At 40.0% G+C, this 1024655-nt stretch overlaps 6 protein-coding genes, 4 long non-coding RNA genes and 2 pseudogenes across 20 annotated transcripts; 7 read left to right on the top strand and 5 right to left on the bottom strand.

Moving 5' to 3' along the window:
- Positions 1 to 157458: 157458 nt before the first annotated feature.
- On the bottom strand, positions 157459 to 183609 carry TBX4 (T-box transcription factor 4). 2 transcript variants are annotated; one of them, XM_036081773.2, is made up of 8 exons: positions 183412 to 183609; positions 182525 to 182619; positions 174340 to 174459; positions 172912 to 173059; positions 163269 to 163421; positions 162186 to 162274; positions 161822 to 162057; positions 157459 to 159295 (listed from the first exon to the last, which is right to left on the bottom strand). In XM_036081773.2, exons 1-8 carry the CDS (start codon positions 183607 to 183609, stop codon positions 158676 to 158678), a joined length of 1659 nt encoding a protein of 552 aa, XP_035937666.1. In that variant the 3' UTR covers positions 157459 to 158675. The 2 variants fall into 2 exon arrangements, with proteins under 2 accessions (XP_035937666.1, XP_035937667.1); XM_036081774.2 differs by having other exon boundaries at positions 157459 to 159292.
- Positions 183610 to 197173: 13564 nt separating this feature from the next.
- LOC118529068 (high mobility group protein B1 pseudogene) lies at positions 197174 to 197799 on the top strand (annotated as a pseudogene).
- Positions 197800 to 228113: 30314 nt separating this feature from the next.
- On the bottom strand, positions 228114 to 237577 carry TBX2 (T-box transcription factor 2). Its single transcript, XM_036081769.2, has 7 exons — positions 236864 to 237577; positions 235451 to 235718; positions 234328 to 234474; positions 233026 to 233102; positions 232762 to 232925; positions 231664 to 232301; positions 228114 to 229529 (listed from the first exon to the last, which is right to left on the bottom strand). The coding sequence occupies exons 1-7, from the start codon at positions 237256 to 237258 to the stop codon at positions 229077 to 229079; spliced, it is 2142 nt and encodes a 713-aa protein (XP_035937662.1). The 5' UTR covers positions 237259 to 237577; the 3' UTR covers positions 228114 to 229076.
- A 286-nt stretch (positions 237578 to 237863) lies between these two features.
- LOC118529066 (uncharacterized) lies at positions 237864 to 244090 on the top strand. Its single transcript, XR_013445408.1, has 2 exons — positions 237864 to 238171; positions 243956 to 244090. It is a non-coding gene; the product is annotated as an uncharacterized LOC118529066 (long non-coding RNA).
- A 665-nt stretch (positions 244091 to 244755) lies between these two features.
- Positions 244756 to 837830, bottom strand: BCAS3 (BCAS3 microtubule associated cell migration factor). 7 transcript variants are annotated; one of them, XM_078064169.1, is made up of 27 exons: positions 837811 to 837830; positions 835931 to 836018; positions 833323 to 833377; positions 827089 to 827164; positions 809785 to 809891; positions 786691 to 786772; positions 753679 to 753751; positions 708244 to 708351; positions 705073 to 705149; positions 688256 to 688332; positions 681868 to 681951; positions 666556 to 666726; positions 650221 to 650314; positions 627780 to 627913; positions 599108 to 599372; positions 571136 to 571286; positions 558692 to 558736; positions 550011 to 550135; positions 547283 to 547448; positions 545205 to 545305; positions 513647 to 513747; positions 510957 to 511153; positions 505854 to 505951; positions 268190 to 268357; positions 257708 to 257773; positions 248897 to 248987; positions 244756 to 245561 (listed from the first exon to the last, which is right to left on the bottom strand). In XM_078064169.1, exons 2-27 carry the CDS (start codon positions 835999 to 836001, stop codon positions 245525 to 245527), a joined length of 2820 nt encoding a protein of 939 aa, XP_077920295.1. In that variant the 5' UTR covers positions 836002 to 836018; positions 837811 to 837830; the 3' UTR covers positions 244756 to 245524. The 7 variants fall into 7 exon arrangements, with proteins under 7 accessions (XP_077920295.1, XP_077920290.1, XP_077920302.1 ...); XM_078064164.1 differs by lacking the exon at positions 837811 to 837830 and adding an exon at positions 837457 to 837566; XM_078064176.1 differs by lacking the exons at positions 257708 to 257773; positions 837811 to 837830 and adding an exon at positions 837457 to 837566.
- On the top strand, positions 255286 to 294777 carry LOC118529067 (uncharacterized). Of its 3 annotated transcripts, none has more exons than XR_013444599.1 (3): positions 255286 to 255457; positions 273094 to 273164; positions 294454 to 294777. XR_013444599.1 is itself a non-coding variant. In XM_078064193.1 (3 exons), the coding sequence occupies exons 1-3, from the start codon at positions 271781 to 271783 to the stop codon at positions 277254 to 277256; spliced, it is 309 nt and encodes a 102-aa protein (XP_077920319.1). In that variant the 5' UTR covers positions 271620 to 271780; the 3' UTR covers positions 277257 to 278389. The 3 variants fall into 3 exon arrangements, 1 of the variants encoding a protein (XP_077920319.1); XR_013444598.1 differs by lacking the exon at positions 294454 to 294777 and adding an exon at positions 277076 to 278389; XM_078064193.1 differs by lacking the exons at positions 255286 to 255457; positions 294454 to 294777 and adding exons at positions 271620 to 271837; positions 277076 to 278389.
- LOC118553813 (NADH dehydrogenase [ubiquinone] 1 alpha subcomplex subunit 1 pseudogene) lies at positions 750005 to 750216 on the top strand (annotated as a pseudogene).
- Positions 837671 to 838631, top strand: LOC118553814 (uncharacterized). The gene is made up of 2 exons (XR_004926218.2): positions 837671 to 837709; positions 837798 to 838631. It is a non-coding gene; the product is annotated as an uncharacterized LOC118553814 (long non-coding RNA).
- An 8159-nt stretch (positions 838632 to 846790) lies between these two features.
- On the bottom strand, positions 846791 to 899684 carry PPM1D (protein phosphatase, Mg2+/Mn2+ dependent 1D). Of its 2 annotated transcripts, none has more exons than XM_078064158.1 (6): positions 899023 to 899684; positions 881104 to 881329; positions 872682 to 872806; positions 857047 to 857237; positions 851210 to 851452; positions 846791 to 848269 (listed from the first exon to the last, which is right to left on the bottom strand). In XM_078064158.1, exons 1-6 carry the CDS (start codon positions 899492 to 899494, stop codon positions 847712 to 847714), a joined length of 1815 nt encoding a protein of 604 aa, XP_077920284.1. In that variant the 5' UTR covers positions 899495 to 899684; the 3' UTR covers positions 846791 to 847711. The 2 variants fall into 2 exon arrangements, with proteins under 2 accessions (XP_077920284.1, XP_035976878.2); XM_036120985.2 differs by having other exon boundaries at positions 881104 to 881332; positions 899023 to 899683.
- Positions 847689 to 851216, top strand: LOC144380430 (uncharacterized). The gene is made up of 3 exons (XR_013444579.1): positions 847689 to 847793; positions 848517 to 848619; positions 851004 to 851216. It is a non-coding gene; the product is annotated as an uncharacterized LOC144380430 (long non-coding RNA).
- Positions 899685 to 956081: 56397 nt separating the features above from the next.
- Positions 956082 to 966010, bottom strand: LOC144380423 (uncharacterized). The gene is made up of 3 exons (XR_013444569.1): positions 965840 to 966010; positions 962735 to 962845; positions 956082 to 956139 (listed from the first exon to the last, which is right to left on the bottom strand). It is a non-coding gene; the product is annotated as an uncharacterized LOC144380423 (long non-coding RNA).
- Positions 966011 to 966096: 86 nt separating this feature from the next.
- APPBP2 (amyloid beta precursor protein binding protein 2) lies at positions 966097 to 1024137 on the top strand. The gene is made up of 13 exons (XM_036120984.2): positions 966097 to 966538; positions 992213 to 992301; positions 994534 to 994685; positions 996865 to 996988; positions 1005196 to 1005364; positions 1009290 to 1009379; positions 1010749 to 1010816; positions 1010897 to 1011002; positions 1011917 to 1012041; positions 1014957 to 1015042; positions 1016568 to 1016758; positions 1018430 to 1018595; positions 1019604 to 1024137. Exons 1-13 carry the CDS (start codon positions 966401 to 966403, stop codon positions 1019855 to 1019857), a joined length of 1758 nt encoding a protein of 585 aa, XP_035976877.1. The 5' UTR covers positions 966097 to 966400; the 3' UTR covers positions 1019858 to 1024137.
- The last annotated feature ends 518 nt before the right edge of the window (positions 1024138 to 1024655 follow it).

The raw sequence follows: 1024655 nt of genomic DNA, 5'->3' as shown, positions 1-1024655 counted from the left end.
AATTTTGTATAGTAGTATGGATTGGTGCCACTACAGTATTATGGCTTCCAGTCTTAATTGGATTCCCAATACTGCTTTTCAGCTTATATATTTTCCCTGACTAGTTTTCCATTTCTCCCCTCACCCAGCAGCAACTGGACTAAACTTACAAGTTACTTCTTAGCCCAGTTCCCTTCCCAGTTGATATGCTTCCTCTGGATAATCTTCCTCTCAAACTGTATGCTGACGATTCCTGACCCATCATCTAGCTGCCTGCTCAACATCTTGGGTGCCCCTTAGTATCTCAAGCTCAATTTGTACAAAATAATTCTTTCCTGAAACCTGCTCTTCCCTGTTTTAGCTGGTGGCACCATCATTCATGTAGTTCTCCAAATCTTAACTATCAAGTCATCCAAGTTTTAGAGTTGAGCAATATTGCTCAACTTTCCATCTTTACTGTGATTGCATTAAGACCTTCATAATTTCTTTTCTAACCTAGTGTAACTAGTCATTTTGCCACCAGTCTTATTCCTAAGGTCCACTTTCCATTTTGTTGCCATTTAACCGATCAAAAATGCCAATCTGCCATTTCACTCACTTATTTAAAACCCTTCTATGTACAAGACCAAGTAAAAACTCCACATGAAAACATACCAGGTCTTTTGTGATCTGGTCTTTGCCAATGTTTCCAGCCTCATCTCCTGCCACCCTTTGCTGACATTGTACTTAAGAATAGTTTTAAAAACAGAGGCGCCTGGGTGGCTCAGTCGGTAAGCGTCTGCCTTCGGCTCAGGTCATGATCCCAGGGTCCTAGGATCAAGCCCCACATCGGGCTCCCTGCTCAGCGGGAAGCCTGCTTCTCCCTCTCCCACTCCCGCTGCTTGTGTTCCCTCTCTCACTGTCTCTCTCTGTCAAATAAATAAATAAAATCTTAAAAAAAAAAAACTTAAAAAAAAGTTTTAAAAACAGATCTGTTTCAGATCCATTGCCTTTGCTAATGCTCTTTCACTTGTGCAGAGTTCTCTCCCTCTTCTTTACCAGGCAAACTCATCCTGAGAAATTTAACTAAGGCATTATTCCTCTGAAAACACTGTGTCCTCCTAGCTGCATTAAATATACTTCATCTAACTTTCTTGGCCCCCCATTGCCTAACTTCAACATCGTATTTTCAACACTGTGTTAAGTTGTTTATTTTCACTTCTGTCTCTGTACCAGACTATATAGGCTTATACAATGTAAGACCTTGTTTGTCTTTGTAATTCTTGCATCTGGTACATGCTTTAAAACCACCCAATTTATGGCACTGTTCAGTTCCATAAGCTGAACTGAATCATGCTATTTTAAGACAGGCTACTTTTATTTAGGTGCTGCTTTGATTTGTTTATTATATTGTTTATTACTGTTTTAATATTTTAGAGCAGGCCAGAACTTTAGAAATCATATACTTCCCTTACATTAAACATGAGGTAACTGAGGTCCAGAGAGATTTAGTACCTAGACCTAGATCGTTGATAGCAACACACCACACTTTTTGTTTTTGATGTAGTTTAGAACAAATTAACTTGATTTAGCCTCTTTCTCAAGGCATTCTTAGAGAAAGGTATGATGTTAGATAACCAAAAACGAACAAATTAAGATACTAATTAAGAAGCCACTCAATCACATTCTTTGTGACTGCATATAACTATAGAGTTTATTATGAGAAGAAATATATGTTGGTGATAATATATTTTAAAGATAATATACTTGTTTTATTGTTACCACTATGTGTAATAATTCTCCATTGAGTTGTCTTCTGATTGACTAAACATATACACCACACCTTAATAAATTATAATAGCCAGCAGTATATTTTTAGGAAATTAATATACTTGTTAGTGTGATATGTCTTTCCTAAATCTTTTTCACCTTATTTTATTCTTAGGAATTTTTTAAAAAGCTTTCTCCAAGCTGATAAAAATCCAGAGAATCTTCCTGAATGTTAAATTACACATACAGCGCCTGGGTGGCTCAATTGTTTGAATGTCCGACTCTTGGTTTCAACTCAGGTCATGATCTCAGGGTCGTGGGATCAAGCCTGTGTCAGTCTCTGCAATCAGTGAGGAGTCTGCTTGGAGGGTCCCTCCCTCTGCCCTCCCCCACCGACTCTCTCTCTGTCTCTCTCTCTCTAAAATAAAATAAATCTTTAAAAAAATTGCACAAAATCCGTTTGCCATTGCTTTACTGAGAATGAAGATCAGAAGAAAATTTATGTCACTGGTGACAGTGCTTGCCCTTAATCATTTAAAAGCCACATCAGTGGTTTATCAGACTTCAGTGAAGAATGTAGGTGAACTTACTTAATTGGTACATTGCTTCCTTATCACTTTCTAAAGCCTTCAAATATAAATAAGACACCTTTTTCATTTTCACATAAATTCTGAAATGAAAAGCAATTTTTAAACTGCTTCTTAAATATGGTCCACTGTCTTAAGAATTGCAAAGGAAGAAAAAATAAAACAATCTCAAACTCTGCTCAAAACATAGGAAGTAAGAAATGTCACATTGGGGCAGATGGGCATTTTTGCTCTGTTTATGTCTGCTAATGAATTTAAAAAAAATATTCACAAGGTACACATAATCCAGATCTCAGGCTTTGGCAGGTTTGACCTGGGGAAATGATGGTTGCTTCCATGAGTTACTAGAAGCAACCTACAGGATGTAGTAACTCATGGAAGCAACCTACAGGATAAAAGGGAATGGGTTCCACCATCCATTCCTAAAAAACAATGGGATGGGTGCTCACATACAAACAAGTGACTCATAAGCCTTTTTCCTTTGCGTTAGTATGTCTTAGGTTGCCTGCTAGCCTTTTTCAATTTCCCAGCCACTTTCAATGCTGCTCCCATAGAAGGGACTAGGTCACACATTATGATTTACTTCGGGCCCTGCACTCACCCAGAAATAATCTTAAACTCCACTTTCCCTAGAAACAGTATGGCCAAGGAGAAGCAGATTAGTTGTATTCCAAAACACTTACGTAAATAACCAAGCATCTATCATTTACCCACTTTCAGCATCAGTGGATTCATCTAAACTCTCTTTTCTACCCATTTAAAATCTGAGAGTAATAAGTTCTATGATAATATCCATTCATTCAATACTTAAGTATAAAAGATACAACTATAACTTGGGATTTTCCCTGCTTCTACCCCCTCAAGGGTGGACCGTTTATGACAAGTCTGAATGTTTACTTTGGTTACAAATGTCTGCAGAAACATATGGTCAGATCATATGGTTCTAATAATGTTCCCTTTAGTACTTTGCAGCTTTGACCAATTTCAATATTTTTTCTGGAATTGGAAATTCTTTCTTGTGGGAATGTACTCATTTATCAAAAAATGAATATGTGGTTGTTAAAAACTTCTTGGCTTAGAGCAATATGAAAGACTGTAAGAAGTTTTTTTGAGAACTACAACTTTGTAGAGATTCATAGCCTTATTACACAAATTCTTCCAATTTCAACTGTGTACCCTTGAGCTTGAAGTAAAATGCTATGTTGTTAAATTTTTTTTTTTTTTTTTTTGAGCTACATCATCCAATGTCTTCTCATTCCGAGTTTCCACTCCTCTTTACAGTGATTTCCAGGCACAAATGTAATTCAATCCCAAAAGAGATTGGAGGAATGGAGTAAGGGAGGTTCTCTCTTGGTCTATTTTCTTCTTTGCCGTAACTAAAAACCTTTGTTGTGTAGTACCATTAATTCCTACAGAAGGTAGTGAGAGTTCATTCAACACCAGGAGGAGCTCTTCCTTCCTCCATGAAAACTTGGAAGTTTACTTACTTTATACAACAGGCAGTCTAACATAGAGAAGATTGTCCTTGCTTATTTGAGATTTACTTGGTGAATTGGTTGGTGGATTGTTCAGCTAAAGAATATGGAGAAACTTTTTGTCCTGAAACCAGATGTGTAGCAGTGACCTATTACTATTATTATGAATATATTGTAAAAGGAACACTACTCACACAGATGTATTACAATGTGGAGGAAGCTTGAGCAAAATTACTTTGCTATTTCTAATTGCTGAAGAAATATTTGCATTTTAAAATTTTTCTTTTAAAATAGCCTTCTCTTAGACTATGAATCTTCATGTACTTTCGTTATAGCCTCTATTATGGGAAAAATTGCATTCTCAAATATTTATATGATAATCAAATTTCTGTTTTAAAACTCACTGGTTTGAAAATTTTGACAGGTACTATTCCAAATTTAATTAATGTAGGCAGATTTTCTTATTGTAGAATATGGAGATTTGTTAATATTCTCAATTATACATAATTAGAAAACAAAGAAATATACTTTTCTCTTGAAAACAGTTTTGATTCTTAGGAAGGCACTAAGCCTAATGGACTGGAGCATGAGTTTGGAGTTAGGATATTTATTTATTTATTTATTTATTTATTTATTTATTTAAGAGAGAGAGAGAGAAGGGGGGGCGCAGAGACAGAATCTCAAGCAGGATCCATGCCCAGCATGGAGCCCAACACAGGGCTTGACCTCACAACCCTGAGATCATGACCTGAGTGAAATCAAGAGTCGGCCCAACCAGCTAAGCCACCCAGGCACCCCAGGTTAGGACATTTTAAATCCCCGCCTACTGCTTTCTAACTTTTACTTATATTCCCTGAAACTCAATTTTCTCATCCATAAAATGAGGACAATAATACTTACCTCATAGAGATGCTATGAGAATAAACTTAGCGAATTTACCTAACAAGCAATAGCAAATGTAAGCTAGTACTCTTTTTTTTTAAACTTATTTTTGTGACTCTTCTATGTTAAACTAAAGATTGTGAAAGTTAAGATTTTATTTTTTCCTTTAAATACGTTAAACTAATGGTTTTCAAAATCTTTATCCAGTCTTAACATCCACTCTACCTTCTATTAGATCTTTATAAGTGAAACTGAGATGTTGAATCTGGCGGTTCAGGGTTTTTGAAAGGCCTTTTTTTATTTTTTGTAGGCATGGAGACAGGTTTATCTTTAAATGCCATCTGGAATATGAAAGAATGTTCTTTAACCAGCTACTTACAGTGTAGGAATTATATAACCAGTCTGTATTCCCATGTCCTTTAATTGGTGCTGAAAAAAGTGACCCTGGAAACATTGCTGAATCAAAGGTAAGTTTTTATACATTTGTTCTTGAAATTTAATATGGAGCTGCTTATGTATAACAATATTTCATATATTTGCATCAAAACATAAGTATGCTATGTTGCAGATAAATATAATTAATAGGGCCCATTCTCTCTTTTAATAAAAAAATACAAAATATGATATACTATTAAAGATGAACTATTTCTAGATATAGTACTTCAGTAAATTTGGCATTAAACCACAAGTATCAAAGCCAAACTAAAAAGCCATTTAGTATGGCAGCATAGAAAAATTAGACACCTTATACTTCCACGTTGCAGTGAAGTTACACTTTAAAAACTTGCATTGTTAAAGTAATTCTGTCTTATCTCTTTGTGTGTTTTTTAATCTGCTCACTTAAGCCTAATCAGGATTAAATATACTTGGAGACAAAGACATGACCCAAAGATTAGCCTTGTAAAGTAAGGATCGGATTTCCAACTTAATGTAAACTGCTAGTGTACATCCCTAAACCAAGCAGAATCAAAGTTTTAATAGTAATGTAAACAATTTGGTTATAAATACAGTTCTATCAAAGGATAGAAGTACTTTCAGCACATATGTTCTATGAATAAAACTAGATATGTTCTTGAAGAACTATGAATTACATTACTTTAAAAAACATCAAATCCCAGGTAACTAAATGTAGTAAGATTTTTAAAAATGTTTTCTTAGTGTAATACAGTGTGGTGGGTAAGAATGTGAACTCTGCAATGAGACCAGTTGGATATCAAATTCTACATCTCTGCCTCTTTATTAGCTCCATGACCTAGAGCAAGTTACTTAACTTTTCTTTTACTTTTGTGCAAAACTAGGGAAATAGTAATACCTAAGCAATAGGGTTGTTATAAGGATTAAATGAGTTAATTCCTATAAAACCACTTAGAGTAGTGCCTAGCATGATGCAAGAACTCATGCAACAACAAACATAATGATAATTTTGCTATGTTATTATTATTTATATCAGTTTAAAAAGTCTTTAGTCATTAGAAAGTACAAAATCACTCATTATCCAAACATTAAATAACATAGTTAGAGGTTAGACCATTTATCCATTTTAGTGTTTAAATTGTGTGATGATGGTGAGGCATATGAACAATTTAAACTATAATATTCCTGTTTTAGCATTATGAAATAGTATCATAGTCCCTTGGCAATAAGAAATGCTCTACTGCTGTGGATTTTATAAGGTGAGTTTCAATACACATTCAGAGGAAATGCCATTTATAAGCATACAGTTAATTGAATGCTCACAGGAAGCGCGTAGTTAAGTACTATTCCTTTGTGGGCTGGTGAATTATGCTTTACAATTAATACTTCTCTGTGGGAAAAAAATAGAGCTTGTCTTTCTTCCAAGGAAGGTGAAATTGGCAGTATGGGAACGTTGAAAAGTTCTGGCAGGGTTATATATTTTATTTTTGAAAATTTACTCTTCCCAATTGGAAATGTAATAAAGATTTTGCAACAAGATTTTGTTCCATTGTCTTGCTTGATAAGAAATTTAGACAGGATGATAAGCATAACCTTATTTTGGTTAGGGCCACTGGGAATTAACTTTCAAATATGACTTTTCTCCTTTTTGGTTATGCCCATATCATAGCCATCCACATCACACTCTTGTGTTAGTGAATTAGAAAATTATATCACTTATTATCGTATATGTTAACTAAACATCACTATTACCTGTGTTACCGAGAGATACTTTGCTTTTTATTCTCTTGTTCAGTCTTAACCTAATAGTAGCACACTAGATATTTTTTTACTTGTTTTAATATAGTGAATCTTTTAAAATAAATATTGGAGATATTTGGGGATCTAAAATCTGAAATGATTGTACATGCAAATGTACTGTGTGCAAATGAAGGATTAGTTCTACTATTTCTGGTTTTACTGAAGGTGGTTGTTATAACTATTGTTGACAGTCTTATTGATGGAAATGAGATTAGCTCTAGAGATGTTAATATTTTTAACCCAGATACATCATATGTAACTTAATAGCTTGTGGAAGATTTATTTTTTATATTTTTATTACCACCCAGAGTAAACAAACTACATTTTCTCTGATTTATAGTTCTTAACATCTCCCTTTTCCCTTTTATCTTCAAAAAACCACTGAATAATGTTAGTTTTTAAAATTTTCTGTAGATTTGTTTTTTCTTATTGTTTTATTTCTCTCATTTATGCCTATTTGTAACCCTTCTCTCTTCTCTCGTTTTTTTGCTATTTATACTAGATTAGAGTTTTCATACTAGTGTTCCCTAAATGACTGATTCAGTAAAAATCACATTACTCCATAAAAATATTTTGTTTTAGATGACATAACACTCTTACTTCAGTAGAAAAAGTAGTAGGAGGGGCGCCTGGGTGGCTCAGTCGCTAAGTGTCTGCCTTCAGCTCAGGTCATGATCCCAGGGTCCTGGGATCGAGCCCTCATCAGGCTCCCTGCTCCGTGGGAAGCCTGCTTCTCCCTTTCCCACTCCCCCTGCTTGTGTTCCCTCTCTCACTGTGTCTCTCTCTGTCAAGTAAATAAATAAAATCTTTTTAAAAAGTTGAAAGAAAAAGCCTATCAACCAAAAATTCTACATGCAACTAAACTTTCTGTCAGAAATGGAGTATTTGAAAATCAAAGTATTTTGAGTGTAAAAATTCCAAGGGATTTACAAAAAAAAGTTCTAAAAATAATAAGTCAGTTCAGCAAGGACCTAAGATACAATATAAACCTATAAAACTCAAAATTTTTTCTATATACTACCAATAAACATGTGGACATCAAAGTTAAAAATACAGTTCTATTTATAATGGCTCAAAAAATTAAATACTTAAGTGTAACTCTAACAAAATATGCATTAGATTTGTATGCTGAAAACTATGCAGCACTGATGAAAGAAATCAAAGATCTAAAATAAACAGGGTGCGCCTGGGTGGCTTAGTCGGTTAAGTGTCCAACTCTTGGTTTTGGCTCAGTGATCTCAATGATCTCAATGTCTTAGGATTGAGCCCCACATCAGGCTCCGTGCTCGGCACAGAGTCTGCTGGAGATTCTCTCCCTCTCCCAGTGCCCCTCCCCCTGTTCATGCTCTCTCTTTCTAAAATAAATAAAATCTTTTTTTTTAAATTTTTTTTTTAAGATTTTATTTATTTATTTGACAGAGAGAGAGACAGAGAGAGAGGGAACACAAGCAGGGAGAGTGGAGAGGGAGAAGCAGGCTTTCTGCAGAGCAGGGAGCCTGATGCGGGGCTCGATCCCAGGATCCCGGGATCACAACCTGAGCCGAAGGCAGACGCTTAACAACTGAGCCACCCAGGCGCCCCTAAAATAAATAAAATCTTAAAAACATAAAATAAATAGAGAGGGGCGCATGGGTGGCTCAGTCGGTTGAGCGACCAACTCTTGATTTTGGCTCAGGTCATGATCTCAGGGTTGTGGGATTGAGGTATGTCAGGCTCTGCACTCAGTGGGAAGTCTGCTTAAGATTCTCTCCCTCTCCCCTTCTCCCCACTCACTCTCTCTTAAATAAATAAATAAATCTTTAAAAAAAATAAACAGAAATATGTTATGTGTTCATTCATTCTAAGACTTAAGATGTCAGTTTTCCTCCCCAAATTGATATACAGGTTTATTGTAATAACTGTCAAAATCCCAGCAAAGATTTTTTTTTTTTTTAAAGATTTTATTTATTTGACAGAGAGAGACACAGCGAGAGAGGGAGCACAAGCAGGGGGAGTGGGAGAGGGAGAAGCAGGCTTCCCGCCGAGCAGGGAGCCCGATGTGGGGCTCGATCCCAGGACCCTGGGATCATGACCTGAGCCGAAGGCAGACGCTTAACGACTGAGCCACCCAGGCGCCCCCCAGCAAAGATTTTGTAGATATAGATAACATTATTCTAAAATTTATATGGAAAGGCCAAGGTACTAAGATAGCTAAAACAATTTTGAAAAGAAGAATAAAGTGGAAGGAATCAGTCTACTTGATTACAACACTTTTTATATACTTATTGTAATCAAGACTGTGTGGTTTTTTAGGAGGGATAGAGACATAGATTAATGGAACAGAATAGTGAACCCATAAATAGATCCTCACAAATAACCCCAGCTAAATTTTGACAAAGATGCAAAAGAAATTCAGTGGAGGACAGACTGATTTTTCAATAAGCAGTGCTAGACCAATTGGACATCCACAGGCAAAAATAAAATGAACCTCAACATAAAACCTCACATCTTACACAAAATTTAACTCAGAATTGATCAAGAATTTAAATGTAAAATGTAAAACTATTGAACTTTTAGAAAAAAATAATAGGAGAAAATCTTTGGAATAAGGTCTGGAAAAAGAGTTTTTAGACTTGGCCCCAAAAGCATGGCTCATAAAAAGGAAACATTGATAAATTAAACTTACTCAGAATTAAAAACTTTTGCTTCAAAAAAGATCTTCATAGGATGAAAATTCAAACTACAGAGTGGGAGAAAATATCTGAAATCACATTTCTGACAAAGGACTTCTATCTCAAAAATATAAAGAACTCTCAAAACCAAATAGTAAAAAGCAAGCAATCCAATTAGGGTATGGGCAGAAGACATGAAGAGACATTTTGCCAAGGAAGATATGCAAATGACAAAGAAGTACATGGGGTACGTGCACCCCGATGTTTATAGCAGCAATGTTCACAATAGCCAAACTATGGAAAGAGCCAAGATGTCCATCGACAGATGAATGGATAAAGAAGATGTGGAATATTATGCAACCATCAAAAGGAATGAAATCTTGCCATTTGCAATGACGTGGATGGAACTGGAGGGTATTATGCTGAGTGAAATAAGTCAATCAGAGAAAGACATGTATCATATGACCTCACTGATATGAGGAATTCTTAATCTCAGGAAACAAACTGAGGGTTGCTGGAGTGGTGGGGGGTGGGAGGGATGGGGTGGCTGGGTGATAGACATTGGGGAGGGTATGTGCTATGGTGAGTGCTGTGAATTGTGTAAGGCTGTTGAATCACAGACCTGTACCTCTGAAACAAATAATATATTATATGTTAAAATCAGTTCTAACAGTTTTTAGGTGGAGTCTTTAGGGTTTTTTAAATAGAAGATCATACCATCCATAAACAGAGACAATTTCATTATTCCTTTATGATTTGGATGTCTTTTATTTCTTTTTCTTGCCTAACTGTTCTGGCTAGGATTTCCAGTCCTATGCTGAATAATGGAGGTAATGATAGGTGAGTCTTGTTCCTGATCCTAGAGGAAAAGCTTTCAGCTTTTCACCATTGAGAATAATATTAGCTATGAGTTTGTCATATGCAGCCTTTATTATGTTGAGCTACATTCCTTCTATATCTAATTTATTAAGAGTTTTTATTGTAAACATGTTGAATTTTATCAAACACTTTTTCTGCATCTATTGAGATGATCATATAAATTTTTTCCTTCCTTCCATTAATGTGGTATATCACATTGATTGATTTGTGTATGTTGAACCATTCTTGCATCCCAGAGATAACTCCCACTTGATCATGTTGTATGATGTTTTTAATGTGCTGGTGAATTCAGTTTGCTAGTATCCTTTGGGGATTTCTATGTTCTTCAGATATATTGGTCTATAATTTTTTTTTTTTTTTTTTGTAGTGTCCTTGTCTGGCTTTGTTATCAGGGTAATGCTGGCCTCATAAAATGAGTTTGGAAGTATTCTCTCCTCTTCAACTTTTTGGAAGAGTTTGAGAAGAATTGGTATTAATTCTTTAAATTTTATGTAGATTCCACTCATCAAGTTATCTAGACCAAGGCTTTTCTTTGTTTGGAGGTTTTTGATTATTACTTTAGTCTCCTTACTTATTATTGGCCTGTTCATATTTTCTCTTTATGATTCAGTCTTGGTAGATTGTATGTTTCTAGGATTTATCCATTTCTTCTAGGTTACCCAATTTTTTGGCATATAATTGTTTATAGTAGTCTTTTATGATCCTTCATATTTCTGTAGTATCAGTAGTGTTGTCCCCACTTTCATTTCTGATTTTACTTGAATCCTTTCTCCTTTTTCCTTAAGCTAGCTAAAGATTTGTCAATTTCATTTACCTTTTCAAAAAATCAACTATTAGTTTCACTGGTCTTTTGTTCTTCTAGTCCCTATCTCATTTTTTTCTGCTCTGATCCCTGTTATTTCCTTCCTTCTGCTAATTTTGAGCTTAGTTTGTTCTTCTTTTTCTAGTTCCTTGAGGTGTGAAATTAAGTTCTTTGGTTGAGATCGTTTTTCTTTTTTAATGTAGGTGTTTATTACTACAAATTTCCCTCTAATAAATGCTTTTACTGTGTTCCCAGTGTTTTGTTGTATTGTGTTTCTATTTTTGTTAGTCTCAATATAGTTTTTTTTATTTCCCTTTTGATCTCTTCTTTGACTCATTGATTGTTCAGCAGTGTGGTCGATTTTCACATATTTGAATTTTCCAGTTTTTTTCCTGTTATTTATTTCTGGTTTCCTGTTGTTTGTGTCAGAAAAGATACTATGATTTCAATCTTCCCAAATTTATTAAGATTTGTTTTGTGACCTTACATATAATTTATCCTGGAGAATATCCTGTGCACTTGAGAAGAATGTATATATTGTTGCTGTTAGATGGATTATTCTGTTAGGTCCATTTGAAGTATAGTTTCAGTCCAATGTTTCCTTATCAATTTTCTATCTGGATGACCTATACTTTATTGAAAGTAGGATACTAAAGTCTCCTACTATTATTGTATGTCTATTTCTGCACATCTGTTAATATTTATATATTTAGGTACTCTGATGTTGGGTGCATATATATTTACAACTGTTGTATCCTCTTGATGAATTCACCTTTTTATCTTTGTCTCTTGTGACAGTTTTTGGCTTAAGGTTTATTCTGTCTCATTTAAATATGGCTATATCTGATCTCTTTTTGTATCCATTTGCATGGAATATCTTTTTCCATTCCTTAACTTTCAGCCTACATGTGTCTTTAAAGCTGAAGTGAATCTCATGTAGGTAGCATGTAGCTGCGTCTTGTTTTTTATCCTTTCAGTCATTCTGTGTCTTTTGTTTGGAGAATTTAATCCATTTACCTTTAAAGTAATTTTTGATAGGTAAGGCTTACTGTTGCCGTTTCATTAATTGTTTCCTGGCAGCTTTTATAGTTCCTTTTTTCTTCAATTGCTGTTTTTCTTTATGATTTGATGATTATCTTTAGTGGTATTCTTTGATTCCTTTCTTTTATGTTTTGTGTGTTTACTATAGACTTTTGCCTTGTGGTTTCTATGAGGCGTACCTAAAACATATTTTAGTCATCACAGTGTATTTTAAGGTTATAACAACTCAAAATCAATTGCAAAGAAAACTCTATACTTTTTCTACTCCCTAATATTTTGTTTTTAATGCCACGGTTTGTTTATTTTTATATTGTATATCCATTAACAAATTATTTTGGCTATAGTTATTTTTAATACTTTTGTCTTTTAACTTTTATACCAGAGTTGAAAGTGATTAACTCACCACCATTCTGGTATTAGAGTATTCTAAATTTGACTATATTAAGGCATACCTTATCATATTGCACTTTGCTGATATTGCATTTTTTATAACTTGAAGGTTTGTGGGAACCCTGTGTTAGGCAAGTCTATGAGCACTTTCCTTTCCAACAGCATTTTCTCACTTTGTATCTTTGTGTCACATTTTGGTAATTCTCATATTTCAAAACTTTTCATTATTATTATGTTTGTTATTTTGATCTGTGATCAGTGATTATAATTCACTGAAAGCTCAGATGATGGTTAACATTTTTTTCAATAAAGTTTTTTAGAATTAAGGTATGTACATTGCTTTTTTATATAATGCTATTACACACTTAATATACTACAGTATAGTATAAACATAACTTTTATATGAACTGGGAAACCAGAAAACTCATTTGGCTTATTTTATTGCAATATTCACTTTATGGTGGTGGTCTGGAACTGAACCCTTGATATCTCCAAGGTATATCTGTACCTCCCTTTATTTTTTTTCTAAAGATTTTATTTATTTATTTGAGAGAGAGGGAAAGTGCATGCAAGAGAGAGCATGAAAGGTGAGGAGGGGCAGAGGGTGAGGCAGAAGCAGACTCCCCACTGAGCCGGGGGCCTGACACAGGGCTTGATCCCAGGACCCATGAGATCATGACCTGAGCCAAAGGCAGACTCAACCAACTAAGCCACCCAGATGCCCCTTACCTTCCTTCACCAGTGAGTTCTATACTTTAATATGTGTTCATATTAGTAATTAACATCCTTTTGTTTCAACTTGGAGAATTCCATGTAGCATTTCTTGAGAGGTAGGTCTAATGGTGATGAACTTCCTCAGCTTTTGTTGGGAAAGTTTTAGCTCCTTCATTTCTAAGAGAGAGATTTGCCCAGCAAGTTATTCTTGGTTGGCAACTTTTTTATCTTTTAGCACTTTGAATATCCCACTCTCTCCTGGTCTGCAAGATTTCTGCTGAGAATTCTGCTTATAGTCTTATGGGGGTTCCCTGGTATATGATGAGTCACTTTTGTTTTGCTGCTTTAATAATTCTTTGTCTTTGATTTTTGGCAGTTTGATTATTATGTGCCTTGGTGATTTCCTCTTTGGTTTAAACCTGTTTGGGAATCTTTGACTCTAATGTACCTGGATGTCATATACCTCTCAAAATTTGGGAAGTTTTCAGCCATTATTTCTTTAAATAAGCATTCTGCCCCCCTTCTCTTCCTTCTGAGACTCTCATAACACATATATTAGTGTTTTTTTGATGGTGTCCTATAAATCTCATTGACTTTCTTCATTCATTTTCATTGGTTTTTCTCTCTCACTGGAATCTTTCAAATGATTCATCTTTGAATTCATAGATTCTTTCTTCTGCTGTTGACACTCTCTATTGCATCTTTAATTTCATTTTTTATATTTTTCAGCTCCAGAATTTCTCTCTCATTGGTTTTTATTATTTCTTTCTTTTTATTGAACTTCTCATTTTGTTCATGTATTATTTTCCTGCTTATGTTGTGTTGTCTGTGTTATCTTGTTGTTTGCTGATCTTCCTTAAACCAATTATTTTTATTTCTTTATCATGTAATTAATAGATCTCCCTTTCTTGGGGTAGGCTACTGAAAAATTGTGTCACGTTCCAGTGACACAGGGTTACCACTTTGGTGGTATCATGTTTCTTTGTTTTGTGTGTGTGTGTGTATGTGTGTTCCATGAAGTCTTGTGTTGCTGTATTCACATTTGAAGAAGTAATGACCTCCTTTAGTCTTTACTAACTGGCTTTGGGAAAGAAATACCTTCACTACTCAGCCTGGTTAGGGATTCTAAGGCTCTCTTCAACATTTTCTATGGCTGTGCCCATTTGACACCTCTTGGGGTGAATGGGAATTCTTAAGATTATATACCTTTTCTTGATTTCTGCAGAGCCAGCCAAATGCTGAGATTCTCCCATTTGTTTTTCCTAGGGTGGTACCCTGAAATATTAAGTTTGTGTGCCTTCTCCCAAACTCATAAAGTCAAGTTGGATGTCTGTGTGTGCTTGCAAGTTGTCGGCAGAGGCTTGCATGTATCCACAGGAAGATGCATGATGATACAGCCATGATGGGGGAGATGCATAGAGTGTTAAGGGAGTCCATGGGCCACTTGTGGGGGTGCTTTAGGTGAGGCATCCCAAGTGGCTTTCTTTTTTTTTTTTTAAACTATGTGATTAGGTATCTCTTTCTCCATCTCTTTTTTTTAATTTATTTATTCATGAGAGACAGAGAGAGGCAGAGGGAGAAGCAGGTTCCCAAGGAGCAGGGAGCCCGATGCAGGACTCAATCCCAGGACCCTGAGATCATGACCTGAGCCGAAGGCAGACGCTTAATGACTGAGCCACCCAGGTGCCCCCCAAGTGGCTTTCTGATGGAGGGCACAAACATTTTGATAGGATCCACTGCCCTTTGTTGAATTCCAAGTACTGGTTACTGTGAGTCCTGCCTCTCTTCCCTGCCCTCAGCCTCTTCCAGTCATTCAGCTGTGCCTATCACCTCAGTATTCTGAGTAAGGTAAGGAAGAAACGACCTCTGAGCAGCATTCTGTATGACTAGGGAAGCAAGGCAGTCACTCACCATGCTCTCACTTTCCCCCATGGAACAAATTGCAGGCTGAGGGGGTCTTTCTTAGCCCTGAGCTATACCACCTTGAAGGAGGTGTGCTATGGTTAAAGTGAAGCTGTTCTTCTTACCATTTTCAATGCATCTATTATCAGATTTTTTTTTCTGCAGTGGTGTGCTTGAACTTCTTCATTGGACTTCTAGCCTCCCACAAAGTTACTCTCATCCATGAGTGCTTGTCAAAATTCATGCTTCTGTGGGGAGATGATGGTATCTTACAGAAGTCATTCCTCCAAAATCCACCTTTTAATGAAATGTTTGGGTAGTATCTGAACTCAAGTTTTTTTACAGCACTGTGGAACAGAGCTGGTTTATAGAATAGTGTTGTCTAAATGGGTTTCTTTACTGAAGTGCCAAAAGAACTCATTATGAGATGACAAGTGGTACAATATTAAATTCAATGACATACCATCTATTTATAAAAGATAACAAACATTAGTTGATATAGACTAAATAAGACACTACTCCAACAAAGATAATTAATTGACCAGTTGGCTTTCAACGCTAGAATTTTTATGTAAGTTATTCCTTGACTCTAAAATACTCCTTTCCATCCATTTTGACTATCTTGCTTTTCCAATTTAGGATTCATCTGCTCTGTAGAGCCTTCCCTTACCCTTGTAGCCACCTTTATCCCTCACTTTTCTGACAATGCTTCCTATTTTACACATTTAACCACTTAATTGTTTGTAACCTTTGATTTTCTGTTTAATTTGTGTAGGTTTTCTATTCCCCTTAAGATATATTCTTCAGAGATAGTAACTCTAGCATATATGGATAGATGGTTAGACAGATAGATACTTGATAAATTTCGTTTGAAATGAATTATATGTATATCCCTACAACATTTCTTTTCCCCTTTCATCTAAATTAACCATACCTCTGTTCATTCCTATTGTTCCTAGTGGACTATTTTTTTCTCACTTTTAAGATAATTTTTAAGTATAAATATCCTATTAAGTATAGATGGAAATGTGTATGTATTGTGTAGACAATGTATTCATATAATTTGAATTGGTCTTAATACTCAATATTGTAATTTTGTCAAAAGGTAAAGACTCCTCATATAACACTTAGCAGATAATCAGTTATCATTAACAGAGACTGATTTTTTACTGTTATTTTTTTTAAAGATTTTTATTTATTTATTTGAGAGAGAGAGAGAGCGAGCATACAGGAGCATGGGGGAGGAGCAAAGGAAGAGGGACAAGCAAACTCCATGCCGAGCATGGAGCCCAACGTGGGGCTCGATCCCACAACCCTGAGATCATGACCTGAGCTGAAATCAAGAGTCAGATGCTTAACTGACTGAGCCACCCAGGTGCCCACAGAGACTGATTTTTTAAATTTAATTTTCAGTGGGCTGGGCCCTTTATTCCCCTTATTTCAAAATGGAATTAATAAATTCTGCTCTAACTTACCTCATAGAGATATATGTATTTATATATGTATTTATTTCATATATATGTATGATCTATGTGTGTATTTCATAATGAAGTAATATCAGTGTGCTTTGAAGCCTGAGCTGTACATTTTCAGGCAAATATAGTATATGTGTTCAAGTTATAGATAATTCAGAAGTAGCTTATTTACCTATAGGAGAGAATTTCTTTTTTTTTAATCTTTTTTTAATTGATGTATAATTAATATATAGTGTTATATTAGTTTCAGGTGTACAATATAATGATTAAACAATTCTCTACATTACTCAATGCTCATCATAATAATCTCCTTTTTCTTTTCTTTTTTTTTTTTTTTAGATTTTATTTATTTATTTGACAGAGAGAGACACAGCGAGAGAGGGAACACAAGCAGGGGGAGTGGGAGAGAGAGAAGCAGGCTTCCCGCGGAGCAGGGAGCCTGATGCGGGGCTCGATCCCAGGACCCTGGGATCATGACCTGAGCCGAAGGCAGACGCTTAACGACTGAGCCACCCAGGCGCCCCAATAATCTCCTTTTTCTATTTCATCCATCTCTCCACCCAACTCCCATCTGGCAACAACAAGTTTGTTCTCTGTATTCAAGAGTCTGCTTTTTTGTTTGTCTCTTTTTTTCTTTGTTCATTTGTTTTGTTTCTTAAATTCCACATAGGAGTGAAATCATATGGCATTTGTCTCTTTCTGTCTGACTTATTTCACTTAGCATTATAAGTTCCATTCATGTTTTTGCAAATAGCAAGATCTCATTCTTTTTATGGCTCAATATTATTCCATTTTATGTATACCGCATCTTCTTTATCCATTTATCTATGGATGGGCACTTGTTTGCTTTTATATCTTGGCTATTGTAAATAATGCTACAAGGCAACCTACTAAGTGGAGGAAGATATTCGAAAATGATTCAATAAGGGGTTAATACCCAAAATATATAAAGAATTCATAGAACTCAACACCAAGAGACCAAAACAAAACAAAACAGATAATTTGACTTAAAAATGGCCAGAGGAGGGATGCCTGGGTGGCTCATTTGGTTAAGCATCTACTTTTGGCTCAGGTCATTATCCCAGGGTTCTGGGATCGAGTCCCGCATTGCGCTCCTTGCTGAGGGGGAAACCTGCTTCTCCCTCTACCTGCCGCTATCCCTGCTTGTGTGCGCTCACTCACTCTCTCCCTCTCTCACAAATAAATAAAATCTTTAAAAAAAATAGGCAGAGGATCTAAACAGAAATTTTTCTAAAGAAGACATACAAATGGCCTACAAACACATGAAAAGATGATCAGCAAATCAGAATCACAATATCACCTTACACCTGTCAGAATGGCAAAATAAAAAAGACAAGAAATAACAAGTGTTGGCAAGGTGTGGAGAAAAAGGAATCCTTGTGCACTGTTCATAGGAATACAAATTGGTGCAGCCACTGTGGAAAACAGTATGGAGTTTCCTTAAAAAATTTAAAATACAGTTGCCATATGATTCAGTAATTCCACTACTGGGTATCTACCCAGAGAAAACAAAAACACAACTCAAAACACTAACACTAACCCCTATGTTCATTGTAGCATTATTTATAATAGCCAAGATATGGGAGAAGTAGAGAATTTCTTTGCAAAGCACTGTTTTCTCAAATTTACTAAAGGCACTCTGATGGGAGTCAAATTAATATCTTTTCAGGCACTAAAATTCATGAGAAGCAAATAAGAAAAAGGAAAGAGCTTAATTATAAGTAGCATCTAACAATCTAAGCAACCATCATGCATTTGAATATGAATTACACTAGGCATAAACAAATTAATCAGAAATTTAGCAGAATGTAGAAATAAGGCAGTTAAGCTAAAAGATGTGCCTTTTGCTTGATATTAAATTTAACTAAGTGTGATTGCCAATATTTGGCATTTCTTACCTACAAAAACATCAATTTCATATAGTTCAGCCTGATAGTGTTAAGGTATTGAATTATATGGCAAGATTCATATCAAAACCTGTTTTCTTGATAATCCAGTGAAGCAGAGGGGCAGGTTAAATGACTTGCCCAATAAGACAGTCAAGACTATATACTCAAGTTTTATTTGCTTTTTTCCTAGCTTAAATACTACATATCAACCCATTACATTATTTTCATTATTGGTGTATTGTTTTATTCTTTATATTAAATCATCTCAGAATTCAGTAGGCCTTAACTCTTGCTCTATATTTGTACCACTTAGTTAATACTTTTGGGGAAGAAGCATTAGAAAGAATACTGGCTGAGGAATTAAAAAAAAATCTGAGTACTAGTCTTAGATTTTCCACTGTTATTCCCTTAAAACCTTGATAAGAACAGCATGTGAAAGATTAATTCCTCTACCTAAGATTTCTGTGAATCTGGAGGGGTATTGGTATGTTTTCTTCTTTATCATAAGTCTAAGCTTATGCTTCTGTTGAATTTATTCATTTATGGATTATTTGCTCTTCCTCCACATGCTGTCCTTATCTCATATCATACTGGCTTAGATATAGAATTGGACCCTGTTCATAAATATTATTTTTTAAAAAAGGAGGAGGAAAAAGAGGAAGAAAAAAGAGAAGGAAGGAGAATAAAAAGAACAACAAAAAAAAGAACCACCTTATTTAAGGGATTTATGTAATAACAGGTTTAATGAAGATTTGGAGAGGGGGAGATTTAAATTGAAAGAATGTATACATCAAATTGTATACTCTTGGAGTGCCCAGGTGGCTCAGTGGGTTAAGTGTCTGACTCTTGATCTCAGCTCAGGCCTTGATCTCAGCGTGGTGAGTTCAAGCCCCACATTGGATTCCATGCTGGGTGTGGAACCTACTTTAAAAAAAAAAATTGCATACTCTTTAAAGATACTTCAGGGACCCTAAAGTTTGCTGGCAATCCTTCTCCTTATCTCTTCTATTTATTCTTCTGTGCTATCCTTATCCCCCAATTCCTGCTCATTTCTAATGTAGAACAATTTAGCTATCTCTTGTTTTCTTGTCTTCAGCTACTTATGTTTTCAGAATCTCGTATTTTATTTCCCAGTGTCATACCAAAGTTTCCTTCTAATAAAAAAGAGTTGACTCCTCAATAGAAAAGAAATTTTTCTGTTTACAATAAAGATGATTTTTGTCACCCTGCTACAACAGGATGATTTTGGTTAAAAATTATACTTATACTCTCTAAAACCTAATTTTTTCATCAGAAAGTTGGAGATGTTCTACTTGATTTGCCTGTATCTCAAAGTAATAAGCATCAAATGGGTTATACGTATATGAAAGTGTCATATAAACTTATACACATTTAAGAACTTTCATGTAAGAGAGAGCGTGGTAAAAATAACACTAGATATCAGTTGGAAAGGATATGTGCTTATGTTGTGCATTACTTAATTTATTCCTCATAATAATATTGAATAGTCATTACTGCCAATTTTACATATGAAGAAACCGATACACAGAAATGCCAAGTAATTTGCAATGTCAGACAGTTTTAAGGTAGGAGAATCAGGATTTAAATCCAAGTTTAATTGCCTGCAAAACCTATGGATCTGTTTATTTGTTTGTTTTTCATTATATCTCACTTCCAGATCTGAGTTACTAGTGTGTGTACATTTAATTTATTAGAATTTCAGTGTTTTTTACTTGTAAGTCAGAAATAATACCTGTGCTGCCTACCTCACAAGGATTTTCAAGAATCAAATGAAGCATTTTGAAAATTTGAAGAACCATCAAAATTTAGTTGGTATTACTTTATTAAGAAGTGGATGCAAACAAAATGAAAGTAGATAAACATACTTAAGTAAAGAATATTTGAATTCAAATGAAGATAATTGATATCACTTTGTTGGGGGCAAAAAATTTATGAGCTAAGTACTTTAGTCTTTGATTCAATAGAATGACTTTGCAGAATGGCAGTCAGATTTCCCTGACCATGGGATTATGCTTCTACATGTACATTCTGCATGTTTCTTTTATTAGAAGCAAAAGAAATCATAATTAAAAATTATCATATAAGATTTAGTCAAGAATGTCAGTTCTAGCCAATGTTCTAGAGTTAGCACAGATTCAACTCAGTGTCCTAAATGATCTATATTAATGATCCTGAGTCTTTTATAAATATAAGAAATGTTTAGTGTAGTCTACTTACTAAATCAGGGAAGTATGATATACTACAAATACATAAAAATGTTTAAAGCACAAATTTTAGAAGGTCTTAAATACCAGCATTTATCTACTCAAGAATCATATTTTTTTGAGAGCTTACAACAATGAAGTAAGATTTTGCTACACTTGGTTTCTTTTTTAAATCGTTTAAATTTTTGGCCTTTTAAGAAACTTAGAACTTTTCCAAATTTTGAGATGTATCTCTCTCATTATATAGGTACTGACAACTGAAACTAAAGGATTAAAATCACTGATATAACAAATATTTGCAAGTGTTAATGTTTAAAAATACACATTGTATAGTCCAAACAAAAATAGTATAATTTCAACCAAAATTCAAAATTCTAGCAAGACCTTTACATTTTACCTTTACAAAAATATTTATGATTCTTTATAATTTGTTTGAGATGTCTAAATAGATGAGTATTAAACAAATTTTGTAAACACGATGTACATGTGATTTGTCTTTGCTCATTATACTATGATAAAAAGCTTCATAAGAGTGTGCATATATTTTTTATTAGCTAATGTATACATGGTTGTATTTTGGGTTACAATTTAACTTTGGCCATTATAAATTAATTTACAAATAAATCTCCTGTGAAGTTGATGAATTTTGCCATTTAACATTACCTTTTAAGTTTTGGTATAATACAATCATTAAGTTAGAAATCTCCTTTAGTTTTAGAAATTCGTCACGTGGTACTTAAAAGATCACATGCAGCGTGCAAGAGTGCTTTAAACAAGGGCTCCTCGGTGACTCGGTTGAGTGTCAGACTCTTGATTTCGGCCCAGGTCATGATCTCATGGTTGTGGGATCTCCATGCTCAGCACAGAGTCTGCTTGTCCCTCTCTGCCTCCTCTCCCTGCTTGCGCACTCTTTCCCTCTCTCTAAAATAAATAAATAAATAAAAATCTTTAAAAAAACACTGCTTTAAACAAATGTTTTTTGCATACTGTGATTTTGCAAGTTATTGTGTCTCTGCCTTCCTTCAAGACTATGTGGTCCTAAGCAAGGAATCAGGATTTATTTGTTTGTTTGTTTGTTTGTTTGTTTGTTTTTAAAGCCTGCAAGAGTAGCTGCAAAAATTAGGAATTAAAGATTAGATTGTTGCATATTCTAATAAAGATTGAAGTGGGACTGTGTTTTATGCAGATTATTCTGCCACTGGCACTTCTCAGGAGTATCAAAATATAAATCGCTTCTTTGTTATTGGCATATTATTTGGCTTTGCAGAACATGAATGAAAAACATCAACAGAAAAAAATCAAAGAATTGTTTTCAACATTGTACAATTTATATAAATTATATAATTAAGTTATTTGATTTCTCTGTAGTCAGTTATTTATTATTTATTTATTTATTTTATTATTTTTTTTAAAGAGGGAGAGAGAGGGGGTTTGGTGAGGGGCAGAGGGCGAGGGATAGAGAGAATCTTAAGCACACGGGGCTCAATCTCAGGACTGTGATATCATGATCTGAGCCAAAATCAAGAGTTTGATGCTTAACTGATGAGCCACCCAGGGTTAGTTTTTTAAATATCAAGGGCATTAAATAAGGTTTTAGAATTTTTTAAGTTATAAATAGATTTATCCCAAGGATGTTGGTTACATAGTTTATTACATAAATGAATAGCTTTTAGCAATAGTTTTAATGATTTACTAGATGAAACTTAATTTGCTAACATATACTAGTATATTTAAAAACTTACAGCATAGGAAAGGAAACCATCATTGAAATAAAAAGGCAACCTCCCAAATGGAAGACAATACTTCCAATCATATATCTGATAATGGGTTAATATCCAAAATGTGTAAAGAACTCATACAACTCAATAGTGAAAAAGCAAAAAATCAATTAAAAAATGGGCAGGATGAGGCGCCTGGGTGGCTCAGTCGTTAAGCGTCTGCCTTTGGCTCAGATCATAATCCCAGGGTCCTGGGATCGAGCCCCACATCGGGGTCCCAGCTCAGTGGGAAGCCTGCTTCTCCCTCTCCCACTCCCCTGCTTGTGTTCCCTCTCTCGCTATCTTTTTCTCTGTCAAATAAATAAATAAATAAATAAAAATCTTAAAAAAAAATGGGCAGGAGATCTGAATAAACATTTTTCCAAAGATGACATGGGCCAATAGGTACACAAAAAGGTACTCAACATCACTAATAATCAGAGAAATGCAAATCAAAACCACAATGAGATATCTCCTCACACCTGTCAGAAAGCCAGAAATAACAAGTGTTGGTAAGGATGTAGAGAAAGGGGAATCTTTGTGAACTGTTGGCAGGAATGTAAGTTGGTGTACCACTATGGAAAAGAGTATGAAGTTTACTTAAAAAATTAAAAATAGAACTACCGTATGATCTAGCAATACTTCTGGATATTTATTTAAACAAAATGAAAACATTAACTTGAAAAGATTTATGAACCCCCATGTTCATTGCAGCACTATTTACAATAACCAAGACATGGAAGCAACCTAAGTGTCTAGTGATGGATGAATTGATAAAGAAAATACAAAGAAAATGTTTATATGTATGTGTACATACATACATACCCACATATATTTCAGCGATTAAAAAAAAGGAAATCTTCCTATTTCTGCTGGACCTTGAGAGCATTATGCCAAGTGAAATAAGTCAGAAGAAGACAAGTACTATATGATCTCATTTATATATGGAATCTGAAAAACTAAAAACTAAAAAAAAAACATGAACTTACGGACACAAGGAATAGATTGTCAGTTGCCAGAGGTGGGGAATGGGGTGGGTGTGTGTAAAATGGGTGAAGGTGGTCAAAGGTACAAACCTCCATTTATAAAATAAGTACAAAAGTGCCCTTTTAAAATAAGGGATGTAATGTACAGCATGGTGACTATAGTTAACAATACTGTATTGTATATTTTTAAGTGGCTAAGACATGAGATATTAAAAGTTCTCATCATGAGAAAAAAATTGTAACTGTGTGGTGATGGATGTTAACTAGACTTATTGTGGTGATCCTTTCACAATATATACAAATGTTGAATCATTATGTTGTACCCCTGGAATACCTAATATAATGTTATATGTCAATTATGTCTCAATAAAAAAGAAAAGCTTTAAATCAATAATCAAAGCTCCCATCTCAAGAAAAGCTAGAAAATGGGGAGCAAAATAAACCCAAAGCAAACATAAGGAAATAATAAACATAAGAGCAGAAATCCATGAAATTAAAAACAGAATAACAATAGAAAAAAGTCAGTGAAGCAAAAGGATCTTTGAAAAGATCAATAAAATTGACAAACATCTAAAAAGACTGACAAAGAGAAAAAGAGAGAAGACGCAATTTATCAATGCCAATAAGGAAACAGGGATATCACTACAGAGCCTACAGAGGAAAATAAGAATACTACAAACAACTCTACACATAAATTTGATAAATGGACCATTTTTTTGAAAAACGAAAGTTATTGCAACTCATCCAATAAGGAATAAAAATTCAAATAGCACTGTAACTATTAAGGAAAATGAGTTTATAATTTTAAAATTCCAGAAAAAGAAATGTACAGGTACAGATGATTTTGCTGGAGAATTTTACCAAAAATTTAAAGAAGAATTAACATCAAGTTAACACAGTCCCTTCAAGAAAATAGAAGAGGAGGGAACACTTCCATTTCATTTTATTACCCCAATACCCAAACCAGACAAAGTCAGTACAAAAAAAAAAAAAAAAAGAAGAAAGAAAAAGAAAAAGAAAACTACATACCAGTATATTTCATGCACATAAATGCAAAAATCCTTAACAAAATATTAGCAAGTCAAACCTAACACTTTATAAAAGAACTATACACCATGCCCAGGTATGCAAAGTTGGGTCAGCATCTGAAAATCAGTGTAATCCACCACATTAACTGTCTAAAGAAGAAAAAAATCATACGATCATATTAATTGTTGCATAGAAAGCATTTGACAAAATACAATACCCATTCATGATTAAACGTTCTCAGTAAACTTCCTCAACTTCACAAAGAACATCTACAAAAACCCTACAGTTAATATCATATGTAATACTGAGAAACTGGATGCTTTCCCTGCTGAGATCAGGAGAAAGATAAGGATGTCCTCTCTTGCCACCCCCATTCAAGTTCATACTGGACATCCTGGCTATACCAACAATATAAAAAAAAAAGGAAATGTATGCAGATTGGAAAGGAAGAAATAAAACTACCTTTACTTAACTACATGGTTGTCTATGTAGAAAATCCCAAGAATTGAAAAAAATCCCCTGGAACTAATTGAGGATAGCAAAGTTGAAGGATTCAAAGTTAATATACAATGGTCAATTACTTTCCTATACCAGCAATGTACAATTAAAATTTGAAATTTAAAAAATACTATTTTCAGTAATACCAAAAAAATGAATTACTTAGGTATAAATCTAACAAAATATGTACAGAATCTATATGCAGAAAACTATAAAACTCTGATGAAAGAAATTTAAAAATATCTAAATTAATGAAAAGATATCTCATGTTCATGGTCAGAAAGACTCAATATTGTTAAGGTGTCAATTCTTCTCAAACCTAATCTATAGAGTCAGTGCAACTCCAATCAATATCCCAACAAGCTACTTTGTAGATATCAACAAATTGATTCTAAAGTTTATATGGAAAATACAATATTTAAAATCACTTTATAAATGAAATACCTACATATTAGTCTAACAAAACATCTATAGGTCTTTTATGTTGAAAAGTACAAAATAATGATGAAAGAAAACAAAGAAGATCTAAATAAATGGTGAGACATATCATTGGAAGACTCACCATAGTAAAGATGTCAATTTTTCCCAAACTGATATATAGATTTAATGTGATTTTTATCAAAATCCCAGCAAAAAATTTTTGTAGATACAGACAGGTTTTTTCTAAAATTTATATGAAAATGTAATGGAACTGGAATAACTATAACAATCTTGACAAAGGAGAATAAGGTAGGGGAGGAGTCACTCTACCATATCTTAAACCTTGCTGTATAATTACAATATCAAGACAGGGGAGATAGGCATATAGATCAATGCAACAAAATAGAGAATCCAGAAATGGACCCACATAAATATGCTCAACTGATTTCTCACAAAGATGCAAAAGCAATTCAATGGAGGAAAGATAGCCTCTTCAACAAATGGTGCTGGAGCAATTAGCATCCATAGGCAAAAAAAACAGACCTTGACCTAAACCTCACACATTATACAAAAATTAACTCAAAACGGATCATGAGCTTAAATGTAAAGTATATAATGTAAAGATATAAGTGTAAAATGTAAAGATATAAAATTTTTAGGAAACAACATAGAAAAGGATTTTGGATACAAAGCTAAATAAATAGTTCTTGATACTAGAAGCACAATCCATAGAGAAAAAGTTGATAAATTGTTTCTCTAAACTTGATTTCAATCAAAACTTAAAACTTTTGTCCTTTGAAAGCTCATATGAGGAGGTTGAAAAGATAAGCTACAGACTGAGAGATAATATTTGGAAATCAAATATTACAAAGGATTGATATAAAAAATATATAAAGTAGCCTCAAAACTCAACAGTAAAGGGGTGCCTGGGTAGCTCAGCCGATTAAAGTGATGGACTCTTGATTTCAGCTCAGGTCATGATCTCAGGGTAGTGAGATTGAGCCCTGTGTTGGGCTCTGTGCTGGGCATGGAGCCTGCTTAAGATTCCCTCTCTCCCTCTCCTTTTGCCCCTCCCCCCTCTCTAAAACAAACAAAAACCTCAACAGTTAAAAAAAATAATAATAATCAGAAAATAAGAAAAATACATTGAAGAGACATATCACCAAAGAGGATATACAGATAAAAAATAAGCACATGAAAAAATGTTTATCACTAGCCATTAGGGAAATGAAATTAAGACCATGATGATAGGGCGCCTGGGTGGCTCAGTCGTTAAGCGTCTGCCTTCGGCTCAGGTCATGATCCCAGGGTCCTGGGATCGAGTCCCACATCAGGCTCCCTGCTCAGCGGGAAGCCTGCTTCTCCCTCTCCCACTCCCCCTGCTTGTGTTCCTGCTCTCGCTGTCTCTCTCTCTTCAAATAAATAAATAAAATCTTTAAAAAAAAAAAAAAAAAAGACCATGATGATATATCACATGTCTAACAAAATGACTAAAATAAAAAATAGTGACAATACCATATACTGGAAAGAATGCAGAGAAATGGATCCTACCATACATTGCTGGGGAGAATATAAAATGTTACAGCCACTCTGGCAAATATTTTGGCAATGTCTTAATAAACTAAATATACAAATGCACTCCTGGGCCCTCATCTCAGAGAAATAATAATATAGGCCCACACAAAAACCTATACATGATAGGTTCATGACAAATTTATTTGTAATTACCAAAACCTAGAAACCAAAATGTTCTGCAATAGGTGAATGGTTAAACCATGGTACTCCTCAGCAATAAAAAGAAGGCACTATTGATACATACACAATTTGAATACATAGTTCAGTGGCATATGCTGAGTGAAAAAAAAATCAAATTTCAAAGCTCACATACCATGTGATTCCATTTATATAACATTCTTTTTTTTCTTTTTCAAAATTTATTTTATTTTATTTTATTATGTTATGTTAGTCACCATACAGTACATCATTAGTTTTTGATGTAGTGTTCCGTGATTCATTGTTTGCATATAACACCCAGTGTTCCACGCAATATGTGCCCTCCTTAATACCCATCACCAGGCTAACCCATCCCCCCACCCCCTTCCCCTCTAAAACTCTCAGTTTGTTTCCTGGAGTCCATAGTCTCTCATGGTTCATCTCCCCCTCTGATCCCCCCCCTTCATTTTTCCCTTCCTTCTCCTAATGTCCTCCATGCTATTCCTTATGTTCCACAAATAAGTGAAACCATATGATAATTGACTTTCTCTGCTTGACTTATTTCACTTAGCATAATCTTCTCCAGTTCCATCCATGTTGATGCAAAAGTTGGGTATTCATCCTTTCTGATGGCTGAATAATATTCCATTGTATATATGGACCACATCTTCTTTATCCATTTGTCTGTTGAAGGGCATCTTGGCTTCTTCCACAGTTTGGCTATTGTGGATATTGCCGCTACGATCATTGGGGTGCATATGGCCCTTCTTTTCACTACATCTGTGTCTTTGTGGTAAATACCCACTAGTGCAATTGCTGAGTCATAGCGTAGCTCTATTTTTAATTTTTTGAGGAACCTCCACACTGTTTTCCAAAGTGGCTGTACCGACTTGCATTCCCACCAACAGTGTAAGAGGGTTCCCCTTTCTCCACAACCTCTCCAACATTTGTTGTTTCTTGCCTTGTCAGTTTTTGCCATTCTAAGTGGTGTAAGGTGGTATCTCAATGTGGTTTTGATTTGAATTTCCCTGATGGCTAATGATGATGAACATTTTTTCATGTGTCTGTTAGCCATTTGTATATCTTCTTTTGAGAAGTGTCTGTTCACGTCTTCTGCCCATTCTTTGACTTGATTATTTGTTTTTTGGGTGTTGAGTTTGAGAAGTTCATTATAGATCTTGGATATGAGCCCTTTGTCTGTAGTGTCATTTGCAAATATCTTCTCCCATTCCGTGGGTTGCCTCTTTGTTTTGTTGACTGTTTCCTTTGCTGTGCAAAGCTTTTTATCTTGATTAAGTCCCAAAAGTTCATTTTTGCTTTTGTTTCCCTTGCCTTTGCGGACGTGTCTTGAAAGAAGTTGCTGTGGCCGATGTCGAAGAGGTTACTGCCTATGTTCTCCTCTAGGATTTTGATGGATTCCTGTCTCACATTGAGGTCTTTCAGACATTCTGAGTTTATCTTTGTATATTGGGGTAAGAGAATGGTCGAGTTTCATTCTTCTATATATATCTGTCCAATTTTCCCAGCACCATTTATTGAAGAGACTGTCTTTTTTCCATTGCATATTTTTTCCTGCTTTGTCGAAGATTATTTGAAATGACAAAATTGTAAAAATGGAAAACAATTAGGGATCTCCAGAAGTTAGAGATGGTGACAGAGAGGGAATTGGATGTGTCTTTAAAAAGGTATCATGAGGGAGATCTTTGCAGTGGTGGAATAGTTCTTTTAATTGTGGTGGTAGTTTTATGATTCTGTACATGCAATAAAATGACATAGAACTATACACACATTTTATACTAGTATCAATTTTCTGGTTCTGATATTGTACTATAAATATGTAAGATGTATGTCAGACTACTGCAATAAAGCAAATAGCACAATACAGTGAGTCAAATAAATTTTTTGACTTCTCAGTGCATATAAGTTTACACTATACCGTAGTCTATTAAGTGTGCAGTAGCATTACGTCTAAAAAAGCAATGTATATACCTTAATTTAAAAATACTTTATTGGGGGGCACCTGGGTGGCTCAGTCATTAAGCATCTGCCTTTGGCTCAGGTCATCATCCCAGGGTCCTGGGATCAAGCCCCACATTGGGCTCCCTGCTCAGCGGGAGGCCTGCTTCTCCCTCTTCCACTTCCCATGCTTGTGTTCCTGCTCTTGCTCTCTCTCTCTGTCAAATAAATAAATAAAATCTTAAAAAAAAAATAAAAATACTTTATTGCTAAAAAATGTTAACCATCATCTGGGCTTCCAGCAAGTCATAATCATTGATCACAGGTCACCATAACAAATATAATAGTAATGAAAAAGTTGGAAATATTGCAAGAATTATCAAAACGTGGCACAGAGACATGAACTGAGCAAATGCTATTGGAAAAATGGTGCTGATAGACTTACTCGATGCAGGGTTCCCACAAACCTTCAATTTGTAAAAAAACACATTATCTCTGAAGAGCAGTAAAGCAAAGCACAATAAAATGAGGTAAGCATGTAATGCAATCCCTCCTATTAATAGACTAAAAAGAAAAATCACATGATCATATCAATAGATGCAGAAAAAGCATTTCACAAAAGCCAATACCTGTTTATAATAAAAACTCTCTAGACTAGGAAGAAAAGGAAATTTCTTCAACCTGATTAAGAATATTTTTAAAAACCAGGGTGCCTGGGTGGCTCAGTCGGTAAGCATCTGCCTTTGGCTCAGGTCATGATCCCAGGATCCTGGGATTGAGCCCCACATCAGGCTCCCTGCTAGGCGGAAGCCTGCTTCTCCCTCTCCCACTCCCCATGCTTGTGTTCCCTCTCTCGCTGTGTCTCTCTCTGTCAAATAAATAAATAAAATCTTTTTTTTAAAAAAGAATATTTTAAAAACCTTCAGCTAATATCCTACTTTATGGTGAGAAACTCAGAGGTTTCCCACTAAGATCAGGTACAAAGCAAGGATGTCCCCTCTCATCACTCCTTTTCAACACTGTACAAGAAATTCAAGCTAATGCAATAAGACAAGAAAAGGAAATAAAAGGTAGACAGAATGGGAAGGAATAAATAAATCTGTCTTTGTTCAGTGATGACATGATCATGTATGTAGAAAATCCAAAAAACCGACATCAACCAACCCCCCTCCCCAGGAACTAGTAAGTGATTATAGCAAGATTGCAGGATGTGAGATTAATACACAAAAGTCAGTTGCTTTCCTATATACCAGCAATGAACAATTGGAATTTGAAATTAAAAACACAAAACCACTTACATTAGTCGAAAGAACTAATGAAATACTTAGATGTAAAGCTAACAAAATAGGTACAAGATCTAGACGAGGAAAACTACAAAACTCTGATGAATGAAATCAGAGAAGAAGTAAATAAGTGGAGAGCTATTCCATGTTTATGGTCAGGAAGACTCAATATTATCAAGATGTCAGTTCTCCCCAACTTGATCTATAGATTCAATGCCGTCCCAATCAAAATCCCAGCAAGTTATTTTGTGGATGTCAACAAACTGGTTTGAAAGTTCATATGAAGAGGCAAAAGACCCAGAATAGCCAACACAACATTGAAAGAGAAGAACAATATTGGAGGACTGACACTACCCAAAGTGAAGACTTACTATAAAGCTGTAGTAATCAAGACAGTGTGGTATTGACAAAATTATAGCTAAATAGATTGATGGAACAGAATAAAGAGCCCAGAAAGAGACCCCCATAAATATAGTCAACTGATATTTGGCAAAGGAGCAAAAACAATATGATGGAGCAAAGATAGCCTCTTCAACAAAGAGTGCTGGAACATCTGGACATCCACATGCAAAAAAATGAATCTAGACTTAACACCTTTCATAAAAATTAACTTAGAAAGACTGCAGACCTAATGTAAAACACAAAAGTATAAAACTCGTGGACGATAACATGAGAAAACCTAGGTGACCTTGGCTAAGGTGATAACTTTTTAGATATAACACCAAAGGCATGATCCATGAAGGAAATAATTGATAAGCTAGACTTCATGAAAATTAAAAACTGCTCTGTGTGGGGCACCTGGGTGGCTTGGTTGGTTAAGTGTCCCACTCTTGATTTCAGTTCAGGTCATGATCTCAGGGTCATGAGATCAAACCCCGTGTCAGGCTCCCTGCTCAGAGGGGAGTCTACTTGAGATTTTTTCTCTCCCTCTCCCTCTACTCCTCCCCCCCCCGCTCTCTCTCTCTCACTCTCCCTCTCAGATAATAAATAAATCTTTTTAAAAAACTGCTCTGTGAAAGACAATGTCAAGAGAATGAGAAAACAGACCACAGCCTGGGAGAAAATATTTGCAAAATGTATATTCGATAAAGAACTGTTACCCAAAATATACAAAGAACTCTTAAAACTTAACAAGAAGAAAGTAAAAAACCCAATTAAAAAACAGGCCACAGACCTTAACAGACACATCACCACAGAATTCCACACAGGTGGAAAATAAGCATATGAAAAGATGTTCCACCTCCTATGTCATCAGGAAATGTATATTAAAACAACAATGAGATACCATCACAGACCTATTAGAATGAACAAAATCTGTAACACTGACAACAGCAAACAAATGCTGACAAAGATGTGGAGGAACAGGAACTGATTCATTTCTTGTGGAATGCAAAATGGTACTGCCACTCTGGAAGACAGTTCGGCAGTTTTTTACAAAACTAAACATACTCTTTTAGTAACATAGTCATACTTAGTAACATACTCATACAATCCAGGAATTTCAGTGCTTGGTGTTTACTCAAAAGAGTTGAACACTTTTATTCACATGAAAACTTACACATAGGGGCGCCTGGGTGGCTCAGTTGTTAAGCGTCTGCCTTTGGCCAGGTCATGATTCCAGGTCCTGGGATCAAGCCCCGCATCGGGCTCCCTGCTCGGCAGGAAGCCTGCTTCTCCCTCTCCCACTCCCCCTGCTTGTATTCCCTCTCTCGCTGTGTCTCTCTCTGTCAAATAAATAAATACAATCTTTAAAAAACAAAAAAGAAAACTTACACATAGATGTTTATAGCAGCTTTATTCATAATTGCCAAAACTTGGTAGAAACATAGATGTCCTTCAGTATGTGAATTGATAAACAAACAAACAAACTTTGGTACATCCAGTGATGGAATATTATTCAGCACTAAAAAGAAATGAGCTATGAAGCCATGAAAAGATATTGAGAAGTCTTAAATACATATTACTAAGTGAAAGAAGCCAATCTGAAAAGGCTACATACTGTATGATTCCAAATATATGACATTCTATTAAAACTATGGAGACAGTAAAAAGATCAGTAGTTGCCAGAGGCTGGGGATGGGAGGGAGAGGATGAATGGGCAGAACACAGAATTTTTAGGGTAATGAATATATTCTATATGATACTATAGTGATGTAGACATGTCATTATGCATTTTTGCAACACCAAGAGTGAACCATAATGTCAACTATGGACTTTGGGTGACATTATAAGTTCATCAAATATAACAAATGTACCACTCTCTTGGGGGATGTTGATAATGAGGGAGGCTATATATGTGTGGGGTCAGGGGATATATAGGAAATCTCTGTACCTTCCTTGAAATTTTGCCATGAATCTAAAACTGCTCTTAAAAATACTCTTTAATAACAACTACAGCCAGCAATATACTTAATTTTGGTGAAAGATTAAATACTTTTCCCTAAAATCAGGAACAAAAGGGTATCTGCTCTCGCCACTTCCATTCAACATTGTGCTAAAGGCTCTAGTCAGTGCAATGGGGGGGGGGGGGGTTACAATATAGATGTATACAATACAATATATTACAATATAGATTGTAAAGAAAAAGTAAAACTTTTTATTCACAGACAACATGCAACCTATGCAGAAAATCATAAAAAATCTACAAAAAGCTACCAGAACTAAGAAGTGTTTTTAAGAAGGTCTCATGATTCAAAATCAAAGTACAAAAATAAATTACATTTTTATGTAGCAGTGTTTCTTTGTCTGCTGGTCATGAAATCTTTTAATATTTAGTTGTCTGTAAATGTTCTTCTTTCACATTCATTTTTTGTTTGTTTCACATTCATTTTTGAAGGATATTTTCACTGGGTATAGAATTCTAGGTTGGAGTTATTTTCTTTAACCGCTTTGGAAATAATCTATTGTCTTCTGACGTTCATTATTTTCATTGAAATGTCAGATGTCCTTTTTTTCTCTACTTCTAAGATTTTCTTTTTGTCTTTGGTTTTCAACACTTTTATTATGATGCTCCTGGTATACTTTTCCTTTTATGTATTGCTCCTGGGATATTAGTACTTTTTGAATATGTGGTTTGATATCTTTTGTGAGTTTTAGAAAATTCTCAGGCAAATTCTCTTCAAATATTTCTTCTGTCCCACTCTCCTCCACTCCTCTTGGGCTCCAGGAAAGTCTCAGAACTTTTGTACCCAACTTATTACATGCTCACTGAAAGAAACTGACTTAAAGTGCCCTTATCTCTCTATGTTAATATTTTTAGACTATCATGTTATAATTTTGCTGCATATCAACAAAAATAATTTTTTACTTAAGATGAGTACTAAAGCTTCTGAATACCTTTCAAAAGAATAAGTATAATTTTTCTTTCTTTGATTTATGCCTTCTTGTGAATTAAATGGATGTTTTGGCTTTAAAAAAGAAACATCAGTCTCAAATACTGTTTTGATACTTACACTGTATTTTATAAGCATTAACTTCTATTCACCGACACTTATGGAAAAAGTCTATATCCTTCATTTATTACTACCAGCCAGGGATATATGATTGTGGATGCATATTTCTGTTTCAGCTTTTGTTTGAGCAGCTTCCAAAACATCATCCTATAGGTTTTTAGAATCCGTGCCAAGTTCAGCTCAGATTAAGTTTCTTTGTTAGAATTGCATTTTAAAGCATCTGGATCAGAAATCATATACTTCTGCTGCATAGCAAAAGAACATTTGGAAATCATCAGGGGCATCATAATAGAGGATGATAGTATTGTATGTTTTTTCTCAGAGTAGGTAAAGACTACAACAAAAGATAATTTTATTAAGAATTTAGAAAATGCTGTTTTGATATTGTTAAAACATCTTGAGCAGCTGATGGCTGGCTTCAAAAATAATATGATCCTACACATTATTATTCCTAAAGCCATCATAGAATATTTCCAGGTAAAAGTAGAGATTTCTGCTTTTTACCTGTTTTCAATGGTATACACACAGGCACACACACACGTTAAGAAGGCATGCACTGTTAAAAATTTTTAGTTCAATATCATAATTTTATTTTTGTTTCTTCCCTGAATTTGAAACAGAGATCTAAATTATTCTTCATATCATTTTAACAAACAGCATCCATTTTGTTAGGTTTGGTTTAGATTTCATTAGATGACAATAATCAGTTTGCCCTCCTAAAGAGAAAGATCCATCATTTTTGCTTTAAAAAAAAAAAAGAAAGAAACACTAAACTCCAAGAGAAGTCTTCAGTTTCTAATATAGTACATTGTGTCATTTTCATAAATGGGAGTTTCAAAAATAGTCTCAGAACTTTTGCACATATGAAGTAAACTTAAATCTATGGTTTTTAGGCTCTCTAATGTTTCCAAAATGATTGATGGATTTTGGAGAGATCATTTGATTATCCCATACGTAGCCATGAGAGGGTACATTTAGGTTGCGGTTTGGAAATCCGAATGATTTAGTGGATAAGCTCCAGACTGTGGAACCAGAAGAAAAGAGTTCTTTTTCTGGTTGGGGTATGACCTTTGTCATGCTTCCCTCTGCTAATTTCAAATTTAGAAATAACTTTCTCTTCTATATTCACTTCCAAAGATAGTTTGAAATCATCAAGGTACAACCTAATTGTACTTTCTCATAGCTATATATGGGATTATCAAATGATCTCTCCAAATCTCATTAATCATGAAATTATGATTAGTATGACCATTTTGGTACCAATTAAAATATTGTAGTTCTTACTCTTGTGAATCATATAGCCTTCATATTGATAGCACTATTTTTCAAAATCTAGCCTAATATGTTTTTTTTTTTTTTCCTTCCTCTCATTAACCAAGGAAGATAGTAGAGGAAAGGTGGACACATTCTTTAGAGAGTAAGGAAATACACTTTTACTTCTTTATAGTCTACCTTATCTGTACCTTAAAGACATAGCTAAAATGTGATGTCTGAAATATATGTAGCAATGAAGTTTTTATTGATTGATATAAATATGGATGGCTTTGTTCAGCTGAATACTGCTGGTAGGAGTTACTGGCGTATGTAATACATTATCTTATTACACTCATTTTATGGAAGCTGATCCTGATGGGACAGTGGAAGGAGAGCTTTCTCCAGCTTTCTGGAAAAGCAATTAATCCTACTGCTTATGTAGCAACCATGTCTTGGATTGCATTGGTGTACTGGCACCCTTTCTCCTTTTATTAAAACAAAAATGCAGCTGCTGACCAGAAGTGCAGCTCTACAAGTGGGGCTTTCATCGTATTGGTAAGAGATTCATATCCAGGGTTGACATCATTTCAGTTATGGCTTTTTCATTATTAAATTTTGGAATTTCAAGTTTGTTTATTAAAGATTTAAAGCTATAGGTTAAATCACCAAATTGAAATCCACTTATTTTTCTATACTATAAGTGGAAAAGGTGTGCTGGAAAATGTATTTTTCAGATTTTACCACCAGATGAATTATTTTAATTGTGAAATGCATGGTATCATAAGGAAATTGATAATTTTTCCCTGAATCTTTAGCATTTCTATTTTATATGTAACTGTCCATATTCCTCAGTTTCTAGTAAGTAAATTTAACAAATGTTTTAGAGCTATTTACTATTAACTGTTGGTAAAAATGGTGGCCAGGACTTTTACTTAGCCCTTGTGGCAATTTTATTATGTACTTCATCTGTTTCTCATCAGTTTTGAAAATTGATAATTCTTTAAAACATGTTGCATTCACTAATGCTAACAAAGATTTTCAACTCTTAGTATAGTCTTGCAAATAAGGGCTCTCTTAATTTATAATCCAGTCTTTTTCAAGGCAGTTCATCTTTTACTGCTAAGCCAAAACTTAGCAGAATACTTTTATCTAGGGTTTAATGTAAATTTTATTTTAAATAGCAGAAGTAACATTGTATAGTTAACAGACACTTTTACAAAGACATTTATGAAACAGAAAGTTCCAACTGCAGTATATTTTATATTTTTAAATATCTAATGCTTTGGGTTTTTGATATGTTAGGTCTTGCTTTCCCATTAAATCAGTCTATTGGGTTTCAATTTTGACCTCTATGAAATCCATTTTAATAAAGACCATTCAATATATGTATGATGGCTTCTATTCTCATGCCCTGTGCATTCTGCATATATATTAATAGGTAATAGTTGTTTTTTAAAAATTGTTCTTATTGGGTGCCTGGGTGGCTCAGTTGGTTAAGTGTCTGCCTTTGGCTCGGGTCATGATCCCAGGGTGCTGGGATCCAATCCCACATTGGGCTCCCTGCTCAGCAGGGAGCCTGCTTCTCCTGCCTGCCACTCCACTTGCTTGTGCTCTCCCTGTCTCTCTCTCTCTGTCAAATAAATAAAATCTTAAAAAAATAATAAAATTGTTGTTATTTATTTGTTCTGTTATTTAAGATGAAAATAACACTTAGAACAAGCAACTGGAATAATGGCTGACACATCACTCTGACATATTTTCTTTAAAGACTCTTTAAATTGGTTACATATTGCAGGGGACAGGGCAGGAAAATCGAAAAGTTTACAGTTCTTAAGATAAAAGTGTTTGTTGCTGTGGTCCAACACCAATTCTCTGACACCAATTGGGTTTTCTACCATTCAATTCAATTCTGATACCAATTACCCAAGTTAGAGTCAGACTCCACAGGTTTAAGACAAAGTCCTTCACAAGACTGCCCCAACATTAGATGCCAATTGCATGTCTGGCCTACGACAAATTCAGTCAGGGCTTCCCACCACCTCTTCAGGTTTGATAATTCTAGAATGACTCACAGAATTCAGAAAAGTGCTATATTTATAATTGCCACTTTATTATAAAGGATACAAATGCATAGTCAGATGAAGATATATACAGAACAAGGTCTGGAAGCGTCCAGAGTACAGAGTTCTGTCTCTGTGGAATCACAGTGTGCCACTAGAATATCAATATGTTCACCAACCAGGAAGCTCCCCTGGACCTGTGTGTCCAGAGGGTTTCATTACGTAGGCATGATAAATCAAATCACAGGACACTGTGATTGATCTCTCTAGCCTACCTCCTTTCCCTGAAGGTTGGGGCTGGCCCAAAGTTCCAACATTCTAATCATGTGGTTCATTTTCTGCTTAGTAGCCCTCATTCTGAAGCTATCTGGAGCCCTGTCTTGAGTCACCTCATTAGCATAATAAAGACACTCCTATCACTCAGGAAATCTTTTTGAAGCTCTGTGCCATGAATAAGGTCAGATATAGATTTAATTATATCACGATTGTCTATTATAATGGTTATAATTACAAATACTAGTTATGGGACAAAACATAAAGAGATATTTAGAAAGATAATTCTGATGTAGAGGTCATCAGTAAATTAATGGCAGGCATATTGGATATGTCTCTTGTGGGAGTTTCAGGTTTTTTAATTTCTACATCTACATTTAAGCTAGGTTTAAAGACTGGACCATTTTCTTACACCATACACAAAAATAAACTTAAAATGGATTAAAGACCTAAATATGAGGTATGAAACCCTAAAACCAGAAAACATAGGCAATAATTTATTTGACATTGGCTATAGCAACATTTTTCTAAATGTGTCTCCTCAGGCAAGAGAAACAAAAATAAACGTATGCACAGCAAAGGAAAACATCAACGAAACAAAAAGATGACCTACTGAATGGGAGAAGATATTCACAAATGATATATCTGATAAGGGGTTAATATCCAAAATATATGAAGAACTTAGACAACTCAACAGTGAAAAAAACAAATAAATAACCCGCTTAAAATGGGCAGAGAATCTGAACAGACATTTCTCCAAAGAAGACATACAGATGGCCAACAGACACATAAAAAGATGTTCAGCATCACTCATCATCAGGGAAAAGCAAATCAAAACCATAATGAGATACCACCTTACACCTGTCAGAATGACTAGAATAAAAAAAAAAACAAGAAATAAGTGTTGGTAAGGATGTGGAGAAAAAGGAACCCTCGTACATTGTTGATAGGAATATAAATTGGTACAGCCCCTGTGGAAAACAGTATGGAGTTTCCTCAAAAAATTAAAAATAGGGCACCTAGGTGGCTCAGTTGGTTAAGCGACTGCCTTCGGCTCAGGTCATGATCCTGGAGTCCCTGGATCGAGTCCCGCATCGGGCTCCCTGCTCGGCAGGGAGTCTGCTTCTCCCTCTAACCCTCCCCCCTCTCATATGCTCTCTCTCTCTCATTCTCTCTCTCATAAATAAATAAAATCTTAAAAAAAAAAATTAAAAATAGAAATACCATGTGATCCAGTAATTCAACTTCTGGGTATTTATCCAAAGAATACAAAATCATTAATTCAAAAAGATACATGCACCTCTATGTTTATTTCAGCATTATTTACAATGCCCAACATATGGAAGCAATCCAAGTGTCCATCCATAGGCGAATGGATAAAGATGTGATATATATACAATGGAATATTACTCATACATAAAAAAAGAATGAGATCTTGCCATTTGTGACAATATGGATGAACCTAGAGGGTATTATGCTAAGTGAAATAAGTCAGACAGAGAAAGACAAATGCCACATGATTTCACTTGTATGTGGAATCTAAAAAAAATGGAAACGAATGAATAAACAAAAAGCAGAAACAGACCCATAAATACAGAGAATAAACTAATGATTGCCAGCAGGGTTGGGGGTGGTAGATGGGCTAAATAGATGAAGGGGAGTGGGAGATACAGGCTTCCAGTTGTGGAATGAATAAGTCATAGGAATAAAAGACATAGCATAGGGGATATGGTATATCAATGGAATTGTAACAGCATTGTCTGGTGACATATGGTAGCTCAACTTGTGGTGAGCATAGCATAACATATAGATTTGTCCAATCATTATGTTATATACCTAAAACTAATGTAACATTGTGTGTCAACTATACTTTGATTAAAAAAAGAAAAGAAATGAAAACATGATTTAAAAAATATGTCTAAAGATCCATAATAACTGGTTACTTATTTGATACAGAATCATGAAAATAATGTTCTAATTCCAGTTTTACATTTTAAAAAGGCTTAAACTTCATGAAGTAAATGCCAAACACCAGGGTACTTGAAATGTGCACTTTCTACCCATTGAAAACTGATTTTATTTATTATTAGCCAAGTTGTATTTATGATATCCATGTCATGGCAATTTGCTAACACAAAGATCAAGTTATTTTTTCAGCCACACATAGTGCCAGAAACTGAAATCTGAATGCTGACTTTCCATAGCCTGTGCTCCACATGCTTATCCATAATATAATTCAATTACTAAAACACAATTTTCTGTGAAGTATTTCATAATATGATAATGATTGCAGTGTATATATCACATTACCACATCTTATTTTTCCTCTTGTTAATATCACTTCCAATTGACACAATAGATTTCCTTATGAAAAATGAATGACAGTGTTCAAATCTTATAGAAATTGAGCAAGCATGCTCTTTTTATTTTTAGAAGGGTAGGAATTGAATTTAGGTTTTCTACTAAGTTCTAGGTCTCTGTATTGATTACTATACTAAATGCACCCCTTTCTTGTAAAATGATCATAAGTCACAGAAAAGATAGGAGAATTTATAATCTAGGCATAGTAGAGTATTGAAGTTAAGATTGCTAACACCACCATGAGAAAAAAATCAAGAATGATTTTTTAAATATATTCTTTTATCAGTAACGACCATCACTTTCTTCCAATGAAACTGGCAAATGCAGCAAAACACACAATTTTCAAGAAATTAATAAAATTAAATATTTTGAGTAGTAAATGTGACATTTGAGTGAAATTATTGCTGTATTGTGGGATGATGTAGACCAACCATTAGAAGAGAGAACCATTGATTTTAGTAGGAAAAATCAATTTAAGTTAACAAAAAAAATCATCTTTATTTAGTTTTCTAGATTTCTTTTAAAGCAATAAGATAGGAACAAAGTATACTCATTATTTATATATAAAACCCTAATCAATAATTATGTAAAATAATAATGTATTTTATAGTATATAATTTTTGTAAGAATGTTATGTAGTTGATATTGTGTTTGTGTGTATATGTGTGTACCGGGATGTATATGTATAAATTCTGGCAGTGGGAGGGAAAAGAAAAATGAAAGTATTCAGGAGTAATAAATAGAATGAAGGAAAAATGAAACTCAGAATAAGTCTTAAGTAGAAAAGGCAGCCAGACTTACCTAATAGTATTGGACTTTGGGGGTAAAAAATACATATAGATTTTTTAAACAGATAAACATTGCTAGAATTTTACAATCAAGTATTTATTGAGTACATATTATATGCTTAAACTGTGCTAATGAAGGGAATGAAAGGGAAGTTTAAGACATGGTCCCTTTAAGACAGGGGGGACCATGTAAAATCCAATGGGAGTGACTAAATTCACATACAAAAGACAACTAGAGAAATAAATTATAGGTATTGGTGTGGAATGAGTTGGCTTCTCAAAGGAGGTAGAATTTGCAAGTTTTAAACAAAAAGCATTATATTCCTTTCTGAAGTTTTATACAATTATTCCTGAAATCAGGTCTTCTTTGTTTTCATTAAGAAATTGTAGCTTCTTTGCTAAAAAGTATGATTACCACAATTCCTTTTACATAAAAGCAGGTTTATTTTAATGTTATAACATAACCCTTTTATGTTTTTCTAGAATGTAGCCGCTAAAGATATAAAGCCATGTTTTTGCAACTCTTCCTGTTCCTGCTCCAAGAGCCAGTCATATAAAGTTAAGCTGATATTTTGATTCAAACCCTGATATTAGGCTGGAAGTTTTCCTTCCTCTTTTGCCCCTCCCCTTTGTACATTAGATAAAGAAAAAATATTAACAGAAAGTACCACAGAAACACAAATTATCAATGAAGATAAAATTATGAGAAACAACTTTTTCATGTTACTCCAATATTATTAAAATTATTTCAGAAAACATTATTAATTGATATGAAGACTTTAAACTAAAATTTATATCCACTTGGTGAATGTTATTTTTAGAATTGTATAGATCAAGATTGTTTTACAATAAGAGAAGTCATTTGTGGTCAGTGGGGTATAAAATGTGGCTTTAGATGCCAAAGTGTAATGAAATTAAATTTATGTCACTATTTTTGCCTTCTTTTCTATGGGCTAATCATGAATCTACTATGTCACTTGAGTTTGCTTAACAGCTCGTGTTGATGAAAAGATACTGGTCTTAATATATAGTAAGATTGGTTATAATAAACCTAGTACAATATGCTGAAAATTTTTATGAGTCAGTTCATAAGGCACATGTGAACCTGTCAAAAAAAAATCAATACCTTAGTGAAGGATAAAGTTGAGGGGAAGTGGCTAAGATCAGAATTTTTAGATTATTCTACCATTTGTTTTAAAATTTTTGAAAGTAGTTATTTTAGAATTATATGTGGATTACATTTGCATATTTTCAGCTAGCTATTTTGCCTCATTAGATTAGTAAACAAATCGGTGATACTTTACTGGGAAACTTTTCCCAATCTGGATGTTAAGAAAACTGGGTATGATGATATTAATTTGCTGTTAACCAATGTTATACAACATTGTTAAATGACAGTCCATCTGTCAAATTAACATCATGACATCCTACTTGTTATTTTAATATGTTATAACGATGAAATGTGTTTTTTAGATATGTTTTACATTTGTACTAAGTAATGGAAAGTACAATATATTATGTGCCTGTGCCCTGAGGAGAGATTTTAACAAAAATAATTGAAGGTAATAAATCTTAGCCCTTTTCCCTCTGTGTTGCCCCTACCCCAGTATACCTTTTATATTATTGTATCTCCAATACATAGCTAGCTTTCTAGATAGTGACAAAGGTTGAGCACTATTGTGTGTATTATAGAATAAAACTCACAATACCTGTCAAAAATTTACTTTGCCCTGAAATGTTGCTTTAATAAACACTCTCTATGATCACTTTTATGATGATTTGATCCGCTAGTGAATGATGTTGCTATTGAACATGAGACAAGTTTTTCAAATAATTAGGAACATCTACAAGCTAATAAATCTCTCCTACAGTTTTAATTTGATTGTATACTTGGTAGATGTTTTCGCTTAAGAGAATGTATGGGTGGGGGGTGCATGATTTATAATGTGTTTGTATTTTTTGTTTAAATTGTCATGGGCAACAATGATAAAATGTGGTGTAGAGAAGTGATGCAATGCATATTTGATATATAATATTATCTTTAATCATGCCTTGATCTTGCCAATATTCCCTAATGTGATTTTTAAAAAAAATTTGAGATGGTTAATTTTGAGGCACATTATTCTAACAACTGGTGTTCCTCATAGTGCTTTGTTTTCATGTGTAAATATATAGCACAAATGATTATACACTATCTTTTCAAAAATGATTACAGGGTTTTGTAGCTTTTGTATAACATTATCCAGAGTGTTTTCAGTGTATATTTAAATGTGACAATATATTGTGAAAAGTGAATTTTTAAACTATTTAAATGGAATACTTTCAACAAGAAATAATGATGTGAATGAAAACTAATCCAATATATATGAATGTAGCCCCTGCTTGCAATATTGGTTTATCCATTAATTTTCTTAGCCCAGGTGTTTGTTTAGTGGGAAGTCATCTTGCAAAGTGATGATAGATGTATTTTACTCAGAGCTAGTTACACAAGTCCAACATCTCATACCTTTCATGCTCAAAACTGATTAGGAAACTTTGCTTATAAACGTTTAAAAATCACAATTTGAAAAATTGCTCGTGATCTTTCAATAGAAGAAACACTTTCTGAAAGTTTTCAATGAACAAAACAGGACATTTTAAAACCTAAGTAGGAATGAATTTTACTCATAATGTTATTATAAAATTCTTATTGAATAACATTAGAACAGATTTTTTTCTAAAATGGAAAACTTTTACTCATTTCTCACACTTAAAAAATAATATATTTTTGTTGTAAAAATCAAGCAATACAAAAATCTCAAAACTGGAAATTCTACCCAATCTTACCTCTCAGAGAAAACCGCTGTTAATGCTCTGCTGTATATCTTTTCAGGATTTTTTAAAAAATAGTTTTAAAATTTATTTATACTTATGCATATAGTACTTTGCAAACTGCCTTTTTTCGCTTACTATATTATGGATTGCTTTCCATGTCAATGTATATAGATCTTGATAATTTTTAATGACAACACAGTATTCTGGTCATAGTTAACTCCCTATAGGTAAATAACAGTTTATTTATTTATTTATTTATTTATTTATTTATTTATTTATTTAAAGATTTTATTTATTTATTTGACAGACAGAGACACAGCAAGAGAGGGAACACAAGCGGGGGAGAGGGAGAAGCAGGCTTCCCGCCGAACAGGAAGCCCGATGCGGGGCTCGATCCCAGGACCCTGAGATCATGACCTGAGCCGAAGGCAGACGCTTAAAGACTGAGCCACCCAGGCGCCCCAATAACAGTTTATTTAATGAATCTCTCTAGTGATGGTCATTTAGGTTGTTTCCAGTTCAGAGCTTTTATAAACAACATTACAGTTGTTTAATGATTTCCTTGGAATAAATTCTAAAAATTCAAATTATTGGATTAAGTGTTCAGATGTTTTAAAGTTTTATATGTCTTGTCTAGTTGCTCTTTGAGTTATGCTGATCAATATACAAATTACAGTGCGACCAACAGTATATGACAGTATCCACACCCTCACCTACTCTGTGTATAATTCAGGTTTCTAATATTTGTTAATTGGATATGACAGAGTAGCACATCTTATTTACTGACAATTCTAGATTTTTCATCTGTGAAGTACTAGAAAATACATGTTTTTTCCCCATTTTTCTATCTTTTCTTATTGATTGGTAAGAGAGTTTTAGTGAAGATGTTAATCCTTTGTGATGGGGTGCCTGGGTGGCTCAGGTCATGATCTCAGGGTCCTGGGATAAGCCCCACATGGGGCTCTCTGCTCAGCAGGGAACCTGCTTCTCCCTCTCTCCCTGCCCCTCCCCACCGCTCGTGCTCTCTCTCTCTCTCAAATAAATAAGTAAAATCTTTTAAAAAAGATATTAATCCTTTGTGTATTATATGTTAAAATGTGTTTTTAAATTTTATATTATGTGTCAATGTGTGGTCAATTATGCGGTCAATTTTATTAGTTTTTTTATTGGTAGTTTCTAGCTTTAGTGCATGTTAAAGAAGGTCTTTCTTATCCAGATTATAATTTCTTTTATTTTCTTCTAGTGCTTCAATAATTTTGTTCCATTTATTTCTTTTTTATTCATTTTTAATTAATACATGTTAACATACAATAAATCATACATATTTAAAGTATATAATTTGACAAGTTTTATATATTTATAACCCATGAAACTACCCCCCAACACAAGATGATGTGCATACCCAGCACCTCAAAAAGGTGTTTCATGCCTCTTTGTAGTTCCTTCTTCCCATCTCTTTTTCCCCTACCCCCTCAACAACCACTGATTAGCTTTCTGTCACTGTAGATGCATTTTCTAGAGTTTTTTATGATTGGAATAGTAAAGTATGCATTCTTTCTTGTCTGGCTTCTTTAACTTAGCATAATTATTTTGAGATTCATCTGTTGTTGCATGTAACAATAGTTAATTCCTGGGAGAGGAAAAAAACCCCTGTAGTTAATTCCCTTTTATTGCTGAGTAGTATTTCATTATATAACTATGCCAAAATTTGTTTTTTTTTCACATGTTACTGGACTTTTGGGTTATTTCAAGTTTGGGGCTATTACAAATAAACCTACTATGAACATTCATGTACAAGTCTTTGTATGGACATTTGCTTTCATTTCTCTTGGGTAAATACCTAGGAGTGGAATGACTGGAGAATATAATCAGTGCATGTTTAACTTTTTGAGAAACTGCCGAACTGTTTTCCAAAGTGATTATACCATTTTACTTTCATACCAACAGTTCCTCCACATATTTGCCAGCACTTGGTGTGGTCAGTCTTTTTAATTTTAGCCATTCTAGTAGGTGTGTAGTGGTATTTTATTAAAACATTAATTTGCATTTCCCTAATGTTCAGTCTATTCATGTGTTTTCATGCCATCCATATATATTATTTAGTGAAGTATTTGTTCAAACCTTGTGTCCATTTAAAAAAATTGTGTTGTTTGTTTTCTTATTGAGTGTTGAGAGTTCTCTATGTATTCTGGATTTAAGTCTTTATCGGATATAAGCTTTGCAAATATTTTCTTTCAGTCTGTGGTTTGTCTTTTTATCTTCTTAACAGTGATTTTCAAAAAACAGAAGCTTTAAATTTTTATAAAGTCAAATTTGTCCATTTTTCTTTTTTAGATCATGCTTTTGGTATCATATCTAAAAAATTTTTGCCTAACCCCGGTTACAGAGATTTTTCTCCTGCATTTTCTAGATGTTTGAGGTCTATGATACATTTTAGGGTAATGCTTGTATATGGTGAAAGATATGGGTCCAAGTATATTTGTTTGTATCCAATTACTCCAGCATCATGTGTAAAATGAATATCTTCTCTCCACTGGATTGCCTTTGCATCTTTGTAAAAAATAAGTCATCCATATATGTGTGAATCTATTTCTGGACTCTCTATTCTGTTCCATCTATTTATTTGTCCATTTTTACAATACCACACTGACTTACAGTCAGGTTGTGTTAATCCTCTAACTTTGTTCTTTATCAAAGTTGACTTGACCATTCTAGGTCCTTTGCATTTCCATATGAATCTTAGAATCACCTTGTCAATTTAAACCAAAAAAAGTTCACATGAATTTTGACTAAGATTGCAATTGGGGGGCACCTGGCTGGCTCAGTTGGTGGAGTATGTGACTCTTGATCTCAATGTTGTGAGTTCAAGCCCCATGTTGGGTGGAGAGATTACTTAAAAATAAAATCTAAAAAAAAAAAAGATTGCAATTGGAAGAATTAACATCTTAAAAATATTGAGTCATCCACATATGAATAAGGTATACCTCTCCATTACTTGGGTCTTGTTTAATTTCTCTCAACAGTGTTTTATAGTCTCCATGTATAGGAGACTCATCTTTGGTCACACTTATTCCTAAATATTTTATATTTTTATGCTACTTTTGCTTTGTATTTCAATTTCTGAGTGTTTGTTGTTAGTATATAAAAATATAATTGATTTTCGTATACTTATTTTGTGTTCTACAACCTGGCTAAACTCATTTATTAGTTCTATTAGAGATTTGTATATTGCATAAGCTATTCTAAATGAATGAACATGTCATCTATGATAAAGACTTCCTTTTCAACTGGAAGCTTTTAAATTCTTCTTGTTTATTGCACTGAATAAAACCTCCAGTATAAGGGGCACCAGGGTGGCTCAGTCAGTTAAGTGTCTGACTCTTGATTTTGGCTCAGGTCATGATCTCAGGGTAGTGAGAATGAGCCCTGTGTTGGGCTCCATGCTCAGTGGGGAGTCTGCTTGAGATTCTCTCTCTCTCTCTTCCTCTGCTCCTCTCCCCTGCACTCTCTCCCTCTCCAAAATAAATAAATAAATCTTAAAAAAAAAAACAAAAACAGAAACAACTTCCAGTACAATATTGAATAGGCATGGTGAGAGGAGACAAACTTGTCTTGTTATTGATCCTAGGAAAAAAGCATTCAGTCATTCACCATTAAGTATGATGTTAGATGTGGATTTTTTGGTAAATGCCTTTGAAGAAGTTGAAGAAATTTTCTTGTATTCCCATTTGCTGAGAGTTTTTATCAGGAATGTTTGCTGGGATTTTGTAAAATGCATTTTCTGTATCTTTGAGATGAATCATATAGTTCTTCTTTTATATATATATATATAATATAATGATTCACACTGATTCATTTTTTAATGTTAACCTACTTTGCATTCCTGGGATAAACCCTCTTTACTGTCATGTATTATCTTTTTCATATATTGATGGATTTGATTTGCTAAAATTTTATTTCTTCTTGAGTGAGCTTTAGTAGGTTGATTCAAGGGATATTTTTTTCCCACTTAATTTAAGCTTTCAAATTTATGGACATAAAATTGTGATATTCCCTATCATCCTTTCAATATATGTAGGGTCTATAGCAATGTACTCTCTTTTATTCCTGATGTTAGCAATTTGTGTCTTCTCTCTGTTTTTCCCTGATTAGTGTGGTTAGAGGTTTATCAATTATATTGATATTCATAAAATACCAGCTTTTGGTATTATTTATTTTCTCTATTGCTCTCTTTTATTTTATTGATTTCTATTCTATTATTTATTATTTCCTGTTTATTGCTTACTTTGGGTTTAATCTGCTCTTTTTTTTTTTTTTTTTTTCTAGTTTCTTAAGGTGTAAGTTGAGGTCAATTATTTGAGATCTTCTTTTCTAATATAGGTTATTGGTACTAAAAATATCTCTCTAGTCAAAATACAATTTTTCTTCTGATTTCTTCTTTGGCAAATGCATTATTTAGAAGTATATTGTTTAGTTTCCAAATATCTGGGGATTTAAATATTTCTGTTATTGATTTCTAATTAAATTGCATTGTGGTCCATAAAACATACTTTACCTGACTTAAATAATTTTAAATTTATTAAGATTTGGCCCAGAATATGGTTTACCTCGGTAAATGTTCCATGAGCACTTGATAAGGGTGTTCATCTTGCTTTTGTGGGTCGGAGTGTCCAAGCTCATTGATGATGTATTCAAGTTGTGTACCTGTACTGGTTTTCTCTCTAGTTGTTCTGATTGAGAGAGGTGTTTTGAAATCTCCCTTTTTAAAATTTATTTATTTATTTATTTATTTATTTATTTATTTATCTGTCTTAGGCTGGCTCCTTGCTGGGCCCAATGCAGGGCCTGAACTCATGACCCTGAGATCAAAACCTGAGCTGAGATCAAGAGTCAGACACTTAACTGACTGAGCCACCCAGGTGCCCCTAAAATCTTTCTCTCTTTCTTTCTTTAAAGATTTATTAGTCTATTTTAGAGAGATGAAAAGTGAGAGTGCACGTGTGTGAGTGGGGAAAGGGGCAGAATCTTCAAGCAGACTCCCTGTTGAGTGCAGAGCCCAAGGTGGGGCTCAATCCCACCACCCATGAAATCACAACCTGAGCCAAAACCAAGAGTCAGATACCCAATGGACTGAGCCACCCAGGTGCCCCTGAAATCTCCTTTTTAATCATGGATTTGTTTATTTCTTCTTTCAGTTTTATCAGTTTTTGTTTCATATATTTTGGAGCTCTGTTATTAGATATTACATTTAAGATTGTTATATCTTCTTCATGAATTGAAATTATTGGGCCTTAAAGAATAAGAAGTCAGATAAGCAGGAGAAATCATGAGCTCATTGCAAATAAGTTTATTCACATACATTTGTTTTGCCTCTTACCTCATTCCAAAAAGGATTTGAGGCAGATACATTTATTTAGCATTTACTATGTCTAAGATACTAAAGTAGTGTTTTTCAAAAACTAAATTCTTATCACAATTTTACAGAAAGAAATACATTGTACACAGGGACCCAGTACACACATTTGTTTATACATATTATATATATTATATGTGTGCATATTTCACACAATATGCATAAATTTCATAATATGCATACATATATGCATATAATATTTCAGTATTTCACACAAAAATTAACTCTTACTACATGTGATGCAATCTGACATTTTCTCTTCTATGTCATTTTAAAAAATACTTGTTATAAAAAACTAAACTGATGAATGACCAAAGTAATGGATTACAACTTACAGATTGAAAAAGACTATACAAGGATGATAGAAATATGAAGAACACAAAGTTCATGTCTTGAAGAAGCTCTCATTGTAATGGCAGAAGCAGACACATACACAGATAAAGTTCAATGCAACATGATGAGCTGTGATAGAACACAAGACACCGTGGGATATTAGAGTTGGTGAAGTGAACAAAAGGGTCAGTTTTCCAGGCCAAGGGACTAGCAAGAGGAAAGAATGAGAACTTAAAGTTAGAAGTGGAGAGTAGTTGGGATATGGAGCCAGAAATAGATAAGAACCAAGTCATTTAGAGCTTTGCATTAGGAATTTCATCTTTATCCTGCAGGTGATAGGAAGCTATCAAGGGATTGTTAAGTAGAGACTTGACATGATGAGATTGGGGTTTTAGAGAGATCACTCTAGCTGCAGTGTGGAAGATAGTTTTAGAGAGGGGCAAGACTAGGGACAAGAGGACTAGTTAGGAAGTTATTGTAAAGACCCAGGTAGGAAGTGATAATGGCCTGAACTGAATCAGTGGCAGTGATAATAGAGGCATATTTTAGAGATTAATTGAAGGATTTAATGATTTAGTAACTGATTTAGTGTAGAAATAATGCTGAGGGTAGAAAAAGAGAATGTGATGTAATATCTCCCATCCATTCCTTTAAGCATTGGATCTGAAGATAATTCTAAAAGATATTCTGTATATTAGGCATTCTACTAGATGGCTGGAGATCCAGTGGTGAGCAAAACAGATGTAGTTTCTACTCTCATGAAGCTTACAGGCATTGGGGGAGCAGACATTATGCAAATGAATACATAAATAGATTCATAAAAATTGTGATAACTACTATGAAAGAAAAGAATACAATATGCAGAAGACTGAAACTGGAGCACTTTCTCACACCATACACAAAAATAAACTCAAAATGGATGAAAGACCTAAATGTGAGACAGGAAACCATCAACATCTTATAGGAGATCTTTGACCTTGGCTGTAGCAACTTCTTGCTAGACACATCTCCAGAGGCAAGGGAAACAAAAGCAAAAATGAACTATGGGGACTTCATCAAGATAAAAAAGCTTCTGCACAGTAAAGGAAACAACCAACAAAAATAAAAGGCAACCTACAGAATGGGAGAAGATGTTTGCAAATGACATATCAGATAAAGGGCTAGTATCCAAAATCTGTAAAGAACTTACCAAACTCAACACCCAAAAAACAAATGATCCAATCAAGAAATGGGCAGAAGACATGAACAGACATTTCTCCAAAGAAGAAATACAAATGGCCAACAGACACATGAAAAAATCCTCCACATCACTTGGCATCAGGGAAATACAAATCAAAACCACAATGAGATACCACCTCATACCTGTCAGAATGGCTAAAATTAACAACACGGGAAACAACAGGTGTTGACAAGGATGTGGAGAAAGGGGGACTCTCCTACACCATTGGTGGGAATGCACAAGGTGTAACCACTCTGGAAAACAGTATAGAGGTTCCTCAAAAAGTTAAAAATAGAACTACCCTATGACCCAGCAATTGCACTACTAGGTATTTATCCAAGGCTACAAAAATAGTGATTCGAAGGGGCACATGCACCCTGATGTTTACAGCAGCATTATAATCAACAGCCAAACAATGGAAATTGCCCAAATGTCTGTTGATGGATGAATGGATAAAGAAGTTGTGGTACACACACACACACACACACACACACACACACACAGGAATATTACTCAGCCATCAAAAAGAATGAAATCTTGCCATTTGCAACAACGTGGATGGAACTAGAGTGTACTATGTTAAGCGAGACAAGTCAGTCAGAGAAAGACAGATACCATATGATTTCATTCATATGTGGAATTTAAGAAACAAAACAGATGAACATAGGGGAAGGGGAAAAAAAAGTGAGGGAAGCAAACCGTAAGAGACTCTTAATTATAGAGAACAAACTGAGGGTTGATGGAGGGAGGTGGGTGGGGAATGGGTGAAATGGGTGATGGGTACTAATAAGGGCACTTGTGATGAGCACTGGGTGTTATATGTAAATGATGAATCATTAAATTCTACACCTGAAACCAATTTTACCATATACGTTAACCAAATAGAATTTAAATAAAAACTTGAAATAAAAAAAGAGAAAGGAACAAAATGCTCTGAGAGAGGAGAGCATGAACTAGTTTAGATTAGGAAATAAGGAAAGGCCAGCAAGGCACAGTTGACAGGGAGTATTCTAGGTGGAGGAAGCACCATATTTGAAGTCTCTGAGTTAATAAGGAGCTTATTGTGTTCAAGAAGCTAAAAGGAAGCCAGAATGGCTGGAATGCAATGAGCAACTGGGGAGCATGCTGTAAGACAAGATTGGAGAAGATATCAGGAACCAGATTATAAAAGATCTTATAGGCCCTGTTGAGGATTTTAAATTTTCTTCTTTGCTTCTAAGAGCAATGGGAAGCAATTGAAGAATATTAGACTGAGGAATCTCATGCTCAGATTTTAGTTTGAAAAGATCACTGTGGTTGCAATATGAAGAATGGATTCGATTTGAGGATGACAAAAGCAGAACCATGAAAGCTCTTATTGTAATGGTCTGGGTAAGAAAAGATGGTAGCCTAGATTAGGGGTGATATAGAGTAGCTGTATAAAAGTGAATCAATTCAAGATCTATTTTTACAAGTAGAATTAACAGGACTGAATAAAATGTGTGAGAAAAGGGATGTTGAAGATATAAGAACCAACTTTGGTTGACTTACATGAAAAGGGAAATTAAAAAAAATAAGGATAATGAACAACTCACCAAATTGATTAAAAGGTGAGAGAATTATGATGAGAAATGATTGGTGCAAGTTCAGCAGAAACTAATTGACAGTCTCATCGGACTACCATCATAGGAATGAAAGAAGTGCCAACTGATTTTTTCATCTTTTCATCACATGCCCACAACAGAGAGGGAGGTGTCAAGGATGACTCCCTCTCTCAGACAATAGAACTCTCAGAGTTTGAAAACCTCTGGTTAACCATCCTCAAGGGTTAAAAGGGTCTAAAGGATAGAAACACAGAAGGTCTCTTTACCCAAGGACCTGAGCTCTTTGCAGACTCTTAGCTTTAAAAAAAAAATTAAATTGGGGCGCCTGGGTGGCTCAGTCGTTAAGCGTCTGCCTTCGGCTCAGGTCATGATCACAGGGTCCTGGGATCGAGCCCCACATCAGGCTCCCTGCTCAGCGGGAAGCCTGCTTCTCCCTCTCCCACTCCCCCTGCTTGTGTTCCCTCTCTGGCTGTCTTTCTCTCTGTCAAATAAATAAAAATCTTTAAAAAAAAAAAAAAAAAATTAAATTGTCAGGGAGTACCTTTCTACAAATGGAAAAAAAAGCAAATTTAAAAATGAACTGCAGTCCCCAGGGCATATTAATGGGCTAGAGGCCAAGTACTTCCAACCATCTACACTTACGGTCCTCTTTAACCCTCTTAAAGACAGAAAAATTTTCTTTAGTTCTCCTATTATCAAAACAATTGAGGGGCACTGGGTGGCTCAGTTGGATAAGCGTCCAACTTTTGATCTCAGCTCAGGTCTTGCTCTCAGGGTTGTGAGTTCAAGCTCCATGTTGGGCTTGAAACTGGGCATGCAGCCTACTTAAAAAACAAAACAAAACAAAACAAAACTATTGACTTCAGTTTCCCAGTGACTTTTAAGTCTAGACAGTGTTTTCTTCGTCTCTTCTATGTCACACCAAATTCAACATTAAACTTCTTTCCTTCCTATACAGTGTCCTCCCCACTCCCTTCCTATCCTTCCTTCACTGATTCAAGTAAGTGATGCTGTGGAATTTGCAGTTTGAATCATTTAGTATTTCTTAGGGGCACTCCATTGACAGGGGTAACTTTTAGACTTGGGACCTGCTATCTGCAACCAAATAATGTCTAGAGATTTATGCATCTGATATTCCACTTAGTGAGCATGAGGGGGAAACAGTACTAGTACTCTAGTCAAAAGCCCAGCTATTAGGAGTTCTAGAGAACAAATTCCATATGGAAATTCCTAGAGTCTTTAGAAAATTAGAATTGATCTTTGTGGTGATTATATCTCTGATCCTCTTTGAAGAACTAGCACTACACATGAAGATGATCCTGATTAAATGGAAACCACTCTAGTGAACAGGAATCCTTTAACAAACATCTTGTGGTCAGACTCATGTAAAAAGATGTATCCTTTGTATTTAAGAGACTATAGTTCTTTTTAATCCCCTATCACACAGTCACCAGTTAATGAAACACTTGGAAGCCATTTCAGATGCTTTCTTAAGATTGCAGCTTCTCTTTCCTACCTATAAATGGGTCTGAACCATGCTTCAGCTGCCCTGTTCAGTTACCTAAATCTATCCTTGTCCCTAATCTTGTCTCAATGTCTGTTACTTTAATGAGTTCCAGTCTAAATTAATCCCATTGTGAATCCCATTGTTTGTACATTTTGTTGTTGTTTTGTAATTACCTTTTTCTGGTCCCTGCCATTTGACCATGCCACTTGCTTAATCTTACTGCAACTCCAATTTGTCTGCATAAAGAAATTAATTTGGTGTCTATTAGTATTTGTAGGCAGGTCTAAGAGAGAATCCTATACTGGTAACTGATAACTTCCAAGTGGTTTTGAAGGTCATCATTACAATTAAATCAATGAACAGTTTTTTAAGAATGTAATGATTGAAAAGTAATATGCTAGGCAATGGGGAAAAGAATAATACAAAGAAATTTCTTGGTTCTTGCCCTCAAATAGCTTACAGTCTGGTGAAGGAGAGGGAAATATAAACAATTAAGTTCAACATAAGCTTAAATCGGAAAATAAGCCTAAGAAACATACGGTTGTACAGCAGTGGCCAGATGAGGAGAGGGAAGATTTCACAAAGGAGTTGGAATAAAAATATATTAATAAGAGCAAACAGTTAGTAGTTTAGTTATAGTATCATGAACTAGGTACTATTCTAAGAGCTTTATGTATACAGTTGACCCTTGAGCAACATGGGTTTGAACTGTGTGAGTCCACCGATACATGCATTTTTTTTCTATAAACATATTACAGTACTGTAAATATATTTTTCTTTCTTGTGACTTTCTTAATAACATCTTCTTTTCTCTAGCTTACTTTATTATAAAGATACAGTATATAATACATGTAGCATATAAAATATGTGTTAATTGACTATGTTATTGGTAAGTCTCCCAGTCAACAGTAAGCTATTAGTAGTTAAGTTTTTGGGGAGTCAAAAGTTATATGCAGATTTTCAACTGTGCAGAGGGGCAGCACCCCTAACCACCATGTTCAAGAATGAACTGTATTAATTCCTTTTTAAAGATATAAGTAGGATTTTAATATAACTATAGACAGAAGAGCGTAAGTCAAAGCACAAAAGCCTAACTCATAATTTCTTTCTTATCTGTAAAAAAAGAAAGTTGGGACTAATATCTGTACTACCTTTTGGGTTACCTTCGTAAGCTACAAGCCCAGAGAGTAGCCTTAAATCCTTGGGTCGTGGCAACAAAAGCCGGAGTTCAGTATTTCATCACAGAAGGCAAGAGCATAATCTCCATTTATACGTGTACAGAAGACAAAACATTTATTTATTTATGTATTTATTTTTTAAAGATTTTATTTATTTATTTGAGAGAGAGAATGAGAGAGAGAGCACGAGAGGGGAGAGCGGGAGAGGGAGAAGCAGACTCCCTGCTGAGCAGGGAGCCCGATGCGGGACTCGATCCAGGGACTCCAGGATCATGACCTGAGCCGAAGGCAGTCGCTTAACCAACTGAGCCACCCAGGCGCCCAGAAGACAAAACATTTAGACAATTTGTCTAATGCTACATAAGGAATTAGTATTGAACAATGGATTACATCTAACTCAGCTAATATATTTGATCAGATGCAGTTAGAATAACCTTTCAGGTAGCTAAATAAGCAGGAAGTAGAATATATAGCTCTTTTAATTTTAGTTAATTCCAAACTACTGTATCCTGCCTATAACCAAGCATGCTGTCATTTTAAGACCAGGGCCTTCCTTTTATAGTGCTGTGGATCCCTGAGGTATATAAATTAAAGCTGGTCACTGTGGAGATCTCTTTGGGATCACTTATATGAAATAAATAATAGGATTAAATTAAAAAAAAATTAAACCCAAAAAGCCTTCCCAGAAGTTATGTGTAAACCTTCATTAAGTACATTTTCCATTTTGAATTCTGGTGGATGGGAGCCAATCGGTAGGTGAAGCCAGCACCACATACTGCAATATACGCAATACTTAAATGCTTAGTACTTGAACTTTCATATTTTTGGTTGACTAGAAAGCAGTAACTCTCAAGCCAAGTGAGAGAGAAAACTTTTGCAGGTAAAAACACCAATTTTAATAAGATACTACAATCACATGATGCTTTGACACCTATCCCCAATTATTTTTTTCAAAGATCCCATTTATTTATTTGAGAGAGAGAGAGAGCGCGTGCGCGCACAAGTTGGGGGGGAGGGGCAGCGGGAGAGGGAGAAGCAGACTCCCCACTGAGCAGGGAGTCCAACACAGGGCTTGATCCCAGGACCCGGAGATCATGACCTGAGCCAAAGGCAGATGCTTAACCGACTGAGCCACCCAGGCTCCCCCTATACCCAATTTTTGAGTGCATGAGAAGAAAATGTATTTATCTTTGAGGGCTTGGGAGAAGTATATATATATTTTCCCCCTTTATGTTTGTTTTTAAATCTTCAGATTTAAGCAGTTTGGTAAGGAGAGACAATATTAATGCATACTTACGATAGCTAAAGAGCCAATTCAGAAAACCCATAATATAAATTGGAATGGACAGAAGTCCGATGTGTCATCTTTCCATGTTGCTTTGCTGTTGCTCACTCTGGGAAAGTGATGCATTCATAATGTCCTTGGAAGGGTGATGAATTGAGAAAAATTGTCTTCTGGTGAGATTCTGATTTCAGTGTAATCATTCTTGTGATAAGGAGAAGCTTCATATCTGCAGTCACTTTACCTCCCAAGCAAGTTACCAGGACAGAAATTTTGTCAGAAGTTTGACAGAAGACAACAAGCAAGGGAAAGAGAAAAAAAATGTCTCTATTTCTTTGGATGCCACTGAATACCAAACCAGGAATTTGAAAATCGAGGAAATTCTCAGTGTTGATGAAAGGTATGGATATGAAGATTTAAGGAACTAAAGGAACTGCTTTCCCATGGAGAGTCTTAGAGACTTTTGGAAGCATTCTTTCCCTGGCATTCATGTTGAATACAATTCTATTTTTTTCCTGTTCTTGAAATTCTTGGCAGAGCATCTCATTTGGCAATTGGGACTAATTACAGTCTCTTGTTCACTGCAATTAGAAAACTTTGTTTCATTTTGAAACACAAAATTTATGTTTATCCAGAATTACTATATTCCACTATGAACCAATTTGGTGTCATTAGGTTTAAATCAAAATATATCTATGAGTCATATAATTTTAGTTCAAATAGAAATTCCATGACTAAAATTTACTTCTCAAAAGATGCCAGTTAGTTTTCAGCAACTAGAATTCAAGAAATAGAAAATTCACTAGATCTGGATGGCTACAGCTTACTAGAAAATGCTTGGGGATTTAGATTCAATCTCTTCTATTTTCCTTATTCTTTTAAACTCCTACCCCCACTGCTTCCTGATCATCCCCTGGAACTCAAGTAGAAACTCTTGTAATTAATCTCTATTTAACCAACATAATACAAATTAATGGACACTCTCCATTACCTCTATAAATAAAACATACTGATAGCGTTTAGGTAATATGCCACTGCCCAGTATACACATAGCTTTTTGTTCTCACTAGAGTGGGAGACTTCCCAAGAATCAGTTGTGTTTATTCAATTTATTTATGCTACATATACTTGTTATTATAATTACATAATTTAACTGATTATTTTATAAACCATTACATAATTGTTATTTGAAATATAAATAAAGAAAATGGTTGTTTCTACTAAAATGAAATTGAGTGCTTTGGAAAAATTAAAAAATAGAAAATGGCTTTAAATTTCTTTATTGGGGGCATCTGGGTGGTTCAGTCAGTTAAGCATCCGACTCTTGATTTCCGCTCGGGTCATGATCTCAGGATCATGGGATCAAGCCCTGCATTGGGCTCTGTACTGGGAGAGGAGCCTGCCGAAGATTCTCTCTCTCCCTGGGGCACCTGGGTGACTCAGTTGGTTAAGTATCTGCCTTCAGTTCAGGTCACAATTCCAGGGTCCTGGGATCGAGTCCCGCATCAGGCTCCCGGCTCAGCGGGGAGCCGGCTTCTCCCTCTGTCTGCTGCTCGTGCTCTTTCTTGCTCGCTCACTACTTCTCTCTCTCTCAAATAAATAAATAAAATCTTTAAAAAAAAAAAAAAAAAGATTCTCCGGCACCTGGGTGGCTCAGTTGGTTAAGTGTCTGCCTTTGGCTCAGGTCATGATCCCAGGGTGCTGGGATCGAGTCCCGCATCAGGCTCCCTGCTTGGCGGGAAGCCTGCTTTTCCCTCTCCCACTCCCCCTGCTTGTGTTCCTTCTCTCGCTGTGTCTCTCTCTGTCAAATAAAAATAAATAAAATCTTTAGAAAAAATCTTTTTTTTTAGTATTTTTTTATGTTATGTTAATCACCATACATTACATCATTAGTTTTTGATGTAGTGTTTCATGATTCATTGTTTGCGTATAACACCCAGTGCTCCATGCAGAACATGCCCTCTTTAATACCCATCACCAGGCTAACCCATCCCCCACCCCCTCCCCTCTAGAACCCTCAGTTTGTTTTTCAGAGTCCATAGTCTCTCCCCCTCCGATATCCCCCCTTCATTTTTCCCCTCCTGCTATCTTCTTCTTCTTCTTCTTTTTTTTTTTAGCATATAATGTATTATTTGTTTCAGAGGCACAGGACTGTGATTCAATGGCCTTACACAATTCACAGCGCTCACCATAGCAGATACCCCCCCCAATGTCTACCACCCAGCCACCCCATCCCTCCCACCCCCCACCACTCCAGCAACCCTCAGTTTGTTTCCTGAGATTAAGAATTCCTCATATCAATGAGGTCATATGATACATGTCTTTCTCAGATTGACTTATTTCGCTCAGCATAATACCCTCCAGTTCCATCCATGTCATTGCAAATGGCAAGATTTCATTCCTTTTGATGGCTGCATAATATTCCATTGTATATATATACCACATCTTCTTTATCCATTCATCTGTCGATGGACATCTTGGCTCTTTCCACAGTTTGACTATTGTGGACATTGCTGCTGCTATAAACATCGGGATGCATGTACCCCTTTAGATCCCTACATTTGTATCTTTGGGGTAAATACCCAGTAGTGCAATTGCTGGGTCATAGGGTAGCTCAATTTTCAACTTTTTGAGGAACCTCCATACTGTTTTCCAGAGTGGCTGCACCAGCTTGCATTCCCACCAACAGTGTAGGAGGGTTCCCCTTTCTCCACATCCCCGCCAACATCTGTCATTTCCTGACTTGTTAATTTTAGCCATTCTGACTGGTGTGAGGTGGTATCTCATTGAGGTTTTGATTTGGATTTCCCTGATGCCGAGCGATATTGAGCACTTCTTCATGTGTCTGTTGGCCATTTGGATGTCTTCTTTGGAAAAATGTCTGTACATGTTTTCTGCCCATTTCTTGATTGGATCATTTGTTCTTCGGGTGTTGAGTGTGATAAGTTCTTGATAGATTTTGGATACTAGCCCTTTATCTGATATGTCATTTGCAAATATCTTCTCCCATTCTGTCGGTTGTCTTTTGATTTTGTTGACTGTTTCTTTTGCTGTGCAAAAAGTTTTTATCTTGATGAAGTCCGAATAGTTCATTTTTGCCCTCGCTTCCCTTGCCTTTGGCGATGTTTCTAGGAAGAAGTTGCTGCAGCTGAGGTCGAAGAGGTTGCTGCCTGTGTTCTCCTTTAGGATTTTGATGGACTCCTGTCTCACATTTAGGTCTTTCAACCATTTGGAGTCTATTTTTGTGTGTGGTGTAAGGAAATGGTCCAGTTTCTTTCTTCTGCATATGGCTGTCCAATTTTCCCAACACCACTTGTTGAAGAGACTGTCTTTTTTCCATTGGACATTCTTTCCTGCTTTGTCGAAGATTAGTTGACCATAGAGTTGAAGGTCCATTTCTGGGCTCTCTATTCTGTTCCATTGATCTATGTGTCTGTTTTTGTGCCAGTACCATACTGTCTTGATGAGGACAGCTTTGTAATAGAGCTTGAAGTCCAGAATGTGATGCTGCCAGCTTTGCTTTTCTTTTTCAACATTCCTCTGGCTATTCGGGGTCTTTTCTGGTTCCATACAAATTTTAGGATTATTTGTTCCATTTCTTTGAAAAAAGTTGATGGTATTTTGATAGGGCCAGCAAATTAGATAATCTGGAAGAAATGGATGCATTCCTAGAGATATATCAACTACCAAAACTGAACCAGGAAGAAATAGAAAACGTGAACAGACCTATAACCACTAAGGAAATTGAAGTAGTCATCAAAAATCTACCAACAAACAAAAGCCCAGGGCCAGATGGCTTCCCAGGGGAATTCTACCAAACATTTAAAGAAGAATTAATACCTATTCTTCTGAAATTGTTCCAAAAAATAGAAATGGAATACTCTGGTTTCTCTTCAGATCGTATAAATCTTTCGCCTTTTACCAAAAAATAGAAATGGAAGGAAAACTTCCAAACTCATTTTGTGAGGCCACCATTACCTTGATCCTCAAACCAGACAAAGACCCCATCAAAAAGGAGAATTACAGACCAATATCCTTGATGAACATGGATGCAAAAATTCTCACCAAAATAGTAGCCAATAGGATCCAACAGTACATTAAAAGGATTATTCACCACGGCCAAGTGGGATTTATCCCTGGGCTACAAGGTTGGTTCAACATCCGCAAATCAATCAACGTGATACGATACATTAACAAAAGAAAGAACAAGAATCATATGATCCTCTCAATAGATGCAGAAAAAGCATTTGACAAAGTACAGCATCCTTTCTTGATCAAAACTCTTCAGAGTATAGGGATAGAGGGTACATACCTCAATATCATAAAAGCCATCTATGAAAAACCCACAGCGAATATCATTCTCAATGGGGAAAAACTGAGAGCTTTCCCCCTAAGGTCAGGAACGTGGCAGGAATGTCCACTATCACCACTGCTATTCAACATAGTATTAGAAGTCCTAGCCACAGCAATCAGACAACAAAAAGAAATCAAAGGCATCCAAATCGGCAAAGAAGAAGTCAAACTCTCACTCTTTGCAGATGATATGATACTTGATGTGGAAAACCCAAAAGACTCCACCCCAAAACTGCTAGAATTCATACAGGAATTCAGTCAAGTGGCAGGATATAAAATCAATGGACAGAAATCAGTGGCATTCCTATACACCAACAACAAGACAGAAGAAAGAGAAATTAAGGAGTCGATCCCATTTACAATTGCACCCAAAACCATAAGATACCTAGGAATAAATCTAACCAAAAAGGCAAAGGATCTGTACTCAGAAAACTATAAAATACTCATGAAAGAAATTGAGGAAGACACAAAGAAATGGAAAAATGTTCCATGCTCATGGATTGGAAGAACAAGTATTGTGAAGATGTCAATGCTACCTAGAGCAATCTACACATTCAATGCAATCCCTATAAAAAATCTTTTAAGAAAATCTTAAAAAAAAAAAAAGATTCTCTCTCCCTCTTCCCCTCCCAAGCCACTTGCATGTTCTCTCTCTCTCTCTCTCTCCCAAAAAACAAAAAAATCCATTGGACTAGAGTAAAAAAGAAAAAATTGGGGAAAATCATAAGTATCTAGCATTCTGTACTCCGATTGCTTCACAAGCACTTTTTTCCTTTTTTTTTTTTTATTGTGGTAGAATATATATATAACATAACATATACCATCTTTTTTTTTTCATTCTTTCAAGATTTTATTTCATTTCAAGTTAGTTAACATATAGTGTAGAATTAGTTTCAGGGGTAGAATTTAGTGATTCATCACTTGCATGTAATACCCAGTGCTCATTACATCAAGTGCCCTCCTTCATTCCCATCACCCATTTACCCCATGCCCCAGCCCACCTCTGCTGCAGCAACCCTCAGTTTTTTCCCTATAGTTCAGAGTCTCTTATGGTTTGCTTCCCTCTCAGTTTTTTATCTTATTTTTATTTTTCCTTCCTTTCCCCATATTCATCTGTTTTGTTTCTTAAATTCCACATATTAGTGAAATCATATGGTATCTGTCTTTTTCTAACTGACTTGTCTCACTTAACATAGTACACTCTAGTTCCATCCACATTGTTGCAAATGGCAAGATTTCATTCTTTTTGATGGCTGAGTAATATTCCATTATATATATATTATATAATGTGATATATATATATCTGATATATAAATATGACATCTTTTTTATCCATTCATCAGTTGATGGACACCTGGGCTTTTTCCATAGTTTAGCTATTTGCAGACAGTGCTGCTATGGGCATTGGGGTGCATGTGTCCCTTCAAATCACTATTTTTGTAGCCTTTGGGTAAATACCTAGTAGTGCAATTGCTGGGTCATAGGGTAGTTCTATTTTTAACTTTTTGAGGAACCTCTATACTGCTTTCCAGAGTGGTTACACCTTGTGCATTCCCACCAATGGTGTAGGAGAGTCCCCCTTTCTCCGCATCCTTGTCAACACCTGTTGTTTCCCGTGTTGTTAATTTTAGCCATTCTGACAGGTGTGAGGTGGTATCTCATTGTGGTTTTGATTTGTATTTCCCTGATGCCAAGTGATGTGGAGGATTTTTTCATGTGTCTGTTGGCCATTTGTATGTCTTCTTTGGAGAAATGTCTGTTCATGTCTTCTGCCCATTTCTTGATTGGATCATTTGTTCTTTGGGTGTTGAGTTTGGTAAGTTCTTTACAGATTTTGGATACTAGCCCTTTATCTGATATGTCATTTGCAAACATCTTCTCCCATTCTGTAGGTTGCCTTTTATTTTTGTTGGTTGTTTCCTTTACTGTGCAGAAGCTTTTTTATCTTGATGAAGTCCCCATAGTTCATTTTTGCTTTTGTTTCCCTTGCCTCTGGAGATGTGTCTAGCAAGAAGTTGCTTCAGCCAGGGTCATAGAGGTTGCTGCCTGTGCTCTCTGCTAGGATTTTGATGGTTTCCGGTCTCACATTTAGGTCTTTCATCCATTTTGAGTTTATTTTTGTGTATGGTGTGAGAAAGTGGTCCAGTTTCAGTCTTCTGCATAACATTTACCATCTTAAACATTTTTAAGCATATAGTTCAGTGGTATTAAATACACTGTTGTGCTTTCATCATCTACCATCTACCTTGAGAAATCTTTTCATATTATAAAACTGAAATTCTATACCCATTAAATATTAACTCCCTATTTTCTCTGCCTCAGCCCCTGGCAACCACCATTCTACTTTCTGCCTTTATGATTTTGACTAAGCATTAATCTAAGTGGAATCATACAGTATTCGGGTTTGGGTTTTTTTTAATTTTTAATTTTTCTTGTGAGTGGCTTATTTTACTTAGTATAATGTCCTCAAAATTCATCCATGTTGTAATGTATATTCCTTTTGAAGTGTGAATAATATTCCATTGTATGTATATACAACTTTTACTTATCTATTCACCTGCCAATAGACATTTGGGTTGCTTCTGCATTTTAGCTATTGGGAATAATGCTGCTATAAATTTGGATATACATATATCTCTTTGAGACACTGCTTTCAATTCTTTCAGATATATACCCAGAAGTGGAATTGTTAGATCATATGATAATTCTATTTTTACTTTTTTGAAGAACTGTTTTCCATCGTAGCTGTACCATTTTACATTCCCAACAGTGCACAAGGGTTCCAATTTTTCAACATCCTCATTAACACCTGTAATTTTCTGTTTTTTTTTTAATTAGCCATCCTAATGGATGTTAGGTGGTATCTCAATTTAGTTTTGATTTGCATTTCCCTAATGACTACAGATGTTGAGCATCTTTTCATGTGCTACATGGCCATTTGTATCTTCTTTGGAGAAATGTCTATTCAAGCCCTTTGCCAAGTTTTGAATTGGATTTTTTTGTTGTTGTTGTTATTGAGTGTTAGTTCTTATATATTCTTGATATTATCAGATATGTAATTTGTAAATGTCTTCTCCCATACTGTGGGTTGCCTTTATACTCTGTTGATAATGTCTCCTTTTTTTACAGTTTTATTTAAAAAATTTTTAAAGTTTTTTTTAATCCAGTTAATTAACATAGTGTTATATTAGTTTCAGGTGTGCAATATAGTATTCAACAATGCCATACATCACCCAAAGCTTATCATGACAAGTGCACTCCTTAATCCTCATTACCTATTTAACCCATCCCCCCACCCACCTCCCTACTGGTGACCATCAGTTTGTTCTCTGTAATTAAGAGTTTATTTCTTGGTTTGTCTCTCTCTCTCTCTCCTCTCTCTCTCTCTTTTTTCCCTCTTTGCTCATTTGTTTTGTTTCTTAAATTTCACATATGAGTGAAATCATATGGTATTTGTCTTTCTCTGACTGATTTTGCTTTACATTATACTCTCTAGCTCCGTACATGCCATTGCAAATGGCAAGATTTCATTCTTTTTTATAGCTGAATGATATTCCTGTGTGTGTGTGTGTGTGTGTGTGTACCCTATCTTCTTTATCCATTCATCAATCAATGGACACTTGGACTGCTTCCATAATTTGGCTATTGTAAATAATGCTACTATAAACATAAGGGTGCATGTATCCCTTTGAATTAGTGTTTTTGTATTCTTAGGGTAAATACCCAGTAGTTCAAATCCTGGATCTTAAGGTAGTTCTATTTTTAACTTTTTGAGGAACCTCCATATTGCTTCCACAGTAGCTATACCAGTTTGCATTTCCACCAAGCGTGCAAAAGTGTTCCTTTTTCTCCACATCCTCACCAATGCCTATTGTGTCTTGTATTGTTGATTTTAGCCATTCTGACTAAAGTCTGTGAGATGATATCTCATTGTAGTTTTGACGTATTTCCCTGCTGATGAGTGATGTTGAGCATCTTTTCATGTGTCTTTTGGCCATCTGTATATCTTCTTTGGAGAAATGTCTGTTTATGTCTTCTGCCCATTTTTAAATTGGATTATTTGTTTTTTGGGTGTTTAGTTGTATAAGTTCTTTATATATTTTGGATACTAACCCTTTATCAGATATGTCATTTACAAATATCTTCTCCCATTCTGTAGGTTGCCTTTTAGTTTTCTTGATTGTTTTCTTTGCTGTGCAGAAGTTTTTATTTTGATGTAGTCTCAATAGTTTATTTTTGCTTTTGTTTCCCTTGCCTCAGGAGACGTATCTAGAAAAAAGTTGCTATGGCCAATGTCAAAGAAGTTACTGCTTGTGTGCTCTTCTAGGATTTTTATGGTTTTAGGTCTCACATTAAGGTCTTTAATCCATTTTGATTTTATTTTTGTATGTAAGAAAGTGGGTCTAGTTTCATTCTTTTGCAGGTGGCTGTCCAGTTTTCCCAACACCATTTGTTAAAGAGACTGTCTTTTCCCCTTTGGATATTCTTTCCTGCTTTGTTGAAGACTAATTGGCCATATAATTGTGGGTTTATTTCGGGTTTTCTATTTTGTTCCATTGATCTAGGTGTCTGTTTTTCTGCCAGTACCATACTGTTTTGATTACTACAGCTTTGTAATATAACTTGATGTCTGGAATTGTGATGCCTCCAGCTTTGTTCTTCTTTTTCCCTACTGCTTGGGCTATTCCAGGTCTTTTGTGGTTCCATACAAATTTTAGGACTGTTTGTTCTAGTTCTGTGAAAAATGCTGTTGGTACTTTGATAGGGAGTGCATTAAATGTGTAGATCACTTTGGGTAGTATAGACATTTTAAGAGTATTTGTTCTTCCAGTCCATGAGCATGGAGTGTCTTCCCATTTCTTTGTGTCATCTTAAATTTCCTTCATCAGTGTTCTATAGTTTTCAGAGTAAAGGTCTTTCACCTCTTTGGTTAGGTTCATTCCTAGGTATCTTATCATTTTTTGGTGCAATTGTAAATGGGATTGTTTTCTTAATTTCTCTTTCTGCTACTTCATTATTGATATATAGAAATGCAACAGATTTCTGTACATTGATTTTGTATCCTGCAACTTCACTGAATTCTTTTATCAATTCTATTGGCTTTTTGGTGGAGTCTTTTGGGTTTTCTGTATATAGTATCATGTCATCTGCAAATAGTGAAACTTTTATTTCTTTCTTACCAATTTGGATAATTTTATTTCTTTTTGTGTCTGATTGCTGTGGCTAGGACTTCTAGTACTATGTTGAATAAAAGTGGTGAGAGTGGACATCTTAGTCTTGTTCCTGACTTTAGGGGAAAAGCTCTCAGGTTTTCCCCACTGAGGATGATATTAGATGTGGGTTTTCATATATGGTCTTTATTATGTTGTGGTATATTCCCTCTAGACCTTCTTTGCAGAGGGTTTTTATCATGAATGGATGTTGTATTTGTCAAATGTTTTTTCTGTGTCTATTGAAATGATCATATGGTTCTTATCCTTTCCCTTATTTTTGTGATATATCATGTTGATTGATTTGTGAATATTGAACTACCCTTGCAACTTAGGAATAAATCCCACTTTATCTTGGTGAATGAGTTTTTAATGTTTGTTGTATTTGGTTTGTTAGTATTTTGTTGAGGATTTTCGCAGCTATGTTCATCAGAGATATTGGCCTGTAGTTCTCTCTTTTTGTGGTTTCTTTATCTGGTTTTGGTGTCAGGATTATGCTGGCCTCATGGAATGAATTTGGACGTTTTTCTTCCTTTTTTATTTTTTGGAATAGTTTGAGAAGAACAGGTTAATACCTGTTCTTTATAAATACTCTTCTTTAAATGTTTGGTAGAATTTGCCTGTGAAGCTATCTGGTCCTGAATTTTGTTCGTTGGGAGTTTTTTGATTACTGATTCAATTTCTTTGCTGGTTATCAGTCTGTTCAATTTTTCTATTTCTTCCTGTTTCAGTTTTGGTAGTTTATATGTTTCTAGGAATTTATTTCTTTTAAGTTTTCCAATTTGTTGCCATATAGTTTTTCATAATATTCTCCTATAATTGTATTTCTGTGGTGTTGGTTGTTATTTCTCCTCTCTCACTTGTGATTTTATTTATTTGAGTCCTTCCTTTTTTTTTCTTGATAAACCTGGCTAGAGGTTTATCTACTTTATTGATTTTTTTTTTCAAGGAATAAGCTCCTGGTTTCATTAATCTGTTCTGTTTTTGTTTTGTTTTGTTTTAGTTTCTATGTCATTTATTTCTGCTCTAATCTTTATTATTCCTTTCTTCTGCTGGTTTTGTTTGTTGGTTTTTTTTCTAGCTCCTTTAGGTTATAGGTATAAGGTATAAGGTTAGGTTGTTTATTTGAGATTTTTCTTGCTTCTTGAGGTAGGCCTGTATTACTCTAAACTCCCCTCTTAGAGCTGATTTTGCTGCATCACAAAAGTTTTGGACTGTTGTGTTTTCACTTTCATTTGTTTCCATAAAACAATTTTTTAAATTTCTTCTTTTATTTCCTGGTTTACCCATTCATTGTTTAGTAGCATGTTGTTTAACCTCCATGTATTTGTGGTCTTTCCAGATTTTTTTCTTATGGTTGTCTTCTAGTTTCATAGTGTTGTGGTCAGAAAAGATGCATGGTATGACTTTGATCTTCTTGAATTTACTGAGGCTTGTTTTGTGGCATAATATGTGATCTATTCTGGAAATTTTTCCATGTGCACTTGAAAAGAATGTGTATTCTGATGTTTTAGGATGGAATGTTCTGAATATTGATAGTGTCTTTTGATGTACAAAATTTAAAAATTTTCATCTTGTCCAATTTGTCTATTTTTTCTTTTGTTGCCTGTACCTTTGGTGTTCTACCCAAGAAATCAATGCCAAAATCCAATGTAATAAAGATTTTACCCTATGTTTTCTTCTAAAGAATTTTATAGTGTTAACTCTTATGGTTCGGTTTTTGATTCATGGGGTTAATTTTTATATATAATATCACATCAGGGTCTAACTTCATTCTTTTGCTAGTGGATATCCAGTTTTCCTAGCACCATTTGTTGAAAAGATCCTCCCTTTCCCCATTGAATTATTGTGGTGCTCTTGTCAAAAATCATTTGACTCAGGGCACCTGGGTGGCTCAGTTGGTTAAGTGTCTGCCTTCAGCTCAGGTCATGATCTCAGGGTCCTGTGATTGAGCCCTGCATTGAGCTCCCTGCTCAGTGGAGAGCCTGCTTCTCTCTCTCCCTCTGCTTGCCACTCCCCCTGCTTGTGCTCTCTCTCTGTCAAATAAATAAATAAATCTTAAAAAAAACTCATTTGACTACATGTGTGAGGGTTTATTTCTGGACTTTCTATTCTATTCCATTGGTCTATATGTCTGTCTCATGTTGTTTTGATTATTGTAGCTTTGTAGAAAGTTTTGAAATCAGTAAATGTGAATCCTTAATTTGGTTCTTTTTGAAGATTGTTTTGACTATTTAGGGTCTCTTGAGATTTGATATGAATTTTAGGATTTTTTTTCTACTTCTGCAAAAAGCATTGTTGGGATTTTAGTAGGGATTGCATTGAATCTGTAGATTGTTTTGGATAGTATTAACATGTTAACAGTATTGTCTTCTAGTCCATGAACAGGGGATGTGTTTCCATTTATTTATGTCTTTTAAAATTTCTTTTAAAAAGTGATAATTAGTAGTTTTCATTGTACAAGTCTTTTACCTCCTTGGTTAATTCCTAAGGGTTTTAATTTTTTAAAGATTTTATTTATTTATTTGACAGAGAGAGAGATAGAGAGAGAGGAACACAAGCAGGGGGAGTGGGAGACAGAGAGGCAGACTCCCCACCGAGCAGGGAGCATGATGTGGGACTCGATCCCAGGACCCTGGGATCATGACCTGAGCTGAAGGCAGATGCTTAATGACTGAGCCACCCATGTGCTCCGGGTTTTAATTTTTTATACATAAGTGGAATTGTTTTCTTAATTTCCTTTTCAGTTGTTCATTGTTAACATACAGAAATGCAACAGATTTTGTGTGTTGACTTTATTTTCTGCTGAATTCAGTTGTTCTAACAACTTTTTTTTGGTGAAATTTTTAGGGTTTTCTACTTATAAGATCATATCATTTGTGAACAGAGATCTTTTCACTTTTTCCTATCCAATTGGAATGTCTTTTATTTCTTTTTCTTGTCTAATTGCTCTTGCTAGGACTGCCAGTACTATGTTGAATAGAAGTGGTAAAGTGGGCATCCTTGCCTTATTTTTGATCTTAGAGAAAAAGATTTCAGTCTTTCACCATTAAGTATGATGTTCACTGTGGATTTTTGATATATGGCTTTTATTATATATTGAGGTAGTTTCCTTCCGCTCCTAGTTTGTTGAGTTTTTTTTTTTAATCATGAAAGTGTGTTGATTTTTGTCAAATGCTTCTTTCTGCATCAATTGAGATGATCTTGTATATTTTTTTCTGTTAGCATGATGTATTACATTGATCAGTTTTCACATATTGAAACATTCTAGCACTTTGGGAATAAATCCCACTGAATAAAAGATTCAGTGTATAATCCTTTGCATATGCTTTTGAATCCAGTTTGCTAGTATTTTGTTGAGGATTTTTGCAAAAATATTCATAAAGGATTTTGGTCTATAGTTCTCTCTTGTTTTGTAGTGTCTTTGTCTGGCTTTGGTATGAGGGGAAAGCTGGCCTCAAAGCATAAGTTAGGGAATGTTTCTTCTTCTTTTTCTTCAATTGTTTTGGAAAGTTTGAGAAGTATTGGTGTTAGTTCTTTTTTTAAAGATTTTACTTATTTATTTGAGAGAGAGAGAAAGAGAGCACACAAGCAGGGTGGGGGCAGAAGGAGAGGGAGAGAAGCAGACTCCCCTGCTACGCAGGGAGACTGACACGGGGCTCGGTCCCAGGATCCTGAGATCATGACCTGAGCTGAAGGCAGATGCTTAACTGACTGAGCCACCCAGGCGTCCCAAGTTTTAGTTCTTATTTAAATATTTTGTAGAATTCACCAGTGAAGACATCAGGTCCATTGCTTTTCTCTGTTGGGAGATCTTTGATTATTGATTCAATCTTCTAAATAGGTATAGGTCTATTCAGATTTTCTATTTTTCATGACTTAGTCTTAGTAGGTTTTGTGTTTATGGGAATTTGTCCATTTTATATAGATTATCCAATTAGTTGGTATGCATAGTTCTCCCTTATAATCCTTTTTATTTCTGTAGAATAAGTAGTAATGTCCTCACTTTCATTTCTGATTTTAGGAATTTGAATCTTCTCTCTGTTTTTCTTAGTCCATTTAGCTAATTGTTTATCAAATTTGTTGATCTTTTCTAAGAACCAACCTTTTATTTCATTGATTTTCTCTTTTTTTTTCATTCTTATTTTACCTCTGCTGTCATCTTTACTATGTCCTTCCTTCTGCTAGTTTCATTTGTTTGGGTTTCACTTGTTCTTCCTTTTTCTAGTTCCATAAGTTGTAGAGTTTGGTTGTTGATTTGAGATTTTTTTTTCTTTTAGCACTGTGAATCTATCAGCCCACGGCCTTCTGGCCTCCAAAGTTTCTGATGAGAAATCTGCTGATAATCCCATGAAGATCTCTTGTATGTTATGAGCCACTATACTCTTTCTGCTTTCAAGATTCTCTCTTAGTCTTTGTCTTTCAAAGGTTTAATTAGAATGTGTCTTTTTGTGGGTCTCTTACTTTGAATTCCTTGAGTTTCCTGGATGTTTTTTTTATATCTTTCATCAAATTTGGGAAGTTTTTATCCATTATCTAAATACTTTACCACTTTCTTTCCCTCTTCTCTTTCTGGGACTCTCATGATGCATATGTTGGTCCACTTGATTGTATTCCACAGGTCATTTAGATTCTGTTCATTTTTCTTCAATCTTTAGTTTCTGTTCCTCAGATTCAATTAATTCCCATTGTCCTAGCTTCAAGTTTACTGCTTCTTTCTTCTGCTGACTCAAATCTGCCTTTAAATCCCTGTAGTGAATTTTTCATTTCAGTTATTGTAATTTTCAGCTCCAGAATTTCTTTTTAGTTTCTTTCTAAGTTTTCTGTCTCTCTGTTGGTATTTCCATTTCACAGAGTGCTTTCTTTTTCCACATCTTCCTTTAGTTCTTTGAGCATTTTTAAGACATTTGTTTTAAAATCTTTGTCTGGTAGATCTACCATCAGGTCTTTTTTTTTTCAGAGACAGTTTCTGTTAACTTATTTTTTGAGCCATAAGTTGAATGGATCATTCTTTCATATTTCTTTGTATCCTTGTGTTTGTTGTTGTTGTTGTTGAAAACTGGATATTTGACCCTAATAATGTGGTAACTCTGGAGATCAGATTCTTCTCTTTTCCTAGGATTTTCTGAATTTTGTTTTTGATTATTGTTGTTGTTATTTTATTGTTATAAGAGTCTCTGTGCCAAGGATCAGCCTGAGGTATAAACTTAAGATCTTTTCAGATCTTTTCTTAGCCTGCACCTTTCCCTAGGCATACATGGTGACTTTCTCATTACCCTTCTATAGGCAGTTGCTTTTGAATGTCCTAGTCTTTAATGTCTGGCTTCCAAAAGGGGAAAAATAAAAATGAAGGGGGAATAATAAGGTGCCAGCCTTTCAAATCCCCTGGAAATTATTTCAGCTGAAGGGGTAGAGCTTGTAAGAATTGGGGAGGTGCAACAACAATGGCCAGCTGCCTCTTTGTACCTCTGAGTTTAGAACCTAGGAATTAACAATCAGAGCACAGATCCCTGATATTTTGTGGACAGGATCCTTTTTGCTACCTTGTCTCCTGCAAGCTGCATTGCAAGCTGCCCCTGGAATGCATGAAGAAGTAGGGTAGGTACCTACTACTGTACTAAAAGCTGAAATTGATCAAAATTAAACAAAATTTACCATCCAAGCCTTCCCCTGGAGTTTGCAAGCCTCAGTAGACTCCAGAGTTCCAAAACAGTTACATCAGATTCTTCCAGTGCAATTGCTGTCTAAATAGAAATGCAGATTCCTTGTGCTTCCTACTCTACCATCTTCTCAGAAATTCTCTCCATGAGCACCTTTAAGTTCTGATTTACTTTAAATAAACCAAAACAGAGAACCATAGACAATGCAGTTATAGATATGGTCTATGCTAGAAAACTTATGCTGATTCCAATAAACATATTCTAATAACAGAACATACTCGAAGAAATCCAATAAGCAGATTATACTCAAAGAAAGTGTTAGGCCCTATATCAAAAGATTGGAAAATAAATGCTTGCAAATAAATATATGTTTTAGGTTAAAATAAAGGTTGAAGAATGTAAATTTTGCTTATGATTCCCCAGTTTAATCTTTTTCAATGAACTACCCATCGGCCAAATCCCAGGTCCTTCTCACAACTTATTAAATAAGTGGGTTTCCACTGTACTGTGGATCATCTATAACTTATATCCCCTAAATCCAGCTTTACTTCAATTCCAAACTTCCTTGACTTCTTGGCAACATGTGACACTGCTGACATCTGTTTTTTAAATGCTCTCTTTTTTTGGTCTCCATGTCACCACACTCTCCTGATCTTTTCCTTTCCTCTCTGTTGTGTTCCTCAATTTCTTTTGTGGGCATCTCCTCTTCACAGTTCTTAAATATTGGTATATCTCAGGGGTCTTTCCCAGCCTTGTGCTCTTTTCACTCAATATACTCACCTTAAATGATCTGATTCATTTCTGTGCTGATGACTCTCAAATCTATAATTCCAAGCTCAGTCTTTGTTCTGAGACACACATTTGTGTGTCCAAATGCCTACTTAACATTCTTACTTGGATACCCTTCTGGCACCTCAAACATAGCATATCCAAAAGTGAACTAATCAGCTCTCTTCTACTGATTAGAGAAACTTCTCCAGTGTCCCCTGCTCAATGAGTGGCACCATCACATACATAATTTCCAAACCAACAACGTGATAATCATTCTTAACTCTTCCCTTTCCTTATCTGTGACATCCAATAAACCTTCAGTTCCTGTTGCTTTTTACCTCCTAGCATTTCTCAAATCCATGTACTTCTCTCCATCTCTACTATTATCATTCTCTCCTAATTTTTGTGATAGCCAACCAAATGGTCTCCTTACCTCCAGTGTCTCTTCTAACCAATCCATTCTGCCACCAGATTTGCATATTCATTCTTCAGTATATGTACAACTCTGAACTCTGCTATATGGTTTATTAGGCCTTGCATGTTCTGGCCTCTGCCAGTCTTCTCTTGCTATTCTCCCAAACACTCTTAACCATACTGAATTTCAGTTCCTGTAATATCATGCATCCTTGCCCCAGGCATTTACCTGCTAGTGTCTCTACCTGGAACACTCCTACTGTTCTTTCAAAACTCAGCTTTAAAGTCATTTTCTCAGGAGAGTTAATCCTGGTCCCTAGATTAACTTAGATCTCCCTAAAATATGTTCCCATTACACCACTCTTTATGCAATTGCTTGTTTAATCTTTGTCTTCCTGACTAGATGAAGAATAGTTGCTGTGTCTGTCCTATTCACTGCTGGATCCACAGCCCAATGCCTATCACATAGTAGGTACTCAATAAATACTTGTTGGGTGAGTGAATGAATAAACACATTGGCAATAGTTAGAACTCAATAGCTATTGAATGGAATGGTCTTAAAAAGAAAATAAAAACACTACATCCTTCTATTCAGAGGAGAGTTATTCTCAACAAGCTCATTGCCATGGGAGATGTTATTCAGGCATCTGGAATTCTGGAATTCTTTTTGGGATTGCCTTCAGAACATGCAATATATTCCCCCCTAATACTCTAAATAGTGGCAGATATTCATCCTCTGAGGTTGGATTTTTTTTGGAAGCAGCAAAATCACTTAGAGCCAAGATGGGTAATCAAGCAGGGTAATACTATCAGAGGTGAAAAAATTATGCATGACTATAAATTAATGAGTCTGACTTTTTCATATGGCTCATAAACTGGGTCATAAGGCAATTCTAGGAGAGAAGTTTCAAAAATGTTTTGAGCAATGGCAGGATTGTTAAAATGTTTGTATAGCTTCCCAACAGAACTTCTTTGCAGGGAGCACTGCTCATTTAGATGTATACAGTCAGGAATGTTTTGTTTTGCTTTGTTTAATGATTCTTGTTTCCTTTATACTCAATTTCTACCTACATGTAAGTTTTACTCAGCTTCAAGGAGAGAATGATATAGAGCCCAGAAATGTGAAGTAAATGTTACTTATCATTATCATTATTGTGAACATTTAATAACATGCAAGGCACTTACAAATTAATCATCACCATAATTTGATCACATATCACGACAGAGTAAAGTTATTTTAGCCCACCTACTTTAAATACCTCCCCCAGCAAAAATGTTATGAAATATAGAATAATCCTCTGCCAACTAAGAGAGCTCTCAAGGGTACCAACCACAGTGAGACTGAGTCGGCTCAGTTTATTGAAATTAATGAGTTACTCCAACTGCTACAGATGGTGCCTTCAGACTCTGGTCAGACTACTCAAAAATATGTATCATTGGTCGTAAGGGAATTCATGGGCAAGAACAGATCTACAGAAATAAATATATCTTCCCTATTGACAGCAACGATAATAGATCTTATTTAGATCCCCCATTATGTGCCAAGAATCATGCCAAGCACTTAATATGCAAGTATTATTTTTTCATTTCAGAACCCAGACCTAAGAGAGGTTAATTAACTTGCCCATTATTAAACATGTAGCAACTGAAAGATCTAGACTGAGAACTATGGTCTGCTTAATTCCAAAGCCCAAGTTCTTTCCGCTTTACTCAAAGTACATAATGAACTAAAACCAGGCCTTCACCATATGCAAAGATTGTACATTTGAAATACCACCTCTATTGATCTGATTCTGTGTGTGTATGTGTGTGTGTGTGTACGCGCGTGTGTGTGTGTGTGGCTCATCTTCTCACCAGTGTCTTAGTCTTCTGGCAGCTTCACTTTCTACAAAATGAACATTAAGAATTTTCTGTTGATCTTTTTCTCAACTTTTTACTATAATATTGAATGTATTCTGGCTGTGTTCTCAACTGTCCTTATGCCTCACTCCTAACTTCATTGCCCAAAAAGTTGTTACTGAAGCTCAGATCCTGCCTGTCAAGACCTGCCCCATGGAAATTAACTTTGCATGACCCTTGCCTCCTATAAAATGGTAATGGACAAATCCTTCTCTATGGGGAGTTTTTCTTGCCACTTGATATTGAATCTTGTATGGGAAAGGTAATGGGGGATGGTTGATGGAACATTTCCAGTTACTAAATCTGATATCCATACCTTGTCCAAGCACAGCATCCAATTTGGATGTGGACCTTGCTATTAGATACTGTTAGTTGTCTGGGGAATGCATTGACTGTCATAACATTTTTGTCATATCTCCATGTTGATTGTGCCATTATGTTGATGGAACCAAATTCAGTTGCTACTTTTAACTTGATGCTCTTGATGAGGGTCTTAGAGGAAAGCGTGATTTGTCTTGGGTAGGTAGGTTGACAGATTATCTTTGTCTTCTAGCTTAATGTTAGCAAAAGGACTATGATGCAAGAGCCTTTAGTACCCAATAATGGGGAAACAGCCAACTAAAGGAAACCAGAAAGGAATTAGTAAAGCTTTGTGTCATAAAAATCAGCATTACTTTCATATATATATCAAACTATAAATCAATATCTTTCTACCTATTTACAACCTAGCACACTTTAACCCCACCTCCTTGTGTTTCTTCTCTTGTCTATATTCCTGATTGATTTCATGGTGTTTATTTTAAGGTCAGTAGAGTCTGTTTCCAGCTCCTCATAATATTTTAACTCTTCATCTGTCCTTCATCCTTCACCGTGATTTAATTATTTATTATAAGCATCTCTTAAGTCACATCTGTTCAGAGAACTCTTTTCTGGACCTTAAAATGATATCAAACTCTCTAAGTCATGCTCTGTATTCTGCAAAAAGCCTTTTAGATTGTAATGGGAAGATTAAACACATGAAGGAAAATCTTTTACCTAAGAGAAATATTTTAAAGAATATAAACAACAATCAGAAAATATGCAATGGGGAGGATTAAAAGGGGTCTTAAAATAGATATCCTAGAGGTCTCTCCATCCATGTATTTATCCTACATCTTGCTCAGAGCAGCCTACAGTATTATTAATCTGCTAATACTAATTTTCCAAGGGTTCTGTAAAGTAATTTAGCAGCAGGAATTATTCTCACAAAATATACTAGGAAACTAAATCACAGTAGGACTTGTACAAGGCCTGACAATTATAGAAGTAATGTTTAGATGTCCTGACTCCTCGTTAATTATTTACTAAAAATAAGTTGATTGCTAGGGAGGTTTGGCCACATGTTCCTTTGTTATCTGTTAGCATTCATTATTGGTATATGTTAGAATACTAATACATATGTTCGTATATGTTATCTGTTAGTATACATAATTCTTCCTTCTGCAAAGCTTTTCAGTGTAGAAAATAAACTCCAAGATATGATAATTAGTGATAAAAGAGTCAAGGGTTACCAAAGAGGAAACCAAAGAAGAGAAACAGGCACAAAATGCTGAAGAAAACTAGCAATAATTTTCATAATTGTTTTACTCTAAATCATTGCTTTTCAAACTTTTAAAACCATGATTCACATGGTTTTAAAATAAATGCATTTTTATCATAAGACTCAAAAGTAGTTATCCTCACTATGTGTAATGCATCTTTGATGCAATTTCTATTTCATTTCTTAAAAATCTGGTTAGGATCTAATAAGTGGGTCAAAGTCCATAGTTTGAAAATCACTGCTTTAAATTGTCCACAGCTATGAAGAAGGAGAAGGAGGAGGAAGAGTTAGTGATGACATAGGCTAGTCCAAGTCAAGTTTAGTAAGAGATATTTAACATGATCCTTTTTTTCCGTCACTGACAAATATGTACATTTTAAAGACTTCAAAAGAAGGAAGTTATATGTGCCCAACATTGCATACTTTTAGGATGCCAAAGAGTTTTTACTTAGATTGCTTGTTCTTATTTCAAAGTAATAGTCCAAAAGCAAAGATGTGTATGTGTTTTTTTAATCAACTAGTGTGAATTTTAAATAACAGCTTTCTGCTTTCATAAATCATTTGTATCAAATTCATCTGTTGTTCTTCTTATGGTATATCACAAGTGGATTGCAGCTGGCTGCTTTACAAACTGGAATTTAGATTCTATTAATAGCTCTAGTGAAAGATTCTTCTCCAGTATCTGGGCTTCTTCATTGCTACACACACTGAACATGGCTTTTGCACAATTACTTAAAGCTCCTTCAATTAGAAATTGCAAGATAGCTGTCATCAAACTCATGTAATGTGGATCAGCCAAACATCTGGCAGAATTCGTATGTACAACAGATTAAATACCTACAATGTTTTCTCATCTTGAAGCAAATACATTGCTTTTATAGCTAATGGAAAAAATCAGAAGTGTTTCCATTATCCTGGTTTTAAAAATACACATACAACAAAGCAAATGTCACAGTAAAATGCATGTTTTTTTAAAAATTACTATTAGGAAGTACATAAAATAGCTTTATTTGCACCAAAGTGAAACTTTACCATTACTTTTAAGACATGAAATATAAAAATCACAAGAAATTGATAGCGTTTGAATAAGTAAAATAGTTGCTAAGCATAATGAATTTTGCTGTCTGGAAAGCCCATTTAAAATCCACTCTACTTCGGGGCGCCTGGGTGGCTCAGTCGTTAAGCGTCTGCCTTCGGCTCAGGTCATGATCCCAGGGTCCTGGGATCGAGCCCCGCATCAGGCTCTCTGCTCAGCAGGAAGCCTGCTCCTCCCTCTCCCACTCCCCCTGCTTGTGTTCCCTCTCTCGCTGTGTCTCTCTCTGTCAAATAAATAAATAAAATCTTTAAAAAAATTAAAAAATTAAAAAAATAAAATCCGCTCTACTTCTAAGCAGTATTGTGTTATATAGTAGAAAATGCACTAGAGAGTATAAAAGGCCTGGGATTTGTTCTTAGTGCAGTCATTAACTGATAGTGTAACTTTGGGTGATCCACTTAACCTTTCTAAGACTCATTTTCCTAATTTTAAAAATGAAGATATTAAATCACATGGTTTCTAAATTCCATAATACCTTGAGGATAGGAAAGCTTGAGATAGTTATTTATTTATTTATTTTTTACTTTTATTGTTATGTTAATCACCATACATTACATCATTAGTTTTTGATGTAGTGTTCCATGATTCATTGTGCATAACACCCAGTGCTCCATGCAGAACGTGCCCTCTTTAATACCCATCACCAGGCTAACCCATCCTCCCACCCCCCTCCCCTCTAGAACCCTCAGTTTGTTTTTCAGAGTCCATCGTCTCTCATGGTTCGTCTCCCCCTCCGATTTCCCCCCCTTCACTCTTCCCCTCCTACTATCTTCTTCTTCTTTTTTTTTTTTCTTAACATATATTGCATTATTTGTTTCAGAGGTACAGATCTGTGATTCAACAGTCTTGCCCAATTCACAGCGCTCACCATAGCACATACCCTCCCCAATGTCTATCACCCAGCCACCCCGAGATAGTTATTTATTACATAAATGTTAACAAACAGGAATTATCTACTCATTCCTTTCCACATTAATTCGTGGGTATCTCTCATCATGTAGGTGGGAAGTAAATATCTTTGCTTAAATGCAAGAGAGTTTAATAAACCTTTAAAAATAATCTCTGACCCCACTTAGAAACTAACAGAATAGAGGTTGCTGGAAGTCTATTCTGGTTATCCAGGCAAAGCTTGCAATCACTATACTAAAAGAAAAATCATATAGGAAAACTCATTAGCAAAAACTGAAGAGAGTAATCAGATAAAACAGTGTGCACATCCACCCATATCATTTTTTTCCCACCCATATCATTGAGAAAGGCAATGTGTTTTTATACAGTTGAATTAAACAAAAATTATACTAACTTATGACTACTAGAGCTACCAGAGAAAGAAAGTGGTGACCATCTGGAGTTAAGAAGTTTCTTCTTCATGTAATCACAGTGGTGACATCATTCACAAGTGGCAGAACATAATAAAGCATTTATCTTTCATTCCACAAGGTGGTGTGTTTCACATATAAACTATTTGGGGTAGTGTTTATTCTGAATCTAATGATGTGCTTTTTGAACGGTTTTCTTATTTTTGCCTTGTTAGTACATCACTTAGAATCCTGCCTCTGGGTCTAACAAATTGCCTGATGCCAATGTAGATACATGTACTTATTCCCAAATTGATAACATATGCCAAGCTTTTCTGTACTGCCCTTAATAAACACACTTCCAGGGGCATTCTTGACCCTGATCCCAAAGAGAGCTCCAAATGTGTTCTCTCTGAGCAAGAACTTCAGCTACCCTGTGCTTTTTACCCTGTAGTTACGGCTTTAAAAATTAAATATACTTTAGAAACATAATATGATCCTTTATCTATAAATATTTGTATATAGTATATGGCTCAATGAGGTTTGTGAAATAACATTAGAAGGTATTTAAAAACAAAAGCTGAGGAGCTGTTGGCAATAAAGTTTGCCAACTTTAACCTCACAACCTATTTAGAGCCTTCCAAATACCTGAGATTCTGCCATTTCCTCCCTTCCATAATGATGTCTTCAACCAAACCCCCTCTCAAATGAGTCCGAGATTAGTTTCAAGAAGTCCAGGTTAAAAGTGTTTGACTGCTGATTCTTTATGTTTGCCTCCTAACAGCTTTGTTTCAGATACATCTGTAAAATGAACATGAGTGGTAAGGTACAAGCTTATGCATAAACCGCAGTATATTTAGAGTACGTTGGCCATTTGTCCATTCATTCATTCGTTCATTCATTCTCTCACTCGTTTTTCAAATATTTATTAAGTGCCTTCTTTGTTCCAGGCATGTGTTAAGCATTGAGGATACAAAACAAAATGAACTCTCTTAAGAGTAATAATATAGTAATGATAGCATTAAACCTAATATTCAGCAAGGTAAATGAGACTTAATAACTTTTTATGTTAAATATCTTTATTTCTAATAATTTTCTCTATTTTTTCTATTATTGATTTGAAATTGTTGTTTCATTTATCTTCTGCTTTTCTGGCTTTGATACACTTTAAACTAAGAGTTATTTATGGTTTAAACACCACATTTTATCAGAAAACTATAATCAGCAAATTCATTTAAATATGTTAGGAGAGTTTAGGGGCACCTGGGTGGTTCAGTAGGTTAAGCATCTGCCTTCGGCTCAGGTCATTATCCCAGGGTCCTGGGATCGAGCCCCAAGTCAGGCTCCCTGCTCAGCCAGGAATCTGCTTCTCCCTCTCCTCCTCATCCCCACTCATGCTCTCTCTCTCTCTCTCTGTCTGAAATAAATAAATAAAATCTTTATAAAATAAACATTTTAAGAGAGTTTAGTGGCTCCTAATTGTTATTCCACTCTAATTTTTGCTCTAAAATAATTTTAGATTCTCAGTGTATGCTTAGGTCTTAGAGTCCCAGAAAAATGGAGGGAAATGGTCTCCACCAGCAGGTCTATGGGGCTTGGAACTTGAATGTTATTTATTTAGAGAAGATTATAATAGGTATGAGCTCAAAGACTAGGAGACAGTACACACGACAAAAGTAAATATGATTATTAATAGGACACATAATAGAAGGTTTAACTGTGTATACATCAGAACTGAGTAGTTGCTTTCCACCCTGGGAGGGACTGGTTGTCTTCTTGAAGGGTGTTCTGATTCAAATGTATAGCAAAGTCAGTGATCAAATGCTTTCCTAACTAGAGATTAGCACAGGTGTTTACTTTTAATAGTCTTTCTACTCAGGGCATAAAAAATGTCATGTGACGATGAAAAAACATTCTATATACTGAAAGAAAATGTTGCTGCTAAATGGTAAGGTAATTCTTATTCAAACTAAAAATGTCTTTTTTCTTTCACTCATATTGAGTCATCAGAACATTTAGTAGTACGCTTAAGCCAATAAAAGAAAGAAAGAATAAAATATTCAGAAGTAAAACATGTCCATACTTACACAGTTTCAAGTTAGAAATGGTTGGTTAATTATCTTATTAAGCTACTATCCACTACAATATTTAATGCTTTATATTTCTGAAGCGCTGCACAAATATTAAATTGATTCCATAACACTCTTTAAAGTTTGCTAGTGTTGTTACTGCAATTTCTAAGGCAAAGGCAGAAGAGACCGTTTTAGAGTGTGCTTTGAGCTGGAGGAACGACAGCATATTCAAACACCTATAAGTAACTTAGTCTTGTTTTGGAAGCAAAGTATGCACTTCTGGAACAACTAGGAAATATTGAGCATTGGACATGATTATGTTTCAAAATAGACAGTAAGTGCTATATATCTGAATAGAGAGGTGAAAAACGAGACTTAGGATGAATCTTAGAGCAAGAGCTTATTTTACTTCTCAGGAACAGGAAGTATTCATATACCATGATTTTGTCTTCACACCCTGACTACTTCAGTAGCTACTTTGAGACCAGAGAAGGTAATTGCCCTTTCTCAACTAATTCTGAACACATATGGAGCATACTATCATTGCACTCAAAGGCAGGTACTTCAGCATCTAAAATGGGTGCCACCCTGCTTGTCAAATTTTCCCTAAACAAGAAACAATAAAAACTAGCCATTCCCCAGGAGCAGATCTTCAAAATTAGAAAAGTGACTGGAAGTTTGAAGGGGAAAAAAAAGGAGTTGGGGCTGTCTTCTACGTGAGCTCTCCCCACCACCTTCTACTGCCTTTTAAAAAAAAATTAACTCATCGTGAGATTTCCAAATGCATTCTTTTAACATATGGTAAGAGTGTAAACATACTGGATTTATTTCAGGGGAAGAAGTAACCTTATTGATTCAAACAGTACCTCAGAATTTATTCAGTAATGTCAAAAGTCACAACTTCTTTTTATCACTTTGGATTCACAAAATTGCATCAGAGGAAGATATATGCTTGAGTGTGATTGCTCCCAGACATGCATTTTTCCTCCATCAAGGATCTGAAATAATACCAAAAAGCCAGCTTGTATTCGTGTGGGTTTTAGTGGCACTCATCCAGAATGATTTCCCACTGAATGTTATGTCAAACTTGTGAAACAATAAGGTTATATCCTGACACAAGTAATTTTCTCTCTGGCATCTGAAATTCAGATCTTTCTGTTGACAAAACTGTTCTCGAAATTTAACGAGGTTATCTTGTATTACTTTTGCAAGGTGAGGGTAAGAGTGCTGAGCAGGCCAGTATAGGAGTAAACATGTGAAAAAACTAGAAGAATGTAAGAAATTGCTTAATAATAGAAGAGTTCTAATACCAGAGGTAATGGTATTCTTTTTTTTTTTTTTTTTAAAGATTTTATTTATTTGACAGAGACACAGCGAGAGAGGGAACACAAGCAGGGGGAGCGGGAGAGGGAGAGAAGCAGGCTTCCTGCCAAGCAGTGAGCCGAACGCGGGGCTCGATCCCAGGACTCCGGGATCATGACCTGAGCCGAAGGCAGACGCTTAACGACTGAGCCACCCAGGCGCCCCCAGAGGTAATGGTATTCTTACACTTATAAATGAACAGTGCAAAAGTCAAAACACGGTTAAATTGAATGTAGAGAAATTATACACTGGGATGAAGTCAGTACTGCTAGGATTAAGTCTTCATTCCTTTTCATTAGGAAGAGTCCCTCCCATGCACACATGTCACCATACTAATAGGCAGCAGGAGACACTGTTGTACTGTTTTCTTCCCACCATGAGAGGCCTGAGGATGAAATCAGAGATCATCTGCTTGTGAATATGGGGGGAAAGAACCCATTTTCACTGCAAGGCTTTAATGTGATGTTGATGGTAAGTGACATGATCACTGAAAACAGATGCCATATGGAGTCTCATTGATTGACGTGCAAATCTTTGACAGCAGAAACCCAGGTGGTCAGCTTGCCTCCATGGTTGTCCTGTTGAGATCTAGTCAGGAAAGGATCCTCTTCATTTAAAATGTTGGGACATGAATCACTCTGACAGAGAAATAAAAGTTTCTTCTATCTGGCCTTATGATTCTCAAGGGAATTTTTCACCTCAGGAATTTCAAAGTCCCCTTTTAACAAATCCTCTTCTTTAAATGAAGAATATTTTCACTAAAGTAGTTCACTAGACCCTGTTTTCTTGTTTAAAGCAGTGTTTTTATGATCCTTTTAGAGGGTGGTTGTCACCCTTAAGGTGTTTCTACCCTTCCACATCGATGTGTGACAACTTGGGTTAACTGGGGATTTTGTGAAATGAGGAATCACAGCCCCTCATGCTTTTGTGTGAGTTTGTATGCTGCCGTAGTACAAAGAAAACACATCACTTTACCATGTGCAATAAAAGATGGACTGCCTTGAATTAGGAAACCTCTCCGGAAGCAGCCAGAAGAGCCTCTCCGCCTGAACTCCTTTTGGGAGGCTTGTGCACTTTGGTTTTAATTGGTGCAGTCTGATCAAGCAAATTAAAACAAGGAAGTATTTATCAGCTCTAGAGTGAATGGTATTTCTTAGAATCTCAAAGAACTGTATATGTATTTTTTTAGATAGTAATCATATGTGATGCTGTAAAGAAAAGCACTTGGCAACAACATGAGAAATGATGGCGTTAGATAATGTGTGTAGTGGAAAGGCATCTGAACCCAAAGCCTGCAAATACTTTATTCCAATGGTAGATCCTAATTCTATTTTCTGAATTGCTTTTTCATTGGTTGGCTCATTTTTATGTTTGTTTTAATAACATCTATTAAAGATTTTTCTACTATAAAAGCAGTACATATTTTTAATTAAAACACTGGATAATATAAGAAAAAACACTCATATTTTTATTACTTTAAGACAACCAATATATTTTTCTATGTACAGGTATTTATTTTTAAAAATTTTAAAAGATTTTATTTATTTGCGAGAGAGAGCACAAGTGGGGGAGAGGAGCAGAGAGAGAGGAAGCAGACTCCCCACTGAGCAGGGAGTCCTACACATGGGGCCTGATCCCAGGACCCGGAGATCATGACCTGAGCCAAAGGCAGATACTTGACCGACTGAGCCACCCAGGCGTCCCCTACGGGTTTTTTTTTTTTTTTTAAGATTTTATTTATTTGACAGAAAGAGACACAGCAAGAGAGGGAACACAAGCAGAGGGAGTGGAAGAAGGAGGAGCAGACTTCCCGCCGAGCAGGGAGCTCGATGCAGGGCTCAATCCCAGGACCCTGGGATCATGACCTGAGCCCAAGGCAGATGCTTAACGACTGAGCCACCCAGGCACCCCCGGGTTTTAATTTTTTTTTAAATATACCACATGTAAAATTTTGTATTCTGCTTTTTAAACTTAACATTCTACCACATAATTTTTGTGTGTAAAATTTCTCTAAATTTTCTTTTATTAGCTACGATGATAATCATCAAATGAATATACTATGGTGTTCTAAACCATTCCTTCATTGATATTTACCATTTCTTATCATGATAAGCAAGGTTGCAATGAACATTTCGAAGTTGTATCTCTGGATCTTAGTTTATATTTATAATATTGGTTCCCAGATATAGAATTATTAGGTTAAACTATAAAAACTTTTTAAAGGCTTTTGATTGAAATTGTGACACCATTTTCCACAATGGTTGTTTCAATTTACACTCTCTCAAACAAAATGTGATATTATTCATTTCATGGCTAATTTAGATGGCTGATTATTGAAACTTTCTTGGGGTTCTATGAGGCCCAATGGAGTTTGGAAAGATGTGATTGCTGTTGACTCTTTCCTTAAGCACCCTTAATCTCTGCATGTTCAATTTTCTTCATTAATGAGATGAATTATAAAATATTTCACAAAACTATTGTGTGAAAAAAATCAGTAAAATAAATGGAAAATAACTCATAATTTTAAAATATTTATTAAGTATCTGCTGTGCATGGGATTATTCTACATACAAATATGTTTTTTCAATTGAGAACACCTAATATATTTTAATTTTCCCTAGACAAAAGTAGTCTAGGGAAGGAAAGGATGAAAACCTTTGGTTAAAGAATCAAGAGACCCATCTCTATTTTACTCTTTTACTGACTTGCTGTGTGACCTTGTATAAATTACTTAACTCTTTGGATCTCTATTTCTTCATCAAGGAGTACAGTGGATTTAATCAGATTATCTCTAAACTGCTTATGGATCTAAGATTCTTTGATGCTATCAAAAGTCATTTTTCCAGAAAAGAATGACCCTTCTAACTACTCCTCCTTTCAAAATCCAAATGGAGTGTGCCTGCAATATTTATTTCTAAAAACTCTCAGGGAGTTCAAATGTATATGACTGTACTGGAGTAACTTTCATGTTTCTATTCAGATTTACTTTAAAGAAATATCATGATGAGAGCATAACCTTTGCTTGATCCTTTTGTGAGTTAAACAAAAACAGATGAAAGTTATAACAAAGAATCCTTTAAAAATATAAGTACGCTGCAGAATGTGCCAAATTATGCTCTAAGCTTTGTAGTGTAATGGTCACTGTTTTCAGTGGGATTTTCATATAAGTCTTTGAGATTACAATTTGGTGCTCATTACTACAACACAGAAGATATCTTACTCTAAACAGACAGCATCATCTTATCTGGGCTACAGTGAGCACTTATTTTGTTTATTTCATTTTGTATACTCTTAAATATAGTGCTAACAAGGGAAAAAATCGCATTTTATTTACTAGCAGGATTTTGTTATGGAAAATTTACATTTTTAAAATAACAACCTTATGATATAATTCACATTTTTAAAGTGTATAATTCAGTGGTGTTTAGTATGTTCACAGAGTTGTACAACCATCACACAAGTGTGTTTTAAAAACAAAATGAAAGTGTGTAGACAATACACTAATTGCTTGCTTCTGTTTATTAGATTTGTTAATTTATATATATATATATTCACTCAAGACCCTGTTTAGTTGTAAGAATTTAAACTGTTCAGAGTTAATAAATAATTGGCTGTGTTATGAGCACATTTTCAGTTTAATTTGAAATCTACCATCTACCCAATCCTACTTGGAAATCTTGTGTTTACAGAATATAGAAAAATTGAAAGTGCACGTGTATGATGGTTTTGCAATACAACTAAAATGAATAAGAGGCTGAGAACAGTTCATGTGTTTCTGAATTTACTTTAAATATTTAAAGTCATTTAAAAATTTTGCCTCCCTCTGTTGACTTAGAATTCTTATGAAGATTAAATATCATGCCTCAAGAAAAAACATCTAAGAAAACATCTGAAGGTGATAGAGGGATAATAGTTGTCTTTTCTCCTTAAGGCATGAAAAAAAATGCTTGTATTTTGCGAAATCATAGGTATGATTTTAAGTGATAAATAATAATATTTTATCCCTAGCATTTCATAAGATTGATTTTGAAAGAGTTAACTAGATTTTTCTACTTAAGCCTTTGCAATAAGTTTGCTAGTAATCGTTTCTTAACTGTTTTATAAACAAGCTGAATAACTTACTATTACCAAGTGAGTTTTTAGTAACTTGACCCCTGAAACTATAAAAACATAGTACTACCATTGTAAATTTAGACAAAACCTTTTTTCTTTAACATTCCAATCTAAATCTTCAGTATAGCATCTCATTTTTCTTCCCTGTCCATGCATGGGTTGTCATAAATTATTTTCTTACTGTTCAATTTGAGAAATTGGTGCTCATTTTCAAATAGAAACTTTATTTTTTATCCAAGTATAATTAACATACAATGTTATATTAATTTCAGGTGTACAGTATAATGATAAGATGGAAATTTTGAAGTAAACTTCTCACTAAAGAGGTAAAAAAGGAGAGGCCTAACATTCTTGCTAGGACCTCAGTACAGACCTTTATAAGAACCTCTTCTCTAAGTGTTCATACCTTGAAATGACCTTGAATAAGTTATTTAACACTTACATGCCTTTTATTCTCATCTGCCAAATGGCAGTAAAGAGTGGTCTAATTGTGTTGCATATGATAACCAAAAGTAGTTGTATAACATCAAATAGTTGTATATATGTTGTGTCCCTCAGAAAGACATCAACAAACTAATATTTTTAATATAACCTATAAATTTTCTGTGATATCCTTATCCATATTTGGGAAACCAGTTGAACTCTTAATCTAAAATACACAGATGGGGCACCTGGGTGGCTCAGTCAGTGGAGCATCTGACTCTTGATTTAGGCTCAGGTCATGATCTCAGGGTCATGAGATCGAGCCCTGCAGAGGGCTCTGTGCTCAGTGGGAAGTCTGCTTGAAATTCTCCCTCTCCCTCTGCCCCTCACCCTGCGCTCGTGTGCGTATGCACATGCTCTCTCTCTTTCATAAATAAATAAATTTTAAAAATTAAAATACACAGAAACCCTATCAGGGTAGTAACTCATATCATAATAACTCATTATGATATTTTAGAGAGATTATGAGCATTGATTTTTGTTATTTTGTCTTTAAGTGAGCATTGAGATATATGAGAAACAAACCTAGCTTGAGGAAAATAGGGTTGACTCATAATGAGACTTAAAAATTCAGAAAAAAAAAATGTGGGACAGTTAGCAGAGATCAAATAATTAGCTGAGAGAAAAACTTGGAAACAAGTTTGAGACTGGAAATAGTGGTCATGATTTTCATTTTTGTAAAATTGGTTATTTCTGGGAATATTCTGTGTTTTATAAATGTGATTTACATATTAGTTGGATGCTACTTACTGAGGCAGCATTGTTTTTTAGAGAAAAAAGACTTATGCCGTCTGCTGTCATCTTAACTTCCTTCTGCTTGCTGTCAAAACAGGAAGGAAAGGGGAAAACCCATGCAAAGTAGTCAGGGAGCAATACTGGGAAATTCTGGTATCTGCACTGCCCCAGACTGAATCACCTGCCTCTATCTGACCGTTTTATAACTTCACTCCGAAGTGAATTCCCATCATTATTAGAGACAAACATAATTCTTTTTACAGGATTTCATAGTGATAGAAATGTATGCCTTTGAAATTCAGGAAAACTAATATGAAATGAAAGTATCATTTGTTTGAGATTTCTCCCAGAATGAAACTAAAATGGGTTCGTTTGGCAATCAGAGGAAACCTCAGCCAAAAATTCTTTTGGCACTAATGAGTACCTCCTTCCTCAATGAAACAACTTAAAAGGTTATTTAAAGTATATGCTGACTGGACAGACCTAGAATTGTTATTTTTCACTCTTTTATTGAAGCATTTGGAAAATTCTGGCTGTAGATGGCAGCATCACACTAATGCATCTGTTCTAAAGCCTCTCGGAGAATTTGTAAGATGCTAAAAGCTCTCTGGTGCTTAGAGGACTACAGTTCATTCACTAAAAACCAGCCTCTATTTTTTTTTTTTTTTTTTGAGGGTGAAAACTTGCCTTGACTCTGCACGCATCCACCTCTAAATTTACTACAATCAGACTTATCCCCAAAGTCTTTGAGCATATTCCTTTAGTTGTGGAGTTTGGAAAACAAAATGAATGTGTATTTTATTAGAGCTTCTGAAAATACCAATTGTAGGGCCTCCGAAAACACAGATTTGTCAGCATTTCACATTAATGGGTCTTTTATTTGTTTGTTTTTCTTCCTGATTTATAGACAGCACCCCATTATAGAGGCAATATATCTTAATTTAAATAACTTTCAAGTTATTTATGACTGGTAATGACTTTGAGGCTGGGGTGTTTTACTTTGTTTTGTTTTTGTTAACAGGTTCATTCTGGTGCTAGTGATAACAGTAGAGCCTAAAATAAAAGCAGTTTTACAGAGTTCTCTGGATGATTGGAATAATCTAGTTAATTGCATGAAAGACCCAAATCTTTCTTGAAAAGTCTTTTTTCATTTCCAGCTATATTCTAACTTAAATGTTTAACAAAAGAAAATTATAAATAATAAATGATGACAATTCATTATGTCACAGATATTATGTAAGGTTCTTTTATTTCTTATTTCACTTAACTCTTGTTGCAAACCCACATTATTCTTATTTTGCACATGAAGAAGCAAGGGCAAAGAGATTCAGTGACTTGCCCAAGATTTCACAGCTAATAGTGCTGGAGCCAGGCTATAATGCAGGCGTTTTTTTATTCTAAGATCAGTTCATTCAAAGTGATGATAGCTGCTTCTCCGAGGAGAAAGATAGCCTGGTAAGTAGGACATGAGAGATTTAAGACAGGAAAATGGATATAATTTGTAGGCACTTGGAGTGGGTGGTGGGTAATTTTTAAAATTTGGGTTTTTTCTTCATTCAGTAAATATTCATTAAATGTCTGGTATGTACCAAGCCCTGGAAAGGAACCAAGGAAACACTGACATAGTCTATAATACACAGTTCTTGCCCTTTCAGAGTGTATGGGGGGGAAACCAACACACAACAGATAATTAAAACACAGTGATTCTATCCTTGCATTTAGTACATTGTAATACATGGTAATATGGGAACTTAGAGAAAGCAAACCTTACCTGGGGTAGAGGGGGGAAGAGAGCCTTCCTGAAGTAATTGATATTTCAGTTGAGTCTTACAGGCTAGAGTAGCCAATTGGAAGAGCTAGAGGAAGAACATTCCAAACAGAGGGGCAGCATAAACCAAAGACAGCATGGTGTGCACATTAAATAACATAGTTCTAATACTGAAGTGAAAAATTTGCATTTTTTAGATGGGGGAGAAGGAGAAAATCTTAATCTTAGGCTTGATCTCACAACCCTGAGATCATGACCTGAGCTGAAATCAAGAGTCGGATGCTTAACCAACTGAACCATCCAGGCGCCCCTGAAGTGAAAAATTTAGAAAACAGTTTTGTTGCGTTCAAAGGGAAGAGTCAGGGTCACTATTTTCTCATCAACCCTTAACTATAACCTAAAAATATTATAATAATACTAAATCTTAAGGACACTTAGATGACAACCTCAGCCATCAAAAATATAGTTAAGAACCTGGAAGGGGAAGGAAAATAGGAAAACTGACATTTACTGGGGCACCTGGGTGGCCCAGTCAGTTAAGCATCTGCCTTCAGCTCAGGTCATGATCCCAGGGTCCTGAGATCAAGCCCCGCGTCAGGCTCCTTGCTTAGCAGGGAGCCTGCTTCTCCCTCTCCCTCTGCCGGCTTGTGTTCTCTCTCGCTCTGTTGAATAAATAAATAAAATCTTAAAAAAAACCCTGACATTCATTGAATAGCACTCATGTCATCTCAATACTGCACATTAATTCTGTGATATTAATAGAAATGTGTCTGTTTTATGACAAGGCTTAAAAATATTGAGGAAGTTTCCCATAGCAAGCTGGGGAATGGTAGAGCCAGAGTTGGGGCTCTGATGACTCTAAAACCTGCGCTCTTTTTTATGCTTTTGTAGGAGAGGGAAAAATATATTTTTCATCTACCCTTCCAAGATCTTGACTAGAGCTCTATAACAAAAAACAGATTAACAAGAGAAAAGCATACAAATTTACCTTAATATAAATTTTATGTGACACAGGAGCCTTCATAAGGAAATGAAGACCCAAAGAAATTATTAAACCTGAGTGATTTTATGTTAGGTGTAAGGAAGAGTGGAAAATCATGGGAAAATGTGAGAGGACAAAGAGTGTAAGCTCAGAGTAGTAAACTGAGAGGAACTTAGTAAGGCTTGCTTGTTGACCCCTTGGTGTCCCTCTGTCTTCGGAGATAAGGATGCTCCTTTTCTCCAGGTACAGAGAGGACACCTCTCACATGAGGGTCTGATGACCTGATTCAGGGGAAGGTCAGAAAGTTCTTCCTGCACATGCTGTTTCTCGAACTCCTTCAGCTTAAATTATGCAATATGCCAAGGTTATTTGGGGGTTATATGAATATTTGGGGGTAGCATGTCTTGAACCCAGTCTTTCTTTCCTCATAGTAGCCAAAAGTTAAGCATCACAAAGTCTATACACTATGACTTCCTTATGCACTTTACTCATAGGAAAGTTCCTCAAACTCTGACTCAGGTGGTTTACTTTTATAAATCACAAATCCATTCCCATTGCCCACTCCTCATCAACTCATACACAGATTGAAAATTAACTTCCTGAGGTGCCTGGGTGGCTCAGTGGGTTAAGCATTCAACTTGTGATTTTGGCTCAGGTCATGATCTCATGGGTCTTGAGATTGAGCTCTTGACTCCTGCTCTGTGCTCAGTGGGGAGTCTGCTTGAGATTCTCTCCCTCTGCCCCTCCCCCAACTCATGCATGTGCACTCGCTCTTGCTCTCTCTAAAATAAATAAATAAATCTTTAAAATTTGAACTTCCTAACTCTCTCTGCCTCAGTCTTACCACCAGCACCACACTCCATACCACTGAAGTTGTTCTTCTAAAATAGAACTAGTCATATCACTTACGCAAACAAAAACTTTTGCTGCTTTCCAATTGCCTTCATAAAGTTCAAACTACTTAGCATAGTATTCAAAGCTATTTACTTAGCTCTGTGTTTTTCCACCTATATATCTGTTTCTTTCCTTCTTCCTGCCCTTCTCCCTCTCCCTCTCTCTTTTTTTCCCTTCTCTTCTCTCTCCCTCTCCTTCTGTCTTTCCCCACCTCTCTCTCATCCCCCTCTCTGTCTCTTGCTCTCTCCCTCATCCCCTCCTTTTTCCATGACTAGTCACACTGGAATATTTATTGTTCCCTGAACATAGTATGTTCTCTTCCCCTAAAATGTACTTCCTATCCTTTTCTATCTGATAAGATCTGACAAAATCCAATTCATCTTTCAAGGTATAGTTTAAATGTGACCAACCCTGTGAAATCTTTCCCTATCTCCCAGGGTTAAATTAATACTTCCTACTTTATACTCCTGCAGCACTATTCTTACCTTTATTTGTGCCCTTAGCATTTTATTTTACAATTAGCTATATACATATAGGCTTGTTAAATTGTGAGCATGCTCATACTTATCTTAGAATATGAGAGTCGTAACTCTTCCTCAAAAAAACTAAAATAGTGGATACTCAGAATGTTTATTGGTTGCATAAAGCTCAGTTATCTGAATTCACAGAGGCATTAAAAATAATGAATTAGGAAGAGAAAGATGAGATTATAAGTTTTGATAAGCATCCTGATTGTAGCAAAAAAATGATGGCTCTGCGCAAGGGTAAGATAGAAAACCACATAAAACACAAATAACTAAAAATGCCAATCTGAGCTGACTTGCTGTGGAGTTGAACATCCAGCTTATTTCAGCTTACCCTGAGGTGACACTGTTATTACACAGTACATTTTAATTGCGACTAAGAATAGTGATCCTGTATCATTTTGAAAGCATTTACAATTTGTTCTGTGTGATGTGTTTAAGAAAGCATGATGGCATAGGATAGCATATAGATCAGTGAAACAGAATTGAGAGTTCAGAAATAAACCCATGTGTCCATGGTCAATTGGTTTTTGACAAGAGTGCTAAGATTATTCAATGAGGGAAAAATAATCTCTTCAACAAATAGTGCTGGGACAACTGGTTAGCCACATGTAAAAGAATGAAGTTGGGTTCTGGTTTCATATACAGAAATCAACTCATAATGGATCAAAGACCTACATAGAAGCACTACAACTATAAAACTTTTAGAAGAAAACTTAAGTGTCAATCTTTATGACCTTGGGTTTGGCAAAGGATTCTTAGATATGACACCAAAAATGCAGGCAACAAAAGAAAGAATAGATAAATTGGATTTCTTCAAGGTTTAAAACTTTGTACATTAACGGACACTATCAAGAAAATGAAAAGACGACCTGGCGAATGGGAAAAAATATCTGCAAATCATTTATCTGATAAGGGTCTAGTATCAAGAATATATAAAGAACTCCTACAATTCAACAAAAGGACAAACAACCCAATTTAAAAATGGGCAAAGGGGGTGCCTGGGTCGCTCAGTCGTTAAGTGTCGGCCTTCGGCTCAGGTCATGATCCCAGGGTCCTGGGATCGAGCCCCACATCAGGCTCCCTGCTCAGCGGGAAGCCTGCTTCTCCCTCTCCCACTCCCCCTGCTTGTGTTCCCTGTCTCACTGTGTCTCTCTCTGTGTCAAATAAATAAATAAAATCTTAAAAAAAAAATGGACAAAGGTCTGGAATAGACAATGGCCAAAAAGCTGATGAAAGATGCTCAAAATCATTTGCCATTAGGGAAATGCAAAGCTAGACCACAATGAGATAGCACTTCACTCACACTAAGATGGCTATATTGAAGAAAAAAAAAAAAGGAAAATAATAAGTGTTGGCGAGGATATGGAGAAATTGCTAGCCTGAATATAAAATGGTGCAGCTCCTATGGAAAGCAGTTTTGTGGTTCCTCAGAAAGTTATAGAATTACCATATAACCCAGCAATTCCACTCCTAGGTATATACCCAAGAATTAAAAACATGTATTCGTACAAAATGTTGTATACAAATGTTTATAGCAGCCTTATACACAATAACTAAAAGGTAAAAATAACCCCAAATTCCATCAACTGATCAGTGGATTCAACAACTGTTAGCATTTTGCTATATTAGCTTTAGTTTTGCTTCTCAAGAAATAAATGATTACAGGTCTATTTTGTACCCTCCTTGATCCCATTTCCCTCTCTTCAGCCCCCCAGAGGTAACCACTATCCTGAACTTGATGTGTGTGAATCTGTCCCACTTATTTTTGAAGTATTTTTACATGTTGAATCCATAAACAACATGTAGTATTGTTTCATGTGTTTTTTAGATTTTATATAAAAGGTTTCATATCTATCCCACTGCATTTTGCTTTTTTTATTCAACATTTTAAATATTGTAAAATTTATTATGTAATTTAAGACATTAAAAGAACTTTCACAGATTCTCCCTCCCTTTAGTGTCCTACTATCTCCAGTGCAGCCTGTTTAATTATTTCATCAGTCAAAAATTCTAATGAATCAAAGACAGCTGACATAAAAGACAATTCTGTAGTCCAAAAAGATAGTCTTACTATGTTCTATGTATTTTTCTGTCACTACTGAGATTTCAGACTTTAAGCTATAAGACATAAAGCATTCAAAGAAAACCATAATTAGAAGATACAGTAAGTACCCAAGAATGTTGGATACTTATGTTTCAATTTTGGAGAACACTGGCCATATGCATAATCCAAGAATTTGATAAAAATTAACACTATTGAGAAACACAAGTGCATTGAAAATACTCAAACAATTTGGAAATAAAAGTATGTAATAACCATATAAAGTCAATAGTATGGGCTAGATCAAACTGCATTTAATATTTACACATGGCACTGTATGTTTGTATCTTTAGATCAGAACTCGCAACAGTTGCAGTCTCAGACCAAGACTTAGCCTTCAACATATTTGCTTTGAGAAACTCATTTTATCAGGGGGTGAACTTTGGTGTTTGATGGTTTTATATGTTCTTCAGGTATCCCTACACCTTACCCCAGTCTCATAACTTACCTATGTGACAAATGCAACCTTTCCTTTGACCCAGAGAAGGCATGTTCTGGCATGGGGTGTGATTGTAAGTCCCTGATCCTCTCTTCCCCTCTCTCACTCTACCCCCTTTTTTGTGTTCACATTGTCAACTACAAGAACTCAAAGATGGACCAGAGGTTTAGCTCCAATTACTATCCTCTGGCACCCGAGCCATTAGGTTGGCAATTCATTTATACATCTTTCCGGCTAACTCATGATCTCACTCAATAGCAGTATTTTTCTGGGTGGTATTTTTTGTTGTTGATTTTTATGCTTAAATATGGGTTCTTATTTTTCTCTGTGAATCATTGTGTCAACATAGGTGTAGTTTGGTTGGGTAAATACAGAGGAGATAAATGAACTAAATCTGAACCTGTAGAAACATTCTATTTTCAGTGCTTATAGTAATGACTTGCACACTTGTAATATTTCTTTCTGGCCTCTTTTCATGGTAGGTATTGAGTCTGGAAGTAAAAAAAAAAAAAAAATGGAGATAAACAGGGAATGCTTCTCACTAAGAGTTCAAGACATCTAAAATGAAAGTTGGCCTTTGAGAAACAAAAATGTACATGAAACACTTAAAAGAAAACAGGTACCTAATAGTTCTCAGATAGAATTAGTCACTATAATTTTGTAATACCTTCCAAAATGTGCTTCTTTGAACTTTCAGTTGAAATGAGACCTGTATTAATTAGCATGCAGCTTCTTGTCTTGGAGATCAACACATTTAAAAACCAGGTGGGTAAGTCAATTTCAGTGTTAATAAAGGGTGTCTGAAACCTCTTAGCTTTAAAATATCCAACCCTCTAGCTCTATAGAAAGGTAAGTGTTTGTTAAGGAACTTTTCATCTTGGTTTTACTTCATTTTCATTGTTAGTTTTTATAGAGATAACCGTTCCTAGTAATAATTGTTTCCAGTGAAAAGAAGTTCAAGGCACATTGAAAATCTTTTTGAATGAGCTCAAACAATTTGCAATTTATATAGAGTGCAGTACTCTCTTATTCATAGGTAATATTGTTTAATCATTGTTAACATGCTAGGTATAAGATCAATGATTTCTGCCTGATAATACCTTACACTTTAAAATATATTTAGTGTTTACTTACCTTCTGGTTATAATGTGGTAGAGTCATAATACATAAAAGAGAATATTCACCAGGCCCATCTTTTGGGTTACACCCATTAACACAAAAGTTGTAATGTTTTCCAAAATGCCTTCATTTAGTTACCAGTTATGCTGAACTTTTCACAAGTTGCTTCTATGGTGAGTCACGTAAATTAAAATCCACCAATGTGTACAATAGAACAAAAGAGAGGGGCAAAAGAAGTTTCAGCCTCTAGACAAAAGTAGAATTTTCAAAAGGTACAAAGAAATAACCTTTTGTCAACTTCCCATCCTATTGAAGAGCTGTAAGAAAAATACTAAAGAGTCTAGTACCATGTAAACATTAATAGAAACTAATATTTCAGCAGGTGTGCATGTTGCTTTTTAAATGGAACTCAGTAATCCTTTGATCATGTCTCTGAAAAGGTTTTCTTTCCCAGATATGTTGCAGCAACTTTTCTTAAAGGTATAGTTTCCCTTTCTGGAAATTTGTTCATATCATTATTATTTTTTGTTTAAAAACATTCCATAAAGTAGTAATTTGGAAGGTAATTATTGGCCATTCTGAGAATACTTGTATTGCTTTTAGAATTTCTATTTAGATAAATTTACTAAATTCTGTTATTAACCATGTTATTAACTGATATTAAGTCTTATTATAATCAGAATTTACTTTTCCTTACAGTCTACTTCAAGTAGTGACATTAACATATTTATATGGTATGTGTAGGATTAAAGATATACACAACACCAAAATGATAGACAGGTAAACCGTCAACAATTAGAAAAGTCATTTTAAAAAACTATAAAATTGGTGATACAGTAATGTGTTTTGAAGGTATCGCCATTGCAAGAATGTTTTTAACAGTTTCACTTTTTTCCAAGTTCTGTCAATACCCTATAGATAACAGCCTAAGGACAAACTTCTCCACCTCTGCTACTAATACTCTAATTCAAATCTGCATCATATCCTGCCTCCTAGCTAGGCTTCCTGCCTCTCTCTAATCTTATCTTCTCCTAAATCTGTCATCTCTATTGCCCCCAGAACAATCTACCTACAACTTCCTGCTTAAAAGTTCAGTATTTCTTTAATATGCATGTAAGCCCTCTGGCCCCTCATTGCCCAATCTCATCTTCTGCATCTCTCCATTAGAACTTTATGCTCTAGTAATACTGGATTTTTTTTAATTGTTACATATACACATATGTTCTTTCATATTTTTGGTGCCTCTTTTCTCATTATGTTCCCTCTACCTGGAATGTACTTCCCATGAATCTTTGCTTGGTTAATTCTTACTCATCTTTTAAGAACCCAATTCAGGCATCATTTTCTCCTGAGGTCCTAGGTTGAACTAAAAAGTCCTTTTCTTTGTGATCCCGTAACGATGCCTGCAAATCTCTCTTCAGTATATTACGTTGCAATCATTCATGTCTATATGGAAGACCTGCCTTACTTCTTTTTTATGTCATTAGTGCCTAACGCTAAACTTAATGCATACATTTGCATGTTTTCTGAAGTAAACATATAATAGTTTGTAACAGTAGGTGGAGTTTTTTCTTGTTTATAGCTTTACTACTTTTTAGTTAATTACCTTTGAGCAAATCAGTTGTCCCTTTAAACAGTTTTTTCATCTTCAAAATGAAGATAACAAGTGCTAATATTTATTAAACACTTGCTGTTATTTTTCTAAGTACTTTGCATGTACTTTTCTAAGTACTTTACAAAAGTGCTATGAGGTAGATATTATTATCATCTTTATTTTACAGATAAGAAAACTGCAGCATTAGAAAATAAATTTAACCATTTTGCATAGTTAGTAAATGGGGAAGCTAGCCTTCTATCCTAAGCAGTCTGATTCCAGAATCCATTCTTTTAACAATTACACTGTGCTGTATGATAGGAGCAAGGTTATTAGGAGGACCGAGTGAGATGCCAGCGAGAACACTCCGTAAAGCGTGTAGTATTATGCATATAATAGTTACTACCATTTTTGGAGCCCTAGTATGTGTTGCACAGAGTGCAAAGGAATTTGTGTAGTTTATTAATTAACATTATAATTAATTGTATTGATATCGTATTAATTATAATTAATAATACTAATTGATTGAATCCTAGGTACTATTGTAATCTCCCCTAAAGATGAGACAATTAAGGCAAAGAAAGATTGTATGGCACTAGGTGGCAGAGCCTGAATTCAAGCACAGCAGTCTGAATTTGTAGCCAGCATGCTTAACCACCATGCTGTCCTGCCTCTCACGTATTATTATAACTACAGTCACTGAGTGTTCCCTACACATGAGTTTTGTCACATAAATCTTCCCTTCTACATTGTATGTATCTGAAACTATATGCTTTAATCAAAGTGAATTTATTCCATTTGGAACCAAAAGGAGGTGTTACAAAGCAAGGCATGCGTCATGCAAGTGAGGGCTTTCGGGATTGGCACCTATAAATAACCTGCTTACTTCTTTAATATAGGCATGTGTTTAAAGATAGAATCACACATACCCTAAATGTACTTACACATAGGTTGTAATTGGTAAAGGAAATCAGTGAAAAATTCAATTGGGATTTAGAAATCAAAGTATCCGGTTCATTATTATCTAATTCATTACTTCTTAAATAAGAAATACCAACATTATATCCTCTTCTGAAGAACTACAGCTTATAAAATAGTCAGAGACATTTTTTAAAAATCCTAAATTGGAATCCACTGCTTAGTGGAAATAGATATGCGCTCCAAACACCCTGACTTTTGTGGGGTTAGGTGAGAAAATAGAGTGATTTCATTTTAGTGCTGGTTTTTAACATTTAATTTCCTTTTATAAAAGTAGTTTGACCTTTGTGGAACATGGGAAATATAAAAAGCCCAGGGTTTCTTTCCCATCCCTCTAGAACCATCTTCTCCAAAGCATCCCTAGACCAGACCTCCTGCTTTAGCATTACTCAGTTGTATTCAGATGGAGACAATTCAGATGGAGAGACTTATATCTTCTAACAGCAAAAATGTAAAGTGAATCTCCTGCATGAGAGACCCGCAAGATAATGTTGTCTCTAGGAGCTAAATACTTGGTATAATATGACATGTTTACCTAACAGCTTGCTATGTGCCTAATATGTGAAGTTCCTTTTCATGGCTGTTTGTTTCTGTTGGACTGTATGTGTTAAAAATAATATAAGGTCAAATTCCATAGAAAAGCATGGTTCTGATTGAATTTCCAGTCTCAAACTCTGGACCTAAGCCAGTAGAATCTGGGAATGTGGCAAGGATAGTATGTCTTACACTGCAACACTCAAAAGTGACTACTTAGGTTGATTAACTAGTACTAAGGATAGGTTTGGAAAGATATTTCAACCAGACTAATTAGCAAGCAGTTAGATGTGACAGAAAAGTAAGTAAAATATATGCCACCTCTCTGGTAGGGAGCTCAAAGAATGCACTGGGAAAAGATGGAAATAAGTAAGATATATGCTGGAGCCATATAGAGAGAAAAGTTAGCTCCATTGCATGACTCATGCTGTTTAAAAATAGAACTGATAGCTCTTAAACATGATTTGAGTTAGACTAAGAGCTTGACCCCTAAATATATGTATTTAGCTATATAATTTTTGATGCAATTTATTATAGGCAACGTTGCCTTTAAGCCCATTTTAGGATTCAAATTAAGATACGAAATCTTTAAAAAAAAAAAAAAAAAGCAATATGATGTCCCCAAAACTGTATTAGCCTAAATTTAAACTCTGAAAGGATCAGTTTCTTATCTTTTTCATTTCCTTTGCAAAATACCCAGTAAAACACATGTATTTTTGTTGACACTTTTTGGAATTAAGAGTGGAATGAAATGGAATGAATGATCTGCCCAAGAAAACTACCTTTAAAAAATGGATTGTGATATGATGGCTTCTCTTAAATGGCTCAATTAAGACTTTAACCATTACTTGGTCACCCCCATACTCAATTTTTGTCTCTTGGATTTTGGTTCTCACTTATATTTCTACTCTGAAACACTTCCTTTCAGTCATCTGCCTGGAATGCCTTTCTCGCCTTTTTAGCTTAATGAAATCCTATTCATCTTTCAAGGAATATTATCTCCTGCAGAAATTCTTCTCCATTTCTTACCCTTCATTCTTCCCAAACAAAATTATCCCCCGTGCTCTATAGTTCTGGTACTACTTCTATTGCCATCCTTGAAACATTGTATTACAGTTAGTATGTGTCATTCTCCCAAACTTATTTGTAAGCTGCTTGAGGACAGGAACTGTTTTATCCTAAAACACCTACTCTTCATGAGCAAGTAATTAACATGAAGTCTTACACATTGTCAACACTTAATGTTTTTGAAACCAAAGGATATTCAGAGCAGGAATTCTACTTTAAAGTTTGGGTGGGGGAGGGGAGTAGAGGGGGCACTGGGAAGCATCCTTCCAAACATTCTTTCTTATTGAACTAGGCTTCCTCTTTGCCCACATTCTCCACAATGTAGATATGCATTTCCCTCTTAAATCTGCAAATCTGTTTGTCAGTTGTTCTCAGTATGAGATTGAACATGTTACTTAGGATCTATTTATTTATGCAGAAAGTATGTGTTGACCACCCACTATGGCATTGCTGAAATTTTCATCCACATTAACTCCTCATTTTTCTCAGATGCTGATAAATAATAATGTCCACTACCACCATTGTTTGTATAGCATTTTATAGCTTACAAAACACTTTCACAGTCACCATTTCATTAAGTTTTCCAAAATGCATGAACTGGATAGTATAATCTCAACTTTTAAGGCTTTTCTTAGATTTGCAGCTAACTTCATGAAAGAATGCTTTTGTTTAACCCCGTCTAATTATAACGTTTAAGATCTCTAAGGGAACTTAATGATCAAATCCTGCCATTTCCTCTTACAGATGAATAAAATGATTATTGAACAGGTGAAGTGACTTCTCTGTCACATATTCTTAATAAGTGGGCAGAACCTAAACTGCAATAGAATCTGTCTTCTGAATCCTAGTTCAATGTTCTAGCCACGACCTACACTGCCTCTAGGTGAAAAAAATTTGAGTACATCACCCTCATTTTTTTTTTTTTAAGATTTCATTTATTCATTTGACAGAGAGAGACACAGTGAGAGAGGGAACACAAGCAGGGGGAGTGGGAGAGGGAGAAGCAGGCTTCCCGCTGAGCAGGGAGCCCGATGTGAGGCTTGATCCCAGGACCCCGGGATCATGACCTGAGCCGAAGGCAGAAGCCCAATGAATGAGCCACCCAGGCGCCCCAATCACCCTCATTTTTGAGAAATGCTATTTGTTCACTTTTGAGGAGTGTCATTTCTGGCACAGTTTTGTAAATCTCGCTCTCGTCATAGTCTTCTTCCTGGATTTGTACTCTCTCTTCCTCCAACTACTATTTGAAATGGAATTTAGGCATTCCTACAAAATTTTTCTTTTTCTTAAGATTTTATTTATTTATTTGAGAGAGAGAGAAGACAAGCATGGGGAAAAGGAGGGGGAGAAGCAGACTCCCCGCTTTAGGAGAGGGAGAAGCAGGTTCCCCGCTTAGCAGGAAGCCTGACGCGGGGCTCGATCCCAAGACCCCGGAATCATGACCTGAGCTGAAGGCAGATGCTTAACCATCTGAACCACCCAGGCATTCCTCATTTTTTTCTTAAGAAAGTGATCTTCATGGGGGCGCCTGAGTGGCTCAGTTGGTTAAGCGGCTGCTTTAGGCTCAGGTCGTTATCCCGGGGTCCTGGGATTGAGTCTGGCATGGGGCTCCTTGCTCAGTGGGGAGCCTGCTTCTCCTTCTCTCTCTGCCTGCCGCTCCCCCTGCTTGTGCTCTCTTTCTCTCTATCTCTATCTCTCTCTGTCAAATAAATAAATAAAATCTTAAAAAAAAAAAAAAAAGAAAGAAAGAAAATGATCTTCATGGTGTGCCTCGGTGACTCAGTCGGTTAAGCATCTGCCTTCAGCTCCGGTCATGATTCCGGGGTCCTGGGATGGAGCCCCACGTCAGGCTTCCTGCTAAGCAGGGACTCTGCTTCTCCCTCTCCCCCGCTCCTGCTCTCTCTCTCTCAAATAAATAAAATCTTAAAAAAAAAAAAAAAAAGAATCTTCATGTGACAATTTCTTAGCACTTTATACCATTTAACCTTTGAATATAAGCTCCATTATCCTTTTCATGGCCCATTATAGGGGAATACTGATAGTGTCACAGTTGAAACTAGCTGAGCTTAAACATAGTATGTGAACCCTTTATAATTTATTAACAAGATTTGAGCATAGAGGCTGATTTTTGTAAGATTTGGTTCTGTGAGACAGAGTCTTTTGCATTGATTTAAGATACCTAAATTCAGACTGAAACTTTCCAGACTTGAGAGTGTTCACATTTTTGTAGCTTAATTGTAAATCATCTTTCATTTAGAAGATTTAAAGACAGGCTAAAGATCTAAATCTTTTCAGTCACCTTCCTAACTAGGAAAAAGCCTCTAGATGAGCCTTATTATGGTTTTTTTCTTTTTCCTAATGGATTAGAACAAACAGTTTGATAATGTTCAAATAGAACAAATACCATCACACGAAAAACAACTTTTTCCTCCAAGAGTTAAACGTAAAATTAGGTGTCATTATAGGGCATTTGGAAGACGTTTGAAAGCGGTCTAGCCCAAGCAGGCCAAACCGCTCAACTGTAATGGGCAGCAAATCAAAACCAGAGTGGTAGGCTTGTTGTTCCCCTATTTGTTTTGCTTCATTCTGCTTGATTATTTTGGCAAAGCTAAGCTGAAACGGCAATGCTCTGAAGTTCTGTAAATTTAAGCTTTTAATTAGGTAAAAGACTCTTTTGCAGCTCTTGTTGAGTGCTCATTTTGTGCTTGGAATGCTTTATTCCGTACTTTGGTATGTTTTGAAAAGAGTTGTGGTACTCTGCTGACTCCCTTCAGTAGCCATGAAAACCCTCCATGGATCCTTTCCGAGTTTTATCTACTGAGATGTTGTTCTGTAGGTGCCTGGTGCATTTGAACATCTCTGGGATTTTCTGTCCATTTGTGCTGTTAAAAGAAAGTTGAGTTCTGCTTAAAGATTTCCTACTTAAAATTATTTTTAAATTTAAAAATGTGTAATTAGCAGTGCGTGTAAATGATAGATTTTTCTCAGAAGAGACTATTTTCTACTTTACTTTTTCACAGTATTCTCTCAAATGTTTAACTGATTTGCACGTGTTTTTACGTCTGCCGTTTTAACTTAAAAAATGAAACATAGGAGAAAAAGTGTTGTCAAATGATGGTACAACACCACGGCTATGTGGTTTTCTTTTAAGAAAAAAATTTTTATGGTCTTTAAATTGATATTTTTCATTTGGATAAAAAAAGTCTTTAAATAATAACTCTCATATGCTGGGGTATTAGAGTCTGTTTTATAAAGAACTCATTTAAACAATCTAAGGATCATAAGGGAAATCTTGATCAAAATCAAATAGGTTAAGTATGTGTGTAGAAACATCAGTCACTTTTAGTGTTTTTTGGTACAGGAAAAATCTCTAAATTGGCTTCCTTCTGAAATAGGAAATATATTGCTTATGAATTAGTAGCCACAGTTAGAGAATGGTCTATTTATTTTCAATTACAATCCAGTCTGCTTTTTACCTAAAATATAATATGTATCTACATTATAGAAAAAGCAGCCACCCTTATGAAAACGAATCCTAAAGTATGTGTGTCAATTTTCAAATGTCAACAATGTCTACAGAAAATAATTGTTACCCACAGACAATCTTGTCACACTTGTGAAACAGGTGTCTGAACTGATTTGGGAGCTTTGGTTTTATTTTTGTCAGTGTTTAATTTCCTGCCATGCAGACGCACTTTGTGTTAAGGGATTTATGTGATTAAGTGGCAAAATGACCAACAAGGTTGTCTGGTGCTCATCTTCCCTCTTTAGTCGACTAATCACCTTTGGATTCTGGGCTCTGTCAATGAGTGTGTCCCTTACTCAAGTAAGCCGCATTTATCAATCTAAACATTTGATCTGCATATGACCACATTAGCTGGAGGTAAAGTCCAAGATAAAAGTTACAGTTTGGATTTAGGAAGACATTTTATCATCCTGGGTTTGGAGAGGGTTTTCTTGGTTAGCGTTAAGTATCTTTCCTCCTGGTTATGTTGACAGCACGGTCCTGTGCACGCACTTCAGCTTAAGTGGGAATCACAACAGTGTTGCCAAGATTTAAAGCATCAGGGGAGGTAAACTAGTCAAGACCATATTTTCTCATAGCAGTGAGGTGACTTAGAATTCAGAACCATTTTCTTAGAAGCAAAATGTTCACAGGGAAGGCTTGAGGCTTAGACAAAATCATTCTGACACCAGTACTGTAGTTTGCGTATCTCTCACTTGCCCTTGACTTGACACACAACTTGAGGGATTTGAGGTGATTAATAGCTTGCTCTTTCTCTCTCTCTCCAAGGTGATGATTACCTCCCTGCAGGTACTATCATCCTAGTGTATTAGTGGTAATAATGACTGGGATTTATGTAACACCGTCTTAAGGAAGATTGCAAAGTATTTGATGCTTATTATCTCCTCCCATTGTGTTACCAGCCAGAATTGTTATTTAGAGCATTCTGGTGGGGAAACTGAAGCCCTGTATTTAGAGGATTTGTCCCTGGGGCCCCCTGATGGGCAGTGGCATAAACAAGGTTTAGATCCTTGATTTCCTGATTGTTAACCCACTATTCCTTCACCCAGATTACTACTCCCTCTTCATTTTTCAAAGTGTATGGGAGCCATTAGATTTCCCATTCCACCCCAAGCATAGAAAACAACAAAAATCTCCTGGCAATGTGAAAATACATTTATGCACTAGCTTGAATTTGCATTACAGCATGTGGTTTGACCTATCTTTTAACAAAAAAGTTTGTGACAGGATGACCTCACGCTGAGTCATCAAAGGTGAGGCAAGGCAGCTCTTGCATTTTCTTTGCGCAGACTGCCCAGATGTACATGTTGCATGTTGTGAGTGTGACTGGGTGGTGGTGGAGGTGGTGTGAGCCTCCTTTATATTACGGCCTTCAGTTTCTCTTGTTTTGAACTTCCACAGGATTCTTTCCCTCATCAGCCCCTATACCAAACCACATATTCACATGTGACTGTAGGAGTTAACTAAACTCTTTTGTAATTCTATTGAACTCCTTGTACAAAAGGGATTATGCCTTTGGTATTTTATGTGTACAACCAACCCCCTAAAACCCAATTCCTCTGGTCGGTATCAACCCAAATTTGCCTGCCTTTTTTGTGGTAAAAGCACAATCTGACGAAGAGAAAAATTTGGTTTGACTCACATTTGGCTTGAAAATATGTTGTTGATAAAGGACCCCACCTGGTCATATTTTAAAACGCAGATAACTCTTACTTTGAAGTAATTATTTAAAATGTCCTTTTAAAAAGGAAGGGGAAGGAAGAGAAGAGAAACAGATATATTGAGCCTTAATTTTGTGTCAGTCTCTGTCATATATGTTTTCATAAATGCTATCTTACTCAAGCCTCATAAAACCTGCAAGATAATTATTTTCTCCCATTTTAATAGAAGAGAAAATTGAAAGAGAGGTTAAGTGACTTGAACAAGTTACTTAGTAATAAACTAATAAATGACAGAGCCCAAATTTAAGCTCTAGTGTGTCTGATAGTTATTTTTTTTTTTAAAGATTTTATTTATTTATTTGAGAGAGAGAGAATGAGAGACAGAGAGCATGAGAGGGAGGAGGGTCAGAGGGAGAAGCAGACTCCCTGCCGAGCAGGGAGCCCGATGTGGGACTCGATCCCGGGACTCCAGGATCATGACCTGAGCCGAAGGCAGTCGCTTAACCAACTGAGCCACCCAGGCGCCCCTGTCTATCTGGAGAGGCCCCTGGGTTAGTTTAAATGTTATCAATGAATATCATGGAAATAATGGAACTAAGTCTCTCTGAAGGAAAAGCTTACTATATAGAGAGCCATATCCATGCAGATATTAAATATAAACAGAAAAGAAATCTTTTCTAACCTTATAGCTTGTGGTATTTGAGAAAAGCTTCTCACAAAAACCCCAGCTTAAAAAATAATTGCACTGTTTTAAAATCTTCTGAGATAATTGTGAGGAAATCTGAGGGAAAATGTGTGTTGTAGGCTCAATGGCTTGGCAGAATCAAACATCTTTTGGATTCAGGCTTTGTAGGGAAGTAAACTACAGGAGAATCTTTAGTGCTTTAAGTCAACATTTCAGCATCTGGGTAAATTAAAAGAAAAATTACTGAAAAGAACAATATTTCGATTGACCATTTTGCATTTCTAAGCACTAATTGTTTTAGATGGAGCTCTTCTCTTTTTTTTTTTTTTAAAGATTTTATTTATTTGACAGAGAGAGAGACACAGCGAGAGAGGGAACACAAGCAGGGGGAGTGGGAGAGGGAGAAGCAGGCTTCCCGCTGAGCGGGGAGCCCGATGCGGGGCTCGATCCCAGGACCCTGGGATCATGACCTGAGCCGAAGGCAGACGCTTAACGACTGAGCCACCCAGGCGCCCCAGATGGAGCTCTTCTCTTTAGAGGCAGAGTGTCAGAAACGCTCTCCCCTTTCTAAAATAGATAATAAATTAGTATTAGATAATAGATTACTTTCAACTCTTAGCATCAATGGATTTAAATTGTGTAAACATTAAATTTGTTTGTAATCGTCCCTCAGAAAAGCCTCAGAAAAACTGCAGTAATCAAACCCAATAGAGATTCATAGGCCAGAAGACAGCACTAGGATAGGGGGCACCTGGAGATGAAGTAGCTCCAGGAGGTAAGGGGAGACCTGGATTCAACTTTATAAGCATTTCTGCATAAACTTTAGCGACTATCTGTGTGCTTCGGAAAATAATCTCTGAACTTTGGGTGGGCGGTAGATTTGCACATGCCTGGTTGACGTTTTTCTGAACGTTTAATCCTAACATTGAAGCCATTCATATTCTCAACAGTAGAGGTCCTCAGTACCATAGTTCTTCAACTAAGATGCTGAAAATTTTTCCCACTCTTGAATTATTTGGCTTTATGATTGCTTGTGGAACTTAAATCATTTTATGTGTACAACTGTCTATTTTTGTGTCATTAATAAATGAAAACATTTTAGTCCTAATTGTCTTAGCTTGTCTTAAATTTTCACAATCTTTTGTAACAGCTAAGATAATGTGTCAAACATGTTATCCAGGTGGGTGGAGGGATGGGTGAAATAGGTGATGGGGATTAAAGAGTGCACTTATTGGGGCACTTGGGTGGCTCAGTTACTTAAGCATCTGCCTTTGCCTCAGGTCATGATCTCAGGGTCCTTGGATCCAGCCTCACATCAGGCTCCCTGTTCAGCAGGGATTCTGCTTCTCCCTCTCCCCCCGCTCCTGCTCTCTCTCCCGCGCTCTCTCTCTAATAAAATAAATAAAATCTTTAAAAAAAAATAAAGAGTACACTTAACATGATGAGCACTGATTAATGTATAGAATTGTTGAATAACTATATTGTATACCTGAAACTAATAGAACCCAGTTTGTTAACTATACTGGAGGTAAAATAAAAAACTTAAAAAAAAAAAAGAGTCATTCAGCAGTGGGATATTTGAAAAAATGTGTAAACCATTTTCTTGAAATTTTGAAATAAAAAGACTGAGAAGCTGTTTAGAGAGGATTTTAAAGGTTTTTGAGATGAAGGACAACAATGATTTGTCCGGAAGACTAGGGGGTCAGTTCTGGTTTTCTGAAAACTGCCAATTTACTTATTGTCTATTGTGTTTAGAACTATGAATCTACAAGCTTTGGGAGGGGTTATTTTTTGGCTCTGTCTCAGGGATTTGTATTTTTATTTATTTTTATTAGGATCTTCTGCTATAAACACAATTCACTAAGAACATTCCTATTTACCCCCTCTTTTTAACCGAAATCTGACACTGTGCTTAACCCCTTCCCATGCATTACTCTTCATAGCTAAGTAATTACTAAACCTTCTCAATTCCACCTTCTACATATTGCTTGTGCCATTTCCCAACTCTTTAGCCCCCACAGCTCTCGGTCAGGCCCTAACTTAGCTATTGCAACCATCTTCTAATTAATCTAGTTCCAGTCTCCCCTTTCTAAACTATTCCCTGCATATTTACGAAACCAGCTTTCTGAAATGCCATTTTCCTCCTGAATACTTTCAGCGGTTTGCCATCACTCCACAATAAAGCCCAAATTTTCTTAGCGTCACCTGCAAGTTCTTTTATAATTTTGTCCCTAACTATCTCCTTTCACCACAGCCCCAAACCTATATTCCAGTCATCCCCGGAACTATTTAGAGCTCTTCAAATGCATCACACTGTTTCAAACGTTCTGCCTTTACATGCTGTCATTTGCTCAAGTATTACCATTCTTTTTTCTTTTACTCTTTATTTGCATGACAAATACCTAACTCTAACTCTTCCTTTAAGATCCAGGCCAAGTATATTCCAGTTGGTAAAACCTTTCCTGAATCTCAGGCAGGGTTAGCTATTACCTTCTTGTGCCGATACTCTACTGTATATATTCTTCCACTAACACGCTCCCCATAGTGTGTTAGTTACTTCTCCTGCTAGACCAGTGGTTCGGGGCGGGGGGCGGGCAGGAGGCTGCCTTGTAGCAATGTTTGGAGACATTTTTTACGGTCACATAGGGGAGGGGGAATGCTACTGGCATCTAGTGAAGAAAAGCCAGAGATGCTGCTAAACATTATATAATGCCCAGGACAGCCTCCCACAGCCAAGAAGTCAATAATACCAAGGTTGAGAAACTCTGCCAGACTGTAAACTTGTGTCTTTATTTTCAACTTTGGATCCTTACAATGTAGAACAATCCCAGGCAAAAATTAAGCACTAAGTAAATACCGGTTCAATGAGTGCAAAATTTCATAGGAATCCATCCAAACATAGAAAAACAAGATTCTTTAAGAAAATAGCCAAAGCCCAAATTCAATCCCATTCAAAGGTATAATTTGAAATCTACTTTAAAATTCTCTTAGTAATGCATAGTGAGGTTGGATTTAAAATCATGATCTGCTTATGTGCCTACTTCCCCTCCCAAAAAGTCACAAAATGTAAGAAAACATACATTAAAAAGAAGACACAGTTCAGCAGATTAGATATTTTGAAGAATATCTGACAGAACACAGAGGATAAAAGGAAGGAAATAATCAAAGACATAAGAGGAGAAAGTTTCCTAGTTTCCTAAAGGAAAACAGAAGCCTTCAGATTGAAAGGGGCTATATCAAAATACCAAGGATAGAGAGATGAAAAACAATCTACAAAGGAATAGATATCAGTTCAGTATTATGTGTTTCATTAATAAGGCTGAATGCCAAAAGACAATGAAACAATATCTCAATATAAGAAGGGAAAATTATTTTAAAGCTAAAATCGGGGGGGCTGGGGGAGCAAAATGATGCCATTTTCAGGCACATCTGACTCTTGATCTCAGCTCAGGTCTTAATCTCAGGGTTGTGTGTTCATGTGAGTTAAACAAAGAAAAAGCTGAAAAAAGAAAGAGCAAATAAAACTAAAGGAGAATGAAGGAAATAGTAACAGAAGATACTAATAGCAGAAGGAGGAATATAAGAGATAAATCAATGAAATTGAAAGAAAATCAGTGACAGTTGGGACACCTGGGTGGCTCAGTCGTTAAGCGTCTGCCTTCTGCTCAGGTCATGATCTCAGGGTCCTGGGATCAAGCCCTGCATCGTGCTCCCTGCTCCGTGGGAAACCTGCTTCTCCCTCTCCCACCCGCCCCCCTGCTTGTGTTCCCTCTCTCGCTGTGCCCCTCTCTGTCAAATAAATAAATAAAATCTTAAAAAAGAGAGAATAAATAGTTAAAGGATTCCTCCCACCCACATTTCTGTGCATGGAAAAAATTAAATATCCTTAATATTATTGTATCAATCACAGACTATTTAGAAATGGAAACCAATAAACACACAACATTATCAAAATCTAAAGGATTCTGACAAAGTGATATTGGAAGGAAATTTTAGAGCTTTTACTGCATTCCTTAGAAAATAATAAACAGGGGTGCCTGGGTGGCTCAGTTGGTTAAGCGACTGCCTTCGGCTCAGGTCATGATCCTGGAGTCGAGTCCCACATCGGGCTCCCTGCTCAGCGGGGAGCCTGCTTCTCCCTCTGACCCTCCCCCCTCTTGTGCTCTCTCTCTCTCATTTTCTCTCTCTCTCTCTCAAATAAATAAATAAAATCTTTAAAAAAAAAAGAGAATAATAAACATTGGGGCACCTGGATGGCTTATTTAAGTGTCCAGACTCTTGATTTTGGCTCAGGTCATGGTCTCAGGGTTTTGAGATCAAGCCCTGCGTTTGGCTCTGAACTGAGCGCAGAGCCTACTTAAGATTCTCTCTCTCTAGGGCGCCTGGGTGGCTCAGTTGGTTAAGTGACTGCCTTCGGCTCTGGTCATGATCCCAGGGTCCTGGGATTGGGCCCCGCATCAGGCTCCCTGCTCAGCGGGGAGCCTGTTTCTCCCTCTTCTGCTCCCCCTGTTTGTGCATTCTCTCTCTCACTCTGTCAAATAAATAAGTAAAATCTTAAAAAAAAAAAAGATTCTTTCTCTCCTTCTTCCTCTGCCCCCCCACCATTTGCGTGTGCTCTCTCTCTCTCAAAAAAAAAAAAAAAGAAGAAGAAGAAGAAAGATTAAAGACGAATTCATTAAACATTCAACTATGAGAACTAGGGAAAAAAACAATAAAATAAAACGCTAAATGGAGGAAATAATTAATCAAGATGAAAGCAGGAATTAATGGGAAGATAAAACAAGTAGATCCAATTAATAAAACCAAAAATTAGAGGTTTTTTTAAAGACTAATAAACAAAGCTTCAACAAATCTGATCCCCAAAAAAAGAAAGCACAAATGAAGATATTGGAAAAGATTTAAAGTTGTACTTACATACCAAAAATTTGAAAGTCTAAATTCAATGGGGGGCGCCTGGGTGGCTCAGTCGGTAGGCATCTGCCTTCGGGTCAAGTTATGATCTCAGGGTCCTGGGATGGAACCCCACCTCGGGCTTCCCTGCTCAGTGGGGAGCCTGCTTCTCCCTCTCCCTTTGACCCTCCCCCACCACTTGTGCTTTTTCTCTATCTCAAATAAATAAATAAAATCTTTTTAAACAAATCTAAATTCAATGGAAAACTTTCTAGAAAAGTGTAACTTAGTAAAATCTATTCCAGAAGATAAACAGTTTAATATACTAAAAATAAGAGAAATTTTAAAAGTAGGAAGAAGTCGGGGTGCCTGGGTGGCCCAGTTGGTTAAGTGTCTGACTTTGGCTCAGGTCATGATCTCAGGGCCCTGGGATGGAGCTCCACATCAGGCATCCGCTCATAGCCAGGAGTAGACTGGTCCCTCTGCACTACCACCCCATGCTCTCTCCCTCTCAAAAAAATAAATAAAACCTTAAAAAAAAAAAAGTGGGAAGAGGTCTTCCTCTGAGAAAGCATCAAGCCTAGTTGTTTTTTCTTTAACAGATGGGTTCTATCGAGCCTTAAGGAATAACTGTTTCTTTTATTAGCTAAAATACTCCAGAACATAAAGAATGAGCTAAAGCTTTCTAACTCAACCTCCAAGCTTGAAACCAAATCTAGACAAGGGCAGCATGCATTTAGATATATATAGGCCAATGTCATTCATAAAAGATTTAAAAATTTAAATAACATATTCACAAATCAAGTCCAGTGATGTATTAAAAGATAAATGCATTATGTCTAAATAAGATTTATCTCAGGAATGCAAAGATGATTTAATAGTCTATAAATTATCAGATTAACAGAGGAAAAATCAGTAATCTCAACAGTCTCCACCTTAAAAAAGAACATTTAACATAACTCAGCTCCATTCTTCATTAAACACAAAAAAGCAACAATTTTTAGTAAATTAGGAATAGAAGTAAATTTCCTTAACTTGACAAAGTTTATGTGTCCAAACTCTACAGCAAATATATAAACATTTCCTTCAAAATCTGGAACAAGATAGGATGCCCACTGTAACTACTTTTCAATGTTATACTGAAAGCCAATGCAATATGAAAAGGAAAAGAAATGAGAATTATAAATACAGGAAACGAAGACAACAGTGTCATTGTTTGCAGACCACATGATAGTCTGCTTAGAAAAATCAACGGTTCTAAAAACTACTAAGAAAATTTAGCAAAATAGCTAACTAAAAATCAATATAGAAAAATGCATGGATTTTTTTATATCCCAGCAATTACGAGAAATAGATAAATTCTTAGGAATAAATCTAACAGGAAATCTGAAGGACCTATATAAACTACTAAACTTCAATGAAAGTCATAAAAGGAGAATCAGTGGAGATAAATACTGTGTTCTTGGATTGGCAGACCCAACATTATAAAGATGTCAGTTCTCCTCAAATTGCCCATAAGTTTAATGCAATCTTAATCAAAATCCTAGTAAGTTTTTTTCATGGAACTTGACAAGCCGATTCTCAATTATGTATTGAAGAGAAACTGAATGAGACTGTAAGAGAACTATTTGATACATTGATACAATGAAGGGGGAATTGCCCTACCAGATAGGAAAATACACTATAAACTTAGGATAATTAACACATTGTGACACTGGTACAAGAATAAGCAATTAGGTTAATGGAACAAATGTAGTGCTCAGAAACAGATACATTCACATGAATAAACTTAGTTTATGAAAATAATGGTATTTTAAATGGGTGAGAAAATACTGCTGGGGTAATTGTCAATTTAGAAAAAAAGAACAAAATCATATCACAGTCTCACATCAAATACACAACTCAATTCTAAATAGATTAGAAAGCTAAATATAAAACATAAATAATTAAAATTTGGTCTATAGAAGTCCTTCCTAAGCATTATGAAAAATCCAGAATCTATAAAATAGATTGACAGTAAATAAATACTTTTGTATGACTGAAAACACATAAAGTTTTTTTTAAATGACATGAGTGTAAGCTTTTATAAAAACTTTTGTACTGTAGGGGCACCTGGGTGGCTCAGCTGGTTAGGCGTCTGCCTTCAGCTCAGGTCATGATCTCAGGGTCCTGGGATTGAACCCTGTGTTGGGTTCTGACAGTGGGATCTGCACTCAGCAGGAGTCTGCTTGAGACTCTCTCTCACCCTCTCCCTCTGCCCCTCCCCACCCCCGCTCGTGCACACACACACTCTCTCAAATGGTTAAAATCTTTTTTTGAATAGATAAAATCTTTAAAAAAAATAAATGTATTAAAAAACCCTTTTGAACTGTATACTTACCATATGTAAATTATACCTCGATTTTTAAATTAAAAAAAAATTTTTTTAAAGATTTTATTTATTTATTTGACACAGAGAGAGCGAGATAGTGAGAGAGAGAAAGCACAAGCAGGGGGAGCGGCAGGCAGAGGGAAAGGGAGAAGCAGACTCCCCGCTGAGCAGGGAGCCCGATGCGGGACTCGATCCCAGGACCCTGGGATCATGACCTGAGCCGAAGGCAGCCGCTTAACTGACTGAGCCACCCAGGCGCCCCTAAAAGTTTTTTTTTAATTTATTTTTTTAAAGATTTTATTTATTTCTTTGACAGAGAGAGAGAGCGCGCAAGCAGGGGGAGCAGCATAGTGAGAGGAAGAAGCAGGGTCCTCGCTAAGCAGGGAGCCCGATGCAGGATTTGATCCCAGGACCCCGAGATCATGACCTGAGCTGAAGGCAGACATTTAACTCACTGAGCCACCCAGGTGCCCCTACTCAGTTTTTTTTTTTAAAGGAAAGGAAAAACTGTCAGGGAGAAAATAATCACAACATCTGTAATAAATAAAGGTAACATTCAAAATATAAAGAGTACTACAAAGCAATTAAAGAAATTATAAACCAAGAGTAAAAAGGGCAATTGACAGAAGAAATAAAAATGACCAAGTAACATCTGACAAGATGTTCAAATGCACTAGTAATCAGGAAAAGGCCAACACAAGCAACAATGAGATGCCACTTTTGCTCATCTGACTGACCAAAACAAAAAGGTAATATCCACAGTTGATGAGTGCAAGCAATAGCCACTCATGTGAATCACTGAGAACTCCAGAGCTTGAGAGGTGACTTTAAGTTCTCATCAACTATTCTCATCAATGTATCACTTGTTTCTTGCTTTGTATCCTAGATAAATATTTGCACTATATATATATATATATATATATATGCTGAAATATGTATGAGCGTGTTTATTGAAGCATTGTTTATAATAGCAAAAAAGAGAGAAATAGCATAAATATCAACGTAGCTAAGTAGACTATGATTCTATAGATTCATGGAATAAGACCCTATTTATAAACGAAATAAAAAATATGCACATATGTAAGATATAAATATAGAAAAATGGTCAAGAAGGATATATGAAACTAGCAATAGTAGTTAACCTAGAAAGTCAGTAGAATTGGGGGTAGGGATGGAAAGGAAGAATAATTTTCAGTATTTATGCTACTGCTTACATATTTTTTTAAAATTTCATGAGAATACATTTCTTGTATAAACAATTTAAAATTTACATAAATGTTTGAAATGACATCCTTATAATAAAAGCAATACATGTTTATTATAGAAAACTTAAAAAATTCAGAGAAGGAAAATAGGAAAATAAAATTAGCCTGTAACCCAGGAATAACCGCTATTAACATTTTGATGCATAACCTGTAAATTTTTTTTATTCACATACATGCATATTTCCTCAGACTAGATTCCTAAATTGCTGGAGGTGTTGATGCTGGATCAGATATAATACACATTTTCTAGGCCTTTGAAATGTATTTCCACAAGCCTTTCAGAAACTACTATTTAATGCCCCCCAGCAGTGCATGAGAGTACCAGGCTCCCAGGGCCCTAACCAACACTGGATATTGTAATTTTTTTTAAATATAAATTTGATAAGTAAAGTCTGGCATTTTGTGTTTACTCCTTGATTATGCATAAAGTTTAGTATTAAGGATATTAACCCTTTGATAGTATGTTGCAAATATACATAAACTTTTTAGCCCCCAAGCCATAAACAGAGATTACATTTGATTGCCTTTAGAGCTCTCAGTAATATTTGTTGTTTAAACATACTATTAAGCATGTATTATGTAGTGTGTGTGTGTGTGTGTGTGAGAAATACATCACTCTACATAGAAAAATAACATTACCATCTTGGCTTGTGATCGACTCACATATTCCCTCATAAAAAATTAATTTATTTCAATCAATTAATAATGTTTTTAAAAATCAAAATGCTTTCTGGAAAACTACATCCTTTGGGAAAGCTTTCTTCATGAGAGATTAAAATCTGCCTTAGACTTTTACATGGATTAAATTTTAAATTAGCATAGAAGAATAACAATATGAATCAATTTGATCAAAGAAAAAGTGTCACTAATTATTTAAACAAGACACTTACAACAGGGATTTAAAGGCAAAGAAGCGGATTTCCCTTGCATGTGGATCAAATCAGAAGTATCCCATAATTGACTCTTTACAAGACCCTGCTTCGGTATAATGGACTAGATATTAAAGCTCTAAGTATTTAAAGCTAGTTTCCGTCTTTCTCTAAATGGAGGCCCGTCACTAAGAGCTATTTTACAAGTCTGACACATTAGCTGCATCGTGGGGAAATACACTGGCTCTGCTTCTGGGGTCCGGAATTTCAAGTGCTTTCAATAGTTAAATGGTGTGAAATGGGTAACATTGAACCTGTGAGAAGCAATGAGTGCCTAAAAAATAAAATCCAGATGGGAAAGTTGATGAAAAGGGATATAGATACTGTAATGGTTCTTTCAATGAATTAATTCCAAAAAGAGCCCATACATTTTGTGTGTGTGTGTGTGTGTGTTTTAGCTAACCTATTTGTGCACATTTTTTGGAGGGGGGGGAACCCTGTAATTTTTCCCCTTCTATTATTTAACATTGTTTGGAGACAAAGGAGCTTTTGTAAACTATTGCTGTCAGATCAAACACAGGAGTAGAATAAGAGGAGTCGTATAAGGAGTATTTTATAACTTTCTTAGAGCAGTAAAGTCAAAAGGGTCAAGTCAAGACCACAGCTCTTCCTCACAGTGTAATTTTCGTCAACTGACTAACTTCTTCAGACTTTGGTATTCCCATCGCAGGATGGAAGTTTCGGTACCTGCCACTACAGGACACTATCCCAGGAAACATAATGTGCTTTAAAGTATCAAAGTTGGGGCGCCTGGGTGGCTCAGTTGGTTAAGCAACTGCCTTCGGCTCAGGTCATGATCCTGGAGTCCCGGGATCGAGTCCCGCATCGGGCTCCCTGCTCAGCGGGGCGTCTGCTTTTCCCTCTGACCCTCTTCCCTCTCGTGCTCTCTGTGTCTCATTCTCTCTTTCTCAAATAAATAAATAAAATCTTAAAAAAAAATGAAGTATCAAAGTTGTTTTGGTCTTACGGCATCTTTAACGGTTCACGTTCAAAATAACTCTGAAGAAGCATGACAGGGTCATGAAAAGGGGTTTAATGTTTGACTAGATGTGGATTCAAATTCCAAATTGCCACTTAGTAAATGCACAGTCTGGATCTGATTACTTAATCTCTCAGAGCCTCCGTGGCCTCATTTATAAAACAAGGATAGTAGTCATATCATTAGGGACGTTAAGGGAATTATACAATTCAGTGTCTGAAAAGCTCAAAGCAGAGTGGCTAACTTGGAAGCCCTCAAATGCATAGCTATTATTATTCATAGTAAAAGCTTGTGTTCGCATTAATTTTCTTGTAATTTTTCTTCCCAATAATCAAAATAAAGACTAATTGGTACCAAAAAGAAGTCCTATTTTGATACTCAAATACTGGCCATTCTTTCTCTAGTACAGAATACAGAGTATCAGAAAAATATATATTGGCTTCTACCATCCAATATAATGAATGGAATCGAGCCAAAGCAATACCCTCAGAGTGGGTTTTTTAAAGTTCTAGCTTCATATCTTACCAACACAACTGCAAGAAACCAACAGCTCCGAGGTACTCAAGGTTCCATTAGAGTGAGAGTCACACTGGCCGGTGAAGGGGGACTGTGCAGCTCCCCCAGCTCCATTCAGCAGAAACTAACTACTCAGAAGTGAAAGGTGCTGGAGGAGTCAGGATAGGGGTCTGGCTCTGACTCTAGCTAAAGCCCTCCATATTTTCATTACCAACTCCATTTTTATGGTTGAGACCTTGGCTATAGTAAACTCCAGATTGAATAGATGCCTCAAAATATACCTCTGAGCCCAGCATTTAGCCTTAAATAACAGTCGAGTTGCCTGCAGATGCATTTTTTGAAATGGGGCATAGAAAAGGTTTAAAAAACGTCAGGCATCAAGCAGCCTCGCAAATCATTTTTACGTGTCTTCCTGGACCTTTGTTTTTAGCAAATCCTTTAACGGGGGATTGACTCATTTGTGCATTCCTTCAAAGGAAGGATTTTGCAGGTAGCTCTTCATGAGGCCTGCCACTTCTGGGATTTGGGAGAAAGAGAGTTTTAAAAGAGTAGAGATGTTTACTCTTGAGAAGTCATTGTTTGGTACCTGCAGCCATTAGCTCACTAACTAAACCACTGGCAATCTCTGGAGTAAAGCATGTGTCTGTGGAGGCCTGTAGTCCTCCGACTACAGCACTGCGGTCCCACAACTGAGCCGGAGACAGAGTGGTGATGTTTCAGAATCTCATGAGCATTATTAATAAATGGACATGGGTGCCGTGTTAACCTAAGAGCTTCTTTTGTAAATGTAAATTTTATTGTAGGAGGTCTGTTTCGAAAGCAAAACCAGTTAAACACAGTGAAATTATTTTTTGTCCCTTCATGTTGAGTTTTTGAAATAAAAACATATATGTAATTTAGATGGCGTGTGCCTCTAACTAAGTTAAAACATAAGCAAATCTACTTAGCCAAAAAGCCAAATTTATTCTCATTTTATTAGGCAGGTGGTGTACATATTAGATGATTTCCCTCTCGGGTTTTACATTTATTTCATGTGTTTTTCTCCAAAGAACAGGAGTTATTCTGTCAAAAGTGGGGAGGTGAAACCTCGGTTAAGGGGATACTGCAAATTCTACCCTTTCAGCAGAAGTAATTTATAGTTTCATAATATTCCAGAGTTTCTCTTTGTCTTTTCCATGACAATTTATGACCGAGCTATTTTCGTGTTTCCCTTACTCCTTGCTACAAGCCTGAACAAATAAACTGTGTGCATATCGGGTCTGTTTCCCCATGCTCGTTTCCAGGTATCATTATTTTTTTCTTTCCCTGACCTCAGGTGACATAAACTGGATTCTGCAATGCATTATTTTAATCCAGAAGGCGCGTAATGTGAAACTTAACTAGTGGGAATGAGCTTTTGTGTTATTTTGTCTAAAACTGTTCTTTAAAGCAATCCAGTTGTTAAAATCCAATATTCTAAATATAGAAAAAATGTTTTGGCTGCCTAGAGAATATATATATTATATATATATAATATATATATTTGATGTTTGGTATACATATATATATATATAACTGTATATATTGGAATACCGTATATATATATACATATATATACACACACATATATATATATATCTATCTCATCTTGTGTATACCTAAAGAATGACTTTTTCAGGCATTTGCCCTTGAGTTTCTACAAAGTTTATTATGACATATACAAAACTATGTAAAAAAAATAATACAGCAAACACCTCTCTACTCACTGCCTAACTTAAGAAATGAAATATTAGCAATAAAATTGAAGCCCTTTTTTTGTCCCCCTCCCCAGTTGCATCCTCCTTCCAATTCCCTAGATGAGGAAATCTGGTGTTTATCATTTGCGGGCATTTCTGTATATTTTTACTGCATATGTATGTATTCCTAAACAATATACAGTAGTAATACCCATTTTAAAAATTTTATATAAATATTATACTGTGTATTCTTATAAAACTTGCTTTTTTCCCTCGACATTTTGCATGTGAAATACACTCACATAGCTCTGACTCGTTAATTTTCACTGATGTGTGGTATTACATTGCATGGTTATACTACAACCTATTTATACATTTCCTGTAGATAGACATTTAGCTTGTCTAGTATTGTGTGCTATTATCAACATTGCTACTATGAACATTCTTGTGCATACCTTTTTGTGCATACGTGCAAGAATTGTTCTAGAGCAAATCCTAAAAATAAATAGATATTTACTTTTTCTATTTATTGCCAATTTACTCAACAAAGTGGTAAATCAAATTATACTCCCACCAGCAGGCTCTGCTTCACTATCTTACCAACACTGAGCATTATAAAGCTTTTTAATTTTTGTTAATCTGATGGATGTGAAATATCTCATTTCTTTGATTACTTAGTGAGGTTTAATATCTATTTCTTTATTGGCCATTCATGTCTCATCTTCTGTGCAATATAAGCTTATGTCTTTTGTCCTTTTGGGGGGGCAAGGGTATTACTTGTTTTTTTCATACAGATTTGTAGAAATTCTTTTTTTAAAGATTTTATTTATTTATTTCAGAGAGAGAGAGAGCTAGAGAGCGAACAAGAGTGGGGAGAGGGGAGAGGGAGAGGGAGAAGCAGACTCATCACTGAACAAGAGCCTGACATGGGGCTCGATCCCAGTACCCTGGGATCATGACCGGAGCCAAAGGCAGATGCTTAACTGACTGAGCCACGAAGGCACCCCACAAATTCTTTATATATCCTGAGCATTTATCCTTTGTTGGTTCTATGTATTACTAGTATCTTTTCCTAGTGTGTTTCTTTTCTTTTCACCCTTTTTTATGGTGTCATTTGGTAAACTGAAGTTTTAATATTTAAAATAGTCAAACTTACCAATCTTTATAGTTTGTGTTTTTTGCGTCTTAATTACTATAGTTTTATAATAAATCTTGATTTTTGGTGGGACAACTTTCTCCTCCCTATTTTTCTTCATAATTATGTCCTTGGATTTTGAAAGTGTGCCTATTCCTGGCTTTTTTAACAGTGTGACTTTACTTTGAATATCTATTTCTAGCCATCTGATGATTTCCACAAATGGGCTGAATATATCTTTCCTGATTCTGTTCCTCGCCTAACTCCACCTCCATCCCAATCTTTCTTCTGCCTTCTCTGATTTTCAGAAAAGTGTAAAAAATTATGGTTATCGCTATGTAGATTGCCAAATAAATTATCAGTTGCTCTATAAAGAACCAAGATTCATGGCCCCTGGGTGGTTCAGTCAGTTAAGCATCCAACTCTTGATTTCAGCTCTGGTCATGATCTCAGGGTCATGAGATCAAGCCTCATATCAGGCTCCATGCTCAGTAAGTAGTCTGCTGGAGATTCTCTCTCTCCTTCTCCCTCTCCCACCCCCGTTGGTCTGTCTCTCTCTCTCTCTCTCTCGAATAAATAAATAAATCTCGAATAAATAGATAAGTAAAGAACCAAGATTCATAAACTTTTAATGCTATTTAAAAATTTTGATTCTAAAAGGAATCAAAGAAATTACTGATTAAAACCCCATCATAAATGGCATGAAGATGAGAAAAATTGAGACTAAATAAAATTTCTCTAAGCAATAGGAAACTAACTCATGATCAAGTTCAAAGGATATATGCTCTGGATTTAGGTAGTTCTTCCTCTTATAGATACACTATTCAACCTCTCTAAACTTTGGTGTCCTTATCTATAAAATAATCTCACAAGATTTTTGTAAGCATGAAATGTTAAGTATCCTGCATGATGCCTGAAAGATGGTAGGTACTTGATGTTATTCTCTCCGTACCCTCATCCTAAATCTTCCCCATGATGGTAAGCATAATGCTATGGGAGGAGGTAATGCCTCAGCTAAAACCTGAAGAATATGTAGTAGTTAAGAGTAGTGAAGGACCTTTAGGGTTGCCAGATTCAGCAAATAAAAATAAAGGATGCCCTGTTAAATTTGAATTTCAGATAAGCAACAAATAGTTAGTAAAGTATGTCCCAAATATTGCATGGGATTTAAATTTAATTGGGCGTCCTGTATTTTATCTGGTAGTCCTACTTCCTTTTCCAGGTCTCAATTTTCTCATAAGTAAAATGAAGATTCAGGTTAAATTCCTATATGTCTACTCTTGTAATGATGCTGGGCTGTGATGGTAAAATGAGAAAAATCAGCAAAATATAGTATGTTTGGGGGCATGTATTGATATAAAGTTGCAAACTGTTCTGTGTTGAGAAGGCCTACCATTTATTGTGAGGTTATTCTTCTACCACATGAATTCATAGCTTGGATGTCTACTATCCTCAGCCCTACTTCTGATTCCATTATTCCAAATTCTGTTACTTTCTTCTTTAGAACCCAAAGTTTCTTCTCCCTCTAATACCAGCAGTTATCAAAGTTTTTGGTCTCAGGGTGCTATAATATCTCTCCTCTTTTCATAAAATGACAGGTGTTGTTTTTCTAGTGTCCTTTTTTGGGAAAAATTTATGATTAATTCTTAAAATTGTTTCAAAATTTTGCTTGTAAAAAAGTTTACTTGTATATAAAATCCAAAATATCAGAAATCACTGCACTAGATGTTGTCTAAGTTTCTTCCCAGCTTTAACATTCTATGGACTTCGCCATAGACACCGGAGACACACAGACTCTTCCACCTGACACCCTATGTGACTCTAACACAATTTCTTTTCTCAGCCACATTTTCCTTAATATGTAATGTAGAAAGAAAAGCTCTCACTCTCCTCTCCTGCACTGTTAGTTACTGGGGAGTGAATGAAGTCATGTCTGGAAAGTGCTCCGAGCTCTTAAGAGAAGTACCTAGAAGGGGAGGGAGGTGCCATTACTCTGTATTGGGAGCAATAGTTGAGTTTTTAGGATGAACTGAAAAGCTGAAAATATGTTTAAAGTATTGTTTTTGATTTGCACATCTTCAGTTTGATCCTTAACAACATGTTTGCTATGATTCCAGGAATTTTGTGATCTTAGTTCAGTAATGACATTTTACATCCTTCCCAGGACTTTAAGTACTCTTTAAGGAATGCATGGTTAATGTAGTAGAGAGAAAAATTTTAAATCACACCATATCTCAGAGCCAAAAAGTCCAGCTTTTTATTGGCTTTCAATACTGACCTTAAACAAACATGACTTGTTTTTCTAGAAACACCTGTCAACTTAAAACAAGCAAAAAGGACAAAGCCAGAATTCTTAAGGTTCACTGAATAGCTAAGTCAGACATCATTTCTATTCTTCCAAAGGTTGTGATTATTTGTTTTTCCATACAATTTCTTAGACTAGCCTTTCACCAAGAATAAAAGCTAAGTCTGATGCATCATGGGCAGAGAATTCTTGATCCAAAGCCCCAGAGATTACCTGACTTGATTATTCCACATACTTTGTATTCTCAACCAAAATAGACTTCCTTTTTAAAGAGAATCCAATTTCCAATGGGTTTAACCTAGAAAAACAGCAAAAAGCTAATAAAAGCTCGAAAGCTGGTCCAAGGAAAGCATTGTGGCTGCTACGCATTTGGAGGCCTGGTCCAGTGGAGAGGTTTGGAGTAGCTGCCAATTCCTCTAGTGAATTTGCTGTTCTCTGAGATGTGGGATGGGGCACCTGGTAGACTCCTGGCAAATTCTTGTCCAGGAATAAATTTTACTTGACTGCTTTCCCGTATTGCCAAAACTTGGAATAATTGAGATACTGGAGCTGTTAATAGAATCTTTGGGAAGAAAGAAAGATATGAAGATAAATTCTTCTCTAGGTTCTTCCTATTCATTCCTTATCACTTAAATTAGGATCGTGGCAAGTTCATATTTTGTGGTGCATCAGAGAACCAAACTTCATTAGCAAAGCATATTTTAAATGCCTGGAATAATGTCTACCACTCCCCTATCCATTTTCTACCATAATATCCCACACTAGGAGTTTTTACTTATTTTACCAAAGAGGTATAACCTATAATCACTATTCAAAGTTGAGTTGATTTTTCTGTTACCAGTAGCTGGATAATCTCAGCAAGCATCAGCTGGGTAATGACTTTTCCTTTTTTCCCCATACTTATAAGATCTCTGAGTGCAGTGCTCTAAGTTCTATTGTCAGGCTAAGACCCTTGTATCTACATATATTATATGTATTGTATTGTAGTGTAGGGTCTGACTAGGAATTTCTTCTTTCTTGCCTCCTGGGTTTCAAAATCAACCTGTTTTCCTCATTCTCAGCTAGATTGACTAAAGACAAGGAGCTCATACAAATTTGGCTGTCAAAGCTATTAAAATGAGGATTGTTTTTTTTTTTTCCTGGACTAAGGACCAAGTATGTCCCAATACTTCTCTGAGTTCCAGGTTTTTTGGCTGCTTCTCCATATCTTAGAAAAACTGATTGCAGCCTCTCTAGATGAGAAGTTCTACCTCATCAGTAAGTTTAAAGCAAACAATTATTAAGCATCATGACCTCCAAGCAGACATCAAATACGAAATAGTAAATATCACTACATATAGAAATCTATTGAGGCATGGATTGAGGCTACCATGAGATGTCTTATTTCTAGTGCATTAGACATGTGGGATCCTAACAGCAGTTAGTGGCTTGGGAGGGCCAAGGCCAAACAGAAAAGTTTCTGTGTTAAATGAACAGAGCCTGTTGGGTTATGATGGGCCTGAATGACTGAGAAGGACAAATGATTCCAAACCAGCTCCTAAGCTTCATAGAACTTGCCTCTCTGATGCCAAGATGAACCTACTAGATCTCTCCCCTGGACCATAGAAAAAATTGACAACTATCATTATTTAAAAACATAACAAAATTCATTTATTGAAGGCCTACCGTGTACCAGTAATTATGCACATGTCATTCTTATGACAATCTGCAAATTAAGATTTATTGGCCCCATTTTAGAAATAATGCAACTTGCTTCAGACAGGTTAAAGGATTTATTCAAGCTACTAAAAGAACTGGAGTTTAAAATCAATCCTATGGTCTTAGAAGTCCTCTAGTCTAATTGGTCTTCTCTTTGCAAATAGGGACACTAAATCCCAGAGAAAAAAAAATGGAATTCCAATTCCATATTGTTGGTAAGTAGAAAAACCTGGAGTTAAAACCCAGTTGGATGGTGCTTTTTCTATCATATTTGGATTCTCCATGATCTGATGACTCTTCAGCTATAGCTTAAGAGGACCAGGATAGACCATATGGTAGACCATAAGACAAAAACTTCAATAGATTTAAAAAGAAGAAATATTACAAAGTATGCTCTCCTACCATGATGAAATGAAATTAGAAATCAATCACACAAAGAAATTTGGGCAACTCACAAATATGGGGAAATTGACACACTCCTTAATAACCAATGGATCAAAGAAGAACTCAAAAAGGAAATTAAAAAATACTTTGAGATGAATGAAAAGGAAGACACTACATACCAAAACTTATGGGATGCAGGTAAAGCAATAGATAGAGGGAAGTTTATAGCTTTAAATGCCTATGTTGTTGTTTTTTTTTTTTTTTAAAGAAAGATCTCAAGTAAATAACCTAACCTTCCACCTTACAGGAAAAAGGAGAGCAAACTAAACCCAAAGCAAGCAGAAGGAAGGAGATAATAAAGATTAGAGCTAAATTAATGAAACAAAGAATAGGAAAACAATAGAGAAAATCAGTAAATCAAAAAACCGGTTCTTTGAAAAGTTCAACAAAACTAAGAAAACTTTAGTTAGAATGACCAAAGAAAAAAAGAGAATACTCATATTACTAGAATCTGAAATGAAAAAGAATTATAATAAGAATTATAATACGAATAATAAACCTTACAGAAATAAAAAGAATTATAAAGGAATCTATAAACTATGAATTACATGCCCCTAAATTAGATAATCTAGATGAAATGGACAAATCCCCAGAAACACACAAATTATCAAAACTGACTCAAGAAGAAATAGACAAACTGAATAGATCTATAACAAGTAAAGAGACTGAATTAGTAATAATAAAAAAAAAACCCAAAAACCAACCAAACAAACAAACAAAAAAAACTACCCACAAAGAAAAGCCCAGAACCAAATGTCTTCTCAGGTGAATTCTACCAGACATATAAATTAGAATTAAACCAATTCTTCACCAACTCTTCCAAAAAAATAGAAGAGGCGGAAACACTTTCCAGATCATTGTATAAGGCCAATATTAGGCTGATACTACAACCAGATGAAGATAAGACAAGAAAACTATAGACCAATACCTGTTATGAAAATGAACACAAAAATTCTCAATAAAATACTAGCAAACTGAATCCAGCAGCTTATAAAAAGAATTATATACTATGACCAATGGGATTTATTCCAGGAATACAAGATTGGTTTAACATTTAAAAATCAATTAATGTGATATACCATATTAACAGAGTAAAAAACAAAACTTCATGACCGTCTCAATTGACAGAGACAAGCATTTGACAAAATTCAACACACATTCATGATAAAAAAAACACTCAGCAGGCTAAGAATATAAAGCAGGTACTTCAATCTAATGAAAAGCATCTATAAAAATCCAAAGCTAACATCCATACTTAATGGTGAATGACAGAAACCTTCCCTCCTAGATCAAGAACAAGGCAGGAATAAGTCTACTCTTGCCACTTCTATTCAACATTGTATTGGTAGTTCTAGCCAGAACAATTAGACAAGAAAAATAAATAAAAGACATCCAGATTAGAAAGGAAGAAGTAAATCTATTTGCTAATGGCATGATCTATGTAGAAAATTCTGAGGAACTCACTAAAAAGTATTAGAACTAATAATTTCAACAAGGAAGACACATGATCAATTACAAAAATCAATTGTATCTATAATTGTATGTATAATTTACATATTATATAAAAATCAATTGTGTTTCTATATATTTGCAATGAATAATTCAAAAATAAAAAAAAATTTTTAAAGATTTTATTTATTTATTTGACAGAGAGAGACACAGCGAGAGAGAGAACACAAGCAGGGGGAATGGGAGAGGGACAAGCAGGCTTCCCGCCGAGCAGGGAGCCCGATGTGGGGTTTGATCCCAGGACCCTGGGATCATGACCTGAGCTGAAGGCAGACACTTAATGACTGAGCCACGCAGGCGCCCTCAAAAATAAAATTTTTTAAAATTACATTTACAGGGGCGCCTGGGTGGCTCAGTTGGTTAAGCGACTGCCTTCAGCTCGGGTCATGATCCTGGAGTCCCAGGATCGAGTCCCGCATCGGGCTCCCTGCTCAGCGGGGAGTCTGCTTCTCCCTCTGATCCTCTTCCCTCTCATGCTCTCTGTCTCTCATTCTTTCTCTCTCAAATAAATAAATAAAATCTTTAAAAATAAAATAAAATAAAATAAAATTACATTTACAATAGCACCAAAAAGAATAAAATACTGAGGAATTAATTTACAAAAGAAGTACAAAACTTATACTCTGGAAACTATAAAAATCGCTGAAAGAAACTGAAGGAGACCTTAAATAAATGAAAGAAATATCTCATGTTTATGGGCCAGAAGAAATATAATTAAGATGGCAATATTCCCCAAGCTGATCTACAGGTTCAATTCGACCTATATCAGAATCTCAGCTGGCTACTTGGTAGAAATAGACAAACTAATTCTAAAACTTACATGAAAATTTGATGTGAAAATTTCAGTCTTGAAGAAGTAGAACAAAGTTGAAGGACAAACACTTCCCAGTTCCAAAACTTACTACAAAGCAACAATAATCAAGATAGTGTGATACCGGCATAAGGATACCCATGGAATAGAACTGAAAGTCCAAAAATAAATTCATGTGTCTATGTACAAGAGTGTCAAGACCATTCAATATAAAGAATTAGACAATTCAACGATTGGTTCTGGGACAACTGGATGATAGCCACATGCAAAAGAATGACGTTGGACCCTTACCTCATATCATATACAAAAATTAACTGAAAATGGCTCAAAGACCCAAATATGATAGCTAAAAGTATAAAACTCTTAAGAGAAAGCATAGGGGTAAATCTTCATGACCTTGAATTTGGCAATGGAGTCTTAGATATGGCACCAAAAGCACAAGCTACCAAAGAAAAAATAGATAAATTGGATTTTATCAAAATTTAAAAAAAGTCTTTGTGCTTCAAAGGACATTCAAGAAAATGAAAAGCTAACCCACAGAATGGGAGAATATACTTGCAATCATATATCCAATAAGGGAATTGTATTTAGATTATACAACGGACTCTTACAACTCAATAATAAAAAGATAAATAACCCAATTCTAAAAATGGACCAAGGATCTGAATAGACATTTCTACAAAGAAGATACACAAATGTCCAATAAGCACATGAAAAGATGCTCAACATCTTTAGTTATCAATGAAATGCAAATCAAAACCACAATGAGATGCCAGGTCCTATCAGCTAGGATGGCTATAATCAGAAAGTCAGAAAATAATAGGTGTTGGTTTGGTGAGACATAGAGAAATCAGAGCCCTCACACACTGCTGGTGGGATGTAATGTGGCGCATCAGTTTTGGCAAACTGTCTGGAAGTCCCACAAACCATATGTTACCAGATGACCCAGCAATTCTACTCCTAGATATATACCTAAGAGAAATGAAAACACATGTTTTCAAAGAAGCCAGTCACAAAAGACCATATATTGTATGATTGCTTTTAGGAAATGTCCAGAAGAGTCAAATCTATAGAGATAAAAGACGATTAGTAGTTGCTTAGGGTTAGAGCATGTGAAAAATATGGGGGCAAGAGCTAATGGATACAGGGTTTATTTTTGAGGTGATGAAAATGTTTTAAATTGATTATGGTAATGGTTGACAACGCTGTGAATATACTAAAAATCATTGAGTTATACACTTTAAATAGGTGAATTATATGGTACATGAATTGTATCTTAATAAAGATGTATCAGTGGCAGAGAATATTAGAGTATTTACTCAAAAATTTTCCAAAAGTTTAAAAAAGTATAAAGAAAAAATGAAAAAAGAAGAAGCTTAAATCTAAAAAAAAAAAAAAGTTAAATGAGATACAAATCTGAAAGCTCACAAAATCAAGGCTGGCTAGAATCAAATCACCTACCAGGCTTTCATCTCCTGTATTGGAATCTTTATATATATCACAAGGGTTTCCACTGTCAGTTTCAAGTCCTGTGTATCTTCACACTTCTTTTAAAATTTTTGACCAAGAGGTAAAAGATTTAGTTAGCGATAACAATGAGAAAAGAGGGAGAATGCCTTCTCAATTTGTTGGGGGGGGGCATGAAGAGGGTGATTAAAATCCACAAAGATTTGAGAGCCTGCTCTACGTTTTGTACTAGATTTTGTAGGGAAAACAAAGATGAATATTTTCACATGGAGGTTATAGTCTCTAGGAGAAATTTGATTAAGTGACCAAGCTATTTGGGCTAGAGAGACAAGAGGGAGGAGTTTTGAAGTTTTCTGGCAAGTTTGCATGTTTCACAAATTGAAAAAATTGAAAAATACTAATCTGGACTGGATATGGTTCACTACACTGTGATAGATGACCCATTTTCATTTCTCTGGTCAGTTCGGTCTAAACTTTTAGAGTTTAGACCCTCTAACAATGCAAAAATCTGTCGGCATTATGTGGTTTCTCCTTTCCTCCCCTCCTGTTTTAAATTCATCATCTCATCTCATGTTGATCTCTCCACATCTAAGTGGAGGGCTCAGAGCAGAGTTCTTCCTGACCTTAATGATATCCAGCCCTATCTCCTAGGACAATCATAGTTTACTCTTTGGAGCCCCAAATTGGGCACTTGTTACACACAAGGTTTCTGTTGCTTTTTCTTTTTTTTAATAGAGCCAGTAATGTTTTGGATGACTCTGCGGTTAACTCTGGTCTGACCCTGCACCTTAGTGGTTTTATTAGCTGTGTGTTTGGCTCTGGGATCCTCTCTCTAACTATTGTCGTTATTGAGACTCTTTGTGTCTCCAGTGAATCTCTCCTAAATCCCCTGCCGTTATCTGGCTTGGGTATGTGTGTCTAAGAAGTGAGTGCATTCTTGTCTGAAGTATGTCCTGACTGTCTCTGATAGCAGCCATTTCTGACCTAACTTTACTGGGTACTCGGATTGATATGATTAAGATTAATGAGGCTTACTCTCAGTCATGAACCTACTCAAGGATAAACTTGTAAATCCAATGAATTCTGAAGATGACTAGTAACTACTTACCTTTCAACCTTTAGGGGATTTGAAGGATGATTTATAACTACTCCTTTTCCATCCAACAATATCATTAGAAAGATTTCGTGAGAGATACTACTTCGCAGCCCACAGATTATCACCCACAAAAAAATGTGCTTTTATTAACAATAATTCATAAATTATATTTATGTGTTTGTACAAACTCTACCAATGAATGGTCAATAAAGTCATCGCCAAAAAGGCAGGACAACACACACTGCAACTGAAAAGGGTACAATTCTCATGATTACTATGACAAAATCCTTCCGGAATTGGATTTTCTTCAAAATGTCAATGGAGATGACTATATAAGATCATCTACAAGAAATACAGACATGAAAATTACAATATTGCATGAACGGTAGGGTAAAGTGGGGAAAAGTGTAAGGCTCCAGATTATGTAGTAGCTCCTCTGTTATTGTATACCTGCTCATTCTGGAGAGCTAAGTCTTCCAGAGACCCGGGTGCTTGTGCACTTTTCCACTAGTTTAACCAATACAATTTCCCTGAATTTTTCCACAGTTATAAATTCATCTTCTTTGGGGGCGTCTGGGTGGCTCAGCTGGTTAAGCGTCCAACTCTTGATTTCATTTCAGGTCATGATCTTAGGGTCGTGAGATTGAGCCCTGAGTTGTTGGGCCCCGTGCTCAGCTTGGAGTCTGTTTGTTCCTCTCCCTCTTTGCTCCTCCTCCCACTTCTGCTCACACTCTCTCTCTTTCTAAAATAGATAAATAAATCTTAATATATATATATATATATAAATCTTATTTTAATGACTCAGAGCCATGCCTATGAATGCGAAAGCAACATGACAGTGGAAAAAGCACAGGCTCTGAAATCAGCAGACCTGCATTTGAATACTGGTTCCTGCTCTTCATAGCTTCATGAGCTGGGGCAAATTTCTTAGTAGTTTTTGAGCTCCAATTTCTCATCCATAAAATGGGAATGGTAGACTCAAACTGAACAGTGTTGGGGTACCTGAGTGGTTCAGTTGGTTAAGCATCCGACTCTTGATCTAAGCTCAGGTCTTTTTCTCAGGGTGATAAGTTCAAGCCCCGCATTGGGCTCCAGGCTGGGCCTAGGGCCTGCTTAAAAAAAGAAACCCAAAAAACCGAAGAGTGATGATTTGATAATTAAGTGATACCATGCAGTAGTTTTTCAGTATTTTTCACCCCAAAATTCTTTTTACAAATGAAATCTTATGCAGAGCTGTGTCATGAACAAGTAAAAGTGGAAATGCTCTGAGTTTTTAAAATCGTGTCAGAGCCCGACGCTTAGTAGGAACTGTTTAAATGACAGCTGTTTAGTATGAGCCTCACTTAACATGAAGCTTTTTTTCATGTTTATGCTTTTATTCTGTATCTACTTTTTTTTTTTTTTTTTAAAGATTTTATTTATTTATTTGACAGAGAGAGACCCAGCGAGAGAGGGAACACAAGCAGGGGGAGTGGGAGAGGGAGAAGCAGACTTCCCGCTGAGCAGGGAGCCCGATGTGGGGCTCGATCCCAGGACCTGGGATCATGACCTGAGCCGAAGGCAGACGCTTAACGACTGAGCCACCCAGGCGCCCCTGTATCTACTTTTAAATGTGGTTTTCTGTCTTGCCATCAAGCTGTCATTTGTCTCTCTCTTTTTTTTTTTAAGATTTTATTTATTTATTTGACAGAGAGAGCAAGAGAGAGCACAAGCAGGGCGAACAGCAGAGGGAGAGGGAGAAGCAGACTCCCCACAGAGCAGGGAGCCCAATGCGGGGCTCGATCCCAGGACCCCGGGATCATGACCTGAGCCAAAGGCAGACACTTAACGACTGAGCCACCCAGGCACCCCCTCATTTGTCCCTTCTCACTGTCATCATTGTACTTGCTCACAAAAGCCCTTCTCCCATCTTTTAATTTGCTACTTCTTTCTAATCAGCTCTGGGCTTAGAAACCAGAGAACCATAATTTAGAATTTTGTATAAAATGACAGCAATTGAGTTCTGCATGAGGGCTGTAGACTGCTTCTGTGAGTATGATACGTTATCACGTACTTTGTCACACAAGCCCTGGTTATTCAGAGACCTTTTCAGAGAAAGTGTAGTGCAGTGGAAAGAATATGAGTTTGGAAGTTAGACAGACCTATGTCTGAATCTTAACTCCTCTATTTGTTAGTTGTGTGACCATGGGCAAGTTACTTGATCTCTCTGAACCTCAGATTTATTATCTTTAAAATACAAAAAATAAAACCTATATCATAGAATTATAATGATTAAATGTAGAAAGCGTATAATGGAGCCCTAGATATCTAGGAGATGGTATATAAAATTTCATTCTCTTTCTTTGCTTTGCCCTTCATTTTCCTTTCTTCCTGGTTTTTCACTGTGTTTTTGAGTAGATTAAATTGCTGACTGGCTCAGGTGCAGTATATGGTCTAATGGCCCAAATTTTGAAGTATGTTAGGAAAGGGGTGGTGGTGAGACCGTAGAAGACTGAGATCATGAGAAGCTGCAACATGGAGGATGGCTATAATTTCCCACCCTCATAAAAGAAAAGGGGAAGGGCACCTGGGTGGCTCAGTCTTTAAGCATCTGCCTCTGGCTCAGGTCATGGTCCCAGGGTCCTGGGATTGAGCCCCACATTGGGCTCCCTGCTCAGCGAGGAGTCTGCTTCTCCCTCTCCCTCTGCCTGCAGCTCCCCCTACTTGTGCTCTCTCTTTCTCTGACAAATAAATAAATAAATAAAATCTTTAAAAAAAAAAAAAAGGGAAGAAAAATGCCAAGATGATAAGTCAATTTTGTGAAGGCCATAGCATAAAAAATAAATAATGCAAACATTAGCACACTATATGCAGTTGCAAGTGTGGTGCATCCTTTTTCAGGCACTAGTCTGAGCTATCTTGCCTGCTAATTTGTCACATAAAATCTTGACTCTAGCTGTGAACTGGAATCCAGTTCGTTCAAGTGTCATCAATAGTTAAAGGGTTTTGTCTGTTTGAACTCAAGACTTCATAAAGACTTTTCAAAGTTTCTTTTGAGAATGACCAAAAACATATTATAGAATGAACCATGTTTTATCCAATAGTTAATTCAAACATAAGTCTATAGATACAACTATAGTAATAAAGAATGCAGTTCTGACCTGAAGCACCGGGGGGATGGCCCTCTCCTGGTCCCGTTAACACCGCCTTCTTTCATTGTCTGCCCTGTCTACAGGGCACTGTTTGCCCACCTTCGGTGTCCCATGCTGTCTTATAGTCATCCCCGTTCTACCTTGTCCAAATGCTTTTAGCCAATCGCAGAGAATTTTCAGCTTTTCTGTCTGCAATTGCTCAAAGTTTAGTCTTTAATTATAGTTCTTTTGAACTATATTTCCACAGCGCTAGCAAAACTGTTCCACATCTGCTCCTGAACAGAACCATTTAAAGCTATAACATATGAAGGTTCATTTTCTTTTACTGTGCACCCTGCAAAATGCAAGCCACGACCATCCACTCTCTGTCTTGTACAGCTTTGGTACCTCTTGCCCTCACTTACTTGTTTGTGTCCTCTCCCCTTCTCTTTCTCTGTTCCTTTTTTAAAGAAAGAGAACAGTTTCCAGGTTGGTACAATCGGAAAAGTCTTCTCCACCATGCAGAAGAAATGATAGTTCTTATAGCACACCATTTCCTTCCTGGTTGTAGTGAACTGGAGCTGTGTTGTTTAATTATTTCAGGCTCATATCTATATGGGCATCAAAGATCTAAGCACGTTTTACCAAATTATGAAAAATTTCCTAGCAGTTTCCTTTGATTTTATGTTGTTTTACTCTACTGTTTTCTAATTAAATTCTGATCGTGGAGTGAAAGATTTTATAAGACAGTTTCTGAGGAAAAGAAAATGACTAAAACTAAAATTGGAGAAATTGTGAAAGAAAAAGGAATTAAGTTAGTTCCATTTAATTCCATTTAAAAACATGTTGGGGGGCACCTGGGTGGCTCAGGAGGTTAGGAGTCTGTCTTTGGCTCAGGTCCTGGGATAGAGCCCCACGTTGGGCTCCCTGCTCAGTGGGGGGCCTGTTTCTCCCTCTCCCTCTGCCTGCTACTCCCCCTGCTTGTGTTCTCTCTCTCTGTCGAATAAATAAATAAAATCTTTAAAAATATATGCTGGAATTAAATAGAATAAACATATTCCATTTAAAAACATTTGTACCAATTGATTGTACCAATTCCAAGGTACTTTCTGGGATTCTCAGTGATAAAGAAATGAGATACTCTTTCTTTAGATAATGAGAGTTTTTAAAGGTGTAATGTCAACCTTTTAGAGTAAGAACCCATAAGGTGGGGGCGCCTGCGTGGCTCAGTCAGTAAGTGATCGATTCTTGGTTTTGGCTCAGGCCATGATCTCAGGGTCATGATCTTAGGGTGGTGAGATCGAGCCCCATGTCAGGCTCTACACTCAACAAGGAGTCTGCTTGTCCCTCTGCTTCTCACCCCAGGTCACGCTCACGCTCTCTCTCACTCAATAATTAATTAATTAATTAATTAATTAAAAAAAAAAGAACCCATTAGGTGATGATGACTCCACCATCACCATCAGCCATTCCTCCTAGTTCCATGAAATCCATGGAATAGTGAAAAGAGCACCAAACTTAGTATCAGGACATGGTTCAAGCCCTGGCTTTTCACTTACGAGCTCTATAGGCTTGGCCAAGTACTTAACCTCTCTGAGCCTCAGTCTGTAAAATGGAGATAATCTACCTTACAAGGATGCTCTGATTAAATTATGAGACCATAAATGTAAAGCAAATCAAATTTTATTCTGAAGTCTTCAGTTTCTATCTTCTCTCCCTTGGGTTCACTCATGTGCAATCCTCCCAGAGGCAGTCCTCTTCGTTCCTGACCCTGCCTCTTGATTCAGTCGTATCCTAGTGTCAAGCACTTGGAGTATATTACCTCACTGAATCTTCAAAACAATCCTGTGAGGTCGGTACCATGTGGATTTGAATCCAGGCACTCTGACAAAGTCTGCATACTTGGAATCATGCTGATTTGAGGTAACTTTCCGGCAGCCGTCAATACCTATCACTCTTGCTGCAATGAAGGAAGAAGTTTCTGGTAGAGGTTTTCTTTCAGGATGATGCAAACTCAGCACTAGCCAAAAGCCACTGGTAAATCCAGGGGGGGTCCTGGGCACCTCAGGAATGGTGGCCTTCTGCATCATGGGAAGGAATCCCAGGAAGGTGCTGGCCTGCCCTAGGACGGTAGTACCTCTCAGGGCCACTTGGGAGATTTTAGGCTAGGAGGCCTTGTAGACAGCTCGGAGGCAGCAGCACAGAGCTCTGAAATCAGGCAGCCTTCCACAGGCTGGGCTCTGCAGTCCGTCCAAGCATCACACTGAACATCTCCAGATGGGCCCGTATCTAAGCGGCCTTTCCTAGCTGGGCTAGGGGAAGGCTTGGGGAGATCTGAAAGGAGAAAAAGAGGCTCCAAAGTAAGGACAGCTGGACAGGAAGTCTCCTAGCACAGCAGAGGCTAGTAGCAACAAGGGGACAGCGCTACCCTCCCCCCCCCCGCCCAGCACTCCCCGGCCCGCGGAGTGCAAAGACTGTGTCGGCATTTCCATTTTAAACCCTTCGTTTCATAGGCTTACAGCTCAAGTCATAAAAATTCACGCTGGGCTGAAGTTTGGCATCCACTCTCTTAGCTGTTCTTCAGCTGTGTGCCCAAAAATAGAGATGTTTCTCATTTCAGACATTTTGGGGACTTCTACAAACATCCCCCCAAAACTTCATTTGGTAAAAATAGGCTTCTAAGCCGTTGTTCTACGATGCATCAAAAGCTTGCCTCTATAAACCTACAGGAAACATGTTTTGAAAAAGTAATATCATTCCACCAGAAATATGGATTCCCTACACCCTGAGCTGGGGCGCTGGAAGTGTCGGAATCTACTGCTCGGGTTGTGAGCGCAGAGTACCGTGTCACGTGACCGTCACCGCCGCTCACCACCTCGGGCGGGAGCTGTCCTTGCCCTACAAGCCATGTGACTTTCCACCTGGGGGCAGCTTTGTAGACGTTTGGAGTCAGCAACTGATTCAGATTTTTACCGGTTATTGGACCTTGACCAACATGTATTTCAACCTCAATTACACTTTCCTTACAAGGTTGGAACGAACGGAAAAGATAATATATGTCAATACAGCCTGACATATAATAGACTGACCTTTATTAGTAGCAACTAATTGGTATTTTGGAGATGAGAAGGTATCTATAGTAGTCATTGGTGAAAAGTCCTTTAACCTCTTCATTGTAAGATTTCCACCCATTCTCCTCTTCCCCTAATACCCCTCACTGGCCACTGGAGCTATATAGACATTCAAAATAGTAGGCAAATTGAAACATAAATTCCCAGGAGAAGACTCCCAAGGTTTTAGAAATCAGACAAGTGACGAGGAGCTAATAATTCTACCAGAATGGCAGGGGTGCCTAAGAGCTGTGAGAACTCGAATCAGATGACTTCGCTCAGGTTAAGTAATACTCAGGCAACTTGGCGCATTGTAACAGCCTGATCAGAGGGAGGTTTGAAGAGTCTGGTCTCCTGAAGTGTTGGAACTTCGGCAGCTAACAAAGAAGAGCAGTAACAGTAACTTCGGCATACACCCCGGCTGAAGGAAAGGTAGAGCAGGAGCCGGGCAGCCACCATATGGGACCTCCCTGTCCCAGGGGCAGGTGGTTGCCCGGGATTACCAAACAGTTGGCAAGACTTGGGGAGTCAAGGCTTATCTCAGGGGTAGAAAGGGAATGTTTGGCTGTGGCACCTGGTTTGGGAGCGAAGAGAGGAATCCATGGCTCTGAGCCCCAATCCCAAGCTGCCCATATGATATCTAGCTCTGGAAACAAAGTTTCTATCAACAGAGGGATTTTTCAGAAACATCTTCTTCATTAACAGAGGCACCACTGAAATGTCCATGGAGCGTCTTAGGGGTCGGTCAAACCTGAAATTTAACTTTTACTTTTTAAATGTCAAAAGCAAACTGCAGATCTACCAACAGTTAACAATTTTACCTACTGCTGTCTAATCCTTTTATCCACTGCAAATTCCATTCCAAAGGGAGTCATTAAGGCAAAGTAAAAGTGATGAATACTAACTGATTAGAGAGAGGAAATTAGTGAGGTCCCATTAAAACTAATGCATTTCTAAGCCCTTAAAGCTATTTCTTTCTTCATATTGTTAAGTTATGCACTCAAAGGAATGCATATAAAATGTATATCAGGCAGAAGAATAGTAAGATAAACACTTTTGTACCCAAAACACAGGCTAAGAAAAAGGACACCATCCATACCACCAAAGACTTCTATGTGCTTCTCCCCCATTTCAAATTCTGCTCCCTCTTCCCTGGAGGTTACCCTATCCTAAATGTCATGTTTATTACTCCTTGACTTTCCTTTAGTGTATGGCTCACTCATGGGAGTAAGTATTCCTAAACTATCCTGCTCAGTTTTTTTGTTTTTAGCTTCATAAGATGGTATCATACTGTATGTATTCTTCTGCAACTCACTTCTTTCATTCAACATGCTTACAGTATTCACTCATGTCGATATACATGGCAAAGTTCATTTTCACTGCTGTATAATATTCCATTGTTTGACTATACTGAAATTTATTTAACCATTGTCCTCTTGAGAGATATTTGGGTTGATTCCAATGCTTTGCTATTGCAAAAATTCTGCTTTGAACATTATTTTACCTGCCGCCTGGGTAACATGGCAAGAATTTCTCTAGGGATTTCTTTCTTTCTTTTTTTTTTTTTTTTTAAGATTTTATTTATTTATTTGACAGAGAGAGAGAGAGAGAATACAAGCAGGCAGAGCACAGGCAGAGGCAGAGGGAGAAGCAGACTCCCCCGCTGAGCAAGGATCCCAATGCGGGGCTCGATCCCAGGACCCTGGGATCAATGACCTGACGCTTAACGACTGGGCCACCCAGGCACCCCTCTAGGGATTTATTTCTGCCGAGTCATAGTTTATACATCCTCAGCATCCCAAATCATGCCAAACTGTTTTCCAAATGGTTGTACACCATCGCCGGCAGTGTGTATTTCTTCCAGTTGCTCCATATCCTTTCCGATTCTTGGTTTTATTTGACATTTCAAGTTTTGGCAATCTGATGAATGTGAAATGTTATCCTTCTGTGATTTTAATTTGCATTTTCTTGACTTCCAATGAGGGTAAGCATCTTTTCGTATATTTATCAGTCAATCTTATTTATTCTTTTATGAAGTGTTTGTCCAAATCTTTCAGTCAGTTTTATGTGGAATTGTTTGTCTTTTTCTTACTAATTTGTAGAAATTCTTTACGTACACTATATCTTTGCCACTTGATATGTTGCACATTTATTACTGACTTGTCTTTCACTTACTTATGCTGACTTTTGATAAGCAGAATTTTTAATACAGTTATTACTATCTTTGTTCTTCTTTTTTACATAATTGTTTCTCACAGGAAGAAAAATAAGCTGGAATTTGGTTCATCCTTAGTGAGTGGCTCTCCTAGTCCCACTTGGATAGTATTGGTTGGGATGAATCTGGAGTTGATTCAGTTTATTTTACACATATTTTTTTTCCAAAGCAAGAGTCTGTCTCTAGAGGCCCTCAAAAAGTATGGGCTTTTGCTGATAACTTTCACCTGTTTCTGGGGGAATTCTGCTTAGCATCAAACAACCATCAGAGTCTCATAGAGATTTTTTTGTTCCCGAGAGTCCGTAAGAAATTGTAAAAAAGAGTCTTTACCCTTACTTAGGGTTCATGGTAGTGTGGTAATAGAGAGGGTAATATGGAGCTAACAGACCTGGTATCTAAACCAAGTTCCATTCTTTACTCTCTGTGTAAGCTCTCAGACCCTCAGACTTCTTGTTTGTTAAATGAAGATAATTGCACTTGCTTTATTCCCTTGTGAGAATCAATAAGATGATACAGTTCAAGTGCCTACATGACACACAGCTCTCAACAGATGTTTGTCCCCTTTGCCTTAGGAAGGAGTGTCCTTTTACAGTCAGCCTGTTCAGTCTATCTGTGACCTTTGGCAAAAAACCTTTCTTCCACCACTCTCCCCAAACTTGCATCTGCACATTGGGCATGGAGGAAGACTATAGTGGACAAATAACTGTCGGCCAGAGCTTCTGATTTTTTTCCCTCTTCTTTAAATACTCAGGAATATTAGCACCATGTGCTTAACCACTCCAACTCAACTCACTCACCATGTTCCATATATTTGTCAAATGAAAAGCCACTATTATTTTTGCAAGCACAAAATCTAGGGAGGAAGAACACTTATGACAAAGTACAATTGGACATACTGATTTTCATTTTGTCAATCACAATGTTTCACTCACAAATGCCACATAGACTTTCATTTGTATTCTCTCCCCCCACTCCTCTCTCTCTCTTCCCCCCTGCTCTTCTCTCTCTGTCTCACACACACACACACACACACACACACGTACGCACACGCATGCACGTACCCACGCCTTCCTGCTTCCTGCACTGATATTTCTTAGTTACCATATTCAACGACGAGTGGCCAGTTATGCCGGGGCATGAATCAGGAGCCGTTGCAGTGAGGCAGAGGTTTTGGTTAAAAACCTCCAATTCCACCTTCACTGCTCCTCATACCAGAATTTCAGAAGCTTCTAAGGCCTTGATCAGTCTTCCTCCATTGACCTCATCCTGGCTGGCACCAGGGTTTGTGATCTTAGTAAAGGAAGGAGATGCCTTAGCATCTATGCTGTTCATTCTTTCTTTAGTCAAATTTATTTTGTAGTCATGCACCCATTCAGGATCTCAGACACTCTGTAAGCCATCCCTTCCTTTATTTTACAATCTTTCCTGCTTGATCCGTTGCACTGGTTCATTTATCACTTTCCCATTCTGAATTACTTTAACAAATTCTTCACTTATCATTCATTTAATCAACAAATGTTGCGTTAAGTTTCACTTTTAAAAATGTGCTCCTAAATTTACTATTGCAGAAATCGCTGTTACAGTTTTTAGTAATTCATAGCACATTTATCTGTGTGTTGTTGGTATGCATGTTGCTTTTATTATATATGCATTCAGATACTTCTATCTCATTCTACTTTCATTAATATCAAAGCGCTCCCTTGATGTGGTGATTTTCCAATGTTTCTGTTCTCCTATTCTGTACTCCAGTAGTTCTTTGTATATACACTAGTCTTATGGCATGTATTTTATAGTGCTTTTTTTAAAAAAGATTTTATTTATTTATTTGACAGAGACAGCGAGAGAGGGAACACAAGCAGGGGGAGTGGGAGAGGGAGAAGCAGGCTTCCCGCTGAGCAGGGACCCCGATGTGGGGCTCAATCCCAGGACCCTGGGATCATGACCTGAGCCGAAGGCAGACGCTTAATGACTGAGCCACCAAGGCACCCCTATAGTGCTTTGTATCATGATTTTACTCGTGTTGATCTCCTTTCTAGACTGTAAGCGTAACCTAAGTGCCTGCCTGGCCCTTTCAAAGGTCACTGTCTTCTGATATCCTTGCCAAAGGGGGTTTTGTTTCAAGAAAATAGTCTTGAATCGTCCTCCCTCCACACACTGCTGCTACCGGCCACATTGGCCTCGAGGAGGGGTGATGTAGCGAAAGCTTCGTTTCTTTTCATGGTCCACACCTCTAGTTTCCTTCAACACCATTTATGCAAGGCTGTTATGGATTTATGGGAGTCATAGAAGGGCAACAACATAGCACAACGAACAACTTGAAAATGAACATCACTGTCCTAGAGTCCCCAGGTCAGCGCCATTCCAGAGAATCTCTCAGAAAGAAAGGAACTTTCTTTCCTTTGGTTCTAGCTTACCGGCTATCTTCTTAGGCCCTCTTGTCTCCCTAGCCCCTCTTCACATCTCTGGACATCTCCATCTGGTGGTCCCACCCCATCTCTTTCACATGACTCTTTATAGAAACTCAAATCTTACTCCTTTCTTCCCAGAAATATTCAGCTCTCTCTTTGTTTAGCACATTGAGGCTGCGCCTTTCTCAGCTAAAAAGTTCCATCAAAGTATTTTCCTTGACAATAGTGTTATGGACACTGAAAATCAATTTTGCAACTTTCCTATAAGTAGAAGGGGCTGCGATGTGTGTGTGTTTTTTAATAGCATTTTTTCCTAGTGCTACAAATGTGAGGATCTTATTTCACATCATTCATAACGTCTTACATATGAGATGGTCTGATTTTGCTATTCCAACCCTTTTGACCTCATTTAATAAAAACACCTGCATTTCAAAGGTATATAAGAAAGAGAGGGGAGGAAAAGGAAAGAGACAAAACTAAGTTTTCTTCCTTAGATGACCAGGTGATTGGTAAATCATCAACTTCTGCTTAGGACACACAGGAGGAGGAGCTTTTTTTGTGGGGAAAGGATTTCAATTTTGAATATGTCAAGCTTGCGGTATCCATCGGGTAACAATACCCAGAAGGCAATAGAAATACAGATGTTAGTACTCAGGACAGAAGTAATTTGTCTCTTGATTTGGAAATCATTAGCGTCTAAAGTACCGGTTAAACTGTAGAAGAAATCACTCAGAATACTAAGGAAAAGAGAAAAACAACGAGAGAGCACATGATAGATATAGAAGTCAGTGGATAAATGATGCTCCTAGAAAGAATAGTACAAATGGGGACAGATGCAATAATCAGATGTATAATATAAGAAAATATAAGGATAAAATACCAGAAGGATTTCAGTAGAAGTCAGGGTCAAGACAAGAAGGCCACTATCACCACACTTATTCATCATTGTTGTTAACCAATTTTATCCAATAAAAAGATAGAAAGGAAGGAAGGGAGGGAAGAAGCCAGGGAGGAAGAAGGGTTTTATTATTTGTAATATTATCAATATTTGCAAATAATAAGATTGTGTAACTAGAAAATCCAAGAAAATCAAAGCTACCAGAAACAAGAGAGTAATAGTACCCATTTACAAAATAAAAACTGTTTTACTACTACATCTCAGAAATAACCCCTTAGAAAATATAATGGAAAAAAATTGAAATAAATATCGTGCACAATAAAAACAAAATGAGGAAAGAGCTATGTTTGGAAAGGCAGAGGAAAGAAGTTAAAGGGACTTCCATCTTATGGCTCATGTTATAGGTGGTAATTATATCCCACATTTTGCTGTTTGCTGCACGTGTGTTAGTCCTGAGTCTCCAGTCAAATAACAAGCTCCTAGACTATAGGATCATGTCTTCCCTTCTGTTTCTTATCTGGAATCTACCAGAAAGGCTAAAACTATCCGATTCATGCTGGGGTTTTTTGTGCATTTTTTTCAATTTGACTTAAACTTTAATTAGAGACTTGACAGGAGAAAAAACCCACTTTGTGAACTAACAAAAAAAATCACTATATCAAAATTATTCTTCTAACTATCTCCCCCCACTGATAACTAATAACGCCTGTTAAATTTCCTTGCCTCAACTAAGCACATTTTATAAAAAGACCTTTTAAAAATGAATCCCTAGAATAACCATAAGAACCAGCATTCTCAAACGACTAGGGTTAAGGGAAAGAGAAAGCAAATTCTTTCAAACCAGAATTTCCACTCTCCTGTCATTTCTCTCTCCTCATCTTCTTGCTGGCTGGGGGATTACCTGGTGCAACAAGGAAAATAATTAGTACATCTAATTCATAAGGAAGTGAGGCACAACAAGGAAGATAACACATCTAAGTCAGACAGAGAAAGACAAATACTATATGATCACACTTACATGTGGAATCTAAAACAAAGAAACAAACAAACAAAACTCATAGAAAAAGAGATCAGACTTGTTACCAAAGTTAGAAGGTGGGGGGAGTAGGAATTGGAGGAAAGTGGTCAAAAGGTACAAACTTCCAGTTATAAGATAAAGAAATACTAGGGATGTGGTGTACATGATGAATAGTTAACTTGGCTGTGGAAAGTTAAGAGAGTAAATCCTAAGAATTCTCGTCACAAGGAGAAATTCTTTTTTCCTTTATTGTTTTTTTAAAACATTGTATCTCTATGAGAAGATGGATGTTAGCTAAACCTATTGTGGCAATCATTTCACAAGATATGTAAATCAAACCGTCATATTTCATGCCCTAAACTTACACAGTGCTCTATGTCAATTATTTCTCAATAAATCTGGAAAAAAAAATCCCAGTAAATCCAGAGTGATATACGAGTAATCATTTGTTAACTTAAGACTTTTAAAAAAAAATTTTACTTATTTATTTGAGAGAGAGAGAGAGGGAGTGTAAGTGGGGGAGGTGGGGAGAGGCAGAGGGAAAGGATCTCAAGCAGACTCCCCACTGAGTGCAGAACCAGACAGGGAGCTCCATCTCATGGCCTGTGAGATCATGACCCCAGTCGACATCAAGAGTCAGACACCCAACTGACTGAGCCACCCAGGCACCCGAAGACTTTTCTAAATCACTGGTGTCCTTTGCCTCATGGTTGACTAAGTCTAGATCCCTGCTTTAATTAGAACAGAGTCACTTGAGAAGTAAAAATGCCTAAGGAAATTCAAACAAGTGGGGGTGTAATAGTGTTGTATTATGGTTATAATTTGCATTTTCCTGATGATTACTAAAGTCAAACACCTTTTCATAAAAGACTTCTGGGTTTTGGCAATATTGTGTCCTAGAGAACCTGAAAAGTGTTCCTGCTCAAAAACCTTTTGAAAGATGGATAAGATATAATAACTTTCTGCTAAGAGGGTTGATCTTAAAAGTTCACATCACAAGGAAAAAAATTGTGACTCTGTGTGGTGATGGATGGTAATTAAACTTCTTGAGGTCATCATTTCACAAGACAGTTGACCCTTGAACAACATGGCTGTGAACTGCATGGTCCACTTTTACACAGATGTTTTTATAGTACAATAATGTATTTTCTCTTCCTTACAATTTTCTCAATAACATTTTCTTTTCTTTAGCTTACTTCATCTTTTTTTAATCTTAAGTTCAGTGTAGATAACATACAGTGTTATATTAGTTTCAGGTGTACAATACAGTGATTCAACAATTCCATACATTACTCAGTGCTCATCATAAGTGTCCTCTTACTCTCCTCTGACTATTCTACCCATCCTCCGACCCACCTCCCCTCTAGCAACCATCAGTTTGTTCTTTATAGTTATAGCTTACTTTATTTGTAAGAATACGGTATATAATACATATAACATACAGACCATGTATCAATCAACTGTTTACTTCATCAGTAAGGCTTCCATCAACAGTAGGCTATTAATAGTTAAGTTTGGAGAGAGCCAAAATTACAGGTGGATTTTCAACCACGTGGGGGTCGGCATTCCTAACCCCCACGTTGTTCCAGGGTCAACTGTACATACATATATCAAATAATTATGTTGTACACCTAAAGCTAATATAATGTTATATGACCATTATATCTCAATTTAAAAAAACAAAAACAAAAACAAAGCAGGGGCACCTGGGTGGCTCAGTCGGTTGAGCATCTGACTCTTGATCTCAGCCCAGGGCTTGATCTCAGGGTTATGGACTCAAGCCCTATGTTGGGCTCTACAATGGGTATGCAACCTACTTAAAAACAAACAAACAAACAAAGCAACTTTCATTTAAATATATAACTGAGTTTTAGGAAAGTAAGAAAAATCCTCAAAGAGGAAAAACATAGGAAGGACTAAAGACAGAGTTGTAAATTAAAGCTGATGCTAGGACTACCTGGGGATGAAGAATCTATCTTATTAAACCCAGGGGACTGAATTTTGTTTTTCTCTTTTCAATTGGTTATGGAGTGTCTTTTTTATTTTTTTTTTTATTTTTTTTTTATTTTTTATTTTTTAAAGATTTTATTTATTTGACAGAGAGAGAGATAGCGAGAGCAGGAACACAAGCAGGGGGAGTGGGAGAGGGAGAAGCAGGCTTCCCGCCGAGCAGGGAGCCCGATGTGGGACTCGATCCCGGGACCCCGGGATCATGACCTGAGCCGAAGGCAGACGCTTAACGACTGAGCCACCCAGGCGCCCTGGAGTGTCTTTTTTAAATTAACTTTTTTTTTAGTAATCTTTTTTAAAGTATGACATGCACAAATCATAATTGTATACTTCGATTAATTTTAGCAGCATGAACACATGTATGTAAGTAGCGTTTACACCAAGAAACAGACTTCTCTTGCCAGCACTCCAACAGCCTCCCTTATGTCCCATTTAGTCACTACTCACCGCCTCATGGGAAATCCTACCTTCTAACAGCATCAAACTGGTTTTGCCTATTTGGAGTTTGTATAATGAAAACACACAGTATGTACTCATCTGAGTCTGGCTTTTTTGCTTCACATTATGTTTGTAAGATTTATCTATGCTTTTGCATTAAGTTGTAATTCACTCACTCTCATTGCTGTATACGAGTCCAGTGTATGAATATACTGCAATTTGTTATCCTTTCTACTGCAGATGGACGTTTGGGTTGCTTTCACTTTTGAGTTATAATGAATAGTGCTACTGTTAACATGTTATACCTACCTTTTTGTTAGCATCTGAACATACTTCTTTTCTGTATATACCTAAGAAAGGAATTGCTTGGCCATAGGGTACGTTCCTACATTCCTCCTAACCATAATTGTAGGATGCTGACAATACTGCCAAATAATTTTCCGAAGTAGTTGTACCAATTTACATTTCCACCAGCTGTATATGAAAGTTCCACCAAAACTAGGTATTGTCTTTTTCATTTTGGCCATTCTGATGGGCGTATACTAGTATTGTATTATGCTCATAATTTACATTTTCCCGATCACTATTGAAGTTGAGCACTTTTTCATATGTTTCTTGGAAATTTGAATATCCTCTTTTGCAAAGAACCTGTACAAGTCTTTTGCCCATTTATTTTTTTAAGGTTGTTTGCCTTTTTCTTTTCTTTTTTTTAAAGATTTTATTTATTTTTTGACAGAGAGAGACGCAGCGAGAGAGGGAACACAAGCAGGGGGAGTGCAAGAGGGAGAACAGGCTTCCCACGGAACAGGGAGCCCAATGCGGCGCTCGATCCCAGGACGATGGGATCATGACCTGAGCGGAAGGCAGATGCTTAACGACTGAGCCACCCAGGCGCCCCTTGTCTGCCTTTTTCTTATTAACTTACAGGAGTTCTTTAAGTGTTCTGGACTTGAGTCCACATATATCCAAAAAATATCTTCATTTTTTTTCCCTATTCTGTACTTGGCTTTTCATTGTCTTTTGATGAACATAAGTTTTTAATTCAATATAGACCAGTCTATCAGTTTATTCCATTATAGTTAGTGCTTTTTATGTCTTCTTTAAGAAATCTTTGCTTAGCACAAGGTCATGGAGACATTCTCCTATGTTTTCTTTTAAATATTTTATTGTATTTCATATTTAGATCACAATCCATCTGGAATTTATTTTTTCTGTATGATGAGTCAGGGGTCAAACTTCATTTTGTTTCAAATGGATATTCAATTGACACAGGACCATCCTTTTCTACTGCACTGTCATGTTTCTCATAATTTGGGTACCATAGGTTTGCCTGGGTGGCTCAGTCGGTTAAGCATCTGACTCTTGGTTTCAGCTCAGGTCATGATCTCACGGGTGGTGAGATTAAGCCCCCTACATTGGGCTCTGCGCTCAGTAGAGAGTCTGCTTGAGGTTGTCTTCCTCAGCCCCTCCCCCCCACCACTCACACACTTGCCCTTTCTCTCTCTCAAATAAATAAATTTGAAAAAAAATAATTCAGGGTCTATTTCTGGACTCTGTTCTGTTCCATTGGTCTATCATCTATCTTTGCACCAGTACCATACTGGTAAGACTAGTAAGATAAAGACTGGTGTAGGATGAGTTCTTACAAAATTGCAAAACAATAGAAGAAATCCTATTGGGAAACATCAGTAGACCCAGTAAATGTCATATCAGACGCTTCCCCCCAAAACCTCAGATAACAAAATTACCATCTAGAGATTATTCTAAAACATGTTTAAGGTACGTAAAAAGCAGAGATCACAAACAGAAAAAGCAATTTTTTTTGAAAAAGCAATTTTTTTAAAAGACTAAACTGATTTTAAAAAGAATCAGATAGAATTTCAAGGAATGTAACATGTCCTCCTTAAAATTGAGAGTATTCATTGATTCCGTGCAAGTGGCAAGTCTTAGTTAAATAAATGATCGGTTTTAACTGTGGAAGCATAAACATGACCCCTGATTATTGTCCTTTCCAACTGCAGACATCAAGCAACCTTCCATCTTTTGTTGTGACATGCTAATGCCCGCAGACATGAAATAAGCAGGAAATATGCTGAATGGGCTGGGCATCCCTATGGATTCATCTCCAGGGTATTTGGTCTGTTTTAAATGTTAAATGTGGCATTTAAAAATTTTTTTTTATTTATTATTTATTAGAGAGAGAGAGCACACAAGCGGGTGGCAGGGGAGGGGCAGAGGAGAGGGAGAAGCAGGCCCCTCGATGAGCAGGGAGCCAGATGCGGGGCTCGATCCCAGGACCGTGGGATCATGACCTGAGCCAAAGGCAGTCGCTTAACCGCCTGAGCCACCCAGGCGCTCCTAAATGTGGCATTTTTGTGAAATACCACCAAGAGGGTAATGCTACAAAATGACCCAGCAAATAAGCCCCATCTGGCTGCTTCAGGCTTAGGCTGTGTTACAGGCAGCTGACATAATTCTCCATACTTACTTTCCCCAACTTGGATAGTGGAACCAGGATTTGGAGTAAGATTTAAATTCTGGTTGCATTGGTTATTGCTATATCTTGCCCAGAGTGGGCATCCAGTCCCTGAGGCCTCCCTTCTCCTCCCACTCCAGAAGGCTTAACAAAGCCAGAGTCCACACAGATTGTGCTTTTGTCCATCTGAGTCCTAATGACCCTTAGGAAGTAGGAATGGTAGCAATTTACAATCTCTGTGTCAGTCACTGCACTAGATGATTTATATACGTTACTTCACTTCGATCCTCACCATCACCCTGAGATAGATACAGACACAGATATAGATGATTTCCCCCATTTTATTTGCCCAAGATCACATGCTAAATTGTGCCAGAAATGAGATTTGAACCTACGTCTGTTCCCGGTTCTTTCCATAACACTAAGTTGCCTGACTTGTGGCTTATTTCGAGGCTTTTTACATCCAGCTTCCTTCTGAACAACATATTTTCATAAAATTTTAAACACTGGCCAGTAAGCAAAAGGACTCGGCTGATTTTCTTCTAGGCGGCTTTGTGGTCTTCTTGACAGTCGTGGTTCTGTTGCAGGTCTGGCTGCTCCCCTAGCCTGTGCTTGCTGCTCGCTCTTATGTCAACCCCTCACCCAGGACAGGCTGGATTGATCTTTCTTGATGCGGCCTTCAAAGCCAGGGTGAGGCTTTGAGAGGGTGGCCAGTAAAAGATGGGATTCTGGGGAGCCATCCCAGCTAGAGCTGTGTTTTCACGCACAGGCACATTCGTGGAGCAACTTTGGTGTAGTCGTAACGACAGCTAATGAGTACAAGTGAAGTTCAGTTCTTTGTGTAAACAGGGAGAGAGCGTGTGTCTGAATGTAATTCCGACTGCATCGAGGTCATTTCAGAGCTGGTGGAGCTCTATTTGTCTTAGGAAATCTCGAAAACTTTTATAGGGAATTCGGAAAATATTTTCAGCCAGCAGGAAAGATAAAATCCCTGCTCACAAAGTACAGGCACGGGCCCAGAGACCGAACAGACAGACTGCTGTAAAAGGCCCGTTTAATAAGGCATTAAAATGCCATCGACCTGGACACATTAAAAAGAGAGAGAGAGAGAGAGAGCAATGAAAACAAATACCATTCAAATAATTAGGATCTTATGCCTGAGGCCAGCCTGGATGCCAAGCAGGGCCTTCCCTGCAGGAATCGGCGCGGGGCCGATCCCCGGAAGGAGCGATCGGCTAAGACAAAGGCGGCTCTGCGCCCCGGTTTTTCCCCCCAGCCCCTCGCGACCGCCCGCCCCTTGACGCTGAAGGCAGGGCATTGGAAGTAGTCCCCCTCGCCGACCTCTCGGGCGGCTTTACGGCCCAGTGGCTCCCGTGGGGGGCCGGGGCTCTTGGCGGGGAGGGGGGAGATTGCCCAGCCGCCCCCGGGAAGGGCCCGCAGCGCGCTCCCCACCCCGCGGCGAAGCTAGCCGCGCCCGGCTTGTGCCTTCCCGCTCCGCGCAGGACAAGGCGGCATTTGAAGGCCTACTTTATTGGGTAAATATGCTCCAAATTGGGGTGAGGGTTGGAGAGTGGACATTTGTTTGCGAAGGTAGCTGTGAGGGGAAAAAAGCTGTCTTTTCACGAGCTCCTGCAAACACGGAAGCTGCCTGCGAGCTATTTCCTGCCGCCCCAGCTTCTGAGTAGTGGAAGGCCAGGTGCACGGCGGGCCGCAGCTTCAGCCCCGTCCGCCCCCAGCTAGTTCCCCGAGGGCTCAGCCCCAGAAATGTACAAAATAAAGGACTTGTCCTCTTCTTCTTTCTGCAGTGACCCCGTGTGTGTTTGTGGCACCAGCAGGGTGCAAGGCTGCCTGTTGCCAAGCCATGCCTAGCAGGTCTTACTAGAGGAGCGGCATCCCATTGCGTTTTCAATCGCCTTCTGTCTCTGGTACGAATTGAGAGGGCCTGGTATTTTTCGCCTTTTCGTGCACTTTTAAAAACTTCTCATCTGGATTTGTGTCACTGATCAGTAACTTCTGTTAAAGACTCCAGAAGAGAAACTTGTGACTCTCTGAATATGTTTCTAATGTTCTGTTTCTTCCTCTTCCTGTACCCTTTCCTTTTCTTCCAATAGGTTGTAATCACCAGCAAAATCTGACAGTGAGAGATGGGAGAAAGGGAGAGAAAGAGAGAGAAAGGGAAAAGAATGAAAGAAATATAGTTAAAGTCTAAGTATTTTCTGGGGTTAATTTGAATTGGACCAGTTGGTTTTGTTTTGCCATACAAAAGAAAAATTCAGGCCTTAGGGCCTAAAACTTTCATTAAATTCAGCTTTGGTGAGTTCTAATAATACAGAGGTTTATTAAAAGCGTGAAAAATGTCATTGCCGAGGCCTTCCCTAGGCAGCGGCCTCACCTCTTGGGTATGACTCATGCTTCCTCCATGGCCGCCTGAGCTGTAAAGTTGTAGGCAGGATATTTAAGGTCCAGTGAACCAGCTCCTTGAATCTTTCTTGCCATTTTGCTGGGATCATGTCTCAATTAGCAATCTTGCCATCCAGAGCGGTAGCCGGACAGCAAAAGCCAGAGAAGGGCTGGGTGCTTAGAGCTGTTGCAAATGATTAGTCAAAAAGGGTAGCGTACAATTTAGCACTTAGTCCCCGGCAGTAGTCTGCCGGAGGAAATGAAGAGATCAACAACATGAGAGGAGCACTGTGGCCGATTGTTCCGACCACAGCCACAGGCTTTTCTGTGTGTGCCGGAAATTGACCTCGTCAAAAGCTGAGGATGCAGGCCGGGCAAGCACACTGATAAGGCAGGTGATGATGCTAAATCATCCACCTCTCAGAGCCGAGGAGATTGCTCCATACCTTGCCAATGGTTCCCCCTCCTTAGTCTATAAAAAGCAGTGATTTTTTTTTTTCATGAAAATGCAGACATGAGCATGGACTGGTACTAATTGGACCAATAGGAAGCATAATAATAAATGAAAATCCCTTTCATTTCTTTTTTTTTTTTTAAGATTTTATTTATTTATTTGAGAGAGAGAGGGAACACAAGCAGGGGGATTTGGAGAGGGAGAAGCAGGCTTCCCGCGGAGCAGGGAGCCCGATGCGGGGCTCCATCCCAGGACCCTGGGACCATGACCTGAGCCAAAGGCAGATGCTTAGCAACTGAGCCACCCCGGTGCCCCCCTTTCATTTCTTACTAAGTATTTTCATGCAGGGCACCTCGTCTGGCCCATGAAGCAAGCCCAGGAGGCTGGCACCAGAGATAGTACCCATCCTTCTCTGTAAAGAGGGAATCGAAGCCAAGGAAGACTGGGGGACCTCCAACAAAATAGTGGCAGAGTTGGGACTTTGTTTCAGGAATAGAGTAATTCCCAGCGTCCCTGAGTATGGCAATGAACTTGGAATGAAGGAGCAGAAAGCTCAACCTGTCTCTTCCTGGAGACACAGCTGAAGATGGCTGGCTTCTCTGCTGGAGGGATACCCTTTCCTAAATGTCCTTGAATGTTGTCCTGAATCCTAGACGAGCCCCACGCCCCTGGAAGTGTGAGGTGCTCAGAGGGCTGCAAAGACCAGGCCGGATTCTTCCCAGCATGGCCCTCCCATTCCCTTTGGCACTCTATACCTAACTGCTCATAGGCTTTGGCATCTGTTAAAGGAGGCTTAACTGTGAGACAGGAGAAGCAATAAAGTCCCGAAAAGCAATAAAAGGAATTTCCCAGAAAAAAAAAAAGTCTACATCTTTTCAGCATCTAAAATGAAACCTGTGCAGACTGGCATCCCGTGTTGGGGGAGGGGGACATTAATTGAGCTCAGTTTTATCTGTATTATCTCATTTAATCTTTTCTATAACCTTGGCAGAAAAGGAGCACTTCATTACCGCTAATATATAGGGATAGAGAGGCTCACAGAGCATAGGCATACAGCTAATAAGTGGTAGGCCTCCAGGCCATTCTCTCTCCACCGCCTCGTTGCGCCTCTCCATCTCTGGGAGGGCACGTAGAGCCCAGACCACCACAGTGACTTCTCTAGCACCCCTTAGCCTCCATACCTTTTTATTTCTATTTATTTTTTTAAAGATTTTATTTATTTAAGAGAGAGTGAGTGAGAGAGAGAGCACAAGTGGGGGAAAGGGAGCAGAGGGAGAGAGAGAAGCAGACTCCCCACTGATCAGGGAGCCTGACACAGGGCTCCATCCCAGGACCCCGAGCAACCCAGGCTTCCCTCTATACTTTTTTTTTAAATCTCACCTCCCTTCAGCAAAAAGCTTACAAACACATACCCCAATATATTATTTATTATTTATAAATTTATTTATAAATTAGACGTATTTACCACTGTACTAACCTAGACATTAGATATTTGAAAAGGATGAGATAAATATAAATAGAGGGGCGCCTGGGTGGCTCGGTCGTTAAGCGTCTGCCTTCGGCTCAGGTCATGATCCCAGGGTCCTGGGATCGAGCCCCGCATCGGGTTCCCTGCTCCGCGGGAGGCCTGCTTCTCCCTCTCCCATTCCCCCTGCTTGTATTCCCTCTCTCACTGTGTCTCTCTCTGTCAAATAAATAAATAAAATCTTTAAAAAAAAATTATAAATAGAGAAAGAAGTTTCTGTATTTCCCGCCATTACCCTTCTTTGGAGAGAGTCCTGCTATAGATTCAGACAGAGTCCTGAATATAACTAAGAAATTCATGATTGCAGACATTATTCATGGAATCATAGACTTTCAGTGCTGCAAGGTTATGAGGAGCTGTGCAGAAGAAGGAAAAGGAGGCTCAGAAAAAGGACGAGTCCTATAGCCGGCGAGGGACAGAACTGGGACTAGAACCTGCATCTTTTCACACCCAGTCCCAAGCTCTTTTCACTGCTCTACACTGATAATAAGGAGCCAAAAGCTCATTTTCTTGGGCTAGAAACCTCAGGTCTCCAGTGTGACAGGCCATAGCTTAATGCCTGAACCTTCGGTGCCGAGTTTGGAGTAAATTCGGGTCCATCAACTGCCCTGAGACAGCCCTTGGCTTTGAGTCTGGGCCACAGAACATGTGGGCCAGGCCGTCAGCACGTGGGGTCTAAGGGAAGGAAGACTGTGCTGTGCTCTATTTGGTGTTATTAAAAGCAGCTCACATACTTTCCATCATTCCTAATGGAACCACGTCATTTTACAGACCCAGCCCTTGCTTCAGGCACCCTAGTTAGGAATTCTTGGTGTAAAGAACAGTGACTCCAGAACGAGTCTCTTCCAGGTCATCCCGAGGAAGAACTCTGCAACTAGGAGTTACAAAGGCAAGGAAAAGACACCCCGGCTCTGCCACCCAAGCCAAGTGGGACTTGGGGCCATCCCCAAACACTTTAAACAGTTGTTCTAGAGTGACCTGGATTATTTACTAACTCTGCTAGTTTGGACCATGCTGTCCCAGCCTCATGGAGAGGATGAGACCTAATGCAGTGACAACCTATCCCCCGGTAAGTTAGAGGGCAACAAGTTCATGGCCAACCTGTGGTGAGTGGTTGTATTTGGTAGAGGCAATGATAAATCTAAGTGCCACAAATTCTTTACTAAATTATATTTGTTGGAGTCTCCCGCTTCCTTAGACCTAAATCTAAGGAAGGTTCAGATTAGAGCATCCTAAGGAACTTACCTACTCAGGTGGGATGGTAAGTGGCTCATCTGTGGCTGTCCCAGCTCATACAGGCACCTGCTAGGAGACGAGGTCAAGCTGAGTAGGGATGAAGGAATAAGGAGCACCATCATTTCCTAAGCATGCACCCTGTCCTAGGTACTTTATGTAGGGAGCCATGTTTGGGGGCTTCTTGTCTTTGGCTTTGGGTTTTCTCTTCTTAAGGGAGAGACAAGAACAGTCTTATCTTGGCTTAGGCTGAGTGGTCTCCTGTAGAAGGGCTTGGGAGAGGGGACAATTTGGAATCCCTGAAAGGGAAAGAGATATAAGGACCTGGAGGGCAGATGCTGGAAACAGCCCCGATCTAGTACTCCTGGGGCTCATTTGCCCCCTAGCAAGCAATTGGATAAGACAACAGAGAGTTGTCGGTGTGAGCAACACACTCTCAATGCAAGCCTACTGGGCAGGAGGGTGTTCAGATAGCTTGTGACCCGGGGAGCTAGCCTATGACCCTACAAAATGAGCCGCAGGGGTGCCCTGCTCTCTCACCACACCAGCTGGCGGCCAGAGCAGGGCAATCAGGCCACACCAAGCGGAAAGCAGAGTCACGGGTGAAGGCAGCCCCCCTATGCTTGAGCAGCCCCTTGTCTTCTGCCTGGGCAGTTCCCTGGCTCCCATCTCTGAAGAGCCATCACCCCACGAGTCATGCTTTAGTGCCCTGGAGTGCTGCTCCCTACAGCCCGAAGCTCTGCCGCCTCACCCAGCCGACGCTAGCAAGTGCACAGCCCAGGCCCGGGGATTTGGGGACTTGCCACTATGGCGGACACTGCCAGGCCCGACGAAAGACAGAAAAAGGATACAGATGTAAGCGAGATTTAGAAAACACAATCTGCCTAAATTAGCATGTGTTTGGGGGCGTACAGGTAGGGGACTGGAGACTTTGGCTGGTGGTGCCATTTACCAAAACAAAGAAGGCAATGGGATGTTTGCAGAGCTCAGGTTTGAACTGGGGGGGAGGGGAGGGGCGCGGAGGCGGGGCTTGGAGATCCTGACATCTCTTAAATGGAAACATCCAGGAGACAGTCTTGGGAGAGGGAAATGAGATAAGATTTGAGATTTGTCAGCATATGTCGGTGAAAGACCTAGGGAGAGTCCCTAGTGAGAAGACGTGGCTAAAGCCCCAGGTCTTGAACAACAGCCGCATTAGAGGCCTGGACAGAAGAAAGGGTTTCTCAGAAGGAGAGCCCAAGAATTAGGAGGGAAACAAGTAGGGTGAAGGGGCCCAGAGTCTCTGTCCTCGTGACTGGGAGCAGCAACCACTTCCCGGAGTTCCTGTCATAGCACTCAGGCACGGTTTCATTGACTCTTTTATTCCAGGCACTTCTATACTCATGACTTATTTTTCTTTGTTCCTTAATGAAATCTTTTAGTTACAGAAGTAATACATGCTCATGGTAACAAGGCAGATAAAACAGAGATGTATGGGGGAACTATCAGAAAAAATTACTCCTAAACCTCTTAGCCCCTACCACACACACACACTCACACACACACACACACACACACACGCATGTCACAGGCTCACGCATCACACGCACACACATATACCATGCACACATATATGCACACACACACAGAGGTTTGTTTTTTGCTTTACATTTCACACAAATGGGAAACCATACCTATTATGTAGAAAATTTTTTTCACACAATATATCATGGAACTATATATTTATATATTTCATTCTCTTGTTGATTGCTATTTAATGATCTGTAGTTTGGCCACACCAATGTTTTTTTCATTCCCAAATATTCTTGAGATCATACTCTATGTTATGATCCTCTTTTTTCACTTAGTATTAAATCAATTCCCTGTGTTATTAAATAGACTTTGTAAATATAATTTCAATGACTACATCACAGTCCAGAATATGAGTATATCATAATTTATTTAAACATAATTTACTTTCTGCCAATTTGGGCTATTAAAAATAATACCATAATGAACATTAAGCTATGTCCACATTTCTGGTTATTTTCTTTAGGATATGAACACTTTTAGAGTCTTTGTCCAAGTTACCAAATTGCTTTTTCTAGAAAGACTATAACAATCTGTTTTCCCACTGGCAATGATTGAGAGGTGCTCCCCACATTTTTTCTTAAGTGTTTATTCATTTGTTAGATAAAAGTGGTGTTTTATCACTTTAATTTGCATTTCAGAAGATTCGTGAGGTTAGCTTTGTTCAAGTTCATTATCCCTTTGTAATTCTTAAGAAGGAGCTGATCATGGGCACCCAGGGCCCTCCATTTCTAAATCAGCCCTTCCTCTTTCACCACCTGCCCTAACTTCAGATGCTTCTTTCCCACCCTGGGCTCCAGCACGGCCCTCTCCTTCTGGGGTCTGCATCGCTTGCCATCGGCTCACAAGCCTCTCACTCCCTCCTCGGTCCCAGAGCTGGTCTCTGTCATGGCTTCTGTGCTTGGGGGTGCCCTTGCTCTGCCTCCCTGAGCCCCACTGCCCTGGAGAACCGAACATAAGCCTAGAATTTTCAAGCAGGCTGCCAGGGTCCAGCATCAGACTGGGGTCAGTGCTGACCTTGGGCAGACACAGCCAGGGCCCTTCCTGCCCTGACCTGGGCCCCCGGGGAAATGGAGGGCTGCCATGGGGGCCTCACCCGCTGCGACTTTATACAACTCTATCTCTTCTTTTCCTTTCCCATTTTCCTCCTCTCCCCATTATTCCAACTCAGGCTTTAATTTTCACAAATGATACAATTTGGTGGTTTGGGGTTTCTGCAGGAGAATTTCTGTGATCCTCCGAGCGCTGGGACCTGTTTGCCCTTGTTAGAGAAGAGGGACTCTGGACACTCTGCAGACCCCCGTCAGGCTGTGGTAATAAGCAGGGGCTGTTTGAGCTGCAAAGTGTAAACCTGGTCCTTCTTAGTGAGACTTCGCAGAAATCCCACTGGAGATTTTTCTGCCCCTGCCCTGTCTACTTTCCTTCATAATGATAAATGGCTGAAAAGAAAACTATCTAATTTCCAAACTGCTCGCTTTTTTCCTCCTCTTTCTTCAAGGAGAGAAAGAAGAACACAGTCACATAAAACAGAGTTCTTCATCGCCTGCTTCTCAGGAGACAGTTCTTTCCCTTTTCATCCCGGGCCTGTTTCTGATCTCTGATGGGCTCGCATTGAAAGCTCCGGGCCCGGCCTCTCTAATCAGCTGCGACAGACGACAGACACTGCAGTTGCTTGGGTTGCCCATCGAAATTGAATTGATTACCCGGCCCCTTTGCCATTTTGTTCGGCACACAATTGCTTAATAGCTGTCACCTTGGCTTTCAGTCCCAGCCGGCTGCAGGCTGACTGGTTCCCATTACTCGGGATGGCCAGTGCAAGTTCATCACCTTTACAGGATGTCCCTGATTGATTCCGTATGCCTTCGAGACCTGTAATATATTTGCATAGGAGGGAGCATGGCGTTGTTGGGGGACGGAATAGAAGTCTCTCGGCTGCAGGAACCGCCAGGTTTAGCTGCAGGGCTCGCCATATTTGAATCATTACCAGGGCTTCTTGTCAGGAGTCTGGCCTCTGCTGACATAGCTGCTAATGAATTTGTAAATTTTTTTTAAAAATACAAAACAACCCAGCCTGTCCTAACCTTTGCTGTCGCCACCTGCTGCCTGGGTGGGGATGGCCAACAGAACCATGCTTTTCCTGCCTGAGCTTGTGCTGCCCTTTTGAAATGACAGTCTCTCCCTCCCTGCTCCCTTCCCCTGCCTGCCAAGCGGGAGAACTGGGGCTCGGAGGGGGACATCTTTCAAGTGAAATCCTTTGCACTGGGAACTACTTCAATTAGACAGCAGGGGGAATGTTAACATGCCCTCCGGCCTTTTAAGTGGGTTTTAATTTTATGTTGTAAGATAAGACACTGCAAGGCTGGGGCTGCTACTTCTCCAGCAGGCTCCATTAGTGGGGTGAGCCGAGGCCTCTTGACCCCCTGAGGCCCAGCCAAGACTGGAAGTTGGTTTGGTTTTTTAACAATTTGTCAGTCTGACCCAGCTTCTCTTTCATTCTCCCTTTTGTTGTTCCAGGCTCTTCTGTTATTGGAGGGCAGTTGGGTAGCCGAGCCGCAGCTGAGAGCCTAGCCCCCTTTCCCCGAGCGGTCGGACCTGGGCCGGAGAGCAGAGCCCTGGTTGGGATGGGGGGTGGGGAGGGGTTGCTGCCTGTCTATGGCCTCACAGCTGAATAGTCATCTTTTTTTTTTCCCCTTCCCAGGCAGGGCACTGTAGAAGCAGACACTTTTCATGTGGCAGGTTTCTGGCCCGATGATGTATGACCTGTTGGCGCTACTGAATGGTGCCCTTTGTTCCAGGGTATCCCATGTGCCCCCTTTTTATTGACTTGTTGATTCAGAGGGGCAGGAAAGTTCCACAAATCCCACTGCAGGCCCTGCTCTCTAGCCGTGCCCAGGTGGGGAAGCCCAAGAACTTCATGCTTCCCAGAAAGCTGGTAGGAAGATAGGGGCCGCCTAGAGGCAGGATATCCCTTAAGAGACAGTTTCTTTACCTTGGACTCAGGCAACTGTGTGTCTGGAGAGAGCCTGGGAACCCACATCTAGCTCCCGGCCCTCTGTCTGGGGTTCTAGAAGGTGTGGGGTATCCCAGAATGCAGTCTTCACCCAGAAAGAAAAGAGCAAAGCAGGTGTGAGTTAGGAAGAGCCCACCCCCTTCCCTGTCCCCTAAGCCAGGTTCAGTTAAGTTTTTCTCTGTGACCAACGAGCCCAAGATGGGAACCAACAGCCAAGGAGAGAAGGAGCTTGGCCTCCTTCTACAGGAAGGAGTCTCCCCCAGAGAGCAGCCTTAAAGCCACAGGGAAGGACTTGGGGGAAACAGATGACAAGGCTGACTTTTTACCCAGCAGGAAACTTCATCTTCATGAAGATGAGGGTTTAAAGAATGCCCTTATCCTTGCCTTCTCTTCTCCTGGCTTCCCAGAGCAGCCTGCTCTGGAGACGGTGGGTGACAATGAGCAGCTTTGGAAAAGGAGCGGCAAAGGGGAGGAGGTAAGAGGCAAGGGGTTGTAAGGAGGGGGGCCCAACACACCTTCCCACACCAGCTTCTCTTCTAATCTAATAGGGTGAACCTGGACTGAATTTCATCTCCCCTTTTTCTACTCCATCTTGCGGCCATGCTTTAGGGATCTGGCTGAGGAGTGGGAAGCAGAGGTCTCTTCCAGGCCTTGATTCCTTTCTCTGGGGTGCAGGTGCCTGAGGAGCTCATACATCTGACCTCTCCAGGAAGCCCCAGGCTCTCACTCCAACCTGCTCTTCAGTTCTTTGTCTGAAGAAGCCACACAAATCCCACCAAGAATTCCCTACTTGTAAGACCACCTCCCCCAAATCACCAGGCTGTGTGTTGACTACGAAAAGGGGACGGATTCTGGTGTACTGTCTGCCTTGCCCTTCTGGGGTCTTTGTGGGCCCTGGAATCCAGACCTGTCATCTGGGGAGTGGCATGAGATCAGAGGTACAATTGTTCCATTGGCTCTAAATTCCTTGACTCGAGGCTCAGAGGCTCCATGGTATAAATGCTCAGAGGCACAGAAAAAAATACCAGCAAAAGGGACACTTGAGACCATTGCTGAGCCAAGAAATGACAATTCAGTAGTAAAGAGCATCCACACACTTCACAGTTGTAAAATGGCTTTATGTTCCGGTATGTAAAATAAAATGTCCATGCTATATAACAAAACACTTGAAGTTCCATATCCCCTGTTGGCTATTGTGTCTTCTAATAAAGTTTAATCTGTGGTGTGTGTGTGTCTGTTTATGTATATATATATATATATATATATACACACACACATATATATATTATTTATTTATATGTTTTATCTAAACCATTCTTAGTTTATAACATCAAATGTAATAAAAATTTAAATAGATGTCTTTCCAAATACCCCCTCCAGCGTTCATTTTATTAAGTTTATTCGTTTGTAAAAAGCAAAGCTGAATTTGACACGTGGCCTGCATTTGTGAGAGAGAGAGAGAGATATATATATATATTTATTTATTTATATAATATATAAATAGCTATTCAGCATGCAAAGAGTTTAGTGATTTCCCAAATTTGATTACAGAGTTCACACCAGCCACATGGATGGTCTGGTGATATTCAATGCCAAAGAGCTGGGCTGGGGACTACACGATCCACCTCACTGGAGAATTATCCTCGCTCCTCTGAGCTCACTGGCCAAATGTACTGGAAGAAATGAATGTTTTCTCGATTCTTGTTTTTATTTCTGTTGGGCTTTCTTGCTCCAGAGGCGAGGATTTTCTGGGAGCAGAACAGGCTCTGCCTGGCAAGCAGCTCCAGTGTGGTCTCCTGGGGACGTTGCCAGGTGAAGTGTGTTTCATAATTGCCAGTCATAGGATGCAGATGGTGCCTGAGAGGCCGAGAGTCTTGTACACCAGAGAGAGGGAGAAACTGCACGTTGGGGGCTGAGGGGAAGGGCTTTGTACCATATAAGAAAACCTGAATGATGACAGAGATGCTATTGGTTGCATTTTCCCTCCTCTTGAAGGAAAAAAAAAAATTTTAATACCCATCAGGTGGCACTTAGCACATGACCTTCTCTGAAAGTCATCCCTCAGACCTCAGGACTCCAGGGATCAATTTCCAGGCCACTGACCAAGCCGTGAGCTCTACTCTCAGAGCACACTTTGTGGCTTAGCATGTCTCAGGTCGTCTCAGGGAATCTCCAGGAGAGTGGGCCCCCTGCTCCCCAGGCAAGATTTCCAGCTTCCCTTGCTAACAGAAGGCCAGGAACTCAAAGATGTGCACAGAGCCCTCCCACCCCAGCAATTCGAGTCTTCCCCCAACCTTCCCGATGAGAGAGACCTCACCACCTGGCCCCTGAGTGAATCAAAGATTATATTATCAAAACCTCTAAGTATCTCACATGAACTCTCCACTGCCGTCCCATCCCTGCACCTGTCAAGAGATGTGAGCTAACAGTGGACCCAGGTCCTGCAGCCCAAGTCACTTCTTAGATAATTGCGGTTCTTTCCCTTGTCGTGGCCTCAGCGGTACGTCGGAAGGCGGATGCTCTCCAAACGTGCGCATGCACACACGCACACACGCACACATGCGCGCGCACACGCACACACGCACACACACACGCACATATACACGCAGACACCCCACCCTTTGAAATACCTTCCTGTGTTTCTCGGTAGCGCAGGCCACCCACAGAGGTTAACACTGGATTGACATGGTCCTGGGGCTGTCTCCGGACATGGGAGTCATCCGTCAGTCCAGTTCTCCACAGTTCCCATTCCTGAATGATACTGTAAGGACGCCTCCCGGGACAGGGAGAAGCTCTGAGAGTAGAGAAACTCATTGGCAGCATTCAGGTGTGGCGAGGGGGGCTTCCTCTCGCACACGGGGGGCAGGCCGCGCTCCCTCGGGAAGGAGGCGGCGGGCCCCCGCTCCCGGACCTGAGCCTGTGAGAGCTGATTGTAGACGCTGAAGTGCGTGTTTCCCGGCGGCTGGGAGCTCTGAGCCGAGAGAGTGGGCAGCCGAGGCATCATAGTGGTGGCGGGGAAGTGGGCGGGGAAGGACTGGTAAGGCACAGTCTCCATGGTCTGAACACTGTAGCTTGTGTACGGGGACACTGACGTCCACATGTTACAGCTCAGCGGGGGTGGGGGCAAGTCGTCCACCCCAGACACCCCGGCAATCTCGGGCCCCGAACCTGAGTACATACAGGCTTCTCTTGGGGTCACCTCACTGCAGTAGGAAGGGCTCAGCATCTGCTGGTCGTAGGGAGGGGGAGAACGGAAATAATGATCCTCTCCCACTGCAGGGGGAGCTTCCAGATAGGATCGCTTGCAAGGTAGGTCCAGATGGCGGGCACTGTCTGCTGGAAGACAAAGAAACCTTCAGGAAGAGCCATATTCCACCAGCCCAGGGCCTGGAACCCTCCTTTTGGATGCCAAGATGGCCTACCATTGTCATGCAGGCCTTGCCCTCGCCCCATGTGGCCGTGGCACTTCCAGAATCATTTTAATCAGCTACAGCTTTTATAAGGTGGCAGCAGCCAAGAAGTGGTCAGATTATGGACCCTGCTCAGAGGCCGCAGGGGACACCACATCAGTGGACACCCAGTGATGTAGTTAGCCAGGCGGCATATAGCTTTCATCCTTTGCCACCGTGACTCTTAGGGATGGGAAGAGGCCTTAATGTGCACTGGCATTCTTAGGCGAGGCCCACCCTGGCCAAGGAAAGTAGAGGCAATTGCCAGGCCGAAACAGGCCCAGAGGCCACATCTGTCTGAATTAGCCAGAAAATTAAAGCCACAATGTTTCTGCCTTAATCCTCAGCTCCCAGGAAGGCCTTAGCAAGGCAAAGCTACTCGCAGGCACGTTCCTGTTGCTTTTAGAAGAGGAAGGAAACCCTACATGTGTTCAAAGGAGTCCCAGCAGATTGTTGTTATACAGAGTCCAACCGAACAGTGTTTACAAAATTAAGAAATGGAGCTGATACTAAGTAAAAGGTGACTTGGACTTTTAAGGCTAAGCTGATAACGCTCTTTGGGGAAAGATGACGTCAGCTGCCCCAAACCACATATGTATGTGTCTTTCGACATCCTCAACCATGACTGTCTGGAGTGGCACATCCTCCCCTGGGACCCAGGGATGACCCAGGCCTGAGGATTGGCAACAGCCCACTCAACAAATTGAAGGACACTCGTCCAATGGCTTCACTTGGCCTCCCTCCTTCTGTTTTCTCCAGGGATTCATTCTGGGAGCTGTGTGTGTGCACAGGGCAGGGTGGCCTTGGGGGTAAGTGGACTGAGTTTGAGGGCCTGCACTCACCTCTTCCCTCTGCCCCTCTGGAAGCCTCTTCCCTGAAGAGGAGGAACTTGTTTCTCCCTCTTACTCAGCTCTCTCGTCATCTTTCATTCATCCCTCCTCTCTATCTTCCCTCCAAGTTCCTCCTTTCCCTCAAGAGCATGAAGCTCTTGGACTTGGAACGTGGCCCAGTCACTCTAGGTCAGGAGTGAGCAAACTTTTTCTGGAAAAGGCCGGATAGTAAATATTTTAGGCTCTGTGGGCTGTAACGGAACCTGTTGCAGCCATTTGACCCTGCTGGTGTCACATGAAAGTGGCCACGGACAGCAGGTAAACAAATGGGTATGTCTGTGTTCCAATACAATTTATTTATGGATATTAAAATTCGTGTAATTTCACATATCATGCAATAACCATCCTTTGATTTTTTTTTCAACTCTTAAAAAAATGTCAAACCATTTTTTATGGCTCACAGGCCAGACAAAACCAGACAACAGTCCAGATTTGGATCAAGGGCCACAGTTTGCCAACCCCTGTTCTAGGCCATTCGTTCTTTTTTTTTTTTTAATATTTTATTCATTTATTTGACAGAGAGAGAGAGAGCAAGCCAAGCAGGGGAAGTGGCAGGCAGAGGGAGAAGCAGGCTTCCCGCTGAGCACGGAGCCCGATGCGGGGCTCGATCCCAGGACCCTGGGATCATGACCTGAGCCGAAGGCAGCCGCTTAACGACTGAGCCACCCAGGCGCCCCTAGGCCATTCATTCTAATAGGACTGGAGCAGAGGGTACCCAGAGCCCTACCAGCAGCTCCCTAGGAGCTAGGTGGAGAGAACATTCTGGATTCTAAGAAGTCTCCCAACTCATTCCCAAGAGAATTTCAGGGGCCCTGAGAGTTCTTCTGGTATAAATGATAATCATCTGTATTACAGATGGAGAATTTGACACCAGACCTGGTAGCAGAGCATAGATGCTCAGGGCTCCTCTCCCAAGACAACGAAAACAGTTCTTTTGCCTGGCTTCCTGGCCCCCAGTCTACATCCACATAGCTGATTTCCATTCACAAGAATGGAATCTCTTTGCAGATCCTGGTATGATGAGGTGGGGAGCCTGTTCTCATGACTCTGGGTCACCCCTGTTTTAGGATTGAGGGTGCTTTGATAAATGACAGCCCTAATCCCCATACCTCTGGACCCTGAGGCTTCAGCCTCCTCCCAGGCTGAGACAGAGTCCACCTGACTCTGTGTGATGGGCCCACCCCGCGGAGGCTCTGAGCAGTGGCTATAAAGAACACCGGGCACTAGGCAGGGGTACCGACCGGTGTCCTGGGGACACCAAGGCCACAAGCTGTCCACGAGGATTCTGAAGGCTGCATTAAAATCAAGAATCAACATCCCTGCACTAAGCCGGGCCATGGCCTCTAACCCTCCAGGCTTGTTCTCCCAGACCACACGATAACCGGGTGTGTGTGTGTGTACATGCTCACATACGCACACACGCGTGTGCCCACACAGGCGTGCATGTTCGCACATATGATGGAGCGTGTTTGTAGGAAGAGCTCGTCTGACCCTCTAGGGCTTCCGGACTAGGAGAGAGCTACCTCGTCTTTTCAGGCAGTGATAGAAGAGGCTTGAGTCCCTCTGCGCCGGGAAGGTGTTGAGGGGAAGGTCCTGTGGCTCAGCCGCAGCAAACTGCACGTGAGCCCCATTCTCATACTGGTAGTGCTGGAGCGTCTGGTGGGCACCATGCAGGGGGCTGACGTCAGGCTTGGCGGAGAGCTGGGTGGAGACGAGCCTCTGCCTCACGATGCTTTTGGAGATCACAGGATATTCTTTGCTGGAGAGGCGGGGAGGACAGGGACAGGGAGACAGGAAGAGGGTAAAGATACTTGGAGGGCTACCAGGTCTGTGGGCCTGAACCCGGTCTGCGCCCCCCCCACCCCCCACCGGGCCGGGCAGTCCCACCTCTGCAACCGGGCCACACGCAAGTCACTGTCGTCACTGCCCCGGAATCCCTTGGCAAAAGGGTTGTTCTCAATCTTCAGCTGTGTGATCTGTCAGGAGAGGACACACACAGTCGCTGGGGTAGAGGACTGGGCTGGCTGCTGGCCCTCCTCCCCTGTCCCAGACGGTTCAGAGCTCCCGGCAGGGTCCGGGGAAGGGGCACACCCCAGCCCTCAGCCGGCCGGCAGCCTCGCTGCATCCTCCCGGCGCTCACCATTCACGGCTGGCTCCTTGCTGGCTTCCGTCCATTCTACTCACTGCAGACCTTCTGATTCCGTCTCCTGTGCTCCTACCCCACTGGGCTACCTGCGTGCCTCTAACAGCTTCCCATCTGTGTCACCCCGTCCAGGGCATCTGCCACATCAGCTTCTGAGGGACCGTACTAAATGCAAATCTGTCACTCTGAACGCCTGAATGCCTGAAATCTGCCACAGCCTATGGCCCCTCCTCAATCCCCCCAGCCCACCTGGCCAGTCCCTCGCACGATGTGACAAGCCCCCTGAGAAGGGTCGCCTGGGCAGAAGCAGAGAGACAGGGGAGAGTGGCCTGTGCAGGGATCCGGAGGTGGTTTGGGGTGGTCAGGCAGGGGAGGGGGTGTGACGGGGAGGGAGTCGGACCCGTCTGACCACCGGCTGACCAGAGGTTCAGTCTCCGGGCTCCCACACATGACTGTGCCCTGAGCCTCCTTTCCCCAATTCTTTCCCTTTTCCTGGCAGGCCCAGAGTCTGACCTTTGAATCCCACCAGGGCGAAGAAGGTTATAGAACAAAATGGCCCAACACTCAAGCCACAAGACAAGCTCGACGCTCTTGGTTCTTAGAGTTGCCAGCTTCGTCCAATCCCCATAATGACTTCGCACTGGAGATTTAGGAGTCTGGTCTCTCTTCCTGCTCAGCATTTGCTTTCTCGCTGCTCTGAGGGACACCCCAGGTGTCCCCAGCGCCTCTGCCTCAGTGCAGGGGGGCTTCCCTTCCTGCCTCCCTACTGGCACAGAAATGCCACGCAGGGTCAGTGGCGGGGGGGGGGGCCTGGGGGGTGGCTGTACCTTGTGATTCTGGTAGGAGGTCACAGAGATGAAGGAAGTCTCTGGGAACACATGGGTGCAGAAGGCTGTGTTTTTGGAGCCGAAAGCATTGTTCTCATCCGCCTTCACGATGTGTAGCCGTGGCTGGTACTTGTGCATGGAGTTGAGGATGATCTGGAAGAGAAGGGTCTCTTTCTGAGCTCCAGGTCCTCACCCTCTTGTCTCTGGTCTCAGTCAGCTGGCCTTGGGCTGGCTTTTATTCTCCTAAAAGCCCAGGTTCCAGGGCCTGACTCCTGGCACAGGCCAGAAAGGTTCTATACATAACTTATCTCCCTCAGGTTTCCTACTCCAGCTGCCCCTTCACCCTGCTCCTCCCGCTCCTCACGTCTGCCCTGCGACCTGCCTTTCCTAGAGATGCCTGCCAGGGTATGCAGCATGGGGGAGGAGCTGAGGAAAGTGTCCCACTCCGACTTTTTTCATCTGTTTCAACACTTGCAGAGGCCTGCTGCAGGGGTTCCCAGATGCATCCTGCCCTCAGACCTGCTCAAGGCTGCTCACAGCCCGGAGGGAAGCTCCATCATGGGCTAGAGTTCCAGGTGCCAAGGTAGGAGATGGCAAAGTTCCAGAAATAATGCCAGAGAAGGCCAGAAGCCCCCCCGCATCTACGGGCCCTCGAGGATGCCTGGGGCAGGGGAGGCGGGTCGCCCCACCAGACCAGGAGAGCCCAGGAGGCTTGGCCCCGGAGCCCTGGGAGTAACACACAGTAGTTCCCGCTCCGAACCTGCCTCATTCGGCCGTGCCCCACGGTAGCGGCTGCATCATGTGCCATTAAAATGTATTTTTTATCGTTGACATTTGCCAGACGCCGTCCCCATTGGAGGCAGGACCAGGAATTTGGGGCATTTTATCAGCACCGCTGCTTTTGTTAACCCTTTGGCTCCTGTCCTGGCTGGGCAAGGCTGTGGTCCTCTGGCCCCATTATTCTCTGAGCTCCTTTCTCTCCTTCCTTTCCTTCTAGGGGTGCCCCTTCCTGGGCTAGCCCTTCTGGCTCCCACCCTTCCCGGTTCCCAGGGATAGGCATGGGGCAAGACTAAACCCCTGAGTGACCAGCGTGCCACAAGAAGGGCCAGAACCAGGCTCTTCCACGGCATGCCCAGGCAGAAGCGTTAGTCTGGGAAGGTGCCGCATTCAGCACACCCTGGGGACAGAGACAGCCCAGAGGGCAGGCGCAGCTGAGGATTAGGTGGGTCAGCAGCTGGGCTGTGGCCTCCGGCCTTCCCTGGGCTCTTTGGCTTGGCTGGGTTGCGCCACCCAGCAGAGCTAGCTTTTCTGCCTTCTGCACTGGCTGCGCCCCCTTCCACCTCCAGTGACAAACCTCTGGACCCTCTCGGGGCAGGTACAGAGCACCCCAAACCCCCAGCCAGGTCCTGCAGCTGGGGACCTACTGTCCAACTGGAGCCTGCCAGATAGACAAACTCAGAGTGGATACAAGTCCTGCCTTGGGAGGCCTCCATGGACATCTGTTTCCAGGAGCCTGGGGAATGGGTCTTGGGAAATGCCTCCCAGTCCCTTTAGGTTACTCTGTCACCCCGCCCTGTCCCCCAGCTGCAGGAGTCCACAAAGGACCCAAGTCCCCAGAAGACCCAGAAACTAAATCCCTAGGAGGTGGTCTAGATGCCTCCAGAGTCCCACCTCTAGGCCTTTTCACATGTGGTTCCCTCTGCTTGATCTTCCTTTCCCCTTCTCTCTCACCTTCTAGGGTTTTCATCGCAAGGCCCAACTCTTCCGGGAAGCCTTCCCAGATTACTGGGTCCTGTTGTGAACCCCTGATTCTGAAACTTCCTCCCCACGCATTGTCTACTTGGCTGTCGTGTTGCTTCCTAGTGGTTTCCTGTTTCTGCTTGTCCCTTCAATTAAACTGTAAACGCCTCAAGAGAAAAAGAAAGAGCCATATCTTTTACTCCTTTTGTACCTCTGGGCTCTTTTACCCCCAGACAGGAACTAGTAAGTGCAAGGCAGGATTACAGGAGTGGGAAGACCTGGGCCATGACCGCAAACTCTCCATCCCTTCCTTTCCTATCTTCCTTTGCTCTCTAGAGACAAGGTAGCCTCTAAGGCATTTTTCAGGTCAAACCTCAAGGTTAAACCTGTGCACAGACAAGTTCTCCGTGAGCGCAGGCTTGCTGCGGCTCCCCGGCGGCGGGACTAGCCCTGGCCACTCAGGCTCTTATACGGCGGGGAGAACACAGACGATGGACTGACAGACCTCAGCAGATGCAGGCACCTGCACAGAGAGGCTGGGCTGTCCCTTAAGGACACCGTCAGCCAGGTGAGAGCAGCCGCCCTGCTCTTCTGCCACCTGGGGAGGCTTAGGCTGTATCAGTCCGGCCAGAGCCCTGGGTATCATCAACTCCCTGCTCCTCACTGTCACTCACCTCCAGGTCCAGTCAGTGACCAAATCCTGTGACTCCATCCACAAGATAAAAGCCTCTCCGTTCCCACTGCCCAGCCCCAATTCTGCCCACCCCCCAATCTCTCTCTGGGTTTGGAACAACCTCCTCCCTGTCTCCATCTCCATTTTCACCTGCTACACATCAGATCAGGTCACTCCCTTGCTTAGAACCTTCTAGTTCATCCAGGAAGACTGTCCACTTGCTTTGTATTTCCTCCTCTTGCCTCCCAAGTTCTCCTCCCCCATCCCTGCCAGCATTTAGAGCTCAATAAATGTCTTATATTCATAATGCCACCTTTGATGGTTCCCTCTTGCCCCTTGAGATAAAGGCCAAACTCCTTAGCCTATCAGACAAGGTCCTCCATTGACTGAGGTGGAGAGATTGCCAAACACACCTTCTAGGGGAGGGGCCCAGACTGGCTGGCAGGGAAAACTGGGAAGAGAGAAAGTGCCAGACCTGCAGGGGCAGGAAGGAGCCACTAGGGGAGTGCAATCTCAGACACAGAGAAGTCAGGAAGGGTCCAGAAGCTTCTATGGATCTCTGCTCAGCAGCAGCAAGTCTTAGGCAAGCTCTTTCCCTCCAGTCATTGGGGTGCCTATCTGTAAAGGGAGGCCTTCGACTAAGAAGTGGTCCCAAACACCCCTCCTAACTCGGGCAGTCTGGAACCTGGACAGGTGTCTGGAAGAAAATCCCGCTCATTGAACCAACTCAAATTTAAACTGGCGCCTCACCCCCAACAGCCCAGGAGAATGTGAGACCAACTCCGTGACTCACACCTGGCTTTACTTGGAAGTTCCTCAGGCGCCACATTAATCTCTTTTGCCAGAGTCTCACATTTATATGTGTGGCAGAGGACGTTGGGCCAAATAGACCAGCCACATCAACAAACCCTGCTACATGACTGGTCCCACCATTGTTCTACAGAAATGGGATTCATTATATTCTGGCGACGGTTCAGAAGCCTGTTCTATTTTAACAAACTGTGATAGCGCCAAACATCCATCTCCTCGAGAGATCACCCTAGCGTGCTTGGTCAATGAGGTTGAGATTTATCTGCATTAGAATCACAGAACATTAGCGCACGGAGAGGCAGACCTTAGAAATCATTCTAGTCCAACCTCCTAATTTACAGATGAGGAACAGGAGGCTTGTAGTGGGAACGTGACTTGCCCAAGAACACATAGCTGGTTGGAGACAGAATCCTGAGAAGATCCCAGATGGCCTTTGAGAGAGCACACACTGCTCTCAACAGCATGCTCAGAAATTAATGGTCAAGTGTCAACCCAACACTGTAAGTGACGAGGACTCACCAGGCCCTACTGTCCACCACAGAACACAGTGTATCTGGATGCTAGCCATACAAGTGTGGCTAATGTCCATTGTGTCATAGATTCAAACCAGATTTTCCCCTGCATCATAATTTTACTTTCTAAGACTACCTTCTCCATCATCCTTCTTACCCTCTCCAGTCCTGCAAAGGGGTAAGGACGGGGACAGGATTCGTCTACAGCTTACACAGAAAGAGGAGAAACTGAGACCCAGAAAGGTAAGTGATTGGCTGAAAGACTATCCAAAATAGGACTGAGTCCGGCGGCCCATTAGCCAACTCACGAGGCCTTGGCCAGATGTGTCTTAGGCCTCGCTCCCAGGGCAGCAGCCCAGGGGCCCAGAAAGCCTTCTGCTTTCTCTCAGAGACACTGCGGTGTTTACGGAGCATAGCCGACGTGCCAGGCCCTGTGCTGAGGAGCTAAGTACTCTTTACAATGTCCCTATAAAGTAGGCATTATTATTGAGCACATTAGGCGCAGATGAGGGGGACTGTGGCTTGGGAAGGTGAAGGCATTTGCCGAACCTCAGACACCCAGTGGGAGGCGGAGCTAGCCTGAGCTCATACTTATACCTGGCTGGGGAGCACCAGGCCTGATGGGGAGTTGAATGGGGCAGCTGTATCTCCCAATGCACCCAGCAAAGGCTCGGCATTTTGTGCAGGGTGCAGCAATGTGGGAGAAAAGGAGGAAAAGAGGGAGATCAATAGCCCTGGGTCCTCATTGACACGTAGACAGCGTAAGCTTTGGAGGGAGGTCAGCCCCTGGTGGAGGACATGCCTTCTCTGGCTAAATCCCACCCCCGGCAGCAGGTTCCCTCATTCCCTTACTGCTTACCAGCACCCACTGTGCCAGACCCAGTGCCAGGCACAAGGAAACAGGGGTGATTTAAAACCTCGTGGTTTCCTATCTAGTGGGGGAAGTCACAACAGTAATCCAAAAATCAGGCAAAAGTAAGTAGTGAGAAGATGTACTGGACCAAAGACTACATTTATCTTTTTATTTATTCATTTATTTATTTTTAAAGCTTATCAATTTTTATCTTTTTCATTTTTTTTTAAAGATTTTTTATTTATTTATTTGAGAGAGAGAATGAGATAGAGAGAGAGAGCATGAGAGGGGGGAGGGCCAGAGGGAGAAGCAGACTCCCCGCTGAGCAGGGAGCCCGACGCGGGACTCGATCCCGGGACTCCAGGATCATGACCTGAGCCGAAGGCAGTCGCTTAACCAACTGAGCCACGCAAGCGCCCTCTTTTTCATTTTTTTAAGACTTTTTTTTTTTGTCAGAGAGAGCGAGCACAAGCAGGGGGAGGGGTAGAGAGAGGAGCAGGCTCCCCGCTGAGCAGGGAGCCCGATGCGGGGCTCGATCCCAGGACCCTGGGATCAAGACCTGAGCCGAAGGCAGACGCTTAACGACTGAGCCACCCAGGCGCCCCAAGAGATTTTCCTTCTAAGTAAGGAGTGGGTAAGGGCTTTCAGTTACTCAAAATCCAGAATCCATAAGGAAAAGAGCAATATATTCAGTCAAAAACTTCTGTGTGGGGATACCACTACATGCAAAGTCACAGGGCAAACGGCAAACCGGGAAAACATACGAGCAGTTCCTATCACATATATGGGCCAGATCGTCCTCATTTATACAAAGCTCCTAGAATGGATAAGTGCTCGAAAATCTGCGAGAAAAATGAGCAAAGGGTAAGGACAGCAGTTCACAGAAGAGGAAAAAAGATGTTTAACTTCACTCAGAATAAAGGAAATACAAACTGAAACTACGACCAGTATCTGCAGTTCACCCGTCAGACTGGGAAAAGCCCAGAATGTCTCTCCCCCCCGCTGGGGAGGCTACAGCGGTGGCGGGAGTGCCCATCAGTACAACTCCGATGGAGGGCGAAACCGCAAATTACAGATCCAAACACCCTTTGAGCAAGCAACTCCCACACAGAGATACTTGACACGGGTGTAAAATGATACAGGTACGGGTTTAACTGAAAGAGCAAAAATAGGCATCTTCATTTCTGCGATAAGGACTGGCTACATGATTGATGCAACAATCGCGCAATGAAGTTCTATGCGGCTATAAGGAAGGGAATCAAAGGAAGCTCTAGGTGAAGGGCATGATCTCCATGTTATACTATTGACAAAGCAAGGCACAAAAAGCGTTTATAGTATGCTACCTTTAGGCACAAAAAGCATTTATAGTATGCTACCTTTTGCGTATAAAAGAAAGGATTTGAGATTCTGTATTCTGCTTGTATATGCAAAAAGAAATGCCAAAAACAAATTAGTAACAGTGGTTAGCTGTGGCCGGGATCGGAAGAAACTGGGTGGACGGGGAACCAGAGGAGAAAAATGGTTCATTACAGACATTTTTTATTCATTGATTTATTTTTAAATCGTGGGACTGTATATTTCCTATTCAAAAACAAATTTGATTTATAAGTATAAAATTCTAGGGGCGCCTGGGAGGCGCAGTTGGTTAAGCGTCCGACTCTTGGTTTCGGCTTGGGTTGTGATCTTGAGGTCATGGGTGGAGCCCCAAGTCGGGCTCTGTGCTCATCATGGAGTCTGCTGAGGATTCTCTCTCCCCCCCTCCACCCCTCTCCCCTAAAATAAATAAATCCAATCTTTAAATAAATAAAATCCTAACTGTGGTAAGTACAAGGACAGAAAGGTGCATGGCAATCTGGGAGCATGTAATGGGGACCCTGAACTGCCTCCCTGAGGAAGGGGCGTTTGAGCTTGCATCCCAAGGCTCATGAGTAACTAACTAGGTAGTCAGAGGAAGAGGTGGCACACCGAGGGGACAACGCAAGTGCCACTTGGTGACCAAAGAGCTGCAGCCTACAGCCGCAGCCTGGAGCCAACCCAGCCTCTGGAACAGTTAGACTTACTATGTCAGAAATCATAAGCTGGTCTTCCAGCTCAGCAATCTGGGAGTCCTGGGACATAAGAGGTGTCTCTTCTCACACACAGACACACACACAAACACACAGGCCCCACCCCACTGCAGCCATCAGCTCCCTGCCTCCAGATCAGGAGAAAAGTAAGACCCAGCCATCTCCATGTCCTGCTGAGGGAGGCAGGCCCTACCTTGGTGAGGCCCTCCTCAATTTCCCGAAGCGGCTTCTCTTACCATTTCATGGTTACCTGGCCCAGGACCCTGGGGGGGGGTGGGAGGGGGTGCAAGTAGGAGGCAAGGGCCGCCTGCCCATCTCTAGACAGCGGAACAGAAGTGGAGCTGAATTGGGGCCCTAGGGCAGCAGGTCAGTCCTGCCCAGCCCCCGTGATCCTTTCTGCCCCTCCTCTGGCCTTGGGCTTACTCCCAGAAACCGGTGGTCATACCCTGAACCTACCCCAAGAAGGAACAGATGGCCCTCCCGGACCATGGCAAACACCCACCAGGAGTTTTCTAGGCAGAACCCGGTCCTGGAACATGTGGGCCATGTGGTCCAAGGGGTCCCTGTTCCCTGTATGTAGGACCGACTGCCTAGCCCAGGCCCTCACTGGGACCCTGGACCCTTCTCCTGAGGGAGGGCTGCAAATGAAAGGCAACAGCTAAAATCCCTGAGACACTAGGAGACCCAAGGGAAAAGTCCAAAGCTCATTTGGCTGAGAAAGTTCCTCGAGGTCCGGGAGATTTTAGGGAAAACTGAAACACTGGAGGTGAGCAATGCAGAAGGAAGGGCTTGTTTGGGGGCAGACTCATAGCCCGACATGGCTCTTTCCCAGGCTCCTGCACCGAGAAGCCGGGCAGGGTGATGAAGGGCTCAGCACTCCCACCGGTGCAGGCCACTGAGCAGAAAGCCCTGGTCCACATGGCTTATCTAGGAATCCATCCTCCACAGCCCTTGCCTGCATAGTCAGAAGCTGCTCCCTCTCCAGGGATGCTCCAAATAGTTGCAGATCCGACGGCTCAAGCCCTGGGCACAGAAAGACGGGTGGAGAAGCTGAAAGAATGCTGGCCTGGGGACAGGTGTGGGTCCAAGACGGCTCCTTTACTCCCAGCCCCTGGGACAGTCACCTCTTCTCCAGGTCCTGCCGCGGCACATAGGGTGCTGTAACCAATAAGCTGCTCGTGCTGGGCAGATGCGGGGGGCGGGGGGGCAGGGGTGGGGAGGAAGATGCTCTGCATCCCAACCCTCTGCAGAGAGAGCTGAGTTAGTATGGGGAGTATCCCTATGGCCAAGGAGAGGTGAGCTCCAGGCAGGCGTGGTGAATATAGCCAGGGCTACCCTTGACATCACGAGCCCCTCAGGCAGCCCCACCGGCTCAGACTCAAGACTATATGCGGGATTACAGCAAACCCCTTATGGACCCCAGGCGAGCCACCGGAGAGGCAAGCCAGGCTGGCTCACGCAAAGATCCAGCTCTTGCCAAGCTCTGCCCTGTCCACAGTGGCAGGCAGACACGTGCCTGCCAGCTAGTCCCAAACTCCCACCACAGAGGCCCTCGTTAACCTCTCCAGGTTGGTGCCGAGACCTGGGCAAGCAGAGGAGGCCAGGTAGGAGCCAACGGGGAGCAAAGTCTTGGCCAAGATAGTGCCCAGTAAGACCCAGGAGGCCCTTCTGTCTCTTGGTTAAAAGGCCCCGTGCTCTGGGAGGTGGGGGCTTGGCCCACTCTTCCCATTAGATCGCTGGCTTGCCTCCACCCCCAGGAGAAGTTGGGGCTGCCCCTTTCTGCCACACACCCCCAGCACCTGCCTGCCTCGCGTGAGAAAACCTGGGCTCCTTGCAAAACGGAAAAATCAGGAGTTCATTACACTCCTTAAGCTTTCTCCTAGATGCTTGTTTATAGATTACCAACTCAGAAGAGAACGGAACAGACTCAGAAAATTAGAACTAAGGGCTGCTTGTCTTATATACCAATCAATCAGAAATGACCCATTGCTGGCATTTTCCATGAGGAACTATGATTCACAGGATTCTGATGTGCATGCAACTCCTCAGGAATAGAACTTAGGTATGAAAGAGGCACATCCCTGCACTCCTCCTCACCCCTGCGTCCCCTACCACCAGCCACACCCTGAGGATTACATGTGCAGCCTGGGCAACCGCATCTAGCAGCCTCTACGGCCCCCGTGCTCCACCCCACCCCACCCTGTACTTCCAGAGTAACGACGGGTAGCGGAGAGGGGCCAGGCCTGTGCCCCGGCGGATAATACCACGTCCCCAGACTTCAGTTTGCCACACACTTGAGCTAAAAATTTCCACATAAAACGCTTTTTGTGGGCCTGCCAGAGCCAGATGGGGAAAGAATGAGCCTCGGCAGCCTGGATGGGGCGTCAGCGGCAGCATCCCTGGGGCTCCAGAGTCTCTCTTGTAAGAGCCAGGCCCCAGGCAAGGCCAGGAAGGAGCGGCCACCAGGGCCAGGGCGAGGCCTTCCCTTCCAGAGGGCAGGGGCTGCCAGGCCCAGCAGAAGGCACACACCAAAGAGAGGCTTCAGAACTCATCAGTGACTCTTTCCCAAGAAAGTGAACGTGTGTTTGGCTCCAGCAAAGCCAAATTTGGGGAAACCGAAGTGGAGAGATTTGACCCATCATCATCGTCCTTGTCGATAGCTGCCATGTATTTAAAGCTTCCCACGTGCACAGTGCTTCCTGCATATTCTCTCAGTTAATTCTTATAACCACGAAATGTTTTTAGATAGGGAAACCAAGGCTCAAAAAGGCCAAGAAACTTGCCCAAAGTTACCCAGGCAGCAAGTATGAGGGGAAGGATGGACTGCTGTGGGACTCAGACCCCGGCTCCTTCCCCAGTCTGGCCCCGGCATGTGCCAAAGCCCGGAGCTGGATCCCCAGAGTGGATTCTCCACATCTCCACCCCTACCCAGCCCACCCCGAGCTGAGCACCAGGGCTGGCTCTCAAGGCCAGGCAGTCTCTTTCTTACATGGCCAAAGGGGTCCAGGTGGTTGTTTGTGAGCTTCAGCTTCTGGAAGGAGACCAGCTGCCGCATCCAGTGGGCCCCAGTGGCAGGAGAATCGGGGTGGACATAGAGCCTTCCTGGCATGGCCGGCTCAGCCTTCCCTGCCACCATCCTGCCAACAGAGCAGACAGAACCACAGCGGTTGATTACTCTGGGGTCTGGAAAAGCCCAGATTCCCTGTCCCCTCTGAGAGCAAATCCCCATAAACCTGAGAGGGAAAAAAAAAATCAATGCTCATCCTATACTCTCAATGTAGGGCACTGTGAGTGGGAGTGAGAGTCAGAGGAGAGCGTGCTGAGGAAGGGGAGCGATTCTGAATCTCTTTTATTTGCAGTAGAAAGAGAAAGGGAAGTTACAGACAGATGTGATTATTTACTTCAAAGAATGGGGCTAATCACAAGTATATTGTGCGGAGATTTAGGCACTTCTGTGTGCGTGTTATAGTTTCAATTTTAAAATGTTATAAATTACATTATTTGGAGGGAGCTTCTCAGAGGACCTAGACAACTCTCAAATTACTTGTCCCCAATATAGTGCTTGCCCCCAAAGAAATTACTTGGTAACTGTCCCCTCAGCCCGAGCCTGCTCTGAATGATAATCCAACCCGAAGAGAGAAGAAATAGAAACATGGCCCTTGACAGGAGCTGGCCTCCTCAGCCCAGTCTCTGCTGACCCTACTACCAACCCATCGTGGAGCCCACATCCCAGCTGGCTGCTAATTCATTCAATCCCTCTCTCTCCTTGAGCGCTGTCCTGGGCTCTGGGGACAGACAGGGTACAGAGGAGGTGGCCTTAGAAAAAGCAGCCCAGTGTTTATTTGTCCGGCCCCCGTTTTGCCCTACAACCCACTTGTTTCCCCCAACCCCTTGCCGAGGCATCCTGTCATCCAACCACCAGGCGGCTGCCCTTCACTGTGGATCAACAGCTTAAAGGAAGGGCTCACAGCCAGACAAGGAGCAAGTGGAAAAGCCGCAGAAGATGCCACAGCCCAGGCCCCTGGGTGCTAACCATCCGATATCAAAGTCCCCCAAGAAAACAGCTCCCATCCTCCTCCCCAGCGCGGCCCGACCAGAGCCTATATTCATCCAGTGTTGTTGTCCATCTCTCACCCCACAGCATAGTCACCAATCCTGTCTGTCCACAGCTGTAGGGAGAGAACAGACTCTTGAAAGCCACCAAACACTCAAACACTGCAACTCATTTCCAGCCCCAGCCCCATCTGCAGCAGGTGGGCAGACCTTTGCCAGCCCTGCGGCCCCTGCAGGCTCAGTTCCCAGCGCCGCACGTCTGGGCAATCACCGGAACCAGCTGGTGAGTCCCTGGACCAAACGTGAGGTGGTGGGGTGGGTGTGGTGAGAGAAGACAGGGGATGTGAGGGCCCCAGGTTCTTACCATTTGTTGTCACAGAATTTGTAGCGGTGGTCATCTGCAGGGACGATGTCAATCAGCAGGATATATTTGGTCTTGGGGTTCATGCCTGTGACTTTTACCTTGTAGCTGGGGAACATCCTCCTGGGGGGAGCCAAGGTGTGAGGCAAAGGCAGAGACAGAGCACCGGGAGAGACGGCACACAGGGGTGAGGGGACAGAAGGCCTTAAGGGACACTGGCCCCTGATCAGAACGTGTGTGAGCTGGGTAAGGCCCTTCCCTCTCTGGCCTCAGCCTCCCCCTACACAAGGGAAGGGCCGCACCAGTTGCTCTGAGCCCCGGGAGCTGTGTCTAGGAAGAGGGCTTACCTGGCTTCCCCAGTGCAATTCCCTCTTCCCCACGATCCCCTAATATTTAGGCCTACTGGCTGTGAGCAGCTAAAGCATAGAAACCCTCGGGGTCATGAGAGAGGATTTCAACAGCAACCTGGCTGCTTAATTTCCCTCCTGCCCTTTGCCAGTCCATATGCAACTAAAGTTCTGGGCTGCCATTAACAGGGGCCAGAGCAAAAGACCTCGAAGTCCCTGTCAGCTGCTTCTGTAACCAATGGAGTGTCTCCTCTGGGCCTTGCCTCTGTGGAAGCCCTCGGGCCTCAAACCAACTCACAGGAAAACAGGAGAGCGCTGCTAGGTCTCTGGATTCCTTTGGGGTGTTTAGCAGAAGTGTTTAACTGTGTGAAGACCGTGCCTGGGCCTGTGCACACTCACCGGGGACCAGGGGAAGCCAGCTCAGGAGCCTCATGGAGAAAAGATTCTAGGACCACTGTGCCTTGGCCACACCACTGACAGGCTGTGAGGCGTTGGGCAACTTGCTTGGATCTCTCTGTGCCTTGGTTTCCTTATCTCTAAAACAGGGATATTACCACCTATCTCATAGGTTGGTGTGTGGATTCACTGGATTCACTGAGTCCATTTGTGACTCTTGCCGCTGGCCCTCACTGCACTCCTCCCTCCACAAACCAGTGGATGACCGACCTCTGTGAAAATGGACTCACCAAAAAACAGGAAGTTTTCCAGTTTCCACAGCCCATGCTAAGACTGTCCAGGACCCTGAGGCTCAGTGAATATTCTAGAGAAGGGCTTCCCCAGACCCCTCAGCACACACACATGAACAACAGCATGTACACACACCCGCAGGGGCACAGCTCTGCCCCTGGTCACCAGGTCCCTGACACTGGACCTCCCCAGAGGGGCAGACAGACCTTCCTCACAATCCTCTCAGACACCCCCACCCTCTCCTAGCTGATCTCCCACAAAGGCGTTTCCCCCAAGAGAGAGGCAGGATCCAAACCTAACTGAAGACACTAGGGCATCAGGAACCAAATCCCCTGAGTTGGGACAGTGCCCAAACTGTCCCCTCAAGGAAAGCCATCAAGTGGTCCTCTGCCTCCTCACTAAGCTGAGAGAACCTCAAGGGAAGCTGTCCTAGACACCTCAAACAGGTGATTGCAGCCCCCCATTTTGTCAACAGGGGTTCCAGCTTACCTGGACAGGACAGGGCTTCCAGAAGGGATCAAGGCCTCCTCAAGCCGGCAGACCCTACAGCAAGCCCCGGCGAGGACCCAGAGGTGGGAGGTTCAGTTCTACCCCTGGCCCAGCCCCAGTCTGCTCGCCCTCTCTCTTGCGGGAGGAAGGGCCCGTGAGAGCACTGCAGTGGGCCAGGGACGTGGGAGCTGTGTGGCCCTGTGTACGCACGGGCGCATGTACTTGAGTACACAGTGGAGTGCGCATGTGTGCACGTGTGCCTGCCTGGAGGGAGGAGGGAAGTTCTAGCTGCAAGTCTAGGGACTTATAAACCGTGTGGAAGAATTTGTCTCAGATGTCAATTGAAAGCATTTTCAAATGTCCACCCCACCCCCTCTCCAGGAATGGGGGAAGTGAGAGGGCTCAGGAACCTCGTACTGCCTGCTCACCAGCCCCTGCCCGGCCTGGGGGCACAGCTGGAGCCCGCACCACCCTCCTTCCAGGCCCAGCCTCTTCCCTGATAGGGCTAAAGCTGAAGCGGGGAGGGCAGCAGCTGCCTCACCTCCCCTCCTCCCCGGGGGAAGGCCAAGAATCCTGTCCCCTCCAGACCACCATTTTGTAACCGCTACAGAAACTGCCACAAGATGGGGCAGCCCTGGCTGTGCTTGGGCTGACCTGGCACCAGTGCCCTGCGCTTCGCCTGTTTGTCCTGTAATCACTCCAGGTGGCAATGGCAGAGGGCAGATATGGCCACCCCCCAGGACAGTATCTACAAAGGGGGCCAGGAGAAAATGTGTCCCTGCCACTGGAGTAGTCTCCCTAACCTGGGCTGAGAGGAGGATCCAGGACCCTGCCCCTCCCCTTCTCCTACTCCCTACTAGCTTTGTCTCAGCAGCTCAGGAGGCCAGGCTGACATGGGCTAAATGCTTTCTAGAAGGCCTATAAGCAGCCTGTGCTCAGCTCCCCAAGGCACGGTCCTGTGATTTGGCTTCTCCTAGAAGCTGACCACAGCTGACCACAGTTTTCCTGACGGAAAACACCCTCAGGGAGGTTTTGCCAGGAATTGGCGCAGGGAAGGAAGGTATCCCCCAGCCTCTGCCTCCGCTGCCTACCAATTCCCCTCTTCCCAGGGCTGCAGCCCTTAGGGGCAGGGACGGGGGGGGGGGGGGGGGGGGGGGGGGCGGGAGATGGGATAGCTGGTCTGAGCCGGGAGTTCAAGAGTCCAGTACTCCAGGCCGAACTACTCAGGCTCAGGGAGCCCCACTGCTTTCGCGGGAATAGGTATCTCCCTATCTGTCAGGGGTCCAGTTTGGTGACTGCTTCTGAGAACACGAGCCTTGGGGACCCTATCACTTCCCCACCTGCGGGGCTCCAGTAGAATGCAGGGCACACACGGGTGGGGGAAAGGCTGCGTGTGCAGGAGAAGCACACGGTCCACGCAGCCTTTAAGCCTCCCCTCCCGGCTGAAGGCATCTGCCCTTGGTTCCAGAGGGGGCTAAAGCTGGAGCCCAGAGGCCCAGCAAGGGAGCGTTCCCGGGTGGGCATGACTCCTGCCACCGACGGCAGGCTGGGTCTGGGAGCTGTGACCTCCTCGGGGCTCCCCTACACTGTGAGGCCCTCTCTCCTGAAACCGATGGAAGGAGGGGGCGCGATGTAAATTGTTTCTGTGACTCAGGACGTAAATGTACCTGGAAACCACCACTGTGGGGGAAATGAACAGCTCAGCGGGTCGGGGAGGGAGGGCCAGGAAGAGAGGTTAGGGCTCTGAGCCGCCCGGCTCCCACTCTGCCCGCCACGGGCGCCGGCCGGGAATCCCGGGCTCGCCTGTCCCGGACACCCCGCGGCCCCCCCACCCCCAGTCCCGTGCCGTCGAGCCCTCTCCCCCACTGTCTCCCTGCGCCCCGCGGGCCGCCCGTCTGCGTCCCTGGCGCCCCCTCGGGGCTCGGGGCCCGGCAGGCAGAGGGGCGCTCCGGGCGCCCGCGGAAACGGCTCCGTCGGGGAATAAACAAGCCGCCCGCCCCGCCGCCCGGGAGGAGATGAAAGCCGGGGGTTTCTCCTCTGATCATGAAACAGGCTCTGAAAGGGTGCGGGCTGGAGCCTTATCTACTTCATACTCGGAAATGGTTTTAGAATGAACTGCTAAGATAAGCTTCCTTGGACGTTTCTCGGCGTGGGAGGCTTGCGGGGCGCGGGGCAAGGGATTCGGGGCATTGTGATCTTGGCAACAGCCCCTCAAATGCTCGCTCGCTGCTGAGGGGGGACGTGCAAGTTCAGCTGGGCTCAGACAGCCGCGGGGGGCTGCCGGCTCCCCGGCCTAAGCCCTCGCCAAATTCCTGACCTTGACCTACGCGAGCCCCTCACCAATCCAGAAGGGGGGTGCAGGGATTAAGCCGGACCTAGGAGACCAGCCAGATTCTCTCCACCTAGCCAGGCCACCAAACCCCAAACCCGAAGGCACCCGACTTTCTCTGGGGGCCCGGAAACCCCAGGAGCAGCTAGATGTGCCTTCCCTTAAAGGTAGGCACAAAACCAAATCCAAGGGGTGAGAAGTCCGGAGAGGGGCTTCGAGGGGGGCGGCGGGGGGTGGTGGGGTGGGAAGGCACACAAGAGGATTCTCTTCTGTTTCTTTATCTGGGTGGTGCCATGATTGGGGGTACTATTTGTGAAAGCCTATAGAGCTGTACAATTAAGATTTGTTCATTTTTCTGCAGGAATGTTCCACTTCAATAAAATGGACATTGAAAATTACACCCGTGTGTATATCATATGTGTGTGTGTCCACACACACACACACACACACATATATACACCAGCAGCGGAGCCCAGAGTCTGAAAGGAACTGGTTGCAGGCAAAGGATGGGGGTCCACAGAAAACCCCACCCTTCTTCCTATCCCTAGTGTCTGGGAATCTTGAGAGACATTTCTGAGTATGTTGGGAGGAGGTTAAGGCCCATCAGCCAAGGCTCAGTTTACTGGGGGAGCAGGGAGCTGTGTTGCTGATGCGGCCTAGACTGAGACCAAACCTTCTAGAGCCTAATTATTTCTGAGAGCAATGGCAAAGCTTCATAATTTATTCCCACTTTACACACACACACACACACACACACACAGTTTTCTAATTCACTCAAAGCATTTTTAAGAAATATTTTCCCTGAGGTGGGGGCAGGAGTGAGGGTGTATGGAATGAATGCTGTTTTGGAAGATCAGTTGCTTCTCAGAGTCTTTTTTAAAGACACTTCCTTCTGATAGACTTTTGCTTTCAGAAAATACTTTAGAAAGAGATCAAAGGACTCTCTCTCCAACCCACTTTCCCAGTGTCTTCAACCCTTACTTGTCTTATCATCCACGCCACTGGGTTCTGACGCTCTGTATACAGAGTGAGGGCAATTGGCTTTGAAGCCCCGGATTAAGCTGGGCCAAATCCTTGCCTCAGAATAACAAACAATACAGGTTCAACAGGAGTTCTCATCGGTAGTTCATTTTTCAAACGCAAATTCACTGTCACTAACACAAGCAACATTGAACTCAACAGGCTATGAAGGCTGATAGCGGAGATTTATCTGGTGGCAAAACCATGACCGAGGAGGAGAGCAGTCAAACGGTTAGGAAATTTTCATTTTGGGGAGGTTTATATTTAAATTTTTGTGGAGCTCGCTTTTATCTATGTTTGGGAGAAAATGCAGTTTCTCATATGTTTCAAGCTTGGCAGGGATGTGAAGGAGGTAGAGACAGGAGGGGTCTGCTCGATGCAGTGAATGGCTTAAAACTTGTGAGTGCAGGAGACTGAGAGGGATAGAAACTGGCTGGGAGGATTCTGGCCCATTTTACACCTGACATCAGGGGTTACTGAGCATTCAGAAATTGATGTCTCCCGATGTGATTGGCATTTTATTCCCCAGATCAAATGGTTTGAGAATCCAAAGCCACTATCCAATGAAGGGGATTATTCTCTCCTCGGCCTTAAGACCTTCAGGGCTTCAGGCAAGAGGCTTGTGACCAAAGACTCAAACTAGCTTGAGAACATCCTGGGTTCCCCTTTTCCAGGGCCTGCCTCTCCCTCAACCAGACAGCAATGACCATGCCCCTAACCAGCCAGGGTCTCTAGAGTAGAGCAACAACCCCACATCGAATGGCCTTGTAAATAAGCCATAAGGGGAATTTCTCAAAGTTGGGGTTTTGTTCTGGGGGTGGAGTATCATCAGCTTGGCTTGTGTAGACCCGGGAACTGCCTAATCTTGCTTCTATCTATAAGAGCCAAGTGCCTTCCCTTCTCTGGGGTCAGGTTTACGTTCCCCTGGTTCTCCTCCAGCTCAAGCAGTCTAGAAATCTGTGATTCAAGGTTCAGGAGAAGGGTCCAGGCCATCTGCTAAGAAATGCAGGTGTTCCAAGAAGGGTGCTGGTAGAGACACAAAGAAGAGAACTGGGAGTCCACAGGATGTTGAAGAGCAACCGAGCCCAAGCAAAGCAAGCTGCCTCCTGAGGCTGCCCAGGCGAGGGAGGCAGTAAGGGGGAGGGGGCCACGGAGATCAGAGCCCTGAATTTGGTCTCTGAGGTCAGTGAGCAGCTATGCAGGAGGAAAGAGGGTCTGTGAGAACAGTGGGGAGGGGCGATGAGGCTAGTGACTTTCTTTAGGACTAGACCTGTTGCACGAATAACTTTCCGCCAGAGAAATGAAAGGGTGTGATGAAACCATAATTGGCCAACTTCATCACAGCCATTTAAAAATTATTATCATCATTCCCTGAGGCCCATCTCTAAGCCTTCACTAGGAATCGGGCACAAACATCTGCCTGATGTTGGTCACCTATGGAAGTGTATGTGTGTGTGTGTCTGTGTTGGGGGGAGGGAAGGAGGAGGACCCATGCAGATGCAGGAAACCCCACTGAGGAGAATCACAAATGCCTTTTGTTTTAAATGCCAGAGGCCAGGCTTGCCCCAAGAACATGCTGACCATTTATTTTCAAAAGACAAGGTTATTTCTGCTGCCTAAAAAGGGAAATTCTGGATCTTTCTCTCTCTTCTTTCCTTCCCTCCACCCCGGCAGTCACAAGAAATAAATTCCCCCTCTTCACACCTATAATCCACTTAACAATTTACCATCCGTAGTTCACAGGACCCCTGGTTTGAGTCTCAGAGTGCCTGAGAAAGGAAGGCTGGCAGGTAAGTCTACGGTCACCAGCTCTGTGTTAGCCAACACCACAGGAAGCTTAGAGACGTGCCCAAGTGCACTCAGCTAGGAAGAGGCAAGGCTTGTGACACCTGGCTCCCCACCGTCCTCAAGGACTATTCTAAGTGGCACCCTCTACCAGGTTCCCTTCATGCATCCTCCTTCCCCATCTCCCAAATGCAGCAAATTCAGGCCCTGATATCCCCCTGCTTCTTTTCCTGATAGAGGCTCCAGGTGGCCTTGCCACCTACCAGGCCGGGGTGGCCAAGTGGCCAGACTTTACCCCCAACAAAACAGAGGAAACCTTGCAAGTCCTGCCAGGGAAAGGACACGAGGGACCACAGGACTACTCCACTACACACTGCAAACTACCAGGTTTTTTTTCTTTTGAACAGCCCACCGGTCTCTGAGCAGTTCGGCAGAGTTCTTTAAAAAGTAGAAGAAAAATGCTAAGCGGATGCCAGACATTTCTCTAATTACGATTAATTTTAGCTAGCATTTATGGCACGCTTACATGTGCCAGGAGCTGTGCTAAGTGCTTTGCATACAACTGTATGTATGGTTTTGCAGAGGGGGACGAGGAGAGGGCAGAGACCCTGCAGCACCTAGCCTGAGGGTTGCACAGAGGCAAGCAGCTGGCCCTTAAGGCTTCACCACCTTATTCCTTGGAAAACCCAATCATGGGCCCACGGCCAGACAACAGCACATTTTCACACCTACCCTGTTCCCCTCAGGGACCAAAATCAAATGTGAGTAAGTGGGGAAGGGGTAGTTTCTACACCTGAACTTTCCAGCTTCACTGTCTGCAGCAATCCCCCTTCACTGATAACCGCTGGCCTAGCCCCTCCTGCCCCGCCCGCCCAAGACTCCTGGCCCCATTGAATCTCTCTCCTCTCTCTCCTCTCTCTTCTCTCTCTCTCTCTCTCTCTCATCTTGCCCCGGCTGCATCTTCCTCCTCTCACGCTTTCCTCCAGGCTCTCTCCCACAGACACCAGCGCATTTTAAAGATGCTTCCACTTTATAAATCATTATTCTGGCAGCCACCCGAGAGCTGCTCCCTAAACAACACACCGGGCCCTTTCCCTTGGCTGAGGGGGGGCTGTCAACAGAGGAGCAGCACCCCTGGGATGAGAGATCTGGGGTGCACTCCGCCCCGGAAAATTATGGAAATAGGAAAACACAGGTCCCCTCCCTCCATCTGTTGAGGGCCATCTCCGGGTCCCCAATCAATGCAATCCTGAGAAACCAGGCAGGTCCCCAAAAGGAGGAGGACAAAGCAGGATAGTGCTGGAACCGGGACCTCCGACGTCTTGATCCTTATTTGCATTTTATTTGCATAGTGCTGCCCCTCCCTTCCTTCCGTCCCGCTGGGCTTCCTAGAGGAGGATTCCCCTGGTGAAGTTCTGCGCCCAGTAGCAAACCGTGGTAGGATGCGGGGCTAAAGCGAGAGCGTCCAAGGGGATCCCCATCGCTCCCACCAGTCATCTTTCATCCCCCAAGTAAACGTCCCAGCGCTGACCTGCCCGCCTTGGTGATGATCATCTCGGTGCCTGCCTCGTGGAACTTCTTCCAGAGCTCCTTCTCATGCAGGCCCACCTTGATGTTCTCGATGGTCTAGGGATGAGAGGGAAGGGGACTTTTGTCGGCCTGGGCCACGGCTCCACGCGGAGCCCTCAGGACGGAGAACACAGACTCAAGGAACTATGCAGAGTGCTGCCAGCCCCGGGACCGTTTCGTTTCATAAAATTATACTGTACCACTGGTAAATTTTTCAAAATGTAATCAGTAGCTGAGACCCACTCCTTCGGAGTTGCACCTATTGTGGTACGCAGAGGACACATCCTGACCGCGACAGGGTAGATGACACACTACACAAACATAAACACTCCACGTGGCGGGACGTAGCCACAGGCTTTCGGACAGACACAGGAGGGACACGCGCACCCGCAGACGCTACGCAGACCCATGCCGGCCGAGGGCGTGCACAGACGGATTCCTTTTATTGCGATCATCAGGTTATCACTGTGACCCTCTGAGCGACATCCGCGCGGCCGCTCCCCGCTCGCACCCGGCTGGGATCCGTTCTTCCCTCCCGGTGCCAGAGCTTTCGCCCCCGACCCCCGCCCTCTCGGCGTCGTCGGAGCTGGACACTTGGCCCGGGCTCGCCCCGCTGCCACAAGGGTGCCCTCCCCCGCCTGTCCCAGAGTAGCCCCGAGGGCGCGAAGCCGAAGAGGGACGCAAGGCAGAGAGCGCGAGCCCTGCCCCGCGGAGGAGAACACGCAGTCCGGGACGCAGCCAGGTCCCCCGGGAAGCGAGTCCTGTCCTCTTCGGGGCAGACTGGCAGACGCAGGCGGCCCTGCAGACAGACCGACGCCCGACCTCTGCCCGACGGCCAGCGGGCCCTACCTGCTCCGCGGCGGCGGCGGCGGCGGCGGCGTCGGCGCCGGGGCCCGGGGGGCTGCCGAGCGCGGCTCCGCTGAGGCCCGGCGCAGCCAGCGCGGGCTCGGGGGCGTTGGCGGCGTTGGAAGCGCTGGCCTCGCCGAGCGCCGAGCCCGGGGCCCGGAAGGCCTCCTCGCTCTCCGACAGGCCCTTATCCTGCAGCATCTCCTGCGGGCACAGCACACACCGAGTCACATGCCCGGGTCCACACTCGCCAGAGGCCCCGCAGCCCCCTCCAGCCCGGCCGGGGGACTTCGGGCCCGGGAGGGAAAGGCGCACGTGGACACCGCCCCCTTCTGAGCTGCGGGAGGGAGAAAATGCGGAGGGTAGGACCGTGGCCTCCTCCCTCTGGGTTCTGAACCTGGGAGGGTTTGTGTGCGGTTCAAGGTCTGCCTGCTCCTGGGTGTGGGGCTGTGTGATGAGCAGGCCTGGGGGAAGGACCGCCCTCTCGGCATTGCCCCAGCTGCACCCCCAGTCCCTCCCTCCTGCTCGGCTCCAGTGGAGCCTGAGGCCTGGGTCTCTTTTCGCTGTTTCCTAATAACTGGGGTCCAGGCTCACTCTTGGGTCAGGGCAGCCAGGACACTTCCTGGGTAGGCACCAGAGGACAGCCGGGCCAGGAGGGCAGGGCCCAGGCTCCTGGGGCTCCACACCTGCAGAAAGAGCCTAGGGCTGGGCAGTCCCTCAGGCCCTTGCTCACCCATCTGCCCTAACCCACTCCTTTAGACAGCAGTCAGGTAAAGCCTTCCTGAACCAAAGGCTTTCACTCCTGCACATTCCCACTCCCGCAGACAGCTTCTGGGTCCCTCACACAGGCACACACAGCCTCACACCCAGACACAAGCATCCACACAGAGCTTTCTAGTCACTCAAGCAGCCACACTCTCCTAGGGCAGCTCTGATTCAGGCCTTGAACTCAGCCAGGGGCCTCACAGCCTTGCCCACACATTCACATTTGCTGGCTCACTCAGTCACACTTTAGCTCCAAAGGACTCTGCTTTGGGGCAAAGGACTGAGACCCTTCCCAGCTAAGGACCAGGCCTGTTGGGTGGGTCCAGGTCACAGGCACAACCTAGTCCTGCTCCCAGGCACAGCCATCCTTCCCCAAGTGTCTAGAACTATTCACCAGCCTGCCCCAAGTGCCTGCTCCCTTCTAGAAGTTGGTCCTGGGATATCAGGCTGAGAGCCCAGGCAGCAGGACCTGCCTTTCCTGCCTCCATCATGGATGCACCCCTGCATTATCTCTGCTTCTCCTTTCCACCTCCTTGCTCTTCTCCCTTCTTTGGCACCTGGTGGGTCTTTCTATGTGCCTGGCTGCCACTCTTCCTGTCTTCTTTCTGTTCTCTCCTGGGTCTCCCTGAGCATCCCAAGGCCCAGGCCTCTGACCATCCTGCCCACTGGCCTCCCCATCCCAGGTCCTAGACATTGGCTCCCAGGGCCTCACAAAGTAAACAAGCCAAGTGCAACCGAGGGAGATAAAAAGGGGCCTGGGCAAGTTGGGGCTGGGAAAAGCCCATAAAGATAAAGCTGACAGCCCTCCCAGGCCTCCAGCCACAGGCAGCAGGAAACAAGTCTTGCCCGGCATGGCTAGCGCCAGTACCCGCCTTGAGCCACATGCGGGTTCCGAGCCAGGCCTAGGAAACCCGGAGCCCCCCCCCCGGCCAAGGGGACACTGCTCGACGAGGGGAGTTGCACGCTCTGGCCCAACACGCTGGTTCCAACTGTATCTGGGGCCAGCGGGATGGGCCGCCGCGATCGGCTGGTCCCAGGTGCGGCGGACCGCGGGGCCGGGAGGACGCGCCGCCTGGCGCAATGCTGTCTTGGCCACTGGGTCCTCTACGGGGCACTTGTCACACCAGGAGCCATGCAGGGCCGCAGTCTGACTCACGCCCGGCGCTCTCAGTCCTGTGCACGGAGCACGGCCGCGGCCGGCATCCACTGACGCCAGTCCCACGGCTCCGATCCGAGACGAGGGCAGCGTGGTGCTCTCCTTCGCTTCTTCCTTTTCTCTCGGCCCCGGAGACACATCCCGACATCGCGACAGCTGGCCCTCGCCCTGGCTGGAGCTCCCCGCTAATTTCCTTTTCTTCCCTCCCGGCTGGCCCAGAGTGGCCGCCCCCATGGTTCCCCTCGGACCCGGAGCCCCGGCGCGAACGGCACAGCCGGGTTCCGCACCAGCGGGAGCCCGCGGCCCGCGCGGCCCGCAGCCTCCGCGCTCGCCCCTCTCGCGGACACCTCCGTGGACGCGGCCCGCAGGCTGCACGCCCTTTCGCTCGGTCCGTCGCTTTCAGCCAACTCGTTTTCTAAGAAGAGCATTTTACATTTCACTCTAGATTACTGGTGATATTTTTCTCGCACTGGGGGAAATTAACATTTTGTATTATTTTAAATATTGTAATTATCTCTATTATCAGAGCAGTATTCTGTTCAGTTCAATGACATTAAGGATATCCTAGCACATAAATTATTAGTACTTTTAATTTTTAATACTGTAAAATTAAAGTACTGGTTTGATTTGTTAATTCATCATTATTAAATATGTTGTTACTTTCCTGCCACTGCTCCATCATTCTAGGGCCTCCTGGTACCTTAGTGATACTGTTACTAATAGGTGATTATTAGATATCGTATTCCAATAGGTCATTATAATCTATTGTTATTTTAATTTTTATTCTGTACCCCTAAAATGCTTCCATTGCTAGCTCCTCGGTCTCTGTATTTTGTCACAGTTTCAATAACTTGTTATTTACCATTACTTGTAGTATTATTGTTCTCAATATTGATGTTAATTTTCTTCACATCCTTATAATACTTCTTGTTATTTTGTCATTTGTTTTGTTAGAATTGTCCACAATATTCCAGGTATTCTTCATCACATCGTTACAATATCTTGTTACTTTGTCATTATTTGTAATTACGATCTTAATTCGCTGGCTATTTTTCATCACATCATTACTCCTTGTTACTTTGTCATAATTTGTGATATTGCTGTAGTTCCTAATACTCTGATTATTTTTCATCACATTGGCACGATACTTCTTATAACTCCACCATTATTTATAATGTTGTTGGGACTATTAATACCTTGGTAATAAATTGTCATATTATTCCAGCAATTCTTGTTGCTGTCTTTATTTGTATTAGTATTGCTCTAAAGATTTTGGTTATTATTTAATAATTCATTATAGTATCAATATTAAATTGTATGATAGTATTCCATCACTACTACTAATATTAGTATTTCCCTTAATAGTATATTCAATTGTTCACTTTTTTCCTACAGTTTTGTCATTTGTTACTATTTCCTATACTATTATTATTGATTTTAATACAAGGGTTCTTATCACATTGTTCCTATATTTGGAGTTACTTTGTCTATAATCCTTTCAAATCTGTGATTACAATTTTCACTTGGTTCTGAAAGTGACCACTATTTTACTCTGGTTTTAAAGTGTGAACACTGTTAGTTTTGCCGCTTAGCCCTATTTCTTTGGTAATTGTTCACATTCTGTCTTGATCATCTATAATTATTTATATATAATGCTCCTTGCTTTAATTTTGACGAGCCTGTTGCATCAAAGGCTCTGAAGTCCAGGTTTCTGATCACACACTCCCACATCGATATCGCTGCAAGTACCCGGGCCCTCTTCTTGGCCTTTCTTATTCTGCAAACACCAGTTTCAAGACCACCTCTCCGCTTGTCACGGCTTAACCTTGTTCCTTTGGCGCTGGCGCTATCGATTCTTTGCCTTTGGGTCCCGAGACCCAATTCATCCTGTTATTCAGAGGAGATGAGGGCTCGCGCCCCAAAACACTGGGAGTTGGGCCGAGGCGGCAGCCTGATCTGGAGCACATCTCGTCACCCTCCTCTAGCCTTGAGGGTCCCTGAGGTTCTTACCCCGGTTCCGTTACTCGCCTCTTTTCCAGTTCATCCTCCTCTGCCCTGCAGCCTAACCCTGGGCTCAGGGTGGCCCCTGTCCCGCACGCCCGGCTCACCCCCCAACCCCGCGGGAACCCACACTCACCCTAAATGCGCTGCCGCATGCGGAGGCGCCTGCGGCCCGAGGTCCACTGCAGGCTCGGGTCCGAGGGGCACGGGACGGCTGGGGCACCGACTCGGGGCCGCTGGGTCAGTGTCCCGCTGCCCCCCGCGCCCTCGGGGCCGGACACATCCCGGCTCTGGAGCGGGCCCTTGATCTCCGACGCTGCACTTTGGGGCCTCAGCTCCCTCCTCCTCCCTCCCTCCCTCCCTCCGGGGCCGCCACCCCCCTGCGCTGACGTCGCCGCTGTCAATCAGTCTGCGCCAGCCGCCCCCCGGGGAGGGGGGCTCTAGGGTCCCCTGGCTCCGCGGCCCCAGGACCCCGAGCCCCGAGCGGGCCTCGCGCTCCCCCACCGCGCGGCTTGGTGCCCTTCCTGCGGCCCTTGGGCCCCGCCGGCCGGGCCCGGGCTGGGAGCCCCGCATGGTTTAGATTAGAGGGGCGGGAAGAGAGAGAGCGGCCGGGCGGGCGGTGCGGCTCGCACCTAGACTCGACAACCAGGACGGCACGCCCGGACCGGCGGCGCGGCCCGCACACTGGGGCGCGGCGCGGCCGGGCCTGGTCGGGCCGGGGCCCACTGGCAGACAGCCGCCCTCCGCCGAGCCCCAGGCCGCGGGCGCCCGCACAAACCTCCGTCCGAGACGCGCTCCCAGCCGTGCACGCAGCGGCTCGGTAAGCCCACGTCCCGGAGGGCGGGCGCACGGCGCCTCACAGCCCCGCACTCGTCCACCGACCATGCCCCTCACACATTCTCACACCTACGCGCTCCGGCCCGCGCGCTCCTGCTCCCGGGCTCCCCGCGCGGGCGCGACGGCCAGGGCGCGGCCCCTCTGCTCACCGGCCCCCTGCTCGTCCGGGCCTGGCGGGCAGCGGGCGCTGGACCGGGCCTGGCGCGCCTCGGAGTCGGCCGCGGAGGTCACGGGTGAGGGCAGGCCCTTCGCTCAGGCGGGGAGGGGGCCGAGCGGCCGGGCCTGGAGCGGCGGCAGCGGGGAAGTCCTGGGCCGGCTTCTGAATCCGAGCCGAGGCCCGGGCTTCAAGGTGCCAGGGCTTGGCAGAGTCTCTGGGGGAAACTGCGGCGAGGGCCAAGACTCCGCCAGCAGCCTCAAGATCCCAGAAAGCTGAGGAGGAAGTCCGATGCCTGCTCCAGTCCGGGGAGCTTAGACCACTGCGCTGGGAGCTCTCCGGCCTCTGTGCCTCAGAAAGCGAGCCCCCCCCTCACTGTCTAGACCTCCCTGCCCGGCCTCTGACTGTCCACTCCCTCTGTCTCCACTTACCTCTCTTTCTCTATGTCTGTCTGTGCCACGCCACAGGACCCTTCAGCTCGACGGGCAGACAGACCCATGTGGACCTTAGCCCATGTCCAAGGCTCACAGCCTGTCACATGCCCAGAATACTGAGGCGAGGCTAGGTCTGCCCACCAGAGTCCCCTGTCAATAATCCCAGATTAGCCTCTTGGTCCTCAGCATGGGCTGCATCCCTCCCTCCACTGGTGTCCCCAACAGTTCCAATCAGCCTCTGTTCCTTTCCCAACTTTTACCTCAAAATCAGATTGAAGGGAACAGGACAGGGAAATTCCTTCCCTGGATGGATCTGTCCCTTTTCTAATGCTAGCAATGGAGAGCCAGCATATGGGCCTCGCCCACTACCCTGCACTCAAAGGTGGAAGCAAAACACCAACTCAGAAAAGCCAGCTGCTGTCAGGAGCCTGGACCCCAAGTCCACAGGGCCCACCGCTCAGGAATCCCTATCACCCTTAGCAGTACCAGATTCCGCTACCCTGTCTTCCCTTCACAGTTTGTCTCATGGAGTCCCAAACCAGGAAGGGGAAGTAAGGTCTAAGGGATGGAGAAGCTTAATCCTCCTCCAATCCTGCCTTCTCTGGGAGCAGAGAAAGGAAAGGCCCTGGTGTTTCAGAGATGCCTGGGGAGTCATGTTTCCTGTGTTAGGGAGAACTGGATGACAGTCTCAGCTTCTGCTCCCAAGCCCCCTCCCATGCCCTCTCCAACAGCCTGTAGGGAAATCCCTTGCAAATAAATAGTGTACAGACGAACCAACCAACTACTGTGTGGAATGGTGAACAAGGAGGGCAGTGAATCACCAGGTGCCAGGGGAAGACTACATTTAGGCCAGACTCGGGAAAGAATTGGTTGACAATCATTGGAGGAAGTTCATAATGAGAGCATCTAGAGTTGCTCTTTAAACAAACTAGAGTGGAGACTTTCTGTAAGTGCAAGGCTTTCTGGAGACTCACAGGAGATACTCCAAATCAGTATCACCTAGTTCATGATGACATGGAGAAATGAGATACAGAAGGGACAGGCAAGGGTTTGGCAAGGAAAAGGAAGGGGCAAACCAGCCAGCAAGTAGAGAGAAGGGGAGGTTATGAATACACATTCTCTATTAGTAGAATGGACTTCTTTGCTTCATTGATTCTAACACACACAATTTCTTTCTACGTTTTGACATCTCTGAAATAGGGATACATTTTTTTAAAGATTTTATTTATTTATTTGCTTATTTGACAGGGAGACAGAGAGCACAAGCAGGCAGAGGGAGAAGGAGATGCAGGCTCTCTGCTGAGCAGAGAGCCCGACGACCTAGGGCTCAATCCCAGGACCCTGAGACCATGACCTGAGCCAAAAGCAGAAGCTTAACCGACTGAGCCACCCAGGCGCTCTGGGGATGCATCCTAGAATCAATGGTAGTTTAATTCATTGCAGTGTTGGAGTTTAATTAGTATTTTTTCTTCTTAGTGGTACATAAAACAATTGATAAATGGCCTATGGAGAAAAGAAAAAGACCAGTGGTTTGTTTGTTTGTTTTTCCAAAACAGATTTGAAGAGTTCAAAGTACAAAAACTCTCCTAAACTAGCTAAGTGAATAGTTGACCATCTATCACACAAACTTGGGTTGGCTTAGGGGAAAGCCCTCAGATTTGGTGTCAGGCTTACTTTGGTTTTGAAACATGGCTTTGAATCCTGGCTCATTATTTAGCAGCTGTGTGACCTTGGACAAGTCCCTTAACACTTAAATAAAATGGAGATAATCACACCAACCTACTAGCTTATTGTGAGGTTTAACTAAGTTAATGCATGTAAATCCCTGGAATGTGGTAGGTAGTTAATATGTTAGTTCCCAAGTATTTCTTTTTTTTTTTTTTTAAGATTTTATTTATTTATTTTGACAGAGAGAGAGAGACACAGCGAGAGAGGGAACACAAGCAGGAGGAGTGGGAGAGGGAGAAGCAGTCTTCCTGCGGAGCAGGGAGCCCAATGCGGGGCTCGATCCCAGGACCCTGGGATCATGACCTGAGCCGAAGGCAGACGCTTAACGACTGAGCCACCCAGGCGCCCCAGTTCCCAAGTATTTCTAAAATTTATTTTATCCCACCTCTTTTCCAAAAGGGCTTGAGATGGTTTATAACCAAAATAAGCTAATAAAAACACAAGTAAAAAGATGAAATAGGATTAAGGAAAAAGGAGTAAGAATACATGCTATCACTAAGTGTTGACAAAGTTGCTGTGATTGAGAGCAAAATCTGGCTTATCAGCAGCAGGGCAAAGTGGTCGTTTTCCATTTCAGAAATGTGGAAACAGTATTTCTTTGGTGAAGGGTGGGGAATAAACTAGCTTTTATTTATTTATTTTTAAAGATTTTATTTATTTATTTGAGAGAGAGAGAGAAGGGAAAGCACAAAGGGAGAGTGAGAGGGAGAAGCAGACTCCCGGCTGAGCAGAGAGCCCTATGCGGGTCTCCATTTGAGGACCCTGAGATCATGACCTGAGCCAAAGGTAGACGCTTAAGTGATTGAGCCACCCAGGCACCCCCTGGCTCTAATTTTTAAAGTAGTTTCTCGTGTCAATTTTTATTCATATGTCTGTACGGTGTCTTACCATTTACAAAGTGGTTTCACAGCTACTCTCTTATCAGATGCTGTATTAATTCCATTTTATCTCCATTTGATGGATTCATTCATCCAAAGTAATATTTATCAAGTGCTTACTATGTGCCAGACATACAAAAAGGAAAGGCCAACTAATTGGTTAATTTATTAGTTCTATTAGTTAGTCAGCTGATTGGCTAACCAGTTACTAAGCACAAATTCACTAATGAATGACCTGCAAACTTACTAATTAATCACCTAAATAATCAACCCCAAGGGGAGCAGGGATTACAGGATAAACTGGAGAATCCCAGTCAGTGCAGTAAAGTGGCTTGCTGTGAGGCCGGGGGAGGTTTGGTTGAAGATGACTGGAGCTGGCTCCATACTGTGGTGAAAACCAAATTACAATTTTTTTAAAAACCTAGGTTTTTGGAGTATTTAATAAATACCAACGTCAAGATCCACCCCAGACCAACTGAGTCAGAATCTTTGAGGATAGGATCAAAGTTGAAAATCACTGCTGTATGTCGATCATGGAAATCCCGTTGCTTGCTTTCCTAGTTTCCCTTGTAGCTGGGAAAGGTCACGTGATCCCATGTTGGCCAATGAGGCCTAAGCAGAAGACTGGCGGGAGGAAGGTCGGGAGGGAATTTTTTTGCTCTCTTGATAAAGGGGAAGGCATAATCTTCTTTTCTTCTAACGATGAGATCTGTGGAATTCTCACCCTCTAGAGGCCCTGATGCAAGGACGAAGGCCAATATACTAAGGATATCAGAACAAAAAGAAAGAAGCTGATGGCATCAATGAGCAGGAAAACCAGTGCCAGACTGCTTCTTATAATGTGTGAAAGATAAGCCTATTTCTTGACATCACTGTTAGTCTTGGTCTCTGTTACTTACAGCCAAATACACTCCAGAGACATGCGTAAAGGTCCCAGCTCCTTGTTGAGTGAGTCCTTAGGCACTCCATCATAAAAGATACATATCTGAATGTTTGTGTGTATCCTTGTGTATTTGCACATACCTTCTTGTGCAAATCCAGGACACAAAATCCCTCTCTCCACACCCCCCTTTCCAGCCATGCTATTTAGTGTGTGCTATGACCCAAGGCCTGGGGTCCTTATTAAGTCCCCCAAAGGGAAAGGATGGGTGAGACAGCACGGAATTCACTTGTCCTCTGTGGCTTTATCCCACTGTGTCCCCAGTAGCCCCAAATCTTGGTTCTAGATTTTCCAGCCCACATCCCATTAGGATTCTCAAGCTCAGAATAACTGGGGTGGGAGCGGGAGCTTGAGCTCGTTCTGGAAATTGGAAGATTGAGCAACGGGAATGGGTAGTAGGTGGCAGCTGCTGCAGGTGCTTCCCCTCATACCCCAGGTGCAGTCCTGCTCACCTGACCTCTCACCCTGGCCTCCCAGGCCTTCTCCCACAAAGAGAATTAAGAAACTTGCAGTAAGAAGAAATTGAGGACTGGGCTGGCCTGATCCCTGACCTGGGTGAAGTAGGCTGGTCTGAGCCCCCTCAAGCCTGAGGACAGAGGCAGCGATTTACCATTTACCAGGTGAATCCTTCCTATAACTCTCAGTTGGGGCGCTACAGAGGTAAGGAATGAATGATAAGATCTGGGTTTTGCATAGTCAGGGCTAGCAATCTAGGCCTTCTGTTCCAGAGTCCTTAGCCATAGGTGGATTGTCTGCCAAGCAGACTTCTTCCCCCATAACACTACCCGCTCCGGCATTGCCACTTCTTTCCATTTCCTCCAATACGACTGCTCTGAAATACACGCTTATTTTACTACCTGTCTGAGGAAGCTATCTCTGCTAGGGTTGGCTTGGGTAAAAACTATGCCTAAGTCAGAGAATTTATTTCATTATCCAATCCCCATTTTCTTTCTTCCTCTTTCTCCCCTCTATTCTTCCTAAGCACAGACTATCCAAACCTGGGTCCTTGCGGTTTTTTGAATTTGGGTCCTCTGAGGGTTGTTTTTGAATGAGGGGCTGAAACAAATTAGGACTTAGAATGAGAGAGTATGTGAGCGATCAGCAAGTCTTTGGAATTTGAAGTTAAAAAACCTGAATTCAGGTCCTTAGCAGGCTGTTTACAGAGGGACCTAGAACATGATCCACTTAAAGCCTGTTTCCTCATCTGTAAAATGAATTTAAGAATAATAATAGCCGCCTCAAAGGATAGTAGAAAGGATGAAGCGATATCACATAGATAGAAGTGCTTGAAGGGCTCACAACAATAGCTTACGTTTATTGAGCACCTGCAATGTGCCTGGCAGGATTCTAAGAGCTTTAAGTGCTTTCCCTCATTTCAACCTTACCAAATTATCAAGTGAGTACTATCATAGTGCTCATTTCACAGATAAAGAAATTGGGTAATATGCCCAAGGTCATACAACCAGGAAACGAAGTCAGGATTTGAACCCAATTAGTCTGCATCTCCAGTGCCCATGCTTTTAAATATACTGCTCTATGGTCATTTAACCTAACTAAGCTCATTTCATTTGTTAAACAAGGGTAACAGTACCTCCCCTACAGTATTGTTGTCAAAGTGCCTGACACAAAATAATCCTATTATTACTGTAAATAGAACTTGCCCAAGGTCTCATGGTTAGAAAAGAGGTCATTGGACCTCTAAGATTCCAGAGCCCAAGATTCTATCATTATTGTTCATTTTCTAAAAAATAAAATACCTACCTAGAGACCAAAGACTTAGTCATCTCTCTTTAGACTCCCAAAAGAAAGACATAGTACAGGGGCACCTGGGTGGCTCAGTTGGTTAAGTGTCCAACTGTTGATCTCAGCTCACGTCTTGATCTCAGGGTTGGGAGTTCAAGCCCCACATTGGGCTCCACGCTGGGCATGGAGCTTACTTAAAAAAAAAAAAAAAAAGGCAGACTGGCATCCTTCATGGTCCCAGGAACATCATGCTCTGTCTCCCACTGACCCCCACCAAGCTGGCCACTGGAAGACTCAGCAGGACTCATGGAAATGGGCTGCTTATTCACCAGGACACACTGGTGGTAGAATGGAGAGCACTGTATACAGACTCTACTGCAAGCTTTTCTTATGCAAAGATGGTGCTGATGGCCCCTTCAGCTGGTAACACCATCTTGGCCAAAAAAAAAAAGGCAATGTTCACTAAACCAGGCACGAATGGGGATAAGGATAAATGTACTTTCATCTGGAATAAAATCCTCGATAACAGGCCTTCTTCCTTGCTTCCAAGATCCATAAATTCCCTCCATCTAGCTAATGTTTGGGAAGTGCCTCCTAACATCTAGCTTCAACCCGGCTTGCTGCAGTTGGTCCGTTCCCTGTCTCTAAGGAATCAGAAGCATTCTGGGGCTCTGTTAACTGGTCAGACCTTCACAGTAAGAGTTGCCATTCCCTCGTGTCAGTCACCAAAGCTGGGTGGATGGAGCTGTCCAAGGAGCCCTGAGCCTAAGAGCTATGCCACACGGGCACTGAACAGGGCACAGACCTTGGTCTGCGTTCCTGGGAGGCAGGGCCTGAGGCTATGGCTCCCCGAGAATTCAACAGACCCTAGAAGGGGAGGGCAGGAAGGAGTGCTAGGTTCAACCCCCCATGTCCCTGCATTTTCTGAAGTTCCTCCTTTGAACACGTCCCTTTATTTATTGGGCCTCATTTAACCTCAGCCTTGTCCTCCTGAGATCATTTATTTGGTAACTGTCACTCAGCCCTGCTGTGGCATTAACTTCATAATCCCATTGATTTCCTCCAAGCCAGTTGGGGGCTTTCTCGACATCTTCCTGGGTCGGTAGGGGCTGATTCCCAGTTCTGGTCATTACGGAGGAGGAGGCCCCAGACTGGTATGGGTTTGCCCAGAGGACCATCTCGGCGTTCCTTTTCCACCCTGGCCCTTCCCAGGCTGCGGGAGATGGATTTGTGGAGACTGCCTTGGTTGCTGAAGTGTGAGGTAAAGCGGCCAAGGGCCCACTACCACCGCTGGGAGCTCCCTGAGTGGCTGCTGAGGCCGTCCTTCAGCTCAGAAGGCCTGGGGTTCACCAATCGCAGCTTTGCTTGGCCCGGAACCCCGCCCCCCTCTGCCATCTTGGATCTGGAGGGTTAAGGGGCCCAATCAGCACAGGGGAAGCGGGTGAGGGTGGGCTGAGGCCGCAGCTCGAGCCCACGTGGCCACCGACCTGCACCTTCCCGCCACCTGCGGTGGGGGCCTGGCCCCTGTCGAGCTGCAGCTGCAGCTCCCAGACACCACCCCAGCCCGTCGCCAGGGGATTAGTGTCCAGTCTGTGGGTTGGGACAACCTCAGTGGGGGTTGTCCTGGCCCAGACGAAGGCTCCCCTTCACCCTTCCCCAGAACCACTTCCCCAGAGTCCAGCTTGGGCAGAGGGGATTGTGCTGGGGGGTCTGACAGCCTGGGGTGCTGATCTCTCCCAGAGCTGAAGTGTGGGGTGACGGGAGTCCCCCTCCCCACCAAGCCTGAGCCACATGTGCTGGTAAGTTCATTTCCCCTTGTTTTGCAGAACGGGCTCAGGGATTGACCCCAGGAGTGACCCCAGTGTCAGGAGGCATTAATGATCTCCATACGGGCAATAAACAGGCAGACCGGCTGGCTTGGTGTGGAGGTGCCCTGGAATGGGGCCGCCTTATTAGCCTCACATTCGCTCATGGGTAGAGGCTTAATTAGCAAGGGCTCCCTCATCCGTCTCCCCTCCCCCAAACATCCTTGAGTTCAATGGGAACATGGTTGGAGACACTGGAGTTCTCTGGCTGGTTCCTTTGCTCCTCATGGGCCTCCTCAAGAGGCAGACTCTTGAGGCGTCAGATCAGCCATTTGTCTGCCTCTAACAGGACTTCGGACTTAGTTCTCCTGATAAAGTCTCTCTTGTTTTTAAAAGCCCCCAGAGGTCAAGTCCATGCATTCTGAGTCAGTTCACTTTTTTGTCTGTAAGAACCCAGGAACAAGAAGGCCTTACTCTTCTTTAACTTAAATCTCTCCTGACTATTTGAGTTTGAGTTTGAGCCCATTTTTTCCAAAGGGAAATTTCCCAAGGGAATAAATAGGTAGTTACCAGCCTGTATGTGGGTGGGAGGTGGGGGGTAAGGGGAAAACGGTCTGTAGAAACTGCCTAAACTATTAAAAGCACCATCTGTTGTATCCCATCTCCTCCAAATGCATTTCCCTTGGGTTGGTTCCTTGTTCTCGGTGTGTGACTTAACCTCTTTGGGCTTCAGTTTTCTTATCTGTGTAGTTCATTTAAGATCCACCAAACGCTATATGCTAGGCACACGCTAACTGTTAGAGAAATGAAGCAGAGGAAATCCCAGGCCCTCCTTGAGGTGGAGTTCCCAAACCAGTGGCGGAGACAGACTTGTAAACAGATGCAGTAATAAAATGTGCTCAGGGTTGTCATCTAAGTCCATACTGGGTATGATGAGAGTACAAAAGAGTACAAAAGAGGGAGTTACCAACTCATCCTGCCTTGCTGAGGAAAGTTCCATGAGCAGATACTATCTGAGCCCATCTTTGAAAGACGAATATGTATGGGATCCTGAGGAAGAATGTGAAAAGGGTATTTCAGGAAAAGGGAAGAACCTGTACAAAGGCACAGAGGGCATGTTTGAGGAGCAGCGGGGCTGCGGTGGTAGAAAAGGAAGCTTTGTGGGAAGGTGAGGCTTGGGAAGGGCCTTGTAAAGCATGTTAATAACTTTATCTGGACAGCCGAGCCGTTGCAGGACATTGAGTTCCACGGAAATAGCACTAGGGCACTTGAGAGCCAGACAGGCACTGGGTGACTCTGAGCCTCACAGAGGAAACATAATTAAACATGGGCAAAGGAGATCCTAAGAAGGATCCTGAGAGGCAGAAAACGTCATGTGCATTCTTTCTGCAAACTTGCTGGCAGGGGCACAAGATGAAGCATGAAGATGCTTCAGCCAGCTTCTCAAAGTTTTCTAAGTAGTGCTCAGAGTGGTGGAAGACATGTCTTCTAAAGAGAAGGGAAAATTTGAAGACATGGCCAAGAGCGACAAGGCTCATTATGAAAGAGATATGAAAACCTGTATCCATACCTCCTAAAGGGGAAATAATAGGGAAGTTCAAGGATCCCGATGTATCCAAGAGGCCTCCTTTGGCCTTTACCTTGTTTTGTTCTGAGTATCGTCCAAGAATCAAAGGAGAACATCTGGGCCTGTCCATTGGTGATGTTTCGAAGGACCTGGGAGAGACATGGGATAACGCTGCTGCAGATGACAGGCAGCCTCACTAGAAGAAAGCCCTAAGCTGAAGGAAAAACAGGAAAAGGATATCGCTGCATACCAAGCTACAGGGAAGCTGATGCAGCAGAAACGGGAGTTGTCCAAAGGTTGAAAAAAGCAAGAAAAAGAAGGAAGGTGAGGAAGATGATGGTGGAAAAGTTAGTTCTAGGGCAGCTTTTATTTCTTGTCCATAAAGCATTTAACCCCCCTGTACCCAGCTCACTCCTTTTAATGAAAAAAATTGTAAGGCCGTGTAAGGTTTGTTTTTAAACTGTACAGTGTTTTGGTTTTTTAATAGCGCTTACACACTACCGAATGTGTCTTTAGCTACCCTTATCCCTGTGGTATTTTCAATAGCTACTAATCTTGGCAGGAGCAGTATGGGCATGGAAATTTAAAACAAGTTCCTGTTGGTGTACAGCCCAAATCAGATATATATGGGGATGACAGTTTTTTCATCTTCAGTTGTTTCTGATGCAGCTTATATGAAATAATTGTTTTTCTTCTCACTCTGTAGTTGCAAAAAAAAAAAAAAGTTGCAGCTTTTTTGTTCACATTTTTTTTAAAGATTTTATTTATTTGAAAGAGAGAGAGAGAGAAAAAGTGTGGCTCATTATCACGGGGCCGGGGGCAGAGGGAGAAGGAGAAACAGACTCCCCACTGAGCAGGAAGCCTGGGTGCAGGGCTCAATCCCAGGACCCCAGGATCAATGACCTGAGCCAAAGGCAGAGACACTTAACCAACTGAGCCACCCAGGCATCCCTGTTTTGTTGATATTCTGAATGCTTCTAAGTAAGTACAATTTTTTAAAACGTATTGTCCTTTTCATAGGTCTGAAATTTTTCTTCTTGGGGGGAAGCTATAGTCTTTTGCTTTTGCCCATTTTGGATCACATGAATTATTTACAGTATTTATCTTTTCATATAGTTGGCTGGTAAGAAGCTTTTGTCTACACACCTGCATATAACGAGGGTAATAAAAGTTGAAATCAGACAGAAACAAAAAACAAAAAAACCACCTCTATCTAAGGGCAATGGGAAGCCATAAAGTGTTTTTAGGAGGGAACAGGGCTTGACTGATCAGACTTGTATTTTAGAAGATGACTAGTGCTGGTGGGTGAGAAGATTTTGAGGTGAAGAATGGCCGTAGGGAGACCACTTATGAAGGCAGGGAAATTATTAGAACAGTATTTAGAAGAAGTGGAGTAGGAAAGAGGCAGGGCAGAAGTTAAGGACGTTTCTGGGCAGAAATATGATAGACATTTGTCATTTTCACCCCTTGGGTCCACTCCCCTCTCTCACGTTCAGAAAAGTTTATAGTTTTAGGGGAAAGAATCATTCCCACTGAGTATTTTGGTGGGACTGTCAGTGAAGGGGCTCTGTCCATCCCCAGCCAAGACCAAGATGCTTTCTTCCCAGAATTCTAATCCTGAGCATAATGACAGAAAGAAGGAAGGAATGTGAGTTTAATCATCCTCTTTGGGCCTCAGCTTCCTTATCTATACATATCATTTAAGATTCAGCAAACACTCCATGGTAGGTAACCTTCTTATAGTACATTCTTCAGTCCTCATGCTCTGAAGGAGTTACTCAGCTGCACCCACAGCTTGGCTTCCCAGAACTGCTCCAGCCTCCATCACGTCTAAGCCTGGATCTTCAGCCTTTCCTGCAAGTTGGTGAGTGGATCCGTCCTTCCAATACATCTCCTCTCTGCTTAAGCCAGCCAGAGGTTCATTTCGATCATGACAAGACTGAAGTTGGAAATACAGGAGCTGAAGATTTGGAACACATCGATGCATGGTGGGGGTTTTTTATTGGTAGTTGATGAGGCCACTAAAGGAGAATTCATAGAAAGAGAAAAGAGGGAGACCAAGAAGAGAGTCTGGAGGGTGTGGAAAAGAAGAAAGGACACCGGCAACGCAACCCAAGAAGAGTCCGTTAGAGTTGGCCAAGACAAAGTGCAGTCCTGGCAGAAAAAGAACTTTTTCAAAGCAAAGGAGAGGTCAACGGTGTAAAATACTGGCACGAGTGTCAAGGAGGAGGATGTAAATGATTAGGGAAGGGGGGCAATTTGAGGTCACTGGGGACATTAGGGAGAGCAGATCAAGTGCAGAGGAGAGGCGTCTACCTGCTTCCCAGACTGTAGGAGGATCAATTGAGCTGGCTGTAGTAAATGAGGAGGGGCCACCAAATAAGAGAGGCAGGAGCTCTGGTTTCTCTGGGCTTCTGGAAAGAGCAATAGTGCTAGCTTTCTATATCACTCTTTTGCACAGTGACTAAAATTTGCCAGCAAGCCCCTACACACCACTGGAGCCCTCACCCACCCAGAGGGCCTGTCCTGGGGGGCTCTGTCTCAGACTCACTTAGCAGCCCAGGGGCCCAGCTGAGAGGCTGAAGACAGCCCTACCATCATCTACTCCTGCTGCTTTAGAGTCAAATATCCTCCTGGTAGAGCACCTGGCAATCACAGCCAGATGCGAAGGAAACAAAAGAGATAACCACTGTCGACATTTTGCCAGATTACCTTCTTTTTTTCTTTGCTTTTAAAAAATATTTTTATAAAAATTATGAAACAAAATAGATCTAGAAAAGTCAGTCATTGGCTTTTCAGATGAGGGTTGTTTTGATGAACACCGTTTGTGTAACTTTAAGCATTGGTGCCCAATTTTTATGATTTTTCAGGATTTTCTTTTTTCTCCTTAATTAATATTTAACCCATTACTTACACGCTTGACTACTTGTAAGAGCAAAGAGTTGGAACAGCAGAAATGTTACTAAATTAAATTATGGCCACTTACCATAGTGTACATATGGTGTGACTGAAATTTTGCAAACAATTAATTAGGTCTGCAGGGACCCACAGCCAGGTGTGATTGGTAGTTGTCTCAGACAGGGTAAGATTATGGATGTTCTTCTTTATTTTCTTTGGCTTATGTTTTTCTTTGGTTTATGTTTTTCTTTGGTTTGCATGTAAATTTTTTCTATAATGAGTATGTATTCCTATTTTAATAAAAGAAATAGGAACAATAATGATAACTAATAGCTAACTGTAAACAACATATGCCAGTATGCCAAATGCTTGATGTAAGTTCCCTCACTGAAAGCAACAACACAACCTAAACATTATCATCCACTTTTTATTTATTTATTTATTTTAAAGATTTTATTTATTTATTTGATAGAGAGAGAGAGAGAGCAGGAACACAAGCAGGGGGAGTGGGAGAGGGAGAAGCAGGCTTCCCGCTGAGCAGGGAGCCCGATGCGGGGCTCGATCCCGGGACCCTGGGATGGTGACCTGAACCGAAGGCAGACGCTTAACTGAGCCACCCAGGCGCCCCTATTATCCACTTTTAAAAAAAGATTTATTTATTTATTTGAGAGAGAGGGAGAGCGCATGCACACATGAGCAGAGAGAGAGAGAGAGAGAGAGACAGGGAGAGGGGAAGAGAGAGAATACCAAGCGGACTCCCCGCTGAGCACAAAGCCCATTGTGGGGCTTGATCCCACGACCCTGAGATCATGACCTGAGCGGAAACCAAGAGTCGGGTGCCCAACCAACTGAACCACACAGGTGCCCCACTATTATCCACTTCTTAAGATAAACTTTTTATTTTAGAATAGATTTACAGAAAAGCTGCAAAGATAGTACATAGAATTCCCATATTGCTCACACTACTTTCCCCTATTGTTAACATCTTACATTAATATGGTGTCATCGTCACAACTAATGGATTAATATTGGTACATTATTTTTAACTAAGGTCCACACATACTTAATTCAGATTTCCTTAGTTTTAACCTAATATCCTTTTTCTGCTCCAGGATCCCATCCAGGATATCACATCACATGTAGTCATGTCTCCTTAGGCCACTCTTGGCTGAGACCCTTTCTCCAAGTTTCCTGGTTTTTGACGACCTTGACAGTTTTAACAAGTGCAGTCAGGTATTTTGTAGAATGCCCCTTGATTGGGGTTTGTCTGATGTTTCCCTCCCGACCAGACAGGACTTAATGGGTTTGGAGGAGGAAGGCCTCAGAGGTGGAGTGCCCTTCTCATTGCATCCTACCAAAGGTTTATATTATCGAGATGACTTTTCACTAATGATGCTGACCTCGACCACCTGGCTGAGCTAGTATTTGCTAGGTTTCTACTAGAAAGTGCCTCTCTTATCCCCTCCCCTGCAGTGGTTGGGAGGAAGTCTCTGTGCACAGCCCATGCGTCAGCAGTGAGGTTATGCTCCCCTCCTTGAGGGAAGAGCATCCACATACATTATTTGGAATTCTCCTCAATTTATTTATGTATTCAGTCATTTATATCAATATAACCTCATGGATACTTATTTTATACTTTGAGTTAAAATCTAATTCTATCGGGCGCCTGGGTGGCTCAGTAGGTTAAGCAACTGCCTTCAGCTCAGGTCATGATCCCAGGGTCCTGGGATCGAGTCCCGCATCGGGCTCCCTGCTCTGTGGGGAGCCTGCTTCTCCGTCTCCCACTCCCCCTGCTTGTGTTCCCTCTCTCACTGTCTCTCTGTCTGTCAAATAAATAAGTGAAATCTTTAAAAAAAAAATCAAAAAAAAAATCTAATTCTATGTTATTTATTTTGTCACTCAAATTGTTCCATTTCTGGCCACTGGGTGCTCTTTCTCTGGCTGGCTTGTTTGTCCCTTTGACATACCATCATTATTATCCAACTCCTACAGATGAAAAAACTGAAGTCAAGAGAAGATGAATAACAGCCCCAGGGTTATACTGCCAGTCAGAAGGGGTCTCCTTCTAGCTTCCGGGCAGAAAGTATGACCACTATATCCCACTGCCTCCTCTAAAAAAAAAGTATACATGCACGTGTGTACTGATATAGTTGACGCTTAACACGAATTTGAGTTGTGCAGGTCCACTTATACATGGATTTTTTTCTTTGATAAATACAGCACAATAGTCTAAATGTATTTTCTCTTCCTTACAATTTTCTTAGTAACATTTTCTTTAGCTTACTTTATTGTAAGACTACAGGATATTGTATATATAACAAGCAAAATATGTGGGGGCGCCTGGGTGGCTCAGTCAGTTAAGCGTCTGCCTTCGGCTCCGGTCATGATCCCAGGGTCCTGGGATCAAGCCCCGCATCGGGCTCCCTGCTCAGCGGGAAGCCTGCTTCTCCCTCTCCCACTCCCCCTGCTTGTGTTCCCCCCTCCCTCTCTATCAAATAAATAAATAAAATCTTTTAAAAAAATATGTGTTAACTATTTATGTTATCAGTAAGGCTTCTGGCCAACAGTAGGTTATTAATAGTTAAGTTTTGTATTTGAGGCAAAAGCTATTGGTAGATTTTCGACTGTGCAGGGGTGGGCACCCTAACCCCCACGTAGTTCAAGGGTCCAAGGGTCACACGTGCTGTAGGAGGTTAGCCTGGGGAAGGAGATGCTAGAGCAGGCTCTGTATAGTTGGCCCAATGCAGGTTGATTAGCAGCATGGTTGTGAGGTGATGAACACTGACACCCACAGCTGATGTTTCGGAAGTATTCATATGTTGAGTTCCTTTTGAAGTGATTTTGCAACATTTAGATATCATTAAACATTTCTGTCCATCTTTTCAAGGTGTTTTAAATCTACTTTTATTTATTTATTTTTAAAATGACTTTCAAAAACACTTTATTTATGGATTTGTTTGTTTATTTATGAGTACACGTAGGGGGAAGGGCGGAGGGACAGAGGGAGAGGAGAGGGAGAGGGAATCTCAAGCAGACTCCGTGCTGAGGGCAGAACCTGACACAGGGCTCAGTCTCACGACCCTGAGGTCATGACCTAAGAGGAAACCAGGAGTCGGATGCTTAACCGACTGAGCCATCCAGGTGCCCCTAAATCTACTTTTAAATTTCTAATTTAAAAAAAAAAATTTTTTTTATTTATTTGACAGAGAGAGACACAGCAAGAGAGGGAACACAAGCAGGGGGAGCAGGAGAGGGAGAAGCAGGCTTCCCGCTGAGCAGGGAGCCTGATGCGGGGCTCGATCCCAGGACCCTGGGATCATGACCTGAGCCGAAGGCAGACGCTTAACAACTGAGCCACCCAGGTGCCCCTCTAATTCTTTTGTAGCTATTTCTTCTCTATGTTGTATATATTAACACAAATTTGGAATAACTGAAATGTCCAGTAATAAACATTAATTGGAACAAAATTAAATATCTAACAAAAATTGGTGGGAACAAACTAGATGTTCTCTCCCACACACATGCATGAATAGAAAACCATAGCCAAAGATTATAGATGAAGAGAAATTAGAAAAGTTTTGTAAGTGGGAAAAATTTTTTCCAAACTCCTCAATTCCTAAAAACTTCTGGACTTCTTTTTTTAAAAGATTTTTATTTATTTATTTGAGAGAGAGTGAGAGCGAGAGATATCACAGAGGGAGAGGGAGAAGCAGACTCCCCGCTGAGCAGGGAGCCCGACGTGGGACTCAATCCCAGGACCCTGGGATCATGACCTGAGCCAAAGGCAGACGCTTAATCAACTGAGCCACCCAGGCGCCCCTAAAAACTTCTGGACTTCTACACGGCTGTGTAGGAGTTTCTGTCTCCTTTGTGTGACAGCTATAAAAGAAAGCAGGATCCTCAAAGGAAGGCTCCATGTGCTGCCCAGCACCATGTTGCCCGCCACTCCCCGTCCCCTCCTCCATGCTCCAATCATACCTGGCTGTTTGTGACCCCACAAGGGTTATCCTCCCGCCTCCTGCTGGCCACCTGGGGACCCCTGTGTCCACACACAGGAGACTACTCTGTGGCTTGGCGCTGCCTGACCTTTGAGTTTTCCAAAACCAATCACGCCCTTCATCTCCCTTGACCCTCACAGCAACCCAGTGAGGGAGGCAAGATCAGGAACCTGTGCCCAGAGGAGAAACTGAAGAAACTGAGGCACAGACGTTAAGTGACCAAGTCAGAAGCAGAGTCAGCCAGAACTAGAACCCAAGTGTCCCCCTTCAAATCCGGTGTTCCTCCCTGACCCTTGCTGCAGCTGATCTCTGCTCTGGACACTCCTCCGTGGGAGATACTGACTCAAGACCTTGCCTGACTCTCATCACGCTTGGGTTGGTGCCTGGGCACCTCTTCAAAGGCAGTTGTCTCCTTACATCTGCCCACAAGGGAGGAAGCAGAAGAGAGCAGAAGTGTCCCAAGCATCTCCCCTCTGATGACAATGTCAAGACCAGGACCAAAGTAGGTAGGACAAAAACCAATGCCAGGGTCAACACCGTGGGGTCCATAGGTACAGCACCACAGAGCCTAGACCAGGGTTTCTCGACCTGGACACAGGCTGACCTTTAGGGCTGGACGATTCTTTGTTGTGGGGCTGTCCTGTGCATTGTAGGATGTTTAGCAGCATTCCTGGTCTCATCCCCACCCAAGGTAAAAATCAAAAACGTCTCCAAGTATTGCCAAATGTGCCTTGGTAGTCAAAAAAGCACCCCTGTTTAGAACCACTGGCCTAGATTTTTCAGGACAGTGTCTACCTTGATTGCATTCTTTTCCAGAAATATAATTTATTCAGTATGTAACTGGGACTTGATTTACATACCTTTAAGGGACTTCTCACATCAATCAGTCCACAAATTTTTTGTCAGGAATGATGTCCTGATTTGGGATTTTAAAATATGGTCACCATGGCATGTTCTCAAAGAGAGGACAGTTTCCTCTTCTGGGGGAGGGACAGCAGCTAAGGCCTGAACTCTTGCCTTCCGCCCGAAGACCTGGCATCCTGGGGAGGAACCTAGCCAACTTTGGGAAGGGCGTCTAGTGGCTGCCCCTGAGGCACAGAGTGATCGCTAACTGTGTCATAGACCTTTACTGAATGTTGTATCCCCACTGCCACCAAACATCCTCCTGTTGTGCTGGGGCTTTGCCCAAGCAAACAAAATGGCTGCGTGCAGAGTAGAAAGTGCTTATGGCCATGGTAACCCTCACACCCACCGTTCTCAGCATGGGGAATGTGTTCACTAGGTTTACAAGGTTAGTATTGAATTCTCAGGCCAGAGTAGCAGAAACACTGTCTAATCAAAGGACCAGTATGTTTGACCCAAGTTGCAGAACTGCTTAATAAAACCTTTACCCTTCTGGAAGATGGTGGGATTTTTCTCGTTTTCCTAGACTGGACCAAAAAGTCAGGAGCTTCTGAAGGGGGAGAGATTTAAGTAGACAGGGGAAATTTTGGCAGATAGGCTGAGACTCTAGGAATGGAGAGGAAGGAGGGGTTGGTGGATTCTCATTGGCCAGAGGTAGATAGGTGGGTGGGTTGCCCTTCACATGCCCTTCTAGTTCAAAGTCTTCTAATTGGCTGGAGACAGTGATTCCCACCTATGCCTGAAATGGAGATCCAGTCAAGCACTTTCTCTAAACTTACCTGATACGAAGATTTACCTGGGACACTTGTTAAAAATAAAGATTCTCAGGCCTTTTCAGCAATTCTGAGTAAGTCAGGGATGGGGCCCAGATGTTTTTAGTACTTGGTACAAGCATCTCAGGCAAGGAAGCACAGGGGACACGAATTCTTATTCTTTGCCTCGGCACATCTTTTTCATCCTAGCTCATCTCTCTTTGAGAACTTGGCAAGCTGTGTTATAGCCTTGGGCCTCCTGAGGGCGGAACCTGCCTTATGGACTTACCAGTGCCAACCAGATGCCCACACTGGGCTGGTGTTCAATACCTATCTGTTGTCTAAATAAGTTCTCAGATAGACTTCTCCACATGCAAGACACATATCCTATTTTTATTGAAATAGAAGATGTAGTACTCAGGGTCCACAGCTTCACAGAATTTTCTTTTTTTAAAGGATTTATTTATTTATTTGAGAGAGAGAGAGATTGAGTGCAGGTGCGGGGAGGGCCAGAAGGAGAGGCAGAGAATCCTCTAGCAGACTCCCCGTTGAGCACAGAGCCCGACAGGGGCCTCAATCCCCCAAGATCATGACCCCAGGCAAAGTCAAGAGCAGGCTGCTTAATCAACTGAGTCACCCAGGTGCCCCTAGAATTTTCTTCTTAATCAACTTTATTGAGATATAATTTACATACAATAAACTGAACCCATTTAAACTATCAATTTGATGAATTCTGACAAATGTAGACATCAGTGTAACCATGACCATGATCAAGATGCAGAATATTTCTGTCACCTTCAGGAGTCCCCTCCTGTCCCTTTGCAGCCAATCTCCCCTCCATCCCAGCCCCAGGAACTTCTGGTCTTCCTGTCACCATAGATTAATTTGCATTCTCTCGAATTACATATAAATGGAATAGTATAGTATGTATTCTTTTGTGTCTGGCTTCTTCCATTCAGCATAATGATTTTGAGATTTGTCTATACTGGTGGGTAGATCAGTCCTTTTTATTGCTGAGTAGTATTCCATTGTATGGATATGCCACAGTTTGTTTATTCAGTCACCTTTTGATGGGCATTTGTATTGTTTCCAGATTTGGCTATGGTAAATAAAGCCTCTCAGACATTTGTGTACAACTCTGTGTATGGACATGTTTTCACTTCTCATGGAATTTTCTAGGACTAGGGTAGAGTGGGGACATCAGTAAAACCCCCTCCCTCATCCCTTAAGTCAATAAACTTTTATTTGGACAATGATGTGCTAAGCCAGCACCACAGGCCAAGCAGGACAGATAGGGTTCTCATGACCTTTTCGGGGTGGTCAGCATTTTGGCAGAAGTATCCTCTGCAGAGTGAGCCAGCCCAGCCAGGGAGACCAAGAGGGCCTTGTAAATCTTCAGACCCGCATTCCACCAAGAAGGCTTCATTTGGAAAGCAGGTGTGTGAGGGAAGGTTTTTAATGCTCAAAGCAAAAGACTTTGTAGCTAAATTATCATTTTTTTCCCCACTAAACACCAAGGTAGATTTCCCTGAGAGTTGGGAGTTTCTGCTAGGAGGAGAGAGAAATGTGAACAGACCCTTGCAAGAGAGAGTGAGCCTGGGCAGGGCCTCTGGACAATCAGAAAGAAAGGTGTATTCATTTCCCAGGGCCGCCATGACAACTCATCACAGACTTGGTGGCTTAAACTATAGTCATTTTTATTCTCACAGTTCTGCAGACCAGAGTTGGGAATCAAGTTGCAAGGAGAACCACACTCCCTCTGAAAATTCTAAAGGAGAATCTTTCCTTCCTCATTCCAGCCTCTGGTGGCTCCAGTTCTTTGGCTTGTGGCAGAATAATCTAATCTTCATATGGCTTTCTTGCCCGCGTGTCTCTCTTTACGTCCTTTCTCTTGTGAGGACACCAGTCATTAGATTTAGGGCCCACTCTAAATCCAGGAGGATGTCACTTTGAGATCCTTAACTGAGCCTATCCAAATAAGGTCCTATTCACAGGTACCAGGGGATAGGACTTTCTATATCTTTGGGAGGGGGAGACACTATCGAACCTCCTACAGAAGGTGAAATATCAGTAGTTTAAAAAAACTCTGGCCCATGGGGCACCTGGCTGGCTCAGTCGTTAAATGTCTGCCTTCGGCTCAGGTCATGGTCCCAGGGTCCTGGGATTGAACCCCACATCGGGCTCCCTGTTCAGTGGGGAGCCTGCTTCTCCCTCTCCCTCTGCTGCTCCCCCTGCTTGTGCTCTCTCTCTCTCTGTGTCAAATAAATAAATAAAATCTTTAAAAAAATAAAAACAAAAAAAATAAAAAAACTCTGGTCCAGAAACTAATAGTAATAAAAGTCAATATTATTAAGAGTTTCCTATGTGTCAGGATCTGTCCTAAACACTAGCCATAAAATATCCCGTGTAATCTCGGCAATTCTGAGGCACGTAAGATCATTAGCTTCAATCTGACAAAGGAGGAAACCATGTGTGGTACCAGGAGCTTCATGAACATATCCATGGTTACATGGATAAGCAGTCCAGCCCCAGAACCACTGCCTCATTTTACCTGCAGCAGGTATGAAGTGCATCCCGGGGCAGGCTCTGCCCCTACGGTTCTTGGAGCTCTTGGACATCCTTTAGGGTCTGGGAAAGTTGGGGGGAGGGATGTAAGCAGTGGGAAGGGCCTCTCAGCCCAGGCCTGTGGGCTTGGAAAGGGGGCAGAGGTGGTGGGTGAATCTACTGCCTGGCTGGTTCTGTCCACCAGTCCTGTTCAACCTTTGAGCCTGGGGACTGCCACTGAGGTAGAAGGACCAGGCAGGAACCAACACAGAATCTCGGGAATAGAAGCTGAGGTGACATCTCAGTTTTGAAACATGCATCTCAAGAGTAGGGTGGGGAGCTCAGCGTCTGAGGTGTGGCAGGAATGAGGATGCTCGGGGTGCGGCTGGCCTGCAGCTGGGGGAGTCCCATCCATCTGGGGCAGAGGTTTTCCGTGCCTGGGAGCCAGATTAGGCTGGGCACCCATTTCTTGACCTGATATCTATGAATGGGCTGTGTAAAGTAAGATTCTGATAGCATCACAAGTAACCAGCTAAGAGGTAAAAGAGAAGCAGTGGGTAGAGGGGTCCTTCCCCCGGTTCAGCCAGGGCTCCTTCCTCCCACTTGAAGGATTTATACTCTTCTCTTCATTCTTCCTTAGTGAATCCATCTATTTTCTTCAGGTAACCAATTTTGAAGCCTACCCACTACCCAGGCGAACCCAAGAAAAGCTAAGGACCAGTAACTGACCAACCCCTACTCCAGTTTGCAGATGGATGATCCAGCAACGGTCTGTGAGCTGTTCAGAAGAACAGCCAGCACCAATTCATTACTAGGCATATTACTAAGAGTCAGTGTTTATTGATCCCTTATGTGCTAGGCACCAAGCTGAGTGTTTTCATGCATTCCCTCTTTAATTCATAGCTACTCCATGAGGTGGGATTGGTTTCAAAGAAATTGATGCTCAAGCAAGGTAAGGTCTACCTGACTCCAAAGCATTTGCTCTTGTACCTTATGTGGTTCCTGGACCAGTAGCCTTAGTATCACTGGAAACTTACTAGATATGCAAGTGCTGGGGCCCCACTTGGATGTCCTGAATCTGAACTCCGTGGGCAGAGCCTAGTAGTCACCCTCCAGGAGATCCTCATGCATGCACAAGTTGGAAAACCATTGCCCCACATTATCCCCCTCCCTCAAAGATTCAGGTGGGCCAAAATAATCTCATTTTCTTCTGTAATAGGCTGTCCAGACTGGCAGACGAAGGAGATACCCTGTGTCTGGAGCGCAGTAAAGCCTTTGGTCTACTTCTTAAGACATCTTTGAGGATAATGTGGGAAAATGTGGAGGAGACTGGTGAGGAAGGAGGCAGGACAAGACATGATGATGAGTTACTCCAGATACTCCAGAGGCACAGGTAGGACGAGTGGCAGTTAGATGGCCATACCCCCAGAGTACAAATCTGGCAGGAGGTCTCTACTGAGGAGCCACAGAGTTCTGCCGAGTTTGACCTTTCAGTCAATGGTGTGGAAGATGGTGTAATCCAGTCCAGTAGGTGTCACAGAGCTGGGGAGATGGCAAGTACACTGGATAACAAAATGAAGACCCAATGTGATCTTGACCAACCAGAAACAGACATTAAGTCTAAAATCGAGCATGTGGTCACCGCATATGGTTGTGTAATCTGTTCCCTCTCCAAGTGCATATTATAGGTTGAGGGACTAAACTGGAGCTGAGGGGCGCCTGGGTGGCTCAGTCATTAGGCGTCTGCCTTTGGCTCAGGTCATGATCCCAGGGTCCTGGGATCGAGCCCTGCATCAGGCTCCCTGCTCCGCAAGAAGCCTACTTCTCCCTCTCCCACTCCCCCAGCTTGTGTTCCCTCTCTGGCTGTGTCTCTCTGTCAAATAAATAAATAAAATCTTTAAAAAAATAAAAATAAATGGGAGCTAAAATGAAGTCACGCCACTCAATTTTAACCACAGGAAGAGGAACACTTTCTGAAGTTTACCTTGAAGGTATTTTTAGAACTTGCAGCTCTGCTCTTTATTTTTTTTAACTGAGGTAAAATATATACAACATAAAAATTGCCATTTTAATCATGTAAAGAATTTTTAATTGTGGTAAAACATCGATGATGTAAAATTTACCATTTTAATAATTTTTCATTGTACGGTTCAGTGCCATTAAGTACATTCACATTTTGTGCAACCATTAGCAATATCTATTTCCAAAACATTTTCATCACCCTAAACAGGAACTGCACCTATTAAGCAATAATTCCGCATTTCCCCCTTCCCTCAGCCCCTGGTAACCTCTAGCCTCCTTTCTGTCTCTTAAGAATGTTCCTATTCTAGATATTCTAGATTCTGTGGAATCCTACAATATTTGTCCCTTTGTATCTAGCTTATTTCATTTAGCATAATGCCTTCAAGTTTTATCCATGTTGAAGAACTTCGTTTCTTTTTATGGCTGAATAATATTCTCTTGTACATATGAACCATAATTTATTTATACGTGCATATGTTGATGGACACTCAGGCTGTATCTACCTTTCAACTATTGTGAGTAATGCTCTAATGAACATGGGTATGCAAGTGTCTGTTTGAGACCCTGTTTTCAATTCTTAGGGCTATATACCCAGGAGTACAATTCCTGGATCATAAGGTAATTCTTTGTTTAGTTTTTTGAAGGACTGCCGAACTGTTTTATACAGTGGCTGCACCATTTTAGATTCCCAACGGGTATGCAAGCATTCCAGTTTCTCCATATCCTTGCCAACACTTGATCGTGTTTTGTTTTGTTTTAATTCTAGCCATCCTAGTGGGTATGAAGTAGTATCTAATATGATTTTGATTGGAATTTCCCTAATGATTAATAATGTTGAGTGCTTTTATTCATGTGCTTTTTGGTTATTTGTATATGTTCTTTGGAGAACTATCTATTCACAATCCTTTACCCATTTTAATTAATTAATTAAAAAAAATTTTTTTAGAGAGAGAAAGAGAGCACGTACGCACTGGGAGGGGAGGGGCAGAGGGAGAAAGAGAGAGAAACTTAAGCAGACTCCATGCTCAGTGCTCAGTGGAGCCCAACGGGGGCCTCCATCTCACGACCCTGAGATCATGACCTGAACTGAAATCAAGAGTCAGACGACCTGAGCAAAATCAAGAGTCAGATGCTTAACCAACGAGCCACCCAGAGGCCCCTCCTTTGCCCATTTTTAAATTGGATGTTTGTCTCTCTGCTGCTGAATTACAGGAGTTCTTTATATGTTCTGGATATTAAACCCTTATCAGATTTGTGATTTGCAAGATTTTTTTCCATTCTGTTGGTTGCTTTTTCACTCTCTTGATGGTGTCTTTTGATGCACGAAAGTATTAAATTCTGTGAAGCCCAATTTACTTATTTTTTTCTTTTGTCACTTGTGCTTTGGTATCATACTGAAGAAACCATTGCCAAATCTAAAAGTCATGAAGATTTTCCCCCCATGATTCCTTCTAAGAGTTTTACAGTTTTAGCTCTTAAATTTAAGTCTTTGATCTATTTTGAGTAATTTTTATATACAGTATGAGGTAAAAGTCTAACTTCATTATTTGCATAGGGATGCCCAGTTTTTCCAGCCCCATTTGTTAAGACTGTCCTTTCCTTATTGAATAGTTTCAACACTGTTGTGGAAAATCAATTGACCACAGATGTGAAGGTTTATTTTTGGGCTCTCAATTCTACCCCACTGGTCTATACCTCTATCCTAATGCCAATACCACTGTTTTAATCACTGTAATTTTGTAGCATGTTTTGAAATTGGGAAACATGAGTTTTCTTCTTTTTTAAGATTGTTTTTGGCTATGTAGGGTTCCTTGAAATTCTATATGAATTTTAAGATTTTTTTTTCATTTCTGCAAAAAAACAAAAACAAAAACAAAAAACCACCATTGACCCATTACTTTTTTTCTTTTTTTTTAGAGAGGGAGAGGGGGTGGGGGGAGGGACAGAGCGAGAGGGAGAGAGAGAATCCCAAGCAGGCTCCACGCCCAGCACGGAGCCCAATGTGGGGCTCGATCTCACAACCCTGAGATCATGACCTGACCCCAAATCAAGAGTCAGACACTTAACCGACTGAGCCACCCCTGACCCACCACTTCTGATTAAAAAAAAATGTCAGTGTCACTGTCCACAACGGAGAGATGATGTGGCTAAACAGCACACCCCATAGAACCAATTTAAGCCAACGGTGTTTCATGGCTACCCAAACCAAGAGATGTTGGGTTCTAGTTAAACCAGTGAAGGAGGAGAGAGACCCCTGTGTTCTGTGCTCTACTCACTGAGGCGCACATTTTTCTAGAGGGCTCTTGAGACTATAGATGCTGCCCCCAGGGATAGAATAATTTATTATTATTATTATTATATTTAAAAAAATTTTTTTTTTAAGATTTTATTTATTTATTTGAGAGAGAGAATGAGAGACAGAGAGCACGAGAGGGACGAGGGTCAGAGGGAGAAGCAGACCCCCTGCTGAGCAGGGAGCCCGATGTGGGACTCGATCCCGGGACTCCAGGATCATGACCTGAGCCAAAGGCAGTCGCTTAACCAACTGAGCCACCCAGGCGCCCTATTATTATTATTATATTGTCACTAATATTCTCATTAATGGAGAGCAGTTAAGGAAGTTGGAGAGATGACTGGGTGAGTTAGAGGAAGGGTGCATGACAACTTTCAAATATTTAAATGGCTCCCCCTCTGCCTTTCTGTCTACTCTTCCACTTATAATGCAAAAGCTTTCCTACGGATGAATGAAGACAAACAGACGATCAGGAGCCAGCCCAGACTGCTCTGTCTCTAACCATTGGCGATGTTTTTAACCATTAGACTAGTTCACATCTGGAATAAGCTACCTACCTTGGGTAGGGAGGTGGTGAGTTCCCTGTCATGGGCAATGTCCAAACAGAGGCCAAGTGGCTGATTACTGATTCAGTATGGCAACAGGAGTTAATGACCTCAGAGACTCTTTCAATCATGGAGCAGGGCTTATAAAAAAATTTAATCTGAGCGTGTGGCCACCCCCTCCTACCAGGGCATCCTCTCTGTGACAGCTGCTGCAAGGGGTGCTGGGAAGAATCTACTTGTTCAGGTGATGTTTTAATATCACTTTAAAGGGGGGCAGGGGCTCCTGGGTGGCTCAGTGGGTTAAGCGCCCTACTCTTGGTTTCAGCTCAGGTCATGATCTCAGGGTCATGAGATTGAGCCCTGCATTGGGGAGTGGAGTCTGCTTGAGATTCTCTCTCCTTCTGCTCTGCACCCCTCCCAAATAAATAAATAAATAAATACTTTTTAAAAATAAAAATAAAAAAATAAAAGGGAGCAGGGTAATGTTCTGGGAGGAGCAGACAGACAGGTTTGAATCCCAGCTGAATCTCTAGTACATAGAGCCCTGGCAAGTTTCTTAATCTCCCCATGTCTCAGTTTCCTAATCTGTACAATAGGAAAATTATTCCAACGACAGCTGGCCATGCAATCTGTTTGCTCCTTCCCAGTTCTGGTGGCACCACAACCCATAGGTCTATCCTATCTTCTGGCTGCAGGGGTGGGCATGTGACCTGGCCTGGCCAATTAGGGTTGCCTTTCTTCTGTCCACTGAGTAGATAGGTGACCTCCATAGGAACCAGTCAGAGTCTCCTCAAGTAGTTTGCTCTACATACAGAGAGCAGGCCCCTCTCTTCCCCTGGTATTGAGGGCTATAAAGGACATCTGGGCTTTGGATGCCTTGTGTATCTTTCCAGCTGTGTGGGCAGAATGTGCCTGAGCCAATACAGAGGGGAGTCAGGTTAAGAGCTGGAGCTAAGGGGCGCATGGCTGGCTCAGCCGGTAGAACATATGACTCTTGGTTTCAGGGTTGTGAGTTCCAGTCTCACATTGGGTGTGGAGCCTATTTTACAAAAATTTTAAAAGAGCTGGAGCTAGTGAGGGGCTAGCTCAGTTGGAAGAGCCTGTGTCTCTTGATCTTGGGGTTGTGAGTTTGAATGCCACAATGGATATGGAGATTACTTATAAAAATAAACTTTTTTTTTTTTAAGAATTTCTTTATTTGAGAGAGAGAGAGTACAAGTACAGGGGAGGGGCAGAGGGAGAGGGAGAAGCAGACTCCCAGCTGAGTAGGAAGCCTGACGTGGGGCTCAATCCCAGGACCCTGGGATCATGACCTGAGCCAAAGGCAGATGCTTAACCAACTGAGCCACCCAGGCTCCCCCCAAAATAAATAAACTTAAAAAAAAAAAAAAGAGCTGGAGATAGTGAGAGATAGCCCAGACTAATCTGACTCCCTGGATCCAGCTATGCCTAAAGTCCACTCCTGTTTTTATCAGTTATGTGAGCAATAAATTCCTTTTTTGGCTTAAGCTGATCTGAGCTGGGCTTCTGTCGGTAGGAGCCAAAAAAGGCCTGACCAGTATATTTTTCTGCAGGGCAGTTGTGTGGATTAAAAGAAATCATATTGCAAAGTACCTAGTACCTAGCAAGCATTATGTGAGAGACTAACAAGCCTGCCTGGTTTTCTGGTGTAACCATACCGACAATAGTTGCAGATGGGAATGGACTGTTTGTGCGGGTGTATGAGGGAAGTGAGCACATGATCACAGCTGGGCCAAACTGTTTCTCTGGGTTGTTCTGAGGAGAGCAGCAGGGCCACTAAGCTGATTTCCATAGCCAAGCTCCCTGTCCCATGAAGAACCCCATGTGTGGTAGGAAAGAATGAAACCAACATGCAAAGAAAAACAAATGAGAGAGGAGAACAAGAGTGGGAGAGTCCAGGACATGTGTGTCCCTGGCTGTCAGCATTCTGAAGACTGGCTGCCCCCTCCCCTGCACTTCTAAGTACCATATGCTCCAGTGAACTGCTCCTTCTCTTCAGCTTGAACTGGATTTGTGTCCCATGCCACAGAAGGGTTCTTGACTAATGTGCCTCTGGAGGCCAGCTGAGGTGAGGCCATAAAAGACCCACTGGGTCAGCTCTGCAGCTGGGATGGTCTGTCCCTCATTCCTGGCATGGGAAAAGCCAACATCCTTTCCTGTCAAGCAGCTCTCATATCCAGGGTCCGAGGCAGCCTGGGTCCTGGAGGGGGACAGACAGGACCGATGCGGGCCACTGCCATCAAGTCAACTGCCCTCTCCAATTGCCACCTTTCAAATCCTTGACTAAACTGTTCCCTTGTCTATCAACAGTGTCCTATCTGACAGGTGGGCCCATTGTAATGACTGCATGGTGAATAAACTTGCTTCCCCCACCTTCTGTCTAGCTTAGGGAAGAGGTTCGGTCCCCCCTCACCGTGGTTGGTGAGGTGAGAGCATGAATGGTCTGGGTTGAGCCGGCATGACAGATTTGACAGGTGGAGGCAGAGTCCAAGCTTGGTGACACTCAGGGCACCCCTCTGAGGCTTCACCATACTCTACCCCGGGTGCCTAGCACAATGCCATCCATGCCTTCATTCTTGTGTTACTCAATGAACATTTGCTGAGCAGGTGCTAAGTGCTGGGCACTGTGCTAGGAACAATACAATGAATAAAACAAAGCTCACATTCTAATGAGGGGAGACAATAAATAAAGTAAAAAATGCGTAGTGTGTCAGATGTCAGTAATGACAACAACAATCGAAGAGGGGAGTGGAGAGGGTGGGGATGGGTTACAATTTTGTAAAGCCTAGCCTTTCCAAGCAAGAAATTGGGGAGCAAGGAGGAGCATGCCTGGCATCTTCCAAAAATGGCAAGGAATTGCTGGTGGGAATATAAAACGGTACAGCCACTTTGGAAAACAGTTTGGCAGTTTCTCAAAAAGTTGAACAGTTACCATTTAACCCAGCAGTTCCACTCCTAAACATCAACTCCAAGAGAAATGAGAACGCATGTCCACATAAAGACTTCACATGAAGGACCACAGCAGCATTATTCACAATAGCCAAAAAGTGGAAACAAACCAAATGTCCATCCAAAAGACAAATGGAGAAACAAACTGTGGTATATCCATACAGTGGAGTATTATTCAACCTTACAAAGGAATGAAAGCACTGATACATGTTACAATGTGGATGAGCCTTGAAAATCCTATGTTAAATGAAATAAGCCAGCCACAAAAAAACCCACAAATTGTATGATTCCATTTATATGATATGTCTTGAATATGCAAATCTACGGAGACAGAAAGTAGATTATTGGATGCCAAGGGCTGGGGGCAGGGGCAGTGACTGCTAATGGGTCAAGGTTTGGTTTGGGGATGATGGAAATGTTCTGGAATTAGATAGTGGTGATTGTTATACAACCTTATGTTGTAAAACCCACTGAATTGTTACACTTTAAAGGGTGGATTTTATGGTATGCAAATTATATCTCAATTTTTAAAAAGAATGAAAAAAAAAAAACCAAGGAGACCAGGGCCTCTGAGAGAGCGAGGATGAAGCCCGGCATACAATAGCGTAGAAGCTGTTTAATACCTATTTGTTGAAGTCATGTAAAAGCGAGAAAGTTAAACTCTTCGTGGCCTCTGCCTTTTTCACCATGGGGAAGAGACCTCTGGCTCCCCACATGGTGAGAAGCAGGCTTGGCTAGTTCTGGTGTGTGAATAGGTGAAGGTTCTCCCGCACATCCCTCCTGCGGGGAGAGACCGATGAACTCTGGGGAGGAGCCACCTGAAGCAAGGAAGAGCCAGGTGATTTAGAATGAAATCGATTCAAGCTCCATGTTTGGCTTCCCTGGGCTCGTCCGTCCTTCACGTTCCCCATTTGTGGAGCCCGCACCGGGTTCTCTGAACTCAGTGTTCCTGCCTGTCAATAGGGGAGAAGGGAAATGATCCCTCAGCCCTGGCCCGGGGCTTACGAAGCAGTGCCTTTGTGTGATGGGGCAGGGGACTTCTGGGCCTCTGAAGTGAAGCCTTGGGACCCAGGCCAGAATCTGACCCCCAGATGCTGAAGGAAGCTGCCAGCATGGCATCTGGGGGAGGAGACACAGTAAGTTGAATGGGCCCCCACAGCATGGCTCCAAGGGAGGAAGCCCTGGGAAGGGTAAGTTTCCACCAGTGAGGTGGGAGAGTGCGGAAGGTTTGGAAAACAGGCATTGTCTGGAAAAACATTTAGGAGGTCAGCATGCAAGGCCATGGGAGGGGGCCTGAGGACAAGCTGTATAGATGCCACAAGCCAGCCCGAGGCTCAGGCTCAGCCAGGACCAGGGCCCAGCCTCCATGTAAGGAAAGGCAAGGCGGGGCGGGGGGGGGGGGGGGGGGAGGTGTGTGTGCAAGGAAAACCAGGAACCACCGTGAGGGGCAGAGCAGGGCAGGGGGATCAGGGACCAGAGTCTACTCCTGGGCCCTCGGGGAGGATAAAGAGTATACAACTTCAGGTTGTATAACAATCACCACTATCTAATTCCATTTTGGTAAAATGCATTCGTCCCATAAACCTTAGGACAACCTGGTGGGGAGAGGGGGATGCTCTCATTACTGTTTCACAGGTGAGGAAACACTCTGTTCAGAGAGGGGGAGCCACTTGCCCCAGGTGACCCAGCGGAGGGGTGGCAGAGCCAGGGGGACATCAGGTCCATCTGACTCCACAGTCCAAGCTCTTCCCATTCTGCCCCCTGGTAAACCAAGCTGATGAAAGAATTGAAAACTGCCCCCAGTGGGGCACACGGGGAGCCACCTGGCCTTCCAGCCTTATCACAGGTCTTGGCTCCACTGATTCCCCCCTAGGTGGTGGCTGAGGAGAAGATGGGGCATGGTGGGGAGAGGAAGGCGTGGGGACGGGGTCATGACCCCCAGAGAAGGGCTGGATGAGTCCCAAGCCGTGGCCCCAGCACTGTGGCCAGACAGCGAGGAATTTCGGTTTGGGGGTTCCAAGGAGACCCTCTAAGGAACCAGTTCCTCTCCTCCCCAGGTCTTGCAGCTACCTCCGCCCTCCTGGACCTACCTTCCTCTCAGGGCTATTTGCCCTGAGTAAGTCCACATCTTTTCCTGAGCTGGGGATGGCGCCCCCTTCCCCACACAATCCCAGCATTTTGCCCCTGCGCTCTTGAAATGTCCTCCCATCTTTCCAGGTCACCTCTCCATGAAGTCTTCCTCATTTTCTGGCAATGTTTTGTATGTGCATTAAACATCTTCTCTGTGCCAGAAGCCCAAACCCAGCCCCAAATCTCTGGCCTGAGGAGCTGTTCCCAGCAGAGAGGGATAGACCAGGACTGTGGGAGCCCAGGATTGGAGGGAGGAGGAGTCAGATAAGGCATGATGAAGTGAAGGACTTTTGGCCTGAGCCTTAGAATATAATGAAATATTCAGAGGACATGGGAGAAGGGGCAGAAGGGCATTCCAGGCAGAAGGAATGTGGGGTTGCCCTATCTTGGAGGATGACCAGCCCAAAGCCATTTATTCTCACCTCCCTGTGGACTTGCCATGTTCTTTAAAAAAAAAAAAAAAAAATTTTTTTTTTAATTTTATTTTGGGGGCGCTTGGGTGGCTCAGTTGGTTAAGCATCTGCCTTGGGATCAGGTCATGATCCCAGGGTCCTGGGATTGAGCCCTGGGATTTATTTTTAAGTAATCTCTACACCCAACGAGGGGCTCGAACTTACAACTCTGAGCTCAAGTGTCCCACGCTCCACCCACTGAGCCCCCCAGGCGCCCCCTGCCATGTTCTATCCTATGCCTGCCTGTGGGCAACCTGGAGGGGATGGGGCCATGCTTCCTTGGGACCCCACAGGGCCCTGAGAGCAAGGAGCTCCAGGGGAAGGTTGGATGAGGCAAATGGGGACCGCCTTGTGTTCAGTCCCTCCTCCTGGGTCAGCTTCTGAGCCGGAGCAATACAATTCCCCACCCTCTCTGTGTGGCAATCAGGGAGCCACGTTTCCTCTTGCCCTTTGCAGAATAAGTAGACACAAGGCCTTTTTTTTTTTAGAGATGAGGACACATGAGGTTCAAGGGGTCAAAGCCACAGAGCGAGACGTGCAGCTGGAATTTGAACTCAGGACTCTGGCTACACGAAGTCCGTGGTCATTCACTTCCCTCAGCCTCATTGCCTGGCAGCAGGACCTAGCCAGAAATTAGAATGGAGGCACAGGAAGCGGGCTTGGATCCCCCAGCGGCAGCAGTCAGGCAGGTTGGGAACCGTTGAACTGAAACAGGCCTAAGGCAGGAGGGGCAGGGACTCTGGGCGGCAGAAGCCGGAGCCCTAGGCTGCAGGCCTGGACAACTCCAGATCTCCATCTAGTGGTAGGAGGTCGCCACTGCCGCGTGGCCCAGGCAGCTCGCAGGTCCCACTGAGCAGGCAGGTCACCAGCAAACCACCCTCCAGGAAGAAACACCCCTTCCCTGGGCCTGGGTTCTGTAGGAGAGAGGCCCCGTCGAGGGGCATGTGCACTGGGGTTCATGGCCCTCAGGATTTCTCTGCAGCGGAACAGTCCCCTGTGGGGGCTCTGTCCCCAGCCACAGACACCCCAACACACAGGCGCTCAAGTCTAGGCCAGCTTCCCCAGGCTCAGGGACTTGATAACCTGTCACCCCAGGAGGCCAGGTCTCATTGGCCTGTGCTGGCCTCCAGGGCAGGAGGGGTCACCGAACTTTGGTTAGGTGCCCAGGACAGAGGGGAATTGGCTCTGTCTCTAGGTGGCCCCCAGGACCCCATCCCCAGGAGCCCCTGGGCTCCTCTCAGGAGGAGAGCAGAGAAGCAGTATCCACTGTTCCAAATAGCATCTCAACCAAAACCAGCCTCGTGCTAGGTACTCTTATCTCCATGGGGAGGAAGTGAAGGGGGAGGGGAAAGTGATTAGCCCAAGTCACTCATTCATTGAATACTAACTATAGAGCATTGTGTGTGGGCACCTTACCCAGAAGGGAGGAGGTCAAGGGGAAGCTTCCAAGAAGGGAGCAGTGGGCCAAGTTTTGAAGGAAGACAGGAAAAGATCCCAGGCAGAGGGAAGAGCGTGTGAGTGTGAGAAGGACATGAGGCAAGATCGGCAAGATTAACCTAGACCTGGGTAGGTGGACAGTGAGGGTAGAGCCCTGGGGTGGGGTGGGGGGAATAGGGGGGCAGGGTGGGGCTCGTAGGCAGAACTCACTGCCAGGTTGAGGATTCTGGACACCAAGATCATGGGAAGCCTTTATTTACTTTTTTTTTTTTTAAGATTTTATTTATTTGTGAGAAAGATTGAGCAAGAGAGAGAGCACAGGGGAGGGCAGAGGCAAAGGGAGAAGTAGACTCCCTGCAAAGCAGGGAGCCCGATGTGGGGCTCGATCCCAGGACCCTGAGATCATGACCTGAGCTGAAGGCAGACCCAGGTGCCCCCTTGGGAGGCCTTTAAATAGGGCAGTGACCCCTTCTCATCCATGTTTCAGGAAAGTCCTGGCTAGCAGGAACCGTGGGCGGGCAGACCTGCTGGGAGCCTCTCAAGGGTCCCAGGTGGAGAAGCTTGCCCTGGAGTTGGGGTGGTGGGTAAAGTTGTTACTCAAGGCAGGGGCTCAGCAGCAGCAAAGGCCCAGAGGCCAGAGGGCCCCAGAGCCTCTCAAAAACAGAGCATCACCCAGCATGGCTGGAGAGAAGGGTTGAGGGCTGGGAGGGCTTGGGCGTGGAGGGCCTTTAGTCCCCTTGGGCTGCTATAACATAATACCACAGACGGGGTGCCTGAGAAACCACACACATTTATTTCTCACAGTTTTGGAGGTTGGAAGTCTGAGATCAGAGGGCCAGCAGGGCCAGGTGAGGAACCTCTTCTGGGTGGCAGATGTCTCATCACATCCTCACATGGTGGAAAGGGGAAGGGTCTCTTTTATAACAGCACTAATCCCATTCATGAGGACTCTGTCCTTGTGACCCAATTACCTCCCCAAAGTTCTACCTCCTAATACCAGCACCTGGGTAATGAATTTTGGGATGATACAAAAATTCAGACTACAGCATTCTGGAGTATTTTCCTGCAGAGGCAAGTCCTCAGGCAAGATGTACACCCTCCCTGGGACTCAGTTCCTCAGGACAGAAAGGAGCCCCTGTTGGCCCTCAGGGGCTCTCTGTGGCCAATGCCAAGTGGACTTGGAGCAGGGGCTTCTGGGCCTGGGCAAGCATATCCTGGAGGGACCAGGTGTGGGCCCTGCTTCCAAAGGGTGTCCCCCCTCCTTCCTTCCTTCTTTCCTTCCTTCCATTCAGCAAATGCTTTACGCACACCTGCCATGTGTTTGTTAAGCAGTTTTAGGTCAGGGGACCTAGCAATAAGCCCAACAGACACCAGCCTCGCCTTGAGGGAGCCAATGATCTCATAGGAGACAGAGACCTTAAACAAATATATCCCTTCCCAGAGCAGATGTGGTGATGCTGAGGGGTGGGGTGGGAATGGGCTTGGCTCCAGCAAACTGGGGGCTCAGGGGAGCCTCAGAGAGTCTGGAGAGGTGGTTTCTCTGTGGAAAACCACCAAGTGTCTTTGTGTAGGCATATCTCTGCGTGTTTGCATGCATGTGCGTCCGTGTGAGTGTGCAAGTCTGTGTGTGTGTGTAGGTATATCTGTGTGTTGGTATGTGTTGTTAAATGAGTGTGCCTGTGGGGGGGGTCCATACATGTATACATCTGTGTGTCTGTGGGGGGGTATTAGCACGCTATGTGTGAGTCTCCATGGGTGTGCAAGCATGGCTGTCTATAGGAGGAATCTGGGTGGGTGTCTGTGTGTGAAAGGTAGGGTGCCTACTGGGTGACTTCTAAGGGGTTTCTCAGAACTCATGATATCGGTAATAAAACTAGAACTGCCATGAACACACCAGGACAGCTGTGGGAGGCCAAAGCTGGAAGGGTGGACAGCCCCTCGAAGAGGGAATAAGACCCAAAGTTGGGACAGGGCAAAGAAATGGGCCAGCCAGACCAGGGCTGAATAAGCACCAGTCCCATGAGAGCCAGCTGCATGGGGCTGGGCCAAATGCCTGGTGCGACTCAGAAACCCCAGGTTCTGTAGAGCAGGAAATCTGAGGCCTCCAGGAAAGAGCACAGGCTAGGGGGCAGCCAGACCTTGGTGTGGCTCCTGACCTGCTTCTTAGCAGCTGTGTGACCTCAGGCATGTCCAAGCCTTGGTTTTCTCTTCTGTAAAATGGGAGTAATCATACCCACTGCCCAGTGCCTAGAACTAATAAGAAAATGCAAGCCCAGTGTGAAGCACACAGTGGGGGCTCTACAGCTCCTCCCCTTAGGGCCTGAGGATATCTTACGCTCTTTGGGATGGAAATCAATAATAAGGAAAGCACACCTGAGCCATGTCTGAGCTAAGCCCTTGCTAAGTGACATCTCAGGTAACCCATGGACACTCCTGCTATTGTTTCACACAGAAGTCTCTGCCCCCACCAGGGGTCCCTGGCAGGCCCTGCTGGGCTGATGTGAAGCAGGGAGGCCACTCTGGCCCTGGTCTCCTGCATTAGGCTCTGAGTCGAGCTGCTTCTTTCATGGAAATGCCTTTTGCTGGGCCAGAGGGCGTTTGCCCAGACTCCCTGCCCTTTCCCAGCCGAGGCTGACTTTACCCCTGATCCCTTATCCCAGCTCACATTTCCAAGGATCAGGCCCATGGGATTTCAAAAGACCTCTTCCTTTATTCACTGGCTAGCCTGAGGCATCTCCTTTTATTTCTCTGAACCTCAGTGTCTTTATCCCTGAAATGGGGATTCATAGCCAACATCCTGCCAGTGAAGGTTCAGTGGGAGCCCATGGGTGCAGGTGCTTTGAATAAAGCCTTCAACACAGGTAAGGAATTAGCCTCTTGGGTATCCCAGATGTGGGGGGCATCCTTCAACATGGGCATTAGAATGTCCCCCTTTGGTGTCCCCTGGTCTCCTTAGGAACTCAACACACTGGTGCCAGGTGGCCAAGTCACCCTCCACCAGTCTGTGGCTCGCCTACAGTTTGCTCCAAGGTGGAAAGTAAGGGAGGAAATAACCACATCCCACAAGGGTTTGAGGCAGCTGGAACCAGTTGCTTCCCCGAGAACTTCAGGACCTGGAATGCACTTCCCCAGTTGTGAATTCATCCTGGCCACCAGCCCTGCCCCCACACCAAGCACGCCAGCGACAACAGTACCCCTCAGGCTTAGGTTCCTCAAACACTAAATGGAAGTAGAGGCCCTGCCTCTTGTAGGAAGTAGTTGAGGTGCGGGATCCCTGGGAATTGGACCCAGGTCGAGGGGTCACTCACAGATCCAATTGATTTTGGCCCAAACCACTTATTCTCAGGAAGAGGATTCTGGGGCCCAGAGAAGAAAGTCACATTGTCCGCGGTCTCACGGCTGGAGCCAGAGCTTAGCCTCGTACGGACTCCCCTGCTAGCAGTAGGTGAATGTGTAGATAACTATTGAAGCACCAAAGGTTTGATCCTATCCTGCATTAGACGTTGAAGAGGTGGGAGCTGGAAGCCTAGTGCAGGGAAGACACCTGGCTGGGGTCACAACAAGCTGGTGACTGTGTCCTGTTGGAAATGACCCTAGCTGGTGTGGACTGGGCTGCTTTCTAGCTATGTGCCTTTAGTTAATAATAAAGGAGATGATCTCCCAGAGTGCCAGAGCTCATCCAGGAACGTTAAGGGTCAGCTGGAATCAGACTTCCAAAGCCTTCCCCCCACCCCAAATCAAAGTAGCAATCTGGCCTCACACCTTTCCCCTCCCGTTCAAACTTGACCCAGAGCCTTGGTGGCTTTTAACCCAAGGGAGAGATTCTCAGGCTGACCGCCGTGCTTTCCCCATTCCCCACCACCTCCCACTGGCATAATGCAGCCCCAAAGCTTCCCCAGGGCTTCTGGAGCCCAGGGGTTACAGCAGGTCACCAGAGCAGCTCCGCAGGGCTCGCCCCAGGGGCCCCACCCTGTATGCCCCCCCCATCCTGTACGCCCCCCCGCCCAAGACCGCAGTGGAAACGGTGTGGAGCTGGAGGAAGGAGCTTAGGCTGACTTCTGGGCGGGAGGAGCACCGGATCCCGCCCTTCGGCCGCTGAGCTGCCTCAGCCTCCTATCCCGCACCGCTGCACCGTCCGTCCAGTCGGCCCCGCAGGCCAAAGCAGTCTGTCGGGCATGCGGGGGATCCAAGCCCATACCCCCGCTTCTGACAGGCATGGAAGGCCAGAGTCGGGACCTTGGGAAGTCCCCAGCCCAGCCGGGCACACAGAAGGTAGCCGGGCGGTTTTTCAGCCAGGGTCTCGCGGGTCGGGGAGCTGGCACCCTAGGACAGTCCCAAGGGGAAGGAAAGAAGCCTCGCTCGTGGTCGTGTGTCTGCAGCCCCACCACAGCCCCATTCGGACTCTGCGGAGCCTCTTGGTCCCTCTGGTGCTTGTGCCCGTCTGTAGGCCTGGAACTACGTCAGTCTGTGGCTCTGTCTTCATGCCCATCTCTGTGGATCTCTGCGTCCACCTCCTGCTCTAGCCCGGGGCCGGCAGTCCGGCCGCGGTCTGGCCCCTGGCCTGGAGCGCCATCTCGTGGGCACTTGGGGAGTTGTCGCGGCTCGCGGACGGGGCAAGCAGCGGGTTTGCTTTGGGCGGGGAGCTGCGGAAGGTACCCAGGGGAGGAACCGGGAAAAGAGCAGCGGCCGTCGGCTCCGGGAACCAGGTGCTTCGGTGTGGGTGTGGGGTGGGGCGAGCAAATCTGAGCCTCCGAGAGCTCAAAAGGAGCTCCAAGAGCAAATCAGAATCCCAGAATCCGACGTTGACATCAACGCATTCACCGAGGGCTGACCAGGCTGCACTCCCGAGGGCGCTCTCCGGGGAGTGCCCAGAGAGGACCCGGAGCTCAGGTTCCTTTCCCTTTGCCCTCTTCCCTCTGCTGTCCAGTCCCTAGAACACGAGCGCTCGGCCCCTCGCCGGCCCCTGCCTGCTGGGCTGGTGCTCCAAACTTTGAGATCCAGGTCGGCAAAGGAGAGGAAAGAGTGGGGTTGGATTTGGGGTACTTCCCAAAGCTGGGAAGAAGGCAGGCTCAGCGTTTAGACTTCGATCTCATGGAGACTCTGTCCCTCGAACCATCCAATATCCAGGAAAAGGGGTGGTGGTGGGGAACTCGAGCCGAGGCATTCACCTGTGTAGGTCCTGGGCAGCAGGAAGCTGAACGTTCCCCTCTAGCTTCAAGGGATGCCCTGAGTGGGCCTTCACGGTACGCAGGGGAGGCGGACCCCAGTTCAGCGCCTTTGGGTGGCGGGCGGGGCCAGGCCACTAATGCTGTACATTTCCTCCGCCGCCGCGTTTGGGGTAGGGGGGAGGATAGCTGGAGGGGCTCGGAAGACGGTTAACCTAAGAGGAAGTGAGTTGCTCTAGGTCTCGAGATCCGTGCTACTTCGCCGCTAGGGGTCTCACAGAGCCCCCGCACCCACATCCCCAGTGTCCAAGATCCCGTGAGTCACACTCACCATCCCGCACCCACAAGCACAGTTCCCTCTCTGACCCCACAGTCTCAACGCACACGGCCCCGCAGCGATCCCTCAATTCCCATCACCCCAAACAGACCTTCCACACATATCCGCGCGCGGGCCATTCTGCCGTCTAGGGCCCCTGGTGCCAGGCCCAGAAGGGTTAAGAAGGCCTTGGGGCACCAGAGCGGCGGGAGGCGAGGCGCCCGGGCTAATTGGCGATCCCGGGAACAATGAGGGATGTGAGGCAGGGGAGACGGGTAGCTTAATTGGGCCAGGGAGGGGCCTGGCCTTCGTCTGGGGCAAGGCCCTGCTGCTGGCCGCGCGGTTCCCGCAGCCGAACTCAGGTTCGCTGCTGCGACCCAGTGGAGCGCCGCGAGGGCGACTCCGGGAGGAGACTCGCCGGTGGGGGAATGGGGGACGACTCCCCAGGCTGCACTCAGGGCCTGGGGCCTCTCGAGGCCCTGCAGCATCACTCCACCCCATCTGGGACGCGGCAACAACCACGCGGCGAGAATGCGGCCGCAACGAGGCCGGCCACCCTGCCTAGCGTTTGCAGCGACCCTCCCCGAGTTCCCCCCTCTGCACGCGGCTTGAGGTCGGTGCTGCCCCCTGGTGTCAGCCGACTGCTGAGCACTCGCCGCCTCTTGCCGGCTTTCCTTCCTAGACGTGCAGTGAGAAACCGGAAGAAGTGAACGCGCCCCTGCTCTTCGAATTTTCGGGGCGTTTTGAGCCCAAAGCGACCTCGAATAAGCACACTGCCACGAGGGATTCTACTTGAGCTGAGAAAGGGGTCTCTCTGGCCCGCCCCGTTCCTGGACTAACCCTTCTCTGTCCTGCCTGCGGAAGGTCAGAGGCGGCGAAGAAGCTGGCCCCCCTCCCCCCCACTCTCTGGGGGCTGGGACAGCCTTCTGCGCCGATTCACTGTCTCACTGGCCAAGCCCCTCACCGAATTCAGCGTAGCCTGGGTCCAGCTCCCTCCCTGGGAGAGGCGGACATGGTTCTCTTTCCTTGCGAGTGTGTTGGCCCGCGGAGGTGTCCAGGGCACTTGGAGGCCTGGATACTATCAATTCCAACTCCACCTTCACCCTTCCTTCATCTCACCATTCCTGGTGTTCCTGGTGAGTTGGGGACCCGTGCTTCCCGCCCCGCCAAGTGCCCTAGGTGGGCAGGCAGCGAGTAAGTCCGGGGCTGCACGGACTCCCAAGGCTTAAAGAGGAGAGAACGGGGAAGGAGGTGGGGGGCTCAGTGACGCATAGATAGACCCAAGGGTGGGTTAAAGGAGTGACGGCCCATCTCCCACCCCTTCCCACTACCAGGATTTGGGGCCGGAGACACCTGTCGGCTGGATGAAGCAGAGATGAGCTCAAAGGTTGGGAGGCAGCTGTCCTTGCAGAAGTAGGCGGGGGGGCGGGGAAGAACGTGCCTAATGGAGACTAACACAGTGGGACCCCTAGAGATAGCCCCGTGGAGCCCGTTATTATACCAGGGAAAACTGAGGCAGGAAAGGTAGTAGCCTATTGACCCACACTCCCCACACCCCCGAGAGATCTAGATGAGTTACACGGGAGAACTCTCAGGTTAGATTCTGCCACTCCAGTCAACAACCCTGACAAGGAGAAATGTTTCTTTTTTCTTCCTTTTTTCTAAGTAATCTCTACATCCACCTGGGGGTCCGAACTCAGGACCTCCAGATCAAGAGTCGCATGCTCTACCGACTGAGCCAGCCAGGCGCCCCGAGAATTGTTGCTTTTTGAGGTTCGGGAGGCAGAGAGATGGAAAAGGATTCTAGGGTCCGCGATATCGGGTGCACCACGGCCAAGCTCCTCAGAAGGGAGAGAGGGAGTAGGGTGCAGCCATCTTAGCAGCTCCGCCTACCCAGAGGCGCTGAAAGGGGATGCGTTTCCACTCTGGAGCCCCAGAGAGGGAGCCAGGAGTCCCGGTGCGGAGGGGCTGGGGCGGCGGCCCGAGGCGAGTGGCCAGCAGAGGGAGCCCGGCCCCTGGCCTGGGAGGCTGCGGGCGCGGGAAGCGCGAGGGGGGCTCGCAGCGGCTCGGCGCCTCCCGGCCCAGCCCGCGGCCCTCGCCGGCGCCGCCCGGCCTCGCAGCTCCGCCGGCCGCCCCAGCCCGCTGCCGCCCCCGGGGTGCAGCTGCCGCCGAGCAGGGGGCGCCCAGCGTTTTGTCCCCGCCTCCAGTCCCTCCTTACGCGCTTGCTGCGCCCCTGTCCCACGCGGCCCACAGAGCGCACAGCGCCGTTCACTTCGCATTGCAGCGTTTTATTGTTTTCTCGCGTTTTTGTCTTTTCGTCTCGCTCCGTAGCGAAAAGTGAAAACCTGAGGTGGAGCCCGCGGGCCGGGCGAGCAAAGCCCGGGTGGAGGGGCCGAGGGGCTGGCGGGGTGGGAGTTCCTCCGGGGGTCGGGGCTTCTCCCGCAGCCAAGGACCCCCCCCCAAGCCCTGTACAATATAGATGCTCATGTAAAATGAAAAGAAATTTTAAATGCTATGAATTAATCTCTAGATATTATGTACACAGCAATGTACACCTTTGAATAAATTAATACCAATTTGCATATTCTGGGAACCTTAAAGCTTATTTACACAAATTACCATTTATTTCATAAATATCTTTTTTTTTTTCCCTGGGGACTCAAGGCAGAAGTGCCACTCCCTCCGCTGACCCGGGGGGGGGGGAGGGGCGCCTGTCTTTTTGGGGGAAGAAGTGGGAGGACTAAAAGAACAGGTCCCTCCCAGCTCAAGTCTACACTGACTTCAGTCTTCACTGAGCCCAGCATCCCTCACTGCAGATTCTCAAGCGGTCCAGGCCCAAGGCTAGGGGCTCTGGGCTTCTCTCCGAGGCTCCCATCCCTGACTCCTGCACCTTCTGGCTCTGGAAGAGGCCGCTGGGCGGGGCGATGAGGCCTGCCCACAGCGCCGGAGGACCCAGAGGGGCCCCTGGCCAATGCCACCTTGCCACTGGAGCAGATCTGGACCATGACCAGTGGCTCCTAAGCGACTGCGTTCCCGGCAGCTGGGTTCCTTGTGAGGCCCAGGGAAATGGCCCAGGCCCCGGCTGGCTGGTCGGGCGGGCCTCTGTTCCGGCTGCTGCAGCCCGCTTTTGCTCCTTTATGTAAATAAATACCCATTCTGTGCTGTACACGTGCCAAGCAGCAGGGGCAGGCAGCCCGGGAGGTCTGCGTGGCAGCGGAGCTGCTGGGCAGCCCCCTCACTTGGGCGACTCCCTGCCGGGGGAGAGGGCTCGCTGGCTCTCCAGCCCACTCACCAGTCTCTGGATGCTCTGCAGTTCACTGGCCGCCTCTTTGGCTGAGCCGCTGGGTGACAGGGCACCCCGGGAAGGGCCCCCAACCTTGCGGAGAGCCAGCTCCGGCAGCGGGCTGGGCTCCCGGCTGTTGCCGCCGGCAGCCTTGGAGCCGTCGGCCGCCAGCCCAGTGGTGAGGAGGCTCGCGCCGGGCGGGAGCGTTACCGGGATCTGGTAGGGGCTGAAACGCAGGCGGGGCCGGGCACTGCCCAGAAAGTGGCTCCGGGACAGGGAGCCTGCGGCGGCGGCAGCTGCGGCCGCAGCACTGGTCGCTGGCAGAGCAGAGGCCGCGGCCGCAGCGGCTGCCATGTACGTGTAGGGGTAGGGGAAGAGGCCTCCGAAAGTGGGCATTGGGATTCCCTGAAAGAAACAGAACAAGACAAGGGTTAGGCAGCCTGCCTGAGGTGTTCTGAGGGGAAGCTGGGGGCTGGGGTGGTGCTGCCAGCACCCGACGGTGCTAGGAATAGAAGCCCAGAGCTCCCAGAACTGTAACCCCAAGCAGCACAGGTAGGCATGAGCCAGTATGCTGCGGCCAAACCCCTTAGAAGGGAGCCCACTTCGGGTGATGAGACAGGTCTGGCGCCATCAAGCTCTGTGCCCGGTATTCAGTACGAGTGAGGGGAAGACAGGCCCAGTGGCTGGCCTAGCACCGGCAAAGGCCTAGACGGGGGAAACTGGGCAGGCACAGAGCCACGTGGTAAGCAGGCAGCTTTGGCTGTCTTGGGAGGTTCTGTCACTTAGAACAGTGTCCTCCCCAGCCCTGCTTTCTGCAGGTGCTCCCCAAAGGACTGAGGAAGCACCGACAAGGGGGGGGAGGAGCTCTGTAAATTCTGCTTTTACCTGCCTGCCTGCTCAGGGATCTCCTGCCTGGGCCAGGAGAAGGGCATAGATGCCAATCCGTTTACAAACTGGCCTGGATATTCTACAGAGAACTCCTGGCGGCACCTCAGTGGCAGCTGAGGAAGGAATTCAAAGTCTGCCTGTGGAGAGCACAGTAGCCAGGAGACCCTGGATAAACACCGTCTGAGTCCGTGAGGCCCGACTTTTGGATTATCTGACCTTTGAGATAATGGCTCACTCCCCAGAGTATGAAGGTATGGGGAGGAGTGCAGGGAGCTGACTGCGCTGGGCTTCCAGGGAGCCTCAGGCCTGGCTCAGGCAGGGAGAAGGAAAGAAGCAGCTTAGTCAGGAATGAGAAAATATCCTTCCCGAGAAGGTCAAGCCCTACTGGGCTTTCAGTCCTGGCATCTCAGGTGGGGAGGAAGGAGGGAGGCTTCAGACCTCCCCAAAGCCGGCTCTACCTGATGGCCAGGGCCAGGCTACCCTGGCACAGGAACGTGACCACTAGCAGGATACCCAGTGATGCCTCCTGAGTGCCTGCTCTCAACCTGGTCTTGCACCTGTTGCCCAGACTGTACCTAGAAGCCCTGACTTCCCCATGACCCATGCTGGGGAGGAGGCATTCGCATACACACAGAATCAAGGATGCACATTAAATCTCCAAGCCCTGAGCTCCATTTTCCAGAGGCTTCCTTGCCATCTCAGAGCCACAGATACACGTGATGTGAGTGCTTCCCTCACTCCACACATCCCTGACACTGAAAAACCCATTTCAGAATGCCCTCCCCCACTTCCAAAGTATCTGCTTCTGAACCAAAGGAGCCTTCTGAGACCTGAACTCCTATTTTCCTTCCCTTAAGATAAGATCTCAAGGGTTCAATTTGCCAGAAACCTCAGAGGGAAGAAAATGAATGTAGAGATTCCAAATCTTTCCACAGGGAATATTCCACCCAAGCAACCAAAGAGGCCGCTCTCCCCGTTGGATCTCCGTATTTTGCTGCTGGCCAGTTTCATAAAGTCTCCCCTGGGAGCTCAGAATTTCAGCCTGGGCCTGGGGAACTGAGCCCCTCTTCCCTGAGATGTGTGGCTGGAGGAGTTGGGAGACCCAAGGTGGGGTGGGGGGGAGGAACAGTCCTGTTCTTTGTCAGGTCAGAGGACTTCCTGGAGGGCCTGAAAGGCGCCAGAGGCATCTGAGAGGTGGGTCATTGTGGTGGTCGATTGTCCAGAAAATATTGCAAATTTTCCTACTCCCTTTTTCCAGGCATCTAAGCCTTTCAGGGACTGACAGTGAGCCAAGAGTTTTTGTTTCCAAGAGAAGTGTCCTGAGGCCAGGAAAGTGGACTTCACAAAACCCAGAGGCAGATCCAGTCTGTCAGAGGAAGAGTCTAATGGGTGCCACTCGGTGCTGGAGGCATAGGGAAGGGACCCCCAAAGAGGGTCAGGGACTTGTCCAGAGTCACACACGAGTCAGAAACAGTGCTCTGGCCAGACCCTAGACCTACAGTCTTAGTCTCCCTGCATCTAGGTGTCCTGGAGAGTGTCCATCGGGTCTTGCCAGGACAGAGTCATTGCCCGCGGGAAGCTCAGAGCCCCCGTGGCACCGTCGGGCCCTATGCCCACCTCGCTCTTTCTCCCTCCAGATCACAGGCCTTACCTGAGATGCCAGCATATGCTGGGAGAGGTGGAAAGGGAAGGGCGCAGCAGTGCTTGCGGCGCTGGCCGCGGGACCCAGCCCGCCTGCGTCCAGCCCGGTGGCGGCCCCTGGCCCGCCTCCTGCAGCACTGCCGCCGCCGCCGGCCACCGAGGCCAGCAGGTGACCCATGCCCATGGCGGAGAAGGCTCCGGGGCCCATGGCGAACTGTCCCGGGTGCAAGAAGAGCGGCTGGCCGGCCCCCAGCGGCCCGAAGAACTGCTGCCCGTGCAGATGGCCGGAGAAAGCCAGGCCCGGCAGGTGTCCGGCGCCCAGGGGGGACGCACTGTCCGTCTGCACCACCAGCGGCGCCAGGCCGGGCTCCTTGCCCTCGCCCGCCTCCTTGCGCCCGTCGTCCTTCCGCCTCGCTTCGGCGCGCTCCTTCTCTAGGCCCCGCAGGCCGAACGGGCCGTCCGCGCCGCTCTCGGCCGGCTCCTTGCCCCTCTCCGGGCTGCGCCGCTCCCGGGCGCGCTCAGGTTCGGTCAAGCGAGGGGGGCTGCCGCTGTCCAGGGCCGGGCTGCGGCCTAGCGCCGGCCCCGCGCGCTCCTCGCTCAGCCTCTCCGGCTCTGGGTCGCTGTCCGCGGCGCACGACTTCTCCTCGGCTGCGGGGAGAGAGGACGCGCGAGGTCACAGGGGCCCGGGAGGAGACAGACGCGAGGCCTCCCCCGGCGTCTGGGCCGGGTCGGAGAGACTGGGAAAGGCCTGCTCTCGGGGAAGCCGCGTCCGAGGAGCTTCTAGATCCTCGTCGGGCAGGGGGCAGCTGCAGGTCACCTAATCTCAGGCCCCGTATTTAGAGATGGAGAAACGGAGCCGTGTAAAGGAAACTCACTGCCGGAGTCACACAGCGCCCGGGGCCTGGCTCGGAGTCCAGCCAGATCGTCTAGCTACGGGGGGCCGCCCCTCCCAGGGAAGGCCTGGGTCGGACGCCCCGTCCCAGACACACTGCTGACGGTTACCCGGTTACCCGACGCTGAGCAAAGAGCCAGCCCGGCGCCTTGAGGAGTCCCTCCCCTCCACCACCCCCCCGCCACCTCCACCCCCGTCCGACCACCCGACCCTCACCTCGGGTTCGATGCAGGCGCAGGGGACTAGGCGCTGACCCCGGGGAGGGTGGCGGTTCCCGCGCGGGGGCAGGGTCGCAAGACGAGGCGTCCGACTCCGCGCCGTCGCGCTCGGGCTTGCAGTGTTCCTCGTACAGCCGCAGGGACGGCAGCGTCAGCTGCTTCCTGGGGATGAGCGGAGGGAGCGGGTCAGAGGCGCGTGCACACAGCCCCGCGTCCTGCTCGCTCAGGCACCCTCCGTGGAGCCGGCTGGCTCACCCCTCACCTTTTCTCCCGCCGGCCATTCCCGGTGTCCCGGAAGCCCTTGGCAAACGGGTTGTTGTCGATCTTCAGCTGCGTGATCTGCGGGGGGGGGGGGGGGGGGGGACGGAGGGGGCGGCGCCAGGTCAGGAAGCGGCTCCTGCAGCCTGGCCTGGGGCACCCCGAGGTCAGAGGAGGCCGGCCCAGAGGAGAGACCCGCGAAGGTCCGCTTGGTACCCGCCCGCCTGGGATAGGACGCTCCCAGCCGGAGGACGAGGTGAGGCCGGCGGGCCTCGCGGGAAGCCACGGGGGTCTCTCCTCCTCCAAAAACTTTATTCGAGGCATATTCTCTTACCTTGTACACACAAGCCCAAAGCTGTGCGCAGAGCAGAGATCTGCCCAAGCATGCACCCAGGGCCACTCGGTCACTCAAGTTAAACAAACCGGGCATCTGAGCAGGCGCGCACAGGGACAGCAGAGCACACGCAAGTCCACACCACAGGCACAGATCACACTCACGGGCCCGCGCACACGCAAGCACACACAGACAAAACAAATGCGCACAGAACCAAACGAATCCGCACACCTCCACACGTATCCAAGGCACCCAAAAGATTGCCGCATACCCGCATACACATCGTCTCACAAAGACAAAAAGAATGACCGGCAGGGCACTTGGACACTCTCTGGAGAGGGGTACACACGGGCACAGGCCCAGAGGGAGTGCTTCTCTGCCCCTCTAGAGAGAGAGTGTAGAAAGGCAGCAAGAAGAAAAAGCCCTTTAACTTAAAGGAAAAGTCTCTAAACACCTCCCAAGGGGTTGGGGCCTGGTCGGATGGGGGGGGGGTGCTTTGGGAAGCTGTGTCACCTGTCCCGCCCTCTGGCACCCCCTGGGAGAGTGAAAACTGGGCCCTGGGTTCCTATCGCTGGTTTCCAAGCCGCCAGGAAGCCAGGGCAGATTGCCTCAGGCTCCCTCTCTTCATTTAAATTCCCGTCCCTGAGCCAAGAAATAAACGAATAAAATGTAAAAATGTCAGCGCGGTCCCGGAGTCTCTGCTAATTGCTAAGTAAACATCCCCACCCCAACGAGCGCCCAGCTGTTCGGGCGCCCGGGGAGCCTGTGTGTACGTGTCACCGACTTGGGAGGGAGCCTGGGGGATTTCGGTGGGTGCTGCGTTTACGGATGCAAGACTTGGTGCTGGGGAGTGAGCTGTGAGGGCGCAGGGTGGGTCCTGGGGGCTTGGGGCGGATGTGAGTGATGGCTTGGAGCCTGCAGGTGTAAGGGGGCGTCGGTGCAGGGCCTGGGCCCGCTGCCCACCCAGCGCACCTTGTCGTTCTGGTAGGCAGTGACCGCAATGAAGTCGGTCTCCGGGAACACGTAGGTGCGGAAGGTGCTGTAGGGCAGCTTCAGGATGTCGTTGGCTCTCACGATGTGGAAGCGCGGTTGGTACTTGTGCATGGAGTTCAGGATCGTCTGTGGGGAGGGCGCGGGTCAGCCGGAAGCCCCCAGCCTTTGGCCCCAGCACTTCTACTCCCTGGGGACCCAACCTCTTTGCAAGTCTCTGTCTCTTTCTTCGTCCGCCTCCTGCACCCCCTCCTCTGCGATTTTCTCCTGTCTTCTCTGCCCCTTTTCTTGCCTATATTTCTTTTTCTTCTATTTTCTCCTCTCAGTTTTCTTTATCGCAGTTTCTCTTTCTCCACTTAAAAAAATTACCCCAGTTGAAAACAGAAATAAAACAAAATAAAAACCCCATAAAACTCCACTCTTAACCTCTCTTCCTGGGCTCATTGCTAAGCCCCTAGTAACTCCACGGAGAGAAGATGTGGACCTTCCAGGGGCTCAACGACTGCCCTACCTCTGAATGGGCAGTCCCTTTTGCCCCATCAACTCCCCCCTCCCATTCACTGGGGGCCTGGCTCAGGCAGAAACGGAGAGAACCCCCAAACTCCCTCCTCCTGGTGGGGCATCTGCCTGTGGGAGGAGGGAAAGGAGTCTTAGGATGTGAAGGGGGCTGGTTTAACTTTTGAATCTCCTAGTTTGGGGGGGAAATGGGGACAGGGGTCAAGGGGAAGGGCAAGGAAAAGCTGAGGTCGGGGTCAGGACTTCCAAGCTCAGCAGTTAAAGACCAGAGGCTGCACAAATGAGTCCCGGTCGCACCTGCCTCCCGCTGGGCTCTAGGAAGAGCTTTGGCAGGCCTGACCCCAGCCGAGATTATGAGCAGCCTGGAGCTTACCGCCCCACAACCCCTTCACTCCCCAGGCCTGCGGAGCCCTCTGGGCCCAGGGTCAGCTAGCACAGGCCACAAGGCAGTGACCCGAGCAGGGGCACTCCGAGGGTTCGGCCAGCGCTCCCCTCCGGGGAATCCCGCCGCCTGCTCTCCCGCCCCCACCCCCTGCGGCACCGGATGCGCAGTATCCGACCCCCTTCCCTGCGCCCGCCCAGCACTCACGAAGCCATGCTTGTCGGAGATGTTGTTGGTCAGTTTCAGCTTGTGGAAAGCCACAGGCTTGGCCATCCACTGCTCTCCCGTGGCCGGGCTGTCCGGGTGGATGTACATGCGTTTGGGCATCTCAGGGTCGGCCTTTCCCGCCACCATCCAGCGCGAGTTATGGAATTTATACCGGCAATCGTCAGCGGCCACAATGTCCATGAGCAGGATGTATTTGGCCTTCTTGTCCAGGCCGCTGACTCGCACCTTGAAAGGGGGAAACATCCTCCTGCGGGAAAGGTGAAGGGGAAGACTCCATGGAACCCGGTTTTATGTCTGAGGACCCCACTCCCGGGCACGCACCACTGCCAGGAGCTTCCCCATCTGTGTTTCCCTGCTGTCGCTGCTTTGCCCCCATCTCACTGCCTGGGAGACCCCACCTGTGGTTGTTATTCCTGGGGGATCCCATTTCCGCTTGTCAAACCCTCTCTTACTATAGGGTTTCCCATCGGCCCTATCCTCAGGTCTGGTGACTGTCTTTCTCCCTCACCCGAGATGAAAGCCGATGTCCAGGAAAGAAATCCAGGCCCCCCTAGAAATACACCTGCTTCTTTTGAATCTCCCCAAAATTCATTCAGGGGATATGCCCACGGGGACTGAAACTCCCAAAAATAAAACCAGAAGATGTTTGCTTGGGGAACTGGGTTACAGCCGAACAAGAACCTTAAGTTTCGGGGGAAGAGGGTGAACCTGAGGCCTGGATTCTCGGTGGCTGAGTCGAAGGGTGGAGGGCTGGGGACTGTGATTTTCTTCTGGCTTTAAGGCCTAGAGCGGTGTGTGAGCAGGGAGCTCCTCGCTCGTGGGCCCGGACAAGGCTCCCAGCCCAGGTCAGGCGGCAGCTGGGCCCGCTCGGGGCTTACTGCCGGAACGGAATGGCGGGCTGGAATCAGCTGGCCAGCCTGGGCCTAGCATGGTGCGAGTCTCATTCTGGGTTCCAGGGTCAGAGGACAGTCCGGGAGATGCTGCACCTCCCCGGAGCTCCGAGAGCCAGACCCGGAGGCAGGAGAGCGAGGCGGCAGGGCTGAGGAGCCGCAGCCGAGATCTCAGAGACCCGCCCGGGCGGAGCCTCGGGGCCTCCTCGGCTTTGGGACTCAGAAAGGTTGGGACTATTCTTTAGGAGCGTGTTTTCGTTTTATTTCATTCGGGAGATTTTGATGGTTTAGTTTTAAAAAATTCGCTCAGTGCCAAATGAGAAAAGTCAACTTGGATGTCTGTGGGAGCTAAGCGTGGGGCCGGGGCCGGGGCCGGGGCCGGCGCCGGGGCCGGAGCCGGGAGCCGCGAGCCGCGAGCGGCGGGCTCGGCGCTGGTCGGTGCTGTCGGGTGCCCCAGCCCGCCCGCCCGCCTGCATGCCCGCCGGCCAGCCAGCCGCCCTACCTCCCAGACTTGGTGATGACCATCTCGGTGCCCAGCTTGTGGAACTGGTCCCACAACTCCTTGGCCTCCAGCGTCACCTTGGGGTCGTCCTCCACCTCGTCCTCGGGCTCCAGGCTCTTAAGCGAGCGCAGATGCGCGGCGGGCGGGTGCGGGCCGAGTGCCGAGACGTGCAGCCCCGCCTCGGCCGCTGCCGCCGCCGCGGCCGCCGCGGCCGCCGCCCCCGCCAGGCCCGGGTCGGGCAGCGGCTTGGCCAGCGCGCCGGGCGGCAGTGCGAGCGCCGGGAAGAAGGAGGGCTGCGCCGCCGCCAGGAAGGCGGACATGGGAAAGTCGGCCGGCCGTGGCGCGTGGAACGGGTGGTAAGCCATGGCGCTGGCCGCCAGCGCCGGCTCTCTCATCGGGACATCCGGCCCAGGCGCCCAGGGGCCGGGGCCGGGGGCGCGCGGCTCGGACCCCCGGCCCGGGCGGCGGCGCGCGCAGAGGAAGGGCGACCCGGGTGGCAAGCGCAGCGGCGGCTTCTCCGGGCTCCCCGTCCGGCGCACGGCGAGGGGCGCGGGGCTCTGGGCGCGGGGGTGGCGGGGGCTCTGCGCGGGGCTGGGCTGGGCTGGCCCGCTCCGGCGCCGGGGACCACGCGCGACTGGTTAGATCTTGTCGTGATCTCTGGAAAACTGTGACTATCTCACATGTCCTGCCCTGCTCGGATCCCCTGCGCTAACGAGCCAGGCCCCCCTTGATTGCTGATTTTACGCTTTTTGGACCAATTGTGGGTCTCCGGGGGCGGGGTTTTGACAGCTCAAGCCAAGCTCCGGCCGGGAGGGGGGGCCGGGGAGAAGGTGTCGGAAGCCTCAGCAGTAAGAAAACATGTCAACAGAATAAAATATTAACCAATGACGGGCCAGCGGGCCCCGAGACCCCTCCCCCTGCCCCGGCCCCCACCCCGCCGCCCGCGCCCGCGGCTGCCTGCGCCCGGACGGGAAAGCGCGGCGGGCCGACCCGACCCGCCGAAAGGGCCTGAGGCGGGGGGCGCCCGGGTCCCAGGGCCCTGGGGAAGGACCCCCAGCCGCACGCCGGCTCCAAGTGCAAAGCATTGACACGGCCCCGAGAGGAGAGGGGGCGCCCTCCTTCTCCCTCGCCCGGCGGCCCGGCCGCTCTGGCCCGCGCCCCAGCTTGGCCTCCGACCCCGCTCTCCGCTGCGGCGCCGCCCGCGGCCCCTGCACTCCGGCAGGGGCTGGAAAGAGAGGCCGGTGGGCGGGCGAGTCGGGAGGCGCGGGCGGCGGAGGTCCTGGAGCGGAACCCAGGTGGCGGGAGCCGGTGAGTGGAGCGGTGGTAGAACCCCGGCGGGGCCGGCGTGGGCGGGAGTGGGACGCGGCCTTGCACTCGGGAAACGCGGGTACCCCCTAGCCCGCGCCTCCATCTCACAGGAAGACTCGGGAGGAACGTGGAGTTCCCGGCAAGCCCTGAACTCAGCCCAGTATCTGTCTGCGTCCCGGATCCAGTCCTGAGTCCTCCGACGGCCCGGAGAGCCGGTCCTCGGGGCTAGGAAGGTGAGCGCATCTTCCGCCGAGCACAGGGAGGCACGGCGCGGGCTGATCCCGGTTCCCAGATTCTTGACCCGCGACCCAACGAATTTTCGCCGCATCCGGTACCGGAGACCCAAGTCTCCCTCATCCTAAACAGCGGCATCGTCTCTCCGCTCTCCGCCACGTTCTTAGAGTTTGTTTCCGTCTCCGAAGCGTAGGTCTCCCAAGTTCAGTAGTTCGGAGCAACGAGTGTGAGGGTCGGAGGGTCTGCGCACACCTGTGGTTGAATCCACCCGCCCCCCCAGTCTTCGTTCTTCAGGAACCCCACTATTTCCCCCCCCATGGTGTGTGTGTGTGTGTGTGTGTGTGTGTGTGTGTGTGTGTTGTGCCCAGTACGGTGGTGCCCACTGTGCACGGCGTGAGCCGCAATTTAAGGAGTGCCCCCAGGGAGTGAAGCGGCCACACACCTGCCTTGAGTCGGGCTCGGGCGCTGACACTCAGACTGATTCCTGGTGGTCGTGTTCTAAAGGACAAGAAGGACCACATAACTACACATGGGTGACACTCCTGCCCGCACAACCTATATAAGTGCGGGCGAGTTCGGCTGGCGAGGGCCCTGTGCCCGCGTGGTAGACGCGTACAGCCCACATCCAACAGTGACCCAGGCAACACTGCCCATCCATTGCGCACACCCAGTCACAGGGCACCTTGTCGCTGCACACTTGGACCTGGCATGTAAAGCCTGATGGTTTGGAGCAGTGCGGATTAGGGACCGGCCAGAGCTGTTTGACCTCCGCGACCTTTTTTCTACTTTTCCAAGCCAGTCCCGGAGCCCTCGCAGCTCCCTTACCCGGCTCGCGAACGAGCGCCGCCCCCACAGGGTTTCTCTTCACGACCCTGCTCGTGGCTGGGTCGCTCCTCTCTCAGTGCCTCCTCTCTGTCCAGAACGAATCTTCGACTCCGCGCTGCGCAGTCTACGCAGAAGGGGCCGGATCCGTTGCAGCTTTGCACAAAGTCCTGCCGGCTCCATTTAGGCGGGATATGGCCCCTCAGGGAGGGACGTGTGTGGGCAGGTTTGCGCAGTCGGTGAGGTGACCAGATAATAGGGCAGCGTTCCTTAGCCAGGAATCCGGGGACGGGCTCGGGGGAATCCGTGAATACATTTGCAAAGTCGTGCGTGTACACATACTTTTGTGCCCATAAGAATGTGTGTACACCTAACTGTGCAATTTGGACATTTTCTTGGGAAAGGTCCGTAGCTGGTCCAGGGGTCCAAGGCCCGGAGAGTTCGAAACACGCTGGCCTGGGTTGTTTGCCGAAGAACCCCCGGCGACGGTGCATGGCTGCATTTGGGGACCACGATCCCACCTGGCCACAGCCACTGGGGCACCGACTTGCCCTCCCGCGGCCACAGGCTCTTTCCGGCCAGGCCCCTGTCGTCTGCCCTGCCTTTCCGTCCCGCAACCAACCCGAGATCTTGCTACAGGCGCTGTCAAGATTCTGAATCTACCCCCCAGCCAAACTCTCCACCGAGGAAGATCCTTGACTCCTCGAAAACCCACGCAGGGGAGGCCCAGGAGGCCTCGGAGCGGCGCCTTGAGGCTCCCAAGCTCCTGCTCGGCCCCTCCCCCACCAGGGTCTACCCCTCTTCCCCTTCCCGGGAACAGGCGCCTCTAGGGGGGTCCCCGGGGCTGAGAGTTCGTGTCTCTTTAAGAGGCCCCGGGGGGCGCCTCGCAAGCCGCCCGGGGCTGGAGGGGGGAGGGCACGGGCGGGGGCGGCTGGCGCCAGGCGGCCGAGGCTCCACAACAAAGCTCCGGCCCCTGTCACTTCGCATCGGCCGGGCCCCGCAGACGGGCGGGGGACGCGCGCTCAGCTGCCCCTCCCTCTCCCAGGCAGTCCTGGGTCCGGGCGTCGGGCGGGCGCGGGCCTCCCGGCCTCCAGCGGGTGGTTGTGCGCCCCTAGTACGCTCCGCGATTCCCGCAACAAGGAAATCGGGCGCGGGGGTGGGGGGTGGGGGCGACCTGGGCCGGGTGGTGCCTTGGTCCTGAGCCTGGCTGGGCCGCCCGTCCGTCCTCGGCCCCGTAACATTTCGCAGGGTCAAGGCCACTGTTGGGACCTTCCCGGGGTTGGGCCTCGCCGATGTCTTTGCTCTGTGTGACTGGGCGTGGACCTGAGTGCGCCCGCGTGGATGGCTTAGGGGTATATGGTCAGTGGCACAGGGGACGTGCGTCGGGTAACGGGGCGCTGTCGTGAGACGAGTACTAAGGATATGATTGTGCCCGGGCTAAGCTCAGGTGACGTGTGTGGCCTATGCGTGTGACCAGCAGTGGAGGTGCCACTGGGCGCCTGTCCCCATCTTGGCGCGTTGTGTGTGTGTGTGTGTGTGTGTGTGTGTGTGTGTGTCTGTGTGTGTCTGTGTGTGGTGGGGGATGCGGGGGAAGACACAGAGTTGCTTCCCAGCCCCGCGCTTCCCGGCCGGACCCGCGCCTCCCGGAGTCTTGGCGCCAGCCAGCCCCGTTTAGCGGCCGGGCCCGGCTCCCCCGCGGTCCCGGCTCTGGCTGGGGTGGGGGCCGCGGCCTCGATGACCCCGGCCCGCAGCGGCCCGGCCTGTCCCGTCCACTTAGACAAATTGCGGCTGACAGGCGCGCAGTCTCTCTGGAGTCGCCGCCCGCCCGACGCCTCCCTCCCGACCCAATTACCCCGCGCGGGGTCGGGCCAAATGGCTGGGATGGGGGGCGTGGGGAGAGCGGGAGGCGCGACCTCTTCACGGCCCGCGTGGTGGCCCCGGCCTTGCTCCAGGAAAGGCGGCGGGGACGCTTTTTCCGGTGAGGTCCCGGGAAGTGCCTGGGCAGACACGGCCCGTGTGGCCCAGTCCCCAGTCTTCCAGGCTAATGCGAAGACGAGGCCCCTCCTGGCCGCTCGGGTTCCGGACGTACCCGGCCTTTGAAGGGGGTCGCTTTACACCCGATGGCGAGGTGCGTCGGCCGGCAACCCAGGGTGCGTCCCCTCCGGCCTTTGGACGACTTCCCCAGAGTTTTGGGGACCCTATAACCCTGGGAGCTCCAGACTATTAGCTGCTCTGGGGTCTTAGTCCGTTGGTGGCCGCTGTCTGCTTGGGAGCAGGGGTCGGCCCAAGTGAGGTGTACATGTGGGAACCTGCGAGTGCGTGGACGTGCACAGCTGTGAAATGGTTGGGTGTGGGTGCTTGGGCTCACGGCGGTGAGAGCAGGTCATGCTGTTGCGGGGCTTGAGAGGGGGGCAAATCTCTTTTTTGGGGGGGCAACTCTCTTAAAGGACCCCCTAAGACCAGCCCACCTGAGAGAGAGGGGGCGGGGCTGGCCTGCGCGCGCTCGCCAGGATCAGGATTCGCTTTCCCAAACGCTTTCGCAGGGAGCGGCCGGGGATTTCCTGGCGCAGCGTCGTCGTCCGGGGCAGCGCCCCACAATCAGGGTTCCAGCTGGGTCGTACCCGCCCTCCCTTTCCCGAGGTAGAGCTACCTGGCCTGTCTGGTCAGCCTCGGGGCCTCCAACCAACCTTTTGCCTTTTTAACCGGTAACTTCCTCTCTGCTGGCTTCAGCCTGGTTGCTCTTCTTGGCAGGACGGGCACCTCTCCCCCTACTTTACAGATGAGGACCCTGAAGCCCAGAGGGGCAGTAATTTGCCACGCAGCTACCAGTGGCAGGGCTGGGATGGGACCTTGGGACCTTAAAAGAGAGCAAGGCCGTCTCCACTCCTTAGCAGCTGGTGATGTCACTGCTGTCCTGACTTACACAGCAGGGCAACACTGAGATTTCAGGGCCCCACCGTCAGGCTGGGCTCTTGTTTTGAATACAAGACAGACAAGACACTCTCTCCCTTTGCCCCAGAGTTTCCGGCTCTAGGTCTGCGGGAGGGGGCCGCCTTTCCAAGTTACACAGGGACAGGGAGCAGCTTCAAACGTCAGCCAGGGGCTGGGTCTGGAAGCTCTTAGGGGTAGGGGATGGAGATGAGTGGGATCAGATCTTGGATTGTGTGGGGGCGCAGGACAGGGAGGTCAGCACAGAATCCCGCCTTCGAAGGGAGCTGGGCGGAGGCATAGGAGGGAGCATGAAGCAGAACGAGGTCGGATTAGCTGTGTGACTTTGTAACCTTGGGCAAGGCCCGGGCCTTCTCTGGGGCTCCGGCTTCTCATCTGCAAAATCAGGACCAACCAGTACTCTCTTAAGTACTTTCTAGTTCAGAAATTCTCTGGTCTGTGCAAATCAGAAAAATCAGCCCTTGAGAAACCACTTCCAACCCCAGACTGGCAGCTGCCTGCCCTGGCCTCTGCTTGCTTCCAGAGCCCGTACTACTGTTGGACAGAGCGCTCGTGTGCCTGGATTTGCCTTGGGACCACTGGGCCTTCTCTCAAATCAATCCCAGATACTGCCCTCCCTCCTTGAGCTGCCACCCCAGCTCCCATCAGCCTCTTCACAGACCATGAAGATATTTTTTCCTCCATCAAATTGAGAGAAAGTCCGTGGTAATTTGCCCTTTGAGCAGGTAGCACTGTGAGAATCGGAGATCACATGGCTTCCTCAAGGTCACTCGGTCAGGCCACAATTAGATGCATGTTCTGATGGCCTCCTAGGTGATGGCATCATGGAGGTCTGCTGGGCTGCTGGGGGGGGGGGGTGAGGTGGAGATTGCCCTTGGTGTTATCTCTAGAGGATAGGAGGCTGGCTGCTCCAGGGCCAGTGGGCAGTAAGGTCCCCCACCCAGGGGCCTAGATCTCACTTCCAGCTGATTACAGGCTGTGGCAGGGTCCATAACCTCCCCAATTAGCCAGGGGCCAGGCCCAAGGCCTCTCTGATAACCCGAGCCCTGTGGCAGCCGCCATGGGGCCAGCTTATCTGGCCTTTCTTATCCTCCCCCTTCCCCCACATACTCAAAGACTTGCCCTGGCTGTGAGCAGATGAATAACCAGATTGTCCTGCAAGCTCAGCCGGCAAGTCCAGCCCTACACCCACAACTTTCCCTGACTGGAGGAGGCCACAGATGTTTTGCACCCCCTGGAGGGAAAGGGCTGAGCCAGGGAGGACTCCTGACTCTAAGCTCCCAGCCAGTTCCCTGCATGGTTGGAGAGAGCTCCCGGCTCTCCATCTTTGCCCCAACCACGAACCCACGTGGAGGCAGAGGGGCTCACCTTTCCTAGAGCTCTGGACCCATCCCCAGGGAGCCAGGCCACGGGGCAGCCTGGCAGCACCCCTCTCCCTGACCTCTTTTGGATGGAAACACTGGTCTGGCGGGGGGTCGGGGCTGTGCCAGGCACATCAAGGTCTCTGATTCGGCCGAAATGGGGGAAAAGCTGCTGCTAGTCTGGCAGCCCCCAGGGGCCGTGCCCAGACCTGCTTATGTTCCCAGCATGCCTCTCTGCAGCCTGTGATTCCTTACCTACCACCACTGCAGGCCCCAGACGGGAGGGACTGGCTTCAGCCACCCTATGTGCGTAAGGCCGTCTACTCAGCCTGTAGAGCCCACTGTGATTCAGGTCCCGCTTCGCCCAATATGCCCAACTGACCCGGTGGCGGGCACTGACGACAAAATCTCCTCTCAGGTGTCATGGGGTGCACGTGAAGGGGGCACAGACCCCAGGAGCTACTCCGGCTCCATCTGGACGGTTGCACGGGAATCCCTGCTTGTGAACTCAACTCTCCCGAGGCTGTTACATTAAACTTTACCCCAAACCACACCTGGCTCAGTGGGTTTTCTTCAATCCTCCCAGGCCCCTCTGGGTTCTCAGGGAAGAGGGGGGACTGGGGCTCGCATTAGTCTCCCTCCTGCTCGATGATACCCCTTTTTGCTCCTCCTGTTCCCATCTCCTTCCTGCCTTTCAAGTCAGGTCTGGAATTGGGAAGGGGTGGGAGAGCAAAATCAGGAACCTGTCACCCAAGGTTCCAGCCAGGATTCATGAGACCTACCTACACCTGGCCATCCTTCCACCTTCTGAGTTGGAAAAGAGAAGCAATTACAAGGTGCCTGCCCCAAAGATAAGGCTAGCATCCTCAGGAGGCTCTCTGTCCCCCAGCAGCCCCCCACCCCCACCCCCCCACATGTCAAGGACTGGACTGGCCCTGACTGCCCCAGCCGGTTGGGGGGGGGGCTCCTGGCCTGTGTGGGGCCTCCTGAACTCACTGGCTCTGGTAACCAGCAAGAAGTTTGGAGAATGAATTTAAATTCGGCCCTACCCAGATTGCAGAGCAAACATTCTCCTTCCCCTTCCTACCCCCTCACTGACCCTCCAATCAGTTGCTCATGTCGAGGCAAAGGGTGCTGGGAGCAGGGACACACGGTCGGGTCCACAGGACTCTGCTCGGGGCTTGGAGAGGACCCTGACCCCAGCAACACAGGGATGGACACAATTATAGCGTGATTTATTGGACAAGACGTGCACGTTTTGACAGGGCCTTAGTAACCACGGTTTCCTTCACTGGACAGTACAGGACCAGGGTAAAAGGGCTTACAGACAAGAACGACAAATCCTTCCCATGAGCCAAAGGGGAAAGAAAAGAGGAAGGGGGGCTTCTCCTTCCTTCCTCCCTCCTTCCCTAATACTCTGGGCCTCAGTTTACCTCATGCCAGAGTGAGGTTGGCCAAGGGAAACTGGGCGGTGCATCTCATAGCCAGGAGTGGGCTGGGGCTGTCCACTCAGGGTCAAAATGCCCAGCCAGGCCATCCGCGCTCTCCCCTTCCAGGCCCCCCGTGGGTATGGTTAGAAAACACAAAAGTGGATCCAATGCAGGACATCATGTGCAAACAGAGGAGGGGACAGAGCTTCTGCAGTCTCCTTCAGCCACGGCCCCGCTGACGGGGGACAGAGGTCAGAGTGCGCCAAGGTGCTTGGGAGAAGGGGCTCTTCTCCATCCGGGGAGGGTAGGTGGCTGTTGTCACTAAGCTTGGGGAAGGTGGTTGGTGAAAGGGGAGCAGAGACTGAAGGGTAGGACCAAGAGGGGGGCTTCTCCCCCTCCCTCCAGCAGGTGAGTGGGCCGGCCAGTCAGAAGCAGGTTGCTGGTACTACGGGAAGCCAGTAGGGAAGAGGCTGAGGGGCTGACTCTCATTGGTGGGCAGTGGAGATCGGTAGCCATCGAAGTTTCTCGGGATGCTGCCGCTGGTAGAACCTGAGCTGTTACTCAGTGTCTCGATGCTTCCCTCTCGCTGTAGTTCTGTAAGACAAAGGAGAGGACCAGGCCTGGTCAGAGCGGGGTCTGGGGGAGTGGGGCACACCCTGGGCCGGGCTGTCTGCCTGGAGGCACCTTCCAGAGGGGGGATCCCCACCTGCTCCCCAGATGAGCCAGGCAGCAGCTCCGGTCACAGGGAGTTCAGCCGAAGGAGGGAGAAGCTCCCTTGGCTGGCAGAGTCCAGTTTTAGGCCACAGTCTTTCCCTCGTTGTGGGAACCCCTTTAGGCCAGAAGTCTGGCCGCCCTGCTGATTGGTCTGGACCACACTGCCATACATGGGACACGTGCCCACGCCTGCACACAGACTCATGCTCAGCCAGCATGCTCCCCGATTCCGGAAGTGGCTCCAGTCCTGGATCTACAGGTCAGGCAGGCAGGAGAAAAGCCAGAACACGGCAAGGACTGCAGCTTCCCTGCCTGATCTGTCCCTACCTCTCCTCCCTGGCCCTGCCTGCTCCCCAGAGCTTCCACCCTGGCTTAGCAACTCACTTGCTCACTCATTCTGACCCACACAGTCTGCCTGCTGGCCAGGCCACCACTCATCTCTGGCACCTCCTGGAAAGTATCCTGTTTCCCTGCAGGAGGGAATGCCTGGTTGGAGAAGGGCCTATTCCAACGGAGAGAAGGTCCCTGCTTGCCTGCCTCCTTTCTCCCTTTCTCTTAGCCCCCAAGTGGCCTGGGGGCCCCTCGGAATGCAGAGTTGCCCTGGGAAGCAGGTGGGAAGGCTCCCATCCCCTCTGCCGCTCCTTCCCTGGCCCTCCCACAGCCATGCTGCCATCTTGGATACAGCAACTGGTCCTATCTCATTCAGTTATGGGAACCTTAACTGCCCCCCCATCCCCAATCTCTTGACCTAAGACAGGTACTGGGGCAGGTGGGTTGGGAATAGACTTCCTTGCATGCTGGATACAAGAAGAAGGAATTACTTCTTGGCTTTTGCAAGTGGCTAGTTCCTACCCCCTTTCAGTCCCTCAGAGTGGGCTCTGAGATGTGGGCACACACATCCCCGGGAAGACTCTGGGAGTGTACCCCAAGCCAAGATGTGGTGATCTGCAATTTCTCCTTCTCCAAGGTACGCTCGCCTGGGACTGAGAGGGTCTTGCCTGTCCCCCTCAGGAGCTCAGGACCTCAAAGCAAACTTGAAACAGCAAAGTGTGCTTGAGTGTTATACTTGTCTAGTCTGGCTTGAGCCCTTTATCTCCAGCCTGCCCCCGCTCCCAGCACCCTGCCGCCATATGCATGCAGCACAGCTAGCTTTGGTTAGGGGAAGAGTCATGGCCTTCACTCTTGGTCCGGCCATCGGCAGCCAGCCAGAACTAACCACTGACTCCCACTCCCTACAGACCACCCCCAAAGCACAGAAGCTGCCCAGCGGTAGCAGCCGCAGAATGGGATGGGAGAGTCTGTGCTGCCCTACTTCAGAGCAGGCGCCTGGACCCAGGAGTGAGGGGCCTTCAGGCTGCACCAGCCACATCTGGAACCTCGACACTGGAACCTCTCAGCAGATAGGGGGCAGTGGAAGGAGGGGGCTGTGGACACAGGCTGTGGGCCCGATGATGGTCTCAATCTCCAAGAGGCACTGGCTTCCCTTTTGGGCCAGAGACCCTGGGATACGTCAAGAGTTATCTAGATATGGACAGAAAACAAGGCAGGTGGCTACCGCATGAGCTCTGTCTTCCCTGCTCGTTCTCTGGTCTCACCCTAATTTGGGAGGACAGACCCTGTGCCAAGAGAGGGAGAAGATGGGAAAGCAAAGAACAGACCCTGGGATTTCTATGTGGAAGTGTCAGACTCCAAGAAATCTTCCTTCGTTCCCTTCTTTGCCCACAAGCAAGCCAAGGAGTGTGTGGGGGATCCCGGAGGCCCCGTTTGATTTCCGAGACCCTTGCCCTCATGCACAGCCGTCCTGGCACTAGGGGGCGCTGACAGCAGGGCCAGGAGGGCAGGAGAGAGGCGCACTGGCAGGAGCAAGGAAAGCAGGGGTTTCCTCAGGATCTGGACACCAGGCCCAAGCAAGAAAGCCCCAGATGAAGGAGCAGGAAAGGCCACTGGAATGGGAGAGGCTGGCCCCTTTCCAGAGCTGGGGGACAGGCCCAGAGTTCTTGATGAAGAGTGCCGACACATCCACGCTGCCAAGGAGGCGGAGGAGACTGGAGCCCAGAACCAAGCACGGCACCCCCGCTGCCCCTTGGCACAGGCCCAGGGCAACCCCCTCAGCAGTCTCAGAGGCCCCACTCCGTAAGTCTGAGTGGACGCACCTCATCCCATCATGTGATAGCGCAGGGACAGTGGCCAAAGGAACTTGCTGCTCTTGGGGGCCAGGTATGGCCTGACCGGACCGGCTCCTATTTTCTCTTCACCAATCAGGCCTGGGGTAAGACGGGAGTGGGCAGACTCTGCCCTCCCCACCCCCCCGCACTTAGGCCTTCGATTCCACCTAGATGATTTCAAGAACTCCCTACCGGTCTCCCGACCCCCCGGCACCCCCCTCTCCAACCCGCCATACCAAACCCGAGTGGCTTATCTGCGGCACAAACCTCATCTTGCTTTTCCTTTGCTTAAAAACCTTCATCGCTCCTCGAGTCCTCAGCATCAGATCTAAAGTCAGCACTACAACATGGCCTTTCACGACCTGCCCCCAAGACCCCACCTCACTAATGGCACGTTATTGAATTTGAAGAACCAAAGTAAAATGCCCTTGTGCAGTTTTGGGATCTCTCCAGGCTGCCTCAGGCCCCCCGGGGGCCTGTGCTTACGCCATTCCCTTTGACTGAAAAGCCCTTCCCAGGCTCGCCTGGCCCCCAGAACACCTACTCATCTTCCAAAGGTTAGCACAGGTGTCCACGCCTCTGTGAGCCTGTCCTGTTGCCCTGGCAGCGCCAGCCAGGCCCCGCTGGGCTCTGTCCTCACTCCCGCCCCAGGCCCTCTAACACTCCGCACCGTCTGTTCACGTGTGTGTCCCCACCCGGGGGCAAAGCCCCTCGGGGGCTGCTTCTGGGCCTTATCTCTGTTTCCCTCGTGCCAACCACAGGGCCTGGAAAACAGCTGGTGCTCAAAAAACATTTCCTGAACGAATGATGTGGTAAGGAGAGGCGGGAGCTGCTCTTCAGCGTGGACTATCAGTAAGAGAACCAGGGGCCTGGCTGGACCGGGCACTTTTCTATATGCCTTCTATCATCCCCCTTCTCTCTTCTGAGACAGAACAATGAGTGTGTGTGGAAGAGGAAGTGGAGGAGGGGTGCGCACAGGTCCCCCCCCTTCGAGTCACCCCGGCCGCCCAGCCCTAGGAGCAAGCGGCAAATGGAAATGTGTGGCCTTACCTTCCTCCATCCCGAACACCTGCTTTGTTACTGTTGGGTTGCTCACGGACGCTGGGCTGTTGGCATTGTTTTTTTTTTCCTTTTTTTTTCCCTTTTGAAAAGAAAAGCATTGAGGAATCTTTTTGGAAAAGATATGGACAACGATTGAGAAGTACACTGATCTCTGCAAGCAGGTGGAGAGGTAGCTAAGGAGGTGTGGGGTGTCACGCTGCAGGGAGGGCAGGCTGGTGGCGAGATTCTGCAGTCAAGGACAGTGACATGCATGTGTAGGGCGGTGGGCGCCAACCCGTCTGGAGGGTCCCAGAGACTGGTCACTGTGGTGACGGAGCTGAGAGCCCCTCTGGCGTGGGGGTAGGGAGAGAGGAGCCGCATACGGAGCACGAGGGCGGAGTGGGAAGGGAGAGAAGGGTGCTGGCAGGCACCCCATGCAGGTGGGCTGCCAGGAGAGGGAGAGGAGACAGTGGTAGGCTGCAGAGTTTTGGGGGACACCTCCAGACCTTTGGACTCAGGGGCCCAGCTTCTGGGCTGCTGCCCTCCTCCCCCATTCCCGAGCCTCCAGGTCTGGGCAGCTCTCCTACAGCCCAGGTGGGCTCGTGGGGAGAGTCCGGCAGCTACCTGCCAGGGCCGCGGGGGAGAGCTGGGGGCTCTGTGCAGGGGTGGCTGGGAAAGCACACCCCGCAGCCTCTCTGCTTGGGAAGAATGCAGATTCCGCTCAGTGGGAAAAAGCCAGCTCTAAAAGAGGTTGCTCCCCAGGCCTCAAAGCACCGTAGGGGATGAGGACTAGTTCCCAGCCAAGGGGCTGGGCTCAGAGAGAAGATAGCTTATTGTGCCCTCACAACCTCCAGTTACTCTGTGCACCCGGGAGTTGGGTGCTCGTGTCCCCCTCTTGCAGACAGCAAAACCAAGGAAGAGTAGGAAGCCACCGGCTCTGGCTGTGCAGTCCCCCTGAGAGGGAACTGGGGCAGCTGCAGGCCCCGGAATGGAGATGTCGGCAACTCGGGGCATCGCTGATTGGCCCGCAGTGCTCCCTGCTGGCTGTGACCACCCATTCCCGACTGCTTCTCATTGGGAAAGGGGCCTGCTATCCACAGATGCCCCTCGATGCCATGGCCAGGGTGGGCAAGCCACAGGGGGTAGGGGGACAACGGAAAGAGCAGCAACTACGAGGGAGGCGCGAGGCTCTCCTAAGTGAAGGAAAGAGAATGCTCAATCCTCAGGTGGCCCCCACTCCCCATGGAGTCTGGCAAAATTCGAAGGTGTCAGAGGGGGCATGGAGGTGGCTGCCCTTGTTAGGGAGAAGCAGCTCTGGCTCCCTGGGCACGTATGTGAAGGAAGAAGTCACGGTTAAGTCTCTGTGAGGAGGCAGGAGCACAGGCTGGGCTGTGCAGAGCGAGGGAGTCCCTCGGTGGCAGCTCACTCCCTCATCCCACAGCTGGATACTGCAGCCCCTCTGCAAAGGCAGGGGCAGGGGGACTGGCTCCTGGGAGCCATGGGTGGGTGGGTGCGGATGAGCCCGGCAGGGTGCACCGCGGGGAGAGGCAGAGGATGGAGGCAGACGGCGCCCGAGCACGAGGACACCCCCTCTGTGGCCTTTCCCTGTGGAGTGATGGTCCCCAAGGCTGCTTCACCCTTGAGGTTTTCCCTGGGGCTGTCCTCTCCCCTGGATATAGACCCTTCCCTCCCTTGAGGCTGCCCCACATGGCAAGACAGAGACTTCCAGGGACAGGCTGGATGGAAGCCTCTTTTCCCTCATGAGTCACTTTACTATGTGCCACTGTCTTGGTTCCCCCACGCCCTAGGAAACGCTGGGGACACAGGGACTAGGTGAGCCTTGGAGAAAGCGGGGGAAGCCCACGTGGGCAGGGGGCCCCCAGTGGGAGGTCAGGAGTGAAGTCCTACTTTGGGCTTGACTGTCTCTAGGCCTCTTCCAGGCCAGATAGCAGTGGGGGCAGCTGGCCAGTCAGAGACCCTCAGGGAAGCCCCTTTGGCTTCTGGTCAGTGGGGGGCAGGCATCGTGGAGAGCCCGAGGCTCAGGACTCAGAGGGAGGCCCATTTGTGGGATCCAGCGGGGTCAGTGAAGGCAGTGCCGTGCGTGTGTTTGGGAGGAGGGTGCCTGGGACCCCTGGTTCGGCCTCCAGGCAGCCCGGGACTTCCTCCAGCACCGGAGCACAGCACCTACCGGCGGCCCCTCTGGCGCGCTCAGCAGTCAGCCCCGTTCTGTACACTTAGAGCCCCGCGATGCTGCTCATTAAAGGGATTAGCGGAGCACGTTTATTGGGCCCTGGCTGCAACCACACACCCCAGCCCTATACTAACCACCCAAGCGGCTGTGGGGCGGGGGGGGGGGGGGGAGTGGGGGAGCATTAGACCTCAGGGCAGAGTCTTACCCTGCACCCACAGCCCGCTTCTGGCAGTGGGAAGGGAGAATGCTCCCCCCCCACCCCCCCATCCCAAAGCCTCAAGGGCCCGGGAAGATGGGAGGGGCAGTGTCTGCCCAGAGTGGGGAAGCAGTTTAGGGAAATGGTTGAGAGCCTAGGCTCCAGCCTGCTGCCACGTGGGAGACTTCGGGCAAACATCTCCTGTGCCTCAGTTTCCTGTGCACAAGGATAATAATGTTTGCTTCCTAGTGTGATTGTAGGAATTAAATTAAATAATGTAATGCATGTAGAGTGCATCACAAAGTGCTTAAAGCTTCCAGCCAGCAAATGTGAGTTACTACTATTGTTGCAATTGTATTAGTGATTGTGATTATCCACAGGATCCTCTGGGTCCCTCTCCGTCTTCCCTCTCCAGCAGGTGCCTCTGCCAAACAGGCCCCTATGAGCGGGCCTGCCACTGGAGCTTGGGAAGGATTCTTTCTTTTTAATCAAGAAATGGCCTGCTGAGGAAGATGGCAGATATGTGTTTACAGCTTTTCATTTCCCTCCTTGCCTCTTTGTAAATACCCTTTTCCAAGCTGGAAAATAAATTTCCAACCCTGCTGACATGCATTGATTTTTCCCTCCTATATCTACCTTCCCCATGGGCGGGGCCTGTGGTTAAGCCCCTTGCCTGGGTTGGGCTCAGTGGTACCCCAGGGGAGCGGGTGGCCCCAGAACACAGAGCAGCCAGCCAAACTGCCCCATCCTGCCCACTGCCTGGCTCAAAGGAGGTTTGCAAAAAGAAATAGTTCCAATCCCCTTCTTGGCTGGGTAAGGAGGTGGGGGTGGCCTCTGACTAAGAGGTGAGAGATTTTCAGAACTTCTCTGGATGGAACATGGGGAGAGGAGACCAGGGGATCACGGGACTGCTGCCAAGTTCAGCAGATGGATCCAAATGGGGTCTGCCCCAAGCAATCCACTTGGTCAGCCAGGGGCCTGCTGGGATCTGCTGGCTGGGACCAACCAAGCAAACTGGGACTTGGAGAGAGAAAGGTGAAGCAGGTAGGGGACTTGCATGCATCCTGTGGGGCTGAGCAGGACTGGCAACCTCCTAATGCCGGGATCCTGAGAGACGGCCTGGATGCCAATCAGGAGGCTGCTTGCCTGACACCAGTCCTGGCCCTGGAAACTACTGCTCACTCCTCTAGAGTGAGGCAGAGACAGAGATGGAGTTGGCGAAAAATGTTTCCAGAAACCCCGACAGCCCTGTCAGAGCCCACACTCTGGGCTGGAGCCAGCCTCAGTGCTGGCCATTTTTAGGAGGATACAAGGGCAGCAGGTAAAGGAGGTGGCCTGTGGGGGGGCCTTGCTTTTCTTCACACTCACAAATGCCCACCTTGGAGGCCGCCCGCCTCCCCGACACCCCTCCCCGCCCCGCCCCGCTCCCAGCCCCACCCTGCGCTGTGGGGCGCATGCACTCGGGCAACCCCACAGGCTGCAGAGCTGACAGAGATGCCAACAGACCAGCATGGCGGTCTTGGGAGGATGGGGCCGGGGGAGACAGAAGGATCGCCCTTCTCTTCCAGCAGGGCCTTTGTTCCCTTCCCAGGTATGCTTGTGGAAGGAAGGAGGGCAGCTTCTTGAAGCTGAGGGGCCGAGGATGAAATGGCTCCTCCACATCCAGATAATAGGAATCCCGGTTTGGGCTGATGGAATCTGGACGCCGAGGAGAAAGAGGACTAATTCGGGCCTGGTTATCTCCAGACCTCGCACCTATGTCTGAGTGCAGAGCCCTGGCCCACTGATGCTACATTCCGCTGGTGCCTCACCGCCCACAGCCTGTCAGCCTGAGGGCAGCCACACACCTTCCTTCCTGCCCGGAGTCCCTTTCCACCCCCAGGACTCCCACAACCGTGCTTTTTCTCCCCCTTGCCCAGCTCTTGTCCCTGACCCCCGCAGGTACTGAGGCCCAGAATGTCACAGAACGAGGCCAGGACCACATGGTCTGCCCTGCCCTCCACCCCTCAGCTCCGGACAATGAGGGGAAATATCCAGTGCTCTTGGCTCAGGAGACCAGGAACTGCTTCCCTTGGCCACTGGGGCCATGCACGTGCCTAATAACCTTAGGGTTTAGGGGGAGACCCGAGGCCTAGAGAAGACTTTGGGTCTTCCCAAGCATCCACTGGAAAGTTGTGGTCAGTTGTGGAAAGTTGTAGAAAGGATGACGGTTGAGGAGACTAGGCAAGCAGACAGCCTCCATTCAGGAAAACTGGGGAGTAGGCACATCACCTCTCTTCCCCATCGCTCCTTCCCCCCAGTAGCCAAAGAGGAACCTTATTCATGACAGCAGGCCATTAATATCATGAGGTAGAGGCGCAGAGGTAGCTAGATCCCCAAATTCCTGGCCAGTAGGGACAGGGGTGTGGCAGGAGATGAGCATGCTGGAATGTTGGGGAAGGGAGAGTAAACATAGAAAGAGAGGGGGAGGGAGGCCTAACGAATGAGGAGGACTCCGGAGGCCCCTGTTCAAAAGACCAGACTCTCACCGCATCCTACACCCCCTCTCCATTGGAGCTGGCTGTGTGTGTGTGTGTGTGTGTGTGTTGGGGGAGTGGGGAGCGCAGTATCCGAGTTCCAACAGAGCAAGCAGCTCATGGCTCAGCCCCAGGTTCCTTCACAGCCTTTGAACAGCTGATGAGCAATGGCAGTAGGTGGGGTATTAGTTGGAGGGTATGCTGGCCTGGTTGGGGGTGAGAGCCTTTCCCCAGGTCGCCCCATAGAACCACCATAATAAGGAACCAATCCCAGGTAGGGAAAGACTTGAACCAGAAATGCTGCCACACTCCACTCCCAGGAAATCCATGTTACCTAAGCCAAGTCTTGGCTTCAAAGCAGAAGAGAGCAGGATCCCCCACCCGGACCACCTCGACCAGTACCCCATGTGCAGTGACCCTCTCAGTACCACTCTATTGCTCTAACTTTATATATTGACCTGTCACAGCCTCTTAGACATGGGGACAGCAAAGGCTGAGTGGACCAGGCTCCCGTTTCCCTGGTTTTGAGGTATTTGGCAAATCTGGCTGAAGCCACACTTCGGGAACAGCCCTGCACTGAAACTCCCTGCGGATGGCAGGAAGGAAGAGTCCTGTGGTAGGAGGCTGAGAGTTCTGTCACAGACATGCTGAATGACCCGCGCGAGTCACTTCACTTGTCCTCTGCTTCAGCATCTGTCAGGCAGGAGGGGAGGGGCGGCTCCGGCAACCTCACGGGGTGTGTGAGGCTCTAAAGAGAAAAGGATGTGATGGGGCTTTCAGAAGCAGAACACACACTGAACACATGGAGTGTCCCGGTTAGAAAATCAGTGTGGCCACCTCTGGTGTTCCAGCAGGCGGAGGCCCCCAGAGGAGAGCTCCTCATGCAGGAGGGCCTGGAAGGGTCTTTCTAGCTCTGGGTCACGGCACGACCCCGAGGGCCGAGTCTTGGCAGACGCCATCTGAGGTAGACACGGGCTGGGCGGTTCCGAGATGTGTCTTTGGTAGAGAATGCCCAGCCAGGTGCTGTGGCATGAGCTCTTTGTGTGTGTGTGTGTCTGTGTATGGGAAGGATGTGGGTGCTAATGAAGGCCCTGCAAACATGCCCACTCAGCATGGCTACGAGGAGGACACGGTGCTTGGAAAGTCTCCTGTGGAAATGGTGCTTGGCAGCTAGCCTGGACCCGCCTATCTCCTCCAGCCCAGCCTTGAGGCTCGGGAGACCCCACCGAGCTCCCAGACGGGGTCTTCCAGAGCTGCCCTCCAGGCCTGAGAGACAGCACAGGGGTCCGCAGACCACAGGAGAGATGCAGCTCCTTGAACTTTGCTGGCCTGACGGGCCAGAGCCACATCTGGTTCTCATTCGAATGTCCAAACATAATTAAATTCTCTATGATGCAGCGGAAGAGTTTGGTAAGATGTGGCTTTTCCCCCCTTTCCATCAAGGTTAAGAAATCAGTCTCTCATTCCACTGGCCAGCCGACTCATTCTCCTCCCTGCCACTGGTCTGTCCCATTCTAGAAAGCAGAGGCCCGTGCTCTGATCTGATTTCTCGAGCTGACGGGGCCGGGGCCAGTGTGGGCTACATGGAGCCCCTCTCCCCCAGTCTCACTTACCCACCTGAGAGGATTAACAGCTGAGGCCAAAGCAGCAGGCTGGTGACTGAGCAAGTTAGTGCACTGTGGGTTGGGCGGGGGTGGGGAGCTGAGCCGTTGTACCCAGGCTGTTCCGTGACAAACCAGTGTCCTCGCACTGACTAGATGCAAAGATCCCCTCTCTGTAGGTCCTCACAATGGGAAGCCCTTGAGAGTCTCCAAAGTCTCTGGCCTGGCCCTCTGGTCCCTCTGTGGGAAATGGAGCTTTCCATGGTCAGGGAGGGGTGAGGCAGTCCCGTGTCCCCTCCCCCCCCGGCCCAGCACCTCTCACCTTGCAGCCTAGGGACGGCTGCAAGGCAGCACCGTGCCCCCGGCCCGCCTCCACATACAAAGGAGGGAGGCAGGGGGAGTGTTGGAGGCATGGAGAAGGCCAAGAGCAGCAATGAGCCCTCTCAAAGAATCCCTGGGACCTCCATGTCTCACATGATTTCTAGTCATTTCTGGCCAGTCAAGGCTCTGAACAGGCTAATGGGCAGCAGGGTCCAAGGTGCAGTCCTCGGAGATGGAGGGCGGCCTCCTCAACAGAAAGGAGGCCCCCTAACCGGAGGCTTCGCTACCTCTCCTCAGCTGCCTGTCCAGGACTGCCCTGAATTCAAGCAAAATATCCTCTAGATGGGATGCTTTTTCTAGCGTCCCTTCCCGAGTATCTTCTGTTTATGGCTTTTTTTTTTTTTTCCTAAACTTAGGGATTTATGACTTTCATGGTAATGGGTTCCATTCTACTTCCTCTGTGCCTATTCTTCTAATCTTTGTGGTACAGGCTTTACAAGAGTTTCTTAATAAGTCAGGATATTTTTCCTTTTGAAACAAGCTGTCCTGCAAGTTAATGACTTACGGTAGGTGTGGATGCTACCCAGAGACAAACAGGGGCTGGGAAGGGGATAACCAGGGTACAGCAGGGGAGAATCTTCTAGATTAAACAGAGCTATGCAGAGGTCCCTTTAAGACCCTTGGCCAAGTCCTGCCTAGTGCCCTCCTGATGTTCGCAACATCCTTATCAGACGGCTAGGACCACTTGCAGGTACACATGGTGTTTCCATGCCAAAGAATGCTCAGTGCTCACCCTGGGGACAGGTGCACACACAAGTTGGTGTGAACCAAACAATCCCAACATTGCTGACCTGGCTCTGAATAGGAATAATTCTGTGTATCTTTTTCAAACGGTAAACTTTCGTTTAGTAACGAATTTAATTAATTTCTTGGTGGCATTGGTGCCAAGGCCACGGGTCTGGTGCCTTCACATCCATGAAGAAGCCTTTAAGGAAGCTTAAGCCAGTTCTCAGCCCAGGTGCCCGAGGCCAAGCCTAGCCAAGAGAATGGCGCGGTGGGGCCGAGGTCCCCGCTGTCCCTGCTGGGGCCGCAGCCCGTGCTGGGAGCCCTCGCTCCCCCGCTGGGAGGGCAGCACAAGTCTCAATTAGCTGCTGTGGAGCCGCCTGTCCTGGGCAAAACGCTGAGCGGATGCCGCCTCTGCTTTGTGCTCTGTTCACAGACCGGCTGCTGGAGCCGGGGCTCTATTCATTATTCAATTCAGCTGGCTCAGACGAGCCTTTCCATTTGCTCCTCCAGGAGGAATAACAAATCTAGAAATGCAATTCCATTTTGGTGTATTAAGATATCGATTCGCCTGGCGAGGGGAAGTGCATTCGTTCTGTCAGCCCTCCCGTGGGCAGGAAGGGGTTAACCAAATGTTTATCACAAGGCTGGCTTCAGAGTTGAAAGTAATGTGATCAGTAATGAATTTTGTGTTACATTAGGTTGTATAAATGGACAGACAAGCGCAGACAACAAGTGGCCAGGAGTCGGGGCTAATCTAATGATGTAAAAATAGAGACAGCACCAATTATACTAGGGGCCAGCTCCAGGCTCCTGCAGGGACTGCAAATGAATAGGTACAAATCAAATTACTCACTAATAGACGCACTACAAGAGGGGCAGTCAATGGTAAATGCATTAGAGCCTAGTGACCTCTCTGCTCTGCACAGCAGAATCCGAAAATTTGACTTCCATCTTAAAAGTGGGGGGCAGGGAATGAGGTTCTCAAAGAAACTCTTGTTGGGTGAGGAACAGCAACTACGGCGCCCCCCAAACCAGTCCGTTGCCAGAAGGTACCTCCTGTCTGTGCTGACCTCTTGTCCTCAATTCAAGGCCTCCTGAGAGCTTGAGCACCGGGGAATGGGGGTGCGGTGTAAGGGAGCAACTTCTGGAGGGACAAACAGAGCAGTGGGACGAAGCCTTGCACGTAGGCAAAGACAGGAGGTTACATACCAACATACTTCACAGCCATGTGTCTCTCAGGGGTGGTGTGTTTTACAGCTACGTCAAGGGCTGTGTCTGTATTGAAAATAGAATATTTCTTTAAAGAGGATCACAACGTGGACCTTTCAGAGAGCAGCAAGTGCTGAAACCAAAGCGAGTAGGTATCAAAAATCCGGTTGGGCCACGGAGAGCCCTGCAAGGGGTTGTCGTGGTCTGTTCCACGGCGCAGCACATCCGGGCTTTCACGTAACGCTCACTAGCCTCAACTGCTGTCACCCTTCCCTCCGTTCCTCCTGCCCCATGCCGCCTACATCCGTGGATCATGGAGACACGCTCAAAGGCAGGAACCGTTTGCTCACATTCAGCTCTCTGTGGCTTGGGGAGGAACACAGTGTGAAACCAAAACATCTCCAAACCTTCCGAGGACCCAGCCAGGCCCAGATGGAAACAGGACCCTGCTGGGCTTAGTCCACACTCCCCCCCACCCAGTGCTGTAAGCCCAGCACTACAGCACCCATCGAAGTCGAGACGGCATGCTGGTTCTGGCCAACTGGGGCCCAGAGATGAGGGGAACATGCCAGCAGAACGAGCACAGGGAGGGCACAGAGTGGAAAAAGTCACCTGACACAAATGAAGCAACTGGATGTTGATCTTCCCCAAACTGAATTAAGCACATGGAGGGGTGGGATAGCAAGCTATCAAGCTACACTAAATAATATGTGGGGGGAGTTGGGGGAGGTCTGTGAAGCCTGGTGCTGGGGGATTCTGCCAGCAAATTAAAAAATTTATGCTTATGCAGTGGGCCTGCAGGTGCCCGGGGGCAGGGGTGGGTTCCAAGAGAAGTGGGCAGGAAGAAATCACCCAACGTCAGCGGTGAGGTGGCTGATTCTGATAGAGGCACTTGGCACTGCGCCCTCTGCTATGTTCAGTCACGTTGGCATGGCTTGGCGGGGCCCTGGACTCCTGAAGGGTCAGGGGGTCATTTCCAACTCCACTTCCTGTGTGTATGTGTGTCTCTCCTCTGTTACCAGCCATCAAGCCTAGGGGTGGTCCGTACGCTGCAGACCATCTCCCGAGGAGGCAGGAGGCAGAGACAAGCGCAGAGGGGAAGATGGGTATTTAGCCATCCATGACTGTGTTTAACTTTGTTCAGATCTCACACCTCACAGAAAGGTCAATGGTTAAAGGTGAATTCTTTGGCAGAGGAGGAAGAGCAGAGAGAAATACTCCCTCTTGTTAACCATTTACCTATGTTAATGTCTCCAGAGGAGGGCCCTTGTCTGGGGGTCCAACTGCCCTTCCCCACCCTCTTGTCCAAGCCTCTTCATCTTCCACAGGAACTCCTGCCTCCATGTTGGGCCAGTACCCGGAAAGGGGATTCTGAAGGTTCCCCAATGAAGTCACACTGGCACTTCCTCCTTGTTGACAGGAATTGGAGTGCTCTGGTTAAAGAATTCAGAGTAGACTGGGCAACTGAAAACTGTGCAGAGGAACTGCTCAGCCCTAAGCTCCCATTATAGCTCTGCCTCTGCCTGGGACTTCTAGCAGTCTTGGGAGACAGGCGGGGGGGGGGGGGGGGAGAGAGAGAGAGAGGAGGGAGAGGGGGAGACGGGGAGAGAGGGGAGAGGGAGAAGGGGAAGAGTGGGGACGAGAGAGACAGAGGCAGAGAGAGAGGGAGACGGGGGAGACAGAGAGAGGGAGACGGTGGGGGGGGAAGGGAGAGGGAGAGAGGGAAAGAGGGAGAGAGGGAGAAAGAGGAAAAGCGGGGGGCGGGGGTGAGAGAAACGGTCTACCAAGAATCAGATTTGACAACTGGCCAGACACTAACAAGTGTGTCCTAAACATGGTAATTTTCCCCATTGCTCTGGCTGGCTCTCATTTACCTCTCAGGAGCCACAAAAACCCATGCAGTCATTCAACAAACATTAGCTGGGGCTCCGCTTGGCTCTTGTTCCCAGTGCTGGATGCTGGGCAACGAGAAGGCTGGTGGTTGGAGGTAACAAAGGGGAGTCACACTCTGTCCAAGGCACCAGAATCAGGTTAAGACATGCAGTATGGGCAGTGTGGCTGAGGGAGGGGCTGAAGGGATCCCCCAGGGCTGAGCCCCCCCACCCCCCCAATGGCACGTAGAACAGAATCAGACACTGCTTGGTAAGGGAAAAGGCAACAGACACTACTTGTCCGGGGCCAAGTGTCCAGTGAGCAGGTGGTTCAGAAGTTCAGAGGAGAGAGAAAGGGCATTTGGCTGCATGGTCAGGGAGGGCTTCACAGAGGGGGTGTGATCGGAGCTCGGTCTAAAAAAGTGACTGGGCAGAGAGGGAGGGCGGAGGGGACTCTAACAGAGCCAGGTGAGCAGGGCATGTGCTGCGGATGATGGGATGGTTTTGACAGGGGAGCGTGTTTGTGTGAAGGTGGTGGTGGTGGTGAAGATGAATAAGAATAAGGGGTTATTGTGGACAAGCGAGTGGGAGAGCAGGTTGGAAAGGAGGGTGAGAAGGACCCGGAAGAGCCTTGAAATCTCACTGCAGGAGCCGAGGTGGAAATGTGTGGGCCCTGAGCACGTTGTGAGTAGGGCAATAGGACGACAGAACAGGCCCTGAACGTGAGAGCCCCCTTCCTCTTCTGGGGATCCCCTCTCATTCTGAATAGCGGGTGGGAGTCATTGAAATACCCTCTGATCAGGTGAGACTGTTGGGATCTTGAGAAACTCCTCCTAGAGATATCTCTCTCTCTCCCTCTCTCTCTCTCTCATCCTGCTGTCAGCATTCTTGGGCTGTGTGAGCAGAGTCTCATTATTTAATGCTCCTGGGCTTCATTTCACTTCTTGTGAGGTTGCAGCTCAGGCTTCTTAACCTCAGCGCCCACTTTTTGGATTATGTGAATACATGGCAGACAGTGTAAACTCCTTTAGAGATACTGTGCCTCTTAGACCTGTTTTTTCTACATTTCCTGAGTCAAGTTTATAAGAAGTTACTTTCCTTCTGTTTTGTGTGGATCCCAATTCCACAAATCTTTCTCATGGACAACTTTTATCATTTATATACACATGCACAACCTTATTTTCATTTTTCTCGCAATAACTAAAATAACTAGTATTGTAGGCCCTTGCACAGTATTGCTTATCCATGGAGAATATAAGCTTTGTGAGTACTCCGTTGGCTGATGGGTCACTAAAGGGCCCCCATTATCTTGACCTGGTGTAGAAATAAACATCTGCAGCTGGGAGCAGGGTTGGTTGGGCACCACTAGGTGTGTGTTAAATCCCAGACGGAGGGTCACAGCTAGGACCCACAGGTGTGGGAGATCTAACCCAAGGAGCCTGAAGACCCACAGGCATGGGAGTGGGCACATCTGGCCAGGACTGGAAACCACCACCCGGGTTCAGAGCGCCCCACCCCACCCCCCGCCCGGAGCAATATCCTCTGTCCAGTAAACCCCTGCAAGGAGGTTTGGTCCGAACACCAAGGACAACATCAGTAGGGTTGCCCCTGAAGATGCTATTGCTATTGTCTGTGGGACAGACCCTTAAGGAAAGAACTATTCTGATACCAGAATGAAGAAAACTCAGCGAATTCCACTGTTTTATAGAGGCTGGGGTTCCAGCACCTCCTCAATATCTCATTTTGATCCTGTATTTTTTAGTTATGATCTGACTTCAAATCTTCCATCTTTCCTCCACTGTGAGTCGGAGAGAGGAGCATCTCCCTGGCAGTGTTGTGATGATTAAAGGACATTTCTGTGGCTCGCCTAGAGTCTAAAACATAGAAGCCACTTGGGAGACGTGGCCATTATCGTGGAGAGGAGTCAGTGAGAAGACAGATGCAGTGCTCCGTACAGCGGCACAGCGTCCAACCCCTAATACACACGGGGAGCAGACGTTTCCACTTTGCCTGGTTTCTCCCGCCTGTGGCATTGGAGAAGAAACTGAACCAAGGTGGGAGAGGAACCTGCCCAGGCTTCCCCCATTCCTTGATGAGGACTTCCAAATGCCACTGAGAAGAAAAAAACCCAACATTCCTCCCAGTGTCAGTAGCTGGGTGCCTGGGATGGAAAGGACTCTCGGATTCGGCCTTTCCTACCAGTGGAAACCAGCGAGGAACAGGCCATCTGACACCGAACCGAGACACAGATGGCCACCCCCGGGTCGCGGGCAGCAGCGGCTTCCCCGTCACCCTCAGCGGCAGTGCTGTGGCCGCCCACGGCGCTGGGCTCTACGTCTGGGGGCTCCTACGTCTCTGGGGACCCTCAGCAACCATGGCAGCTGGGACTGGGCAAGCTGCAGTTTTGTCTTCACATCCTGAAAAGACCCATCCGGATTTCTGGTCCAGCCCTGCTATGGGTGGGCCCGCGTGGGCAGCCGGAGAGAGGAGCCAGAGAGGCGCACACCCGCAGTTCGGCCCTCTTGCCTCCTCCGGAGCTTTCACCTCTTTGAGGGTAGGAGCCATGCCTTACTTCTTCCCTACAGTGCCCAGCCCAGGGGGGAGAAACCCGCAGGTGTCCACAGAGAGCCTGCCTGCCCACTGCGACCACGGAAGAAGGCGCAGGCCCGTTGAGGAGGTCACTGAGAGAAGACATGAAAAGCATTTTGTAGACATACTGTAGAAGGAGCAAAATTCCAGGGCCCGATTCGGTAAAGCAAAGGGAAGGACTTAAGCGACAGGCTAAGTTACTTGGATGAAAGCGCTTGCCAGAGAGTAGAGGTGTCTAAAAGATAAGAGAATTAATTCACTGTCCCATGCCCACAATTGTCACCTGAGCGTGTGGCAACTTGAGATGGGACAGGGCTAGTATGGCCCCTACTGGAAATGCAGCTTTAGCACAAAAATGTTCCCAGCCCTCAGCAGTGGGGTGAGCGGGAGTTCCAAGGCCCATTGGAAGAGCTAATCCGAGAGGGAGGATACAGGGACCAATGCACTGGGTTATTTGCTTTGGGGTACACATCTGGTCAACTCCAATAACAATAGCTAACACTTATTATTAACATTGACTTCTACAGTCCTGAAATGAAAGATGGTATTAGCATGAGGCCGCACACACACACACACACACACACACACACACACACACACACACAAAATGCTCTTCGTTCCTTTCCTGCAGAACATAGGTATTTATTAATCAACTTATTGAAACCTTCCTGTGACCATTTAAAAACTGTGTGCAATGTTCAAAATGTGCTTTTCACGTTAAGAAGGAGAAAAGACACAAGCCCTTTCAAGAAGTGAAAGTAGTTTCTGACAAATCTTTGGAAGAGCATTAGTTGAATATAATCCTAATAATTAATATACATACAGGAAAACCGAGGGGATTTGGCCGAATAAATTAGAGCACTGTTTTCCAAACTGACGTATTGTGAAATCAATTTAGTGGGTCATGACTATGCTCTTAAAAAAATGTAAGAAAACAGAAAGTACTAGAATGCACTGCTTATAATACTGTTTGTGAAAATTTTGTATGTTTGGGTAAGGAAGTAAATGTATGTCTGACAGAAGGCAAGAGGCAAAGATTGAGCCCATAGTGTGATCCCCTAGAGTAACTGTTTCTGGACAAAACAGTCCGTTGAAGAGATTGTAGACAGAAAAAGATGAAGCCTCTTTCCTACCTTTAGTGCTGTGATTATAAAGGAGAAACGGTGTTCCTGGGCTGCAGGAAGCCACAGTCAGGGGGAAGAGACAGTCCCTCTTGACCTTGAGAGCTGACTTAGTGAGCTCTTAAGAGTCAACAGCAGCAAAAGGAGGCTGCCTGCCACAGAGACGTGTCAAGCTGATCGGGGCTTGGGAATGAGTCCCGGGGCTTTTGCCGTTGGACGTGGGAGAGAGCAAAGAAGAAAGAACAAGCTTTAGGTAAAGATGGAAAGAGTTAAAGTCTAAAGAGAAAATGCACTTAATATGTATCCAGGTGTTTATGAAGATTTGTTGGTATTAGGTTATATCTACCTAGACACAAAACAACTGGAGTAAGTACATGTTTTGCTTATTTAAAAAATTCTATTTTTCTAGAAAAGGCAATATTGAAAGGAATGTCTGCTAAGCAGGAATTAATCAGGTTGTTTTGAGGGGGGCGATAGACAGAGGAGGGGCTGTGGGAGACAGCATTCCGGGCAGGAGCAGTAGGTGCAGGGGGCCTGGCGGGCAGAGAGAGCACTCGTGCTTAGGGACCCTCCGGGGAGTTCAGCTTGGCTGGAGCTCGCAGAGAGCAACAGGAGAGGAGTCTGGAGACAGGGCAGTGGCTGGTCACGAAGGGCTTCGTACACAGTGAGATGGGGTGGACCGGGAGAAGGCCGGGCTTGTGGGAGAGGAGTGCAGCTTTTGGACATGTGGAAATGTCAGTAGGTGCCTGGATAAATGGTTCTGGAGTTCAGGAGAGAAAGCCAGCTTGGAGATTATTTGGAGATAGTCAGTTTAGAGGTAGTAATTGAGGCCCCAGAAGCAGAGGAGAGTGCCCTGTGCTGACTGAGGGTGAGGGAAGAGGGCCAAGATAGGGCTTTGAGAAATACACTTAAGGCCAATGGGGAAGGAAAACCCAGAAAAGGGAGGGAGGAGAAGTAGCCAGAGGCAGAAACAAACCAGGAGAGCGAGGTGGAAGGGGGCTTCGGGAGAGCACCTCAAGATCGCAGGGCGTGGCTCACGGCGCTAAAGCCCCCGGCCCACTGGTGACTCTGCGGGGGGGGGGGGGGGGGGCAGCTGTTGTGGTTGCGCAGGCTCTGCAGGCCAGGACTGCTCCTCCTCAGGAGGAGAGGGGGAGCTTGTTGTGGGGACCGGTGGGATCTGGGCGCGTGGAGTCAAGAGATTTCTTGAACAATGACCACCATTTTCTCTCTGAGGGTGAGAGACAAGATGGTGGGGTAAGAGACCTGAGGAGAATGGGGGAGTCTGAAATACTACCCGTGCAGAAGGCAAGAGACTGATTTCAAAACGATGGACTGAGCACATGTGCCATATTTAAAAAAAAAAAAAAAAAACAACAAAGCAAAAATGGAGGGAAAATATTAAAAAAGAAAACAAACTCATAGGGGACCAGAGATCCGTGGAGTCTTTAAGAGAAGGAAACCAGACCAGAAGCCATAGCAGGAGGCAGGGGCTGCAGCAGAACTGCTCACATCTAGGCTGAATGCAGAATTCATTCACTCAGCAAATAGTGACCACGGGCCTACTATGCGCCAGACACTGTTCTAGGTGCTGGTTGCTAGTTTCTGCTGCAAAAGACGAGCACAAACCGAGAACAGGAGGAGGGGCTACTGGAAAAAATAGAGAAGGCTTCCCCTGGCTCACTGGAGAGTAGATGCCAGAAATCTCTAGAGGCACCAATCTGAACAGCTTGTGATTCTCCCTCAGCAAACCTAAGTGTAAGAGCAGAACTGGACTGACCTTGATTTGGAGTTCTGCTGAATGGGGACAGTGGAAGGCTAACAGGGCCAAGGGGCGTGATGATATTGCAAGACAGCAACTCAGCCAGTTATTTCAGAGCAGATTTGCAAATTACACGTGTGATCTAATTAGACTGACCGGTCAGCAGCCCCCACAGAGGACAGAAGTAACACCTGCCTCCTAGGTGAATCGTGTTTTAAGACGGACCTTGTCAAATGTGCATAGAGATCTTATTAGGATGCGGGTGCAGACGCAGCGGGGCTGGGTGGGGCCCGAGACTATGCATTTCTAACCAGCTCCCAGGTAGAGATGGTGCTGTGGGTTCGCAGACCACTCTTTGAATAGCAAGGTTTTAAAAGGTTTTGCTTTACTTTTGGGGGACGGCTAACTTGCCCATGTACAGCTTACTGGTGAGGAGCTGGAGCCAGCTGATGGCGACATTTTCAGGAATTCAGCTAGCCAACTGACACCGTGTTGATGGCTTGAAATTGGCCGTAACTCGAGTTTTTATACTATAGAAATGTCCAAATGCTACCAAGCAGGGCCTTCCTGCTTCCCTCTGGAGAGCTGGTTGGTAAACAATTCCCAGACGTCACTGCAAAGCCCGTACAATAGTGGGGCATGCTCTAGAGTGGGCTTCGGTGTTGGGGGTCACGAGAGCACGCTCCATTCAGACCTCGATACAGAGGCCATCGGTCGTGGTTGCGGGACTACACAGGGTGCCTGATGGAAGGCACTACAGGACTGACTCTCTCGGCTGCCTCGGAGTACCTGACACGGCAAAGACGTAATGTCACCTTATCTGTAGGTCCTGTGAGCCACCGAGAGGAGCAGGGTGGTGGGGAGACAAGAGAGGGACGGGCTGCTAAGGCAAAGGGTGGCTTGCTGGAAATTCGCATCCAAGTCACACCGCCTGTCCCAGGCCATTTCTGGGTGTGCTGGGCTGCCCCTCCGAGGCCCTGGGCCACACCAAGAAGCCTGGCACTTCATCTGGAGTTGCACAATGGGACAAGTGATTCTCAGCAATGGCAGAGGGGAAATGAGTTAATTTCCATAATATCTGCTTTACTTATTGACCTTTAAAATAGAGGCAGATTTTTAAAAATTGATACATTTAATATAGTCAGAAAACCCCAAATGAATCCCTTTTGGTGACAGTTTGGGGAGGAAAATGAAATCCCTCTGCTCAAGAAGGGCATCTCTTATTTTCTGACCTGTGGGTCATGCAGTTTTAATTTCCTCTCTCATCTCTTCTTCTTCTTTTTTTAATTTCACAAACCTGCTTAAGGCCACAAAGACACTCCGGAATCCCCCAGCTGTCTGGCCGATGAACTGCTGCCAGGTTTGTTCAGGCTACTGTTTGTGCCAGGCTGAAGTTCTCCAGCTCTGGCCCAGCGTACCTTTAAATCTGTTTGCTGGCTGACACTGAGGGGCTCCAAGGGCTGTCTGAGGGGAGCTGCCCCAGAGCTGCACGAGCCCCAGCAAGGGCGGCTCCTGGGGAGTGAGTCTGGTGACACCAGGCCCTGGTGTATGTGGCAGGGGCTGGCAGGGGCCCCAGGGGTGCAGGGGGAAGGTGGTGCTGGGGGGAGTTGCAGAAAGGGAAAAGCTTCCCCCCTTCCGCCAGCTTCCAAGGAAAGTGGGGTCAGAGCCCGCCTCATCTGCAGAACAGTGGCACGGTGGGCTACCATCCACGAGTTGGAGGGCTGGATGACGGGGACAGTGGTGGTGTGCACACGTCTGGGCACGTGTGTGCACGCGGGAAGGGGGCATGGCCGGTCGCCGCTTCCAAGGTCCACATCTCCTCTCTCTCCAGGGAAGGAGGGGGTGGGGAAGGGGGCTGGCCCTCAGAGAGGGCGGTCCCCTGCGGCCTGGTGAGGCACTTCTCTATCCCCAGGCCCACTCCTTCTCTCCCCTTCTTGAGTCCATTCTGTCCATTTGCCCGGTACCGCGCAAGCACCGTGGGCGGGCCCAGAGCTAGCGCTGCGCAGGAACACGAGGATTGAATGGGAGGGGAAGAAGAGAGGGAAGGGCTTAAGTGCCAACTAGCTAAGGGACGGGGAGGGTCCACACGGAAGTGAGACGGACGTGTGATGACGTCAGGCGGTTCAAGTCCTGCCCCAAATGCTTGCCTCTCTAAATCTTGCTGGTCCTGATTTCCTGCCCCAGGTTGTCAGTTTCTCCTCGCTGGGATCCTCTTTCCGGGTAGGCCGGTGCAGCGGGGGCGGTAACGTTCACAGTAAAGAACCGGCGCCGGTCTATAGAGGCCTCGGGCAAGCAAGAGTGGGAAGGCCCACGGCCAGGATCTGCTCGACCCAGCAGGAAGTTCCTGTCGACCTCAGGAAGTGGGGAAGAGGCCTGCTGGGTGGTCTTTCTCGGGCCTAAAAGCTGGGCTAGAGCATGCACAGAGGCGGAGAAGGAGGAGGTGCTTCGGGAAAGAGGAGACAGAGGCTGTACTTTAACTGTGTGGAGATGGAGGAATCGTGGTCTTTCCTAACTGCATGCTGTGTGTGTGCGTGGACACATGCGTGTGTGTGCGTGCACATGTACGCTGCTTGCTGGGGCAGGGCTCACCCATCTTCTAAGGACGTCTTCTGACTGCTCTAGGATTCGAGAAGCTGCCCCGGGCTCCGGCGGCTGGGCCCTCTCACAGGCGAGAGTGCAAGGGCAAAGGCAGCAGGAGAAAAAGCAGCCTGGGGGCTCAAACCAGCCCTGCCTGCTTCGCGCTTGCTCCCTCCAGGCCGGCAGGCCCCACTGATGCTTGCTAGTCCACAGAGCCTCAGGCGTGACAGGAGGTCTGCTGCCTCCACACTCCGAGCCTTAGGGCTGCCAAGGTGGTCCCTTCCCTTGGAGAAGGTGTCCTTCCGGCAGCCGCATATACGACACAGTTGCGCTTATCACCGCATTTTTACATGTTATTCCACATAGGGGGGGTCACCGGGGCCCGGTGCACTCCTTCACACAGGGCTCTCCCGATACCAGAGACTTCCAAACTGAGGGCAGTCAGAGTGCGGACCAAAGAAACACACGGTTAGAACAAACGGACACCCTCTCCCGCCAGAGCAGGCCTACGCCCACACGGGCCCGTCCTGACCGCGTCAGGCTGGACGTGTGAGGCCACCTTTACCTGTTCCGGATCCCACCACGTCCCGGCTCGGCGACTCGGCCATGGCATCGGCGAGCCGCTCCCGCAGGCCTTCCTCTGTGTGCTCCATGGAGGACATGTGCCGCAGCCCAAAGCCCTCGGGCCAGCTCCCACACACCTCCAGCAGGGTCACGCTCCGGTCAAAGGTACCTGCAGCACACAGGGGACATCCGACCTTGAGTCCGTGCTTTGAGAGAGCGGCCCGTTCTTCTGTGTACCCACCACCAGCTCTCCCCACCCCACCCGCACCCCGCGGGGTCCCCTCCAGCGCTTCTCCAGGCTGGACGCGGGACACACCACCACGACACCCGGGTGGAAGGCAGAATGAAGCAGCTCGTGCCACAGGATCAGACAGGGTAGGCTTCCAGAAAAAAGACCTCAGAAGTAGGTCAAGGGCAGAGCACCTCCTTGCGAGGTTCAACCCAAACACCTCTACTTTTCTTTCTTTGAGGCAATAGGGCTTCCCTAACAGCTCATTTAAAAAAGGGGCTATGGGGCTTTTAAAGCTTCAGAGAAGTTTTCCATGCCACTCCATCCTCTGTAGCAAACCTCCTCGTGTTACATCTGAGGCTCAGGGAAGTTACGACCCAAGATCCAGCAGCGGGTTTGTGACAGACCTGGTTCAGGAACTCCTATCACCTGATGCCTCAATCTGGAGCTCGTTCTACTCTGCCGCACGCAGTCCCCTAGCTGCCCAAGGACAGATGGACAACGGGGGCACCATTTGGGGGATGCCAGCAACGGCACTGGGTGATAGAATCTTCAGCAAAAATTGTTCCTTAACCCGAAGCTGCTCTCCAATTCCAAGACGTACATGGCGCTCTGCTCAGTGCCAAGATGAAATTTTACATGCAAGATCACTTCAAAGTCTAAATTTAAATTATTCTCCTCTATTATACAGCAAGTCTTCTGTGAAAGCTTATTTCGTCTACTCTCTCGGAAGGAGATTATCGTCATGCTCTGTTGCTTTAAGCACATACCATTTTCCCAGTGATTAGGTAACTGAATCCACTGCATTTATTGGGCTAGGTTCCTGCCAGCACCAGGAAGATGGGGAAAAATGCAAATGCCAATGTTTCCTAAAGTTAAAAGTACGCACAACACACACTTTTTATCAGGCCTTGCTTCTCCTCTTTGATCAGCCGTCAGAAACTATCTTCCCTAGGCGGTCAGGACTGGGCAGCGTCAGCACACACTCTCTGCCAATGACAGGTGGTAATAGAGAGGGTGCGAGCCCCAGCCCCGGCAGGCGGCCCTGCCTCTGATAATGGCCAAAGCATCGAGGTGATAACCGTTAGTAAACACTCCGACAGCCGGTGACTCCATACATCAGCAAAGAGGGCCAGATAATCCTGAGCTCTTCGGACCAGACAAAGGCCCTTGGCCAGCCCGCTGGGATTTATATGTGTGGCAAGGGTCACCACTGGCTCCTGAATGTCATCAGCCAAGTTTGGCTTTGATTTATCTCTTGCCTAATTGTGGGGTAGATTCCTAGTGCTGGGAGGATGGTAACATCTATAAATGTATCTCCCCAAGAGAGGGAGGCCCACCTTGGGACTGGGTTGCCGGGCATCGGCTTGTCAGGTGGGACCCAGGAATGGGGAGCTGCCTGATACCACCTTCTCTCTTCATCAAGTAGGGTCAGGATGGATCTGGGGAGCCAGGCGCTGGTGGTGGGGGTGGGGCGCTCTGAGCGTCAGCCCCCCAAGTGCCTGAACTGTGCAGCCACGCCTTGGGAGTGCCAAGCCCAGAGCCAACCCGAGACCAGCATCAGCAACAACTCAAAGGTGCCCAGGCCCTAAGGACACACAGGGACTAATGACACAAGCTAAGCTTTTGATTCCACTACCCACTCACTAAGTGATGTTAGGCAAGTCCCTCTATCTCCTTTTTCCATCTCTGAAGTAGAACTAATAACCCTGCCTTGAAGGAATGAAAGATGAAGCCAGGTTCCTGCCCGGAGCCTGTGTTCTCCTTCGGTGCTGCCCCACTCTTAACGGACAAGGTCAAGAGCTGTAGCATCACGGTGACTCTGAAGAGTCTGCCTGGGACATGTACGCCTGGTGATTGCCAGATGAGGGAATTAGTAATGAAACATGGACACTCCTCCCCCTTGTACCCTCAGGGCTGCCGTGGCAGCTTTCTTATGGACAGACATGTCTCAGAGTCTGCCTCAAGAGCGGGGACGCCCTTACCTTCTGTCACTTCACAAGAGCAGTGTGCCTGCCCCTAAAAGGTGCTCAGTCAGAGTTAGTACATGCCGCTCTTAGAGGTCAGGGCAGGTAAGCAGATAGCGGGGCCAAGAGGAAGAAGAAAACAAAATAAGCCAGAAGATGTTATGACAAGAAGGGTTCAGGTAAGAGGGTGGGCCTGGCCTACGACAGACAGCAAAGGCCAGCGGAGCATGTGGTATTTTAGGGACAAAACAACAAAAAAAGAAATCATGAGCTGGTGGAGAATGGAAATAGAGCTGGACTGAAATGTAGGCTCTCAATACATATTAACTGCGTGGGTCTGGGCAAGTTCTTTACCTTTCTGAGCCTCTGATTCCGCATCCATAAAAATGGAAAACCAATACAACCCTATAGGGTTGTTGTGATAATTGCATTAGATAAATACACAATCAATCCCCTGGCACATAATGGGTGTGCTCTTGTATATGTTAATAATAGCAAATACGTGCAACTTTATACCATTGGAAGCATGATCATAAATGTTCACGATCACAACAATCCTGAGAGGTAGAGTAGGTACTACCTCCAATTATTATGGGAGAGGAGCTGGAAGCTCAGAGAGAGTAAACGGCATGCTCGAAGTCTCTAAGTGACAGGCCCCTAATTCTTAGCTTGGAGTTCGTTCTATCGGTTTACACTTTGCTTCTCCTAGCTGCATCTGCAGTGGAGAATTGTTATTTTTTTTTTTAATTTAAATTTAATTCATTAACATACTGTGTATTATGAGTTTCAGAGGTAGAGGTCAGTGATTCATCAGTCTTATATGATACCCAGTGCTCATTACATCACGTGCCCTCCTTAATGCCCATCACCCAGTTACCCCATCCCCCCACCTCCCTCCCCTCCAGCAACCCTCAGTTTGTTTCCTAGAGTTACGTGTCTCTTACGGTTTGTCTCCTTCTCTGATTTCATCCTACTTTATTTTTCCATCCCTTCCAGTGGAGAACTGTTATAGGGAGAAATCACCTTTATCTTTCCTAACTTGTTCTGCGGACTCTTGTCACCTTCAACCGATACCTTTAAAAAGTCTTTCCCACTCCCCACCAGCCCAGCTTCCTTGGAGTATCACCGTAATGCTGATGAGTCTCCTGTCTGTTGGATGGCACACGGGAGGGAAAAAACACTGATGGAAGATCTAATCTGTTCTCTCTTCACATGGGCATTGCTAGGAGGGTGCAGGTAGGAGGCTGGGGATACAAACAGTGTCCGGCAGGGGAGCACTGGATCGTCTCTACTGTCCTGAGAAGTCACAGGGAGAACCTATTGTGCTGGAAGGATCCCCTCAGAGGCTCTGCAGTGCCCCCTTCCTTGTCCTTGCCTTCCACCCCTGCCGGTGCAGATGAGGACAGCAAAGGAGCTCATGGACTTTCCCGGGCCTGGAGTGAGAGAGCTGCAGGTGTGTGCGTGTCAGCAAGGGCTGGGGTTAAGAGGCCAAGCCCTTGGACAGTGGGGTCACCTCTGCGCTCTTAGGCGACTGTACATCGTGCCAGCATTGTCTGCACGGCTATCATTCATCGGGTCGGCCCAGAGACACTCCACCAGATGAGCTGGCCCTCTGAGTCCCATTACGGGAGAAAGGGTCAGTTTCAAGGGGAGAAGACACTTAGCACAGGCTGTTTGCAAAGCACAAAATATACGTACTTAGCAACAAAGATCTTTTGCTGAAGCAATACTCTGCGGGTTGCAAAGCCCCCTCATGTTTATTATTTCAATTAATGCACACGTTCCTCAAATATTGATTAGCGTCCACTATGATATGAGTCAAGCATGGCACTGAGGTATGGGGGGAATACAGAGTGAGCCAAAAAAAAGAAAAGTTCATGGTCCTTCACAACACTCTGGGAAGCAGCAATGGTCACCATTTTACAGATCTGTATTTTACTGAGGCTGAGGGAGAGAGGTGAGGTAACTTAAGGGCACGGGTTTAGGTGTGACAGCCTTGCTTTGAGGCCTCTTGGGAGCCCCTTCCTTTAGGCTGCTTCCCACCCTATTCTCTGCACAGCATTTTCTAAGATTTGGTTCAAGTCTCACCTGCTCGGTGAAACCCTGAGTGACCACGCAGGTTATAATGAGAGCTGTTCCAGAAAGTCTGTTTGCACGGCAGGTTCTTTACCTTTCAGGTGAAGCTGATTAAAGTTCTGAACTTGCCCGAAAAATGTATGTCTGCATACATAAAATTATGTAAGCAATTTCATAGAACGTTGTAAAGCAATTGTGGTTTTGTATGGTTCTCTGAAGTCCATCTTCAGATCCCAGGTTAATGAGATCAGTTCCATGAGGTCATTCCCATCCTGCCTTGTGTTATTCTCACGATCTGCTCTCCAACCTAGTGTAGAAGCTCCTCGAGGGCATGGATTCCTCCATAATCCATCAGTCTGTAATAAGTACAGGACTTTGTGCATCATGCTTACTCAAAATATGTTTGCTTATCAACTGATTAGGACCATCTAAGAAATCGGACAGTCGCTTTGGAGTCAATACCCTTTGGGTAGGATCCCGGTGCCTAAACATCTAGGGCCAGGATTGGGAGGAATGAGCTGGATGTAGGCAGAAAAGGGAGCTAAAATTAAATAAGAGGAAGGAAGGAGGTTATAAGTGAGCAGAAAACAATGTCCTGGTATCACTCTGCTGCCTTCTGTGCATTTATTTTAGATTGGAGACCCCGGGAACTGGAAGAACCGAACAACCCGCCTTGGATGGCACAGAGAGCCAGGCTCATACAGGTGAGCTTCCCGAATCCTGCTTTCCAGCTTGGCATCCTGTGTTACACTCTCTCCCCAGAGGAGAAATGGGTCAGGTTCTTGGGTTTCACACACCCATTAAAGACATGCTGTGACAGCTGGTAAGGCTGCAGCTCCCGGGGAGCCTAGGGGAACACGTGCTCCCTCTTTTGTATGCCATTGTTGAGGGGCAACGGAGCCTGAGGGAAAGAGGGGGCATGGGGGAGGTGGGTGTTCCTCCGAGCTGATAGTGTCTAATCACACCCTAGCTATTTAGGAGACTGTGGCGCGGCCTTCCCTGTGCCTCAATTAGGTTTAGCCCAGGACTTGGACTTTGATGACAGCCTGCTGATCAGCTTTCCAGCCACTTGCGAGGCCAGGTAGCAGGAGCAAAACTCGTCATTAAACACAAGCCCTTCTGGGTGAGAGCTCACGACAATAATCACGTCCATGAGAGCTAAGAAATGATTCCAGGCAGGATGGAAGACACCACCGGAGAGCCTCCTTGCCTGTTCTCCAAACTAGCTCACTCAACAGAGCTGGGGACTGGTACTGTGGGGGAGAGCTCCTCTGCATTCCAGGCTGGTTCACATAAGCACAGGCTGAGGACATTAGCTTTACTTGGTACCCGGATGTGGCCACAGGCATATTTCACTGTCAATATGCACTACGTTGTGACTAACAGAGATTGGTTCGCTGTGGGAAGGTGAGAGAATATGAGGAGCCTGTCTGCCCCTCTCACTCCCTTAGGGTGGTTCCCAAGGTAACCATGATCCCACGCCCACAGACATGGTATACAGCAAAGGGGCCTAGACCCCGGCAGTCTTTTATGACTCAGATTATCTAATGGTCACCAAACTTGTGACAGTGTGCCACCTTTATCCCATATTCATCCATTTGGCTGTGGGGTTTGGGTTTTGGGGTTAAGTCATTTTTATTTTTCAAATTAAATTAAATTAATGACTTTTTTTTAAAAAAGATTTTATTATTTATTTGACAGAGAGAGAGGCAGAGAGAGAGGGAATACAAGCAGGGGGAGTGGGAGAGGGAGAAGCACGCCTCCCACCGAGCAGGGAGCCTGATGCGGGGCTCGATCCCAGGACCCTGGGATCATGACCTGAGCTGAAGGCAGACGCTTAGCGACTGAGCCACCCAGGTGCCCCAATAATTACTTTTTTAAAGTAGGCTCCATACCCAGCGTGGAGCCCAGTGCAGGGCCTGAACTCATGACCCTGAGATCAAGATGTGAGCCGAGATCAAGAGCTGGATGCTCAATCGACTGAGCCACCCAGGTGCCCTGGAGTTAGGTCATTTTAAAGGATTTGGTACTCCTCTGGGGCGCCTGGCTGGCTTAGTCGGAAGAGCATGCAACTCTTGATCTCAGGGTCGAGAGTTTGAGCTCTGTGTTGGGTTTAGAGATGACTTAATATATAAAACATTAAAAAAAAGGGAGGGATTTGCTACTCCAGGTAAGAAGTAAATTGAGAAAGGAAAGGTACCAGCAGCAGAGAAATGCCTTCGCTAATGTTGGCAAGCCAGGAGATGCTGCTGTGCCAGATGTGATGATGTTATGCACATCTGTTCTCATAGGCCCTTGGGGCCACAGCTGGGAAGGGATTATTCATCATTCATCACAGGTCCACGAATAGACCGCCCTGTGTGGCCAACATATCAAGGGGTCCTAAGCCAGAGCAGAGGAGTCAACAGTAACTGAGACACCAAGATTTCTTTACAATTTAACAGAAGAGTTGTTTTGGCAACTGCTTTCACAAGTGCAGTGTATGATCACAACTCATACTTTAAAGAGGAGGAGACAGATCACAACTCAAGATACCAAGGTTATAACTGGACTTCTCCCATTAACTTTTCTGGCCACTCCAGGTCTTAATTTCCCCACTTACCACATGGACAGGAAATGAGTGACTCCCACATAAGAGGTTCATCACACCAGCATGAATAGTTTCAAATGTAATTAATAATAAATACACTAACAGAGTAATGGTGAGATGATGTTTGATGTATCCAAGGGTAAAAGGTACCATATTTCATTTTCCACGAACCAGAAAACATAATTAAGCATTCATACCATACGTGGTTTTCTTTGTTGTTGTTGTTGTTTCTTACTTAAAGGTATATGATAAGCAGAAGACCTGGGTTCACATGCCATCTCCTGCTATTTTCTCACTGTATGACCTTGGGAAAGTCATTTGGCCTCTTTGGACCTTGGTTCCTTTACCTGCCATAGTGGGCTGAATCGCATTTCCTCCCAAAATACGCTCACCTCAGAATGGGACCTTCTTTGGAAATAGGGTCTTTGCAGATATAATTAAGGATCCAAGATGAGAGCATCCTAGAGTTAGGGTGAGTCCTAAATCCAGTGACTGGTATCCTTATGACAGAAAGGAGAGGGAGGTCATAGAGCGAGAAGGCGGCCACGTGAAGACAGGCAGAGACTGGACTTATGCTGTGACAAGATGAGGAATGCCAGGAGCCACCGGAAGCTGGAAGCAGTAAGGAAGGACGTGCCCCTAGAACCTTCGGAGGGAGTGTGACCTTGCTGACAACTTAACTTTGAACTTCTGGCCTCCAGAAATCTGAGAGAGTAAAATTCTGTTGTTTCCAGTCACCAGGGCTGTGGTAATTTAGTATGGCAGCCCTAGGAAAGGAAGACACTTACAGAACAGGGAAATGAGTATCTGCCTTCCAGGCTGTCGTGAGCATCAAAGCTGCACAGGGCCACCCGGACCCAGAGGACTGCCTACCACGGGACTATGTGAGCAGCTCTTCAGAGGGGCACTAGGATTCTGTGAAAGGCTTAGAAAGTGAAGACGGTGGTCTGGGGACACCTCTAGGCCGGAAGACAAGGGCTAGATGAGAGACACTGGTGTGGGAACTCCATTAGTAAAACTGAGTGGTTCTGTGTGGGCCCTTGATGGGGACTCCCAGCACAGAAGTGGGTGTGTGGCCCCCACTTCCCTGAGGAGGCCTGCAGGGGGCACAGGAGGGCAGGGCAGGTGGCTCTGTGCTCCCAGGTTCGCTCCCTTCCGGCCTCATGATCTCCTTACCTCTCCCTACATCTGTGGGGGATGTTTTGGCTCCTGAATTCTTTAATAAATAAACAGGATCATACTCAACATGGGTAAGGATAAAATGAGATGGACTGTTGCTGGTGGGGAATATTATTGTTAAAAACTACCTGAAGGGCAATTTGGCAATTTGTACTAAGAGCCTTTTAAAAACATGCCCAACCACTGATCTAGGGATCCACCTCCAGAATTCTAGCCCAAGTAAATAAGACGCCAACAAACTTTCATGCGTAAAGATGCCCCTTGCCACTTTAACACTGCCTTAAAACAGGGTATTTGTGAGGTAAAGCATACTTCCTTCTTGCAGTAGAATATTAGGTGGTCATGAAAAATCATTATTATAGGGGAAATTCTTTAAGATGTAATGTTAAATAAAAGAAGCAAAACAAAACTGCACAGTTAGTATTACCGAGCAATGTAAAGGAAGCAGAGAAAAACATTTTTAAAGAATTCACGACGAAGTATTAATCATGGTTGCCTCTGGGTAGCTGGGTTATTGGGGACTCTTCTGTTACGTTATACCTGTCCGTATGTTTCCTGTAACTTTGGCAATCAGTATAAAGCAAGTGAACAAACATGAAGAAAAAGCCCAGAGAGAAAAAACGTCCCGTGCCAGAAACATGTGCACTGGGACGCAGACAGTAGTCCCCTGAGGAGCAGCTGAGGGGATGGCCTCCCCTGAGCCTGATCTTGACACGGCTGGGGGTAGGGGGGGCCTGCAGCTCCCCGGCCCGCATCTGACTCCTCTCCCAGTGTCCGTGGCCGGCCGCACGCGATGTTGACTCATCCCTGTGTACATCTGACATATTTCCTTTTAATTTGTGTCAGGAATGTGCACCAACCTGTGTGTGTGAAAACGGCAGAAACAATTCGACCTCTGTACAAATTTCATACATCAGATCAGAAAGGACCAGAAGAGCAATGCTGGAAGAAGTCCATTTTTAAATCAAGTCCCTTTACCTGTCATCTTCGTCCTGCCCGGCCACCCCAGCCTTCAACCTTTCGATAAACAGGACACGGCTTGCTAGGAGACACCCCTTCCTGATTGCCAAGGAATGTCTGAGCCCCTCACACATCATTAGGAGGTCATTGAGCCGGGCCCCTGCCTTTTGCCTGGGAGCCCAGGAGATCAGTCATCACTGCAGGGCCCAATAAGGAGAATTTCGATGGGCTCCCCACTCAGAGCAGACCTGGAGGTGCCTCAGACAGAAGAGCTTTCCAAGTCAGGCTGACACTGGCATTTCCCAGACAGGATCCCAGAGACCTTTTCCTCCTCTGCTTTAAAACAGACACCATCAAGATTTCTACCCCTCCAAGTGGGAAGAGAAGAATCATTTTGCAGCTAGACTACAATGAAAATATTCCCTGCAGGATGCTCTGCCCTGCTTCTGAGGGTGGAGAGAAAATTTACACACGGCGCTCTGTTACAGGATTCCTATGGCAAGGCTCAGAATACACCGCAAGACAAACTATATCCTCGGAAACCTAACATCTCCTTTTTATTCCAACATCTCCCTGAACGGAAATAACTTCGCGGAACTGTATCTCTAAACACAAGTAAGCACACAAACTGGGTTTTCTAGAATAGGCCCGCTCCCAAATAATTAGTCCTGCGATCAGATCAGATATCGGGGAAGGCAAGAGAACTAACATTTATTGTTTATTTTGTGCCAGGCATGGCCACTTTACTATACATTACCTCACTGAAATTACCCCAACAAGTCTATGAGGTTGGTGGTGCTAACATTCCCATTTTACCGATCAAGCAACTGAGGCCGAGAAAAGTAAAATTTTGCTCAAGATGATGATGTCAAGGCTACGATCAAGATTCTGATTCTAGGTCCAAAGCCTGTACTTTCTCCACGAAAATTCATGCCGAATTTTCATTTTGAAAATACGGCTGCAGGACCAGTAAGGGGGTTTCCAGTTCAGCCTTCCTATTGCAGAATTTTTAAGTGGTTCTTGCAGTTGGGAGGCAGGACAAACAACCCAACCCAAATCCTGTGTTTGTCTTAAAAGAGATTTCAGTACTCTACAAACAAGCCAAATTTGAGGCTCTCAACTGAGGAGAACTTTGAAGTCTGAAACCTGGGGCTAAGAAGTCTTCTGTTTTTATTAATTAAAGAAGATGTTTCAAAATCATGAGATTTATCACGATGACTGGACTTCAGATGTGAAACTCAATATACACACAGACATGCATGGCTTGTCCTTTTGGGTTATTTTTGATCTTCCCTGAGGATCTGCATTTCCTCAGATGAGACCTCTCTGCTTCCTGGGCTGGCTGACATGTCTGGAGGCCCAACTTTGCAGGCCTGGGCCGCTGCTCGCCTCAGGAATTTCAAAGGCCAGGGAGAGAAGGGTGGGCAAGGTGGCTCCTACCCCCGTTTGTTCCTCTATGCCCCCAAGGCAGTAGCTGTGGGAAAGAAGGGAGGAACCCACTCTGAGCTGAAGGAGGGTCCTGGATGCGCCTGCAGGTCCCGGAGTTGACTGGTTTGACGCCCTGCCAAGTTTTGGTTTTGTTATTTTGGTAGTCATCTAACCACGTGGGCTTTAAAATGGTGCTCCCAGCTTGGGCAAGAGACATTTCCATTTGTAGCATGTGGTCAGCCTTCCGCTTCTCGCGGCCATCAAAACCCATCAGCTCTCACTCCAAGGGGCAAACCTGAACCAGATTTTCAGCCGCAGGGGTCTTGGGAGGAAGATTTGTGCCTGGCCTGCCATTCTGACACAGGGTATATTATATAACAGGATTCCTACTTTCCAGGCCCTTACAACAAAGCTGTTCAGCAAAGCCTTGGCCTCAGGGCCTAAGAGGAGCAAGATAAGAAACAGCACTGTTTGGACAATGGGGGACACCCACTGAAGCTGGGGTGGTTTGGGATGGTTTCCATCAGTCGTGGTGGTTTGACGTGGGTGGAGGACATTCCACAGTAGGGGGGATGTCTGAGGACAAACACGAAGGCAGGGATGTTCTTCAAGTAGAGGCAGTCGGTGGAGTCCACTGGAGTGGAGGGTCCCTCATGAAGAATAATACCTCACGAGGTTTCTCAGAATCGGTGCCTATTTTCACAGTTATTTCCTTTTGACGGTGGGACCACAGCAATTTGTACCATGGGCAGGACAGATACTGTTGGTTCCATTCTGTAGATGAGGATCCTGAGGCCCCCGATGGGGAAATGACTTGCCTCAGTCACCTTCGTTTCTTTACTTTTTTTCTTTTTACTGAAGTACAGTTGACTGTCACCTTAGTTTCTTGCCTCCCAGGGTAGTTGTGGAACCATCTGTGAAGGTCCTCAGTGAACAAACTGGCACTACAGAAATATTATCATGGCGGCCTGAGGCAGGCACCGAAATGGGATCACAGGGTAGACTGGTGACTTACTTTGCTGAAATCCTAACTAGTGCTGGCTTGGGCCCCATTGTCCTACAAGGACTTCCTTGACTTTTGGCCTCATTTCCTGGCCTTGCGGCCCGTGGGGGTGGGCGTGGGGGTGGGGTTCAACACGGTTATCACTTGACCTTATCACACAAGGTGTGTCCATGGCTTGTTCCACACCTGAAACAGTGGGGGTGCCTGGGAATTGTCATTTCCTGCCTCGACATGTCCAAGTGTTTGTTTAGCCTTGGCTGGTCACACTGACTCATCATCAGCCCGGGCATGGAAACCAGGGAGGATGTAGGGAAAAGTGGAGAAGCTGCAGGAACACACAGTGGGATCAATGAGGTGTAGAAATCTTAACAATGACAATAATCCCTTACACTGCACCCTGCTTTACCCTTTACAAGGTGCTTTCACTGCCTTAATCCTCACAACACCCTTAGAGAGGAAGGCAAGGCAACTCTTACAAGTCCTGGTCTCACAGCTGAGGAAGTGAGTGCAGGGAGTTACATGAGGGGCAGAGATGAGTTTGGAGAACCCAGTCCCGCGTGCTACACCTCTGCTAGTCCAAGTGTGGGCCACTGGCCGGCACAGCAGTGTCGCCTGGAAGCCTGGGAGAAATGTAGCCCCTTGCAGGCCCTGCCCCGGGCTTAATAAAGCAGAATGTGCACTTAAATCACTTCCCCAGGGGGTCGTGTGCACACTAGAGTTGGAGAGAGCAGCTTACGCTGTATTCCCTTCACCCTTCCGGTGAGTATATCTGGCTGTCTCTACTCATTTAAAGACCAGGAAATTGAGGCCCAGGGAGAGGATGGGACACGGCCTGTGACAGAAGTAGGAGCAAACAGAACCTTGGTCTTGCAAAGCAGTCCTGGGCCCGCTTATTCGGGCTGACATTCAACTGCTGTGCGCCTTGCTTTTCCTCCTCCCTCCCTGCCCCACAAGTTCAACCCTCAAACCACTCTCAGCTGCCAGGCCCTTGGCCTCTCCCCTCAGTTCCCGCCCCGTGTTAAGTGTTAACACAAGTTCTAGGGCCTACGGTTAACACTCTATTAAAGCAAACAGGGAAGCTGAGACCTCCTGCAACCGGGGAAGAGCCAAGTGGGGGTGCGGAGCACCTGGGGGCTCCCTGGCACAGCTGCCGAGGGGCAGGCCTGAGCTCAGCTGTGTCTGCCCTGCCCCCCGCTCGGAGGCCCTACTGCCTTCAGGAGGGCCGGGGACTCCCTGCTTACCTGGGGAGGAGACGCTGCAGACGCCTTGTAAAATGCCCACTTCATTAGTAAGTGTGGAAAATGCCCAAATAACTGTGTTAAGCTGGTTATGATTTTCCCTGCACTCACTGGTCTCCCTGGGTGCCAAGTTTGGCACCTGTGGGTAAAAGCGATTCCTAGGCCATGGCTGGAGCTTGGGGCCAGGATTCCCCCTCCCCCCCACCCCCCATTTCTACTCCATCGAGGCCAATCAGGATGTTATTCATTTCCCTAGCTGAGACACAAGTTCAAAGGGGCCAGGAGAGCTCCTTGGCCTGCCCCTGTGTGAGAAATGCCAATCTTTCCCATGAGGAGGAAGCAACATATTTTGTTTCTGCTACACTCATGCAAGGAGCAGCCCAGAATGAGTGTGTGTGTGTGTGTGTGTGTGTGTGTGCGTGTGCACGCAGAAACCTAGCTTTTTATCTTTGGACCTATGGTACATAATGGATTCAGAGGAAGATCAGAGTCATCCATAAGGAGAGAGGCAAAAAAAGCCAAGGCGCCAAGAGGCCCCTCGCAGGGGCCTGGAAACCTCATGTTACTATCTCAGACAGACACGGACCTGTCATCCAACCTTGAGTTAGGGCTAACAGCTGAACAAAAGAATTTCTCATTGCGTTTCATTTGAGTTTTAGAAATGCCTTTAGGGTTGAAAAGCTACTTAGAAGAGCTTTCTCACATCCCTCAGACTGTTTTAAAAAAAAAAAAGTAAATAAAAACCAAGTGTATTTGTTGTAGAAACTCCTACCAAATAGCTCAAAATGAACTTGCAAATTCACCAAAACTCTCCTGGGCAAGCCATTAACCCTTTCTGGACTGGACACCCCTTTAAAATAAAGAGGCCTGGATAAGAGCACTGTAATCTTCAAATGTAGGAAGTGACTCTTCTGTTGTCAAGATCCAAAATGAGTGGTGGTGCCCCATTTACTGAGTGAACCATCCCCCCTCCTTCTCGCCCTGCCTATCGGGTCCACCTTCAAGGCCCAGCGGCAGTGGGTCTGTGCTCCGACTCTAGCTGCAATCCCTTCCCTCCATTTAGTACCTTCTTATATCTTATTTTATTTTATTTTATTTTTTTAATTATTATTATTTTTTTAAAGATTTTATTTATTTATTTGAGAGAGAGAATGAGATAGAGAGAGCATGAGATGGGGGAGGGTCAGAGGGAGAAGCAGACTCCCTGCTGAGCAGGGAGCCCGATGTGGGACTCGATCCCGGGACTCCAGGATCATGACCTGAGCCGAAGGCAGTCGCTTAACCAACTGAGCCACCCAGGTGCTCAGTTAAGATAAAATAATATCTTATTTTAAAGACCATTGTGAGATGGGGGTAGGGGGCAGATCTCTTGGACAAATGAGGTGGTTATAAGGTCACTGAGCTCTCTATTGGTAGAAAGAACACTTGATTAAGAAGGGGAAACTGAGCGCTAGTTCTGGTGCTGGTGTGTTCTAGCAAGTCACCTTCTGGCCCCTCAGTTTTCTGCACTGTAAAAGAGGAATAATAATGCTAGTTATTAGGGGCACCTGGGTGTTACAGTCGGTTAAGCATCTGACTCTAGGTTTCAGCTCAGGTTATGATTTCAGCATCGTGGGATCGAGCACCACATTAGGCTCTGAGCTCAGCGTGGAGTCTGCTTGAGATTCTCTCTCCCTCTCCCCCTGCCCCTCCCGCTCATGCTCTTTCTCTCTAAAAATAAATAAATAAAGCTTTAAAACAATAATAATGCTACTTATTATTACTGCTAGTTATTTATAATCCTCAAAATCATGCTAAGATTCAAATGACAACATGCATTCAAGACTATGCTGTGTAATGGGTATGTAAAGTATTGATTTTACCCTTAGAAGCCAGATGGCTTTATATTGGTGGTCTCACCATTTCCCTCCAGATCCTTTGAGACTTAAGGATACTATTTAAGCTGTTTGGCTTCTGGAGGTATGGGAATGTCCACACAGCCCAGCACACCGCTCAACCCTAAAATGGGAATGTGAAGTTACCAATCGTGTCTTCACTGGAGCTTTAATGCTGCACAAGACACTTAACTGCTACCCTTCAGGGTCAAACAGAGCTTACCCTGAACTTATTCTGATGTCCCAGAGATATCGAAGAACCAACAGCCTGCAGCACAGATCTTGCCACATAATAGGTGCCTAATGGGGGTGCCTGGGTGGCTCAGTTGGTTGAACGTCTGACTCTTGATTTCAGCTGGGGTCCTGGTCTCGGGGTTGTGGGATCGAGCCCCGCATCAAGTCCTACGCTCAGCGCAGAGTCTGCTTGTCCCACTCCCTTGTCCTCTGCCCCTTCCCCTGCTCGCACACTCTCTCTAAAGTAAATAAATAAAATCTTAAAAAAAAAAGGTGCCTAATAAATGTTTATTGAATGAATGAAGAACAAACCTTCACTATATTTTGAACTGAAGTGTGTGTCGTGGGTCTGAAAAGGAGCGCATAAAGGCATTCCCCAGCCACCTTACCTCCAGGCGGCAATGCCCTTAAATCTCTCATTCTAAAATAACTCCAAAAAGAAGGGGTCCCTATGCTCCTTGGAGCCACACTCCTTAGTATTCTACTCAGCAGATACCTTCTCCCTACAATATTAAAATAAGTATAATTAATATCTCTATTTATCCTGGAAAGATAATGTCCCAAGATCAAGTGCTTAGGAAATATTATTTATCCTGACTATTCATTCATGACAATGTTTGAATTTCATAGATTTGCAATTTCACAGACCCTCTGAACCACATGTATGCCTAATAAAATACCTTTAGTAGAGACAAAGCCCTTATTTACAAAATTGATCCTGAGAATAGTTGTATTAAACATGCCTTATGATGAGGGACAGTGAGCAGTGTTAGGTCTCAAACATATAAACAGGCAGAGCCAGCTCTGGCCTTGGCAATCACCTAAAAATGTCTTCTTTGCCTACACATGGTGCCTCTTCCAAACTTCTTTAATAGCTTTTTAACATATGGTGGGTTTTCTTTCTTTTTCTTTTTTCTTTTTTTAAATGCTGGATCACATTCAGGCCCGTTATTCCACAAAATGGAGCGGCCAATCAGACTATCTACACCAGAGGGCAGTGAGGATGCTCTAGTCCAATAGCTTTCAGAAAAGCAGTGCTAGACCAATTATCTGTCTAAATGCAGGATTTCCACCGGACTCCTGAATACTCAGACAGTTGCTCAGAAGCTCTCCTTTAGATCAATGGGTGAGCACTTCCATCTCCATGAATCTGAGGAGAGCACAGAACCAGTGGCTCAAAGGATGGGGATTCTCCAGAACTTTAGGTGGAATCTGTCTGTGTGTAAGGTGGGAGAAGGAGGTGTGGTTTGTATAGTTGGAAAGAGCTCCCAGGTTATTAATCAACAACCTCTGATATGGAGCCTCATTCCCAGATTTTCCTAATGGGAAGAATCACCTGGGGTGCCTATGGAATGAATGGATTCTCAGGCCCTTCTCCAAGATGATCCAGTGCAGTGGTTCTGTGATAGGGTGTGATTCTTACCTGGGAATTTGGGGAACCACTGCTCTAGAGCAGCAGCCCCTCAAATCCAGCCTTATGGAAAAAGTGTCCATCCTCCCCTGATCGTGGTAGCTCAGCCATAATCACGTGGTCCCCTGCGACAATCCAGATACCACGAAGGACAGCCGACTGTGCTGGCAAATTGCTGACTACTCCCCATGCTTCCTCCTCCTTCCCTGACCACCCCCAAGTCTCTCCCGAAGCCTAGCTTTGTTCCCTTGCTCCTCAAATGGTCATGCTTCTAAGGGTTCCACCCTTCACCCTCTTCTCTTCCTTCTCTGTACATTTTGCCTGGGTGAGCTCATCCATTCCCATAGTTACAACCACCACTGACCTCCCCCACTGCACTTCTGACCCGGTTCTCTCCTGAATCCACTCATGTCAGACCAAACATACTCCACAGGCACCTCTGACTCACTATGTCCAAAGCAAATTCGTCGCCTGACTTCTCTGAAACTTCTTCCTTCTCAAGATTCCCTAAGTGAATGGCAACACTGTCTTCTCAGTGGCCCACCCAGACTCCCCCCTTTCCTCACCCCTACTGATCAGGAAGTCCTGTGGATTTTACTTCCTAAGCCCTGTCCAATCTCTCCCCTACTCCACTGCCACTGAGCTTAGGCCCTCCTCAGTTCCCATTGGGATTATTCCAACAATCTTTATACCGGTCTTTCTGTCCCTTAATATAGCTTCTTTTCACTTAAGTCTTCTTAGTGCCACCAGAGTGACTTTTCCTACAATGCGAATCTGAACATTTTACTCGTTTATCCTCAGGATAAAGCCCGATCTTCTTAGCACCACCGTCTATCATCCAGCCCTGGCCAGCTCTCCAGACTCTCTGCACACCATGCCTCACCTTGTGCTTTGCCCTTGTGCCTCTGAATCGGCTGCTACCTCTGCCTGGAATGTTCTTCTGCCCTAGCTAAGTCCTATTCATCCTTGAAGACTTAGATCAGCTGGGGGAGTCTACCACCCTCCTTCTCGGTCTGACTTAGGTCTTCCAATAGGCCCCCCACAACACCCTGGCTTACCTTCCACATAGCACCCTGGTATAGTCAACTCCACAACAAACACTTACTGGGTGTCTGTTACGGTCCAGCCGCTGTGCTGGGTGCTGGCAGTTTTGGAAAAGGGGACAGACTGCAAAAAGGAACAATAACGTATTTTCTGGTCTATCTTTCTCACTAGACTGTAGGTTCCTGGAGGGCAGGATCTGCTGCTGTTTTGTTTTGTTTTGTTTTGTTTCAATCTCTGTATGCCAAATGTACAACACATTGCCTCAGTTCTTGGCACTTAGCAGGAAGGAAAGAAGGGAAGGAAGAAACTGAGGTTGTCTAGCCTGGAGAAGAGATTAAGAGAGCCGAGATTCTAGTACTCAAATATCTGAAGCACAACTTTATGGAAAAGGGAATAGATTTATTTATTCATTTTGTGGCCCCAGGGGCCACACAGGACACATAGAGAAAAGACAACGGGCTGATGTATTTCAGACCAACATGAGAGGAAGCACCAACTGACAGGACAAGCTGCCTCATACTGCGGACTCAAGACTCAACCCACGCGCGCTCTCCTCCATGAAGCCTTCCGGGGGTCCTCCGGGCAGGGAATGGTCCCTCTGCTCTATCCCCACAGCAGATGCACAGCGTCTAGCATGTGTACGTGACTGCAGTGGCCCATTCTCCTGACTTCCCCTCAGCTTTGTGCTGTGAGTGTTTTGCCTTATTTTTGTATTCATGTTGCCTTAAGACGCAGTACAGGAGATGGTTAAAGGCTCAGGCTTTAGGGCTCTTATTCTGTCACTTAATAGTTGCATAATGTTGGGCAAATTAGTCACCTCTCCTGGTTCAATGAATACCTCTTTAAAAGGGACTAATAAAAAATATGAAGGCTTAAACGAATGTGCTCAGCACAGTGCCTGCCACACAGTAAATGCTTACATGCACTACCATCCTGCTGGTCCTCATCACGACTTGGTGAAGTTCCTCCATTTCACAAAGAAGCTGAGGTATAAAGAGACTTCGCATCAGGCCACAGAGCTGGACCCTGGGGCCAGGATTTTGGACATCTCAGATAGTATATTTCTTCCAGGCTTAAACTTTTAAAGAAAGTTTTCGCCCTGATTTTTCAATCATGCTGAAATGCGCTGACAATAAAAGGAAGTACTTTCTTCTACAATGGAATACAAATGTTCTTTGTGAATTCCATCATCTCTTCCAAAGGAATTATCTTATCAATCAGGAGAGAAGCTCAGAGCTCACAGGAGCTGTCGAGAACAGTGCTTCTCGTCCTTTTCACTCTATAGACCCTCTAAGTCAATCCCTTGACTTCAAAGAAGATTATGGCACGACACCACCATCACCTTCTAAGTTACAATCACTCCAGCTAAATGCTGAGAAAGTGTGATGCTCAGGTGCATGACCAAACCAATACTCCTGGCCTCACAATTCACTGACCTCCACACACCAATGACTTCACCTTCATTCCTGCAACTCACTCACCTGCATCTTGCAATTGCCTCTTCTAGTATTTGAAGCAAGAAATTCCACATCTTGATCATGAAACTTCCTATTTTTTCTATCTCCCTCATTTCCTATTCTTCCTAATGATGCTTTTCCACCTCATTGAGCCTGCTAGCCCCTGGAGCCCTTCCCTATCATCCCAATCTACTGGTTCCCTCCTGGTGACACTTCTTCACTGTCCATCCCGGTATTCAGGTTCATAAGTCCAATAACACCCTCAACCCCCGACTCCCCCCCTGCCCCCCGCCACCACCATCACTGCTCCCCTCGTCAACCTGCCCCTCCTGCTTTCCCAGACGCATCCAAGATGATCTGTCCACCATCCAGCCACCTGATACCTCTGCTCCCGCTCCTGGGCTGCTGGGCTGTGCTGGAGAAAACCTCATACTTGCATCCACTGGCACCATGACAAATGTACCAGCTAGGCCCTCCCTGCTTCTCAGCCACCGCACCGCCCCCCCCACCCCGCCCAACCCATTCATTCCTGGTCAGTTCCCTCCCGTATTTCCTCTTCTTCTCAAACCCCCCAAACCTGTCACAACTCTCTCCCGCATTCTCAGCAGATGACCTGCCAACTAACGGCCTTTGGGATTTCCTTTTTAGTTCTTTCTTTTAAAGATTCAGAAGTCCACGTATCTTAAAAGCAACCAGTGTAGGAGTGACAAGCACAGATCACAGCCCCTGAAGAATCACCCAGTGAGCCAGTCAGGCATACTGGAAGTGGAGTCTCCTCTGATAAGAGAAAGCAGGCGAGGGGGTGTCGGCTGGGAACCAGAGAACCGCTCTTCCCGCCTTTAGTTCCCTACTGAATACATTCTGGAAGGTTTTTGATTTTGCCCTTGTCACTTCTATTCTTCATCAGAGAGCTGCTGTTGTGTGAGGCTGAGTGGCATCCTGAGGTGGGAGAAAAAGATGATTAGAGCAGGCGAGTGAGCCCGTGCCCAGGCGGATGGCTTATAATCCAGAAATGACCCTGTACTGCTTCCAAATGAGAAGGGACAGGGCAGTCAGCATTCCTGTGAGAGTTGCAGGCTCGCGCATGCGTGTGGATGGGTATCTATTTCAGAGTTATCCCAGAAGTGAGAAAATACCTGTCCAAAGGGGCAGACAGGAGCGAGAGTGACGCCTCCACGCCTTGCCATGGTTGCCAGGCCTCGTGATGACCTGGCCCTCGTTCACGCGTCCAGGCTCATCTCTCCCCCTCCTTCCCTGTGCCTTGCAGGAAACATGAGGAACCTCATTCTGTTCCTCCAGTGGACTATGCTCCCTTTCATCTCTGGGCCTTTACATCTTTGTCTTGCTCATCCCTTGATGGCAGCTTAGATAGAACTTCTGGGGCGCCCTCCCTGACCCTCCCCTAGATGAGGCCAAGTGCCCCTGCTACGCGCTCCCACGCAGAGCCCCCTGAAGCTACCTCCTCACAGTACACTCCATGAATATTGCTGATGTGTCTGTTTCCTCTTCAAGAATAGAAGCCCCACGAAGGCAGAGATAGCATCTGTCTTGTTCTCTATAGTAGCCTCAAAACTTAGGACCTACTTTCTCTAATAGCTCTATACTGATCCCAGAAAATCAGGGGGTTTAGATGTGGACAGAACACCAGTGTCAGTGCACAGAGGGAAGAAAGTCCCAGTGAAGATGAAGCTGGGCCCAAGAGGGAACCAGTCCTGACAAGACCCAGAGTCAAGAGCTACAGGTCTCATGATGCACTGGCCCCAACTCTCAGCACAAGGTCCTGGATGAAGAGGCCCACGTCTCTGATAAAGTAGAAGCAACTGGTAAGAGTTGGCCTTTGAAGACCAAGGGGACTTAATGTCAAAAGATGATGTGGGCAGATGAACTTGGGTGCCTCTAACTAACAAGGGCTTATGTGTTCCAGCTCCTTATGGGTTCCAATGAGACTCTCCGACTCAGTTGCAGTGCCCTCTGAAATTGGAGTTTTGTGCTGCCCAGCCTGCTGCCCAGGCTCCTGGCCCTAGTCTCCTGCTCTCTGATCTTATTATGGACACTGACCTGTCTTAGCTCACCCAGGACCTTCTTGCCAACCAGATTTCATCTGGCCAGCTATACCAAAGCCTGCAACCAGCTGGGCCCTCAGTCCTAATGGAATGAGCTGACTTCCCCAAAGACTTTGTGGCGGAAGAGAAAGTTGGATGGGGCGGGGGCAGGGCAAACAGAGAGGGTTCCCCATGGAGGCTGTAGAGCTGAACTGAGCAAAGAACATTGCCACAGATTTGCTTTGCTTGTTCCAGGCAAAATGCCCAACTGGCACTGTTTTCGGAAGAACTAAGCTGCTTTTGACTTAGACTGAGGATAATCACAAGTTCCTGGAGTATACTATTGAGAAGGGACCAGTCGGGAGAGACATTTGATCACACTCAGATCTGGTAGGGGAGTGGCAGGGGCATGTTGGTTATCTCGCCATCCAGTTGTTTGGCAGAAACTTCTGCACACTTCCTCAACCAGTCCTTCTCAATGGGGGCTAGGGAGGTTTCCAAATATACAGAGGCACAGGTCTGATCCCAGATCATAATCAGAATTTCTGAGGCATAAGATTGGGGCCCGGGCATGTACTCTGGGACACTCCTTGTTGCTCTAAAGCCATGACCAGATCTCTGCTCCTGTCCAGGTCAGCGTGTCTGCCTTAGCCAATGTGCTCACAACGGAACATGGCAGAGAGGGCTGACGGAGGCATTTGGTGCCCGCCCTCCATGAATCGACCCACCTCCGTGGCCTGGCAAGCTGGTCAACTAGGATGAGGTGGCGAAGAAGAGCTCACTTTCTTGGAGCACGCAGGAATATTCTCACCCTCCTTTAAAAGGAAACCTGTTTATACAGCGCATGGATAGAAACCGCCAACCATTCACTGTGCTTACTTCTCTAGGGTAGCGCTCATCTCTGTATGCTCAATACTATAATGGGTGATCAACACGCACTTGCTAAGTGAATGAGCCACCGAGACCACCTTCGTTTGGGGGTGGGCTCTCTGCCGAGGGGGGTGGCTGGCCCCATGAAGATGGAAGGATGGGGAAACTCAGCAGTTGGGAGATTCCTAGACTGCCATCCTGCCCACTCACTGTGCCTGAGAGTCAAGAAGGAAACATTCTTAAGAACCAAGCTCTGAACCACCATGGCTTAGGCATGTTCTTAGACACCTCAATTCCTTAAAACTAAAATACCATATTCTTTCCATTTAGGAATTGTTATCCAAATTGGCCCTAAAAGGAAATGTTCACTTGTGTCCCATTCCTGGCTGCTAAGTTTAAGATCTTTTGGATATCACAGAGAACAGTCATGAGTATCTGGGAGGATCTGAGAGGGCAGAGAGGAGGCCAGCCTGTCTTTGGGTGCTGAGTCCTCATGCCGTGGCGGCAGCTGTGACAGCAACAGTTGTGGCCTCGGATCCAGTCTGCTGTCATGGGTTCTGTGGCAGGCCTGCTGGCCTCCTGCAGGAAGGGAGTATGATGCCAAGAGCACTGAACTTGGAGTCTGGAGGCCAGAATCCACTGCCGCCTAGTTGAGTGTCTCTGCACAGATACCTCGCCTCTGTAAGCTTCGGTGTTCTCATGCATCGTATGAGGGTAAGATATCCACCCTCCCTACTTGAGGGGTTGTTGAAAGAACCAAATAAAATAGGAAGTGTATATATACTTCCCATCTCTGTAAATTCTGAAGTGATGCATTTTTATAAAACACCAGGATTTCCTTTGAGGACACTGCCTGCCCAGAGGTCCTCCCCTGCAGCTGTTTCTCTCCTACACCCCTTCTCGCTCCTCACTGATGCAGACCTCTCTTCTTTGCTTCATACAACCCGCAGCTTTGACTCTGGTGGCCTAAGACTGTACTGCTCCCGGCCCCTCCTTGTCCAGCCGTCCTCCCTCCCCGCCTCACCACACCCCTTATTCCTCCAAGAGATGAGCTCCTGACTTCTGTCATAAGTCACACAGATGATCCTTCCAGCAAACTGGCCTCTCAGTTCCTGAATCTCCTGACTTCTAGCGCCCCCCTCCTTTGCCTCTGCCACTCACCGCAATGGCCATTCCTTTGATATAATTAATAGCTGCAAACACGGTCACAATCTGTTACCAAATTATCCCACCACCACATATCCTTTTAGTACCACAATTCCAACAACGCTTTGACCCCACCAAGGTCTCTAATCCACTGATCCTGCCTGTCTTGGGTCCTTCTCCTCCCACCCTATGCAATTGTTTTATTTTATTTCACTTTTAAAGATTTATTTATTTATTTGGGGGGGGAGAAAGGGGGAGGGGCAGAAGGAGAGTCACAAGCAGACTCTGCGCTGAGCACACAGCCCAACAGGGGGCTCGATCTCATGACCCTGAGATCACAACCTGAGCCAAACCAAGAGTCGGATGTTTAACTGACTGAGCCACCCAGGCGCCCCTGCAATTGTTATATACAATCCCTCACACACACTGAACCCCTCTTTCCCTTTGCTATACTCCCCTGGTGAAATCAAAACCTTGTTAATCTGCCCACTCCCTGTCCCCATGCAGTTACTTGTAGCTGGAAGAAAAGCACACCGTGCTAACCAGTCTTACTTCAAATTTATGATCACTAACTGCAAATGGGCTTTTAATGCTGCCCTCTGATCACATTTCCTCAGTCCATTTGCTCTCCCGCTCTCCTGGCCAGTGACTTCCCATACCTTCTCCATCACTCCCGTGTTCAGCTGAGGATGTCGCTTGCACTTCATCCAGAAAATTGAAGCGATCAGAAGGGGATTTAAAGTCCTAGCGCTGCACCTACCCATCCACCTGCATCTGAGTACATGTGGTCTCCCTCCCCCCACCACCAAGGCCAATCCATCCACCCATGCACTAGACCCCGTCTCCTCTTGTCAGCATTATGCCCGTATTTCCTCTATTAAAAGCATGTCTTGACCCCACTACCTTCTCTCACTACCGTCCCATTTCTCTTTCCCTTAAAATTCCTTGAAAGAGATGTCTGGACTCACTGTCTACAATTTCCTTCCTCTCTTTGAACGCAATCATGGTGTTGCCCCCACCTCTCCACTGAAACCGCTCTTCCAAAGTTAATGACCTCCATATTACTAAATCCCACGGCCGCTTCTCAGTCATCTGACCCGACCCATCAGCAAATCGAGTCACTTGGCTCTAAATGTTGAGACTCCCAAGTTCACAAGCAAAGGTTTGGTCGGGCCAAGGACGGATCAGAGAGAGTGCCCAGGGAAGTCCCAGTTTGTGCTCCTTCAGGTCCTCCCTTCCCCGTCTTCCTGCTGTGGCCTTATCGCCTGGGTCTCAAGTAAGCCGGTGCCTGGGGGATCTACTCAACTCACTAAACCAAAACCTTTTCTTCACTGGATTTTAAGGTATAATCCAGGGATGCAGGAGAGGAGGATGCTGGCGGTGAGGGCAAGGGGCAACTACCAGCTGTGCAACACGGCTGCCAACTATCAGCTTCTGCAGGCTCCACAGAACGACCTTCCTAGGAGGTCACACGTTGCCTCTCGAATAGACCGTAATAAAGTCCAAAAGAACATGAGAAAATGGGAGAACCCGATGGCTTTTTGCAACTTTTTTTTTTTTTAAACCAAGATGTTAAACTCTGGCTCACTGAGAAAGAGCATGAAGAGGGAGGGACGTGACTGCCATGAAGGACAGAAGCGAGGGTTCATTTAATTTGTTGTTTTTCCTTTCTTTTTTGGTAAGGGCACCAGACAGCCTTCCCATTTGAGGACTGATAAGGATTTGCCTTGGGACACTGAAAAAAATAAATAACTTTTCTCAGTGTCACAAGGGAAAATGTATTCTTCCTGGGAAATGGGAAAGGCATTAGTCAGGGTGAGGGCAGAAGGATCTACTCCCACGTAGGCTGGTTTGCCAGATCCAGTGGTGCCGGGTCGCCTCCCAGCCCGGAATGGGCCTTCTCCTCTCAGGCTGGGTTTAGCCTGACTCACAGCTCCCAAAGCCCCTACCTCCACTCGGCAAACAATGCCAGAAAAACATCTGCTACCCCCTAACCCTCCACTTCCCAAAAGAAATGATTAAAAAGTTAAAGAAACACTTCCATATGGAAGAACCCTATCCCAACAGGTCACCACAAAGATACTTCAAACACAATAAAACAGGAAGAGCTAAAAAAAGCAGAGAAGTTCACAGAACCCACACAATCTTTTATACGGGGGGTGGGGAGCCACCCTGAGTAACTTTACACAGTTCAGAACACCATTTGGCAGTTAAGTATGTCCTTAATCTGCTCAATTTGCTTATTATAGTAAAGGTTTAGGAGAATTTGAGAGTGGTGGCCAAAAATACTGCAATAATCTCTATTCCTAAAGTAAACTCACAGAGTGAATTAACTTCTTCAACTGAAATACTGTGAAGTTGAAGTCCCTCCCCCCTGACGTAGAGACTGTCCACAGGGAAGCCACGGTTGCTTGAAGGCAGAACCACTTCAGTGGACTTAGGTTATTCATCCCACAAGTATTTATTGGGCGCCCAAGACAAGCCAGGTCCGGTACTAGTCACCAGGAAACAAAATTAAGCGTAACATTGAACCCACCTTCCCGGTACTTACAACATAGAAGGGATACTGTAGTCCCTAAGTTAGAACTCAGACCTTCCATAGAAGGAGGGATAGAGTAGAAGCAGGGGGAAAGGCCACCCGGCAGAGAGTGCAAGCTTTGGAGTCACACAAATCTGGCTGCTTCCTTCTTAATTGTGCCACAGAAGTGTGATGTGGAGCAAGGTCCTCACTGAGCCTATGGTTTCCTTAGCTGTAGAATGGGGATGGAAGGAGCTTCCTTGCAGGGTTGCATAAGAATGAACAGAAATGAGGCGCCAGGGTGGCTCAGTCGGTTAAGCATATGCCTTCGGCTCAAGTCATGATCCCGGGGTCCTGGGATGGAGCTCCACACTGGGCTCCTTGCTCAGCGGGGAGCCTGATTCTCCCTCTCCCTCTGCCTGCCACTCCTTCTGCTTGTTCTCTCTTTCCCTCTGTCAAATAAATAAATAAAATCTTAAAAAAAAAAAAAAAAGAATGAACAGAAATACACATAGGTATTCCACCGATTGTTGATACTAGGGAGACTTTTTCCATCTCTAAAGCCCTGTGAAATGCTGAAAGGCCTCAGCTAAGAACCCTGTAGATATTTAAGGCCAGAGGAACAGGGAATGGACAGAAAATGACCTCTAACGAGGGAGAGCAAATAAGAAAAAGAAAAAAAAATAACACCAACAAAAAAGTCCCCCCGGTATTTAGTTTAGGTGGATTAGAAATAGTGATTTTCTTTGGAGAGTAACAAAAACAGAGGCAGTTCACACGGAGTTTGGCAAATCAAGGGCCAAGGGCAGCCTGTCAGGAGCTCGGCAGGACGATGACGGGAGCTTTTTCTTGCTCCAAGGGGAAGGCCTGGGGCTGAGGGCGCTGGGTAAGGCTGAGCCTCCCATCCGGGAGGTTGCAAGCTGACTTCTTTGGCTACCTCCCTTGGGCCTTAAATTGCTTCCTGAGGCGAGGACCTGGCTAATGGTTTATTTACAACAGGAAGAAGCAATTACCTTGGAGAACACGGAGTCATATGCCCCACCATTAGCCGGGAACACCGCACTCTCTACCAATAACCTCCAGAGATGTATGAACCAGTGACTGCCCCCACTTCAAGAGTCTGACACCCCTCTCCTCCCTACTCCACCCGGGTGAGGTGATTTTAAACAACGTGTGACAAAGGGAGCCCGAGTTGAGCTCTGAGTTAGGAAAGTATAAAAGTTACTTTGGGTTCTGCTGCTGCCTTTTCTGTGTGACGTTGGGCCTTTTTTGTGAGACCCCTGTCCACTGTGGGCAAAATGACGTGACGTGTTCATGCCCCCAAACTACCTTCCCCCAAAGAATGCTGTGGGTAACATTAAAACAAACAAAAAGCCGATAGAGGAAAACTCCTTGTGGGTGAGTGAAACAGAGCATTAGTACAAAGTACTCAGGCCCGGGGGTGTGGGGAAGCCAGACTTGGAACACACACACGGTGTACCTCCAAAACTCAAAGGCCAGATTATCCGTTAGGGAAAAATTGGCAAGGCTGCTGCCAGGGAAGCTGGGTGTGGCAGTAGTGTGGGGGGGCGGGGGGGGGCATAGGGGGGAAAGGTTTCTAGAAAGACCTACCAAGAATGGGAGGCAAGCTGGAAGCTCTCTATAGGAGGAGGCTGACAAAGACAATGGGAAAGAAGCCTAAGGAAATGCAGGCTGTCTGTTCTGATATTTAATATCCGAGAACTAAAGGCAGAAGAGGTGCGAAAAGCTTAATAGTATTTGTAGTTCAAATTAAAGTGTTCAAAGCCCCGTTATAGAGCAGGGTAATGTATGCAATGACATCTGGGACTGTAATCAGCAAAGCGCTTTCAAGAGCTGCCAAAGCAAACAGCCAAATAACAAATCCACTTTACAGATCATCAATCTGGTCCCGGACTTGCCAAGGTAAATAGTACAAGGCTGAAGTTTGCTTTGCAAACCAGGGAGCTGGGAGTTTAGCGAGGCCTTGATCCAGAGCAGCACGTTGGGGCAAGGCCCCTGGAGCCTCGCTCGCATCAGGAAAGCTGACGAGCCCTGCATCTGAGCAGGACACAGAGAGGAGGTGGGAGTCTGGGCAGCCCCCCGGCCCCCGAGGGGGGTCTGAAGACAGCTGTCAATCTGGGCAGCCACCAGAGCTGCCAGCCTAGGCGGTGACCTCTCCAGGGCCCACTCTCCAGCCAGAGTCTCCCAGAGCCTCGGGACTCTGGCCAGACTGGAGTTTGTGGGCTTCTGAGAAGAAAAAACAGCCCGAAGTTGCTTTTCCTCCCTTTCTTCCAGTCACTATGAAGGGCCATGAATTCCCAACACAATGATTTGTTTAATGTCTGTTTTCCCTCCCAGACTGGGTGGATAGCTTCCTGACTGCTTGAGCTTCTCACTGGGGTACCCCGGGGCCCACTGCAGAGTCTTGTCCACAGGAAGCCCCAGTCAATATCTGGTCGCTGAGAGGGCAGATGAACGAGAACTACCAAGTACCAAGTACGGAGTACCTTGAATGTGTAGGGCTGCTGGTCTAGGTACGCGGTTTAATCCTTAACAGGAGCTTTATGAGGTATTATTACTTCCCCCCGTTTTCTAGGCAAGGACATGGAGGTCCAGAAGGGCAAAGAGTCATTTAATTAGCCTTCCTTCATCACGTCAGTAATAATTAATTAGCACAAATCACTGTTGGTGGGGACATGGCTGCTCAGATGGTCCCTCCTTGCGTCTTTGCATTTCTCATTGCATGGGATTCAGAGAAGCAACTAAAGAAACACCTGTCAGAAGCCCGGCGAAGGAGACCAGAGCCTACTCTGCTTATCTTATTATGTCAAGGATGTAGGGCAAGAAGAGCTATTCTAGGTGACAGCGAAAGAAGAGGTATTTCCAAAAAAATCCGGTGCCTTGACTGGGGGCCTCTTCTGAACCAGCCCTGGGCAGCAGGGCTTGGCACGCTGGGCCAGAAGGGCTTGTGCCCCTCTCCACCTCTGCGAGGAATTTGCTGAGCACACACAGGCCTGAGGATTTTAATGACTAAAAGGGGGCCTCCCAAAGGGAGGTTTGCCTGTGCCCACTTGGTGAGAGAAAGAAACGGGCTGAAAACGCTGTACGTCTACAAGACGAGGTGTCTGAAGAAGAACTCTGTGGCCTGTGCTGTGACACTGCTGGGGCCATTAGAGCTTTATTCTTTTGCTGTCTTTTTTAAGTTTATTTATTTATTTATTTATTTATTTATTTATTTTTAGTAATCTCTACATCCAACGTGGGGCTCGAACTCACGACCCCGAGATTGGGAGTTGCACGCGCCACCAACTGGGCCTGCCAGGCGCCCCTAGAGCTTCACTCTTTTTTTTTTTTTTTTTTAAATAAATTTTTTTATTGTTATGTTAATCCCCATACATTACATCATCAGTTTTAGATATACTGTTCCATGATTCATTGTTTGTGCATAACACCCAGTGCCCCATGCAGAACGTGCCCTCCTCAATACCCATCACCAGGCCAACCCATCCTCCCAACCCCCTCCCCTCTAGAACCCTCAGTTTGTTTTTCAGAGTCCATTGTCTCTCATGGTTCCTCTCCCCCTCCGATTTCCCCCCCTTCATTCTTCCCTTCCTGCTACATTCTTCTTCTTTTTTTCTTTCTTAACATATATTGCATTATTTGTTTCAGAGGTACAGATCTGAGATTCAACAGTCTTGCACAATTCACAGCGCTTACCAGAACACATACCCTCCCCAGTGTCCATCACCCAGTCACCCCATCCCTCCCACCCCACCCCCCACTCCAGCAACCCTCAGTTTGTTTCCTGAGATTAAGAATTCCTCATATCAGTGAGGTCATATGATACATGTCTTTCTCTGTTTGACTTATTTCGCTCAGCATAATACCCTCCAGTTCCATCCACGTCGTTGCAAATGGCAAGATCTTATTCCTTTTGATGGCTGCATAGTATTCCATTGTATATATATACCACATCTTCTTTATCCATTCATCTGTTGATGGACATCTTGGTAGAGCTTCACTCTTGAGTGAGCTCTTGCACTGGAAGCAGGCTCTGGTTCTTTCTACCAACTTCTGCCCACCGACTTCTGCTCGGGAAGCCCAGAGTGCAGTAGAGGTTTCAGCCTCAGGAACTGGGGCCAAGTCCCATAAATGGGTCAGGCGTTTACTGGGCACTAACAAATACCACATGCTGTTCTGAGTTGTCCCTGTGACACTTACTTTTCAAAAATTACAATTCAATATTCTTTGTGGCACCTTTGCTCTCTATGACCTGTTACATTTAAGGCATTGGCTCGATGCTTGAATACATTCTACATTATCCTTACAATAAAGCTCTGTAACGTAGGCTTTATCATCCCATTTTATAGATAAGGAAACCGAGGCTCAGGGAAATTACACCACTTGCCCAAAGTCATCCAGCTCACCCTTGTCTCCCACATGCTTTTCTGTGACTTCCAGAAAGGAACGATCCCCACATTCTCTTTCCCTCAACAGCCTTCAATGCAGATCACTTTGACAGGAGCTGGGAAGCACTTTGTTGATGCTTCTACTGTATCATGATCATCTGTATGTACATCTGTCTGCCCTGCTAGATCCTGAATATCTGGGGGGCAGAGAGATTGTATCTGATTACCGTTCTGAATCTCTAGGGCCTGGGGTCCTATAATCGGCATCATGGGGGCCCATCAAATCATATGTTGAGTTAATATAAATGAATGAACCGATGAATGCATCTATGTATTCTGACCTCATTTCTCAATCGGGGAGATAAAGCACCAGAAAGGTTCGGGAACTTAACAGAGCTGGATAGCTAGTCTAGTGGTGGAAGAGGGGCTCTCAGGCTCAGGAGGAAGGAACGGCGCGGCATGCGTGGGACTGGCCAGGGCTGGGGGGCGGCAGGGAGTGGGCCGAGAGGAAGGAATGCTACCGGGGATGATGAGGCAGACGCCCATCTGTCTCCCCAAATGCCTCCAGTTTGTCCTGGGCCTGGCTTGAGGTCAGGGGCAACTGTTGCCTGATGGGAACTGGTGCCTTCTGAAGATCACAGGTGGAGATTAGCGGCCGGGCACAAACCCCTCTGAAGATGGAGCTTTGGCCAGAGCACCAGCCACAGCAGCGGGGGCTGGCGGCTCCCTGCGCAGTAACTGCTCTTGTTCCCCTCACTGAGATTTTGTTCTGAGGCTCACACAGGCTGCCCCCTGCCCCATGCCCACCCAGGTCCAGACACAGGTGTGAGGCGGCACCAGGGAGACAGGAAGAGCCCGAAAAAGCACCCTGATGGGACGCTCCCTCGAAGAGACGCGAGGCTGCAGGGACAGAAGTTTGGGGAGTGCTGTGCTTTAGAAAGAGCACTGAACGTGGGGTCAGGAAGCCAGGATAGAGTCCTGGCTCTCTCACTGCCTCTTACTTGCAACGCGCCTCCTCTGTGTAGGAGAATAATTCCTACTTCACAGGGTGGTTGTGGGGATTCATGAAAGCCACGAATTTGAAAAAAACTGCAGAATTAGAACATACTCTTCACATGAGGTTTCTTTTTCTGCTGTCAGGTTGTTCTCCCTCCTTTTGCTCTGTAGCCATAAGCCCTATCAATCAATCAATTTGCTCTCACAGACCCGGTGAGCAAGGGCCCCGTCCTGCTGGGGAAGGAAGCTCATCTCTAGCATGGTGAAGGGACGGGAGGAGAGGACGTTGGTAGTCAGAGCAAGAAGTTCAAGGCCTAGAGCATTCTTTACCTGAGAGCCACGCGCTGCTTGGCTGAAGCTGGGCATACCTGAGGCCGACTGTCCTAGTGAGACTCTGCTCCAGGTGGGTCACCAGGCAGAAGTTGCTCAAAGAATGCCCTCTTCTCATGCCCCACTAAACTCCAAAGAGAAGCCCATCTGGGTGCCTCTCCACAGAGCCTAACGGGGGCTACGCTCTTCAGAGAGCCAACCAACGGCCTAGCTCCAGAGCCGGGCGGGCTGGGCAGCAACTCTCCGAACTTGTCTGAGGCAGCCTCACCCTACTCATGGGAGATCGGGATGCACACGCCAAACCAGACACACATATGGAGAAGATTAGTCCAACATGCTAAAGAAACAGGCCAGCATAGGATGATACATGGAAAAGGCCGGTTTGGTAAAAACCAAAAAAGTACCCCACGCAAACCCATCACGGGTTCAATTATGGGCAGACAAAGCTCTTGTGAGCACCAGCGATGAGCTGAGGGCTCAGAAGGGGACTCACTTTGGGCCTATAAGTACACCTGCTGTGTGTTGAGTACACGCTGATAAGCCACAGCAGATGCAAAGGACAGAAATGTGCCCCCTGTTCATGGATTTCTTGACAAGAATTCCCCCTTTCACCTTCCCTAACTCCTAGGCGTGGGATGTAAGAAGGGTTATATCGTTTGGACCTTTCCTTTCTGCCAAGGTGGGCAATAAGGGAACTCTAGCAGAATGGGAGGGGGGCATCTGGCTGCTGTCCAGCCCCCCCTTGCTCCCAAGGAGACTGCAGAAGCTCTAGTGTTCTTACCCTGTCAGAGACTCATTCAGGGAACAGGATGCGGCGAAACAAGCCAATGGGGGCTTGCCACGTTCCTGCCAACAGCGTCTGAACAAGCGCTACAAACTTCAAAGAAAGTCAGTGGCCACGGTTAACCTGCTGTGAACTGACCATCTCTTCTGCAAGAGCTCCTTGGGCAGTTCTGTCTGCTCCATCCCCCCCCAGGCTGTCATCCAACTCCAAACACGAGCTCATCTCTCTTCTCCAACATTGACTCTATTCATTTGTGAATATCTCCTTGACTCTGTAGTCCCACTGCCTCTCCAAATACGTTATGGGATGCCTAAAAGGGAGAGAAGGCATCTTTCCATCAGTTTATCATCATTCTCCCTGTCCTTCTCCAGGGACATGCCTAGCCCAGACATCTCTTCTGTGAAGACCCACAGATCCAACTCTACGGATGTGGAGTCAACCTCTACACATCTCCCTGGAAACTCAATGGGCCCGAACCTCCTTCTCCACATGGCCGGCAACCCTCAGTGAATGAAGTAAAAAGAGTAAATAAGTCAGAAAACCTGGGACCATCCCTACCATCTCCTCCTCTCCCACCCTCCCGTACTGATGCCATTACAAAGTCCTGATGATCGTACCTCCTAACTATCACCTGCATCTGTCCACTGCTATTATTGATCCCAGCCTAATCCACTCCATCACCTCCTACTGGACTTCCGGAACAGTCTGCTTCCTGAATGATCTTTCCAGAACTCAAATACGACTCTCTGTTGTGAACATATTTCCCATTGCTTTTAGAGTAAGACTGAGATCTTCCATGTGAACAGTAAGGCCCCATAGCCCGGCCCCATGCTGTTCTCCCCTCTGGACACCGAGCTGTAGCCACACAGGCCGTCTTTCACCTGGACCACTCTCCTCACCTCCCTCACCCCTGCCTCCTTTGCTGACTTAACTCACCTTGTAGGGCTTAGCTGAAATGTGACTTCCGCAGGGAAACTCTCCTCGAATACCGCTTTTATCTGCTCTTATACCACGTGGAATTTCTCCTCTATTACACTTCACACAATTTATAATTATGTTTATTTGTGAGGTTATTTGATTTGTGTCTTTTTTCCTCCCTGGACCACAGACTTCACAAGCTCCACTGTGTCCACGCCTAGCACACTGAATAGTACACACAGCCACATTTCAGAGATACTTGATGGATGTTGAACTCATGAATGGTGGGTTCTTGGTAACGTACGACAACATGATTTTTCCATTTTTTTCTGTCAAGGTTTCCTTGCTCTATATGTTAACCAGATTTAATCAGATGCTGTGAGTTTTTTGGTGGGAGAAGCATTCAGCATGACTGGTTCCCACGTGACAGGCCCTGGGGACCACCCTATTCCATTTATCCTGCCAAAGACACCAGGAGAAATGGAGACACTCTTTTCAAAAACACCTCCTAAAAGAGCCCCTGCCTGGTAGAGTTGGCCCATCTCTTTCTTGCGGGTCAGGCCTGTGACTCCTGGAATCCGGCCAGTCAGTTTTTGAAAAGGAAGCCCTGTCACTTTAAGATTTGAGTCCCCTGCCTGGGCCATATATCAACGTTTCTTGCTGCACAGGCTATGCTGCCTGTTGTTCAAATTTGTCCAATTAGACACAGCCCCACAGGGCGGAATTCAGTGTGAAATGTGCCTGCCACTGACCAAGAATGAACTGGTGTGTAGCCCTGTTGCTCTGCAAAGCCCTCGGGGGGAGCCAACGGAGGTCTTCCCAGGAATGGAGCACCACACTCTGGGTAGTGCCCAGCGCCCGGGGCAGAGGGTCACCCTTCCTGCCCCTGTGAGGCCTGAGAACCAGGCAGGGCAGAGCAGGGTGAGGCTGCTCGAGTGAGTGGGGGGCAGGGTGGAGGCTGGCAGTCAGCGCCCACAGACATGAAAAGGTCAGGGCGCTGTTTGTATGGCTGAGAGCGCCTTACCACGGTCCCCACTTGGCCCAGAGACCAGGGTTCTGCCACTCCCTGAATGCGGCAGGGCCATGCAGGAGCCTGCGGCTTGTGCTGTGGTCCACGGACACGGAGTCAAACATTCGAGAACCTCCAGCCAGTAACTCAGCTGCAATGGGTACTTCAAAGGCATAGGCAAAGTGCTCACAATGGGACCCTAGTGGAAAGGGGCTTTAAGATAAGAATTTAAGGGCGCCTGGGTGGCTCAGTTGGTTAAGCGACTGCCTTCGGCTCAGGTCATGATCCTGGAGTCCCTGGATCGAGTCCCGCATCGGGCTCCCTGCTCAGCAGGGAGTCTGCTTCTCCCTCTGACCCTCCCCCCTCTCGTGTGCTTGCTCTCTCTCATTCTCTCTCTCTCAAATAAATAAATAAAAAAATCTTAAAAAAAAAAAAAAAGATAAGAATTTAAAAAAACATATATTTATTTATTTATTTGAGAGAGAGAGAACGGAGGGGAGGGGCAGAGTGAGAGGGACAGAGCGCCCTAAGCAGAGTCTGTGCTGAGCGCAGAGCCCGATGCGGGGCTCGATCCCACGACCCTGAAATCATAACCCAAGCTGAAACCAAGAGCTGGGCTCCTAACCGACTGAGCCACCCAGGTGCGTGTAAATATATATTTAAATAAAAATATACTTAATCCCAGTTCTAGTTTCCTCTGCCTGATCAATACACACAGCAGCTGTGGGCTTTGGTTTACATCATGTGTACAATGAAGGAGGTTGGGCTGGAAGTACCCTAGGTCCTTTTCATTTCTAATTCATTCATTCATTCATTCATTCATTGAAACATTTATTGAGTGCTTAGCATGGGTCGGGTCCTGGGGAGATGCAGATACGGAAGGGAGGGGCTGTCAGCCTGTAGGAAGAGAGAACCCACAGGGTGCCCTGTGTACTAAGAGCTCCAGCAGAGGCGGATGCAGAGTGCCCTGGGGACACAGAGGAGGGAGGCCCTTGCCGAAGAAGCATGAGGATTCCAGTTGAAAACTAAGGTGTACAAGATGAAAACAGCCCAGACACCTTGCAGAACTAACAGTTCTAGTCTTATCTCCCAACCAAGCTTTGACAGCAAGTTATCATTTTTCTCTGGGAGGAATATGCAAACGAGAAGGGAAAAGGTAGTCTGGGAAAGAGGAGAAGCAAAGGGCCAACAAACTCACACAGGGACCAAGGGGCCGAAGGATAAGTGAGGGTTGCCTGCTTCTGCTGGAGAGCTGACAAGCAGTGGGGAATAGCAGATGGGCCTCCTCCTTCCTGACGACTGTGCACCGTGGTGATGAATTGTCTCTGAATCCTTGGAGAGGAGTGGGGTCTACTAAGGAAACGCACACCCACCTTTTGACTGAGACGCCATATGGAGGAAGGAACGGGGGACCTTGGTCACCAAGACTCTCCCCAAATTCACCTCCCCTGCACACCTTTCAAGCTTGTAACTTTGAGAACATCTCAGATATTTCTTAAAGCCCTTTTTTACATCATCAACTATTTTTTTTTCTCTTCCAAGCCGATCCTCCAAGGTAGGAAGGATTCCGTTTATTGCTTCATTTTTACAGAGTAGAAAACCCGAGGCAGCTCAAGGCCACTCCAGTGACTGACTCCCCAGCTTCCCTGGGAGTGTCCGAGCAGAGAGCGGAACCCAGAGCTAGAACTCCCGCTAGCCAATCTCTTACTGCATTACTTATTTCCATGGTGTAGCTGAGTGTTCCACATATATTCATATTAACCAGTGAGGTTTAGGAGGAAAAAAATCATCAGAATGGGTTATAAATGAGTCCTTTCCCCTGGGGAAGTTTGGGCTCTAGACAAAAGTCTTCTCATCTTTAAAAGACTCCCTTTTGTGAAATGAACAATCTGGCCCGTGGTCATCAGCTGTCTAAAAGACCGCTGGCTTACAGCGAATTTCCCCATGTGATGCTAAGTCCATGTGACTATTATCCTTTTTCTTCTCCTTTTTCTTTTTTTAAAATCAACTGCTTAGCAGCTCAATCAAATTAATTGTGGTGCTTTCAAAAGGCATCAAAATAGCCACAACTCTCCCTGAAAAGAAGGAAGGCGCCTTGTTTTCAGGAAAAGATGTAAAGTCCTCACTCTGGGGGACTCAAACAGATATTCATTCCATGACAAATCCCCCCTTTCTCCCAGAGCCCTTTTTTTTTTTTAAGAGAGACTTAAAAATATCAACACCAATAATGAGACTATACTCTCAGCCTACTTCTGGCCAAATTTTATTTTCAGCTTTGAGTAACTGGGAGTTCTTTATGGTCAAGGACAAAAAAAAAAAAGAGGCTGGAAAAACCTCCTTAGAAAACTAACTGACACAACTCACTTGTTTGAAATGAAGTGGAGGCTGGAGAGAGGGAGAAGAAAGGAAAGCAGAGTGGGAAGCACAGCAAGGCCATGTTCTTGGCCAAGCCTCAGGCTGGAGAAATGTCCCAGCCAGATCATGGCTGAGTTACAACCTCATTTCTAGGAGGATGGCGGAAGGCTTGGAGGGATGGGTGTAACCCCAGTAGGCAGTACTGATCCTCACCAAGAGTGATGAGAGGAAAGAATTCTTTCTGTTCTTAAAAACTGCTCAGTTCGGCAGCTCCCCTAAAACACCATCTTTCAGAGACTAGCACCTTCCCTCAGAGTGAGTCCCTTGCATTTGAGGGGGCTTTAGAATGAGCACAGTGCCTTTCACATGAGCTCCTTCTTGCCTCACAATCATAACCCGAGGAAATAAAGCAGGAATCGGAGTGATTAGCCACATTTTACTGATGAGGAAACTCAGCTGAAGGCTGCGAGACCAAACACCCAGCCCTCTAGGGGATCTCGCTACTATTCTTCTCTTCCAGCCAAAGCCTGGACCAGAATGAAGAACACTAGACCAGGCTGATTCTCGTAGCCTAGAGTAGCCACAGGGACAATCTGCTGGTTGTTCTTCCGAGAGCTGCCCCAGTATGAAGAATTCCTGATAACAAGGCCCAAACACCAACCGAGTGACACTCAGCAGAGCAAGGTTTCTTGAAAGCACAGGGAGCCTACTGGTCTGCAGGGCTATCCAGATGACCCCAGGAGGAAAGGGCTGCCTGGCCCAAGCCTCCCACACCCTAGGCCAAATGGCCTTTTGTTGGGGGTCATCAGCCACTTACAACCACTGCTTTTGCTCATGTGCTTCCTCCTGGCTCAGGACCACAACCAAGCTCTTTGAAAATGGGGGTCATGAGCTCCCCCAAAAGACAGAGATGGATGGATACAGGGAGAGGAGGGTGGGAGAGGAAGGTTGTATCTCTCAGTCAAATATAACCAGCATCTTTCCTCTTTTGTTACTGCTCCATCCTCCTCTGGGTGAGTGAAATGTGGCCATTTAATTTCATACGTCTATCCAGAGTACTGGATGCTAGAAGGAAACTGACAGCCTACTTTAAACAAGTGAACACAAAAAGGGAAACTGAAGATGCCACAATTTTAGTTATGCTTTGGGAAAAATGACAGGAGGCCAAAAGACATTAGATTAAGGATTCAGAAGACATGAGTTCCAGTCTCCATTGATACAGGAAAGTATTAAATTCTCTGGGCCTCTTTTTAAAAATCTGTAAAATGAACTAACAGTAATAATTCCTGCCTGTATCACAGCATGCTTTAAGGATCATCAGAGATAATGTATGTGACAGCCTTCCATAAATGTTCAAGCCTTACACACATGTGATCTATTATCATTATGACTGAAGAGTTTATTACACATGTTTCAGGCAGATTAAAGAAATCCTGTCTGCCTATTAACAAAACATATGAAACCCCCAAAGCAAATATTAGAAGAAGTCTAATTATACTCTCTGGGTCCCGTCACTAAAGCAGGTAAACGTTTTGTGACTTAAGAAAAGCAGAGGAGAACGGGGATGAAAAAAGAACTTACATCCAATATTTTCCTTCACCAGTGTTCCCTGGCTCTGAGTCCCAAGGACAAACGAGGAACCCAAGACTTTTTGGGTTGAAGTGTAGCTGTGCAGGAAGGGATGGCTGCTGCGGAAGAAGAAAACTGTGGTTTAGAGCCAAAGATTTCCAGCTCTGCCAAGTGCTAGCTATGTACTTGGAGCAATCTGCCTTATCACTTTGGGCTTCAGTTTCTGTGTCTGAACAATGAAGATGAACCTATCTATTTGTGCAGAGTTGCCATAAGAATTTGGAATTACACCTAGAAAGTGACCGGCACATAGATGTTCATCATAAAGTGATCTTGCATCTTATGTATACCTCCTAAAATATCATAAAACTCTAGGGGCTTGCTGAAGAAGACGTTGGAGAGACAATCTAGAGACGAGAGTAGAGCAGTGTGGGAGACAGGTTTTGAAGGCCTGGGGTTACCAGCTGTAAGACCAAGGGCAGCTAACAGCTCAAACTTCCTCCTCTGGAACACGGGAAAAATACTGTACCGTCAATGTAAAGACTACAGGAGACAAACTACGAAAAACTCTAGGATGCCAAGCACAGAATCAGAGATCAATAAACATCAGTTATAGGTACATCTTGTTTTCTCATTTTTCCCCTTTTTTCCCAGTTCACTATGTCTGGAATTTCCCTGTGCGGATATCATAAATATATTACATAGACTTTTAAATTTCATTTGCTAATTGTTTCTCGAGGCCCATGAAGCAAAGTATAGATGTATGAAAATGGCCAGTTGTTTTTCCTGGTCTGCCAAAATAGAAAAGGTCTTATTTTTTCCCTTCTTTTGGGAAACATCTAGGGCCTTGGATTTAAAAATAATGGACAACTTCAGTGTAACAAGAGTGTAATAAGCATTTCAGAATGACTCTAGATAGGTAAACATCAGAGATATAGGTGTGTCTTATGTATCCCAGAGGTTTTCCCATCTGTCTCTCATTTCCTATTCCTTCTGCTGCCATCCTTGGCCGCTGGTACCCTGGGATAGTTCTGTACACACCTTTACTGTCACACCTGCTCTCATAACCTAATCCAGAAACACCTCTCTTCTCTCAATTCCTACCTTGCCTACTTACTATCTGATTAGAGCTCATCTAATAAGTTGGACTGAGTCTCATTTCTAGAACTCTTAGAAATACAGTAGTTGGCTAATAAATGTACACTTCTTTGCCACTTCTGTACTGAACTGAAAGCTAGAAAAATTATAAAGATATATTTTTCCTTTGGAAAATATCTCATAATAAATGCATATAAAAATAGACTGTTCTCTGAAAACTATGAGTCCATGCAGAAAGAGACGTTTAAAACCCCACCTTCAAAGATACACACTACTTTTCCTCTTAATGGAATTATAACTATTTAGTCTGACAAAAGGCTAAAAGAGAGATGGTACTGCACTAGAGAGGAAGAAGAAATTACTTTAGTCAATGTCAAAATGACAAGCCATCAAAAATTTGTGGTTTATTAAGAAAAGAAAAGATCTCTTAAACAGACCTAGATGGCCTGGCAAACTTTTGAATTTAATCCTGTGATATACTCTAACAACAAAAGGCCTGTGCAGCATATCAAGCAAATTTATAAGAAAATGATCAATACATTTGACAGATTATTTAATTATAATCTTTAGTGACAGAGGCAATATGAAAACGTAGCATCAACGTTCTGACAGTGGAATAAATAAATAGATACAATGATTCTTCATACCAATCCTGGCAGAATTGTAAACTATAAGGCCAGACCGTAGGTCTGAGTTCTAAGGTTTCCTTAATAAGATTGAATTTGATGTAGGGGGTGTCATATTGCCAATATTATGCCTTTTTATTAGAACAAAAAGCTCTCCGAGGAGTTCAGGTTCAAATCATCAGAATGACCCGACGTTCCCTCTATATTACTAGTATCCACAGGTCATGGGTAACTCTCAAGATGTGCACATGGAGAAGAACCATTTGGCGAGTGAAGTAGGGCCAGAGCAGAAGCAGGAATTAGAATAACCGCGTCTCCAATTCTTGGAATCTCAGACTTAGAAGTGGGAGGGTTTCAGAGTCCTGCTAGCCCTTCTCCATCACCACCCAGAGCAGGAAAATGAGGATCCGAGAAGAGAATGGACTGGCTCAAGGTCACACGGACCTGGCAGAACCAGGTCCAAACCCAAGTTCCATGAGGCACGGTACAAAGCTCTTTTTGCGTCACCACAGGAGAGAAAGCAATTGCTGAGGTGGTCAGCTAGAACACAGTCCATAGAACTGTGCCTATTATCATGCCGACAGCAGGAATGCACTCTCCTGCAAGGGCCAAGAGAAATTAGAGTTAACATTTAACGTTATGGGACCAACTTCAAAGGCCCCCCAGCTGGACTCTACTAATGGGAGATGAATCTGCTAACAGCAGCAGAAAGTTGCAGGTGGACAACTGGCTGGAAACAGCACACGTCCTCAGAGCAGGAGGGCTCCTCCGAAACCCCACTCGGGGCTGCCGCCTCACGGCAGGGTGGGGAGAAGTTTGGGCGATAACCTTCTGTCCGTTTGTGGTTCACCATGGTATTAAGCCGTCCGGCCCGTGTCGGTGCTACGATGGCCACGTTGGCCATCTGGGGAGGAGGGGAGGGTGTGGCTGCCGATGACAATGGGAAGGGGGCCGGTGCTGCCCTGGTGGACTTCAAGAAAGACCACATTTTGCTGCGACACCAGGGGAGGAAGAGAGGAGGCAGCTGCTGCCCAGGAGGAGAGACTGGACACTGCCTGGCCTGGCGCCTGACAAGGGAGGTTCCCCCTCAGTTCATCAGGCTCAGCACAGGCCCACAGATAAACAGGTGATTAAGAAAGGCTTTTTGCTGATAGTGAAAATGACACCATCAGTGAATGAATGAGTGAAAGAGTAAAAGCACATGACCTATTACTTAGGCAGTGTTGCCTTTATTTTGTTTTATGACATCCTATTCTGTCTATAGGTCACCTCTGGGTGGGCTCTGGTGAGGAGGCCCCTCTCCCACTGGTCCACTGGCTTTGTCCTGAGCTAGTGAGGGTGGCAGGAAGAGGTGGAACAGAAGCTTCTTAGAAGCCTGGCAATAAATGCACACACTGAGCAAATACCTGGAGGAAAACGGCTAAATATAATATAATGGATTTCATATATAAATATATTCAACTCAGAGAGAAGATGCTACTCGTCAGAAACCTGAAATTTTTAAGAAAATAAAGCAGGGAAAGCAGTTTTTATACATGCTACACCCATCTCAGAATTGTACACGTGTCTCCCGAACTCGAACGGTCTCACGACTGTCCTCGTGAAAAAGGCGTTTTGGATCATATCCGAGCAGTTTCACAGAAGGACAGGCAATGGCTGGAGAGTTGGCTTCTTGCACAGATCGATCACATACGTGGGGAATTCCTTAGGGGAAAACAGCCAAACATAATTTAAGTCGAAACTGTTAATTTAATAAGCCTAAATGGCAGGAATTGCTGTGTCTTACCCCGAGGAATCCAGCACAGCAGACTCAGGTGGGCATGTAAGCCTGAGCAGGTGTCTGATGAAGAAGAGAGCCACACCATTCAGAGGGCCTGGAGATCTTTCCTGAAGAAGTCACCTCCTTTTTTCTGTTTCTTTTCTCCTTTTCCTTCCCTCCCTCCCTCCCTTCCTTTTTTCTTTTATCAGACATTAAGTATATACGGCCCCATGGTTTTATCTTTGCTGCTCTAAGAATGACATCTTAGGTCCCCCCTGCCCCGAAATACACCTCTCATTCAGCACACATTGGCTAAGCACTGGCTATACCAAACACTGTTCTAAGCCCCAGAGAATCACAGACGAAAAGATGGAAAGTCCTGCTCCCGAAGAAGTTCAGTGAAACAGAGAAATGGGTGGACAAGGGAGGTGGAGTCACCATGTTAGCCATGGGAAGCCCTGAGCCTCCCAAGGCCTGAAGGAGGAGGTCGGGCAAAGGTGCTGCCATGGGGGCGCCTGGGTGGCTCAGTCGGCTAAGCATCTGCCTTCAGCTCAGGTCATGATCCCAGAGTCCTGGGATCGAGCCCCGCATCGGGCTCCTTGCTCAGCGGGGAGCCTGCTTCTCTCTCTGCCTGCCATTCCCCCTGCTTGTGCTCTCACTCTCCCTCTCTCTCTGACAAAAAAAAAAAAAAAATCTTTTTTTTAAAAAGGTGTTGCCATGGAGGTGCCTCTTGAAGGACAATAAAGTGGCATCTGGCAGACAGAAGGGAAGAGGCGGTGAGGGGAAGGGGTGAGTAGGGTGACATTGCAGGGAACGGTATGAGCAAAGGCAAAGGGGCATGAGACAGGGGTCAGGGAACTACAGGCCAAATATGGCCTGGTCAGAATCCAGGACCCACGAAGGGGAGTGTGGAGTGGGGGGCTCGAGAGGACTTGGGATTAGGTAGAATCATTGGTTTACTGGCCCGTCATCTTGACTCTGTCATTAACCAGTGACACTGTGCGTCTCTTCCACGGGCTCAGTTGCCCTCTAAGGTGAGAGCACAGGCGTCAGGGCCGAGAGTCAGATTTGAGGCTGCGGTGTAGGCCCTCCTGTGCCTCAGAACAGGGAGTGCAGGCTGAGATGTGCACGAGTGCAGAAGGGCATGCCACTGGAATGTTTGGGAGAGGATTAAAGGCATTTCCTAGGCAAACCGTTCCTCAGATGGGTGAGGAGGAGTTCCAACACCAGACAAATGCAGTTATTGCTAATAGCATTCAAATCTGGAGTTCTCTCTGGTGGCTGAAATCAACATTTCCCACAAAGGGAACCTGGACAAGTATGATCTGTAAAGAGCATTACCCACTCCCTGTGTACCAGTTTCTTGGCCCAGAGTATCAGGTTAGCAAGCTGAAATAATTAAACCTCAGGCCAGCTGTTTTAGGCAATTAGGTAACATTTTTCATCTAGGAGACCACACAACAGAGAGGAGAGAATATGGAGATAAGACCTGTGTTTTGATTTACTGAGTCTCGGCTGCAGATAAAGCCCAGCTTTTTGGAATCCTTCAGGCAATTACTATTTCAGGCTTGGCAAGAACTTGAGTCTGAAAGTAACTATGGGGCTTGTCTTGGCAAGACTCAAAGTCACTGTAGTTGTAAGGTTGTCCCAGGCGGTGGTAGAGGGGAAAGTCAGTGGCAAGAGGAAGCCAGGAACTGTAGAGCCATTAGGAGGGCTGTTGCAGGCTCGGAGCTCAGAGGAGGCCAAATTTGGTCCTCCCACAACATGTTCTTAGAGAGGGAATGTGGTCAGATGGTGAAGGCCCAAGCCTGGTTGGGATTCTGCGGTTCCCTTTCTGGCATCTGTTCTTGTCAGTTCTGCGGGCATTACTTACACTCCCTTAGTCTCCTTTCCTGTAAAAGAGGAGGAGGGCTGAGCACTCCTGTGTTTGGGGGATAAAGGAAAAAGACGTGTGACTGGCATGTTGTCAAATGGCGGCTTAGTGCCCATGCGGGGAGGGGCGCGCTGCTAAGGCCATCGGACGACCTCGACTTTAATCTCCTCCCTGCCAAAAAATAACCTAGCTGACAGAGTGACTTTGGTCAAGTCACTTCCCCTGTCTTGGGCCTCAGTTTCCACAGCATTAAACCAGGGAGCTGGCCTCGATGAGAGGGATCTCTAAAGACCCTTCTAGTTCTGACACTCTCCTCTTCTGAGATGCTGAAGAAGATAAATCGCTGGGCTGAAGGCAAGCAAGTTTTTCTTTGAATGGAAAAGAGAAAAAGCCTATGTGCTGCCAGCTGACATCCCCCACAAGATTCTGGAGCCAACGCTAAGTATGGGGCGGGGAGAGTGGGGCCGTCTGAGGAGACAGCAGGCCCGCGTGTGGTCACTGGCGACACTGTATTGAAACATCTCTTGCTCGAGCTCTTCCACTTAATTGGGAGCTTGCCTTTCCAGTTGTATATTTTTATCCTGCGCCCTGGAACCCAAACCATTAGGTTCGTAGCCAAAGGCTGCTTCTTGTTTAATCGTTAACTGCCTCGGCACTGTAGAGCTCCGGGCCAGCCGGAAACGTCCTCGTCCAGATGCCGCACCTCTCCAGCAAGCAGGACTCAAGGGAGGATGCGGAGCTGGACCAGGATTCGAGTCCTGTCCTTCAACTCGGGAAATAAATCCCCTACACTGTCTGGCCCTCACAAATCCCAGTTCAGCCCGGTCTGTCCTGTGGGGTTATTCTGGTAACAAAATGCTTGAGATCAGCAATTCTTTTCTACTCTTACCCACTCTCAGTGAGGAGCCAACTGGGCTATTCCTTAGGCTCCACTTTCCACGTCTGAAATGTGGTTGAAAACTAATATTCCAGATGTTTCCTCATATTTTAAGTGGAACCACAGATTAAGCTTCCTGTAGGAAGGCAGTATGGCATCGTGGAAGGAGGACCGTCTTTGGACTCAGACAGGCGTCTGCAGGGTGGCTCCACCCTCTACTGCTCTATGGCCTTGAGAAAGCATTGATTTTTTGAACCTCAGTTTCCTCTTTCATGGATATAACAGCACGAACTTTCTACTCGGTGGTAACCTCCATGAGTACAGAGACTGTCTGATTTGTTCCTCATTCTGTAGTCTAAGCCTAACACAGACATTTCTCAGTTAATACACACTGAGTCAGTGATTAAAAACCTCACAGGATTTTGAGGAGATGAATGAGATTAAAGTAATGTGAAGTGCCTGACCTCGTACTTGGCACCTTGAAAGTGCTCATTTCCTTGTCGGCCTTGCCTGGAGACACACTTCTACCTGAAGGAAGTGGATGCTCAAAGAAGAATACCGGCCCTTGGTTATGCCCACTTACATAATGAAGAGGCCACCTCCTGGGAGAAAAGACAGGCTCTTCGATTTGTGGATATTTTCCAACCCGACCAGTGACAACCCAAAAGTCATTCGTAGCTCACCTTCTGGCAATGGGAGAAGCAGCCAATCAATACAAAGCCACTGATGTCACGGAGGGTGGTAGGAGGTCCCTCAGGAATACCAATGGCTTCCTGGCCTTAGGGTCTTCCAAGGAGATTCACAAAACTAGACCCGGGCGTGGAAACTGGATTTTCGAGGGCCCCTGGTACACTAGACTATTGTTCCAGGACAGAAACAACTCAGAACGAAATGATGAGTGGGATTTTCCTTGCATTGGCCACAATACATATGTTTGTTCAAGAAAAAAAAGTTGGAGCAAGAAGACATGGACGTCTGCTAGTAAAGAAAAGCCCGTTTGTGCAGCCACAGTGGTGAGATTGTTCAGGGAGTTCATCTTGAAAGTCCAATTACCCCAACAGCATGGCCAAGATCAGTGTCATTACGGGGTGTGCCAACACGCCAGCCTCTCAGTACCAGGTGTGAGTTACACGGGGTATCTGCTTTGTGGGAGAAGGCATCCACCAGACTTGCTAGCCCATCTGGGTTGACATCACCTTTCTCCCTGCTCCCTTCCATCTCCTTGGACACACCTGTGTAATGGGTACTGCCATAGATACCACATAACTGTGAGATACAGAATCCTAGGCTTGGATCCAGATCTGTTGTTCCTAGGGGGTGAATCAGGGGGAACACTAGCAAGGAAGGGCCAGCACCTCTTCCTGATGACCCAGGGCCCACATCCGAGGAGCAAGAGATCAAAAGATCCTCTTGCTTTGTTTCTGACAGAACTCCCAGACACTACACCAATCTGGAGAAGCACAAGTCTTATAAGGCTGACACTTGACTTAAAATGCGTGTTTAAACACAGGGTGCCAAGTTCCCTTCCACCCTACGTGTCGGAGGGATTGAAGAGCAATAATTTACCTACGAGTTCTTCAAGCAGCCTAGAAATCAGTATACACTGATTTCTCCAAACAGTGAATAATGTGTCCTGATACGGATTTAAAAAACAAATACCTAAAATTCTCATAAACTAAATAGCCTGAATAGAGATCCTAAATTCAGACTTTGAAGGACGTAGGTTCGTCAACCACAGCAAGATCCAATCTTGAAGAGGTGCCACCACATAGAATCTCCAATCTCGGATGGGGTAAGTCATAAAATTTCTCAAAAAAAAAGTTGATTTTAAGTTAATGTCTTAAGATAAATCTATATGTGCTGATACGGAAAGCAAGTCAGGCTCTCTGTATAGTGTGAGCTCAAGTAAGAAAAAAAGGATAGCTACACATTGATGATATTTATATACATTCACACAAAATATGTGAAAATAATAATAACAGCCAATATTTATATAGCATTTACTGTCAGGTAGTATTTTTTCTGTGGTGGGCAGGCAGTATTTTAAGCATTCTGCACATATTGACACATTGAATCCTCACAACAACCCTAGGATATAGTTTATATTATTTTATGGATGAAGAAATGAGGCACAGAGAGGTTAAGTAACTTATCCATGGTGACACAGCTAGTGAGAGGCAGAGCTGGGAACTGAAGTCAGTGTGGACTGTTCCAGAGTTCACGTTCTAATCTGCTGGGCTGAACTGCTCCTGGTGTCCTGAAAGATCCTCAGAAGCCATTTAGAACATAGCCTTCTACTCTGCTCCCAGCTGTTCAACAGAACTGGGTGGGTTGGGGGGGGGTGCTTTCCCTCTCTCAGTATTTGCCACTTGAACCATTTGTTTATACAGAACGAGCCTGGGAGCTCTCAGAGGACAGGGTGTGGAGGCCTCCCTCTTGTCATGCATCTCACACCTCTAATATGTGGTTCATAGCTTGGCTTAATTAATGGGGTTCACGGGAAACACTGGTTTCTGAGAGATGGCTCGCATGCAGGCTAGAGAGAGAGATCTGAGAGTTCTTTAGATGGCTTCATTCCTGATTACTCAAACGACCCTTCGAAAGAGGGATTCGTGGGTCACAGACAGGGAAGCTCATATGCATATATGCATAACAGGGCGGAAGGCCTGGAAATCTGGAAGCTGGAAGAAGGAAGAACTGTGATTTCTTTTGATCCATGCACCTGGCAAACCTATGGCAACTCCCCCTGATCACTGAGAACCAGAACCTGGTTCATTAACCTCTGAATTCTTACATTTATTATTATTAACCACATGGACAGCAATGACTAATTCCTGACACATGGCTAGAATATGGCTTCCTTATTAATGAAACACAAGGAGGTAGCCTAAATGCTGTAGTTTTGACAAAGAAAATTGCTTTGAGCATATCAGTTTTCCCCTTAACTTTATACTTCCATCTTTAACCACTGGCATTCTCATTTGCCAGTGCTCATGGCTTCCTTTTACAAATTGTTTGACTTCACATCTGACGTACGAGGGTTGTACAGATTCATGGGAGGCTCCTTCCTCCTTAACCCATAAATAGGCCCCCACTTTCCCACAGCGGCTGCCTCACAATTCCAAAGCAGCTAGGGTCACCTCTGGAGCTCCAGACTTTCCTCAGAGGGTCTTACACACGTGGAGGTAGGACACACTTTGGGAAGAGGAAGCAGCATCCATCTGAGCTGAGAACTGTGCTTTCTCAGGGAGAACAATCAAATCAAAATATGCTTCCATGCTATGATGAAGCTGGGAAGCAGAGGGTGAGTGAGGCAGGAAAGGGTCGGGTCCACACTGGCCACCCCACAGTCCATGTGACACCCACTTCAGGTCCAGGTCTGCTTCTCTCAATGGCTCCCTGCTGCCTTTCCTACAAAAGGGCAACCTGGGGAGTGATGTTCTAGAGTTTAGTACTCAAACAGCCTCATCTCCACACACCGGTTCCTTCCACAAGTTTATATTACCTTGTCATTATCCTTCACTATAGAGGGGGTGGAAGGAGACTCTGGATATCTTTTCTATCTTGAAAATTTTGAGAGACGTTTGCAAATCGGTAGAGAATTATCTAATTCCCCTATAAACATTCTCACACAGGCCAAGGTTCTTTTCTTGCCTGTCACTAAACCCAGGGCTGAAAGGAGCATTACTCTCTGTTGCGGGGGAGGGGGCAATGAACCCTCGTTTGGGTCAAGAACCAAGGACTCCAAAAGGAAACAGGATTCCATGTTGAAAGCACTCAGGGGATGGGACAGACAGGTCCTCAGCCTCTCTGCTGGAGCAGTCCACATAGCCAGAGAGAGGGCAACACGACACATCTAATACTCTCTGGGCCTACTTATACTTGGGTGTGTAAACTTTATTATAAGTACAATGTTGCCAGATTCCGATGCATAAAAAACTGGCTGAAAAAACCCAAACCATAAATAATGCCAAGTAATAAAGGAGGTGAATGTTTCTGTTATTAGATTCTTTCATTGTATAAATCTGTTTAATAAGCTGGCTAGGAATCACTGATAGAAAACAGACTTAGTATGGTGTTATAGACCAACCCGTTCTAAAAGGCCAGTATGGGAACTCATGCCAAGTTAGAATTTTCTGTTCTTAACCAATGCAACTTAAAATGCAATTGTTGTTTCCCTGTTCAAAAGTAGAAAATGTCTTTCGAGGCCGTGTTTAGCGGGAGTAGAAGGCAGGCTTGGTGCCACTCCCCGCTCCCCCCCCCCCCCCCCCCCCCCCGCCAATGCTCTTCATTTGAAGGCACTTTACCATATTTATAGATCATGCTGCCTTTTGTCTTACTCACTGAGAGGGGCTGGGGTCTGTGTATGACTCCTACTTTTTAGAGTCCCTATTTCTCAACATTTACATGCGTGTGTTTAGAAAAATCCCTCCAAATATCCTCCTTTTGACCCAAGAACCATAGCAACCACTTTGGCTAAAGAAATTCACTGAACATTAAAGGGGGTGGCGGGGGGGTGGTGGTGGTGGTGCTGGTGTGATGAGATGGCGGAGCGGCTGGAATGGAGGTCTCTGGGGTCACATTCATCTTCCAACACTATGGTTTCTAACGGCTTGTTGATGTTTTTCTGGGGTTGGTTACTATCATCATGATGGGCTGTAAAATGAAATGCTATAAACTAGCTGAGGGCTTAAGGAGAAATATTTGCCAAATGGCATAAACAACAACACCAGGAGTCCCCACATACTCAGCCTCACTCACAGGGCTTGGCCATCGTACCCAAGCTGCTGTTTACAGCACTGTGATGCGTAAACTCCACCGCCTGGCCAGGCTGCTTTCGGACCCCAGTTCCCAGGCCCCTTTTTAGGAGGCCCACACACAGCTAAATAGATAAAACAGAGGTAATTGGATGAAATAGGTATTTATCTGCCCAACTGAATTAGTGTTTGGAAAATTTAAGTCTCAGTGGTATCAAGGTACATTGGAGTTGTTTGTGTAACCGTGTTGGTTACATTTATAACTATGTATCAGATGCTTTGCTATGCATTTTATATAGGTTATATGGAAGTGCCTACAGAAGGTGCTCCAAAAAATTAGTTAAAAGTTGGAATTAAATACTTTTGATTTGGTTATTTCCCTACAAGTTAGCCATTAATTCCTTAGTCAGGAACATGAATCCTAGAACACTGTTTACATGGGATAAAGTAATTCAATGTAGAGCACTTGGGACATGAAATTAGAGGCTTTTCTGTAGTTTCTGGGATTCATATCATTCCTTTTGTCTCTGAATATTAATTTTGCGGGACAACATCCCATTGAGGAAGATTGGGATTATTCCTATTTTACACAGGTTGACGCCAAACATGGAAGATGAAGTTTAAAAGGGCTGCTTAGTAATGTACAACACAATAACTATAGTTAACAATATTGTATATTTGTAAGTTACTAAGAGAGTAGATCTCAAAAGTTCTCATCACAAGGAAATAAAAAGCAACTATGTGAGGTGATGGATGTTAACTAATCTTATTGTGGTGATCATTTCACAATACATACACAGATCAAAACATTATGTTGTACACCTTAAATTTATACAGCCCTATACGTCAATTATATCTCAAAACTGAAAAAAGGGACGCCTAGGTTTCTCAGTCGATTTAAGCTATGTTGATTAACCTTCAGCTCAGGTCATGATCCCAGGGTCCTGGGATCGAGTCCCACATTGGGCTCCCTGCTCAGTGGGGAGCCTGCTTCTCTCTCTGCCTGCCGTTCCCCCTGCTTGTGCGCGCGCTCTCTGACAAGTAAGTAAATAAAATCTTTTTAAAAAATTATTTAAAAAACTGAAAAAAAATACAGTGGGCTGTTTACATGTTGGCTAGAGGCTAAAGAAAGTTAATTCCACATGGGTCATACTTGCAGCTGTGGGAAATGCAATGGGAGAGAGAAAGGATGAGTTAGATGTGTCTGAGGTTACTTGCAAGGAACTTAAATAAAACTGTAGTAAATGCTAGTGAAAGCGGGGGGTGGGGGGTGGCGGGTAAATGGGAAAAATTATCGGGAGTATTCTTTGTTCCCCAAAGAGCAAATGAAAACTGACAGGAAATTTTCCTTCCGGGACAGTCCCAGAGGAAGAACTTGGCTGAGGTAGACAGCAGTGTATTCTTCATGACCATGGGGACAGCAACCAATATTCGGCAAGTGCCAACCCAAGCCCAACACTATGCTAGGCCCTCAGCTTCATCCTTCCTCTTCTAATTCTGTGGCTTATGGGGAGAGAAGTAAAAGAAAACCACAAGGACTCAGCGGAAATGATTCTCTGACAAACCCTGTCAGACTTGGGAGAGAATCACAGAGTCTGGGGGAAATGGGCCTGGAGGTTCTGACACCAAACTGGCCCAGAGATCCAGAGCTGTTCCTAGAAAGATCTGATGCCAGAAATAACAGAGTTAGAAATAACCATCCTACTTAAGCCTGGGGAAAAATCCAAAGTTCCATTAAGGGATGACTAATAGTGAAGATCTACAGGCTTATATTCAAAGAAGTGTTTGAAAGAAAAAGAGCTTCTTGAATTATCTTTGAAAATTAATATCTGGTGATACTGATTATGTGGTGGGTTTTGCTTTTATTTAAAAACGAAACAAAACCTGTTCATCTCTAATAGCTGTATTTAAGGCTGAAGTCTGACAACTAAATAGCTATAACCAAACCAGTATTACAGTGCCAGGGTACTCTCACTGTAAGCAAAGCGGCTACAAGGAAATAAAAAGCATCCAGCAATAGAAAGTTTCATCTATACATTAATCTCATGGGATATTTACAACTCAGGTACAGAGAGCCTAAGGGATGTACCTGACGCCATTCCACTGCCAAAAAGAGAAACCAGCACCAGGACTCAGGGATAACACATTTTTTATACTACACTGCTTTTCCACATACAAGATTGGGGGTTTTAGCCTGTCCTCACTGACTGTTGGAAAACTGGAAACGCATACTAGGATGTTGGAGGCCTCCTGAGTCAGAAGCTGCCCAGTGTTCTGGATTAGGGCACTGCGATGGATTTGGGGGATAAGCCTCAGGGCCAAATTCAGTAAAATGAGAGGGACACACACAGACCTTAGGGATTACCTTGTTTTCGATGCTCAACAATGTCTTTCTGGTGGAACCAAGACAGGGAAAATGACAACAAATCACCGGTGACTCTTCTAAGCATAGAACATATATCACCTCATTTAACTGGTGTGTAAGGTGTTATATGCATGTTTACTGGAGGAGGAAGGAGTTAAGGAAGTTGCTCAAGTTTCTACAGTAAAGAGGGAAAGGATGGGTCTGAATCCCAGTCTGTCAATCTCTCAAAGCCCGTGCACTTTCTAGTAAGGCAGGCTTTGCTCCTGGCTGCACTCAGCACCGCTTTCCGCTCATCACCCCGCTGGGCAGAGTGTGCTGTGCTCTGCTTTCTCCATTCCTCGCCCTAAACCTGGGGGAGACTGTCCTCCCAGCTGAGCAGCTGAGTCAGAGTTCACTTGATTCTTCATTCACCACTGGGTCATCTGGCAACCCCGAGATGCTTCCTCATCCACTGAATAAGGCCAGTATGCCATCGTTAGAGGAGTGAGGCCCTACAAAAATGGCAATCCTCTTAAGAAAGGTCATGCATACCTGTTACTTCCATCTTAATATGAATAAAAGCTTTAGGAAAGGACTGAGAGGAGAAATGGAGAGAATGTGAGGGTATTAGGCAACTGAAAGAGACATGTTGGAGGTTCAGTACCCTATGGAAGGGTCTGCCAGGGTCAGGCACACAGAAGTACGCACGGGGTTCTATGAAAGCCCAGAGGAGATGTTACATATCCACCCTCCTTCCACCCTGCCTCCCTCCCTCCCTTCCTTTTTTCCTTCCTCCCTTCCTCCTATCCTCCCTCCCTCCCTCGCTCCCTTCCAAGGAGGCTTCCTAGAGGAGGTAACATCCATGCTGCACCTCACAGTAGGCCTGAGAATGGAAAAAGCAAAATGAGAGAGAAATTCTGGGCATCGAATAGTGTAACTAATATGGAGAACTACAAAAAGTCTGGTGATGCTGAAACATAAAATTCGAGGAAGGAAGTGGTCAGAGCTGTGGATCTAGAGGCAGGCAGAAGCCAGACCAAGGAAAGACTTTGTAGAGTAGGCTAAAAAAGCTTGGGCTTTTTGTTGTGGGCCAACGGGGAGCCTCGGCAAGGCTGTGGACAGAGTCATGACACATCAGAGGAGTGATGTCACAGGACAGGTAGGTGGATGCCAAAGTGAAGACAGGAAGTCTAGGTAATTCCAATGATCAGGCGATGAATTAGGTAGTGGTAATATGAATGAAAAGGAAAAAGGACAAACCTAAGAACTATTTAGAGAAGAAATCAGCAGAAGCTGGCGGTTTATTTGTGTGGAGAAGTGAAGGAGAAGGAGGTAATGGTAAGGATGCCCCCCCCATATTTCTAGTGTTACTGACGGGGTGGATGGGGGTGCTACTAGGTCAGACCAGGAAATACAGACAAAAGGCGCTGCTGGAAGTGGAGCACGGTTAGGGTGGATCGGGCTAGGACAACGAGATCTACTCTTTAGCCAGCCATTCAACAAATATTAAGAGCACCTACTAAGTGCCAGGCACAGAACTTGGTGCTGGGGTCACAGAGACAACTTTTCAGCCTCTGCTGTCCAAGGAGCTTAAAATCTAGAAGGGAATCAGAAAAGTTAATCAGGGGCGCCGGGCTGGCTCAGTCAGAAGAGCGTGCGACTCTTGATCTCCGGGGTGGTGAGTTCGAGCCCCACATTAAGTGTAAAGATTACTTAAGTTAAAAAAAACAGGAGGGGCGCCTGGGTGGCTCAGTTGGTTGAGCGTCCGACTCTCTGTTTCAGCTTGGGTCATGACCTCAGGGTCGTGGGATCAAGCCCCACATTGGGCTCTGCCCTCAGTGGGGAGTCTGCTTGAGAATCTCTCTCTCCCTCTGCCTCTCTGCCCCACGCATGCTCCCTCTCTCTCTCTCTCAAATAAATAAATACATCTTTTTTTAAAAAAAAAGAAAGAAAGAAAGAAAGGGAAATGTTCATCGGAAAACTAAAGCATGGTATGCCAAGGGCTCGGTACAGAGGGAACTGAAGAGGATGGGGAAAACAGCGATGGCACCTCAAGCCAGAGGCAGGGTAGGGTGGAAGGGAGCCTGAGCGCCGACCCACACCCAGGCCCCCTTCCCGAGGGCTCATCACTCCCCATGCACTTACTGCCCTAGAAAGAGGTCAAGGACAGAAATGAGAAATGACAGCAGGAGGAGAGAGCACCAAAGTCCAATTCACAACAGGTGGTAAGGCCGTCCCGGAAGTCAAGCCGATCTGAGGCTGAATCTAGAGCAGGATTCAAACTCCGTTATACCTACAGCACTAATCGCTCTGGGAAGCCCATGTGTTCCTTCTCAGCCAGCAGGTACTTCCTTGGCAGTTCAGAAGTTCCAGGCTGCCGCTGTGTCCCCACACATAGGCATTCTTTCCCTAGTCTCACAGATGAGAGACTTTTTTTTTTTTCTCTCTCTCTTTCCTTTTTTTTTAGGCCGCTCAGTAGATGCCCACAGACAGGGTCTCCTGCAGCCGTGTGCAGCTCTGGTTCCCCATAAATCCTCTCCATTTTGTTTCTATCAGATGACATTCAAATATTATTTGAAAAATCAATAATCTCCCTGGCTTTGCTGTATCAGCATTGCTGTTCAGCACACAGGCCAATGGCCACTGCTCCATCTTAGAGGTCCCACTGCTGGGCAGGTCTTTGCCTTTAATGGCCAGTCTGGAAGGCAGGCTGGGAGCTCATCCCAGGTTGGGCATTTTCAGCCATCCTTTGCTTTGAATATGCTAGAATTTCTGATGGTTACATGGCACTGGAAGGGGCCTTACAGAGGGTCTTCTCGCCCAGAGCCCTTATGGCCTAGATGAGAAACTTGGGAAATGATCCAAATACTAGATCCCCTGAGTTTATGGTCAGAACCACTCCATTTCACTGTCTTCCTCTCTCTTAGATAAAAAAAATGCCCAGGGGCCATAGCTAATCCTGTAAATGAAGGGTCATATAAAGTAAGGTTGTCTTTTCTTTCAAAGCTGGAAAAAAGATAAATGAAGTCTGGAATCCCCTCACTTATCAATGTGACCTAAACTCTGTATATCTTCGTTTTCTTAGCAGTAAAATGGGAATAGTGACATGGACCTTGTGAGTCTGTTGTGAGGATTAAATAAGATATCTTAGGGCTCCTGCTAAAGAGACTATTTAAAATTAGTGTAAGAAAACACCACATTTTTATTTCTAGTTCTCAATTCATAATAAAGAGGATATTTCATTCCTTCAGAGTCGAGAAATGACCATACTAAAAAAAGAAAAAGGCAGAAAAATTTGCATTTCATTATTGGAATGGTGTGGTTAGCATGTTGAAGATTCTATTAGATGGTACCAATTTTCACATTAAGTGGACATGAGTTATTGCTGAATACTTGAGGCTGTCTCTGGAGAATAAGACATCATAGCCACATAAATGATAAAGTCAGATCCCGTGGTATGTCTTGATGTGACATTAAGAGACAAGATAAGAAAAGTCAAGTTATATACCACAGAGGACAGGAGAAGCCTGGGGGGGGGGGATTCTGGCTCTTTCTCCTCGTGGGGCAAGAGTGGGATGGGGCAGTGGTAATGAGTGATTGTATGTGTAGAGAATCTCTGATTTTTCTTAGCATTAGCTGACAGAGCTAGCCTTTTCCCAGAAAGACATCCCTAATTATAGGGATGATCTGACTTCTTTTTCATTTACTACCTAAAAATCCCTTATATGAAAATGTGAAGTTGCAATATATAACTTTGTAAGAGGAGTGGAGAGGGAGCAGATTTTCCACACTACAAAGAATTCCTTCTTTCTGCTGAAAGTTCCTTTAAACTGTAATCCCATTCAGAGGTTTCTGGCCCGGGGGCCACTGGTCCCCAAGGGATCCATGGACAGAATTCAGGTGGTCCATGGATTTGGCTGGAAAAAAAAAATCCACCTACGTTCTTGCTAACCTCTAACTGAACTTTAGCACTTCTATCAATTATGAAAATTGGCAACATTAAACAGTGGTTCGAAGTACCTGTGACTGTCACCAAACAGAAATCCGCTTTTTTTATTACACATTACTATTGTTGCAATTTACACCAGGGATTGGGAAACTTTCTCTGTAAAGGGCCAGATGGCAAATATTTTAGACTTTGAAAGCCATATGATCTCAGTCCAACTATTTAATTCTGCTGTTGTAGCATGAAAGCCATCAGAGACGATATGTAAATGAATGAGTGTGGCTGTGTTCCAATAAAACTTTATTTACAAAAACGGTCTGTGGGCTATAGTTTGCTGACCCTGGTGTACACACATTATGACTTTAAAATTATAGTAGTAATTAGTTCTGGTTATTTGTTAAAAAAAATAAATATGTATTACTATATCATAAATGTGTGGGCATATAAAATATTTTAGTACTAGTGTTCTTATGCATTTTATTTTATGCATTGAAAAATATTCTGAGAAGGGTTCCATAGGCTTTGTCGGATTACCAATAGTCCATGGCATAAAGATTAAGATGCCCTGTCATAGATATAGTGCTTGTTTACAAGTTACTCCCGGGTAAAGACTAGAAGTGACAGGGAAGTCGGAAGCTGGAGGAAAAAAATCAGAGTGTAGTTGGCATTGTCAATTGAAGCTGACCAGGCAGGAAATAAAAACCTCCCTGGACTTCTTAGGGCAATCGATGGAAACATGGGATTCTTTTCCCTATTTCCAGCTACTGCATAGAGTTTCACTTTTTGTACATTTCTTCTCTCTGGTTACAAAGGCACTCATGATTCCTATCCTGCCTTCCCTGCCATTACTTCTTGCTGCCACTTATTTCTCTGAAGCGTTTACAGTGCCAATCTGTTATTTAAGCATAAGATTTTTTGTTTTTTTTTTAGATTTTATTTATTTATTTGACAGAGAGATAGCGAGAGCAGGAACACAAGCAGGGGGAGTGGGAGAGGGAGAAGCAGGCTTCCTGCTGAGCAGGGAGCCCGATGTGGGACTCGATCCCAGGACTCTGGGATCATGACCTGAGCCGAAGGCAGACGCTTAACGACTGAGCCACCCAGGCGCCCCACAAGATGTTTATATACCCCCAAAATGCAACTTGCCTTCCTGATGATGTCCTTCCCCAAATGTCACCTGAATGATGCCTTCTGGGATATTAGGGAGCAAGTTTTTCTCTTTGGAATTTTCTACTTAGAAACCTGAAGTTGAAGGATGGGGGAATTGAAGGAGAGGAGGGAACATGGGGACCAGGCTTCCCTTTGCCTCATCAAGGTCAAAGCTCTCTGAAAATATCCTAAGGGTCTCGGAACAGTGAAATCAACTGGGAATATATGTGACAAGTCACATCTTTCTCATGGAGGGCAGGCTGTTTTGTCTTTTAAGGGGAAGCCATATTTACTTCTAATAATGCAACCTCAAAATATAATGTGAGGAGAAAGCACCTTCTGCTTCGTCCTGTACTAAACAGCTCTGGGTTACATTTACAATTTTAATAAACTGATTTGTCAAAACTGTCAGAATCAAGGGAGATCATCTGGATACCAGATGAACAAAAATATCTGTAATTATAAGTTGTCCATTTTTCTCTTTCATCTTCTATATATGTATCTGTGAGCGGCTACATATTTTCATGCACATACGTACACATAAATTTTAGATCATTTAAAAAAACCTGTCATAATAGAATTCAGGAGAGTAGAAAATACAGTTCTCCTGGGATAGCAATGGGGCCCGAAGGCTAAGCCGCACTCCCCATCCTAGGAACAATATCCTCTTGCTGAACTCTTCTGTCAGAGCCAAAACATTTCAGTATCATTACCACCTGCATTGTTACCAATGCTTGCTGATCACTCACTTGCTGTGTAACTACAGCCAAGTAACTAAACTTCTCTGGCTCTCTGAGATCTGTGTGTGAAATAAACATTTGGATACATGTTAACCACCCCCCCCCCAACATAAGTGGCACAAATATTAACGAGATTCTTTTGGGGAAGAACCCCAAGCGCTCTGAAGAATGCTATGAAATATGGCCATGAATTTGTCATGAATTTAATGAGTGAGCTCAAATACGTATCCCAAGTTTAATCAGAATTCTGTCTTTTACAATGCAAGTGGTAGATGATGACACACGACAACTTTGAACTGGAAGGTAGCCCTCATTTGAGGGCACTGGAATCTGTTCCTGGGGAAGGTATGGGAGGGATGGACAGATAGACGACGGGACGCAGCCTGAAACACAGAGACCGAAGGAGTGTGAGTGCCACCTCAGAGGTTGGGGGACATCCCTGCTGGGGGCCCGGATCTCACTCCCTTTGGGAAGCAGTTTGGAAAGGCAGTAGCAATAGTCATCAATGCTCTTTTCCATCAGTATTCTTGGGGTAGAGAGTTTGAGCTAGAGAATCAACTCGCACAGAGAATGAAGATGCTAGGACAGCCAGCGTCAGCACGGGCAGAAAGATCAGGACATTTGGGAGAGTTTCCACATCTTAAAGCTCACCATCCTTTTCATTTTATTTTGTTTTTATTTGAAGATCAATAAGGAATGAAGCCTCTAGATGAGGCTAGCTAGGGAGCTGACTTTGGTGGTGGTGGGAGGGGGGGGGCAGTATAGATAGTTGATTTTTAAACCTGACATTTTAAATGACCCCGGATGGGTTAAGGGCTGCAGTGAGTGTCTCTATGGCAATCTTCCAGCCCTGCTACACACCAGGCATAAAGTGTGCTGGGAAGCACAATTTACTGAAGTATTTTGCTGATATCCAGGCCTGTGCCTTTGGTGAGTGAGAAGAATCTGCCACTCTAAACAAGCCTTGAGCTTGTTTAGTCCAGAAATGGATACAGATATGGAAAGATAGTGCTAGAAGTGACCCTAGAAACCTGCTAGGATGTGTTACTTAACTTTCTCAAGACTCCACAGTGAGCTACTAATGAAGCTCAAGGGGGTCCCCACATCAGTCTCCAGACTGCTGACCCAGCACACATGCTGGGGCAAAATGCTAATCAATGGTCCTTCTTTGATACTCTTCTGTCTGGACTACTTAGAAAGTCTGAAGGGATGAAACACTTGACTATAGAGCCAAGGGGAATGTGTTACTAATAATGGATAGAATAAAACATTCTTGGAAGCCTAGCCATTGGGCAGAAATTACTCTCCAAATGAACACAAACATCTGCACTTGTTCTAGACTCCCTTATTTCACCCTCTTCATCACACCCGGCTTGCCTTGTTTTATCTCTGGCCATCAACCACTGGGGACCCACATCACAGTGACCTTTCTAGCAAGAACACCTGGGCTTGGCTTTCTCTGTAGGCTTGCTCCTTTGCCCATCCCTACAGCGGGCTAGGTCTTTGCCGACTGCTGCTTTAATCATTTGTTAATTTGCTTAAACATCTGGTCAAATTTTGGAAATAATCTCAACAGAAGGGTTTATGCTAACTTCTCTTGGATGTTGAGAGTTTCCACATGCCTCTTCTCTCCCTCCCCCACCCCCATTCACATGCACAAACAAATCACCAAGGACAGTGAGGCAGTCTAAGGCAAGAAAGAGAAAGTCAAGGAATATGACCTTGGCCACAATGTCTCTTGGTTGTTCCTTGGGCTCTTTGAATTCAATAGGTTATGAAGTAAACATATCTTTTCTCCTCCACCTCCCACCCTCTTTCTGTATGAATGGTACTGCCTTCTACTCAGTTTGTCAGACCTTGAGTATTGTCCTGGACTCCTCCCTCTTTATTACATTCTGGGCACAATATGCCATTAGCCCTCATAGAGCCCCCCGAACTTTCTCTCACATTTTGCATACTACCTCATAGTTGGGACCTGATGATTTTCCTGGATCCAGCCTCACCCCCATTTTAATCCATTTTCCACACTGTAGCCAAAGTGGTTTTTCTGAAGCACATGTCTGATCATATTGTCTTGCTTTAAATTCCACAAGAGCTCCCCAAAGTCTTCAGGCTCCTACCATGACATCTAAACTCCTTATGACCAACCTTCTCTTTCTCCCCACCCCATCTCCTATTTGTGACCTATATCCTGGCCTTCCCAAACTAAATGAAGCTCTACTGGTGCTCTGACCTCTCTTATCTGTGGACTTTGTCCATGCTGTTCCCTCTTCACTGCTGCCTGGCTAACTCCAACTTACTCTTCAAGACTTGGTTCAAGCCATCATTTCTCCAGGAAGCTTCCCCTGGCACATGGTTGGTGCTCAACACATTTTTTTTTTTTTGAATAAAGGACTAAACCAAACAAAATGGTAGAAACATATTTTATAAACACATCTCTTCCCTACAAAAGCACGGTAATAACTGTAAAGGGAAAGGAAAGAATGTAGGCTGGGAATGAGACTTTGGGCTGAAGTTGGCATCAACATCGTGGTGCGGGCAGAAGCACCCTGTTTCGCCTTTGTCAGAACTGCCTTTTCAAAAGTGAGATCGAATCCTAAAGGCCAGTCTTTCTATAGAAGCCCTGGAGCCCGGGGGTGGGGGGGTGAAGGAATGGTGGAGGCAAATATATTCTGCTTCATATGGTGATGGTACAATTTAGATTCTGTGTCCCTGGGGGAAAAAAACTGGGGGCAATAGTTTACTAACTATCATCAGCAAAACAAAACTCATTTTCGGAAGAAAGAGACACTTTTCATGACCCTCTTGGGCCAGGGCAGGAGCTGTCTCAGCAACTGTTACGTTTAAAATGGTGACAGGATCTTCAGAAATTTCAAATGGCAACCACAGGCATCTCGATAAGTTGAGTCTTGAACTGAGTGGTATCAGAGACAGGCTTTACCATAAGCATGTAGAGAATAGACAGAAGAACCTTCACCCTGAAGCCACCGCGTTGGCTCTTGGTGGCAGCAATGTCACAGAAAAGGCACCACCTTGGAGACACAGAGACAGATACTCTTCTGAAAAGACTCTCTCAGTCTGTCCTTTGCCTTGGGAATAATGCTGGGCATTGTTAGTCTCAGAGATAGAGGTTCTCTACCCCATCCCCCCCACCCCCCGGGAGCCAGACTGCTCTCGCAGAAGGTCCCATCATCGACACCTCCTTGCCGCCATCACCTGCTCCTTATAAACCTCTTCACTTGAGAACTGAGTTTTAGGAAGGAAGAAAGGGGTTGCTAGCGGGGCTGCCTAGTAATCCAGCATGATCATTCCAGATGTTGTGACTCACTTAAAGGGAGCTCCTTGTCTGGATTGCCCATCTCAGGCAGCTTATTAGGGAGTGTGCCCTCCAAAGGCTTAGAGATAAGTCTCAGGGGGGAGCACATTCCCCAATCAAGACTTCATCACCCAGCAGGGACTATTTAGAAGCTGGGCTTCTCAGCTTGTCTCCTCTGTAGAGCGACACCAAGACCTTCCTGTCAGCCACAATCTTGAGCAGTGATGTCATCAAAGGTTTCGGTCATGGGGCGGAGGCAGTTCTATGTTTTCTGAATTACTAAGGTGGCTAAGTGCTTAACTGACCTGCCATATTGAAAGCACCACAGGAGCAGAGAGAACTGGCTTCGGGGCGAAGACGTTAAGAGTAAGAGGTGGACCAGAAGTCTCAAGAGAAATTGTCTTATGCTGTTTGGAAAAGGCTGATTTGATCCCCAAGCCCAGCTGCATTAAACGCAGGGGACTGGCCGGAGCCTGGCAAAAAGGAATGGTTCTGCCTGACTGGGTTGAAGTAACAACACTGCCTGAGAATTCGGACCCACACAGGGACAGGAAAGGTGGAACAGAAGAGTAGTAGCCAATGGGACCAGGCCTCACTGCCAGCCAGCCTCGGTCTGAAATTCAACCATGTTAATGACTCAAGCAAGGCCTTTCGAAGCCAGTTTGCCCACCAACACCTGAAGCAGAGCGTTAAAACAGCACTAGACAAAAGCCCTCTATTTCTTATCCCTCCTCAGGCTTCCTGAACTCATACTACCAGTGTGGAATTTTTTAATAACAAAAGGAATTCCAAATACCATGCTGTGGGTAGCATAACTCTGTTTGCCCCTTGGATGGCTTAATCAAACATTTAAAGATACTTAGGACAGGTGATTCTTCCCAGGCTGGTGAGAAGTTCCACTTGTCTCAAATGGGAGAGGTAAAGGGCTTGCGAGTGTGGGGACATGACAGAACTTCTAGCTTACCTGCGGGCCCAGGAAAAAAAAAAATTAATATTACATTCCAGGTCTCTTTTTATTTTTTTTATTTTTTATTTTTTTTAAGATTTTATTTATTTATTTTGACAGAGAGAGAGATAGCAAGAGAGGGAACACAAGCAGGGGGGAATGGAAGAGGGAGAAGCAGGCCTCCCGCTGAGCAGAGAGCCCGATGCGGGGCTCGATCCCAGGACCCTGGGATCATGACCTGAGCCGAAGGCAGACACTTAACGACTGAGCCACCCAGGCGCCCCTCCAGGTCTCTTTTTAAACAGGACGAGTCACTCCACAGTAGCTAGGCATCTCTTGTATACTTTTCTTTTATTTTTTTTAAGATTTTATTTATTTATTTGACAGAGAGAGACACAGAGAGAGAGGGAACACAAGCAGGGGGAGTGGGAGAGGGAGAAGCAGGCTTCCCGCAGAGCAGGGAGCCCCACGCGGGGCTCAATGCCACGACCCTGGGATCATGACCTGAGCTGAAGGCAGACGCTTTAACGACTGAGCCACCCGGGTGCCCCTATACTTTTCTTTTTTTAATAACAACTTCTTGTAGTGACTGGAAGATGCAAGAATGAAATACTCTAGTCTATGACTTAACTACTTTGACCACAGACACAACATCCTACTCCGCAGCAAAAGGAATTGCTACTTCCAGTAGATCTCTTGAATCCTGCTGCACATAATGGAACTGAAGCTCATGACCATAGTTCTTCATACCATCTCACCAGTGACATGGTCATTTCTCTTTCCTGCTTGACCGCTGTTGACCCCGGGATGGCTTAGAAGTGCCTGATTTAGGCTGTGACAGAACAAGAAGACCTCATTCTGTCTTCTTCTCTAGGGGTTCCCCGGGCCCTACTTTTCTCATCTTAAAAATGAGGTGTTTTCTTTTCCCCCTTCCATCTCAGCGTATCTGAGAGATCGGCATCTCCCCCAGTAAGAGTTTGAAATCGGGGCAGGGAAGGTGAGAAATAAAAGTGATCAGAATCCCTTGGATAGGAGGGACAGGGGGATTTTCTCAAACTCTGAGATTTCCAGCCAAAGGGTTTCTCATATCCCTTCCAAATATGATACTCTGACCACCTCCACACCCCACCACCCCTTAATTTTCTCTCCATTTGTTCCCCAGTGAGGTTGGGGCCACTTCTCTCTGAAGATTACATCAGTTAATATTTTTTGTTAGTGGTCTCTGAGCTTGCTCACAGAACATGAGTTCAGAGAAAGCCCTACTGGTTGCCAAATTTTAGCAGTAATTGGCATTTATACTTTGAGAAATCTTTATCAAAAATCTTATACATATATCAAATAAAGCATTTGTCAAAAATAACTCCCCATAAATGATTTTTTTCCTGGCATATATGATCACAGGTTATTGCTTAAGTTTATATGATTTAATTGGAGATGTTTAATCACCAAGGGTTCAACTTTGCAAATATTCTGTATGTACTGATGAAAAACAGACATCTCCGGGCAGATTTAAAAAAAATGAAATCCACATACTTTGTTACTTACATGACATCATGTAAGTGATAGTTTGCAAGGCTATGGTAACTCGTTCGTCAAGTACAAATAGTAGGGGCACAATCAGGGGATCCTCTGTGTTCTCCCAGCTTGGCCTCACCTACGCAATTCCCAAGCACGCAGGACCGCCCCCTCCACCCCACTTTGCTTTCAATCAAACTAGGGTACTGTCCTTTTCTCTTAGTTCTCTGAAAACCTACCTGAAAAAGCGAGAAATCTAAGAACTGCTGTGAGAAGGTTCAGTGACAAAAAAGGAACGTGGGGGGTGGTGGTGAGGGGGCTGGAACTCATCTAAAGAAAACATTGGGGTGACCCTAGAATCCTATCCCCTAGAGGTGAGTGGGTGCCAAGTTCTGCATTTCTCCTAAATGATCCCAGCAGCTGCAGCACGTTATATGGGGCAACTTTTTTAGGATCTGAAAGGGTTTTCAAAGTCATGCTGGCAGCTGCCTCCTGTCGCCCCACTCTGTAATGATTGAACCTCTTGTTCCTTTTATAGAGTTGTTCTCTCCTAATAAAACACTAAGTGCTGGTCTGAGCAACTGTTCCAGGATCCCTGGATGCGATCCTCCCTCCCTCTTCCACCCCACCCTACATGCCTTTTCCTTTCTGGTCACAATGGACCCCTGTGTGAATGGTTCCAGGGGGGACTTACAGCAGCACAAGCACGCACGCAAGCTTGGAAGTGCACGCACGCGCGCACACACACACGCGCGCGTGCACACACGTGAGCCCCACCAATCCCATTTCAACCAAACCTGAGCTCCACAGCCATTTTGGGCTATTTTAAGAGCGGCTACTTTAAAAACCGGGCAGCCGTCCTAAACACATGAGAGCATGCATGAAGCACCAACTGCCGTAAATGAAGAACCGCAATTCACTGTGTCAGGAGCCTGCAGACACAACACCTTCAAGCTGTCTGTCAGAACCAAAAGCTGTGACTTGTCAGCTTTTGGATGGGAAGCCCTGCAAGACAAGCTATTTTTTTTTCCTGGCAAATATGAACCATATTTTAAAGGTGTGAAGCTCTTCCAAACGTCAACATGCAGATGGAAAGAGCACCGTGCCCCTCCAGGAATCGGCTGGAAGGGGCTTCCTTGCTCATCCCAAATCTCGGTCCATCTGAGGGCCACGACCTGGGAGCTACAGCAAGCAAGAACGATTCCCTTTCCCACATCAAGTATGGCAGCATTTCAAAGTGGCCTCTGCCTCTCAGGTTTCAGGCCTAGTTTATGTTTAATCTGCATTTTTATACTTCCATTGAAGATTGTAAAGCTTCCCAAGAGCGGGAGCGGGAGCCCAGGTTACCTGGCTTTTTATCACTGGCAGCTAGCAACGTGCCAGAGAGGTAGTGGTTGTTCAGGAAATGTTTGCTGAATACGTAAGTGAAATCCTGAAAACAAAATGAACTTGGCTCATAGGTGCTTGCAAAACAGGCCAACTATAAAAGTCCCTAGATCCCATTTATTCCCAAGATTTGGAACGTTTTTTTGTTGGGCTTTTAATGAGGGAATCCTACCTTTTTGAAATAATTCTATTTAAGCAATGGCCATCTGACTATAAATGAAAAAAAAAAAAAAAAAAAAAAACCAGAAAGAAGCTTCAATCTCTAATAGGTAGTACACAAATTAGGGTGCCCAAATTTTCGGTGCAGCTTTTATCTTAAAGATCTCTCTGAAAGTATAAATAAAAATGCTGTAACTGGTGATTTAACATTTTGGCTTACAGTGGTTTGTGTGTGCGTCTGTGTGTTTTTCTATTGAGTGCTAAGCATTTTACTGAAACAGATTTATTTATTTTCTGTTATGAAAACATTTTTAAATATATAAGCAGAGAAGATGGTATAACGAACCCCATCCGCATGTCACCGGCTTTAATGATTATCGATTCATGGCCCCTCTTACTTCATCTATATAAATTAGTTTTTAACTTGGGTTTTGTGACCAATCCAACTTTTGCCTCGAGCTCCCCAATTAGTTTATAATTACTACGAACTTTTTAGTTTTGAGAAACCTCCCACTCAGAAGGTGGAAGTTTTGAGCCAAAATATGACATTTGACATGGGTGCAGCTGCTTAAAATATGTCTTCATTAAAGTCAGATGAAGGAGATAAGCCCGGTCTCGGCCTCCAGTGGAACACAGTCAACGTTTGCATTTTTTCTTTTAAGTATAAAAGTAGAACTCTTTCCACCACCACACTCCCTCCCAGCTCCCTCCCTCACACAAACACACACACACACACACACACAATCACTCACTTGCACACAGTAAATACCCTAGTTCTGAACAATGTCCTTAAGAGTGCGTTCCTAGACTTTTTGGTCATTAGCACCCACGCCTCCTGTTCCAGTTTCTGCATCGCACTCTGAAGGACCTGAAGGCAAGGACATGGGGCAAAATAAATGCTCAAACAAATTGATTTTAAGAAACAGACCTTTATACATCTTTTCATTTTTATGGCTTAAGATGGTGCAAAAATGTTACTTACTCCCTAAACAGTTATTAGTCTCTGTAATGTAACATAGCAGATACTTTCTAAATCCTTTTAGCCTTCTCCCCCTTACTGGAAAGATCGTCATTTTTTTTTTTATTTCAAAGTGGATTTAATAAAGAAAAGGAGTGCTGTTAAAGTAATACGTGAGGCTTTGACATTAAGCAGCGCAACCCTGCGGAGTCGGCAAGAACAGGGTCTCTAATCTCCAGTGATTTATAGAGGCTCTTCCTTCATCTCTGTACTTGGGGAGGGCCAAAAAGTTTAGAGACAGCCTGGCGTCCCTCTTACTCCACACCACTAACTCCTGCTGGCCAGTCTGCCTGCTAAAACTTTTAACTCTTTAGCTGCTAGCTGAGAGCACATCCATTAAAGCCAGTTTATTTGCTTTCAGAGGACAGAGTGGTTTCATATTGCAGTAATGCACAGGGAGGTAAACATCTACATCTGATACTGGGAAATTATAAGCAAAGAAGGGGGAAAAAAGCTAAAAACCAAATTGGGCTCATTCGAAGATGTTTGGAAATGGTCACAAGAGAAGCCCCTTTCCATGAGTGAATGAGAATTTACTAGGTCGGCACCCTTACCCCACCCCCACGACTTGGGAGTGAGCCAGCTGAGTTATGGTGGCTGCATTCTCTTCTAAGTAATGCTCAGTACTTGGAAATATAACTCAAGGTCAAAGCCAAAGTTCCAGAATATGATTAGAAGGATCAGACAACATTAAGGGTCTGAAACGAGTTGTTCTAACCAGTAGACTATGGGGTGAGAGGAAGGTATACTCGTACTGGGCCCTGCCCGGGAGGAAATGTGCACAGACAAGGCAGCTGGGCCTGTGTGGTCCTTCTGGAATGGGAGGGACTGAAGGAATGATGCCACGAAGCTGACACTAGTCATTTCAAACGTTCTACTGGCTGATAAGTACTATGGGCATATTTCCTCGCCTCTATCCCTATCCTCTAAAACCAAAATCTTCTGGTCCAAGGCTCTCCTTAACACCAAGGTACCTGCAAAACACCAGCCACCACCCGGGCCTAAGCAGGACTCGGCGGTTCTCAGTATAGTACTTCCGCCCAGGGTTTGGGTGCAATGCCTCTTGAAACGACTGGCAGGTGAGGGAGTAGCTCCTTTCCCGGTGTCTCTGCATTAAAACCCATCAGGGAAACCTCCTGGCCCTCTGCAAGGCCATCCTCTGTGGTTGCCTCACACTTGGTTCCTTGTCCCTCCCACTGAGACAACGAAGCGATCCTCCTAACTCTTCAGGAGTGAAAGAGAACTTACCTGCGTCAAGGTCTTGGGCTGAACTGCATCTGCTAAAAGATCACAGCGCTGCCTTTGTCAACAAGGCCTGACAGGGCATCTAAAGGAGAAGGTACACGCTGATCCAAAGCTAGGACAATGTATATCAGAGATACACAGAGATATCAGAGACGGCCCCAGGGCAAAGCCCTTGTACTCGATACCATCAGGCCCCTGCTGCCTGGGCCACTTACGACACAGAAAGGTAGAGAGCCCTATTTTAAGAGGCCTTCTGGAATCAAGTACACAGGTCAAGAAGACTGACAAAGATCAGTATCACTTTATGGCTGGCAGATGACAAGTCAAGGTCACCAAATTCACAACTGATAGTAGCAACAGCAAACAGAAAAGACCTTACTCTTTCCCTAGCCACACCCCAAGTGTTTTCTGTGATTCAGGAAGCCAGTTGAGTGCCTCATTTGATGGTGAGGCTAGGGAGGGAACTGAGGCAGGGACAGGAAGCAACTTGCTCAAGAGCTCACCGCCTGTTGGTGCAAAAGTCAGGACCAGACCCAGAGCTTCAGAAATTTGAGTTCTGGTTCCTATCTCTGGTAAGTTACTTAGTTTCCAAGCTTCAGTTTACTCCTCTTAAAATAGGAATCATAAAACTGTACCTATATGATGATGTAAAGATTTGATTGAGAAAATGAACAAAAGCCCTTAGAATGGTAACTGGTACACAGAGCATACTGAACAAATGTTCTTAATTATTGTGTTGTTGTTGTTCTTACTATTTTTTATTTTCAGAAATTCCCGCTCAAATGAAAGGGGTAACAAGTGCACTTTTTTTTGGAATAGCACATGGGCCCTCGAGCCAACTCCAAGCTGCTCTGAACCAGTGCAGTATGGCAGACAGTCTTCCCCACGACAGCCCGCCACCATATGCTTCCTTATTTCTGACACAGCACATACCACGTTTGGTTGTAATTTAGCTCTATCCAGATCCATTCCCCAACTAGAGAGAGCTCTTCTGGGGTAGAGTCCATGGCTTATTCCTCGTCACATCCCCAATGTCTGGCCCAGGAGGTGGCCCACAAACATTTACTGGATGAGTAAGCGAATGGATGTCGTTTATAGGGCCTGGGAAGCCTTCTCTGTCTTTACTCACTCTGCCAGGATTTCTAGAGTGTAACTTGTCTAAATATGCTGCCTTCTCACTCTAGTAGGCCCAGGGCAGAGTTTAGACACCAAACATATTTACAGTCTAACCTTCTCTGAAGGTGACACGGTCAAGGAGTCCCTCTGTGATGCTCTGAGCAACTCTTTCACCAGGCTGTGAAGTGGGTATTTAACACATCACACCTCTTAACAGCATTCCCATGGATCCTGGCATCCTGTTAGCGCTCTCTGTTAGTGTGAAAATCCCTATTTTGTCATGTTATTTTCTTGGTCCTGCACCAAGCCACAGCACGCTAATGTGAGAAAATCTGGAGACACTCCTTCTAGGTCACAGTGCCAATGGCCTACAGGGTCATACACACCATGTCCCAGTCCTTGTCTGGTGGCCCTTTTACCAGGCTTGCACCAAGCAGAAGCTCTGCCACATGCCAGACTTCACCAGGTCCGGACTAGGAGCTAACATCCACACAAATTCAACTGCTGCTGCTTCATCTCGTCATGGGGACCTTCGAATGCAGAAGGAGAGTTTGTGAGCCAGAAATGTGTCCCCTTTCCCATCCAGGCTCACCAAGATTTGATTGAGAAAATGAACAAAAGCCCTTAGAATGGTAACTGGTACGCAGAGCATACTGAACAAATGTTCTTAATTATTGTATTGCTGTTGTTGTTGTTCTTACTATTTTTTGTTTTCAGAAATTTTAAATTCAGAAAGTCTGCAAAGCCTTTCCCCTTCAATACTACGGAGCAATCCTGGAGGAAGACGCGTACAGAGTGAAGCCTCAGGCTCTTGCCTCACACTCACACACTGGAAACTCTTTGGAGAAAACTTGCCACAGGTTGTTTCCTTTTATGAAACATCTCTGGTCAACAAGTAACAAAGGTGTCACAATATTCTGACAGCCAAGGCCTAGTGCCGGTTTTAGGTCTGAACTTCCATTAGGCAAAGACCACTATTCACTTGACTTTTTTTTTTTTTTTTTTAAGACAAGCTTCCCAAGTCTTGAAAATCAAAAAGTGGTCAAGCTCGAGAATTTAATGGATTAAGCCGATTTGCCCAAAGTAGGGACCAGAAATGGGAAGGAAGATGTCAGAATCAGGAATCTTAGCCTCAGGCTCTTTACCTCTGGAAAACTGCAGACCCCTCGCTCCCAGCTCTGCTCTCTCCGCACCCTGGATAAACAAGCCTTATCGGCCACCCACACTACTTCAGTTAGTAAAACGGCTTAGGAATGTAAATCACACTGGAGTGAAGTGCGATCCTAATTTGCACTTAATCAAAGCCAATTAGAGGTACATTATTTACACAAAGCCCATGCATCTCAATTATGCCTCGCACAGCCCAAGACAGTTTTGAGTCCAGACCTTAATTCTGCTTAATTAGAGAAGTAAACATTTTCACTGAGTCAATCCTCCAGTCTAGTCTAGACGCAGAGCTCCCCACTGGAGGGCCAAGACAGTGTAACTGACACCTGTTGGAAATCAGCAGAAAACAAAGATCAGTATTCAGACCTGGGGGCTATTCTGTGCTGAGCAAGTAGCACCGGGTTCTCTGTTTGACACATTTCTTAGCATCTCCTGTGCCAGGAACTAAATAGCATATTTGTTTCTCCTCCTTCCCTGTATTTTAGCAAGATAAACCACAATCTAGGAGGATGGGAAAGCAAAGGACCCTGTTCAACTCTTAGGTGATACTTTTCATTTCTCTGGTTCATGTGGTCCCTGGTCTCCTGAGGTGGAAGCAAACTCAAGGTAGCTGCTTTGAGTCAGGAGGGGGCACAAGAGGCCCTGAGGTCCAGGCAGGAAGCCAAGAGGGAGCAGCTTAGTCTGAGTAGAGACTGAGAACAGGGATTGAGGGCAACAGGGCTTCCAAAGCCTACAGGCCAGAGAGCCAGGAGAGGGTCTTGGTGACAACCGCTTGAGAATGTCACTCACCCAACCATTCAAGGAACAGGTGCTCTGCACTGAGCTAGGGGCTGAGGAGGCCTCAGGTCACCACGCTGTGCCCTGCAGTGCCTGGACAAATGCCCTGACTTGCCCGGTGAGCTGAGGGGTGGGGGGCTCTCCCGGCGCTGACCCCGATGGCACAGCGGAGGCGACCCCTCTCTCCATGTTGACAACAGTTGGCATGGCCTCACAGGGACAAACGGATGCCCAGGTGGGCGGAAGAGCCAGCAGGGTGAAGCCTAAACAGCAAACCTCCAGAGCTCTGCCAGAGAGAGAGAGAGAGAAAAGGCGCAGGGAAAGGACATGCAGCTGTGGCCCGCGCTGCGAATTCCAAGGAGCCCAACGTGGCAGAGCTCGACAGGCTTCTGATCGAGGCACCGAAGGGATGATGCGAGCTGCCCAGGTGAGTGAGGTCCAGTTCTAACTTCAACTATGGTTCTCAAGCTCTAACGGCTCAAAAATCTATTTATGGGGGCGCCTGGGTGGCTCAGTCGTTAAGCGTCTGCCTTCGGCTCAGGTCATGATCCCAGCTTCCTGGGATCGAGCCCCGTGTCAGGCTCCCCGCTCAGCGGGGACCCTGCTTCTCCCTCTCCCACTCCCCCTGCTTGTGTTCCTGCTCTTGCTGTGTCTCTGTCAAATAAATAAAATCTTTAAAAAAAAAAATCTATTTATGTTTACGTTTCATTTTGGTACAGTTCCCCTCTCAATGCACTTGCCCATCCCTCTGCCACTTGTGTGGGCATAAAGAGAGGGAGAAGGCAACAAGGACCATCAGCCGGGCCTGGTGTGGATCGGTTGTACGAAACTAAGACAAGTTCAATTCCTTGGTACTTTTCCGGCACCAACAGTCCCATGTGTATTACAAAATAAACTAGATGGTAAAGCTGCTGAAAGGACGAGGCAGCACCGTGGAACGTCCTGGTGGCCCAACTGTTCTCAACACATAAAGGAGCAAAGGGGAGGGAAGTAACCATCTCAACTTTGAGTATCACAGTATCGTAGTATTATTTAGATATAAAATGCCATGGGCTGCTTCATTTTTAATATTAAAGGGGGAAAATCACAAATATATACATTTATATATTTATTTCCAATTGTTAGAATTCATTTAATTACACGTTTAAGACCTGTACCTTTCACTGTATGAAAAATTTACCTCAATAAAAAATGCTTAGGTTGGGGTGCCTGGGTGGCTCAGTCAGCTGGGCATCCAACTCTTGATTTCGGCTCAGGTCATGATCTCAGGGTCCTGGGATCGTGCCCCATGTCAGGCCCCGGGCTCAGCAGGGAGTCTGATTCTCTCCCTCTCCTTCTGCCCCTCCCCCCCACCATGTGTGCATAAGCTCTCTCTCTCAAATAAATAAATAAATCTTCAAAGAAAAAAATGCTTAGGTAGATAAAGGGATGATGTAATTTGACTAACTCATTAAACCAGCATGGAAACAAAAATAATAGTGTTCAAAACAAAATAATAGTGTTCAGTTCTTCTCAGACTGAGGTACAGAAACTTCTAGAACGATTTGGTCTACAGGACTCTGTGTTGACAGGCTTCCTTCTTTTTCATTCAAACCAGCTCTTCCATTTTATTAACAAGGACCAATCCAAACATAACTTTCTATAACTTGGGCCCTTAACATGTCCTGCAGCCTTGTAGGTCAAGCTAGGGAATTTTCCCTGGCTGACATAGGAAGTCACATCTGTCCAAGAGTAAACCAACTTTAGTTCCCAAGAAATATTTTGCTTTTGAACTCTTTCAACACAACCCGAATGAACTGGGTTCTCTGTCCTTGCATATTAGCCAAATGCCCTGCCCACTTTTCCCAACCATTCAATTCTTAGAAATTACTAGTCTGGACACTTGGGGAGAACCTCTCACTAACGGCCCATTATTCCCCTCTTTCAGCTGCCAACTCGGAGGCTCAGTAAAGACTTCACATTGGTAAGATATTCCCAAAGAAGCAATAAAGGAAATTTCACATTTATGAGGTTTGCTTTTTCCTAGAGACAAATTTTATTTCAAACCTGAGACCAATTAGGGAGGAAAAATAACAAAAGCATGTATGCAAGTCAACAATCTACCCCTGAGCTATGCCCCCAACAAAAGCATGTATGAATGTGTTCACTGAGGCACCATCCCGAACAATTCTTTTACAGTTGAAAAAGCTCTTTCTCATATTTATTTCATTCGATCTTATTAGATATTCACAAAAATCCAAAAGGCAGATACACAGTAAAGAACTGGTATATATGTGGTCCAGTCAATGAGGTCTTCCCAATCCAAATTCAGTGTTTCCTCCTCTACCTGAAACAGTCTAGATTGAAACAGCTGACAGGAAAAAAGTTCTTGAGCATCTTTTATGTGTCTAACCTCTGAAGGAGGTAACATGGAAAAGAAAGTAAAGATATCCTACACATGAGCTAATATTACACTGTGTGTTAACTAACTGGAATTTAAATAAAAACCTGGAAGAAAAAAAGATTTACCATGAAAACAGAGGAGAACTTTTTAATCAGTAGAGAAGGAGAAAGTTATTCTAAGTATGATGCAAGCCCGAGAAACCATTAAAAATTGCTCATAAATTTAAACACATAAAAATTTAAAATATTTTATGATGAAAAAAAGTATCGCAAACATGTTAAAAGATACTGACAAACTGGGGAAAATATTTATAATACATATGAAAAATAAAATGCTAGTTTACTTAGTATGGAGAAAGCTCCTCCAAATCAATATGAATAAGACTAATAACCCAATAACTTATAGAAACATGAGCAGAGACCATGAACAGAGAATAAAAAATAAGGAATTTAAATATGAGAAAAGATGCTCACGGCCAGTCTAAGAGAAATGCAAATTAAAATCACAATGAAATATCACGTTGAATCTGGTAGACAAAACTAAAAAAATCTGATAACATGCCATATTGGAAACGTATAGAGAAATAAGCACCATCACATATTGTTGGTGGGAGTATAAGTTTGTAGAGCAACTATGATGGGAAATTTGGCATTTGCTAATATAATTACAAATGGGTGTACTCTTTAACTTGGGAATTTTACTTCTAGGAACTAATTGTATAGTTTCGAATTGAACATTACACAAATGTTCCAAGATATAAAAGGATATTTACTTTAGCATTGTTTATAAGAAAAAAAGATTAAAAACCATCTATACGTCTGAAAATAGGGGTTCTAAGTAAATTATGGTAAATCATTGCAATGAAAAAAGATGTTGTATCTAAAAAGAACAAGGAAATTCGGAAATACTGAAAAAGGAAAAATATCCAAGATATATGATTAAACTAAAATACAAAAGAGTATGCATAGTAGGGTGTCCTTTTGATGGAAAGAAAAAAGGATGTTTGTGCACAGAATATCCTTGGAATGACACACAGGAAATTGGTAATAGTGATTACCTCTAGGGACAGAGCAGGAGCTAGGGGTGGGAGACTTTTCACTCTACACCATTTTGTGCCTAATTTTCTAATTATTTCCTAATTAGAATTGCCATGCAATTTCCTAATTAAATTGCACAGCATGTAATACTTACTCAAAAAGCTGAGATAGCATAGGAATAAAGTAGACCAATGAGTTGAGACTTGCTGGAAAAAGCCTTTGATCTGTTAAAGGTCCAGATATTCCCATATGGCTCCATCTTTGCTGCCCAAGTGAGCAGGCATGTGTGAGGAGAGCTGGCAGAAGCCTTGGCTCTGGTCCTGCCCATGCAAACACTATCCTAAGAATGTACTTGGAGGCCACTTCTTGCTGAGCACCCGCACAAACACACACATCTACAAACAGTGCTGATCTTTTCATGGGAATGCACCTTTTGTTCCGAGTTACAAGAAGCTTTTATATCCATCATTTCATCAAATCTTTACATGTTCCAAGGCAGGTACTTTTATTCCTTCCTGTGACATAAATCTGTACACTGAAGTTCAGAAAACTTAAGTTCTCACCCCAGATGTAAAATCAGTAAGTGGCAGGGCTGTGATTCAAACCTACATCCCTTGATTCCAAATTCGACATTCTTTCTGCCATACCAACTACCTCCCATTCCCTTCCAAAGATAAATTGTGATTCCTTAGTCCCCAAGCTGTGCTGATTACAAGCTATGAAGTATTTCTTCTGCCTCTACAACTCCCTGGTTTCAGGGGCATCCAGTGGCCTCCTGGACTTAACAAACCACAACCGCCTGTCTCTGGGCATCCAGGGTGCTCAAGTGTAAAGGAGGGAGCTTCGACTATTAAGAATTCTGAGATTCCTTACAACTCCATTCTTCAATGAAATAGAATATTTCTTGAGTTCTGCTGACTGTGGGGAGAAAATTACCCCAGAGATGAGCATTTAACTAAAACAAAACAAAACAAAACAAAAAAAGAGTACTCCTAGCTCTGGAGCCAAGCTAGAGTTAACGCAGAGAGAGACTGGGAGAGGGAGAAAGAGTGAGCAAAGGAGGCTTAGCAAAACTCACACCATCACAGTCATCTAGCCAGCATGGAACAGCCAAGCCCAACATGGCCTGTGGTTACCTGCCCGGTTTTTTTCACTCAAGCAGAGGGGTCAGTGCCACCTCACCACAGAGTCCCAAGGGCTTGGCCCATTATTTTACACATGGTTTGTGGTCTATGCTAGGATGGACTGAACAACTCTGTGTCCTCCAAGGGATTAAGAGCAAATGTAACATAGGCTTATCCCAACAACAGTGATGGGGACAAGTGAACAGACATTGGGCCACAACAACATTAGACCCAAAAATATCCTCTGCAAGGCCCCAGGGCAAAGCTTGCAAAATACAAACAATGCCTAGTGAATCTCTTCACCACAACAAGCTAGGTAGAAGCTGCCATTTAAGAAGAACCCAAATGATGAGGAATGGAATATAATTCCCCATCTGCTCGCACACCTGCCCACAAAGGGAATTACTGACTGAGGGAAAAAGGAGAAATAAGCAAGAGATTCTAATCTGTTAAGTGTATCAGTCCTAGGTCGCCTCCCACCCCTTGAAACAACAACAGCTTTACTGAGATATAATTCATCTACTGTACATTTCACCCATTTACATAGTACAATTCAATGGCTTTTAGTATATTCATAGAATGTGCAACCATCACCACAATCTATTCTGGAACATTTCAATTATTCCAACAAGACTTAGCCATCATCTCACCTCTCAAACTTCCCATCCCCCCAGCACTAGACAACCACTAATCAATTTTCTGTCTCTCTAGATTTGCCTATTCTGGACATTTCATATAAATGGAACCACACAATCTATGGTCCTTTGTGACTGGCTTCTTTCAGTCATAAATATTTTTAAGGTTCATCTACGTTATGCATGTATCAGAACTTCATTGCTTTTTATGGCCGAATAATATCCCACCGTATGGACATACTACACTTTGTCCATTAATCTGTTGGACATTTGGGTTGTTTCCATCTTTAGGCTATTTGTGAATACTGCTGCAATGAACACTGGTGTACAAGTTTTTGTGTGGACATGTTTTCATTTCTCTTGAGTATATACCCAGGTGTGGAATTGCTGGATCATATGGTAACTCTATGTTTAACCATCTGAGAAACTGTCAGACATTTTGCCAAAGTAGCTGCACCGGGTTTACATTCCCAAAGGCAGTATATTAAAGGTTCTGATTTCTCTACATCCTTATCAACACTTATTATTATAGTCATCCTTGTGGATGGCATCTCATTGTATTTTTGAGTTATAGCTTCCTGATTCCTTTTCACCTAACTATTGGTGATTTGCATATCTTCTTTGGAGAACTGTCTAGTCAGATTCTTTGCCCATTTTTTTAAAAAGATTTTATTTATTTATTTGACAGAGAGAGAGACAGCGAGAGAGGGAACACAAGCAGGGGGAGTGGGAGAGGGAGAAGCAGGCTTCCCGCTGAGCAGGGAGACTGATGCGGGGCTCGATCCCAGGACCCCGGGATCATGACCTGAACCGAAGGCAGATGCTTAACAACTAAGCCACTCAGGCGCCCCTCTTTGCCCATTTTTAAATTGGGTTATCTGTCATTTTATTATTGAGTTGTGATAGTTATTTCTATAGTCTAGATACAAATCCTTTATCAGATACGTGACTTGCAAAAATTTTCTCCCATTCTATGGGTTGTCTTTCCACTTTTGTGATATTGTCCTTTGTTTTTTTCTTTTTTTTCCCCAAAGATTTTATTTATTTATTTGACAGAGACACAGCAAGAGAGGGAACACAAGCAGGGGGAGTGGGAGAGGGAGAAGCAGGCTTCCCGTGGAGCAGGGAGCCCGATGTGGGGCTTGATCCCAGGACCCTGGGATCATGACCTGAGCCAAAGGCAGACGCTTAACGACTGAGCCACCCAGGCGCCCTGTGATATTGTCCTTTGAAGCACAATAGTTTTTCATTTTGATGATGCCCAGTTTATCTATTTTTTATTGTGTTTGTGCTTTTGGTGTCATATCTAAGAAACCCTTGCCTAATCCATGGTCACAAATATTTATACTTATGTTTTCTTCTAAGAGTTTTACAGCTTTAGCTCCTATGTTTAAGTCTTTGATCCATTTTGAGTTAAGTCTTATATATGGTGTGAGGTACAGGCCCAACTTCATTCTTTTACACATGGCTATATAACTGTCCCATCACCATTTCTTGAAAAGATTATTCTTTCCTCAAGAATTGCTTTGGCATGCTTGTTGGAAATCAGTTGACCATAAATGTGAGGGTTTATTTCTGGAGTCTCAATTCTATTCCACTGATCTATACGTCTAGCCTTATGTTAGTGAGACACCATCTTGATTACTGTAACTTAGTAAATTTTGAAATTGAAAAGCTGAAGCCTATGTTTGTTCTTCTTTTTCAAGATTGTTTTGGCTATTCTGTATCCATTGCATTTATATGTGAATTCTAGGATTTGCTTGTCAATTTCTGCAAAGAAGTCAGCTGGGGTTTTTATAGGGATTTCCTTGAATATGTAAATCAATTTGGGGAGTACTGCATCTTAACAATATTGTCTTTCAATCCATAACATGCCTTTACATTTAAGTCTTATGTAATTTCTTTTAACATTTTGCATTTTCCCAAATACAAAGTTTACACCTCTTCTTAAAAATTTATTCCTAAATGCTTTAATCTCTTTGATGCTATAGTAAATGGAATTATTGTCTTAGTTTTCTCTTTGGTTTGCTCATTACTACCATAGATATACAAGTGCTTTTTGTGTATTGTTTTTTTTTTAAGATTTTATTTATTTGAGAGAAAGAGAGAGAGTGCATGTGCTGAGTGTAGGAGGGGAGGGGCAGAGAGAGAGAAGGAGAGAATCTCAAGCAGACTCCAAGCTGAGTGTGGAGCCCAATGTGGGGCTCAATCTCATGACTGTGAGATCACGACCTGAGCCAAAATCAAGAGTTGGATGCTTAACTGACTGAGCCACCCATGTGCCCTGTGTATTGTTTTTATATTCTTTATCCTTACTGAATAAGAATTTGTTCCTAAGGCTCTTAAAAAATAATTAAGTATTGTGGTAGCTTTGTACCGAGTCAACTGATACAAGCTGCAATGACATTTCCTAAAATTTCCTTTCCTATATGACCATGAGTTAGGCTTGTCTGCAAGAAAGATTTATGTCAGATTCAAAAGATGGGTGTGCGGCAGCCATCATTACACCCTGAAGGTTAAGTGTTGAGCACACGGCACTGCGGCATCGTGTGCGTACTCTTGCTCACGTGCTGGCCAACCCACTAGGTCTGCATGTCCCCCCCGCTCTCACCAGACATCCTCCTTCAGACTCTTTATGTCCTGGGCCAAGTGCATGTGCAACTCTGTAATGAAGAATGTCAGCACCTGTTGGAGATCACCCGTTTCATCATGGCTAATAGCCCTGAGAAACAGACCTGGGTTCCAGTTTGCCTCATGGCTTAGAGTTGGTCCTTTCCCTCTGTCACTTTACATTGAGCTTTCTTCCCAACATCAGCCCTGATCTACGTTCGGGTCCATCATGAGACTCAAAGGCAACAGACTTCTTGAACAGCTACCACAATCATACAAGGTCAGATATAGTCTAGTCCCTATAAGGGATCCCTTATTCTATACCAGTGGTTCTGCTTCTATGATGAAAAATTTCTGGAGATCTATTGTGCAACAATATGCATAAGGTCAATACGACTGTACTGTACACTTAAAAATGATTAAGATGACAAATTTTATGTTATGTGTTTTTTTACTACAAAAACAATAATGTATGGGGTGCCTGGGTGGCTCAGTTGGTTAAGCATCTGCCTTTGGCTCAGTTCATGATCCCAGGGTCCTGGGATCGAGCCCCGCATTGGGCTCCCTGCTCAGCAGAGAGCCTGCTTCTCCCTCTCCTGCTCCCCCCTGCTTGTGGTCTCTCTATGTTGAAAAAATTAATAAAATCTTAAAAAAAAAATAATGTGAATCTGGTAAAGGGAATACAAAAGAAGACTAAAAAATGTCATGGTGGGGGGGTGGTTGGTGGTGGTGATACAAAAGGAGAGGGAGGGACCAACCAGGCTATATATTTCTGTCTTCCCAACTGGAATAAGGAAATCCCTTGAAGAGAGAGTCTACGTCTTATTCATTTTCATGTCTAAGGAGTCAAGAGACTCTTTAGTTAATAAAAGTACTGACTGACTGAATGAATGAATGAATGAATGCGAAACAGGCAGGCGTGGAACAAGTGAAGGTGCAAACAGTTCCCCAGATCAAATATGACTAGGGATACTGAATCTTCAGTGAATGACAGAAGATCTGTGGCTTGAGTGACATCTACAAGTGAGTAACGGTTTCTCTCCAGGCACAAAATGTAGGACATGATATTAAATATTCAAGAGACACATGACCTAGTTTTGGGGGTGGGGGTGGGGGTGTTGGGTTTTCAGTGAGCTCTGAGCATACACAGACCTATATAGGACAGGTTTGTGGACACAGAGGAGAACAACAACAACAACAAAAAGAGCAGAACCTTTTACCCTATGGTCATGTTTCAGGTCAAACAGTCCTTTCTTACACAGCCCTTCCTGGCTATGCTCTGGAAAATTCCATGTTTCACCTCCTTGCCATCTCTCTCCTTGAGTTCAGAGTCAGTGGGCTTCCCATGGTTCTTCTACTTCTTCTTCTTTTTTTGTATCCCATGCTTCTTGCCAAGGATAACACTTTTGGGCAACACAGCCTTCACTCATTTATTCACTCACTCGCCCACCAACCACAGCTAAGTGTTGGGAATTTACAGTTCAGACCTGGTCCCTACCATTGTAGCTTTTGGTAAGGGCCCTGAACACTACTGAGAGACCAGTCAATCTCCTGGTGAAGTTTCCAAAGAAATAAAAGCCTTGACATCACTACTAATTACCTTCTAAGTTACCAGCCACTGGGGCAATTCAAGAATTAACTTTCCTGTCTTAGTAGAGAGGGGATAAGAAGATAAGAACCTCACTTTTGGAATTCTGGCTTTATAAAGAAAATTTTGACTGTCCCCATTTAAATGTATCTCCGGCCGGAGATAGTTAATCTCTGGCAACAAACGATGTGCGTGTGTGAGGACACTGTTTATTCTAGCCTTTCTGCAATTTACAAATCGAAACAAATAATGGTGGAGACATTTGCAACTATGGAAAAAGGGTGTTTACAAAGTGGGAGAAAACAGACTAAATAGGCTTAGACTACAGAAAATTTCTAACACGGCATGGGATGGACTCCACAACAACGGAAGGTGCAAAAGGCTATGAGTCACACTTATTGTAGCAATTAGATCTTTTCAGAGACTTCCTAAATATGTCAGTTTCAGAAAACAGTATCTACATGCAAGGTCGTCTTGGTAAACCCTGGGGACACTAGACAGGAAAATTTTCCTAGGCCTCCTGTTTCATCTCTCCACCCTTAGATATAGCTTCTCAGATACCAGGTCTTAGTTTAGTGTTAAATCATTCAAGCTCAAGGTGCTTCTCACACTTTCCTTTGGAAACTAATTCTTCTTTCCCAAACCTTTCCTTAAATGGCATTGCTCACAGTGAGTTTCCTTGTGAGAAGCATGCGAGAAAGAAGATCTCCTTTAAAAATCCACACCAGGTCATTTTGTTTGCCCACGATCTTTCTCTCTGTTTTTAAAGTCATCCGTCTCCTTTACCATTGCAGTTTTTCTTCTTAACACTGAATGTCATATCTAACTCCCCAAACACTAGAGTAAAAAAGAGGTCAAATTCTAAACTGCAATCCTTAATTTGCTATCTTCATTGTCACATAAGTGTTCATATGAAAAACATCAAATGGCTTGTTAATGATCAAAGGGGGTCGGCCTAGAATAGATAAAATTTTAATGACAGTGAGGACAAGTTTCCCCCATGTAGAAACTGACCCTGACTACACGGGCTTTCATATGGATTTCATATCTTTACAAAAACAATAATCAAACAGGAACTCATTAGAGATGAGGAAGGGAAATAGTTTAGTATCCATGAAAAGTAACACTGGGTTTTCACAAGATAAAGACATTTATCTTTTATGGGGCAGAGGGGAAAAACTATTCCCCAGCTCAGCTAGCAAGAGAAGGTGTAAGTTCACAAGCACCTCTTACAAAAACAGTATAGTCAAAGATTTCTTAGAATAAAGGTAAGGATTGTGGTCATTAGCTCTTCCTCACGCAAAGGAAGCACCTCCAAGACAAAAGCACACACCCAGACCCTGGGAAATTGCGTACTTGATGAACAACAACAGCAAAAAAGAATGATGATTTTATGTAGTGAGATCCTGAAGTTCATTTCTTTACCAAATGAGCTTGTTTCACTAAGTTTGGGCATGAATTGGCAATGCTTACTTAGAGTCACCATGAATTGAAGCCAAGACAAGATTGTGGAAACCAGGCCCACAGCAGCAGAAATTTGGTCTAGAATATTTTCCAAGGAAAACGTTGATTAGACTTTTTCTTCCTTGTATGAGAGGGAAAAGAATGGAACAATTATTGAATGTCTCTTATGTATCAGGCACCATGCTATGTCATATACAATATGCTATGCTATATTCAATATAAAAAATATATTATGCTATTATACAATATATATGCTATATGTAGATCTCATTTAAGCCTCAAAATATCCCAGTGAGGGAGCTGATGTTAATTGACTTACATAAAGTTACAAATCTAATTCTTAAAAAAAGTGGAATGCAACCCAGGGCTGTCTGCCTACAAAGACTATATACTCTTCCCTCTACAAGGTAGTTTCTATCATACTTCTAGTATCTCTTTCATATTGTTAAAACCTGACCATGACTTACTGCTTAGCTCTCTTTCTTTTTGGTTCAGATTTCTTAAAAGGTTGTTAAAGATATCGACTATTACAGATATAGCTGAGACCTCTGTGTACCTTCCTCTCCCACCCCAGTTCTCCCTCCCAGTGTCGCACTAGTCTCATTCCTCTGCCATCTTTTTGTTCCTCAATGTTGCCACAGATGGCTTTATTTAGTTCACTCACTTCTCTATATAATAAATGTACCATGATTTAAAAAAAAAAATCCACGCTTTTGTTCATCTGTAATGAACATTATTATATGAGTCTTCTTTTTTTTTTAAGATTTTATTTATTTGAGACGGGGAGAGAGAGAGAGAGATTGAGAGAGAGAGCTGGGCAGGGGGAGGGGCAGAGGGAGGGGAAGAGGGAGAGGGAGAAGCAGACTCCCCGCTGAGCAGGGAGCCTGATGCAGGGCTCGATCCCAGGACCCTGGGATCATGACCTGAGCCGAAGGCAGACGCTTAACCGACTGAGCCACCCAGGCGCCCCTATATGAGTCTTCTTTTATATAAGCCAGAACTTTTTCTGGATTATCAAACCTAGTGTTAGAACTGCAAGATCCTAGAAATAATAATACTGATAATATCTGATACTTAGTGTTATTTTGTGTCATTGTCCTAAGTGCTTTTTATATTAACTCATTTAACTTTTACAATAACTTTATGAGGATTCTGTTACAGATGGGAAGTAGTCTGGCTCTAGAATCTTTGCAACTGTACTAGACATTCCAAAATGGTTACATCAATTTATATTCCACCATCAGTGTATGAGATTCCACATCTTTGCCAGCACAAAGTTTTTAATTTTTGCTATACTACTATGAATTTTTCCTGATTTTTTCCTGTATGCATAACCATTTGTCCCAGCACAATTTATTGACTAGTCTACTTTACAGCACTGATTTGTACTGCAATCTGTATCATATTTCAAGTTTTCACATACATGTTGATTTTATTCTACTGTTTGTCTACCTCTATCTTAATTATCACACTTTATAGTACATCTTGGTATCCGACAGACAGAAATTAAATGAGATTCTAATGAAAATCAGAATCGGTCTGTTCTCCAAACCCATGAGGCTGTCCTCTAGATGGACAGCATCCACTGGGTCCCTTCATCCTAGATGCAGCCAATGAGAGTCAATGGCAGGAGAAAGAAGAGTAAGAAGAAAAACAGACACTTTCCCCCGGGGCTTTCTTGCTGCGAGGCCGAGGGTGGCAGGGCCTATTTCTCTATGGAGGCTTCTCCAAAAGCTCCAGCTCCAGCACTCTCTGGGTTCTGACAACTGCTCTACCCCTTGCTGTTTCAGACCCAGGGGTGCTCGAGGCTTCTATCTTTTGATAGCTTAGGGTAGTTCTCCTTCTCCCCTGTTGGTTTCTTGGTTTCCCTAAGCTTTGTCTAAACATTTGCAAATAGGTCCTTCATTAACTCTCTTCAGTAACCCCTTCTGTGTGCACCACTGGTTTCCTGCCATGTCTTTGACTGATTCAAAACCTATAATGATTTTGATTAGAATTTCATTTCTCAATTAATTTGAGAATAATTGACAACTTTAATATATTGAGTCTTCTCATCCATGAGTATGTTATATCCATTTATGTTTTCTTTCATCCCTTCAATTTACTTTTATAAATTTTCTGCAAATGTTTTGCATATTTTTTCAAGGACTATTCCTGCCTTCTTTGTGCTTTTGATTGTTATTGCTAATAGGCCTTTTCTTTAATTGGTTATTGCTGGCATGTAGGAATACCATCAATTTCTGTATTCAGCAACCCTGCTGGACTCTTTTATTAATTCTGTTCATTGACTCTCCTGGATTTTCTTTTTTTTTTTTTTTTCTTTTTAAAGATCTTATTTATTTAGGAGAGAGAGAGCAAGCAGGGGGAGGCGAGGGAGAGGGACAAGCAGACTCCACACACAGCCGACGTGGTGCTTGATCTCAGGAGCCTGAGATCATGACCTGAGCCAAAACCAAGAGTCGGATGCTTAACCGACTGAGCCATACAGGCGCCCCTCTCCTGGATTTTCTATGTAGCAAATCATATCATCTGCAAATAAGATCAACTATGTCTCTTTCTTTCCAATTCTTGTATCTCCTATCTTTGCTCTGACTTCATTCCATTGGCTAATACTTCCACACGATGTTGAATAGAAGTGTTGTTAATGGGCATCCTTGTCTCATTTCTCTTAGCTTACTCTTCACTAAGTAAAACCACTGTAAATCCTAAAGCTATGGCTCCCAAGCTTCCATTTGCCCTTAAATAATTATATTCAAATTAAAGTGCTCAGGAGTCACATTAGCCAAAAAAGTCATGTTACTACTATGCGCTCTGGAGAGTCTGCTATAACATTCTAATGTAGAAATAGCAAGTCCTGACAATCGTAGTCTACACAGAAAGAGCAGTATGTGAGTTGTGAGTTCTGGCTTCGGTGGAGCTAATTTAAACAATAAGGTTCAACCAATTCCTATATAAGCAACCATCCATTCACACAATAGAATTTGTGGAGATGGTCTTATCAAATATCACATGATTTACCATTTTAGCTTTTGAAACTGGGAAGAAAACATGCCGAAAAGAAATAAACAGCTCGCTCTCTCTTTTTTTTAATGAATGTAATAACAGAAGAGTAATGAGGTTGGAAAACAGATGTGGACAAAGGGAAATCGCATGCTACAGTGTGGCCCACACAATCTGGGAAGGAATGATAAAAAAAAAAAAAAACTTTACAAGCTGTTCTGAGTCTTGAATTAAAAGAAGTAATCAAGCAAGCCTGACTTATAAAGGGTCAGGGGGTGGCATCCTGCAGCAGAGAATAAGCAGAACTCCTTTTCCTTAACTGTCCCCTGCCCAGCTAAGTACGGGAAGGAGGATTTTCCTGGGTAGCAGCCTCTCTGAACATATTCTTAATTCAGTGTTTAATAACTGCCATGTAACCTCCTTTCCCTGCCCACCCGCTCCCCAGGGAGGTACTTCCCTAATGGGTTGGCTCTTTTTAGTCTGGTTTTAGTCTCTGGCTCTTTATATTCTGGCGGGGGCACCACAGTCTCTTTCTATGACTTCCAGGCAAAATGTGTCAAATTAGATAAATGTGTTCAGTGCTGGTTTGGGAGAGCTCTCATTCTCTAAATGATTTCTTCCCACACCCTTTGCACCACGTTTGCTTCCTAGAGTCAGTCAGAATGTGTGTCACGAAAGAATCCTAACTTGAGAGCATCTAAATCCTCAGAGGGAGGTTTGTTGTTGTTGTTGTTCTGTGTTGTTGTTTTTTAAACTTCTAGAGAACACACGCCGTAGAGCAACAACAAGAGGCAAATGCAGCATCTTAGTAAAGGGAAGATAAAGCCTTATCCTGTTTCCAAGGAGAGTAACCACACACAGATAACGGCCTCGCGTTCCTACGGGCACTGGTCGTACTGGTGTTTTGTGGCAGAATTTTCAGACATCATCAGTGGACCAAACTCTGTTAGTCTGTACAAAGTGTCTCTCGAAGTGGCACTGTGAGAAAGCAGTCTGCTGCACTTGTCTGACTCGGCCTCTGAAAGCTTTCAAACTCAACTACTGAAGTCCGGCCAGCATCTAATTTTACCCGTGAGTTCCAGGAGAGAGGAAAGCTGGTGGGAAGATTACAGAGTTCCTTGGAGCTCTGACCTACAACAGGAAGAGGGTTGTCAGCCTTCATGTCTCTCACCCTAAATCCCAAGGCAAACAACAGTGGCAGGGCGTTTTATAACACGTTCCCATTGTAAAATTGCATATTTCAGAAACATGATGCTGGCTCCCTCATTTTCCATAGACTTCGTGTCAGTATAAACAGAAGACCTTAAAATGAATATATATATATTTTTTTACTTAAGCTTTTCAATTCCAATTTCTTCAACGGACTTGGGCTTCTCTCGGTTTTCTTGTAAAACTGTGGAAATCTACTGTTTTCAAATTGGCGAATGCCTCTACACATTCAACTTGGATCACTTCATTAATGTCCTGGGAATTTCTGGTAATGTTAGTATGAAATACCACAGGGATTTCAGAGTTTCAGGGGCATTTTGAGCTTACTGTAAACAGAGGAGAAAAATAGGGCTTTGAAGTTAAGTCTTGGCTTTGACATATAGTAACTTGGGCAAGTTGCTTAATTTCTCCCATACTTATCTATAAAATGGCTGTCATGATACCTACTCTAAAGGGTTGTTGGGAGGATCAGTGACAACCTATGTTAAGCACCTTGCACAGAGCCAACTCACACAGCAGTTCAATCAACAGTAGCTTTTGCCAGTCCAAAGTGAAAGAAAGTAAACCCACAGTTTGATTCAGTAAAGATGCCACAGAGGAAAGATGCCACCCCCTAGGGAAAAAATGACCTCAGGTGCCCTTAAAAGCACAAGGAGGATCAGCCAACAGGAGAGCAGAAGTGATAGCAAGTGTCTGGTGTCTAGGGAGATCTCCAATATGATTGTCCTAGGCCAATAATGATGGATAACCGCCCATTCTAAGGCTGGTTCCCTCAGAAAGAATATGAGCCTCTTCTTGGAGGTAGGCTGATGAAAGGGGGGGGGGGGGGACAAAAACCAAAAAAATACAAGAGAATCAGCTCCTGTGGGTGGAAAACTTAAATGGCTTCATTAAAATTCTTATGCTGACCAACCTGCTTTCTGGAGTAGCAGTTCACACAAGAGCCAGTCACCTAAGAATGGACCAGACTTAGGCACCCTCCGCTTCTCCAGTGTTAAACAGGTGATCTGTTGTTCTTGACCCCTATGGATAGGAGCCGACAATTGGTGTGCTATTAAAGTCAGAGCTGGACTCTAATAAGAACAAAGCACAAACCATACTGGAACATTGACCGTAACTCTGGGTCGTTAACTGGCTGAATTTCAGCATTCTCAAATTCTACGTGCCCTTGGGAAGAGAGATCAACACAGATTAGTTATGCTCACTACTCCTAGCCTCTTCCAAAATAAAAGAGTAAATAAAAAGCAAAGATCATACTACTATTTACTAAGCAACTACAAAGTAGCAGGTACTACTGCTAAGACCACTCTTCTGTCTACTAGAAGGAAACCATTTTAGAAGGGGCTCAGATACTAGAAAGTTTCTTTAGTATCCAAAAGAAAACAACAAGTTTACTTCTGACATTTAAATAAGCTGTTTAGGAGAGAAGGGCAGTCAGTGTATATTTAGACCTTTGGATTTAAGAAGGAAACTCATCTTTTAATCAGAAATGAAATAAGAATCCCCAAGAGCTCAAGGCTCACCACAACATCTGTCAGTTTAGAATGGATTAATAAAATTAAGAGGTATGGTAAAATCTTATCTAGGGAGAATTACAAATACCAATCCATATGCTGGAATGGGATGGAACAGTCAGTTGTCAATATTTAGCTGGTGTTCTGTAATTCTTTTACAGAGCAACACCTGGCTTCCCAAATAAACCACAGAGAGTGTATACCAGTCTCCATTACATTAGATGAATCTACTAAAGTTATTACCAATAAATTCCTTGTTTAGAAAATCATGGCATGAGTGAGCATCACCCTAGTTACTTAATCCATTTTTTAAATTGTGATTAAGGGAAAGAATCTAACATTTATTAAGTGTCTATTTAGTGGCAGGCACTCTAAATATTACTTCATTAATCCATACAATGGTACCACGAACAAAGTATGATAACCTGCATTTTAGAGGTTCAGTTGGTGAAGTAACTTGTCTAAGGTCAACAGCTAGTCAAGAAATGGCAGACCCAGGATTCAAACCCAGATAAGCCTTCCTCTAAAATTTGTGCTTTTTTTTTTTTTTAAGATTTATTCATTTGAGAGAGAGGCAGGGGGAGGGGCATAGGAGAGGGAGAGAGAATCCAAGCAGACTCCACGCTGAGCATGGAGATGAATGTGGGGTGATCTCATGAGCCCGAGATCATGACCTCAGCCATGAACCAAGAGTCGATGCCTAACTGACTGCCCCACCCAGGCGTGCCTAAACTTTGTGTTCTTTTGATCATACCATACAACCTCTCAGGAATCATGTTATGTATTAGGTGAGATATCTGGAGGCAAGAAGTTATAATTTCTTTCCACAATGAGTTAAGTCTGAGCAAAAGATAATCAAGGTATATAAAAAAAAGACAACCTAAGACAAAACATGGTAAGTGCCACATGAAGGCAGTGACTATTGAAGACATGGCCATTCAGAGAAAGAGACAATTTCTGACTGGAATGATCAGGAAAGGCTACCAGGAGAAGTGGTATTTGATCTGAATCATGAAGGATAAGCTGACATTCTAGGTGGCGAAAGAGGAGTGTATGAAGGGTTACTCAGAGGAAGGAGACAGTGTATCCAAAAATATGAAGGTGGGAAGACAGAAGGCATGCTTAAGAGATGATAAATAATGAAATCTGGCATGAGCAGAGGGTTCATCTAAGGAAGGAATGGGAGGTAAGGTAGAAAGGTCGGTTTGAACCCAAATGAAAATGGGAAAGGAGCCTTCAGTTTATTATTCCATATGCCAGGCACTGTAGTGTGTCAGTTCATTTAGACTGGTTAGAAGAAAGAGACTAAGTGAAGGCCCGGCGTTTATTACAGAACGGAATCATGTTTTGAGTTATTTGATGGCTCCTAAATTCCTCTGTTTCTCCCACAGCACCATGTCACCTTAAACAAGAATTTAATGAATTTGGATTTCTGTGAAAGTTTTTGAGGAGGAAAATATTTCGACATGATCAAAATATTTGTTATTTTGGGATAAAGACTCTCCTGGGGCCACTGAAGTATTTCATTCAAAGGAAGGTAACTTGAGGGGCGCCTGGGTGGCTCAGTTGTTAAGCGTCGGGCTTCAGCTCAGGTCATGATCTCAGGGTCCTGGGATCGAGCCCCGCATCGGACTCCCTGCTCAGCGGGAAGCCTGCTTCTCCAGACTCTCCCACTCCCCCTGCTTGTGTTCCTTCTCTCGCTCTGTCTCTCTCTGTCAAATAAATAAAATCTTAAAAAAAAAAAGGAAGGTAACTTGGTAAAAAGTATTCTTGAAGGAATGACTGAGGACATGGGTTGAATGCCAGAGTTCTGCCCTTTGTCAGCAATGTGATCTTAGAGGAGTTTCTTTCGCTGACCCTCATCTGTAAGATGGAGAGGACAACACCTATCTCACAGGTTTGGATTTAAAAGGATATAATGTGGGTGGAAATGCTCTACAAGTATAAAGCATAATTTAAATTTAAAAAAATACAAAATTCTTCATTTGGTAGAGAAAATATCTTAAACAGAACTTGAGTTCACTCGCAGGAATTGCTCAGAGACATACTTATATGTGCAATAAGGCCCACCCCTTACTTGCAGGTTTCTCAAAGTCCATCTGCAGGGTTTGGGGTTGACTGAGGCTGAGTAAATTACTTTGGGTTCTTGTGCCATGGGATACAAACCATCTGAAAACCCTTAGGTCCCTTCTTCTTTTTTTTTTTTTTTTAAAGATTTTATTTATTTATTTGAGAGAGAGAGAATGAGAGACAGAGAGCACGAGAGGGAAGAGGGTCATAGGGAGAAGCCAACCCCCCCGCTGAGCAGGGAGCCCGATGTGGGACTCGATCCTGGGACTCCAGGATCATGACCTGAGCCGAAGGCAGTTGCTTAACCAACTGAGCCACCCAGGCGCCCACCCTTAGGTCCCTTCTGAAATGGTTATTTTTGGGTAGCTCTTTCTCTTGTTCACCTATATATCCTACTCATCCCCCTTCAGCCCCAACACTCAATGGTTTTAAAGGCAAGAAGTGGGCATCAACGTTGGATACACAGCACTTCATAAGCCAAGATATTACATTTTAAAAAAATCAACAAAAAAGAAAATACCTCTTGACTTGAAGATATAAGGCTGATGACGCCATGTAGTCTGGTCCAGCTCAGGGTCACTTTGAAGGCACTTTGAAATATAGTACTTTCATGTTAAAAAGGAAGCCTCAACTATACAATGATCCATTGGTCAATCCCTTATCCTATGACTACGCGTAGAGGTTGGCAGGGGGTAGGAATCATTTACTAACTGCAAAAAGTAAAAATCAAAGTCAGAAAACAAATATGATATACTTGTGACTTAGAGTTTCAGAAAATAATCTCTCAGTTTGATGACTCACTTTTTAGGGGAAAAAGGATGGTGTGGCATCTCCTATTCCCAGAGTCTAGGAGCAAAGTTTCATAGAGTTGGCAAGAAAACCATCAATGCCTCAAACTCCCTTACAGTCTAACCTGATCCACTTAGTAATTTATTAGGTGTTACTCACTGAACATCTAAACAATTGCCAGGACCTTACTACAAAAAAAAAAAAAAAAAAGTTCAGGGAAAACAAAGCTGTGGTAAGGTTCTCCACATGAGCAGCTCTATCAGGAAACCATTAGTCCCCAAACCCTACACACAGCATAGCTAAGCAAAAAATGTTTATAAAAGTATTCCAAAGAATGAGTACTCTGACGAAAAAACTTCACTTAATACATACACTACACTTAAGCCAACTACTGCGATAGACACACAAAGCCAAATCTACTTTGATTTCAGGACTCACACCAACACCAAAGGGTGCAAGGATGTGTCTGTCCACTGTGGTTCCTGAGAAGGGTGGGGAGACTTACGGGAACTGACAACATTCACCAGTCTCTGCTCACTGGCTGTCACCACCAGTTTCCCATGATGCTTTCTAGACATTGTCAAACTAACAAGAAATTTAGCAAAGTGACACGTGGAAACTAAAGAAAGTATATTCTGGAGGTGTTTCAGAGGCTGTATGGGAAACAAACTTGTGTGCACACATCCAAGCTCTCTTCTTACCTGGTCAGGTGACCTTGAGATGAATAGTTACCTTTTGGGCTTTGTTTTTATTCTTTGGAAAATTAGAAATGTGATTAGCTGGGAAGGGTATTTCTGACAAGCACCAGAGAAAGGAAAACTTTGATATTTTCATCCAACTCTGGGGTAGAGATGAGGATGGAGAATCTGTTCCAATCTCCGGTGGCTTCAAACAGAGCAAAATCTGAAACTTCAATAAGTCATTGTGCTCTTTCTGTGACAATTACAGCTCTTTGAAAATCTGCTTTAGTGCCTTCAGAACAAATTTAGATTAATGAGGCCAAACAGAGTCCTAAAGAGAAAGGTACCAGGCAAGAGAAAGTGGGATGACACACACGGGCTGTTTCAACATAAGCAGGCCATGCCAGAACTTAAAAGCTTAAAAAGGAAAAGCTAAAATGTTCTAATTGAAGACTGGGATGAATTTATGGTTGATTTTTCTAGGTAAATAATCACTGGTGTTGTTATAGCACTGTTGTGGGTTAGTACACAAGACCTTTCCAGCAACCTAATACCAGACTTATTTTCTAATCTTACCAAGTACTTGATGAAACATTTTAGAAAAACAGGAAAACCAATTTGACATGAAGGCAAAGGAGAGATAAAAGCTCAAGGAAAAGACAACCGAGGCATAAACTAAGAAAGTAATTTTACTGTCTAAACCAGGGAGCCTTATGTTAAGCAAAGAAATGTGCTTGTCGTAGTTTTTAAAGCAATCTGAAAGTGTCTTTTGAGTTGTCCTGTGTGAGGCCTCTGTTGTTCACGGAGGACAGGGCTGTGAGTAAGGCAGTGATGGCCCAACAGGGCTACATCTCGGGGTGCCTGGGTGGCTCAGTCGTTGAGCGTCTGCCTTCGGCTCAGGTCATGATCCCAGGGTCCTGGGATCGAGCCCCGCATCGGGCTCCCTGCTCGGCGGGAAGCCTGCTTCTCCCTCTCCCACTCCCCCTGCTTGTGTTCCCTCTCTCGCTGTGTCTCTCTCTGTCAAATAAATAAATAAAATCTTTAAAACAAACAAACAAACAAACAAATAGGGCTACATCTCTTCAAGGTTTTAAATGGAAAACAAACATCCACTTAACTTGTATAGAGGATTGTTCTCTAAAAATACCTAAGGAAGGGGCTGGATCTCTTGGATTTTTCCCTGGGGTTGTCTCCATGCTGACTAAGGTATATAAGGTCACAACTGGGGTTTTAAATAAGGTGGCAGTGGGCCTGATGTAGAAGAAAGGCCAAAGGATTTAGGTCTTGTGGGTATTACCCTAAAGTTCTTCTCCTCCAGTTTTCCTTTTATATATAAATAAGATGAGAGCTCTAGTCAATATGAAGTTAGGGTAACAAGACATAAGGCAAATCACTTTATCTTTCTGAGTCTCAGTTTTCCCACATGTAAACTCAGGAGACTGAACTATAATATATAATTACTCAGTCATCTCTAAAGTCCCTTTCAACTAAAATTACATCACAAAGTTAGAAAAGCAACCCCCCACCCCCAAACAAAAACAAACAACAACAAAACACTTCTAAACCTCTGCTCTTCCACTGGAATGTGACAATAGGACTTTATGAAGCATGGGCCCGAGGTATTCGTGACTCATCACCCCCTCTACTTTTCCCTTCCATACTGGGTGTGACAGTCTACGAGTGACAGAGCTGATGCCCCTTCCCCCAAACCCCAATTCCGGAGGGTGATACCAATGTAGCAACTGCTGAAACAATAGTACAGTAGTCATGATAATGAAGCCACAAATGACAGTCACAGGGCCAATATATGCTATTATTAATGATAATACTAGCTAACATTACTGAGCCCTTCTCCAGGGCCAGGTACTGTGTTACATGTATTTACTCAGGCAGTCCTTCTAACAACTCTACAAGGACTGCACCCTGATATTATCCCCATTTTGCAGATAAAGAAACTGAGGCTGAGACACAGAGCAGTTAGGTGAGTAGTAAGAGCAAATGGTAGAGCAACAAATAATCGTTGGACAGCCAAAGTCCACGGAGGAGGGTGTCCACAGGGCCCCCAAAGAGTACAGCAGGCTGCTAAGGACAGGACAGAGTTCCGAAGACAGAAGGCTCAGCCCACTGAAGTGGGAGCCAGTGGGTTCAGCAGACCGAGAGCTGAGAGCTAGACTCCACCACCGGCTCTGCCCCGACGGCTGAGGCAGGTCCATTTCCTTGTCTATCAGACGCGGGCAGAGGAGGAGATAACCTTTACGGCCCTTTTCAGCTCTGACATTCTCCATGAGGGAGCATGTTCCATAAGGACTCAGCAACTGTTTGATTCCCAGGCTTTTTTTTTTTTTTTAAGTTCTTCATTTCTATTTTAAAAAATTGCATGTTCCCGTGGCCCTGGAATGCCTGCCTCCGGCCCCTCTGGAGCCCTGGGTTATGTGAAAGCAGCCGTGCCAAGCTGGCCCATGGGCGGGGCTGAGTCTTCCTGGCTGGCTTGTGACATGTTCCTGACGTACTGTGTGGTCAAGGAGCTGGAACTGGGGGGGCTGAACAAGGGCCAAGCCTTGCACTTCAGCTTCCTGACCTGGCAGCCATTCAGAGAGACCCCGCTAAGTGCTATTTCCTAAATACACTCTCTTTTCATAACAATCTTACCACATTGCTTTCCTTTACAAGCGCTCTTAAAAAAGGGAACTGGACTCCTTCTGGTTAATCTACACAGACTACATTTGGAAACCATCAGAAACTGAACTCTAAACAAAACGTTATTAATGCGTTGTAATCAGCCCTCTATGTTGCAGATGAAAAGAAAATGTTTTATAGTTTCAGAGCATACGTTTTAATTGCCTTTTAAGAGTGCATATACTTTTAGTACTTAGTGTTATAAAACCGTAGTATCTGTTTCTTGATAACTGTTGAGTGATCTCAGCTATTTTTATTAGTTTTTTTCCTTATCCTTTCCTCCCTTTTTCTCCTAAACTGCCACCCAGGCAAAGTTCCTTTAGATCAAGCCTGATACAGGGCTCACATATTTGAGATCTTCATTATAAATAGCTTCTTAACAACCTCCACCTCACTATAAAACACTTGTTCCTGAAAATGAGTTCTATAAACAAAGATGGAGTGGGTGGCTTTGTCTCATAATCCAGTATAGCTGGGAACCTAGCAGTCGAACCTTTTCCCACTTGCTATGGCTTTTTTATAGGGGCCAGATGACCTACAGAGATCTGATGCTCTTGCTACTTTTCTCAACTGTACAGCTTTGTCCCAAGAGACTAACATATCAGTCAGCAACCCAGAGGTTTCAAGGGCAGACTCTTGGACACACCAGGATCCAGTCTTCTTTTCAGCAAGGAATCCCAAATCCATTAGAATCGGGCCAAAGTTAACTGAGGGACTCGACTCTCCTGTAGCTTGTCACCACCAGGCTGACAACCCCCCTGGAAGGCCAGGTCACTGACAGACTCTGCAGAGGCCGAGGCCTCCATTGCTCACCTTCCAGTTGGGCAAACAGTACCCAGCTTCAGTGATATAACGCTGAATCACAGACTGACAGGAAATGAAGTGACCTTTCAAGCTGAGAGTCTGTTGGGCCAGGGGCAGAGGAGGAGGGTGTCTGGCGATCTGAATTCCTGGCTGGGAGGAAACAGGAGCACTGGGCACTGGTGTCCCTGAGTAGTCCAAGCTGTAAGTGCTCCCAATGATAGGAAGCAACCACAAATGATAAAACCTTTTCAGGTAAATCATCCAATGTAGGATACTGTTCAAAAAACCAGAGTATCAGAGGCTCCTTGGGCCAGAAGGGCCCAGAGAGATGATTGGTCCATCATTCATTTTCAGGTGAGGAAATGGAAGTTGAGATGGGCAGTAACTTGCCCAAGGTCTCATGGCTGAGGTGAGCTTCGGAGCCCGATCTCTCGCTCTCTGTCCTGGCACTCCACCATCTACAGGATGCCCATCAGTAAGTAAAGGAAGCATCACTAAAAGCGATTCCCTTTAGTTGTCCGAAAACGAGAGCTCGTGCCCTTTAATTCCAGTTTCTTTTCAGAGATCGTTATCTTCCTTATCTCAAACATTAACTCCAATGTTTCATATGGTGTCTCCAGTGCTTCCCTAAAGCCTTCATGACTCACTGGCTATTACGGCCTGATACAGCACAGAGCGGTGCTCAGTTAAAACCTTGGTTTCTGAAGCAATTTTTATGAAAAACAAGCCTTCCTCTCAGCCCCCTTCTCATCAAAACTCACATGATATATTGAGAATTCTCCTAATGGCTTAGCAGGCCCTATTTCCACAGTGCGTCAGAATTTACACTGTGTGGGGCGCCTGGGTGGCTCAGTCAGTTAAGCGTCTGCCTTCAGCTCAGGTCATGATCCCAGGGTCCTGGGATCCAGCCCCACATCGGGCTCCTTGCTCAGGGGGGGCCTGCTTCTCCCTCTCCCTGCTGCTCTCCGTGCTTGTGTTCTCTCTCTCTCTCACTCCCTCTCTCAAATAAGTACCTTTGGGGCCAGGGTATGAACTTTTCTAAAACTCTTCAAACTCACAGAAAAGCCTTCCCTTTAGAAAGACAAGGCCTTCCACAGTCTTCTCTAGTTCTACAATAGGTGCTGTGATTTAGTACCTTGTTTTGGGATCCTCTTCAAATCACGGATTCAATTCGATTTCTGATTCTTAATATTTGGGGCAGGTGACACTTGAATACCCCAAGAAATCAGCTGAAAAGAAAACTCCAAAAAATTGGTCATGACATTTTTGTCTTCCCTGGGTCTATCAGCTAGATATAGCAAGTCTCTTCCTTTCAACAGATCACAGATTAAGGAGTGGCAATTATAAAAATATCGGGCAGAGAACAGCGAAATATCCTTGAAAATAACTCCCTCTACCACCATTTTACAGCCACCTCTTAGAGAATTCCCTTCAGAGACACCTGAAACAGATGAAAAAAAGGGTTTTCCCTTAGGTTAAGGGGAAGCCTTTTCATTCAGTAGCTTTTGTATTAATTGGTGCTCCTAAAACAAACCGTGTCTTTGGCCAGGGACACAATTCTATGTTGGGATATGAGAGGCCATCTCTGCTGCTCAGATGTCCTTAAGATTTCAGCAATACAGTTTTTGGGTGTGTTTCATGACCTTTTGTGCTAGCAAATAAGCCTTTGGAGGATTAAAATTAGCTTTTCTCATCCTACTTTAAGGAGTGCTCTGCCCTGGGAACATTAAAGAAAAAGAAAAAAAGAAAAAAAAAAGTAAAGCCCCAGTCCTGAGCCAAATACCCAGTCTAGCGGTACTCATAATGCTTTCAAGGTTCTTATTTTAAAAATAAATTTTTGAGAGAGAGAGGGAGACAAACTATAGGAGACTCTTAAGGACAGAGAACAAACTGAGGGAGATAGGTGGGGGATGGGCTAGAGGGGTGATGGGGATTAAGGAGGGCCCTTGTGGTGATGAGCACTGGGTGTTGTAAGTGATGAATCACTAAATTCTATTCCTGAAATCAATATTGCACTGTATGTTCACTGACTAGAACTGAAATAAAATCTGAGAATAAAAATAAAAATAAGTTTTTGCAGGAGTACTCTAGGAAATAGGGCAAGAATATGCATTAATTTAAACAAGTTCTTCTCTTTAAGACCAAAGAAGAATGAAGTTTTATGCCACAGGTATTTGAGAGTATACTACAAATTTAAACTATTTCAAGTGGTTTGAAATATTAAAAGTGAATACACTGCTTCAAACTTCTTGACCTATAGATCTAAAGTAGTCACTCACCTTATCCTAATGTATCCTTTTTTTTTTAAGATTTTATTTATTTATTTGAGAGAGAGAGAGCATAAGCACGAGTAACTGCAGAGGGAGAGGGAGAAGCAGACTCCCCACTGAGCAGGGAGCCTGATTTGGGGCTCAATCCCAGGACCCTGGGATCATGACCTGAGCCGAAGGCAGATGCTTAACCAAGTGAGCCACCCAGGTGCCCCATGTTCTGTGTATCCTAATATGAACTAAATACAATATTCAATGAAGTCCACGTTATCATATGCATTAGAGGCCTTCAAATCAGGCTATCAGAATTGATCATCTGCCACAAAACTGGTTAGATACATTTCCACAGTGACACAGCCCTGGTATGGTAATCACTGCTACTTCTTCCCTGCTGAGGAAGGACAAAGTGGGCAAATTCTCACCATATGGCCTTGGCCCTCTGATCTTGTATCTTACCTGCCCTCCCTAGCTAGGCCCAAGGCTCTGTGGGAATTCAGGCCAGACTGGGGCTTACACCCTCAAGTGCCATTATCTTTTGATTTCTTTGGAAGGTGCCAGGGAATAGGCTGCAATCACTGAATGGAGTGGTTCTTTAAATTTCCATTAAAAAAAAAAAAAAGTAGTATTAGCCACAACTGGAAAATCTATTCCTTTATCTCTGTACAAGGAACACAGAGAAAAACTGTATTAAATCACCCAATCCAACTCTAAAGCAAAACCAGGCCTTTAAAGTGCTTCGGTTTTCAGGCTCAAATAGGTACCATCCATGATAAGTACAAAGAGATGGGTTCAGAAGAAGTTCCGTTGGCTGTATTCATGGGGAAGGATTCAAGAAATGCTCAGGGCAGCAGAAAGCGCTCCAAAAGAAGCTAATTCAAAAGAGATTTCCAAGTCAACATCCAAACCAAAGAGATGTGGAAAATTTCAGAAAAGCATCCTAACAAAATAGCCCAACAAAGTACCCTAACTCCTTTTTGCAAACCCACAACTGGTAGGAGCAAAGTTCCAGTGTGACAGCCTTTTTTAAAGCAGCAAGTTGCAACCACAAGTGTGGTTCCTCTCCCAACATTTATTATTATTATTATTATTATTATTATTATTATTATTATTTTGAAAAATTACATGGGTGGGTAGGGAAGCAAACCCAAGAGGACTGCAGTTTACAAGTCCCAAGGCCAGAAGTGGGGGCCTCATGGTAGAGAGAAGAAACCTAACCTTATTGCCCAAGGTGGCTAAGATCTCTGGCCGCTCATCAGGCAGAGTATACTGCTCTGTATTTGCAAAACTGTTCAATAAAATTTTACTGGCAAGGCAAAAGGAGAAACATCTGCTCTAGTCAAGAGCAGCTGTGGTCAGCAGTACGGCAGAGCTGGCACAAGGTCAATGCCGCTCTTGCTAGTAGGTGGTATTGTGGTCACCAGTAATGACTTTGGAGAATTTCATGGAGTCAAGGGTAACTAAATGGACAAAGAACATTTTATTTTACTTTCTATCTTTAGCCCAGGAGCAAAAATTGTGACATGTTGTACAGGACTCAGAAGCCCAATGCAATCCATATTTTTCATGGCAGAACTTCTTACCTCAAAGACTGGAAACCCTTAAATGTAAGTATTTCAAACAATATGTTCTTGACAAGTGACCTCTCCACTCATTATTTCTGATTGAACAGTTCCTGTAGATTGCATTAGTCTTTGAGTGTTTCCTTCTGAAAGATATATTACAGACTACTATAAAGAAAATGTGAGAATTATATTTAGCAAATCAATAAATGGTGCAAGTTTTTAAAAACCTCATCTTTATCACATCTGCGTGGTATCCGCAAAGTTAAATAACTCTACACTGAATGAGAATTTGGAGAGTAAATAAAAATCTGTTCAATGCATGCAGTTGGCGACAATTTTTCAGGAATGATGAATGTCAGAAAGTAGCAGTTAAATTAATATACACTGTACTTAAAAAATTAAACACTTGGGAAATAACCTTTTGAGCCACTGGAAAATGACAAAGTCTAAGATATTTCAATCAAGTTAATTTCAGTACCAAAGTAATGCATTTTTCCCACCAGAAACTATATGAAAAAACAAATTAACCAAAATGGGTCTCCGAATGATGGGATAACATCAGGCTCAAAGAGAACTTCATGACTGCTTGTCAATTAGGTTATTCTACACACACACACTCAAAAGCAAAACTAGCCACATTCATTTTAAATCATGTCAAGGCTGAAGGGTTGATATTATATTAAAATGAAAGCATGACTTGCATTTCAAAGAGGAAAAGGAAATTCTCTTACCAACCAAGAGAGCTGACCTGCAACAATTGGTATAATTCAGGTACACAAGCTCCAGTGAGGCCATGACAGGTCAGCCATGCCCCAAGGTTACTGGATATGAGGTCCCTAGTCTATCCCTTGACCACTGGGGCTCCTAGAACTTCTTTTGGATAGTCTCGGAAGTGGAAGGAGAGACCCAGGGACTAATTTCAGCCTCTTTTTAACCTATTCTGACTCAACCATCTCCAGATTGCCACCTTAGGCTCAAGCCTGGGGTCATGTTAGGTATGGGGCTCTCCCAGAACAGGTAAGAATCCCAGGTCGGTAGGTGAGGCAGGCCAAATATGGGTGTGGGAAGGCTGGCGTTCTAAGTAGCAGCCTCTCAGTCACTGTGGAACCTTGAGTAGCTCACCTGAACCCTCAGAACTCCAGGTTTCTTTCACATGTCAGAGGGGGAAGCCTTCCAGCTTTAACATTATATTCAGTCTCTAGACCCTAAAGAGCTGCCCGTCATTCATGACTTTGTACCAGGCAGTAAGAGGTACCTAACAATCTCCTGTTGTTTCTTCTTTCAATGAGACCTTCACTACCATTAAAAAGAAGTATTAAATTTAGGAGTTCCCTTAGGAACTGCTTTTTATGATAGTCCAACATCTCACGTTGTTATGTTAAAGCCTACCGTCTGAAATCACTGAACAGCAGGCTGAGAAGTACTTTCTCTAACTTTGATTTGTACATACAAAATTTCCTACCAGAGAGAGAAACTGATTGACATTGGATTGTTTGGAAACAACTTTTCCACCTTTAAAAATAAACACTTTTCTACAGATCAATAATTTGCTTAAATACTGCCTAAAATATAATCCATTACACTGTATTTGGGAAGGTGAACAGTGAAATCACACACTACTATGCAATTATAGTTAAGTCTTAAAAAATACGGCTTCTCCCCTGCAAATCCCCTCCCCTCCCCTTTACATTTTGTAAAACATAGAATAAAGCCTGTGAACGTTAGGCATTTTTAACACTAAAGTAAGATAATCGTCTAAATTTTACCTATTGTTATTCTTTTATGACACATATTTTTGCCAACTTCTAGTCACCCTGCTTCCAAACTCGTATCTTTGCCCGTGTTATTTCCATAGACTGAATAGACTTTCCCTACTTTTTTTTTTTAACCTACTGAAAACTTCTGTGTCTTCTAAAGACATGACCTTCTAAAGAACTGGCAAAATAAATCCTGACATATCAAATGACGGAATAGTATGTACCCATTACATGAGATTGTAAGTGAATTTCTCATGAGTCTGTTGAAAGAAATTGGGATTCGTTTGTAAAGGCAGTGAGGGACACAATAATCCTTAGAGAACTGCGATCAACACTATTCCTTGTACTCAACATTGGCTCAGAAAAAGTGGGATAAACCTCTTTGCGAATAAGTAGGTAGACTGGTAGAAGAGAGGCTCTGAACATGAATTTTCCCTTTAGCTCTTCCTGAACTCCACACTCTTTGCATCTCATGATATTGTAACTATAGGTTCCGCCACAGCTCTTTGCAACAATTTGCATTCAGTGAGGTCATTCTAATTGGAGGAAGAGTCTAGGCGTCATAGGCTAGTCAGTGAGGAAGTTCTTGCCATGTCCAAAGCATCAAATATAAAGAGAGAAGGGCTGGAGGCTAGGCCTAGCCACATTAACCAAAGATGGATTGGGACTAAAATAGACTTGAAAGTTACTTTAACACCACTATGAACATCTTTATGTGTTTTAAGGTATAGTGATCTGTCAAAGGACTAACCAGGACATATTAAAGGGTCACTTTTGGGTCAGATACTCTATACCATCTTCCTCATGTTTTTGGCTTCTTCCTTTTGAATAACCAGGAGCCACTCTGGTGCTAGATATACTTATCACTGGGAAACCATTCCCTGTTAGTGAAAACACACATCCACCCACCCACCCACCCACCCACACACACACACAGTGAACTTATTCCATTATCATGAAGGCTCTTGGTTTTCTTAGAAAATTTAAACGTTTATTGAACAAACTTTTAAAAAATACCTAGGTGCTAAATGCACCTAGTAGGGGGGAACGTATGATTTTAAAATGGATTTTGCCTGAGAACTATTGTTTCATTAGGGCTTATTTACTTTCTCTTCTCTTCCATTATTAGCATAAAGAGATGGTTAAGTGGTGTGTGTTTTAAATCATGGCGCGAGATGACAAGTAGGGAAGAGCAGAGCCAAAGGGAAGTGCAGGTGCTGGGTCGTCAAACAGGCTGACCCTCTGGCTTTGCCGCCTGCTCCGACAAATCAGTAGCAACAGCAAATTCCTCACTGACTTTTGGAATCACTTTTTCAAATAGTCAAACGTCTAATGTCAAATCTACTGCTTCAGTGTGTCTACTCTATTGAGGGTCCCCTGAAGAAAGCCTAATTGTATTGTAATTTGGGGATGGATTCTTTTAAAGGGTAAGAGACGGGGAGGGAGCAGATGGTTTCTCATAGCGAGAATTCTCTCATGCCCGAAGGAAAATTCCCAAGTAAGAGCGGCATATTGAAATCTAATCAAATGTCTAACCTATTTTTGCCCTTGAATTCATCAAAATCAGAAACCACCACCCTTGGTACCTCTTACGAATGCTTCTTTTGGGGGGGAAGGTTTTAGTTAAGATATACTTCAGTGTGTTTTAAGGCTGGTTTAAGAGAAATGAGCCCTTTAGTCTTAGGGCTCCCTGCCAGAGGTAAATGAATTTGGTCTGCTGAATAAGATAAGGTCGGTTTTGAACTGCTTAGGGTATGTGTGCTAAGTTTTAATGAGCATCAGCTACAACTCATTCGTTCTTAATATTATGGTAGAGTGGGAAGAGTAGGGACTGTGGAGTCAGAGAAACCTGGGTTCAAAGCCTGTCCCTATCAGTTATCGTCTATTTGGTCAGTTCTCTTACTTGTTAAATAAAAATACTATTCTACTTGGCAAGATAGTTGTGAGGATAAGAAATTATGTATATAAAGTGACGATCATGGGGTAGGTATTGAATAAATGGTAGCGCCTGCTATTACTATTATTTTTAAATTATTATTATTATTATTATTATTTGAGATGGCAAGGTTACAGTTCCCAAGCATCCAAAGGTGTTGGCATGCTACCTATGCTAAAATACTGGTCAGCAGGACAATGTAACCACCCTCACAGAAAACCCCAATCAACGTATTTTTATCTTATACATATTTTAAACTCAAGTATAAGACTTTGAGAGTCCTGTAAACTTTCAACACAACTGTTATGGCTTCACATACCTGAGTGTTCTTTTAAAAAAATATATTCACATTTAAAAGGTCAAGTTGTAAAGCCATTTGATTAAAATAGTAATGAAAGAGTAAACATTAACTCACAATTTCTCCTTTGGTCTTTACTATGCCAAGTGGTACCACCTCCAGATTAAGTTGCACCTTAAGACATTTTAAGATTATCTTGATTAAAATCTTTAAGTTCTTAATTTTAAGTAGGGAAAACCTAATCTCCAAAAGCCAAGTTTAATACTTTTAGCATGATCTAGATCTTAACAGTAGCAAGTTATCCCTCTGCTGCTCCTGAAACATTAACACATTGAAACATGATCACCCAAAGTAAATGAAGTTCCCTTTTTATATTAATCTTATAGTCACTGATAAAATGCAAAGAGTTAACATTAGATAGGAAGAATTACTCATCATTAGGCTACCCTCATGTCCCAAAGCATCCTAAGTCATAGAAAGCTTGTCTCTAGAATTTCAACAGTTTTCTCAAAGGTTTCAGAGCTATCTGCTAGAGGCCTGGCGCACTGAATTAAAAAACAAAACAAAGCAAACAAATGACCCTCTGCCCCCTTCCCTGCCCCCATGTGTATGGCTTTCTTCTCGAGTATGTAGCTATCCTTCATGGTGATGCTGTTCCAGCCAGTATGTCCTACGCAGAGAATTTGTTTTAAGCCAAGCTAAATAAAGATGCTGGTGTCAATTAACTTCTACTATATAATATGCTAACCTGCTACTTTATTCACTCTTGCTTTGGCTTTTCCAAAAACAAGCTCACTAGAGCAATACCTGATCTTCCCAGAAGAACTGTAAACCCAACCTATCTGCCATACATAGGAAAAAATGACACAGAAATATGCTATATTGCTTTCATTGTTAAAAATATCCACTAATAAATTTAAAAATCTGAAGTATCCAAGCATTTGGATTTCTTATTTGTTTGCCTGGACGATCTGCAATATCCATTTCGATTTTTGCTATTTCTAGCCAAGAAGCCATCACAGGAGTTGGCCTCAGGGCCCTGAGAGGAAATCTGGCTTCCACCTCTGGGACACACGTTTCAGTGCTTATGTCTCACTGACCCTGCCAATCACCCCTCCCAGAAGCCACAAGCCAGGCTTACAATAACAGAGTATATCAAAGAGGACAGGAAAGAAAACAAGACAGTGGCAGGGTCAGCAGAGGATAAGAATACGGTGAAGATGCCCTGTGGAAACCGGAAAGTGGGGAACCATATTCTAATGGTATCAAATGCATTTCTCAGAAAGGCAACGTCATCAATGCATAAGACCTTAACTGCCAATGTCAGCTCTGCCCTACTGTAAAATTGCTGTCAGGAGTCACTAGGAGAGCAGATTGTCTTGTTGGATGGAATTGGTCAAGAAAAATACTCTTGTTCACACGAACTTATTACAACTCATATGCTTAAACCAACTCAAAGTGTTCATTGTCACTGTATAACTGATCTCCAATATAAAAATCATCCCATGTCAAGTAATTCTCTTGACTCTGGCCACCTAAGTCAAGAATAGTGATAACCCATTAGATCCAAGCTTCCTGCTTCCATATAAAAATATGCCTAATCTATTTGGCATTACGATCATAAAGCCAGCAAATTAAAAAGGTGTAGAGAGTAGAACAGAAAAGTGGTTCAGAGCTGGGCGGTGGGGGTAGGGGATAGCTGTCTATACTCAGCCTAGGTTTGAATCTTGACTCTGCCACTTATGGGCTGTGTGATCTTGGGAAAGTTCTGTAGCTTCTCTGAATCTCAGGCCTGAGGAGAGTTATCGTGAGGACTCACGGTCCGCGGATAACTTTTAATACATGTTAACTTATCATTAAAGGCAGCTATGTAAAAATGAAAGATAACTTTTACTGGCTTCTTCTTTTTAATCTTTTTTTTTTTAAGATTCTTAAGATTTTTTTTCTTAAGATTTTTTAAGATTATTTATTTATTTGACAGAAAGAGACACAGCGAGAGAGGGAACACAAGCAGGGGGAGTGGGAGAGGGAGAGGCAGGCTTCCCGCTGAGCAGGGAACCCGATGCGGGGCTCGATCCCAGGACCCTGGGATCATGACTGGAGCCAAAGGCAGACGCCTAACAACTGAGCCACCCAGGCACCCCTTTTACTGGCTTCTTGATGTACCAAATAAAGGCCACTCTCCTAGCCCTGGCATTCTCGATCTACTTTTAGTCCCGATCTACCTCTTCAGCCTTCTCTGCCTACTTCACTTCACATCCGCTCTCCAACTCTCCTGCCTCGATTCTTTTATTTGTGCTGTTCCCTTGCATAAAATCACCTTTCGGATCACCTTTAAAGATTCAAGCCTACCTTCCCTCAAAGTTCAAGTGATACCTTCTTCCAAAAGCCTTTATCTTCCACATCGCCCTCTAGCTAAATTACTCATAATATTTTGTAACCTTTCCACAACTGATTGTTTTCTGCCATCTATGACAGCTTTCTAGGCACAGGCAGACTGCAGGGATACTGCGGGTTCGGTTCCAGACCACCACGATAAAGCGAGTCAAGTGACTTTTCTTCATGTCCCAGGGCATGTAAAAGATATGTTTACACTCCACTAGTCTATTAAGTGTGCAATAGCATTTTGTCTAAAAAAAAAAACAAAACAAACCACTATACATATCTTAATTTAAAAATACTTTATTGCTTAAAAATGCTAACCATCGAAGGAGCTTTCAGCGAGTCAAAATCACTGATCTCAGATCACCGTAACTAATATAATAACAATGAAAGTTTGAAATATTGCGAGAATTACCAAAATGTGACACAGAGACACAAAGTGAGCAAATGCTGTTGGAAAAATGGCACCAATCGACTTGTTCCATTCAGGGCAGCCACAAACCTGCAATCTGTAAAAAACACAGTATCTGCAAAGTGCAATAAAGTGAAGCGCAACAGAATGAGATATGCCTGTTTAAGCAGAGTATCTGGCAGAGGCCTTTGTCCATAGGAGCGCTTAATAGATGCTGGTTAAAGGAATAAACGGGTCACAATTATTCTTTCTCCAATATGAAGTCTAAGAAAATGAGCAACTTGCCTTCACCACTCCCCTACAGAACACCACGAAAATGCCACCGCCTATTAACTCTGGCGGGACGGGAGACAGAGGTGGCTGGGAGTCCTAAGTCGTGATAGTTGGCACTTTCGTCTCTGCATCCAAGGAGTTAAACTGAGTCCCAGGCAGATAAAAATCTCTGGTTTTACTGTTTAGTGAGGCTGCCTGACAAACGAAGATCCAGCTGCAATTGTAACATTCCAAGCTCATAAGGCGCCAAGTTTTACTAACTATAATTTAACTGGTCCAACTGCTGCAGTCCAAATTCTTGTTTGGATAATCAGCCTTTGTTTGAATATGTTCAAAAACAGCACAGGCTAGCATTAGCCTCTGGGTATGTCATGTGAGCTGATTACCCCGTGGCTCCCAGTAGCAGAAACTCATACACAAGAGGAGGGTTATTTTCCTAGTATTACTGTTACGCTAACATATAATCAGCCCCTCCCTCTCCCCCCAGTCTCCACAGCTCTTCCACAGCCTCCCCCGACCTTTTTTCTCCTGTCTTTCCTTCTTCTTCTTTTTTCCTTTTTTTTTTTTTTTTTATCATTCAAAAGTCTTCTTTCCAAGTTCAAACAAAGTTTAAAGGTGAAAAGGTCAAGACAGTTTCATGGCCGCGGCTGTTTGGAATGGGTAGGACTAACCGGGGTCTCTAGCTCAGCCTCTACAGAAGACTCAAGAATCTCATATTTCACTGTATTTCTGCAGCGCCCAGTCGCCTTGACACAATCTGTTTGGAATGAAATTAAGCCCTTGTTAATAATTTTTAACATAATAGAATAATAATAACTCCACCTGCCAAGGAATCATTTCATAACTAAGCAACTCAAGTGGCTCATTTGTTTAAAAAAAAAAAAAAAAATCCAGATTCTCAAAATTGTACGTTTTCACTGAAGGGCACTCATTTGGGATCTGCCCAGCCCGCCCGTCTACAAGTCATTTGGCTCTAACTAGCCAAGAAGGATTCTGGAAACTCTGCACCTATCCTGTCGCTTGGGCCTTGGTCTGGCCATTCTCAAAGAGCCCCCATGAGTTAACACATTTAAAGTGCTTAGGACAGGGCTTGGCTGACAGAAAATGCTAAACAGTATTTGCTATTATTATTTTGGGGGAGAAATCCTGACTCAGAGCTACAGATCTAACAATCGGTGGAAAAACTGCTGGCTGGGGAAGGCCAAGGCTCAGAAGAGGCCGGCATGATTAGCTGTTGGTACACAGGCTGGCGAAATGCTGCAGACAGGGAAGGTAAGGTGGGAGCTCTAAAGTGGTCTGGAATTGTCTGAGTAAATCTGGTCCCAGCGACTCCTGCATTGCTAGAGGGAAGCCCACCAAAGGAGAAGGAAACTCTGCTCCCTGGGAGGGAGATCTGTTTATTTTGCAATTAACAACAGCAAAGGAACACTTTCTGAAGTTTTTCCTGGAAGGCTCAAAGTTTAATCCTCTACAACAGTTTGGTATTGAATCTGCAAGGTCTTGGCGACATGACAGGTAGAAATCAGAGCGCTTTAGATGTGGCTCTGGTTAGAGAGAGAGAGACGTAGGGAACCAGGGAGAGCCCTTCTGGGGCCCAAATCCTGAACCATGCAGTCATCTGGGACTTGTGAGAGGAGAGGAAGGATAAAGAAGGAGCTGTACACTAGTACTCCACGGGAAATATATACAAGTGAGGTCTACTGGTTGAAGGTTTATCATTCATCTGCTCCTCTGCATTCTTGCTCCAAGCATTTCTGGGGCAAAGGAAGAGGGTTTCTATTGTGAATTTCCACAACTTGTAATAGTCGTATGTTTAGACTTGTATTCATCTTTAATATCAATGAATTATATCTTCTACTAACTTAAATCATGCTGAAATTTAAGACCATTTTTTCCCCCTCCCTGCTGTGGGTACTAAGGGGAAAAAAAAAAAAACCCCAGATCCACTGATATTAATAATGCTCAATTCACATTAATTAGAATTATAGAATGCCACAGCTGGAAGAGCTCTTAAAGAAAGATCAAATAAAGTAGAAATGCCTCAGGGGCCAGAACTGAGGCCAGAAAAGGATTTTCCCTGAACCCTCCATTAACGAAACATCTCCACTTGTATCTGTTTTATATACTGGGGTCCTGCCTACAATTTCACTAGAAAAAAGGCTCTGCCGTTGGGGAGGAAGGTTTAAGAGGGAGGTCTGAAAATCAAAGAGCTGGTCCAATCCTTTTATTTTAAAGTTAAAGAAACATGGGGCAAGGAGGTTATGACTTGTCCAAGATCTCTCAGTGAGTTGAGGACAGGGTAAGACAATCCCTCTCCAGTCTTCAGTTTCTGTTACCCACGGTCAACCACTGCTGGAAAGCAGTTGACCCACTTTCTGACCCCAGCCTCACTCTATGCCACATGCTTACGTCATTCATCTCACTTCATCTCATCACGTAGGCATTTTTATCATCTCACATCATCACGAGAAAAAGAAGAGTGAATACAACCCAATACGATATTATGTGTGTGTGAGAGAGACCACATTCACCTAACTTTGATTACAGTATATTGTTACAGTTATTCTATTTTATTATTAGTTCTTGTTAATCTCTTACACTGTGCCTCATTTATAAATTACACTTTATCACAGGTGTATATGTATAGAACAAAACATGGTATATTTAAAGGGTTCAGTACTATCCATGGTTTCAGGCATTCCCTGGGGATCCTGGAACGTATCCCTCTAGATAAGGGGGGACTACCATATGCTTCATCTTCAAATCCTGTCTGTCTACTTCACCTTGTAGGGAAGCCCTCTGTTTACTATGTTTTGATTACAAGACTGCAACCTAAAAAGAAACACTTCTTAGAAATATTTTATTGGTGCCATAAGTCACATTAACAATCATTTTTAGATCTGGACAATGAACTAAGACAAGCCTGGTTGATGGCCATCTTTAGTTGTAAAATCACTTCTGCTAAAGCCATTAGCCACAGAGTATTCTGGGCAGCTCCCTTTTTACAACAAAACCTGTAAAAGCCTGGGGTCAAAACTCTTCCCTGGGGCTCAGAGGTGTGAAGCTTCCGAAATGAAGCTTGGGCATTCAGAACTTTCCCAACCAGTTCTAATCTTCACCACCTTCTTTCCGTTATCCCTCAAAGAGTGTCGTTAGATAATATGGAGGGAAAAAAAAACCACACCAAAAAGAAGTATTTTTAGCCTCTTCTTAAGTGGTGACAAAGTTTATCACACTCCTACTCAAATTAGTCACACAGGTTAGTCCCAGGGGAGAGCAGTCTGGCTACAGATCATTGCAAAGGAATGACTTCTTGGAGGCCTAAAACAAACACTTAGGCACATGGTTCCATCTGGAAATATAGTCAAATAGAAGCAAATTCCATGAAATTCCCAAATGATGCAGGCAACATAATCTTGTATCTTACAATACCAGTTCAGGCTAGCTGCTGTGGTCTGCTAAATGGATATACGACCATGAAATACTAATAAGGAAAATAGTTATTTTTAATAATTATCATTGTTATTATTTTTTCCAATATGCATAATCACAAGGGCTGAAGGTGCCAATAAAGCAGCAATGGAGAAGACAGAGAACAATTGAGAATAAAATAGGACTTGCAAAGAATTTCCCACCATTTTAGTTCTTTTTCCTTTTAAGAAAGAGAGAATTGGTCCTGGATCCTCAGGATGAAACTCAGGAACTTAAGGTTTTTAAAGATCTTCGCAAGCAATAAGGTTTTCAGGGCAGAACTGGATTGGCTGTATTCAAGGGCCTGCCAAACTGCCATAAATGCAACGAAGATTTCAACTTGAGACTCTGTTTCTCTGTCCATAAAAGAAAAACACTCCCTACCCTTGCTAGATACTGATTTTGAGTGAAATTAGCCCCCTACTCTTGTTTGCCAAAAACAATGAAACATTACCACCAGTATCTACAGTTACATAAAACATACATGCTTATCCAAAATTAATCGTTTCCAAGCTAGCTGGGAAACTAAGTGCACTGCACAGGAATAACTCATAATCACTAACTTTGTGGAATATTTTTAAACCTGCATTCTTATTTCTTTTGAAGATAGGATTCCTTAATACCCAGCATGGTTTTGTATTATAGCTTTGGAGCTCAAGAAAGACATGGGTTAAAAACAGCTTTGCTGCTTCGTAGTTTATAAACTGGAGCAAGTGCCCAAACTTTACAAAACCTCTTTCTTATCTATAAAATGGGAACAAAAAAAAGCAATAAAAAAAAAAAAAACTACCAATGCTTGTGTTGTTGCACTATTTCTGAGGGTATGCAGTGGTGGGCCAGGGAGAGCTGATTTGCTTGGAAATTTTAGGGAAAAAAGTGAAGTAATTTGACAAATAATTTGAATATTAAAACATATACATTGTGGAAGAGAATATAATACCAACACTAATTTGAAGATAAAACCCTAGCTTCCAGAAAACTTTTCGGCTGGTAACAGACAAGGCTGTGGCTCTAGAATTGGGGACTGGGTAAAAAGGACACATAAGCATCCCTCCTCTGCTATGCGATGCACTTTTTTTTTTTTTTTAAAGATTTTATTTATTTATTTGACAGAGGGAGACACAGCGAGAGAGGGAACACAAGCAGGGGGAGTGGGAGAGGGAGAAGCAGGCTTCCCACGGAGCTCGATCCCAGGACCCTGGGATCATGACCTGAGCCGAAGGCAGACACCCAACGACTGAGCTACCCAGGCGCCCCTATGTGATGTACTTTAATGGAGAAGCTTCAGAAGCACAAGAGTGTGGTTCACTAACTTAGACTGGGGCTGCCTAGAAAAATCATTGTATTTAGACACAGAAAATAGATCTGTGACTTCAAAGGTGACAACTTTCATTCTTTACGGTGACATCCAGTGATTTTGAAGAATACTGTAGTTATTGGACCTACTATTTTAGTGCTTTCAAATCCTTTTAAAATATGCTATAAATTATGGTTTCCTGTTAAGGCAGCCCCGCTGGTTAAAGACTTCAGTGTGTCTATAGTCTCCTTGATAATTTCTCAACACTACACAGGCTTAAAATCTCAAAGCAAAATAAGAAAGGCCTCCTGAAACTGTTCAAGAGCCAAAAGACTGGACCTCCACACAGGAGTCACACTTGCCAAAAGGAGGAAGGTCCTACTGCCAGTGTTGACTGGGCCTGGGGGGGTGAAGCAAGAACAGGCGGGAATGCGTGTAAAGGAAGAGGTATTCTTATGAAAACAAGATGCAAAACTTCTCGGGGTTGAAAATCCAAAAGGAGAGTCTCCAAGGGAGAAGGGAGTCTATGCCTACACCAGTGGCTAAGCCTTTGCACTTAATGTCCAGGGGTCGGGGGTTGTGCACTCACAAGGAAGTGGAACAGTGCTGTTAACAACACAGGAGCTGTCCTTCCCTTAATAAAGGTTCAAGGGTTGATTCACCAAACCCCCTTTCTAGGCTGACCTTAGTGCACATTTTACATAAAACCAAAGAGAAAGCAAAAGCAAATCATTATAGAAAATATGCACAGCAAAGCAAGTGATGTGTCCCAAGTATAGGTTTCTGATTCTGAAACTCTCTCCTCAGAGCAAGAAGGGTCCTGAGTTCAGGCCAGCGTGCTCGAACCTGACGGACTGGCGTTAACTCTACAGGACCTCTGCCTGATCTCTTCTATCTTGGCTTCGGCCCTTCTCTCAGGCATGTGACCTCCAGGTACCTAAGGACTCCCCGGCATCTGGGACTGCCTCTACTGTCTCCTTGTTCATTGCATCTTACTCAAGGGCAAATACGAATATTACATCCACCCCCACCCCCTACCTCAAAGCTAAAGCCTTTGTCTGTTTCAAATCTCCCACAGTCCCTACAGCTCCTCTGTCCTCAATGATCATTTCTGGTCTAAAGGTTTCAGTTATAAGAGCATTGCTGACTAACACCTACCCACAGAGGCCAAATGGATTATCTTAATCTGGGGTCCAGGGATGGATTTCAGGGGGGGTCCTGGAATCCCAGACACCATATGTGACATTTGTATGAGTCTCTGTACATTTTTTCCTGGAGACAACTTGTAAATTTCACTAGCTTCTCAGAGCAGAACCGATGACACCAAAATACTAATAACTGATGGCTTCGCCTTTCCACATTTAAGTTACAGAACATGCACCCTTCTAGAACAGTCTGTGAGGACTCATTCAGGTAATTCCTCTATCCCTAGGCAAAAAACTGTTACCCATCCTGGCTCACAGTATAACATTAACTGTAGAGTGACTCACTGTAACCTATATAAAAGGGCAGGAGCCTACCCAGGTAAAACACCTCATGAATGCCCAACCTAGAACCCCTCTCCCGTCTTCACCATTCTTCACCCGGAGGCTCACATCAGAAGGACTCATCAGAGGATACTTTATCATATGCATGACCTAGTTACCCAGACTTCTGGCCACAAGAACTGGAAGCAACAAATTCAAAAGGAAAGGAATGATGGCGGCAGGTGCACGGATAGCAGTAAGAAAACAACTTCATCTCTCTGAGCCTCGATTCCCTCCCATGTGAAGTGGATACGGGGACAGCTATCTCCTGAGGTCACTGTGAGGACTGAACGTCCAACATAAAGCTATGTGCATCTGGCACATGTTACATAGTCAATAAAAGATTTTGTCTGGCTCTCTTCCTCTTTCTTTAAGAGATAAGGTTATCAGTCTTGATGGCAGAAAGACAAAGAGAAGTTGCAGGAAATATACACGAGCACTGAAGCTATTTTGCATCTGAGCAAAGAACACAACATTAAAAAAAAACCCCTCAACATTTAAGATTTAAGTACCAGTACAATACTGTAAGCTCATAACAATGAGTCACTCAACACAATTCCACAACTGAGACCTGCATGCATGTCTGTTATGGATAGGCCCTGTCCTAGATCAAAGTGTATTCAAGAAGTAAGCAAGCATAAAATCCACTTGAGAAAGATCTCCATACAAAGGGTTACAGCATTAAGAAAAATTATCTGAGCATGTTCTTCTCCAACTATGCACAAAAAGACGAAATGTTAATATAATTTAAATGCTTTAAATATTGTCAGTCTTCTTTCTGACAAGCTGGAGTTATCTGGAAAGTAGGTATCACAGGACAGATATTTCCTGAATTCTCTACAGAGAGGATTTGAACATAACAGCAAGAATGCTAAAATGTATACAATAGACACTATTTGTGATCAGCAGGCATTTTAGAAACCATGCTGTATTTTTGAACATACAACAGGTATCAAATCAGAATTAGCATGCGATAGAGAAAAAAGTGAACCTTAATTGGCAAAGGTAGAATCATATATTCTGTAGCTGATGGCTAGTAGCCTCCATAATACCAAATGTAAAGGAAATAGATTCTTTGAACGATCACTAATAATTAAGCTCCCAACCTCATACCCATTTAAAATGGGAATAAATATCCCCTTCCTCACCATACTCGGTCCTGCTAAGGTCTTAGGTAGAAAAAGAAGCTGGGACAGTAAACTGATTACACATGCATCACGTACAAGCACAAAGACGTGTTTCTGGATTGTAGGGATAAGATGCTGTGGGCTTATTACTGCTCCTTGATCCAAAGGGATTTAAAGATCTGGTTTCAATTAGATGCTTTAAGCTGGTAAAACTACATCCATAAAGATACGTATTGAAGAAGTTAAAACGAAGATAATTAAGATGTGGAGGAAACTGAAGAATTCCATTCTTTCTCCTTCTCCTTCTTTATCACCCATTTGCCATCCAACTGAAAGAGGAAAAAAGTGCCTTATGATTTTATGAATTAACCAATGGCGGCAAAATTAAATAAACTAATCCAGAGGGATCCTAGCAAACTGAGCATTGATACAGTGAATCTATGGGGAGGAAGTGTACCAGTTCATGACCTCTGACACAGTGGTCACTGGCTAAAACCAACACAAGCGTAAAAGGTAAACTTCAGAAGCAACTGGAATTAGATCAGTACAGGGGATTCAGACGGTCATGCCTTAAATGAAAAAGGGTAACTGCTATATTGAGCACATAATCTGTGTTCTTCTAAGGTTGTTAGACCTATACAATGGCAGGCTTGGTCAGGAAAGAATAAAAGGAGAGATGAGTCTTATTCTTCATGCCAGAGCAAAACTCACATGTCCCCCAGGATGGATTTGTACCAGCGACTGCTTTCATTCTAGATAATTGCTGACAAATCTCTTGTGACTGGCCAACTGAGAACAAAATTTATTTGGATTAACTTCTTCTGTCATGTCAAAATGTAAGTGGTAGCTATGGATATCAGCATGGAATGACTTTTGAGTTCAACTTGAATGTCTCTCTCTTTGTGTTCATAAAACCAAAGGCAGTAGAAGCTGAAGAAAAGGTTCTAGAGGCTGTGGATCTGTGCTGCCAATGTGTGGCTGTGGAGCATGTGAAACATGGCAAGTCCAAACTGAGATGTGCTGGTAAGTACAAACTATATAGCAGATTTCAAAGACTCATCATGGAAAAAAAAAGAATGTAAAATATGCCATTAATAATTTTTATATTGAGTAAATCTTGAAATGGTGCTTTATGTAGACTAGGTTAAATAAACTATAGTATTAAAATTCATTTTGCCTGTTAGATTTTACAGACCAGGAAACTGAGGTGCAGAGATGCTAAGGAATATGCCCAAGGTCACAGTGGTAAAGAGTGGTAGAAGCAAGATTCAAATCCTGACGGACCAATGGACTCTAGAGATGTATGAAACACTGCAAAGTATTTAAAAGCCCTACACTCTCTAGTCTTACTTTTCAAATGTTCTCTCCTTCTCCTTTCTTGGTCACACCCTCTCCTCCAGGCATGCCAAATCATCTGCTTTCCCTGTATGGACACCACGTTTTCTGAGCACTGTTCTTCCTGCCAGACTGACTTCCCTTTCCTATTCCCATATAACAAAACTCAGCTCAAATGATACCTTCTACGAAGCCTTTCCTGAACTTCAAGTGGAAACAGATTTCCCTTCCCTCTGAATGCCCCCCCCCCCACGGCTGCTTCACCTGTACTTCAGGGTTACCTTAGAGTCACAGGTGTCCTCAGCCTCCTCCTGCTAATGAGAACTTTGGTTTATGTGTCTTTAGATCACCTATGGTTCCTAACGGAGAGAGGCACATAGTAAGTGCTCGAAAATTCCTTTTAGGAATGAATGAGCACATAATAAAGATATAGGATTAAAAATAAAAACAGTTTTCTATCCCCTGTAGGAATCAAGGACAGGAGGAAAGATGGATATCAGACTGATAGAAAGCAAACGCTTCTTTGCCCTCAACTAGAGGTGGCTGAAGGGAACTGAAGGATGGCAACTTCACTCTCACCACCTCCCTCTGTTCAAGTCTCAGCACATGATGATACTTGGCAGACACCCTCCAGGCATGATCAGGCTATAAGTGAGTTCTAGCTGTATTGCCTGGTTGACATCTGTAGAAACAACTTTACACACGGCAAGGAACCCAGGTTTAGGAAATGAGCTGTTTGGAAAATACTTGACCTGAGTCTTTCATTACACAGCCACCTCACCAATGGTGCTCAGGGATGCAAACATCAATTGCTCCATGCGGTGTTCTGAGAAACCAAGACATTCCTCCTTTTAAGTGTATCCTAATTGCTTCTTTTAAATTTTTAAAAACTTTACATCATGAAAAGGTACTTATGCAGCCCTTTATAATAACTCATGGTCAAAGACATCTTGTAGCTACACATTGGCAGGTGGTATATAAAATAAGGAAACCCACGTGCATGAAGAAAGACAGGACCTAGGGCAGATGGGAGAATGACTGGGTCAGGCGGCTTGCTAGTCCTCCAGAACCTGCTTACAGGTGTCTCTGCTAACTTTTAAATTGTTTTGAATATTTATAAAAACCAGTTCTGAATCCTGTGTCACATACTGAAAGCAAAAATTTGTATTTGTGAGGGTTATACTCCACAAACACCACCTCCAGTTATGATCAAAGAAAGGGAGATACTGCACTGGTATATAAGGCAATATTTTCTTTAATTTGTGACCATCTTATGAGTAGTTTATAACTCTCATAATAATTTTCATTTTAGAAGTGAGGAGGCTGAGGCGGAGGGATGTAAGTCTACATGCTAGTTAGTGATGTGGTTAGCTTTCTAACACTAGAGTTTTGTATTTCACCATTCCACTCTCCCACAAGCCATATTCTTATGGTTTTTCCTTTATACGATGTAAGCTCCTGCAGTTTTCTTCACTTAGTGCCTTACAGAAGATCCCAAATACAGGCACATCAAAGGAGCCTTTCCGACGATGCTGGTTCAGGTAAGAGTCCCGAAAGCAGGAGAGTGTCAGCAGCTTTAGGAAAGGTGCACGGCAGTGAGAAAGCAAAGGATAAACAGGCTCGGGCCTTGCCAAGAATCCATTTCTGAATGTGTCCCAGAGGTGTACTGGCTTTTTCTCCCTCCCGACCCTGATAATCAGATTTATGCCTTAATAGCTAAAGTCATGCCTCCGCTGGTGACGAGAAGTTAAGAATCTTAAATCTCTGAAGGACACATGATAACCCAGTACTATCAGTTTGGTTTGGGAAGAGAAGGCTGTGAAATGGCTTTAAGTGTCTGATAGGAGATTCTTCTCAGGCAGCCTGAAAAGACTGTGGAGAGTGACAATGACAAAAGCCAATTCTAAGCAGGTAGAGCATGAGGTGAAAGCAGCCTCTTTTTCCCATTAGAAGGAAGTATTCTTAGATCTCCTTCAAACAGGGCTAAGCAAACTACTGTTTCTCTGTCCCTGAGAAGGGAAGGCGATGGAGAGAAACAGTTACCCATGGCTGACGTCTACACTGATACTTCCAGACACGGGGATTCTACTAAGAACTAAACTTTCGGGGCGCCTGGGTGCCTCAGTCTGTTGAGCGTCCGACTCTTGGTTTCAGCTCAGGTCGTGATCTCAGCGTTGTGGGACTGAGTCCTGTGTGGGGTTCCATGCTCAGTGGGGAGTCTGCTTGTCTCTCTCCCTCCCCCCTTCCCACTCCCTACACCCCCCACTGCACTCTTTCTCTCAAATAAATAAATAAATCTTCAAAAAAATCTTTAAAATAAAAAGTACTAAACTTTCTAAATGGAACGGAGACACATTCTCCTCGGGAGGGGCCCTCCTGATTAGTTCACTAAAAACTTTATTTTGGCCACCATTTTTTTTCTTCCAGTCTCATCATGTCTCCTTTTGAGTACCCCGTTGACCCTGGGCACAGAGATCAAGAGCTGTCTTTGGCACCACAGCTGGGAGGTCAATGTAATGTCTTTTTTTTTTTTTTGGCCTCATTTTACTATCTTGTCTTAAGTAAAGAAAACTCTACGAAGAATGGCTATCCATCCCCTTTCATCCTAGGAATTGAGGTTTTAAGTTACTAGCTGGGAATCCAGTCACTTTGTTGCATCTATAGATCAAGTAACGGAACCAAAGCAAATGAAGGAGCATTAATTCACTGTGCTTTAACCCTTGAGATGTATTTCATAATAGTAGAGAAAATCCCAGGGTATCACAAAATAGTCCGAAACTGTCTTCATGTGTGGAAAGGGGCCTTCCTCGTTTGTGTGCCTGTCAGCCATTAAATAAAACTCGAAAATGTGGGAAAGCTAGAAAACAGGGGCTCCGGGCCTGGCATTCTCCAAATAGATTCTTGTGACTCCATCAGATGAGAACACTTTAGTTTTAACGACACACCAGGACTTTTCTCTAAAAGGTTCTGGGAATGGCAGACTTATTCCTGGTTAGACCCTCTCTCTTGCCCTACCCCCCCCACAACCCGCCTTATTTTTCCTGCCCCCAACAGGATGGGAAGAAAATGTCCTTAGGAGACCTTTCCTTTTTTATATTACACAATCTCATCTCTGGAATTCAAGTCCTAGTTCTGCTCAGCCCAAATAAGAAGTGCTTGTCACCAGGAAGGCGGCCATCTAAACAAGCAGCAGCTGGATGAGAAAAGAGGGCATGTCAGCCCGGAGCAGCAGAGAGGGTTTCTCACGGCAGCTATTTGCAACCCTCCAAGGAGCGACAGAGGCTGCCCATTAAAACCCTGTTAAAACACTTCTGATGTTGTCAGCAGCAGAGAGCTGAAATAGCACAGTGATCACTGAGATGCTATCTGCCTCAAGCAATTCAGTGGTACTGTCAATACTATGAGCAAGAAGGTACAAGATAAGTAACAACCTAATTTCTACATCAAAATTTCATAAACTCCCTAAGCTGGCAACACCAGTGATGTGGGCACATAGAGACCAAACCGATGCACCACCTTGGGGGAGAGAAGGACCTTTAGATTGAGATCTGGCCCAAAAGTCCTAAACCTACACACTGCTCAAGTTTCAATATTCCCAAGGAAATCTGCCCAGAAAGGAATTACTGGAATGTTCCTCTCCGGGGCACCACTGGGCACCACATGAGGCATGGGAATTCTGGATAAGGTTCCCTTCTCAGAGGTTCTATGTTCAGAAGACAAATTGCCCCACCATCATCTATCCACCTTTGTCCCCCAAGAGGCAAATTTTATTGAAAAGGCTACAGAACCTGCCTGATTTCATCCTTTGCTGCTTTCTGATTTCCTGGGAAAATATTAGTTAGAGACCAGAATCCTAATTCTAGAGCTCCTTCCTTTGTCAGCAAACATAAAGAAGAAGATACCTTACGATTTGGGGGGGTTCGAATAGAAAACAACAGGCTAATTCTAATGCTTGAGAAGCACACATCCTGGTATCATTCCAGTTAGTGGCTCTTTCTTTTGGCTCCTGGGTCTAACACTGGGTGATAACCAGGGTGACCGTCATCCAACCTGCTACACTCAAAACAGTGAAATGAGTTTCATTGATAATTAAACTGGCCCAAGTGAAAACAGGACCTGGGCAAATCGGGGCCTACGGTCATCCTAGCTAAGTCCCTGTCCTCACAGCAAACTGAGACCCGAAAAGTTCTGTGATGAAACAGGAAATGAATAAGTGGCTATTTCCTCGGAGAACTAACAGGCAGCATGGAATGGAGATGCTCAGCCCCCCAGCTGTGTCTTGCTTGCTTCACAACAAACATCGGGTTGTTTGATCCATGGTGTTCTCTCCCACACAACTGTGCCGACAGGGCCCTGACTCCTTAGTGAGTGGAAGGAGGCATGACCGAAGTGATTACAATGCAGTTGGAATGACCCACTGCAACTTTACGTGCAGGCTCCCAGCAGGGAGAGCAACACGTTTCTGTGAAATTCACCTGAAGCCAAGAGCATGCTGGTCTTAGGGTCCTTTTCTCTGGCTCTAAGGACAGACTCTAGAGGACAGACAGAATGTGGTTTGAACATCTGCCACTTCGATGGAAGAGAAGGGATGAATTTAAGATAATCCCCCCAATTCAGCCTATAGTCTTCAGTTAGGGAAAAGAGTATTATCTAACCTTCTGCGGGCTTCTAATTACTGTGATAACAGGCTCATAGCAGCCTAGGGATGGGGTAGTAGGGAAGGGACTTCAGACTGAGAAAGTCAGCACAGCCAGCTCCATGAGAAACAAGAAATGAAGTGCTCAATCTAATCTCTCATGATCCAACATTTTGCATTTCTTCCTTTAAACATCTCAGTTCTTGTTCTGGCCAGATCAAGATTGTGACAGCATAACTAGATTGCAAGTATAACAATATTAAATGAAGAGCCACCTGGAGAAGATGGGATAATTCTCAAGGATTCTGGCTACAGAGGCTGCCCATTAAAACCCTGTTAAAACTTTTTTTTAATAAATATTATCTTTTGTTTATTATTTATACCACGCCCTGGTCCCAAACAGGATGTAGGGGAGCAGGAAGGCTTGGAATAGCACCGCACAGGGAGCCCTAAGGCGTTCAGGTCCACTGAGAGATGCTGGTTTAGGAGCCTCTATCAGGAGAGAGGGGTGCTAAGAAAAGCTGTGGCATCCTGTCCTGCCTCATCTTCCATCTCCTCGCCCGTAAGCCCTAGCTCAGGAGGAAGCCCAAAACTGGTGGGAGGGCTGCAGCAGGCGAGGTTAGCAGTAAAGCAGGAGGGCTAATACCCAGAGACGTACCCATCCCACCGTCCTTGCCTCCCCCTGGTGCCTGCTGCAAGGAAGGAGTCTGGTCTTCTCTGAAGGGCTCTGGCTGGGCCTAGGGTCTTCTGTGGAGGAGGGCCAGCTTGGTCAGTCTGTAGATGGAGGCCCACTGCTAGCTGCAAGCTCCAGGCTCTGCCCCTCATCAGCCCCAATCTCTTCCTCATCAGACTGCTTTGATGAGGGCATGTCTGCTCTCCTGTCACTGGGATTTGGGATGTGCAGGTTGGTGGAGTCATCAGAAGACAAGGAGGAGGTGCAGGATGCAGTCCTGTCTGGCAAGGGCAATTGGCAGGCTCAGCTTGTCTGGATGGTAGTCCACCCCAGACGTCTGGGAGGCTGGTGGAGGGTCTTTGCAAGGCAAGAACGTGTCTGCTCCATCCTTGTCTCCAAGGTCAATAAGCTCTACCTGCTCCCGTGCATCTGGAGCATTTAGCCCACCGAAACTATCAGGGGTCAATGACAGCAGTGTTCATGCAAAAGCATGAAGGCCTCTCAGAGGAGCAAGAAACTCAATCACCGAGACTATTCTAGAGGAAGTGTGGTATTTTTCTCATACAGTTTATTCTGTGCCTGTCATTAGAAATTTTTTAAAAGGCAAGAAAAAGGTAAGGAGAAAAAGGCTTAGAGGAGTAGAAGCAGAGCAGTATGGGATGCTACCTGATCAAAAGCATTTCTCAAAAGCCAATGAACAAGTTATTAATAATCTGCCTAATGATATCAGGTCTATAAAACCTAACTCTGGAGTGAGCCTAAGTCCTGGGAATATGCCCTTCCTTTATTTGTTCATTCACTAGCTCCAAATAACCATGACAGGGTAAAAAGCATTTCAGCCCTTAGTTCCTGTTTATCTTTTTCAAGAAAGGTTTCCTATAATTTACAGTACTGGAGCAAACCAAACTGAACCACCATGATTTCTGGGCCACAACATGCTTACCAAATGCTTCCAAACCATTGTAAGGACTGGAAATCATCCAGGTGGGAAAAGAATTTATTCTTTTCAGGAAGTCAGATTTTTCACTATCACAAAAAGCAGAGGACACTTTAAAAATAGTGTCAACTTTAAACTACACGTGGTAGGCAAACAACTTTGCAGATTAAGGACCTGAAATTTAGATAAAGGAAAACCTGCATGAGAGTGCCCAGATTCATCATTAACAAATATACATTTAAATTCTGTATCTTGGTGGAGCAGTGTATTTGAAAATTATCTTACTTCATATAAAATCAACAAATATTTAGTGAATTGCTGAGTCCACAGATACAATGACATATGCTACAATCCTACATGGGTTTTAATTTGGTATCTCCTTTCTGGACTGCTTTTTTCACTTTACTTTTTTAAAAATTTTTGAAAGATTTTATTTTTTTAAGTAATCTCTATATCCAACGTGGGGCTTGAACTCACAACCCCAAGACCAAGAGTTGCATGCTCCACCAACTGAGCCAGCCAAGTGCCCCTCTTTTTTCACTTTTAAACTTCATTTTGGGGAATGCCAATTCTGGAAGAAAAAAGCTTCAAAACCTTGTATATTTGAGTTAAGGCAAATCTGACAAACAGTAACATAAGTCCATTGAGCAGCATCTTCTGTTGTAAATAAACACTTATCGATACCGCCTGAATCCACTCATGTGTCTCAGGCCACACAATTTCTGGACATCCCATGGAGTAGTAAGGAGTCCGAGCTTAATCATAGGAAATGGGAATAGAAAATTCATGTCATGTTGCCTCACCTGAAACCATGCTTTACCTCCAAAGGAAGGAAAATGGCTATCAAGAGAGATTAGTATGGAATAAAATATATATTCAGTAAAATACTTAACAAAATGTTCCAAAATATAAGAGATCCACTACTGGGAAAACCAACCTAAAAATATATTTTAATATATTAGAAGAACGGACTTACATATTATAGTCTGAAAAGTGAAGACATCCAACTAAGACCAGAGGTTTTCAAATTTGGTTGCACGTTAGAATCATCCAGGGAATCTGAAAAATACTGATGCCTATACTCCAACCTCAACTGCTGAGTGTGGCCTGGGTGTAGAGACTTTTTTAAAGGTCCCCAAGGAATTTCTAATGTACAGCCAAGGTTGAAAGCCATTGCACCAGGAGTTGACGTTCATATCTAATGAAGCCTGGATACCATGAATCAAGCAGTTGGCAAATTAAGGAGGTGAATGTGAAAGAGATGGAAATTGGGAGAATTTAATGTTAATCCAACACATTTCTTTTAATTCTAACAATTTTAATTCGAGCTCAAGTAACTTTTAAAATATGTAAAAATATGTCCCTTTGTATTTGAGAGCATAATAAGCGACACTGCTTCCCACTCTATGCAGAGGGAGCACTGCATGCAAGTGTTTGGAGATGGACATTCAAATATTGTCTGCATTTCTCAAGTGATGTATCAGTAAAATTACTACAGACCTACAGGAGAGGTTAGGAATCATCTAGTTCAGATGCTTCACAAAATATACTTTGCAAATGGAAGATTCTTGTCCCCTTGCCCCCTACTCTCAAGAAGGTCTGAACTGAAAAAAAATTAGATCAGGCCAAGGAGTACAGTAGATTAAGAAAAACTATAATAACAGACAACATGTGAAATGAATCCTGGTTAGTTATGTGTCCTGCTTATCTTCTCCAGCTATCAAAAGAGATCCGAATTAGTTCCTTAAATTTTATCTAGTGAGTGAAAGAGACATGTAGGTTGTATTTTTTTTTCCTTAGAGGGCAAGCCTGTGTATTAAATATACACAAGTGGTAAATTTTCTGAGATGAAACCAACAAAAATTTGTTAACGCTAGATACTACTTAGCATCTGTAGAGTGCGTTCACAGCCAGAGCATATCCTTTTGAATAGTTAGCTTGCAGTATTTTCCAGAAAAGGAGTACTTCCATTAAAATAGTCCTATATTTGGAAGGAGCTTTGAAACCAGCCATCCTGTGTGGTTAGTTAAGGTCTCTTGCACGCAGTTATACATCAAGCAATCACTCACAGCCATCTTTCTTTTGTCTTTCCCTCTAGGAGGCATTTGGCTGCCAGAATTCCTTACTCATCCCTCTGTACTACATTACTATAACCATTCTGTGACAATTATAAAAAGGCAGAAGGGAGAGTTTAATATCTCATTCAATTCTTCCCTGCCTGCTTCTTTCACAATCACATGCTGGGAGCTGCCAGAGTTTGGTATTTAAAAAAAAAAAAAAAATCACATCCAAAAACTTCAAAATTTGTGAGTTCTAATCCAGTTGCTGCTCCAAATGTCTGTCTATCCATTCATCCTCCATTTTTCTTCTACCACTTTAAAAGCAATTGTGATTAAAAAAAAAAAAATTCAGGGGCTCCTGGGTGGCTCAGTCATTAAGCATCTGCCTTCAGCTCAGGTCATGATCCCAGGGTCCTGGGATCGAGCCCCGCATCGGGCTCCCTGCTCGGCGGGAAGCCTGCTTCTCCCTCTCCCACTCCCCCTGCTTGTGTTCCCTCTCTCGCTATGTCTCTCTCTGTCAAATAAATAAATAAAATCTTAAAAAAAAATTATAAAAAAAAAACATTCAAATGTAAGACAGCTAAAGGTCTGGAAGAGAGATGAGTCATAACACAGAGGAGTGGCAAAGAGATCGTTCTTCTTGACATAAGGTGGGTGTTGCTTCAAATTTCCTGTCAACTAAACAAATAATAAAGTTCTCTTCCTGCTTTACTTTTCTCATATGGGAAATTTATGGATAACAATTAAACATGTAAAGGAAATTAACACCTATTTATGCACTGAACAGTATGTTTTAAGGAACCCAGAAAAAGCATGACGTGGGTCCTGCCTCAAAGAAGTTAACGATCTGGTTGGGAATCAATTCTAAAACATAAACACATTTGCATACAATATAATAAAACAGACATTAACTAAATAAGAGATGAACTCTCAGGAAAGGGTTTTGGAAGGAAGGACCAGAAATATCTAGAGATACAGGCAAAACTTCCCAAGGGAGCTCATGAAAACAATGCTAACCAAATGCTATTGGCTAAAAATGGGACATCCACTAAGCCCACTTTATTTTCTAGTGTAATTTCAAAGAATTGCTGAGAAATGGAAGTTGGAAACTAGCACCAATAAGTCTCATAATTGTCCTGGTGACAGTTAACGGCTGGTGTAATCTCACTGCCTAAAACAAGGCAAAAGTGAAGGCATCTTTGCTCCCTCCACTGAGCTGAATACACATACACACTTATATTTTATATTTTTGTATTATGTTTATATATTTATACATACATTTTACTATATTATTACATATAATTTTACATGTTCAAATGCATATATAAAAATAAAGTATATGGGCTGAAAAAATTAGTATTGTTGAAATGTCCATACTACTCAAAGCAATCTACAGACTCAGTGAAATCTCTACCAAAATATCAATGGCATTTTTCACAGAACTAGAACAAATAATCCTAAAATTTGTATGGAACCACGGAAGACCCTGAATAGCCAAAAACAATCTTGGGAAAGAAGAACAAACCTGGAGGCATCATACTCCCTGATTTCAAGCTATACTACAAAGTTATAGTAATCAAAACAGTATGGTACAGGCACAACGACAGACACATGGATCAATGGAGCAGAACAGGGAAGAAATAAACCCACACATACATGACCAATTCATCTACAACAAAGGAGGCAAGAATATACAATGGAGGGCGCCTGGGTGGCTCAGATGGTTAAGCGTCTGCCTTCAGCTCAGGTCATGATCCCAGCGTCCTGGGATCGAGCCCCGCATCGGGCTCCCTGCTCAGTGGGGAGCCTGCTTCTCCCTCTCCCTCTGCTTCTCTCCCTGCTCATGCTCTCTCTCTCTCTCTGTATCTCTGTGTCTCAAATGAATAAATAAAATCTTTAAAAAAAAAAAAAAAAGAATATACAATGGAGAAAAGACAGTCTCTTCAGTGAAGGTGGTGGGAAAACCAGACAGCTATCTGCAAAAAATGACACCGGACCACTATTTTACACCATATAAAAAATTAACTCAAAATGGATTAAAGACTTGAATGTAAGACCTAAAACTGTAAAAGTCCTAGAAGAAAATATAGGCGGTAAGTCATTACAAATGACTTTTTTTGACCTGATTCCATAGGCAAGGGCAAGAAAAGAGTTTCTGCATAGCAAAAGAAACTATAAGCAAAATGAAAAGGTAACCTACTAAATGGGAGAAAATATTTGCAAATCATATACCTGAAAAGGGCTAATATCCAAAATATATAAGGAACTCATACAGCAAAAAAACAAACTATCCAATTTAAAAAATAGGCAGAATATCTAAATAGACATTTTCCCCAAAGAAGATATGAAAAGATGCTCAACGTCACTGATTATCAGGAAGTGCAAGTCAAAACCACAACGAGATACCACCTCATACCTGTCAGAATGGCTATTATCTAAAACCCAAGAAATAACAAGTGTTGGCAAGGGCTGTTGTCATGCACTGTTGGTGAGAATGTAAACTGGTACAGCCACTGTGGAAACAGTAAGGAGGTTCCTCGAAAAATGAAAAACAGAAGTACCTTACAATCCAGCAATTCCACTTCCGGGTATTTAACCAAAGAAAATGAAAACACTAACTTGAAAGTTATATGAATTACATGCACCAAATTATATGCACCCCTATGTTCACTGCAGCATTATTTATAATAGCCAAGATATGGAAGCAACCTAAGTGTCTATCAATAGCTGAATGGATAAAGAAGATATGGTATATATACACAACAGAATACTACTCAGCCATAAAAAAGAATCAAATCTTGCTATCTGCAACAACATGAAGGAACCCTGAGGGTATTACGCAAAGTGAAATAAGTTTGACAAGAGAGAGACAATACCATATGATTTTACTTATATGTGGAATCTAAAAATAAATGAAACAATCAAACAAAACAAAGTAAAACCAGACTCACAGATATAGAGAACAGACTGATGGTTGCCAGAGGAGAAGAGGGTTGGGGGGTAGGCCAAATGGGTGACGGGGATCAAAGGTACAATCTTCCAGTTGTAAAATAAATAAATCATGGGGATGTAATGTACAGCATGGGAAATGCATACAATAATGTTGTCTTAACTCTGTATGGTGACAGATGGTAACTAGACTTACGGTGATTGCTTCGTAATTTGTATAAATGTTGAAATTCACTATGTCGTACACTTAAAACTAATATAATATTGTATGTCAAGATACTTCAATAAAAAAGTAAAAATAAAAATAAATTAAAAAATAAAATGTGCATGTGTGTGTGTGTATATATATAAATACTTTATTCTATGCCTTGTCTTTGCTAATAACAGGCTTTAGATAGCTCTTTAAAGGTATAGACAAATTCTTTGCTGAAGACAAAGAATTTTGGGGGTTATTACATATATCATCTTATTTTAAAACTATTTGTGCTTCAAAAGGGGATATCCTCACAATGGAACAGATCTTTTCACAGGTATGCTTTTTGTAGGCAGGATATGGATAGTCTTTAAGGAACAACAAGTTGAGGATATAAATCTGTCAAATCTAGAATATTCCTATTGAGTTTTACAAATGACAGAAAACAATAGTGTACCAGTTCTTTCTAACATTAGCTGCTTTGTTCCTCCTCATAGCCTTATAGAAAAGGTTATTTGCAACTCTTCACATCCTTACAAAATATTCAGATTCTTCAATGAAATGAGGTTCCCACATTGTGGATACACCCACACAGCGAACTGCAACAGTGAATGAAAGATTATAGTCAGATCTTTGACAATATTAACTTTATGCTAAGGCTCTGCTCTGGTGGGCAGCTTTCCCTCCAAATCTATGCCTGAAAAATTTTACCCAGTAAACACATCCTAGACCTTCAGAGGAGCTGCTGAGTGGTGATCTGAGTCATAACATTTCATGTGTGGGAACAGCCTGGTGTAAGTACACGGATGGTTCCCCGGCTGAAATGTCAGAGGCATTCTTGGTAGAGAAACGACCTGGATGCAAGGAAAGGATCCCGAGTCTAATGATGCATACTTCCTACTACACCAATGCACATCTGCAAAACCAGCCTCGGGAGAGCCTGCCTACCTTCTGCAGCCACCTCTGCTGCTCTGGATAGTGCTCTGTTCAGCCAATAGCTCTTACGGGGAGCAACACTCACTTTAAATCAGCTTTCAAACAGCTATTCATCCAAGGGAGGCCAACTCAAAAGGGCTCAAATTGGGCAGCTAAGAAATTTGCGGCTAGAGACGTGATGAAAGAGGTCAGGAGGGACCCGTGGGAGGGTGGCTCTCAGAGAGGCCAGGAAGTGTCTGCAGGTTTAAATCCTTGTCTAAGAAGTCTTCCAGGGCACAAATACAGTCAGAACAGAGGTGCAGCCCCTCGGTGGCCAACTGGGCTCTCACGTGAACTAACCAGGCAATAATTCTTGATTCCAGAGGGGGGAAAGGGGAAGGGGAGCTGGTTCCAGCATTTCTTGTAAAGAACTTTAACATCATTCTGTTTCTTTGTCAGAAGTGAGAATCCTTCAGTCACCCCACCCCCACCCGACGGCCTTCTCTCTTCTCCTCCATCGGGGGCGGACCCTGGCTCCCAGAAGGCCACGGGGCAGCGAAGACTCACTTCCATCACCTCTGTGGCTGTGGGTCAGGCTGGGCTGAGATGAACTGGAGAGAAAAACCCTTTTGGTTCTGCTGAATGAGTTTTACGCATTCCTTCATTTCCCCGTGATAACCTACACCTACCTGCAAAGAAGAAAATGCCCAGGAAAAGTGGATTCCCTGTTTCTTTTGTGGCACTTCTGGCTGCAGAATGGGATCGTGTGTTAGTGGCTGAGAAAGCCCCTTCTCTTTCACTTCTCATGTGTCTGTGTTACAGCTCAGAGTTAGGAAAACACTTTATGATCTGATTTAGTAGCTGCCTCTGAAATTGCTTCTGCCAAGTAGCTCACGATTACCACCACCACGAGGAGAAATCCCTGCTTAGCACCTGGTTACAGAGCAATTGCAGTGACAGATTCTAGATTAGAATTTAGTGAATCCGAGGCTTTTGCTGATATTATATTACTCCTGGCCAACAGGTATGAACTGGAAGAAGTTCGGAACCCCTACTTCTTAATGCTTGCCCTGTCTTTCGAGACTTCACTCCAATATTCACTCCGTTAGGAGTTCTGGATATCTTTTAATAAAGGTAAAATAAATTGACTGTAAAGGTCACTTTCTAAATGGTTCCAAAAGGAATCTTCAGAGTTAAAAAGCCACTCTTTCACAAAAACTACAAATGTCTTTATTATGTAGCGAGATCAAATCCACTGGGTTACTGCACCTTCCGGGGTATAATTACTCCCATGCTTGTTGGGATGACATTAATTTCCCCAGCAACAACACTGTAATGACATATCAGGTCAGTAGGTGCCAATATTCCTGATGATCCACTTGATCAATCTGAACCTTCCTCATATTCTATGCTTTTGCAAAATGTGACACTTCCTCTCCGCATCTGAGGGCACCAATTCCCAAACCTGGTGAATTTCGTGTCTAATTAAAGCACTCCCCAGACCTTCCTGCATAGGCTGAGGACTGGACCACATTCAACTGGGTTTCTGTTCAGCCTCTTTAAGAAGCAGTGGCAGCAGCTCTCCTACAAAATGGTCCAGAGAAGCCACCTACAAGGGCGGGTGATCTTCATAAATGGACAGGAAACAGAAAAGACGAATGTTGGGCGGATGACAGATCCCTTAACTGGCCTTCAAGATACGAGCTGTTCTATTAAACATAGGGCCATTATGCTGGCCGGCCATCCACTTTAAACCCCACAGTGATTAAAATGCTGGCAGGAAATGAAAGCTCTCTATTGAAGGTCCTTCCCTGAGGTCCTAATTTCAAACCAAATTTTACAGCACCGCACAGGAACAAAGGAAGCCCAGTCTTCCAAGTCTTCTTTTTGTCACTTTGGACAAAGACACCCCCTCATACTCTTCAAAGAACAATGGCCTCTGCAGAGCCACAGCCACGCCAAGAATGGGCACAAACCATACAGAAACACATTTTAAAAATACATTTTACACTGCCCTTGACATTTCAGATAAATAGAAACCACTGCACTAAAATTCCAAATATTTCATCCTTTCCCTCCTCCCTTCGCCTTTATAATGAGAATTTTCCTATTCTCCTAATCTACTTGATCTTTGACATTTTGGCCTCTGTGAATGGAGGACACAGTAGAGTAGCCAAATAAATTAATTATTCAGATAATTGCATTTTATTAAAGCAATCACTGTAACTGAGACAATCCCATGATTTTCACCAACAGAAGACAACGAGGATGCCTACAAATCTTTTTTAATTGAAACATCTCCAGAGCCATTCCTGCTCCCCAGTCCACTAGGAGCAAGCCAGGGAAAATACGTTATCAGAACAGGGGTTTCTTTTTTTTCACTTTACTAGCTGTTGTTTCGGGGTGGCCCTTTTTTTTTTCCCCTCTCTTCTTCAGCAAAAACAGCTTTTATGTTTTTACTGAACCACTTCAGATTCACTCTTCCACACAGTGGATGTTTACTTGGATTTGGCAGGCCGAGAACAGCTGGTTGTTTCCTAACGAATGGAACATGAGACCATATGTTTCAACATTTAAGCAATTTTGAACCAGAGGTATAATTCTGAGTGTCCTTTGTTGAAACTGTACATTAAATACCCAAAGGATCTGAGCTATACAAGAGATACATCTTCCCCTACACGCCCCCCTGCCCCCCCGCAAGCACTTTTCCCTTAGCAAAAAAAAAAAAAACACAAAAAAACAACCCGTCCACACTACTTCTATCATAGACTGGTCCCAAGTTTGCAGGGAGCACTGGTGAGCTGACAAACGGCTCTGCTTCAGGGGCAGCTGTATTTTAAACAGGAAAAGACAGCTAAGCAGACTTTTTCCTTCTAATTCTGTTTGGGAACAAAATGTGTCTGAGGCCCTCTCTGGGGAGCGTCAACAACATGGATACCTGCTTTCCTCATTGAAGCACGAACCTAACAGATTCGTAAAAGAAGGGCCTCTGATATTAGGAGTTAGGCTGACCCTGCGCTTTGTTTCTCCCTCTGCCTTTTTAGAACGTCCTCAAGTTAAGCTGGGCTAATGAGATTCAGGCTGAACTCAAGCTGAAGATAAGAAACGGCCCAAACAAAAACTTCTCATGAAACTTACTATCTCGACTCTCTAATGAAACTCTCGCATTTCCTCTCTTTGGTGCTTCAATATTAATCATTAATCGTGTTTAAAAAACAAAACTATGGATTTAAAGGCAGGCTGAGTCAGAGCATTATCAAGGCATTAGCAGAGAGCATCAAGAAGAAAATTCTGTTCCTGGAAGAAGAGAGTTCAGCTTTTGAAAAAAAAAAAAAAGAAACAAACAAACAAACACAGTGAAAAGTCAAATATATTTAAGTAGGCGATCTGGTCAGTGACATACCAAGCATAGGGAAGTGGGAAAGGAAGCCACCAGCCTCTGGAAAGTCTGGGAGTCCATGAAACCTCCCGGTGTTAAATTTAGACTTGAGGTAGTAAGTTGAAGTCAATAAATGTTTTTATAGATCATTTTCTAAAATATTAAATGAGAGTTATTTATTTAGATTTAATATGTAAGAGGTAAAACCATAGGTGAAAATAGGTTATTTGTATCCTAGGTTCACAGAGGCATTTCTCTGACCTTGTTTTTGAGTCCCTAAGTGTGCAGGTCTGTAAGTCCCTGCATCTATGGCTGGATATACTTTTGGAGGAGGATTTTTTTTTTTTTTAAGATTTTATTTATTTATTAGAGAGCAAGAGAGAGAGAAACAGCATGAGAGGGGAGAGGGTCAGAGGGAGAAGCAGGCTCCCCGCTGAGCCGGGAGCCCGATGCGGGACTCGATCCCAGGACTCCGGGATCATGACCTGAGCCGAAGGCAGTCGCTTAACCAACTGAGCCACCCAGGTGCCCTGGAGGAGGATTTTAACAATAGCCTCACTTATTATCATGACTATATATTTTAAAGATAACTTCAAGAGGTGATCAAGATTACCTCCTGTTTGTATTTGCTTTCTATCGAGGTTCCTATGTAAAGAAGATTAATAATACCAGTAACACTTTTATTTTTCTGATTCTACTTAAGATGCAAAGACCTTACAGCGAATTTTCTAAAGCCCATGTTTTCAGCCACGTTACTAATAACATGTCAGCAAAACCAGAAACATCATCCTCCCCACCCCTTCCCACCAAACAAGACGCAAATACGTTAGCTGGTCTTAGTTTAAATCTTACAGCTCCACAAAAACTTTGAAAAATGGATCCTAGCTGAATTTCCTTGAGCCATGGGAGAGGACAGATTTTCCCCATTTCTGGGTTCTGCAGCAATGCAGGGACTGCTTGGGCTAAGAGTGGGAGGAGAGAGCAGTTATATCCATACTTTTAAGATTCTACTCAGTGCACAAGGAAATATGTACAAAGCTGCAGCTTTGCTTGTAAAAGCAAACTTTTTGAAACAACTGTGACAGAGAAGCAGTCAAATTAACTGTAACACCTCCATACAACAGAATACTGTCGAAAAGAGCTCGGTGGGCAGGAGCACAGGCTAAGGAACCAGAGTATCCTGGTTTGAATCCAGCCTTGGTTTTTAGTGTCTTTGTCACCTTGGATGTGGTTGTAACCTTTCTTTAACTCAATTTCCTCATCAATCAATACCTAGACCCTAAAGTTATGGTGCAGACTAAATGAAATAATACACACCTGAAATATTACCCATTATTATTACTATGCAGCCAGTAAAAAGAATGAGGTAGATAGGATGTATAATCTGTACTGACAAGGAGATGTCTATCATACAAATGGGGGAGAGGAAAACATGGGCTGGAGAGCAGTAGATAATAGCAGTGTGAGAGCAGGGAAGGAAAATCTGAATTCCTGTTCTTTTATGCACGTGGCAGATAAAAGGTTAAAGAACACCTCTGCCATTTTTTAGCACACTGCAAGAGTTTATGTGCAGAAAACTTGGCAAAGGTGGTAAAAACAAATATTAATATTGTATCTCCAAATGAAGAGATCCTCAAAAAACATACTCCTTTGGAAGCCTACCTGTCAACTATTCCCCTAATACTTCTGTCCCTTTCAAAACACAATTATTTTGGATCTATATAGAGTTCTTTGAGTTAAAAAAAAGAACTAGATTTAAAAAAAAAAAGAACTAGATAGAGTCAAAGTAAAAACTGGTACATCCACGGGGGAAACCTCCCCACAATTCTCTAATATAAAAAAGTAGTTTCAGGTAACATGGTAAGTCATTCACAGTGTCATAAAAGAACTAGAATAATTTACAGATACGTGTGTGTGGTGTGTGTGTGTGTGTGTGTGTGTGTGTCTAAACCAAGATAAAATATGGCCTTACTTACTGTAAAACACAAAGTGATTCCCAGCACTCAAGAATCATCTGCACAGCCCCGACTCAAAACGTGTGGGAGCACTGTGGACACGACAGAGAATGCCACGGGGTGCCCTGAGCATGTCAGCTATTCTAACACGTAGTCACACACCAGGGTATGTCAAAGTGTACAACGGCACAAAAGTTAATATTATCAATTTTAGGCTAAAAATCAAAGGCACAATATAGATTGAGGGTCCTATTTCAAAGGTGATGATTTGATGGTGTTAAGTAAGGCTTTTGTCAAGATTATCACCTACTGTACACATCTTGAATTGTGCAGCATTCACTCATTCATTCATTCACTCAGCATTTATTAAATACCTATAACTACAGTGCTAGAAACAGTCAAGAGCCTATACAAACTTTTACTGGCTAAAACCTGTGTTCCCCAGATATATGAAAAACCTACAAAAGTAAAAGAGAAGTAGAATTCAGAAATATGCTCCTTTCAGTTGACTCTTTAGGTGGGAAAGAGATACTGTTTTTCCTTTAAAAGCACAGATTCTATTGGTCTGATGGGTAGAGAAAGTGTAAAGTGCTTTGAGGCAAAAATTATCTTTCTAATGGAGCATCAAAGCTGTCTTTCTGATTGTGTCAGCCTTAAACTCCGCTCCTAAAACAGTTCATACCCTAAGAATACAAAGACTATGCATCTGTGAAGTACTTGGGTAAGACTAGGTACGCTCCACAGGTCCTACAAAGCTTCTAGGCAACTTTAAATTAGCCATTTTAAGACTAACCAGACTGGGAAAAACACGCTGGGCAAGGGTCTACAGAACATACAAGAAGCATATTCTCTGATGAGTAGCCTTTCTCCTGCCCCCTTCGCTCTAGACCAATGGCAGGATTAGAAGGCACGAGAGCATGTGGTAGCAATCACAAAGACCAATTTGTTCTGAGCATGTCAAGGTCAATGACATTATGGCTGAGGAGACGGTCTTGAGCACTGGAAGTCTGCAATAGTTCCTGAATGTCACACAGGATCACCTATGGTGTTTGTTTGCCATTTCCTTCATACTAGTTCTCTTAAGAGCTATCTTTCCTGTAGACTTAGAAATATGCAGAAATGCAAAGACCTCATTCTGGTGGTCTTCTGTTGGTCAACAAATAAATGTTATTGATGTTGACAACGTGGGAGGCCCACCAGGAAGTCCAGATGGATTTGTTGAAATAAAACAATTTTTCCTTCCTAAAATACATGTTATCAGGAAACTGGTCTCTGGCTGTATCCAGCTGAGGATATACTCTGTCTGTTCTGGCTCTAAAAGACAGAAAAGGAGGAAAGAAAATAATACCTATTTGGTTTTTTTCTTCCAGTTTCAACCTTTTTTTTTTTGACAGGTAGAAAAGAGAAACATAATATTTCTTGCATTTCCCAGACAGGTAAGTTCCAAAGAAAGTCACTTTTGAATGAGAGTCTTATCACTTTGCCTCTACTTTAACAGTGGGCTAGGAGAATGAACGGATAGGGGAAATCAGTTGTGTATTTGTCAAAACTTGCTGCTTAATCTCTTCTTAGTGTAAACCAGAAGTTTGCTTTTGATTTCTGATGGAACTGGACTTCCTAATCTTTATCCTATCATTCTTTCATTTTTCTTCACATTATTCTTGATGTTTATTAAGTCCCAAGGCATTTTTTCCCCTTCTTAGCCAATGTAAAGACTGAACAATACAATGGGACTTAGATTTAAAGAAAAAAAATCCTGGCACTGTGTTTTCAAAGGTAATTATGTTCTAGATATATTTAATGTAAGGGCTCTAAACTCTGTTTTAAAGAAAGTTACAAAGATGAAGCAACAAAAATTTTGTTATTTTTAACATGGGTATTTTAGTTTAGAAAGATTCCACTCAATGTTTCCCAAATTCGATGTTTCACATAATGGTCAGTCTTAATATGAATGTGGGAAAAAAAGACAAATCCAAACATGGAATATTATTTTCAAAAAACAGTGAACTAAATGTAAAGGTCCAGTAAAATGTGATATCTAGATATTTCTGAACTCGTTCACATGACCTTCATTCTATTTATAGAAATGCAGCAATTCCCATTTGAATATAGAGCAATACCTTGTAGGAGAATTTGGTTTAGCACAAATAAACTCGGGGAAAGTGTTGACTTAAAAATAAAACACTGGAAGAGGAGGGAAGGTTTTCTCCCCCCCCAGCCTCTGTGAAAATTTCCGGAAAAGTTGTAAACAAAGGCAGGTTTGGCTCAGACACTGAGTGACTCTGGTGAGCTGAGGAGGATGAAGAGTATATCAAACCTCCCAGAGTGAGGAAATGTTTGTAAAACAGTTAGTAAATCACAGACAGCCAGGGTCACCATGCTGAACAACCCAAAGGACATGCAGCCAAAACCCCAGCTGTGAAAGAAGGGGGCTGGGCACTGTTCACAGCTTGAACCCCATTTTGAATGATCTCTTGGATCATTCTTTGCCCTTTCCCCTCCGTCACTCAGAGCTCTGATGGCTATGCATTTAATTAGCTCTGGGCCACAGGGCAGTGCTGACTATCCCTCTCCTGATTGACAAGGTGAGGATACCAGTACACTGAAAATGTTCTCTGCAGAGTGATACTGATTGAGCCTTTGGTCCTAGGGACAAAGCTGAAAGTTCCAGCTGGGAAGAAAGAATCACACTCAACCTGAAAAAAAAAAAAAGTTGACAAAGAAAAACAGAAGGCAAAATATGTTGCTGGAAGTTTCCACGAATTTTGAACTATCTGTTCAAGCCCCCTTTGATCACTGTTCTCCCTAACTATTCTATGATACATCTGTTAATTATTCTTTTTCTGATTTTACACAGATGACAATGTGGAAACTGTTAAGTTCTTCATAAACCGTCTCTTTTGTGCTCCCATTGTCCCCCAGAAGTCAGAAGACAAAAATAAAATAAAAATAGGAACGAAGAACTGCTAAGGGAGAGGGAAGGGAGGACGCACTTTGGAAGCCTCTTCTCAACTACTCTGCACAGAAGGTTCTTCCTGACTGGATTTACATTTAGTTCTCTTCATTAATCTTTACTCTCCAAAAATAATTTTTTAAAAACTCAGGTTCTTTCTCTACACCAAACTCAATCTGCTCACACAGAGGATGTTACTATGCACTTAAACTATGGTATGAATGAAGGATAATTATTAATGACTTAAAATTTTTCTTAAAAATGAGAAGTGTGGTGATAAATAAAAGTGTTTTTCTGTTGGCCAACTGAATTTAAATAAAAAATAAATAAATAAGGCGGGCACGTGTTGTGATGAGCACGGGGTGTTATATGCAACTAATGAATCATTGAACACCACCTCCAAAACTAATGATGTACTATATGTTGGCTAACTGAGCATAATAAATAAATAAATAAATAAATAAATAAATAAATAAATAGTGTTTCTTTTTCAAATATTGAATGAAAAGAAGGTGGAATAGACAAAACACACATCTGCTGATTACAACCAACAGAGACCAAAGATAGGCACAGCAAGGTGTTTACACCGTAGAAAGACAGGAAGGAAGGAAGGAAGGAAGGAAGGAAGGAAGGAAGAAGAGAAGTCTCGAAATTATATAAAAAACTCTTTCCTTTTAGACTGAGGAGGTACAAAAAATTTTTTTTTGAAGAGAGAGGTGATAAACACAGGCATTACAGCAAACCTCGCCAGCAATCATACACAATTTAATATGAGCCCTGGTTCACAACAGAGGAGGAAGACCACCTTAGTCTCAATGCTGATGGTATAAATAGAAACCTGCTTAGAGAAAATTCAGTACCTTAATTACCTAAATTGAAACAGGACAGATACATAAGGGTTAGCTTCAATGCTGAAAAGCTACTGGCTTAATATAAGTTATTCAGGCTGTTTATTTCTACCACGGGCACATTACTTTTATCCCTTTTGGATCCTCAGCCCATGTAAGAGCAACGGGGCATGTGCCGCTAAGTTGTTTTTCTGGGCTGGCTGGCATTGAGTCAGACACACTCTTAGCTCATCTCTCACACTTCTGTCATAACGGCAGGCCAATGATGATGCCATATAATTGTCAGTTTTGCTTTGTAAAAAACTCACTTGGCCCATCCAGAGATCAAACAAAATTTGGGGCCCAATGCATTCTTATTCTAACTAATGGAGTAATTAGCCCAGACAGCCTAGAGCAGAAAAACAAGGAAAATCGAGAAGGACAGTAAACCCTGTTGAGAGCTCTAGTAATTGCTTTGAGTAATACTTCAAGGCACTTGAGAAAAGCATAGGCTTTGGAACCAGATCTGGGATCAAATCCTGACTTCCATCTTGTAAGCTGTGTTACACTGGGGAAACTATCTATCATCAGTTTCCTCATCTGCAAAATGGGATAAAAAAAATCACTACCTACTAAGCATGCTGGTAGAATGAAGTGTGATACTTCTGAAAGTACCTGGAATGGTATCTGACACATTAAAAACACTCAAAATCATTAGCTTCCTTTTCCCAACTCTCCCCTCATTTCACTGGAAAATACAGAAAAGCTTTCTTTAAAAGTCCATGGCTTTTTCAGACAGAACGTGGAATGTGCTTCATGAAGCGAGCCACACCGTTCTCTCTCACCATTAACCACATCCTGGGCAAACTCTCCGGGACCTCGAGTCTCTCACCTCCTCTAGCACCACATCTGTTATAGTCTAAGTCAAAAGGACTCCGTTAAGCCTCACAGAAGAGAGTGTCCCCCCAATAATAAATGGGCTTCACTCAAACTTTGGATATTTAGCTATTTAAACATGTTGCTCACAGCTCATGTTCTCAGCTTGAGGAATTCCTCTTGGATCCTTTCTCCAGTGGCAATGGAAGGTTTCCACATTACATTCTTTGCCCCCTTATTCAGCTGGCAAGTCAGATAAAATAAAAATAAATTCAGAACAAATACACACACATATACACACTTCAGTGCTATTGGGAGTCAGACAAGTATGTGATTAATACAGGATGGAAGTATGATTATCGTTCAGAAGGCTCCTCCCTCTGATTCTGATACTAGTAGATACTTGCAAATGTCAGTCTGCATCTGAGAAGAAATACTGCTGTCATGTTTGATTTTAGGTTTAGGTTAAACTTTATCTTAATTTTTTAAAAGCAAGATCTCATAACTTTCATGGGACTAAAAGACAACTGAACAATGACTTATAATTTTTTATCATCTGCCCTTTTTTGCTCTGTCTGGTGGATGAAGAAACAGTACTTCCTGAGTAAGGATCAAGGACAAATACCTGTCCTGTTAAATGACTCAGAGCTTCCACCTTGGCTTTAAAATCCTATGCGAGGGGTTTTTGTGGTTTTGTTTTGTTTCCTAATGGGGATATTCATGGACTGTGGCAGGGGTGGAGAGAGGTATCCAATCAAAACAGAGCATGTTCCAACTGTATTTGGAATTTCAGCACTTGAAGTATTAGCTCAGAGAAGTTGCTTCATATGGAGAACCATAGATTCGGTCTACCTGTACCTGGCCCTATGGTGGCAAAGGAACAAAACCCAAATATTGGCTGAAACAGAAGCAAGATAATACTAAAAAGATACTAACATAATGAGAGCCAGTCGGTCACACCACCCTAGTTGAGAATCGAAAGAAATTTGCTCTACTTCTAAATCCCCTCCAACGGGAATGGTTGGTTGCAAAGGATCAGGACGCAGGAGGCTAATAGTCCACACCAGCTCTGCCATTTATCTTCTATCTGGCCCCGGACAAGTTGAAGACCTTTTCTGAACCTCAGGCTCCTTTACTATGAAATGAAGATAATCTTCTCTAAGTTGTTATGGCTATAAAATGATCAAGATGATGATGTTTTGTCAACAGTAAATGCCATGGGGGTGTTAGCTCTTACTACTGTCCAACAGTAGGCTGACCAGGAGGGCAAGAATAAGTGAACCAACTACGTTTACTAATCCAATTCGCACTCACTGAAACCACTCTGACTCTCTCTGATACGTCAAGCAAGTTGTGGTGACCTAAATAAAAACTTTATCACGAAGTCAGCAGTAAATTCTAAGGTTCTCTGTTTTTCGTTTTTGAAAGGGAGTATACGAAATAAGGGCCTCAACTTCAAACTGGCTTAGACAGGATGCTGTAGTTAGTTCTGTTAAATTTTTCCCAAGCATGTTTCTATTTAAAATCATCCTTTTGCATTATTCTGGAATAGAGGGTAACTCTTATCTCATCCAAAATTGGTGTTTCCAATTTCCTTATATAACAAGGCTTGAATGTTGTGGAGGAAGTAGGCAAAAACTAAGGAACCAAGAAAGATCAAAAAGCAAGAGACCTATAACCTGTAAGGTTAAGAGGTTATGACCCCAGGGCCCTGAAGTAAGGTGGAAGTCTAGAAAGATGTTTTCAGGTACTTTTAAGCAACTAACTTTCCAGGGCTTTTTGAAAACAGAGATAGGATCTAATGCTTACGACAACATTACTGGCATGAATACACTTAGAAAGATCATAGGGATCCCATCAAAATTAACCTGTCACTGTTGTCTAAGGAAGGATGTATAGTATTAGTAATTCATTACCCTTTGCATTCACTGTTTAAAATCAACATCTGTCCATCCTGGAAGTATTTCTTTTGACTTACTCATCATAGTTTTTATCCTAGTCCCAAACCTTTGGCAAGGCAGAGTCAGGCCACAAATTAAAAAAATAAATATGATGACATAACGACATTGCATCACATGCACACCTAAACAATAGTGTCAATCACATCCTAAATTTGGTTGTGATAGGTACTATTTGCCTTTACACTATGAGAGGAAAGTTGCTGTCAGTATAATGTCAGGATGTCATTAATATAACACCACATCCTGGTCTCCTCCGTTTTCCTACTAGTTGACAGGGAAGTAGTTGTAGCTCTGGCAGAATGGAGAGGAAAGAGTAAGGCTGGCTAGTGTCATATAGATTCTGTCCAACAGAACAGATACAAACATATGTCTTAAATGGTTGTACATGGTACACAAGTAGCTAAAACAGGAGGAGGAAACAGAAGGAAAAAACACCTTCCTGGGATATCCTAGCAAGACCATAATGTATTATGGACTGGGAAAGTTTTAAGAAACAGAAAAATAAGATACAGAGTTGCTTTAACTAAATTCAGGAAGCTTCTACCACATAACTTTTTTTTCACTAAGAATTACAAAATAGAGAAAATGTTTGTTTCAGTTATATATACTAGTAATCAAAGTAGAGTAAAATATATTCGTAGTCTTTGGAGCTTGTAAACATATATTAAAGACATCAGCCATCGGGGAAGAATCAGTGATTTCTAAGTATCATTATCTTAAAAGCTTTACAAACATGCACCTTTCAAACTTCCAATTATGTTAAACTGATCTGCATCAATCTAAGGAAATGTTTAGATTCTCAGAGTCAGGAAATTAAACCACTAGTTCTTAAATTCTGAGCACACCTCTAAGCCTCTGTCTTGCTTTTATATTTCGTGTTTGTAGATAAGTGCTAAAAAAATGTTTGAGATGAACAATGTATTCAAATTAAACAGATTAACCAGAAGTAAGTGCGCAGAAACTTCTAAATAAGGGGCCAGCTACCAGCATAGCAGAAAGCAGGAAGAGCAACGACAACTTGCCAGAAACACCTTCGCCACACTCTCACTCTCCTATAAAACGTAACCCAACTGGTATGTAAATTAAGGTAATAAAAAGTACCTCCCCCCAACAAAATTTAGCACAAAGTGGCTGTAGGTATTATAGAAGAAAACATTTAAATGACAGAATGATTTCAAAATCAACATTTCATGTAACTTATTTAAATTTCACATCAGCAAACATCAACTAGGCACTCATATGTGCAAGACTCAGTGGATACAAACATGAATAAGACCTAGTTTTCTTGCCCTCCAAATGCTTAAAATCTAGTACTACACACATAGCAGGGATAGACTCCTAACACAGTCCTAACACACTTACCTTATTACTTATCCATGGGAATACCTGACTAAAACGTAATCTAGAAGCCATCAGAATACTTAATAAAATGTTGATGCTTTAGCAACATTTGCTTTGATATTCTAGGGCCACAGGACAAAGTGGGAAGCAAGTGCGGTTGCATGTGGGTGCATCTGGGATCAGCAGACGGCACTGATGATTTCAGGTTTCTGCAGGTCTTTATCCAGCTTGGCCTAGCACTCTCCGTCCTCAGTATGCACGCATACCTGACTAGGGGTCTGCAGCATCCTCCAGCTGCACATTTACCTTGGTGATCTCCAGTACTCTGGCAGTAAGATGAGAGGAAGTATCTTAGATGATCACTAAAAGTTCCTTCTAGCCGTGACATTCTATGAATAAAGCTAAAATGTTTGTTTCAGGCGGATCATTACAAGAAAGAAAACGCATTATTTAACTTCTGCGTCAGACGAGCATTCTCTAAGACAACGTCTCCATTTTGGCAAAAGACCCTAATTTATGTCTCTTTATGGATTCTAATAGCATGAGCTCATCCTACACCTAAAAAATGTATTCATTATGAAAGCTTTCCCTTAAGCAAATAGAGGGCTGGAGAGGAGGAAAGTGCTGCTTGCCATTCAATTTGGCTTCAGCAGAACTTTCCATTATTAGGGAGGAGGCTGCCCGTTTCTAGATAATGAGAACAAATTTTTCATCATCATGGTGTGTCTTTTATTTCACTATGTCACTCTGGAAGAGTTTGAAAGTCATATACTCTCCACCTTTGCCTCTTGTAGCAACAACAGGTTATAAAAATAGTACTTTGTCTCCTGGTATGCAACCTTAAGATGAACTCGGGAAAATGGTATTCGTTATCCTGTTGGATATATTAGATGTGCAATAACGATGTATTATAAAGTAAATCAAATTACAAAAATGAACCCTATCCCTTGGATAAAGTTCTGGGAAGGAGCCAACACCACAATTATTATCTTCTCTAGCATTGAATGTTCTACATAAGTGTTTGGAAGATGTAAACAGGATATAAATCTGAGATTGGTTCTTCAATCTGTCTACAAATAACCATGACATTATATATAAACTCGACTTTAGAGCATATATGCTTTCTGTTTAAGCAGTTAAGAAGTGTATTAGACACTATGATAAACAGAAAAAAACCGAATACCGATAAATGCAAGCCTTCCGTCTCGGAAAGTCTTCCCTTATTTGATTAAGTTAGGTGAAAAACAGAGCAGTCATGCTTGTAGCCTTTCTTCCTTTTCCCTTTCCTCTCCTCTTTTCATTTCTAATGCGAATCGGAAGTCTATGTGGAGCAGTCTGGCTAGCCCCAGTCTAACCTCCCCATCTGGAAGGGGACTAACCAGCCTTGGGGCTACTTCCAACCCTTCCCAGCTGTTGGGTTGGGGTTTTTTGTTTTTGTGGGCTTGAGAAAGCATATTTATATAAATGATTGCCATATCCTTTGCCAGCTGTTGACCCTGCTCTTGTCCCGGTTGGGGCATGGTTTTCATTTTTAGCGGCCACAGACTGGAACTGACCCTGATAGAGTTAGCACGCTATGCAAACAGCTTTACGCGCTATTGCTGTGACAGTTCAGACAATGGATGCACAGTGTAATCCGAGGGACCGGTGTTTCCCTTTGGGCAAATGTCACAGAATCCAGAGCTGGAAGTATCAGTTGAAAAAATAAATTCTGAGATGCACTGTGTTATGGAATAGCTTCTCTTCAGTAATTCAGACTGCAGTGATCTCAGCTAGGGTCAGAGCAAGAATTTATCAGCAGCAACATGTATGAATATGTTCATGTATGAACCCAAAAAGTTCTCTAGATGGATCCACAGAGGCAACTGCCTGTATACTTATGTGAGAGGTAAAAAGAAGTTGTATTTTCAGTTTGAAGACTATGTCTACATGCTTCCGATGTTATGGTCCATACATTTTTAAATCTTTTTTTTTTTTTTAAAGATTTTATTTATTTATTTGACAGAGAGAGACACAGCGAGAGAGGGAACACAAGCAGGGGGAGTGGGAGAGGGAGAAGCAGGCTTCCCGCCGCGCAGGGAGCCCGACGCAGGGCTCAATCCCAGGACCCTGGGATCATGACCTGAGCCGAAGGCAGACGCTTAACGACTGAGCCACCCAGGCACCCACAGTCCATACATTTAAAAAAATTAAATTCTTGTACTTGAATAGGACAAAAAGAAAAATCAGTCTGGGCTTTTGATCATTACTATAGCCTACCAATAATCATTCCTAAAGATCCAATCAGATCACTTCTTACGCTCATTACCAACCAGAATAAATCTATGTTTAATCTGTGGATACCTATAGACACGGTGAACTAGAAAGTTTAGAAATATTCTTAGGGAGGGAACAATTGAGGGAAGGGGACCCACAGGGATGAGGGAAGAGTATTCCATTAAGGACAATTTATCCTGAACAACGAGTAAGATGCAACAGTAAGATTTTGTCTGCAGTTAAATGGGAATAAGAGAATGAGCAGCGTATTTTTACAACTTTCATAAATTGTATTAAGTCTTTCTGGCCATAAGGACCAATGGTATATGTGGAGAATGAAGACATTTAATTAAAAAGAACTTGATTGTTGATGCTTCAAGTGATACAACTAAAGAAACTGAAGTTTTCTAATATTTGATAATTTACCAGGTCATTTAGTCATTGAAACAGATTATTATTTAGAGAGTCTAACTGTAAATGGAAAGTAGCAGGACAGCTTGTCAAAAAGAAGTCCTGTATTAGGTTTTCTCCTTCTCTGCTGTCAAGCCTGCAGGCTGGCTGGCTATGGCAGATGGAGACTGCCATACGTAACTGTAATTAAAATGTGAACCCCATCTTAGAGGTCAGAACAGAATAGTTGACAAATAGGGAAGCTGGGAGATGGAAAGAGAAAATATTTCCTGACATAGGCATTTTCAGTCTTTGAAAAACAATCCAAAAGGAAATTTAGCCTATGAATTTAAGCGTCACATACTTAGTATATCTTTTTAAAATCCTCAGAAGCTTGAGGTCTGGAATTGCTTTAAAGGCAGCTCAGAATTTCAATCAGCTTTAGCACAATGAAAATTTCAAGTGCTGGGGGAATTAACTGATGGGATCTTTGAAGCTTCTATGAGCTCTGATTAACTAATGACAAAATCTGTGAAATTACAAGGCAATATTTTCTTTCTCTGACGTAAATCTATGTGGAATAATGAGGGAAAGAAAATGCAGCCATTTGTTGCTCACAGCTCTCGACTGAAATTTCACACCAATGGTACAAGCTAATGGCACAATCTCCGGATATACTTCTTTTGTAAGCAAAATATAATTAGATTTTTAAAAATTCAGTATTATATCTCCTTTTATATTAATTATTGATATATTTGGGCTTATTTCTACCATATTTTGTATGCTCTGTTCTTCTGTGCCTACTATTGCACTTTATTTATTTATTTTATTTCTATTGCAGTTTTCTATAATCATTTTTTCTCTATATGTCTGAAAGCTACAGACTATATTTTTGTTAATGGTTTACCCTTAATTTTCATCATACTGCACACAACTATTAATTTCCCCAAGTTATTCAATAACACAGTATTTGTCCTAAATATGCTTTAATTGCCACTGAACAGCCCCACACTTTCCTTGTCATTATTGTCTGGGGTTTTAGTTTCATACCAATATATGATCACATGAAAGGTACTATTATTATATTACTATTATAACATTCAAAGTTAATTACCAACATAATTCTCTACTGTGCATATAACACTTTACCTCTGTATTCACATTGTTATGGTGAAGTACTTCTTTAAAGGGTTTTCTTTTCAGCAAGACTGAATGATAACTTTAGCTGGGTATAGAATTGTAATTTAAGAATTATTTTTGCTCAGCACTTTGGTATATTATTCCATTGTTTTCTGGCATCTAATGCCATCCAATGGAAGTCTATGATCTATATAATTTTCATACCTATGTAGGTAATACATCTTTTCTATCAGCTTTTTAAAAATCAATGGTCTTTAATTTTACTATAAAGTATATAGATATGAATTTATTTACATATATTCTGCTCAACACTCAAGTTACACTTTCTTTTTTTTCTTAAAGATTTTATTTATTTATTTATTTATTTATTTGAGAGAGAGAGAGAGAGAGAGAGAGAGAGAGCATGAGCAGCGGGGAGGGGCAGATGGAGAGGGAGAAGCAGCCCTTCCCCCCCCGTCCCCCCTTACCTCCCCACCCCAGGCAGGGAGCCCAACACAGGGCTTGACCCCAGGACCCTGGGATCATGACCTGAGTTGAAGGTAGATGCTTAACTGACTGAGCCTCCCAGGCACCCTCAAGTTATACTTTCAATCTGAGGACAAAATCTCTCCAATTCTGTAAATTCTTAGCTATCATGTGAATATTGCTTCCTGGTCATTCTATCTTATTATTTTGAAACTCTTATTAGGTATATATTGAGGTTTACAAACTCCTCATTTCTTAACTACTCTTCTACATTTTTTTTTTAAGATTTTATTTATTTATTTGACAGAGAGAGAGACAGTGAGAGAGGGAACACAGCAGGGGGAGTGGGAGAGGGAGAAGCAGGCTCCCCACTGAGCAGGGAGTCCAATGCTGGACTCGATCCCAGGACCCTGGGATCATGACCTGAGCCGAAGGCAGATGCTCAACTGACTGAGCCACCCAGGCATCCCAACTCTTTCACATTTTTATATCTCTGTGCTGCTTTCTGAGAACTACTATCTAAAGATACAGTCTGAAATTGTTACTGAGTTTTAAAATGTCAATGTCTTTACTATTTTATTGCTAATATTTTGAAGTGATTTTTTTAATATTCACTTGTTCTTATGTCTGCTGGCTTTGTTTTATAATTTCTTGTTTTATAAAGCTATACTTTTATCTTTTTGAGAATCTAAAATATAAAGAGTTTTTTCAGATTATTGTATTATTTTCCTTTCATCTGAGTGAATTCATCTTATCTTCTGACTTTATTGTCTGTCTTTTTTGGTATTAATGCATTACTTTATTTTATGGATTTTGACATTTGATCTGTAGGCTCATCTTCAGTCTGAGTTACAGTGAATTCTTTTCACTTTCTCTATGAATATACCACTCCCTATCTTCCAGTTTAATGGTTACCTCTATGGAATCCCTAAAACTCCAGTCTAGAATTTGGTCTTATATTGAGTAACTAGGGATCAGATTCCTTGCTAATATTGGGGAAAATCAAAATCAGAAAATGAGTCAGTTCCTAAGGCTGTCATTGTCTTCTCACCTCCCTGGGCATTCAATTTCAAATAAGCCACAGCTCTTGGCAGCAGTCCCCAGCAGCTTTCATTAGACATTACTTGGTCCCAAATGGAGCACTCTGCAGAAGCCTAACTCCCAGCCACTTGAACCATCTTTCAGACATTAACACCCATACTCTCCACCTCTTGGCCCTTAACATTTCTGTTCCAATTTTGGTCCATGGAGATGTCTGTCTTATTTTTAAGCTTTGTCATGTCTTATACATTTTCTTTTCTGTTGTTTTCCCTCTTTTATTTTTCTAATAGTTTATCATCAAGGTATAGACTTATAACATCATTTTACTGAAAGAGTTCCCCCAACCAACTTTTTAGTAGTCTCTAAGTCATTAACCTTTTGATTTTCTTCTAAGCCAAGAGGGCCTTATTATTGCTATATCATAGATACTTAGATATGCAAGCCATGCTGAAAACTTCTTATAATTTATAATTATAATCAATTTCTTATACTCTTAATTATTCAAGTAATGAGTGAAAAACACTCAAATTTGGGGTGCCTGCATGGCTCAGTCAGTCAAAAGTGATTGACTCTTGATTTCAGCTCAGGTCATGATCTCAGAGTTGTGAGATCAAGCCCCAGGAGCTTAAGAGTCTCTCTCCCTCATCCTCTGCCCCTCCCACTCCTCTCTCGAAAGAGAGAGCGAGAAAGAGAGAAAAAGAAAGAAAGAAAGAAAAAAAAGCACTCAAAATATATCCTCTTAAATGATCAAAACAAATAAAACGTATTCAACATCAAAAAAATGCAAACTTAAAGCAAAAGACACCACTTTTGCATAACAGGTTGGCAAAAAGCTCAAGTTAAGAGAGAGGGTAAAGAGAAACCATTCTCTTACATTTATATGGCAGCACAAACCTGACAATCGTTTGAAAAGTGATTTGGCTAACATACATCACAAGCCCTAAGAGAACACATACTCGATGGATCAGCCATTTTACTCCTGGAAAATTTATCCTGAGAAAATAATAACATAAATGTACCGAAATGTACAAGGAATTCATTGTTTATAAAAGCAAAAAACAAAGCTAACAATAGCAAAACAAACAAAAGTAAAGGAACAAATAAAGTATTTATTAACAAGAGACTGGTTAAATAAATTACAGAAGACTACGTGGTCACTTTCAAAATATACTCATATACACAGAAGAGAGGTGAAAGGTTATACCAAAATGTTAACTCTGGAAGTATGTTAATGGGTAATCTCTATTTTCTTTTTCTATGGCTACGATATTAAAATTTTTATTGTTACTGGACCATGTATGTATATCTCTATAAAGAGTAAAAATTAAGCAGAGGTGAGAGGAGTAATTACTCTTAAATGCACAGAAGGGAAGTGAAGGGAGATAATATGAGCTTGAGGCCAACCAACTGAATCCCTCGACTGTCTTTACATGTAAATATATCCCCATCCACCTAGAGTTATTTCTTCCTATTATATAAATCTGAGCTTCCTTCTTTTCAAGATCTCTAACCCAACCTCCTCCTGGTTGCTCAGGATCTTGCTCTGTCAGGCATCTGATCTCTCTTTCATTTCTAATTCACCGCTCAATTCTGCATCCTTTACTCAGACTCTGAATAAACTCAAGTTTTTTAAAAGAAAAAAAAAACCCTCTTGAAAATGACATCCCATGTCCTATTTTCTCACTCACTACTCATTCCAATTCACTCCATAATTAGTAGTAAGTGTGGCTCTCATTCTGACTGCTATACATGAACTATTCTTGCTAATGCCTCTCATGACTTGCTAATTGTGAAATTCAATATATATTTCTATCGTTATCATCCAGGACCATTGTACTATCCTATATTTAATGACACTGCTGGTTGAAATCCAGCCCCCCACCATGACTTCCGGTGGTAACGTATTTTGGGTTTTAGGTCTTGATTCTCTGACAGCCCATTCTGAACAAATCATCCTTTGCAGGCCTCTAATATCTCGCTGATACTCAGGGTCTGCTCGTGACCCACTATTTTTCTCATTCCATACACTTTTCTCTTTCATCTACACTGATAACTCCCAAATTTTCACTCAGGGCCAGGTAGTCTACCTTGGTTCTTACAGGTACATCACTTTCAATACTCCTAAAATTAAAAATATTGAGTTCCTCCATTAATCTGCTTCTCCCCTTATATCTTCTCTTCCATTCAATTAGCGTAAACAGAAACCTGAGACTCATATTAAACTCCTCCCCCTTCCTCATGTCTGATATCCAATCACCATGTCTGACAATTTTTACTCCTAAACACTTCTCAACTTTCTACTCTTCTCCACTCTCCTTTCATTTCCATTCACCACTGCCCTAGGTCAGGTCAATACTATAGGTGGTCTTCCTGACTCTGGTCTTAACCTTTCTTCAAATCTGCCTTCTCTATAGCTACCAACTGGAGCGTTTTGTAACGTATATAAGTGCTAAATCATTATGCTGTACACTTGAAATGAATATATTATATGTCAACTACAATTAAAGATTTTAAAACGATAACAAACAATAAAATCAAAAAAGTTAGGTCAAAAGAAAAAACAAAATAAAATGCAAGCACGATTATATCATTCTTCTTCTGTTTGAACCCTTCTCCATTCCTTATAAGATATAATCCAAACTTATTAACTAACACACACACACACACACACACACACACACAGTTCTGGATTCATCTCTTCTAACTCTCTGCCTAGGAATTTATATTATGGCAACGTCAACCTCCTTATGAGCCCTTTGAATACACTGTTGCTTTTCTTGTCTCTATACCTTTACTTATGCTACATTCTCTACCTGGATTGCTCCTCATTCTGGGTATCTTATCTCTAGAACGCTTTGCTTAAATATTCTCTACCTTCCTCAACACCAAGCATGTAACAGAACTTAACAACAAAGGGCATACCCTATGAAATCTGCTGTTCTTTACTGTATATCATATTATTAGAAATCCAGTGGATTTTAATCTCTTACCATAGGTTTGATATATTTGAAATTTTTATGTATATATGTTACTTCCTCTCCTTCTTTTTACACGTTAAGCTCAACACTGCACTCTGAGAAGTCTGCATTAAGGAACTTGCCCTGCTTGTTGTACCTTTCACCCACAGTGTATTCATTATACGCTTATTCACAGGCTAAGACCTACGACTAAGGTTACACAGAGAAAGAAAGCAAATCACCAGTAGCAATAAAGTTTTTTAAAGGCAAGTAAAATCTCCTTCTAGTAATCAAATGAGCCAAGACATAAGGGAAACAACTTTGGTATAAGAGACCTAACAGTGACCAAGCAACCAGAGCAGGCTTGTGGTTTATACCAGAATATAAACCAGGAATTGTGTGGAAATTCTCATGAGGAAACTCCACAGAGATCACTTATTACATGACAGTTGACGAAACTACATTATAACAGGTGATTCTTTTTGCTGAAGAGTAGAGAGAACAGGAAGGTTTCAGATATCAGGGCACCAATTAAATAGATCCCTAAAATTGAAAATAACAACAACAACAAAACTTGCCAGTTTAAAAGCTGGACATCGTTTAATAGCAACAAGAGCAAGGAGAAAGGCTGTCTCAGGAGAGAACGCATCTCTGAAATCCTAAAATTCTGCTGTGTGTTGGTTAGTTTGGTATGTAAATATGTGGGGAAAAAAACCTTAAAAGTTGAAAACTATAAAAAATAGCGGCATTTGTATGTTGGGAAATAGATGTTAAAGGATACAAAATTTTTTAAGTCTTAGAAAAAAGTTCACATTGCTTCATGGACTAGGAAGAGGGGCTAGAAAGAGATCTGGATAGAAAAAAACACCTCTATGAAAACTTAAATAAATAAAATTTGATCAGAAAGGAGAGATTCTTTTAAAATTGGGAGAGATTAATTTGGCATGTTACACAAATAGGAGGAAATCTACTAAAAAGAAAAAAAAAGAAAAAAAACTTAGCTGCTAATCTTAGGTTAATAGCAAATGACCCCATCCACTCTTAACCTCAAAGCCTGACCTCTTGACCCACAGCCAGTGGCCCTGTTCAGAAACATGTTGCCACCAGAGTAAATAAAAAGAGAACATAACGTGCTGAAATTGTTACTGCTAATGACAAGTGACACACACTTTATCCTTCCAATGAGCAAAACCATCAATAAATAACCCTGAACATGTTTGCCAATATTCTTCTGGATTTTAGTTTCCTCTCATGTGTTTGTTAAGTTTTTATTTATTTATTTATTATGGGGAAATTAGTATTCTTAGCCCTGGGCATTTCAGAAGGAGGTTTTTTTTAAGTACAGACTATAAATGTAAGGGAAAATCCCCATGGCATGATGTGTTGCTGATCAGTCTACTCAGTAATTCATACCCATGCTCTCTTTCACTGGGCATGGTCCATACTAAAAGATAAATAATAAGAGAGGAGTTTCACAGACATACCAGAATTCTAGCCTAGAACACACGTCACAGACATAAAGTCCAGAGATAGGAAACTCTAAAAGCCTGATATTCCGAGTATTTTAAATTCTTAAAATTTCCTACTGAAGAGTCTATGTTGATGTCACCGATAATGCTTAAAAGCTTAGATATAGTTGATGTTGCCAAGGTGATTCTATAAAAATCAACATGTAGAAACTGATAGCACTACAATATTTTTGAAATTTTGAACACCCCTCCATTTATAAATAAAGTTTGCTTCAGTTTTTTTTCCGCTCACCCAAATATATATTGCAGAAGACATTTCCTGAAGGATAAAGAAACTGATAGTATTGTTGGCCTCCAAAGAGAGGAACTGGGTAGCTGGGGGACAGGGGTAGAAGAAAGGCTTTTCATTACGTACTCTTTTGTATGTTTTGAATTTTGAACCATTAAAATTAAAAACATGAAAAATTTAAAAAAATTCAAATGAATAAAGAACACAAATTATGAGCCTATCTATAACCAAATTCAGAGAGCAGGAAAAAACATTTAAGTATGAAAAGATATGAATTCCAAACAGGAAGCAGGCTCCGAGTTACACACTACAGATTTGCATGGGTAGACTAGTGCAAAACAGAGGTAGAATATAGAGACAGATAACTAATTTTAATGAAGTTAACCTTAATACACAGGTTAAAAATTACTTTATAGAATGTATATGAATCTGCACATAAGACGTAGTACAAAAAAATAGTAATTTAATGGAATAGAAAGAGTAGGGACACTACATTTTTCAAAGTAGCTGCCTCTTAGGCGGAAAATAAAAATTATCTTTCACCCTCCCCCCTCCCCCCTCACCTCTCCACCAGGAACACTACGTAGTAAATGTACAGACGGAACCAAACTGTATATACAATTGTGAATTGACTATTTTCTTCTATTTTCTATTTTCTTCTTACACAGTATTTCCAACTTGAAGATAAAAAAATGAAGGCTTTTGACCACAGTTATAATTGTAACCAAACACGAGCACATAAAGTAATATAATCCACAGTTCTCAGAGATAAAATTATGTTTAACTGTAAAAAGCAACCAGTTTCTCTCCATTTCTCACTCAAATTTTTATTTTTGTAAAATGTTTTCTGCTTTAAAGTTGTTCAAGAGTGAAAGATGCTTTGACATGCTTTTAATTGATTCGTTTTACACTCAAAGGGAGGATAACAGTGATTTGTGAAAGGATTTTTTTTTTCTGTCTTGCACACATCTCTCATTTGTCCATCTTAATTCAATTAAAGGAAATAAGGACAGTTTGACCGATGAATGAACCATATTTTAACCGAGGACACGTCTATTTAAACTGGAGTGTATCAACCACTGTAATTGTCAGTTAGTTACTTCCGATCTCTAACTTTTGTTTTCAGAGGTCACAGCATGGTCATGGAAGAGAAGAGCATACTAGAATATGGGTAAGTATTTAAACCATTAGCCCATTAGCTATTCAAAAAAAGAAAAATTTTAATTATTACTGGCTTACATGGAGATAACTCCACCCAGCTAGTAGCTTTTGTTGTGCTAAAGGCCTATAAATTCAAATACAAGGAAACTTTTACTTGTTTTCATTGAAAAAAGTAGGCACAGTTTTATTATGCTGGGCCTTATAGTTTATGGTAAGTTTTGTTGTTGTTGTTGCTTTAATTCGCTTGAGAGGGGCATTAATTTACCTTCAGTTAAACTTACCAGTTTTAAGTGTTGAGTTTGATGAGGGTTTGTTTTTTTTAAAGGGTATAGAACATGTAATCCATCACCACAGTCAAGATATGGAATATTTCCAACACTCCAAAAAGTCTGCACATGCCCCTTTGGAGTCAATTCCTGTCCCCCCAACTCCTGGCCCCTGCCAATCACTGATCGGCATTCTATCTCTATAGTTTTGACTTTTCTAGAATTTCATATAAATGGAATCATGCACTGTGTGTTTTATGTCTGTCTTTTTTTAACTTAACGTAATGCTTTTGCAATTCATCCACGTGGCCGCATGTATCATCAGTAGTCCCTTTTATTGCTAAGTAGGGACAGAGCACTGTTTGGTCTCTTTACCAACTGATGAACATTTGGTTTATTTCAAGGTTTTGGCTATTATGAAAGAAGCTGCAATGAACATTTGAGTACAAGTCTTTGAATAAACATATGTTTTCATTTCTCTTGGGTAAATACCTATGAGTGGACTAATGGAATCATATGGCAGATGTATATTTATAAGGACCTACCAAACTATTTTACTAAGTGGCTCTACAATTTTTCATTTCCAACAATAATGTATAAGGGTTCTGCAGTTTCTCCACATCCTCATCAACATTTGGGATTATTAGTCTTTTAACTTTTAGCCATTCTCATATTGCATAGTATAATTTCCCTCGTGTCTAATGTCAGAGCATCTTTTCATATATTTGTCACTTTTTAATCTTCTTTGGAGAAGTCTGCTTGCCCATACTTCGAACTGTGTTTCTTGTTATCGAGTTATAAGAGTTCTTTACGTATTTTGCACATGATTCCTTTATCAAATAGAGTAAATTCTTGTTGTTTGTGGGACTTATGTTCCAAAAAGTCACCTGAACACTGAGTAAGTGAATACTGAAATTTCCTAAGGGAAAAACACAGCAAGGTTCCTGTGAGCTTCTGGTCACAATATTTTCATTAAATAAAATGCCATTCACATTATATGGTTCATTTGCCAATGTCTCATCAGAATTGAAAACTAGTCTCAAAAGCACTGAATGGCCAACAGGCAAATAAAAAGGTGCTCAACATCACTAAATATCAGGGAAGTGCAAATCAAAACCACAAGATACCCCCTCATACCTGTCAGTAAAGCAATTATTAAAAAGACAAAAAATAACAAGTGTTGGTGAGAATATGAAGAAGAGGGAACGCTTGTGCACCATTGGTGGGAACACAAACTGGCATAGCCACTGTGGAAAACAGTATGGAGGTTCCTCAAAAAGTTAAAAATAGAGGGGCCCGTGGGTGGCTCAGTCGTTAAGCGTCTGCCTTCGGCTCAGGTCATGATCCCAGGGTCCTGGGATTGAGCCGCGCATCAGGCTCCCTGCTCGGCGGGGAGCCTGCTTCTCCCTCTCCCATTCCCCCTGCTTGTGTTCCCTCTCTCGCTGTGTCCCTCTCTGTCAAATAAATAAATAAAATCTTAAAAAAAAAGTTAAAAATAGAACTACCATATAATCTACCAATTCTACTTCTGGGTATTTATCCAAAGAAAGCAAAAACATCAATTTGAAGAGATATATGCACCCCTATGTTCATTACAGCATTATTTATAATAGCCAAGATATGGAAGCAGTCTAAGTGTTCATCGATAGATGAATGGATAAAGAGGATATATATTTATATATGACTCACCCAAAAAAAAGAATGCCATTTGTGACAACATGGATGGACTTAGAGGGTACTATACTATTTGAAATAAGTCAGACAGAGAAAGACAAACACCACAGGGTTTCACTTACATGTGGAATCTAAAAACAAAATAAATAAACGAAACAAAACAGAAACAGACTCATAGATTACAGTAAACAAACTGTTGGTTACCGGATGGGTTTGGGGGGGGGGCAGGTGAAATAGGTGAAGGGGATTAAGAGGTACAAACTTCCAGTTATAAAATAAAGAAGTTATGGAGATGTAAAGTACAGGCAATAATATTGTAATAACTTTATATGGTGACAGGTGGTAACTAGACTTCTGGTGGGGATCATTTCATCATATATTAAAATACTGAGCCACTATGACATACACCTGAAACTAACAGGATATTGTATGTCAATTACATTTTAATAATAAAAAAAAAGCATCTGAAAACCTGCTCATCTATTTAACCTTTTCCCTAATACTTAGTGGATATTTTTTAAATTCTTCTGTAACCTTCCAATCTGCAAAACCTGCTTGATTACAAATTTAGCATTTTTGTGCGGTACTGTCTTTTGAAATATGCAAGCCAGCCAGCCCTGGTCTACATGGCTATAAGGTTTTCCTGCCCGTGGGTAACATGACTATAAAGCTCTTTTCAGTTTTAGCTCTTACTTTAGATTTAGATGATACCATTTAGAATTAATTTTTATATAACTTTACCTGTGATTCCCCAGGGGTAAATGACTTTTTAAGAATACTATCCACCACAATCTTTATCAGTTGTCATCTCCTAAATCCACAACTTTAGCTGCTTTTCCATCTTTTCCATAGCTTTACCAAGCACTATAGATGTTACTCTAGCATTTCCCAGAGCAGTCGTATGTACTCATCAATGAATTCCTCTTCTTTTCTCAATATGTATTGTATTGTTAATTCGTTAACATTGTACTCATGGCCAACAGAATTATAACTCATACCTGAACTAAGTTTAGGTAACATACCTATTTTTTTTTCCAGAAGGCACCTTGCAGCCTTCTCGTACTCAGGAACACTAGACAACACTTCAGCACTATGCATGGGTGTTGTTTTAAACAGCAAAATCACCAGCAAAAGCACAAAAGTGCAAACAATGTGCCACTAAGTAGATCAGAAAAAGGACACTTACCCATAGAATAAGAGTTCAAACAAGAAGGCAGAGCAAGTGTTCCATTGTTTGAAGTCAGCCGGGAAAGTGCATGTCAGGCAACTGAAATGTTTTACAGCTTTCCCCTATCTGCCCATGAAAGCACAGCAAACGAGTATTGTTATGGGGTTATAAATTAATTTCAGTAAGTAGGTGAACTCGCAAATATAGAATCTGTGAATAAGGGGACCAAATGTTTATGTTCTGCAAAGATTTTCTTCCAGTATGTAGCTTGCCTTTTCATGTTTTTTATAGATTGATTTATTTATTATTTGAGAGAGAGAGACAGAGCACGTGGGGGGGGGAGGGAGAGAGAGAATCCCCAAGCAGACCCCCACTGAGCCTGGAGCCTAACAAGGGGCTTGATCCCACGACCCTGAGATCACAACCTGAGCAGAAATGAAGTTTAACCAACTGAACCTCCCAGGTGTCCCGCCTTATCATTTTCTTAACAATGGTTTTCCAAGGGCAAGTATTTACAATTTTGCCTTAATATCAATTAGTTTTTCTGGTTCAAGGTTTTGAATCCCATCTAAAAATCTCTGCTTAATTAAGAATAAAAACATATGCGGGGCGCCTGGGTGGCCCAGTCGGTTAAGCGTCTGCCTTCGGCTCAGGCCATGATCCCAGAGTCCCAGAATCGAGTCCCACATCGGGCTCCCTGCTCAGCGGGAAGCCTGCTTCTCCCTCTCCCACTCCCCCTGCTTGTGTTCCCTCTCTCCCTGTGTCTCTCTTCGTCAAATAAATAAATAAAATCTTAAAAAAAAAAAAAGAATAAAAACATATGCTACTTTTTTCTTCTTAAAGGTTTACAGTTTTAGCTGTTTATATTTATGATCCCATTTAGAATTAATTTTTATATATAACCTTACCTGTGACTTCCTGGGGTAAATTACTTTTTAATTATTATTAATCTTAGCAAACCTCATGTTGAAAAATAACAAACATATGTTTATGGTATTTTTATAAGTCTGCTGTACAATATTTAGCTTGAAGCATTATATAAATTAAAATAATACATTTTAAAGATTTAAATTAAAATAATATATTTATTTTGAACTACAAAGAAAAGGAGAAAGCTTTTTTTAAAGATTTTATTTATTTGAGGGGCGCCTGGGTGGCTCAGTCATTAAGCGTCTGCCTTCGGCTCAGGTCATGATCCCAGGGTCCTGGGATCGAGCCCCACATCGGGCTCCCTGCTCCACGGGAAGCCTGCTTCTCCCTCTCCCACTCCCCCTGCTTGTGTTCCCTCTCTCGCTGTCTATTTCTCTGTCAAATAAATAAATAAAATCTTTAAAAAAAAAAGATTTTATTTATTTGAGAGAGTGCACAAGCGAGAGAGCGAGAGAGAGAGAGGGAGGGAGGATGAGTGTTAGGGGGAAGGGCAGAAGGGAAGGGCGGAGGAAGAGGGAGAGAGAGAAGCAGACTCCCCGCTGAACAGGGAGCTGGACATGGGGCTCAATCCCAGGACCCTGAGATCATGACTGGAGCTGAAGGCTGAAGGCAGAGGCTTAACCACCTAAGCCACCCAGGAACCCCAAAGAGAAAGCTCTTACTAATATGAAACAACATACTGAAAACACATTTGTCTAAGGGCGCCTGGCTGGTTCAAGTGGGTAGAGCATGTGACTCTTGATCTCAGAGTCGTGGGTTCAAGCCCCATGTTGGGTGTAGAGATTACTAAAAAAATAAAATAAAATAAATTTGGGGGGAAAAAAGAAAACACATTTGTCTAAAAACCACAGTTAAGACCAGGTTTAAGCCTTTGTTTCTATGAGGCTCTTGCCACTGAATTTTCCTATCATGAACACCTTGGCCACTGATACATGAAATGTGTAAATGTGCAAATAAGTAAAGTTTTCTAAAAGCAAGAAACTATAAATTTTTAAATGAAGGAAATTTCTTCATGGAAAACAATAATAGCAAAAAATTTTAAATGACATTTAATACTTGAAGAGTAGAAGGACCTCAAAAGAAGGTTCTTCTATTAAGGAAACATTTCCTTCAACAAGTCACAATTAGAATGAACACATGGAAAAGGTGAGTTCATTAAAACAAAAACAAAAACCCAATCTCCTTTCCCTCTAAAATGACACTGAAAGTACCAGTATATGTTGGTGTTCAGCACACAGCTGAAATGAACAGGGTCCACAGCCACAAGAAGAATATCTCAAAAAGGTAAGGGACCATGATAAGCATGGAGTACAGAATTATTGAATCGCTATATTATACACCTGCAACTAATATAACACTGTATGTTAGCTATACTGGAATTAAAATTAAAAACTTAACATTTAAATTTTTTTTTTAAAAAGTTAAGGGAACAAAGTACTTCTGTATTGAACAACATAGATGAACCTCAAACACATGCAAATAAGCCAGACTCATAAGCCTACGCATCATATGATGACATTCATATGGAATATCCAGAAAAGACAAATACATAGAGACAGAAATCAGATCAATAACTGCCTACAACTGGGGGTGCGAGCAAGGATTCATTCTTAAGGGTTATAAGGAAGCAAATTAACTGAGCACACCTGTCCTTTCCTTCTACTTCATATTTCACCCTTATATCCTTTTTCTTTCCTTCATCCTCTCAATTATGCCCTGAAAATTTTTTCAAATTTTATGTTTCATTCATCTCTCGAGGCATCTTCGCAAGCCAATGGATGTGTAGTCTACTCCCACAATGGGTCCCTTCTCTCTGAGCAAACAACATGACTTGAAGAAGCATTACCTCAGACCATCAGTAAGAAGGCGATCTTCACTGACTTCATACTGTAACTCCCAGGTTTGTCATCATAAAGCTACTCAAAAAGAAACACAAATTTGCAGATTTTTTTTCCAAAGAGAAAAAAAAATTACTTTAGATCATAAGGAAATGATTGGAATAGTTAACTTTTTGGGTTGTGTCAGCACACAAGATTGTTTCTGGGTGTGTTGATCCATAAATGGTTGAGCAAAGGTTCAAAGAGAACATACCTGGCAACAATGGGTAGCTTCTCAGTTCTGAGTTGTGGTCAGCATCGTGTCCTGGCAACTCCATATTTTGTTCTGAGCTGTTTAGCATCCTTCCTTTGACCACCACCAGTGGGCCTGCAGTGTTCTAGGCCTTACCATAGAAGCATGGATTCAGGCCCAGATCTAATCATCTCTTGCCCCTCACCAGTCATGCCAATTAATTAATTAAAATTCTATAACAAATTGCCATTTTCTGCCAGGGACTGTTCCAACTGCTGGGAATTCAATGACAGAAGATAAGGTACCATGCAGCTTATATTCTATCCTTGGGCTCTACATGGTCATCTTACTTCCCCTTCAATTCAAGCGCTGCCTGGCTAGGATAATTTTATTCTGTGCCTAAAGTACAAAGCCAACTGCGGGCAAAGCCATCTGTGAAGCTGGACTGCTGCTGTTTGGTCCACTGCATGGACACACAGCATGGGACCAATGCTCCTGATAAAGGTAGCAAGCATCAGCCAAGACTTGCCATCAAGGCCCATCTCTTGCTGTAAGAGTCCTGAGTTATCTCCTCATACTTGTAAGGCACACCTGTTCTTTGGTGATACCTGGGAGCACATGACAACTTTCACTGTTTCTCTCAAATCCTCTGACAAAACAGGGTCCAAATTCAAACCACATTATTTCTACCCAGTGGCTCCCAGGCTAACAGTATATTGGCTCAGTATTTATTTATTACAGCTTGTTGGCTGAATAGCTTGATCTCTTATCTGTGGCCATAATCATTTTCTGTCTTCATTTATCTTTCAAGGTTTTTTAAATGAAATAATATATCTTCTCAGACTACTCATTAGGAAAAAAAGAGAATATTGTAAAGCTCTTGGGATTAATATAAAAATGTACAAAGGCCTCTCTGAGCTTTTAATCGGTCCTTCACTACAAGTCTCCTACACTAATGACTTAATGACGTTTGGCAAACCAGGGAGCACTGAATCTGGTCTCAGACACTAGAATATTCTCAATACCGAGAATTAATTCCATAGCAACTCTGTGCAAGTTAAGTGTCTCTAAAAAAAAAAAAAAAAAATCCTAGATAGCTACAGCTTGCAAACATGTTTTTATGAACTCTCACAGCAAATACAAAGGGCTCTCCATGATATATTACTGGATTTCCTGCTGAAAGTATCAGAAGTGAGCTCTTCCAGATGATGTATATGCCCCCAGGCCTGGACCAAGTTAGGCTTCAACAAAAGGACGGTGACATTTCACCTGCAAATTTCTAGTAAGGACAGACATCCCGCCTACCCTCCGGAGCTCAGAAGGTTATTCTTGTGTTAATGACCTCACACAACAGACAGATCCAGTCTTTCTGCTTCTCCTTCTCCCTAGAATGATTTCCTTAAAGCCAATGTTGGGCAAAATGCCACTAATACCACCATAAAGCCCCCACAGTGCTTGAAGGGGGAGGCAAGAGACAGAGGGTTAGGAGGTAATCAAGCTTACAGATTAAAGCTTACTAAAGCTACAAGATGAGCACAGCTCCTGGTGTTTATTGACTCTTCTAGAATTGAGCACCCCTCCCCCATCCTCATGGCACAAAACACAAAGGTCTTTTCATCAATGGACCTCAAAGGCTGGTATGCTTTAGCGTTAGACTTCCAAGAACAGCATCTCTACTGGGGCTTTCTTTGGTATCCACCACAATCAGGCAACCTTTCCTGCCTTTCCATACAACATTAAAATTATTCATAGCTGCAGACAATGAAATTTTACTATCCATGACTGACATCTGGGAGGGCCGAGTATGCACAATATTCTACACACACACACACACACACACACACACAAGTCATTTTCTGTGACAATAGGAGACAGGAATAGGAAAAAGTTAAAATAACAAAAATCAAAACAAAATAAAATACTATTTTAAGAGAAAAAAAAGACTATATTTGCTTATAATTCAATAGTTTATAGCAGGACCTTTTCTACTAATCTACCCTGGTAGAGGTGCTCTAAGGATTGATTTTTTTTCCCCCCATAAAACGTGCTAATGTTAGGCTGATTGGCTCAATCTACCTGTAACCCATCTCAGTCACTTAGCACATTAACCCACAACTCTTTCCTACCTCTTGAATTCCTCAACCCAAGCCCAGGAAAACAGCAGTCACTTAATTTTTAGAATTTAACAAACTACAGCACTTCTGTAATAAGCTAATGCTCATTACTTTGCAAACCTCCAGCATCTTCATGTAGGATATATAAACTTCATTCATTATTTCCACTTTTTGACGTCTTGGGGCTATACCCAGGTTGCTAAATTTGGGAGTACTAATTCCTGAGGGATATTTATTTGATTTTAAGCCACGAAAAATTTCCCACTGCTATTTGATAAATTATATTACTTCACCCTTGCAACTAACTTAAAAGTTATGTAAATTATCCAGATGAACAAAAACAATTTACGATTATAACATTGTTAACCGAATTAGACAGCAATGACTACAGCTTCCCAATCGCAGTTTGAGACAGATAAATTTATACTTTATTGATAGCAGGAGCAGAAAGCCCTAATCACTAAACGCCGGCACAGTCTGGTTTCTGTAGGGTAATGACCCATCTCTCTATTCATAACAACAATCTCATTCATCATAATTCACATAAAAAAAAAAAGAACTCTAGTCAAGCTAATGGAGGAAACGTGTGAAAAGTGATTGGCTGGGTAAAACTCTGTATGCAGCTGGAGGGTCCTAATTGATTATATTGTGCTGCAACTAAGCCTTCTGCCTAGTACAACAGATCTTTATCTAACTACATTTCAATTGATTTTCACTGATAGTCTTCTTTCTTATGTCTAAGGCTTAAAGTACTAAACTAATAAAAGGATAAAAGACTTTGTAATACAGATTTTAAAATACAATGTCCAAGCAGGACTTCCAAGGAACAAGATGGCAGACTGGGTGTGTATAGCTCACCAAACATACAGGAATCAGAACTGGTGAATTTGGGTGAATTTTTTTTTTTTAATGTTTAGGATTTGAGTCTGTATTTTATTTTATTTTATTTTATTTTATTTTATTTATTTAAAGATTTTATTTATTTCATAGAGACACAGCGAGAGAGGGAACACAAGCAGGGGGAGTGGGAGAGGGAGAAGCAGGCTTCCCTCGGAGAGGGGAGCCCAATGTGGGGCTCGATCCCAGGACCCTGGGATCATGACCTGAGCCGAAGGCAGACGCTTAACGACTGAGCCACCCAGGCGCCCCTTGAGTCTGTATTTTAGAGTCCAAAAGCAAAACACTAACCTAAACATTCAAAGATACAGTACCTAATGTTCATTTTATTATAGGATGTAGAAATGTAAGACAAAAGATTACCCATTTAGTAGGTATTACATGTTTCTTAATATATCCATTTTATTGGTTTAGTACAGAATCAAAATGCCCTGGATTTGGTTTTCTCATTAAAAATAGTGATGGGTTGGGGCACCTGGGTGGCTTAGTCGGTTAATCATCTGCCTTCGGCTCAGGTCATGATCCCAGGGTCCTGGGATGGAGCCCCGCGTTGAGTCCTGAGCCCTGCGTTGGGCTCCCTGCTCGGCCGGGAGTCTGCTTCTCCCTCTGCTCATGCTCTCTCTCACTCTCTTGCTCGCACACACTCTCTCTCTCAAATAAATAAATAAAATCTTTAAAAATAATAAAATAAAAATAGTGATGGGTTTGGAGAGAAGGCAAGTACAATGGCTAGATAATGTTTACTTCCAGGTGAAAGAACTACTAGATTAACTGGAACACTAAACTAAAAATCTAAAAATAGCAAAACAAACAAAACCCCCCCTCAAAACAGCATTGCTGAACAGAATTTAGAATGAGGGTATACACTGCCATCCTTGAAAATTTAACAGTTTAACTGACATACAAGAAACTGTGCATATTTAAGGTAGACAATTTGATGTTTTGATATATGTATAACCTATGAAACCATCACTGCAATCAAGATACTGAACATATCCATCATTGCCAAAGATTTCCTTATGCCCTTTTGTGATCATCTCTCCCCTCACCCCATCTACATACCCAGGAAACCATACATTGGTTTTATATTACCATAAATTTGTTAGCATTTTCTAGAATTTTATATACATGAAACCATACAGTATGCATTTGTTTGGTCTGGTTCCTTTTATTTATTTGAGATCCAACCATATTACTGCATTTATCAAAAATTCACTCCTTTTTATTCCTGCATAGTATTCCATTTTATGGATGAACAGCAATTTGTTTACTCACTGACTTGATGGACATTTGAGTTGTCTGCAGTTCTTGGCTACTACAAATATAGCCACTGTTAAATTTTGATGTATGAGTCTTTGGGTGGACACATGCTTTCATTTCTCTTGGTTAAATACTTAGGAGTGGAATGGCTAGGACATATGGTAGGTATATGTTTAATCTTTTAAGAAACTGTCAAATTGTTTTCCAAAGTTTTTCTGTGATACTAGCTTTCTAATCATAGTGTATGTGAGCTCCAGCTGCTCTATGTTCTTGTCAAAACTTGGTATGGTCTGTAGTTTTCAATATTAGACAATCTACTAAGTATGTAGTGGTATCTCATGGTTTTAATTCACAATTCCCTAATGACTGCTGATGGTGATCATCTTTGCATGTGCTTATTTGCCATCTGTATTTCTTCTTCAGTGAAATCTGTTCAAATCACTTGCCCAATTTTTCTTTGGTGGTTTTCTTATTATTGAGTTTTGAGTTTTCATATACTTACATATTCTTTTATCAGATATGTGATTTGAAAATATTTTCTCCCAATGTATGGCTTTCAGTAATATTTTCTCCTAGTGTTGGCATTCCATTAATAGTATCAATATAAGAACAGATGTTCTTAATTTTGATGAAGTTCAATTTATCAATTTTTTCTTTTATGGACCATACTTTTAGTGTCAAAACTATGAAACTATACTTATATTGATTTTCTCTATTGTTTTTCTGTTTTTATTTATTTGATTTACACTTTGATCCTTATTCTAGTTTATCAAGATGGGAGCTGAGATGATTGATTTGAGATCTTATTTTCTAACATGGCATTTTAGTGCTATAAATTTTCCTCTAAGTACTGCTTTAGTACATCCCACAAATTCTGATATGTTGTGTCTTAATTTTCACCCAGTTCAAAATAATTTCTAATTTTTAAATTTCTTCTTAGATCCATTAGTTATTTAGAAGTGTTAGTTTCCAAATATTTGAGGATTCTTCCAAATATTGTATGGTTATTGATTTCTAATTTAATTGCATTGTGGTCAGAGAACATACTTTGTATGATTTAAATTCTTTAAATTTATTGAGGCTTGCTTTATGGTCTAGAATATGGATTATCATAGTAAATATTTTGTATGCCTTGAAAAGAGGTGTTTCAGCTGGTGGTGGCAAAAGAGACATATACCGATAGATGGAAAGATAGATAGATAGATAGATGATAGATAGATATCAATTAGACTAAGTTGGCTATTAGTGTTACTCAAGTCTTCCATGTCCTTGTTGATTCTCTATTTTATCAATTATTGAGAGAGGGATGTTGAAATCTCCAACTATAATTCTGTGTTTGGCTAATTTTGCTTGCAGTTCATTTTTATTTCATAGGTTTTGAAGCTCTGTAATCAGGCACACAAACATTTAGAATTGATAGGTCCTTTTCATAAATTAGCACCCTTAGACTATGAATGTTCCCTTATTCTGTACTAATATTCTTTCTTCTGGAGTCTACTTTGTCTATTAACATAACCTTTGCTGTTTTCTTCTGACTAGTGTTATTGTTACTTCCACACCTTTACTTTTATCCTATTTGTGTCTTTATGTTTAAATGGGCTTCTCATAGGAAGGATATAGTGGAATCTTCCTTTTTTATCCAAGCTGATAATTTATGTCTTTTAATTGGGTATTAGGCCACTTATATTTAATATGATTTTGTTTTAAATCAACCATATTGCTATATGTTTTCTATTTGTCCATATGGTTTTTGTTCCTTTTTTCTTCCTCTCTGACTTCTTTTGGATTGAAAATTTTTATGATTCCTTTTATCTCATTTGTTGGCTTATCAGCTATATAAATCTTTGGTATTTTAGTGGTTACTTTAGGGTTTATATCATATATTTGTACTTACCAAAGTGTGCCCTTAAGGAATATTATAACACATCATATATAGTGTAAAAAGCTTAGGAATTTCATTATGATGTGCGTTTAAGCTTTGTTAGGCAGGCCTGGAAAATAGTCAAGGAAAATAGTCAAGGAAAAATTCTGCCCCACTGTGGAGACAAAACCCTTTTGAATATTCTCCCCATTTGCCTGTAAATGATAAGTTTTTCCACTGTGGCTGGGGGAATAGAAACTTCTTTGCAGCCCTGTGTGAGTTCCAGTGAATAATTCCCTCTTTTTAGGTGGTTCTTTCCTGGGCCTTGGGTAGCTTCTCATGTGCCAAGCAGTACTCAGCTAAAGGCTAGAGATCTCTGCAGATCTCTAGAGTTCTCTATCCATGCAGCTCTCTCCTCTCTGGTACTCTGCCCTGTGCATACCGTACACCTTGGCCTCCCCAAACTCCCAGCTTCATCTCTTCCATTCAGAGAGACTGCTGTGCTCCACCTAGATCTCCCCCTCCCCGGAATATGTATTGGCAATGAGCCAGTACAATTGTGGGACTCACTTCATTTGTTTCCCATCTCTTGGGGATCACTGTCCTTAACTACCTGATACCCAATACCTTGAAAGCCACTGTATCATGTAATTGTCCAGTGTGTTTCAGGTGGAAGGGTAAGTCTGGTACCTCCATTCATTGAAGGCCTTATAAAATTCAATGTATGGAATATCCAATTAATACTTAGAAAAATGAATGTTAATTATTTCACCTTTATTAAAATCAACTTAAAGAAATTAAAAGGAACATAATCTACCTTAAACGAGATTAGTAAAAAATTGTATGATATCCACAAAGATCCTTAGCTTTAAAAAACGCCAATTCATAATCTTATCACTAATACCACTCTCTGCTTCTCAAATGGTCTTTAGCATCTGTATAACAAATGAAAAAGTATATTGGTTTTTCGGATTTTGTTTCTTTATGAAGGTTGGTGTTGAGAATTTCTAAAGTACACTAAGAAATCCTTAAACAAAAGAATCCTGTCTCATAATACAGTTAGGTTAGCCACATGCAGAACCCCAAACCAAGTTATTCTACAAAGGGGCGGACACACAAAATGTTATCTTCATTCTAGATTTCATAAAAACTGTTAAGTTTGAAGTGATTTACCATTTTGCTTCATGTGAAATATTTAAAAAGTCAGTTAAAAGTGGGCTTACTAGCAATTTATGGTCAAAACAACCTATGGTATTGTCTAAACATAGGAATGAAATGGTTATTAGAATTATTGAGAAAATACGTTTCTTGATTGTGAGGTCTTAAAAATTAGCATGAAATACGTTCCAACTTTTAATAATGTATTAGCTGAGAGCACAATGAGAATCCCCGTATTAAAACAGATGACCATTTTAGATAATTAGGTTAAGAGCAGGCCCCTGCCTGATGTGCGCCCGTGGATGAGGACACATTTATTAACACACATCTTGAGGGGTGAGATTTTCTATTGGCAGGCACTAGAAAACTAGGCAAAATGACCAGAAATTAGCTTACACTAGGGTAGATCTTTCAACATCCTACATCACTCTAGGGCATTACTGAAGTGAACATAAGTCATTTCAAAACTGTACTGTATTATAATTAGAATATAAGGTATGAGAAGTCATATTTACAATGACTGTAAGCCCTCAGAGGAAGTTAATGAACTGAGGCTGACCTTGATCGCTGACTCAGATCCTGCAGCACAGGGCACTACCTGCTCCTCCTCCCACATTTGCCAACCTTTGCTACAACAGTAATCAATTTGCTGTCTTGATCTCTCAAGCATATCACACATTTTTTTGATCCATCATTAAGCCTCAAACTTGTGGCCTAATTAAATTACTGAAGAAAGACACTTTGGAATTCTAGACTTTGGCAGGAGAAAAATTAGAGATAAATATTTGAATAAGGTGAGAAAATTATGACCTAATCTCCATGCAGTAATTAATGATTCAAAATTGCTGTTTGAAATAAATTAACTTTTACTTGATTGCTTTTTTTTTTTTTTTTAAACACAAAATGATGTCAAACCATTTTGCAGCATGGTAATTACATCCTAAATACAATATGTAAGAAGAGAGAAACAGAAAAGCCTCCAGGGACAAGACAGCTCCACGTAACAGGTGTAAATAGATAGAGAGTTGGTGTCTAAGAATCATCACAAAGATCTTCCGGACGGTAGAAGCTACATAGGAAAACTGTGGAGGGATAGGGGGAAAAAAAAAAAAAGCCTAGAATTAGAGAAATGAAAGACAGAAAAAGGAAGACAGATCAGAGAAAAGTCAAGCTTGATGCAGCCAATGAAATAAGCTAATGCTGAATTTTGTCAATGGGCATAAATTTCAGTTGTTTCCTATGAATGATAAAAGCCAATGGAGAAATCAAATTATTTCTAGAATCAGGAGACAGGCAGTGCCATATTATACCAAAGAGGAGAGAGAGTAAACTTCTAGTTATAGCAAATATAAAAAAGTAGGTTTTACAAACAGACTCTTAAATACAGAGGACAAACTGGTGGTTTGGGAGGTGGGTGGGGGAATGGGTGAAATAGGTGAAGGGGATTAAGAGATACAAACATCCAGTTATAAAATAAACAACTCATAGAAAGTACAGCATAGGGAATATAGTCAATAATACTGTAATAACGTTGTATGGTGACGGATGGTACTACACTTATCATGGAGAGCACTGAATAATGTATAGAATTGCCAAACCACTATGTTGTACACCCGAAACTAATATAACATTGTATGTCAACTATACTTCAATTTTTTAATAAAGTAGATTTTAGCAAGGCAAAACCCCATTAGAAGCGGCTAAGATGGTGAAAAATAGGCATGGGGTACAGATGAGATTAGAAAGAGTAAAGGAAAACAGGAATTAATTGTGAAAGCACTAAAAAACAGAGAGTAAATCACAGCATTTCTCTTTGCACAGAATGCCCTTCCAAAAATTACCACCCGTTCAGACATGTCCCCTACAAGAAGCCATAGTCCCATAAACAGGATTTCTCCCCTTACTTCTGGGCTGGGTCCCAGAGCACTCCATATATGTAAGGCTCTTGTGTGGCATTTGTGTAAGTTTATCAGGTAACCCAGTTAGCTGTAAATATTTCTACCCCACTGGACTGTAAACTACTTATGTCAGGGGCCTTTTCTTTAGTACAGTACCTAGTACTTCATGCCCAAGACGCACCGGGGTGGCTCAATGGGTAGCTGCTTAAAAGCTACCTGTCAGAAGCTTAAAAATACCGATGGTGCGATTTCATTTCTCTCTCAAAAATCTAAGTGATTACAGGTCAGGGAGAGTGGAATTCTAGATATGGCAATATCTTGTTATATAAATTTAAACCTGTATATTAATCTCACTGAATTTTACCTTCTCTTAAGGTGGTAGGACTTGATAAGCACCCTCTCCGTGCTACAGTTCTAAGACGATGATTCTCCCTTCCCTGAATGCAAAGCATTTATTATCTGTACCATTAATTTCGTAACTGATCATTTAATGCCTTGTGGTATTTCCTCATCTTTTAAAGTGATTCAAATTCATTTATGCCTCATCTTTCCCAACTAAAGCGCCCTGAATGGAGAAAGGAACAAAATTTTCTCATCTCCCACACTGCTAAGAACACAGTAAAGGTTCAATAAACATCTACCTAGTTCACAAAACAAGAAAATGCTCCTTGGGCTGCAAATTCCCATTCTGAGGCCCCACTGCAAATTGCCTTTTAACTAGAAGTACATAGTTGGAAGGGAAGACTGATGAAGCCATCAGTTATATAAGCGAGTTTACAGGACAAAAATATGACACAGAAGAATTCAAGGCTTCTGCTTGTTGATAACCTGCCAAAAGGAGCTCCCAGGAAGGGTGTTTTGTTTTGCAAGAATGAAAAGGAACTGAGCAGGGGCATCTCCTAAACCAGCAATAATAGGGGAAAACTTATCAGAGACTTAGTTTCTTTTTTGTTCACTGAGAAGCCCAAGGAGCAATTACCTGCTTTAGCCGTGATCATTACCATCACAAAGAATCAGGCAGTGTCCTAGGGTGGAAAGACAGTATTTGGCTTTACAAAACTTCCATTTGACTCCCAGCTCTAACACTTGGTTATCAGGCTGAAATCCCTTAACCTTGCTAAGTCTAAAATCATCAATACAATATGAAGTACTAATTCCTGCCTGGGTTTTTTCAAGGATTAATTGAGGCAATATAAATGAAGAGTTCTCTATAAATTAGAATAATGTTTCAAAAAATCACATGTCACGCTCAGAGTGCATGACACCATTGAAGTAGGGGTGGCTAAGCTCAGTAATCGTGGCCAGTAAGGGTAAGTTATTTTCTGCGGGGCATCTGAGTTCTTAGGTGTGACTGTACTAATTTCTTTGGATCGCAAGACCTCCTTTGGGGAAAAGTCTCTAATTTAAGTACTCTGGAACCTAACAGGGCTTCTTTTGAAACAAATCAAGTAACTGAAGAAACTATAGGGAGAGAAAAGGCCATCATAAGGATTAAGAGTCTAGTGGGTAGAAACTGTCATGGCATGCATTCTCCCATGCAGGCCTGCTGAGCTCCCTGGTTCTTGGACAGACATCACTATGGAGAACCAAGGAGGGACTGTCGCCTTGCAATCTGAATGCCCATGGTAGGGTTTATTTGTTTCAGCATTCTCAAAACAGATCATAGAAGTAGTCCAAACAAGAGAAAACATGTTGTGGTTAACAGAACATTCTTACTAATGACAAGGTATCATGTCTATATGGATACAAAGTTATAAGGAATTGGAAAATTATGAATCATGCTTAATACAAAAACTATACTGAACATATTTTTTTGATGATTTAGAAGACAGTTCAGTATCATGTCACTGTTTCAGAATCACTATACGTGTGATTTCATGGTACTTTTATTGTCTTCTATTAAGGGTTTTTTAAATTTCCCATTATTGAGGTCTCCAAAAGTTAAAGAAGTCAAGTCCTTATCATTGATTTCAGTGCCTAACGATACGGTCACTTTAATTAAAACTTCAGAGTTTTTTTGTTTTGTTTCTTTGATTCCTAGATACATGGTATATTACCATTTCTTAAACTATATTCCAGAAGGGACTCTGGAATAAGACCTTTATTTTTTTTTTTTTTAAAGATTTTATTTATTTATTTGAGAGAGAGAGAGAGCGCGAGAGAGTGAACACAAGCAGGGGGAGTGGGAGAGGGAGAAGCAGACCTCCCACGGAGCAGGGAGCCCGATGCGGGGCTCGATCCCAGGACCCTGAGATCATGACCTGAGCCGAAGGCAGACGCCTAACGACTGAGCCACCCAGGCGCCCCTGGAATAAGACCTTTAAACTGAATGAAGAATCTAGGCAGCTCTGCATTGAAATAACGTACTGTAGCTATTCTTTCAAAACTAAAATATCTCGGTCAAATATTAAGAAGAAAGAAACTCTTCTATCTCCCGATACTTAAGAAGAGTCGACCCCCTAACTTTTAGTGTAGAAGAAATATGTATTTCAGTAATATCTACCATGTGTGCTATAGCGCTTCACTCATATGATGGGAACAACATCTACTCTGGCAAATTCATCCTAGGTATTCACTATCACATCACACAAATAGGGGTTCATTTATTAAATGAATGTGCATAGAACACTGCCCCGGTCTTTCATAAAGTAAGACTAAACTTACAGAACTGTGTACAAAACTTGAACAAGATAGGTATGTAATTTTAAGGAAAAAATTCTAACACTATGATGGTCCCCTTGAATGTCTCCTATAATAAGAAAAGGCAGGAACATTAGGGATGTAAACAATACCCTGTTCTTTCTCATATTCCACCAGGGGTGGTTCCTCGGGTTCCAGCCTTGGCCAGAGATACAGCTCCTCCCCAAGGAGGGCACTATGACATGGAATCAGTTTCAGAAAGAGAAATATATCCCTGAGCTGGTTTACTTATTATTTTTGTTTTCAACAACAAAAAGCTGAAAACTGCAAAAAGCTATCAGAGAAGTCTGCTAAAATAAATGCAGAGTCCAAAAAAATCAGTGAACCATACCAATAAGGTTTCTTACTGGGATCATCTTGGTCTTAGCCGCTGTACAACAGACTGCAGCACAGAAAAAGACAGTGAGAAATTCTGTCAGGACCTCTCCAAACAAAATATGGCGTGTGTATCTGCCCTTCCTCTGCAGCCATATAATAGGAGAAAATATGCAAATGAAACCTCTATTTGTTGGAAATAAAAAGAAACCCCAGGGCTCAAGAGCACTTCTGCAATTCTACTGTGAATTCTCCCTCACGAGATGATTCTCTACCTAACCCACCCCCCATCACACTAAGAGTCACAATCTTCACGGGGGCCTCCCCTGCTTAGGTGAACCATACACACAACTCCAAGAATGGCTGCCCCATGCACATACCAAGGAGATTTTCCAATAACATGTGTAGTTTTTACTTTTAAAAATGTACAGCACCAGCATACATACATACATACACATTATTTGGGGTAGTAAAACCATCCACATACAGACTAAATAAACTATACATTCTAGCAACCACATCTACATTCAGCAGGTAAATATAAATCAGCTCTACATTTATCTATTATACACAGATTTAGGATTTCTTAGAAGGAATCCAATTCAGTTATGGCATCAAATATGTGCTGTTTTCCTCTCCGAGACAGTAATATAATTGAATTCTGTCCATCACAGCAGATCGGTGCTGTTCATCTTTGTCTAGCAATCATGTTTATAAAGGCCAGGGAAGGCAGTACTGATACTTTTCCAGCACAAGCTACTAGTTAAATATCAGCTGAGGAGAATGAGTTCAACCAACCAGACAGCAACTCAGGCACCATGAAACTGGATTTGCGGAGGCTGGTGTGTGTGCTGGGGGAAGGGGTGGATGACTACCCTCAACCAGCAACCACCCTTGCCCTCAGCTGACATCACCTTTCCAGATGGCTTGCTCAACCACTGCTTAGGTGATTCAAAATAAAGGCATTGTCTGTCTTTTCACTCAGAAATGTGTACACTGAGGTACAAAATGTAAAAAAAAAAAAAAAGACACTGATAAAATCACATGATCGATCAAATATTGCCTAGACCTATAGGCATATTCTGTCTCTGCCTTTTAACGAATAAATTGAAAAACAGTGTGCTCTGTGATAATGAAATCAGGACAACTGCTTTAAATTAAATATAACAAGTAAACCTTGTAACATGACCGAAATCCATCCCAGGCTTTTTCTAAATTCCAAAGGCACCAAATTCCTCCTTAACAATATTTGATAAGAGATGTTTAACACTTTTCATATATTTCCTGTAATTACACATTTATAACCAAATGTGGATTTACTTGGCAGCCATACCAAAATGTTTCATATTGCTCTTCGATTGCAACCCTTGCTGCTGAAATACAGTATACTAAAAATGAAATAACTTTTCCATTTTAATGTGGTTATAAGCTTCCTGCTAGGCAGCAACCTAATTGAGACTTTTGATGTTAGCTTTTTTAAGACATGCTATCCTTCATCATCTGTAGAGTATTTTAACTATAGATCTCTTGCAGTCTTCCTAAAGTTGACAGAGGGAAGGGGGATGGGGTGGGAGGAGGAAGGCCACTTTATCAAAGTCAATGGAAATACAAGGTATTAATTATGTTAAATGAAGAAATATGGGCATTTGGTTACTTTTGTGGGTCAGAAATATTTTAATGTCGCTGCCAGCCAGCTGCCTCTCCCTGAACACCCCTGCATTTATATCAGTTGCAGGAACACATCAAAGTTCCAAAAAGTGAGGAAAGCAGCCACCAAGTAGGGCCTTTCCCCACCCCCCTCCCAAGGTCACAGTTTTAACTAGCACGACCACAGCGTTATCCACTACAATCGGTAATAAGGCCATGACCTTTTTTTACATTTTGGAAGTATAGATGTTAGAAAAATCGGTAAACCCTTGGCCCAAGGCAATTAAAAAAAAAAGCCCTCGTGAATAGGAAATAAAACTTTTGTGATATTTAGAAAAGAAAACAAATGGTGTACTCAATTGCTCTCAGTCAAAGCAAAGTTGGCTCACACAGATGCAGCTGACTTCTAAGCTTTGCTAAGTCGGCCAAGCACACGGTCCAGAAGTAGAGTTACAGGGAGGGAAACATAAATGTCGGCTTCCATGCCCAAACGCGTTTTATTAAAGCAACACTTGGAGACTCTGCATATGAACAGTCAAGAAAGCCAACAGCTATTATGTAAATGCAACATATTCTCTATAAGACCTGGATAAGGACTCCTTCAAGGTCACCCAGCAGCATTTTAAAACTCCACTCAGACTATTTTATAAAGTTTTTCTGATCAAGGAATCAGATATGCAATATAATATAGTGCAACAATTGTGCAAATAAACAACACAAAAAAACCAACTCAACCACCCTGCTTTTGACCCAAAAAGCAACTTTTTTGTGAACTATACTTCCCTGCACTCACTTTATATTTTTTAATCTAGTCACCTATAGTGATTTTGGACAAATGTATTTATAGATGATACTAATTTCAATATATATTTTTATTTAAATCAAAGATAACTACCAATTTTCTCTTCTACTTCAATTTCAGAAAATTCTCAAAGGAATTAATTTAACTATAGTACTAATTAAAAGAAGCGGATCCTTTCCAAATAACAGGCAAACAGAATTTACCTGTTCTAGGACTGGGTTTTGAGAGTTCTCATGGTAGAATTTTTTAAAAACAGGAATTCATCAGAATAAGGCACCAAAACCCTGTGATTGTCTTTAAGCTTACATTACATGATAGGTAAAGAGGGGGACATCATTTAGGTAAAAATCCCCCCCCCAAAAAACCCAAAACACAATAACTAAGCCCACAGCACTCAAGTGAAAAGACAAAGGCCCTCCCTCTCCCTGCCTCTGAAAAGAAACGATGAAGCCAAGGGCCTTTTCACTATTGTTGAGTCACTGCGAACTTACTGAAATGTGTGCGCTTCACTATAGCTCTCCTGCGTCCTCAAGGATGTTAAAAATACACAAGATTTCTATGTAAAGATATTCATTACAGAGTTGCATGTACTTTTTCTAATCTTAATTCAATAAAAATCCACATACCATGAGTCAGGCTTACCAACTGGTGGTAAGTCAGGAATCAAAGGATTTAGAAATACATTCACCTGCAATCACCTCACAGTTTTCTTCCTCATTTTACATACTACTTCTTGGAATAAAAACGGTGTGATAGGAAATTTTACTTTTGTTGATAATTAATTGTTGCTAGAGGTAACAACTCCCGCCACAAGGAATTTAAAGTAAACGAAACGAAACCTCTTTAAGCTGACCCTGGCCATACCTTCTCTGATATTAAACCATAGCAACATTCAATTTTGAAAATAAGCAGAAGAAAACATATTGATTTTCTGTTCCTATGTGTAATTCTCATTGAGTAATCAAAGGCAAAAAAAATTCCTAGCTTAGACAGTGAAGACTATAACTCTATTCTCAGGCTCTAAAGGAGAAGATTTATGAATACATATGGATTCATAAGTTTGTGCTTTAAATGAGAAAAATTATGGTTACATATATTTTGATTTGTTGATGTTAAATTGTGTCAAGAAAATATGCAAGCTGATATATAAATAATTTCTCCCTATATATACATAAGAAAATAAATACATTTCTGACAATACAACATGTGAACTTCCTATCAAATTTCTGAGCTCTTAGCATTTTGGTTATTTGCTAACTTTTGTATTTGTTTGTATCTTTCAAATACATAAAATCCTTATTTTAAACAAATGTAGTCAGATTAACCTGGCTTTTCCATTGATGTCTAACTAGAATTCCTTTACTGGAGCTTCCTTACTGCCTCACGTACTACCCCTCTCTCCCTTTTAAGCAAATAACAGTTATCAGTCAACTGGCTATTTGTGCAACTTGAATTTCATTGTTAGGAGAGGAGTGTGGAAATTATTCAAAAGTCTAGAGATAAAGACAGCCTGATATTTGATGCAATATTAATGCAATCTGTCTAATCTCAGTTAAAGATTCACTACTAAACATTACCAATTATAATAGCTACATGAATTCAGTAAAATACTTTTGAAAAAGGTACCAGCCTTGTACGTCTAACTTGATTTTCAAAATGACTCAGAGATTTAGCTTAACTACATGAAAGCGGCCGACGTTGGACTAAAACAAAAACCAACCACAAAAAGCCATGCACATATTCTAGCACTCCTTCTTTAAAAAAATGCCTGAAACACTTGAAAAACTTGGCATAAGGTATAGTACTAACATTACAAGAGATTTGATGGGTCATGTAAAGAGTAAGAAATCATCTCCTAGATTTGGAGGACAGGAAAATAAATCTTTCCATGGATGTAGAAAAAATATCCAAGTATAAACAAAATATCCATGATTAAATAAAACTTCAGGTGATTAAAATTGGCTAGCATTTTACAATATTAATGCTAATGGTTCATCATAGTCTTGTTTGTATGTTTAACAGCTCCCATAAAAAAAAAAAAAAAAAAGAAGACTTGCAGGAAGGAGAAGCAAAGGGAAAACTAAAGTCATACATGGTTAAGGATGGAGATAGAAGAAATATCCCATCGCCAGAATTAGACAATGGCAGTTCCCAATGTTGGGTCAGGAAATAAGGTAGTTAGAGAAAAGTTGCAATCTAAAGAGAAAACACTTTTAGGAAATGGCAAAATTAAAACAGAAGTAGATATGTAAAAGAGATGAATGAAGACAAGGTCTTCCTGCACCGAGGGAGTTGTTTAGGAGAAACAGTGTCCGTTTGTGGCCAGCGATAATACTTTCCATTCAATAGAGTTTGCAGCTTGCTGATTCATATGATTGCAGGCTGGCGCCCTGCTGGCGAGCCTCTCCACTGAAATTAAATCCACTCTCTTCAGTTATAAATTATAATGCTCTATAAACAACACTCCCATTGGGAATGGGGAAAGCGAGAGAAAGAGAGGAAGAGAGGAGAGGGAAGAGTGGAAAAACGAGGGAGGGAGAGAAGGAGGGAAAAAAAGAGCTGGAGAGGGAGAGCATTTCTGCATCGTCCACTCACTGTTTAATGTTCTGCTCTTCTGCAAAAACAAGGAGAGCAAGTCTTCCACAGATAGCACTCCTGCTGTAATTCCTACACTGTTTGATGTAGAGCCCAGAAAGGAAAGGGGGATAGTAATGGGAGTCTACGAGGAAAAGCACTTAGAAATCAATGAGTATGCAAGAAGGAGAAAAATAGACTTTAGACATGGATTTTTCAAATATATTATTGAATGTATCTCTGGGGTCCCAAAGGAGACCCAAAATAAAATTCCCCATTCTACTTAGATAAATTAGATCTACACATTGTGCATCTTTTAATATCCAAATCAATCAGTGATAGTTCCTCAAAATGCTCGGGGGCGGGGGGGAGCAAAGGAAACAGGAAAGTGAGGATAAAAATACTCATGCCTTCATGGTCACAGACAAGGAGTCCGGAGCAAAAAGAAAGTTCAATGATTTGATCACCCACAGCACCCAGAGATTAACCATACTTCTTGTTTTTTGTTTTTTGTTTTTTATGAATACCTATTTCAGAATTCAATGCTAAATTCACAGGAAAGTGAACCTCAGTTGTTTCATGTTGAAGAGGTTTGTGTTTTGGTTTTTTTAAGGTGGTTTCAAAAGGGAAAAAAATGGCAAATATTCAGTTTTGTCAATTAGCTAAGTAACTCGGGGAAGAGCCCATCACAGGGCTGTTCCGAATGCAGCAGCTTCGGGGCATTAACTTCCATCCATAGTCCAGGTTTCTTTGGTGTGTGTGAATCTTCTTTAGGAGGGATTTATGCTGCGAAGCAGGGAAGAAACGATTATTGTCATATGCCAATCAGCATTCTGAGGAATCACGTTCACGGGTTACTCATCAACTATAAAAGGACATGGTTCTGTATGAAGAAAACATCTTGGAAATTTCTTACCAAATGATGAGCCTGGACATAAAAATGGAAGGGGAGGCAGGAGCTGAAGGGGTGAGAGGAGGAGGGGGGTAGTGGGGAGAGAAGCCCGTTCAAACCTAAGTCTGAATGTGAGTTAGGGAAAGCAGCAAATCTTCAAAACCCCAAGGCACGTTTCAGGTGAGAACCAAATCCTCCACAAACACAGCCTTCCATTTCTCTACCTCATTGAGGCAGACCGAATAGTGCTCTGATTTTCCTTCCAAAGCAACACGATAAAAGCAAGCTGCAGCTTTTCTACTGAAATCACGGAGTGAAGAAGGAAAGGAAAGGTGACAGATCACAGTTTTAGACCTAAAGTAATTTTACCAGGCTAATTCCAAACCCTGAAAAAAAGGCTTCAAAATGGAAACACTGACCCAAACCTTAACTAGAGAATTAGGTTTAGGAACGACTCAGAGTTTACTCTCTCTCTCTCTCTTTTTTTTAATGTGTCCGGCTGACTGTCTCTCTCCGTCTCCCTGCTTTTGGTTGTGGTGCATACCAAGTAAATTATTTGCTGATAGGTGAATCTCAGCAAATGCGTTTCTTCCTTTGAATGCCTGGTGAGCTTGTTGGGAAAAGTCATTTAAGTCACTTAAAACAATCCCATGAAAAGTAAAACTCAATTCTGAAATAAGAGTATAACTTAGAGCTTAAAAATAAATTAAATAAAGGAAACATTAAAAGATAAATGGAGCAGGATGCTCTGTGGCTGAGGTAATCTGAGTGGAAAGGGAAGAAGGAGGGTTACGTTAATAAATGATTAAAAGGCCTTAACAAGGGCCTATCAGGTTGACCAGGAAAGCATTCTTCTCCTTGGCTCCTCCTCGAGACCACCTTTTTTACATTTGTTCTCAATGCTGATCAATATGGTTTTCATTTGCTGATTTCCATAATGCCATATGCGATCTGCCAGCCTGACATAATGAAGCTGGAAAGAGCTGAAGTCATTTGAACATTCTCGCTTATATGACTGTCGCCGGTTCACCAAATGCCTGGTATTTGAAAGCCAGTATTTTTCTTTTGCTTATTGACAAGTACCAGAGGAGTTTGCCCTCGACACACGTAAAAACTCAGCATTGGGTGGCAAATTTAAATTAAGATTCAAGTTAGGTACTACACTTTCTTCTGTATTTTTTTTTTTTTTTTTGCCACCATGCTTAACCTGTAATTTAAACTTGATTAAACAGAGAAAGACAAGATTTGAGTGTGAATTGTCCATTTTTGAGCACAAATGCTCCCTTTTGCTGATAAAGCAAGAAATCACAAAGAATGAAGCACAAATATTTTCTGATGCCACCAAAGGATCAGGACATATTTTCTTCCTGTAAAGCAATCAATTTGGTTGGCCCACTGCTGTGTCTCTAATAACTTTCACCAAAATTCATATCAAACTATGCTAATTTTTTACTCTGTCAAAGTTACTTGAATCCATGCTCTAGGATGTTGAAAAAATTTTATCATGTCTAAGTTTCTTACACTTGTTTTTCATTGCACAGTAAAATGAGCTTGTTGAGGTCATCTAACAGGAGTGAACCACACACAAACCTTCCATGAAGCCTGAAATGTCTCATTAAAAATTCTGTTTTGTTTATTGGGCACATTTCCATACTCAAAACACCATTTCAAGTAAAAGTGCAGACGGGAACACATTTCTGAAATGACTTTTTGTCTTTTGCAAGCCAAAACCAAAAAAAAAAAAAAAAAAAGGTTGCATTCAAAGGAATACTTCAAATTTACCTTTAAAAAATGAGATTATATTTAGTGCCAGTACCCTCATTCACAATATATTGTATTCTTTTTCACTACACTGAACACATTAAGTAATAAATACTCCAGTGATTAACCAAAGTCATGTTTTAGTTCTCAAGAATGTGAAAAGTCTGTGGTGGGCAGTTCTGTCCCGGAACTATGAAAACAAAATCGCAGAATTTCGCCAAAAAATTTCCCTGAGTTTTCCCAAAAAGGTGAATGTGTCATGACTGAGTCAGAGCCCAAAGTTTTAAAAATAGTTATATCTCCAAATATTGTATTTGTTCCAACTCTTAGTTCACAATCTCTGGTTGCTGTATTACATGAGTCCATCCTCCCTTTCTTCCTTCCTTCCTTCCTTCCTTCCTTCCTTCACCCTTCCCTTCCCTTTTTACACATGCTCATCCAGCGAAGGGCATGGCTGGCTCAAAACAAAACAAAACAAACCTGAAGGAAGGCAGTGTGACAAATATCTAAAGGAAAGGTTCTTAAAGAGAACCAAGTGGTCCTAGGGAATGAACAAACACCATGCTTCCTTACTCAGTCCTTGCTTCCTATCTCTAAAAGAATGAATTATTGTCTGTTCATTCTTTCTCATAATTCCATTATCAATGAGAAAAGGACACTAAAACGATGAGCCCTTTAAACTGGCTAGTTTCAGAACATGGATTGTTCAAATTTGTTGATGGTGGTGGTGGTTGTTTGTTAAGTCCTTTGGAAAAGAGTAGCAGAGTCTACTCCCAAATGGGAAGACAGAAGTTCGAACATTGCTGTTTACTAAAGAATCTTATAAATGCTGTTGAGCTCTGATATAAACTTTGATAAGAGGTAAACAGTGAAGTTTAGCGAAAAACAAGAAAACAAAAAACAATATGAGGATTCTAAAGGCATACAGTGGTGGAGAGAATGCATTTCAGGGACCTTTCTCTGGGGCTCTGAAACTATTGGATTAAGGTAAAAGCAAAGGATAAAAAACATGCAGTCTGTCTAAAAGTACCAAGCTATTTTCTCTTATGAACTCTAAATTAAGTAAATAGGAGAGGTCACATTACTTTAAGGGTCTGGTGAAGTCAGATCTTTTAAGCACACAGAGTCATTGCTTTCCCTCTGATATTCATAGTTAAATAACCTAGCAAGCAGACAGAGAGAAAAGGTAATCTTGCCTACATATGAATGAAGGCAAGGAGTGATATTCTCAAAGTCTAGTGACCAGTGGCAGACTACCCTACAAACATTTTGCTTTACTTGAACCATAATTACCACACTGAGAGGTCAGATTAACACTCTCCTACGTCATAACATTATGGTAACAATAGGTTAGTCAGAATACTTTGAATAGACTCTCATAAAAGATGTAATCACAATCAGAATAGACTTCTAAAGTGAGGTAATGGGCGGGGGCGGGGGGGGGCAGGCAGAAGCCACTCGTATTTGCAGAAGCAACAGGAAGAGAAAGAGGGCTCCATGTACAATTGACAGGAGAGAAAACCATCCAGGTTCTTTTGAGCTCTAGTGAGCTCGGGAGGATGAGAAAAACTGAGTTAGAATAGGAAGACAGAAGAACATTTTTTAAAAAAAGAAGGAAAGGAAATCTCTCCTGCAATGTCCATGTAGCACAAATAACAACAGTTCAGTAGCAAGTGGTTCCCTTGCAGAGAAAAAAAAGTCTCCGGGAGGCTGGCTGTACATCCCTTGCCTCATCCGGGGCAGGGCAATCATACCTTTCACTGCTTTGTAGAAGGAGGTGTACTCACCAAACTAGAGGGCACCTTTCTTTCCAAAAGGAAAATGACCAGGAATCTGCAGTATTGGGATAGTTGTGGTCTTTTATGATTTTAAACATACCCTCAAGATCTCATACTCTTCATAACAAAATGAAACACGAAGCCTAGAACTGGATGTCTGGGGGCGCCTGCGTTGGTTCAGTCGGTTAGGCGTCTGACTCTTGGTTTCCGCCCAGCACGGAGTCTGCTTGGGATTCTCTCCCTCTGCCCCTCTCCCTTGCTCACACTCACTCTCTAAAATAAATAAATAAAAATCAATCTTAAAAAAAAAAGAACTGGATGTCTGGCCCTTCCTCTTATCTCCTCCCAGTTCAAAATGCTTGCATCTCTTACTAGCCAACATCCTCTGAGATCTGCTGTTAGGCTCAACACATTCACACTTCAGCACTATCTTCTTGGCTGAGTTAGCCTTTTCTTGGGAAAATCGACCTGGCCTCCCCACCATCGTCACTCTGCTTCCTGTCGTGACACCACTTTCCATGGGCAGAGGATCCTTGCCCTTCCTGTGCTGTGTTGTGTCACTTTGTGGGGTGGGTGCCTGCCACACTTCTTACGGCAAGTCAGGCAGGCTTAGGACCGTTCACCATGTTCGCGGGGGCGCGAGCAGTGCACCCCGCTTTGGGCTGTTGTCACCACCACCATATCCGCGGCACCTGCAGGGGTGTCTGGAATAGAGCAGCCATTCAAAATGTGGATGCTGAACGATGGGGAGCTTTCGAAGCTATGACAGGAGCTGCAGAAGTCCTTAATATATATATATATTTTTTTAAGTAGCAGCAGTGAAATTAAAGGAGCGGAAGAAACAGGAGGAAGTAAGTCGTAGGCAGTGGTCCTTGTGGTCACCACAGCCTTCAGTGACAAGCTGGAAGTGGAGGTGAAATCCAGCCGTCTGGATGTGGCTACACGGAATTCTGTGGCTCGAGGGCCTTATCATCAGTGGAGATTTACTCCCCTTCACCTGGGCTCCCAGGGAACTCTGAACTACAAAAGAAGGCTTGAGCAAGGGTGGGAAACCAAGACCTTGAGTAACGGAAGGATTTATAGTCAAGTTTAGCGAGTGAGAAATGAAATGATGAAGTAAGTACCTTATTAGTAATGCTCAGGTCAGGACCAGGTCAGGGTTGGGTTAAGACAGAAGAGCCCTCTCGCAAGCTCCAGAAGGCGTCTCAATGGTTTAAGACATTTTAAAGCAAGGCCTCAGTTTCCTTAACTCTAAAGTACCAGTGCCCCAATCTAACTATTACAAGTCATACAAAAGCAAATCCTGGTGTAATCAACTAGCATAATGAGGAGACGAGAAACAAATCTGTTGAAGGCAGATAAAAGAAAAGACTGCCGATTTCTGGAACAACTGTAAACACTCTGCTGGTAGCGGAATGTCTATTTCTAGAGCAGGTAGGGTCCGACTGTTGCCACTTTCCAGTCCATGTGGGTGGTGGTTATTATTTTTAATGTATTCCTACTTCAATAAGTCATAAATAAGCTTACCTACTCAAATGACCACAATAAATGATGAGAAATAGCACACTGACCCATAAGCAGCAAAGACCCAGAAGGCAACACTTAAAACATAAACTGCCAACAGCAACCTGATCAGGTTTCATAAATCAGGGCAGCAATGGCCCTAAAGAGTGGGAATGAGAGCTCCGGTAATTGCAGCCTTCTGTCTGGGAGCATACTGTAAAAACAGTCACAGTAAGCACTCCTCCTGACCAATCAATAGTCTCCTATTAACCTCCTGGCCAATTACAGGATGATTGGCTAAGCAAACAAAGAATTATTGGCTGTTTAGCTGGGACTTTATTCAGGCCTTTCTCTTCCCCTGTTTCTCATTCTTTTCCTCCTCTGCTCCCCACCCCCTTTCCTGTTAGGAAAAAACATCTGCAAACACCTGATATTCATCTACGTCTCCGCAGTTGTACAGTCTTGTTAAATTGTTACCACCTTTTCCACAAGCAGTTTTGGCAATTAACCTCGTGGCCAGGGACTTCAAAGAAAACAACTGTTGAGTTTAACCTCTCTGAGCTACCATAGATTCTTTTATGATTTTTCGTGAAACACTTTCATCCAGAGAGGAAAAAATTTAGACTGATAAAATTAATGTTTATTTTAATATTTGGTTAATTTATTAAGAAGATAAACGCCTCAGATGTTGGCCGTAACGTGGCGCACTTGCTTCTCAAAGTCTCCAGCAAGTGAGGTTTTATTTTAATTTACATTCCCAACACATGTGTGCTTCTCTCTGCTCTTCCACAAATCCTACATTTGCTGGAATCCAAGGATTTGATACATTTGACCCTCTCTTGCCCCTGTTCACAAATCTCTCATATGTTTCTCAAAACTGTTTAAAAGTTCAGAATGAAAAATGCATGTAAAATTAATGCTAAGAACCAAAGTTGCCATTAAAAATCTATTTTCATTTTATATTTTTGCCCTCATAGATACACTTTTTACATTAAAAGCAAGGCTAATCCCCAACTCTCATGAGAATAAACTACTAGCAATAAAGATCAAAATATATGACTGAACAAGCAATACAATTCTTCTTGGGTAATCTTGTGGCCTAAGTGTTTCAATGCAATTTATGCTACGTAACCAGCTTTTTACAGCTGTATATAATGATAATAATGGGCCTGATCTTACCAGCTGAAAGCAGGTTTGGGGAGGTGTGTTAACTCCTTCAGGCCACGAAGTTCATTTAGAATTTTAACAAAAGTGCTTAAATATTTAGTAGATCCTGAGAACTAATGATTTCTCCTCTCTCTCTGGCAAGGTCAGGCCTTGTAAAATTGCCACTAATACTTTTGCCACTCTTTGTGAAACCTGACAAACTCTACAGACGATTTAGCGTATTGGCGTAGCTTTTCCAGAAGTACCATGAGGTTGAAATAATAAATCTGCAGCAAGGGCAACAGACCTTTTGTTTGATATTTACAGTCGCCAACACCTTCATGTTATCATTAATTCCCGCCCCCCAAAGGCACAAATAATTGTTCTCTGGAAGATGACATTCTGGTACAGTACTACCTGATGTGATAATTTTGATAAGGGCCTGGCTTTAACCAAAGAGCACTTTTCTGCCAAAAAACTATCACCAGCACCACCCTGGAGAATCTACGGAAGACAGGAAACAGCAGAGTAACGCTGTAGCTTTTGGAGACAGACCCTGGGTAGAGTTCCACTTTTGCTGCTTATTAGCTGTGTTGCAGGTGGGCGAGTACAAATAATTATCCCTATTTTGCAGGGATGTTGTAAGAATAAAATGGGGTTGAGTATACAATGTAAAAGTCACAAACTTTTACTTGGCCTATACTGTTTTTAAAATCAGGAAATATCCATAAAAATGTGAATTTCCTGTCTCTCTTGACTAAATAGAAGGTCTGGCGACGCCACGCCCACATTTCTGCAGCGGTGACATGGACCTGCAGTAGCAGGAACAACCTGAAACACAGGTCATTTGCCGTAGCCCCTACCGCTTAAACTCAGCCAACGGAGAACCTGAGTTTGCGAACCCTCCATGTTTTAAACCCTCCGTTTGAAAGAGTTTGGAACAGTGTTGGACACAAAATGTCTGGTACATAATACTCAATAAAAGGTAGGTATTATAAGAAGAACTACCACACCAAGATTGAAGGAAGTTTCATAGATACCAAGTAAACATTTTATGCGGCAAACAATATATCGAGCTCTGGAAATAAAAAACAAAAAAACTTCCCATGTGTTTACATATATGCATAAGTGTTGTTTTCCAAACCTTCCAAATAATATCTCTACTGGTCTACAATTCCTATAGCATTTACTTTTTCTAATGCTTCTTCTGGAATTTAGCAGAGTACTTCCTTGTATTGGTATTTGCATCCCCAACCAACTTGTAAGCTCCTTCAGTGTGTATTCCCAAAGCATTGTTGAGAACATAAAAATACCTCTAATTCAGACAACTAGAGAAATGGCCAGTCTCAAACAAGGAAACAGGTGAGTTATACTTAAGAAGAATACTTGTTGAGCGGCAGAAGTCTGTTAGAGCTACTTTGAGAGAAAAAACACCTGCAATTAGGAATGTTGTACACAACTAGCTGCGTAAATAGAAGTGTTTGAAATGCTTTCATTTTCTTCAGTAAGTGAATGGCCTCCTCTGAAATATGATTTAAAATACCATTTGCATAACAAACTTTACTCACAGGTAGTTCAAAGATCAGCAACAATTGAGCATAGTCACACATTCTGAATCAGTGGGATCCAAATCAGGCACTTGATTTTGTTATTGGCCATAATCCCAACCTTTTGTTGTGATTGTGAGGGTCACAAGGAAAGAAACCTTGAAGAACAAAGTCAGTGGAAGAGCAAAGCCTAGAATTCAAATCTGCCTCTCTAGCTCAGGATTCTGTCGTTTTTGTTGTTATTACTGTTGTTGTTTTTGGGGGGGGGGCGGAGGGAGAGAGAGAATCCTAAGCAGGCTCCACGCCCAGCATGGAGCCCTACATGGGGCTCAATCTCACAACCCTGAGATCATGACCTGAGCCGAAATCAAGTCGGACACCCAACCCACTGAGCCACCCAGATGCCCCCAGGATACTGTCATTTTTACCTTAATTATAGTTTTATTTTCAAAGCCATGAAAACAACCTACCAATTTAATTAGGTCGCTTTAGACATCTGGGGAGGGAGTGGGTAGAAATACTCCTAAGAGGTCAGTCATTTTAAAGAATCTGTGTTCGAAAGCAATTTTTGAGACTGATCCAAACTGGTACACAAGCACCTAAGTGACCCGGTGCTACGGAACAGTAACGGGCCAGTGCCTGCCTGGGGGAGACTGGCCGCAGAGGGATGAGTCCTCGGTAGACGAGTCAAGCCGCTCCAAGGAAAGGGACAAATATATGTCTCTACCACGAGGAGGATAAAAGGCAAGCCCAAATTCCTGGAGTATCTTCGAAGCAGCCAGGGACAGTCTGGTGTTTTTTTGCAAACAAGTGGCCGGGGCTGAAATTTGTGAGAGAAGGGAAAAATGAAATATGTCATGTACATGAAGTTCAAATCAAACCTAAAACTTCCTCTGTCCACTCTTGTTAAGAGGACTTTCATACTGAAGAGAACTCTCCAGAGAGGAAAGCGATTTCTGGTCATTCTCATTGCAGTATTTGGCTTTTTTATTTCATATATATATATATATATATATATATATATATATTCATTCTTTGTCAACTTAAGTAAAAGGGGGAGGGATATTTGTGCTGAACATTTAAGCACAGTTTTAAAAAGGAACACTAAATGACACGAGGGTCTGGTGCTAGGCTGTAGAGTTCGGTGAACTCCCGCACAGATCAGCAAGATGGCTGGAAATGCCTCTCTCCGTCTGTTTTTCATCTCCAAAGTCTGTGTACTCAGTAGAGTGTGAAGAGAGCCTCTCTTCTCTTCCGAACATTCTCCCAATGGTCCTGCCCCATCCCCCACTCCCTCGCCACAGCCCCTGCAGCAGAGAACAGGAACTAGAGCAAATGCTTTTGTGAATTAAGAGATCTTGTGAGCGTAAATTTGGTCAGGCTGCTCCTTTCTGCAGGCCAGCCCCTGCTGCTGCCCCAGGATGTGAACTGTCAGTTTGCATAGCTGGTGATGAGTTGCAGAACCATCAGCAAAGGTGAAGACGGCAGAAACAAGAAAGATTCAAGACTGGTGGAAATCATTTCACAAGGAAAATTTCAGCCATCAGTGGGAGGAAGCTTTGAAAAATGCTGCCATTTCCGAGTCAGAATGAAGGAAAAATTAAATTACTGCCGGTGAGGCGAGCCAAAGTTGCATCTCCCTCCAGGGAGAGTTTTGATAATGGTAAACATTTGACAGCTGGCCTGGAGTTGTTATCTTGTTCTAACAGTTGTTATGGTCTAAATGAATATTTCTGATAAGGAAACTGAAAGAAAAATTTAAACACTTTTATATTTTTATGTTTTAAACCTTGTGGTGGCGAGCCAAACAGGTTTAGAGCAATTTGTCACTCAGGGCCTACTCGAAATCCTGTAATGATCCTGGTCTGGAAATCTCACCGGTATCCTAATTTCAGTTAATCTACATGAAGTAATTCTTTGATGTAAATCAACTTACTAAGAAATTATCTTTAACCTCTAGCTTCCTCATCAACTCAAAAACAATTCCACCCGTTGATGTGGAGAAGTCAAGAAAATAAAGGGTTAATTAAGGCAAACTTAAATGCTCAAGAACTTAAAGCTCCAGAATGGGCAAAGAAATGCTGTGTTGTTAAAGAGCTCCGGGGTTTTTTTTTAGCTATGGAGGGTCAACGTTAGAAAATTCTAATCTTTCACGGATCCTGTGATTTCATGAAAAATATTGGGCCAAACATTTCAGAAAGGTAACAGATAAAGGAGCCGACATTTTAAATTTAATAAGGACTGCTTATTGGATGCCTCCTGAGGGTTTCGCATCGCTAAGATGTAGAGTGCATAGAGAGATACTTCATTATAAAACACTCGCTCGATTCCTAAATATAGCACAAGAAAACAAGTCTGAGTTATTGTCTGAAGTGTTCCAGGTCTTCACAGGCATTGGATCTATTATGGCATCTAGACATACACGTAAGAAGGCTCAGAAGAGGAGGGAGGGAGTCCAGTTGCCTTATATGGAGTTGCTGATGGATGTGTCTTCAGAGAAAGGACTGAAGTCCTGAGAATACTAGAACCCCCTCAATCTACTTAAAAAATTATAACTACCCTCCTACTTTACTGCCTCTGACATTCTACTAGATGGGAGTTTACCGGTGGCCAAAAAATAAGGACAAGGGCAAATGAGCAAAGAGAAGAAAGGAATCAGGAAGCAGCCCCCCTCTGGAATGAACAAAAACTTAGAACTTATTTTTAGAAAAAATTTAGAAAATTTAAGCTTTGCTTGTCTAAAATATAATTGACACAATGTTATGGGCATTTAGTATTTACCAGTCAGAAACAAACTCAACCAGTCTTTATCCTCAAGCGGTAGGAAGGCACACAGGCCGTGGGAATCAGCCCCCCTAACTGGCCGGCATCCTATCTTTCTGTGACTTGCATACTTTAGAATACGTTTGCAATCATTATACCTGACCAAAGGAAAACTGAGCCCAAACTCTTTCCCGACTTTTAAAAAGCAAAATCAGAAAATCTACCTTTATTCCTATAGTTGTGGGAAGCAAGAGTTTCATTATTTTTTTTTTCCCCAGGGACCCTGCCCTGCTTTAATATGAAAGTATATAAATCGATATTAAAGTATGGTATTTTGAGAATGTTTCAAAGTAAGGTCAAACTGGTGTTAAAAACCCTACTAGTGAAGGCTAAAATAACAGTCTGGCGGAACAGTCTTAAGTGCAGCTGACTCCAATTACTAAGTACATCCTAGCGATTTTTTTACTAACAAGAACAATGCAAGCAAGTCTTTGAGTTCAAAAATAATGTCAAAGAGAAGGCACTCATAAGAGAAATTAGATAAATTATCCCAAGACTGCAGCCATGTAGGCAGCTGCCAGTTCACTTCACCTTCAGCACTGGCAACGTTGAGTTCTTTCTTTAACAAATAATCAGAAAAAGAGCTGAAGGACGTTCTAAGAGGGAACAAATGCTAGGAAAAAAACCAAGACAATTTCTTTTGACTAAAACATCCAAGAGAGTTTTGGATAAGAAAACATATACATAATCTAACCACTACAAACTCATGAAAATAGTGCTTCCAAATAAAAATTTTAAAAACATTTTATTATGAAGAATTTTGAACATACACCAAAATAGACAACAAAATGTAATAAAACCCAAGCAGCCGTTGCACAAGCCAACAACCATCTAACCATGGCCAATCCTGCCCCATCCACATCCACATCCACATCCACTTCCCTCCTCCGGTATTATTTTGAAGCAAATCACAGACGTCATCAAATCAGACACAGTACATGAAAAAGCAGAGATCCTCCAAGTATGTGATTCCATAGACCGCCTCTTTCTGCCTTCATTTCCACCCACAGATCAGTTTTTTTCTGAAGATGACTACCTCCCCCCACAACACACACACACACACACACACACACACACACACACACACACAGGATGTTGTTACTAGTCCTAACTCTTACTACTCAGGGCACTGTATGAATCCAATTAAGTAGAGAGCACTTCTCAGATACACAGGACTTTTGTTTTACATGAGGTCTGGTGACTTCCGTATACCCTTCCATTCTTAAAATTCTATGACTCCTCTGTGGAAACATCACTTTGGACCAGTGTTCCTCTATTACCAAAACGGTCACAGCATCGGGCACCAAGGAAGACACCGTGGTTAAGGACGTATAGTGGTTAAGACAGTGGCTTCGGTCATTCAGATCTGGTTTTAAATCGGGCTCTGCCAATTACTAACTTTGTGTCCTTGGGCAAGTTACCTAACCTCTCTGAGTCTCTGTCTCCTAACGGCTAAAACTGGAATAATTACTACCTCCCAGAATTGTCAAGAAGAGTAAATGAAATAATACGTACAGAATGCTTACTAGCCAAGAACCTTAATAATAAGTGATAGTTCGTTTTTAAAAATTAAGCTACAGACTCTTACATGTGATACATAAAATAATGAGAAGGGGTATTATATACACGGTGAAAAGGAGGAAGGAAAGGAGAAAATGAGAGTAAAAATACTCCATTTTTATAAACTGTACTCTCAGCTAACTTCTTTTAAGAACTTGAGTATCTCAGTATAATTGCTTAATGGGATTAAAGATTATAATTGTTTAATGGGATTAGATTAAGCTCATAATCGAAAACACAGGTGATTCAACCTGTCCATAAATATGGATCCTTAAAAAATCAAATGTCCCATACACCAACATAAAGGGCTTTGGTTAAAGAATGTAATACTGATATACTGATATAAAGACTCAGGGTAGAGGGCGATGAATACTCACTACCTTACCTAAATGAACGAGCCCTGGCCATTTGTGCAGGTGAGCCGGAGTGAAGCAAAGAGAAGTGATAGTGCTGATAATGAAAAGTAGCAGCGGCAGCCATGGGCCTCTCACTTGGCTTCACGCCTGCACCACACTTCAGTATCATACTTTTGAAAAAAATCACTCAAATGAACAAAGGGCACAGGGAGGCATGCTTTTTGCTTACTTCACATTTGTCAGGACACTTGCAGGTTAGGACAAAATGTATCTTAAATCGCGCACTATCAAACCACTGCATTACCATCTGTAATGTGCCCAATGTCATACAGTCATTTCATAAGGAAAAGAACTGACACAAAAGTTGTATATAAGATCTATTTATTAATTAAAAATCACAAGCTAGCGTTTCACAGACTTTGTAATGAAAGTGTTCTTCTCTCTCTCTCTTTTTTGCATTCCAAAGTTTTATAAAGGTACGCTAAGGTGGCCACATGCCAGAACACTATTTCTCCAGGAGGTGGTGGGGGGAAGGGGAAAGATTGGCAACTTTTACGTGGTTTTACAAATTAAGCCTCAGTTGGTGTGATTACCCGATAAATGTTGGATTGTGATAACCACTTAATGGTTTTCTTTAGTCCTTCCCACATCTATTCAATCCTGCTGCTCAGATAAGCTTTCTTTTTTTTAATTTTTAAAACATTTTTTTAAATTTTATTATGTTATGTTAGTCACCATACAGTACATCATTAGTTTTTGATGTAGTGTTCCATGATTCATTGTTTGCGTATAACACCCAGTGCTCCATGCAGAACATGCCCTCCTTAATACCCATCACCGGGATAAGCTTTCTAAATTCATCACTCAACCCACCTCAACAACCTCTCATACCTGGTCCCCTCTCCCAACTCTTCCACCAGCACGTTCCTTCCATGGTCTGTCCTCACCTCCCTAGATGGCTGGGTCTCCCACAAACTCCCTTCCCATAGCCTTTCGCATAAACCAAAGCAGCTTCCAGTTTGTCCTCCATTAGTCCAGTACGTGTATGCCTTGGTGCCTTTGTTTCTTGCCAATAGGAGCCCCTTTTCTCAATCTTTACCTATCAAAATTCTACCGATGCCTCAAATTCTAGCTCAGATGGCATCTTTCCCACCCTCTCTGACTTACCCCAGTTAGAACTAGTCTTTCCCTCCTATGCTCTCTAAGAGGACTTGATCTGCCTTCTACTATAGTCACTAGAATTTTATCCTTATCACCCGAATGCCGAGTTTCTGGGAGTCAAGAAGCATGCTTCTTTCATTTTTTGTACCCCCTAGAGCATAGGGCGTGGCAACTTTTAATTGCACTGAACTGTGCTGCGTATCTGAGATCTGGGAAACCGTCAATAATAGCATTTGCATCTTTTCTGATAAGCAATCCACACAAGGAATTCTTTGAGGAAATTTCTTAATTGGCTCACCAACTCCTGGACATTGTGGTTTCTGCTATAGACAAAGCCCCCACTGAGCCCATCTGTTATATGCACAGAATCCAAACAGAGCAGCCAATCCTCTCTGGACAGAGTAAGAAACTGAAGAAGGAAGACACATGTGTAAGAGGAAACACCAAAACCACAAATACGGAAACAGTATTTGTGAAAGTCTTTTGGCCAGATCACAGACATCTTTAACCTTATCACACTTCCTTAAAAGGAGCAAGTCAGGAAAAGGGAAAGGAAAAAAATATCTTTAAGCTTATTTTTAAGTCTTCCAAATTTTTAGATTAGATCATCTGTAATTCTAAGGAGAATAATTAATAATCTTTAAGAATGCACCTATTGCTTCTCTGCCTTTTGGCTAAGATCAAGTGAAAAATGCATCTATATTTCAAAACTTCAGTCACTAGCAATTCATACAAGCTAAGTGCTGGGATAAAATAAGTATAAATAAAAATTAACAGCAACTCTTGACAATGCAAGAATAATAAAACTCATCTCTGTCTCCATTATAATTAAGTTGCTTTTTTCCTAGATCCAATAGATTTAATAAACAAACACAGGCAAAGGCATAAAATGGGTTTAAATATAACTCACCAAAAATTACAGATTAATTAATATAAGATGGCCTTTGACATATTTTCCTCCTTTTTAAGAATATATTGCTATGAAAATATATCAACGTAACATCATTTTTATCCTCATCACCATAAGTAAAATATTATGGACATGAAAAGAATATTCTGAAACACTTCATCTTCTGAAATACTCAGCAATATACTCAAAGAAGAAAAATTTTGTTAGTTTCCTGCTGAATTTCTAAAAGTAGCTGTCACTTGGACCAAGAGCCAAAAAACAAATATTCTAGAAAAAAATTCTAGAATTTCAACAAAAAGTCCCTTACTGCAAAAATAATTCTTAAGCACGTAAAACAATCAAACCCATAGCATTATTTGTTTTATTCCTCAATGTCTCAACATTGCTCCTTAATGGATAATTTATCACTACAGCAATCAAGTCAACAGAAAAATACAAAATTGCTTACTAGAAGATGTTCATAAATGTTCAATTAGCACTGCAATGTGAGTTTGCTCCCTACAGAGTAGTTTTGTCCTCTATGAGTCACATACCTGATGTATAACAGTAACCTTTTTAAATTGTACTGTGAAAATACATATCCTACGCTCTTCCATATGTATTCAACACTGGTAATTTATTCAGTCTGAAACTGGGGTCTCTGACCCCAAAGATATTTGCTGGGGTTAAGCTTAGGTTTGTGGTTTCATCAAAGCTAAGACTTCCAAAGCTATGCTGTCCAATATGACAGCCACTAGACACGTACGGCTATTTAAATTTCAATTAATTAACATTAAATTAAAAATCCAGTTCTTCAGTTGTATCAGTCACATTTCCAGTGCTCAACAGCCACATGTGGCTATCGTCGGAGAGCACAGAGATCTAAAGGGCACATATCTATCACTGCAGAAAGTTCCACTGTGCAGTACCCTCCTAAAGATGACCAGTCTGACAGGTTATATTTGCTTTAGTGCTGTTGCTCCAAGGCAAGGTGAAAGATGGAACCCATAATGCCACCTATCAATTTTCTTTTCTTTTTCTTTTTTTTTTTTTTGGATAAAAATTAGGTCTTTATGATGTTTTAGAATAGATTCCCCACCACCTCAGGATCTAAAGATGTGGAAGAACAATCAGTGTCCCCTTGGTGTACTCAAAGAAAATGAACAAACCAAGACAACTACAACAAAATAAAAAAACCCACCATAGAGTATGTGTGCTGTCCTACTGATAAGAAACTCACTGTTCAGTACTTTGAATAAAAATAATGCTCCCATTATTTAGACACTGTTCATATCTACTATCGGCATGCATTGTCTTTGGTAGGTGCATGCATTTTCACCTGCCCTAGAAGTTAGGCTTCTTGTGGCTAACTAACATCTGGCTTGTGGAAGCAACATGGTCAAGAGATATGAACACAGGTTTGGTTTTCTGTTTTGTTTTGTTTTTTTAAGAGTTTATTTATTTTTTTGTCAGAGAGACAGAGCGAGAGAGCACAAGCAGGGGGAGCGGCAGGCAGAGGGAGAGGGAGAAGCAGGCTCCCCACTGAGCAAGGAGCCCGATGCCAGACTCGATCCCAGGACTCTGGGATCATGACGTGAGCCGAAGGCAGATGCTTAACTGACTGAGCTACCCAGGTATCCCTAAACACAGGTTTAAAGCCAGACAAGAGCTGAGTCCTCTATTCCTTCATACATACTCACTAATTTCATGACTTTTGAGTAAGTTACAAAATCTTTTTGTGTCTGCATTTCCCAAAACAGTAACAAGCAAAACTCAGGTCAACTTCTCAGGCTTGAAGTCAGTACTAAATAAGATAACATATATTTGGCATCAACTAGTACTGTATACGACATTATCAGTGCACTGGCAACTCTTCTAGAAGACAAATAAAAACCACCATAATAACGCCATTAGTGATAACTAATAGTAAACCAAATCTTTTTATTAAAAACAGCTTTATTGAGAGATAATTAACACACCATATAAATCATCCATTTGAAGTGTACGATACGTAATTCAACATTTATTCAGTATTCACTATGGGCTGGTGACTGCAAAGTTCTAGGGCAGTGGTTCTTAAATGGGGACAATTAGGACCACTGGGAGACATCTGACAATGTTTGGAGACATTTTTGATTGTCACGATGGGACAGGGGATGGGGGAGGCTACTAGTATTTAGTGGGTAGAGGCTGGTGATACTGCTAAACATCCTACAATCTCACGAGACAACCCCACAACAAAGAATTATTGAATCCAAAAGGCCAATAGTGTGTAGGCTGAGAAACTCTACTAGGGCTACAAAGATGAACAGGAGGCAATATCTGTCTTATAAGAGCTTGCTGTCTGGTGAAGGAGCATAGGTGGAAAAGAACACAGAATGCTACGTAGGGTTGCAGAGAACGGGAGCTTAAACCAAAAGAATGGAAGACCAATAGAAATGTGCTAAGGGGTACTCAGGATGGAAAGGAATGATGTCATGCAGAGGGAATATCATGGAGAAATACTTAGATATGTAGAAAGCAGGTCAGAGTCTAAGAGGTTCTGGTAATTCAGAATGGTTAGTACAGAACGGTTAGACCTTAGGCTGCTTATCAGAGAGAAAGAGTACTAGAAGATGAAGCAGGAGAGGTATGCAGAAGCCAGATCATAAAGGTTTTGTACACCATGGAAAGAGTTTGGATTTGATCTTATAATCAGTGGTTGGCAAACATTTCTGTAATGAGCCAGACAGGAAGTATCTTTCGGCCATATGGTCTCTGTTACAACTACTCAACTCTGTTATCACAGTGAAAAAGCAGCCCTAGACAATACATAAATGAGTGAATATGGCTGTGTTCCATTAAAACATTATTTATAGCCACAAAAATCTGAATTTCATATAATTTTCAGGTTTAATAAAACATTCTTCTTCTTTTGATTTTTTCTACCATTTAGAAATGTGAAAACAATTCTTCACCCATGGGCTGTGCATAAACAGGTGGTAGCAGTTGTTTGCCAAGCCCTGCCATAGCGAATACATAGGATGCCAAGGTGACAAGTTAGCTGATCCCATAAAAATGAAGCAGGGCATTTCCCTTCAGATCTCTAGAAGTACTGACCATCCTCTAGCCATCTCCTGCTCAGGAACAAATGGACGTGGGCCTCAATTTTGTCAATAGTTTGTTTACGATACTTACAATGAGATGGTATGCTAACTAAAGGAATAAATAGCTTATTTCAGGCTACTGTGGTGTAATGACATTTATCTAATGCAGATACAAATTTCTTCATAATTAGTGGGCACTTGACACTGATGTAATCTGATTACTGCAGAAAAGTCATCCTTAAACTAGCTCCCCAACACTAACAGAGTATGTCCTTGAATTAAGACAATTAGGGCTAAGTGACAAAAAGCACCAACTATTAAGAAACAGCTCTGTATTTATAACCATTTGTTACAATGAAGATAATACCAAATACCTGACAGCGTCACTATGAGAAACAGAAAGAGAGTGCCTGACATGTAGCTTAGGTGTCCTCACCAGCTCCGATGGGCCTGATGTTAGCCCCAGTCAGATTCTGAAGACTTCAACCTACCAAAAACGTCATACCTTTAATTTGGACCTGTTTTCAAGAGAGAAGTCTAATAACATGAATTCAAATTGTGAAGAAAATGTATCACTTTTAATCAATTTTTAAAATATTTTATTAAAAGGATTACCATATAATCCAGTAATTGCACAACTGGGTGTTTGCCCCCCAAAACCCAAAGCACTAATTTGAAAAGATATATGCTCTCCTATGCTCACTGCAACATTATTTACAACAGCCAAGATATGAAAGCTCCCCAAGTATCCATCAATAGATGAATGGATAAAGAAGCTGTGGTGAATACATATACTGTGGAATATTACTCAGAAATCTTGCCATTTGCAAAACATGGATGGATCTAGAGGATACAGGGTAAGTGAAATAAGTCAGAGAAAGATAAATACCATACGATTTCACTCATGTGTGGAATTTAAGAAACAAGACAAAGAAAAAAAGGGACAAACCAAGAAACAGACTCTTTATAGAGAACTGGTGGCTGCCACAGGGGAGGTGGGCGGGGTGGGGGGAAATGGGTGAAATAGATGAAGGGGATTCAGAGTACTCTTATTGTGATGAGCACTAATTAATGTTTAGAACTGCTGAATCACTATACTGTAGACCTGAAATTAACAGAACACTGTATGTTAACCATACTGGAATTTATAGTTTAACTAATTAATTAAAAATATTTTATTAAAAAAACTGTGTAAGAGAAAAGTACAGACTACTAACCTGGAGCAACATTTCCTTAAAAAACCTGTTGCTTCATGATTCCAATTTTTTATTACTTTTAGGAGTCACAGTGGTGTACCATGATAATTAAAGCCATTTGAAATCTAAGCGACTGTCTTTTACATCTTTGATATGGCTGACTTTATGAATATTTATGATCTTTTTTTTTTAAGATTTTATTTATTTATTTGACAGAGAGAGACACAGCGAGAGAGGGAACACAAGCAGGGGGAGTGGGGGAGGGAGAAGCAGGCTTCCAGCGGAGCAGGGAGCCCGATGCGGTGGCGCCCTATTTATGATCTTTCTTAGGGACACTAAACCTATGTAAAAAGGATTGTTTTGAGGATTAATTGAGCTGTTTGTAAATTTAATTACATGGGGCCTGGTATATAGTATACACTGAATTGATGCTAGGTTATCATTAACTTGAAATGGTATTACAATCTCTACTTGAGTTCCTCTCAAATGTTTTACTGTGACAGAGTTCTCCCAGCTTTATAATACTTTCCTAGAAGTAGAACCAAAAGAGTCTAGAAATTGTACAGTTCAACTCTCATGTTATCTAAATGGACTGACTGACCAAAGACACACAGGGAGGTAGGAGAGCTTGGTATTAAAGGCGAGGGTGCTGGAGTCAGACAGGCTGGTTTTGAGTCCTGGCTCAACCAGCCCATCAGCTGAGTTAATTCTGGCAAAACCTCATTTTCCTTATTTATAAAATGGGGATTAAATAAGATAATGATCACAAAGTACTGAGCACAGTGCCTCACACCTATTTTTAAAAATCAATAAATAAATGTTCGCTATTATTACTGATCCTCCCATTGTGTAATTATATTTCCTTGGTTCATCTTTTGAAGAAAGGTGTGTCAACTGCTGCGATACTGAACTTGACCCCTATCTAACCCTACTGGCTGACCATACTGAACCAAAGCAGACTATTTAAAATACGTCTTTTCCAAATCAGGCAAACTCTACCTCTTCACCCTTTTCTGTGTGTGATTCCTTCCTTAGTACATCTCTTAATTTCAAATTACTTTCCAGTCTTCTAATGCTTCAGTCTCTCCCAACTCTGCTCCATGGATCCTGGGAATACATATGTGAAAATCATGTGCTAAATATGTCTGTGAAATACTTTGTTAAAGATCATACAATAAAGAACAAAAGATAGTGTTTTGGAGATTCGGGGCAGTTGTGGGCCACTGAACGTCACAGAAAGCATCCTTCCAATTCGCTTGCTTCAAAAGGCTAAGGAAATAACCTATTTCCTTTTCCCTCTTTTCTATCTGATTTCTCTGATGTGTTCCCAGATACTCAAAGAAAGATTCAGATATCCATGAAATCTTAATATGCCTGTTTGAAGCCAGGAAAAATAAAGAACAGTATGCCAGTATTTAAGACCAGGAAGAGTCCATCAGTACTTGGGGGGAATTTGGTGCAGGCTTGGAAATTACTAAAAGAACCTTTCTTCCCCAGTTAACAGGGAAGTAATGTCAAATGGCTCTAATTTGCATGGAATTCTACTACCCTGGAGCATGCTCCTGAAGTAATCCCACGATCCTGGCCATTAGTCCAGCAGCCTAAATCTTCATCTGTTGCCAGATGAGCTGCAGCAGTCTTTGGCCTTTCCTACAGCCCTTGTACTTGACATCATTTAGCCTAGATTCAGACCTTGACCTCGCCTTTATAGCTGGGGGAAGAGCTCAGAGGGACCGAACCTCAATAGAAACAACCTAAGTGTGAAAGGTTTTACCCAAGTCTTCTCTCAGCAAGTGCTCTTTATCTTCAGTGTTGATCTTTAATCTCATATGTTCATCAGAATGGAATAACCTCTAATACTCCCTGATATCTGAGAAACGTTAAGCTCATAATTATTTGCCGTTATTGTTTGTTTCCTTGTTTTTGTCTTGCCTTAGGACAGAAGTAAAAATGCCAGAAAGGCCACAAGGGTAACTTTAAAGGCTCTTCTTACACTAATGATTGTTTTAATCAGCTTTGTTCATCTGATAGGATTAGATTTAAATTTTCCTTTAGCCTTGGATATTTGACAAGGTTCTCTAAGTACACTGATACTCTCTCCGCCAAAAGGAATCCACTTGATTCAATGAGAAACCACTACTTGCCTCTGGAAATCAAAACTTTCGGTAGGTCAAGTCAATCAGGGGTGGGGTGGCATTTTCTGAATTTTGCTCGGGTTCTTCGATATTTTCCCGTTCATGCATGGAGATCTGCTAAGGAGCTTCTTAATGACAGGGGCGGGAGGCAGACTGTCTTCTATGTCTCGCCCTTCCCTCTCTCCACCTTGAATACTGCATCTTCCTCAGCACTGAACTAAGTATGCGGCTCACCAACCAGGTGCATGCAGAGTGGTTTGCCCCTGCTCACCAGAACACCTCACAGCTTCCAAGGTACTTTATCTTTCTCTCTCTGTGTTCTGAATATGATATTCTGACCATTCAATGTGGTTCAGAGGCTCATTGTGTAAGCCTGTCACAAACAATCTAGATCCTTAGCATTAATTCCAATGTTAGGGATTCCTCTGAAAGAAAACAGGATTTTGGTTAGTTAGGTCTGCCCAGGGCAGCTCACAGGGCCACAGATGGTGGGACCACTGATTCGGTCATGCCCAAAGACCCAGATCAAGTCATGACACTTATTTGCAAAGTTCCCACCTAGACTCAAGGAGCTCGGGAACAGTGTCTTAGGTTATGGACATAACGCTGGATTTGAAACTTCTGACCTAGTTTTGATTAAAATTACCAAGTGAATGAGAATTTGTTTTTTCCACTGGCATTCCGTCTTGTAAAAACAAGAAGAAAGGAAGGTGATTATAGGCACCTACCTAACATCAAATTTAATAAAAATCATTGGGAAAAAACAGAAGTGTGATTTAATGATCTGAGAAATTAGGCAAAAGTGTCAAGTCTGAAGAATTTAAAAATGGCGATAGGTCAAAGCATTAAAAACTTCTTCGGGGACGGAGTGGCTATAAGGGGAACCTGGTGAAGAATCTGCCAGGGGTTAATTGCAACCCTGCATGAAAAGCAGTTAACAAGTGAGAATTAGAACACCCAGGAGGAAAAGAAAAATGTTTCCAGTGCCATGAGAAATAAACAACAAAGGAGAAATATTTCCTTTGGCTACCACTACCTCCTTTTCAAAAGCTCAGAGGAGCTACGGGGAATGCCAAGGACTGGTTTTCTCTCAACTCCCTCTGAAACATTTGTCTTCATTACCACTCTTTTTAATCAGGGCTCCTTCATGAGTGTTTCTGCTCAGCCCCTAAGGGGCAGCTCTGGTCTGCGATAAATCAGAATCCACACCGCAAGTCACTAATCAGCACTCCCAGGGAAAGAAAAACAGAGACGTGCAGACCACGATGCTTTGAAAACCTAGGGGCTCACAGGCCTCAAGGAAGAAAGGGCTTTGTGGAGAAATACTAAGTTAGTGAAGGTAGAACAGCACTCCTATGTTTAGGCTTTATTTTAAAATCTCAAAAATAAATTGTTCACACTTAGTGGGGAGGGTCTGGAACGGAATTTTGTTTTCACAACGGAAAAGAGATTATGAGTTTGCTTAATGAATTGTAATTTGTACCCTAGCTTGATGATTTTAATACCTAATTCAAAGCTGAGTAAAACCAAGGCAGAGGGACAGGAGATAAATTTTAAAAATTAAAACAAAGTCAGAAACTCCTTCCCACTTCTGGTTTCAAGGATGTCATTAAGAAATGAAACAAAAAATGCCAGGTGAGAACTCTCTAATGTCTACGATATGACTGTTACTTTGCTTCAGTGGAATCAGGATCATAAAATCATAAACACGTTGTAGTTTTTCCCTGGAAAGGATGTTAGAAATACTCTAAGAGAAAGATTAAACGGACTTGTAAAAAGTCAGCACAGCTGGCTGGTAGCAGAGCTTCCTCTAGAACCTAGAAGTTCAAATATCTTATACGGCTACAGATCTCATGCATGAGGCAAATACTGAAGTATCACCACTCACAGAGAGAGAGCAAAGTGAAGAGGAGAATAGAATGTAAGTCAGGAAATGTGGACTCTAGTCCTGGGTCCACCACTCACTGGTTTACCTTGGCAAAAATAGTCTGAGTCTCAATTTCTTCATCTGTAAAATGGGGTTTACATCTTTCCTGAATATATTATAAGGTTGCTGCAGTTCCCCATAAACTCAAGGTATTATTAAATTATTACAAACAATTTTTCCAAGAGCATTAATGGGCTGAAGAGCTAACAGAATTCACGTAAAACAGAGAAAATGCACTTTTCATAGGAAGATAGATCCAGATGATGGCAAATACTTATAGGACTCTTGGATACAAGTAGAAATATGCAACCACCCCTTAAATACAAGCAAAAGTCGAATCCATGGTTTCCAAAATCGATGCTAACTGTTCTACTGACAAAGCTAAAACCTACTTTTTATCTATCTGCCTACAACAGAGTGTGTATGGCATGGACTCCAGAAAGAAATCATGGGTGACACTTGGCCAAATACATGATTCCATTCTGGGAATAAAGGCAACACACCTGCCTGGGAGTCAAGAGCTATCACTGTTCCGACTCTGCTGATATTTTATTGCTTGTTGTCTGTGAAAGTTGATGGCATAATGATACCATCCCATCATGGCCTGACACATATGGACCCTGTCCTTACACAGAGAAGCCCCTCTGACGCAGAGTCACATCTATCCCCAAATGCTAGTTTTCCAACACTCCAATAGTATTAAAATATAACTAAGGAACCAGCATCCATCAAAGCGATGAACACTTCCTAAATCTAACGGCGTAAGACAGCCTCCTGCTTTTCCTGTTTCAACCAGAGCCCTTGTCTGTCACCGACTTTATGAAGAAAAACTCTCCTAAGACCTCAGGAGACATGTTTCTTGATACGACTTCAGGAGCTAGGATCTGAACTGCTTGGAGACTGACTGAACCAAAAAGGTCAAGTTGGCTAGAGTGCGGGTGCTTCCAGAAGGGACAGACAAGAAACATGGCCAGAATTGTGAATCTTCATTCATAATATTTAGACTTCATGTTGTAAAATGGGATGTAATCAAAGGTTCTTGAAAACAGAGTGACATAAAAGCACTATGTGAGGAAGAAGATTCTATCAGCATTACGCAGGATAAACTGTAGGAAGCAACAGGGTCAGAGACCAGCGCTTGTGGGACCAAGCTGGACCATGCTGTAGTGTTCTAGGCAAGAGGTAATTGAGAATCAGTTTTGTGCTATTCTGATGAATGGGCTTCTTCAGGTGGTACTACTCGTTCTTTTGGATATTAGAGAACTAATGATGGTAAGTAAACCATACAGATTACTTTCTCACAATTAACTGGAAATAAATTTTATTTGTTGGTTTTTAAGGAGCTTTGGAAATGAGCAGAGAGAAATACTTATGGAATCATTATTAAGTATTAATAAGCATTTGCAAGAGTTTTAGATTAAAAAAAAGTGCTTGCAGTAAATTTAGAATTAGTCATATAAATTTAGTAAAGTTGAACGTGGGTTTTTCAGCTGTCTACCAAATATGTGATTAGAACAACTGGACAGATGCTATGAGGGCATCAACCATATGCTCTCTCTGGGGCCTGCCAGATGTCTGAGCCACAGAAGCAGAGTGTGGGTGAAGATGCAGCGGAATACAACACTGCTTTACAAACAAACCAAGAATCACTCTCGGTCTAGAGAAACGGTTGGCAGCATTTGTTAAATATGGATATGGATTTTATTCTTCTTTTAAATGTTGCAATGAAGCAAGATATAATTTAATGGTCTGCTGTGAGAAACAAACAGGTCTGCCTTATGCACAAAAATGGCTTCTGCAGACCCTGCAGAGTGGCTCAACAAAAGAAAGAAATCAAATTGCAGTCTCTAACATATGGGAACAGAAGGACGTGGAGAAGTTCACGGGAGAACGAGAGTTGTCGCACAAAGGCTCTACACCTCCCTAAACTGGACGCTCCGGGTGCCACCGACATCACACACGAAGCTCCTCGTCTCTGTTTCCAGAGTGCTTTAAGGAGACTCAAAGCCCTGGATGCTGAAAATCAAGTCTGGCTGCTATAAAGCAGCCCCTCTCAGACATATTCTCATTCCTGACAAATACCCACCCACCGGCAGGCCTGGGAGACACATGGCGACCAGAGCGAGTTGTCAAAACTTATCATTATATAACGTCCATCTTCCAAAAGTACAACCTTTGCTCAATACAATGTTTTCCTTGGAAGACAGCTCTTCTGAGAGCTATAAAAAGGGGGTCAGAATTGATGAGGTTAGCTCCTGAAGTCTATGCTAACAATCCTGTTAAAAATGTAAAGGTGAATAATGATGGTGGGCTGTTTTGCCAAAAACAAAAGCAACAGCAACAACAAAATCATCAATTATGTTCCCGTACTTCAAAGAATTTCATAATTTTTAGCATTCCTCTTACGAAAAGAAAACCGCCCATGAGTTACATGGCTCTCCTCCTTTCATTTCCTTTCTTATCCTCTACCCTCAGGTGGCTAGCTTGGTGCTACGCAGCCTAGGCTACACAGAAAGCTCACAGCCCTTTGCCTGATCTCATGATCCTCTATCAAAACAGCACTTTCAAAACAGTTTCCTGTCTAGCGCTGCCCATTGCATGAGTGTTTCCTTGGCTGGATCAGCTGCCAAATTAAGTCCCTTTGGTAGAGGACCGCAGAGAACTCACTAGCATCCTGTCCCCCCTCCACCTTAAGGCTTGACATCCAGAAGTGACTTAGGAAGTACTCTAATGGTTACCAAATTTGGGGGAACTGATTTAACTTTTCTGAGCTAAACATGTGTTTAGGGGAGGCTGCATCACTAATCATCACTTGACCTTGTGACAGACCAAAAGTTGCTGAATTTCTTTTCCTTAAAAAAAGAAAAAAAACAACTTTTCCCAGCTAGCACAGTGATGTAAATGCAAAGTCATGTTGTGGGGTGACTGCAAACACACTGATTTCCAGATGTTTGACAAGACCATGCAGGAGCACCAAGAAGGCTGGTTCACAGTTTGTCACAAACTCGGCTGGGTTACTTGCATTCTGGGGATTTTGCATAGCTGTCAAACCACTTAGGATAGAGAAGCACTGAGGGTCAGTCTATTACATATCAAATTTTAATCCATAGATTATGGGTTAAAAAGAACGTTGTCTTGGAAAACAGAGAAAATATTCCAAATCTATGATTATTACTGCGTTCAGAAATAACTGTAGTGGGCTTTTGCTTGAACATATATTTACTGTTGCCCCAACATTCACTTAAATAAGCTTGTACACCAATCAAGTAAGATATGAATCTTGAACAAAGCCCTGCACATTCCACTAAATATCCCCTTTGTATATCAGCCGTAGATAAAATCTGATTTAAGTCAAAACATAATATTGCTCAGGCTGTCCTTGATGTATAGGCTTCTTTTTTATGTACTCATCCTTGATTCTCACTATTCCTGGTGGAAGTCTTCCAAAAAAAACCAGATTTAGTTGTCAGATTTACAGTATCAAGGAATCTGTAAAATGAATGGGTTCTTTAAAAGAAGAGCCAAACTTCGGGTAATTACATTCAAATTCCTTAATCACATTTTCTGAGCTCAATGGGAATTGTGGTGTTTCTTTCCAGAGCCACACGAATGTAGTACAGATTCTTCCTTCAAAAGGATATCTAACAGGAGGACTCCCCCTTGGCAAAATGTTAGTTTCAAGTGCATGTTTCTTATGTTTTCTTTTTCACACAGTTAGAAGCAGTGTGTGTGTGTGTGTGTGTGTGTGTGTATCTATCGATCTCACCCTTTTCACTTTTTACACACACACACACACACACACACACCACACACACACAGGGAAAAAGAGGATTTAGAGCATCTCAGGGTATATTTGCAAGCATATAATTTACCAGTGGTGGTAGACATTATTGCAGTTCAGTAATATCTGCTTCTTCCCCACCTCTGGGCACAGTATTGTACTTCCCCATCCCCTTAATATTCTAGTCTAGTAGCCTCCAACAGAACTTCCTGTGATAATGGAAATGTTCTATGTTTCTGTTGTCCAATATGGTAGATTTATAATGCGGCTAGTGCAACTGAGGAGCTCAATTATACATTTTATTTAATTTTCCCTCATTCAAATTTAGATAACCAAATGGAGCTGGTGGCTATCATACCGGACAGCACAGTTCCAACCCATGAATTATGAGACATGACCAGAGTGAGACCTCCAAGTGTCTCCCCCCACCCCCAGCCACCCTCATCACCTGCAATAATTCATTGCTGAAGCCTCAGTTAACCTAGGTTCCTGAGTGGAAAGAGCAAGAAGTCGAGACCCCTGCAACCTGTGACGGACAATCACTTAGCCAGAAAAGCCAAAAAAATAAACAAGAAAGAAAATACAGTTCAGTCCGATCTTTGTGAAGAATGCATGAGTCAAAGATGACCCATGAAAATAATGTCAAGAAGCTCCTACTTCACATGCACAGGTGGTGGTGGAATAAGATAGGGAGATGTAGCTGTTCTAGCAGACTAAAGTTATTGCATCATAATATAAAGGTGCATGATAATATAAAACTTAAGCACCTGTGATAAGGGGTAGATAATGTTGGGTATTGTACTACCAGTTGGAAAAATAACTCAAGAAGAAATCGTAACACCTTTTATGTTGTTTTTGCCATATAAGCCGTTCTCGTATCCAAAGTAGTAAAGATATGTTTGTTAGCAATATTTTTTCCCACAAAGAGAAAAGTTCCCCAGTCGTGAAAGAGTTAAAAGAGACCAAAATTAGACACAGTTCATGTTAAAGGTTAGAAGAATAATCAGTCATTTGAAAAACACTACATAAACATTTTTCCGGATGCAATTTTCAGTCCAAGGATACATTTCCCAGTAGAAATCAGCAGCTAAAAAGGAAATCATTTCGTCTCCATAAGTGCCAAATTGTATCCTGATTTTTCCTGGTCTGGCTCAACTTTCAAAACTAGTGGTTCAACTTCTGCAATCTTTCACCCAATGACTATGTAAACACATCTTTATAAGACAGACATAATCCTTGGGTGGGCCAATTTATGTTGGATTATGAAAATACTTAAAATACAAAATCGTATAATGACTGTTGTCCTTTGGTTTTTCACTAAAAGGAAAGAAAAAGCCAGTTAACATAGGCAGTGGTTCAGCTGAAGATAGTAAGGGCACATATACATTGCTTTCTCTTTTTCTAATATCTTGGAAAATATTCCTGACAATTCAGTAAAGGATGGCCTCATATTTTGGCAGCGTGATATGTAAATTAAGAATTTGTAAATATGCCTCCGATATACTCATATCACATGCTATCCTGCACCACACAATCAGAATGAATTCAACTACTCACACGGGGCCAGGAAAAATTCTCACCCTTGCAAGTACTTTGGATCTTCTGTGTTTGGTCAGAGGTTATAGAAACATTAGTTTTAAGGATAAAGTAATCTAAAGTAAAAACCCGAAGATTCATTCAGAATTTATTACTGCCTCTGATACATATATATCTTACATTATTCAGAACTCTCCATAACACAATTCAAGCAGAATCTCAACCCTATAGCTAGGAGAAATCATAAATTTTAAATCTTCATAGAGAAGTAAGCTCTGCTTTTTCACTTTTCCCTTGAAATCCTAGAGCTTTTATAGTCAACTACAAAATGCATCATGAAAAGCCTATCTCCATCATTTAGCATGTGGAAGAGAAGAATTTTAACTTTTCCTCCAATGGATAAAGTTATGTAAAAGAAGACACTTGGGGAGTCTTTGGAGAGTGCAGAATAAATTATAGCGGTAAGATCTAGAAAAGTCTGGTTGAACGTTAAGAGATTTTCACATCTGTGTCTATACACTCCTGTCTTGGGAATAATGTATCTCCAAAACCATTCACAGAAAAATGTTGTAAAGCACTCCTTCCTTCAGTAAGCAAAACTTAAGAGTTGCAATCAGAAACATTTCATCATATGCTGTTGACAATTACATCAAATATCCATAATTATATTCATATAAATAATTTTTGCCAATATGTTACTGCAAAGCAAAGAATTTAGAATAGCTTAACGTTAAAAATTCCTTACAATTTATAGTATGGCTCTGAATAATTTTCTAATGGCTAGATTAGTCCTTCATCTTTGTTCCCCAGAAAACAGATAAAGATGTCACTGAAGCAATATGAAAAGACTATAGAAATGAACACGGCACAGCACACATTTTCTTTCCTATGTGAGAAGAGGCTGAGGAACGATACACTTTTTTAATTCACAGAATTTTAACTGAGTGCAAGGACAGATTAGGATTGCATTTGCCTCTTCAAATGACTTCTGGTGCCCAAACCAGCATGAAGTGTTTAATTAAATATTTTCCTGTAAGTCTAATTTGAAAGACATAAAACTTTTAACTTGTTTGCCAAAATTAGAAAATCTTCAGTTCTTCTGAATATACATCTGAAGACATTCAAAACTAAAAATCGCAGGTTGATTATTTAAATCTCGCCTTTAAATTAAAATATTTTGCATTCCTTTCTGACTTAAAACACTCTCCAATGAAAGCCACCATTATTTCTAAGTGAAGAAAGAAAAGGGAATTTGTCTTACTTCTCTCCACTCCTCACTTTGCCATTGTCACCTGTATCTATTTCCAGGAAGCCAATATTCATTAGGGTTAATCTGCCTACTAAATGAATAAACAAAGGATTTCTCTGTCACTAAGAGGCCAGGTGAGCCGATAGCATCTTCCAACACAGAAAATCATCTGTACCATACAGCTCAGGAAATTACCTGCTGCAACCCCACACCTGGGATCATTTGGCAGGCAGATCGCTAATGTTGAGTAATATATGGAAAATGGGCAATAACCATTTTTTCAAAGGACTGAAAATCTCACATATTTTAAAACAGAAGGACATTTTTATGTAATTAACTGTCTCACTCACCAAAGAAAATGAGTGGGGGGGGGGGAACCCAACTAGAGACCTTTTCCGTGTTTTTCCCCCTAAAAAACAACAGTGGACATAAGAACTAATGTCAAACTACCAACGGGCAATGAAATAAGAACTGGTACAACAGTACCAGTATTTCTGTGGATCACAAGGTCTTAAAAATAATCTAACAGTTCCAGAATAGAATGCAGTCAACAAACTAAATAAGGTATACTGTTCTGATCCCTACCTTTATAGACTGAGAAATTCAGACCAAGCAAAGCTCAGTGGTTCAAGACTCCGAGGAAAGAACCCAAGACCAATTTTTGGTTAATAAATTAAATTGATATTATTCCCTCTGCATGTTTTCCTTTATGGAGCAAAATCCCACTCTTGCTTCCCTGTGGAAATCATCTTTTTCCAGCAAAATCATCCAATAGTAAACCACTGGTGGTAAATAAACAAGCACAAAAGAAAAGAAAGGAGGTCAAAAACATCTGACCTCCCTCCGTATGTGGAGGGGGAGAGAGAGAGATCCAAGATACTAGTTTTAAATAACATTTGATAGCCTGAAAACTATGTGATATAAGCAGATAAAAGAACCAACTGGAGGAGGATTGATCTGATTAGGCACATGACACTGTAGCGAGAAAACTCATTTGTGAAACATGAAAACAAATAGTGATTAGGGATTATGACCTTCTCAGAGTGATCCTACAGGGGCTGAGTTGTGACTCGGAATGAGGTAAGACTAAATCTATCAACTTGTATGCCAATGAGAACCAACCAATGTGCTCTCCTTGGCACACAGACCATGAAGTAGCTGAGCCTAGAGCTATCTTTATTCAACTTTTTTTTTTTTTAATTTTTTTTATTGTTATGTTAATCCCCATACATTACATCATTAGTTTTCGATATAGTGTTCCATGATTCATTGTTTGTGCATAACACCCAGTGCTCCATGCAGAACGTGCCCTCCTCAATACCCATCACCAGGCTAACCCATCCTCCCACCCCCCTCCCCTCTAGAACCCTCAGTTTGTTTTTCAGAGTCCATTGTCTCTCATGGTTCTTCTCCCCCTCCGATTTCCCCCCCTTCATTCTTCCCCTGCTGCTACATTCTTCTTCTTCTTTTTTTCTTTCTTAACATATATTGCATTATTTGTTTCAGAGGTACAGATCTGAGATTCAACAGTCTTGCACAATTCACAGCGCTTACCAGAACACATACCCTCCCCAGTGTCCATCACCCAGTCACCCCATCCCTCCCACCCCACCCCCCACTCCAGCAACCCTCAGTTTGTTTCCTGAGATTAAGAATTCCTCATATCAGTGAGGTCATATGATACATGTCTTTCTCTGTTTGACTTATTTCGCTCAGCATAATACCCTCCAGTTCCATCCACGTCGTTGCAAATGGCAAGATCTTATTCCTTTTGATGGCTGCATAATATTCCATTGTATATATATACCACATCTTCTTTATCCATTCATCTGTTGATGGACATCTTGGCTCTTTCCACAGTTTGGCTATTGTGGACATTGCTGCTATAAACATCGGGGTGCATGTAGCCTTTCGGGTCCCTACTTTTGTATCTTTGGGGTAAATACCCAGTAGTACAATTGCTGGATCATATGGTAGCTCTATTTTCAACTTTTTGAGGAACCTCCATACTGTTTTCCAGAGTGGCTGCACCAGCTTGCATTCCCACCAACAGCGTAGGAGGGTTCCCCTTTCTCCGCATCCCCGCCAACATCTGTCATTTCCTGACTTGTTAATTTTAGCCATTCTGACTGGTGTGAGGTGGTATCTCACTGAGGTTTTGATTTGGATTTCCCTGATGCCGAGCGATATTGAACACTTTTTCATGTGTCTGTTGGCCATTTGGATGTCTTCTTTGGAAAAATGTCTGTTCATGTCTTCTGCCCATTTCTTGATTGGATTCTTTGTTCTTTTGGTGTTGAGTTTGATGAGTTCTTTATAGATTTTGGATACTAGCCCTTTATCTGATATGTCATTTGCAAATATCTTCTCCCATTCTGTCAGTTGTCTTTTGGTTTTGTTGACTGTTTCCTTTGCTTTGCAAAAGCTTTTTATCTTGATGAAGTCCCAATAGTTCATTTTTGCCCTTGCTTCCCTTGCCTTTGGCGATGTTTCTAGGAAGAAGTTGCTGCGGCTGAGGTCAAAGAGGTTGCTGCCTGTGTTCTCCTTTAGGATTTTGATGGACTCCTGTCTCACATTGAGGTCTTTCAACCATTTGGAGTCTATTTTTGTATGTGGTGTAAGGAAATGGTCCAGTTTCATTCTTCTGCATGTGGTTGTCCAATTTTCCCAACACCATTTGTTGAAGAGACTGTCTTTTTTCCATTGGACATTCTTTCCTGCTTTGTCAAAGATTAGTTGACCTCTTTATTCAACTTTTAATAATCTACTTGCACAGAAAAGGAGCCAAACTCCTGGGCAGATGATATATCATTCTCTAGAGGGACTAGAGATTGGAGAATAAAAAGACTGAGACAAAGGGTTAGTCAACATTAAATGAGTACCTACTGTTTGTCAAACCCCATATGAAACAGGACTGGGTTTGCTCAAGGGTGATTAAAAAACAGATCCAGTCTCTATACACAGCGTGTGTTGTTGGTGAATTTCTTAGCTTCACAAGGGTTCCCTGGCTGTTTTTAACTGAATGTGTCACATACATATCAGATACTACAAAACTGTGGGAGAAGGTGACTGTGTGGGGGAATAGTGTTATCAATGGAGAATTAGCGAAAATGAGGAACCCTAGCCCCATGCACATTGCACCTAAGGAAATGCCGAATAAAAACAAATAAAAAGGCCTTACTGAAAATGTGGGATCTTTCACAGTTTTTATCTGTGGGCCAGGTTTTCAGAGATAAGCCAGTGAAACATAAATCAAAATATATGCAGACCGTATGTGACTCCCAATAGCCATCAGGTTATATTGTTGTATTCACAACAGATGCTAAAGATATGAATGTCATATATACATATTGCTGACTTTATTTTTGCTGAGAGGGTTTTTTGGTGTATGTGGGAAAATTCAGCATGTCAGTCTAAGGAAATGTATATGATTTCCCTTTCAAGATCCTACAAAAACATATGGGAGCAAGATAATGTTTGTCCTGACCTGCCAAAATCCTGGGGAGATCATCTCAAATCCACATCACATTCCTGAGTACTAATGCTCACACTGGGGCTTTTGCATTAGCAGATGTGTGAAAATGCATGTACTCAGAGAACTCCCTCACGGCTCCACATCTAAAAGAAGCTCCTCGACAACAGCTACTCCAGCCAAAAGCTGAAATGGTATTTCCAACTTAAGTATACCTTCATTTAAGCCAGTGTCTGGACAGAAAAATTCAACCGAAGGGTTTGTGATTTGGCTCCGAACCAAGAAGAGCCTGAGTGAATGTTGGACAGATTTTCAGGAGGCCTCCCATGTTCTACTCCCAGACCTCAGATCGTATCAAAGACTTTGGTAAATTTTCCTCACTCATGTAACAATTTCTAGCAATCACATTTTCCCATTTCAAACCTATCACTGGAAGAGTCGTGTGTACGATGCTAGTTGTGATTCAAATGAGGGGCGGGGGGGCCAATGTGCAACACTGCCCTAGCTCATTATTTAGGCTGTGGCAAGAAAATATGCTGAAAACATTAAGGAAACCAAACTACTTTGCGTACTTTCTTTACAATTTTCTTCTGTAAAAATAATAGGTTTTTGAGTCTCATAAAAGTAACACAAGCTCACTGTAAAAAACTTTGGGAAGACTTTAAAGAAGAAAATTTAAATTACCTATAATCCCATCACAGTTTTTATTTATTTATTTTTTTAAGATTTTATTTATTTATTTGACAGAGAGAGACACAGCAAGAGAGGGAACACAAGCAGGGGGAGTGGGAGAGGGAGAAGCAGGCTTCCCACCAAGCAGGGAGCCCGATGTGGGGCTCGATCCCAGGACCCTGAGATCATGACCTGAGCCGAAGGCAGACGCTTAACGGCTGAGCCACCCAGGCGCCCCCCCCATCACAGTTTTTAGAGGTTAAAAACTATTTACATTTTGGTCTGTTTCCTTCTAGTTTCTCAAATACCTGTATCTATATGTATAACAGTGTCTATAAACATACTGGGTTTTTTTTTTTAGCATAACACTTTACACAGTTTGGTATTCTTCTATGTTCACAATGACAAAATGAAAAGCAGTGCTCACAATCTTAATTAAACAAAAGCACTACACAAGAAAAAAAAAGGACACTTAGAAATGTTAAAAAGGATACCTACGTATATTATATTTATTCTATAATGAATCCCTAACAGTTATGCATATCTACATATCACATAACATTAACATTGTATAGAAAAGCTACAGAATGTAAGGAGAAATAGAGAGAAAATTAGTAGCATGAGACTGTAATTCACTTTTCTAAGTTCATGATAAGAGAGATGTGTCTGTGTGTTTGTGTATGTGTAAACTTAATACTATATACATATGGCATCAGAAGATAAACAATTAAGGAGGTAAATCTAAATAACATAAATGTAACTTTATGTCCAGAAGACAGAGAATATATCCTTTTTATGTGCCCATGACATAAATTCATAAAAAATAAGTATTTTTTTGCCAAAAGGTAAAATCCAATCTAACCAATCTTCTAGATGTAATTAACAATTTACAGGAAATTTCAGAAACCAAAGAACACCACGGGGATGAAATTAGCAAAATTCCGTCTGTGGGAAAGGAAACACTGTAGGATAAATGGTCCTATTTCTTCAAAAAATATGAAGTGACAAAAGGAAATGGAAGAGAAACCTATATATGAAGAGAATCTTATGAGATATATCAACCAATTGCAATGTAAATAGGTCTTACTTGGAACGTGATTTTTAAAAATGAGATAATCATTTGACATGGAATTTGACATGGGTTGGAAATTTGATCTTAAAGAATTATTATTAATTTTGCAGGCCTGATAATACTATGCTTTAAAAAAGGACTCCTTATATTGTGGAAATATGTACTGAAATATGTATAAAGGAAATAATATGATGTCTGAAATTTGCTTCAAAATAATCTGGGGGGGTTGTGGGGTAAGACTAGTTTGGCCAAGAGTTGAAGCTACCTGATGGTCAGGGGTTTGTTATGCTACTCTTTTTATGTTGTATATATTTGAAATTTTTTATAATAAGGAGTTAAAGAGAAGACACAGGCACACAGAAACTGATAATAGCAAGGACAGATAATTCTTTTGAGGAGTTAATGCTTTAAATGAAAGAAATGGTTCTGTAGCTGAGATCATCCTTAAGACAGACCTCACAGTTCATTCATTTTTATTTAAACTTTACTATGGCTAGAGAGTTATTATAAAATGTTGGCAACTACTTAATGAGAATGATTACATATTTGTTGTATTAAATTTTTTCTGTAGGTTAAAAATCTTTCATAATAAAATGTTGTGTAGTAAAGTACCTACTCAGTGCCAACCTGAAAAAATTATCTCAGCAATTCTTGCCTGTTTATACTTTCAAATGCACTAACAAATAATTTTGAGGCACAAATAAAATCCATTGGTATTCTGACTGAGACTGCATTAAAGTTCTGAATTAATTTTGGAATACCTGCCATTTTTACCATTTTTACAATAGTTTCCTTATTCAGAAACATGACATATTGTTAATGTATGTAAATAATCTATATTTCTCTGAAAAATTAGTTTTCCTTATTGTAGACTTTCCATATTTCTACTTAAGGTTTTCCCAAATATCTTATGTTTTCTGGTACTATCATGAGAGAAATTTTTTAAAGAATTAGCTCATTTAATTAGTTTTTTATTGGTTCATAGAAATCGTATGGATGTTTTGCATATTAATCAAGTATCTGGTCAATATAATCAGTTCTTTAAAAGTTGATGCTCTTGAATTTTTCAGATCAAAAGTTATATTGTCTATAAATCATGGCTTTGTAATTATATCTTCTTTATGGTTTAATATTACTGCACTGTCTGGAATTTTCAGAGTAACTGTATAATAATGGGCATGGCATGATTGCCTTATTCCCAATTTTAGAAGAAATGCCAATAATATTCCACATTAAAAACAATGCTGGTGGTTGGTTTAAGATAGCTACTCTTTATTATTTAAAAGATTTATCTTTCTATTCCTAGTTATCACAGAATAAATCTCATGAACAAACTCTGAATTTTATGAAACACCTTTTTCTGCATCTAGTGAGATTATCATGTTTTCTTACTGGACCAATTAATATTATAACAATAGATTTTTCTAACATGGGATAAATCATATCTGGTCATGGTAAGTGATTCTCTTGTTGTAATGTTCAATTTGGTTTGTTGGTATTTTATTTGAGATTTATGACTTGAGATTCCAACATAAGACTGATGCCTAGTTCTCTTTTTTTTGTATGTTATGTTTGTTAGGTTTTAGTCATTCATTTTTAAAATCCTCCCTTATAGGGGGTTATAAAAATCCTGCCCTCAATAGGTGTTAAAAAGTTCCTGAATGCTAATGTTATTTGTTATGAAACAGGAAAAGGCAAGAGGCCCCAGCCTGCAAGCACAAAGTTTAGGTAATGGTCTCCACATCACTTAACTGTCAGCCTTACTTAGTGTGAAGTGTTGTGTCTAGAGACTCCCAACCAAGCAACCATTTAAAAATACATAGAATATTAAAGTAATTGACAAATGTAAGAACTGTCAACTTTTTGGAAGGTAATCTAAAAACCATAATGCATCTTTTTTCAATGTTAATATGGAGTAAGAAAAAATAAAACCAGGTTAGAAAACAAGCAAATAATATATATTTCAAATAGTAGCACCAGAATTCTAAGAAGTTAGTTCCTACTTTGGGAAATGTTATTGAACATTTCTAGAGCTCACTGGAATCCTTGGATTTAGTACTAGTTTGCAACAGATTCTAGCAGTTTGTGATAGAATCTACACAGTGACCTGAGGAAAGAAAATACTTTGATTTTTGGGATAGGTTCTTCATTTTATAAGGTGTACTATGTCCCTGAGTAATGACATTGCAATTGCAAGATATTCAGAACACAAAGGAATGAAACAGGGGCAGTAACTCAAATCACCTACCATATGAAAGAATACCATCTCATTTCCAAGGAAGCCGGAGTTTGAGATCTCTGCAGGTTTACTAGTAAGGTGTCTAGCAGAGAAGAGATTGGTCTACAAACTCTATTTGTAAAAGAATAAAGCCAGATAAAAGAAATGGAAAGAAAGCAAAGCTTCACCCAGACTTAGCAAGTCTCAAGATTCCATATACAAACCCAATCTCATACTTAGTTAAGGCACATTCTATGGCCCTCATGGTTTCAATGTTTTTCTTTCCCAGTTTTTTGCAACATATTTCAAAAAGAGAAACAGTGTCGGCAAACTTCAGCTTATTTTATTGTAGATGAAACTTCTAGCTTGGTTTTTAGCTTGTGTAATACTGAACATGATGCTCTTAAATACTGGTAAACTAGAAGGAATCAAGGAAGAAATGAAAAATTCAAATGTAACCTACCATTATAGTATGGCCTTCAAAGTCTAAAATATTTACTGTATGGCTCTTTAGAAATAAAATCTGTTGACTCCTGATACTGACCAAATCAGGGACAAAAGGTTCACTTATAAGATATATGATCTTTTTCATATACATACAGACTGACATATACAGTGTATTTTTGCTGCAAGATTTGAGTAAATTGTAAAAGCCGATTCTACTTAAGGGAAGACAGTAGATGCACATTTCTCCTGCTAGGGAGAAACAAAAATTCTGGACATTACATATAAAACAAACATCAGATGATTTTGAAAGGTGGAGAAAAGAAGGTAGTCAAGTTAGGCTCTTCAGGACACAAGTAATGATACAAGGAACATGAAGTCCTTGGGTTTTCTTTGTGCCTCAAATATCCCAGCCTTGGAGCTGCAGAAGCCAGAAACCTGAAAATGCCAATGGATAAGGACAAAAAAAGTCTGAACCGGGGCACCCGGTTGGCTCAGATGGTTAAGCATCTGCCTTCGGCTGAGGTCATGATCTCCAGGTCCTGGGATCGTGGCCCACGTCGGGCTCCCTGCTCAGCAGGGAGTCTGCTTCTCCCTCTCCCTCTGCCTCTGCCTCTCCCCCTGCTTGTGTGCTCTCTCTCTCTCTCATGAATAAATAAAATCTTAAAAAAAAAAAATGTCTGAACCAAAACCAGATCTCTCTAGCCAAAGGAATATGAAAGGGGCAGCCTCACAGGATGGAAACTTTCAGAAAATAATGCATTACGCTAGCAAACACCACAGGAAAAAAACTGGCTCTACCACTGCCCATGCCAGCAAAGGCCAAGTGGGGAACCTAGACATTAACCCTCGTGAGGCTATAACAAGATGCCCAACACCTCCATTGGGATGGTTTCAGAGCAAGCTAAGTAGGAGTGAGGACTTTAATTCCTGACGGCTGTAAATAAGTACCACCGCCGAACACACACGGAGTGTCAGAGCTGAACAAACAGGGAGTTTGGACTTCCAGCCTCATCTGGCAGTAAAGAGCACCCCTGTTCCTCCTCACTTGGGTGCTGTCAGACGAGGCCTAGGAGGAAGTCAGGATTTATGTCATCAGCCAGCAGTAATGAGGCCACCCCACAAGCATTGTCAGTGGAGACCCGATGGGAAACTGGAACTCCCATCTCTGCCCATAGTATCCTGACCTTGGCTGGCAATGCTGGCCAAGCAGGACCTGTACTTCTCCCTGCCAGAGTGATGTCTGAGAGAGCCAGTTAAAACAAAAGGTCTAAATATGATCCAAATCTTGGGGAATTTCAACTGAAAATCACTCAACATACCAAGAACCAGGAAGATCTCAAACTGAATGAGAAAAAGACAATGAATAGATGCCAACGCTGAGATGACAAAGATGTTAAAATTAGCTGACAAAGGTTCTTTAAATGCCATGATAAACATGTTTCAAAGAACAAGGAAAAAACAGAAAGCCTCAGCAAGGTAAATAAAATTCTTAGCAAAGATGCAGAAGATGTAAAGAAAAATCAAATGGAAATTTTAGAACTTAAGAACACAATAAGTGAAATTAAAGTTCAGTGGATAGGTTCAATAGCAGAATGGAGAAACAGCAGAAAGAATCAATAAGCTGTAAAGAACAATAAAAATTACCCATTTGAACAATATAGAGAGAATAGACTGAAAAATTAATAGAATCTTAGGGATCAGTGGGATTATTTTAAAAAAAAAAAAGGTCTAACCTTTGGGTCATAATGGGCTTGGAAGGAGAGGAGATGGGGTGGGGCTAAAAGGTATTTGAAAAAATTATGAATGAATACTACACAAATTTTGCAAGAGACATAAATCTACATGTTAAAGAAGGAGTGAACCCTGGACAGGAAACTCCCAAATACACCTACAGAAAAACACATTGTAATTACTTCTAAAAACTAAAGACAAAAACTCTTGAAGGCACCCACAGAAAAGTTACCCTTCACCTGGAGGGAAAACACTTCAAATGACAACAGATTCCTCATCAGAAAAAAGCATGGAGGCTAGAAAAAAGTGACACAATATTATTTTTTTTTTAATTTTATTTTATCATGTTAATCACCATACATTACATCATTTGTTTTTGATGTAGTGTTCCATGATTCATTGTTTGCGTGTTAACACCCAGTGCTCCATTCAATACGTGCCCTCTTTAATACCCATCACCAGGCTAACCCATCCCCCCATCCCCCTCCCCTCTAGAACCCTCAGTTTTTTTCTCAGAGTCCATAGTCTCTCATGGTTCGTCTCCCACTCCAATTCTCCCCCCTTCATTTTTCCCTTCCTACTATCTTCTTCTTCTTCTTTTTTTGTTTTTAAACATATAATGTATTATTTGTTTCAGAGGTACAGGTCTGTGATTCATCAGTCTTACACAATTCACAGCGCTCACCATAGCACAATACCTCCCCAATGTCTATCACCCAGCCACCCCATCCCTCCCACCCCCCACCACTCCAGCAACCCTCAGTTTGTTTCCTGAGATTAAGAATTCCTCATATCACTGAGATCATATGATACATGTCTTTCACTGATTGACTTATTTCGCTTAGCATAATACCGTCTAGTTCCATCCACGTCATTGCAAATGGCAAGATTTCGGTTTTTTTGATGGCTGCATAATATTCCATTGTATATATATACCACCTCTTCTTTATCCATTCATCTGTTGATGGACATCTTGGCTCTTTCCATAGTTTGGCTATTGTGGACATTGCTGCTATAAACATTGGGGTGCACGTACCCCTTCGGATCACTACATTTGTATCTTTGGGATAAATACCCAGTAGTGCAATTGCTGGGTCATACAGTAGCTCTATTTTCAACTTTTTGAGGAACCTCCATACTGTTTTCCAGAGTGGCTGCACCAGCCTGCATTCCCACCAACAGTGTAGGAGGGTTCCCCTTTCTCCGCAGCCTCACCAACATCTGTCGTTTCCTGACTTAATTTTAGCCATTCTGACTGGTGTGAGGTGGTATCTCACTGAGGTTTTGATTTGTATTTCCCTGATGCCGAGTGATGTTGAGCACTTTTTCATGCATATGAAGAAAAGAATTGTCAACCCTGAATCCTATACCTGGAGAAAATATCTTTTAGGAATGAAGGGAAAATTAAGACATTCTCAGATGAACAAAAATGAAAAGAACTAGTTTCCAGAAGACTTACTCTAAAAGAATGGCTAAAGGAAGTTCTCCCCATGAAAAGAAAACAATATAAGAAGGAATTTTGTAACATTTGAGGGAATAAAGAACATAGTAAATAAAAATACGAGTAAATATAATTGGCTTTCCTTCTCCTCTTGAGTTTTCTCAATTATATTTAAGAGTTGAAGCAACCACCTCTGGCCACCACCAATCTGTTCTATCTTTGAGATTAGTTTGTTTTGTTTAGATTCCACATATAAGTAAGATCATACAGTATTTGCCTTTCTCCATCTGACTTACTTCATTTAGAATAATGCCCTCAAATTCTATCCATGTTGTCACAGTGGCAGGATTTCCTTCTTTTTTATGGCTGAAAAATATTCCATTGTATATATACTACACTTTCTTTATCCATTCATCTATCGATGGATACTTAGGTTGTTTGCATGTCTTAGCTATTGTAAATAACACTGTAACAAATACAGGGATGCAGATATCTTTTTGATTAGTGTTTTTGTTTCCTTCAAATAAAAACTGCTGAACCATACGGTATTTCTATTTCTAATTTTTTGAGGAACCTCCATACTGTTTTTCACAGTGGCTTCACCAATTTACTGTCCAAATTCTAATTTATGGTGAACAAGTGTTCCCTTTTATCCATATCCTTGCCAACACTTGTTATTTCTTGTCTTTTTGACAACAGCCATTCTGATAGGTGTGAGGGGCTCTCTCATTGTGGCTTTGACTTGCATTTCCCCACTGATTAGTGGTGCTGAGCACCTTTTCAAGTACTTGTTGGCCATTTGTATGTCTTCTGTGGAAAAATGACTAGTCAGATCCTCTGTCCATTTTTTAATTGAATTTTTTTCCTATGGAGTTGTATGAATTCTTTATATTCTTTATATATATTTTGGATATTAACCCCTTATCAGATACACGATTTGCAAATATTTTATCTAATTCCATAGGTTAATTTTTCATTCTGTTGATAGTTTCTTCTGCTGTACAGAAGCTTTCTAGTTTGGTGTAGTCCCAATTGTTTATTTTTGCTTTCATCGCCTTTGCTTTGGTGTCAAATCCAAAATATTATCACCATGACCAATGTCAAGGAGTTTACTGCCTATGTTTTCTCCTGGAAGTTTTATGGTTTTAAACGATTTTATATTCAAGTCTTTAATCCATTTTCAGTTGAAAGATACTGGTCCAGTTTCCCCAACACCATTTATTAAAGAGACTGTCCTTTCCCCATTGTATATTCTTGGCTCCTTTGTCATTAATTAATTGATCACATATCTGTAGGTTTATTTCTGGGCTCTCCATTCTGTTCTACTTATCTATGTGTCTATTTTAATGGCAATACTATATTGTTTTGATTACTATAGCTTTGTAATATAGTTTGAAATCAGGAAACATGATGCCTCCAACCTTGTTCTTTCTCAAGTTTGCTTTGGATACTCAGGGTCTTTTGTGGTTCCATACAAATTTTAATATTGCTTGTTCTATTTCTGTGAAAAATACCATTGGAATTTTGATAGGTATTGTATCAAATCTGTAGATTGTTTGGGTAGTATGAACATTTTAACAATATTAAATCTTCCAAACCATGAGCATGTACTATCATTCCATTTATTTGTGTCTTTAATTTTTTTCATCAATGTCCTATAGTTTTTGTTTACAAGTCTTTTACCTTGCTAGTTAAATTCATTCCTAGGTATTTCATTCTTTCTGAAGCAACTGTAAATGAGATTGTTTTATTTCTCTTTCTGTTAGTTTGTTATTAGTGTATAGAAACACAACTGATTCTTATATACTGACTTTGTATACTGCAAAATTTACTGAATTCATTTATGACTTCTAACAGCATTTTGGTGGAGTCTTTAGGGTTTCTACATATAATATCTGTCATATGCAAATTTTGACAGTTTTACTTCTTCCTTTCCAATTTGTATACCTTTTATTTCTTTTTCTTGCCTAATTGCTTTGGCTAAGTCTTCCATAGTATGTTGAATCAAAGTGGAGAGGGTGGGCATCCTTGTGTTGTTCCCGATCTTGGAGGAAAATCTTTCAGCTTTTCACCATTGGGTATAATGGGTTATAGCTGTGGGTTCGTCACATATGGCCTTTATTATGTTGAGGTACACTTCCTCTATACGCACTTTGTTGAGAGTTTTTATCAAAAATGGAATGTGACGGGCACCTGGGTGGCTCAGTCACTAAGCGTCTGCCTTCAGCTCAGGTCATGATCCCAGGGTCCTGGGATCGAGCCCCGCATTGGGCTCCCTGCTCAGCGGGAAGCCTGATTCTCCCTCTCCTACTCCCCCCTGCTTGTGTTCCTTCTCTTGCTGTCTCTCTCTTTCTCTCTGTCAAATAAATAAATAAAATCTTTAAAAAAAAAAATGGAAGGTGAATTTTGTCAAGTGCTTCTTCTGAATCTACTTAGATATGATTTGTATCCTTTATTTTGTTAATGTGCTGTACCACATTGATTGATTTGTGGATGTTAAACCATCCAAGCATCCCTGGAATAAATCCCAATACCATGGTATATGATCCTTTTAGTGTATTGTTGAATTTGGTTTGCTAATAGCTTATTAAGGATTTCTGTATCTATGTTCATCAGGGATAATGGCCTGTAATTTTCCTTTCTCATAGTGTCCTTACCTGGTTTTGCTGACCTTGTAAAATGAGTTTGGAAGTGTTCCTTCCTCTTCTATTTTTGGAAGCATTTGAGAAGGACTGATATGAATTCTTCTTTAAATGCTTGGAAACATATAAGCCAAAGATTTATATGTAAGAATTTTATTTATTCTTAATTAGTATGGTAAAGAAATCAGAAACCAAGAAGTTTAATGATAGAAAACTAGACAAGTGATTCAAAGAATATAACTATTAAATTATCTATGTTTTGAGAAATATTTAATTACTTGAAGGAAATCTGATAATAAATGAGGCAAGTTACAAAATACTGTTTAATATATTGCCAATTTTTAAAACCTTTTAAATAAAAAAGGAACTAAGAATTTATATGCCAAAGTGTTAAGAATAATTACACCTGAGTTTTTAAATTTTATTCTTTATAATTTCTGTACTTTCCAAATTTTCTAGAAAGAACATATACATAAAAGTAGGAGAAACTTATTTTTAAAGATTTTTTTTTATCCATGTGAGAGAGAAAGAGAGTGAGCACAAGGGGGGGGGGGTGGGCAGGGGGAGAAGCAGACTCCCCGCTGAGCAGGGAGCCTGATGCAGGGCTCAATCCCAGGACCCTGGGATCATGACCTGAGTGAAGGCAGATGCTTAACCATCTGAGCCACCCAGGCTCCCCAGGAGAAACTTTTAAATAAAGCACCTATAAGGGACAAAAGAACTCAACCACACTTTCTTTGCTCCCTTGCTTTCGCAAAGTGGACCAGCCCTAAAGCTCTTCCACCTTCCTCGTTTTCTTTTCTCCTTAACACTGGAAGCACGTAGTGTCAGAATTCTGTCGCTTTTCCTCTAGTGTCAGCAGAGTCATGGCTTTTCACCGGTCTGGTTTTCTAGCCACACTCCACTTCACTTTTATTGAAAAACCTCACAAATGAAACTGGGTTCTCCTAAGTTTTTCTGTGATCATTTGGTTTAAAGAAATTAAAAGCCTGAGTAAAGCGAACTCCAGGTTTGGGGGTAAACCAGCTGGCTGGAAAACTGGTCTGGTGCAAGGCAGTTTTTCAAAGTGCTATGCCCTGCGGCAGAGTGGTTTTCAATAAACGTTAAGTTGAGAATATTTAAATAGCACCCAATTTAATTTTTATTCCCATTAAAAGGGAGGGATGAAAGAGTGGAAGTGCAGGAATGGCTCCATTAAAATCCAGTTGAGCCAACAGCAGACAGGCAACCCATGGAGGTCACTGGAAGTATGTATTATACAGTTTGTGATGATAAAAAAATTCACAACTCTTCTTCTTCTCAGATATGTCTAGGTTTATGTTATAATCTGAAACCTTATTGAAGGACACTGCTTGCTTTGGCCAGGAAATCCTTAAATTTCTTCAGCGGTTTCTTGTGGACCCATCAGAAGCTTAGACCTATTGGGCTCACATTCAGAATGCTCTGCTCCAAGGCTGGACAAAGTAACTCTGATAAGCAAAATGTAAAGATAAAAGTATTTTAAGTATTATTTTCAGGGAGAGGGCAAAGAATTTTCATTTCAGTTAAGCCTTCAGATACCTTGGAAAAATGAAGATGCTTACATCAAGTCCTTTCATGAAGCAGAAACAGATAGGGGTAATGCAGAGAAACTCTCATAAGGTGACATGTCATGCCTGATTTGGAGCTCAAGGCGCTGACCTGGATGCTGAGCAAATGAGGCTGGTATTTGATCCAATAAATGATGAGGTATGAGATTAAGTACAGATTTGAAAAGCACAGATCTCAATTCCCAAAGGTGGCTTGAAATAGTAATTACTGATGTTCCAAAGCATTTGTCCTACATTCTATAAATGAAACAAATAGTCAAAAACAGCCTGCAGTATTCTGTCCTTACTTCCATTTTGACCGAAAACATTTCTTTAAAATAACAGCAGAAAAGTGTGTCTTCGTTATTCCTTGGTCAATGATTTGCCTCCCAGAAGTCTGGAATTATGCTTAAAGCTCTCAGCATTTCTGCCAACGTGAGAGTGTGGGTAGGGAAAGAGTGGGAAAGAGGACATCAAGCCCACCCAACTCCCGGAAATTTCAAAGAAAAGACAAAACTTTCCAAGAGAAATAATCATTTTGGTAAGTGAAACCATTTGTAACCTTAGAGGAGTTTTTTTCTTTCCCTCCAACATATCATAAGAAAATTCCGCACTGTGCACTAATAAGCTATAAAGCTTTGGTTTAAAAAGAAGGGTCAACAAGAGCTAAAACCACTAATGTCATACTTCAAGCAGGAAAAGTGGAGGGCAGTGACGCCCCAACACTTTCATGATCCCAATAAAAAGTCTCCCCCAGGCTAAAAACTATCTGCCAAATTTATGCCAAGAGCAAGCTTTACAGCCAAGCTAAAATCTTCTGTGCATTTAAGGAGCGCTATAACAATAATGACATATTCAGCATCCTGGGAGAGTCTTTCACTTACAGAAATAAAGCAGAATTATCCAAATAGGAAGAGAGAAGCTAGGAGGGAGAAACAGAAACAGAAGACAAACTGACACAGAGACAGAGGGGGAAAAAGAGTGAAGGAGAGGCAGTGACAGTTCAAGACAGAGTCAAAAGCAAATGTAAATAGCCAATCTAACACACTCAGGAGTGTCATCTGCTCCCCTGGCAAACAAAACAGCTCCATTTTTTAAGACTGAGCAAAATGTATTTACACACTAAAACAAGTGTCATTGAAGTCAAATCCATTTGGGCAGAACTGTTTTGAGGTTCCTTCCCCCCCCCCCCGCCCGCCCCATCCCAAAGATTTATTTATTTATTTTAGAGAGCGAGTGCACCAGTGAGGGGCTGGGCAGAGGGAGAGAATCCTCAAGCCGACTCCCTGCTGAGTGCAGAGCTGGATGCAGGGCACGATCCCAGGACCCATGAGATCAGGATCTGAGCCAAAACCAAGAGTTGGATGCTTAACTGACTGAGCCACCCAGGCACCCCTGAGGTTCTTCTTTTTAAGGAGCGAAGAAGCTTACGGAGTAAATTCTGCAGTCCCCACCAAAAGCCCCACGAAATGGCTAATTTCAGTTCAGTAGAGAAGTCAACGTATTCCTTTTTAAGCCAGGGTGATGAATCTCTTTCCCTTAAAGGACTATCAGAGCTGCCTCAGAGTACTGCAAATATAACCAAACAATATAGGATCACAGATTTTAGAATCAGAAGGGTCTCTGAATATCTAATCTAACAAACTTCCTGTAGGAATCAAGTGAGTATCAGTAAAGAAATTGTCATATTGTCACAATCTAAAACTGGAAGAACTAGATGGGGGATGGGTGGGATAATCATTTCTGAGACTTAAACTGTTGCCTGAAATATCAGAATCTAACCTATTGTTATTGGAACATATCCTCAAAAAAAATCACATATTAGTTCAGAATACAAGCTCTGGAATGAGACTGCCTGGCCTCCACCATGGGATCTACCACTTCTCTAAGTCTGTGTCCTTAATCATAAAATGAGGACAATACTATAACCAGTCCCCATAGGTATATAAACATATATAAAGAGCAAAACAAAAACTTTGGGATATAGTAAGAGTTATTGACATTATTATTATTATTGAAATAAAGTAACAAGGAGAGAACATTTAATGAGTCCTTGTTACATACCTGAACTATGGCCAGAAGCTTTACAAATGTCATCTATTAATTTTCACAATATAGGAGACAGGTGTTCTTATATCCTTCTGAGGACAAAGAGACTCAAGGTCATATACCTGGTTGGCTATAAAGATAGAACCTACATTTGACCACAGAGTTCATGTGCTTCCACTACACACCTGCCTATTCTAAAAATGCATCTATCAAAAATATATTTGGGACGCCTGGGTGGCTCAGTTGGTTAAGCGTCTGCCTTCGGCTCAGGTCATGATCCCAGGGTCCTGGGATCCAGCCCCGCATCGGGCTCCCTGCTCTGCAGGAAGCCTGCTTCTCCCTCTCCCTCTGCCTGCAGCTCCCCCTGCTTGTGCTCTCTCTCTCTCTGACAAATAAATAAAATCTTCAAAATATATATATATATGTTTTTTAATAAAGAGCTGTATAAAACATGTTCATGACAAAGAAATTCAGATGACACTGCCAAAGTGGAAGGTAGTACAGTGTATGTAATTTTTATGAGCCATAGCTCCTTACTCTGAAAAAAAGGAATTATAGTTGACCCTTGAACAACATGGATTTGAACTGCATGGGTCCACTTAAATGTAGATTTTTTTCTTTTTATAAATAGAGTATAGACCTATAAATGTATATTCTCTTCCTTATGATTTTCTTAGTAACATTTTCTTTTCTTTAGCTTACTATATTGTAAGAGTACAGTATATAATATAGATATATATATATAAAACATGCAAAATATGGGTTAATCGACTATTTATGTCCTCAGGAAGGCTTCTGGACAACAGTAGGCTATTAGTAATTAACTTTTAGGAAAGTCAAAAATTATACGTGAATTTTCAGCTGCACAGTGGGGGCTCAAGACCCCTAACCCCCATGTTGTTCAAGGATCAACTGTATAACAATACCTTTACCTCATGAGAATTTTGTGAAGAATAAAGAAGCTAATGTATGTGAAGTACTTAGCACAGTATATTGAGCAATCAAATATTATAAAAAACCAGTATTATTCATTATATAAAATTCATTATATAAAATTTAATATGCAGCACAGGAACTGTATGGGCTGCATGTAACTCGAGATTTAAATAAAGATGTTAAATATCCTATTTACTGTCTTTTAATGTTACAACTTTCCCTAAATACACAGTCCAGTTAGGTTTTCTTCAGCAGTAAGGATGCACGTAATTCAAAATGATGATAATTTTCAAGATCACAACCTGAAAATATTGTTGTCTCAGTCAAGGACATCTACTAATTTGCCTATATCTAGTTTTGTGAATGTGAATTGTTCTGTATTCACTAAAGTTCCTTAGTAACTTTTTTTATTCTTAAGACAATATTGTTAAAAAATAAACCAGAATAAACCAAAAACAACCCATAATGTTTATTCTTGAAACCACAGTGAACAAACTACAATGAAAATTCCACCATCAATAGCAGGAGCTGATGGGGGTATCAATCCAGAGCCTTTCAGTTTACTAGTATTTTGTTCATATCAACCAAATAGAAGGCAGTATTTAGTTACCATTTTCAAGATGAAAAAACGGAGGTACAAAATGGGCTGGTTAAAGACCCTATAGTTCTCAAGCATTAATGGACAAGAAAAGCAAGCAAATACATTTACCTCTCGAGTATACTTTCACATTTGAGTTGAGTTCTTCTTTCCACATTTACTGGAAGACCAAATCTTTTTTTTTTTTTTTAAGATTTTATTTATTTATTTGACAGAGACAGAGATAGCGAGCAGGAACACAAGCAGCAGGAGTGGGAGAGGGAGAAGCAGGCTTCCCCCCCCGAGGAGGGAGCCCGATGTGGGACTCGATCCCAGGACCCTGGGATCATGACCTGAGCCGAAGGCAGACGCTTAACGACTGAGGCACCCAGGCGCCCTGGAAGACCAAATCTTATTTTCCAGAATTTGAAGCGGGAGTTATTTCTGAATAAACTATACAAAACAAACCAGAATAATTTAAACATGTGAAAACACAAGTCCAGTGGATGGGATCTGAACACCCTTATAAGTTTCAAAGTGGCTAAGAACTCTTAGATCTTTATAGTAATAAATATTGTAGTGTACAAAGGTCCTTTGGGAATCCCCACTCATATGTTATGCCATGATAGAAGATCAAGGTGTCAGGTCCATTTAGGATCAGGGCATTTTTGGCTTCTTTATGCTTTAATTCATATTTTGAAAAAGCAATTAAAAATATTTCTAAGAGAAATATAATCACTTTGTCTCCCTCTCCCCTAGCCCCAAATATAGAATAAATTATGAATTTCAAACACTAATATTCTGTTAGTTTGCATTTGCCCACAAGTAGATGGAAAAGAAATGTGACCTTGGGCAATCACTATTCTTTAGTGAAAGCCTTTTTCAGCTTGAGAAAACATTACCTGATTGATAGTGGCTTTCCTAGCTGAAAATAAATGTCTACTGCTTAAAGGCTAAGAGTCTCTCTGCCAGCAGCAGGGATACCTAGGTGAGCCATGGGTAAAACAGTCTTCAGTCATCAAAACCCTATCAAGGAGGTCTGGCCAATGGCCCCTTAAAATAGACATGCCACTCAGGAGTGGAGGCGCCGTATTTGATGACTTCTATGATGTACACAGTATATAATATAAAGAATAAATAAGGACAGCTCCTAGGTCAGATATAATGCTGCTACTTGCTGATCATATGAATGAAATCAAGGTAGGCTACTGTGGCCAAGATGCTGTTTAATATTCTGGAAAAATGAAGGTCTCACAGATTTATATCCTTGCTCCAATGCATGAGCTATATGACAATAGACAAGTTATTTAACATCCCTTAACCTTACCTGCAATGGTAAACTGTCAAATGCTGAAAAATATGTTTGGTGTTAAAGAGTTTCATTTATGTTTTGTGGATAATGCATGCACATGTTCTAAAAGACTACAGTGGGAAAAAAAAAAAATCTCCTTCTCATTTCTGTTCCCTAGCCACTCAGTTCCTCTCCTAGAATTCAACTACTGTGTCTAGTCAAATGCAAAAATTTGGTTTCAATATTCCATGCTGAAATGTTGAATTCATTAACATTTATTGAGTGCCTATTATGTGTCAGAGCCGTTCAGGGTGCTGTGGGGAGTACAAAGATGAGCTCACAGTCTAGAATGGGAAATGGTTCCCAACTAACTTTAATATGAGGCGATAAACACAACAGTAAAAGTTTAAGAACAGCGGAGAAAGTAATTAATTTAATCAATGGGGTGAATTGGAATAAAGAGTAAAATTAAGAACAGGTTTCAAGGCAAATGAAAAGTTTCAGGCACCATACCAAAATTCTACTAAGGTCTCTCTAGCTTAGGCCCCCTGCTTCAGGAATTGGGATCCTACCATGGCTATAAAAACTCTATTTAAAGGTATTCACTCATGGCTAAAAATTTCTGACACAGGAAAAGTCAGCCCAATAGCAGAATGTCAAAGGGACTAGTATGGATGCTGTAAGTGTCCTCTTTAGGTAGACAGAAACAGAAGGGTGAAACGAAAGTCTTTTCTCTTCCCAATCATGCAAACATTCTTCATTTGAAAAGTATATAACTCATCTAAAAAAGGGATTACTAACTGGGGAACTCAATTAAAGTTTCAAGCGTAACTTTGGTATTCTCTCTGATCTCAACACGGAGCATTTAAATAATTGTGGTCTTTCCAATATTCTTAGCACACCAAAGTAAAACCAGTTTAAGACTCAAGATACCGTGTCTCGCAGGGCTGCCTGGAGCATAAGTACAAGTCACTGAACTGTAATGACATTGCCAAAATGGTGGCAATTCTTCAACAAAATATTTTGGCTTACTGGAATTTAAGTCAGATCCCTACATGTTAATATCCTGGGTTCATGTATAAAATGGGTGAGCTTAAAAGACAGCCCCAAATAACCATACAATGATATGTCTAAAAGTTAGCCTAGGATGACCAGAAAACAAAAGCAAGTCCATTCTCTTCAGTGGATGTTTGCCAAGATTGACATCAGATTCCAGAAAGTGGGAATTTGCTACAGTGGATGCTTTATAAAGATAACCTTAAAACACAAATTCACATGCCAGCCTAGTAACACCAAAACACAACTGATTTGAGGGCCATAATTCCTTTATTTTTATTATCTGGTGATGTAAAAGCTATCAAAGATGAGAAACATACTACTTAAACATAATGCTTCTTTTAAAAACGACATAAAAGATGATTTGAAATACTCTGCCCAATATTCCATCTGATCACAGTTTACCAAAGGCCCAAACAAAGAAATAGTGACGATAAACATAGTCTAATAAAGGACTCTAGGCCAAGATCACATTTTCTAGGTTTAAGCGAGGTAATGGAGATATGAAGATGTGGCATTATTAAATTTTAATCAGCTTATGGTATATTTAAAGCCTTGTGCTCTTTTTTTTTTTAATTCTAGTTAGTTGACATACAGTTCAATATTGGTTTCAAGAGCAGAGTTCAGTGGTTCATCATTTACATATGACACCCAGTGCTCATCACAAGTGCCCTCCTTAATGCCCATCATCCATCTCGCACATTCCCTACCCCACTGCCCTCCATCAACCCTGTTTGTTCTCTATAGTTAAGAGTCTCTCATACTTTGTTTCCCCGCCTCTCTCTTTTCTGTTCATCCATTCTGTCAACAATGCAACAAATATTGATTATCTGCTCTGTGGCGAGCACCGATACCAGGCACGAGAACTATAAAGACAACCCTTGTTCTTAAAGAACCCTCTATTACAAGGCATTACTTTCTCCCCCTTTTTCAAGGCATCCTGTCCATAGGGTAATCCAATAATAATGCCAACCAGAGTTATCTTAAGCCAAGCAGTGACAGAGCAATCAGGATCCACATCTCCTGTTAAGTCATTTCATGCCTCTTTTTCACTGTTTTCACAGGCAAATTAATCTTGATCATGATATACTTAAAAGCATCAGTACAGACAGTGACTTAAGAACTGCTACCAGTGTCAATCCAGACTCACTCCTGCCCAGGGATGATCACAGATGCTGTAGTATCTGCTTACTCGGCTGCTGTTTTTCACCATACACTTAGCTTCCGGAAAATATCAGACTCAAATGTGTTATTATTTAAAGCTGCACTTCAAATCCAGGTCCTTGGACCAATGAAAAAAAATATTCTCTTTTGGTATTCAAAAACTCACAAACTGCAAAACATTAAAGTCACAACTTTTGCAGGGTATTAGGAACACATCAGAGGTAAGATTTAAACTTCAGCACCCCAAATCCTGATGATACAATGTTCTAATCCTATAAGAATACCCTGGTCTGTGATTACTCTAATAGCCTCTTAAATACTGTGAAGTATAGGAAAAGGGACAAAGCTCCCATTTTTCTTCTCTCCATTCACAAATTAGCCTCAAAGTTCTGAATATAAGCATTTTCTGTAACAACAAGCCACCTTTATAACATCCAGATAATTATAGGTTCAGGTCAAGAACTCTAGACTATATTGATTACATCTCTCGGCAATCAGGACCCTCCAGCACTGTCCGTGTCCACGCTAACAGGGGCAGCTTTTAAGTATCTGTGACACTAAGAATTTTCAGTCCTATCAATGCCAGAGCTGGAAAGCCAATGACCAGTCAGGCCTGTCAGTTGTTGCCTGAAGCAATAAGGACAAGCTGGGAATTCATCATACTGGAACCTCATCTGCCAGCGGCAGTCACACATTTTCACCACCTGAATAGTTGATTCTCTTCAACTCCCACGTGGCTCATTCCAGCATACAGTGTTTTGAAATGAATATTTGATCAGGCAGGGTAAAAAGAGGTTTGGACTTATTTGAGGTGTCACCCTAATGCACTTTACGTAATTCTAAGTATCAGGAGCTAGGTATCTTTAGGTCCCGCGCTTTGCATATTTCTGAAATGGACCTGTGATCCTAATTAAATATGATTAAATGAGATAAGCCATGTAAAAACACCTGGCACAGTGTTGGGCACAAAGCTGTTTATCAATAAACATTGGTTCTCCATATCTTTTACTTCTATCTAATGGTGAATACCCTGAAGATTCCTCCTGGATCACTGGGAGATGGGGATCTCAGAATGCCAAAGAAATTTAAGAATCACCCTAATTCTGTCAAAATTCTAAACACTCACCCAAATATAAACCTAAGAAATAAATATAGTAGGGTTATTAAAACTGCTTCATGATTTCAGGATATCAACAGTTTGACTCTGATATAGCTAGGTATGATTTTCTTTGTTTTTATCCTATGGGGTACACCCAGCTTTTTTTTTTTAAGATTTTATTTATTTATTTGACAGAGAGAGACACAGCGAGAGAGGAAACACAAGCAGGGGGAGTGGGAGAGGGAGAAGCAGGCTTCCCGCCGAGCAGGGAGCCCGATGCGGGGCTCAACCCCAGGACCCTGGGATCATGACCTGAGCCGAAAGCAGACGCTTAACCGACTGAGCCACCCAGGTGCCCCTACACCAAGCTTCTTGAAACTTTGAGAGTTGATGTATTTAACTAATTTTGGAAGACTTTCAGCCCTTCATTTATTTCTTTGCCCTTTCCCTCCTTGTCATCCATGTGTAATAATCACACATACATTAAACAATTTAATACTACCCCACACACTTCTCACACTGAGTTCTTTTTCTGAGTCTCTGATCCTTTCTTCTTCTGCATCCAGTCAGCTATTGAGCCCATTCAACAAATCATTTAAGATGTATATTTCAGTTTTAGAATGTGTTTTGTTCTTTTATGGATTTTATCCATCTCTTCCTAATTCCAATAAAGGAATGATATAATATTAGAATGTAAGTTTTCATTTTAAAAACTACATCTAACATTAAACTTAATAGAGAAATATTAAACACTTCTTTCTAAAATTGAGAAAAAGACAAGAATGTTTAATATCTTCACTTCTATTCAACATTGTACTGGAATGTCTAAGCAAGTATAATAAAGAAGAAAAAGAAATAAAAGGCATAAAGATTAGAAAGAAATAAAACCATCTTTATTTGCAGATCACATGAGTGCATAGTAGAAAATCCAAAGGAATCTACTAGAACACATGAATTTAGAAAGGAGAGCACTTGTCATGATGAGCACTGGGTGTGGTATGTAACTAATGAATCGCTATATCCTACACCTGAAACTAATATTACTCTGTATGTTAACTAACTGGGATTTAAATAAAAACTTGAAGATTAAAAAAAAAAAACTTGGAAGAAAAAAAGAGAAAGGTTTCTGGATACAAAATCAACATACAAATAAAATTATTGTATTCTATATACTATGAAAAAAGTCTGAAAAACGAAACACAATATGCTACTTTGTACTAGCATCAAAACATCAAATAATTGAAATAAATTTTACAAAATATGTTTAAGACTACTACACTGAAACGTAACAAGTATTAAGAGAAATTAAAGAAGGGCTAACTAAATGGATAGATATAAAAGGTTCATGTGTTGGAAGATTCAACATTTTTAGACGGCAATTCTCCCAAATTTGATCCACAGATTCAATGAGATTTCAATCAAATCTCATCTAAATTTCTATAGAGATAAATATCTACTTAATGTGTATGTGTATGAGGATATATTTATATCTCAGTGGTTTTCAAACATTTTTTCAGTCAGGACCCCTTTGTGCTCTTAAAAATTGAGATCTCCAAAGAGCTTTGGTTTATGTGTTTTACATCTATCAACATTGAAAATGTTTATGTACTAACTCATTAAAAGACAAGAAACTATGTATTAACATAAATGACTTTTTTAATTAAAAATTTCCAAACTAAAAAATAGTATTGAGAAAAATGACATTTTTAACTTTTTTGGACAGAAACTTTTATAATAAACAACAGGTCGACTCTCATATCAACTTACGTATTCAATCTGTTGTGATATGTTCTTTTGGTTAAGTATGTGAGGACAAGTTGGCCTCATTCAAAAATATAATTGGAAATGGATGGAGCATATGAAGATCCTGAGCCTTTTCAGATTCTGAGGATATTCTTCTTTGATATGACACTTAACAAGTTAGATGCAATTGTACCTGAAACTATATCAATTAACTTTTGTTCTCTGTTACATGGAAATCCTTTGTCCTTTCTTGCACTTGGAATGAGTCTATTACTCACATATACTTTTGTAATATCATAAAATTGGTCTTTCGGAAAATATTTCAGATCTTCCAAATGTGGATTTTTATTATTATATGATATGAAAGTATGACACTAGTTATTAATACCACCTATCTCATCAGAAATGTCTTTAAGTACTGGGAACCTGTTAAGCAGTGGTAGATATATGGATACATGGTTTCCAAATTTCCAATTTGTAACTGAAAATGAGTTTTATCAGGGGCGCCTGGGTGGCTCAGTCCATTATGCGTCTGCGTTTGACTGGGTCACGATCCCAGGGTCCTGGGATCAAGTCCCGCATCGGGCTCTGGGCTCAGCAGGGAGTCTGCTTCTCCCTCTGCCTGCCCCTCCCCCTGCTTGTGCTCGCTCTCTGACAAATAAATAAATAAATAAATCTTTAAAAAAAGAAAATGAGTTTTATCATTGGTAACAAATATTGTCAGTTGTTTTCTTTGACGTGACAGGCTTATTTGATTTATTTTTGAGAAAATTTCTGCCAAATACTCAAGTCTGAATAAACAAAGTTCGTCAGTTGTTCTTTCCCATAAAATGGTATTCCATGACAGATGCTAGCTCAGTTCACAATAATCACACAAGGTCATTTTGTCCAGACAACTATCATGCATTAATTCCACTGTGACATACAGAATACTAAAAAGAAGGACACAAGCAGCAAAATTTAATAAAATTGTCATATGTCAATGATTTTGACTGTATCATAGACATTCCTTTTTTTTTTTTTTTTTTAAGTAGGCTCCATGCCCAACATGGGGCTTGAACTCACAACCCTGAGATCAAGAGCTGCAGGTTCTACAGACTGGGCCAGCCAGCTGCCCTGTATCATTGACATTCTTTTTTTTTTTTAAAGATTCTTTACTTGAAAGAGAGAGAGTGTGGGAGGGAGGGGCAGAGGGAGAGGGAGAGGGAATCTCAAGTAGACGCTGAGCTGAGTGCAGAGCCCTACACGGCGCTTGATCTCACGACCCCAATATTATGACCTGAGCCAAAACCAAGAGTTGGATGCTTAACTGACTGCACCACCCAGGCGTGCCCAACATTATAAGTAACTGTAGTTTTTTTTCTTTTTAACTATGAGTGAATACCCTTAGCTAGAAGCACAGTTTGGTGCCACTGCTCTTACTATGCTAAGACACCATCAGTTTTATCTACCATTGCTTCTGCACCATCTGTACTTAATATCAACACAGTATTAAAAAAGAAAGGAAAATAATAACTTCACATTACTATAAAAATAGTTTTCACGCACAGACCCCTTCAAAGTGTCTTGGGTATTTCCAGAGGTCAGTGGACCAAGCCACGAATTACTGGTACGTATACATACACACATGTGTTTGGAAATGCAAAGAACCTAGAATAGCCAAGATATACATGAAAAACAAAAGTGAAGGCATTAGACTGCTGGTGACTAAAAAGCTACAGTAATTAAGACAGTGTGATAGTGGTGTAAAGATAGATACACGCACCATATATATCAATGGAACAGAATAGAGAATCCAGGAAAAATACGTTTTTTAAAAAGGCATCAATGAAATCTTTGGAAGAAAAGTATATCTTTTTGATAAACAGTGCTGGAAGAAACTGCATGGAAGAAACTGAATCTTGATCCTTGCCTCATAGCATAATAAAAAATAATTTGAAAAGGATCATTTACCTAAATGCAAAGGCCAAAACTACACAATGACTAGAGAAAAGCATCACTTCAAGACTGGGTGAAATGGCAAAAAATTTTGTGCAAAACACAAAACATAAAAGGAAAAGCAATAAAACTGGACTTCTGCCTGTCAAAAAATACCAATAAGAAAGTGAAAAGGCAATAAACTGAAAGGAAATATTTGTCAAATATCTGACAAAAGACTATATCCAAAATATTTAAATATTTTAAATTCAATAAGACAACAGGCCAAATAAAAGTTGGTGAAAGACTTCACAAGTACAGAAATACATTACAAAAGAAGATATCTAACTGGCCAGTAAGTATATTCAAGATGCCCAATATCAGTATTCATCAGAGAAAAGCAAATTAAAACTACAGTTTACATTTACAAGAATGGCTCATACACTGCTAAGAATGAAAAATGGTATAGTTATCTTGGAATACTTTCTTGGAGGTTCCTAATAAAGCTAAATACATGCCTGCTTTGTGAGCCAGCAATTCTAGTCCTATGTATATGCTCAAAATATATGAATTCACATGCAAAAAAAATGCATAGTCAAAAAAAGACTTGTACAGGAAAGCTTATAACAGCTTTATTCATAAAAAGCTAAAAGCTGAACACAATAGGACAATGGATATATAAACTGTGTTATATTTATACTACATTGCAATGTAAAAAAATGAACTAGTGTCACATGTAACACGTGGATGAGTCTCAAAAACATTAAGTTAAATAAAAGAAGCCAGACACAAAAGAGTATCTATAGGATAATTTCATTTACGTGAAGTTCAATACAGACAAAACTAATTTATGATGATAAAAGTCATAGTGATAATCTCTAGGTCAAAGGTAGTATATTGACTGGAAGGGGCATGAGGGAACTTTCTGGGATGATGGAAATATTCTAATTTGTTCTGAGTAGTGATATATACAGGTATAAAAACACATCAAGTTGTATGATTAAGATATGTACATTTCTGCTATATGTAAATTATACCCTCCTTAACTTAAAAAAATTCTTCAAAGGTGATCCAAAGTACACATTGATCGATTTTTCAACCTGAAAAGGGCTTTGAAAATAATCTACTTCAATTCCTTCATTTCTTATGGGAAGAAAGCCTTGGGTTTCGAAGTAATTTACCAAACAGGTAATTATAGGCAGAGTTGAGACTAGAACCAAAGATCCATAAGTTACTAGTCTCTATTCTTTCCACGACACCAACTTTCCAAAACAAGACTTTTCCAGGGAACAATTATTTTCCCTTCGATTATTTGCTTTAGCTTTTCTCTGACAGTTTTCAACAATATCCAGGGGGCTATCATGAGCTCTGGTTCCGACTAGTTGCCCGGGTGAGGTCCCAGGCTGCTTTTTAATTGCTCACTGGGCTTACATATTCAATGGAGAGAGACTCTTTTGTTTCTTTCTAAGTTTATAGATGGCACCTATAAGCATAAGCCTCTCAGGCTCTTGGACACAATTTAAAATAGTGCGGCACTAACAGTTTGACACTAATGTCACTAAGACTAATGGAATTCCCGGTTCAGACTTAAACAAATTCTAATACTGCCCCCAATATTGTCCCTCTGCCACCACGGTCTCAGGCAACAGACTACATAAACAGTCGGCCTTGTATTAAAGATATAGTAATAAAGGTACAAAAAAGAGAAGTTCGGTCCTTTGGCCAAAAGCCCCTTGTAAATATGTGGTACCCCAGTATATCAACAGTGGGGAGAATTCCATCAATTCCTTCTCAAAATGCTTAGGAAAGACTTAAAGTCATGTCAAGGACTTGGTGCTTGCAATAGGGAAAGCAAAGGCGAGGTTTTAGTTGACACAAAGATTTATTCAAAGAAGCAATGTGTCATCAGAAAAAAGCTTTCCCAACAGCTTCTTCTACTTCTGTTTACAGTTTCTTCATCTTCAAGTGGGGCAATCTTTTTTTTTTCTTAATTGTGCTGAGCTAAAATTTTCCACATTGTTAACTTGAATTTCATCCTCTAACATCCTATAAATATTAGAAGAATGAGAGGAGTATTTAAACCAGAAGGAGAGGGATGTGGCCGATCACCTTCCTCATGGGCAAAATCAGGTCTTTTCCCTATACTCTTAATCTCTAACACTTATTTTTGATACTATACAGACAAGTAGGTGTTCATTAGATTAAAGTTGAAATAATTCATAAATGTCCTCTCTTCTAATAAAAAAAAACCAATATTAACATCTGAGTTTGAATATTTGCTAACTGTTTCAAGTGGAAATAGTGTCAAAGTAAAATTACTGACCTCCTTTTTCCCCTCTGAGGGACTGTTCACAGGTCACGACTAAGCCTTCTTTTAATTTCGCCCTCATCCATAATCCTCTTACTGATCCCACACAGGCTTTGAATACTCAAGGTACAAGTATGCCTGGGCTTTTCGTCACCTTATAATCACAAAGAATATCTGGAAGTCTACTAAATGAAAACCACATCACGTATTCAAAGAAATACTCAAAATTTCTAAAGAACTTGATATCCTTTATATCTGAGAATTATTTTAAGGAATAACGAACACATCCCTGCCCAAAAAAGTGAAACAGTTTTTTGCACAGGGAACCCTAAATTCTTTTTACAAATGCAGAGAAGACCGGATGGGTAGGAAACATCGCTTGTTGAAAGTTTCAGCCAAATGTTCAAGGCCATGATTACAAGGTCATGGTTCTCTCGTTCAACTCTAGCTTTTAAAATCATGGCGCTAAGTAGCCTCACCATTGGATGACTAAACGGTGTTTCTTACAAATCTCTTTGTTTCTTACCACCAGCATCTCTTGTGTCTCTGATGGCTGTAAGACAGTGACTAAGTCTTTCTGCCTCAGATTGGAATGACAACTGTAGATACAGTGAAATATAATCCTTAGGGATATTCTTCCCCCAGCACTTCAGAAAAATCTCTGTAAAATAAAAGCATGCCTCTGTATGAACATCTCTCCAGCAGAGATTTGACTTAAATAATCTCCTTGTTCCCTACCCAATCATACTTCTTTAATAAGTATTATTTTGTTTTTTTAAATGTCCGATGCACCAAATGCCAAATACATAAAGGAGGCATAAATGATCATTAAAAATCAGTCAAAGCAGGCATAAATGATCATTAGAAAATGAATCAAATCAAACCTGTTTGGGTTTTTAAGTGTCTCATTTTCTTCAGTAAACAAATGATTTTGATAATGGGAAAAACTAGGTGCTGAAAAATATCTCCGGGATTAACGAATTTCTTAGAAATTATTTAGATTACTTCAACTGTACAACTAAAATAATATTTATCTTGAGTCAAGAACAACAACAAATACCAGGTCTGGAATTCTGTCCCTATTTATAGAAATGTTTATTGTAACACTAATTCCTGATTTATCAAAGCCTGCTCTAAAGGATAAGAACTCATTTTACGTAACTGTCACAATTTTCCTTCTCCTACTATCATCTTCCATAGGAATGTACATAAATGCTGCCCCCACCACTTCCAATAACGTTTTCAATGTTACAATGTTTACTCTAGTAGAGTTTGACAAAGATGTCTGCTCTCTGCATGAGTCAGGCATAAGTCTGTCTTTCAATCTCAGTTGCTTTGAGTTCTTTCTTGGTAAACATCAATTTCCATAGTAAAACCACAAACCAGGAGAAACAAACTTAGGATGAACTAGATCTTTCTAGGCTTTCTGTCTGGATGACTCAAAAGCGACCTTAGAGTTGTTATTAAGTTACCCAACAGGTACAGCTCACAAGTCTGGGAACAAGAGGATCAGTCACCAAGGTGGGAAACAAAGTTTGAATGGAGCATGGACAGCTATCTTTCTACTTTCTCTTCAGAGGTCCTACACATTTATCAAAAGGACACATGTTAAAGAACAAACAATGGGAAGAAATTCTTAGATACCTAACCAAAAGGAATGTACAGAGAAAAAAAGTATTTTGTCTAGAAATGTTATCTATGATTCAGAGACACTGATGTTAATGAAAAATGGAATGGTTCCTTCAAATCTCCTTTGTTCCGGGTAGCCTGTGTATAAGGGTAAAATCCTATAAAGTATCTTTCCAGAATGGTCTTCTTCTTAGTCAAGAAGGGAACATCTCATAATTATCTAAACTCAAAATTTTAGGTAGGATAGTACCCTTTTGAATCACCAAAGGTCAGATGTTATGGGAATGACATCCACTTAGAAAGCAGTTATAGATCTGCCAGTCTAAATACACATATTTATAAAGAGACAGTAAGATGTTGGTTCATAGGTATCTAAAGGCATAGGATTTATGTCATGCCTAAATCACTGAAGTCAATAAGTAAAAACATACATATTTTAGTAAATGTTCTTCTATGTGAAGGAGTGAAGAACAGATATACTAGATGATCAAGAAATTATAATAACAAAATTTCTTAGCAAAAGTGGTACAAGGCTCTGCTGATCTCTTTTAGCTTCAACAGAATAACACTGCCAGCTAAATATATAGATATCTAAAACATAACAGGCTGGCCCAAGGTATAAATAAAATATTTTCATTTTGAACACTGTTAAACTGTCAAACAATTTACTCACATCACATTAAATTTCGAAATTCTATGCCTCTGAAAAGTAATCACATGAAAAGTAATTATACCATCACTAGTTTAGACAGGACAAGAGCTGTCACTGGAACAGAAGGACGGTTATAAAATGTGCCACAGGAACAATTAAAAAGGCAATACACTGAGTTGTATTGCGTGAAGGTAAGACAAAGCAATGAAGCCCAATAAGAGGAGGGACCACAGTAGTCGTATCTCGAAGCAAAAGCAATCAAAACGCCAGAAAAGCATCTTCGCCATATGCAGCTGACTCCAACGCATGGGTCATAATCAGAGAAGCACTTCCTGGGTCACGAGCACTTGTACAGATTTATTAGACTCTTCTTAATCGAAGAATCTAAAGCAGAATTTTCCCATTATTAACTTCTTTTTATAAGGAACCCAAACCATTTAGTCTCTGATCTTCCTAAATAGCAACAGAAAAGTCTGTTACAACAGTGGTCCTATCAGATAAAGTAGATTAAGTTTCCCCAACAAAACATTATTCACTCACTTAAAAAAATGCGTTTAACAAAAGGGATCCAAACCATTGGAGAAGTAGAGAATTATTCGTAACAGTCCAATTCCTCATCTATAGGGTTTCTTTAGCTCAAAGTTAGAGAGAGCAGCACACATATTTCATTGTTCTGTCTCAAAGGAACTATGGCTTTCTGGAATGAAAATAGGCTTAGAAAAATAACAACAGCTTAGTCACCAAGAAGTCCTTTCTCTACTCAAAAGATTAGTACTTTCGGGCAGAGGCTCACAGTTGTAGAACAATATCCTAGGATCTCCTACAATGTGTCTCTGATGCAAATGTAAGTAAATCAAGGGCAAAGATCTACTTCCTTTTTCAAGCATCAATTTAAAAACTCTTCTCCCGGGCGCCTGGGTGGCTCAGTTGGTTAAGCGACTGCCTTCGGCTCAGGTCATGATCCTGGAGTCCCGGGATCGAGTCCCGCATCGGGCTCCCTGCTCGGCAGGGAGTCTGCTTCTCCCTCTGACCCTCCTCCCTCTCATGCTCTCTGTCTCTCATTCTCTCTCTCGCAAATAAATAAATAAAATCTTTAAAAAAAATAAAAATAAAAAATAAAAATAAAAAATAAAAAAATAAAAAAAAATAAAAACTCTTCTCCCAGCAGATTTAAGTCAAATGACAGTTGCCAATAGCTCAATGAAACTCCTCTCTGTGGCATGAGATGTAACTTTACAAAGAGCTAAAATTGAGATAGTGCTACATGATAAATATGGAGTATTACCTCAGAGCAGAGTGCTGAATATGGCAACTTCTAATAACACCAATAACTGCTTTAGGGACATGTGTTTCACTTGACTGGGCGTCACTTGACTCTAAAACATTCATAATATGGCAGTTTAAGAATGTTAAAAAAAACCCCAACAAAGGCTACTACTATAATCTTGAATCAAATACTTTAGGTTACAATACATCGCTTCCAGGATTCACGATGGTTAAATGGTAATTCCAGATGAGCAGGATCTGTTAGCATTCTCAGATTGAAACTATCAAAAAGATTTATTGTTTAAGTCTCCCATCTCAATATTTTTCAATGCAGGGAAGCAAGGATAAAGACTTCACACATTTCTGTGCTTGTTTCCAAGGGACGAACCATGGTTGCCAAGAGAAAGCAGAGGGACAAGTATGAGCTTTCTAAAGTAAGAGTCTACATTAAAAATGAAGGCACAGCCCTCGATGTGGACAGGTAAATCAGACACCAGGTACAATCCACTGACAAAAAAATCAGAAAGCTAAGAAAACGTACAAAACCGTTTAGCTTTCAAACTTCAAAACACATCCAGACACAGAATCAGAAACAGAAGCTTTGGTCTTTTAAAAGTGACCTTCACAAATCAGTTTTGTGTTTGTTTCCATTTTCTTTCACAGTTTAAGCCTCAATCAAATCAGCGGTCTCTGGGGATTTTGAAATTGCTATAGATTAAAATCCTCTCTGACTCAACTGTTTGACTAATGCCAAGTATTTAATAATTCTACTCATAAGAGACTTTTTCTTGATGAAACCCTGCTGTATGCTCTCTTCAGATGCTCTGCAGCTACACCATAACAGAAAGCATCACTGTCCTTATTTTATCAATACATGTAGAGATGAAAAATGTATTACTATAAACAGGTCTATGATTTGGCAGACGTGGCAGAAAACAGTTTGACAATACTAATGTAGCAACTATCACCTACAGAGGCAAAGATCTACTCCCAGGTACTAATGATACATATTCATGGCTTGGTTCCAAGGAGAGGAGGTTAATAACTGTGATAGATAGACTAAAGTTAAGTTAATGAATTTCTAAACTTTATGCTTTCAATAATAAAACCATTTAAGCTACAGCATTTGGACTCTCTACTTCCACAGATCAGGCATTTTGATACTCAACAGGTTGAGTAAATTGAATCCATATATTGTATTTACGTTCTCTGTCAAGGTTGCTTCTCCACATTTGAGAGATCAAAGGCAAAACAGTCATCAACCCTGTAGCCTTCAATACTGTGTTCATTACATTTAATCAAGTGCCAACCCCATCGCATCATTCACAACCTTAACAATATTTAAATGCATGGCATTGTTTAGCAACAAATGTCGGCACGGTACTGTTTTAACAAACACATACACATATGCATGCACAGCATGCACGCACATCCCAAAACAAACAAACAAACAAAAAGAGGAAGGCAAAAAATATCATTCTCTCCATTGCGCAGGAAAAGAAATTGAAAATGCACAGAACTATCCAGCACACATTTTGGAGGTGGTTTTCTACCTGAGGCAGCATCAATCACGGTGGAAATTCCCCTTCGATCAGAAACTGGACGGGATGACCCTGGCATGCTGACTGGGTCAGAGCGGACCGGCTGGATCCTGCAAGGCAATTTAATTTAATTCACATATGTTACCGGCATCAAAACTGTCGCGTGCTACAACAGACCTTAAATCAGGAATGCTGGATTAGGCCAATCCATTAAAGAACCATTCATTCTAAAACAAGACAAAGACGGGAACTGCAGTCCCTAATTCTTGCACAAAGCTAACGCACTGCAAACATTCCCTACACTCCAGACTTCTTCTCCTCTTTGTAAATTACTCAATAGATTTTAAGTAAGGGGTTGAAAAATTGACATTAATTGAAAGGGATAAATTTAGTAGAACGGGAAAGGAAACAAAATACTTTATACCAAAACCTTTGACATTTCCAAGGGACAGATCTGAAGAGTTTTGATACTCTTCAAATTGACAAATAGCACCATAGCTAGTAAAACCTGCCATAAAAGGCAGCATATACTAGATACAAAATCTTGAGGAACTCCCTTACAATCCTGAATGAAAGTTACTTTATATATGACAAGAAGCATAGGAAAACAAAGCTGTGCTGGAATGTGGTGGCCACAGGTTTAGCTACTAGGATCACTATTATCTAACTGAGTTACCTCCATAAAATTACCAATTAGCATGTAAGAATCAATTAGAGTCTCAGCAAAACTGCAATTTACTACATATAATTTCAAGTTGCTTAGGAATGATAAATCTATAAATGCCAAGAGTCTCTCTCCAGCTGTATTAGATAAATACTATTAACATAAAAAAATCTGTATGACTAGAAAATCTGAGACCCCCATACAACTTAGAGGAAAAAAGACCTGTTATAGCAATATAAGCATGCATTTTTGGTAATTCATTCATTCAATGAGTATTTGCTGAATATTAAACATGTGTCAGTATTATTCTAGGGACAGGCAGAAACAAAACATGAACTAGAAGGTCTATGTGTGGATATGTGGTCTAGCACATGGACATTCATGACTGATGCAAAAGAAAAGGGTGAAAATGAGTGAAACAGGCAATTAAAGCTCAGAATGAGAAAACGGGGTAATGAATACATGGTCCACAGCAGACTGGGAAGATCTTATGGAGGTGGAATAGGAATTGGATATGTATGCAGTAATAGGATATGTATATATGCAGAGGAGCAAGAAGTGTTCCTTAAGCATAGAATGAAACAAGCAGACCCTTGGATTGGTAACTAAGCCTGACAAATGCAGGGCAGCTTGAGGAGCATGATTTGGCTGAAGCATAGAGTTCCCAGTGGATCCTGGTGGGCGAGAAGAGGTTGATGAACGCCATGGGACAGATTATAGAAGCCTGAAATGCCAAGAATAGACTGCAGAAAAAGAGTAGTTCCTGAAAGCATGGTTTAAATGTTTGTGTATTTGTTGTGTGAAAAAAAGAACCAGGAGGTAGGTGAAGGACAATGCATTTGATCCAGCGCTGGAAGCCTAAAGTACTGAGAACAAAGACTCTCGTCGCTGCTATTGCGGACATCACAGACATCACGTACCACCTAATCTTTGTTCTACCCCAGCTGATTTTGCTACACCAGTCATGGTAATCCCATCAGCTCATGGCAGAGATTAATTAGCTCCAGGATGGGTAGGCCTAAGCAAATTTGGGCCAGTGAGAAAAGAGGAGCTGTTTATTTGAAATGTCTGGAGAAGATGTTTTCTGGTTCTTAACAGAAATAAGAAGCTAGACAGTTAGATATGGTCAGTTCATCCAAACTAAAGCCCCCTCCCGGTCTAAACAACTTAAGTGAACTAATAAATTTCCTATTATTAATTCAATCTCTATCACGGTTTCTGAATAATCCAGAGTTGTGGGTGAGGTGAAACAAGGCTGGCCATGAATGGATGTGTTGAAGCTGGCAACAGATACACGAGGGCTTATCCTATTATTTTCTTTAACTTTAAATATGTTTATATATGTGTGAAATTTTTCCATAATAAAAATGACAAAAATAAAAACAAACTGGTAGAGGTGATGGAAATGTTCTGGAATTGGATAGTGGGGATACTGCCCAACATAGTGAATATACTAAAAACTGGCTGAATTATACAGTGAATTTTATGTTAGGTGAATTATGGATCACTGAAAAAAAAATAACATGAATAAGGTCTGAGGATCAAATGAATAACACAATTACTATGGTTGATGACACTGTACTACATAACTGAAATTCAATGAAAGAGCCTCACTAAAATAATCACAACACATATATACTAAATATGTGAGCTGATGGATGTGTTAAGTAACTAGATGAAAAAATAAAATAATAAAGTAAAAGGAGCTAATCTTGAGTAGAAAACTAGACTTCGTATCTTAGCTTCTTTTACATGATCTCTTTCTCAGATCTAAAAATAAATATTTCATTGACCTTTTTTACAGTTTAAATCCCTGCTCCAAGTAAGGAGCTGCCATGAGTTTAGGCCATCCCTGATTCCCTTATGGACATGACAGTCAACTCTATACCTGCCTGCTCCCCCCTTAGGTTAGGATATAGGGAGGCAGAATATCACAGCACCACATCATTCTTAGTGATATCTTATGGAGTACAGGACAGGGTACCAGGTGTAAAGGGTCAGCTGAATCAAAAACATCTAAATAAAGTTTTTTTTTTACAGTTTGAAGGAGAAAGTAAGGCTAACAGCCATAGTACCATTGTACATAAGCCTAAAGAAATGTAGACGAAATAGAGGTGAAGCACTCAGAGCAATAGGAAAACAGGAATGAAGAGAATATAAATAGCTGGATTTCTAATTGGATGCTGGGCAGGAAATGGTACTAAAGAGGCCACTATAATTCAAATGATGTAAGTCAAATCTGAATTTCCCATCAAAACCGTGTTCTAATGGAAGTTAAGGTTTTAACCAAGGGCCTATATGCTCTGATTTTTAAATATAAATTACAAGATAATCAAAACAAATGTATAAGCCTGTGACCCCCAATAAAGGTATCTAAAGTTTAGATGTATCCAATAAACAGGACAATATTTGGGGCGCCTGGGTGGCTCATTCAGTAAGCATCTGACTCTTGGTCTCAGCCCAGGTCTTGATCTTGGGGTCGTGAGTTCAGGCCCCATGCTGGGTGTGGAGCCTATTTAAAAAATAAAAAACAAAAAAGGACAATATTCTAATCAAATATATACAGTTTAAAATCATTTAAATGACAAATACTGGGAATGCTTTAGCATAAGAAAAAGGAAAGCCCCTGAGGAACATTCTAGAATGAATTTAGGACAATAGCTGTCTGAAGAAGCAAGTTAGAGAGCTCTTAGATGAAGGGCTATGTCTGAAGTAAAGAGTCATTAAGCAAGCTGGAGGTCACAAAGCAAAGGAACAGAGCCGCATATATAGGAGACTAGAGATATCCTCCAAAGAAGAGGGACAAGGGCTTATTATAGTACCAGGTGACAGTCATCAGAGGAAAAAAAGAAAAAAGGATCTTGTGAATAGTTCAATAAAGAGAATAAACATAGTTTTATGGGTTGTCTATTTTAAATGCCTTATTATTAACATCTGAGTACCCAAATGACTTATAAACATGAATGACTACACGCTGAATCATTAAGTTGAGGACTGACAACTTCCTGAAAATGGACTATCGACACCAGATTACATTTTACAGTTGGTACCAGTGAAAACTGGTCTAGTACTCAGTATTGTCACTATTGCCTGACATCTTGGGGGGAAAGTTCCACTTCTGAAAACCTGGAAGACATGCTATGTTTAAAAAAAAAAAAAGAAAAGCAAAAATGTATGGAAGAAATAAAGTACAAAGCAAACAAATAAAAAATTAAGACACTGGAAAAGGTATTATAGGAGACATCTTCCATTACATGAATTACTTTTTTATTTTTAAAGCAAGCTCTACACCCTCTGTGCAGTTGAACTCACGACCCCGAGATCAGGAGTCCCATGCTCTACCAACTGAGCCAGCCAGGCACCCCATGAATTACTCTTAAGGAAGAAACATCTAGGCCTAATCTACCTCTGCAACAGCTTTTGCATTGTTAGACAAACAGATACTGACAAAAAGATATATAAAAATATATTTCCAATATATAATTGGGACACATTTTTCCATAATTTTTAAAGAGATGTAAGAAAAAGGTCTATTTTAGATTCAAGTAAGATACATTACAGAATTTTTTATAAGAGAAGACAAGGAAAGGGAGATTACAGGGGCGCCTGGGTGGCTCAGTTGTTAAGCGTCTGCCTTCAGCTCAGGTCATGGTCCCAGGGTCCTGGGATCGAGCCCCACGTCAGGCTCCCTGCTCGGCGGGAAGCCTGCTTCTCCCTCTGTCTCTGCCCCTGCTTGTGTTCCCTCTCTCACTGTCTCTCTGTCAAATAAATAAAATCTTTAAAAAAAAAAAAAAAAAGGGAGATTACACTGCATTAGACTCAGCCTTTCATTGTTATACCAGAATGTGTCAGGGCTGGATGTAACAAATTAAACTGGTAAGCAAACCTGAGACTACAAAAGTCAAAAAGTTCTCAGCTGCATTAGAAAAAAATCTTTAATAATAAAAAGCATATTCTGTAAACCTTGTACTATGATTCTTACAAGTGAGGGTCAGAGAATATATATGATGATTATATATATATGATAAACTATAAGTGAATTTATATCAATTCTTTCTCATCCAAAAACTTTTTAAAGCCTAAAAGAAGGAATAAGCAGGATCTAGACGAAGGTTAGTCGAAAGATGAAGTGTCAGTAAGATCAGGAAAGGAGGGCACCCTCAGACTTTAAGCAGTTATAAATATGAGGAAAGCAGCATAAAATGAGATTTTTTTTTAAAAATGCACTGAATATTAGATTTGGGGAAATACAATCTGAAACACAAATATTTATTGAATGTAAGGAGATCCCACATAAGACCCCCAGCAGTAATAATGAATCACAAGCTACAGTGGATGTATTTTGCACCATAAAACTGTGCCAAAAGGGAAAATGTCAATATTAGCTAAGATGCTCATTAAAAATGCATATATTAATCTAGTCAAATCACTCCCTAGTTCTTATTTCTTACCTGAGACTGTTGAGATCAAGATCATCTGTATCAAAATCCAAAAGGGGCTGTGGAGTATCACTTGGACCGTGAGACTGCAACACAGATGAACTGGATGATATGACTGTGGTTTGGCCTGAGGGATGGATGGTTTTGAACTGGAACTGGGGACCCATCCACAGACGTCTGTGGGGTCCAGTGTGTGTTACAATTTCTACCTGGAACAGATTACGAATCATGATTTAAATGTCTTATGACCTCCTTTGAAGAGCCTTTCGTGATCCCCCCCATCCTGTCTCCGAACACCCTCCAAGCCCATCTTAACCAAGTAGGAGAGGTACGGGGCATCCACAATCAAAAGGCAATGAGAGTCACAGCCTAGATAGACATTCTCTACATCCCTCCACTGATTTTTACCAAAATAAACAAAAAATTCATTGTGTGTGTGTGTGTATGTATTTATATGGGTGTGAGCATGCACATGCACACACATACACACAGTCCACACATATACAACATGAAAGTCAAAGAGTAAAAGGACCAGTTGCCTGCCTCATATAACTAGCATCAACTCCCTAGGGACTACGTTTTTTCATTCTAGACAGTACTTACCACTTTGTGGGCATGCACTGAATACTACACCTATCAATCCACAGATTAAAAGTAATTCCTTCACGGAGGATCAAGCTCATGACAAACTTGAAGTTGTTCTTAAACTATCCAAGGAAAAGAAAAGGTCTGAAATAATTTTCAACACCCAAAGCCAGTTTCTTTCCAGTAAATATTCCATAATATTTACTATGCTACCCTCAAAATCCCCCCAAGTCAACTTTTAAATGAAGAGAGTATTATATACTTTCTCTCAGACTAGATTTGTCTTCAAAACACCATTATTTAATTAGGACGTTTCCTCCACTACCATGAACATTGACACAGGTATTTTAAGTGCTGCAAAACAGTAATACTAAAAGGTTTATGAATTTCATGCTCTATAGAGGGGATAGGGAATGGTGCCAATATTAAAGACTTTAAAGACAGAGCAGAGAGTAGAGGATACAGAATGAAACCTGAAGATAAACATATCATATGATTTTATACATGAGCAACTTGATGAGGAGACTAAATATGCAAACGTTTGGTGAAAGACTACCTCTCGAAGTCTTTAACTGCTGCATCCACGTCTGCATATACACTTTACGGAACTGACTTCCCATGTGCCTTAGTTTTGCCCTGAGTTCTTTCATATTTAATCACATTTCTCTGATTGCGGTGATTAATTCTTAACAAAACACAACTGAAAAGGTTCGCAGAGTGCAGCTCTGTGTTTGGCAAGTCCTAAAGGGCAAAAGCATCATGGTCTTGGAACAACATTCGCATTCCCACTAATCACAGGGCAAAAAATACTCAGATTTAGGACAGCGATTTCTGATTCAAGTAGCTGTATCCTGCAATGTAAATTAGGCCACAGATAAAGCATTCTGTGTATTTTAAGCTCAGAACCATCCGTGTCACAGAGCCGAGAGGTAAACAGATGCCAATACAGTTTCACTGAGGCAATGACCAGATGTTCCTATTCACTCTCCTAGTGTGTGCAGTACAAACATATTGTCTATACTTTCACACTGACAGCACACATTACCCCTTCTTCTAACTGAAAAGTTGAAGTGAAGGACAGTGGTTTCTTTGCCAGCATTTTTTTTTTCTCTTTACTTTACCATGGTATCCTCAAGAAAGGAGGCACCTCCACAGACCAGGAATCGAAGCATGGACCCTCCTTCAAGGAGCTTCCCGTGAGTGCTTTAGGTGTAATGAAACGTATGTCACCTACACACAATTTGATGCTCCGGCTTCCAGATTCCCTTTAGTTTGTCAGGCTACCCTCCCCGAGAAAGCAGGGAAACTGCACGAACCTCCACGGAGGCACCTGTCTGATGAAAGCCGCTTGGATTGGTAATCTGAGACAGGTCATTAACTTCACCAAGTGATGTCAGACTTGAGGCAGACATAACAGCATTTGTAATGAAGTCATTCGTAATCTCATCATTTTGAAATGTGCCCAAGTATCTTTTATTTCAAAGCCCTTGCGATGAAGACAGCCTCACCTGGCAAGGGGAGGAAGGGTCAGCTGGAGCTGTCACAGGCCTGGCTGAGGGACCACGGGAGGCAGCAGGACGGGAGCCGAGGAAAGGAACCCAGCTGGGCACAATCAGGACGTGTGCAGAGTAGAAGGCTGACCTCTTCTAATCCAAGTATGGGCCCAATCTTCAGAAAATGTTGGCTCCACAAAACATAGCCCACATATTGTTGAAAGGCTTCATGGTTTCAACAAGGCCAATTCTCATTTTAATCCAAACAGTCCATCTAAAACCCAAAGGTTCTAAGGGATATACATGGATTGTTTGAAAGCTATGCATATTTTATGCCCTCTGTATGAAAGCTAATGTACACACACACACACACACACACACACACACACACGTGTACAATACATATAAAATATATGTATATGTATCCTTGCAGCAGTATTTATAAGAAATTCTTCATATGGCAAGACAACTGATTAATTCTTGGTGATCCCACAAAGAGTTCCCAATTCTGCCCATTTTCTTCTAAGGAAAATAATTTTTAAGTTTTTAGAATTGAAGAATAAACACAGACAATGGATTTCTGTTTTCTTTCACTTTAATAGGCCAAACATTTTAGAGTTTTACCTGAGAAAGCCATTCTTCATCTTCCTGTCCACTGTGGTCAGAAGCTAAACTGTCATAGGACCCATGCCGAGTAATGGGCCCCGGACTTCCAGGGGGAGCCACTGTAGGAGAAAGAAAACATATTTAAACAACTTTAACCCATGCTGTGGAAAAATTCACGTGGTTGCAACCATCCTGGACACTGTGTTGAATTTTAACATAAAATATGATGTTTAATGCACAAAGGCGATTCAAATAATTAAGGAACAAGAAAGGCTGAATTTTTTTTTTTTTTAAAGATTTTATTTATTTGACAGAGAGAGACACAGTGGTAGAGGGAACACAAGCAAGGGGAGTGGGAGAAGGAGAAGCAGGCTCCCCACCGAGCAGAGAGCCCAATGCGGGGCTTGATCCCAGGACCCTGAGATCATGACCTGAGCCGAAGGCAGACGCTCAACGACTGAGCCACCCAGGCGCCCCGAAAGGCTGAATTTCTTAGGAGTAAGAAAGATCTCCAATTAAGAGTACACTTTAAAAAGTATCTACAGGAATTTCGTCATGACAGATATCAGTGTAAAAGAAATAAACAACCAGCTGCACCTTTAGCAGCACGAGTACAGTAAGGAGCAGTGGCAATTCCATGACACATGCTCGGGATTCAGGACATGTCAATCATCTCCAATTAACAAAGAAATTAATTTGACGCAGTTCCTATAATTTGGGGAGGAATTTTTATTAAAACAAACGTCAAGATTCTTTGAGAGTCTATTTAGTAGTTTCACATCAATTAAAAGGCATAAATATGCATTTTTAACGTAAAACACTTCTAGTTTCTGAAACATTTCATTTATCCAAAGAAATATTTCATTTTCTTGGATACTTCAGTAGTTTCCCCAATTCTTAAGCGGTAGAATATAGTCTTAAAACACAAAGAAAAAAAATACAAGAGCCTATTTTCTTATACAAGGAAGAACCTTTGCTTAGTCAAAGCAATAAAATTATTCAACAAACGTCTATTGAGTTCCTACTATAAACCAAATATTATCCCAATAAAAACTTAGCCTCTTCTTTTTAAAGTCCCATAGTATTTATTTGCTTATTTTTATTATAAAATAGACTTTATTTTTTGGAATACTTTTTCTTTAAGACTTTATTTGAGAGAGAGTAAGAGAGAGAACACAGAGGGAGAGGGAGAAGCAGACTCCCCACTGAGCACAGAGCCTGACACAGGGCTTGATCCCAGGACCCTGGGATCATGATCTGAGCCAAAGGCAGACGCTTAACTGACTGAGCCACCCAGGCGCCCCAAATATTTGGAATACTTTTAAGTTCACAGCAAAACTGAGCAGAAGACACAATGATTTCTCATATACTCTCTGCCTCTATCTGTGATTTTAATACCAAGAGAAATAAAGCAGTGAAGTACTGGGGGAAGTAGAAAAAAAAGGCAAAAAAAAGGAGGAAGTATGTGAGTATTAAAAAAAGAATACAAAAGAATGAGAAACAGAAAATCCTCTCATAATTTCCATCACCCAGAGATTTGTCTGTATGCATCTACATGTGCTACATTTGTTAGGCTACATTCCCAAAAATGAAATAAAAGGATATGAACATATTTAAATCTCCTAATGCTGATTAGGAGTTATACAGGTGTATAGTTCCTTCCCGAGCTGTGACTGAGAATATTGCCAGACAAGGTATTCCGAAGAACTAAATCTGAGTGAAACCGATTCAAATCAAGTAGACAGAGGCGAAGAACCTAGGGCAAGATTTTAAAGGATGCGTGCTCAAAAAAAACCTAACTTAACTGCTGGCGGAGGAGAAGTGGTACCTAAGCCATCAATTACCATTCAGAAGGGGGTAAACGGTATTAAAGTGTTAAGATTTGCAGTGGTGAAAATGATTAGCCACTATTTTTTCAAAATCATAGTTCTACTTTGACAGGCATGCTGGCATTTGGCACAAAACACCAGTGATCACCGAAGGAAAACATGTAATTTCTTATGATTCTGAATGATTATCATGAAGAAAAGAGTATCATAATAATTATCTCATTAATATTTAAGCATCCTCTTGGGAATAATTTTGGTGTATATTGCAAAACTGTTAAGTAAATTTATGTTTGCAGAAGGCTGAGTTGTTCCTAAGCCATTTGTTATCTTTTCAATAAATAAATTTTATATTGAATTCTTTTTTTAAAAGATTTATTTATTTCTTTTAGAGAGAGAGAGAGCAGGGGAAAGGGGCAGAGGGAGGAGAGAATCTCAAGCAGACACCCACTGAGCATTGAGCCCAACGTGGGGCTCAATCTCACAACCCTGAGATCATGACCTGAGCTGAAATCAAGAATCGGATGCTTAAACCGACTGAGCCACCCAGATGCCCCTGTATTAAGTTCTTAAGACAAAACAGAACAAGTGGATCCTTCAAAACCTCCATAAATAGTAGTCAAGAAAGTGACTAAGGACAAATATCTAAAGGTTAGGACATACTTTGGAAAGGAATTGAGGGTGGAGAAGATTTTAAGGAGGTGAATGAATAGGCTATGCAGATACGTGAGGGGAAAGCGTTACAAAGAGAATCTCAAGTACAAAGATTTTGAAGTGGGAGCAAAAAGAAAATGTTTTGGTAATTATTAGGAGGCTGACATAGTTGGGTGTGGTGAGGCAGGTTGAAAGTGGAAGATGAGTTCAGTAAAACAAAGGGGGTGGGGAGGGAGGACCAGCAGATGGCTTAGGGCTTTTTTCCCCCAATAAAGCTAGGGTAATGTGATGAAAAGATATTAGAAAGTTGTAAAGAGAAGTGAGAAATTACATCCTTGTATAACTAACTACCATTTAATGAGAACTTTTCAAAGAGTTTATGTTGCATTCTATATATGCTGACCCCAGGTTGGGATGTCACAGCATGAGCACTCTATTAGGTATTAAGTGAATGGAATTTTGGATTCTGGACTAAGCGAGGAGATCAGAATAGTTGGACATTTATTTATCCATTATCAAAATGGCATAAACTTAAAAAGAATACAGTGTCAGGGAAGGGGTAAGGAGTAGGATTGTAGATGAAACAAGATTAGTCATGAGTTGATCGTTGTTGAAGCTGGATGATAGGTACATGGAGAGTTATTATACTATTGTTTTCTAATTTTGTGTATGTTTGGCATTTCCCATAGTAAAAAGTTCAAAAAAGAAGAAGAAAAAGAAAAAAAATTCCCCTCCTCCCAACCGTCCCCCTACTTTCCAAAGAAAGTGATAAAAATACCAAATACATACCTATGAAACATTAAATCTGAATCCTGAATTCCTAAATAGAGATTTTAAGAGTTCCACACCTTATGTTCACTAAAAAATAGTTTTCCAATAGCTTTGAAGCATCCAGAAGATTCACAATATAAAACACAAGTCGGATGGGATAACATTTTCAACATCAAATAAATATCCTTCCCTCTCCCTTACTTTGTGTTTAAAAATTTTCCCCAATCCAGGTGGGAAGTACATTCCATGTTCACTATGTTAAGGAAGCAATGACATACCAAGTCACAATGAAAAAAGAATTCAAAACCTTGACCCTGGCATAAGGAAAAAAACCTGAAAGTATGATAATTAAGAGCAAGGCTTCCATACTCTCTAACCAGCCAATTATTAGGAAGGATTGAGATTAAAGCAAGAGTGCCATCAGCAGAAAGGGGTAAAAAGAGAGTCCTTAAGGAAGGGGAAAAATGACTGAATCCCAGGAGGTTTAGGGATAAAACATCTGTGAAAAATCCTATCTTCATTCTTGGGTAGAGCTCAAGGAAGTAGCAAGAGATCCCACAAGGTTCAAGAGAAGAAGAGGTGTGCACACAGTTTGTTTACACAGTCAAGTCTGTGATAACCTCTCCAAGTTTCCTGTGGATTAGCTGAGAATAGTATTTCATATGTGTACAAGAGGAACATGGACGAGATCCAGAGAACTGACAGGCTTTGAAAAGGCTTTGAAGTAGAAACAAGGATGGATGCTGCAGAGACCTAGCGGAACCAGTAACCAGTGATCAGGTAGGGAACTGGGACATCCCAGTGGTGACAATAAGGATAAAATGTCTCCAACGCTCCCATCTCTTATCTTTGCACTCTGAAAGTCCTATAGAATTTAGAAGCAATTTTGGAGGAGGTACCACTGATTGAGATTAATTTTTCCACACTTGTTAGAAAGAAGGCACAAAAGAGAATTACATAAGAGAATTTGTTTATAGAAAAAAATTAAGTTCCATGTCTCATAAGCCTGAGTTTAATGGACCAACATAGACATCTTTCTATATAAAGAAAAATGTTTAGTATCTTTTACATGTACCAACTATTCTTAGATCATTAATAAACTTGAGACAGGAAAAGAATATGGAATTCTGTAATAAAAATCTCTGCCATGTTCCTTCCCTACCTTAGGAGCAGTAATTTAAAACAAACCTATCCATCTAACTAGAAAGGCTACACTGCCAATTTACTTTAGAGAATACAACTTCAAAAGTACTGCTTCTACACACAGGCATGTGGTAAGTATAGATCAACAAGCAAGGGCAGGATGAGCAGATCATTATGAGGTAACTGTGAGCCAGACTGTTTATACTGTGTTCTCTGGAAAGCAGATCATGCTTCTAGTGAGTAAATAAATGCTAAAAAAAAATCACGAAGTGTATTTTGCTGTCTTACAGTGATATATGGGTGTGTCTATGTATACAAATGTGTGTTTCTATGTATATATTTATATATTTTAATATGTGTTTATGTGCAAAGCAAACAAAAACAAATCTGTTTCAGTGCCGACCTTTGCAAATTAGTCCTGTTAATCTAAACCCCAAAAACTTCCAGGTCAGTAGAACAATATGAGTAAAATTATGAACAGAAAGATGAAATGCTACCTTGATAATGACCCTAAGTCTGAATCCCACATAACAAAATTCTCAATATTATAAAGTGGAAAAAGTCAATATAATATAACTTCTCAGATATGTAAATGGTTTGCACAAGTTCTGTGCAAATTTTGAAATTTTAGATGTCTTCTGCACTATAATGTAAGGATCAATCAGTATAGAATTTTTACAAATTACCCATATAAAATATGGTATTTCTGAGTTAGAGAAAGTTAAAAGTATTAATTTAGATGCTGTTAAACTAAGCTACAAAGTATTAAGCTACTCAAATAATAACTGCTAAATTAAAGAGTTATAAACATTGTATTTTTTTTTTTTAGATTTTATTTATTTGGGGTACCTGGGTAGCTCAGTCAGGTAGGCGTCTGCCTTCAGCTTGGATCATGATCCCAAGGTCCTAGGATCGAGCCCCGCACCAGGCTCCCCGCTCAGTGGGGAGCCTGCTTCTCCCTCTGCCTGCCACTCCCTCTGCTCATGTTCTCTCGCTCGCTCTCAAATAAATAAACAAATTTATTTGAGAGCGAGCGAGAGAGAGAGAGAGAGAGAGAGAGAGCGCGCGTGCACAAACAGGGGGGAGGGGCAGAGGGAGAAGCCAACTCCCTGCCAAGCAGAGCCCCGATGTGGGGCTCCATCCCAGGATCCTGAGGTCATGACCTGAGCTGAAGTCAGACATTTAACCCACTGAGCCGCCCAGGCACCCCAAGAGTTATAAACATTGTATTAATAGACATCTAAAGACACTCTAAAGTCTTCTTTTTAACACTGGTTAATAGAATGAATATAGACTATGACTTGTAGGTTAGGATATGTAAGATTAAATCAAGGTTCCAAAAATGAGTTATTACCAGTCCTAGAGAAATTTAAACCTCTTGACATTTCAGAATGTTTCCCCCAAACAAGAACAGTATATCCTCAATTCCAGGGAACCAAATTCTTTCTAAAATATCCAAAAAGTGGGGCGCCTGGGTGGCTCAGTTGGTTGAGCAACTGCCTTCGGCTCAGGTCATGATTCTGGAGTCCCGGGATCGAGTCCCACGTCGGGCTCCCTGCTCAGCGGGGGGTCTGCTTCTCCCTCTGACCCTTCCCCTCTCATGCTCTCTGTCTCCCATTCTCTCTCTCAGATAAATAAATAAAATCTTTAAAAAAATAAAATAAAATAAAATAAAATAAAATAAAATATCCAAAAAGTAATAACTAGATCTCAGTAACCTAGGTTCAGGGGCAAAATATCTAGTCTTCCAGTTAGAAAATAAGTTTTTACCATTAATATATTGAGTATATTAGGGCAGGTAATTATTTTTCTTAGCATATTGGGCATGGTTTAGATATTCAGAAAAAAGCCAGATCTCTTAACTGTGGAGTTTACAACACAGTGCACAGCGTCTAGGTATTCTGTTAAGATGAAAGAATAAATGGAATAATTATTTGCTCCCAGCACCATCTGCTTTTAAAGCAATGAAAGAAAAAAAGATTTGACAATGCATATCGAAATAAACAGATAAACCACTTACACGTTATAAGCATCCTTTTTACATAAACTAACACAAAGCATAATACTGAACAATGAGCAGCACTTAAATGTGAAGCCAATGAAAGAAAAATCCATTTGGTTCTGTTCTTGTTCTACTCTTCCCTGCATTTCTTGAACTCCCAGTAATAAATTCTCTTACACGGAGCTCTGGAAGCTTTGGAAGACATAGCTAATCAACTACAGGTTCTGTTGCCAGTGAACTCCACACTCCCAGCTCTAGGGGATGGTAAATAGCTCTTCTCCTTGAAATGAACCTCAAGGCTATTGGAATCAGGGAAATCTGCTTCTCAAATAAAGGGCAAAATGCTAGTCCAACTGGTATCTAGTTTTTTATGTGAGATACAACCCTCTGCTTTAGCTCCTGTTGAAAAACCTACAAGATGTTCATAAGCTGAACATATAAATCTAGAAAGAGACTTAGGGAGTCTTTTAATAGAAAGAAATGAAGGTGGATCCAAAGGTTTTCATTTGGAGGAGGGAGTGCGAGCTGGGTCAGACTGGAGGCCGTGTGGGCAGTGAGGCAAAATATTCTTCGCAGATTCAAGACCAAATGCAGCTTGTTTCCTACTCCCTACCGTAACCCCACCAACCCTCCGCAAACAATAAAACCTTCGCCATGCTGAAGTCTTCAGTGGAGACCTGAGAAGTGAATGATGTTGTGCCGGCATTAATCGGTCCTTTTCGTTACTTAGGGTAACAACATTCCTTTTTATAGCAAAAGAGAAATTTGTGAGTTAAATGACATCATGTTGCCTTGAATGAAACAGCTCAGGCTCAAAGTTCACCCAAAGGCCAACAATGATAAACTCTCATCCAAGGACAATTTCAATACATTTTTGGTACTTATTAAAAACAGCATTTATATAGCAGCCATACAGTAAGAGAGGGCTCTTTACCAAACTGTTTCTGATCAGAAAGCACTCGGGACCTGAGGAAGAAACGCTGGTTGGGAATGCAGTTTCCGAGCACAGAAACCAAAACTTGCCTTTTAAAACCTTACATAAGGCTCAAAAGACAATCTAAAAGCAAAGCGGTCGACGGCATCTCCCAATGAACAACCAATTCACAAAAGAGGTAATACAACAGCCAACAAGCACATGTGAATACTAGTAATCAGAGACTTGCAAATTTAAACAAGTCAGGCTTTCCTACTATCGAACTGGCAAAAATTAAACCCTGGCCTTTTAAAAGATAATTGTTTTTATAAAGGGAGAAGGCTCTCACGTCAAAAACAACACACCTAAATACATTGAGAAATGGGAAGCATTCTTATTCTTATTAAGGAAGCAACTCTATTTCTACTGAAGTCTAGAAGGAAGTTTTTCTCTGATTTACAAATGTTTCCATTAAATGTAAAGTGATTCACTGAATTTCATACACAGAGGGGTTAAGACAGCAGCGGCACAATATATTACTGGCTATTCTGTTTATTAGGAGCCGAACTCTTGTGCCAGAGCAACAACAGTTGAAGTGTTACAATACATCAAAGGGAACAACTTTACCTACGTTATGTACTAAACGGATCGATGATTTTCCTTGCACCCTGACCCTGCAGTACCATAGATGTTCTCTAATTAATTATTAAAGTTTTCTAACAGTCAGTCATTGTACATCTCTGGTTTCACTTTCCTTTTATTCCACATTCCCAGAAGAACAGTCACAGGCAATATATAATTAGAAAAATGACATATCCTCATTGCCTATGAGATAATTGATTTCACTGAATAACTGACAACACTGGGTACATCTCTTCCCCACCCTGCTCCGTCTCCTTTTCCCTACCCCCACGGTATCATATAATATCCCCACAGAAGACATAAACTAAGGAGCTTTCATTTGTTATTCTGGTGCCATAATGGTCATTTGACAAGTAGCATCTGGACAAGTTATACCTGCAGGTAGTCTGGAAGGGTTCACAATTTAGTTTTGCTCAACATCACCATAAATACCATAGAATGAAGAGAAAGAATAAAACATGCTGGCTTCATGCTATCAGCAAGATCAGTTATTCCACTAAAAATTTCACACTGTCCCAGTATACTTCTGAGAACTAAAGAGACTGCAACAATCCCTTTAAAACATTTGCAATTAACCTCAAGGTGGAGTTTATTTACCTGGAAGGATGAACACAGTGCCTATTTGATGTGTATTATGGCAACTCAATTCTTTTTTTTTTTTTTTTTTTTAAGATTTTGTTTATTCATGTGACAGAGAGAGACACAGCGAGAGAGGGAACACAAGCAGGGGGAGTGGGAGAGGGAGAAGCAGGCTTCCTGCTGAGCAGGGAGCCCAATGTGGGGCTCGATCCCAGGACCCCGGGATCATGACCTGAGCCGAAGGCAGACGCTTAACGACTGAGCCACCCAGGCGCCCTGGCAACTCAATTCTTAATAAAACTACATTATATATACATTAAAACAACAGCTGGACAGCTTAAAAAGTCCACCCTCAGGATTTTAAAAGATCATATTATGACTACATAATACCTTGCCTGTAGTTTATGGATAGCAACTTTTTCTTACTACAGATTGTAGAATCTAGCCAGACATATAAGTCTAAATAAAACAAAACCATTCTTACCAAAGCTCACCTTTACAGAAGTGTAGAATACAAGGCATCACTTAGAGCAGTTGCCTCCTAGGAGGAGATGAGGATGTCTGGGGACAGGAACAGCTTATTTTTCAGTAAATATTCCTTGATACCTTTAAAATTGTATTTCCATGTCCTATTTAAAATTTGTATTTATAAAAAGTCATGGAATAAGCACACTCCAATTGATATGGTTAGTGTAGTCAATCCAGGAAGTCAAGAAAGGAAAACCAAGAAATCAGATGCGTATCAATGAATGATGGAAACCAATGTATGAAATGAAAGTTGAGCTTATTGCATAATGAGTCATGTATTTTCCCCCCTATTTTCTTAGGTTCAGTGATGCTTTCGTTAAGGGGGGGTTGTGGAAGTGCTTATATACACTCATTCTCCCACTCATTCCACATATAGCCATTTATCATTATCTCTATTTATACACACACATAGCAAATATAGGAACAGCTTTTAGCAACTGCTCAAGGACACATGGTAGTATGTGTTTCTGTTGATGGAAATGATTATTTGCTGGAAGCCAGGTCTCCTAGTGCTAATTCTATGTAGAATTATGAGCTGTAATCCTTCAATAGTGGCAAATGTATTCTTACAGATAACCCTCTATGTTAGATGCATTTCTTTCAAGAATAATCAATTCCCCATTCTAAATTCAAGGAACACTATAAAATATAATACCTTTTACAAAGAGACTAAGAGTAGACGATATGCAGAAAGTTTTGTGAATTGATGTCTTGAAGGTAAAAAAAAAAAAATCACGGTTTTTGGTCATTAAACTGTGTTCAGTTATCAATGTACCAATTTGTACAAGTAGGCAATAGGCCAGTTATTGTAAACTTACTGTTCTTGGTCCCATCTTTAATGACACAGTTGAAGAGCAAACACTCTAATGTAGTTAGTCCAGCCTCCACAATAAAGTACAACAAACAAAAATAAAGGGGAGGCAGTTGTTTGTAAATGTAAACATGCAAATACCATTTTTTAAATTTTTTTATGTTATGTTAATCACCATACATTACATCATTAGTTTTTGATGTAGTGTTCCATGATTCATTGTTTGCATATAACACCCAGTGCTCCATTCAATAAGAGCCCTCTTTAATATCCATCACCAGGCTAACCCATCCCCCCAAACCCCTCCCCTCTAGAACCCTCAGTTTGTTTCCCAGAGTCCATAGTCTCTCATGGTTCGTCTCCCACTCCAATTCTCCCCCCTTCATTTTTCCCTTCCTACTATCTTCTTCTTTTCTTTAACATATAATGTATTATTTGTTTCAGAGGTACAGGTCTGTGATTCAACAGTCTTACACAATTCACAGCACTCACCATAGCACATAACCTCCCCAATGTCTATCACCTAGTCACCCCATCCCTCCCACCCCCCATCACTCCAGCAACCCTCAGTTTGTTTCCTGAGATTAAGAATTCCTCATATCACTGAGATCATATGATACATGTCTTTCACTGATTGACTTATTTCACTTAGCATAATACCCTCTAGTTCCATCCACGTCGTTGCAAATGGCAAGATTTTGGGTTTTTTGATGGCTGCATAATATTCCATTGTATATATATATACCACATCTTCTTTATCCATTCATCTGTTGATGGACATCTTGGCTCTTTCCATAGTTTGGCTATTGTGGACATTGCTGCTATAAACATCGGGATGCACGTACCCCTTCGGATCACTACATTTGTATCTTTGGGGTAAATACCCAGTAGTGCAATTGCTGGGTCATACGGTGGCTCTATTTTCAACTTTTTGAGGAACCTCCATACTGTCTTCCAGAATGGCTGCACCAGCTGGCATTCCCACCAACAGTGTAGGAGGGTTCCCCTTTCTCCGCATCCCCGCCAACATCTGTCATTTCCTGACTTGTTAATTTTAGCCATTCTGATTGGTGTGAGGTGGTATCTCATTGAGGTTTTGATTTGGATTTCCCTGATGCCGAGCGATGTTGAGCACTTTTTCATGTGTCTGTTGGCCATTTGGATGTCTTCTTTGGAAAAATGTCTGTTCATGTCTTCTGCCCATTTCTTGATTGGATTATTTGTTCTTTGGGTGTGGAGTTTGATGAGTTCTTTATAGATTTTGGATACTAGCCCTTTATCTGATATGTCATTTGCAAATATCTTCTCCCATTCTGTCGGTTGTCTTTTGGTTTTGTTGACTGTTTCTTTTGCGGTGCAAAAGCTTTTTATCTTGATGAAGTCCCAATAGTTCATTTTTTGCCGTTGCTTCCCTTGCCTTTGGCGATGTTTCTAGGAAGAAGTTGCTGTGGCTGAGGTCGAAGAGATTGCTGCCTGTGTTCTCCTCTAGGATTTTGATGGACCCCTGTCTCACATTTAGGTCTTTCAACCATTTTGAGTCTACTTTTGTGTGTGGTGTAAGGAAATGGTCCAGTTTCATTCTTCTGCATGTGGCTGTCCAATTTTCCCAACACCATTTGTTGAAGAGACTGTCTTTTTTCCATTGGACATGCTTTCCCGCTTTGTTGAAGATTGGTTGACCATAGAGCTGAGGGTCCATTTCTGGGCTCTCTATTCTGTTCCATTGATCTATGTATTAGTTTTTGTGCCAGTAACATACTGTCTTGATGATGACAGCTTTGTAATAGAGCTTGAAGTCCAGAATTGTGATGCCACCGGCTTTGCTTTTCTTTTTCAACATTCCTCTGGCTATTCGGGGTCTTTTCTGGTTCCATATAAATTTTAGGATTATTTGTTCCATTTCTTTGAAAAAAGTTGATGGTATTTTGATAGGAATTGCATTAAATGTGTACATTGCTCTAGGTAGCATTGACATCATCACGATATTTGTTCTTCCAATCCATGAGCATAGAACGTTTTTCCATTTCTTTGTGTCTTCCTCAATTTCTTTCATGAGTATTTTATAGTTTTCGGAGTACAGATTCTTTGCCTCTTTGGTTAGGTTTATTCCTAGGTATCTTATGGTTTTGGGTGCAATTGTAAATGGGATCGACTCCTTAATTTCTCTTTCTTCTGTCTTGTTGTTGGTGTATAGGAATGCCACTGATTTCTGTGCATTGATTTCATATCCTGCCACTTTACTGAACTCCTGTATGAGTTCTAGCAGTTTTGGGGTGGAGTCTTTTGGGTTTTCCACATAAAGTATCATATCATCTGCAAAGAGTGAGAGTTTGACTTTTTCTTTGGCGATTCGGATGCCTTTTATTTACTTTTGTTGTATATGCTGTCTGCAAGAGACTCATTTTAGACCCAAAGACACCTCCAGATTGAAAGAGAGGGGGTGGAAAACCATTTACCATGCTAATGGACACCATAAGAAAGCTGGGGTGGCAATCCTTATATCAGACAAATTAGATTTTAAACCAAAGACTATAATAAGAGATGAGGAAGGACACTATATCATACTTAAAGGGTCTATCCAACAAGAAGATCTAACAATTGTAAATATCTATGCCCCTAACATGGGAGCAGCCAATTGTATAAGCCAATTAACAACAAAAGCAAAGAAACACATTGACAATAATACAATAATAGTAGGGGACTTTAACACCCCCCCCCCCTCACTGAAATGGACAGATCATCTAAGCAAAAGATCAACAAGGAAATAAAGACTTTAAATGACACACTGGACCAAATGGACTTCACAGATATATTCAGAACATTCCAACCCAAAGCAACAGAATACACATTCTTCTCTAGTGCCCATGGAACATTCTCCAGAATAGATCACATCCTAGGTCACAAATCAGGTTTCAACCGGTACCAAAAGATTGGGATCATTCCCTGCATATTTTTGGACTACAGTGCTTTGAAACTAGAACTCAATCACAAGAGGAAAGTTGGCAAGGACTCAAATACATGGAGGCTAAAGAGCATCCTACTAAAGAATGAATGGGTCAACCAGAAAATTAAAGAAGAATTAAAATTCATGGAAACAAATGAAAATGAAAACACAACTGTTCAAAATCTTTGGGATGCAGCAAAGGCAGTCCTAAGAGGAAACTATATAGCAAGACAAGCCTTTCTCAAGAAACAAGAAAGCTCTCAAATACACAACCTAAACCTACACCTAAAGGAGCTGGAGAAAGAACAGCAAATAAAGCCTAAACCCAGAAGGAGAAGAGAAATAATAAAGATCAGAGCAGAAATCAATGAAATAGAAACTAAAAGAACAGTACAACAGATCAACGAAACTAGGAGCTGGTTCTTTGAAAGAATTAACAAGATTGATAAACCCCTGGCCAGACTTATCCAAAAGAAAAGAGAAAGGACCCAAATAAATAAAATCATGAATGAAAGAGGAGAAATCACAACCAACACCAAAGAAATACAATTATAAGAACATATTATGAGCAACTATATGCCAGCAAGTTAGATAATCTAGAAGAAATGAATGCATTCCTAGAGGTGTATCAACTACCAAAACTGAACCAGGAAGAAATAGAAAACCTGAACAGACCTATAACCAGTAAGGAAATTGAAGCAGTCATCAAAAATCTCCCAAAAAACAAGAGCCCAGGGCCAAATGTCTTCCGAAGGGAATTCTACCAAACATTCAAAGAAGAATTAATACCTATTCTTCTGAAACTGTTCCAAAAAATAGAAATGGAAGGAAAACTTCCAAACTCATTTTATGAGGCCAGCATTACCTTGATCCCAAAATCAGCCAAAGACCCCCATCAAAAAGGAGAATTACAGACCAATATCCCTGATGAACATGGATGCAAAAATTCTCACCAAAATACTAGCCAATAGGATCCAACAGTACATTAAAAGGATTATTCACCACGGCCAAGTGGGATTTACTCCTGGGCTGCAAGTTGGTTCAACATCCACAAATCAATCAATGTGATACAATACATTCATAAAACAAAGAACAAGAACCATATGATCCTCTCAATAGATGCAGAAAAAGCATTTGACAAAGTACAGCATCCTTTCTTGATTAAAACTCTTCAGAGTATAGGGATAGAGGGTACATACCTCAATATCATAAAAGCCATCTATGAAAAACCCACAGCAAATATCATTCTCAATGGGGAAAAACTGAGAGCTTTCCCCCTAAGGTCAGGAACACAGCAGGGATGTCCACTATCACCACTGCTATTCAACATAGTACTAGAAGCCTAGCCACAGCAATCAGAGAACAAATATCATTTTTTTGTAAAAAATTAATGCAGCTTCTTCCCTGCTTCACTTATTTAATATCTAGTTACATATTAGATAAGTCCAGATCATTATACAGCAGGAAGAATTAAGTAAAGATTTTCTCTTGCCTAAGCAAAAGAGGTAAAGTTCTCTTGGCATGGAGAGTTAAAAGCTTTTAGACATGGAAGACATTAACGTTTGCAACCTATACTTAATATAATAAAAATCTTTCCAATCATTAAGGATCCAACGATGTGTTCCACGCAATAGAGAAACTACAAGTTCAAATTTTTACCTCTAAATAAATCAGAAAATTCACAGAACCAAGGAGATAGGAGAAAGAATGAGACAAAGAAAGAATACTAGCCCACAACCACCACAGGGCTTTCTCTCTTTCCAACTGCAAGAGAACAGTTTCAAAGGCTTGCTCTCCCCTCTACTTCTCCACAGTGTAAAACTACTGGAAAGAGTTACCTCCATAAATCATTGCCATGGCGTAAACTCCATAATATGTAATGGCGTAGTAGTTAAGTTTTTTTTTTAAGTCCTTATCATTAGATACATACTAAAGTATTTGTAGGTAAAAAGGTACAATAGTGGGTCTCATAAGACTTTATCCACCACACATTAAAAAAAAAAAAGATTTGGGGGCACCAACCTGGCTCAGTCAGTACAGTGTGTGACTCCTGATCTTGGGGTTGTGAGTTTGAGCCCCACATTGGTGTAGAGATTATTTCAAAATAAAATCTTTAGGGGCACCTGGTGGCTCAGTTGGTTAAGTGTCTGCCTTCGGCTCAGGTCACGATCCCAGGGTGCTGGGATCGAGCTCTGTGTCAGGCTCCCTGCTCCATGGAGAGTCTGTTTCTCCCTCTCCTTTTGCCCCTCTCCACCCCCACTTGTCCACAATCTCTCTCTCTCTCAAATAAATAAATAAAATATTTTTTAAAAAATAAAATAAAATCTTAAAAGATTTTAAAGGAATAGAAGAGACAAGAGAGGGACAGTGTTGAAGCTAGGTAATAGGCAGATTTGTTATACTGGCCACTGTCTTTCTGTGTATGCTTGAACATTTCTGTAACTAAATTTTTTTAAAGACTGCTGTGTGAAGGTTTGAAAAAAAACTGGGCAGACATTTCTTGATCTGCAGACTGACTCAGAGTCATCTTGATTCTATTCTTGGCTAGGGTATGAGATGTGTGAAGTGTTCAGAACTACGTTGTTTTCACATAGCATTGTATGTGTGAGAATCATTCATGTTAATTCCTTTAGCTGTGGTTTACTGGATAACATTTAATTTCTATTCTCAATGACAAAATGAAATAGTCTGTCCCTCATTCCTCTGTTCTTTCCCTTCCTTCTTTCTTTTCCTGCCTTCCTTTTTCCCTCCTTCCCTTCTCCTTCTTCATCTTTCTCATGGCTTTCCAAAAAAAGTTTTTTGAAAATCACCTAATTAATATTATATGAATACATGCTTATTATAAACCTCAAAGAACATGAAGTAAAAAAATGAAAGGTTTACTGGAATAGTGAACAGTGATTCCAATGATAATCTTTCAGAAAATCAAATGTTCTTCTGGCATTTTAGAAGTCTTAAGGTTGAGAGTCTTACATTTTTAAGTAAAAGTTTCAGAGTCTTAAGGCAACTATCACAAAGGACTTCTGGGGTAAAGTCTTTTAGAATGCAGTGAAAACCAAGAAAAATTTCACTCCCTATAAAATTACTAAGGGAATGAAGATACTCAAAACAAATAGGTCTAAAAGAAATTTTCAATTTGCATCAACAAATTAGAATTGCTAAGTAAAATGTCTTTCTATAGCTTTGAAAATGCACACGTTAGGACAGAGCCACACTTACCCAGATGACCATTTAAGAACAGAAGAGATATGATCGAGCACAAATGTTTCATCTTCACTGTTGTTTGTTAACAACAAAGCATCTTTAACTGTGCCATCTGGTAGTATCTTAGTCATAAAGCACTTGGAATTGAGAGAGGCAAGAAAGACATCCAGAGAGAACAAGGATACCATTTCTATTAACACCAACTACAACTAACAGCTATCTTTAGTGAGTTTTTATTCTATCCAAGATAATGTGTGAAGGTTTTTGGATGAATAACCTTATTTAATCTAACAATGATCCTGTAAAGCAGGTATTGTCAATTTCCCATTTCAAGGACAGGTAAACTAAAAAGCCCAGGGAGGTTAAGTTATTTGCCCAAAATCACTCAGCTAGCAGTTAGTAAGAAATGGAATCTAGAACTGCAAACTCGAAAGACCATGTTCTTAACCTGAAGTATAAACTGCCTCAATTCATCATGACTTGACCTAGTGAGCTCATTATTTTAAATTAAAATTTTCATATAAACATGTGAAAGATGCTTACCCCCAAATACCAACTGTATCATTGATTCAGAGTCTCCATGATTTGTGTTCCATGTCTCCTTAATTTAATATAATCATTTTTATCATCTTAATAAACACCTATGTATCCTGATTTGAGATATCATACAAAGCTATCAAACAATGGAGAAAAGTTACGTTGACCAGAAGTTCACAACACAAGGAAGTTACAGACATTCAAGGAAACTTTACATATAGTGACAGAAACAAAGAAAGTACTTTGGGCCACAGCTCTACATTCTCTGTAATATCCCTGAGGAATCAGAAGACTTCATTTTAGAAAATACTGAATTGGTTTTATATTTAAAAGTATATTGACATAACCATGGAGGGACCACTGGCACCTGGAATATAGCCTGGAAGGCAGCAAAGTGCCCAAGAGGAAAAAAAAAACACACACACAAAAAACACCACTAGCTTCAAAATACTCCTTATAAATCTCAGCTCTGACCCAGACTTGACATCATATAAGAGTGATTCTGATGTTCTTCATGTGGTCATAAAATACAAAGAAAGCATAGTAGAAAAGGCAAGAAACTGATGGTATAAAAGCAATGAAGGCAATTCAGTGTTTCTCGTCTCTCTACCAAGTTCCGCAAAATCACATGGCAAAAAGCCTCCTGTCATATGACAACAATAAGGAGAACAGATTCTAACTGTAGAGAGACAATCTATGGCATTCACCCACCTCCTTTATGCCTCGGTCACTGGGTGGTTACCTTTAGTAAGACAGATCATGAGAAAATTTTTTTCCTAAAAAGGAGAAATTCAGTGATGATAAAAAGCCTATACAGCATCAAAGCAAAAGTAAAGCTTTGACTTAAATCAATGAGAATGCACACATAAGATGGACAAATAGAGATAAAATGAAGAACCGAGCAGAAAGGCTCAACTACAGAGTTTGCCTGGTTTTTTCCACTTTTCTGGAATAATAACTAAAAACTATTTTGCAGTCAGTACAGCCTGAAACCTATAATACAGCAGAAATTATTATTATTTTTTTTATCAGTTAAAGGACAGTGGGTAAGAGCAGTCCTTCCATTAATGGCAAAGAAGTGTATATACACACATAAGTAACACTACCATAAAGTAGAGTTTTTTGTTTTAACAAAATCCATATTTATGTGATTATATTTCCTATGGTTGAGAGCAGCTATAATTAATGGATTTCCCTCCTTCTCTTAATGCAGCCATTTGTCAATTCAAATACAGAATGTCCAATCAATTTTGATGTATTTAGTAAGCAATTTGTCAAATGGTGCTATAATCCAGTTAATATATTAATTCTTGTCATGGAGAGAGTTCTGACAACTACAGTTGACCCTTGTGCAAAACGAGGGTTAGGGGTGCCAAAGCCCCCCCAGTCAAAAACCCATGTATAACTTTTGATTCCCCCCAAACTTGCTACTAATTGCCTACCAGAAAGCTTACCAATAAACAGTCAACATGTATTTTGTATGTTATATGTATTATATACTGTATTCTTACAATAAAATAAGCTAGAAAAAATAAAATATTATTCAGAAAATCAGAAGGAAGAAAAAATACATTTACAGTACTATACTATAAAAAATTCACATATAAGTAGACCCACGCAGTCCAAACCCATGCTGTTCAAGGGTCAACCCTATGTGGTTTTCCATAACTGGTTTGGAGAGAAAACTCTGTACTGGGACTCAAAGGTCATTCTTCGGAGATAACACCTCTATGTCCCAATATCTGAGAGCATGCTATAGCACATCACTTAACAGGAAAACTATTTTGCTGGAATAAAGACAGCTGGGTTTCCCTGGACAGCATGGCTGCTGATTCCTTGTAATGAGCTGGGTTTCTCTGAATCCCTGTGTATCTCATATGTTTTTAATAAAGTCAGCAAACCAATATATGTGACACTAAATGCAACGTAAGTACACTTCTAAGAGAGGAACAAGGCTTTACCAGTGAAATGTATGAATTTTAAACTTAAAAAATATTTCTATAAACATTTTCCACGATTCTAAAAACTTCTTCGTGTGGATTGCAAAGGAAGTACTCTCAATCCTTTGTTTTCTCCTATCCCAACATTCTTCAGGCAAATACTCCTACCAGTACTTAACATAGACACTGTACTAAGGCCAGACAGTTAGTTACTGGTAGTCAAGCTTCTTGGAAGGCTGACCTTCACTTTACGCAGTGTGAAGCTCTGGACAGGACAGTTTTCTTGCTTTGTAAATATATTTCATCCACTCATCACTATGCTATCTCCATCTTTTTCCAGGTCTATCTACACTCCAGGAGCTAGAGATAGAACAAACAGATGTGCCAGGCTTTCTGGTAGGGGGTCCAAGTTCATATCACAGAAGAAATCTGGACTATAATGACCAAGAAAGGTCAAATCTTTTCCCAAACTTTTCTTTTTCCTTCCTTCCTTCCTTCCTTCCTTCCTTCCTTCCTTCCTCCCTTCCTCCCTTCCTCCCTCCCTCCCTTTTTAGAGAGAGCGCGAGCCAGCGAGCGTGGGGTGGTGAGGGGAAGATGGAGGAGAGAGAGAATCTTAAGCAGGCTCCACACCCAGCGCAGAGCCCAATGTGGAGCTTAATCTCACAACCCTGAGATCATGACCTGAGCCGAAATCAAAGGACACTTAACTGACTGAACCACCCAGGTGCCCCACCCAAACTTTTCACAGGGAGATTTCACCACTACCAGTTTGGGGAGAGCAGAGAACTAGAAGACAGGTTTTTAACATGTCACAGATGACCCCCACAGCACCTGGGCATATCTGGCAAACACTTTCCAAAGATGATGGCCCTATCCACGCACTACATCCAAATCTCTACATTTCTCCAACAGAAAATACGAAAGCAGAGATGAAGGCAAACGCTTTCTAGAAAACAAAACTGAAAAACATGGCAAAAAAAATTTTTTTTAATTAATAAGAAAGAAAAGGAACACTATACTCATCTTCCAGGCATCAGACTCTCCTCAGCCCATTTATGAACCATGCAGGAGCAAAGAAAAAAAAATTGCCAAAGTGATTTGGTACAAGGCTGTGTATTTTAAAACCTGCAATGTGTCCTAGGCCTCCAGACTACCAGACGTCCCATTGTTTCATGTGTCTGCTGAGAAAGGTGCCCTATGTGTCAGAAAAGCACACTGAATATTTTTCAATGACCCAGGGGGCAAAGGTCACTTATTATAAATGGATAATGAGACCTAATGCAGTGCTCTGAGTATGGACAAAGAAAGGGTCTATCTGTAGCCCCTGGTGGGTTGGTCATTCAGGCTTTTATGTCCTCTCCACACTTAATGGAGTCAAACAATTGACAGAAATTCTATAGAGAAGGCTGAAACTGAGAGAAACAACTGTATTCTAACCTGATAGACAGATACAAATAGCGACCCTGAAATGGCGCCAGCACCCCTGTTACCACTAGCACAGCAGACGGCTGTAGCATTCCCCCTGAAGTCCCATTTAGTCATTTGTTAGCAATGAACCTCACTGATGGAAGCGATGGCACATCAAACCGCAAGCTCCTGCCAATATCAACCCATTCCATTATCACAGGTAAGCAGACACAGATCACTCTGCTCTAGCTCCCTATTTTTGAAGAAAAGGGCAATCAGATATCCCCACTCCCTCGCTACCCAAGTGACAAAATGCACATTCAGGGATATCAGTATCTGAATATATGAACCTTAAACTCAGGTGGGATAGAATAAATGACACCAGAAGCAGAGGTACGCATAGATTAGTGGCTTTATGACCTATAGATTATTTTTCTTTAATCTATCAGAATCCATGTCCTATCCTAGTCAAATCTGCCAATCCGATGCTAAGAAACAGTACCAGTAGCAGTGGAAAAGAACGTGTACTCCCACCTGTACCTGAAAAAAAGCAACTCATAAAACAACCTAAAGAACATGAAGATACTAATATCATTTACAATTTTGTAAAATAAAGAAAGACATTTAAAAATATAAAACAGCCCTTTATAAAAACTTTCCTTTTGGTTCTTTTCAATTTTAAGGACAATTAAGACAGGAAGGTGGACTGTTTTTTTCCCCAAATGGCACATGCTAAAGCAAATGACAGAAATGCCAAGATTTACTTCACAATGGAGCAAACAGGTCATTAGAGTGTAACAGAAAGGACTTCTGATGTTGAAACATCTCGACAATAAATCAGCAATGACAGAAAAACCCAATGAACTATTCCATAGATGTGAAAATCCATGTACAGATTTGGGTATCAATAAGAAGTAGGTCTCCCACAGACACAAAAAGGAAGGAGGGAAAAGGGTAGTCTAAGCCAAACTTTTCAATCCATCATTTATAAAGTTTGCAGATTGCCGATGGTACTTTCATTTAACTATTCAACAGCTTTTCACTGAAGAAAAGGTATTTAATTTCATAATGTTCCCCAAGTTATACAACACATATACAGCTAAATTCAGGGTTAAGAGGTCTTAAACTTTTAGTCTCTTAAAGAAAAACACCATTCATTCCACTAAAATTATCTTGCTATGGATGGACATGTCAGTTGATACAATTAAGTATAAATAAGAGAAATCATCAAATACAATTCAATCTGAAGTGGTTTCTTAACTACCTCAGATATTCAGACCTGGACAGAGCAGTATGACACACCCAAGGGCCAACAATGGACTATAAATACTCTTTAAATAAGTCCTACATTACAAGTTTCCTCTACAGGAGAAAAACATTTCTTTTTTCCCCTTCCACCCTACCCACTCTTGGGCAAATATTTATTATGGACAATGCAAGGAAATATTGTTGAGTACCTCCATCATACTTGGTACATACCACAATAGCGATGCAATCCAGGATGTTAAGTTAAATCTAATGTGACATTCGAAAGAGAGCAGCTCAGAAAAGTGCTGCATATTTAATTGCTTTTCCGGGGCACTGACAATGACCATGGTAGATAAGACCAATGATTTTTTTTCCTTTTTGTACCAATACGTTCACTGTAAAACCAATAAAACAAAAGAATAATAAAATATCCTCAAATACTTCATTCTAAACTCCAAAGTGTGACTTTATATTACAAGGAAAATATTTGCCATTTCTCTTCTCATGATTATAGCTGGTAGGACAGCAGTACAAAATTTAGTTAGGAATCAAGATCTCTAGAATCCAATCTTAAGTGCACTGTTGACTTGTGATTTTCATACTTCGATATGTAAGATAAATCTCAATACCAGCTTTAGTTACTATCTACTTCATTACGTATAAAGACTAAAATTAAAGTGCTAGTGAAGTCCAAGAGATTAGTAAAGCAATAACATTTTTCAAAAGCAGATATACCAATTGAGAGCCCAGCTATTCAAAAGAAACTCAGAACTGACTTAGTTCTCTTCAGGATAATAAAAACCAAGATTTTTGTCAAAGCAATACTAATACTTTAAAGTAAGGTTCTGGTTGGAGCTTTTAGAGTGATGAATACTGCCTCCTTACATGTCATGCTGTCTAGGGTATCATAATGGAGCCTCATCACTTCTTTCTATACTCTCTCTGGGATAAGATTATTTCATAGAAAGTGTGCTTGAATTACTATTATTACATACCAAAAAAATCTCAGAAGGGAGCTGAAATCTGTAAACACACATGGAAGTTTGGGGGTTATTTCTAAAAGCCTACTGAACAGTACTACCAGGATATATAACATGCACCAAAATAGAACCCACACTGCAATTACCAATTCTCTGTCCTACTTGAGGCAACATAGTTCCATTAATGTTGCAATGAATGGCATAACCTATTGCCCAAGCCAGTCACCCTTTCCTCCTCGCTTTTCTTCAGTCACCTCACACAGTCCCAAATCCCCATAGGTGCAACCTCCTCAGCCACTTCTCTCCATCCTCACTAATAATTAACTTCTTCCTTCTTTGAATTTCTATACCAATTAATTCAAGCTATTAACATAGCATGTATCACAATGTGTTATAGACACTCACATGTATGTTTCTTATTTGTATTTATGTTACAGACAAAAGTAAAAAGAGCCAAAAACAAAACTGCAGAACTGGTATAATGCAAGCTTAAGATAATACATAGGATTTAAGCATCTGAGGTTTAAAAAATAATTATGATCCTACATTTCCAGTACTGGCCACATAAGAGAGACTAGATTTACATTATCTCCTAAAATAACTAAATTAGGCCTAAGCAAAAGGATATTTTGAACCCTCCATAATAAGGCTTAAGAATAAGCATGGAAAGAATCAAATTTATTCCAAGTAATATGAATGCATCCTAGGAATAAAGAACAATCCACCACTTAACAACATGAAACTGAAAATGCCCAGCATCCTATCAAAAATCATTAGGGATATAAAGAAGCAGGAAAACACAACCCAGACGTAGGAGAAAAATCAATCAATAGAAAAACCTCCAAGAAACACACAGTGGTAAAAGTAATTAGAACATAGGGATTCTAAAACAGCTATTATAAAATAAATGTTCCATATGTTCAAACACGTACATGATAAGGAAAGAAATGAAAGACATAAAAAAGATCCAAATGGGACTTCTAGAGATGAAAAATATGATATCTGAAATGAAAAAACATTTTGAATAAAATTAACAGCATATTAGGCAGAGAAGAAGACTTGATGTATTTAAATATGTAGAAATACAAATTACACAAAATCAGAGAGAAAAGAAGAATTTTAAAAATTGAACAAAAATTTAGTAAGCTGGGAAAATATCAGGTGGTCAACATACATATAATTGGAGTCACAAAAAGAGAGAAGGGGAGTGACAGAAAAAAATATTTGAACATATAACTGCATAAAAATGTTCAAATTTCAGGAAACTATAAATCCACAAATCCAAGCTTCCCACAAATCACAACAGAAGAAAACCACCCCACGACACTATGGTTTAATTGATTTTTTTTCTGTTTTTCTATATTATTTCTGTTTTTTCTATTGTTTATATGTTTTCTATTTTGCTGATTTCTACTCTGATCTCTATCATGTCCTTTCTTTTGCTTTAATTTGCTCTCCCTTTTCTAGCTTCTGAATGTGGAAGCTGAGGTCATTGCTTTCAGAACTTTATCTTTCACAACATTAGGCATTATTTAGTCCTATAAAATTGCTCTTGAATACTGAGGTAGTGCCATTCCACATATTTTTCTATTTTTCTTTAAAGTTTTTATTTTGAAATGATTATAGATTCATGAGAAGTTGCAAAATAGTACAGCGCAGTCTTACATAGCTTTCACCTAGTTTCAAAACCAGGAAATCACCATTGGTACAATCCACAGACTTTATTCACCAGTTTTATATATACAGTTTTACATATACTCATTTTGTGTGAGGGTGTGTGTTGTTTGTGTGTTTCTATAGAGTTCTATCCAATTTTGCCACAAGTTTATTTGTGGAACCTCTACTACAATCAAGATACAGAACTATGTCATCATCACAAGGATCTACCTAACCCTTTATAGTCACATCCAACACCTTCCCTTCCATTCTGTCTCTAAGCCCTGGTCAACACTAATCTGTTATTCATCTCTATAATTTTGTCATTTTGAGAATGTTATATAAATGGAATCCTTTCTTCTCTTGGTGCTTTTAAGATTTGTAGTAAGCAAACTTTTGAGATTGGCCTTTTCACTTGGCATAATGTCCTCGAGATTCATCCAATCTGTCGCCATGTATTTATACTTCAAACCACTTTTTTTCCCCCTGAATAGTATTCTAAGATATGGATCTGTTCTGTTGTCATTTTCATTCAGTTCAAAATAATTTCTTATTTCCCTTTTGATTTCCTCTGTGAACCACGTATTATTTAGAAGTATGTTGTTTAGTTTCCAAATATTTGTGGATTTTCCAGAGATCTGTTATTCATTTCTTATTTAATTCCATTGTGGTCAGAGAATATATACTTCGTATGACTTGAAAGCTTTTCAATTTATTGAGACTTATTTGATGGCCCAGAAGATGGCCTATCCTTGTCACTGTTTGCTGTGCACTTGAAAAGAATGTGTATCCTACTGTTGTTGGGTAGAGTAGTCCATGTAGTCTGATATTAATGTAGTAACTCAGGGTTTAAAGTATGTTTCTCCTAAGCAGCAATATAGTTGGGGCTTATTTTTTATCCAATTTGACAATCTTTGATTTTTTATTAGGATGTCCGGACCATTTATAACTAATATAAGTACTGATATGCTCAGGGTTACATCATCTTGCTTATTTGCTTCCCTTTTATTTCCTTTCTTGGTGTAGATTGTTTTGGTTTCATTACATACATCACATACATTTCATTATACACATCACAGTTTACCTTCAAGTGATGTTATACCACTCACATACATTCTAAAAACCTTACAATAGTTCCATTTCCCATACTCCTGGCCTTAATGCTACTATTGTCATGCATTATACACACACACACACACACACAAAATATATACATATATGCATGTGTATATACATCTATATGTGTATTTTAAAGACTTCAATACATGGATACTATTTTTGTGTTAGCAGTAAATTTTATGTATGTATGTATGTATGTGTGTATGTATGTATGTATGTATGTATTTAGAGAGAGCATGCTGGGGAGGGGCAGAAGGAGAGGGAGAGAATCTTAAGCAGGCTCCACAGCCAGCATGGAACCCAATGTGGGGCTCGATCCCACGACCCTCAGAGCATGACCTGAACCGAAACCAAAAGTCAGATGCTCAACGGACTGCACCACCCAGATACCCCAACAGTAACTTTTAAAGAGACATAAATCATTACCAAAACCCACATATTGACAATCTTTGATTTTTTATTATTGTATATTTTAACCCCCATATTGTATATTTTAACCATTTTCAGTGTTCTTCATTTCTTTCCAACTAGTATCATTTTTCTTCTGTTTGAAGGACTTCCTTTAACATGCCATATAGAACATGTCTATTGCTGATCATTTTTTTTAATATTTTGTATATCTGAGAAAAATATTCTCTCATTTTGAAAGATGTGGGGGGAAGGGCATAGGATTCTAGGTTAACAGGTGCTTCCTTTCAGTACTTAAATCTGTCATTCTTATCATTTTTGCCTTGGTATATAACGTCTTTTTTCCCTTCTGGCTGCTTTTAATTTTAAGATTTTTCGCTTTTTAAATGATTTTGAGCAATTTGATTACAATGTACTTTGGTACGGTTTTCTTCAAGTTTCTTGTGCTTGAGACTTATTGACCTTCGTGGATCTGTGAGTTTATAGCTTGTATCAGATTTGGACATTTTTTGGCCATTTCTCTTGTCACACCACCCCTCCTTCAGGGACTCTAATTTCAAGTATAGGTTATCCCACAGCTCAGTGAAGCTATTTAAAATACTGGTTTTTTCTGTGTTTCACTTAGGATAATTTCTCTTCGTCTATCCTTGAGTTCACTAATATTTTCTTCTGAAATTTCTAGTTTATCCTCAATCTTACCCAGTGCAGCTTTCATATTTAGGCTTTCTTATCCAGAACTTTGATCTGAATCTTTAAAACTTCCCATATCTCCGCTTAACTTTTCAAATATACAAAATACAGTTACAATAACTGTTGTAGAGTCACTGTTCCAGACCCTGTGTGGGCTCTAGGCTCTATGCCCTCTAGGACTCTCTAATGGTTGCTTCCTTGGCTTCGGGCATTTTCCTACAACCACCAGTACTGTGTTGAATACTAAAGGAGGACCCTCTGCAGATCTTCAGAGTTCACATTCTGTGCAGATCCCTTCTCTCTGATGGCGTATCCAGCAAATTCTAGGTTAGGAGTTAACAAATAGTAAATAGGGCTTTGTGGGTCATGATGACTCAAATCTGTGGTTATAATTTTAAAGTGGCTATAGACAACAAAGAAATGAAATGGTGTGGCTGTTGGAGTAAAACTTTATTTACAATAATAGTTCATAAGAGTTTGCTGATAGGTGCTCTTCCTTGGTCTTACTGGACTCTCTGCTCTGTCTCCTCTGTATTCCACTTGCACCCCCCCCCCCCACTGCAGCACAGTCCCCAAACTCTTTCAAGGCAATAAATGGAGGCAGTTGTAAGGCTTGCCTCCTTTGTTTCCCATCTCCCAGGAATCACTGCCCCTCATTCCCTGGTGTCCACGTACTTGAAAACGGTTGTTTTACGTATTCTGGTTTTTGTTGTTGTTTCAGGCAGAATGGTCAATCTCAAATGGAGCCTCAAGAAATACCCAATAAAGAATATTATTTTCACACACACAAAAAATTTTAAATCCACTGAAATGTACATGTGTGAAACATATTATGTTTTAACCATTTTCTGTGTTTTTTCTTTTTTTTTTTTTAAAGATTTTATTTATTTATTTGACAGAGACAGAGATAGCGAGAGCAGGAACACAAGCAGTGGGAGTGGGAGAGGGAGAGCAGCCTTCCCGCCAAGGAGGGAGCCCGATGTGGGACTCGATCCCAGGACTCTGGGATCATGACCTGAGCCGAAGGCAGACGCTTAACGACTGAGCCACCCAGGCGCCCATCTTCTGTGTTTTTCATTCCTTTCCATATGGTGTCAAAGGTTCTCCCCACCTTTCCTATAATGCTTTTAAAGGTAGAGGAAAACAGTTATATCCCCAGTAAAACAGAGAGGTTCTATGGATCCTGATCACCTTTCTATTGTATATCAAAGCTATGTTTCTGTTGAATGATCTCTTGTTACCATTTAACAAAGAAAACTCAATGAGCTTAGGGAGGAACTTCTCACATACCAGGGATTACCTCAGAAGTTCAAAGTCTGACCCCCCACCCCCAACAAAGCTAGTTAATGTCAGCAACTTAAAAATACTGCTGCTGCCAAATTACCTGGAAGAAAAGGAGGAAACATTATTTCTCCCCTAAATAAAACTTTCCCAAGTCAACTCAGTAAGCCCTATCTTTAATTTACAATTTGGGAAGCTCTGAAGCAGACAAAAGAAAAAGTTATTGTCTATTTTGGGATCATATTCAAAGCTAGATGATATTTGTTAGTCTCTCCTAATGTTTATCTTTGTTTTCGGCAAAGTAATACACTGAAATAAAGTGCCTATTTTAGAAAAGGTAATTACAGTATGGAATTTTTTTCATAGGAGAAAAAATGGTGTTAACACAAAAATTACAAATCTCCTCTGCTGCAGTCTTTTTATAAACTATTCCTGAGATTTCTTATGACCAAAGCAAAACATTTTTCTGATATTAGATTCTTAACTTTTACCTTTACTGTGCTATAAAGCAAGATTAGATTACCATTTGTACATTCACTTTGCACATTTAATCAATCTACTCAATTAAACCATATGAATTTGCTGATATTTGACTCCTGTTTTACTTACTCAAAATGGCAATTTCTATGGTTCAACCTAATAACAAAGAAGACACCTCGGCCTCCATCGTGTAAGGAACATTCCAGTGTGAGTCAATTTCTGATAGACCAAAATGCCTTAATTTTGTATCATTCCCATTCAATTAATATAGGTGGGAAATGTGATGACAGTTAAGAACACAAAATTTGGGGCGCCTGGGTGGCTCAGTTGGTTGAGCGTCCTACTCTTGATTTCGGCTCAGGTTGCCATCTCAGGGTCATGAGATCATAGCCCTGCGTGGGTCTCTCTGCTAGGTGTGGAGCCTGCTTAAGATTTTCTCTCTCTCAAAAAAAAAGATTTTTCTCTCTCGCTCTCCCACTGCCCCTTCCCCGCCCCACCCCACACTCTAAGAAATTAAAAATTAAAATTAAAAAAAAAAAGAACACAACATTTTGGAGTTTTTACTTCACTTTAAAATTAGGTGAGAAGTCTTTAGCGTTTCAGGGAGGTTTCTCTTCCCCTCCCCCACCAGTTACCCTTTTGCCACATATGCAGAACTTTGTTTATCAACTAGCAGTGTATTTATTATGATTACAGGGCTGGAAGGGGAGTGGGGATTCCTTGCTAAACATCCTGCTCTCCTACTCTCTTCTCCCTGAGACAAAGTCTCTTTCCCATCTCCATTTACATCGTGCTTTGTCTACTATTATTATAATTTCCGGAGTTTGTACAAGTCCGCTTCATTTGGTCCACAGATCCAAAACACAACACCAGTGAAAATGCTGGCAACATCTGAGAAGTTTGCATTAGAGTTTTACTCCAAATGGTTGTATCTGAAAATACTTCCAGTAATATATTTATCAACTCTTCAAGTTGAGAAGTAAGAGGGGATTTTCAATATGGTTAAGTAAAACAAAAAACTTCCCAGCATCAGGTATGGTATACTTGTTTTTAAGAGGTCACAACAGCTTTTCAAATGGTTTCAGTAAGAGGAACTGGAGAGAAAGCAAGAGGGTAATAAGAATGTCTTCTTTTTTTTTCTTAACGAGGCTCTAACTTGCATAAAGGACTGAACAGATGGGCAGGTAAAGACATTCTCTCTAAACTGGCTCCGGCATTGCTTTTACCAATTGTATTTCAGGCTTTTACTCCTCTGACGCAGATGTCCATCTTTTGCATATTTAATCACTTCAGTCCTGTAATATACACATGTCCAGGACTTACAATCAAATCGTCTTTCTTTATCTAAGGAAACGGGGGACTTAAAAATCAGGCTAATTCTGTGTCTCTGCCATCAATGTAAAGAAGTAATATAATAATTATTACAGAATTACCTATCGCTTAGGTTTTTTTTTTTTAACCTATTAAATTATATCAGTGACATTTCACAAAGTAAGAGAAAACAAATTAATTACATCCATCACTTATATAGCAGATATTACAACATGACCAGAATCACATAGTCAGAATAGGCATTCCATTATTAAGTCCCTGAAGTCTATTATATGAAAACCAGTACTTTTGAGAAAAGATACAGAATGATGCTTAAACTGTTGCACAGGGTTTTTTGTTTTTTTTTTCCTTTTGTTTTTTTTTTAATTTAAATTCAAGTTAGTTACCATATAGTGTATTATTAGTTTGGGTGTTTTACAATTTTTACAGCACTTTAGCATCCCTTCATTCACCATAACACCACCTTTATAAGAGCAAGTATTGTTATTAATATTTTATATTTATCAAATTATTGAGAGGTGGTTTGGAACTGGAACTCAGGCCTTTCTATCCTTGTCCCAGGGGTAGTCCATCTGGAATGGTCTAACATGAAATGCATTCATACGATATATTTTAATTAGAAACCATAGGATCATCAATGACTTCTTTCTTTCAAATTATCTCTAATTCTTTTCTATTCCAACTCTGCAACATCTCACAAGTTTGTCCTGTCTTCTCCATAATACACACTTAATTAAAGCCCTCTCATCTTGCTCCAGGATCACCAAGCCTCCGCACCCCTCCCCTCCTCTGAATCTCCCATTACAACACTGCCAGAGCGATCTTTCTAAAATGCGGTTCTGACGGTGTCACTCCAATGCTTGAAAACATTTGGCAGCTTGCTACTGCCTACAGTGGTGGTTCTTAAACTGTGCACCTGGGATCTCTGTAATTCTGAGAACTGGACAGAAGTGTTTAGAGCTGCTAAAATCAAGTAACGTCAATCAGCTTAATTTGCCGCAACACAAAAATTAAGGGAAAGAGCTGCATTTGATTTTTGCCCCTATCTTTGTCCTACATATCTGTTTGCCTACTGGACACAATAAATAACAAAATATCAAAATAATGAAACAAAGCAAACCAAGATTAATTCTGAGTCAACTCTACTTCATTCAACAACTAGTTATTTTCACCCCTGTTGAGAGGTAGGGGGAAAATGTTCTCATGATTTAAATTTGATTTTATAGAAGTGTCATTTTTTTTCTAATTCAAATGATAAGAACTACATATATGATTCAATAATCTAGAACCTGACAACATCTACGGACTCTGCTTCTTGAGCCCAAAAACACTTACATATACCCCTCTGGGGGGGCTTTGGCAACTGAAGTTCTGCACTCATAGTTCACTGATATACCCATCTCATTTTATTTTACTTTTTTTTTTAATGCCTGTCTCCTGAATTAGTGAATTCACTGAGCCACAGAAGCAACATGCTATTCATGTTTAAATCACAAGTGCCTGACACATAGAAGTCACTCAGTAAATCCATGCTGGGAAGAATCAGTGAATTCAATTTTATAAGAGAGCAAGACTGCCAACTATGAGTTATAATTATGGAGTTTCAGAAATTTCGAGCAAAGTCGGTAAATCTTCTCTGTTTCCAGTATAATACATAACACATTATAAAAATAAAATAAAATAGTTTTAGAACTATTTCGCTTCATGCTGCATAAAACAGCCAGGCAAGATAGTAAGTTCTATACAACAAAACTCCATTAAAAGCATGTCAGTGTTGATTTTTAGGAAGTTTCTTAAAAACATACAGCACTCATAGCCATCAAGTTAAATTAAGGATCCAGTCAATCCTACAAAATTAAATTATAATTGTAAAGAATTTTTAATTCTATGACCATAAACTGGATAATAAATATTGTCTTTCCATGCCTCCCCTACAAAATAAGCTGTTTCTAGCTCAATGTACATGTTCTCCTCAAGTGAAAAAGAATGTGGATCAATTTCTATAAATGTTAGGGCTTAGATACGAAAGTAAACAAATACCCAACAGAGTTGCAATCATTACTTCATTGTTCCCAATAAAATCTACAGAAAGAAAAACCTACTGATACTTTTCACAGTGAAACGTGCTTATTTTTTTTATGTCAGAAACAGATAACAAGTTTTATGAAGTTTAATATATCCTAGTATCCTCATTTAAAAAAAAAAAAACTTTTGAGACCACGAGATATACCCCCATGAACTTGTATAACTGCAGGAGTATATCTCATGGCCAAGGAATATGAAAAGCCAGAGGCATACTTAATGTGTACGAAGGCTTATGGTTTACATTTGTATTAAATATCTTACTTGCCTCAATCTGATTTTTATGGCCTATGGCCTGTGGACCCTTGGTAATATGCATGGCTGCATTAAAAGTGAGCATTTTAAGATGAAATCTCAAAACACTGTACAGAAGGTAAAAAAACAATGCGAACTACTTACGGCCAGCAAGCAGGAACTGATAATACTGGACTGCATCTGCAGCGAGGAGCAGAGGGTGGTTTGCATTAAATGGTGGTTGCAATTCATTCCATTGAGGAGTTCTAAGGAAACGGCAGAAGAATATTAATATTTAAGCTTAATAGATGCGATGTAAATCACCATCACTGTCACCACTTATAGACACTGATATAAACTCACACTATCTTTGTAATCATTAAAGTGAACTTGTTAGAAGTGCTGAAACCTGAAATACAAGGCCATCTGATTAAAAAGAATAAAAAAAAGGTGGCAGTGAGTCATACAATTACATACAGCTGATACTAGTTTAATAGCAGAAGACCTTCCAATAGGATAGATAAGACATTCAAAGCACTGGACAGAGAGGAAGTGTGGAATTCAATGTCACAACTAAGTAGCTCTAATTTTACCTAATTTCGGACAACTGTTGGAGCTCACTACTCTCAGAATATGTGTATATTTTAAAATAAAATAAAGCAGGTAAAAGTGCTTTTAAAAAAACCCACACAGTGGGTTTTTTTCAGATCCAAAGAGACAGAAAGTAAATTAATGGCTGACTTATTACAGACCTAATTAGAATGTGAGTTCCAAAATAAGCCATTTATTTCAACAATGATGGTGCAGTAATTTTAATTAGATCTGCCTGTTCCTAAATAGCTTGATAAATAAGATATTGATCAGATCAATCTAGGCCAGTAAAGTAGTAGTAAAGAATGCTGGAGCCTCCAAAAATCAATATAAGAATATTTTAAAATGTCAAAAGGAGAGGGATCATTTTCATATCCATTTTTGTCTGTTTCCTTCCATACTTGTCAGGATAAATTTTTCTCTGCCTCTTCTGTACCACTGTACACTGTGTTGAACAGGTTTTATTCTAGATTTTATTTCTCTCTCTTGATACTTGCTTATAAAGATTCTAATGATCATGTACTTTTGAGAAGGACTCTGATTCTTAATAAACATTTCTACAGTGTTTAGCCATTATATCTTGGGGAAACCTTCCAATCAATTTATATTCATTTCCAGTCCCCTTAATGGCTATTCCAATGTACTCTCTATTTTCAGTGAACATGAGACTAGAAATAGAGGAAGCACTAAAGCTCTATATGCAGGATAGGAAAAAACCCCAAGTTCTGGAAAATGTAATACAAAGATGCAAGGACAAGGTAATTCAAAAGGAGGCATAAGGCAAAGACAACTGAAAACATGATCACACAAAAATTTGTACATGAATGCTCTTAGCAGCATAATTCATGACAGCTAAAAAGTGGAACTGTCATCTAGTGATGGATAAACAAAATGAATAAACAAATGGACACAAAACATGGTATATCCATGCAGTGGACTATTATTTGGCCATAAAAAGGAATGAACTTCTGATACATGTTACAATATGGATGGACCTTGAAAACATTATGTTAACTGAAGAAAATCAGATGCAAAAGGTCATATTTTGTATGATTCCATTCATACAGAATGTCCACAGTAGGCAGATCCGATCCAAAGAGACAGAAAGTAAATTATGGTCACCTGGGGCTGAAGGGTTTGGTGAAAATGGAGAGAGACTGCTAATGTGTATAGAGTTTCTTTTGAGGGTGATGAAAATGAGTGTGGTGATGGGTATACAACCTACCGAAAATTCACTTTAGATGGGTGAACTGTATTACATGTAAATTATATCTCAAAAAAGGAATTACTGATACATGCAATAACAGGGATGAATCAAAATAACTTTGCTGGGTGGAAAGAAGCAAGACAAAAAAAAAAGAGCGCACACACTATGATTCCATTTATATAAAATTCTAGAAACTATAAACTAATCTCTAATGACAGAGCAGTGGTTGCCTGGGGCTCAGTGGGTGAGGCAGGGATAAAGAAGGGCAGGAGGGAGAGACTACAAAGAGGCACAAGAAAACATTTGGGGGTGATGGATGTACTTGTAATGTTAATCACAGTGATGGTTTCACAGCTGTATACAGATGTCAAACTTGATCAAATTGTACATTTTCAGTATTTTACACTTCAGTCAAGCTGCTAAAAACAGTGGAAGGAGGTCCTACCTAACCAGAGTCCAGCTGGCTCGAGGTGAGGTCATCACTTCCAGTGGGGTGTCATCACTGATCTTGGGGGCAGTGCTGAGTGGCCGTGGCTCCATCATGTGCTCCACTAAGGTCCCATAGCAGCTGATAATGTAGAGAGACTCAACTACAACTTGTTTGGACTGATCTACAAACAGAGAAACAGATCCTGGTTGTGGGATAATGGCATAAAAGGAGAGAGAAAATACAGCAGGAAATGTTTCACAGGGTGCCTGCTCCCTGCCTCAAGGTTGCTTCTTAGAAGTGGATGCTAATGAATATGAGAATCTCTCTGCTCTCAAACTATGTTTAAATCTTAAGCAATTTATTTCAAAAATGATGAAAATATCCTCAAAATTCTAATACAGTGAAACAATATTTCACAGCCTTTTGTATTTTTCTGCCATATAATTTGTTCCCCATTACAAAAAATGAATGATAGCAGGTGGGATAGGGAAGGACTGACTGGAAAGGAACATCGTATGGACTAAGATGTAGTTACATGGGAGGTACCAATTCAACCGCACGAGAGGCTCCCTGGTGCTTACATCAGCTTAACTTCTCTACTTTCTCTCAGAAAACTTTATTTTTTTTTTAAAGATTGATTTATTTGAGAGGGGGAGGGGCAGAGGGAGAGGGAAGGAAAGAATCTCTGGCTGACTCCCAGCTGAGCAAGGATCCCGACACAGGGCTCGATCTCATGACCCTGAGATCATGACCGGAGCCAAAATCAGGAGTCAGACACTTAACTAACTGAGCTACCCAGGCATCCCAAACTTTGTTTTTTAAAATCTGGATTAAAACAAATAAATGAAAAACACGCACATCCTCCTCCCCCAAATCCTCTTTCTTCTCTCCTCTCCATGAATCACGGGCCTCTACGTAAACGAAGACCAATCATACTTTAAGGTCAGGTGCTGAATATGGATCTAATCAAATGACTTTATAAGGAAGTACACATGTCCTCACTACTAAAACAGGTTTAGTCCTGTATCTTGGGTTTTACAGTAAACCTAGGAGCATATAAAATCACTCATGAATGCTGGGTGGGTCACCTTATCTCCATGCCAGAGGAATCAATTACAGCTGATTTGAGAAAATGGCTAACGACCAGTCAGCAGGACATAAAGGAGTAGTAAGTTAAAAGGGTAATTAGAACAGAAGGGAGAAGCATTTGAAATCGAGCTTCACAGAGGGTTTTAACTAGTAACAAAAAGTCACTTTGATAGCATCATTAAAACTAAGGAGGTAACAAAAAAAGAGAGATGGGATAAGAAAATGGAAGGCTTGCATACTTTACTGTATCCTCTCCCACTTAGGCAAGGAACCTGCTGTGCCTGAGATCCTATTTCCAAGGAAAGGGTCACAGAAAGGCGATAACTAGGGAGAGGACTGATGTCTGACTGCCAGTACTGAGCATAAAGCAGGGCCATTTTGCCAAGAACAATACAGCCTGTGGAGCTGGGCAGAGAAGTGCCTCACTAACAACTCAGTTTGTGACCTACTTTAATAGTGCTGAAATAATAAGGGCACAATCTTAACATTCAGATTTAAATACCCGGTTCACGAATGCAGGCACTCCTCTGCACACAAAAAATAAGGAGTAACATACTAAAGCAGTAATTATATAAAAATTTTAGGTATTGGGGCGCCTGGGTGGCTCAGTCATTAAGTGTCTGCCTTCGGCTCGGGTCATGATCCCGGGGTCCTGGGATGGAGCCCCGCATCGGGCTCCCTGCTCGGCGGGAGGCCTGCTTCTCTCTCTCCCTCTGCCGCTCCCCCTGCTTGTGTGCTCTCACTCTCTCTGTCAAATAAATGAACAAAATCTTAAAAAAAAAAAAAAAAAAATTTAGGTATTAATCTTGGCTATCAAAGCAGGGATTTAAAAAAAACACAATTCTATAAACTCAAAGGAGCAATGGTTACCATAAAAGATGACTCTTAAGGGCACCTGGGTGGCTCAGTGGGTTGAGCGTCTGACCCTTGATTTTGGCTTAGGTCATGACCTCAGAGTCATGGGATCGATCCCCATGTCAGGCTCCGTGCTCAGTGTGGAGTCTGCTTGAGATTCTCTCTTTCCCTCTCCCTTTGCCTCTCCCCTCACTTTTGCACGTGCTCTCTCTCAAATAAATATATCTTTAAAAAAAAAAGATGACTCATTTCTGAGCAGGAGCCTGTTTTTATCTTTTAACTTATAGTATGGCAAAGTTGTTGGTGGTGGTTTTTGTCTGTTTGTTTTTTAGAGTCAAGATGGAGCTTTAGAAAACCTGGATTCAAACTCGGATACCATCACTTCCTAACTGGTGCTTTTAGCTAAGATATTCAAACTCGTTGATCTCAAGCTCCTTGTCTCTAAAGTAGGGATAACAAGGGTTTTCCTCCCCACACCTCAGAGGCAATGGCATGGAATTAGCTTGTCAAAAATGTAAAAATGTAGAATGGTATGGCATTAACAATGCTGAGGACACTGGTAGATTGTCGCCAGCAAAGCAAAATACAAACATTCAGATGGGCAATTTATTTCACATTTATAGTGAGAGGATAGCCTTTCTCCTTAATAAGGCTTGAGTAGTTGAGGAGAGACATGCTAACTGAATGGAAAAATGGGTTCAGAGAATACTGGGTTCAAGATTATTCAAGAACCACTACAAATTTCCCTCAAGAAACAAAAATTACAAATGGCAAGTTTAAGCTTCAGTAAGCTCCATACCTTTTTCTCTTTTCAGACCTGCATTATTTGCAAACCACGATCTGGATGTCCCGAACATTGCAGCCACACAAAATTCTCCGCCCATCGATTTGCTGGGTGAAATTTGTGGAGGTGGTTTAACTTTGCTTAAAAAATAAAATGATAGTAAAAAAAAAATTACCATGATGGAATCACAGACCTCAATATAGTGGCATTATTTTCTTTAAAATTCCACCCCAAAGTATTCAAACCCTCCATTGTGGACATGCATTTTGCCTTAAGTAATAACTGGTGGTGTGAGACAGTGTTCTGCAGTAAAAGTAAAATTAGTGCAGAATTCCAGAGTATTATCACAACAGTAACATATAAAAACAACAAAAATTAACCCCTTTTTGAAGTATATGTTGGTGAAATCCAAGTCACTTCCTTTCAGATGGATAACATTTCTCTGGAAATTTTAAAGTGGAAGAATAGAACCAGGCTAAGTATCTCACAATAATAAAATCGTTTATCATTTCATTTTGATATATAAGATGTGGGATTGACAGGACAGTTGAATGGAGACGGCACGTATGAAAATGACAAGATGATACAGGATGAAAATATGAAAATGACAAGAAGATACAGAACGAAACCCTGTGAATGGTTCAGCCACAAAGCTACATAGTTAGACAGTGTATGGGGAGAAGATCGAATGCTCTAATGCAATTATATTCACCAATCCATTTGTTTATTTTTTCTTCATGGGTTTGTGAAAATGATGTGTCTATTTCTGTTCTGTTCTTCACACGTTTGAGGATGCCTTAAGTCACTGATGTAACTCCCATAAAAAAGTACTTGCTTTCCTGTTTGTTTTCTCCAAATTAGCTTTTATACCATGAACTTCTAATATCAACCTTTCATCTTCTGTGAAATTCTATTATTTCTCTTCTCTTTTGATTTGGCAAAGGCTTCCCCAGTGCTCATTGGCAATTCTGCTGACCACCTCAGATAAATGGTGGTAGTTCACACACCAGAAAACAGCCTCACTGCATCCTGGTCGAGATCACAGCCCCTCTGGACACCAGAGCTCTGATGTTCCTACTCTGCTAGTCAGTCCCCAATGTCAAATGACATTATTTCTACCTTCTTTTGTTCACTGTCCTTTATCTCTTTATCTGATAATAAAGTATGATTAGGTGGAGAAAGATTGGGTTTGGGAGCCAGGAAGAAACCTCCATGCTGCCACTTCTTAGCTGTGTGATTTATTTAACTTCTCAAAGCTCAGACTGCTAATATGTAAAATAAAAATAGTAATGCCTACTTCATGGGGTTATTTTAAGCATTATTTGTTATTTGTTTTTGTTATATTTGTTATTATTTGTTCTCTAAGTGTGCTCCCTGGCTAGAAGTATCACCCGAGAACTTCTTAGATAGACAAATACTCATCAAGCCACACCCCAAACTCTGGGGGCAGGGCCTAATAATCTGTGCTTTGTTTTAGTTTAAGTAATTTTTTTTTTTTTTTTAACCCTCCAGGAGACTCTGGTACATGCTCAGGTTTAAGAACCACTGTATTGGGGGGCGCCTGGGTGGCTCAGTTGGTTAAGCGACTGCCTTCGGCTCAGGTCATGATCCTGGAGTCCCGGGATCGAGTCCCGCATCGGGCTCCCTGCTCGGCAGGGAGTCTGCTTCTCCCTCTGACCCTCCCCCCTCTCATGTGCTCTCTCTCATTCTCTCTCTCTCAAATAAACAAATAAAATCTTTAAAAAAAAAAAAAAAAAAGAACCACTGTATTGGGAAAGTGCATAAAGCAATCCAGGCAGTGCCTTCCCATATTCATGGTACTCAACAGGGTTAACTGTCTTCTATATGGCACACCGCCTTCACCTAATTTTCCAAAGCATCAAACTTAGCTTTGGTAATTCAATTTCCAGGTCCTTATGACACCTGAAATAGTCTTCCACATATTTTATTTCCCCAGCCTTCTGCTCTGACATCTTCCTGCTTGGGAAAGCAAAAAGTTTGGGTCAGAGGCCACTGTGATTGGTCTTTTTGGCTCTCCCTTTGTGCCAAATCTATGGTAATGCACATTGCCATATATGAAAAGGCCTCTTCTTTCCATCATTAACATTTCTTAACCACTTCACATCATTACTCATAAAAACCACACCCCTGCCTAACATACCAACACCAGTCACAGTCAGACTTCCACTGACAGGGAATAAAGACGTAGTTTTTAGAAAAAAGTTTCTGTGAGGAAATGAATCTGGTTCTACAAATAGTTTCACATCTTCCTGGCTGCATCTGCCACAACTACAATAACCTACCAACAGAGAAGAAGGCTCCCCCACCCTGACCCCACCTACCCCAGAACAAACACACACCTTTCCTCGCCATCAGATTATCCTTCCGGGTTACGATGCTCTACGTTGTAGTACCTTCGAGTGTAAATTCTCCTTCAAAGCCTTTATTTCTATCACTGAACTGCTATCACTGAGCTAGTAAGTTCCTATAACTATCATCTTTTAGTTCCTTTGGTCATTTTTAACCCTTAGGAGTTTGGGGAGTTGGAGAGAGAAGGAGAGAAAAAGCCATTCTAGAATTTGTTGAAAGGTGTTTCCAATTATGTAACTATGTGTTTTTACTAGAATCACCATCAGGGAACAATAATACTACAATGTACAAATAAGCTTCACAGGGACAAATTCAAAGCTCTTTGCAAATTACTGAATGCTATTTTTGTTTTTGTTTTTTTAAGGCATGTGGTAAGCAACAAGAGAGAAAACAAGTGGGTATGACACTTCTTCCGAGAGACTATGGCACATACAGTGTGTCCTGAACAGACTTGAAAAACAGTTGCTATTAGGCAAGATAGTTACCTTGATAACACAGTAATAAAGAGTAGAAATATGGTAAGAAACCAATTTAGTCTTTGACCATGCAAAAATATATTCTGTGTTTATTAGCTTCTAGTCTAATCAGTCAATGTCAAAAGCTAAAACTAAAACCTCTTACACTTCCATAACGTGACACATAACTCAGCTTCTGAACACACAACTAAAAAGCATCAACACAGTATTATTTTACGCAGACCCATTATCTCCTGCAGAGAATAAGTATCTTATGATAAAAGTATGCTTAAAATTATGTAAAGAATGATCATTTTCATTTTTATACATTATTTCTTCTTTTTCCTCTGATGGGGCCTCAATGAATCACATTAATACAAGTTTGTGTTTAGTAAGTGATTTAAAAGAGTTTTCATCCCTTGAGCGCCTGGGTAGCTTAGTCGGTTAAGCGTCCTACTCTTGATTTCAGCTCAGGTCATGATCTCAGGGATATGAGATCGAGCCCCACATCGGCTCTGTGCTGGGCATGGAGCCTGCTTAGGATTCTCTCTCTCTCCCTCTCTCTCTCTCTGCCCCCCCCCAAAAGAGTTTTCATCCCTGAGAATAACTTGCTATCTCCTACATGGTGCAGTGCTGTGCGCCAGGGAGGGAGCATATCTGGTGAACATATTCCTAGCAAGTCATTTCTACCATCAATCTACATTTGGAATGACTTTTAACAAAACAGAGTATAAAGATACGTGTCTACAAGACTTTCAGAAAAATTAAAAGGAGAAATAATCTAAAGAAAAGATTACTGGGCGCCTGGGTGGCTCAGTTGGTTAAGCGACTGCCTTCGGCTCAGGTCATGATCCTGGAGTCCCTGGATCGAGTCCCGCATCGGGCTCCCTGCTCGGCAGGGAGTCTGCTTCTCCCTCTGGCCCTCGCCCCTCTCATGCTCTCTGTCTCCCATTCTCTCTCTCAAATAAATAAATAAAATTTAAAAAAAAAAAAGAAAAGAAAAGAAAAGAAAAGATTACTACTAATTAAGTATTTCTACCCAAGGGGAGAAAAATTTCACTTTGACTCACTTTGCCCTTTATCCTAAGTTTTAAAAAGACTAACGAGGAATTTGGAATGGAGGCAGAATTGAACTTTTCCAAAATGACTCAGAATATTTCTATTGCAAAATAACCTTTTGTTGGCAGAAAAATAAAACACTGAAAAATGATACATATGTGGAAGGAACAAAAGATAAAAGTACTAGCCTTGTAAATCATGTTCACTTCTATACCGGTGACCCAATCATTTTAGGAAAGCATTCCAAAACTACCTTTTTTTTCTTTCTTCCTCTCAATATCTCCCTTTATCCTCCAAAAGGGGCTTAATAAATCCCATTACAAAACATTTGCAAGTTTAAAAAAGAATACCTCTGGGTGTTTGGAGGCCTTCCCGCATTTATTAATTTATTAAATAGTCTGATGCAAAAAATAAAATTTCAATGTATATGGAGCCCAGGAATTCAATTGTGTTGATCATGGTTTTCAAGAAGAACAAAACAAACTGATGGAGCTGATGGACTCCTTTCTACTGGGAACTTCTGCTTCTTACCCCCCTTAGCCCATCATAAATAGCCTCATGTTCAAAAAGGAAAAGTAAAATTTGGCTTAACTTATGAGCAGTGTGTAAAATAAAAATGGAATGAATTCAACTTTCACCCTATCGGGCAAAATAATAATCATAAAATATCATATTTACTAAACTTGATACAAGAGAACTACATAATAAAAAGTAAAACAAACATACAAAGAAACAAACAAATAAATAAAAACAAAACAGGGACGCCTGGGTGGCTCAGATGGTTAAGCATCTGCCTTCGGCCCCGGAAGTGCATGATCCCAGGATGATCCCAGGGTCCTGGGATCAAGCCCCACATCCGGCTCCTGGCTCAGCGGGGAGCCTGCTTCTCCGTCACCCTCTGCCTCTCCCCCTCCCCCTGCTCCTGCCCTCTCTCTCTCTCTGTATCTCTGTGTCTCGAATGAATAAATAAAATCTTTAAAAAAAAAAAATAAGGTACTAAATTAAAACTCAGGAGTTTCACTCTTTTTCACTCCTTTTGGGAGACTTAATCATCTAACTATTAATCATCTAACTATAGCATGAGAATCATTTTCACTGCCATCAGAAGTTCTGGGGACGTTAACACTATGACGTCTTTCAAAATACTTACAAAGACTATTGAAGTTAACCATTGGCTTTTACTGTATTATGTAATCCAGTCAGATTAACATATTGAATTTCTCTTGCCTTTTTTTCTCTCCACCCTACTGCAAAGAGAAAAAAAGCAAAACTCTAATAATACCTGCTTTAAAATTACAGAAAAATTATGTCCATCTGGGTAAATCTACTATGTCCCACAGAATAGGACGTGAGTGGGGTATCTGTGCAAGGCATGAAAAGCAGCAATGAGGTCCATTGCTTTGTTTAGGACACAAGCATGGAAAGAGCTAAACTGAGATAGAAGCACCGTTTCTTTCATTTTCCACTTTAAATGTTAGACACCATATTGCTGTAAGAACTACAAGTGGTGTAATATCTTTGTGTATAAGAAAAAAAATCTTTTCTTGATATTCCTCACTGTGATTGAGCTTTTAAAAGGAATTTAGAAGTTTTCTCTCACCCTCAACTTTATTTTTCTAAGAGAAGAACTAAGAGGGAAACTGAAAGTATTTTATTTTAAATAAAGATATTAATAATATACCTAAAATTATTCTATCACAAATTATTCTTAAAGACCTAACAGATTTATATGAACTTTACAAATAAGAAGATTCTCCTCTTTATATAAATCTTTTCTTTCAAAAATGAATTTATAATATTTTAAATATTCTCAAAAGAACAGATTAGTTTAAATGAACTATTTACATATAAACTGAATGGTCTCAGCACTAATTAAAACTTTAATTATAACTTGAAATGTAAGTTTTAATTCTTATTTAAGATTAACCTTATATAATACAAACACAGGTTATGAGCATGGGATATATTCAAATGGGCTACTTTTGTCTACACTATTATGTATATATTTTTTCTTTTGATAAGCAATTAAAAAATAACAGCAGTTCAAACATAATACTACATGTACATTGGGAGCTCAATAAATACTTATTACTTATTTGTAATACTGAAAGCAAAATCAATCTTAAAAAATTCACAATGGCTATTTCTCTTAAAATTTCTATATTAAAAAAGTATTATATGTGTGATTCTATTACAATATTTTAAACAGTCATTCAAACTCAAATATCCTGGAGGAGGCATAATCCCCAGAGTGTATAAAATGGCTAAAATGTCGAAGACGGTCTGAATAACTTTCCAACAAGCTTATTTTGTTATCAAAAGGAAAGACATTATTTTAAACTGACTCACTGCAACTGCATGAATTTAAACAAACTAGTTTATCAAAGAATGAAGAATTAGTAGAAATTGTGATCTACCAAAAGCAAAATCTTAGCTAAATACAAAGGTTGTAACTTGAAAGTAATAAAAAAAAATTGTATGAAATGTCCATTACATTTGAAGAGGAACTATAAAAATTTCATATTCTTCCAAAATACAAATATAACCCTGCAACTGGAAATACTATAAACATATTTATTTGGCATAATGTTTTATTTCACAAGGGTAAATAAAAACATTCTCAGGTTGAATGCTAAATATCATGGAAAAATAGCAAAAACTGTTCAAACAAAGAAGCTCTTATAAACAAGCTAGGAGAAGTTGTCAAATTTATATTCATTTTGCTGCCCTAATTTGAGGTTTCATTAAGATCTTAATGGGAAAAACATGCACCACGAGCAAAGGAACGTATTTTAAAGGAGGATCTTTTAGGCTGGTATAAGTGACTAAAAACGAGTTTCTTGTGAGCTGACGATGGCATCAAACAGACCACAAAGCAGTCTTCTAAAAGACAGGCAATGATTTAAAAGTCTACTATATTTCATATATCCCTTTCTTTAATCTGGCTCTTTTAATCTTGTTTCAACCTCAAATCATTTCTGGTTGACAAGTGCTTTTGCTTAAATTTGAGGAGCACATAAGCTGTTGAAGGAATGGAGTTTTCCGATTTAACATACAACATTTGTTACTCCATCTTTACTTCTATGCTAAAACTTCAATCTCTATTAACATACTAAAACTCTTTCCTTTGTACTCAGAGAATGAGAAATTTATCCTAAGATGGAATCTAATTCTAAGTTTAGTCTACAAAGAAATTTTGTCGTATGTTGAATCTGGCATTTAAAAACTGACTGCTCATCTAAGCCTCTAAGTAAGATCCACGTATCTTGTTTGTTTGGGGAAGAAATCTGGTTAACAAAAAGAATAAAGATTGACTTGCATGGAACTTTTCCTCATTTATACCCTGAATTTCTTTAGAATAGTTTCACAATCTGTGTCCTAATTTTGAGGCTAATTTCAAGGAGGAGGTTTTTATGATTGGTCGCCCTATTCTTATATGATAATGAAATTTTCAGATGTTCCTGTGGCAGATGACCACTGAAATTAGTTTGCATCAAATTATAGTGTACCTTCAAGAACTATTTCAGTTTCTTTTTGTCTAGAAGAAAAATGGTTGGAAGGTTTTTTTTCTAGGATAATGGGACAGTATGAACAATTCCCAGTAGCACTTATGAGAACTACACACACACATGTGCAGAACTCTTTTAAGTATTCTGACTACATTTATAAAATTGATATACTTTACATTCCCCCAAATTTCCTTTTGGCTCACTTAACTCTTAAAAGTAAAAAAAAAAAAAAAAAAAAGAAAGAAAGAAAGAAAAGATCTAATTTAAAGAAGCTTCTTTTCAAAAATGGTATTTTTCCCTTAAAAGAGTAATAGCAGAAGCATCTCATATTTACTGAGCTCTTACTATGTGCCAGGCACTGTTCTAAGCACTGTTCTAAGCACTATATTGTCAGTTCATTTCATGCTCACAATGAACCTACGCCGTAGGTGCTCCTGGTAACTCCATCTAATAGATAAGGAAACCAAGAAACAGAAAGGGTTTAGAAAATTACACAAGATCACATAGGGAGGGAGTGTGTGAACTGGGGTTTAGGACCTTGATGGTCTGATTCTGGAGACCTGACTCTTAGCCATATGTTAAACATACCAGCTCCTAAATACATTCTACTTCACATCTTTACATAAAAGTATTAAATATGCTCTATTTCTTTTCCACGACCATCATGTCTAAGACTGACAAAATTGTATTTTATGCATTGTAATATAAGAATTTACTAAATAAATAAGTTATGGTGAACAGGTGCCAATAACTCAAAATAATAAATTATTCAGGAGTTCTTATGTGAAACACAAATTTCCTCATCATGTAGATCTTTAAATACCTAAACTCTTCAAAACAGAACTAACTCTATTCCTTTGGTACCAAATAAAATGCAATAAAAATTTATAGGGTATTTTTAGTAGACCTTAAATATATTTATATTTCAAAATAAATCATATCTTTGAATGTTCAGCACAATGTGTAGGGAGCTTCTCTCACTATCGTACTCAAAGCTTTAAATTTGGGTGTTAGCCTTGTCTTACACGCTAGCATTATGAGAGAATCCTTCTAACTTCTTATTTTTAAATATTAATCTGTGATTTTTTTTTTACCTGACTCTTCAACAAATGAAGTGAAACCAAAAAACCTCCTCTTTTAAAGCTTAAATATCAACATTCATGTCCCATTCTACAAATTATTCAGTAATCTGGTGCATCTATCTGTGATCAGGCCATGCAACTGAAAACAAAAGTACAAAACAGAGTTACTTTCTGAGAGTACAGCAAATGAATTAGGCATGCGGGACTGAACTGGGACTCACCATGGAGCTTTTATGGAAAAACACCCCGCTCCAAACAGATAAGGCCTTCATGGAAAAGGGGGGAAAATGCACAAAAAATTAGAGGAAAACTCATTTCACATTAACAAATACATGTATATCATACTGTTATAGAGTATGGATAAAATAACTGAAAAAATAAGTAATCATTTGCAATTCTACTGTAGATACTAACAAGTCTGATATAACCAATAAACAGAATGACGTGAAATAACAAGTCCCTTAATTTTCATAGGATTAGCAATTTCAAATGGTCTATTTCTCCCCCTTTTCTGGAGTCCCCCTGTAGGGTTTCTAAAGTAAAATAAAATAAACTTCACTTCAGAGGCCCTTAAAACAAAGTACAGGTTAAATGGAATAATCAGATGGAGAAAAGAGTGGGATCAGTAGCAACAGATGTGTGGTTGTAGGACACAAAATGTTTAAAATCAGCTAGAGAGAACACAATAAAAAGTTTGATAAGCATTATTCGCTCTTCATCGGTTGCAGCCTCAGAGCCACGGAGAGAAAGCAAGTCTTTTCCAAGCTACTTATGTAAAGTATGTTGAACTGTGTATTGCTGGCCAAAGGAATAAACACTAAATAAAAGTAGTATGATTTATTTCCATGTAGTGTTGCATTCCCAAAAGTCAGCATTTCTCTTAATAGTGATAGAGGTTGGCTTCTTCCACCTGGCCTGCTTTGGGCTAGGTTGGAATACCAGAAATGACAGCCACAATTGCTTATTTTAAATATAACTGGGGATGCAAAGTCAGACTTCATGGTACACATATTTCTTATTAATATTCTGTTCACAGCCATTTCAGACATGCTATGCATACTTGCACACAAAGAAGATGGGCTGATTTAATTGTATCCAAAACCAAATGTTGCTGTAGCATCTGACATGTGGAAGTGAGACACAGATTGAGAAGGAAAGCACACTGGCAAAACCTGGATATTTTCTTCTTCAACTTTGGAGCTAAAAACACCTTAAAAATAAAAATTCCTGCTAAATGATTAGCATTCGTCTGCCAGTGGATTGAGTTTCACAAACGGAAACTTGGGTAAAAGGTTTTCACAACACTGAGCACAATTCTGAGGATTGATGCATAGAAGAAACAAAGCAGGGAACAGAGAGGGAAGAGATACCAATTAGAGAAGAGTGAGTTGGAAGAACTGAGATACTGAAGAAAAAAGAAAAGAAACTTCAGGAATGGTGTCAATGCAAAGCAAAGAAATCTCTCTTGTAGTTAATACGACCACAACCAAAGATAGGACGTCGTTATCCACGTTGAAACAGTGGATGTTCAAACTTTTTTAATCATGACCCAGAGAAATACATTTTAAGGTGCAAGCTGGTGTATACATGAATATACATAAATTGAAACAATAATTTAATGAATATGGCTTTTGTCTGTCATCAACTTTACTATTTTCTATTTCAATGTATTATAAACATTAATGCGGGGATTTTGTTACAATGAAGATCATGCATACTCTGGCGGGGTAGGTCTGAGCAGGGCCTGAGATTCTGTATTTCTAAGAAGCTCCTATCTCATGCTAAAGCTGCTTGTTTGCAGAACCAATAGCAAAACTGCATTTCATTTTATTCTATTTCATTAATGAAAAAAAAGTCACAATCCCCTTATCTAATTTCATGATTCACAAATTATACTGGAAACAAAGTGTTACTGGGAGCTCATGCTGCACTCTGACGAACACTGATTTAAATAACTGAGACCACTCAAAGACCCCAATCTCAATAACACTGTAATGCCATGCAGAAAGGATCAGAAAATGGAAGCTTCCGTATGTTTTCATATGCCCACAAATGTTTCTGAAATGAAGAGGTTATTGTTGCCATACAGTACCCAACTTCCTTTAAGTTTCTTCATTAGGCAGGGCACACAAAATAGTCAAACAGTTCAAATGATTCTGACACAGGCGCTGACCATCTGGAACATCTAGACATGAGTGGCTCTTCAGTGTATATTATGTCAACACTGAACAGTCTCCCATCTCATTCCGAATATCAGACTACAGCTAATTTGTTGTAAAACATTTGAAAGTTTTATCTTCATCCTTTATGCCTTAAAAGGCTTCTCTACCGACCCCCCAAACCAACCAAACAAAAATGAAACAAAACCTTAAAGTTCCTACATTTCAAAAGACCAGCTGATGTTCCCTACCTACAGAGCCAGTAAATACCCTTTTCTAGGTTAAGGTTTCCTTATGTCTCAAAAGGAAACATGCATTTGCCAAACAAATTAAACACAAGCTTAAAAAAAAAATAATAAAATCTCCTAGATCTTCCCTTCTAGGCAATGGCAGTTTGTGTTATCAACGAAAGATTTAAACAGCCATTTCCTTCCCCACAATCCTAAAATGCACGGTTAACTCTCCAGACACTGTAGTAAACAGGCCTGTACTAAGCAGCCTTGTCCGATTTAAAGACAATACAGTTCTCACTGTTCACAACGAAACCCAATGGTGTGAGTTAAAAGTAACCCTTCTTCAATCAAATAAGGATCAACTGGCTAACACAGCTCAAGGAGAAAACAGAGGGCTGGGAGAAACTGAATGAGGACCCGCTTTAGTATAGGCTTGGCATGTTCCCAATCTCCACTTACCCACTTCTTAGCCACCCCTACAAACTGGACCTCTGCCACATCCATGTAAAAGAAGAGCCCCAAACTCCAAAGAAGTAGAGTGACTGACGTAATTACGGACTCTGTATGGGCAGTGTCAGCTGTTCTTTTGAAATGTGCCTGCTTCATCTTTCCTCAGTAGCAAAAGAATGAAAATATAAAGTCACAAAGGACAGGCCCATGATCCAGCTGTCTTCACCTATGACTTCCTTTCCCTCTTTAAAATCCCACAGTTGTAGTTTTATATGAGGGTAGTTAGAAGGAGGAAGACGGTATGTGAGTGGGGGTGTATGTTGAATTAAAATGGTCTGTATTAACATATGCAACTCCAATTAGATGTTTGGATATTAAGAATTTCTGTGTTTTCTAAGCACTATTAAGTTTCAGCAGGTTTAACAAGCCTGCCACACAAAACCTATTCACTCTGCCACAATTATATCCTTTTTGAGCTGAATTCTGATTGAAAAACATCAGGACTGGCCAAGAGATTAAAAATCCAGAAATATTTTTTATAGACTTATTTATAGCGCAACGTGAAACGACTTGACCATTAGTTCTCAACGGATTTCTTCTGGAGATTCTCAGAAGACAAGAAGGAATTGTGTTTTATATCATAACAGTAATGCCATGTAAGTTTTTAAATGCTGATTCATTTTGTTGAATGCCACATAATACCACAAAAGCTTTGCTCTTACTAGCTGAAAGGAAAGCAAACGTGAAGATTTTTTAAATGCAAGGGAAAAGTAAAACTTGATTTGATTTTGAACGCACTGAAGTCTTCTATAACCTGACCCTAGTGCTAAAAGGTATAAATGATTAGGTTCAATCATCTTTAGAGTTAAAATTCTATGAACATACTCTGAAAGTCCTATTTTTCAACTGATCATGTCTTATGAGAATTCAGGTATTATCACATAACAGACATCAGAATGAGCCCATATTTACTATGAACAACTATATACCAACAAACTGGACAATCTAGATGAAAAGGAAAAAATGCTTAGAAATACAACTTACCAAGACTGAATAACAAAGAAATAGAAAATCTAAATAGACCAATTATTAGTATGGATATTGAATCAGTAATCAAAAATCCCCCAATGAAGAAAAGCTAAGGACGAGATGGCTTCACTGGCTTCACTGGCAAATTTTACCAAACTTTTAAAGAATTAACACCAATCCTTAAACTCTTCCAAAAAATCAGAGGATGGAACACTCCCAAACTCATTTTGTGAGGCCAGCATAATCCTGATACCAAAACCAGAAAATGACACCACTAGAAAAGAAAACTACAGGCCAGTATCCCTAATGAATATAAGATGGAAAAATTCTCAAGAAAGCACTAGCAAACCAAATTCAGCAGCACATTAGAAAGGATCATTCACAATGCTCAAGTGAGATTCATCCTGGGGATCCAAGGATGGCTCAACATAACACAAATCAATCAATATGATACATCACATTAGTAGAATGAAAAAAAAATCATCTGATCATCTAATTGACACAGGAGAAGCATTTGACAAAATTCAACATCCATTCATGATTAAAAACTCGTAACAAACTAGGCACAATTAAGGAACATATCTCAACATACTAAAGGCAAGCATAGCTAACATCATACTCAATGGAGAAAGGTTGAAAGCTTTTCCTCTAAGATCAGGAACAAGACAATGCCACCCACTCTTACCACTCTTTTTCAATATAGTAATGGAAGTCCTAGCTAGAGCAATCAGGGAAGAAAAGGAAATAAAATGTATCGGAGTTGGAAAGAAAAGAAGTAAAACTGTCTCTGTTTGCAGATGACATAACTTTATAGAAAATCCTAAAGACTCAACCAAAAAACTGTTAGATCTAATCCATGAATTCAGTAAGTTACAGGATATAAAATTAACATACAAAAATCAGTAGTGTTTCTATACACTAACAACAAATTTTCTGAAAAAGAAACAAGGGAATCAATCCCATTTACAATAGCATCAAAAACAATAAAACACTTAGGAATAAATATAACTAACAAGATGAAAGATCTCTACTCTGAAAACTGTAAGACACTGATGAATGAAATCAAAGAACAACACAAATAAATGGAAAGGGATCCTGTGGTCGTGGATTTTAAGAATTAATGTTAAAATGTCAATACTACCAAAAGCTATCTATAGATTTGATGCAATCCCTATCAAGATTCCCCAGGCATTTTTTACAGAAGTAGAAAAAAACTTCCCTAAAATTTATATGGAATCACAAAAGACCCCAAATAGCCAAAGAAATCCTAAAAAGAACAAAAGCAAGAGGCATTGTATTTCCTGATTTCAAGTTATACTATAAAGCTATAGTCATCAAAACAGTATGGAGTTGGCATAAAAACAAATAGACCAATGGAACAGAATCATGAGCATACATGGTCCGCTAATATTTGACAAGGGAACCAAGAATACTCAATGGAAAAAAAGACAGTCTCTTCAATAAATGGTACTGGGATAACTGGATAGTCACATGTAACAAATGAAACTGGACCCATACCTTACACCACTCACAAAAATTAACTCAAGATGGATCAAAGACTTAAATGTAAGACCTAAAACCATGAAACTCCTAGAAGGAAACACAGGAACAAAAGTTCCTTGACATGAGTCTTAGTAATAATTTTTAAAATATGACACCTAAAGTACAAGCAACAAAATTAAAAATGAATTTAAAAGCTTCTGCACGGCAAAAGAAACCATCAACAAAGTGAAAAGACAACCTACAGAATGGGAAAAAATATTTGCAAATCATCTACCTGATGGGGGCTAATATCTAAAATATATAAAGAACACATGCACTCAATGGCAAAAAACAACCCAATCTAAAAATGGGCAAATGACTTGAATAAACATTTTCCCAAATAACACATACAAAAGGCCAACAGGTTCATGAAAAGGTGCTTAACATCAGTAGTGATTAGGGAAATGCAAATTAAAAGCACAATGAGTTACCACCTCATCTCTGTTAGCATGGCCATCATCAAAAAGACAAGAGATAACAATGCTGCCATGGATATGGAGAAAAGGGAACCCTTGCACATGGCTGGTGGGACTATAAATTGGTGCAGTTGCTATGGAAAACAGTAGGGAGGATCCTCAAAAAACTAAAAATAGAACTACCCTATGATCCAGCAATTCCACTTCTGGGAATATACCCAAAGGAAATAAAAACACGAACACAAAAAGATATGCACCCCCATGTTCATAACATTATTTACCAAAGCCAGGACATGGAAACAACCTGAGTGTCCACTGATGGACAATGGATAAAAATGTTGTGATTTACACACACACACACACACACACACACACGCATGCAGTGGAATATTATCCAGCCATAAAAAAAATGAAGAAATCCGACCACTTGAAACAACATGGAGAGATCTTGAAGGCAATATGCTACGTGAAATACGTCAAAGAAAGACAAATACTATATGATCTCATTTATATGTGGAATCTTAAACAAACAAACTCATAGAAAAAGAGATCACACTTGTGGTTATCAGATGCACAGGGTGGGAGAAGGGGGAATTAGAGGAAGGTGTCAAAAGGTACACACTTCCAGTTATACAATAAATAAGTACTAGAGATGTGATATACAACATGATGACTACAGCTAACCCTGCTGTATGACATATAGGAAAGCTGCAAAGAGAGTAAACCCTAAGAGTTCTCATCACAAGGAAAAAGTACTTTTCCTTTTTCTTTTCTTCTTTTTCTTCTTACTGTATCCGTAGAAGATGGATGTTAGCTGAACTATTGTGCTAATCATTCCCCAACATATGCAAACCAAACCATCACGCTACACACCTTAAACTTATACAGCAATATCTGTCAATTATTTCTCAATAAAACTGAAAAGGGAATAAGCCCATATAAATATTAAATGTACTAAACACCAAAAAAATAGAGAAAATGCTATACAACACTATGTGTAAAATTGTAAAGTAAAACCGTATTCTCTGCCAATATATTCTAGGAAATTTAATGACTCTGCTACATTCTGTGGACCCCATAAGTAGCTACTGAAATGGACACACAAGTCCCACATGCATATGAGCAATTTAGTCCTTGTGTCATTTTTTCAAGTGTTACTTTTAAATTTTCATTCATCTAATTTTAATCACTCCCTACTAAAGAGACCTATAGCCTGCGGGCTCTCAAATTAGTGATCTGTAGGGAAAATTGAAGCTGAAACAGCCACACTACCTAATTTGAGAAATTCTCAACATGCAAATTTAAATTACAAACTCAAGATTTTCATTAGAAAAACATTAGATAATGTTCAAATTCTGCCAGATGTTGCAGAAAAGAGACTAGAGTAGCATAGACTGTCAAATTTCTGTAGAAAGTCACATCTGCTGCTTTTTAATAGTAGACTTCATTCAAAAACCACAAAATCCACAGATTTATGGTGAAGTGGAACAAACATACGCAAGTAAACATATGCAAACCATAGGTGGACTTTAAGTACTCTACTGATGGAGTTTAAAAATTGTAAACTCAAACTATGATGACTATATTATACATGCAGATCTATCCATATCCATTCTAATGAAAATACACTGTCCATTATTTTATATCTGGGACCAAAGATTTATAGCTTAGCTATCCAAAACTAACACCTATACAAGACAGGGCTGGGAAGTGGAGAATTACGATCTACTACTGTATCCAGCGAGTCTTTCTCCAAATCTTTCCCATTTAATTCTTGGAGCTCCCACTATAAAGTTTGGGGCTCAGGCCAAACTGTGTAGATAAGCCAAGGTAGACCTAACTGAATCAGAAGAAGAAGGAATAGACCTTTCTTCAAGGCCTACTATATGCTGATGTCATCTACTGACTTAGCAAGCTCTATGGCAAATTTGGTCTACAAATTTCAAGTAGATATAATCAAATAAATGCTATGAAATGTTTCCATTTCTAAATAAGAACAATCATCTATGTTTTCCTAATGAAGCTCTTGTTCAGCACTGGCCTAGGACAGTGAGTGAGGCTTAGAAATTAGGTAGTTAGGCCTGGCAGGAACTCATACAATGTAAAGCTGAAAGATCACAATCCATACATATAAACTTGTATTCTTCAGATGAAGAAGCTTACCTAGGACACAGTGGTTAATTGGTAGCAGAACCAAATGAGAAGTTAGGGCATCACGTTCCTAAGTCAATAACTTTCCCCTGCATGACCTATTTCTACAGAGTTGGTCCCAAGGTTCCTAACACCCACTTCAAATTGCTCCCAAAGAAATGAATAAATCTAAAGATGGGGAGAGAGAAAAGGAACAGAAGCTGCTCCATTTAAGAAAAAGGAAACTTATGAAAGACAAAAAAATCATCTCATGTTTACTTCACTAAAAATGGTCAGTTAGTTAAGAGCAAGGAAGTGACTTCATTACCAATGTCTGCATTTTTCATTCCCATGAAATTACTCTGATCTCTTTTTGAAATGTACTGCTCTCTGTTTGTGCCTAAAAAATGAGGTATATATATTAATAACTTTAGGTTTACTGTACATAAAATTAAGCATACTGATGAAAAATTACCTACTTAGTAAAATTTTATATAGGAAGCATTCAAAAAAAATTTTATCACTTACTTGATTCATTAACTCAACCAAACACCTATCAAATGCTGCTTAATAAATCCCTACTATAAATACTTAACACTCCAAAATAATGAGCAATTCCTTAGCACCCAGTTTCACTTTACTAGATGAGACCTATTCTTATTTACATTTCATAAAAACATGATGGAGGTCTTTCCAATCCTCCAATCTTAGACTGGAAGAAACTGGACTCTGTTTGAATGAGTGATTGTTGGACCAAATGATTTCTAGCACTCCTTTTGCCTTCATCAATGTATACTGTAGTCAGGTTCAGCAACAGCTGCTGCCAAAATAGGCCTTATTTCCTCCAAGTGCTGCTTCAAGGTACAGAACATGAAGGTGTAAATACATCTGTCTTTTGCCATTTGTAGTTCTACTGGCCTTGTGCATGTCTTGGAGTAAGACAGATGGTCCCTGACACTGCACAGGCTTCCAGGGATATATATTTCCAAAAATAAGAAGGCAGATGTGAAATATGGTAAGCACACGTTTTATTCCCTCAAGGTTTGAACTGAGGCTTCTATCTCAATTTGAATATTTAAATATAGGATCCTAGGCAATCCTTAGAAATCTCTGTGCTAGAAATACAACTTTTTATGCATATTTTGCCTTTATGCCAAATATCTAGGACACGGAATAAATAAATGCTGATCTATCTGAGGTAGGTATATAATTTTATTGGATACATTATCAGGTATATTGGAAGTAGTCACAGAACTTACATGGCTATAAATGAGTCACAGCTCTGTGTTCTATTTCTACATAATCCATGTTAAATACTTACTGTTAATTTTATTTTTAAAATGTTAGCAAAGGCATGGCATAGAAGCAAAGTTAGAGTAAACTGGAATTTCCAGAACAAAAAGAGACCTGGAAAATGAAAAGCCCATTTGCTCATCACTCTGGTGACCTTAATATGGCAATCAAAATTCTCAGTAAATACAATACAATTTAATGGAAATAATGCAAATTAGCTAACTGCAGATTTAGAATTGGTCATAGTAAAAAAAATTTAAATAAAAATGAAACAAATATAGCCTTTAAAATCTAATGGGATGAAATCTAATGACATGAAATGTATGGGATTTGGTTCAAATCTCAGCATATATCAAAAACAGAAATTAAGGGAATATGTTTTGTTCTCATACAACAAATACTACTTTTGGTAAGGCAAAATACATGTATTTCCATGAAAATGCTCAATTTTAAGATAATAAAAACCACAAATTGTATTCCGAAAATGCTATGACCAAATGTTGGGGTGACTCAGAGTCAAAGAATTATAAGGAAAGTCCCCTATAGCAATTTCTGGTTATAATCAACAAACTCTTCAGAAGGTGGCTTAGGGGTATGAAGTCTTGTAATCTAGCAGCAGCCAACTATAAGTTACAAACACTATTATCAAAGTGTTTATAGGTCACTGTGATCTGTGTTAATAGGAAGCAAGAGAAAGAATAGAGGGAGGAATGGGAAAAAAAGAATTGTAGGGAGGGAGGGGAAAAACAGCAGGTGGGGCAATTTGTGTGAGCGAAAGCCTCTGGCACAAGGACTGACAACAACTACATAAAAAAAACGAATAGTGAGTTTTAGAATCTCTTTTTCTGATAACTACCCTACAGTTATAGAAGAGAATACCCTTGTCTCTAGAATTTATATGTTGAAATTTGTAGGAATAAGGGGTTACTAAGTCTACAAATTCCTTTGAAACAACTTAAGAAAAATATGGGGTGTGTGTGTGTGTTGTGTGTGTTGTGTGTGTGTGTGTTGTGTGTGTCGTGTGCCTGCACACACGTGGGCAGAATGAGCAAGTGTGAACGATAAGGTAAATAAGTTAGACTGTTAACATTTGGGAAATCTGGATATACAGGAATTCCTTTTACTGGCCTTGTAGCTCTTTTTGTAAACCTGAATCTATGTGAACGTTTTAAAAATTACAAACCAGGTATTCACTGTGGGACAAATGTTATTCTCTTTAAACACTTCAATACAGGACATGCTAAAAAGAATTCAAAAACTCAGCAAAAATAAAATGGTCTGAGAATTGAGATAAGAAGCCAAGTCAACAACGTGATATGTGTATCTTGAACTAATATTAATTTCAAAGTACGTAGCTCAAATTCACATAATTTATTAATCATTAATAAATAATTACTAAATTGTCTATAAGGGGGCATAATATACATACTCTAGGAATTGAGGAATTTTGACTTTTTAAAAAGAAAAGGAAACAGAATTTATCTAAGTTCATAAAGTATGGCAGCGGAAGGAGACACCAGATGATTAATAGTTTCTGCCCATCTAAGGGCAGAGAGAGAGAGTAGCAAGAGAGTGTGAAAGAGTAAGTGAGAGACTATCTTTTTATTGTGGAAAATTTCAAATATATACAAAAGTAGACTTAGTTTCCACTCCTCCCCACAACTATATTGAATTAAATTCTAACATCATAGGATTTCATACATAGAACCTCAGTCACTATTTATATATATAGAAAAGCTTATTCGAAAAAGAGAGCTAATTCTTTGCATTATAAAAACAGCATAGCTCTTAAGTTTTAAAAACAACAAACACCAGAAACAAAGCTAGAATTAAATTCAAGAAGAACAATTTTGAGTATTCTTTCACTGAGATTCAGGAAACACACATAAAAACTCGTAAGTACTTTGCAGAATTGTATAATGCTCAGTTGAATCAAGAAAGCACAATTACATACTGACTTCTATGAGTAAAAAAATATGACTCAAGATTTATCGAATTTTTATTTGATTCTACATCCCAAAAAGTAACATCATACAAAGAAAAAATGAGCTAATTGTAAATATAAGTTAATAACCTCTTTCTTATTCATAGATACTCCTACTTATTTTAAAATAAAGAAACTAAGAGGAAAGGGAAGTCAAAATTCTATTTAAATCACTGAACATAAAGAGTTAAAAAGCTGAAATCAATTAAAAGAAAGGAATATAGGCCAAATGATCTATATCATAACATGTCCGATTTGGGGCCTAGGAATGCTCTATTTTTCCTTCACCCCACCCCTAACATGCCACAAACTCAATTTTATTTCTGCATTCAGCAATAAGATCATTTTGTATACAAATACTACTCCACGACGTAGAGTGTCCATTTCTGTGCCATGGTGAAATCTGGAGCTCAAAAGACTTACCCCTGAGAATGAGTATTTCTTCTCACAAAAGTGACTTCTACAAACACTTTACCACCCAGCACAAAAATATTAAGACCTTTTGATATAGCAGCCAAATAATTTACTCTATTCCTTTTGTTGGAAAGACCTTGAAGACTATTTGAAGCTAGGACTGGGTTTTCTCTGGACTACCTGAATACAGAATTTAAGACAGTTGTTTCATTTCGAATTAGGCTAAACCTCAGGACTGCTTACTGATGAAATAGGTAATTTGCCGGTACACATATATATTTTATGGTACAAAATGGAATTTCAGAGTCATCACATGATTGATCATCTAATGATATCTTAGATTTAACACTTTATTTTCAGGAACCCAAAGCAGGGATAATTAAAAAAATTTTTTAAATAGCTAAAATAAGCACAGACACATCAAGTGAGTCATCAAATGTCTTTGAGGATGCTAATGACCAATCGTGAGTAAAGCCCAAATCTTAGGACTCTGGCTTTTGAAAACTACCCATAACATCACATTGTCCTGACACCAATGACAGATCGTTATATGTAAATTATACCACAATACAGGCGATTTTTTAACTATTAGAAACACGGTTGTCATCTGAAGTTCTTTCCTTAGTATTTGGGCCAGTTAAAATTTGGGAGTCATTATAAATCCAGATTTATAATGGATTTTGTCCACAAAAGCAAGAAACTGACACTGTACTTTCAGAGAAAGCCATAAGGCAGCAAGTGTAAGACTGAGAAGATGGGTCTGGTTTTGATTAGCCAATACTAATTTTCACAACTTGTCACTGCTTTGTTTTTGCTATGGATATATATATACATGGTTGTATTCAAGTATGTTTGTGCATGTTCTATACTTTGTACTTAATCTGCTGCCATGAAGTTTCATGTGGGCTGGAAATGAGGAGCTAATTAAACCACCCAAAGGAAATGTACGTTTCATTTTTATGTATCCAATCCTCTGAAACAGCTATTTTAAAAAGTATCAAGCCTAAGGCCTTACCCTGTTCGTTTGGTGATGGTCCCCAATGTCATTGGCTGCTTGATTTGCGCAAGAGGCATCAGTACCATCAAGCTGGGGAGAGGAGAGAGCCGGGGGTTGCCAGGGTTGTTGTTGGCAAAATTATTGTAGGAGTCTTGGCTGTTTAGTTTCCCTACAAAGAGAAAAACAAAGAAAAGCATCAGCAAGGGACATCTCCTTCTCTGATGGAGTTTGCACTCACCCCACTAAATCATTTAAGAAAATTATCAAAGGCAGAATTGATTTGAAAAGAATCATGGTTATATGGATGGGAAAAAAAAACACAGGATACTGATAACACCAAGTGTGACTTGATTATGAACAGAGACTGTGGGAGGAATGGAGGATACAGAATTGGATAGATGTTAAATGGTTATACAAATAATTAGTATAAAATTTAATTATAATTTTATGGTGTTATGAAGAAATATAGGATAGCGAAAGAAAATAAAACAGGAAGATGTAAAGTAGTCTAGAGGAGGCATGGAGCATTTCTCTGAACAAGCTTGAGAGTAAGTGGGTAGAATATTCCAGCACAGCAGCCTGTGAAGGCTGGGAGGGTGAAAGAAATCATGAGAGGAGTTTCCAAAGACAGTAGCATGAGAGACACCGGATGAGACTAACAAAAGTCATAGGCAAAAACATCACCTTCTTCCCAATATCTACCGCTCCCCACCATAAAATTTAAAAACATCAAATCAGGGCGCCTGGGTGGCTCAGTAGGTTAAGCGGCTGCCTTCAGCTGAGGTCATGATCCCAGGGTTCTAGGATCAAGTCCCACATGGGGCTCCCTACTCAGCAGGGAGTCTTCTTCTCTTTCTGCCTCTGCCTCTCCTCCCTGCTCATGCTCTCTCTCTCTCAAATAAAATCTTTAAAAAAAAAAATAAAAACATCAAATCAACATTTCCTTTTATTTTATGTGGGCCATTAATATAAAAAAATAACAAGAGTCATTATGGCTCACTAACAACTAGGAAAAACAAACTCATCTGTGAAATAAAATCTGATCCGCAGAGGGAATAATTACTCTCAGCTCACCAGGAAGCCAAACTCCTCCTATGTACTTATCTTTTCTCCCTCTCCATGGTTTTATATTTTCCAGACTATCCTATAAATGAAATCACAGAATATGGAGCTTATTGGGTCCAGCTACTTTTACTTGCCAATAAGCATCTGAGATTCATCCACTCTATATTTTCCCAAAAGTATCAATAGATCTTTCCTTTTTATTCTTGAGTATAATCCTATTATATGGAACAACTTCAGTTTGTTTATCTAGTCACTGGTAAAAGGACATTTGTTTCCAGCTTTGGCTATTATGAATAAGGGTGCTATAAACATTTATGTACAGGTTTTGTATGAATATAAATTTCCTTTTTGGATAAATCATCTAGGAATGGAATTGCTGGTCATAGTAAATGAATGTTTGCAGAGACATCATGATTGTATGTTTTAAGGTTGTAAGAAAATGCCAGTTTGACAAAGTAGCTGAACCATTTCACATTCTCACCAGTGAAGTATGATAATTCCAGATCTTCCAAATTCTCACCAGCATTTGGTATTGTTACTCTTTTTATTTTAGCTATTCTGGCTTTTATTTGGATTTCTCTAATGCACAATAATGTTTAACACTTTTTCTGTTCATGCATTTATTTGTCATCCATATTTCTTTTTTGATAAAGTGCTCAAATCTTTTGCCCATTTTAAAAACTGGGTCACTGGGTGTTATACACAAGCAATGAATCATGGAACACTACACCAAAAACTAATGATGTACCGTATGGTGACTAACATAACATAATAAAAAAAAAACTGGGTCAATATTTTTTGCTGAGATATAATTCATATGTTGTGAAAGTCACTCTTCTAAAGTGTACAATTCTGTGTTTAGTATATTCTACAGAGTAGCACAACCATGACCACTATCTAATTTCAGAACATTTTCATCACCCAAAAAGAAAGTCCATACCCATTAGCAATCACTCCTCCTTTGGCCCACCCCTCAGCCTTTGACAATCAGAATCTTCTTTCTGTTTCTATGGATTTGCCTATTCTGGATACTTCATAAATAGACTCATACAATGTGGCCTTTTGTGACTGCTTCTTTCACTTAGTATCTCTTCAAGGTTCATCCATGTTGTGCCATAGATCAGTAGTTCATTCTTTTTTTATAACCAAATAGCATTCCATTGCATGGATATACCACATTTTATTTATCCATTTATCAGTTGATGAATATTTGAGTTGCTTTCACTTTTAGGCTATTATGATTAATGTATCTATGAACATAATTAAGTGCACAGGTTTTTATGAAGACATGTGCTTTCAGTTTTCTTAGGTATATACACCTAGGAATGGAATTGTTAGGTCTATGTTTAACATTGTGAGGAACTGCCACCCTGCGGTTGCACCAATGTATGAGGGCTCCAACTTCACATCTTCAACAGTACTTGCTATTGTCTCTTATTTTAGCCATCCTAGTGGGTATGAAGTGGTGTCTCATTGTGGTTTTGATTTGCATTTCCCTAATTACTAAGGATGTTAAGCATCTTTCTACGTGCATTTCAGTAATTTGTGGATCTTCCTTGGAGAAACGTCTAACCCAAAACATGTGCCCATTTAAAAACTGGATCGTCTTTTTATTGTTCAGTCATAAGCGTTAATCATATTCTCTGGATGCAAGTTCCTTGTCATATATATGATTTACAAATATTTTTCTCCCATTCCATGTGTTTTCTTCTCACTTTCTTCATGGTGTGCTTTGAAGCATAAAAGTTTTTAATTTTCATGGAGTCTACTGTGTTTTTTCTTTAGTTGCTTTTGCTTTTGTTCTCAGATCTAAGAAATCAATGCTGAATGCAGGGACACAAAGATTTATGGCTATGTCTTCTTCTAAGAGTTTTATATTTTCAGCTCTGATATTTAGGTCTCTGATCCATTTTGAATTAATTGTTATAAATGGTGTGAGGTAGGGGTTCAACATCATTTTTTGGAATGTTGGATATCTACTTCTTCCAGCACCATCTGTAGAAAAGACTATCCTTTCCCACCTCAATGGATTGTCCTGGCACCCTTGTCAAAAATCAAATGGCTACAAATATAAGGAATTATTTACAGATCTTACTCTCACATTTTAAAAGTTCTTTATATATTCTGGATATAAGCCTTTTGGAAGATATACAATTTTCAAATATTTTCTATCACCCTGTAACTTGTCTTCTCATTCTCTTACAGATCTTTCAACAAGCAAAAGATTTTTTTCCCGATAAAGTCCACTTCATGAATTTGTTTTTTATATGTGGTGTTGAACTGATGAATTATTTGCCTAACCCCAAGTCAAAAAATTCTATCTAAAAACTTTTAAGTTTTATATTTTACATTTATATATATATGATTTATATTATATGATAGTTAATTTTCTGTAAGGTATGAGATGTGATTTTTTATGTAACAATGAAATGAAATGAAACAAATGAAAGCAAATAAAACAAAAATCTCCAAAGCTTAAGTGAAGTTTATCACAACTTTACAAGTTGGGGTTTAGGATTGTTTTTCTGTTTATTTTTTAATCAGTGCCCTCAAAATATTACTGGTAATGTCTATTATTCCAATATTATGATACCTGAAGCCTGAGGCAAGGCAGATTCCATGATCTCTGTAATTCTTTCTACTTAACTGATATGTGGGCCAAATGACAAATTTTGAGCTAAATTTTGTTGAGCTGAAGTGTTAGGCCAATTTGTAGTGCTTTCCTGACACAAATAGAAACCACATATAGTCACTGGGAAAAAAAAAAGAGAGAGACCAGCGTATCAAAAGGGAACATACTATATTCTGGAGTGGAAGCACCCACTTGGACTTTTGTTATTTCTGTATTATTTGGTGTCACCACCTTGTGGCCTACAGCTACAAAATTCAAGTAAATTACAAATCTCACAGAGAGTAGGGTATGAAATATAAAGGCAGAAATTGTTATTACATTGTCAAAGTCCTCTTCAAATACAAGCCACACGGAATTAGAAATTTTAGGTCATTTTGTTTGTTTTTCTGAATTTCCATGTTTTGAATCCTGGGAATTAGGTTTCTAAACAACGTATAACTTCTAAAATAGACAGTACACAAATATCTGCCCAAATACACACAGAACTCACTGCAGATGATACTTTAATTTTCAAAACTCTGAGAACCCCTGTTCAGTCACCTTTTTCCAAGGAAGAATAATGATTGTGAAGCAGCTTTGTAACAGTAAATAATGGTTGTTCAGAGGGACTAAAGATAGAAAAAGAATAGAGAAAAATCATATTGAATTTCTTTTTTTTTTAAAAATAGCCAGTGGTTTGATGCCCTTCTTTAATGGGCCATTATATCCAACAAAACTTGCTGTTTCCACCTATACCTTGTCATTATCTGCAAAAATGCCAGCTAGGATTTTGATTGGGATTGCAACAAGTCTGCAGATCAGCTGAGGAACCACTGCCATGTTAACAGTATTAAGTCTTCCAAGCCAAGAACATGAGCTGTCTTTTCATTTATGTAGGTAGTCTTTCATTTCTTTGCACATTGTTTTATAGATTTCCGGGTACAAGTTTTATACGTCTTTGGTTAAATTTACTCCTATTTTTTCGATGCGACTTGTAAAAAGACTTTTCTTAATTGCACTTTTCAGATTGTTCATGGCCAATGTAGAGAAATACAATCAATTTTTGTACATTGATCTTGTATCCTAAACCTTGCTGAACCTGCTTATATCAGTTTTGTTTTTGTTTTTGTTTTTTTTTGTGGATTCCTTAGGATTTTCTATATACATGATCATGTCATCCCCAGAGAAGAAAGTTTTGCTTCTTCCTTTCCAGTCCAGATGACTTCTATTTCTTTTATTGCCTAAAAGCCCTGGTTACAACTGCCAGTACAATATTGAACAGGAATGGCAAGAGTAGACTATGATTCATTTTGAGTTAATTTTTGTATATGGACTGAGGTACGAGTTGAGGTTCATTGCTTTGAAATTGGACATCCACTTGTTTCATCACCATTAAAAAGATGGTCCTTTCTCCATTGAATTGCCTTTTCATCTTTGTCAAAAATCAACTGACCATGTTTACATGGATCTAATTCTAGATTTTGTTCCATTGATCCATGTGTCTATCCTTTCACCAATACCACATTTTCTTTATTACCGTAGCTCTATAGTGATTCTTAGTAATTCATGCACTTACACAGAAACTTCATAGAAAAATTTCCACACTTTTCATGTTATAAAAATGACTCCAGTGTTTATAATTCAACAACTCTTCCATACAGAAAACACCTGATTAACCCAATGTTATTTTCAAATCATTGTTCTTGACTTCTTATAAAAGTTACCTGCCCTGGTTCTGTGGTTAACAATAAATATGGTATTTTATAAATAACAGCAACAGTAAACACACACTTTTTTTTTTTTTTTACTAATTTGAATTAAGGAGACAAATTTATATTAAAAAAAAAAATACCCCCCAAAAGATCCTAATGAATATCTTATTTCTAAATGACATCCTGAAATACATTCATTTTTTTCTCTTTTTTAAGTTTTTATTTAACTTCCCATTGGTTAACATAAAATGTAATATTAGTTTCAGGTGTACAATATAGTGATTCAGTACTTCCACACATCACCCAGGGCTCATTACAAGTGCCCTCCTTAATACCCATCACCTATTTAACCATCCCCCCCCCCTTCCCTCCCTCTGGTAACCATCAGTTTATTCTCTACAGTTAAAAGTCTGTTCCTTAGGGGTGCCTGGGTGGCTCAGTCGTTAAGCGTCTGCCTTCACCTCAGGTCATGATCCCAGGGTCCTGGGATCAAGACCCGCATCGGGCTCCCTGCTCAGCGGGAAGCCTGCTTCTCCCTCTCCCACTCCCCCTGCTTGTGTTCCCTCTCTCGCTGTGTCTCTCTCTGTCAAATAAATAAATAAAATCTTTAAAAAAAAAAAAAAAGTCTGTTTCTTAGTTTGCCTCTTTCTCTCTTTTCCCTTTGCTCATTTGTTTTGTTTCTTAAATTCCACATGAGTGAAATCGTAAGATATTTGTCTTTCTCTGACTTATTTTGTTTAGCATAAAACTCTCTAGCGCCATGCATGTGGCTGCAAAGACAAGACTGCATTCTTTTTTTTTTTTAAGATTTTATTTATTTATTTGACAGAGAGAGACACAGCGAGAGAGGGAACACAAGCAGGCGGAGTGGGAGAGGGAGAAGCAGGCTTCCCGCCGAGCAGGGAGCCCGATGCGGGGCTTGATCCCAGGACCCTGGGATCATGACCTGAGCCGAAGGCAGACACTTAACGACTGAGCCACCCAGGCGCCCAAGGACTGCATTCTTTTTATGGCTGAGTAATATTCCATTGTATATATATCACATCTTTTTTTATTATTTTTTTTATTATGTTCAGTTAGCCAGCATATTAGTTTTTGATGTAGTGTTCAATGATTCATCTTCTTTATGCATTCATCAATTGATGGACACTTGGGCTGTCTCCATAATTTGGCTATTGCAGATAATGCTGCTATAAACATCAGGGTGCATATATCCCTTTGAATTAGTATTTTTGTATTCTTTGGGTAAATACCTAGTAATGTGATTACTGGATTGTAGGGTGGTTCTATTTTTAACTTTCTGAGAAACCTCCATACTGTTTTCCAGAGTGGCTGCACCAGTTTGCATTCCCACCAACAGTGCAAGAAGATTCCCCTTTCTCCACATCCTCAACAATACTTGTTGTCTCTTGTATTGATTTTAACCACTCTAACAAGTGTGAAGTGATATCTCATTGTAGTTCTCATTTGTATTCCCTGATGATAAGTGATGTTGAGCATCACTTAGAAAAATGTCTATTCATGTCTTCGGGCCATTTTTAAATTGGATTATTTGATTTTGGGGTGCTGAGTTTTGTAAGTTCTTTATAGATTTTGGATACTAACCCTTTATCTGATATGTCATTTGCAAATATCTTCTCCCATTCTGTATGTTGCCTTTTAGTTTTGCTGACTGTTTCTTTTGCTGTGCAGAAGCTTTTTATTTTGAGATAGTTCTAATAGTTCATTTTTGCTTTTGCTTCCCTCACCTCAGGAGACCTACTTAGAAGTTGCTATGGCTGATGTCAAAGAAGTTACTGCCTGTGTTCTCTGAAAGACATTCACTTTTAAAACAGCATGGATTCAGTATAGAGGGGGAACTACCACACTATAGGAAACGGTAACTTCAGAGGTAGTAGAAAGGTAAGAAGCTCTTTTTAAAAAAATCATTACAAGATGAAAGTATCTTCAGAGTTAGCATAATGGCTTAACCAAGTATGACTTGTTTGGGGGAACACAAATCTATGGAATAATCAAGTTAAACACTTGATATCTCTTCAGCAAAATAAGATAAGAAATGCACACAAGTACTTATCTCTCTCTCCCCAATTTCCAAATCAGAATTCACATTAAAGTTAACTGAAGTGACCCCACCCTACTCTAGGGATAATAAAAGGCAACAATCAGAATGTACATAAGATGCTTTAAGCCATTTAATAAATTACACAATAATATCTACACTCACACAACACAGAACCTTATAGGTAATATGAAAAGTGGAATTCCATTACAGTATTTGATATTTATAGAGGAATAACAGAAAAATGTTTTTATAGTTAAATCATTCAAAGTGATTTGTTATGACACTCTTTAAACCAGTATAGATGTAAATAGATGCAAAATTCAGCATTAGTCAACTACAGTAATACTAATCTGAATCTGAAATCAGACTGTAGCACTAAAATGTCACAAGCTAATGAAATTCAAGGACTGTTTATAACACACACATTTCACAACTAGTAGTCAAATATTTGTTGAGTAACTTAGCCCAAGATTACATGCTGTGAAGACTTGCATTCCTTGTTATCACGAAGCTTATAGTCTAATATGCATGAAACAGGAATAATTTAAATGCCAACTGCCTAGTACTAAAAGATAAGTACGAGTGGGATCAACTATTTGGAGAAGAGATCAGGGAGCAGATGGGACATAACCTAGGCTTTGAAAGATGCACAAAATATGGATACTAGTAGAAGAGAAGAAATATTCTGAGCATGAAGGATAACATAAATAGCAGAGAGTGTTAAGGGATGCCACATTTGTGAGCAATAGTAAGGAATCTCTAACTAGAGGAGAAGATTATAATGGAAAGCAGTAGGAAGATAAAATGATTTGGTTTTTTTTTTTTTTAAAGATTTTATTTATTTGAGAGAGAGTGAGAGAGAGATCACAAGCAGGGGAGGGTGGGTAGAGGGAGAAGCAGGCTCCCCACTGAGCAGGGAGTCCGATGCAGGACTCGATCCCAGGACCCCAGGATCATGACCTGAGTCGAAGGCAGACGATTAACTGACTGAGCCACCCAGGCGCCCAAAATGATTTCAGTTTTAAAAGAACTTTTTAATTGAGCCAGAAGAGCAGGAACTTAGGTAAATTCTTTAGCAAGGAAACAGTACAGATTTTGAGATCACTGAACTTTATGGATAGGATGAGCAGCCTAGAAAAATGAAGTGATTCACTGAGAAGCTCCAAATCTTGTGATTTAGTTAGCCATAACTTAAAACCCTTCACTGGCCCACCAGGATGAAGTGCAACCTCCAAAGAACATTACAAGGTGCTTCAGACCTATCCCTCTCAGTCCCCTACTGTATTGGGTCAAGCAACACCCAAGTTTGCGGTCATTTACTCTCGCTGTCTGTGTTTATGATGTAGCCTCCAACACCCAGCCCATCTGAAAGAGTAAAGTAAATTGGGTAGATTTATGTTCACATAGGGTATCATCTGTCTTATATTTTATTGGACATGGCAAGCAATTTATAAAAATAGCTTTAATGAAAGAATAAATGGATTAACAAAACTCTCAAGGGTGACAAGGTTCAGGAAGGTGAACTCAGAGAGAGCTTACTAACTCTGGTAATCTTCAGTAGGGTCATTTCAGCCAAAAGGTGGGAAAGTCAGGTGGAAAGGGATAAGTAAAGGAAATGTTGATAGGAGATGATCAAGGGAATGGATATAGAACACAGATTTAAGAACTTTGGGGGCTGAAATGAAGACATTCTTTTGATGTCTGTAGACATCAAGATGAGATAGTGTACCAAACACAGGTTTCATCAATATTCATGCTTTCACTTGACATTTTTTGAGCCTTATCAGTATGAGGCCCTGTTCTAGTCCTGGATGAGTAAGTCCAAGGGCCTCCTAAAGAGTTCATAACATAATGAGACAGAAAGTATATAAGCAAAAAATTTACAACGGGAAAAACATGGTAACAAAGATATTTGCAAAATGTTTCACGAACAAAAAAAAAAGAGACATTTTCATTGTTGTTTTAAAGGGACAAGTTAGAAGATAGGTATACAAATTTTAAGCACAGAGGAAGAAACCTGTATCTTTATACCGTTGCTTTTCAAGTAGAAAATAAAGGATAAGATGAAAGACGTGTGAACATCAGCGGTTAGTAAAATGAGGGAACTGGCTTAGACAAGAAATATCATTAGCTGACACGTAAGGGATCTACATGTAAAAAAATATAGATTAAAGATACCAAATTTAAAAATGAAAGTTCATACTCAATAAATTAAACACACAAAAATTATGACCCTAGGGGCACCTGGGTGGTTGTCAGTTAAGTGTCTGCCTTCAGCTCAGGTCATGATCCCAGGGTTCTGGGATCGAGTCCTGCCTGGTCAGCACGGAGCCTGCCCCCCCACTTCCCTGCTCCCCCTGCTTGTGAGTTTGCTCTCTCTTTCTAATAAATAAAATCTTTAATAAAAAAATTATAATGATCCTTTCCTCCCCTTTTCAAGTGTTCAAAGTCTTTGGTTAAAAATAATTTTTCTCTATCCCTCGTGTCATGGATTTTCTTTGAAAATGCAGCTAGAACTAACAAACCTTCAGATTTATCCTCCAGGAAATCTGGAGACTCTTCCAGACTAGGGGCAGTATCTTACTAATTGTTGACAGCTCAACAGTTTACCGAATGAATGAAATAAATATATTTTTCCCATGTCCAGGAAGCACAGGAAAATACAGCCCCATGATCTATAGAAAAAATTCATTTTGGAGGGGACACAAAACTTCAGAAGATAGCCAGCTGCTGGAATCCATGGCTTTAGCTATTCTGCTTAGTCTCATGTTGACTAAGCAGGAGCCTAGACTTGATAACTTTTGAACAGATCTTCAGACACTTCCTTATGGTTATATCAAGCCTAAATTTCCAAGCCAGGATTTTTTCATTAGGCCTAAAGCCTCTTAATATAATGAAGTTCAGCAGGAAGAAACTTGTAGTATCCCAAGTCTTGGATGAGGATTAAGTCTGTCCCTCTGTTTTATCCTTCAATTTCCCTTTGGACAGACAGAGATCTTTGCTCCACCTCTCAGGCATATATACGATAGTAAGAGCGAAATTAAAAATGTCCAAGATCAATGAAGAGTCACTATACAAATGTTAAATGTCATCTTCACTAACTGTTCTTTACTATACCTTTCTCTTAATTGTATAAGTACAATGAAAATAGCAGAGGTTGTTTAATTGGAGTTTTAGTAGTGAGATTCATGAAACCTTTTAAATACATATATTTCCACACACCATTATACTTTTGAATTCCAGCTGGGACAAGACCTGTAAGTGACAAATGCCATGAGAATGGATATTCTCACAGTATTTCTGGCACATCCAAACAGAGGAAGTCCCAAAAATCTCATGAGAAAATAAGCCCTTCTAAGACTCTCATCCCAGTTTTTTGGGCTTACTCTATATAGATAAACTTCTATAAGCCTTAGGCTTTTGGGTCTTTATCCAAATCCACAAGAGCTTTGATCCTTTAGAGGTTTACCAGTCCCCAAGATAGACAGAGTTCTCTTGGGAGAAAAAAATCCCAAGTTCCAACAAAATGGTTTCTCAATAAATTAAAGCAGGAATTCTATGTGGGAATAGAAAATCATTTAAAAATCAGAATTTATAAAACATCCCTTGATGCTTAAAGCTATGATATTTTGTTGTTTTCAGTTGTTTAATTGCTTAATTATTATTGTTTTTATTGTTAGAATACAAAGCACAAAACCAGAACAGTTCACATTGGGGTTTAACCACTGACTTTCTGTGTTTACTTGAACAAGTTCGCATTTTTGAAAAAGGAGTCATGAAAACAACCTCATGTGCTCTTTTTTTTTTTCCCTTCTACCTTCTGTCAGAAGAACACTTGCAGGTACCTTACACTGAGGAACTCTCCATCCCCACGCTGACGCATACATAGCACCACTGTCTGTGTGTCAAGTTGACTTGGTATAAGGTGCTTACTAGAAGCTTTGCTAACTTCAAAATGCCATCTTATCATTTAGGCATTGTCCCCAAGTACGTTTTCCCAGACATTCTACACTATAAAAACACAGAGGAAAAATGGATTAAGTTGAGGATAAAAGTAAAGAGACAAAATAACAATGGGCTTTGTTGCTGCACTAAAGGAACAGCTTGTCAGGTCAGCTTTGCAGAGAGGCATATTCCCAAACCAGTCATCATTAATGGACTCACTTCCACAGGAAAAAAAAAAAAAAAAGACAGAGTCTGAAAACTCCGGACAAAAGAAATCCCTGCAGACAAAGTAAAAACAAATTAAAAGACCCCTTATAAAACACAGATGCTACAAGGAAAATAAACTTTGCAAGATTTACTGGGCTTTGACAAACGTGAACATTTGTGGAAAAGACATCAGCAACAACTCTCAGGTAACGCGGTCGCAAAGCTAGACTCCTTTCTGTTTTATCTTTGCCCTCTCCGCAGAAGCTGCCAGGCTGGTATTCTTAGCTTCTGAACGCAGTGATGTGAGAACATGTGAATGTGGCAGAGTGCCAGCTTCAGGAAGTTCCTGCGGCCAGCAAGATCCCGAACGTGTTGACCATTTCAGATTACGCTCAATATTCAAGTTAATGTCAGTGTATCTGTGAGTGCATACGTTTCTTCTTAAATGCAATCAAGAAGAAAAGTAAGACATAAATATAATTATATGCCTCCTCCCCTACTTTAAAACATTTCCCTATCCTACCATACTGTGAACCAAGGTGAATAAAAGCAGTTAAAATGACATTAGGCAACCAAGGGATCAGAGCTGTAGATCAGAAAGTACCTTAAAACAGTATCACATCGGTGAGAAAGAAAAAACTTTTTAGGGTAGGTTTCTAGAAGCACAAACTTACAGTCTGTTGCCACTGGTAGTCAAAGGAGTCTTCTAGGAACAGAAGGTGTAAGAGACTAAGAACTATAATGGAATGAAGCAAACTAAGTGGAGCTTTTGGAGGATAAAGGAGCATTGTCTTTTGTTGTCATTAGGGATGCAGGGATAAATACAAAATGGCAAAGATACAGTTGTGAAAAAGCACAAAGACATGAGGCGGTGTTGATGGTACCCTATGGGAAAGCACTGTGATTAGGAGGCCTGCATTTTCTTCTCACTTGTTGATCCTTATCATGGACACAGACCTTATTCACTCCAGGTACTCCATTTTTCTGCAACTGTAAGAAACTTTCCTATATGTTAGACTCCTACAATAGCAACAAATTCTCTTCTCATCACCTCTCCACGCTCATCTACAAGATCCACGCTTGGTCTAGGATAGAAGCCTCCCTGTCAGTGTCCTTGGTCTGCTAATATTTTCAACTATTACATTTTGTAATTGGATTGATGATGCCCACTGAAAGCCGATGTCCATGTAACAACCTGGCACCCCCAAGAAGGCAATTCCACAGGAAGACCTCCACTCCCAAACATCCCATTATTATTGTTCTCGTTCCAACGATTTCCCTGTTCTCAGACCTCATATAGACGTTCTATCCCCTACATATCTTTCCAAATAAAAACCAGGTAATGAGTTTGTAGGGGGCGTGTGCACATGCGCACGCACACGCATGCTTTTTTGCTTTCCACAGACGACCAAAACTTTTGGTCTGCTTTTAATATCCTGCTGTGGAACTGACAGGGATAAAAATCCAAAATATACCCGTGAGTTTAACTAAGTTAACTCTGTAGTTGAAAAGCTCCCGACTTCTTGACTCTGTCAAAAAGAGCACAATGGTAGCTTGTTTTGAAACAATCGCTGGAAGTCTGGGCTCCAAAAAGTTAAAAACACTGCTTAGCTCTCGCTTGCCATCTAATTTAACATTAAAGCTTTCTCAGCCAAACACTCGATAATTATTTAATCAGAACCAAATAAAATCCTTTCAGAGTATATAAAAAGTATCCTGTGCAAATGGGAATTTCCTGAATGTGGGTTGTTTTGGTTGGGATGGGAGTCTCTATTTCTCTATTTTGTTCTTTCTTTCTCTTGTTTTTTTTTTTTTTTTCCCCTTTCCTAGATGAGAACGACAAGCTTCCCAGCTGCGGTTCCAGGACTTTCACCCTCCTTTTTGACCTTTTCTCAGGCGTATTCCAGTATAATCCGTAATCTACTCAAGTAGGAAAAGGAAGCAGCAGTGCCCTGGTGAGGAACAGTGCCTTCTGACCCACATACCAAACTGGGCGGAAGCAATGCTTGTTCACAGGAGCCAAGGAGAGTAGAACACACAATTAGAAGAAAATGAATAATATACACATATTTTTTTAAAAGATGGTTAACAACAACCAAACAGTTTACAGTGACAAAGTTCAAGACAGAAAAAGAGTTCAAGGACGATTCTCACTGGGCATTGACTTGTGTCTCCCTGTAACATTTTCTGGGGGGAGTGACAGATGATGAAATAAAAATACTGCAAACCTTTATGCATTTCAAGCAAAAACACTTGTCGCTCTTCAACTAAACAGTTCGTGGCTACACAGACATAGGTATTTGGGGGAAGGGTGGGAAGGTAAGAAGGTAAGAGAAGTCTCCCACAAACCGACCTGAAAACAAGAGAGCAATTTTTTTTTTTTTTTTGCAAGATGGGGGTTGAGGTTTTTAATGACCTCGTCATCACTTCATCCCACTACATACAAGGTAGCCTGTATGGAGATCTGCACTAGTGCTTATGACACATCAGGAGAATTAAAACTTCATGTTCTGGAGAACTGAAATGCTACTAATTGCTCAATAACTATTTATAAATTTATTTCTTATATATTTACACAAATTAATGTTTATAAATAATTAAAAATCTGTGAGGTGGTTTTCCTTTTGTAGTCTGAATACATTTTCACCAGTTTATTATCTTAATGTGCTCACAACTATCATATGTAAGTCTGATTATTTTTTTCCTTAAATCTAAAATAAAGTCAATTAAATTTAAAAAGTTGAAACCTAAAAATTAAAAATCAAAAGGAACGAATTGTTGCTAAACTGCATATACAGCAAGAACAACCTAAGCTACACTGAAAATATACCACAGCATGCTTAGAATAAGGAGTCCTGGAATGTAAAAATAGGCCTGGACAGGGAGATGAGATCAAGAGTTAGAAACATCGTTTATAAGATGCAAGAATACAAACAGGGGAAAATTAAGAAATATGTCTGAAAAGTTTCAGAGATAAAGTAAGGTATATGGGACAGGCATTTCTGAAATATATTGTAGGAAAATCTTTTGCCTACATTTCTCTCTGCAATTTAGTCTCAATCACACAGCCAACCCAAATTTATAAAATGAATGAAAAAAATCCCCCCCAAGTGGGAAATTCATTAGTTTATTGTTCTTGGAGCACTCCGAGATTTGAGACGAAAACTTATAAGAGCTGGTACTCTTAATATTTAATAAATTTGAGCAAGTTTTAATTCATTTTAAACATTAGGATTGTCTGCTACTCTTACAACAATGAAAAACCAAACAAAACAGTAAATAGACTATATTTAACACTAGAGATGACAAAGCAAACTCTTTTATAAGTAAGGAGAATAAAAGAAAAGGCTCCTGGGTCTTTCACTTTAAGATTCAAATTAGTCCTAAATCTAATATAGTTAAGCAGCCTCAAAATTTCCCACTCTTCTGAAACAAGCTCAAATAGCGTTTTGAGATTAAGCGCTCAGAAGTGAAGACTTTTAAACCTGGTGAAAAATCTCCATAATCTACCATCACTTAGACCAAATTTGGGGTTCCATGAATTTCCCAAAGTGTAAATAAATCCTCACTGAAATTCTTTTGAAAATATACTACGCCCATATCCCCCATCCTTATCTCACAATGAATTTTGCATCATGTCAGCAGAGCAAACAGAAGGATGAACTTCGTTATCCAAAGGAAAAAAAAATACATAAACTTATCTGCATCATTCAACAAATACAACTTTATTACTGAAACTGTTGAACATATAGCATGTGGAAGAATTGGGAGTTGGCTCTGAAATAAAAACAAACACAAAACAAGACAAAATATTAAATAAGTTGCAAGATTTAAGATGCATTTGTTTCAGACTTGGAGGATTCAAAATGACTTAATTCAACATTTGCAAAACTTGCCTTTTTCAAATAAACATCGTATACTTCAGGAAAAATTAAATACAAATCAAAGTATTTTCTGTTGACAGCATAGTAGTAAAACGTAAGCAACTTTCCTAATAATCAAAAAGATGTAAACTGGAATATCAATAGCAAAGATGCCCTTCTCCCTCCAACGTCCTTCCCGTTCCCCACCCCCACCACACAGAAGCTTTCCTTCTTTTTACCCATGACTGTTAAGGATATTTTCTGGCTCTATTTCAGCATCATGACTCAGGTCATGAGAAGTGTCAAAGATGCATTTCCTTCAGATGGGAAAGAGCAACAGATTTTAACAACCATACAAAGTTGGGAGTATAGTGCAAAAGGGCCAAGTCAGCATTTTTGACAGCAGGGAAGATAAAACCTTTTATATTCACATATATTTTATTTCCAGCTTAAAAATATTTAAATATCTTTCTATCAAAATATGCTTACATGTCCTGCTCAAGAAGAAAACAGGAAACCCATACCCAATTTAGCTGCCTAAATTATCAACAATTTGTGAAAGAACAGTTCACCCAAAAAAAAAACAAAAACAAAAACAAAAACCCAAAGTACACCATATAAGTGTTAATAAACTGTTCAAGTCCTTGTTTTCAAAACTTATTTTTCCAAAAGCAAGACCAGGAATTTACCTGTGTACATAAAAACTCCCTTGATAGAAAGTCTTTGCGAGTGAGAACCACAAAGAAGAGCGATACTATGACCATATCCGGGCACCATGTCCTTCCCTGTAATTCTCCTGCCTTAGCAGAAACACTTCTTCTTAATCACCTGGATCACTGCCAAAAACCATATTCATTTATCAGTACTGTCATTTTATATTTTCTCTTATCCATGATTTTATCAAATGTGGACACACTTCAATCCACTCCAAAATTAGGCAAGAGTGAAATATTATTGAACATTCATTAAGCATTCCCTACTAAGAATGAAAACAGAATAGCCTGTCTCTTCTGAAGCTGCCAACAACAACAATGCCCACATTAATTCCAGTCTATCCATTCGGAAATAGTTTCACTCCTGTGCCTCATTCTAGCTTCAATATTCTCACCTGCAAAAACACATCATCCAATGTTAATAACTCTTTCAATGAACCTTAAATCCCTTTCCTTTTCTCATCCTCCTCCAAATTCTAAGCATCATTTTATGCTAAGAACTATTATGCTAAGAACCATAATAGTTTCTATTTCTCAGTATGTGTAACCCTGCCACAGCCCTAACCCCACTCTCCCTACCCTTTTGTAGCTTATAAACTATGAGCCAGCAATCAGATTTTTACTTCCTGCTCAGATTTTAAGTTCAAGAGTACTCATGGCTGCTACTCCCAACTCTGATAATTTCTAAATCTGTTTATTTGGGTCAATCATTCAGACACTGGTCATTATGTATCCTAAGAAGTCTAATTTCTACTCTCTTCTCCCTCTCCGTTTTTTTCTAAAACCAAATTTTGAAAAAAATGTTTCAATGGAATCTGAGCCAGAATTTCTTACATAATTGTCTTCCTCAGTGGAAAGTAAAGCAATGGTAACATGCAAATAGGTATTTCAAATCCTCTTGTTGTTATTCTAATCACTAGACTGAAGTAATACAACTCCCTCAACTCCCTGAAAACTGACTTCTAGGTTGACTGTCAGAAAGTCTCCACCGCCCCCCCCCAGACCCACCCCAAACAGAAGATTCCCTTCTGGGAAAACTGACCAGTCTAAGTGAAAAGATCTACAAATACTATTGACTGGGGGTTCCCTAATACAACTGCCAGTCCCACCTGAGGGATCAGTGGGAACTAGAAGCTGGCATGACCTACTCATGCTCAAAGAACTTCCAATCAGCTCTTTGGTATGGATGTGGTGATCAGCTGAATAAAAATAAAATAATGAAGTAAATTAATAAATAATAACATTTCAATAATAAAATAAAAATAAGAATGATCACCAAGTCCAAAAAAAACAAAAAACAGAATGATTGCTAAGGATTCCTAGACATTCAGGTCAATATTTTGGATTAATCAGTCTGAGGCTGGGCCTAGGCATCAGTACTTTTTAAATCTACCCGGGGTAAATTATATGTACAATCAGGGTTGAGGACCACTGTCCTAATAGGAAAGATAATGATCACAACAAAAAAACTGAAAAAGGGGGCACCTGGGTGGCTCAGTTGGTTAAGCGACTGCCTTCGGCTCAGGTCATGATCCTGGAGTCCCGGAATCAAGTCCCGCATCGGGCTCCCTGCTCAGCGGGGGGTCTGCTTCTCCCTCTGACCCTCTTCCCGCTCGTGCTGTCTCTCATTCTCTCTCTCAAATAAATAAATAAAATCTTTAAAAAAAAAAAACTGAAAAAGGAACTCATATGAAATAGAGATAATGCAAGAAGCAAAAAAATGCTTGTATCTATATCTGAAAGAGATAAAGAATATTCCATCTATAAAAAAAGACATGGCTGTCATAAGAAAAAAAATCATTTGGAGAAAAGGATATTCTAAAATATGTTGCAGAAATAAAAATACAACAAGGTTAGAAGACAAAGTTGGGGATATTCTCATAAAGTAAGACAAAAAGACAAACAGAAAAATAGAAAAGGAAGTGACAGTTCAATGTCGGAGATTCATCATCCAACTAACATGATTTCCAGAAAGGGGCAAAAAAGAAAACAGCAAGGAAGAAACTATGAAGAATGGAAAGAAGAAGCCTCTGGGGAATGACACCTAAGAATGGAGAGGGGTGGGGCAAGACAGTGCCATTTTTCATTGTAAAATTGTGGTCTTATTTGACTTTTATAATAAATGTATTACTTTGATAAAAATTACATTAAATAGGTAAAGAAAAACAACAAAACACCAATCAATGTAGAAAAGAGAAACAGAGATACTCTAATAATGCCTCAATGGTAGAGTTTAATCACTCTGGTCCCATAAAGTATGGAGATAACAAGTCCTTGAACAGCAATACATAGAGAATCGAAGAAAGGAATTTTTAGAACATACAGACACCACTTATTCAAATGATTAAAAAGTTTGCCTCCACTCAACTACCTGAATTCATTCATAGAAGCTAGGTATCTGGATGGAATACTAAAAATGGATTTTAATTAACAGTAATATATTTCACAAGTCTGATTCTCTAAGAAGACTTTGAGGAATAAATCATAGAAAACATAATAAAAAGGAAGCCAGGTTATTATAAAATGTTATAAGACATCAACATCCATAGCACACCAGGTTCATGCCAGGGTTGCCATGATTACAATCATAGGAAAGTTTAGAAAAGATCGCCCTCTAGAGGCATGTCTCATTAACCATTTAAAAGCAAAACTATAAAAACCTGGAGTTTGATTTGCCAACCTAAAAAAGAGAGAGAGAATATATTTCATGAGCAGTAAAAAAACAAAAGAACAAATTCCAGGTTAGTTTCAATTGCGAACCATCTTGTGTGGCACTTAAGAGAAAATTTTCACAGGGAAACAATGTGGCATATTCCAAATGAAATAGACAAAAAGATAAAATGTTCTAGCAGAGTTCAATCCCTTTTTATAGTACTACATTTTTAACATTTATTTTAAAGGCAATATAAGAGTTTTTAAAGATACTCCACAGCTCATTTTATTTACCTCAAAAACTATGCTATCTGAATCTCCCTTTCAATTTTGCTATGAACCTAAAACTGCTCTATAAAATAGTCTATTAAAATAACTGTGCTATCTTTATTTAATAGATGGTGTCTTCAGTTAGTGCTTCTGAAATGAAAGCATCTTATTTTCAGTAAGGTACTAATTATGAGGTCTCTCTTTTCCATCCATTTTCCCTAAAGAATTCATCTGCTCTCTCTGAGAAACAATAGGAAGTGACATGAAAATATTTAAAATACATACGATTTTGGTGTACAGTAAGGGTAAAGACTAGCATAATATTGTAATTTTGCAGCATCGTAAAAAGGATGATAAAAGAACTTATAAGAAAACAAATTCACTAGGAACACTATTAGATCTAACAAGAACAAATTAGAAACAAAACTTCAATCTGAACTAAAACAATAAAGTACACATAACCAGTAAAAACCCAGGTAGTAAACTAAGATAGCCGAAGAGAAGATTTCATCCAGTTAACATGTACATACTATATATATATATACTCTGTGTGAGATGAGGCATAAAATTTAAAGCAGAACTACGGTGCACATGATTGATTTTTCTTGGCAAAAATTAAAACATACAAATGGAAACTTCAATCCACAAGTAAACAGTGTTGTGGAAAGAGAAGTCAAGAAACATCACATTATTACTGATTGTCTTAAGTAGGTGAAACTATATAAGGCTGAAATGTGTGGTTGTTTTGTATTTACAATTGTGATGTGGTCTGTATCGAGAAAACTACTGATCAACAAAAGCAAGTAATTACAAAACCATCAAATAAAGGCTATAAACAATTCCTGAGTGGTAAAAAGAATGCATCCTACAGATGCTTAAAAAAAAAAAGTGATGCTACCAGTTATTTAAAAGTGCTTCACTAAAACCTGGAGGCTTCAAGTCCAAGAACTTGGAGGCCCCTCTAGAGGTCTCGTTCTCATCAGCCAGCTCCATTTGGAAAAAGCAGAATCTGGAATTCAGATGCCAAAAGCTGTGACTCAAAGAGGACTCCTCTCCTGAGGAACAATGAGTTGATGGGAAAGGAGACACTTCCGGAAACTCTGGAGAACTGCAGAAGTGAATCCAAAACCCCTCTGTTAACTTGATGGAAACAGCAGGATAAAAAAATTAAAAAAAAAAAAAAGCGAGCCCTATCACATAATGAATGCCATATTCCTGGACCTATACTGGAAAACTAGTTTGTAAAGTAAAGAAATGCAAAGACTCAAGAATAGGTGAATAAATCAATCAAATTGTATTTCCTGATGTAGGATATTAAAATGAGCAAAAACAGATGCAAGAGAAGGAATGCTACTGCTCGTACTTTCAGGTTTGTGTTGGTATCTCCCTTCATTTCAGAAACAATATCAGAAGTCCACTTATCGGGATGCCTGGGTGGCTCAGTCAGTTAAGCATCTGCCTTCAGCTCATGTCATGATCCCAGGGTCCTGGGATCGAGTCCCGCATCGGGCTCCTTGCTCAGCAGGGAGTCTGCTTCTCCCTCTGCCTGCCACTCCCCTGGGGAGCAAGCATCCTCTGCTTGTGCTCTCTCTCTCTGTCTCTGTCTCTCTCTCTCTGACAAGTAAATAAATAAAATCTTTAAAAAAAAGGTCCACTTATCAATACTGAGTCCAATAATGCTATAAAAGCCTCTACATAATAAAGTCACAATTATATTTCATTTACTCATTATTCCATGAATTATTCATTTATTCTGTCAAATTATTTATTTATTCATTTATTCTGTCAAATTATTCTTTTATTCTGTCAAATTATTTATTTGGCACTACACCAAAGTATGAAAAATGAATCAGTCCTGTATACCCCTCCAATAATAAACAGTATCAATGACAATAATCATAGCAGCTAATCTTTTACTGAGGATTTGGTATGTACCAAACACTACTTAAAGTTGCTGTGATCTGAACAGTAAATCTGTAAAGGTAGGTAATATTATCCCCCTATTTTATAGATAGAAAATTTAGGCAGGGGTATATTAAGCAACTTGTCTAAGATTACAGAGTTAGGAAGTCATAGGGGATAGAGTCTACCACAGGTAGTCTGACTCCAGGTCTTCTAACTGCCTCCCCAAGCCAGTTACAATTTTGTAATGGAAATCATCAAAAAAAGAAGAAAAAAGGTAGAAAGTAGTAAGCAATAAGTACAGATAAAGAGCATACAGAAAGAGTAAATACATAAAGTTAAACACTTTATGTGAAGAGCGAGAAAGTGCATCATAAGCTGAGCTGAGCTTGACAGATGCATTCATCATTTACCTGAAGAAATAAGCAGAAAGCGGTTCAGGGGTAGGAACAAGGTGTCGAGCTGGAAAGCAAAGGCAAGTCATTAAATTTGCATGGGGCATAAATAATAATGGAAGAAATGATTTCTTCATTCATCACAAATTTACTAACTGGTAGAAGAAATGCTGTTCTCCTAGAGGACAAATTTCTGACCCTTTTCTTTAAAGCTCCCAATACCTACCACCATCCTCACTTCCTGATTCTATAAAGAAACAACAGCAGTCTTCTCTTTCCCCTCCAACTTTTCCCCCATTTCCTTGCTCCCTTTTATATCAGTGCTTCTTGAAAGACTTATCAATACTGGCTTCCCAATTTCTCTTCCTGTCCTACCAAAATCCACTCCTATCAGGCCCCTAACTCTACCAAACTGCTCTTATCCCAGGCACGTCCTCTATGTTACTAAATTTAATGGTATTCTATCTTTTTCTCAGTCTTTATCTTAATTGACCTATCAGCAGAATTTGACATATGGTTCCCTCCCTTTTCTCAGAAAAATTTTTTTTTTCATTTGGCCTCCAGGATTTCTCATGTATGGTTTTCCTTCTATGTCACTAGCTACTTACTGGTGGAAGGCCCAGGGCTCAATCCTAGGACACCTTCATCTTCTTTTTTTTTTTTTTTTTCATACTCACTCAACTCACTAAATGATCTCATCTAGCTTTTGGCTTTACTTATGCCTTCCAAACATTTATCCTCAGCCTAGTCCTTTCCACCAAACTCCAGGCTTCTAGGACCAAGTATCCACTTAATATCACTAGGACGTCAAAGACACATCTTAAACTAAACATGTCCAGAACTTCTGATCCTGTCCCTATCCCCAAACCTGCTTTAACGCTGTGTTCTTCACTTCACCTGAAGGTAACCCCGTCCTTCCAGCTGCTCAGGCCAGAAGCCTTACCAGTCATCCTGACTCCTCTCCTCTCATACCCGACACAACATATACCAGAAATCCTGTTGACCCTACCATCAAAAATGTATCAAGAATAAAATTTACTACTCATAATCTCCATTATAAACAATTCAGTCTAAGCCTTGTCTTCTCTCACCCGGATTTTTGCAATACTCTCCTAACCAGTCTCACTAGGCTTCTACCCTTGTCAAGCTAAGACTGAATTCTCAATACAGATCTCCGTTCCAATCCTGCTAGAACACAGGCTTACCACATCACTCTTTTTCTCAAAGCTCTCCACAGCTTCTCTGTCTCACTCTGAGTAAAAGTCAGAGGCTGACATGATCTGACCACATTTCCTCTGTGACCTCATCTTCTAGTATGCACCTTGCATACTGAGCTTCAGCCACACTGTCCTCTTTGCCTTTCCTTGAACACTTCAGGCACATTCCCAGTGCAGGGATTTTATACTGGCTGTTCCTTCTACCTTGAACTTGTTCCCCAGATACCTGCATGACTTTCTCCCATACTTCCATCAGATGGTTGTTCAAATGTTACCATCTCAATAAAGCCTGGAGGAAGCTTTCTAATTTCAAATTGCAATCCCCCTTCCATTCTTTATTTCTCTCCAAAGCACATAACACTACCTCCCAATTCATTCTGTTCATTGTTCATATCACTCCACTAGAAAGTCAGCTTCATGGAACAGGGATGTTTTCCTCCTTTGTTCACTGCTATATTCCTAGGGCTCAGGAACAGTGCCTGGGCAGTGAACATTAATTAGTAGTTGTTGAATAATTGAATGTATCTCACAGCTGTTAAAATGAAAAGCAATGTTACCATGAATGAAAAGCTCTTCATCCTGACAAGTAATGATTTAAATCTATATTGTCTTTATTAGAATGTCTAAAGATGTTTGGGAAAATTTTGGCTCGAAGCCTTAGAGTCTACATTTTACCAATACTACGCAAAGTGTCAAGATACAAAATACAAACAAGAAAAAGACCCTATCTTCATGGAGGTCAATCTAATGGGAGACACAGGCATGTCAATGAGCAAGTAACATATTATAATATGTTAAGAGTCTCTTCAGAGTGCCAATATCAAGGCTGATACAGATGACACAACATCAAGAGATTTTTAAGAGATGAAGTGGTATTTTTAGCTAGCTCAAAATGAAATGGGGTTTTAGTAGGCACTCAAGGGGGGGAGGGTGATAATTACTTCAAATAGAGAAAAGTACATAAATAGGAAAGGGGCCAAGAAATGAACACATGTGGCATATTCAGGGAAGGGTACAAAAAACTAGGTATGGTGGGACAAGAAGTTAGAAGTAAGGTGGGATCTTCTCTAACATTCTCAAAGAATGATGAGACACTGAAAGATTTTAAGCAGAAAAGTGGAAGATCATATTTATGGTTAACAAAGGAAATGCTTGTGATAGTCATAAAAGGTTGAAGTCTATTGAAACAGATGAGGTAAGAAATGATGATCAGGTATTCTTAATCATTTTTGTGTCAAGGACTACTTGGACAGTCTGGGAAAGCCTGTGGACTCCTTTTCAGAATAATACTTATAAATGAATGGAATAAAATAAATAGAATTACAAAAAAACAATTTTATATATATAGAAGCATAGCCATCATTATAGTCTAAAAATTAAGTTCTGCTACAGTATTATATGCAATAAATATTTAAATCAGTAATATTATTATATAACATAACTGCAAAGCAATGATGAGCATATTTCAAAATATGTTGAGTAATTTAAAACATTTCAAGATACATATTTTTTAAATATAATGTGATATGAAAACATGTGTTTTTATTGGTGACAATGTCACAAATACAACTAATATTACTGTCATGTGTTATCTATATTCAAAATAAAAAGAAATGCTTAATTTTGGTTAGAGGATAGTAAACACAAAGATATAATTTCTCCCTATGCATGTTCATGGATCTTAAGTTAAGAACCCTCAGAGAGACTAAAAGTCCAGGCAACAAGATAGGAAATGAAGGAGATATTTAGAGAGAATATATTTCAAATAAATCAACATCCTCTGTTAAAAAAAAAAAAAAGGCAAATAGATAAAATAATCCTAACCTAAATTGGATTGACTCCAGAGAGTAAAAAGGAAATATCCCTATATCAACTGTTATTTAACAGTTTCCTTTACTTTGCTAAAAAGAGCACAGACAAACAACGGTAATACCGCCAAAGCATGATTCATTTTCAAGATGAATCCCTCCCTGTTCAAAGGTTTACATTGTTTTTGACCAGCATCAGACTGTTTATCCACACAAACTGTAAATACATCATTTTTAGAACTAACCAACAACAATGCCCATTTTGTTTTGACATGTAAAACACAAAAAGAACATGGAGAAAAATGACCATCACTTGAATATCTACACTTTAAAAATGAGAAATACTATACAGAATAATGGGGTGACATTCCAACATAATAAAATTTTAACACGTGATCAGGAGGAAAATGCCTCCTGAAATTCCTTCTTTCGAAGGGTTTGTTAAGTAGAGCAGTAATGTCAAACAGTATAATCTCTTCTCTGAGATGCCTTCTGTTAGCTTCATGCAAGAAAAGGAAGAGAGCTGTGAAATCATCAAGCTGAGAGAAAATCATACATTTTTACTCAGAAATCGAGTATTGCTCTTCAACTATGTGTTCTTTCACAAATGACAAATCCTTAATTGATTGGCACCTTGCACCCTTCTACAAAAATACACTGAAAATTATTTATTCACAGAAATTTAATATCTGCCTTTTCCCTTGGACTAGAAGATAATACACGAGAGCAGAGATTACCTCAAATTTTTGTGTACATTATAACTAAAGCCTAGCACAAAACCTGGCATGTGGTAAGCTTAATAGAGAAGGAAGAACAGGAAGAAAAAAGAAGCTCAAAAGACTTTCTGGATATATATAAATGTGAGGACTAAAAATCCTTCCTAATTTTTTACTATTATATCTGTTCTCTGGTCAACCTAGTTGCCCCACATGCATTTTGAATCTTTCTCCATAAAGTGTTTGGTGAAATTTAATTGGAGAAAAATACTCAACACAAAGAGAAAGGTCCTCAAAGAACCTGTGCTATGAGCTAATTATATGACAAAATAGTTACACCTAAAATTTAAGTAATTATTTCTGAAGTAATATTTCTTGCAAATGGCTGAAAATACAAATATCCCATAGCTTACTAAGCTTTTTTTTTTTTTTAATTCCAAATGCTTTTTAAAATGACTGTTTTCACCTAGGACTGATTCTAAAAGATTTTCAACCTCAAAGATCATGGGTCACTAGTTAAATTAAGTAAAAATAAATAACAACTGTTCTTATAAAAATAATGGGGCCAAAGCATAAAGCATCATCTAAAGAGAAAACAGAAGTCTTGAATTTTTTTTGAGTTACAGAATTTCTCCCCAGGACCATTTTCCTACATATGTTTTCAGTCTATCTTAAAACTTCCTACAAAAAATACATATCTAGGATTGATTAGGTATTACAAAAAGACATATGTTTAAGCAGAAGCTAAAACAAGTAAGGATGGGTATATAGCCAAAAGATCTACAGAAGTACTCAAACAAATACTTGCATACCCATGTTCATAACACCACTATTCAAAACAGTAAAGAGGTGGAAACAACCCAAATGTCCATCACTGGAAGAATAGTTAAAACTGTGGTATATACATACAGTAGAATATTACTCAGGCATAAAAAGGAATGAAGTACTGATAAATACTACAGTGTGGACGGACCTCAAAAACATAACACATCATATAAGCCAGAAACAAAAGGTCATATATTGTATGACTGCAGTTATATGAAATATCCAGAACAGGTAAATCCACAGAGACGGAAAGCAAATCGGTGGTTGCTAGGGCCTTCGGTGGAGAGGAATAGGTAGTAACTGCTTAAAGAATATGTGGTTTTGGGGCACCTGGGTGGCACAGTCAGTTAAGCCTCCAACTCTTGGTCTCAGCTCAGGTCATGATCTCAGGGTCGTGAGATTGAGCCCCGCGTCGGGCTCTGCACTCAATGCGGAATCTGTTTCAGATTCTCTCTCTCTCTCCCTCTATCCCTCCCCACCACACATGTGCTCTCTCTCCCTCTCTCATTCAAATAAATAAATAAATCCTAAAAAGAAAAAAAAAAAAAGAACACGTGGTTTTCTTCTTGGATGAGGAAAACATCTTGCAACTAACTAGAAGTGGTGGTTCATTGTGAATGCACTAAATGCCACTGAATTGTTAACATCTAAATAGTTAATTTTATGTTATGTAAATTTAGGATCAACTGAATAAATAAAAATTGATTTCTGTAGTAACCATAATCTCTCTCTATAAAATTCCCTATTCTTAGAAACCTAAATTGGTCATCTGTCAAGGAGAACCTGCAATGCTTTAGAAAAAATGTCATTTAATGTAAACAAATAATTTTTTGTCATTCCAGTGGAAATAAAATGGCACAACCATTCTGATATTATCTTCCAAGGTCAAGATTCACATACACTCCCAGCATTTCCATTAAAAAATGAGTACACATTTGCAACAAGAAACAAGTGCAAAAATGTTCAATGCATCACTACATATAATAACCCAACACCAGAAACCCATCAAATACATATCAACATCAGTAGTAAAAAGGATAGTTAAATAAATAAGTAGAAGCATATTTATACAATGGACTATGTAAGAGCAATGGAAATAAATGAAGTAAACCTACACAGAACAACATGAATTAATTTCACAAACATAATCCCAAAAAGATGTATTTTAAAATAAAACGCAAAGGGCGCCTGGGTGGCTCAGTCGGTTAAGCAGCTGCTTTCAGCTCAGGTCATGATCCCAGGGTCCTGGGATCAAGCCCCGCATTGGGCTCCCTGCTCAGCGGGGAGCCTGTTTCTACCTCTCCCTCTCCCCCTGCTTATGTTCTCTCTCTCTCTCTCTCTCTGTGTCAGATAAATATATAAAATCTTAAAAAAAAATAAAAATAAAATGCAAATGCTGCTCTAAAATACACAACTTATGACTATTCCTCTCCAACAATGAATATTTCTTAATGAACTGTAGTACCGACTCTGGATAAGACAGAGTTTCCTGGAAAAAATCTATAGGTACGTGATTTAATCTATAAATATATGAAAATAGTCTTGAACTTCATATTCCATACATATGACACAAAGTATGCCTTATATACTAAAAAAGTTAGCATGGCAAAGATCACCATTCCTATGTTGGCTTCAGTTTATTAAATGACTTAATAAATTAAGAATGTTCTCGAATGAGGGGCGCCTCGGTGGCTCAGTCGTTAAGCATCTGCCTTCGGCTCAGGTCATGATCCCAGGGTCCTGGGATCGAGCCCCGCATCAAGCTCCCTGCTTGGCAGGAAGCCTGCTTCTCCCTCTCCCGCTCCCCCTGCTTGTGTTCCCTCTCTTGCTGTCTCTCTCTCTGTCAAAAAAATAAATAAAAAACTTTAAAAAAAAAAAAATGTTCTCGAATGACCCTAAGATCTTTTCTTTGCATGAACAGATGAGGTGGAAAAATGTTTCAATTATTTTATCCCATATTTCAAAAAGTAAGGATAATAAGAGAAGGATGGTAGGGGTCAGTGGAGAGAGGAAAAAATTAGGTTTACCATGCAGAGGTGATCCAGAAGGGCTACTTGATAGACCTGGAACAGGGCTACAGCGACCTCCTTGCTTAGACGTCAGTTCTTGTTCAATTTCTTCCAGCCCAGCACTTTTCTGGAAACGGCTCATACGATTCACAACTCGTGGGGACATATGTGTTCGAACACAAGGCTGGCCACCGTAAGGGTTGATGGGGAAAACATGGGAAGTACCCCGGAGAGTACTAACCACAACCCAGCGACAGTCATGGCTGAAGCAGATGTCTTGTACCTAGAAATGGATAGGGAAAAACACAAACAGGACTGAAACTATTTGCATTAATATGTTAATTAATTGAATTTAAATTTTTTTAAAAAGGGGGTTAAAAAAAAGAAACTATTTGGATTTATCTAGTATCACACACATCACCAGATGTAAATAGAAATACTTGTCTTGTTAGCAAATTTACCTTATATCAAGTTATAAATTAAAAATTTTATTCTGCAGATGAGTTTCATGGTGAATATTGATCAAAACTCCCTATCAGGGATTTGATACATTTTAGAAGCAGAGAATTCTGTCCCTTGCAGCACAGAGTGCCAAGTCAAAAATCAGGACCTAGGCAGTTTCACCCTATAAAGCTACAAAAAATTTATATGAATCAGGTTTATTTTTCTAAATTAATTTGCCTCCTAATAAACATAAAATAGTAAAAATAAAAACAAACATTATACAATGTAGGTGAAGTTATTAATCCAATCCTTCACTAAACAAATATTCATGAGGTTCCATGCTAGGCGCTAGAAATAAAGAGGTAAATAAGAAATAATCTTTGGGAAAAGTTAGAGGAAGGAGCCAGACTTGGTCTCAGGGTCTGAAGGAACAACTCTGTACACATCTGTTTGTTCTTTTCTGTGCATAAGATTTTTATTTAAAAAAAAAAAAAAAGAAGAAAGAAAGAAAGAATCTTTGGGCTCACAGCCTAACAGGAGAAAAAGACATGTAAGAAATTTGTGAGAATGTAATACATACAAAGTGAAATAACTGTCTTATGTACCAGGCACAGTGGTTAAGAAAAAGGAAGAAATATATGAAGTTTCTGTGAGAGGTAAAAAGGAGATGGTGAAGTTGGAGGTGTAGGAAGAGCCTGGATTCTGGAAATAAGTTTTGATGTAGGATATACTTACAGAGAAGGAGAGAAGGCACTCCAATTTAGATATATTCAGATATTCTACATTAAATATAAATGCATAGATAGAAGATGGAAATGATGAGCAAGTAGTTCAGCATATCCAAAAAAACCATCAGACTTGGCAAAGGCCAGGGCAAGAGGTATTTGGATTTTATTTAAGAAATAGTGGAGTCAAGATTTCAATTTGGGAAGGATGGTTCTGGGAGTGAAATGTAGGGGAGTGGATCTGCAGTGGGATAAGGGTAGCTGAAGGAAAATTATGAATAAGTTCCTTCAGTAGTCAGGGATATAGGACTCTGAAGAAAGGTGGGATGCAGAAGAGAAAAGGTATCAAAACACCCTAATCTTACCCACCCCCCTCCACCCCACCCCCCCACAAAACTCATATATCTCTAGTGGTTGGCAAACTTTGCAGGCCATCCAGTCTCTATTTTCTGCTATAACTACTCAACTCTGTCCTTCTAGTATGAAAGTAGCCATAGAAAATATGTAAATGAATGAGTGCAACTATGTTCAAAAGAAAACTTTATTTACAACAAGTGGTTGGCCACAGACTTGATTTAGGGAAAGTTAGTTCCCTAATTTGTATGACACTTAACAGGTGCTGAATACAGAAGTTCCATTATTTTCAAATTAGCAAACTTAATTTACTACTTTCATCTTGATATCAGTCTAATGATAACAACTTGAACAAAAATGTCCCCATTTACTTTTATCCTTAAAAAAGAAAGTCAAGTAGGGGCGCCTGGGTGGCGCAGTCGGTTGAGCATCCCACTCTTGGGGTATTGGGATCGAGCCGCATGAGGGGCTCCGTGCTGGCTTGGGATTTTCACTGCCTCTCCCTCTGCCCCTTCCTTCTGTGTGCACGTGCACTCGCTCTCTTTCTCATCAATAAATTAAAAAAAGAAAATGTATATATGTATATACCCATATATATGAATCCGTGGCATATTAGCTATCATTATAATATGAGCTAAGTAAAACTCCTTCAGCAGTCAGAGAAGCCCACACTTTCCAATACATTAGATCTTCAAATAAGCTTAAATTCAGATGAAAATCATGACTGATATTTCAGAAATATTTCACCAACAAAAGCTATAAGTACACATCAAAGTACAAGTCTCTAAAAGAGCCCAGAACCTTTGAAATAAAAAAAAAAAAAAAGAAATTGTAGTCTTATAGATCAAGAAGGATACTTCATTGCTAGACTACTGCTAGACCAAAATTATCACTACATGGATAAACCCAAAATTCAACTGCATGCCCGTCCATTTCAATCACTGTGATATATGCCCTAATGACGCGTTAATGTTATAATTAAAGAATCTCCTGAAAGCTGACAAATTTAACTCCCAGGGATTCTAGAATTATGAATAAAAAGCCAGTCCACAAGTGTTTTACCTCCGTAGCTGGCCTATAGTCAGTTGCCTTCCAGCTGAACTGACTTATGGAAAAGAGAAAGGGAAGGAGCGGGCCAAAAAAAAAAGGGGGTAAATAGCAGAAGCAAGAGAAAAGAAAAACAGTTCCAGACAAGTTTAATATCGTACTACCAAATGCATTAACATAAGCCAGAATCAAATATACAAAGAAAAAACACCTATAGACCTATGGAGTAATTTATGTCCCATCCACAGTGCAACTAAATCACGTTATCTAAAACCTTGTTCCAAAACACTTATAATCAAGACCGCTTCCTGGTCTGTCAGTGAAAAGAAGTTTCCTTCTTTCATTTTAAAAATACTTCTGATATGAAGTGGTGCTAACAATCAGTCTCAAGGCAGGAAGACAGAATGCCACCTCAGTGCTTACTTAGAGAAGTGATTCTGTTCTATGACCTGGAGGACACATCAGGATACTTAAATGAACAGAGAAGATATTAGCTGTCAAGGGACAGAGAGAGTTTAATCCTTTAAATAACACAGAGGATAACAACTGACCTACTCAAAAATGCACAACGATATAACGGTTGGTGTTATCAAACAAGTTGGGTGGTTTTTCCTACATTATTGAAGACAAGAAAGACTATATATAATGGCAAACTAGTAATAAAATGATGACATCATCTGCATGATTTTTGGACCTCAATTTTGGAGTGATATTTCTAGTAAAGATTTTCTCATCACAAAACAGGAAAGCTACCTGGGAAGTGTATCTCTGGTTTACTGCTACAGTACCAAATACCATGGCAAATAACATTTCCCAAGTACAGATCAGGCAATTGTTAGAAACAGAAGTTTAAACTAAACAAGTACAGGTATCAAAAAAGTACTATCCAAATACCTACCCTCAAATTTAGGAAGCAAGCATATTTAGGTAATTGTGATTTTTAAGAATTATTTACTATATCCTGAACTCAGGAACTGACCCAATCCAAGCAGATCTGGACAGCAAAAGATAGACCATATGGCTCCGACTTAGCATTTCAAACTGCTATGAAGCTGGAGCAGAGAATAAATGTGAACATGGGACAAATACAGGTTTCTTCCAGAACAAGTGTCGGCAAACTTTTTCAGTAAGGGGCCAGAGAGTAAAATTTTAGGCTTTGCAGGCAAGAAAGCAAAACCAAGGATACTATGTAGGTACTTAGAATAATAAGAAAATAAATTTTGACAAAATTTTTACTGAATAGAATTTTTTGTAATGTAAGTCTACTAAATAAGAAGAATGGAATCTGTTTTTTATAGGAGGTAATATTTTGTTTATTTGGGGTTCGAAGCTAGCATTATTATCATCAAATAGATCCCAAGGCTTTATATGTTTATAAAAACCATTCTTGGCTCACGAGATGTACAAAAACAGACAGAGGGCCACATATGGCCAATGGACCACAGTTTGCTGACCCGTTTTATACCACCACCATGGTAGTAAATGTAAACTTGTCAAATCATCATAAACTTCAAAGCAGAAAGGACCTTGGAAATCTAAAGTCAAAGTCAAAAACACAGTAAGACTCTCAGGTCAATATTATTCCTATGGTTTATAAGATACTACACAGTAAAAAGAGGGAAAACTACAAAGAAAGCCTTCCCCATAAGAAGAATCCATGCAAGATATTAGTTAGGAACATGAGACCAATGAGATTATAGTTCTTTTCTAAATTCAACAGCAAGCCAGACATTCTGTTTTGTCTTCAAGGTGAATATAGCAGTATTCAATTCAACATTAATACATAACTACTAGAGAAAGTCATCTGAGTTGAAAAAAAAAATCACACATACACACATAAACCCCACAACCCAGAGATAACTATTTCAAATTATCCTGGACATCTCAATGCATAGACAGGTATGTACAGATATTTATGTGTATATTTATGAGTATATATGTGTGTATGTATGTGTGTGTGTGTATATATATATATATCACGTAAACACAAATATAGATACATAAAGACATGTGCATGCACATACACGTACTTTTCACTGGATAAGAGTAACCAATTTGAAATATAAAATAATCATTAAACTTCAATATTATACAAGATAGTGAAAACACATGGAAACAGCACTATAAGTATAAAGCCTTTACATGTGATTCCAGGCTTTCCCTACAGGTAGCATGTAATGGGAAATATATCACTAGCTACACAGCCACAGAAACGTTAGTTAACAACTCTCTGCCTTATGGTTCTTCATTTGCAAAATGGGAACAATAAGGCAAGTCTCGTGGGGTTTTAGGTTTAATGAATTACCATGTAAAGCACTTAGAACACTGCCTATCACTTAATAAGCACTGAATGAAGATGTTTGCTGTAATTATCATAATTACCATAAAAATACATCCCTACTCTGTTCAAACAACTCTGTTTTCACTGCTAACAACACAGACTAAACCACTATCATCATTTCAACAGGTTACTACATTAGACTCCTAACTGGACTCTTACTTAAGACCACCTACAAGCAACAAAAGACAAAGTAGATAAATTGTACTTACTCAAAATTAAAAACTTTCCTGCATCAAAGAATACTATCAAAAAAATAAAAAGACAACCACAGACTATGAGAAAATATTTCCAAATAATACGACTGATAAGGGTCCGGCATGTAAAATACTTAAATAAGTCTTTCAACTCAACAACAAAAAGACAAATAATTCAATTAAAAATAAGCAAAAAAAAAAAAATTGAATATTTTTCCAAAGAAGATATAGAAATAGCCAAAAAGCACATGAAAAGATGCTCAACATCTTTAGTCATTAGGGAAATGTAAATAAAAAACACAATGAGATACCACTTCATACTGAAAAGAATGGTTATAAAAAAAAGATAAAATAAGTGTTGATGAGGATGTAGAGAAACTTGAACCCTCATACATTGCTGGGAAAAAAGAAAACAGTACAGCCACTTGGAATTCCTCTAAAAGCTAAACATAGACTTTCATCCTTAGATACCCAAGAGAACTGAAAACATGTTCAAACAGAAACCTACACACTAATGTTCACAGCAGTATTCCACTTTCCTTAGTGGAAACAACCCAAATGTCTATCAACTAGTAAGTGGAAAAAATGTGGTCTATACATACAAGGGAATATTATTCAGGTACAAAAAGCAATAAAGTTCTGATACATGCTACAACATGAATGAACTTTGAAAACACGATGTAAAATGAAAGAAGACAGACAGAAAAGGCTACTGTTATCTGATTCCATTTATATGAAATGGACAAAATAAGCAGATCCATAGAGACAGAAAATAGGTTAACAATTGCCGAGGGCCAGGGAGAATAGAAGGGGGAGTAGCCGCTCATGGGTAACCAGGTTTCTTTCTGGGGGGATGAAAATGTTCTGGAATAAAATAAAATAGTGATTGATAGACAAGTCTGTATACTAAAAACCACAAAACTGTACACTTTAAAAGGGTGAACTTTATGTATATGAATTATGTCTCAATAAAGCTGTTAAAAAAATGAAAAAACTAGTTAGTTCACTGAAAGGTAAGTTCTATAACCTCTTTTTATAGTTTGTGGTTTCATTTAACTGCCCTTTAGTTCTTTGAGATATCTCTATTGTTCTAGGCTCAAAAGAAGATAAGTAACTGCTAAGAAGCCTAAGCTAGCATTTTATCTGTGCCCATCTTGGCTCACTTCATATCTGGGGTTGGGGTAATATGGGGAAACACTATAACCAGATGTTCTTATTATTAAGTTTCCCTCCATTCAGCAAAGAAGTGTGGCATAAAATGATAGAAAAAAATCAAGCAGAGTACCTGAAGTAGTATGGGACTCCTCATTAGACACTCACTGTAATCAATTTAGAGCTTTTAAGTATACAAATGTCAGGATTCTTAACTAATGGGATATGAATTTAAAAAATACAGACTGCTTGGGCGCCTGGGTGGCTCAGTTGGTTAAGCAACTGCCTTCGGCTCAGGTCATGATCCTGGAGTCCCGGGATCGAGTCCCACATCGGGCTCCCTGCTCAGCGGGGAGTCTGCTTCTCCCTCTGACCCTCCCCCCTCTCATGTACTCTCTCTCATTCTCGCTCTCTCAAATAAATAAATAAATCTTTAAAAAAAAAAAATACAGACTGCTTAATTAAATGTTTTGCAAATTTGTATTAGGTTATATAGCTTATTGTTCATTAAATGGTTCCTGTATTGTTTGGAATATTGTTAACATCTCACACTTGTTTTTATTATAATGATGTAAAATTTGGCTATCAGAAACCATTAGGCCTCTAGAAAGCTAATATATTTGTTCCTTAAAATATAATGTAGCTATATTACAATAATTCTAATTTATACAAATATTTTTTGACAAACTGAATTATCCTTAAGTATTTTGTTGATTTAATAATCCAAAACAACAATATTTGGAGTAACCAAATCCAATATAGCAGACATACACTCACAAAGAACAATTATGTCCATTTTATCAAAACCTAAAAAAACCCCACCCCAAATGTATATTTAATTCACAAAACAGGTTGAATTCAAATCACATATAACACAAGAGTATTTGAGCACTAGAATTAAGTGGTACCCCATTTAAGCATCTAAGATATAGAAATCAGCATTTTATAGGGCTCCAATTTATGCCACAAATTCACCACCAAAACCCAATTAACTAATAAAGGCGATAAAAGTATAGGGTTATTATTTTTTTCTTTTGAGAGGGAAAGAGAGGGAGGAGGCAGAGGGAGAGGAGAGGAAGAGGGAGAATCCCAAGCAGGCTCCACACCCAGCACAGAGCCAAATGCAGGACTCGATCTCACAATCCCAAGATCATGACCTCAGACGAAATCAAGAGTCAGACACTTAACTAACTGAGCCACCCAGGTGCCCCAAAGTTTAGGATTATTTTAACATCCTAAAATCTAAAGCAAAGTTCCTCAAACTTTAGTGTGAAAAGAAGCACCTAAGGGGCGCCTGGGTGGCTCAGTTGGTTAAGCGACTGCCTTCGGCTCAGGTCATGATCCTGGAGTCCCAGGATCGAGTCCCACATCGGGCTCCCTGCTCAGCAGGGAGTCTGCTTCTCCCTCTGACCCTCCCCTGTCTCATGCTCTCTCTCTCTATCTCATTCTCTCTCAAATAAATAAAAATAAAATCTTTAAAAAAAAAAAAAAGGAAGCACCTAAGTAACTTGTAAAAAATGCAAATAAGTTGGTCCCCTCTTCAGGATTATGATTCTGCAGGTATTGGGAGGTGAGAGAGACATGACCAAGAAATCTGCAGTTTCAGAACACTCAGCTAATGACTCTGACACTAACCTAAAGTCTGTAATACAGAGCCAGAAAATAAAGTGACCAAAAATGGCAGTCCCCCTAATTCTGTAGCAAATGTTAGAAAGCATAAAAAGATATATTTTTTAAAGATTTTATTTATTTACTTGACAGAGAGAGAGCGAAAGAGGGAACACAAGCAGGGGGAGTGGGAGAGGGAGAAGCAGGCTTCCCGCTGAGCAGGGAGCCCGATGCGGGGCTCAATCCCAGGACCCTGGGATCATGACCTGAGCCAAAGGCAGTCGCTTAACCAACTGAGCCACCCAGGTGCCCCTAAAAAGATATTTTTTTAAAAAAACAAAGTCATATCAATGATTGCCTAGGGTAAGAGTGAGGCAGAAAACTGAAAAAAGCTGTAGGAAGTTCTCTGGGATGATGAAAATGTTGTATAGATTGATTGTAGTGATGGATATATGGATATGACTAGTAGATGGCAAATCAAACACCCATCTCCAACCTTCCCTCCCTCACCTGACACCAGGTGCCTCATATGTGCTAGCCCAGCTTCTCCAACAGGAAGTGTTGACACAGCTATGATCAGTCAGACAGAAGCAGGATGCTATTGCAGGATTCTGGGAAAGTATTCGCTTCCTGATATAAGAAATTAACATCACTGAGCTGTCCATACTCCCCATCTTAGTGCCTTGAATTCAGAAATGATGCCCACAAGAATGGCAATTATATAAAGCCATCACAAGGAAAAGAACAAAAAAGTCACAAAAACATTGCCAAACAACTGTACCAAACCAGCAACAGCCTTCTTATAACGTGACAAAAATAAACCCTGATTTTTTAAAACCATCGTTAAATGTGGTTTTCTTTCTGTAGCCAAACATATGCCTAATGATTCAAATACCAATTTGCTCTCCAATTCTCTTTAAGAATTCTCTTTAAAAAAAAAAAAAAAAGGAAAGAAAACCCAAAAGCAGACAGTACTTGGATAAAAAGTCTACAATCCAAGACTATTATAATTTCAGAAGCCTGTAAGAATGGCAACCAAAGCCATAAAGACAAGTCCCATATAGCAAAAATTAACTGGCCAAGGTCCAAGCCCTCAGATGATGTTATATTTAATGAAAATTTACAGGAAAATATGTGAAAAAAGCTATTTGCTTAAGAATTAACATATGAGTTCTAGAGACATGCCCAACACAACATTTCAACAAATTTTATCCTTCAAAATCGATACAGATACTTCCATTTAAAATGCTGTAATTCCGACTATCATGACAAGGTTAATGGCAATAAAAGTTTGCTTGGGAATAAGTTGCTTAGAATGGAAATGTGTTGAAGATGGATAATCCACACATACCCTCTAGCCTATCTGGCCCACTCCCTCGCACTATGAATTCTTCATAATCATTCATTTAGTCAGTAAATATTTATGGAAAGCTTCTTATGTGTTTTACACTCTTCTAAGTGCCAAAACTTAAAAAATGAGCTAATGCTAGTAAGTAGCCTGAAATTACCATCTGAACCAACAACTACACTGTTGGGCATCTACGCCAGAGAAGTGAAAACGATGTTCACATAACATATTCACTATAGCCCCAAACTGTAAATGGTCCAGGTGAATGTGTGAACAACCTGTGTGAGTTAGGTCTACTTATAAAAGGGCAATGTGAGGGAACTGTTCAGTATCCTCATGGACACACACACCTACACAGGTGATTAAACTGTATACCTAAACACACACATACACACTCATTTCCACACACACAAATGCACAAACGAGTATAAGTAAATCTAGTGAAATCTGAAAAAGATCGGGGATGGTACCAATGTCAATATCCTGGTTGTGATATACTCTAGTTTTGCAAAATGTTACCCATTGAGATAAACTGGATCAAGAGTACACGAGATTTCTTAGTACTATTTCTTACAAGTCCATATGAATCTACAATTATTTCAATAAAAATCTGAACTAAAAATAAAGTGAATATGATGCTTCACACACCCCAGAACCAGCAAGCTAATATGGCTGGCTCCTGCTGTGATCTGACCTTGAGGGGTAACAAGGATGGGGGGTAACCAAAATGCCAGAGGCTGCAGGGGTGAAACTTGGCAGTGTTGAGAGTGTGGGCAGAAAACAAAGGGGTGGTGATGCCTGGACACTCACTGGATGCTGGCAAGTAGCACTACCGGCCATGGGGAAATAAGTGGCACCCACCCTGGGGAACAATCACTTGGCCAAGTGAGAGAAAGGCCAACACTTCTGGTTGCCCCCCGAGTATCGACAGGCCAGCCTCCCCTGCCAACAAGACGGAGGATAATGTGACCGCCTGGCAGCTGTTACTAGAACAACGGACATGTGCACATTAAATACATTAGTCCATGTTCTCCTGTAGGGAAAAGTAGTCCACGTCCTGGTGGGGGATGGGGCGGAGAATACCCTGGAAGGACATGTCAGCAAAGTCTGCAGGAGGGAAGAGAAGCTAAAGTGACCTGGTAGGAGGACTACTGCTGTGCTTCTCCTGATAAATGTATAACTGGTATTAATGGTTTAACTGATTGTACTCACATGCTTTTAAGTGTCAGAGGTATATCCTCCGCCATGCAGACTGAAATGATAATGGGGAAAGCGCACAACAGACCACCTACTAGGCTTCCAGTTCCTTCCCATGTTATACAATAGAAACAATAGAATCCCAGTAGGAAGAAGGTAGGGACTTAATGGCTGCTGAAGTACTCAGGTGTTAGCCCAGTACAACATCGCCACCTGCCTGATCCAGCAACCAAATACACTCCCTTTTTCAGAGGGTGGCTCCTAACCTGCTATTCAATTCCAGTAAATGAACAACTGACCCAGGAGGCCTTGTGATTTTCCAGACTAACACTGGGTTGGGTCAACTCAAATTTGACGGTGAACATGTTGGTGAGGGCCCAACAGAGCTTGGTAGTCAAATAGAAATGGTATGTTCCACAGTACGTTCCAGCCTGGCCCTAGAAGCATCTTGTTTTTACAGCTACTTTACCAGCTACTCCACTGCCTAAAGCAACACCACTGGTTCAACAGACCCTTGGTTCACAGAACTTCCTCTGAACGCCTGTGCCTGATTCCCTGACGGCTTGGCTAAGATGAAGGCCGATGGTGTCCACCAGCCTGCGGCAGCTGCACAACCCCAGCAAAAACTCTGCTGGGACAAATGAAGTAAAGCCCGATCAGCACAGTAGAATAATGGAAAGCTGTCATTTCTGTTTTAATTGACGGGCCACCACAGCTGACACTCTGGGAGCTGCCAATGGCCTAGCCAAACCTAGTGTGGCTTGCCGTGAGGAAGACTACGTACTGGTGGATTGCAGACATCCCTTCTTTTAGGGCTAGGAGCTGCACAGACAAATCACGGCTAGTGACTGAACAATCTGGGTCACTCCCACCCAAGGTAAGATTCCATCCACTGATGGGAAGGACCAGAATCAAGCTGCTCATCAAGACTGTACTGCCCCGCTCTGCAGTGTGATTCCCAACTTTACATCAATAATAAATGTTTGTCCGGGGTTTACATCCCACCTATTATCCGCTGTTTCATAACCACTTAGAATATACATGATGTCATAGTTGAAAAGCATAAATATACTGAAGGTGTGTTATAATACAGTGTAGTATATTATACTATAATATATATAAAATAATATACTATTATATATTATATAGTATATATATAATATACAGTATATACGTAAGTATACTATAGATTAGTTGCTTACCTATTAAGACAAAATGGTTGATATGGTTCTCAGATATTTGACCTTTTTCACCTTATTTGTTCTATCAAATATTGAGAAAGTATTGTTAAACTCAGTTTTAGGTGTGTACATATTTTAAATCTTCCTGATAATTTGACTCTTGGACATTATGAAAGATCTCTAGAAATAGGCTTTGTCTTAACCTATTTTACTTGATATTAATATGGCTGAATTTTCAACATTATTGTATTTATTATTTGCATGATATATCTTTTAACATGCTTGTACTATCATTATATTAATGTATCTATATGTAAAGTGAATCTCTAATAGGTAATTCCTTTAGACTAGAATACAGTAATATTTATTTTTTTTTAATTTATTTTATTAACATATAATGTACTATTTGTTTCAGGGGTACAGGTCTGTGATTCATCAGTCTTACACAATTCACAGTGCTCACCATAGCACATACCCTCCCCAATGTCCATCACCCAGCCACCCCATCCCTCTTACCCCCTTCCACTCCAGCAACCCTCCGTTTGTTTCCAGGGATTAAGAGTCTCTTATGCTTTGTCTCCCTCTCTGGTTTCATCTTGTTTCATTTTTCCCTCCCCTCCCCTATGATCCTCTGTCTTGTTTCTCAAATTCCTCATATCAGTGAGATCATACGGTACTTGTCTTTCTCTGATTGACTTATTTCGCTTAGCGTAATACCCTCTAGTTCCATCCACACCATTGCAAATGGCAAAGATTTCATTTTTTGATGGCTGCATAATATTCCATTGTATAAATATACCACATCTTCTTTATCCATTCATCTGTTGATGGACATCTAGGTTCTTTCCATAGTTTGGTTATTGTGGACATTGCTGCTATAAACATTGGGGTGCAGGTGCCCCTTCAGATCACTACATTTGTATCCTTGGGGTGAATACCCAGTAGTGCAACTGCTAGGTCATAGGGTAGCTCTATTTTCAACTTTGTGAGGAACCTCCATACTGTTTTCCAGAGTGGCTGCACCAGCTTGCAGAATACAGTAATATTTAATATAATTATTATACTATGGTTGAATTTTGATGTACCATTTAATATTTGGTTTTTGTTTATCCTGTTTCTTGTGCCTCTGTTCCTCCTTGTCTGCCTAATTTGAATTAACTGAACATTTTTTAGAAATCCATGTTAACTGCATTATTGTCTTTTTAGGTACAGCATGTCAAACCTTGAAACAATATAGTTCCATGTATCTGCTTCCACCTCAGCACTCTAGGTCCATTATGCTATACTTACCATACATATTACATGTACACATGATATAATCCCCAGAAAATAATATTAAAATTTCTTATACATAAATATTACAATTTTAACATTCCTATATATTTTTAAATAAATTTAAAATGGGGAGCAACTGGGTGATAAGCATTAAGGAGGGCACGTGATGTGTTGAGCACTGGGTGCTTTATGCAACTGATGAATTACTGAACTCTACATCTGAAACTAATGATGGACTGTATGTTGGCTAAATGAATTTAAATTAAAAAAAATTTTAAACAGGAAAAATCATCCTTTCCAATTAGAAACTGATCATTTCTCAGATATTTCATTACTTTTACAAGATCCAAGTTTACTCTGGTATCATTTCCCTTTAGCATAATTTTTATTGTCAATGCACTGGCCTTATTTCTCACTCCTTCATTCTTGAATGATACTATTGCTGGACGGAGAATTTTTGATCATCTGTATTTTTTTCTTTCAGTCCTCTAAACATGCTATTCCACTGCCTTCAGACTTCCATGGTTCCTGATGAGAAGTGACTTGTTTGTTGAGATGGTATTTCCCTGTATACAAGGGGTTATTTTCCTCTGGCTATGTTCAAGATTTGCTCTTTACTTTGCTTTTCAGAAAGTTGACTATGATGTTCTTAAACTGGCGTTTTCTCATATCCAGTCCTATTTGGTGTTTGCTAGTCTTTTGGGAAGATTTAAATTGCATCTTTCAACAAATTTGGGGGGCTTTCCATCTTTATTTCTTTCTATATATTTTTCTGCCTCATTTTCATTATATCCTCCGTTTCCACACCAATCAAGGTGAATTTTGCCCCAGGATGGATCATATATAGAGTCTCAATCATACCTGATTTGGATGATTTAGATGACGACATTGGAGCTTTCGGGCTAATGATATTTTCAAGAGATTTTAGACTTAGAGTATACGCTGCCATAAACTGAGACTTTTAGGGATGTTAGTATGGGGTAAATGTATTTTGCACATGGGATGATCCTGAATTTAAGGGATTAGAGGGCAGACTGTAGTGAGGTAAACAGTGGCTCAAAAAAAGACATATTCCAATCCTAATCCCTGGAACCTGCATATAGTATATTATAGACCCAAAGAGTGACCATAACCTTATACACCAAAATGTGATTGAGTTATAGATCTTAAGAGTTTATCTTGGATTATAGGAGTAAGTACTATATGTATTCACATATATCCTATAAAACACACAGAAGAGAAGACATAGAGAAGAGGAGGAGGAAATGTGACCACAGAGGCAATGGCTGGAGTGATAGAGATGGCTATAAGGCAAGGAATGCTGACAGCCACTGGAAGCTGGAAAAGGCAAAGAACAGATTCTGCTTAGAGGTTCTAGAGGGAGTGTGGCCTTGCCAACACTTTAATTTTGGACTTTTGGTCTCCAGGATTGTGGGAGAATCAATTTCTGTTATTTTGACCCCTCCCCCAGTTTCATGGTAACTTGTTATGACAACCATAGGAAAGAAATATATAGCAAATGTGGATATCCAGAACAATGTGAATTCCATGTTGTTGACTGCCCAGGACTGGGGTTGCTGGGTGGTATGGTAAGTGTATGTTAAGACTTTAAGAAACTTCTATCTTCCGGAGTGGCTGTACCATTTCACATTCCCAACAGCAATGTATGAGAAATCCAGTTCCTCCAACTCACTGACTTTTGAGAATCCCTTAAAAGGTGTGGTAGGTACAAGACAGTTTGTGCCTTTTCATTCTATTACCAGTGTTTCTCAAAGAGCAGATATGTTTTGTTTTAATGAACTCTAATTTATCAGTTTTATTTTCGTGGATTTTGCTATTCGAGTCATCCATGAGAAATCTGTCCAACCCAAGTCACAAAAGGTTTCTCCTTTTTCTTCTAAAAGCTTTATAACAGTAGGTTTCACATATAAATCTACGATCCAATTTGAGTTCATTTTTGTATAGGGGATGAGGTATGGATTGATGATCATTTTTTTTGCACATAAACACCCAAGTGGTCCATCACCATTGTTGAAAAGACTAGCCTTTCTCATTTTGCACATTTGCCAAAAATCAATTGTCCATATGTACGGGAATGTTCCTGGGTTCCTTGTTGATCACTGTAGCTTTAGTAAGTCTTGCTATCAGGTAGTAATATCTCCCCAAATTTGTTTTTCTTTTTCAGCGTTATTTTGCCATTATAAGCCCTATGTATAGGGCTTTGTTTGTTTGTTTTTTATCCTGCTGGGCTTTTCATGGGGATTGCATTGAATATACAGATCAATTTGGAGAGAACGGACATCCTAACAATATTAAGCATTCCAACCCCAAAACATGGTTTAATTCTCCATTTATTTACATCCTTACTCTCAGCAATGTTTTATAGTTTTAAGGGTACATGTCTTACATATGATAAGTACATATTACACACTATTTTTTACCTTTAACTCTTTTTTAAATTATCAATTACCTATTGTTTGTTCCTAGTATATATAGAGGTGCAATTGACTTCCATATACTGATCTAATACCCTGAAACCTAATTAAAATCTCTTATTCTAACTATTTTTGTAGAATCCATTAGATTTTCTACACAATCATCTTTAAATAAATATAGTTTTACTTTCTTCTTTCTGATACGACAATGGTTCTTTCCAAGGCCTCAGATTTCCTCTGATCTCTCTCCAGCACTGTGTCCTGAGAACTCTATGATCGTACTCTTAGCAATACCTCATCAACAGAGGGAGTCTATCCGGCTCCACTTGGGCTCCCGCTTCCTGCACAATGAGCTGGAAACTCTGTCAAGGCAGTTAAGCTGGGGCAATCATAGGGTTTTTCTCATTTGTTTCCCATCTCTCAAGGATCACCATCCTTCATGGCCTGATGTATTATATCTAGAAAAACATTGTTCTTTGATTGCTTCAGGTAAATCCAGTCCCTCTTACTCTAGGTTATTTATGCTGATTTGAGTGTTATCTAGTTGTATCCATAAGACAAAGAGAGCTTAGCAACCTCCTACTCCACCCTCTTTCCACCAACCTCTCCCTCTTACTCTACAATGACCCAAAGTGAGGTCCTCGTATTAACTCTTTGTCATTTACTGTGCTGGCTGTTTTACTAAGTACAGTAAGACACAGTTTACATCTATTATTTCTGACATTTCCTAAAATAAACCCTATGAAATAGTCTTTGGCCCCATTTTACAGATGAGTAAATTAAAGCTTAAGGAAAGTAGAAAATGTATCCTTTAATAGAGTTACTAGGCAGCATCCAAGTATATATGGAAGTTGGGGATGGGGAATGGGGAGTGACTGCTAATCGGCAAAAAGTTTGTTATAAAAATGTTCTAAAAGTAGATCCTGATGATGGTTGCATAGCTCTGTGAATATACTAAAAAAAAAACACTGAAATGCACATTTTTAAAAAATGAAATTTATATTCTAAGAATTATATCTCAATAAAGCTAACATTTTTGGGGGGAAGGGAACTGACAAAAATCAAGAGCATAGGGCTATACGTAGGATTGCGAGGTTTAGCAAATAAAAATACAGAGAGTCCAGTAAAATTTGAATTTCAGTATAAACCTAAGCAGGCAATATCTGGACATCCTCATACTAAAATTACCTGTTTTTAGAACTGACCATTAATAATATTAAATAGCTAGATTCTTTTGCCATTGAGAATTAAACCTATAATCTTACCATTTTATAGGACTATTCCGATAAAAGTAACACTTACCTGATGTGCAAATGTTTCCAAAGCAAGTTGGCCATTACTAAAATTAGCATGTTAAGTACTAAAATGACTTGTATCTGCTTGAGTAAGACATTATGGAAGTATATTGAAAAATACTTTAAGGTTTCACTATATATATATATACACACACATATATATATATACACACACACACATATATATTCCCGTTGAAAACTAGGAATATTTTTCTAACTGCATATGTGCCTTATGAGGAAAATTACTGTCAGATGCAGAGGATATCCCAAGTCATAGATCACAAAACAACTTAATTCAACATAATTAGATCCACATACTTGAGTTTTTTTCCTTGCCTGATTAAAGTACCCTCAGAGTTTTTGGAAGAATCCAGAATGACATGATTTTGAAGTACTCAAAGACAGTTAGATAGATCATATGCCATATAGATTTCATAATCAGTGCTACATTTTATATATTATTTCAAAATAATTTTCAGTAGAAGCTTACAGAAATTAATTTTATGGTCATTAGTTGAGTTTCCTTCGATCTTAATATTTGGTGTTTAGAAATTCCCAACCTCCTAAATTACAGAGTGTGACACAGAACAAAATAATTTTAATAATTTCTATTTGGTTTCTCTTCATGTTAAATAGGCATAGCATTGGCAGCAGCAAATATTTATACCTACAAACATTTGCCCATGCACAGGGCACTGTTCTAAGGATGACAGATACCAAGAAGGTTAAGCATGATCTCTATTTCCAGGTTGGATGTATAGATAATTAAATGATAAATAATGCTAATGCAAATGAGTTACCAAAAAATAGGTGTAAGCAAAAAAAAAAAAAAGAAAAGAAAAAAAGTATAAATATTTAAAATACTAAAATTCTAGGAAGTTAGAGCTGAAGCAGAGCATACCAGTGACTGGTGAGGGCAGAATAGGTATTATAAAAACAGAGTTAAGAAATCAAATGTGGGGGTGCCTGGGTGGCAGAGTTGGTTAAGCAGCTGACTCTTGGTTTTGGCTCAGGTTGTGATCTCAGGGTCCTGAGATCCAGCCCCGTGTGAGGCTCTGCGCTCAGCATGAAGTCTGCTTGAGTTTCCCCCTCCCTCTCTCTCTCTGCTCTTTCCCAACACCCCCCTATCTCTCAAATAAATGAATTTTTTTTTTTTTAAAGATTGATTTATTTATTTATTTGAGAGAGAGAGAATGAGAGAGAGCAAGCACATGAGAGGGGGGGAGGGTCAGAGGGAGAAGCAGACTCCCTGCCGAGCAGGGAGCCCGATGCGGGACTCGATCCAGGGACTCCAGGATCATGACCTGAGCTGAAGGCAGTCGCTCAACCAACTGAGCCACCCAGGCGCCCTCAAATAAATGAATTTTTTTAAAAAAGAAATAAAATGTGCCAGCAGCACAGTGAAATACTGAATCTTCACTAAAATGTTCATCTAATTGGAAACTTCCATACAAAAGAAACAAATACGAATGGTAACTAAAATAAGAATAAGCAAGTTTCGTTGTGCCAGAAGGTAAGGACGTTGTAAGAGAAATGGAGATATGTCAAAGGACACAGATGTCAAGTTGACAGGTGCCACTGGCCCAATCTGGGATATTCTGAGCTTTAAAATAAATAGTTATTGAATGAATATAACCCACTGAATAAAATAGGACTCTATTAACCAAATGATATATATAAATAAAAGAAGTGTTACAAATTTGGGGGGGGGGAAGGGATATTTACATAATTTAAAATGAATTCCTGTATGAGTTCTAGCAGTTTTGCAGTGGAGTCTTTTGGGTTTTCCACATAAAGTATCATATCATCTGCAAAGAGTGAGAGTTTGACTTCTTCTTTGTCGATTCGGATGCCTTTTATTTCTTTTTGTTGTCTGATTGCTGTGGCTAGGACTTCTAGTACTGTGTTGAATAGCAGTGGTGATAGTGGACATCCCTGCCGTGTTCCTGACCTTAGGGGGAAAGCTCTCAGTTTTTCCCCATTGAGTATGATATTCGCTGTGGGTTTCTCATAGATGGCTTTTATGATATTGAGATATGTATCCTCTATCCCCATACTCTGAAGAGTTTTAATCAAGAAAGGATGCTGTACTTTGTCAAATGCTTTTTCTGCAACTATTGAGAGGATCATATGGTTCTTGTCCTTCCTTTTGTTAATGTATTGTATCACACTGATTGATTTGTGGATGTTGAACCAACCTTGCAGCCCAGGGATAAATCCCACTTGGTCGTGGTGAATAATCCTTTTAATGTACTGTTGGATCCTATTGGCTAGTATTTTGGTGAGAATTTTTGCATCCATGTTCATCAGGGATATTGGTCTGTAATTCTCCTTTTTGATGGGGGTCTTTGGCTGATTTTGGGATCAAGGTAATGCTGGCCTCATAAAATGAGTTTGGAAGTTTTCCTTCTATTTCTATTTTTTGGAACAGTTTCAGAAGAACAGGTATTAATTCTTCTTTGAATGTTTGGTAGAATTCCCCTGGGAAGCCATTTGGCCCTGGGCTCTGGTTTGTTGGGAGATTTTTGATTACTGCTTCAATTTCCTTACTGGTTATAGGTCTGTTCAGGTTTTCTATTTCTTCCTGGTTCAGTTTTGGTAGTTTATACATCTCTAGGAATGCATCAATTTCTTCTAGATTATCTAACTTGCTGGCATATATGTTCTTATAATTGTATTTCTTTGGTGTTGGTTGTCATTTCTCCTCTTTCATTCATGATTTCATTTATTTGGGTCCTTTCTCTTTTCTTTTTGATAAGTCTGGCCAGGGGTTTATCAATCTTATTAATTCTTTCAAAGAATCAGCTCCTAGTTTCGTTGATCTGTTCTACTGTTCTTTTGGTTTCTATTTCATTGATTTCTGCTCTGATCATTATTATTTCTCTTCTCCTGCTGGGTTTAGGCTTTATTTGCTGTTCTTTCTCCAGCTCCTTTAGGTGTAGGGTTAGGTTGTGTATTTGAGACCTTTCTTGTTTCTTGAGGAAGGCTTGTATTGCTTGGAAGAACAAATATTGTGAAGATGTCAATGCTACCTAGAGCAATCTACACATTTAATGAAATCCCTATCAAAATACCATCAACTTTTTTCAAAGAAATGGAACAAATAATCCTAAAATTTGTATGGAACCAGAAAAGACCCCGAATAGCCAGAGGAATGTTGAAAAAGAAAAGCAAAGCCGGTGGCATCACAATTCCGGACTTCAAGCTCTATTGCAAAGCTGTCATCATCAAGACAGTATGGTACTGGCATAAAAACAGACACATAGATCAATGGAACAGAATAGACAGCCCAGAAATGGACCCTCAGCTCTATGGTCAACCAATCTTCGACAAAGCAGGAAAGCATGTCCAATGGAAAAAAGACAGTCTCTTCAACAAATGGTGTTGGGAAAATTGGACAGCCACATGCAGAAGAATGCAACTGGACCATTTCCTTACACCACACACAAAAGTAGACTCAAAATGGTTGAAAGACCTAAATGTGAGACAGGAGTCCATCAAAATCCTAGAGGAGAACACAGGCAGCAATCTCTTCGACCTCAGCCGCAGCAACTTCTTCCTAGAAACAGCACCAAAGGCAAGGGAAGCAACGGCAAAAATGAACTATTGGGACTTCATCAAGATAAAAAGCTTTTGCACCACAAAAGAAACAGTCAAAACCAAAAGACAACCGACAGAATGGGAGAAGATATTTGCAAATGACATATCAGATAAAGGGCTAGTATCCAAAATCGATAAAGAACTTATCAAACTCCACACCCAAAGAACAAAGAATCCAATCAAGAAATGGGCAGAAGACATGAACAGACATTTTTCCAAAGAAGACATCCAAATGGCCAACAGACACATGAAAAAGCGCTCAACATCGCTCGGCATCAGGGAAATCCAAATCAAAACCTCAATGAGATACCACCTCACACCAGTCAGAATGGCTAAAATTAACAAGTCAGGAAACGACAGATGTTGGCAAGGATGCGGAGAAAGGGGAACCCTCCTACACTGTTGGTGGGAATGCAAGCTGGTGCAGCCACTCTGGAAAACAGTATGGAGGTTCCTCAAAAAGTTGAAAATAGAGCCACCGTATGACCCAACAATTGCACTACTGGGTATTTACCCCAAAGATACAAATGTAGTGATCCGAAGGGGTACATGCACCCCAATGTTTATAGCAGCAATGTCCACAATAGCCAAACTATGGAAAGAGCCAAGATGTCCAATCAACAGATGAATGGATAAAGAAAATGTGGTATATATATATATATATATATATATATATATATACACACACACACACACACACACACACACACACACACACACACACAATGGAATATTATGCAGCCATCAAAAAAAACCCCAAATCTTGCCATTTGCAATGGTGTGGATGGAACTAGAGTGTATTAAGCTAACGAAATAAGTCAATCAGAGAAAGACATGTATCATATGATCTCACTGATATGAAGAATTCTTAATCTCAGGAAACAAACTGAGGGTTGCTGGAGTGGTGGGGGGTGGGAGGGATGGGGTGGCTGGGTGATAGACATTGAGGAGGGTATGTGCTATGGTGAACGCTGTAAATTGTGTAAGACTGTTGAATCACAGACCTGTACCTCTGAAACAAATAATACATTATATGTTAAAAAAAAAAAGAAGATAGTAGGAAGGGAAATATGAAGGGGGGGGGAATCGGAGGGGGAGACGAACCATGGGAGACTATGAACTCTGAGAAATGAACCGGGGGTTCTAGAGGGGTGGGGGGTGGAGGGATAGGTTGGCCTGGTGATGGGTATTAAAGAGGGCACATACTGGGCATCTGGGTGGCTCAGTTGTTAAGCGTCTGCCTTCGGCTCAGGTCATGATCCCGGGGTCCTGGGATCGAGTCCCACATCGGGCGCCCTGCTCGGCGGGAAGCCTGCCTCTCCCTCTCCCACTCCCCCTGCTTGTGTTCCTGCTCTAGCTATCTCTCTCTCTGTCAAATAAATAAATAAAATCTTTAAAAAAAAAAAAAAAGAGGGCACATACTGAATGGAGCACTGGGTGTTATACGGAAACAATGAATCATGGAACACTACATCAAAAACTAATGATGTAACCTATGGTGATTAACAGAAAAAAATAAAATAAAATTATTTCTACCCAGGGCACAGAACGGAAGCAGTAGACAAAAATGCCCCTCTCCTAGACCATCCTTAAAAGAGATATATTTTCATACTTTAAAAGCTGCTGCCTGAGAGTCCAGCTTCCAATCTAGAAGCTCCATCTAGATGCTGACTGAGAGCCACACGTTAACAAAACAAAGGATATAAATCATATGACCATCTCAATAGATATGGAAAAAGCATTTTAAAATATTCAACATCCATTCATGATAAAAACTCTCAACAAAATGAATATAAAGGAAATGTACCTCAACATAATAAAGGCCATCTATGACAAGCCCACACCTAACATCACACTCAACCGTGAGCAGATGAAAGCTTTTCCTCTAAGATGAAGAACAAAAACAAGGATGCCCATTCTCACCGTTTTTTTCAACATGCTACTGGAAATCCTAGTCAGAGAAATTAGGCAAGAAAAATAAAGAAAGACATCAGTCAATGTGATGTAACACATCAAGAGAAAGGATAAAAACCATATGAACATTTCAATAGACACAGAAAAAGCATTTGACAAAGTATAACATCCATTCATGATAAAAACCCTCTGCAAAGTAGGTTTAGAGGGAATATACCTCAATATAATAAAGGCCATATATGAAAAACCCACAGCTAACATCATACTCAATGGGGAAAAACTGAAAGCTTTCCCCCTAAGATCAGGAACAAGATAAGGATGTCCATTCTCACCACTTTTATTCAACATGGTACTGGAAGTCCTAGCCACAGCAATTAGACAACAAAAAGGAATGAAAGGCACCCATATTGGTAAGGAAGAAATAAAACTTCCAAAATTTGAAGATGACATGATACTATATAGAGAAAACCCAAAAGACACCACCAAAAAACTACTAGAATTGATCAATGAATTCAGTGAGGTCACAGTATACAAAAATCAATGCACAGAAATCTGTTGCATTTCTATACACTAATAATGAAGCAAGAGAAAGAGAAATTAAGAAAGCAATCCCATTTACAATTGCACCAAAAATAATAAGATACCTCGGAATAAACTTAACCAAGGAAGTGAAAGACCTGTATTCTGAAAACTATAAAACACCGATTAAAGAAACTGAAGATGACACAAACAAATTGAAAGACATTCTATGCTCATGGATTAGAACAAATATTGTTAAAATGTCCATACTACCCAAAGCAATCTACACATTTAATGCAATCCCTATCAAAATACCAATAGCATTTTTCACAGAACAAGAACAAATAATCCTAAAATTTGTATGGAGGGCGCCTGGGTGGCTCAGTTGGTTAAGCGACTGCCTTCGGCTCAGGTCATGATCCCAGGGTCCTGGGATCAAGCCCCGCATCGGGCTCCCTGCTCCGCGGGAAGCCTGCTTCTCCCTCTCCCACTCCCCCTGCTTGTGTTCCCTCTCTCGCTATGTCTCTCTCTGTCAAATAAATAAATAAAATCTTTAAAAAAAAATAAAATAAAATAAAATTTGTATGGAGCCACAAAAGATCCCAAATAGACAAAATAATCTTACAAAAGAAAAACAAAGCTGATGGTATCACAATTCCAGATTTTAAGTTATACTACAAAGCTACAGCAATCAAAACAGTATGATACACGGGCGCCTGGGTGGCTCAGTTGGTTAAGCAACTGCCTTCAGCTCAGGTCATGATTCTGGAGTCCCGGGATCGAGTCCCACATCGGGCTCCCTGCTCAGCGGGGGGTCTGCTTCTCCCTCTGACTTTGCCCTCTCATGCTCTCTGTCTCCCATTCTCTCTCTCAGATAAATAAATAAAATCTTTAAAAAAAAAACAAAAAACAGTATGATACTGGCATAAAAATAGACACATAGGTCAATGAAACAGTACAGAAAACCCAGAAATGAACCCACAACTATATGGTTAATCAATCTCTGACAAAGCAGGAAAGAATATCCAATGGGAAAGAGACAGTCTCTTCAATAAATGGTGTTGGGAAAACCGGACAGCAACGTGCAAAAGAATGAAACTGGACCACTTTCTTACACCATATACAAAAATAAACTCAAAATGGATTAAAGACCTAAATGTGAGGCCTGAAACCATAAAAATCCTAGAAGAGAGCATTAGCAGTAATTTCTCTGACATCGACTGTAGCAATATTTTTCTAGATATGTCTCCTGAGGCAAGGGAAGTAAAGGGAAAAATAAACTATTGGAACTATATCAAAATAAAAAGCTTCTGCACAGCAAAGGAAACAATCAACAAAACTAAAAGGCAACCTACTAACTAGAAGAAGATATTTGCAAATGATATATCTGATAAAAGGTTAGTATCCAGGATATATAAAGAATTTATACAACTCAATATCCAAAAAAAAAAACCCCAAAAAAACAAAAAAAAACAAATAATGCAATTAAAAACTGGGCAGAAGACATGAAAGATATTTCTCCAAAGAAGACAGACAGATGGCCAACAGACACATGAAAAGTTGCTTAACATCACTCAATATCGGGGAAACACAAATCAAAACTACAATGAAAGACCACCTCACACCTGTCAGAATGGCTGAAATCAAAAATGCAAGAAACAACAGGTGTTGGCAAGGATGTAGAGAAAAAGGAAACTCTTTTTTTTTTTTTTTTTTAAAGATTTTATTTATTTATTCATGAGAGAGAGAGAGAGGCAGAGGGAGAAGCAGGTTCCCAAGGAGCAGGGAGCCCAATGCGGGACTCGATCCCAGGACCCTGAGATCATGACCTGAGCCGAAGGCAGACGCTTAACCATCTGAGCCACCCAGGCGCCCCAAAAAAGGAAACTCTTATCCTGTTGGGAGGAATGCGAACTGGTGCAGCCACTCTGGAAAATAGTACAGAGGTTCCTCAAAAATTTTAAAATAGAACCACCCTACAATCCAACAATTACACCACTGGGTATTTACCTAAAGAAAACAAAACACTAATTCAAAGGGCTACATGCACCCCTATGTTTATTGCAGCATTGTTTACAATAGCAAACTATGGAAGCAGCCCAAGTGTCCATCAACTGATGAACAGATAAAGACGATGTGTCACACACATACACACACACACACACACACACACACACACACACACAGTGGAATACTATTCAGTCATAAAAAAGAATGAAATCTTGTTATTTGCAAAGCCGTGGATGAAGTTAGAGAATATAATGCTAAGTGAAATAAGTCAGTCCAAGAAAGACAAATACCATATGATTTCACTCATTTGTGGAATTTAAGAAACAAAGCAAATCATCATAGGGAAAAAACAGAGAGAGGCAAACCAAGAAACAGACTCTTAACTACAGAGAACAAACTGATGGTTACCAGAGGGGAGGTGGCAGGATGGGTGAAATAGGTGATAGGGATTAAGGAGTACACTTGTCATGATGAGCACCGGGTTACTAAAATAAAAACTTAAAAAGAAAAAGAAAAATCATAAGAAAGAAAAAATACATTTACAGTACTTATCAAAATAAATCCACATGAGTGGACCCGTGAAGTTCAAACCCATGTATTCAAGGGTTAGCTATATTTGTTGTAAGAATCAGGTCACTAGAAAATCCAGAAATGAACCCACAACCATATGGTCAATTAATCTTTGACAAAGGAGAAAAGAATATCCAATGGGAAAAGGACAGTCTCTTCAATAAATGGTGTTGGGAAAACTGGACAGCAACATGCAAAAGAATGAAACTGGACCACTTTCTTACACCATACACAAAAATAAATTCAAAATAGATGAAAGACCTAAATGTGAGACAGGAAACCATCAAAATCCTAGAGGAGAACACAGGCAGTAACCACTGTGACACAAGCTATAGCAACTTCTTACACAATATGTCTCCTCAGGAAAGGGAAACAAAAGCAAAAATGAACTATTGGGACTTCATCAAGATAAAAAGCTTCTGGGTAATGGGTTTTAAGGGGGGAACTTGTGTAGAGCACTGGGTGTTACATGTAAGTGATGAATCAGTAAATTCTACTCCTGAAACCAGTATTACCCTATATGTTAACTAACTAGAATTTAAATAAAAATTTGAAAAAAAAATAATAATTTGGTAAAGTAAAAAAAAAAAAGATAAAAACTTTCTGCACAATGAAGGAAACAATCAACTAAACTAAAAGGCAACCTTTGGGAGGGGGGGAAGATATTTGCAAATGACATATCTGATAAAGGATTGGCATCCAAAATCTATAAAGAACTTACAAAACTCAACACCCCAAAAACAAATAATCCAGTTAAAAAATGGGCAGAAGGCATGAACAAACATTTTTCCAAAGAAGACATACACATGAAAAGATGCTCAACATCACTCAATATTAGGGAAATACAAATCAAAACTATGATGAGATACCACCTCACACCTGTCAGAATAGCTAAAAATAAGAACACAGGAAACAACAGGTATTGGTGAGGATTCAGAGAAAGGGGAACCTTCTTACACTGTTGGTGGGAATGCAAACTGGTGCAGCCACTCTAGAAAACAGTATGGAGGTTCCTCAAAAACTTAAAAATAGAACTACCCTACAATCCAGCAATTACACTACTGGGTATTTACTCAAAGGATACAAAAATACTGATTCTAAGGGACACATGCACCCCAATGTTTATAGCAGCATTATAAACAATGGCCAAATTATGGAAAGAGCCCAAATGTCCATCGACTGATGAATGGATAAAGAAGATACGGTATATATACACAATGGAATATTACTCAGCCATAAAAAAAGAATGAAATCTAGCAATTTGCAATGAGGAGGATGGAGCTAGAGAATGTTATGCTAAGCGAAGTAAGTCAGAGAAAGACAAATACCATATGATTTCACTCATATGTGGAATTTAAGAAACAAAATAAATGAACATGGGGGGAAGAACAGAAAGACAAACCAAGAAACAGACTCTTAACTATAGAGAATAAACTGATGGTTATCAAAGGAGAGGTAGGGGGATGGGTTAAATGGATGATGGGGATTAAGGACGGTGCTTGGGATAAGCACCAGGTACTATATGTAAGGAATGAATCACTAAATTCTATACCTGAAATGAATATTACACTGTATTCTAACTAAATAAAAACTTTAAAAAAAATCAGGTCACATTTTTAATGAAGAACTTCCCACATTTTAGATTTGGCTGGCTGCATTCTCATGGTATTGTTTAACTTGTCTATCTCTCTCTTTTATGTAAAGTACTAATTATATCTATGGGCTGAATTAGATTCAGGTTTAATTTAGAGGATTGGGCAGAAATATTTCATAGATGATATTGTATACATCCTATTACATCAAATCAGGAAGTACATGATATCTGACTGTTCCACCATCAGCTAAAACTAAATACAGATGATTACTGCCTAAATCCATTGTTTCATTAGGGGTAGCAACAATGGTGATTCTTAAAATTCTGACTTTTTTTTTTAATTGAGGTATAACTGACATACAACTTTATATTAGTTTCAGGTGTATGGCATAATGATTCAATATGTGTATATATTGCAAAATAATCACCACACTAAATCTAAATTCTAACATTTTTAATACTGGAATTCTTCCATAAAGAAAAACTTTCCCTCACCAACTATTCAGTTATCTTATTAAATTGATATAAGAAAGACAAGTTAAATGCTTTAGTTATCAATTTTCAAAATGATGAGTTAGTAAACAAGCAACCTACAGTTACGTCCAATACTTCCTTTTTAAGTATCATTATAAACTCATGGATTTCTATACATTTAAGATATTTCATTCTATTACAGAAAATTCTAATGGAAACTTATGATAAAAAGCATTTTAGACTAGTGGGAAAGGATGGACTAGCTAATAAATAGTGGTGGGTCAATGAGCTATCTCTCAGGATAAAGGATATACAGTAGCATACTGGTAAATGCATAACCATAGGCTCTGGGAAACAAAAGAATGAATAGTTGGAATTTTAGCCTATTAAGCTAGCTCAGTATCTACCAAGTGATATTAAGAATACATGTAAAAGCACTTAGCATGGTGCCTAATACAAATGCTTAGTAAGTTATGTATGTGGATGTGGATGTGTGTGTGGATGTTGTGTGGATGTGTGTGTATGTGCATGCCCATACATGCATGCACAGTGATGTGCTAAATGTTAAAAACTGGCTCCATGGGCGCCTGGGTGGCTCAGTCGTTAGGCGTCTGCCTTCGGCTCAGGTCATGATCCCAGGGTCCTGGGATCAAGCCCTGCATTGGGCTCCCTGTTCCGCGGGAAGCCTGCTTCTCCCTCTCCCACTCCCGCTGCTTGTGTTCCTGCTCTCGCTATCTCTGAATCTGTCAAATAAATAAATAAAATCTTAAAAAAAAAAAAAACTGGTTCCATAAGAAAAGAAACAGTTATGACTTGTAGTGTTTGTCGATTTCCATTATATAAACACTCCTAGCGTAGATGATTTCACATCACCAATGTAATGTCACTACATCCAGAGTTGGGGACAAACGTACACAACTCATTCTCACTAGCCACTGTGAGCTGACTCCTGCATACCACCAAATATTACCCATAGAGTCATACACTATAAAATTCAATTATTTTGTGTATATGTGAACACATGTTTACATGCATTTGTGTGTGTGCGTGTGCATGTATGCATGTATATAAAACCAAAACACACATAAAAAGACCGGGAGAGATATCCAATGGATGATAGGGTTTTTGCCGGGGGAGGAAATGGTATAGGGTAGGAGGAGAAGGATATATAGAACTTATGTTTTATCAACTTCATTGACTTGTTTGCCCACTGCTTATGTATTTATTGGGTCAAAATAGGATATTTTATGTTCTCACTAATATTAACATTAAGCTCCAATATGACATAAATAACCAGCTAAATTAGATGTCATATTACACACACACACACACACACACACTCTCACACACACACACCACACACACACACACAACACACACACACAAACACTTTCTAAAAAATATACAACTTACTTTGGCTTCAGTTTCTCCCCTGTGAAGAGTATATAGATGATGGACAGCACTTTGTGATGAAGACCAAGGATGAGTCAGAATTTGGAAGACATGAAAGTCATGGCCAAGGGTGTCTGTTGTGACTAGAAGCATTCCTGAAAGACACAACAAAAAGAGAGTAAAAATAAAAACAATTATGTATGTGGATGAAATATTTTCACAAAACACTCATTATACTTTAAAGGAAAAAAAATTACCAAAGATGTAAAAAACTTCCCCCAATAAAAAAAAATTAAAACACAGCACCTTTTTCTTGTATGAACACAAAACCTTCATGCCACATCAGTATACATCAGTATACATTTAGTGAGGACGCTAACTGTAGTTTTCTGATGTTCCCATATGACTAGTAGAGAAAGGTTTACCAAGAGTTCACAAGCATTTTAAAACAGCCAATCTGATAACAAAGAACGTGAAAATGACTTCTCTCCATGGAACTAAAACCTGCTCCCACTTTTTACCATTTCTCAAAACCTGAATTTTGAGTTTCAGTTTATCTACTAATACCCTACCTTAATTCACCAGTTTAAACTGTGTCTCTACCCTGGCATAACATTTATCCAAACTGCCTACAGTGTCTCACGGAGCAAGTTGTTAATTTTGACAAAATGTCATAGCGAAGAATTCTTTGCCTAATCTATGGTCACAAATATTTTGTTTTCTTGTCAAAATTTCAGAGTTTTATATTTTACATATAGGTCTATCATTCATTTTGAGTTAATTTTTGTAAAAAGTGTGAGGTGTCGCACAAATTAACATTTTTGCAAGTGATGTCCAATTGTTCCAGCAAGATTTCTTCAAGAGACTATTCTTTATCCACTGAATTCTTTATCCTTTATTTTTTATCCATCGTCAACGTGTCAAAGATCAACCGGCTGTATCTGCATAGGTCTTTTTCTGGAAGTATTATTCCAGTCCATCAATTTCTGCATCTATGCTTTCATTAATACCACACATTTTTTTTTTTTTAAGATTTTATTTATTTGTCAGGGAGAGAGAGAGAGAGAGAGAGCACAAGCAGGGGGAGTGGAAGAGGGAGAAGTAGGCTCCCCCCCAAGCAAGGAGCCCGAAGCAGAACCCGATCCCAGGACCCTGGGATCATGACCTGAGCCGAAGGCAGACACCCAACCAATTGAGCCACCCAGGCACCCCAATACCACACTTTCTTGACTATTGTAACTTTATAGTAAATCTTGAGATCAGGTAAGAACCTTTTCAACATTATTTTGGTTATTCCAATTCCTTTCCAAACACAGAATCAGATTTTGATATAACAAAAATTCCTAGGATATTTTTTTGGGAGGATTATATTAAGTCTATAAATCAATTTGAGGGTGATGGACATCTTAACAATATTGAGTCTTCTGATCTATGAACACTTCATATTTCTTGATATATATATATCTTCTTTGACTTTTTTTCTTGTTCAGCACACAAATTGTAAATGTATTTTCCTAGATCCATTATAAATGGGACTCTTCATTTTATCTCAATTATCAATTTTTCCCTGCTGGCATATAGAGACATAATTGACATTTTTTATATTCTGCCAGTTCTAGGAAGGGTTTTTTTAGGTTACATGGAATTTTCTTTACAGACTATCATGTAGTATGTGAATAGACATAATTTTATTTCTTCCTTTCCAAATTACATGCCTTTTTTTTCTTTTTCTTCACTTACTACATTTGCTGAGAAAAACAGAACTGGTGAAAGCAATATTCATGGCTTCCAAATTTTAGGAGAAAGCATTCAATCTTCAAGTATGATATTAGCTTTAGGATTTTTTATAAATGCCCTCTATCAACTTGAGGATGTTTCTTTATACTCCTAGTTTGTTGAGAGCTTTTATAATGAACGAATGTTGAATTTTGTCCAGTGTTTTACACCTCTGAAATGATTATGTGGTTTTCTTCTTTACTCGATTAATATGGTGAATTTTACTAATGAATGATAATGTTAAACAAGCCTTGCATTACTAGGATAAGCTCCATCTGGTCAAAATCCTTTATTATATGCTGCCAGATTCAATTAGCTAATGTTTTAAGGTTTTCATGATGTGTTCCTGAGGGATATTCGTTTGTAGGTGTCTAATCATGTGTTTGTCTGTTTTTGGAATCAGGGTAAAGCTGGTCCTATTGTGAAATGTTCCTTATATTCTTATTTTCTAGAAGAGATTGGGGAAAACTGCTATTATTTCTTACCCTTAGATGTTCAGTAGTATTTGCCAGTGAAACTATGTGGGCCTTTTTGTTGTTGAACGCTCCAAAATCATTTTAATTTAATTTCTTTGTAATTTAAATTTTATTACTTTAAAATGGAAAATTGGGGTATTTAATTTAAATGTTCTTGGATGAATTACTTTCTGTAACTCAAGGAAATGGACTTTATTAATATCTGTAGGATCTTTGGTGATGTCCACTTTTTCATTGAGATTATCAATAATTTGTCTTCCCTCTTTTTTTCCTTGGTCATTCTGGCTAGATGTTTTCAAGGAAATCTATTTTGGGTGTCACTGAGTTTTTTTTCTTTTCTTTTTTTTTTTTTTAAGATTTTATTTATTTTTTGACAAAGAGACAGCAAGAGAGGGAACACAAGCAGGGGGAGTGGGAGAGGGAGAAGCAGGTTTCCTGCTGAGCAGGGAGCCCGATGTGGGACTCGATCCCAGGACCCTGGGATCATGACCTGAGCAGAAGGCAGACGCTTAACGACTGAGCCACCCAGGTGCCCCAGCTGTCACTGATTTTCTTTCAATTTCATTGATTCATCTCCTATATTCCATATTCCTCCTTCTGCTATTAGTATCTTCTGTTACTATTTCCTTCATTCTCCTTGCTTTAGTTTTATTTGCTCTTTGTTTTTTCAACTTTTTCTTTGTTTAACTCACATGAACACACAACCCTGAGATCAAGACCTGAGCTGAGATGGAGAGTCAGATGCTTAACCCACTGAGCCACTAAGGTGCACCTTTTTTCAACTTTCTTAAGGTGGAAGCTTAGATTACTGTTTCCGGAACTTTCTTCTTTTTCAGAGTAAGCATACATTGGTATAAATTTCCCTATAAACCTGCTTTAAAATGGAATGAATTCCAAAAATTTGATACTGCCTTTTCATTTGCATTCAGTTCTAAATGTTTTCCAGATATTTCCTCTTTATTCATGGGATATTTAGTATGTTGTGGAGTTTTTCCAAGTATTTGGGTATCTTTCAGGTATCTTTCACATACTGAGTTTTAGTTTAATTCCATTATGACAAGAAATTTGTTAAACCTTGTTTTATATCTGAGACTAGACTGCAGTGACTGTTCCACACACACTTGAACACTTGCAGTGTTATAAAGGTCAGTTAATTGATAGAATTGTTAGGATCTTCAATATCCTTACTGATTGATTGCCTACTTTCTTGTTCTACCACTGAATAGAACCAAACATCTCCAAGTATAATTGTGGATATTTTTTTTTTCAGTTATATAAGCTCCCTAAATTTTAGACCTTTTTTTTTAAGTCCATACACATTTAGGATTATTAGGACTTCTTGGTGAACTGCCTCTTTTATCAAGATGTCCCATTTTAACCCTGGTATTTTCCTTGTTCTGAAGTCTACTTTTTCTTGTATTGATATCATCACTCTAGCTTTGTTCTGATTGGTGCACACATGGTATATACTTTTCCATTCTTTCACTTTTATAATCAATATAATTGTATTTAAAATGATTTTGTTTTAGACAATAATTGAGGTCTAATTTGGGGTTTTCTTAAATTCAATTCTGGACTTTTTAAATTGGTGGTCTATAGTTCATTCACATTTAGCCTAACTTACTGGTAGGGTTGAGTTTATAGCTACCATTTTATTATTTTTTTATTATTTTTCTGATGGTTTCCTTGCTTTTGTTGTTTCTCTGTTCTTGCTTCCTTTCCTTTTCCTAGATAATTTCAATACTTTTAATATCCAATTTTAATTTTTCTATTAGCTTTTTAAATATCTCTCTTTATATTAAATTTCTGTCGGTTGTTCCAGAAACTATAATACACATATCTAAATTTGTGCATGTTTGTTTATATTTTGTCCAGAATTTATATTTGTTTTCTGTGGGAAGAATGGTTTATTAGCTCACTCTGCTATGCCAAAAGCAGAATCACATTTTTTAACTCTTAAAACTTTTCTCAGTTGAAAAAAAAGATATGAAAGAATATTAAGCGCTAGTGGAAGATAAGGTCGGCATTTAAATGGAAAGATGAAGTATATGTGAGTTTGCTATCTACTTGGCTAATATAAGGTACAGCTCTAGTCACTATGTTAAATTCAAAAATACCATACTAGACGCCAGTGTCCTGACTACTTCCAAAAGAATACATTGTAGATGATGAAAAGTGTCATTTATTGAGATCTACTTCAAACGTGTAACAGTTTATATAACATTGCCTCCCATTCTGCACCCAGCTATGGTCATGGGGTCACTGACATACTTTATATTCTTTCCATATTATTGTTGTTATCCAAACAATAAATTTCTAAGGTTGAGCATGAATGCTTAATTGTCCTCTTGTGGACAATATTTCTTCACTCCTCCTACTTTTTGCTGAGTTATACTAAGTCTGAATTATCACAATTCTGCTACTATGTTTTGATTTCACTTTTCCACCACAAAATGATTTTCTGCACATGAGAAACAATTCAATGGAAACATTCTGACAGGAAAATGATGAACTTATAATACAAATATATGACTCACCTACTAAAGATAAACTTCATTTCTTTTAGAATCATATCAATATTTTACTCATAATAAGCACTGCAGTAAAAGTCCCTGTTAGCCAAATCAAGACAATTACTGTTTCTCATGTAAATGATAATCACAAATGAATACTTTTCAATAGGCTCCCAGCTTTTCAAACTGACATTAACAACTTTCTAGTTTCTAATACGTAAAACAAATTCAGATTTTTAGAGAAATAGGCCACTGAAAATTTATCTTTATTAGATTCTGTGTATCCTATCTAAAAAGTTTTCTTTTGGGGTGCCTGGGTGGCTCAGTCAGTTAAGTGGCTGCCTTCAGCTCAGGTCATGATCTCGGGGTTCTAAGACTGAGCCTTGTGTAGGGCTCCCCACTCAGTGAGGAGTCTGCTTCTCCCTCTCCTTTTGCCCCTCCCCCTGCTCATGCTCACTCACTCACTCTCAAATAAAATCTTTTTTAAAAAGTTTTCTTTTTCCACTTCCCCATGTAAATGTGGCTTCCATAATCCACCAATGAGCTTTTTTTGATAAAATTTTAAAATAGTAAAAAAAAAAAAATTGAAAGAGCAGAAAGGAAAGGAAGAAAAAAATAACTAGCATAGTACTATACAATCATGTGCTTTCTTTTAATTTATAATTTCCTCTTTTGCACACATTCTGCTGGGAGAAATGACAAGCTTTTTTTTTTTTTTTTCCTAGAACACAATTTAAAAAGCCGATATACATAAAAGGAAAAAGTCGTACAGAGTAGACTGTGGCTTGAGAACTATTTATGCAGCATCAGAAGACTAAACCAGACTCTAGCCTGGCCATAAACTAAACCCACGCCCCAAATGAGGTGCCAAGCCACAAAAAGCATTTGCGTCATCTGGGAATACAAGGAAAAGAAGGACTTCTAATTATAGGGCCTGGAAGCGGAAGCTTAGAGTGATTAGCTGTTTAGGCGCTGCTGTGTGTTTATCTGGAAGCTTCCTCTCCCTCACTCTCAGCTTCAAGTTTGATAGATGAGCGTTAGCATTAGAGGGTGGGGACTGAAGCTGCTGATGGTACATGGCGTTCTCCAAAATCTGAGGTAGCTGGAAACTGAACATTAAGGCTTTTGTGGCCTCATAAGAACATAAATCTTTTCAACTGGGCGTCAGCTGGTTAGCCCAAAAGGCAAAATTAAAGAGGAGCAAACCTCCACTGGGCATATGCTATAAAATCTTGGAAACATGAGTAGGTATGTCTTTTTTACCATATCCTATTTATAACACCTCCCTAATTGTATGGTTCTTTATCACGTGCACACATATGAATTGGAAAACAAATTACCAGCTATTCACACTCTCTTCCAAAAAGAGATATAAACACTGACATGCTGGGGCAAACAGAAATCATTACAGGAATTCAAAATATATCACTCATAAAATAATTTTACATTTTGTTATTAATTCTTGTGAATTTAATACTTCCCCATCAATATCTGTACAGATTAAAACTTAGGAATTATTTAATTATCTTTTAAAGTTACTAGTCAGATTTGTAAACATAAAAGCAGAAAAACAAAACCTTAGTACTGATCAAAATCTTTTAGGTCTTCAAATTACATAAAACCACAATAATAACCTATGAAAGTCTGATTAATAAAACCTTTAAAATGAATGTGAATACTTGAAAACAGCGGTCTCAAAATTTCCCTGTGGGCAGCAACAATGTTAGCACATTTATGTTTGAAGATGCTGATAATCAAACTCATTGCTGTATTTTTCTACATTTATGGCCCAGGGTATATTAAGTCTTTCTTAAATTTAAGCTCAAAATCACTGTTAAAAGCACTGCAGTACACACTGTCAAACATACAAAAGACGTGATTCATTTTATCCCTTCCTAAAGTTGCATATATCCACAACCAAGATAAATTAGACCAAAATCTCTGACATGGTTCTTACTCATTTGCTCCATGTGGGAAAATCTAAAATCAATAGTTGGTTTTCGAGCTCACTTATTTTATAACTTACTATTTCTATCTTCTTGCGTTTTTAGGAGTTTCAAGTTAAGTGTCCAAACATCTTCAGTGGAATAATTAATTTGTTTTCTTCCTTTCACTTGGCATCATGTAATATTTAGGATTCTGAAGACATCTTTGGCCATATCCAATGGATTTTCGTATTAAATATTCTAATACTCATTGTTTTCAATAGTCTTTTCATCCAAGAGACATAGGAAAGTGGTGCATATCTATGTATTTTTATTTTTCCAAGTGGTTGAATACATTTTTTGTCAGATGCCAAAATAGTTTTTAAGCTTTATTAATCTTCATTAATGGACAATTTATTTACAATAAATATGTACTCATTTTAAAACAGTTTGATGAGTCTGACAAGTACATCATCAAGATAGAGCACATGCAAAAAAAATTCCCTTGTGTCCACTTGCAGTCCATCCCCTCCCCTTTGTGTGGCCCCAGGCAACCACTGACTGGCTTTCTGTCATTATGAATTAATATTGCCTACTTTAGAATTCCATGTAAATGGAGTCACACAACATCTTGTTAAACCTACTGCTGTGGCTGACAGTACTACCTTCGTTTATTTATATTACTGGGCAGTATTCCATTATACGGATATATGATCATTTATATATCCATTCAGCAGTTGTTTCTAGTTTTTGGCTATTGTGAAACAAACTCCTGTGTGAACATATGTTTTTATTTTTCTTAGGTGAATATGTAGGAGTAGAACTGCTGGCTCATGTGTATGTTTAACTTGATAAAAAAAAAAAAGAAAAAACTGTGAAAATGTTCATCCAAAGTGGCTGTATCATTTTAACTTTCCCATGAGCTCCATAACTCATTAGCATTTGGTACTGTCAGTCTTTTAAAATTTTAATCATCTCAGTGAGTATTTGGTGATTTCTTATGGTTTTAGTATGCCATATTCCTTAATGATCAGTGATGTTGATTAGCTTTCCGTGTATTAAATGGCTATTTGCATATTTTCTTTTGTGACATGATTGTTCAAATCTTTTGCCCAACATTTTTAATTGTTTTGTCTTTTCATTACATATATATATTTATGCATATGATCTATGACTATATACATATATAATACTTTCTCCCAGTTTATGGCACTCCACCTCATTTACTTGACCATATCTTTGCCAAGGTCCTTAATTTAATGAAGGCCAATTTTATGGTTTGTGTTTTTGGTGCCCTATCTAAAACATCTTTCTCTATCCCTCCTGGGTCACAATGATATAATCCTTTTGTTTTCTCTTTGAAGGCTTAGTTTAAGCTTTTAAATTAAGTCTATGATCAATTTAGAGTTCATTTTTGTGTATGGTGTTAAGTAAAAGTTTATTTTTTCCCAAGTGGATATCCCAGTTGTTCAGCACCATTGTTGAGACAACTATACTATCCACATTGAATTACTTACATTTTGGTCCAATATCAGGTGACCATGTGTATGTGATCAATTTTTGGATTCTACTCCATCCATCTATAACTATATTTGCCCCAACCCATCCTTTCTAGATTACTATACATTTAGAGTAGGTCACCCACCTTTTTCCAGATTGATTTGACTATGGTAGATCCTTTGAATGTCTATATAATTTTAGAATAAGTTTGTGTTGATTACTTTTGGTTTAACCATTCACTTTTAATAAAGTGAACCATTAGTGGACAATATTAACACAAAATACTAATAGGACATCAAGGCATAAAGTAATTAAATATTTTTATAAAAAGATAATTTTCTTTCATAACTGAATGATTTTTCTTACCCGACCATATTGTAATATCACAACATGGAGAGTCCTTACAATGGCAAAAATGTAAAATTTTTAGATAAAGTAGAAGAACTGGGAAGATAAGGAAGTATTGTTTGGGAAGATTAATCTGACTCCTAACTTTATTCAGGAAAACAACACATCATACAGTTTCAAAGTTTTATAACTCTGAGGACCTTAGAAATAGCATGCCTGACTTCAATTAATAGATATGATTACTGAAACCCACAGACAGTGAGAAAATCAAAATTAAAAGTCTAAAATGTATTAGCTTGTGTTGTCTACTATTAGTACCAATACAACATTACTGACCTCAGAGAAGAATTATAAACACAGATACACACACACATACAACTATCACAGACAATCACTGCTAAAAGTTCATAATAAAATACATTTCAAATTGAGGCTAATAGGAATTTGGTAGACAGGGGAGAGGGAAAAAAAAAAGTAAAATATCATGAAAAGCAGAAGACAGAAGGAGAAGTAAAGAGGATATGATATGATGCAGATCAGTCTGCTTGGAACAGATATTTTATGTATTAGGACTACAAAATATAATTTGAAAGGTAAATTTGGAAATTAGGTATTACCAAAGGAATGCCTTCTATGTACTTCAGAGATGTGTAAAACAGAACTTTTTAACTTTTTGGGTAGAGCTTATCCATGTGTGTGTGTGTGTGTGTGTGTGTGTGTGTGTGTGTGTGTGTGTGTGTGTGTGTGTACCAAGCTATATACTTAACATTCATGCAATCTACATTATGTAAGCTACAGTTCAATAAAAATGAAGACAAACCAAAACAAAAATAAGGGTAAGAGAACAAGATAAAATCGGTGGTTTTATAGAGAGTGAATGAATGGAGAGAGAAAAGACAGATGCTAAACAGAGCAGTTAGAAAGTTAAAATCCTGCCCCTATGGGGCAGGGGAGGAGGGGGACACAATAAAACCTAAAAACACAGCAATCAGAGAGGGATGCATAAGAAATACAGATACATGGTGAGGGGTCAAGAAAGAGGTCAATGAGTCTCAGATGTGCAGCTTGGCCAAATGGGTGGTCAAAGCACCACGAATCATATATTCCAGAGCATACATATGACACTCTAACAGACTTCAGTCAAGGTTCTAGCAGGGGAGATCAGAAACTATGTAACAATTATTAGATGAAAAATAAAAGTGTTAATCATTTAGCATTTTTATTTTGGGTATATTTGCAAATAGGTCAAATATTAGCAAATTACCAAGTGTCTCTGGAAATTAGATTTCATTACCTATCTGCACTATTTCAAAACATGACTTCTTAATTACATTTCAAAAAGACTATTTATAAGAACAACCACTGACATACAACAAAGATTACTGGGCACCAAGGTAGGGATTCTTTGCACAACCTCACTCTACATATCTGTATCTATATAGATAAATGTAATGGCTTCTTAGCCCATCAGAAAGATATGGCTTGGGGGGCACCTGGGTGGCTCAGTCGGTTAAGCATCTGACTCTTGATTTCAGCTCATGTCATGATCTCAGGATTGTGAGATTGAGCCCTGTGTCAGGCTCTGCCTGAGGTTCTTTCCCTCTCCCTCTCCTTCTGCTCTCCCCCCTCTCTCTCTTTCTCTCTCAAATAAATAAATATCTTTTTAAAAAAAAAAAGAAAAGAAATGACTTGAATAAAGAGACCAAAAACAACAACCATCAAAATTTCCCACAAAACAATCAAAACAACAAAGGGAAAACCAAAAGATCAGTTCATTTTAAATTAAATAATAATTTTATTCTCTTCTATACTGTTGGTACTCTAAATTGTTGTGTTTTTTTTTTTTTTTTTGTAAAACCCATTATATTAATTCTGAATACTGATATGGACTGACTACTGTTTTTTTTTTTTTTTTTTTTTTTTTTTAATTTTATTTATTTGACAGAGAGAGACACAGCGGGAGAGGGGACACAAGCAGGGGGAGTGGGAGAGGGAGAAGCGGACTCCCCGCTGAGCAGGGAGCCCGATGTGGGGCTCGATCCCAGGACCCTGGGATCATGACCTGAGCTGAAGGCAGATGCCTAACGACTGAGCCACCCAGGCGCCCCTGACTACTGTTTTTACATGTTTCTTTTCATCATCCATTCCAGCACCCAGTCCCCATTCCCATCCCTTCCCATCATAAGTACCCACCCTATTGGATGTAATGTATGTCCTTTGAAATATATGTATCCTTGAGAAATATTTGCACTGTTTTCAGAGCAATGTTCAAAATAATTAACATATGGCAAGAGTATAGACAAATCTGAACGAGAACACTGAAACAAGCCTGAACCCAGGGAAGGGCCAGAACATTCTGGAGGAGAGGAAATGCGAAGGGACCACAAATATTCAAGTACTTCACTGCTTAACAACCAGTGAAGTTGTCCTGATAAGCAAAAGTTTAATTCACCGTTGGCTACTTTGCATCTATGTACTTGACTATAGATATTCTTCTTTACCTTCTTCAAAATTTAATACTGGATTTCTACCGTTATAGTTACATCTGTTACAGGTAGTATAGTGTTACAGGTATGTGTGTGTATATATATGTTTGCTTAACATTCTACATAGCATATATATATGTATTCACATCTTTCATTAGTTCATTTAGTGCTAACTGAGCACCTTTGCTTAATTAACTAGAAATATTATGGCAGTCATGGTGGGAAAGGAGACGGGCTCCTCCTTACTAGTGGACGCCCAGGACCCGGGGCTACATTAGGACTTTCATGGGCTTTGGGCATTTTTGCCTTTATGGGCCCCCTCTTCAATGAAAAAATATTTAAAATTATATTTTATGATTACAGTTGCTGGTTTTAAACATATATTAAAGTATCCCATTAGCTTAAAAGATTTTTTTTTTTTGCTTTTTTTAAACATTTTGGTGGGACCACAATACTAGCGTGGGCCCTGGGTATGATGCCTACTGTACTTTATGGTAAGTCGAACCTGCAAAGTTACCACTGACTCTCATACAAGTCCTGTGCCACAATGAACATAGAGCAAAGAGAACAAATTCTTCAGGGAGTAATCCATTACATGAGTAAAACACGTCATTTTATGAGATGATGACAGAGGAGAGTAACTACAAATCTAGAATGGAAACAGCTCCTTCTTCGGGGAAAAAAAAATAAAAGCAATAAACTCTTCAAGCTGCCTTTGCATTGTTAGTGATACAGTATAAGTGACTGGCAGTAATAAACCAGCAGCTGTCAGATGAGAGGAAAAATCTGAAGCCACATAATTCTGTAAATCTCTGAGGCATTATATAGGTTAACAAAAACCAAGATAAGGTATTTTTCTGACCACTCACTGTGATCAATGGGGAAAACTCTGTGCAAAAGAAAAAAAAAAAAATCCAACCTAAACTTTTTAAATGATTAACCCAAGACCACCATCACCTTTCAATATATAGCATTTAATTAACCAGAAAAATTTCAAGTCTGTTAAAGATGCAGTCAAGCATCCAAAGAGGTACATGTTTAATCTACTTTACTACAGACCCAACATTCATTTTCCTCTTATTAATGGATGGAAAAGCAATTTCCCTGCCAAGGAAGGGCAATTATTTAAAATGTAGATGTGCTGTACTTCACAGCTCTCAGCTACTCAGCTGGCAGAAATAACGCCTCTGGAAAACAGATCAATTATTTACCAAACTAAAGACAACGGGTCTATTTTAGAAATGTCAGGCTTACTGCAGGGAGTTGAGTATTTCATTATTCTATTTCTAATTTCCAATTAAATTAATAAAAAATACTTGCCTTTTTTATGTCAAAGACAATATACTTAATAATATGCCAACCTAGTGTACTTAGTTACACAAATATGATATATTTTCCACAAGATATTTTTAACATATATGTTATATATTTCAATCTTAAGTGATATGTTTCTTCATTTAATACAATTTGCCATCAGGGATCACTCCCACAGTTTAGGGGAAAAGACAATTCTTGCTCAAACCACAAATGAGAAATAACTTGGTTTTATTCAACAAATGAGTAATTACATTGAATTAATGGCTTATCTCTGCCCTGCCATAGTTTTTCCATGATTGTAATGATAGAAAAAAATTAATTAATGTAATTATTCAGGTGAAAATTATGGGCTATGTGAAAATTACCAGACTAATAATAAATAATACCTGGGGACAAAGTAAAAGCTTACCTCTAGCAGAAAACATGTTCAAAGGATACTCTCGGGTATAAATAAATTTAAACTAGGATAAGGTAGGTTAATAATAATAAAAACAATGCCAGCTACACTTTGTGAGGTCTCACTATGTTTTTGGTATTGTTTTAGGCACCATTATCACCCCTCATTTCATTGATGAGCAAACTGAAGTTCTGGGGATGACCCAAGCAGATTAAGTAACTTGCCCAATTAAGTGGCAAGGTGGGGGGGGGCATGACATTTTATTTAGAGTCAGGCAGGTCTTCACAAAATGATATTTAAAGTGGGACTCAAGAGATAAATAGGAGTTACCCCAGTAAAAAGAGGATTTCAGGCAGACGGAAAAGGATGTAACATGTTTAAGGAGAAAAATAGTGTGGCTAAATGTTGGAGGGAAAAGGTAGGAGAACAGGTTGAAGCAGTAAAGTTGTGCTGGGTTATAATACTTTTAGACAGCACAATACAAGATGACGGTATCATTAACATTTAACATTTCTTCCAAAATATTTGAGTATCTTAAAAATGGAAGTAAACACATGGAAAAAGTATGATACAACAATCACAAACAGAAGAACCTAGAATTGGGCTGTGACCAAATAAGATTTTTTAAAAACTAAGAGTAACTGAATGATTCTTAGATCTACTGTTATGAACTCAGTATTTGTGCAGCCCCCAAATTCCTATATTGAAAGTCTTAGAAACCCAGGCTATATATGGAGATGGGACCTTTAAGGAAGTAATTAAGTTTAAATAAGGTGATAGGGTGAGACCCTGATCTGATATGATTAGTGTCCTTATAAAAAGAGCCATCACAAACCCTTGTATACTACTGGTGGGAATGGAAACTGGTGCAAGCACTGTGGAAAACAATATGGAAGTTCCTCAAAAAAATTAATAATAGAACACCCATATGATATATGCACCCCTATGTATAGTGAGCATTATTTATAATAGCCAAGATATGGAAGCAACCTAAGTGTCCACTGATACATGAGTGGATAAAGATGTTATAGAAACTTATATATAAAATAAGGAATATTACTCAGCTATAAAAATGAATGAGATTTTGCCATTTGCAACATGGGTCTAGAGGGTTACTATGCTAAGTGAAATAAGTCAGAAAGAGAACTACCATACATCCCACTTAAATATGGAATCTAAAAAAATGGAACAAATGAACAAATAAACAAAAAACAGACTCTTAAATTAGGAGAACAAACTGATGGTTGCCAGAGGGGAGGTGAGGGGGATGAGCAGAAGAGATAAAGGTTAAGAGGTACAAACCTCCAGTTATAAAATAAGTAAGTCAGGGACATGAAAAATGCAGCATAAGGAATATAGCCAATAATATTGTAATAACATTGTATGGTGACAGATGGTAACTACACTTATCATGGTGAGCACTAAGTAAGGTACAGAATTGTCAAATCAAGATGTTACACACCTGCAACTAATATAACATTGTATGCCAATTATACTTCAATTTAAAGAAAGAACAAAAATTAAAATTAAAATTAAATAAAAATTTAAAAAGAGAGAAAGAGACCACGGAACTTTCTCTCTCTCCCTGCTCCCCTGCACCAGTGAAGACACACTGACAAGAGAAGGTGACTATTTGTTATCCAGGAAGAAACACCTCACTAGAAACCAAATCAGCTGGAATCTTGTTCTTGGACTTCTAGCCTCCAGAACTATGAGAAAAAAAAAATTCTGTTGTTTAAGCCACCCAGTCTATGGTATTTTGCTACGGCAACCCGAGCTAATACATGTACACAGGTTACTGTCTACATCTAGCAGTCCTCGAGAACATTTTACCTGCTCCAATCACCAGCAAAGAGGATTTGGGGTTGAATTTGTAAAATCAGACTGTTGTTGTTACCCTATAACAAAAACAAAACCGATAAAAAACAAAACCAAAGTTCTTTAAAAATCTACTTGTAAGTTCAATACAAAAAACATAAAGAAAATTAGTTTCTCTTACATCAGGCAGAACAGCAGAAGGAAAAAAAATCCACAATATGTGAGGGTAAGAAGAACTCAGCAACCTTTTCAAAAACTTTCAATGGCTCCATTTGAGCTGACACCACAAATTAGAATGCTGCCCCCAAAAAGTACAACTCTGTACCCAACTAATTGAGAGGATCAAGATTAATAATGTTAAATGGGACACCTGGGTGGCTCAGTCAGTTAAGCATCTGCCTTCAGCTCAGGTCATGATTTTGGGGTCCTGGGATCGAGCCCCGCATCGGGCTCCGTGCTCAATGGTGGGGTCTGCCTCTCCTTCTCTCTCTCTCTCTCTCTCTGTGCACACGGGCTCTCTCTCTCTCAGATAAATAAATCTTTTTAAAAAGATTAATAATGCTAAAAGCTGTGAACAAAGAAAGAGAGCTGACAGTTGCTAGCAATTAAATAGACACCTGTCAAACTAACCTATCCTATCTAGTTGAAACATTCCTGAAAATTATGGGCAAAATACAGATATTTCCATACAGAAAAAAGCTAAAAAGCCATCTTCATCAGAGAATCCAGAAATATCCCACAGAAGTATGTTACTTTAATGAGAAAAGTGCAAAAGAAATTCAATGGAGAAAGAATGGGATCTTGAAAAAATGATGAAGTATTTGGATATCCATAGCCAAAAAACAAAAGCAAAAACACAAAACAAATGAACCATGACCTAATCCAATACATTATACAAAAACTAACACAAGATGGGGGACCTGGGTGGCACAGTCGTTTTAAGTGTTCAACTCCTGACTTTGGCTCAGGTCATGATCTAAGGGTCATGAGGTCAAGCCCCGCATCGGGCCCTGAGCTGGGCATGGAGCCTGCTTAAGATTCTCTCTCCCTCTCCCTCTGCCCCCCCACAAAAAAACTAACACAAAATGATAAATTTAAATATAAAATGTAAAACAAGAAAACTATTAGAAAATCACATAGGAGAAAAATCTTCAGGTCCCAGATTGGTGCACATTTTTTAGGCATGAACAAGAAAACCCAACTAATTCTTTTTTTATTGATTTGACAAAAAGTAAATAATTTTGCTCAGCAAAAGACCCTGCTAAAAAGATAAAAATACAAACTCCTTACAGGGAAAAAATATCTCCAAATCACCTCTATTACCCATATCTAACAGTATTTATAAAATTAAAAATGGTGAGAATAGCAAATACCTGCAAGGATGCAGAGAAAGCATGTCTAGGGGATTAAAGGAAAGTATGAGAACTACGTCTCACCAAGTAGAGGATATCAATAAAGAGATAATATTATAAAAAAGAAACAAATAGAAATTCTGGAATTCAAAAGTACAATAACTTCAACAGAGGGGCTCAAATAGCAAATTTGAACCTGGCAGAAGAAATCAACTGAGATTATCTAGTTTGAGACAAAAAGAATGAAGAAAAATGAACAGAGCCCCTGAGACCTATAAGACACCATCAAGAAGATTAATCGATGAGTAGCAAAGAAGGAAAAAGAGGCAGAAAAAATGTTCAAAGAAATAATAACTGAGAAGTCCCAAATACAATGAAAAACGTTTAGGCAATGAAACTAATCAGTAGGATACTACAAAGGTAGATATTTGTCAATTTTAATTTGTCAAGACACAGAGAATGTGTGAACACCAAGACTGAACCCTAAGGTAAACGACAGACTTTGGTTGATAATGATGTGTCAATAAAGGTTCATCATCTGTAACTATACTACCACTGTGGTGTGGAATGTCAATAGTATGGGCAGTCTGGGGTGAGGGCAGGATTATATGAGAGTTCTCTGTACTTCCCAATTTTGCTGTGAACCTGAAACTGCTTGAAAAAATAAAGTTCATTAATTAAAAAAAAAAAAAGCTCTCTAGAAAACGTTACTCATTGTGTATTTAAATCATTAAAAGCGAGAAATTTACACCACCCAAAGTGAAATCTGTCCAGATTTAAGCATTGGAGGTCTCTCTGGCACTTCCAACCAAATCATAAATGTTGCCACTAAAATATTTGTTTTAATTCAGGACTCAGAGTCACAGCTAATAAACAAGAATGGGAAGGAGAAATTGAAAAACAAACTGCGTGCAGCTGCTGAACTACAAGTTTCACAACGCTATTTAATGGCAGCCCTTAATTTCTTTGCTGAATAGGCCCCATACAAGACCAAATGGCATACCACGCAGTCAAACAACCTACATTTTCTCTGTAGGAGAAATGGAGTGTTATTTCATCGTGTACATTTTACATTGCTTCTAAAATTTCCCAGAAGGGGGACAACAGGTCTGGTTTCTTCTTGAATTCTGATGTATGTCCAGGATATTTTAATAATTCTGTCATCCAAAAATATGCCTTTCTAAAAAAAATAAAAGAGACTAAGAAATTTATTTACATTCGTAAGTATAACAGGGATATATTCAGGTAAAGTTGTTAGAGAAAGAACAGGTTTAAAAACAAAAATACACCATCAACATTTTTGTTACGTTTTGTTTTGCTTTTTTTTTTAATGAACTTCCCTAAACTTGTAAAAAGTATTCTAACAAGCACTATTGTTATTATTGGCCACACTACATACCCCATGAAAAAGCCTTTAACCAAGTAAAAGAATTATTAGAGGAGCAAAACTGTTAAAACTCACTGATAGAAATAAATTTAGAAGCTTGTATGGACACACGTAAAGAAAAACTGGAAGGTGTTACTAGAGGATCTACAAGTTATATTTTGAAAAGGCCAAATTAAGTTAAAAAAGTACTGTTTTAAGGCCCACTTAAATTACATACCTTTCCACAAAATACCAACTGATAAAAGTTCAGAAGCTAATAAAACTAATTCAATCAGAGAACAGAAAACTGTCTCATTCTATAACATAAGTAAATTTATTGGAGGATTTAAAGATCAATAGAAAATACATCATTTGATCTCCCAAAAATATTTTTTAAAACTATAACATAAGTAACTAAAGGGGAAAATAACAACCACTAAGGTATCCATGCATTTACAAATGGCAATGCCAGCCTCTTGCTTCAAACATTTCATGTGTATGTAGGTGTATCTGTCTCAATCTGAGAGGGTTAAGATAAACCAAGAAATATAATACAGAAACTATACAAGCAAAATAAAATGTCACATAATCACAGGAGCTGGATAATCGTTAGCAGTCACAGCTGAATCCAATATCATTATATAAGAAACAACTCAGTCACCAGCTTAAAAAAAAAAAAAGTCGAGGCTTTCAAATCAGTGAGAATTGAATCTTTTATAGACACACTCACTTATACTCAAGCCATAACAGTCATATTCTGAGTAGCAAAAATACTCAGAGCTGAACAGTAAATAACTAAGATGAATTGCAAGCAGTTGCATGAAATCTCCACAATCTTCTATGAAAGATTTTGCAAACCAATTTTGTGAGTGGTTGCTGAGTTATGAACCCTCCATTTAATTCAAATATTTAAACAGGTACAAAGCATTTATAAAATGTTGCAGAAATGATGACACATTGAAAAATATATCTGCCACATAATAAACGGATGAGTCCACTGTATAGACTCTGCTCCACAATCTATGTCAAATGTGCCATATTTTTCTTGCCTCATTCATTCAACTAATATTTATTTATATACCAGACACAGAATCATTATTCCCTAGCTAACTGTCTTTTAGGTTACAGATTAGAACTGACTTCCGTTGAAGAACGTTCCCCAGTAGTCAAAACCAAATTAATATTCATCTCCTGGCATTCTGTCCTTACTCCACAAAGGATTTTCCTTCCTTGTTTTAAGTCTCTATCACATCAGCAGATTCCATGACTAGGGAATGTCACTTCTTAACTCAATCACCAAGCCTGAGCCAGGCAATGTGAATGGCATCTCCAGTGAAAGTGCTAGCTTCCAATGTGTTTAGACAGGTGAAATCACACCAAGCATAAACCTTTGGATAACAGGCTCTTAAACATTCTAGTGCCATGAACCTTTTTAGCAATATGGTGAAGCCTAGGAACATCTTTCTCAGAATAATATATTTTTAAGACAAAGTAAAATACTTGTGATTTTAAAAACTGACATGCAGAATATGTGCTTTTTGTTATATATTAAAATATAGGGTCTACCATAATTTTGAACCATAAGCAATATTGAAAGAATTATATAAATAAGATAGAAATGATGTGAAAACATCTGTTATTTTTACTGCTCATAAACTCATCAGTACAGCTAATACTCCATTGGTTTATTTTACATATTCATAAGTGAAGGAAATTTTCATCAGAGATTAGAAAAAATAAAGATGTAGTTTTTTTCCTAAGTCGACATACTCTCTGAATTCTATCCATGGACCTCCCAGATCCTAGATAGAAGTTAAGAAGCCTCATTTGAGATTCAAGAAAAAAAATAAAAGAGATCTTAAAACTCATAAAATAGTTCTCACAAAATGATCTTCCCTTCAAGAAATTACAACATTCAATGTAAGATTGACTTAAGAATACAACAGCAGAAGAATGTCAATTTATATGTTTTAAAGAGATTATATACACACCAAAGGAATGATCTATAAAAGAAATAACTGATAAGCTGGACTTCATTAAAATTAAATAGTTCTGATCTTCAAAAACACTTTCAAGAGAATAAGAAGACAAGGGCGCCTGGGTGGCTCAGTCGTTAAGCGTCTGCCTTTGGCTCAGGTCATGATCCCAGGGTCCTGGGATTGAGCCTCGCATCGGGCTCCCTGCTCCGCGGGAGGCCTGCTTCTCCCTCTCCCACTCCCCCTGCTTGTGTTCTCTCTCTCGCTATCTCTCTCTCTGTTAATTAATAAATAAATAATAAATAAATAATAAACAAATAAACAAACAAATAAATAAATCTATCTTTAAAAAAAGAGAATAAGAAGACAAACCAAAGACTGCAAGAAAATATTTACAGAACACATATCTAATACAAGACTGTTATCCAAAATATACAAAGAACTCTTAAAAGTCAACAATTAAAAAATGAACCACCCAATTAAAAATGGACAAAAGATCTGAACAGACACCTCATCAAAGAAGATACACAAATGGCAAATAAACTATGGTATATCCACACAATGGAATGTTATTCAACACTAAAAAGAAATGAGCAATCAAGGCATGAAAAGACATGGAGGAGATTTAAATGCATATTAGTAAATGAAGGAAGCCAATCTGAAATGACTATATACAGTAAGATTCCAACTATGTGACATTCTGGAAAAACGGAAACTATGGAAACAGTAAAAGGATTACTGGTTGCGAAAGGTTGAGGGAGGGAGGGATGAACAAGAGCAAAGGGGATTCTAAGGGCAGTGAAACTATTCTGTATAGTACTATAATGGTGGATACATGCCATTATATATTTGTCAAAACTGACAGAACGCAGACCACCAAGAGTGAACCCTAATGTAAAGCGGAACCCAGAGGATAGGTAGGGAAACAAGTATTTAAAGAAATGATTATCCCAAGATAAATTATATCATAGAGTTATACAACTAGTGCATTAGGAACACAAAAAAAGTAGGTATAAATATAAAAATTATTAATCTTACCATAAAAACACAAATTTGGGAATTCAAATAGAAATCAAATTAAAAATGTACATCAAAATTATGAAATCATAGAAAACTGGTTTTCCAGAACTCACTGTTAGACAATGAAAGAAATAACTAAAACATTCTTTAGGTTATATAGGATGTTCTTATTTTAATGGAAAGCCACAGGCAGGAAAAAATACAGCTTCCAATGTCTGAAACACTCTGACTATGGTAATATGAAATATACATTAATACAAAGGAGATCTGACATAACAGATGGACTATCAAAATGAGTCATACTGGTTACTCCAAGTGGAGTGCTGTAAGTGACATAACTTCCAGATTGTTTCTTCAAATTTAACTTAATTCCCATAACATTCAGAGCATTTCCATAAATCTTTGTCTTCATTAATTAAATCAATCCTACTGATCAACAATCACTGCAAAATCTTCCTCTCTATCAAAAATGACTAATTAAGATATTAGAAGGGAGATTATTCAAAATACTCTATATTATCCTCTTACCATCATTCTTTATTTGAAAAGATGAAAAGGGAAAAAAGATGGGTCTTTCCATCAATTTTAACTAATAGGATCATTTCTGCAGAATAAGATAAAAATGACAATCTCTTTAGATCCATCAACCAAAGAGATAAGATCAGAAAAGATTATAAGTTTGTGAAGATTATTTCAGCTCTGAAAGCAAAAGAGCAATTTTATCTTTTACTTAAAAACAAAGTATTTTAAAAATAGCTCCACTAGAGTGGAATTATACCACTCTAAGTATTAAATCAATTCCTAACCATGAAAATTGGTAAAGAGAAAGAATTAAGCGTGTATCTTGCCCTTTACACACACGAAAACTATGGTTCATTCCTGGTTGATGAGAAAAAACTCGTTTTTTTATAGAGGAACAGCAGTTAATCATGCAGAAAACATGATAGAATTAGAAAAACCACCATTCTACAGCCTTCCATGTAACAACGCTATTAAATAAAAAGTTGTTTCAGAAACGAAGCCAAAATAACACTCTACAGATTACTTGCTAATCTCCACAAGAAAAACCTATCTCCAAAATGTAGATATTTTGATGGGCTACTAACATATCCATGTGATCAAACACAGTATCATATTATATTATTTTGCAGGACACATTTTTGAGATAATTGGGAAATTTTAGATTATGGCTTGGATATTAGATAATATAATGTGTTAAATTTCTGAACTACAATATCTGGTTATATGGGAAAAGGTCCTATTCTTAGGAAATGTATGATTAATTTGTAGTCTGGTGAAATGTCATCAAATATGTAACTTAAATTCAAATGATTCAACAAAATACAACATGCCTATGTATATATATTACACATACATGGGTGTACAAGTATATATATATATATATGTATACACATCCGTATACATATATATTTATTTATTATACATATGAAATGTGAACACCTACTTATTCACTTATTCATGGGTCATTATTATACTCTTTTAAATCTATTTTTTTATCATTTTGATGTATTTTTATTTATTTTTATTTATTTTTTTATTATGTTATGTTAATCACCATACATTACATCATTAGTTTTTGATGTAGTGTTCCATGATTCATTGCTTGCGTACAACACCCAGTACTATCTTTTAAATCTATTTTTATGTTTGAAACCTTACATAACAAAAAGTTTGGAGAAAGAAAATGAAAAGTAGTAGGGCATTCCATATACTATAACATCTCTCCTTATCAAATGCCTTAAGGACTAGCAGAAAAACAGAAACTACCACCAAAAAACAGGCAAAAATACAAGTAGTTTATAATATGTTACAAAATGAAAAGGAAACTTGAAGTTACAAAGTTGTTACAAACAACTTGAAGTTACTACATTAATATGTAGTCTGGAATATTGAAATTCTTGGCTTAATTATGATACAGAAATTAATGTAACTCAACAGCATTGTTTACCACCTTCTTGAGAGCAAAACTAATACTTAGAGGATTTCTAAATTTTTATTTTAAATTAATTCATTCAAGAACCACTTATTGAACACTACTTACTTTTCTGATATACACTGACCCATATAAGAAAAGTCAGCTTCCGTATTTCATATTTTCCATTTCTAAAAAAAAATTGGTTGAAAAACCCATGATATAAATGGCAAAAAAAAAAATTTTAAAAAGGACATACCACTTGTATTAAACGCCATACAGCACACTGGTTTTTCATGGGCAGGAAAGTGGGCCACAATACCATCACTGTCAGAATCCTCGCTCACAAGCACCTTTACAGAAAGAAAAAGGCAAATGGCAGTTAAGCTTTACTCACCAATCACTGAGCCTGAAGATATACACAGCTACACCACGATACCCCTAACCAAATAACATGCTTCCACTATATTGGAGGATTATTCTTGTCACTATAAGGTGAGAAGGTCACTTTAGGAATGAGGAAAAGATATATGCCCCAGTAGATCAATCATATAAACTCTAGAAACAGTTGATTGGCTTTACTGTAAATGACAGAGACAATAATTTCTTGAAGTAGAGGTTCAGAAGAAAACAAAAAGCATAAAGTCAGCCATGGAGAGCTTCATCCAAAGAACATACAGTTCTTATTGTGTTATGGCCTGCCGGAAAATGCTTGCTCATGACTAGATCATTATCGGGTCATGATATTCAGACATAAAACATTTAATCTAGAAATATTTTTTAAGATTTTATTTATTTGTGAGAGAGAGAGGACACGTGCATGCAGCACAAGCAATGGGAGTGGCAGCCAGAGGGAGAAAGAGGATCCCTGCTGAGCAAGGAGCCTGATGCGGGACTCGATCCCAGGACCCTGAGCTGAAGGCAGATGCTTAACTGACTGAGCCACCCAGGCGCCCCTAAATAATCTAAAGTACACCAGGAACTAATCCTACACTGGCAACATTAATTTTTCTTTTAGTGTGAAGAGTTTTACAAAGGTATAATTCACATACCATAAAAGTTGCCTATTTTATGTTTATAATTCAATGATTTTATACAGTACTATAACCATTACAACAATCCATTATATAGAAATGTCTGATTTGTCATCCTTTCCTATCTTAATGCTTTAATTTTCTTGCCTTATTGCTCTGACTCAAACCAGCAATTCAGTGAAGCCACAGACTTATCAATTTTTTGTGCATAGATCATTGTTGCCATCTTAACAATATTTGAGTGTTCAGTTCAGTATATTAAGTACATTCAGACTGTTGTGTAACAGATTTCTAGAACTTTTTCATCTGCAACACTGAAACTCTATACCCACTAAACACTAATTCTTTCTCCTCCCTTCCTAGCCCTTGGTAACCACCTTTCTATTTTGTTTCTATGATTTTGAGTATTTTAGAGAGTGAAAATAATGGAAAGAATAGATATTTGCACTTTTGTTACTGGCTTATTTCCCTTAGGAAAATGTCCTCAAGGTTTGTCCATGCTGTAACATGTCATGGGATTTCCTTCTATTTTAAGGCTGTATAATATTATTATATAGTATGTATAAATCACATTTTTCTTTATCCATTCACCCAGCGATAGATATATGGATTGCTTCCACATCCTGGTTACCATGAATATGCTGCAATGAACGTGGGTGTGTAAATATCTCTTCGAGATCCTGCTCTGAATTCCTTTGCATATTAACCCAGAAGCCAGATTGCTGGATCATATGATAATTCTATTTTTAATTTTTTGAGGATCAATTTTGTTGATCTTTTCAAAGAACCAATTTTGGATTTTCCCCAATATTGCACTGTTTGCTATTTTTTTTTACTTCTATTCGTATTTTTAGTATTTACTTCATTTGTTTTGCTTGGTTATAATTTGCTCTTTTTCAGATGAGAAAAAGGGAAAATCGAAGACTATTAGTTTCAGACCATTTTTCTTTTCTACTATAAGCATTTAAAGCTAAAAATTTCCCTCTATGCAAGTGAATAGCTGCACTTCATAAATTCTGATATGTTCACTTTTTATTTTCATTCCATTCAAAATATTTTCTAATTTCCTTGAGATTCCTTCTCTGACCCATGAGTTATTTATAGGTAGGTGTGTTGTTTTATTTCCAAATATTGGGAGATTTCCATAATTTCATTCTGTTATTGATTTCCATAGTTCACAGGGAACATACTTTGCATGATTTTAATCGTTTTAAAGCTATTTAGGTTTGTTTTATGCCCAACCATAAGGTCTATCTTGGAAAACATTCCAGATGTTCTTGAAAAGAATACAAATTCTACAGGTTTGGGGGAGGGAGTGTTACACCTTGCTGGTTGAGAGGGTTAATAGAGTCTTATAAATCTTCACAAATTTTATCTAGTTTTTCCTATCAATTATTGAGAGCAAAGTATTTAAATCTCAAGCTGTAAATGATAGCTATAATTTCTCCTTTCAATCTGCTGGATTTTGCTCAATGTTTGTTGGGCTATGCTGTAGTTGTTTATGCATTAATATTTGTTTTATCTACCTATTACACTGGCCCTCTTGTTATTATGAAATATCTTTCTCTCTGGCACTATTTTTTGACTAAAGTATTTTGTCTGATATTAATATAGCCACTCTTGTCCTATTACGGTTATTATTTGTATGGTACATTTCTCCAATCCTTTTATTTCAACCAATTATGTCTTCAAATCTGAATGATTCTGGTCTGATAATCACTGTTTTTTAACTTGAATCCATTTATAGTTAATATAATTATGCACATAATTGGATATAGGTCTGCCATTTTGCTATTTATTTTGTTTCAGGTGTTTATTGTACTTCTGATCTCTTTTTTTGTGTTAATTATTTTTAATGTCACCATTTTAATTCCTCTGTTGATTTTTTGGAGTAATTTTTTAGTGGTTGCTATATAGGTTGCAAGGTGCTACATGGATTACAAGATTGTCCATTAATTACAAACTTAATTGCAATAAATTATAGCTCCTTGCTCCAGTATAGCTGTATTTCCTCCCCATTCCTTTGTGCTACTGTTGTCATATGTATTATCAACTGAGAAACAGGTTATAATTATTCCCTAAAACAAATGTCTACTTTTTAAAAAAAATTAATGGAAGAGAAAGATAAGTATTTATATATTTCATTTCTTCAAATGTCTTTCTGACCCTTTATCACCTCTCTTTCTGAGATCCCAATTACACATATGTTGGTACCCTTGATATTGTTCCAAAGGTCTTGAGGCTCTATTTATATTTCACCAACACTTTTCCTCTCTGTTCTTCAAATTGGCCCCAAACTGAACTGCAATCTCAGGCTAGCCGAGCCACACATTATCCCTTATTCATCACCTACCAAATTTACTACTTTTAATGGAAATATTTTTGGGCTTGGGTTCTAACATACTACTCCAAATCAAGTAAATCCCCTGCCTAAAAGAGAAATAGCTTGTTCATCTGGCCCACTTTACTCTGGTAAAACTATCACACTCACCAAACTCCAGGCAGATGTGAGTAAGAGCAGCCTCAGGCAAAAAGGCCATTTCTCCTTTTACTGTTATCAAAACTCTATAATCTTTACATGTTTATCATTTCATTCTTAGTTTTTGGTTGATATCCAGAGTCCCCAAATAGTAATTTTTGAAAATTCTTTCAAGTAATGTACTTATTTTCTAGGGAGAAGATTTGCTTACCTCTTCACCATAACTGATAGTCATTCCCCAATCATCAGTAAATTTATACATTCAAATCACCCATTTAATACATTTTAATAATGTATAAATTTAATGCTCAGTAAGTTTATACAACTGCATAACCATTACCACATTCTAGATATAGAATTCTTCCATCACCCAAAAAATGTCTTCATATTAACCCTATGGTAGATCTCTAACCCTAAGCCCCAGGCAAACCCTATGTATATGTTATCTTTTTTGCTTTTTCTAAAAATTTTGAAAATTTTTCATATAAATAGAATCAAGCAGGGACACCTAGGTGGCTCAGTTAGTTAATCGTCTGCCTTCGACTCAGGTCATCACCCCAGGGTCCTGGGATCGAGTCCCACATCTGGCTCCTTCTTCAGCGGGGAGCCTGCTTCTCCCTCTGCCTGCCACTCCCCCTGCTTGTGCTCTCTTTCTCTGACAAATAAATAAATGAAATCTTTAAGAAAGTAAGAATCATGCAATTTGCCTTCTATTTTCTTTCACTTATATAATTTTTACAGTCCAACCATGTTGTTTCAGGAATCATACATTTCTTTATATTGCTGAGTTGTATTCCACTGTATGGAGGTATCTCACAACATGCGGGTTCACCCACCAATTCTTGGCAATTTGGATTATTTCTAGTTGATTACTATTATGCATAGTCTGTTATGAGTATCTATGTATACATATTTTTGTGAACATGTTTTTATTTCTCTTGGGGAGAGACCTAGAAGTGAATTTGCTCAGTGATATGATAAACATATGCTGAACTTTTAAAGAAACTAGCAGTTTTCCAAAATAGCTACATCATTTTATATTTCCACCAGTAAAGTATGAGGTTTCCAATTTCTCCACATCCTTTCCAACACTTTGTATTGTACTTTTTTTAATTATGGGCAATCTACCAGAGGCAGAAATCAGAATGATGGTCACCAGGGACCGTGGGGACAGGGGGTTGGGGAGTTACAGTATAATGAATCCAGATGATAAAAAAGTTCTAGAATGGAGAATAATGACGGTTGTATAATATGGTGAATATACTTATGCCACTGAATTGTAAACTTAAAAATGGCTAAATGTCAAATTTTATGTTATGCATATTTTACCACAACTGGTGGGAAAACATGCATTGTAAGTTATTTTTCTAATCTTTCTTTTTAGTTGTTCCGTTGACTTTCTTTTTTTTTAATTATTAACATATTATTTGTTTCAGGGATACAGATCTGTGATTCATCAGTCTTATACATATTAAGTGAGAAAATTAAGAAAAGGAAAAGAAGTCTTATAGGAGTAGTCTCTGGGAAAGTGTGTTAAACCAAGTTTGTTAAATATACTAAGGGTTTGCTCTGGGATATATGGTATATTCACATAATTGTAGAACCATCACCACAACCAAATCTAGAACATTTTCATCACCAAAAGAAACCCCATAATCATTAACAGTTTCCCCACATTTCCCCATTTCTTCCAAACTCCCAGCCCTGGGCAACTATAATCTATTTTCTCTTTCTATTGATTTGCTTCTTCTGGACATTTCATATAAATGGAATTGTACAACATATACTCTTTTGTGATTGGCTTCTTTCACAAAGCATATTATTTTCAAGACTCATCCACATTGGAACATGCTTTTTATTGCAGAAGAATATCACATTGTATGTATATACCACATTTTATTTATCCATCTACCAATCAGTTGATGTACATTAGGGTTGCTCCTACTTTTTAGCCATTACAAATAATGCTGCTATGAACATTCATGGACATGTATTTTCATTTCTTTTGGGTATATCTGGAAGACAAATTGCTAAGTCATATGGTAACTCTTTTCCAAAGCACCTACACAAATTTACATTCCCACCAACAGCATATGAGGGCTCTCATTTCTGCTTATTGGCCCTTGCCACAAACAGAGCTCTCCCAGCTTCTCCCAGCCAACAGCAGGGACCCGTTGGGACCCGTGGATTCTGGGCCCCGATAGGCTTCAGAATAAAGTGGAGCGCAGGCCAAGATGTGCCCCTTCTACCTCTGGCCTTCGGGTTTATTTCCCAGTTTGGTGGGGGCAAAGAGGAGGGAAGTGGGAATGGTTGTGTGGGTGTATCCGTTGTTCACCCTCCTGATCACATGGCTGACTAGGGGCTGGTAGCTGGCCACCGCTGTCCAGCATCACAGGAGAGTACTATACATGTATCACTCAACTAGGGAAAATTCAAAATTCAAAGTACGGTTTCTACTGAATTTATATCACTTTCACATCATCGTAAAGTTGAAAAATCATTAAGTCAAGATATTTTAAGTCAGGGAAAATTTGTATGTTTTATTTTTTTCTGTGAAATATTTGTCTTTTCCCCATTTCACTATTTTAACTCAATTTTACAAGATTCCCTTTCCTTACATATATTATCACCCTATATATCTTCCTCTCCAACATAATTAGTAGTTAGTACTCTTTTTAATGGTACCAATACAGAAGCTGTCTAGTAAAAAGGCACATTAATCTCGGGGCACAGCAAAGCCTCATACCACTGTGTAAGATTCTTTGTATCTTCTCTTTATGAGCTTCACAAATACAACAACCAGATACTTTTGGAAGGATTCTCTCCATTGCATTATCACCTTGCCTAAAACATCAAATTAGTAATAGAAAAGATATCCCAATACAATTGTCCTAAGACATGCACCTTTTACTCGCCAGTTAACTAAGCAGGCTGAACTTCTTAGTATATGTAATAACAACTTGACTATATTAAAATTCATCAAAGCACTTTAATTGATACAAGGTGGATAAGCCTTTATCATGTGAACAAAAAGACAAAACACTTCAGGAGCCATTAAATTATTATGAATAACAGCTGTACCCAGGGAAAGAACTAGCTCAAGTTTATGTCATCATTCTGGAGCATTTTCCTTTGATTAGAGACTTTGCCACACTGCTAACTTCAATTATATAAATGTGTAAAGGCATATTATACCACTTAGCTTATCTTAGCCACAAAATGCTTTTAAATAAAACAAGTAACACAGATTTAAAAATGGACACGAAGTCAATCAAATCCACTCCTCCTTAATGCAGTTACCACACAATGATCCCGTCAACATAAAATCAAACTAATCAATTTAGCATTAGAAAGATGGTGAATCAAATTTTATACGATGCCACTGTAAACATGAAAATATCTTTATTAAAGCCTCAATGGACTTAAACAGCAAAAGTGAACATAATGTCAGCTTCAGCTCCTGAGATATATATGGAAAAGGAAAAACATTATAGCTAAGGTCAAATATCAGTGGAAAGGGCTTGAAGTGATAAATCTATGACAATAACCCCTGAAGTCTTTTTAATACAATCCAGCATAACCTAAAAACAGCCCTGTACTCCAACTGAACTATGTATCAGAGACAAAAATGTCTTCTTGACAAAAAACAGATTCACATTAATAAAAGAAAGGAGGACAGTATTATACTCGGGAAATCTTGTTGCTTTAAAAAATATTTATAATTCTTTCAAAATGCACATAGCAACTTACCATTTATTGAACATCAATTTATTTCCTGCTTTATAATAGAACCTTAAAATCAATTAAAATTTCAGAATGTTATAAGTGGGAATGAAAAGAGATTATGATCTCAACAAATATAGAAAAGATAGCAGTTTTCAGGTTGGGCAACACTTTTTAACTTTTAACTTTTAAAAGCTAACAATTCTGTAACTCTTATTTCCTAATGAACAACTTTACTTGTTTCAAGTGTTAACAATTCCTTTACCAAGGAAAAATGATCTTTTGCAACTCCACAACCTCCAGTTCATTTCCATATTCCAAATCTGAGAATTCCATTTTAAACTTAAAAAAGTTAATAAAGAACGGGGGGGGGGGGGGTGCGACATTTGATAACGTAAGGCCTAATGCTATGCTTTTTAATATAATTAAAGATTTTCTTTTTACATGTTCCTACCCTTAAATATAATAAAACAAATTGAGTTACACCTCTATTTCATGAAAAATAATGAGATAACATTTTCTGTTTCTAAATGACCACAAATCTGTCTGTCAACAAATGGTAGATGCTTAACAGACTTCTTAGACTCACCAAACAATGTTGAGGAGGATTGTTACTATGCAGTAAATGTGGGTGGCCTTGGAGGTAAATTAATTAAGAATCAAAGTACAAAAGAAAATATTTTTTACCTTAACACTCATAAAACACTAAGGGTTTAAATATTTAATTCCAATTAAGAAAGAAAATTAACATCTGTCTGTGTCTATCAACTTGAGCTAATTAACACAACTTAAAAAAATGCATTAGTCAACTGAAAAGTTTGCTAGCACGTCTTTAAAAAGAGTTTTAAACAAGAATACAAGCCTGCACTATAAGATATTTGGTGAACCACAAAGTTAACATGGGAGAGGTAGAGAATGACTATTAGTCTGATTTCACATAAAATATAACAGCTAAATTCAATAACCCAGAATTTCAAAGATTTTTTTTTATCTTTTCACTGCAGTAGAGTTCACGTGCTTTTGAAAGGCCACTTGATCTTACTACAGGAACCAGTACATGAATAGTGGTCAAAGGTAATCTTTCATCAGATATAGAACCATATATACTGGAAGCAGATTTTCTAAAAAGAACATGCAATATTTAGGGTTAATACTTTTAAGACTCACATAGCTTCTAGACATTATGTTCTGAAAACAGAATTAAATATATGTTATAGATAAAATATTTTTTTAGGATTTTATTTATTCATTTGACAGAGAGAGACAGCAAGAGAGGGAACACAAGCAGGGGGAGTGGGAGAGAGAGAAGCAGGCTTCCCGCTGAGCAGGGAGCCCGATGCGGGGCTCGATCCCAGGACCCTGGGATCATGACCTGAGCCGAAGGCAGACGCTTAACTGACTGAGCCACCCAGGCACCCCGATAAAATAATTTCTATTTCACAAATGTTGCTCTACTCTTATACTATTCTAATAATCAACTTTAGATTAGATTTTTTGTAGTAACGATTACAAACTATTAGAATTTTGAAATTATCTTCCCTTCAGAAATGTATTTTAAAATTCAAGACTATTGAGAAAAACGAAAATAATTTTTATGGGTACATGAGGGGAGAAAACAAAACCCAACAGGTTTCTCACCAGCAAGATTTACATTATGTCACATATTTTTCCATGTTTATAATCACTCCTTCTAAATGTTTCCCCATTATCTGAAGATATAGTATTTGATAATATGCATTACCATGTATGTATTCTAATATACACTTTGCGACTTTGTGAATTTTTTCATACTTATAAATGTGTAATAAAATTTGATATTTACATTATTGTCACTTGTAACCATCATAATTCATCAATAATTTGTTTTGTTTCTATTTAATATTTTAAATTAAATTAGATAGTAAGTATGCTCACACCGTATTCTTCTCAATGACAGTGATTTTTCTGCATTGTTTACTAATGTGTCTTTTTTTTTTAATCAACATATAATGTATTATTTGGTTCAGGGGTACAGGTCTATGATTCATCAGTCTTACACAATTCACAGTGCTCACCATGTACATACCCTCACCGACGTCCATCACCCAGCCACCCCATCCCTCCCACCGCCCTCCACTCCAGCAACCCTCAGTTTGTTTCCTGATTTGTCTGTATGGTTTCTCTCCCTCTCTGGTTTCGTCTTCTTCCATTTTTCCTTTCCTTCCCCTATGATTCTCTGTGTTGTTTCTCAAATTCCTGATATCAATGAGGTGTAACTCCTACCACTTCTCTTTCTCTGACTGACTTATTTCGCTTAGCATAATACCCTCTAGTTCCATCCATGTCATTGCAAATGGCAAGATTTCATTTTTTTGATGGCTGCATAATATTCCATTGTATATGTATGTGTGTATATATACACACACACACACAACATCTTCTTTATCCATTCATCTGTTGATGGACATCTAGGCTCTTTCCATGGTTTGGCTATTGTGGACATTGCTGCTATAAACACTGGGGTGCATGTGCCCCTTCAGATCCCTACATTTCTATCTTTGGGGTAAATACCCAGTAGTGCAATTGCTGGGTCATAGGGCAGCTCTATTTTCAACTTTTTGAGGAACCTCCATACTGTTTTCCAGAGTGGCACACCAGCTTGCATTCCCACCAACAGTTTACGAGGGTTCCCCTTTCTCTGCATCCTCGCCAATATCTCTCGTTTCCTGACTTGTTAATTTTAGCCATTCTGTCTGGTGTGAGGTGGTATCTCATTGAGGTTTTGATTTGGATTTCCCTGATGCCGAGTGATGTTGAGCACATTTTCATGTGTCTGTTGGCCATTTGGATGTCTTCCTTGCAGAAATGTCTGTTCGTGTCTTCTGCCCATTTCTTGATTGGATTATTTGTTCTTTGGGTGTTGAGTTTGATAAGTTCTTTATCGATTTTGGATACTAGCCCTTTATCTGATATGTCATTTGCAAAAATCTTCTCCCATTCTGTCAGTTGTCTTTTGGTTTTGTTGACTGTTTCCTTTGCTGTGCAAAAGCTTTTTATCTTGATGAAGTCCCAATAGTTTATTTTTGCCCTTGCTTCCCTTGCCTTTGGCAATGTTTCTAGGAAGAAGTTGCTGCGGCTGAGGTCGAAGAGGCTGCAGCCTGTGTTCTCCTCAAGGATTTTGATGGATTCCTGTCTCACATTTAGGTCTTGTACCATTTTGAGTCTTTTTGTGTGTGTGGTATAAGGAAATGGTCCAGTTTCATTCTTCTAGATGTGGCTGTCCAATTTTCCCAACACCATTTGTTGAAGAGACTGTCTTTTTTCCATTGGACATTCTTCCCTGCTTTGTCCAAGATTGGTTGACCATAGGGTTGAGGGTCTATTTCTGGGCTCTCTATTCTGTTCCATTGATCTATGTGTCTGTTTTTGTGCCAGTACCATACAGCTTTGTAATAGAGCTTGAAGTCCGGAATTCTGATGCCACCGGCTTTGCTCTTCTTTTTCAACATTCCTCTGGCTATTCAGGGTCTTTTCTGGTTCCATACAAATTTTAGGATTATTTGTTCCATTTCTTTGAAAAAAAGTTGATGGTATTTTGTTAGGGATTGCATTAACTGTGTAGATTACTCTAGGTAGTACAGACATACAATATTTTTTCTTCCAATCCATGAGCATAGAACGTTTTTCCATTTCTTTGTGTCTTTCTCAATTTATTTCATGAGTATTGTATAGTTTTCTGAGTACAGATCCTTTGCCTCTTTGGTTAGATTTATTCCTAGGTATCTTATGGTTTTGGGTGCAATTGTAAATGGGATCGACTTCTTAATTTCTCTTTCTTCTGTCTTGTTGTTGGTGTATAGAAATGCAATTGATTTCTGTGCATTGGTTTTATATCCTGCCACTTTACTGAATTCCTGCATGAGTTCTAGCAGTTCTGGGGTGGAGTCTTTTGGGTTTTCCACATAAAATACATCATCTGCAAAGAGTGAGAGTTTGACTTCTTCTTTGCCGATTCAGATGCCTTTTATTTCTTTTTGTTGTCTGATTGCTGTGGCTAGGACTTCTAGTACTATGTTGAATAGCAGTGGTGATAGTGGACATCCCTGCCATGTTCCCGACCTTAGGGGAAAAGCTCTCAGCTTTTACCCATTGAGTATGATATTCACTGTGGGTTTTTCATAGATGGCTTTTATGATATTGAGGTATGTACCCTCTATCCCTATACTCTAAAGAGTTTTAATCAAGAAAGGATGCTGTATTTTGCAAATGCTTTTTCTGCATCTATTGAGAGAATCATATGGTTCTTGTCCTTTCTTTTATTAATGTATTGTATCACATTGATTTGTGGATATTGAACCAACCTTGCAGCCCAGGAATAAATCCCATTTGGTCATGGTGAACAATCCTTTTAATGTACTATTGGATCCTATTGGCTAGTATTTTGGTGAGAATTTTTGCATCCATGTTCATCAGGGATATTGTTCTGTAGTTCTCCTTTTTGATGGGGTCTTTATCTGGTTTTGGGATCAAGGTAATGCCGGCCTCATAAAATGAGTTTGGAAGTTTTCCTTCCATTTCCATTTTTTGGAACAGTTTCAGAAGAATAGGTATTAATTCTTCTTGAAATGGTTGGTAGAATTCCCCTGAGAAGCCATCTGGCCCTGGGCTCTTGTTTGTTGGGAGATTTTTGATTACTGCTTCAAGTTCCTTAGTGGTTAGGGTCTGTTCAGGTTTTCTATTTCTTCCTGGTTCAGTTTTGGTAGTTCATATGTCTCAGGAATGCATCCATTTCTTCCAGATTATCTAATTTGCTGGCATAGAGTTGCTCATAATATGTTCTTATAATTGTTTGTATTTCTTTGGTGTTGATGGTGATCTCTCCTCTTTCATTCATGATTTTATTTATTTAGGTCCTTTCTCTTTTCTTTTTGGTAAGTCTGGCCAAGGGCTTATCAATCTTATTAATTCTTTCAAAGAACCAGCTCCTAGTTTCGTTGATCTGTTCTACTGTTCTTTTGGTTTCTATTTCATTGATTTCTGCTCTGATCTTTATTATTTCTCTTCTCCTGCAGGGTTTAGGCTTTATTTGCTGTTCTTTCTCCAGCTCCTTTAGGTGTAGGGTTAGGTTGTGTATTTGAGACCTTTCTTGTTTCTTAAGAAAGGCTTGTATTGCTATATACTTTCCTCTTAGGACCGCCTTTGCGGCATCCCAAAGATTTTAAACAGTTGTGTTTTCATTTTCATTTGTTTCCATGAATTTTTTTAATTCTTCTTTAATTTCCTGGTTGACCCATTCATTCTTTAGTAGGATGCTCTTTAGCCTCCATGTATTTGAGTTCTTGCCAACTTTCCTCTTGTGATTGAGTTCTAGTTTCAAAGCACTGTGGTCCGAAAATATGCAGGGAATGATCCCAATCTTTTGGTACCGGTTGAGACCTGATTTGTAACCTAGGATGTGATCTAGTCTGGAGAATGTTTTGGCACTAGAGAAGAATGTGCATTCTGTTGCTTTGGGATGGAATGTTCTGAATATATCTGTGAAGTCCATCTGGTCCAGTGTGTCATTTAAAGTCTTTATTTCCTTGTTGATCTTTTGCTTAGATGATCTGTCCATTTCACTGAGGGGGGTGTTAAAGTCTCCTACTATTATTGTATTATTGTCGATGTGTTTCTTTGCTTTTGTTATTAATTGGCTTACATAATTGGCTGCTCCCATGTTAGAGGCATAGATATTTACAATAGATGTTCTTGTTAGATAGATCCTTTAAGTATGACATAGTGTCCTTCCTCATCTCTAATTATAGTCTTTGGTTTAAAATCTAATTTGTCTGATATAAAGATTGCCACCCAGCTTTCTTTTGATGTCCATTAGCATGGTAAATGGTTTCCCACCCCCCTCACTTTAAATCTGGAAGTGTCTTTGGGTCTAAAGTGAGTCTCTTGCAGACAGCATATCGATGGGTCTTGTTTTTTTATCCAATCCGATACCCTGTGTCTTTTGATTGGGGCATTTAGCCCATTTACATTCAGGGTAACTATTGAAAGATATGAATTTGGTGCCATTGTATTGCCTGTAAGGTGACTGTTACTGTATATTGTCTCTGTTCCTTTCTGGTCTATGTTACTTTTAGGCTCTTTCTTTGCTTAGAGGACCCCTTTCAATATTTCTTGTAGCGCTGGTTTGGTGTTCGCAAATTCTTTCAGTTTTGCTTTGTCCTGCAAGCTTTTTATCTCTCCTTCTATTTTCAATGACAGCCTAGCTGGATACAGTATTCTTGGCTGCATAGTTTTCTCGGTTAGTGCTCTGAATATATCATGCCAGTCCCTTCTGGCCTGCCAGGTCTCTGTGGATAGGTCTGCTGCCAATCTAATATTTCTACAGTTGTAGGTTACAGACCTCTTGTCCTGAGCTGCTTTCAGGATTTTCTCTTTGTCTCTGAGATTTGTGAGTTTTACTATTAGATGTCAGGGTGTTGACCTATTTTTATTGATTTTGAGAGGGGTTCTCTGTGCCTCCTGGATTTTGATGCTTGCTCCTTCCCCAAATTAGGGAAGTTCTCTGCTATAATTTGCTCCAATATACCTTCTTTCCCTCTCTCTCTTCTTCTTGTGGGATCCCAATTATTCTAATATTGTTTCATCTTATGGTATCACTTATCTCTCAAATTCTGCCCTCGTGATCCAGTAGTTGTTTATCTTTTTCTCAGCTTCTTTATTCTCCATCATTTGGTCTTCTATATCACTAATTTTCTCTTCTGCCTCATTTATCCTAGTAGTTAGAGCCTCTGTTTTTTATTGCACCTCATTAATAGCCTTTTTGATTTCAACTTGGTTAGATTTTAGTTCTTTTATTTCTCCAGAAAGGGATTATCTAGTATCTTTTATGCTTTTTTCAAGCCCAGCTAGTATCTTTATAATTGTCATTCTGAACTCTAGTTCCGACATCTTACTAATGTCCGTATTGATTAGGTCCCTGGCAGTTGGTACTGCCTCTTGTTCTTTTTTTTGAGGTGAGTTTTTCCGTCTTGTCATTTTGTCCAGAGGAAAATAGATGAATGAGAGAACAAAATGCTAAAAGGGTAACAACGATCCCAGAAAAATATACACTAAACAAATCAGAAGAAACCCGAAACTGGGGGGAAAAGAAAGGAAAAAAAAAAGAAAGAAAGAAAAATTAATATGATCAGGCCAGTGAATAGAACAGAGCCACACACTAGATTTTGAGTGTACTCTGGTCTGTTAGAAGAAAGTGCCTTTCAAAATTTTAAAGAAAGAAAAACTTACATATATATAAAAATAAGGGTAAATATGATGAAGGGATGGAATATGACTGTAAAGATGAAAATTTAAAAAGATTTTAAAAAAGGAATTGATGGGTGCCTGGGTGGCTCATTTGGTTAAGCATCTGCCTTCGGCTCAGGTCATGATCCCAGAGTCCTGGGATCAAGTCCCACATTGGGCTCCCTGTTCAGCAGGGAGTCTGCTTCTCCCTCTCACTCTCCCTCTGTGTTCTCCCTCTCTCTCAAATAATAATGAAATCTTAAACAAATTTTAAAAAGGAATTGATAGGATGTTGGTTGAAAAAGGAAAGAAGAAAAATTCAACTAAAAAAATTTGAAAAAGAAAAAGAAAATTTAAAAGATTAACTTTGAAAGACTAAAGAATCACGGGGAAAAAGCCATGAATTCTATGTGCGCTGGAGTCTTGGCAGTTTTCATTGATTGGTAAACTTGGTCTTGGCTGGATGTTCTTGCTGATCTGGGGGAGGGCCCTGTTGCAGTGATTCTCAAATGTCTTTGCCTGAGGCAGAATTGCACCGCTCTTGCCAGGGGCCAGGCTAAGTAATCTGCTTGGGTTTGCTCTTTGTAGCTTTCCCTGCAAGATTTCCGTACAGCTTTTGAGGACGAGAGTGAAAATGGCGGCCTCCCAATCTCTGGTCCCAGAGGAGCCGAGAGCTCAGGGCCCCACTCCTCAGTGAGCCCTCAGAGAAAAGCAGTCAATCACTCCTGTCTCCCTGGTCTCTGGCTGCACTCCGTGCTCACCTGGCCTGTGACCAAGCATTTCTATCTCTGGCACCTGACCCCGTTTGGAGTCTCCAAACCCAGCAGATTCCTGCAGTGCTCTCCCACGCCGCTCCTCCCGGGGAAGGAAGGGGAGTCTCCCCAGATCTGCACTTGTTGGGTCCCTGCTCAAAGAGTAGTGACCCAGCAGTGCCGTGGATCACGGTTTATGGCAACCCTGAGCCGAGAGCCCACTCCTCGGCTCCGTCTTTGCAGCTGGCTTCCCCGATCTGATACCTAGGAGCTCTGCCACACTCAGGCACCCCCGGTCTTTCTGTGATCCCCGAGGGTCCTGAGTCCCAGTGAGGGTTCCACCCCCACCCCACCCCCACTTAGTCACTGGAGTGACGTCCCTCAGCAGAGCAGACTTCTAAAAGTTCCAATTTTGTGCTCCGCTGCTCTATCACTGGCCAGTAGCCAGCTGATGGAGGCTCCCTCCCCCCACCATCTATCTTCCCGAATATCGCCTCGGATTCACTTCTCCACAGGTCCTACCTTCCAGAAAGTGGTCGCTTTTTTGTTCATAGAATTGCTGCTATTCTTTTCTTCGATCTCCTGTTGAATTTGTAGGTGTTCTGAATGGTTTGATAACTATCTAGCTGAATTCCTGGGACCAGAGGAAATTTAGTTCTCCTACTCCTCCTCCATCTTGCTCCTCTAGTCAATAATTTTTTAAATTCCCTCCAAAATGTGGAAGGTCCTATTGACTGCTTCTATGAGCAGGCCTCTACCTTAAAAATCAATTATTAAAGGGTGCCTGGGTGGTTCAGTCGATTAGGCATCTGCCTTCAGCTCAGGTCATGATCTCGGAGTCCTGGGATTGAGCCCTACATCAGGCTCCCTGGTCACAGGGGCGTCTGCTTCTCCCGCTCACTTGGCCCCTCCCCCTCAACTCATGTGCTCTCTCTCAAATAAATAAATAAAATCTTTTAGAAATCAGTTATTAATCTTCTGATATAGGTTACAACAAGCATCATTTTTAAAAAAATCGTATTATGAACAGAATAGTATAAAGAGATATGTAATTATTTATTTGTGAAACAAATGTTCTGATGAAGAGATAACAAGAACTCCTTAGAACCTCAATTTTACCTTCAGGTTTGAAACATTAATAATGTTTGAAATAACAGGTTTTAACATGTTACTCATCATTTCTTGAAAAAAGAATTCTAATCTGAAATAACCTCAATTGCTAAAATTCCAAATTAATAATCTCCAAGGCCAAGTGCATTTGGCTGTTCTTGATCACAAATGATACTCTTAGTCACCCCATCCTTTGCAGAAAAAGGACATTCATTACCTGTATCAGAAGTTCTTACCTGGCCCTCTCCAACTGTTTCAGTGTCAATTACTGTGATGATGCCTGGAACCAAAGGACTCCGCCTGGAATTACTATGGAGGGCAACATCGTCTTCGGTCACACCTGAAGGCAGTGTGCCTGTCAGCTGAGTCACCACTTTCCCAACCATTGTCAAGCCAGTTTTCAATGTCTATACAATGAAATGTAAAACATATGACTTCACATCAGTATTTGGATTTTAAACAGAAATATGCATCTCGTTAATTCTCCTACCTTTTAAATTCCTTATTCTCTTACAAGCCTATATATAGCAGTGAACTGTCACAGAAATTCAGTCTGACTTTTCATATGATCTTAAATTTTAGTTAGAAAATCAGTATTAATTTGAGTGAATGCTGTCAGTAGAATCCCCAAAGTCAGCATAGTGAGAATAAAGCCATAAGCAAATAATTTTTTTTAAAGCCGTAAGTAAATCATTAAAGAGCTTTGTTTCACATGAGGGAACAATTATATTTTTATTTAAAAAAAATATTTCTTCTCTCCCCTCTTCTTAATGCATATAACAATGGCAAGATTTCATTCTTTCTGATGGCTGAATAATATCCCATTGTGTATATATACCACATCTTCTTTATCCATTCATGAGTCAATGGACATTTGGACTCTTTCCATAATTTGGCTATTGTTGATCGTGCTGCTATAAACATCGGGGTGTGTGTGCCCCCTTCAAATCAGAATTTTTGTACCCTTTGGGTAAAAACCTAGTAGTGCAATTGCTGGATCATAGGGTATTTCTATTTTTAACTTTTTGAGGAATCTCCATACTGTTTTCTACAGTGGTTGTACCAGTTCACATTCCCAACAACAGTCTAAGAGGGTTCCCCTTATTCCACATCCTCACCGACATCTGTTATTATTTTTTTGAAATATTATAAATCTAATTTTAAATCTATTTCTTAGCATGAAAAAGCTTTCCCAATGGTAGAATGCCATTCTACCAGTGGTAGAATGAAAAAGACTATGCTTCCAAAGTAAATCTATAATATGTTGTTATATAATATTGTGCATCAAGATCAGGCATGTAGATACCTATTCCTATGCCATAGCCACACAGCACAGGTGGGCCAGACAAGAGCCCCACATACTCCCATGTCACAGCCACAGCCCTACCAGAGTAGGTGGGCAGACAGGTGCAGCTCACACAGGAGATACCCCTTGAGCACCTGGCACTAGTGGCTAGGAAGGATAAGTGCTTCTGAGCCCCATGAGCTATCTCCTACAAAGGCCACTCCTTCAAGACTGCTAGAGGTAGCTGATGTGCCTAATACATAGAAACAAACACAGAAAGGCAAAATGAGAAGACAGAGGAGTATGTTCCAAAGAACAAGAGAAAAGCTCAGAAAAAGACCTTAATAAAATGAGATAAGCAAGAGAGTTCAAAATAATGGTCATAAAGATGCCCACCAAACTCAGAAGAATGAATGAACACAGTGAAAACTTCAACAAAATGAGAGAAAATATTAAAAAGTATCAAATAGAAGTTACAGAGCTGAAAAATATATAAACTTAACTGAAAAATACCCTAGAGGGGTTCAACAGCAGACTAAATGAAACAGATCAGTGAGATAGAAGGCAAAACAATGGAACTCACTCAGACAAAGGAGCAAAAAGAAAAAAGATTTAAAAAATGAAAACCTTCGGAGAACTTCAAGCAGAACAACATTCACATTATAGGGTTCCCGGAGGAGAAGAAAGAAAAGGCCAGAAAAATTATTTTTAAAAATAATAGCTGAAAATATCCCTAATCTGGGGAAGGAAACAGGCATACGGGGGAAACCCCGAAAAGTTCCAAATAAGACAAACCCAAAGAGATTCACACCAAGATACATTATAATTAAAATGGTAAAATTAAAGAGAGAATCCTAAAGGCATCAAAAGAAATACATACAAGGAAACCATATAAGACTATCAAGATTTTTCAGCAGAAACTTTACAGGTCAGAACAGAGTGGCATGACATATTCGAAGTGTTAAAAGGAAAAAACTTCCAACCATGAATTCTCTACCCAGCGAATTGAAGGGGAGGATGCCTGGGTGGCTCAGTTGGTTAAGCAACTGCCTTCAGCTCAGGTCATGATCCCAGAGTCCTGGGATCAAGTCCCACATCAGGGTCCCAGCTCAGCGGGGAGCCTGCTTCTCCCTCTGACCCTCTCCCCTCTCATGCTGTTTCTCTCTCTTGCTCTCTCAAATAGATAAATAAATAAAATCTTAAAAAAAAAAAAAAAAAAAAGAATTGAAGGGGAACTAAGAATTTTCCAGATAAGCAAAAACTAAAGGAGTTTATCCTTGCTAAAATGGCCTTACAAGAAATGTTAAAGGTACTTCTTTAAGCTAAAAAGAAGTATTTAATATTTCATAACAAGGAAAAATACAAAAGTAAAACTCTCATTGGAAAAGATAAATCTATAGTACAGACAGTGGATCAATCACTTATAAAGCAAGTATGAAGGCTAAAAGAGAATAGTAGTAAAATTAAAACTACAGGGGCGCCTGGGTGGCTCAGTCGTTAAGCATCTGCCTTAGGATCAGGTCATGATCCCAGGGTCCTGGGATCGAGCCCCACATCGGGCTCCCCTGCAGGGAGCCTGTTTTCCCTCTCCCATTCCCCCTGCCTGTGTTCCCTCTCTCACTGTTGTCTCTCTGTCAAATAAATAAATAAAATCTTTTAAAAAAAATTAAAACTACAATTGGTTAAGGGATGCATAAAATAAAAGATGTAAAATGTGACATCAACATTACCCTGATACCAAAACCAGATAAGGACACTATGAGAAAGGGATATTACATGCCAATATCCCTGACAAACAAATATGCAAAAATCCCTAACAAAATATTAGCAAACCAAATTCAAAAACACATTAAAAGGATCATACACCATGATCAAGTAGGATTTATTCCAGAGATGCTAGGATGGTTCAACATCCACAAATCAATGTGGTACACCATTTTAACAAAATGAGGGATAAAAATCTTATGATCATTTCAATAGATGCAGAAAAAGCATTTGACAAAATTCAACCTCCATTTATGATAAAAACTTTCAACAAAGTGGGTATAAAGGGTACATACCTCAACAAAGTAAAGGCCCTGTATGATAAACTCATAATTAGTATCATACTTAATAGTGAAAAACTGAAAGCTTGTCCTTTAAAATTGGGAACAAGATCAGAATTCCACTTTCTCCACTGTTATTCAACATAGCATTGGAGGTCCTAACCACACCAATCAGGCAAGAAAAAGAAATAAAAGGCATCCAAATCAGAAAAAGAAGTGGTAAAATCATCACTATTTGCAGATACACAGAAAACCTCCATCAAAAAACTGTTAGAACTAATAAACAAATTCAGTAAAGTTGCAGAATACAAAATCAATATACAGAAATCTGTGGTGTTTCTATACACTAATAACAAACTATCAGAAGAAGAAATTAAGAAAGCAATGGCATTCACAACAGCATCAAAAAGAATAAAATACCTAGGAATGAATTTAACCAGGGAGGTGAAAGCCACATACACTGATGAAAGAAACTGAAGAAGAAACAAATAAATGGAAAGACAGTCCATGTTCATGGATTGGAAGAATTTACACTGTTTAAATGTCCATACTACCCAACGCAATCTACAGATTCAATGCAATCCCTACCAAAATTCCAGTGGCATTTTTCACAGAACTAGAACAAATAATTCTAAAATTTGACTGGAACCATAAAAGACCCAGAATAGCCAAAGCAAACTTGAGAAAGAACAAAGCTAAAGGTATCATGGTCCCTGATTTCAAACTATACTACAAACCTATAGTAATCAAGACAGTATGATACTGGCATAAAAAACACACACATATCCATGGAACAAAATCAATAGCTGAGAAATAACTCCCCAAGTATACAATTAATTTATAACAAGGAGGCCAAAAACATACAGTGGAGAATGGGCAGTCTCTTCAGTAAATGGTTCTGGGAAAACTGGACAGTTATGCAATGGAATGAAACTAGACTTACAGATGTATTTGTGGACCTGACTCCAAAAGCAAGGGAAACAAAAGCAAAAATAAACAAATGGGACTCTATCAAACTGAAAAACTTCTGCACAGCACAGGAAACCATCATCAAAATGAAAACGCTTAATGGAAGAAGACATTTGCAAATCATATATCTGATACAAATCCAAAATACATAAAGAATTCATACAACTCAGCAACAACGATAACAACAACAACAACAAAATAAAATAAAAAAATAAGCAGAGGATCTGAACAGACATTTTTCCAAAGAAGATACAGAGATGGTCAAAAGACATGAAAAGATGTTCAACATCACTAATCAGCAGGGAAATGCAAATCAAAACCATGATGAGTTATCACTTCACACCTGTTAGAATGACTATTATAAAAAAATAATAATAATAAGACAAATAGCAAGTGCTGGAGAGGATGTGGAGAAAAAAGAACCCTTGTTAGCTGTCGGTAGGAATGTAAACTGATGCAGCCAGTATGGAAAACAGTATGGAGATTCCTCAAAAAGTTAAGAATAGATCCACCATATGATCCAGGTATTCTACTTCTGGGTATTTACTCAAAGAATAGGAAAACACGAATTCAAAAAGATATATACACCCCTATGTTCACTGCAGCATTATTTACAATAGCCAAGATATGGAAACAACCTAAGTGTCCACTGATAGATGAATGGATAAAGAGGATGTGTTATATATATAATATATATAACTGTTTGAGCTGCTGTTTTACTTAACTTCTGTAGCCTCAATTTTCTCTTCTGTAAATAATATATATAATATATATATAACAGAATACTACTTAGCTACACAGAATGAAATACTGCCATTTGTGACAACATGGATGGACCTTGAGGTTATTGGGCAAGGGAGATAAGTCAGATAGAGAAAGACAAATACCATTTGATTTCATTTATATATGGAATCTAAAAAAACAAACAAAAGAATATAAAAAAAATTCACAGAGAATGGATTGATGGTTACCAGACGGGAAGGTGACTGGGAGGTGGGCAAATGGGTGAAGGAAGTCAATTTGATGGTGATGAATGGTGACTAGACTTTTGGTGGTAATCATTTTGTAGTACATACAGATGTCAAATTATAATGTACACATAAAATGTATATGTTATATACCAATTTTACCTCAATTAAAAAAAAAAAGATTTGGCATGTGGAAATACAGTCTCCATCCAAGATACCAATCACTAGATGAATAAAACATCACAAAAGATTAGCTAAGAAGGTTCTTTTTTCTCTGGTAACAGAAAACAATTCAATGTAATGCTTCTAATATACTATTTCAATTAAAGACAACTTAAGATGTTTTATAATTACATTTTAGTTCCATTTCATTCGAAGCATAAAGACAAAACTAACTCATGTGAGTTTTTTCTTTTATGTGAATCTTATCTGATTACTGCTATTTGCATTAACAAACAATAATGTTAAAGTAATGGGTTTTTGTGGGGTTTTGTCCCACAAAGAGAAAAAAACTAAAAGAGAAAAGCACGTAATTCATAAATACCTAAAAAAGATTTAACCAGCAGAGTGAAAAGAAGTAATCTAGATTACATGGACATATCAAAAATTATGTAGAATACACACATTCAGAAATAATTTTTTTCCAATTCTCAAATTGTGAGAAAAAATTTTTATTAAAATACTGCAAACTAATCTTTAATGAAATGACTCTCTTTTCAGAATAATCATGGAGAATATGCTCACCTATATTCTGGCATATGCTATAGCTAAATTTTAAAATGAAAATTATTATAGACATGTTATTTCAAATACTGTTTCATAAAAGATAGGCAAAGAAGGGACTTTATAAAGGCCTAAATGTGATTTAAGCAACAATCAGATTGGAATTAATAAGGAAATGTATTTTCCAAGGAAATTTTCCATTAAAACACCATATAACTAACACTAGCAATATATGTATTATTTTACTGTAGTATGTCCCGTGGAATCTTTACTGTGAACTTGTCAAGGATCTTAACTAACATAAATGATCTCTACAGATTTCTTTGAACACCTCAGGTTTATAGAAGAGAAAATTGAGGCTACAGAAGTTAAGTAAAACAGCAGCTCAAACAGCTAACCAATGACAAAGCCAGAATTCAATCAGTTCAATTCAATTAGACTGTCTATCTCCAAAGCCTGATTCCAACCACCATCCAGTATTGCCTTGTATTCTATTCCTGTTACTACTTGTGATCTCACACTTCATGAATTCAGAACACAGACGTATATGGGGGGGGGGGGGCGGGGATAGGGAAAAATGAAGACTATAATAGTGTGTCCTAATAAATACTTAAATAAAATGACCATCAAAGCCATTTGCTGAACTCAAGCAAAAAGATATAACTTACTGCTGACTGAAACCATGAAAAAGCCACAAATCAATTGTAACTCTTCTGTTTAGCGCTAAAAACTCAAACTGCAGTGATTATAAAACACATTAGCGTTCCTCAGTTAGCAGCCAAACATTTTTTCAATAATTCACAAGCAATGACTTACACAAAGTCTGTTAGAGCGTTGTCAAGAAGGCCTCTGAAGGACCAACAAAATCAGGCGCCAGTGTATTCTGATGTCAAAGCTGGCTAGGAAGCCTGATTAACCTCTGAGATGCCTCAGCTGCAGTACTCCATCAATGCTAATGGAGATGCTCCCACTTAAACAGAGCTATCCCTTTATCAAAGGAATTCGCCCTTCAGGTTTAAAGTCTGGTTGTATATCCTCCCCATTTGCCCTTGAGCCTATTATTTCATGCTTTTACATCAATGAATAGGAATAAAACTAAAAGAACTGGAGCACACAGAAAGTGGGAAGAAGTGTACCAAAGAGACCACCAGATAAAAGGAAAAGTCAATATAAGAGAACTAGGGAAAAAAACTCCAGAAAGGGGGAAAACAGAGTAGTATATTTCACAGTCAAAGGCTCACATCACATGAAGAGTTATTGATAATTCTCACACACATACACCAAGAAAACTTACAACTACCATTTTATTAGTGGACAAAAATCTAAACCCAAAACTTAACAGTCATCAAATCTGCACTTTGTATAGTAAGTGACAAGATAGCACTACCTATCATAGCTCATTAACTTTCAAAATAAGGTACAATGCAGGGGGTGAAAGGGGTCCTGGAAGTTTCCTGCAGCAGCAAAGACCTTTGCTTCTAGAAGAAATTTGTTTCCATGTTAGAATCAAACACACTGATAAGAACTAGTGTCCAGAAGAAATATATAATGTTATTCAATAGTGTTCACATACCATATTTAGATACCTCAATCACCTCAGAGTAATTAGTCTTTTGATTAGATTTTAGCCAAAAGAGCCGGTACATACCTGATGAGTCCCTCGACATACCAAAAAGGATGAACACCCAGTAAAAATTAGAAATAAAAAAAATCTAATTTGGCCAAAGGGAGAATATGAAATTAGACTGAGTGTCTTCACAGTCTGAGGTAGCTAAAAAGTTTATTATCCTGACAAATCTTAACAAGAGTTATTCACAGAACTAAATTTTATCTTGTAGGAGAGCTGAATGTAAGGCTACACCAACTACGTCAGATAGTCCACCCTGACCAAAAATTCAAATGAGCATGGTACTTATTCTGTTCTGTGCAGACAGATTTGCCAAAGGGTCACTAGTCATCTTTAACCTTTCTCATGTCATATCAGTTGTCTTCCCTGTCCATTAGCGCTAATGGTGCTGCTCTCACAAAAGCTGTTAGTTGTCATTAAGAAGTTATCAGATAACCAGGGAAAAAAGGAGGCATTTTTATTAAATCAATTTGCCACACTGGTGTTAGAACACATTAAAAGGAAAAATCAAATAGGACAGATATATGGTAATTAGGAAATATGGACCAAGATTTTATAAATGTATCAAAATAATGCAATTTGAATTATTTCAGTATTAAACTTTTCCCCTTAGCACTGCCATAGAGAATTCATCACCATTATATTCTAAAGAAAGCCACATAAATTATTTGGAAAAGCAAAGGGAAAAATATAAAAATATAAAGATTAATTTTAAGTGCTATTTGAAAATCCAGAAACTATAAAAAAGATTATTTCCTCTAAGGAGACTCAAGTACATATACAATTAATATATTTGTACTTAGAACTATATGGTGAGACAAAAAATAAGAATAAAAATTTAATAATTAATCCTTCTATATAACAAAGCAGTTAACCTCTATGGAGTCATGTAAGCAGGTGTCATCAGTGAGAGAAAAATATTAATGATTACTCTTTGAGAAAAAGTGATTTAACAAGCAAAGTGAATATTTTAAGATTAGTATTTTCTTTTTTTTTTTTTTTAAGATTTTATGTATTTATTTGACAGAGAGAGACACAGCGAGAGAGGGAATACAAGCAGGGGGAATGGGAGAGGGAGAAGCAGGCCTCCCGCGGAGCAGGGAGCCCGATGCGGGGCTCGATCCCAGGACCCTTGGACCACGACCTGAGCCGAAGGCAGACACCCAACGACTGAGCCACCCAGGCGCCCCTAAGATTAGTATTTTCTTAAGGAGCACATACTACATGGCTTTTTAAACATTTTCATGTTATATCTCAAAAAAATGTATTATCTAGAAATGATAAAAATGGTAAGAAATATCAAGAAATTTTATTTTCTATTTTCAATAATGGCAGGCTAAGTAAATCAAACCAAAGAAAACAAGTAGGGTAACTGGGGAGAATTTTTTTTCAACTCTGCTTAAGGTACTAAATATTTAACAAGATAGTAAAGAGTTACTAGATCCAAATCCAAAAGAACAAGAAAATCCAGACATGTGAGCAGGATAGTTAGGCCTAGATGCATCTCATGATTCTAGAGGAGGCTTCTAAGAAACTGAGTGGTGCTTTTGATGGACTTGTGGTACTAGGGTGGTCATGTCCAAGGAAGTCTACCTGGTGACTTTCAAACCTCCATGTTTTTTTTGTTTGTTTGTTTGTTTGTTTTGTTTTGTTTTAAATATTTATTTTATTTTTTTCTTTAAAGATTTTATTTATTTATTTATTTATTAGAAAGCGAGAGAGAGAGAAACAGCATGAGAGGGGAGAGGGTCAGAGGGAGAAGCAGGCTCCCTGCTGAGCTGGGAGCCTGATGTGGGACTCAATCCCAGGACTCCAGGATCATGACCTGAGCCAAAGGCAGTCGCTTAACCAACTGAGCCACCCAGGCGCCCTAAACCTCCATCTTTTTGGCTAAGACACAAAGGAATATACAATAGAAATAAGAGAAAACCTGTAGCAATCAGGATCTCATAGCTATTTCAGGTGAGCTTTATTTAAATAATTTAATTAACTCAATCCCTGAAATTGGAATTAGAGGATCCAAGACTGATAGTGCCGCCAAACTCTGGTATCTCAAACTCAAAACTGTTTCTAGGTTCACAACATCAAAAACTAAGGTGACTAACATAACATAAAAAAATTAAATTAAATTAAAAAAAAATTCTGGCAAACAAGGAGTCAAGACATCATTAGTGACAACCAGCAAAAATAACAAACAATAAAAATACCCCCAAAAGAAGCCACACACTGGAGTTACCGGAAACAGACTTTAAAATAACCGTGCTTAGTACATTTAAAGAGTTTGGTACTTTGAGATAAAACTGAATTCTAGAGAACCAGAAACTATCACTATTTACTAAAAGATTTTATCAATGTATATATGTTTGATTTTATCAAACCCTTTTTGTATATATATTAAGATAATCATATAATTGTTCTCCTTTTATTCTGTTCATGTAGCAAATTATATTCATTGATTTTGAGTAATAAGGCAGCCTGTACTGGAATTATCCCACTGGATTGTGACATTATCCTTACAATATATGTTTAATTTTTTTCTGCTAATATTTTGCTTAGGATTTTTCATATTCATGAGTAAGAGAGGACTATAGTTTTCCTTTTTCATAATGCTCTTGTCAAGTTTCAGTATCAAGGTGATCCTGCATCATAAAACAAGATTAGGCACTATTTGACTCTTTTATTCTATGGAGGAGTCTTTGTAATACTGCCATTGTTCACTCTTAAATGTGAGCATTCTCTGGAGAAGGTTTCTAGGTCTGAAGATCTTTGGTGAGATTGTTCTTTTCTTAGTAAACTTTTATATTCCCTTATACAGAAAAGTACAGGAATTATAAGTGTGTATCATGATGAATTTTCACAAGTGAATATGCTAATAGAAGTATAATACATAATGTAACAGTAACAAAGACAAAAAATATATTTATAATTACACTACTTAATTAGAGAAGTCATTTTGATGTACTTATCATGGAAAACTGCAACTACTTTATACCTCAGAAGGCTAATTTACCCACAAAGTTTCTTATATCTAATAACTTATTAGGAGAAATTATCATTTGGGAGGTAAAATCATCTCAACTTTCCAATCTTTCCTATATATAATATCCACATCTTGGAAGTGAAATGAAGGATCATTCTATTTCTGGGAAAATAACTAAATACTAAACAGTGATACTAAATACCAAAAAAATTTAATATTTTTAAAAGAAATCTCAAAATATTCATGGTAACGCAAGAGTCCATAAGTACATAAACATTATATTAAGAAAAATGTTTTCAAAAATATTTCATGGCATGGGGCGCCTGGGTGGCTCAGTCAGTTAAGCATCTGCCTTCGACTCAGGTCTTGATCCCAAGGTCCTGGGATTGAGCCCCAGACCGGGCTCCCTGCTCATCAGGGAGTCTGTTTCTCCCTCTCCCTCTGCCCCTCCCCTTGCTCCTGCTCTCTCTCTCTCTCTCTCAGATAAATAAAATCTTTAAAAAATATTTCATATAAGTTACACATAAGATAAAAAAAAAAAGCAGTATGTAGGGGCGCCTGGGTAGTGCAGTCAATTAAGCATCTGACTCTTGGCTTAGGGTCAGGTCATGATCTTAGGGTCATGGGATCGAGCCCCACCTCGGGCTCTGCACTCAGCATGGCATCTGCTTGAGACTCTCTCCCTCTCCTTCTGTCCTTCCCCCCCTCAAATAAATAAATAAATCTTAAAAAAAAAAAAAAGAGGTGTATAATATATGATTGGATTTAACTATCCAGTAAGTCCAAAAAGACTATCAAGAAATAGGTGACTTTACAGCCACATGCAGAAGAATGAACCTGGACCATTTCCTTACACCACACACAAAAATAGACTCAAAATGGATGAAAGACTTAATGTGAGACAGGAGTCCATCAAAATCCTAGAGGAGAACACAGGCTGCAGCCTCTTCGACCTCAGCCGCAGCAACTTCTTCCTAGAAACATCGCCAAAGGCAAGGGAAGCAAGGGCAAAAATAAACTATTGGGACTTCATCAAGATAAAAAGCTTTTGCACAGCAAAGGAAACAGTCAACAAAACCAAAAGACAACTGACAGAATGGGAGAAGATTTTTGCAAATGACGTATCAGATAAAGGACTAGTATCCAAAATCAATAAAGAACTTATCAAACTCAACACCCAAAGAACAAAATCCAATCAAGAAATGGGCAGAAGACACGAACAGACATTTCTGCAAAGAAGACATCCAAATGGCCAACAGACACATGAAAATGTGCTCAACATCACTCGGCATCAGGGAAATCCAAATCAAAACCTCAATGAGATACCACCTCACACCAGTCAGAATGGCTAAAATTAACAAGTCAGGAAACGACAGATGTTGGCGAGGATGCAGAGAAAGGGGAACCCTCCTACACTGTTGGTGGGAATGCAAGCTGGTGCAGCCACTCTGGAAAACAGTATGGAGGTTCCTCAAAAAGTTGAAAATAGAGCTACCCTACAACCCAGCAATTGCACTACTGGGTATTTACCCCAAAGATACACATGTAGTGATCCAAAGGGGTATGTGCACCCCAATGTTTATAGCAACAATGTCTACAATAGCCAAACTATGGAAAGAGCCTAGATGTCCAATCAACAGATGAATGGATAAAGAAGATGTGGTATATATATATATACAATGGAATATTATGCAACCATCAAAAAAATGAAATCTTGCCATTTGCAATGACATGGATGGAACTAGAGGGTATTATGCTAAGCAAAATAAGTCAATCAGAGAAAGAGAAGTATCATATGATCTCACTGATATGAGGAATTTGAGAAACAAGACAGAGGACCATAGTGGAAGGGAGGAAAAAATGAAACAAGATGAAACCAGAGAGGGAGACAAATCATAAGAGACTCTTAATCTCAGGAAACAAACTGAGGGTTGCTGGAGTGGAGGGGGGTGGGAGGGATGGGGTGGCTGGGTGACAGACACTGGGGAGGGTATGTGCTATGGTGAGTGCTGTGAATTGTGTAAGACTGATGAATCACAGACCTGTACCTGTGAAACAAATAATACATTATATGTTAAAAAAAAAAAAAGAAGAAGAAGAAGAAGATAGTAGAAAGTAAAAATGAAGGGGGGGGGATCAGAGTGGGAGACGAACCATGAGAGACTATGGACTCTGAGAAACAAACTGAGGGTTTTAGAGGGGAGAGGGGTGGGAGGATGGGTTAGGCCAGTGATGGGTATTAATGAGGTCACGTATTGCATGGAGCACTGGGTGTTATACGCAAACAATGAATCATGGAACACTACATCAAAAACTCATGATGTAATGTATGGTGACTAACATAACATAATAAAATTAAATTAAAAAAAGAAATAGGTGACTTTACAGATGGCTAACAAACACATGGAAAAATGCTCAACATAACTCATCATTAGGGAAATACAAATCAAAACCACAATGAGATACCACCTCACACCGGTCAGAATGCCTAAAATTAACAAAACAGGAAACAACAGGGTTGGTGAGGATGTGGAGAAAAGGGAACCCTCTTAACACTGTTGATGGGAATGCAAACTGGTGCAGCCACTCTGGAAAACAGTATGGAGGTTCCTCACAAATTTAAAAATAGAGCTACCCTATGACCCGGCAATTGCACTACTAGGTATTTACCCAAAGAACACAAAAATACTGATTTGAAGGGGCACATGCACCCCAATGTTTATAGCAGCATTATCAACAATAGCCAAATTATGAAAAGAGCCCAAAATGTCCATTAACTAATGAATGGATAAAGAAGATGTGGAACAGGGGCGCCTGGGTGGCTCAGTCGGTTAAGCGTCTGCCTTCGGCTCAGGTCATGATCCCAGGGTCCTGGGATCAAGCCCCACATCGGGCTCCCTGCTCAGTGGGAAGCCTGCTTCTCCCTCTCCCACTCCCCCTGCTTGTGTTCCCTCTCTCACTGTCTCTCTCTCTGTCAAATAAATAAAATATTTAAAAAAAAAAAAAAGATGTGGAACATATGCACAATGGAATATTACTCAGCCATAAAAAAAAGAATGAGTCTTGCCATTTGCAGTGAGGTGGATGGAACTAGAGAAAGAGAGAGTAAAGAAAAGAAAGAAAAGAAAAGAAAAGAAAGAAAGAAAGAAAGGAAGGAAAGAAAAGAAAGAAAGAAAGAAAGAAAGAAAAGAAAGAAAGAAAAAGAAAGAAAGAAAGAAAGAAAGAAAGAAAGAAAGAAAGAAAGAAAGAAAGAAAGAAAGAAAGAAAGAAAGAAAGAAATGGGTGACTTTTTTTATGTCCGTGGTTTTATTTTTACTTCATTTTGTAAATTTATAAACAGGAGCATGAATAAGCATTAAAATCAAACAAAAGTAAGTAAACAAAAATTAAATATTAACTACTTTATTCAAAAGTTAATGACAGAATTTTATCAACTGCTAGAGCTAACAATGAATTTCAATCAACACCAGTTTCATTAGGGACCAACTGCCTCTGGAAATTGATGGGATTAAAGTGTTGTCATCATCGTCATTTCTGAGAGTTTAAATATTCGAGACATGAACTTATCCCTCACAGTTCTCAACACGTGGTGTAGAAAACTGGGGAGTTCACACTTGTTCTTTTCAAAGCATATTAAGTCTAACCTCATTCCAGCATGACCACATTCAGCTAACAGTTAAACAGTAAAACAGTTACTGCATGAAGCAGGTCACTTTCCTTTTATGTAGGCACACAAACACATGATAGCAAAGCAGAGCTGAAAAGTTGTCCTCCATCACGTAAGTGAAAATTATTCAAATGATAATACAATGAGCTATCCTGATGAAAGTATACGCACAGATAAATCTGAAAGGACTCTAATACTTGAGAACTAGATCTCATTGGTATATTTTGTGGATCTATTATAAACTAACTGAATAACACTGATGCTGGCTAATTACTGTCTCAGATTTCTCTTCTTTGAAATAACCATGATAATTCTTGCTTACACAATGGAGGAAAGTATGCAATTTTTATGAAGATTCTAAAATCTAAAATACACAGTGCTGTAAGCATAAAGACATTCAGCATTTCCTTTCTGAGTAAAAAATATGTAATGCTTCTCTCATCAAACCTAGGAACACATTCTAAAGCCCATCATGTAAGCACTTGTGATCAATCTTGAAGTATTTTTGTATTTGTTTTACACAAAACAGTGTGACCTTTCATTCCCTCTCTGTGGTTTGCTTTAAACTGTTGTTCTTTTCTGAATAGTTGTGCTTTTTATTACATGCTGTCATTTAGATTCACTATGTCATCCCTATTATTAGAATTGTTTTGTTGTATACTTCACAATTCAAAAGGATAGTGATTATAAGAATACCTTATAATCAGCATAAAGTTTGCGAGCCATCATCGGAATTAACCCTCGCACACACACAGAAAGAACTCACTTGACAAACACGCAGGGGGCAGCCCTGTGACATGAAAGGGTCTTTGAATGTGCCAGGGGTTTAACTTAAGTTTTCTTAAGGAATAATATTCTTTTTACGTCAAGAAGATTCATAAATGTTCAAAGATACAAAAAGATGTCAGTATAGGTAGAATGATGCAATGCAGAGAAAAAGAACCCAGAAGTCAGTACTGAAAACATACAAAGCTTCTTTCAAAAGTCTTATTAATTAGATAAAAGACCTCAACCAAGCTAACAGACTTACATATTTAAAATTGGATGAATACAAACCCTACAATCATTGCAACAGAAAATAATATATTATTTATGAACCTCAAGAGATTAAATACCTAATCATTTCGTCAGCAATCCTCATGAGTGGCAAAATAATTCTGACTTACTTAAGTGTATTCCGCACTGCTGAATGAAAAGGGAAGGGGTCATTTCAACAGAACTCAGGAGAGAAACCTGATAGTTACTCCACAAAATCACAGCTCCCAGGGACTACTCGACACTTACTTTAGCAGCACTAATGACGGTGGCAGTGTAAGACTGAATGTTGTCTCCACAGGCTCCACCACGGGACTGATGACATCGGATCAACTGGAAAACGAGAGAGAGAGAGAAGCCAGAGAGTCATTTCTATTAAACTGTTTAACTCTACAGGCTATTAAGACAGAGTTTATTTACCGTGCAGAATGATGGCGGTGGGTGGGAATGTTTGTACAAGCGTTTCAGACAAACAGCTAAAAGCTCTGCTAAGACACTCACCCTCCCCCCCCACTTTTTATAATCTACTGGTGCCACTCAGGCAGTTTCATGCTCAAAATACAATTTTTAATTACAAGGTGAATAGTTTTTAAGAATTCATAAACTCTGAATGGGTAATATTGGGGATCTGGCCGCCTTTCCACAAATAAATTTTAAAAACATAATCAAAGGATTTAGACTTGACTTCCTAACATTAAATATTTAACATGCTAGCAAATTGGAGGCTGTGTCCTCTTAATTCCTCCATAAAGACTGTAAAAGAAAACCAAAAAATTAAAAATAAAAAAAGAGAGAGAGACAAAAGAATTTGTCATATTTCCATTTTCAATTAACAGTGGAAAAGTGGCACAAATTATGCATAAATCAACCACGACACACAGAGTAGCTGTCCACTTCAGAGGGCTTATTAGCATTACCATTAGAATGAAAAAGACATGCCCTTACTCATGACTGACATAAATAAATCAACCTGTCAATTTTCAAAGTGAATCACTAGTTTGACATGCACGACTGTCTCATGTGCTAAGTAACACACCAGAATTAAATCCTCCACTGCTCCTATACTTCCTAAGTTTAGGTTTTCTTTAAAAAAAAAAACCAAAAAACAAAAAACTCATTAGCCAGATTTTTACATTTAAAATTTTTAAAAAATAAAATGACAATAATAGAGTACTAGAACAGCTCCACATCATGTTACGAATTATTTTAAAGGCCTACAGAATTCAGATAGAATCTACCTCTTTCAAAACATAAAAACAAAAAATGCTTATATAATTTAAAACATGACCATCTGATAAACATTAATACATAATTTTTTTGTACTTTTATTCTAAAATCAAAATTTTGGGGGCTCCTGGGTGGCTCAGTCAGTTAAGTGTCTGCCTTCAGCTTGGGTCATGATCCTGGAGTCCCAGGATCAAGCCCCACATCAGGCTCCCTGCTCAGCGGGGAGCCTGCTTCTCCCTCTGACCCTTCACCCTCTCATGCTCTCTCTCTCTCAAAGAAATAAATAATCTTTAAAAAAAAAAAAAAAGGAAGAAGAAAATCAAAATTTTCTTCATCACTGACACTATTAAAAAACAATCCCTCAAAGCAATAACAGTATGTTAAAATGGAATATCTTTAAAAGTCTGATATGAGATGTCAATCTGGCACATGAAGCAGATTTCAAGGTCAGTAGTGAGGAATTTTCCAAATGACAGGTGACTGCAAATGTGGTTTCACATAGGGGAAAACAGAATTTGAAAGTGATCGTTTTAACTAATAAAAATACCTCTCACTCATTCAACTCATTCACTCATTCATTCATTCATAAATACATATTCAAAGAATTATGAAAGGTATCCTCTGCTGCCTCCTGCCACATGTGCAAGGAAAAACAGTATCTTAGAAACACTACCATTTTTTTCTCTGCTTCACGAATAATCAGGAATAAATATATGAAAGCAAGCAATACTATCACTTTTTCAATTCAACTAAAACTGAGTCAGCATTTCTACACAAACATAACTAAGGCCAAAATTTTTGTTTAAACTTTAGGCTTGTTAGAAATTACATTTGCATCCCAATTCATCAAAATTAAAGATAAATCAGAAATTTCTGTAGTGCAAACTCTATAAAATGGACTAATTTCCAGAAAATATAAGTTTAAAAGGCAACGTACAAAAGAGTACATGTGTTATATTATCTTTTGGAAAGAAAGGGAAATATAAATATATATATAACATAATGAAATATATAAGCATGTAAATAAAACATAAATATAAAAACATTATTTAAAAAATTTTTAAGGGGTACCTGGGTGGCTCATTTAGTTAAGCATCAGACTCTTGGTTTCAGCTCAGGTCATGATCTCAGGGTCCTGAGATCGAGCCCCGCATCAGGCTCTGTTCTCAGTGTGGAGTCTGCTTGTCCCTCCCCCTCTGCTCCTCCCCCTTCTCTCTCTCCCTCTCTCTCTCCCATAAATAAATAAAATCTTAAAAAATTATATATCAAATGAAAGCTGTAAAAACAATGAAGGAAGGCATAAAGGGAGAGATAAAGGACAAACTAATCAAAATAATATACGGACACAGTATTTGACTGCACATCTTCAGTTTTAGGCAGAATGGGAATGGACAGAATTGCAAGAAAATCCTGAACTCTTTTTATTTGGTTTGATATTTGTAGTGGTGTGAGCAAGCAATTCTGGGATTACTTTTTCCATTATAGGATTCAACAAATGAAATAAATGTGCTGATTACAGAGTCTCCCATGCAAAACAAGGGACATATAAATAGGAGATGGAGGATGAAACGAAAGAATCCTATGGAAATACCAATGCGTACTCTTCATTTCCAAAATATGTGTGTAAGTGCACAAGTATGTGTTATATGTATATTTGCCAATTTATGTACATATAGAAGTATGTGTATGTATGTAATAATGCAGTGTTTCCAAACTTTGTCCACTGAAAGTGTCTAGAAGCAAAAACAGCCCCATAACAATGAGCACACCTACTGGGCAAAGCTTAGTATCTAAAGCCATGGCCCATTAAAAGGAACAGGGGAATCAGAAGTAGCAGATTCCAGGGCTAAGACAGGACAGATACTAGATGAACCTGAACTTACGATAGCAAATAAGGAAATAGAAAAAAAGTTTAAGTAAAAAATTGATGAAGGCATGTCACTATGTTACAAGAATCAGCCTAAAGGGCTCTCCTTGGTCAACTGTGGGACAGTTTGAAAGCCACAATAATTAACAAACCACAATAATTAACAAACAAAAACATTACAAACCATTAAGAAATAGGAACCCATGAGTCCATGAAAAATACAAATACAGAAAGACAGAGAAAGGAAAGTTCTTGATTACAATAGAAAGTCAAGTGCCTACTGGTTATGCGGAGAGTGAAGGTGAAAACCATTATTTTGCAATCCTCATAGTAAAGATTAGCTCAGGTAAGAATCATCAACGGATGCTAAAATAAGGCTAAAATTTTGATGAAAAGCAGGATATATTCATGGTCTTTCCAAATTGCCTATTAGTTACAAGGGAAAAAATAGGGATTATTCACTTCAGAAACTGGACAAAATCTTGACAAAATTAGTATCACCAATAAAGGACAAATATATATCATGTGCCTCCATTGATGATACTACGAGAAATACAGAACAATATTCTTGTAGTATTCTAGCCAAAAATATATAACCTGAATATAATCAAGAGAAAACATAAAAAAAAAAAAATCAAACTAAAAATCATTCTATTAAAAAAAGGGGGGAGAGGTAAAGGGTAGTGGTAGGGGGCTGTATTCTTCAAAATCATTGATGCTGTAAAAGACAAAGAAAGACTGAAATCTTCCATATTAAAAGAATCTAAGGGGACATCCCAACAAAATATAATACCTGATCCTAGACTGGATCCTGCACTACAAAAAAAAAAAATTTCTACAAACGATATGATAGGGTTAACTGATAAAATTGGAATACGGTTGGTAAATTAGATAAAAGTATTTTTTGAAGATTAAATTGGCTGATAACTTAAGTATTTAGGGGTAATGTGATATATGCAACTTACTCTGAAATAATTAATAGGAGGTCACTTTGAGTAAAAGGTTCATGAGTGTGCTTTGTGTTATTTGTACTGTATTTATTCTTAGAACTTTTCTGTAACCTTTCCTGGTTAAAAGTACATCTAAAGAGAGGCACTGAAAAACAAACCCCTTAAAAGAGCTACCCTATGACCCAGCAATTGCACTACTGGATATTTACCCCAAAGATACAAATGTAGTGATCCGAAGGGGTACCTGCACCCCAATGTTTACAGCAGCAATGTCCACAATAACCAAACTATGGAAAGAACCCAGATGTCCATCGACAGATGAATGGATAAGGATGTGGTGTATATATATATATACACAACGGAATAGTACTCAACCATTAAAAAAAATGAAATCTTGCCATTTGCAACGACATGGATGGAACTAGAGGGTATTATGCTAAGTGAGACAGTCAATCAGAGAAAGACAATTATCATATGATCTCACTCATTTGTGAAATTTAAGAAATAAAACAGAGGATCATAGGGGAAGAGAGGAAAAAATAAAACAAGGTGAAATCAGAAAGGGAGACAAACCGTAAGAGACTCTTAATCATAGGAAACAAACTGAGGATTGCTGGAGGGGAGGGGCATGTGGGGATGGGGTAACTGGGTGATGGACATTAAGGAGGGTACTTGATGTAATGAGCACTGGGTATTATATACAACTGATGAATCACTGAACTCTACCTCTAAAACTAATAATACATTATATGTTAATTAACTGAATTTAAATTTTAAAAATTAATTAAAAAAAACAATCAGTATATATGGCCTCTCGCTTAAAATTTTAGTCAAAGACATTTTCATTGAAAGAGATTGTTACTCCAAAATTCAATTAAATTTTGCAATTCCACACTCAGCCCAAAAACCAAAACAATCAGAAACTGTTACCAAAGCAATCAGAAACTGTTAATAAATACTAGCATTTATGTAAATACTATGGAAAGACATTTATCTGAAAATATTTCTTTCAAAGGATGGTACAGTAATCTGATTAGCAAACTCCTTGTGAATGCCATTGCACTTTCTGGTCTCGGTATGTAATGCTAGGTATTACTGACACTTATCTCAACAAAGGCAAGACAACTGGCACACACCCAGGTGTGCATCTATGAAGGGAGATCCTTCTGCTAGAAAACAATAGATAACTATTTGCATCACACCTACAATTCTAAAGGGGTAGTTTCCCACATGTGAGAATACATCTACAAGAGCCAAAGGACAATTTATACATCTTCTTTTCAGATGTCTCCAGCACTCAAGGAAACATATTACAGATAAAAACATTAGAAGACACCATTACGTCACCACATTGAATTGTATGCCCCCTGTCTTGTTTGAAAAGAGCTATTTTTATGAGATATATAGAAAATCAAGAGAAAGAACAGAATGGAGCATAAATACGGCATTCAGTAAGATGCAAAATACCTATCTGTAGCAAACAGAATTTCGGAAAAAGTATCATGGAATTCATCTACAAAAATAACTTTCTTCAGTAGTTTCTTGATTTTGTGAATTCCAGAGACTAAAGATTTACATGCTCTGTGGTTTCTCCAAATAATTATTGTACTTGCCATATTGAGACTTGTGTCAAGAACTCTTCAATAAATATTATTTCCTATTATTCTTAATATATAATAGCTACATAAGCAAGCTAAAATGAAACAAAAAACAATAATCTTCTCTGAAGTCTAATATTTTTTAGATTTCATTCTATATTCACATGCAGAGTACAACATGGCATAAAAAAGATTTCACTTTTTCTTTCTGAAAATTCAAATTTGTCTTTGGCTTTGAATTGGACATAAAAAAAACTCTTCAATGTATAAATATAATATCTTCATTTACTATTATAACCTTAATAGACAAATGAAATTGATAAGTAACCAGAAAACTCAACAAAATGTGATCACCTGTAATTTAATTACTAAGACAAATGGCTGAACCCTTGTTTAGATTTAGCTGCAGACACATAAAGTCAATTAAATTATTCTATGGCTCGGTTCCCAACCTACCAATAAAAAACAAAAGTCATTCCTGCCTCCTGATTTCTAGCTCCACAGAAACTACTAAGGTAATATCAATGCTGTGCCTAAGATTAATGGAATAAAGCTCTCTCTGTAAAACTAAGCTTAGAAAATTAAGGTCGAGCCCAAATACTGATCCTAAGCAATAAGGGAGATAGGATAATTACTGGGTGCCCAATTAAAATCAAAACCAGGGGCACCTGAGTGGCTCAGTCATTAAGCGTCTGCCTTCAGCTCAGGTCATGATCCCAGAGTCCTGGGATCGAGCCCCGTGTCGGGCTCTCTGCTCAGTAGGAAGCCTGCTTCTCCCTCTCACACTCTACCTGCTTGTGTTCCCTCTCCCGCTGTCTCTCTCTCTGTCAAATAAATAAATAAAATCTTTAATAAAAATAAATAAATAAAATCAAAACCAAACCAAAGAAAATAAACTAGTAAGTTAAATATTCATTATTGGTTGGTAATCACCTTTGGAAAATTCTTCAACACTTGCTCCATTACAAATAATCCAAACATGAGCCATGCCTTACCTTGTTTTCTGCATAAGCAAGCCATCGGCTCCCAAGAGCAATAGGATTCATGTTGGGCCCTGGACAAGGATAGCAGCCTGAAAAATTTGAAATGGCAATATTGAGATATTTAATAAATTTTCTGTTGGTGCATCATATTTTGATGCCATAAAAACAAAACAGCCAAATGGTTTTATTTTTTCAAGTCTCACATAAAATTCCCATAAAACCAGTCATTATTTTAATAGCTAAGTGAAGTTCATTTTTTTTCTCCTCTACAGTTTCCTTTTGGTTTGATGCTGTTCCAATAAGAAACAAATCTGGGAAGAACTGGTAATAACTTTTAGCAAAAATTGGGTATTTTATACAGTTATTCCTAGAACAAGAAAGAGAAGCTAAAAGGAAACAAAGTTTATAAGTCAAGCGACAGTATTGAGAGGAAAGAGAAAGGATACAATTGGTTCAGGAATTTAAAGGCAAAAGATAACAAAGACATACATCTAAAAGGAAATGATACACTGGTGGGAAGAGAAAAACAAAACAAGTACTGAAGTAAGGCACCAATGAAGCAAAGTAATTCACAGAGTGCCTCCATAGAAAGATGATGGAAAACTAATGTACATACTCCTATGTATTTACATTAAGCACTCAATTTCATTCTTCTTGCTTTCATTTCAGTCCAGCCAATAACAAACTAGTAGGAAGGATTGTTTTGTGGTTCTCTCCTTTCAAGAAGAATAAATCAGTCATGACAGTGAACACCTTCGATGCATGGAAACTCCGATACAATCTTCCTGAACTCTACTAACCAAGGCACAACACGATTCAGTCAAGTAAGTGATGTCTGTCATCCTAGAGCCTCTCCTCCCCACTCCCGGCCAAGCCAATAAGGTCTCTGAGTCTAATGCCCTCATCTGTCAACTACACAAAATAATATTCCACTGTCTCACAAAGCTTTAGAGGGACTACTCAAAGGCAACTACAGAATCAGACAACATAAAAAGCCTAACGTAAAGAACTGGTTTATCATTCCACAAGTATCTGGTTAATATTTTTACAAATGTTTTCCTCTAAAAGGTACACTAGAGGATCAAACTGATCTATTTCACAGTTTATGTCCCAATTTGGAATCTAAATTTATACAATCATGAGACAGACAAGATTCCATAACAATAATCTTTTCTTCCTGTAGCAAAATAGACAAATTACATGAATCATATGAGCATAATAGCAAAAAAATAGCATGACCTGAATTGTAAACTGCACACCTGACAATTCCCTACACAGCAGAAAGTCCCAGTCTATGTTACTGATCCTAAGAGGTATAGAGTTACCAATGTATGATCATGTCTTATGCAAAAGCATACTTAATAATGAGAAAAAGAACAATAATGAACTACTTTAAGATTTACTTTCAATAACAAAAATAATTTATATGTTCTGTGATATATTATTTTAAAATTTATTTGGTCTTCCTCCCACTTGATTAAAGGGGTATGTAAGAATTTGTTGTGTTCACTGCTGAATCTCCACTGCCTAGAATAATACCTGAACACAGCTTAATAAATATATTCGAACAAATTTGCACCTAAATGAAAGTATGTTTATATGACACTGGCAAAAAAGTCATCTACATAAAAAAACTTTTCAAATACTCAAATAGTGTGCTGACCTAAAAGTCAGATCTTTCATTTTAAACTATTTTTTAAAAAATAGGAATCTTTAAAAAAAAAATAGGTATCTTTCTTAAACTTGTATCCCATGTTGGGTCACCTGGGTGACTCAGACGGTTAAGCTTCTGCCTTCAGCTCAGGTCGTGATCTCAGGGTCCTGGGATCGAGCCCCACATCAGGCTCCCTGCTCAGTGGGGAGTCTGCTTCTCTCTCCCTCTCCCTTCGTCCCTCCCCACTGCTCCTTCTCTCTCTCTCAAATAAATAAATGAAATCTTAAAAAAAAAAAAAAAGCCATGTATCACATGTTTTCTGATTCAGAAAGCCTTGTGTGTAGCAATGTTTGGCATCCTAAAATGCTAGTGTCACGGTGTTCACGGGCACTAAAGAAGCACACACTGCTGCTGCGTCCCTCACACAGTAGTTTTCTTTCTTTCTTTTTTTTTTTTTTTTTGGCTTTTCTACATTTTAATTTTATTTTTTAAGATAATACCATAGAGAAATGCTACTGTTTTTTTCCTTACAGCATTTTTTAATTTAAATTCAATTAGCCAACATATAGTCCATCATTAGTTTTGATATAACGTTCAATGATTCATCAGTTGTGCATAACACCCACACAGTTGTCATTTGAGCTCCTTCAATCGCCATCTATTTTGAGTTTTCCTTTTTATTTTTTTAAAGATCTTATTTATTTATTTATTTGACAGAGAGAGACAAAGCGAGAGAGGGAACACAAGCAGGGGGAGTGAGAGAGAGAGAAGCAGGCTTCCTGACGAGCAGGGAGTCCGATGCGGGGCTCGATCCCAGGACCCTGGGACCATGCCCTGAGCCAAAGGCAGACGCTTAACCAACTGAGCCACCCAGGTGCCCCAAGTCTTCCTTTTTTAAAGAAGATAAAGAACTTCTAAAGAAGATAATGGCCCTAAGAAAAAGTCCGTATGTCATATGAAATACAAGGTATGAGCTTTCTAATTTTTTACTCATCTTTTAAAAAAAAACCTTTTTGTTTATTTCAGTGTTTAAAGGGTTCTGTTTGGGATGTTTTGGGTTTTGGGAAAACTGACCTCTAGGTAACTTCGATATTACTATATCCACTGATGCACACTATGGACACATATTATGGACACATACAAAGGATAAAGGCACACTAAAATAGTGCAAAGACAATACATTCCAACATATGCTGTACAGTATTTATATAGATTTTATTATTACACTCCCACTGAGTAACCTAATTCATACACATACTCCATAGATATTTTCAGAGCTGAAGAAATGCATATAAATATGGCCTATAAGAAAACTTCGCCCTTTTAAATATTTTTTTGGAAAATTTCCCCCTTTTAAAATGTCATGAAAAAAAGAACCAAATGAAAAACAGAAATAAATACTTGTGAACTGCAGCATTACATTAGAGGTAACTAATCTCCTAAACTTTAAAGTCAATATAATCTAACTCTCAATCAATTCTGATATTCATCTCATCTCAATAGATCTTAATAAGTATATTCTCCATTCCAAATACTAGAAGATAATACTAGAAGATACTAAGGAAAAATGTAGTTCACAATTCATTTCACTTTTTGAGTCTATGTTTTTCGAAACTCAGTGGACCTCAAGAATTATAGTGTATTGGAATGAAAGCAAATTGTTTTTCTGCTCTCCAAAAAACATTTTACAGCTGGAATCAGCAGACCATCAGCCACTCAGCACTATCCCAACTTTATAAGCATGACTCCTTTAAAAATTAACCATTGCCTCCAGCTAAACTTTGAAAACAAGGAGGGGGGAAAAAACCGAAATCCCTATAATACTAGGACTTAATGCTAACATGTTTACAATGTTTGTGAACAAAGTAAGAGAGGTGGATATTAAAAAACAAAACAGAACAAAAAAAACCCTGAGATTTCCAAATTTAAATACAGGTAAGATCCAAGAAAAGCACACTGAATGAAGATTCCTCCATTACCACAGAAATATTTTAAAAGGCACAAGAGACTGATGCAATTTTTGATGGCATCCTCCCTTAATGTTGGTCCCTAGCGGGAAGGTGACCTGAACCTATTTTGAAAAACAAAGGATTCAACTACCCTCTGTAATACTCTGCCTAATTTTTCTTGGTAAAGATGACTCAAAAGGTTTCAGACTGTTTTGAAAAAAACAGATGTCTATATTTATGGTCATCTGACTCTCAAAAAGGGTAGCAAGACAAGACAATGAGGAAAGAATAGTCTTGTCAACAAATGAGGATGGGTCAACTGCATATCCATATGCTAAAGAATATAACCCTGACCTCACACTGCGAACAAAAATTAACTTGAAATGAAATCAGACTTAAATGAAAAAGTTAAAAGTCCTGCTCTCTTCCCCAGCACCACCTGCAGAGGTGGCAGCCATTTCCTACTTGGCAACATGGCCACCCTCAGACCTCTGGGGAAGCCCAATATCGTTAAAAAGAGGACCAAGCAGTTCATCCGGCACCAGTCAGACCAATATGTCAAAATTAAACGCAACTGATGGAAACCCAGAGGCACTGACAACAGGGTGCACAGAAGATTCAAGGGCCAGATCTTGATGCCCAACGATGATAATGCAAGCAACAGGAAAACAAAGCACATGCTGCCCCAGTGTCTTCTGAAGTTCCTAGTCCACAATGTCAAGTGCAACAAACCTTACTGTGCAGAGATTGCTCACAACGTCTCCTCCAAGGACTACAAAGCCCCAGGGAAAGAGCAGCCCAGCTGGCCATCAGAGTCACCAAGCCCAATGCCATGCTGCGCAGCCAAGAAAATGAACAGACAGCTTATGTGCACATTGTATTTGTATTAAAATAAATAAATAAATAAAACTATCAAAAAATGTTAAAGTACTAACCTCTTGGAACAAAACATAGTGGTAAATCTTCATACCCTGAGATTAAGCAATGCTTCCTTAGATATGACACCAAAAGTGTAAGTGATAAAAGAAAAAATAGATAGGGGCGCCTCGATGGCTCAGTGGGTTAAGTGGCTGCCTTCAGCTCAGGTCATGATCCCAAAGTCCTGGGATCGAGCCCTGCTTGGGGCTCCCTGCTCAGAGGGGAGTCTGCTTCTCCCTCTCCCTCTGCCCCTCCCCCCCATTCCTGCTCTCTCTCTCTCTCTTTCTCTCTCAAATAAATAAAATCTTTTAAAAAAAAGAAAATAGATAAATTGGACTTCGTAAAACTAACACGTTTGTGCTTCAAAGGACATAACTAAGAAAGAGAAAAAACAGAATGGAGTTTTATAAAACATATGTCTGATAACTGACTTGTATCCAAAATATAAACAGAACTATTACAACTCAAAAAAGAAAACACAAATAACTCATAAATTTTAACAAAGAAGATATATGCTAGTGAATGAACACATGAAAACATGCTCAATATCATTAGCCATCAGGGAAATGCAAAGCAAAGGTATAATCAGATACCATTTCATGAGACAACAATAGGATGGCCATAGTCAAAGAAAGGTCGTAACAATCAACAGTGGGAATGTGGAGAAATTGGAACTTTCATACACTGCAGGTGGGAATGTAAAATGCAGTCACTCTGCCTGGCAGCTCTTCAAATAGTTAAGGATAGAATTACCATATGACTCATCAATTCAACTCCTAGGTGCATACTCAAGAGAAATGAAAACATATGTCCACACAAATACTTATACCCAGGAGAACTGAAAATACAGTTGACCCTTGAACAACATGAGTTAGAACTACACATGTCCACTTATACATGGGTTTTTTATAAAACAGTACTGTAGATATATCTTCTCTTCCTTATAATTTTCATACTAACATTTTATTTTCTCTAATTTAATTATAAGAACATAGTATATAATATATACGTCATACAAAACATGTATTAATTGACTGTTTGTTATTGATAAGGTTTCTGGTTAACAGCAGGCTAAGTTTTTGGAGAGTCAAAAGTTATATGCAAATTTTTGACCGTGCATGCAATTGGCACCCCTAACCCCCACGTTGTTCAAGGGTCAACTGCATATGTCCCCACAAAAAAACTTTCATTCGTGAAAGCATTATTCATAATAGCCCAAAAGTGGAAACAAACTAAACATCCATCCCCTGATGAATAGATAAATGTGGTATTACCCATACAATTAAATATTATTCAGCAATAAAAAGAAATGAAGAAAAATGTTCCATTGTCTGGATATACCATAGTTTATTTAACCATTCACCCACTGCTGGACATCTTGATTGCAATGTGAATAAAGTTGCAATAAACAACTGGGTACAAGTTTTTTAAGTGGACAACCGTTTAAAATTCCTTTGGGTAAATACCAAAGAGTGTGATTGCTAGATTGTATGGTAAGAGTATGTCTAGTTTTGTAAGAAACTGCTGAACTGTCCTCCAAAATGGCTGTATTATTTTGTATTCCCACCAGTAATGTATGGGAGTTCCTGTTGCTCCACATCTTTGTCAGCATTTGGTGTTGTCAGTGTTCTACATTTTGGCCAGTCTCATGGGCATGTGGTGGTATCTCAGTGTTTTAATTTGAATTTCTCTGATAACATATGATGTGGAGCATCTGCTCATATGCTTATTTGCCATCTGTATTATCTTCTTTGGTGAGCTATTAGGATTTTTGGCACATTTTTTAATTGGGCGGTTTCTTTTCTTCTTCTTGAGTTTTAAGCATTCTCTGTATATTTTGAATAACAGTCCTTTATTGGATGCGTCCTTTACGAAGACTTTCTCCTAGTCTGTGGCTTGTCCTCTCATTCTTTTGATAGTGTCTTTTGCAGAGCATAAGTTTTTAATTTTAATGAATTCCACCTTATCAATTATTTCTTTCATGAATTGTGCCTTTGGTGTCGTATCTAAAAAGTCATCACTATACACAAGGTCATCCAGGTGTTCCCTATGTTATCCTCTAAAAATTTTATACTTTTGTGTATTACATTTAGGTCTGTGATCCACTTTTAGCTAATTTTTGCAAAGGATGTATAGTCTGTGTCTAGCTTCAGTTTTCCACACGGGAATGTACAGTTGTTCCAGTACCATTTGTTGAAGAGACTATCTTTGCTCCCTTGTACTACCTTTGCTCCTTTGTCAAAGATCTATTTCTGGGCTCTCTATTCTGTTCCACTGATCTAATTGTATATTCTTTTACCAGTGCCACATTGTCTTGATTACTGTAGTCTGATAGTAGTAAATCTTGAAGTCAGGTAGCAACATGGCAGAAACTTGAATCATATTACTAAATAGAAGTCAATCTGAGAAGGCTACATACTATATGATTCCAACTGTATGACAGCCTAGGAAATGCAAAACCAGGCAGATAACAAAAAGATCAGTGGTTGCTGGGGGAATGGGGAGGGCAGAGTTGAACAGGTAGAGCAGCGGGATTTTTAGGGCAGTGAAAATACTCTGTAATACAGATACTACAGTGATGGATATATGCCATCATATATTTATCGAAACCCACAGAAGGTATAAAACCAAGATTGAACCCTAAGGTAAACTATGAACTCTGGTTGATAATGATGTGTCAATGTAGCAAATGTACCACTCTGGTGAGTAACACTGAAAATGGGGGAGGCTATGCATGTGTGGGGATGGTGAAATCTCTGTATCTTCTGTTCAATTTTGCTGTGTGCTTAAAACTGCTCTAAAAAAATAAGTCTTTAAAAAAATTTTTTTTAAGATTTGTTTATTTTAAAGAGAGAGAGAGCTGGGCAGGGGGCAATGGAAGAGGGAGAGAAGCAGACTCTCCATTGAGCATGGAGCCCAATACAAGGCTCAATCTCACCACCCTGAGATCATGACCTGAGCCGAAACCAAGAGTCAGATGCTCAACCAACTGAGCCACCCAGGAGCCCCTAAAACAATTTTTTTAAAAGAAGAACTGATAGGGGTGCCTGGGTGGCTCAGTCGTTAAGCGTCTGCCTTAGGCTCAGGTCATGATCCCGGGGTCCTGGGATCAAGCCCCGCATCGGGCTCCCTGCTCGGCGGGAAGCCTGCTTCTCCCTCTCCCACTCCCCCTGCTTGGTTCCCTCTCTCGCTGTCTCTCTCTCTGTCAAAAAATAAATAAAATCTTAAAAATAAATAAATGAATAAAATAAAGAAGAACTGATAGATTCTACAACATAGATGAACTATGATTATCTATGTTCAGTAAAAGATACCAGTCACAAAAGACCACATATTCTATCAAGTCCAGAAAAAAACTATGAACACTCTCTCCAGAAAGACATATAAGCACATAAAATATTAAACATCACTTCAGGGATTTATTTGACTATCTTACAACTGATTAATGATCCTCTTAAAGTTCCATGAGCTTTCTGATTTATTTTTGCTTTATTTTTCATATACATAAACATATCATGAATTTTTTTAAAGATTTATTTATTTGAGAAAGAGAGACAGAGCGCATGGGGGAGGGACAAAGGGAGAGAGAGCATCTCAAGCAGACTCCCCACTGGGCACAGAGCCCAATGCAGGGCTCGATCTCATGACCCTGAGATCATGAACTAAGCTGAAATCAAGAGTCGGACACTTAACCGACTGAGCCACGAAGGCGCCCCAAACATATGAATTTAAGAGTACAGCCAGTGTGAGGTTCAGTGGGTAGGTTATTATGTGGTGAGGATAGGAAAATTACAAGTGATTTCATTGCACATATATTCACTGATTGTCCACTATGTACCAGGCACCTGCCCAGGCCATGAAATATAGTGGCAATATACAGATGGGAACCCAAAAGAACAGGGATAGATTTGACTTGAACTTGAACTGGGCTCAGATCTCACATTAACCTGCCAATCTCTCCTAATAAATATTACAAATTTGCTTCTAAACATTTTAAAAAGGAAACCTCCTCTTTCCAAAACTAAAAATAATTTTGCATTTTTAAGATCCTTTAAATTACTTTCTTGTAATTGTTACCAATCATTAACGTAAATGAAGAACACACATAATAACACTAAGAAATAGCATTAGGATGGTAAGGAATTTTCCTTTTTGAAGTTAAAAACAGGCCACTGGAAAGAGTTACTCACTGCCTAATCCTTTGGTCTCTCCAGAGACTTCATATCTAACTTTCAATTTAAGCACACTGGAAATGACTGCTAATGACATCTATCGGTGTTTGTCTTTTGTTTTCTCCATCATACATGGGTTTTGAATTTCCACATCAGACAGCTGCTCAAGGCCACCGTTTCTACACAGGCAAATACAAAGGTGTCTCCTTTCTCATCATACTGGCTGCGTTCCCTTTCCAGTTCTCTATCAGCTCTCTTTACCTGATCCTTCCACCCTTTGGCACAAATTCCCATGATGCTTTCTCTGATGGACACAGCTGTCTCTACTTATTTTACAGCCCCATCATTGTATTCATACATAACTGAGGCACTCACAATTGTATTACAAAAGAGCTTTTCAAACTACATTAGAAATCAAATGCCTGCACCATCAAAACAATATCTTCATTAAGTGGAGAATTTGTCATTCTTTGTGGGCTCTGGTCCTAATTCTTCAAGAACTAGAAACCAATCACTGGAGAAAAACTATGTGGCACAGGCAAATGGGCTACAACAAATGCTATTCTCAGTATGCCTACTGCCTCTGCAACATCTTTTTAGTGCCCCAGGCAAACTGGCTTATACACATGGGCTAGCCCAAATTCAGAGAAACACATAGAAACATGACTCGTTCCACCTGCTAAAAGTTTCAGTCTGTGTAAAGGAAGCGGGGGATGGGGGGAGATGCTGTAATTAAAGAAAAAGAAGCTTCTTTCAAGTTAGGAAATGGCTCATTTGTTCCTTGATCTTAAATATTAGGCTACACGCAATTTTGTTCAATGTGTTGATATAAATCACTTTAGGTGAAGCTGTATCTCAGAGACAGAAAGCTAAATTCCTTCATACAAATATTTGCCAAATATCATCAATCTTACCAAGCCTACGTCACTCACATAAATCCAATCTCTAGGGTTTTCCAGTCAAGTAAAATAATATGTAACTAACAATGAGATACTTCTTAACAGAAGTACCCCACTATAGGTTGGGGTATTCAGAGATAAAGGGGTTGGGAAGAGCTGTTGTGGAATGCTACAAGAGCATGAGGAGAGAAATCACAAACTTGTGTTGTTGTTATTGCTGCTGAGGCTTTCTCAACTCTGTGTTTATGTAAACTATATATTCAAGTATAATAGACATCCAGAAGCACCCACATCAACAAAGTGAACATATACATATATAAGCAGTACTGAAAACAAACAAACAAAACCCCAGGACGTTATAGAATCCCAAAAGCCTTCTCTCATATACCTTTCCAGCCCTCTTCTCCCAAGGCTACGAACTACCCTGCCTTCTGACAACTATACTAAACATTTGTCCTCAAAAGACATCGCTGGGTTCTAATACACAGTTTATCACACTTATTTCCATCTTTTATCCCCAGAAATGATAGTTGTACTTTTATACTACCCCATTTTTCAACATTTTAAGTAACATACATTTCAGATTTAATGAAATACACACTAAATAAATGTTATGGCATCCCCAAATCATGAGAGCCATTTTATAAATACTATACTGAAAGAAGAGGAGATAATCCTAATGGATCAGGAATTACTAAAAATTCACTTCTGGGGGCCTCATGCCACTTGACCAGGACTTACTAATAAAACTGTATGTCACTTATAAAGCACCTGAGTGACACTCATAAAGCATCCTTCCAGATCTCTTCTTCTTATCATGAACAATTCACAGAATACAAGAGAGCTTAATACTTTAATAACACTTATTTCAACTATTCAGTGGGTTCAGCAATGCAGAGGGAAGCATTTAGGACTACATGACAAAGATGTCCCAAAGGGGGCGCCTGGGTGGCTCAGTCGATTAAGCGTCTGCCTTCGGCTCAGGCCATGATCTCAGGGTCCTGGGATGGAGCCCCACATTGAGCCCCCGCATTGGGCTCCCTGCTCAGCGGGGAGTCTGCTTCTCCCTCTTTCCCCTGCCCCTCCTCATGTGCTCTCTCTGTCTCTCAAATTAAATAAATAAATAAATAAATGAATGAATAAATAAGATGCCCCAAAGGATATCAACTAAAAAAGAACAAAGGCATTAAGAAAGAGACATAATGACTCACTCTCCCATTCATTTTTATCAAACTTCACTAATAGTTTGTACTTGCTAAAGTCTCATAAAACAGAAGCTCCTATTCCCAAAAGGGGAAACACTCCAGATACTGGAGAGATACTCAAGAGCTGATGACTACAAACATATAATTTTCAAATTTCAGATTTTCTGGATTTACTCCAAAACAACATGTAGGAGAAACTTCACTCATATATGCATACATATATTCACTTCTTTAAATATCCACCAAACACCATTAATTTCCAGCTCAGACCTATATACCATTTTTCCTGGAGATCAGTACTGATCCTATATTAATAATTTTTTCCTCATCTGATGACTTTTAACAGAGTTGCACTACATTCTAAGCCATTTTGGCTAACTAAACATCTTGGAAAAGTACCATTGATGCTTTGAAACCAGAATATCATTGTGATAAATGTTTTTCATCTACAGCAAATTGAGTTTTATTCTTACAAGAAGCAAAAATAAAGATCAGTAATATTTTTAAGTTAGTTAGAACATAATGGATATATTATACTTTCCATGTGAACCTTACTTCCTTCATCCAAATCAAGCTAGATAACTTTGCTCTCAAGATCACTGACTAGTGGCAGAAACAGAACAAGTAAACAGAAAATGTGTACAATAACAGAGGCAAAGATTACATGTTATAAAAGTATTCCCAAAGGGTGTTAAGTAATAAAAGAGGTTTGTAATCAAATAAATATGGGAAATATACAAATGCAGTAAATAAATTTAAGCAGGTTAAAATGCTAGTCACCATTGCCATTTTCCAATAGAAGGCAGCGTTTCCTGAGTATATGTGACCAAGGCACCCTGATTCCCACAGCATGTTGAAGGTCTAGTGTTCTGCCAACAGACTTTGGGAACTGTTATCTTTGGGGACTTAAAAGAAGGCGAGGTTGTTTTATTTTATTTTTTTCTAAGATTTTATTTATTTATTTGACAGAGAGAGACACAGCGAGAGAGGGAACACAGCAGAGGGAGTGTGAGAGGGAGAAGCAGGCTTCCCGCGGAGCAGGGAGCCCAATGTAGGGCTCGATCCCAGGACCTGGGATCATGACCTGAGCCGAAGGCACACGCTTAACGACTGAGCCACCCAGGCACCCCAAGGCGAGGTTGTTTTAAGCTAAAAGTGTCAGGAAATAGTTCACATAAGAACTAATACAGACACTCAGCCAAGAAAGATATGCAGGATTAAGACATTCTGGGACAGGAGGGTAATGGTGTAAAGGCCAGTTCAGACAGGAAAACAAAGTGACAGTGCACTTGCAAAGAAATGAGAATAATGAATGGGTTCAAAGTAAATGTAGCGTAAGCAGCATGAAAAGGAATTGTAGAAATAGTTTACAAGGATATTGGATATTGATAAAGAAGGTTTTTGTGTGTGAAAAACCTTGGTAGTTCGGATGGTAAGAAATGTCCATGATACATTTCCCTGTTGTCCCAGGACATTTCTAGTATACGTGTTGACCAGACTTGATCAGAATTAAATTAAGTATGGCAGCTGTTCAAATCAAAAGACCTCAGTTTAGATGATAAATTATATATGGTCATTTGGAAATGATCTTTGGAAAGGTACAAATGAAAAAGTCTGTCCATGAATTGGTAATTGTTGAAACTAGGTAAGTATGTGGTGGTTCATTATACTACTATTTTCTTTAAATAACAGTATGTACTTCCCAAAATAAAAAAAAAAAAAAAATTCTTAAACGACATTCATAGGAGATGAAATAGTATTTCTATGGCATTAGTAATTTAATAAAACACAATATTTTCACATCACTCAATGTTTATCAAATAAGAAAAATCATTAAAAATCAAAAACACATTTAACCATTTTAAGGTGACTAAAAATTCATCTTCTTTCTGTAAGAAACTGGTAATTTCAAGCAAGAATGAAAACTAAGAAGAATACATACTCTAGTCGCTCTTCTTTGCTTAAAGATATTTTCATTCTTATTTCCACTATAAATGGTTTAATTGAGAAATTATAGTAAAATCTCAAGAATATATGAAATTTCCTTAATTTTGACAGTGTGCCACTTTCTATACTGATTCTGCCAACTGATTCAAGAGTTTTATGTATTTGTTTTTTTTTTTTTTGTCAGAGAGAAAATCTGTAAGTTCACCCAAGTTAGAACATTCCACAAACAAAATTCTTCTATTGCAAAATCTCAAATTGCAAAATACTTCTCCAGAAAATCGGCAAATATTGTCAATGTACAAAAAACAAAGCTTTTTAAAAGATAAATTGTATTTATAGCCTACAGTATCATAGGTTTTTAAATTCTTATATGTAGGTCCTTATTCAAAGGGTTACATGCACCCCAATGTTTATAAGCAGCATTATCAACAATAGCCAAATTCTGGAAAGAGCCCAAATGTCCACTGACTGGTGAATGGATAAAAAGGATACACACACACACACACACACACACACACACACACACACACACACAGGAATATTACTCAGCCATCAAAAAGAATGAAATCTTGCCATTTGCAATGACATGGATGGAGCTAGAAAGTATTATACTAAGTGAAATAAGTCAGAGAAAGACAAATACCATATGATTTCACTCGTGTACGGAATTTAAAAAACAAAACAGATGAACATGAGGCGGGGGCAGGGGGAGGCAAGCCAAAAAACAGACTCTTAACTATAGAAAACAAACTGATGGTTACTGGAGGAGAGGTGAGCAGGGGGACGGGTTAAATGGGTGATGGGTATTAAGGAGGGCACTTGTGATGAGCACTGGGTGTTATATGTAAGTGATGAATCACTAGATTGTACATCTGAAACTAACACTACACTATGTTAACTAACTGGAATTTAAATTAAAAACTTGAAAAAAAATGAAACAAATACATTTCCATCACCTGTTAAATAACAGACACACGTTAGCAGAAACAAATTTCACTCATTTGTAAGACGTATACAATTAAGGATATAAGGTATATCTACATCATTTTATGCAAAATTTTATTAGACCATCTAAGCTTAAAAGTTACTATTATCATATATAATTTTGCTCATTTTCTCGAATAAAACATAGTACTCTGAAAGGTCTATTCTCATTCTAGTGTATCAAAAATATTACAAAGTCCGTGTCCTTCAAATCTAATTATAAATTCAATAAATAAATCTAGGATTTTATGCTAAGTGAAACAAGTCAGTCAGAGAAGAACAAATATCATATGATTTCACTCATATGTGGAATTTAAGAAACAAAACAAATGATCAAAGAAAAGAGACCAAAAAAAGACTTAAATACAGAGAACAAACTGGGAGAGGGGAGGAGGATGGGTGAAATAGGTGAAGGGGATGAAGAGTGCACTTATTGTGATGAGCACTGAGTCATGTATAGGATTGTTGTATTATTATATTGTACAGCTAAAACTAATATAACACTGTATGTTAATTATACTTGAATTTAAAATTTTTTTTTAAATCTAATGATTTTAAATTGTTCCTTTATAATAAAGCTTATTTTTTCTTTTAAAATTCTATCCTGGGTATTTAATTACTGAAAATCCACATTTTTTTTACTTATTTATTAAAAAAATCTACATCATAAATATGCTCTATAAAACAAAGACTTCTATTATTAACTTATTTATATGTATTAACTTCTCTTTAGTCACTGTAACAACTGACTTTATACCCAACATTATTACAAAGAAAGAAACAGATCTATTGACAAGTACGATACTACTTTCAGCCTAATGTTTAAATAAGGTTTAAACTTCAAAACATACATTGCCACTTAAATAAACTATCTTAACAAATAATGATTGGGATGTTTTTCCTCCAATTTTACACTCAGCTGAGGCAGCAAAAGCTATCGTTACGTTTTAAAAAGAAAAAAGAAAGTAACTCTAGGCTCCTAACCTTATTTTAAAAGGGAAAAGCAGCTACCAAGGAATACAGACTCTAAGTGTAAAATTAATACGGAGTCACAACAGAGATATCTGACTTTGCAGAAGCCAAGACACGCATATCTTTGATAAATGATGATGGGCAGAAGACCACTGATAAAATGTAGGATAAACACACTCAGAAAAACCTGGAATCTGAATCTGGCTGAGATGTTCATACTCTGTCCTGATTCACTGCTCTGCAGCCCACATACATAGAGGTAATAGATAGATTCATACATGGTTCCTTAGATACATTCTATTTCTCTAATTCTTTTAATTATAATAATGAGTAATATAAATATAGTGTAATATATTAATGCATAAGACCTGTATAAGAAGAATATGCTAAAACAGGCCATGAAATATCCAAAGGTGCCCATATTATGTATAAAATACATTTGTGAATGAAGATGTTATTAACAAAAATATGCTCCTCAAAAACTTTTTTAATTTCTTTACATGTAGATGTGACAATATAAGATCCTGCCTAATGACCTATATTTAATAATTATTAACCATAAATAAATTTCTGAGTATCATAAAGTCAATGATAGCTGTATTAATGTACTCATTTGTTCAAGAAATATTTAATGAGAGCCTACACTGTGCTAGTTCAATGTCCCAGGGGCTAGAGATATGAATGGTATACATTAGGGTTTGTGAGAAAACAAAAAATATCTCAATGAACATGATCTCCATTATTATCTTTGTAGATCTCCAAGAGACGATTATAAGCTCAAGAAGACAAATTGTCATACTACTTCTTCCTAGTCTACCAAATTATAAACTATACATTATAATGAATATATATATTATATATATATATATATATAACATTATGTGTTATATATCATATATAATGTATGCAATTACACATAAATGATAATGTATTAGTTCTATCTCAGGAACATGACCTGTTATCAGAAAGGATAATGTCTACTACCCAGGGCTTAATACATAGTAGATATTAGGTAAACACCTAATGAATAAGTATGTAAATAGCTGTGATATTTCAAGATCGACAACAATATGAGTTGGATTCCCTAGTTATAAAAAAACTGAAATCTGTTCCAACAAAACTATCTCTACAGCACATGCATAATCAGACTCTGAAAAAAAACAGCTAGAGCTTTGATGGAGAATTATAGAAGTTAACATCCAAGAATGAAAACTACTGTTTTGCTAGTGTGTAGTGAAAAACAAATTCTAGCATATGTGCTGCCGAAGCGAGCACGAAAAAAAATTCTAACTCCAGACTTTCTTTGGACTCCGCTCCTGCTGGAATCTCCACCCTGTTGGCCTGCCCTACAAATCTGGGACTTGCCAGCCCCTACAACTGCATGAACCAATTCCTTTCAGAAAAAGAACCAATCGCCCAATCAGTGAGTATGTATGTGGCTCCAGATTCCTGCACTTTCAAACAGTACTGGAAGTCATGGGAGGTGGAGTAAGAAGGAGGGAGAGAAAGAAAGACACAGGCACATTTCTCTAAGTTTCAAATCCCTCACGTATGATAATCCGTCATCTCTTCAAGTATGTTATGTTAATGAAGTAACTCAACAACAGCTTTGAAAGTATGACATGGCTGGGCGCCTGGGTGGCTCAGTTGGTTAAGCGACTGCCTTCGGCTCAGGTCATGATCCTGGAGTCCCGGGATCGAGTCCCGCATCGGGCTCCCTGCTCAGCAGGGAGTCTGCTTCTCCCTCTGACCCTCCCCCCTCTCATGTGCTCTCTCTCTCTCTCTCAAAAAATAAATAAATAAAATCTTTAAAAAAAAAAAAAAGAAAGAAAGTATGACATGGCTACATGAACCTAAATTAATCACAATTACTCAAGGAGAATATGTAAGGAGAAACTGAGGCAACACAGCACAAGCTTGCTCAATAACAGGAAAAAAATGTGTTGTGGGTTGTAAATACATACCATAAAATGAGAGTAGTAAGTAAGAGATCCACAAAAACACAGAAATATCATAACAATTGAATAACCACGAAATACTGATGTTACGATTACAATAAGTTTGCTGATTCTATCAAATAGCATAAACTCAAAAGCGTATTATAAGAAATAAACCAAGTTGATACATACTTGTGACAAAAAATTTTTTTGTGAAAGTACAGCTATCAAAGGCAGCAATTTTCTCCTGCAAGACTACAACGAGGATCCTAAAATTAGAGGGAAAAAAACAACAAAAATGTGAATGTGAAATTCTGTAAATTAAATCATTAAATTTAAAGAAGTATCTACCAATGCAATTTAGGCAAGAAACATCAGCCTCTTAAAATGTAAAAGTACAACCACAAAATCCTTACTGTAATCAAGAGAGACATGAATAGAAGAAGAAAAGTAACAGAACAAACTACAGCTCAAAACATTATTTTCCTCTAAATAAAATTTTATTTACATTCATTATAAATCAAATAAATCTATCTTCATTAGGAAGGTATGAAATCAATAAACTGCTGGCTATTTACTAAAAGTGTTTTTCCAGTGCTGGCTCAAAGTCATGGAATTAAACGCAAAATGGATTTATGTAACCTGTCACTTAAAATGATTGCTGAATTTCCCAACACAAGAGCAAAAGAAAGAAAGAAAGTAAACTCAGACAACTGTTATTCAGTATAATTGAGTCATTTCTGATTGACTCAATATATTAAAATTTAAGCAGGATATGTATGAACTATATTTCTCCCAAAGCCCAAGATTTATAAAAAATTGAGAAGTTAGTTATAAAATATTTTATAACCAAAATTTCTAAAATACATCCAAAATGAAGTTATTTTATAAATTAATATTTTGAGTACTTCTCTTTGCATAACATTAATGTAAAGACCCAAATTTCAAAGTTATTTTAATAATCAAATAAAAGATTATAATTGTTAAATATTTAACATACTCAGGGTATTTTTCCAAATTTGGGGGAGGTAAATCTGAGTAACAGATGTTAATGATGAGTGGGAAAAAAGAAAATGTTGTCTTTAACATGCATGCTTTATTAATCTTGTTCATTTGCTAATGCAGAACAAAATCCTTAACACAGTTGACAACACATAATAAATGATTCTGTCATGGCACTTAACATAAGAAACCAACCAATCATCAGACCCAGGTTAAAAGGCTTAGCGAATCCATAATAAGAAGGGGACAAACTCAAATGAGAGAAAATGCAGAGAGACAAACAGATATGAAAAGGTTTTCTTATAATCAAGCAGCCCCTCCCCATAATATAGTAACATACAAAATCATTTCCACAAAGACGGTTTAATTTATTACGAATATTGCTAAGTCCAGAAGACTGTACCTTACAGCTGATTTGCAAAAACAAATGAAGAATTAACCAGGGAGAATCAGAGTTGACATTTTATAGAGCAAAATCTAAGCAGTATCCTGACATCCACACAATAACTTTTCCTCTAACCTTTACCGCATCTGAACTCATGCAACTTCTAAATGGAAAATCAGTGTTTTAAAATTACATAATGTATCCAAATCAACAGATTTTTTTTGTTGTTGGAACATATCTTCAATGGTTTTTCTTTATGAACCTTAGCTACATCAACCAAATTTCCAGAGAATTTCATAATCACTTTTCATTAATGACATCTCATTTCATAAATCACTTTTATCTGCTTTTACTCCTACTCAGAAGTTTCACAATCATAATCACCTATGATGAGCACACAGATGACTATGAAAAGATTAACTGTATTAATTTTCAAAGTAATTTATATATGTTAAGATATTAAATGTGCTTATTATTTCACAGCTAAAATTAAAAGTAACAAACACAAAAATATTTGTTGTAAGAAAAGTTGACCTAACTGCATCATCCAGAAACACAGTACTTGGAACAAGTGCAGATTTACTGTAACAGTTTAAAAAAATAATGCAAGAAATACTTTTTTAAAAATTTAACTGCATTGTGTTTTTCTGTTTTCTAATATATTTGTGTATTTGTAATACAAGTAAATTATGACCTAAAAATCGTATTTGTACTTAATCTCCCTTTTCAAGTGTGTTCAATTTTCTGTTTGGCTAAATATGTACGTAATCTATTTTGTGGGAGCACAAAGAACACTTGAAGAAGAGCTTTCATTATATTTTCCCAGGTTAAATATATTACCCACTGGATCCACCCATTCAATAATATTGATTTTGAATAATTTGATGTGTCATTGGATAATTACATTATCCCAGCAATAATATTTCTGTTTCCTATAATTTTGAGTTTGATATTATTTGAAGTATAAATATGCATAATAATTAGATCTCCACTATGAACTGCACACTATCACTGAACAGCTTTTCTTTGTCCTAGTTCATGTTTTTGTACTTGAATTCAAAGACGTTTATCATTAGTATCAAAGCCCACATGTTCTTGTAGTTTGTATTTGTCAGGTATGTCTTTACCCTCTTTCTATAGTCAACCTTTCTGAGTCATTCTTTGAATCTCTTTAAAATCTAACCTGAGAGACTTTTATTACAAAATTTATTTTATATTGACACAGCATAAATTACTGTGTTTTCCATGTTCCATGTGTTTGCTTTTTGATGAGATGTAAGATTTACAGTTTCCATCCATGACCTCGATCAAGACATTTACCATTGCAGGGCTGCAGTTTTCTCAAATGTAAAAGGAAGTACTGAGTAATAGCAGATCTTTAAAGCCCCTATCTCCGCTAATGTTCAATGGCTATAAATTAATTCTGCATTATTGTTAGGTCAGGTTCAACCCAGATCTGAGTTTTCCTAGAGATATCAACAAAATAGATTTTAAAGAAGGAAAATCTATCTAGTCCATGTTTTAGCTCTACTGTGAAATAACAATATTTAAAAGTCATTTTTATTGTTCAGAATATGCTTCATTTTGATGAATGCTAATAGGAAAGTTATATTGCATATCATAAGCCACAGAAGCACAAACATTCTATCTATTAAAAAGTTATGTTATACATGTAAAAAAGTTCTTCAAAGCAATATTTAATCTTTGTACATTTGCTCAGATACTTTTTATTCTTTTCCATTTCAGTTTTTAAATGCTAGTTATGACTCACTAAACTTAATTCACTCATGGGTCAAGACTGGAAGTTTGAAAACATTCATTCAGAAATCTTAACAGTTACTCCATTTGGCAGAATTCAGAAGGTATTTTGTGACTTCTTTACAAGATAAGTCAACGATGGTAAATAATACTAGTAGAGCTCTACCTGCCCAGGAGGTATCTTACCTTGAACAAGAATCACAGGGAGAAATTCTTACCGTTTGTTGCAATGGAGATCATAGATAGGTGTTTTAAACTGAATAGACTTGACCATCTCCCCAGTACGAAGTGAATAGAGATCTACACAACAGTAAGGTGGACTTGTGCTAAAAAAAAAAAAAAAGACAAGCGCCATTATTTTTTTAAAATGTGGGAGGGCCAGTAAACATTTTCAATGATTCATTATATATTATACAGTGGTTAACTGAACATAACAAAAAAAAATTAATGAAAATTTTAAAAAGAACATGAATTATTCATATGGATATGAATAAAATACATGGATGATCAATAAAAAACTCTACATTTTCTTATTAACATGACGTAAAGCCCCTAATTAACAAGGAAATTGATACGAACTATTAAAAAAAAATCATAATATATCTCAATTAACTCATTTCAGAAATGCAAAATTTGGGAAAAAGAAAATGAAACTCACTCACCAAATTATTACTATAGAAAAGAAAAAAAATCATGAGATTTTTAATAAATCTTAATAAAGGCAGAGAAGTATCTGATACTTAAAAAATTGTTCACCATAAGAAACATTTCATTAATCTGATCAAGTACAGCAACCTTAAAACTAATAAAAACTATCAATCATATGTAATGGTAAAACACTGAAAATCGTCACCCTAAAATCAGGAACTAGACAAGAATACTCATTATCAAACCACATATACTCAACATAGTATGGAAGGTCTTGTGCATAAGGCAAGAAAACAAATTACTATACGGAAGAAATAAAGCTGTCATTATTTGCCAAGAACTTGACTGTAAGTATAAAACTCAGTAATACAAATATGTATGTCAAAATATACATAAAGACAACCCCATAATAGGGGTGCCTGGGTGGCTCAGTTCGTTAAATGTTTGCCTTTGGCTCAGGTCATGATCCCAGGGTCCTGGGATGGAGCCCCACATCGGGCTCCCTGCTCAGCAGGGAGTCTGCTTCTCCCTCTGCCCCTCCCCCCATTCATGCTTGTGCTTTCTCTCTCTCTCTCTCTCTCTGAAATAAATAAAATCTTTAAAAAAAAAAAAAAGACAACCTCACAATAAAGATGAACCATTAATATATGGATTGTTAATATGGGTTGTTAATTAATTGATATATCAATTTACCCGGGTCACTAATACAACAGCACCTGTATTTTTATAAATTAAGCACAAACCATTATAAAGTGAAATTTTAAAATATACATGTTGAATATATGAATATACTGAATATCTTGGAATAAATCTAAGAGTTTGACATATTTACACAAAAAGAAACAAAACAAAACAAAGCAAAATAAACTGAAGTATATACCATAGGCTGACAGACTTTCTAAACTGATACAGTTCTACCCTAATAAAAAATCGAAGAATGAGACCTCATTCTAAAATGTATATAAATATGCATTCCACATGATCAGACTTATATTGGAAAGGTACAGTAATTAAGACACTGGGTTCTTGACACTAGAACAGATAAAGAGATTGATGTTTCCATCTTAACAAAGTAGGAAAAGGAGAGCAAGTTAAATCCAATAGAAGTACAATGAGGGAACTAATAATACAATATGAAATGGAATGAAAGTGGAGTAAGCAAAAGAAAAAAATCTATGGAACTAAAACCTCGTTTTCTGAAACCAATCTAAACCAATCTATAAAGAAACAATCTGGGGCGCCTGAGTGGCTCAGTCGGTTAAGCGTCTGCCTTCGGCTCAAGTCATGATCCCAGGGTTCTGGGATCGAGCCCCACATCGGGCTCCCTGCTCAGCGGGAAGCCTGCTTCTCCCTCTCCCATTCCCCCTGCTTGTGTTCCTGCTCTGTGTCTCTGTCAAATAAATAAATAAAATCTTTAAAAAAAAAAAAAAAACAATCTGAATATCCCAGTATCTATAAAAGAAACTGAACTCATAATTTAAAACTTCTCACAGTGAAATCCTCAAAAATGGCTTCATTTGTAAATTCTATCCATCATTTAAACAAAAATGTTTAGATACCCTACTAAATAAAAACTTAAAAAAATAAGTAAAAATAGAACTATCATCCAGCAATTCCACCTCTGGGTACTTATAAAAAAAAAAAAACACTCAAAAAGATGCACTATGCACTGCCATGTTCATTGCAGCGCTATTTACAACAGCTAAGACATGGAAGCAACCTGTGTCCATCAATGGATACGTGGATAGAGAAAATGTGTTAGATACAGATATAGATATGCAATGGAATATTATTCAGGCATCTTATATTAAAAAAAAAAAAAAAGGAAATCTTGCCGTTTGTGATATGGATAGACCTTGAGGGCATTATGCTGAATGAAATAAGTCAGACAAAGACAAATACTGTATGAACTCACTTATATGCAGAATTTTAAGAAACAGAAAACCTGAACTCTTCAATACAGAGAACAGACTGGGAGTTGCCAAAGGTAAGGGTAATGCAAAATGGGAAAAGATGGTCAAAAAGAACAAACATCCAATTATAAGATTAACAAGTCCTGCAGATGTAATGTACAGCATGGTGACTAGAGTTAACAATCCTGTATTATATATTTAAAAGTTGCTAAGAGAGTAGATCTTAAAAGTTCTCACCAAAAGAAAAAAAATGGTAACTGTGTGGTGACGAATGTTAACTAGACTTACTGTGGCGATCATTTTGCAATATATACAAATATCAAATCATTATATCATATACCTGAAACTAACATAATGTCATAGGGCAATTATATCTCAATTTAAGGGGAAAAAGGTATTATGATACTGGTCTGAGCACAGACATATAGGTCAAGGGAACAGAATAGAGAGTCCATAAATAAACTCACACATATGGCCAAATGATTCTCATCAAAGGTACCATATAATTAAGTGATGAAAGAACAGTGTTTGAACAAATGTTGTTTTTAAAAAATAGATATTTGCATGGAAGGATTTAAAATTTCCCCTAACTTATATACAAAAATTAACTCAAAATAGATCACAGTCCAAGAACATAAGAACCAAACATAAGGACCAAATAGCTTCTAGAACAAAATTTAGGTAAAAATTGCTTAAACAAGAAAAAGAAAGCATGAACACAGACATAACTGACAACCCAAAATTATCAAAATTGACAACTTTTATTTTTTAATATAGATATTTAAAAATGAACAAGCAAGTCCCATATTGTGAGAAAATATTTTCAAAAGATGTATCTGACAAAGGGTTTGTATCCAGAACATAAAAAAGAACTCTTACCACTCAATAATAATGATACATACAACGCATGTTTTAATGGCCATAATATGTTGCAAGACACTATACCAAGATATACAGATAGCAACTAAGCACTTGAAAAGATGAAGTGAAATGCAAATTAAAACCACTAAACCACTAAGGGATACCACTACACTCACTAGAATGGCTAAAATTTAAAAGACTGGTAATACAAGAATGCAAAGTAATTAGAATGTCATACATTGCTGTTGGGAATGCAAAATGGTACAGTCACTTTGAAAAATAGTTTAGCAGCTTTTATACATTAAACGTACGCTTACCATATGTCACATCTAGGTAATTTGTTATTCATAATAAGACAACACTTAATGTAGATCAACAGGTGAATGGATAAATATACTGTGATATACTGAAGCAAGAGAATATTACTCAGCAATTTTAAAGAACGAGCTATCCATACAACAACATAAATGAATCTCAAAACCATTATGAAGTGGAAAAAGGCCAGATACAGAATTCTATGTACTGCATGAGTCCCTTTCCATGAAAAGGTAGAAAGGGAAAACTATAATTATAGGAAGCAGATCAGTGATTGCCACGGGGCAGGGAAAGAGGGAAGTGCCATGAAAAAATGTAGTGGATGATGGCAACATTGCTGTGTCTTGCTTATGGAGGGTCCTTACAACACAACTGTATACAACTGGCCAAACTGGAGGTGGGGGAGAACCTAATTAAAACCTGAACTTCAATCTCTAAAACTGACACAAGGCAAAAATTCTTTTCTTAATGTTCCCAAGTAATTAATCCAGTCCTCTGCTGAGAAGCAATGAGTTAATAATGAATGAAATCTAACATTTTGCCAGACCAACTGGGAAGAAAAAAACAGCCTGTCACCTTCAATTAGCAGCTCATTATAGCAACAGTACACTAGAAACTTGAATTCTGATCATTTCACTGGCATCCATACAATGTCACAACTGAGATTCTTCCTGCACAAAACTTTCAATAGAAGTGTAGAGTTGACCGAACGAGGCTTGGTAGAATTGAAAAATCTATTTATATATGGAAAAAAAAAAAACTCTTATTCAATGCCTAACAGAAAAAGATAATTCTTTTAAAACAAGAGTTTTCAGAAAGTCACACATCCATAAAGGAGTCATGCTATTTGCCAATAGCACAGTTATGTACACGCCTGACATATCCTTTTGTTTTTCTCTCTCTTTAAAAGCCTTGACTATTTCCCTGGGACACAGCAAGACAATCTTAATTTTCCTCATGGATAGGCTGATGAGAAAGCTTTCCAGGGCGCCTGGGTGGCTCAGTTGGTTAAGCGACTGCCTTCGGCTCAGGTCATGATCCTGGAGTCCCGGGATCGAGTCCCACATCGGGCTCCCTGCTCAGCGGGAAGCCTGCTTCTCCCTCTCCCACTCCCCCTGCTTGTGTTCCCTCTCTCGCTGTGTCTCTCTCTGTCAAATAAATAAATAAAAAAATCTAAAAAAAAAAAAAAAAGAAAAAAAGAAAGCTTTCCATAACATCAGCAGTATGTATGCCCCATAACAGAAAGGATACGTGTTAAACTAAAACTAAAATATATAGACATGAAATAAGCTTTTACTTTGCACTCTAATATGCACCAGATAGTGCCACAAGAAAGTTGTATGGAGAATGAGTCTTCATTAGATCTCCAGAACTCAAATGGGTTAACATTTTTACAGGTTTGTGTCTGACATTAAACATAAAGCTATCACTTAACTTTACAATAAACCTGATTAATTCCTTAAGAAAAAAAGTTCCACATAGAAATGTTGAGAGCCAAATTTAAAATGTAACTAAATATATTGCAAGCAAACACCAGAGGTTGGAGAGAAAGGGGGAATGATGCAATCTGTATTATTAAATGGTTGGTTCAGGAAGTCTAACTTGTGGCCCCAGCACGTCTGTCTTTCCAATACATAGATATCAACATGCATAGTATAAAGTTCTGTTGTACTTTTCATGATAAATATAAAAAGAAATAAACACAAATGTCCTTAACTGACCTTCTCTTTACCTAAGTAGCTTGTTTTATGGTGAGTAACCAAGAATATAAGCTGAGGGGCGCCTGGGTGGCTCAGTTGGTTAAGCTACTGCCTTCAGCTCAGGTCATGATCCTGGAGTCCCTGGACCGAGTCCCGCATCGGGCGCCCTGCTCGGCAGGGGGTCTGCTTCTCCCTCTGACCCTAACCCCTCTCATGCTGTCTCTCATTCTCTCTCTCTCAAATAAATAAATAAAATCTTTGAAAAAAAAAAAAAAAAGAATATAAGCTGAAAAATTTTGTATCAGAATAATCTGTTACCTATTGTACCCACGACCTATACCCATAAGGGAAATTATTAAGCTTTTCTTAGGGAGGGAAAACTCTTTCCACAGCCAATGGGACAGTATTTACACAGTTCATTCATTTCAGTGAAGAGTGTTGATGAGAACTATTTGAAGGGCAAATTTTTTAAAAAGTTTCCATTATTGAAAATGCAATGGTTAAATTAAGCAGTAAGGAACTATAAAACAAAATAGATTTCTTAAAAGAAAAAATAGTGATATGTTAAGAAAGAAAAAAAGAAGAAGAAGAATGTAGCAGGAGGGGAAGAATGAAGGGGGGAAAATCAGAGGGGTAGACGAACCATGAGAGACGATGGACTCTAAAAAACAAACTGAGGGTTCTAGAGGGGAGGGGGGTGGGAGGATGGGTTAGCGTGGTGATGAGTATTGAGGAGGGCACGTTCTGCATGGAGCACTGGGTGTTATGCACAAACAATGAATCATGGAACACTATATCTAAAACTAATGATGTAATGTATGGGGATTAACATAACAATAAATTTTTTTAAAAAAAAGAAAAAATATTGAATATATTATAAATATAGAAGTTAAACAAGAAAACACTAAACATTTCCATCTAAATACCTTGCCTACTTCAGTATTTCTTACTTTCTCTGTCATAATTTTCATCACATTAAAAAATGTTGTTAATATAAATATATTTAATAACAATTTTTTATTTTTAGAGTTTTTGCTTCACAGCAAAACTGAGTAGAAGATACAGAGATTTTCCATATACCCCTCCCACCATTCATGCATAGACTACCCTTTATCAACATCCCCCATCAGAATGGAATGTTTGCTATAATTGATGAACTTACAATGACATATAATCACCCAAAGTCCACAGCTTACATAAGGGTTCACTCTTGGTGTTGTACATTCTATGGATTTGGATAAATTTATAATGACACATATCCAACATTATAGTATCATAAAGAATAAACTCATTACCCTAAAATTCCTGTATGCTTTGCCTATTCATCCTTCTTTCAACCACCCTGGCAAACACTGATCTTTTTACTATCTCCAGTTTTGCCTTTACCAGAGTAGAGCTGAAATCATAGAGGATGTAGTCTTTTCAGACTGACTTCTTTCACTTAGCAATATGCATTTAATTTTCCTCCATTTCTTTTTACGCTTGATAGCTCATTTTAGTCCTGATTAACATTCCATTACCTGGATGTACCACAGTTTCTTTATCTATTTATCTACTGAAGGATAACCTGATTGTTCCACGTTCTAGCAATTATAAATAAAGCTAATATAAACACCTGAGTGCACTTTTTGTGCAAATATAAATTTTCAACTCCTTTGGGTAAATACCGAGCAAGGTAATTTCATGAATCATATGGCAAGAGTTTAGCTTTGTATGAAATTGCCAAAATGTCTATCAAAGTGGTTTTACTATTTTGCATTCCTACCAGAAATGAATGAGAGTTCCTGTTGCTCCACAACCTTACCAGCATTTGACGGTATCAGTTTTCTGGATTTTGACCATTCTAATAGGTGTGTAGCGGTATCTGATTGTTGTTTTAATTTGAATTTCCCTGATGATATAAGATATGGAGCATATTTTCATATGCTCAGTTGACATCTTTTGCCCAATTTTTAATCAGGTTTTTCATTTTCTTATTGTTGGGTTTTAAGAGGTCTCTATATATTTTGGATAACTGTCCTTTGTCAGACATGTATTTTTCAAGTGTTTTCTCCCAGTCTGTGTTTCATATTCTCATTCTATTGACAGTGTTTTTGAAGAGCAGAAATATTTTAGTGATATCCAACTTTTGTTCAGAAAATTGAACCTGTGAAATATAGGATAAACCTCAGAAACATTTCCAGAATGAAAAGGAAATGAATAAAAGGGATGAAACAGAAAAGAGCAGATAAAAAGAACTAAACATAGAGATTCAATTAATGGAAATACATTTTTTTTTAATTTTATTATATTATGTTAGTCACCATACAATACATCATTAGTTTTTGATGTAGTGATCCACGATCCATTGTTTTCATATAACACCCAGTGCTCCACGCAGTACGTGCCCTCCTTAATACCCATCACTGGGCTAACCAATCCCCCCTCCCCCCTCCCCTCTAAAACCCTGTTTGTTTCTCAGGTCCATAGTCTCTCATGGTTCATCTCTCCCTCCAATTCCCCCCGCCCAATTTTCCCTTCCTTCTCCTAATGTCCTCCATGTTATTCCTTATGTTCCACAAATAAGTGAAACCATATGATAATTGACTTTCTCTGCTTGACTTATTTCACCTAGCATAACCTCTTCCAGTCCCATCCATGTTGATGTAAAAGTTGGGTATTCATCTTTTCTGATGGCTGAGTAATATTCCATTGTATATATGGACCACATCTTCTTTATCCATTCATCTGTTGAAGGGCATCTCGGCTCTTTCCACAGTTTGGCTATTGCGGACATTGCTGCTATGAACATTGGGGTGCATATGGCCCTTCTTTTCACTACATCTGTGTCTTTGGGGTAAATACCCAGTAGTGCAATTGCTGGGTCATAGGGTAGCTCTATTTTTAAATTTTTGAGGAACCTCCACACTGTTTTCCAAAGTGGCTGTACCAACTTGCATTCCCACCAACAGTGTAAGAGGGTTCCCCTCTCTCCACAACCTCTCCAACATTTGTTGTTTCTTTCCCTGTCCATTTTTGCCATTCTAACTGGTGTAAGGTGGTATCTCAGTGTGGTTTTGATTTGGATTTCCCTGATGGCTAATGATGATGAACATTTTTTCATATGTCTGTTAGCCATTTGTATGTCTTCTTCAGAGAAGTGTCTGTTCATCTTTTCTGCCCACTTTTTGACTTGATTATTTGTTTTTTGGGTGTTGAGTTTGAGAAGTTCTTTATAGATTTTGGATACCAGCCCTTTATCTGTAGTGTCATTTGCAAATATCTTCTCCGATTCTGTGGGTTGCCTCTTTGTTTTGTTGACTGTTTCCTTTGCTGTGCAGAAGCTTTTTATCTTGATGAAGTCCCAAAAGTTCATTTTTGCTTTTGTTTCACTAGGTTTTGGAGATGTATCTTGAAAAAAGTTGCTGTGGCCGATGTCAAAGAGGTTACTGCCTATGTTCTCCTCTAGGATTTTGATGGATTCCTGTCTCACATTGAGGTCTTTCATCCACTTTGAGTTTATCTTTGTGAATGGTATTAGAGAATGGTCGAGTTTCATTCTTCTGCATGTGGCTGTCCAATTTTTCCAGCAATGGAAATACATATTATTGAAGAAATTCTGCCTTAAGACTATAGCATCAATCCCCGCCTGATGTTTCCAGCCTACCAGCCTACACTATTTCACAGTAAGCCCCCACAATCATGTAAGCCAATACCTTTAAATGAAAATCATGTTGAATCACTGTATTTTATACCTGAAACTAATATAACACTGTATGTTAACTATACTGGAATTAAAACAAAATTTTTTAAAAGGAAAGAAAACAGTATTGCACTGTATGTTAACTAATAAAATTTAAATTAAAAATAACAAAATAAAATAAAGAAAAAATAAAATGAAAAAGAAAGAAAAACCATGTGTGTGAGTGTGGGTGTGTACACTGAATGATAAACTGGGTTATCAAGAATATAATACACATGCCCAGAGCTGGATGTTTGCTCAAAAAAGAACTGCAAAGACACGACTTGCATCTTTGGCTGGGCCTTTGAGTCTGCAACAAGCTGGAGATGAAGCCTAAGGCAGTGTTACAGATGCCATCACTTCGCACTCATGGACTATCCCAGCTCAGTACCAATTTGCAAGTGTTAGAGTTTTTATTTTTTTCTTGTTGGTGTCTGCCACTTAAGAAAATCTCTGTCAGGTCACTGCCTGACTGCCAAGATAACAGAGATTTCAGTAATCACATAAGACAATAAATATAGTCTTTACAAAAAGAGTTTGGAAAAGCCACTAAACAATGGGTGGATGCAGGCAAAAACAGCATAATCTGAGGAGGAGGACAATCTGATCTTCAGAGTTGCAGATTACAACATTCAAATGCCCACTGTTCAACAAAAAATTGCAAGGCACACAAAGAACCAGGAAAGTATGGCGTATTCACAGAAATAAATGGAGAGAAACACTGAGGAAACCCAGATATTGTACTTAGTATACAAAGAATTTATACCAATTGACTTAAATATCACACTCAAAGAGCTAAAAGAAAATACAGAGAGGAGGATAAACTAACAGATTGAGAATATCAATAAAGATCTGGGAATTAGGGGTGCCTGGGTGGCTCAGTCGTTAAGCGTCTGCCTTCAGCTCAGGTGGTGATCCCAGGGTCCTGGGATCGAGCCCTGTATCAGGCTCCCTGCTCCACGGGAAGCCTCCTTCTCCCTCCTCCACTCCCCCTGCTTGTGTTCCCTCTCTTGCTGTGTCTCTCTCTGTCAAATAAATAAATAATCTTTAAAAAAAAAAAAGATCTAGGAATTATGAAACAGGAACCACACAGAAATAATGGAACTGAAAAGTACAGTAATTAAAATGGAAAACACCTAAAGGTTTCAGAAATCTGAATATCAGAATAGGCAGAAGATAGAATGTGCAAACTTGAAAATAAGACAACTGAAATTACACATCAGGGGAAATTTAAAAAGAATGAAGAAAAATTAACACAGCTTACGAGCAACATTATAAATCAACTAAATGTAACCAACTTATAGAAGATTCCACCCAACAACAGAATACACATTCTTCTGAAGTGCACATGGAACATTCTACAGGATACACCATATGTTAGCCACATAACAAGTCTCAATAAATTTAAAAACAATGAAAACAAGCTTTCTAACCAAAATGGAATGAAATTGCTAATCAAAACCAGAAGGAAAACTGGAAATTCACAAATATGTTGAATTAAACAATAACCTCTTAAATAATCACTGGGCCACAAATATGTGGAATTAAATAATAAACTCCTTAACAATCAACACCACATTAATGGAATATGGGGGGGAGGGGGAGACACATGTCTGTCTCACCTGATAGAGAAAAAGCATTTTCCAAAATTCAGCATCCTTTCATGATAAAAACATATAAGAAATTAGGAATAAAAGAAAATTTCCAAATATGATAAAGGGCATTTATGAAACACCCACAGCTAATAGTATACTCAATGGTAAAAGACTGAATGCTTTCCCCCTAAGATCAGGAAAAAGAAAAGGATGCCCACTTTTAACACTGCTATTCAACATTGTACTGAAAAATCTAGCAAAAGCAATTAGGCAAGAAAAAAAAAAATAAAAAGCTCCTAAATTGGAAAAGAAGTTTCATGAACTCACTCTATTCACAGACAACATGATCCAATATATAAAAAATCCCCCCAAATCCACAAAATAATACTAGAACTGATAAATTCTGGAAAGTTGCAGGGTCCAAGATCAACACATATAAAACAGCAATTACCAATCCAAAAGAGAAATTAAGAAAGCAGTTCCATTAACAAGAGCAATGCAATCTCTATCAAAATTCCAATTTCTGCCCTTTTTTGCAGAAATGAAGCAAACCTAAAAGCAAATGGAATTGCAAGAGGCCCCAAATAGCCACACGTACTGAAAAAGAACAAACCTGGCAGACTCACATTCCCAACTGCAAAACTTACAACAAAGAGATTTTAATCAAAACACTGTGATACAGACATAACATCAGATATATAAAACAATGGAACAGAATTCAGATTCCAGAAATAATCTATGATCAATTAGTTTTCAAAAAAGGTGCCAAATCTATTCAACGGGGGAAAAAAGAGTATCTTCAAGAAATGGTTCTGGATAAACTGAAAGTCTACATGCAAAAGAATGAAGTTGGACTCCTATCTTATAACATAAATAAAAATTAACTCAAAATGGATTAAAGACCTAAATGTAAGATCTAAAACTATAAAACTCTTAGAAGGAAATACAGAGATAAATCTTCATGACCTTGGATTTGGCAATATTCTTAGATATGATACCAAAAGCACAAGCAACAAAAGAAAAAATACATAAATTGGTTTACATCAATACTGAAGACTTTTGTGCATCAAAGGACATTATCAGGGGCACCTGGGTGGCTCAGCTGGTTAAGCATCTGCCTTCGGCTCAGGTCATGATATCAGGATCCTGGGATCAAGCCCCATATCAGGCTTCCTGCTCAGCAGGGAGGGGTGTCTGCTTCTCCCTCTCCCACTGCCCCTCCCCTGCTCATTCTCTCTTTCTCTCTCTCAAATAAATAAAATCTTTTTAAAAAAACAAAAAAAGGACATTATCAAGAAAGTAAAAAAACTGGGAGAAGACATTTGTAAATGACATATCAGATAAAGGGCTAGTATCCAAAATCTATAAAGAACTTATCAAACTCAACACCCAAAGAACAAAGAATCCAATCAAGAAATGGGCAGAAGACATGAACATTTTTCCAAAGACATCCAAATGGCCAACAGACACATGAAAAAGTGCTCAACATCGCTTGGCATCAGGGAAATCCAAATCAAAACCTCAATGAGATACCACCTCACACCAGTCAGAATGGCTAAAATTAACAAGTCAGGAAAGGACAGATGTTGGTGGGGATGCAGAGAAAGGGGAACCCTCCTACACTGTTGGTGGGAATGCAAACTGGTGCAACCACTCTGGAAGACAGTATGGAGGTTCCTCAAAAAGTTGAAAATAGAGCTACCATACAACCCAGCAATTGCACTACTGGGTATTTACCCCAAAGATACAAATGTAGGGATCCAAAGGGGTATGTGCACCCTGATGTTTATAGCAGCAATGTCCACAATAGCCAAACTGTGGAAAGAGCCAAGATGTCCAATCAACAGATGAATGGATAAAGAAGATGTGGTATAATAGCCAAACTGTGGAAAGAGCCAAGATGTCCATCAACAGATGAATGGATAAAGAAGATGTGGTATATATATACAATGGAATATTATGCAGCCATCAAAAGGAATAAGATCTTGCCATTTGCAACGACGTGGATGGAACTGGAGGGTATTATGCTGAGCGAAATAAGTCAAACAGAGAAAGACATGTATCATATGACCTCACTGATATGAGGAATTCTTAATCTCAGGAAACAAACTGAGGGTTGCTGGAGTGGGGGGTGGGGTGGGAGGGATGGGGTGACTGGGTGATGGACACTGGGGAGGGTATGTGTTCTGGTAAGCGCTGTGAATTGTGCAAGACTGTTGAATCTCAGATCTGTACCTCTGAAACAAATAATGCAATATATGTTAAGAAAGAAAAAAAGAAGAAGAAGAATGTAGCAGGAGGGGAAGAATGAAGGGGGGGAAATCGGAGGGGGAGAAGAACCATGAGAGACGATGGACTCTGAAAAACAAACTGAGGGTTCTAGAGGGGAGGGGGTTGGGAGGATGGGTTAGCCTGGTGATGGGTATTGAGGAGGGCACGTTCTGCATGGAGCACTGGGTGTTATGCACAAACAATGAATCATGGAACACTAAATCTAAAACTAATGATGTAATGTATGGGGATTAACATAACAATAAAAAAAATTAAAAAAAAAAAAAAAAAAGAAGATGTGGTATATATATACAATGGAATATTATGCAGTCATCAAAAGGAATGAGATCTTGCCATTTGCAACGACGTGGATAGAACTGGAGGGTGTTATGCTGAGCGAAATAAGTCAATCAGACAAAGATATGTATCATATGACCTCACTGATATGAGGAATTCTTAATCTCAGGAAACAAACTGAGGGTTGCTGGAGTGGTGGGGGGTGGGAGGGATGGGGGTGGCTGGGTGATAGACATTGGGGAGGGTACGTGCTATGGTGAGCACTGTGAATTGTGCAAGACTGTTGAATCACAGATCTGTACCTCTGAAACAAATAATGCAATATACGTTAAGAAAATAAAAAAAGAAGAAGAAGATAGCAGGAGGGGAAGAATAAAGGGGGGGAAATCGGAGGGGGAGACGAACCAGGAGAGACGATGGACTCTGAAAAACAAACTGAGGGTTCTAGAGGGGAGGGGGGTGGGAGGATGGGTTAGCATGGTGATGGGTATTAAAGAGGGCACGTTCTGCATGGAGCACTGGGTGTTATGCACAAACAATGAATCATGGAACACTACATCAAAAACTAATGATGTAATGTATGGTGATTAACATAACAATAAAAAATTTTTTAAAAGATTTGGTATATATCTATATACACACACACACACACACACAATGGAATATTACTCAGACATCAAAAAGAATGAAATCCTGCCATTTGCAATGACATGGCTAGAACTTGAGTATATTATGCTAAGTGAAATAAGTCAGTCAGAGAAAGACAAATACCATATGATTTCACTCATCTGTGGAATTTAAGAAACAAAACAGAGAACACAGGGACAGGAAAGGAAAAATAAAATAAGATAAAAACAGAAAGAGAGGTAAACCAAAGGGACTCTTAACTCTAGGGAACAAACTGAGGGTTGCTGGAAGTGAGGTGAATGGGGGAGGGGGGTTGGGATAATTGGGTGATGGGCATTAAGGAGGTCACATATTGTAATGAACACTGGGTGCTATATGCAACTGATGAATCACTAAACTCTACCCTGAAACTAATAATACACTATATATTAACTAACTTGAATTTAAATTTAAAAAAAAAGAAAGTGAAAAGACAACCTAAAAAATATGAGACAATATTTGCAAATCAGAGATCAGATAAGAGTCTAGTATCCAGAATATACTGAACTCTTACTGTTCAGTAAGAAGAAGACAAACAACCCATATTTACAAAAAAGCAAAAGATACAATAAGACATTTCTCCAAAGAAGACAGAGATATGGCCAGCAAACATATGAAAAGATGCTTAACATCATTAGTTATTAGGGAAATGCAAATCAAAACCACAATGAGATACCACTTCCCACGCACTAGGTTAGTCATAATAAAACAATTGAAAAAGAACAAGCGTTGGCAAGGATGTAGAGTGGAACCCTGGTCCATTGCTGGTGGGAATGTCAAATGGTGCAGCCTCTGTGGAAAACAGTTTGATGGCTCTTTAAAAAGCTAGACACAGAACTACCATATGACCCAGTAATTCCATTCCTAGGTGTATATCCTTGAGAAATGAAACCATATGTCCATAGAAAAACACATACATGAACATTCATATCAGCATTATTCATAACAACCACAAAGTAGAAACAACCCATACGTCCCTTAACTGATGAAAGCATAAACAAACTGTGGTATACACATATGATATTATTTGGCCTTAAAATGGAATGAAGTTCCAATTATATGACATTCTGGAAAAGGCAAATTTATGGAGACAGTAAAAAGATCAGTGCTCGCCAGAAGTTAGGGGAAGAAGGGATGAATAGGTAGAGCATAGAGGATTTTTAGGGCAGTGAAAATACTCTGCTTGACACTATAATGATGGATACATGCCATTATCCAATCTGAGAAACATAGTAATATTATTGAACAAGACAGTCGGTGGGGGCATCTGTGTTTATCTATTCAACCATATTGACAGAAAAAGCTGATAAATAAATAGAAAGGGAAAACTTAACCCAGAGAATAGAAGAGGATGGAACTTTGGGAAACAAGGACATTTCAAAAATATTACAATATTTTGGGCGCCTGGGTGGCTCAGTTGGTTAAGCGACTGCCTTCGGCTCAGGTCATGATCCTGGAGTCCCTGGATCAAGTCCCGCATCAGGCTCCCTGCTCAGCAGGGAGTCTGCTTCTCCCTCTGCCCCTCCCCCCTCTCATGTGCTCTCTCTCATTCTCTCTCTCTCAAATAAATAAATAAAATCTTTAAAAAAATATATATTACAATATTTTTATGCTTATTAAAATTATTTACTGTCAAGTCTCCAATGTACTGTGATCTTGTTCAAGCCAAGATATGACAACATATCATTCATTTCTCATGCCCTCGTCATATGCCTAGAACATAGTATACCATCAATAAATATTTTTGAAGGAGTAATCAGAGTGGATGAAGGAAAAACAAGATGTTCAGAAATAGAGTGTAATGAGCATTGCCCACAATTAGGGACTATAGGCATGGGGATTTGTGATCTATTTCATGGTATCACACTCAAAGGTTACCAACTTAAAAATCTATCTACTTTGCCATAGCAATCCTCCTAAACAATACCTCTAATCATTTATTCCTGTTTCAGAAACTATCAGACACCCCTTTGTCATAAAGCTCAACCTTTCATCTAAGCAAATAACGCCCTCCACGATACAGACTCAATTTTTTTTTAATATTTAGTTGACACTCTCTTCTTTCAACTTGTACTCTAGCCCATGTACCATTAGTGCCTTTTTTACTCATGGTCTCTATCTACCTGGCTCTCTTTCATTCCCATCTCTACACACCTATATCTCAAAAATTCTTCAGACTGATTACAATGGCATCCTCCCAGCTTGAAGTACTTGCTTCTTTCTTTGAAATCTCATGATACTTTTACCAATCAGGTCAATTAAATGATCTGCCAGCCATAATCAACTTAATAAGAAATGTCCTACTAACCATTCCATGAGTAGTCAGGAGTCTTAAAAGGCCATGCTCTTTACTACAAAGGCCCTCCCCTTATATGACTAGAGAAGGCATCTAACATAAAGACAAGAAACTTATGGATAGGTATAATTATAAAACTGTATCCATATAGAGATATACCACAGCACCTTAAAAAGGAAAACAAAAAAAGAAAAAAACTAACTATATTCAGAGAACAGAGGATTACAGGTGATGGTAAATATCCTAACACCTCATATATCACACATTTAAAACAGTTAAATAAAGACGAATAAATTTATAGAGCAATATGGAAGTAAACAATGAACAAAAAACGAAGTGTCAAAATTAGGTTTTACTCTCAAAATGATGGAAGAGAATCATTGCCTTTTATTTTTATTAATGAATTCATTATATAAATTTAATTAGTTATCTCTGTGCTAAGCAATCTGAACAAAACAGGCCAAAGTTCTTTCCCTCATTGAGCATATTCTAGTAGATGAAGACAAACATAAACACATAAATAAGTGAAATAAACCAAATGATAAGTATTGATGAATAGTATAAATAAAGAAAGGTTAAAAGAATAAGTGCAGGGGAGGAAAGGATATGCATCACTGCCCAGAAAGTCTTATGAGGATTAGAGAGGAAGAATTAGAAATGACCTGGGAGTACTGTATTCTTCTGATGACTAATATGAACCTATACAAAGGGCACAATCTGTCATGATGGTCACAAGGTATATAACAGCAGTGTGACTAAGAGCATAGAGAGAAGAGCAAGAGAGCACATCTCGTCTGGAGTATGGAAATGGGATCTCCTCTTAACTTCATTGAACAATGATGTAAACACTAGGGAAAGAGGAATTACATGTTTTAAGCCAGTTTAAAAAAAACAAATACTACATAAAACAAAGCAATCCAAGAAAGTACATAAAAATTAACAAAACTAAGAGAATACAAAAATCAAATTAAGGGAGTATTATTAGGAAATTTTGTCTTCTGAAAGAAAACCAGGCTGTAGATATAGAGGAATTTACTTTCAATACAATGGCGGAATGCAAGGATAGAAAAGAAAAGAGCCTAGAAACTGGACACCAGAGTAGGAATAGGAAAGAGGGAGAGGGAGAGGACACTATATATCAATAAAAAAAAAAAAAAAAAAAACAGAAAAGTGGAGGAAGAAACTATGTCCCACCATGAGAAGTCACAGAGAAGCTCTATTCCACAGAGTATGTGGAATATTGGGAAGTAGAGGGAAAAAGGGCTTAGAACTAGCTATGGTCAGGTTCCTAAATAGAAAGTTGAAAAAATTGCTTTAGCACACTTTCTATTTTCTATAATCATATAGGCAGGGGGTATCTTGGCCTCAGAAGTTAGCACCAGAGTTAACAGGGGCCAATACCACTACATATTTTATGAAGTAGCATTCTTACATTATGAATGATTACAAGATTCCTAATAAATTTACGAAATAATATATGGTTGTCCACTACCAACAAACTGAAATCCATTGCAATCAAAAAGGGAGGTGGGTGAGGGGGATGGGTTAAATAGGTGATGGGGATTAAGGAATGCACTTGTGATGAGCACTGGGTGTTGTATTTAAGTGCTGAATCACTAAATTGTATACCTGAAACTAATGCTACACCGTATGTTAACTAACTGGAATTTACAAAAGAATTCAAGAAAGATCTCCTATTTTAAAAGGTTATTATCCAATGATCTGTGGTTAAACCGTGGTAGGATTTACCACTTGCTTCTATTAATAAGTCATATTGATCAAAGAATTAACTCCAAAGTAGAAAAGTTGAGGAATATGAGAAAAATATGAAAAATGTTAAAAAATAAAAATAAAAAATACATTGAAAAATCTAGGAGTCACTGGAAGTTGTTTTATGTTTTACAATTATTTTTAAATAAAGATAACTGAGGTAAACATACATAAAAGAGTGTACAGTATGGTGAATTCTAAGATGAACATCTTGGTGAATTTTCAGAAGGTAGATACACATATGTAACTCTACATAGCATTTCCAGTATCTCAGAAATGTTTCTCATGCTCCCAACCATTACTAGTCCCATCCTCTCAAAGGTCATCACTATAGTCTTTCCTTGGTGGCCTGATTAAGTAATTAAGATGCCATGTGAGAGAAAGCCCCATGCCCAGGAACTGCAGACGGCCTCCACCACATGGCCAGCCGTACATCAGAGCCTTCAATTCTGAATCCACAAAGAAATGAACCTGAGTAAATTCTGGAGTGGGTTTTTTCCCAGTCAAGCCTGCAGATAAAAACCCAATTCTGCTGATACCTTGACAGCAGCCTTTTAAGACCCTAAACTAAGGGCCCATTTAATTGTGCCTGGAAGGCATCCATTTCTTCCAGGTTGCTTAATTTGTTAGTATATAGTTGCTGGTAATAATTTCTAATAATTGTTTCTATTTCCTTAGTGTTAGTTGTGATCTCTCCCCTTTCATTCATGATTTTATTAATTTGGGTCCTTTCTCTTTTCTTTTGGATAAGTCTCGCCAGAGGCCAGAGGTCCACAGGGGAAGGGAGGGAAAACTGCAGAGGGTAGAAATCAGAGAGGGAGATGAACCAGGAGAGACTATGGACCCCGGGAAACAAACTGAGGGTTTCAGAGGGGAGGGGGATGGGAGGATGGGGTCACACAGTGATGGATATTAAGGAGGGCACGTGTCGTAATGAACACTGGGAGTTATACACAACTAATGAATCATTGAACACTGTATCAAAAACTAATGATGTACTATACAGTGGCTAACTGAACATAATAATAAAAAAATTGTGCCTGGAGTGCCAACCCATAGAAACTATGCAATAATAAATGTCTGTTGTCTTAAGACATTAAGTCTGTCATAATTTCTTACACAGCAATAGATAACCAATACAGACCTTCTCCCTCTTTTGCACACAATGATCTGATATAGTACAATCCCAGTGAAAGAGCAGTAGGATTTTTTTTCTAACTGGAATTTAAATAAAAACTAAAAAAAAAAGTGGGATTTTTAATGGAAATATAAAAGTTTAAATTCTTCTGCCATTCATTATACTACTTCAAAATAACATGAGGTTGTCTTTTCACTTACTGCATTTGAAGATTAAATTTCAGCAATGTAACTAGAGTTATGATTTAATGTTTACTAGTTTATTAATTTCTTAAAGTAGAATATGGATGGGTTAGCCTGGTGATAGGTATTAAAGAGGGCACGTATCGCACGAAGCACTGGGTGTTATACTCAAACAATGAATCATGGAACACTACATCAAAAACTAATGATGTAATGTATGGTGACTAACATAACATAATAAAAATAAATAAATATATTTAAAAAGAATATGAATAATTATGCTAAACCAATACATATTTAAATAACTTTTTTTTTTTTAAAGATTTTATTTATTTATTTGAGACAGAGAGAATGAGAGAGAGAGAGAGAGCACATGAGATGGGGGAGGGTCAGAGGGAGAAGCAGGCTCCCTGCCGAGCAGGGAGCCCGATGCGGGACTCGATCCAGGGACTCCAGGATCATGACCTGAGCCAAAGGCAGTCGCTTAACCAACTGAGCCACCCAGGCGCCCCTTAAATAACTTTTTTAAATTTTACCAATATACACTATTCTGAAACAAATATGAATGGACTTCCATTTCTCAGGTTCTTCTGTTAACACTATCATTGTTGGTATCCTAACTTACTTTTATTAAAACAACAGAGACAGTTTCCCAAATAATAAAACTGGAAAACTACTGAGCATTAAGCACTTTCAATCAAAAAGTTATTTTAATTTTCTGAGGTTATAGCATTAAATTGTTCTTAATAAACTGAGGTTGTACAGTTAGTAGATTTGGCCAAGTGTATATAACCATATCCTTTGGTTGAATGATCATCAGAACTCTCAACCCATTACACCTCAGAATTGTTTTATATACAAATAATAATACACACGTTATAAACATGGGAAAACATTCTGACAGTCTGTTTCAGATTCAAAAATTACTACATAAGGAAAAAGCCAACAATACAGTGAAGCCTAGCCAAATGCACCACTAAAAGGAGCATGAACTGGTCAAAGAACAGAAATTAAATAAGATTTTTAGGTCTGTACAGTTAAGTCCTCATGCTGAAGTACATCTTTCCATGGAAGAATCAGTAATACCTTCCCCTGTCAAAAACTAGGTTATTAGCATCTAGAAAATGAGGAATGACCTAGGTATCTCAGGTTTTTTGTGAAGATTTAGTAGGATACTGACTACTTTAGCATTTTTTTTGAATAATGCAGGAACAAATGATGATGTCACGACTTAACTCTATCTTTGAAACTTAAAGACTGACTAAAAATGGTATATTAGACAGATGCAGAAGTATCTATCATGCCTGATGGAAAACAATAATCACAAATAATACAGTATTAAGCTCCTAAGCTCAAATTTATAAATCTCTATCAAAAATATTTATTTATTTTTAGTTTTAAATTTATTTAAATTCAATTTAGTTAACATATAGTGTATTACTAGTTTCAGGTGTAGAATTTAGTGATTCATCAGTTGCATATAACACCCAGTGCTCATTATATCAAGTGCCCTCCTTAATGCCCATCACCCAATTACTCCATCCCTCCACCCACCTCCCCTCCAACAACCTTCAGTTTGTTTCCTATAGTTAAGAGCCTCTTAAATTTTGAGTCTCAGAATCTACTTTCAATTTTTATAACAATACGTTTTTTATTTTCATGTATTTTATTAGAATCATAGCCATTTCTTACCATGGACAATGTTTTCAAAATAGTTTTTTTCTAATGCAATACAATGAGCATCACGTTAAAGCAATGTGAAATATGGCTTTTGTGATTTGAAAATTCTAAACATTTATACCATTTTCCTTTACAAAGACTTTTATTATTTTTATTCATGATATTTAACAGATTGAACCAAAATTAGGAAAAGCGGAACAAAGTATTTGAGAAAGTGACATTTTCCAAGAATGTGCATGTATAAAGTGAAACACAAAACAGCAAAGACATTTTAAATCTACCACAAATTGCAAGAAGCATGGAAACACTTATTTTTAAATGGGAAAAAGCTGCACAACCTTCAACATGTGTTACTAAATCTAATCCTTTAAATATAAGAGGAAAATTTTTGATAGTATTACATTATTTGTATTCTTATTCAGATCCTAAAGAACAAAAGCCAGCTGGTCACGTTTTTTATTAAGTAATTAAAAAGAAAAGCAAAGAAATGGAAACTTAACCATATTAAAAGCTAAATTTGTGATTAGCCTAGTTAATAATAACATTTTTCTTCTGTAAAGTGCTGAATAAACACTGGGTAATTAAACCTTCCAACACTCCCATAAGTTGAGAGAGTGATATTAATGATGCTTTTACATGGGGAGGTAATCATGCAGGAAGGAATAATATCTCCACATAAAAATGGGAGGTAATGTTAGAATTAGGGTTGGAATCAGATGTTCTTCAATAGGAATCCTCATCTCACATACCATTAGGAGGAGGCCAAAGGCATAATACACTGTATTTTTTAAAATAAGTTTCTATTGGGGCGCCTGGGTGGCTCAGACGGTTAAGCATCTGCCTTCAGCTCAGGTCATGATTGCAGGGTCCTGGGATTGAGCCCCACCTCGGGCTCCCTGCTCAGCGGGAAGCCTGCTTCTCCCTCTGCCTGCCCCTCCCCCTGCTCATGTGCACGCACTCTCTCTTGTTCACTCTCTCTCAAGTAAATAAAATCTTTTTTAAAAAGGAATCTTAAAATAAGTTTCTATTATTTGCACTTAATGAATTAGAAATACTCTACCTTCAAGGAGATGTTTAAATAGGGGCTCCTCGGTGGCTCAGTTGGTTAAGTGTCTGCCTTCGGCTCAGGTCATGATCCCAGGGTCCTGGGATCAAGCCCCATACAGGGCTCTCTGCTACGCGGGAAGCCTGCTTATCCCTCTCCCAACCCCCCTCCCCGCTTGTGTTCCCTCTCTCGCTGTGTCTCTCCCTATCAAATAAATAAATAAAAATCTTAAAAAAAAAAAAAGACATTTAAATAATCAGCTGTTTTTTAAAAAAGGATAGAGAATAAAGTTAGAATACAAGGAAATGCATGAAAAATAAATATAAGGGAAATTCAAATTATGGAAAAGATATTACAGGAACAAGTAAAGTCTGCAGTTTATTTCATATATTCATATACATATTTTATATACTTTTTATATATAATTTACATACTTATGATACTATTTTCCACTATGCCTACACAATCTTTGTCCACTAAAGACCATTCATAAGGGACACCTGGGTGGCTCAGTCGGTTAAACGTCTGCCTTCAGCTCAGGTCATGATCCCAGGGTCCTGGGATGGAGCCCCACATTGGGCTCCCTCCTCAGTGGGGAGCCTGCTTCTCCCTCTCCCTCTACCCCTCCCCCCTGCTCATTCTCTCTCTCTCTCTCTGACAAAGAAATTAAAATCTTTTTTAAAAAAAAAAATAAAAACCATTCATAAATACAGCACTTAAAATTTTATTTAGAAAAAATTTTCAAAACTTAGTGTAGTAGATAACAACAAACTATGTCCCAAATCCAACCCCTACTGCTAGTTTCACTGGAACACAGCTACACCCATCTATCTATCTATCTATCTACTTATTTATTTATTTATTTATTTATCTTCTAAGGCTGAGTTTGGAAGTTGCCACAGTGACCACATAATCCACTAAGCTGAAAATATTTTGTATATGGCAAAAAAGAAAAACTTTACTGACACCAGATCTATAGTTTTTTATTCTAATGTAATTGAGCTGCTTTACACAGTCTTTCTCAAGGGTCTTATATTATTTGCTTCAAGTTGTTGTGGGGGAATATGAGGTGAGCCTGAGTTCCTGAAATATAGGAACTGTACAATGATGTATTTGGGGACTCACCATTCTGATATTTGACATTTCCTTCATTGTCTTTGCTTCTCTTATTTGGGAACTATGCAAATGTTCTAATTTTCTTTCCATTTTGCTCAAGCTCCCATTTTTATTCAGTTTTCTATCTATTCTCCCTTCTGTACCTTCCAATTTCTCCATCAATCCTGTGATAAATTTGTGGGGTTTTTTCCTTCTATTTCTTCCCCTTCTGTTATCTCACCCTGTCTTCCCTGAGTTCTTGTATTTCTGGTTTGTGCTCTTCCTTCAGAGAGAAACTTAGCTTATTAAATTATAAAAAATAATTACAAAATGTTTGTTTACAGTTATCAACTGCTCCATTAGCAGCATTATTCTACTGATTGTTCATTTACCAATAACTTTTTTAGTTAAGTTCTCCATAGTTTTCAAAGATAAAGTTGTTCATAGTATTGTTTATTATCCTGTAATGACCATAAGATCTGTAGTAATGCCCCTACATTCATTCTTGATATTGGTAATCTGTGTGTTGTTTTTCTTCATCAGTCTCACTAAAGTACTATCAATTACATTGATGTTTTCATTGATTTTCTCTGTTGTTTGTTTGTCCATTTTCTTTCACTGATTTCCACTTATTATCTTCCTCCTTTTAACTTATTTTAGGTAAACTTGCTCCTCTTTTTTAGATTCTTAAGATGAAAGGTTTTAGACCTTTCTCCTCTCCAAATGTGACACTTAGTGCTATAACTATCTGTCCATCGCTGCTTTAGTTACATCCTAAATTTCTGACATGCTATGTTCTTTTAATCACTCAGTGCAAAATCAGTTCTATTTTTTCATGATTATACTTGACCCACAGTTTAATTTCCAAACATTGTACAGATTTTCTAAAGAGATCTTTGTTGTTGATTTCTAATTTAATTGCATTGTGGTTACAAAACCCAGTCTTGCATTATAACCCAGCATATGATCAGTCTTGGTAAACGTTCTATGTGCACTTAAAAGGTGTGTATATAATATCAGTTCAGTCATATTGATACTGCAGTTCATGTCTTCCACATCCCTACTGATTTCCTCTCTATTTGTTACACCAGTTCCTAAAAGAAGAGTGTTAATCTCTAATTTTAAATGCTGATTTCTCTATTTCCCTTTCAGCTGTATTACTGCTTCATGTATTGTGAAAATTTGTGTATTCTGAAACACATATTTGGATAGTCACTTTTTTTAGTATTTACATATTCAAGAAAGAACATATGTTTGCCAATCATCTCCCCTGGAGAAATAAATGTTAGGTGATCAGATACCTTACAGAGATGTGATAAGCAGGTATTCCTTTATAATATAGGCATAGGTAAGTTTAGAGGTAGAGGAGAAAGAATCTAAGACAATTCCAAGTAGACTGGATTAAAGTTCTAGTGAAGTAAATCGGTGATGGGGATTAAAGAGTGCACTTGTTGTGATGAGCACCGGGTGCTGTATGGGAATGTTGAATCACTATATTGTACACCTAAAACTAATATTACACTGTATGTTAACTGAAATTTAAAGAGAATAGTATGGTAATCTGCTAAATATGAAAGGGGCTTAAGTTATGAATGTTTAGAATAGCTAGTTCACCATCTTTTGTTACATCTATTTATTAAATACATACACCTACTAATATGAGTTTCACCATCCAAATCTAAATAGTTCAACTTTTCTGGCATCTGCTAAAAAAAGGTAAAATTTCCACTAGATAAAAGGAAAACAAAGTTAAAGTGCAATCACTTGAGAATAGAAGAAAATCCTCCAAGTTTCCAAGAAGTTAACAAGTCTCATTTCCCAAAAACACAAAGTACAAGTTTATAAGCCTGTCAAATATCTCTCCTAAATTTAAAATCTAGGGATCAGCCCCCCATACATAACTCAACAATATCAATACAAATTAGGACATTTTAAAACTTCTCAACAGGTTTTAATTAGACTAATGAGGTACAAGTGAAACATTTTTTTCAAGTGAAACATATTTTACTTTCCTACATAACCTGACCTAATATGAAGTAGTATATAACTATGTAGAGATTATAACTAAAACCCTAGCACATAGGAAACATTTATTTCAAAGCTATCATATACCATTATATAACTCTAAAAATGATATATGATGATTCATTATATACATGAGATATTTATAAATAACATTAATGACTCATATCAATATCTGCAACATTTCCAAGGACAACAATAGAATTTTTTTAAGATTTTATTTATTTATCTATCTAACAGAGAGAGAGAGAGAGAGAGAGCACAAGTAGGTGGAGCAGAAGGTAGAGGAAGAGGGAGAAGCAGGCTCCCCGCTGAGCAGAACAGCCCAATGCGGGGCTCAATCCCAGGAGCCTTGGATCATGACCTGAGCCAAAGGCAGACGCTTAACCAACTGAGCCACCCAGGCACCCCAATAATAGAATTTTAAACATATAATTAGCTTATTCTAACAAATGAGGAAAATAACTGTCCACTAATTCTCCCAGAATATTTCATGTTTTTTTAATCATTTAGAGATATTAAAACATTCTTAATGAAGGAATGCAAACAAAGGGACCAAACAAAGTTAGTTAGGGGCGCCTGGGTGGTCCAGTTGTTAAGTGTCTGCCTTCGGCTTGGGTCATGATCCCAGGGTCCTGGGATCGAGCCCCGAATCGGGCTCCCTGCTCAGCAGGAGGCCTGCTTCTCCCTCTCCCACTCCCCCTGCTTGTGTTCCCTCTCTCACTATCTCTCTCTGTCAAATAAATAAATAAAATCTTTAAAAAAATAAATGAAGTTAGTTAATGTCATCTGTTAGTTAATGTTAGTTAATTTCACAGACATATCAGCCCTTTCATGCAAAAGAACTGTAAGTTTTGCAGAGACTGCATCTTGCTTATTGCTATATGTTGAACACAGCACTATTTGTTAAAAGAATCAATTAATAATTAAGAAAACTGGGACGCCTGGGTGGCTCAGTCAGTTAAACGGCTGCCTTCAGCTCAGGTCATGATCCCAGAGTCCTGGGATCAAGCCCCACATCAGGCTGTCTGCTCAGCAGGGAGCCTGCTTCTCCCTCTGCCTGCCACTCTCTTGCTCTCTCTCTCTCTCTGATAAATGAATAAATAAAATCTTTAAAAAAAAAAAAAAGGAATTAAGAAAACTAATAAATGTTAACTACTTATTATCAATTAATTATTCTACATGATACTATAATGGTGGTATATATCATTATACATTTGTCCAAACCCACAGAATGTATAACACCCGAACTAAAGCCTAATGTAAACTATGAACCTAAGGTAATTATGATGTGTCAATGTAGCTTCATCAAGTGTAACAAATGTACCACTCTGGTGGAGGGTGTTGATAATTGGGGAAGTTATGCATGTGTGGGAAGCATGTAAATGGGAAATCTCTGTACCTACCCTCAGCTAAAATTTGCTGGGAACCTAAAACTGCTCTAAAAAATAAAGTGTATTTTTAAAAAATGAAAGAGTAAATAAATTCAAGAGAGAGATACTTGGCAAAATTCCATTTCTAAAATAAAGATATGAAAGTGTTTGACATTCTACCTTTTGTGAATCTTATTTTTCTAATAAGTCCCATGTCTGTGGCAGCTCTGTTGTTTTTATTACTGTGCATCTGATAAATACCAGCTATTGTTATAAAGACATTACATGTATTATTTAATTTTAACCATTATGATGATCCTGTGATGTAGGTAAAATTTTATAGAGGAAAGCTTTTCTTTAAGCATTTATTTCATTCTTCAAAAACAATTTTTAATATTCAGCAATAAAAATACCATGGGAAATGTTTCTATCAACAGCAAAGATTTCAAATGCTAAATAGTTAACATTTCAAGGTGCTGATATTCATTTACTGGTTGATTAGAAAAGTGACTTACAGACATAGAAGAGAACAAAGATAACAAAGATTGAAAGCTGCAACTTTGCTTTTATCAGTATGCTTCCAAAAACCCAAAAGAAAACAATAAATCTGCCTCTGGTATTCACATAGTAAATATTATAATTAGCCACAATTATACTCTAAGTGTTATATAGTATTCTTGAAATTAATAGTTCAGGAAATTAAAATCTCACTTTGTAATTACTTATGTAAAAAATTTTTATTAATAGAAAAATTAATAAATTGTTCACTTTTATAAATTTGGAAGATATATTAATTTAGTGAGTCTATTAGAAGTTTTAATTGTAACTTCCTATTTTTTTCCTTCCCATGGACATTTTCCTCTAAAATAAGGGAAACCACTGACAGAGGCAAAAAAAAAAAAAAAAGTTAACAATTAAAATTTTATTTAATGATTAAGAAATATACCATAAGTAATTCCCTAGTATAATGAAACTTTGAGTGGTAACTAAAGACTGTATCGAGGAAAATGTATGTGTTGCTTATGGCAGAAGCAATAATGCTCCCACAAAACAAAGCAAAATCTTGCTTGAATTTTTCTCCCTAATAAGCAAGCTAAATTATAACTGCTTACCTGTTATGATAAAGTATATACAGAATCATGGTACATATCAAAAGATATGTAAACCATAGCTTAGATGAGAAATATGGGATACTTGAAATGAGAACACTAAAGTCTGGCTCAATTCACAAAAAGATGTTAATTACACCAACTTCTGCCAAGCCAGCACAGAGGCCAAATACACTATAGTGTGTAAAAGCATATCTGCTTTTATTATGCTAGGATTACCCCAAGACTTTATCAATGTGCATGGAATCAATACAAACCAACATATTAAATATATCAAGGAAACCAACAAATCATCACATCATTTGAGACACCTTGAGAAAATTAGGAAAACTAAAGTTAATAGATTAAATGAAATCTATTTCTCAAAATCAAAGAACATGAAAATGTACTGAGATGTTTTAGAAAGGAATATGTGTAAAATCTATTACTTCTATGTTTTCCCTTCTCAATACTTAAAATGATAACAAAAATCTGAGCATTTATTTTTTAGAGGAAAACTAAATATATTGTCCTAAATCAAATCTTCTGATTTGACTTACTGAAGTTCAAGAAAATCATTACTTGTACAACACAGAGTGTGTTTGTTTGAAAGGTGGAAGGAATATTTACACTCAGTTTTGCTAAATGTTTTTATATTCCATAATACGTAATAAAGCCACATTGTTGTCATTTCTTTTTCCTGAGGTATCAGATTTAGGCAAAAAGCAGATGAGACTTTAAATACTTCTCATAATAATATGCAAAGTTACTTTATAATGAAGTATACATCAAATTGCAACAGCACTAAATGCCTAAAAACACAGACGTAGTTAAAACATAAGTGGTCTTCCAGTTTTAATAGTATTATTACAGTAAAAGATACCTTTATAGTATAGTTAGAAGAAAAATGTTTTTCTTATTTGGCTGTCCTTGTAAAGATAGATGGAATGGGCGGGGGGAAGCAAAGGTAATCAAACAACAAAACAAAAGTTGTAAAATACATATATTGTGGATAATCATAATTTCAAAACAATATATTAAACTGAAAATGTATAATTGCCTTTCACTAATTAAAAAGTTTTTACAAACATATGTACTAAACAAAATAAAAATAAATTATTTGCAACGTAATTTTGAAACTGGTAATTCAAAAAACTAACCCTCATCCACAATTCACAAATAAAACTATCTGAATGGTCACAGATGCAGTGCAAAACTATACAATATACAAAACACTAAGGTGGTATTGGAGCAACTGTAACCACAGCTTAACCACAGCAAGATGTGAATTTGTGACACAGCCTTATAAGAAATTTTAGATTTCATTATATGAGGAATAAAAATTACCGCTATTGCCCAGGATCAAGAAAACTACTAATATACCACCTTTATAAATTAAAGCTATTTCTATACAATACCTAACTAAAAGACTGCCAAAATACATTTCTACTCATGTGAAACCATGAATTTATTTGCATTACAAAATAACAGTGCAATTAGTGTTTTCAAGAATTATCTACAAGGTATTTTAGATTAGTAAAGGGCTGGAGCTGGAGATGCAAGTTAGCACAGATGTTCATAATTGAAATTTGGATTGTCTCAGAACACATAAAATGCAAGGTCAATGTATTTATCCTATATATAGTATAGAAACACTGATTCTAAAAGCAAAGGATGAAAAGCAGGTGGTTTTCACAAAACTTACTCTTTTCACTTCAAAAATATGTACAAGGAGCCAGAAATTGTATGACAGATAAATGGAATGATGTAAAGTTTCAGAAAAAAGAAAAAGAAAAGTCTCAAAGGTTCTGGTCCCAGTCAGATGGAGAGTTAAAAAGGGAAACTGGAAATTCCCATTTCAACTTCCAGGATTAAGCAATTTAATAGTTATCAGTTCAATGCTACAAAAGTTGTTAGACTTCATTTTCAAAAACATACTTTAAAGATCCAAATTCTCTTAAGAAATGGGCAGAATGTTTTTTCTCACTTATCAAAAATAACTTCTAAAGAAAATAATAACTTCTTTATATTTGAACCTAGATTTTTAAAATAAAGGAGAAACTAAAGAAAAAAAAAAAAAAGCCTACCTCAGGCAAGCCTCAGTTCACTGGATCTATGTCACATTGATTTATAACAGTTATTTCTTAAAGGGAAAAAAAGCACACACAGATGCAAACAATTACTCTATTTTTGTAGGCAACAAGTGAGGTGGGTGGTAACTGAGAAATTTTTTTAAAATCCTGTCACAATATTCTGCTTTTTCTTAAGAAACCCTCCTCACACAACAAACGTTTGCCACATCAGAGAATTTCCAGGGCCCGAAGCACCACTTTGATTCCAGACCGCTGCAGGCATTAGCAGGAGGTAATTAGGGTAAAAAGTTCAGCCACAGTTCCATGTCTAGAGTCCTGCCAGAAATAAATTTCCTCTCTATTCACTGGTTTCTACTGTACCCTCCCTAAGAATCATATTGAAAACATATTTATCTTTGTAGAGTTTGTTCCTCTTCTAATTAACATTACGGCGTTTAGTGTTGAATAATTTCAAGCGGCCCCAAGCGCAGCAGTTTTGTCTGTGAGAGTGGAGGGGGGCGTTACGTTTTGCCTATATTGCTCCTTCATTTGACAAGTGACTCACAGAAGTATGCACTGCGGCTGTTTTCGTCAAGCTATCTGGTCATCATAAACTTAACTTTTATTTCCTTGTTTGAGAAAGGTGCCTGGGCAAAACTGACAGATGCGTTCAGAACGTGTTCTTGAAATTTTTCAACGAAATGAGAAGATTCTAAGAAAACAGCGTTTAAAACGAAATAGGAACTGTTATTTTACAACATACAAATTCCTTATATCTCACTGTTTCTCCAACAGCATCTGTTACATTTGAATAAGTGATAGAACTTAAGTAAGCCACATGTTTAAACCACTTATAGCACTTAGACGTTTAAAAAAAAAAAATAACTCCAAAGGGACACTCAAAGTGCTGGCTCTTGTGCATCTCTAACTGCCTCCCCTCCACAGCACCTTCAGCCACACCCAAGCAGGAGGTGCTAAGTAGTATGTCGGCTATCTCGCAGGAACTCTTTGGGCCTTTTTATTTTTTTATTTTTTTTATTTGTATCAACATGTAATTTATTTATTATTGATACCTTTATTTTTATTTATTTATTTTTTTATTATGCTATGTTAATCACCATACATTACATCATTAGTTTTTGATGTAGTGTTCCATGATTCATTGTTTGCATATAACACCCAGTGCTCCATTCAATATGTGCCCTCCTTAATACCCATCACCAGGCTAACCCAGCCCCCCACCCCCCTCCCCTCTAGAACCCTCAGTTTGTTTCTCAGAGTCCATAGTCTCTCATGGTTCGTCTCCCCCTCTGATTTCCCCCCCTTCATTTTTCCCTTCCTGCTATCTTCTTCTTCTTTTTTTTTTTTTTAACATATAGTATATTATTTGTTTCAGAGGTACAGGTCTCTGATTCAACGGTCTTACACAATTCACAGCGCTCACCATAGCACATATCCTCCCCGATGTCTATCACCCAGCCACCCCATCCCTCCCACCCCCACCTTCTTTAGACACCGTGTTTGAAATACAAGATGTTAATAAAATTACTTGAATGCCAAGAAAAACCACTTGTTATAACAATTGTGCCCAACAAAGGATAAAAATCAGTTAACATTAAGATATAATGCACTCAGAAGTCTTTAAAAAACAACAACAACAAAAATAAATCTTGCCTCTGGGATAGTATACTGATTGTGGCAACTACCTTACTGAGGCGAGAAAGTTTATTTTTAAATAATAATAATCTGTTTATAAACATAATACTTCAAGTTGTTTGTAATTTTTTTTCAGGTTTTTCAGCAAAGTATTAGTCCAAAAGGAGTTTTTCCCTACCCTTCAAAGTATCCTAAGTTATGACTAACAGTTTTACATTTAGAAATAAACAAGAAAAGGGCGCCTGGGTGGCTCAGTTGGTTAAGCGACTGCCTTCGGCTCAGGTCATGATCCTGGAGTCCCGGGATCGAGTCCCGCATCGGGCTCCCTGCTCAGCAGGGAGTCTGCTTCTCCCTCTGACCCTCCCCCCTCTCATGTGCTCTCTCTCTCCTCTCATCCTCTCTCAAATAAATAAATAAAATCTTTAAAAAAAAAAAAAAAGAAATAAACAAGAAAACTGTGTCCCTCTGTATGATCCTGCACAGAATACAAAACCCAGGATTTTAAAGCATTTAAAAAAAAAATTTCCTACCATTTCACTTAGCGTGCCCTTTCAAAGTAACTAGCCAGGACTTCCTATTTGTCCTTTTTCCCCTTCATGATCTGGATGGCTGGAAGGATTTCTGCCCTCTTTCAGGTAAGTTTTCCAACCAGACTTGTACAACAGTATCCTGTTTTGTACCATTACAATTGGATCTACATTTCTCAAACATAAAGAACTGCTATTAAAAGGTGTTCAGTAATTGGAATACTAGGAAGAGAAATTAAGAAACAAAGGAAATTTTTTAAAGCACTACAAATGGAGAAAAAGCAAATTCAAGATTTCAAATCCCAATATTTTAAGACAATCTTATAGGACCCGCGGTATCATCAATATAGGAAATTATGCACATTCTACTATACTGTCCTCATTAGATGATAATTCCATATACTGACATTAAATAAAGGTTTGTGGAATAATAAAAACCTAGCTTTTCATTGCATTTACACAACAGGCTATCATATATTCATGATATGCCACCAAATGAAGCAATTTTCTGTGTAATATTGAAACCAAAAGAATACAAATCTTTTCCTTTTTAGTCAGTATTTATTATGTTCTGTTTAGGGAACATCTGCCTACCTTAAAATCATGAAGATAATTCTTTTATCTTCAAATATTATGTTTTTCTCTTACATTAAGGTCCACAAGACATCTTAAGTTGATTTTTGCATGGTATAAGGTAGAGAATACAATTCTTCATTTTCCACATGAATATCCAAATGAACCATACATGAATCCTCAACTTTATCATAAAAATATGTGAATCTGTTTCTGGACTCTCTATGTATTCAACGAATCTAAATCTTCTCCTTATGCCAACGTAACTTATTTACTGCCACTTCTTCATAAGTTGGTATCAAGCAGTGTTCTTCAAAACTGTCTTGGCTATTCTTGGACTTCTGTATTGATGCCCACGTACATTTTGGGTTCAGCTTCATTACCCTGGGGTAAACAGGATTCAATCATAAAAGCACTGACAGGGGGCACACGTTAAAAGGATTCCAACAAACGAATTAGAAAAAGACATATAATGCAAAAGAAAAATGAGCAAGACTTGGACAGGCACTTCAGAGGATACTGAAACAGCTTACAAGTCCATGTTAAAGTACTAAGTTCATTAGTTATCAGTAAAATGCAAACAAAACCACATGTGATACCAATGTATACCCATCAGAATGGCTAAAATGAAGACCATCAATGCCAAGTTTTCACAAGAAGTACTGCAACTGGAACCCTTATGGACTACTGGTAGGAAGGTAAAACACTTTAGAAAACTGCATGGTACTATCTAACAAAGCATAACTTATGATCTAGCAATCCCACTCCTAGGTATATATGCCAAACAGAAATGTACACCAAAAAATGTATACATGTGGACACAAATGTTCACATCAGCTCTATTCACTACAGCCCAAACATCAGATTATCCAAATGCCCATCAAGAACACAAAACCCTGCCCTGTCCAACATTACCTAACCACATGATCTAGTAGTTTTTACATATCTCTTGCCACTATACTACTTTACTAATTTTTTCTCTCTATGCTAGAATGCCAGCTCAATTGGTGTGTAGATTTTTGTCTCCTGAGACGTGAGTTTCTCAACCTTGGCCCTATTTATTGACATAGGCTGGATAATTCTTTATTGTCAGGGGCTGATCTCCACATAATAGGATGTTTAGCAGCATCCTTGACTCTACCCACCAGATAGGACTAGCTCTTCCCCATCTCAAGGTGTAACAACCAAAAATGTCCCCAGGCACTGCATGTGTCCCTGGAGATCAAAATCACCCCCCTTCTCCCCTCAGCTCACAACCATTGCCTTGGATTACTACTGAATTCCCAGATACTGTAAGAGTAGCTGAAATGATATTAAAAGAATATAGGGGCGCCTGGGTCAGTTAAGCGTCCGACTCTTGGTTGCGGCTCAGGTCATGATCTCATGGGTTTTGAGACCGAGCCCCTCTTGTCGGGCTCCACACTCAGCAGGGAGTCTGCTGTAGGATTCCCTCCCTCTCCCTCTACCCCTCCCCTACCATGCTCGTGCGCTCTCTCTCTCTCTAATAAATAAATAAATCTTTTTTAAAAATATAATGTTCCTTGTTAGAATAAAAGAGAAAAACATTAAAGCTTTCTTTGAAATAGCAGCATAGGTAATCTATAGCAAACATTTTTTATAGCAAACATTTTTAAATCATACACATACAAGCTATTATTTACCCAGAAGCAAGTAAGGATTCCTTACATCTCACTGAAGTGTGTAGTAATTTACTGTCAATTATATCAACATAGCCCTTGATTAAAACATATTTAAGTCTTAGTTAAAGCAAATTACCTTTCTCAAATCCCAATACTTGGATTCAAGAAAATCATCAAGTAACACAACTAGTGACATTTAACAGGATTTTATTCTGGCTAAATACCATATAGCTACATCAACAAAATATCTTCTCCCAAAATTATGGAATAATACTTGATTTGGAAACTGTCATGGTTCTTCATAATGAATTACTGAATTTTCATCATCAATCTTTTTCTTTAGGACAAGCACAACAGAACAGTGATCTCTTTATAGGGCTTATTCACTGAGCACATGCCCTGTTCCACCAGAAGTACAGTAAGCGTGCCTGTATGGAATTCCACAAAGTCAGAATCTATGCAGATGTTCTTTCCCTTTTGGTTTTCCTTTAATTTGCAAATCTTGTAATCTAAGCCTGAAGTTGACCGAACCAACATTTAAACCAGTATAGAAATATCAGCCAAAAACTCAATCTGTTTTCTATTTATATGTCAAGACTGCATCCTTTTGGTGGCTGAAAAAAATTTGTTTTGAAATGATTACACAGAGAAACTGCAAGCCCTTTAGTAGTTTTATGAACTTGTCCTAGATAGAAAGCTTTTCTTTCAAAAGGCCTTTAGTTTCAAATGTAGAGAAGAAAAACAACTTTGAATTAAAAACTCCTACCTTTATGTTTTTAACTATCGACTAAAGTCATCCTAAACTACATGGCAGCAAAGTACCTCCCAAAAAAAGACCCCAGTGATACTCAGGGACTTAATACATAAAAATGTGCTTCTTCACGTTGTGAATTGTGCAAGACTGTTGAATCTCAGATCTGTACCTCCGAAACAAATAATGCAATATATGTTAAGAAAAAAAAAAAAAAAGATAGCAGGAGGGGAAGAATGAAGGGGGGGAAATCGGAGGGGGAGAAGAACCATGAGAGACGATGGACTCTGAAAAACAAACTGAGGGTTCTAGAGGGGAGGGGGGTGGGAGGATGGGTTAGCCTGGTGATGGGTATTAAAGAGGGCACGTTCTGCATGGAGCACTGGGTGTTATGCACAAACAATGAATCATGGAACACTACTTCTAAAACTAATGATGTAATGTATGGTGATTAACATAACAATAAAAATTTTTTTAAAATGTGCTTCTTCAAAAAAAATTAAAAATTAAAAAAATTTTTTAAAAAAATGTGCTTCTTCTACTCCCTTCCTACTGGGAGGGGCAGCAGGGAAGCATTATAAAGGAGCATGAGAAAATTATCGTGGGTGATGGATATGCTCATTACTTTGGAGTGCTGGTTTCATGGGTGTATACGTATGTCAAAATTTAGCATACGAGACATTTTAAATATGATTTGTTGTATTTCAGTTTCACCTATTTATATATTTATATGTAAATATATAAATATAGCATGAGCTTCTTTGAGGAATATAAACAAACAACCATTTTCCAATGAAAGTAAAGGGCTCCTGTTCATCAGAGATATACAGTAGTGGGCCGACACGAAGCCGGACAAACCTGTAGTACGAGTACTGGGTAGACTAGGCAGAGCCACATTTCTCCAATAGTCATACAGGCAAAGCTTCCCCAAAACATTACCTATATACATGCATGCATACATACAAAGATTTGTCCTTCATATAGATGTATATATGAGAAGAAATTCCTGGTAGAGTATTCCCTGGCTCTTCATATCTTTCTGACCCAAATAATATGAGGTGCACCTAATATGGACCTGACACTATGCTAAATACTTGAAAACACTACCTTATTTAATCCTCCCAAGAACCAAGCACAGTAGTTATATATCAGCACCACTTTACAAATATGAAATTGAGCCTAAGAACTGTCGAGTAATTTACTAGTTTATGCGGCTAATAATTCGAATCTAGGTCAGTGTGACTCCAAAACCTTTGTTGTTTCCAATATTCTACACTTCTTTCCATGGGTTTTTGGAGTATCCATGAATATTACAGTGCACCAACCTCAGCATAAATGCTTATAGAAAGAAAATTATAGAACCAAAAATGAAGACCAGATCCATTAATCACAAATACCACCATAGGCAGAGTTCTTGTTAGATTAACACTAAAAATGCTGCCACTGAAAGCTCAATGTCATCCAGAATATCATAAAGTCAACGTTTGCTTTGAAGGCTTCTTTCCTCAACTATACATTCTAGACTACTATCCTCTGGCAATCTTTCCTGATACTACATTTCCAGAACTCTGTAAATATTCCTGGCTAACAGCTCAGGAGAAATATAAATGTATAGATCTGTACATGTAACAAGAAACTGTGATGATTTTCCACAAAGAGGTCATCAGAAAGAATCCAAATGTATACTGTAGCCCAAAATAAGGTTAGAGCAACACAAATTCAGTAAAAAGATAAAGTGAGCTACACATCTAATGTTAAATTTTCTAGCAGATACATTAAACAAAAGTAGAAATAAACAGGTGAAATTAATTTTAATATATTTCAACATAATATATCCACAATATTAGCATTTCAATCGGCACCAACCATGTTTAAATTGCTCAGAGCCAAATCTACTTGAATAGCTCAAGAAGAGAATTTCTAGTCAGTCAATACTTAAGTATACAGATCCTAAAGAAAAGTGGTAACACATGAAAACATCTAAGAAAAGAGGTAACATTCTCTCAACTCCTTATAATGATGGGATTTCAATACTCGCTTTCTGAATAAAGGCTCAACACAGTACGGGTTCATTCCCCAAGGACTTCTATTAAAATCAGGCAGAACCACATGATAAGAATTAAATGTAGCTCTTGGAAAATATACATGTCTGCAACACTGCTACATGAAACATACATGGTAGTAAAATGGCAGGATGGTTCCATTTTAATAAAATCTGTGGCTGATTTTTGCTTTCGAGAACAAACCTTTCATAAATGCTTTCTTCTTTGCCTTACCACCATTCTCTGACACAAAATCTTACAAAGCTAAACATGAGATCCTTAGACCTGGTGACAGCACATGATGGTCTAGTTTAAACTTTAAGCTTTCTATTTATGATCAATAATTTAAAATATGTATATTAATGGAATATGTATACAAGATAATGTGCATGAGGTAACACTAATAATCACTGTTAAATGAAAACACACCATAAAATATTAACAAAAGTAAAAAACAAGCAAGGTGCAGATAAGAACGATGCGATCCAAATATTTTTACAAATGTGTTTGTGTGTGTATATACGGACATCTAACTCTCAATCTCCAAATACCTTTAAAAAATAATATATATCAGGGCGCCTGGGTGGCTCAGTTGGTTAAGCGACTGCCTTCGGCTCAGGTCATGATCCTGGAGTCCCAGGATCAAGTCCCACATCGGGCTCCCTGCTCGGCAGGGAGTCTGCTTCTCCCTCTGACCCTCTTCCCTCTCGTGCTCTCTATCTCTCATTCTCTCTCTCTCAGATAAATAAATAAAATCTTTAAAAATAGTAATAATAATAATAATATATCAACAAGGAAAGCAAATGAAATTGTCCCTGAATTGCACTATAGCATAACTAAGAAAAAGAAAAACCAATAAATTTAAGTAACATTTACACAGGGGGATCAGAAATATTCAAAATTGGCAGAGCCTTCTCCTGAACTAGCCCAGAGCTGAGCAGGGATTACTTGGAAAACAAGTAGAGAGTGCAATGGTCCTATTAGTGGCAGAACAGAGATAAAATCACCTAGGATTTACTCCCAAAAGCAAGGAGTCTCACCTAAGCAGGGAATTACTAAAAACAAGGTCTCAGATCAGTTGGAGCAAAGTGCTGGCAACTAAGGAATCAAAAGAAAGGGGCTGAGAACAAGTGCAGGACCAGAGATGCCAGTGAGAGGGAAAGCATCAGAGAGGCATCAATCACAACAGACATGGTATGTGTCCTCAGGAACTTCATGGGAAAGGAAAGGTGGAAGAAAGCAGCTAAAGGTAAAAGATCTTGTCAGAAAACCAAAGGACTGAAGCCAATGCCCCAACGTGCCATTTATTAAAGACTCCCTATACTACACCAAATCTACAGAAAAAGACACACTCCCACTAAGAAACCAGACAAAGCACCTGAACCCCTCCAAACCACAACCCCTAACCTCTATAAAACTGATTGTTAAAGCTGCCCCCAAAACATACTGAACAGAAAAAGGAATAATAACATTCACTCTAAACTACTAGAAGAAAAAAACAGAATTTTATCTTAATGAAAACATCCCCCCCAAATCCCACAAAATAGAAAACTATAACAAGTACAAGGTAACCACCCAAACACGCATTCCTCATTTAGTGACTTTGTTCCTGAAAACTGCCACTAAATGGAAAGGCATCAAATGGAAAATCATTTCCATTACTTTTAATGGGAAAAACTGTAATGAGTTCTATTCCAGTCCATATTTTCACAGAAAAGAGAAAAAGATATTAAATACTAAAAATGAGTTTACATGATAAACATTACTCTGAAAGTAAATATAGATTGTACTTTAATTATAAAACAATGAAAGGTTATCATACTAGTCAAAGTAGAAAGACTGTGTATAAGTGGTTGTTGATAAAGAAGGGCATCACGGTGTCATTTCTTTGAAGGTGAATCTCCTTTCTGGTGATCTACTTTCAGGTGGACATTCAATATCAAAATCAGGTGTACTTGATGAGAATTATCTTTTCCTTCATACTATGATACTAAAAATTTTTTAAAAGCCTGACATAGCCATAAAAGAGGAATCTGTATGTAAAAAAAAAAATACAAGGTGTAAGCTTGACTGACTTCCCACAGTTTGTCTCCATTTAATATACCACATACATTTTAAGTTTCTCAAGTATCATGACTACTTCTCATGACATGATGTAATTTCTTAGAATACACAGCCAGGTCAATCGTTAGCTAACGCTAAAGAAAATCCCCTTTTTAAAATTCTATTTCCATTTTCAATCCTCTTTATAAGAAAGACCATCTTTTGCTTAATGATTTACGTTTTTTTCCTTTGCTTCTCTTTTACCGACACCATTCTCCTCACCAATTTTTCAACCTTTTGGGGGATTCATGAATCCCTTGCTCTCAAATCACACATTAAAATAAAATTACAGCAGAGAAAAACTGATTAGGACAAAATAAAAGCTAAAAGCAAGAGTGTTTTCAGACCAGCATGGCTGACGGGAGCCAAGCGCCGCGGAGCCACCCGAGAACACACGGCCGGACAGCGAGTATAACTGGGGTGGCCGGGAGCCTAGTGACACCCGTGCCAGTGCCCAGCCAAGACCGAGACCGGATCTGTGGGGCAATGACAACTGGGAGGGTTTGGAGTCAGAGAGCTGGCCTGGACGAGGCATGCGGGGAGTAATGTCAGTATATCAAGGAAGCTGTGTTAATAAATAAAAGTGACAGCATTTTAATTTTTTGTGCTATCATATAACAGCAATTGAATACAAAGTACACTAGCTCAGTTGAACGCAGAAAACCAGGAGGAATCAGGTTCTTCATGGCTCAGTTTGACCATGTGCTCAGGCTACAATGTACTTAGAACTTGTTTCTATATGGTCTTTGTTCATTTTGCTCTTTTCTCCCTAACTGTCTCGACTCTTCCTTACACCCCTATTCCAACAAAGTATCTTCACCTTCCCTTTTCAGTAAAATTATTTACTAGTGATTTTTTTATTGGTATTAACATTTTTATTTAAAATTCCTAACTTTTAATCAGGATTACTGCTCTGATTACAACACGGCATAAATTTCCGCCACACTTGTTGTCCCCATAAACTCTGTTTTAGTGTGAAATTTTACTGAATGTAAGCGTGCTGCTCCTCCAAATACACTCTGTATCATCCGCACCCTGCCCCCTGCCTTGGGAGACTGACCCATACAGTACGGATTGCTTCAGTGGGCTCTCGGAACCTTCAGAACTCAGCCTCTGGCTTCTGGCTGGGTTCAACCTGAGGGAGCCATCTACAGGAATTAAAGTATGGTTGGAATACCCTTGAGTGCTCCACTGTCAGGTAATTACAGGTACACCAAATCCTTCCACCAGAGGTTCTGTATGTGACCCTTTTGATAAGGCTCCCTTTGCAGGTTCTGCTAATGGCTCTCTCCCCTTGTTGGAAATGGTAAAAGGTCTCAGCTCCCACATGTTTCATTTTAACTTTCCTCAAATTACTCAATTTGAGTATTCATCTGTTTCCAGCCAGGATCCTAACAAAACAGATTTTCAGGGATACATATAGCATATAATAGCAAGTAAGGAAGTTCTTTAAAAATTAAGTCAACATTCCTTTGGTTTGGTCACTTACATGCAACCATTTTGGTGGGCCTTTTGAGATTTGTACCAATTTCAGGATCACAAGGAACTATACAGTAATGTCTGTAAATATGACCTTACAACACACCACTTAGGAGTGTCCATAGTTCAGGTACTATTTTTTAAAATAAACATATTTTAAAAACTTTCCGTGGTTAAAATATTACATAATAATATGTGTCTCAGTTTACAGATTTGTCCACCATGTGTTTTAAAACTTTGTAAGTGTGAGCCAAGTGTGAAATACTCTGGCTCTCTGCCTTCCCCCTATAGGAAAATTAAAAATTTGCTTTAAGCGAGTAAGTGAATATGGTAAATGCTGGATAATTAACATTCATGCTAGTGACTTTTGTTTACTAAAAGGTAGTGCAACATTTCAAGATATATAAAGTATATCTCTAAGCCACATGAGAGAAAGTACTTAAGTAGTAATAGTAATGTCATCTTATTTCCTTAAGATTTCATTATATCCACAATCAGATGAACAGGGCATACTCTAGATTAATACTAAAGTCCAGAGCCCTGTGAGCAACCCATGATACTGGATACCCTACAGTGCTGATCCATTGCATGAAAAACCTCTATGCCAATGTGGCAGCTCTGATAAATGGTATGTCGAAGATGTAAAAGCCCATTCTTTGAAAGCAATAAAGAGAGCCACAGAGCCATACAGAGAACCAGAAGAAAATGCAGAACACCCACAGGAGTGAAAAACACCAGAGATGGGCAAGTGAAAGACTTGGTCCTTGAAGGAAGGCCAAGGAACTGTTTGGAAAGCCCACGTGTTAAAGCACCGAAAACTGGAAGAACAGTATAAATCTCTTGTTTGTGTCTGCAGAAGTTAATACCAGCCCAAAATGTGATTTCATCAGTCCTCATGAATACAACAGGATGAAAATTAGTCAAAACTCAAAATACATGCTATCATATATAACATCATCTGTGACATTTCATGACAAAAAGAAACATTGCGTACCTATTATCCCAAGTAATCTCCCTTCTGGTTTTCATTAACAAAACTTTTATTTACTTTATACACAACTTGAAATAAAGTCTCTTCAGTAACACTTCAGGACACTGAAACAGTGCTTACCCTCTACCTAAATAACTACTGCTTCAGGCAGTGGCTACCAAATACCAGTCCCACGGAAGTCTGCCGATCCAAGATGACTCTAGCAGTCTGCAACAAAACTGCAAAAATTAATACTGTGAACTAGCTGTATTATATTTAATGAACAGTCCTTAATTTTTAAATTAAGTCTTTATTCTTATTTAGCTATTACACTTACTTTCTTTTTCAAGGTGAATTTAAGATGATAAGAGATATTTATTTGAATATTAGTAGGGACCCGCCCTGTCTTGGAATTACTTTGTTTTGGACAAAGGTTGGCACTGCACTTCATTAAATAAGAGTGTTTCTTGGCCTTGGCAACCGCGGCACAATGTAGTTCAAGATTCTGCCCAAGATGGGTGTTATGGCTGTGTGCTTGTTCATTCCTGGCATAGCCACTATGCACATCCACAGGTACACTGATGGGGGTAAGGAAGAAAGGGTTGCCCATTATTCATATTATTGGAGTCTGACAGAAAGAGATAAGGCCTCTCTGTAATTCATCATTACTATGTGTCAAAGGACTTGGAGAACATCGATTAAGGAAGCATTTTCTTGGTTAATGAAAAATAACTCCTTTATGCTCATCTACCCCTTCTAGAAGGTTATGCAATAATGTAGTGCATAATAAAAACAAAAAAAACAATTTTTAAGTGTTTCTTAAATTAGCTAGTTCTATTTTCCAATGTCCATGTCCTTTGTATATTACTGCTACCATGCAAAGGAGATCCCCTTCACATTTACTAAACAATGTGTTCAAATGAAGAAAAAACAAATCAGGGAGGTCCCTTTACACTCTGAAAAATTCCAACTAAGTAGCTGCATAACAGTATGCATCACACTGTTTAAAACAATAAAAGTAAAATCAACAACAAAAGTATATTCCACTTCTGGGACGCCTGGGTGACTCAGTCGGTTAAGCGTCTGCCTTCGGCTCAGGTCATGACCCGTGGTCCTGGGATCGAGTCCCACATAGGGCTCCCTGCTCAGTGGGAAGCCTGCTTCTCCCTCTCCCCCATTTGTGCTCTCTCTCCCTCTCTCTGACAAATAAATCTTAAAAATATATATATTTCACTTCTACAGAAATACTGAGACAAAATATGCACATAACAAAAAGTCTCCTAAGAAGTTACTGTTTAAATAAGTGTGTAAGTACAACTTACTTGCTATGTTTTAAAATAATTCTTTATTAACTCTAAAAATAACTGGCCAGAAAACAGAAAAGTAAATTTAATACATGAACAAGAAGGTAGAGCACCCTAAATGCAAATGCATGTTCCATCTACAGACCTGGCAAATGGGCAAAGGTCTGGGTCCACAACTGTGATTGAACCTCACTTAATTTCGGTTTCCTCAGGGATAAAATGAGGATAATACAATCTCCTTCACAGGCTTGTTTTAAGATTAAATGATGTAACATAGTAGAAAATATTTAACAGACCTGATACATAGTAGGTATTCAACATTTGCTTTCCATTCCCCAGTGCTATATTAGCACAGTCAACAAGCATATGCCACATAAAAATTTGGGGTTATAACTTTTTTTTAAATCTCAGAATCTGGGAAACAGATTCTAAAAGAATTGACCTATAACTAGATTTCTCTGTTATTATATTCAACTTTGGAGTTATTAAAAAGTGTCTAGTCTATTTAACATTACCATCTGCTAACCTACTGCCCACTTAGAATAATTTAAAATATATACATACTCACAAAGCACTAGCTCAGATTAGAGGATATTCTATTCACCAACAATTGTAACACTTGCAAGAAATGTAACACAATCCTACATGAAAATGTCCTTCTTGAGACTATAAACATTCTAAAAAAGATGCTACACACAAGTTGTTTATTGTAATAACAATAAATAAATGAAAACAATATGAGTATTTTCTGCCATTGTCTTCCATTAGAAAGAAAGGTATAAAACGAGAGAAAAAAAGACAGCATGCAGGCAAGAGAGAGCTTATATCCAATAAAAACAGGATACATCATGCTAGAAGTTACAGTCCATGAAATGACTTATGAACTTAATTCAAAAGTATCTTTGCATTTATTCATCCATAACCACTCTTAAAACAACCCAGCAAATGATACATATAAAAGTCTCTTACTAGAATGATTCCTCTACTATGAAATAATTTAAGGAGCAGAAATGAGAGGAGGAAAATAAATATCTACAATAGACTTTTTTTAAATAGGCAAATGCTATTTTAATTAGGACTAAATTCACTGCCCCTGTGCTGATTAATTTTATATGTCAATAGGGCTAGGCCACAATAACCAGATTTGGTCAAATATTATTCTAGATGTTTCCGAGAAGGTAGTTTTTACATAAGATTAATATTTAAATCAGTAAATTTTGAGTTAAGCAGATTATGCTCCGTAATGTGAGTGTGCCTCATCCAATCAGTTGAAAGCCCTAACAGGAAAAAAAGCTGACCTCCTTGGAGGAAGAGACAATTCCATCTTTGCACTGGAACTGCAACTCTTCCTCAGTGTCTAGATTCTGGACTTGCCAGTCTTGACAGTCATGTGAGCCAATTTCTTAAAATCTCAATCTCAACCTCTCTCTCTCTCCCTTTCTCTCTCTCTCTCTCTCTTTCTCTCTCCATACAACCACACACATATATACCCCACATCATACTGGTTTTGTTTCTCTGGAGAACCCTAATATGACCCCCATACCATTAAATTTATCCCTCAATAAATGATCTCATCACCAACTGCATATAATCACCTTATCCTTCCTTTTTGCCTTATTTTTTTTTTATAAAGTGATACCTAAATAAATGAATCTTGTAAGAACAAAAACAACCTTCTTAATCATACTAACGTTAGCAGGGTTGATAAGGAGTGGAAAATCTTTCAAAAATTGCAAACCCAACTAAGCAGGTAGGTGAATGCCTTCCACGAACACATATTCTCGTGGGGTTTCCACAGGTCTATATGCACCTGAACTACAAATGACTAAACATCAGGAAAACTGAAGTCAACAAAGTTTCCCTTTACCATAGCAGCTTACCCTCTTTGTGGCTCCCACTCTTGCTCAGCACCTGTCAACACATCAGTTCTCTAATTCTCATGCTGGCTTGACTATGGTATTGAGTCCCTCTAGTGATATTATCATTTCACTTTTTGCATCTTTTCAACTCCAGAATTTCCATTAGGGAGGGGCTCTATTTGTTGAGTCACTGTTACCAAACTTTCTTTAATTTTAGAAACACAACTCATTTACTTCTTAGAACATATTTTAAATCCTTATCTGTAAAATTTAACATCGAGAGACTAACAGAACAGTTTCTCCTGCCTCCCTTTTTTCCTCAACGTGCCACACTTTCTTGTTTCTTGGAATGTGTCCTAACTTTATGTTGAAAACTCGACATTAAAATTATATAAATATAATATGGTGTAACAACTCTGTAAATCTGTCTTCCTCTACAATGTGCAGCTACTAATATCTCTGCTCAGTTTTACTTTATTTCTTGTTATTTTAAAGCCTGGTTTCCTAGGGTTGCCCCATGTCTATGCAGCTCAGTGGTTAGTCAATGATTCAACAGAGAATTTACTCAAATACTCAATAAAGGCTGTCATCCTTTCCAAAAGGATCTGTGTGTGGGTAGGGTGCCACATTCAACATTCAGAACAGTTTCAAGGCTCCCCAGATTTTAGTTTGGTCTCCTTAAAAGTTACTAAGATAAAAAACACATAAACTAAAAAACATTTTTCTTAATGATGCTAATCTTTTATTTCAAGACTGAATTCTGATCTATTGCTTGTTTTCTTTTGCCTCTTGCTATCACCCTGCATATGAGAAAACAGTAAACAGAGAAATAACAAGGCCAGAGCCACAGGAAACCCTAAATATGTTTTTAATTCCTTTCTCTTCTCTCTTGTAAAAGCATTGTCTTATGGTAACAAAGATTTTAAGATACCAAAATTCACTCTCTGAAATAACAATACAAATTTTTAATAGTGGTTCAAAGAATTGTTTAATTTCCTTACCCAGAAGATCCAGTGCTCTTACAAACACCAAGGAGAGGCCTTTTTTCAGCAAAGTTGTCACACTTTTGAGTACCTGAGAAGGAACATAAAATAAAACTTTGAGAAGGATTCTTTTATATTTTCCATTATTTTCATGCTCTCAAAATATTTGCAGCTAAAGAGATAGCAAAACATTCATTACAAACTGACATAATACACTTGAATGAACAAAAACAGAACAGCTTTAAATAAACCTATAACTATTTTTTAAATTGAACCAGCATTTAAAATATCTTTTTAAAAAATTGGCACCAACTTCAATCTTATACATATTCTCCATGAGATCAGAAACCACCCCCAACTCCACTAACTAATTACCTAAGACTAGTATAATTTTCATGTCAAAAGTAAATAAAGGGAAGTAAGGACAGAAAAATTATAAAATTATAGGCCATTATCAATATACATAAATGCAAAAATCCTTTTAAAAATAGTAAACTGAATAGCAATATATTAGAAAAAAACATCTCATACCAAAGTTGGATTTACCCAAGTAATAATTTCACATTACAAAACCTACTAATGTAATTCATTATATTAGCACTTCAACAAATGCCAAAAAGCATTTGATTCTATACCTAGTCATGATAAGAACAAAAGAAAACAACAAGAATAAGTTTTCTTTTCCCAATGATTATTTACAAAAGATTCTATAACAAAATTGTAGGTAATGCTTTAGAGCATTCCCATGAAAATCAGTAATAACACAAGGATACCCAATTAACTGTTCTTATTCAACCCTATACTCAAGTCCTAGACAGGATAATGACAATAAATGAACTCAACAATATTACTGGATATAAAACCAATATAGTAGCAACAAGCAGAAGAATAAAGTCAGGAAATACAAAAAGGCTCAGAACCACATAAAAAGATGCTCAACCTCACATGTAAGAGAAATTCCACTTAAAACTAGAAATTCTACTTAGAACTATATTGAAAAACTATACTGAAATTTGCTAACTTTTTAGAAGTGAAAATGGTACTATGGTTATAATTTTAAGATTATCTTTTGGAAATAAATAACAAAATATTAACCAATAGGCTGGTATGATATCTGGGAGGGAATAGTTCATAATATTCTGGATGAAGGAGAATAGATGCTAATGAAATAAGATTAGCCATAAAATGATGGGTAATAGGTTCTTAGAGATTGTTATATTGTTTTTACTACTTCTAATAAGTTAGAAATTCTCCGTTAAAAAACTTTTAATTATATTGATACACACTGACCTTTACATAAGACCTCAAAAAAATCCAAACGTTCTGTAAAATTCTCTGGCCATATCAATCAAAATTCTAAATGCAAATAGCCTTAAACAGAGAAATATCACTGCTAAGATTTCACCCTACACATATACTCGGCCATGAGAAAAATAACTTGAATACAAAATTATTCACTATAGCATTGTTTGTAACAGCAGAAGACTAATAAGGTCCAAATATATAATGAAGTATTTCCTACAGCTATAAAAAAATAAATGTATACTCTATGAAAATATGAAATGAAATCCAAAATATAAAGTGGAAAAATATATATACAAAAATAGAAAAATACAGAATACTATTCCCATCTTTTGTAAAACATAGAGAAAGAAAGACTTATTTGCATATATACATACCTACACACACTCTCTAAGGATACGTAAAAAATCCTAACTAATGGTCACCTACGGGAGGGAAAATGGGAAAAGCAAAAGACAGGGAACAAAAATGTGGAAAAAAAGTTTTCATTGTCCATATACTTTGTACTTTTTAGTTTTCAAACCATAGGAATATTATTAATTTCCCCCAAAATTCTGCTTTGTTTTTAAATAAGGAGACAAATGCCAGAAGAGACAAGTGGTTTCATCTCTGAGACAAGCTAGTAGACTGAAGACACACATTTCATTTTATCCCTTCTGAAAATTCCAGTTAAAGTACATTAAATCAAACAGGGTTGAAAACTATATAATAAAATTTGTGGGCAACAAATTTTGGAAACAGATGAGTAATGACTAACTTAGCAGCCCTAAGTAAAAGTTCAAGCTAGTGCTGGGGAAAAAAAAATAACATCTGAGACTCAAATGACTTGACAACTGATTACATTAAGTACACCTGAGATTTATCCTGATACAGTTAGGAGATTGTAAAGGAGCTTGTGAGCTTTCTCCGGAGAATTTAACAAGTCAGTCCATGAAGAAAGACCAAAAGACACTGTCAATCAGAAGGCTCCAACAAAGAGCACAACCAAAGCACCAAACAATAAATTAAAAATTGACAAACAAAACACAGAACTTTTGATCAGGTTTTTAGTTTGCCACTTACAAATATGTGCAGACAAGGAAAACAATCATCTGCAAGTGGCTAACTCTATACAGGAAGAAAAACATTATACACATACACACACACACACACACACACACCACTAATAATTTGTAAGATACAAGAAAAGATATTTTAGGCATGGAACAATACGAGAATGCAATGAAAAATGGACTCTTGGAGATTAAAAGGGAGCTCCTAGAAATTAAAAAAACAAAGTAGATTATTTAATAAACTCAACACAAGGGTCAAAGGTAAAATTGAGAAAATTTCTCAAAGAGTAAAAACACAAAAACTAGAGGAAAACAGCATTAATCTACACACACACACACACACACACACACACACAATATGTTACAGGTGTTCCTCAAAAGTCCAATTTATAGATAGGAGAAAAGGGGGGAAAAAAGAGAAAAGAGAGAGGAAGAAATCATCTATGAAATATTCCAAAAATTTTTCCCAGAACAAAGAATATAACTTTATAAGCCCTTTGAAGGTCTAGAACAATAGATTCAACAAACCAACCCCAATGTGCATCGTTTCAGGATAGTGGTAACAAGAAGTTTCTACAAGTCTCCATGGAGAAAAAAACAGGCTATTTACAGAATCAGGAATTCCAATGGCTGCTCTAGGTATTACATAATATCACTATTATGTAAACGTACAACTAACATCATATAGACAGAATGCTTTCCCCCTGGGGTCAAGAACAAGGTAAGAATATCCACACTCATCACTGCTATTTAACATACTACTGGAAGTTCTAGCCTAAGCAATAAGACAAGAAAGAAACAAAAAAGGTATACAGATAAGAAAGGAAGAAATAAAATCCCTAGGTACTGATAATATGACTGATAAATAGAATCAACAACCTAAACCAAAACCAAAACCAAAACAAACAAAAACCCTAAAGCTAATAAGTGAGTTAGTCCAGCAAGGTCACAGGAGACAAGAGCAACATACAAAAATCAACTGTGTTTCTTTTTTTGTTTTTAAGATTTTATTTATTTGAGAGAGAGAGAACACGAGCAGGGGGTGGGGAGAGGCAGAGGGAGAGGGAGAAGCAGACTCCCTGCTGAGCAGGGAGCCCAATGACACAGGGCCTGATCCCAGGACACTGAGATCATAACCTGAGCTGAAGGCAGACACTTAACTGACTGAGCCACCCAGGTGCCCCAAAAATCAAATGTATTTCTATATACTAGCAATGAATGTATGAAAAATGAGATTAAAGGTACAATAACAATTTGTATACCTGAAATTAATATTACACTGTTATTACACCAACTGGAATTTAAAACTTTTTTAAAAAAGTAAAATAACATTTATAATTGTTCAAAAGAAAATTAAATAAATCTAACAAAACATGTATAGGACATATACTGAAAACTGCAAAATGCTGATAAAAGAAATGAAAGAGAATCCAAATAAATGGAGATACATAATTGATAGGATACATAGATCAAGGAAACAGAAGAGTACCCACAAAAAGATCCACACAAATATGGCCAACTAATTTTTATAAAGGTGTAACAGCAATTAAATGGAGGAAGAATAGTCTCTTCAACAAGTAGTTCTGGAGCAACTGGACATCCATAGGAAAAAAATAAAACTGGACCTAAACCCTACACCTTATCCAAAATTAACTCAAAATAGATCATAGATTTATATGTAAAGCTATGTAACTTTTAGAAGAAAACCTGCAGGACTTAGGGTTTGGTGAAGAGGTCTCAGACACACACAACATCAAAAAGTATGATGCAGGGGCACCTGGGTGGCTCAGTCAGTGGCTCAGGTCATGATCCCAGGGTCCTGGGATTGAGCCCCGCATCGGGCTCCTTGCTCAGCAGAGAGCCTGCTTCTCCTTCTCCCTCTGCCTGCCTGCCACTCCCCCGGCTTATGCTATCTCTCTCTCTGTGTCAAATAAATAAATAAAATCTTAAAAAAAAAAAAAAAGTATGATGCATAGGGCCAAAAAAAAAAATCAATAAACCGGATTTAATTAAAATTTTTAAAAATAATCAAAAAAATTAATAATAAAATAAAAAGCTACACATTGGGAAAAAAAACACTTACAAAACCCATGTCTAACAAAAAACTCATACCCAGAAAATATAAACTCAAACACAACACTGAAAAAACATACAATCCAATTAGAAACTCGTCAAAAGACATAAAGAGATACTACATTGAAAAGAAGATATGGATGGCAAATAAGACAGATGAAAAGATTGTCAATATTACCAGCCATCAAGAAAATGGAAATTAAGACCAAAATGAGATGTAATTATATACCAATTAGAATAACTAAAAGAGAAAATCATGATAATAACAAGTGTTGGCAAAGATGCAAAGAAACTAAATCTTTCATACATTCCTGGAAATGTAAAATAGTATAACCCCTCTAGAAAAAAGTTTGATGTTTTCTTTAAAAACAGCAGCAGGGGCACCTGGATGGCTCAGTTGGTGAAGAGTCTGCCTTTGGCTCAGGTCATGATCCCAGGGTCCCGGATCAAGCCCTACATTGGGCTCCCTGCTCAGCAGGGAGTCAGCTTCTCCCGTTCCCTTTGCCCCTCCTTCCTGCTCATTCTTTCTCTCGCTCAAATAAATAATCTTAAAAAAAAAAAAAACAGCAACAACAACTAAACATATACTGACCACTCATCCCAGCAATCACAGTACTGGGCATTTATCCCACAGAACTAAAAACTTATATCCACACAAACCTGTACACAAATTTTTATAGTTTTATTTGAAATAGTCAAAAAGGGAAACCATCCCAGATGTCATACAACAGATAAGTATCTCTATACCATGTAATACTAATCAATACAAAAATGGAACCGTTCATATGCTAAACAACTTGGATATAATTCGGTAACATTGTGCTAAGTGAAAAAGCCAATCTCAAAACTTCACATACTACATAATTCCAGTTATGTAACAATCTTGAAATGACAAAATTATTACAGCAGATTGATAGTTCTCAAAAGTTAGGGAGGGTGGAAGAAGACAGCATGAAGGAAATCATTGTAGTGATGGTCTAGATTTGAATCTTACTTGTGGTGGTGGTTAAGGTGACTTACACATGTGATAAAATGTCACAGAACTATGTGCACACATTCCACCGTTGATTTCTTGGTTTATATATTATTCTATACTTACATATGAGGAAACCATTGGGAAAAACTAGGTAAAGGGTATGCAGTACCCCTCTCTAGTATTTTTGCAACTTCCTGTAAATATGTAGTATTTCAGAAAACTTGCTAGGATTGGTTTATAAGTGTTTTTCTATAAATATTAAATAATTTGGGTTTTGCTCTTTAAAAAGTTGCATATGTCAAAAGAATGAAAAGACAAGCCACAGTCTAGGAGAAGTATTTGCAAAAGACACATCTGATAAAGGACAGTTATCTAAAACATACAAAGAATTCAGACTGAACAATAAGAAAGCGAAGAACCTGAATTAAAAAGTGGAAAAAAGATCTGAACGGATACCTAACCAAAGACGATATACAGATGGCAAACAGGCATATGAAAAGATGCTCCACATCATATATCATCAGGGAAATTTAAATTAAAACAAGAAATCACTACACACCTATTATAATGGCCAAGATCCATAACAATGACAATAACAAATGTCAGCAGAGATTTGGAGATTATTCATTGCTAGTAGGAATGCAAAATGGTACAGCCACATTGGAAGACAGTTTGGCCAGTTTCTTACAAAACTAAAGATACTCTTACCATGCAATCCAGCAATCACACTCCTTGGTATTTACCCAAAGGAGTTGAAAGCTTTTGTCCACACAAAAACTTGCACACAGATGTTTATAGCAGCTTTGTTCTAGTTGCCAAAATTCGGAAGCAATCAGGATATCCTTCAGTAGGTGAATGGATAAATAAACTGATATATCCAGACAATGGAATATTATTCAGGACTAAAATGAAATGAGCTATCGATCCATGAAAAAAACATAGGGGAAACTTAAATGCACCGCTCAGTGAAAGAAGTCAACCTGAAAAAGCTACCTACTGTGTGACCATCATATGACATTCTGGAAAAGGCAAAACTATGGAGACAATAAAAAGATCAGTTGTTATCAGAAGTTTAGAGGGAGGAGAGATTAATTCATAGAGCATAAATGCTGTTTAAGGCAGTGACACTATTCTGTATGATATTACAATGATGGGTACATGGCATTACTCATTCGTCAAAACCCATAGAATATACAACACCAATAGGGAATTGTAATGTAATCTGTAGACTTTGGGTGGTAATGATGTATCAATTTAGGTGTCAACATGGAAGGATGTGGATAGTGGGAGAGATGGGGGGTAAGGCAGGGTGTATACAGGAATCCTCTGCGCTTTCCATTCAATTTTGTTATACAACTAAAACTGCTCTTAAAATATTAATTTAAAAAAAGATGTACCAAGCTCTTAAATACTCATGTTTATTGCAGCATTATTCACAATAACCAAAAGGTGAAAGCAACCCAAAGGTCCATCAATGGATTGAATGGATAATGAAAATGTGCTATATACACACAGTGGAATATTATCCAGCTTTTAAAAAGAATGAAATCCTGTTACATGCTACATATGGATAAATCTTGAGGACATTATGCTAAGTGAAATATGCCGGTCACAAAAAGACAACTCCATTACTCTACTTACACAAGGCATCTAAAGTAGTCAAACTCATAGAAACAGAAAGTCAAATGCGGTTACCAGGGGCTGGGGGCTGGGGGCTGGGGGTGGAGGGAGAGATGGAGAGCTGTTACACAATGGATACAGAGATTCAGTTTCACAAGTTGAAGAAGTTCTAGAGATCTGTGTACCTACTTCACACTACTGAACTGTGCTCTAAAGATGGTAAATTTCATGTGATTTTTTTTACCACAATTAAAAATTTTGAAAAAGGTAGAAATAAGTTGAGCACATGTGTAGGTACACCAGTGCAAGCATGCACATGGATGTGTAGTTACATACATACACACACAGATATTTAGTTACATTACATACTAACCACAAAAACACCAATTTCAAAATAGGGATATACCTCTTAGGGGGTTAGGATGAAGATAATATTTGGAAGAGGTAGCCAGGGGACTTCAGCACTCTATTAACAATGTCTCATGTTTTCACTGGATGATAAAAACAGCTGTAATGTTAAGAATCCATGTTAACAGAACGCTCCAAAAATAATGGGGACTGATCCAGAGGAGACAGATTAATGGTTACATGTTTAGATTGTGACATGATGTACCTAATATGACATTTTTAAATTGTTAATATAATTATACAAAATAGGTTAAGACAAATTCTATCATCCCTTGACAGACTATATTAACATGTGAATATGATAAAGATCAAAACTAAAAACACAATTAGTGTTTATGAATAAAGTTCTCACTATTTAATTTTTTAGGAGCTTATAACAATCAATGCGTAAGTCTTTACAAATTATTAATTTACTATAGATTTGTGCTGTTACCCTTGCTCAACAAATAAATCAAATTTCACAATCAACAATACAACTTGAATGAAGCACAAGTTAACAATTAACTGGTCCAAAGCCCACAATAGTTATGTTCCAAATTAGTTAGAGCTGAACTTCATCTATGCAAGCCAAATTCTTCACTCCTACATATTTCACTTTCACCTTCAACAATAACCACTTTATTTCTGCTTCCTGGTGTCTAGAACGTCTTTACAATTTGTACCTGTATTATACATAACAATTTGATATTTTGATGAATGAAACATCATGTCTTTGAAAATGCAAATAATACTGGTGAGAATGGTTTGATTGTTTTGCGTTTCTCAAACCTGAACGGAAGAACTCCCATTGGTTTCAGCTACCTAATGGGTTACAATCAGTACTCCTGACTTTGCACTAGAAGGTCAGCCATCTGACACTTACTGAAGACTTACATTCTTCACGGATATTCAAAGAGAGCCAAGCAAAAATTTTAAACACAAAATAAAATCATAACTTGCAAACAGCATAACTTCCAACACAACTACTACCAAAACCAGGCAAGCAGAAAAGACCAAAGTCAACAATAAGCAAACAAATAATAACGGAACCTCCAAATGTATTTGAGGCATGCACTTCAGTTCTAGAGGGAAGGGGAGTGGGAGGATGGGTTAGCCTGGTGATGGGTATTAAAGAGGGCACGTACTGCATAGAGCACTGGGTGTTACACGCAAACAATGAGTCATGGAACACTACATCAAAAAGTAATGATGTAATGTATGGTGATTAACATAACATAATAAAAAAAAAATCTAATTTCAGAGTTGGAAAACTAGGTAACAAAACCTTAACTCTGCTTTAAATAATGTCATTGTGGATGGTTTGAATAAATACAATTTTTAAAGTGTTAGTATAAAAATTCTACAATCTCATGAACACTGTAGCTATTAACCTGATTTTTCATGCAGTATAAATAGGAGCATGTACTCTCCATGATGCCTAATGGAGTCATCACCCTCCCATAATGTAATCCTCCAAATTGTAGAGGATTAACTTTTTATATATAAAATTGTGTTTATTTGCATGTACAATAGAGAGAATGACGTTACACACACCTGTTCTACAGCATTTAACAGAATGTAGCATGAAGATTGAAATGAAAAGCGGCTAGCCAAATCCATCAAATATAAAAACTATTGCAATCCTGTTGCAAAGTCCTTTTGTTAAACTCCTTTTATTCTAAATCCTTTTAATTCTGTCCTCTAACACTAAAATATTTATAAAAAGCTTAAAATCCTAATAAATCGCACAATTAAAGTAATGAAAATGGGCCTGCCCACCAAGTAACAACTCTTTCCCTCAACAAAATTCAAGATAGTTTGCATGTCAGAAAATGTTAAATAATATCCCTCATCATACATACCATTATAAACTCATTTGAACCAAAGAGTTTAAGCTCATAAATCAGCCTTAAAGATTTCAAGACATCAAATAGAAATCACTTCTGTGAGGATACAAAAGAAGATCCAGAGGCAAATACAAATCCAACTGATAATGAAATATTCCAACTCTACTCTTGATATGGAGAATGATGTCTTAAATATAAAGATTTTATATAGAAGTATGCTAATACTAATAAAAGTTAACTGAGAAAGTATTTTGCAGAAAGATCCCACTGAACAATTGAATTCATCTTATCAGTTAATTAAACCATTTACAAGCCTTCCATTCCATTTTTTATTTTGCTGAAATAATTTTCTTTTAGAAAAGATTTAATTCAACCAGTTTATCCATGTCCAGTTTTCCTTATAAATTCTCTCAATGTGAGCTTCAAGTTGTAGTCACATTTTGCAGATCTAAATTTTAGCTAGAAAGTATGATTCCATTGTCACTGATAATCAAATTTTATCGTATATAATTTTTAGATTCTGTCGGGATCTTTTCCCACTAAAAGGTTCTATTCTCTTACAAAATTCTCTCCTTTATGCTACAAAAAAAAATCCCCATTATAAACTAGGTAATCCTCATTTTTATCTCTTACCTAAACAGAGAAAAATGCAAGGAATTTTTTAAGACAGAAAAGACAGAGATGAAATAAAGGGGAGATGAGGAAGGAAACAGATTCAGGAAACTAGATGGAGGTTGGAGGTCCATCAACCAACCACAAGAAGGGGAAACAAGACAGAAATCACATTTTCTTGAACAGTTTTCTCTAAATATGACCACCAAAGACATTTTTGCCAATTGCCTCAAATATCCAAAATGTGTGTATACATTTTAGCCTCCACAGTTTCAAAAAGTTTAATATATTAAAGACATTTTTCATTATTGCTAGCCTTATTACCTTCCCCCATAAGTTAAAATGTTCGATATGTGAAGTACCCCTTAACATTTAGTGGTATCACATTATTTCACTTTGATGATCTGGTCGTTGGGGCTCTTTCACAGTCTAGACTCATGAGACCTTAACAAGCACAAAGTACAAACCATCCACCTGACATCGGAGTTAATTGATATGAAGAGAGGTTAAATAACTTGTTCAAGTTGTTGTGGTACTAAATGCCACATGTGAACCTGAAAAACAGTCCCAATTCTTTCCTGAATTGGCCGCTGAAAAAAGCTACTGTCAGAATATTAGGATCAACTTCTCTGCTGAAAAATAAACAAAATTATTGACAAAGGCTAATGTATTTAATCCCTTAGTGCTTTAATTCTCTCATCTGTAAAGTGAGGATAAATAACAATACCTCACATAGGATTGCTGTGAGGATTTAAAAAGATAATAAATGCAATGGACTAGGCAAGGTGCTGCAACATGTAACAACTCAGTAAACTTGATGCAATTATTACTGTTGCTGGCAACTCTAGGATGGTGAATCCATTCAGCTACCTTTCTGGTGAAAAAAACAAAAACAAACCTGTTCAGATCCTTGACTTCCCTTTTACTCTTCTACCATGGGGCCAATATCTCTTTGACCTAACTCTGTCTTGTTCACCCATGCAGGAAAATGCCAAGCACACTTCTGCCTCAGAAATGCTGCATTTTCTGCTCTCTACTTAGAAATACCCGTTATGCCCTATTTATGTGCATAGTTTACTAGCATGCTTTTTTTTTAGGTCATGCTAAAATATTTTCCAATCAGAAAGATCATTGCCAGTCAGGTTCTAGTTCCTTATCCTGATTTACTTTTCTTCGAAACACTTAACAGAGCCTCATATTATACATGTTCTATTGATTTGTCTCAGCACACTCAAATGGGGACTCAAACTCCATGACACAAAAAGACATGTGTAAGAATGTTCACAACAGCTTTATTCATAACAGCTCAAAACTATATTCAACCCAAATTCCATCAACAGAAAAATGGATAGTTTAGTATATCCATACAATGGAATATTACAATAATAAAAAGGAAAGATATACTGATACATGCAACATCATCAAGAACAGGGAAAGCTACTTCCTCCAAAGTGAGAGAAATCAGAATAGATGCCTCTGGAGGAGATGAGGGTGACTGTGAAGGGTGTGTGAGAACTGTCTGAGGTGATGGATATGACCTCTATCTTTATAGAAGTATGGGCTACTGTCATCTGTGTATGCATCTGTCAAAACAAACTGTAACACAAAAATCTCTGCATTTCTCTATTGTAAATTATACCTGCCATTAAAAAATTGAAGCAAATGAGAAATTTGTTCAGTGGCAAAGGAAATAAACTGTGTGCATAACATTGATAGTGGTTTATTAGAGTGGTTGATTAGAAAAAGCCCACTAGATTAGAGTGGTTCATTAGAAAAAGCCCACTAGAGAGAAGTGGGCTTTTTCCTCCTGTTTATCTAAAATGTGACCAAAATATTAATAATTAGTCAGGAGTTTATCATCCTACTCTTTCTACCTTTCCGGGGGCTTGATGTTTTTCAAAATAAGAAGTTGGAATATATATACATTAGAATAAAAAGTAATCCACTTCATTCAAAATGTTAATTACTTCCACTTTAGAAGCAACTGCTAATACTACAAATAAGGATTTAACAAATTTTACCTTGACCTTTTTAGAGAAAGGCTGCCTAAAAAGCAAAATAACCTCAGAATAAGCACAAGGGTGGGGCGCCTGCGTGGCTCAGTCGTTAAGCATCTGGCTTCGGCTCAGGTCATGGTCCCAGGGTCCTGGGATCGAGCCCCGCATCGGGCTCCCTGCTCAGCGGGAAGCCTGCTTCTCCCTCTCCCACTCCCCCTGCCTGTGTTCCCTCTCTCGCTGTGTCTCTCTCTGTCAAATAAATAAATAAAATCTTTAAAAAAAAAAAAAAAAGAATAAGCACAAGGGATAACTAATCTCTCTTTCATTTGAATTACTGAACCACAAATATTAATGTGATCATGTACAATCCCATATCAAAGTCAAATAATGTTTACAATTTTAAGATTATTTAAGTTAAATTCAACAGAACGGGAAGATAAATTTAACAAATCCTTCCCAAAATATAGAATAAGTGGAAATTTTTTTTAAAAATTAAATGAGAAAGTTATAGATGTCCAATACCTAACTTGTAAGAGTTCCAAAAAGAAAGAATAGGGAAAACAGAAAGAAATTATAAATAATAATATAAGAATTTTCCAAAACTGAAGAACATAAAGCCCTATACCCTACCCTCTATTCACACAGCAGACAGCATGAGTCTGTAAAAATACAAGTCTGATCTAATTGTCAAAATCCTCTAGTGGCTTCCTATCTCAGACATAGAAAGTAAAAGCCAAAAATACTTACAATGGTTTATAAGCCCTACATCCTTTGGTACCTCATTTATTTCGCTCTCGTCTATCTCTTAATACCCCTCACCCATTCTGCCTCAGCCTCACTGGCAGCCTCCCTGAAGTTACCCAGATATACAATCTTCCCTCCTTTGGGTCTTCACTCTGCCTATGAAGTAGAGGATGACTAATTTTTGTCAAGCCCTGGTTATCTGACATTTAAAACTAGGTATATGGGTGATTTATTTTTAAAAAAAACACTGAAATTTCAATAAAAAGGAACCTCTGTTGTTAAATGAATACCCATTTAGGATTGTCCTGTCCTCCAAAGAACTGATTTTTTTTTCATTATGAAATGTCCCTCTTCATCCCTGGGAATACTTACTCTAAAGTCTTTACCCAATATTAATAAAGAATTTAAACTTTCTTATGATTAGTTTCTACAACTGATTAAATATTTTGGTATCTTTATATTTAACATTTTTTATAGACAGCATATAATTAGGTCTTGTCTTCTTTTGGATTAACTAAGTCTTGTTTAATATTCTATTTTATCCCTTCTATTGTCTGATGAACTCCACTTGTTTGGTTTTTGTTGTTGTCTGTTCCCTTTTCCTTCCTTGGTTGGAATGTGTCTAAGTTATTTCACTCATCATCAGGGAAATACAAATCTAGCTTCAAATAATATAATATTTCACATGTAATGCAAGACTCTCCTAACAGTCTATTTGTTTTTTAAACACTGGTTGTCCTCATACGCTGCTCATCCTTAATTTTCAGTTTTTATTTAAGGCAAAAACAAAAACAAAAAGTAGCTGGTGTGGGTTTCTTTTCCTTTTGTGAAGGTTAGCCTATTTTCTAGCTAGGTTATTCACCTGGTGTTGAATTCTTGTCAGAAATTTCTATATGGAACATGGTAAAGGCAATGACAGAAGGAGGACAGAAAGAATTAAAAATACAATATTCAAAGAGATAAGAAGACAATTTTCCAGAATTATATAAGGGCAACAATCCTGTGATCCAGTAAGCTTGATGAATCTGTAGTAAAATAGAAAGAAATTCGCACCTAGGAAAAAGCCTGGAAACACCTACACCAACTGTCAATATATTCCCTAATGAAGAAAGAAATGGAATTAAGGAATACATGTGCAAAAAATATACATGTATAACTATATATAATGCATTTTTATAACAACATTTTTAAAGACTAAGAAAAAAGGTGAGAATAAGACAGAGACAATATGAGGAAATATGTTCCAAATAAGTATAAGATAGAATAAATTCAAGAAGAAAAACATGAAGAAGGAAAATTCTTTGGGAGAGATGACTTAAAATTCCAAAATTAAAAAAAAAAAAAATTTAGGGGCGCCTGGGTGGCTCAGTCGTTAAGCGTCTGCCTTCGGCTCAGGTCATGATCCCAGAGTTCTGGGATCAAGCCCCACATCGGGCTCCCTGCTCAGCGGGAAGCCTGCTTCTCCCTCTCCTACTCCCCCTGCTTGTGTTCCCTCTCTCACTGTGTCTCTCTCTGTCAAATAAATAAAATCTTAAGAAAATAAAATAAAATAAAAATTTAAACATGGTGGTAAAATTATCTTAAAGGGCCAATATTTAGACTATTTCCATGTATGCCTAACAAAATATCTATAGACATCATATAATTAACTTAGAAGTGTATCTCAAAAAATGCCACATTGAGCCAAAATTCTAAGAAAGATACAAAGGACCCTAACCTAGATACACAACCAACATACAGAAATTTGTTGCATTTCTATATACCAATAATGAAGCAGCAGAAAGAGAAATTAAGCAATCAATCCCATTTACAATTGCACCAAAAACCAAAAGATACCTAGGAATAAACCTAGCCAAAGAGGTGAAAGACCTGTACTCTGAAAACTATAAAACACTGATGAAAGAAATTGAAGAGAACACAAAGAAATAGAAAGACATGGGGCGCCTGGGTGGCTCAGTCGGTTAAGCGTCTGCCTTCGGCTCAGGTCATGATCCCAGGGTCCTGGGATTGAGCCCTGCATCGGGCTCCCTGCTCGGCCGGAAGCCTGTTTCTCCCTCTCCCACTCCCCCTGCTTGTGTTCCCTCTTTCACTATCTCTGTCAAATAAATAAATAAAATCTTAAAAAATAATAATAATAATAATAATCCCTGGTTTATTTCTCTTTGTTAATGCTTGAATCTCTCCTTTATGTTTTAATAACATACTAAACACCTATGAACCCACCACCCAAGATGAGAAGTAAAACATTACCAATAATTTCCATTTACTTATATCGATTCATACATCCTAAACCCTGTTCACTCACCCACTACCAGGTAGCCATTCTCCTAAATTTTGTGTTCCTCACTCTGGCAGACATATACACCCAAAGTTGTATTTTTGTTTTTCATATTTTAAAACTAGAGTTTTGATTAGTTCATTGACAGGTTGCTGCTGTTAAATATAAAGCTATATAAATTCACTTGACTTCAAATTAGATTCTTTCCATGTTACACAAGTGAAAATAATGGAAATTCTAAAATATTCCCAAAGTAAACCCATATATACATAAAAACTGCAAGGCATGGTTACAGCAACAAGAGGGAAATTTTCAGTGAAACGTAGGTTAAACAGAAGGTGCCAAGAAGATATTTCAAATGATAACAACTGAGCCTCAATCCTTTTGTTTTTAAGACTAAAAGCATCACAAGCAAAGGAAAAAAAAAAAAGATGCCATTCTCTGAAAGCCAAGAATCACAGTAGTCCCTTGGTGACAGTAAAAGGGGAAGGAAAGTTTAAGCCTCCTTTACCTATTCATGAGATCAAAAGAAATAAAGGAATCCCTTGGTATTTTTATCATTTTCTTTTGCTACTACATCTAGCACCAGAGAGAAGAAAGCACAATTAAGACTACAGTACCTCTAAAAATTCCTGTATAATACCTGCAACTTTTAAAGGTTCTGAAATTCAAGGTCTCTAAAGATACATTAAATTTTAAACTATCCTACAAATAAAATCCAAATCCAATTTATTTCTTTGCTTCACTCACAAAAATTCATATGGAGCTTTTGCTACATACTAGATACTGTTCTAAACAATCTTAAAGAAAAATTATCCAAAACTTAGAATTTTTCCCTCTGCCCCCCTCTCTAAAAATATTTAAAAATAAAAATAAATAAGTAAATAAATTTTAAAAAAAATTTTTTAAAGAGGCACCTGGGTGGCATCAGACTCTTGATTTTGGCTCAGGTCATGATCTCAGGGTCCTGAGATCGAGACGCATGCCAGGCTCCACACTGGGCATGAAGCCTGCTTAAGATTCTCTCTCTCTCTCTCTCCTGTGCCCCTCCCCCTTCCCTCTCTAAAAAAAATTAAGGAAGGAAGGGAGGAAGGAAGGAAGGAAGAAGGAAAAAAGAAAAAAAAGAAGTAAAGAATTAAAGAAGCAAAATGCTAAACTTCCACATCTAGCCATGTTGAAGTAACAGGGAGTAAATTTACCCTCCTGCTGGAAAACTTAGAAACAGATAAAATGTATGAAAAGACATTTTCCATTTGGCCATTCTAGAATGGCCAAAATCCAAAACACTGACAACATCAAATGCTGACAAGGAATTTTTGTGAGTGAAGCAAAAAAATAAATTGGATTTGGATTTTATTTGTAGTTTAAAATTTAATGTATCTTTAGAGACCTTGAATTTCAGATCCTTTAAAAGTTGCAGGTATTATACAGAAATTTTTAGAGGTACTGTAGTCTTAATTGTGCTTTCTTCTCTCTGGTGCTAGATGTAGTAGCAAAAGAAAATGATAAAAATACCAAGGGATTCCTTTATTTCTTTTGATCTCATGAATAGGTAAAGGAGGCTTAAACTTTCCTTCCCCTTTTACTGTCAGACACTGAACAACAGACAGCACAGGACAGTCATCCTTGAGACAAAGGACTCCTATGAATGCCCCAACATACTACGCATTTATTTAGGTACTCCCAATAGCTGCTTTTGCACTGTGATGGCAGAGATGAATCGTCATGACAGGTACTATATGGCCCACAAGGCTACAATATTTCCTATCTAGCCCTTCACGGAAAGGTTTACACACCCCTGCCTTACAGTAGAGGCCAAACATACCAAACAAAAAGTCAAGTAATTTAAGTCAAGTATCCCAGACCAAGGTCCCAAAATACTTAAAGGAATACAAAATACCAGCCCTGAGAAATATAAAATTCATAATGTGTGGCATCCAAACAAATATTTCAAGACATGCAAATAAGCAAAAAAAAAAAAAAAAAAAAAATACGACCCATAGGTTGATAAAACAATCAACAGAATAAACTGACATTTAAACTGCTATGAGAAACATACTCTCTTCAAGAAAGCAGAGGAAAGTGTGAGCATGTTAGAAACACATGTGAGATCTCTCTATACAGATAAACACACACTTCTAAAAATGAAAAATGCAGCATCTGAGGTGAAAAATACACTGGATAAGTTAATAATATATTAGATACTTTAGGGCAAAAGATGAGGAAACATGAAGAGACAGCAGTAGAAACTACTAGAAACAAAAAAGGAGAGAAAAGACTGAAAAAAAATGAACAGAGCCTCAGTGAGTTGTGAAATAGCATGAGTGGGCTAAAATAGAGAAGAGAAAGAAAACATATTCGAATATGCTCTGGGAAAGATGCTGTGGAGAGAATAAGACAAGTCATTGGCTAGGAAAACATATTTGAAAAAATATATATGATATATATATCACATACGATTTATATATATGATAAAGGGCTGTTATCTAAAATATACAAAGAACTCTTAGAACTCAACAATAAGGGGCGCCTGGGTGGCTCAGTCGGTTAAGCGTCTGCCTTCGGCTCAGGTCATGATCCCAGGGTCCTGGGATCGAGCCCCACATCAGGCTCCCTGCTCGGCGGGAAGCCTACTTTTCCCTCTCCCACTCCCCCTGCTTGTGTTCCCTCTCTCGCTGTGTCTCCCTCTGTCAAATAAATAAATAAATAATCTTTAAAAAAAAAAAAAAGAACTCAACAATAAGAAAATAAACAACTTGGGCTAAAGACCTGACAGATATCTTACTAAAGAAGAATACAGATGGCAAATAAGCATATGAAAAGATGCTCCTCCACATCATATGTTATTAGGGAAAAACAAATTAAAATGAGATACCATTACACAGCTAGATTCTAGAATGGCCAAAATCCAAAACACTGACAACATCAAATGCTGACAAGGATGTGGAACAATCCACATATATTAAGGAAATATATGGGAACTCTCCATACTTTCCATTCAATCTTTCTGTAAATCCTAAACTGCTTTTAAAAAATAAAATCTAGGAAGACAGAGAGAGAGAGAGAGAGAGAGAGAGAGAAAGGAAGGAAGGAAGGAAGGAAAGAAGAAAGGAAAAAGAAAGAAAGAAAGAAAAAGAAAGAAAGAGAAAAGTAAGTCAGTCAGTCAGTCTAGAGGCACCTGGCTGGCTCAGTCAGTAGAGAATGCGACTCTTGAACTTGGGGTCACGAGTTCAAGCCCCATGTTGGGTGTGGAGCCTACTTAAGAAAAAATAAAATAAAATAAAAATTTAATATATATATATATACACATACATATTTGGGGCACCTGGGTGGCTCAGTCAGTTGAGCGTCCATCTCTTGGTTTTGGCTCAGGTTGTGATCGCATAGGTTGTGGGACTGAGCCCTGTGTCAAGTGCCAGGCTGAGCAGGGAGTCTGCTTGAAGATTCTCTCCCTCTGTCCCTTCCCCTACTCATGCACACTCTCTCTCTCTAAAATAAATAAATTTTAAATATATATATATATATTCTATTTTTTAATATTTAAATAAATAACTACAATTTTTCATAAATCCACTGCTTTTGAGAAACCACCATACCACTTTCCACAGTGGCTACACTATTTAGTGGCTATGCTTAAACACATGGGTTCCAATTTTTCCATATCCTCACCAACACTTGCTATGTTTTATTTTGTTTTTTAATAATAGCCATCCTAATGGGTATGAAGTGGTATCTCATCATGTGTTTCTTTCTTTTTTAAGAATTTATTTATTTATTTGAGAGAGAGAGAGATGGCGAGAGAGCATGAGCAGGGGGGAGGAGGGAGAGGGAGAAGCAGACTTCCTGCTGGGCAGGGAGCCCAATATGAGGCTCAATCCCAGGACCCTGAGATCATGACCTTAGCCACAGGCAGATGCTTAATTGACTGAGTCACCCAGGCGTCCCTCATCATGGTTTTGATTTGCATTTCCCTAATGATGAGGTTAAGCATCTTTTCACGTGCTTATGGGGCCTTTTTTTTTTTTTTTTTGATGTAGTGTTCCATGATTCATTGTTTGCGTATAACACCCAGTGCTCCATTCAATACGTGCCCTCTTTAATACCCATCACCAGGCTAGCTCATCCCCCCCTCCCCTCTAGAACCCCCAGTTTGTTTCTCAGAGTCCATAGTCTCTCATGGTTCATCTCCCCCTCTGATTTCCCCCCCTTCATTTTTCCCTTCCTACTATCTTCTTTTTTTTTCTTTTTATTAACATATAATGTATTATTTGTTTCAGAGGTACAGGTCTGTGATTCATCAGTCTTACACAGCTCAGAGCGCTCACCAGAGCACATACCCTCCCCAATGTCTACCACCCAGGCACCCCATCCCTCCCACCCCCCACCACTCCAGCAACCCTCAGTTTGTTTCCTGAGATTAAGAATTCCTCATATCACTGAGATCATTTGATACATGTCTTTCTCTGATTGACTTATTTCACTTAGCATAATACCCTCCAGTTCCATCCATGTTGTTGCAAATGGCAAGATTTCAGGGGTTTTTTGATGGCTGCATAATATTCCATTTTATACACACACACACACACACACACACACACACACACACCACATCTTCTTTATCCATTCATCTCTTGGATGGACATCTTGGCTCTTTCCATAGTTTGGCTATTGTGGACACTGCTGCTATAAACACTGGGGTGCACATACCCCTTCGGATCCCTACATTTGTATCTTTGGGGTAAATACCCAGTAGTGCAATTGCTGGGTTGTACGGTAGCTGTATTTTCAACTTTTTGAGGAACCTCCATACTGTTTTCCAGAGTGGCTGCACCAGCTTGCAGTATGGGGCCATTTTTATACCTTCTTTGGAGAAGTGTCTATTCAAGTCATGTGACCATTTTTAAATAAAGTTTTTTGTTGTTGTTTTAAGATTTTTATACATGTGAAATGGTATATTACTTGAAGGTAGGCTGCGATGAATTAAAGATACATACTATAAATCCTAAAGAACCAATAAAAACAAAACAAAGAAACATAATTAATAGACACAATAAAGGAAGGAGATAAAGTGGAGTTATAAAAATAGTCCAAAAGAGGGCACCTGGGTGGCTGAGTAGGTTAAGAGTCTGCCTTCGGCTCGGGTCATGATCCCAGGGTCCTGGGATCGAGTCCTGCATCAGGATCCCTGCTCAGCGGGGGGTCTGCTTCTACCTCTCCCTCTGCCTGCTGCTCTGCCTACTTGTGCTATCTCTCTGTCAAATAAATAAATAAAATCTTTTTTAAAAAAATAGTCCAAAAGAAGACAGAGAAGTAGGAAAAGGTAACAATGAGCACATAGGAAAAAGAGAAAACAGTGAAATGACAGAAAAATCAATTCCCATTAACACACACATTAAATGTAAATGGTCTAAAGACATAATTAAAAGGCAATGAAGTATTGGATAAAAAAGTAAGACCCAATTATATGCTGCCCACATAAATGCATTTTACATAAAAAGAAAACCAAAGATTCAAAGTAAAAAGATCACAAAAAAATGTATCATGCCAACACAAGTCTAAAGAAAGCAAAAGTGTCTAAAATAATAACAGAAAAAATAGGTTTCAGGGCAAGGAACATAACCAGGAAGTTCAGTAACAACAAACTGATCAATTCATGAAGAGGACTTTACCATCCTAATTTTTTTTTTTTTTAATTTGACAGAGAGAGAGACAGCGAAAGCAGGAACACAAGCAGGGGTAGTGGGAGAGGGAGAAGCAGGCTTCCCGCGGAGCAGGGAGCCCGATGCAGGGCTCGATCCCAGGACCCTGGGATCATGACCTGAGCCGAAGGCAGACGCTTAACGACTGAGCCACCCAGGCGCCCCCTACCATCCTAAATTTTTTGCTCTCAATAACAGAATGGCAAAATATACAAAGCAAAAACTGATAAAATTAGAAGAATACCCAATTATTATGAAAGATTTCAACAACCCTTTCTCCATAACTGACAGAATAAGCAGAAAGACAACTCTAAGGATAGAGATGAATGAAACAAAGGCCATACTCTGGGCCATAACACAACTCTCAAAACACTAACAGATTTGGAATCATATAAACTATGTCTTCTCATGACAATGGGATTAAATTAGAAATTAGTAACAGAAAGACATTAGGAAAATCTCTCAAATTTTAAAATGAAACAACAAAAAAATAAATAAATAAAAAAAATAAAAAAAAAATAATTCATAGGTCAATGACAAAAATCACAGGGCAACCTAGAAAATGTGTTGAACTGAAAGGAAGAGGAAACACAACAATCACAAACTATTTTTAAAAACTCAGTAAATTGGAAATTAAAAATGAATTTAAAAATTAAAATATAGACACTTTTGAATATTAAAAATGTTTGCTCTTGAAAAGCCTGAATGTACACTCTGTAGGAGGATGTTGCTAATGGAGGACGATATACATGTGTGGGGTATAAGAGAAATCTCTGTACCTTCTGCTCAATTTTGCTGTGAACCTAAATATGCTCCAAAAAGTAGCCTATTTTTAAAAATCCCATTAAGGCAAGTCACATAAAGGGACAAAATTTTTGTACATATTTTACATGTATCTAAAAAAGGACTTGTAGGGGTGCCTGTGTGGCTCAGTTGGTTAAGTGACTGCCTTCGGCTCAGGTCATGATCCTGGGGTCTCGGGATCGAGTCCCACGTTGGGCTCCCTGCTCGGCGGGGAGTCTGCTTCTCCCTCTGACCCTCCCCCCTCTTATGCTCTTTCTCTCATTCTCTCTCTCTCTCAAATAAAATCTTAAAAAATCTTTAAAAAAAGATAAAAAAGGACTTGTAATCTAGACTATATACAGTACTCTTACAACTAAATAATAACTAAACAATAAAATTCTATTAAAACATGGCAATATGGGACGCCTGGGTGGCTCAGTCGGTTAAGCGGCTGCCTTCGGCCCACGTCATGATCCCAGGGTCCTGGGATCGAGTCCCACATCAGGCTCCTTGCTCAGCAGGGAACCTGCTTCTCCCTCTCTCTCCGTCTGCTTGTGCTCTCTCTGTCAAATAAATAAAATCTTTAAAAAAAAATAAAAAATAAAAAATAAAAATAAAACATGGCAATAAATTTCAATAGTTATAAAAAACAACAAAATGGCAAATGTGCACAAGAAAGATCAATATCAATAGTCATTAGGGTAATTGGAACATTGTTGGTGGGAATGCAAAACAGCACAGCCACTTTGAAAAACAGCTGAGCAATTTCTTACAAAGGTAAACACTTACTGTATGACCTAGTAATCTCACTCCTAAATACTCACCCAAGAGAAATTAAAACATGTATCTCCAAGCAACTACTCAGAGAAGCTTTACGCATGAGGGAAAACTGAAAACAATCCAAATGTCCATTCACTGGTGAAGGAAAAACTATAGTATATCTGGACAATGGAATACCACTCAGGTTTTTGTTTTGTTTTGTTTTGTTTTTAAAGGGAATGAACAGGGGCATCTGTATGGCTCAGTTGGTTAAGCATCTGCCTTCAGCTCAGGTCATGATCCCAGGGTACTGGGATCGAGCCCCGCATCGGGCTCCCTGCTCACGGGAAGCCTGTTTCTCCCTCTCCCACTCCCCCTGCTTGTGTTCCCTCTCTCTCTGTGTTTTTTAAAAATATATACATATTTTTTTAAAGGGAATGAACAACTGAAATACACAACAACATAGATGCTTCTCCAAAGTATTATGTGAAGTGAAAGAAGCCAAGCACATATAAATGTTACATATTCTGTTTTTTCAAATTCTAGAAAGGCAGAAACAACAATGACATAAATTATGTTAGTCGTTGCTGGTGCTCCAGGTGTGGGGAGGTAAGGGGCACAGGACGACTTTTGTTTTAAACAACTTCATTAAAATATAATTCACATAAATAAGCTTCACCAATTTAATGTATACAATTCAATGGTTTCTAGTATATTTACAGAGTTGTGCAACCATCACCACAATTAATTATAGAACATTTTCATCACCCCAAAAAAGAAATTCTGTGTACATAAGCAGTCATTCCCCAAATTTTCATAATCTCTCAATTCTAGGCAACCAATAATGTGCTTTCTGTATCTATGGATTTGCCTATTCTGGATAGTTCATATGAATGGAATCAACAACTTACAGCCTTTTGCAGCTGCTTTCTTTTATTTAGCGAGATGTTTCCAAGGTTCCTCTTGTAGCATTTATCACAACTTCATTTATTCAGGGCCAAATAATATTCCATTGTATGGTTATACCACATTTTCTTTATCAGTTGGTAGATATTTGGGTTGTTTCCACTTTCTGGCTATTATGAATAGCACTGCTATAAATATTCACATACAAATTTCTGTGTAGACATATGTTTTCATTTTTATTGGTTACATGCCTAGGAGTAGAATTGCTGGGTCAATGGTAACTCCATATTTAATATTTTAAGGAATTGCCAAGCTGTTTTCCAGTGGTTGCACTATCTTAACATTCTCATAAATAACATATAAGAGTTCCAGTTAGTCCACATCCTTATCAACATTTGTTATTATCTCTCTTCGTACACAGCCATTTTAGTGGGTGTGAATCAGAAAAGGGGACTTTTTACAGGGATAGAAACACTCTGTATTTTGATTGTGGTGGTAGTTACATAACTGCATCCATCTGACAAAACTCAAATTATATACCTAAAATTCATGAGTTTCATTATATGTAAATTATTTCTCAAAAAAGATTAATTTTCTGGGGCGCCTGGGTGGCTCAGTCGGTTAAGCGTCTGCCTTCGGCTCAGGTCATGATCCCAGGGTCCTGGGATGGAGCCCCGCATCAGGCTCCCTGCTCAGGGGGGAATCTGCTTCTCCCTCTCCCTCTGCCCCTCCCCCTGCTCATGCTCTCTCTCGCATGCTCTCTCTCAAATAAATAAAATCTTTAAATAAAATCTTTAAAAGACGAATTTTTAAAGGCTTACTTTACAATAACGATACTTAGAAAATTATGAGTTTTCATTTTCACACCTAGGAATGTGTTATGATAAATGAACATAGATTTCTAAGACCACAACTTGTCCAATTCACTAAGACACCCACTTCTTTACAATTCTACAGTAAAAAGCATTTAAGCTGTACTGATAATCATCAGCATCTCCATTACAAGTCTGTTTATTTGGGTCAGAATCATTAAGCTCACATGTAATTTAGTTGCTTCGTGTTACACCTTTGTTTTTATCTGATTCAAGATATCCGTCACTAACCCTTTTGATGTACTTTCAGGAGTTTATACCAAATCCTGTAAAAGGGAACCAACATTTCTTTTCAACAGTTGATTTAATTTAAGGTGAATGTAACTTGAATAGACTACAGCTGTTTTTGTGACATACTCTATCCTGACAGCTTAAAATTTTAAATGTAGTTATATTGGATAATGGCTTTTCTATATATTGGTCCCCATACTGACTATTTTAATTGCTCTTCACCCTTAGACTAAATAACCAAGGACTGCAAATACAATGAAGACACTAAGACAACTGAAGATACTTTAGACTTTCAAAATGGAAGAAAATACAGAGAAACAGAGCTACTTTTTACATATTTCAATGAATACACAACAGTTTGATTTCTTCCGTAAGAGACGAAGCCTAGAAACACCTAGATCTGGTAAATATGTTTCTCTGTAATCATGGAGACAGTGAGGCCTAATGATTAAGAGGCCAAGCTTTAAAGTTCAAATTCCAGTTCTACCACCCATCAGCTATATGTCTTTATGCCAGCCAATCACCCTCTTTGAGCTTTAAGTCTCCTTACCTATCAAACCAGGTAATGGTACTCACCTTTGCGGACTAGCAGTAAAGTGATGATAATGTATATAATCAACCTAGAATTTCATCTGAAAAATATCAAGCATTATTATTCACTTCATTTATAAATTTACTTCCTTTCTTTTCTGTTCAGTACACTTCCCTCTCACTACAGCCCTCATAGGAAAAGCCCTTAATTGCAGGGTTCAAATGGGTATAAACCGAGAATACTCTTAGATCGATGTCTCAAATTCAACACCATGAGATCACAAAACTAAAAAACTAAAAAAGTAGCACTTCTAAAACAGGTATTCTCTCCTGGAAACACTGTTTCTCCAACCAAAAACATTAAAGAAATTTAAGAGGAACAGAATATATGTCTCCAGTCATAATTTACCTAAATCACAGGCTTAGCAAAATTTTGTAAAAACCTAAATGATTCCAAGTAGTAAAAGCCGCAATGATAAAGAGGTGTCATTAAAAAAATAATAATAATACACAAGGCAAACTGAGAAGTAATTAGAGCAGAAAACATTAGGGAGGCCCTAAATCTCATAATTTGGCCATTTAAAATGTCAATAAGCCTGTTTCCTCTGCAAAATACTGGTGATGACTATAAGCAAATGTCAGTTGGCCTACTTTTGGAAGGTTGCTGGTGTCTTGGCTGAACAGACTGTGTGTGTGTGTGTGTGTGTGTGTGTGTGTGTGTGTGTGTGTGTGTGTGTGTGTGTTTACAGGATTTACTTAACATTAGAACTTTACAGCAAAAAAAAAAAAAAAAAATTATAATAAACCCTTCTGGAGAAGTTAATCAAAATCTCTGAATTCACACAGCTGAAAAATCAAACAGCTCTTCTTTGAATGTGATAAAAACCACATTTATGTCATTTGAAAAGGATGAAACTGGTAGTTATACCTTATGAAAAATAATGAAAACTCGACACCTAGAAGCATGTGAAAATTTACAAAAATAAGCAAATGAAAAAAAAAGTTTAACAACTCTAGAATTACTCTGCTCATGTTTGTTTCTAGAAAAATAATTCTAACCATTCATATCATAAAAAAATAGCAACAACTGGTATTCTTGACTGCATGGGTGGGCTGTTTATAATATTATTTAAGTTTCAGAAACTACTTGGCATTTACACTCCAGTAGGAAAAAATGGGTTGGATCTTAGGGGTTTTTCTTAAACCTTTTTTTTTTTTTAATTTTATTTTATTATGTTATGTTAATCACCATACATTACATCATTAGTTTTTGATGTAGTATTCCATGATTCATTATTTGCATATAATACCCAGTGCTCCATGCAGTACGTGCCCTCTTTAATACCCATCACCAGGCTTACTTTGAGATATTAAATTGTAAATTCCTTATTTAACAGGATGATAAATAATAGTACCTTTCTAACAATAAGTAATAATAGAAATAATCTAGAAGAAATAAGCCAAGCTGGCTACCATTGTGGATGAGTACCAGAAATTAGGCTTGGAGACATTTAGGAAACTTTATCTCCAGAGTCCTTTTCTAGGACTAAGATCCTAGCTTATAAGAATTAGTTCTAAGACATTCTTAAATGAAGAAAATTCAGGTACTCAGTGCACTGGACTCCTAAGGATAATGAATAAGATTGAATCTGCATTTCTAAGAAATCTGATTCAAGTCTGAGACCAAAATGATCATCTTTCTCCATAACCAATAACGAAACAGCATGAGTATAAGGCTAATATAACTCCTAAATGAGTTACAAAAGCTCTATTAGAGTTAAAAACAGCATTATTGGGACGCCTGGGTGGCTCAGTCGGTTAAGCGTCTGCCTTCGGCTCAGGTCGTGATCCCAGGGTCCTGGGATCGAGTCCCGCATCGGGCTCCCTGCTCCGCGGGGAGCCTGCTTCTCCCTCTGCCTCTGTCTCTCTCTCTCTCTCTCTGTCTCTCATGAATAAATAAATAAAATCTTTAAAAAAATAAATAAATAAATAAATAAAAAATAAAATAAAAACAGCATTATTCATTTGGTCACTGATAAATGATAAAAATACTTTATACAAAAGCAGAGTTCTGGTTTCTCTTCTGTCAAATACAGAATAAATTCATTTGGGGTCACTACTCATATTCCATATAATCAAGCAAGGCACTGCATAGGATGAGGTGATTAGTAAATTACTGTTCCCGTGATTCCAAAGAAATACACTGCAGTATGGGAAAGACCATAATAAAGGAGAAATTTCCAAAAAAAACTATGAAAATCAGAGGTTGGCAAGGAAAAATCAAGAAAATATAAAAAGAAAACAAATAACAAAAAATTAAATTCAACTTTAAAGGACAGTCATGATTTAAAGTTAGACATGGCTATAAAATATGCAAAGATTTTCTTTGCGTGGAACTAAAGACATATAGCATAAAATCTGATAGATTTCACCAAATAACATGACAAATAGCAAACTATACATGAAGTATATAGGATACATATCCATAATAATATATCACTAATAATAATAAAGAGTTCAATCAATAAGAGCAAAGAGTACAAACAAGCATGGTATTAATTAGAATAAACAGCAAAAACATGAACATTTTCCATTCTCCCTAGCACTCAAAGACCAAAAATTACAAATGAAGAGGATTTTCCTCCATCAGATATGCAAAGACTGAAAAGATTCCTAATAGCCAGTAGAGGACAGACTTGGAGAAAAAGGGAATTTTCATGTATAGATGTCAGTATACCCTCTCTGAGAAGCAACTTTACAACATTATCAAAATTTTACATGTATATATTCTTTGACCCAGTAATTCCCTTCTAAGAGTTATCCTAAGAAAATAATTCCTTATTTTTTTTAAATATACACATATAGAAGTATGTAACAACATAACTTGTTACAGGGAAAAGTTAAAATTAATATAAATGTTTATACAAAGGAATGACACACACACCCAAGAGCCAATACAGGCAGCACATGTAAAGAACATGAATCAGGCCCTGGACATAATACTACAAGTTAATTTCATGCATGTTAAGGGGAAAAGACAGGAAATGTATACTCTAAGCTGTGAATACATGCTCAGTATCTGGAAGAAGGAAGAAAGGGAAGGAAAGAAGTAACCTAGGTTTATCTCTTATAACAAAAAACCAAGTGAATTTTCACTTTCTACTTTTAGTATTCCTTAAATTTTTATAATAAATATTTTAACTGGTTAGAATTATATGATCTTTATTTTATATGATCTTTATTTTAAGAAATTAAAAACATATTAAAGTGTAAGTGTTTTCTGATCCCAGTCCTCGGAAATAACCATTATTAGCACAAAGTTTATAATCATATAAAATTTCAACTTGCACATTAACACATACATGTATGTTTTATTTCACATGTGAGGTATTGAGATACTAAAAACCACAATGGCTACTGAGTGCAATGAATACAAAGAATTTGCTTTACTTGAAATAAGTTCTAGAAAGATTTAAAGGATAATAAATAAGTTTTTATCTGATTTAAGAATACCAATTGACTGGTCATAGTTTTCTGAAGCACTGTCTAAAAAATTCTAAAAAGGTATAGGTTCGGGGCGCCTAGGTGGCTCAGTTGTTAAGCGTCTGCCTTCGGCTCAGGTCATGATCCCAGGGTCCTGGGATCGAGCCCCGCATTGGGCTCCCTGCTCTGCGGGAAGCCTGCTTCTCCCACTCCCACTCCCCCTGCTTGTGTTCCCTCTCTCACTGTGTCTCTCTCTGTCAAATAAATAAATAAAATCTTTAAAAATAAATAAATAAATAAAAAGGTATAGGTTCATTAAGAAAGTAATCGATTATTGATAGTGACCATGAAGTAGTAGGAAACCATAAACTATGCTGACACAAGTAAATGCCCATTTATACTATATTTAATGATGATCTTCTGTGGAATAAGATGCTATCCAAATCCTTCAGATTTTCATTTTTAATTAAAGGACAGACCTTCCACAGGAATACCTACAGAAAGGGAACTTGCTTTTCTTCCAGGTCATAATTTTCAAAAGATTACACCATTTAGCAAATTTCAACAAATATTTATTAATACCTTGTATCAAGTACTTGGTGAGGCACTAAAGATATGAAGACAGACTACAAACCTAGCAAGAGGTGGGGCCCTCAGCTGGCTCAGTCGGTGGAGCATGCGACTCTTGATCTCAGGGTTGTGAGTTTGAGCCCCACATTGGGTGTAGTGATTACTTAAAAATAATAAAATCTTTAAAAAAAAATCTAGCAAGAGGTAAATGAGCAACTAAAAAAAAGAAAGAGGGGCACCTGGGTGGCTCAGTCATTAAGCATCTGCCTTCGGCTCAGGTCATGATCCCAGGGTCCTGGGATCGAGCCCCGCATCGGGCTCTGTGCTCAGCAGAAAGCCTGCTTCTCCCTCTCCCACTCCCCCTGCTTGTGTTCCCTCTCTCGCTGTGTCTCTGTCTGTCAAAAAATAAATAAAATCTTTAAAAAATAATAATAATAAAATTAAATTAAAAAAAAGAAAGAAAGAAAAAAGTCAGTAAGTCCTGGGGCACCTGGGTGGTGGAGTTAATTCAGCATCCAACTCTTGGTTTCGGCTTGCCTGGGTCATGATCTCAGGGTCATGAGATCGAGCCCCCACACTGAGCCCCAAGTCAGCCTCATGCTCTGTGTAGAGTTTGCTTGAGATTCTCTCTCCCTCTCCCTCTGCCCCTTCTCCCTCCACACACACACACTCTCTCTCTCTCCCCCTCTAAAATAAATAAATAAATCTTTAAAAAAAAAAAAGAAAACAGTAAGTCCTATGAGAGCACATACTATTAACACTGATTTTGGAGCAAAAAGGGTTAGAAGGACACGAGAATTCTAGGAAAGGAAATAGCAATGAAATGACCTTAAAGAGGATGGATCATGTGAGGAAATGAAAGTTCAGTAGAACTATCACAGAGGAGTACTATTAGGGTAAGGAAGGGGAAGATGGGGGGACACTGGTTAAGGATGACTGAAAATGATGCTGGAAAAACACACAGTTAGGGGATCAGTTCACAAAAGATCTAATGCACCTGGTATGCAACAGCTATACTAAATTTACTTATTAATTTTAACAGTTTATAGATTCTTTTGTATTTTCCATATACACAAATTATCAATGAATAAAGACAATTTTACATCCTTCATTCTAATATTTACACCTTTTATTTATTTTTCTTGCCTTATTGTAATGGCTAGGACCTGCACTGAAAGATAAATAGAAGTTATGGTAGAAGCCATCCCAAACTCAACAGGAAAGTAATGTATCACTATTGAGTATGATGTTAGTTGTTATTATACTGAGAATGTTTCTTTCTATCCTAATTTGCTGAAAGTTTTTTAAGATTTTATTTATTTAGAGAGAGAGAGCTAGGAGAGGGAGAGGTAGAGGGAGAGAGAGAATCTCAAGCAGACTCTGTGCTGAGCAAGGAGCCTAATGCGGAGCTCAATCTCACAACCCTAGATCATGACCTGAGCTGAAATCAAGAGTCAGACAACCGACTAAGCCACCCAAGCACCCTGCCGAAAGTTTTTTTTAATCATAAATGACTACCAAATTTTATCAAAGGTTTTTTCCACTTCTAATAAAATGATCATATGGATTTTCTTTGTTTTATTAATTTGAATTACACTGATTGATTTTCAAATGTTAACCAGCCTTGTATTTCTGAAATATCCCTTACTTGGTCATGATATATAATTCTTTTTATATATCACTGAATTCTATTTGGTAATATTTATATGTAAATTACACCAAGAAAGAAAGAAAAGAGAGAGGGAGAGGAAGAGGGGAGCAGGCTGAGAGAGAGAGTGAGGTGTTGGGTATGAGAAGGTAAGATTAAGAAAAACGTGATAATAGAAAGAATTATTCAATAGAAGCATTAGTAATCCACACTGAGACAATCTCCCAAAAAGGACATGAAAGGAATTATTTTTTTTTAATTAATCATTAATCATTCTAGGGGGGGGTCTAAGAGCCAAATCATATAAGTACCAGAAAAAGAGAACAAAGAAAACTTAGAAGAAATCATCAAAAAATTAAGAAATTTTCTCAAAACTACACTACTTGCAGGGGCACCTGGGGGGCTCAGTCATTAAGCGTCTGCCTTTGGCTCAGGTCATGATCCCAGGGTCCTGGGATTGAGCCCCACATAGGGCTCCCTGCTCAGCAGGAAGCCTGCTTCTCCCTCTCCCACTCCCCCTGCTTTGTTCCCTCTCTCGCTGTGTCTCTCTCTCTCTCTCTCTCTCTCTGTCAAATAAATAAATAAATAAAATCTTTAAAAAAAAAAAAACTACACTACTTGTGTTCTCACATTGAAGGGCCCCAGGACAATGTATGAACTAATAAACAACAATGTAAAGTTTCAGAACACCAGGAACAAAGACCAACATTCTACTAACTCCCAGAGAGGAAAAACAAGCCATAGAACAAAGAAAAAGGTATCAAAATGGCTTCAGACTCTTCAATCATAACACTAGATCAATGCCTTCAAAATTCTCAAATAACATCATTTACAAACAAGTATTTGTTACCCAGACAAATTACCAAACAAGAATTAAGAAAGAATAAAGACATCTTCAGACAAACAAAATTTACCACACATCTTTTTTCAGGAAGCTACTAAAAGACTTACTCCATCCAAATGATCACACAAAGCAAATTGGCAAAAGAGAGGGATGGGGTGTTCTATTTTCCATTACAAATTTTATGTTATCAGTCACATGTAGGACTTCAGTAAAAACAAATCTAAAAAATTAATCAGATACAACAAAAGTGACATATATGTAACTTTTGAATAAAAGAACATTTAGCTATGTGAAATATTTCAAATCTAATATTTTTAGAAGTATATTATAGTAGAGAGAAATCTTTTTTAATTAGACAAAATAAATTAAATATACTCAAATTCTACTAGTAATATTAACTTTTATAGCTTTATACTCTCTCATGAAGTATTTCTGCCCAAAGTAAAAGCTGAGAAAAGTTGAACATTAATAAATGGCATAAACAAAAGAGCTTCATAAATGAACTGAAGGGAGAAAAATCGGCCTCTGTGAATCACATACAAAAGAAACAAAGACATAGCAAAGTCTTTTAATAAAAAAGTTGTTCTTGAGTCCAACCATCCAAAGAGAAAGCTGGTTATTCCATAAACCTTCTGGAAAAAGATGTTCCACAATCTTCCTCCTTAAAGGATTTCACCAAAACTCAAATGCAACAAAAAACAGAGCAAGAGAGAGTGAGAGCGAGCGAAGGAGAGACAGCTGTACTTTGGATATACCATATAGTCCAATAACAAGGAGAAAAGTCTCTACATGACTGCAGGATGTTATTGCCTTGTTACCTTCACCCTTCCATTTCAATTAAGCAGACTTAACCACTAAAATAATCCCTGACATTACTTATGCATATGGTTAGTGCATAATGCACATGGTAGTAAGTTTTAACAAACAGCATTCTGACCAGTTTAGAGAATTAACTGCTCAGTGAAGGAAGATTACCCAACTTCTGGAAAAACTTTAAAATATAATAGAATTAAAATATTTTAATATCCTCTTTTTTAAAAGATTTTAAAGTATGCAAAAAAGATCTAATTGACTGTGTTTTTATTGCTCGTGCAAAAAAACATTACTGAGTGAACACAGGCAAGTTAATGAGAAAACACAACAGAAAGCTCAGATCATTAAAGAGCCAGGAGTTATCAAACAGCAGGTTTAATTTAAACATGTATTTGATTTTTTTTTAAATAAAAACAAAACATACGTAATATTTAAATACAACATTAAGCATTAAGAAGTATTCATTTTTAAAGCAGAGATCGAAGGTCAAAAGCCCGATACTGTACTTCTGCCATCACTGGAAATGCAGACAGCAGACTCCTCTATGAGCCAGATAATGGTGAAAACCAAGCTCTCCAAGGCGAAGAGTAAAGACATGAGAACAACAGAGACTTGAGGAATACCCACAGAAGAAAGCTAAGCCAGAAACATAACAAAAGCAGCACAGTCAGCAAGGAAGGGATCTGGGAAGAGTAATGCCAAGCAAACCAAGAGAGAAGAAGGCTTCAAGAAAGAGCCAGCAAAGTCAGAGGCTAAATCGAGATCAAAGAGGATGAAGATAAATCAAAACCACAGTAGAATGTGAATGGCCATATTGAATTGGTTAAGATTACCTATTTCCATCTCAACTGACAGAACAAGAGTTTATCTTGTGGGGAGGAAGGGAAGGGCATGGACACTTGGAGGAAAATAGACTTTAGTTATCATTCTTGCTGTCGGTAGTCCAGGACCAATAAAAGAGAAACTCCTGAATGATTTGTTTCTTCTTAAGGGCTACACTCACCAAACTGTGGAGCAGGCAAGATTCTAGCCGCTCGAATGGGGCCATGTCGGACAGAAAAGAGCTCCTGTGCTTCCCCACTGATCTGCATGAGAAGACAAAAAATTTCAGTAAATGAAAACGCAGGTCAGAACATGATTATAAGAAAATAAGATCTCCTAAATTTTGTCACAATTTTTCGTCTGAAATATAAGATATGCACACACGCACACAGACACACACATTTATGGTTGTTCATACACATTAAGTAATATTCATGTTTAAATTACCACAAATAGAGCACACACTTGATATAAGTAGGAAAATGAATGATCTGTTCTTAAAATCTATAATTCTTATCTTTAATAAACTACTCTGCTCAGTTCCTGCATGATTGCCTTTCATTTTAGAGCAAAGCAACTATGATTTTTTAAATTAGTATGAAGTTTTCCATGTAAGAAAAAGGTAAATATTCTTAGTATTCTGAAAAGCAGAACTTAAATGTGGTACTAACTTTCGTAAATATGTTGTAAATGAGAAAAAGCAAAACATATTGCAAAGAATGCTGCGGTAAATGTGAATAACCTGTGTACCCTGTCAGGGTCCTGCAACTACCTACCTGTTAACCACCTTGAATAAATCAGTTAACATCTATAAACCTGTATTTTTTTTCTTTTTAAAATATATTTTGAATGAAAATTGTATTTATTTAAGGTGAATGACATGATGATTTAACATACATACATGATAAAATGATCACTGCAGCCATCTCCTCAGTTACCTTGTTTGCATGATGAGAGCACCAGTTTTCCAGTATTCAATACAGTGTTATTAACTACAGCCATCACGCATGAACATTAGATCCCTAGACCTACTCATCCCACATAACTGCAACTCCGTACCCTGTGACCAACATCTCCCCACTTCCCCCACCTCCCCTCAGCCTGTATTCTTTTGCATTTATAAACTGAAAAGGTAAAGGAGCTAAAGGACCTCAAAGATACTTGTAATTTCAATATTCTTTTTTTTTAAGATTTTATTTATTTATTTGACAGAAAGAAACACGGCGAGAGAGGGAACACAAGCAGGGGGAGTGGGAGAGGGAGAAGCAGGCTTCCTGCCAAGCAGGGAGCCCAATGTGGGGCTCGATCCCAGGTCCTGGAGATCATGACCTGAGCTGAAGGCAGCCACTTAAGTGACTGAGCCACCCAGGCGCCCCAATTTCAATATTCTATGAATTACAAAAGTAATATGTAAGCATCTTTAAATGTCATCATTTTTATTATACACCCAGATCAAACACCACGTGAATGTTCATTTTGAGTCATATCAGATTTATTCCTCACATATAAAGAGTACCGTAGTCTATTAGTCCAAAGGTAAAAGGGATATGACAATATATGTGTTGAGTGTGAAAACAATCGCTTTTCAAAACTAGTGGCTCAAGGAAACACTCTGCTGCTACCTTTAGTATTGAGCAGATTAAATTAGAATTAGTTAAGAAAGGCTTTCCAGACTGCTTTAAGTGGTAATGTAGTTCGCAATACATTTTCATAATTCTCAAGTTTTTGACGGAATATGCAATATCAGACAGGGAAAATGGCAAAAAAGATAAAACTAGCTCTAAATACCCAAGAACTGACAACAGATACAATAAACAGTCAATAGAGGAAACATGCTGATGGTAGTTTTTTAATAGGCCTGCCAAACAAGCAGTTTAGAATATCAACAATACAAGATAAATGGCTTCTAAAGCTTTCAATATTAAACTGTATATTTGCAGAGCTGTCTTTAAGATTAACTGCTTGTTCAGATCTTCAGCTTTTCTTCAATCTGTATTTAAGAGCTGCAAATCACAAATATTTTGTTTCTTATAAATGTTAAATTATGATGATACCTAAAGATACATCACAGTCATTTGGCTTATAAAAATTATTACAACTCATTCACGAGCCACAGTGGCAAATCCTTCTGGAACACTAGGGATGCAGAAGATTTGAGGAATGCTAGGCTCTTCACACTAACTGTGCAACAACAGCACCACCTATCACCGATTAAACATACCAAAGCCATACACTCAGGATAGCCAAAGATAAGAACTGAGCTCACAAATTCCTTTGTGAACATTAATTTTCCACATGAAAAACATGGCAATTAGATACTGTAGCTCTTAAGTCTACAGTTTACTTTTAGAGAACATAACTTAAAATCTAGAAAAAGTCTTAAAAGGTCACTTTGTTCAACCCCCCCCAGTACAGGAATCATACATTCTCTGAAATCTAAAAATCATGATCTCTTTGATCTTACGCACACTTGCACTGAAAGGTATATCGCTGATGTAATCCAATTACATTATGGAGTTATTATTGGCTATCTCCATGAAAATGGAGATATAAGAATGGATAAATTATATTCTTCTTCAATATACATACTATTTCTATTAACAAGGAAATAAAAAATAAATTATAAAACAATACTGTAGAACTTGCACTGAAATTGTAATTCAGAGCAACGAAAAACACTTCTCACTATGACAAATATAAGTTCATACCTATAACAAATCATAGTATTCTGACACAAAATCTGCTCTGTACTATTATTGCCGTATGCCACAGGTCTAGCATTTAGCTTTTGGTTCTATAAAATAAAGTTAAATAAAGTTAAAAAAAAGTCTAATATTTAATTGAGCTATGTACTAAATTACACTAAATAATAAAGAATAAGGCAAACTTGTCTTGGCATTCTCACAATATGATAAACATTTGTTAACACTGGATTTAATGCACAAGAGCTTACTCTGACATTGAAAAACATTTTGAAATCAGAACACACCATGCTCCTCAGCGTAAGAGCTTTCAAAACAGACCTAAATGCTCTATTCTATTCCTAGCTTCTACTCTATTTTTTAATTTTATCCTTTTTTTAAATTTTATTTTATTTTATTATGTTACGTTTGTCACCATACAATACATCATTAGTTCTACTCGAAATCCCTCTTTAAATGTACAGCAACAGGTAAGAAAGAACATTAGGAATGATTACAAAAGGCATCCTACGTTTGTTACCCATCATTTATTACCTCTAAGTTAAATCCCAGAATCTTTCATTATAACATAAGGGAAGGGAGGGATGAAGAAACGTCCTGTCGCCATAGATATTTGTGAGTATGTTAAAAAGATTGTTAGAAGCCTAATTCTTTTTTTTATTTTATTTTTTTTAATTTTTTATTGTTATGTTAATCACCATACATTACATCATTAGTTTTAGATGTAGTGTTCCATGACTCATTGTTTGTGCATAACACCCAGTGCTCCTTGCAGAACGTGCCCTCTTTAATACCCATCACCAGGCTAACCCATCCTCCCACCCCCCTCCCCTCTAGAACCCTCAGTTTGTTTTTCAGAGTCCATCGTCTCTCATGGTTCATCTCCCCCTCCGATTTCCCCCCTAGAAGCCTAATTCTAAAGTATCCTAAGTGAGTCGCAAATGTCAAACTTCTGAGAGGAGAGAACTCTCCAAACTGTGTGTGCAACTGCTACATTGGAATACTATTTCAGAACAGAAGTGCCAACAAAGTATATACAGATAAAGACGTGATGTGTGCACATTTTAGAAAGAACACAAGATGGATAAGTCCTTACAGGCTCGGCTTTAGCTGCCGCTTTCAATTGCCTCTAATAATTTTATACAGTATGTTCACTGGTAATTCTGCTCTCAAATAAATGAGTGTCAAAACTGATTAACTTTTTTAAAGGCTTTCACAGTGATTTTTACATCTCTTAAAAAAGAGCTCGTTGAAAATGACAAAAAAAAAATCTCAGAGATGAGGATTTTATATATCCTGACAAGAATTACCAGGAGCTGTAAGTTCATTTTTAAACCAACAATAATAATAAATACAAGGGCAGAACTACAAGGAAGGAGTGTACCAAGCAATGTTCCAACTTCCTGGCAGCGGTGGTAACTTGGGGAGAGGAGCAAACAGGGAGGAAACCTCTCCAAGAGTTCCTCATGGGTCTCTGCCTTTGTTCTTACTGGCATTTTAATTTCTGATGACAGACTTTTGTTGTTTGGAGCATAAACCGGACGTACCAGTTTGGAGGCACAATAAAGAGAACAAAGAATGATTTGTTCACACTGTAGGAAAAAAATCTTTTCCAACCATAGAAAATAGCTTTCGCATGGTGAAAATATGCAAATTACATACCAAACCAAAAAAGTGGGGGGGAAGTACAAGTTTAGAATCTCACAACTCAATCTACGGCAAAAGGAAATTATAACAGCCGAGACAATAATACACAAAGAGAAAGGGCTATAAAAGTTGTGGGAGAGCTTTACAACTACTGTTAAGAGAATTCTAAAAGCAAATGAAGGTCATCTAGCCCTCAGAACCAAACTTGTCTCTGAAATAAGCGATGACTTTTCAAAGGTATCTGACTACAAAATAGAAAAGTCAATCAAATACCAACAACAATAATAATAATGCTCTATAATGACTCAGAATCAAGACAAGAGTACATATTTACACCCCCAACTCCCCTTTTAGATACTGGCCAAATTGAAGAACTGTGTCTGCAGTTGATTCTTTTTAGCAAACTTTGTTGAAAATAACAAAGAAATAACACATAAATCATACATATATGTGCAGCTTAATGAATTTTCCATGTTAATATACCTCTGTTACCAGCACAATCATCAAGAAACAGAACATGATAGATACTCAGAAGGTCCCTCCACACTCCTTCCCAGTCACAAACCCAACTCAAGAATGACCATAACCACTAATACATTACACATAAGTTTTACTTGTTCAATTTTATGCAAATAGAATCACACGGTATGCACTCTTTCGTGAATGGCTTCTTGTGCACATTATATGTGTATGAAATTCATTTGTGTTGTTGCATATGATTGTATTTTTTTTCTTTTTTTTATTGTATTTTTTTTAATCCCTGTTGCTATACAGATTTCCATTGAATGAAAAATACTACAACTTATCCATTTTACTGTTGGTGGACTTCTGGGTTGTTTCTAGTTTTTGGCTCTTAAGATGTCAGGAGAAATTGCAAAAAAACTTTCAAGTGAGGAAAGAATTACTCTGTGTCCTTTCAATGGATTACCAAGCTGTCTAGTGGACCCTTTGGGGTTATTTGATTCTATAGACATCTGCACCTTTGTTTTGACTGGGTTATTTTGCAATACTGTAAGTTATAGAAAACCAATAGTAATGCTACTGCCTCTTGTCCACAGAAATGCAAATGAATTTTGTCTGGAAGAGATAAAACTCAATTGCTCTCTATAAAAGAGATGATTCTAGGCAGTACATTTTAGTTTCAATAGTATATTAACCAAGTTTGCATCTCATAACAAGTTCATTTCAGTATTCCCCTAATTGCCTGAATCAGTTCTTAAGATTCTGCTTTGATCCAACTGTAACAACTTGCCAAATAATACCTCATTTATTAATGAGTTAAATAAAATCAATGACATGTGTCCATTTTACAGTTGTTTGAGAGCCATGATTTTACCATTTTTAAAATAACATTGTAAAGAACACTGCTACGAATATTCTTGCACGTTTCATTTAGCGAACACACGTATGTATTTCTTCTGGGCATGTGTCTACTAGCACAATTGCTCCTATGGTAGGCATATGTGCACATTTTGTACATTTCAACAAAATAGTTTTCTACAGTGATTGTACAAATTCACACTTCCACCAGCAATGTGAAAGAGTTCTACCTGCTCCAAATCCTCACCGACGGTTTGTATCAGCCATTCTGGTGGGTGTTCAATGGGACCGTCACTGTGGTTTTAATTTGCATTTTCTCCATGACTGAGGAGATTTAGCGAATGCCTTTTCATTTGCTTACTGGAATTCTGTAGTTATACTATTCCATGAATGACGGTTAAAGTCTCCTGCCCACTACAGTTGCCTGATGCTAAGGGATTATGGATTTAAATCTATTATGCACAGTGAATGAAATGCAGATCAGTCTCCTCTGAAAAGCAATGCTGCCTCAAACTATATAAACAGTCTTTATTATAGTGGCCCTCCATCAAGGAAAATGATGTAATAAGACTTTTGTGCTGAAGGACCTTCGATTTCCAGATGTATATATGATAAACAGTTCAGAATATGAATGAGATTCAAGAACTCATTTCAAGAAAAAGGTAGAACTTTTTGTACCTAATCCAATTCATATCTTAATTCCAAATCCAGTAATGAGCAACCTTTCCCCCAAACTAAGGTATGATGGTTTAGTTATAGCAACATGATATCCACCTCTTGAAGTGGAAAATATTGATTTGTAAAAATTCATACAAACATTCAGAGCAGATTCAGTCCCTGTTGAAGATAGGAAACATACAAAAATTACTATATCTTTCCCTATAACTCAAGTCAGCTCAAACAAAAGATAATGATTCGTAGTTTTTTTCTTGATAAAATACTGAAACAAGTTTTCACCTTTAAAATAAAAAAATTAAAAAGAGGTATTAATTTGCCTACTTTTTTCAAAATGGCTACAGCATACATAGCAGATGATTTCCAGGCTAGAAATACGAATTGAAAACCAAGACACCAGACATGAAAGACAACAGAAGAAAAAGTATTCCCTGTGTTTATCTCATGCATATCCTGACTTTCAATCAAAAATATCTTTCACGTCAGAGTGCTCCAGACTAAGTAATGGCTCTGGTTCCACCTAGGAAGTCTGAGGGAGTAAAAGCAGCCAACAGGGGGGACCCTGGAAGTTTTATTCTTTTCCCAAAATCATGGCCTATGGCAACAATGCCAAGAACATAACAATAAGCCAGGATCATCAGTGACAAATATCACACATCAACAACATCAAATATTCCAACAGTTTATTTTAGTAGAAAATTTAGTAGAAAATAATTTATTAACTATACAAATTTGCTAACTCTGAGTCTGGCTTTAAAATAAGGGGTGACGATACATCTACCTAACAAGGCAACTGTGATGACTAAATTGTATATTTAAAAGATGCAACATAGGGGCGCCTGGGTGGCTCAGTCGTTAAGTGTCTGCCTTCGCCTCAGGTCATGATCCCAAGGTCCTGGGATCGAGCCCCGCATCGGGCTCCCTGCTCAGCGGGAGGCCTGCTTCTCCCTCTCCCACTCCCCCTGCTTGTGTTCCCTCTCTCGCTGTCTCTCTCTCTGTCAAATAAATAAACAAAATCTTTAAAAAAAAAAAAAAAAAAGATGCAACATAAAACACAGTTAAATCAAGAAGATGCCTGTTGAATGAATGGATGAATAAATGATGGGGTCTGTATCAATCTCATTATTCAATCTTGATGGTATTCAGCATAAACTGGACTTACCCCCACTGTTCTCAAAGCGTGTTATTAACATGTCATGTCTGGAAATGTGTTATAATACCGTATCATAAACACACATTTGCTACAACTCATACTTGAGCCCACCTATATTCTACGTCCTATGTTTTACAGCTCTCAGTACAAGGACTCTTACCAAGGTGGGAAGGGGCATATCATCTCTGCTGCAGTTTTTATCACACTAGTCTTCACACTTCTACTCAAGATCAAGGCAGTCTCCACCCTCTTTGGCAAATACCCCACACTCATTCCAACCTTTATGTGTTTATATGATGTTTTTACCTGCGACAGGTTTTCTTACCAGCTGTGATGTAAAAACAGCCCATTTAAATATGCAAATGTAGAGCTAGCAATCTTTCTAATTGTTCCACATGCACTAACCAGACAGACATAACTGAAATGAAGTTCCTTAAAAAAGAGCATTTCACTAGTTTTAAACTTAAAAGGTAACACCAAATTAAAAAAAAATTTAATTAGGGAAAAAATGCAAACTATAGACTTAAGTTATTAATAATTTATCAATATTGGTTCATGAGTTTTAACAAAGGTACCTTACTAAGGCAAGATGTTAACAGGGACAAATGGGGTGGTGAGGGGATACAGGAATTCTCTGTACCTTCTACTTAATTTTTATGTAAATGTATAAAAAATAAAGTCTATTAATTTTTATTTATATAGATATGGATATAGATATGGAAAAATGTGGAAATTCCACAAATAAAGTTTAACCTTCCCTGATAACCCCCCCAAAAATAAGGATAAAAGGTAAAAATACAGAGTGAGAATGAAGAAGTGATGAGGTCTAATACTAAGGAATTCAGTTCTTAAAGAAACAAAAGGAACTCACTTAGCCAATTTAAATGTACAAGTGTACAGTTACCACTTCGTTAATTGTTACGTATGTGCTAATCATACAGACCACACAACTGAACTGATGATGAAATTCTTTAAAAAGAAGATTGCTTCATGACTGACTAACTTAAAAAGTCACAATAATTTTTTTTTAATTAGGGAGGAAAGGTAAAAATATAAAGGGAGATAGGGAAAGAAGTGAGAAGTATCATCTTATACTGAGGTATTCAACTAAGAAGCAACAAAAGGACTGCACCAGCTACATGAGTGACTATTACAACTTCAAAGCAATCTCCAATAAGAGCTGATAGTCTCTCTCCAGAATCACCCTGTGAGTCAATATGATGATATATTTTCATTTTAGATCTGAAGACACAAAGAACAATATTCCCCCAAAATGACCAGACCAGACAGGCATGAGATCTCCTATTAATATACTGTATTCAAAACCATTTTTAAATTCAGGCCTTTTTTTTCACTAACAAGTCATTGCCAGGGCGTTATTTTATGTGTCACAGCTCTGTTCCAACAATTTCAAAAAGTTTAGATAGCACAGTTTGAAGAAAGGATTCCTAATAGTAAAAAAAGTCATTCTTTTGAAAGCTCCTAACATTAGGAGGAAGACAGGGACAAGGTTTTTGTTTTATTTTTGCCTAACTAACCACAAATGATTCAGTTAATGTCAGAGTGTCAGTATCTCTGTAACCTACTCTGTATGCCATCAAGAAAAAAATGCAAACCACAAAAACCACCTAAAACACATATTTTTGAGGACTAACAACTTATAGAGCAGATATTTGCTAACCACATAAAGCAGACAGCAACCGAGTCTGTATTTTGGTCTTGACACTAAATTCAAAATACAAAACTGGAGGCAAGAAGGAAGTGAGTTTCAAGAACAACATGAAAACCACAGAACACAAATAATGAATGGAACTTGTAATCATATTTTCATACTTCCAAATTTTCGCATACACGGAGAGGAGTATTTTTAGGGCGACTTTCACCTTTCCCCTTCAGCCTGATTTTTGAAAGGAAGATCAAAAGAAGGCCGGTTAAACTCACACGTTCCTTTGGTTACGCAACACAGATTTAGACATTACACTTCAAAACCCCAGCCTTTACTTCGGCACCACCAGTCCAAATACCACTCCGAGCTTTGAAGCAGCCCTAATGGTATCTTCCATGCGCAAGTAACACTTCGGTAGTCAAAAAGATCTTACTCAGGGTAGATGTTAATGTAAAACCACTCAGACTACACAGACGCACACGCCTGGAGGCAGACTGGAAGGTGTTCAGAAGTCAAGGTAACACCATGACAGAGAGTGTCAGCCTAGCAGCCGTCATAAACACTTCACCATCACTCACCCACAGACTGGATTCCCTTTGACTTATTTTATTTTGTGCGGAATACATGTCCAATTGGAAAGAGAGAGAAAACAGTGCTACAGATAAGCCGATTTGGGCTTACAGCCTTTTTCCACTTCTAAAAGGCTGAGTTTGTCATATTTTATTGGTCTTGTAAACCTATTCTGATATAATCTGTGGACTGAAGATAGTTTTGCAATGGATATCTAGCCAAAGAGAAACATTATATTAAATAGAAGCCTAAGGTTTTTTGTCTGTAAAACAGATATCATACGAACTTGTAAGATTGACAAGATGATAAAAAAATGACTGACAACACCAATGGTAGCAGGAAGTAGAGCAACGAGAACTCTCAGATATCGCAGATGGAAGCGTATAATGATACAACCTCTCTGAAAAACTTTTTTTTTTTTTAAAGATTTTATTTTTTATTTATTTGACACAGAGAGAGAGAGAGAGCACAAGCAGGGGGAGCAGCAGGTAGAGGGAGAGAGAGAAGCAGGCTCCTCAGTGAGCAGGGAGCCCGACGCGGGGCTCAATCCCAGGACCCTGGGACCATGACCTGAGCCAAAGGCAGATGCTTAACTGACTGAGCCACCCAGGCACCCCTACTACTGACCTTCTGATGATATGTCAGAAGGATGATCATCTGGTTCTGGACCACAGTTGAATGTGGGTAACTGAAATCATGGAAAGTTAAACCACAGATGAAGGGGGACTACTGATGTGGAATGTTGATAGTGGAGAGGTTGTGAGTTTGTAGGGGTTAAATATGAGCTTTAATTTTTTTATCTATAAAATGAGAATAACACTAAAAAGTAAATTGAAGGGTGCGTGGCTGGCTCAGTCAGTGGAGCGTGCAACTCTTGATCTCAGGGTTGTGAGTTCAAGCCCACACTGGGTGTAGGCATTACTTAAAAGTAAAAAAATCTTTAAAAAAAAATCATAGGGTGCCTGGGTGGCTCAGTTGGTTAAGCGACTGCCTTCGGCTCAGGTCATGATCCTGGAGTCCCTGGATTGAGTCCTGCATCGGGCTCCCTGCTCGGCAGGGAGTCTGCTTCTCCCTGTGACCCTCCCCCCTCTCATGTGCTCTCTCTTTCATTCTCTCTCTCTCAAATAAATAAACAAAATATTTAAAAAAATAAAAAATAAAAAAATAAAAATAAATCATAAAATTGACAGGATAATAGAGAATAATAGGCAATGTGCCTAAAAGAATGTGTGTGGTATATTTGGATTATCCCCATTATAGATGCTATTATTTATATTAACATTATGAAACTTCATTAGGCAGCACAAGTGTCCAAACTCCCCCAGGCATGTCATCACCACTCAGTGCTCTATAGCACGCTATTCATTCCTCCACTGTTAACACTGATCTCACAGGCCAGGGTTTCTCAACCTCAGCCCTACTGACATTTTGGAAGGGACAATTCTTTATTGTGGGAAGTTGTCCTGGACACTGTAGGAAGCTTAGCAGCATCTCTGGCTTTTACCCACCAGAGGCCAGTAGCAACTCCCAGTCATGACAATAAAAAATGTCTGCAAACATGACCAAATGCCTCCTTGGGGGCAAAAGTACTCCCATTTGGGAAGCACTGACACAGACTGCAATAAGTAGTGACATCTCACATAAGTAGACTATGATCTCCTCAAGGCTTAGGTCTTAGTTGTATTTGTATCCCCTTATACTTGGCATAGGCCCTAAAGTTTCAATGTGGCTGAATGGAAAAATTATGGTGGTATTAATTAATAAAAATAGAGATTTTAGGAAGAAGGGATAGATTAGGAATGGAATGGGATGTGAGCAAAGAGCAAATGATTATGAAATTTAATTTGGGTCTTTCTGAAGTAGAGGAAACTATTCAGCAAAAGACTGAAATCTTGAAACACATTTACTAAACATATATACATACATATGTGTACATATACACATACAAATATAAATGAACGCACATAATCAACTAACTGCCAGACACTGTACTTGGCACCAGATATATAAAGACCATTAAGACATGACCACAGCTCAGGGAGCCTGAGTGACTCAGCTGGTTAAGCAACTGACTCTTGGTTTCAGCTCAGGTCATGATCTCAGGGTCGTGACACTGAGCCCCACATTGGGCTCTGTGCTTAGTGCAGAGTCTGCTTGAGATCCTCTGTCTCCCTCTCCCTTTGCCCCTCCCCCATCTTGTGCACCTCTCTCTCTCTCTCTAAAAATAAATAAATCTTAAAAAAAAAAGACATGACCACAGTTGTAGAGAGGCTTACAAACAATTCTCCCAACTGCGGGACGCCTGGGTGGCTCAGTCCGTTAAGCATCTGCCTTTGGCTCAGGTCATGATCCCAGGGTCCTGGGATCAAGTCCTACATGGGGGGGGGGGGTCCTTGCTCAGTGGGGAGCCTGCTTCTCCCTCTGCCTGCTGCTCTCCCTGCTTGTGCTCTCGCTCGCTCACTCTCTCTGACCAATAAATAAATAAAATCTTTAAAAATAAATAATTAATTAATTTAAAAGAAAGAATTCTTCCAACTGCTAATACAAAATCAAGATTCCCGGAAAATACTAGAACTCACAAGCTAAATATATATATATATATATATATACACACACACATATATACCAGTAAATCCCTGATATTCTTAACTACACACAACTTTTCCCCTTAAATTATATATATCTAAGCCAGTGGTTTCAACCAGAATTTTCTCTATAGAGTTGTGGTTCTCAACCTGAAGAGGTTCTAGAAGGGGAGGGCATTTTTAATTGTCACAGTTATGGGAGTTGCTTTGGGCATCTAGCAGAGGCAACAGATGTAGCTACATATCCTGCAATGTACAAGGACAGCCCCCCATAACAAAGAATCATCTGGTCTAAAATGTCAATGATGGCAAGACTGAGTCACAAACATATATAATTTATATTTGCGTATTTTCATGCCTTATAATTTTAGATAATTTCCTATTTAAAATAGTGTTAACCCTCTAAAACAATCATTTTTTTTTTCATTTTTGTTATCACTTCTGATTAGTTCCCATCAAGCTGACCAATACTTTTTAAAACAGGAAAGCATACATAAAGAAAAGGGACAGAAAGCAAAGGCATAGAATATGAGAACTATGTGATCAATGTACATTCTTTCTGTAGTTGTAAATAACCCCCAGACCAGATTTAAAGAATATTAATATATGGCCAATTCAAAAAAATTTGGGACTCAGTTTCAAGATTACTCATTGTTTCTGGGGCGCCTGGGTGGCTCAGTCGTTAAGCGTCTGCCTTCGGCTCAGGTCATGATCCCAGGGTCCTGGGATCGAGCCCCGCATCGGGCTCCCTGCTCAGCAGGGAGCCTGCTTCTCCCTCTGACCCTCCCCCCTCTCATGTGCTCTCTCTCTCTCATTCTCTCTGTCTCAATAAATAAATAAAATCTTTAAAATAAATAAATAAATAAAATAAAACCAAAGATAAAAACAACCTCTAACAGAAAATATAGGAGGGGGCGCCTGGGTGGCTCAGTCGGTTAAGCATTGGACTCTTGGTTTTGGCTCAGGTCATGATCTCGGGGTAATGGGATTGAGCCCCATGTCGGCCTCTGTGTTCAGTGCAGAGTCCGCTTGAGATTCTCTCTCTCCCTCTCCCTCTGCCCCTCCCCCAGCTCACGTGAATGCTCTCTCTCTCTCTCAAATAAAAAAATAAATCTTTAAAAAGAAAACATATCTTCATGGCCTTAGAGTACACAAGGATACAAAAGGCATTAACAGAGTAAACCACTTAAAATTTGATCCAGATTTCTGTCATCAAAAGACAACATTAAGAAAGTGAAAATGTAAGAATACCTACAAAGGAGACTATTAAAACAAATGATGAAATCAGAAAATGGATTGTAGGTTACATAATAGTATTTTATCAAATATAAATGTCCTGGTTTTGACAGTGCTATAGTTGTATAAGATAATGTAGTTATTCTTAGGAAATATATAATGAATTATTTCTGGAAAAGGGGTACATAATTTCTCCTACTGATAAATGGTTCAGAAAAAATTCTGCACAAATAAAAAAACTGAGAGACTAATACAGCAAATGAGGCAAAATCCCCATAAGTGGTAAATCTGGGTAAATCAAGGAGTACCTTGTAAAATTTTCTAGAAGTTTAAAATTACTGCAGAATGAAACTCCACAGTGAGATACTGGTACATACCTACCAGAATGGTTAAAATTTTAAAAGCTGAAAATACCAACAGCCAATGAGAAATAGAGAGCAAATGAAACTTTCATACATTGCTAGTGGACATACATATTGGTAAAACTACGTTGGGAAAACTGGCTATATGTACTAAAGTTAAACATACATCTACACTACGACACAGCAAATCTACTCCAGGTCTATACATCCAAGAGAAATGGGTGCAGTGTATGTCTGCCAAGAAACATATATAAGAACGTTCATAGCAGCTTTATTCATAATACTCAAAAACCGGAAACAACAAAAATGACTACTGGCTATATAATGGACTGTTTAAAATGTGTTGTATTGATAAAATACTACACAGAAAAAAGTAAGAACAAATTACTGCTATGCACAAGAACATGAAAGAATCTCATAGCCATACAGCTAAGAGAAAGAAGCCAGACATAAAAGAATACAGACTGTACTATCTACGACCATATACATTTTTTTTTAATATGAAGTTCAAGAACAGAAAAACTAATCTCTGGTGACAGAAGTCAGAATACAGGTTACTTGGAGTTACAAGGAGGACAATATTAACAGGGAAGAGGGACTCTTCAGAGTTGCTGGAAATGTTGTATATCCTAATCTGAGTGATGTACAAAGTTTATATACATATATAAAAATTCAATCTGTACACTTAAGATCTGTGCACTTTACGGCATTTAATATACTCAATAAAATTTATAACAAGAGAATTTATAACAAAAGAAAACACTACCTTCCACAAATGTCTACTTCTGTCCAAAGAATACCTTCTGCTTTAGAGTAGAAAAACATCAAAAATATTTCAAACAAGAAAAATTCCAATTTACGATAATAAATTTCAAACTCAGAGTGTGTATATTAAATCAACAAAGTCAGATAAAGCCACTACTAAAATAAGGTGAGATTAAACTTCAGATGCAAGATTTCTCTAAAGTGACACACTCTAAGCAAAAGTATTTTTCTCCATTAATACAGGTGGATTCTAGAAGTTATTTCAACATTATTCTTCATTTTTGCTTTTATTCACTTCATGACTCCCAAAGCTCTTCCACTGCAGATGACTAAAGAGCAGTCCTTTATTTCCCTCCCCAGTAATAAGAGACTAGACCAAACAAAATAAGGCCCCATTCTCAACGAACACTATTTTTTGATTCAGGTCCATATTCAAACTTTCTCTGCTTGCCAGTTACCCCAAATCATGGACTTTATATTGCTCCCAAATGAAACTCATAAAAATTGTTTCCTGGCTAGCAATCTTGACATGGCAAGGTCTATTGGCATTCAGCTTCTAATAAATAATAGACTAACTGGTATTTACCTCAACTATGCCCTTGCATGTTTCTCTAACGCTGTGGTGTAAAGCTACACACACTATAACCTTTAGGGCAAATACTTCCTTTCAAGGGACAGCTGCACTTTTCTTAATGCAATGTGTTAGCGACACCTAGTGTCATTATCTTTGAAGTACATTCAAAGCTCCAAGACAGCACTCCAAATGTTAACTTATTGAACCTAAAATATACATGAGTCAACATTTGGTGCTTTCCTGGAGCTGGAGGGGAAGTGGGTGGGGGGATGGGCTAAATGGGGAATGGGTATTAAGGAGGGCACTTGTGATGAGCACTGGATGTTATATGTAAGTGATGAATTGCTAAATTCTACTCTTGAAACTAATATTACACTGTATGTTAACTAACTAGAATTTAAAAACTTGAAACAAAAAAAAACCTCTTTGAAACTAAATAAATAAATAAATATACTGTTTCATGCAAAGCAACTGTCATCTTCTAGGTGTTGTAATAAACACATTTTAAAGATTGTTTAAGATATTAAGAATTTCAAAAGAGGATGATAAAACTAAGTAGCCATTCAAACACATAGCAAAAAAGTAGGGAAAACTATCAGGACTTTTATAAAGGTTATCTCGGGTTTCTTAGCCGCTGAAAATTTTAAATGAGAATTCTTTATTACTTACACTACGCAATGCAATTTTTGCCTTATATAATTTTTAACATAACGCAAGTCTAAACATTTCTTCTAAAACTATGCCATCTTACATACCAGTAGCACCAGCCCCAGGTCAAAACCCTGGGAACATCTTTGACTCTTCTCTCCTCTTAATGTATTATCAGATACCACAACAAACTTAGTTCAGGCTCACAACATCCCACATTTGGATAATGTTGAAATTGACTCCTAACTGGCCTGATAACCTTTTCTTTTCTCCTTATTCTCCATCCATCCCACCGTCATTGCAAGAAAAATCTTTACTAAATATGGATTTTGGAATGTATCTCTTGTTACTCAAAGATTTTTAATGAGTTCATACCGGCTGAAAGATCAATAAATCCAAGTGCTCATCCTGCAATTCAAATTTCCTCCCTGAAACTTCTATATCTTATTCTATGTCCAGAAAGCATATAACCACTAAAATGAATGTTAATAATTATAGAAATGATTGTCTGTGTTAAATGAAATAACACATGACTACACAACGTCTAAAACATACCCATTGTCGTAACTCCTCCTCCACCTGGATGACATGTTGATAGTGTTTGGCAAACCATGTTATGAATGCCTGATTATCTATTTTTTAATTTCCATTCTGGCACAGATACTTCTGTAAGCAACAAACACATATTTGGATGATGTGCAACTGGCAAATAGCTGTCAATGTCTAAAAGCTTACTCTCATTTTCTGTACTTATTTTGTTGTATACAGTAACAAACATTTCACTACAACCAGCACCACCAGTCCATGGTCCACAAACTTAAAACCAAACTCACCATTCTTCCACTCATATTTGCTCTTTATCATACCTTTCCTACTTTTCTAAGACATATCGCTGTCTAATCTGTTCAAAGTCTTCAAATGGCTTCTCCAACTCAAGGTTTTTGTGGACAAAAAAAAGTGTACAGATAATTCCTAAAAGATATTCAAATGGCCAACAATACATGAAAAAGTGTACCAACATTATTAGTCATCACAAGGTACCACCCATCAGAATGGCTAAAATTAAAAACATGGACAACACCAAATGTCGATGAGGTTATGGAACAACGCATCCACTGCTGGGGGAAATGTAAGATGGTACAACTACTTTGGAGAAAGGTTTGGATGTATGTTATAAAACTGGCCACACTCCTACCCTATGAAGCTGTAATTCTACTTGTAGGTCCTTACCTAAGAGAAATGAACACACTACTTTACATAAAGACGTACAGGAGATCTTCACAGCAATTTTAGTCAGAAAAGGCAAAAGTTGTAAACAGCCCAGCTATCCATCACTAAGAGAAAGGATAAACTATGGTATGTTCATACACTGGAGTATTACTCAGCAATAAAAAGGAACAAACAACATGGGTGAATCTCACAAACATGCTGAGTGAAGGAAGCCTTACACACAAAAAATGCATATAGTATATATAATAGCACAGGAAGTTCTAAAACAGGCAAGACTAATCTATAGTGGGGGAAGACATGAGAACAGTGGTTGCCTCTGCATGGTATAGAAGAAAAATTAATTGGGAATAGGCATGAGGGAAATTTCTTCAGTGATAAGCATGTTCTAGATCTTGACAGAGATTTGGGTTACATAGGTGTATACACTTGTCAAAGCTTAGGAAATTGACATATTCAGATTTGTGTATCTAGGGGTGCCTGGGTGGCTCAGTCAGTTAAGCGTCTGCCTTCAGCTCAGGTCATGATTCCGGGGTCCTGGAATGGAGCCTCACATCGGGCTCCCTGCCCAGTGGGGAGCCTGCTTCTCCCTCTCCCCTGCCTCTCCCTTTGTGCTCTCTCTCTTGCACGTACATTCTCTCAAATAAATATAAAAAAAAAAAAATTGTGTATCTAATTGTGTGTATATTTTAACAAAAATTAATCAAATATTGAATTCTAGTTAATGATATGCATGCAAACATGGTGGGGGGAAAGTCTACTGATGTTTGCAATTTATGTTAAAATGTGTTGAATGAGATGGATATGAAATAAAGTAACTATAGTAAAATTTTAATGGTTCAATCTAGGTGGTGGATATACCTGTTTTCACTGTAAAATTGTTTCAACTTTGCTCTGTATTTACAACTTTTGAAATCCGTGGTTGACCAAGCTCTAGCCCACCACCACCTCTCAGGCATCATCCCCCAACATTCTTCACCTTGCCCACCCACCTCCAGCTGAACTGCCCCCTTGCTGTTCTTGAATATAGAGGAAATGTAATCCTTGCATAGAGTACTGGCTTTTAATGCTCCTCCCTCAAAAACCCAGAAGGATCACTCCTCCACACTTCTGCTCAAAAAATCTTTGAGAGAGGCTTTTCCAGACCACCCTGTATAATACAGCAACCCACCACAACATCAACCACCCCACCCTAACACTTCTTACCAGCTAGCATGCTACATGTTTGTTTATTATCATCTTCCCCACCTACCTAGAATGGAAAGTCCACAAGAAGAATGATTTTGTTTTGCTCATTGTTGTTTTCCCAGCACCTTGAACAGGGTCTGGCTTGTAAAAGGCAATCAATAAATCTTCACTGAGTGAATGAATTAATAAATAAATGGGGTAAATGTAAGTGGCATGGCTTTACAAGAATGCAATCTGGTAAATCTATCAAGAGCCTTGGTGTATCTACTTTTATTGATCTCTCCAAATTATATGATCATAAAGATATTTATCTCAATATTCTTTAAGAAAAAAAAATATTTAAGAAATCTAAATCAAGGGGCACCTGGGTGACTCAGTCGTTAAACGTCTGCCTTAGGCTCAGGTCATGGTCCCAGGGTCCTGGGATCGAGCCCCACATCGGGCTCTCGGCTTGGCAGGAAGCCTGCTTCTCCCTCTCCCTCTCCCACTCCCACTGCTTGTGTTCCCTCTCTCACTGTGTCTCTCTCTGTCAAATAAATAAAATCTTATTAAAAAAAAAAGAAATCTAAATCAATGTCCAACCATAGAGGAAAGAACATTTCCATCTCAGGGCCACTGACTACTGTTCTAAGCTTACCCTTGCTAAATCTTAATTTCTATGCCACTTCCTTATTATTATGATCTCTTATTCTTTTCATATTACAATTTAAGTTGTATATTATTTTTATTTAAATCCATCTTTCCTACTAGCTCCATTAGAGCAAACACCATGTCTGTTTTGCTCAAAATACATATTTTATCCCAGATCTGTGCTGAATAAATGAATGCCTTTTTTTTTTTTAAGTAGGCTCCATGCCCAGCGTGGAGCCCAACACAGGGCCTGAACCCACGACACTGAGATCAAGACCTGAGCTGAGATCAAGAGTCGGACGCTTAACCAACTGGCCACCCAAGAGCCCCAATAATGAACACCTTTTAAGTCCTCACTGTTCATGGCATCAAGTCATTCTATGTATAAGACTGGGAGAAAAGAAAAATCAAGAATGTACATAGGACATATTAAAATGACTGAAATAAAAACTGGTAACAGCTAATAGAATTCAAGGAATTGTGAAAGGAAGAGTACAGAACTGCTTATTTTTTCATATGAATCACACAAAACTATTCGATTTTTAATCCACATACAATCTTGATTTTTTTTTAAGTTAAGGATTTTAAGCAAGAGAAACTATATTTATATTACCAAAAAGACGCAATGAGATTGTTAGGCATGAGTGGGAAAAGGGCCTGTTCATCCAGAACATCAACAAATAATCCTGCTTTCTTATGTGGCATCAGATGTGTTGAGATAAGGGGCCTGACAGCCTGGGAAAGCTGGGAAGGCTGGTGTTTTCCTCCAGCCGCCCCGTATACAGAGTGGTGGGAACTGGGCAGCAGAACAACTACTTCCGGGCGGTCCTGCTTCTGAGCGAACTCCACTTAACCATATATCGAGACACCATTTGGGCCTTGTTCAAATTTGTGCAGTTCGTAAATATACAATTTTTTAAATGTGTACCCAGGATCTGTTTACTTTCTCAATCTGAGACTCCCAGGTTATATAAAATCAAGAGGAGGGAACCCTGTTCACAAACTTGAAGCAAAAAAAACGAGCTATGGCTTGGATAGGGATTGACTTTCTGCTCACTCACACATACTTCAAAAGCAAATACGATTTATGGTCTGCAAAGATCCCTAAGAGCCAGGATTATTTCTAGGTTGACCAACATAAGTTCCCCACTGTCTAGCACATGGTAACACTTCAATGATTACTGAATAGCTGACTAGTGATAAGTTTTGGAAGGGTTTAGTTAGTAATGGGTATCAGTCACAGTACTCTATAAAAGATGAAGAGTTGAAGGCACACCATAACCTTGTATAATGAAAACTAAAACTGAACCGCCAAAGTACTTGCATGGCGTATCTTCTGCGATCACGTTTGGTGAGTAATGAAGTACAGCTCTGAGATCATAGGCTTTGAATTTGTGGTCACATAGAACTGGGTTTGAATTCCGATTCCACCTCTTACAAGTGGTATGACGTTACCACCTGTAAAACAGGGTAACTTCTACCTCACAGTGTACAACAGATGAGATTCTGTGTCTATAAAATGCTTTGAACACAGTAAGAGCACAATCAATGCAACAGAAGGAGCTCATTTTCCCAAACTGCCTCCTAATTCTTGCAACAGTCCTCACGGGGCTATAATACTATAATAGCAAACAACCAGCTAATGAATATTGCATGAAGAAAAGATTATTCGAGGCTCTCAAAATGCAATCTGGGCATAAGAATTACTTTAAACAAGTAATTTAAATTACTCAGAAGACCTCTAAGTCCCTCAGAGCTAAACACAAGTTAACTTTAAAACTATTAAAAGTGATACCTCTAATTATAACCGGAACAAGTGGGTAGCCTGAGTACCACCAAAGGAATGTACTCAGTCCAGTCAACACCCCTAATCACACAGGTTCAAGCTTCTTGTTAAAGCTCTAGCTTCCCCTCTGCCTTCAAGTCTGTCAACAAACAGTGTAATGGATCAAAATATTGTATCTCTTAATAAGAAAGTTACATTTACTTTCCCCTGATCACAACCTAGAAATATTTCTCTTGGTGGTGGGGGGAAAAAAAAAAACCACTGCTTAATTTTAAGTCCTCTGTCCATGCCTTCGGTATGACACTTAAATTACAAACAGCATTGCAGGGCCATGAAAAATGTCAACTAGGGGCGCCTGGGTGGCTCAGTCGTTAAGCATCTGCCTTCCGCTCAGGTCATGATCCCAGGGTCCTGGGATCGAGCCCCGCATCGGGCTCCCTGCTCGGCGGGAAGCCTGCTTCTCCCTCTCCCACTCCCTCTGCTTGTGTTCCCTCTCTCGCTGTGTCTCTCTCTGTCAAAATAAATAAATAAAATCTTTTAAAAAAGTCAACTACCCACCCCAAAAGGCAAAAGAAAGAGGACACTCATTTCATGACATACCAGGATTCTTCTACCTCTGCAAAATAAAGCCAATCTTTAAAAACAAACCCTAACCTTAAATAATTAATAATATCATACATAATTATATGATTAGATGAAAGACCAAAGTTCATCATCAGTGACTTATCAAAGACTAAATAACTTTTTATTTAAAATATTAAAGGGGCGCCTGGGTGGCTCAAATGGTTAAGCGTCTGCCTTTGGCTCAGGTCATGATCTCAGGGTCCTGGGATCGAGCCCCACATCAGCCTCCCTGCTTGGCGGGGAGCCTCCTTCTCCCTCTCCCTCTACTGTTCTCCCGGCTTGTGCTCTCTCGCTCTGTCAAATAAATAAATAAAATCTTTTTAAAAAAATAAAATAAAATAAAATATTAAAGAATTCTGAAGTCCAATGTGATCTTTACTTAATAATCTTTATGCCAGGGGCGCCTGGGTGGCTCAGTCGTTAAGCGTCTGCCTTCGGCTCAGGTCATGGTCCCAGGGTCCTGGGATCGAGCCCCGCATCGGGCTCCCTGCTCTGCGGGAAGCCTGCTTCTCCCTCTCCCACTCCCCCTGCTTGTGTTCCCTCTCTCGCTGTGTCTCTCTCTGTCGAATAAATAAATAAAATCTTTAAAAAAAAAAAAATAATAATAATCTTTATGCCACTGAAGCCAAATTCTGTACTCAAGAACATCCTGAATTCCTTTAAATTTGACATAATATACTATGTTTTTCTATAAATCTTTTAAGAAGGAATGATATTACCGGACAGAACCAAAAAGAGGGGGGAGAAATTCTAGCTGAAACACATACACATACACCAGGGGCTTCAAACAATTTGGTGAGTAAATTTATTAAAGGTACAAATAGCCTTGAGCTTCCAACTGCAAAAGAACCACACAACAGAAGCTCCCCTCCGCCCCCCCCCCCCCACCCACCATCTACTGGAGAGATCCAATATTTCAGCCAGGCCAGAATGTAAGTACAAGCCAAAGTATGCAATCTGTATTACAGTTCACTCAGCTGTGATCCTACCAAGCCTCTTGGTAGGTCATCCCAAAGAGGAACATGCAGGATTTAAGAGGAAAACTGGGACCAATATTAGGCAATTTTAAACACTTATCAAAATTGAAATTTATCTTATACAGATGCACAGACATAAAATAACCTTTGTTCAAATTCATGTATTACATCATTATGTCTAATAGTAGAAAAAAGAGACATTCAAGTATTTTCAATATAGGGAACAATATTACATAAATTAAGGAAAATCCAAATAATGGGATTATATGCAGCTATAAAATTCAATGAAGAAGCTCTCCGAATACTGACATTATGAGTAAAACACAGCAAGGTACAGACTAAGTTGTATAATGTGCTCCCATCTGTTAGGGAGAGCAGGGTGGCAGAAACAAATTTATTTATGTTTTTATTTGCATAAAACACAGCTATAAGGATACATAGGAAACTAAAACTCCGTGTTGCCTCAAGGGGAAATGGGGGACAAGGGTGGGAGGGAGTTTTTTAACCTTTCATAACCTCAAGAATTTTGTACCACATGACTGTTTTAACCAATTCAAAACACTGATTTTTAATGACTGCTAATTTTAAAAAAGAAAAGAAAAAGCCTTCTGTAAGTCTGTTTACTCTTCTGGAAAATGGGAGGGAAATAATAATAATAATACCTACTCAATAGAGCTACTATGACAAAAAAATGAGATCTTGCATGTAAATTGATTCCCACAATTCCTGGCTGGGACATCACACATCATTTATAGCCCCTCTGCCCCTTCACTTGCCCCTTGTTCTTTGTGCCTTGCACAGTGTTACACAAACAGCAGCCTCTTAGCAAATGCTTGTGGAATAAATGGATGAGACCTTACAGAAAGTATGGCCAGATTTCACATCAGCTAGCATGCCGGCCAGTGTTATATCTTAGGGATTCATACACATCCAGACTTACCGGAATGCTCCAGACCTGCATTCCATCACTGTAGCCGATCATAATCAGCAGAGGTGGCTCATTCCCAGTGCTGTGTATTTCATGAAATTCCAGATTTCTTGATGTATCTGTTAGAATTAAGCCACAAAGAAGCAAATTAAAAAGAAAACTACACTTCTTTAATATCATTAGTCTAACAATTGTTTAAACTGTTTTTCAGTAGAAAGTAAGTATTTGGAAGACATCATTTATAAGAAAGTGAACAGGAAGCTGAAATTATAAAACTAGTAGTTTTTTTTTTAACAGTACCTATAATTATCTGCACAAGTAAGACTTTAAAAAAAAAAATTCTCACTGGAGAACTTGGGAATATTAATACCGGGAACAAAACCATCTGCAAATGATACATAAAAAAAATATTTTACCAAAATCAATTAAATATAAATATGAGTATAACCTACTAGAATTTCTAATATTTGTAAAGCTAACAGTGGAAGACAAGCCACATTCCTTCATGTTTAGGAACTGAATTCTGATGTACCTGAATACCAGGCATATGGTCCACTACAATAGAATTATAGGTACCTGTCTAATCGACCCAATTCGCATCAGTGATTAAGCATCTGTTATATAATCAGTATTACGAAAGATATCCTTCCTGAACAAAACCATTGCACCTCACAAAACACGAATTCAAGCACTCTATTCTCAAATCACGACCTTAACCTCCAGCAAGTTTGCTCAACCACTTCCATTATGATCCATTCTCTGACTTCATTAGGTCTTCTGGTCCACCAATACCACTGCCTTTTCCCTATTCTTCAGACCACCTTATATTGACTCTCCTTCCGTCTTATGGTCTTTGATCAATCATCTAACTTCTGCCAATAATCTACAGTATCTGATCTCTTTTTATGGGATTTCTGCATGGCACCCATCTCGCAAAATCTCAATCCTAGACAAACCCAACTACCCACTATCTTCATACATTCTATGGCAATCAAGTACTGCTACAGGAATATCCACAATTAGACAGAATTGGTACCACTATAAATTAATTTATCTCTACAAACCTCAACTGGACCCTCAAAACAGCACATCACATTTACTCTATTTTCTGGAACTTCACCTATAATTTCTTCAATGACTTTCTTAAGCTTTCTCCAAGCCCTGACTCCACCCAGTCTCTCCTTACTCAGCAGATAATGTGTCTGAGACTGCACAGGGAAACTAGAAATTTCCTGTTGCTAAAGACCTGAGTGGACTGGTACCACTCTGTTCTCATTCCATCTCATTACAAACCGTGGTCTTTCCTTCTGTCTAGACTAAATTTCTCCATCTCTGCTTTGGATCCCATTCTCCCCCACCTTCTCAGGAGCTTTTTCTAATCATTTCTTTCCTGTATCTTCAATACCTTCCATGCTACTAGATATTTTCAATGAGCATTTAAACATGCTGAAGTGTCTCCTACCTTTTAAAAAATTTCAAATAAATCAGTGCCAGGGGAGTTTTAGATGTAAATAACAAAGGTAAAATTAGGAAAACATGCATGGATAATGTAGAAGCACATTTTCGTCATCATGGTACAGGGAAAGACTTCTTAATAGGACACACAAAAAAAGTCTTTGCATGAAAGACTGGCAAATTCTACTACATTATCTCTTACATTAAAATGGAGAACTTCTGTTAATCATGAGCCACCCTTACCAGAAAAGTGAAAAGGCAAGACACAGCAGGGGAGAAGAGACTCAGAACAAGTATAACCCCACAGGGACTCATCTTGTACATGTAACAATTAAAAACCAATATGAAAAAGTAAGTCACTAGAAAAACAGGCTGGAGACATGAAAAAACACTTCAAAAAGAAGACATTCAAATAAATCCACCATCAATAAATATGAAAAGTGGCTCAATCTCATTTGTAATTAAGCAAGTATTGATTAAAACCACAATTACAGGGGCGCCTGGGTGGCTCAGTCGTTAAGCATCTGCCTTCGGCTTGGGTCATGATCCCAGGGTCCTGGGATCGAGCCCTGCATCGGGCTCCCTGCTTGGCGGGAAGCCTGCTTCTCCCTCTCCCACTCCCCCTGCTTGTGTTCCCTCTCTCGCTGTGTCCCTCTCTGTCAAATAAATAAATAAAATCTTTAAAAAAAAAAAACAAACACAATAATAAAACCAAGTGTTAGCAGGATGTGGAATAAAGTATTGCATATTTACTGCTAGGGAATGTAAATCAGTACAACCACTTGGGAAAACAGTCTGACAATATATGCCCAAGTTGAAGACACAATGTCCTTTGACCAAGTAGCTCTACTCTAGGTTTACACTCATTAGAAAAAAAGAGCATATATACACCAGGAGACAAGCACAAGAATATTCACAGCCACATTATTTGTGGTTTTTTTTAAGATTTCATTTTTTTTTTAAGTAATCTCTACACCCAGTGTGGGGCTCAAGCTCACAACCCCAAGATCGAGAGTCGCATGCTCTTCCAACTGAGCCAGCCAGGCACCCCCTTAGCAGCAGCATTTGTAAAGAGCCAAAAGCTGGAATCAATCCAAATGTCCATCAAAAGGAAAGCAGACAAGCACAGCGGTATACTGAAACAATGGAATACTATTCGCCACAGAAAAATAATGAACCACTGCCACACATCATAACAGGGATGAACCTCACAAACATAATGAGCAAAAGAAACCAGACACAAAAAAACTATATAGCAAATAATTCTATTGACATGAAATTCAAAATCACTAAGCAATTAGGTAACAATATTCTATCTCTTACCCTAGGTGATAGTTACATAGGTGCTGGATTTGTAAAACTACATTCATTGATCTACCTTTTGTATTATTTACCATGAGATATTTGTACAATAAATAAGGCTTTAAAAAATCATAAATTGAAACAACACTATCCTTCTCCCTTTATTTGACTTCATTATTCTCCTCTCCTTCTAGAAGCTGAATTCCTTGATTAAGTTGTTTGTAACTGTCATCTATACTTTATCTCTCATTCACCCCAAATCCATTTCAAAATGGTTTCTGCCCCAACACTCCTCCCAAGTGACTTCTGCTGTGGTCACCAATAATCTCCAAGTTGTTGAATGCAATGTATGTTTTTTAAGCCCATCTTGCTAGACTATTTAGCAGCTATAACCAACGTTCACCATTTTCTCCTTAAAATATTTTCCTTTGGTATTCCAGGTATAACCTTCTCCTAGTTTTCCTCCTATCATTCTAATCATTCCATGACCATTTCCTGCACTGGCTCATCCCTTTCCTCCTACTCTTTAGATACTGGAGTTGTTCAAAGCTAACTCCTAGACTGTTCTCACAGTATAGCCTACCATGGGTCTCATTCCATCCACTGCTTCTCTTAGTATCTGCTAGTGACTTCCTCAACGTAGGTTTTTGGAGGTCTCAGTAGAAGATCAAATTCCACTCAAAGGCAGCGCCTGGGTGGCTCAGTTGGTTAAGCGACTGCCTTCAGCTCAGGTCATGATCCTGGAGTCCCAGGATCGAGTCCCACGTCAGGCTTCCTGCTCAGCAGGGAGTCTGCTTCTCCCTCTGATCCTCCTCCCTCTCATGCTCTCTGTCTCTCATTCTTTCTCTCTCAAAAAAAAAAAAAAAAAAATCTTAAAAATTCCACTCAAAGATCATGATTTCCTCCACAAACCTGATCTTCCTCCACAAACCTGATCTTCCTCCAAGGTTCCCTATTTTGGTGAATAGCATGATTACCTAACCAGTTGGCAAAGTTGGGAATCACCTTCTTCCTTTTCTCTAACAATAAATCTATCGGTAATCTATCACCTGTGTCTTTCTAAACAGCTCTCTTCTTACACCACCACTACGCTGTCCATTATAACATCGACTCTAAAAGCATAAAATGGCTTCCTGCATCCACCATTACCCCCAAACTCCATAGAAAAGAGTGTTTTAAAAAATATAAATAATGGCATATCTCCTCACCTCCATCCTCTATATTAGTGACTTCCTGTTGCTCAAATATAAAGATCAAAATGTTCAACATAGCTTATAATCAGGAATTTTCTAATACTTTACTTTTCTAATACTTTTCTTTTGACAGGAATTCACTGGCATAAAGTTAATAAATAACACATGATTCTATATCCAAGAAAATTCAGAATTATAAACTTATTTTCCAAGGGCATAATTCTCTTTCTACCTAGCATTTACATGGTCTTTTGTAGTTTTCAATGTGCTTTGGTATACAGATCAGCTAATCTGACATACAACAATCCTGTTTTATGTGCAGAGCAGGAGCCAATTTCATTTTATCATTGACAAGAACAAGTTAGGTATAATGTACTCAAAGCTGAAGAGAAATCTCAGGATTCTTGACACTCAATCTAGTCATCTTTCTACTACAGCTACCATCTTGATCACAGGTTGTTACTTTTAGAAGGGCTCAAATGCCACATATAAAACCCTGCGGTCATTGTATGAACAAAATCTCCTTTCTCTTATTTTAGATCCTGCTTAGTCACTTGTATATTTTTCATTCTCTAGATGCTGCTACAGCAGACTTCATCACTCTGGAATGAAACTCCTAATTTTGTAAAAATTGTAGGTTATTCTTCAAAAATGTTATAGCTTTAAGTAATCACTATTCTTTGACTTTTCTTTATATCCTCTCTTATACCATCACTAGTTTTTCAATCCAGAACTGTTCTTTATCTTCCTTACTGGTTTCTTTTTTCTTATTTCTCCCCTAAATATGGGCTTTACAGTCTTTCCTATAGAGACATGTAGCATTCCTTTGTGGTTTTAGTCAATTACAACATTCTCCTTTTATTCACCCATCCTCCAAAACCTTGTCCACTCCTCCGTATACTCTCCCTCCTTAGAAAAATGTTTGCAATTGGGGGCGGAGGCCCACTGGGTTTTCTGCTCACCTAAAAAAATCGAGGTATAAAGTGAAATTAGATCTTTCTCCCAAACCAGCTGCTTCTGTATTCCATGTGTGTATTAATAGCAGCAATGTACTGCCAATACTCAGTCTAAAACCTGAGAAGTCATTTTTAGTAGATGCTAATAGGTGAATGAGGATTAAGGCAGGAAAGAACATTTCAACCAGAAGGCTCCCTGTACAAAGGTCCTGAGGCATGAAAAGTTCTGTGCCATTAATGACCTGAAAGCCAAGTAGGGTTGAAGCACAGCTCTTGAGGGGACATAGTTAGATGGGGAAAGGACTAAGAGTTTGAAGCACTTGTGAGACATCTAAGTGAAATGTCTAGGGCGTAGCTGACACGTGGACCCAAGCACACTAGAGCAAGAGAGGCTTGCAGCAGCCATTATCTCTGTATGCCCTACACACTTCTTACTCTATGTCGCCCCCCCTTCCTGGTAACTGATCTTACTCCCCATCAAGCACAGGAACAGGCACATAACCAGCTGAGCCAATTCTAGTATGACATCCTTGGCCACTGCAACTATTCCAGTAATTGGAAGGTAATCTTTCTGGACACCCAATGAATACTTTTCCCTCCTTGATCACATAGCATAATCATAAAGGTATGATCAGAGAGCTTTGAGCAATCACCGCTCCAAACTCATTAAAGAAGTCAAAGAAGAGAAGCAAGCATTCAGAAAGAAGTAGTGACAAGAAGTGAATGACTAATGGAACACTACATCAAAAACTAATGATGTACCGGGGCGCCTGGATGGCTCAGTCGTTAAGCGTCTGCCTTCGGCTCAGGTCGTGATCCCAGGGTCCTGGGATCGAGCCCCACATCGGGCTCCCTGCACCGCGGGGAAGCCTGCTTCTCCCTCTCCTACTCCCCCTGCTTGTGTTCCCTCTCTCTCGCTATGTCTCTCTCTGTCAAATAAATAAATAAAATCTTTAAAAAAAAAAAAAAAAAAAAAACTAATGATGTACCTACTCCGCGGGAGCCTGCTTCTCCCTCTCCTTCCCACTTGTGCTCTTTGTCACTATCTGCCTCTCTCTCTCAAATAAATAAATAAAATCTTAAAAAAGAAAAAAAACTAATGATGTAATGTATGGTGATTAACATAACATAATCAAAAAATAAAAAAATAAAAAATAAAAAAAATTTTTTAAAAAGGCATGAGCAAGGAAAAAAAAAAAGAAGAAGAAGTAAATGACTAGAAGTTTCAGGACACCACCCTTTCCAGCTATATGATGTGAGTAGGTTAAAAAAAATAGTAATTCCCATATGGAAAACAGTATGGAATTTCCTCAAAAAAATTAAAAACAGAATTAACATATGAGATAACAATTCCACTTATGGATATATACTCAGAAAGAATTGAAAACAGAAACTCAAAGAGATATTTATATAATAATATTAATAGCAGCATTATTCACAAAGCCAAAAGGTGAAAGCAACCCAAAAGACCATGGATGAACAAATAAGTAAAATGTGATATATACATACAATGGAAAATTATACAGCCTTAAAAGGAAAGGAAATTCCAACACATGCTATACATGGATGAACCCTGACATGCTAAGTGAAATAAGCAAGTCACATAAAGACAAATGCTGTAGGATACCACTTATGAAGTACCTTGAATAATTAAATTCATAGAGCCAGAAAATAGAATGGCGGATACCAAGGGCTAATGGGAAAGAGAGAATGTGGAGCTATTTATAATGGGTACAGAGTTTTAGTTTTACAAGATGAAAAGAGTTTTGGCATTGTTTGCATAACAATGTGAATGTACTTTACTAAACTATACACTTAAAAATGGCTAGAAAGGTAAATTTTATGATATTTTACCACAATAAAAAATTTTTTTGATTCTCTTAAACCAATCACTTGCAACTGAAAAAAAAGCCTGTTGAATATAAAAATGGATACCTAAGTATAGTGAGTACTATACTACAGCATAGTATATATAATACACAATATAACATATGTAACATAATACTATGCTAGTACTTTTATATTAGAATTGACCAAGTCAGGATGGGCCAGGGGGTGGCAGGAATTTCCCCTCATAGACTAGAAGGTCGGCAGTTCTTATTATGCTGGAGCAAACCAGCTGGTTAACAAGATGTGTTCTGGGACTCAAATTATACACTCACCTTTAAGGAATCTGATAGAAACATCAGAGTATTAAACTGTTTTGGCTACTTACACCTTTTTCAGTATGGAGCCTCAAGAGAAACAAGTTTAGGTATAAGTCAGACTGCATGGAAGCAGAAAAAGAACAGTGAAAATGACACAATAGGACTTCATCCCCCTCACAAATGAGTTCCAAAAGCAGTAGTCTCCACCTAACGCCAAGCCAAAGTCAGTACAATAATTAGGAATGGAGATACCTAAGAGAACCCAGGATTGGAGAATTCCAATAAGCCAAGTCCCTTAGAATTATCTCCTGTTAGTCATTGCCTAGTCAACCCCCAACCACCATAAGCCATAATCAAATGGGATGCAGCCTGGAGGCAAGGGGCCAACTGGTATCACTCTATCATTCCAAGCAAAAAAAGCAGAGCTCCCTGGCCTGTTGGAAAGACTAGAAAGCAATCACCAGAACAGAGTTTTCAATCCAAACACTGCAACTTTTAAATTAATTAATAACTGGGGCGCCTGGGTGGCTCAGTTGGTTAAGCGACTGCCTTCGGCTCAGGTCATGATCCTGGAGTCCCAGGATCGAGTCCTGCATCGGGCTCCCTGCTCGGCAGGGAGTCTGCTTCTCCCTCTGACCCTCCTCCCTCTCATGCTCTCTGTCTCTCATTCTCTCTCTCTCAAATAAATAAATAAAATCTTTAAAAAATAAATAAATAAAATAAAATAAAATTAATTAATTAATAACTAATAGAGTTTCATTAAAAATATAAAATAACTTAAATCTATAGACAGCTAATAAACTTCTAAATTGTTTTGCCAGAAAAACTCCAGGTCTGGCAAAGAGAAGCCTAAATACCTAATACCATCTCCAGGTACCCATAACTGCTCTACAAAGAATTCTGCAAGGTGCTAAACTATACATTTAAAAGTTTAATAAATCAACTGTAATATGGGATACTACATTTAAAACAACCACTATAAGTTCAATAGCACACAGAGACTAAAATAATTTTCAAGCAGGATCCATCTACATTTCCAGATGCATTTTACTTCAATAAAGCAAAGGCTTTGTGGAATATTACGCCAGCAATTCTTACTTGCTATTAAAAAAAAAAAAAAAACAAAAACAAAATCATGCCTAAGTAAAGATTATTTTGAAGAAATTTTCTAAATGTTAGTTTTGTAATATTAAGATCATTTTCTTTTTTGCTGCTGATGTGAACCTATGCCCTTAAAAATCATTTTTAACATTTTTGCAAGCTTTTGTTACTATCTGCACTAGTATTTCCAAGACCATGACCACATTTACTTTGTTATTAAAGCAAGAAAGTTCTCTAATGGGGCACCAGCCTGGCTCAGTCAGTGGAGCATACAACTCTTGATCTCAAGGTTGTGGGTTCGAGCCCCACATTGGTTGTAGAGATTACTTAAAAATAAAATCTTAAAAAAAAAAAAAAAGTTCTCTAATACTTTCTGACACACACAAAGCAAAAATATACTTCCAGAAGAGAAAGAAGAGTCTGAATTCAAGAGGAAAAGATGATAGAAAACAAAAGATGAATAGTTACCTAGTTATTAATAAAGAGGGAAAAGGAGAGTAGGAGGATCCAATGCTTGCCTCATCCCTTGAACACAGCCAGATAAATATCAAATCATTCTGAACACCCAGGAAATCGATCTGAGGACTGAGAGAACAAACTGTACAACTAGAGGGAGAAAAAGGGCCACATCGTGAGAGGTAGGAGGTGTAGAGATGTGATTTGGGGGAGAAAAGAATCACCGGTGCTACAGAGAGGAGAGAGCCCTGATCAGGGAGAGAGGCAAGAGAGAGGGAGACAGAGACACAGAAGAGTGAGAGAGAGAAACAGAGAGAGAGAAAGAGAACAGAGCTCAGGGCATTGCACAAGAAAAACACTTCCCCAAAACCAGTGACTGGGAAACAAGAGGGGCTGATTATTTCGAGTTTTTACAAGCAGTGAAGCTCAAAGTCTTAAATTTGAGAAGTCTGCACCATCACCAGGTGGAGCCTGGAGGGCACAGAGGTGCTCCTGTGGAGAAGGAAGGCAGTGGCCCGGGAGCGGACAGCATGGTCTAAGGATTCCCTGGGTCACATTGGGAGAAACAGTTCCCCTTGTTCGAGTGTATCTGGGAGAGGTGGCACTGCCTTGTGAGGACAAAAGAGCCAGTGGGCGTCACTGAGCTGCCCCATTCATTAGCACAGAAGGAGCAGAAGCAGCTGCTGAGGGCAGCTAACTTGGATGCCAACTTTCGGCTACACTCTACCATAAACTCCAAGCCTCTGCACGTTCATGCAACTGACCTTCTGGAACAAACCAGCACTAGCCACAGCACGGCGAGACCCTCACCCAGAGGATCAGCGTGGGTCTGTGCTGCACCAGGTCCCTAAAATTTGGAGTTTGAAACCCAGCCAGTGGGCCTGAGATAAAACACAGGAGCACTGTGCCGCCGGGTGAGCAGATGGCTTGGACAGAGATAGGATGAAAACAGGGATCTGACGGAAGCTGGGGACAAAAGAGGGGAGACTGTTCACACTTCTATGAGGGCTTCCTGAATAGCAGAAGGCACGAACTCCCCTCTCCAAGGACAAGAGAGTCAGCTGATGCCATTTTTACCCCTGTCCATCAGCAGGGATGGACTTCAGTGAGCAGCACAGTGCCCACAGGGGAGGCGTGAGCCACTTACACCAAGCCCCGAACCCTGCACTGTGCAGGTACTTCTTTACTAAGACAAGTGTGCCTGAGAGTCAAAGAAGCAGCAGGCCCCTTCCCCAGAAGACCAGCACAAACCCCCAAACACACCAAGCCTACTGACCATACAGTACTGCAAAGCTTCAGCTCCAGGGGAAATAGGATCCAGCCTCTTTTAACAAGCAGATCAAAACACAGTTAGTTAAAACTCACCATACAGTGGACAAGGTCCAAACATTCCCAACTGCAGTCAAGGAGAAATTCTACAGAGGACTGACACATGGGAAAGAGCAGCCAAACACAATAGCAGAATACACCAGAAACACTTCCTAAAGCGCCAGGCTCTCGAGAGTATCAGACCTCTTAATATAGCCATTACTCTCAGGAGCAGGAAACATAACAGGCTTTCCTAACACAAAGAAGAAAGAGACCTAGACAAAATGCCAAGACAGAGGAATTCATTCCAAAAGAAAGAAGAAGAAGAGACCACAGCCAGGATTTAATCAAAACAGATACAAGTAATATGCCTGAACCAGAATTTAAAACAGCAATCGTAAGGATACTAGCTGGGCTTGAGAAAAGCACAGAAGACACCAGGGAGTCCTTTACCACAGAGATAAAAGACCTAAAAACTAGACAGGCCAAAATAAAAAATGCTATAACCAAGATACAAAACTGATTGGATGCAATGACCACAAGGATGGAAGAAGCAAAGGAACTAATAAGTGATACAGATGATATAATTATGGAAAACAAGCTGAAAAGAAGAGGGAAAGAAAAATATTGGACCACAAATGCAGACTTAGAGAACTCAGCAACTCCCTAAAGCATAGTAAGATTCATATCATAGAAGTCCCAGAAGAAGAAAAGAGGGAAAAGGGGGTAGAAGGTTTATTTGTCCAAATTATAGCTGAAAACTTCCTTCATCTGGAGAAGGAAACAGACATCCAAATCCAGGAGGCACAGAGAACTCCCATCAAAATCAACAAAAGCAGGCTAACACCAAGACATATCATAGTAAAATTTTCAAAATAAAGAGATAAGGAAAGAATCCTGAAAGCAGCAAGGGCAAAGAAATCCCCAACCTACAAGGGAAGACTCCTGATCTGGGGGTTGTGATTTTGAGCCCCATGTTGGGTAGGAGCCGACTTAAAAAACAAAGTGAGCATTTATCATGCTAATGGACATCAAAAGAAAGCCAGATTAGCCATATTTATATCAAACAAACTAGATTTTAAACCAAAGACTGTAACGAGAGATGAAGAAGGGCACTATACCATAATAAAGGCGTCTATCCAACAAGAAAACCTAACAATTGTAAATATTTATGCCCCCCCAACTTGGGAATATCCAAATATATAAATCAATTAATAACAAACATAAAGAAACTCCTTGATAATAATACAATAATAATAGGGAATTTAACACCCAAATTACAATGGACAGATCATCTAAGCAGAAAATCAACAAGGCAACAATGGCTTTGAATGACACACTGGACCAGATGGACTTAACAAATATATTCAGAACATTTCATCCTAAAACAACAGAATACACATTCTTTTCAAGCGCATATGAAACATTCTCCAGAATAGAACACATAATGGGTCACAAATCAGGCCTCAGCAAGTACAAAAAGACTGAGATCATACCATGCATATTTTCATACCACAACACTATGAAACTTGAAGTCAACCACAAGTAAAAATGCAGAAAGACCACAAATACATGGGGATTAAAGAACATCCTACTAAAGAATGAACAGGTTAACCAGAAAATTAGAGAAGAAATAATAAAAAAAAAAAAAACCTGGGAACAAATGAAAATGAAAACATGAGAGTCCAAACATCCCAAACCTTTGGGATGCAGCAAAAGCAGTCGTAAGAGGGAAGTACATAGCAATACAGGCCTAACTCAAAAAGCAAGAAAAGTCTCAAATACACAACCTAACCTTACACCTAAAGAGCTAGAAAAGGAACAGCAAATAAAGCCTAAAGCCATCAAAAGAAGGGAAACAATACAGATTAGAACAGAAATAAATGATACAGAAACAAACAAAAAAACAAACAAAAAACAGTACAACAGATTAATGAAACTAGGAGCTGGTTCTTTCAAAGAATTAATAAAACTGATAAGCCCCTAGCCAGACTTATCAAAAAGGAAAGAGAAAGGACCCAAATAAATAAAATCATGAATGAAAGAGGAGAGCTCACAAGCAACACCACAGAAATACAATTAAAAGAGAATATTATGAAAAATTATATGCCCACAAATTGGGCAATCTGGAAGAAATTCATAAATTCCTAGAAACATATAAACTACTAAAACTGAACAGGAAGAGGGCGCCTGGGTGGCTCAGTTGGTTAAGCAACTGCCTTCAGCTCAGGTCATGATCCTGGAGTCCCTGGATCGAGTCCCGCATCGGGCTCCCTGCTCGGCAGGGAGTCTGCTTCTCCCTCTGACCCTCCCCCCTCTCATGTGCTCTCTCTCATTCTCTCTCTCTCAAATAAATAAATAAAATCTTAAAAAAAAAAAATAAATAAATAAAATAAAATAAAATAAAACTGAACAGGAAGAAATAGAAAATTTGAATACCAAATAGAAATTGAAATAGTAATCAAAAATCTCCCAACAAACAAAAGTCCAGGGCCAGATGGCTTCCCAGGGGAATTCCAGCAAACATTTAAAGTGTTAATACCTATTCTTTTCAAACTGTTCCAAAAAAATAGAAATAGAAGGAAAACTTCCAAACTCTTTCTATAAGGCCAGCATTACCTTGATCCCAAAACCAGACAAAGACCCCACCAAAAAGGAAATTACAGACCAATATCCCTGATTGACATGGATGCCAAAATTCTCACCAAGATACTAGCCAATAGGATCCAACAGTACATTAAAAGAATTATTAACCACAATCAAGTGGGATTTATTCCTGGGCTGCAAAGGTGGTTCAATATTTGCAAATCAACCAACGTGACAGACCACATTAATAAAAGAAAGGATAAGAACCATATGATCCTTTCAACAGATGCAGAAAAGGCATCTGACAAAATGCAGCATCCATTCTTGATAAAATCCATTCTCAACAAAGTAGGGATAGATAGAACATATCTCAACATCACAAAGGTCATATACAAAAGACCCAGAGCTAATATCATCCTCAATGGGGAAAAACTGAGAGCTTTTCCTCTATAGGCAGGAACAAGACAGGGATGTCCACTCTCACCACTGTTATTTATCATAATACTGGAAGTCCTAGGCGCAGCAGTCAGACAACAAAAAGAAAGACATCCAAATCGGAAAGGAAAAAGTCAAATTTTCACTATTCACAGATGACATGATACCCTACATAGAAAACCCAAAAGACTCCACCAAAAAATTGCTAGTACTGATACACAAATTCAGCAAAGTCGCAGGGTACAAAATCACCATATAGAAATCTATTGCATTTCTTTTTTTTTAAGATTTTATTTATTTATTTGAGAGGGAGAGGGAATGAGCAGTGTGGAGGGGCAGAGGGAGAGAGAAAGGGAGAAGCAGACTCCCTGCTGAGCAGGAAGCCCGACGCGGGACTCGATCCCAGGACCCTGGGATCATGACCTGAGCCAAAGGCAGACGCTTAACCAACTGAGCCACCAAGGTGCCCCTGCTGCATTTCTATACACCAATAACAAAGCAGCAGGAAGAGAAATCATGGAATCAATCCTATTTACAATTGCACCAAAAACCATAAGATACCTAGGAATAACCCTAACCGAAGAGGTAAAAGATCTGTACTCTGAAAACTATAAAACAATTATGAAAGAAATTGAAGATGACACAAGGAAATGGAAAGATATTCATGCTCATGGATTGGAAGAACAAATATTGTTAAAAAGTCTATACTACCCAAAGCAATCTACACATTTAAGGCAATCCCTATCAAAATACCACCAGCATTTTTCAGAGAGCTAAAATAATCCTAAAATTTGTATGGAACCAGAAAAGACCCCAAATAGCCAAAGCAATCTTGAAAAAGAAAAGAAAAGCTGGAGGCATCACAACTCCAGACTTCAAGGTATATTACAAAGCTGTAGTCATCAAGGCAACATGGTACTGGCACAAAAACAGACACAGACCAATGGAACAGAATAGAAAACCCAGAAATGGCCCACACTATATGGTCAACTAATGTTTGACAAAGCAAGAAAGAATATCCACTGGAAAAAAAGACAGTCTCTTCAACAAATGGTGTTGGGAAAACTGGACAACCACATGCGGAAGAATGAAATTGGACCATTTTCTTACACCATACACAAAAATAAATTCAAAATGGATGAAAGGCCTAAATTTGAGACAGGAAATCATCAAAATCCTCGAGGAAAAAACAGGCAGCAACTTCTTACTAGACATGTCTCCGGAGGCAAGGGAAACAAAAGCAAAAATGAACTATTGGGACTTCAAGATAAAAAGCTTCTGCACAGGGAAGCCTGTGTGGCTCAGCCCATTAAGCGTCTGCCTTTGGCTCAGGTCATGATCCTAAGGTCCTGGGATCAAGTCCCGAGTCAGGCTCCTTGCTCATCAGGGAGCCTGCTTCTCCCTCTGCCTGCCATTCCTCCTACTTGTGCACTCTCTCTCTGATTTAAAAAAAAAAAAAAGTTTCTGCACAGCGAAGAAAACAATCAACAAAACTAAAAGGCGACCTACTGAATGGGAGAAGATATTTGCAAATAACATATCTGATAAAGGGCTAGTATCCAAAATCTATAAAGAACTTACTAAACTCAACACCCCAAAAAAACAAATAATCCAGTTAAGAAATGGGCAGAAGACATGAATAGACATTTTTCCAAAGAAGACATCCAGATGGTAACAAGCACATGAAAAGATGCTCAACAACACTCATCATCAGGGAAATGCAAATCAAAACCATGATGAGATACCGCCTCACACCTGTCAGAACGGCTAAAATTAACAACACAAGAAGCAACAGGTGTTGGTGAGGATGCAGAGAAAAAGGAACCCTCCTAACACTGTTGATGGGAATGCAAACTGGTGCAGCCACTCTGGAAAACAGTATGGAGGTTCCTCAAAAAGTTAAAAATAGAATTATCCTATGACCCAGCAATTACACTCCTAGGTATTTAGCCAAAGTATACAAAAATACTGATTTGAAAGGGCACTTGCACCATGATGTTTATAGCAGCATTATCAACAATAGCCAAATTACAGCAAGAGCTCAAATGTCCATCAACTGATGAATGGATAAAGATGATGTGGTGTCTGGAAAACAGTATGGAGGTTCCTCAAAAAGTTGAAAATAGAGCTACCCTACGACCCAGCAACTGCACTACTGGGTATTTACCCCAAAGATACAAATGTAGGGATCCGAAGGGGTACGTGCACCCCAGTGTTTATAGCAGTACTGTCCACAATAGCCAAACTATGGAAAGAGCCTAGATGTCCATCAACAGATAAACAGATAAAGAAGAAGTGGTATATGTATGTACACACACACACACACACACACACACACACACACTGGAATATTACACAGCCATCAAAAAATGAAATCTTGCCATTTGCAACAACGTGGATGGAACTAGAGGGTATTATGCTAAGCAAAATGAGTCAATCAGAGAAAGACAAGTATTATATGATCTCACTGATATGAGGGAGGGAAAAACGAAACAAGACAAAACCAGAGAGGGAGACAAACCATAAGAGACTCTTAATCTCAGGAAACAAACTGAGGGTTGCTGGAGTGGAGGGGGGTGGGACGGATGGGGTGGCTGGGTGATGGACACTGGGGAGGGTATGTACTATGGTGAGCGCTGTGAATTGTGTAAGACTGATGAATCACAGACCTGTACCTCTGAAACAAATAATACATTATATGTTAATAAAGAAAAAAAATAGTAAAAAAAAAAAAAAAAGATGATGTGGTGTGTACACACACACACACACACACACACACACACACACACAGAGAGAGAGGAATATTACTCAGCCATCAAAAAGAATGAAATCTTGCCATTTGCAACAATGTGGCTGGAGCTAGATGTATTATACTAAGCTAAATAAATCAGTCAGAGAAAGACAAATATCATGATTTCACTCATGTGGAATTTAAGAAACAAAACATGAACAAAGGAGAAGGGGGAAAAAAAGAGGGAGGCAAATCATAAGAGACTCTTAACTACAGAGAACAAACTGAGGATTGATGGAGGGACGTGGGCGGAAATGGGCTAACTGGGTGATGGATATTAAGGAGTGCACTTGTGATGAGCACTAAGGTGTTATATGTAAGTGATGAATCACTAAATTCTACTCCTGCACCCAATATTACATGATATGTCAACCAACTAGAATTTAAATAAAAACTTAAAAAAAAAAGAAAAGGAAAAATACACTAGTAAACAAGGAAATTGAAGTCATAAGAAGAAAAAATAAAACTATAACCTTTCAAAGAGAAACACAGCAGGAAAAGTTTATATGTCATAAATAATCACCCAGACAAATGAATATTTTATTTCCCACAAACAGGGCCCAACAAGTTGCCATTATTTGAGTGAACCACTAATAAAGAACCCAAAATTCAAAAGAAGCCCATTTGCAGAAGTGCAACTTAACCTCTCTCTCCTGGACAGCAGCTTTCAAAAAGATATATAGCATCATATTCTTAAACTCTTAGAGGAGATGAAGACTCAAGAGTAGGATATCAGTCAAAATCCAACGAGAGAATGAAAACAACTGAGTGTGCTCATAATTGGGGATTTAATGAAGACAAATGGTTACACAGATGACGGAATAGCTGAGAGACCAAAAAAGAAACCGTGAGGCTACCTATTGCATTAGCAGCAGCAGGAAGCCATGACTGCTCTTAGGCTAGAGAGACACCGGAGTGCAGGGTGCTGGGTCACCTGGCAGAAGCTGGAACACCAGTGGAGCTACCTAGAAGAAGCCAGAACCACAGAGGAAATGCAGCCACTAACAGGGAGAGGAGAGGGAAGAGTACTCTCCCCTTTCTTCCATCCTCTCCTTCAATTTCTCACCAGTGCCTCCCAAACTCAGCAGAAGACAATAGACATGGTATCGTGGGAAACAGACAAGGGACGGCCACCTAGCAAAACAGTGCAGGAAGGAGCAATGAAATGGAATGTAGGAATGTATCTGAGAACAAAAGGGCCAATCCAGACATAAATTCTGTTCAGGAAAAATTAATTCTAAAGTCTAAAACATTCAACAGTAATAAGTGTGCAGTTATAAATCCTAGACATCTGATCAAATCTGAATTAATAACTTCTTTTCTAAGAAATCTTTATGTCCTAGAGTTTAAGGCTAGGCACTGTATGTTACAGTTACTTTCAGACTTGTACAATACAGTTATCAGTTCTAATGAAGACTCTATAGTGTGATTATATTACTTTTTAAATTAAAAATGAATTTATTTTGAAAACTAAAAAGTTACTGTAAGAGAAAGTAATCTGACTAAAGTAAGAGTTCTCATTTTGGAATCAGGTCAACCTCAAACAAACATTTAATTTATATGTCCCAAAAAAGTTAAAACCATACCATTTAAATCTGCATTTTCAAATCTGACCCAGACTATTTTCTCCTTTTCTTCTGTTAGAGGTGTTCCACTGTAAGCCTGCATAGTAAACAGAAACATTTGAATAAAAATGTTTTACAGCTCTAATATTACTGATGTTCAAGACAAAAAGTAACTTAAATAAATCCAGCCCTATCCCTCTCCAATTCCACCAATCCTACATCTTGGGAACCAATTCTGTAATATTTTTACTCCCAAAGTTATCCCGAGTCTGATAATCTTGGTTAAAGGAATTTTACCCATTAAAGATTTGCAGAAACCTAAAATACAATGATCTTAGTCTATTAGAAAGCATCACTATAATGCAAAGGCACTCAATAAACTAAATCATGCCCTATATTGGCCAACAAATAAGAAGGCTTAAGAAATAAACAAAACTGGGGGCGCCTGGGTGGCTCAGTTGGTTAAGCAACTGCCTTCGGCTCAGGTCATGATCCTGGAGTCCCGGGATCGAGTCCCGCATCGGGCTACCTGCTCAGCAGGGAGTCTGCTTCTCCCTCTCCCGCTCCCCCCTCTTGTGCTCTCTCTCTCTCAAATAAATAAATAAAATCTTAAAAAAAAAAAAAAAGAAAGAAACAAACAAACAAAACTGGGGCGCCTGGGTGGCTCAGTCGTTAAGCGTCTGCCTTCGGCTCAGGTCATGATCCCAGGGTCCTGGGATCAAGCCCCGCATGGGGCTCCCTGCTCGGCGGGAAGCCTGCTTCTTCTCCCTCTCCCACTCCCCCTGCTTGTGTTCCCTCTCTCACTGTCTCTCTCTCTGTCAAATAAATAAATAAAATATTTTTAAAAAAAGAAATAAACAAAACTACCACATGTATCTATTTAGTCCCAGGTGTTTATGATCGGGTAATTACACACTATCAAGAATTTTCAAAAGTATTACTACCAGCTTGCCTTCAGTTCCAGGTGGAAGGCAAGGGCCAGAGTTGGGGGTGAAAAAAAAAAGTACAGTATGACTTTTTCAGTCTTCTGTCTGGCTTCTAGACCCAACCTATTAGCTGGTTTCTACAGGCCTGCAAGGTTCACAAAGATAAGCATAAGCTGCCATGAAATCATAGGAAAAGTGTCAATGGTATCCGTCAGTATTCAAAGGGAGTCATTTCTTCATAAAGCAAATGTTTCTATTTAAAAGTTTTAAAGATTGTATATATTAATAAGCATTCAGAATGTCAACAAAAGACCTGCAATATTCTCAATTATAAAGTGAAACTCAGGGCGCCTGGGTGGCTCAGTTGGTTAAGCGACTGCCTTCGGCTCGGGTCATGATCCTGGAGTCCCGGGATCGAGTCCCACATGGGGCTCCCTGCTCAGCAGGGGGTCTGCTTCTCCCTCTGCCCTCTTCCCTCTCGTGCCCTCTGTCTCTCATTCTCTCTCTCTCTCAAATAAATAAATAAAATCTTTAAAAAAATAAATAAATAAAGTGAAACTCAGTTCACAAAACAATGAATATAAGCCATACCAAAAGCACACAAAAACTACCATCCTGCATATAATTTGTGTTATACGTAACCTGCTTTAAATTTCCATCCCAATTTACAGCCCCTGTACTGTATCATACAAGGTATTAACTTGTATGGTAATTGAAAATCATCTACAATGAAAATACTACTAAAAGACAGAATTACTTTAACAGATTTACTATACAACAGAAATTATCTTACAAATCCTTACAATTTCATTGTCTTTAAAAAAAAAAAAAGAACCACCAAGTGAGATGTGTATAGGGTAATCAATTCCTTTGGAAAAGAGGAAAGCTTACCCTAAAGCCAACTAATTCATCAACTTTATCTTCGACCACCTCGTCCTCACTTCCTTCCTCTTCTTTTCATCCTTGAAAACTCTTTTAAAAATAAACTTTAGAAGGGGCACCTGCGTGGCTCAGTCGGTTAAGCGTCTGCCTTCGGTTGAGGTCATGATCTCAGGGTCCCAGCTCCCTGCTCAGTGAGGAATCTGCTTCTCCCTGTCCCTCTGCCCCTCCCCGCTGCTGGTGGTCTCTCCCTCCCTCTCTCTCTAATAAATAAATAAAATCTTTTTAAAAAATAAACTTTAGGGACACATGGGTGGCTCAGTCAGTTAAGCCTCTGCCTTGGGCTCAGGTCATGATCTCAGGGTCCTGGGATCGAGCCCTGCATCAGGCTCCCTGCTCAGCGGGAAGTATGCTTCTCCCTCTCCCTCTGCCTCTTCACCACCCACCCCTACCCCCACCCTCACCCCTGTTTGTGTGCGTGCTCTCACTCGCACTCTTTCTCTCTCTCAAATAAATAAAATCTTTAAAAAAATAAATAAAAAATAAACTTTATATTTTGGAATAATTTTAGATTATTAAATATAGTACAGAGTTCTCATATACCCCTCAGCCAGTTTCCCCTAAAGTTAACTAACCAAATCCGACCTTGCCTTGGTACATTTGTCAAAACTATGACACTGACATTGATGCATTACTATTAATTAAGCCTCAGACTTTATTTGGATTTCATCAGTTTTTCCACTAACGTCCTTTCTCTGTTCCAGCATCCAATCTAGAATAGCACAGTGCATTGAAGACAACTTTTTTTTCCCCACATCACGTTCTCCTTTAATCTGGTAAAGCAATAACATTTTTCAAAATTTTCTTCAGTACAGCAGATTATAAGCCTGTTTATCACCTGCAGCATTATTCAACATTCTCCCAATTCCTTTGCAACATTTGCAGGATGCTCTCCTTTGATTTCTGAGCGATATGCCGAACATAACAAAGTTGAATGAGGTCTTTCACTATACTGGGATTCTTGAACTTCTTTTCTTTCCCCTTCGGGGGAAAATAAGACTTTCAAAACAAGCCCTGTATGCTTTTGCTATGTCTTCAAGTTTTCCTCTGTCCTTAGAAGACATGGTGTTCTCTACTAAGCCTTCTTGAGAAAATTCTGTGAAACCAACTGAGACATCTGAGTGCCGCTTCTTGTGTGCCTTCCTGAAGGTGTGCACAGAGAAGGCACGTGTGGGTATTTCCTTCTCAGTGAGGCACATACCCACCCAGTGCCCATCCAGCTGTCACTTGGTATCCTAATAGAGGTCAGTGTACTACTACACCAGAGGTTTCCCCCACCTTCCAGCACTGATTATTCGCCCTCCTTCTACAACCAAGATCCAACTACTTTAGCCCTCTCATTTAGAATCAAAACTTTCACCCCATTATTGACAGGATTTATTTATTTCTCCTTTTATTCCTTACCAGGTTTCTAACACATAAACACATTCATAAGCATAAAGTTATTGTTGGACTTTGCCTTTTTATTGAACTTTAAAAGACACAGTTACAATCACAGTAGATACGCTGTATTTATATGTTGTATGTACATATTTTATTTTTTTGACTGCACAGAAAATCACCTCCATTGTGTCAAAAAGTATGTGATTTCTAATTATAGCAAATAATACTGTAGGGATCACATACCATAATTTGCTTGACTGCTATTGACATTTGGGCTAGCTACAGTTTGTTACACTGAAAATGCAGAACTTTCACACACATACACTGAAATGAAAAGTTCTGAGCTTTACCTTTCTTCTTTGCTGAATTATTTTTTAATAGATTTTCATAAGTAAAATTATCAGATCAAAGAGCACAGCTAAAGGCATCTATAGCCAACAATAACATCTGTTAAACACACTGGGAATTCACTCCATCTGTAATAGCTGAAGAAGTGGACACCAGTCTAACAACACATTTTCTCCCTTTTGTGGGTATCTGGAAACCCAGAGGATAATTCCTAGGCTCCAGGAATTCGACGATTTCCAGAATAGGAGTTGGAACATAACATCAGCAAAAAAACATAATTTTCCAAATGGCTGACTGCAAAGTACCACTGGGGGATTCTGGATTAAAGGTGGAAAAAAGAGGCCAGAGGTCACCAAAATGGCCCACCACCTGTGTTTATAAATAAAGTTTTATTTTAACACAGCCATGCCTTTTCCTTTAGATAAAAAGCAGTGCCGAGTAGTTGCAACAGATGTTATATGAACTGCAAAGCTTATCTGGCCCTGTACAGAAAGTTTGCTAACTGCAGCACAAGACCAGGACGCCTTAAGGAAAGGCACCAAGTATCCCTTCAACTTAACACAGTGCCCGACCCATAGTGGGTGCTCAAGTAAATGTCTGCTGCCTGAATTTTTGCTTTATTTCCAGAGTAAACAGAATAATGACCTGTATAACATAAATGTCTTGAATGAATATTCTAATTCTTAGTTCCATGACTACAACCTTACTTCCATAGTTGCTACTCTGATCCAAATCTTCATAATCAATTGCAGAGATTATCCCCTTCCTAATGTTTAATGCTCAGAAAACTAAATTAATCTTTTTTTTTTTTCTGAATTAATCTTCTACCTTCCAGCATTTTTACCCTACCAATTTTAACAGCCCCTATTTTCAATCTATTAGTCAATCTGGTATTCTTGTTTCTCTAGCAAACTCTCTATTCCCTCAAAGCCTCTGACCACAGCCTCTCTCCTGCCGCCAATAAAAACTGCTTGCTACACAGGGTTTCCACTAACACAAAAGGTGCCTTTGTAAAAATGTGATAAAGAGGCACTCTAGGGGGGCGCCTGGGTGGCTCAGTCGTTAAGCGTCTGCCTTTGGCTCAGGTCATGATCCCAGAGTCCTGGGATCGAGCCCCACATCAGGCTCCCTGCTCTGCGGGAAGCCTGCTTCTCCCTCTCCCACTCCCCCTGCTTGTGTTCCTGCTCTCGCTCTCTGTCAAGTAAATAAATACAATCTAAAAAAAAAAAAAAGAGGCACTCTAGGGGCAGGCAAATTACAAAAATTTTTAAATGCCCCTTCCTTGGAACCAGCCTCATTCCAGGGCTCAGGGATTAAGGGAAAGAGCAGTTTGGAGAGACCAGGTTGGATTTCAGCCCCAGGTTACTCTCTAGAACTGGCATTCTGTGCAGAGTCCAAGATGCTCTTGGACAGCAACTCTGTTGCCTGCCATACCCAGCTAGCCAGTTTCCTCCAACATCCAATACCCAACCTTTCCATTCATTTCAACTGCTATTTCCAGTGTCCTTTAGAATTTGACTTTCACTCTCTTTGCTACTCATTCTCTTAGCAACTACATATTCAGTCTGTACTATCATGTATAACACTTACTGAAATGCTGCTGTGAACTCTGCCTGTTTCAGCAATTTGACTTCCCTTAGTAACCAAGTTCCTCAAAATAGGAAAGCATTTATTATCCCTTACATGCCCCAGAGATCTCGTCATTGTGACCCATTTCCATTAAAGTTATCTGAACATGATAAAGGAGTATCAACATTTCCTGATACTTTCCCTTATTTGATAAATACAACTTACATAATATAACTGAAATCTGGATTTTAGACTTTTCTAGGATGTTGTCATAAAGCTGGGACACTGGATCTATGAATTCCTTTTTTCAACAGCAAGGTTACAGATAGCCTGGCAGTCAGGAAACACTGACATCACCACAAGGAGAAAATACCTTTCCTTTCAGTAGTTCCACTGAACAGAGCTTCCCACAGCCTCTGTTTCACAAGACTCCCTGGAGGTTCTCACTACACACACACATTACTGGATGCCACCTCAATTCCACTGAGTCAAACTCTCTGGGACGGGGCCTGGAAATGATTATTTTTAACACATGTGCCAAGTGATACTTATGTTAAATCTGGGCAACAGTGCACTAGATATGATCCCAGGAGGGTTGCTCTCATTCTTTATTTATATAGAGAGAACTCAGTTATAAGAGTAACAAAGCATACCCTACTTGGCATAAAAATACTGCTCACCATGAAAGACATGTAGATTTGTGCTCAGTGTAGTATTTAGCTAATATAATATCTAGTTAATGAAATGCAATGATCACTTCAGACAGGCAACATTTAACTAGGGCAAGAGGAAGATTCTGGAAATAGAACCCAACTAGAGAATCCCAAGTCCCATCTCTCAACTAACATCTCACCTGATTCCTCTTAGGCAAGTCTTGAGGAATCATAATTGTGTCACTATCAGCATAAAACTAAGGCACATGTAATACTAACACGGATAGTCCTACCCTACCGATGTTCGGGATGCTAAAACATCAGAAGTCTTTCTGAAGTTGATGATACTAGTGTCAAGTTTAGGAAAGAGAACATTTCAGAACTTTCCTGGCCAATGGTAAAACCTACTATATTTCTGGAACTACACAGACACTTACCTGTGGCACAACATCCTGTAGAAAAGTCACAACACTTTCCATGTAGGACTGCTCCCTGAAAAAGAGTGAAATGGATAAAATTTACCCTGACAGCTTAAAACAAAACTTGGAAAAGTTCTTTCTACAGCCCCTAAGAAAATTACTCACAATATTAAAAAAAGAAAAAAGACTAACTCTCATCAACTGATAATTCTGCTATCATGCTTTCTAGTTTCTTTGTATATGTTATTAAATGAAATGCAAATGAGATATTAATCTTTTTAAACATCATCTCTTCTTAAAAGTCATGCTCTCTTAATTTGACATAGATATTCTAACTTGTATTTGAAGGAGTGATGACACAAGGCTAAGGCAGGACTTTCCTCTTGAGTCAAAGCAAAAGAATTCCCCAGTCAGAGCAAGAAAAACTGTGGCTGATGACTCAGTACTTAGTGACCTTGTCTTTAAACTGGTTATGTACCTAGTCCTTTACGTGTATATAGCAAAATCAACTGGCATTTTGCTGCAGGCGCAGGCATTAGGAGATACTAAGAAATCCTCACAGAATTTTTGCCATAGACAAGACATGGGAAAATACTAAAATGCATAAAAGTGAAGAAAAATGATACTGTTAAGGTCATTAAGAGATTTTAAATGGGAAGTATATGCATTTCAGCAAGTGGAAAAAAATTCTTCAAAATACCAAATCAAATTAATTTCATTTCATGTGAAAAATTACATTTGAAGAAACTCATATGAGTTATCCTAAATCCTATAAAAAAGCAATATGCCTTAGATAGCTACAAAAACTGATTAGGCCTAAAAAAACAAAAAACACACACACAACAATTTGATTAGGCCTGCCTCTGCCCTCTCATTTTTCTGCCACTCTCCTCACTCTGCTTCCGTCACCTGCAACTTCCATTCCTAGAATACACCAAGCTCTTTGAGTCAAGACCTTTACGCCAGCTTTCTTTCTGCCTGGATTCCTTCCCATACTCTTCCATGACCCTTTCATTTCTCCAGCTTAAGTGTCACCTCCTCAGAGAGGCCTTTCCTGACAGCCTGAAGTCAGACTCCCCACTGTCATTCTCTATCAGAGCACACCGGGTGCTGATCAGAGCCTGTAATCACTTTACTCATTTACTGTTTCCCCCACTAGAATGTAAACTCTACTACAGAAAGGACTCCAACTCTCATGTTTACCTTCTATCTCCAGAATCTCTAAACCAGTACTTCAGGCATGCAGTAGATGCTCAAGCATTATTTGTTAAAAGAATACAAATAAAAGATTTTTTAAAAACACTAAAATTATGTATTGAATAACAAAAAGCAATATAAGTTGGATACCACATATTCTATGGTGAGGCAACATAGAATACTGCCGACGTGCATGGACTCTGGGGACAAACTGCCTGGGTTTGATCCAGGTTCCCCTTCTTGGCTATTCCCAAGGACAATTTAATTAATTTCTCCCTGCTTTGGTTTTCTCACCTGTAAAATGAAGACTGAAAGAGTACCTAACTCATAGCTAATAACATGCTTAACTTGTTGCCATTGTCCATAGTTGTTAGCAAACAAATATGGCCCAGGGAAACCCAGGAGGAAAAAAAAGGAAATATTATAGCAAAATATTATATTATACATATACTTTTCTTAGTCTGAGAGGACAATCTTTATGTAACATGCTAAACTGCCCAAGGGAATAATATAAAATGCTACAATTCCCTTATGAACATTTTAAAAGGTAGAAAACAAGTTTCACCTCCTTATCCAGATAATGAAGGATCTTCACTGTCCACCCTAACCTACTTTATATAGGTCAACTTCCCTATATTTCATTTATGAAAATAGCTTGCCTTACCCACATCTGCTCACTCTATTCCCTTTGTCTAAAATGTACCTTTGATTCTAATTGCCCAAACTCTACTCAGCCTTTAAAGTACATTAAGTTAGCTTCTTAATAAACCCTTTAGGATCTAAAATACTAAAATATTCCCACTAAATACTCCCACTAAAATATTCCCTCCCAATTCTCATGGTTTGCTGGCACCTTTTTTTATTGATTACAGTGATCTCAAGTATACATATCTTAAAACCACATTAGATCATATGCTCCTAGAAAGTATAAATAGGCTTTGGCAAAGAATGCTTAAAATATAGAACGTACTCTTTATGACACTGACTTTGAAACCTTCTGACTGAAACCTAAATAAGAGATACATTTTACATCAGGTTCTGGTCAACATATACATACATATGAATAGTGTGTGTCACAAAAGAATATTCCCAACTATATTTTCTATAATATGCTATTTCATTTTTTAAATATTGGTCTTGATCCACTGAATTGATCTAATGAGCCATCCATTTTTGAACCTGGAGTTTGAAAAAACATTAGTTCTTAGGATTTAGCACAGTGCTTTTGATGTACCCTATAAATGTGAATACATTAACTTGATCCTCCAGTTATTCCTTTTATTTGGTCTTGGCAATATTTATCATCCTGTGAAGCCAAAATTAAATAGATTTTACAAAAGTAGTCAACGTTCAGAAAGGAACCCTGAATGCTAGCTACTATTCTGAACAAATTTTCTTTAGCTTTTAGGCTTATCTGAAATTTGCTTACGTGACAGCCTGGGGGCGAACCACAACTCCACCAGTACAACGACTGGGTCTTCTGGGAGAATCTGTAGCCATAGCTTCATTTGCTAAACCTGTTTCCAGCACAAAGAGATAGGGGAAAAAAATGGATTATTATTGTTGTGGGTAGGGGTAAGGGTTTATGGTTCCTCACTAGAGATCCCTTATGGAAAATGCCTAAAATGTAGGAAACCTTCCCAGCAATCCCCATTACAAGAGAAAGAGGGTAGATTGGGGGAGGAAGTAGATAAAGAAGTTTTCTAATTATCATGAAATTTTTTTTATTTGGACTAAGCCTCAGAACCACAGAACCAGTTAAGACTCTTTCTTTCTGGACCCTCTGATCCTCTGTTAACATAAGCTAGAAAGGTAAGGGATGGAGAGTCTAACACAAGATTTCTTAATAAAAACAAATGTGCTATCTCTGTGAGCCAAAATTAAAGAATTGTACTAAAATCCTGAAATAGTGAAAATACACATGGCACAATATTTCGAGACCTAATGGACAGTGAAATAATTAATGCCTTCCAACTAAGACTGTTGGGAAACTATGAGCAAGACTGCATGCTGTAACTATGTATAGATAAATGTTAACTAGACTTATTGTGGTGATCATTTCACAATATGTACAAATATCAAAACATTATGTTGTAAAAAAAAACATTATGTTGTACACCTAGAACTAATACAATGTTACATGCTGATTATAGCTATCAAAAAAAAAAAAAAAAAAGGACTGCATGGTCATAATCTAACAAGAGTTTTTAAACCATATATGTCAACCCCCTGCTATTGTAACCTAAACACGAGAGCCTAAATAAGTAATAAAAACTTATATGACATTAGAAGCCCCTTATCCTTTCCTATCACATCACTGAATCCTGATCCTTGAATGTCCAATAAGCATCTGAATCACCTGGAAGGTTTTAAGAGCATGGAGTGTACTTGGTTAAGGTTAAAAGAGGATTGACAGCAATATTAACGATCTCTTTCAGGGCTCAGGAAAGTCCACAGCCTGGAAGTAATCTTGAAAGCCCCTAAAACCATCACTTCCAAGTAGGGAGGGTTCTATCACCTTATTTGAAAATTCCCAAACTGATGAGTCTCATCTGCTACTACAAAAACACCCCTAGCCCAGGCACCCCTTCCTCAGTAGGTATCATCACCACCAGCCCCTCAGCCCTCTCATTTCCATTCCACCCTTTATTTCCCGAAACACAGCCTCCCAAGAAATGTCCTTTAAGGGCCCTGTCTCCTGAGGACGACCCTCGCCAGCCCCTCAGGCCCCACTCTCCTAAAAGACACTAGCACAGCTCTACCCACTTAACCTCCAACGCGGAGCCACCGCTGCCCCCGGCCGCCCTCTGGCCCCTTGCCCTTCCTCCCCTCCCCCTCCAATCTCGCTAGCTCTCCCTCGTCGAACCCCTGCCAGCCAAGCCCTCTCCCCTCACGCTGCCTGCCCCTCGTCCTCTCCAAGCCTCCCCAAAGCCACAGCCCCACCAGCCCTCTCACCCGCCGCCCCGCCGGTAAACGCTGTTCTCCCAGCTCAAGGCTCACTGTTTGGAGTCTCCCCTTGTGATTGACGGCTACCACTTCCTACCACGCCTCAGCGGAACTACTTTTCTAGCCAATCCCAGAAGGAAACTGGCTACGGCCGGGCACCGCCCTTGGAGGTCAGCTTCGCCAACCAGCAAGTAGAAAAGAGGCGGACCCGCCTCCTGAATTTACCCAATCCGCTGGGGCTCCAGGGAAAACAAAACAGTATGTAAGTTCGGGTGAAGCCGAGGTGTCAGGTTCGGTTGCGAACGCAGGCAGGTAAGGAGAGTTACGAACACGTCTGTTTTTCTTTGCAGACAGCACACCTACGTGGCTTTGTCGAAAAGAATCATGCCGCAGATTCCTGTGCACTTCAGCTAAGCGTCTCGGGCTGGGAGTCGGAGGTCGGGGGACCGGTCTGTTTACATCGAATTCTCGCGACAGCTAGTTCGAAGCACAAAGCACGTGGACATGGCAGCTGCCAATCACTTTCTGCTGGCCACTCATCCATCCCGAACCCGCCTTCTGCCCCGCCCTTTTCGATGTGTTTACCTTCCGGGAGCCTAGGCTGGCTGGCGCGGTGGGCAGCCTTAGAGCCAAGGAGGTATTGATCTAAATGAGGGGCGCGGCCGGTGATCGTGTCAATTTGAGCGAGGTTTGTGGAGCCCGCTCGACTCCTTCCTTACCTGTTTCCATCTCCCCTGTGGAAGAGATCGCGATTTCGCTAGTGTTATTGCGTCAGTTACATTTCTTTTATAATAATGATAACATTTATTGATTTATCGAACAAACGCTCAGCGCAGTCTCAGCACTTCGTAAGTATTATCAAAAGTAATACGGCAGTCCCATGGGGATATAGCTTATTAATAGGCATGAGGTTTGTAACAAATTAGCTGACACAGCAGTAAAAATTCTAAGGAGGTTTTAAGCACAATGGAGGATGGAAAAGATTAGTAGAGGAACTGCCTCAACGGGTATATGCAGTTAATCGAATGATAGATACAGGTACAGATATAGATACAGTTGTAGGTACAGCCCAGAAACCACCCATTTTCTCTTGACGCTCTATCAGTGCCCATAAATAGCACACCCAAAGTGCTATTTATCAGGCTCATGTTTGAATATTGGCTAATAAAAGATTCTGATAATTTCTCTCTCACTACACACACAAATTCCGAGTACCATCGGCCTTTTAAGATTTGCTTCCTACACTAAACCCACTAACGGGAGAATCTTTCCAACATTCTAAATTCCTTTTGCTCTTATTGCTTTCTCTCGCTGTTAACTTCTTTGTTGTATTTGAAATCTTCTAGAGTTTCTCTTGTGCATATCTCATTTTCCCCAACTAGAGAGTTAAATTCTTCCTAGGCATTAGAAGACTAAAGTTTTCACATTGTTCAATCCCTTTTAACACTTAACAGCCCTGAACACAACAGGTATTTCAAAATTCAGACTTATTCGAATTAAATAATTACTGTTTTCATGTTGTCCAGACCCAGAGCAGGAATAAAGAGGAAATCCAGAGGAAACCAATAGGTAATAATCACAAGTGGGATAACCAGCATTTGTATAAAGTTATTCAGTTTAAATAGCTATTTCATATGCATTGTTAAACTTCATAGCTCTTTGACTATTCCTCTACAAAGTTATAGAAAAAAAAAAAGAAACAAAAAATCATAAAGAATACCCTTTGTATACAAGTTTACTCATTCATTCATTCAACAAATATTTGAATACCTATTAAGTGTCAGACATGTTCTAAGCTCCAGAGGTACAGCAATAAACAAATTAATCAATGTGCTTACCTCAGCCAGAGAATTTACATTCTGATGGGAAGACAGAAAAAAACAGAGAAATTCAAGTAGTGTAAAATGCTATGGAAAAAAATATAATAAGCCAGACAAATAGAGGGCTTAATTTAGGTAGTGTCATCGGGGAAGGCCTCTCAGGAGATGACATTTGAACAAAGAGTTTACTGAAGTATGTGAGAAAGGTACTCTGAGAGAAAAGCAGTCCAGACAAAAGGAACAAGTACCAAGGCCCTAAGAAGGGAATGAATTTTGATGAGGACTGAGAAAAACAGTATGGTTTAAGCAAAGTGAAATAAGTAGAAATTGATAGCCAACTAGTTAGGAGAGGTAAGCAGTGGCCGGATGGAGTATGGTCTTGTACAGAATTATAAGGAGTTTCAATAATTCAATTGAATTCAAGAATTCAATAAATTCTAGGGTGGGAATCTTTTGGAGGACTTTCAACCAGAAGGTATCATGACCATATTTACAGTTCTAAAAGATCATTCTAGCTACTGTACAGAGAATAAGCCGTTGTCAGGGAGGGATCAAGAGGGAAAGCAGTGGGGCGTGTAGGGAAGCTATTTCAGTAGACCAGGTGGGAGATGCAGTCCAGAACTGGGCGTAGAAGTGAAGCAGTAGAGGTGAAAAGTAGCCAACTTCAAAATATTTTGGAAGAGAGAATTGAAGATCTTGATATTGGGTTGGTTGTGGTATAGAAGAAAAAAGAGAATCAAGGATGATGCCTGTGTTTTGGGCTTGAACAACTAAGCGATGACATTTATGGGTAGGATGAACACTGGTGAAGTTTTACATTTTTAGAGGGGGGGTGAATTTCTGTGCTTTGGTTTCATCCTTTATAAATTGCAAAAAAGACTATTATGAACCTCCTAGGATTTTTATGAGGAGTAAATAAATTTTAAATTCTTAGAACCAGTTAAAAATTTCTCCAAATTAATTAGTTCTAATTATGAATTAACCAGCTATGTCTAATTACTCCACTTTTTTCTCCACAAAAATGGTGTGAGATTCTCTCATGAGACTTCAAATAGAGAGCAAACAAAATTTGTGGAGATCATTTTTTTGAGTGGAAGTAACTTGACAGCACTTAGTACATATTGCCAGCTTATGAGTCATTTCAAAGCACTGGGACGTGCGGAAACTTTTCAACAGTCTGTTCTTGTGGCTGAGAAATACCAGCTAGGAAACTGATTTTCGGTGTAAAAGAGGGACCTTGAGCCAGAATTCTGTCTTCTTCCAGTTGCTACAATGGTCCATTATAATAAATCACTAATGACTAAAATTGCCTCTCCTATGGCCCTGCAAATCAAAGCCCAAAATCTCCAGAAAAATCATCAAGGAATTATCCATATGAAAACCAGTTTCAAGATCAGTTTATACTTTATTGTGAGTTTTCATTTCAATAGGATTAAGATTCCTTTTTAGCTTCAAGCAAGCCATTGCTTCACTTACCCTAGCCACCAAAAACACCTGAACAATAATCACATGATATAAGCAGTGGTGAAATAATCTGATTTCACACAGAACTATGATAAACATTAATATTTTAGTTTTTAGTCAAGTGAAAGGAAAAAAACTCAGAGTTTTAAAAAAATAACCATCATCAAACATAGGTTCATCAATTGTATCCCTCTGATTGGGGATTTTGATAACAAGGGAGACTATAAACGTGTTATCACAGTAGAAAGTGATAGGAAACTAGTTAGGAAAGGGCATATATGGAATATCTGTACCTTCTCAATTTTGCCATGAACCTAAACTGCTATAAAAAATAGTCTATTTTTAAAAATCACGTTTCTCTAAAATCCTCCAATTGTGAGGTAAAACTATACTAATTACTTGCTATATAGACTTTCTTTGGTGCATTTTTAGGTTGAAACTTTTGTAGTAATCTCCTAAAAAGTAGAATCCAAACTTTGTAGAATAGTAAAACCAGCAAAGGTCATATCACCTCATATCTATCTAATTACAGTAGTATCTGCCATTTGTCTGTCCTGCATGTTATGACATAACTGGCTTCTAAAACAGCATTTTCCCACATTTCTATTCAAAGTTCTACGTGTTTCTTTATTATGTTGGGGCCCTTCAACCTCTACCCAGCTCATTCTCAGGCCTAGCAAACTTTCTGAAGATATGGTGATTGCTTTCCTTTCATTCTCTTGAAACTAACTAGTATCTGTAAGGTAGCCATGTAATTTATCATCCTAACCAGAGGCTCTATTAACAATTATACACATGCCCCCCCCCCAAGAGTAAAGTAGGACTGTCCTAGGCAAATCATGAAGTATGGCTTCCCTTTATCTCTGACACATTAGTACTACTTTGTAACTTTTCTAGTCAATTAATGTATAATTCTATTGTCTATTTAGCTAACATGTAAACTCTTTAGCAGAAGGGATTATTTGTTTCATTTCTATTCGCCATAAAGCTCTATTCATTAACAGGAAAAATTACATGTCAGAACCCAACAATTTATCCTACAATCTGGAGCTTGTATTTATAATTAAAGTTACCAAAAAGTAAAACTATTGACAAAGACCAAAAATTAGTTTCATCAGCTGTTTTAGTGATGCCCAGGGCATAGTTTACCTTCCCCATACATGCCTAAACCTAGATAAAAACTGCTTTAAAATCTGAGAAAACTGAATCTGTATTAACAGTTTTGAGATGGTAAAATTTAATAAAAATAATATTGGGTAACTTTTATTTAGCTCTATATGCCAGTCATTATAGTATTACTATCTACATTTAAAGATGAGGACCAAGACACAAAGATGTTAAGCCATTGAGCTCCAAACGTAAGCATTTGGAAATGCATGGTTCCTAAAGCCCCTGCTTTCTGCCCAGAGAATTGAAAAGGGGAGTCCCAGAGAAGGGGAAAGTACCATGGAGACTGTAGGGAGGGAGGAGCTCAGGAGAGTGACCTCACAGAATACCTGAAGCAAGGATCAGGTCCTAATTAGCATATCAAAGACTTGGAGAACTTTGAAAGAACCAGGGAAGTCTAACTCACAAAAAACAATCAACATGGGGTGCCCGGGTGGCTCAGTCATTAAGCATCTGCCTTTGGCCCAGGGTCCTGGGATAGAGCCCCAAGTCCGGCTGGCTCCCTGCTCCGCGTGAAGTCTGCTTCTCCCTCTCCCACTCCCCCTGCTTGTGTTCCCTCTCTGGCTGTGTCTCTCTGTCAAATAAATAAATAAAATCTTTAAAAAAAAAAAAAAACAATCAACAGATGGTCACAAACATTACATGATTTAAGCAGTGGTGTAATAATCTGATTTCACATAGAACTATGATAAACATTAATATTTTAGTTTTCAGTCAAGCGAAAGGAATACCTAAATGACACACATTATCTGACACACTTTAAAGCAGTACTGTAAAAATGTTCCTGCAAGCAATTGTGAACTCTCTTGACATGCATGAAAACACAGAACATCTCAAAAAAGATATAAAAAGAAACAAATGGGGAAAAAAATAAAAATAAAGAACCAAATGGAAATTTTAGAACTCAGAAATATAACATCAAATGTTCTAACAAAAGGAAAAACAAAGAGTTACAAAGAAGGAAGAAAAAGGGGGCACCTGGGTGGCTCAGTGGGTTAAGTGTCTGCCTTTGGCTCAGGTTATGATCCCAGGGTGCTGGGATTGAGGCTCATGTTGGGCTCTCTGCTTAGCAGTGAGTCTGCTTCTCCCTCTCCCTCTGAGCTCTCTCTCTCAAATAAATAAATAAAATCTGTAAAAAAAAAAAAAGAAAGAAGAAAAAGAATGTGATGCTGAAAAAAAATTGGGGGAGAAAATTGCTGAAAACCTCCTAAGTTTGGTGAAAGATATAAACCTACAGATTCAAAATGCTCAGCAAACCCGGAGCAGAAAACCTCAAAGGAATCCATGTACAGGGACTTCCTAATCATACTGTGGAAAACTGAAGACAAAGAAAAAAAATCTTGAAAGCAGCCAAAGAAAAACTATGCATTACTTACAGGGGAACAATTTGAATGACTACAGATTTTTTCATCAGAAACCAGAAAACAACACTAGAAGGAAACCTAGAATATCAGGAATGAAAAAATTGCAATAGCAATGGTAAATATCTGGATGAATATCATAGACTGTTCTCCTCTTGAGTTCTTTAAAATGTTTGATTTTTGATAGCAAAAATTATAGCATTGCCTGATGGAGTTTTCAATATATACAGACATGACAACTATAACATAAAGAGGGGAGGAAAATACAGTGGTAAGTTTTCATTCATTTCATTTCATTTCATTTCATTCATACCACATTGCACTTTAAGTGGTAAAATAGATTTAAGTAGATTATCAGTTTGTATATTGTCATCCCCAATGCAACCATTCATACAGTCAACATATTTTGCCTCAAAGATTAATATTTGGGGTGCCTGGGTGGCTCAGTCGGTTAAGCTTCTGCCTTCAGCTCAGGTCATGACCACCGGGTGCTGGGATCGAGCCTGCTCAATGGGGAGTCTGTTTCTCCCTCTCCCTGCCCCCGCTCGTGTTCACACACTCTCTCTAATTTTTAAAAAATATTTTTTAAGAAAAGACTAAAATTTAAGTTTTCAACTTTTCTAGTGACATAGTATATTTAGGGGAAAAAATACACTAAAACACTTCCCTCCCTTAGAGCACTATCTTCCAGATATCTGGAAGATGAAAATAACATCATTCATTAATGTTACCAAAACAAATCTAATGCACAGCTTATGAAGGCAGTGCTAAAAAGCCTGTATTTTACATGATTAATGCTTTTAACTTCTAGATTCTGATAGACTGCCTCCAAGATGGCCCTTACTGATGCCCATCTGCTAATACTCATGTCCTGTGTAGTTGCCTCCTACACTGTATCAGTTTGGTCTATGCAACTAACAAAACACAGAATTGGTATCTATTTTTGAGGTTAGGTTACAAAAGACATTGAGCCTTGTTCTTTCTCCTATCATTTGCTATCGGGGAAAGTTAACTAATATGTTGTGAGAAGCCCTATAGGGCACATGGGACAAGTAACAAGCCTCCTGCCAACAGATAGGTAAGTGAGCATTGTGTAAAGCATATCCTCCAGGCCTAGTGAAGCCCTTAGATGACTGTAGCCCTGCTTGGGATCTTGACAGCAACCACATGATTCTGTAACCTAGCTTAGTGGTTTCCCAGATTCCTGACACTCAGAAACTGTGAAGATGTTTGTTGTTTTAGGCTACTAAATTTTGAGGTATTATGCAGCAGTATATAACTAATACATATTTTAATCTTTGAGGCACAAGATAGAGAACTGTTTTACAAAATATTGAAAACCAGTGTGTGGATGTGATACATCCAAGAAACACGTATCTTAGCCTTTCTCCCAGGCTCCTGGCTAGAGAACCTAAAACCTTTGTAATTTCTTAGGTGATAAAGGCGCTAGGAACAACTTTTGTTTTTGGTCACTGACTTATTCCTGACACACAGCTCCTAAATCCCTTGGAATTTTCCGGTAGGAGCATCTTTTGTTTTAATGAGACAACTCTTTCTTGGTGGGCTCACTACACATACACCCTTTTTCTCCTGGGAGGGAAGAGGTTTGAGACTAATAATTGATCACACCTAAATGATAAAGCCTCCATAAAAATCCCTGAGGTATGGGATTCAGAGCTTCCAGGTTGGTGAACATACTCACATGCTGAGGGTGGTGCACCCCAAGCCAATGGGGTCAGAGGCTCCTCTGCTTGGGCTGTTCTGGACCTTACCTGATGTATCTCTTTTTTATATAATAAATATCTTTTTTATATGATAAACCAGTAAACGTTTCCCTGAATTCCTGTGAGCTGTTCTAGCAAATTACCAAACTTGAGGGGGTTGTGGGAACCGATTTACAGCCAGTTGATCACCAATGTATGTGATAACCTAGGACTTGCAATTGGTTTCTCAAGTGAGGGCAGTCTTATAAGACTGAGCCCTTAACTTGTGGGATCTGATGATAACCCTAGAAGTGTCAGAACTGAATTGAATTATAGGACACCCTATTGGTGTCTACAGAAAATTGGAGAATTGCTTGGTGTAGGAAATCTTACACATCTGGTGTCATTAAGTATTGTATCTGAGTAAAGAAGAAATGTTTTCCTTTCAGTGGACGTGGTTAAGTAATGCACAGTTAAATAACTTATATCCATAGATGAATACTAAAGATTGAGGAGGCTCTGTGAAATACTGACAGAGAAAAATCTTCACAATTAAGAGGCATAGATTATCACTAAAAGAACACAAAAAGGGGGAAAAGTTGGCTGCCTTGGGAACTGAAGTGCGAGTTTTTCATTATGTACCATCTTATACATCATAAGTTTCCCATAATGTATTATACTACTGATCTACATTACATAGGCAAATAAGATTAGAAAATAAAAGACAAACATTAGAACATTACTTGTGATAGCATAGCATCTTCAGCTCCTTAAAGAATAGGCCTAAACACAATCCTAGAACAGATACAGAAAAGGGCTAATCTTAGCATTTGCAGTTGTGTCTTAAACCAAAAATGTTTCTAGTATTAATAGCTACTACTATATGGAATTGGGATTCCACTGCACTAAAAATGTCATCTAGGAAATAACATTTTTACATTAAGAAATTGATTTGAAAAATAAAGATTACAAAATCCATTACTCTAATCAAGTGGAAATTTTAATTTCATGTAGATACAGGATTTACAATCACTGGCAGAAAAAGTAGAAGTAGCTAAATGAATTTTCTTTTAATATACATTCAGATTTGTTGAATTTCTACTTGGTGCAGCTAATGGTATCACAGGTCTAAAAGATGGGGAAAAAAACAAAAAAATAAAAATAAAAAAAATAAAAGATGGAAAAACCCTTCACGATAAGTTGACATCAAAAGTGTCTACTAGTTGCTATGTCTCGGTCTTGGAAAGATCTGAAAAACTTCAGGGTGCCTGGGTGGCTCAGCTGATTAAGTATCTGCCTTTGGCTCGGGTCATGATCTCAGGGTCCTGGGATCGAGGCCCACATCAGGCTCCCTTCAGTGGGGAGTCTGCTTCTCCCTTTCCCCCCACTCATATGCTCTCTTTCAAATATATATCCTAAAATTAAAAAATTAAAAAATTAAAAACTCTTTAGTAACTAAAAATCCTTTTAAGATTTTTTTTTTTTAATTTCAGAGGGAGAGACAGCGAGAGAGGGAACACAAGCAGGGGGAGTGGGAGAGGGAGAAGCAGGCTTCCCGCTGAACAGGTGCCCCAGTTTTATTCATTTTTAAGTGCAACATAATATTTCATCAAATGTTCGTAAGCCATAGCTGACCATCATATTCTTAACCATATTCTGTTGTTGGATATTTAGCCTGTTTCAATGTATTCTAAATTAAAATTAAAAAGTCAAGAGTGCAAAAATAAACATTTCATGTATTTTTAAGTTGTTACTCTAAAGCATGATCAAGGCAAAACAGAAAGTTTGTATCATTAAAACAAACCAACAAAAATCCAGCAACATCAGCAACAGTTCACTGATTTATTAGATGAACAAACATATATCCATATAATCAATGAAAACTGTATGATATATAAAATAATTTAAGAAATGTTGGGAATTAGCAGCACCATCCGTTATTGAAATAGCAAGAAAAACTTCACATATTTTATGCAAACACAAGAAGAGAGTAACGACTTTAAGACCTAATAATGCCACTGAGTGTCTGGGATGATTGAGCAGGGCACCTTTTTAGGCAAACACACCTCCTTTTACTCCACAAAGATTTGGGAAGTATATCTGATGATTAATGTTTCAGAAAAATGCTACTGAATTAAGAGATACTGCATAGTATTTTAGTTAGAACAGGGAGACTAACACCAAGCTACTTTCAGCATGGCTTAACACTTCTGCTATGAAAAATTTAGTTCTGAATTATGAAATTAGAAATAAAAAATAATTTTTAAAAGACACTAGCTGTCTCTAAGAAACATTAAGTGGAACACAGGTCACTATGAAAATACATCACTTTTCCAGTTTGCTTAATAATTTACTTTAAAAAGTTGTGTAGTTTTCATCACAAGTGACTTATACAAATTTCTTAATAAGCATTTTTAAAAGTTTAAATGTATTTCTAAAATCTAATAGATTTTGATTTTTAACCTTTAGCCCTGTTGTTACATTTACTGTGTATCAGAGTAAGAGACTGAGTTTGTGTGAAGTATACAAATTTACACACATTTTACAGCAACTTATACCCTAACATCTACAAAATTCACATTTATAATACAAGCAAGTACAAGGCCAGGATAAAACTGTTGAATTCCAAAAAGTCAAACTGTATACTATTTTTATTTTGTCTCCTTAAAAAAAGTTCAAGTTCGGCACCAACTTCAAAAAAGCCCTCTTAAATCCTAAGTTTGGAAAAAAAACATTTTTCAGATACATTTCAGCAGACACAAACAGTTTTTCTGTGCTGATGAAGTAAAGGATTTCCAATTTTCTTCTGGCCCCGAAGTCTGCGTCTCATGGTAAGTTTAACAGAGGTCTTTCGCTGTGAGCTTGTGGGTAGGCTTGCAGGCTGAGCACCACTACTTCGACTTAAACCATTCCGTCTATGCTTCTTCATAAGAGGGCCAGAGTTGGATTCTTCTAATGTCCTTTTAAAGTTTGCTGGAGGGGTTCTTTCAACTTCTTGGGCTTTCATTTGACCTGGAGTTGACATCTTTAAATTTTTTTGGTCCATGATGGTATTTGTTGAATTGGTAGGCACAAGGCCAACTGACAGGCTATTATTCAAAGAATCATGTATCCTTAAAGTCAAGGCTTTAGTGCAATTTTCTTCAAGTGGCTCTGGATCTTTTGAGGGTATGACTGCCACCTGGACATTCCCTCGAGCTATCTCAGCTGGGACTTCTAAATAATTCTCTGAGAAGGCATTACTACGAACAAGGGCAGGTACATGGTCCTTAGAGTTCAGCCGTGGCCATGGGTCCTCCTCCAGTGACTGAAAAACAAGAAAGTAAGCCAAATAAGTAATTTATCCTAGAATTCAGCTTAACCATTAGGGAGATAAAGAAGTTTCATTAGAGTAAGTGACAAATTTGTTTGGTTGATTTCCTACTTTCCTATTTTTTTCTGTATTCTTATTTCTGAATATTCAGTAGTATAGAAAATGTGAAGTGTAACATTAAAGCAATGATGTCATACTGCAAACTCATACTGTTGCTTTGCACCTATCTTGCAAACACTAGAGGCTGTTCTAGGACCTGAGAAAAGCAGGATGTCTGGGAACCTAGAGAGCATGGCTGCAGCAACTCTCAAAGAAATAAGTGAAAATCATATGGAAACTTTCAGGTATTGTTTTTTAAAAGTTTGCCAAGTCATTCAGATATGCGCTACTCCTTTGGATATAGTGCTCTAGATCTACATATACTCAGAATATTTTTCCCATCGCCAGACAGATTAAGAATATTTTTCCTATCAAACCCAAATCTCTCATAGTACTAATATTTTATAAAATCATTGTCTTAATAGTTTCTCAAGAACAGAGTTTATGCATAAATACTATGTCTCCCTCAAGTATATAACATTTCTCTTAAATCTTTTTCTCTTTTAATCAAATCATTTATTAAAATATTAATATATTCTGAAGTAAACCCTTTTGTAGAAGGGTAAATGAAAACATATTATCTGGTCTTCCCCTGATAGAAAAATCCCTTAGAGGGCGCCTGGGTGGCTCAATCAGTTAAGCGTCTGCCTTCAGCTCAGGTCATGATCGCAGGGTCCTGGGATCAAGCCCCGCATTGGGCTCCCCGCTCAGCAGGAATCCTGCTTCTCCCTCCCCGACTCCTCCTGCTGTGTTCTCTCTCGCTTCTGTGTCTCTCTCTCTGTCAAATAAATAAATAAATAATCTTTAAAAAAAAAAAAACACACACACACAGCTAAATTGGGGCGCCTGGGTGGCTCAGTCGGTTAAGCATCTGCCTTTGGCTCAGTTCATGATCCTAGAGTCCTGCAGGCTCCCTGCTCAGCGGGGAACCTGCTTCTCCCTCTCCCTCTGTCTGCTGCTCCCCCTGCCTGCGCTCTCTCTCTCCCTGTCACATAAATAAAATCTAAAAAAACAAAAAAACCCCACAAAAAAAAGCACTAACTTTAGTTTTGCCCTAAAGAAAGGACAGAGAAAAACGTATGCCAGAGTAATATATCACTAAAACAGAGGTATTTCTACCATATCCATCCCAAAACAAAGATCTGACTACTGGTATACCTTAGGATCCACACAGAAGTTGCCATGTCTATAAATAGATAAACCTAGTCTCAAATGCCTACTCTAAATGTGGGAAAGTGTTAAAAACCAAACTGACCAAAATGTTATTTTATTTATCTAAATGTTACTAAATATGGGATTATTTTAACAAGAAAATAAATCAGAAATTATGTGTGTAGTCATGGTTGTCAATTAAGATAAAACACAATTTCTTCAGCAGAGATTTGTCTTTATTTACTTGTTAGGTCAGAGGTAACAACACTAATTATTCTGAATGGCTCCAAATATTTTCCTGTATTTTGGTAGGGCCAATTGGTTAACAAACAACCAATGCCTAAATATAAGTTAGTGCATACATAAATCTCCTTATCTTTATTATTAGATCATTATGTCTCCAGATTTTTAGAAATAATTTTAAAAACATTTTATGTGGGGCGCCTGGGTGGCTCAGTCAGTTGGGCAACTGACTTGGTTTCAGCTCAGGTCATGATCTCAGGGTCGTGAGATCAAGCCTGGTGTTGGGCTCTGCGCTGGGCGTGGAGCGTGCTTAAGATTCTCTCGGTCCCTCTCCCCGTCTGCCCCTCACCTGCAAGCGCTCTCACTCTCAAAAATAAAAAAATAAGGGACGCCTGGGTGGCTCAGTCAGTTAAGCATCTGCCTTCACCTCAGGTCATGACCCCAGGGTCCTGGGACCGATTCCCACATCAGGCTCCTTGCTCACTGGGGAGTCTGCTTCTCCCTCTGCCTGTTCTGCCTGCCGCTCCCCCTGCTTGTGCTCTCTCTGACAAATAAATAAGTAAAATTTAAAAAATAAATAAATAAAAATAAATAAATAAGAGCACATTCTCAGAAGTCCCAAGTATAACAAAGCAGTTATCAGTACTACCAATTTTTTTTAAGATTTTATTTATTTGAGAGAAAGAGCACACAAAAGAGGGGGAGGGGCAAAGGGAGAGAGAGAGGCAGACTCACCACCGAGCAGGGAGCCCAACGTGGGGCTCGATCCCAGGACCCTGAGATCATGAGCCAAGCCGAAGGCAGATACCCAACCAACTGAGCCACCCAGGAGCCCCAATACTACTAATTTTTAGTAGGTAAATACCGGGATGAAATCAGCAAAGGGAAATATAGTACCATTTAAATTGTTTATTTCATAGCATATCTTAAACTCATTCAAAATTATCTGAGTAAGAAGAGGAATAATGTTTCTTGTCCATGTTATTAGACAACCAGTTCTAAGATCTGATATCCTAAGGTCCCCTTCAGTCTTGAGTCTGTATGATCTTATCCAAATTGCTTAATCTCTCAATCTTATTATCTGTAAGACGGAATAACATCTGCACTAGTTACCTATTCCATTTATGACGTTCAAATGAAATATATATGAAAGTACTTCACAAACTTAAATGTTTACAAATGTATTAGAAGAGGATCGTTAAAATATTGTTAATGTATATCTCCTTTCTATTAGGTGCTGTACACACACCTGGCTTTCAGAACAGTACTGATGTGAAGATGAATCAATGATAATAAGTTACATGACAAAGATCCATCACTTTCTTGAACCTAGTTCAAATCCAAAATCCTACGATATGAAGAATCTGAAAAACTTTTCAAGCAACACTAACCAAAGAAATTCTATTAAAAAAAGCTCCAATACTATAGGGAACTGTATACCTTGACTGGTGGTGTAGAACAGGGGGAAGGAGTCATCACGCAGGTTTCTTGACTATTATAGGAAGGACTGTCAGTCAGGTTCAGATAGAGTTCATCTTCATTGGTGAAATTTCCCTGACTGTCCACTCCTGGAGAAATGCAGATTACTACAGCACTAGTATTATCTGCTCGAAGCATACGCTGCCTCCAGCGGCCTAGTGCTCGATTCACAAGCATTTTGGCACAAGATTGTCCATGCTCACCCTGTATTTAAAAGAACAAGGAGAAAGAAGGTTAACTCAGATTTAGTTCCCATTACATCTGTATCAAATTAAAAACAAGGTATTCAATATGGCTGACATAAATTAAATTTCCAAAATTTCAAACATTATCCATAGTCCCCCATAACTATGTTAAAATAGTACTGCTCTAATTTTTTTTAAATAATAAGACAAGGCCTTATCCTGTGGTTAAATTTTACCTGTATTTTTATTTTTTTGGTAGCAAGAAACTCAGTCTTCACTGTAACCTTAATTAGGAAAACTTATACAGAAGTTATCTAAAATGGGAAGTAAACATCAAGTTATTACAGATAATTCACAAATGAGATAATCGGGCATGGCAAAAAAAAAAAAAAATCCTCACTGCAAAGGGCCAATTTCCTCCTAATGTAAGAGCTTCTGCACATCAATGACCCAACATAGAAACTGTCAAAGAACATGAACAAAATTCAGAGACAAGAAAATATAAACAACTGTTAAATATATACAGTTGACCCTTGAACAATGTGGGGTGTTAGAGGCACCAACTCCCCCACACAACTGAAAATCCATGTATAACTTTTGATTCCCTTCAAACTTTACTAATAACCTACTGTTGACCAGAAGCCTTACCAATAAAATTAAGTTGATTAGCACATATTTTGTATGTTATCTGTATTATATACTGTATTCTTACAATAAAGCTAGGGAAAAAAAAAAAGAAAATTATAGGGAAGAGAAAATACATGTACAGTGCTGTACTATAAAAATCCATGTTAGTGGACCCACATAGTTCAAACTCATGTTGTTTAAAGGTCAACTGTGTATAAAAATGATGTCACTCATATGAGGAAAAAAAAGCAATACAATAAGTGGCTATAGTATTTCGGAGACCAAATACATACAACAGAAAGAGTGGGGGGGGGACCCTTAAATGATCTCATGTTAGGGGCACATGGGTGGCTCAGTCAGTTAAGTGTCTGCCTTCAGCTCAGGTCATGATCCCAGAGTCCTGGGACTGAGCGCCATGTAGGGCTCCCTGCTCAGAGGGGAGTCTGCTTCTCCCTTTCCCTCTGTCCTTCCCCTCTGCTTATGCCGGCTCTCTTTCTCAGATAAATAAATAAAATCTTTAAAAAAAATGATCTCATGTTATCCAAAATAAATGTAGCTTGGAATAAAACGTTTAGCATCATACACATATTTAATACATGGATTCAATAACTACTAAGTTTCAAAGAATGGAAATGAAAATGATGTGCTCTAGACTATAGGGCTACATATCTTAAAAAGTAGCTCTAGAAATAATTTAATGATGAAAATGAGTGGAAATATCATGAACTCTACATAAGCAGAAAAAATTTTTAATGAATTATTTATGTAATGTGATAAAACATTAATGTACTGTAAATACAAAAATATTAATATATAACATACTATAATGCATACTATATAATATATAATGTATTAAAAGCACTATATTAGGGGCGCCTGGGTGGCTCAGTCATTAAGCGTCTGCCTTCGGCTCAGGTCATGATCCCAGGGTCCTGGGATCGAGCCCCGCATCGGGCTCCCTGCTCTGCGGGAAGCCTGCTTCTCCCCCTCCCACTCTCCCTGCTTGTGTTCCCTCTCTCGCTGTGTCTCTGTCAAATAAATAAAATCTTTAAAAAAAAAAAAAAAGCACTATATTAAAAAATAAATAAGTACTTTAAGTCATTAGATCGTCTTCTCTATACCTTAAGTTTATATATTCAATACAGAACTGTGGTTTTTTTCATCCTTTCCTTGGGAAAATGGGGAATCATCTTTATTTGGGGTTATCTGATCTTGGGTATATTACAGTATTCAAACACATTTTTTTTCAATATTTTATTTATTTATTTGACAGAGAAAGACACAGCGAGAGAGGGAACACAAGCAGGGGGAGTGGGAGAGGGAGAAGGAGACTTCCCGCAGAGCAGGGAGCCCAATGCGGGGCTCGATCCCAGGACCCTGGGATCAAGACCTGAGCCGAAGGCAGACACTTAACTGAGCCACCCAGGCACCCCTCAAACACATTATTGATGGCAAACTGCAAATAACTCCTTTCATCTGCTTTATTAAAACCTTAATATAATAAACCATCCTTGCATTCCCAAGATAAGTACCACTTTGTAAGTCTGTAAGTGATTATTTTTTCAACACTGCTTTTTTCCCATATCCATATGCACTTCACAATTGATGAAAGTCAGGACTGATCTCTAATTCATTAATCTATCACATTATCCAATACCAGTTTCATCGCTCCATCATCCAAACACTAGCTCACTGAGAACTCCCTGAAGGACTCCCTTTGCTTTCACACTTTTTCAGTGTGCCTCTGTTTCCCTTCCCAGCAAAGCTCTATGATAAAGAAATCTATACGATAGTGCCCCTTATCTGCAGCCTCGCTTACTCAGGGTCAACTGTGGTCCAGAAATAGATGATTCTTCTGACATATCATCAGGTCAGTGATATCCTAATGTTAGGTCAGGATGCCTAAGTCATTCACCTCACTTCACGTCATCACACAGGCATTTTATCATCTCACATCATAAGAAGGGTGAGTACAGTATATGATATTTTGAGAAAGAGACCACATTCATATAACTTATTACAGTAGTCATAACTGTTCTACTTTACTATTGTCATTAATCTCTTACTGCACTTAATTTATAAAAAGAACTTTATCACAGGTATGTATGTATAGGAAAAACAGTACCTATAGGGTTCGGGTACTATTTGTGCTCTCAGGCATCCACTGGGAGTCTTGGAACATACCTGCCATGGGTAGGTGGGGGGGGGGGGGGGGGGAGTTCTGTATAAGCCATTTCTACTACTTTATTTGCATCTTCTCCTCAGTTCACTGGTTTCTGCTGATTTGGATCCTTAATATCATGTCCTTTTCTTCCACCCTACAGTCTCACTAGGTGATCTCATAAATTGTCGCAGCTTTACCTAACTCCTCTTAACAATCAAATTAGTATTTCCAGACTTCTCTCTCAAATATTTCTGCCTACTGAAAATAACTGTCTAGATTAACCACAGGCACCTCCAATTCAACATGCCTACATCTGAACTATTACCTCCCCTCTTCCCCTGAATAATGTGTTTCTTCTTGATAACAGCTATCACCAGTCAGAAGTCTGGGCATCATCATACTCTCTGTCCTTAAAAACCCAAGTTCTATCAATTCTACTACTCATGTATTTCTTTTGTTATTGTGTACATATGTACTTGTTGTTGCTGTCTTTTTATATGTACATGTTGTTGCTTCGTGGTAGAGCAAGCTTGCACAATTTCTCATTTGGAGTGTAACAGTAGCCTCCAAAGAGGAAGTCTAATAGACCATTAAGAGAAATCCAATCAGTTACACTGGCAACAAGAATCAACATGTGAAGAAAAGTGGAAGACAGACCTTCTAACCATAACTCTACTCATCAAAATTCACCTCTTCTCAGGGATTCTTCAGTAATCTTTGTTGCCACCCATTCTGTCATTGCCACCTTTACATTGGTAATTTTGTTAAGGGCCTAGAAGGTTTTCCTACAGCTACTAAAAGAATCCTTACATTCATTATCAACTACCCTCTATTTTATATTCCACCCTGCAATGAGTAAACTTTCTAAAATGCATATTGAAAATGCAGCTTTTCAGTAACACTCCACTAACTGAATATAAAGACCTAACTTCCTAACAGCATTTAAAACCATTTTGTCTCCTCTCCTCCAGTCACATCAAGCTACTTGTGAAACCTGAATATGTCAAATTTGTCTCTCTTCTTTGACTTTACACATTTTATTCCTTTGCCTGGAAAGCTTCTCTCTCCTCACTTATCTATTTACCTGGTAAATTCAATCCCACCTTTAAGACTTGCTCAGATATCACTCTTGTCTATGAAACTTTCTTATGCAATCTTCCCAGGTTTCCAATCTCCCTCTCAGTTCTCATAACACTTGTTCTAAATATTGTTATATGAATGCTTCCTTCAATATTCATTCTAAAACCACTTTGGTGTTTATGAATAGGTTCTCTCAATCTGGCTTATGACCTCATCATGCCACTGAAATGTTTCTCTCTCTCATCATTAAATAATTTTATAGACAAAAGAATCTTTATTTTATTTACTCTTCTTTTATACCTGATGTCACTAACCAAATGCAACACGTTAACCCCAACACTATAAAAATGAATCAAGACACAATTCTTACCTTTAAACAACTCACAATCAAGTAGGGGTCCTGAGAGCTATTTACATACCCTATTTGTAACAATATGGTAAATGCTGAGCAAGGACCACATTCTATTTACCTTTACGACCCCTGTACTTAGTGCCTAATGTTAGCTGGGTAAATGGCAGCAATTTAATACAAATTCTTTTATTTTTTACTCCTTTTCATGCCAAAATATAGCTTTACCATTCCTCCCATCTGAGAGAAAAATCACCTTTTCCAAGGATAGCCCATCTCCTTGATTCCAGTTAAACTCCTCATCCTCTTCATCCTTTTATTGAAGGTCACTAATGAAAGATCCTAACTGTAAAACCCAGTATCCTGTTCTCATCCATCTGCCCCTACTTCTTTGCAGAATTTGACATTGCTGCCTACTACCCCCAGAACACTCTCTTTCCTCGCCTTCAACACCATCACACTCTTCCAATTTTCCTTACTTTGTCAGTGCTCAGAATGAAGAGGAAATCAATTTGCAAGCAAGTCAGGAAGGAAAGAAAAGGATTTTCTCATTGATGGTTGTTTCTTGGCTAATAAAAAGATGGGTGACATAATTACCATGTAACTCAGCAATTCCACTCCTAGGTATATACCTAAGAGAACTGAAAACATGTCCACACAAAAACTTGTATGTGAATGTTCACAACAGTCATTCATAAGAGCCCCAAAGTAGAAACAACCCAAATATCCATCAACTGGTAAACGGATGGATAAATTAAATGTATATCCACTGATGGAAATTATTTCAGCCCTTAAAAGGAATAAAGTACTTTTATTTACAAGCAACATGGATGAACCTTGAAAATATTATGCTTAAGTGAAAGAAGTCAAATACAAAGGTCACGTATTGTATGATCTCATTCATATGAAATATCCAAAACAGGCAAATAGAGACAGAAAGATCAGTGGTTGCCAGTGGGTGGGGGTCGCAGGAGATAATGAATGACTACTGGTGATTATGGGTTTTGGAGGCAGTGATAAAAATGTTCTGGAATGAGATAGTGGTGACAGTTACACAACTTAGAGAATATACTAAGAACCACTGAGTTATACATCTTAAAAAGGTAAATTTTATAGTATATGAATTATATCTCAATTTTTAAAAAAGGATTAATGAGGTTTCATAGGCCATTAAGTTAAGGGCTATTCATAACAAAGTCTGTGGTTGTGTGTTTTGTTATCTAGTTTCATTTATTTATATCCTGTTTCATTCCCCTGATGAGCTGTAAAGTTTGTTTTACGTAATTCTAGAGCCAGGCAAATGCAAATATCTACTCAATATATCCTTAGACCTCTGACAAAGTAGCAGAACAATGTGTAGACAACAATATCAAATTATTGAGTTACTTCTCACCATCAAGTATTTTTTCTCCTCTTGGTCCTGGCACATTGAGATGGCATCTTGAGGTGGAATCATATTCCAAAGTCCATCACTCCCCAAGATAATATACTTGTGCTTCTGGGGGTCAAGAGTGTGGACACTTGTGTCTGGTTCAGGTGACACCACAAACTCACCACTGAAGAAATCATAGCTCCACAAATCACCTGGGGGGTAGAAATAAGAAGCAAGAAGTGTTATTTCCAAGCTAGTAATATCCTGTCAACAGATTAAAGGAGAAAATCTACACATTCATCTAAATAAATGCAGAAAAGCAATTGGTAACATTCAAAATCCATACATGATTTTAAAAAAAACAACTTCTTGGGGCACCTGGGTGGCACAGTCAGTTGAGTGTCTGACTCTTGCTTTTGGTTCAGGTCATGATCTCAGGGTCATAGGATCGAGCCCTGCGACACGCTTCCCACTCCATGGGGAGTCTGCTAGAGATTCTCTCTCCCTTTCCGTCTCCCTCTACCCACCCCCCAGCTTGTGTTCTCTCTCTCAAATAAAGAAATCGAAAGAAAAGAAAAGAAAGAGAAAGAAAGAAACTATTTACTCTTCTGTGATACATAAGACAAAGTAAGCGGAACAATATAACTTTTCTTTTACTACCCAAAACTGGGGAAAGAGCAGACAAAAAGGAGAAAACATTAATCTCTGCCTCTTTTGTTTGTGAAATACTCTGGGTAAACATCTAAATTAAAAGCAAAAGGTTTGGGGCTCCTGGGTGGCTCAGTCGGTTAAGCATCTGACTTTGGCTCAGGTCATGATCCCAGGGTCCTGGGATCGAGCCCCACGTCAGGCTCCCTGCTCAGCAGGGAGCATGCTTCTCCCTTTTCCCTCTGCTCCTGCTATCTCTCTCTCAAATAAATAAATAAATAGATAGATAAAATTTTAAAAAAATAAAAGCAAAAGGTTTTCAAACAAGATAGTAGTTTTTGCACTCTTTCAGCAGGTTTTTTTGCTAAAGAAGAGGAATCTCTTTGTCCTTTCTCTGCCTTACTTAAACTTCCCCCCATTTGCTCGCATCAAAAGTACTGGCCAATTCAAACACATTCAGAGTCTAAGGAAAGAATAATTAAAATCAATTGCTCTACTCTAAAATAGCAAAATTCATTGCCAAACCAGCCCCTTGAAAGGTAAAGTGGCAATTCATCCTTCAGAGTAGCCAAAAGAGAACACATATGGGGCACCTGGCTGGCTCAGTCCATGGAGTGTGCAACTCTTGATCTCAGCGTTGTTGGAGCCCCCATGCTGGGTGTAGAGATCACTTAAAAAGAAAAAAAGAAAAAAAAAAGAACACATGCGACCACTAAAAGCTAATTATAATCCAGGTCGGCTCACAAAGATGCATTTACTTCTTTTTTTCTTTTTTTTTAAAGATTTATTTGAGGAAGAGAGAGAGAGAGAGAGAAAGACAGCATGAGTGGGAGGGGCAGAGAGAGAGGGAGAGAGAATCTCAAGCAGATTCCACCAAGAGTGTGAAGCCCAACTCGGGGCTGGATCCCAAGACCCTGAGATAATGACCTGAGCCGAAAACAAGAGTCGGAGGCTTAACTGACTGCGCCACCCAGATGCCCCATATTTACTTCTTTATGCTAGCAAAACAAAGTTCTCTGGTAGGTGAAATTATAAAAATGAACATGGAAACAGTTAAGAAAAATATCGAGGTAACAATTACAGAGCTCATAAGTGATGCTAAAAGCTTTCAAAAATTCTCACCAAAATAGTAGCCAATAGGATCCAACAGTACATTAAAAGGATTATTCACCACGACCAAGTGGGATTTATTCCTGGGCTGCAAGGTTGGTTCAACATCCACAAATCAATCAATGTGATACAATACATTCATAAAAGAAAGAACAAGAACCATATGATCCTCTCAACACATGCAAAAAAAGCATTTGACAAAGTACAGCATCCTTTCTTGATTAAAACTCTTCACAGTGTAGGGATAGAGGGTACATACCTCAATATCATAAAAGCCATCCATGAAAAACCCATGGCGAATATCATACTCAATGGGTAAAAACTGAGAGCTTTTCCCCTAAGGTCAGCCCCTAAGGTCAGGAACACGGCAGGGATGTCCACTATCACCACTGCTATTCAACACAGTACTAGAAGTCCCAGCCTCAGCAATCAGACAACAAAAGGAAATAAAAGGCATCCGAATCGGCAAAGAAGAAGTGAAACTCTCACTTTTTGCTGATGATATGATACTTTATGTGGAAAATCCAAAAGACTCCACCCTAAAACTGCTAGAACTCACACAGGAATTCAGTAAAGTGGCAGGATATAAAATCAATGCACAGAAATCAGTTGCATTTCTTTTTTTTTCTTTTTTTTTTTAAGATTTTATTTATTTATTTGACAGAGAGAGACACAGCGAGAGAGGGAACACAAGCAGGGGGAGTGGGAGAGGGAGAAGCAGGCTCCCCACCGAGCAGGGATCCCGATGCGGGGATAGATCCCAAGACCCTGGGATCCTGACCTGAGCCAAAGCAGAAGCTTAACGACTGAGCCACCCAGGCGCCCCCAGTTGCATTCCTATATCCCAACAAGACAGAAGGAAAGAGAAATTAAGGAGTCGATCCCATTTACAATTGCACCCAAAACCATAAGATACCTAGGAATAAATCTAACCAAAGAGACAAAGAATCTGTACTCAGAAAACTATACAATACTCATGAAATAAATTGAGGAAGACGCAAAGAAATGGAAAAACGTTCCATGCTTATGGATTGGAAGAACAAATATTGTGAAAATGTCTATGCTACCTAGAGCAATCTACACATTTAATGCAATCCCTATCAAAATACCGTCAACTTTTTTCAAAGAAATGGAACTAATCCTAAAATTTGTATGGAACCAGAAAAGACCCCGAATAGCCAGAGGAATGTTGAAAAAGAAAAGCAAAGCTGGCGGCATCACAATTCCGGACTTCAAGCTCTATTACAAAGCTGTCATCATCAAGACAGTATGGTACTGGCACAAAAACAGACACATAGATCAATGGAACAGAATAGAGAGCCCAGAAATGGACCCTCAACTCTATGGTCAACTAATCTTCAACAAAGCAGGAAAGAATGTCCAATGGAAAAAAGACAGTCTCTTCAACAAATGGTGTTGGGAAAATTGGACAGCCACGTGCAGAAGAATGAAACTGGACCACTTCCTTACACCACACATAAAAATAGACTCAAATGGATGAAAGACCTAAATGTGAGACAGGAATCCATCAAAATCCTTGAGGAGAACACAAGCAGCAGCCTCTTCGACCTCAGCTGCAGCAACTTCTTCCTAGAAACATCACCAAAGGCATGGGAAGCAAGGGCAAAAATGAACTATAGGGACTTCATCAAGATAAAAAGCCTCTGCACGGCAAAGGAAACAGTCAACAAAACCAAAAGACAACCGACAGAATGGGAGAAGATATTTGCAAATGGCATATCAGATAAAGGGCTAGTATCCAAAATCTATAAAGAACTTATCAAACTCCACACCCAAAGAACAAATAATCCAATCAAGAAATGGGCAGAAGAAATGAACAGACATGTCTGCAAAGACATCCAAATGGCCAACAGACACATGAAAAAGTGCTCAACATCACTCGGCATCAGGGAAATCCAAATCAAAACCTCAATGAGATACTACCTCACACCAGTCAGAATGGCTAAAATTAACAAGTCAGGAAACGACGGATGTTGGCGGGGATGCAGAGAAAGCGGAACCCTCCTACGCTGTTGGTGGGAATGCAAGCTGGTGCAGCCACTCTGGAAAACAGTATGGAGGTTCCTCAAAAAGTTGAAGATAGAGCTGACCTATGACCCAGCAATTGCACTACTGGGTATTTACCCCAAAGATACAAATGCAGTGATCCAAAGGGGCACGTGCACCCCAGTGTTTATAGCAGCAATGTCCACAGTAGCCAAACCATGGAAAGAGCCTAGATATCCATCAAAAGATGAATGGATAAAGAAGATGTTGTGTGTGTGACACACACACACACACACACACACGGAATATCATGCAGCCATCAAAAAAATGAAATCTTGCCATTTGCAACGACATGGATGGAACTAGAGGGTATTATGCTAAGCGAAATAAGTCAATCAGAGAAAGAGAAGTATCATATGATCTCACTGATATGAAGAATTTGAGAAACAACACAGAGAATCATAGGGGAAGGGAGGGAAAAATGAAACAAGACAAAACCCAGAGAGGGAGACAAACCATAAGAGACTCTTAATCTCAGGAAACAAGCTGAGGGTTGCTGGAGTGGTGGGGGGTGGGAGGGATGGGGTAACTGGGTGATGGACATTGGGGAGGGTATGTGTATGGTGAGTGCTGTGAATTGTGTAAGACTGATGAATCACAGACCTGTACCCCTGAAACAAACATTATATGTTAATAAAAAAATTTTTTTTAAAAATAAGTGATGCTAGAAGCTTTCAAAAGCAGTTTTTCCTCATTATTTGGGATTAATATTGCCACTCCAAGTAAGAACATAAATTTATATAAAGCAGAACCCCTAATATGTCTAAATTTAAAATCTAGGTTAAAAAAAGAAATTCCAATTTTCAATCTAATGCAGATTACATGACCCTGAAAAAGGGCCACAAGTTCTCATGTATAAACTAATATTAATATCTTTATAAATTTAAAAATATTTTTAGGGGCACCTGGCTGGCTCAGTTGGTAGAGTGTGGGACTTCAGGATTTTAAGTTTGAGCCCCATATTGGGTGTAGAGATTACTTAAAAATAAAATCTCTGGGTCACCCAGGTGGCTCAGCCAGTTAAGCTCCCGCTCTTGGTTTCGGCTCACTGGTCTTGATCTCATGGATCATGAGACTGAGCCCTCCAACAGGCTCCATACTCAGCGGGGAGTCTGCCTGAAGATTCATTCCCCCCACCCCTTCCCCACACTCACTCACTCACTCTCTCTCAAATAAATCTTTTTAAAAAATTAAATAAATAAAATCTTTAAGTAATTTGTTCATTTGAATAAGAAGCACAAAACATCAGTTTGTCCCATCACTGGCAATGCTAAGCTTGACCATTTGGTTAAAGTGCTATCTACCAGCACTGTAAAGGTGCCCTTTTCATTTTGTGATCGGTAAGTAATCTATAGGGTGACAGCTTTGAGTCTGTGTGAAATATCCTGTTGTCCACCAAAATATGCCATATTTTAGCATCCATTAATGATTCTTGCACAAATCAATTGTTACTATGATGGTTGTAAACTGATGACAGAATTAGAACACTCTTAATTACATTTATTAGTTGCCTTTTCTAAAGAAGAGTCTTCCATTCTCCTCTACCTCTTTATAATCTTTTTAGTATCATTATAAGCTTATGGATTCTTTTTTCTTCAATATGTTATAAATTAATCCTGTTATTGTTTTGTTTTTTGAGATAGAGCATGTGTGCAAGGTGGGAGAAAGGGAGGAGCAGGAGAGGGAGAGAATGTTAAGCAAGCTCCACACCCAGCGCGGAGCCCAATGCAGAACTCCATCTCATGACCCTGAGATCATGACCTGAGTTAAAACCAACAGTTGGTACTTAACTGACTGAGCCACCCAGGTGCCCCCTGTTACTGTTTTGATGCTCAAGTTGCTTTAAATTTCCCAGTATAAAGTTCCTGGAATGTGAATTTTTAACAAACCCACTAGATGAGTTGTATTCATTGCCAGATTTAAGAACATATGATATAAGCACCGATCCCTTAATCAGTTTAGAGAATCTATGTGGCTTTACCTGAGATCAAATGAGCAAGGATCAGAATTGGGTCTTGAACTAAGTGTTTCTGTCATTGGCCTATTGTTTGTACACCAAAATAGGATCACAGAGTATCATTCCAGTACGTACTGAAGGGAGGGCCCTCGGACATTGTGGCAGATGTTAGTTGCCTACTTGATGGCCATTTCCCTTTTGTTCTCAGTAGGGGCACTGGAAGGACACCAGAGGAGAAAGAGGCCTTTCTTCTGGCTCCAGTATGTTCTCTGCTGGCTTCTGTGGCACATGGCAGCCCAAAATGCACAGATACCCAGTGGTCTTTACCCCTAGGGAATTTCAACATTTTCCCCCCACTCTTATGGGTGGCTTCCCATGGAGCACATTCAAACAACCTCACCTAATCCATTCTTTAAACTGCAACCAAAATCATCCCTTGAAAACAAATTTAAGGGGCGCCTTAAGGGTGGCTCGTTTGGTTAAGCACCTGCCTTCGGCTCAGGTCATGATCTCAGGATCCTGGGATCGAGCCCCTCATCAGGCTCCCTGCTCACAGGGAACCTGCTTCTCCTTCTCCTCCTTGCTCGTGCTCTCTCTTGCCATCTCTCTCTCTCTCACATACATAAATACAATCTTTAAAAAAATAAAACACGTATTTAAGATGGATGGTGATGGTTGCACAATATTGTGTAAATGAACTTAATACCACCACTGACCTGTATACTTAAAATGGTTAAGACAGCAAAATTATATATATTTGCCATAATTAAAAACATACATACACACAAATTTAGTTGTTTCCACTCTTACTCTGCGATAGTTTAGTCTTGTTCTTAAGATACAACTCTTAACCACAACCTAAAAAAATGCAGTATGTTCTCATTATCTATGCCTCTTATTCCTGTACTGTTCCAGCTACATTTGCGTTCGTCAGAGTCCCTTATTATATTCCTTCCTCATATCACAGAGCTGTTCGCAGATACAACTCCTATGCTTAGAACACACATTCTTCTGGGACGCCTGGGTGGCTCAGTTGGTTAAGCGGCTGCCTTCGGCTCAGGTCATGATCCTGGAGTCCCGGGATCGAGTCCCGCATCGGGATTCATGCTCAGTGGGGAGTCTGCTTCTCCCTCTGACCCTCCCCCCTCTCATGTGCTCTCTCTCTCTCAAATAAATAAAATCTTTAAAAAAAAGAACACACATTCTTAGTCTCTTAACAACTAGTAATTCTTCAAACTTCAGCTCAATACCAAATATCTCTTGCCTCTCCAGCTAGCTATAATACCTATTTTAAGTTCTAATTAGCACATATACAAGTATTTAGAGATGTAATTTCTCAGCTCTTTTTGTGATCCGATGAATGTTTCTCCCCTTCTCTAAACTATAAGGTTCCATGAGGACAAAGACCACATAATGCCCTCAGTAAGTATCTGTTCAAGGAATAAATGATTTGCAAGATTCACATACAATTCAATCAGGCAGCCACTAGAAGGCACCTTTGCTACATCTGTACTCAAGGAATTCTAATCCTCACGAGTGCCTAAAAATGGTACCAATTTCTGTTAAGCAAACTTCTCTTTCCCAAAAAGCTAGATGAAAAATGGTCATAGATCATAAGAATGGTGCTAAATTCTATAATTTAATTTACTATGAGCCAATAAGTATTTTACCATGCAACAAGTTAAACTTTTTTTTTTTTTTTTTTAAAGATTTTATTTATTTGTAGGACACCTGAGTGGCTCAGTCAGTTAAGCGTCTGCCTTCGGGCCCCTTGCTCAGCGGGGAGCCTGCTTCTCCCTCTGCCTGCCGCTCCTCCTGCTTGTGCTCTCTGACAAATAAATAAATAAAATATAAATATTTTATTTATTTGAGAGAGAGAAAGAGAGCAAAAGTGGGGTGAGGGTCAGAAGGAAAAGCAGACTCCTTGCTGAGCAGGGAGCCCAATGTGAGACTCGATCCCAGGACTCCGGGATCATGACCTGAGCCTAAGGTAGATGAGTAATGACTGAGCCACCCAGGCACCCAACAAGTTAAACTTTAAAAAGAAAACTAAAACCACAGTTCTTTTTTTTTTTTTTTTGAAGAGTTTATTTATTTATTTGACAGAGAGAGATAGTGAGAGAGGGAACACAAGCAGGGGGAGCGGGAGAGGGAGAAGCAGGCTTCCCGCGGAGCAGGGAGCCCAATGCAGGGCTTGAACCCAGAACCCTCGGATCATGACCCCAGCCAAAGGCAGACGCGTAATGACTGAGCCACCCAGGCGCCCCTAAAACCACAGTTCTTAATAAAATTTTTTCCAATTGCCAAAATAAGGACTGGAAAAGTAATGTGACAAAGCACGTTTTTAGCTTAAGTGTTCAAATCTAAAAGCTATTAATATTTCTGAGGAGAAAATACATGATAGAAAAGTAAAATCAAGAGAAAAAACAAGCAAATTTTTTTCATTACTAAAACAACTGCATCTCTCCCACATCAGTCTTTTTATATCAAAAGAGTCATTCATTTCCTTATATATGCTTACAAAATTATATTAAAATAAAGTAACCTTTGTAGGACATTACTATAGTAATTGTATTTTATGTTCTACATGGAGTTTTCACAGTTCTAGTGGATCTTTCCCATCTATTATTTCTTCCCTTTTTAAAATAACAGTGGCAAACCCTCTCTTGACCCTTTACTTTCCACTCCAACTAAATTCCATTTCTCTCCTTCTCTTTATAACAAAACTCCTAGGAATAGTGTCTAAACTTGCTATATCAAATTGTCCTCCTCTCGATCTTTCTTGAACCAACTGCAATCATGACTGTGGTCTCACTATCCCACCAAAGCTACTTTGTCAAGGTCATCAATGACCTCCACGTTGCTAAACCCAATGGTCACTTCTCAGTCTTCCCTTTACCTAATCCATCAACAGTATTTTATTTGATTTTTTTTTTTAAATCTTTCTTTTTTTTTTTAAGATTTTTTTTATTTATTTATTTGAGAGAGAGAATGAGAGAGAGAGAGCATGAGAGGGGGGAGGGTCCGAGGGAGAAGCAGACTCCCTGCCGAGCAGGGAGCCCGATGTGGGACTCGATCCCGGGACTCCAGGATCATGACCTGAGCCGAAGGCAGTCGCTTAACCAACTGAGCCACCCAGGCGTCCCTCATCAACAGTATTTTAAATACTCCTATCTATGCTACTGGCTCCCAAATTGCTATCTCCAACCTAGACCCCACCTACTGTCAATTTTCATAACCAGAAGCCAAATGGACATCACCACTTTCATGTCCGATAAGCACCTTGAAGGTAACTTGCTAAAAACTGAACTGACCTCCTTTTACAACTGATGTTTCAGGGGCGCCTGGGTGGCTCAGTCGGTTAAGCAGCTGCCTTCAGCTCAGGTCATGATCCCAGCATCCCGGGATGAGTTCCGCATTGGGCTCCCTGTTCAGCAGGGAGTCTGCTTCTCTCTCTGCCTCTGCCCCTCCCCCCTGCTCATGCTCTCTCTCTCTCTCTCTCAAATAAATAAAATCTTAAAAAACTGATGTTTCAGTTATTTGCTGTATCAGTTAACAGTAACTCAAACCTTCTAAGTTGCTCAGTTTAAAAAAAAAAAATCATTAAGTAGTAAGGACATCTGCATTTGTTGTTCCTTCTGCCTAAATTCTCTTGCCCCAGATACCCATAGGTCTCAATGCCTCACCTCTTTATTCAAATTGTCATCTTTTCAGATCTACTCTAACCACCCCACTTAAAAATTCTTTTTCAAATGAAATGCTATGAAAGTGGATGTCTCCTAAATAATGTTCTAAACTTAAGCCTAGCACTTTATATTTATTAAGTTTCATATTATTACTGCCAGCCTATTTTTTTTTTAAATGTTTTTTATTTATTTATTCATGAGAGTCAGAGAGAGAGAGAGAGAGAGAGAGGCAGAGGGAGAAGCAGGCAGCCCGATGCGGGACTCGATCCCAGGACCCCGGGATCATGACCTGAGCCGAAGGCAGACGCTTAACCATCTGAGCCACCCAGGCGCCCCCTGCCAGCCTATTTTTTAAAACATTTTATTTGAGGGTCACTTCAAATATATAAAGTTACAAAAATAAAAATAGGACAAAAAACACCAATATACTCTTCCACTCTACTCAGATTCACTTATTGCTGACATTTTATCTCATTTGCTTTATGGTTTTCTTGTCTACATATATATAAACATTGTGTGTGCTTGTGTGTATATGTTTAAAAAAATTTTTTTAAGATTTTATTTATTTATTTTGGGGGGGAGGAAGACAGAGTACACGAGTGGGGGGAGGGGCAGAGGGAGAGGGAGAAAGAGAATCCCAGATTCTGCATTGAGCTCGGAGCCCAATGTGGGGCACAACCCCAGGACCCTGAGATCATGACTGGAGCTGAAACCAAGAGCCAGACACTTAACCGACTGAGTCACCCAGGCGCCCCTGTTAAAAATATTTTAAATCATAGCCCTTTACAACCCTAAATACTTCAATGTATATTTTCTAAAAACAAGGATATTTTCTTATTATCAGATGGCTTAATAGTGTCTTTTATAGGCTTTAGCCTAGGATCAGGAATAGCATTTACTTGTAACATTTCTTTAGGTTATTCATTCTTGGCCAGAATACTACATAGGGAATATTGTGTAAGTCTCAACATTATTCCTCATTAGTGATGGTAATTTTGATCATTTAGTCAAGGTGCTGCCTGATTTCTCTATTCTCTAATTACTATTTTTTCCTTTTTTTTTAAAGTTTATTTTTAGGGACGCCTGGGTGGCTCAGTCGGTTAAGCATCTGCCTTTGGCTCAGGTCATGATCCCGGGGGTCCTGGGACTGAGCCCCACATCAGGCTCCTTGCTCAGTGGGAAGCCTGCTTCTCCCTCTGCCTCTGCCTGTCACTCCCCCTGCTTGTTCAGTCTCTCTCTCACACACACTCTCTCTGACAAATAAATATAATAAAAATCTTTTTAAAAAAAAGTTTTTTTTATTTCTAGTCATCTCTATACCTAATACGGGGCTGGACCTCACAACCCTGAGATCAAGAGTTGCCTGCTCTTCCAATTGAGCCAGCCAGGCACCCCTAATTACTACTTTTTCTCTCTTGCAACTAAAAGCAGTCTACGGGGAGATATTTTAAAACAATGCTGATACACCACTGCCTAAGTACTTTTGAGTATCTGTGTAGTATAAAAAAGTGAGGACTGTATACTCTATTTCTTTCTCTAGGTAGTTAACGAATGTTCAATCAAGCTAAGGAAAAAACACAGATGGGGCGCCTGGGTGGCTCAGTCAGTTAAGCATCCGACTCTTGGTTTCGGCTCATGTTGTGATCTCAGGGTTGTGAGATCGAGCCCCACATGGGGCTCCACGTCAGCACAGAGTCTGCTTGGGATTATCTCCCTGTCCCTCACCCTCTGCCCCTCTCCCCACTTGTGCTCTAATAAATAAATAAAATCTTAAAAAAAAAAAAAAATAGAATCACATCAATCAAGATCTCTCTCCAAATACATTAATCAATACCTTTTGGACTGACTATATATTCTATAAGAAGCTCATTCAATGCTGCTATTATTCAGTCTCCGTCTCCCCACCCTCACACTATCCCAATAAAAACCAAAGTGTATGTAATAGAGAAATCTGACTAGTAGCAGTTCACAAGAAAAATATCTAAAGACTGGAGTTATTTCAATAAACCAACAAATGTGATATGATTACTAAAGCTAATGACAGGATTCCAGGACTCTACTAGCAGAAGTACAATGCTCAGGTAGCAGGAACTAAATATTTCCATTATACTTCAAACTGGTCAGACCACATCTTGCAGAATATCCTCAATTCTGGAACATTTACTGAAGGAATAAAGGAATATGACAAGAATAATGAAGGGTCTGAAATTAGCCTAGAGGAAAGACTAAAAAAACATGCTAGCTAATTTTGAATAGGTAAATGATGGTCATAATGCAAAAGGCAAAATAAGTACACTGCTCTGCTTTTGTTTCAACACACAAAACACCCGAAAGATTCATGGTGGCAGATTTTAACTGACATAATTTATGCAAGCATTTGTACTTTGAAATACTAAGATTTACTGAAGATATTCAAGCAGGAGTTGAATTACTTCTTGTCTGAATTACTCTAGAGATATCTCAGAACAGAGTAGGAATGTCTGAAACAGAAAAACCAGTTGCTTTTCCTGCTCTTTCTGCCAGTCCACCTTTTCCTTCTTTTCTACTACACAATCACTTATGGGTTTCAAGGCTTAAAATGCCTGGCACACACACTTCATATATACAAAATAATTTGGCATCTACTTTTCTAAAATGAAGGTTAACCTTACTTTTTGAACCTGAAGACCTTGCCCTCAGTCCAATCAGTTGACTTCCCCATAAAAAAACCCTCTGTTCTTGGGGCACCTGGGTGGCGCAGTCAGTTAAGTGTCTGACTCTTGGTTTCAGCTCAGATTGTGATCTAAGGGTCCTGGGATCAAGCCCCATGTCAGGCTCTGCACTGAGCGTGGAGTTGGCTTGAGATTCTCTCTCCCTCTGTCCCTCCTGCTCCTGTTCTCTAAAATAAATAATCCTAAAAACAAAACAAAACAAAACCCTGTTCTTTAGTAATATTAATTCCTTGCCGATTATCACGTTCCTCCCTCTTTTTCCTTGCTAACAATCCAAAGATCTATTATATCACATGCTTATACTATGAATGAATAACCTGGGAAACACACAGCCTTTGAGTTCTCCAAAAATCTACAAAATATGTAAAGTGCCTAGCCCCCAATAGTACCCTTGCCTCCAATTTTATTACCCTATAATTTTAACCACTACAGCAGCCAAAATGACCCTTTAAAAAAAAAAAAAAAAAGAAAAAGAAAACTGGGGATGCCTGGGTGGCTCAGTCAGTTAAGCATCTGCCTTTGGCTCAGGTCATGATCCCAGGCTCCTGGGATCAAGTCCCACATCGGGCTCCTTCCTCAGCGGGGAGCCTGCTTCTCCCTCTGTCTGCTGCTCCCCCAGCTTGTGCACTGTCTCTCTCTCTCTCTCTGACAAATAATTAATTAAAAAAAAAAAACTGGATGTCACTGCCCTACTTCAATAAACAGCAACAATAACATTTACAGAGCACTTATTATGTGCCAGGCACTATTTTAAGCACTTTACATATATTAAATCATCCAATACTCAAACAGGATGAGGCAGGTACCATTATTAGCCCCATTTACAGCTGAAAAAACTGCCATATATATTAAGTAATTTACATATAGTGATTTGCCTTGTTTGTACAGTAAGTAACAGCATTGGCACTGGACCCTAGGAATTCTGGCCCCAAAGTCTCTCTCTTCACCACTGTGGTATACTTCCCCCACTCAATTCCTTCCCAAAAGTATTTAAAATAAAACTCCTTATCATGGTCTAGCTATAAAGCCTTGTAAGGTTTAGTTCTTGCCTACCACCCATAATGTCTTCACCAAACTCCTTATCTTACTTAACCTGCATGCCCCCCCTCTTTTTTTAAAGATTTTATTTATTTGTCAGAGAGAGAGAGAAAGAGAGCGCAAGTAGGGGGAGCGGCAGGCAGAGGGAAAAACAGGTTCCTCGCTGAGCAAGGAGTCCGATATGTGGGACTCGATCCCAGAAGCCTGGGATCATGACCTGAGCCAAAGGCAGATGCTTAACCTCCTGAGCCACCCAGCCGTCCCTGCATGGCCCTTCTTAATTGGGTCATTGTCCCCATCTACACCTTCATTTTATATCTCTACCTCCTCTCTCTCACATTGGTTTCATTCATGCTCCTTAAAGACATCAAGCCCTTTTCTTCCTGCATTAGGATTCTTTGCTTGCAAACAACAATTTTCAGCTCAGGTTAACTTAAGCCAAAAAGGCAACTCAGAAGAAAATCAAGTAGTTCATGCAACAGACAAGAAGTGGAGAACCAGGCATGGATACAGGGCAATTCTAAGCCTTAGGCAGGAAAACCCAACCACATCAATGCGCACTGCTTAAGGAAGTCAGTATCACTAGGATGAATTCATTCCAACCAGTTTCTTTGTTTTTAATTTTTGTCCTTACTAGATTTAGAATTCAAAAATCCTAGAATAGAGAATCTGACTGATCTAGCTAAACTTACCCATGCTTTACAAAAGAAACCTGAATAGGAATGTCTAAATTAAGACTGCACATATTAGGGGAGATGTAATTTCCAAAATTTCATTATGTTATTTAGGTAGGAAAAGAGAATATATGCTAGAAAACTCCTTTACCCCCAAACCAAATCAAATGTCTGCTAATTGCCTAACAGCCTTTTGGGAATGCTATAGTTCTGCTTTGACTGTTATTTTCCTTGCCCCCTTCTCCCCCTTCAGGTCTTAACTCAAATATTACCTTTTTAGTTATTTATTTTTTTAAAGATTTTATTTATTTATTCATAAGAGACAGAGAGAGAGAGGCAGAGGGAGAAGCAGGCTCCCCGCTGAGCAGGGAGCCCGATGCAGGACTCGATCCCAGCACCCTGGGATCATGACCTGAGCCGAAGGCAGACGCTTAACCATCTGAGCCACCCAGGTGCCCTCAAATATTACCTTTTTAAAGAATGTTCCTTGATCATCCTCTTTAATGTAGCTTTCCCCTGTCACCTACTATCCCTCCCACCAATTAAAGGTACATCATCTTGTTTAATTCCTTTATGACAAGTTTTAGAACAATTTTCTCATTTGTTCATTTATTATCTATTTCCCCCACTAGATTATAGGTTCCATGAATACTGGGTGTACCTGCATTTGATCACCAAAGATGAATAAGAGACAGTAATAATGGTACGTAGAATAATCTTTTGAAAATGCAAATCAGATGGTGTTACTCCTTACCTTAATATCCTTTAATATTGCCCAGTATACTTACACTGGAATGCAAATATCTGCTATGATGTGACCCAGGTCTGCCTCATTAACTTAGCCTTTTGATAATTCCTAGAACATGCCAAGTTCTTTCCCAATTCAGGATCCATGCCTAGAATACTCTTTAACAGGTTCTTCACAAGAACAGCTCCTTCTCAGCCATCAAATCTCAGCTAAAATAACACTTCCTAAAAAGGAGCATTTTCATCACACCATATAAAATAGTTTTTCCCTTCTAATTATCACAGAACCCCATTTCTTTCCTTCATGTATTTCCTAATCCATAATTATTTCATTTACAAGCTTACTTCTTTATTGTCTATCTCCCCAACTACATAGTCTTGCTCCATGAAAGCAGATGGAAAATATATAAATAATCAGTAGTATCTCTCCAAAGCCTAATTCACTGCCTGGCACTAAGTCAGTACTCAAGTATTTGTTAGAGGAAAGAAGGAAAGAAAGAAAAAAACTGGTGTTTCCTAAAAGAAATTTTCTGTACAAAAAATTTAACCAGCATATCCAAGATATGATATTTCTATAGCTATAATCCTCAAGCTTTCCATCCAAAACCAGGTAGACTAGAAAATAAGTGTTTTTATTTTGTCATGAACAATTTATTTTGCTGGCTAATGAGAAAAAGAGCTTTGAAGGCTCTTAAGAGAAATATGAAAAGGCCGAAGTAGGGAAGCTCATTTAAAAATAATTTTAAGGATAACACCAAGCCTAGACATACATATACTTAAGTATAGGTGTGAATCAGCAAAATGTTGAACATGACTCATGATTAAAGAGCAACTGGCACTGAAATCCATATTTTAACCTTCCCCTCCATTAAGTTTTAAAGCATTTACTATAACAACAGCATATTTCTACCCCCATTATCTGTCAAGAGAGGATCTGGTTCTTAGTCTCCTCTTTTATGTTACCACCATACATTGTAGAAAATCCAGTATGATTTCACCAAATATAAGTCCTACTTACCAAGTGCTCTTGCTACTGCCAGAAAAGGAATCTGGTCAATAACTGTGCTCCTTCTAACAGGTCCGTTGTGAGTGAGCCGAGGTCGTTTCCAAACTACACGATTAACCCCAGACTTGTTCATCACACTGAAACAGAGTTCACAAAAATACTCTAAATGAATAAAATATAACTAAGGTAGCTCAACGTGTACTAATACAGATTATATGATCACGAAATAACGACTTATCTGTTCCAGACACAAAGATGCATAAACCAAAATTCCTGTTCAGAGAGGAAAGACAAAATAGGGTAGATTAACATGAGGAGAATTGAGATTGCTGAGGTAGTTTAGACATAACAGAGTAGAAGTAATGAGTAGACAGCATGTCAGAGAAAAAAGCAAGATAATGTGATAACTAAGAAAACGGAGGGGAGGAAGAAGAGGTTATAAATAAATAGTGATAAAAAAAATTGAAAAGGAGAGGTTATATAATTTTTGATGGATTTGAGGGTGCTGAAAACAGTAAGTCAGTTTTAATATTTTTAATTTGAGGTTATACCTCAATAGAAATATCTATGCATTTAGATATTTCTGTAATTAGACGTATGACAGTAGACTTTGGAAACAGATCAGCTGTAGAGATACAGATGTGGGAGTTACAGAATAAGAAAACTCTTAGGGGGCGCCTGGGTGGCTCAGTCGTTAAGGGTCTGCCTTCGGCTCAGGTTACCATCCCAGGGTCCTGGGATCGAGCCCCGCATCAAGCTCCCTGCTCCACGGGAAGCCTGCTTCTCCCTCTCCCACTCCCCCTGCTTGTGTTCCCTCTCTCACTGGGTCTCTCTCTGTCAAATAAATAAATAAAATCTTAAAAAAAACAAAAACAAAAAAACCTCTTAGAAAGGAATCTGGCATAGGAGCAAGAGAAATCTATAATTAGTACACAGAAAAGTTAGTACATGCTAGGGTGCCTAAAACATGGAAATATGGTCAAATCTTTAAGCAAAAAAAAAGTAATAATCAAAACACAACAGAGGGGCACCTGGGTGGCTCATTCAGTTAAGTGTCTGCCTTCAGTTCAGGTCATGATCCCGGGGTCCTGGGATCGAGTCCCACATCAGGCTACCTGCTCAACAGAGAGTGTGCTTCTCCCTCTCCCTCTGCCCTTGCCCCCTGCTCATGTATGCTCACACTTGCACGCGCTCTCTCTCTCTCTCATAAATTAAAAAAAAAAAAAACACACACAATAGAGATGGTCTCTCAGCAGGCACCTGGCATGACTGAAATGGTAAAATGACCCTTCATTTAATCATAATCTGCCTGAGTTAAAAAAAAAAAAATCAAAGAAAGAAAAATGTTCCCCTGGAAGGCTAGAAAAGTTGGCGGGAAGAGCAGCAAAGAGAATTTTCAAGAAACAGTATTAGCCTAACTGATATTAAGTCCATCTGACAAGATACATGCGTAAGACGAAGTTGATTCCCAAGACATTGAAAGACAGATGACACTAAAATAATCTAATTAGTCTTCTCACTTAGAGCCCCTATGCATCCAGAAATCCTTTGATTATAATCTGAAATTTCATTCATCTACAGCAGGCCAGCTGATAATAGTATGTGATTTCCTTGTCAGTTACTTTTCTCATGATTAATGAGTACTAAGACATCCTGATGTATATATGAGTGAGTCCTTTATTAGTTTATTATGTTGACCTTAAGTAGCATGACTCTATCCTCCTAAACTTGATGAACACTGAAATGAAACTGGCTTCAAATGTGGAAAGCTGAAGACAGGACAAATAATGGTGACCACTCTCAAAGGAATGTCACTATAAAATGTCATACACCTCAGCAGCTGCTAGCCAGTTAACCCCCAACTATGGCTTTGCTATCTCTGCTCCAACTTCAAAAGAATGAAAATACTAGAAAAAAATAAAATAAAAGAGATAACAAATGGAATAAAAATCCTAAGAGAAGCAAAATAAAGGCGTAAGCCTTATAAATGAGAAATAGCCACTCTTACTCTGAGCCAAAAAAAACATGAATATGGCAGAACAGCCTCAACCTTCTTTCTGAAGTAGATAACAAACTTATCTAACAAAGGCAGGCCAGGAGATTTGAGCAGCTCTGTCTCATGAAACTCTGCAATGATGGAAATGTTCACTCTGCCCTGTGTGGCTACTGAGCACTAACTGTGGCTAGTGCTAATGAGGAAGTGAATTTTTTATTTTCATTGTAACTAAATTATATTTAAATTTAAACAGCCATATGTGGCTAGTGGCAACTCTATTAGATAGAGAGGAGGAATGAAGCAAGTACAGAATGGTCACTAAAGGTTGTCAATAACAACACAGAAAAGAAATTGGAGAGTTGTTTATTTACTGTCCCTTTTGAGAACCCACTTAGTTTAATTCACAATCCTTAAAGCAACATTGTTCTAGGTCATAGCAAACTAGAATACCAAAGGCAGTCATTTTGTTATTTCACGCTTTCTTCAGTGCTGCTCCTCAAAAAACAAACACAAGGAGAGACACAATCATTCTGCCTTCATACCACCTTAAGTCCTATTGTTCTTTCCTAAACCTGCTCCCTAAAATGTAAGGCTTAATACTTAGGTAATTACAGTAGCTACCCAAATTGTTTCCATTAAAACTCTTAAGTAGGTGCTCTCTTGATATTTAATAGTCAAAGATATTATTGTCTCCACGCTTCTGAGGAACAAAAAACCAAATAATGAAACTGGTTAAAACGAAGTTTTAAATCCAGTATCAAAAAACCAAAGCAATGTTATAAAAGATGCTGCTTTTATTGCACTCCCTGCTGTTGTCCTGTATGATTAAAAGGCATACACAAAGGAACAGCCTGATATGCAGAGAGCTGACTAAGCAGCAACAGAAGGCTGAAAAAACAGAGCACTGGCCAGTTGCCTAGGGTGAGACACAGGGAAAGGAGGAAATAACTTATAATAAAACAGCTCAATTTGTGCAAAAAGACACCTGCTCCCAAATGGCAAAGAGCATCTGTCCAACCATCCAGATGGTATTTTAAGTGATATGACAAAAAAAAAATAAACTCTAAAAAAAGTTATTAAAAATCAAAGGATATAAATTTAACAATTCATATAGAAAAATAAAGAATAGTCAAGCAAATATTTTTTAAAAGATTAATGAAAAGGGATCAGGACTACCAATATTAAAAATTATAATGAAGCCACAATTTCTTTTAAAAAAGTATGCTACTGGTACATGAACATACAGTATAAAAAATAGAAAGCCCAGAAAAAGACCCAAATATATACAGGAATTTAGTTTATAATTGCAAAGCCCACTTTGCATGACTATGAGCAGTGGTCTCAGATACAGACTGACCTTCACACTCATAGGATCAAACAGATGACAGCATGAAACCAGGCTCATTTAACTTTGTAGGATACAGAACAGGGAACAGTATGCCAGCATGGCAGCTTCAGTTACGTTGTCTCCAGCAATCGTCCTTAAGAGAAATCCAAGAGCCATTTTCTAGACCCCATAAACAAGCTTCATGTGCCACAGGTAAACTTCATATACCCCAGGAATCAGGGTCTTATAATAGCCCGTGACTTACCAGTCCCTGCACAAGTCAAACTGCATGTATACAGGGCAGCTAATAAGGTCTGTATGGTCCACTCAAAATCTTCTCTATCCAGATACAGTTCCAATTTAAGGATCATTCTACCATAAGCAATGGTACCTTATAACAGAACTGACATTCCATCTTAACCAGAGAAACAGTGCTAGAAGAGGGTAAACTCAAGGTCATCTTCCCACGAAAGAGGGGTTTTATGCCTGGTTACCCTTCTAATCAGTAAGAAAAAGATACATAATTGTTCTAGTAGCTATTAATGGCCATTGAGAAAAAAATATTAACTTGTATCCCTACTACACAGCTCAGATTTAAAAATTCCAGAGAGACTGAAGGTTAAAATGTACAAGATGAAACCATTTAAGTACTAGAAAAGTGGTTCTCAAAATATGGTTCAGAGGCCCCTGGGAGTTCCCCAGATCTTTACAGGGGGTCTGCTAGGTCAAAATTATTTTCATAAGACCATGTGTACACAGTGGAGTTTTTGAGAGGCTACAAGATTTGATACATTATATAATAAAATATGTCAATACTTGGATCTGTGTAACTCAGCAAACCAGTATTTCACAAGTGACCAATGCCTATGTTACAAAATCACACATGGTGACTATATACTACACGTTTCCAACTATATGATCTTCTGGAAAAAGCAAAACTATAGCGACATAAAAAGACCAATGGTTCCCATAAGTAAGGAAGGAGGAAGGGATAAACAGGCAGAGCACACAGGATTTTTAGGACAGTGAAACTATTCTTATGATACTATAATGGTAGATACATGTCATTATATATCTGTCAAAACCCTAGAACATTCTTAATGTAAACTATGGGCTTTGGGTGATAATGATATGTCAATGTAGGGTCATCATTGTAATAAATATACCACTCTGGTATAAGTTGTTGATAGTGGGAGCTGTGCATATAAGAGGAGGCAGAGAATATATAGTAACTCTCTGTACTTTCCATTTACTTTTGCCGTGAACCTAAAACTGCTCTAAAAAATAAAATCTATTAATAAAAAAATCATTTAACCAATGGCTCTTAATTGATACACCTATGGATCTGGAATGTAAGCATATAAAAAGGTCATTGATATAATTTCAGACACCACACTATTATTAACCTTTAAGAAACTACCTCTTTTTGAGTTTTAGAACAGTATCAAAGAACATCCCCATACATGAAAAAGCTATTTAAATACTCCTCCCTGGGCGCTTGGGTGGCTCAGATGGTTGAGTGTCTGCCTTCGGCTCAAGTTATGATCCCGGGGTCCTGGGATCGAGTCCCACATCAGGCTCCCTGCTCCTTGGGGAGCCTGCTTCTCTCTCTCTCTCATGAATAAATAAATAAATAAAAATATTTTTAAAAATACTCCTCCCTTTTCCAATTATATATCTATGAAAGACCAGTTTTACTTCGGATACTGCAACCAAAAAAACTAACAGACTGAAGGGAGAAGCAGATACGAGAATCTAGATGTCACCTATTAAGCCAGACATTAAGGAGACTTTATAAATGTAAAACAATGCCAAGTCTCTCTCTAAATATGTGTTTTGGGAAATAGCTATTTTTTCACTTAAAAAAATGTTCTTTGGGCACCTGGGTGGCTCAGTCGTTAAGCGTCTGCCTTCGGCTCAGGTCATGATCCCAGGGTCCTGGGATCGAGCCCCACCCCACATCAGGCTCCCTGCTCTGCGGGAAGCCTGCTTCTCCCTCTCCCACTCCCCCTGCTTGTGTTCCCTCTCTCGCTGTGTCTCTCTCTGTCAAATAAATAAATAAAATATCTTAAAAAAAAAAAAAAGGTTCTTTATGTTAACACAATGGGTTTATATATTTTTTTAAATTTTTATTTATTTATTCATGAGAGACAGAGAAGAGAGAGGGAGAAGGAAAAGCAAGCTCTCTGCAGAGCAGGGAGCCTGATGGCAGGACTCGAACCCAGGACCCTGGGATCATGACCTGAGACGAAGACAGACGCTTAACTGACTGAGCCACCTAGGTGCCCAACACAATGGGTTTAATATTGTTATTTTTCATGGGCCCCCTGGGTGGCTCAGTCATCTGAGCATCTGACTCTTGATTTCAGCTCAGGTCATAATCTTAGGGTTCTGGGATCCAGCCCAGGAGCGGGCTCTCCACTCAACAGGGAGTCTGCTTGTCTCCCTTTCCCTCTGCCCATCCCCCCACTCACACAGTCCCACTCACGCTCTTTCTCTCTCAGATAAATAAATCTTTAAAAAAATATATTATTTTTCTTAAAAAAAATAAAATAAAAAAATAAAAATAAAAAAATAAAAAATATATTATTTTTCAATGAACAAATATTTGAAAATGTCTCTATTTTTAGTTTCTAAAGTCATTACGTATAGCCCATACAAACAAAAAACTCTTTGAGGTCCTCAATTATTAAGAGTATAAAGGGCTGCTAAACCCAAAAATGGTTATAACTGCTGTACTAGAATATAGAATACTTTTTAATAATCTCAGAATGAGAGAACTATATGTACAGCACAAAAAAATGAAAGTCGTAACAGAAGAGACTAAACTAAATTAAAACGAACTTCCATGTGAAAAAGAAATTCCAGGGCCATGATTGAAAGTCAAATTGTGAAAACAACACCTGAAACACATTACATACATCAGACTAATTTCTCTAATTGTATAAGCAGCTCTTACACATTAATAAAAAAAAGGCTAACAATCTTCCCCCTAAAATAAACAGAGTTTAAACAGAAATACACAGAAAAGGAAATATAAATAGCTATTAAACAAACAAAAAGATATTCAACCTTTCTTGTAAGACAAATTAAAATTAAAATATCACCAAGTTTCCCCCTTTTTTAACCTAAAAGTCAATACGATCAAAAAGTTCTAGAAGTATGCTGTCAAGGGCATCCACATACACTGCTGACATTAATATAAACTGGTACAACCTCCACGGAGACTAACAGTTATCAATATTCAAAACATACTCCTCTTTGGCCCAGCAATTCCTTCTAGGAAATGATCCCACAAATATATATGTACAAAAAGATACATGTACAGGATTTTTCATTTTACAGTAGTGTTTGTAATAAAAAAAAATTAGAAATACTCTTCAACAGGAGAGTACTTAAATAAATGATGGTACATCCATATATGGTACAGCTTCATATCTGATCATGTATGAATCTCTATCAAAGGATACAAAGTAATACTGGTTTCTTGAGGGGGAGGGGAACTGGGTGGCCTGTGTGCCAGTAGCAGTTGAGAGACCTTCTAAAGTATATCATTTTATGCTACCTAAAATTTAACCAAATGAATGCTACCATTAAAAAAAAATGTGTGTGTGTGTATAAATCATCACACAGAAAATCATTAACATTTGTAGTAGTATTTCTATACTACTCCTATTTCTCTGCATAGCTGAAAATCACACTACAAATATAATTTTGTGACCAATAAGCATTAATTAACCTATATTATTAAAAATTCCCCATAGATGTGGGAGTTCATTATACTACTCTTTCTACCTTTACCTATGTTGGAAAAAATTTCATAACACCATGATTTTAAAAAATCTATCTATAAACATTATTTTTAATGGCTATATCATATTTAGTGTTATAAATATGTATTATATATACCTAACCATTCTTCTTCAGCTGTGGGCCTTCAAGTTATTTCCAGCCTTCAACAGTCTTTAAACATTGTTGCAACCAATAACTGTTCAGATATTCTGGTCCACATTTCAGATTTCTTTAGAGTACATTCCTGAAATTACTGAGTCTATAAACATCTAAAGCTAGTGGGTATGAATTATAGTCTATATAGGTCATACCAATTTATAATCCTACCAACAGGATTCCCATTTCAACAAAAATATTGAGAAGTATCTCTTTTTTTTTTTTAACTTTGCTAACCTAACAACAGGAAATAGTTTCATTTTAATAATTTTTTTCAAATGTTTGCTACTCTTCTGCATTTTTGTTGTTGTTCAAAGTCCTCTATTCACCTACTGGGGGTGGTTTCTTAGTGTTTTCTTACTGATTTTAGCTTATAGTTTAAGTTAACACGTAAATTCTTTCCCCCAGTTAGTTTATTAATACTCTGAAAAAGTCTATTTTGATTTAATAGAAGATAAAGGAGGCAAGTAATAATATCAATGGTAAGGCTTTAGTTAGAATAATTATTTAGAAAACATTGGATTCTATTTAACTTGCCTTATACCTTCAATTTTTAAAACTTAGTATTGGGGTAAGTTTTACATTTTCTCGTGTTATTCATTCCTCTGATTTTTAGAGTAATCTTACATTTTAGTTTGCATCATAAAATATTATGAAGCCACTTTAGTTCATAGTTTACAAATTATACATTGAGACGGTAACTTGAAACAGACAAAAGAAAATAGTAAGAAAGGTTTGCAGCATATCTGAGGTACAAATCAAAGAAAAAAAGCTGATGGTTAATGGTAACAAAATTCTGCTCCCTAAGCCAGATTCAAATTGTTCTACTCTGCAACCCTAAGGGCTGCTCTGTCCAGATTCTGAAAGTCATGCTGCAGTATTTATGTAAAAGGTGATCAATAAATCCTTGTATGTATTATTTGACTCCCATTAAAATATTATTTCCCTCTGGAGCCATTATCAGAAATAAAACAGTCAATTCAAAATAATGAGGTAAATATGAATGCAGACGGGTACTTTATCAGACAAACTAAAAACCTGCAATACTGAGAAAGTAACTTCACTAAAAGGGAGTAATAGGTCAATCTGGTTAGTAAAGCAGAAAAGAACTAAATAGAACCAAGAGACGAAAGACAAAAAAAAAAAAACAGCACAATGATTACCTCCCACCAAGTCCTTCGATTCGTTCTCTTTCCTTGGGAAGTTCTGGCTTATGGTCCTGTGTCACCTCCACAGCTCTGACAAAATCATCCTTCGGGTCATCCTGAATTCCAAGAACCACCCCTGAGTCACCCACGTGAGCTACATACATCTTCATGCCCCGTATGATGACCACACTGGCAGTTGTCCCTGACGTGCTGGGAAGACCTGTCATAGTCTTTGGCCATTCTGCTGTAATAAGAAAAAAATATTTTACTCTTCCAGATTTAAACATTAATATGGTTGTCAGAATAAAAATGGCAACGTGTGCTGAATTAGCATGTTAAAACTTGAGTTAGCATAGGATAAAATTTAAGAACATTTTTAAAGCTATTCAAAAAGAACTTGTGTTAATTTCTTCATCAATATATTAATAAATTAATTTCATAAATAATATAATTTTATTACAACCATCAAACCAATCCCAGGAGAAAAATATTACAGGACAGATTTACTAGTTCCACATGTCTTAGTCCTAACTACATTTAGTGGCAGGTATGTGTTCAGAGTTTTTTTTCTATAGCCTGTAGCTTAGCATCTATTTATTAATCTCTCTTTTAAAAGATTTTCAGGAAAAGCTACTTGATTTGTTTTTGAAATAGTTATTTTGGATATTTAAAATCTAATAAATAACATTTTTATTCAGCACTTATTGTGTACCAGGTTCCATGCTAAGAGCTTTACATGTATTATCTCAAATAATACTTGCAACAAACCTACAAGATAGGTAAAATTATTCCCGTTATTTTCATTTTACAGATAAGGAATCAATAGTTTGAATAGTTAAGATTAAGTTGTTTAAGATAACTCAAATATTAAGTGGCAGAGACCCAATATATTTAATTCCAAAACCTTATATTGACTAATTACATTCGTCATTAAAATATTCTGAAATATTCTGTGATATTAAACAAACTACAATTTACAGTTCAAGATAGCCAACTGAATCCAAACACTGACATAGTCTCCTCACCAAAATCCCACTGAAAGGACAGAATATAAATATTAGAAAGTCCACAGCAGTCATGAAACACAGAGGAAGGTCATACACAAATCTGAGGAATCCCTGGAATCTTAAAGAAATGCAATTAAGGGAAAATCAGAATACAAAACTTGTAGTCCATTATAAGTGAAAAGCACAGTCATAAAGGCAATACATCAGTTTTCCCTGTTAACAGAGTCCCTGAAAAGCTCAAACTCAGAGACAGTGGCAAAGGCTGAGATAGGAATGGATGGTAGAAGCTTGACAGATTTATTTATAACTGCAGGAGCTAGGTCAGTGCCTAAACTCTCCGCATAGTAAAAAGTAAAACATTTTAGTTCCTAAGCGACATTTTAGTTCCTATAACACCTCTCTTCAGGAAAGTGATGTATCTGTTGATAGAGACAACAGGGTCTCAACAGGGATGAAGTGGAAGAAATAGGGCCTAAAAACCTGGATGGGGTGCCACACAACTTTCATAGCCACAAGGCATCTCTAGCATATTCAGACTAATTAGAGTTCTTTTCTTTACAATATTACATATGCCGAAAAGACATTTCTTGAATCCTACAGCGCATCTCATCTCATCCTGCAGATGGAATCCACCCTACAGAATGCCCTGTCACTCACAACAGAGGGCTGCTTGCAGCATATGAAATAATGACCCTCACAGTTGCTGAGGGAAACAGAATGGCTACCATTATTGATGAAGCCAGAAATTCATATACATACACATGTAAAAACCACCTGCACAGTACCAGACACATTGTAAGTGCTCAATAAATGTTAGTTTTTGTTTGTTTTAGTTTTCTTTAAGAAAAGCAAACAGCCTAAGAGGCAGCAAGAGTATACAAAGAGAAAATGGCCCCCAAGAAAACATCTGTGGAAGAATCAAAAGCATCTGTAGATTGGCATTGATAAGGTTCAGTAAGGTTACTGAATATAAAAATTGTTATATTAAAAAAAAAAACCCAATGCTATTTCCCTAAGCCAGCAACAAAAAAATTACAAAATGTAACTTTTAAAAAAAGATACCATTCACAATAGCAGCAAAAGGTATACTGTATCTGGGAATAATGCTAACAAATCTCTAACAAGACCTTCATGGAAAAGTTGTAAACTAGTGGACCAAAAGAACAGAATAGTGAGCAGAGAAACAGACCCATGCATTTTTAAACACTTGATACATGAATAGTGGAGAAAAGACTAACTTTCAGGGGTGCCTGGGTGGCTCAGTCGGTTAAGCGTCTGCCTTCTGCTCAGGTCATGATCCCAGGGTCCTGGGACTGAGCCCTGGGGTCAGGCTCCCTGCTTAGTGGGAAGTCTGCTTCTCCCTCTCCTTCTGCCCCTCCCCTCCCGCTCATTCCCCCACTAAATAAATAAAATCTAAAAAAAAAAAAAAAAAAAAGATTGACTTTCAGTACATGGAATTGGGACAAGATTAAACAAAACAAAACAATAAAACCCCAACACTTTGGGTCCCTGATGCCACGCACAAAAAAAATCAATTCCAGACACATTAAATGACCCAATATGAAAAGCAAAGCTAAAATGCTTAGAAAATATACAGGAAGGTACATTCATGACCTCAGGATAGGAAGGGATTTCCTAAAGACAAAGGATGGGCTAGCCATATAAAGAAAATGATTAACACCCTCTCCCCTTCTCATCCCTATGCTGGCAATAGGAGATGCACTAGAAAATTTGAGTCTTAGAGACAATGAATAAAAGGATGAGGTCATCATCTTCATAGCTCTTTTTAAAAAGGATGCTTATAATTTAAAGGGTGTTTTAATGGAAAGACAAGGGTATAGGGCTGAGAGGCTGTTTCACATTTTAGTCTATTAGTCTTTGGCAGAGCCCAATCAAGGCCAAATTCATCTAGGATGCCCAATGGCTGTGGAGGAATTGGCTTTTCAGCTATATATATATATATATCTAAAGCAATAGCAGACTAGAACTGAATTCTTGTCTACACTGTAAAATAACAATTGTGCAATTACAGGAATTCTGGTGATGATATTAAAGTGAAATAACCAAAACACAAATAGAAGGCCCCATTTTAACAACTGATGTGAGAAGAAATTTTAATGAAAGAACCTGTAACTTCTTTCTGGAAATGTTTTCCTACCAAATAAGGGCTTTTCCCCCTATCATTTAAGGAGCCAGATGAATTAGAAGCCGTAGAAAGAGGCAGCTATAGAATTTGATCTTCCAAGTACCCCATGTACCTTTATTGAACTTAATCATAATACTGTTAAATTGCCACAATCTCATTAAAGGATTTCTATCGCTGTCAGTTACAACCCCAAATGCATTTTTATTCTTTCTACTGGGTTCATTGTCTGTTTTCTTTATAAATGCAATACAAAAAACAAAATTTTTAATAACCAAAAAAATAAAAAAGAAAGAAAGAAAATGATTAAGAAGCTATACTACCGGGCGCCTGGGTGGCTCAGTTGGTTAAGCGACTGCCTTCGGCTCAGGTCATGATCCTGGAGTTCCGGGATCGAGTCCCGCATCGGGCTCCCTGCTCGGCAGGGAGTCTGCTTCTCCCTCTGACCCTCCCCCCTCTCATGTGCTCTCTCTCTCTCTCTCTCTCTCTCTCAAATAAATAAATAAAATCTTTAAAAAAAAAAAAAAAAAGAAGCTATACTACCATTAAAATTAAGAATTTCTGTTCACCAGAAGATACCATTACTAGAGTTGAAAAGACAACTCGCAAAATGTAATTTGTAATAACACGCCACAGAAATGGTATCCAGAATATAAAAATGCCCCTACAAAACAAATCAACAAGACAAACTATGCAACAGAAAAATGGACAAAAGGCTCGAACAGGCCTTTTGCAAAAGAGGAATTCCAAACAGACAAAAAACTTGCAAAGGTGTTCAGCTTCTTTAATCAACAGGGAAATACATATTAAAAACCACCATGAGATACCACTATATAATTATCAGACTGCATAAATTAAAGTCTGACAATAGAAACTGTCATTAAGAATGTGGAACATGTTCTATTAACTACTCGTGGAAGTATAAACTGATATAACCACTTCAGAAAACATCTAGGCATTATCAAAAAATGAAGATATGTATATACTTTGACCATTCACTATCCCTAGATATATACCATGAAATAATGTACATGTACACATAATATATATGAATGTTCAGAGCTGCATTGCTTATACGGGCTAGGGTCATGATCTCAGAGTCCTGAGATCCAGCCCCACACCAGGCCTCACACTGGGCTTGGAGCCTGCCTAAGATTCTCTCTCTTTAAGATTCTGTCTCCCTCTTCAATCTCTTAAGATTCTCTCTCTCCATCTCCCCCACCCCACAGGCTCTCAATCAATCAATCAACCAATTAGGGGTGCCTGTGTGGCTCAGTCGTTAAGCGTCTGCCTTCAGCTCAGGTCATGATCCCAGGGTCCTGGGATCGAGTCCCACATCAGGCTCCCTGCTCGGCGGGAAGCCTGCTTCTCCCTCTCCCGCTCCCCCTGCTTGTGTTCCCTCTCTCGCTGTGTCTCTCTCTGTCAAATAAATAAATAAAATCTTAAAAAGAAAAAAAAAAATCAATCAACCAATTAATAAAATCTCTTAAAAGAAAAGAAGTAAACCCCACCAGAACTATCACCACAAAAGTCAGTCTGTGGTTACCCCTTGAGAGAAGATAAAAATATGTGATGAGAAAAGACATATGGGAGCTTCTGTAGTATAGGCAATATTCTCTTTCTTAACCAGATGGTGTTCATTTTACAACTCTTCACTGAAGTGTACATTTATGTTTTATGGCCTTTTCTATATGTATGCTATATTTCACAATTTGTTTAAAGTTAAAAAAAAAAAAAAAAAAAGCAGCAGCAGCAGGAACAAGGCATCAATTTTGCAAGCGTAGATCACAGCACATAGCACCCCAGCCCATCTAGTTTCCCAGTTTGGTTACAGATATTATTCCTAGAAGCTTAGCCTAGAGTATGTTGAATGTTTCTTTAGCCTTTTCAGTTATTTTGTGGGTTAGTTATAGATCTTGCTAAAACCTTTTCTTTTCAAACTAGCTTATTGGTTTTTTGCAGCTAAGAACCTAAAAAAATAAAAATCTATTAACATAATAAGTATTAATGAGGTGAACTCCCAGAAAAAAAGGTTCTTAGGCACATTCAGAAAACAAAATTTACCTAAGACCTACCAGCAGTTTGCAAAAAGCACCTAAAACAAGATGGAAAAGAAGAAAAAGAGCTTTAAAAAAAAAAAAAAAAGATATTCAAAGATACAATATTAATATTTAAATCACATTTTTTGGTCAAAAGCCCTAATATGTGCAAAGAGATATTCTGCAATGATCTAAAAATACCCAACAATCCATGCTTTCTTCATTTGAAAAGTCACCTTTTATCATATGCTACATTTTGCCTCAGATCTATTTCTAGACTCATTCTACTAATCTATTTATGGTTCTTTTCAATAATTGGGAGTTTAAGTATCCCTCAATTATTCTTTCTCAATACTCCAGAATTTTTCCAAATAAACTTTAGAAGCAACTTGGAAATTAAACAAAAACAAAAACAAACCCTGGGGCGCCTGGGCAGCGCAGTCGTTTAAGTGCCTGACTCTTGGTTTCAGCTCAGGTTGTGATCTCAGGGTCGTGAGTGAGATGGAGTCCCATATCTGACTCCGTGCTCAACGTGGAGTCTGCTTGAGATTCTCTCTCCCTCTCCCTCTGCCCCTCCCACTCGAGTTCTTTCTCTTTCTCTCAAATAAATAAATCTTTAAAAAAACAAACCTTGTTGAGGTTCTGATTAAAACTGCAATAAATTGGGCGCCTGGGTGGCTCAGTTGGTTAAGCGACTGCCTTCGGCTCAGGTCATGATCCTGGAGTCCCGGGATCGAGTCCCGCATCGGGCTCCCTGCTCGGCAGGGAGTCTGCTTCTCCCTCTGACCCTCCTCCCTCTCATGCTCTCTGTCTCTCATTCTCTCTCTCTCAAATAAATAAATAAAATCTTTAAAAAAAATAAAAATAAAAAAAATAATAAAACTGCAATAAATTTATATATTAAGGAATCAACATCTTTATAATTTGTCTTTTTTTCTACTTTACATTTTAATCTTTTAATTTTTAAAAAATGACTTATAAACAAATGTCTTAAAACTACGAGCATATTGGGCGCCTGAGTGGCTCAGTCGGTTAAACCTCCGCCTTCCACTCAGGTCATGATCTTGGGGTCCTGGGATAGAGTTCCCCGTCGCACTCCCTGCTCAGTGGTGAGCCTGCTTTTCCCTCTCCCACTCCCAGCCTGTGCTTGCTCTGTCAAATAAATAAAATCTTAAAAAAAAAAAAAAAAAACTAGGAGTATATTAGAAAGACAGTATCAGTACATGACTTCTAACTTACGGAAAGTATTTTTAAGCAAGAAAATATGTATGAGCCATTAAAACAAAGACTAATAAATTTTAAAACAAAAGTATGAAATTTCTAGGGGCACCTGGGTGGCTCAGTCAGTTAAGCGTCTGCCTTTGGCTCAGGTCATGATCCTGGGGTCCTAGGATTGAGTCCCTCATCAGGCTCCCTGCTCAGTGGGGGTGGGGGAGTGGGTCTGCTTCTCCTTCTCTTTCTGCCTACTTGTGCATACTCTATCAAATAAATAAAGTCTTTCAAAAAAAAAAAGTATGAAACTTCTGAATAAAATTATTATAAATAAGTACAGAATGTATGTTTTTTTGTAATAAATTTAAAACTTGAGGAACTTATGTACTTACCATGTACCAAATAATATGTACCAAGTTATTTAACTCTCAGGAGGGAAGTACTATCATCATCTCTATTTTAGAGATGAGTATGCTCCAGATCAAAGAAGTTTTACCCAGGGTCATACAGATAGTAAGTGGAAAATCTGGGATTCAAACCCAGGCAATATAACATACTCCTAAATCACTATGCTAAGAGTTGTTACAGAATTCTAATGCCAAAGTAGTATGGAGATGTAAAGCTTTCAGGAAAGCAATTTGAAAACAAATACCCACAACCATCAAAAGATGTACATTCTTTAAACAAATAATTCAGCCTTGAGAATTTTTTTTTTCCTGAGGGAATAATCCAAATGAAGCATAAAGCTATGTGGCTTTCACTTGAGCCCTTATTTATAGTACTAAATATAGTGTGCACCTGTCCAGCCCCCCCATCCCTCCCCCTAGTTCTAGCATCCCAATTTTGTTCTGGAGTACACAACCTCCACTGCATGCAGTCTTTCTCTAATGCAACTGAAAAACTTGCTTGCTCCTAGCCTACAGGGCAAATGACCTAAACCAGGTCAGACTCTTTCAGATATTTGCATCTTAGAAATGCATAATGCCAGAAAACTGTGGAGCTGATCCATCCCAGAGACTAAAACCTTTCAGTGAGTGTCCACTAGTTCCTATCACCTAGAGGCCCAGAGGTACCCTAACCAGGTTCTGTCCACTCTGCGATCTGGTTTAGTCTTCCAATTAATTCTGTGACCTACCCAATGTCCCTCCAATAAATTCCCATATTCTTTTCCTTCCTAATGTAGACCAAGTTAGTGTTACTTTCAAATAACTGTAATACATAACTTGTATCACAAATAGCTTGCAGGCCACTAACCCTCAGAAAAATGTCAATTAGTTATGGAACCAGTAAGGGATAGAAGGCAGCAGGACTCTCGTTCATATTCCAGATGGTAACAAACAGCCCATGGTATACAGTGGTAAGATAAGGCTGGCCTTATCAATAAAGTAATAGTAGGAAGATAAGCAGATAGTCTGCAGTCTACTAGCTTAGAACTGTGGTTATAAAACTTTTCTGGGTCAGCTAATGCAAACCTAGACTGAAACCTGGCCTAAGAGGCCATATGACTCTGAAAAACAACAAATTTGTTATGACTGACTGATATGATTTGGGATGATGGATTATGGATTAAATTGTGTCCCTTCAGAAAAGATATTCATAATAAAAAAATAATTTAAAAAAATTTTTTAAAAAGGAATTAACCTTAAAAAAAAAAAAGAAAAAAGATATTCGAAATCCTAATACCCAGTACCTCAGAATGTGACCTTATTTGGAAATAGGGGTCTTTACGGAGGTAATCAAGTTAAAATAAGGTCATTAGGATGGGCCCTGACCCAATATGACTGGTGTTCTTATAAAAAGGGAAAATGTTAACACAAAGACAAACACACAGAAGGAAGATGATGTAAAGACACACAAGAAGAAGATGACCATTGGACTAGAGTACTAAAGTGATGACACATCGACAAGTCAGGGAATGCCAGGGATTGCCTGTAAACACCAGAAACTAGAAGAGGCAAGGTAACAGTCTCCCTTAGAGCTTTCAGAGTTGAGTATAGAGAGAGCATGGCCCTGCCAACACCTAGATTTTGAACTTTAGGCCTCCAAAACTGAGACAATAGATTTCTTTAGTTTTAAGCCAACCAATTTTTGGAACTTTGTTACAGCAGCTCTAGAAAACAAACAGTGAAATAGAGGAAATAATTAATCTACTACATGCCTATGAATCCCATATATCCATCCCCAAGAAAGATTCAGATGACTTTCTTCAACTTAAATGCTTACGGAAGTAATTAGGTAAACACCAAAATCTTTTAAACACATTTTATTGACTCCCCTCTAGGCAAGGAATGAAAGAGGCTAAAACTAAAATTGGTTCCCTGCTCTGTGTGGGGATGGGAGAATCCTGAGGTGACAGATCAGACAGGAGTAGTTAAGAACCCAAAGCAAAGTTGGCAGGGTACCTTACCTAACTGACAACAGGGTAGAAGAAAAAATGGATCTCCAGAATGGTCACTCACAAGGCCTTATTTGATTCCAAAAACAAAACAAAACAAAACAAGAAACAAAACAAAAAACAAAAAAACCTTCCATGTTTAATTAAAGGAGTACTGTTAATCTTCAAAATGGTATGTGGCCATTTTCACATGTAGCTATACACTGAGGAAAGAGAAATACATCATTGAGTAACTACTGAAGGATGGCTCTAAGATAAATCTGGAGCTAACAGAACAAAACCACAGTCCACTGATCAGAGCTAAGGCTCATGGAGGTCAAGTACTAAAGAAGACTGAGTCCAGTCCACCTCAGACTCAGTGGAATCCCAAACCTATCCCACAGGTAGTTTAGTCCCCAAATAACTGCAGCAATGAATAGTTTCCCCTCATAGCTCTTAATTGATAGGTCAGGAAGTCTATTATAGTAGAAAAGGCCAAGTGTAAGATTTTGGAGCACCCCACTAATGATACTCTCCTCCAAAATAGTAAACTAAAAGCATTACTTCATCTCTCAAAGAATCACAAAAATTGGTTGTCACCATTAAAACAAGAGAAAAGGGGCGGAAAGTCTGATTGCTCTTGGAAAATGACAATGGATTATATTCAAATGGTGACCCTAAATGCAGCTGCAGTTTCTGATTTATCCTCTTTAGTGAAACAAATAAATATAGCCTTGGCTATCTGGTATGCATGTAGCAGCAGGGCCCTGATGAGACTGCTACCTAAATTCCTGGAGATACTCAGATTTCTGAACTTCTGAGACCTGTTACTTCAGGTTTGCCTTTTCTTTTTTGCATGAATAATTCAAAGAATTACTTTTTCTTGAACTGATAGAGACTAAATGACCAACAAGATATGCTACAATCCCAAATACAATTACATTATCTAATTCCTATAAACAAGGGCATTCTACATGTCCACAGTCAACCATCAATATCAGAAATCTACATCTAATCTGGGGCGCCTGGGTGGCTCAGTCGTTAAGCGTCTGCCTTCAGCTCAGGTCATGATCCCAGGGTCCTGGGATCAAGCTCCGCATCGGGCTCCCTGCTCAGCAGGAGGCCTGCTTCTCCCTCTCCCACTCCCCCTGCTTGTGTTCCTGTTCTCGCTCTCTGTCAAATAAATAAATAAAATCTTAAAAAAAAAAAAAAGAAAGAAATCTACATCAAATCTACAGATCTCATTCAAATTTTTATCAATTATCCTAATAATATGCTTTAAAATGAAAGGATAAAATTCGGGGCGCCTGGGTGGCTCAGATGGTTAAGCGTCTGCCTTCAGCTCAGGTCATGATCCCTGGGTCCTGGGATCGAGCCCCGCATCGGGCTCCCTGCTCTGCGGGAAGCCTGCCTCTCCCTCTCCCTCTCCCACTCTCCCTGCTTGTGTTCCCTCTCCTGCTGTGTCTCTCTCTGTCAAATAAATAAAATCTTTAAAAAAAAAAAAAAAAAAAAAAAGAAAGGATAAAATTCAGGACCACTTTATTATATTTACTCATATCTCTTTAGTCTTTCAATTTGTAACAATTCCTCTGTTTCCTTGATGCTTTTTAAGAGTACTATACCAATCATTTTAAGAATGTCCTCCATTTGGATTTGTTTCATGTTTCCTCATGTTTGTATTCAGATTATGCATTTTTGGAAGGAATATCACAGAAGTGTTAAATATGATCTTTTTATTGCAGGTGGTATACAATTTCAATTTATCCATTAAAAATGATGCTACCTTTGGTCACTTGATTAAGGTGGTATCTACCAGGTTTCTCCACTATAATCTTTTTCCCCTTGTAATTAATAAGTATTTGTGGGAAGATAATCTCAGATAATATAAAAATCCTTGTAGTGGGTTGAATGGTGCCCCCACCCCCATGAAAGACAGGCCCACCCAGAACCTGTGAATGTGACCTTATTCGGGAAAAGGGTCTCTGCAGATGTAATTAGGTTAAAGATCTTAAGAAGAGATCATCCTGGATTAGAGTGGGCCCTAAATCCAAAATCAGGTGTCCTTAAAAGAGAAGGGGAGTAACATAACAATAAAAAAATAAATAAAATGCAAAAAAAAAAAAAAGAGAGAGAAGGGGAGAAGACACAGAGGAGGTGATATTAAGACAGTGGAGACTAGGTAATACATCTACAAGCCAAGAAATGCAAGTATTGCTGGCAGCCACCAGAAGCTAAGAGAGAGAGCATGGAAGAGATTCTCCCTCAGAGCCTCCAAAACAGAGGCTAACACCTTGATGTCAGAGTTCTGGCCTCCAGAACCATGAAGAATAAATTTCTCTTGTTTTAAGGTACCCAGTAAGAAACTAACATATAGGGGCGCCTGGGTGGCTCAGTTGGTTAAAGCGACTGCCTTCAGCTCAGGTCACGATCCCAGGGTCCTGGGATAGAGCCCTGCATCGGGCTCCCCGCTCGGTGGGAAGTCTGCTTTTCCCTCTCCCACACCCCTGCCTGTGTTCCCTCTCAGGCTGGCGCGCTCTCTCTCTCTCTCTCTCTCTCTCTCTCTGCTAATTAAATAAATAAATAAAATCTTAAAAAAAAAAAAACTAACACATAATTCTGTTCCTCAAATTTTCACCCACTAGTTTTAGCATTCGCTGATGTTTCTTGACTGAATCATTATTATGATGGTTACTAAATATGATTTTCTAAAATCCTATCATTCTTTCTACATTTATTAGTGGCCTTCTACTGTAAAGAAAAACTTTACATCAGCTTCATTTGTAACAGCCAAAACTGCAGACAACCCAAACGCCCATCAACAGGTGAATGGATAAACAAATTGTGGTGTATCTACACAATGGAATACTACTCAGTAATAAAAAGGAATGAACTATTGATATATGCAACATGTGATTAAGAGATTATCTAATACTGATCAAAAGTAAAAAATGATTAACAAAAATAGAAAAAAATCAGTACTTGAAAAATATGGCAAACTCTTTCAAACATGTGATGTGTGAGAGGTGAAAGCCCTTGAAAATAAAAACTAAGAAATACCAAACTAAAATATACAGGTTTAAAATTCTCTTGATTTAAGAGAACCCTTCTTCAAATTTAGTTCTATCTCACTCTCCCTTGTCTTTCCCTCTACCCCTCCCATTTTCTTTCTGTTTCAGTATCTCTAAATTTTAAGGTAACAAAAACTACCTGCCAAACCTATAACCAACAATTTAGGTTAAGACCAGCCCTTCATAATTCTTTTGGTCGTATTCTTTAAAGTAAATGCTCTGATCCTCAGTCACACTAAGGTAACAAAACTTCCACTTTATTTTAGCTATACTGGAATTAAAATTAAAACATAATTAAAAAAAGAAAAATTTAAAAAATCTTTTTAGACATATTTATCACCTACATTTTGTTATTTTGGAATCATTTTAAACCAGCAAAAGTAATGCACGTATGCCACACACACTCACTCACACATACACACACACACACACCCTCTCTCTTGCAATTTCTGAAATATTGATACTGTTCAATAATACTGAAAATCAAAACAAAGGGGAAGTAAATAACAGTCCCTCAAAAAAAATTCCATATTCCATCTTCCTCTACAACTACTGTGGTAGATTTCCCATAATCACATCAGAGATCACATTTATTTCAACAACATACTGTTATCTTTCCAGAGGCTCTCTTGATAACATAAGTAAATCGTAATTCCCGATACACAGGAATTAAAACTGCAATTTGTTCACTACTTTCTCTGAACTATCGAAAGAAAGAGGCAAAAAGAACATTATTTCAAATGAACAAACCTAAAAAAAGGACAAACTTTAAAACATTATTTCTGAGAAGGCAAACATTAACACAAGAACAGTAAATCCATACATGTGAACATACATAAACTAGGCCCATACAATAACTTGAGATAAAAAAATAAGAAAATATGAAAAAAAAGGACTTTAATTCCACTTCTAGGGTTTCTACCCAAAAGAACTGAAAACAGATTCAAGCACTTACATACCTTTGTACACAGTAGCATTTTCCACACTAGCCAAAGGTGGAAACAACCCAAATGTCCATCAACAGATGAATGGATAAACAAAATGTCATATACACAAAGGATAGAATATTACTCACCATTAAAAAGGAAAAAATTCTGATACATGCCATAATTTGGATGAAACTTAAAGACAGTATGCTAAGTCAAATAAAACACAAAAGGACAAATATTGTATGATTCCAGTTATATGAGGTGTACCTAGAATAGGCAAATTCATAGTGACATAAAGTAAAACAGAGGTTACCAGGGGCTGGGGAAGAGGGTAATGGGGAATTACCATTTAATGATTACAGAGTTTCTGTATGGGATGATGAACAAATTCCGAAAATGGACAGTGGTGATGGGTACACAATACTGTGAGTGTACTTAATACCACTGAATTGTACACATAAAATTGGCTAAAATGGTAAATCTTATGTGTATTTTACCACAACTTTTAAAGGGGGAAAATTATTTTAATTAGAAAATAAAAGTAAAAAGACAACTTAATCATTTCACCCACAGAAATTCAACTAAACTAGCAGCTACTTTGAGCAAGGAGTCAGCTATAATAGATTAATTATAAAGTATATAAGGCACCCCCCCCCCCACCAAAGACCTCAAGATTTATCTGAGAGGCAGATAAAACATAATGGTTATCTCACAGTGGTCTGTGTGATCTCTACAGGAATTTCACAAAGCCAAAATTACTTTCATATTAACTCTAAGAGTTTATTTGCCCTTTTCACTGTGTTGACATTTGCACTGATGGTTCAAAAACAGTGGTAAAACTGCTGGTTTTAGCAGGAATCAAGGCAGTGACACCAAACTGAGCTAGCAGTCACTGTATTCTCCATAGCCACCTACTTGCAGTTTAAAAAAGGCAAACCAATTTTACTTAAGAATGTCCTTAATGTTGCAATAAAAATTAATTTTATTAAGCCTCCACCCATGAATACACATCTTTTTATATTCTGTATGACAAAAAGGGAAGTATGTACAACAGGCTTCTGTTGAACAGTATGGCTATCTAGAGGAAAAGTACTTCTGACTCTGTGAATTACGGAATGAACTAACCCCATTTTTCATGGACCATCATTTTTACTTGGAAGAATGATAGTAAGACTTAGGCATTTGGCATACATTTTCTTCAAAATAAACAAAGTGAGACTCTCTCTTCAAGAAAAAGAACTGATGGGGTGCCTGGGTGGCTCAATCAGTTAAGCGTCTGCCTTGGGCTCAGGTCATGATCCCAGGGTCCTGGGATTGAGTCCCACATTGGACTCCCTGCTCAGCGGAGAGCCTGCTTCTCCCTCTCCCTCTGCCCGCTGCTCCCCCCTCCCACCCCCCCCCCCGCTTGTGTTCTCTGTCAAATAAATAAAAAAAATCTTAAAACAAACAAACAAAAATCTCTTTAAAAAAAAGAAGAAAGAAAAGCAACTGACAGTATCTGTTGCCAGTGATAAATTTCTAACTGCTGCTTAAAAACTTACATTTGGAAAATGAGTATCCACTACAGTGAACTTGATAGCTTCCCAATCTTAAGACTTTTCTGATGAGATCAGAAATATTAACAAATGTGATGGTTTCATATTGCATAATAAAATACATCAATATTTAGAAGATCTGCATAATTCAGTGAAATATTATTTTCCAAATGACTAATGTACCATGTCATAAATTACACATGGGTAAAAGATTCATTCAAAGTGCAAGACAGGGGCACCTGGGTGGCTCTGTCGGTTAAGCGCCTGCCTTCAGCTCAAGTCACGATCCCAGGGTGCTGGGATCCAGCCCCACATCGGGCTCAAGCGGGGAGTCTGCTTCTCCCTCTGCTCCCCTCTTTGTGCTCTCTCACTCCCAAATAAAAAAATAAGTAAGTAAATCTTTTTAAAAAGCGCAAGACAGACCAAGGGATTTTAATGTAAAACTATAAAAAGTCCTATGATAAGGTTTCAGATTCCATTTTTACTAACCTTAAAAAACGATCACTTTGGTGTAGAATATCCAGAATTATCTGAAAACACTACTAAACTATTCCTCCCTTTTCCTACTATACATGTGAGGCTGCCTTGTTTATATACTTCAACCAGACAACACAGCACAAAAGATGGAATGCAGAAGCAGTTATGAGAATATTTCTTATTTCAGTATTAATTTCAGAAGTGACTTTTCATTTAAATTATATTAATAAGTATTTATTGGATATAATGAATTATGAATAGCATATTCACTTAAATATATTAACATATATTTATTTTTAATAGATTAGTATTTTTTAAAAGATTTATTTATTTATTTGACAGAGAGAGAGAGAGAGAGCAGGAACACAAGCAGGAGGAGTGGGAGAGGGAGAAGCAGGCTCCCCGAAGAGCAGGGAGCCTGATGTGGGACTCGATCCCAGGACTCTGGGATCATGACCTGAGCCAAAGGCAGACGCCTAATGACTGAACCACCCAGGTACCCTAGATTAATAAATACTTTTAAATTTTCCTCAGTTTCAATTTCTCACAGAGTAAATATGACAGATGTAGCCCATATAAACAAAAGCTCTTTGGGGTCCTCAATCATTTAAGAGTAAAAAGGGTTCTAAGAACAAAAAGTTTGAGAAGCACTGCTATAACCTAATAAGCACTAAAAAGTAGAAACAACGGATGCTTAATTCCAAAAAAAAACAGAAGTCTTCACAGAAGAAAACACACAGACTTAGAGATTGAGGAGTTTATTTTTCCGTTTTCTTTTTTGGGGGAAAATTCAAGAAAATGGGGTATTCAAACGTGCCCTGGGAAAAAAGTGAGTAGACTAATGTGTTAGAAATGTGAGTAACAGATAAAATCGAATAGGGAGTCTAAAGTTGGAGTGGAAAGGGCTTGACCTGTAGATTACAAACTGCAGAGTTTATTTTATAGAAATTGAGGAGCCACCCATGAATTTGGGACTGAAGTACAATTTTTCTTAAAAACTTGCATCTCGGGGCACCTGGGTGGCTCAGTCGGGTAAGCGTCTGCCTTCAGCTCAGGTCATGATCCCAGGGTCCTGGGATCGAGCCCCACATCGGGTTCCTTGCTCAGTGGGGAAGCCTGCTTCTCCCTCTCCCTCTGCCCGCTGCTCCCCCTGCTTGTGCTCTCTCTCTGTCAAATAAATAAATAAAATATTAAAAAAAAAAACTTGCATCTCCTGGGGCACCTGGGTGGCTCAGTAGTTAGGCGTCTGCCTTCGGCTCAGGTCATGATCCCAGGGTCCTGGGATTGAGCCCCACATCGGGCTCCCTGCTCCGCGGGAAGCCTGCTTCTCCCTCTCCCACTCCTCCTGCTTGTGTTCCCTCTCTCACTCTGTCTCTCTGTCAAATAAATAAAATCTTTAAAAAAAAAAAAAAAAAACCTGCATCTCCTGTGTCAAGACTTTCATATACTCAGCATTTTTTTTTTAATTTAAGTTTTGAGGATGGAGTACAAGGCTTAGCTGTGGAACAAAGCAAACTTGAATATTTGTTTGGTATATAAGGCTCTAAACCATGCCTCATAGGAGGGAAAGTTTGACTCAAAAAGCACGTGTATGTAAAAAAAAAAAAAAATACACATTCGCATTTGACGGCACAGTCCCTGCCTTATTAAAAAATGCTCAAGTAACAGGGTTTATGCTTTATCCTTTTAGCTCAAATATATGGCAAATTCATGCTGCTCCAAGTGTACTGCAAAATAAACAGGACTCTTAATAGTTCTTTGTGTCTAATCTTCCTCTATCTTGTTATCTTGGTGTCCACTCCTGGTTGCCCTGCAGGCAATGAAATGACATATTTCTGGAATATACTGCAGTGCTTTCAGCTCTGCTCTGCCTACACAAAAACAAAACAAGTAATAGGGGCCTCTGGGATTGGATGGGAAACGCCTCTGACAGGAGGACTGGTTGTTCTATGAGTCAATCAAACAATTTTTGGCAGAAAGCCAGACAAATAGAAAACAGACTTTGAAAGAAGCTAGTCTACAACTCTATGACAATACCTTTTTTAAAAATGTTCTCTATTTGACCAATCTTTACACTCTTCTCTCTCCCTCTGACAAAAATAAAGCAACATTATGGTACCATTAAACAAGAGGATTTTTTTTAAATGACAGAAGTTATTATCTTTTCTCTAGAAAAGATTCATGCCATTCATACAGAGCAATGCGTAAGCAGCTCTAAGTCTGTATAATAACACATGTTGGGTACAGAAACACTGGATGCTTTAGAAAACTAAAGTTTAGATGAAACTACAACTACACCGAATTTTTTAGAAAGTAAGCTATTTCCTTTTAATATATCAGTAATTTCTTTTCTCTTGTTACTTTGACGGGCAGTTACAACTTTAAACTAGTAACTGGTGAGAACTATCTGACAGCAATTAGCTAAGGCAACTAAAAAAAAAAGCCCTAATACAATTTAACACACACCCCTAACGTGGGGCCAGTTTAAGACTTAACAACGCATTCCTCGCTTTTGTTTTTCATAAGCAGTACAAGCATAAAGATCCTAAAACCATTTTATAATCAACACAACCGATTTCCTCCCAAGACTTTTAAGTCGCTGGATGATTACCTTTGACCTTCTTAAACTAGTCTACAGTATACTTCAACTACCAGCCACCGGGGGTCAATTTGGTGACCTGACACCACCGGCAGGAGGCAACCCGACAGGGACAAGTCCTGCAAGAGCAAAATTATGACAGATTCTAAGGGAACACTCTCATTTCTGCCGTCTCCGGCTTCCTTTGCGTGGGACTCAGGTACCAAGTGCTCTGAATTCATCTTTTGGCCAAAATCTGGCGCCAGGTTTCAAACACGTCTTCTCAGCCTGCCTCCAAAGTGAAGCCGGGAGAGGACCGGTTCCCCGGACTCTGGCCGGGTGGAAATTAGACGCGGGGCGGCTGCGGGATACAGCGATCCGATCTCTCCCAGCGCCACTTTGGCCGGCCCTTCCACCCTGGAAAGCGCTACCGGACCGAGGGGACACTTCACTTCCACCACTGTGCACTTTGTAGCGCTCTCGGAGCCGGGAGCCCACGCGGTGCTGGCGCTCTGAGAAGAGCCCTCAACTGCCCGAAAAAGAGGCGGGCGGCAGACAAGCAGCGAACTTACCCAGTTTTTTCCACATGGCGAGGTGACAAGCGAGGAAGCCTTTGCGGATGGCAGCGCAAACCTTCGCCGGCTCGGACGAGGTGAATCCCTTCTGCTTCTTGATGAAACCCCACAAATGCTCCCGGGCAAACTGTGCCGCCTCCCGCCCGCCGTGCCCGTCGCACACAGCGAAAAATGCCACTGAGGAACGGCGGCGGCAGCAGCGACCGGGAGCTGGCGAGGCCGCGGCGTCCGGGGGAGGGTCGCGAGCCTCTCGGTCTGCCACCGCTGGGCCCTTCCCCGAGACTTCGTTGCCAGCAAGAGCCGGCGGTGACGGCTGCGGAGGCGACGGCTGAGAGAGCGACCGCCGCGACCAGGGCTTTTCTTCAGCCGTCGGCTCGGGCTCCACCACAATTTGAGTAACGTCCTCCATGTACTTCCTCCCGCCCTGGTCGGAGAAGACGCTCACTCCCAGCGAGTACAGCCCCGCCATGGCCGGCTGGCTGGGATCCCGCCGGTCCCACGCAGCCCGCCGAATCCGGCGGCGGGAGACACACTCCGCGCCCGCCGGCCAACTATTGTTTATCTTCGACGACGCCGAGAGGGGGGAGGGGGCGGTCCCGGAGGGGGGGCGCGCGATGTCGGGACTTGTCCGCGAGAGCTGGGCCGGAGCACTAGGGCGAGAAGAGCCGAGCAGCTGCGCCTGCGCAATGCGCTTCCCCGCCTCCCCGCGCCCACCACACAAATCAGACGTTCTCCCCGGCTGTCGTCACTCGGCTCTCTGGACCCGGCCAATCCGGAGTCGAGTTGGAGCAAGCTCGCCCTCCGCCCCCAATCCTCGCTCCTCCCAGGAACCGCTGCGCTTCGTCCTCCTGCGCGGGCGTTGGGCCCGTGGGCGCCCAGCTTGGTTTTCTGTTTTGATTTGGGTGTTTTCGCTCCGGGTTTTCGTCGTACGCAGAAGCACTTACGGAGCAACTCGGGTTGTCACCTTTTGGGCTCGGTCGCCGGGATCGTAATGCAGCCTACTGCCCTTGGCGTTACGCTGCTCGCCTTGCGGGGATAGCCGCGTAGGATCGGGGCTCGGGGCTCGGGGCGGGGGGGACGGGAAGGAGACCGTTCATTCCTTGAAGTGAAATGGCGGGAAACCTCACTTCGGAAGGTCGTTTGTGAGCAGACTGGAAAAAGTGTGGCACTCTTGAACTGGATTTGGGTGGGATGTATCCGACTGGGAGTTGAGGCAAGCAATCCAGTTTGTGTTGTTAAGGAAACTTAGGAAAATTTCCACCCTCCGCTGAACAGTCTTGTTTCACATAACTAGGTATGTCGGAGACTTAAAAGGGTTATATTTTAACTAATTTTAAACAGATCTTTTAAGCTTTTGTTAAGCCTAGTACTTTTTCCAACGAGCCCTGGGTAAGCATTTTACTCCTTTGGTGGTTTCACTTCAAGTTATCACTTGAAAATAGTTTACGGAAACTGCCAAGCGCTCTGGTGCTCTGGTTATGTTCCCACCACTTCGCCCAGTACGCTGTATTCTGAGCACTGAAACCTTTGCGCCGATTTCCACAAATGAAGCCTCAGAGTAGGCAGGTTAGTATGTTCTCGGCAGCAAACTTCCTTGCAGTGAATCAGTTTAAAGTTCACTTAAAAAAGTTCACTTTTTCCGGTTTTAGCCACTTCACCATTAATTCTCCGGTGTGCCCTTTCCTGTACAGTTTTTGAGAGACTCAAATGGATGATACTAATACAGAAATAGGAGTGAGGAAAACATTCATCCAACTATTGGCACCAAAAAAAAAAAAAAAAGCACAAGAAGTACAAATAGAAAAACTCTTTGAACCAATAAAAATATGAATAACCAAATCAGCTCAAAATGTAGAAAATCTGAATTACATAAAATTACATTTATGTAGAAAATGGAAGTAGTCAAAGTTAAGCCCCTACATCAAAATACATTAGACCAGATAGTTTCAAAGTGAAAATACTTGGAAAAAGTCCCAGCTTGTTTTGAAAGATGATCACAATCCAGTTACCAAACCTAACAATCATTAACCCTAGAAGGAAATCCATAGACTATATTTTGTAACTGTAAATGCAAAAATCCTAAATGAAAAATTAGCAATTCTAATCCAGTAGCCTCCAAACCACAAGACCTGCAAGAGAGAACAGTTTGTGTAGCTCCATATTATTTATCTTCAACAGTTTACCACCTTCCCTCGCTCCCTAAAGATTACAAAAAAAGATAATTCCACCCATGCTTTATAATCCTTTTCACTCAATCACAACCAGTAGTCTCCAAGTCATACACCATTACCCTGATTAGCATCTCCATGCTACCCTCTACTTATATTAATCTGATTCGGTGTCTACTTTTCACCAACCATTCTAACCATTTCACTCCACACTTTAGATTTCAACATCTGTTAACAGCCATTTCCCCTCTATTCACCTCTAAATGTTCCCATCAACTTCCTGTTCCAACTGAAAACTGGTTTATCACCTGGTAAAACTACCTTCTTGCAACTTTCCAAGTAGAGATTGTTTTACTTCTCACAGTTATTCTTACCTTCAAACCTGCTCTTCATGTTGCCTCCAAATCATTTCTTTTTTTGTCCTTCAAAAACCCAAGCTCTTTGGGGGGCGCCTGGGTGGCTCAGTTGGTTAAGCGACTGCCTTCGGCTCATGTCATGATCCTGGAGTCCGTGGATCGAGCCCTGCGTCGGGCTCCCTGCTCAGCGGGGAGTCTGCTTCTCCCTCTGACCCTCTCCCCTCTCGTGCTCTCTCTCTTTCATTCTCTCTCTCTCAAATAAATAAAAAAAAAAATCTTAAAAAAAAAATAAAAATAAATAAAAACCCAAGCTCTTTTAAAGTTATTGCTAACTGCTACTACACCAAGATGTCATCACCTACTGATCCCTAGGAACTACTTTATTTGTTCATGGTTCACTGTCTTCCTTTCTTCCACTATTTTTGTCACTTCTCAGCCACTTTTTCAAAATGATATCCACATTTTCCATCCAACACCCTGGCTTCTCAGTTCCTCATTTTCCTCTTCATGAAGCGGCCTTGCTACCGTTAAAGGTAAACCCTCCATTTGTATTCCAGATCCTTTCTCTTCTCTCCTCCAGAGCTTTACTCCACCATTTATCCTTTCTTGCTCCTACCTCGTCAGTTTTTCCTTTTCTATGGGGTCATTTCCATCTGCACACAGACGTGTTCTGATTTCTGTTTTAATTAACAACAACAACAACCGCAAAAACTACCTGACCCCCTAACACTACACCATTTCTCTGCACCTCTTTGCAGGAAGATTTTTTTGAAAGAGTTGTCTCTATCTAAATTCTACTTCTAATTCCTACCTCGTAATTTCTCCTAAACCTATTCCAAACAGCAACCATACCCATCATTCTTTTAAGACCGTTTTTGTGACATAACCAGACTTCTCTATTTCCAAAGGTAATGATGACTTTTCTGTTATTGACTCTCTCCAAATGAAGAAGCAAATAGAACCACTGTTTCCTTCTTGAAACTTGGTAACTAGCAAAACCATCACTTCTTTTTTTTTTAATTTTTTTATTGTTACGTTAATCACCATACATTACATCATTAGTTTTTGATGTAGTGTTCCATGATTCATTGTCTGTGCATTACACCTAGTGCTCCTCGCAGAACGTGCCCTCTTTAATACCCATCACCAGGCTAACCCATCCTCCCACCCCCCTCCCCTCTAGAACCCTCAGTTTGTTTTTCAGAGTCCGTCGTCTCTCATGGTTCGTCTACCCCTCCGATTTCCCCCCCTTCATTCTTCCCCTCCTGCTATCTTCTTTTTTTTTTCTTAACATATATTGCATTATTTGTTTCAGAGGTACAGATCTGAGATTCAACAGTCTTGCACAATTCACAGCGCTTAACAGAGCACATACGCTCCCCAGTGTCTATCACCCAGTCACCCCATCCCTCCCACCCCACCCCCCACTCCAGCAACCCTCAGTTTGTTTCCTGAGATTAAGAATTCCTCATATCAACCATCACTTCTTTTTTTAAAACTTCTTCTCTTGGCTTAAAAGGAACCACACTATCCTGGTTTTCTTCCTACCCAATTGATAAACCACACCTTCTCATTTTCAATTGCTGATTTCTCCCTAGCAGACCTTAAATTGTTGGGAGAGACCAGGGCTTGGTCCTCGGCTCTTTTCTTTTCCTATATGCTCTCCCGAGGTAACACCATCCAGGACCATGGCTCTCCACCCACGGTCTTACCACATCAGTAAGCATCACTATCCACCACGCTGTTCAAGCCGAAAAAACCTAAGAGTTGGGGTGCCTGGGTGGCTCAGTCAGTTAAGCATCTGACTTTGGCTCAGGTCATGATCTCAGGGTCCTGGGATCGGAGGCCTGTGTCAGGCTCTGTGCTTAGCGGGGAGTCTGCTTCTCCCTCTCCCTTTGCTCCTCCCCTTGCTTGTTCTCTCTCTCTCTCAAACAAATAAGTAAATAAAATCTTAAAAAAAAAAACAGAAACAAAACCTAGGAGTTTTTTTATTCTTCTCTTTCCTCCATTCTCCTCCCCACTCCATCCTCCCACCAATTTCCAATCCTAGTTCATCAGCAAATCCTTTTGACTAAATCTCCAAAATCAATACTGAACCTACTACTTCTCACTAACCCCACCACTATCATCCCAGTCCAAGCCACTATTACCCCCCACTTGGACCACTACATTAGTCTCCCCCCAAGTCTCTTTTCTTTCACTCTTGACTCTCTGCAGTCCTTTTTCCACTGGCTACTATCATGATCTTTCAAAATCATAAATCAGATCAAGTCATTCTGCTACTCACTACACTCCAGGACTTCCCATCACATTTAAAATAATATGTATGGGGGGTGTGGAGAGAGATAAAATAAGTGAAGGAGATTAAGAGGTACATTGTTCCAGTTCTAAAATGAATAAGACATGGGGATGCAATGTACAGCATAGGGAATATAGTCAGTAATACTGTAACAACTTTGTATGGTGACAGATGGTAGCTAGATTTTTTTGTGGTGACCATTTCATAATGCATATAAATATCGAATCAACTATGTTGTACACCTGAAACTAATACAATATTGTATATCAATTATTCTTTAATAAAATGAAATAATATATAAACTCCTTATGAAAACCTACATGAGGGATGCGTGGGTGGCTCAGTTGGTTAAGCGTCTGCCTTCAGCTCAGGTCATGATCCCGGGCTCCTGGGATCGAGCTATGTGTCAGGCCCCCTGCCCCTGCTTGTGCTCTCTCTCTGACAAATAAAATCTTAAAAAAAAGAAAGAAAGAAAACCTACATGATCTATTTGGTCCCTAAATGTTTGTCTAACGTTGTTTCTTAACAGTTTTCCCCTTCTCCACTACACTCCAGCCTCAATGGCCTTTTTTCCGTTCCTTGAAGCAACCAAGCTATTTAGTGGCCTTAGGACTTTTTGCATTAGCTGTTCCCTCTCCTTAGAATGCTTGCCTCACCTCTAGCAGCTTAATGAGGATGGATTCTTGCTATTCAGACCTCGGTCTAAATATTGAGAGACTTTCCTAGCCATCCAGTATCTCATAACTGTGGTGTCTCACCGCCTGGTTGGATGTGGGAGACAAATGTGGGGTGACGATCAGGTGAAAGCCAGTGGTGCAGGCGATGAAAGGCAGAACAAAGAAGAAAGAAGTTTATTGAATACACCACAAGGGAGCATCAGGCAGGACAGCAAAGGAGAGACCATCTGCCATGAGGCCATGGGTGGGGGCTGTATTTAAAGTGGGAAGGTGAGGAGGTATGGGGACATATGGAATTTTCCCTTTTTTGGTAACTGCCTGGTTGTAAATAGCCCATTGGTCAGCTAGGGCTTATGGATATTTTGAGCTGGGTGGACTGATGGGCCTGTCTGTATTCAGCCAGGTGGTCACTGTGGGCCCTTTTGCCTTAATCAAGTTGCCATGGCACAAGCCTGTTGTCTAAACACAGCCTCTACAATAACCCTACTTTAATTCTCTACAGAGGACCTCTTACTATCTGATCTTTTCTATTTATTTAATTATTGACCATTTTTCTCAAATAGAATGTGGGCCCCATGAAAACAAGGAACTTGTCTTGTTCATCACTACATTCCCTGAACCTGCCACAAAAAGTTGTTCTGTGAATTCATTCATTCATTCAGCAAGAAATGTATAAAATTGATACGAAGAAAACCATGAAATTTTCTGAGGGAAAAAATAAATCTCTGAATAAGTGGGAAAACATGCACAATTCCTGGATGAGAAGTTCAGTTTGTTCCAAATGAATCTACGAATTTATTATCATTTTAATCAAAATCCCAACTGGATTTTTTTTTTTAAGATTTTATTTATTTATTTATTTGAGAGAAAGAGAGAGAGAGAGAACAAGCAGGGGGAGGAGCAGAGGGAGAAGCAGGCTTCCCACTGAGCAGGCAGCCCGATGTGGGACTCAATCCCAGGACCCCGGGATCATGACCTGAGCCGAAGGCAGACACTTAACGACTGAGCCACCCAGGAGCCCCTGGATTTTTTTTTTTTAAGTAAGTTCTACACCTATTGTGGGGCCTGAACTCAGCACCCTGAGATCAAGAGTCACATGCTCTACCAGCTGAGACAACCAGCTCCGCCCCCCACACAACTCGATTTAACTTGACAAGTTGATTCTGAAATTTATCCAGATGAGAAAATGGATAAGAATAGTTAGGATGTTATTGAAAAAGAGAAATACTAAGATGGTTAGGTGCCCTGCAGATATCAGAATATTTTATAAGTTGGCAGTGGCAGATAAATGTCCAAATGGACTTGCAAAATGGAACCAAGAGTCCAAAAAGGGATCAATATATACATGCAAAGGAGTATATGATGGATGTGGCATTTCAAACAATTGAGGAAAGAAGTGATTGATTATTCACTGATGTTAGGACTCCTGGCTATCCCTTTGGAGGAACAACTCACTATCTTGAAGGGGGAAAATGGTGAAGTCCTTAACTTGGACCAGCCTTAAAATAAAATGACAAGTGGATTAAAGAACTAAATTAAGAAAAAAAAATGTAAAAGTGCAAAAAGTAACAATGAGATACCTATCAGATTGGCAAAAACCTTTTAAATTTGATAGTATGTAGGTCTGGGAAAGGTGTGGAGATAAGCACTCTCATTAACTATTAAGGGGAATATAAATTAATATCAATCCATATCAACTGAAATTTAAACTAAATATATTTTTTGACCTAGAAGTTCCACTGCTAGGAACTTACCATGCAGGCATCTTTGCGAAAGGTACATATGTAAGGACTTTCACAGCAGCAGTGCTTATAATAGTAAGGGAATTTTTTTTAAGTACTAGAAGAAAATATGGGATAGAATATACTAAAACACCTCCTGAGATTTCCTTTCTTATATTTCCAGTGATGTTATGCTTAAAATGTCCTCTTAATTTTTGAGATCAGTTAAATAGGACTAAAATTTCATATTTTCTTCTAGTATTTTTTTTTGAAGATTTTTTATTTATTTATTTGACAGAGAGAGACAGCGAGAGAGGGAACACAAGCAGTGGGAGTGGGAGAGGGAGAAGCAGGCTTCCCGCTGAGCAGGGAGCCCGATGCGGGGCTCAATCCCAGGACCCTGGGATCATGACCTGAGCCGAAGGCCGACGCTTAACGACTGAGCCACCCAGGCGCCCCTCTTCTAGTATTTTTAATGGTTAAAATGTGTTTTGACATTCAAATTTCTCCGGAATTATCTTGGCATGAAGTGAATTTGAATTTCTTTCAAATAACTGTGTTTCCCAATGTCTTTTGTGAAATGATCCATTTTGTATCTATTGGTTAGTGATACTCTGGTTATTAGATAGTAGGTTTTTATATACCCTTGGATCTATTTCAGGGTTAACTATTTCTATGCACTGATTTGTTGATTCGGGAGTCATATCTTCCTTTTATTGGGTTCAAAGTCTTCAAATGTAGACTGTAAGAATTAATCTTAGCAGCAAAATAAGAATCTAATTAATTTGCTATTGTTTCTTCCCATATCTAGAAAATTCAGTAACATCTACTAAGTATTAGTCTGTTGTTCATCTATTAGAGCCACCTGTTTGTTTAGAACTGTGAGATAATGTGTCTCAAGAGGTTAGATGATGTGTCTCTGCCTTTACTCTGACTCTGTTGTTTTGCAACTCAGTATTTGACAAAATAATCAGTCTAATCTGGCTACCACTGTCACATTCATTGTGTGCAAATGTAAATTGGTAGGACACACAAAATTAGACTCATTGCTGCCAGAGTCCCAAAGGTGTCAAACCTGTATCTGTTCTTAATTAGCCATGGAAATTCAATCTGTCATGTTTTCTGCAGATAACTGGTTTTAGAGTCATCAATGTGGAAAGAATATTCATACTATTTCTCTTTGGATAGCTCTACTTACATACACTCAGCTTAGCCTTCTCTTCTAAAGAGAACTACTCTTGAATTTATTGCTTTTCCTTGATGAAAGTTCCATCTTTTTTCATTTTCTGATAAGCCACACAAAAGTTACTTAAGTAATTTGGAAAAATCTTTTTTTTTCTTGAAGTAATTACTGTGTGCTTTAGTTTTACTCAGCAACACTGTTTACTGTGTTTCTGTTGGAGAAAAGTTTAAGCTCCCAATAGTGTGCCCTTCAGAATTAGAGACAAAATCAGAGACCACCTTTAATATAGAAACCAGTAAAATTTAAACATTACATTTTTTAAAATTTTTTATTTTCTTGAGTAGGGGAGGGGCAGAGGGCGAGAGAGAGAATCTTAAGTAGGCTCCAGACTCAGCGTGGAGCCCAACACGGGGCTCAATCTCACAACCCTGAGATTATGACCCGAGCTGAAATCAAGAATTAGATGCTTAACCAGCTGAGCCACCCAGGTGCCCCCATTTGTTTTTAGATGTTAACAAGATCACTTGGTTTCTGAGGTAGGGTAGAGCAGATTATTTAGAACACTCGCTGTATCCCCTATGCTGAGCTGTTAGGTATAACATTACTTTACTTTTTTCATATTTTCTTCATCCAGTCTGTGGGACTTGAGTGAACTTAGAAGGGACTTCAGAACTGACTTTTAAAGGTGAACTTTTAAATCCCCTATGTAAAGAGGGGAAACTTGTACATTTAAGTGAATATTGGCAAGAACACTTAATACCTTATAGTTTACTTTTTTAAAGATTTATTTATTTATTTGAGAGAGCAGGAGGAGGGGCAGAGGGAGAGAGTCTTTCAAGCAGACTCCCCTCAGAGTGTGGAGCCCAACACTCTGGGCTTGATTCCAAGACCCATGAGATTGTGACCTGAACCAAAACCAAGAGTCAGTCGCTTAACTGACTGAGCCACCCAAGTGCCCCTAGTTTGCTTTAGATTTAAATCTTTTATAATTTTTTTCCCTAGGATATTCTCTCATCAGAAAAACCTTGAGTTTTTTTCCCCTCAGCATGTGCCTTAACAGAAAAATCTACCTCACTTTCTAGCTGTTTAATTTGGTACAGACTATGTTGTACCTACCTCCTAAGTTGTTTGTGAGAAAATAGTGCGTGGAAAATGTCTAGGATAGTGCCCACATACAAGCATTCAGTAAATGTTACCTCTTACCATTTGTTATTTTTTAAGATTTGTTTTTTTTTAAAAGACTTATTTATATATTATTTGAGGGAGAGAAAAAGAGAGCGCGGGCACGTGCACACGAGCAGAAGAGCAGAGGGAGAGGAGAGAATCTCCAGCAGACTCTCCACTGAGCACGGAACCCCATGTGGGGCTCAATTCCATGACCCTGAGATCATGACCTGAGCTGAAATCAAGAGTCTGACGCCTAACCGACTGAGCCACCCAGGCATCCCTCTTACCATTTGTTAATAATGATTTATTTCTATTAAGTCTCTTGATTAATTTTTCTCAATACAGTAGTTTTATTTTTCACCTTACTCTCCTGTAATCTGGACTCTGTCCTCTTTACCTTCCTTAACAACTTCTTACCTCCTACTTACCAATTTCAATTCCAATCTCTTGCTCATGGACCTCTCTGTTTAATTTGTAGCTTTTGCCACACACATACATGCATACCTTAAATATTTATTTTAATTTGCATGAACATACATTCATTTGCTTATCTTTCAAAGTAGGGCCAAGACCTTTACTTTGCATATGAGTCCACTGTTTGAAATTCAGCATCCCTTCTTTTTTCATAAACCACATCAATAGTGTATCACCTAAGACTTTCAGTTTTGACTTCTTTAAAGTGGAACAAGAACTTAAAAACATATGCAAAATGCTTGCAATGCAGAATCCTTCTGGGTTTTATAATTTACCTAAAACACCATCAATCTTTTACAGTTGTCACTCATATACCTAATTCACAGCAGTTTCTTTTATTGATTTGCCTTTATTAAATCTTTCTAAAGCATTGAATTTAATTGTCATGGAGATAAATTATTTTTCCTCCCATTCATATTTCATCATGTTGCACAACATTTAATTAAACAAGAACAACTGGAATAAACAGGTTTGTGAACCAGCATTGACTCACCATGTGGGAGCAGTGGTGTGTGGATGTAACAGAGAATTAAAGTCTAGCCCCAAAAGGATGTCAAAATATCTGTGATATTTTATTTTATTTAAATAGGTCAAAAAAAGTGTGAGGAAAATATTAACAATCTTCAATCCTTGGTAGTGAGGACACAGGTGTTCATTGTAGTGTTCTCCATATTTTCTGTATTAAAAAAAAGTTCTCAGGGCACCTAGGTGGCTCAGATGGTTAAGTGTCTGCCTTCGACTCAGGTCATGATCTCTGGGTCCTGGGATCGAGTCCCACATTGGGCTCCCTGCTCAGTGGGGAGTCTGCTTCTCCCTCTGCCACTCCCCCTGCTTGTGCTCTCTCTGTCTCTCTCAAATGAATAAATAAAATCATTAAAAAAAAGTTCTCAAAGAGAAAAAGCAAATGATTCTATAGGCTGTATAAGGAGGAAAATTAAAGGAGAAACTAAAGATCTTAGATACTGGTATGTCCAAGAGAAGGTTATCCTGTGCCTGGTCCTCTCTGTGAACTAAGCCTGGGGGAAGTCAATTGAATTCCTCCACACGGTTTGAGGATCAGATGCTCCAGAGTGTTTGCCTCATTTTCTTGGGAAGGCAGTCAGCAACCTCTAAGCCTTACCTCTCCACTCTGTCCACCATGGTAGGGCATCAGGAGAGTAGAAATGGCTGCCTTGGGATTTGGGAAGATGTATCCAAGGCCCCTTTCACCACTCAGGTTAAGTACAGCCTCATGTATGGGAGACTCTGAAAGGAATCAACCCATCTGAATTATTTGAAAGAACACCCAATTTCCTAAAATCAACAACACCAGAAACAACAGATGTTGGTAAGGATATGAGAAAGGGGAACCCTCCCACACTGTTGGTGGGAATGCAAACTGGTGCAGCCATTCTGGAAAAGAGTATGGAGGTTCCTCAAAAAGTTAAAAATAGAACTATCCTGTGATCCAGCAATTGCACTACTAGGTATTTACCCAAAGAATACAAAAAATACTAATTCAAAGGTATACATGCACCCCAAAGTTTACAGCATTATCTACAATGGCCAAATTATGAAAATAGCCCAATAGCCAAGTGTCCATCTACTGATAAATGGATAAAGAAGATCTGTATATATATATATATATATATATATATATAGAGAGAGAGAGAGAGAGAGAGAGAGAGAGAATGGAATATTACTCAGCCATAAAAAAGACTGAAATCTTACCATTTGCAACCACATGTACAGAGCTAGAGAATATTATGATAAGTGAAGTAAGTCGTTCAGAGAAAGACAAATACCATATGATTTCATTCATGTGGAATTTAAGAAACAAAACAAATGAGCAAAGGGAAAAAAAAAAAGAGAGAGAGAGAGGGGAGCAAACCAAGAAATAGACTCTAAACTATAGAGAACAAACTGATGGTTACCAGAGGGGAGGTGGATGGGGGGATGGGTATAATAGGTGATGGGGATTAAGGAGTGCACTTGTGGTGAGCACCAGGTGATATATGGAATTGTTGAATTGTATACCTGAAACTAATACAACATCGTATGTTAACTAACTGGAATTTAAATAAAAATTTTAAAAAAAGAAAGAACACTCAATTTATAAAGATTAATTTTTTATTAACTTGGGGAAATAGGGGTATTAAATATAAACATAATTATAGAAAATAAGTTTACATTCCCCCCAGACCTGAGTTTGTATAATGACTCTATTCAGATGTCTTTGATTTTCTCCAAGACATTTTGCAAAATATTAGGTAAGGCTGTGTGATGCACTCTATAGATTCTTGTTTTCTTTTTCTTTTCCTTTTTTTTGGGGGGGGGTGGGGCCATCTTAAGCATCCTCTGCTTGATTTTTGCATTTCCTTTAATAAATAAGTGTCTTTCTTCTGATGCAATTGGGAAGGAATTTTTAAAACCCTTTTTGGGAATCACTATCTGAAAACAGAAGGCCAAGAAATTATCTAACACTTTCATAAACTCATAGTGGGGATAGTACACACATACGAAGGAAAAGGAAAAGGGAGAAAGACAGCAGCTAAGCACTATCTCCTACTCAGATATCCTTTCCTTGTACCTTGTCTTGCTGGAAAGTCTTGAAGGTAGTTGTCATAGTTGTCTTTTCAATACTCTCTCAAATAAATAAATCTTTTTTAAAAAAGGAATTCATTGTATAAATGTAGGGGTATCTTGTGGGACCAAAGGGCAGTGGTCTATAGTTTATCCAGGTTCTAAGTAGGACTTCTAGAGAAGATTTAAGTGATCCTGAGAGTATAGAGAATTAAGAGGACTGAAAACCATGATTATGATGAAACAAGATATTCTGCCTAGAGGAGTGCAGTAATTTGCTAAACATAAATTCTGTAGTGGCAATACTGGTGGATCTGTCATACTGTCAGCAAGAAGTATAGAAATGTGGGTATTCCTTGAAAATCCATTTGAAATTATAGGCATGGTCATCCATCTCTGTGATTGGTGAGCAGTGAACTTAGAGATTCTCTAAGAATCTTTAAGATTCTTTCAGGCATAGGGTTGTGAGAAACATACTATAGACACATGATGCAGGTACAACATGAAGTCTATTGTGGAAGAAGTTTATAGAGAGTCAGTAGAGTGCACACAGTTCCCTACGGTCTCATTATCCCATGGAGAGGTAAGGTTGGGTCAGGCACAGCTGAACATTCTAGAAATAGTGCTCCAGGAAAACACACACACACACACACACACCTTGCCCCAAGCTGCTCTATGTATTCACAGGGAAATGGGAGGAGTAGGGAATACTAATCAACCAGAGTTTTTTAGCTGGAGGAATAGCCATGAATACAGTAAGGACATTCTGTGGGACAGTTGTCTAAAGGAGTTCAAATACCAGTGCTGGTATCTGCTAGTAGTATTGTAGCCCTTCCTACTGAGGCATATCATTTCAGCTGAGCCAGTTCTTTGCCAGGCTACTCAAGGGTAGAGGGGATTGCCTTTGCAATCCAGCAGATGAAGCGTTTTCAATACTCTCTCAAATAAATAACTCTTTTTTTAAAAAGGAATTTATTGTATAAATGTAGGGGTATCTTGTGGAACCAAAGGACAGGGAGCCTACCAGGCCTAATTAGGACTTTGAATAGGGACTTGTCAGAAACCAAACCAAGGCACTAGTTCTTTTTATCTTTCTAGGGACATAAAGGGCCTCAACTATGCCTTTCTCAGCAGACCAGCCCTTTAATTGCTCATCAGCACATTCACTCAGCAAATACTGACTGAGCATTACCATAGACTAGGACTCTTCTGTTCACTGGGGATAGAAAAGGAATCAAACAGACCAAAAATACATATTTCCAAAATGTTCACCCATGTCCCTCTAGTCTGTGTGTCCTTTTAATCGCAAGGACCTGTAATTTTTGGACTTCCTGTTTCTATTTCTCAATTGCAATTCTCCCACAGGATTAAGTGGGAAGTCTTGGAACTCCAAAGCAAATTGGTTTCAGGTTAGAATTGTTCAGCTTCCTGACCTAGTATCAGCAGAGGATACCACTGAGCCTCAGGTACAGAAAAAGAGGGTTCTGGAGCCTAGCCAGACCTCTTTTCTGACTTCTCTGTTCCAGGTGCCCCTTCAGCTGTTCAGAGAGAGTTGTTTCTGAGGTTTCAGTTGAGGCCTAGGAGCTGGGAGTCATCATGACAGTGGAGAGATGGCTGGCCTCCATGCAAAACATGGAAAAAGAGAGAAAAATTAGTGTCCACTGGGAGACTAAAGTAGAAAACCAAACAGACAGTGCAAATAAAATGTCAGTCTAAAGGGAACGAGCTGAGAGAGGAAAAACAGGTATGAGGAAATGAGACAACAGGAGGCAACAAGATGAGTAAGTACGTTTGGGAGGTATATTATTCAAGATTAAATCCAGAGAAAGAACAGACCTTAGGACTGGTTGATCCAGTGATTCAGTGATGTCATGAGACTCATCTCATTCTTCACCCAGAGTTATAGGATGGCTACCAGCAGCGATCAACTTACATGCTTCCCCCATATAGTGGGAGAAAAGGAATGGCAAGTACAGAATTTTCCTAGAAATCTTCAGGAAGCCTCTTAGTGCTTATTAGAACTAGGTCACATGGGATTACCTTTAGACCAGTGGTTCTCAACCACAGGCAGTTTTTCTCCTGAGAAGACATTTAGCAATCTCTGGAGACATTTTTGGTTGTCACAACTAGGGGAGGGGGGTTGCTACTGGCATCTAGTGGGGTAGAGGTCAGGGATGCTACTAAACATTCTGCAATGCACAGGACAGCACCCACAATAAATTATCTGGCCTAAAATGTCAAGAGTGTTGAGATTGGGAAAGCCTGTTTTAGACCAAGTAAGCCCACTCCTCTGAAGTACCCAGACTGGGTGTGGGAGGGGTACATACCAGAGAAAGACTGATAACAAGTGGCCAGAGAAGTAAGAGAAGATGGAAAAAATGTCCTGTTCAAAAGCCAAAGGCAAATTTTAAGGAAGATATGGCCAGTAATATCAAATGTTGTAGAGAGGTCAAGTAAGTTTATGACTGAAAACCACCCAGTGGATTTATCCATAAAGGGGTTACTTGTTACCTTTGCCTGAGAAGTTCCAGGAGGGTGATAGGGACCAAAGTTAGGCTGATATGAAGTGAGTGAGAGGTGGTGACCAAGATATCTTGATTATGGTATAGGCAAATCATTCAAGAAGTTTGTCTGTGAATGGAAGGAGAGAGAGAAGTAGCTGAAGGGTCAGGGAATAATTTGTGTTACTATTATTATTGATTTATTTTTAAATCATGAAGAGACAGGATCGTTTTTAAAATGCTGACAGGAGGGGCGCTTGGGTGGCTCAGTCGTTAAGCGGCTGCCTTCGGCTCAGGTCATGATCCCAGAGTCCTGGGATCAAGTCCCACATCGGGCTCCCTGCTCAGCGGGAAGCCTGCTTCTCCCTCTCCCACTCCCCCTGCTTGTGTTCCTGCTCTCGCTGTCTCTGTCTCTATCAAATAAATAAATAAAATCTTTAAAAAAAAACAAAAATAAACAAAAATAAAATGCTGACAGGAAAGATCCAAGAGAGTGAAAAGGTAAAAGAGAGGGACAAAGGAGACTGCCATATACAGCATGCTTCTCAAACCTTAATATGCATGTGAGTCGGGCGCCTGGGTGGCTCAGTTGGTTAAGCGACTGCCTTCGGCTCAAGTCATGATCCTGGAGTCCCGGGATCGAGTCCCACATCGGGCTACCTGCTCAGCAGGGAGTCTGCTTCTCCCTCTCCCGCTCCCCCTTCTTGTGCTCTCTCTCTCTCTCACTGTCTCTCAAATAAATAAATAAAATCTTTAAAAAAAAAAATATGCATGTGAGTCACCTGGGGATCTTGGAGACACCCTTGGGAGTCTATTAGATGCATATTCCTATTCAGTAAGTCTGGGGTGGGGCCTACTATTCAATAGTTCTAACAAGCTCCCAGGTGACATCAGTGCTGCTGGTCCATGGCCCCACTTTGAATAGTAAGAATCTACAGAGTGCTTCTCTGAGGCGTGCATCAGAATCACCTTGTGAGCTTTGTTGAAACATAGGTTGCCGGGCCCCACTCCCAGCGTTTCTGATTCAGTACATCTGGGATGGGGCACAAGAATTTGCATTTCTAACAAGGTGCTGCTGATGCTGCTAGTCCGGGATCACATTCTGAGAATCACTGATTTCGTGTATATGTGGAGAAAATCACCTTCCAAGAAAGATCGCTTCACCACTGAGAAAATAAGGAAAAGGCAAAAATTGACAGGGCTATAGATAAGTTGGTAGGTTTGGGGTGGGTAGAATGATGAAGAATTTACTGCTTATTGGCCTGTATCTTCTCTGTGAAGTAGGAGTAAAATGATCAGCTGAGAGCAAAGAGAGAGGATACATGGATAAGGAACTATAAATATTAGGTAAAGCTTATTGCCCTCCAATTAGCTCTCTTCATAACCATACAAAAAGTCTATTTGTTTTTTGGGGCGCCTGGGTGGCTCAGTCGGTTAAGCATCTGCCTTTGGCTCAGGTCATGCTCCCAGGGTCCTGGGATTGAGCCCCACATCGGGCTCCCTGCTCCACGGGAAGCCTGCTTCTCCCTCTCCCACTCCCCCTGCTTGTGTTCCCTCTCTCGCTGTGTCCCTCTCTGTCAAATAAATAGATAAGGTCTTTAAAAAAAAGTCTTTGTTTTGTTACTTATTAAAGGAATGTTTTGCAATTAATTCACCCAGACGTTGACCAAGAAGTTATGTGGTGCAGTGGAAGAATTAACAAGATTTTCCTTTGGCTGTTAACTAGAAACTCCTGCTTTGGAAATTTCCAAGCTCAAATCTTGTTGACAATGTGCTTTGATGTAGAAATGTAGGAATTCAACTGGTTTTAAAAGGCAGAATGACATTGAATTTATGAAGGGGTGAACTCTAGAATGAGAGGCTCTGGTTTCTTTTTATCTTTTTTTAATTATTATTATTTTTTTTTAAGTAGGCTCCATGCCCAGTTCAGATCCCAACTCAGGCTTGAACTCAGGACCCTGAGATCAAGACCTGAGCTAAGATCAAGAGTCAGATACCAAGTGACTGACCCAACCAGGTGCCCTGAGGCTCCGGTTTCTTTCTTTCTCTCCTCCCCCCCCCCCCCCCGCCCCGCTTCTTTTTTTCTTTCTTAGTGCACACACACCTGTGAGAGGAGCAGAGATAGAGGGACAAGCCAACTCTGCACTCAGTGCGGGGCCCGACACGGGGCTCAATCTCAGCACCCTGAGATCATGACCTGAACAGAAACCAAGAGGCAGATGCTAAACCAGCTGAGCCACTGAATAAAATGGGGATAAGAATGGGAACAGTACCTATATCACAGATTTTGCGGAGAATGAAACAAGATAATGCAGTAAGTACCTGGCACAGTGTCCGTCACAGGAAATGCTTCAGGTCAGTTTCTCATTTGAATCTATTTCACGAAGATCTTCTGAGGGGATTGAATTAAATGGAATCTAGAGGGACACCTGGGTGGCTCAGTCGTTAAGCATCTGCCTTCGGCTCAGGTCATGATTCCAGTGTCCTGGGATCGAGCCCCGCATCAGGCTCCCTGCTCAGCGGGAAGCCTGCTTCTCCCTCTCCCACTCCCCCTGCTTGTGTTCCCTCTCTTGCTGTGTCTCTCTGTCAAATAAATAAATAAAATCTTTGTAAAAAATAAATAAATAAATGGAATCTAGAGCCACACCCATCTTCATCCACAATTCCCGGTGACCATTCATATGAAGTTGTGAAAAAAGTATGTATCATTGTTATTGTAGTAGCTAAAATTTATTGAGCCATTTTTTTGTGTGTGCTAGGCATTGTTTTAAGCCCTGTACACTTATGAATTCAAGTGACCCTCACAATAGCTCCATGAGATGAGTTCTATTATTGTTCCGATTTTGTAGGTGAGGAAACTGACACCTAAGAAAATACTCAAAGTCATGGAACACTACATCAAAAACTAATGATGTAATGTATGGTGATTAACATAACATAATAAAAAAAAGAAATTAAAAAAAAAGAAAATACTCAAAGTCACACAGAAAATAAGTGGTAGAGTTTGATCCCACCCAGTCTAACTCCAGGGCTATATTCCCAGCCACCTCACAGTATTGCCTCTTCAGGGTTCCACAATGTAAATTCACTTCAGATGAAGTGTCAAATAAGCAGATCAAATGAGCACCTTTCATTTGGTATTAATAATTTAATTAATAATTTTGGGATTCCAGAGCTAGGAACAACTGCTTTCAGTTTTGTTCAGATCCCAAGTGGTGATCACTAGGTGTATGTAGTACCAATTCACCAGAGATTAGCTTTAAGCATATCACTTCACACAAACTCTCAAGTTTCCTTTTTTTTTTTAATTTTTATTTATTTATTTGATAGAGAGAGAATGAGAGACAGAGAGCATGAGAGGGAGGAGGGTCAGAGGGAGAAGCATACTCCCTGCCGAGCAGGGAGCCCGATACGGGACTCGATCCTGGGACTCCAGGATCATGACCTGAGCCGAAGGCAGTCGCTTAACCAACTGAGCCACCCAGGCGCCCTCAAGTTTCCTCTTTAAGTCGCCAACTAATTATTCTTATTCAACTGGACTACTGTGATACTTAAAAAGTATAGTTTAGGTGGAATGAAAATTTTAATAATGGTCACTATTTGTTGAATGGAATGCCTATTTTCAGGCTGGGTTCCTTACATGCTCTAGCCTTAATACAACAGCTCTGCAAAGGTAAATACTCATACCACCATTTAACAGATAAGAATCTGAAGATAAAAATTTGCTGGGAGGGGCGCCTGGGTGGCTCAATCAGTTAAGCAATCTACTCTTGGTTTCAGCTCAGGTCATGATCTCAGAGTTGTGAGTCCTGCATTTCATTGGGCTCCATGCTCAATGGGGAGTCTGCTTGAGATTCTTCCCCCCCACCCTCCTCCTCTGCTCCTCCCCCTGCTCGCTTACACGCGCGCGCGCTCTCTCTTTCTCTCTCTCTCTCTCTCTCTGAAATAAATAAAATCTTGAAAAAAAAATTTGCTGGCAGTCAGGAGAGTTTCCCTATTTCCCATACTGTAGAATGAAAATAATTATTTCCAAAAAAGTAGTGTACATTGATCTCTCACCACTTCAGGGTCTGTCAATCTCTCTAACAGGGCTTTACCTTCAGTTTATAAGGTGTTATTTACATCTGGTTCTGGGTAATTAATGATAATCCTATTCAGTACCTTCTGGTCTGCAGCATAGTAAAGAGAGGAGGAAACAAATGAATAAACAAACATATAGTACAAAATAATAAAATCTCTGAAGGACAAGTGACAATATCATTGAGATTAGATCCGTGGAAAAAGATCCAGACGATGAAGTGAGGTGAGGACATGTGAGAATCGTAGGTTGATTAGATGGAGGTGATGGAAGGGAGTGAGAGGGGCAGAGAGATTGTTTAAAAGACATTTCCTCCACTTCATCTGGTAATGGAATGATTTCCCTATGTTCCTTTCAGAAGCTTGAGTCTCATAGACTTTTCAGTGAGTGACTCTTTTGGAAATGTTTCATGGTATGGAGTACAATGAATTCTCCCCTCCACCTCCTCCTCAACAAACTACACCTTCCTACCCAAGATTAAGTTCATCTGGTCCATACCCTTGCCTTTGGGCAAGATAGTCTCTCTGCCATTCCAATTCTCTGAGGTAGCCCACCCCTATCCCACCCTATTCCCCAGTCCTAGGACTGTTGAAATGGGACAAATATTAAACACCCACTATATACAATAACTTGGAAATTATTGAATTAGACCAGCTCCCACATGACTACCCCAGCTCCCCAGCTTGGATATCATGAGACAGAATCCACTGAGACCTTATCTGAATACAGCCATCTCAGGAGATCATCTGAACCCAGACACCAGGATTTCATTTAGAGGCCAGCTGAACTCACCTATCATTCTTGGATTTTACCCAAAATACAGGCAACTCATCATTTAGCCACTCTTTTTTTTTTTCTTTTCTATACTTCCAAACGAATATCACTTTATCCTCTCTTTCCTGACTCATTGTCCCACTGCTCCCTTTCCTAAAATATTTTTCCACTGTGCTTTCTGGATATTTATTTCCATTATAAACAAACTCCCCCACACTCTCTTCTCGCCTATAATCTCCCCTTCCTCCTTTCCTTCTTGTCTTATCCTGAAAATCCTACTCCTGGTACTATCCTTTTGAAGTTAGGGGGCTTATGGTCTCCCCTAATCCACACATCATAGGGGCTGAAGGGAATTTTGAATTTCTCTCCTTTCCATTATTATCAAACCAGTATTCTTCTCAGATGGGTACAAATCAAATCCTTCTACCACTTTTCTTTCTTATTGTCCAGTTTATGGTTACTATTCTACATTTATAAGAGCCTGTAGCACTAGGCTCTTATCTACCTCTAAATTCCATATTGTGCCAGCGCCCTGATAACTTCACTTCTCCTTTGGGAAAATTAAAACCGCAAACCTCACACTTTCATGGCTTACTCAAGTGACATATGTCCTTCACTCCAGGTCAACCAGACTCAACACATGACCATTCTAGAAACTGCTTCACGATAGAAATCTTTGATCCAATGGACTTACCATTCTCTATCTTCCACCTCTGACATGCTCTAACTTTCACCACTACTGTTCTTAGGTCATACAGAGACCTATTGTTTCTTTTCTTTTTCCAGCTTTATTGAAGCTTGACTGGCAAATACTTAATAGGTTCTTGAGCTTTCTTCTCTTCCCGACTTCTCCACCCCATCATTGCCTTGCTTCTTTCACTCTTTAGTCTGACCTCCACAAATTGTCACCTCAAATACTTTCAGAAGCACTCTCACCTCCTTCACATCCCTTCCTCCTTCAGTCAACCTGTACATCAAAACACCATCCCTAAAATAAATCCTGTGCCCTACAGAAGACATAAACGGACATTTCTCCAAAGAAGACATCCACATGGCCAACAGACACATGAAAAAATGCTCAACATCACTCATCATCAGGGAAATACAAACCAAAATTACAATGAGATATCACCTCACACCAGTCAGAATGGCTAAAATTAACAAGACAGGAAACAACAAATGTTGGTGAGGATGCAGAGAAATGGGAACCCTCTTATACTCCTGGTGGAAATGCAAGCTGGTGCAGCCACTCTGGAAAACAGGATGGAGGTTCCTCAAAAAGATAAAAATAGAGCTACCCTATGACCCAGCAATTGCACTACTAGTTTGTATTTATATTTAGTTTGTATTATAAATACTACTTGTATTTACCCAAAAGATACAAATGTAGTGATCCAAAGGGGCACCTACACCCCAATGTTTATAGCAGCAATGTCCACAATAGCCAAACTATGGAAAGAGCCCAGCTGTCCGTCGACAGATGAATGGGTAAAGACAATACGGTGTATATATACATACAGTGGAATATATCCTAGCCTTCAAAAAATGAAAACTTACCGTTTGCAATGATGTGGATGGAGCTAGAGGGTATTATGCTAAGCAAAATTAGTAAGTCAGAGAAAGACAAATACCAGATGATTTCACTCATATGTGGAATTTAAGAAAGAAAACAGATGAACATAGGGATAGGGAGGGAAAAATAAAATAAGATGAAATCAGAGAGGGAGTCAAGCCATAAAAGACTCTTAACTCTAGGAAACAAACTGAGGGTTGCTGGAGGAGACGGGGGTTTGGGGGATAGGGTAACTGGGTGATTGGGCATTAAGGAGGGCACTTGATGTAATGAGAACTGGGTATTATATGCAACTGATGAATCACTTGACCTCTACCTCTGAAACTAATAATATACTATATGTTAATTAATTGAATTAAAAAAAATAAAATAAAATTTAAAAATAAAAATAAAATAAAATAAATCCTGTGCCTTTTTCTCTGCCCCATACCAAGACTGATGAGGAATGCCATGAGGAAAAATTCTGGTAACAAATTTCTGCATCTGCAGATGCAGAGTAATGCTCAATACCTTGTCCTTGGTCGAGTCCCCTCTTATTTTCTCCCATCTTTCCAAGCTTCCCCCACTCACTTCCAGCCCCCTAAAATGCAGAGCTACTCACTCTGCAGCTTACTCTTTTTTTTTTTTTAAGGTTTAATTTATTTATCAGAGAGAGGGAGAGAGAGCACAAGCAGGGGGAGCAGAAGATAGAGGGAGAAGCAGGCTCCCCGCTGAGCAGGGAGCCTGACGTAGGGCTTGATCCCAGGATCCTGGGATCATGACCTGAGCTGAAGGCAGATGCTTAACCAACTGAGCCACACAGGCATCCCTCTGCAGCTCACTTTTGACATGTTTTTATTTCACTTTCATGTTATATCTTTGTACAGACCTTTTTTGGTTGGTTTTGATAATTTTTATTTTCTTCAAATCTTTCACTTAATCCAGATTTCTGACACAATACTCATTTCTTTTAACTTACATCTGTAGACGGAAAGTGACTGAATCATAGAGAAAAGCTGAGGAAAGAGATGGGATAAAAAGATCATGTTGCTCCTCCTTTTGATCCACCCGTCCTCAGTTATCTGAGCTAATAATCTTTTCCTACTTAAGCTAGTTTGAATTGGATTTCTGTCGTGACCAAAAGTATCTTAACTAATATATCTATCTCTTGTGTATGCTGTTTATCTTTCTCTTCTATGTTTCATGAGAGTCACAGACCCAGTTGTTTTCCGTCATTATCCATATTTGAGTGAGGTTAAGTCTAGATCAGCAAACTATATATAGCCCATGGGCCATATCTGGCCAGGCACCTATTTTGTTTTTACAGCCCACAGGCTAAGAATGGTTTTTATATTTTTTAATGATTATGTTTTAAATGATTTTATAAGTATCTGCATAATAGCCTTGGTTGTGTTTCTTGGCCCACATAGCCTAAAATGTTTACCTAGCTGGCCCTTTAAGAAAACCCTTGCCGGGCGCCTGGGTGGCTCAGTCGTTAAGCGTCTGCCTTCGGCTCAGGTCATGATCCCAGGGTCCTGGGATCGAGTCCCACATCGGGCTCCCTGCTCGGCAAGAAGCCTGCTTCTCCCTCTCCCATTCCCCCTGCTTGTGTTCCTGCTCTCGCTGTGTCTCTCTCTGTCAAATAAATAAATAAAATCTAAAAAAAAAAAAAAAAAAAAAAAAAAAAAAAAAAAAAAGAAAACCCTTGCCAACCCCTGATTTAGATAGACATGATAATTGACTAAAAATATTGTGCATTTATTTTTCTTAGGTCCCTCACTATTTACCTGGCTACTGTGGGAATCCTTCATTATGTGGGTTTAAATCATCAGTTCAGCATTTCAACATCCTAAACAGGACTGAGAGGAAGTCGGGATCATGGGTCATCTTATCCAGAAGTTTGTCTTGGTGAAACTTTTCCCATTGTTTGTTCAAATTGCTGCTCCAGGTAACAGTTTTTGTATCAATTTTCTGTTTGGCCTGGCTTCTGCTTTGGGTTCAGGTGTATGGCTTCCTTCCCAGCTGTTTTGTAAGTTGAGTTAAGAGTAGCTGCCTCATGGGGTCAGTTGCCCCTAAAAATAAGGAAACTTCTCCCAGTGGTGACGTGAATTACCTACTCTAATGAGATGTACAGTCAGGGAAAACCTCTCCACAGGTTTTTCTGTTTTCATGGCCTCCTTTTCTAAACTCTACACCTGCCTTCAGGTGCTATTGATCTGTGGTATCAAAAGAGTTTCCAAGTAATAAAGGCCATCATCACTCCAAAAAAACAGCTTTTTCTAGGATATTCTATTTCCTTTTTTTTTTTTAAGATTTTATTTATTTATTTGACAGAGAGAGACACAGAGAGAGAGGGAACACAAGCAGGGGGAGTGGGAGAGGGAGAGGGAGAAGCAGGCTTTCCACTGAGCAGAGAGCCCGATGCGGGGCTCCATCCCAGGACCCTGGGATCATGACCTGAGCCGAAGGCAGACGCTTAACGACTGAGCCACCCAGGCGCCCCTAGGAGATTCTATTTCTTTAATTAGTAGGTACTCATGTGGCTCTGCCAGGATTTCCTCTGCTTAGTTTTCATGATACTGCCTTATTCTCTTGGAAATGATATGTATGGGTTTTTGCCTTTCATTGAGTCCTCGGGGACCATTATCTAGCAGAAATTCTTTTGTGATTATGGTATATATCTATATCTCCCTTCCATCATTTCATCATTGGTGTTATTTTCCTTTGATTATTTCAATCAGTTCCATAGATATAGGGGAGAGTAGATGTATATGTCTCAATCATTGGAGGATAACAAAAAAACTCACTGAAGACAAAAAGCTTTTGTCAGACTAGCACCTAGGAACCCCAAAAAGGCACAGTTCATGTCGCAGAAGTAAAGTCTTGAATGACATGAAGATGATATGAACTGATCCTCAGAGGAGGGACTGAGGAGTTGGCTCCTCTAATTGGATTGGCTCCACGAATGCCGGGTGTAAGGTCCAGAGCTAAGTCGGAAAGATTAGCACTCATTCTAAATAGCCCATATGCTTTTCCAAACTTCCCCAAAGGTAGCAGTGATGGATCAAGAACACATCCTGGATGATAGGATGGATAAAAAACAGAACCAGAAGAATCTACTGGGATTTGTTTCAGCCAGAGCAGTTGTACAGAGAACTTGACAATACGCCAGTTACCACCTTCTGTCCAGGGTCTATCGGTAAGCAATCTTCTATTGCCCAGAAGGCTAGTGGGATGCTCTTGATATGTTCCAGCAACCTCTGGAAGTTCCACTTAAGAGAACCATACACTTTATTTTTTTTTTTTAAAGATTTTATTTATTTATTTGACAGAGAGAGACACAGTGAGAGAGGGAACACAAGCAGGGGGAGTGGGAGAGGGAGAAGCAGGCTTCCCGCGGAGCAGGGAGCCCGAGGCGGGGCTCGATCCCAGGACCCTGGGATCGTGACCTGAGCCGAAGGCAGACGCTTAACGACTGAGCCACCCAGGCGCCCCGAGAACCATACACTTTAAAGGTAACTCGGGTATTTCACATCAGAATAAGTTTAAAGTACGCTGTGACGAGGACTCACAGTCTGACCTTGAGTCTGGTGGAAGCGGCACAAACTTTAAATAAAAGCTCGGCTGCGGTGGTGTAGGACATGTGCAAGGAAGAACTGTGTTTAGGAATGACCTTGCCTGGAGATCAACTTCTGGAACGGCAGAAGGAGGACCTCAGCAAACTTGCTTTTCCACAAAAACAATAAAAACACCCGCAAAACAACTAAAATGAACCATTTTAGAACTTTGGAAATTAACCAGAGCCCCAGAACAAACTGGAAGTCATCCATCCAACAGAAACTACTGAGCTTCGGTTAGAAAGTGGGATCTGTGGTATTTTAACTTGTGGGTGGGATGTTATTCCCATCCACGCTCCCTCCCCGGCTCCATTTGTGGTAGCCACAAAAAGCCATCCGTCTTGCAGCCAATGGAGAGGACTGACCTCTTGTGGAGGTCAGTTAAAAGCAACATCCCCAGAGTACAGTCAATATCTTGTCCAAATTTGCAGCTCCCTGGAAAATCTCTATCTTTAGTTAGTTCTGGCTATTTGATTTGACTCAGAATTCAGCTCAGTAGAAAAAAGAAAAAAAAAAAGCCCTACTTAGAGGGCATTTTCAAAATACTAGCCATCTACTGGCAACACTGCTGCTGCATAAAGCTATGCTTTTAGTTGGGGTTAGCAAGAGATAGGATGGGCATTAAGAGTACATCCCGAAGAGCTAGGTAACCATAGGGAACTCTGAAAAGCTACATCCTATTCCAGGGGAACTAAAAGGCTGTGTATGGGCACCTGGGTGGCTCATTCAGTTAAGCATCTGCCTTCCGCTCAGGTCATTATCTCAGGGTCCTGGGATCAAGCCCTGCATTGGGGTCCCTGCTCAGAGGGGAGTCTGCTTCTCCCTCTCCCTCCGCCCCTCCCCCCTGCTCGTACTCTCTTTTTCTTTCTCTCTCTCAAATAAATAAAATCTTAAAAAAAGAAAAAAAAGGCTGTGTAGGGGTACCTGTCTGGCTCAGTCAGTAGAGCAAGTGACTTTTTTTTTTTTTTTAAGATTTTATTTATTTATTTGACAGAGAGAGAACGCAAGTGGGGGAGAGGGAGAAGCAGGCTTCCCACTGAGCAGGGAGCCAATGCGGGGCTCGATCCCAGGACTCTGGGATCATGACCTGAGCCAAGGCAGATGCTTAACGACTGAGCCACCCAGGCACCCTAGAATAAGTGACTCTTGATCTCGGGGTCGTGAGTTCAAGCCCCACCTTGGGTGTAGAGATTACTTAAAAATAAAATCTTTAAAAAAAATAAAAATAAAAATAAATAAAATCTTTAAAAAATAAAGAAATAAAAATAAAAGGCTGTGTAAATGCACAAGGCTGTGCACATGCTCGGGAGACTCATGGGAATGGAAAAGGTCCTAGTCACTAACTTCAGGCTGATTTTAAGGCTCTTTTCAAGCAGAAAGTGAAAGCTGAGGCTGTCTTGTAGACTGCCTGAGGTTTGAAGGCATGCCTTCTCACACAGATTCCCTTGGCAAAGACATCCAAGTAAAGAATACCTCCTGTTCCTAATGGATTTTAATTTTTCTTCCTAAGTTTAAAGAATGAATTACAGGATCAAGGACCCCATTCCCAAGGAGTGCGAGAAGAGGGGAATTACTCCTCTGGACAAATTAGAGGGGGATGTGATATAATCTTGTGATCCTGTAAGGGTACAAAAGTGACCTGGCACTGAGGCTGGGCCACAACTCCGGAACTTGAGAATCAAATATACAGGGTGAAAGTGAAGAGCTTGGTGGCTTTTGCCTTCCTCTAACCTATCATGAAAGTCTACCTGACGACCAGCTGGGGGTATCAAGAAAATCAGGGAGATAAGCGGCTAAGGAAGGGTAGAAATAAGCTAGGGATCCTTGGGCATAGGGCCTGAACCATGCACTCCCTTCTCTCCTTAGAATTTTCATACTTACCATATATCATCCCTAGAATGGAGATAATAGCCATTACTGCTTGCTCCTGCATGTGGCTGGGCCTCACAGAATCCCTGGAGCTATCAGAATAAGAATTAGGGGAAGAATAGAAAGGGGGAGGGGCGCCTGGGTGGCTCAGTCGTTAAGTGTCTGCCTTTGGCTCAGGTCCTGAGGGTCCTGGGATCAAGCCGCATCAGGCTCTCTGCTCAGCGGGGAGCCTGCTTCTCCCTCTCCCACTCCCCCTGCTTGTGTTCCCTCTCTCGCTGTGTCTCTCTCTGTCAAATAAATAAATAAAATCTTTAAAAAAAAAAAAACAATAGAAAAGGGGAAAAATATGTCAATGTAGCCTCAGTACAGTCTTGAGCTAGTTTCCTTTCTAGAGTGAAGGTGTATGCTCCTTTTCAGATTGTCCAGGATCCCCACTCACCCTCTTCCCCATTCCACCAAAACCCTTCCTCTTCTGCCTTGTCCAGGTCTGAATTCTTTTCTCTCCTCCCTCACCTGTTTCTGTTTGCTGCAGTTTATCCCATACTCAAAACCATCAGTTTGTTTCCACATGTCCCCAGCTATCACTCCCTAGAGGGACCAGGTGCCAAGATATCCAGGTTCCTGTAGAGAGAACTCAAATACCATGATGACTCTTGGGTTCACCTGAAAGCAGAGCCTGCGACAAGGAACTGAATGAAGGTAGTTTATTTGGAAGATAATCACAGGAAGGGCTGAGGAGAATAAAATAGAGAAGGAAAAGATCATGTAAGGGCCATTATCTAGGTTGTTTCTGTGGGTGACAGGGGCTCCAGTTAGTCAGAGCCTCCTGAGAAACTACAGGATGTCTCCCAGAATGATCCGTCTGAAGGACAGGAGGGTAGATCATCATCCCTTCTCATTCCCCTTTGGATGAGTTTGCCCCAGACTGCATTTGTCTATGGGTCTAGCAGACTCCTGTGGCATTGGAGACTGTCCTGGGGCAGAATATGCAAGACGCAGGGCGCCTGGGTGGCTCAGTCGGTTAAGCATCTGCCTTTGGCTCAGGTCATGATCCCAGGGTCCTGGGATAGAGTATTGCTTCGGGCTCCCTGCTCAGGGGAGGGGAGTCTGCTTCTCCCTCTGCCCCTCCGCCCTGCTTGTGTGCTGTCTTTCTCTCTCACACACACGAATGCTCTCTCTCTCTCTCAAATAAATAAACTAAAAAATTTTTAAAAAAAATACACAAGACGCACAGTATATGATCATGGGCACTGTCAGTGTTAAGCAAGTCTGAGCTCACACAGAACTGTCCACCACAGCTGTGACCAAAAGCAGAGATGGGTCAAGGGGATATAATGCGGAAGCCAGGAGGTCTGCCATAGACCCTTCCCTGATTTTTAAAACTTTCTCATCAGAAACTGTTATTGATGACATAACTTGTAATGGGTGTTTATTTCTGTCACTTCCTCCAACTGACTATATTCAAATATGAAATTCCTGGTTGGGAGAGAGGGAGAAATTTACTATTCCACTCAACCTAGGATAGATCAACAAAAGGGAAGAGACACAAAAGGGCTTCCGTATGACTCAGTAAAAGCGCAGCCACTGATAATTTGACATTTCAAGTACTTGAGTAAGTTTCACATTGTTTTTCTGTTTAAACCCAAATTGGATTTCAGTTTTACTCTGACATTTTTCAAGAGAAGATTTCAAGGCTCTTGTCTGTAACTGTTCAATGTCTGAGGTCAAGGAATGCTTCTTACCTTTATTTAAAAGACTTCCAGAGGGGCACCTGGGTGGCTCAGTCGTTAGGCGTCTGCCTTTGGCTCAGGTCATGATCCCAGGGTCCTGGGATCGAGCCCCGCATCAAGCTCCCTGCTCGGCGGGAATCCTGCTTCTCCCTCTCCCACTCCCTCTGCTTGTGTTCCCTCTCTCGCTGTGTCTCTCTGTCAAATAAATAAATAAAATCTTTACCAAAAAAAACAAACAAATAAATAAAAGACTTCCAGAGCTTTTAGTTGCTACTCTTATGGGTGGGGAGAAACAGCCATAATTTATATTTTTGCAAACAATAAGGCATCTATTGAATTCTTACATGATATATAGGATTTTTGGTTTAGTGGTTTTCCTGTTGGGTACGGGTACTCTATGCTGTTGGAGAGTGGATATGCTAATTACTAACTTCCTGTAATTGCCTAGCACCTGAACCTTTACTGCATATACTTTCCCAAAATATCTTGCTACCACAAGAGCTAACAACTTGTACAGCATGATAACATGAATTGGAACAACAAATATTTTCCTCTTAATGATGTATTGTGATTAATTTAGAGGGAAGCAGAAAAGACAGGAGAAAAGGTAGTGGTCATCAAAGGCCATATTGGCTGGACTATATGGTGAGTAGCCCCAAGTGGAGGGTTTGTTCACACCCCGTGGGCACTCTATTATCCCCAGTGACTTTGTTTTAACAGGTTTTTATAATGGCAACTATACTAGTTCTGTCCACCAGGGGGCATTTTCAAAATAGAAGGGATAAAATGATGTTTCAAGATTTGTTCTTGCCTAATTGGGGAAATGATCCAAAGTTCTAAAGTTGACATCCAGTTTCAGAGAGGGTGTGCCTCTTCTGAGGAAACCAGGTCCTTTGAGGACACTTGTTAGCAGAAAAGAAAGATACTACATATCATCAGGATGTAAGAGAGATTTCTGTTGCCAGTCCACAGTAAGCGATAGAGACTCAGGTATCACCTGGGTTCCAAATCTTAGTACATGATGGACTTAATGATCCTGATGTTTCAGAGGATGAATAGGCAGGTTCTGTTTGGTTAGGAATACCGGAACTAATTGCGCCTCTTTTCTCTCTGGGGGGACATTAGACATTAGGTCTAATGCTTTGATCCAAAAAAGGGAATTTTCTTTTCTTTTCTTTTTTTTAAAGATTTTATTTATTTATTTATTTATTTATTTATTTATTTATTTATTTTTAAAAGATTTTATTTATTTATTTGACAAAGAGAGACACAGCGAGAGAGGGAACACAAGCAGGGGGAGTGGGAGAGGGAAAAGCAGGCTTCCGGCTGAGCAGGGAGCTCAATGCGGGGCTTGATCCCAGGATCCTGGGATCATGACCTGAGCCGAAGGCAGACACTTAACGACTGAGCCACCCAGGCGCCCAAAGATTTTATTTATTTATTTGAGAGTGAGAGAGAGAGTGAGAGCGAGCAGGAGCGGAGGGGGGAGGGGCAAAGGGAGAGGGAGAAGCAGGCCCCCTCTGAGCAGGTAGCCTGATGTGGGGATCGTGACCTGCGATCACCCCCAAAACAAGGAATTTTCTTATTGCCTCACAGAAATCCTAATCCATCCAGTGGACAGGAAAGTACCAGGAATGAATTTATTACTTATCTCTAGCAAATCAACAAGAAAACAGACACCTTGATCAAATTTATACAGACCAGATAGGTGGTTTCTTTGTGGGGATCCTCAAGTACTGAAGTACTTACTGCTTTTATCTGCTTGGAGTCTCTGCCATCACTTTCTTCTGGCAGTGGACTCCACTTCTAGGCAGAAGGAATATGACCAAACCAGGCTAATCATAACACTTCATCTGCAGGGATAAGGCCACCAGTGGTCATGAACATGTGCAGATTCTATCTCCCAGGAATTGCAATCTTGAATGGAGACACACCGAAACAGTTTAGAATAGAGATGCCCTGTGGCAGCATACCAATGAGAAGTTCTCTGAGGTGCCTGGGCTGCTCTAGGGTCTATTCTTTCTAATCTAGGCAGAGCATTTAAGAAAGAAAAAGAAATAAAAAGTATCCATATTAGAAAGGAAGAAGTAAAACTAGTTTTATTTGCAGATAGTATGATCTTATATGTAGAACATCCTAAAGAATCCACAAAAAACAGGTGCCTGGGTGGCTCAGTCGGTTAAGCATCTGCCTTCGGCTCAGGTCATGATCCTGGGGTCCAGGGATCGAGTCCTGCATCAGGATCCTTGCTCGGCGGGGAGTCTGCTTCTCCCTCTGCCCCTCCCCCCTGCTCATGATCTCTCTCTCACAATCTCTCTCTCTCGAGTAAATAAATAAAATCTTCAAAAAAAAAAGAATCCATAAAAAAACTCTTAGAGCTAATAAATGATATTAGTCATATTGCAAGGCACAAAATAAACACACAAAAATCAGTTCTGTTTCTATACACCAGCTGGTGGAGCTACAAATAGCTCATGGGAATGTCATGTACAGCATAGTGACTAGTTAATAATTAGTTAATAATACTGTATTGCATATGTGAAAGTTGCTACGAGAGTAAATCCTGGAAGTCCTCATCACAAGAAAAAAATTTTGGTAATTAAGTATGATGACATACGGTAACTAGACTTACTGTGGGGATCATTTCACAGTATATACAATTATTAGCTCCTTCCTCATCAGTTTAGTGGTCAGTATCTCCACCTGTCACAATGTATACAATTATCAAATTGTTATGTTGTACACCTGAAACCATTATGGAGTTATATGTCAGTTATACCTCAATTTAAAAAAAGATTGCTTGTATATATACACTCCTAATGAACAGTAAGCTCCTTGAAAACAAACAAACAAAAAATTCTGTTTACAATAGCATCAAAAAGAATAAAATACTTGGGAATAGATTCAACCAGGGAGGTATAAGACTTGTATACTGAAAACCATCAAACACTGCTGGATGAAATTACAGATCTAAATAAATTAAAAGACATTCCATGTAATGGATCAGGAGACTTAATATATTTTTTTATTTTTTTATTATTATGTTAATCCCCATACATAACATCATGAGTTTTAGATGTAGTGTTCCATGATTCATTGTTTGTGTATAACACCCAGTGCTCCATGCAGAACGTGCCCTCCTCAATACCCATCACCAGGCTAACCCATCCTCCCACCCCCCTCCCCTCTAGAACCCTCAGTTTGTTTTTCAGAGTCCATCATCTCTCATGGTTCTTCTACCCCTCCGATTTCCCCCCCTTCATTCTTCCCCTCCTGCTATCTTCTTCTTCTTCTTTTTTTTTTTCTTAACATATATTGCATTATTTGTTTCAGAGGTACAGATCTGAGATTCAACAGTCTTGCACAATTCACAGCGCTTACCAGAGCACATACCCTCCCCAGTGTCTATCACCCAGTCACCCCATCCCTCCCACCCCACCCCCCACTCCAGCAACCCTCAGTTTGTTTCCTGAGATTAAGAATTCCTCATATCAGTGAGGTCATATGATACATGTCTTTCTCTGTTTGACTTACTTCGCTCAGCATAATACCCTCCAGTTCCATCCACGTCGTTGCAAATGGCAAGATCTCATTCCTTTTGATGGCTGCATAATATTCCAGTGTGTGTGTGTGTGTGTGTGTGTGTGTGTGTGTGTGTGTGTGTGTGTATACCACATCTTCTTTATCCATTCATCTGTCGATGGACATCTTGGCTCTTTCCACAGTTTGGCTATTGTGGACATTGCTGCTATAAACATCGGGGTGCACGTACCCTTTCGGGTCCCTACTTTTATATCTTTGTGGTAAATACCCAGTAGTGCAATTGCTGGATTGTATGGTAGCTCTATTTTCAACTTTTTGAGGAACCTCCATACTGTTTTCCAGAGTGGCTGCACCAGCTTGCATTCCCACCAACAGTGTAGGAGGGTACCCCTTTCTCCGCATCCCCGCCAACATCTGTCGTTTCCTGACTTGTTAATTTTAGCCATTCTGACTGGTGTGAGGTGGTATCTCATTGAGGTTTTGATTTGGATTTCCCTGATGCCGAGCGATATTGAGCTTTTTTTCATGTGTCTGTTGGCCATTTGGATGTCTTCTTTGGAAAAATGTCTGTTCATGTCTTCTGCCCATTTCTTGATTGGATTCTTTGTTCTTTGGGTGTTGAGTTTGATAAGTTCTTTATAGATTTTGGATACTAGCCCTTTATCTGATATGTCATTTGCAAATATCTTCTCCCATTCTGTCAGTTGTCTTTTGGTTTTGTTGACTGTTTTCTTTGCTTTGCAAAAGCTTTTTATCTTGATGAAGTCCCAATAGTTCATTTTTGCCCTTGCTTCCCTTGCCTTTGGCGATGTTTCTAGGGAGAAGTTGCTGCGGCTGAGGTCGAAGAGGTTGCTGCCTGTGTTCTCCTTTAGGATTTTGATGGACTACTGTCTCACCTTGAGGTCTTTCAACCATTTGGAGCCTATTTTTGTGTGTGGTGCAAGGAAATGGTCCAGTTTCATTCTTCTGCATGTGGCTATCCAATTTTCCGAACACCATTTGTTGAAGAGACTGTCTTTTTTCCATTGGACATTCTTTCCTGCTTTGTCAAAGATTAGTTGACCATAGAGTTGAGGGTCCATTTCTGGGCTCTCTATTCTGTTCCATTGATCTATGTGAGGAGACTTAATACTGATAAGATGTCAATACTACTCAGTGATCTACAGATTCAATGTAATCCATAGCAAAATTCCAATTATTTTTTGCAAAAATGGAAAAAAACAAGATTATTTTATCCATTATAAGTTTTCTGATATGATCACATTTAAGAAATAGTTTCTAAATCACATAAGGAATCAGTAAAAAAAAAAATGTTACTAAAAGATTAAATTATGGAAAACAGGATGGTGGTTCCTCAAAAAATTAAACACAGAATTACCCTATTATCCAGCCAGTCCACTTCTGGGTCTATGACCACAAGAATTGAACACAGGGACTCAAACAGATATTTTGGGTTTTTTGTTGAAAACATTATGCTAACGAAATAAGCCAAACACAAAAGGAAAAATATTGTATGAGTCCACTTATATGAGGTACCTAGAGTAGCCAAGTTCATAGAAACAGGAAGTAGAATAGAGGTTACCAGGGGCTGGGAGGATGGGACAATGGGGAGCAATTGCTTGATGAGTACAGTTTCTGTTTGGGGTGATGAAAAAGTTTTGGAAATAAATAGTAGTGACATTGCACAATACTGTGATTGTAATTAGTGCCACTGAATTGTACACTTTGAAATGGTCAAAATGGCAAAAAAAAAAAAAAAAAACACTACTATTTTTCCAAGACCTGTGAGCTGCGTCAACATTAAATTTCTTTTCTTTTCTTTCCCTTACATGTAGCAGTCACTTTCTGTTTACATCCAAAGGAATTTAACTGATATACCACCACCACTTTCCCATTCATTGCTGATTAGGAATTCTGAGTAGTTGTTAGATAAGCCCTTATACTTTCAGGTTTCAGACATCCATGGCGTCCATTCAACAACAATGAATGGAAGAATCCATGGGAACCATGTGTAGCTTCTTGAAAAAAAGGTGGGAGAAAAATGAGTGATATTTTGGGCCTTTAGGTTTATGAAATTTCATTTAAAGAGAATCTGGATTTGGAATCCTCAGCTTTATGGGTTAGGTTGAGAGACATGGAGGAAGGGCCTCTGGCATAAAGAAGAATGACTATAGGAAATTTTAAACAAAGAAACAAACAGCAGTTTTTTGTTTTGTTTTTTAAATTTTTTTTTTTTTAAAGATTTTATTTATTTATTTGACAGAGAGAGAGACAGCGAGAGAGGGAACACAAGCAGGGGGAGTGGGAGAGGGAGAAGCAGGCTTCCCGCCGAGCAGGGAGCCCGATGCGGGGCTCGATCCCAGGACCCTGGGATCATGACCTGAGCCGAAGGCAGACGCTTAACGACTGAGCCACCCAGGCGCCCCATTGTTTTTTAAATTTTTTAAAATATTTTATTTATTTATTTGACAGAGAGAGAGACACAGCCAGAGAGGGATCACAAGCAGGGAGAGTGGGGGAGGGAGAAGCAGGCTTCCCACGGAGCAGGGAGCCCGATGCTGGGCTCGATCCCAGGACCCTGGGATCACGACCTGAGCTGAAGGCAGACGCTTAACGACTCTGCCATCCAGGCACCCCAAGTTTTGTTTTGTTTTTTAAGTGGGCTCCACACTGGGCATGGAGCCCAATGTGGGGCTTGAACCCATGACCCTGAGATCAAGACCTGAGCTGAGATCAAGAGTTGGACACTAACCGACTGAGCCACCCAGGTGCCCCCAACCAGCAATTTTTTATACAGATTTGGCTGAGGGTAGACTAAGGGTTATCAGGATGTGAGGGAGGAGAGGACCCTATCAGAAGAAAGGCTGTGCTCTTACAAGTGAAGAGACATACGAAAAAACCTTTACTCAGCTATAACGGTCTTAGAAAATAGGCAGTCCATCATTTTCACTATTTCAAGGAGGATTTGGGACCCCAGAGATTTAACAAAGGAGGAGTCAAGTAGTACTTTCAGAAGTAGCTGGATCTCCTCCCGGAAAAAGCCAAAGTTCAGGAAATTGTTGAAAGTTATCCTCTGAGGGACGCCTGGCTGGCTCAGTTGGTAGAGCTTGCAACTCTTGATCTCGGGGTTCTAAGTTTGAGCCCCGTGTTGGGTGTAGAGATTACTTAAAAATAAAATCTTTAGGGGCACCTGGGTGGCTCAGTTGGTTGAGTCACTCTTGCTTTCAGCTCAGGTCATGATCTCAGGGTCATGAAATTGAGCCTCGTGTCAGGCTCCTCGCTGGGCAGGGAATCTGCTGGAGATTCTCTCCCTTTTCTTCTCCCTCTGTCCCCCCCACCCCGGTTGTGCCCTCTCTCACACTCGCTCTCTAATAAATAAATAAATCTTTAAAATAAAATAAAATAAAATAAAATAAAATAAAATAAGAAATTTACCCTTTGAAAGCAGCAACTAAAGAGCCGGGCTGGTACTAGGGTGAAGTAAGTGAGGCACTGGTGTGTACAATTAAGGAGGCTCCTGCAAGTGCAGGCTGCATGTAACACAGAGCTATTCTCTACAACTCAGCTGTACTTTCTGACCTTGAGTCCCCAGCCTGCCCGAGGCAGAAAACAATCTTGCCAATCTAAGGCAAACAGTCAAATTCAGTCATATCTTTTTTTTTTTAAGATTTTTTTTATTATTATTCATTTGAGACACAGAGATACAGAGAGAGAGAGAGAGCATGAGCAGGGGGAGAGGGAGAAGCAGGTTCCCTGCTGAGCCAGGAGCCCAATGTGGGGCTTGATTCCAGGACCCTGGGATCATGACCTGAGCCGAAGGCAGACACTTAACCATCTGAGCCACCCAGGCGCTCCAAATTCAGTCATATCTTAATTCATGTTTAAAATATAGTGTGTTTAGGTTTGTTTCTACTCGGTCCTTCTTCCCTTTGGAATTTATCCTCCTCCCAGGTGGGGATGGGAAGGTGATTATGGGAGTGAGAAGTCACTTTCTCAGTCTCTACCTGGTCTTCTCTGCTGGCTATTTTTATTGACTTTCTCACTGTTTTTTGCTCTATAGTACAGAAAAGGCCTTTGAACTTACAAATCCAAATTTACTGACTTTTATTCCTGATACGGCGCAGTGATGTCCCCATCTCTTCCCCTGTTTTCCCAAAGCAACGGGGGAGTGAGAGCTAATTGTAGGTTGTGGAAAAATCTCTTCTGGAAAAAGCAAATAAATAAATAAAAAAAAATAAAAATGATAATGATAATAATAATTTTTTGGTGTGTGTCTGAAAGGTAAGGGACTACACATTAACATTTGAAATATTATAGCCCATCTTACACCCAAAGACATATGCCAAAAGCAGCATGCTTAGGGTGCATATGAGGCCGGGCTTAGAACGTGAAACCAAGGGAAACCACAGGTGTTGAGAGGCACAAAATGGGAGCCAGACAGCACCACAAGTGACAGCACCAAAAAAGTGTGTGAGCCTGGGTTGGATCCTGGGCTAACAGCAGAAGGCTAGTTCCCTGAGAACTCCTCCACCAACGAACGAGGTGCAGGGTTAAGAGGAAGTGTTCAGACCTTAAGCTCATTGACTTCATACCTCACTCTCGAAGCTCACCACCAGACAGGAGTTAGAAGAGTCTATTATGCAAAGAACTCTAAGTGCCCGTATTCATTTCCTAGGGCTACCGTAGCCAATTACCACAAAGTAGGGGTTTTTAAACAGTAGCTCCCCTTGTGAAGAAATTGACCATTGCTTCATCTTTTCATCACTCGATCAAGGCTCAAATTCCTGGGTAGTTGCATTTGTTTGGTTCTGTGTTCTGGCTGCTGGGAAGAAGGAGGAAGGGAAAATATGCCTCTTTGGTTTCTGTCGTGGGAGGTGAACTGCTACTTCTCACCATGAAAGAGGTTGGAAGATGGACAGGAAAAAAAAAATGTCCATTAGTCTGGGTCTTAGGAGTAACTATTATAACTATATATTCCTTTTCCTTTTTCTTTTTGCAAAGAGACAAAAAGTAATTTACATGCTATTGTCTGGGAAGGGAAAGATTATATGCGAGGTAAATTTTTCTTCTCAGGCCACAGGAAGCTTAGTGTCACAACTTCTTATAGTGGACCTCCTTCCACTTGAGCTATAATTTCATAAGTGGTGTGTTCTGAATATCTGGAAGGGACTGATAAGATTCATGGCAAGTCTAAAATGAGGAAGCCCTTTCTTGTTGTCTCTACCCTCTGGCCCCAGCAACGCAAATTCTGCTAGATTGGGACTTAGCCTGTGGATTTAGATTGCTGCTAGATCATCAAAAACACTATTGCTTAGGAAACAAAGTTTTGCGGACAAGGGGATTATGCTGAAACATTTTCATGGGTCCTTCTAAACTCAGGAAAAGTACAGAATTGGATTGGAATGTTCTAGGAGGAGCTGGAAGAACCACAGTGGGTCTAATGAAAGATGGGTAGAGCTGCAGTTGTCAAGAAAGAACCTTGATGATAAGGCACCTGAAAGAGACCTTTCCAGCGAAAGCCCAGAATTGGCAAAGGGAAAATTGGGTGATTTTGATTTTTCACTAGGAGTAAGAGAGTTTCATTTTGGAGAACACTAATTTCTCTTAAAACACAAGGAAGAGGGACATTAAATTCTGAATGTTATCATTTTTTTTTTAATTTTATTTATTTATTTGAGAGAGAGAGAATGAGAGAGAGCACATGAGAGGGGGGAGGGTCAGAGGGAGAAGCAGACTCCCTGCCAAGCAGGGAGCCCGATGCGGGACTCGATCCAGGGACTCCAGGATCATGACCTGAGCCGAAGGCAGTCGCTTAATCAACTGAGCCACCCAGGCGCCCGTGAATGTTATCATTTTTAAAAAATAACTGGCATAGTATTATTTGGGTGGCGTCATCTAATAAACTAGACTTGAAAATATAACTCAGCAGGAAATAATGTGTGACTTCTTGGATCGTATATAATGTGGCTGTTGGATAAAAAGTGAATGTTCTGCCTTGACCCATTTCAAAGGCTTCAGAGGCCAGTATCAAAGAGGCATTCATAAAGATTTGAGGAGCTAGACTGCTTGTCTCATCTGCTCCAGACCAGTGTCTGGGAGGCCAGCCCAGGATGTGTGGGCAGAACTTGTCTGATACTACCTTGATCTCCTCCCCTAGAACATCCACAGGGTATACCGTGTTCCAGGAAAAACTGATACAAAATGGTCAGTACACAACAAATTCTGAAAAACTTGCCTACTGGACTTCAAGTCTGACAAGATATTAGAAACCATGAAAAACACAAAACAGAACACACAGAAGTTTAAACTTCTTCCAAGGCCAAAAATCACCATAAATGAAGACAAACTCCAAAGGACAAACCAGGAGAAATACTTTGCACCACTTGATAAAGCGTTCGTGTTCTTAATATATAAGACGTAGGGGCACCTGGGTGGCTAAGTCATCTTCGGCTCAGGTTATGATCCCAGTGTCCTGGGATCGAGCCCCACATCCAGCTCTTTGCTCAGCGGGGGGCCTGCTTCTTCCTCTCCCACTCCCCCTGCTTGTGTTCCTGCTCTCGTTATCTCTCTCTCCGTCAAATAAATAAAATCTTAAAAAAAAAAAAATGCATACTTAAAAAAAAAAGAAAAATTAAAAAATTATAAGAGGTAAACCACTCCCTAGAGGGAGAAAAGGAGAAAAACATAAATAGGAATCTCATAAAAAAATAATAAACAGATGGATAATAACATGAAAAGTTTTTCAATATCACCAATAATTTAAAAATACAAAAAAAAGGGGCGCCTGGGTGGCTCAGTTGGTTAAACAACTGCCTTCGGCTCAGGTCATGGTCCTGGAGTCCTGGGATCGAGTTCCGCATCAGGCTCCCTGCTCAGCAGGGAGTCTGCTTCTCCCTCTGACCCTCCTCCCTCTCATGCTGTCTCTCATTCTCTCTCTCTCAAATAAATAAAAAATCTTAAAAAAATAAAAATAAATTAAAAAAAATACAAAAAAAAAAAAAAAGAATGCAGAAGTGAGAGGCAGCAATGTAAAAGACCAATACTACTACCCAGTGAATTTCCAGATGATGGAAATCAAGCAATCGTGTCCCGTTAGTGAAAATGCAAAGTGGTACAGCTTTTTTGCAAGGTTATATGACAATGTTCATCAACCTATACAACATGTATTCCTTTTAAAGCATCACTTCCTTTACTAGAAATGTATCTTACAGGCATATTCATACACATAGAAAAAGATATATGTACAAGGTTGTCCATTGCAGCATTATAATAGGAATAAAAAAACCTTAAAAACCCCCTAAGTTCAAGGTAAATATCCAAAAAAGGGAAACAGTTAAATAAATTAGTAAGTATCCATCTAATGGAAGACTCTGGAGCCATCAAAAATAATGAGATCAATATCTTTTTACTGCATCAATGTTCAGCTCAATAAATTATTGTACCCACACACAGCCCAGATGCCTCTTCATATACCTTCCTAGTCACAGGCATCCTCTCCAGAGGTAAACACTCCCTGAGTTCTATCACTATAGATTCGTTTTGCCTGTTTTGAACTTTATAAGTGTAACCCTACAGAGTATTTTCTTTTGTATCTGGCTTCCTTGGTCATCACTGTAAGATGTAGTCACATTGAATCTTGCTATAGTTTGTTAATTTCTGTTTTTACATGGTATTTTTATTGAATATATCAAAATTTATTTGTGCAGTCTACAACTGGTTGTCTCTAATTTTTATTTATTATGAATAATATTCTATGATTGTTTCTCTTATATATTTTTTTAGTTCATATAAATCTGCATTTCTGTTAGGTATATACATACCTAGGAGTAAAACTGTATACATTTAAGCCCTTTAAAAAAATAATAGAATTCTTTGTCTTTTTTTTTTAAGATTTATGTATTTTAGAGAGAGAGAGTGTGTGTGTGAACAGGGGAGGGGCAGAGGGAGAGAGAGAGAATCTCAAGCAGATTCCCTGCAAAGTGAAGAGTCCCATGCGGGGCTGGATTCCATGACCCTGAGATCATGACCTGAGCCAAAACCAAGAGTCAGATGCTTAACTGACTGAGCCACCCAGGTGCCCCCAGCATTATTTCTTTTTAAAAAAACTAATATGTAATATTTTTCTTCTTTTCTATATTCCATTGATTTTATAAGTTAAAAAAGCCAAATCTTAAATATAAGGGCAGAGATCTGGTCCAAAGAAATGGAAAAGATAATCAGGCTAATTAATAAGAGTTAGTAATAACAGTTCAGTGAGTAGACATCAAATTTAACTTTGAGCTGCCTGACAGCTCAGGCAGGATATATTCTGAATAATTCAGGGTAAATAGGTGTTCTTAATATTGATAAGGTATGTCAAAAGCACGATTCATCATGTGTTGCCTCATGAGATAGTGGCCAGTTTTTTGGCATAGTTGAAAACTGGATTTCAGGGCGCCTGGGTGGCTCAATCGTTGGGCGTCTGCCTTCGGCTCAGGTCATGATCCCAGGGCCCTGGGATCGAGTCCAACATCGGGATCCCTGCTCGGCAGGAAGCCTACTTCTCCCTCTCGCACTCCCCCTGCTTGTGTTCCTGCTCTCACTATCTCTCTCTCTGTCAAATAAATAAATAAAATCTTTAAAAAAAAAAAAGAAAACTGGATTTCAAAAAATAGGAAAGTGGGGTAGGAGGTAGGATAGGAATAATGAAAGAAGTGGAAATGTAGGTTTAGATTAGATTGTGAAGGGTTTCAAAAGCCACATTAGGAAACTGTAGACTTTATGATTTGTGCATTGATGAATCACCAGAGGTCTTTAATCAGGGAAGTGAAACAATATGTTTATACTTTAGAAATATACTCTGCTATCATGGGGCGCCTGGGTGGCTCAGTCTGTTAAGTGGCTGCCTTCAGCTCAGGTCATGATCCCAGGGTCCTGGGATCGAGCCCCGCATCAGGCTCCCTGCTCGGCCGGGAGCCTGCTTCTCCCCCTCCCTCTGCCTGCCTCTCTGCCTACTTGTTCTCTCTCTCTCTATCTCTCCGTCAAATAAATAAATAAAATCTTAAAAAAAAAAGAAAAAAAAGAAATATACTCTGCTATCAGTAACTATGTAACAGTAAGCCAACAGCCCACCTTTCCATTTCTGAGTAATATAGCTTACTATAACCATTGGCACCGGGAATCAAGTCTCTACTCCATCCATTCAGTGAAACAACAGAACAATGGTGAAGCAGAAATGAGCCCCTCCAGTCTCCAGTCAATTATTTTTCAAACCAAGTCTGAGAAACAGACCCTAATTCTCTTCCTCAACAAAAAGAATCCTTTGGGACCACCTCTCCGCATGCCCTTCTTCATCTTGAATCAATAGAATAGGGGCACCTGGGTGGCTTAGTCAGTTAAGCTTCTGACTTAAAGTAAGTTTATACTTTAGAAATATACTCTGCTATCATGGGGCGCCTGGGTGGCTCAGTCTGTTAAGTGGCTGCCTTCGGCTCAGATCATGATCCCAGGGTCCTGGGATCGAGCCCCACATTGAGCCCCTCATCGGGCTCCCTCCTCAGCGGGGAGCCGGCTTCTCCCTCACCCTCGGCTGCTCCCCTTGCCTGTGCTCTCTCTCTCTGTCAAATAAATAAATAAATAAATAAAATCTAAAAAAAAAAGAATCAATAGAATAGCTCCTTCATCTGGGAGCTACTCAAGAGGGAGGATTGATTCCACTTTGGAAGTGTTTCAAATAGGGCTTCACCATTGGGGGTGGGGGGAGGATTTGAGATTTAGCTACTGCTGTTGGAAACCAGATTCATCAGGCCCAGTAGAAATTTGGGAGAAAAGAACTTGTGACTTTAATTTATAAAAGGAAGGGAATTTCGTTTTTGACTGATTTCTCTGCAAGAATGCCTGAGTGTGTGGGTCACAAGATCTTAATTCAGGCCAGCAATAAGAGTCTGTATTTTGGCATCAGACCCAAGCTAAATTATAGTTTAGCATTGGAGTAGTAGGATCTTGTCCATATTAATGGAATTGTATTTCAATTACCATTTGACCAATTTTTTGTGTGTGCATATTCTTCATTAATCAGAATTTGGGTAGAGATGGGGAAAGGAGCATCCAAAATCTCCAAAGATTCAGTTCCTGAAAGTGTACAGTGGTATTTTTTTGAAGAAAATCTGGTAATATTTATCAAACGTTTAAATGTACATACTCTTTCACTCGGCAATTTCATTTCTAAGAATTTATTTTAAAGATAATGCACAGGTATGTAAAGATGTAAGGAATGTTTCTTATTTATTAATAATATTAAAAATTTGAAATAATTTAAATGTCCAAGGACAAGACAGGTGAAATATGGTACCTCCATTTTATACTATTACTATTCTTCTGATAGCATTAAAAAGAAACAGATTCTGGGTGGTTTGGGGGTGGGGGAAGTGAGAATATACTAAAGATATTTTGTATTTCATGAAAAGGAAGGAGAAGTTGAAGAATTAAACTCAGGAATGTATGGAATCAGGGCAGTTTCAGAGAATGAGGGAGTTGTCCTATTTACTTCACATAATTATGTAGTGTGTGTGTATGTGTAACAAGAAGGACACATTATGTTTATAATTTTTAACACTTTAAGAAAGAATAGTTGTTTTTTTTGTTTTTGTCTTTGCAAAACCTAGAGCAGAACCTGCCCTATTCTTAGGGCAGCAGTTTAGATTCATTTGGCCTAGTTTTCCTATATGTATAAACCTTGAGTTAACTCTTTCAAAATTCTCCTGGCCATAGTATATTAGTCACCTATTACTGCATAGAATATAATCCCCAAATTTGGTGGCTTAAAATAACAAACATTTCTTATGTACGGTGTCAGTGGGTCAAGAATCCAGAAGGGGCTTAGTGGGTGGTTCTGACTTAAGGTGTGTCATCAGACTGCAATTCAGATGTCATCGGGCTGCAGTCATTTCAGACTTGCTGAGCATGGAGAATCCACGGCCAAGATGGTTCACTCACATGGCTTCTAGTAGGAAGCCTCAGCTTCTTTCTGACTGTTGGCTGGGGGCCTCAGATCCTCACTACATCGACCTCTGTGTAGCGCTGCTTGAGTATCTTCACAACATAGCAGCGGCCCCTCACCCCACTCCCAGTGAGTGATCCAAGAGAGTGCTAGGCAAAAGCCATAATGTCTTATTATACCCAAGCCTCAGAATGGACATACCAGGGCAAATGGGTGGCTCAGTTGGTTAAGTGTCTGACTCTTGGTTTTGGCTGCCCGATGTAGGGCTCCACACTCAGTGGGAAGTCTGCTTGAAGATTCTCTCCCTCTGTCCCTCCCCCCACTCACTCTCTCTTGCTCTAAAATAAAATAAATAAATCTTTAAAAAAGAAAAAAGAATGGACATACAATCATCTCTGCAGTATACTGCTAGTCATATAGACTAGCCCTGGTACAGTGTGAGAGGGGACATACATAGGAGCTGTTTTCTACTCTACTTCTGGTCACCAAATATATGGGGGGGTTTCCACACACTGACAAATACTCTAACTTTAGCTGGTTGTCCTACAATTCAATTCAGTTCTATCTACTATCTACTTGGAGTTAGCATCAGATCCCATAAGTTAGGGGCTCAGTCCTACAAGACCATCTTCAAGACTTCAGATGTCAATTGCAAGTCCCAGCTTGTCACTTATACTTCTGATGACTGAAGCTATAAATTGGGGTTCCCATGACCCCATCCTTAGGTTTGATAATTTGCTAGAATAGCTCACAGAACTCAGGGAAATACTTACTTATGCCTACCATTTTATTATGTAATGAAGGATATGATGAAGGATACAGATGATAGCCAAAGAGATACATAGGGCAAGGTCTGAAAGTGTCCCAAGTGCAGGAACTTCTGTCCCCGTGGGGCTTGGGTGTGCCACACTCCCAGTATGTGGATGTGTTCACCAACCTGGAAACTCCCTGAAACCTGTAGTTCAGGGATTTTAATGGAAGCTTCCTAATGTAGGTATGATTGATTATTAACTCCTCTTCTTGGATAGGGGGTGGGCCTAGAAAGCTTCTAATCATGGCTTGGTCTTTTTGGTGATCAGCCCCCATCCTGAAGGTATCCAGGAGCACACTGAATCAACTCATTAGAATAAAAGCTACTCTTATCACCTGAGAAATTCCAAGAGATTTAGGAGCTCTGTCAAGAATCAGGGTCAAAGACCAAATATTCAAACAAAAGATACTCCTAGCACCTTTATCACTTAGAAAATTACAAAGGTTTTAAGACCTCTGGCCAGGGACTGGGGATAAAGACCAAACTATATGCTTCTTATCACATCACAATATGAGAGGAGGATATACCAGGAGGCATGGATCAGTGGAGGCCACCTTGGAGGCTGCCTACCAACATACCATTTTGATTGCTTCTGGAGAGGGGAAATGGATGGTTTGGGCCAGGGCAGGAAAGGAAGCTTTTCACTGTATATGCTTTTGTACTTTAAAAATCTTTGAACAATGTTGAATGTATTAAGAACAAAATTTTGGGGTGTCTGGGTGGCTCAGTCAGTTAAGCTTCCCACTCTTGGTTTCAGCTCAGGTCATGATCTCAGGTTGTGAGATCAATCCCCACAGCGGTCTCCTCATTCAGCGGGGAGTCGGCTTGAGATTCTCTCTGCCCCTCCTCCTGCCACGTGGGCTCTCTCTCTCTTATTTATTTATTTGAGAGAGAGACAACGCACACGCATGAGCAGTGGGGAGGGACAGAGGGGGAAGGAGAAGCAGGCTCCCCACTGAGCAGGGAGCCCGACTCAAGGCTTGATCCCAGGACTCTGGGATCATGACCAGAGCCAAAGACAGACATTTAACCAACTGAGCCACCCAGGCGCCCCAATAAATAAAACTTAAAAAAAAAAAAATTCTCCCACCAATTTCCCATGATTTAAAAGTAAAGGAAAAAAGATTCTCCTACCAATTCCCCATGATTAAGACTAATGGTTCTCATTAACATGTAACAGAATCACCGAAAGCCTTGATAAAACGCGGATTGCTGGGCCCCACTGTCAAATTTTCCAAATCAGTAGGTCAAGGGTAGGAATTGAGAATTTGTATTTCTAACAGCTTTCAGGGTTATGCTGATACTGTTGCAGGACTGTTGAGTGTGAAGGTCAAGAAAGAATTCTTGAGACGTCTTACAATGCAACATGGTACGTTTAGTTAAATAGCATGCAGACAGGACCCATGGACAGAAAGAGCGGCACTTTGCTGTATGAAGGGGTGGTTATATGCTTTCGTGCTCAAGGGGGAGGAGCGTGCAGGTGATAAGGGAGCAGAAGGCAAGCTGACGACAAAGCATAAGCTGACACTCTGCAACTTACCCCCCACCCTCCACTCCTGGGTGGGACCTGTGTGACTTTCTTCCAGGAATCTCCCAACTATCTTAATGTTAATACCTTGCTAGAGGTGAAAACAACCTTAACTTAACAATAGCAAGGACCCTGGTATCTTGTAGGTCAGTTATCTTTAGCATATGAAAGTTCTTTTGAAACCTCCCTTTTCCTTACTTCCCCCCAACATCCGAGTATATAATCAGCCACCCCTCACAACCCGGGTGCAGCAGCTCTTTCTGCCACAGGTCCTGTCCCCCTGCTTTAATAAAACCCCCATTTTGCACCAAAGACATCTCAAGAATTCTTTCTTGGTCATCGGCTCTGGACCTCACCCCACCGAACCTCACCTATATTCTAAAACCACATCACAGGGAGTATTAGATTATAAATGTTTCTTCATATTTCTACTCATAAAACTACTTTCACAAGATTTCTCTGGTGTTTATCATTCAGTTCAATATTATCAGTGAAATTTATAGGCAGTCATGAGATCCTGTAAGAATGTAGCAACCAGCACGTATTTGGATCCTTATCGAAACTATGTAGGCTATAGGTCAGCCTTCCAAGCTAAAGGTGAATGTTTTTCTTTTTTTCTTTTTTTTTTAAATTTTATTTATTTATTTATTTGAGAGAGAGAGACAGACAGACAGAATGCACAAAGGGGAGGGAGAAGCAAACTCCCGCTGATCAGGGAGCCTGACGTGGGGCTCAATCCCAGGACCCTGAGATCATGACCTGAGCTAAAGGCAGATGCTCAACGGGCTGAGCCACCCAGGTGCCCCTAGGTGAATGTTTTTCTGCTTCTATCCCTCATCAATACTGCTGGTCCAGGGAGCACACTTTGAGAAGCACTGATTTAGACCCACTCTGTCCAATACGATCACCACTAACAGCATGTGACTATTAAGCACTTCTAATATGTCTAGCCCAAATTGATTTGTGTTGTAAGTACACACTGGATTTGAAAGACTTAGCACAAAGGAATGTAAAATATCTCCTTAGTAATTTTCTTCATTAATTCTACATTGAAATGATAATATTTTAGATATATTGGGTTAAAAAATTATAAATAATTCCATATGTTTCTTTTTACTTGTTGGTTACTGGACAATTTCAGTTAACATATGGCTGGTATTACATTTCTATTAGTGCTGATTCAGACAATTCATTGTTCTCTTCAATGCTTACTATTTCTGGTCCTTTAACATCAGGATTTTGCTAAGAGACCAGATCTAATAAACTGAATTGTTTATATTGTTAATTGTTAAATCATTAATAAGTGACTTAGTAAATTTGCTCCAGTTAAAACATGTTTCAACTTGCCGGCCACATATAAAAGAGTAACTAATAGGAGGAATTTTCTGACATCTTGACAGCCAGGTGGAGGAGACTCCTTCGGTTGGGCAGACCTTCTCAACCTTTCTTGGCTTCCACTGAGCTCCAGCTACTTACGTGGCTTCAGAACAGGGAAGGACAGGACCTGCCGGCAAAAGAATTCATTCCCTTTTCTCAGGCTTAATAGAAGTTTTTTTCTCATAATGTCCGCTTGTTAAAAAAGAAAGACCAAATTAATATTGAACTACAGGATACCCGTGTTAAAGGTCTTTTAAGTCACCACTTCATGAATGTCACATTGTCTTTTTTACAGGTCAACGGAATTTTTAAAAATATTTTTTATTTCAATTAATTAATTAATTTTTAATTTTTTAATCTCTATACCCAACATGGGGCTCGAACTCACAACCCTGAGGTCAAGTGTCACATGTTCTTCCGACTGAGCCAGCCAGGTGCTGGTCAAAGGAATTTATGAATCCATACCCTAGTAAACATTTTCACAACATTTTAACTTAATCACTTGCGAGTTACGTTATCAAGTAGAAAAATTAGCTTTTAATTTCCATTTAAGAATAATAATTAACCAGCTAATTCGGTCATCATGAGTCATTTTATTTTTAACATAGTACCCCAAAGAGAGTTACGTAAAATATTTTATAATTAGTTTTTTCAAAGTTATACATTCACATAATTGAGTCAAATAATTCTACAAGTTTTATTATTTAAAACAGCCATCCTTTCCATTTTCTGTTCTCAGGTTGTTTTAGATTGAAAATAGTTTTCCCTCAAAGTTATTCACCGAGTCTATACATTAATCAACAGTTTCCCAACAATGTCTCTTTTGAAAAGCTTAATACCTTTGTTACTTGTTTACCGTTTTTACGAAATATTTTCCCAAGAGACAACGAGTTTTCGACTTCTTAGATGATTCTTTTGGAATTTACCTCCCTGTCTCTAAAATAACATACATTGAGGGGCACCTGGATGGCTCAGTGGTTAAGCGTCTGCCTTCCGTTCAGGTCGTGGTCCCAGGGTCCTGGGATCAAGCCCCGCATCAGGCTCCCTGCTCAGCGGGAAGCCTGCTTCTCCCTCTCCCACTCCCCCTGCCTCTGTTCCCTCTCTCGCTGTGTCTCTCTCTGTCAAATAAATAAATAAAATCTTTAAAAAAACACAAAAACATACATTGTTACTCCTTATTTTTCAAATTCAGGTATTATCTATTGTTTTCCTTTCATGGAAGATGAGGATTTGATTCTTTTGCTGTCCCCTACCATGTCACATATGTGCCCTTCCCATTTCCTTATCCTTTTCATATATTGAAATAGAATTTCAATAGAATACCATACAGCATATGCTTATTATGACTGCGTAAATGTTGTTCTTCTACACTCATCATGATGAACACTGAGTGATGTGTAGACTTACTGTATCACTGTGTTGTGCATCTGAAACTAATATAACACATATTAAGTATACTGGAATTAAAATTTAAAAAATTTAAAAACTGAATAAATAAATGCTATTCTTATCAAAGTTAGTATTATACTATGGTTACTTTTCCTTTCTTTCACATTTTGCCTATTGTGAGATTATCTTGGTTTTTCTTTTTTTTTTTTTTTAAGATTTTTTTATTTATTTGCGAGAAAGAGAGAATGAGAGACAGAGAGCATGAGAGGGAGGAGGGTCAGAGGGAGAAGCAGACTCCCTGCTGAGCAGGGAGCCTGACGTGGGACTCGATCCCGGGACTCCAGGATCATGACCCGAGCCGAAGGCAGTTGCCTAACCAACTGAGCCACCCAGGTGCCCCTCTTGGTTTTTCATTTATTAATTTAACCCCAAACTTCCTCTAGTTATATATAAATCTGTTCTTGATACATTCAAAAACATTGGTGTTCTAGCAATAATATTTTATCAATTTAATCTTCTTTAGACATCTCTTCCAGAGCTTTCTGTTTGGCTGCAATCTATACTGGTTTCTTTCTAGACTTGTACCACTGTTTTACTGGTCTCTGTCTTTACCATCATCCTAGGGGTTTACTTTAGCTCTGTTTCTCGGTTTGGGTTGGACCCTCAATTTTGGGTCATATTTTCCCCCCTTCTTGGTTTACTCCTTGATTTGGGTGGAGGCCATTTTCTAGTTGTTTTTGAGAAAGGGTAAATGGAGAACAATTTTCTTTTTTTTTTTAGATGTTCTATGTCTGAAAATATTTTTACTTTACTTTCACACTTAATTGATAATTTGGCTGAGTAGAGAATTTTAGTTTTTTCTTAAAGAAGTTTCCTGAGGCTGTACATGAATAAATATTTTCTTTTTTTTTTAAGATTTTATTTATTTATTTTAGAGAGAGTGAGAGAGCAAGCGTGCATGTGAACAGAGGGAGGGGCAGGGGAGGCATGTGAACAGAGGGAGGGGCAGGGGAGAGGGAGAGCGAGAATCTCAGACTCCTCACCCAGCTCGGAGGGAGCCTGATCCCACGATCCTGAGATCATGACCTGAGCCAAAATCAAGAGTCAGACGCTTAACCGACTGAGCCACAGAGGTGCCCCTATAAATATTTTCATAATAGTATTCCTACTGAGAAGTTTGATGTCAATTGATTGTGTTTTAAAATCCTGCAGAAGGATTTATCCTTCTTCCTTGGTGTTTTGAAATTTCACAGTGATAAACCTTGGTGGTAGTCCTTTTTCATCCATGTTTGCTGGGCACTTGGTAGGCCCTTTCTGTCTGGAAACTCATGTCCTGTGGTTTGGGGAAAAAAATCCTAAATTATTTCTGGATTATTTTATTCTTCCCTCTATTTTTCTCAATTCTCTTAAAAACAAAAAACAAACAAAAAAACCTCTTACTATTTGAAAACGTTATTCCTCTCAGTCTGATCCTACACTGTTTTTCTCTCCTAATCTCTTTTTTAGTTTTTCTTCAACTTTCTGGGAGATTGTCTCAACTCTGAATTCCAAAACTACTATTGATTTTTTTTTTTTTTAAGAGAGAGAGAGCGAGAGAGTGCTAGCCAGGTGGAGGAGTTGGGGGGAGGCAGAGGGAGAGAGAAACCCAAGCAGACTCCACACTGACCGCAGAGCCCAACAGGAAGCTGGATCTTAACCGGGGCCAAAACCGAGAGTGGGACGCTTAACCGACTGCACCATCCAGGCGCTCCTAGTTACTATGTTTTATGTTAGATGCTTTCATCTAATGCCTGATGATGTGTGGCTAAATGCTCATATTTAATATTGAGCTTCCTCTGGGCTCTGTATGTGGGTGGGGCTTGTTCATTGGGGCGTTTACTGTATGGTAACCTGACTTAGTTGTTTAGTCGAGGAACCTTTGATGGCACTTCCTTTCGCTGGTTTGGGCTGATCAGACTCCCTAGAGAAGCCTCTTCTCTTGAATGACAGGTATGGACCTGGATGTCAGTATTCTGGGACCTGAGGCAGGAAGAAGGACAGGGAGTAGGGGAAGTATCTTAACATTTATTATAAAAATTTTCACTTAGTATCCTTGTTTTTAGTGTGAAATCCCTACCTTCAACTGAACCTGGTATCACCTAGTCCAGACCCTGCATTTTACCCTCTCTAAAGAATAAGCTTCCATTCTTCTGCCAGGATGGAAGAAGCAAAAGTTGTTTGTCAGCGTTTGTGTGGGTGGACCCCTGAGAGCCTAAGGTTTCCTAATCATATTTTCAATCTTTCTGGTTTTAGCCCATTTATTTTCCTCCAATTCAGAAGTACCTAGCATCACCAACTTCTGAGTCTTTTATGAGTTCTGTAATATAAATCAGATTGACTCTGTTTTTTCTGTTGCTGGCTTAAGATCTACTAAGTCAGTTAATACCCATCTATCTACATTCCAGTTGCCAAAATATTATTGCTGTTGTCTTTATTTTTGTTTTCTTGCTGGCTTGTGCCCCTTTTTATTTTATTTTTAAAATACTTTCATTGTTTCTGTAATGGAGTTCTGGCAAGAGGGAACTTTTTGGCAAAAAAACACAGTTGGAAGAGCATGTGACTCATGATCTCAGGGTTCTGCACATGGGGTGCAGAGATTACTTAAAATAAATAAATAAAATTTTTAAAAACCACAGTTGTCCAAAGTACCTTTTAAACTAGAAGTCAGGAATATTTTAAATATTGTTTAGTAAAAAAATTAATAAAAAAACACATGTTGAATTGGCCAAGGTGGTGAACAAATCACACACATTCTATTTCCTATCTCTCCCAATTTCCTGATGAAATGATTAAAGAATTATAAAAAGAAAATTTTTGTTTTGCTTCTAGAAACTAAAGAGGAACCCCTTTCCCACCTTAGTCTTGAAGTAATTTCCATGGAGCTGAATCCAGATGAAAGGTTTGGAGCAGAGAAGCAACTATATAGACAATTTTTTAAAGTTTGGAACTATCTCATTTGGAGATGAAAAAGAAGGCTTGTGCATTGAGAATTTCCCAAAGATTATTTCTATTTGGGAAAAAAATATAAACTGGTATTGTCTTTATTTTAGGTTACTAAAAAATAAGCCACATCTAGATATATCCTATTCATTCAATTCAACATATTCATTGAGCACCTGCTACGTGCTGGGTACTGTTCTAGTCACTGGAAATAGGACAATGAACAAAACAGACAAAAATCCCTACCCTTATGCAGCTTCATTCCAGCAGGAGAAGAGACAATAAACAACTCACAAAATAATTACTAGTATATGTAACATGTTAGAAGACTGTAAGTGTTATGGGAAAAAATAAAGCAGAGAAAGGAGAGGATCAGGAGTAACTGGGTTGGAGGGCTAGTTATAACATTATTTAGGGTGATCAGTGAAATCAGGGCCTCATTTGAAAGGTATCATTTGAGTAAAGACTTGAAGAAGGCGAGAAAGTTAATAGTAAAGTTATCTGTGGGAAGAGCGTTCCAGGCAGAGAAAACAGAGGAGCAAAATGACCACTGTGGTTGGAATAGAATGAAGAAGAAAACAGTAGGAGATCAGGTCAAGGAGGTGAGGTGGTGGGTGGGGGACACTTCAAATCCTGTGGAGTCTTGTTGGCTACTGTAAAGACTTCTGTTTTTACTTTGAGTGGAATGGGGAGCCATTGCAGGGTTTTGAGTAGAGAAATGACAAGAGTGAATGTCGTGAGATCATTTTAGGAAACTACCTCAGCGTCCAGAGGAGAGATGATGGTGGCTTTGACCAGGCTGGTAGCAATAGATACGGTGAGAAGTCATCAAATTCTACATATATTTTGAAGTTAGAACCAACCGGGTGTCTTGGTGGGTAGGATATGGAGTGTGAGAAAGAAGGGAATCAAAGATGATTCCAAGTGAATCTTGATGACTTTTCTATATTCCAAAGATAATAAGAAACTCACAAGTTTCCATGCATTCTCATATGCAGCAGTAGATACAAAATGACATTGGAGCAGGGTTAACCGTTTTAAAGGGAAAAAATCATGATTCTAGATGGTTATACTTAGCTCTCCCTGAAGTGGCCAGCTGGGTGATATCCAACCAATTTAGGCAACCACAACAAAGAAAGAGAAAATTAGTTTTAAAAAAATGCTCAGCACACTAGTCAAATGCCATCAGTGAAATACCTTAAGCCTCCACCTCCTATGCTTTCTTGCCTGGGAGGGTCTTCTCTTGCAGATCTGTTCCAGGCCCATGAATCACACCAAAGGTAAAGCCTGCCAGAGAATTCTGCAGCCTTGGAGTGGGAGGCCTAGCTCAGGCGAAACTGAACAGCTCAGTGACTGGCACAGGTTCCGAGGGAGTGCAAACCATCTATCAACACAGATTTTTTTCCTTAATAAAAAAGAATCACAGTAAAAAGCTCAAAAAAAATAAAGCATGATATATAAGAAACAGTGATAAACAAAGAAATCGGCAAGCTTACAGTTAAGTATAAATAGCTGTTGATAAAGTGATTTTGAAGTTTAATGCAATTCCTCAGAAGAGATTCTTAAAATAGAAGAGACAAAATAAGAAAAATTAATGGCAATCTTGAACCGAATCACAAGAAAATGGAAGTGGGGTATAAGACAGGGGAGAATAAAATCTTGCTAAAAGTATCCTCTATGATATGCAATAGGCAAAAGACAGTCTCTTCAACAAATGGTGTTGGGAAAATTGGAGAGCAACATGCAAAAGAATGAAACTGGACCACTTTCTTACACCATACATAAAAATAAACTCACATGGATTAAAGACCTAAATGTGAGACCTGACACCATAAAAATCCTAGAAGAAAGCACAGGCAGTAACCTCTTTGACATCAGCTATACCAACTTTTTTCTGGACATGTCTCCTGAGGCAAGGGAAACGAAAGCAAAAATAAACTACTGGAATTTCATCAAAATAAAAAGCTTCTGCACAGTAAAAATAACAATCAACAAAACTAAAAGACAACCTACAGAATGGGAGAAGATATTTGCAAGTGACATATCTGATAAATGGTCAGTATCCAAAATATACAAAGAACTTATACAACTCAACACCAAAAAACCCCAAATACTCCAATTAAAAAATGGGCAGAAGACATGAAACAGACATTTCTCCAAAGAAGACATCCAAGTGGCCAACAGACACATGAAAAGATGCTCAACATCACTGATCATCAGGGAAATGCAAATCAAAACCATGATGAGATATCACTGCACACCTGTCAGAATGGCTAAACTCAAAAACACAAGAGACAACAAGTGTTGGTGAGGATGTGGAGAAAAAGGAACCCTCGAGCACTGTTGGTGGGAATGCAAACTGTGCAGACATTGTGGAAAGTAGTATGGAGGTTCCTCAAAGAATTAAAATTAGAAATACCATATGACTCACTAATTCCACTACTGGGTATTTACCCAAAGAATACAAAAACGCTAATTTGAAAAGATATATGCACCCCTATGTTTATTATAGCATTATTTACAATAGCCAAATTATGAAAGCAGCCCAAGTGTCCATTGATGTATGGATGAAGAAGAGGTGGAATCTACAATGGAATATTACTCAGCCATAAAAAAGAATGAAATCTTACCATTTGCCACAACATGGATGGATCTAGAGGGTATAATGCTAAGTGAAATAAGTCAGTCAAAGAAAGAAAAATACCATATGATTTCACTCATATGCGAAATTTAAGACACAGAATAAACAAAGAAAAAAGAGACAGACAAAAAAACCCAGACTCTTACACATAGAGAACAAACTGATGGTTACCAGAGGGGAGGTGGGTGGGAGGATAGGTGAAATAGGTGAAGGGGATTAAGAGTACACTTATCATGATGAGCCCTGAGTAATGTATAGAATTGTTGAATCACTACATTGTACACCTGAAACTAATGTAACACTGTACATAAATTATACTGGAATTTTTTTAAAAATTAAAAATAAATAATTTTTTTAAAAGAGGAGATTAGGACATAGACATGCACAGAAGGAAGGCCACGTGAAGACACAGGGAGAAGGTGGCCACCTGCAAGCCAACATGAGAGGCCTCGGAAGACATCAACTCTATTGACATCTTGATCTCAGACTTCTAGCCTCCAGAACTGTGAGAAAAATAAATTCCTGTTGTTAAACCAATAAAATAAAATAAAATAATCATCTATAGGGGAACAAAATTATAGATAATGTATCTTGATGGTCATGAAAAATATTGGTTCATATTATAATTATTAACAATTTATGGGTGACTACAAGTAAAAGAGAAAAAGGATTTAAACAGAAATTGCAAAGCTGAATGGCCACAGGGATTGGAGAGGTAACATAGAAGTGGGCAGTCTTACTTTTTTTTCTTGAAACATGGCTATATTTTTCAGCTCAGGCCACCATAACAATACCATAGACTGGTTGGCTCAAACAGTCTCATAGTTCCAGAGGCTAGAAGTCTCAAAACAGGGTGCTAGCATAATCTGGTTCTGGTGAGAGCTCTCTTCGTGGCTTGTAGATGGCTGCCTTCTTGATGTGTCCTCACATAGAGCAGAGAGAGAATAAGCCCTCTGGTATCTTTTCTTATAAAGGCACTAATCCCATCATGAGAGTCCCACCTCATGACTTCCTCTAACCCTAATTATTGCCCAAAGGCCCCATCTCCAAATACCATTACATTGGGGGTTAGGACTTCAACATATGTATGGGGGGCAGGGGACACAATTCAGTCCATGGCAATGGCCATCTTAGGTCTTTAATAAAAATGATCACACCATCGGAACAGAGGCATATTCTACCATAAGGAAACAATAGTGCAAGCAAAGATTATAAATATAAACTGAAATTTACTTTCCACTTTGAAACACACACACACAGAGACACACACAAAATGGTAGGGACTATGGTGAACCAGAGGGCACACACCTCCTCTAGGGGGCCAGCCACTATTTAGTTCTAGATGATTGTTGCCATGTGAGAGTAGGAGCCCCTTATTATAAATCTTTTGGTTTTTCAAGTGTGGCTAGATAGATATCTGAATTTCTGTGTGAAATAACCATAGTTTTAAATATTAGCTCAAAAATTTTTTTTGTTTATTTTTTATTTTTTATTTTATTTTTTTAAAGATTTTATTTATTTATTTGACAGACGGAGATAGCGAGAGCAGGAACACAAGCAGCGGGAGTGGGAGAGGGAGAAGAAGGCTTCCCCTCGAGGAGGGAGCCCAATGTGGGACTTGATCCCAGGACCCTGGGATCATGACCTGAGCCGAAGGCACATGCCCAACGACTGAGCCACCCAGGCGCCCTTTATTTTATTTTTTTAAAAGATTTTATTTATTTATTTGAGAGAGAGAGAGAGAGAGCATGAGAGGGTGGAGGGTCAGAGGGAGAAGCAGACCCCCTGCTGAGCAGGGAGCCCATGCGGGACTCGATCCCGGGACTCCAGGATCATGACCTGAGCTGAAGGCAGTCGCTTAACCAACTGAGCCACCCAGGAGCCCTCAAAAAATTTTAAATACTCTATGAGGTCAAAACAGAAACAAAAACAAAACAAAAACCCCAACTGTATCTGTGGGCTGAATATAAGCTATCGATTTGCAACCCCTGAGGTAGGACTTCAAAATTACTAAAGAGCAAGAAAGTAAAATACATAGAATGCATGAGCCCAAATAGCAAGAATATGATAAATGTATGATTAAGCACAATAAAAGTAAGTATAGTAAATTCCCCCATTCATAGGCAGTCATGGTGAGGAAAAAAAAACTGAGCCAAAGATATACCCAAAATAATATAACTAAAAAAGTTTGAAAATAAAGAGAGCTTTTTTATATCAAAACGTATGCTAACAAAAGAAAGGTTTTGTGACTAAAATGATAGGTTCATATAACTGGAAGGCTAAAGTTAAAGTGGGATTTACAGCTATTTCTATAGCTCAATAATTTCATCAAAGACCCACTTCATTTGGTCTAAGTAATTTGCCCTCTGCAATATTATATTCATCTTAAAATTGGCTTCCTTTATGATAACACGATGGTTGCCAGTTACAATCTGAATGTAGATTTTCATGCTTATGGGTAAGTGGAAGAGAGTTTAAAAAAAAAAAAGAAAAAAAAGAAGCCTGTCCTTTGGTTGATTTGGGACAGTTTAGTAACATGCCTGTTCCTAAACTAATAAAGTTTACCTGGGAATGCCATGTTCTCATTGGCTTAAGTCTGGATTCCTATACCAATCTTCTATTATCTATCGCCACATAACAAATTACCCTAAAACTTCATGGATTAAAACCACAACAAACATTTATTATCTCTCAAGGTTTCTATAGGTCAGGAGCAGCTCAGCTGAGCAGTTGCTGGCTCGGGATTTCTCATGAAGGTTCGGTCTAGATGTCAGGTGGAGCCGCAGTCTTCTGGAAGCTCAACAGAGACTGGAGGGATCCCCTTTCAAGGTGGCTTGCTCACTCCTTTTCACAAAGTTATATGAGTAACCTCACAACATGGTGACTGGCTTACCCCAGAATGAATAATTCAAGGAGAATGCCAAGCAGAAGCTACATCCTTGGAAGTCACATAGCATCATTTCCACCATATTCTATTTGTTAGATTTGAGTCACAGCAGAGAAAGAGAATTTCTCTTTCCCATAGTTTCAGCCAAAGTTCCAGAATTGTTTTCCATGAGCCTTGCCTGGGTCATCATCACTGACCAAACCTGAGTCTTGCGCTAGTCCTTGGAGCTGAGGGGTGGAGGGGTCAGTCCCATCTGAAACACATGGACTTAAAGTGAGGGACAGAGAATGCTCCAAAGGGAAATCAGGGTATTGTTACCAGAAAAAGAAGAAATAGATACTGGACACGCAAAAATATAAGATGGTCCACTATGGTGCCCATGCATTAATTGAAATTATTATAGGAAGTGTGTGTTACTTCCTTAAAAAAATTTAAAAACACAAGAAGTTTAAAGATGTTAGCAGCGGTTATCTCTGCATGGTGGGATTACAGTAAAATTTTTCCTAGTTTTTTATGTATTCTAAACTTCCTTTCATATGTATTACTTTTATAATTAGAAAATAACAATAACTATTATTTTATAAAAGGTAAAATTCACCACTCTAAGAATGGAAATAGGGTGCAGTACTTCAAAAACAACAGATTTTTTAAAAATGTATTTAGCCAAAGTCAGGGACAAGGAAAAGAAAGGAAACAAGAATATTCAATGGTAGAAAATGTAAAGCATGATGGCTGGTCACAATCATATACACCAGTTATTAATACGTGAATATATATACATATATATGTGTGTGTGTGTGTGTATACATTTTTTTTAAGGTAAAGTCCAATTATATGCTGTATTGACCATAAAACTGACATGGGATTGTTGGGGCATGTGGGTGGCTCAGTTGATTAAGCATCTGACTTCAGCTTGGGTCATAGTCTCAGGGTCCTGGGATGGAGCCTGCACATTGAGCTCGGAGCTCAGCAGGGAGTCTGCTTCTCCCTCCCCCCTCCCACCACTCCGGCTTGTGCGCTCTCTCTCAAAATAAATAAATCTTCTTTTTTTTTTTTTTTAAAGATTTTATTTATTTATTTGAGAGAGAGAGAGAATGAGAGAGCATGAGGGGGGCAGGGTCAGAGAGAGAAGCAGACTCCCCGCCGAGCAGGGAGCCTGATGTGGGACTCGATCCCGGGACTCCAGGATCATGACCTGAGCTGAAGGCAGTCGCTTAACCAACTGAGCCACCCAGGCGCCCAAATCTTCTTTTTTTAATGACATGGAATTGTTGAGAATAAAGTAGAAATCACATCATTACCATATTGTCTGTCTCTCTGGGAACAAAGCATGTCCCTCTTTTCCTTAAAAGAATCTTTAAAATGTAAAAATAATCTTTTTTACATCCCTTGATTGTTTTGTGGCTTTTCTGACATGATCTTTCACATTTCTTGACTCTATTCTTCAGTTGTTCATGTTTTTATCTCTCTTACAATCTTTCCTTCCATTATAAATAAATATTTATTTATTTTCAGCAGGGGCTAGGGGCAGAGGAAGAGAGAGAATCCTAAGCAGGCCCCACACCCTGCTGGGAGCCTGACACGGGGCTCAATCTAATAACCCTGAGATCATGACCTGAGCCAAAATCAAGATAACTGACTGAGCCACCCAGGCAGCCCTGTGTTATATTTTCTTTTTTTTTTTAAGATTTTGTTTATTTATTTTGATTTTATTTATTTATTTGACAGAGAAAGAGACAGCGAGAGAGGGAACACAAGCAGGGGGAGTGGGAGAGGGAGAAGCAAGCTTCCCGCTGAGCAGGGAGCCTGACGCGGGGCTCGATCCCAGGACCCTGGGATCATGACCTGAGCCGAAGGCAGATGCTTAACGACTGAGCCATCCAGGCACCCCGTATTTTCTAACTTGCTATGATTCTTATGTAGGAAAATCACCACCACTACTGGCAGAAATGTAAATTAGTAGAGTATAAAGTACTTAGAAGTTTGGTCTTCAAAAATGATTGTATCTTTCCAAACTGTTGGATCTATGGGAAGGAAGGTAAGAGCATGAGGAGTTATAAATAAGCAGGAAAATGGAAAAGACTGTTTTCTTTCTTCTTGTAATTTATTTAAAAGACAATGTTTAAAACAAAAAAATGTAAAGAGGGGTTTATAATAAATGTAGAAGGAAAATATATGAGAACAATCATACAAAATACAGGAGGGCAGGTAAATTTATCTTAAATTTTTATTTGTTGTCAAGTTATTTCATTGTGAAGCAGGAAGTATCATATGAGTAGGGGTAAGGGTTAAGTAGAAAGTGGGAAGTGGGAAAAGATACAGTATTGACTCTAAATAGACTCTAATTAAGAATACACTTTATTAGCCTTATAGAAAACACTGAAAAAATAAAAGAGATGTATAGCTAAGAAGTTAATAGGAAATAAAATGAAATATTTAAAAATAATAGATTATTATTCCGTTTATATGAAATTCCCAAACAGACAAAACTAATCAATAATCCTAGAAATCACATCAGTGGTTGCCTGGGGTGGGGCAGTTGGGGAAACTGACTGCAAAGGGGCACAAGGAACTTCTGGGGAAATGGAAATGTGTACCTTGATTGGGGTGGTGATTATGTACATTTGCACATTTGTCAAATGTCATCAACTTGTTCACTTAAAATGTGCAGCTTTTATTGTATATAAATTATGCCTTTAAAAGATTGATTTAAAAAAAGGTATTGTATCTTTGACCCAGGAAATAATGCTGGTAAATTCAGCTATGGTACATATCTGTAGTTTTTGCTTGCCAGGTATCCCTCACCTCATTTTTTGGTAACATCACCTGATTTATCTTTTTTAGGTAACCACCCCTTTTCTACCTGATACAGTCTTGGTGAAGAGTCAATTATATTGCCTTGTACTCCCTTGGCCAAATGTGGACATGTAACCAAGCTAGCCAATCAGACTCTCTGTCCCTGGAATTTGAATCTTGAGTCATGTGATCTAAGAACTAAAAAGGGTTGGAGCTGTTTTATCTGGCTAATGATCAGCATCTTCAAGATCAAGATGATCAGTGTCCTATTTAGATCTTTGCCATGGTCCAGGCCCATCACTGCTGTACTTTTCTCCTTTTGGATCTCAGAGGTTCTTTTTTTTTTTTTTTTTCTTTTTCAGAGAAAGAGAGAGAAAGAGCACACATGAGCCGGGGTGGGGGTAAGGCAGGTGCAGAGTGAAAGAGAGAATCTTAAGCAGGCTCCATACCCAGCACAGAGCCTGACCTGGGGCTCGATCTCACAACCCTGGGATCATGACCTGAGCCGAAATCAAGAGTCAGCTCAAGACTGAGCCACCCACGCACCCCTGGATCTCAGAGGTTCTTAAGAGACAAATTTCTATCTCCTCCCTCAAGGGTACTCTCTGGTACTTTGGAATCGTAAGCCCCTGTGACAGTTTGCCAGGGACTGGCTCTGGGAGGCCAGAGCCAGTCTCTTGGGCACAGAAATCATTCTAAGCAATACTTGGGCTGCTCAAAGCCCTTCATAGATGCTGGTTACCCCAAGGTGATTAAAATGAGTCATTCTACTACTCCCTTATCATGCTGGGGGGTGCTGTGACGTTGTCTTAGGCTCACATGCCTGGGCCTATCAGCCAATCATTCCCACTATGCATTCTTACTGCCTTTGTGGACTCTGCTTATGAAATTAAACCCTCTGCACTCAGACCACCATAAACCTTCTTTTTTATACCTACTCCAGGATCCATATGGAGGCGTGGAGGTAAGCGGTAGTTGTGGTCAGGGGACAGGGTGTAGGGCACTTCCTCCACTATCAGGTTCCTATACTTTTTACTTTGGGTTTTCCCTCTTCTTTCTCTTTTCCAGGGAACCTGGAAGGGAGGGAGAAGCTCTATTCATCAAATCTACTGTGTTGTCTATGCATATAAGTTCTTTCTGTTTCCCTGCAGGGCCTAGACTTTTAAAAATGCAAAAGTAAAGAAAAGGCTCCTTGTTTCCCTCTTCTGTGTCCTCTCACTAAAAACAAAAGGCATAGAACCATTCTATCTGCTGTCTCAGTGGGGGGAAGGGCTGCTCTTCATATTGAAACTGATTAGCACATAAACAAGCTTTATGAACATCCTTATACATATGTCTATTCGAACATGTGAGGAACCATCTATAAATTAAGTTGGAATTTGCACATTTTTTAAGGCTCTTGATGTGTATTGCCTAAACGTTTTCTCCAACATAACTTTAGCCTCTTCAACTATGTATTTAATATACTTTCTCTTCTTTTTAAGATTTTATTTATTTATTTGAGAGAGAGAAAGAGCACACACAAGTTGGGGGGTAGGCAAAGGGAGAAGAAGAAACAGACTCCCACCGAGCAGGGAGCCAGATGTAGGGCTCAATCCCAGGACCCCAAGATCATGACCTGAGCCAAAGGCAGACGCTTACCCGACTGAGCCACTCAGGCACCCCTATACTTTCTCTTCTTATTGGGCTAGCTCATCATTCTAATGTGAATTTTGGTGGAACATAAAAATATTTTAATACACTTCACAGCCATTAAGATGGCTATTACCCAAAAAATGAAAAAAAAAAAAAAACAAACAACGGAAAATAACAAGTGTTAGTGAATACATGCAGAAACTGAAACCCTTGTGAGTCACGGGTGGGAATATAACATGGTACAGCTGCTGTGGAAAATAGGGATGCCTGGGTGGCTCAGTTAGTTAAGCATCTGCCTTCAGCTCAGACCCAGTGTCCTGGGATAGAGCTCCATGTCAAGCTCCCGCTCAGCAGGGAGTCTGCTTCTCCCTCTCCCTCTGCCCCTTTCCCCTGCTTGTCCTCTCGCTCTCAAATAAATAAATAAATCTTAAAAAAAAAAAAAAAAGGAAAAAACTAAAGTGTATGTTTTTGAAAAATGGAGTGTAAAGGAAGTAGATATTTGCAATGCAACCAGCTGTGTGGTTTTTCCCCCTGAAGAGAGGTAGGAAGGCCTATTCATTTTTTAATCTAATTACTAAACACTCACCTTATGTCTGCACTAGGCTTGGTATCTGAAATACATAATATTTATTATCTAGTCTTCAAGATGTTTACGGGCCCGTTGGGGAGATAAGGCATCCACACATGATATAAGTGACATATGACATTATTATAAGAAATGTTACAGGGTAGGGCACCTGGGTGGCTCAGTTGGTTAAGCAACTGCCTTTGGCTCAGGTCATGATCCTGGAGTCCCTGGATCAAGTCCTGCATCAGGCTCCCTGCTCAGCGGGGAGTCTGCTTCTCCCTCTGCCCCTCCCCCAGCTCATGCTCTCTCTCTCTCTCTCATTCTCTCTCTCAAATAAATAAATAAAATCTTAAAAAAAATTATTTTAATACAAGTTTTTTTCTAAAGGTTTCATTTATTTGAGAGAGAGAGAGAGCATGAGTGGAGGGAGGGGTAGAGGGAGAGGGACAAGCAGGGAGCCCAACATGGGGACCCTGGGATCATGACCTGAGCCAAAGGCAGACGCTTAACTGACTGAGCCACCCAGGCACCCCTCATTTGTATATTTTAACTAAAATGTTTGGTGGGGAGTTGGATCCTACTCAGGCAGGATAATAGTATTTCTCTTGGATTGGTTCAAGAGTTATTATTATATGACTATATTACTTTGCATATAACTTACCTTGTTCCTATTTCTATCTCATTGAAAAAGTCAAAACTTTTCCTGCCACAATTAAAGAACTACAAGTTTGTTTCACATATTTTGCTGTATTTTTTACATTCTGATAATTAGAAAATTTCCCAGTAATTAGAGGGGTAGTGTCATGGCAAAATGAACCTATTTATAACTGTTCAAGTAAATCTGTTCAAGTGTTCTTTTCCTATAAATTTCATTGCAACTAAAAATACTTTGAGAACTGACCTACATTGGAATCGTTATAGCATTACTACATCCCAAACCAACTCATTATCTCCCCTTTAGCACTCCCACAATGTCCTGTGCAAACTATCACGGTATTTCTCACACTGTATTATTATGATTATGTGTCTGTCTTTCCAAGAATAACCTTTAAGCCTTTATTATATACACTGGAATCAACACAAGTTTTCTACGGATATGGGTAATAGTACAGAGGAATGAGAATTGGGCCGAATCTCCTATCTGCATTATTTCCCCAAGCAACAAGAACTTGGTAACAAACCCTTGTTCTGTTCTTTGGTGATTACAAGTTACAGGACCCAGTCATTTTGCCTTTATGATGTGTGGTGCTGTACGTGTGCCTCGACAATCTTATTTATGAGGTCCATGTGATTTTTGGTCTGTGGCTAATGGGTGTTAAATATGTGGATTTAGACTTGGAGGGCTCTGAAAAAGATTCTTCAAATGTAGGACAAAAATCATTGTCTCTGCGCTGATACTCTATGGTTAGGCAATTCATTTTTATACGTGGTGTAGCAGAGCCATCGTCAGAAAGTTAGGAAGATTGTCCAGTACGGGTTGTATGAATTGTATCATTTTCATGAATGCATTTATATGCTTAGCAATATGTAGCCCTGAAAGGGAATAGGTTCAATATGCAGTCTAAGGTGATGGGTTCCTGAGAACTTTAGTGATCTACTGTGGTATCATAACCCACCCACCCAACCCTACTTTAGTGATACTTTAACAACCATTTTATTTTGCTCCTGTGGGTCAGGAATTCAGATGGTGAATAGGGATGCTTATCTCAGCTCCGTGATGTTTGAGCCCTCATCTGGGAACACTGGAGTGGCTGAGGGTGACTCAAATGTCTTGGAGTTGGAATCATCCAAAGTTTCTTCGCTGAAATAACTGGCGCCTGAGCTGGTATGACTCAAAGGCTGTACTTACCTGGAACTCTTGACTGGAGTGCTTACACATAGTCTTTGTACGCGTATTGAGCTTTCTGAAAGCACGGTTGCCTCAGGGTGGTTCCTCTTTTCAACATGGTGGCTCAGGAATCTAAGAATGAGAATGGACTCTGTATGGTCTTTTCTGACCTAGCATCATTTCTGCTGGACTCTACTTGTGGAAGCAGACATCATCTAACCAGATTCAAAAGAAAGGTACTTATGGGGCACCTGGATGGCTCAGTCAGTTAAGCATCTGATTCTTGATTTCAGCTCAGGTCATGATCTTAGGGTCCTGGGACAGAGCCCAGTGTCAGGCTCCATGCTTAGCAGGGAGTCTGCTTAAGGATTCTATCCCTCTCCCATAGCCCCTCCCCCCACTCATGCATTTGCTTGTGCACTCAAATAAATAAATCTTTAAAAACAAAACAAAACAGGGGTGCCTGGGTGGCTCAGTTGGTTAAGTGTCTGCCTTTGGCTCAGGTCATGATCCCAGAGTCCTGGGATCCAGCCCCACATCAGGCTCCCTGCTCGGCAGGGAGTCTGCTTCTCCTCTGTCCCTCACCCCACTTGTGTTCTTTCTTTCTCATTCTTTCTCTCAAATAAATAAATAAAATCTTTAAAACAAAAACAAAACAAAAGGAAGGTACTTGGACCCCACGTCTCAATTAAGGCAGTAGCTGCAATTTAAAAATGATCATGATGTATATCGCCTCTTAGGATTCTTTTTGGACCAGGTTCAGGCCTCATCTAGATCTATATAGTGGAAGGCCTCCTACCAAATTTGAGGCTACCAAGGCTTAAAGGGGATTTGGTGTACTGTAGGGCTAACTTTGTGATACAAAGAACCTCTGTCCATCAAAATGTATAGGTGGTCATGACAGTTTAGCAGGCCTCTTCTGTATTCTTCCTTCCCATAGCTAAGAGTGCATGATTCTGGACCTTCTTCTGGCTCTTCCATCATATATGATTGCTGTCTTTTTTCTGACACACAAATCTGATCCTTTTACTTCCCTGTTTACAATCCTCCAAGGATTCCCCATCATCTCCAAGATAAAGTTCAAGGCCATTAGCATCACCTATAAGCCCCTTTATGATCTGACCCGGCGACTGAAAAGTCAGATGCTATGCTATTGTACAAAATATGGAAAGACAGTGTTTATATAATTACTAAGTTCAAATCCCAGTTCTGTTGGGACTCATTAATTTCCTAGAGCTCAATGGAGAACCTTTCTTCCCTCAGTTGATGGTAGTGTACAACAAAAATGGCCTAGTTGCCACTGGTTTCTTTGGTAAGCCAGTTCTTGATGGCCCAAACCTGCAGGTGGGTTCTAGTTCTGGAGTAATGCTCCCCTTCGATGCTTAGTCCTTTGTACTGATGCCAGCTGTTGGTCCTGAGTCTTCCAACATTTAATTCTCAGGGGCCCTGACTCCTCCAACATTTAATTCTCAGGGGTCCTGTCCTTTCAGGTAATCTGTATGCCCTTGGTCAGGGCCTCCCAGACCATCAGGCACATTTTAATAACTTTCAATCTCAAAACAATGAAGAAGGGATGAAAAGGCCCCTTTGTCCATAGAAACCCGTCTATATACATTTTTGGATGTCTAACTCTGCCCAACAGCATCTAAGGTCCATATAGCAATCAGTAAGTGTGTCTGACACAGCTTAACCTGTTTATAGGAACTGAGCCCAGGTCCTGATTCAGCCAAAATGTCCTAGAATATCTGCATTCAATTTCAGGGTATTCATGGATCCCTTGAGGTAGGGTTGCTGGATAAAACACAATGCCCAGTTAAATGTGAATTTCAGATAAACAATGAATAATTTTTTAGTATAAGTATGTTCCATGCAGTATTTGCATGGATAATGTGTGGATAATTATACATATTTGTGGAAAGAGGTCCAAACAGCGTCAAAAGACCTAAGAACTCCTGATGCAGAATTTGCTGAAGGAACTGATGTGTTTGAATGACTTGAAATGGGTATGTAAAACTACTGCATGCAACATACTTATATGAAAAACTATTCATTGTTTATCTGAAATTAAAATGTAACTGGGCATTTGTGGGGTTTTTTGTTTGTTTTGTTTTTGTTTTTTTACTTAGTAAGTCTGCAACCCTTAAGGCCAACCACATCTGTCTTAGGTTCATGGATTATAGAACTGGTACAGACTGAGAAAAGAACTAAGTGTATTTCTTTTTTTTTTTTAAGATCTTATTATTTGACAGAGAGAGCACAAGCAGGGGGAAAGGCAGAGGGAGAAGCAGGCTCCCTGCTGGGGTTCAATCCCAGGACCCTGGGATCATAACCTGAGCTGAAGGCAGACGCTTAACCGACTGAGCCACCCAGGCACCCTTAAGTGTATTTCTTTTTTTACCAAATTATTTATCCATTTAACACAGAAATACCAGGGTGAACTGGAAGAACCAATTCCAATTCCTTTAGCTCTAAATGTCAGGACATATTATCATTATTGTCTTTGGGTTTTACTTTGTTACAGAGTGACTATGAGACAGTGATGAGACAGTGCCATTAATTATGGCCAGTAACTTCCTTGTTAAATTCCTAGAGCAGAAAGATATTGCCCAAAGTTCTTGAGATGGCCCACTTGGAAAGTTAAGTTACATAAATAGCAGATGTTCAGGCTGACTAAGGAAGGGAGCTGAAACAAGTACTCTCAATTACTCAATAATCCCCTGAGGTTGGGACTAGAACTATGAGAGAAAATTGAAATCTTCATTTCCATCTTACCATTAAGTCCTGACACAAGCCAGCAATTAACCCCTTTCTTCTCACCACTATTTGTAATTCCATAATCAGGCTAACCTTCCTACCAAATTCTTCTACAGGAGTTCTTTTCTTATTTTTTTTGTTTGTTTGTTTGTAAATTTTCTTTGGAAAAAAGAAATACGGTAAAAAAGTTCAAACAATGCAAATGGTTATACAATGACCCATGATGATCCTTAGTTCCTGGACCGAAGGTTCCTAACTTGGCTTAGGGACCGGAGTCTAAGAATGTCTAGACCCAAGTGAGATCCCTGAATGCATGATTTTCAATGTACTGATAATGTGCATTTTTGTGAGGAAAAGGATCCAAACTTTTACCTGAGCCTCAATAAGGTCCATGCCTAAGAACTCTCGAGGCAGGATCTGCTGAAGGGACTGACGCGCCCGCGTAATTCGGCACGGGACAGGGTTACTCGTCCCAGTGTAAAAAGCCCACCCCATCCACCAACTCCGGGCCCCTCAGAAAGTACGTTCTCTGTGGAAAGAATCACGGCTCTTTTCTTCCCAAGTTTTCCGCCTGCCGCATTCCTTCCCTCCCGCGCGTCGGCGTGCGCTGACGTCATGACGCCGCACACGCAGCCCCGCCCCTGCAGAGCTCCGCGCTGGGACGGAACCCGGGTTTCTCTCAAACCCGGAATGTGAGGCCTGGGCTTGGCTGTCTCTGGCTCCGTGCCGCGCTGTTTACCCGGGCCTCCGTGCGCCGCTGCTACCCTACAGCTCGCCCGGGAGGAGCCAGGGCGGCCGTGCGCTTCTGCCCTGTGGCCGCGTGGCTGCCGCCGCCCGTCCGAATCCTCCGGGGCCGCAGAGGAGTTCGCTACGGAGGGAGGCGGGGGCCTTCGGGAGGAGGAGGCGGAGGAGGCGGAGGAGGAGGGAAGGAAGATGGCGGCCGTGGAACTAGAGTGGATCCCAGAGACTCTGTATAACACCGCCATCTCCGCTGTCGTGGACAACTACATCCGCTCCCGCCGAGACATCCGCTCCTTGCCCGAGAACATCCAGTTCGATGTTTACTACAAGGTACGGGCGGTGGGCCTGCTCCCTGCTCCCCGCTCCCCTGCCGCAACCCCTGGGGCCGCACCCCCTTCCACGTCTGCGAACCCCCGCAGTTAACCCCTCACCCCTCGTCGCAGGATCGCCTCCTGAGACATCTGGTGCGGTCTCCGGGTTGCAGTATAGGAGTACCCTGTCTCCATATCCTCTGACTTTCAAGCTCTTGGGCCTTGATTGGCATCTCTTCCTAATGAGTCTCCCCGTTTTTTGGTGTTCCCTCCTACACGGTGCCCCCCCACCTTGGGTAGGCCTTTTGCGTGGACTTCCTCTATTGCGCCCCTGTCCCACTCAGTCCTTCACTTCTAGCCTTTGCCTTCGGGATATTTTCTGCCCTTTCTTACCCAGGTTAAGTGTCAGCATTAGCTGAACTTTTTGATCTGCTCTTATTCCCCCTTCCTACTTTCTCTTGCCGCCTCTCTTCCCAAGTATTTTTTTCTGCTTCGTGTTCTTCGTTTCTCCTTCCTCATCCTAATCGTGAGGGAATTGAGGATTTACTGGAAATAGTTGTGTGCTTTATTCGCATGTTCTTTAAAGCTTTGGTTTTTGTTTATACTTGGGGTTGAATTGGGGATTTTGTTAATATGTGAGTAGTGATAAACCATTTGAGAGGAAAGGGGGAAATCTTTCCTGAAAGAAAAAAAATGCTTTATGTTCATGTATTTGGAAGTTGCAATTTTGCAGCATTCCTAAATAGCTCCCTCTCAGAAATCTGAACAAAAAGTCTCCCAAGTCACTCTCCAAGGAGTTTCAAGGGTAAGTGTCTTAGACGTGGACAGTTTTTTGCAGTGTTTGGAGAGGGAGGAGAGAACTTTATGGACTCGGAGCCTCCCTTTTCCTCTCCCCCCCCCCACATTTGAATGTGAACAGTGGACTTATTATTCAGTCCTCATTGCCTGGAATCTGCGTGGATAACTCTCCAGTACTCTCCAGTAGCCACCCGTGCAAAATGTGACCAGAAGTGGAGTATGATTTATTTTTTAGATCTTAAATACTTCCTCTTGATTAGTAACTTGGCTAGAACACAGTGTAAACTGATATTTAACAGATGTGTATGTTCTTATATATATATATGGTGTTTTATGGCAGTTGTTTTATTGGGAAGATTGCCCACTTTCTCCACCCCAGCATATTTTTTCAGAAAGCGGCTGACTTGCTACATTCTACTAAATCCAGCTGCATTACACCAATTCTAACAATTCAAATGGTTTTTTCCCCCCATAATATTTGGAGAAGATTTATTTTGGTTATTCAGTTTATTTGGCCCTGGGGTAGTGAAAACCTCCCTTCATCCCAAATCCCTTTGATAAATTGATTTACTTTTGTATGTATCTAAGGAAATTTTGTATATTTAAGATTCATTCCTCCCAAGGTAGGGTGAGTTTAAATTTGTCTTTCTCAGCCTGGGAAACTACAGCTTTGTGTGTATGCTACTCTGTCCATTATATTAAATCTTATGTAATCTTTTACACTCCTAAGAGGAAATAATTGGAAATTCAAGCAAAGTACAGTTACTGCTTGAATTCTCTCAGAGTATACTTGACCATCTTCTAGTCACTTTTGCTCCTAATTGAAGCTTTTCATTTGCAGATTATTATTACTAGTATGAACAGATAGTGCTTTTGCCACATTTTCTGTTTCACGTAGTTCACGAAGTTTTGTTTTGTTTTTTTTCCCACAAAGTTTTAATATTGCTTCTTTTTGGTACACTTCTAAATAGTTCTTTGTTCAGAGTGTGGCATTGTGCTGAAGTGAATGAAGGAAGGTATTTAACATGTGCCGGGAACTGTGTTAAGTGCTTTTACACGTGTTGTCTTGTTTAATTCTCACAATTAAACTATAGAGTAAGGCATAACCCTATGTTAAAGGTGATAAAGTTAAGTAATTCAGTCAAGGTCTAATACTTAGTATTTAGTTCCTGTGTTCCTTGCTTTCTTGCTTGAGAAGATTTTGCATTTTGAGGTAATTGATAAAAGACATTTATAGAACTAATTCCTGGACTTGAATCTTTGATGGAAATAGAAGAAGGAACTTTTCTTACTTTAAAACATGGTATCAGTACATAAATATAAAAACTTTTTAAGCATTTTAATGCATATGATTATAAGATACTCATCCCCTGCCCAATTTGTGAACATTTTAAGAGGCTGCTTACAAGTTTCCAATTTTATCCAAGTTAGAACCAAGGAGAAAGTCATAATCAGATTCTTTCAGCAGTCCCAACTTCCATCAGTAGGCCTAGTCACAGACAAAATTATAATATTTGTGGAATCAAAAAATACCCCATTCCTCTTGAATGTTGTAGTCCAGTGTCACTGTGTTAATTTTTTTGTGAGTAGCTTCAGGCAAGGCACAGTCATAAAGCTTTAGGAGATGGGATTATGGAATGAATGGGAGGTGAAGCAGGCATGCTGACTGCTCCCTAAGGAAGGGAAAGGAGAGAGGTGTTGATACATAGAAAGGGTAAAATGTAAAGGGATTTTTTTTTTTTTTTAAAGAATGGAAGACATTAGAATATATTTATTGGCTGAATGGCAGAAACCAAAATGGAATGAGAGTTTAATTGTACAAGTGAGGTGGGAAATGAATTATGAAGCAGAGTCCCTGAACAGGAGCATTAATTAATGAGTCTTGCCTCTTCCTTCACCGTGCATAAATTAAGGTATTGGTTGGGGAAAGAATTGAAGTTGGGGAAAGAATACTTGTTTCTCTAAGATAAGATGGAAGGAGTTGGGGACATAAAGTATCAGCATAGTTAAGTTTGCAAAGAATGGTTGTTGTGAATGGTAAGGTCATCTGCTGAGAGTAGGGATAAGAGTGGTGGCTTCTATGTAGGAAGACTAAACTGAAGTTGGAAATGGCTGCTGATGTTTATGGGAAGGGAAGTTCACTAAAAATGTGTTTTAAAAAATGACAGGTGGGGAGCGCCTGGGTGGCTCAGTCGGTTAAGTGTCCAACTCTTGATTTCGACTCAGGTCATGATCTCAGGGTGGTGAGATCCAGCTGGGCATCGGGCTCTGTGGTCACAGGGAGTCTGCTTGGGATTCTCTTTCCCTCTCCCTCTGCCCCTCTCCCCCTAATGCGCTGTCTCTCTGGCTCTCAAATAAGTAGATCTTTTTTTTTTTTTAATGCAGGTGGAAAAAATAAAATTAAAAAAAATGACAGGTAGTATAGATGGTTCACTAAAAATCCATATGTTACAAAATAATGTCTTTGAATCTGAATAGCTTTTAACCAAGGTTGCTCAATCATTTAGGTTTAAGAAATGGAAAGATAAATAGAAGGGATTGTAAAATTGTATACCAAGTGAACGCAAATAGAGTGAAGGGCTGAGTTTTTTAAAGAATGAAGTTTATGAATCTTTCAAACTGCTGAACGGTCTATTTTGTGTCCTATTCCGATTACAAAATTGGCCATAGAGTTAAGTTTTGGCTAGGTGAAGTGTTTCCGTAATGTGTTCTATTTATTATTTTCAGTCTTAACCTTAATAATAATTTTGGTTTTTATTATAATTGTAATAAAACCTAATAATTTTGGTTTTTATTATAATTGTAAGTCTTATGCTGAAAACCATACAAGTTAATGCCTGACTTTAGAGTTAATTTTTTCCTTTTCTGCATATATTTCTGTTGTATAGCTATATAATGCCTCAACTAATATTCTGATAATCTTTGTTAACAAATTGAAAAAAAAATTCTTGCAACATATTTGACAGCCAAAGAGTTAATAATGTTTTCATATAAAGAGCTCCTAGGATTAATAAATTGAGAACTAAAACTATGGGGGAGGGGTATAAAAGACTGCAAATAGCCCACTATACCATGTGTCTCTGGATGGTAAGGTAATATGTTATAAATAATGTCAGCTCATCTCGGTTTAAGCTGTGAATTTATCTGATATATGAATCAGGCACTCAGAACTTTATTGGTATAGGAAAGTGATTAAATATGAAGTTCATCTGGGGGAATTGATTATTGAGAATAAATGAGTCAGAAATTTTGAAGATGTACATACTTAGAGTTGTGCGTTAAAGTATATGAGAAAGGTAGGTATTTTTAAACAGTGTAGCGTTGGCACAAGAACAGAGAGATAAATTATAGAACATAGTAAGCAGTCTAGATAGAAATCAAAGCATATTTAAGAATTTGTTAAATGATAAAGTTATGAGACAATGCTATATTTTATTTTATTTTATTTATTTATTTTTTTTTTTAAAGATTTTATTTATTTATTTGAGAGAGAGAATGAGAGACAGAGAGCATAAGAGGGAGGAGGGTCAGAGGGAGAAGCAGACTCCCTGCCGAGCAGGGAGCCCGATGCGGGACTCGATCCCGGGACTCCAGGATCATGACCTGAGCCGAAGGCAGTCGCTTAACCAACTGAGCCACCCAGGCGCCCGACAATGCTATATTTTAAATGGGGGAAATATCTAAAAATACCTTGGACAACTGGCTGTTTGGCGACCTCTATGTCACACCCTATATTAAAATGACTTCCAGGTGAATTAAAGATTTAAATATGGCTGGGGTGCCTAGGTGGCTGTCTCTTAAGTGTTCGACTCTTTGTTTTGGCTCAGGTCATGGTCTCAGGATTGTGCGATCAAGCCCTGTACTGGGCTCTGCTTGGTATGGAGTCTGATTAAGATTCTCTCTCTCCCTTTTCCTCTGCCCCTCTCCCCACTTGCTCTGTCTCTTTCTCAAATAAATGGATAAAATCTTGGGGAAAAAAAGGTTTAAATATGGCAAAGGAAATCATAAAAGTATCAGAATAGGGGTGCCTGGGTGGCTTAGTCGGTTAAGCATCTGACTCTTGATTTCAGTTCAGGTCATGATCTCAGGGTCATGAGATTGAGCCCCGTGTGGAGTTCCAAGCTCAGCTCACAGAGTCTGCTTGTCCCTTCTCCCTCTGCTCCTTTCCACCCTCCCCCCATTAAACAAACAAATAAATGAATAAGTAAAATCTTTAAAAAAGTATCAATAAATTATTGGGTCAGTGTCTTGTAGTGGGAAATGACTGAAATTTCTTCTTTAAACAAATTATTAAGGGCGCCTGGGTGGCTCAGTCAGTTAAGAGGTTGCCTTCAGCTCAAGTCATGATCCCGGAGTCCCGGGATTGAGTCCTGCATCAGGCTCCCTGCTCAGTGGGGAGTCTGTTTCTCCCTCTGCCCTTTCCCCTGCTTGCATGCATGCACATACTCTCTCTCTCAAATAAATAAAATCTTTAAAAAATTATTAAGGTACTTTACAAATTTAAAAAATGTCCAACATTATAAAAATAAGTAATGTAACAGGCAAAGTCCTCTGTTACAATGGCCAACATTGTAATGCTATCTTGGCACAGGGAAGGCTTTTCTAAGCATGAAACCAGAACCTAGAAGGAAAAAAAGAAATTGATACTTTTAAGTACATAAAAAAAATAGGGGGAAAATTGTAAGCATTTTTAAAAACTATGGAAATGACAATGTTTGACAGATAAGGGGTGTATTTTCTAATACAGAAAGATCTAATACTAATCAGTATGTAAAGAATAACCAACTCATTTCCAGAAGACCTGAACAGACAGCTCATAGAAGGGGAAGATATGAATGGCCAATAAACATCAAAAGATGCTCAACTGAAATGCAGAATCAAGCCAAGGCAATCATGAGGAAGAAGAAAGAAAATCTGGAGAACTCACACTACCAAATATCAAGTGGTATTGGCACATGGATAGACAAATAGACCAGTGGAACAAAACATTCCAGAAACAGACTGATACATATACTGTCACCTGACTTATGATACAAGTGACACTGGTACAGTAGGAAAGGAGAGTCAAATTAATGGTATTGGTCAATTAGGTATCCATTTGGGGGAACAGTATATGACCTTACCTTACACCATACACGGTAATCATTTTTGGATGGTTTGCTGACCTAAATGTGAAAAGCAGTTTTTTAGGAAAAAAGTTTTCACTATGTCAGCAAAGATTTATTTAATAGTATAGAAAATGGCCTAAATATAAAGATAATTTGATAAATTGGACTATATTAAGATCAAGAACATCTGTTCATGAAAAGATACCATTAAGAAAGTGAAAAGCCAAGCACAGACTGGGAGAAGTGGGAAAAGATACTTGCAGGACATATATCTAAATCAAGGACTCATTCTCCATCTAAAGAACTAATATTAAGGAAATGAAAAATAACTCATTTTTTTTTTTTTTTTTTTTTAAGATTTTATTTATTTATTTGACAGAGAGAGACAGCGAGAGCAGGAACACAAGCAGGGGGAGTGGGAGAGGGAGAAGCGGGCTTCCCGCCGAGCAGGGAGCCCGATGTGGGACTCGATCCCAGGACCCTGGGATCATGACCTGAGCCGAAGGCAGACGCTTAACGACTGAGCCACCCAGGCGCCCAATAACTCATTTTTTTTTAATGGGGAAAGAACTTGACTCTAAAAAGTATATTCAAAGGGCCGATCAAACTTTTGAAAAGGGACTCAACCTCATTTTGTTGTCAGGGAAATTGCTGTCTTACTGTGCATTCCTCAGAATGACTGAAAAAAAAATGTTAGTAAGGACATGGAGGAATCAGAACTCATACATTGTTAGTGGGAGTGTAAATTGATGTCCTATTTTGGAAAACTAGCGTTGTCTAGTAAAACTGAGCATATACATACCCTGTAACACAGTAATTCCACTTCCAAGAAATGTACACTTAAGAATGTTCAAAATGGGGGTTCCTGGGTAGCTCAGTTGGTTAAGCCTCTGACTCTTGTTTTTAGCTCAGGTCATGATCTCAGGGTCCTGGGATCAGCCCTGTGTTGGGCTCAGTGCAAAGTCTGCTTGTCCCTCTCCTCCCCCACCTTCTCTCTTTCTCTCTCAAATAAATAAATAAATACATATATACATAAAATCTTTTTAAAAAAATCTTTCAAAACAAAGGAAAAAAGACTCTTAAATATAGAAAGCAAACTGGGGGGCCTGGGTGGCTCAGTTGGTTAAGTATCCTCTTTTTTTTAAAGATTTTATTTATTTAATGGAGAGGGAGAGAGAGTGAGAAAGGGAACACAAGCAGGGGGAGTGGGAGAGGGAGAAGCAGGCTTCCCGCGGAGCAGGGAGCCCGATGCGGGGCTTGATCCCAGGACCCCACGATCATGACCCGAGCCGAAGGCAGTCGCTTAACCGACTGAGCCACCCAGGTGCCCAAGTGTCCTGACTCTTGATTTTGACTCAGGTCATGATCTCAGGGTTGTGAGATCCAGCCCCATGTCAGTCTCCGCAGTGATTGGGGAGTCTGAAGTTTCTCTCCCTCTGCTTCCCCCACCCCGCCACCAAGCACGGGTTCTCTCTCTCTCTCTCTCTCAAATAAATAAATCTTAAAAAAACAAACTGATGGTTACCAGATGGGAGATGGGTGTGGGGGGTGGTTAAAATAGGTGAAGGGAATCAGGAATACACATTGTGATGAGCACTAAGTAATGTGTAGAAATGTTGAATCACTGTTTTGTACACCTGAAACTAATATAACACTGTATGTAAACTAAACTAGAATTAAAATTTTAAAAATTCACACACACAAAAAGAATGTTCATAGCAACACTATTCATAAAAGCCAAGAAGTATTAACTATCTAAATGTCCATCAATAGAATTAATAAATAAATTGTGGAATAGTCATGTAGTGGAATATTATGCCATGAAAATGAATGGAGTCACCTGGCTGGCTCAGTCCCGTAGAGCATGTGACTCTTGATCTCAGGGTTGTGAGTTCAAGCCCCAGGTTGGGCGTGGAGCCTATTAAAGAAAGAAAAAAAGAAAATGAGTGAACTGCAACTGTTTGACACAATATGAATGAATCTCACAAGTGACACTGAGTATAAGAAGCCAGTGACAGGAATATACACCAGAGGCTCCCAGACTTTCTCCCTTCCCAGCAGTTGGTTCATGGCACTCCTAGGCCAAAAGAAATACCTAACGGTTCTATTTTTTAAGTAGTAGATACAGATAACCTAATAATACATGTGTCCTAACAACTTAAGAGCCATTAAAAAATAATGCACAGAAATTGAAAGAAAAAATAGTATTTTTACTTTATTGTTAAACACAATTACTAATTTTTTTTAAGATTTTATTTATTAGAGAGAGATTGAGAGCATGAACGGTAGGGAGGGGCAGAGGGAGAGGGAGAAGCAGACTCTCTGCTGAGCAGGGAGCCAGACACGGGGCTTGATCCTAGGACTCCTGGATCATGACCTGCCTAGCTGAAGGCAGATACTTAACCAACTGAGCCACCCAGGCACCCCATAACACGTATTATTGGGATGTGTATGTTCAGCACTGTACAACTTCTCAAATCTTGGAATCCGGTTGGACACGCACCACCCTCATTGTTCCATGATGAACTTTTTTTAAAGATTTTATTTATTTATTTTAGAGAGAGAACATGGGGGTGGGAGGAAGGGCAGAGGGACAAGCAGACTCCCCACTGGGTGCGGAACCTGACATGGGGCTTGATCCCAGGACCCTGAGATCATGACCTGAGCTGAAGTCAGACACTTAACCGACTGAGCCACCCAGGTGCCCCTGTTCCATGTTAACTTTTATACGATACTTATTATTATAGCAACCACTGAAAATGCAGCTTATTAACAAAGATTAGACATCACTGAAAAGAATATAGCAATCTAGTAGTTGGTATGGTGTAATACAGATGTTATCATTTCTCTCAAATTTAAAGTTCCTTACAGTTCCCCAGGCGCCCTTAGTGCAATTTGGAAAACTCTGGGTATATTGTATATGATTCCATTTATACAGTGTACAAAAACACGGGATGCCTGAGTGGCTCAGTTGGTTAAGCATCTGACTCTTGATTCCAGCTCAGGTCATGGAGTCAGGCTCCATGCTCAGCAGGGAGTCTGCTTGAGATTGATTCTCTCCATCTCCCTCTATCCCCCCGCCACTCCATGCGTGCATGTTCTTTTTCTCTCTCAAATAAATCTTTTTTTAAAATTGTACAAAAACAAGCAAAATTAATCAAAAGTGTGTAATCACACGGGCACAAAGGGAGGTGTCTGAAATTCTTATAATATTCTGTTTCCTGATCTGGATGTTGGTTATGTGTGTTCACTTTGTGAAAATTTATTGAGTGTTACATTTTAAATATGAGTTGTATGCTCTCTATTTCAGTAAAACGGTTTTAAAAATATAACATCCATCTTCACTTATTGTCGAGGTTTAAAGATTGAAATCACTCATACCCCTTTTTTTTGTTTTTTTATTATGTTAATCACCATACATTACATCATTAGTTTTAGATGTAGTGTTCCATGATTCATTATTTGCGTATAACATCCAGTGCTCCATGCAGAACGTGCCCTCTTTAATACCCATCACCAGGCTAACCCATCCTCCCACCCACTCCCCTCTAGAACCCTGTTTGTTTTTCAGAGTCCATAGTCTCTCATGGTTTATCTCCCCCTCCGACTTCCCCCCCCTTCATTCTTCCCCTCCTGCTATCTTCTTTCTCTATTTTTTTTAACATATAATGTATTATTTGTTTCAGAGGTACAGATCTATGATTCAACAGTCTTGCACAGTTCACAGCGCTCACCATAGCACATACCCTCCCCAGTGTCTATCACCCAGTCAGCCCATCCCTCCCACCCCCCACCACTCCAGCAACCCTCAGTTTGTTTCCTGAGATTTTAAGAATTCCTCATATACCCCTTAACCACAATACTATTTAGAGATTTTTTTTCCCCTACAGGAATGCTTGTTGAGTGTGGAGAAAGTTCTATACAGGGATGTTCACTACAATATTTTTTATGATGGCAAAAATTGGATGCAAACTATATGCTAATCTAACAGGAATGGAATATCGTACTGCAGTTATAAAGAATGAGGATGCTGTATATACTGGGGTAGAGATGCCAGAGCACATCACATTGGGAGAATAAAAAGCTTGCTACAAAGTAGTATGAATAACATAATCTTCTTTGTTTTTGTTTTTGTTTTTTTAAGTGGGGGAATATATGTGTCTGTTTTTGTTATGTTTTGTTTTGTTTTAAGTAGGCTCTATGCCCAGTGTGGAGCTTGAACCCATGACCTTGAGATCAGGCCCTGAGATCAAGAGTCAGACGCTCCACCGACTGAGCCACCCAGGTGCCCCTATATGTTTCTGTGTGCATTGAGAAAAAGCTTCTAGAGGACCACAAAATTTTAATGGTATTTATTCAAGGGGTAGGATTGCAGTTGCCTTATACTTTGTACGTATATCTTTTCTGTTTTAATACTTGGATTTTTATAACCATGTATTATTTTGATATATAAAAGAAGTAAATAGAATTTTTAAGATATCTGGACACAAAATTGTGCGAAGAGGAGAATAGCCTAAAAACTGATATTCTCAAATATTTGTCAGTGTGAATGAGAAATGACTCCATGTGGTTTAATTAAAAAAAATAAATAATTCAACTAATTAAATAGTTGATTCAATAGCTAGCCAAATCAAGAAACATGAGAGAAAGCTCTCATTCTCAAAAACAGATAAAATGGAAAGGGGGAAAGTAGCTTTTTTTCTTTTTCTTTGAAAGATTTTATTTATTTATTTGACAGAGACACAGCGAGAGAGGGAACACAAGCAGGGGGAGTGGGAGAGGGAGAAGCAGTCTTCCCGCGGAGCAGGGAGCCCGATGCGGGGCTCGATCCCAGGACCCTGGGATCATGACCTGAGCCAAAGGCAGACGCTTAACGACTGAGCCACCCAGGCACCTCGAAAGTAACTGTTTTTTAAAGATTTATTTATTTTAGAGAGAACATGAGCACACAAGCAGGGGGAGGGGAAGAGGGAGAGAATCTCAAGCTGACTCTCCACTGAGCACAGCCCCATGCTGGGCTCCAGGCGGGACTCGACCGCACAACCCTAAGATTGTTGTCTGAGCCAAAATCAAGAGTAGGCCGTTCAACCCACTGAGCCACCCAGGCGCCTTGGAAAGTAACTTTTTTTTTTTTTTAGATTTTATTTATTTGAGAGAGAACGCGCAGTGGGGTGGGGCAGAGGGAGAGAGAAGCCAGACGCCTTGCTGAGCAGGAAGCCCGATGCGGGGCTCTATCCCAGGACCCAGAGATCATGACCTCAGCCAACGATAGACACTTAACCAACTGAGCCACTCAGGCGTCCCAGAAAGGAGCTTTTTAAATTACAGAATGGCTTCTTTAGAAGAGCTTGTATAATTCAGTGCTAATCTCTCTGAAAACCTTACTGAAATTACGTTTCTAGGAATATACAAACGACCAAATGAGAAATTTATAGACTAAAAACCATGAAAGAAATTGAGAAATTATACTTCTTCATTTGTCCATCTGCCTCCTCCCTCAGCAAACAAACAAGAACTCCCACTGACTTCAGGCACTTTCTTGACTATATTCAGAGAAGAGTTGATGCTACTGATACTTAATTTGTTCCAAACCAACCTAATTCTTTCCAGTTAAAAAAAAAAGTAGAAAGAGGTCAACATAACACTGATACCTAAACCTAAAATAGGAGCAAAAAGAAAGTCTCTAGAAAACCTCACTTGTGAATGAGGCAGAAATTCTAGATAAAATAATAACAAATAGAAATGACATATCTTTTTTTTTTTTTTTTTAAGATTTTATTTATTTGACAGAGAGAGGGAACACAAGCAGGGGGAGTGGGAGAGGGAGAAGCAGGCTTCCGGTGGAGCAGGGAACCTGATGCGGGGCTTGATCCCAGGACTCTGGGATCATGATGGGATCATGACCTGAGCCGAAGGCAGATGCTTAACAACTGAGTCACCCAGGCGCCCCTGGAAATGAGCATATCTTAATATAATTCACCATTAATAGGACAGGAAAACTATCATAATATAAAAACCTAACTTTCTTTAGACTTTTAATAAGAAATACAGATTGACATTATAAACATACACCCAATCAAAAGGTAATACACATATATAAACAAGAATACTCAGTGATGAAACATTTAAAGCATTTTAATTAAAATCAGGACTACAATAAGGTATCTTCCATTATCAGTATCATTATTTTTTGTTGTTTCTTTTGGCCACTGAAGCCAGACTGATTTTTTTCTTTTTTAAGATTTCATTTTATTTTTTTAAAGATTTTATTTATTTGACAGAGAGCATGAGAGAGTACAGCAGGGGGAGAGGGAGAAGCAGGCTCCCAACTGAGCAGGGAGCCTGATGCGGGGCTCAATCCCAGGACCCTGGGATCATGACCTGAGCCATAGGCAGCTGCTTAACTGATTGAGCCACCCAGGGGCCCCTTAAGATTTTATTTTTAAGTAATCTCTATACCCACTGTGGGGCTCGAACTTAAAACCAAGAGTTGAATGCTCTACCAAGTGAGCCAGCCAGGTGCCCCCAGACTGATTTTTTTCTTTTCTTAATTGAAATATAGTTGAGTCATTAGATTTTTTTTTTTAAAGTAAGACTTTCAGACTTATTTCCAGAGCTGTATACTGAATATTCAGCGTTCCTGAAGTGTTGATTAGTGCAATTAGAATAAAGAAATTAAAAAAAAAAAAGAAATAGCCAACAAAATCAACTGAAAAACTAGAGCCCTAAGATAATTCAGGGGCACCTGAGTGGCTCAGTCGGTTAAGTGTCCAAAACTTGATTTTGGCTCAGGTCAGGATCTCAGGGTTGTGAGATAAGCCGGCATTAGACTCCAAGCTCATTGGGGAGTCTACTTGGGATTCTCTCTCTCCTTCTGCCCTTCCCCCTGCTCACACTCGCTGTCTCTGTCTCTCTCTCAAATAAATAAATCTTGGGGTGCCTGGGTGGCTCAGTCGGTTAAGCATCTGCCTTCAGCGCAGGTCATGATCCTAGGGTCCTGGGATCGAGTCCCATGTGGGAGGGACTCCCTGCTCAGCTGGGAGCCTGCTTCTCCCTCTCTTTCTGCCTTACCCCCACGCTTGTGCTCTTTTTCTCTCTCAAATAAAATCTTCTAAAAAAATAAATAAATTTTTAAAGAGAAAAGATAATTCAGTGAGGGGGATCATTACACATTTATGATTTAAAATTCTATAATTTTTTTTAAGATTTTATTTGAGGGGCGCCTGGGTGGCTCAGTTGTTAGGAGTCTGCTTTCAGCTCATTTCATGATCCCAGGGTGCTGGGATCGAGCTCCGCATTGGGCTCCCTGCTCAGCAGGAAGCCTGCTTCTCCCTCTCCCACTCCCCCTGCTTGTGTTCCCTCTCTCGCTGTGTCTCTCTCTGTCAAATAAAAATCTTAAAAAAAAAAAGAAAAAGATTTTATTTATAAGAGAGAGCATGAGGGAGCAGGGAGAGCATGATGGAGAAGCAGACTCCCCACTGAGCAGGGAACCTGATGCCAGGCTCTGTCCCAGGAGCCTGGGATCATGACCTGAGCTGAAGGCAGATGCTTAACCGACTGAGCCACCCAGGCGCCCCTTAAAATTCTATAATTTTTCTATCTGCAATATAGGAAAGAGTATACTGAAAATAACAACAGGAAAAATGCTGTGGCGTAAATCTAAAAGGAAGTGTACAGAAATCCAGAAGTTTTCAGTAAATGTAGAAGAGACATATTTTGTTTCTAGTTTGAAAGATTCAGGATTTTAAAGATAAGATTTCTCTCTGAGGGTGTATATTCAGTGTAGACTTAAAATCCCCACAACGTATTTTGGAACCAAGTATAAGAAATTAAAAATGTGAAATGGAAGTAAAAGTTCTTAACTTACATAATGGAGTATTGAAGTTTATGAAACACACTCAAAACTCCTACAAATTAATAAGAAAAAGAGGACTAAAAAGAAATGTGCCATTATGTTGACAGTGATTTTTTCTAGATGATAAAATTGTGTGAATTTTCTTTTTTATAAATTCTTTTCCGTATTTTCTAATTTTTCTAAAAACATGTAGTTCTTCTGAAATCAGAGGAAACAAATTGTTTGAAGTTGGTTATCTAGAATACAGAATGAGTTTTTTTTTTAATTTTATTTTATTATGTTAGTCACCATACATTACATCATTAGTTTTTGATGTAGTGTTCCATGATTCATTGTTTGTGCATAACACCCAGTGCTCCATGCAATACGTGCCCTCCTTAATACCCATCACCAGGCTAACCCATCCTCCCAACCCCCTCCCTTCTAAAACCCTCAGTTTGTTTCTCAGAGTCCATAGTCTCTCATGGTTCGTCCTCCTGTCCGATTCCCCCCCTTCATTTTTTCCTTCCTACTATCTTCTTTTTTTTTTTTTTTAACATATAATGTGTTAGTTGTTTCAGAGGTGCAGGTGTGTGATTCATCAGTCTTACACAATTCACAGTGCTTACCATAGCACATACCCTCCCCAGTGTCCATCACCCAGCCACCCCATCCCTCCCACCCCCCACCACTCCAGCAACCCTCAGTTTGTTTCCTGAGATTAAGAGTCTCTTATGGTTTGTCTCCCTCTCTGGTTTCATCTTGTTTCATTTTTTCCTCCCTTCCCCTATGCTCCTCTGTCTTGTTTCTTGAATTCCTCATATCAGTGAGATCATATGATATTTGTCTTTCTCTGATTGACTTATTTTGCTTAGCATAATACCCTCTAGTTCCATCCACGTCATTGCAGATGGCAAGATTTCATTTTTTTGATGGCTGCATAATATTCCATTGTGTGTGCGTGTGTGAGTGTGTGTGTGTGTGTGTGTACACACCACATCTTCTTTATCCATTCATCTGTTGATGAACATCTAGGCTCTTTCCGTAGTTTGGCTATTGTAGACATTGCTGCTATAAACATTGGGGTGCATGTGCCCCTTCAGATCACTATATTTGTATCTTTGGGGTAAATACCCAGTAGTGCAATTGCTGGGTCGTACGGTAGCTCTATTTTCAGCTTTTTAAAATTTAATTTAATTTATTTATTTGAGAGAGAATGAGAGAGAGAGAAAGCACATGAGAGGGGGGAGGGTCAGAGGGAGAAGCAGACTCCCTGCCGAGCAGGGAGCCCGGTGTGGGACTCGATCCAGGGACTCCAGGATCATGACCTGAGCCGAAGGCAGTCGCTTAACCAACTGAGCTACCCAGGCGCCCCTATTTTCAGCTTTTTGAGGAATCTCCATACTGTTTTCCAGAGTGGCTGCACCAGCTTGCATTCCCACCAACAGTGTAGGAGGGTTCCCCTCAGAATGAGTTTTCTTATAGAGACAGAATGTATTTCTTAGAACTATACTACTGTTTTTCTATTGCCTCATGGGTACACCTAATTTTTACCACAGATTTGTAATGAAATTTTAAGAAAAGAAGCTAAGAAACTTCTTACCCAAATACAGAGATCACGGACACATACTGGCTGGTGGTTATCGTAGTTACCATTGTTAGCTATTACTACTAACTAGATTTTTTGGTCTTCCATTTGTGTCATGGTAGCCTCTTCCACCATTAACATAATCATGCAAATTATGTGATTGACCCATCAAATGAGGGATAGAGTTACAAGATTCTGGATACTAGACTTAAGTTCAACCTCATAATGATTGGGAGAAAAGCTCTTAATTTCTTGTTTAATGGGTGTGGATCTAATAACATCTTCATATGTGGACAGCATTTTTAAACTTTAGTTAAGGTTTGCCCTCTTATTTGAGTGTCAACTGCTCCTTGTGCTTTTTAATAATACGAACATGTTCACTTAACCTTTTGGCTTACTTAGCAATAAGCAGAGCATTTGCCCTGCATGATACGAATAATCATATGTTGGTCAGTTGTATTAAAAAAAAGTATGCCATAGAACCAATGAGTGTAGAGCAGTAAGAAATTAAAATGTTAATAAGAAGCAAGACATTTAAGTGTTGGCTTACCTTCAGAAGAAAGCATTTACCTTTTAATTACATGTGTGTTATATTGAAATACTTCTTTGGTACTTGCTTTAATCCAGGAATTTATAATCTGAGATTACAATGTAATCAGTTACAGAATTTTACCTATAATATTCAACATAAGACCAAAGGAGGAACTAGGGTATATTATGCTAAGCAAAATAAGTCAGAGAAAGACAAATACCATATGATTTCACTCATATGTGGGATTTAAGAAACAAAACAGAGGAACATAGAGGAAGGAAAGGAAAACTAAAATAAGAAAAAAAAAAAAGAGAGGGAGGCAAACCATAAGAGACCCTTAACTATAGGAAGCGAACTAAGAGTTGCTGAAGGGGAGGTGCGTGGGGGGAATGGGGTAATTGAGTGATGGGCATTAAGGAGAGCACTTGATGTAATGAGCACTCGGTGTTATATGCAACTGATGAATCACTAAATTCTATCCCTGAAACTAATTCTACACTATATGTTAACTAACTTGAATTTAAATAAAATCTTTTAAAAAAAGGACCAAAGGAAATGAATATTAAGTTATATTCCAATGTGAATTTTTTCAGAGCTACATTTCAGATGAATTTTGAGATTAGAGAACAAGAATAAATGTATCTTACAAGTGAAGATACAGTACATGTGTATTTAATAAAACAAAATATTGCTAATTTTACTTATTTTAGAGATAAAGGATACATTTGTTTGCAGACAAAGGATACATTCTTTTTAAAAACCTTTTATTGAAAAAATTAAACACAGGGGCACCTGGGTGGCCCAGTCAGTTAAGTGTCTGTCTGCCTTCAGCTCAGGTCATGATCTCAGAGTCCTGGAATCGAGTCCCACATCGGGCTGTGCTCAGCAGAGAGTCTGCTCTCTTTTACTCTCCCTCAGTGCTCTACCTCTCTCTCAAATAAATAAATAAAATCTTAAAAAAAACAACCAAACACTTGAATGAAAAAATGAAACACAAAAGTAGATAGAATAGGGGCACCTGGGTGATTCAGTCAGTTAAGCATCTGCCTTCAGCTCCGATCATGATCCCAGGGTTCTGGGATCGAGCCCCATGTCAGGCTCCCTGCTCGGCATGGAGTCTGCTTCTCCCTCTGCCCCTCCCCTTGTTTGTGCTCTCTCTCTTTCTCTCTCAAATAAATAAATAAAATCTTTTTTTAAAAAAGGTAGATAGAATAAATGAACCTCCATGTGTCCATCACCCAGCTTTAACAGTTAACAATTTTTGGCCAGTCCTGTTGGTAAATCTGTTCCCCTACCCACATCTCCCTTTTCTATACTATTTGGAAGCAAATCTAGCCATCATATAATTTCATCTGTAAATGTTTTAGTAGCTACCATACTATTATAACACCTAAAAAAAATTAATGGTAACTCAGCTTATTATTAAATATCTAGTCATTGTTCCAATTTTCACTTTCACATGGCAAATATTGTATGCATTTTTAGTTTGCTTGTTTGGATCAGGATCCAGATAAGTTCTATACCTTGCTGTTGGTTGATCTCTCTCTTTTTTTTTTTTTTTTAAATTAATTAATTAATTAATTTGACAGAGTGGTTGATCTCTCTCTTAAGTCTCTCTTGATCTGTAGGTTCCCTTTCCATCTGTTTTCTTACGTTTGCAATTTATTTGTTGAAGAAACAGGATCCTTTGTCCTATACACACTACAGAGTTTCCTGCAGTCTAGATTTCAGTGATCACGATATAAAACATTTTCATCATCCCTTGTGGGTGTTTTAGCCTTTGTCTCTGTGGGAACTTCATGGGTTTCACTGGCTTCAGATCAGTTTTTAATACCAGTTCTGGGTTTGGGGTCTGTAAATTATTTAGGAAGTATGACTTTGGACTGATTATTCATATGTCTTAGATTGGAGGTTTCAGTTTTTCATAACAGACTTTTAAGGCTGTGGATGTTCTTGACTTTTTTATTCCTGGCTTAGGTAGGTAGTTCAGCTCCAGGTCCTTCTGCTTAACAGGATCTGCTGCCTGGACTCCTTCCTATCTGGTGTTTGCACTCTACCCACACCATTCAGAGGTATAACCTATTCTGTTTTTCTTCCTTCCCAGCTGTTTTTGAGTTTGTGTCTTCTTAATTTTTGACAGCTGTGAAGTTTTTGCTGTTGGTTTCAAACTCAGCTATTTATCCAAAAGTTATTTTCGGATACTTTATTCAGCATTTCCCTTTGTTTGAAAAGGAGCTGGAAGGTTTTCATAATGTGTCACTGCTACCTGCCCTATGGCCAGAAGCTTTACTCCTGTTCCTCTTCAAAACTCAGTTAAAATTTTCCTTAGAGTAGATATAGATATTTTATTTGTGCTACTAAAACACTCTGCTTACCTCCATTGTATAATCTGTGAATATTATTTTTCTGCTCTGACAGATCCTAAATTTTTTTTTGAGATCACAGGACAATTATTACTGACTTTGTATTCCTGTAGTGATAGTCACCACTATATATCTCTAATACCTAGCACAGTGTCTTACACAAATGTTCCTGGTATTTATTATCTTGATAAAAACAAATAATAAGTAGAATATTCCTAGCTGTAGTTTTCTTGCCTTTGATGTGAAAAATCACAAAGATAAAACAGGTTCAGTAAGCTAAGAGTTCCATGTACTGAATATGCCAGTAAAAGATCTTGGTAAAAGATCAAATGTTAAAATAGGAAACTCCTTTTTTATCTATAAATTTAAGCAGCTATTATTTAGATTTTGTTCTTGATTTTTCCATTTAGGTACTGGCAGTTTGTTCTTCATCACTAGCATATTAAGTTTGCATTCACATTTGTTCTCAGAGTTTATTGCATGAGCACTGTTCTGTACAGAGTCCTACAGAGACAGGACATAAGATTATGCCTAATAAGGTGCTTACAATGTGGTTGGGGGACAATAAGTAACTATGTATGAAGTTGGGGCTTTTCCCTAAGTGTCAGCTTCTTTAGATGAATTCGGGTGCTTTGTTTCTTCTGAGGTTCAGTTCCGTCCAAAGTAGATCACTACCAATTTAGATTATGGATTCAGAATGCACTGAACATATATCTAATGCTTGGCACTTGTGCTAGGTGTTGGGGATATAGTGGTAACAGTGGTCACTTCATAAAGTGTAGAGTGTAGTGGACTGACATGTTTAACAAGTTGAGTGAATGTGTAACTTGCATGTCTTGATGCTCCTACGGAGGAAAAAATACAATATGTCATGAGAGTGTAACAGGGAATAGAATTTAGATTGGGAGTCAAGGGAAGGTCTCTGAGGAAGCAACATAATTAGTTGAGACCATTAGGAAGAGTTACAGATTAATCAGGCAAAGAATCATGGTACTAGTGCTTCATGTGGAGGCTGTAGCATATGTGTGCAAAAGTCATGAGGTAAGATAGCGCTGAAAGAAAGCTAATCTGGCAGGAATGCAGGGGACGGGGGAAAAGAATGGTAAAAGATGAGGTTTGAAAAATAGGAGTCAGAGGACTTTTAGAGACTCATAGACCACATTAAAGATTTTAAATTATGTTCACATTGACACTGCCATTGAAAAGTTTTAAACAAGGAACGGCATGAAATAATTTACATTTTAAAAAGATGATTCTGGCTACTGTTTGGACAATTGATTAGAAGTGGACAAGAGTGGTAGTGGAGAAGCCAGTTCTACGAAACCTTTGCATTAATCCAGGTGAAAGATTTGAAATAGAAACCCTGTCTCGGGGCGCCTGGGTGGCTCAGACGGTTGGGCGTTTGCCTTCGGCTCGGGTCATGATCCCAGGGTCCTGGGATCGAGCCCCACATCAGGCTCTCTGCTGAGCGGGGAGCCTACTTCTCCCTCTCCCTCTGCCTGCTGCTTCCCCTGCTTCTTATGTTTGCAATTTATTTGTTGAAGAAACAGGATCCTTTGTCCTATAGACACTACAGAGTTTCCTGCAGTCTAGATTTTAAAAAAAAGAAAGAAACCCTATCTCATGGGTGTAGTTTATTGAATATCATCCAGATTTTTAAAAAACGTACATATGGGGCGCCTGGGTGGCTCAGTTGTTAAGCGTCTGCCTTCGGCTCGGGTCATGATCCCGGGGTCCTGGGATCGAGCCCCACATCGGGCTCTCTGCTTGGCGGGAAGCCTGCTTCTCCCTCTCCCACTCCCCCTGCTTCAGTGTTCCCTCTCTCGCTGTGTCTCTCTCTGTCAAATAAATAAATAAAATCTAAAAAAAAAACAAAAACGTACATATATATAATGGTAGATACACAGTTTAAAAACAAAAGTGGAGTTAGAGTACTCAAAACTATTCTGAAACTTGTTCATTTTATGTGTAATTTTTCCTTGATAACTCCTTTTCATTTCTGAAGATTTTTGCTCTTTAATGACTCTTAAAGAGGGGGTAATAGTTCAAACATGAGTGAGGTACACGAGTTTCATAGATTGTGTCTGTGTGTGACTTTTTTTTTTTTAAGATTTTATTTATTTGACAGAGAGACACAGTGAGAGAGGGAACACAAGCAGTGGGGAGTGGGAGAGGGAGAAGCAGGCCTCCTGCTGAGCAGGGAGCCCGATGCGGGGCTCGATCCCACCATGACCTGAGCCAAAGGCAGACACTTAACGACTGAGCCACCCAGGCACCCTGTGTGTGACTTTTCATAGTTACTCTTAGACAGTAGTTTGAACTCAGTCTCTTTTATATTTTTTTCTAAACCTTTCCAAGTTTTTGTTGTTGGGAATTAGCCTAGATTATTTTATATGCTAATCTGATGTCAAAACTAAGCTGTTCACTCTTAGGCTGTGGTGATTTTGAATTGGCTGGGAAAGCAGCCATGCCAGTTAAAAATCCCTTGGGTTAAGGAGGGCTTTCATCCCCATCTTTATCTCCCAAAGAGTTTTCTGGGTTTGGGGCTGTTTTGCATTGCCCTTGCAATAGTTTTTGCTTTGGTATGTCATAAGATTTTTACTCTAGTCTGTGGAAGCCTTTGGTTCTAAAACATCACCAGGAGTTTCATCCTTTTGTGTCTTAAAGATATTAAATTTTATATGTGTGTGTTACTAATACTTTACTCAGTTTTATTGTATTTATAATTGTTTATAATATTTATTTATGGGCATTTTAGGGTTTTATGTAATCTCTTATTTTATGAATTTTGCCTGTGATATAATGTTTCAAAAGGCAATGTTTACCATGTGACTTTTAACACTACTATGATTTAAGTCTGAAATTTATTTTTGCTATATTTTGTCAGGAGGCATCTTACTTTGTTTCCCCATTTTTATGTAGTCTTTATTAGCTACTTCTTCAGTGATTTAAAATTTTTTTCTTTCATAATATGTTGATTTTTTTTTTACACATACTGAGGTCTGCTTTTGAACTTTACATTTTGTTACATTGGTTGGTCTGTCTTCATGCCTGTACAGTATTGTTCTAGGTTGGGGTTTTTTTGTTTTTTTATTTTTTAAGTGGGGGAGAGGGGTAGAGAGAAAGAATCTTAAGCAGACTCCACACCCAGCATGAGCCCGATGTGGGGCTTGATCTCACAACCCTTAGATCATGACCTGAGCCGAAATCAAGAGTCAGACCCTTAACCGACTGAGCCATCCAGGCGCCCCTCTTCTAGTTGTATTTTATTGTCTGTTTTCATATCTGTTGGGAGGTAATTTACCTACTTCTAAAAATAAACTATTTTTCCTTATTTTCCTTAAAGAACCAATAAATAGCTTAAAGTAATTGATAAGAGTCCTTTAATAGCCTCATTATTCATGGGGTACAGAATATAAAATACTATTGGGGCTCCTGGGTGGCTCAGTCGGGTAAGTGGCTGCCTTGGGCTCAGGTCATGATCCCAGGGTCCTGGGATCAAGTTTCGCATGGGGCTCCTTGTTCAGCAGGGAGCCTGCTTCTCCCTCTGCCAGCCACTACCCTCTGCTTGTGCGCGTTTGCGCTCGCTTTCGCTCTCTCTCTTTCTGGCAAATAAATAAAATCTTAAAAAAAAAAAAAGAATATGAAACACTGTAATAATGAACTGAAATAAGTCAGATTTTTAAAAATTTAAACAGAATCATTGCCAAGGTATCTGGAGCCTCAGTTTCCTTTTCTCCACGCTCTAGTCCATAAGCTGAATGAATCTATGAAGGAATTATTCTTTAAAGCTTCTATTCTATAAAATGTTAAACATTACCTTTTTATATGTACTCTTACTTCTTGATAGATTATCTTCAAGAGGCAGTCTAGTGTAAGTTATTAAGAACATGGATGTAAAGACAGACTGCCTGGGGCCAGATTTGTGCTTTACCACTTCTTAATTGTGTGGTTTTGAGCAGGTTATTTAACTTTATATGCCTCAATTTCCTTAACAGTGAAAGGATAGAATGAGTTCCTTATGAAAAGCACTTAGAACAGTGCCTGGCACATACTAGATCTTTGTAAGCATTAAATGCTGTTTTTATTCTGAATCAATATCCAGAAATCCTGTTCATAGAATGTGTAAATTTGCATTTTTTGCATAAACCTGATAAGGATAATTTGAAACAAGTCATTATCGTCTTCCCAGAATTTAAATGTGAACCCATTTTTAGCTAGAAAAATTGAACAGCTGAGTAAAGGGGGGTTTTGTTAGTAAGGGCATATTTACAATATATTTGTAATTGTAACTAAGGAAGCAACTTCTCTAAATTTTAGTTTCAAATCCCATTTAGTAGGATATATCAGTTTTTAGTCATTAAAGGGATATTGTGAGTTGTAGAACATAGAAGGTTATTTGTCTTTATTTGACTAGTGAGTATAGGCAAAAAAGTTGTACAACTTGTTTTCATTTCTCCTATCTTAAAAGAAATTCTAAGCCTTAAGTTTGCTAATGATGAGTTATTTTGGTAAGAAGTGAAAATTTTTTTGTTCTGTTCCCTTTTTGGAGTATGTGTATATATTTATTTTGTTAACTGCATTTGTTTTTCTGCCCCAGATCAAAAACTTACCACATTGTTAAGCCCCCAAGTAGGGATTAGGTTATAAATACTCAGATTTATTTTCCCTAAGTTAGTCTGTATTGGTTAATAGTCAAAATAAGTATGACAGTGATTAATAATACTAATTTTACTGTGTACATTCCTAGAAGCTCTTTCTATAGCAGAAAACATAATCATCTCCAAAATTAGCAAATCTTTCCTTATAAAGATTTACTGATAATATGACTGTCTAACCATTTTAATGTAAAAATAACATTTCTCCCTTCCGTTCCAGGGCATGTGGTGGTCCCTTGTCTCTTCCCACCTTCAGCAGTTAGGGATTTTTCACAGCTGTCATTATTGATTTGCATTAAAGTATCTACCTAATTTGACCTGGCTTCCATTGTGACTAGTGATTTATTCCCAAGAACTAGCTGACTGAGTTTGTGGTATATTTTCCCAGCACAAAGTTAACTGGCCAATTTGGCAAATGAATTCTAAATTGATCTTGTCTTCTCTCTGAAACCCATGTTCTGTCAACTGAGCTAAGAGTTAAATGCCTATAAAGTGAATTATTAATAAAACAAAATTCCAGCCTTCTAAGGCACTGTATTTAATAAATTCAAAAGCATTTGGTGAAGCTGGAGTGGGGTAGTAGTATTTGTCTCTTTTTAACTGGGTGCATATATTAATGGTGATAAACATTTAACACATTTGTTAAAATGTTATTTTTCTCTTTTCTTTCTTTTTTTTTTAAGATTTTATTTTTAAGTAATTCCTGCATCCAATGTGGGGCTTGAACTCACAACCCCAAGATCGAGTTGCATGTTCTTCCGAGCCAGCCAGGTGCCCCTAAAATGTTATTTTTAAAAGAAGTTCTAGGGGTGCCTGGGTGGCTCAGTCAGTTGAGTGCCTGACTCTTGCTTTCAGATCAGGTCATGACCTCCAGGTCATGAGATCGGGCTCCTCCCTCACTCAGTGTGGAGTTGGCTTGAGATCCTCTCCCTCTCCCTCTGCCCCTCCCCCCATGCACTGACTCTTGCGCGCTCTCTCTCTCCCTCAAATAAATAAATTTTTAGAACAAAAGTTCTAAAAAGTCAGGCAAGGGCGCCTGGGTGGCTCAGTTGGTTAAGCAACTGCCTTCGGCTCAGGTCATGATCCTGGAGTCCCTGGATCGAGTCCCGCATCGGGCTCCCTGCTCGGCAGGGAGTCTGCTTCTCCCTCTGACCCTCCCCCCTCTCATGTGCTCTCTCTCATTCTCCCTCTAATAAATAAATAAAATCTTAAAAAATAAAAAAATAAATAAATAAATAAATAAATAAAAAGTCAGGCAAAATGAATAAATGATTGTGACATGATTAGAAATCCTGCCATCTTGGATTATTTTTGTTTTTATTTATTTTTTCATCCTGGATTACTTTATTTACTTTATTTTTTTTAAAGATTTTATTTGAGAGAGTGCAAGAGAGAGAAAGGGGGAGGGACAGAAGGAGAGGGAGAAGCAGACTCCCCACTGAGCAGAGAGCCCAATCTGGGGTTTGATCCCAGGACCCATGAGATCATGACCTGAGCTGAAGGCAGACGGTTAACCGACTGAGCCACCCACGTGCCCTCGTGGATTACTTTATTTTATTTTTATTTACTTTATTTTTTTTTTAAGATTTTATTTATTTATTCATGAGAGACAGAGAGACAGAGAGAAGCAGGCTCCCAAGGAGCAGGGAGCCCGATGCAGGACTCGATCCAAGGACCCTGGGATCATGACCTGAGCCGAAGGCAGACGCTTAACCATCTGAGCCACCCAGGCGCCCCTTCCTGGATTACTTTAGATGTCTGTTAGTCAGAACTGAACTGAGATTCTTGTGGTGGTCTGAGGAGCCTTTTAGTGGGCATATTGACCATTCTGGCTTCTGGACATTATCTGTGCTATTATTTGGATAATTTTACATTAACTATCCAGTTTTGTTTAAATATTTTATTTATTTATTTGAGAGAGACAGAGATAGTGAGAGAGAGCTTGAGCAGAAAGGAGGGGGAGAAGCAGACACCCTGCGGAGCAGGGAGCCCGATGCGGGGCTCGATCCCAGGACCCTGGGATCATGACCTGAGCCGAAGGCAGACACTTAACCATCTGAGCCACCCAGGCGCCCCTATTCAGTTTTGTTTAAGGAAAAAAGTTAATTTTATAAGTTTCTTGAATGTAACTTTTTATGTTTATTTAAAGATTTTATTTATTTGAGAGAGAAAGAGAGAAAGCATGAGCAGGGGGAATAGCAGAGAGAGAGGGAGAAGCATAACTGAGCAGTAAGCCTGACATGGGGCTTGATCCCAGGACCCTGAGATCATGACCTGAGCCAAAGGTAGATACTTAACCAACTAAGCCACCCAGGTGCCCCCTAACTTATAAAGTTTATTTAATAAATAATTATATAGCACTTTGTAGTATTTAACATGTACCAGATATTATTTTATAAATATTAATTTTTAACTTTATATACAACTATTAAAATGTTTTATATGAATTGTAGAAATTTGTTAATTTAGGGATGCCTGGGTGGCTCAGTCAGTTAAGCATGTGACTCTTGGTTTGGGCTCAGGGTTGTGAGATTGAGCCCTGTGTCAGGCTCCACACTGGGCATGGAGCCTGCTTAGGATTGTCTCTCTCCCTCTGCCCCTTCCCCCCTCTAAAAAAAAATTGTTAATTTAGTGTTATATTTCTCTTAGACAGTAGAAGTATGCTTCCTGATCCTGCTGTGTGATAATACTGACTTTGGGTAGTATGCATTAAATAATCAAATATTAAGTCCGTCAAATTATATCCATAAGTATAACTAAAGTAGAAATTTAAATTAACATTTTTAAATTACCTTTTTCATTTTCATTTCAGCTTTACCAACAGGGACGCTTATGTCAACTGGGCAGTGAATTTTGTGAATTGGAAGTTTTTGCTAAAGTATTGAGAGCTTTGGATAAAAGGTAAAATTACTTTTTAAAAATTATGGTAAGCTATACATACCTGAATTGTACCATTGTAACTTCTTAAGTTTACTTCAGTGGCATTGAGTGCATTCCCATTGTTGTGAAACCATCAGTACCTCCTTGTTTTTTGTGTTCAAGAGAAGGAGAGGGAATTCATCTTTCCCACGGTAGCTGTTACCATATAGTAAGAGCCACATACAGGTATAGTGACACAACCTTTGATTATACTTGCTATTCTCTGTAGCAGTCTTCCCGAAATTTGCTTTAAAAGCCATTTGTTTTTCCTAACCTTAGGAAAATAAGAATGTAGTTTTTATAAAATATTGCTGATTTCTAATATGAATATTGCCAAGTTGTTCCATTTGTTCAACAAATTAAGTATATACTTGTTGAATGCCTAGTATGTGTTAGGTTTAGGTACTGTTCAAGATGCTGGGATTACGGCAGTGAATAAGATCTACAACGTCTCTTCCTCGTGGATTTTTTATTAGAGAAGAATGATAAAATAATAAACAAGTAAATAACGTAATTTCACTGTTCAGGGGTAACTTTGAAATGTGGCCTTTGTACTATAGAGAAACTTTCAGTTGAATAATTAAAATTAATCCGTAAAAAAAAAAAAAAACATAAATGAGAACTTCATTTTGGTAAAAGAAGGCTACAGAAAAACTTTCTAAAAACATTCTTTAAGGGGCGCCTGGGTAGCTCAGTCGTTGAGCGTCTGCCTTTGGCTCAGGTCATGATCTCAGGGTCCTGGGATCGAGCCTCACATCGGGCTCCCTGCTGGGCGGGAAGCCTGCTTCTCCCTCTCCCACTTCCCCTGCTTGTGTTCCTTCTCTCGCTGTGTCTCTTTCTGTCAAATAAATAAATAAAATCTTAAAAAAAAAAAAAAAACAAAAACCATTATTTAAGAAAAGATTAGCTTTCTGGGATTTGAATTTCTCTATACAATTCTAAACATGGCCATTGTAAAGATTTAGTGGAATACCTCTCTTTCATCTCTCAGGTTATCTTTCACCAAGTCCAAATCCCTTGGTAAGTGTTAAATATATTTGTGAAACTAAAAGCATGTAGTTTGACTTTTTCCCCCATTATCCAAAGCAGTGATTCCGTTATTTACAATCTTTTTATTTAAAAAAATTTTTATTGGGATATAATTCACATACCACCACATTCACCATTTTAAATTGTACAGTTCAGTGGCTTTTAGTGTATTCACAAGGTTTTGCAACCATCACCACTGTCTAATTCTAGAACATTTTCATCACCCCAAAAAGAAATCCTGTACCCATTAACAATCACTTCCTATTTCCTCTTACCCTGGACTACCATTAATCGACTTTCTGTCTCTGAAGTTACCTAGTCTAGACACTTCATACAAATGGAATCATACAATATATGGTCTTTTGTGACTGGCTTCTTTTACTTACAACGTTTTGAAGGTTTATTCATGTTGTTGCTTGTATCAGTACTTCTTTCCTTTTATGGCTGAATAATTCCATTGTATGAATATACTGTGTTTTGTTTATCTAGTCATCTGTTGATGAACATTTTGGCTGTTTGGCTATTCTGCTAATGCTGCCATGAACATTTATGGACAAGATGTTGTGTGGACAAATGTTTTTAGTTCTCTTGTATATGTAACTAGGGTATATACATGTGATCACCCTATGTTTAACTTCTTTAGTAACCTCAAAACTATTTTCCATAGTGGCAGTACCATTTTACATTCCTACCATCAATGTATGAGAGTTCCAGTGTTTACATATTTTGCCATCACTTTTTTAGAATAGTAATCATATCCTACAGGGTGTGAAGTGATATCTCATTGTGATTCTGGATTGCATATCCCTAATGATTAATGATGTTGATCATCTTTTCATGTGCTTATTGATCATTTGTATATTTTCTTTGGAGAAATCTCTATTCAAATCCATTGCCCACTTTTAAATTGGGTAATTGTTGAATTATAAGATGATTTGGTTTTTAAAAGTTAGTTTTACTCTTTACTGCCATTAGTTTACACATACAGGATCACTCAGTAATCTACTGAATAAAGATATTAGGCTAAATTGTGGATTATTGTAGCCTCATAATTCATAAGGCAAAAGGTTTATCTTGTTCCATCTTGGAAAATAATAGTACTGTTATTTTTTAAAAAGCAAGCTAGCACTTTGTAAAACTATAAAATATGTTACTTTTATAAAATAACCTTTTCTTATCTTGCAGACATTTGCTTCATCATTGTTTCCAGGCTTTGATGGATCATGGTGTAAAAGTTGCTTCAGTCTTGGCCTACTCATTCAGTAGGCGGTGCTCTTACATAGCAGAATCAGATGCTGCAGTAAAAGAAAAAGCCATTCAGGTTGGCTTTGTTTTAGGTAGGTAATAGTAAAATAGAGGAGTATTTGTCCTATAATATGACTCGTATTAAACCTACTAACAATAAAGGATTCAACCAGGGCATTCCCAAAGTCTACATAAGGAGGTTATGAGGAAAACATCAGAAAAATTAGATGTGATTTATTGGATGTTAACTTTGGGCCAAACACTACAGTAGGCATTTATTTATTTTTAAATATTTTATTTATTTATTTGAGAGAGGAGCAAGAGAGCACAAGCCGGGGGAGCGGCAGAGGGAGAATGAGAAGCAGGCTTCCTACTGAGCAGGGAGCCCAATGTGGGGCTTGATCCCAGGACCCTGGGATCATGACCTGAGCCGAAGGCAGACGCTTAACCAACTGAGCCACCCAGGTGCCCCTACAGTAGGCATTTAAATGTTATCTTGGGTGAGGGGGGCGGGCAGAGGGAGTGGGAGAGAGAGAATCTCTGTGCCCCTGACAAGGGGCTGTCTCACAACCTTGAGATCATGACCTGAGCTGAAATTAAGAGTGGGACACTTAACCAACTGAGCCACCCAGGCGCCCCTAAATGTTATCTTTCTAGATCCTCACAACATTTCAGTATTGTGATGGCATTAATAGCACTTTACAAATGAGGAAGGATTCAGAAAAATTAAGTAACTTGCTCTAGTCACATAGCTGGTAGTGTACTGTAAGTTCAGACTCCTGTGTCTTTCCATCCCTACCATATATTTTGCTACGTGTCATGATGCCAGCAGCCTCTTTCACCAGCTTACCATATGCTGTGACATGGGACTTAATCCTTTTGCGGCCTCAGTTTTCAGGCTCTAAAATAAGGGTAAACTTGTACTTCCTCATGGGGATGTTAGGAAAATACCGAAATCATACATGGGAAAGGAATCTGCAAAGTTTTTATGTGTTACATAGAGAAAAATGTTAATGGTTTATATAATATTTTATGTACTGTTTACAAATCTACATAGATAAGTACGTTTCAGGCAACTACTTATTAAAGTTGTTGCTACCCTTCTTTTCTTTAAAAAAAAATTTTTTTTTTAAGATTTTATTTATTTATTTGGCAGAGAGAGAGCAGGAGAGCAAAAGCAGTAGGAGCGGCAGAGGGAGGGAGAGAAACAGGCCCCCTGTCAAGCAGGGATCCCAAGGCAGGGCTCGATCCCAGGACCCTGGGATCATGACCTGAGCAGAAGGCAGATGCCTAATGACTGAGCCACCCAGGCGCTCCCAGACTCTCATGTTTAACTTCTCACTTGAATGTGCGTGTTTTAGCTCTTTTACACATCACGTATATTTTCTTTGCCCAACACATTTTCACGATCATTTCCTTTAGTCTTAGAATAATTCTTTGTATTCGTAGTTGCTGGAGGAACTTCAGAACTTTTTTTTCTAAAAAAAAAACACTCAGCATTTATCCTTTGGTAGTCCCATGGAATATAAACTGCAACCAAGAATTGTGACCAGAGAATGTCTCTAACAAGAGAGTGTGATCTTGATGAATGTTAAGGTTGGCATCCCTTTAGTCCTAGACGGTCGTGTAAAAATCTGTGGGAGAACAACTTTAGAATCAATAAAAATGAAAGGCAGGAAGGTTAGTGTTCATTGAGGTCCTCTGTCATCTCCACAAACATTTATTATACCAGTATCTGGCCATTGTAATGAGCCAGATTGAAGAAATATCTTGGAGATAGAACCAAGTTCTAACAAACTCATAATTACATTATTGGTTTGGATCCTAAAATTACCAAAACAGTGAAAAAAACTTCATACCAAAAGTGTACAGTGATAGAGATAATTTTTTTAATGATAGCTTTATTGAGATGTTCTTGGAAATTGGGTATGGAGAGATTGAAAAGTTACATTTACCCTGCAACTTGAAAATGTTAGGATCATTAGAATATATGGCTAATTAACTGGAAAATGTCATTTCTTAGGCTGTGGAGTATTTTTAGAGGGTTAAAACTCTTGACTCTTATTCAAGGCCTCAACTTTGATCTCATTACCCCAGTTTAAAAGTTTTTGTTTTGTTTTGTTTTTTGTTTCACAGTATCTTTATTTTGGGCCAAACACAGGACTTTAATATTATGAGTGTTTTCATTTTAGATGATACTCATTTTAAGCATGTCACTTTAGCTTTTAAGTGATTTATTAAATTAAAGTACCTGGTTTTCTTGTCCTTTAGGTGGCTTTCTTTCAGATGCAGGCTGGTACAGTGATGCTGAGAAAGTTTTTCTGTCCTGCCTTCAGTTGTGTACTCTACATGATGAGATGCTTCATTGGTTTCGTGCAGTAGAATGTTGTGTGAGGTAAGTTGGAACAGATCCTACTATAATGGTCCTTAGTGGCTTTTATAGTTTTAGCTCTTATAAGCGTACTTGAATAAACCTCTGAGGTGATTTAATATGTCACAGTTTCATTAGTCTGGCCTCCTGTCTCTCATCTCCAAAATATAGTTAACTTGCTATAGTCATCTTAGCTTAATATTTTTGCTTTGTCATAGAGCTTGTGTGTTCTGTTCACCCACCATCTATTTATCGAATGCCTCAGTGTACTCAGAACTGTGCTAGGCACTGGATGCTGGTAAAATAAATATATTTTCCTTGGGTGTCATTTTTTTACCCTTGCTGTTGACATTTCTAGAATTGTGTATAAGAAGATTAGTATCTTACTTATAAATAACTTTTCTTTTTTTTAACAGATGTACTTAAAAGGAAAGGCAAGCAAGTCTAGAAGTAACTCTTTGTTTTTACTGTCTTTATTTTTTCTATGCATGTAACAGAAAATTATGGAGAGAATCAATATTATCTATAATTCTATTGCCCAGAAATAGTCACAATTACAGTATTGGTGTATTTTTGGAATTCTAAGTGTGACAACAAACTTCCTGAACTGGTGAGGGAAAGACTTGATTCTAGATTTAAAAAAAAACTCTGAGCCCTACACAATTGAATTTCCTAAAATCAAAGAATACATAGAAATTGGAAGCTAGAAGATAGTAGAAGTATCTCCGTTATTGAGAGAAAACACTATACTTCACCAACTTCTGGGTGTAAAATAAAGAATTTTCAAATACATAAGGATGCAGTATACTTCCATGTATTTGAGCTGAGGAAAATACTCAAAGAATTTCTCTAACCAAATAAAAGCTCAATAATAACACTTCTCAAGATAGGAGAAGATACAGAAATGGTGGTAAGCAGTGAATATTGTAATATATAGTTACATGTAAATGAAGTAGAAAGAGAATGAAGAACAAATTGGGAATTTGTAGTATGTCTTAAGTAAGGATTTTTTTTCAAACTGGAAATGAAAGGGAGATTTTAGAAATAACACAAAACAGAAATTCTCAGTTACCACATACTATAAAATGTCAGGTAAGATTTTTTTTTTCCCCTGAAAATGAACCTTTAGTAAAGAGAGTTGCCTTCCAAAGCCCCTCATGTAATGTGATGTTCTTTTAAGTGTATCATTTTGAACAACACAGTACTGTTTGGGAAAGAAATGTTAGCCTGAAAACTCAGCCAGTGCCAGTGTCAGGAGGCTCACAGAGACCACCTGGCAGAGTTTTCATTTTGAGGGAGTAACGGGATTTAACACATTCAGAATTATTCTGGAGGTCATAATCTTAACAGTTATGTTAGATATTTCTATTAACTGCCTTTTTAAAGTTTATGGTATTTTCATAATCTCTATACCCAATGCGGGGTTCGAACTCATGACCCCAAGATCAGCTGAGATCAAGTTGCATGCTCTTCCAGCTGAGCCAGCCAGGCGCCCCTTAACTGCCTTTTTAAATACTGCTTTAAAACGGGATGCACTAAGTGGTTTGGTTGTGGAGATTGTGGATATCTACTTGCCTTAGGTGGGTCAGAAAAGCCCAGCAATTTTAATGCTTTGCAAATGGTTATGGTACTTTGGATAAAATTTCTGGCAACATCATACCAGACTCAAAAAGTGCTGATTTTCAAACAAGTAAAAACATTTCATTCTGAAAAACTGTTAGATGACTCAAAAACTAGTTATGGTGATGATGAAGGTAAATGTTTTTAGATGTATGTGGATAGTTTGGATAATATTATTTCATAAATTGCAAGGAGAAAAAATTTAAAAATTTTTTAAATTTTTAAAAATTTAATTTAGATTTTAGGTAGGTATATATAACATAACATAAAGATGATTTAAATATTATAAGTTTAAAAATGTTATCCTATATATCCCTAAAACTTGATATATTCAAGTTAGCCAAAAAAAACCTTTTTGGGTAGAAAATGGAGGCTCTTGTTACTATATTCAGGTTGCTTTATATTGGGCATATATGATAGCCTTTTAAAAATAAACATTTGAGGGCGCCTGGGTGGCTCAGTTGGTTAAGCAACTGCCTTCGGCTCAGGTCATGATCCCAGGGTCCTGGGATCGAGTCCCACATCGGGCTCCCTGCTAAGCGGGAAGCCTGCTTCTCCCTCTCCCACTCCCCCTGCTTGTGTTCCCTCTCTCGCTGTGTGTCTCTCTCTCTGTCAATTAAATAAATAAAATCTTTTAAAAAAAAAATAAACATTTGAGAAAATGTAGTGGTACAAGAAGGTGTTATAAAGGTCTCGGTGAGTGGATTAGGAATGTCTATCATTTAATGTTCAAACATTATCAGTGCTAGGGTTAGATACATAATGACTTATATAATGGAAAAATATGATAGACATTTTAAATTAGGGTAGTGGGAGTAGGGGTAAGAATGATTGGAAAATTGTCCAAACTAGATAAAAACAAAGAGAAGAGAGGAAATAACTAAGTATGATAAATGAAAAAAAGCTAACTAATGACAAATGAAAAATAATATGAAAAGCTTAAAACAAAATATAACTATCATCACAATACATGTAAATGGGTTCAGTTCCTCTATGTAAAGGTGGTATCTACCAAGAGGGTTAAAAAATGAAATCCAGCTATATATTGTTAAAATACCCCTAAACAGTATCGCTTCGGCAGCACATACACTAAAAACCATCAGTGATACAAAAGGGATATTGCTAATAAAATAAGTCCACTAAAAAGGTTGTAAACCCCTTGTATAGCAAATAAGATAGCAGCTATCTATATAAGCAGTATACCCCCAAAACACACAGAATTTGATAAAAAGATAATTAATACAATGTTAAGTGCCCCAGGGTAGGTTGATTCAGAATTCATATAGGTTATCAAGGAACTAAATTTTTTCCCTATATCTGCTTTTCTGTCCTCGGTGCTGGTTTTGACTTTGACCAGCTCCCAAGTGGTTGTAAGAATGCTGCCATGGTTTGAAATATCACATGCAGATTTCATATTGTCCAGCAGAAGAAAGACTTCCTTTCCAAGCTCCATATTTTATCTTTAATGACAGGGAACCTTTCTCAGGACCCAACCAGCCTGCCTATCTCGGAGTCTCATTGGCCAGAGCTAGGTCATTTGGTGACTTCTGAATCAATCACTGGCAAACAGAGTAGGACCACTACACTGTGATTGGCTTAAACTACTCATGATTTATTCTTGAATCCTATGAGAAAGGGGTCAGTGCCTAAACAAAATCAGGGTTCTGCACCAAAGCATGAGGTGGGGAAAATGGCTGTTAGTTAGGGAGCCAGCAGTATCTGCAGCATTTCACAATGCTCTGCTCCCACACTTAAAATTAAAACCACACTAGACTGGGGGAGAAAAAAAAAAGATGCAAATGACTAAAATCAGAAATAGAAGTCAAGGTATCACTACCAACCTTCCAGAAATAGAATCATAAGAGAACCCTATCTACAGCTGTATGCCAACAGATTAGATAATGTAGCTGAAATAGACAAATTCCTAGAAATGAACAAATTGCTTAAATTGCCCAAGAAAATCTCAACAAACCTGTAACAAGTAGAGATTGAATCAGTAATCAAAAACCTTCCAACATGGGGCACCTGGATGGCTCAGCTGGTTAAGTGGCCAACTCTTGATTTCAGCTCAGGGTCTTGATCTCAGGGTTAGAGCCCCACATTGGGCTTCACAGTGTTCATGGAGCCTACTTTAAAAACAAAACAAAACAAAAAAACCTTCCAACAAAGAAAACTCCAGGACCAGAAGATCTCATTAAGTGAATGCTACCAAACATTTAAAGAATTAACACGAGACCTTCTCAAAGTCTTCCAGAAAATTAAGGAGGAAGGAACACTTCCTAACTCATTTTGTGAGGCCAGCATTGCCCTGATACCAAAGTCAGAAAAAAGAAAAGAAAATTACAGGCTAATATCCTCTATGAATACAGATGTAAAAATTCTCAACAAAATACGAGCAAATCAGACTAATAGCATATAAAAGGATTATACACTATGACTAATTGGGATTTATTCCAGGAATGCAGCGATGATTAACATAAAGTCAGTGAAGCCAATAAGCCACATTAAAAGGAAGGAGGGATGCCTGGGTGGCTTAGTCAGTTAAGCATCATGCCTCAGGTCATGATCCCAGAGTCCTGGGATTGAGCCCCTCAGAGGGTTCCTTGCTCATCGGGGAGCCTGCTTCTCCCTCTGCCTGCCCCTCTCCCTGCTTGTGCGCACACTCTCTCTCTGTCTCACAAATAAATGAATTAAATATTTAAAAAATAAAAATTTTAAAAAGCAGGAAAAAAACACAATCCTCTCAATAGACACAAAAGACATTTGACAAAATGCAACACCTTTTCGTAATCGAACATTCAGAAAACTGGGAACAGAAGAGTTCCTCAGCATGATAGCACTTATGAAGAGCCCACAGCTGACATCATACTCCATGGTGAAAGACTGAAAGCCTTGTCCCGAAGATCAAGAACAAGACCAAGGATGCCTGCTTTCACTACTACTATTACCCAACATTGTCCTGAAAGTTCTAACTAAAGAAATTAGACAAGAAAAAGAAAAAAGGCATCCATATTGGAAAGAAAGAAGTAAAACCATCTCTGTTCACAGGTCAGTTGGATTTCATCAAAATAAAAAACTACGTGCATCAAAGGATGTTATCAAGAAAGTGGAATTGGAGAATTGGAGAAAATATTTGCAGATCATATATCAGATAAGGGTCTATTATCCAGAATGTATGAAGCACTACAACTCAACAACAACAAACAACCTGATTAAAAAATGGGTAAAGGACTTGAGTACACATTTGTCTAAAAAAGAGGATAAAACAGCTAATAAGCACATGAAAAGATGTTCAGCATCATTTTTCATTAGGGAAATGAAAATCAAACATGAGATACCACTTTACACATACCAGGATGGCTGAAATTAAAGAAAAAAAAAAGTGTTATCAAGAATGCGGAGAAATTGGGATCTTTGCTAATGGAAGTGTAAAATGGTGCAGCTGGGATGAGAATGGGAAGCGATTGCTTGTTACAGAGTGTTTATTTTTTGGAGTGATGAAAAAGTTTCGGAAGTAGACGGTGGTGATGGTTGCACAACGTGGTGAATATAATGGCACTGAATTGTATGCTTAAAGTAGTTAATATGGCAAATTTTATGTTACATATTTCACCACAATAAAAAAGAATATATAACAGTCTTTATTATTCAACCCTCCCTTTATAGTCTATCATTTATTTCCAAAATTCTTTTTTTTTATAAGAGACTTCTTTTTAATTTTATTTGACAGAGAGACACAGCGAGAGAGGGAACACAAGCAGGGGGAGTGGGAGAGGGAGAAGCAGGCTTCCCACAGAGCAGGGAGCCCGATGCACGGCTTGATCCCAGGACCCTGGGATCATGACCTGAGCCAAAGGCAGACACTTAACGACTGAGCCACCCAGGCGCCGCTATTTCCAAAATTCTTAAATAGTTCTTAGAGACATACTCTTGTAAGCAGGAGAGAGATTCTTTTCCTTCACGTTTACTTTTTTTTTAAGATTTTTATTTTATTTATTTATTTGACAGAGACAGCGAGAGAGGAAACACAAGCGGCGGGGTGGGGAGAGGGAGAAGCAGGCTTCCTGCTGAGCAGGGAGCCAGCCCGACGTGGGACTCCATCCCAGGACCCTAGGATCATGACCTGAGCTGAAGGCAGACGCTTAATGACTGAGCCACCCAGGCGCCCCCCTTCACATTTACTTTTAATGTATTTATTTTTGTTGTGTCCGATGAGGATCTAACTAGTCATCTTGCTTAGTCTTACAGTGAATATATTCATAAACTAATGACTTTTAAACTTGTAGGGGTGCCTGGCTGGCTCAGTCAGTAGAGCATGCAACTCTTGATCTCAGGGTTGTGAGTTTGAGCCCCACTTTGGGTGTAGAGATTACTTAAAAATAAAATCTTTAAAAAAATTTGTATATTTGCCATTCAAACAATGACTCATTTAGCCAATTAAATGTAATTATTTTTGACAATAGCTCTCAATCAAGTAGATGTGATTGTATTTTAAAAATAACGTACTATGGGAAAGAGGGTATATGAGAAATCTTTGTACCTTCTCAGTTTTACTGTGAACCTAAAATTGCTTTTTTTTTTTTAAAGATTTTGTTTATTTATTTGAGAGAGAAAGAAAGCACGAGCCGGGGGGTATGGGGGTAGAGGGACAAGCAGACTCCCTGCTGAGTGGGGAGCCCCACACAGGGCTCGATCCCAGGATCCCGGGATCATGACCTGAGCCAAAGTCAGATACTTAACTGACTGAGCACCCAGGCACCCCTAAAACTGCTCTTAAAAATAAAATCTTTTTTGGGGCGCCTGGGTGGCTCAGTGGTTAAACTTAACTGCCTTCGGCTCAGGTCATGATCCTCGAGTCCCGGAATCAGGTCCCACATTGGGCTCCCTGCTTGGCAGGGAGTCTGCTTCTCCCTCTGACCCTCTCCCCTCTCGTGCTCACTCTCACTCTCTCTCAAAAAATAAATAAAATCTTTAAAAAAAAATTTTTTTTTAAATCTTTTTTAAAAATAATAAAATACTGTGCTTACATTGGAGAACCACATTTGGAGAACCTTGAGAACCTGCCTTTTCATTAGGCTGAGTATTAACACAAAATTAGATCCTTAGTTGGACCAAAAGTTTCTTGGATCCTTCATCCTGCTCCGTGTCAGCCCAGATGGATATACAGACCCTGAAGAGTCTCCATATGTTTAATTTGCCCTTTTGTTTCAATAGACAGCACAGACTGGAGAAAGTAACCAGCTGTGCTTTTCTGACTTAAAATACTTAGTTTGCTATCCCATCATATGCCAATTATTAAATAATTTCTAGAAATTTATTTTTAGGAGGAATATCTACAGTGAATGTTGTTGGAAATGCAATTCTTAGTATTGTAGAAATGAGAGGTGACTACTATTCTTTTCATTCTGTGAATTTACAACCTATGCTTGAGTTTAACCTTTTCCTGTTGAACCAGTTGGGTAACTATCAACTCTGTATTTCTAATACCTATCCTTTTTTCTCAGGGTCTTTTTTTTCTTCTGGATTATTGTAATACCTCTGTCCTGATTGCCTTGCTTCCACTCTTGGCTTTATTGTAATCCATTTTCTTTCTTTCTTTTTTTTTTTTTTTAAGATTTTTATTTGAGAGAGAACCAGCGAGAGAGAGAGAGGGCACAAAGAGGGAGAAGCAAGCTCCTCACTGAGCAGGAAGCCTGACGCGGGACTTGATCCCAGGACCCTGGGATCATGACCTGAGCTGAAGGCAGCTGCTTAACCACCTGAGCCACCCAGGCTCCCCTATAATCCATTTTCCACAGTGTAGGCAGAGCAGTCCTTCTAGAGTTGCACTGTCCAGTATGGTAGCCATCAACCATATATGACTATAAAGTTAAAAATTAAAACAGTCCTCAGTCACACTAGGCACATCTGAGATACTCAGTAGCCACTTGTGACTAGTGGCTACCAGATTGAGCAGAGCAGATCCAGAACATCTCAGGAAATTCTTTTAGTGTTGTTGTAGGGGATAAGTCATACCTCACTATTACAACCAAAATTTCTTGCCCAGACTGGCAAGGCCCTATAAAATCTTCCTAATCTCTGCTTTTTTTTTTTTTAAGATTTTATTTATTTATTAGAGAGAGCACAAGCAGGGAAAGCGGCAGAGGGAGAGGGAGAAGCAGGCTCCTCGCTGAGCAGGGAGCCCAATGTGGGGCTCGATCCCAGGACCCTGGGATCATGACCTGAGCTGAAGGCAGACGCTTAATGACTGAGCCACCCAGGTGCCCTTTTTCATCGTTTTCTAAATTTTTTATGCTGAGACTGCATTACTTTTGGATCTGGAACAAAAAGTTAACTATTAGATGTAGCACATACTGAGTGCACAAAGTATACAAAATAAAGAAGAAAAAGAATCAGAGTTGGGTGAGATTAATCATGGGTAGCTTTCTGGAAAGAGCATATACTCTTTATGTGTTTTAGTCAGTCTCGGTTTGGGCCAGATCATTATTCTCCAGTGCTACCTTACTTTTTGCATCTAGTTTCCTTAACTCATTTGGGTACTAAGTAGTGATCTGTAAGAGGACCATGGTGGAAATATCAAAAATAGAGGAATGTTATTTCTGCTTTTGCAGGTTGCTTCATGTGCGAAATGGAAACTGCAAATATCACTTGGGTGAAGAAACATTTAAGTTAGCTCAGACATATATGGATAAACTTTCAAAACATGGCCAGCAAGCAAACAAAGCTGCACTGTATGGAGAACTGTGTGCACTACTCTTTGCAAAAAGTCACTATGATGAGGTGAGTATTTTGAAGTGCATTTTATTGTGATCAAGTAGCTATAAACAGAGGGTAAAATCAAAACAAACAGATAAACAAAAAAAACAAACAGAGCAACCTGAGCAGGGAGTGATGGATGAAGTAGGTAAAGGCTATTAAGAGGTCGAAAGCGTCCAGTTACAAAGTAAGTCATAGTGATGAAAAGTACAACATAGGGAATATAGTCAATAATATTGTAATAATGTTGTATGGTGACAGATGGTAACTACACTTACTGTGGTGAGCATAGCATAATGTATAAAATTGTCTAATCACTCTGTTCTACACCTGAAACTACTATAACATTGTGTGTCAACTGTACCTCAATTTAAAAAAAAGGGGGGGCACTTGGGTGGCTCAGTCGTTAAGCATCTGCCTTCAGCTCAGGTCATGGTGGGATCAAGCCCCATGTGGGGCTCCCTGCTCAGCGGGAGGCCTGCTTCTCCCTCTCCCACTCCCCCTGCTTGTGTTCCCTCTCTTGCTGTCTCTCTCTCTGTCAAATAAATAAAATCTTTAAAAAAATAAAAATAAAAAAATATTAAAAAAGGAGAAATCGTATAATCTATTTGTCTTAATAGATCTTATTCTCACATGTCAGGTTTACTTACAGCACTACACATTTGTAATGGAATATTTAAAATGAGGCAAAAAGAGTATACCATGAGATGTATTTTAAACATACACATGTATGGTTTATGGCCTGTTTTTTTTTTTTCTTTTAATTTGACCTAATATATATCTAAATTATTTTCATGGGTATGTTCTGTCAAATGAACCCTTAATAGATGCTTTTTTATTGGATGTGTAGCTCTGGGTGAACTCTCAGAACTTGAAGGCATTCCTTTTAATGGGAAGCTAGATTTTATTTATACTCTTTTGCATTGTTTTGCTCCTGCTTCTGCCTTACAAGAAAGATAGCTTCACTCCTGTCTTTATGCTATTAATTTCATGCTTCAGTGCTAATGAATATATAGTTGAGAAGTGAACTATGTCTGTTTAACTCCTTTACTTGGTTGTTTTCTTTATGGAAGAATATCATAATTATTTTATGTTGCCACATAGCTGTCATTTAGCTTTCATATTTTATAATTATCCCTATCTTGATTTTTGCCTCATTAATATTCCATATTTAAAGGAAAATTATAATTAGAGGTAAAACTCGAAAATCCTAGAATGATTATAAAGTGATGTTGTGCAACTCTGATGCTAGGATCATCCTTAATATCCATATAAGAAGGCATCAAATCTATATGTAAAAATCTAAAATCCTTATCAACATGCCTACAGTTTCTTAGGGGGGGTGTTAGGTATGTTCTTCTGGTTATTTTTGAGGATGAATTCCTATGTCTGCTGAATTAGTTCTGTTGATGGATTGTTTTGCTGCTCCTTCTGTGCAGCGGTTGTTCCATAGCTTATCATCCCAGATACAGAACTCAACCTCTTTTATTTTCACACACCAAGAACAAAGAATCCCATTCACAGAAGGCCTTTGTGTGGATAGCTGACTTTACTGGAAATGAAAGTGCGATATACAACAGTTTGAGTATTAGAAATGCCAACCTTAAAAGTTACTCAGGTACCCCACCATCTTTATATATTTATGCATAGAACTCACCTTTTTTTTTTTTTTAAAGATTTTATTTATTCATTTGAGACACAGAGATAGAGAGAGAGAGAGAAAGCATGAGCAGGGAGAGAGGCAGAGGGAGAGGGAGAAGCAGGCTCCTCGCTGAGCCAGGAGCCCGATGTGGGGCTCGATCCCAGGACCCTGGGATCATGACCTGAGCCGAAGGCAGACGCTTAACCATCTGAGCCACTCAGGCGCCCCCCCCCCCTTTTTTTTTTTAAAGTAAGCTCTGTGCCTAGTAGTGTGGCGCTTGAACTCATGACCCCAAGATCAGGAGTCACATGCTCTAGCAACTGAGCCAGCCAGGCACCCCAGATAGTTTATTTTAAATATAGATAAGTTTTAGGATGCCTGGGTGGCTCAGTTGTTAAGCATCTTAACAACTGCCTTCGGCTCAGGTCATGATCCCAGGGTCCTGGGATCGAGCCCCGCATCGGGCTCCCTGCTGAGCAGGAAGCCTGCTTCTCCCTCTGCCTGCCACTCCCTCTGCTTGTGCTCTCTCTGACAAGTAAAATCTTTTAAAAATATATATAAATTGGGGCGCCTGGGTGGCTCAGTCGTTAAGCATCTGCCTTTGGCTCAGGTCATGATCCCAGGGGCCTGTGTTCGGGCCCCACATCGGGCTCTCTGCTCAGCGGGAAGCCTGCTTCTCCTTCTCCCACTTCCCCTGCTTGTGTTCCCTCTCTCGCTGTGTCTCTCTGTCAAATAAATCTTTAAATAAATAAATAAATAAATAAAATATATAAATAAGTTTGTCGTTGATAGCTACAGAAAAGTACACAAATATTGAGGATATAGTTTGATGAATTAGCACCATATTTTGATATTAACATGGCCTAGGCTATGCTGACAAAATAGCAGTGACATGGAAAAATAAGTTTATTTCTTACTCATGCTACATCCTGTCTTGGGATGCCTGTGGCTCTGCTTAACATTCTGTTTACACTTTGATCAAAACCCCATGTGATGGAGCATCCTCTGTCTAAAACATTACCAGCCTTAGAGTAGAGGCAAAAACATCATGAGGAAGTACTGCTTGCTCTTAGAGCTTTTTCCCAGAAATTGCTCATTTCACTTTCATATTTCAATTAATTTTTTAATTGACCAAAGGAAATCACTTGACCACTGTCATCTTTGATGTGGAAGGGAAGTATATCCTTCCCCAAGGAAGTAAATATTTTAAAGAAGTATTACAGTCTACTACAGTTCTAAAGATTTTAACTTACTACTTTGGAACAAAATCTGCTTATTTAACATCTTAAAAACAAACCAGGTTTTTTGGCCTAAATCACATACATTTCATTTTTACGTCAAAATTTCTTCTGAATATTTTAGGTGGAATGGAAGAGAAGGAAGCTTGCAGAGGAAAACAAATGTTTGTTTTTTAATATTTTCTAATTTTTCCTTTCCCCTCCCCCATTCTTTATGATTCTTTTATGGTATTTTTTTTTTTAAGATTTATTTATTTATTTATTTGACAGAGAGAGAGAGAGAGAGCAGTGGGAGAGAGAGAAGCAGGCTCCCCACTGAGCAGGGAGCCCAATGCGGGGCTTGATCCCAGGACCCTGGGATCATGACCTAAACCAAAGGCAGATGCTTAACCGACTGAGCCACCCAGGCGCCCCTATGTTTTATTTCTTTGAAGTAGTTCTTACTGTCCAAAGTAATTTGTTTTCCTTTTTTTTTTTCTTCTGCCACTAAGCACTAGGAGAGGAAGGACATACTATGTTTTATTTCCCAGTAGATACCTAGGTGTTAGCACATTACCTGGTACTTAACCTCTCTGCACCTCAGTTTTCCGTAATAGTATGCATCTCATAGGACTGGTGTGTCAATTAAAAGTGTTACTGCACATAAAGTGCTTAGAACAATAACTCTCACAAAGTAAGCACTCAAACAGGCAATTAAGATACAAAATAATAAGCGTTACAGTAGGGGAAGAAAGTACAGGAAGCCTAATCTAGGGCTGAAACCTGGAAAATAAGTTATATGGATTTAGTTCAGGAAAGAGGAATGTATATATAAGGCAGAGGGAACAGTATATGCAAAGGCTTGTGGGCAAGAGAGAACATGCCCCTGATTTCCTGTGTGTCAGTTATTCAAAGAAAGTATAGCAAACTTACACTTTCAAGAAAACTTAGTCTCAGAAAATTGTAAGTGTAAATACTTTGTGTGTATTCTTATTCAGGTACTTGAAAGTTTGAGAGAAAGATACACAGTCATTTCATTAAATACTGTCAATTTGATTTATCAGTTTTTGCTCTTTAAATATTTTTTTAGGCTTACAAATGGTGCATCGAGGCAATGAAAGAAATCACAGTGGGCTTACCAGTCAAAGTTGTGGTGGATGTTTTAAGACAAGCTTCTAAGGTGAATATAATGTTAAAATTATTAATGTATTACAGGATTTAGCAAGCTTTAAATTTGTCTTAATTAACCTGTTATTTAACAAGTTAGATACTGCGTACTCCATGGACTAACAAGGTCTATTTTCTGAGTTTCTCTGCTCAGTTGTAGAAATCAGATTTAGAAATCTACATATAGAATTGAGCTAATTTTTCTATACCCAGAAAACCCATGAAAAATATCATTTTGATAACTCAGCTTACTGAACTACAGATTGAGGCAGTATTTTGGTGCTATTCTAGCTTGAGTTTGCTTTTGTTTTTCTTAACCTTTCCAGCAGCCTGAATTCCTCATGCCACAATTGTGTGGATTTTGGTCGTTTTTCTCCTAAAGGCTAGCCTAGTATTAAATCTTTGAGTGATAGTATTGCAGCCTCACAGTGTCACAGATTCCTGTTCTTGAGCTGCTGGGTGACACTTGATTTTCCCTTTAGTTTCTTCTTATTCTATAGATAAATGCATTCACTCTCTGAAGCCATTTATTTTTAAATTGCTGGTTTGGTGTACTGAGGCTTTAAAACATTGATGTGCTTGTCAAATATGTTCTTTCTACGCAGAGTTTTTTTGATTTTGAATATTTCATTTTGGTTGGTTTTAATTATGGAAATTTTAATTAGAAGAAAGATTCGAAAATTATAGATTTATAAGAGTCTAAGATTTCTGTGAAACTTACTAGATAAGTTATTTTAGACAAGTACATAGCATAACTGTTCAGATTATTATCAGAGCTAGAAGAGAGATACTAATATGTTTTTAATTAATTTCAAACATTGGATATACCATTTAATATAAAGACAGTTTAATTATGTGTAAGATTTGTATATTTATATGCAGATAATATTTAAGAGTTTGAAAACTACTGGCTGTTTTCATGAATCAAAATATTTTAAGAATAGGAAAACTTGAAATTCTGTGCATTTTAAAACTAACAGATGAAGACTACAAGATACTTAAGCCACTCTAGAACTAGGATATAAATAAGTAGCTGAGAAAATACTATGTTGAACCCTTCCCCCATTTACTTATGATATAATCTGGAATGATGGGAGTATACCAGCTTTGTAGGGTAACTCTGTTATAACAGGTTTGTATTGGGCAAGAATGTCAAAATTTTAAACTTTATTATTTCCCAGGATATGTACAGATGTGTTTATAATAGAATTTTCGAATACTTGGAAGGGAAGAAATTACAAATAGAACCCTTAAATTTATGTTTGAGGATTTTTTTTTTTTTTTTTTTTGACCATGATAGTCTGACTGTATAATCTGTACTTAGTTTAGCACACTAATTAACTATTTGAGAGTTATTTAATAATTTTTCACTTTATCCTTAGGCTTGTGTTGTAAAACGTGAATTTAAGAAAGCAGAACAGTTAATTAAACATGCAGTGTATTTGGCACGGTAGGTGATTGTTACTAAAAATACTATTTCCAATTGTCTCTCTCTACTTTATATCCTAATAGTTTTATATCTTTTTATAGGGATCATTTTGGATCCAAACACCCAAAATATTCTGATACACTGCTAGATTATGGGTTCTACTTACTCAATGTAGATAATATCTGTCAGTCTGTTGCAATTTATCAGGTATGTTAACAGTTAACGCTTTTTTTCTTTCAACCTGAATTGACTTGCTGATCTGTATTTGTTTGCGGTGTATAACCCACTCTCTAAGAACAACTCTTTCTGAGCCCCTCCTCGTATATGGGACAACATTCTTTTACTAAATAATATGTAGTAGGGTTAGAAGTAGATGTTTTAGGAATTACAGAAAACCATTGAGGAAAAGAATTTTTGGCTTGTGGGCTCATATATAAGTAATTTTCCATTTTTCATTTGCCCAGGGGATGACTTATCTTCATTGTTGATTTAGCATGAGTCATTATAGCTGTCTTTGTAATAGCAAGGAGGGTTGATAACAATTATTTTAGGCCTTGTATTAGTCATTCTTAGGTAAATGTGTTACATCATCACTCTGGACAAGGTATCCTTGATTTTATGGTTCACTTATAAAGAAGGACATAGAAAAACGCTGCTGTGATTCTCAGACATAATGAATAATTTTTGTTATGAAACCATTGTCTTTTTTTTTTTTTTTTTTTAAGATTTTATTTATTTGACAGAGAGAGACACAGTGAGAGAGGGAACAGAAGCAGGGGGAGTGGGAGAGGGAGAAGCAGGCTTCCCGCGGAGCAGGGAGCCCAATGCGGGGCTCAATCCCAGGACCCTGGGATTATGACCTGAGCCGAAGGCAGACGCTTAACGACTGAGCCACCCAGGCGCCCCGAAACCATTGTCTTTTAAGTTAGATTCAGTCTTCAGAAAACCAGGCCTTTTGGTGACTTTTATGTTCTTGTGTGATTTAAATACAGCAGGACTTTTGCTTCAAAACTGATGGTATTGATATGTAGAACATATATTTAAATTAGTAGGATGCTTAGTATTACTGGGTAGTGTTTTCTAAGGATTTATATTAATAATAATTTTCATGACTCTTTCAGGCAGCCCTTGACATTCGGCAGTCAGTGTTTGGCGGCAAAAATATTCATGTAGCAACAGCTCATGAAGACTTGGCTTATTCTTCTTATGTTCACCAGTATAGCTCTGGGAAATTTGACAATGCACTGTAAGTTCCATGTTCCTTTTCAGTGAGTGATTAAATGCTGTTGCTATTGTTTTGTTTTTCCTAATGCAATAGTATTTAATGTATTTATAGATTAAATTTGTCTTCTGGAGCTTTAACAAGATGCCTAAACTGTTCTTGAAGTCATTTAAAATCATACCAATTTATAAGTCATTTATTTAGATGTTACGTGGTTTAATATTGAGAGTTCTATATCTTCGTAAGGAATATGGCTTATCTTCTGAATACTTCAGTAATTTTTCTTTGAGTAGTATAGTAGCCTCTGGCTAAATGACAGACTTAACCTAAAAACATTTTGCTCAAAATATGCGGAAATACTGAGTAAAATATAACAGTTGTCTTTGTCTTTGTAAATGCATAAATGAGCTTGCAGGAAAGAAAGTCCCCAAGGGCCACTCATGGACTAAAATCCAATAGGGTAGGCATGAACTATGGTATAACTAGTTGCCCTAGGGTGATTGGAAAGCTTAGTAGTTTGTGTAAACCTTGGTTGGACAATAATCCTGGGTTTATGAGATAAGGCATTTAGTCCACAGGAAACTATGAGTTAGAACTGAAACCCTCACCTGAAGTCAAGATCAAGCCTGCACCGTCAGGGAAAGGGAAGACTAGGAGGAAAACAAAAAATTTCCCGCTGGCAAGAAAGAGGACAAGGAAACTCATTCATCTCAGGTTGGGCTCTCAGTTAACCAAAAATAGCCTCACAGTGAAATTTATAACTGCATCATGTATTCAGGAATCCCCAAACTGAGGAAAACATTAAAAAGCTCTTTGGGACTGCTATTTCTCCTGAGATGCCTTGTGGGAGAAAATGCAAAACCCTTGGAAATTCTCAACCCAAACCAAACAGACTTCCCATAGATCTAGCTCTACCTAAGATGAACTCACCATTAAAAAATTTCGAAATAAAGTAAGGAAATATTTCCTCTATGAATGAGAATCAGCAGAAATAACAAACAGAATTGGAACCCAAAGAATATTGGCTAACAGAACTTCTTATTTGATACTATAAAGTAAGTATCTTTAAATGATTAAGCATATAAAATGGGTTAGCAAACTGTGGCCTTTAGGGAAAATAAAATTTTTTTGGAACATAGCAATACTCATTCACTCATGTATTGTCTATGGCTGCTTTCATGCTACATCAGGAGAGTTGAGTAGTTGAGACAGTGTGTGGCCCACACAGCCTAAAATATTTGCTATCTGGCCCTTTACAGAAAAAATTTGCTGACACTGATATAAAAGAATGAATCGGTAATATTTTGGAGGGAAAATAAAGGGGGGTAAAGGGCAGATTTAAAAATAAAATAACTGATACATGCTACAACCTGGATGAACCTTGAAAACATTCTGCTAATTGAAAGAAGCTAGTCACAAAGGACCCCATATTGTATGATTCCATTTTTTTGAGATGTCCAGAATAGGCAAATGTATGAGAGACAGAAAATAAATTTGTGGTTGCCATGGGCTGAGAGACAGAAAATAAATTTGTGGTTGCCATGGGCTGATAGGGTTGGAGGAACATGGTGAGAGACTACTAATGGGCCAGTGTTTCTTTTTAGGGTCATGAAAATACACTGAAATTGCTTGTGGTGATGGGTGCACAACTCTGTGAATATACTAAAAACCATTGAATTGTACATTTTAGTGGGCGACTTGTGTGGTATGAATTATATCTCAGTAAGAGCTGTTATAAAAAATAAAATGTAGCAGCTAGAATTAGAAAATAGTCATTTACATTAAAACTCAGTAGACAAACAGCACATTGGACACAACTAAAGAAACAGTTAGTGAACTGGAAAACAGATCTGAGAAAATTAATAATTACCTGGCAGATGGAGATAGAGGACTTGGAGTTATTTGAAAGAAACTGGTAGATAAAATAGGCAGCTTACCTTCTGTTTGGTGAGATGGGCCATAAACAAATAACTAGACATATCAGCTGAGAACACATATATGTGAAGAAGATTAAGGTAAACTAAGAGTAAAGAGCTGTGGTAAATTTTTTAGGGACTTTTTTTTTTTTAAAGATTTTATTTATTTATTTGAGAGGGAGAGAATGAAAGAGAACATGAGAGGGGGGAGGGTCAGAGGGAGAAGCAGACTCCCTGCTGAGCAGGGAGCCTGAGGCAGTATTCGATCCTGGGACTCCAGGATCATGACCTGAGCTGAAGGCAGTCGCTGAACCAACTGAGCCACCCAGGCTCCCCCTTTAGGGACTTTTGTATAAGCTGGTCTGGAAAGGCTTTTCATTGAAGAGTGAGCCATGTGGGTGGATATTCAGGGGGATAGTATCCCATAGAGACGGTAAAGTAAGTGCAAGAGTCCTAGGTGAGAGTATGCTTTGCATGTTCAGAGAACTACGAGGCCTGTGGCTAGAGGAGAAGGAGAGGGCTGTTTCTTTTCTTTTTTTTAAAGATTTTATTTATTTATTTGACAGACAGCGAAAGAGGGAACACAAGCAGGGGGAGTGGGAGAGGGAGAAGCAGGCCTCCCGCTGAGTGGGGAGCCCGATGCGGGGCTCGATCCCAGGAACCCGGGATCATGACCGGAGCCGAAGGCAGACACTTAACAGCTGAGCCACTCAGGTGCCCCTAGAGGGCTGATTCTGAGAGTGATAGATGAGGTCAGACAGGTAGCAGGGGAAAGAACATGGTGAGCCTTGTAGGCTGTGATAACAACTTCACAGTTTATTCTGTGGGAGATAGAAATCCAGTGGATATTTTAAAAGTTCAGTCCACAACAGATTAGAAATTTAAAAAACAAAAAACAGTACCTTTACCACAGATAGGTTTAGAAATTCCATCAGTATTATAAGTTGTGAGGTTTTTTTTTTTAAATGCTGTAATTATTTATAACTAAAAAGAAATGCCAGAATATATTTGTCTGTATTACAGATTTCATGCCGAAAGAGCTATTGGTATCATTACCCACATCCTACCTGAAGATCATCTTCTTTTGGCTTCTTCAAAGAGGGTGAAAGGTACCCTTTGCAATTAGTCTCCAGTATACCTGTATATATATATTTTTTAGATTTCTTTTGCTGTCAGTTGTACTAGATGTCTAGTCTCATATATTTTAATGATACATAGTTTAAAATAGGGCTGTTTATGTCTTCGGGTAGTAGCATAGGATTAGACTATCTGCATATTACTGAGATAGCCAAGTCACTGATTTGAAGTATCTGCCTATAACTCTACTTAAGAATTTCCAGTGGTTCATAATAAAAGGTTCGCTTCTCTCATATAGCTTTGTTAATAAGCCAGAATATCTTTTGTCACTTTTTTTCTTCCTTCCTTCCTCCCTCCCCTCACCCCCTTTTCCTCTCTGTCATGCCTTCATTCATTCATTTCTTTTGAGGGGAGGATGAAAGCAAGAATAACATTATTGCACAGTAACGGGTTTTTCACGTACCTTCAGCTTTATAGTGCAGGATTTTGAAACTCAGTTTTGTGTCAGGTTACCCTTAATGTTGCAAGGCTCTTACCAAATACCACTTTCTTCTTTTCTTCTAATCACTACCAAAACCCTTTAATTTAAAAAGCATTTATTTTGCCAATATCATTGGGTCACCCATGTGATAATTCCATGCATGCTGGAGAAATTTTACCTTAATTCTTGAACTGGTTCTTTTCCCCCCTCTAGGTTTGGATTTTAAGTTACACAAGTAATACATAATTGTTGTAAAAATTAAAAGTTAGAGAGAAAAGAGAAAATAATGAATTAAGTCACCTGAAATCCCACCAATCCAGATTCAGCATTTTGGTGACTATTTTTTAGACTTTTTTTCTCCAAATAATGGAATGAATGAATTTTTTTAGTTTTATATTCTGCTTTTTTCACTTAATACCGTACGGACATTTTTTCATTGCAGTACATATGGATATATATCCTTTTGTTCTTTAAAAACGCTTCCGTGAACTAAACCTCTTTTACTTTTGTGCATATGGACAATTTTCCTAGAATAAAATTACCTCGTAAAAGAATATGTATTTTTAAGACTTTAAATGGAATTTGAAAGTCTTATATGTGACTTTGAAATTGCGCTGTCTTCTTGCCTGATTTGGTTGGTCAAGTTAGTAGGAGGAAACCAGTTCTTTTAGTTGTATTTGGTTAAAGGTTATATTTTATAGTGTGGTTTCAAAATGTTCAACAGTGCTTAGGTACTCCTTGACACAGTTTCATAACTTTAAAATTTTGCCTTTGCCTTGTTGTCTTACACTGCTTTAAATAAGAAATTCACATCAGCAAAATATCATAGTCTAGTAAAGCAGAAATTCTGCAAAATATTTGATGTATACCATTGTTTTTCTTAAATTTGAAGTTCATTACACTATGCAAACTAGAATGACCCCCAGAAGTATATTTTTTCATTATCGTGGAATTCATCTTTACCAGTTCTAATCCATAACCACAAACATTTATAGAATTTAATTTTAAATTATATGCTCTGATTAGCTTTGATAGATGGTTTGGAAGTATGCTAATTTTATTGCTTTCTTAATCAGCCCTTATTTTAGAGGAGATTGCAATCGACTGTCATAATAAAGAAACTGAACAGAGGCTGCTTCAAGAAGCTCATGATTTGCACCTGTCTTCACTCCAATTAGCTAAAAAAGCTTTTGGGGAATTTAATGTACAGACTGCAAAACACTATGGAAACCTTGGAAGACTTTACCAGTCAATGAGAAAATTTAAGGTACAAGCATGTTTTACTATCTTTTTCTCTCACTAAATAATTTTAGGTAGTAAAGTATAATCTTAAATAATACATCTTCAGTAACCTTCAGTAATAAAGTGTACATTTATTATACTCCTACCTTATTCCACGAAAGAATTGAGAAAATAGCTAGTATAAAACAACACAGTCAAAATATAAATAAAATTCAAAATCCAAACCATGGAAAAATAAGACATAATATCAAACCACAAAGGCTGATACGGTTATTATAGTTAGACTTAAAACATAGCTATTAGCAGGGCACCTGTCTGGCTCAGTCAAAAGAGCATGTGACTGTTGATCTCAGGGTAGTTTGAGCCCCACGTTGGGTGCAGAAATTACTTAAATAAATAAAAACTTTAAAAAAAAAAAAAAGAAAGGGGGATGCCTGGGTGGCTCAGTCAGTTGAGCATCCAACTCTTGGTTTCAGCTCAGGTTATGATCTCATGGGTTGTGAGATCGAACCCCAGTTGGGCTCCCCCCCTCAGCGGGGAGTCTGCTCAAAGATTATCTCCTTCTGTCCCTCCCCCAGCTTGGGCGCACACACTCACAGTCTCTCTCTCTCTCACTCAATCTCTCTAAAAATAAATAAATCTTTAAACAACAACAACAACATAGTGTTAGTTATGTTAAGTGTAGCCCTTAGCAGGGGCGCCTGGGTGATGCAGTCGGTTAAGCATCTGCCTTCGGCTCAGACCATGATCCCCGGGTCCTGGGATCTTAGGGCTCCCTGCTCAGCGGGGAGTCTGCTTCTCCCTCTGCCCCTCCCCCAGCTCATGCTCGCTCTCTTTCTCTCTCTCTCTCTCTCAAATAAAATAAAATCTTAAAAAAAAAAGTGTAGCCTTTAGCATAATGTCTGGCACATGGTAGGTATGCAAGAAATGTCAGATATTGCAAGTATTATTAATTGTGGTGATAAAAATTTACTGAATTCTCTTTTAAAATTTTGGGTTATAAATTTTTTTTTTTTTAAGATTTTATTTATTTGAGAGAGAGAGAATGAGAGAGAGCACACGACGGGGGGAGGGTCAGAGGGAGAAGCAGACTCCCTGCTGAGCAGGGAGTCCGATGGCGGGACTCGATCCATGGACTCCAGGATCATGACCTGAACCGAGGGCAGTCGCTTCACCAAGTGAGCCACCCAGGCGCCCTGGGTTATAAATTCTTAATATTGTTCATTTTAGGGTCAGACATTCTTTGTTTTTTTTTAACCTGAAAATCCATTACATATCCCTCAATTAACCTGAGTTTTATTGTCAAAATTCCAAAAAATAAAGCGTATACCTATATAACTGAACATACTATAGTATGAAGTTTCTTAACAAGGTTTAAATTTTGGAGCATGTTAACAAAGAAATAATTGTCATTTTAGAAAGTTTTGATGTTAATTTCTTCTAACAATTTTTTATTACCAGGACAGATTTTCTCGTCATTTTTGGCATAGGACACTCACTGTCATCAGCTTGTGTGCATGGCTTCCCAAACCAGTAATCTTCCCCTAGGCAGCTTTTGGATTAACGTAGTATGTCCTCTGATCTGATTATCTTATGCCATCCATGTCTTGGCATTTAGAAGAGTATTACTCATGGGCTGAGAATTGTTAATATAAGAGTATAATCTAATGGCTAAAACAGCTTAATTATTTTTCAGGAAGCTGAAGAAATGCATATCAAAGCAATTCAGATAAAAGAGCAACTTCTTGGTCAAGAAGATTATGAAGTAGCCCTTTCAGTGGGACATCTGGCTTCTCTGTACAATTATGACATGAATCAGTACGAAAATGCTGAGAAACTTTATTTGCGATCTATAGCGATTGGTATGTTATTTTAAAATTTTCTTAGTCAATTGATTAGTATCAACATGTCAACATGTCTTATATGTTGTATAAGGGAAGTGTAATTACGAAGAGTTAAATGAGTTTAGAGCTGCTAAGGATATCCAGAAACCACCCAAAAATCATCTGAAACATTTTGCTAAAGATGATTTATTGATGTTGAAGCCAGTAGTAAGAAGTATGACAGTTGAGGCAGGAGGAGTTATTCTAAACTAGTTGTGTAGTTACTACTCCCTCCACCTCCCTTTTTGAACATGTTACCAATGGAATCATGCAATGTATATTTTTACATGTCTGGTTTCTTTTGGTGAACATGAATTGTGAAATACATCTGTGTTGTTCCATAACACTATTGCTTATTAATTTCCAGTGCTATATAATATTTTATTGGATTAGTATATCATTATTTATCCATTCTACTCTTAATGGACATTCCGAACATTTGGATTGTTTCCATTTCAGGAAATAAGATTACAAAATAACATACTGTAGTCATCATCTAATGTGTCTGTTAAAATTTTTCCCTGTTTTGGGGGCACCTGGCTGGCTCCGTCAGTAGAGCATGTGACTCTTGATCTCAGGGTCATGGGTTTGAGCCCCATGTTAAGGATAGAGTTTACTTAAAAAAATTTTTCCCTATTTTTATATTGAATTGTCTGTCATTCCTTATTGATTTATATATATAAGGTCTTCATATACTATGGATGCAGCAAGCCCTTTGTTGGTTACATATGTTGTAAGATAGATAACTCACTCTGCTCCTTGTTTCTAAATGGTGCCTTTCAAAGAACAGAAGTTCTTAATTCTAATATTTATCTTGTCTGTGGGTACCCAATCTCATTAGTTTCTCATTTAGCCTAGGAAATAAAATGAAGCCACCTTATTTAAAGAATTGAACTTGTGTTATTTTTTAAGAACCTCTTGTTTCATTATTTGAGCTTTCTTTTTTTTTTTCCCCTGTGCGTGTGTGTATGTGTGTTTTACTTTCAGGGAAGAAACTGTTTGGTGAAGGCTACAGTGGACTAGAATATGATTACCGAGGTCTCATTAAACTTTACAACTCCATTGGAAATTATGAGAAAGTGTTTGAATATCACAATGTTCTGTCTAACTGGAACCGGTTGCGAGATCGTCAGTATTCGGTGACCGATGCTCTTGAAGATGTCAACACCAGCCCCCAATCCACTGAAGAAGTGGTGCAGTCCTTCTTGATTTCTCAGAATGTTGAGGGACCGAGCTGCTGAGGGAGGACCTCAGTTAACTAATTTACCTTTTCCCAGATTCCAGGGAATTCATACTGTGAAATCAAAACCATGTTGTTTTTTGGGGCTGGAATTTGCATTGAAACACTGGTCCAGTCCATTGACCCTATTTGGGTGATCCCTACCTTGCAGAGTGTCCGTAGGAATAAGCATATATTCAGTTATATTCAGCATGTACCGCATGTATAAGTAGTCTGGCCCATATTTTCAACCTAGTAGAACAAACAACAGGAAATCTTTTTTTTTTTTTTTCCATTTTAAAAAATAATTCATTTTGCAGAAAGCCTGAAAAGAACCCCTAAATAAAACTATTTAAGAGTTTAAAAGAGTTGCATTCTTATTACGTAAGGATGATTTTAACAACTTTTTAACATATTCTTCCTTGTGGAGGTATTCAATACTGTATTGTAAAGAAATTTTATGGGGAAAATCTTTATATGCAGTATAGAAAAGTTAACACAGTATACTAGTAGAAGAGGGACATCCTGACTTAGGTTTGGCTACCTTACCCAGAGAAGTGGATACAACCACTCCAGAGCTCTATTACAGGGAAGGATTGTCAGATTCATCTGAACTGGACCAGTGTTGATCTGTAAGTAATAGAAAAGCTGACAGACCAGCAGTTTTATTAACCCTTTGGTGGTTTCAGGGTTTTTTGGTACAACAATGCAAGATGCTCTGAAAGCGTTTGCGAACAGGACCAGGAGGACTTAAAAAGGACCAGCCTAATGTAGAAAGGGGTTATTTGGACCAGAGGCTTTAGGTAATTATTTTAGCCCCTGCATATACTTTTATCAGTAGAATGTTTCATTTAGAGGTATAATGAAAAGTGATAATGCAAAAATTATATTAATGTAATTAGACACCAAACTAGGGAGATTCGGCAATTTCAATGGTGTATCTTTAGTCAGTGTGCACAGATGGCGGTGCCATAAGCAAGTCTATAAATGTCTGCTGCAACCATCCCCCGCATTTTAAATGTTACCCTAATAATCAATGCAATTAACAAGTATATTGGCTAAGAGTCGTGAAATAGCTCATGGGTGGGAATTTTAGGTTACTATATGGTTTGTGGGGATTAATGGAAAAATGAATGCCCAAAAGAAGCAATTCTTGGAGATCCTTCATTTTTATGGTAAATAATAGTACAGCTGTGTCATTTTATTTGAAATTCAAGAGTCAAATGCAGAGATCCCCTAATTATATATGTTTCACTAACTTGTCTTCCTGTTTATTGGGTTTTGATTTTTGTAATCTTAAGCCAGTCAGGTTATTTAATATTGAGGTAATTAATACTCAAATTTGGAAAGTGACATGTAGCAATTAAACAAAAAGGTCTTTTGCTGTTACCTCAATTCTTACTATAGTGGCCTATGTGGTGCCTCTGTAGTTAAGAATCAGGGTTTTCCCCCCTATTTTCAGGGGTTCATGACTTGGCTGTCAGATGTTGCTCTTGGCTAATGCTTGGAGTAGTCTGTGGGTGAGTGGATGTGTGTTGAATTTTGGTTTTCTTTTAACATGCACGCTGGGGTTGGAGGGGGGAAGAAATCTAAACTGCCACATTGAGTACAGAAAAATTAATTGGAGATTTCAGGTAAATTTGATTTTCAACACTTTTTTGAACTTCCCAAACCTAATCTTGTTTAAAACTGTTACTTGCAGTCTTGTTAGTTATGAGCCAGTGTTTTTAAGTCCCCAGGAGGGGATTGACTGGGGGAGGTACAGAAAGAGATGAAGCAAGCCCAGACCCTAATATTGTAACCGTGATTTCAAAACCTGGGTTTATTCCTCAAATTGAATTATTTTCTTTTTCATTTTAAAAAGAGTGCATTGGCACACCTGCACCTCCCGTCCCAGTTAATTGCAGTCTGACGCCAGGAGGCACCTCTTGATTAATTACCAAATAGTCTGTGTGACCAAGGACTAACATTTATTAAGTTACTCAGCTCTATCCTCACAGGCCTATATATTTAATACCTCCAAAGATATCCAGGATAGGCTTTGTATACTTTTGTTGGTTATTTAGAGTCATGTGGTATGTTTGTGGTATAGGAATGTCATGGTAAATTGTTTTTCAATAAATATTTTGAAACTTAACGTTTCCATATGAAGTTTTTTTTTTTTTTTGATCAATCTGTATCTTTTGGTTTTGTGCACATATAGCATTTCCTAGGATAAAATCAAGCAAATGACTTAAGGCCTCATCCTCTCTCCATTCAGTTTGAGCTCAGCTTAGCTCACACTCAGTGATAAAGCAACATGATATTTAGAAGCCTAAGATCACAGGGTGATAATGTTATGTGGCAGCCAGTTTTTCTAAAAAGCATTGGTAGTTTCCCTTTATTACCACTGCTTTCATGTAGTTTTCTGTAAGTCCGTACACTTTGGTTTAATGCAAAAACTGTAGGCTGAGAAGAGATTGACAGCTTGTTAATGATATAACAAAGAGTATGCTATTAATTCTGGTTGTAATGAAGAATAATACCCTAATGGTTCTAAGTGTGGGATTTATCATTCCTAGGGATGTTTAGGGTAGCTTAGAGAGGTGAATGTTAGTACTTTATGGGGTTAAAAAGAATCTCAAAAGAATAAAATTTACCTCACAATAACCAATAGCTTGCACAAACTTTTCACATATGGTGGGGGTTGTGTGTAAGGAAGCCTAGACCAACTTAAAGATTTTTCTGGAAGTTCAGCAAAGTAATGTTAAATAAGGGGCCTTTGGTCTCATCCTTCCCTGACTTTCATTTCTCTCTTACCCAGTCTTTTTCCCAAAGTTGGTGCTACTCAGATGGGGTGCGTCAGGGGGCTCTCCTGTGCCACACGGATGGTCAGTCACTCCTGCATCCAGTGTAATAGAACCAATGGGGTTTTTTAGACCACAGTTTTTATGGGTCCCCGAAGCTTTAGGACCCTTCTTGTCATTGAAGCTCTGTCTCTCCTTGGTTAAAAACAAACTCACTGTTGCTCTGTAGTAATCCGTGTGCAGGTACGTGGTTAATTAATTTGTGAAATTAAAGATTTGACAAAGGCCTTTGTTCCTAGCCTGTTTGGGGAGAGTTCATAATGTTGTGAAAATTAAGTCCAGAGGCTGCTACCTTACAAATAAATGGAGAGTGCCATTTGGCAACTCCTTACATGCACACACAGTGCTCAACAGTCAGCACCTAAAACACGATGGAAGCTTTTGGCCATACTTTACCAATTGAAACAATGGTTTGCTTAGTTAGCAGGGACTCTTAACTGCCACTTGGTCTTTATTTTTTCCCCAGAATTTGTAGCCTTGCTGCTTGCAAACTGTTCCTTTCCTGGATGACAAAGTTACTACTGGAAAAATACTTATTTATATAAGTACGAACTTTTTTAAGAGTTTTATTTTTGCTTTAAAAATTGATGTATATATTTCACCTCTTGGCTTTGGAGGACCTCAGTTCTTGCTAGGAAAAAAAAATTTTTTTTTTTAATCTGACATTTGGATTAATCTCCAGCTTGAACACTAGTAGTTGTATTGTCCACAAATCTCAGGAATGTGTTAGGCAGAAAACTGGTTTTTACCCTGTCGGTGATCTGAAGGAGTGTGCTTTAGGATTTACTAAATAATACTATTCTTTAATTGCAGTCCTAGGTATCTATAGCATGAGTGGCCTTAGTGAGTTTGTTGAAGTGCACATTTTTTTTCAAAAGTAAAATTTAAGATTAAAAATATATGCTATATATAGATATCTAGAAAACCTGGTTTGTGGTGCACAAGTTACGTGTTGGATCACTAAATAATTGTCACAGGTACCATTTGTGTAACGTTACTCATTTCTGTATATTCCTTTTATGGAAAGATGTTGCCATGGTAACTAAAACTTTTCAGTTTAGTTCTACTTTTATGATGTGAATGAATGCTACATTTTATTAAATATTACCAAGTCAGTACTATTTTTATACTTTATTAAGCAACAGGGGATTTTAGTTTAATAGGCTCAAGAGCTCTTAATGAAACAAATTACTAACAATTCTTTACATGAAAATCCCCACTAATAGTGCCACAGTAATTTCTATAGAAATATCTAGGGTCATTGAGATTTTTTTAAGACAATTCTTCATTGTGTCAGAATGACCTTTTGTATCATCCTTAACACAAACTTGTAGTGCCCACCATTATTTGTAACCATTGAACCATACTAAGTATGTTTGTAACCAGCATTGTGATATATTCTGTACTTGTATTGCTAAAAATGAATTATTGACCTAATAAATATAGTGTTCCTGCATTCATAGTGTATCTGTTTCCAGTTCAGTTGTGATCACTTTTGGTCGGGACTTCGGATTATTATTGCAACCTGTTTTTTTTGTTTTTTTTTTAAGATTTTATTTATTTATTTGACAGAGACACAGCGAGAGAGGGAACACAAGCAGGGGGAGTGGGAGAGGGAGAAGCAGGCTTCCTGCGGAGCAGGGAGCTCGATGCCAGGCTCGATCCCAGCACCCTGGGATCATGACCTGAGCCGAAGGCAGATGCTTAACGACTGAGCCACCTGGGCGCCCTCAAATTAGGTCTTTAAGAAAATCTGCCATGAAACAGAATGAATCGTAAGCACGCAGAGCCGCTGGTGCTGGAAATGAAACCAAATTTTAAGTTAATATAAAGAAAATTAACATTTCAACAAAACCCCACCTTCACTTGGAATAGTCAGCACTGGGTTGATTTCGCTTGCCACCTGCAATGAGACTTTTTAAATTTTTCTTCTTACATTCCCATGACTTTGAACATGCTGTTCTCTCTTTTGTA

Source organism: Halichoerus grypus, chromosome 2 (genome assembly GCF_964656455.1).
Source record: "Halichoerus grypus chromosome 2, mHalGry1.hap1.1, whole genome shotgun sequence".
Lineage (NCBI taxonomy): Eukaryota > Metazoa > Chordata > Mammalia > Carnivora > Phocidae > Halichoerus > Halichoerus grypus.
This window is presented reverse-complemented; position numbering and strand designations above follow the sequence as displayed.

Bases quoted from the DNA above. Each gene is read 5' to 3' on its own strand.
- TBX4 (XM_036081773.2), bottom strand. From the start codon at position 183,609: ATGCTGCAGGATAAGGGCCTGTCGGAGAGCGAGGAGGCCTTCCGGGCC. The intron at 182,620-183,411 runs GTAGGGCCCGCT...TCTCATCCCTAG, and splicing joins CCGCCGCCGCCGCGGAGCAG to ACCATCGAGAACATCAAGGT. The intron at 162,058-162,185 runs GTGGGACTGCCC...CCGCCTCTCCAG, and splicing joins CGTGTGGCCCGGTTGCAGAG to CAAAGAATATCCTGTGATCT.
- TBX2 (XM_036081769.2), bottom strand. From the start codon at position 237,258: ATGAGAGAGCCGGCGCTGGCGGCCAGCGCCATGGCTTACCACCCGTTC. The intron at 233,103-234,327 runs GTGCGCTGGGTG...CCCCCCCCGCAG, and splicing joins CTGCCTACCAGAACGACAAG to ATCACGCAGCTGAAGATCGA. The intron at 232,926-233,025 runs GTGAGGGGTGAG...GCTCATCCCCAG, and splicing joins AATGGCCGGCGGGAGAAAAG to GAAGCAGCTGACGCTGCCGT.
- LOC118529067 (XM_078064193.1), top strand. From the start codon at position 271,781: ATGAGGACAGCAAAGGAGCTCATGGACTTTCCCGGGCCTGGAGTGAGA. The intron at 271,838-273,093 runs GTGTGTGCGTGT...CATTTATTTTAG, and splicing joins CTGGAGTGAGAGAGCTGCAG to ATTGGAGACCCCGGGAACTG. The intron at 273,165-277,075 runs GTGAGCTTCCCG...AATTTGTGTCAG, and splicing joins AGAGAGCCAGGCTCATACAG to GAATGTGCACCAACCTGTGT.
- BCAS3 (XM_078064169.1), bottom strand. From the start codon at position 836,001: ATGGCTACAGATTCTCCCAGAAGACCCAGTCGTTGTACTGGTGGAGTT. The intron at 753,752-786,690 runs GTGAGTGTAGCC...GTTCCTTCTCAG, and splicing joins CTTGCCTGCTCCACAGTTTG to GTACTCAAAAGTGTGACAAC. The intron at 547,449-550,010 runs GTATGGAGCTTA...CTCTGTTTGTAG, and splicing joins AGGTCTGAAAAGAGAAAAAG to ATCAGTCCAAACAAGTTGTA.
- PPM1D (XM_036120985.2), bottom strand. From the start codon at position 899,494: ATGGCGGGGCTGTACTCGCTGGGAGTGAGCGTCTTCTCCGACCAGGGC. The intron at 857,238-872,681 runs GTAAGTAGGACT...TCTACCCCCCAG, and splicing joins GGCAGTAGCAAGAGCACTTG to GTGATTTGTGGAGCTATGAT. The intron at 851,453-857,046 runs GTGAGAAGTAAC...TTTTAAATACAG, and splicing joins AGGAGAAAAAATACTTGATG to GGTGAGCATGGACAATCTTG.
- APPBP2 (XM_036120984.2), top strand. From the start codon at position 966,401: ATGGCGGCCGTGGAACTAGAGTGGATCCCAGAGACTCTGTATAACACC. The intron at 1,005,365-1,009,289 runs GTGAGTATTTTG...ATATTTTTTTAG, and splicing joins CAAAAAGTCACTATGATGAG to GCTTACAAATGGTGCATCGA. The intron at 1,016,759-1,018,429 runs GTACAAGCATGT...ATTATTTTTCAG, and splicing joins AGTCAATGAGAAAATTTAAG to GAAGCTGAAGAAATGCATAT.